A 1,153,433-nucleotide genomic window follows, 5' to 3' on the forward strand; every position below is an offset into this window, starting at 1 on the left:
TTAAAAGTTGAAATACAGATGTTTGGATATTCATTAAAGATCAAATTATTTAATATGTTAAGGAAGTTTTACCATGTTCATTAAACCCAATGCAATATAGGAATTCTGTTTTTAGTTGAGTCTCCGTAGAAGTGAATAATAATGTCTAAAACATGATAGTATATTTCTCTGAGATGAAAATATTCTAGATGGAATGATGACATTTATAAAACAGAGCTATGATCATGCCTCCACTGTTTTATTTTGGGTCTTTTGTGTCTCCATACAGGATTTAAGATTTTTATTTTGGGTCTTGTGGTACATTTTGGTCTGTAACTTGGATAAAGATAGAAGGTGTGTTTATCAAATCTGTGGAACATGCAATGAAGATTTACAGTTCCCTCAGGCTAGAAGGGAGTGCCAGTGTAACAGGGTGAAAATTAATAAGGATATACAAAGAGTTCTGTACTTGGGCCACAATAATGAAATGCAGGAGTAAAGAATAGGAGGATGCAGCTGGATTCAGCAAAAAAGATGTTACGGTTTTTTGCACTAATAACTCAGTGTAAGTTGACAGTTTGATATGACTATCAAAAAGGTGATTGCAATTGTTAGCTACTTTAATATAAATATGCATTTTTGAAGTGTACCTGATGATATCAAAATCACCTGGAAGGTTTTTGTTTGTGTTTTTGTTTGGGTTTGGTTTTTTTGAACAGTTGTATTGAGAAATAAATTGGCATACATCACTATAGAAGTTCAGTCGTGAATTTTGATTTACGTATATTGTAAAATGATTAATGTGATAGGTTTAGCTAACACCACCTTCTCCTATAGATACAATAAAGAGAAAAAAAGGAAAAACCAGGGAAAAAATTTTCTCCTTGAGATGAGAACTTACAGGATTTGCTCTCAACAACTCTCCTGTATAACATACAGCAATGTCAGCTATCGTAATTATGTTGTCCATTACATCCCTAGTAATTATTCATCTTGTAACTGGAAGTTTGTATCTTTTGACCACTTTCCTCCTATTTCCCCTCCTTGCACTCTGCCTCTGGTAACCATGAGTCTGATCTCTCTCTCTCTCTCTCTTTTTTTTAAATTTTGTTTTGCTTTAAGATTTCACAAATAAGTGAGATTATACAGTATTTGTCTTTCTCTGTGTGACTTATTTCACTAAGCATAATGTCTTCAGGTTCTACTCATGTTGTCACAAATGGTGAAATTTCCTTATTTTTATGGCTAAATAATATTCCTTTCTCTCTCTGTTTCTCTCTCTTCATCCATATCCTAGGTTGTTTCCATATCTTGGTTATTGTAAATAATACTAGTATGAACATAGGGGCACATATATATTTGCAAGCTAGCCTTTTTGTTTCCTTTGGATATGTTTTCAGAAGTAGAATTGCTGGATCATATGGCAGTTCTCCTATTTTTAACGTTTTGAGAAACCTCCATACTTTTCTCCACAGTGGTTGCACCAGCTTAGAATCCCACTAACCATGCATAGATTTCCCTTTTCTCTGCATCCTTGCCAACACTTGATATTTGTCTTTTTATAGAAATCATTCTAATAGATGTGGATATAATTTCTTATGGTTTTAATTGGTGTCCCTGATGATTAGTGATTTGAGCATCTTTGTTGGTTTTGTACATCATCTTTGGAGAAATGTTTATTCAGGTCCTTATCCCATTTATTGTGTTTGTTTTTTACTGAGTTGGATGAGTTCTTTATGTATTTTGGATATGAACCCTCTTTCAGATATATAGTTTGCAAATATTTTCCCCAGTTCTATAGGTTGCTTTTTCAGTGTGTTGATAGTTTCTTTTAGTGTGCAGATGCTTTTTACTTGGACATAGTCCCAACTTTTTATTTTTTAATTTTTTATTGCTTGTCCATTATGTGCCATATCCAGAGAATCATTACCAAACCCATGTAAAGTAGCTTTTGTTCGTATGTTTCCTTCTGAAAGTTTTATTATTTCATATCTTACATAGAAGTTTTAGATTCATTCTATTTCATTTTTGTAAGTGGTGTAAAATAGGGGTCCAGTTTTGTTCTTCTACATGTGAATATCCAGCTATCCCAACACCATTTACTGAAAAAAATCGTCTTTTCTCCATTGAGTATTCTTGGCTCCCTTATCAAATATTAGTTGACTATATATGCCTGGTTTTATTTCTGTGTTCTCAATTCTGTTTCTTTGGCCTATTGTTTTTAATTCCAGTATTCTTTTATTTTGATGACTATTGTTTTATAGTACAACTTGAAATCAGGAAGTGTGATGCCTTTTGCTTTGTTTTTCTCTGAATTTCTTTGACTATTTGGGAAATTCTGTGATTCCATATAAATTGTAGGAGTGTTTTTTCTATTTCTATTTTTAAAAAAGGCCACTGGAACCTTGAGAGGGATTGTATTGAGTCTATAGATAGCTTTTGGTAGTATTGCCATTAAAAAATATTCTTCTAGTTCATGACTATAGGATACCTTTCCACGAATTTGTTTCTTCTTCAGTTTCTTTCAGCAGTGTCGTATAGTTTACAGAGTACTTTCACCTCCTCAGTTGCATTTATTACTAAGTATTTTGTGTTTATTGTGAATGAGACTGATTTCTTTCTTTTTCAGAAAATCCGTTGTTAGTGTGCAGAATGCTACTGATTTTTTTCACAGTCTATCATTCTGTCATTTTTGAGACTGCACCCAAGAACTGCATTTCAGAATCTTTTACTGACTATAAGGGCTACTCCATTTTTTCTAAGGGATTCTTCCCCATAGTAGTAGATATATAGATATACAGTCATCTGAATTAAATTTGCCCATTCCCGTCCATTTTAAAAGTTCACTGATACCTAAAATGTCGATGTTCACTCTTGCCATTTCCTGCTTGACCATGTCCAATTTACCTTGATTCATGGACCTAATATTCCAGGTTCCTATGCAGTATTGTTCTTTACAACATAGTGAAGGTGATGGAATTCCAGCTGAGCTAGTTAGAATTCTAAAATACCAGCAAATTTGTAAATCTTAGCAATGGCCTGAGGATTGGAAAAGGCCAGTTTTCATTCCAATCTCAAAGAAGAGCACTGCCAAAGAATGTTCAGACTACCTTACAATTACACTCATTTCACATCCTTGCAAGGCTTCAGCAGTACATGAACTGAGAACTTCCAGATGTACAACCTGGATTTAGGAAAGGCAGACGAAATTGCCAACATCAGTTTGATTATAGGAAAAGCAAGGGAATTCCAGAAAAAAAAAATCTACTTCATTGACCACAGTAAAACCTTTCACTGTGTGGATCACAACCAACTGTGGAAGATTCCTAAAGAGATGGGAATACAAGACTACTGTACCTGCATTCTGAGAAATCTGTATGCTGGTCGAGAAGCAACTGTTAGAACCAGACATGGAATGACAAACTGGTTCAAATTGGGAAGGGACAATGTCAAGGCTATATATTGTCACTTTGTTTATGTAACTTACTTGCAGTGTACATAATGCAAAATTCTGGGTTGGATGAATCACAAGCTGGAATCAAGATTGCTAGGAGACTGATATAGTTGATTCATGGTGATATTTGGCAAACAATACAATTCTGTAAAGCAATTATTCTTCAATTAAAAAAATAAATTTAAAATTAAAAAAAAAAGATTGTAAGGAGAAATATCAATAACCTCAGATATGCAGATAATAACAGTCTAATTGTAGAAAGTGAAGAGGAACTAAAGACTCTCTTGGTGAGGGTGAAAGAGGAGAGTGAAAAAGTTGGCTTAAAATTCAGCATTCAGAAAACTAAGATCATGGCATCTGGTCCAATCACTTCATGGCAAATAGATGGGGAAACAGTGGAAACAGTGATATATTTTATTTCCTTGGGCTCCGAAATCACTGTAGACAGTGACTGCAGCCATGAAATTAAAAGTCACTTGCTCCTTGGAAGAAAAGCTATGACAAACCTAGACAGTGTATTAAAAAACAGAGATATCACTTTGCCAACAAAGATCCATATAGTCAAAGCTATGATTTTTCCAGTGGTCATGTACAAATGTGAGAGCTGGGCCATAAAGAAAGCTGAGTGCCAAAGCTGAGTGCTTTCAAACAGTGGTGCTGTAAAAGACTCTTGAGAGTCCCTTGGATAGCAAGATCGAACCAGTCAATCCTATAGGAAATCAACCCAGAATATTCACTGAAAGGAATGATGCTGAAGCTGAAGCTCCAATACTTCGGCCACCTGATACAAGGAGCCAATTCATTGCAAAGACCCTAATGCCAGGAAGGATTGAGGGCAGGAGGAGAAGAGGGCAACAGAGGAGGAGACAGACTCCTCCTCTGCCACTTGGATGGCATCAAACTCATTGGACATGAGTTTAAGCAAACTCCAGGAGACAGTGAAGGACAGGGAAGCCTGGCGTGCTACAGTTCATGGGGTGACAAAGAGTCGGACACGACTTAGTCACTGAACTATAACAACAAATCCTTTATCGATATATTAAAATTTCAGTGGATGTAGAATAGCTTAATTAGCTGGAGTGGTTCTAGTCCCCTAAACAGTTTAATAAAAATTTTATGCATGCATAAAAGGAAAATTTTACAATTCAGATGTAAACTGCTATCCGAAAATTAAAATTAAGTTGAATTTAGATGTGAATATTATGAGAAGTGGGCTTCCCAGGGGGCTCAGTGGTAAAGAATCTGCTTACCAAGCAGGAGACACATATTTGATCCCTGGGTTGGAAGGATCCCCTGGAGAAGGAAATGGCTATCCACTCCAATAGTCTTGTCTGGAAAATCCATAGACAGTGGAGCCTGGCAAGGCTACAGTTCACAGGGTCTTAAAAGAGTCGAACATGACTTAGTAAATAAACAACAACACAGAACCATGGGAAGTGTTACCAATGGTATGGGAATACACTTTTGTGACATTAAACTAATGTTTTCTCTTCAAAAAATTTCCATTAAAAATAAGGATGAGTGAGCTTGTGTCCTTTGCAGAAACTTATTATACGATTTACTAAGTTTATATTAAGGTCCTACAAAAAAAATGACACATATGGGATGATTTTTTATTTGAATTTTTGTTTCTTATACCAGACTTCATCAAGATGAAGTCGTATTTATTTCTCTGATTAATGATAAGTCAAACTCCTAATTTGAGTATCAATTTATACTCAAGCTGGCAACTGAAGAATGAAACAGCTATCTAGACAACAAGGCAAAATTGATTTTTATCCATCCTCTTTGTATTCCAGTAAATGTTTTCCAAATGTGCTTTTCTGTTTCCAGCGAACTAAAGATTATAATTTTATTTCTCTCAGCCATTAATTATTTACTTCTGAGAGTGAAGAAGCACAAGAGTGCCTTTTTTTTTTTTTTTTTTTAATTTTGTATCCTGGAACTTTGCTGAAGTCATTGATTAGATCTAACAGCTTTTTTGGTTGAGTTTGTGGGATTTTTCTGTATATAAAAATCATGTCATCTGCAAACATAGACAGCTTTACTACTTCCTTTACAAATCCAAGGGGCTCGCCATGGCTCAGATGGTAAAGAGTCTTCCGGCAATTTGGGAGACCCGAATTCAACCCGTTGGTCAAGAAGATCCCCTGGAGAAGGAAATGACAACCCACTCCAGTATTCTTGCCTGGAAAAACCTGTGGACGGAAGAGCCTGGCGGACTACAGTCCATCAGGTCACAAAGCGTTGGACACAACTGAGCAGCTTCACTTTTACGATGCTGAGAACTTTTCCTTTCTTGTCTTATTGCTCTAGGCAGGGCTTCTAGCACTCTGTTGAATAGGAGTGGCAATGTGGGCACCCTGTCTTATTCCTAATTCTAGAGGAAAAGCTTTCACCCTCTTACCATTGAGTATGATGTTAACTGGGGACTTGTCACATATAGCCTTTATTATGTTGAGATATATTCCTCCCATGCATAATTTGTTAAGAGGTTTTTTTTTAATCATGAATGAATGAATTAACTTTTGAAACCAATTTCCAACATTTATTAAAATTGCCATATGGTTAGTTTATTTCATTCTATTAATGTGCTATATCACATTGATTGATTTGTGTATGTGTATGTTAAATCACAGCTATTTGTAAGGCCTCCCCAGACAGCCATTTTGCTTTTTTGCATTTCTTTTCCATGGGGATGGTCTTGATCCCTGTCTCCTGTACAACATCATGAACCTCCATCCATAGTTCATCAGGCACTTCTCTATCAGATCTAATCCCTTAAATCTATTTCTCACTTCCACTGTATAATCATAAAGGATTTGATTTACATCATACCTGAATGGTCTAGTGGTTTTCCCTACTTTCTTCAATTTAAGTCTGAATTTGGCAATGAGTTCACGATCTGAGCCACTGTCAGCTCCCGGTCTTGTTTTTGCTGACTGTATAGAGCTTCTCCATCTTTGGCTGCAAATAATATAATCAATCTGATTTCAGTGTTGACCATCTGGTGATGTCCATGTGTAGAGTCTTCTCTTGTATTGTTGGAAGAGGGTGTTTGTTATGACCAGGGCATTCTCTTGGCAAAACTCTATTAGCCTTTGCCCCGCTTTGTTCCGTATTCCAAGGCAAATGACACCACCCTCATGGCAGAAAGTGAAGAGGAACTAAAAAGCCTCTTGATGAAAGTGAAAGAGGAGAGTGAAAAAGTTGTCTTAAAGCTCAACATTCAGAAAACGAAGATCATGGCATCTGGTCCCATCCCTTCATGGGAAATAGATGGGGAAACAGTGGAAACAGTGTCAGACTTTATTTGGGGGGGCTCCAAAATCACTGCAGATGGTGATTGCAGCCATAAAATTAAAAGACGCTTACTCCTTGAAAGGAAAGTTATGACCAACCTACATAGCATATTCAAAAGCAGAGATTACCTTGCCAACAAAGGTCCATCTAGTCAAGGCTATAGTTTTTCTAGTAGTCATGTATGGATCTAAGGACTGTGAAGAAAGCTGAGCGCTGAAGAATTGATGCTTTTGAACTGTGGTGTTGGAGAAGACTCTTGAGAGTCCCTTGGACTGCAAGGAGATCCAACCAGTCCATTCTAAAGGAGATCAGTCCTGGGTGTTCATTGGAAGGACTGATGCTGAGGCTGAAACTCCAATACTTTGGCCACCTCATGTGGAAACTCCAATACTTTGGCCACCTCATTGGAAAAGATTCTGATGCCTGGAGGGATTGGGGGCAGGAGGAGAAGGGGACAACAGAGGATGAGATGGCTGGATGGCATCACCTACTCGATGGACATGAGTTTGAATGAACTCTGGGAGTTGGTGATGGACAGGGAGGCCTGGCGTGCTGCGATTCATGGGGTCGCAAAGAGTTGGACACGACTGAGTGATTGAAATGAGCTGAACTGAACTGAACTGCAACTTCCTTAAGAGGATTATTCTGAATTGTTTGCTAATTCATAGATCTTCATTTCTTTAGGGTTTATTGAAGCTTTAATAGTTTCCTTTGGAAGTGTCATATTTACCTGATTTTTCATGTTCTTTGATTCTTTAAGTTAGTGTCTGTGCATTCAGTAATACGGCTCCTTTTCCAGATTGCACAGGTTGCTTTCGCAGAGATAGTTCTTCAACAACCAGCTCAAATTGGGTTTCTGGATGTGTCTGCTGCTAATGTCCTTAAGCAGGTAGGAGCTGCTTTTATGGTCTATTTTGGAGCAAGGCAACTTTGAGTGTGGGGCTTGATGGGATGTGATACTGACTGAGAAGAGCTGGACAGGACTACTCACTTGGTTTCCTACCAAGTTGAGGCTGTAGAATGGGCTCTGCAGTTGCCTACATTCTCTAGTCAGACTTACTAGATGGTCCAGAATGGGTACTGTTGTCAGTAGTACATGAGGTTATGAATTAGTTTCCATACCCTCACAGCAGAATGGGACCCAAGGCCTGCACAGCTCATTGCTTGAGGACTGAAATCAAGCCAAAGCATGTGCTGAATTCCCTAATCAGGTGAGGCCACTCGTTTCGCTCTGCAGACTGGGGAAGCCAAGGGCTGTGCTCTCTGCTCAAGTGCCACTGTACGCAGGCTGTTGAAAGGGCTCTGCACTTCCCTGTGTGCTCAGGTCAGGGCTTCTTGGCAGGATAGGCTGAAGGCTGTATTCAGCAATGAGTAGAGCTGTGCGTTAGAATCCTTGCCAGGATGCAGTGGGAGAATCAGCACTAAAGTCAGTAAAGCTTTTTTCTGTTTAACTCAAGCTAACCCACACCCCCAAGTTTCTCTACAGAGTAGGGACACTGGCTTTTTTGGCAAAGTCAGCTCTGCCCACCTGCCTCTTGGCTCAAGTGCCACTGGTCTGCACAATCAGTTGTGTCCAGCCCTTCTGGTCAGGCGGGATCAGAAGACATGCTCCACGGTGGGTGGATATCTCAGCTCCCTGGCCTGAATGAAAGGGGAGGGCTTGCTCCAGTCTACTCTCAATACGATGAAAAATTCTTAAGGTTTTATCTTTTTCCCTAGCCTTTTTACTGATGGAAAATAGAAAAATGTGCCATTTTTAACTGCAAGTTCCCAGTCAAGGTTAGCCTCCTTTCACTGCTTGTTGGGATGGAGGAAGGAAAACCATAATGGTGGTCGCATTACCAGTAGCAGTTTACAGTGACCAGGCATCTATTCTGGTTATATAAGCACAGAGTGGGTTTAAAATTTGGCATTTTCCAGCACTCAAAATTAGAATTCCTCCCACATTAGTTACTTAATACGGATCACTTCAGTTAATCTTAAGAAACTCAAAGCATATACGTGCAACTTCTTGAAACATTCTTAGCCAACTTAAGAAAGAAAGCAATCACATAAAACAATCTAAATTTTATTTCTCATGCTTGTATTCTTACCAAACTAGTCTTTCATTTGTGTTTCAAAAATTTCATTTCTTGAGCCATTCTCCTTAATTAACCAGCCCAATGCTATTTGCCTAGACTGGAATGCAATGTTTAGGTCTCGTCTGCCTTAAATGCTGAAGGTATTTGTCTTATGTTACATATAATAAAGAAAGCACAAATTCATAGACCTAGGATCTCAAATAGTAAAGGCAAGTCTAATAAAAATCAGGTTTGCAGCCCAAAGTCATATTGATAAGTTACATTCTTGCCTTTTCTTAATTTCAGATAAAGAAAACGATACATGAGAGAATATTATTTGTATACTCTTCCTGGCAATAAGCAAAAAGGACTAGAAGGCAGAGGACAAGGAATACAAACAGAACCAATATATAATCTGTGATTCCAGAGGTTTTAAAGCCCAATCACAAGTTTAGTTTTATAGGCTCTCATTCTTTATCTTCGAGAATCTGTGCGATCGTTTTATTCTGCTGCTGTTGCTATTGTTATGTTGTGAGAAAGACTTATATGTTTTGATGTGTTACGGTTTCTGTCCATCAAAGTCAATGGCTTCTAAGTGCAAACTGACATATGATATAAAAATCAAGGAATGTGATTGATCCCTCTCTTCTTTCCACACACACAAATATACTGAAAATGCATTTTCCCCTTCATCTGCATTATATCAGGCTTAGTATAAGCTCTCTGTATTCATCTGTGAGTCACGATTAACATATGCATGTCATGTATAAATATTTTGCCCAGAAGAAATCCCATTTCCATAGAGATATGGTTCAATGCTTCTGAATATCTGATGACTAAATTTCATCTTCACTGAGGAATTTATTATGCAAGGTAAACTTTAGCTTTATTGAACATTCCCCTAATTGTATAATCACTCTGATGCAACAAAGAAGAAAAATTAATGAATCATTAATAAGGAGTCACAATTTTGTCCTATATTTTACTTTAATCCTGGATTTCAAACTAAGTTAACTGTTGGAGAAATTAAAAAGAAAATTGCTACACAGAAGCAGATTTGAAAATTGTACCTTTAATTTTTACAAACTGTATCAACACTCCCCAAAAGTGGTCATCAGAGAATCCCTTGTCAGTCTCTAGGCACTTTGTCCTCATCATCGTTATCATTAAGGAGTTCATTCCATCAATCATGTTGTAACTCCATTTATGGAAAACCTACTGTGTGTGGACTTTATGATGGGTTCTGCAGTTACATCTGTGAATAAGACGGACATTATCTCTGTTTTCATGGAGTCTACATTCCAACAGGAAAGCCATATTATCAAATTAATCACTCAAGTGTTTATTCAGGTATTTTGAGCTCTAGGAAGGGAACCAGTTGGACATATGAAGAGAAAAGCAGTTGTATTCAAGATGTCAGAGAGCTTTTTTGAAACAGTGATATCTGAGCTCTGCTATGAATTATAAAGAATCAATCAGATCAAATCAAAACCACAATGAGGTACCATTTCACGCCAGTCAGAATGGCTGTGATCCAAAAGTCTACAAGCAATAAATGCTGGAGAGGGTGTGGAGAAAAGGGAACCCTCTTACACTGTTGGTGGGAATGCAAACTAGTACAGCCACTATGGAGAACAGTGTGGAGATTCTTTAAAAAACTGGAAATAGAACTGCCTTATGATCCAACAATCCCACTGCTGGGCATAAACACCAAGGAAACCAGAATTGAAAGAGACACGTGTACCCCAATGTTCATCGCAGCACTGTTTATAATAGCCAGGATATGGAAGCAACCTAGATGTCCATCAGCAGATGAATAGATAAGAAAGCTGTGGTACATATACACAATGGAGTATTATTCAGCCATGAAAAAGAATACATTTGAATCAGTTCTAATGAGGTGGATGAAACTGGAGCTGATTATACAGAGTGAAGTAAGCCAGAAAGAAAAACACCAATGCAGTATACTAACGCATATATATGGAATTTAAAAAGATGATAACGATAACCCTGTATGCGAGACAGCAAAAGAGACACAGATGTATAGAACAGTCTTTTGGACTCTGTGGGAGAGGGAGAGGGTGGGATGATTTGGGAGAATGGCATTGAAACATATATAATATCATTTAAGAAATGAATCACCAATCTAGGTTTGATGCAGGATATAGGATGCTTGGGGCTGGTGCACTGGGATGACCCAGAGGGATGGTACGGGGAGGGATGTGGGAGGGGGGTTCAGGATTGGGAACACGTGTACACCTGTGGAAGATTCATGTTGATGTATGGCAAAACCAATACAATATTGTAAAGTAATTAGCCTCCAATTAAAATAAATAAATTTAAATTAAAAAAAATTTTAAGTAAAAAAAAAAGAATCAATCAGAGAAACAGTCTGACCAACCTTCATTCAGGAAGGATGATGGCATGTTCAAAGAGCAGAATAAAGGCCAGATGGCTTAGGGTCAGAGAAAGCACTGAAAGAAGCTGGTAAGATAAGTATCAACTGGTCTCATAGGCTCTGATAAAGTTTTTCATTATATTCCAAAAAAGGGGATTCTTATTCTGACATGTGAAAAATATACGAGGCATTGTTTCTGCCTTTGAAAGAAGAGTCAGAGTCAAAATTGCCTTACCACTAAATTCCAGCATAATAAAATTATTTCTAATACCATCATCTTATATGGGCCTCAGGACTGCAGTCATTTAATGAATTGTTCACAACACCTGATAGAAATCAACTTTAGCAAATAATTGTTCACTGACCAAACAACAAAGCTGTTTGCAGTACCTCTGACCTGAGAGGCCAGTGTCATGAGGATTAGCACCTAAGTCTATCTAGCATTGGGATCCCAGGACAGTCAGTATTGATGTGTGGTCCAAATATGAACACCGGGAAGGCTTCTCGAAAGAAGGACATTCTACATCATTTTTTAATGAAAACTATTTGAGGGAATGGAGCCCATTCATTATCATTAAGAAAAATAGGGTAGAGGAAGGCACCAGGATATAAAGAGAGCACTCAATAGGGCACAGTTAAAATGAGAAGTGGAAAGAAGCAAGAGCAGCAGGACCAGCTGGAGAGACAGGAATCTTTGAACACACAATTTCAGCAACACAATAAGGGACTCGTGGGATCAGTCTGTACAGGGTCTTGGAAGAGACAAAAGCTGATTTTTTTTAAAGGAGATAATATGAAAGAAGCAACATTTCTCAATCTTAGTGACAGTTAAGAGCCTAAAGGTAAGCCAAGAATGTCAGTACAGTGATTGTTCCACATGACAAGTATCATCTTTTCAAGGGTTTTAAACATCACAGTCGTCAGCCAGGTTCAGTTTTCTGAGTTGATTTAATAAAGTCAAAGACCCCTCACCCCAGTGGTCTATGGATTCTGTTCTCTTAAGGACACACGGATGCTACTGGAAATAATATGATCCTCTTACACTTCCGTGGTGCTTTCCGTGGTTCAGTTCAGTCGCTCAGTCAAGTCCGACTCTTTGTGACCCCATGGACCGCAGCACACCAGGCCTCCCTGTCCATCACCAACTCCCGGAGTTTATTCAAACGCATGTCCATTGAGTCGGTGATGCCATCCAACCATCTCATCCTCTGTCATCCCCTTCTCCTCCTGCCCTCAATCTTTCCCTGCATCAGGGTCTTTTCAAATGAGTCAGCTCTTTGCATCAGGTGGCCAAAGTATTGGAGTTTCAGCTTCAGGATCAGTCCTTCCAATGAACACCCAGGACTGATCTCCTTTAGGATGGACTGGTTGGATTTCCTTGCAGTCCAAGGGACTCTCAAGAGTCTTCTCCAACACAACAATTCAAAAGTATCAGTTCTTCAGTGTTCAATTTTCTTTATAGTCCAACTCTCATATCCATACACGGTGCTTAAACATTCACAAAGCACTTTTATCTTGCTATCTTATTTGATAAGAGTTTTTGACTCTCATAGGTATAGGTGAAGAGAGGCAGAACTTATGAAAGATTTTACTTATGTTTGTAATATATTAAAGACCAAAAAGAATGGAAGAAATCAACCTGAAGTTGTCCACATTCTGCTGTGTATTTTTCTATGCCTTATTGTCTTTTATATTTCTTTTCAAAGAGGCATGAGCATAATACTTGAGGTGGAAAATTATTTGTTGTTAAAGAAATCAAAACAGAGTTTAAGCATGTATTTTTATTCCATATTTTGATTATTTTTTCTTCACACAATTCTATTCTGGTGTTTTGTTTGCTTTGCCCAGATGGCAAATGCACCATTAAGTTTATTCAGTCTGAATTAATTATCTTTTTATAGTAAAAGAAAATCCTCTCCTTTTGACAAGTAAGATGTTTATGCTCTATTTATGAATAAATAGAGGCAGCTGTTATACACAGCATTATTAATAGCATTGCTTTAAACATCTTATCTGAAAAGAAATCCAGTCTTCAATATAATGTAAGCTCTTGGTGTCCCAGAGTTTATCAAAGAATGAAAAACCACAGACCTCTTATCCACATTACAGCATAATGAGAAAAATAGCATGCTTTCTATAGAAGAGGCACTGAATTCAAATTGCAGGCATAAAGCAGTGCTCTTAAATGGTTGTTGTCTTTGCTGGTGGCTGGGCCCTGATTTTTCAGGGTTTCTCAGGTTAAGAGTATTAAGAGAAACCACACACTTCATCTAAATGACCACAATGATGCTATTTCTTAATTTCTCAGTTGAATGGCTCTTGATATGGCCATAGTAGAGGGGATTTTTCCTTTGGTTAAGAGTGTATAGTTTTGCAAAGCAGAGAAAATTTTACTCCCTCAGAAAGGTCTTATGAACTCTCTGCCAGAAAAAATAAGACCAAGTATAACACTTTGTCACCACAATGAGATCATAATTCTCCAAGGCATCTGATTGGACTTTAGAATTTTCCTCTTTGAAGGAGTTTGCCTTTCCAGGAGGCCATAAAGCCAGTTTTTTTTTTTTTTTTTCTCAATGAAGCCAACTTGTCTAAGGATTCATTTCATTTCTTAGTCATCTTTATTTTATCTTCAACAAACAAAATATTCATGGGAATGAATATTTGCAAGCAGTGTTATACCAAGGCTTCAAGTGGGTACATTGTCTTTAGGGAACTAAAAATAATAATAAAACTGACTGAAAGTCTGTCTGCCTTTAGGATCATGATGTGCCAGTGATTCTAAGGAATGCCAGTGGAAGAATTGTTGTTCAGTTGTGTCTGACTATTTGTGACCGCATGGACTGCAGCACTCCAGGCTTCCCTGTCCTTCACTATCTCTCAGAATTTGCTCAAATTCATGTCCATGGAGTCAGTGATGCCCTTCCCTGAAAAATAATTGGGGAAATCTAAGTCTTAAATGAGTACGTCAAGGCTGTATATTGTCACCCTGCTTATTTAACTTATATGCAGAGTACATCATGAGAAACACTGGGCTGGAAGAAACACAAGCTGGAATCGAGATTGGTGGGAGAAATATCAATAATCTCAGATATGCAGATGACACCACCCTTATGGCAGAAAGTCAGGAAGAACTAAAGAGCCTCTTGATGAAAGTGAAAGAGGAGAGTGAAAAAGTTGGCTTAAAGCTCAACATTCAGAAAGCTAAGGTCATGGCATCTGGTCCTATCACTTTATGGCAAATAGATGGGGAAACAGTGGAAACAGTGGCTGACTTTATTTTTTGAGGCTCCAAAAGCACTGCAGATGGTGATTGCAGCCATGAAATTAAAAGACAGTTGCTCCTTGGAAGGAAAGTTATGACCAACCTAGATAGATGTCCATCAGCAGATGAATGGATAAGAAAGCTGTGGTACATATACACAATGGAGTATTACTCAGCCATAAAAAAGAATTCATTTGAATCAGTTCTGATGAGATGGATGAAACTGGAGCCGATTATACAGAGTGAAGTAAGCCAGAAAGAAAAACACCAATACGGTATACTAACACATATATATGGAATTTAGGAAGATGGCAATGACGACCCTGCATGCAAGACAGGAAAAAAGACACAGATGTGTATAATGGACTTTTGGACTCAGAGGGAGAGGGAGAGGGTGGGATGATTTGGGAGAATGGCATTCTAACATGTATACTATCATGTAAGAATTAAATTGCCAGTCTATGTCTGACGCAGGATACAGCATGCTTGGGGCTGGTGCATGGGGATGACCCAGAGAGATGTTATGGGGAGGGAGGTGGGAGGGAGGTTCATGTTTGGGAACGCATGTAAGAATTAAAGATTTTTAAATTAAAAAATAAATAAATAAATAAATAAATACGCCTTTAAAAAGGCTATTCCAAATTGAAAAAACAAAACAAAACAAAAAAAATAGATAGCATATTGAAAAGCAGAGACATTACTTTGCCAACAAAGGTCCATCTAGTCAAGGCTATGGTTTTTCCAGTGGTCATGTATGGATGTGAGAGTTGGAGTATAAAGAAGGCTAAGCGCCAAAGAATTGATGCTTTTGAACTGTGGTGTTGGAGAAGACTCTTGAGAGTCCCTTGGACTCCAAGGAGATCCAACCAGTCCATCTTAAAGAAGATCAGTCCTAGGTTTTCATTGGAAGGAATAATGTTGAAGCTGAAACTCCAGTACTTTGGCCGCCTCATGCGAAGAGCTCACTCATTTGAAAAGACCCTGATGCTGGGAAAGATTGAGGGCAGGAGGAGAAAGGGATGACAGAGGATGAGATGGTTGGATGGCATCACCGAGTTGATGGACATGGATTTGGGTGGACTCCAGGAGTTGGTGATGGACAGGGAGGCCTGGAGTGCTGGGGTTCATGGGGTTACAAGGAGTCAGACACGACTGAGCAACTGAACTAAATTGAAGTCTTAAAGAATTGTTTGTGCTGTGCTGTGCTGTGCTTAGTCACTCAGTCTTGTCCAACTTTTTGTGATCCCATGGACTGTAGCCTGCCAGACTCCTCAGTCCATGGGGATTCTCCAGGCAAGAATACTGGAGTGGGTTGCCATGCCCTCATCCAGGGGATCTTCCCAACCCAGGAATCAAACCCAGGTCTCCCACATTGCAGGCGGATTCTTTACTGCGTGAGCCACCATGGAAGCCCAAAAATACTGGAAAGGGTAGCTTATCCCTTCTCCAGGGGATCTTCCCTACCCAGGAATCAAACCGGGGTCTTCTGAATTGCAGGGGGATTCTTTACCAGCTGAGCCACCAGGGAAGCCCAAAGAATTGCTTAGGTTATCATTGTAATAATACACATGAAACCTGCAAATTGGGCTTTCCTGGTGGCTCAGATGGTAACGAATTTACCTGCAATGCAGGAGACCTGGCTTTGATTCCTGTGTTAGGAAGATCCCCTAGAGACGGGAATGGCTACCAACTCCAATAATCTTGCCTGAAGAATTCCATGGACAGAGGAGCCTGATGGGCTATAGTCCATGAGTTTTCAAAGAGTTGGATATGACTGTTCAACTTAACAACAACAACAAAACCTGAAAATTAGCTTAAATTTACCTCTTAGCTTTTAATAAGCCTTGCATTTTACATGGAAGTTAGTTTGGAGACCTCAGTTACATGGCTGGCCATCAACCCCAGTGGATTCAGTTGACCATGACTTCCAAACAGTTCAGACGTGTTCATACAGTTGATGTGTTCACCACTCTGATCTTGCATATTCTTTAAATAGTTTGAAATAGGCATGATAACACAGTGATTACAAAGCTTAAGAAGAAAAATTTTACCTCAATTTTGGTTTGTGTTTAACACTTAAAACTGAAAAAGAGAACAAGCCAAGCAGTGTAATAGTTCACCAAATTCATTCATGAAATAGTTTACTAAATGTGACCAATATCTTTAACTTTGAAATATCCTATTTTTGAGTTGTTAATTATTCCATTTAACATTAAAAAAAAAAAACAACAACAACGAAGAAACAAAAGTGTCCCATCTGTGGTTTGATTCATTAGTTGTATCTTTTGCAAACATTTGTTTTATTAAAATTTAATTATTAGTATTAGTTAATTATGTGAAAATAAATAGAGGAAACGTCATTTTAATGGAGTCAGGGAGGGACTTGCCTGGCAGTTCAGTGGTTAACACTGCACTTCCACAGAGGGGATATGGGTTCAATCCCTTGTTGGGGAACGAAGATCACACATGCCTCACTACACAGCCAAAAATTTGAAAAATTAAAAAATAAATGGAATCAGGGATTCCTAATAAGGGGGGCTCTCATTCAGATCCCAAACAGGAGGAATCTTACTTTATGAGTCTCTGCAGGATAAAGAAAGAATTTCTCCTTGTGCATCAACAGGCCTGCTAATGAGAAACCACCGTACTCAGCCAATGAGAAATGGTATTAACTGAAATGTTTGAAACGGCCTCTCCCAACTTCCTCCTTTGCCCCTATAAAAGCAGCGACTTTCCCTCTGCTCCCTAGTCTTACCTATGGTTCGCAATACTCGGCCTGGCCCAAATCACAATTACTCTATTCCCAAATAAGGGCTTCTCTGGTAGCTCAGTTGGTAAAAAATCTGCCTGCAGTGCAGGAGACCGTGGTTCAATTTCTGGGTTGGGAAGATCCCCTGCAGACGGAAATGGCAACTCACCCCAGTATTCTTGCCTGGAGAATGCCATGGACAGAGGAGCCTGGTAGGCAACAGTCCATGAGGTCACAAGAGTCAGAAATGACTTAGTGACTAAACCACTACCACCACCATTCCCAAATAAACCAGTATTTTGCTGGAAAAATAACTGGCTCTTTTGTATTGTAAGGTCAATATTTGCACAAAATGTGATTTTATGAGATTGTTAATAAAGAATCAAATTCTAAACAGTTATGTAGATTTAAATCAACTTAATAACTGTAGATTTTTTTTTCTCCAGACATTGTCAGATACTTATAACTAACTATTTATAGTATTTTTGTGTGTGTGAAAGCAGCAACTGATTCATAGTTATTCTGAGTTTTGTAAAGAAATTTATGTGAGGGATCCGTAACCAACATGAAATTACATTGACAGTGAATCCTTTTCTAGGGGCACTGATGGTAAGGAAGAGAAAAGAAACATTAGCAAAATTCAAAACCAACAAGAATATTTTTTTATAGGGAAGAGAAAGGCACCACTAAAGGACAAATAAGACTAGACAAAGGCACTAGGAAAGACCTGGGCAAGATCAAAACTTTATTAAAGAAGAGAGGATGGATAAAATCTACTTTTATATCTTTATCTATCCAGAACTGGCTTCAAATGCCTTGAGAGTTATTCTGGTTAGGAGGGAATAAATAATAAAAAGCAAACTTCATTTTGAAGTCCAAGGAAAAGGCAAAAGGGCAAAGGAGGGAGTCAACACTTGATGACTTTATGGCTTTAGAAATATTTTTTAAATGGTGAAAGGGGTTGAGCACTTGGACAGCATATTCAAAGTAAGAAAAGTATTTGTTTTTGCTGCAGACTTCCGTTGTTAAGACCATAGCCAAAATATCCAGCTTTATATTTAGCTAGATAGTTATGAGGTCATTGAAATTTATTTTTTGAAAACATAATTCAAATTATACCCAAAGTCTAAGAATGTGGTATCTGAACACCATTGTAGAAAAAAAAATGTTTATCAATATGAAAGATCTTGACCCTGGGAATGAAACTCCAAATAACTATGGATAAAATTCATTGAGAAGAAGTGAGTGGAGACAAAATAGCTAGGAAAATCCATTGTGTCCACATTAAAATGAGGTAAAGAAAATGTTCTGTCAAGTGGTTCGGTTTGTATAGTGTTGATGATTGAAAGAGCAGACTTCCTTTTGTCTTGGCTTTTCACTTTTTGCCTTCTTTATTATTGCTTTGATTTCTCCATTATTTAAATTGCCTCTCAAATGTGTCTTGACCTTGGAGTCTACAGATAACTGGGTTGCCCATGAGTGTATTTTCAGAGGTCTCTAACACTCAGGAAATAAATCTAAGTGTGATCATGTGGTTTAGTTGCTAAGTCGTATCCAACTCTTTTTGACTCCAGGGACTATGGCCCACCAGGCTCTTCTTCCCATGGTATTTCCCAGGCAAGAATACTGGAGAGGGTTGCCATTTCTTTCTCCAGGGGATTTTCCCAACCCAGGGATTGAACCCAAGTCTCCTGCATTGCAGACAGATTCTTTACCACTTAACAGCCAAGAAAGCCCACATCTAAGTGTGTATCCATATGCGTATATTATTTTCAAGAGCAGGGTCTTAGTGTTCATCAGGTTCATAGAGTGTCCCATGAATCAAACTTTTCAAGATGCCCCTCTAAGAATCCCTTTTTCTCCCTATCAAGTCAAAGGGTCAGGCAGTTTTATATTTTATAAACCTTGCCTTCATACTTTAATGTACATCTCAGGATCTTGTTAAAATGCAAAACCTGGCTCATTAGCTCCCAGGAGATGCAATTCTGTTGGTTCATGGGTTGTCCTTTGAGAAACAAGGGTTTGACATCAGTGGGCTTTTGCCTCTGAGCTTTTCCAGAATGCCATCACCATTACTGAATGAACACCACCTAGAGAGACGCGGAACCAGGTGTGGCCTCAGTCACTGGAGCCCTGGCAAGCTGCCTAGCTGCTTTGGGATTCTTTCCTTGTATCTGAAAGCAATAACGGTATTATGCGACTACCAGGAATGTTGTTTATTAAATTAGGTGCTGACACCAGTTCTTGGTACAGAGTAGATAGGAAATAACTTTCTTCCGTCCCTCTTCCGCTGAGTACTTCGTCATTTCCTTTTACTCTAGTGAGGCGATTACTTAGGAGTTATATAATCAACAAATCTGAGGGAAACCTCGGGTTGAAAATAAATACAGTATTACATATGACCAGAATTTCCTTGAAAGCATTCTATTTCAATACCCCCTGGTCTCAAGCAAAATTAGAATTTTTTTTTTCTGCCTATCAAATTTCAGCAGTAAAATGCCAAAGCAAATTGTTTATTTGGTGTGGTTTTGGCTTAGCAACGGATTGCCTGGGGAATGCTGCCTTTAAACCAGTGTGACCACTTCTCTTACTGCTATTTCTACTTCGACACTATTTGCACCAGTTATATTAGTTAATTGTCACCTATTACAGCAAATATTGCAACATTCTCAAATTCTTATCTTTTCTCCTGATTCATTTTCAGGCTATTCTACATGTTAGATTTCACTTGTCTCACTGCTACTGAATGTAATTGCTTATACTATTTATATTAATTATTGATTTAATGTATAACTTTGGTTACTCATCTGATTTTTTTGTCCATCTCAGATTGTCAATAATCAAATACATCTAAGTTGCATTGCATTACAACTCCCATGAGTCAGGTGAAGCTGGGGCCTTAAATGCTTTTGGTCAAGGTTGTTCTTTTTTTGTAGTTTAGTTTACTGCCCTTGCGAATAAATGATTTCATGCTCTCATCTTTAAGCTACAAAAGCAGGATAATTTGGTCACTACTTTTTTATTAGCAAAGTAACAAAGTCATGATTAACACGAAATTTACTAGCAAATTCTCACCGTTGATAAAGTCTCTGAGAGGCTAGAGGTAAACAAATGGGGTAGGAAACAGATATCCTGATTCATAATTTTTCAACTCTTTAAGTTGCCACTTGTGAAGACACACACACGCACGCACACACACACACAGCTTCAAAAAATGGAGAGAAAGAAAGACTGTTGTGTTATTCTTGAAGACTATTAGGCTCAAGGTTACCAGCCAAGCATAATTCTTGTTTAATTCTTCCATTAACACCTAATCCTGTTTATGTCAAGAACACCTTTAATAGAATGTCACTTCAAATCACTGAAATACAAAGACAAGCACTGTAACTTACATTAGCTACAAAATGAATGCCCTTTCCACAGGGACCCCTCAGCTAGCAAGTCCATGAACGACAATGCATGTTGCCTCTGAGATCTCCCTGGAAGCCATAGCCATCAACTTGATGGATCCCACCCCACACATAAAGGTCAGGTCTTTTTTGTGTGACATGAGTCAGCGTGTTCTCTTCCTCCTTTCTGAAGGAGGTTCTGAGTATTCATCTGGGAAAAAACACTGTAGTTTCTAGCACTATTGTTTGAGTCTCTGTCTAAAAAGAGAAGATATGACTTATTATGCAGTTCCTGGGTGTTGGTTCTGTGGTGTGGGGTGTTTTGATCTTCCCAAGGGACTTTGGCTATCTTCAGTGAGTAGTGTGATCCCATGGGAGGAACTTTCAAAATAATTGACTGCCCAGATATAATTAAAGAAATCTGTACTAGCTTCTTTAATGCTGCACTGGTCTATATATGGCCATGTATGGGTTTCTCAGGTGGTGTAAGTGGTAAAGAACCTGCCTGCCAATGCAGGAGACCTAAGAGATGTGGGTTGGATCCCTGGGTTGGGGAGATCCCCTGGAGGAGGGCATGGCAACCCACTCCAGTATTCTTGCCTGGGAAATCTCATGGACAGAGGAGCCTGGTGGGCTGTAGTCCACGGGGTTGCAAAGAGTCAGACACAACTGAAGTGACTTAAAACACACACGCCGTGCATATAGTTGGCTATTGGTAATTAGAGAAAAGAAAATATAACAGGGTAGAATTTGTTGATAGGACCTCAAAGAAACAATTTGAGGAACAAATCTCTAAAAATTAAAACCCTTACACAAGTATCATATTATTTTTTTCACTAATTCAATTATCACCTTGATAAAGCAAGGATATAAATTGCCAACTATGCCCTCTGAGAACAAGAACAAACCCAGCGACTAGTCTTAGCCATAAATTGGGCAGCAGTATATTCTTTGATTCTAGAAACAATTAAAGTTTATGGAAATCATTGCTAGAATGGCTAATAGAATTTATTTCATGGCCAACAAATTCCCACGGCAAATTTACCATCTGATAGGTACCCTACTATTAGACATACTTTGCAAATACAAAATCACAACAGCATTTTCCCTTAGTCTCTATCATGTGTACTACAGAACTTTGAGGGTCATAACTCTGAATTTTCCACTTTTCAAAACTCCCCAGACTTCAAAGAGGACAGGATGGGGAAAAAGGACGCAGAGTCATACTTTCGCCTATCTCTAATTCAGTAGAGTCCTAAATGGAAGTGCACTGTAAGACTTATTCTTGGGAATGTTAGAGAAGCTCAAAAAAAAAATTTTTTTTTTCATTTTTAAAGAATTTTGGGTGCATCCGTGGAATGTGGAATCTTAGTTCCCTGGTAAGAGATCAAACCCACACCCCTTGTACTGGAAGCCCAGAGTCTTAAATCTTGGACCACCAGGGAAGTCCCAGGAACTCAAGCGTCTTGAAAAGACCCGAATGGAGGATAAAGCATCTCCTGAAGAAGGTAACATCAAAAATGCAAAGGATGAATAGACACTGACCAAAAAGCTTGGTGAAGGACGTTCAAATGTCCTTTACCCTGACCTCAGGATTTTTTTTATCTGTCATCTCTGCCCTCATCACTTTCTCTTAGGTACTTTTCCTCTGTTCCTATTATTATTTCAGGCTCCCTTACTCTTACAGAAGAGCGGAAAAAGGCAAGCATCCTTTTTAGTGTATACATCTGTCATTCTAAGCTCATACTGGAGTAAAATTTTTCTGATCTTTTGACCTTAAAAGAGCTGCACAGATTGTTCTCTGTTAGAACAAATACAAAATTATTTTTCATTTTTTCCTCACCATTGTTTTCCCCAAGGACTAATAATTTGCCCTTTTCTGTACAGCTGTTCCCCAAATAACTTAAGGACAAAATTGTTACTCCAGATGATTTGGTTTTAACAACCAGCAATCACACACAAGAAAATTAATCAAACCCAAATGATGATTGGTGTTTGAAAAGGAAGGCAGGGTCCAGAGAGAGGCTGATCCTAAACAATCTGCCTGGGAATTTGGATGGCTTCTCCGGCACCCAGCTGCTGTATTCTGGGAAAAGTGATCAAGAGTGCAAGACCTATGGCTTTCCCAGTAGTCTCTGAGAGTAGCTTAAATTCTTTTGTGTCCTTGACATTTCAGACATTTCTGAAAAATGCTGTTGACTTTTTGAGGCCACTTGTGGTTCTACAAAGCACTCAGCTTAGTCCAACATCAATAGGATAGGCTCTCTGCAGTCATAGACCCCATCACATTCCTGGTTTTCACATCTATATAACTCCCTACTCTCTGCAGCCATTTGATTGTACAACTGCTGAAAGGTCATGATACTTTTATTTTACTGATTTTTTTATTGAATGGAAAATCCTTTTGATTCTACAAGGTTTTACAATTTTCAGAAGTTTCACACTCATGATTTCATATAATCTGGTAATAACCTCTTTCCCCCCATTGCCCCTCCCCCTCCTTCTCCCCAATAGTAACCAGTAGTTTATTCTCTGTATCTGTGTCTGATTCTTTCTTTGCAGTACTTCACTCGTTCATTGTACTTTTTTAGATTTCACATATAAGTGAGATCATGCAGCACTTGTCTTTCTCTGACTTATTTCACTTAACATATTACCAGCCAAGTCCGTCTATGTGGCTGCAAATGGCAACATTTCATTCTTTTTTACGGCTAAGTAGTATTCCATTGTCGGAGAAGGCAATGGCACCCCACTCCAGTACTCTTGCCTGGAAAATCCCATGGATGGAAGAGCCTGGTGGGCTGTAGTCCATGGGGTCACTAAGAGTCAGACACGACTGAGTGACTTCACTTTCACTTTTCCCTTTCATGCATTGGAGAAGGAAATGGCAACCCACTCCAGTGTTTTTGTCTGGAGAAGCCCGGGGTCGGGGGAGCCTGGTGGGCTGCCATCTGTGGGGTCGCGCAGAGTTGGACACGACTGAAGTGACTTAGCAGCAGTCCACTGTATATATGCACCGCATCTTCCTACTCATTCGTCTCTTCCTGGACACCTAGGTTGCTTCCATGTCCTAACCACTGTAAATTGTGCTGCTGTGAACACTGGGGTGCATAGACCTTTTCAATTTAGTGTTTTGGGGTTTTTTTAGAATATACGCCAAGGAGTGGAATTGCTGGGTCATACAGTAATTTCATTTTCAGTTTTTTGAAAAACCTCAATACTGTTTTCCATGATGGCTACATCTCTACTAACAGTTGTATGAGGGTTCCTTTTTCTCCACATCCTTGCCAACATGTGTTATATGTATTCTGTTTGATGACAGCCATTCTGACAGATGTGAAGTGATATCTCGTTGTGGTTTTGATTTGCATTTCTCTGGATAATTAGCAATACTGAGCATTTTTTCATGTGCCCATTGCACATTTGCATTTCCTCTTTGGAAAAAAACTATCACATTTTTCTGCCCATTTTTTGATCGAGTTGTGTGGTTTTTTGATGTTGAGTTCTGTGAGCTGTTTATAAATGTGGGACACATATTTTATACTGAAGGGTCATCATAGAAACCCTGGACTCAAAGCACAAATCCTGACTGCTGGTGCCAACCCTTTCTGAGAAGTGTCTGAAAAACAAAGTACAAAAAAAGAAGGCGGACAGTAACTTGTATTAGCAGCTATCACTGGATTTAGCTTTGCCACCTCCAAGCCCCACTATGGAAGTTTTGTGGGCTATGCTGGATGATGGAACTATGGTCTCACTTACATAGTAAGCCCGACACTGTAAGCCTATTCCCTGAATCTCAATGCGCACTACCAAGGCTGAGAGAGTGAAATAAACTATCAGAAAAATCAAATAAAGGATGGACCATTTCCTTAATCCTTAGCTAGAGGAAAGTTAGCTTGGCTATCCAGGCCAAGAATTGTTAAGGAGGCTTACATTACCAGCCTCATGAGAAGAGGAGAATCTCTAGAGAAAAACAGAGTCAAAAAGACATCCTCCCATCCCCCAGCCATACACACACAATACGTACAAGATGACTCAGAACTTTAAATCCTCCTTAACACAGCGGTCTAGAACAAACATCTTTGAGTCTAGCCCTTCTGTGTCTTGGATTTATAGGATGTTTGTGTATGGTTAGAGATTGTTTAAGGTTCATATTGTATAGTGGTCTCATTGGTTGGCATTGATATTACCTAGAAGTGGTAAAATAGAAAAACAGCAGCCTTGAGCCCCCTTAGAGTCTCCAAAAATGGGTTCCATAGAACAGTTGTGGGACAACTATGGAAACTTGAATGATGGGGCCAGTTCAAAATTTTTTCTTAATTTTTCAATAAAATAGAAATTCTTCAATTTGAATTATGCAACTTTCGATCCAATGGACCCACTTTAATTTTCCAAAAACTTTCTCCTCTATTTCCCTAAACTTTTCCCCTCCCCTAACTTCATTAGCTGCACCATCATGGAATAACTAAGTTCTTCCTTTCTGCAAATCCAAATTCTATGTACTCTGCATGCTCAGGGTAAGCCATTTCTCCTCCAAGAATATTTTACTATGATACTCTAGGACATCCAAATCTATCTCACTCTTCACGGTGCTCAGTAAAAACCTATGCATCGTGCCACAGTATCATATTATCTTGGGAGTGTAATCAAGTTATTCTAAGCAAGTATGATTTGTTTCCCAAAATAAGCATCAAGTTTGCAGCAAGTTTCTCTCAGGAGAAGTCTTTCTCTTTTTTACATCCCCAGGGCACTAGTAAATTATGCATTCATTCCACTTGCAAATGTGTGTGACTTGTTGGATAGATGAATGAATCTGCAGATCTCCAGTAGGGTTCATTTGAAGGTGAGAGTAAATAACATAAGGTAGAAAAGGAAACGGTAAAACCAGACAATATTTACCTGAGAAAAGACACACATAAGTGAGATGCCCATAGCAATTCCTAATAGATGGTCCAAACCAAGCTTTTTGAATCGATCATTGAATTGTTTGGAAGTGGCTCCTGCAGAAGTCAAATGTTTACCTTGTTCCTCAGTTGAGGAACACAATTGCACCTTTCGTTGCAATTGACCCAATCACCTGTTCTTTCATTTAATTTTTTCTTATATTGTGTAAGTTCTATATGTTTGTTATGGGAAGATTAGATAATTCAGATTTTAATGAAAAAAAATTAAAATCACACATCGTACTACCACTTAGAGATGATCACTATGAACAGCTATTTTTAGAAGACTCTGTTCTTGTGTATGTATACTTCTTAGATATAAAAATACAATTATATTATCTATAATATTTTATGAATTATTGCTACCTAATTTGTTGTAAACTTATTTTAATGGCCATAAAGCAATCTATTGTATTAATGTAACATATTTTCTTGCTTAAAGCCCTTTTAAAAATATTCTACTGTTTTTAAAAAGTTTTACTGTTGGATATTGGTAATGTTATATTCTTTCATTGCTACAAATTCTCTTCAATGAGTATCCTTAAGATGAATCTTAGTGTATATATTTAATCATTCTTTTAAGATTTTTTAAAATAAAAATACATGAGTTTAAAGAGGCAGTGAAATTAAAAGATGTGTACTCCTTGGAAGGAAAGTTATGACCAACCTAGATAGCATATTAAAAAGCAGAGACACCTCTTTGCCAACAAATGTCTGTCTAGTCAAGGTTATGGGTTTTCTGGAGGTCATGTATGGATGTGAAAGTTGGACTGTGAAGAAAGCAGAGTGCCGAAGAATTGATGCTTTTGAACTGTGGTGTTGGAGAAGCCTCTTGGGAGTCCCTTGGATTACAAGGAGATCTAACCAGTCCATACTAAAGGAGATCAGTCCTGGGTGTTCATTGGAAGGACTGATGTTGAAACTGAAACTCAATACTTTGGCCACCTGATGCAAAGAGCTGACTCATTTGAAAAGACCCTGATTCTGGGAAAGATTGAAGGCAGGAGGAGAAGGGGATGACAGAGGATGAGATAGATGGATGACATCACTGACTTGATGGACATGGGTTTGGGTGGACTCCGGGAATTGCTGATGGACAGGGAGGCTTGGCATGCTGCAGTTCATGGGGTCACAGAGTCCGACACGACTGAGTGACTGAACCGAACTGAACTGAAAGAGACAGTATTGTTGAATGGGTCCGTCCTCTTTTCCCAGTTCTGCCCATTCCCATAAGAGAGACTGAGTATGACCCAGCTTCTTCATTTAGAGGAATGTTGGAGGAAATACAACTGACCTTTCTCCACTTCATTCTCCACCGTCTCTTAGGAGGAAGAATGGCTAATTGATCAGAAAGCTCTTTCCACTAGTAGCTTGGATCCATAAATGAAAAATTCTGGCTTGGCTCATTCTTCCAGCACCTTGTGTTTAAGTCTGGGCCTGACCATATGTCTAGATGTTTTTCAAATCAGTCACACTCTTGCTCTCCTTGTTCTGATTGACTGAGTAGGTGGGTTAGCTGAAACCACAATTCTTTGTCTTGGTTCCAGGTTCCTGTGACTGGTGGGTAAATAGACTCCGGTTCAAAGGTTAGAGGTTAAGAAATAAAAAGTTATACCTAATACTCCTGTCTAAGCCATGATGTAGCTTGTTCAAGTATGTCAGTGTTTATGTGACAGGGATGAAGGCATGTTGGTATAAATCACTTGAAAATATTAGCTAGACCAACAAATTTACTTTAAAAAGAAATCATTTCTTTTGTGCATCCTCTCTCATTAGTGAAACCTAGAGTAGAGAGTGGGTGAGTACTGAAATTTAAAAATCTATGCCTACTTCCTTCAAAAGGGCTGTGAGCATGAAAAGAATTCAGAGCATATTGAGCATATTATCAAGTACATTTGTCATGTTTTTGATAGGACATTTTTTTATGTCAATATAGTTGTGGTCAAATAGATCAAATATTCTATATATGGTTCAAGTCATTGTGTCTTGCTTGGAAAGGATTTCCTCAGCTCTAATTCAAGTAAAGTAACTTTACTACAGGTAGGTTTCTGGTTACATTCTAGTTTTTTGAAACAATTTTAAAATAATTCAAAGTGAGATGGACAGAGTCTCTGTTAATTATTCTTTCTCCAATTTACCAATTTCTTTTTATTAAATGATTATTCTTCCACATATATACTTACATATATATACGTTTCTTGACTCTCTGTTTTCTTTATTCTTCATCTATCCATTATTCTTGTTATTTGAGCAGACCAAGAACATGCTGCTAGTATTAGTGAGATGAACAAATCAATATGTGGAAAAATGACTTTGAACTTTAGATTTGGAAGAAAATATAAGGGAAAAGTTTTACCCTGCAGAGAATGGTGAATTCAGAATTTTTCAAGGGCTTAAAAGAAAAAAAGCAATGAATAGAATATAACTGAATGGATAGAGCTACCATAACTGAGAAAGGAGTGTGCTCATGATAAGAAGGTTTAATCATAAATGGAGAAAAGATAAAGAAGAATCCTGAAGCAAATAGATGTTGGGGAGGCTCATGTGTTTGCTCCCTACATAAAGTCTTCCTTGATTGCAGTTTGAATTATTCACTGCCAGAGATGGCTATATTCCTTTTTCTGTGACACATGTACCAGCTTCTCAGATCCTAAACTTCACTAAATTTTATTTGCTCCCTTTCTTCTGACTTGCTGCTCCAGGAGCAAATCTTTGAATAGAAGCTGGCTTCCTACTATCTTACCTAAAGAAAGAGAAGATGCTGGCCTGAGGATGCATGTGTCTGGTCCCATGGCAGATACAAGTCTCCTTGTAAAACTTTAAACTGTCATCCTCTTGTGAGCTCATTGATGTTGGTGTCACTGGGATTTGGGTCTGCACCTACAGAAGCAACACAATAACTCTGAAAGAGTTTTCCTCTAAGCAGAGCCAGCAGAACTTATGTAATTATCAAATAGTCAACATTCATCTCAACTGAACCAAACCGTTTAGTTACCTAAGAGCACACTTTCTCTATTTACATAAATTAGAGTTCATTTTCCCTTTTTTTATTTTTTGGTGTATTTTAAATGGGAAAAGAATAAAGTTTAGGGGATGCCGTCCTTTAATAATGCAAAAATTATTTTAAAGAAAATGTAAGATAAGAGCTCATAGATGTCACTTGTTTATCCTAATAAAGAATATTCAAGTTAAAAAAGTATTCACTCCTCTTAGAAAATGACTCCAAGAAAATTATCCTCAATCAAGGCCACTTGCATTGTGTCGACACCAAGAGGTGCTCAAGACTGAAAAAAAATTGTAGACTACTCAAAGAGAAATGTTGGCATCAATAAGCAGGCGAATTCTATTTAATTTGCTTTTTAAATCTTGAAAAACAAACAAATGGATCTAATTGCTCAGGAATTCTTGACACATCAGGTGGTTCAGTTCAGTTCAGTTTAGTCGCTCAGTCGTGTCCAGCTCTTTGCGACCCCATAAACCACATCATGCCAGGCCTCCCTGTCCATCACCAACTCCTAGAGTCCACCCAAACCCATGTCCATCGAGTTGGTGATGCCATCAGGCATCTCATCCTCTGTTATCCCCTTCTTCTCCCGCCTTCAATCTTTCCCAGCATCAGGGTCTTTTCAAACGAATCAGCTCTTCACATCGGGTGGCCAAAGTATTGGAGTTTCAGCTTCAACATCAGTCCTTCCAATGAACACCCAGGACTGATCTCCTTTAGGATGGACTGGTTGGTTTTCCTTGCAGTCCAAGGGACTCTCAAGAGTCTTCTCCAACACCACAGTTCAAAAGCATCAATTCTTCGGCACTCAGCTTTCTTCACAGTCCAACTCTCACATCCGTACATGACCACTGGAAAAATCATAGCCTTGACTAGACAGACCTTTGTTGACAAAGTGATGTCTCTGCTTTTTAATATGCTGTCTAGGTTGGTCATAACTTTCCTTCCAAGGAGTAAGCATCTTTTAATTTCATGGCTGCAGTCACCATCTGCAGTGATTTTGGAGCCCAAAAAGATAAAGTCTAACACTATTTCCATTGTTTCCTCATTTATTTCCCATGAAGGGATGGGACTAGATGCCATGATCTTAGTTTTCTGAATGTTGCGTTTTAAGCCAACTTTTTCACTCTCCTCTTTCACTTTCATCAAGAGGCTTTTTAGTTCCTCTTCACTTTCTGCCATAAGGGTGGTGTCATCTGTGTATCTGAGGTTATTGATATTTCTCCTGGCAATCTTGATTCCAGCTTGTGCTTCTTCCAGCCCAGCGTTTCTCATGATGTACTCTGCATAGAAGTTAAATAAGCAGGGTGACAACATGCAGCCTTGACGTACTCTTTTTCCTATTTGGAACCAGTCTGTTGTTCCAAGTAGTTCTAACTGTTGCTTCCTGACTTGCATACAGGTTTCTCAAGAAGCAGGTCAGGTGGTCTGGTATTCCCACCTCTTTCAGAATTTTCCACAGTTTATTGTGATCCACACAGTCAAAGGCTTTGGCATAGTCAAAAAAGCAGAAATAAATGTTTTTCTGGAATTCCCTTGCTTTTTTGATGATCCAGCAGAGGTTGGCAATTTGATCTCTGGTTCCTCTGCCTTTTCTAAAACCATTTGGAACATCTGGAAGTTCACGGTTCATGTATTGCTGAAGCCTGGCTTCGAGAATTTTGAGCATTACTTTACTAGAGTGTGAGATGACTGCAATTGTGCAGTAGTCTGAGCATTCTTTGGCACTGCCTTTCTTTGGGATTGGAATGAAAACTGACCTTTTCCAGTCCTGTGGCCACTGCTGAGTTTTCCAAATTTGCTGGCATATTGAGTGCAGCACTTTCACAGCATCATCTTTCAGGATTCGAAATAGCTCCACTGGAATTCCATCACCTCCACTAGCTTTGTTTGTAGTGATGCTTTCTAAGACCCACTTGACTTCACATTCCAGGATGTCTGGCTCTAAGTGTGTGATCAAACCATCAGGTGGTAGGAGGTGAGAGAAAAGGGGAAATTTCATTGCATATGTGTTTCTTTTCTTCTTGAGACCATCTACTTCAAAGAGATAGCTCATAAAGCCCTTGTCTCTCAAATACTTTTCTCTGTGATCAAACAAAAGTGGAAATATTTTTAAAGATTTGTTAGGAGGATAAGGGCTTCCTTGGTAGCTGAGTGGTAAAGAATCTGGCTGCAATGCAGGAGACTCGGGGTCAATCCCTGGGTTGGGAAAATACCCTGGAGAAGGAAATAGCAACCTACTCCGGTATTCTTGCCTGGAAAATCTCATGGACAAAAGGGCCTGGCAGGCTACAGTACATGGGGTTGGAAACAGTTGGACATGACTTAGTGACTACATAACAAGAAAGTAATAATATATGGTGTTTCTTTGGTCTTAAACTCTGAGGTGAGGGATGGTGCTTTGTAGCAGGTTAGTAGTACCAGAAGATGCTGAAAAGTTTCTAACTAGATCGTATACTATCCCACCTTCTCCTTTATTTTCTCATTATTTCCAACCCATTTAATTTCTTTCCTCATGAAGTCTTGTAAAAAGGATTGAGGTTCCTGCTCGTAAGTATGCCTTTCAGCTATCATTGTGACCTCTTTTCTTTTCTAGTTGTTGCCTTAACGGTGTTGTTAGCTGTACAAGATATTAGAAAGAGGGGGCCATTTATTTAGAATGATGTCATGATGATCTAACCTTCAGTTCAGTTCAGTTCAGTCGCTCAGTCATGTCCGACTCTTTGTGACCCCATGAATTGCAGCACTCCAGGCCTCCCTGTCCATCACTAACTCCCAGAGTTCACTCAGACTTGCATCCATCGAATCAGTGATGCCATCCAGCCATCTCATCCTCTGTCGTCCCCTTTTCCTCCTGCCCCCAATCCCTCCCAGCATCACAGTCTTTTCCAATGAGTCAACTCTTTGCATGAGGTGGCCAAAGTACTGGAGTTTCAGCTTCAGCATCATTCCTTCCAAAGAAATCCCAGGGTTGATCTCCTTCAGAATGGACTGGTTGGATCTCCTTGCAGTCCAAGGGACTCTCAAGAGTCTTCTCCAACATCACAGTTCAAAAGCATCAATTCTTCGGCACTCAGGTTTCTTCACAGTCCAACTCTCACATCCATACATGACCACAGGAAAAACCATAGCCTTGACTAGACGGACCTTAAGAATTGGTATTACAAAATGAAGCACAGTTCAACCTATTCATGTGATTTTTTCCTCCTAAAAATGGTTTTCCTCTCCTAACTTAAAAATAAAAGGATTAAAATCTCACTAATATTCAAAATTGAGAAATTATGTTTCAGCATAAAAATTATCAAGAAGAAAAGTTACATTACAGATCTTTCTATGAGACCCACATAAAAGAGGGTTCTATTCTATTATGATTGTCTCTTTTTTAATAAAAATAATCTGTGTACATAATTTTTCACAAGCCAAATAATATACAAAGATTCACAACTGAAACAAAAGCAGCCACATATGCTTGTGTCTGAGTCTTATTCCAAGGTGACATTCACTATCAATTAATTTTAACACGTTCTTGTTTCTCTTCATATTTCTAAATGACATATTATGTTTTACTTCTAAATAGAACAGAATTTTTAATCCTAGATTGTTTTTTGACTCTTTACTCTGGTAAATGAAAATTTTGTACTTTCACTTACCCCCGTTCAACCACACACTTCTGCTCACGCCAATATAGCGATACCAAAATTTGGGGTTAATACTCAGAAAGCATTAACCTTCCAATAAAAATATTGACAAACCGCACATCATCAAATCTAAATCTTGGGACTTCCCTGGCATTCCAGTGGTTAAGAATTCACCTTCTACTGCAGGGAGTGTGGGTTTGGGTTCGAGATCCCTGGTCAGGGAGTTAAGATCCCACGTGACTCACTGCCAAAAAACCAAAATATAACAAGGAAAAATGATATTGTAACAAATTCAATACAGACTTAAAAAGAAAACTAAATTAAATCTTCTGGTCATAAAAGTTCCCCATTAAGAAAATAAACACGCAAGACTCTACAGAAAGTATTCTCAACAAAAATGCATGAGAAAGAGTAACGCAGGAAGTGGGCACCTTGTCTTTGCACAACAGAAAGAATAAATACAGAGGCAAGAGTCTTTTGCAGGAAGAGAAATGGCTATACTGCCATTTCTCCAGCCAAGCAAGGAGACAGACAGCAATGCTCAGATATCTCCCCATCATCTTTCTGAGTGCAGTATTAATTGTGGAAGCAGAGAGTAGAAGGGAGAGGAGGCTTGGGAGTGATTGGTGGAAAGTAATTCTAAATCTCAGGAGTTCTTTGTGCAGGTGAGACTGTCCATCGTACTTTTTATTGATCACGTGTACAGATTCAGAAATATTTTTTGCGTTGTGTTGCATGCTGTGAGCTTTCAGCCTATGACATCTAAAGTTCACTATAGTCATTCTATGTGCCTCAATACACCTGCGCAAGCTCAGTGGGCTGTCAGCAAATTGCTTCTGTGGGTTCCTGATTGTTCTACAAAAGCTTGGGGGCTCTCAGTTAATCATTTTGTTTCATTTTTGCTTCTACTTCAGGGGCCTTGAGTGTGCAAGATGCAGGATGTGGTTATAAAAAGATTTTTTTCTGCCAGAATATATAAAAAACTGTCAATGAAAAATTAATCAGTTGATCTAAGAAAAGAATGAAGAATTGTATTCAAGCCAAATTGGGAATCATAACCAGGTAACAGATTCTCACGAAGCTCTGAGAACAGTTCTGTCCATTAGAATTCAAAGCACAGTTATATGGGTTTTTTCAGATGGAGGGCTGTACATTAAATGACATGTTAGTGACAATTTACACACTCGAAATCTGTAAGTACAATGTAGTGGGTTATTGTGGTCCCATACAAGATCAAGAAGGAATGTTATCTTAAAAGGACTTTTTCTTTAAATTTTTAATGAAATATAGTTGATTTACAACTTTGTGTTAGTTTCAGATATACAGTAGAATAATTCGGTTATATATATACATATATTTCAGTTTCTTTTACATTATAGTTTATTGCAAGATATTGAATATAGTTCCCTGTGCTATACAGTAGGTCCTTGCTTTTATTTTATACATAGTAGTGTGTATCTACTAATCCCAAATTCCTAATTTACTCCTCTTCCCTTTTCCCCGTCGACAACCATAAGTTGCTTTCCATGCCTGTGAGTCTATATCTGTCAATAAATTCATTTGTATCATTTTTAAAGATTCCATGTGTAGGTGATATCATACATTTGTCTTTTTCTGTCTGACTTACTTCACTTAGCATTATCATCTCTAGACCCATTCATCTCGCTGCAAATGGCATTATTTCATTCTTCTTTATGGCTGAATCCATTGTGTTAAATAATATAGTGTTGGGTGTTTTAAATAGTACGAAACTTCTGGAAAACAGTTCGGCAATTTTTTATGAAGTTAAGCATATGCTTATCATACTTCTTAACTCAGCAAGTGCACTCCTAGGTACAATAACTTTTATTTGCAATAACCCCAAACCGGATATAGAGCAGTACACCAACAAAAAAGCAGAGTAACAAAATGTGGTATAGTCATACAGTTAAATACTGCTGCTGCTGCTGCTGCTAAGTTGCTTCAGTCGTGTCTGACTCTGTGCGACCCCATAGATGGCAGCCCACCAAGCTACCCCATCCCTGAGATTCTCCAGGCAGGAACACTGGAGTGGGTTGCCATTTCCTTTTCCAAAGCATGAAAGTAAAATGTGAAAGTGAAGTCACTCAGTCGTGTCCGACTCTTAACAACCCCATGGACTGCAGCCTACCAGGCTCCTCCGTCCATGGATTTTCCAGGCAAGAGTACTGGAGTGGGGTGCCATCGCCTTCTCCAGTTAAATACTATTCAACAATAAAAAGGAACAAATGGCTGAAACATCCAACAACATGGATGAATCTTGAGATTTGCTATTCTAAAATTCACCAAAACTATGCTGAATGAAAAAAGAGACCCGACAAAGTCCTTATTGTAAGATTCTATGTATATAATGCTCTAGAGCAGGCAAAACAGATTATGCTATTTCTTCAGGCAGGGTTTTAACTGGGAAGGGACAGAGGAAAATTTCCGTGGTGATGAAAGCGTTCCGTGCCTTGCATGCATTAGTATGCATTTGTCAAAACCTTGACAGACACAATTAACATTTTGGTATTTCCCTATATGCAAATCATATTCAACAAAAATATATTTAAAAATTTTTTTCAGTCATATTTTTGATCCAAGAGGCATGACCTGATATGTTTCCCTCTCTGTGGAGTTAATGTGGCTGGATTTAAGTTATTATTTTAAAAAGTTTTAAAATGTCTTTCCCCCCTAAAGACTTCAGGGATTTAAATAATTCATGTTCACAGATATGCGCCCAACTTTAAATTGAACTAAGCATACTTAGTGTGTGAAGATCATTCCCTAGCAGGTGTAAAGCAACTGTACAGTGGGCAAGTGTCTGAGCATTACAAGAAACCTGACTAATGGATTCATTGTCACACAGAGCATGATTTTATAGTGTTTCAAAGGTGTTAAAAGTTTTTAAACCAGGGGACTTATTTGCTATTTTGCTGGGATGCCTTAAACAATGGGTTATTCTAAAATATTTAGCCGACATATATTTACAAAGACACAGAGGACATAGCCCTACCCAGAGCCGCTTTGCAAATACTAATATAGTGCTGAGACTAATTTGCTAACAAACATATCAATTTCATTTATCTAATTTAGTGTTGTCCTTGTAAGTCCTTGGATCTAGATCCTCATTTAAATGATATGGTTTTTGATTAAAACCTTGAAGGCTAATGGTAAAAATCACATGAAAAATGCTTACTACAGATTTTAAAAATTGGCTTAGTCATATTCTTTATTCAAATATAGTTCCAGGTTATACTTGATTATTATTTTTTACAATTCTATTCTCAAAAGACTATGAATAATTTTGTAATAATCTATGAGAAAAAACCTGAAAAATAATTTATTTATATGTCTATATCACTTTATATCTGAAAGTACCACAACTTTGTAAATCAACATACTTCAATAAAAAACAAAATTATCCTCAAAGATGGTAAATTGATACCATTTAAAACATTTAGGAGCTCCATTTTTAGGTCCATAAAGCAGGCAGAGCTACTAAGACTTCATTAAGACATTAGTCAAAGAAGTGACCAAAGTAAGAAACCTTTAGAGGACAGAGTCCATAGGACTTGGTGACTATGGGTCCTTAAAGATATGAAATGGAGAATTATTCTCAAATTTTTGACAAGAATCAAACTATTTGACCTAGCGAACTGTGTTAAAACTTACTAATGTAGCACATTTTAAAAAATTCATGTATGAAAATGGAGATGGGTAACTGCATTTGTGCATTTCAACTCCCAGGATTGATGTCAGGAGGACTATTCAGGAGGCCTAAATATCTCAAAGGACCCCTACACATATTGGAGGCACAAACCATAAGGAAACGAATATGGTGATGGGTAACTTTGGCAGACCTCATCTTAAGAAATTGGAAGTTTTTTAGATAGTTCTTCCTTCTGTGCCAATCATGAGTTCTTGTATGTTTATGGTTGTTGAAGCATATTGGGGATAAGCATTTTGCATTTGACCGCTACACTGGTCAGTTCAGTCACTCAGTCGTGTCCAACTCTTTGCAACCTCATGGACTGCAGAACGCCAGCCTTCCCTGTCTGTCATCAACTCCTGTAGTTTATTCAAACTCATGTCCATTGAGTCGGTGATGCCATCCAACCATCTCATCCTCTGTCATCCCCTTCTCCTCCTGCCTTAAATCTTTCTTAGCATCAGGGTTTTTTCCAGTGAGTCAGTTCTTCACATCAGGTGGCCAAAGTATTGGAGTTTCAGCTTCAGCATCTGTTCTTCCAATGAATATTCAGGACTGATTTCTTTTAGGATTGACTCGCTGGATTTCCGTGCAGTCCAAGGGACTCTCAGGAGTCTTGTCCAACACCACAATTCAAAAGCATCAATTCTTCAGCACTCCGCTTTCTTTATAGTCCAACTCTCACATCCATACATGTTACTGGAAAAACCATAGCTTTGACTAGACAAACCTTTGTTGGCAAAGTAATGCCTGTGTTGGCAAATCAGTCTCATCACTGCTACTCTTTGGTTAGATTTAATGCCAGAACCAAGAGTCCATTTGAGAGATATTGGCAAACACTAGCATTGAATAGATTCAGATTTTCTGCATATTTTCAACTAGAACATAAAACTGTGTCTCCCGGGCCATTCTGTACATTTCATCAACAGACGGTGTCACAGTCGATTGCTGTGCTCTTGTACCAGTGTATAAAATCTAAAGCAGCCATCCAAGGGTGCATTAAATATAGAATGCCTGAGTCATTCTGTCTTACACGGAAACATATGGGAATCTTTGCTTCCTAATAAAGAAAACAATGGGGGGTGGAGACTGTTACCATGGGATTAATCTGAATCACAAGGCTTTCAGACTCGGCAAGCAGCTTGAAATGTGCAACAGTTTTAGGTTGTTAACTTTCAAGCAAAACGGAATTTTGGAGCAGGAGTATTCATCTCCTCCCCACAGATTTCTAAAATTCTCAATTCCTCATTGACCCCTGATGCCCGGATGATCTCCTCAGCTTAACATTAAGCTCCTTTAGACAATATTTTATTAATCATGTTCAGTACACACTTTATTTCGCTGAAGACTAAGCCCAGTTTACTACCAAATTTTAGCCATCTTCCCCCCGCCCCCCAACAAAGTCCAGAATGAATGTACTTGATTTCACCTTCCCATTTGAATCTTTAGGTCAGTCTGATGTGAATGAGGCCATTTGATTCTATCTCTGAACTAAACTGTATTTGGATTGGGGGACAGAAATGCAAGAACAGAGAGTAAGTGTTTTGTAACTGGGATGATTCTTAAATTCCAGAGGTTCTGTGTGTGCCCTAAGGACAACTGAATGTGTGGCATCATGTTCACGGAACTGAATTTGGGGAGTTGCATGATGAACTACACTGTTTCTACTTAGGAAAGTGCAGAGAAATGAAAGAATATGTTTCCTTCATAGATGTAAACTTACAGAAGTTTATCCTCCGTGAATCTATGCAGACTCAATATTAAACCTGTAGGTTAGAGAGCAGAGCTGATTTGTACATGTTGACCTCTCTCCCTCCCTCCTTTTCTCCTTCCTTCCTTCTCTTCCTTCCTTCCTTTCCCCTTTCCCTACTTCCTCTCTTTCTTCTTTCCTCCCTTCTTCTTTCCCTTTCTCCTTTTGTCTGCTCTTCCCTCCATCCTGCCTTCCTTAGTGATTAAGGACGACTAAGGTGTTCCTCTGTGGCTTGATACTACTGGCACATCATTGAAACCTTTAAGTCAGTTCCAACCCAATGGGCCAAAACCTTCATTTGTCACTGAGACCAAAATAAAGCTTTAGGGCTTCTCTAGTCCATATTGCCTATCTTTGAAATTCTAGACATGAATCTCATTCATGGCATGATTTACTGTCTTCTGGTTCTACGTATTGAGAAGCAGTTTATTTTCATGTCAGTAGTCACATAATCAGTGCCCTCTAATGAAACAGAAACACTTATTCCTTCCTTAAGTATTCATAATTTAAAATAGTGAATTCCAAACAATTGGACCTCAGGAACATATTTAGTCAGAACATGCAATTCTAAGTTAGAGTATGGAAAATGTTGAATTGATCACAAAATATTATTTAACTCTCACAAATCCTTAGGAACTGACTTATAGCAGATAGTTTTGTTTTCCTGAAAGTATATACTCCCTATTCTACCCACTCATCAACCACCTGCAATTTCTTGGTCATCCATGCCAGTCTTGATGGCAATATCAACATGGCTCAGTTCTGTTTATGAGAATTCAGTGGATGGGAGCACAAGATGTTCAAGCTATAAACAATGGGAAGAGAGAACAGAACTCTGCAGATAATGGGCTTTCAAGGCATGTGTCTGATGCAGATTGTGGCCTAACAAATAGGTTGTTTTGTTTTTTTTTCATGCATCTGAGGTTTAAATTCCAATTACCAAAAGGCTGCTTTTCTCTTCACTACAGGTGGGTAAATGCCAAGGTGCCCCCTTGAAACAGGATAAATAAACCATCAGTTTCTTGTGAATGACTTTAAGGGAGTGAAATGAATATTTTACAGCCTTCCTGGGCAGGTTAACCATCAAGAGGGAATTGATTGACTGAATAGTTGTTGGACTTTGGCTAAATGCTAGCTAGGTCCATCTGTTTGACGTGTGTGCTCTAGAGTGGAGGGTAAAATGATTTATATCCAATATGATAATAAGGTACTTTTATTATTTACAGTGAAAATTAATCACAAATCAATCCTTAATGCTGATGTGTGCATCTCTGTTAACATAAGAAACTTAAAAATTGTCAAAGCACCATCTCTCAGAGATTTTTCAGAGGTACAGAAAATTTCAATAAATTATAAATCCCAAAGAAATAAATAATATTAATAATTCTTGATTTTCATTCACATTTGGGCCCATGTGTGTAAGTCATATTTTTCTAGAAAGGAGGTTGAACTAAAGACAGACAATATGCTAATCAGTAGCTCCAAGATAGCTTTTGTATTTGAACTCCTACAAAGCTATGAATGCTTCATTTATATAAAAAATATGCTATGTAAAAAAAAAAAAACAACAACTGGGACGGTAGGGGAGGGCCTCACTATACAGCATGTGGAATCTCAGCTCCTTGAGCAGGGTTGAACAAGTGCCCCCTGCACTGGAAACACGTAGTCTTAACCACTGGACCACCAGGGAAGTCCCTAGAAATATATATATATATTTTTTTTAGCTTCTAAATATAGATAGCCCAGTCATGTTGAAAGCTTCAAGGGAATTTTTTGATACTCTAACAATGTAAATTCTGTGAGTATTACTATAAGAAAGGCAACGTTTCTGTTTAAAATGACATATCTCTTTAAATGTCCATTTTAAGATCAAGCTCTATATTTTTATCTTGATATTTTTACATTCCAAAGGAGTTTAGGAACTATTCTAGGTCAAAAGGAAGACTATGAAAGTTTCAAAGTACTAGCAATGTTCTTACGGGAAGAATTAATGTGTTAAGCTAAGCATGGTATAAAAACCAGTGCAAAAACACCAAGTAGAAAATAGGAAAGTGACTTCAGAAACAACCCCAAAGGTGGCTAGTCTGTAGGAAGGATAAAATAGGAAATTGTGATAATGTAACTGGAAAATTAGTCTAATTTTTCATAGTGTAGACATGTTATATGGTAAAGATATTTTCCTGTTTCTGTAGATAAGAAAAACAAGGGAAAGAACGAACAAAGACACATGGAGAAAGAGGCACGTTCCTCTTCTGCATTATATGCAAGGATTAAAACAGACATAATGCAAAGTTCTCGGTTTTCCCTTTCTCTCCTTTTTCTTCCTTGTTTTTCGTTACCTCTATACATTCCTGCTCATATTTTGTTCAATCAACAAAACTGGAAAAAAAAGAAAAAGCAGTTCTGGGAAAGTACCGTTGGGTAGAGGGATGGAATCCCACTAACAGTCCTGAGCAGAAGCACAAAACCTAGAAAGCCTCCACGTTTCCCAGCAGTTAAGACTAAACTGACACCCGAGCCAAACCACAGGGACACGTCGTGTCCCAATCTGTCGTCACCTTCTAAAACTCCCAACTGCTTTCACTCAGAGAGTTACCCATCTTCATGTCTCCCTTGATCCTTATCATCTGAATAAAGCCTTTAATCTTGGCCTGAGTCACAGTTTCTTTTTCTAAAGAATAGTCTATGAAAAAATGGAAAAAGACTACCGGAAAGGAATTCAGTATTAAGACTGCTGTAAAGAATCAAGGAAATGTGTAAGATACCTATGCCTGAAAAAGATTTTGATTATAAATGAAAAGATTTATTAATTTATGTGGTTTTTCTCAAGCCTAGGGACATAAGTTGAGTACTTCAGCTCCCAAATTATGGATAAGCAGACCAATCATGTCTGGCCTAATTGGAAAGAGTATTTAACAAAAGGTTTTATTTGTGAGTGGAAGTCATGGAGTTCTTCTTCACTCAGGTGAACATCCCTCTGCGAGCGTACCCATCTAAGACAGTGCCTCTCAACACCTGCCAGATAACACTATGTAGAGGCCATAAACCTAACAAGAGAGAGAAACTATCATCAAACTATATAGTTTTCTTCACTGTTGCTTAGTAAGCCCATTCTTTAGATCTCTTCGGTGTAAAACCACTTAAAGCTTTTTAAAACTATGTAAAATTCCCTAGATTCATGGCACCATAATATTGTCATATTTAAACCCTTGTGGTCCTCATTCCAGGGTTTCATGAAGCTCACAAGAGTTTCTAAAGAGCTTGGAAACCTCTAGGGCAAATATTGTGTTAGAAATTAATTCTCCCTCCACATCAAAAAGTGTTTCTGTATACTTGAGGCACTTAGATCTGTTTCTAACCAGCTTAGTTGATACTATCTAGAGAAATAAACGGAGAAGGCAATGGCACCCCACTCCAGTACTCTTACCTGGAAAGTCCCATGGATGGAGGAGCCTGTTGGACTGCAGTCCATGGGGTCGCTAAGAGTCGGACACGACTGAGCAACTTCACTTTCGCTTTTCACTTTCATGCATTGGAGAAGGAAATGGCAACCCACTCCAGTATTCTTGCCTGGAGAATTCCAGAGACAGAGGAACCTAGTGCGCTGCTGTCTGTGGGGTCGCACAGAGTCGGACATGACTGAAGCGACTTAGCAGCAGCAGTAGCAGTAGCAGGAGAGAAATAAAAGGGAAGATTCCATGATACCCTGCAATATACTTATTTAGGAATTCATTTGGAATGTAGTTGTGAGAATCAGGTTTGTCAATGCATTCTTTTGCAAGTCAGCACTGATTAAGCAATTCCAAATAGCTACTTAAAATTAAAGATTCCAGTTTGGCTGTATTCTAAGAGGCCCTGGAGAGTAAGCAGGAAATGAAAGAATATTCTAATGAAATGTATTTTATTAATATATGGATATTTTTTCCAATTGTAGGTTTACACTTCATTTGTTTTAGAAAATTAAAGTTTTAACCTAATTTAGGTGAGATGGTGAACTGCAATGAAAAAACAAATTTTTGATTCAGCTCTAATTTTGGAAAAGTATTGATTCCATATTAAACTACACCAGGACATCATCAATGAAGAAATGTTTCTCTCCTTATTTTCCTGTAATATTTTTGGTCTCGGGTAACATTATAGCAGCATGCAAAGCTGTAAAAGAGAGAGAACACCCATCGAGGGACTATTTTGTGCCAGAGTTGATGCTTTTGAACTGTGGTGTTGGAGAAGACTCTTGAGAGTCCCTTGGACTGCAAGGAGATCCAACCAGTCCATTCTGAAGGAGATCAGCCCTGGGATTTCTTTGGAGGGAATGATGCTGAAGCTGAAACTCCAGTACTTTGGCCACCTCATGCGAAGAGCTGACTCATTGGACAAGACTCTGATGCTGAGAGGGATTGGGGGCAGGAGGAGAAGGGGATGACAGAGGACGAGATGGCTGGATGGCATCACTGACTCGATAGACACGAGTCTGAGTGAACTCCGGGAGTTGGTGATGGACAGGGAGGCCTGGCGTGCTGCAATTCATGGGGTCACAAAGAGTCAGACACGACTGAGCGACTGAACTGAACTGAAAGTTTAAGAGGGACTTCCCTGGTGGTCCAGTGGTTAAGACGCTGCAGGGGGCACAGGTTCATTCCCTGGTTGGGGAACTAAGATCCCACATGTCACATAGCCAAAAAATAGAAAACAAAACAAAAATAAACTCTTGGGCATCCCTTGTAGCTCAGTTGGTAAAGAATCTGCCTGCAATGCAGGAGAATCTGGTTCTATCCCTGGGTCAGGCAGATCCACTGGAGAAGGGTTAGGCTACTCACTCCAGTATTCTTTGGCTTCTTTTGTGGCTCAGCTGCAATGCAGGAGACCTGGGTTCAATTCCTTGCTTGGGAAGATCCCTTGGAGAGGGGAAAGGCTGGGTAGCCTTTCTCCTTGGAAGAAAAGCTATGAACAACCTAGACAGCATACTAAAAAGCAGACATTAAAAAAAAAAAAAAAAGCAGACATTACTTTGCCAACAAAGGAGAAGTGGCTGACAGAGGATGAGATGGTTGGATGGCATCACAGACTAGTTGGACATGAGTTTGAGTAAACATCTGTGTTGGTGATGGACAGGGAAGCCTAGCATGCTGCAGTCCATGGAGTCACAAAGAGCTGGACACAACTGAGTGACTGAACTGAACTGAAAATTTGAGAGGCATTTTTCTACAATCTTTAAACAGCATTAAGAGGTAGACATCATAGTCTTAAAAGCATGATGCTCAGAAAGGCTTAATAACTCATCCCAGGAAACAAAGTTGTAAAAATCAACATTGCAAAAAAAACCTTTCTGTTTAGGCACTAATTTGGCGGGGCAAGATTGCTCATAGGCTCAGTCATTTCAGTTGTGTCTGACTCTTTGTGACCCATGGAGTGTAGCCCACCCGGCTCTTCGTTCATGGAATTCTCCAGGCAAGAATACGGGAGTGTGTTGTCATGCCCTCCTCCAGGGGATCTTCCTGACCCGGGTGAACCTGGTCTCCTACGTCTTCTGCACTGCAGGAGAATTCTTTACCACTGAGTCACTGGGGAAGACTTGTCTTGACAAGGACAAGACTGAGTCTCCTGAAATGTGGACTGTGGATTTCCATTTGTTTCATGTGTGTGTATGTGTGTGTGTGTTAGTTGCTCAGTCGTGTCTGACCCTATGCGATCCCATGGAGTATAGCCCACCAGGCTTCTCTATCCATGGGATTTTCCAGGCAAGAATAGGGGAGTGGGTTGCCATGCCCTCCTCCAGGGGATCTTCCCAACCCAGGGACTGAACTCAGGTCTCCTACATTGTAGGCAGACTCTTTACCATCTGAGCCACCAGGGAAGCCTTCAGTTCAGTTCAGTTCAGTCGCTCAGTCATGACAGACTCTGTGTGACCCCATGAATCACAGCATGCCAGACCTCCCTGTCCATCACCAACTCCCAGAGTTCTCTAAAATACATGTCCATTGAGTCGGTGATGCCATCCAGCCATCTTATCCTCTGTCGTCCCCTTCTCCTCCTGCCCCCAATCCCTCCCAACATCAGAATCTTTTCCAATGAGTCTACTCTTTGCATGAGGTGGCCAAAGTACTGGAGTTTCAGCTTTAGCATCAGTCCTTTCAAAGAACACCCAGGACTAATCTCCTTTAGGAGGGACTGGTTGGATCTCCTTGCAGTCCTAGGGACTGTCTAGAGTCTTCTCCAACACCACAGTTCAAAAGCATCAGTTCTTCAGTGCTCAGCTTCTCACAGTCCAACTCTCACATCCATACATGACTACTAGAAAAACCATAGCCTTGACTAGATGGACCTTTGTTGGCAAGGTAATGTCTCTGCTTTTGAATATGCTATGTAGGTTGGTCATAACTTTCCTTTCAAGGAGTAAGCGTCTTTTAATTTTATGGCTGCAATCACCATCTACAGTGATTTTGGAGCCCCCCAAAATAAAGTCTGACACTGTTTCCACTGTTTCCCCATCTATTTCCCATGAAGAAATGGGACCAGGTGCCATGATCTTCGTTTTCTGAATGTTGAGCTTTAAACCAACTTTCCCACTCTCCTCTTTTACTTTCTTCAAGAGGCTTTTTAGTTCCTCTTCTCTTTCTGCCATAAGGGTGGTGTCATCTGAATATCTGAGGTTATTGATATTTCTCCTGGCAATTTTGATTTCAGCTTGTGCTTCTTCCAGCCCAGCGTTTCTCATGATGTCCTCTGCGTAGAAGTTAAACAAGCAGGGTGACAATATACAGCCTTGACGTACTCCTTTTCCTATTTGGAAACCAATCTGTTGTTCCATGTCCAGTTCTAACTGTTGCTTCCTGCCTGCATATAGGTTTCTCAAGAGGTAGGTCAGGTGGTCTGTTATTCCCATTTCTTTCAGAATTTTCCACAGTTTATTGTGATCCACACAGTCAAAGACTTCGGCATAGTCAATAGCAGAAATAGATGTTTTTCTGGAACTCTCTTGCCTTTTCAATGATTCAGCAGATGTTGGCAATTTGATCTCTGGTTCCTCTGCCTTTTCTAAAACCAGCTTGAACATCAGGGAGTTCACAGTTCACGTATTGTTGAAGCCTGGCTTGGAGAATTTTGAGCATTACTTTACTAGAGTGTGAGATGACTGCAATTGTGTGGTAGTTTGAGCATTCTTTGACATGGCCTTTCTTTGGGATTGGAACAAAAACTGACCTTTTCCAGTCCTGTGGCCACTGCTGTGTTTTCCAAATTTGCTGGCATATTGAGTGCAGCACTTTCACAGCATCATCTCCCAGGATTTGAAATAGCTCCACTGGAATTCCATCACCTCCACTAGCTTTGTTCATAGTGATGCTTTCTAAGGCCCACTTGACTTCACATTCCAGGATATCTGGTTCTAGGTGAGTGATCACACCATCGTGATTATCTTGGTCATGAAGATCTTTTTTGTACAGTTCTTCCGTGTATTCTTACCATCTCTTCTTAATATCTTCTGCCTCTGTTAGGTCCATACCATTTCTGTCCCTTATCGAGCCCATCTTTGCATGAAATGTTCCCTTGGTATCTCTCATTTTCTTGAAGAGATCTCTAGTCTTTCCCATTCTGTTCTTTTCCTCTATTTCTTTGCATTGATCGCTGAGGAAGGCTTTCTTATCTCTCCTTGCTATTCTTTGGAACTTTGCATTCAGATGCTTATATCTTTACTTTTCTCCTTTGCTTTTTGCTTCTCTTCTTTTCATAGCTATTTGTAAGGCCTCCCCAGACAGCCATTTTGCTTTTTTGCAATTCTTTTCCATGGGGATGGTCTTGATCCCTGTCTCCTGTACAATGTCAGGAACCTCTGTCCATAGTTCATCAGGCACTCTATCTATCACATCTAGTCCCTTAAATCTATTTCTCACTTCCACTGTATAATCATAAGGAATTTTATTTAGGTCATACCTGAATGGCTAAGTGGTTTTCCCTTCTTTCTTCAATTTAAGTCTGAATTTGGCAATAAGGAGTTCATGATCTGAGCCACAGTCAGCTCCTGGTCTTGTTTTTGCTGACTGAATAGAGCTTCTTCTCTTTGGCTGCAAAGAATGTAATCAATCTGATTTCAGTGTTGACCATCTGGTGATGTCCATATGTAGAGTCTTCTCTTGTGTTGTTGGAAGAGGATGTTTGCTATGACCAGTGCATTTTCTTGGCAAAACTCTATTAGCCTTTGCCCTGCTTCATTCTGTATTCCAAGGCCAAATTTGCCTGTGACTCCAGGTGTTTCTTGACTTCCTACTTTTGCATTCCAGTCCCCTATAATGAAAAGGACATCTTTTTTGGGTGTTAGTTCTAAAAGGTCTTGTAGGTCTTCATAGAACCATTCAACTTCAGCTTCTTCAGCATTACTTGTTGGGACATAGACTTGGATTACCATGATATTGAATGGTTTGCCTTGGAAACGAACAGAGATCATTCTGTCATTTTTGAGATTGCATCCAAGTACTGCATTTCAGACTCTCTTGTTGACTATAATGGCTACTCCGTTTCTTCTAAGGGATTCTTGCCCACAGTAGTAGATACAATGGTGTTCTGAGTTAAATTCACCCATTCCAGTCCATCTTAGTTTGCTGATTCCTAGAATGTCGACGTTCACTCTTGCCATCTCTTGTTTGACTACTTCCTATTTGCCTTGATTCATGGACCTAACATTCCAGGTCCTTATGCAATATTGCTCTTTACAGCATTGGACCTTGCTTCTATCACCAGTCACATCCAAAACTGGGTATTGTTTTTGCTTTGGCTCCATCCCTTCATTCTTTCTGGAGTTATTTATCCACTGATCTCCAGTAGCATATTGGGCACCTACTGACTTGGGGAGTTCATCTTTCAGTATCCTATCATTTTGCCTTTTCATACTGTTCATGGGGTTTTCAAGGAAAGAATACTGAAGTGGTTTGCCATTCCCTTCTCCAGGGGACCACATTTTGTCAGACCTCTCCACCATGACCCGCCTGTCTTGGGTGGCCCCACGGGCATGGCTTAGTTTCATTGAGTTAGATAAGGCTGTGGTCCATGTGATTAGATTGACTAGTTTTCCTATATATATATTTATATACACACAAACACACATATGTAATTGAAATTATAGTATATGCAGTTATAATTATACCACATAGTTATAATAGTACACATATTAAAGTTATAATTTTCCCTATTTGATAGAAAATTATTTCTCCTGTCAAATCCATAACAAATAATCCTGATTGTCAGGTAGCTCACCTCCTAGTGATCACCCAATCAGGCATCGTGCCTTCTCCTGCTCTACCATCCTCAGCACTTGGCTTCTGAGAGTTTCCTGCTAGCTGCTTCAAGATGACAGGAGGAGAAAGAGCAGGCAAGGTGTCTTCTCTCTATAAAGTTGTTCCACATGTAACAAACCATTTAGGCATGCACTTCATTGGCACTGATTATATTCACAGTGTTGTGAAATCATTAGCACTATTTCCAAAAATTTTTAATATTGTTAAAGGGTTGTAAAAGAGGACAATAAAAAGAATATGCCACAGACTGTACGTTGCTCTCTAAGTCTAAAATATTTACTACCTGGGCCATTACATAAAAAGTTTGCAGATACTTGCTCTAGACTCAAATATCTGTCTAAAACAAATGCCCTTTGGGCAAAAAGACTCCAAAAATCTGATCCACCTCTTAGTTCTGTGGACCCTGGATAGGATTTGTTTGTTCGCTTTACAAAAGGTTGTTTTTTAACAGAGATTATATGTTCACAGCAAAAAATGAGAGGAAACTATGGAGATTTCCCATATACCTTCTCTCTCCCAAAATGCATAACCTTCCCTATTATTAATATATCCCACCAGAGTAGGACATTTGTTACAACTGATGAACGTACACTGATACTTCATAACCTCAAAAGAATTCATAATTTACTCTAGAATTCATCTTGTTATTGCACGTTCTGTGGGTTTGGACAAACGTATAATAACATGTATACATCATTATTTATCATACGGAGTATTTAAAATTAACCACATATCAAAACTGGTAGTTCAGTTCAGTTGCTCAGTCATGTTCGACTCTATGTGACCCCATGAATCACAGCACGCCAGGCCTCCCTGTCCATCACCATCTCCCGGAGTTCACTCAGACTCACATCCATTGAGTCAGTGATGCAATCCAGCCATCTCATCCTCTGTTGTCTCCTTCTCCTCCTGCCCCCAATCCCTCCCAGCATCAGAGTCTTTTCCAATGAGTCAACTCTTCACATGAGGTGGCCAAAGTACTGGAGCTTCAGCTTTAGCATCATTTCCTCCAAAGAAATCCCAGGGCTGATCTCCTTCAGAATGGACTGGTTGGATCTCCTTGCAGTCCAAGGGACTCTCAAGAGTCTTCTCCAACACCACAGTTCAAAAGCATCAATTCTTCGGTGCTCAGCCTTCTTCACAGTCCAACTCTCACATAGCCTTGACTAGATTGGACCTTAGTTGGCAAAGTAATGTCTCTGCTTTTGAATATGCTATCTAGGTTGGTCATAACTTTTCTTCCAAGGAGTAAGTGTCTTTTAATTTCTTGGCTGCAGTGATTTTGGAGCCCCCCAAAATAAAGTCTGACACTGTTTCCACTGTTTCCCCATCTATTTCCCATGAAGTGATGGGACCGGATGCCATGATCTTCATTTTCTGAATGTTGAGCCTTAAGCCAACTTTTTCACACCCCACGAACAGTATGAAAAGGCAAAATGATAGGATACTGAAAGAGGAACTCCCCAGGTCAGTAGGTACCCAACATGTTACTGGAGATCAAAACTGGTAAGAGCATGCTAAATTGCTTCAGTCATGTCCGATTCTTTGAGATGCTATGGACTGTAGCCCACCAGGTGCCTCTATGGGATTTTCCAGACAAGAATACTGGAGTGGGTTGCCGTGCTCTCCTTCAGGGGATCTTCCTGACCCAGGGATCAAACCCATGTCTCTTACATGGATGCAGCCAAAGAAGCATTCAGAGAATCATACACCTAAATGCATTCACTAGAAAACAAAACAAAACCTTGAGATAAGTACAATTATTTTTATTTTTAAAACACTAGAAAAGGAGCAGAAAAATCACCATCCTCTTCCAAGTTGAACGGCAGAATCAATAATGATAAAAGTAGAGGACTTTCAGTTAAGGTACTGGAAAATCATTACTCAGAAAACCTCATACTGCTTATAGCTAAAAATGTTTACTAAATTACTTTATGGATTTTCTTGGAAAGTATAAAATAATTGACACCTCGTGAGAAATTATCAGAAAAAGTATAAGGGAAAACAAAGCAAAGATTCCAGAAATAAAGGCAGAGGCCAGAAATTATTTTGCTTTATGAGTGTTTATCAATTCTAAAGTTTTAAAATTTGTGTTTAGGCCCATAAAATTTTAGGAGGCAAAATAGTCATCAAAATCCATGGTATGTACAAGATGGGGAGTATAATGTATATTTTAGTGTAGACTTCCTCCACAGTAATTAACAAGATGGACTTCTTAAGTAAGACAATGGTCATAGTCAGGTGACAATGGGAAATGCAAGCCTTGAAACTGGTGTCAAACTGTCCTGACTAGTAAAACATTTGTACATCCTCTCCAGACACAGCTTTCTCTTCCTAGACCTCAAATCACTTCTCCAAATAAATTTTAAAGAATAATGAGCAACAGAAAGTTAGAACTATCTCAGCATTTCAGAACACAAGATTTTAAGAGCAAGAGTCAACTGACAAAAATTGAATGGAAAACCATCTCCTGGAGCTTGCTCAAACTCATGTCCATTGAGTCGGTGAGGCCATCCAACCATCTCGTCCTGTGTCATCCCCCTCTCTTCCTGCCTTCTATCTTTCCCAGCATCAGGGTCTTTTCAAATGAGTCGGCTCTTCGCATAGGTGGCCAAAGTATTTGAGTTTCAGTATCAGTCCTTCCAATGAATATTCAGGACTGATTTCCTTTAGGATGGATGGTTTGATCTCCTTGCAGTCCAAGGGACTCTCCAGAGTCTTCTCCAACCCCACAGTTCAAAAGTATGGTCTACCTCTCTCATCCATACATGATTACTGGAAAAACCACAGTTTTAACTACACAGACACTTGTTGGCAAAGTAATGTCTCTGCTGTCTAGGTTGGTCATAGCTTATTTTCCAAGGAGCAAGTGTCTTTTAATTTCATGGTTGCAGTCACCATCTGCAGTAATTTTGGAGCTCAAGAAAACAATGTGTCCCTGTTTCCATTGTTTCCCCATCTATTTGCCATTAAGTGATAAGACTGGGTGCCATGATCTTAGTTTTTTGAATGTTGAGTTTTAAGCCAACTTTTTCACTCTCTTCTTTCACTTTCATCAAGAAGTTCTTTAGTTCCTCTTTGCTTTCTGCCATAAGGGTGGTGTCATCTGCGTATCTGAGGTTATTGATATTTCTCTCAGCAATCTTAATTCTAACTTGTACTTCATCAGTAGTAATTATGAAAATAATGCAAATCAAAAGATAATATTCTTTTCTTCATTAGCTTTGGGAAAGTTTTAAAATGTTGATAATAGATTGGAATAGTGTTGGAAAAATTAGCATTCTCAGACACTATTGATGGTGCTGAATATTGTTATTCCAAAAGTGTGTTTGCCAATATCTCTCAGAATTTAAAACTCATACATGACACAGTAATTTCATTTCTAAATTTCTTTCTATATATTCACACCAAAGTATGCCAAGGTAATTACATCAACATTCTTTGCATTATTATATATAAAAGACAAAGCTAGAACTGCCCAGATATTCATCATAGGAAAATGGTCAAATCTATCATCATACTCCTGTTCATTAGCTTTCTAAAGTAGCCATAAGAAGGAATGAGATAGAATTGAATGTCTTGATATGCAAGGAAATCAAAGCACTTTTAATATGAAAAATCAGGGAGCAAAATAGAGGCAAATTATACTGTGATACAAAAAATTGTATACATTTTTAAGTGAATCTATTTTTTTAGAGTAATACATGAAAAATGTTAACTGTGATCACCTCTGAGGAGAAGAACCAGGAGTCTGAGGGAGAAGGAAAACTTTTACTTATTGTTTTTTGTTTGTTTGTTTGTTTAATTTTTATTTTTACTTTATTTTACTTTACAATACTGTATTGGTTTTGCCATACATTGACATGAATCCACCACAGGTGTACATGAGTTCCCAAACATGAACCCCCCTCCCACCTCCCTCCCCATATCATCTCTCTGGATCCTCCCCGTGCACCAGCCCCAAGCATCCTGTATCCTGCATCAAACATAGACTGGCGATTCGTTTCTTACATGATAGTATACATGTTTCAATGCCATTCTCCAAAATCATCCCACCCTCGCCCTCTCCCTCAGAGTCCAAAAGTCTGCTCTACACATCTGTGTCTTTTTTGCTGTCTTGCATACAGGGTCGTCATTGCCATCTTTCTAAATTCCATATATATGTGTTAGTATACTGTATTGGTGTTTGTCTTTCTGGCTTACTTCACTCTGTATAATCGGCTCCAGTTTCATCCATCTCATCAGAACTGATTCGAATGTATTCTTTTTAATGGCTGAGTGATACTCCATTGTGTATATGTACCACAGCTTTCTTATCCATTCATCTGCTGATGGACATCTAGGTTGTTTCCATGTCCTGGCCATTATAAACAGTGTTGTGATGAACATTGGGGTACACGTGTCTCTTTCTATTCTGGTTTCCTCGGTGTGTATGCTCAGCAGTGGGATTGCTGGGTCATAAGGCAGTTCTATTTGCAATTTTTTAAGGAGTCTCCACACTGTTCTCCATAGTGGCTGTACTAGTTTGCATTCCCACCAATAGTGCAAGAGGGTTCCCTTTTCTCCATACCCTCTCCAGCATTTATTGCTTGTAGACTTTTGGATCACAGCCATTCTGACTGGTGTGAAGTGGTACCTCATTGTGGTCTTGATTTGCATTTCTCTAATAATGAGTGATGTTGAGCATCTTTTCACGTGTTTGTTAGCCATCCGTATGTCTTCCTTTACTTATTGTTTATACCGGTTTGCTTTTTAAAAAATATATATGTGTGTATTCGAATGCTGCTGTTCATGGGGTCACAAAGAGTAGGACACGACTGAGCAACTGAACTGAACTGATTAATATATATATCTCATTTTAAGAAATTAAAACATTTATTTTAAACAATCATGTTAAATTTTAATTCTTAATAATTTCACAGATAGTTTTAACTAATTTATTTATGTGAAACAATTTATTTAAAACTATGAAAACCCTAACTTCCCTCTTAAATAATCCTGTGGAGACAAACTCAAGCAAGTGTCACTCTATCCTCAGGGTCTATGTGCTCCTTGGGGACAGAAATATAAGAGCTCAGAGTCTGTAATGATTCTTGAACTTCTTTCACTGCAAACTTGCAATCATTACATTTACAGAAATCTCAGGTTAGATAACACTTAGTGTTTTTCTTCAGGAAACAAGAGTAGAGCTTTTTAATTGTTCAACTGGTGGAAAGTATACAATCTGCTTATTCAACATTTTTATATTCTCCCCAGTGACTAGGCTTTCAATCTGTTCTTTATTAACTTTTATTGGCTCCTAATTTGAAATGTTATCTCTTTTTTAAGGTTATACTTCCTTTAATCAAGAAAACTATACCAATGTTTCTATGCTGAACTAGAAATTAATTTTGTGGTTTATGAAAAATTATGTAGATATTGTCTCCATTTAGGTTTTCTTTGTTTTTAATGTGAGTATTTTTCCCTCTAAAAATCTACTTTTGCAAAGCCAGTCTTTATCATTGTTCTGAGTGAAATGATACGGTGACTCTAATTTGAGCTGATTCCTGTAAGCAAGAAAAAGATTACCATACACCCAAATCAGCAGTCTGGTCCTGTCCTGCAGCCCCGCCCCCCAACACCCACCAAATAACTCCCTTTTCAGCCTTATGCCTCTGGGTGTGGTATTCTGATTTTCACTGTTACCGCTTACAGCCTTGGGCTTCAGTGGTACAAAAACAGTTTCCCAAATGATTTCCAAACTCAATCCACCCTTCAGTAATTACATTTGTAGATAATGGAAAAGAAACCATTAACTCAGAGTGCTTTTAAGTCATAATTAATTGCACATGCAAATGCGCTGCTGAATTTGGATGCTCAGTTAGACAGCTAATTGCATCGAAAATGAAAATGTGCCCTTAAACTGACGACCGTGGGCCAGGCCCACCTGTGTGCATCTTCTTGCTTAAACAAGCAGATATCCTTTCTCCATACAATTGTAGGTATGGAAAGGGGTGAGGGGAGGGAAGTACCACCTGCAGAAAGCGGAAGACGTAGCCAATCATAACTGTCACACAGTCTATTTCAAACCGGAGCCTCTGAAGATGAAGCGCCCTGGGGATCCCAGGAGTTTTAGGTGTTCTTTGGAAGGACTGATGTGGAAGCTGAAACTTCAGTACTTTGGCCACCTCATGCAAAGAGTTGACTCACTGGAAAAGACTCTGATGCTGGGAGGGATAGGGGGTGGGAGGAAAAGGGGACGACAGAGGATGAGATGGGTGGATGGCATCACCGACTCGATGGACATGAGTTTGAGTGAACTCCGGGAGATGGTGATGGACAGGGAGGCCTGGCGTGCTGCGATTCATGGGGTCGCAGAGAGTTGGACACGACTGAGCAACTGAACTGAACTGAACTGAAAAACATTCAACTCCTTTATGGAAATGCTGTGCTTATACAATAGTTCTTTCTTTGAAAGCACAGGAGATGTTTTCTCATGAGCCTTTAACTCCCTGTAGTACCTTGAAGCTTCTGTGATAAGAAGCTAGTGGTTCAGTTAGAAAATTTAAATGATTACAACCAACATTATTACTAATAGATAGGCTGCCTTATATTTGTATAACAAGGGCAATATAATATTTTACATATATTTGCTCATCACATCACAATTCCATGAGATAAATGGGAAATGTACATCTATGCACATGTTAAGCACAGTAAGCTATGATTCAGAAAAGTGAAGTGATTTATTTCCTCACAAAGTCAATAACAGGAAAGAAACTGCCCTATTTTAGGACAGCCTGGTGGTCTTTCGTGAAAATGGGAGTGAGTGCTAAAAATATATGTTGCAAAATAAATTAGCCTAAAATCTCTAGCATGCTAAGATAAATTTAAAAATTTGAGATGATTTTGTCAGTTAAAGCATAGGCAAACTTAAGAGCAAAAGTAGTATGTTAGGCAGAATAATGGCCCCACAGAGATACCCATGTGGAACCTCTAACCTGTGAACATGTTAAGTGTGCTCAGTCGAGTCCAACTCTGTGACCTCATGGACTGTAGCCCACTAGGCTTCTATGTCCATAGGATTTTCCCCTCCAGAATATTGGGGTGGGTTGCCATTTCTTACTCCAGGGGATCTTCCTGGCCCAGGGCTCAAACCCGAGAATCCTGTGTCTCCTGCCTGGCAGGCAGCTTCTTTACCTCTAAGCCACTGGGGAAGCGCTGCGAGCATGTCAGGTTACGCTGAAAAGAGAAATTAAGGTTGCTGATGAGCTCATCTTTAAATAGGACCTTAAAATAAGTCCTAGATGATATGATGGACCCAGTGTAATCACAAGAGTCCTTAACAGTGGAAAAGGGAGATGAATGGAGTCAGAGACAGACATGACTGTGAGTTATGTCTCATAGTCACAAACAGATACAACACTGCTGGGTTCGAAAATGGAGAAAAGAAGCTGTGAGCAGGGAATACGGGAGACTTCAGGGAACTGGAAGAGGCAAGGAGATCCATTTGCTCCTCAGACCCCCCCGAAAGGAACATAGCCCTGCTGACATCCCGATGTGAGCCTAGTGACATCCGTGTCAGAGTTCTGACCTCTAGAATTGTAAGATAGAAACTTGTACTATTTTAAGCCAGTTACCTCACAGTAATTAGTTATGGAAGCAAATTTAAAACTAACACAACTTGTGTCTAAAACGTACACAGCTGAACTGCAAACAAATGCTTGTAGGATAAATGAAAGATGTCTCCTAAGCGCTGTGACTCTGTCAGGGTGACATAACTACACGTGGCATTTGCCTCTCAATCCATCTCACTCCATTAGTTCTCAGAAACCATCCCTGACCTTTTTCTGAGGGTTTCTCTCATTTATTGAAATCGCTGGTTAGAAGAGATTCACAAGCCCTTGTTTTGCAAAGACAATTGTTTCTGTTTTTCATTTTATCCAAATAATACGTGTCAGGCTCTGTCAGTGGAGGTCCACTGCATACTGAAATAAACTACTTTGATGGCTGACTCTCCAATTCTCTTTTAAACCCCAGATGTGGTATGTTGAATTGATTTCTCACTTATTTTTGAGAGATGTGAAATGTGACATAAAGCTTTGCTTGAGGATATAAGTAGGGTAAAAGAAGCCTGATTTGCTTTCAGTTAGATTGAATTGCAACTTGAAATTAACAGCTATCATTGTCAGAGTAAAACTTGGAGAAAAAATAGAATTACTTTGATTCTAAGACAGCTTCTGTATGTCAACATTTTAGAAATCAACAGTCATCATAGGGTCAAGGGTATCTTAGCATTATTTTCACCAGGTGGATGTAGACAACTTGATGATGACTGTTCTTTTTTGTCAGCACTTCCATTAATTTACTGATATGTACATTGTCTCCTACTGCAGATGAAGTTTAATTGGTATTGAATGTAAGTTGGCATGGAAGCAAAAAGACACAGGCACAGTACAGCAAGGCGTAAACTTGCTCTTAGTGACACAAATATTCATTACTGGTGGAATAACTAAAATTTTACATTTTTTTAAAGCAGAGCAAAAACCAAGGACTTAAGAGATAAAATATTGACAAGTAATGAAGCTATACTATGCTTTTCTAATGAGATATGTACAAAAGGATTGAAAGATGAGGGAGGGAATAAACTGGGAGTTTGGGACTGACATACACACACTACTGTATTTAAAATAGATAACCAACATAACCAGCAAGGTGCTACTATATAGCACAGAGGACTCTGCTCAGTACTGTGTAATAACCTATATGGGAAAAGAGTTTGAGAAAGAATAGATATATGTACATGTATAACTGAGTCACTTTACTGTATGCCTGAAATTACGCAACCTAGTAAATCAATTATACTCTAGTACAAAACTTAAAAATTAAGAAAAAATAAAGGATTGTTTCATTAGATTCTAAGCAATGTAATTGAAAGTAGAAGAAATTGACAAGTGTCTCAGAAAAGATGGAAGAAATTTCAGGGCAATGAGAGGATTGTGCAGTACTTGTATTAAATCATTGCTTCATAATTTTATCATCAGCATTCTTCTTTTCCAGTAATAAAATCATTGATATTTCAGATTAGGTTAAAAATAACAAGTAGAAAAATGAAGGAATAAAATGGGTGGTTTATTTTATATTTTGCTCCTGTAGCATGATACAGAGGCAATTTTGAATAATAGAATATGGAAAAGGAAAGGTAAGTTTTCTGAACTTTTATTCTGATCCATGGGCTTCCTAAGTGGCTCAGAAGTAAAGAATCTGCCTACCAAGCAGGAAACATGGGCTCGATCCCTGGGTGGGGAAGATTCCCTGGAGAAGGAAATTGCAACCCACTCCAGTATTCTTTCCTGAAGATCCCTTGTACAGAGGAGCCTGGTGGGCTAAAGCCCATGGGGTCAGAAAGAGCCTGATATGACTTAGCCACTAAAACAACATTCTGATCTATAAAATGCTGGTAGCTCAGTTGGTAAAGAATCTCTGCAATGCAGGAGACCCCAGTTCAATTCCTGAGTCGGGAAGGTCCCCTGGAGAAGGGATAGGCTACCCACTCCAATATTCTTGGGCTTCCCTGGTGGTTCAGCTGGTAAAAAATCCACCTGTGATGTGGGAGACTTGAGTTCAATCCCTGAGTTGGGAAGATCTCCCAGAGAAGGGAACAGCTGCCCACTCCAGAACTGTGGCCTGGAGAATTCCATAGACTGTAGAGTCCCACAGCATTGCAAAGAGTCCGACACAACTGAGTGACTTTCACTTTCTGTAAGGATTAAAGTAGTTTTTCATCTACTTCTCTTATAACCAAAGGGAATGTTTATAGGTCAATTGTCGGGTAACTTCTAAGGATTTAGAGTCGAGAGACCGGAGTTCAGTTTCTTCCTTTGCCTGTCACAGTGCGATCTTACGCTTACATGCTAACTTCTCAGTTCCTGTGGTAGTCAGCCTCCAAGATGACCCTCAGTGAGCCCTGTGTAATCCCCTCCCTCACTGGACCAGGTTTCACCTGTGTGACCAATGATGGTTGGCAGTAATGATGTTAGATCACTTTGGAGATTAGGTTATAAAGATGGTGGCTTCTGCTATAGGCAGCATGTGTCTTTGGAGAAACCTGCTTCCTTGCCTTGATGATGCTCAGGCTATGGAGAAGCCTATATGTAAGACACTTCAGGCTTTCAGACAATAGCCCGCAAGGATCTGAGGGTTCCAGCCAATAGCAATTAGGGCGAGTCTTCTCAGAAGTAGAGCCCGGGATTCCAATCAAGGCTTTATAATATAGTGCAAACCCTCGAATATCCTGAATCAGAAATATCCAACTAAGCCACTGTGGGATTCCAGAGTCTCAGAAATTGTGAGATAATACTTGTTTGTTGCTTTAATCCAGTAAATTTTTAGATAATTATCTGTACGGTAACTACTAACTGTGTGTGCTTAGTCACTCGTGTCCGACTCTTTGCACCCCTGTGGACTGTAGTCCAACAGACTCCTCTGTCCGTGGGATTCTCCAGGCAAGAATACTGGCATGGGTTGCCATGCTCTCCTCCAGGGGATCTTCCCAACCCACGATTGAACCCGGGTCTCCTGCATTGCAGGTGGTTTCTTTACCTTCTGATCCCAGTCTTTTATTGGTCTCCCCAGGTGGTGCTAGTGGAAAAGAACCAGCCTGCCAATGCAGGAGACATAGGACACATGGTTTCGAAACCTGGATCAGGAAGATCCCCTGGAGAAGGAAATGGCAACCCACTCCAATATTCTTGCCTAGAAAATTCCATGGACAGAGAAACCTCGTGGGCTACAGCCTATTGGGTTGAAAAGAGCTGGACATGACTTAGCGACTCAGCAACAACAACAAACAGTCTTTTATCTAAAAATAACTGAGCATAATACACACGTCACAGAGTTTGGGGAGGATGAAAAGAGAACTTGCTGTAAAGTAGAAAGTGTCGATACAATGCTAATTATTGTATTATCTTGCTTGTCCCTTTACCACACTTTGTGTAACCTGGGTGCTCTTAGGATTCTCCCTAATTCTAAATAAGCCACTAAGAAATATTGTGCTGGGGGTCCCAGACCACCCTCAGGTTCAGTGAGTTGCTAGATGGACTCACAGAACTCAGATGTTGTTACACTCATGGTTATGGTTTATTACAGTGAAAGGATACAGATTAAAAAGCGCAAAGGTAGAAGGTATATAAGGCAGTTCAGCAAAGCCTGGATGACTAATCACAGGCAGCAGAGCACAAGGGTTAGAGCTAAAGGAGTATATCCAAAGTGGGGTCAGGTTTGGGCTTTTCTCGTGGCTCAGCTGGTAAAGAATCTGCCTGCAATGCAGGAGACCTGGATTTGATCCTTAGGTTGGGAAGATCCCTGGAGAAGGGAAAGGCTACCCACTCCAGTATTCTGGCCTGGAGAATTCCATGGATTGTGTAGTCCATGGGGTTGCAAAGAGTGGGATACGACTTAGTGACTTTCACTTTCACTTGTTCTTCTCTGTTACAATTTCCAGACCCCTTTTTCCTTGATCTGCTGACAAATCCACATGCCTGATATCGGGGATAATCTCATTACATATAAGTGAATGAGAATTTTTATTTACACCAAACGATAGAAGGACGTGGCCTTATATCTTGAGATAATCTGCTTTGCATTTGAAGGTTTCTTTCCTCTGTCTCTATTTATTTCCTCTGATTTCTCCTGCCCTTAGGTAGGTCCCTATGAAGGATTGTATTAGGGTAAGGAAACTGGCTTGTAGTCAGAAGCCCTACATTGCCCCACATAAGATTTATTTATAAAGGAGAGTCTCTATCCACCTTGTGGATTCCTGGTCCATAAACATAGCCTTTGTATCACATCTTTCTTGCCATTAGCCACAAAAATCCCTTTTATGAGCTACACAAAGAATACAAGGCTATCCCTGTAAGCCAGACTTATATATGGATGTAGAAAGAGATCAGGCAGAGACTGACTGGCTCAGCTCCAGTCCAGCCTGCGTGAAACCTCCCAAGCAGCTGCATGGCTCACGGGCAGCTGTCCCCCAGCAGGAGGAGGAGTTCATGCCCACGGTGCTACGTGCCCATCAGAGGTTCACCTTCTGGCACCCATTCCAGCAATGTCTCTTTGTCTGGGCAGAGAGGGAATCCCTTCCAGAGCATTGGGTCAAGCAAATTTAAAGCAACTGCAGCTGTTTTCACAAATGAGCAATCACAATATCAGAAAATTCCAATGGCTTAAAATGAAATATATCATTTGTTGGAAAGAGGTGGCCACTTTGAGCTTCTAGAGGGCCCTTGAGCATCCATCTTTAAGAGCTCATCTCATCTTCCCTGTCCACATGCTTCATCAGAAGTTGTTCACTTAGCTACTGGGTTCCTGTTTCAGATATGGACATGCTCTCCATTCTCTGATAATATACCTTCTCTGAGACCCCAAAGTTCCTAGTAGAACAATTCTTAATACCCGAGGTGATTCAATGCTTGATTGGAGGTACCGCAGGGAAACAGAATACTGTGATAAATTAAGCTACTCCTCACCTCATCTTAGAGGAATGCACTTCCCAGAAATACCTGGCAAAGCTCAGTCACCAACGCTTTAAAGGAAAGCTCTGGATACTTGAGAAGGAAGAAAACAGTTGACAGAATGATGGTTAAGAGGCTTGAGTGTGTGCCTGCATGCTGAAGTACCTTCAGTTGTGTCTGACTTCTTGCCACCCCATGGACTGTAGCCTGCCAGGCTTCTCTGTCCATGAGATTCTCCAGGCAAGAACACTGGAGTGGTAGCCATGCCCTCCTCCAGGGGATCTTCATTGAACCCACATCTCTTAGGTCTCCTGCCTTGGCAGGTGGGTTCTTTACCCCTAGTGCCTCCTGGGAAGCTCTTAGAGGCTTGAGTAGAGTCAGCATATGTCCCAGTTATAAACAGATTCTTCTGTTTTTAAGTGTCGCCCTGGAATGATTATTAAAAGCACCTCTTTAAATCTAAAAAGTATCCTGGATTGGATGGTAAATTCTGTAGTGGCCCTTAACTTAACTGGCAGCTGACCCTACATGGTCACCCTCAAAGAACTGGAAGCACATGGAGGACTCTGAGGAGCAGCAGAGGTGTGTGGTTCAGAAATTTCCTGAATGTCCCATGAGGGGTTATGGACAAGTGCATTTGAAACTGCAGAAAGAATTCTGACTGAGAAGACACAATTAAATGGAGCAATTAGGAGGTCACTGGTGACTTCCAGGCAGAGGCTTTAGAGCAAAGCAGAGGCAGAGGTTGCAATTTCAGTGGAAAGGGGAGTGAGTCAGAGATCTGTGCTGGCCACTTACATTTTAAAAAAATGTGATAGTTAAATGAAGGAAAGGAGTAAAAAATGGGGCAATTATATAAATGAATTGATCCTAAAAAAAGAGAAACAGAAATGCAAAAGGCTCTGAAACATATGAAAAAATGCTTAACATAAAGAGGTAATTGAAGTTAGAATTATGCTGCAATGTCATTTTTCAACCGTCACATTGGCAATGGAAAGAGGGAAAACGCACATACTAGGAGTAGAGAATAAATTAGTCTGAGTGGAGGACGGCTTGGCAATAGGCAGGAATATATAAAATGAATATTCCATTTGACCTGGAGAGTTCTAATTTCAGAAATTTTCCTGCAGATATTCTTGTGTAAGTGTAGAATGAGTTTACATGAGGGTATTTATTATAGAATTCTTTGTAATATCAAAATATTGGAAATAACCTAATGTCTTTTTATAGGGAACTGGATAAATAATAAAAAAAAATGTTGACTGCTTACCAAGTATACTATAATACCAAGATACTATTTTAAGTGTTTTATTTGTGTTGATTCTTTTATTTCCTCTCAGTAAAACTGAGAGCTCAGATGACTATTATTCTCCTTTTATAGATGAGAGAACTGGGACACAGAAAAGTAAGTAACTTGCCCAGGGACATGCAGCTAGTAAATGGTACAGCTGGGATTTGAACTCAGAGTTCAGTCTCATAACCACTGTTGTAGACATACCTTGGTCTATTAAAATAACAACAACAACAAAAAGGGGTCTTTTATTGTTGCTTTTCCAAAAATTGAGGTAGACCTATATATGGGCTTCCCTGGTGGCTCAGACAGTAAAGGATTTGCCTGCTGGTGCAAAATACTCAGGTTCTAACCCTGGGTCAGGAAGATCCCCTGGAGAAAGGAATGGCTAACCACTCCAGTATTTTTGCCTGGAGAATTCCACGGACAGAGGAGCCTGGCTACAAGTCCATGGGGTTGCAGAGAGTCGAACACAATTGAGCAACTAACACTTTCAGTTTCAGACCTATATTTACTTACATAAAATAATCTCTGAAGCAAAGTTTTAAGTGAAAAAAGGATGGTGCAAAACCCTGTATTTTCAGAGGTAGAGAACAAGTATATGGACACTGAGGAGAGGGGGGTGGGATGAACTGGGAGATTACGATAGACATATATTCACGATTGGTACTGTGTATAAAACAGATGACTAAGGAGAGCCTGGTGCAAAGCACAGGGAATCCCACTCAGTGCTTTGTGGTGCCCTAAATGCACAACTGCACTCATCTCGCACACTAGCAAAGCACTGCTCAAAATTCTCCAAGCCAGGCTTCAGCAATACGTGAACCGTGAACTTCCAGATGTTCAAGCTGGATTTAGAAAAGGCAGAGGAACCAGAGATCAAATTACCAACATCTGCTGGATCATAGGAAAAAACCAAGAGAATTCCAGAAAAACATCTATGTCTACTTCATTAACTATGCTAAAGCCTTTGACTGTGTGGATCACAACAAACTGTGGAAAATTCTTCAAGAGATGGGAAAACCAGACCACCTGACCTGCCTCATGAGAAATCAGTATGCAGGTCAAGAAGCAAGTTAGAACTGGCATAGAACAACAGACTGGTTCAAAACTGGTGAAGGAGTGTGTCAAGACTGTATATTGTCACTCTGCTTATTTAACTTCTATGCAGAGTACATCTTGTGAAATGCTGGGCTGGATGAAGCACAGCCTGGAATCAAGATTGCCAGGAAAAATATTAATAACCTGTGATATGCAGATGATACCACTCTTATGGCAGAAAGTAAACAGGAAGTAAATAGCCTCCTGATTAATGTAACAAAAGAGATTGAAAAAAGCTGGCTTAAAGCTCAACATTCAAAAAACAAAGATCATGGCATCTGATCCCATTGCTTCATGGCAAATAGATGGGGAAACAATGGAAACAGTGACAGACTATTTTCTTGGGCTCCAAAATCACTGCAGATGGTGACTGCCGCCATGAAATTAAAAGACACTTGCTCCTTGGAAGAAAAGCTATGACCAATCTAGACAGTGTATTAAAAAGCAGATACATTACTTTGCCAACAAGGTCCATCAGGTCAGAGCTATGATTTTTCTAGTATTCATATATGGATATAAGCGTTGGACTATAAAGAAAGCTGAGCACTGAAGAACTGATGCTTTTGAATTGTGCTGTTGGAGAATACTCTTGAGAGTCCCTTATGCTACAAGGAGATCCAACCAGTCAATCCTAAAAGAAGTCAGTCCTGAATATTCTTTGGAAGGACTGATGCTGAGACTGAAGCTGACAATACTTTGACCACCTGTTGCAAAGAACTGACTCATTAGAAAAGACCCCGAAGCTGGGAAAGATTAAAGGGAGCAGGAGAAGGGGACAACAGAGGATTAGATAGTTTGATGGCATCACAGACTCAAGGGACATGAGCTTGAGCAAGCTCCAGGAATTGGTGATTTGACAGGGAAACCTGACATGCTGTAGTCCTTGGGGACACAAAGAGTTAGACACGACTGAGTGACTGAACTGGACTGAACTGTACTGAACGGATTAGAGTGCAAGTTCCCAGTTGGTGTTAGTGGTAAGGAACCTGCCTGCCAATGCAAGAGACATAAGAGATGGAGGTTAGATCCCTGGGTCAGGAAGATCCCCTGGAGGAGGGCATGGTAACCCATTCCAATAATCTTCCCTGGAGGATCCCATGGACCTAAAAGCCTTTTATACTATGGTCCACAGAATCGCACAAAGTGAGGCATGACAGAAGCTACTTAGCACGCACACACATTAGAGTGAAAATGACTTGTCTTGGCAGTGAACTAAAAATTTCTGAAGCCTTAAAGGATTCACATCCATCCCAGGCTGTAGCTGCTGAAAGAAAAACACCCAACTGTATGCATTTCTATCCATTTGTGGTGAACTGCTCTGACTTAACTGAAAAGAATTACAAATTGGAAAGGATGACTTTGGAACTTTATTTTTTTTAAGTCAAGAGGATTTGATTTTGAGCCTTATTTCCTCTGGATTTAACATGCAAGAGTATTTAATCTTTGAGCCTTAATTTCTTCATAGAAATTTAGTATTCACAGAAGGCTTAGAGGTAAAATTAAGGCATCTTTATTGCTGCAATTTTATGAATAGGAGATTTTTATGTATTTTGGGTTTAGAGTATCATAGTGTTGCCATATAATCTCATTGCAAAACTTCTGATAACCTGTGTACGCCAATATAGGAAAACATAATTTGGCTTGAGGATTAGATTAATAATGGCTAATTACTTGAGCATGTGTTTTATACTAGATTGAGTCTCTGCATCACATATATTTGTAATTAATTTATGTTACAGAATATAGAGAGAGTCATTACTTTATATTCCATAGTAATTACATACATCTGTACATTTGTAAAGACTAAATTTAGCTTATCCTTCTCTCCATTTTGGGAACAAGCCTACTTACAAGAAATTTAAATTTTACTCTGCTCTCCCATGGCCAAGGCAACTACCAATGGAATTTGGTCTCCCCAGGTCCAGAACAGCCTGTGGTTGAGTGGATAAGTATATAATTTTGGACTTCAATTAACTGGTCCTTTGGTTTCTCGCACAACTATGTTCTCCAAATCAACAAAAGAGTCTGAGATACAGTTCTTTGGTGCTAACTCAAAAATGACCAAATGAACTCTGTTCATTTCCAAGTCAAGCCATTCAATATCATAGTAATCCAAGTCTATTTCCTGACCAGTAGTGCAAAAGAGGCTGAAGTTGAATGGTTCTATGAACACCTACAAGACCTTCTAGAACGAACACCCATAAAAGATGTCCTTTTCATCATAGGGGACTGGAATGCAAAAGTAGGAAGTCAAGAGACACCTGGAGTAACAGGCAAATTTGGCCTTGGAGTACGAAATGAAGCAGGTCAAAGGCTAAGAGAGTTATACCAAGAGAACACACTGGTCATAGCAAGCATCCTTTTCTAAGGACACAAGAGAAGACTCTAACATGGACACCACCAGGTGGTCAGTAAAAATCAGATTGATTATATTCTTTGCAGCCAAAAATGGAGACTCTCTATACAGTCAGCAAAAACAAGACCAGGAGCTGACTGTGGCTCAGATCATGAACTCCTTATAGCAAATTCAGACTGAAATTGAAGAAAGTAGGGAAAACCACTAGACCATTCAGGTATGACTTAAATCAAATCCATTATGATTAGTGGAAGTGACAAATAGATTCAAGGGATTAGATCTGATAGGCAGAATGCTTGAAGAATTATGGACAGAGGTTTGTGACATTGTACAGGAAGCAGTGATCAACACCATCCCCAAGAAATAGAAATGCAAAATGGTTGTCTGAGGAGGCCTTACAAATAGCTGTGAAAAGAAGAGAAGTTAAGGTAAAGGAGAAAAAGAGAGATATACCCATTTGAATGAAGAGTTCCAAAGAAAAGCAAGGAGAGATAAGAAAACCTTTCTCAGTGATCAATACAAAAAAATAGAGGAGAACAATGGGATGGGAAAAAGTAGAAATTTCTTCAAGAAAATTAGAGATACGAAGGGAATATTTCATGCAAAGATGGGCACAATAAAGGACAGAAATGGTATGGACCTAACAGAAGCAGAAGATATTAAGAAAAGGTGGCAAGAATACACAGAACAACTATACAAAAAAGATTTTAATGACCACGAGGGTGTGATCACTCACCTAGAGTCAGGCATCCTAGAATGTGAAGTCAAGTGAGCCTTAGGAAGCATCACTACGAACAAAGCTAGTGGAGACGATGGAATTCCAGTTGAGCTGGAATTTAGGATTTCAAATCCTAAAAGATGATGCTGGGAAAGCACGGCACTCAATATGCCAGCAAATTTAGAAAACTCAGCAGCGGCCACAGGACTGGAAAAGGTCAGTTTTCATTCCAAAGAAAGGCAATGCCAAAGAATGTTCGAGTTCAGATCTGTTCAGTTGCTCAGTCGTGACCAACTCTTTGTGACCCCATGAATCACAGCATGCCATTCCTCCCTGTCCATCACCAACTCCCGGAGCTTACCCAAACTCATGTCGATTGAATCGGTGATGCCATCCAGCCATCTCATCCTCTGTAGTCCCCTTCTCCTCCTGCCCTCAATCTTTCACAGCATCAGGGTCTTTTCAAATGAGTCTGTCTGCTCTTCGCATCAGGTAGCCAAAGTACTGGAGTTTCTTCAGCTTCAGCATCAGTCCTTACAAAGAACACTCAGGACTGATCTCCTTTAGAATGGACTGGCTGGGTCTCCTAGTAGTCCAAGGGACTCTCAAGAGGCTTCTCCAACATCACAGTTCAAAAGCATCAATTCTTCAGCTCTCAGCTTTCTTTATAGTCCAACTCTCACATCCATACATGACTACAGGAAAAACCATAGCCTTGACTAGATGGACCTTTGTTGACAAAGAAATCTCTCTGCTTTTCAATATGCTATCTAGGTTGGTCATAACCTTCCTTCCAATGAGTAAGCATCTTTTAATTTCATGGCTGCAATCACCATCTGCAGTGATTTTTGACCCCCTAAAATAAGGTCTGACACTTTTACTGTTTCCCCATATATTTGCCATGAAGTGATGGGACTGGATGCCATGATCTTAGTTTTCTGAATGTTGAGCTTTAAGCCAACTTTTTCACTCTCCTCTTTCACTTTCATTAAGAGGCTCTTTCGTTCTTCTTCACTTTCTGGTGTCATCTGCATATCATATCTCAGGTTATTGATATTTCTCCCAGCAAACTTGATTCCAGCTTGTGCTTCTTCCAGCCCAGTGTTTCTCATGATGTATTCTTCATATAAGTTAAATAAGCAGGGTGACAACATGCAGCCTTGAGGTACTCCTTTTCCTGTTTGGAAACAGTCTGTTGTTCCATATCCATTTCTAACTTTTGCTTCCTGACCTGCATACAGATTTCTCAATAGGGTGGTCAGGTGGTCTGGTATTCCCATCTCTTTCAGAATTTTCCACAGTTTGTTGTGATCCACACTGGCAAAAGCTTTGACATAGTCACTAAAGCAAAAATAGATGTTTCTCTGAAACTCTTTGCTTTTTCGATGATCCAGCAGATGCTGGCAATTTGATCTCTGGTTCCTCCGCCTTTTCTAAACCAGCTTGAACATCTGGAATGTTCAAACTACTGTACAATTGCACTCATCTCACATGCCAGCAAAGTAATGCTGAAAATTCTCCAAGCCAGGCTTCAACAGTGCATGAACCACGAACTTCCAGAGATCAAATTGCCATCATCTGTTGGATCATTATAAAAACAAGAGAATACCAGAGAAACATCTACCTCTGCTTTATTGATTACACCAAAGCTTTGACTGTGTGGATCACAACAAACTGGAAAATTCTTCAGGAGATGGGACTACCAGACCACGGGACCTGCCTCCTGAGAAACCTGTGCAGTCAGGAAGCAACAGTTAGTCCTGGTCATGGAGCAACAGACTGGTTCCAAACTGGGAAAGCAGTATGTCAAGGCTGTATATTTCACCCTGTTTATTTAACTTATATACAGGGTACATCATATGAAATGCATGGCTGGATGAGGCACAAGATGAAATCAAGATTGCTGGGAGAAATATCAATAACTTCTGATATGCAGATGACACCACCCTTATGGCAGAAAGCGAAGAAGAACTAAAGAGCCTCTCGAGGAAAGTGAAAGCAGAGAGTGAAAAAATTGGCTTAAAAGTCAACATTCAAAAAAGAAGTCATGGCGTCTGGTCCCACCAGTTTATGAAAACAAATGGGAAACAATGGAAACAGTGATAGACTTTATTTTTGGGGGGTCTCCAAAATTACTGCAGATGGTGACTGCAGCCACGAAAAGATGCTTGCTCCTTGGAAGAAAATCTATGAACAACCTAGACAGCATATTGTAAAGCAGAGACATTACTTTGTCAACAAAGGTCCATTTGGTCAAAGCTATGGTTTTTCCAGTAGGCATGTATGGATGTGAGAGTTGGACTATAAAGAAAGCTGAGTGCCGAAGAATTGATGCTTTTGAAGTGTGGTGTTGGAGAAGACTCTTGAGAGTCCCTTGGACTGCAAAGAGATCCAATGAGTCCATCTTAAAGGAAATCAGTCCTGGGTGGTCATTGGAAGGACTGATGCTGAGGTTGAAAGTCCAACATTTTGGCCACCTGATGCAAAGAACTGACTCCTTGAAAAAGACCTTGATGCTGGGAAAGATTGAAGGCAGGAGGAGAAGGAGACGACAGAGGATGAGATGGTTGGATGGCATCACCGACTCATTGGACATGAGTTTGAGCAAGCTCTGGCAGGTGATATTGGACAGGGAAGCCTGGCATGTGCAGTCCATGGGGTCACAATGAGTCAGACACGACTGAGCGACTGAACTGAATTGATGTTCTCCAACTTAATTTTTACCAGCAGTAGAATTATTACAGACTTCCCCTTCTATTCTTTATTTCTCAACTGATTAAGAACCTGGTCGGGAAAGAGGGCTGCTATTATTCTGTTCCTCTCAGATATCTCAGAAGTGTGTGTGAATATACAATGCATCAGTATTTAGTACAAATATAAATGAAAGAGTATATATATATATACACACATAATACACAAAGAGGATGTGTTCAGATGTGTTCAAATGCACACGTATATAAACATATACCATATACTCATGTATAATGTGTATATACCTGAATATATGATGTGTAAATATGCATATAAACGTGCACACTCACACACATATATGTGCACATATTCATACCTAAAAATAAAATAAGCCTGCTTTATCTGGATTGTGGGATTACTATTAATATTTTATTTCTCTTCTTTACAGCTTCTATACTTCTAGTTTTTTTCAGCGTATATTCATCGATCAGAAAAAGCTACAATGTTTCAATGACTAAGTTCAGTTTCACCATAACTTGTGTTGGTTCCTCCTCCTTTCCTCAGAAGTTACCCTGTTCTTTCACAATGTCTTTATAAAAAGAGTAAGAACTTATTTCAATGTATTTTATTTAACTTACACATTTTGCTCTTTGGCCATCTTGATTACAGTGGGACTTCCTTAAGAAGGCGAGTCATATCGTCTTCGCTGAAGCGTGTTAACAGTATGCATTTTCTCCTGTGCATATAACAGTATGCCTTGCATACAATGAGTACTCTTTAAATACTTACTGAAATCTGATTCTACCACAATCTCCAGGCAATTGGATTGTACTCCAGTGAAACAGTTGCTGAAAACTGGAGAAAAACAATGCTCCGAGATATATAGAGAGATAATTCCACACAGTGGGCATGCAATAATTCAATGAGGTTGTTAGGGAAGGCTTAAAAATAAAACCATAGTCCACTTAGCAGCAGATAGAGATCAGGCTCTGAAGCCCCGTATCTGATCATGGTAAAAGGGAGCATATCTGAAATTAAGCCCAGGCAGAGCGATTGTGGAAACGTAGTGAGATGCGCTTTATGTTGCCTGGGAGGCCAAAACAACCTCTCTTGCCAAATCAACAATCCTGTATCCGGTCTCTTGAGAGACTGGGTGATTGAGTAACAGGCTACAGATGTGAAATCTTTAAGTCGACTTCGTTTGAGGAGCTGCCAGGCACCAAGTAATGTGATGAGCTGAGGCGATCTCCCTAGGACTCTCAGAGCCACCAACGCCAGCTCTGGGAGCACACTGAAATCACTCAGAACCTGGCAATGCCTGACACCTGGCTCTCTGTTCCCTCTCCACCCCCATCTTAAAAAAGCAGGAGATTTCCAGAAAAACATCTATTTCTGCTTTATTAACTATGCCAAAGCCTTTGACTGTGTGGATCACAATAAACTGTGGAAAATTCTGAAAGAGATGGGAATACCAGACTACCTGACCTGCCTCTTGAGAAACCTGTATGCAAGTCAGGGAGCAACAGTTAGAACTGGACATGGAACAACAAACTGGTTCCAAATAGGAAAAGGAGTATGTCAAGGCTGTATATTGTTATCCTGCCTATTTAACTTCTATGCAGAGTACATCAGGAGAAACGCTGGGCTGGAAGAAGCACAAGCTAGAATCAAGATTGCCGGGAGAAATCTCTATAACCTCAGACATGCAGATGACACCACCCTTATGGCAGAAGGTGAAGAGGAACTAAAAAGCCTCTTGATGAAAGCGAAAGAGGAGACGGAAAAAGTTGGCTTAAAGCTCAACATTCAGAAAACGAAGATCATGGCTTCTGGTCCCATGACTTCATGGGAAATAGATGGGGAAACAGTGAAAACAGTGACTGACTTTATTTTGGGGGCTCCAAAAATCACTGCAGATGGTTATTGCGGCCATGAAATTAAAAGACACTTACTCCTTGGAAGGAAAGTTATGACCAACCTAAAGAGCATATTAAAAACCAGAGACATTAGTTTGCCAACAAACGTTCATCTAGTCAAGGCTATGGTTTTCCCAGTGGTCATGTATGGATGTGAGAGTTGGACCATAAAGAAAGCTGAGAGCTGAAGAATTGATGGTTTTGAACTGTGGTATTGGAGAAGACTCTTGAGAGTCCCTTGGACAGCAAGGAGATCTAACCAGTCCATCCTAAAGGAGATCAGTCCTGAGTGTTCTTTGGAAGGACTGATGTTGAAGCTGAAACTCCAATACTTTGGCCACCTGATGTGAAGATCTGACTCGATGGAAAAGACCCTGATGCTGGGAAAAACTGAGGACAGGAAGAGAAAAGAATGACAGAGAATGTGATGGTTGGGTGGCATCACCGACTCAGTGGACATGAGTTTGGATGAACTCCAGGAGTTGGTGATGGACAGGGAGACCTGGCATGCTGCAGTTCATGGGTTGCAGAGCTGGACATGACTGAGCAACTGAACTGAACTGTATTGAGGAATGATCCAGTAAATGGGCCATTCGCAGTGAATGCTTTCATAAAGATTAGAAATGCTGTGGTACTGTGGTGGTTTTGCTTTGTAATACATATATTTTCTTTTAAATTTGTTTCAGATTCCATACTAACTTCTAAGTTTGCTGCCAAAAATTCTAAGAAGAATGAAATAAACACAACATATTGAGAAGGACTGACTGTCCTAGTTCTGGCTTTTGCATAAGGAGAATCCTTAATAGTGATATGGGTATTTTGAAGTTGAAGAGAGAAATGGTGAGTCAAAAGAAGCAGAACAAGAAACTGGAAAAAGCAGGTGGGAGAAACAGTCATCTCCCTTAATATTTTTTAAACATCAGATGTGAGTGTGGGGGAAATGTTCGTTTCAAAAATTATTAGAAGTTAAGAGAAAATGATTTCCTAAATCTTTTCCAAATAAAAGATTTTCAGTAGTACAGGGGTTCCAGAGAGTAGAGGGCAAGTGGCCATGAAGCGGACTTAAAAGATCAAGGGATAAATTGACATGGAAACAAGGAATGCTAATAGTTAGGAATGAGTTCCTCAAAAGTAAAAGCATATACACAGTGAAATATTACGCAGCCATTAAAAAGAATACATTTGAATCAGTTCTAATGAGGTGGATGAAACTGGAGCCGATTATACAGAGTGAAGTAAGCCAGAAAGAAAAACACCAATACAGTATACTAACGCATATATATGGAATTTAGAAAGATGGTAATGATAACCCAGTATGGGAGACAGCAAAAGAGAGGCAGATGTATAGAACAGTCTTTTGGACTCTGTGGGAGAAGGCAAGGGCGGGATGATATGGGAGAATGGCATTGAAACACGTATATTATCATATGTGAAATGAATTGCCAGTCCAGGTTCAATGCATGATACAGGGTGCTCAGGGCTGGTGCACTGGGATGACCCAGAGGGATGGGATGGGGAGGGATGTGGGAGGGGGTTCAGGATGGGGAACACATGTACACCCGTGGTGCATTCATGTCAATGTATGGCAAAACCAATACAATATTGTAAAGTAATTAGCTTCCAATTAAAATAAATTAATTTTTAAAAAAGTGAAAGCAAAGGGGAAAAACTGGCTGCTTGGGGCTAATAATTGCAGATCATGAGGTGGAAGAGATAAGAGACTGGGTGGAGCTGAAGGGGCGGAAGTGCCGAGTAGTTGAAGATTTTTTAAGATATTTGTGTAAAATAAACTAATCCCAGGGTATCAATTTGAAATACTGCTACTCAAAGATTTATAATTCACCCAGAAGAAAATGGCAACCCACTCCAGTACTCCTGTCTGGAAAATCCCGTGGAAGGAGGAGCCTGGTATGCTATAGTCCATGGGGTTGCAGAGTCGGATTCTGACACGACTGAGCAACTTCACTTTCACTTCCTGGTGGCTCAGCTGGTAAAGAATCTGCCTGCAATGCGGGAGACCTGTGTTCGATCCCTGAGTTGGGAAGACCCCCTGGAGAAGGGAACAGCTACCCATTCCAGTATTCTGGCCTAGAGAATTCCATGGACTAAACAGTCCACGAGGTCGCAAAGAGTCGGACATGACTGAGCGACTTTCACTTCACTGACTTCTTAGTACTCAAGATTTCTTGCACTTTTGTAATGGTTAATGGTGATGCAGCAAGCTGATAGAAACTTGATTTTTTTGTTTGTTTTGTGTTTTATCAAGAGGAGAAATAATATAGAACTCTTTTGACATGGTCTGCCTGTTTAAGGATTAAAACTGGACCTCACCCTCAGCCTTCTCAATTAAGGCTGTCTCCCAGATACCCTGAAACTGAAGCTGCCTCCATGACAGTAAATTCCAGTGCTGTAAAATCAGTTCAGGGAACTTTCTCTTTTCTTTTTTTTAACAGTTAATTTTAATTGGAAGATAATGCCTTACCATGTGCTAGTTTCTGCTGTACAACAAAGTAAATCAGCTATAAGTTTATGTATATCCCTTCCCTCTTGGCCCTCCCTTCTACCCTCTCCCCCCACCCCACATCTCCAGGCCATCACAGAGCATTGAGCTGAGCTCCCTTGCTGTACAGAAGCTTCTCGCTAGCCATCTATTTTACACATGGCAGTGATTATATGTCAATGCTACTGTCTCGATTCTGAGAACTTTCTCTTAACAATGATGAGGCATGGGGTAAAATTTTTATTTATAAAAACAGTATAACCACATTGTAGATATTCTGAAAAAGAAAACAATACCTCTGATTCATCTATCATCTACCATCTTAAGAGAATCAGTGATGTAATTTTGGTATTATTTTTTCTGGGTATTCATACTCAAATATTTTGATCATATAATAAATTTAATTTTGTACTTGGGTCTTTATGTATTAACTTAAGGCTATCATTTTCCATGATTGTATAAAATTACCTGTATTTACTAATCTGTACCAGTTCTCTAGCATTGCACACTGCTATGGGTTTTTTCACTTCTGTTAAGGCTTCCTACGGAGAAGGCAATGGCACCCCACTCCAGTACTCTTGCCTGGAAAATCCCATGGATGGAGGAGCCTGGCAGGCTGCAGTCCATGGGGTCACTGAGGGTTGGACACGACTGAGTGACTTCACTTTCACTTTTCACTTTCTTGCATTGGAGAAGGAAATGGCAACCCACTCCAGTGTTCTTGCCTGGAGAATCCCAGGGATGGGGGAGCCTGGTTGCCTGCCGTCTATGGGGTCGCACAGAGTCGGGCACGACTGAAGTGACTTAGCAGGGCTTCTTAAGTGGCTCGGCGGTAAAGAATCCACCTGCCAATGCAGGAGAAGCAGGAGACACAGGTTCCATCCCTGGGTCAGGAAGATCCCCTGGAGGAGGAAATGACAACTCATTTCAGTATTCTTGTCTGAAAGGTGCCCCAGACAGAGAAGCCTGTTGGGCTACAGTCCATGGGGTCGCAAACAGTCAGACATGACCGAGTGACCAACAGCAACAGTATCACTACTGAATAGTTTTGTACATAAAACTTTTCTATATATTAGGTTGTTTCTCTAGGGCAAAACCTCAAATGTGGATTACTGTAAACAAAATAGCATTAAAAAGTTCTTATTATTGACTCTACCAAACACTCTAGGTAAGCTTTTTTTTTTAATTTTAATAATCCCTATTGCTATATTTGAGGCCATCATTTTAATGCCACTTATGGATTGGGAATCTTAACCTAGAGAGGGAAATTAGCTTACTCAAGATCACACAGCTGGCAGATGGATGAAACTGGCTATGAACCCAAAGCAGAGAGCCAGGAATGAGAAGCTAAAACCTTGTACAAGTTGCAACCCAGTAAAGAAGTGGATGTGGAGTTTGCTCTTGAGAACTGCAGTTCCAATGCTCTGTAGGGAAAAAGCAGCTTTTTAGGGAAAAAAGCAGCTTTTCAGTGTTAGAGTCATTCTGCTTTATGCAGGGAACCTAATAGATCTACATGACTCTAACAACAGAAGAATCTATCAAAGCATTAATTTTATCATTCATCCCTTTAGACTAAGAAAAGATTGGGCATGATGTTGACAGCTGAAATAGACACTTTATGTTTTTAGGTAGCTTTAATTATTGGTTTAATATATGACCATGTATTTCCATATATTTCAAACCCAAAGCTTTAAGGACTGCATCTCAGACTTATTTAATGTGCTGATGTCCTTTGTAATTATATGTGCTTCGCTGATAGCTCAGTTGGTAAAGAATCAGTCTGCAATGCAGGAAACCTGGGTTCAACTTCTGGGTTGGGAAGATCCGCTAGAAAAAGGATAGGCAACCCACTTCAATATTCTTGGGCTTCCTTTGTGGCTCACCTGGTAAAGAATCCACCTGCCATGCAGGAGACCTGGGTTCAATCTCTGGTTGGAAAGATCCCCTGGAGAAGGGAAAGGCTACCCACTCCAGTATTCTGCCCTGGAGAATTCCATGGACTGTATAGTCTATTAGATCTCAGAGAGTCGGACACAACTGAGTGACTTTCCCTTTTACTTTTGTAATTATAGATATCCTGGAGATATATGTAGTTCCCTGTAAAATTAAACTTCTGCTAATAAGTTGAACTAAATAATAACTATAGATTTTCACAATTGAACCCAAGCAGCTTAAAAATTAAATTGCCACAGTCAAATTAAGTAAAACTGCTCAAAAATTATGTGGCCTGAAAAATGATGTATCTACCCCTAAATGAAGACCTCATCAAATGAATATAGAAAGATAAATCAAAATTCCAGAAGTGCATTGTACATAGAGAACAGAACTACCCAAGTTTCCCCACCCCCCATAGAAACTATTGTCTGTACTTTAATTACAAAACAAAATCAACTCTTACCCAGGAATCTGTTTGGATCCTTTTAATCACTAACCAGTATATTTTTAACCAGTATTTTTACATTAGTGATGAGTCCAAAACTATGGTCTGAAACCAAGCTTATAGTGTTCATTTTTTTTTTTTTTCTGATTTCTGAGATGGATTCACCAGAAGCAGATTGAAATTCAATCTTATGCAAAGCATTTCAGAAGCATCTGGAGTGAACTGAAATTATAGGGAAGAATGAAAAAAAAAATTATTCACTAGAAAAAGAAAGAACAGGCTTTAAAATCATAACAGGAAAATATCCTGCTGTTACCTAAGAAATGGATCATTAAGCTGTGTCCCACTAGATGGTGAAGTTATTCCTCTGTCTACAACACATATGCCTAAGTTAGACATATTTTTTCTTTAGCAGATCTGCTGTAATCTGTTCAAGTTTAGAAGAGACTAAGCTTTTTCTCTTGATACTGTTTGCTATCTCTTTTCTCAGAATGCCTCTCCTTCAGTTTCCTTGCTCGAGGTTTTTATAAGACTGTAAACACCGAGGGACAGAGTGTAAAGAAAAGGAATCCATCATACTCATGAATATTTAAATTACAATATATAGCCTGGATCAGAGACAGTGAAAAGTCTTTGCTATTTAAAGCGGATACATGGCAAATGTCCCTTTATAAAATCAATGTGTTCTGCTAAAGAGCTTTTCCAGTACCCTGAACACATAGTTATCTGAACTGACTGAACATAATGGGTTTGACTTTGTCATTTCACAGCTACATTTATATATACAGAAATAGAGCTGGTGGTGTCATCAGACCAGATCACATAAGGTTATGCTGTTGCAGTGACTGGCAAAGCCTGCAGGTTCGTGAAGGAAGGATGGGGACGAACTGACTACAGGCCAACCACTAGAAGGCATATCACAGTGGGGAAAATGTTGATAATTTAAGTGGGAAGTTCTCTTCCATTTTTAGCCAGCCTAGTATATTGGGTTGGCCAAAAAGTTTGTTTGCATTTTGCTATAACATCTTATGGAAAAATCCGAGCCCAGTCCAAAAAGGCCATGACTGGTGAAGTGTGAGCTTGGAAAATAAAGCACAGCCTCTGTGCTGTCCACTGAGTTATTTATTGCTAAACTGTCTATTTGGAGTTGATTAGTCTTGTCAGCCCTATGTCTCGATATTTAGTCATTACAAGAACTAGATTTATATAATATATATCCAGGCTTCATCAGTAGCTGAGCTGGTAAGGAACACACCTATCAGTGCAGGAGGTGCAGGAGATGAGGGTTCAATACCTGGGTTGGGAGGAGGGCATGGAAACCCACTCCAGTAGTCTTGCCTGGGAAATTCCATGCACAGAGGAGCCTGGCGGGCTACAGTCCATGGTGTTGGAGAGAGAAAGAGGTGACTGAGTCTGTACTCACACCATATGTATTCAGATACGATGTGCTGTGCTGTGCTTAGTCGCTCAGTCATGTCCAACTCTGAGACTCCATGGACTTAGCCCACCAGGCTATTCTGTCCATGGGGATTCTCCAGGCAAGAATACTGGAGTGGGTTGCCTTGCTCTCCTCCAGAGGATCTTCCCTACCCAGGAATCAAACTCAGGTCTCCTGCATTGCAGGTGGGTTCTTTACTGTCTGAAACACCAGGGAAGCCCAAGAATACTGGAATGGGTAGCCTATTCCTTCTCCAAGGGAACTTCCCAATCCAGGAATTGAACCAGGGTCTCCTGCATTGCAGGTGGATTCTTTATCAGCTGAACTACCTGGGAAGTCCATATTCGGATATAAATCCTGCTTTAAAAAAATAAGATGCTTTATCAGACTCAAAACTAAGGCCCTTTAAGCCAACAATAAGAGATATGAAAATAATTTCTGTCATAATAAATGCAGAAAAAATTCAAAGTTTAATGTCAGGGACCAACTGGTTGTGAAGGATATATCCCATTTCCTTTTTCTGGACTCAGTCTAATTATTGGAGAAGCTTCACCATTCATAGTCAGGTTGGGTAAAGCATCCAGAAAGCCATGGTCCTCAAGCCCAAAGTCATTCCACATCATTGGATTATTAGTGGTGAACACTGATGAGTCACTATTCCTTGAACATGTATCTTTGTTTGTTTCCATGAAAGTCTGATATAGAGGAGCTTCTATGTTAAACTATACATCAATTGATATCAATATTACTTAAGTTCTATTGAAATGGGGAAGGGAGGAAGGGAATAAGTTGTACTTTATTGAGCAATTTGGCCAAGTGTAGGGTTAATTTCTATCCTAACTGCGTCATTTCTTGTTTTCTGAGAATAGAATGCCATAGACAGTATTAGAAGTACAAGATGTTGACTAGGAAAATGCCTGTGAAAGAGGTAGGGGAGAAAAAGGCGGAGAGAACAGAAGGCAGAGAGAGCCCTTGGATGATGTTCAGGTATGATGCTGTCAAAAGAGCAAGGAAGTGAAGGAGGATTGCGTAAGAAGTCTGCAATGCGTCTTGCAGAAAGTCTAGACCAGAGCGGTGAGGAACCCCAGGGCAGAGGTTGCTTAGAAGAGCCCTGTGTCAAGTAGAAACTATTTGCATTTAGCACCCCAGCTGTGCTCATTCATTAGCGGGGAGAAGCCAGCTAGCTCATGGCCTAAGTGTGTGTGAACACTTCAGTGGATCGCAAAGGTGTGTGACTACTGGGTTACTCTTGAAGGGAAATCATGTACCTCCGGAACAACCACACCACTTCCATCACCCCTGATCATCATTAAACTATAAATCCACCCCTTTCTGTCTATTTCCCCAAACTTGGTTAAGTCCAGAAGAGAGACGAAAAATTTATAGTAAAGCTTTCCCTGTATGCCATGATAGACATCACTAATCGGTATAATCACTCCTACTGATCTGTGACAGACATGAGGTTGGATGTGCCATGAGATGAAACCTAACTGCTATTTCTGGTTAGGTCTCTGACCTTTCTCTGTGGATGGAAGCAAAGGTATAAGGATAGGAACAGCTTGAAATGGTACAAAAGTCAAATTTGGGTTTCACATATGAATGCTCTGCTGGACATTGACACATTTTCAGGAACTCTTTTTTTAAAAAAAATTTTACTAATATATAGTTGAATTGCAATATTGTATTTGTTTCAGTTGTAAAGTGATTCAATGATATTTATACATGTATGTATAAAGATATACATACAGTATACAGTCTTTTCCAGATTCTTTTCAATTACAGGTTATTACAAGATATTGAATATATTTCTTTGTGCTATATGGCAGGCCCTTGTTAGTTACTTATCTTGTATTCAACAGTGTACATATATTAATCCTGAAATAATTTATCCCACACCCTCCCATTTAGTAACCTTAAGTTTGTTTTCTATGTCTGAGTCTATTTACTTTTTCAGTAACTCTCTATATGACTTCTCTCTCTCTTTTTCTATATATATATATATATATATACATACTCTGTATATACTATGCTGAAAAATATATACGTGTGTATATATATATATACATGTGCACATGAAATATACATTATTTTTCAATCAAGGAGGCTAAATTAATGATCATTTCATACTTTCCTTATACCCACACCCTTTTGGTAGACAAGGTCTTCAACTTCTAAACCACATTTCTTCCCACATACATAAGTGGTTTCTCTATTTTTGAGGTGGGGCGCAGCTACCTACTTTTCCAAACTGCCAGCCCCAAAGCTCTGCTGACACGGCACTTCTCAGCATATCTGTGTGTGACGTTCCAAGCACAATTGGAAGCAAGTCTGTGATGACTGCCTCAAGGTTTGCAGGTTTTTGTAGAGTACTTGGCATAATCTTCACATTATGGATATTATTCTTTAATGCAAAATGGTATAATACCGTTACAGTGGAGATCAAATTGGGTTTCGCCCATCCACTTCTAATATTTCTTTGAAATTTTTCATTTCCTCAAGTTCCCCCTGGTTGGGGAAAAAAAAAAAAATTCCCTGGAGCAGCAACTCTCTAAAGAGTTATGCTTATGTATTAAATTCTTGCCACTGGGCAAATCTCCTGACCCAGAAAGATTTATTCTAAAACTTTTATAAATAATCTCCATCCCTTTTCATATACTTCCCTCTGCATTCTAATTACATTTTTAAGAAAGGCGAGAACAAATTTGATTGCCACTATTCTTATGAGATGAAGCTGGTTTAACCTGAGCTGAGAAAAGCTCCCACTGCCCTTCTCAATACTTTTTCCCAAAAATCTTTATCAATGTGTCAAGTTGAATTTATGTGGCCTGATTTGATTGGATTTTTGAAAGGAAGAGGAGTTGGCAATACTGAATTACTCATTTATGACTCAGCATGGGGTTATTCTGAAACATGCTGAGGTTCAAGCTGATCCAGGGATGTGGGCTGAACACCAAATTCAACTGGGTTGTCTGAGAAGTGAATTTGGCTTCTGGTCACCATAGTTAGAGGCACTTAAAATTTACATGTGAATAAGTGAATAATTCTGAACAAATTAAGGCTTGACTGAATAATTAAGCAAAAAAGAGGGAGTAGGAAAAGATTTATATCCTTGAGGAGGGAGTGGAAAGGCTAGGTGGAAGCACAGTTCTTTGTCCTGAAGATACCTACAAGACAGAATCGATGCAACACTTGCCTTAGTCATTGCTTCCGCACTGATTGGCTTGTGTCTCACCAGTTAGTTTGCTGTAGAGATGCCAAATTTGTGTCAAGGTTTCTTGTGTGGCATGTCTAGGGGTACAGGGGAGTGGGATTGCCAACTGGAGAAGTTAGTGTCTGCAATCTTCAATTATCCTGCTCTGTCCTCTGCCCCTTTCCCTTTTTGTCCACTCACATATGTGAATCACATAGAAAGTGGAGAGGCTCCTACAATGGGAAAAGGATGAAGATCTGAATTTTATTTTAGAATAGGCTTGAAACATACAAACGCACTTTCAGTGTGTCAGCTAAAAAGAGGCAGAGTGTGAGAGCTGCAGGTTGAGTTTTATTTGAGGCAAAAGGAGGACTGCATCCTGGGAGACAGCATCTCAGGTAGCTCTGAGAGACTGCTCCAAAGAACCAGTGGGGGAAAGTCAATATGTACGATTTTTGAGAAAGGGGAGTTCAGTGCAATCAAGTGCTTCCTTTACAAAAGGTTTTCTGCTAGTCACAAGGAGCTGATGTCACCATGAAGGGATTTAGTGATTTTCTAGATATGAAGAGAGGAAAGGATTGGAATCATGAAATCAGTTCCTGAAAATATCCAACTATCTAAAGACCTGTTCCACCAATTTTCCCAGAGCACAGAGTGCCTGCTCTCCACTCTGAATCCCCCTCAGGGGGCTGTTGAAAGTCAGCAGGTGCAGCAGCACAGGGTTCAAGCTCCTCAGAGGCAGATGGGAAATGTCCTTGTTCAGGCAAGGCAACTGCTTTTAGCAAGCGCCAATTTGTAGCTGGCAAATGTTTGGTTAAGTGGCATTTTATGCAACATCAACCAGGTTACAGAAGGAGTCTTAGAAGACCCTGAGAAAGAGATCTCCATAAGAGGAAAAGGGAATTTTACACACAGAGCCAGACCCTATGGCAGACCGTAAACTGTAGAAAGATTGGTTTCAGATATGTGTCCAGATGCCGTATAAACAGGGCCACCTTCAGGGATGTGTAGTCAATACAGACGCACCAAAATCCACCCCCAGAAGAGACCCACCCTTGGTCTGCTGCTGCTGCTGAGTCGCTTCAGTCGTGTCTGATTCTGTGCGACCCCATAGACGGCAGCCCACCAGGCTCCCCTGTCCCTGGGATTCTCCAGGCAAGAACACTGGAGTGGGTTGCCATTTCCTTCTCCGATGCATGAAAGTGAAAAGTCAAAGTGACGTCGCTCAGTAGTGTCCGACTCTTAGTGACCCTGACCACATGGACTGCAGCCCACCAGGCTCCTCCAGCAATGGGATTTTCCAGGCAAGAGTACTGGAATTGGGTACTATACCCTTGGTTTAGGGGTCTGCTATCACTAACTTAAAATTCTTAGCAATTTTGAGCAAGATGCTCTGTTTTTATTTTGCACTGAGTCTCATAAATTATATAGCAGTTCTGAGGGCAACCCTTACCCCAAGTCGTTCCCCATTTTCCATCTATTCACAATAGGCCTTCACTTAATGAGTTCCTCCTGTGGAAATGGGAGAAGGCAATGGACGGGGGAGGGAGCCTGGTGGGCTGCCGTCTATGGGGTCGCACAGAGTCGGACACTTCTGAAGCGACTTAGCAGCAGCAGCAACAGCCTGTGGAAATACTGTATGGTGGGTTAGGATTAAAGATTGACTCTCACTGGCTTATTTCTTTCTAAAACCCAGATGGAGAAGGGATAATTGCTCAGGGGTCGGAGGAAGAGGTGATTGAATTACTATCGGATTGCATTTTTGATCTTTCATAAGTAAAATGACATAATTAAAACTAATAACAATTTTCAGGCTAGATTCCATTGATCAGTACAAGAGGAAGCGCTTTTCATTTTAAATTAAGGAACACAATTCAATCTTCTCAAGAATCCTTGCTGACCCAAGAACTTTTCCTACCTTATACTGAGCCTAAACCTGTCACTGTCTCCTGGACTTTCATTTCTAAGAGGAGAAAAATGTAATAATCTGCTAATACAGAGTAAGAAAGAAGGTTTGAGAATCCTAGATTGGGCATGCATTTGGACAAAGTATGAAATGAAATCTAATCTTCAGATCCCCAGTAGGATGCATGGCTGGTAAAAGAATACTTAGAGATCTGACACCTCAGAAATATTTTGAACCTGAAGATTTGGATGATATAGCCATAATCTTGTTAGGGGAAACACTGACTAAAACCGCCCACCCTGGCCAGGCACCATAGTAATCATTTGCATGAGTAATTTTATGACTGAAGATCCTAGTGAGGTACAGAGTACTAACAAGCCATCACCAACTGGAAGAATTCGGAAAGGTCAAAAGAAGATGCCGGTCCATCTGTCCTACTAACCTCCCAGAATCCTCCTTGCTGAAGTCCATCTTGGCTGAGCGCCACCAGGAAGGATCCTGAGTCAGAATAATTGGCCAGGGCCAACCCGGAAACTAACCCCATCACCATAAAACCTGTGCTTCTAGCCACGTGGCAGAGCCGTCCTCCTCTGTCCTGCTACTGTCCCCCCAGCAGCCCCTTCCCAATAAAGTCTCTTGCTTTAGCAGCATGTGTCTCCCCTCAGACGACTCATTTCCAAATAGTAGGCAAGAGCCCACTCTTGGGCCCTGGAAGGGGCTCCCTTCCTGTAACAGTCTGAACCAGGCTTAGTTTGTGTCTGGTCCAAGTCTGTACATAATATTTCAGTTTGCACCGTCACTCAGCTGCCTCTGTTGCTTTTTCAATATTCTTTGTTTAGCTGTTCTAAAACAAGTGCTGTCTATATTGCTTAGTTTCATACAAGAGTTTCAGTACCACAAATTAACCTGAAATAACCTGCATCTGTGCTCCTCCTCACTCCAGGCTTTGTTTTTGCCATTGACAGGAACAGATATAAAAGGAATAAATATAAACCTTGTTTCTAATTGAAAATAGTGTTTTATTAATGTCTTTGTAAAAATTAAGACTGGTGAAAATATCTTTCTTAGAGTTTTCAGTGGAAGGATGGTATACATCAAGGGTACCTAGTGCTATCACCAGCTATGAAATATTTCTTTTGAAGGAGAGATGTTATTGACACCATACAAGTAAGTCTGAGGGAAGCATCGACAAATGGCATCAAGATCAGAAGAAAAATAGCTGCGGCTGTGAAATGAGAAGCACCTACCTAGTTATATGGATAACAATCCTCTGCAGGAATTCCATCTTTAAAATAATAATGTCAACATACATACATAGTTTAATGAACAAACACTCCTTTAATGTTTACACTGGACGAACAGATGAGCATACAAAATTTTTAAATTGTGTTAGATCTTTATAAAGTATTGTGTTTCTTTTTTATTGCTTGAGATGAAAGGCAAAGAAAGCAAGGGACATTGCTTGTAAATCAGAATCGTATTTAAAAGAGCAAGGTTTAAAGTCTCCATAAAGTTCTTGACAAACTATCTACTGATGCATGTTTTCATTTTCCCCCAAATTATCCTCTGCTTTTTTGTCAAAGCCTATAAGGTAGGCATGGAGATTAGAAGAATAATTTGCAGAAACTCACACTTAAATCCTTTCTCCTTTATTCCTAGGCTCCCCAAGGAGAAGCTCCTGTGCTGGAGAGAGGATTTCCGAGAATTTAATTGTGTTCTTTAGCATAAAATCAGACCCGTCTGCAACACTTCAGAACAATTAGCAAATTGTCATCCATTTTCCTCTTCTTCTGCGCCGGCCCCCAGGGAAAAACGGAGAACTGTCACCGTGGTAATTGCGGACATTCTTCTGCCTTTCCCTTTTCCTGCTGACTTCTCATCCCAGCCTCATGCAAATACAGTGTTAGGGTTTATAGAAAAAGAGCAAAATTTAGCCTCAAAGAGCCAAACTTATTTTCCGGTTCCATGGTTTTCTCCCTCTGTATTTCACACGGGAACTGATTTCCATTTCATACCCCAGAGAAGGAGTATTATCATATCATCATGAAGAACTAAATTAGTTCCTATTATCTCTGAGCCAAGAGTCTGAGGTCGTCAATTGGAATTTATCCTTGCTGATCTTAGAGCTTGAGCTGCCCAGGAACAGTGAAGCCAGGCAGCGAACCAAGAGGTACCTCGTGTTTCTCCTGAGAACTGAAAAATGACTATCATTCCGGTTCTGATCAAGAGAAGGGTAATTTCATGCCAAATGACATTAGCAGGCCGATCTGAATCTTTTATAATTAATTATTATTTTCAAGCTCAGATGCACTTGAGACAGGTCAGCACCCCTTACTTTTCAGGGCTTATCATTACCTCTGCTCTAGGTATAAAGGCCTTGTGAGGAGGCAGTAGGGGACTGGAGGCCCAAGCCTCTCCGTGCGGAAGCAACTCAGGAATGATCACCTCCAGGTGTTCCTTTGAGGAGCCTGCTTTTCTTTCCCTACCAATTTCAGTTTCTCTGCCTAGATTCTGCTCGGCCCAGTGGATGAGTCCCAGGGGCCAGAAGAGGTGTTACTTTCAAGCCAGTGAGGTGTGCAGGAACAGTGAACACAGTAGGTTCAGGACTGTTACTGTCCTTAGACAGGATGGCAAGTTGGACAGACTTGAAAGGTTGACCCCTGGCAGATCTGAGACTTTGGATTTTGGAAGGATTTCCTGCCCTTCCCCAAACTGTGCCAGAAGTGTTTGTATAAATAAATGTGGATTATGCTGGACACCTTCTGTGCTTCTGGGAGTCTGAAATTTTGGCATGTGCTAGACAGAGGGTGCCATGTGACCAGCCCCCAGTGAAAGCCTTGAGCACTGAGTCTCTAATGAGTTTCATTGGTAGACAATATTTCACACATGCTGCTAGGGAAACGATGTGAATCATACGTGAGTCTCCTAGGAGAGATCCTCTGGAAGCTTATATCTGCTTTCCTCCCATGTTGTCCCATGTACCTTATCCTTTGCTGATTTTTCTTTGTGTCCTTTCATTGTAATTACAGGGGCTTCCCAGGTGGCCCTAGTGGTAAGGAACCCGCCTGTCAATGCAGGAGACATAAGAGATGCAGGTTTGGCCAGTGGGATCCAGATCTCCTGGAGGAGGGCACGGCAACCCATTCCAGCATTCTTGCCCAGAGAACAGCGTGGACAGAGGAGCCTGGTGGGCTGCAGTCCACAGTGTAAGGTATAGTTCGGGCCGAGGCAGAAAGAGGAAAGACGACCTCAACAGAAGTAGGTTACCTTTATTCAGTCAAGGAGGGGTGACAGTCAGCCTAGTGACCAGGCTGAGCATGGAGAGGGATCAGGGAGGCTCCATATTTATAGGGAGGTTTGTGGAAACGATAAGGGAAACATTAATCAGGTGGGATGTTTTGGGTATTCTTTAGTTGAGATGGCATTTGTAGTTGGGCAGGGGGTGATAAGTCTTCTGAGCAGGTGTAGGGGTGGAAGGTTTCTGGACAGGGGGTGATAAGTCCCAGATAGATGCAACTGGCCTGGAGCGTCAGGGCGGGACCTAAAGTTCTGTTTTGTTTTCTCCTAAGTTAGATGATTCAGTAAGGGGCTTTGAAACTGTTGTTTTCTTTTCTAGGCCTAAAAGACTCCTTCACATAGGGTCACAAAGAGTCAGATAATACTGAAGTGGCTTAATACTCATGCATGTAAATCACAACCATGAACACAACTACTTGCTGAGTCCTGAGACCATGGAAAATAGATGGAGAAACAGTGGAAACAGTGTCAGACTTTATTTTTGGGGGGCTCCAAAATCACTGCAGATGGTGACTGCAGCCATGAAATTAAAAGATGCTTACTCCTTGGAAGAAAAGTTATGACCAACCTAGATAGCATATTCAAAAGCAGAGACATTACTTTGCTGACTAAGGTCCGTCTAGTCAAGGCTATGGTTTTTCCAGTAGTCATGTATGGATGTGTGAGTTGGACTGTGAAGAAGGCTGAGCGCCAAAGATTTGATCCTTTTGCTCTGTGGTGTTGGAGAAGACTCTTGAGAGTCCCTTGGACTGCAAGGAGATCCAACCAGTCCATTCTGAAGGAGATCAGCCCTGGGATTTCTTTGGAAGGAATGATGCTAAAGCTGAAACTCCAGTACTTTGGCCACCTCATGCGAAGAGTTGACTCACTGGAAAAGACTCTGATGCTGGGAGGGATTGGGGGCAGGAGGAGGAGGGGACGACAGAGGATGAGATGGCTGGATGGCATCACTGACTCGATGGACGTGAGTCTGAGTGAACTCCGGGAATTGGTGATGGACTGGGAGGCCTGGCATGCTGCAATTCATGGGGTCGCAAAGAGTCAGACACGACTGAGCGACTGAACTGAACTGAACTGAACTGAGACCTATGAGTCCTCCTGATGAATCAGCAAAACTGAGGGTGATCTTGGGCATTTCTCACCACACAAGGTGTCACCAAAAGGACGCTCTCATACAGAGTGAAGTCAGAAAGAGAAGAACAAATATTGCATATTAACGCATATATGTGGAATCTAGAAAAATGCCACAGATGAAACTATTTGCAAAGCAGAAATTGAGACAGAGATAAAGAGAACTCATGGACATCAAGGTGTAGGTGGAGGGGAGATGAACTGGGAGACAGGGATTGACATATACACTACTATGTATGTAGTAGCGTATGTGTATAAAATAGATAACTATTGAGAACCTACTCAGGGAACTCTACTCACTGCTCTATGGTGACCTAGGTGGGAGGGAATCAAAAAAAGGGGATATATGTATGCATGTATAAGTATGACTGATTTATTTTTGCTGTACAGAAGAAACTAACACAAAGTTGTAAAGCAACTATACCCTGATAAAAATCTTTTAAAAAAGGATGATCACTACCCTTTTCACCTAGACTTTAAAGTCTTAGGACTTCCCTGATGGCTTAGACGGTAAAGCATCTGTCTACAATGCGGGAGACCCAGATTCGATCCCCAGGTCGGGAAGATCCCCTGGAGAAGGGAATGGAAATCCACTCCAGTACTATTGCCTGGAGAATCCCATGGACAGAGGAGCCTGTAGGCTACAGTCCATGGGGTCGCAAAGAGTCGGACACGACTGAGCGACTTCTCTTTACTTAAAGTCTTAAGATATACCTTGTTATCATTTGTTATCACTTAAGATAACCTCTAAAGCAACTCAAATACAATATTATGACTTTTTAGCTCTTCCAGTGTAAACTTGGATATAAGGCATCATTATTGATTCTATATTTAGTTATTTCATAATAGTGTACTGTAGTCTACTCAGATATTGTGGCAGCTTTTGTTTGTAAAGTTATCATATGAAAAAATTATTTTCTCAGTAACCCATTAGTTTCTGGAGTGGTACACAACATGACTTGAGGTTTTGACTTAATTATTTTTCTGGAGAAGAGCGAGTTGAATTTTCTGAAAAATATAAATAAAAATATTTTATCTGAGAAAATATTAGATACCAGAAGCTATAACACTCCAAGGACATTTTGTGTGTGTGTGTGTGTATGTGTGTGTGTGTGTGTGTTGTCTGATGTAAAGAATTATAAGCTTTAGGTGGTTGCATCACATGGTGTCAAAATCCTTCATAAACTCTTTAGATGGCCACAAATATTACTTAAAATTTTGATGAAATTTAAGTTCCTAGGATGAGTGAGGATATCTTAGATTAAGTTAGTTACACAGCAAATGAGAGGCAAAATTGAGAAAATGGTATTTCTCCTAAGAATAGTCTAAAAATTTTTTTTTTCTGCACTCATGAGAATCCTGATTTCATAGCCACAAGAATATCAATGGATTGAAGCAAAGGCTCTTGTGTGTATAAATGCAAATCCTGGACGTCTTGCTAACTCAGTGCCAGAATCAGAGTTTTGTTTCCAGAAAGTTGACTCCTCCAGATTCAGAGTGGATTATCTCTGCTACATGTAAGCAACATTATGCTTTAACCCTCTTTTGAACAGAATCATCTAGCTCACTAACTAGAATCAATGTGGTCACAGACTTGGAATTTGGAGCCAGATACCAAATCTGCTTGGGGTTCCCAGGTGGCGCTAGTGGTGAAGGACCCGCCTGCCAATGTGGGAGTTATAAGATGTGGGTTTGATCCCCGGGTAGGGAAGATCCCCTGGATGAGAGCATGACAACCCATTTGATATGCTGTGACTGAGGTCATATTGCTTATGACACTACCTAATGCGCAAGGGTCAAATGAGAAACCAATATGTAATGTGTAAGTCCCATTCAAAATTTTTTAATAATAAAAACTTTCAAACTGAAGATAGTTCTTAGACCTTTCAGTTGAAAAGACCAAATATCTGATGGAGACATACAGTAAATTTTGGCAGGAGGTTAGAAGACACTTTGCTTTCCTCAAGGCCGCAATTAGCCCCTAGAGTGTTACCTTGGAATACACTGCTCTTTCACGTGTTTGTTTTGTTTTTTTTTACTTTGAAGTTACATTTCAGGCATCAGTGATTTTCCAAGATATTAAAGTGTAGGCTTGGCAATAACGGTTCCCCAGGCCAGCAGAGCCCTGCCTCCCAGCATCAATCACATGAGAAGTTTATTGGCACCAAGACCCTTTCTCATAATGAAACACCCAAGAGAAAATGCTTCTTAATGAATTTGGGCCAGAGCTGTCATTTAATTTTGAAGCAAACAAACAATTTCAGTAGCCTCGTTATATGTAATTATCCATTTTGAAGCTACAGTATTAAGACCTACCATTGGGCATACCCCAACATATGGATTTGCTAGCCTCTGAGACCTTGGAAATTTTAATATCCAGCCATTACCTGCTCTTGTTAGAGAGTCCTCAAGATCAGACTTGTTGTTTAACTCATTACGAAGCTGTCGAACTCTTTTTCTGAATTAAAACTAAAACAAATATTTAAAGTTTAAAGACTGTCTTTCTTTTTTTAGATATAGAGGGATCATAATTTAATTAGAACATTTTAAAATGTGCATAAAAGCATATGAATTGTGCTGCTTGTCTATAAATTTTCATTTTTGTCTTTAATTTTTAAAAATTGAAACATAGTTGATTTAAAATGTGTTAGTTGATTCAGATATCTATATTTCAGATTCCCTTCCTGTACCGGTTATTACAAAATATTGACTACAATTCCCTGTGCTATACAGTAAGTCCTTGTGGGTTTATTTTATATATAGTAGTGTGTGTACGATAATCCCAAACCCCTACTTTATCCCTCCTCCTCTTTCCTTTTTGATAACCATCAGTTCAGTCAGTTCAGTCGCTCAGTCATGTCTGACTCTCTGCGATCCCATGGACTACAGCATGCCAGGCTTTTCTGCCCATCACCAGCTCCTAGAGCTTGCTCAAACTCATGTCCATTGAGTCGGTGATGCCATCCAACCATCTCATCCTCTGTCATCCCCTTCTCCTCCCACCTTCAATCTTTCCCAGCATCAGAGTCTTTTCAAATGAGTCAATTCTTTGCATCGGGTGGCCACAGTATTGGAGTTTCAGCTTCAGCATCAATCCTTCCAATGATTACTCAGGACTGATCTCCTTTAGGATTGACTGGTTGGATCTCCTTGCAGTCCAAGGGACTCTCAAGAGTCTTGTCCAACACCACAGTTCAAAACCATCAATTCGTCGGTGCTCAGCTTTCTTTATAGTCCAACTCTCACATCCATAAATGACTACAAGAGAAACCATACCTTTGCAAAGTAATGTCTCTACTTTTTAATATGCTGTCTAGTTGGTCATAGTTTTTCTTTGAAAGAGCAAGTGTCTCTTAGTTTCATGGCTGCTGTCAACATCTGCAGTGATTTTGGAGCCCAAGAAAAGAAAGTGTCACTGTTTCCATTGTTTCCCCATCTATTTGCCATGAAGTGATGGGACCGGATGCCATGATCTTAGTTTTCTGAGTGTTGAGTTTTAAGCTAGCTTTTTTCACTCTCCTCTTTCACTTTCATGAACAGGCTCTTCAGTTCCTCTTCACTTTCTGCCATAAGACTGGTGTCATCTACATATCTGAGGTTGTTGATATTTCTCCCAGCAATCTCAATTCCAGCTTGTGCTTCTTCCAGCTTTATCTGTAAGTTTGCCATAGGCTTAATAACCATAAGTTTGCCTTCTATGTCTGTGGCTCTATTTCAGTTTTGTAAATAAGTTCATTTGTATCCTTTTTTAAGATTCTGCATATAAGTGATATCATATGATATCTAAAACTCTCTCTCTATTTGCCACTCCAAATGAACATTCTATGTAACTTAACTAGAAAAGAGAGATGAAGTGTGCATATATCCAACTCAAATACTCCCACATAAATAAATATTCAGTGTCAGAAAGTGTGCTGAGAACTTAAAGTGATATAACAATGAATATTAGTCAGCTTCTGTTCTCAAGTACCTGTAGATAGTGGCTGAGGAACGCAAAAATGAAACATAGGGTGAAACATATATCTAAAGCAAGAGAGAAAATTATAGCTTTAGAGTTGTAACTAGTTTTATAGGAGTTCAAAGAAACAGAAATTCTCATCAATTTGGAGATGAAGGAAAGGGGATGGGTAGTCAATGGAAAATGTGAGATGAAGCTGAGGGAAAACAAAGATTTGTAAAGTCAAAAGAGACTTTCAGAAATAGACTAGAATGAGCATGGAGGCTGGGAACTATGACGTGGAACTCATAGCAGCTCATTTTGGATGAACCACGTGAATTGAAGAACTGAATGAAAAAAAGATGGGAAAGAGGGGCTTCCTCACACTGAAAGCACCAAGCTCAAAGCAGAGGAAGGTGCATTTACTCTAGTATCCAAAAGGGATTTGGGGATGTTGTTTGAGAAAAATAATTACAGGTAATAAAGTGATCAGAGTTGCTTTTAGAAAGATTAATTTGAAATTGGAATCACTGGAGAGTGAGAAGTCAACCGTAAAAGTCAAGGTAAAACCTAATGAAAGTCTGAACTTCGTATCTGAAAGTAGAGTTGGGAAAGAGAGAATTCCATTACATGACCGGAAACACAATTACTAAAGGAATCTAATATTTGTCAAATTGGATGTGGACATTGAGGATAAGAAAGGAATCAAAGAGAATTCAAGATTTTATTTCATACATAACCAACTATAAGGGAAGAAAGCAAAAAAACACATAGAGGCTAAATAACATGATACTAAACAATAAATGGGTCACTGAATAGTCAAAGAGGAAACCCAAAAATACCTGGGAACAATGAAGCAGAAACAATGATTCAGAAGCTATGGGACACAGCAAAAGCAGCTCTAAGAAGGAATTCTGTAGTGATACAAGCCTGAGCTAGGAAGCAAGAAGAAACACACAGCTAATGAAACCAGAAAGAGAAAAACAAAGCCTAGAGTTTGTAGAGGAAAGAAATATTAAAAATCAGAGTGGAAATAAATAGAGACCAAAAAACAATAGAAGTGATCCATGAAACTAAGGGATGGCTCTCTGAAAGAATAAAATTGATAAATCTTTAACCAGATTCAGAGAGAGAGAGCTCAAATAAATCAAATGAGAAATGAAAGAAGAGCAGTTACATGTGATACCAGAGAAACACAAAGGATCATAAGAAATTAATATGAGTAATGGTATTATCAATAAAATGGACAAACTAGATGAGTAAAATTCTAGAGATAGTTTTTCAAGATTGAATCAGGAAGAAGCAGAAACTATGAACAGATGGTTTTCCAGTAATCAACTTAAAGTAATAAAAAAAATTCCCAACAGATGCAAATACAGTACCAGAAAGTTTCACAGAGGAATTCTACCAAACATTTCAAGAAGAGTTAACACCTATCCTTCTCAAGTTATTCCAGAAATATTCAAAGTTATTCCATAAAGCCAGCATCCATTAAGTCTCATCCTGACACCAAATCAGACAAATTGTATCACACAAGAAAGAAAGCTTTAGACTAATAACATCAAGGAGATTAGATGCAATAATCCTTAACAAAATGGTAGTGAACTGGATTCAACAATAAATTAAAAGGGCTATACACTATGATCAAGTGGGGTTGACCCCAGGGCTGCAAGGATTGTTCGGTATCTGTAAATTTATCAATATAATACACCATATACATGATATAAAGACTAGAAAGAAATAAAAATTTTATGATTATCTCAATAGATGCAGAAAGAAACATTCGATAAAATTCAACTTTCATTTACGATAAAGACTCTCAACAAAGTGGGTAGAGAGAGAACATATCTTAGCATACTAAAAAGCATATATGATCTACTCACAGCCACCACCATACTCTATGGTGAAAAGCTGAAAGCATTCCCTCTAATATTAGGAATAAAACAAAAATGTCTACTTTCACCACTTTTATTCAACATAGTACTGAAAGTCCTAGCCAAAGACAAAAATAAATAAATAAGTAAAAGTAATTCAAATTGAAAAGGAAGAAGTAAAATTGTCACCGATTGCAGAAGACTTGATACTCTATATAGAAAACCCTGTGGACTCCACCAAAATAGCATTAGCACTCCTCCAGGAATTCAGTAAAGTCACACAATACAGAAATCTGCTGTGTTTCATACATTATAATGATCTACTAGAAATATGAATTAAGAAAAAAATCCTCTTTACATGTGCATTAAAAAGAAAAAACATATACTTAGGAAAAAATCTAAGCAAGGAAGCCAAAGACTCATGCTCTGAAAGAAACGGAAGATGACACAAACAAATGGAAAGACTTACAGTGATTATGCACCGAAAAATTAATACTGTTAAAACGAACTACCCAATGGAGTGTACAGATTCAGTGCAAAGCTTACCAAAATACTAAAGGTATTTTTCACAGAACTAGAACAAGTAATTCTAAAATTTTTACAGAAACACAAAAGACCCCAAATAGCCAAAGTAATCTTGAGAAAGAAGAACAAAGTTTGAAGTGTGACACTCGGTGATTTCAAAGTAATCGAAATAGTATATTATTGGAAGACAAAAATAGATCAATGGAACAGAATTCTTTAAAAGAAAGTTTATTGTAAAAAGAAAATTAGCTTTGGGGTAAAATCTATCTGCTTAGAAACAGACGAGACTCCAGTCACATTCTCTGGTGCATAGAACAACCCCACTATTTACGAAACATACATTTAAAGAATTAAAAGAGAGAAATAAGTAGCCAGTGTATCAAATGAATAATATTTCTGTGTTATAAGTTCAAAGAAGAGGAATTTTGTTTGCTCACGTGTTGGGAAACGTTATGTAAATGTTCATCTGAATCTTCTGGTCTTATCAAATCTCAAATCTCCTCCTGCTTAAGTTTCCTCATCTGAAAAACAGGAATTAACAATAACACTGCTCTCTCTTAGAGCAGTGTTAAAACTTAGAACTTTGTCTGGCAGAGATAATTCATTACCATCATTAAATTTGTTGTGAAACACAAAAGTGAACATATGAGTGTTAAAGGTGTAACATTCCCTGGTGTCTAAAAGTGAGGTGGTGTTCCTAAACTCCTTGGGCTTTTGTTAGGCATCTTTGATCGCCAAGAGCTGTGTATAAGCCTGTCAGGCGTGAGCAAACACGGTGGGTATTTGGAGTGCTGTATCTCCTTTGTTCCTCTGTGCAGTTGCAACTACAGTTTTTTGTTTTTGGTTTGCTTGTTGGTTTTTTCCCCCCTGATTTTGCTTTGGGATCTGTTATATCCAGGAGGAAGCAGAAAACTGAGTACAATTCAAATAGACTTCGAGTTGGGTTAAAGCATGAAGGGACAAAAGTACCCTTCTGACAGTAATACAAGGCGATGTGAATTTTTGCTTGAATTTTCTCTCTCTGCTCTCAGACAGGGATAAAACTTCAAAGGACATCTTTCATCCAGGGCATGATAGCTGTTCTCCAAAGATGAGCTATTTGTGTGACATCTCTTTCCAGTTGTCACTTTCCTTTGTATCAGCTTGGCACAAACTGACAGAATCACTTACACCATCCAATACAAACATTCACACATTGAATTAGGTAACTTTAAGGTGTCTTCCAATGCTAAGATTCTGATTTCAGCCAACAAAGGGAATGTTGAGAAAAAGTCTATTAAGTTTTATGTTTCTGCGATTCTAATTGGGGTCATTTTACAGACAATTGTAATTACTGTCACAACCAGGAAAACAGCCAGCTGGTAAAGAATCCACCTGCAATGTGGGAGACACTGGTTCAACTCCTGGGCTGGGAAGATCCACTGGAGAAGGGATAGTCTACCCATAAACTGTATTGTCCATGGGGTCACAAAGAGTTAGACATGACTAAGTGACTTCCACTTCACTTCGACTTCTTATCAGTAACACTGATGCTGGAGAGTCATGGAGCAAAGCTTTCAAAGATCTGTAAGGAAAAAAATCTTTATATCCATTAATGATGGGGTCTAATATTCTGAGGAAGCACTAAGCATTTTCTTTTTGTTTTAATGCCTTTTCTAAATGTTAGAGCAATATTTGATGCTTGGAGGAGAAAGATTTTTGCAGAGCAGTTGATTATTTTGAGGATTTAGGTACAAAATATAAGTACAACTGGATATATATGTATTAATGTATATGTGTGTGTAAGTGAAAGTGTTAGTTGCTCAGTCATGTCTGATTCTTTGTGACCCCATGGACTGTAGCCCACCAGGTTCCTCTATCCATGAAATTCTCCAGGCAGGAGTACTGGAATGGGTAGCCACTCTATGTGTATATATATATACATATATATATGTATATTATACATATATATTAGCTTTAAGAGGAACAACAGCAAAAATACATCTATTGATAGTCATTAACTCTCTTAAAATGAGAATGATGATCAGTTGTTGTTCCTCAATGAGTTCAGGGCAAGAGGAAATGAATATTAACAAACTGTTGGAGATTTCAATTTAGTATCTGAAAAAGAAATTTCTGAAAACATCATGACATTGAAGTGAGTGCCATTGTTGAGATAATTTTCCACAGAGCTCATCTGGAATTGAAATAGATGTCCTGCTGATTGTATGCTTCCTGCATGACCAGATGACAATTTAGAGGATGAACTCATAGTTCTTTCCACAATTTAAGATTTATTCAAATACCTGTCAACTACCAAATTGAAACCACTGTTACAAATCTTTTGCAAATTGAGGCATATATAACAGAAATAAGAAAAACACAGTTTAGGTTAAACATAATGTCACATGCAAATATGCCATAATTTTTGATGGTTTACCCCTATTTCCAAATGTCACCATATCAGTATCAAAAACACAGATATATTTATATCAAAGCTTGCTGTCATTTGGTCCTATGCTATTTTTTTTTTCACTACTTAACTAGGTGATCCATAAACAGGGCTTCCCAGGCGGCACAGTAGTAAAGAATCCACTTGCCAATGCAGGAGATCCAAGCAGCGCAGGTTAAATCCCTGGGTCAGGAAGATTCCCTCGAGTAAGAAATTGCAACCTGCTCCAGATTTCTTGCCTGGAAAAATTCCATGGACAGAGGAGCCTGGTGGGCTCCAGTCCATGGGATTGCAAAGAATCAGGCATGACTGAGCGATTGAGCACACAATCCACTCTATACGCTGGGTACTTGATATTGGAAATAGAGCACTGAAAAAAAAATTCAATAGCCTTACCTGTAGGGAGCTTACGGTTTAGTGAAAGGCTGAGGCTAACAAACTGTGTATGCAATGTGTTTTTCCTAGATATACATACATACCTATAAGAAAGTTTAATTTACAGATTAGGCACTGTAAAGAGATGAATAACAATAATAAAATAGAACAATATACAGTAATAAAAGTTGTGTGAATATGGTTCTTTCTCTCTCTCAAGATGTCATTGCACAACGTAATGCCTTTTTCCGCTTAACTAAGCACTTATTAAGCACTGTGACTGTTACATTGGCAGTTTGAGGTGCAACAGCAAGGCTAGCACAAATTTCTTTGTCCTTCTTCACAATTCCATGGATAGAAGGCTTCTTACTGTAGATCTCAGCAGTCTCAGCATACATTTTTTTCTTTGTTCAATTGAGAACTCCCTCTTTTTTCCACCTAAGGAAGCACATAGCTTCTCTTGGGATTATCTAAATTGCCAGCATCACTGCTCATGTGCTGTGGGGCCATTATTGGGTAAAATAAGGGTCAATTTCACAGGAGCACTGTGACACTGACACTTTGACAGTTGATCTGATAATCAAGACGGCAACTGAGTGTATTAGCGGCTCAGTCGTGTCTGACTCTATGTGACCCCACGGACTGTAGCCCACCAGGCTCCTCTGTCCATGGGAGTCTCCAGAAAATATCGGAGCGGGTTGCCATTCCATTCTCTAGGGGATCTTCCTGACCCAGGGATTGAATCCAAGTCTCCTGCATTGCAGGCAGATTCTTTACTGTCTGAGCCACCAGGGAAGCTGAGATGATGACTAAGTGATTAATACCCTGAATATGGGATGACTCGTGTTCCAGGTGGGCAGGAAGGTTTATCATGCTACTCAGAATGGTGCACAGTTTAAAATTTTATGAATTGTTTATGGAATTTTCCATTTACTTTTGGACTGTGGTTGACCATGATAACTGAAATCACATAAAACAAAACCACAGAAAAGAGAAACTATTGCAACCAGGAGTGTAACATTGCCGATAATGGAGATGGGGAAGATTGTAAGGGGAATGCACTTAGGAGGAAAATCTCAAGGGTAGTTTTGGACATTTTAAACTGAAGAGACCTACACAAGGACGAAAGCAGTTCAGGGAGAGGAGCAGAATTTTGGGTCCATGGATGACATTTAAAACTGTGACATTAAATGAGATGAAATTACCTATATGGTAAGTAGAAAATAGCCAGTTCCCTGGGGGCATTAATACATTAAGAGATCAGAGAGATGATGAAGAAGTGTGAGCCAGGGAGATAGGACAAAAAGCTAAAGTGTGCCAACAGGGAAGGGGAGAAGTGATTGCCTACAGCAAATGCTGCTCCTTGGTCAGGTTTGACAAGGATGACAAATTAATCATTGGATTTAGCACATGGTAGGAAATTGGTGACTTTGCTAAAACAGCTTTGGTAGACTAGTAAGGATTGAAGACCAATTAGAAACTATTTTAAAGGGATTTTAAATATGAAACTCCATGACTAGTTACAATATATTAACTCAAAATCATTTAAAAAGTGTCAGAAGGTAGGCTACAAAATATTGTAAGCGGGAAAATAAACAACCACTGTAAGTGATAAATATTAATTAATAGTCATCCACCAGCGAGGAACAGGCTGAGAAAAGAGATGAAGTATATATGAAACTGCTGACTGGGAAAACAAGACAAAATTGTAACTAGTAGAATTCACACTGTTGACATATGTTGGTCAAAGAGTTCTGTTTATATTCTTTGGGATGAAGCAGGGTCTAATATTAGCATGAGGGGGGAGTGTGGAGGAAAATTAATCTACTGAGATTGGCTTGAAGCAGCATTTAAAATTTTTCCCAGATTGAGTTGTGTTTGAAAGTTGAGATTATAGCCAGCAAAGAGTTATATTGACATCTTTGCATACTTTTAGAAAATACTGAGAACCCTATTATATATAAAACAGATAACTAATAAGAATCTACTATATAGCACAGAGAATGCTACTCAATACTCTGTGATAACCCCTATGGGAAAAGAATATTAAAAAGAGTGGATATATGTGTTTGTATAACTGATTCACTTTTCTGTACAGCAGAAATGTACATAACAGTGTAAGCCAACTATACTCCAATAAAAATTAATTTTAAAAAGCGATAAATAAAACAGTCACAGAGAAAAACACTGGGAGGGGAGTTTGGGGGAGAAAGGATACATGTATATGTATGGCTGAGTCCCTTTATTGTTTACCTGAAACTATCACAATATTGTTAATTGGTTATAACCCAAAACAAGATGAAAAGTTTTAAACTTAGAAAACATAAATATAAAACACTGAGAAAACCCTCTTAATATTCAGGACAATGTACATGTCCTATAACAATATTTATGAGCAATTTATAAAATTATGTTCTACTTAAACTTGGCAAAAATAAAAATTAACAGTGTTCAAAAGACAAAATCAAATTAACTAACATTTACTGAGTATCTGCTATTATGAAAAGCAATGTGATTATGTCTTGGAGTACAAAAATCAAATGGAAGTCCCATATTTTGCCTTTAGTGAACTTAAAGTTTATTTGAAAAGGAAAAGGGGGAAAGCTAAATGACTCTATGTGATTTAAAAATTAGAGAAAGAGAAAAATCTAATAGCTATCATAAGGTAGAATATTGTTAATAATATAATTGAGGAGGCTTTCATTATTATAGAATACTTCAAAAAGGCAGTGATTGACTCAATTTAGTAGGTTTTGTGAAACAGGTCAAAGTTTGCTCTGTTATTAAACACAGTTACCCTCTTGATACTCAACATTAACTAGGGAAAACACATGAAGAAAAAATTTCAATAGAACTGCTAACTGATCATATAGAGGCATATGATTAGAGCTGTATAGCAAGTAACTTTATTAAAAAGATTCAGGATTGGTTTCATAGAGCCAGAGCTTTGAACTGAGTTTTGAAAAACAGATAACATCTAGAAAGGTAAACCAGAGAATGTGAAAAAGAACAGAGACAAAAACAGCCCCAAGTCTTTCTACTGGACTCTACACAAAAGAGAGAATTTGTATAGAATAATTCTTCATTGGAAGAATGTGATAAATAAATGTAGAATCTTTTATGATGGTGCTGTTAGTAATAAACCAGAGAGAAGATATTTAGAGCATTAAATTAGCAGTATTTGTCTTTAATCAAATATAGCACAGATTCCAAATATATTGGTGAGTGATACGTTTGACAGCTTCAATAAAGATATCTGCTGCTGCTGCTGCTAAGTTGCTTCAGTCGTGTCTGACTCTGTGCAACCCCATGGACTGCAGCCCACCAGGCTCCTCCATCCCTGGGATTCTCCAGGCAATAACACTGGAGTGGGTTGCCATTTCCTTCTCCAATGCATGAAAATGAAAAGTGAAAGTGAAGTTGCTCAGTGGTATCCGACCCTCAGCGACCCCATGGACTGCAGCCTTCCAGGCTCCTCCATCCATGGGATTTTCCAGGCAAGAGTACTGGAGTGGGATGCCATTGCGTTCTCCATATACATAGATACAAAAAATTTAAAACCAGTCAAGGGCTGTCTCCCATATACTAGATGACATCTTACTTAAATTACAAATATATTTGGGAACTAATAACTATGTCTGCATTGCTACATTTGCAAACTAATGTTACTGAAAGTATAATTTTTAAAAAGTTCAAATCATGAATCGCCTAAATATATAGTAAGAACACATCATGTATACTTAAGTCATTGATGAGGGAACCCCTAGAACAATTAAGCTACTTCAAAAAGTATAAAATAGCTAGTGAAAAGTTGTTATAAAGCACAGGAAATTCAGGGTATGTTTGATAGTTGATCTAGTAATTGGTGGCCAACAGTCAGACACGACTGAGCAACTCCACTTTCACTTTTCACTTTCATGCATTGGAGAAGGCAATGGCAACCCTCTCCAGTGTTCTTGCCTGGAGAATCCCAGGGATGGGGGAGCCTGGTGGGCTGCCGTCTATGGGGTCACACAGAGTCGGACACGACTGAAGTGACTTAGCAGCAGCAGCTGATAATCGAAATGGTGTACAGTTTAAAATTTATGAATTGTTTATCTCTGGAATTTTCCATTTATTTTTGGACTATGGTGGCCCCTGGTGCTCCGTGATGACTTAGAGGGATAGAATGGAGTTGTGAGAGACAGGTCCAAGAGGGAGGGGATGCATGTAAACACACAGCTGATACACTTCATTGTAGAGCAGAAACTAAAACAATATTGTGAAACAATTATACCCCAATTAAAAGGCAAAAGCATCCAAAATATTTATATGATCAACTAAGAACGGTATGTTGAAATGGAAGTTAGACGCAAAACTGGTTAATGTCTTACAGGACAATAAAACAGTAAACTTTTCTAACAGTTAGCAGTCATTTGCATCCCTAACAGAAGCTCTCTGACAACAACGGGCACAATTGCTGACTAAAATCTTGTAAAACATATAATTGCATAAAAATGATCTTGAGTTAAGTAGTGAGTCAACTTAAGTATACCATGGTGGTGGTGGCTTAGTTGATCAGTCGTGTCTGACTCTTGCAGCCCCATGGACTGTAACCTGCCAGGCTCCTCTGTTCATGGGATTTTCCAAACAAGAATACTGGAGCAGGTTGCCATTTCCTTCTCCATAAGCATATCATATAGAGAAGCAATTTGGGGATAAGTCTATTAGACAATTTCCAGTGTGATATTGAAAAGGCATGCTCTTCTGTTATTTACAAATATAAGGGTAGTTTTTTTTTTTTTAACAAAATTTCCTTATGATCCTAAATAACCATCAGAAGTTATATTGTTTATCATGAAAGTTTGGTCTCATGTTTCATCTGTACAGATTTAGATAGAGACTTTAAGTAACATATGTACATGTCCTTTCTAAATGGTCTTCTAATCTAGTTACACAAAGGTATACAAAAACTACTAACCTCACAGAATTCAAATGTGTGGAGATTTCATGAAGAATATAAGAATGAACTTTTAAAAGCTTCCATTATTTACCCTTCTTTTTCAGTATATGACTCAAAAAAAAAAAAAAAGGTTAATCTCCACCAAATCTTGCTTGCAGTACATGTAATGTTGGTTAATTCCTTTCTCCTTGTGGTTTTCAAAATCTGCTGAGAGCTTAGTGTTCTATAATGACCTAGAAGGGTGGTATGTGAGGCTGGAGGGAGGCTCAGGAGGAAGGAGATATGTGTATATATATGTGTACATAGACCTGATTTACATTGATGTACAGCAGAAACTAACACAACACTGTAAAGCAATTATACTGCAATTAAAAAAATCTATTGAGGTTCCTGAACTATCATAAAATGACCTTCCTTAATATCTGTAAGGCAAAGACCCTATTTTTTAGTCCCTGGACGGGCTGTATAGACATTGGTCACATATAAGCTATGACACTTTTTACTTAATTGTGGGTCATACTCACTTTTAATGTGTCATTACTTACTTTTAATGGTCATTCATACTTTTAATGTGTGAACAAATAAGATTTAGTCTGAAACATGACATTCTAGTCGTGTCTTTGACTGTACAACTGATTTGCTTAATTATATTTTGGTTAAAAAAAAAGAGAACAGAACCTCAATAGATCTATGTAAATAATTGTATTGCCATGAACAATAGAGATTCAGTATCTGCTCCTGTGCACTGAAAGGTCAGTGAGAAAAAGAGAACATTAAAAAAAATATCATTTCAATTTGCAAAAACATTAAATAGAAATGGTTGCTCATATAGCCATCAGAAAACAGTACATTGAACAATATTATATATACAATATTACATATACAAGATATTATATATATAATACTATATATATAACCTATTTTTTAAATGAATAACCACAATTAAATTTTCCTCATCAGTTCATTCAGTCCTAATCAACTTTCCCCATTGGATCTTTATCAGCAGCCTGCTTCTATAACGTATGCTTCTTGGTGAAAAAGAGCTCTTGAAATCTTGAATGAATCTGTCCCCTGTCTAAATGATGGCTTAGAAGCCTTTGCTCAAAAGCCTTTCCCTTGGAGTGTCACTAGTACGGTCTTTCTCTGAGGCACTAAGAACATGCTTCTTTTTTGAAGACCACGCTTCTCTTTTGAAGACCACGTTTCTAGACTGTAGCTTATAATGAGACTTTGGACAAACATGAGAGAAAAGTATAAACCATCTGTTGATGACAAGACTAAAAACACTGATTAATTTATTAGCTGTGTTTGTGTGTGTGTGTGTGTGTGTGTGTGTGCACACGTGCACATGCTCACTTGTGTCTGACTCTTTGTGATCCCATGGACTGTAGCCCGTCGAGCTCCATTGGCCATGGGATTGTCCAGGCAAGAATATTGGAGTGGGTTGCCATTTTCTACTCCAGGAGATCTTATCCACCCAGGGATCAAACTGCCTTGTGTCTCTTGCATTGGCAGGCAGATTCTTTACCACCAGCACCACTAGGGTAGACCCAATTTATCAAAGTAGAGATTCAATAGGAATAACAGTCTCTGTTGGGTCATAATACATAAGTGATATATTAAAGATGGATTTAATCCAATTTTCCCCTGTGGGTCAGACATACTATGAACAAGAAGGGCCTTGCCTCAATCCTGGAGCCTTCCAATTCTCTCTGGGATGTGGATAACCCTTAACACATATTTGTATTAATAATAGTTTCCTGTACAAAACTAACTTAGGGAAAGTCTAGTTTCTCCAGATTTGACATCTCTTCTCAAGCAGCTCTTATAATAGTGTTTAGCTAATTAAGAAATGCTGAGAACATCAAACAACCTAATTATTACTGGTATTCCGTCTTTAATAAGATGAAATTTGAATCTGTAGGTACCCAGGACCTCTGAAAAACTCCTCACATTATTTACATGTTAAAGATATCTGAAAACAATTTTTCTGAATCTAGGAACTTATTTTAGAAGAGCAAAATCAAAAGAATTATCAGAGGAGATTAGACACAGAATTGAGAGGAACAGAAGTGCCTAAAAAAATGATTGTAATCTGACTACCTAGCAAATACAATGTCAAAAAAATATTTTAAAACATATAGCAACCGGTAACCTAACTGTAAGATCCCCTCTCAGAAGTAACTCTTTTTCTTTGGGTTTTTTTTTTTTTTTTCAATAATCAAGGGCATCATGAAGACAGAAGAACAAAGCAAAAATTTATTCTGATGACATACAGAGTCTCTGCTGTCTAAAAATTACACAGAACATAAAGAGTAACCTTTTATTATTTCTTATTAAGAGGAACTCAATTCTTTGAGATCAATTTTAGCAGAGAGAAAATCCAGATTCTGACATTGCATTAATATAATCTTTGACAGTAAAGAACTCGCAAGCCTTCTTTTCCACTTGTGAACAAACCCACTGAAACTGCCGACACATTGCATTGTTTCTTTTTAGAGGCATCCTTTAGGGTATTACGATCCAAGTCAAAGAAAATTCACTTTCCTTAACTTGATACAGTCTTTCGAATTTTGTCATCCACTATTTTCTTTTATATTCTAAAATGACCTGACACTTTATTTTAAGGTAAAACTATTCTCTAGTTCCTTCTAAAAATATAAAAACACATTCCATTGCTTTATATACACAAGGTATATTTATTTTCTGTTATTTTTCTGCATAGAGTCTCATCCATACATGTTAATTACCACTTTTAACCAAAGTACCAAGTTCTGCTTCACAGCAAAAAATAAGAGGTAGATAATTGGAAACTGTCTGATATAAGCATTTTGGCAGACCAGAGAAGTTTGTGAACACACATATACAATGTCTAAAATCACTTTCTTTTACAATTTTATAGTGGTAAGAATAAAGATGTTAACTAACACATCTCAAAGGTATAGACATTATAATATTTAAAAATAAAACTTCTCTTGATGATCAAATTTTTAGTGTTATAATCTTATAATCTACACATACAAATAAAAGTTCTATTAATTAATTCTGATATTAGTCAAAATCTTAAATTTAACTAAGCTCTTGGAAATTCTGTTTATGTTGAGCAAAAAAAAAAAAATGAAAAACCTGACAATAATTTGTTTTTTTGTGTGTTTATTTATTTATTTTTCCATTTTAAAAAAACTAAGTTATAGTTGATAGATTTCTGGTGTATAACATAGTGATTCACAATTTTTAGAGGTTGTATTCCATTTATAGTTATTAGAAATGTTGGCTATATTCTTTGTGTTGTACAGTATATCTTTGTATTGGGTAAATAATCATTATTTATATTTAAATGTTGGGTAAAATTATAATTCAATTAATGAACACATAATTTTATATTTTAAAAATTAATATAAAAGAATATTAGTTAATCAGGGCAATAAACCAGTATAAATTTTAGGACATTCATAATAGCAGTCTCTTTGTGAGAAAACAAACCAAAACCTAAAAAAATTTATTTTCTTATACTTTACTCTGACAAAATACAAGAAAAATACATATAACTGTTTCTAAACCCCCAAATATCCAACCAATTTCATTTTCCCAAGGGTTCATTTTGAGCATATGAACTTAAAGTTTTATATAAAATATTTGAGTAAAGTTTTTTTCTGAGATAAGTTTTATTTTTCCCTTTGGAAGCCTGGGATTCCTCATTTGAACCACAGGCGACAGAAGATTATTTGAGTAACTATTTTCTCAGTTCTCTCAAGGACAGTTTTAGCTAGTACCACTGTAGAATGCATCAGAAAGAAGTTAATAAATTACATGCAAAGGATGCCTACGAGAATCAGGATTTAGTCTCTGGTGGAGAGGAAGGACCCAGTAAGAGCATATACTTTTCCTCCTGAGAACTCTTACAGTTTAAAATATTCAGATAAACTTTATGTTTTCTTTGCACAACGCAATGACACTTAAATGAAAAATAGAGTACATTGTCACTTATAATTCCAAACAAAAGAGAACTGCCAGGCAGGGCCACACAGGAGGTTGTACCTGGGGACATGTGCCAGCAGGCTATATGGGGAAGAATATGGCAAGCTTGGTGGGGTTGCATGGGTTTCACAGACTCCTTGTGGGTTGGCTAATGTGAATAATTTTGGCAGCCTTTAGTACTTAGAAGTTGTCCCTAGTTTTCTGGTACTTGGCCCCAGAGTGATTAGGAGAGATGTATAGTAACCTGGAGTTTGAAAGCCCCATAAGGGAAGTGGTCACTGTACAATCAGCTGCTCAAAGAGGGTGAACTGACTGGCTTCTAGCCAGGGCCTCAAAACTGAAATAAGGTAGCATTTAAAAAATAAAAACAAATATTATACTTCATTTGTTTCTGTAATCCAATCAGAACCAGATTTTTTAATATCATTTATAATCCTGCTTGGGCTTTCCAGATGGTGCTAGTGGTAAAGATCCTGCCTGACGATGTAGGAGACATAAGAGACACAGGTTTGATCACTGGGTTGGGAAGATCCCCTGGAGGAGGAAATAGCAACCCTCTCTAGTATTCTTGTCTGGAGAATCCACATGGACAGAAAGGAGACTGGTGGGCCACAGTTCGTAGGGTTGCAGAGTCGCACACGGTTCAAGTAACTTACCACAGCACAGCATATATCCTGCTTATTAATACACTTTGAAAATGAGACAATATTTCAAACACACAATAAAAGGGAAAGGATTTTCTTCATTATTGTCAGGATGATGTCTTGCTCAAGATGTTATAACAAAAACCATAGGCTGGGTGGTTTAAACAGAAGACATTTATCTCCCAGTTCTGGAGAGTGGAAGTCCAAGTTCAGGGCTTCAGCAGGGTTGGGTTCTGGTGGGAGCTCTCTTCCTAGCTTGCCAATGACCACCTTCTTCCTGTGTCTCCACCTGGCAGAGGAGAGCAAGCCCTCTAGTGTCTCTTCCTGTAAGGGCACTAATTCCATATAAGGATCCCACCTTCATGACCTAATCTAACTCTGATTACCTTCCAAAGCTTTATTTCCAAACACAACTAGAGTGGGATTTAGAGCTTCAACATATGAATTTTTTTCCCCAAAAGAAAACTCTCCTAATTGGGCTTCCTCAATGGCTCAGCGAGTAAAGAATTCGCTTGTAATTCAGGAGACAGAGAAGATGCAGTTTTGATCCCTGGGTAGAGACGATCCCCTGGAGGAAATGGCAACCCACTCCAGTATTCTTGCCTGAAAAATCCCATGGACAGAGGAGCCTGGTGGGCTACAGTCCGCAGGTTCACAAGGAGTCGGACAAAACTGAGCGACTGAGCACAAGGTTGTTTTGCACGCTTGGGGCCTGAACTCTGCTGTATAAGTCTGCCTAGGTTGTTTGTAAAAATCCTTCTGGGTGTCTGCAGTTTTGTTCATTGTGGCTGGTACTGCAGGTAGAGAGGATAGGTGTGACCAGCTTTCAGTGAAAACTCTCAGCTCTGTCTATTATGCAGACTTCTCTAACCAGAAATACTTCAGGCCCACTGCCTCAGTTCAATTAGAAAGTTAGAAGCTTGTTCTGTGGCCAGGAAAAGCTTTGAAAGTTGTGCCGGGATCCCTCTAGACCCCATGGAGTGCATTTTCTAACTCGCTGGTTCCACTCTGTGTCACTTCATTGTAATAAAACAGAGCCATGAGTACAATTTTGACTCTCAGGGTCCCTGGAGTCCTAGGGAATCACTGAACATGTGGGTGATTGGAGGACCCTGGAAACACAGACACAGAGGACTACAAACCAGATTTTCTGTAGTTTCTCATTCTCAGAGAATAGGTGTTCAATACTTTAGTTAACATCACAAGACTGGATTCTTGAGTATTGCCTTCACTTACAGGGAATGAATTACTGACTTTTTGCTAACCAGAACCATAACCAAAGATATCCATGCAACAGAAACAACAAAAGAGCAGAGAGGAAAACAGGAGACGATAAGACAACAAAAGTAGGTCTCTGTTGTCACTTTTGGTTCACTCTAGAGGAGCAAACTGAGACACGGATAGGTTTGCCTCGATGGTCACTTAAAGAACTAGTTCATATAATTCATAGAAAAAGCCAGGCTGAAATATTCATTCCAAGAGCGAAGCAAAATTGGTAAATGCCCTACAGGTGAAGGGCTTCCCCTTGTGGCTCAGCTGGTAAAGAGTCTGCCTGCAATGTGTGAGATCTGGGTTCGATCCCTGGGTTGGGAAGATCCCCTGGAGAAGGAAAAGGCTACCCACTCCAGTATTCTGGCCTGGAGAATTCACAAAGAGTCGGACGACTGAGCGACTTTCACTTTTGCTTTCTATGGGGTAATAGAACCATAACCTTTGTAGCTAATTTTTCTAATTGATAAAAATCATTTATATCTATTCCAGACAGAGATTAGGGTATAATTTTACAAAATCTGGGCCTTAATCAGTGACTCAAACAAAGATGCATCCTTATTAAATGATACAGTTCTTAGATATGTTGCCATATCTAAGCCAGTCAGTTCGCCCTCTTAGATATGTTAGGCACCTCTCTGACATGACATTGCAAAGGAACACAGCCATCCTTTCACTCTATTCTGAAATTTTAGTTAGTTTTACTTATCAAGGTGATAAAAACTCTATAATAAACAATTGTATATGGTATCCTGCAGGGTGTACATGATTATAACTGGGAAACATATTTGAATCAGAAATAAACTTTATTATGTAATCTTAATTCTAACATTGAGAACTTACAACAAAAGATCTTTTGACTCATCCTACTGAATTAACTATAATTATGAAAAGATTGTGCTACACAGATGCTATCGTAACACCAGAATAAAATAACAGGTAATATGTCTTTTGGGCTTCCCAGGTGGCTCAGTGGTAAAGAATCAGCCTGTCAACTCAGAAGACACAGGAGATGCAGGTTTAATCCTGAAGGAAGAAACCCGCTCCAGTATTCTTGCTAGGAAAATCCCATGAACAGAGAAACCCAACAGGCTATAGCCCATGGGGATGCAAAGAGTTGGACATGACTGGACATTCCTATTAGGTATTTTTCAGAGGGAATATATTATATTGTATTCATTTTAATTAAACCAGTGGAAAACACTAGTGTTTCTTTGAGGTAAGAAGTATCATGGAAGGGCATTCTTTCATAGGCTAAGAATTGTAGCTTCATAAAACTTTCTTTCTGTGAATTAATGGAGATAGTTGTTATGTACTATTCTAATCGGCAACACATATGTCATGCTGCCATCTGAGTTCTAAAAACGGAAATTAACGTTCAATGAGTACATGCTAGGTAGGATCAAATTGGATGCCCCAGAAGGAAGGAAGGATTAATGAATAGGTTTGAAAAAACCAAGGCCAAGTACTAATGCATTGTGGAAGAAAACTTGATAAAAGTCAATAGGCTTATATAATATTTGGGCTTCGTGGTGGTCAGTGGTAAAGAATCTGCCTGTAATGCAGGAGATGAGGGAGAATTGGGTTCTATCCCTGGGTCAAGAAGATCCCCTGGAGGAGGTCATGGCAATCTCTTCCAGTGTTCTTGCCTGGAGAATCCCATGGACAGAAAAGCCTGGCAGACCACAGTCCGTAGGAGCCTGGCAAGTGTCAGGCACAACTGAATGACAGCAGGCATGAAAGCACATCTAGTGTTTAGGACCCTGACTATTTCATAACATCTCAACAAACTGAAGTCTAATAAAATAAAAAAAGAACTCTTTGTCATTCATTGTACCAGATGATAGAGAATCGTGCTTGTGAAATGAAGAGTTCATTATGTTACACTGAGCTAGTACAGGAGATTGATATTACTCTTGTTAATTTCTATACCTATATAAGGACCAGCCTTACCTTACATATTTCACAGAAGAGCATGAAATATTTCTTAGGAAACCCTTATGTTTATAATGATTAGAGGCTATTTTTCTCATAATTCTTACATATATCATCAAGCCAGCATGTTTTCAAGAGTAGCACAAACAATCACAATTCCAGGTACTGATTAATGGAAAGATAACAAGAAGGAAACACTTTGAAGAAATCCCAAAGTCAAGAGTAGAGCAGAAAACTAAAATTGGGGATAAACAATATTGTTGTTGTTTTTTTTAATCAAAAGTTGAAAAGTTTTAATCTTTAACAAGAACTCGTAATTTGCAATTAGAATTCTTTTTTCACTCTTAAAAATTCAATAAGGAAAAGAACAGTTATGTCAATGCTGTGACCTTTGAAAAAGGCTTGTAGTTTTCTGGGAGCTGCTATGACTGGTTCATAGAAGTGACATATGGTCCAAGTGGCTAAAATGCTAAGATCAGCTTATAAAGAAAAGGAGGTATAACTTGAAAATCCTTCTAGTTCTTTTAGGAGACTTTCCCCCCCTCCATTCCAGGGACAGAATGACAACCTATGTGCCAAGATGGATAACATACACTCTATTTCACATGGTTCTCTGGTTCTGGCTCTTTCTGTAAGCTGCTCTGGTGATCAAAAGTTTTACTTCACTGTGCGAGTAACTCTCACGTTAATTTCCCCCAAACATCACTCCTGTCAGCTGGAGTATTTAATGAAACTGTAAAGGCTTAATAGCTCAGTGGTAAAGAATCTGCATGACAATGCAGGGGATGCAAGAGACTGGAGTGTGATCTCTGGGTCAGGAATATCCCCTGGAGCTGGAAACTGTGACCCACTCCAGTATTTTTGCCTGGAGAATCCCATGGACAGAGGAGCCTGGTGGGCTACAGTCCACGGGACTGCAAAGACTCAAACATGCCTGAGCAACTGAGCATAATAATAGTAATGGACTGATTACATGGAAAACTCAAAACTGAGTATGAGGTAGTAATATTTCTGTGATCTTATACCGATACTTGTTCCTAGAGTATTTCTTTCTATGAGTCTCTTTTCTCAATCTTTAACTTGTTGATAGTTCCTATGTCTCTCTCTCTCTCTCTCTCTTTTTTTTTTGGCTGTGCTGGATCTTTGTTACTGTGCACAGGCTTTCTCCAGGAGCCGCGAGTGAGGGCTATTCTAGTTGCAATGCACAGGCTTCTAGTCTTGTTGCAGAACACACACGGGCCTTAGTTGTGGCACATGTGCTCAGCAGTTACAGGCCCAGGTTTAGCTGCCCCATGGCGTGTGGAATCCTACCAGACCAGGGATTAAACCTGTGTTCTCTGCATTGGCAGATGGATTCCTAACCATCAGGGAAGTCATGTCTCACACAACTGAAAACTAGGAAAATAACAGCAACAACAATGAAGCTCTTTTTGAAAAGCTCTTAGTCCAAAACCCTAAACAGCTTTATCTGGCCCTAGGCCCAGATATAAAAATATTGAAATTAACCTCAATAATCAGTTCTGACATGTCCCAGGCCTATGATATTCGACAACTCAGTTTGAAGCATAATGTTAGTGCTGTTTTGCTTGGCTCACAGCTTTTAAATATCTTTAATGCTCAGTTTTTTTTTGTTGTTGTTATTTTGCCAGCACAGAGTTTTCCCAAGAAAATATTTTGTCAGTGTGGTCCCTTCCAAAGTAAACAAAAGGCCTCCCAAGAGTAAATTCTAATTTCATTATTGAAGTGTTTAAATCATCTATGACCCCTAATATGCAACCCCTGCAGCTTCACCAATTTTAACCTTGAAGACTGATCTCTCAAAATCAGTGGAATATTTTATACAAATAGGTGCTCAGGTCTTTTTGAAGAAAAGGGGAAAAGAGAGTTGTTCTTGAGTTTTAGTGGCCATTTTAGTAAATGACTATTATGCAAAGATGTATTTTAATAAAAAGACAAGTCACTGATCAGTAGAAAATATTTGGAAATTATATATCCAACAAAAGGCTAGTATCTAGAATATGATATTAATATCTAGAATATAACAACAACACAAAGGGAAAAATCAAATAATTTGGTTAAAAACAGAACAAAAGTCACAAAGATTCATTTCATCACAAACTTGCAATTTGAGGGATATTTGTGGGGATGCAAATGTCTCTACTGTAATGATGTTAATTATATTAATGTCGGTTTCTTGGTTGTGATATTGTTTGTAGTTTGTAAGATGTTTGCATAAGGGGAAACTGGACCAAGGGTCCTTGGGGTCTCTCTGTATTATTTCTTAACAACTGCAGGTGAATACACAATCATATCAAAATTAAAAGCTTAATTTAAAAACTATGGTGCAACGTTCTATTTCTTAGATCTCTTCCAAACTCCATGTTCCTATTGAAATGCTGAACCAGCAAGACTACTTGCTTTCTCCCTCAAGGTCAATCCCTGAACAAATATGTGAGGCAGAGTTGGGGTGAGGGGCAAAGAAAAAAAATGTAGAAAATAATTTAAAACCTCCTGGTGTGACAAGGATTGTTTTGAAGCCTTGTGGAGGGATGTGGTTTTTGTTTTTTGTTTAATTTTAATTAGAGGCTAATTACTTTACAATATTGTGGTGGTTTTTGCCATACATTCACATGAATCAGCCATGGGTGTACACGTGTTCCACATCCTGACCCTCAATCCCCCCTCCTTCCCCATCCCATCCCTCAGGGTCATCCCAGTGCACCAGCCCTGAGCGCCCTGTCTCATGCATTGAACCCAGACTGGCGATCTATTTCACATATAGTAATATACATGTTTCAATACTATTCTCTCAAATCATCCCACTCTCACCTTCTCCCACCGAGTACAAAAGTCTGTTCTTTACATCTGTGTCTTTTTTGCTGTCTCACATATAGGGTCATCATTACCATCTTTCTAAATTCCATGTATATGCGTTAGTATACTGTATTGGTGTTTTTCATTCTGGCTTACTTTACTCTGTATAATAGGCTCCAGTTGCATCCACCTCATTAGAACTGATTCAAATGCACTCTTCTTAATAGCTGAGAAATATTCTATTGTGTATATGTACCACAGCTTTCTTGTCCATTCGTCTGCTGATGGACATCTAGGTTGCTTCCATGTCCTGGCTATTATAAACAGTGCTGCGATGAACACTGGGGTACACGTGTCTCTTTCAGTTCTGGTTTCCTTGATGTGTATGCCCAGCACTGAGATTGCTGGATCGTATGGCAGTTCTATTTCCAATGTTTTAAAGAATCTCCACACTGTTCTCCATAGTGGCTGTACTAGTTGACATTCCCACCAATGGTGTAAAAGGGTTCCTTTTTTCTCCACACCCTCTCCAGTATTTATTGTTTGTAGACTTTTTGGTAGCAGCCATTCTGACCAGCTTGAGATGGTACCTCATTATGGTTTTGATTTGCATTTCTCTGATAACGAGTGACGTTGAGCATCTTTTTATATGTTTGTTAGCAATCTGTATGTCTTCTCTAGAGAAATGTCTGTTTAGTTCTTTGGCCCATTTTTTGATTGGGTCACTTATTTTTCTAGAATTGAGCTGCAGGAGTTGCTTGTATATTTTTGAGATTAATTCTTTGTCAGTTGCTTAATTTGCTGTTATTTTCTCCTATCTGAAGGCTGTCTTTTTACCTTGCTTATAGTTTCCTTCATTGTGCAAAAGCTTTTAAGTTTAATTAGGTCCCATTTGTTTATTTTTGCTTTTATTTCCATTACTCTGACAGGTCGGTCATAGAAGATCCTGCTATGCTTTATGTCAGAGAGTGTTTTGCCTATGTTTTCCTCTAGGAGTTTTGTAGTTTCTGGTCTTACATTTAGATCTTTAATCCATTTTGAGTTTATTTTTGTGTATGGTGTTAGAAAGTGTTCTAGTTTCATTCTTTTACAAATGGTTGACCAGTTTTCCCAGTTTTCACCTGGGGAAAGAAAGAGGCAGGTGGGATGGTAGGAGGATACAATTTAAAGGAACTGTTGGAGTTCTGCTTTTGTTTGTCCCCTGACATTGCCTAATTGTCTAGGGACAAACAGTGCCCGTCCCAGCACTGGCTGCTACTCAAAGCTCCAGCTGAGCTGTCATCAAATGTAAATTTGTGCCAGATGAGAAGCTTTGTGCCATGAGCTTCAGATTTAAAAAAAGAACTACTTTTACATAGTCACTTTCCAACACGTTCCTTTCCAAATTTTCCAAGGGCTGGTAGATTGAAGCTTATATAGCAGAACCTATGAGTTATGGTCAAAGTGGTCCTTTGAGAGGGATGTATGGCCTTAACAATTTTTTAGAAAAGAAGAAACATTTTGAATCAATTATGCTAAGATGTATTTTAGAATTTAGAAAATGAATACTGGAGTCAACCAAAGAAAATGGAAAAGGAAAAAGATGATAAAAAGAAGAGTTGTGATTAATGAAAACAGAGGTGCTATTTTACCTAGAATGTGATTATAAGAAAACATGTCATATAGAAGGAGACAATGACCAAAAAGAAGATAAGAGCTTTTCTCTCAATCTTTCTGTTATTCAGGAAAATTGATTCCATTTCTCCCTTTTCCTCAAGGTTAGCTCTATCCTCTGCTTCCAGGGTCTGCTGCCATTTCACCCTGTGACAAAGAGTGAAGTTGTGGGAGATCAGAGGCACCTGCCCACATGGTACCCATGGAACTCCTGTGGAAATCATTCCTCTAAGGGTTTAATTTGCCCATGCACCATCTCATTTTTGCAGAAAAATGAAATTTGGAGAAATCAGAAGCCATTAAACACAGGCCCTCCAAAGACTAGGCACCGCTACTGCTGAGCCATCTAGGAAAGGCGGTCATGAGGTGCACTGTCTTACCTCAGGCTTTGCCAGTAATACACTCTCATCCCATCATTGAGCAAGAGTCTTAAACTCCCCAAAGAGCAGACCTTGTTTTGTGGGGATGGAAGAAAGATATTTAGCTTAGATTTCCATATCTTTAATTTGTGTTAAATCTAATCCCTGGCAGACATCTCCTTATTTTCCACTCCATTAATGCACTGCATGGTTCAACAACTCTGACTTCGCCCTGATACCCTGATTATGGTAATGTGAACTCCTATTGCTTTTCTTAAGTGTCCCGTTCTGTGTGGGGTCCAAAACAGTCTCACGTTGCGGGGAGAGTGTTTATGTGTGTATATGTACCCATACGTACGTATGCATCTGTATATATGTATATATTTAGGTATGTGTATATGTATATGTGGGCTTCCCTCATGGCTCAGCAGTGAAGAATCCTCTTGTCAATGCATGAGATGAGGGTTCAATTCCTGGGTGAGAAATCTCCCCTGGAGAAGGAAATGCAACCCACTCCAGTATTCTTGCCTGGAAAATTCCACGGACAGAGAAGCCTGGAGGGCTACGGTCCATGGGATCACAAGACTTAGTAACTAAATCACCACCACTACCATATGTATATATACATAAATAAAATGATGTACTCTCACCCAGGAAGAGTGGTGACTAAAGCACCAGGGGTTAATTATTCTTTGCGTACGTTAAGAAATTGGAGAGGAAATATTCTTTTCTTCTCCTGACAGTCTGGGGTTATTTATTTAAGAAAATGTTCTGGCTCCGTGGTTCCCAAACCTGCTAATCACTATGAGTCACCCAAGTTCTAGTTAAAAGTAGAGACTCCTGGAGTTTCCCTAGAACTTCTCAGTCAGGACATCTGGGATACAGCCGAGGTTCTATATCTTGAACTTGTGCCCCCAGGGTGCTTTTATGTTTGAATAAGTTTGGGAAACACTGTTCTACCTAGTTCTGAGGTCTACAAATGTTTAAACCGTATGCACATACTGTCTTTGGGGAATCACCACAACAGAAGATGTTATTCATTTGTGTATGCACGCTAAGTCTCTTCAGTCGTGTCTGACTCTTTGCAACTCCATGGACTGTCTTCCAGAAGGCTCCTCTGCTGTGGGATTCTCTAGGCAAGAATCCTGGAGCGGGTTGCCATTCCCTTCTCCAGGGGATCGTCACAATCCAGGGATTGAACCTATGTCTCTTACGTCTCCTACATTGGCAGACAGGTTTTCAGTATACCTTTATCTCTTAGCTTCTCTAAACCTTGTTTTCTTCACCTGAAATGTGAAGATACTATTAGTAATAACATCTACCTCCAAGAGACTTTTAGAGAATGCAATAAACTGATGCCTATAGAACATGTCAGAGAAGGCAATGGCATCCCACTCCAGTACTCTTGCCTGGAAAATCACATGGACGGAGGAGCCTGGTAGGCTGCAGTCCACGGGGTCACGAAGAGTCGGACAAGACTAAGTGACTTCACTTTTACTTTTCAGGTTCATGCATTGGAGAAGGAAATGGCAACCCACTCCAGTGTTCTTGCCTGGAGGATCTCAGGGACGGCAGAGCCTGGTGGGCTGCCGTCTATGGGGTCGCACAGAGTTGGACACGACTGAAGCGACTTAGCAGCAGCATAGAACACATAGCATAAGACTCAAAGGAGAGCAATCCTGCACTGTTAGCTAAGACTATTATTATTTCCAGTGACAATCTTTTGCTTGCCTAATGTGATGGATTACATAGAAAAGTGTTGCAATTATTTTCCTCCCTTGTACTAAACCTGCTTTTGCAGCAACTTCTGCCAGGAGATGGAACCCATTTCCCCTACTCTTGAATCCAGGATGCTCTTGTCAATCTTTCTTACCAATAAAACACAGCTGCAGAAGAGAAATTTGGCTAGTCTGAGCCTGGGTTTCAAGAGGTCTTGTGAACATGCATTCTATGAAAGAGCCCATTCTAGCTTGCTGGGTGATGAGAGACCACTTGGACCAGTCAGCCAGCCAGGTGTCTAAGCCCTGGCCCCAGAGATGAATGGAGCCCAGTCAAGATCAGTATGGTGCTACCCATCCTATAGTTACTTGGAGGCAAGTAAGTGAGCCTAATTAAGATAAGCAGAAATACCCAGAAGATCCAAGAACTCATGAGGAGTAATAAGTGGGGATTGCTTTAAGGTACTAAGTTTGGGGATAACTTGTTACACAAGCATAGATAACTGATACATCTACTATATGTCAATTGTCAGGAAACATTAGAGATGGGGCCCGTAGTAAAGAACCCATATGCCAATACAGGAGACTTGAGACACACAGGCTCAATCCCTGAATAGCATGGCAACCCACTCCAGTATTCTTGCCTGGAGAATTCTGTGAACAGAAGAACCTGGCAGGTTACAGTCCATAGCCTCCTGGGGTCACAAGGTCCATGGGGTCACAAAGAGTTGGACGTGATTGAAGCGACTTAGCATGCACAGGCTTGTTAGGGAAGCAGGTAAGAAAAAAAGAAAAAGGCACAGTACTTGATCTCGACAACAGAAACCATGGTTTCGCAAGAATAAAAGGCAGCTAAATATAATTACAGAACAAGAATGTGCAAAACTAACATTGGACTAACATTAACTCATTGAAAAAGTAAGAAAGTTCCAGAAAAACATCTACTTCTGCTTTATTGACTACTCCAAAGCCTTTGACTATGTGGATCACAACAAACTGTGGAAAATTCTTCAAGAGATCCCAGACCATCTTACCTGCCTCCTGAGAAATCTGTATGCAGGTCAAGAAGCAACAATCTGGTTCAAAACTGGGAAAAGAGTACGTCAAGGCTGCATATTGTCACCCTGCTTATTGAACTTACATGCAGAATACATCATGAGAAATGTTGGGCTGGATGGAGTACAAGCTGGAATCAAGATTGCTGGAGAAATATCAATAACCTCGGATACACAGACGATACCACCCTTATGGCAGAAAGTGAAGAACTAAAGAGCCTCTTGATGAAAGTGAAAGAGGAGAGTGAAAAAGTTGGCTTAAAACTCAAGATTCAGAAAACTAAGATTATGGCATCCAGTCCCATCACTTTATGGCAAATAGATGGGGAAACAATGGAAACAGTGAGAGGCTTTATTTTTGGGGGTTCCAAAATCACTGCAGCCATAAAATTAAAAGATGCTTGCTCCTCAGAAGAAAAGCTATGACATAACCTAGACAGCATATTAAAAAGCAGAGACATTACTTTGCTAACAAAGGTCCATCTAGTAAAAAATATGGCTTCTCCAGTAGTCATGTATGGATGCGGAGAAGGCAATGGCACCCCACTCCAGTACTCTTGCCTGGGAAATCCATGGATGGAGGAGCCTGGCAGGCTACAGTCCATGGGGTCACGAAGAGTCGGACATGACTAAGTGACTTCCCTTTGACTTTTCACTTTAATGCATTGGAGAAGGAAATGGCAACCCACTCCAGTGTTCTTGCCTGGAGAATCCAAGTGACGGGAGAGCCTGGTGGGCTGCCGTCTATGGGGTCGCACAGAGTCGGACATGATTGACTTGACTTAGCAGCAGCAGCAGCATGTATGGATGTGAGAATTGGACTATAAAGAAAGCTGAGTGCTGAAGAATTGATGCTTTTGAACTGTGGTGTTGGAGAAGACTCTTGAGAGTCCCTTGGCCTGCAAGGAGATCCAAACAGTCCATCCTAAAGGAAATCAGTCCTGAATATTCACTGCAAGGACTGGTGCTAAAGCTGAAACTCCAATACTTCGGTCACCTGATGTGAAGAACTGACTCATTGGAAAAGACCCTGATGCTGGGAAAGATTGAGGGCAGGAGAAGGGGATGACAGAGGATGAGATGGTTGGATGGCATCACCGACTCAATGGACATGAGTTTGAGCAAGCTCCGGGAGTTGGTGAAGGACAGGGAGGCCTGGTGTGCTGCAGTCCATGGGGTCGGAAAGAGTCATACGCGACTGAGAGATGGAACTCACTGAACTTTGGACTTCCCAAGTGGGGCTGTGGTGAAGAATAGGGTGTTAGAAAGCAATAATGTTTTGATTTACATTTTTCTGATGTGTAATAATGCTGAGCATTTTTTCATGGATATCATTGACTCTGTTTTTTTGCGGGAGAAATATCTATTCAGATCCTTTGTCCAACTTCTTAAACTCCGTGATCTTTTTGACACTTCATTTGTTATGCCAGGATTCCTGCTAGTATTCCAACTAATACGTATCTCAAGACCATCAGATTTATGGAACCTACTTTAAGGTAGATAAATTTAGTGAAAGATTTAGGGCAAGCCATCCATGCTGTCTGTACAAACAAAAATAAGAAAATCATTTTCTTATGATTACACTGACCTCAGCAATTTGTTTTGAATTAAGGCTGTATCTCAACTTGGTCTCTTAACTGCTTTTCACTTGAATCATTTATTGTAGAAGCATCCTAAAATAAAATACAGTCCAAGTGCCAGGAAGTGAAATTTTAGGGCTCCAATGCAAGCTTTCCCAGCAAGCTGTAAAAAACCCTGACAGTGGAAACATTTGAATATAGTTACAGATGAAACCAAAAGATGGCCTCTTCTTGTCAAAATAATTCAAACTTTGGTAAAACCAGCAGCTCCAATAAAGTGACTTGATGCCACACAGAACTGAGTTTGAATATTTACTCTGTTATATTGGCTACATGACTTTGGATAAGTTACTTGACTGATTTCAGCCTGTTTTCTGATCTGTAAAACTAGGACAGTAGTATTACTGTACATAAAATGGTTGTGATAGATAAGTAAAATTATGCAAATAAGACACCTGGAAAAAATAATGTTAAGCAATTGTTTTCTTCTCCACTGTTTTTACAGTGCTGTTTCATGTTAGGCTGGTTCTGAAAAGTACTGGATTGGCCAAAATGTTTGGCTGGGTTTTCCCATATGCTCTTAAGGAAAAATCTGAATGAACTTTTTGGTCGACTCAGTATTTTTCTCTTTCAAAATGCCAAGTCTATGCCACCAGAATTTCTGCAGATATGTTACATAAAGGGGCTTCTCAAGTGACAGTAGGGGCAAAGAATCCTCTTTCCAATGCAGGGGATGAAAGAGACATTGGTTCGATCTCTGGGTTTGAAAGATCCCCTGGAGTAGGAAGTGGCAATCTGCTCCAGTATTCTTTCCTGGAAAATTCAATAGACAGAGGAGCCTAATGGGTTCACAGGGTTGGAAATAGTCAGACAGGATTGAATCAACTTAGCATATATGCATTTCTGCTTTTACTATCTTAGGAATTTCAGGTTTTATTATTTTCATTTCCTCCTTCCTTTTTTGCATTACTGTGTTGCTTATTACCTAATGAAAATATTTCAGGTTGATATCCAGATAGGTATTTATCACCTATGTATCTGCCTAGCACCACTGCCATATTTGAAAAGTCTCTGAATTAGAAGACAAATTAGAGTTAAAAGTGTAACATATCCAGCCTCTCTTGCTGCAAGAGAGCAGTCAGATGAGCTAGACGTTACCTGCTAGTATTACCTAAATGAGAATTCAATTAGCAGATACCGATGCTAAAAGCAACCATGACCTCTTCCTGGTGAGGATGACCTGAACAGTTGTTTTATAAGATTTAGAGGTCCTTTTGAGGGCAGGATAAAAGACAATGACCTTGGGAGAGATAAAAAGCAGAACACTTTGCTATTCACAGTTCTAAATGGGAAAAGGCTGCCACACAAGGGGACTAAGTAACTGCATGCTGGAACTGTAGGAGCAGACATTACAGAATGGGAAGAGAATAGCCTGCTTTTCTGGACTTCCCGGGGCTCAACTAATTCGAATAATATACAGGCTCTGGGGCATAGAAGTGATGCTACCTGGTCCAGAGGCAATTGGTAAATTGTGCCTAGTGGTCCCCAAGGATGGGAGCCCAAGAAGGGAAGTGGTGGAGTTGGGGGCTTAATAAACTGCCCACAAAGGGAAACAGAGTTTTTAACCACAACTTCAATACTGGGTCAAGACTTCACCTGTGCAATATTATAGTAGGGTCATCAGCCTTTCAACAGAGCAGTGACATAGGCAGATGTGGAAGAGTTTGGGCTTAAACTTGGGAGTTTCTAGTCCCCAGTGGCTCAGGTGGTAGGGAATCCATCTGCAACGCAGGAGCCGCAGGAGACCCCAGTTCAATCCCTGGGCCGGGAAGATCCCTGAATAAGGAAATAGCAACCCACTCCAATATTCTTGCCTGAGAAATCCCATGGACTGAGGACAGAGAAGGTTGGCAGACTATTGTCCATAGGTTCACAAGAGTCAGACATGACCTAGTGACGGCCATCACCACTCCCAGCGAAGGGTATAGGGTTTTGCTGGAAGAGCCCAGTACTGTAATTTGAGGATGAGATTTTGTGTCTTCCAAACCTGATTCTCTGGACCTCCTCTAGATTCTCAAAGCAATCCTAGGAATAGTATTAGTCTGGGTAATGATATTAGTCTGGGTCCTCCACATATAAAGAGTTTCATGATAAAGAATCAGTTCATGTGATTATAGAAGGTGGCAAGTTTCAATACCTGTACGATGAGTCAGAGAGCTGGAGACCCAGGAGAGCCAGTGGTTTTGTTCTAATCTGAGTCCAAAGGTCCAAGAACCAGAAGAGCCAATGATGTAATTCCAGCCTCAATGACGTAATACAAGCAGGCTCAAGACCCAGAAAGAGCCAATGTATCAGTCTGAGTCTGAAAGCAGCAAATAAACAGCTATTCCTGTTCAAAGGCAGTCAGGCAGAAAGGATTCTCACTCTTGGGAAAGTCAGCCTTTTAGTCTATTCTGGCCTTCAGCTGATTGGATGAGGCTCACTCACATTGGAAAGGGCAATCTGCTTGAGTTCAGTTCAGTTCAGTCACTCAGTCGTGTCCAACTCTTTGCGACCTCATGAATCGCAGCACATCAGACCTCCCTGTGCATCACCAACTCCCGGAGTTCACTCAGATTCACGGCCATCGAGTCAGTGATGCCATCCAGCCATCTCATCCTCTGTCATCCCCTCCTCCTCCTGCCCCCAATCCCTCCCAGCATCAGAGTCTCTTCCAAAGAGTCAACTCTTCGCGTGAGGTGGCCAAAGTACTGGAGTTTCGGCTTTAGTATCATTCCTTCCAAAGAGATCCCAGGGCTGATCTCCTTTAGGATGGACTGGTTAGATCTCCTTGCAGTCCAAGGGACTCGCAAGAGTCTTCTCCAACACCATAGTTCAAAAGCATCAATTCTTCAGCACTCAGCCTTCTTCACAGTCCAACTCTCACATCCATACATGACCACAGGAAAAATCGTAGCCTTGACTAGACGGACCTTAGTCGGCCAAATAATGTCTCTGCTTTTGAATGTACTATCTAGGTTGGTCATAACTTTTCTTCCAAGGAGTAAGCGTCTTTTAATTTCATGGCTGCAATACTGATTTAATTGTTAATCTCATCTAAGAACACCTTTAGCAAAATATCCAGAATAATGTTTGACCCAATATCTGGGTACCCCATGGCCCAGTGAAGTTGACACATAAACCATCATAGGGCCTCCCTGGTGGCTCAGTGGTAAAGAGTCTGCTTGCCAATGCAGGAGACACACGTTTGACCCCTGATCGGGAAGATCCCGCATGCCGAGGAGCAGCTAAGCCCTTGGGCCACAGCTGCTGAGCTTGTGCTCTACAGCCCAGGAACCACAGTACCGAGCCCTTGAGCCACAGCTACTGAGGCTCCCGGGCCCTGGAGCTTGTGCTCTCCAACAAGAGAAGCCACCGTAATGAGAGGCCTGCGCCCTGAAACTAGGCAGTAGCCCTGGTTCGCTGCAATTAGAGAAACGCCCAAGCAGCAGTGAAGACCCAGTTCAGCTAATAAATAAATAAACAAAAATTTTATTTAAAAAATTAACAATCATAATGCTTTTATAGATTTATTTTCCCTCTTCTAGAGCAGATTCTGTGAATTTTTATGATTCCCATTTAAAATCTTGACTGATACAAGTACCAGTTTTATTTTAATATTTAATCTTTCATGTTTAATAATGCAAGTTACATGTAATGTTATGTATTTTTCTCTGAGAAGAGCTTTTGATATGTCTACTAGATTTTTGTAATAACAATTCTTCCTTTATATTTTTTTGATAATTTGTCCTTTTAGGTTTAAATGCTTCTTTGATTCAACCACTATCTCAAGATGAATTTTCCAATTTTTATGTAATAAGAATTCCCCCCTAAGCTTTATATCTTCAGAATTAGAAAATTGATTTGTAAGATTTATACTTTTTAAAATTTAAAGTTTATTGTTTTTAAGTTAGTAAATAAGATTTTTAGCCATTCGGTGAACGTACACAAAATACTATTAACTCAAGCTCAAGTTCCATAAATTGCTAGCAAATATGAGAGTTGAGTGTTATTTTTTATTTATAAAATCTGCTCTATTTTAAAACAGATATATTAACATCTCCTATAGTAAGTCCCCTTGGTTTTTTAAAATAGCTTTAATTTTATATTTCTGTAGGATTAATTCAGATTTATGCTTTTTTAAAGTAAACACTGCTTTTCATTTACATAATATCCAGCATTTTTGCAGTTTACATTCTGGTAAGTGAATGCAACCTTGAACTCTTTCCCATATAATATTAATACAGCCACTCCTGCTTTTTTCGGCGGATGCAGCTACATTTGAATAATACCTCTTTTAACATGTGTCTAATTTCAACTCAGAAGTACTACTTTGTCTTCTATAAACAGCATAATTTTTTAAAAAAGTGTAAATATTACAGTCTGCCCCATTAAAGGGAACTTTAATTTACATGATTTTATTTATTTCACTTTACTTGTATATATTTATTTTGTTTTAATTATTTTCTTTTTCTTTTATTTCTAATGATTCCATCCATTGATTTATCTCTTTTGTCCTTCTTGTTCATTCTTTCCATACCATCAAAAGTTGTGTCTTGTCTGATATTCACACAGATTTATCTAGTGTGACATAAAAAGACAAACTAATAATTCCACACAGGATGCTTTAACTTTCCCATTCTCCTTCCTGCTCTATCTCCTTGCTTCTCTTTTTCTGCTTGTACACCCCAATTTCACTGTTTTGCTAAGCCAGCTTCGTACTTCGAGGTTCCTACTTATTATAAACATTCTCTTTCACTTTCTCACATCTACCTTAAGAATTCCTTTTTAAACCATTTATATGTTTAATTTTGTTTTGGTGGTATCTGAACAAGAATATTTTATTGAATTTTTGCAAAGGCAAAAGCCAGAGAAGTCAGTAGAGTTCGATCAAATGCCTGTGATTCCTGAAGAGTTCACAGAATCCATGTAGACCAAAGTAGGAAGCTAGGACAGGGGCAAAGGTATAGTAGGGTGGGTTGAGTAGCTGTCTGAAGGCACTACACTCCTTGCACATTTCAACCCTTCCTCTCCGGGGGAAATGGATGCAGTTTCTGATAGATCCTGTCCATGCGCTATCAAAGCAGGAGCATGGATCTATAGTCACTTAGATTTACCCTCAGATGACTCTTCTGCCACATTTAACAGGGTGCTATCTGGCAGTCACCAGCCTCCAGAGCTTCGATTTCCTATTTGTGCAAAGGAAATATGATAACCATCTCACAGGGTGGCTCTGAAAGCACAGAAGACCACACATCTCTGAAGTGGGTATTATGAGGCACTCCAATGACACTTGGATGTCCATCTTTCCCTTCCTCAGAACTGTGCCTTAAGACAGTCAAACGACTTGAAATTAAAACCTCACGTCCCACCTGCTGGGAAGAGGAGCAATTGAAAAATAACGCCTCTCCCCTCCAGCCAAGCATGTATTTTTCCATTTTTATATGCGGTTTCTGTCTTTATCCTGACACACATATAGAGTTGAAGTGCCTTGAACTGGCAGGTTTGTGTCTTGCAGGAATATTCTTTTGACTTTGATATGCAGATACTTGTTGGCTCACCTCTTCCTAGTAAGAAATATTTATAAGTCACCAGAGTTTTAGATTTGAACCCAAGATCTAGTCAACTCCAAAGTAAAACAAAACTCAAGATAACCAAAGGAAAAAAATTAAAATTAAATTTTAACGAATCTCATATCTCTAGGCAATGCTAACCTCCTCTTTATGAAATAATTTATTGCCTAACATGCCAGCTTGGGAAATGAATAAGTTTTCAGCTCAAAAGGACTCTTATAGGGCAACAGGCCTCAAACTGCCTCCAGGCACAAATTTTGAACATTATCACACCTAAGTTTCTCTATTTTTCCCCCCTTTTTCTCAGACTTCAGGTTTGGATTTTTTTTTTTTTCTAAACATATGTATTAAATAAAAGTTCATTTCTCAAAGGGACTCCCCAGGTGGTGCTAGTGGTAAAGAACCTGACTGCCAGGGCAGGAAACATAAGAGACATGCGTTCGATCACTGGGTTGGGAACATGTCCTGGAAAAGGGAATGGCCACCCATTCCAGTATTCTTGCCTGGAAAATTCCATGGACAGAGGAGCCTGGTGGGCTATTGTCCTCGGTGTCCCAATGAGTCAGACACGACTGAAGCGACTTAGCACCCAAACATTTCTCAAATGTAATTCATCAAAGAGTCTTTGGTTAGTTGGACCTAACATGTTATTGATGGAAATAGTCTCTTTTTTTCCCACACAGAGGAAAAAGACTCTGTATTTTAGTTAACCTTAAGGTCTTTATGAACCCACCTGCCAAAGAGGTATTCAAGTTCAATATCTGGGTAGGGAAGATCCCCTGGAGAAGGGCATAGCAACCCACTCCAGTATTCTTGCCTGGAGAATCCCATGGACAGAGGAGCCTGGCGGGCTACAGTCTACAGTGTTGCAAAGAGTCAGACACGACTGAAGCAACTTCGTATATGCACACATGAGGTCCTTTCAATTTAGATGAATACAAAGGTTAAAAAAATTTTTTTAAAGCTCTTCAGTGCACAACCTTGTATTAGAATCATCTCCTCCCATTGCTGGCTATGTGAGCTTGTACTGGGCATGTAATTTGGATAACCTCATGTAAGTGCAGTCATCCTCAAAGAGTGGTCCCCAGACAAGCATCATCAGCATCACCAGGAATTTTTTAGCAATGCATATTTTCAGACTCCACTGGAGACCTACTGAGTTAGAAATTCCCAAGTTTGTGTTTTCAAAACCCCTCCAGGTGATCAGGATGTAACTGAAATTTTGATTAGATTAGAGACAAACCATCACATTTCTACAGTTTATTTTCCAATCAGCGAGAAGTGCGTGCAAAGCAACAAACATGTGGCATGGTGCGTGGCAAGTGCTCCAAAATGTCAGACAGGAGCCTTGTTACTGAAAATCATTTGGAGATCCTCCATGTCTCCTTTTACACATCCCAGGCTGGGAATTACCAGCTCAAGCTAACAAGACAGAAAATGTTAACCATTTCACAAATTAGTTTATTTATTAAATGCCAGTCCTACAGACTGCAAGAATCCAAGGATCCCTGTGAGGATGAGAATAGAGTCTGAGATAAGAATTCTAGCCACTAGTAGAACTGTGTTCCCAGATCCTGGAATTAGTTAACTGGCCTCTCCACCTAGGAAGTCATCCATTTGGGAAATCAATTCAAATTCTGTTCGTCAATGGAATAGTTCCTTACTAGTTGGGAAATTGTTGTTTATTCTGAAAAGGCTGAAAGTAATTAGAAGGCAATTTTAGGTTTATTTCTTGGAAAAAATAAATGCAATACTCTGTTAGGTGGTGCAGCCGTTTACCGAAGGGTCTAGAAGAGTATCAGCCGATGAGCAGGAAATGGCTTTCCGTCACTGTGCTGCTGGTGATTTATCCTCTAACAGCTGCTTGGGGGTTTGGCTCCTTAGCCTATCTTCAAGTCTCCTGAGCCAGATGTTGTTGTTCGGTTGCTAAGTCGTGTCCGACACTTTGTGAGCCCATGGACTGCAGCATGCCAGGCTTCTCTGTCCTCCGTTATCTCCCGGAGTTTGCTCAAAGTCATGTCCATTGACTCAGTGGTGTTATCTAACCATCTCATCATCTGCTGCCCATCTCCTTTTGCCTTCAGTCTTTCCTAGCATCAGTGGCTTTTCCAGTGTGTCGGCTCTTGGCATCAGGTGGCCAAAGTACTGGAGCTTCAGCTTCAGCATCAGTCCTTCAAATGAATTTTCAGGGTTGATGGTACAGAAATTAGTCCTTTGAATGCTGCTCTTCCTGACTTACTGATTGTAGGGTGTCATTAGCTCCACCTGAGCAGTTTTGAGGATGTATATCCCTCCAGCCTCCAACACTGGATTTAGCAACAGAAAATACAAACTAAGAGACTTCGCTTGTTTTCCATCTCTGCTTTTAATTTTTGTAATCTTCAAACTGGATATTTTTCCTTCAGAAAATATAGAGAAAAACAAATGGATGGACAAATGGTTGTTCTAGTCCTAAAGTTTTTTCAAGTTTTCATAAGACAGTAGTACTTTTGTTATACAAATTTTTCCTCCAATTCATAAGAAAACAGTACTTTTGTTTTACCAATTCTTCTTCCAACATCCTCTCAATCCCCTCTCTGTTTTCTTTCTCTGAGAGTCCCTGACTTGGTTCATTTGTTTTCTTTTTTTTGAAGAAAGAAAAGAGATTTTTATTTGAGTCAACTGAGAATTGCAACCTGGGACATAGTCTCAGAAGCTCTGAGAACAGTTCCATTACTCAGAAGGTAAGATGCAGTTTTATATATCTTTGTGACAGAGAATTTGTTTTTCCTATTGATGTGATACTATTGTACATGACATTCTTCAGAGATATTTTTGGTCAGTTATGTAGGTACAGAGAAAGCCTTTACTCTATGAGACCCCCTTTATAAGTGAAAAAGCTTAAAATTTTGGCATCTGAAGAAAGAAATCATTGTTCTCAAAGGGGATTCCTTCTTCATCAGACAGTTTTTTCAATGAGATTTAAAAAAAATATTTATATATTAATTGTTAGCTGCACTGGGTCTTAGTTGTGGCATGTGGGATCTAGTTCCCTGACCAGGGATTGAACCCAGGCCTCTTGCTTTGGGAGCAGAGAGTCTTAGCCATCGGACCACCAGGGAAGTCCTCCCAACACAGCTTTAAAGATTTTTACAGTAAAGAAAAATGTATATCCTTTATGCCATTCAAACATTCATTCAATCTATAGAAGTGCGAGAATGAGGCTTATTTCATCACAAACGTGGTGAGTAGGCAGTATATGTATGTATAAAATAAGAGGGGAACAGGGAAGGAGTGTCAGGAGCTTGCTTTGTCTATAATTCAGACTTGGCCATCTCTTGTTGTGAAAGAACATCTAGGGAAGAAGGAAAATGTCATGGCTAATAAAGTCTGTTACTTAGGAAGAAAATTCTGCAGGGACCTCCCTGCAGGCCGGGCAGGAGTAAGAATGATTTCTTAACTTTCTCACTGGTTTTGAAGAGCAATCACTCGAGTCATTTCTACAAAAGAATCTTTTAGGATTAAAATGGGCAGGATCTTTCAGAAACCTGTCTGTATTTCCCCCATCTGTGACTAGCCTTTGTCTCACCAAAAATCTGAGACTGTTAAACACAGTCAGCTCACCCACTGCCTTAGGCATCCTCTATAGCTTCAAGGCAAAAACTTGGTTGAGTTCTACTCTGATAACAGGGAGTTGTTTCAGGTAGAAACTAAAACCTTCTGGGCTTCACTGCTTGTCTGCAGAGTTTAGTTTCTCTCATTTTAGCAGTTTTCCTTAGCCCACTGCTTCTGACAGATTTCAGCTAAGAGATAGGACCAAACCCAGCAGTGAGTGGATTCTGTGGAAACAAAAAGGAAAGGAGTAAATCTTGGGTTGAATTATTTTCTTTCTGATAGCATGTTTGTTATTTAGATGCACCATTACAATTGCCAAAGTATTTCAAGCTGCTCTGCAGGAGCCTGGTGGGCTACAGTCTATGGGATCTCAGAGAGTTGAACACAACTGAGTGACTGAGCTCTGTAGACCTGAATATTTACCTCTTGTGGTGCTGGAGAAGATTCTTGAGAGTCCCTTGGACAACAAGGAGATCAAACCCATCAATCCTAAAGGAAATCAACTCTGAATATTCATTGGAAGGACTGATACTGGAGCTGAAGCTCCAATATTTTGGCCACCTGATGGAAGGAGATGACTCATTGGAAAAGACCCTGATACTGGGAAAAATAGAAGGCAAGAGGAGAGAAGGGTGGCGGAGGATGAGGTGGTTTGGATAGCATCACCGACTCGATTCAATGACATAAATTTGAGTGAACACTGGGAGATAGTAAAGGACAGAGAAGCCTGGTGTGCTGCAGCCCATGGAGTTTGCAAAGAGTCAGATACAACTTAGTGACTGAACAACAACAAGGGGCTTGGCTAGGGATTTGGGGAAACAGTTTAGATCTCAACCTCTCTCAAAAATGATGTGTTTCCAAATTCACAGTTACTTCCTTTATTCAGATTCCCATCATCTGTTGTTTGCATGGCATCGTGAAATGGTCTCTTGATGAATCTATAAGACTCTTCCAGTGGTTCTGAAACTGAAATGGGAAAAAAATGTCACTACAAGAGCAGAGTCCTGTATTTTATCCCCCAAGAGTGCAAACACCAAGGAAATGCTGATGTAAGATCTCAAACTATATATTATATAAAATTACTAACTCCACCTCTCTCTGTCCATTCTTCCTTTGTGCCAGAGCACTCATTCTATAGCGCCAACTTAAGAGCGTCAATGTCCACCAAAACTATAGTTGATACTGCCCCAACGCCTTGAAGAGTAAGTTCAGACCCTTAATTAGCAATAGTACATGTATTTATGTATATATTTGCCTGATATTTTTCCAGAAAGTATTTAAAGGAAATTATAAAGTAAATAGGGCTTCCCAGGTGGCTCTGAAAGAGAAGGCAATGGCATCCCACTCCAGTACTCTTGCCTGGAAAATCACATGGACTGAGAAGCCTGGAAGGCTGCAGTCCATGGGGTCACTGAGGGTCAGACACGACTGAGCGACTTCACTTTCACTTTTCACTTTCATGCATTGGAGAAGGCAATGACAACCCACTCCATGTTCTTGCCTGGAGAATTCCAGAGACGGGGAAGCCTGGTGGGCTGCCGTCTCTAGGGTTGCACAGAGTCAGACATGACTGAAGTGACTTAGCAGCAGCAGCAGCAGGTGGCTCAGTGGTAAAATAATCCACCTGCCAATGCAGGAAACACAGGAGACACGCAGGTTCGATCTCTGGGTCAGGAAGATATCCTGGAGGAGGAAATGACAGCTCACTCCAGTATTCTTGCCTGGGAAATCCAGCAGACAGAGGACCCTGGTGGGCTACAGTCCACGGGGTCGCAAAGAGTCAGACTTGACTTACTACCAAATAAATGACAGATGTGGAATTGTTATGGAGAAAAATGTAAGTAGGAAAAACAAGCTAAAGCCAAGAGTGAAAGTAATACCCATTTGAGATAAACCCAGTAAAATTCTCTACAGTTGCCATGAGTAGGCCCCAAATTTGGTTCTAAATGGTCTAGCAGCAAAGGCAAAGAGATTTACATTACTGGCTAAGTAACTCACAGTTTTCTGGTAGGGAAAAATGTATCTAGTTAATAAGGAGAACTATGATTCGTCTTGATATTGAGACCAGGGGGAATTTGTTCTTACAGGGCCTGAGCAAGTAGTTCCCTTGCAAAACAATGACAAATACCCTTAAGATAAATATAGCAATAGGTTTCCTAGGGCTGTTTGTTACGTTCCTATGCGTTGATCAGTAGTATTACAGCTGACAGGAAGCACAGTTCTATAAACACCTTGAAGGGATTCAGTGTTTGCCCCGTTGGCTTAATCAAAGGATATAAAGTTCCTAGAGGAAAGCACTACCTAATTTACTAGGAGCGGGTCAAGTTAAACAAATGTATTAAATTCTAATCCAGCAGCTGTAACTAGTATCACCCTTCACTGACTCTTAGGTAAGTATTAAACAGCTGAAAATTCCAGGTTGTACTCAGAAAAATACCTAGAGTACAACCCTTATGGGATGTTGTTGAGTGTTTTTTGTTATTTAGTTACTCAGTCATGTCTGACTCCTTGAGGCTCCATGGACTATAGTGCTCCAGGTTCCTCTGATCATGTGATTTCTCAGCAAGAATGCTGGAGTTGGGTTGCCATCTTTCGCCTGGGGATCTTCCCAACCCAGGGATTGAGTCCCAGTCTCCTGTACTGGCAGGTGGGTTCTTTACCACTGAGCCACGAGGGGAGCCCTGAGTGTTGTTTAGTGACCCTCAAATTTCAGGATAGGCTTGACACTCTGTTGTGAAAATTAGTAGTCTAACAACAAGGAAATTAAAAATATTTTCTGTTGTTGTTGAAGCATAGTCGCTTTACAATGTCATGCTAGTTTCTACTGTACAGCAAAGTGAATCAGCTGTATGTATACATACATCCACTTCTTTGGATTTCCTTCCCATTTCCTTCCCACCAGAGAGCTCTGAGCAGAGTTCCCTGTGCTCATTACTTATATATTTTATACATAGCATCAATAGTGTGCAGAAAGTGAAAGTGAAAGTGCTATTCGCTCAGTTGTGTCTGACTCTTTGTGACTCCATGGACTGAAGCCCACCAGACTCCTCTGTCCATGGAATTCTCCAGGCAACAATACTGGAATGGGTAGTCATTACCTTCTCCAAGGGATCTTCCTGACCCAGGGATCAAACCCGGATCTCGTGCATTGCAGGCAGATTCTTTACCATCTGAGACACCAGGGAAGCCCAGTGTGTATTAGGTCATCCTCAATCTCCCAACCCATAGTACTTTTCCCCTTCCCCTATTGGTGTCCATACATTTGTGCTCTATGTTTGTGTTTCTATTTCTACTTTGTAAATACGTTTATCTATAACATTTGTCTATATTCCACATATATGTGTTAATATATGACATTTGTTTTTCTCTTTCTGACTTCACTCTGAAAGACAGTCTCTATGTCCATCCATGTCTCTACAAAATGGCACAGTTTCTTTCCAAGATGTAGTACAGAGATGTGTGTGCTATTATGTGCTAAGTCTCTTCAGTTTTGTCTGACTCTTTGCAACCCAATGACTAGCTCACCAGATTCCTCTGTCCATGGGATTCTCCAGGCAAGAATACTGGAGTGGGTTGCCATGCCCTTCTCTAGGGGATCTTCCCCACCCATGGATAGAACCTGTATCTCTTATATCTCCTGCATTGGCAGGTGGGTTATTTACCATTAGCGCCACCTGGGAAGCCCAAGGATACTCACACATATTCAAAACAACACATGCTGGATGCATGCAACCTGATGGTCTCAAGGTCTCCTCCTACAACTCTGCAACCAATTCAGACCTCCACCACTTTTTACTTAACAAGCGTCTTCACTTCTTGCCAGCTCCAAGTATAATTCTTGATAATTAACTCATGTAACTAACTTTGTCTTCTTCCCTTTTTAGTGTGGTGGAACACAGTTCAATTTTTTCTTGAATCTGTGTTTCCCTTAGTTGCAGTCTCAATAAACCCCAGGTAAACATCTTTCTTTAGTTTGATCAGGTCTTGATTTCTAAAATTTTGGTTAACAGATGTATATGTTTATCTTTAATCTATACCATAGGGGTGGCGAGTTAGCATCTTAAAGTGTCCTAGTCGATAATGGACACAACAGAGGGAGACATTTAGCACTTCATATATTGTTGTTTGAATCTATGCCAGAGAGTTTGTAAATCAGCATGAAAGGTCATTGCTCTTTAGTCACTCAGTCATGTCTGACTCTTTAGTGATCCCATGGACTATAGCTGCCAGGTGCCTCTATCCATGGGATTCTCGAGGCAAGACTCCTGGAGTGGATTGCCACGCCCTCCTCCAGGGGATCTTCCTGACCCAGGGATCCAACCTGCAGCTCCTGCATTGGCAGGCAGATTCTTTACTGCTGAGCCACCAGAGAAGCCACATAAAGGATAGTACAATTCTTTTCCATGAAATCAATGCATCTCAAGAAAGGTGGTGAATTCAGGCAATTTCTAAAGGCCACACGGTACCTGGATGAAAGTAGTATAAAATAAAAAATTTGGCACATTGGTGCAGCGTTTAAGTTCCAGAGCCCAGTTGGTCTTATGATTGTCTACCTTTCAGAGGCTGACTAGTCCTGCTAACAGAAGAGATATGTTTCTTCCTTCAGAGTGGAACTTTCATCCAATGCTTAAGTCCTAGGAATAAGCTGTATCACTCTTTTGTGCTTTGTTGTTATTGTTCAGACGCTCAGTCATGTCCAACTCTTTGTAACTCCATGAACTGCAGTATGCCAGGCTTCCCTGTCCTTTATCTCATGGAGTTTGCTCAAACTCATGTTCATTGACTTGGTAATGCCATCCACCCATCTCATCCTCGGTCGTCCCCATACTTGTCAATAAATGCCATAGTCAACAGTAGTCTAAGATTTGTTTTCATCCTAATATACCACCTGGTAGTATAATAGAGGGTGGGAAAAGTTATAGGCTCTGCTTAACCCTCATCAACCAAGAGCTACTAGATATTTACTCAAAGAATCAAACTTCACTGATGGGAAAAATTGATGAGGTGAGTTTGTAATATTGTCTTGGCTTGACCCTTCTGTGTGTAACCCCAATGATGCATTCTATTTCTACTCTGATTTCTATCTTGTGTTTAACCCCATTGGATGAATAATTATGACTTATCTTACAACATCTTTCTTGGCCTTTTAATACTCATAATCTATCAATACAATAAAGATTTTATTTAACTTATTAAAAATTTACAAATACAATGGGATATAATATTACATATGCTTTTTGAAACCTCATCAAACTATTACTATTCCCAACATACTTATTATGTTAGATCTTTGATTTAACTTTAGAATGCCTGCTAGACTTACATACATGCAAACATATTTCCTAACAAATTTTGAGTACCTGGGAAATATCTGATTCATGCATGCGCCGCAAATAGCTAGAAACAGGTCTTATATATAAAAGATAAGCAATACATATATGTTTAATGAGTACATTTTAGAAATAACATGTGAGCATATATTCTGTGTCATTGGACTGTTCGTCATTATCAAGGCACAAGGCGATGATTCATACTGAAATTTTCAGAAGACTTAATGAACCAACTTGTAGGCCGGTTCATGGAACCAACTTATCAGTGAGTCATCATTCTTTCCTTTCTTTGACTTCCTTTTTGGCCATTGGGATCTTTGCAAAATAATTTACATGCTTTCTTCTTAACCAAAGTTTTGACTGTATTTACCTAAGATCTATAGTATTATATGTTTCGTAAAGCAAAACTCTAGCTAAAGCTGAAGATTGACATCTTATTACAGTTTAATTTTACCAAGCCATTTGTAAATAGTAAATGCTATACAATCAATAAATCAGCTAAACGTATGCTACTTAGGTGACTAGGTCTAGTGCAGGCAATCAGCAGGTAAATTAGAGCAACTGCTGCCACAGACATAACTTAGACGGTAACAGTGAGTGCAAAGAAGGGGGAGGATAATAGTGGGCTGAAATTAGACTGTGGTGTGTTAGTGGAATGATTAATATCTTGAAATATCTCAAATGAGCAACATGAGTGAAGTCAGGGAGTCACTATACATGCAGTGGTTTTTAAGCTTAGCTACTCTGAAAAGACCTGCTATTCCCACTGCATCCTAGAATATTATATCAGAATTTCAGCAATGTAGGCACTGGTATTATTTTTTTTTTCACTCTCCAGATGATTCCAAGGCACAGCAAAAGGTTTCAGCCACTACTGTTATTCAAACTGACCTAAAAATGGCAAAACCCTGGATTTGGAGAATAGCATATGGTGGGGGTGAGCAGAAACATTGAGAAACATATAGAATGGCTTTGATAATCTTTCTTCAAAAGGCAGAAATCTCTCACATGTGGGAGAGTTACATTTCAAACTCTATTAAAGGTAAACTGCTTCTGTTAGAGATTTTATATGGTCTATGGTGAAAACAGAAAATGATCTGGTTTAGGAGGCAGCGGGAAAGCATAGAAGTTGAGTTAGATATCTAAAAGGGCCCGAGAGTCCCCTTCCCCTTTATGGAAGGACAGCGACCTGTTTTCTAGGCAGCCAGGTAGAAGGGAAAACACAGCAGATGTAATTTGTGTTAAATAAAGATCACACAATGTCCTTAATCACCACCTTTCCTTTTTATGGAGTAAGTGTAAATTATTGTCAGTTTCATCATTTGTATTGGAGCCTGAAACAGATGCTAAAGGTTTAGTTTAAGATGATATGTGTATCATATAACAACCTCCAATATGCTCTCCAAGGACTATTTACTTTCCACATTCCATAAACTCAGTACAAAGGAATTTATTCTTAAAAGCATTGAGGTAAATTAAACACAATGAATGCAACTTCCTTCAGAGATAACATTTAGTGAAGTTATTACAGGGCTCACTGTGTCTGCTTTGAGTGGGCATTTGGCTTAATGACTGTTTAACCAGCTTCCATTTCCTTGCTTATATGATTCAAAGAATTCTTAAACTGTTTGTCCTTTGGAGTTTTGCAACCAATACACGGTAATCACAATTTGGCTTTCCTGCTTGCTCTCTCTCTCTTTTTCTACTTTCTTTTTTTGGAAAACTTTTTTAATTAAATTTTTTTAAATTTATTTTACTTTACAATACTGTATTGGTTTTGCCATACATTGACATGAATCCGCCACGGGTGTACATGAGTTCCCAATCCTGAACCCCTCTCCCACCTCCCTCCTCATATCATCTCTCTGGAACAGAATTGTATCTAAGAGAAAAATATTTAGAGTTTCAATACCAAGGGTAATGGTAAAATTCTTAAGATGGTTATTTACACTAAACATTCTTTTCTGTCTGAAGCTAGGAGTTAGGGATTAGAATCTGGAATCCATAATATAACCCCTCCCTCCCCCTCTGCCGCCCCCTGCCCATTTACAAACAAGTAGCTCACTTTCATGCATTGGAGAAGGAAATGGCACCCCACTCCAGTGTTCTTGCCTGGAGAATCCCAGGGCCGGGGGAGCCTGGTGGGCTGCCGTCTATGGGGCCGCACAGAGTCGGACACGACTGAAGCGACTTAGCAGCAGCAGCAAGCTTTACTGTGTGAGGTGTCCAGGTATAGGAGTCAGTGCTCAGGAATGACGGTTGAATAAGTAAATAAATAAGTACAGGCAATAAACAGAGGGGGAAACATAACTACTGGTTCCTTCCGATGAATCAGTGAACAACACATATTCAGAAAATACAACACTGTGGGTTTCTTTGGGGAAAGGAAGCCAGAACCAGACTCTGTGAAGGGATTCAGTGAGAAGTTTGGTCTGATCTATAATTATTTGCGTTTTTATAAGAAAATTAGATGCATGTATTTATGTAACTAAAACTGGGTTTTACAACAAGGAGAAGACTAGAAGGAAATAACATTTTTAAAAAAGAAAGAAAGAAAGAGACTTTCTTTCTACCATTGTATGATCTTGCCTCCTTTGTCTTAGATTAGTTGACCATAGGTGTGTGGGTTCATCTCTGGGCTTTCCACCCTGTTCCATTGATCAATATTTCTGTTTTTGTGCCAGTATCATACTGTTTTGATGACTTTGGCTTTGTAGTTTGGGGGTGAATGTGTACACATATATGTAAGGCTGACTCATTTTGCTGTACACCTGACACTATCACAACACTGTTAATCAGCTATAGTCCGAGAAAAAGTAAAAAGTTTTTAAACAAAGAAATAAAAAGGAAAAGGCAACAGAGAATGTAGAATCTATCTGCAAATGACTAAATTATAGTCTTCAATAACAAGTACATGAGAACCAAGGCAATCTCAAAAATTACTCAACAAGAGGCAGAATTCAACAAAATAAACTAAAAGGAATTTTTTAAAGGACAATCTAATTTTACTACAAAAATAAAATACTAGGTAACAGCAATTTTGATTCAAACATCAATTTTTAAACATTTTGCTTCATTATTTTTATTTATTGATTGATGTATATATAGCATATATAAACTTCTGCTCTCTTTGCCTTAAAAAAAAAAAATGACCAGGTCATTCCCCTCAAAGTGGATAACTTTAGTATTTTACATTAACATTTTTCTTTAACTGACATTTTATCCCTGTTTTCCACCATTAAGGAAAACAGTTGCTATTTAATAAAGCAGCGTTTACTGGAGAGAGATCACAGTTGATTTATAGGAAGTATGGGGCATTATGAACTCAATTTTGTCTCCCCAAAACATATATTGACACCTTAATCCCCAATGTCACTGTATTTGGAGAAGGGCATGTTAAGAGGTCATTAAGGTTAAATGGGACCATAAGGGTGGGGTCTCAAACCTCTTGAGTCTACTTCTTGGAGTGCATGAGTGTATGCTAAGTCCCTTCAGTCATGTTCAACTCTTTGTGACCCTTTAGACTGTAGCCCACCAGGCTCCTCTGTCCATGGAGTTATTTAGGCAAGAATACTGGAGTGGGTTGCCACTCCCTTCTCCAGAGGATCTTTCTGACCCAGAAATCAAACCCAGGTCTCCCTCATTGCAGGCAGATTATTTACCATCTAAGCCAGAGAGTTGATTTTAAAGCATTCAAAAAGTTAAGGAGTAGACTCCACGGAGAGAGGCTTGCCTATACCAGCAGGGGGGTTGTTAACTGCAATAGGCCGGGAGAAGAGTGACACTTGGCTGCTTCCATCATGATAGTGAAATAATGGCTCAGAACTGCCATGGAACAGTGAGAAAGAGTCTCAGGAAGTATTTCTGGTTTCCACCAGCCTGAGTGTGTCAAGCAAGGGACTGGGGGTGCCCATGTGCCTGCTGAGGGGACAGAGAATTCCTTGGATCTGGTTGATGAGGCCACAGTGGGCAGATTTGGAAATTGGAGGCAGATGGCCAAAATCAAGGACTCCTGTGAAGGATGCCAGTGCGGGAACTCAAACTGCGGATGGGACCAATTACACTCAGCAGGCACTGATCCCAGAAAGAAACAGCCCCACCCTTTTCCAATGGAGACTGAAGGGTGCTGGGAAGTCAGGGCCGGTCTGAGGACTCCATCGCTTCTGATGCTGTGAGACCATGGAAGGTGCAGTTGGGAAAGAACACAGAAGAGAAAATTACTTGTGAAGACTGGAGTCCTTATAGGTAGGTGTAAGGGGCTTACGATCTCTTTCTGTATCTATCATATGAACACATATCTGGCCTGACTATATGTGCTGACTATCTGAGTATTTCTGAAGACAAAATCATTTCTCTCCTGGAAAGTGAGTCACCGAGGGTTTGGAGTGAGGGGTAGACCTCTTTGAATTACCTTCTTTACTGTTTTCCCCCTTCTTTTCCTCATATTTCTCTCCAGGAGGGAAGATTCTTTCATTCTGTTTGCCGTAGTCTCCTATCCTATGTCAACAAGCATCCTGGATTAGCTCTCATACAAAGGACAATGGTAGGAATTCTCTCCAAAGTCCATGGAATAAACACTTGGTTCTACATCCTCCAGATATATTTAACTGGGAGCTGTGGGGTATGATTTTTAAAAAAATGGATCTCTGAAAATGAAAGTAATTTGACTTTTAAATATTATCTTCATCAAAAATAGAAGAACTCATGCCAACTGATAACAATCCCTTCCAAAATCAGAAAAGGCTGAGCTAGAAATCCTCAAAGGAAGAAGTAAACCTAATAAATAACATTTAAGCTCACAAGTAATCAAAGATGTGCACATGTAAAAGCATAAAACTGTATTAAATTTGCAATTAAAAGAAAAGAGTTCCCAATGCTGGAGAAAAGTCTGTGAAAGGGTTTTTATTGTAATACTGTTGGCAATGATAATTTATTCATAATTTTCACAAACAATTTAGCACTAAGTTTTTGTATTCTCCAGATTATCTCCTTAGATCATGTGTTTTTTCATCATTAGAAAAGATAATAAATATGCTCTTAAACAAAGCTATGTCACTCTCCCTAGTATCAACTGCTGTTTACCATAGCTACCTATGTGGGGCTGGTGAATCTTCCACCTGGCATTTCATATCATCCTTATCTGGGTCCACCAGACATTTATATCAGTTAACTGATGACAGGCTGCCAAAGTGACAGAGGTGTTGTGCTAGGACCTTTAAGTAGCTCTAATCTTTATGCTTCAACTAAAATGTGATGTAAATTTATTTCAAATATATGTGTAACAGTCAAATACAAAACAAATCAAACCAGTGAGTTAAAAATAAGAATAGTAAAATTATTTCTCAAAGAAAATTTAAAGTTAGCAAGTAAATGAATGGTCACAAAAGGACCTTTTCCTTAAAGGTACAGCAACGTGCGGCACATATAAGTGTCCACGAAGCAACTTTGTAAAAGAACCCAACAATGGCAGTGACGTGAGGAATTACCAAAATGAAGATAAAATCCCAGATTAAAGCGACAGATGTTCAAGTGCATCACTGTCTCCTCTGACAGGTGACTTCCTAGGGACTGCATTAACATCTTAGAGAAGCAAACAGACCTCCCTTCTTTCTTCAATTCCAAGATGCCTTTTTCGCCAGGGAATTGGTACAAAGTTATCCTCACACAAATAAAGAAGAAAGAATTCAGAAGGACGGAACAGAGTCAGAAAAGTACTATCTTCATACCTTTAACATTTTTCCGTAAAACTTGAGCATGCTCTCTCTCTCTCCACATATATATCATATATGTATATAATAACTGAAATTAATTAAAATTCAAACATATGCTATCCCTGGGCTCTTATGTGACATTAATGAAAAGGGCTCTATAAAAAGAAGTGTACATTTAACTGCTGTGTAAAATAGGACCAAGAGAACTCTTGTTCCAAAGCTAGCTTCCTTTTCCTTTAAATAAAGAAGTGTTTTGTTTTTTTTTTAATTTTCAGTTCTATGTTTTTCTACAAAGCATTAAAATCTTTGCTTCTCTAGTGTAGAATTTTACTGAGGAAGAGAGTGAGACTGATAAAATATTTCTCAAACTTGAGAAATATTTCTTTACTATTTATGCACATAAATAATATGTACTGTACATAAATAGTGAAGGAAATGGCAACCCACTCCAGTGTTCTTGCCTGGAGAATCCCAGGGACGGGGCAGCCTGGTGGGCTGCCGTCTATGGGGTCACACAGAGTCGGACACGACTGAAGCGACTTAGCAGCAGCAGCAGCAGTACATAAATAGTATGTATACAGGATGCTGGAGATCATGTCAGCACCTTTATTTCACCTCTGAGAGCTCAGAGGCTCTCTGAGGCACAAGCCACTATAGGGAGGTTATGCAGCTGGCCAATGCGCAGGCAAGATCTGACCAGAAATTGTGAATGTAACTCATTCAGTTGCATCACTAAACTAGGGATATTTACTCTGCAGCAAGCACAATGTCTTCCTTTTCATTTTTCACATCATCAGGCAATGATGTGCATGTTACCCATAACTTTAGGATGGGTCTAAGGAAGGGGAGGTTAAAGGGCGTGGATAGTGTTTCAGGCCATATGCTTCTTTCTGGTGTTTTCATTCTCTTTCCTAAGATCACTGATGTCATGATGTCTGTTACTTGAAAAATCTAATACTGATTGCAACTTCATCTCTTACAGAAGCTTGTTATGTAATTCTACAAATGAAAAAAAAAAGAAAAATGCCTATGAAATAAACTCGAATCTTTCTGTAACTTTTTCTCAACATACATCACTCAACACCTATTATAATACATATGGGTTTCCCAGGTGGCGCCTTCCAATGCAGGAGGTCGGTTCAATCCCTGGGTCAGGACGATTCCCTGGAGGAGGGCATGGCAACCCACGCTAGTGTTTTTGCCTGGAGATTCCCATGGACAGAGGAATCTGGCAGGCTACAGTCCATGGAGTGCAAAGAGTCAGACACAACCAAAGTGACCTAGTACATATACACATAATAATACAGAAGGGCTTGATTTGGCTTATTAGACAGATTCAAATCCAGCTGATTGAAAAGAATTTGCATATATTTTATAAATCTGATTCCTTTTCCAATGGTCATGAGACTTTGGAATCTTTCATGGCCTTTACAATCCAGACCAGTAAGCTTTTACAATATAACTCTTAAAATTTCAGGAGGATAGGAAGATAATTTTATCCTACTGATACATGTCAAGCTCCTATGACAGTCCCAGGTACAGTGTAGACTCTCAAAACATAATTCCAAATGAAGCCCAGACACCTGTAAGCAGAGGAGCTATGCATATGTAAGCTAGGGCTACAGCTCTGATGTTTGAAGTTCAAGTTCACAGATCAGGCAGCAACTCAGGGTGGGAAGGATGGAACTTACTGTTCAGGGCCAAGAAGTCTGATTAACAAACACAGCTTGTGAGGAGTGTTTCTTACAGTGTCAGGGGAATGTGGGAAGATAAGAAATTTCAGGGATGATTTCTATGACATTGCTTCAATTATGAAAATTTTTCAGATAATTCCTACTCCAGTCAAGATGACTCATCTTATATTCGGGGCTGATATTTTTAATGGATACTATTTTAAGAAGAATAACACTGGGCTCAAAATCAATAATACATTTGCTACAGGTTCATTGACTTGAAGTTTGGACAATTTTCCTATCCACTAGACCAGTTTTTTCTTTTCTTTATTTTCCTTTAAAGGAAGTCCTTGAGGAACAGATATCTTATTTTTTAATGGCATTTAATTTACCAATGTGAATCAGATTATTTAGAAATTAACTTTAAGGAGTAATAGTTCTAGATCCTTGCCTTAAGATAATTTAAAAAGTAATGACTAGATTTATTAAACTAATTTGAATTCCTTGAGTTAATTAGAAACCTTATTAACAGATATTATTAGGGAGAAATTTCTAATTTCAATAAAGGTTTCTAAGCACTAATTTTGGTTTTGGCCGAAACTTTTGACATTGTTATGATGAAAATATAACCTGTATTATGGATCTTTATAAAAGGTAATGTGTTGTATAAAGCAATGCTGCCCATGGAAATATTAGAATGTGGGCTATAGAAACCATTACACAATTTAAAATTTTCTGGTAAATACATTAGCAAAAGATGAAATCAATTTTAATAACATTTTTTATTTAACCCAAATACCTAAAATATTATTATTTCAACAGGTAATCAATAGAAAATCCATTCCTGTTTGTCTGTCCAGGCAGTTATATTATAACAAAATACCACATACTGTTGGCTTATAAACAATAAAAATGTACTTCTCACCATTCTGGAGGCTGAAGTCGGGTATCAGGTTGCCAGCATGGTTAATGAGGGCTTTCTCCTAAGTTTTTGTATCCTTACATGGTGGAAGGTGTAAGGAAGCTCCATAGAGTCTTTAATAAGGGCACTAATCCATGAGGATCCCACCCTCCAAATAACATCACATTGGGCCTTAAGACTGCAACATATGAATGTTGGGGGTACATTCTGACCATAGCACTATTAATGAAATATTTTATGTTTTTTTAGTTTTAAGTCTTCAAAATCTCCCTTCAGATATGTCACATTTCAAGTACTCAAAAGCTACAAACCGCTGGTGGTGACCATCATGGGCAGCACAGGTCAAGAGGCTGAAAGATTTTGGAGTTTGACAGCTCTGGATATAAAACCTGGTTCAATCATTACCTAACTATTAGTCATTGAAGAAATTTAAACATTCCAAGTGTCAGTTCCAGCAGCTATAAAAGGGGAGTAATTTATAGCTTGAATATTTTTGTGAAGATTAGAAATAATATATATAAAACATCTACTACAGTGCTGGGAACTCAGGAGCTATTCCTTCCTGAAGAAGCTGAAGTTTCAGTGCTTGAAACATAATTTCTATTAAATGCAGCTGCTATTACCATCATCACTTCCTCACCTTTGAAACTGCAGAAAAAAATACTCTTAGTTTAACTTTCTCCACCAAGAAGCCAATTTTGCATTGATACATGGAATAGACCATCTGACGTGGACCATCTGCAAGGTGACTTCATTAGCACACAATATATGAGATAATACTGTTGGCACTTACTGTTAAATATGCATTTATCATGAAGGAGCTCACCTTCTTCATTATAGATCACAAGAAAAGTGACAGGAGAGATATTCATTTTGTGGGTTATTATCTTTATCAAAAGGCACACAATGCCTTGGTAAAATAATACATTTCATTCTGGGATATATTAAAACTTTTCTACATGCTCTGAAAATTCATTTCCGCTTGTTTCAATTCACATCTCCCATATCTCAGTTACTTCAGTCTAGTTAGATAAGCCTGATTCTTCTGGCCATTACTCTTAAGAATATTCTCAAAGAGACCAATTGTGATTTTCTTTGGGGAAAAGACTGGATTTACATTTCTAGAAATGGTAGAAAAGGCTGGCGAGAAAGAGGCTGAAGATTTTGCTCGAAAATGATGGCAAAAGAAAGCGCAATTTCCAGTCATACTTGAATACCAGCTGACTAGGTCTACATCATGGAATGCTGACAGTCAATGAAAGTGAATATTAATGCTAATTTTTAAAGCTCTCAAAGTGTTCTTATGCCAATAGTTTCACTTAATCATGAAAAAATATATAGGGATCAACACTAGCTGAATTATGGTGAAACGTCATTGTCTGAACTGTATGCAGTTTGTTTTGTTCGCTTTACCCAGAGTCTTTGCAACACCATGGACTCTAGCCTGCCAGGCTCCTTTGTCCGTGGGACTTCCCAGGCAAGAATACTGGAGGGGGCTGCCATTTCCTTCTCCAGGAGATCTTACTGACCCAGGGATCAAACCCGAGTCTCTAGTATCTCCTGCATTGGCAGGTGAATTCTTTACCATCTGATCCACCAGGGAAGTCCTTACACAGAAAGTTAGCTCTATACAGAGGGAAGTATTTGTTTTTTTCTATGGGAATGCCAAAGCAGATAACACATTTTAGAAAATCCTACCATTCCCATATAATGATAATTCCAAGGAAAATAGACTTTCAAGTGGATCTTGGTCAGACTCAGTCTATGTGAATTTAGCATCAAAAATCTGGGTTTTAAAATGGAGAATTACATCCTGGATGCTGCACTGAAGCTTACACTTAGGAGTTTTCTCTTAGGAGGGGATAGAATTGTGATTGAGTCATAGCTATAGTTGAAAGTCTGAACTATCCCATCTTATTCAATTTATAGGTGAGATTCAGAGAAATGGAGTGACTGGTCCATAAGCAAAGTGATAGCTAAGGATAGAGAGAGTGAACCTGAGCAATTTGACTCAATGCAGGACTTCTATTTGAGCTCAAGATAGGTTGATCACAAATGCACCAAAGTCATATATTGATTGCGTGCATGCTTAGTTGCTTTAGTCATGTCCGACTCTTAGCAACCCCATGGACTATAGCCTTCCAGGCTTCTCTGTCCATGGGGATTTACCAGGCAAGAATACTGGAGTGGGTTGCCATGCCCTCCTCCAGGGATCTTCCTGACCTAGAGATTGACTCGTGTCTCCTGTGGCTCCTGCACTGAAGGTAGATTCTTTACTGCTGAACCACCAGGGAAGCCCCGTATATTGATTATTTTGAACTAAAGTTACTTAAACAGTCAGTGCAAGAAGAACACCCTGACTCTACTTTGTCCCCAGAAAGCAGGACATAAATTTCCCACATGAAAAATACCCTCCCAACACAGGACATACAGAGACATCCTTATTGCTAGAGACACAAATTCAGGGCCAAGAAGTTTGAGCAAACAAACTCTGCTTAGATTCTTCACTAATTAAGTACCCAAGCTGAAGTTTCCTTGTCTTGTCAATTCCTTACAAATCTATTGTTCTTCATTTAAAAAGTATAAAAGCTGCCTGCCTTGGTCACTGCTTAGGTCCTATATCTGTGAGACCTCCATTACATAAAAAAATAAATTTTATTGTCTCGTGTTAACCTTTCGTATGTCAAGTGAAAGTGATATTTACTCAGTTGTGTCCGACTCTTTGTGACCCCATGGAATTCTTCAGGCCAGAATACTGGAGTGGGTAGCCTTTCCCTTCTCCAGGGGATCTTTCCAACCCAGCATTTGAACCAGGGTCTCCTGCATTACAGGTAGATTCTTTACCAACTGAACTATAAGGGATGCCCTTTTTATGTCAATATAACTATTAGATCAACCAAAAAAAAAAAAAAGAAACACTTAGGGAGAAATTTTCCCTTCCCCAACACCTCTGAGGAAAATGATACATAAGCTGAGGTGGAAGATAGTTGAGTAGAGTAAGAAGAATGTTTCTTGACATTTTATCCCTTTGGCTGAATATGCTCACAAATAATGAAGTAAAAAAAATAATTAAATTAAGCTTTATTCTCAAGTACTAGAAAGCTTCAAACTGAGCTATGGAAATTATGGGTATTTGGAGTGAGAGAGGTGTGATTTATTCAAATAATTATTTCAATGCTGTGCTTTATTTTGACTAGAGATGCCATTGTCATATTTCCAGCCTGACTTTCATTTTCAATTGTTTGTTATTCATGGATCATGGGTAGAGAAAGACAAGTTATTACTACTGAAGCATCTCTAGGAAATTCTTCTGGGCAATTAAACAACCATTTCCTCCCTCATGGGTAGCTGCAAAGCCACAATGCTTAGCAAATGGATTGGATGAATACTGGTAAAGAAAATAACCAGCCGGCATTCTGGATGTCTCACAAGAAACATGTCCTCCTCTATATTGTTACCTCGTTCTGAGAGTAACAGATTTATGCAGGCTTTGCAAAGGCATTACAGAACCAGTTCACACCTTGCTCTGAAATGAAGATACTGTTGCCTCTGGGTGTAGGAACCTTGATGCCCCTGTTGTCCCTCTGTCTGGGGTCCCATTGTGCTTTTTGTATACAGGGGTCACTCCAAGTTATGAGAAGTTCGTTTTTCCATACCGAATGGTGAGTGACTGTAGAAATATTTCAATGTCTTAAAGCCAAGAAATAAAGTAAATTTAAGACAAAAATTAATGCATATATGCTTTACTTTGTAGTAACCTATAAGGGAAAAGAACCTGAAAAAGATTTTATATATATATATATATATATATATATATATATATGTAACTGAATCACTGTGTTGTACACCCAAAACTAACATGATACTGCAAATCAACTATGCTTCAATTAAAACATTAAAAAAAAAAACACAGAAAAAATACAAATAAAATGTGTATATGCTAAAAAGTACAAAATGGGAAAAGTTATTTTAGAGAAATGCTTGTGTGTTAGTCACATTCAGTCATGTCTGATTCTTTATGACCCCATGGACTGTAGCTTGTCAGGCTTCTCTGTCCACAGAATTCTCTAGGCAATAATACTGGAGTGGGTAGCCATTTCCTTCTCCAGGGGATATCAGAGGATCTTCTTGATCCAGAGATCGAACCCAGGTCTCCTGTATTGCAGAAGACGTAGCAGATGCAAGTCCAATCCCTGGGTGGGGAAGATTCCCGGAGCAGGGCATGGCAACTCACTCCAGTATTCTTGCCAGGAAAATCCCATGGATAGAGTTTCCTTGAGCACTTACCAAGTTTCAGTTTTCATATGTGATGGCATTGTCTCTGAATAGCTATTTCTTTCATTATTGTTGACAATATCTCTCAGCCATGTTCTCTGTTATATACTTCAGCAATGCTTATTGGACCCCTCTCTGAGCTCTCTAGGCCATCCTCCAATCATATCCCCTTGACTAGTAGAATTAGAGTTGGTCAAAATTATTTTGTAAATGCAACATCTCTCTATGTCATTCTTTTGTCTTGTTAAGCTACAAGTGTTGACATGCTCAGTTGTGTCTCTTTGTGACCCCATGGACTGCAGACCGCCAGGCTCCTCTGTCCATGGGATTTTCCAGGCAAGAATACTGGAGTGGGTTGCCATTTCCAGCTCCAGGGATCTTCTCGACCCAGGGATGGAACCAGTGTCTCTTGCTTCTCCTACATTGGCATGCAGGTTCTTTATCACTGCCCCATCTGGGAAGCCAACTGGATCACTAAGCCTCTGTGTTAATTTAGTCCTTCCCAAGATTCTGAGACTCTTGTTGACTGCAGAGAAAGAGGAAACATGAATATCAATGTCAAAAGCTCTTTGGGGTCTGTACCAAGCCTCTCTTATTGTTTCTCTAATTCTAGTTCCTGAGTGTGGCAAAGACTGACTAACCCCTCAGCAGAGCTCCTTTTTCTTCCTCCTGGACCCACACAGGTCAGTCTCATTTTCCATTATCTCTGGTTGGTGTTCCCTTTCCCAGTTGGCTTTCAGGCCACCGAGTTAAGTGTGATTGGAGTTATGTGTGTCCTTTCCATCCCTGGGGCTTCCATCCCACCCGGGCTTCCCTGGTGGCTCACTGGTAAAGACCTGACTACTGATGCAGGAGATATAGGAGACCCGCATTCGACCCCTGGGTGGGGAAGATCCCCTGGAGAAGGAAATGGAAATCCACTCCAGTAGTCTTGCCTGGGAAATCCCATGGAAAGAGAAGGTTGAAGGGGTCCAGTCCATGGGGTCACAGAGAGTTGGACATGACTGAGTGTGCATGGCACGGATGCCTCCCCACCCCTCCCCCTGAAAAAAAAAGAAAACCTTTCATCCCTGGCCCAAGAAGCTCTCTTACTCATGATCCCTACATTCAGTTCTTCCTCCCTTGACTGCTGTGTGCAGACAGGTGTGACAACCTTGAAATCTTCATGATAAAACTGACAGTCTTAGGAAGGAAAGAGTATCTATTTCTGAATCATTGCTTGAAGGAGAGACACCCATCAATCAGAAATATGCATTTAAAACTTAAGTGGAAAATAAAATCCCATAATGAAAAACCACTAATATTTAGTGCTTTATAGATTACAGTGGCTATAACTGCCTTATAGAAAATTGACATACATATTCCTGCAATAAATTCCCATCTTAATAGCATGGTTCCTGCCTTGCCCCTGTTTACAGGCCCTAAACCTCAGTTACTCTTTGGTGCCCCACCTTATTTCTCAGTCCTTCCAGAGAAACTGATTTGTTCTCTGTGCCCCACAACAAGTGAAGCCACAGAACAAGAAGCCCAGTCTCCACTACTAGAGAATAGCCCCCACTCACCCCAGCTAGAGAAAAGTCCACACAGCAACAAAGGTCTGGCACAGCCAAAAATAAATCTAAAAAATTATAAAACTGAGCTGGCAGAATAATTTATTATACTTAAAAAATAACATATCTATCTTTCACATAGTTTTCAAAATAGAAAAAACCAAAATATTTTAAATGTATGGAATAAATTATGATACCTTGAATGATATTAATAACACATTAATTGCAATGATGTGTTAGTCACTCAGTCATATCTGACTCTACCCCATGGACTGTAACCTGCCAGGCTCCTCTGTCCATGGAATTCTCCAGGCAAGAATATTGGAGTGGGTTTCCATGCCCTTCTCCAGGGGATCTTTCTGACCCAGGGATCAAACCTGCATTGTCTGTGTCTCCTGCATTGCAGGCAGATTCTTTACCATCTGAGCCACTTGATGTGTTAAGTAATCAGCATTAATCACCATAATATTAGTGAGATTTCCAGCTTCCTAAAACAAGCAATTACAAAATTAAAGTGAACAAACACAATTCTCTCTAATAAACACCCTAATAAATAGTTTCTTATAACAAATGTTTATGTTTCCAATATTACAGTTCATAGCTAAGCCCCCCTGTCCATGTACCAAGGCCCCTGGAACTATTGCCCTTACTAGGCCATATGCACTGAATGTAGACTGACCCCAGAAACTGCAGAATGCTGCAGAAATGGTGCTTCCAAGTCTAAATCATAATAGTCCTTACGGCATCTGCTTTGAAGTATGTGCTGGGGGAGACCAATCACAAAGTAAGAAATCTACCTACCAGGAGACCCTCTTTTCTTATGTGAAGAAGTCCTATCTGGCCATGTATGAGAGCCGCATGGAGAAAGACAGATGATCTTTCATCTCAGCTGAGGTACCAGACCTGTGTATGAGTCATTGTGGACATCCAGCCCAAGACAGTTTAACTGAATCCAGTCCCTGCCACCTTCCTGCAACCATATGAGAAATGCAAGGTTAGACCTGCCCAACTGAGCCCAGTCAATGCAAAGAATCATGACAAACAATACAAACTGTTTTAATGCACTGAGTTTTGAGGTGGTTTGTTACACAGAAGTAAATAACTGGAATACAGGACAATGGTTATTTTAAAATGGAAATGCAAACTAGCAAAAATAACGCAGTTCTTTACCCTTTTCAGTTTATGCTAGTGTACTTTAATTCCTTCTGTCTACATGAGTTCAGAATAAACTGGAAGAAAAATAAAGCAGTAAATGGAAGTCAGGATATCACCTTCATTATTCATAAAGGCTAACATGGAGGTTGTGCAGGAGCCAAATAAATTTCATGACACTTAAGAGCTAAATAGGGCTTCCCTGGTGGCTCAGATGGTAAAGAATCTGCCTGCAATGCAGGAGACCTGGTTTCAATCCCTGGGTTGGGAAGATCCCCTGGAGATGGAAATGGTAACCCACTCCAGTAGTCTTGCCTGGAAAATTCCATGGACAGAGGAGCGTGCTGGGCTGTTAGTCCACGGGGTCACAAAGAGTTAGACACGACTGAGCTAGTAACACAAGTCTAAATAGAATTATCTACCCATTTACAGGTAAATGGACCCAGGCAACTACCCCCACCTGGAAGGGAATTCCTGGGTAAGAGTCACAGCACAGAAACAGAAACTAACTTGCAGGAAGGTTTGTTTCCAAGAACAAGCAGCATTTGTTTTCCCTAAATTACCAGTCAGATAAGTCACATGTCATCTGGGGTGAGGTCAGTAATAGAGACCAAGAGTTGCACCAATTTCTTCCCTCCACATGGAAAGATAAACTAGGAGGGAGGGAAAGATTCCTTCTATCAGTAAACAGATTTGACCAAAACTGAGTTAAATGAGTACATATATAACTGAAATGACATGAAGTATGTAGATACGTTCTCATCATCTCTATTTTCCTTTAAAGCAGAATAACGGCTATGTCAGTGCTTTACACTCTCAAAATAGCTTGTGACAATTTCTTTGTTGAAATTTTCTGATTAAATACTTTTGAAACTTGTAACTCTGATTTTATTTATAATTTTATCCAATGAAACACCCAAGATCTGGTGCTTATACTTTTTCTTTTTTCACTGCCCATCATCAAGTGCAAACAAGGTATAATAAATGAAAATAAGTTACAGGTGCTTCTGAATAATACAAAGTTCTTACCATGTTAGATTAGCTTTATAACTCCAGGGCACTTAATATCCACATCAGAAACACAACTTCAAAAAGTCTGAGTGAGGGGGGAAAATAAAAAGACTCCAAGGTTCCATTTAGGCTAGACAGAGAATATACCTTAATGGGGTCATAAATGAGTTAAAGATAAGATAGTAAGAACAATTTTGCTTGGAAAATTAGATTTTTCTTGGGATAATGAGAATGTAAAGTTTAACTAAGTGGTTGCTAGAACCGTATCAGTAGGGATGATTTACTAGAATCATTTAAGAAATTAAGAAATCGGTGTATATTTATTTCCTTGATTGTAGGCTTCAAAAATTATGTGAAAATTAAAATTTTGTGTCTTTGACCACTGATCCAAACACAAATTAAACATTACCCAACAGTAGGGAGGGGATATATGTATACATATAACTGATTCATGTTGTTGTAAACAGAAAGTAACACTGTAAAGCAACTATGCTCCAGATTAAAAAACAAAACAAAACAAAAGAAACATCATCCTCATGGAGGAAGAAAGATAAGTATGATAAGAGATTTGCAAGGATGTCCATAGCCTTAAAGATTGAATGGGGACCATTTCCATTTTACATATGCCCATGATTAACATGCATTTAAAGGAAAGGTGTTGTCTCTGCTTTCAAACCTTTCATGTGGCAATTTTGCCCTTAATTTTCATGCAGCTCATAGATTTGATAGGCTCTTTACATTAACAAGCACACCTCTTTCAAGCCATAGGTTTATTTATTTTACTCAACAATACAGCTATATTTCATCACATGCTCTGTTATTTCTCGCGTTCCCTTATGGCGAACAGGAAATGTAACAATACACACGCTGTTTGAAGTTAGAACGAATAGTTAAGTTCCAACTACTTACAGCTTGAGTGTAACTTTTACTGCTCCCAGGCTAAGCATAAAAACTGATCAGTGAAAGCTTCTTCAGGGGTATTAAGAAAGACTGAGTCGTGATGCTCGAACAGCTCTGCAATCTGGAAACAGGGACATGAATGACCTTCTAGACCTTGGTACCACCACAGGCCAGATAACGTGGTGACAAATGTCTTCGAAGTGGTGAAATGGCCAAATCTGCCATGTGAAGACACCATTGCACACTAACCCTAGCCTGGGCAACAAACCCTGGAGGAGACACAGAGTTTTGTAAAAAGTCCATGAATTCTCACAGATACTAAACATTTTCTGCATACTGAATAATTGGAATCAGACATGCATGCACAAGGTAGCTTCCTACTTGGTTAAAAAATACATTTCTACCTGTTTATAGTTTTAAAATATAAAACACCTTTTGGGGGCCTCCTAGGTGGTGCAGTGCTAAAGAATCCATCTGCTGATGCAGAAGACACAAGAGACATGGGTTTGATCCCTGGGTCAGAAAGATCCCATGGAATAGGAGATGGCAACCCTCTCTAGTGTGCTTGCCTGGGAAATCATGTGGACAGAGGAACCTGGTGGGCTGCCATCCATGGGGTCACAAAGAGTCGTTACAACTGAGGGACTGAGCGCACACACACATACACACACACACACACAATGCACACACACACCCACACCCACACCCACACATGTACAAAATACCTTTTATATGCTCTTTCTCAATCAAGGGGTTCTAAAATCCAGCTGCAACAGATAAGAACCTGGGAAACCATCTCATGTGGGGCAGGAAAAACATACTTAAAAGCATTAACATTTTTTTCTTCCTAACTTTTGATACTGTTCATCCCTAACTCTTTCACATTCATAGAAGACGTTAAGACTCTGCAACAAAAGCACATTTTTCTTGAGAGAAGGAATCTTGACAGCACCATTAAGCTGGAAATAAAGCCATTAAGGTGAAAAAGTTATCTTTGCGATTCCAAACTAACCAGGAACCAGCCCATGTGATTTCACTGGAGTCTGCAGGAAGGAGATGTGTCTATCTGGGACAATTTGTAGGTAGAGAAAAAAATGCAGTATGATTTCCAAGAGGCCCTCAAGTATTGATTCTCACTCTTGGCTGCATCTTGGAATCACCTAGGGAGTTTTTAAAATTCTGGACGCTCGGGCTGCACAAGAGGTCAATAACAGAAGAAGAGGTGGGGGGTGGAGAGGGAACAGAGAGCCAGGCGTCAGGCATTGCCAGGTTCTGAGTGATTTCAGTGCACTCCCAGGGCTGGTGGTGGTGGCTCTGAGGGTCCTAGGGTGATCGCCCCTAGCTCATCACATTACTTGGTGCCTGACAGCTCCTCAAATGGAAGCCAACTTAAAGATTTCACACCTGCAGCCTGTTACTCAATCACCCTGTCTCTCAAGAGACAGGATAACAGGATTTGTTGATTTGGCAAGAGAGGTTGTTTTGGCCTCCCAGGCAACATTAAGCACATCTCACTACGTTTCCACAATCGCTCTGCCTGGGCTTAATTTCAGATATGCTCCCTTTTACTTTCATCAGCTATGGGGCTTCAGAGCCTGATCTCTATCTGCTGCTCAGCGGACTATGGTTTTATTTTTAAGCCTTCCCTAACAACCTCATTGAACTACTGCACGCCCACCCACTGTGTGGAATTATCTCTCTATATGTCTCGGAGCATTGTTTTTCTCCAGTTTTCAGCAACTGTTTCACTGGAGTACAATCCAATTGCCTGGAGATTGTGGTAGAATCAGATTTCAGTATTTAAAGAGTACTCATTGTATGCAGGGCATACTGTTATATGCACAGGAGAAAAGGCACACTGTTACATGCTTGAGTGAAGACGATATGACTCGTCTTCTTAAGGAAGTCCCACTGTAATCAAAATGGCCAAAGAGCAAAATGTGTAAGTCAGATAAAATACATTGAAATAAGTTCTTATTCTTTTTATAAAGACATTGTGAAAGAACAGGGTAACTTCTGAGGAAAGGAGGAGGAACCAACACAAGTTATGGTGAAACTGAACTTAGTCATTTAAACATTGTAGCTTTTTCTGATCGATGAATATACACTGAAAAAAACTAGAAGTATAGAAGCTGTAAAGAAGAGAAATAAAATATTAATAGTAATCCCACAATCCAGATAAAGCAGGCTTATTTTATTTCTAGGTATGAATATGTGCACATATATGTGTGTGAGTGTGCATGATTATATGCATGTTTACACATCATATATTCAGGTATATACACATTATACATGAGTATATGGTATAAATGTACATATATAGTATATTTGAACACATCCTCTTTGTGTATTATGTATGCATATAAATTCTTTCATTTATATTTATACTAAATATTGATGCATTGTATATTCACAAACACTTCTGAGATATCTGAGAGGAACAAAATAATAGCAGCCCTCTTTCCCGACCAGGTTCTTTGATTAACTGATTGTTGAGAAATGAAGAATAGAAGGGGAAGTCTGTAATAATTCTACTGCTGCTAAAAATTAAGTTGGAGAACATCACTTCAGTTCAGTCGCTCAGTCGTGTCTAACTCTTTGTGACCCCATGGACTGCCACATGCTAGGCTTCTCCATCATCACCTGCCAGAGCTTGCTCAAAGTCATGTCCAACTAGGCAGTGATCCCAAACAACCCCTTCTGCTCCTGCCTTCAATCTTTCCCAGCATCAGGTCTTTTTCAAGGAGTCAGTTCTTCGCATCAGGGGGCCAAAATGGTGGAGTTTCAACCTCAGCATCTGTCCTTCCGATGAAGACTCAGGACTCATCTCCTTTAGGATGGACTGGTTTGATCTCCTTGCAGTCCCAGGGACTCTCAAGAGTCTTCTCCAACACCACAGTTCAAAAGCATCAGTTCTTCTGTGCTCAGCTTTCTTTATAGTCCAACTATCACATCCATACATGACCACTGGAAAGACCATAGCTTTGACCAGATGGACCTTTGTTGGCAAAGTAATGTCTCTGCTTTTTAATATGCTGTCTGCTGCTGCTGCTAAGTCGCTTCAGTCGTGCCCGACTGTGTGAGACCCCATAGATGGCCTCCCACCAGGCTCCCCTTTCCATGGGAATCTCCAGGCAAGAACACTGGAGTGGGTTGCCATTTCCTATGCTGTTTAGGTTGGTCATAGATTTTCTTCCAAGGGGCAAGCATCTTTGAATTTCATGGCTGTAGTCACCATCTGCAGTGATTTTGGAGCCCCCCAAAATAAAGTCTATCAGTGTTTCCATTGCTTCCCCATCTGTTTTCCATGAAGTGGTGGGACCAGATGCCATGATCTTTGTATTTTGAATGTTGAATTTTAAGCCAGCTTTTTCACTCTCCACTTTCACATTTCTTAAGAGGCTCTTTAGTTCTTCTTCACTTGCTGCCATAATGGTGGTGTCATCTGCATATCAGAAGTTATTGATATTTCTCCCAGCAATCTTGATTTCAGCTTATGCTTCATCCATCCATGCAATTCACATGATGTACTCTGCATATAAGTTAAATAAGCTGGGTGACAATATACAGCCTTGACGTACTCCTTTTCCTATTTGGAACCAGTCTGTTGTTCCATGTCCAGTTCTAACTTCTGCTTCCTGACTGCATACAGGTTTCTCAGGAGGCAGGTCACGTGGTCCGGTATTCCCATCTCCTGAAGAATTTCCAGTTTGTTGTGATCCACACAGTCAAAGGCTTTGGTGTAATCAATAAAGCAGAGGTAGATGTTTTTCTGGTGTCCTCATATTTTTTCTAACATCCAACAGATGATGGCAATTTGATCTCTGGTTCCTCTGCCTTTTCTAAATCCAGTTAAACATCTTGAAGTTCAGGGTTCATGCACTGTTGAAGCTTGGCTTAGAGAATTTTGAGCATTCCTTTGCTAGCATGTGACATGAGTGCAAATGTGCAGTAATTTGAACATTTGAGAGTTCAGGATGGTTTTAGAAAAGGCAGAGAAACCAGAGACCAAATTGCCAACATATGCTGGATCATCAAAAAAGGAAGAGAGTTCCAGAAAAACATCTATTTCTGCTTTATTGACTATGCCAAAGCCTTTGACTGTGTGGATCACAATAAACTGTGGAAAATTCTGAAAGAGATGGGAATACCAGAACACCTGACCTCCCTCTTGAGAAATCTGTATGCAGGTCAGGAAGCAAAAGTTAGAACTGGACAGGGAACAACAGACTGGTTGCAAATAGGAAAAAGAGTACATCAAGTCTGTATGTTGTCACCCTGCTTATTTAACTTATATGCAGAGTACATCATGAGAAACACTCATGATAAAACACAAGCTGGAATCAAGATTGCCGGGAGAAATATCAATAACCTCAGATATGCAGATGACACCACCCTTATGGCAGAAAGGGAAGAGGAGCTAAAGAGCCTCTTGCTGAAAGTGAAAGAGGAGAGTGAAAAAGTTGGCTTAAAGCTCAACGTTCAGAAAACTAAGATCATGGCATCTGGTCCCACCACTTCATAGCAAATAGATGGGGAAACAGTGCAAACAGTGGCTGACTTTATTTTGGGGGGCTCCAAAATCACTGCAGATGGTGACTGTGGCAATGAAATTAAAAGATGCTTACTCCTTAGAAGGAAAGTTATGACCCATCTAGACAGCATATTAAAAAGCAGAGACATTACTTTGTCAACAAAGGTCCATCTAGTCAAGGCTATGGTTTTCCCAGTAGTCATGTATTGATGTGAGAGTTGGACTATAAAGAAAGCTGAGCACAGAAGAATTGATGCTTTTGAACTGTGGTGTTGGAGAAGATGCTCTAGAGTCCCTTGGCCTATAGGGAGATCCAACCAGTCCAACCTAGAGATCAGTCCTGGGTGTTCTTTGGAAGGACTGATGTTGAAACTGAAACTTCAATACTTTGGCCTCCTGATGTGAAGAGCTGACTCATTTGAAAAGACCCTAATGCTGAGAAAGATTGAGGACAGAGGGATACGGGGACAACAGAGGATGAGATGGCTGGATGGCATCACCAACTCAATGAACATGAGTTTGGGTAAACTCTGGGAGTTGGTGATGGGCAGGGAGGCCCAGTGTACTGTGGTTCATGGGGTTGCAAAGATTCGGACATGACTGTCTGAACTGTACTGAACTTGAACATTCTTTGGCATTGCCTTTCTTTGGGACTGGAATGAAAACTGCCCTTTTCCCAGTCCTGTGGCCACTGCTGAGTTTGTCATTTGCTGTCATATTGAGTGCAGCACTTTCACAGCATCATATTTTAGGATTTGAAATAGCTCAACTGGAATTCCATCACCTCCAATAGCTTTGTTCTTAGTTGTGCTTCCTAAGGCCCACTTGACTTCACATTCTAGGGTGTCTGGCTCTAGGTGAGTGATCACACCGTTGTGGTTATCTGGGTCATGAAAATATTTTTTTTTTATAGTTGTTCTATGTATTCTTGTCACCTCTTTTTAATATCTTCTGCTTCTGTGAAGTCCCTACCATTTCTGATTTTTATTATGCTCATTGTTGCATGAAATGTTCCCTTGGTATCTCTTATTTTCTTGAAGAAATTTCTAGTTTTCCCCATTCCATTGTTTTCCTCTATTTCTTTGCATTGATCACTGAGGAAAGGTTTTTAATCTCTCCTTGCTATTCTTTGGAACTCTTCATTCAAATGGATGTATCTCTCTTTTTCTCCTTTGCCTTAACTTCTCTTCTTTTCTCAACTATTTGTAAGGCATCCTCAGTCAACCATTTTGCATTTCTTTTTCTTAATGATGGTCTTGATAACTGCCTCCTGTACAATGTCATGAACCTCCATCCATAATTTTTCAAGCATTCTGCCTATCAGATCTAATCCTTTGAATCTATTTGTCATTTCCACTAATCATAATGGATTTGATTTAGGTCATACCTGAATGGTCTAGTGGTTTTACCTATTTTCTTCATATAAGTCTGAATTCGCAAAAGGAGTTCATGATCTGAGCCACAGTCAGCTCCTGGTCTTGTTTTTGCTGACTGTATAGAGCTTCTCCATCTTTGGCTGCAAAGAATATAATCAGTCTGATTTTTATTGACCATCTGGTGGTGTCCATGTTAGAGTCTTCTCTTGTGTTCTTAGAAAAGGATGCTCGGTATGACCAGTGTGTTCTCTTGGTATAACTCTCTTAGCCTTTGACCTGCTTCATTTCGTACTCCAAGGCCAAATTCGCCTGTTACTCCTTGTGTCTCTTGACTTCCTACTTTTACATTCCAATCCCCTATGATGAAAAGGACATCTTTTATGGGCGTTCGTTCTAGAAGGTCTTGTAGGTGTTCATAGAACCATTCAACTTCAGCCTCTTTTCAACTACTGGTTGGGACATAGACTTGGATTACTGTGATATTGAATGGCTTGACTTGAAATGAACAGAGTTCATTTGGTCATTTTTGAGTTAGCACCAAAGAACTGTATCTCGGACTCTTTTGTTAATTTGGAGAACATAGTTGTGTGAGAAACCAAAGGGCTGGCTAATTGAATTCCAAAACTGTATACTTATCCACTCAACCACAGGCATTTCTGGACCTGGGGAGACCAAATTCCATTGGTAGTTGCCTTGGCCCTGGGGGAGCAGAGTAAAATTTAAATTTCTTGTAAGTATGCTTGCTCCCAAAATGCTGCGCATCCCTGCGGAGCCTACCGCGGCGCGGGCCGGCCGGGGCTGCTGGGGCTGCTGGGGCTGCTGGCTGCCAGTCTTCCCCAGCATCAGGGTCTTTTCCAGTGAGTCAGCTCTTCGCATCAGGGGGCCAAAGGATTGGCGCTTCAGCTTCAGCATCAGTCCTCCCAGTGAATTTGATCTCCTTGCTGTCCAAGGGACTCTCAAGAGTCTTCTCCAGTACCACACTTTGAAAGCAGTTCTTCAGCGCTCAGCCTTCTTCATGGTCCAGCTCTCAGCATCCATACGTGACTCCTGGAAAAACCGTACATAGGTAATCGGCATCCTCAAAAGTGCGACTGTCCCTAGGGATTCTCAACCTTGGTTGTCTTAAGAATTCTTGGCCCAGCTAAAGACCTATAGAATCACAATTTTCAGGATAGGGAATCTAATAAGAATAAGCAAATAATACCCCTGCATATCCCCATTTCCTAGATTTTTCTACACAGCCCATCTCACTCTGTCTGGAAATCACTAAGGCAGTTGCTCTCCCAGCCAGAAACCAGCTACTAAACCTCATTAACCTTTGGCCTCCTTTCCCTTAGTTTCTGTGTTTGCCTCTTTCTATTCTTCATGCCCCTGTGTATCATCCATTGTATTTGTTTCCCCTTAATCGTTTTCTTTGACCACTTTCATCTTTGTTGGGGTGTCCCTACCTAAACTGACTCGCCTCCAAAGGGACCATAAGGTAGAAAGGATTTGCTTTCAGTATTTGCTGTGCTAGTGGTATAAACATGTGTATTATGTAAACATATATTAGATAGGGCTTTTGGTTAGTTTTGCTTACATGATTTTTAATTTGTTTTCTCCAGGATTTGAGGGGAAAAGTATTTCTACCCATGACTGCCGCCTGAAAGCTAAATATCCCGTTAGCATGAAGAGATGATAAGAACTGAAAACTAGCTTTTTCTTGTGCCTAATCTGTTGTCCCCGGAGAAGGCAATGGCACCCCACTCCAGTACTCTTGCCTGGAAAATCCCCTGGACGGAGGAGCCTGGTGGGCTGTAGCCCATGCGGTCACAGAGGGTCGGACCTGACTCAGTGACTTCGCTTTCACTTTTCACTTTCCTGCATTGGAGAAGGAAATGGCAACCCACTCCAATGTTCTTGCCTGGAGAATCCCAGTGACGGGGGAGCCTGGTGGGCTGCTGTCTGTGGGGTCACACAGAGTTGGACACGACTGAAGTGACTTAGCAGCAAATTTAGTCTTTACAAATGTACAGATGTACGTAATTACTATTTAATACAAAGTAATGACTATGCATATATTCTGTAACTTAAATTAATTACAAATATATGTGATGCAGTGACTCAATCTAGTACAAAACACATTCTCAAGTAATTAGCCATTATTTATATAATTCCCTCATATCTCAGTTGGCAAAGAATCCACCTACAATGCAGGAGACCCCAGTTCAATTCCTGGATTGGGAAGATCCCCTGGAGAAGGGATAGGCTGCTATTACAGTATTCTTGGGCTTCTCTTGTGGCTCAACTGGTAAAGAATCTGCCTGCAATGTGGGAGACCTGGATTTGATTCCTGGATTTGGAAGATCTCCTGGAGAAGGGAAAGGCTACCCACTCCAGTATTCTGGCCTAGAGAATTCCATGAACTACACAGTCCATGGGGTAGGAATGAGTCAGACATGACTGAGCCACTTTCACTTTTTACTTTCACTAATCTAATCCTCAAGCCAAATTATGTTTACCTATATTGGCCTACACAGGTTATCAAAAGTTTTGCAATGAGATTATATGGCAACACTGCTGCTGCTGCTGCTAAGTCGCTTCAATCGTGTCCAACTCTGTGCGACCTCAGAGAGAGCAGCCCACCAGGCTCTCCCATCCCTGGGATTCTCCAGGCAAGAACAATGGTGTGGGTTGCCACTTCCTTCTCCAATGCATGAAAGTGAAAAGTGAAAATGAGGTCACTCAGTCATGTCTGACTCTTAGTGACCCCATGGACTGCAGTTTACTAGGCTCCTCCGTCCATGGGATTTTCCAGGCAAGAGGACTGGAGTGGGGTGCCATGATACTTTAATCACAAAATACATTAAGACCTCCTATTCATAAGAGTTCAACAATAAAGATGCCTTAATTTCACCTCTAAGCCCTCTGTGAATATTAAATTTCTATGAAGAAATTAAAATTCAAAGATTAAATACTTTTGCAAAGATTAAATACTCCTCTTAAATCCAGAGGAAATAAAGCTCAAAATCAAACCCCCTTGACTAAAAAGTCCCAAAGTCCTCCTTTCCAATTTGTAATGTAATTCTGCTCAGTTAAATCAGAGAAGTTCACCACAAATGGATAGAAATGTATACAATTGAGTGTTTTTCTTTCATCAGCTATAGCCTGGGATGGATGTGAATCCTTTAAGGCCTCAGAAATTTTTAGTTCACTGCCAAGACAAGTCATTTTCACTCTAATGTGTGTGCGTGCTAAGTAGCTTCTGTCATGCCTCACTTTGTGCGATTCTGTGGACCATAGTATAAAAGGCTTTTAGGTCCATGGGATCCTCCAGGGAAGATTATTGGAATGGGTTACCATGCCCTCCTCCAGGGGATCTTCCTGACCCAGGGATCTAACCTCCATCTCTTTTGTCTCTTGCATTGGCAGGCAGGTTCCCACCACTAGCACCAACTGGGAACTTGCACTCTAATCAGTTCAGTACAGTTCAGTCCAGTTCGGTTGCTCAGTTGTGTCTGACTCTTTGTGTCGCCAAGGACTACAGCACGCCAGGTTTCCCTGTCAAATCACCAATTCCCGGGGCATGCTCAAGTTCATGTCCATCGAGTTTGTGATGACATCAAACCGTCTCATCCTCTGTTGTCCCCTTCTCCTCCTGCCTTCAATCTTTCCCAGCATCAGGGTCTTTTCCAATGAGTCAGTTCTTTGCATCAGATAGTGAAAGTATTGGAGCTTCACTTTCAGCATCAGTCCTTCCAATGAATATTCAGGACTGACTTCTTTTAGGATTGACTGGTTTGATCTCCATATAGCCCAAGGGACTCTCAAGAGTCTTCTCTAACACCACAATTCAGAAGCATCTGTTCTTCAGTGCTCAGCTTTCTTTATAGTCCAACTCTGACATCCATATATGACTACTGGAAAAACCATAGCTTTGACTAGCCGGACCTTTGTTGGCAAAGTAATGACTCTGCTTTTTAATATGCTGTCTAGGTTGGTCATAACTTTCCTTCCAAGGAGTAAGTGTCTTTTAATTTAATGGCTACAATCAACATCTGCAGTGATTTGGGAGTCCAAGAAAATAAAGTCTGTAACTGGTCCAATTGTTTCCCCATCTATTTGCCATGAAGTGATGGGATCAGATGCCATGATCTTTGTTTTTTGAATGTTGATTATATTCTCTACAGCAAAAGATGGAGAAGCTCTATACAATCAACAAAAACAAGACCAGGAGCTGACTGTGGCTCAGATCATGAACTCCTTATTACCAAATTCAGACTGAAATTGAAGAAAACAGGGAAAACTGCTAGACCATTCAGGTATGACCTAAATCAAATCCCTTATGATTATACAGTGGAAGTGAGAAATAGATTTAAGGGCCTAGATCTGATAGATAGAGTGCCTGATGAACTATGGAATGAGGTTTGTGACATTGTACAGGAGACAGGGATCAAGACCATCCCCATGGAAAAGAAATGCAAAAAAGCAAAATGGCTGTCTGGGGAGGCCTTACAAATAGCTGTGAAAAGAAGAGAAGCGAAAAGCCAAGGAGAAAAGCAAAGATATAAGCATCTGAATGCAGAGTTCCAAAGAATAGCAAGAAGAGATAAGAAAGCCTTCTTCAGCAATCAATGCAAAGAAATAGAGGAAAACAACAGAATGGGAAACACTAGAGATCTCTTCAAGAAAATTAGAGATACCAAGGGAACATTTCATGCAAAGATGGGCTCGATAAAGGACAGAAATGGTATGGACCTAACAGAAGCAGAAGATATTAAGAAGGAGATGGCAAGAATACACAGAAGAACTGTACAAAAAAGATCTTCATGACCCAGATAATCAAGATGGTGTGATCACTCATCTAGAGCCAGACATCCTGGAATGTGAAGTCAAGTGGGCCTTAGAAAGCATCACTATGAACAAAGCTAGTGGAGGTGATGGAATTCCAGTAGAGCTCTTTCAAATGCTGAAAGATGATGCTGTGAAAGTGCTGCACAAATTTGAAAAACTCAGTAGTGGCCACAGGACTGGAAAAAGATCAGTTTTCATTCCAATCCCAAAGAAAGGCAATGCCAAAGAATGCTCAAACTACCGCACAATTGCACTCATCTCACATGCTATTAAAGTAATGCTCCAAGCCAGGCTTCAGCAATACGTGAACCGTGAACTTCCTGATGTTCAAGCTGGTTTTAGAAAAGGCAGAGGAACCAGAGATCAAATTGCCAACATCCGCTGGATCATGGAAAAAGCAAGAGAGTTCCAGAAAAACATCTATTTCTGCTTTATTGTCTATGTCAAAGCCTTTGACTGTGTGGATCACAATAAACTATGGAAAATTCTGAAAGAGATGGGAATACCAGACCACCTAATCTGCCTCTTGAGAAATCTGTATGCAGGTCAGGAAGCAACAGTTTGAACTGGACATGGAGATTGGTTCCAAATAGGAAAATGAGTACATCAAGGCTGTATATTGTCACCCTGCTTATTTAACTTCTATGCAGAGTACATCATGAGAAACGCTGGACTGGAAGAAACACAAGCTGGAATCAAGATTGGTGGGAGAAATATCAGTAACCTCAGATATGCAGATGACACCACCCTTATGGCAGAAAGTGAAGAGGAACTAAAAAGCCTCTTGATGAAAGTGAAAGAGGAGAGTGAAAAAGTTGGCTTAAAGCTCAACATTCAGAAAACGAAGATCATGGCATCCGGTCCCATCACTCCATGGGAAATAGATGGGGAAACAGTGGAAACAGTGTCAGACTTTATTTTGGGGGGCTCCAAAATCACTGCAGATGGTGACTGCAGCCATGAAATTAAAAGACGCTTACTCCTTGGAAGAAAAGTTATGACCAACCTAGATAGCATATTCAAAAGCAGAGACATTACTATGCCGACTAAGGTCCATCTGGTCAAGGCTATGGTTTTTCCAGTAGTCCTGTATGGATGTGAGAGTTGGACTGTGAAGAAGGCTGAGCGCTGAAGAATCAATGCTTTTGAACTGTGATGTTGGAGAAGACTCTTGAGAGTCCCTTGGACTGCAAGGAGATCCAACCAGTCCATTCTAAAGGAGATCAACCCGGGAATTTCTTTGGAAGAAATGATGCTAAAGCTGAAACTCCAGTAGTTTGGCCACCTCATGAGAAGAGGTGACTCATTGGAAAAGACTTTGATGCTGGGAGGGATTGGGGGCAGGAGGAGAAGGGGACGACCGAGGATGAGATGGCTGGATGGCATCACCGACTCGATGGAGGTGACTCTGAGTGAACTCCGGGAGTTGTTGATGGACAGGGAGGCCTGGCGTGCTGCGATTCATGGGGTCGCAAAGAGTCGGACACGACTGAGCAACTGAACTGAACTGAACTGAGCTTTAAGCCAGCTTTTTTCAATCTCCTCTGTCACATTCATCATGAGGCTCTTTACTTCCTCTTTACTTTCTGCCATAAGAGTGATGTCATCTGTATATCAGAGGTTATCAATATTTGTCCAGGCAATCTTGATTCCAGGTTGTGCTTCATCCAGCCTAGCATTTCGCAAGATGTACTCTGCATATAAGTTAAATAAGCAGAGTGACAATATACAGTCTTGACGCACTCCTTTACTAGTTTTGTACCTGTCTGCTGTTCCATGATGGTTCTAACTTGCTTCTTGACCTGCATACTGATTTCTCAGGAGGCAGGTCAGGTAGTCTGGTATTCCCATCTCTTGAAGAATTTTCCACAGTTTGTTGTGATCCACACAGTCAAAGGCTTTAGCATAGTTAATGAAGTAGACATAGATGTTTTTCCGGAATTCTCTTGTTTTTTCTTTGATTCAACCTATGTTGGCAATTTGATCTCTGGTTTCCTCTGCCTTTTCAAAATCCAGCTTGAACTTCTGAAAGTTCTTGGTTCATGTATTGTTGAAGCCTGGCTTGGAGAATTTTGAATATTACTTGGCTAGTGTGTGAGATGAGTGCAATTGTGGGGTAGTTTGCACTTTAATAGGACTCTTTTAAATACTCAAAAAGTAAATCTAATCTCACATCTACCAAATTTAGAATATAAGCAGAACCCTCACTCTTAGAACAGTGATGCAAGGTAATAATTCTGTTCCCTAAACCCAGTATGTATGTTGTCAAAGACCATCCCACTGGTATCTGAGGAGGAAAGACAGATGGTAGATGGTGACCACCTTGGTCTGAGCTTGGCTGCTTTGCCAGTCTTCTTTTCTAGACTCACAGCCTGTGAATGTAATTGGTAGGAACCTCCCAGCAAATGATTCATTCTGTCACTCTGAATTTACCGTATGCGGGATGGGGGACATTCCAGAAGCCTAATGTCTCCTCAGGAGGGTGGTCTTGAGATGCAGCTGCCATCTTTGTTTGCAATGGCAGCAGCCCTCCCCACAAGGTATTATTTGAGAATCCCTTCTTTTTTCCTCACACAACCTATTCAAACCCTCTTAACTTCCTTTTCCCTTTACATACGTCAGTCCTGAGGAGGAGCTTTACTGTTAGTACTGAATCCCAGCTATCCTGTGAAGCATTTAGTGCCTGTGTATAGCAGCACATTTCCTTCATCTCTTTTTTAATAACACATGTGAATCATTTGTTCACTCAGCAAACATTTATTGAGTAACCTTTGCCTCTTGGAATAGAATTAATTTAGCCTAAAAAATACCCTGCCTTAGAAAATGATTTCATCTTAGAGCCACATTTGTTTCAGCTGACAAAACACCCTAGAATTTCTCAACTGAAGCTGCTGTCGAGCTGCTTGAGGCAGGTACCCTGAGGTCCCAGTGGGGGCACATGCCCCAGCCATGTGTTCCTCTAATGTCCAATCTCCTTCTTTTCCATCCCATAAATCCCCTGGCTACCATGATACCTACATGCTCAGTGACAATCATTGTTTTGAAACTCACCCAAACATCACTGGAGAAGGCAATGGCCACCCACTTCAGTACTCTTGCCTGGAAAATCCTGTGGAGAGAGGAGCCTGGTAGGCTGCAGTCCATGGGGTCGCTAAGAGTCGGACACAACTGAAGCGACTTAGCAGCAGCATACATCATTTTCTATTTTCATTTTCTATGCCGAGGTTTTGGACCAGGCACACAATTGAAGGTCAAGTACTCCAGAGTCTCAGCCTGTACTGTGAAGGCAGAAAGGCACACCGCCTCCTGCCATTTAAGCCTCAGTCACGTGACATTTCAATGATTTCAGGCTAGAAGCTCCCTAGTGTTATCTGGCTCATGTGTAACTTTGCTGCCTGGCCTTGTACACGCAGGTAACAATCTAGGCCAGGTTGTGTCTGCATTGTGATCAACTATTGCCTCCTGCCGCCCGAGGCCTTAGCAGCTGCCAAAGGCACAGCTTTGCTGAGGTCCTTGCATTGCACTACAAGTTTAAGGTCAAGCTGCAGCGGTCTGCACTGAGGCCATCTGTGCTGGCTGCAGGCCTGTGGCTTTGGCCCTGTCTCCACAGAAAGTCTTTTAGGGTCAGAGCCATGACAAGTTGCAGCCACCTGGCAAAGCCCAAAATACCCTAATGACGAATGCTTCAGGACTCTCAGCTTCTTTCAGCAAAGCAGACTTTACAAGGTAAAAAGCTGACCTGGCCTGGTATAAAATCTCCCAACCAGGAATGTCAAAATCCCCTGCCTAGGCATTAAGCACTAAGGTCCCATCAGAAGTTCATTTCATAGGAAATTTGCTTTACAAATTCTCCTTATCTCCTTTCTCAGTGTTCTCAGTCACTAAATATTGGGTTTAAACTTATATATGTATTAAATATGTCACAGAATACATTATTTCTCATGGTATGATCTTAATTTAGTAAAATAGAATAAACACCTGATATATATGTTTTCTATGTCCAGTATTTGTTTTACTTAGTGAAATTCATTAAGTTGACTGTAGCCCACCAGGCTCCTCTGTCCTTGGGATTCTCCAGGTAAGAATACTGGAACAGGTTGCAATTTTCTCCTCCAGGGGATCTTCCCGATCCAGGGATTGAACATGGAAATCCCGCATTGCAGGCAGTCTCCTGCACTGCAGGAGGATTCTTTACTGACTGAGTCAGCAGAGAAACCCATGTAATATTCAGTTAAGTTAAAATATATTTCCGTTCAGTTCAGTTGTTCAGTCATGTTTGACTCTTTGTGACCCCATGGACTGCAGCATGCCTGACTTCCCTGTCGGTCACCAACTCTTGAAGCTTGCTCAAACTCATGTCCGTGGAGTCAGTCATGCCATCCAACCATCTCATCCTCTCTCGTCCCCTTCTCCTCCTGCCTTCAATCTTTCCCAGCATCAGGGTCTTTTCTAATGAGTCAGCTCTTTGCATCAGATGGCCAAAGTATATACAGTCAGCAAAAACAAGACCGGGAGCTGACTGTGGCTCAGACCATGAGTTCCTTATTGCCAAATTCAGACTTAAAGAAAGTAGGGAAAACTACTAAACCATTCAGGTATGGACCTAACTCAAATCCCTTATGATTATTCAGTGTAAGTGACAAATAAACTCAAGGGATTATATCTGATAGAGTGCCTGAAGAACTATGGACGGAGGTTCGTGGCATTGTATGGGAGGCAATGATCAAGACCATTCCCAAGAAAAAAAGAAAAATACTTTTAATACACATATATTTAACTTAATATTTTAATAAATAAAATGAATATCTGATATATTAGAAAAGACATATACATATAAGCCAGGTATTTATTTTATAAAATTGATATCATACTATAGAGAGAATTACATATTCTGTGTTCACCCATTAAAAGTTCTTTAAAAAAATTTCCTAATATAGATTATAAAGTGAAAAATCAAGATATTTTAAATCACAGTACCCCATGAATCTAGTGAAAACACTAAATAATATAGTAAAAGCTTTATGCAGGCTCCTCCCCAATCTCCACTTTGGCTATCGACAGGGAACCACGTTTAATTCTTTTGGTTAATCCTTTTATTTATTTTTTATTGAGATATAATTAGTATATAATATTATATTTTAGTTGTATGATGTAATGATTGGATGTTGATACATATTGTGAAATGATTACCAGAGTAAGTCTAGTTAACATGTTACCTCACATAGTTACAATTTTTTGGTTTCTTTTGATAAAAAGCTTTAAAGATCTATTCTCCTAGCAGCTTTAAAATATACAATACAGTATTATTAACTATAGTCACCATGTTATACATTATACGCAGGACTTATTTATTTTACAACTTGAAGTTTATAATTTTTGATTCTAGCTGATTCTTTTTTTTATCCCCATACCCTGAATACTGTCTTGGACAGCTATTTTTCAACTATTCAGTTTTGAAAATTATTTATTTACTCTTTTGTCTCAATCCACCAAACTTCTAGTATAGTTAAATCTTTACATTTAACTAAATCAATAGGCTATATAAATGTAGTTTACTTGAAAACCAAACAGTTTATTCTCGTGCAACTTTTTCATTTATCAAGTTTCTAATTTCCTTTTTCACTCACTATTTCTCTTTATGCAAATATTGTATGTAAATTGTTTAGCATATTGCATTCTATGGAGAGTTTGCTTGGTTTTTACTGATTGTCCTGTGGGACACTCTGTCCTTCACCCGTCATCTAGACAAGTCACTTTGTAGGATAGCTTCCAGGTGGTCATCCTGAGATTTCTTTTTGGGAAAGAGATTTTTCCTGGAACTTATCTTTAACTTTCTTGGATTACCAAGTTGTTTTGCTAGAGTAAAGAGTGTGTGGGAAGTGATATTTCTGAAAACTTGTGTGTCTAAAAATGTGCTTATTCCAAACATTTGACTGACAGTTTGTCTAGATATAGGCAACCCAGCCCAGTGTTCTTGCCTGGAGAATCCCAGGGATGGGGGAGCCTGGTGGGCTGCCGTCTATGGGGTCGCACAGAGTCGGACACGACTGAAGCGACCTGGCAGCAGCAGCAGCAGAATTTTCCTTCTACGTCTCTTCTTTCAGATCTCTGAAAGCTTTGCTCCACAACTGTCTAGCATCAGCGTTATTGATAAGAAGGCTGGTGCCAATTTGATCACTCCCCTGTAGATGACATATCTTTTTCTCTCTGAAAATTATTAGGACCTTGTCTTTATTATTTTGGTACCAAACTGACACAAATACTAGTCTACAATAGGGACTTGTTAATACATTTGTTTGGCATACAGAAGGTGGTTTAAATCTGGAGACTTAAGTTCTTCAGTTCTGGCAAATTCACTTGAATTGATTCTTTGATATTCTATTCAGTTCAGTTCAGTTCAGTTCAGTCGGTCAGTCGTGTCCGACTATTTGCGACCCCATGAATTGCAGCACGCCAGGCCTCCCTGTCCATCACCTATTAGGTTGGTATAAACAGAAATACGCTTTCAGACCATGAATTTTAAATCATTATAGTTGTTATTCAGTCACTCAGTCATGTCCAGCTCTTTGCGACCCCATGGACTTCAGCACACCAGGCTTTCCTGTCCTTCACCATCTCCTGGAGCTTGCTCAAACTCACGTCCATTGAGTCAGTGATGTCATGCAACCATCTCATCCTCTGTCATCCCCTTCTCCTCCTTCCTTCAATCTTTCCCAGCACTGGGGTCTCTATAACTAGGCTTAAACATGTCTTTTCCAATCAAAATAGGAATTATAATCCAACACAATTTTTGCCAATGAGAAATAAATTTGTTTATTCCTGTAGCATAAAAATCCACGCTTTGGGGTTCGATGAACTCTTGGAAAGCATAGTCGAGATCCTTAAAGAAGCGGTGTCAGTTGGCAAGAGGTCAGGTGAATATGGTGGATGAGGCAAAACTTCGTAGCCCAATTCATTCAACTTTCCAAGCATTGTTTGTGCCACATGCAGTCAGGCTTTGTGGTGGAGAAGAATTGGACCCTTTCTGTTTACCAATGCTGGGTGCAGGCATTGCAGTTTTTGGTGCATCTCATTGATTTGCTGAGCACACTTCTTAGACGTAACAGTTTCACTGGGATTCAGAAAGCTGTAGTGGATCAGACCAACAGCAGACCACCAAACAGTGGCCACGACCTTTTATTATTGCAAATTTGACTTTAGGAAGTGCTTTGGAGCTTTTTTTTTAATCTAACCACCAAGCTGGTTGCCACTGCTTGTTATATAAAATCCACTTTTTGTTGCACACCACAATCTGATTGAGAAATGGTTTGGTGTTGTTGCATAGAATAAGAGAAGATGACACTTCAAAATGAAGATTTTTTTTTTGATTTGTGATCAGCTCATGAGGCACCTGGGCTTCCCTGGTGGCTCAGACAGTAAAGAATCTGCCCACAATGCAGGAGATCTTGGTTTGATCCCTGGGTTGGGAAGGTCATCTGGAGAAGGGAATGACAACCCACTTCAGTATTCTTGCCTAGAAAATCCCATGGGGAGAGAAGGCTGATGGGCTACAGTCCATGGTGTTGCAAAGAGTCAGACTCTACTGAGTGACTAACAATTTCACTTTCACATGAGGTACACACTTGTCTAACTTTTTCACCTTTCCAATTTGCTTCAAATGCCAAATGACGTGAACTGCAAGGAGATCCAACGAGTCCATTCTGAAGGAGATCAGCCCTGGGATTTCTTTGGAGGGAATGATGCTGAAGCTGAAACTCCAGTACTTTGGCCACCTCATGTGAAGAGGTGACTCATTGGAAAAGACTCTGATGCTGGGAGGGATTAGGGGCAGGAGAAGAGGATGACAGAGGATGAGATGGCTGGATGGCATCACTGACTCGATGGATGTGAGTCTGAGTGAACTCCAGGAATTGGTGATGGACAGGGAGGCCTGGCATGCTGCGATTCATGGGGTCGCAAAGAGTTGGACATGACTGAGTGACTGAACTGAACTGAACTGAATAAGAGGATCAGCTTTGATGATGGCTCTCAAATGGTCGTTATCAACGTCCAATGGCTGGTCATTAAGCTCTCCATCTTCAAGGCTCTCATCTCCTTTGCAAAACTTCTTGAACCACCATTGCACTGTACATTCGTTAGCAGTTCCTGGGTCAAATGTGTTGATGTTCCGAGTTGTCTCCTCTGCTTTATGACCCATTTTGAACTCAAATAAGAAAATTTCTTGAATTTGATTTTTGTCTAACATTTCCATAGTCTAAAATAAACTCAAAATGAACAGCAAGTAATAAGTCATTAGCAAAAAAGCATAAAGAAATGAATATTAAAATGATATATTACATAACCACATTTATTTAGAATGAATTCCAATATTAAATGGTAAGTTTCAGCAATTTAAAAACGACAATTGCTTTTGTACCAACCTCATGTAAGCTTCTCTTTTCTAGGCCCTATCAATTTAAATTGCTAGCAATCAAATAAATATTGATTATTTGTTATTCAATAAAACATGAGGTACAGGTTCCATTTGGATTCTCAATCATTTTGAGTCTTAGAGCAATAAACTCTCAATAGTTCCTTGAAGGTTGAATTTTCAGACCTTCTCATAGGCAAGGTCATAGAAGCAGAAACTGGATTGCTCCCAGAGGTCAAGTGGAAACCAGCTGTTTATTTTATGGGCATAGACACCTAGATAATTAGGTCAGTTTCCCAAGATCACACAGTCAGTTAGTGGCAGAGCCTGGATTAGACTGAATCATTCTCATTTTCTAGCTGGGTTCTTTTCCTGTCACATATTTTTCTCATCTGTCACAACTCAGTGGCTTGAAGCAGAAATTCACACATCTTAAGTTCAAACATAATGTGTATGATTTCCAAAGGAAATTCTAGGGATGGTAATAAAAACAAACAAATAAAAAGTGGAGAAGGGCTACTGAGCTGGCAAAAATTGAAGATGTTTTTCAGAGGGGTGGATTTTCACCTCCCCTCCTGCCATTCATCACTGCTGGCAGCACCTTCTGCAGCTGCTGATGAAAGCATTTGCTAAGATGTGCAGTGGTCAGAGTACACATGTGGAATTTAAATATAACTGTGCTTTCTTGGAAATGGTAATCAAACAAGTATTCGAATGATGGAAAGCGTTAAATGTATGTTCCCAAAAATTTTTGTAGTAGAATTCGGTCTTAGCGTGAAGACTGAATTGTGGTATTAAAGAAGACCCACAATGAAGACATAGTTTGAGCAGCCAACCCCTACAGCCATGTAACCCAAACGTAAATTGCCCTGATTTCCCTGAAATGCTGGGCTCTATTCTCTAACAAATCTCAAACTTTTTCCAAGCGGCTTTCAAGCCAATCAGCTACAAACAATCCTATACAGCACCACTACACTAAAAGGAATGTAAGAGTCTAGCAACCAATCACAATGCAAAACAATGCACTTCCTCATTCATGCTTTATAAACCAAGCTATAACTGCTGAGGGTACGGCACTTTTGGTTTTAATGTTTCCCTGTTTGCAAACAGTTTGTCTCTTGTTCAATAAAATATTCATATCAACTAATACTCTCCAAGTTTTCTAATGAAAATTTCTAACATACCCACTAGCTATGCCACTATGGACAAGTTAGTTAAATTCTGCAAGTTTTCTCATTAGTAAAATGTGGAAATGATGATAAGATTTATTAGAATATTCTTTAGAACACTGGACAAAATTTTAAGATTTATTAGAATATTCTAAACTGGACAAAATTATGCATAAAACTGAACTAGCATAGTGGTTGGTACATGGAATACACTCATAAATATTTGTTAAATCAATGAATATTAGGCTATGCTGTTTGTCATACAAACTTTAATTTTCAGTGATGCAATTACTTGATAAATGTGTCCACAAATGTGAAAGGGTATGGGATATTTTGCTTTCATCCAAAGTTGCTGAAAAATAGTATTATTTCAGTAGACTTGCTTATAAACTAGTAAGAAAAAAGTTGTAAATGACAAATTCAGTCTGAGAGAATAATTTAGGATATGTCATTTTTTATATTGTAAGGTTAGAACATTTTTCACTAGGCTAGAGTGGTGTCTTCACTGAATAAAATTATTTTTTCCTCTAATTTTATATTCACAAGATTGTGGAATGTATATATCCTCAAAACATACTAGAAGAATTGATCATCAATTCTTTTCAAAAAAACAATTGTTTACATGCATGATGTAGGTGCTGCTCAACAATTATTCAAAAAATTCATTCAACTGGTCATCCATTCAACTCATTTGTTCATTTATTAATTGTGTTTTACTGAGTTTCAAATCAGTAATGCTGAGATTCTGAAGAGAAAGTCATTGCCCCGATGCTAGCGGTCTTACCTCCATTACCTAATTCATTTGGAAAAATTAGGAACAGTACAGGAAATTAGAGCAGAAGTAGGTGAATGTTCCTTGCTGTTGCTATATACTTAGTCCCGCCTCTTCTAAGAACTATACCAAGCATATAAACCAGCACTGTCCAACAGAAATAAAATACAACTGCCTGTGTAATTTTAAATGCTCTAGTAGCCACATTGAAACAAGGAAAGAGAAATAGGTGAAATGAATTTTGATAATATATCTTAACTTCATCTTTTCAAAATATAACCATTTCAACATGTAACTAATGCTAAGGTTATTAATAAGATTGCTTACATTCTTTTTTTCATACCAAATCTTTGATATCTGATGTGTATTTCACACTAGCGATGTACCTCAGTTTGGACTAGCCGTATTCAAATGCTCAATAGGTTCACGTGACTGGTGGCTAACATACTAGTGCCGATGATAGACAGGCTTTGGGATGTGGACATCTCTTTTTGGAGATCATCATTCAGCTTACTACATTGCCTTAGAGCCTCTAGAAGGGGTGCTGTTCCATGAACCCCTTGATTTTAACCCAATGATATTTATTTTGAAGTATCTGACCTCCGATTCTGATACTGTACGATAACAAATGTGTCTTATTTTAAGCAAGTTCGTGGCCATGTGTTGGAGAAGGAAATGGCAACCCACTCCAGTATTCTTGCCTAGAGAATTCCGTGGACAGAGGAGGCTGGTAGGCTGCTGTCCATGGGGTCGCACAGAGTCGGACACTACTGAAGCGATTTAGCATGCATGCATGCATTGGAGAAAGAAATGGCAACCCACTCCAGTGTTCTTGCCTGGAGAATCCCAGGGACTGGGGAGCCTGGTGGGCTGCCATCTATGGGGTCGCACAGAGTCGGACTCGACTGACGTGATTTAGCAGCAGCAGCAGCAGTGGCAATGTGTTACGGCAGCTGTAGGAAACTACTAGAATTTCTCTCAAATCTTGTTTCTTCCAGCCAGGGTTCTTTTACTAAAATCATTGAGTAAGAATCATGTTAATAATCTACTAGTAGTAGAGACGTGATTATTATCTTCCCTGCTGAATGAAAAAATTCTGCTTTGGAGCTTGATAGCAAAGTAAGAGTTATAAAACCATGTAATTGATTCAGGAATGATAATAATCCAGACATTTGCAGTAAAAGTTGCAGTATATTCTGGACTAAAGGTCAGTTGGTCAGTATATTGTGTCTTCTGATACATTTCTGTATCTAGCCATTTTTGTTCTAGCGCAGAAGCTAGCTCGTCTAGGGCTTTCTGAAGAAGGCACAGATAAACTTGCTCAATCTGAGGAACTACATGGAAAATCAAGGAAGGGGGAAAAGGAGGAAGGAGGGAAGGGAAGAAGGGAAGAAAGAAGGAAGGAAGGGAAGCTGGATCTGTGAAAATTCAGAATTCATCAAAATAATAACCCAAAGATCAAGTAGCTATGTCACATGACCTGGTGCCTGCTAAATAATGAGAAGCAATGTGGACCTGGGCTCATAAGATGGGAAACTTTTAAGCCTATAAAACAGCATTAAAATAAAGAACATTTTGGTGGTGCTTTCTAGACATAACATAGGTCTCATTTATAGTGTTTTTAATATCCGTATCAAATCAGTTGCTTAATTCATCTTTGTTGAAAGCTGTGTAACAAAACTCCCCAGGGATACACTTTTGCTTGGTTTCCTAGTGTCAATTACTGCAGAAAATACATTAAAATAATAGTATGTAAGGTATAATTAAGAATTAACAATAGGAACCAGTGAAGTTGCTCAGTCGTGTCCGACTCTTTGCGACCCTGTGAACTGTAGCTTACCAAGCTCCTTCATCCATGGAATTTTCCAGGCAAGACTACTGGAGTTGGTTGCATTTCCTTCTCCAGGGGATTTTCCTGACCCAGGGATTGAGCCCAGGTCTTCCGCATTACAGGCAGATGCTTTATCAGCTGAGCCACCAGGGAAGCCCAGCAACAGGAATCTAGACCAATTAATAAGACCATTGAACTCATTAGTAAACAAAATATTTACTGTTTCACAGATTGTGGGGAACATTAATTAGGGATAATAGATAAGAAAGAATTTGGTGTTCCTATTGTCACTTCGTAATTGTTGAGAGTCGCTAAGCAAGACAGCAGAAAGGACTTTATCAGATAGAGTAAGCCAATAGGCCACTCTAGGGGGAGGCCAAATAAACACAGAAAAATAGATTCAACAGAATTTGTTGTCAATACATCTCTAATTAATCCATAACATGATAAAGAAACAAAATTATGGACATATAAAGTCATGGTCCTAAGGGAATGAAATATCTTAAGGTAGAATAGAATTAATTTGTGAATAGTGAGAATACTATCTTCACCATATAAAACATAAAGAAATGAACTTAAATTTTCTCTAATAAGATTCTTTTCTGAAGTAGGAAAATTAGATTAGGATTTTTACATTATGAAATGTTTAAAGACAAAGTTTTTATATACTGAATTCATTGGTTACTTGCCAAAATACTTTTTAAAATCTTCACAAGATAAAGATTAGAAAGTCCAACTCTTTCTTGACTTTGATCCCAAAGGTATTCATATATAAGCTTGTCATATATAGCACTGACAATTTTTACAAAGTATATTTCAGTCATAATCACAGAGTGTAACATGAAGAAAACTTTAGTCTCATTTATTATGATGCAAAAAACAAAACATTGGATGCAAGCAAGTTTTATAAGAAAATGTAATAGTAGATATTTTTTGCTTTATTTTGTTGTACAAACATCACTATTCTTCAGATGTAATGTTGGGAGATGTTTGCAGATTTGGCAGAGTACAGATATTTTTCGGTAAGATTGATCTAAGAAGAGTCTACGTCTGCCACACCTCAGCCCTTTCTTGCAAAGACAAATCAACTTATTTATTCAAGTGTTAGGAGGGGATTTCCTGGTGTCTCAGATGGTAAAGAATCTGCCTGCAATGAAGGAGACCCAGGTTCTATCCCTGGGTCAGAAAGATCCTCTGGAGAAGGGAATGGCCACCCACTCCAATATTCTTGCCTGGAGAATTACGTGGACAGAGGAGCCTGATGTGCTACGATCTGTGTGGTTGTAGAGTCAGACACAACTGCGCGACTAACACTTTCATACTTTAGCATGGGCACAAAGAAGGCAGAAATGGAAAATTCCATCTCTCATTCATTGCAGCAAAAAAAAAAAAAAAAAAAAGCTGCAAACTAGTCACCTTTTGTTTTATATCAAGGTAACTACATATTTTTCTGCTTTTTTTTTCTTCCAGCATTCTTAGAATTTTACCACATTTTCTAATTCTGAAGCCAGAAATGTATTTAAGTCTTGGTATTTCCTTAACTGAACTATTTATGCCAACATATACATAGTTACTTCCTTCATTTCTTCTATAAATATCAGTTCAGTTAGTTTTTAGATGATTGACTCAGATGGGTAGAATAATGGCAAGTCGAGACAAAGATAAGTAACTTGCCTGAAATAGTAGGCATGTATTTTAGGATTTCAATCCACATCTGGCTAACTCCAAAGCCATCTACTTTCTGTCAAATGCCAATGAGTTTACCTTCATCACAATTGCCCTTAGTTATTTGCAATCATTAAAGTTTAGATGAAAACACTTGTTTATTGAAGAAATTTATTTTCACTTCAAATATTTCAAAATTCTTGAGCATAATCTACCCTATTGTTATATTTTATAGTTCTTATAGTCTTGCATAGTGCCTACTATGAAACCCAACACATTATCTGTTTTTTCTCGGCAGTGGGAACTGAGAATGGCTATAACATTGAGAGAGGAAAAAAAAAAAGACTAAATTGTGATGACTATTTTCATCATTTTGTTACTTTCATTAAATTAGAAATATGGAAATGCTTTCATATATCATTTCTACTGAAGTCAATTCTGTTGGTCTTTAATATAACTTATAATGATGTCAATGCTGAGGGCATTTTCAAAATTATTTTCATTTGTTTATTTATCTCTTTCCTTCTCTCTCTCTTTTTCTTTTGATTTTCCATAAACTGTGACAGGCTGCCTTCTCAACTCTTTTGATTTAAAAGCTTGTTAACTTAGGCGTGAAATTTAAATTGTTTCCAATAAGGAAGTCAGTTTATTAGGTAAAGCGTGCCATCTTGTTTTAGAAATTCTACAAAAATGGGAACACTAATTACAATTTAAATCCATGGTGGCCTTCATGGAAGAGAGCATCTTCTATCAAAGAGAAATATGTAGTTTCTTAGTCTGTATAGGAATTCAATCTTCAACTCTAAATTTGTCTCTATGATTTATTATTTTGTCCTCTAAGCAATATGTTAGAGGAAATTAGTAGAAGAGATGTTTTTTGTTAAAATATTTTCATGATAATGATTAAGCACAATTTGAAAAGAAAAGAAGTAAATCTATATTATTGAAAAGGTCAAGGTTGCTTTTGTATGATTACATAATTTGAGCAGTTTAAATTGAGAGACAATTTGTCAAAAAGTCAACATTTGGCATGTTTAAGCATTTCCTATTAACTCTGGTTAACCCTATTAACTACTTCAATGGAAATAAAAACCACCTATGTTCACAGGAAGCCAAGAAAAGTGAGAGTCACTCTACACAGAAGGTCTTTTGAATGCTTTGGTGCTTTAAACCTTTTACATAATTGAAAATAATTAGGCCTGCCTAAGAAAGCCATTGTCATGATACAAATTTGGCTGGAAATTAATAAAATCAGCTATGCATTGTAAAACTATTTAACTTATTTTTTATTTGATTAGTTGACAAATCAAATGAATTACAGAGATGATAAATTGACTTTAAAATTCTACATTAACATATGCCCTGAAGTCTGCCTTCAAAGTCCATTACTGTATAAAATATTTCTATTGAAAGAAAAAAATCTAAGTAGGAAACTTACATTTTCAAATGGGTGCTGCCTGGCTAAAAAACAAAAACAAAAATCTGTGGCTCAAAAAAGAATGTCCAACCCACAAATCCTGAGAGATTATCAGGGGAGAGGCATTTCTGACTTTAAAGATGCTGTTAGTATAAATAAGTCACATGCATATACTTTAGCAAATAAAGTATCTCACATACTAAATAGCAACCCCTTTTAAGGTGCTGAGGACAAGGGTGAAGTCCTCTATAGCATGAGCCCAATAATTGCTCCTTAATAAAAATGATCACTGAGTTGGAATTGACATCTGTTGTAACACGTGCATTGATTAAACTAGGCTGCGGGTTAATCAATGCAACTCAAAACATCCTGGTGTGATTATCCAAGTATATGTACAACAAAGAAATCTGGGAGTCACTCTAGTTCAAAAGTCAATACCTACAGGCTGTATGGCGCTATTTTAAAAGCAAACAAAGCCATAGGCTGGATGTCAAGGGATATAGCTTGTATTTGACATGGAAAGAAATAACACAGAAGAAGCCCAGCTAATAAGGTAGAAGAAATTAATAGGATTACATAATTGTCATTTTGCAACCCCAAATGACATTACTGATCCAGCTAAGGATGATCACCTAAAACAATGAGGTGGATGGTCCATGGGAAATATGAAAAAATTGCAAATAGGGAATGGCAATCCACTCCAGTATTCTTGCCTGGAGAATCCCATGGTTAGAAGAGCCTGGAAGCCTACAGTCCATGGGATTGCAACAAGTCGGACATGACTGAGTGACTAACACACATAAGCTCTTTGTGAATATCTCTGGCTTGCAAAAAGGGAAAATCACTTTATTAAAAACACACACACACACACACACCAATTTGTCAGTCCCTTAGCCTAATGTTTAATCTTAGCAACACTCATGGCTGGTCAACCAGAAAATAAGTTTTCTGCTGCAATGCAGTGTGGTATTCAGCATTACTTATTACTTACCTCCAAATAATTCTAATTTTTGGTTTGTGGGAATTACAGGGGATGGAGACAGAAGCTAGACAGTGAGAGAGTTTGGAAAACTCTGTCCAAGTCTGGGCAGGATATGGCAGTGCTTTCATTTTTGCTTTTGGAAAACTTAGACCAGTGAGATTTTGAAAATATTGACATTGCAGAACCATTAAGCTGAAGTAAAGAGTTTCTTCAGTACCTATCTTAACTTAGCTCCTCAGTTTTACAGAGAAGAAAAGCTGAGTCCAAAGGTCACCAAAGCTAGTAAGAACCAGCCAACATTAGTAATGCCCCAGATTCTAGGCCTAGTGCCCTTTGCAAAGACCTCATGTAATTCTCTAGGGGCGTGTCGGTACCTCATCAAGTGCCATGGTCCCAGTGGACTACAGATGTTGCCGAGAAGGCTGGAGGAAAATTTGCAAACGATGCTACGGAGAAAATTAAGCAGCAAAATGACATCTGTATTAGAACATCTTTAAGATCCTCTCTGAGAGTGCATATCTTTATGAGCAATTCACAGCTGGATCTATCAGAGTTTATAGAGGATTAATTTAGGAATCTTACCCCCATGTGTTCTTTTATCCTTAGGAGTAATTTTTGCACAAGGAGCAATTTTTAAAAATACCTGACTACCTTGGACCATCTCATAAAATGATGAACTTCTTTTAGCCCCCTGGGAATGGATACAGAAAGCATTACTGTTGTTTATTTTTCATTCTTTTCTAATAATATTCACAGAGTAAAATGCTATTCTGCTGTCAAATTCAATTATGTAATCACTTCAGCTGTACTTTTCTATAAAGAAAAAGAAATATCACATTCAAAATATTTTCAATCAGTCTATAACCCAGCAGCTACTCATCTTGCTCAGGTGAAAGACTGTTTTGGAAACTTGCAAAGTGGGTATTAGAAATCCTTGTATTCTGTTCTGCAATGACCTTCATAACTGCTTTGTACTAAAGCATTCTGGGTAGCTCTCACTCCCAAATGGAGTTAAAAATAAGGCCTCCAAGTCAACATATTCCTCCCCAGGCTAATGAGAATCAGTAGCAAAGATGTGCCATGTGTAGTTTTAAAATGTTAAAAATGGTGTTAACAGATTAGGTCCTGAATTTCCTCATGAGATTATTATTGCCTTTTAAAGCAAACTGTTGTTGGACATGGCCTTTTAAACCATGCCGGAAAATCAATGGCCCAACAGTTTTATTCTCTGTCTTTTACTCCAAGTGTATTGAAGGTCTGTCTTCAAGAAAGGATTCTCAGAGAGGCGGTTCTTATGCTCATGGAGCAGATGAATGTGGAATCGATCTGTTTATTAAGAGAAGGAATGGAGCCTAAGAACTTTGGGTATAGGCCTACATTTCATTTTCCGCACCCAGCAACATGGAACAGAATAGCCTAAATAAAACCACAGACCACAACCAAGACAGAAATTTATTTTCAATATTAACTATAATCTCTCATTTTATGCTGTACCATAACTATGAATACAGTCCCCGTAGGTGAGATGCTATTGAACAATAACATTTTTCTAACAAGAGCAACCAGGGCAGGAAAAAAGAAAGCCAAAAACATGGCTCGTCTACAGTAAGAGATTAAATAGCTTTTCTACACTGCTGCCCTTTACAAACCCAGTACACTAATGCCCCACACTTGAAGAACGGTGTTAGAGGTTAAGCCTTTTGCATTGTAAATTTGCCACTTATTTAAAGTGAGATTACTGGCAACTCATTTTGCTTTTATTTTCAAAGTCATCCTGATCATACATATAATAATTCCTATTTAATATCTATCCCTTATGTTCGAGAACATGTTGTTTCTTGTTCCATTTAATCCTCACTACTACTCCATGACATAGAAATTATCACTGTTTAACAGATGAAGAATCTGAGACCTTGCTTTGGCAAGAGTCACATAGCAGGAAAGTAGAAAACTGGGATTTGATCCATCTGTCTGATCCAAAGTTATGTTATTTTCTCTATACTACAGTCTTATTTCCTTAAGCAATTAGATGAACTTACAGTGAACAAACAGGCTAGATTCTATTCTATTTTAACCCTTAAAAAAATGTCAATATTGTTTACTTCGAGTTTTACGTTATTGTGCATGCTAAGTCGCTTCAATCATGTCTGACTGTTTGCAACTCTACAGACCATAGCCTGCCAGGCTCCTCTGTCTATGGAATTCTCCAGGCAAGAATATTGAAGTGGGTTGCCATGCCCATCTCCAGGGGATCTTCCTGACCCAGGGATTGAACCTACATCTCTTGTGTCTTCAGCATTGGCAGGCAGGTTCTTTACCACTAGCACCACCTGGGAAGCCCTAAGTTATTAGCATTACAAAAAGTTATGACCAACCTAGATAGTATATTCAAAAGTAGAGACATTACTTTGCCGACTAAGGTCCGTCTAGTCAAAGCTATGATTTTTCCTGTGGTCATGAATGGATGAGAGAGTTGGACTGTGAAGAAGGCTGAGCGCTGAAGAATTGATGCTTTTGAACTGTGGTGTTGGAGAAGACTCTTGAGAGTCCCTTGGACTGCAAGGAGATCCAACCAGTCCATTCTGAAGGAGATCAGCCCTGGGATTTCTTTGGAAGGAATGATGTTAAAGCTGAAGCTCCAGTACTTTGGCCACCTCATGTGAAGAGGTGACTCATTGGAAAAGACTCTGATGCTGGGTGGGATTGGGGGCAGGAGGAGAAGGGGACGACCGAGGATGAGATGGCTGGATGGCATCACTGACTCAATGGACGTGAGTCTGAGTGAACTCCAGGAGTTGGTGATGGACAGGGAGGCCTGGCGTGCTGTGACTCATGGGGTCACAAAGAGTCGGACACGACTGAGCGACTGAACTGAACTGAAGACCGTATTTGAAATACAATGAGAAAGAGCTTATAAATAAGTTATATGGATTTTTTTTAAACAAAAAACTCCCCAGATCTTTGACATTGAATTATACTCTAAAATATATTTTCGCATCATAGTAATATTAGCTTAAATCTATACCCTAGGTATAGTTGAATGCTCTAACCAGTACTCACTGTAGGAAAAATTAGCTAGTATTTCATCAAAAGGATGTATTCCAGATGTGGCCAACACAAATGTTCAGCTCTATTTATGAATGTTCGATATGACAATCTTCTTAATTTGTGGAACAGATGTTAGAAATTATGTTTCTTTGCTGAGATGAATGGTTTTGAAGATTTGTGGATATGCTGAACCGCTGCACAGAAAGATGCGTGGCTAAGATACAAGAATCTAGTCCTTTATCCCTGACCACAGCATTGACTATCTTGATCTTACTCCTTAATGGTCCTGTGTTTAGCTAACAAATTTTTGGCCTTGTGACACAGATTAACATGGTTAGCTGGAATGGGGTCAGATTTGCCTTGAGATAAACTTTCCCTGGTAGCTCAGTGGTAAAGAATCCTCATCACAGTGCAGGAGATGCAATTCAGTCCCCGGGTCGGGAAGATCCCCTGGAGAAGGAAATGGCAACCCCCTCCAGTATTCTTGCCTGGGAAATCCCATGGACAGAGGAGCCTGGTGGGTTATAGTCTATGGGATCACAAAGGGTTGGACACGACTTAGAGACTAAACAACAGCAAAACTTTTTATGACAAGTTTTGTCAGGATACACAAGGGACTCTTTAAATGTACAGAAGGGCTCATGCCCTTATTTCATACCTGCCAGCAACTCTATGTGCGACAAAAGTCAGTCTGAGACTTGCTTTTATCTTATAGATGCAGGGGAAAGAAAGATGTATTTTCTCACCTACCTCTAACTATTAGAAATTACTAATATTTATCAAAGGCTTCAAGACAAATGTTATTCATTTCTGTGTAGTATCTGAGCATCAACTCTCCCACTACCTGGATCAATTTTTTTCCCTTCACCATTATCACCTTTCTACCAGGAAAACGTAAAGCTAGAGGTCAGGCAGGGTGCTCTTGTATCATTTCTAAACTCGTTTTTGGATGCACTTGGTCTCTGGAAAGTTTAACAGGCTTCTTGAAGACACTTCCATCTATATGACTTATAGAACCAGGCCTCCAAATGGTCTAATAAGCTCTTATTCCCTTAAAGCAAGGACTCAATCCAGAACCAAAGACCAAAATACATATAAATGTGAATAAATATCCTAGATTTAGGAGCTACTCATTCAAAGTGTTCAAGGTTGGTGGCAATCTCTCATAAAAATTGACAGGTATGTTCTCTCTCAACAATCCTTGAACATGGCTTTCCAAAACAGTATGTGGTCATTAAATCTAGAAAAATTACCCTCTTTATTTCTTACCTCATGGTAGTGGAGAAATGAAGAAAAGCACCGTAGACTCTTGTGATAGGAAACTTAGACTGATAGATAGACTTGGTATTGAGATGTGAATTCTGAGCTCCATGGAAAGAAGCAATATGACCAGTGTTACTATCACAAGGCCTAAAGCAGATGAAATCTCGCTTTATAGAAAATAATATTTAGTTAGTGTGTACTTAAACCAGTCTTACAAGTGGGAATCCCACCTAAAATTTCTGATCTGGGTAACATTTGACAAAAGAACTAACTTAGGACCCATTCGTTATTTGGAATCATATACATTTTTATTATTTTTATTTTCAAAGCTCTAAATTCAAATGACTTCCCTCCTAAAGGCAGGTATTTTCTTAGTTGTACAGTGGCCAGCAAAATGTATCAGATCATAGTGAATTAAGCAGGTTTTAGTAATGAATCTCAATTGATGGGCAGAGAGAAGTTAAATGGAAAATATCTACAGCTTGTTACTTTTTCACTTGCATACATCATCTGTAACGGGCAACCTCATTCACAACATTGTTCATGACTTTGTGACTACCAATATGTAAAAAGTTTGGGAGGAGGCTACAATAGTTGGGAACAAAGTAAGTTCTGAACTCAGACTTGGGGGCCACTTTCATATTTTTCTCTCCCCAGTATAGTAACAATCGTATGAAGTAGCTATAGCAACAATATCTACTTCATATGATTGTTTTGAGGATTGAATGAGTTCATCACCATAAAGCAAGTAAGTAGCACAATGTCTGGCATGTAGTCAGTCAGTCAGTTCAGTCACTCAGTCGTGTCCGACTCTTTGTGACCCCATGAATCGCAGCACGCCAGGCCTCCCTGTCCATAACCAACTCCCGGAGTTCATTCAGACTCATGTCCATCGAGTCGGTGATGCCATCCAGCCATCTTATCCTCTGTTGTCCCCTTCTCCTTCTGCCCCCAATTCCTCCCAGCATCAGAGTCTTTTCCAATGAGTCAACCCTTTGCATGAGGTGGCCAAAGTACTGGAGTTTCAGCTTCAGCATCATTCCCTCCAAAGAAATCCCAGGGCCAATCTTCAGAATGGACTGGTTGGCATGTAGTAGGTGACCTATCTGTGTTTACAATAAACAAATACCTAGATTTCCTATTTAAATTCCTTTAAAAACAAATATCTCCTAGTTTTTCTATCATAAATTTGTATTTTCACAATTTTTTCTTCATGTGGTCACTGCTAAACCACATCATGGTTACTAACCCTCCATAGTGTGTGATTTTGCTGAAAGCCTCAGAGAGGCAGATAGAATGCACTGTGTATTGGCTTATAGTCAGAAATCCTGGTTTGCATTCTAACCCTGTGACTGGCAACAGACTTCTTCACTTTTCCAAGCTTCATTTGTTCACCTTACAGTGTCGGTTCTGAAAATTAAATGAGGTCAAGTATACCAAACTGCCTATCACTGAGCCAACATGTAACAGGTGCTCAACAAATAAGAATTGATTCTCGCCATCTAAGGTTTATATTTTGGGGGAGTAAGAAATAGCCCATGGATTGGCACATCCCTGATATCTACTTAATAATTAAATAGTCCCAGACTTCATGAGTAAAATGTATTTCCAACTTTATTTCACAGTGTGACAAAACCTGAGTATGTGAATTTGATTGTTTTCTCACTGAAATGTCTGAAATGCTCTTCCGTACCTTATGGCTCTGAGGATGCTATTCTCTTTGTTAATGATGTCCAAACAAACACACTGTTAAAAATAAATTGCAGGGAAGCACAGTGGGAAATGAAATTTACCAGGTGGAAGATCAAGAAGAATTAAGCACAAAAGCTCCAGCCTATATGTCTGTAAAATTGATCTAACTTAATAAGTTTAATGCAAATGGAGTTGTATTGTTTGTGAATACACACATGCGTGTGCACACACACACACACACACACATGCATTTTTAACTGTATGAGTCCATCTTGCTGCTGTCCATTTAGAATTCTCATAAATAAATAAATATAAATAAGTTGTTTTCATTTTTTAAAAATCAGCTTTTTATCTGAAATTCAAAACTAAGCATAAATGAGCATATGAAGAGACAGACTTTAAAGAACATGGTAGATTGGGGCATGCCCAAAGACAGGTCATGGTTGCCATATTCTTCTTGGTAAAAGAAGTACAGTATCTCTTACCTTCTAGATTAAACTTGTTTGTTGGTTACTCCCTGTAAATCATTTTGTTGTAGCCACTGCTAGATTTATAACATGGAGTTTCTAGTAATCAAATTAGTTTTTCACTCCAAAGCTTTGCTATGTGATTTGGCATAAAATGTTTTAGTCTGTTCTCCTAGCTAACCCTGCATACATTTCAGGATTCAGGTTGCATATCCTCCAGCAAGTTTTCCTTTATTCTTTCTTCCTATTCAGGAACAGCAAAATGCCCTTTCCTTGTACTCTTAAATCACTTCTTGTAATTTACAAATTGTAGCTTTCTTTTCCGTGCAACGCTGCTTGTTCTTCAATCCAATCCCCTGCCACAATGCCTAGCACAGAGGAAATGCTTAATGCTTGTTGAACTCAACTGAATCAATTCATGGGCTATTTTGTGTAACTAAGCTTATCCCAAGGTGATTGCCAAGTTTCCACTAGTCGGAGAAGAATGTTTCATGTACAACGTCCTGAAGGAAACATTCATATTAAGAGAGCGGTGTGTTTCCATCTTCTCACTCTGATATCTATGACAGTGAAACATCTACTCAACTCATGAAAGTTGTAACATGCAACTCCCAGTGGGCTGAGTTCAGGGATGTGAGTTCTTTAGGTATATGGAAAGTTCCACTCAGAGTTTTTGGTTTTCTGCTTTGCAAAATAAAAATAATGATTACACCTCCTTTCCTCACAGAAGGGACAAGTGTCTTGCCCAGTCAGACAAATAAAAGGTGATTTCTAAATTGATTATAGTTCATCTTCTCTGAAAGGGTCTTTTACTTACCTGATGGTCCCACTTATCAAAATGGTAAATCTGTAAAACAAAAGTAGAAATAACAGATGACTTCAGAACTATGATTTGGTAATGCACAAAAGGTGGTTAAGAGGGAAGAAGGATGCTAGCAGATATAAAAATACAATTCCTAGTTAGTACAAGTTCAATATACAATAGATTTCTTTCATTTGGGAAACAGACATCTTATGGACATTTGTAGTTATCTTGCTGCTAAGCTGCTAAGTCACTTCAGTCATGTCCGACTCTGTGCAACCCCATAGATGGCAACCCACCAGGCTCCCCCGGCCCTGGGATTCTCCAGGCAAGAACACTGGAGAGGGTTGCCATTTCCTTCTCCAGTGCATGAAAGTGAAAAGTGAAAGTGAAGTCGCTCAGTTGTATCTGACCCCTAGCTATCCCATGGACTGCAGCCCACCAGGCTCCTCCGTCCATAGGATTTTCCAGGCAAGAGTACTGGAGTGGGGTGCCATCTTACAGAACTAAAATCAGAGGATGTATTTTTTTATTCTTTATTAGAAGACTAAAAAAAATTAAAAAGCAATTTTAGTTGCTCAAATTCACATGGATCACATCTATCAAAAATACCATGAAGGGACTACCCTGAGGGTCCAGTGGTTAAGATTTCACCTTTCCAATGCAGGGAGCTCAGGTTTGATCCCTGCTTGGGGAGATAAGATTTCACATTTCTCAAGGCCAAAAAAAACAAAACATAAAACAGGAGCAGTATCGTAACAAATTCTATAAAGCCTTTAAAGAAAAGAATGTTTAAAATAGTATGCAAAAAGAATTCACAAAGCAACTAAAAATATCCTATTCCTAAATGATATTCAATATTCAAGGACTCCAGATCTTTTAAAATACTATATTATTTCAGGAAAACAAGTCATTCCTTTCCGTGTGTTTTGGATCAACTGTACTAACCCCATTTAAAAATGGAAGAAACTAAGCAAAAGAGACAGAACCATTTCTGACGCAACAACACTAGTAAACCAATAGGAGAGTTAACCTATTTCACAGTTTTAATACCTTCATATATGGGAGTCACTTTGCTAATTTGTTTATTTCAAAATCACACTCAGAACGAACAGGAGTTAGAGCAAGAGTGAATTTCATTTTTGATACAATTCTTTTCAGATAAAACAATACACACATCATTCTAGGCCAGATGACTCTCTGTCCAAGACAAAACAGACCAAAAACTCCTGAAAACTAGGAAAAAATAGTTTATCAATCCCTATACTGAAAATAATTGTACAGAGAGATTCAGTACAACAAGCAGTCCTCAGCAGGCAAAAGGGTAGCAGTGTTAAAAAAGCAATACAACCTTTCCCAATGAAGTCACTTATGCTAAGCTCCACATCACTAAGACCGAGATTTAACTTAATCACAGTTTTGGTTCCCCCAGAAATGAAATCTTACATCAATCAATCAGGAATTGTATGATCAGCTCTGATGAGGTCATTTGCCTGATAGACTCCTGCCACCTTTTAAGAGAAAGTAACCTCGCAATGACCAACCTACTTTTTGCCTAGAATAACTTCCTTGATCTCTTTCCTGTCTTTCATTTTGTATAGCTCCTCAAATCTCTCTGTCTATTGGGTTGTCCCTATTCATGTATCATGGGACAAAGCTAACAAGATCTTTAAAATTGACTCAATTGAATTTTGTTTTTAAATATATTTTTGTTGCCTTTAATTTATTTAAGAAGAAATATATTTTACTTGATACCTTAGCACCAATGCAGCCTTCTCTGATCAAAGGTCAATTCAACTCATTAAGAAGTCATTGAATGTCTAAAATGTATTAAAATTTGCATTGAAGTCTATGTGGAGCTTTCTAGGTAGTTAGAATTGTATTATATAAGAGTAACTTCTCTCTGCTAATCTTAATGACTGGATTTAATGCAAGAGCAGCAGGTGCTTTTTAGCTTTCTTGATGATTTACTCCATCGTCTTCAAATCTATTTTTTAGCGCAGCATCTGTGAGCAAAATCAATTGCATATTCCAGGCAGGTTTCTTCTTTTCTCTTTCTGAGAATTCATTATACATCTTAATATATTAAAAAAGTTTTTTGGTAGTCTCTTATTGGTTTTAGGTTCCAAGGTATTAAGAGTCAGATAATGTGTTCACTTGCTTTGTCTAAGTGCTTTTCCCTCCTGGTCCAGAACACTTTTAGCATTTGGTCTAAGCCGATCCAAAGATTTTCAACTATTATATATGCAACATGGGTGAAATTTGAATTAATTTATACAGAAAAGCTTTTTACAGTTCTCTCATTTGTAAACATTGAGTGCTCATATTCTTTAAATGGAAAAAAAAGATCCGTGCTAAAAAGGATATTGATGTAGAATCAATTTAAAGACAAAAAACCAAATGTATATTTTTCTTAAATACACAAAGTTAAAATCTAATTTCTACTGTCATCCCTCAGGTAGAGAACAAAATGTTTAATATCCTTGCAGCTTTCTCCCTCAGAAAAATATTCTAGGAAAAATAATTTTAAGAAATGCCTCAAAATTATTTTATTATTTTTATGAGAAAGGTAAGTTTTTCTCATAAGGCATATTTTCCATTAAGAATTTTAAAATCATATTTAAACTTAATTTTCTCTCAGGTATTTATATCAGATCTTTTGAATCAGCCTATTCCTATAATATTTAGAAAATATATTTACTAAAAAGATTTACAAACAGAGAAATAATTCAAATAAAATTCTCATACAAATCTTCTTAGATGGTCTGACAGTTTTAAAAAAGATGAGTGATAAAGTTTGTGCTAGAAAAAAAATCACTTCGTCTATTATCTGTTATGACATTTAAACTAAGAATTTGAACAAGAGTTATTTTTAAGTGAGATTTTAGGGAACTAATATGTATCTTCATTTCCTGTCCATGTTCTGAACAAATTAGGAGGTAGACAATGAGCCAGGTGTCAGAGATAGAAGTACTGAATTTTTTCTAAATTCTGAGGTAGTTTTAGACTTACAGAAGAGTTGTTAAGGTGGTACAGAGTTCCCACACAACTCTTCCTGACCCTTCCAAATGCTAACCTCTTACACAAACATGGGTACAACACTATTCACTAAAGCAGAGACTTTATTTACATTTCCCAGTTTCTGTTCCAGGATCCAACCCAGGATCCCACACTGCATTCAGTGCCATGCCTAGTCACTTCTATCACAGCTCTCTGTGTTTCTTTGTAACTCATGAACTTGGCAATCTGAAAGGTACTGGTTAGGTATTTTGTGATCGTCTGATAGTTTTTCTCTATTGGACTGAGTATATAGATTTGAGGAGTACCAGAGGGGTGACATACCCATACAACAGTTTGTAAATGATATGGATATATTTTATTGCTAATGACCATGGGAGTAATTGGGCTTCCCTGCTGGCTTAGTTGGTAAAGAATCCACATGCAATGCAGGAGACTTGGGTTTGATCCCTGAGCTGGAAATGGCAACCTACTTCAGTATTCTTGCCTGGGAAATCCCATAGACAGAGGAGCCTGGAGGGCTACAGTCCAAGGGGTCACAAGAGTCAGAGACGACTTAGCAATTAAATCACCACCACCACCACCATGAGAGTAATTGCTAATGGTGACTTTCTGCAGTCTTTTCTCCTATATCCATCAATTGGCATTTTTTGTTAGGCTAAGTTTCTTCTTTTCCTTCATTTATTCATTGATGCAATCATTTATTTTTATCTCATGTTTATTTTATTCTGAGGCTCATAATTTAATACTATCATTATTTACTTTGTATTACTAATTTTTCCAACTGTGGGCAGGATTGTTCAGGTTGACTTTTGTGTTCTCCTGATATTTTCCTGCTGTGTTGGTTTTGATTTTTGTTCTTTGTTTTGATTTTTGTTCTTTGTTTTAATTTGTGTTTGTCTTTACTTTCTGACACCTCAAGATGGTCCGGGTTCATCTGCACTTTCCCTGCCCCCCACCCTGGAAAAAACATTTATTCAAGTAATCTTGCTTCCTTTTATTAGAAAATGAATTTAGAAACCAATATCTAGGTGTGTTCATTGCTACTGGTATATGACTTCTCAGTGGTCTTAGTGCATAGAGTCTACATTTCCTCAGAAATGCATATATGCATACTTTTCCAGGCACATACAGAAATCTGCATTTCTATGTCCACCTACCTGTGTATGTATATATGTACATGCATGTATGCTTCTGTGTACATGTAGCTGTGGTGGTGGTAGTTTAGTCACTAAGTCATGTCTGACTCTTGTGACCCCACAGACTGTAGCCTGCCAGGCTCCTCTATCCATGGGATTTCCCAGGCCAGAATACTGGAGTGGGTTGCCATTTCCTTCTCCAGGGAATATTCCTGACCCAGGGATTGAACACACATCTCCTACATTTCAGGCATTTTCTTCTTATCACTGAGCCACCAGGGATTATGTGTATGTATATATGCTTATAAAGATATATATATATACACATATATAAAACATTAAATTATACTGATGGTTCTGATTCCAGTCTACTACTACAGGGTTTATTTTATCCTTTCTCTTTCCTTATTTGTAACTATCTTCTCAGGGAGAAACACAGCTTTCATCATCTACAATTTATTTATTTGTTCAACCACAGTTTTGTGAATACTTCTGGGATGACTATATTGCCACCAGAGGGTTTTTAAATGAGTCAGCATGGCATATTAAAAAACTCCAAGCTCTCTATATTTCACTCTCAATTTTACTTCCCAAGTTATATCCATCCATATTGCACAAAATTCCATAAGATTATTTGATAAGAATCAATAATAATGTAAAAGTGAGCCAATATAAAATGACAACAAATAAAGATGTCCACATTTATTTCCATTACTAAATTCCCGGGGAGATTTAAAATCTACAAATGAAATCCTCTTGTAACTTACAATAGTAAGATGTCAAAATCTAAAGAATTTTAAATGGAAAATTCCAATCATCTTGTCCTTATGAGTTACAAAGCTAGGAGTATTTAGGGCTTCACCAATTCATTATATGCTCAGTTTTAGACTAAGGGGTTTTTGCATCTGGGCAAAGTTGCAGTTACTTCAGCTGCTATAATCTAAGCAATTTTGGCAGGGAATATTTCTTTCATAGCCTGAGTTGTTTTAGTTTAATGCCAGATCTCTCAGAGTCTCAATTTTAAAGCATCCAGAGTTAACAGTGGATACATAGACAGTTGTCAGTGACCTGCGCTTGATTGAAATGCAAGTTTCTCCCTGCCCCTAAGTCAGCATTTAGAACTCACTGTTGTCCATACAACTCAAATGGCATTTAAAGACAAAAAGATAGATGGTGAAAATCTAGATTTTAATCAGCGTACCCATCTGGAGTTCATGATCTATGAAGTTAAACTCAATTAGAAGCTTTCTTCTTCTTCTTTTTTTTTAGAAGCTTTCTTCTTTTAAAGAGTAGTTAACTGGATCTGAATATAAGATTACTACATCTGTGTAAAAATACCACCGTATCCTTTCTCCTCTCTCAGAGAATGATTGAGACATTGCTGAAGTTTTACAATTGTTTTTACTTTTCAATAGACTTTATATTCAACAGCAGTTTTCAGTTCACAGCAACGTTGGCGGATATGGAGATTTCTCAGATGCCTCCTGGCCCCACACATGCACAGCCTCTCCTATAGACATCCTTCTTCACAGTGATCCACCCGATGAACCTGCATTGACACATCGTTATCACGTAAGATCATGCTTTACGTTAGAGTTCGCGCTTGGTGCTTTTTGGATTGTGGCAAAGGCACAGTGGCACGTGCCCACCATTACTGTATTATTCAGAATAGTTTCATTGGCCCCAACCCTCTGTGCTCTCATCTTCCTCCTTAACTCCTGGCAGCCACTTATCTTCTTACAACTATACTTTTGCCTTTTCCAGAATATCATATAGCTGGAATCATTTAGTATATACCCTTTTCAGACTGGCTTCTTTCACTTCGTAAGACACATTATTCCAAGTATTTGCTTGATAGTTCATTTCTCTTTAAGGTTATAAATTATTAAAAATTATGTTTTCTTCATTTTATATAGATTATGGGTTTTGACAAATGCCTAGAGTGTTCTATATATTACCACAGCCAAGTTGTAGTATGGTTCAATCTCCTCCAAAAATTTACTCATGTTATCTTTTTGCAGTTAGACCCTCTTCTCACACACAGTTCTTGGCAATCACTAACCTCTTCTCGTCAAAATGCCTTGAAGCTTACAGTATGTGGTCTTTGGGATCTGAATTTTTTTTAAATTAGCACAATGAACTTAAGATTTATCAGTATTACTGGACAGGGAAGTAGTATGTTCTTCTGTGCTGTTGAGTAGCATTATAATGTGTGAATGTATCAGTTTTTTTCTATCCATTCGGTGATTGAAGGACATTTGATTTGTTTTCAGGTTATGGCCATGATAAATTTCCCATAAATGTGCACAGGTTTCTATGGACTTGCACTTTTATTTCTCTTGAGTAAATGCCTAAGAATGAGATGGTTAAGTTATGTAGTAAACTTATGTTAACCTTCTCTGGTGTTCAAATAGTAAAGAATCTGCCTGCAAGGCAGGAGATCTGGGTTTGATCCCTGGGTTGGGAAGATCCCTTGGAGGAGGGAATGGCTGCCCACTCCAGTGTTCTTGCCTGGAGAGTTCCATGGATAGAGGAGCCTGGCGGGCTACAGTCCACGGGGTCGCAAAGAGTCAGACACGACTGTGCAACTTTCGCTGTCGTACTATGTTAACTGTATAGGAAACTGTCAAACTGTTTTCCAAAGAGGCTACATCATTGTGTGTTCCCAGCAGCAGCCACATGAGAGAATTCCAGTTGGTTCACATATTTGAGCATCTTATGGTGGTTTCAACTTGCATTTCCCTAGTGATTAATAATGTTAAGCATCTTTCTATGTCATTTTAGCCATCATGTATCTCCTTTGGTAAGGTGTTTATTCAAACATTTTGCTCATAACTTTTTTTAATTGAGTAGTTTTTTCCACCTATTGCTGAGTATATTAAGTTACTAAATCATTTTTTAAGTACACATTCTTTGTTTGCTATATGATATACGTGTATTTTCCCCAAGTCTGTGACTAGACTTTTCCTTCTCTTAACAATGTAAAATGAAGAGCAGAAGTTTCTAATCAATAAAATTCAATTTTTTAATTCTTTTTTACGATTTGTTCTTATGATATAAGGATTCTTTGCCTAACCCAAAGTCAAAAATATTTCCCCTATGTTTTTTCTAGAAGTTTTATAATTTTATGTTTTACATTTACATTTTGAGTGAATTGTTGTTGAAAGTTTAATGTATTCATGAAAGTCTTTTTGTATGAACATCCAATTGTTCCAACACCATTTATTGAAAAAAATCTTATTGACTTAACTTTATACCTTTGTAAATGGTACTTTCATTGCATTGGCATTGATCGTTAGGAATACAATTGCTTTTTGTCCATTGACTTGGTGTTCTGTAAGTGTGTTAAATTCACTTTTACTTCCAGTTTTCAGTGTAGATTCCACTGGATTTTCTACATATTTGATCACATTGCTTGCAAATAAAGATGGGTTAACAACTTCTTTCATAACGGGGTGCCTTTTGTTTATTCTCCTTGCCTTGTTGATCTGCTCAAAACTTTAGAAAAATTTTCAGAAGTAGTGAGAGCAAATGTGCTTGTCTTATTCCTGATCTCAGAGGGAAATAATGCAGCCTTTTACCATCAAGTAAAGTATTCACTGTAGATTTTATATAGATGCTGTCTATCGGTTGAAGAGTTTTCCCTTGTACTGCTAGTTTTACGATAGTTATTTTTTTTTAGGAATGAATTTTGCATTCTGTCAAATAATATATGAGATGATCATATAGCTTTTCTAATCTAACTTTGTTAATATGATTAACAATATGATTAATATGATTGATAATTATACTGATTCATTTTCAAATATTAAACTAGGTTATTTCTGTGATAAATCCCACTTGTCTTGATTTGCTAAAATTTTGTTTAGAAGCTTTCCATCACTTTATGAAAGATGCTGGTCTGCAGTTAATTATGACATGTTGATAATACTGGCCTCATGAAACAAATTAGGGAATACCCCTTCCTATTCCAGTTTCTGAAAGAAAATGTCACATCTGTAGGTACGTGAATATCAGAAGAGAGAGGCTAACCTATGGATATCCCCACACCAATCGAAACAGTGTATGAATTGTATGTGTATATGTATCATCAATGTATGAATAACAATTTGTACACTGTGTAATGAGAGACCACAGATATTTTCCTAGAGGATATTGCTCACTAAAAACATGAAACAAACGTGAAAGGATGTTTAGCCCTCCTTTTTCTTTCTCTTTAAAGGCAAATCAATTCAAGTCCGAGCACTTTTCTTTAGACATAAGTCAGGGACCTCTGAAATAAAAAATATTCCAGAGGTGATGCATTCAGCTTCCTTTCAGGTGACTTCTCTCCTTGTTTATGAAGCTAACAAGTGAAAGGCATAGAGTTATGCTATCTTCAGTTAACATGGGGGAAATGGAAAATAACAATGAACTGATTCACTCGGGGTTAATGGCAAATCCGGACCTCATTAGACCTCTTGCCTCTCACTGTGGTGTTATAGTTGTTTCTTCAGTTATATTTATTTCAGTGAAATTGCTTTTCATTTTTATCTTACTAGTGACTTTAGAATCAATCTCCAAGATAAAATGCAATTTTACAGTAAAGTAATTCTTATCATAAAGCAGGTTGCTTTTACTATAACCCAAACTTTTAATGTTAAAGTTCCTGAAGGCTTGGTCTTACAATTTTTTCTTACTATACTTACTCCCCAGTTGAAATGGAAGTCCATTTCCCTACTGGCTTTTCCTCTTGGGAATTAATCTTTTCCAGTGTCATATAAGGGCTGCTCAGATGACTCAGATGGTAAAGAATCCACCTGCAACGCAGGAACATCATATTCAATCCCTAGGTTGGGAAGATCTCTTGGAGAAGGAAATGGCACTACACTCCAGTATTCTTGCTTGGGAAATCCCATGGACAGAGGAGCATGGCAGGTTACAGTTATGGGGTCTCAAAGAGTCAGACATGTCTTAGCGACTAAACAATAGCAACAAATACTATAGAAAGGGATGGAGATGTGTCCATTTCACCTGCCACAGAGGTAGAGAGGGGCACAAAGGGGTCCCTCAGAGTCTCCACCCAAAATACACTGACTGAACAGAGTCCTTTTGGGGACTGATAGAATCGTTGAGAGAGAAAGGATTTCTTTCTTCTTGTGAGATGTATGCTGAAAATACCGTACTGGCAGAGACTTTCTGGAAAATTGCACTAAGACATGGGAAAGAATAGCAAAAAAAAAAAACCATGATGGGAGGGGGTAGAGAGAGTGAGAGAGAGAGGTTGAGATAATGCAAATCATCACTGAAAGATTTAAACATCCTACAGCAGATGTGCCTATAACTCAACCCCTGTTCTTTTCCAGTTTGAGTCAAGAAATTGCCTTTTCGTTTAAGCTAGTGAAAATTTTTTGTCACTTTCAGCCACCAAGTGCTGACTACTATTCTGAGTGTTTCTATTCATTTACTCATGATGACAGCTTACACTGTTCCTCGAGTCCCACTTTAGACTCTCCCTGGTTCCAGGTCCATGAATTCCATACTTGAATCTCGGCTTGGATTGGAGGAATTAGGCAGCTGAACTTGCCATGTTCAAAGCCAAACAACTGGCTTCCCCTCAAACCTACTCTTGTTCTCCTTTTTTTTTTTTTTTTCATCTCAGTATGTTACCATCACTTTTCAGTGACTCAAGTCAGAAATTAAACTCACCTTAATTACTTGGTCCCTGTACTCTCCCCAACTGCCAGGCCATCAACAAGACTAGCCATTCTTACTTCCTAAATATTGCTTGAGTTACTCTCTCTACTTTTAATTTTTACTGTCTCATCCAAGTCCAACACCATCACTTATTATATTGCAATATCCTTCCAGTGACCTCATACTTTCAGTTTTGATTTCCTATAATCCAGCCTCCACAAGCACCTGGAGTCAGCCTTTAAAAATATAAACTTAAGTCACTTTGATCTCCTGCTTGGAACCTTGTGATTTCTTCTAACTGCACATAAAATAGAACTTAAATCCTTTTCCCATAACTTTAATCTTGCATTCTCCATGCCCCATACTCCGTGGTTCCGGCAATGGTTTTACTACACTGTTCGTCTCTATCTTCCTTTGGTTGGATAATTCTCCTCCTTTACAGCTTGACCACCTTTTATAAATCACTTATACCATTATTCTCTGTCAAAATTCCTAGATCATTTACTTCATATCATACAGATCACTCATAATCAGTTATTGTCATTGTTTGGCTTTATTTTTGTCTACCCTTCATCACTAGCCTGAACTGTGAACTTCATGAATTTTAGACCCATGTCTCTTGTCTACCCCTAAACACCTGGTACCCACCTTGTCTGCCAGCTACACAGACACTCAAAGTATCTTTTGGTTGTTTAAGATTCTTTGATGTGGGCCATTTTTTAAAAGTCTTGTATTGAATTTGTTATAATAGTCCTTTTTTTTTTATGTTTTGGGTTTTTGGCTATGAGGCATGTGGGATCTTAAATCCCTCACCAGGGATCAAATCTGCACTCCCTACATTGGAATGTGAAGTTCTAACCACTGGACTACCGGGAAATCCCTGCAAATGATCTTCTGAATGAATGAAAGATGGAAAAAATTAATATGTAAATGAATGAATGGCTGGCATAGGGTATATTACAGAAGACTTTGAACAGTGGAGACTAATTTCATTTACAGTTATATGAGAAAATAGCTTTAGAATAAGAGACATAGGAAATTCCACTTTGAGCTATAGCTTTGGAAATGGTGAGGTGAATGGAAATAGCCTCAGAGAAAACCTGGGAGAAAATCTGGGTGTCTGAATGTGAGTGTGTGTAACTCCTAGTGTATATATGTATGGAGGATAAACTGCAGGAGATAGAAAATAAGCCTTGGAAGATAAGAAAGATATTCCAAATCGTCGATTTCACTGAATATCAAACTTCATTTAGTTTGAACAGAACTATAGTCATGAAGGTGGATGGAGAATGCATGTGAAGAAAATAGCTGTGGCTATGAAGGGGGAAGTAGAAGATTCGAGACAGATGGCGGTAACCTGGACAGACCTTAGTGACAAATGGAATATTATATGTCAACAGAGATAGGAGACTTAAAGCTGATTCAAGCTTGTCAACCTTTGTGACAAGGATACAGATTCTGTTAGCAGAGACAGGAATCCAGGGAGTGCTGTGTGTAAATTGGGAAGATGGTGATGATATTAAACATATCGTAAAACATATACATACAGAAATAGGCAGCAGCTACTTGGAAAAGGTGGTGCTGAATTCCACCTGAAAAATCAAAGACAAATAAGTTAATGAGCAACAACTTCTACAGAGAAAAATGTATTGAATAAGTTCAATAAGTTCAACCAGAGTTCAGTGCGTGAAATGGAATCCTGTCATCTTTAACAGAAAACAATACAGTATGTGCAATATGGGGAATTTGACAATTATCATTGGAAAGTTTAGAGGAACTTCATGTCAGAAGAGGATTCTTATCAGGTTCCTAACATCAAGCCCCTTTGATCCAGCCGCCAGGAACCACACCAGCCCATAGGTTAGAAAAATGCTATTGCTATGGCGGTCACCATGCTGAAGTTACAGTCATTGCCATTGGCAAGCTGCAGAATTGACAACAGATGTGGGAGCCCACCTGCACTTACTCTCCACTTGGATGTGTCTGTGAGTCCACTTAGGTTCACAAGAGGTCAACACTTCCCATCCCTTGCCGTCTTCCTTCCAGTTTCCTGAAATGGCATTGGTGGGTGTCATTGGCAGAACCTGTAGGATACCCTGAAGTCTCATGGGAAGGGAGCTGAGGAAAAGTAGTTTTTAGTCTTCTGGCCCTTGTGTTCCAGCAAGTGGGATTTCAGGGGCCTAAACCACAGTGGAAATGGAGGCTAAGGGCCAACAGAGAAAACCCAGCACAGCGAGCATGGGGCATAGGGCTAAACATACTTGTTCTCACTCACTTTTCATTGAGAAATACTGCGTTAAGTCATACTGTTGAGACAGGTCTGGGATCTGGGACCCTTTGATGCAGCGGTGCAATGCTTGGAGCTGGACACTACTCTCCACGAGCAACAAAATACAAAGAAACTGAATGGGACTAAAAATAACTGTGCATGCACAGTTAGGACAAATTCTGGACGAAGATACAAAGATGCCAAAATACCATGCTACCATTTTCAAAAGTCTGGAGCAAAAGCAGGGTACTGCGCATGCCCCCTGCACTCACCACCACGAGAGCGGTGGGCAAAACACCTAAGCCACCCCTCCAGCCAGCCCCCTGGACACACCCCTATTCTCACACTGTTTAAGAAATGACCTCAATCCCCCTGAGGAACAAGCAAGCAGGAGAACATGTTGCTTGCGCCAGCTCCCCCTTGTTGCAGCGGGGGCCCCAGTAAAGCCTTGCCTGAATTTGTCTGGCCTCTGATCAATATATTGATTAAGGAGGCCAAGAACCCTGGTCAGTTAACACTATAGCCCTCATTTTACAGATAAGGATGTGAAGACAGGAAAACGTTAAGTAACTTGACATCTGTCTGCATTATACATCCACATTTAACAAAGTAGGGGAATCAGATTTGCATCCAGGTATTCGGCCTCAAAAGCCGACATTCCTTAGCTCTGTCCTAGAATTTTCTCCTTAGAAATAATAATTAAAGACCTCAAAGGAGCACATTTTGAATGAGAAAAGAACAATTCTGAGTGCAGACCTTGGGCAATCCTTCAATGTAGGAAGCAAGCAGAGGAAACAGATCACTTAAATTCAAAGGTGAATTATCACCAAGAATGTGGTGGCTTATGATCTATCTGTTTGAAAACTGAGAAGTTATCACTCTAGGCAAGAAGCAGATCATCAGCCTCACTGCTATTGTTTAATTCTGAAATGAAGGGCTATAGCAATAAACTCATGGCTTAGGAGAGAAGGGAACTTTTGGTAGCTCAGTGTCATATTCTTGGTATTCACCCCAGTGTGCTTCCTCTCTCATTTTAACTTCTCAGTTAAAATTTATTTAAAAATCTATTCTTGGGTCACCCTTACTCATCAGGACCGTTGAGAGAACAGAGAACTCAGTTTTTGTTGTTATAGGGAGCCACAGAAGCATGACCATGTGGCTACCTGGGATTTTATGGGTGCTGGCTGAACACGCTCCAACTATATCCACCTACCCTCCCAACTTCCCTCTTGATAGCTCTGGAACATATTTTCTGAGTCCCTTGTCCTCTGACAGTTGTGTGCGTATGTCATTTACAACACTCAAGGAACCTTTGCATGGGTGTTTAAGAGAAGAGTATTCTTACTTCACTCACACAACCCTACTGGTTTTATGGCAGGTAGCATTTTGCTATAATTTGCTATGAATGGTTTCACCGTGGAGCTGCCTCTAGTATTGTTCCTGATCAGATGTAGAAAGACGTATTAGTATGAACACATACTGATGATAATGACATTACTAAGAGTTTCTTGCTATAGGATCAGATATGCTCTTGAATTCTCCAGATGGTAAAACTCCTTTCTTTCTTTACATGTAGTCAACAGTCTCATTTTAACTTTTTTTTTTTTTTTTGCTATAGCATGGAATTAAAACTCTTTGGGATTTACCTTCTACCATCAACTGCTATAATGACTTATAATCGATAAGATCCAAAGAGCGAATAAGGAAAAGTTATCTCATGTGCTCAAATGACTAATATAATCAGTATTACAAAGATCAGTGATTTGCCCAAAGATGAAGCATCTGGTTCTTACATCTTTTAAAATTATAGTTGATTTTAGTCCCATAGAACAGCAACCCTGAAAGATGCATTCTGCTATTAATAGTTGTTAACCTAATATCAATATAAAATTTGCACTGCAATTACACGTCATCAGAAAATTAGTCTATTTTCTTTGAAATACTATTTAGGCTACGCTTCTGCTATTTTAATAAAGTTTTAGAGATTTTTACATTGACAAAAATGAAAAAAATGTATAATTTGATATTTGAAATGAAAAAGACAGAAACATAAAAAATAAAAATCACATTTATTAAAAAAATACACACACAATGTACAATGAATATGGTTTACACAGAACAATAAAACAAAATGATATTTCTTCAAATGACAATATAAAGTGATCTAACCTCTTTGTGCCTCATTTCCTAGGACTACACATTATTGGTTGATCTGGAATATATATTTAACATGAAAAGAAAACAAATGCAAATGTTTCAGCTAAGTACCACAAGAATCTGAAAATCACATATTAGGTTAAATAAAATAATAAAATTTCCGCAAGAGTGTATGTGTACAAAGGATTGCACATGTGATGTGAAATGGGAGTGTACATACAGTTACAGAAATGTGGCATCTGCCTTTTAAAATCTGAAAGCTCCCTGACATGAAATGGCGTTTAATATTTATAGTGATATAAAAGCATCATAACAGCTACTAATATGTAGATAATATAGTAATCTTGCTAACATTTGAGTCAATACTGCCTGCCAGTCAATAAAATTGCACCAAGTCATCAGTAAAGATGTACTGTTGAGCTGTGCCCTTGTGTGACCTTAGAGTGTTCTGATAATTTAGGGAGACTGTGAATGTTTCATACCACGAGTATGAAAGCGCAACAGCTTAAAGAAAGACGGAAAGATAAGTGGCTTTGTGGTAACGAATCCACCTGCCAATTCTGGAGTTGCAGGAGACATCCCTAGGTCAGGAAGATCCCCTGGAGGAGGAAATGGCAACCCACTCAAGTATTCTTACCTGAGAAATCCCATGGACAGAGAAACCTGGTGGGCTACAGCCCACGGGATTGCAGAGAGTTGGACATGACTGAGCAACTGAGCACAGCATGAAAGATAAGCAACATATAGTTTATCGGGCAACAACACTTGTAGTAGGTCTTCTCTCCTTTAATGTTCAGTCTCTCTGGGTGCTATACTTCACTGTGAGTCATGTTTTCCTTTAAATTTAAAATTCTGACTATTCATGCAATTTATAAAAGTTCATGCTCAGGAGAGCTGATGGCATGTACATATTTTAAGTTAATACTACCTTATAATGTTTTCCTACCTCCTTGATACTAATAGCCAGATATGATTTGTTTCTTTGACATCAGAAATGCTTTAGGTTTCCTCTTATATGCTTAGAAATAAAACTAAGAGTGTTTAATTTGCACTAAACTCAGAAAGAAAAAACCCAAATTTCTATACCTTAACTTTATACCTAATTGGCCTGCCATATTTTATCTAAAACATTAACTGCATTTTTCTGTTCTTAAAGTTTTTTCTAGAGATAACATCTGTTTGGAAAGTTGTAACTTAAATTTCTTCCAAAGAAACAAAAGATCTAATACATTGGTAGTTTCTTTATAAAGTAATGAGATATAAATATGGAAGAGAAAAAGCAAAACTCTTGCAGATTGCAGCTGGGCTAAATGAATGTGGATTCTGTGAATTTACCTAAAATTGTCAATCCACTATACAACTCTCAGCAAATTATTTCCTTCAGTAGCACATAATCTGTAAAGCCTCCAGCTACTAGAGATGCCTTGTATTCAATATTATTTGCTTCACTCTGCAACTGCTGACCAGTTTTTCTCAGACCAGTTTCTTAAACTTGTGATGAAAGTTGATTTATTTCTCAAAAGATTATAAAAGGTGGCCTGTATGTTGAACTAAACCACTGTTTGGAATCAAACACCTAAACATTTGTGTGATTTAGCATACTGCCAGAGTTTAATTTGTTTAATCTAACAGTTTGGTTTCCAATTGAGCTATATTTATTAGAATCTGGGCCTGGTAGTATGTTACTGCTTTTCCAGCTTTTAGCAAATGCTAAAATTATAAACTTAAAAACTGATATTGAAGTGCATTTTTAGTGATTTTCTAATTAGGCTAACATTTCCTTGAATTTTGCCTGAAGTTGTTATTGCTTACACAAAAGCTGCATTGCTAAGATTTCCCTTGCAGAACATCATAGATAATTTTTATCTATTTATTTTTGGAAATTTCACTTTTTGGCCACACAGTGGGGCATTAGTTCCTTGACCAGGGATCCAATCTGTGCTCTGCGAATTGGAAGCATTGAGTCCAGTGGAGTGGAGCAACTAGCCCACCAGGGGAGTCCCACAGAAATACATTTTTTAATGAATTATTATGACGGTTTTAAATATGAATAAACATAAACAGCAAATATTACTTATAGTCTAACAGGCGTCTTTAAAGAGGGCATAAACCAAGACAAAACTATAGCCATCTGAAGGTGACTACACTTAGTATCTTTTTAATAATACTGCTTCCAATTACGATTATTTTCTGGAGAAAAAGTGATGGTGGGATCCAGTTTTGTGCTGGTCAATGTTTAACAAGTGGTTTTCCAGGAATTCAAAGTATGGGTTGGTAGCATTTGGCAGTTTCTGGGGTATAACACCCATCATGGTCAATTTCAGGCTACCTATGTGATGTTACTGCATGCAGAGTCAGGAAGTGAAGCCTGGTTAGCATATTATAAATATCATGTTTCCGCTGGACAGATACATTTGGCATAAATAACCTCAGCAGCAGATATAAATAGCATGATATAGTAAAATATTTAGCCTACATTAAGCTTTATCATTTTTAATAAGATTTATTCAATTGTGTTCTATAATTTAATATTTAATGATGGTTGTGTTTTGAAAACTGGCTTACAGAATTTAATGGTCAGGTATTGTGAGTCAGGACCAGCCAGTTTCTGGCACACCACTATTATTCTCCTCTCAGCACCTAGCAAACTTTACATAGCAGGGGCTTGGGTTTGCTTGGGAAGAAAATTCTAGGCAAAATACCATATTTAGTTGAGAGAAAAAAAGGGAAGTATCTCCCACCCAGATGCTTCCTTTTAAGACCTCACATCCTCAGAACAAGAGGTCATAGTCTTATAAAGTAAAGACTGGAGCTTAGTTACCTGGCGTCCTGCTCTCACTAGGCAGCTGGTCATTTCAGTACAACCTGTCAGCAGGATCAGACAGCTGCTCTGACTCATGGGATTACTGGATTGACCAAACTATTTACATCAAAGGATTGTTTGGGCAGAGTGTGGACAAAACCCAAGGTAATATTGACAAGAAAGGAACAATCGCACAAGAAATAAATGCAAGGGTACATCTAAAATATGGGTCTGCGTCAACAAAATATTTCAAACTTTATGTTCAGCTGTTCTGCAGAGCATTTTGCAGGCTCTGGATCTTTTGTCACTGGGTCAAACATAAACAGGATTGCACTTTCCCTTGTTTTTAAGTATGCTTTCTGTAGGACTTTGTAAATAGCTAATACTAAAGTGTTATCTACTTTTGATGACATCAGAGGGCAAACATGTTTTTGAGCAAAAAAAAATTATCTTGTTTGGAAATGTTTTCTTGGTTCAGTGTCTGGCTCAATGTGATCTCTTAAAACAGAATGACTGGTGCATCTTTTTAAGTGAAAATGGAAGCAGAAAAGCATGACTGAGCCTGTGTTTGTACAAAAGAGCTTTTAAAACTTTTTGTATAACATTTTCTCTTTGATTTAGGAAGGTTTAGTAATTTAAGAAATAATGAAGTAGTTTTCCAAGGATACTTGAAATATCTCTTAGGAAAGGGGTGACATTATTGTCGCTACGAAAAAACATTTGCTTGATGAAATCTACGTTTAGAATACGAACAAATATAGGTTTCCAATAGGGGAATGCAGAAAACTATGTTAATAATAAATGAGAAAATACATTACCTTCATTTCTATTACAGTAAGTTCTACTGTTTGAGAACTTCTATAACAGTACTTCATAAAAAAAAAACAAAAAAACAAAACTGAAATGTCTTCCACAAATAGAAAACCCTACTGTTGGTTTTCTGGTTAATAAATATTCTTTTCATATTTTGATCAAGAGGTTTCATTTTTAAAAATACAAACAAAAACTACTGTTCCTAAGAATATTTACAAGATGATAAATTACTTAAGGAACTCAAGACTGCTATCTGATATACTGAATGTGGCTTCTCAGTTACTTAAGGGAATTATTGTCATACCAACCGTTTTACCTTAAATCCAATGGGATAATGAAAATAACCACAAATCTTACCATTTTTAAATGAAACTGAACAATTTAAAGATTACATTTACTCATTGAAATTGAGAATGAGGTATAAAGGAGAACAAGATAACCTGTCCATGAATAGATCCATAGCACACAGCATCTTTTCATGAAAAAGGCTGTAAATATTTTGACAACTGCCTCAAGTATAATGCCCATAAGTCCTTAACTAAAATAACAGATTGACAATTCTAGCATTAAAAGCCTCAGAGGGTTATTTAAAATTGCAGCAATCTGAAAAGCCCAACATGAGCCTGGAGATCTGTTTGGAATCTCTATTTCAATAGGTATCTTGGTTGAGGAGCTATCATATCAGCTAGGAAAGCTACAGATGATTTGTTGAATGTGGTCATCACTAAGAGGTATCTATGTAACAGGTCTCTGGCATTTCCAAGGGAGGTTCATGCTCTGGATCGCATGCTCCTCGGATAAGAACGGAAAACATATAAATTCTTTAAATATGGAGAAAATAAATGTCATTTGTTTAGACCTTTGTACTTTCAGTTTCTATTATAGCAATACATGCCAAGGCCTATTTAACTAGTATCCTTCCCAAATTTTCATGTATCTATTTAGGGGGGCAATTTACAGATCAGATAAGCTACAAGCTACAAGGTAAGAAGGGATTGTAACCAGGGTTCTAAAATCATCTAGCTGAGTAACTGGGGACATATCTTCCTTGTACTTTAGCCATTTATAATATTTATAATGTTATACACGATGATCTCTAAGGCAATGTCTGATTTGTAGTTTTAGGAAACTTATGGTGTTATTTTACCAAGTAAGGGCAAATTTGAAATTCAGTTTAGGAGAAATAATTGTTTTGGTTTATCATTAATTATGGTAGCATAAGTTTTAAAAGGTTCATTCACATATACTAATCTATGCCAGGCAATGTATAGTTACATCACTGATTGAGACATATTAAGATAAATGCTAGAAAACACCTCAAAGATATTTTACAGTCTTTCATGAACTTGACTACATGAAGTTTAGGCTGATGGGGCAAATCAATCCAAGTCAGAGTTTTGAAAAGATCCCATGTTTTCAAAAAGTATTTTTATTGCTTTATTAACACTGTCCATCAACATTTTTAGAAGGACTGGTCACACCTTCACAGGATGACAGAGTCTTTACAAGCACATAGGAACTGCTTCTGTAGTCAGGTTCACAAGTTAACACTCCCTAATTTCCATTCACTAGAAAAATATTTTTAAGCCCACAAATGGGCTCTCAGGTTGTATATGAGAAAAGATGGGAAGTATCTCAAAGCCTCTCTCCCCTTGATACTCCTATCATCGCTTTAGAGTGAGAATGCCACTCTCTGAATCCCACCTCCAGAACCCCTGAAGCAACTTAGGTTTTTCTCAGAATGTCTTTCATTAAAAATCCCATGAATGAAATGTACACTTTTTGAACTGATCTCAACCAGAGAGAATCAATACATAGAAGCTTGGAACTAGAAACACAATATGATTTAAGATTTGTTTAATGGATTTCTTTCGGAGTCATATGCTGATAACTAACTCAAGCAATCCCTATATCTGGGTGAACGTTCCTGATCATCCCCTTCCACAAATTCATAACAATGAAAACAGAAAAACGGTGGAGATTTTCCAACGGAAGCATATTTGTGTTCCTGTTTATTTACATGTTGGTAAACTTAGGTGTCAGCTTTTCCATAAGTCCCCTCTGGAGGTCTGTAGTACTTGGGGAAAGCCATCAGCTGTAGCATGTTGAAAGCATACTTTCTGCATTTGATATTCTTCAGTACATTTTCTATGCGGCATCCTTCTCTGGTGAAAGGGGAAAAAGCACAACTTCATGAAACACAGAATAAATAAATATGCTTTATTTGTTCAATGCAGAGTTGCAGCAACAGTCCGAGTAAAAATAACAAAGATTCAACTCTACATTTTTTTTTTTTTTCACAAATGATGATACATCTTACAAAATTAAATCCTAGGCCAGGCCCAATACCATTATTGCCCTCGGAAAAAATGATGAGTAGAGTCCCTTTGCTCTTAACATATATTTAAGGTTTAATAAACTCTTTAAATATAATTTGATCCACAATACAGCTTCATTTTCATTTCATAAATATATCTGCCTTTTTATAACTTTTCCACAAATGAATTTCTCAGTCTCTTTAAAACACATGAACATCTACACGTAGCCCTAAGGATGTAGGTTCTAGGAATAAGGCATTTAATTAAGTCTGGCCCTATAGATTTTTAAAGGAAAGTTTCATCTCTATTTGACTGCATTATTTTAGCTGTGCAACGAGGAGGAAAATGGCTTTCCAAACAGCCTGGTCCAAGTCTCAGCTTTATCAAGAGGAGTGCTTGTGTACAGATAGTACAAAAGTCACAGGTGCTGAAAATGGGGCATCGAGACACAAACAAGACTTGGTTAAAAAGAATAGAAAAGTACATTGAGAGCCAAATCAACCCAAACCATAGTTACAAATGGATTCATTTAATTACAAAACAGAAATAGCCATTCTCTCCAGAACGTTACTTGACAGAAAAAAGGTTAATTGCAGCAAAGAAATCACAGAACTAACAGGTTAAGAAATTGAACAGAGGGTTCTATCAGCTGACGGCGACAATGGAATCAGCACAGTGGAAATCGAGTCTGGATGGAAGGAACCTCCCACATCTGTAGGACTTGTCTCAGGGTTCCGGGGTGTTGTGCAAATTCAGTCTTAATTTCTTTAAATAAATGGAAATGGGAAGAGGAACAGGAGGTGCAGAACTTCAAGCTTTCAGGATTCTGTTCTTTGTCTTATTCCAAAGACAGGAATTTAAAAATTCTTCTTGAGCTAGTTAACAGTTGGGAAATGCTTTTCCATGAACAAAAGAGCGAAATAATTCACTTAATGCATAGTACTTTTTTTCTTTTAGCTTTTAGGAAAAACAAATAAAACACAATTCAAACATTTGCTTGTTCTTTTTTTTTTAAATTCTGTGAATCTGAAAATGTTAGAAATTACAGCACTGTCCCCATAATTTAAAGTCCATTGTCAGTTGTAGAAAAGAAAGGAATGCAACATAAAACTTATTGGTATTTGGCTAAAAGTAATGCAAGACTTAAAATAAGCCACACGACTAGCAGGTGTGAGCTGACAAGCAGCAAGGCGACAGGATAGAAGTGTCGAGAAGTTGGCTTGTTATCAGTTAGACAGCCTGTTTCGGGATCGTCAGATTCATTCAGTGCTCCCTGGGTTTGTCTGCTGTTAAACAGGGAGGGGGGCAAGGAGTCAGGGGAGAAAAGAAAACAGTATAGCATTCACACAGTAAAGAAACTCAACCTTATATATCCTGAAATACAACACATTATCTTATATCTTACAGAAATTTCAGATGAAGTTTTTATGCTAAATAGACCCAAATGCATCCTGTGTACTTTTTTCTACCTGGACTACAGTGGCAAATATATTAAAAAAATGAAGATTCTTTTTGCTTTTTGTGCAAAAAGAAAGAGAGAGATGCTATGATGATATTCACATGGGGCAAATATATGTTTTGGCCCAAGGAAAAATTTAAGAAGCATAACAGCACCGGTAGAGAACATGACATGGATAAAACTAAAGTACGGATCAGCCCATAAAAAATAATCTGATAAATCAATACATCTCTGGAAAATGAAATGAGAAACACAGTATGTAGTGAAGGAAACAGAAGTGTTTGGCACATTCAAACACACCATCTATTGTTTCTGTACGTATATAATGTATTTAAAGTTATAAAAATGATTTATGGAAATGGCTTGGTATTTTAAATGAATTAAACACCTGACATGTCATCCTTGCCAGCCATAAGATTAGTTTAACAAAACCTGACTCAGCACCCTTCCACTGGTTCAGCTCATAAATTATGTTGTCTCCCGCTTATCTTCCTAAAATGAGGCCAAATATATTTCCTATAGACTCCTGAGCTTAAAGGAGATTCATATTTGCAGAGTGACATGTCAAAAAAGAAACGATTCTAAATTTCCAGGTTGCGTATTTTCTGTGTAAGTGAAAAACAAGCATTTATAATTCAGCTGAAAAGCAGTTCCAATCATGCCATATTTGAAATAAGCCATACTGATGTGAGTTGAAAACACAGATTCTTTTCTATGGTATAGTTCATCAGTATTCAGAGTATTCAGAATTTCAGTCACTCAGTTGTCAAGGTATTTTTGATCTCTATCAGCTCCTCCAGGTTTTAAAGCAGAAAAACAGGGGTTGTTCAGTCTATGAACAGTGCTATGTATGCAAAAGTACCTTCCAAACAAGCCCCTTGCCATCCATGACTCCTTTTCAACCAGTGGCAGCCTCTGAAAACCCCCTACACAGAGATTTTTGACCTTGTGTCCACTACAACCAGTGGCCACATGTGGACAAACAGCAGTCTTGATGATTTTAAACAGTGATCTGACTCCATTTGAATCAGTCGTGCAGGCCTGGGTTCTAGTTGTTCCCTTGTTGTTGGGTGAAGACCTACGAGTTTTGTAGCCAGTGACAAAGTGAACCACTCTTATCTGGAAAATGAGTAGTTTATTGTGTGAAATGGAGTACTATTTAATTCCTATTGTCAGTTGCACTTGGTTACTTGTTCAACTTTCTACTGCTTACTAGGTAGGAAATATGTAGTAGATTTTAACGTTATGGATATTCCCCCACCTTTACCCCTTGGTATCCACATGTGGGAATGGGAGATTGGAACTGACATATATGCACTCGTGATACTATGTATAAAATAGATAACAAATGAGAAAATACTGTATATTCCAGGGAGGTCCACTCAGTACTCTGTGGTGAACTAAATGGGAAGGAAATCCAAAAAAGAGGGGAGATATATATATGTACAGTTGATTCACTTTGCTGGGCAACAGAAGCTAACATGACATTGTAAAGCAACTATTATTCAATATACATTTTGTGGGAGGTGGGAGGGAGGTTCAAGAGGCAGGGGACATATTGCATACTTATGGCTAATTCATGTTGATGAATGACAGAAATCAAACCAATATTGTAAAGCAATTATTTTTCAATTAAATTTAAATAAATTAAAAAAATAAGATATGGATACCTTTGAATGTGACTAACAAAAGCTTTCTTGTCCAATATTATTTTTCTAATATCATCTTTACTAACGCTCACTCCTGTCCACTATTAAGATGAAGGTTATCTGTAGCAAATTAACTTTGTTAAAACCTTGGTTCCTTTCCAATGATTCTTGTGAAGAGAGAAGTACAAAGTCTCATGTATCATTTACCTATTATCTACTATTATCTATCTATCATAATATAAATATACATTCTGATTACAAATTAGGGTTAAATATTAACCTCAGTCTATCAATGATATTATATAAATGCTTTCTCTTTCCCATTGGTTACTCATTGACAGGCTGAGGCACAGACAACTGGTCAACCAGGAAGTTGAAACAATCTTGTAACAGTCGTTACTTCAAATACAAGGGACTCATTCATACCAGATGGTTTTGTTTTGTTTTTTCCCCTACAATTGCCGGGGCACATTTATTATCTTCCAAGTCTTCTTGTTAAACATGCCTTCCAAGTCAAAGCACTACGTTAAAAGATTGGGTTCTTTTGAGGGGCAGTTTTATAATTGAATTAATTTGTTGCTTACTAATTCTAGTCTCAGGAGATTAGAATAATATATTAACAATGCCTTTGACATAGTCTTTCTATTCTTCAGCTGAAAGCAACATAACCTATAAGGTTGCCATAGCATGCAGAGCTTGGGGCCCTGACTATGTCACCCAGTGGGTACAGATGCTCTTGGGGCTGCTTTCCTGCTTCCTGCTAAGAACAGCACAAATGTTTATTTCTTCAGGGCCACAAATGAATTTTTCAGCACTCTGCAAGTGTAAATGCAAAGGATGTGCTAAGTAATAATATTAGTAATTTCCTCCCTGGGAGATTATGACGAATAATTAATTAGTGGCTGCCTGGCATGGCATCCTGACAACCCAGTGTCATTAGCTTTAGCCATCAGTGTCGGGTAGATCACCATGGAAGCAAATCACAATGTCGTCTCCACTGAAAATGTGACATGATGAGACATTTAAGGGCAGTTACTGAATCTGCAGGAGAGAAAATTATTTTTTTTTTCTTCAAAGACCTGTCAAAGCAATCACTTAAAATAGAAACAAGTAAAAATGTGTCTCATTCTTAAACACATCACTGCGTACATGAGGAGACATTTCCTTAAATAAAATCCAACGTGCATGACTTGATATTTGGTTATTTCCCCCTCTTTTCTATCACTGATTACTGCTGTGTCCTAGATCACAAGGCTGACAAGCCCCCTACTACAGGTATCCTCTCAAATCATTCAGACTTCTGAAAATACAAGGTAGAGTCTTCCTATCTCCCCCTGTTGGGTAATTATTCATGAATAATGTTGCTATTTGATATTTTATTCCTTTAACCACTGCAGCTCTTCAAGCTCCCCCAAAGGAAAATTAGCAATTAAAACTGAATTGAAAAATCTTTCCTTCTGACCAGAAAGCTGATTTCCTCCCATGCTAAAATGAGACCATTTCATGTTTAATTACATTCAAGTTCGGAGTTATAGGCATAGCATCTTGAAATGATGAGCCGAGATTTTAGAGCCAATATCTCACTGGGCTTTATCTGAGTCCACATTCATCTGATAAGTTGATCTTAATAGAGCACCATGTTTCAGGCTCTAACATGTTGGATTGTGTCAGATTTTAAACTAGCAGACCTGTGTAGAGATGAATATAATGTAGGTCTTTATCAATAAGAGATTTGAGAGTGGTATCTACATCATAGAACAGGAGATTCTCAGATGTTAAGTGACTAAGAAGTCTTCAAGTTGAATTATACATTTTATAGATGAGAAAATAAATTTAAAGGCTTTGCCTAGGCTTCTACAGTAGTAAGTTGTAAGAGAAAGGATCCTGAGACCGTAGTTTGCCTAGTTCACAGCTTGCTTATATGATAGTCTGGTAAAATGAGGGGAGAAGGGTTTTTTGCTTGCTGTCTAGATTTAGGTCCAGTTTTAAATATAATGACTCAAAATATACTTAGGTGTCAAATTACCAAAACTTTCCAAAAATTTAGCTTATAATTAGAATATTGAAAGTATATTTCCAGGACTTCTTTTTTAAAAAAACTGTGCAATTGTTTAAATATGGGGGGGTATTTTAATAAAAGAATATCAAGGTTGAGATAATTGCCACTGGCTTAGAAGCAAGACTGGGCTTCCCACAGGGCACTAGTGTTAAAGAACCTGCCTGCAAATGCAGGAGAAGTAAGAGACGTGGATTTAATCCCTGGGTTGGGAAGATCCCCTGCAGGAGGCCATGGCAACCCACTCCAGTATTCTTGCCTGAAGAATCCCATGGACAGAGGAACCTGGTGGGTTACGGTCTACGAGGCTGCAAAGAGTCAGACACAACTGATATGACTTAGCATACACGCAGAAGCAGGATTAGCTTTTGTGGCCACTGAATCTTCAGAAACATTTAAAATGCTTTCTTCATTTTAACTGGATTTCAGAATCTAATACAAAATACATTGTCACCCACAGGAAAAATCCCTAAATTAGGAAATTCCTTAGAAGACATAAGAGTATGTCACTGTTTGGAGTGTCCTGATCATAGAATGTTTTCAATAATCATAGACAAGTTTGCTATAAAAGAGAGAGCAGTGTTAAGTGAAATCACAGTCAGAGGAAGCAAGAGTCCTTGGCATAGGACACTGCATGCATTTCTGGATGTGACATGCTAAGGGGAGGGCTACTGTGAACTAGACGATGCCAGAGCAAGGTCACCAGGAAAATGATTCTGGGAATCTGGAAAAATTACAGTGGGCTTGGAAACCTGGCAAAGCAGAAAAGACTGGGTGCAATGGGAAAGGATTCCATTGGCTTAGAGAAGAGGGACATTTATGGTTAAGTGGTTGTTGATTTCAGATAGTCAAAGATTCAATTGTTTAAAGTCTGGGCAAACTGCAAAGCAGTGGAAGTGTCTGAAGCAAGGAAAGAGATCTCCATGTATCACAGTCAATCATGTGACAGCTACTGTATAGATATTACAGTAAGTCTCCAAAATGGCCAATGAGCTCCATTCTGAGAGCATGTTTGTAAGTTCAATTTGTTGGTAAGTCCAACCAGGTTAGCCTAGGTACCCAACTAACACAATCGACTATATAGTATTACTACTGTACTGTAATAGGTTTATAATACATTGCATACAAGTATACATAAAAAGCAAACAGACACACAAAAAACAAAGAAAACATTTTTAATCTTATGGCACAGCACCTTTATGGAGAAGGCACCGCACTCCAGTACTCTTGCCTGGAAAAGCCCATGGATGGAGGAGCCTGGTGGCTGCAGTCCATGGGGTCACGTAGAGTTGGACACAACTGAGCGACTTCCCTTTCACTTTTCACTTTCATGCACTGGAGAAGGAAATGGCAACCCACTCCAGTGTTCTTGCCTGGAGAATCCCAGGGACGGGGGAGCCTGGCGGACTGCCATCTATGGGATCGCACAGAGTCGGACAAGACTAAAGCAACTTAGCAGCAGCAGCAGCAGCACCTTTAAAAGTACAGTAGCACAGTGCCACAGGTGGCACACAGGAGCTGGCATGGAGGGAACAAGCAAGAAGAGTTACCGACTAGAGGAGGGAGAGGAGGTGGGAGATGGCAGAGCTGAGGGACTGCTAGCAATTGGAGACAGAGGGCAAGCTGCAATCTCGCTTATCCCCAACACTGAAGGCACAGGTTCCGATTGCTTGCTGGAACCAGATGGGTGTTCGCATCTTCACAAGTTTGCAACTTAAAGGCTCGTATGTAGGGGACTTACTGTATCTTATTCATTCTTACAAACAGTCCAATGGGTTGGTATTATTATCCCCCACAGGCTAAAAAGGATTATAAAACTTGCTCAAGCAGCAGATAGGGAATTTTTATCTTCATCTTACTAACAGAAAAACCATAATGCTTTCACTTTATGATTGGGTTCCTTTCAGCACAGATTTCCCCCTACCTCTCAGAAACTGGCAGGTGCGATTTCTTGCTAGTTGCTAGATTAGATTAAGCAACCTCTAAAATTACTTTCACCTCTACCTTCCTATGATTCTTTGATTCTATCAAGACATAAAGGCACACTCTAGAGATGCATATTTTTCTACTAATAAAATAGTTGACAGTTCAATAAGAAATAGTTGGGGTATGGGGCAAAAATCAAAGAATGCAAAGAATGATGACATTGTATTTAGTCTCTAAAGTCTCTTGCTCATTCTTACCTGCTTTCAGAATTTTTAAAAAAATCTGACATATTTAATGTTTAATTTTTCCCCCACATCTCTTCTTGCATTCTTCTTCCAATTTCACTCTTTTAGTTTCACAAAGTACCTAGACAGTCAGAGTATCTTCTTGTCAGAATAAGGAAGGCTCTTGGGACTTCCCTGGTTGTTCAGTGGCTAAAACTCTGCACTCCCAATGCAAAGGACCCTGGTTCAATCCCTGGTCGGGAAACTAGAGCCTGCATGCCCCAACTATGAGTTCGTATGCTGCGCAGCCAAATAAATAAGTAAGTACACATAAACACTTACTTAAAAAGAAGCAAGGCTTCAAGTAGTGACACTTTCAGATAGTGTTTAACACTGCTTTGAATTTTGCAGACGCCCAGAAAAACAACTCAAGATAGCTAAAAATGTTTTATAAAAAAGTTTAAAAAGGAAAAGAGACAGAATGAATGAGTTCAAAGTATAATTGCTTCCATCAGACCATTTTCAGAGAATTGATACCAGTTTTGATCTTCGAATTTTAGCATGGAGAATATTTGGATGGGGTCCAGAAAGAAATACCATAAACAATTAAAGGGCTGAAGAAAAAAAGCTTCTGAGGAAGTATTTAAGGTTAATTTTGTTTGGATAAAAAAGAAGGTTAATAAGTGATGTGACTGCTACATTTGACTGTATGTAAGACAGTAGTAAAATCATTTTTGAGGTATTAAATTATGTTTTGCTCTCTTACATTTTACCCTGTAGCATAAAGCATGTCTCCGGGGATTTTAGCAGCGCTGAAAGCAAGAGCAGTCTGGACTAAATAGATTTGGTGTTCTTTAATCTTACAACAGAGAATGAGTGAGGTGTCCATTGAGGGGGCAAAAGGGTCTTTGAGGGTTGAAAGAGAAAAGAGAGCGAGAAGGAGAAGGAAGGGCAGGGAGGGAGGGAAGGCAGGGAGACTGAGAGAGAGAGAGGAAGCACAGTGGGGAGAAGACAAAGGGACAAATGTTGGTGCTCCCAGAGGATGACACCCTGTGTGGGGAGGCAGGACCATGGATGGCAGGGAGAAGGGGGAAGCCAGCACGTGCATCAAAGGGGCTGGCCCTCCATCACTGGTCTGCTTTGCCAAAGGCTCCCTTGTCGCAAGCTTGGCTTGGATGCAAGGATATGAAGCAGCTTAAAGGCCCCATAATGAATAGGAAATGGGCATATCAGCAGCTGATGAGTGATACAAACAAGACTTCTAGAAGTTTCAGTGCAAAATAAGACTGTGACAAGTGGAGAGCTCAAAACAGTAGGAACCGATTTCCCACCAGCCTGGCTGGACAGGAGCTGAAATGTTGAATGAAGTTTATTTAAATAAATTATTTAAAAAGAAAACCAAGCCCTATTACCTTATATATACCTTGGTTAGTAAACAGGTTATAGGGCAATTCTACCAAGAAGTACATAGATGCAAGTATATGCCTATAACTCATTTTCTATTTCCCATGTGATGTTATTAGCTTTACTTTGTATAACAGCTCCTACAGTTGACTTAGTTTTGATGGCTTCAAAGTATCAGTCAGAGACAAGAAATCAGATTAGCCAATAAAACATTCTGTGAGTGAATTTGTGGCAAAAGAACTTAAAAATATAAAGAACTCTTGTCTCACCACTCTAGTTTGTCACTCTCTTGGACTGGGAAGAATTTTTACACCCCAGTAAAGAGAAAGCTAACAAGAAAAAATACAAAACTTCTGATTCCATTCTTGATAGGCACCAGGAAAACTGTAATGAGGTAAATCTATGGACACCTAGCTTTCCTGGTGGGGCAGGGAACCCGGCAGAGCAGGCAGCCTGACTCCATGGGCTGTTCTTCGCTCTCAAATAAAAATAAAAGTCCATGTATGCCTATGGTATTCTGAAGGTGCCCTGGGAAAGTAGTGGGTATCTAACAACAGATATGCATTTGGACACACCAAACAGGAAAGAAGGGCTTCCCTGGTGGTCCAGTGGCTGAGACTTTGTGCTCCTGATGCAGGGGACCTGGGTTTAGTTCCTGGTCAGGGGAATAGATCCCATATGCTGCAACTAAGAGTTTGCATGTATCAAGGAAGGTGGAAGATCCTATGTGCTGCAACGAAGACTAAGCATGTTAAAAAGCAGAGACATTACTTTGCCGGCAAAGGTCTGTATATCAAAGGTATGGTTTTTTCCAGCAGCCATGCATGGATATGAGAGTTGGGCCATAAAGAAGACTGAGCACCAAAGAACGGATGCTTTCATACTGTGGTGCTGCAGAAGACTCTTGAGAGTCCCCTGGATAGCCAGGAGATCCAACCAGTCAATCCTAAAGGAAATCAATCTTGAATATTCATTGGAAGGGCTGATGCTGAAGTGGAAACTCAGATACTTTGGCCACCTGATGGGAAGAGCTGACTCCTTGGAAAAGATGCTGATGCTGGGAGAGACTGAAGGCAGGAGGAGAAGGGGATGACAGAGGATGAGATGGCTGAATGTCACCGTCAATTCAATGGCCATGAGTTTGATCAAATTCCAGGAGATAATGAAGGACAGGCAAGCCTGGCACGCTTCAGTCCATGGGGTCACTAAAAGTCGGACATGTGACTAGGCAACTGAACAAAAATAACAGAAAAGAACATTGGCTCAGCCTCCCAACACCCACTTGGTTAAATTCCAATCTTCCCTTTTAAAGGGGTAATGTTAAGAATTAAAGATTTTAAAATTAAAAAAAAAATAAAATAAAATAAAGCATTAAAAAAAAAAAAAAGATTACCCAATAGCAATACTGAGAGATTACATAAAGGCACCTACCATATTCTCAGTACTAAAAATAAATAAATAGGAAAATAAAAAATTCTCTCCCTATCCCTTCTCTTGGGCTTCCCAGGTAGCTCAGTGGTAAAGAATCCATCTGCCAATGCAGGAGCCTCGAGAGATGTGGGTTTGATCCCTGGGTCAGGAAGATTGCTTAGAGAAAGAAATGGCAACCCACTCCAGTATTCTTGCCTGGGAAATTCCATGGACAGAGGAGCCGGGGCTACCGTCCATGGGGTTGCGAAGAGCTGGACACGGTTGAACAACTAAACAACAAATCCCTCCTTTTGCTAAATCTCAGTTTTCAGACAAGGAGTACGTTGGCCAGATGTACAGCCACTTAGCTCGGGCTCTTTCTCCTCTCATTCTCTCTAATGCTGAGATGCCCCTGGATTCAGGACAGCACCCTTCTGGTTCCTGTACTACAGATACTGCTTCCAGGTGATTTCAGCCAGTCCCCTGACATAACTATGATGATATGATGGTGAGTCTCAAATTTCTCTCTCCTTACTTTACACTTCTCTAAATTACAGACACATATATTGCCTCTTCACTTGGATGCTTACCTTACAGACATTTTAAAGTAACGAAGCATGGAAGAATATGCCACCCCCAAATATGCCACACTGGCATAAGGATTATTTCCAGCTAAAGGCACTTGAAAAACAGCAGGTGCAGGAAGAGTACTCTGACCTCCCCTTTTCTTCCTGAAAGCAAGAGATAAAACCACTGCATGACAGCTGCCCTGCCACTACGAGGGGGAAAGAAACATTCTTATCACCAGAGACCGGGGAGTCAACGCCGAGAGAATTCTATAAGCAGGCCTAGATGAGAGCACTCCTATCTCCTTCTAGCCCCTCCCCCGCATGCCCCATATATTTCAGTTATTTTTCCACAATTGCTTTTCTTCGTTCAACCTGGTATAAACGCATTTCGGTTTTGACATTTCTTTGGATCTTCATTTTCTTTGGCGAATTTCCATGTATATGTAGTGTTTGCTTTTCTCCTGTTAATGTGTCTTATGGCAGTTTCATGCTCAGGCCCAGCCAGAGACCCTAGGAGGGCAGAGGAGAAGTTGTACCTCCCATCTAGTTCCAAGGTCACGTCTTAACTTGAGTCCATGTTCTCTGCCACCACTACACACCAGTTGCTCTTTTCCTTCCTATCACAGGAAATGACATTCAGCCACTCTCAGACATTCATGTTGAGCACTCAACTCCCCCCGATTCTTCTTCACTATTTCCCCTGCATCCCTCCATCCATCAACCAGTCAGATCACTTGGCACCATCTCCCCTGCTGTGACCTGCCTATGACCCTCCATCATTGTGGGCTTATACTAATGGAAGCTGGTTTCCTGTCTTCTCCACACTTGCTCCTCTATTAAGTTTTCGTAAATGGCAAAGCAACCAACACACTCTTCTGGTCACATCCTAAAACCATGTCCCCAAGAGCTTTTATGGAATGAAAATCCATCTGCATACCAGGCTCCCATAGGGAGCCAAGCTTCTCAAAATACCAGCGGTGCTTATCCATATGCAAGGAGATGCAAATATTCTCAACTGTTCAGCACTGAGACCAAGGCTCCTGAATCTCAAGGAAGAAGTTCAGCTATATCTTCTTTCGCTACAATCTCTTGGGTTTTTCAGGTTTTTTCAATCCCTTCCCACTCTTGCCATTTCTATAAGATTCTAGTCAGTGAAATAAATCCTGCCAGCCTTTCAAAGTGATGGGCTTTGGGTTTTCTTTGCTGCATCTGGAATGGATGAAGCCGAGTAGGGACCAGTTCAACATCAGACATCACCACCACAGTACTGGCATTATTAAACATTCATTTCTACTCCATCTTGGAATGAGATGCTCCAGAAGGATCACCTTAGTGTTCTTGCCCCTGTAATCATCATTTTCTTCTCTAGGAGAGGGTTTCTTTCTCCTGCTTTCAACTTTTCGCCATTTCTTTTTCTCTTTCTCCTATTCCCACCATCCCAAGCGATCTGCACAAAGCCACAATTTATATTATCAACTTCTGAAACTGAAGTCTTACGAAAATCCTAGTGAAAGAGAATAAATACATTCAATAACCATGGAGTGGGTTTTTAGATACAAGCGTGTGGTTAAAAACAACAGGTACACAACTATGACAATGACTGAAGATAAAATATAAAGTCCACCAAGGACAAAGAACTCCAAGCTATGACTCAAAATGCTTTACATGTATTATCAGTAATCTAGGCTATGGAGATTTAAAGATCAGGGAAGGAAGGCATTTTAGAGAAATTAACTTTTGTGATGGACAGTGAAGGCTGAACAGAATTTCAATGGTGAGAAACTGGGTGGAGTTTTGGGGGATGTAAATAGCACAGAAAGTCATAGAGAAAGGAAAATGTCAGATGCACTTAGGAATGACCCACAGTTCACTTTGGTTGCAATAATGTGGCAGAAAGGAAATAAATGAAGACAGAAAAATTAAAATTAGTATTTTCTTTCTCGTTGGTTATCTATTTTAGACTTTTTCTAAAATAAACACCTCTTTTGTGACAAGAAATTCAACTACATTGCTTTAAAATGAGATTGGGCTATGTTGCAAATGTTTGTATTGACGATAAAAACTTAGACTTTATTTTCGAAATGATGGGTGGACAAACACTGAGGATCAATGAGGAGTGGGATGGTGTGATGAGCTATGCACAGCACCTAGCTGCAGCAGCCAAGATGGCTCGAGCCAGGCCTGCAGAAGGGATGGAATAAACCAGAGACATGGAGACCAATCAGGGCTGACCAATCAGACATGGAGACTAATCAGACATGGAGCCAATCAGTGGCTCAGACAGTCAAGAATCTGCCTCCAATGCAGGAGACCTGGGTTTGATCCCTGGGTCAGATGATCCCCTGGAGAAGGAAATGTCAACCCACTCCAGTATTCTTGCTTGGGGAATTCCATGGATAGAATTTTCACATGTTTTTTGAAATTCAGCTGGACTGTTGGGCTATATAGTCCATGAGGTTGCAGAGAGTTGTACACAACTCAGTGACTAACACACACACACACACACACACACACACACAAGGAGACCAGTTGAAAGTGTTAATTGCTCAGTAATGTTCAATTCTTTGTGACCGCATGGACTGCAGCCCACCAGGTTCCTCTATCCATGGGATTTCCTAGGCAAGAATATTTGAGCGGATAGTCATTCCCTTCTCCAGGGAATCTTCCCAACCCAGAGACTGAATCTGTGTCTCCTGCATTTTGGGCAGAATCTTTACCATCTGAGCCACCAGGGAAGCCCTGGAAACCAGTTAGGGGGCTATTCTAATAGTCAAAGCCAGAGATGACAGAGTTTGAACTTGGAGTATCGGAGAAGGGTAAAGAAGTTACAAATTCTAAAACAGAAGTAATTTGAAAAGTAGACAGTATGTTAAGAGTTTAGGTAGGCAGGACTTCCCTGGTGGTACAGTAGATAGGAATCTGCCTGCCAATGCAAGGAACAGGGTTCCATCTCTGGTTTGGGAAGATTCCACATGCTGTGGAGCAACTATGTCCCAGCACAACTACTGAGCCTGTGTGCCTCAACTACTGAAGTCCCTATGCCCCAAAGTCTGCACTGTACAACAAGAGAAGACACTGCAGTGAGAAGCCCACATGCTGTAATGAAGAATAGCCCCAACTTGCTGCAACGAGGGGCTTTCCAGGTGGCATTAGTTGTAAAACCTGTCTGCCAATGCAGAAAATGCGAGACGTGGGTTCGATCTCTGGCTTGGGAAGATCTCCTGGAGGAGGGTATGGCAACCCACTCCAGTATTCTTGCCTGGAGAATCCCATGGACAGAGGAGCCTGGCAGCCTACAGTCCATAGGGTCACAAAGAGTTGGACACGACTGAAGTAACTCAGCATGAACACATGCATGCTGCAACTAGAGAAAGCGCACACAACGGCAATGAAGATCCAGCTCAGTCAAAAAAAAACCAAAAACCAAAAAACAGTTTAGGTAGGGGAAGATAAGGGAGAGAAAGTTATAAAAATATGTTCAGGTTTTAGGAGGAAACGCATTCTATTCAAATATGCTGCTGTGCTAGTCGCTCAGATGTGTCCAACTCTTTGCAGCCCTATGGACTAAAGCCTGCCAGACTCCTCTGTCCATGGGATTCTCCAGGCAAGAATACTGGAGGGCTTGCCATGCCTTTCTCCAGGGGTTCTTCCCAACCTAGGGATCGAACCCAGGTTTCCTGGGTTCACACTGCATGTGGATTCTTTTAAATTTTATTTTTATTTTTTATGATTTCATGGTTTCCCTTGTAGCTCAGTCGGTAAAGAATCTGCCAGCAACGCAGGAGATCCAGGTTCAGTTTCTGGGTTGGGAAGATCCTCTGGAGAACGAAACGGCAACCCATTCCAGTATTCTTGCCTGGAGGATCCCATGAACAAAGGAGCCTGGAAGGCTACAGTCCATGGGGTGACAAGAGTCGGGCACGACTTAGCAACAAAACCACCACTGAATGAAAGATTCTTTAAGTTTTATAGTGCTTTATAATTCTCAAAAGCTTCACACACATGATTTCATATACTCTCATAATAACACTTTATTCCTCTATCAATATACTGTCCTGACTGGTAACCATGAAACTGTTCTTTATACCAGTGAATCTGTTTCTTTTTTGTTTTATGCATTAGTTGGTCATATTTTTTAGATTCTACATATAAACAATACCACACAGTGTCTGTCTTTTTCTGTCTGACATTTCAGAAACCATAATGCCCTCCAAGTCCATCCACAGTATTGCAAATGGCAGAATTTCTTTTTACTTGATTGAGTAATATTCCATTGTACACACACACACACCCCATGCACCACATCTTCCTTATCCATTGGTCTGCTGATGGACATTTAGGTTGCTTCCATACCTTGGCAACTATAAATAATGCTGTTTAAATACGTTGTGCTTGATATAAGACTTTAGATATTCTTAACAAAGGTAGGTCTAGACAGGATCTATACCAAACATTTGGAAGTTACCTTCAAGAAGTGAGTTAATTAGAGGAAGTCACCCATGTAGAGAGTATAAGATAAGCAGAGATGAGGGCTGAGGGTAAAGCTCTGGGAATGCTTACATTTGTAAGGTCAGTGAGGAAGGAGGCAGAGGGCACGCAGTGATGTGAGAAAACAGTCGCAGATTCAAAGAAAGAGGATTAACCTCTGCGTCAATTGGAGCGAGGCGGTTGGAAAGTAAAGACAGGTTACTGGACTCCATAACTTTGTGACTTGTAGTCTTTGACTTTCAGTAGAATTTTAGAAACAGAAGTTAGTATATAAACAACTGACAAATAAACAGCAAAGAATGAGAGGCAGCACATTATTTTAACTACTGTGTTCAGAGCCTTGATGGTGAAAGGAAGGAAGAGGAAAAACAGCACAGAGCCTCTAAGAGGCAATAGAATCGACCAAGTGTTTTGGGATCCGTGAGATAAATATGCCTGGAAGCACAGCGGAAAGAGAATATGGGGAAGATTCAAGAAAACCTGAGAGTTGCTCATCTTTCTGTTTTCAGGAAAAAAAAGTAGATATTTATGGGTTGAGGACTAGCTACAAAATAGGGAGCTTTCATTGCTTATCAAAAAGTCCTTACTAAATGTGTGTTAGTTGTTCAGTCGTGTCTGACTCTTTGTGAACCCCATGGACTGTAGCCTGCCAGTCTCCTCTGTCCATGGAATTCTCTCGGCAAGAATATGGATTGTGTTGCCATTCCCTTCTCCAGGGGATGTTCCTGACCCAGGGATAGAACCCGGGTCTCCACTATTGGAGGCAGATTCTTTACCGACTGAACTACCCAGGAAATCCACTAACCAAAACACTCCCTGGCTCATCTGGATGTGGAACCAAAGGTAACCATAACCTAATTAGAAGCTTCATATCTTTCCTCTTTGTGACACAATCAGAACTTTTCACAATATAGTATCAGTGGTTTAGTAAACAAATAAAGCCAAGGTTGAATTTTTGGTCACCTAAGCATTCATGCCACAATTATTCAGAACATCTATGCTGCTGGTCCTGTGGTTGGAGTAGCATCTTTGTACAGTTTTGAAGCTCAAAGTCTGTAAGTCCCAAGTATTTACATTTTACATTCACATAGAAGTTTCAGTTTATGTTGCTCCTGAACTGTTGCCTTTTTATATGGTTCTTTGGACTGAAGCCTTCCCATGATCATATACACACAAAAACAACTAATTAGAGCATTTTATCAACACAAATGAGTATCAAATTGACTACACTAGAATGTATTGTTCTGCTTCCCTTTTAATTTCTAATACTGCTAGTGACCTGTAATTATCTGGTGCCTGATATTGTATCCAACATGCTATTTCTGATTATAGCCACTGGGAAAGCCTTACAATTGGCTTCCCAGAACTTCTGTACCTGGGGCTAACAAATAATCTTAAAAGATACCCACCTGTCTTCGACTGATACAGACAGATGCTTCCTCTTGCTTTCCTGTTCAATGCTGAGTATTTCTTTTCCTTTTTAAAATCGGTTTGGTATCACTATAACTTATAGGCAACTGGCCATGAATCTTGATTAATTTGGGCTTCCCAGGTAGCACCAGTGATAAAGAACTTGCTTGCCAATGCAGGAGACGTAAGAGACGTGAATTTGATCCCTGGGTTGGGAAGACCACCTGGAGAAGGAAATGGTGACCCACTCCTGTATTCTTTTTTTTTTATACCTATTTTTTAATTGAAGGATAATTGCTTTATAGAATTTTGTTGTTTTCTGTCAAACCTCAACATGAATCAGCCATAGGTATACCCATATCCCCCTGGAGAATCCTATGCACAAGGAGCCTGGTGGTGACAGTCGACAGGGTCAGAGTCAGACATGACTGAAGTGACTCAGCAACACGCATGCTAGATGAATTTTCCTTTTTGACCTATACTTCTCAAGCCCTCTAAGAAGTACAGAATACAATGCCATGAAAACACCATTCACTAAGATATCTCTGATGAAATGAGTTGGTAAAATAACAGTTAAAACTCAAGCAGGACTTTTTATTTAAATAGTTATCCAAGAATATTTTTTTGAGTACCATCTTTGTGCCTTAAATAGTTTGAACTGACTACAATCTAAGAATAAAAAGAAAGAGGAAGGGGTTGTCATATAGAATAAGTTGACTGATCTTGAAGCAAGAGAAGCCTCTGAATTCCAGGCTAAAGAATTTTAATATTACTCTCTTTGTAGTGGGAGTCATATGACTTGAGTTGAGCTGCAGGAAAATCTCTTTGGGAGGAATGTGTAAAACAGATTAGCAGGTGAGGGACTAGAAGAAAGAGTAATTAAGAGAGTATTGCAGTGGTCCAGGTCAAAAGTTATAAAGGTCAGGAGTAAAGCGAAGTAAATAGAAATGAATGAGAGACTATATATGTGATAGTTGAGTGGGGTTCATGCTAGACAGAGGTAGCAATTACAAATGGCAAGACCCACAAGAGAGTATTCTGTCTCAGATACATTTTTTTTCCTTCTGTCTGCTTTTGTAACTACACTGATGCAGATAATCAAACTGAGTCTAACAGAGCCATTCTTTCTGACACTTGCAACCATTTCCTGCAATAATTCTTGAAATGGCTGTGCTGTTTGCCAAACAGATGGCTATCCATGAGAGTACAAAATATCACTTGGAGCCAATCGCAGTAATTGCTTCGAGTTAACTTTTTTTTTTTTTTTTTGACTCATCAATATGATATTTATTTTTTCATGCTTTTTTATTATTTATTTTTAATAGGAGGATAATTGCTTTACAATATTGCATTGGCTTCGGCCATACAACAACATGAATCAGCCATAGGTATACGTATGTTCCCTACCTCTTGAACCTCCCCACCACCTCACCATATCCCGCCTCTCTACGTTGTCACAGAGCACCAGCTTGAGCTCCCTGCCTTATACAGCAACTTGCTATTAGCTCTCTGCTTTAAATATGGCAGTGTATATGCGTCAGGGCTGCTCTCTCCATTTGTCCCACCCTCTCCTTTCCTGCTGTGTCCGAAGTCTGTTCTCTATGTTTGTGTCTTTATTCCTGCCTGGAAAATAGGTTCATCAGTACTATTTTTTTAATTATTAAAATAAAAAATGTGTCAATAGTTTCATTACAGTAGAAGCAAGAGGATCATAAGGGCCCCATAATTTTTTTTTTCTACCCACTTGGCTTGTGTTTTGTTCCACATCTGTTAGAAATTACATTCTGTATCAACTCTCTTCTGTTCAACTGAGTAAGACACAGAGACACAGAGCTTAGAAAAAGGGTCTTCTCCCCTTCTTTCCTCATTTGTGTATGCTAGTTGCTCAGTCGTGTCTGACTCTTTGTGACCCAATGGACTGTAACCCGTCAGGCCCCTCTGTCCACGGGATTCTCCAGGCAAGAATGCTATTCCCGTCTCCAGGGGATCTTTCCAACCCGGGATCAAACCTGCGTCTCCTGCCTTGCAGACAGATTCTTTACTGTCTGAGCTAACTGAGGAATCCTTCTCTTGTTTAGGCTCCCTCTAAGTTGCTTAAAATTTTTCTACAACTCAGATTGTTGCTGCTAGAAGGCAACCTTAGAGATTACATCATCAAACCCCTTCATTTTTCAGAAGAGGAAGCAGAGGCTCCAGAGGAAGACCAGGAACTCATTAGCAGTCCGCAAGGTACAGGGCAGAGACTGTGTGCAGGACAGTTAGAGTAAGTATATATTCTTCAGTTTGCACACAATGAAACAGAATCTCCTCTCATGCTCCATCCCTAACAAGGAGCCCTTTTCTTACTCCTCGGGTTTTATGCATTGTGAGTACAAGTTGTCTGGCACATTGTTGTACAGAAATGCACTCAGGCTTGGGAGGAACCAGAGCTGGAGAACCTCCATATGACTCACTGTGATCTCACTGTTCCTCAGTAATCCCTATGGTGCTCTGGCTCATTTTTCTACATAATTGCGGTGTAAAATTGTCCTTTCTGAACCTGCCACTGTGGCTGCTGCTGTTTCAACTTATAAAACACGGAGAAATTCTGGAAGGAAGAAAACTAATGGATGGTTCCTAGAACACTCATGCATAAAGCATCAACTAAGCTCATAGAAAGTTAATAATAAAGGTAACCGCTTATTGAGCAGCGACTGCTTCACAAATACCAATCACTTCACCCAGTGATCGCCTTTAACCTTTACATCACTACTGTGAGGTGGGTACAGAGACTTATTGCACAAATGGGAAAACGCAGATGCTAGGTGGACTATCCAAGCTGACACTGGTGGTAGAGCTAGAATTAGAATCCGGTTCCTCTGACTCCTGTCTGTGCTCTTAATTACTGTCATTCACTTTTCTTGTCTACATTATGCATTGCGCCAGAAACTATACAGATTACAGTACCTGCGTACATGGCCTTACAGTCTAACCAGAGCAGCCCGACATACCAAGAATTGGTGAAAAATATGTAGTTATTGCCATACAAGAAATAAAGGTTTTTTATGTTTGTGTGCTAAGTCGCTTCAGTTGTGTCCATTGCTTTGCAACCTTGTAGACTGTGGCCTGCCAGGCTCCCCATCCATGGGATTTTCCAGGGAAGAACACTGGAGTGGGTTGCCATGCCCTCCTCCAGGGGGATCTTCCTGACTTAGGGATTAAATCTACTTTTCTTGTGTCTCTTGCATTGGTAGGCAGCTTCAAGGGTAATAAAATAACTTAATATAGTATATGTAGGAAGAAAGTATATTTCACATGCTAAAATGTGAATAAAATGTATGATAATCATATGAAGAAGTACATAGGGTGAGGTCCCCAGCACAGATTTTGTCCCTCATGGAACTGGGGTGGGTAACCCTCCCAGCATTCAGATGTCCTCACCAATCTGGACGTTCATCAAATCCCTTTGCTCAAGAGCTTAATTTCTAGCCCAAAGCCCCTGCAATCCTCTCATCTCCTGGTCATTCTGGTGACCGAGATCATCTTGATGCTACTTAGGGGGTCCAGACTCAGTCATCTCATTAGCATAAATGCCTGTGTTCTCAAAGGAGTTTTCTTTTCTTAATTTTTATTGTATGTAGAATTTGAAAAAGGATAGATATATGTATGTGGATAACTGAATCACTTTGTTGCACACAAAAACCAAACACTGAAACTACAACCAACATTGTTAAGCAACTATATTTCAATATAAAATGAAATAAAGGTTTTGAATCCAAAGAGTTATCAGTGTGGGCTTAGGCTTAGGGTGATCACACACCCCCGTGTGCCTGGTATAGCCCCAGTCTACACTGACTGGCCCAGGAGAAGTTAGACGAAAGGAGAGACAACATCTAGGTATTTAAAAAACAGAAAAAGAAAAAGAAAGATAGAGGCAAAAACTTGTGGTTTTTGTTACGCTTGTTTGCTGAATGGGTGTGTAGTGGTACCTATTTATGTCAAAACCCGGTGAAAAGATGAGTGAGAGGAGCAGAGAGGGCATGATCTGACAGAGATCAGGAGAAGATAAAATGACACTGCAGGACTGTATGGTTCAGAACACTGTATTTGGATTTTAGAAAAATTAGTTTGAAAATAATATACAGGGTAGATTGATGCAGAGACATTGGAAGCAGAAAAAGCAGGAAAAAGAATACTGAAATAATCAAGGTGTGTGGCAAATAAGAAAGGACCAGGGTGGTGGAGAGAAATCGTCAGAGTCAGAGCAATGTTCAGGGGAAGAACTGGCAGAATTTCAGTTGACAGACAAGTAACTAAGACTTGCCTGGCTGTTTATGATGACATTGGTCCCAACTTTTAGACACTGTCTTCATGAGCAGTGAGAGAACAATGCAGGATTGCTTAGTGCACTCATGACACTTTGGGACTAAGAAGAAGCAAATAGAAAGAATGGTACCTGCTACCCCTAAGTTTTATACTCATTTTCAAAAATAAGTGATGGGAGAAGTGTGTCCCATAGCACACAGAGCATATGCCAACTGAACCGCAGTCACATGCAATTTAAATTCAGCAAAACAGTATCAAGTCACAGGAAAGGAACTGGGCTAACTCAGATTTTGTTGGTTTTGTTTTGTGTAATTTGTGTATTGACTTTGCCTTTATAGTCGTATCAGTGCTAAAGGCATGGGGAGTTCATACCTGGTTTTACGTCTGGGTATATGTAAGTAACACTATACTAAAAATAACTGAAGTCAGAAAGGAATTATGCAATACTTCTCTCTTCTAAAGAGGTCAGCACATGACTCAATTTTGAAACACAATATGTAATACAAATAAGACTGTTATTTCTATCACTGCCTTTGACAAGAGAGTAGTTATCAGAGATGTTCAGCTGAACAGTCTAAGTGGACTGATAAATGGAACTCAAATGACAATGGGCTAGGAAGAAAATATGGGATTAAAAAGTAACAGCAGCAGTTGGGATCACAATAAGAAGTGTATATTGTAAAGGACAAATTCTGCAGGAAAACCATAAACTAAAGGAATGTAAGCAGTAAAACCAACCATATAAGCTATGATTGATACTCAAGACCCAGTACAATGCTGGACTTGGCTAAAATATGAGTTTTGTGGTTATGTGGTGAACATTAAACATATTTCTCTCCAGAAAGGTGAATATATCAATAGGCAGGAATTTTATGGCCAAATTAATAAATGACAATTTGTAAGATTCACTAAAAGGCAAAGGCTTAAGAAATATGGAAGACAATCCAGGTGCCATATGTAATTACCTCAAACCACAAATCAGTTAACAAGAAGTCCATGGATCATATCCATGTGCCATTGATTTAGGAGCTGACTTTATGACTGACAGTCAAGTGGTTGAGCTCTAGAACCACACGGCTAAAATACTGACATTCATTCTTTTAATTTCTTCCAATATATAAATGCAAATAACTCATTAAAAGCCAGTTTCCAAGAAACTGGTTAGGGGATTATGAAGTCCTGACTTTGAATAAATAAAATTCCAAAATTAATCTAGGTATGATCTAAGATTTTCATACAGAAACATGAAACTAACATTTATTAGGAGACTTATCCTTTGGTTTTACAGAATTATATTCTAATGTGTTCCATTTTGGAGAAGGCAATGGCACCCCACTCTAGTACTCTTGCCTGGAAAATCTCATGGATGGAGGAGCCTGGTAGGCCGCAGTCCATGGGGTCGCTAAGAGTCGGGCACGACTGCAGCGACTTAGCAGCAGTAGCAGCAGCAGTGTTCCATTTTAGTAAAACAGGAAATAGCTGTCACTCTCATTACCTTAAAATACTTCCCCCTAGAGGAAGATTAATAAAAAGTAAACAGCTGATTGAAAACCAGAGTACAGATTATTAGCCTATCAATTCTTATTTCTACAAATTATTAGGTTTTCTAAGATGTTCCCAGTAGCTAGCATAGTACATATTCTATAATGATACCTAATAATATGTAGAAATAAGAATTGCTGCACTCAATATGCCAGCACATTTGGAAAACTCAGCAGTGGCCACAGGACTGGAAAAGGTCAGTTTTCATTCCAATCCCAAAGAAAAGCAATGCCAAAGAATGCTCAAACTACCGCGCAATTGCACTCATCTCACATGCTAGAAAATTAATGCTCAAAATTCTCCAAGCCAGGCTTCAGCAATACGTGAACCGTGAACTCCCTGATGTTCAAGCTGGTTTTAGAAAAGGCAGAGGAACCAGAGCTCAAAATGCCAAAATCCGCTGGATCACCGAAAAAGCAAGAGAGTTCCAGAAAAAGATCTATTTCTGCTTTATTGGCTATGCCAAAGCCTTTGACTGTGTGGATCACAATAAACTGTGGACAATTCTGAAAGAGATGGGAATACCAGACCACCTGACCTGCCTCTTGAGAAATCTGTATGCAGGTCAGGGAGCAACAGTCAGAACTGGACATGGAACAACAGATTGCTTCCAAATAGGAAAAGGAGTACATCAAGGCTGTATACTGTCACCCTGCTTATTTAACTTATATGTAGAGTACATCATGATAAACGCTGGGCTGGAAGAAACACGAGCTGGAATCAAGATTGCCGGGAGAAATATCAATAACCTCAGATATGCAGATGACACCACCCTTATGGCAGAAAGTGAAGAGGAACTAAAAAGCCTCTTGCTGAAAGTGAAAGAGGAGAGTGAAAAAGTTGGCTTAAAGCTCCACATTCAGAAAATGAAGATCATGGCATCTGGTCTCATCACTTCATGGGAAATAGATGGGGAAACAGTGGAAAAGGTGTCAGACTTTATTTTTTTGGGCTCCAAAATCACTGCAGATGGTGATTGAAGCCATGAAATTAAAAACACTTACTCCTTGGAAGAAAAGTTATGACCAACCTAGACAGCATATTGAAAAGCAGAGACATTACTTTGCCAACAAAGGTCCATCTAGTCAAGGCTATGGTTTTTCCAGTGGTCATGTATGGATGTGAGAGTTGGTCTGTGAAGAAAGCTGAGCGCAGAAGAATTGATGTTTGAACTGTGGTGTTGGAGAAGACTCTTGCGAGTCCCTTGGACTGCAAGGAGATCCAACCAGTCCATTCTAAAGGAGATCAGTCCTGGGTGTTCATTGGAAGGACTGATGCTGAGGCTGAAACTCCAATACTTTGGCCACCTCATGTGAAGAGTTGACTCATTGGAAAAGACCGTGATGCTGGGAGGGACTGGGGGCAGGAGGAGAAGGGGACGACAGAGGATGAGATGGCTGGATGGCATCACCGACTCGATGCACATGAGTTTGGGTGAACTCCGGGGGTTGATGATGGGACAGGGAGGCCTGGTGTGCTGCGATTCATGGGGTGGCAAAGAGTCAGACACAACTGAGCGACTGAACTGAACTGAACATATATTACGGGCTTCCCAGGTGGTGCAGTGGTAAAGAACCTGCCCGCCAATGTAGAAGCTGCAGGAGACGCAGGTTCAATCCCTCAGTCAGGAAGATCCCCTGGAGGAGGCAATGGTAATCCACTCCAGTATTCTTGCCTGGAAAATTGCATGGACAGAGGAGCCTGGCGAGCTACAGTCCATGGGGTCTCAAAGAGTCAGACACGACTGAACACACGTACTCTTTTATCTTTTATTCACTTTACTGTTAATATTATACTTTTTCATTATTCCTATAACACATATACACTGTAATATTCTGAGATATAGACAAGCTTTTTTTTTCCCCTTTGAACACTTATGTAACATCACAAATGTAACTGGTGTTCTGAGGAACAAAAATTAGGAAATGGTGCCTTAACAAAAGTTCAGAATAAGTTTAAAGCTATAGACTAAACAGAAAACTAAATCATTTACTCAAGTAAATATCTGCACACCAAGGTCACGATGGCTCACATGTTAAGTAGAAAATCAATTCAATCATTAAATAATTCTGACAAAATGTCTTATTCATCTATACATGTATTTAGAGTAGGTGCCATTTTATTTTTATTTTTAACTAAGATAAATGTCTCAATTTTCTTTTTATTTAGTAATAAAAGATGAAATCCAGGGCTGTCTTATAAACATTTGTAGATTCAGAATTCATGACTGCAAAAAAGCAATGTGAACATTTTATTATTATAAGTCAAGATAAGACCACTTCTCTCATCTCTTCACTTTCTTTGGTAGCTTTATTTTGAACAAAGCATGAAATAATACACTATACTGCAATAATATGTTGTTCTGATTTCCTTGGAATTAACACTGAGTCTTTCTTGATTAATAATAAACTATTTTATCACATTCTCATCATATTTAAAGTCTTTTCTAGTATTTTACAAAATACCCTCATAACAATTTTGTTATGCTTTAGATATATTTCTTAAAAACATGCTTGTTTTTACTGGACTGAATAAAGCATTGTGTACATCAATTATATAACATTGGGTTGGCCAAAAACTTGTTCATTTCTGTAATATGGAAAAACCCAAATGAATTTCTTAGCCAACCCAATAAATAGAAAACATTTCCAAGAGTCAAGACATGCACAAATAACTTATTTTCCCTTGGTTTTCTAAAAACTCTTATCATTTTAGAACTTCTTAGTAATAATAGGAACTCTCTTGGGGTATTTAGACACAGTTATTTGAAGGAAAGTTTCCTCTCAAGGAAGAAGATTAAAAATAAGGCCAGGGTACTATGATGAATATGACCCACGTGGTACATAGGAAAGAGACGGAGATGAAGCATAGGGGAAACAGGTCTTGGGCCGAGTGCTCTGACTAGTGGCATGTATTTAAACCTAAATAGACTTAATTATTGTGTGTGTGTGTATGTGTGCACTCAGTCACTCAGTCATGCCTGACTCTCTGTGACCCTGTGGGCTATGGCCCACCTGGCTCCTCTGCTCACGGAATTTTCCAGGCAAGAATACTGGAGCAGGTTGCCATTTCCAGCTCCAGGGGATCTTCCTGAGTCAGGGATCGAACTCGCATCTCTTGCATATCCTGCAGTAACAAGCAGATTATTTCCCACTGCACCATGGTTGAGAGAACTGGCCTTGAGACTCTCTAAGCCTAACGTCTATGTTCCCTCAGGATTTCCACCTATAGAATTCTGACTCTGCATTTCCAACTCTTCACCCTCTATCATGTACCAGACATTGTATAAGATGAATAAATATGTACCTGCTTTCAGGGCTCAGAGAGGGAGAAAAGATATCCAAATTATACAAATACCTACATCTCATGATGAATGTCTGTACAGTCAAGCACTGAAAAAGGAACCAGGAAGCATCACAGTGGGGGTATGATTCAGGGCAGGTGTTATAAATGCATGACCGTTTCTTAGGCAAATTAAAGGGAAGAATACAGCAGACACAGACAGTGGCCAAAGGACAGTGGCTTCAAGGACCCAGGGTTTAGGAGGAAAAGAGCTGTAGACAAGGAGACGGCCAGGAAACGAGTGATAATGTGACGGGCTACTTACAGGTTCCTAAGCATGCAGGGAACTGATCAGATGCAGGTTTCAACATGAATATGAGCCAGTACACCAAGGATGGGCTTCCAGAAGACACTCCTGGGAGGGAATCTGGGGAGAAATGGGACTGCCTGATCCGACGCAGATACTAATTAGATGCCAACCTTCTGTGTTGCTAACAGAAAGGAAATATGCACATTTCTAGTCACTGGTGATAGTGGGGCCACTGGTATCTTATTAAGAAACATGAGAGACTCTGACTCATATTCTTGGCCCCAGTGTTGGGTCACCCCATTTTCACATAAAGAAAAGTTAAAATTGTACCTGTATTCGTGTGCCTGCTTCTCAAAAACTACTTTACATATGTTTGAATGCTTAACTCAGAATTTACCTGCATCGTCCAATCTCCAAGAAACTATGGAGAGAAGATAACCGACATGTAGAAAATTGTGGGAGGATAGTGACTTACTAATTACCAAGCTCTCTACCAGATGGTAAAAATGATGCAATAAGAACCCTGATTCAGATCTTTCTTGTGTCGATTTTTACATGTTGACATAAACTCCAGCAACCTCATCCATTGGAGGCTTAACTTATTCGTACTTGAATTCTGGCCTATTAAATATCTAAATCAGCACAGTTATTCATCCTTGTCCACAAAATGTAATTTAGTACTTTAGTAATAAAATATTGAATGATGCCTATGACAGTCAAAGGAATGAATGTGTCTTCCTAAAAGCCTAAATGGTTTTAGGGAACTATTTGGACACTGGAGTGATCTGTTCTTTTCTTTAAAGAAATATTTTATGATTCTAATCAACCTATCACTAAATGTACTTAGTGATATATCATACATGACCAACCTTTGCCATCATGTATTTTCTTTGGATAACACTGCTGACTATTGATGCATTAAATGAGAAACTTCTGATGGGGATGCAGTTCTATAGGTCATTTTAAAAAATCCTCAGATCACGCTATAATGCTGTTCTGTCATCCTGTTATATAGAAATTAAAATACAACAAAACCTGACTGGCTGCCCTATGCCCAGCAATAATCTGGGGAGCCCTAATGACTCTGCCTTTCATCTGTATCTGAGGAACTGAATGCTTTCTGAATAGTATATGGAAACACTGCTACTGTATCTGAACACTTTGATATGCACATATGAGATAATCGCTGCTGCAAGTTCAAGTTCATTACAGCCTCATTTCAAGTTCCAGCTGGGAATTAAACTAGAATTGAGACTGAAATGGGTTTTGTTATCCCTATTGAGCTACTTAGAGGAAGATGGCTCATAATGATAGAGCGAGTGATTGCCTCTTGGGTCTGAAAACACATAGAATTTGAGATGGTTCGCTACATACACACACACAATAATCTAAAAATCAGATCATTCCACCAATAGTCCATAGAGTCCCTTTTTTTTTTCAATTGAGAACTAACTTAATTGTGAGTGTCTGCTTGCCCAGATTAAGGATTTGCAACATTGATTTTAATATTTTTCCAATCTATTACTAAAACTACTGCTGTGATCATAGGAGGCTGTATAGTCACAAAAGATTCCTAAATCATGTTTAAATATATTCACAGACATATAATGACATTGTTGAGCATTAAGTGTTTAGGAAATGGAGATAACAATATATATAAGTGATAATCTTTATTACACACTATTTATATATAGAGGAATGGAGGAAGGTCTTTATATCAGTTATCTTATTCAGAATGATCTGTTCTACTGAATTTGTATGGATGCTTCACAATCATCTAATTTTAACTATAATCATTAGCTGAAGATTGCTTATTAAGCATGTTGTGGTATGCACCACCAAGTACATACGTGTGTGTGTATAAGAGCCTATTGACTAGCTTGAACCTTTTAGATTCTTTATTAGCCTCAAAATTTCAATGAATATTTCTTGTGGACTCACTCGTGTGGCATCTGTAATTCCAAAACCACAGGAACCATGGAGCTAACTATTATCTATCCATTTTCAATAGCACAGTTCAGTAAAGTTGGATTGATGGTTAAATAAACCACTATCAATACTGACAATCACTGATTTCTAAGAGGCATCTAAAAAAGGATTGAAACACTGCATTTTTTTTTTTTTTGTCCACTTTTAATGATACACACGACTCTGAGGTACAAACAAACTCAGGAGTTTTCATATGGAAGAGGCCAGGGTAAATACAACCATCAATCCCAAATTCATAAACTAAAATAGGTCTTTGTCAAATAGCAAAGTCATTTTCTCTCTTTTCTCTGATGCTCATGTATACTTTAAGGTTGATAATATAATGCCTATTAAATTCTTGATACAAATCAACAGCAGAAAGGAGACATTTAATCTAACTACTTGTGTCCCATTCACAAATAGTTTTAAAATAAACATTATTCTATCACAAGGCTATTATTTTTCAGATGGTTTTAATTTTTTTTTTCAGAGCATTTTTGAGGAAGCTATTTTAGGTCTAATTTGCTCTCTATTCCAACAGTGTATGATAGTATAAGAGGTTAGCTCTCCAATTCAATATTATGTTTAAAGCACTAAAGAATTAATATACTACTCTCACCTGACAATTATTAATCAGATACTCAAGAACAAGAAGGGTTTGAGATTTAAAGAAATTGAATTAAAAAATTAAAGTAAAATTCTATGTTGCAGCAGTAATATTTTTTTAAAAATTTAATCTAGTTTTACAACAAATGGGGTTCTTACACAAAAATTCTTTCATGATTATCTGTTGCAAGGTGTGTGGCCCTAACAAACTTCTCTTCATTCTTGGAATAAAGGATGTAGGTAAACTTGGGTTGAATAGTTATGATATTTACAATTGAGAGGAGGTCAACTCAAACTGAAACTAATGGGAGAGGTTAGGTTTGGTTCGCATCACAGATTTCTCTCCCAGATGTTCTTACTGTCTTGGTTGCCTCATCAGGCTAATGATGCCAGCTACAAAGGGGGAAGGTTTAGACAGATTAAAAATCATGGAGAAAACCAATGTATCTGGAGAGGGATAAGGGCTCCTGGACCTGGATACCTACAAAAGTCGTATTTCTAGCCTTTTTTTAAGGTCATTAGCTTTTCAGAAATCATAACTTGAAAAAGTAATCTACTTTTAATATTTATTGTCAATATGTGGCAATAATACCAGGGTCACCTTCTCTCTGAAGCACCAACAGTGTTCCATACTCCCCCCTACCACCTCTCTGGGAATCAGCTGCTCTCTTATCTTTGTTTCCAAAGCAGTTGACACATAATATCATAAAAACTTAATCCACCATGATTTATTTGCTTGTGTTTCTCTCTCAGAAGGCTATGAAGCTTTTGGAGGACAAAGGACATATCATATTCACAGATATTGGGTTGGCCAAAAATGTTCATTCTGATGTTTTGGCTGACTTATGGAAAAATACAAATGAACTTTTTGGCCAATCCAATATCTATCTATCTATCTATCTATATTTAATGTGAAGCATGATGTTCAGCAAATAATATGCACTCAAAAACTTCTTTCTTCTATAAGAGAGAACTCTGAACCACCCATTTCTTATGGTTAATGGCTTCCACCATAGTGGCATAACAACCCAGAATAAAATGAAATACTTTTGTAGGAAGAATTAATAGGGTTCTGGTCAACCAAGAAGAGCCTATATAGGCCCTGTGTTGCAGGAAGAAACAGAAGGAAGAAGTAGGTCATCACCAGGCTGGAAGTTTGCCCTTTGTGATAGTAAGGAGACCCTGAGGTCTCCAGCCCAACAATGGCACAAAATTGAGCTCACTCAGGAGTCTGACTATCCACTTCACTACCTGCCTGGCACTTTGGGGCTTTTATGAGAAAAAGTAACTATACAGGTCCCATGTAACTTCAGCTTCTCACCCACACCCTGTTCTTTTTGACATCATTACCCTGCTTGTTCAGTGGGGAGCTAAAGTGAACTTGAACCAAATCCAAATTGCATATGTCACCACTTGGGTAAGAGTTTGTGGTCTGGTTAGGCCAACAGTCAACCACAAATTGGTTTCAGAGTCATTACATGCTATTACACATGAGTAAGTTTTGGTTCTACACCTTGTGTGATTTTTCAATGTTGGTATTTCACTGTATCCAAAAGACTGCTTCCATGAATATCTCTTTTAAATATTCATTTTCTTACTTATTTATATAAAATTTCAAAGTCCTTAAATTACCTATTAATTAGATATCATTGTTTAGAAATATATTCTATTATAAATCTCAGCCCCATTTCTTAAAGCATAGAAAATATACAATATAACCACCATACTTATTTGGGCTATTATACTTATCTCAGAGGTAAGGTTGACAAGAATAAAAATATATATATTTAAATTTCACTGCAAAATATTATCCCAGTAGAGCTCAAGAGAAAGCTTGCTAGAGAGCAGTATATATGAAAAAGGACTACATGTTTCAATTTATTACACAGTAAGAAAAAATTGTTTTATAAAGGTCAGGAAATTTATGGATCCAAGAGGTAAATGCAGATCGGGAGAGACATTCTAGGCTCTAGAAACATGCACTTGGGAGTCAGATGGCCTCACACTGCTTCCTCGGGTGGGAGCCACTGAGCAAGTCATTCAGCCCCTCGGGGGAGGTTTTCTCATTTTAAAACTTAATCCTTAGGCTATAAAATAAAGTTTTGGGAAGTTCATATTCGTGAAGTGCTTAGAACAGTGCCTAGTAGACTGTCAGCGTTATATAAAGAAAGGAAGAAAGGGAGGGATGAAGGGAAGAAAATGCAGACCTTTGTTCTGTTTTATTCTGTGTTCTCCGTATTACATTTAGAACATGTTGTTGAGTTCTGCTTGCAGTCATTTACATAGGGCATTATGTGGAGTCTCGGGAAATGGTGCAGATGCACCTGCTTGCAGGGCACGAACAGAGATGCAGATGTAGAGAACCGCAGAGACTAGACACGTGGGCACGGCGGGGGTCGGGGGGAGGGAGGGAGGGATGAAATGGGACATCAGGATTGACATACACATACTGTGTATAAAACAGGCAGACAGTGGTGAGCTGCTATACAGCACCGAGAGTTCAGCTCAGTGCTCTGCAGAGACCTAGACCGGCGAGATGGGGGTGAGGGTGGAAGGAAGGCTCAAGAGGGAAGAGATGCATGTATACATATAGCTGATTCATTTAATTGTACAGCAGAAACTAACGCAACATTGCAAAGCAATTATATGCCAATAAAAAAAAAGAATGCATTGAGAGATAGTGGCAATATAGTTGAGAAAGGGCAGAAGGAGTAACATCTAGTTTTACATCTTAAGGGGATTCAAACAATTAAACAGAACACAGCAACAATCTTCAAATACTTGCGGGCTGACAAAAGACAGGAAATACTGACTCTATGTTGATCTAGGCAGATGAGTGGATTGATGATCAGGAATTCTAGGGTGACAGATTTCGGCTAAATATGAAGGCAAATTTTATAAAATGTATAGCTGTCCAATTATGGCATGGGTTGATACACAAAGGACCTCCCCACTATTGGACATGTACAAGTAAAGGTTAGCTGACAATCTGTCAGGGAAGTTGTCTAAAGAATTTCTGCCTTGGTTGGCAGGGTCACTAGGTAATCTCTAAGGTCCTTTCTAAATACTAAGCCTTAAAATACCATTAGTATGAAAAGTTACAAGTGCACAGAAATGGAAGTGGCTTGAAAACTGACTTTTAGGAGAATAATAATCAAGGTTTGAAAAGCATTTTATTCTGTACTATAAGCTTACAGTCCTTCACCAACCCATGTAAATATTTAGGGGAAGTTGATGTGTCAAGATATGATTATCTTTTGTTTCTCAGTTTGTCTCATTTTGAGACATAACATGATGGAGTTTTTTTTTTTCACTTAATATTAAACTTAGCAATTGAAACACTAATGTAAGAATAGGTATATCTCTCACAAGTCATAGTGACTGGGTCATCTGAAGTGAAAGTCGCTCAGTCGTGTCCGAATCTGCAACTCCATGGACTGTCCATGGAATTCTCCAGGCCAGAATACTGGAGTGGGTGCCTTTCCCTTCTCCAGGGGATCTTCCCAAGCCAGGAATCGAATCCAGGTCTCCCACACTGCAGGCGGATTCTTTACCAGCTGAGCCATAAGGGAAGCCCAGATCATCTCAATCAAGATGTAATTTACAAAAAAGATCAAATTAGGTCCAAGCAAAGAAAATATTAAATAATTTATATATGTATATGTGTATATAAACATATATATATATTGCTTAATATCTATATCTTTGGCCTTGAAAGTAAGTCAAAGAGTAACATTAAAATTTTCATTGCCATTTACTTTTTCATTTCAGTTATTTTATTGGATCATAAGTTTTGTAAGGATGACAAACTCATTTTGACCAAAAAAACAAAAAAACACAGTGACTTTAGTTTATTCTCTGAAGTGGATTTAGACTGTTCCCTCAAACACAGAGATTTAACCTTGCTCCAGTATACGCTCTTACTGTTGCTCAGAGAAGTATATCTTCTCACAGTCGAATCAGTTCAGAATCAAGAAGGAATGTCCTGTTTCACCCCAGCATGTCTGTTCTCACCTACCATCACATTAGATACAAGTACAGAACCTTTCCTAGTGGCTCAGATGCAATGCAGGACACCTGGGTTCAATCTCTGAGTCGGGAAGATCCTCTGGAGAAGGGAATGGCTACCCACTTCAGTGTTCTTGCCTGGAGAATTCCATGGATAGAGGCGCCTGGTGGGCTACAGTCCATAGGGTCACAAAGATTAGGATATAAGTGAGCTGGTATCTTTCTTTCTTTCTTATCTACATAAATCAGAAAGCTTATTTCCCCCCTGTATCTTGCACAAACATAGGTCCAGATTTGTTCAAGATATTTTTGCTTCATTTTTTCTTGACTGTGATAAAATGAATTCAATCAAAGTTTTGTTTCTTTACTAATCGAACTTCAGGAGGAAATTAGCAGAGTTCAGCAACATATTGGCAAAATGTGCTAATACTATTTTAACATTTAGGCGGACAGATGGATATTCAAAGGGAATTACTTTGAAATTTAACTAAAATTTAAAAAATATATACACATAAATTCATTTTTCATTAGCATTACTAAATCAACATACCCAGATCCTCATCCCTTTTTAAAGTATGGTATATTTCTCATTTTCCTTTCACTCCAGTGTCTGTACTAAGATTGTGAGTGTTTCCTTCTTTTCTTATTCAAGCAATGTGAGCAAAGGTAGAAAAACAAACATACACACATTTATCATAAAACTATGTAAAGCAGATTGCAAAAAAAATGGCTTTCTTTTATCTTGCCATAAACAGAAACAAAATAGTTTCCATCTTCCATTATGATCTGAAACTATAATCTTAGTAACATAAGATTGCAATTTATAAAAGAACTTCAAAGACTGTATTTTGAATTTATAACTGACTACATGAATATCAAACAGTATTACTTTCTAAAAATAGATTTATTTAACCTCCAAATAAAGTTTCATGATTTAGAATTAATTTCCCATTATCTAGGGTATCTATTATCTGCTCAGGAACCACACAATCTATTAGCAACTTTAAAGTTATTAACATAAACAGTGAAATCAATTATATTTATGTAATCCAACCGCAGAGGAAAAAGATTAAACTCAGCAAATGCTTGTTGTAGTCTGGGCTTTCCACACATTTCTTGTGATCAAGCTTAACCCATGGCAAGTCTATATAGCTGCCTAAGTTGCCCTTCTACTTTATGGCCATGTAATATTTGATCACATGGACCCCATATATATGCTTCTCTGGTGGCTCAGAGGGTAAAGAATCTGCCTGCAAAGACTGAACCTGGGTTCAATCTCTGGGTCAGGAAAATCCACTGGAGAAAGAACTGGCAACCCACTCCAGTATTCTTGCCTGGAGAATTTCATGGACAGAAAAGCCTGGTAGGTTACAGTCCATGGGATTGTAAAGAGTCAGACACAACTGAGTGATTAACACACACACACACACACACACACACCCTACATATATTCATGAGAGTTTTTCTTTTTTATAGGAAAAGTGGTTTTCCATTTTTTTTTTTTAAATAGGGACTGGAGAGCAGAAGGAAGAAATTTTCAATAAATGTATCTATTTCAAGAGCAGCTGCTATAAAATCAATTCATTCTTGTAAAGGGAAGGCATTTCCCCCATCTTTTTCTAGCAAAAACAATATCTCTTGACAGCGCTAAGATGCCTTTTTCTCACTTTTGTTCTAGTCTTTCCAAGAGAAAAAAATCTTTATCACAAAATCAAATAAAGCTGTTATAAAAATTCCACCTCTGAGTTTGTTATAAAATTAAACTGGGGAACGGAAACTGGACAACCGATGAATCTACTGTATTTCTATTTTCTGGAGCAACAGAACAGTCAAAGTGATTTGCAAACTCTGTGGCATCCAAAAATATGATTTTCTCAAATAGTTGAGAGGAGAGACAGCATTTTGAAAAGACATAAATTCAGATACTTCTGTATAAGAGACTAGTTTTTCCTTTTTCTCGCAGTTAAAAAAAACCCCTCTAGATCGATATTATTCAACTTGATTCGATGAGTGCTAAGAGCAGATCTAGGAAAAGTCTTGGGCCCAGTAGATAAGGAATGCTTTATGTGATTTTATTCTTAAGTATTTACACCCCATCTTGCTTTAAGAAGAATTTAAGGCAATCTAAATGGATACATAAAATGTAGTAAGTTATCAAGAATGGGTTGTGAAAAGAGCTATCCAGGGCAAGGGTTGTGTCATAAAACTGAACCAGAAATGAAGCCACTATATTAAAAATAGAAAGCTTATAAAAGAATGTTATACATTTGAAGTGCCCAGAACACTTACATTACTCATTTTAAGTTGAAAATATCATAAGTCAAAACTGCATTTAATGCATCTAACCTACAGATCGTTAGAGCTTACCCTAGACTACCTTCAGCATGCTCAGAATACCTATATTAACCCTCAGTGGCATAAAAATCATCTAACACAAAGCTTATTTTATGACATAGTCTTGAATATCTCATGTAAGTTATTAAATATTGTACTAAAAGTGAAACAAAGAGTGGTTTTACTTAACATGACATCCTGCTCTCTACTATGCTGGCTTGATGGTTAGATTTTAGACGATTCAGGGCAGTGAAATTCCCAAAACAATTTTGTGATACTTGAAAAGTATGACATACGACTTGTTACTACTAATCAGCTACCAATTTTGTAAATGATATGTTTTATAAATTACACCCTTGATCCCTATAAAGATGTCACTCACAATCCCATAAATTCTGCTGGGCTCAATGAATGGAAGAGAATGTGGTGTAATTGTGCATATTATATTTTTGCCCACAGGACTTGAGATCATTATCCTCAGATACAAATGTATTACACAGGGCATTTGAACTTGGTCATCTGTGATCGTCTGATCAGGAGAAAAGTTTGCAATTTTTGACTGCTTTTTTCATAAACTCTATTGCTTCCCGGTCCAGTTTTCATTAGATAGCCTGGGAAGACATTCAGTTTGTTACCCTGGACTAGTGACTGGGGCTCTACAACCAAAATTCAGGTTAGAAGGAGAGTTGAAACTCTTTTAATGAAAGTGTTTTCTTGAGTATAGTAAGCACTTCAACAAAGTCAGGAAGTTTTATGCAGTACACTGACAATACATTGATTTTAATAGTTTTGAATTTATTCACATGTGCTTTAGGGCAAACATAACAAACATAACAAGGGCATGGATTCATGGACATCCTTGCCCTGGTCAAGACTACAATAAATGTCTATTCAGGTGACAATGGTAGAAAAATCATTAGGTAGTTAAATGAATAACTGAGATTTGGGCAGCATTATCGTATGGGAACGGAATGCCATAACAAACTGGGAAAAGACTCATTAGAAGACCCCGATGCTTGAGGGATGAAAGACTGAAGGCAGGAGGAGAAAGAGATAGCAGGGGATGAGATGGCTGGATGGCATCATCAATTCAATGGACATGACTTTGAGCAAACTCTGGGAGATAGTGGACAGGGAAGCCTGGCGTGCTGCAGGTCATGGGGTCACAGGGTTGGATACGGCTTAGCAACTGAACAACAGCAGCAATAAACTTGTAAACTTTAAAGCAAATAGGATTTGAGATAGAACTACGATATTTGTTTCATGTCCATACATATTTTTGATTTTCTCTTTGAACACAGCATTCAGGTTCAACAATATGAAGCTACACCACTAGCTTCCTTGAGTCTTGTGTTTCAGCTTCCTGGGAGCATAGATGAACTTGCTGGATTTCAGCACAGCCACGGTCCACACATCATTCAGGCCTGGGCTGCCTGTATCTCTAGCTTCTGTAATGAGCACAAGCCATTTCTAGGACTAGTTTCTGCTACACCTCATTTTCCAAGAGCAAAAGCATCAATCATCTCCCTAATCGCCAATAGGTTTTTGTTGTGTCTCAGCTGGAAGTTTCCTTCCCTTGTCTAAAAGGGAGCTCTAAAAAGTCTCAGATTACCTCACAGGCTCCTGTCAAAACACTGTGCATTTCACTTCCCAAACCCAAGAGATTTTTCTGTCCTATTTCACTGTGCTTTCATTTTTTAAAGAAAATAAACAAAACAAATAAAAATGTTCTTAAAAAACAAACAAAAAAAAAAAAACTACCACTTCTGAAAACCCTCTTTTCTAGAACTTGATTTAAATGCAATAAACCAAACCAGTGCTTTATAAATGCTGGGACCTTTGTGGAAAGTCCCAGTTACATGCAAACCCCCACTATACGAAATAAAAAATATCAGCTATCAGAAGTGAAAACCAGGATGTCCAGGAAACATTTAGAAAGATGTTTAATATAATATATTATTGGGAAAATACTAATTAAGCCAAGATATCATTTTGTAGCCATTGGATTGGTAAACTAAAAAAATCAAAAACAAAACTCATAGTACAAATATAGGGTCATGTACAAAAAAGATCTTCACAACCAAGATAATCACGATGGTGTGATCACTCACCTAGAGTCAGGCATCCTGGAATGTGAAGTCAAGTGGGCCTTAGGAAGCATCACTATGAACAAAGCTAGTGGAAGTGATGGAATTCCAGTTGAGCTGTTTCAAATCCTGGAAGATGATGCTGTGAAAGTGCTACACTCAATATGTCAGCAAATTTGGACAACTCAGCAGTGGCCACAGGACTGGAAAAGGTCAGTTTTCATTCTAATCCTAAAGAAAGGCAATGCCAAAGAATGCTCAAACTACCGCACAATTGCACTCATCTCACATGCAAGTAAAGTAATGCTCAAAGTTCTCCAAGCCAGGTTTAGGCAATACGTGAACCGTGAACTTCCTGATGTTCCAGCTGGTTTTAGAAAAGACAGAGGAACCAGAGATCAAATTGCCAGCATTCACTGGATCATTGAAATAGCAAGAGAGTTCCAGAAAAACATCTATTTCTGCTTTATTGACTATGCCAAAGCCTTTGAGTGTGAGGATCACAATAAACTGTGGAAAATTCTGAAAGAGATGGGAATACCAGACCACCTGACCTGCCTCTTGAGAAACCTATATGCAGGTCAGGAAGCAACAGTTAGAACTGGACATGGAACACTTGACTGGTTCCAAATAGGAAAAGGAGTATGTCAAGGCTGTATATTGTCACCCTGCTTATTTAACTTATATGCAGAGTACATCATGAGAAACGCTGGGCTGGAAGAAACACAAGCTGGAATCAGGATTGTTGGGAGAAATATCAATAACCTCAGATATGCAGATGATACCACCCTTATGGCAGAAAGTGAAGAGCAACTAAAAAGCCTCTTGATGAAAGTGAAAGAGGAGAGTGAAAAAGTTGGCTTGAAGCTCAACATTTAGAAAACTAAGATCATGGTATCTGGCTCCATCAGTTCATGGGAAATAGATGGGGAAACAGTGGAAACAGTGTCAGACTGTTTTTTTGGGCTCCAAAATCACTGCAGATGGTGACTGTAGCCATGAAATTAAAAGACACTTACTCCTTGGAAGAAAAGTTATGACCAACCAAGATAGCATATCGAAAAGCAGAGACATTACTTTGCCAACAAAGGTCCATCTAGTCAAGGCTATGGTTTTTCCTGTGGTCATGTATAGCTGTAAGAGTTGGACTGTGAAGAAAGCTGAGCACTGAGGAATTGATGCTTTTGAACTTTGGTGTTGGAGAAGACTCTTGAGAGTCCCTTGGACTGCAAGGAGATCCAACTAGTCCATTCTAAAGGAGATCAGCCGTGGGATTTCTTTGGAAGGACTGATGCTGAGGCTGAAACTCCAATACTTTGGCCACCTCATGCAAAGAATTGACTCATTGGAAAAGACTCTGATGCTGGGAGGGATTGGGGGCAGGAGGAGAAGGGGACGACTGAGGATGAGATGGCTGGATGGCATCACTGACTCGATGAACATGAGTTTAGGTGAACTCTGGGAGTTGGTGATGAACAGGGAGGCCTGGCGTGCTGCAGTTCATGGGGTCGCAAAAAGTCGGACACAACTTAGCAACTGAACTGAACTGAAAAAAAATGGAAGCATGTGCACTCCTAATAGAATATAAATTAGTGTAGGCCAATAGGGTAGCATCTAGTAATACTGAAAATATGAATACCATTCATTCCACTTATAGGTTCATGTACCCTTATGCTTGTATTCATAATTATACATGTGAATATGTCTCTTGCACTATTGCTTATAGTATCAAAATATCAGAAACAATCTAAAATTCAGTAGAGGAATAGATGAATTGTGGTATATGCACACAAAGGAATACTATACAGCTATGAAAAGGAAAGAGCAGACGTTATATGTGAACATAGATCTTAAAACACATGATATCAGCTGAGGAAAATGAGTTGCTGAATGTGACACACACCATGAGAACACTTTTATAAACAAAACCTCTAATAAATGTGAGGAATTAATAAATAATACTCTTAGCCTGGACCACTTAGATATTCCTAGTCAAGAACTCTTAATTTTTCTTCACTACTTACGTAAATTGTACTAATCCTCAAAACACAGTACAAATTCTACCATCCTCTGGACCACTCCAACCCATAATGATTCCCTTTCCCCTTTGATCCACTCTAATAATAATAGTTTTAAATACGTGACCTCATCTACCTCATATTCTCATTGTGGTGACTAATAAAGGCTCCTCATAGAGAACGTTTCATGTCATTCTTAGCGTGCAGCAAGAACTCACTGACTCATAGTTGTTATTATAAGTTTCTGTATCCCTTTGTTTAGCCCAGTACTCTGCCATGCTGCTGCTGCTGCTTAGTCCCTTCAGTCGTGTCCGACTCTGTGCAACCCCATAGACGGCAGCCCACCAGGCTTCCCTGTCCCTGGGATTCTCCAGGCAAGAACACTGGAGTGGGTTGCCATTTCCTTCTCCAATGTGTGAAAGTGAAAAGTGAAAGTGTAGTCGCTCAGTTGTGTCCTCTTCGCGACCCCATGGACTGCAGCCTACCAGGCTCCTCCATCCATGAGATTTTCCAGGCAAGAGTACTAAAGTGGGGTGCCATTGCTTTCTCTGGTACTCTGCCATAGTACTCAATAAATGTTTACACTTGACTGCGACTATGATGGAGACATGGAGAAGGCGATGGCACCCCACTCCAGTACTCTGGCCTGGAAAATCCCATGGATGGAGGAGCCTGGTGGGCTGCAGACCATGGGGTTGCAAAGGGTCAGACACAACCGAGCGACTTCCCTTTCACTTTTCACTTTCATGCACTGGAGAAGGAAATGGCAACCCACTCCAGTACTCTTGCCTGGAGAATCTCAGGGACAGGGAAGCCTGGTGGGCTGCCGTCTATGGGGTCACACAGAGTCAGACACGACTGAAGCGACTTAGCAGCAGCAGCAGCACAATGGAGACATATTTCTGCTAATAATATTTGCCCAGGTCATCTGCTGAGGTGGGGTCCTGGCTCAGTAGTTACTGGATTCTCAGTCAAGTCTGTGGGCATTTGGGAGTTGGACGCTCCCAAGTTTCACTGGCTGATGCTGAGGCACTGCTCTGTGGGGATCACCCATGAACACGAAAACTCCTATTTTGCACTCAGATGCCCCTAGATTGTCCTGATGTTATTAGTTGAACTCTGTCAGTCAAAGTCACTGAGGGAGTTTAAGCCTTTTAAAACAAGTATTAATCCTGGGAGTTTTCTTCTAAGATCGTGAACACCTGGGGAATTCCTCAATTTCAGGAACCTCAGAGGAGGCACTTTTAGAGAAACATGGGACAAGAAAGGTTACACTGCTATTGCTAAGTCACTTCAGTCGTGTCCGACTCTGTGCGACCTCATAGACGGCAGCCCACCAGGCTCCCCCGACCCCGGGATTCTCCAGGCAAGAACATTGACAGGGTAGCTTAAAAAATGCAGAGCATGAACACTTACTAAGCAGAGCACCTAATATCCGCCAGGCATAGAGAATTCAAATAGTTGATCTCATTTAACATGATGCCTCCGGGAAAGAGAGAGATAAGTTATCCCTGGTTTACAGGTAAGGAAACTGAGGCCTGGAGATTAACTTAAAAGCTGCACAGAAAATAATTTCCAGAATAAGCATTTAATCACAGGCCTTCTTGATTTTAAAAATCCATGTTTGTGACAGAAGTTAAACTTATTTAAATTAGATTCATTTATATTTCATTTCATTACATTAAATAAAAAACACATTCCATACACTTATTTATCTAGGTCCTTAGTTAATAATTTGAGGAACTGAGAGAAATGACTTATTTGGAAAGGTGTGTCTAAAACTGGTAATGGCTCTGAATGTTAAACTCCATACTCACAGGGTCTCAAGTTACTAGTACTTGAAAACAAAATTAAATATCAATACAAAACACATTAGGGAAAAGAAAGAAATCTGAAAATCACTACTTCTAGTAGCAGAACAACCTGACACATATACACATATGAAGAAGATAGCTTAAAATTAGCACATACGTTTCGTTTAGGAAATTGGAAGTTTTTTGGTAGCTCAGTCTTTGATTTCTCCAGTAAGAGCAGTTCTTTCTTGGTGGGTCATCTGTGGATATCTTATTAAGAGATATTTGCTCCGAGATGATTTTTGCAGACGTGTACTCTCTGTAGCATCTCTCACCTCAGCAGCGGCTGAAGCAACAACATCCTAAGTGGTGTACGTTTTCACACTATTATTAGCAAGCCTAAGAAGATGGTGACCTCATCTGGGCTTATTACTGTGATTCGTCACAGATACAGGCTGGAAAAACGCAGCAGACACACCACTGAAACTCTCAAGGGAAGAGATAACTCTAAGCGATAATGAAGAAACCGTTCCCACTTGTGCCGCTCTACACAAACATGTCCCTTTCCAATAGTCAAGAGATAACTGAAAGCTTCAATTACCCATGTCTGCGATGCTTCTTATTCACTTCAATATTTGAATTAGGGGATAATATGAAATAATGGAAGCTCTTCTCTGACTAGTACAATCAAACAAAAGCTAAAAAAAGAAAGCCAAAGTGGAAAGAAGACTAAGGAAGGAAGACATGTTTCTATCTAAACACAAATGATCTCCATGACTTGAAAGTGAACCCCACAAGAGAGTAAGTCATGAGAAATAAAACCTGTACAGACATCAGTAGCTTGAGGTCATTTATTTATAAAGTAGAACATTTCATAAGTCACACTCCCTGACACATAAATTTTGCGTTGAGAATATGACATTCAACGGGATGATAAAACTCAATACGGCTGATGGGCCTTTTAATCTCTCTCTTGTGAGTTAAATATTTACTAAAATAGAATGATTAAAGCCCTGTATCTTAAGAGGGATAAATAGGTTGGATGCTGAAATATACCCTGATTAATCTTACTAAAGGCATATCAACTATCTTTAGAGTCATTATAAAAAGACAGATTGCAGAGTAATATAGCATAGGGAAAATAAAAGTTACAGACAGCTAAACAATATGGTGTCACACTGCTACACTGCATACACACATAATCTTAAAGGAAAATAACAGAGAACAGGCATTTTCATTTTCATTTACTTTTAAGTGACAATTAAATTTCCCGACACAACTATTTTTGGATAAAATGTGACATTTAATAATCTAGTCAAATTTTGTATTTTTAAATGCAATCCTAATTGTCTTTTAATCAAGTATAAGTTTGAAAGTGCCTACTAAATATGCTTTTTGCAAAAGCATCGGGACAAGAAAGCTCTTAGCACTCAACGGTGACTTCAGGATCAAATAACTGAGTGCTGAGACTGCATTCATTTTTTATTTCTATTTGAAAATAAAAATGCTGCTGATTATTCAGCCATCATTTTGTAAACTTCTGCTATAGATATCAAGGAAGAATTTGGCAATGCACATACACTTCAAAGAAAGGATAGATATACCAGGTTTATAGTCGTATCACAAAGTCACTAAAGTCAGTTACTGAAGGGTGGTTGATTTACGCGAGGCAGACTTTAGTCAAGTGGCTTTCAACCCCAGCTCTATCTCAGAGTTTGTGGTGGGACTCTGAGAGAATCTCTGCTTTGGTTTTACAATATAGGTAATTGCTAAGAGTTCCTTACAGAGTCATATCTACCCCAACTCCTCATCAGCTTCCTAATATGAAGAGGAAGCTTCATATTAGCCACTTCAGTCAAACAGACTGTAGCTAGTGGCACATGTTGGGAGCATGAAGCATAAGTAATAAGGGATATATAGGAAAAGAGAGGGTCTGAAATTTTTGAAAACAGGACAAAGGCCACAATGACAAGTTGAAATTATCATGGAGTAATCATGGTACAGGCAAAACAAAAACTGAGTCACGTGACCACTGAGAATCTAGGGTCAGACAAGTCTCTGCACCACTGGGAACTTGAACTTTCTTTGACCTATACCAGACCCAAGAACACCACCAGGTGTACTCAGAACAATACCTGCCAGCTGCAACCTTATGGTCTCAGGGTCTCTCCTTGTAACTGCAACCATTTGGGACGCCAACCAATCCTCGCTTAACAAGCACACTTACTCTTGCCACACACAGCAGTGTTCAGTCGTGTCCGACTCTCTGCAACCCCATGGACTATAGCTCATCAGGCTCCTCTGTCCATGAGAATTTTCAGATAACAATACTAAGTGGGTTGCCATTTCCTTCTCCAGGGGATCTTCCTGACACCAACCTAAGTCTCCTTTGTTTTGCCAGTTCCAATTATAATTCTTGATAAACAACTCATGGGACTAACTGTAACCTTGTGGGTTTTTGCCTTTAAAAGCCTCCCCTACTTTGTAGTCTGGTAGGACAGAATTCAGGGCTTCCCAGGTGGCTCAAAAGTAAAGAATCAGCCTGCCAAGTAGGAGATGCAGGTTCGATTCCTTGGTTGGAGAGATCTCATGGAGAAGGAAACGGCAACTCACTCCAGTATTCTTGCCTGGGAAATCCCATGGACAGAGGAGCCTGGTGTCCATGGGTTCACAAAAGAGTCAGACACAACTCAGTGAATAAACACAACAATAAAACACAATACAACTGTTTGTTGAATTTGCGTCTCCTGGGTTGCAGCCCTAAATAAACACCTTTTTATTTCAATCATGTCTGTTCCTAAAATTTTGGTTGACAGATTTAGCCTGTGATGGTAGATTGTGGCCTGTCTGTTTTTGAATTTGTATCCAAACCTCTTTAAAACTTTCACTTTCATTTTGTGGAACTTTTGCTTATAAATATGTCACAACTGAGTGATAATTTCCCTTGCTTATTTCCAACTGCCTATGTATGTGCAAAACTTCCTAACAGATAGGACCTGAACATTTTAGAAACCTATGTTATTCATTCACTCATTCATTGAATATTTATTGAGAACCTACCATAACTAGACTTTATTCTAGTACTGGAAATATAGAGGTGAACAAGAAAAAAAAGTCCATACTCTCATAGAGTTTATTCTGGTGAAAGGGCTTCTGAACAAGCAGGGAGATGAAGCTTTATTTATCGATAACACTTCTCTCACCCATAAGTAATTTGAAACTTATAACAATAAGCAGGATAAAAAAGTAAAATTTAATATAGATAGGGGAAAAAATAAAACTAGCCAAAAAGCAATGGTATTATAACCATGGTGAACTTTTAAAAATATCCAGAGTAAATATCCTGAAAGGTGGTTAGAATAATTCAAACATAAAATAAACCAAGACTGATATTAAATAAAATAAACAATTTAATACCTTTAAAATATAATCAAACTCCATTAAAATGCTACTTTTTTTTAATCCAGCATTGTGTCCTAGAATATTTATAAAGTTCTTAAAAATTTTGTCTCTGTCTCAATGATAAACTGTGCACAGTCCAAATATAAGTAGTTTTTAAATGCCTCTGAACCAGTTCCAGTGTCCATCTAAAAGTCACCATCTGAAGGGTAGGACTTCTGATCAGGTGGCAGAGCGAAGAGCTCTGCAAATCTTTGTCCTCCTCCCAAAGCTATGACACTGAAAAATATTGTCCAAACCGACCATTTAAGCACCCTAATAATCAGCCAGAGTCAAGCAATGAGTGGAAAAGAGTTTCTACTTGGAAAATTGCTGACTGGTTGGCTTAAAGCTCAACATTCAGAAAACGAAGATCATGGCATCCAGTCCCATCACTTCATGGGAAATAGATGGGGAAACCGTGGAAACAGTGCCAGATTTTTTTGGGGGGTTCCAAAATCACTGCAGATGGTGACTGCAGCCATGAAATTAAAAGACTCTTACTCCTTGGAAGAAAAGTTATGACCAACCTAGAGAGTGTATTGAAAAGCAGAGACATTACTTTGCCAACAAAGGTCCATCCAGTCAAGGCTATGGTTTTTCCACTGGTCATGTACGGATGTGAGAGTTGGACTATGAAGAAAGCTGAGTGCCGAAGAATTGATGCTTTTGAACTGTGATGCTGGAGAAGACTCTTGAGAGTCCCCTGGACTGCAAGGAGATCCAACCAGTCCATTCTGAAGGAGGTCAGCCCTGGGTGTTCTTTGGAAGGAATGATGCTAAAGCTGAAACTCCAATACTTTGGCCACCTCATGCAAAGAGTTGACTCATTGGAAAAGACTTTGATGCTGGGAGGGATTTGGGGGCAGGAGCAGAAGGGGACGACCAAGGATGAGATGGCTGGATGGCATCACTGACTCAATGGATGTGAGTCTGAGTGAACTCCAGGAGTTGGTGATGGACAGGGAGGCCTGGCGTGCTGCGATTCATGGGGTCGCAAAGAGTCGAACACGACTGAGTGACTGAACTGAACTGACTGAAGGAAGAAGAGAGCCAGTCTACGGTCTTCCTATCTGGGCTACTCCTACTCCCGTCCCTCTCCCAGAGTGGGGTCGCCATGGAAAGTAAGAACTTTGCTGCCCCAGGCTCTGAATGCATTTGAAGAGGAGTGGAAAAATCACACACCCCAGCACAGTCAGAAGCATTAGTAACCTTGTGCTTGTGCTAAGGTCGCTTCAGTCATGTCCAACTCTTTGCGACCCCATGTAGCCTGCGAGGCTCCTCTGTCCATGGGATTCTCCAGGCAAGAATACTGGAGTGGTTGCCACGCAAACAAATGCTTCCAGCAATCCTCACAGCTGGCCTCAGGCTGCACTTCCATTTGGGCCACTCCCCAGAGCAAGTGGTCTAGTCATGAATGCAATGGGCAAGGAAAGCCCGGCCATCAAGTGAGCCACGGAGGGCTTTGATCAATTTCCACACATCTCGGGTTGACTAGTAGGACCTAAAAAGGCCTGATGGGAAGAAAAGATAGGATGGATACAAGAATTCTTGAACTGGAATATATTTCCAAATTAACACACAGATACATCAACAAAGCCTCTAACTGGCTCGAACTGTTTGAACACAACTTCTGTCTAATCAATGACTGACACTAAATTACCGAGAGCCAAATGCAACCCCAGGAAATAAGGCTTAGACATAAAAAAAAAACTGAACTACAGTTTCAAAACATAATTTAAAACACAATTTTAAAAAGAGATGGAAAAGTTGCTACACAGTTCTGAAAAACGGAAGGCAACAGAAAGTATTCATATTAATATTTATATTGTTCTTCATTGATTCAGCCACTGTTTATATTTATTTCAGTCTGGACCAGACGTCCCAGGTGGCACCAGTGAAATACAGGAGACTCAAGAGATGTTAGTTCAATTCCTGGGTTGGGAAGATCCCCTGGAGAAAGAAATAGCAACTCACTCCAGTATTCTTGCCTGAAGAATTCCATGGACAGCAAAGCCTGGTAGACTACAATCCATGGGTTGCAAAGTGTCAGACACGACTGAGCACACATACACACGCACACACGCACACACACACACACACACACACACACACACAGAGGACCAGATACTGTGCTCAATGCCCAGATATTAATACAATAGTGAACATGTTAAGGTTGAAAGCAAAAAGTCTGCATTCTAGAACTAGAGTTTTCTCTTCAAATCTCAGAATTTGGTCAGAATACTCTAGTCTGGTACACAGTCTCAACTTTCTCAAAGTATGTAGTTTTTATGACATACGCTTTAAGTAATATTTTGACTAACAGATGTGAAGCAGTCAAATACATAACCAAATAATTTGAAGTGACAGCATTTTGTGTTGCTTGGTATAAAGAAAATAACATTAAATATAACTAAGGCAAACAAGGTCTTACTGTACAGCACAGGAAAAAAATATAACTAAGGCATCTGTGTTTTAGTGCCAGCTCTAGTACTTTCTGAGTAGTCTTTGCCAAAACACTCTACAGAGTTCCGTTTCCTTATTCTTATGGTGAAGTAGATTTGACTAAATTTCTAAGGTGATGCCTTAATCTCAAATTCTACGATTATTTGTCAGGGCATACAACAATATACATTCACATAAAATATTTATAAGACACCTATCTAGACTAACTTTAATGAATGCAACCCACTCATAATTAGCTTAGCATTTGTAAGCACATGTACATTTTCAAGGTGGTATTGAAATAGCTTATTTTCTTAAATAGATAAAACATTGCATGTGAAACCTTATTTATAAGATCTTAATATTAATATATGGTATTGGAGTCAAACCATATGTCATAATATATTCGCAAAAATACATAACACTCATAATTGCCTAGACTTGATTGTCTCAGGAAGATCACGACCCTTGATATTTATTTTTCTAACAAATACCATACAGTGATTGTTCTTAAGCATTGTTCTAATCATGTAACACATATCCGTTCATTTAATCCTTGAGAACTTCCTAAGAAGGGCTATTATTATTAGCATATTTGTTTTACATAAGGAGAAGACTGAGGAACCAATTTGCCTCAGGTAGTAAGGCAGGATGAGATTAACTTCTTCTTGGCTGGTAAGTGGCATGTGACCAAGGTTCAAACTCAGGACAGCTGGCTCCCAAGTCCCTTCCTCCCATCTACTCTGCCCTGTAGCCAGAGCTTATAAAGCTATGGGCTTGTAAGATGGTACCCAAAGAGGGAAAGTATGGAAGTTATTTAAGACAATAATATATCTTACTTCCCTTAAACACACACACACACACAGACAAGTCCTCAAACTCTCACACAGTACTCACATGTACAAAAAACCAAAGGCTAAATTCGTCAGATTGGAAATTTACATACATATATGTGTGTGTGCATGTGTATATATATATATATATATCACCAAAGTGGTGGGGATATGGAAGTCATGGTCTTCAACATTTTTGGATTAAATTCCTAGTGCCTTACTTTAGGTCACAATCCACAACTGAACCCCCATAAGTGTGATGTCATTAGCAAACATACTGACATATAAAGTTAGTTCCTCCAGCCTTTATACTTTACCAAAATCTTCAGTTTTGTATTTCAACATGTATATGACAGATACACCCTTTATTTACCAGTTGGAAAAAATACCTTTCTAATTTAAGGGTCCTCTCTTACCTCCACCTTAAATAAACAAGTAACAAACTCCACTTGCAAATTACTTTATGTTGGTGGACTCATTCCAGTCCTCTGAGGTCTCTGACCTGGAGTAGTTTGTGCCCTGCCCTCCACACCTGGCATCTTTGTTCCATCCACAGTGATATTTGTACTTCTTAAATGCACAACAGAAGGTTTCATACTCAGATCCTGAATCTTCCCTGTGAGTGCTGAGAGATAATTTTTGAAAAAAGTCTTTTCTAACAACCAAACGTGTTTGTATGGCTGAGATGCTCATGTCAGGCCTCAAAGACATCCTTATACACTTATCCAAAAATTATGGTAGAACGCCACTAAACAAAGAAAATGCCAAGAGACATGAAATGGGGTAAAACAGAGGGCTTCAGAAACCTCTCATTAGCGGGGAAAACACACGGCACAGAAAGAGCACAGGTGAGCGCTGCCTCACCATGGAGAGACTACAGCAGCTAAAAGAAAAGCGAAGCTAATGACATGCCAGATAAGAAGCAGCCTTTTCAGTGCATCATATGACATTCCTTTTTGCAATCTGGGAGCCTGTCCCATGTTTCCTGTTGTGCTTTTGAGTCAGTCTTTGTAAGAAAGAGATAAGTTCCCTAAAGTTTCTAATTAACGTATGTCCTTGCTGATAGACCCTGGGAAAGAGGCACTTCTTCCTTCCCATTATGGCTTATATTTTAGATTTAATTACTGTAGAAATGAATCAGGAAACATGACTTCAGGCAGAACATTTTAAATGTCGGTGGAGTGATCATATTAATTCTCCATTTTAAAGGATCCATTATCCCATCTTTACGATGAGTGACGTGAAAATAATTTTAGGAAAGACCCTACAAGCCATGCTAGGATGACCCGTTTGATGCTATTTTTCGGATAGCTGATTTGTTTGGATAAAGATTTAGTTTTATTTTATGTGTACAATTAAGGACTTGTACATAAAGGAACTGTACTCTTCAAGTGTTTTACATGAAGGAACCTGAGCCCTTCAACTTGGGTTTAAATGTGTTAATGAAATATATCCACCATTCACATGATCAAAATCTGGTCACATTTTTTTATTGCCTAAAATGCATAAAGGGAATACTTAAAGTTATTTTATCTTTCATGTCATGAGCTCAAAGTCAAGGAAACGCAGTGAAGTTACTAAATGTTTGGTCCTCCAGTAAAATATGTATTAAGAAAAAGAAAAGCCTTAAAATAACCATAAAAGGAAAAATAAGGTCTTACTGTACAGCACTGGGAACTATATTCAATATCTTGTGATAAACCATAATGGAAAAGAATATGAAAATGAATATAGATACATATGTATAACTAAATAATTTTGCTGTTCAGAAATTAACACAATATTGTAAATCCACTACACTTCAATAAACATTTTTTAAAAAGAAAGAAGTTGAAAACACGTGGGCTACCTTCTCATACAATCCAGTGCTCGGATAAAGAAGTCCTTATGTAACTGATGCTCATCTCTCAGGATTGAGCACTGTTCAAGCGTCACAGACATCGATGTCCTGTCTTTGGCACTTTTACAACAGGTGAAACGAATGCCATTTAGCTTGCGACAAATCTGCAACAGACATAGAAGTGGTTTCTTGTTTATTTGTAGATTACTCTCAAGCATCAGAGTCCTCTAAACAGTCCTAGTCTAAATTTACCAAGTTTATGCTAATTTTATGAAAGTCAACTATTTCAATATGCCCTGTGGAATGGAAAAATAATACCTTTTCATTTCAAAAGCTGATGGAATAGATTTAATTTATTTAGCTCTTTGTACATGAGGTGTGGGGCTGTTGAAGGCATGTAAGATGGTAAATATTCCTCAGAGGCAGCGATGCTCTGAGAGGGTATCTAAGCTGCAGGGGCTAATGATAATAATCACAGCTCAGAAGTAACATCTTATTAGTGACGGGGGAAAAAAATCTGTATTTCCTGGATAAGACACTTGATTTGAATCTTAAAGAGCTAATACCTTCTCACATATGTTTGAAATAACCTTTGCTAATCTCTGTGGGATATTATGAGACTTTAAACATCCACAAGGTGCCAAGTGCAGCAGATAAGGAAACCACTCATCAATGCAACTAACAAGAACTAGGAGGCCACAAATGGCCACTGTTAATTGCATATCTACTGTGTACCTGGTACAATGCTAATAAATTTCACATAGATCTGCTCTTCCAATTTAACTGCACATGAAGCCTGGAGGAAAGCATATTCATCTTATTTTACAGATGAGAAAATTGAAGTTTAGATAGGTAAGATGACTTAAGCACAACAGAGCAGAGCCAGGGTACTAATATAACTCTATCTAACAAGGACCAAGTCTTTAACTTCTGCCCTATTCTGCTTCTCTCTGTAATTCTTTTTTTCTTGTTATTCTGATGTAAGCCAGAAGAAGAATCTCTGAGTAGCAATAATTTATGGGCTCATTGCCTTCTAGGTAACAGGTGAATCACTCCATTCTATTCTCTTCCCTGGCCCCGGTAATGCTCTGATATGCGACACCAATCATCAACGTAGCATCAACAGCGTTAATCAACATGTACTTAAGATACATTTAATGTGATGAAATACAGGTCTGCTTTATTATCTGCCATCAAGGAAGCCTTAACAGTTGCCTACTTTGAAAAGAGGGTATAATAAAACAGTTCATCAAGGGGTTTTACCATGATTTAAATATGACTCCAACACTTAGCTTAGGATTTACAACTCCTTAATAAAAAATCTTAGGTAAATACTTTCTCACCATCTTTAATGTGACTAGATAAATGTGAGAGCATGATTTCAACATATAATCTTTTTTTTTTAATCTAGAAAACTGTAATGCTTTTAAATAAACAGTATTTCAAAATTTTTCATATAAAATAACAAAAGCTTTACTAAATTTATAATAGCAGTATATAGACCTCAATGGTCACTTGTGAGAGATGATCTTTAAAAAGAGTGAATATTCTTTAAAATGCACTGTCACAATTATATGCAGCTATCCTATTAAGGATATTTCATGTCAAATTTAAAAAAAAAAAAAAGAGGAAGCTTGGGCAATTCCTTCGAAGCAGACTGGTTGGGTCTTCATTTCTGTATTTCACAACTCTTTAGAGCTAAATGAGCTTAATTTAACATTTAATTTAACATTAGCTTAATTTGGTGTTTGGTATTTTTAAGTTCTCATTTTCAGTTTTTAAAATTCATTGAGATAAAATCAAATAGCTTTATATTTTTAATTAGAACATAAGACAGTAAAAAAAACAATATTTCATTGTTTTAAAGAAGAAATAGAGACAAAAATTAAAATTCTGTGGAAGATGTTGAAGGGAATTTCTATATTTCTTGAAGAGTAAATACCAAGGTCCTGGTTTACAAAGAGGATACTGAAACTCATGTATCACTCTACAGACATGCTATTTATAGTTAAGCCAATATTCCTAGAGAATGTCAAATTTGCACACTATGGGTGTTGTACATTTATCAAGGCAGGCAAACATCCATTCATTCATTCAGTGGGAAGTTGTGAGTAAGCCATATTTGACTGGTATATACGTTTCAAAAACATTCTCAGAAACATGTAGGATTTATGGGAAATTTCTTTATATATTCAAATAAGAAAACTACATGTACCAAAAAAACATACACTTGTGGTTCTGCGCATACTTAATTTAAAAATTTACATGACTGACAGTACGTATATGATGACATGTGTATATGTTTCTAAGTTGTTAGCTAGCCTTGAGAAATTATCAAAGTCCTTTTGTGCTATCATTAGTAATGTTGCAAAAATAACTTATGACCTGTCTTTGTGAAATTTTTCTGAGAATTAGCAACCATAGCAGTCTTTGAAGATGTAAAGAGCAGACATGGGACAAAGAACTATTAAAAACAACCTCATGTAATGCAGGATGATGCTAAATGGGACCAGTGTAAATGAGCTGCTCAAAAGCAATCTTTCATACTGTTACCTTTGATGTTCTTCCCTGGGGCTCCAAGAGGGCATGAAGGGAAACCAAAGCAGCTTTCCTCTGCCTTGTTCTTGGTAAATTATTTTATATATACGCATGGTAAATTATCCATTCCTTTTTCCCAGAAGAGAGTAAGTAATAATCAAACCGTTTGCAGTAGGGGAAAGCCTTTGTTTTAAGTACTATTGATCGAAAATGAATAGCACACACGAGAAGATCTGTTACACTGAACTCCAAATCACATAAGCAGCCCTGTATGTGCAGTAAGTACAAATATGACATGCATCAAAAAGATCTCCAAAGCGTGTCTTTCCTGATGAAAAGATCCTTTCCTAGTGGCAAGGATCTCTGGGCCTGAATGTTTAACAAAATTCATACGTTCATGTGAGCTATGCCTGAATGGTTGCCAGATAAGAGCTTAAAAATATAGGCATAGTTTTCTCCCTCGATCTTATAGAAACCTGGGGTGGGGAAGCAAATATATCTTTTACCTTGAGGGTGCCATTAAATGAGAAAAGACGATACAAAATATAGCTCATTACTCCAAGAGCCATCCATCGGTAATAAATTCTATGCCAGTATCGAGATGAACAAGCGCATTTACAAGCTCATTAACAAAACACTATGTCCAGGAGCCCTACCAAGGCTGTGAGTCAGAGATCGGATAATCACATTCTGTTGAAACCATACTTCTCTAGGGCACCACTTCAAAACCATAGTGAGATGGGCAATTGACACTGCAACTCACAATATCAAGAAAATCACACACACTTGATTTTAACCTCAAAGTAGCAAACACATCCTGAATTTACAAGAAAAGCTAATGAATAGGATTTTTTCTTGCTGAATACATCTTCTATCTTGTGTTCTAGTCTGTTGATAAGCTAGATGCCTAATCTCTTGGATAATGGAGAGTGACATCTGGTAACCCAAAGTGCAGAAGTTGGACCCTACAGAGCAGATACCCAATATGCTTGCGGATTGATCATCATGGTGACAAGGAATAATGCTTGACAGGAGAGTGCCTACCGTTGCAGCCAGCCACATGATTTCCACATTCTTTCTCTTTTTGGCTTGGATATTTTGATGGAGATTTTCTAGTAATCCTTTTAAATCATTCTGTTCTTGAAAATGTGAAATGTCTGAAAAACAAGAAAGGAGGTGGGGGGAGGAAATTTGTGTTAGAGTTAAGCTGCCCACAGGGCTTTTTAAAACATATTTGTAAATGCAGTTTCCAAAACAACAAATGCCACTTTGGAGCAGAGAGTATTTGAGGATAATCATACTTCCTTACTTACTCATACTTTACTTAGAAATATGCCTCAGTTTCCCTCGTTCCCTATTGTGTATAACTGGTCATATAACAGTTACCAAGAAGGGAAAAGTTTTAATGATGAGTGCTGCCTCACTTCAATGAAAGCATACAATGTGGATGAGGTGTGAGACATAACTTTCCATTTTTAGTGACCAAGCAGCTAGTCTGAATCACGAGATTATATCAAACTGAACATCTCAGAGGTGAAATTTGAAGTTCAACCAAAACACATGAAATCAGCTTCTACGTACCAAGGTTCTTCAACTTAGGTGATACTGACATTTTGGACTGGCTAACACGTTGTGGAGAGTGGGCCTATAGTCTGTGTTGTGGGATGTTAAATTGCATTCTGACTTCTATCATTTAGAAGTCATTAGTACCCTTGCATTGTGATAATCAAAAATATCTTCAGACTTTGCAAACATGCTTTGTAAAGTCTATTCTGGTTGAGAACAAGTGCCATTAAGGAGCAGAGGTACGGATGGAAAGAGGAACAATGCAAGAGGCAATAGTTAATTATATGCAATAACTGAGGAAGGGAGCAGGAAGTAACTGATTGCTCAGATCTCTACATACTCACGACTAGAGCATGGGTAGCCAATGGCATATGGTTCATACTTAAACCTAAGGAAATGTACATTATGACATAGTGTCCCTGAGTCTCAGTAAGGTGGAATTCAAGTTTAGAATACAGAGATGGACACAAAAAGCCTAAGAAAATGGTTGGGTTAATACCATCATACTATACTCTACCATGGAATCCACAAATTAAGGGATGAAGAACTCCTGAGAGCTATAACTGAGGCTAAAAGCAGAAGAAAACACATAAGAACAATATGGATTATACCCAAGCTATCTTGTTACATTGAAGAGACAGATATATTCCTGAATCTGATCACATTAAAAATGACACAAATAAGCTTTAATTATAATGAAGCTTTACACTTTCCAAAATTGTACTAGATATTACCTTTTATTAAAATAATATATCTGAGTAGTTCTTGACTTCAGCTCCAGAGAGTAGAGGAAATATTTCCTAATAAAATGTATTTGCAATTTATATCTACCAAGAGTGGAAGTGGTTGGTGAAATGGAACTAAGCATTGAAAACAATTATATATCATCTTGAATTTCATGTCCACAAAATAGAAGGTCAGGACAGTCCAGATTCATATCCTGTTTTAGGAAGGTGAGATGCAAATTTTTAAATAAATATATGCATGATTCCACTTTATTAGTTCCTAAATGGGAAAACTGTCAAAAGTCAATTTTTTACTGTGTAACGGTAGACGATTCCTTTTTCCTTTTCTAATTTTCGTGGCCACAATGTGTATGCGGGATCTTAGTTCCCCAACCAGGGATAGAACCCACACCCCCTGCATGGAAAGCATGGCGCCTTAATCACTGGCTGACCAGGGAAGTCCCAGTGCTTCTGTTCAGAAAGAGCAACTTTCCCGAAAGACCGCGCATTGTTAGGTAGGAGGCTCTGATACAGAGACTTGAAGAGGACACAGACTAAGGATAAAGGGGAAGAGGGATAATGCAGAAGGCCCTGAAGAGAACTGCTGAGGCTGCACAGGACTCACGCGCTAAGGGAAGACACTAGGGACAAGCATGGTGCCTTCTAGTTGATGCTTATAGTGCGGGAAGAGTAAGTCGGATCTGCCATCACGGCTCATAATGTTGATAAATGGCAAACGAAATAAAACCCCAATAATCCATGGCTCAGAATAATAATCAGCAATTTTAAATGATGAAAAGGGTGTATCATTGACATCGAAAGTGCCCTTGGCATTGCTGAAAGGAAAAATCAGTCATATTAATAAATGAATTTATTTATATAACATTGTGTGTGCGCGTGTGAATTTGTGTACCACTGTGTGTGTGTGCACACGCTTGCCTCTCTATGAATCTGCAGGCAGAACAAGACGTCGGTTTAGATACTAACAGTGTTCATCTTTGGGTTGTGAGCCTTAGGGTGATTTTTCAGCTGCCTTTTTAAAATATATATATATTTTTTACATTGAAATATAATTGATTAACAATGTGTTAGTTTCAGGTATAAAGCAAAGTGATTCAGTTATACCCATACATGTACCTATTCCTTCTCAAATTCTTTTCCAGTTTAGGCTATTACAGAATATCGAGCAGAGTTCCCTGTGCTCAACAGTAGATTCTTGTTGGTTATCTATTTTAAATATAGCAGAGTGCACATGTCAATCCCAAACTCCCAATCAATCCCTCACTCAACTGCTTTTTTTTTTATGTCATTTGAGACACTTACAATAAATATGCATTGCTTTAAAATAGTTGTTATTCCAAAAGCAAGGGAGAACAGAGTACACATGTATAAGAAAAGGAGAAAAAAACCTGAATTCTTATAATACAAAGACCTGACCTCCAAGTCTCCAAGGTCAGCAGGGTGGGATAGATTTTTAAACCATTATTAACTGCAAGTGTATGCGGTCATGGGCTATGACACGAGACAGTAAAAATAATATTAGGGGTCTAAGAAAAGGAGTGGCCAATTCAGTGAAGAATAGTTGGATTTGGAAGGTTTCTAACAAAGGTAATGCTTTGTGTCTACTGAGAGCATTTCATGCTGAGAGAAAAGTGTCAGCAAAGGCATGGACCTTTGAGGCAGTACTGTGGAAACAGGAAAAGTGGGAGTTCACCATGTCCTTGGAAAGCATGATCGCAGAGGCAAGAATTATGAAGAGTTTTGCTACTATTCTGAGATTTTTGAGCTTCCTCCTTAAAAAATGGGAGCATCTGTTGAATTTTAAATATGGACATAACCATATCTGAGAGGTCCCTAAGACACTTTCTGAAATCACCTGGTATAAACATTTCAAACATTTTTGAAAGCAATAGAAAAGAATTTTACTTCATGTAATTCTCCAGCTAGGCACACGTTTATCCCTTTGTAACACACATTTTATGAAATCTATTTACCCTTGGGCTTCACTGGTGACTCAGATGGTAAAGAATCTGCTTGCAATGCAGGAGACCCAAGCTTGATGCCTGGGTTGGGAAGGTCCCCTGCGGAAGGGAGTGACTACTCATTCCAATATTCTTGCGTGGGAAATCCCATGGACAGAGGAGCCTGGCGAGCTACAGTCCATGGGTAGCAAAGAGTCAGACAGGACTGAGCGACTAACACTTTCATATTCACATTCCATGTTGCTTTATTTTGAATGTTGTTCCCAACCCACCAAATTGATTTAACATCTACAGGGTCAACATGGGAAAAAAAAAACAACAAAAACTTGCAAAGTATGGATTTAAGGTAATCCTATATTCAAGATGTTTAGGTGACTGTTTCATAAGGTTCATAGTCAGAGGAGACAAGTCAAAAACCCAGTGTCTCCAGTACTGTGCCAGTAATTTTCCACCAAACTGTGTTAGAGTCTTCAGTTAGCTGGTGGCATAAAAAAGCAATTCCAGTATTAACACAATAGACCAGCTTCCTCAGAATTCTGAGAATCCAGAACAAAGCATAATAACTTTTCAAAATGATTTACTTTCATAGTTGATGTGAAGATTTTTAAATCAGCCATTTTAAACAGACTACAAGGCTCCTAAAATAAGACAAACAAATGGCCATCCTTTGCTCATTTCTACCACATAAAGACAGTGCTTTCAGATACATAGAAATGATGATCCATAGAAATCTCACCCCTTCTCCTTATGGCATGCTTTTTAGAAGGAAGACATTTGATGATCTTAAATTTTTCAAGCCACCATTTCTATTTCTGTAATGATAAAACTTGCTTTATTCAGAGCACACCCCTATCAGTCCATCACTTTGATTCAGGCCATTTTTTTTTTTTTTACCCTGACACAAATCCTGCAGGCCCAGGAATTCCAGTCTGGTTCTAGAAACATGTAGAGTTAGTAATGACTAAATAGGTGAGATTTCAAGATATAATGATAGATCCTGAAATAGCAACTGAAAATCATGCTATACATGGAACGAGGATTGGTTTTGCTACTGAACCAACTGGGGTCTGTTCACCCACTCGGAGGGAAGCTAATCTATTGACTCTGAGTTGAGGTGAAGGTAAGTGCTGTGTTTACTGTCAGAGAAGGCAATGGCACCCCACTCCAGTACTCTTGCCTAGAAAATCCCATGGATGGAAGAGCCTGATAGGCTGCAGTCCATGGGGTCGCTAAGAGTCAGACACGACTGAGAGACTTCACTTTCACTTTTCACTCTCATGCATTGGAGAAGGAAATGGGAGCCCACTCCAGTGTTCTTGCCTAGAGAATCCCAGGGATGGAGGAGTCTGGTGGGCTGCCGTCTGTGGGGTCGCACAGAGTCGGACACGACTGAAGTGACTTAAAAAGTGTTTACTGTGGAGCACCAAGCAAGGAGTCCTGGATGGCTAGTGCTCAAAGAGCCTGAACCCCCCAGCTGACCTCAGCAAAGCATTTTTAAAGGCAAAATGAGGGAGTGGCATCCCAAGGATGTGATCAGCTTGTGCACAATTCTCTGATTGGTTGATGGTGACGAAACAGGGCAGTGTCACAGGCGTCAATAGGTCTGAGGGTTACATGCTCATGGTAGTCAGTAATTGATTTCTTCCATTTGTAATACAACTCAGAAATGTGCATCAGATACTGTCATCTAGGTATTTCGGAGAGGAACTACAACAGTGTCTAGGGGAGGGGTGTGTCCCATGAAGGCCTCATATAGAGTGTCCTGCTCAATTATAGTTTCCTCCAATGTAAATATAGCCGATAAACGTTGCTTTTGATACTCACTCTTGCATTACTCTAGGATTGAATTTAGATAGAGCAACTGAATCTCTATACTTATCTCCATAAGAGTATTCTTTTTTTCAAGCAGGGTTTAAGAAAGTAATCAGAAGGTGAAAGGTATAAGAATTTGCATTGTATTATTACTTATATTAAATAGCAGCAAAAATCTAAATGATGATTAAAGAGAGGTAATCTGTCATATATTTATATATCTTTATAATGACATGGAATCTAATTCCTTGTACCTCAGATGGTAAAGAATCTGTCTGCAGTGCAGGAGACCCGGGTTCAATCCCCACGTCAGGAAGGTATCCCGGAGGAGGGAATGGCAAACCACTCCAGTATTTTTTTTTTTTAAACTCCAGTATTCTTGCCTGGAGAATTCCATGGACAGGGGAGCCTGGCAGGCCACAGTCCATGGGACTGCAAAAGTCGAGACACGACTAAGTGACTAACACACATACAAAGTGTGTACGTATTAATATGAATGTATACTAAAAACTATATTGAGCAAGAAGCAAAAAGATTCAGACAAGATAAGAGCAATAATATAAAGCCAAATGTGCAAAACTGTACCATATTTTTATGGATACATATATATAGAGAAAAATCTGAGAGTATAAAATACCAAATTCAGGATATTGATTTTCTCAGGGAAGGAAAAGTTAGGGATGCGAACCAAACAGGGCACAAAGGAGATTTCCAGTCTGTCTAGAAATACATGTTTCCTGCAAAATTTCTGAGACTGATGGGTTCCAACATGTTTGTATTTAATGATTTGTGCTTTTTTGTTGTTACTTGGAACTTTCATAATTCTTTTTAAAGAAAGCACTGAGCCAAGATTCTAGGAAGCGATTTCTAAAGCCAACTCCATCCCTGCTTTGACATGTTGTCACAGATAAGTGGGTTAACCCCTCTGGCCCTGCTTCCTGAACTGCAGAGTGAGGACAATAACTCCATCATGCTTCATCGACTTGAGGTGGGAAACAATGAATAAAAGTCTTGGCAGAAAAGGCAACATTATTAAATTCTGTGTCAACTCTGAAAAACAGAGGAAGATATTCGTAGTTCTTAAGAAAGAGCTCATAGCCTCAGATAGAAAGCCACTTTCTCAGGCAAAAGTCAGCATCTATCTAAAGTAAGAAATATGCTCTGACACAGAACAGGTGCACACACAGTCATGATTCCAAACATTTCCCCAAACATTTCCCCAGCAACTGTGCTCCCACCACTCCCTGATGGGACACAGCAGCTAAGTTCAGAGTCACTTTGCAGTAGCTATTTTTGCCCTGTTTTGTCAAATGGGATTTCTTGAACAACAACAGCTCTGAATATGACATTGACCTTATTCAAAGGCAGGGTGCTGACAAGTGAGAAGAATGAGACCATGAACTCTCAGCTCACTGAACTGTGATGCTAATGAGGCCAAGGCAATAGCTGCATCACCTCACGGTCAAATGGATTTTATGTTGCCAGAGAAGGTTCCAAGATGAAATGGAATTTACAGCTGCCTTCCCATCACCTTCCATCCAATTCTCAGTGGGGAGCAGGCACAACATTAACAAGGATCCCTCACACCCTCATTCTGGAGTCAAGTGGTATAAGCACATCCCCGAAGAAATCAGGACTACTTCAGGAATGAGCATCTAAATTTCAGCCAATCGGAACTTGACTGTGACCTTGGAAACGGTTTCAGGGTTATGTAAGTGACCTAAATTGTTCCAGGTAAGTGAGGGTCAGGCCTCTGTGAAGCAGAAGAGGAGGAAAGCTCTTTTAATCTCTTTACTTTAACATACAATTGACATGGGCTTCCCCAGTAGCTCAGGGGTAAAGAATCCATCTGCAATGCAGGAGACCCAGGTTTGATCCCTGGGTTGGGAAGATCCCCTGGAGGAGGGCATGGCAATTCACTCCAGTATTCTTGCCTGGAGAATCCCATGGAAAGGAGTCTGGCAGGCTACACTACATAGGGTCATAAAGGGTCAGACATGACTAAAGTGATTGAGCAGGCACGCACAGTTGAGCATGGAGATTAGAAGGAGGAAAAAGCTGTGAAAAGAAGAGAAGCGAAAAGCAAAGGAGAAAGGGAAAGATATAAGCATCTGAATGCAGAGTTCCAAAGAATAGCAAGAAGAGATAAGAAAGCCTTCCTCAGCAATCAATGCAAAGAAATAGAGGAAAACAACAGAATGGGAAAGACTAGAGATCTCTTCAAGAAAATTAGAGATATCAAGGGAACATTTCATGCAAAGATGGGCTCGATAAGGGACAGAAATGGTGTGGACCTAACAGAAGCAGAAGATATTAAGAAGTGGTGGCAAGAATACACAGAAGAACTGTACAAAAAAGATCTTCACGACCAAGATAATCACGATGGTTTGATCACTCACCTAGAGCCACACATCCTGGAATGTGAAGTCAAGTGGGCCTTAGAAAGCATCACTACAGACAAAGCTAGTGGAAGTGATGGAATTCCAGTTGAGCTATTTCAAATCCTGAAAGATGATGCTGTGAAAGTGCTGCACTCTATATGCCAGCAAATTTGGAAAACTCAGCAGTGGCCACAGGACTGGAAAAGGTCAGTTTTCATTCTAATCCTAAAGAAAGGCAATGCCAAAGAATGCTCAAACTATTGCACAATTGCACTCATCTCACATGCTAGTAAAGTAATGCTCAAAATTCTCCAAGCCAGGCTTCACCAATACATGAACCATGAACTTCCAGATGTTCAAGCTGGTTTTAGAAAAGGCAGAGGAACCAGCAATCAAATTGCCAACATCCACTGGATCACCAAAAAAGCAAGAGAGTTCCAGAAAAACATCCATTTCTGCTTTAGTGACTATGTCAAAGCCTTTGACAGTGTGGATCACAAAAAAAATGTGGAAAATTCTGAAAGAGATGGGAATACCAGACCACCTGACCTGCCTCTTGAGAAATCTGTATGCAGGTCAGGAAGCAACAGTTAGAACTGGACATGGAACAACAGACTGGTTCCAAATAGGAAAAGGAGTACGTCAAGGCTGTATACTGTCACCCTGCTTATTTAACTTATATGCAGAGTACATCATGAGAAACGCTGGACTGGAAGAAGTGCAAGCTGGAATCAAGATTGCCAGAAGAAATATCAATAACCTCAGATATGCAGATGACACCACCCTTATGGCAGAAAGTGAAGAGGAACTAAAAAGCCTCTTGATGAAAGTGAAAGAGGAGAGTGAAAAAGTTGGCTTAAAGCTCAACATTCAGAAAACGAAGATCATGGCATCTGGTCCCATCACTTCATGGGAAATAGATGGGGAAACAGTGGAAACAGTATCAGACTTTATTTTTTTGGGCTCCAAAATCACTGCAGATGGTGATTGCAGCCATGAAATTAAAAGATGCTTACTCCTTGGAAGGAAAGTTATGACCCACCTAGAGAGCATATTGAAAAGCAGAGATATTACTTTGCCAATAAAGGTCTGTCTAGTCAAGGCTATGGTTTTTCCAGTGGTCATGTATGGATGTGAGAGCTGGACTGTGAAGAAAGCTGAGCGTGAAGAATGGATGCTTTTGAACTGTGGTGTTGGAGAAGACTCTTGACAGTCCCTTGGACTGCAAAGAGTTCCAACCAGTCCATTCTGAAGGAGATCAGCCCTGGGATTTCTTTGGAAGGAATGATGCCAAAGCTGAAACTCCAGTACTTTGGCCACCTCATGCGAAGAGTTGACTCACTGGAAAAGACTTTGATGCTGGGAGGGATTGGGGGCAGGAGGAGAAAGGGACGACAGAGGATGAGATGGCTGGATGGCGTCACTGACTCAATGGACGTGAGTCTGAGTGAACTCTGGGAGTTGGTGATGGACAGGGAGGCCTGGTGTGCTGCAATTCATGGGGTCACAAAGAGTTGGACACGACTGAGCAACTGAACTGAACTGAACTGAAAGTCAAGACTAAGAGTGACGAAATAGGGGAGGAAAGTATCTTTTCAGTGCTTCTAAGGCACTGAACCAACCCTCTCTTACAGGGTTGCCTACCTTACCAATGAAATTTTCAGTTTTTTTTTCAGTGATGCCAGGTTGAGTTAGGGTTTCTATCATTTTCAACCAAAAGCATTCTAAGGTACATATCTGGTTATACAGGGATTTTTAACACTGACTAGCCATATTGCAAATGTTGGAGAAGGCAATGGCATCCCACTCCAGTACTCTTGCCTGGAAAATCCCGTGGATGGAGGAGCCTGGAAGGCTGAAGTCCATGGGGTCGCTGAGGGTTGGACACGACTGAGTGACTTCTCTCTCACTTTTCACTTCCCTGCATTGGAGAAGGAAATGGCAACCCACTCCAGTGTTCTCGCCTGGAGAATCCCAGGGACGGAGGAGCCTGGTGGGCTGCTGTCTACGGGGTTGCACAGAGTCGGATGCGACTGAAGCGACTCAGCAGCAGCAGCAATGCTGCATTAGAGGTGAGTAAGTAGGAGTACTAATGGAAAGCATCCCACCCATCACTTCTACAGTGATGGTTTTAAAACATCTTTGTTTTGCATTCTGTGACACTGCTTCTATTAAGAAGATGGCATCTTTGTACCTTCATCTGGAAGCTGGGTGGGTTTGTGACTGTGTTGACAAATAGAGGATGGCAGATGTGATGCTCTGTGACGTCAAGGTCATAACTAACTATGAAGCTGAAGTCTTATTCTCCTGGACCGTTGCTGTCTATATTCCATCTTTGCGGGTATCGCCTATGGTAACCCCTGCACTATGTCTGCAGAGGCCCAAGTCTCGTGGAGGGTCTTATTTAGGTATGCTAGTTAACAGCTTCAGCTGAGCCCAGCTTTTGAGCCATCCTAGCCCAGCTGTCAGAGTGAGTGCAGAAGCCTGTTGCTGCTGCCAAGTCGCATCAGTCGTGTCCGACTCTGTGTGACTCCATAGACGGCAGCCCACCAGGCTCCCCCGTCCCTGGGATTCTCCAGGCAAGAACACTGGAGTGGGTTGCCATTGCCTTCTTTGGCAGAAGCCTGTAGACAATGTCATTTCCCAGTGATTTTAAGGGACACCAGCCATTCTTCTTTCCAAATGACATTCTTGGAGTAGGGAGAAACACCCTGCCTGAACACCTAACCTACAGAACCTGTGAGCACAAATAAAATGATTCTCATTTTAATCTGTAAACATGGATTGATTTATTACATAGTAATAAATTACCAAAACAACTACAGTAAGGGGAAGAAAAAAAAAAAAAACCTTGGAAGGGACTGAATTTCTAAGTATGAAAAAAACGAACATATGATAAACAGTGCTTTTACAGTCCACTCTGGTTAGTGCCACATTCTGTAACTTTGTATCTTTTCTATAATTGATTCTGAAATAATTGCAGTCAGCTATACTACCAAGCACACAAATGCAATTAGTTGAAAGCCAATGAGATGTCTTAAAATTGTTAATTATGTTTTGGGGGGCTATAAAATCCTGAAAATTATAAAGAAAAAGCCCCACTGAAACCATCTTTCCTTGAATTGCATTTTCAATTTACAATTTATGAAGAAAGCAATATTAAAAATCAAATACCAAACTCCCCACATGATCAGAAGTGATTAATATTTTGGCCTATATTCTTGCATTGTTTCATCTCAAATAAATTTCAAGGTTGTATCACCCATAGTAAAGAAAAAGACACACTTCAAAACTAATTGTTAAAATATATTAAAAGTAATGTGTTAACAATTCTTTTAGAATTTCCACACTCACTATTGCACATTGAAGGCCATGGGACTTGGTGTATAGGGATAATATTATAACACATTCATATTTTTCTATTTTCTTTTTTTCCAAAGAAATCATTCATGATTTAATTTCAGAATCTCTGAGCAATCTAGAGTCATGTTGAAGGCTGGGAGATGGACTGTAGGCAGGTGATACTCAAAAATTTAAGTTCTGCTTTCCTCTAGGCATAGAGATATTTTTATTAATGGAAATCAGAAAATGTGAGTATGAAAAGGGTTTTTATGCAAATAAATCCCCAGGTCAGTCTTCCTGAGAAGACTAGTTGCACTGCTTGGATTATTTTTTGCCTGCTTTCAAGTGGCCTGGATCCTTAGCACTGAGGAGCATTGGATGGTCACCTTTTTCCCTTCCAACTCAATTTCCAAGTTCCCCACATTTCAGAGCAGCAGTAAGAAAGTAGCTGTTGAGAGCACACACTACGCACACAAATCTGAAGACCAAAGCAAGGAGAGAGTTCTCAAAGCTTAGGACTGAGAGGGAAGCAGCTTTGGGGGTAACTTCAGCACCCCAGCTCTCTGCCCATGTAAGAGTCAGGCCACCCCCTCTTAAATAGACCAAGGTCATATGGGAGCCCAGAGAGGCAGACACACAATATGGCCTCCTCCGCAAAGGAAGGGCTCACCTCTGCCATAGCCCTCCTTTTTCTGATAATGAAGACGGAATTGACTCCAAAACCATCAGAACAGAGGAAAGAGAAAAGAGAAGGAAGTTGACAAGAACGGGCTTTTCTCCAGCGGTCTCTGAATTCTCTCTTTAGGTTCCTGGAGGCAAGTAACAAAGAGATATTGAAACAGACTCACTGACTTAGAGAAAGAACTTATGGTTACCAGAGCAGGAAGTGGGGAGGGGAGGGACAGACTGGGAGTTTGGTATCGACATATCACACTGCTGCTGTTGCTGCTAAGTCACATCAGTCGTGTCCGACTCTGTGCGACCCCACGGTCGGCAGCCCACCAGGCTCCACCGTCCCTGGGATTCTCCAGGCAAGAACACTGGAGTGGGTTGCCATTTCCTTCTTCAATGCATGAAAGTGAAAAGTGAAAGTGCAGTCACTCAGTCGTGTCCGACTCTTTGCGACCCCATGGACTGCAGCCCACCAGGCTCCTCTGTCCATGGGATTTTCCAGGCAAGAGTACTGGAGTGGGGTGCCATTCACTAGTATGTTTAAAATAGATAATCAACTACTGTATAGCGCAGGGGACACTGCTCAATATTCTGTAGTAACCCAAATAGGGAAATAACTTGAAAAAGAATACGTATGGGTATATGTATAACTGAATCACTTTGCTGACACCTGAGACTAACACAACGTTGCTAATCAACTATGCTTCAATATCAAATAAAAATTTAAAAAAGCATGAATCTTGAATGTTTCATACTATATAGAATAAAATAAAATAAATAACTCCTGAGGTATTGAAAAAGTCACAAATGAGGTAAAACAGAGGAAGACAATTTTGGAAATGAGGCTGCTTTGCACGGCTCTAAAATGAAAAGAGTAAAAGAATATAAGGCCTCCCTTTTTTCCTTTCATATAGCTCTTTTTTGGCTTGAAGTGACCTCTAGTTGGATAATCTAGGATTCTCGTGTATTTATAATTTATTGACAGTAACAAAATGTATTAATCTATGCACATTGCCATAGTTCCTTTTTCTGATGTGCCTGATAAAGATAATTTTATCTCAGTCTTTGATTCATGACCCCTACCTGACTTCAAAGAAGAGTTGTGCTTTATCTGAAGCTGTATTCTGAAAAACTGGAAGATGAAGAAAGACAAGTAGTCGGGGAGGTGAACTGGAATATAATAAAGGCCCCAGCACTCATGGTTCTTGGAGAGGTGAAATGGTAGGTAGAGAGTGAATGTTTGGGAGAGTGATTTCTCAATAGATGAGTGAATTACACATGTGAAAAAAAGCATTTCAAAAGCAAGATAAGTTGCTGTCTCCCCTTTGATGCTTATAATTGAAAGTTGGAACTAATTTTTACTTGTCTTTATTTGTTGGGCACTTTACAGGATGTGGGCTTCCCTTGTAGCTCAGTTGGCAAAGAATCTGCCTGCAGTGCAGGAGACCCGGGTTCGATCCCTGGGTTGGGAAGATCCCCTGGAGAAGGAAATGGCAACCCACTCCAGAATCCTTGCCTGGAAAATCTCATGGACAGAGGAGCCTGGTGGGCTGCAGTCCATGGGGTCATAAAGAATTGGGCATGACTGAGTGACTAACACTTACAGGATGTGATACTATCCTGAAACTGAATTCATAGGAAACCTGCATTAAATCGGTCAAATTCAGATATTTATTTCCAAAAGGGAAGATGAGTCCTAAGATTTCTAATATACCCCTCACACCTCACTGTGAGACCAATGAATTATCCTAACAATGGTGGTTTCAGGAACTCATCCTTATGAGGGTACTCCAAAAATAAAAATGATTACCAGAGAAGCAATGATCCATACAGATAGCTATATGGATAGATCCATATAGAGAGCTGGGCTTCCCTTGTGGCTCAGCTGATAAGGAATTCACCTGCAATGCAAGAGACCTGCATTCAATCCCTGGGTTGGGAAGATCCCCTGCAAAAGGGAAAGGCTACCCACTCCAGTATTCTGGCCTGGAGAATTCCATGGAATGTATAGTCCATGGGGTCACAAAGAGTTGGACACTACAGAACAACTTTCACTTTCATATATATAGCTACTGAAAGAGCTTTACAATCAAATTTAACTGAATCAGTGTGTACACAGGAAAAACAGAACTCTCTTGAGAAGCTCAAAGCACATACAACCATTATCTTATCTGTCTTGCTAATGTTCATAAGTGCAGTGTGACAACTTCTCATCCTGGAAACTGACACCGAAAATATTAACTTCCTTTCTCCAGTGAGAGAATGGTAGATGATGAACAGGTACATAAGGATTAATTATTCTCATTTAGCTCATAATGAAATGGGGACACTCAAAGCATCAAGTGATTCACCTAAATGAACTTTTAATTGAATTCATATCTTTGGATTTCATGCCGTTTGGTGCATACTAAATAGACAGGTTTACTGGGAGTCCAGCCAATCTTCAGTGAGTGGTGAAGTCTAAAGAAAGAAGACCCCACTGGGAAGAAAGGAAGGTAGGAAAATGGAAGGATGACTTAAAGGCTAGAAATATGAGTCTTGATCCACACAAATCAGAGAACAGGGTTGATGCATCTGATTTGTGAGGGGCATGAAGTGACAAAGAAGATGCAGAGATCAATGGTGACTTGAACAAGGAGGTGGCCATTGGCACGTGTGTATGCGAAGATGTGTGTCTATCTTTGCTACTTGTAGCATTGTTTGTATTTACTGCTGTGATTCACCCTACAAGTTAAGAGACACTAGAAGTCTATGTCTCGTTTTACATGATGTAGAAAATTAAAACTGAATAATGTTTTTTTATCACTTTTTGAAAAGATACAGGACTGCTTTAAGAGACATATCAAATTAAAAAATTATCTTAATCGATATCAACATTACAAATTTTAACAGGTCAGTACATCAGAGTCTCTTCTGCAATGAGCCGAAAATAAATTTTAAATTCAGAAGATCAGGGTCCTTCAACAGCAGTGGAATAGTAGCAGCATAAGAAGTGAGAAGAACATTTAACGGGGAGTCAGAAAATAAAGAATTTATCCCTGTTCTCCCATTAGCTGGAGATGTGAATTTGACAAAATCTATCCAGGATACTGAACTCTTCATAACCAATTATAGGGTTAAACTACTTTAGTGTTAATCTTTAACTATGTCCTGAGGAACACGTATTTAAGAAGATGATGATGAATATTCTGTGGGTTTTTTGGTAGTTCTACAATGAAATAAAAATACTATTTTAAATAAAATTGAACAAGTTTAGGTATTGCAGATTGTGGCATAGTGGTGAAGAATCCACCTGCCAATGCAGGAGACGCAGGAGACTTGGGTGATTGCTGGGGCGGGAAGCCCCCCTGGAGGAGGAACTGGCACCCGCTCCAGGAGTCTTGCCTGCAGAATCCCACGGACAGAGGAGCCAGGTGGGCTACAGTCCATGGGGTCACAGAGTCGGACACGACTGACCACACATGCTTGCAAGCACACGCTTAGATTAGGGTTGGCAAACTATGGCTTACAGGCTAAACCCAGCTAATTCTGTGTTTTTATAAATACAGTTTCATTAGAATTCAGCCAAGTTCATTAATTTACATCTTGTTAATGGCTTATTTTGCATTTCAATGGCAGAGTCCAGGAGTTATGACAGATCACACGGCCTGAAAAGTCTGAATTATTTATCTGCAATCCTTTACATAAAATGAATGCTTGCTGTGCTACAGATCTTAAAATTGTCAGTGTGATCAAGTAAAGTCCCCAATCATTTGACTATACAATTCTTTCATCGCCCAACAATTATTGGTAGAAAGTACATTCTTTGGAATAATTTAGATTATTTCCAAGATCCAATTGTTCCCTGATTCTTCAAAACATTTATTGTTGTTCACTTGCCAAATTGTGTCTGACTCTTTGCGACCCCACAGACTGCAGCACACCAGGCCTTCTTATCCCTTACCATCTTCAAAACATCCAACTAAACAAATGACCCAATCTATCCCCTCACTCATTCATAATTCAACAAATATTTATAGAGTATAAGCTATGTTCTGGACAATAATTTTGGTTATTGGGAAAAAAAAGTCAACAAATAGACAAGGAGCCTTGTCCTCATGAAGCTTATGTTTTAATGAGGAGCTATAGCCAAGCAAGGTACTTGACATATTGTATACTAGATAATGATGGATGTTAGAACATAGATTAAAAAATAAAGCCAGAAGGGGACCAGGGCATTAGAGATCGCAATTGTCAAGAGGGTGGTCAAGAGAGGCCTTACTAAGAAAGTGACGTTTGGAGAAAGACTTAAAGGAGGTGAGTGTTTTACATGGTGGGAAACATATAAGGCAGAGGAAACAGCCAAGGGAAAAATTCCTAAGAAACGGCTAGAGGTCTGTGTGTGGCAGAGTGAAGCAAGTGATGGAAAGAGGGAAAGACAAAGAGAGGGAAGGAGGGAGAGAAAGAGATAGGAGAGTGGAATCACAAGATCAGAGGTTTTGCCAGATTATGGGGACCTTTGTAAGAATTTAGAGACATTGTAAGAATTTGGATTGTCACTTTGCAATAAAAAACAAGGGGCTATTGGATGGCTTTAAAGAGAAACATGCTCAGATTTTTATCTTTAAAAGGTCACTTTGGCTGCTGTGATTAAAAAAAAAAAAAAAAAAAAAACTACTGAATGAGGTGGAGAGAGGAAACAGAGAGACCCGGAGAAGGGTTTTGCCATTATCTGGAAGCAAGATGAACAAGGATTTGCACACAGTTATAGCAAAACAGGTGAAGAGAGCTGGTCATACATTTTGAAAATAGAGCCAATGACATTTTCTGATGGGCTGAAAATGTGGTGTGAAAAAAAGAGGAGTCAAGGGTGACTCTCATTATTTTCCAAAACAACAAAAAGTTGGAAACGATTAAAAACTGAAATGGGGAAGACAGTGGGAGGAATAAACTTTTAAGGACACATAAGGAACAGAGCTTGAGGTGTTGAGCAGGATGAATGAGTTCAGGGAAGAGAGATGGGCTGGGGATGCAGGTATGTGTGTCTATTAGTTGCTTAGTCATGTCCAAGGACTGTAGCCCGCCAGGCTCCCCTGTCCATGGGATACTCCAGGCAAGAACACTGGAGTGGGTTGCCATTCCCTTCTCCAGGGGATCTTCCCAACCCAAGGACTGAACTCAGGTCTCCTTCACTGCAGATGGACAGTATGGAGGTGGATAAGACAGGAGGGTATTTAAAGCAATGAGGCTGTTCAACAAGGGAAGAGAGTGGCCATCTGTGGACTGAATGCTGGTACCCTCAGCGTTCAGAGGTCAGAAAGGCAATGTGGAATCAATAATGGAGGTTGAAACACGGCAGCCAGTGGACAAGAGTAATCACAGAAAAGTCGGGGGGTGGCCTGGAAGACCAGTGATGAAAGAGGGAAAAAATAATCATGTCAAACCTATTACTAGATCATAGGATGAGGACAGAGCAGAGCGCTGGCTTTAAGACAGAAATACTGACAAAACCAGTTCCAGTGAAGTGATGTAGACCAAAGGCTGACTAGAGTTGGTTTAGCAGAAACATGAGAGGAGAAAAATTGAAGACAGTAATCTCTGAATTGCATTTTCGCCTGCTTGGGGAAACATTTTCAACATTCAGGAAGCCCTTCATTATAACACAATTTTCCCATGTACTGCCAAACCCTTTTCCTCATCTTTTTATATGTCTATGCAATGCCAAACATATGGATAATATGTGAAAAATTCCTCAGCCATCTGAATGTTTCCAAATAGACATGAGTTCGAAATAAAAAGCAAAATATTTGGATGACTAACTAGATCTTTCATTTGTATATCTGGATGTCTATATAGTATCAAGGTGGAGATGTCTGGAAAACAGAAATTATTACTAAATAAATTACATAATAGTAATTTATAGTTCCTATTGGAAGGATGATCATGTGTTAAGAAAATTATTGAATCTTCTGCTATTTCATATCCTTAAGTTTATTAGAAATGCAAAAATAGCCTATAGTATTCATATTATTCTTTGTGCTTAGGAGACTGAGACACATTAATTCAACTTGACACAATAAATCAAGATCATTTCACACTGAACAGAATCATGATTACAGCTGAGTTGTTTTATATACACATTTCACTTAGGTCAATAAATGTTTGTTAAACAACAAATAAATAAAAGATACTACAGTTTTACTATTCTGAAAATGTTTACTTCCTTTTACATTCATGTCAAGAGTATTAACGAAATGCAAAACACAAATTTACACTTTGATAGCTAAACGTGTAACATCTTACAAATCTAAGCTGGTGGGTCTCAAATCTTGGGCTTCCTGGTGTCTCAGATGGGAAAGAATCTGCCTGCAGTGTAGGAGACCTGGGTTCGATCCCTGGATTGAGAAGATCCCCTGGAGGAGGGCCTGACAACCCACTCCAGTATTCTTGCCTGGAGAATCCCATGGACAGAGGAGCCTGGTGGGCTACAGTCCATGGGGTTGCAAAGAGCTGCACACGACTGAGTGACTAACACACACACACACACTCAAATCTTATTGTTCAGTACAGAGGGGGCTTGTTAAAACACAAAATGCTGACCCCACAACCCCATACGGATTTGTTTGAAATGATTCTTTCATGGATGAATTGAGGAGAGGTGCTGAGAGGCAAAGGGTAGATTGTGCTGGTCCACACTGATTAGCTCTCACTATCTGAACCCTTTCCCATTCTGCTGTTAACAGCAGGTAGCCTCATTTCCCAAGCTACTTCCTGCCCTTTGGTTAATAATTAAGCTAGGGCAATGAGGATTGAGAGGGAGATTAAGTAGGAGAAAGAAGCCAGAAACTAGTATGTTTCTCTCTCCGTCTGTTTCTCTTGCTGTCTCTGGAACTGGCTGTGGCTTCCCCATGACTCCAGCTTGCACAGGGCAACTTCTCTGTCCATGGTCCCACCTTCTACGGGACAGTCCCCACCAAGAACCCAGATGGAGGATGGGAAAGGCAGTTTTTCTGCTCTGGGGCCAGCTGACCTAGGGCTCTTCAGGACCTGGGTTAGCTGCTGCTGCTGCTGCTGCTAAGTAGCTTCAGTCGTGTCCGACTCTGTGCGACCCCATAGACAGCAGCCCATGAGGCTCCCCCGTCCCTGGGAGTCTTCAGGCAAGAACACTGGAGTGGCTTGCCATTTCCTTCTCCAGTGCATGAAAGTGAAAAGTGAAAGTGAAGTCGCTCAGTCATGTCTGACTCTTAGCAACCCCATGGACTGTGGACAACCGGGCTCCTCCATCCATGGGATTTTCCAGGCAAGAGCACTGGAGTGGGGTGCCATTGCTAGATTCCTGCTATTGCTAAATGCTGGATGGCGACATCACCCTGGTTAATTTCCCCTCAGTTTCTTCATGTTTATCTCCAATCTTGCACAGTAAATTCCTAAAATGCTTAGTTGCATGACTGGGCTCTGACTATTATGGCTACTAAGAATTTTGCATTATTTTTCAAGTTACCACAGGACAATCTGGGCTAGCATATCCTATCAAATTCAGACACCTGTCTAACCATCTGCAGGTTAGTCATACCCTGCTCTCAGCCTCAAAGTTTATAGACAATGCGAAGGAAGGAAAGATGAAACAGATACTCAGCAAAGGGAGAAAGGTGATGGGGTAAGGGTCTAACAGTGCTTTTTGTCACCCACAGCTGAAACTTGGTTGACAGAACTAAACAGCAGCCTCTGATGTCACTGTTCTGGGAATGCTAAGGGTCTATCCTTGTGTTCAGAAAGGGTCTCTCTATGTAAATGTGAACCTTTCAGAGGAAGTTAGTGTTACCAGGTGTGGGGAGAAAGGTAATAATTTAGAAACTTACTCTGAAAGCTGCAAAATAGTTAACCTGTATCAGAAAGTTCTTTCACTCAGTAGAAACAATCAAGACTGTTGACTTTTAGTTAGGGGTGTGTGTGGGTGTGTATGTGTGTGTGTGTGTGTGTGTGTGTGTGTGTGTACACAATCGTTGCATGTATTTGTTAATGCCTTCTGAGATATTTGCTTTATTTCATTTCCTTACTTTATAAATTCAAGTCACTTGCAAAGGCTGCAAAGGACTGGAGTACTGTGCTCAGTTGCGTCTGACTTTTTGTGACCCTGTGGACTACACCCTGCCAGGCTCCTCTGTTCATGAGGTTTTTCAGGCAAGAAAATGAGTGGGTTGCCATTTCTTTCTCCAGGGGATCTTTCCAACCCAGGGATCGAACCTGCGTCTCCCATGCCTCCTGCATTGTAGGCAGATTCTTTGCCAAGGAGCCATTGGGAAGCCCAAGGACTGGAGGCCAGGCTCAGTGTAGGTGGTAAGGGCAGAGAGCTCTGAAGAGCAGGGACAAGAAACACCCACCATAGCTTATTCTATGAAGTGAAGGCCACATGTTTCAACTCATAGTGACAGCAAGCCATGTTGTGTGCATCAATATATGTGGGTTCCAACTGTAAGCAGTAAGCGGATGAATATTCAGAGGCAGCTTTCTTTGTTTACGGAGCATTGCCTGTCGACCCAGCACACAGAGCTGATGCTGTCAGTATTGATTTCATCACACACTTTCTGGTCTGCAACAGAGCTCATAAAATAACCACTAACTGAAGAAAATATCCATTTAAGCAGCCTTAATTTTCACTGATAAACAGAGCAAATGTGGTACAACTCTTCTCTCTGATACATGTCCAGTATTCCAAGAACTGATTTATAAGTGGCTCCTTGACTTTATCCATTTGTAACACAAGATACCTGTTGTTAGCATGTGACAGGGACTGCTCACCACACTCCCTGGCTTCCAACAGTGTGGAGAATCCAACAGGGTGACAGGCTACAGATGTCTGCCAAGACCTAGGGCTGATTCCTTTCAGGGCACAATATGTGCTATAAACATTGTAGTTAGTTCTTTGTCAGCAATAATCTGAAGTGTATCCGTTTGCAAACTCATTTCACACAAAGTACAATTACGAATGATATCTTAGTGGTTCCAGTCTTTTCCTTTCTTCTAGAAACAAAATCCAATGTTATCATTCAGGAAACTATTACCACATATTTGTTCTAGAAAAATTATCTTGATTTACCAGAGAGATATGTTAAGTTTGAAAACTGGTTAAATTTTCAATGACGATATTTTCTTTTTTTAAAGATATTTTTCTTGATGTAGACCATTTTTAAAGTCTATATTGAATTTGTTACAATACTGTTTCTTTTTTATGTTTTGATTTTTTGACCCAGAGGCATGTAGGGTCTTAAATCCCCAACTAGGGATCAAACCTGCACTCTCTGCGTTGGAGGCTAAGTCTTAACCACTAGACAGCCACAGAAGTCCCTCAATGGCAATACTTTAAAAAGACAAAGTATGAGATGTTAAGGGGTGAGTTGATTCATTCTCTGATCTAACAAAAGCCACTTTTAGATATTCAACACTGTATTCACAGTCAAGTTTTTCTTTTTCATTTGTTTCTGGGAAATCCTCTCATTTGAAGGTTTTTCTTATCCCAATGGGGTCCTATTACTTTTTTTCTTTTAATAGTTCACATTATTTTGAGTTTTAATATCTATAATAATTTTCTTTCTAATTTTATCCTTAACTGAACAGCTTTGCGCCTTTATTTTTAAGTGAGAGGTAAGATAAATTGAAAAACTAAAAACCAAAAAATGTTAACTGAAAATATAAATTCAAAGGAACAAAAATCAGTAAATTGCACCTTGTTAACCAAATCTTAGCTCAGCAAAAGTGAGCGTTGGAATGTGTGGCATTCCTGTACAGCTTTTATAAATTATAGTTAAATAATTAACTATAAATTATTTTTAAGAGCTTGGTAAGATAACAAGGAAAACCAGGATCGATCTGATTTTGAAAGTTAGTATGGTGGATGTGTGGAGAAGAAAATGGCAACCCACTCCAGTATTCTTGCCTAGAGAATGCCGTATACAGAGGAGCCTGGTGGGCTGCTGTCCATGGGGTCACACAGGGTCGGACACGACTGAAGCGACTTAGCATGCATGTATGCACTGGAGAAGGAAATGGCAACCCTCTCCAGTGTTCTTGCCTGGAGAATCCCAGGGATGGTGGAGCCTGGTGGGCTGCCGTCTATGGGGTGGCACAGAGTCGGACACGACTGAAGTGACTTAGCAGTCGCAGTAGCAGCAGCATGGTGGATGTGAACAAAATCTTTTCTCGAGGTTTTTTCCTCCAAAGTCATCAAAGGACCATGGCAGACCTGATGACATTGGTGGACCAGCAGGGGTGTAAAGACCAAGCCAGAACTGCTCTTTGGACTCCTTTCAAACCATTTACACTCAGAACATCAAACTTACAGAATTATCTGTGACCTTTGGCTAGAATTCTTCAGGTGTTAAAGGGCTTCAGCCAGGCAGGGCAGCTTTCTTTTTCGAAAAACCAGAATACTACTCTTTCCCTTTCACTGAGGGTTCTGACTTTGCATGCTATGGGAAGCCTGTCCTCTGCTCTCTCTCAGGGCCCTTTGCAGGCCTTCTGGTCAGTTCCAGAGGCCTTACCATGTACTCCTCCATAGAACCTCCAGATAGGGTGGTCAAGGGCATGTGTTTACCTGCTTACCCTCGGCAATTCTATCTGTCCTTTATATTTTGTTTTTCTTAGGAAACTAAATAAAAGAGAAAAAAAGAAAGAGAAACCTTCTCACTCGACTCTTGCTTTTAGCCTACTTTTTCATTTCTCTTCTTTGCATTCACTTTAAGTTTCCTGAGGGTGGCTTTTTCTCTGTTTCTTTACTTGTACATCATGCGTTCTCTGCCTGAATGTTTGTGATGTGGTTTCAACCCATGCTTTTATTAAAAACTACTCCATCAGATATCATCAAATACTCTTAACCACCAAATCCAACAGCTACTCTTTAATTCTCATTCTTCTTCCTTCAACAACACATTCTTATTCTAATTTTGAAGTTCTTTATTCATTCATTTATTTGGCTGCATAGGGGCTTAGTTTCAGCATGTGTGATCTTTTGCTGTAGCACAGCGGCTTCTCTCTAGCCGTGATGCATGGGCTCAGTAGTGGTCGCTACTGAGGGATCTTAGTTCCTCGACCAGGGATGGAACCTGTGTCCCTTGTATTGCAAGGCAGATTTCTTAACCACTGGGCCACCAGAGAAGTCCCCACAATTGTTATTCTTATTCACATTCTCCTAGTTGATATTCTTTTCATTTAGCTACAGTGATGCTCGATGACCCTCAATCTAAACATTTCTCCATTTTGTTGTGGGTTCCTTAGTCCTTCTTTCCCTATATTGCAGGTAATCTCCTCCTATCATGTATGTTTTCTCATTTCCTACATGGAATATGTAGAAAATTATTTAAACAATTCCTCTAAAATTAACTATCCATAAAATATTAGTACTATAGTCCATGGGGTCACCAAGAGTTGGACACGACTTAATGACTGGACAATAACAATCCTATTCTCTTATTTCTGAAGATGGAAAGAATCCATAGGCACTTTTCTTTTTCCCCATGCAGAAGTAAAATCTGTGGCAATTCATGACCACATGATGAATGTCAGAAATGACCAAAGAGAAACTAACACTTTTTGGACAACAAAAGCAAAAGTAAATTATTCACAGGAAGGATCAATACTAAAAAACAGCAACTAGTATTCTGGGAAGAGGGCTTCCCTGGCGGCTCAGACAGTTAAGAATCCGCCTGCAATGCGGGACACCTGGGTTCGATCCCTGGGTTGGGAAGATCCCCTGGAGTGGGGCATGGCAACCCACTCCAGTATTCTTGTCTAGAGAATGCTATGGACAGAGGACCCTGGTGGGCTACAGTCCATGGGGTCACAAAGAGTCAGACATGACTGAGCAAAGAGATTTAGAGTTAAGGTACATGATTCCTTGATCATGCCGAGTCTTGAAAGGGTAAGCTACTAGAGGCAGAGTCTTTTATCTTTCACCATCCATAGCAATAGGCACAGAGTCTTACACATGATATGGTCTCGAACAATGTCTGCTAAATTGAATGGGAGGCTTACAGCAACCACAGCCAAAAAAATACAGGATGAAATATAACAACAATATTTTACTTACCCTCATCACCAACCTAAGATTTGTTCTAAAAAATATTTTGTGCAATCGTTATACTACAGTTGATGAAATACTTTTTGTAAGACAGGGATATCAAATACTGTGGAGGTAGTTGACATCAGCTCTCTAAAGGCCCTGCCTGATCCCCCTTCTAAGCTCATAAGCTAGAACAGCCTATCCTTAAAGCACTCACACAGGGACCAATAAATGGCAGCGCTCCAATAGAACTGCATGAAAACATCCTTCTCCTTTGCTTAGGCAAGAAGACAGGAGAAGGGTGTTATTATCAAAGAGAGAATGGGAGATTGGAGATTACAAATTGACACTTGGTCAGTCCTCATTTAAAGGGAAAAGAAAGCATTTCATCTGCTCCTTCCATGAAACTCACTCAGGGGCCTCGAATCACGTGAGATGAGATGGTTACTCGAAATCATTGAGCAGTCTGTGCCAGCGATTTACAGCAGTACTTTATTTTATTTTGCTAACCCACCACTTAAGTGTCTTAATGCTTTCAGTAGGGTATGAAAGGGGCCTTGAAAGGTTTCTGAGCTCATCAAACCCACCTGGAAGATCAGAGCCAGGGAGAGAGAAACACGCATACCTGCCCCAGGGGAGTTTCCCTAGTTGATCAAAGGGGCCAGTGACTATCATAGGCAGGGCCTAAGGGAAAGTAGCTCCTGATGATTTACTGTGCCTTAGAGTCAAGGCAGCAAGAACAACTGTCTGAAAGATGCATCGCTAAGCCAGGAAAATGGGAAGGGAGAAATCCACAGCACAAGGTACCCAGACACAGCACAGACCTCTCAGCCATCAACAGCTCTGCCTGATACCAACCTCGGATAAATATATATATTTGTATATATATTAATATATTTATATACACACACATTCATACATATAGATGTATACACATATGCATATGTACACAAATGTATATACACATATACACATGTATGTATTCCATTAGTGGAATACTCGGTAGGTGAGAATGGCCTCTCTCTCTCGGCAGATTCATGGGATCTAGAGCTGGAAAGTGCCTGTTACAGAGGAGGAGGAAGTCAAGAATGGGTGATTCCTTTCCTGTAAATTTTGCAGAAACGTCTATTGGAGCAAGAAATGTACATATATGTGTAAAAACATACATATATATCTAACTGTACATCCATACATACACATATATGTACAGCTCTAGATCCCATGAATCTGCTGAGAGACAGAAAGACAGAGACAGAGAGAGAGAGAGAGGCTATTCCAAGCCTTTCACTAATGGTCCTTCTGCAGATACAAAGAAGATGGAGTTGGAGGATAGTAATTCTTGAATTTGATGATTTCTTCCAAATGAACTTGAGACTTTCAAATAGATTAGTCTATAAATCACCAGACTATGCTGAACACACTGAAAGGAAATGGAGTTCTGTTGTCTGGCAACTTTAACTTTACTCCTCTCCCCACTAAAAACTCCTAAGGGGTGTGTGTCCTATCAGTACGGCTGATAGAACTATTAGGACAAAAGGATTCTACATGTGTAGACTGCTGAATTGAGACTATCAACTGAACCTACTACATATTTAACAGACTTGGAGAATATCTGGGGAAGAATCAATGTTTTAGACCACAAAACTTAAGTAAAAGAAAAGTAAAAGGATGGTAACTGCTTGATGGAAAGTGAAAATTTGGCTAAAATGACTTATTCATTAACTCCTGATATTGCAAAACTAGGGGACATCCCTAAATTTTAAAAAAAAAAAGTCTTTTGGGATGAAAAGGAAAGTTTTTATTTCAGTTTCAGTTTCAGTTCAGTCGCTCAGTCGTGTCCAACTCTTTGCGACCCCATGAATCGCAGCACGCCAGGCCTCCCTGTCCATCACCAACTCCCGGAGTTCACTCAGACTCATGTCCATCGAGTCCGTGATGCCATCCAGCCATCTCATCCTCGGTCGTCCCTTTCTCCTCCTGCCCTCAATCCCTCCCAGCATCAGAGTCTTTTCCAATGAGTCAACTCTTCACATGAGGTGGCCAAACTACTGGAGTTTCAGCTTTAGCATGTCCTTCCAAAGAACACCCAGGACTGATCTCCTTTAGAATGGACTGGTTGGATCTCCTTGCAGTCCAAGGGTCTCTCAAGAGTCTTCTCCAACACCACAATTCAAAAGCATCAATTCTTCGGCACTCAGCCTTCTTCACAGTCCAACTCTCACATCCATACATGACCACTGGGAAAACCATAGCCTTGACCAGACAGACCTTAGTCGGCAAAGTAATGTCTCTGCTTTTGAATATGCTATCTAGGTTGGTCATAACTTTTCTTCCAGGGAGTAAGCGTCTTTTAATTTCATGGCTGCAGTCACCATCTATAGTGATTTTGGAGCCCCCAAAAATAAAGTCTGACACTGTTTCCACAGTTTCCCCATCTATTTCCCATGAAGTGATGGGACCAGATGCCATGATCTTCATTTTCTGAACTAACAGAATTTGACTAGTTCATAAATAATAAAAAAAACCATGGTAAGTAAATTGATGGATAGGATATCCAAAATGGATGAATAAGTGAAAGTAATATGGTTAGAGGTTAACTTATCCTTTTTACACTACTACAAATTATCCCTTGATTTCACTATGAAAGAAAAATAGTAGATTATATGGATTAGGTATATGATCCCACAAAGAAATTTTTTCCTCCTTAACAAATAGCCTAACCTTTATTCCCACTCTTAATAAAGCTTTTTGGTTCTTCCTTGAATGGAGTGCAATCCAGTGATGCTTTGGGTTACAATATTTCTGCATGAGGAATAATCCTATATATGTCAGTATAATTTCATAGATATGGTTCAGACTTTTGTTACGAAAAATAACCACAGTCATGTCACACCTTCATTCTGCACCAAATCTATGTAGCGCTGTCTCAAAAATATGCTGACGTAACAGGAAACAAAATATCAGAAAAATTCAGTATGTTAAGACAATTTATTTCAACTAATGAAATAAAACTGATTTGATGCAAAAGTCCAGCCTGTTTTCAAGCATGAAATATATTTATATGTTTCTAAAACTGTTCTTTTAATTAGCAATACATTATATGAGATCTCATGTTCTTCAAATTTTTAAAGCTTACACTCCCATGAAGAGTTTAAATGACTTGAATGTAGGGATTACTTTGTATTTCCTATCTGAGAAATACTTCAACAATTATTTATACATATTTCTTTTTTGGAGTGCATAGCTGTTTATGTATATGGTATTAAAATCTTCAAAGACTTCATCACCAACCTACTTTTTAATATAATGTGTGTTTTGAGTAGAGATGGTATAGCATTGGTTCTCAAACATTAGTATGGGTCAGAAATCATCTGGAAGCCTTATTAAAACAGACTGCAGGGCAAGCGCAATAGATCTGCAGAGGGGCCTGAGTATTTGCATCGATAACAAATTCCCAGGTGATACTGATGCTGCAGGTACAGGGATCTCACTTTGAAAAGACCCCTATAAATAGAAATCAAGTTGTCTATAAAAATTCTAGGAATGACTTCCAAATTACAAGTAACTGTGAGAGAATTATCCAGCAACATCCAAGTTATAATAAACTTTTCCCAGTAATTACTAAAGCAAGATAGTTTGATTTATATTATTAACCCTCCGAGTAATTTACAAATCTGAAATTCATAAGTATGCTGACTGCCAAAGAATCCCTCTGTACTTGATTTCATTTTGGCATTGAAAATATCTTATGTGAAATAAAACATAAAACCAGCAGTAAAATTTTCTAATGATGCATACATGGATGTGCTTATGTCTCTGTGACATTCTGAAGTAAAATCACTGCGTTATAAAGAGACCTGAATACTCTGCTACCTAAGCTATTGCAAGCTAAGTATCAGAATACAGATCAGTGAACAAATTGCCAGCAGATAGATGACAGGCAGACTTCAATTACAGCTTTTGGTGACGATATTTCCCACTTTATTAAAACCTAGTTTCTTATTGTGACTATCTAAGTATCTCAACTTATTTACGTATAGTACTTATGGAAGAGCTCCAAATACATTCTTGAATCTGTGATTTTGGATTGCTCAAAAAGATGGCAGTACTGAACAATGGCCCCAAACAAAACAGAAAACAAAATGTAAAACATATTTCTATAGACTTATACCCCAACATGGTCACATAAATGTTGCAATAAGCGTGTTCAATAATTTGTGCCTTAATTTATATCACTTCTAATTACTTGTAAAATTTATGTTCTGATTTATATATATAGGAATATATATAAACATTCACACACATAGATCCTGATGCTGGGAAAGATAGAAGGCAGGAGGAGAAGGGGGCAACAGAGGATAAGATGGTTGGATGGCATCACCGACTCAATGGACATGAGTTTGAGCAAGCTCCAGGAGATGGTGAAGGGCAGGGAGGCCTGGTGTGCTGCAGTCCATGGAGTCGAAAAGAGTTGGACACAACTTGAGCAACTGAAGAACAATACAGTCACATATATATGCTAGAGATATATCTGATGTAGACTATATACATCAGAAACCTAAATCTGTATTAAAGTCTTTTATGTAGTTAAGAATCCTACAAAATTTCTGTTGGATTCAATTGAGATTTCTAATTATGAATTCCTTATTTTTAACTTCTGGCACTTTCCCAGGGCCCTGAAATTAATGTCCTAATATGAGCAGCAGGACACACTTGAATGCAATCAGAATAACGAGGCAGGTGTCTGCGAGGCCACCTTTGCAATCAGTCTCTTTGGCGCAAACAATTTCAAAATCACTCTCACATTCCCACCCCATGCTTTTTTCTTCCATTGACCTTTCCTCTCCCAAAGAATTATTAATCAAGAAATTATTATTGTTGTGGGTTTTTTTTTTTTGGTAACTTGCATACTTACAATCAGGAGGCATCTTTTCCATAAACACTGTGTAATACTCTTTAAGGAGTTCAAAATTTTCCTGATTAATACTTTCTTGCAAAGAGACATCTCCAAACCTAAATATAGAAAAAAGAGAATAATTATGGTTTATAAAACAGGACCCCAAAGTAACTTTTTTATCTTTCTTTTTTAAATAGATGGTAACAGTTTTGCAAGGGAGGAGTCTGTTTTTTGAAACAACATTGCATAATGGTGATCGCTAATATATTCCAATTTCCACTGGCCCTGATTCCATCAATCTTTTATGACATACCAAAGTATTCTTACAATCATCGTATGTGAACCTGAATGAAATAAATCTAAAACACTAACCCCATGCCTCTGCATAACTGACACTCTGTCCAAGTTAGTTTCTTCATTTCTGCAGAGCTGTATCTCTAAAGACACAGAAACTCTTCCCTCTCTTTTTATCCCTCCAATCTTCCTCTTCACTAATGATAGCCTGAGGAGAGGTCTAGAAGACCAGGACCAGACACTGAGCTGCATATAGCCTTAAACACACTGCTGTAGGCACATGTAGGGCCCTCCACTCTCCCAGGGATGAGCTCACTTCTGTGAACTATTTTTTTCGGTCCACACCATGAAGGACGCCAGCCTCTGTACTGGTGCTCTTCTGCTCTCTTCTCAAGAGGACTATAAATGTAGTGGTTTTTTAGTTTAGTTAAAAAACAACAGTAAAGGATTAAAACATTCTTAACAATCATGGCAAAGAACACACTAGCTAACTATGGGGGTAGGAGATATATGGAGAGGGCAATGGCACCCCACTCCAGTACTCTTGCCTGGAAAATCCAATGGACAGAGCCTGGTAGGCTGCAGTCCATGGGGTCGTGAAGAGTCGGACATGACTGAGTGACTGCCCTTTCACTTTTCACTTTATGCATTGCAGAAGGAAATGGCAACCTTCTCAAGTATTCTTGCCTGGAGAATCACAGGGATGAGAGAGCCTGGTGGGCTGCCATCTATGGGGTCTCACAGAGTTGGACACGACTGAAGCGACTTAGCAGCAGCAGTGGGAGATATATATAGAGAGACTAAATTATAGATAAGGAAGCATTTTAAATACTCTCCTAAAGTTTAGCTTTGGGGAGCTTTTTCAGCCAGGCTTTACAGCAAGACAGTAACTTGTATCTCTAAGAAGTTTTAGAGAATCTTTTAAAAATGTATTCTGTGAACCTTATCTCTTATCTGTTCTCGATAATCTCTACATGTGAACCATATGAGATGCTAAAGTTAATTCCTTTATCTGCTAAAAAATGGTTTGTTACAATTACTTATGAACTCACATAAAATCATCTGTCATTTAACTGAGTTAACTATTATGAAAGGATGTGTTGACATCCTCCAGTAACAATTATTTTATTATTAAATAAAACAAAGGAAAGGATAATATGTTTTAGGTCCAGAAAATTTTGACACAATTAGTAGAGTTTACAATGGTGAAATACATGTGAGCATAAAACAATTCTAAAATTTGAGACACACACATAGGTATTTGGAAACATGAAGAAAGCTAACCCATGTGAATATTTTGGTATTGACACCAATATTTTCCTTATTATTTTATAACATTTAAATTTGATATGAGCCAGGAATCCTTAAATATGAATAATTCTGTCTGCTATATCAAGTAACTTAGTGTGGATGAAAGGAAAATGTTACCCATGAATCCAGTGTCTATGTCCAGGAACATGTGGAATTACTCAGCATATTCATAACATTAAAAAAAAAAAAAAGAACCGATCTTATATCTGAACCTTACCTCTCAGCAAGAGTTTGCTGTTCATTGATCCCAACGTTAAAAAGTACTGGATGCACGTGAAGCAACTGTCCTTCTTTAATCTGCAGAGGCAGGGACTCAAACATTCTTGCTGGAACCTTCACCTCCACCACGTAGTGTTCACTGCAGGGAGGGGGACAGAGAGACGCAGCGCTGCTGTGTTTCACTCGGTTTTACTACTTTAGAGTCATTGAAAAGAAACAACAAAACAGCTGGAATAAAGCACTGATTCGGGTTTTTGGCTGCTATTTGCTTATTTTCTACTATTAATTCATTTGATAATCATTTCATTCACTTTACTATTAAATGACTTGGCATAAAGAAGTGTTCACATTTACTTCTCTTACTCTGAGTTGTTTTAGGAAAGGAAGAACATTTAGTGCCTGTTCATATACCATGTGCATAAGAGCATCAATATTTGTTTTCTTGATTTAATTATTTTAAAACCAAGTCTCAGTGATAAGAAAAGCAATAACAGATTTCCAATAAAGTGAAACTAATGAACAAAATCATTTATAACATTTTTAGCATAGCCTAACTGTTTGTGATAGACTGATGGAAATGCAATAGTTTTATTATTTAAGATGTAACCTTTGGTGATTCCTGATCATTTCTCCACATTATCATGGGAGCATTTTTTCATTGGAAATTTCCATTAAAAATTACCCCTAATGTTTAGTGTTGAAGATTTAAGTTAGGATTCACAAAATAAGGTCAAGAAGAATAGAGGCTTATATATTGTGAAATGTAGTATCTTTTGATCCAGTGTGAACTGAGCAAAGAAATGTCAAGTTTCACCTGGAACAAAGGAAAGTCTGTGTGTTTCCTGAACCATACAGAGCGCTAGTGTTGTAATACGTATATGGCATACGGCAGAACAGGAGAATTGGCGGGTCTCTGTGAAAATCTTTTCAGTTTCTCTAGTATAATAATACTGATGCTTACTCTGAATCCTCGACTGCCAGAGTTTTTCACCTCAGCTTTGAATGAGAGAACTGGGAAATACCATCCATTCAGCAAGCAAGGATGTTAGCACTACCCTCAGATGGATGGACATTTTATTTTTCTTTTTAAAATTGCTTTCAGTGTCCTTTACAATAGACTGGCTAATAGACAGCTGATATTTACTCATTTCAAAATTTTCTGGAATATGAGACGATTCAGTGGGTAAAGTCTGCTCTGCAAATTTATAGATTGCTCTGAAGGTGAAACATTATACACTTTATGATAGCTTTTTTAAAAATTGAAGCATACTTGATTTACAACGTTGTGTTAGTTTCAGATGTATAGCAAAGTGACACAGTTATACACACACACATCTTTTCAGATTCTTTTCCATTATAGGTTATTATAAGGTTTTGAATATAGTCCACTGTACTATTAAGTAGGTCCTTGTTTATCTATTTTAAACATAGTATTGTGCATCTGCTAATCCCATACTCCTAATTTATCCTCCCATTCTCCTTTGGTGTGGTAGCCATTCCCTTCTTCAGCGGATCTTCCCAACCCAGGGATCGAACCTGGGTCTCCTGCATTTCAGGCAGATTCTTCATCATCTGAGCCACCAGGGAAACCCCAAGAATACTGGAGTGGGAAGCCACTTGCCCTGGTGGCTCAGATGGTAGAGAATCTACCTGAAATGCAGGAGACACAGGTTCAATTCCTGTGTCAGGAAGATCACCTAGAGAAAGCGATGGCAACCCACTCCAGTATTCTTGCCTAGAGAACTCCATGGACAGAGGAGAGGAGCCTGATGGGCTACAGCCCACGGGGTCACAAAAAGTCGAACACGACTGAGCTACTAACACTTTTACTTTCCCCTTTGGTAACCATGTTTGCTTTCTACTTATGCTGTTTAAATGAGTACATTGTATTATTTTTCGATCCTGCATATAGTGATATCATATGACGCTTGTCTTTGCATGACTTGCTTCACTTAGTATGATAATCTCTAGGCCCATTTATGCTGCTGCCAATGGCATTATTTCATTCTCTTTTATGGCTGAGTCATATTCCATGTTGTACATATGTGTGTATATATGTATATACATACACTCCTCAGTCTTTATCCATTCATCTTTCATTGGGCATGTAAGTTGCTTTCATGTCTTGGCTTTTGTAAATAGTGCTGCTACAAACATCAGGGTGTATGAATCTTTTTGAATTACAGTTTTTGTTTTCCCTAGGGGTGGGATTGTTGGATCATATGTTAACTTTATTTTTAGTTTTTAAGAAACCTTCATACCATTTTCCAACTAACGTTCCCACCAACAGTGTAGGAGGGTTCCCATTTCGCCACAAACCTCTCCAGTGTTTACTATTTTTAGTTTTTGATGGTGGCCATTCTGACTGGTGTGAGGGGACACCTCTTGGTAGTTTTGATTTGCATTTCTCTAATAATTAGCAATTATGGGGAAGGACAGGGAAGCCTGGCACACTGTAGTCCATGGGGTTGCAAAGAGTTGGACAAAACTGAGTGACTGAACAACAAAATAATTAGCAATGTTGAACGTCTTTTCATGTGTCTGTTGGCCAAATGTATGTCTTCTTTGGAGAAATGCCTATTTAGGTCTATTGCACATTTTTTTTTTTTGATCAAGTTATTTTTGAGTGTGTTTTATATTGAGCTGTATAAGCTGTTTGTATATTTTGGAAATTAATCCCCTGTCAGTTGCATCATTTTCTCCCATCCCATTGGTAGTCTTTTGGTTTTGTTTATGGTTTCCTTTGCTGAGTAAAGGCTTTTGAGTTTAATTAGATCCCATTTGTTTACTTTTGCATTTATTTCCACTGCACTCAGAGACGGATCCAAACAAACATTGCTGCGATTTATGTCAGAGTGTTCTGCCTATGTTTTGTCACTCCATTAAAATATAATTGACATAAGCTCATTGTTTTAAGTATATAACTCAGAGTTTTCGCAGATTTATAGAGTTGTGCAATCACGACCATAATTCACTTTCAGAACATTTCCACTGCCTTAAAAAAATCTCCTTTGACTGTCTGCATTCAAACCCCAACCCCATAGTCAGCCCCAAGAAACAAGTGATGTATTTCTATGTCTCTACAGATCTTACTTTTCTACAGGTTTCATATAAAAAGAATCATGCAACATATAGTCCCTTGTGTCTGGCTTTTCTCATTTAGCATCATTTTTCAGTCACGTGTGTCACAGCATGAGTTAGTAGCATGCTGAATAGTGTTCTGTTGCTTAGGTATACCACATTTTGTCTGTGCATTCAAGTTGATGAACACTTGATTACTTCACGATTTTGGCTACTTGTGTTCTGAAAAATACTACTAGTTTTGTGTGGACATTTCCTCTTGGGAATATACTGATGAGTCACATAGCAATTTTAGGTTAACTTTTTCAGCAACTGCCAAATTGTTTCCAAAGTGGCATTACCACCAATAATGAATGAGGATTCCAGGTCCGTGAACATGGACTGTCTTTTCATTTATTGGATCGTATTAATTTCTCCAAGCATTATTTTGCGTGTTCTGTTTCCAATTCTTCGTCAAAGTTGCTCAGTCGTGTCCACCTCTTTGCAACTCCATGGATTATATAGTCAGTGCAATTCTCCAGGCTAGAATACTGGAGTGGGTAGCCTTTCCCTTCTCCAGGGGATCTTTCCAACCCAGAGATCGAACCCAGGTCTCCCGCATTGCAGCAGATTTTTTATCAGCTGAGCCACAAGGGAAGCCTAAGAATACCGGAGTGGGTAGCCTACCCCTCTTCCAGTGGATCTTCCCCACCCAGGAATCAAACCGGGGTCTCCTGCACTGCAGGAGGATTCTTTACCAACTTAGCTATCAGGTGTGGTGTGAGAGCTCAGTCGTGTCCAACTCCCCGAAACCCCATGGACCGCAACCCACCAGGCTCCCCTGTCCATGGGATTTTCCAGGCAAGAATACTGGAGTGGGTTGCCATTTCTTAGAGTGCTTTATTAAATTTAGTCTGATGTAGTTATTCTATTTGATGCGATTGTGAATGGTTATCTAGTCACCATTGTTTCTAACAACTTTTCAAGAGTGTGCTTTATTCTTTTTCTTCTCTGGTCCAAACCAAGTCAGCCCCCTCTGGCAAGAGACTGCCAGATTTTGTGGCCTGCTTTGCCCTCACAAAACTGTGCTGACAGAGCTGGGAATGATGGGAGCAACTCGACAAAAATGCCACAAACTCCTACTGCCTTATCCAATGTACACCAGTTTTTCACGAATAAGTACTTCTAAATTTGTGCACAAATTTAGTTCTTAGTTGTAAGATGGTTGCTTTAGAAAATTCTGTCCAATTATAATGTCGCTTTCTGGAGAAAAAAATTGCCAAGCTGCTCACTTTTGCCATTCCAGTTTCATTCCCATCCATATGATAGCTTTTGAATTTAGAGACAGTCTAAAGAACTCCCTCAGAAAAAAAACATCTGCACTCTGCCTATAGCAAATGGCCTGGTAAGCTTCGGTTATAAATTGTGATAAAAGTATCAGTTTCCCACTTTTTTGCTAATAATCTTCATAGTAATACAAGATGGCACTGTTTTCTAGGCATGTATATGAGCAATTTTATTCCTTTTTATTCCAATGAATGGCAAATTAAGCATTAGGCTGCAGTTGAGATATTTAGTTTTAAAGGGATGTGGTTTTTCTTTATATATAAGAGTTACCTTTCAATCAACCATAGATTTCTGGGCATTCTTTACACAAAAGTTTAAATAATTATCTGCTTATTAGAGAAAGAAAACAAGTTTACTTTGAATTTTTATATTTCATACCTAAGTCTCTTCATTTCTCTCTGGCATGAAAAGGGCTCTCTTTAGAAAATTCATTTTTTTTTTCACTCTAATTTGAGAAAGCTTTAAATTTCAAGTATCTTCATGCAGCATTTAAAAGTGCTAATGCCAGAATGGTTAAAATTTCGAGGACTTCTGACTGAAATAATTTATCCATAGGATGTTAATTCTTCTATTGGAGGTCTATTCTATACACCATCATTTTTCTTAATTATTTGATATTTTGCCCATCATACAATGACCTTCAAAGCTATTTATTTAAAACTGTTCTTGGAAATCTCAGTCTGACAGTGAATTGTCAAAAATAATTAAGAAAAATGGTGGCATATGCCCCTGACATAGAAATACGTCTTTTCTAAAATGTTGCTGCTTTTAGCAGATTTAATATCAAGTCATCTCAAGAATTATGACACTATTAACCAAATGATTCCAGCAAAACTAAAAACATCCAGAGCTTTAGACTAGATAGTAATAAAAAGAAAAATGTTTTTTCTCATGCTTGCTATTACTTTGAATTCCTCACATTTCACGGGGGAACATTATCCTATTTATTTCACTATAGTGCAATTTATAAACATCCATGAAACCTCTAGGAGTTTTCCAGTATCTTCCTCTGTCATGTCACCTACATTTATTTCTCATTCAAAAAAGGAAAAGAGAACAAAAGAAACATTTCCAAGCCAAATCTTAATTCTCCTTGGCTCTGTTGTCAGGGGGTAGTAAAAAATATCTAACAAAGCTTGGTCTTTAGGAAATGGGTACCACTTACCACCTTCCTGTTTTAAGCTCTGCTGTCAGGGGTTAGTAAAAAACATCTTAACAAAGCTTGGTCTTTAGGAAATGGGCACCACTTACCGCCTTCCTGTTATCACTGGCAAGACATCATTGGATGTGGCTTCAATTATTTTAAATGCGACTTTTTTCAAATCCGAAATACCAACGGCCATGTCCTCCAGCATTCCAATTTCCTCACCTAAGCAAGGGCAAAGGAACCTAGTTACAAACACACTATTTGAAGAGAATGTCACTTTGTACTCTGCCTCCCTGCTGGAATTTGTTCTAACAATTTAGTGAATGAGTTCCTGAATGCAGTGAATCCATTCTAAGGACATTTGCCTGAGTCTGAAGGTTTTCATCAGTGAAATCAGAACCGTTTCAATAGACTCCAGCTGTCCATATTTCCTTTGAAGGAAGGAAGGAGGTATACCTTTCCTGAAAGGCTAGAGAGAAGCTTTAATTCTTTGATGACACAAAGTATTGTGCAAATCTCTCTCCCTTGGCCGGACTGACATTTGATTTCTAGAAAATAGAAACGGTTGCATTGAAGATCACTGACCTAAGCTCATGCTAGCTTCTTTATATTTAATACCCTGAAAAAATAAAGCCTAACGAGGAGGTAATTAAATAAGAATCAGTCCTGTGCAAAAGAAATATAATGTGAGCCACATACATACTTTTAAATATCTTAGAAGTCAGATTTTTAGAGTAAAATTTTAAAGGTGAAATTACCTTTAATACTGTTTTCCTTTAGCCCAATATATCCCAAACAGCATTTCAGCTGTAAATCAATATACAATGATTAATTATTCATTAATTATTAATATAAAACGGTTTTCCACTAGTCTTTGAAGTCTGGTGGGCATGTCGAGGACTTATTGATCTGGCCTAGATATGTTTCAAGGGCTCAATTGCCACACCAACCTATGTGTTGAACAGGGCAGTTCTAGACATTAGAGACTTGGGACTTTAAAAATCCAGTCATTGAAACTAGGTTGGCAAAGGCTTTTTATATTTAAAAAGCCAGATGGCTGCTCAGGACTCCACTGTGAAGTAATCTATAATTCCATTTTCAAAACATAATGAGGGTAAAAGCACAGGGACAAGGAGAATGAATATAAAGAACTGAAAGTTATATTCTTCCTCTAATGCTTGATGCAAGAAAGGTTGACCTCTTATTTTTATGTTTAACTGAAGAATCTATGGATCACATAGCTTTATGAATACGGATATTATTTTAACATGGACTAAAGCAATACTCACTGTACGTACTCAGCAGTCCTTCATATTGTACTATCAATCCCACCGTGTGAAGCTGCTCAAGGAAGCCAGGGTCATACAGACTTGTGTGCAATTTGATGATAAAACCACAAACCAATCCAGCAAGCTAAAGAAAGAAGAAAAAAAGAAAAGAAAAGCACTGAAGAAATCCCTGGGGTCAGTGAGCTTTAATTTGAAAATATAAGACTTTTGAGACATCACAGACTTCATTAGAAATTTCCAAACAAAATTGGAACTATTTATATATCCATTTTTAAACCACGGATGTCTAAACCCATGCTGTAGGACGGTTTGGGAAAGACAGCACTGTGAAAAGGGAAAGACCAGGCGGTAAAATAAAAAGTCACTTAACACTTCCAAAACTTTCTCAAATATTTTTGCACATGAAGAATAGGGATAATAGTTCTCATTCCACAGAGTCGTTGAAAGAACATAGTGGAGAGATTTGTGTAAGGCAGAGCAAAGTGCCTGACACTTCGCTCCATTTACTACTGGGTCATCCATGAAATCATAGTGAACAAGGGATATTTTGGTTAAATTATTCCCTTTATCTGGATGGTTTACAAAGACAGCCTTCTGTCTCTTTCCCTCCAGGTGTATGTCTGCAAAACTCAATCATGGGGTGCAGGCAGGAGGCGAGCGGGAGCACAGCTATTGTGATGGAGGCCAACCTTGTTGCCATGGCTAGGGTGGGGTGTAGGCAACGGAGGTGGTATGGCCCAACTTTCATCCAAGACTATGGCCTGGCAAACTTCTATATAAACCACAAAAACCAAAAAACAAAACAGACTATTATAAGGCCCTGTCTAGGAATTCATGAGGGAGCTGTGGAAATAAGGGATTGCAAACAGATCCCTTTTACCAGTCCTGGCTACTATCTGCACAGAGCATGGTGCAGAGACCCCAGGAATAATATGAGGACAGGACAAGGGACTCTTTCCTTCAAAGACTCTGTGCCTTGTGAAACAATGGACATTTCAGGGACTTGGCCACCTTTTCGCAGAAATAAATATTTATGGTCTCACGCATTGTTTCTCTTCAGCTAGGTATCTATTACGAATAAGAAAAGCTGGGTATCAATACCTTAAGAAAAGGAACCCCTTAAAAAGCAAACTACTAGACTTTCCTGGCAGTCCAATGATTGAGACTCCAAGCTTCCAAGGCAGGGGGCATGGGTTCGATCCCTGGTAAGGGAACCAGGATCCCACAGGCCAGGCTGTATGTATGGCCAAAAAAATAAAATAAAAAGCAGACTATCATAAGAATATCTCTTTCCCCACTGAGGATACTATCCGATAGCCCATCAGTGTGCTGGGCTCACAAAAACAAGAGGCACCTACTGCTTGGCTGAAGACAATGTCTCTTCTCAACGTCAGCATCAAACACTGGGGCAGGCTGTAGGCGAGCTCCTGGAGGAGCACGAAGGTCAGGGACTGCTTAGCTCGGTTCACCACTTCTCCCATGCAGTCCTTCAGGGTAAGGATGAGGGGATACAACTGCTCATACCAGTCTTCTGCGGGGTGGACAGAGCATAAGAACAGTGGGATGGACAGATTAAAGAAGGTCTTGGAGGACAGAACCAATTTATTTATTTTCAGTGATGTTCTACACCATACTTAGAAGTACAAACATTTCCAATCCCAATCTCTCCTCTGAACTCCTGATGTCTATAACCAGCCACCCATTGGATCTCCCCACTTGGAAGTATCTCACTCATTTACAGAAGAACTCCTCTCCTCTCTGCTCATCTCTAATCTGTGCATTGCCTGGATCTTGGTGGATGGTGCCACCAAACTCTTCCCCTGCTGGAAACCTGTTTTCCTGGACTCCTTCTATAGTCTTCACATTTACTGGGTCATGAAATTAGTTCTACCACCATAATAGGGCTTCCCTGTGGCTCAGATGGTAAAGAATCTGCCTGCAATGCGGGAGACTCAGGTTCTATCTCTGGGTCAAGATGTTCCCCCAGAGAAGGGAATGGCTACCGCCTCCAGTATTCTTGCCTGGAGAATCCCATGGACAGAGGAGCCTGGTGAACCACAGTCTAGGCGTTTCAAAGACCCATCAAACATTCATCTTCTTTTGCCCTCTCCCATCATCAGTTATCCGTTTCTCATGGACTGCTTTCTATCCTGCTCTGTAAGTGATCCCTCTTCCTCCAGGCATATCCTTCTCCAATCTTTTCCCAACAGAGTTGCTACATGGATCTTTCTAATCAATTTGAATTCCATCACTCACTCTTTCATTTCCTTACTGTTTTAAAGACACCAAAGCATTGAGAACAAAGTCCCAAAGCATGACAGACCCTGCATTATCTGATCTCTGCCTATGTATCCAGTCTCATCTCTCAGAACTTTTTCATGTGTAGCCTTGAGTCTCAGGAGAGCTGAACAGACAAATTTCCCCACACCTGTCTGCTCTCTCATCTCAGTGTCTCTGCAAATCCCATCTGCAGTCCTGGAGCATTCTTCCCTTGCTTATCTCCCTGACAAATACTTTATCTTCTCTGCAGGCTCAATTCAGGGTTTCTCTCTTCCAGGAAGTCTTCTTGATTTCCCCCCCTAAATCCCCTCCTCATTTACTAAAATTTGGGTCAGGTTCACTTCCTTTGTGTTCCCAGCTCCTTGCCCACACTCTTCTGCAAGAAAGTGAACTCACTCAGGGCAAGAAATTGCTGTTTTAATCACTGGATCTCCAGATCACAGCATATCAAACATTCAGTTTTTAATTAAATGAGTAAAGTTGGAATAAATACAACAAAAGCCTTTTAACATATAGGCATGAATGAGAAAATCAAGTTTTTGACAGTATTTGGAATCTGAATAGCTTTTCTTCAAATCAGGATACAGAACTGAAACCATCTGTGCTTTCTGTATGCCTAGAAATTTAACATGTTTCAGTTATATAATTATGACTTTGGCATGTGATATAGAAACAAGTTATATTCTATTTCAGTCTATTTGAAAATCAAATCCTAACAAATGTCAAATATTATAAATTCCAGACTGTGTGCTATTCCATTAATATATAAATTGACAGTGGTATGACCAATACAAATACGATTGAAAAGAAATGAGTGCATGCTGAAAAATTAACTATGAATCAAGATCTGAAGTGATACAATCGTCTCAGTTTACAGAGTGAGTAATGTGAATGGTCAATAATCAGTTAAGACCTTGAAAGAGTTATAGGTAGTGAGGAAAAGAATCATAATCATTATTGCACCATATCTACTGTCACTTACTTACTTTATGTTCTATAATAGATTAGATGAAATAAACCAAAATGGTTGAAAGGATAATTAACGGCCCCAACTTAATAAAAAGAGGTGCTCTTGTTAATACTCTATGTAAATGCTTATGTGAAGTTGTAATACAAAATACATTAGGAACATTAGGAGTTGTTATTTTAAAATATTGTAGAATTAAGTGTTATGACAGGGATAAAAAACACTAGAGAAAAGAGAATTCAATGGAGGCCTATTAAATCTGTAATCATTTAATAAAGGACTCATTTGTGGGCAGCTTAGGATAAAACATGAACAGTGGTTCAACTGAAATAGGCATCAGGTAGCTATTGATTTTTATGTCATTAGTAGACATAAAAGGGCAAATGGAGGTACATTAGACTTATTTTCAGAGTAAAAGACACATCAAGAGACATCAAGAAGAAATACTTGATATTCATACTGTTTTCATATTTAGATTGTTTTACCTTTCACTCTCTTATTATTTAACTACTGTTCTCAATATGAATATACAGACACATATACGTGGAAAACACATATCTCAATAAATCGACCCAGATGTATATCTAAAAGATAACAGACTGAAAACCAATTTCCTTTGTGTTTAGGTCTGCAAAAATGAATTTCTACTGATGAATTCTCCAACACATAGAAACAAACCTGTGTGCAGTAGATGGCGCTGCTTTATCAGCCTGAAGAAAAACTACTTGGTCACTTACTCCATTCCGGTAACTGATTTACACTATGGCAACCCACTCCAGTGTTCTTGCCTGGAGAATCCCAGGGACGGGGGAGCCTGGTGGGCTGCCGTCTATGGGGTCGCACAGAGTCGGACACGACTGAAGTGACTTAACAGCAGCAGCATGCGTTTGCAAAGTTCCCAAATAGCAGGTATATGTTGTCTGGGCACCTAGCATCCTATTCTGTGTCAAGTGATCAATAACCTCGCCAAAAGTGTGATACGCTCTTTCTATCAGAAAGTGGAAAACAAACTTATTCCCTTCCCCCTCCCCGCCCGCCACCGCCCCAGGAAGATACTAAGTGACAGCTCAAATTAAACAGAGCTGATGGTTTTTCTTAAAGATCTTTAAAAGAAGAAATCTTCACAGATTTCTTCATCAGCATAATTTTTTTAGTCACTTCTAAACCTATCTTCACTCTAATTTAACCATTTGATTCCTAATCAGAAATGTAATGAGATTAAAAAAGAAAGAGATCCCCCAATCTAGTCCTACTAGAATAAAAGTGAGGACCTGGAAAAATAAATAAACACACTGAAATTCCAAGTCTAGAAGTGCTCTTAGGTATTTGTCTGACACTAACCACTTTCCAGTGTCTTTGCTTACTATAATTATATATACTTCTTATGACTAAAATTTAAGGAAAAGGACAATATAGGAAAACAATGAAGAATAAGAAAATTACAAGTTGGTGAGCAAGGTAGAATGTCTTAAAGATAGCAGTAAGCCTCCTATAAAGAAGTATACGTGAGAAAGCTAAAAGTGCATTTTTTTTTTCCTAGAAAAGAAGCAATTTAAGTTTAGCAAATAAAGGTAAATCTCACTGGCAAATGCAAATTGCAATGACTTCAGGTTTTGTTCCCTGTTAATATTCACTCAGTGTAAATCTCAGGTTCTGAAATAAACACAATGATGTGTGACAGGGCAGAGACAGGCTGAAGCAGTCAGTTCATAAAGGGCCTTTTTGCTTCAGTGAGCATTCCAAATCACTCTGAGAAAGGCAGAGCAAATGCTTAAGTTTTTTTCCTGAAAAATATTTTTGGGGTACAACAAAAACAGCAGCAGCTCCTGACAATTCCGAGACCACTGTGACATCATCCCTGAACAGCTTCCTGTCTCTCTATACTTCACAATTTACATGGGGTTTATTTTGTCCTGACGGGAAAGTCATTTTCTGGGATGGATGAAGATGGTGTTCATTCTGCATTTTCTAGATTCAAGTAAGAAATCTTGAAATGAGATTCAGACTTATCTCTAAACAACTAAAAGTGGTGCCTTTTATGTATGAGGGAACCTTCTGAGGCACTCTAAATTATTTATGTCTTCATGTGAGTGGTCTTACATGGGTGTATATTAAATGCAAAATTTCATTAAGCTGTTCACTTAAGATGTATATACTTTTCAGTATCTGTGTTATAGCTCAATAAAAGGCTTAAAAAAAAGAATCTTGAAATGCACATATCCACTCTTCTGATTTTAGCTTCCTTATGTTTCAACTGAGATTTTTACATACACACATACACATACACACCTATGATAAACCCAGAGACGCCAGGTAGCTAAGGGCTTGCCAACATGTAGTCACTGTGCCTACAGCTCTCACAGAAGCTAACTGGCCCAGCAGGCACTTAAGTGCCCGCATCATTGATTCTATCCCCTGGGCTTCTTTTAGTGACAGAGGAAAATATGAAGAGAATGTTTTTAGTATCTCTATAAAAACTTGCTGAAACTCCTTAACCCTGAGACCAACAAGCAGAGTCTTTCCTCGGGAAAAGCATAAAATGTGTGTGGCTTAGCTGAGCTTTTCCTGAGCTTTGTGAAGTGTGTTGGAAGTCGTCCAAGCAGAGCCTGTTTCCAGCCCTTGACTTGCTTTTCTAACAGGATTCAAGTGAATTCACTGAAGGATTCAAAGGATGACGGCTGGGCGCCCCCCTCACCTCCTCCACACACCATCTATTTCCTGTATAGGATGTTCACGTCCTCTGAGCTCAATGGCTCTTATGTTGCTCAGGAGGAAAATAAAAGGGCCAAATTCCAACCGATGGTAGCAGAATATAATGTTTTCTTTCCCATTTCTGAGCCATTTTCTTCTCAGGTGCTCAGTCTCCTTCATTCATTTACAATAATTAACTTCACAGAAGCTTGTAGCCAGTATTATTTTTGTTATCACAACTTTTCAGACATTGGGAAAAAAATGAAAAGCTCAAAGCTTGCCTGCCCATTAAACTTCATGCAAAGGGATAGGAGAAATATATGAGCCTGGCTCGTAGGATTTACCTAAGTTCAGAAGATGATTAAATGAGGAGCAGAGCAATTAGAATGGCCTTTAAGGAGGGTGATAAAATTCCCAAGGTTGTGAGAGGAACCCGTTCCACAGCTGATAGGATTTTTAACAGGATGTCCAAACCTCAGGTGGCATAGAACCGGCAGTGGTTTCAAGGTTGGGGGCTGGGAGTGGGTAAATCTCTGCCCACAGAGTCAGCGATGGTTTTGAAGGGCCTCTGTTCTATATCAGGGCTTCCCAGTGGCACAATGGGAAAGAATCCGCCTGCCAATGCAGGAGATGCAAGTGACATAGGTTCAATCCCTGGGTCAGGAAGATCCCCTGGAGTAGGAAATGCCAACCCACTCCAGTGTTCTTGCCTGAAAAATTCCATGGACAGGGGAGTCTGGTGGGCTCCAGTCCACGGGGACACAGGAGCTAGACGCAGCTGAGAACACGACTGAGAACTGAGAACACTACTGCTCTACAGCGACGCAGAGATGGCCGCCTGTGTGACCTGTGTACCTGTTTTGGGTAGTTTTACAGTGTGAATATCGCTGCTTGGAGGGAATGATAAGGTTTCCTCTCCAGACACCTTACAGCAGGACTCCTTTGTATAATACACACACACAACTTTGGTCATAGACCCTAGACACCCAGCCATCAGAGGACTCCAATATCAGCTGAATCCCAGGCTACAGAACCCAGAAATGAAGCTAATCCAGACAACAGATGAGTAATCAGGGAAAGAGAAGCACCTGCTGAGGCTGAGCTGCCTAGATGACATCCCTGGCCACTAAGAATGCCCTCCTCCAAGTCTTCCTCACTCCATGTCCATCTTTATGAATCATCTCTTGGCTCTGGTCCAGGAATTTGAAAAAAATCTATATTCATCTGTCTTTAACAAATGCTAAGCTGTCTTCCTTGTATCATTTTCCCCTTTTTTTCATTGCCCATCAAGAGAAATACTGCATCTGTGGAGGGCTGGCTACCAGGACCCCTTGATATTCACCCCCAAGGATGCTCATGTGCCTTCTAAAAAATGGTGTAATATTATCATCCCTCCATACCCACAGGTTCCACATCTGGTGATTCAACCAACCACAGATGCGGAACCTGCAGACACAGAGGGCCAACTATACACTCATTTGTTAGACAAATAGAACCTCTTCAGTGTGAGGTCCTGGGGCGATACTAATATTAAGACTAATGACCGCTACCTGCAAGGAGCTTAAAATACAGAAGAGAAAGTCTCAAGAGGTATAAAGTAATGCCTTCCATATAAGGAGGGTATGACAAGTGCTGACAAAGTTGTGACAGAACACATCTAGAGAGGTTAAGGGTTTAGAAGCAAGAGAATGCATCTCTGGCGAGAAGATCCTGTTCAGACATGGTGCTGTCGCTTCCTGAACACGTGAAGGGAGAGCTATGCAGAGGGAGGTCAGGGAAGCTGCTTGGTATATAGGGAGTGAACACCAAAATAGTGAGTCTTTGTAGTCACAGTCGGGGAGGGATGTCTGGTTTGATGATGCTGACTGCTGTAAACAGAAGCCATGAACTAACTTGGAGGAGGTCAGAAGTGGGGCTGGAGGGGAGAGGGGATGGAGCTAAGATGACAAAAAGACTTGGAAAAGGCAGGAATAAAGGGGAAGTAAGTACTGAATGACAACCCACGCCAGCATTCTTGCCTGGAGAATCCCATGGACAGAGGAGCCTGGTGGGCTACAGTCCATGGGGTTACAAGAGCTGGACATGACTGAGAGACTAAGCATACACACACGTGAGTTGAGCCTGAAGCCCTGATAAAAAACAATGGAAAATCAAGTGGACAGTCACCATGGTAGGCATAGGGAATGGAGTAAGTAGAAGTAGGGGGAGAAACAGGAAGATGCAGATTTTAGGTGAGCAGAGAGACAAAAGGTGAGAAACAAGGCCAAATCTAGAAATAATGGGTTTCAGATGCATGCGTGCGTGTTAAGTCGCTTCAGTCGCATCTGACTCTTTGCCACTCTATGGACCGTAGCCCACCAGGCTCCTCTGTCCATGGGATTCTCCAGGAAAGAACACTGGAGTGGGTAGTTATTCCCTTCTCCAGGGATCTTCCTGACTCAGGGATCAAACCTGTGTGTCTTATGTCTCCTGCATTGGCAGGTGGGTTCTTCGCCACTAGTTCCACCTGGGAAGCCCCTGGGTATCAGGTAGGTCAAGGTTAATGGTAACCCTGGGAGGAAGATTCCATATAAATGCTGTGTCTTCCTTTGTCTCTAGTAGCAGCAGTCTTAAAGGCACCAAGGGTATTCATACAAAGGGCAAAGATACATCTTCAGATGTAATCATCATAGCGTCCAGTGAACTATGACCCAAAGTAAGTGACTGATCTTGGTACCTTCCAGATGTATGAGAAATGATTGGACTGCCTGACTCCAGACAAACTGCCAGGGAAGAACAAAGCAACCTTTTCTCACGTCAAGGAAACCTTGTTTGTTTAAATCCTGCCAGTCTGAGAACAATGTCATAAAACCTTCCAGTCTTGCTCTTAGCCAAACAGCAAAGGAAATGCATCAACTGCTACCCTGGTTAAACCTCTCATTTCAGAGCACAAAGTTGAAAGCTTGAAGTAAATTCTGCTAAGACAGTTTCCAGGAACTAAATCCATTAATCAAACAAGCTCTGTATAGGTAGAAGCAAAAACAAATTTGAACCGGGCTTATGCTGGAACAGGAAGAGTCATGTGTTCACATTCCTTGGGCTTATTTTGCCTTTTGACCCCGCAAAACTATAATCTCAGGACTCTGATCTACAAACATGCTGAAAATGAAGAATAAGTTCATAGGTTATGAGTCAACAAGCAACCCCAAATCACCAATACATCTACAACAGAGAGCTCTTGTCATTTAAATTTTGTCCACTATCTATGATTGAGAAGAGAGGGGTGGTGGAGAGTGAGTTGATAAAGGCTTGATTAGAACACCGAGAGGACAGAAAATGAAACGCATTTCTATCTTGAAGTGCACTAGGTGAGTGAGTAGTTTCCTAGTTAAGTTCAAGGCCAATGGAATACAGTGTACCCTTAGAAAGTTATTTCTACAAATCCATCAAAGTCTAAAGTAAATAGATTCAACTTATAAGTGCCGAGTAAGTAGGCAAGAGGGCCTTGCTCCCCCAGTGGCTCAGTGGGTAAAGAATCTTCCTGCAATGCAGGAGACACTGGAGACATGGGTTCGATTCCTGGGTCAGGAAGATCTCCTGCAGAAGGAAATGGCAACCCACTCTGGTATTCTTGCCTGGAGAATTCCACAGACAGAGGAGCCTGGTGGGCTACAGTCCAAAAGATCACAAAGACTCAGATATGACTGAGTGACTAAGGTAGGCAAGTAACCAACCATAATAAAAAACAATACTATTACCTATCCTATTCTATATTTATATGCCTCACATTTCCCATAAGGGAGATATGAATCTTTTTTTTTAAATTTCTTTTGGTCTATCCCAGATTCTCTGTGGGTATGAGTATCATCAGATATATGAGAATGTGAAATATTTTTTCAATTGTGATTATGAATACGTGGCAACTGTTTCTGCATAAGGTACAATTCCATAGTAAATATTTAAGAGATACCGAAGGGATTGATTTCATGAAATTATCTCATAATATTGCTAATTTGTATCTGATAAAGCCTAACATTTTGTGTAAAGGGTGACCCCAAAAAATGTATCTGTACAGATTTAAGATTAGCGATTCTTTCTCCTGGAAAAAACAGAAGCAGTGCAGAATCATGATTCAGGGGACAAGGTACTCAACTTGGACCACCAGGGTCTGAATCCAGGCCTGGCCACTGGACTTGGCATGAAAGTACATGTAACATCAACTGTCTACCTCTTTATCCATTAAATGGGTAGAACTACTCCTATGAATGTTGCAAGGGTGAAATGATAAAGGCACCATCTTCAAAATAATTTTGGCACATATGAAGCAATTCCAAATTGTTGGCTACTATTTTTGAAAAGATGGGAACAAGCATTAAGTCATTTTTGACATATGATCTGATGTCTGTCCACTCACCCACATTTCTCATGCTCTTCCTTTTCTCTTTTTTCTTAAATTATTTTTTATTGGGGTATAGTTGCTTTACAACATAACATTAGTTTCTGCTAAACAGTGAAGTGTTGTTTGTATATATCCCCTCTTTTTTGGATTTCCTTCCCATTTAGGTCACCACAGAGCATTAAGCAAGAGTTCTCTGAGCTACACAGTTATCTGCTTTATGCACGGTATCAATAATATATCTATAATATAATTCTCCAAGCCAGGCTTCAGCAATACATCAACTGTGAACTTCCAGATGTTCAAGCTGGTTTCAGAAAAGGCAGAGGAACCAGAGATCAAATTGCCCACATCTGCTGGATCATGGAAAAAACAAGAGAGTTCCAGAAAAACATCTATTTCTGCTTTATTGACTATGCCAAAGCCTTTGACTGTGTGGATCACAATAAACTGTGGAAAATTCTGAAAGAGATGGGACTACCAGACCACCTGACCTGCCTCTTGAGAAATCTGTATACAGGTCAGGAAGCAACAGTTAGAACTGGACATGGAACAACAGACTGGTTCCAAATAGGAAAAGGAGTACGTCAAGGCTGTATACTGTCACCCTTCTTATTTAACTTCTATGCAGAGTACATCATGAGAAACGCTGGGCTGGAAGAAGCACAAGCTGGAACCAAGATTGCCGGGAGAAATATCAATAACCTCAGATATGCAGATGACACCACCCTTATGGCAGAAAGTGAAGAAGAACTAAAGAGCCTCTTGAAAGTGAAAGAGGAGAGTGAAAAAGTTGGCTTAAAGCTCAACATTCAGAAAATGAAGATCATGGCATCTGGTCCCATCACTTCATGGGAAATAGTTGGGGAAACAGTGGAAACAGTGTCAGACTTTATTATTCTGGGCTCCCAAATCACTGCAGATGGTGACTGCAGCCATGAAATTAAAAGATGTTTACTCCTTGGAAGAAAAGTTATGACCAACCTAGATAGCATATTCAAAAGCAGAGACATTACTTTGCCAACAAAGGTCTGTCTAGTCAAGGCTATGGTTTTTCCAGTGGTCATGCATGGATGTGAGATTTGGACTGTGAAGAAAGCTGAGCGCCGAAGAATGGATGCTTTTGAACTGTGGTGTTGGAGAAGACTCTTGAGAGTCTCTTGGACTGTAAGGAGATCCAACCAGTCCATTCTGAAGGAGATCAGCCCTGGTGTTCATTGGAAGGATTGATGTTGAAGTGAAACTCCAATGCTTTGTCCAACTGATGCGAAGAACTGACTAATCTGAAAACACCCTGATGCTGGGAAAGATTGAGGGCGGGAGGAGAAGGAGACGACAGAGGATTAGATGGTTGGATGGGATTACTGACTCGATGGACATGGGTTTGGGTGAACTCCGGGAGTTGGTGATGGACGGAGGCCTGGCGTGCTGCGGTTCATGGGGTCGCAAAGAGTTGGACACGACTGAGTGACTAAACTGAACTGAATATATAATAAAAATATAATATATAATATATATTATATATATGTGTGTGTGTTAATCCCAATCCATCCCACCCCCGCCTTTCCTCCTTGGTTTCCATATGTTTGTTCTCTATGCCTGTCTTCTCTCCCATTTCTGAGGATGAACTATTTGTTCTCTAGCTAAGACCGACTCCTCTATCTGTATACACCAGATCATCCCTACTGTCACTACTGAAAGGCATCACTCAAGCAGTTCCCTCCCCTGCCTCTGACATCATCAATATTTCTTTGTTACTGGATTGTTCCCATTAGGACACATGGCTATCATCCCATCTTTAAAAAATAATCCTTTCTTGACCTTACTTCCCTCTATAGCTTCCACCCTATTGCTCTGCTTCCTTACATGCTGGATGTCCTCAGAGGCGTGTTCATACATGCTCTCTCCAGTTCCTTTTCTTCTTTTCCCCTTACCCTCCTCTACTGAGGCTTCAATCTCTGTGTATTCTAGTACAGCTACTTTCATCAGCATCATGAATGTCTTCCACGCTGCTAAATCCAAAGTTGCTTCTCAGTCGTCATTTCCCTTACCTACCAGCAGCACTGAGCAGATGGATCCCTCCTTTGTTGAATACCTTCTAACCCTAGATTTCAGGATGTCATATTTCTTAACTCCCAAGTCACTCCTTATCCAACTTTGATGTTGGCTCCTCTGCTTGTTAACATCAGGTTGCCCCCATTTGTGATCTGTAGGTCATTTCTCTTTTCTCTTAAAACTCAATTTTTTTTTTTTTTGCTGACATTATTCAGTTTCATGGCTTTAAATTACCTGCTAGCAATTCCCAATTTTAGACCATGTATCTGACCCTCTCTCCTGAATTTCAGATTTTCATATCTAACTGCATACTTGATATTTCCATGGTAAACTTGAGATACTCGAAGAGAACATGTCCCTATTCCTGACTACAAAACTTGTTCTTTCCAGAGTCCTTGCCAGCTAGTCCACAGCCACCCCATCCTTCAGCTCTTTCCTGACTTCTCCCTTCTCTCATTTTCCCATCCAAGCCATCAGAAAACTCTGTTGGCATCACTTTCAAAGTAAGTACAGAACCCAGCTACTTTTCATCATGTCCAGGCTACTTTTCTTAGTCCAGGCCACTACCATCATGTCTCAATTAGGGAATTATATTATCTTTCTAACTAGTCTATACCTGGTTCTATCCTTATCTACAGTCTAGTCTGAATGTAACAGCCTGGGTGTTAAAATCTGTCAAGTCAGGTTAGTCCTCTGCTCAAAACCCTCCAACTGCTTCTGGATTTTCTAAGAGTAATAGTCAAAGTCAATACAAAGGCTTTAAATTATTTAAAGTCATCTTCTACTCTCTCCCCTTCACTTTTCATATTCAAACCAAATGAGCTGCTTTGCTGTTCTCTGATTGTGGAAAGCACATATGCCTCAAGGCTTTTGCATTAGCTGTTTTCAATACTCAATATATCCTTACCCTAGGTATCCATATGGCTCATTCCCTTACCTCCTGTGTCTTTGTTCAAACATCAACTTTTCAATGAAGCTTGCTCTTAAATGTCAGTATTCTGAAACCCTTTTACTTCGCTCTGTATTTTTCCACATAATGTCACTTTTAACATATTAGGCAATGTCTTTCTTTCTTATGGTATATTTTATGTTGGGAGACATTTAAAGAATATAAAATCCAGGAGGTCAGGTGTTTTGTCCATTTTGTTCGTTACTATATCCTGGTGTCTAGAATAGTGCCTGACATGGAGTAGATGCTCAACCAAAATATGCTGAATGATTGAAAAGAAAGAAAAAAAATTTCAAAAATAATGTGACATCTTATTATCAGAGAACTTCAGAACTGGAAGAGATCTTAAAAATCTGCAGATGATCTTTATTTTACCAATGAAGAAAATGAGGCCCAGAGAATTTAAGTGACTTGCCAAAGGTCATGTAGCCAAATAAATAAATGGTGGACTTGGCAAGTACAGTATCTTGGTTCTGAGTCAAGTGTTATTCTGTTACATCATAAGTCACTGCACAGTTTTTAAGGGAAATAACATTAATTTTCTGAGAAAACTGAATGTTCAAAACGTTAAAATGTACCATTATAATTAGAATTCTAAGTTTATAATATGTTATCTTTTTCATTTTTACCAAATATTTTTAAAATTTGTAAGTGTACTTTACAAGTTGTTTTGCTTGCTGGCCTGAGTTTTAAAGCCCCTCATTCATTGATTTTTTTCTTCCCAATGAAATTCTAAATATTCATGTGCAGAAATTCATTGAATCCAGGAGTATTAATATATAAATCTGTTGATGAAAATGATGCTCTGCACTTGCATATTTATACTTTACAAAGTAAAATAGACTCGTTACACATTATAAAACCACTGAAATAATTCTCATGTTAAGTGCAAGTTCTGAGGATATGAAGATTTTCAGGCATGTATACATAAATACTATAGTAGGAAATGGCAACCCGCTGCAATATTCTTGCCTGGGAAATCACATGGACAGAGGAGCCTGGCAGGCTACAATCCATGGGGTTGCAAAGAGTCAGACATGACTGAGCACAGCACAGCAGCAACACGAATATGCACATACAGTGAAGACAGTCACCCACAAACACTGAGAAAACTAAGCATTTCTTGTCTAGTAGCAGTGCAGATCAGGGTGATTCAGCCTTTACTCCAGTGTTGGCCTCTGAATTATGTTAGGTCTGGAGATTCAGAGGAAAAAAGAAAATACTTGGCATATTCCTTCATAGAGCCAAGTCTAGTAGGGGAGATAACATTTAAAATAGTGTTTCGAATAAATCAGAAATACAGAGGCTGCAAACCAGTGGCCCAGGAACAGCTTCATTTGACCCTCAAATGTATTTTATTTGGCCTTCCTCCTATTATAATGATTAAAAAAAAAAAAACCCTATCATCAACTTTAAAAAATTGGGATATTTTATACAAAAATTCAGATTCACTTGATAAATCAGAAGCTATGGTAACTTTAGATCCACGTTCCCATATGGGAATGAATGATTGGCTGGAGCTGGAGCGGTGGCCCTCTTTTGAAGGAATATATTCTTCCTAGTTTGTTCCAGCATCCATCAGTTTCAGCTGGCTCATTCAGGTGAACTTGATCATTACCACGCATGATGTCTGTGGGACTATGTACCTGCAATCCTTGTAGAAAGCATGATTCTATAACTTGCAGAATTCAATAAAAATATAAAATTGTGAGACTGCTGCTTAAAAAGCAGTAAGCAAGCTTTTGCCTTTCTTCCTCATTAGCATTTCTCTGAGCTGTCGTGGTGGTTTCCATTTACTCTTTGGTGTCACAGTCCTTTGGGCATGGTGATTGCCTGTGTACAGACCTTCAGAGGCACCTAGCCTGAGTCTGCCTCTCCAGCACTTGCACCCAGGCCTCTTGGTAGGTATGGGTGGGAATGGGGGATGGTCACTGGGCTGGGATAAGGACGGGGAAGCTGGGCAGGCACTGGAGAACCAGGGGGGCAGAACTAGAGATGAAGTAAGTCTCCATGTCCCAGACACAGCCTTCTCCACACGACTGGACTTTATTCACAACAACACAGCTAACGCTATTAAAAAGGCGTGACAACCACAGAGCTTAAACCCATGGCACAGGCCCTGCTGAGAGGAATCTGTGCACTTGCCCTGCTCCCATGCCTGCAATGCCAGCTGTTGCCTGAAAGATCAGAAAAGACGCCTCAGAGGATAAAAAATTTGAGCCTGTGGATGGTAGAGATGGGCAATCCTTTGAAAGCCCCGCACTGAAAAGCATAAGATGAGATCTCAGAAGAGTCCAGGGTGACTGGATACGAAAGGATGAAGCAGGATGAGATGAAGAAGGTGACCGAGCACCACGGAGAGACAGGTGGGAGTCTGGGAGTAGAGGGCCTTGCAAGATGGGGAGAAACACAGCACAAGTGAAGCATTAGCTATGACCACCTGGAAACCCATTTTTTTAATGGCAAACATAAAAGTAAACTCACATGCCAGACTGCTCTTAAAATTTTATACTTATGGCTGATTCATGTTGTACGGCAGAAACAAACACAGCATTGTAAAGGAATCATCCTCCAATTAAAAAAAAATTATTAAAGGTAAAAAATTATTAAAGGTAAAAAATTAAGCATTCCTTTTCACTGGTTTATTCTGCACATCCAATTCTTTTTGACAAACTCAATCAGGAATCATTCTGCCTGGATGGGAATCCTTGCTCAGATATCTACCAGCTCTGTGATCTTAGAAGATGTGCTCAACTTTATCATCTATAAAATAGGAATAAAAACAATATCCCCTGTAAGTTTGTTGCAAGATTGAAGGGAGGGATGGATAGAAAGTTTAGCAAAGTAGATGTCATACAAATGTTAGTGCAGTCAGTTTTAACTATTAAAGTGATTATTTCCTCTCTTTGTCTACCTTTGTTTAGCATCCAAGTTGCATTTGATTTTCATCCATTGGTGCTTCCAACTCCTCAGCTGAAGGCAGTTTCCATGCCCCAAGGCTCAGCAAGATAGATTTTGCTCATCTTTTTCTATTCTTTCTCTTTTCATTTTTTCCAGTTTCATCTATCTATCTGCTGATGACTCCCAAATGTATATTTCCTCTTCTATTTTCTTTATCTTGCAGAAGCGGTCTTTGGGAAATCTCTGTGTGTCTTCTCTCAAATACAACTGTTCATCCACCAGACGTCAAGAACAGGGTAGTGACCGAATGTGTTTCTAGATATAGTGCCTGGTATAGGATAGATGTTCAAATAATATCTGTTGAATGAATGAAGGGATCTTCCACTTTGTTTTTCAACTAACGTGTATTTGGTGTGTCTCTTCCATAAGGCTTAATGCCATGAACTATTTTAGATATAGTAGTGTCAACTGATTAATTGTTCTAGTCATTAATTATTTCCAGTGTATTAGGAAGATAGTTACTGTGGCCAACCAAAGATATAAGATAAAGCATGGGAGATTTGCTTAAAACAAACAAACAAAAAGCCTTGGAAAGTGAAGTTGCTCAGTCGTGTCCGACTCTTTGCGACTCCATGGACTATAGCCTACCAGGCTCCTCTGTCCATGGGATTTTCCAGGCAAGAGTACTGGAGTGGGTTGTCATTTCCTTCTCCAGCAGATCTTCCTGACCCAGGGATCGAACCCAGGTCTCCTGCATTGTAGACAGATGCTTTTACTGTCTGAGCCATTTGTCCCTATTTGGAGGATGGAGCGCCTTTTTCAGATGACTTATCTTTGGCATTAGCAAGCTATGGATTATAAATGATAATAAATTATTGAAATAAAATAAGTTCTTGGTAGTTATCAGACAATTTTGTTTCAGACAACTTTGTTAACTGGAGGCAGCCGGAAATACAGTAAAAGACGTGGGAGGAAAAGTGAATTCTCAGGTCCCATAAGGAGTGTGTCTGAAAGTTAAAGGAAAATGATGACTTGGGAAAGGACATGAAACTAACCACTAGTAAGTGAACTAAGTCTGTGATGTGCCTGATGTTTACCACCTTTGTGTGAAGAAAAAGTGATGACTTGAAGGCAAACTGGGCTCATTAGGAAAACTATGTCAGGGGAACTTCACCTCCCTTTTGGCAGAACTTATAGCTGGGTAGATGAGGAAAAAAAAGTATTCAATGACAGGGTATTATTGGCCATTCACAGGGCACTTCATGATACCCTTGTGCAAGACAGAGAAATACAGGCCATGCAATGACATGAATGGATCAACGTACAGCTGGATGAACACATGTTCCCAGAGTAGAGATTAACTAGTGTATTTCAATGCATGCAATTCTTTTCTGTAATGTGCCTCAAGGATCTATATTTATCTCCACTTTCTCATCATTTTAATCTGTTGCTTCTGTGAGTAGATAGGAAATGTTTACAATATGTGAATAAAATAAACCTTAGCAGGGCAGTTCAGTTCAGTTCAGTTCAGTCAGTTAGTCATGTCCAACTCTTTGCGACCCCATGAATCGCAGCACACCAGGCCTCCCTGTCCATCACCATCTCCCAGAGTTCACTCAGACTCACGTCCATCGAGTCCATGATGCCATCCAGCCATCTCATCCTCGGTCGTCCCCTTCTTCTCCTGCCCCCAATCCCTCCCAGCATCAGAGTCTTCTCCAATGAGTCAACTCTTTGCATGAGGTGGCCAAAGTACTGGACCTTCAGCTTTAGCATCATTCCTTCCAAAGAAATCCCAGGGTTGATCTCCTTCAGAATGGACAGTAGGGCAGTAGGCATATGGTTTTTCCAGTAGTCATGTATGGATGTGAGAGTTGGACTATGAAGAAAGCTGAGTGTCAAAGAATTGATGCTTTTGAACTGTGGTGTTGGAGAAGACTCTTGAGAGTCCCTTGGACTGCAAGGAGATCCAACCAATCCATTCTAAAGGAGATCAGTCCTGGGTGTTCTTTGGAAGGACTGATGCTAAAGCTGAAACTCCAGTACTTTGGCCACTTCATACAAAGAGTTGATTCATTGGAACAGACCCTGATGCTGGGAGGGATTGGGGGCAGGAGGAGAAGGGGATGACAGAGGATGAGATGGCTGGATGGTATCACCGACTAGATGGACGTGAGTTTGAATGAATTCCGGGAGTTGGTGATGGACAGGGAGGCCTGGCGTACTGCGATTCATGGGGTCGCAAAGAGTCAGACACGGCTGAGAGATTGAACTGAACTGAACTGAGGCATGATGGATGAAAGAAACAGGTATTTTTCAGCGTGTACTCAAAAGTGTATTATATTACAGTCATGGGTTTAGATATCAATCTCTTCGGTAGAATTGAAACAGATGGGGTCTTAATCTTCTTGTGCCCCTAATATTTCAAAATGTCCAGTTCAGAGTGATGCTTAAATATTACTTGAATTTTGAGAAGCCTGAGGGGTAAGTCCACTTTAGCAAGGTTTATGGATTTCAATGGAGTTATTAGTGAAAGTGAAAGTTGCTCAATCATGTCCAGCTCTTTGTGACTCCATGGACTGTACAGTCCAGAGAATTCTCCAGGCCAGAATACTGGAGTGGGTAGCCTTTCCCTTCTTCAGGGGACTTTCCCAACCCAGGGATCGAACCTAGGTCTCCCACATTGCAGGTAGATTCTTTACCAGCTGAGCTGCAAGGGAATAGCTAATAAAAACTTAAATATCATTAATAGAATAGTATGTAAAAGTAGGGAGGCAGTCCTATGTTACATTGTACTTTATGCTATACCGTTGAAAAGTAAAAAGTGAAAGTGTTAGTTACTCGATCATGTCTCTTTGCAACCCCATGGACTGTAGCCCACCAGGCTGCTCTGTCTATGGAATTCTCCAGGCAAGAATACTGGAGAGTATTGCCATTTCCTTCTTCAAAGGATCTTCCAAACCCAGGGATCAAACCCAGGCCTCCTGCATTGCAGGCAAATTCATTACCAACTGAGCCACCTGCTTATAAGGATGTTTAAATGTACAAAAATAAGAGGACAATCTTGTTTGTTAAGAAAAAATATGAATATACATCAGCATGAGAGTTTGGAACGGTTATTCATTACTTGTTCAAAGAATGTACAGAAAGATTTTCTTCTCTCAGCACTCTCTGCAGTAATCCTGAAAAGAAATTTATGAAGTAAGATATAGTACAAAATTCTAGACCTAAAATTAAAAACCTCCAAAACTACAGGTTTAAAACATTATTAAACTGATACACTGTAAAGAGAAAAATCTACAAGTTGAAAAGAGAAACATCTGCAGTTATAGAGGAACATTTAAAAATGAATAAATGTAGCACCAATTCAGAAGACCATCTGTTTAACCAACAAAGAAACATGAATTATGATTATACTGTAAAAATACAAGATGATGGTAAAGAAAGAAAAACGGACTATCATAAGGTTAATTATGAGATTTCAAAACATATCCCAATATAAAACACAACAGTCAAAAGCACATGAACAAAATTTGATTAAATTGATTGATTAGTTGATCAGAAATTGACAATTATTTTATTGATTAAAATATTTCCAGAACTGAATTATAAGGAAAAAACTACTCTAATGTTAGGAAAACAATCACTCATAGATGATATGGCAAGAAATGCCTATCAGTATTTAGCACATCACACATAACAATAAACTCTAGATGACTCAAATCACTCACTAAATCAATTTATTAATTAACTGTAAACTGAAAATAATGTAATAACTTTTCCGCCACAGCTATGGACTGAGGATAAATGCGGTGTTATTGAAGACATGGATTTCATTATCAAAAATACTATTTTGAAATACAGCATTAAGTCACACAATGTGCATACGCATGCATGTTCAGTCATGTCTGACTCTTTCCATCCCCGTGGACTGTAGCCCACCAGGCTCCTCTGTCAGTGAAATTTTCCAGACAAGAACACTGGAGTGGGCTGCCATTTCCTACTCCAGGGGAATCTTCCTGATTCAGAGACCAAACCCGCATCTCTTGAGTCTCCTACACTGGCAGGCGGATTCTTTACCACTGCACTATAATATCAAGACACAAATAATTAGAAACTACAATATGATAATTTTTGTCCAAAATGGCATGAAATCACTGAAAATTTCTAAGGCTGGTAAGATAAAAGAGTGCTTCTAGGTACTGTGATTCAGAGTACCTATTGTTACCAAGAACCATTAAAACATCCCCACCCAACTAAATGTTGGTTTCTAAATGCTGTTCTCCAAAAAAGAAACCAGAGTTCTTTGGAAAATAGCTGAACCACAAGCTGGGGCAAATACAGATGAACCTAGAGCAAGTTTTTTGTTTTTGTTTTTTTTTATGAAACCAGAGAATAAGAGAGTGGATAAAACGTAAAAGTAAGAAAGTGAGAAACTAAATACATAGTCTATGGCAAGAGAAGCTACCAAAAGGCCACCGAGAGCTCCTAATAGCTAGCCCTTGAACAATTTGAGTCCCAAATAAATAATAACATAAGAGGCATATAAACCAAAGGATAAAATACATATTCATGAGTCCACACTGATATCAAGTCATTATATAAATAAATACATGGGAGAGAAGGAGTAACTCTTCCGTATAAAATAATTCCACTTACAGGACAATTTCTGAGATGTAGTTAAAGGTTTTCATGTTCAAAGATGCTTACATGTTAAATGCAGCATTATAATATTAATCAAATACCTAAAAGAGTGGTTTCTCTTTTGATGAAATAGTTTATCATCATTATCATCTCATTATTTCCCGACAATGTTTGTGAGGAAATACTCATAATATAATGACATGCAGTATATCAAGAAGTACATCTATATTTATACTGTGTACAGCAGTTTGGTTACAGTGTATGTGTGTGTGTAAACATATATTCAAAATGTGTGGCTAACAGAAATAAAATGAAAATTGTGCATAATCCTATTTATTTTTCTTCTCAAATGTTTAAAATGATTTTTTTCTAATAAAATTTTGAAATGCAGTTAAATTGAGAACATGTCATTAGTGAATGTATATCTCAAGATGGTTTTAGAAAAGGCAGAGGAACCAGAGATCAAATTGCTAACATCCGCTGGATCATCGAAAAGGCAAGAGAGTTCCAGAAATCATCTATTTCTGATTTATTGACTATGTCAAAGCCTTTGACAGTGTGGATCACACTAAACTATGGAAAATTCTGAAAGAGATGGGAATACCAGACCACCTGAACTGCCTCTTGAGAAACCTGTATGCAGGTCAGGAAGCAACAGTTAGAACTGGACATGGAACAACAGACTGGTTCCAAATAGGAAAAGGAGTACGTCAAGGCTGTATATTGTCACCCTGCTTATTTAACTTATATGCAGAGCATCATGAGAAAGACTGGTCTGGAAGAAGCACAAGCTGGAATCAAGATTGCTGGGAGAAATATCAATAACCTCAGATATGCAGATGACACCACCCTTATGGCAGAAAGTGAAGAACTAAAGAGCCTCTTGATGAAAGTGAAAGAGGAGAGTGAAAAAGTTGGCTTAAAGCTCAACATTTAGAAAACTAAGATCATGGCATCTGGTCCCATCACTTCATGGCAAATAGTTGGGGAAACAGTGGAAACAGTAGCTGACTTTATTTTGGGGGTCTCCAAAACCACTGCAGATGGTGATTGAAGCCATGAAATTAAAAGATGTTTACTCCTTGGAAGGAAAGTTATGACCAACCTAGACAACATATTAAAAAGCAGACATTACTTTGTCAGCAAAGGTCTGTCTAGTCAAGGCAATAGTTTTTCTAGTAGTCACGTATGGATATGAGAGTTGGACTGTGAAGAAGGCTGAGTGCCGAAGAATTGATGCTTTTGAACTGTGGTGTTGGAGAAGGCTCCTGAGAGTCCCTTGGACTGCAAGGAGATCCAACCAGTCCATCCTAAAGGAGATCAGTCTTGGGTCTTCATTGGAAGGACTGATGCTGAAGCTGAAACTCCAACAATTTGGCCACCTGATGCGAATAGCTGACTCACTGGAAAAGACTCTGATGCTGAGAAAGATTGAAGGCAGGAGGAGAAGGGGATGACAGAGGATGAGATGGCTGGATGGCATCACCGACGCAATGGACATGAGTTTGGGTGGACCCCGGGAGTTGGTGATGGACAGGGAGGCCTGGCGTGCTGCAGTTCACGGGGTGGCAAAGAGCTGGACACAACTGAACAACTGAACTGAACTGACCCCAGATATCCTTTCTGTGAAATACTTAAGGGGACAGTATGTGTAAACTGCAAGTTTAGCTTGTACGCTTTATAGTTCAGAAAACCATTGTTAATTTCTCTGTTGCACTGTTTAATCTGACGAAGTTCAGGGTAGAAACTAAAAGTGCATTTTTCCTAAATTAAGAGGCAGATTAAAATAAATTAATAATAATAATTATTATTATTTAATAAAAATAAATTTTACTTAAATAACTTAACAATCCCACCTAAATATGCAATAACATCCATCACATATTTTATATATTTTAAGTATACTCGAGCACACATTCATTTGTAATACATCACATGTATATTTGTTAATCATCTCTTTAATGAACCAATATCTCTACCAAAACATTCTATTGTGCATTCTATGCACAATCATCCAACACATAAAATGTTAACAGCTTTAACTTTAGAATTATTTGATAATACTATATTATCTAATACTAAGTAATACATTATCCAGTACTAAATAATTTTCAGACCAAAGTATGTATTTCATTTTATAAATTTAAACAGTGTCTTTTAAAAAACGTTTATAACTCAAAGAGAATGAATGAAATAAACATGTAAAATATGATATTAATAAAAATTAATAAATAATGGAATAAATTATAGGACACTGTGTTATAATTTGACTCCAACCATCCACAAAACTGATGTAGTTATTAATTCACTTTAGGAGCAAATTCTACATGGTTTTTAGGCTATATGCAAAGAATATTTTACATTCAAATGAAGGTGATTCATGTAATTTTACAGATGACTTACCTACCAAATATTTTTACTTTTTAAATGGAAACTGACTGCACAGATATGATCTTCTGATAAAATACAAGATATGAATAAATGCATAATTTCCAATACTTTGGAACTCTGTTCTCATCAATAAGCAGTTTTTGGGAACATCAAAAATTGTGGCAAAATCCAGTATCCCTTAACCTCTTAATCTTACTCTGCTCTAAGTGCCCTCAACACTTAATGGACAGAACAAATCACTAATATGGATTCTGCTTCTTTGCCTCATTTTCCAGAGCACAGCACAGTGCCTGGCTCATCACTGATGGTCAATAAATATTCAATTAAAGAAAACTGAAGTATACTATTTCTTTTTGACATAAATTATGACAGGTTTTCATTTTGATTCATGTGAAGTTATAAATCTGGACCAGCTTCATTAATAAAATTGATATTATTAAAAAAGAAAATCCCCATATACAGTTAAATCAAGTAGAACATTAAAAAAAAAAATCAGTGTAAACTTTCCACCTAAGTGAATGTAATATGGAGGATGAGAACCATCTACAATAAGAAAACTTTAGAAAGCCACTGTTGATGAATGTAATTTAGAAATGGTTCTCCTGTTAATCAGGTGATGAAAGATTGATGTTTCCTGTAATTAAACTCCTGATGAAAATGTGAGTAATAAAAAAATCAGGAAAACAAATTGAGAAAACAATTTAATTTGATAGGCAGCCATATTTTCTTATACTCATTTTCCTTAAGGAAAAGGGAAAGTAGATTTCAGAAGAGGGTAGGGCAACACTTTTTATCTCCAGACACTCAAGAATCTGGCTGGAATGACTCTAGGAGCAAGTCTTTCTAGAATAGAGAAGTGCAGATATCTGTCTTAGTTTTTGTTGTCAAAATTAATGAAATTAACAAAAAAATTTTAACAAAAGAAGCCATGTTTGCTAGTCAACCTTGTAATAAGACACCTTTGAAAGTATCCATCTCTGTCTCTAGACAAACTATATGTGTGTGTGTGTGTGTCTATGTGTGTGTATGTGTGTCTACAGTGACACAGACACCCATATGCATATGCATATGTATGCATCAGTGTATCTGCCTATACGTGTATCTATGAAAATTTAAGCTTCATGAAAATATGTCTTTGGAATAACACACACACACATTCTTCTTATATGGAATTAAGACTTCTTTATGTTTTTGAAATAATTCACCAATTCACTCCCTCAGAATAAGGTGAAAAGCATTTTACCATATCACCTTCTTTTCAGAAGCCTTTTTAAGATGCTGCATTCTGATAGTCCTCAAAGTTTCTAAGCATTTTCAGATGCTTGTTTTTCTTCCTAATACAATTTTGGAGGAATGTGTATAAAAGTAGATTAAACTATATCAGACTCTTTAAAAGAAAACACTGCTCTCCTTTCAAGAGGGATTTTATGTAGTAAAAAAAAAAAAAAAAAAAAAAAATGAGCATTGCAAGCAGTTCTGAAAACACAACCGAGATGCAATTTGACAAATAGCCTTCCATCAGCCCAGCCAGAGCAGTGGAAAAGCACACTATCAGCACTTTCATCAAAAGCACTATTGACTCCTCTTTTTTCTATCTCATTTTATCTTGGCTTTCTCATTTTGTTTACTCAGTCAATGACTGGAAAAAAAAAAATGATTCCTTACCCTTCGGATGAGTTATGATGGAGTCCTCTGGAGAAGAGTCCTTTTCTACATCTTTGCTGCTGGCGCTGCTTCCCTCGCCACCGCTCTCTCTTTCGATCAGTTTATCCACCATCGCAATAATGCAGTTCAGGCTCTTCCCCACACTGGCCCACACCCTGTCCTGAAAAGAGCATGAGTATCACCATGGATCTTTATTGCAAAACCAAGACGAGGCAAAATCCGATGAATCCACTTGAGAACAGCAGGAAGGGGAACAATCATGAAGACTGAGTGACTCTAATACCCCCATTCCTTTGGCCAAATTATGCATAGACAAGAAATCTATTTTCTCTTAATAAAGCATACATCAAGTGTTATGATCTTTCTATGTAGGTCATTGTTTTTGCCCTGTCATAAAGCAATGAGGAACTATATCGTACAACGTGGATCCCTAATCGAGCACAAATTACATTTTACACTGGAGATATCTATTTTATTTATCAATAATTAGTATGAAAGCAAAGATTCACCAATATTTTAAAATAATGACTGCCGCTTGCATTCAAATTTGTTTTTCTTTTCATCGTGATAATATAGACATAATGCAAAGCTGACCATTTTAACCATTTTTAAGCATACCGTTCAGTGGCATTCAGTACTGATACATTCACACTGGTGTGCAGCCATCATCACCATCCGGCTCCAGCAATTTTTCATCTTCCTAAGCTGAAAATTTGTACCCTGTAACATGCATTGTCCATTCATCCTTTCACCCAACCCTGGCAACCACCATTGTACTTTCTGTTGCTATGAATTTGACGACTCTAAGAATTAGGAGTTCTTAAAGCGTGGTCTTCAGATCATCCTAACAGAATGACCTAGAGAATTAAATGCATATCCGTGGGTGTCACCAAGTCAACCAGAACAGTTTCAGATGAACAGATACACACTATGTATAAAACAAATTATCAACAAAGACCAACTGCACAGCACAGGGAACTCTACTCAGCATTCTGCAACAGCCTACATGGGGAAAAAATCTGAAAAGAATGAATATATGTGTAACTGAATCACTCTGCTGTATAACTGGAACTAACAAACTCTGTAAATCAGCTCTATCCCAATATAAAATAAAAATTAAATTAAAAAAAAAAGAACCATTGGGAACACGAAGTTGAAATTTCAATAAACTCTTTAGGTGCTCAGAAATGAGATGATTTTCCAGTGGGAGTCCAATGACCCAATGACATGGTTTCTACAAAAGTTCTTGCTAAATTTATTGCAATGTGGCAAAATCACATCCTATCCTTGCTGGCTTTCCTAGATAAATCATACTTGCTTTTCATAACCCTCTATGATGAGTACAAAATATGCTGTAATCACAAGTAACCATAGCAATTTTCTCTCTAAACACAGATCATTCCTACCAAGAATTAAAGCTGATAAATCCATAAATTATGTCATCTTCTGCCTAGTACCTGAAAAAATGAAGCAGAAATCTTGAGACCTAAAAAGCTCATCACTTCCAGGAGGCAATGCTGGAGAAATATAAGCAAGCTGAGTTTGTGACATCACTCACTGAGATTTGGTGAGGAGTTTATATTCCAGATCATATAACCAAACTGTGCTATGCTATGCTATGCTTAGTTGCTCAGTCGTATCCAACTCTTTGTGACCTCATGGACTGTAGCTCATCAGGCTCCTTTGTCCATGGGATTCTCCAGGTAAGAATACTGGAGTGGGAAGCCATGCCTTCCTCCAGGAGATCTTCCCAACCCAGGGACAGAACCCAGGTCACCCACATTGCAGACAGATTATTTATCATCTGAGCCACCAGGGAAGCCCAAGAATACTGGAGTGGGTAGCCTATCCCTTCTCCAGAGGATCTTCCTGACCCAGGAATTGAACCGGGTCTCCTGCATTGCAGGTAGATTCTTTACCAGGTAGCTTTATCAGCTACCAGGGAAGCCCATAACCAAAGAAAATGGTCCCTATTCTGAATATGCCTTAATCACCACCATCAAGCTTATTTTTCAGACTGTAAGTTGAAAAATGAAGCAATTCTCCAGCTAATACTGTGGACAAACTCTGTTACTGAGGAAAAAAGGAGGAAAGAATTTCTCTTGATTTTTAGATTAGCTCTGTAGAGGAGATAGGCTTTCAACTCTCTTCCTGTTACTCATGATGAGAGAAACTTTACGTTTTGATCAAAGATGAGTAGTAGTGCATGCTGTCTTTCTTATGTAAAGGCATATAAAGGACGGGTCAGCTGCTCTTAATCACATCTTTGAAGAGCACGAACAGAAGGGTACGTAAGAGGATGCTTTTACATTCTACACCTAGCCATTGTTCTTCTTCCTTTATAGATACCTCAGGTTATACAATTCTGCTGTGAGAAAAGTCTCCTTTGCAGCCAGTACAGAGATCTTCACTGGCACGAAGAACATACTGAAGTGTGCTCATTGATTAAGATCAATAATCATATAGTAAATGGTTGTGTTGTGTGTGGCAAACAGTCTTAAAACACTTAAATGGGTGGAGGACACACAACCTGGGAGGATGTCTGGGGGGTAAGAAATGGAGCAGTTGCTTACGTAACACGAATACATGATTCATGCACGATCATATACTCTGTGGAAGGCACATTCAGCAACAGACTCTGAGCAGACTCATACTGTTCTTTTTCTTTTGGAGAGTAGATCCTGCCAGGCTGGTGGTGAGAGAACCCTGAACTTTGCCAGACACTGCTTCCTTCTCTTTTAAGGCATCAACAAAGTAGATTAAAGTCACTGCTTTACACTGCTGTCTCTCATACTAGACTGTGAGTTATCTGAGAGGAGAAGGAAATGGCAACCCACTCCAGTATTCTTGCCTGAAAAACCCCATGGACGGAGGAGCCTGGTGGGCTATAGTCCAAAGGGCTGCAAAGAGCTGGACATGACTGAGGGACTAAGCACAAATGTGTCCTAAGTGTATCGCAAAAGGCCTGGAAGAAAGGCAGACAGGGAACAAAAGGGGGAGGAAGAGAGAGGACTCCAATCCAGAGGCAGATTGGGGATTGCTACTTCCAGTAGCTGATTTAACCTGCAAAAACCGCCACATAATATTATTGACTCAGATTTTAGAGACGAGGAAACTTCTGCTAAGAGATACTGAGTAACATTCAATATTAAAATGGTAGAGATAGACGAGAAATGCCACTTGATTCCAAAGACTTGATTCATTCATGATTTCCCACAGAATTCTGGTATCCAGTAGGAATCCCTCTTCATGAAATCACCAGAAATTTGGGGATAAGCTTCGGGGCAGGAAGGGTCAGGTACACGTGCATGTCACCTCACAAGACTAAGATTAGGTGTCAGTTATCTGAGGCTTTAAAATGAGCCCAGTGGCAAATTCTGAACTAAGAGATGATTCTACAAAAATGGCAGGCTGGTCCCATGTACCCTTAAGTCTGAAATCAACAATATCATGTAATTAGGGGTGCAGCAATCACTTGACAAATGGACCAATCAGTCTGGGTCAAAGGACGTAAGTGGCAAATATTAACAGAGGACAACATTAGTAACAAGGCCCCAGATCCATTTGTGGGCCCAGGATATGAAATAGGGAGTGGACTATAGGGAGGGAAGATAATTAAGAAATATTATTAATTACCAGCAAGATAATTATTTTGGAGCTAGGATGCTAACAGTGAGTAGGAAACATTTTTGAAGATGTACCTCAAGTATCTGATTTCTCTTCTAACCAAGCCATTTTCCATCATGTCTCTGAGAAAGCATATGCACCGAGGAAAATAACCAGCAAAAATCCGTTCTCATTTTGGTGACTTTTTATTCACAAGGCCAGTCCATGTGGGGGATTCTTTTTGTTTAGATTGCTGGTATGGCTGGAAGGTACTTCACTTTCTTCCCCACTAAAATCATGAAGAGGATCGCCTGCTTGGCAGGGAGAAGACAGTGGAAGCATGAAGACTGGCTTCCCACCTTCCCCCTCCCCATTTTCAGGCAAGAGAAATATGATCTGCCTCCAGATTTTGTTTATCCCCTCAGCCACATGACAGGTTTAGAAACACACACACACACACACACACACCAACAACCTATCAGAAAAGTAGATGGCTGGACCTTCCTTCTTCTCCCCTCCAACAGCAGTCATTAGCCTACTATGAAGACAGTAACTGAACATTGGTGGGTTAAAGTCTAACCTTTATTGAATGGAGCTTAATGGTGTCCTTGACCTTAATAACACCTTCAGAAAAACCCAGCTTCTAGAAGGTGAAGTAGCTATCAACTTCTGCTTAGCAATGAGGGAAAAAGTTGGTGGGGAACAAACAATGCTATTTATTCCATTCTGAGTCAGCTTCTGATCTTGGTTCTTATTTATTTCTGGGTTAGGACCTAAGCTAACCTGCAGGTCAAAGCCAGTGGCAATGGATGCACACATTTGAAGGATGGAGACATGAGTAGCCAGGGAGCTATTACAACTGGCGAGTGAACCATAAGGGTAGGGAATATGGTGCTTACTCAGCATGTCACACATTTATGAGCTCAAGAGAAATCTTGATTATTTTGGATCAGCAGTTAACTTAAAAAAACAAGAAAGAAAGAAAGAAAACCTCGTTCAGCAATCCTTAGCTGATTAACTTTTCTAGGGATGACCTGATCAGCAAGAATGTAAAGGCTAAACTAGAGTTGATATGGGGACCCTGTTATATCTTTATCTCCATGCATAATTTGCCACTGGTCACTATGAATTTCTGAGCACTTTGACTAGAACCAGTTAGAAAATTAACAAGACCAATCTCATCTTTACAAAGAAGCTTCAGTCTGTCCTTGAGTTGACTGAGAGTAATCTGCCCTCTACAAGCCTGGTTCCTCCACACTGCAAAACTTTGTTCATTCCATAGCTTGGTAACTCTCCTTTCTGAATCCTGGTATTGCGCATACAATACTTTATCGTTCAAAATGGCACATTCATGGCCCAAGCTACATACCACACACATACCTACACACATGTATATAAACACCATGTCCATGACATACATATCATGTCCACTAAAATCAGCCAGATATGTGACATCCATCAGAATTGAGATGCCCGCAACGTTTGCTTCTTATTCATCTCCTGCTTAATTTCATCCACCTACTCATGCAATAATCCCTGACCTCCGCTTCCCAATGACCACACTGCTGGCCTTAGCCTGAAATTCAGTGCCTAGCTACACAAGTGATTCAGATGGTCAGTCACTGTTTCTCCAATAGGTGACCTCTCCAAAGTCCCTGGTTTGGATCTTGCCCAGACCTATTGATTAGCTCTCACATGATCCAGCCTACACACAGGAGCCACATTTATCTTCGCTGATAACCAGGCTTGTGCCATCACTCTTCTGATCAAAAGCAGGCTGAGTACTGCAGCAAGTATTTTCTCTTCTCTCAACTTGGAGCTTGTAGTTGAGTCAACCAAGATCCTAATGCTACACATTTCTCTTTAGTTTTCATAATGAAACCTTCATCCAGGTCAGCCTCCTTGCTGCCCTAGAAATGTGCTGCTAATTAGCTCAACATATATTTTCTGGGCATAGGATACCTGCTTGCCGAGTGCTGAATATTGAAGATATGAAGGAAACCTCAGAGGAACTAGTGTTTCTAACCTGACACATGCTGCTTTTTATGCTTCGAGGGCCTTCTCCTTTACCTTCCATCAATCCAAATTCTCACCTTTTCAGGTTCCACATATCTAAGAACTGTTCCTGCTAGTCTCTCTCTGCTTAATGAATCTTTTCTTTTTAATACACAGTGGGCTCTATAAGAGAAATGACTATTACTTATTAACTCTTTTCTTCTCAGGTTCTAGTATTCATCATGCATGCATGCTAAGTTGCTTCAGTTGTGTCTGATTCTTTGTGACCCCATGGATTGCAGCCGGCCAGGCTTCTCTGTCCATGGGATTCTCCAGGCTAGAATACTGGAGTGGGGATCCTCCAGGGGATCTTCATGACCCAGGGATCGAACCCACAATCTCTTGCATTGGCAGGTGGGTTCTTTACCACTAGCACCATTTGGGAAGCCCCTAGTGTTCACCAGGTTATAGATAAAAGAATGAATAAATTAATGAATGAAACAAGGAAGGAAGAAATGATTTTTTCATCCTCTTCAACTTTCATGTAACTTCTCTCTGAATTCTTTTGACATTTTTATAATGTGTCACATAACTACTTTCGTTCTGAGAATATCTTTCAATGTCTCCGCTTGTTTTATGAGTGCTGGCCATTTACTTGAATGAGATGATATGGCTGTTGAGGTCAGAATCCATTTTTCTTTTTTTTGACTGCATTTGATTTCCCCCAAGTACCCATAGCATTGCTGCATATTATCGATGCTTAATTAACATTTGTTGATTAACTTAATAGCCTGCTATTTAGGAGTAAAAATAAATAAAGATACAACTGAAAGAACTATTATCACAAGTATCTTCAAATTGAAGTTAGAATTAAGCTCATATTCTGAATGGCTGAGTTTACCTTAATGTGTCACATGAAGCTATAGATTCCAATCCATGGAAATATGAAATGAAGCTTTTGTTTAATAATAAATTAAAAATGACTGATTTACCAAAGCTTTTAATTTTAAATTGGTAATTGGGTTTCAGCTGCACACCATCAAACCAGACATTGTAACAGTCAGGAAAGTATCCAAGGGAGAGGATGGTATCCAATATAAAAACTACAGGAAAATCAGTCTTACAGGAATAAAAATAAAATATCTCTGTCAAAAACAGTGACTTGAGTTGGAAGACAAACTGCTGAGTCAGCAAATTCATCCATTCACTATTCTTCCATTAATTCTGAAAAATACATTGAAACGGTCTGTATCAAACACTGTATGAGGTGCTATAAAACAGGGGGCTGAAGGTGAATGGATTAACTGCATGTGGAAAACTCTTGAAATTGGTAGGATTTCATGAATATGCATGCCCATAAAGATCTCATTTGGGGTTTCTTTTCTTTAATAGAACATTTGTGCATTTTAATGGACAGTCATGAACTTTGCTTAATCACCTTTTGTGGACTTTAATATCAGATAAGAATTCAGAGCACATCTCTCTTGGGTGAAATGGACTGGAGAAGTTCAGGAAGTTTTCCTATCCATCAAGAAAACAGATGATGGAACACTTTCTATTGCCATGCAGGGAACAACTGGCCTAATTCTCCCTGTTTTTTCTGATGGGAAGAATGGATGCTTTCAGTGTTCCCTCCTTGTAATAAGATTAACAAAACTAGACAACCCTATTAGGCATGACTGAGGAAAGAAAAAGAAAAAGCTGAGACAAGGGTAAAATACCTACTTTCAATTCATATTTGCTGGGAAATATCTGAAATTATTTCTGTATAACCAGAACCTTTGCAATCAGCACATAAATAACCAAATAAAAAATGAAAATTACCACCACTGGGTTTCTGGAAGCTGTTGGAGACCTTCACTCATCATTTATTAACTTTGGTCATCTCTGATGTTCTATGTCCATCCTGAATTTTACCACTTCTATGCTTGGAAGATAATAGTGAAAATGACTTGAATAGTTGCTTCAGAGTTGATTATGACTCTGGGAAATATGCACTAAGGAAAGAGGGATTTAACTGGGTACTTTTAATTGGAAGAGAAAAACAAAATCCTCAAAAAAAAAAAAAATCCTGAGTTCTAATGGAGGAAAAGGTACCTGACGTGGTGCTGAGTGAAGTTAAAATTATTCCATGTTTCCAAATATGAAGGAAGACCAGAATAGTAATTTGAGAGGAAACTTCAAAGTCATTAATGTATTCTGCAAATGTATACTGGGTACCTTTTATGAGCTAGTGCTCTGCTAACTAGGGGGACACAAAAGTGAGCATGGCATTGTCTTTTCCCTTAAGGAGCTTATAAAGTTGAATGTATGGAAGAAATAGACATATAGACAACTGGCTGTATTCAGCGCTTATGAGACTGTGATCATGGGATGCAAGAATAATGCTTTATTATACAAAATACTTTGCAGTTGAATATATATATAATATAAAATTTGGAAGTAAATGGCCATATTTTAGTAGACCTCTTACTGACTTTAGGTAACAAAGTCATAAGGTAGTGCATTAGAAAAAGATAAATCAGATTAGTATCTAGCTGCCTATAAGATATCATTACTTTTAAAAAGTGAGAATGATTAATTTCCTTCTTATTAAGATCAGGTCAGTGGTTTCACATAGCATAATTCTAGCCAGTCAGAGAACTGAACAGAAATGCTTTGGAATATCAATTTGCATAGAGACATTATGCGTGACCTCAACTGTTTTCCCTAGAGGTAAGGTCTAAGATGAACAGAAACTGGCAAGAGAAGTTGGGACTACAGGTCACTGAAGATTGTTCATAGATGAGGAATCTGGCTAGATAAGTTTTGTCATCAACAGTATTTTGCAACCATGTATGCTCACTGCCAGCAATAATGACAATATACATAGTTGTATCAATCATCTTGTCAAACTGAAACCTTCATATTTGTTCTACACACCATTAGAGAAAGGTGAAATACAAAATAAACTGTGAGAATTTGGTAAAGAACACATCAGAAAAATGTAAATCTTACTCAAAAATTCAAGCCTTGGGAATTTTGAGTTGCAGAGAAACCACATTTTTTTCAGGTTGTATAGAGACTTTATTCCAAAAAGCCCTGAAATACGTATTACTGTGAATGTGTGCTACTGTTTCTATACGCTATGAAATTACCAAACACTTAATACGGACTAATGCGAACCATCTATTGTGCTTATGTAACATAAACATATTTTGCCATAATAAAGCAGAGTAAATGTTCTCCTAGCTTAAGAGTGGAGACTAATATTAAATTTGATTTACATTTATGACACGAAGAAGGGAAATTAATTGACTAATCTGGATGCTGAAATGTTTCCTGATATAGAAAAGTAGTTCAACTAAAAATATGAGTTAGGGATATGGCTAAATAATAAAGTTTTGTTAGTCTCACATTTTGCTTGAATGGATAGGAATCTAAAGATCCGAAGTTTATCTTTATTCTTTAACAATTATTGAAGGAAAGTAGGCAGATTTAGCCCCAAACCCATCAGTGTTAAATCACAGTTTTCTAGAGAACAGTATAATTACTGGAAGCCACAAAAACTGGGTCAATATAATACTTTGGTGGGATGACATGCTTTAATATTTTGGACAAACTAATCTTGGAATCCCAGCTGTTGGCAGCATCTGCTGTAGAGATGTAGAGAAAGAACAGCAATATGTCATCTTTACCAGCTAAAACATGGAGAATGCTAGATTAGTCTCTTTCTTTGCACAGATTGTCACAAAAATCCCCATATTCCTACCGGGTTTAATTGTTTACTAACTTTTCAAGAAAATAAACCTTTAAAGCTCTCAGTTATTTAATGAGTAAAATTCAGCAAATAATAGACTTTTTTTTGGCCAGTGATCATTTTAGTTTCAATCTCTTCCTTATTGACTAGATAATTATTATCTAGATTCATATGTCATTAATTTTTCCAACAAACAAGTTGAACAGAGAAAGGACATTCTCACATTCATGGAGTTAATAGAGATTCTCCCTCCTGACCCTCCAAAAGAGAGGTTTTTTACATGCATTAGCTCACTAGAGCTCGAGTAATTTACTAACATGAACTTACTTTCCAAATGTTTATTATGGAAAACTAAACACAGTTGTTCAAGTTAGGTAATTGTTAAAACTACAGCCATAGCCAGAAACTAAATAAATCAGACTTTTAAAAAATAGAGCTATTATAATCTTATGTACAAGCCTAAATTAACCTACACGATCAGAGTGTTTTTGTATGCTATCACAGAAACCCAATTAAATTAATTGTTTAAAACGTTAAATTATTTCAGAAAGTTGACTAGACTTGTAATCAGTGCTGAAACTTTTCTAACACCTAATTAACCAAGAAAAGTGCTGCACAAAATTATGTTTCCAATTCATTTAATAGTACAGTCTCTAAAGGCATTTCCAATTAGCTACATTTTCACTGGATTTACTCAACGTTTCAAGTGAGATAAAGATCTGAAATAAGGTTAAGTGGTTATAACTGCAGTGATTTTTTTTGAAATAAAAGATTCCCATATTTTATTTCTATTTCTATATATATATACGCACCTATTCTTTTTCAAATTCTTTCCCCATTTAGACAAAGAGATCTTTCTAATAGAAAGTGGTCTCCAAGGAACATCAATAACAAGTTTGACTGTTATATAACATTTTATTGAAGTTCCTTGGCTGGCCCTCACAAGGTCTGGAATTTCAAATTTTTCTCAAATGTTGCTAGTAACCAACTTCAGCCACTTTCTTTGGTGTCTATTTGAAACTTCCACCACTCTGCTCAGCCTGTCCTCTCTGCCCTCTTCTGCATATGATTCTGCTTTAATGATAAAAGAAGACATCTGGGTTAATGTCTGAAATATAAAAATAACTTGTACAACTCAATAGAAAAGAGCAAAGCAAATAATTTAAAACACCAACAGATGAACTGAACAGGTATTTTTCTAAAGAAGACACGAAAAGGTGCTAAACATCACTAATCATCAGGGAAAAGTAAATCTAAGCCATGATGAAAGACACCCCACAAATTCTAGAATGGGTATCATCAAAAAGAAAATAGATAACAAGCAGTGGAGAGGATGCTAAGAAGGGAACAGTATGCACTGTTGGTAGGAATGTAAATTGGTACAGCCACTATGGAAATCAGTATGGAGGCTCCTCCATAAAACAGAACCACCATATGATGGTTCCACTTCTGGAAATATATTCGAAGGAAACAAAATCTCTATTGCAAGAGATCTGCACCACCATGTTCATTGCAGTATTTTTTATAATAGTTAAGATATGGAAACACCCTAAGTGTCCATCAACAAATGCATGAATAAAGAAAATGTGATATACATACATACAGACAAGCATGCCTACACACACACACCCCACCCCACCCCCACATACACACATATATATACTTCAGCCACAAAAATGGAAGTAGGAAGACTGCTCATTGGGTGCCTTTGGGCAATTCTGGTCACTGTGAGTGGGGCCAGAAAACCTGAAAGGCTATGATGGCTATGAAACCCAAGCTCTACTATCCAAACAGCCAAGGCCAGATGGAATTGGGTTTAAACTGCTGATGGAGTCAAGTTTGATGACGAATTTTTAGAAACAAAACAACAGTTGCAGAAGTTGCAAGATGGTAACCATCTGCTGTCCTAGCAAGTACCAATGGTTGAAACTGATGGAAGCTGGTGCAGACCCGGAGCATCCTCCACTGCAGAGCAGATAAGCACCGTCTCTTTGGCAAAGATCTCAAGGAGAGAACCTGGTTGACATGCATGTAGAGGGGACCCTGGATCTTCTGGAACTGCAAATCAAGTGTATCCTTACCTCAAACCAGATGATCAGCAAAAGAAAGTGGTTAACATAGCCCAGAAGCTATACTTAGATACTTTCCTGGGTTTGAAAAGGTTTTACGGACTCATGGACAAAGGTTTCTTGTTGGCAATCAGCTGAGCCTTGCAGACATTATTCTACTCCAGATCATTCTGGCTCTAGAAGGAAAAAACATCTTAATATTCTGTCTGCCTTCCCTCATCTCCAGGAGTACATAATGAAAATAAGCAATATCCCTGCAATTAAGAAATTCCTTGAACCTAGCAGTGAGAAGCAGCCTCTGCCAGATGACACGTATGTGAAAACCATGTATAGCAACTGTAAGTGAGCGCTGCCCCCAGAGACTGCTATGTCCGCAGCAGTCTCAACTGAAGCCAGGCTGCCATGACCCAGCTCTGTTGCGGTGCTGTGTATATTGTTCCCAAGTTGGTTTTTCATATCCTGATATCTCTTCTAGAAACTCTGACCTTGTTTTGTCCAGTGAGTGATTGTTACAGGACCTCTTCTGAAAACCTTTGTGGCGAGGCTGGCATTTAGGTTAGAGCTGCTGTGTTTACTCATTTCCTAGCAATGAGAATGGGTAGGATCTCATGTTGTTCCCCGAGCTTTGGTCCTCTCCTTATCCCATTCTCAGCGCCCTCCAGTCTCTTCCTATTTTTAGTGTCTAATAACAATGGAGTTCACTAGATAGTAACTCTCCTCTGAGCCAAAATAGACCCATGGTAGTGATGAATGCCTTTGATAGTCACAAAAATAAAGGATTTACTAATTTAAAAAAAAAAGGAAGGAAATTCTGCCATTTGCACCAACATAGATGGGTCTTGAGGGCATTATGCTAAGAGAAATCAATCACATAATGGGAATACAAATATTGTATAATTCACTTATATTGAGACTCTTAAGAAAACAACAAAAACAGATTCATGGAAGCAGAGAGTAGATTGGTGATTGCCAGAAGTGAGGAGGGGAAGACAAAAAGGATGAAGGTGATTAAAAGGCACAAACTTCCAGTTATGAGAAAAGTTAAGTTCTAGGGATGCAATACACAATACGGTGACTACAGTTAACAAAACAGAACTGTATGTTTGAAAATTGCTAAGAGAATGGGTCTCAAAATTTTCATCGCAAGAAAAGAAAATCGTAGTCCTGTAAAGTGATAGACATTAATTTCTTGTGATTATATATATGCAAAAAATCACTTTGCTGCATACCTTACACTAATACAGTGTTATATGTCAGTTATAGCTCAATACACCTGGAGAAAACTATTTCAAATAAAGAACAAAGAAGCCATCCAGCCCCACCCACCCTCAAAAAAAGTAAAATCCATTTTTACACCCTCCCTGCATTCTCAGCCCAGCAGCACACTTCTGCCCAGGACTTGTCCCCCACATGCCTACTGGAATTGATTATCTTCTCTTCTTTGTAAGGGCCTTGTTCTATGAGTCACTGCCTCTTAGCCTTAAATGCTTTTTGGAGCAATAAACATAGTCAATTGTACCACCTTTAAAACAAAACAAAACAAGTAAAAAACTAATAAACACACAGACACACATCCTAATTACCATTGTCAGCTAATGTGCTCCTGTCTGAAAGGTCACCTCATCCTCCTTTTCATACTGTTATCTTCTGCTACTGCTACTGCTGCTAAGTCGCTTCAGTCGTGTCCGACTCTGTACGACCCCATAGATGGCAGGCCACCAGGCTCTGCCGTCCCTGGGATTCTCCAGGCAAGAACACTGGAGTGGGTTGCCATTTCCTTCTCCAATGCATGAAAGTGAAAAGTGAAAGAGAAGTCGCTCAGTTGTGTCCAACTCTTAGTGACCCCATAGACTGCAGCCTACCAGGCTCTTCTGTCCACGGGATATTCCAGGCAAGAGTACTGGAGTGGGTCACCAGTGCCTTCTCCTGTTATCTTCTACTCATATTTAATTCTCAGGAAACACTTCTGGAAATCCCACTGTGACCACCAGAGTCTCACTTCATCCTATATATAATCCTAAATTGCACAATCACTGACACTGGTATCTCTAGAGCCCTGAATAGGCTGTGGAACCCTTGCATCTGTGGGCAGCTCACCTCTGTGTCCCCAGCACCTGGCACAGTGATCCAGGCAGAACAAGTGCTTTGTAACACCCACCGTACCAAACACTTTGCCATTGACGTCAACTCACCATTCTCTCCCACTGTCTTCCTTTTTTCCCCATCATAAGTTTATTTAAAATACTGAGCTGAAATCTCTTTAGCAAAGCCTAACTTCTTCCACCTGTCTTTCTACATCCTTGTCACAACATTTTGTGACTATTTATTAACAGATTTTTATCTACCACTAGAATCTGAGCTCTAGGATCTAACAGTCTAGCACAATTTATCTTGCCATTTGGAGTATCTGTGATATAGAAGGTCTCAAAATATATCTAAAGAAAAGGGAATAAGGAAGGAGGGAATGTGCAGGATGACTTGAGCAGAAGGAGGAGGAAGAGGTGTGGGAAGGAGTTTGTATAACACAATAAGGTGAAAATTATGAAAACAAAAGATACACAGTTCCAACAATCTCTCTTGATTTAATATAAAAGTGGTAATTATTTGTCAAAAAGTTAACCGTTAGTTAGGTCGCTCAGTCCCACGTTTTGAGACCACATGGACTGCAGCACGCCAGGCTTCCCTGTCCATCACCAACTCCTGGAGCTTGCTCAAACTCATGTCCATCGAGTTGGCGATACCATTCAGCCATCTCATCCTCTGTCTTCCACTTCTCCTCCTGCCTTCAATCTTTCCCAGCATCAAGGTCTTTTCCAATGAGTCAGTGCTTCACATCAGTCCCCAAAGCACTGGTGCTTCAGCTTCAGCATTAGTCTTTCCAATGAATATTCAGGACTGATTTCCTTTAGGAGTGATTGGTTGGATCTCCTTGCAGTCCAAGGGACTCTCAAGTCTTCTCCAATACCACAGTTTAAAAGCATCAGTTCTTTGGCGCTCAGCTTTCTTTATGGTCCAACTCTCATTATCTATACATGACTACTGGAAAAACCATACTTTGACTATAGGGACCTTTGTCAACAAAGTAACGTCTCTGCTTTTTAATATGTAGTCTAGGTTGGTCATAACTTTTCTTCCAAGGAGAAAGTGTCTTAATTTCATGGCTGTAGTCACCATCTGAAGTGATAAAGTGTGTCAGGCTTTCCATTGTTTCTCCATCTATTTGACATGAAGTGATGGGACCAGATGCCATGAACTTAGTTTTTTGAATGTTGAGTTTTAAGCGAGCTTTTTCATGCTCCTCTTTCACTTTCATCAAGAGGCTCTTTAGTTCCTTTTCACTTTCTGCCTTTAGGGTGGCATCATCTGCATATCTGAGGTTATTGATATTTCTCCCAGCAATCTTGATTCCAGCTTGTGCTTCATCCAATCCAGTGTTTTGCAAGACATACTCTGCATAGAAGTTAAATAAGCAGGGTAACAATATCAGCTTTGATGGACTCCTTTCCCAATATGGAACCAGTCCATTGTTCCATGTCCAGTTATACCTGTTGCTTCTTGACCTGCATACAGATTTCTCAGGAAGCAGGTCAGGTGGTCTGGTATTCCCATCTCTTGAAGAATTTTCCACAGTTTATTGTGATCTATACAGTCATAGACCTTGGCATAGTCAATAAAGCAGAAGTAGATGTTTTTCTGGAATTCTCTTCCTTTTTCTATGATCCAAAGGATGTTGGCAATTTGATGTCTGGTTCCTTTGCCCATTCTAAATCCAGCTTGAACATTGGGAAGTTCTCGGTTCACAGATTGTTGAAGTCTAGCTTGGAGAATTTTGAACATTACTTTGCTAGCGTGTGAGATGAGTGCAACTGTCTGTTAGTTTGAACATTCTTTGGTACTGGAATGAAGACTGATCTTTTCCAGTCCAGTGGCCACTGCTGAGTTTTCCAAATTTCCTGGCATATTGAGTGCAACACTTTCACAGCATCATCTTTTAGGATTTGAAATAGCTCAACGGGAATTCCATCACTTCTAGTAGCTTTGTTTGTAGTGATGCTTTCTAAGGCCTGCTTGACTTCATACTCCAGAATGTCTGGAGTTAACAGTAAGTTTATTTCATGAAATATAAGTTCTATTCCACATCTACTCAAACTCTTTCAAAGTCACAATCCAAATTTATTTATTGCCTATGCTGTGTAGCATGTGGGATCTCAGTTCCCTGACCAGGGACTGAATCCATGTCCCCTGCATTGAGAGCGAAGAGTCTTAACCACTGGACCACCAGAGAAATCCCACAATCCAAATTTATGATCTATCCCATTTCCTCACTTATCTCAAGGACTATTATTGATCCTCATACTGAGGATCATATATAACTTACATATCTAAAAAAAGATAATACACAGCAATAATAGTAAAGTAATACAATTCAGGTGCCTGGGCCTTTGCAGGACATGGGGCATTATCACACAGGCAGACCATCTATCTCTGGACCACACGAAGAGCTATGTAGAACAGATGCTGTTATTTTCACTTTATAGTGGAGAAAATTGAACTTCAGAGAGGTTACGAGGTATGGATGTCTCGGAGCATTAGAAGTAAAAGGTGAAGGTAAAAAGAAGAAATATTAGATTTTCTCTTTTGAAAATGATTCAGTGGGAGAAATGCAATCTTAATCAGTGACAACAAATACTTATTCAGCATTTACCTCTTGGAGCCCAGCTCTGTCTTTCCTGTGACAGTAATTTCATCAAAAGAAAGAGCAGGTATCACTTCATAGCCCTGCAGATAGCAATTTTTTGAGTGACCTGAGCCTTACAAATAATTTATTCCCTGAACACTTATAAATTTAGAGTGGCAGGAAAAATAATCATTAACTGTTTCACATCTAATACAGTTAGCATACAACAGTATTTCCTTGGTCAAGAATGTGATATGGTAAGGAGTTTCTTTCTGTGTGTGTGTGTGTGTGTGTGTGTGTGTGTGTGTGTGTGTGGTACTTCCAAAAGTTCTTAGATAATGGAATATGTATTGATTCAGGAGAAACACACTGTTCCCTCTCACCCAGAGAGAGAAACCTTGGTTTTCTCCTGTTTTATTCTGCCCACCTAGGGTTCCTATCACCATGTTGACTTATTTGGTTTATTTGCCTTTGTGTGGGCTTACATGCTGAGTTGCTTCAGTTGTGTCTGACTCATCGTGACCCTATGAACCATAGCCCAGCAGAATCCACTGTCCATGGGATTCTCCAGGCAAGAATACTGGAGTGGGTTGCCACACCCTCCTCCAGAGGATCTTCACGACTCAGGGATCAAACCCGCATCTTTGATGACTCCCGCACTGACCAGCAGTTTCTTTACCACTAAGAGCCACTTGGGAAACCTTTATTTGCCTTTACTAGTTATTTTCTCAGAAGCTTTTATGTGGCCCTTCTTTTGCCAATTTTAGAGCCACCTGGAGCAACATCTTTTAAATAACAAACCCAATAAACAAAAGAACTTAACAGATCTCTATATCCACTGCCATTTAAATGTCAACGCTTTTTAAGTACGCCCAAAACTAACACACTGGACTGCACCAATGACAATACTTGTTGCATCCAAGTCGTGGATTATTGATGATTAATGACTCTCTTTCTAAAAACAATTTTAATGGTTTTTATCTCCTTAATAAATAAGGAAAATATTACAGCCTTGCAATTGTGGCATCCTTGCTTTGGAGAGAGTCAATTCCTAGGTAGGTTGATAAGAAGTCAAGGGTTCTTGAGGAGGAGAAAGGAGTCCGGAGCCCTCAAGAAGGAGAAAGGGGTCTGGGACTCTCAAAGAGAAAAAGACAAATGTTCTTTTCACCATTGCTTTGTCTTAGTCAATAAAACAATGGATCTTGCCTGTTCTCCTTAACAAGAACCTTTTGACTAATCCTGTCGTCTTAAAACGTATAATATGGGAGTGGGTCTGGTAAGATCCTTCTATTGTCTGTTCTAATCTTGCTAATTTAAGATATATATATTGTGAGAGTGGGTCTGAAAAAAGTATATAAGGCCTTGATAAGGCTAGCTAGGGGGCCATTCTCTGCCCCCCTCCTGATGTCTGATGTCTATGTCAGGAGCTTCCACTGTCGCTTCTCTCACTTTAATAAAACTCTGCTACACAGAAGCTCTTGAGTACTCAAGCCTGGTCCCTGGTCCTGAAGCTAACTCTTCTTCTTTGGAGATCAGGAATCTGACATGGTTCTCTGTAAGCTATCACTTTGATGGTATTTATTGGAGATAATTATTATTTGACTACCTTATATGTACATTAACATATATAATGTAGCGGTTCAGTGGTAAAGAATCTGCTTGCCAATGCAGAAGACGCGGGTTCAGTTCCTTGGTTGGGAAGATCCCTGGAGAAGGAAATGGCAACCCACTCCAGTATTTTTGCCTGGGAAATCCCTTGGACAGAGGAGCCTGGTGGGCTACAGTCCATGTGGTTGCAAAGAGTTGGACACAACTTAGCAACTAAACAATAACAAATGACGTATGTAATATACAAATTTTCACATCAAACGAATGCGGTTGGGTTAAAACTTTCATTTATAATTTGCCCCCAAGGAAAAAAACATGACCTGTTTACCCACAATCTGTATTGTGACTGCTTTCCAACATGTTTTGATGAAAAGGAGAGATCTCTTGACACTTCTGCTCTGTTTTACAGTACTAAATGCTAAGGCTTTAGTGCTTTTAATTATAGCACTGGGGAGGCAAGCTAAGCTAAAAAACAATAAAAGACTTACCCACTCCTCCTCGTCATAGTCTGAATGATGTGGAATGGAGTCCTGCCGTCTCACTGGCAGGGGTGGGTCCTGGGAAATGCTCTCCTCTGTGCCACTCTTAGGAGAGGGTGGTTTCTTCAGGACACCTCCCGGCCTGGCAGTGTAAAGTGCTAAAAGGGCACTTCTGACCAGCTGATCCTTGAAGGCATGTACAAAAAGCTCTGTCTGGAAAGAAATTGACAAGGATTAGAAACGCCATGGTAGGTACCTCAGCAGAGAGCTATGGAAAGGTCAATGGCAGATTTGTTGACACTTAAGCGGTGTGGATGGTGGAAAAAGTGCAGGCAACAGAGAGAGAAAATGATTCATACCAATCAATGGAAAATAGTTTGTTTTCAGGCCGCTGACAAGGCCTTGAGTTCTAAAGTTAATGCTGAGGTTCTATGTGCACTATAAGCTCCATCTGTCTCCTCAAGCCCCCTCTCTTTTTTCCAAATCCTGTCGTTAGAGATGTATTCCACTGGGGATTATCATTTGAACACCATCTACCCGCTGTGTCTTTCAGGTAATTTCCAAATATGCCTTTAAAGAAAATGTTATCAGACTATGTTTATTTTGTATTTTCAACAGAGTTAAAGGCTGAAGAATGATATATCTTTGCAAAAAAAAAAGAAAAGAAAAAATAGAGGCAGGAGACCTTGATTCTTTTTAGCATCATGGACAGATTTCAAAAGTAGAGATGACACAGGCAGTCTTCCTCATGAAAACATTTGGCTTTTATTTCCTATTATTACCCTCTAAACTGTCTCTGCCACCAAATGGTTTCAGTAATGTTCAATGTTAACGAGGTTACCGTGAAATTTGCCATGGTAGATTTTACAAGCTGGTGGTAAATACCTAGTAAGGACAACTATAATGACTCCTTGCCAACAATAAAGAACTTTACAGCTGTATTTGCATTTTCCTGATGAAATGTTTAATGGCTTCACCCTGTTATATACTGCAGGGTGTAGTCATTGATTTTCTGTATTATAGTACACTTAACATGCAAGTGGCCTAACAATCTGTTCAGAGTAGGGAAATAACACAAGCATTGACTCACACTGTTAACATATTTATACTCTGTAACCTGTTGGGAAGGGGCCCTTTAACCCATAGCGTTATTTTGAAGAACACATCATTTACTGAGATGATCTTGGCTAAAACGTTGTCTTCACCAATGCTATAACAAGGTAATCATTTATTGGCGCTCTCTAAATCAATCCTCGGAGAAGGCAATGGCACCCCACTCCAATACTCTTGCCTGGAAAATCCCATGGATGGAGGAGCCTGGTGGGCTGCAGTCCATGGGGTCGCTACAAGTCGGACACGACTGAGCAACTTCACTTTCACTTTTAAATCAACCCTGAATATTCATTAGAATGATTGATGCTGAAGCTGAACCTCCAATACTCTGGCCACCTGATACAAAGAGCTGACTCACTGGAAAAGACCCTGATGCTGGGAAAGATTGAAATTGGCAAGAGGAAAAGGGGGTGACAGAGAATGAGATAGTTGGATGGCATCATCAACTCTATGGACATGAATCTGGGCAAACTCCGGAAGATGGGGAAGGACAGGGAAGCCTGGTGTGCCGCAGTCCATGGGGTCACAAAGAGTTGGCCTCAACTGAGTGGCTGAATAACCACTCAATAGGTGGTCTACAGCACCATGCCCAATCATTGTTACTAAATTGTCTCTAAATTTCCCTGTTGTGTCAGCAATTACAGAAACCCAGTTAAACCCAGTGCACCTAATAAAAGTAAGTCATATCTGTATAGCTACATCTTTGCAACAGATTGTGAAATTCTAGAGCTAGAAGGGACCTTGAGTGGACCTCTTCACTAACAAGATAAAAAACTAAGAAAAAAGCATGGTGGCTTGTCCTAGGGCTGACTACTGATTGGAAGCACAAATGAAACAGAGCCAAGGTTTTCTAACAAATTCAGTATCTTTCCCCCTGACTCCATACCACCCACCACGACGATCAGCCTAGACGCTTCTGCCCGTTTTCCTCTTCTCTAACCCCAGCTTGCCAAGTGTTCCAAACATCCACCAGCTCTCATAGTTAGTTGTGTCCACAATTCAGGATGTAACTCTCTTCCCTGAGAAATTTTAATGGATGGTTTTCAACACTCGTTTAATCTATTAGTCATGTTGGAGGCACTTTGAAGGTTAAGTAGACAAGAAATATGATTTTAAAAGGATAATATTTTAAGAATAAGTAGATGGAAGATATTTTATAAGAAATGAGTTTTCTATTTTTTAAAATAAAAAGGCAGTTTTTTTTTTTTTAAACTAAAAAGAACTGATGAAAAAGTGGGCTACACAAGTACCAATCACTATAGTTGTAGCAAAATGGGAAACATGCTGTTTACATAATTTTTCAGAGAGCATGGATGTCTCTGTCAATGTGAATGTAAATATTAAAAACATGAATGTACTTCCACTCAGCTTAACTATTTCTCTCCTGATGGCTGCAATAAATTCTTTTGATTTATTTTTAGGGCAAAACAGCTTGACTTCTTTGACTTCTGCTACTGTAGCTCTAGTCTCCACAAGGCTCACTAATTACTATGTAGCTGCGTACTATTCACACCCAGTGAAGTTTCCTATGGTTCTTGTATCACCACTATTTCTTCTCATGGTAGCATACACAGAGTTTCTCAATTTATTCAAATCTCATTTGGGTTGATTTAGCACCAATGACATGGGAGATAATATATAGATTCTTGCAGTTTTAAAAACCCAGAATTGTTTTGAGGGGGGTAGGGGTAGCTGAATATAATGTTCAAAATCTTAAACACAATAAAAACTAATCTTAAACACAATAAAAACTGATCTTCTACTTTGTGTCTATACTGAAACATGTATCTGACTTCCTTGGAAACTCTCTGGATCCCCCAGATCCTGAGGATAGAAATCAAACTTTGTTACATATTAGCAAAAATATTGTACTGCAATTTCCATGTGACCTGGAAAAATCTTAATTTTCTTGACCAGTGTTACTTGCGACATGTGGCCCAATATACACCCAGATGTTTTACCATCAAAATAAATCAGTTTGTAGAGATTAATGGAGTCACTCAATCCTATCATATCTTACTGCATTATCTCAGTTGCTGTCCTTGAGATAACACCAGTGAAGGCAACCATCAAGGAAGGAAGCAGTCATGCCTCTCTGAGCTGCCTATTGACTCAGAGTTCTGAAAGCCATTCTTCTCCTACTTAGCTCCCACTACAATAAATGAAGAAAGACTGTCAAAATATTATTGTAAGGGTGGGCAAAATAATTCATTTAAAATATTAGCATAAGAATACAGTGAAACAAAAAAAGCATAAACTCTGAGCCTAAGGCAGATCTATTTCATTTGTTCTATATTAAAAAAAAAAAAAGGAGAAAGAAAAAAAAATGTTTTCTTGCCTTTCTGCCATTTCCCCCATTCATATGCTCATACAAGTATCCTTCAAAGTAGCACACAGAATTATCCACAAGTACTAAACTACTAAAAATCACTTCTCTTGGGGATACATTTGCTACCTTCCTGAATATTAATGCAGGATGAATACTTAGAATATGTTCATTTAAACCCTCTCTTTTAAACTAGAGAACTCAACAAATTAAGCAAAGTCCCATTCTTTTTATAATCTCCTTATATTCACTGAAAAAAATCCAAGGCCATGCCTAATCTCATTGGCAATACAAAATACCATAAACAAGAAATTATCAAAAAAAAAAAAGAAATTATCATTTTAGTAGTCATGCATATGACATAAAAAGAATCCTGCTTATTTTTAAATTTTGTTGTTCAGTTGCTCAGTCATGTCTGATTAATTTTTAAATTCAGTTCAGTCAGTTCAGTAGTTCAGTCAAGTCTGACTCTTTGTGACCCCATGAATTACAGCACTCCAGGCATCCTTGTCCATCACCATCTCCTGGAGTTTACACAAACTCACGTCTATCGAGTCAGTGATGCCATCCAGCCATCTCATTTGCGGTCGTCCCCTTCTCCTCCTGCCCCCAATCCCTCCCAGCATCAAAGTCTTTTCCAATGAGTCAACTCTTTGCATGAGTTGGCCAAAGTACGGGAGCTTCAGCTTTAGCATCATTCCTTCCAAAGAAATCCCAGGGCTGATCTCCTTCAGAATGGAATGGTTGGTTCTCCTTACAGTCCAAGGGACTCTCAAGAGTCTTCTCCAACACCACAGTTCAAAAGCATCAATTCTTCGGCGCTCAGCTTTCTTCACAGTCCAACTCTCACATCTATACATGACCACAGGAAAAACCATAGCCTTGACTAGATGTACCACTGATGGCAAAGTAATGTCTCTGCTTTTGAATATGCTATCTCGGTTGGTCATAACTTTTCTTCCAAGGAGTAAGCATCTTTTAATTTCATGGCTGCAGTCACCATCTGCAGTGATTTTGGAGCCCAGAAAAATAAAACCTGACACTGTTTCCACTGTTTCCCCATCTATTTCCCATGAAGTGATGGGACTGGATGCCATGATCTTTGTTTTCTGAATGTTGAGCTTTAAGCCAGCTTTTTCACTGTCCACTTTCACTTTCATCAAGAGGCTTTTTAGTTCCTCTTCACTTTCTGCCATAAGTGTGGTGTCATCTGCATATCTGAGGTTATTTTTATTTCTCCCGGCAATCTTGGTTCCAGCTTGTGCTTCTTCCAGCCCAGCATTTCTCATGATGTACTCTGCATATAAGTTAAATAAGTAGGGTGACAATATACAGCCTTGATGCAGTCCTTTTCCTATTTGGAACCAGTCAGGTTTTCCAGGTCCAGTTCTAACTGTTGCTTCCTGACCTGCAGATAGGTTTCTCAAGAGGCAGGTCAGGTGGTCTGGTATTCCCATCTCTTTCAGAATTTTCCACAGTTTAGTGTGATCCACACTGTCAAAGGCTTTGGCATAGTCAAGAAAGCAGAAATAGATGTTTTTCTGGAACTCTCTTGCTTTTTCCATGATCCAGCGGATGTTGGCAATTTGATCTCTGGTTCCTCTGCCTTTTCCAAAACCAGCTTGAACATCAGGGAGTTCACGGTTCATGTATTGCTGAAGCCTGGCTTGGAGAATTTTGAGCATTACTTTACTAGCGTGTGAGATGAGTGCAATTGTGTGGTGGTTTGAGCATTCTCTGGCATTGCCTTTCTTTGGGATTGGAATGAAAACTGACCTTTTCCAGTCCTCTGGCCACTGCTGAGTTTTCCAAATTTGCTGGCATATTGAGTGCAGCACTTTCATAGCATCATCTTTCAGGATTTGAATAGCTCAACTGGAATTCCATCACCTCCACTAGCTTTGTTCATAGTGATGCTTTCTAAGGCCCAGTTGACTTCACATTCCAGGATGTCTGGCTCTAGGTAAGTGATTACACCATCGTGATTATCTTGGTCATGAAGATCTTTTTTGTATAGTTCTTCTGTGTATTCTTGCCAGCTCTTCTTAATACCTTCAGCAAAGAATATTGAGCTTTCAACCAGGAAAGATACCTGACATCTGGGCAGCTTATATAAAATATCCTCTTGACCTTGGCTAAAATCACATAACTACTTTTTCCCGGTATGTACAAAATTACAGTGCCTATCTGTGAAACCCTTATGGGAGTTCACTGTAAACAGTATACTTCTATTTATTCTTCTTTTTATTGACCCACCTTTTCAGTTTCTGTTATGACTCATAATCCCCTGGTTACTCAAAATGTAGTTAAGTGGACCCTAAGGGACTGCAAACCACTTTCTTTTTTATTTTTTTTATTTTGTGGCCACACTACATGGCATGTGATCTTAGTTCCCCGACCAGGGATTGAACTTGTGCTCCCTGCATTGTAAACTCAGACTCTTAACCACTGGACTGCCAGGGATGTTCCTAAACCATTTTCTTACAAGCATTTTTTCTACTGGTGATGTTATTCATTCTATCACTTCAAGGGTCATGTTTTGTTATGCCAAGGTCTTCACAAGCCATTTCTGCCTACCTCCTGAATCAGCATGGTAAAGGGTTTCCATCTGCAAGTCTTCTGAATTTACAACCCCAGCCTGATCTCAAGTTTTTAAAATAAATATGTTCTTCTCTGTGCTTCTATCTGAGGGCAATCATTACTGTTCAGCAAATCTGAGTCCAAACATCTGGAGCATCTTCAGGAATATTATCTTCTGGGTTAGTGATCAATTTCTACTGGTTAGATCTTTTCAGTAATTTCCAAGATTGACTCTTGTATTATATTCCTACAGCTAATCCTAGTTAATAACCCTCTGTGTTCCATGTTAATATTTCCTTAGTCTTCTTACTGGTTGATTCTGTTTTCTTTAACCCTTCTTTTTTTCAGGATGTTATCCAAATAAAATATTGACATCTGAGTTCCAGCTCAGAACTCCTGAATGAGAATTTGTATTTCAGCAAAAGCTGCCCAGAAGCACTACTGACATTTCGTTATGCTCGATATTCAAATCTCTCTGTTCTTACTCAGCTTAGTTGTTGCTCAAAGGATGATCTTCACAAAGCAAGTCACTGGGTTTCCAATGTCAACAACCTTTCAGTACCTACAGAACAGACCTTCTCTCAGGTAAATGAGATTAGGAGGGTGAGATCATATTTCTTTTTTAACTTTATGAGACACTGCTGAACTGATTTTTCAAGCTGCAAACGTGTACCCATCAATGACGGATGAACGTTCCAGTTATTTTATATCCTTTCCAACTCTTCCTATGCTCAGCCCTATTGATTTTAACTCCTCTAGTGGGTGGTTTTCTGTGCTTAGTTGCTCAGCTGTGTCCAACTCTTTGAGACCCATTGGCCTGTAGCCTACCAGGCTCCTTTGTCCATGGGGATTCTCCAGGCAAGAATACTGGAGTGGGTTGCCATACCCTCCTCCAGGGGATCTTTTCAACTCAAGAGATTGAATCCAGGTCTCCTGCATTGCAGGCAGATTCTTTATCATTTGAGCCACCAGGGAAACCCAGTGAGTGCTTAGCGGTACCTCATTTTAGTTTAAATTTGCATTTTCCTAATAACAAATGATGATGAGTATCTTTTCATGTGCTTGTCATCCATCATGTTTGGTAAAATGTCTTTATAATTCTCTGCTCATTTGTAACGGTTTTATTATTAAGTTGTAAGAATACACACTTAGCTACAAGTCCTTTATCAGACATTTATTTTACAAATACCTTCTCCTAGTCTAGACTTGCCTTTTCATTTTCTTAATAGTGTTTTTCAAAAATTTTGACAGTTTTTAATTTTGAAAAAGTCTTATGTATCATTTATGTTCTTTTGTTCACACTTTCTGTGTTCTAAGAAATATTTGCCTAATCCAAGATGAAAAAAAAAATTCTTCTATTGTATATCTGCTTACTTATCTTTTTGCTTTTTTCATTTTTCTTCTTTTGGCTGTGCTGGGTCTTTTTTGCAGCATGCGGGCTCTTTGCTGTGGGGTGCAAGGTTTCTCCAGTTGCGGCGCAGGCACAGACACGGGCACAGGGGCTTCTCGTGTTGTGGAACACAGGCTCTAGGGTACGTGGGCTCAGTAGTTGCAGCTTGCAGGTTTAGTTGTCCCGGCATGTGGAATCTTAATTCCCCCACTAGGGGTTGAACTGGCATCCCCTGCATTAGAAGGTGGACTCTTAACCACTGGTCCACCAGGGAAGTCCTTGCTTTGTTTCTTTTAGCCTGTATATAAGATCTATGATCCATTTTTAATTACTGTTTATATATGGGACTGGAAAAGGTCAATTTTCATTCCAATCTCAAAGAGGGGCAATGCCAAAGAATGCTCAAACTACCACACAATTGCACTCATCTCACATGCTAGTAAAGTAATGCTCAAAATTCTCCAAGCCAGGCTTCAGCAATATGTGAACCGTGAACTTCCTGATGTTCATTCAAGCTGGTTTCAGAAAAGGCAGGGGAACCAGAGATCAAATTGCCAACATCCGCTGAAAAAGCAATGAGAAAAAGCATGGAAAAAGCAAGAGAGTTCCAGAAAAACATGTATTTCTGCTTTACTGACTATGCCAAAGCCTTTGACTGTGTGGATCACAATAAACTGTGGAAAATTCTGAGAGAGATAGCAATACCAGACCACCTGACCTGCCTCTTGAGAAATCTGTATGCAGGTCAGGAAGCAACAGTTAGAACTGGACATGGAACAACAGACTAGTTCCAAATAGGAAAAGGAGTATGTCAAGGCTGTATATTGTTACCCTGCTTATTTAACTTATATGCAGAGTACATCATGAGAAACGCTGGACTGGAAGAAACACAAGCTGGAATCAAGATTACCGGGAGAAATAAAAATAACCTCAGATATGCAAATGACACAACCCTTATGGCAGAAAGTGAAGATGAACTAAAAAGCCTCTTGATGGAAGTGAAAGAGGAGAGTGAAAAAGTTGGCTTAAAGCTCAACATTCAGAAAACGAAGATCACGGCATCCGGTCCCATCATTTCATGGGAAATAGATGGGGAAACAGTGGAAACAGTGTCAGACTTTATTTTTGGGGGCTCCAAAATCACTATAGATGGTGACTGCAGCCATGAAATTAAAAGATGCTTACTCCTTGGAAGGAAAGTTATGACCAACCTAGATAGCATATTCAAAAGCAGAGACATTATATTGCCGACTGAGGTCCGTCTGGTCAAGGCTATGGTTTTTCCAGTGGTCATGTATGGATGTGAGAATTGGACTGTGAAGAAGGCTGAGTGCCGAAGAATTGATGCTTTTGAATTGTGGTGTTGGAGAAGACTCTTGAGAGTCTCTTGGACTGCAAGGAGATCCAACCAGTCCATTCTGAAGGAGATCAGCCCTGGGATTTCTTTGGAAGGAGTGATGCTAAAGCTGAAACTCCAGTACTTTGGCCACCTCATGCAAAGAATTGACTCATTGGAAAAGACTCTGATGCTGGGAGGGATTGGGGGCAGGAGGAGAAGGGGATGACAGAGGATGAGATGGCTGGATGGCACCACTGACTCGATGCATGTGAGTCTGAGTAAACTCCAGGAGTTGGTGATGGACAGGGAGGCCTGGCGTGCTTGTAATTCATGGGGTTGCAAAGAGTCAGACATGACTAAGCGACTGAACTGAACTGAACTGATATGTGTCAGGTATCGATAAGGAATGGTTTACTCTGCACATAGATATCATTTCCCCAATGAATTTCCATTGCATTTTTATATAAATTTATTTAAACACCTGTGCTGTGCTGTGCTTAGTCACTCAGTCGTGTCTGACTCTCTGCGATCTCATGGAGTGTAGCCCAGGTCCTCAGACCATAGGGACTCTCCAGGCAAGAATACTGGAGTGGGTTGCCATGCCCTCTTCCAGAGGATCCTCCCAACCCAGGAATTGAACCCAGGTCTCCCACACTGCAGGTGGATTATTTACCATCTGAGCCACCAGGGAAGCCTAAGAATACTAGAGTGGGTAGCCTATCTCTTCTTCAGGGGATCTTCCCAACTCAGGTATCAAACCCGGGTCTCCTGCATTGCAGGCAGATTCTTCACCATCTGAGCCTCCAGAGACATCATCAAATGATCAATACTGAAGTCAGACTGATTATATTCTTGCAGCTGAAGATGGAAAAGCTTTATACAGTCAGGAAAAGCAAGATCTTGAGCTGATTGTGGCTGAGATTATCAGCTCCTTAATGCAAAATTCAGGCTCTGATTAAACCAAGTAGGAAAAACCACTAGTCTATTCAGGTACGACCGAAATCAAATCCCATATGATGATACAGTGGAGGTGACGAATAGATTCAAGGTCTGGTAAACAGAGTGCCTGAATAACTATGGACAGAGGTTTGTAACATTGTACAGGAGGCAGTGACCAAAACCATTCCAAAGAAAAAGAAATGCAAGAGGGCAAAGTGGTAGTCTGAGAAAGCTTTACAAACAGCTGAGAAAAGAAGAGAAGCAAAAGGTGAGAGAAAGAGACAGATATACTCAATTGAATGCAGAGTTGCAGAGAGTGGCAAGGAGATATAGCAAGGCCTTCTGCAATGAACAATGCAAAGAAATAGAGGAAAATAATAGAATAGCAAGGACTAGAGATCTCTTCAAGAAAATTGGAGACACCAATTGTTGATATCATGTAACGACAGGCACAATAAAGGACAAAAACAGTAAGGACCTAACAGAGGCAGAAGAGATTAAGAAGAGTTGGCAAGAATACACCAAAGAACTGTAAAAAAAGGTCTTGAAAGTGAAAATGAAGTAGCTCAGTCGTGTCTGACTCTTTGCAACACCATGGACTGTATGGCCTACCAGGCTCCTCCATCCATGGAATTTTCCAGGCAAGAGTACTGGAGTGGGTTGCCATTGCCTTCTCCAAGGGATCTTCCTGACCCAGGGATTGAACCTGGGTCTCCCACCTTGCAGGCAGACAGACACTTTACTGCCTGAGACACCAGGGAAGCCCTGACCTGCATAACCACAATGGCATGGTCCTTCACCTAGAGTCAGACATCCTGGGGTGTGAAGTCAAGAGGGGGTTAGGAAGCATTACTACTAACAAAGCTAGTGAAGGTGATGGAATTCCTGCTAAAATTTCACAACCTAAAAGATGATACTGTTAAAAGTGCTGCACTCAATATGTCAGCAAATTTGAAAAACTCAGTGGTGGCCACAGGACTGGAAAAGGTCAGTTTTCATTCCAATCTGAAAAAAAAGGCAATGCCAAAGAATGCTCAAACTACTGTCCAGTTGCACTCAACTCACATACTAGCCAGGTTATGCTTAAAATCCTTCAAGACAGGCTTCAGAAGCATGTGAAGCGGGCACTTCCAGATGTACAAGCTTGGTTTAGAAAATGCAGAGGAACCAGAGATCAAATTGCCAACATCTATAGGCAATAGATGAAGCAAGGGAATTCCAGAAAAACATCTGCTTCATTGACTATGATAAAGACTTTGAGTGTATGGATCCCAACAAACTGTGGAAAATTCTTAAAGAGATGGGAATACCAGTCCATTTTACCTGTCTACTGAGAAACCTGTATGCAGGTAAAGAAGCAACAGTTAGAACCTTACATGGAACAACTGACTGGTTTAAAACTGGGAAAGTAGTATGACAAGGCTGTATATTGCCACCCTGCTTATTTAACTGATATGTTAAGTGCATCATCCAAAATGCCAGGATGGATGAAGCACAGCTGGAATCAAGATTGCTGGGAGAAATCAACAACCTCAGACATGCAGAAGATACTACCCTAATGGCAGAAAGCGAAGAGGAACCAAAGAGCCTCTTAATGAGGGTGAAAGAGGAAAGTAAAAACGCTGGCTTAAAACTCAACATTCAAATAACTAAGATCATGGCAATCGGCTCCATCACTTCATGGCAAATAGAAGGGGAAAAAGTGGAAGCAGTAACAGATTTTATTTTCTTGGGCTCCAAAATCACTGCAGATGGTGACCACAACCATGAAATTTTCTTCTACCCTTCCTCCTTGGAAGAAAAGCTATGACAAACAGCATATTAAAAAGCAGACTCATCACTTTGCCAACAAAAGTTTATATAGTCAAAGGTATGGTTTTTCCAGTAGTCACGGATGGATGTGAGAGTTGGACCATAAAGAAGGCTGAGTGCCAAAGATCTGATGCTTTCGAATTGTGTGGACTCTTGAGAGTCCCGTGGACAGCAATGAGAGAAAATTAGTCAGTCCTAAAGGAAATCAACCTGAATATTCAATGGGATGACTGATGCTGAAGCTGATGCTCTAATACTTTGGCTACCTGATGTCAAGAGCTGATTCACTGGAAAAGACTGATGCTAGGAAAGATTGAAAGCAAAAGGAGAAGGGGGCAGCAGAGAATTAGATGGTTTGAAAGTATTACCGACTCAATGGACCTGAATTTGAGCAAACTTTAGGAGATAGTGAGGGAAAGGAAAGGCTGGCATGCTGCAGTCCATGGGGTCACAAGGATTAGGACACAACTTAGTGACAGAAATTGCTTTGTGAGGAGCAGAATAATAATGTTACTATTTGTTTAGTCACTAAGTTGTGTCAGACTCTTGCGATCCCAGGGACTGTAGCCTGCCAGGACCTTCTATCCATGAGATTTCCCAGGCAAGAATACTGGAGTACATTGCCATTTCCTCCTTCAGGTCCTGACCCAGGGTTGAAACCCACATCTCCTGCCTTGTTGGCTGATTCTTTACCTCTGAGTTAACCAGGGAAGCCCCAGAATAATTATGGGTTTCTTAAACAAGGTCTATCCATCTCTATGAAATGGAGACTATCATGTGTATTTGAAGCTAATGTCAGACATACATTTAATTTATAATATATATGCTTACATTTAGGTCTTTATTTTTTTCATTTTGAATTTATTTACATTGCTTTCCCCTCTCTCTCCCTCCTCTTTTTGTCTTTTTTTTGGTCTTAGTGCAGTGTAATTTTAGTCTAGGGAAAAGTAAAATGTGTCTTTTATCCCACTCTATTACTAACCTTTCATATCTTATGTTAAAACTTTGGTTTATGCTTTGTCTTCTCTGTTTGGATTATTCATGTATAGTCAGAATTTGTCTTTGGCTATAATCCTACATCATAAAATTAGATAATTTCTTGAATATTTCCATAAACTAATATGCAACAAACAAAATCCAGTTATCTGTCAGAAGACATACTAAGAATTAAAAAATTAGAAACACTTAATTGAGTTTGTCCATATTAGAACATGAAAAATTTATAGAAAATTTTACTGTGGGAATTCAGTTAGGTCCCTATTATGTACTGAATATCTATAAGGATGATTTTCTAAGAAAATAACTCAAGAACTTGTTTTCCAAATATGCCAGTTCACATTCAATAATAGAAAAAAGGGGGCTATCAATAAAGAAAAGATTTATTCTCTAATCCATAGTGTGCAAGTCCCTGACCTTAAAGGCAAAATATTTTAAGTTAACTCTTGCTAATATTAAACTATACTAAAATTTAAAGTGCTATTTATGTGATTTACCTTTTATGCTAGATTTATTTCAGGCAGATTCTTTATCCTCTGAACCACCAAGGAAGCCCTCGTGGATGATACTTTATTGTAAACCACAAGCTAGTAACTGTCTTCATACACTATGCAAAACTCTGTTAACTTAGGTACTTCTTTGAAATTCTGGGCATGAATTCTTAAAGAAATGCATGGCTTGCAAACTTAACCTAAAAAAAAAATCCTTCTGATTCCAAGTGCTGACAGATTTATTAGTAGACAAAACTTGTCTACTCAGTAAAAAAATAAAGGGACAAAAGTTGGACCAATGCTGAATTAAAGGAGGTGAAAATATTATACATGCCCTGCCCCCTCCCCCAAATCACCGCAGCAAGTTGTAAACGATGCATGGAATGACAAAGCCCTGCCCAATACACGGGAAGAAGCTCTGAAATCACCACTGTGGGGTACTAACTGCTAGAATTTTCTGCAGAGCTGAACCCAGGAAGCCCTCACCTCATCTACAAATCCAAAAAAGAAATGGAACTGAAAACAATTCTATTATTTTACTCTATGCAACACCCTACTCCTTCCTTTTTCTTAGCCAGAACATATTCATTGACTATTAAAATACTTAAGTATTGCTAAGGAGTTTGTTTAATAATTTTTTATTTTTTAACAAAGGAAATATCAAAACATATATTACATGGAAAATACCATAAAGGGTTTCCATTCCTGAGTCAACTAGACCCTGGGTCTGACCGCTAGTTTTGTTTGAATCCTGGGTTTGATTCTACCTGCCTGATTTCGTACATGCTTTAAACTTCTTTGAGCTTCCATCTTTTCCTTTGTGAAATGGAGATAATATGGACACACAGTTTGAAGGTTCAGTGAAATAACCTAAGCCACTGTAATCACTAGCATGATACTGGACAATGTAGGTAGTTGTAAAATTTGGGTCAATTTTTTCCTCTCTTTTCCTAGCATGGAAGGAAGATTGCATTTTGAACTGGAAGTCTTGGGTTTTAATTTTTCACTCCTTAGTTTATTAGACAATTCACTCGACTTTTCTGATGACATCTTAGCTATTTTTCTTCTGAAAATAGATGTTGAGCACATCCTATGAGAAAAATACATGATAATATAGACTTTAAAAAATGTTAAGTAAGGGCAAAGTGGTACAAATGAACATATCTGAGTCAAATATATATATACAGATATAGTATTCAAGTGTCTAGGAATCTATACTTCAGGGATGCAATAAACTACACTATTTTATTTTAAAATGTTATCTTGAGAATTTTCTTTGGTCAGTTTCTTCAAGGGCATATTTATTAGAAATATCTCATAATAAATTGCAAAATGTCCTCAGGATGCAGAGGTTATGAATGAGTGTACCAGAATTGGACTCTAAGACATTTGACTTTGCATTTCTAATCAAGCTGCAATTTGATTTTTTCCTATCTTGGTTCTCCATATCATTCAGATGCCCTGATTCATTATGGAAATTGATGTTTGAGTATCTACCCCATGCCAGACTAGCTTTTCTCTTTACATATACAAATGCAAGTCACCTTTGGAAGAATACAGACCTAGGTCCCAGTACATTTCAAACATTAACTAATAATTTTGGAAATTTTTAGAACCTTCTCCCAGGAGACAATATTGTAGAAAGCAAACTGAGGCACAAGAATCACCCCATGCTACTGATGAGAATCCACATGAAAGTTCTGCTCTCAAATGAAGTGACATTCCTACTCAAAGGGCTAGCTTCATATGCATAAAAATTAGGTGCTCGCCAGAGGAAAATACTTTTCAAAATCTAATTTAATTCATTTAATACAACCATGAAGCAAAGAAAATGAAAGATGTCAAGGAAAAGAGAAAATATACTTCAACCAATAATAGGTTTCATTTCCTACTAGGAAAAAAAAATGTTCAGTAAGATTTGAAAAGAGAATGAGGCCAATTCATTTTGATCCTGTGGCAATACTTTGAAGCTTACTTTCTAACCTGGTCTATTTTACATTTCCAGATGCTGTGAAAGGTAATGTATGCAGAAAGCAACACCAGTGGGGATTTGGGTATTTCGTTTTCCCCACTGCAGTGACAATTTGGATCTTACTTTTTCTGAAAGCATCTTTAAAGAATTCTTCAAGCTGTCTGGAGAATGCTGGCTTGCAGAATTAAGCAGTAGGTCTGCATGGGTTGCTATCAGAGGTTGTAGTTGATTGATGTTGCTGAGAACTTCTCTTGCTTTGGCTGTGTTTTCAGGTGAATAGTAAATAAACTGGTATCCAGTACTGCAACAACAAAGATAAAGGCGAATTACACAACAAGCAGAAAGAACTGTCAGCACTTAGGACCAGATGCTAAGTGATAAACAGAACTCCTAATAGCACTACTTCCTACTGAACAGATAAGAATTACTTTAAGAGATATTTGTGATATTCTGAGTTTTTTCAAGTCAAATGACCAAGATATTTTGAAAGACTAGGTGAAATGATTCTAGTCCTTGCTTAAGCACTAAGAAGATTTTTCATGATTACATATGTCAAGAATTAGCATTCAAAACAAATTTAATTACTAATGAACCTGAGGTCACACAGTACAGAGAGAGGAGTTTGAGCCTTTATATTTAGGCCATTATTGATATAGATCCTGGCTCTGCCACTTAGTAGGCTGGGTGATCTTAGCGTAATCTTAGTTTCCTCATCAGGAAAGTGGGAATAATTAATCAAACAGTTCTAAGAGGTGGGTAAGATCGGCCATCATTCACATGAAATGCCTAAAATAGTGCATGACACAGAGCAGTAATTTAATAATTACTATGTATATCTTCCCCATGATACTTAGGGCAGAAGGCATAAATTCTAATAGCTGAGAAATGGGGAGAATATAAATTAAGGCTAAGTGAGCATATGGAGAATTTTGGTGGATAGAAAAGGGACATTGATGACATAAAAATTCCATTATGCTATTTTTTTCACCACCCTTTTTGTTCGCCTTGAAGTTTCCTCATTTGGCTTGCAAAAATATCTAAAACTGACTACAAATGAAAGAATTACTTTCATAATCATCATTTAAGAATTGGTTAAGCACATTATGGGGGTAAGAATTCCATCAAATGATGACGTCTTTGTCCAGATGCATTAAGAAAGATGAAGGAGACATTCCAGCAAAACTTCAAAGAAAAAGGAGAGTGGCCACAGTTGGTACATTGACAGGGTGGGTGCAACACTTGGTTATATCCCTTGACATCCAACCATCAGCGCTTTTTTTCATTATACCATTGAAACTAAGTCTTCCTAAAGCAAAGTTCCCTTACAGAGTTTATGATTCCTATCTCTATTCAAAATTTGATACCCATTCTTGTCCTTTTTGACCTCAATCTTGTGCTCATCAACCAAACAGTTGATTAAAATTGCTGTTGTCTATACCATTGTCAATATACTATAATTGTTGTTGTAGATATCATCATTAACTTACAAACTCAGGTTGTTCCTCCAGGGCATGATGAACTAACAGGCTCAAGTTATGGACCACGTGGCCTGAGAATCATAAACCAGAGATACCCTGGACTCCCGAAACTATGATTGAGTGAGTGAGTGACTGAAGTCGCTCAATCGTGTCCGACGCTTTGCGACCACATGGACTGTAGCCCACCAGGCTCCTCCATCCATGGAATTTTCTAGGCAATAGTACTGGAGGGGGTTGCCATTTCCTTCTCCAGGGGATCTTCCTGACCCAGGGATCAAACCCAGGTCTCCCACATTGCAGGCAGATGCTTTACACTTTGAAACTATGATTATCCTGGCCCTTTCTTCTTCCCCTTTAAAAAAAAAAAAAATCCCAAACTCAAAAGACCAAGATGGAGTGGCCCTGAGGCTTGCCTGCCACTTCCTTCTTGGTGTTCTGCAATAAATCCCTACTTTGCTATCAGAGTTGAGTTTGGCTTTATGACCCATGGGCACATAAACCCTTTGCTGGATTTCACCTTGCAACCCCTGTTGAGTATATTGAATATTCTCTTTACATTTACCAGCTCAATTATTAACATTCCCATAATTCCACTTTTCTTCTATTCTTTTTTCCATTTTAAAAAATTTATTTATTTTTGTAATCGAAGGATAATTGCTTTACACAATTGCATTGGTGTCTACCAAACATCAACATGAGTCAGCCATAGGTATGTTGGAATATAGTTGATTAACAATGTTGTGACAGTATCAGATACACAGCAAAGCGACTCAGCCTTACATCTATACGTACCCATTCTCCCCCAAGTTCCCCTCCCATCCAGGCTCCCACATAACATTAGCAGAGTTCCTGTGCTATACAGTAGGTCCTCATAATTCTTTCCATTTCTTATTTTAAAATATTAGCACCCAATAAGAAAAATTAATATCTCAGAAGAACTCTCCCTTCCCTTTACGCTAATGGTTTAAAGAACAAAGTATTCATTTCTTTAGGGAGACAATACAATAAATCTATTATTTTATTTACTTTTTTCACTATTATATTTAAAATGTCCTTGGTTGCTTGGACTATTTGGGAGATAGGACAAGAAGGTGAATGAAGGATAGAAGTTTATAAAGGCTAAGAAACATGATTAGAATCTTCTCTTAATTTTGTACTCAAAGTTTTTTTTTTTTCAATTTCAGAAGCAGGAGTTTAAAAATAAAGCACACCACTTATTTTAATGCAAACTGAAGCAGATGACAAGTAACAACGGTGAGGAAGAGAGAGAAAACAATAGTCCCTGACAATTCTCTCTCATTCTGGTTCTTCTGATCTCCTGGGAGACTATGCTGAAGCCTTTAACAAAAATCATGAACTGGAATGTCCTCCTACTCACCTGTACTCAGACTGGATACAAAATTAAATTCACCAGAATCTTTAGTAAATCAAACAACTCTGTGTTATTACTGCAAAAAAATTATTATATAAAGATATTGACATACCCACTACTAAATATAAAATAGATAACCAACAGGGACCTTACTGTATAACACAGGGAACTATTCTTAATACGGGAAAAGAATCTGAAAAAGAATATGTGTGTGTGTAAACGAATCACTTTGCTGTACAGTGATAAAAGTAACATAACATTGTGAATTAACTATACTTCAATGAAAAAAATACATAAAGTTACTGATGTGTGATCAGAGTGGGGATGACATTTAATACCTAGCGTTTTTGACAGCCGAGAATATGACTTCTTAAGGACCATACTCAGAAAGCAGCCTGCGGGGGCTGCTCCATAGTCCCTTTTAACTGATCTGCTCTTCTATCGTTATAATTGCTTTCTGGTTTCATCTTATGGGGATGGCAGGCCTCCCATGGCTTAGCTCAGGAAAGCCAGTGTGGACTTCCCACCTTATCTTCACAGATCTGTCCTCTTTCTGGGTGTGTCATTCCTGGTCTCTCACATGTTCATTCCCATGCACTTTTTTATCATTATAATTTAATTTTTTATTTTTATTTGCCTATTTATTTGACTGAGCCAAGTCTTAGTTGTGGCACTCAGGATCTTTGATCTTCACTGTGGCATGTGGAATCTGTAACAGTTCCTTGACCTGGGACGGAACCCAGGCCCCCTGCATTGGGAGCACAGAGTCTTACCCACTGGACCACCAGAGGAGTCCCAGTCCACGGCCCCTTTTTGACCTCTGTCACCATGACCTTCCCCCGTGACTCATACCGTACTTCCCTGGCAGTTCACTGTTACTTTATTTCTGAACATTTTCCATTTTCATTGTTTTATCTACACATTTCTTACTCGGCAAATTCCCTGAGAGTCTCCTCTCCACTGGAGAGAATACATTGTCAAGATTTACTTCTTGCATATTCTTTCCTTATACCTTAGTTCAGTGGTCCTCAAATTTTAACAGGCATTAGATTCACTTGGGGATGATGTCAGGGCCTGAGTATTTTTAATATAGAATGCAGGTGCCCTGGCAACAACAAGAGATTCTGCTGCAGTGAGTTGCAGCTTTCCTAACAAGCACCTTGGGAAATCCTGATGCAGGTGAACGGTGAAGCACATTTTAGAGACATGAGCTGCCACTGTTTTGACTATAGTTGTCCTCTCCACCTCTGGTCACACTACACAATAACCCCGATCAAAGTTCCTTCTCTAAGGCAACTTCTGTACACCAACTTTATGTTCACAGTTTTGTTCAATATTAGTCTTATTTTCACTTGTTGTTTTAAAAATTGAGGGAGAGTTGATTTACAATGTTCTGTTAATTTCTGCTCTACAGCAAAGTGACTCAGTTATATATAGGCATACGCTTTTTCATATTCTTTTCCACTATGATTTATCACAGGATTGGATATAGTAAGACCCTGCGGTTTACCATTCTATATATACTGGTTTGCATCTGCTAACTCCAAACTCCCATTCTACCTGTTGCCTTTACCTCGCTGGCAACCACAAGTCTTTTTTCTAGGTCTGTGAGTCTGTTTCTGCTGCACTCTATATTCAGCACAAATCGCTCTGGTTCACTTCTCATTATGAGTGTCAGTCCCACCAAACTTTTCCATCACCCTTTCACCTTTCCGCTCCCAATATATTCCCACCTTCTTCCTCTCCATCCCTAATGCAGTCTTCAATCACCATCCCATCATGGGACATAACTGTAACTCCTGCCCCACGTTCCTGAGTCAGTTTCTATTTGAACAGAGTTGTGTAGTACGCACCGGTTCTCCTGGTTAAGTCTTTTAATAATGAGCATCTTACCTAGTGAGGCTGAAAGACTCATTTTCCACAATAAAAGCCAATGTTGGTGTCCAATTTGAAATAGTATGGTATATTAAAAAAAAATCACAACCCATAAAATAAATTTACGTGTGCATAAATTTCATCTACCTATTCATTGTCTTACTCTTTAAACATGCTATTTAACAGTTATACTTTTTAAATAGAAAGTTATGAGTATAATTTAATTATCGAGATAAAAAGAATATAGCTAAATTCTATTTTATAGTTCTCTGAAATTTAAACTGAATCCAAACACTTGAATCAACTATCAATCAGACAAAGACAAAATATTTGTTTGGACAAAAAATATTTAATAGGATATAAATATTATAGCAAATCATGGGTAAATATTTGAAAGTAGTATCATAATAGTTTTATATTGGTGAAATAGTGAATAAAGTATATAGATGGATGTATATATGATATACACTTTGATTTAATATATATTTAAATTATTTAATATCCTATTAATTAGCATATGTACCTACACACACTCATATGTTCATGAGCATATTGTTATTAGAGGTAGGTATAATTTTTGAGGTATAAAGAAAAATAAAGCACATAGTAAAATAATATTCATATTTATAAATGTGAATTGATAACTGAAATATGATTAAAATAATGATGTATGTTTTCATGTGTATATCCCAGCTCAGTCACTTCTTGGTCCTCCTTATTTTCCCATCCTCTAGTATTCCTTGGGCTTCCAAGGTGATGCTAGTGATAAAGAACCTGCCTGCCAATGCAGGAGACAGAAGAGACATGGGTTCGATTCCTGGGTTGGGAAGATCCCCTGGAGGAGGGTATGGCAACCCTCTCCAAAATTCTTGCCTGGAAAATCCCAAGGACAGAGGAGCCTGGCAAGCTACAGTCCATACGGTTGCAAAGAGTCAGACAGAACTGATGTGATTTAGCACACACACACTAGTGTTATGTGTTCCAAGGCTCAATCCTTGGAAGAATTCCTTGCTTTTATCAACATGTCCTTTCTAAGTAATCTCATTTAAACTTGTGGTTTATAAACCTCAGTTGTATTAATGATTTTCAAATTCATTTATTCCCCATCTAGACTGTTCCTTAAATTCCATGAAAAGCAAAAACTTTTCTCTTGACAGTCCCAACTTATCATATCCCAAACCAAACTCCTCATGTGCTCCCCATTCTCTATAACAGCTTCTCCACCATAACTCACACCAAGCTCATCTGATGTGGCCAACATCTCTTCCTCTCCTAACTTGTGCCAAATTTTCCAGAAAATTCTGCCTTCTTCTTCCAAACATATGCAGAAGCTAATTGCTCATTTCCACACTCACTGCAACCATTGCTTTTGCAAGCCACCACCATCTTCCACCAGGATTAGCACAATAGCCTACAAACTGGTCTTCCCTCCTCTGTCCTTACACTGACACTTAGAAATCTTTGCCTCATGTTTAGGTTGTGTTGTTGTTTAGTCACTGAGTCACACAGGTTGGATGAAGGCAGGAAGCAGGCAAGAAGAGAGAAACAAAACCGTTCTTAGCCCGTTGCCCATACCCCAAATTCGGGAACTTGCTCTGCTGTTTATCTGTGCCCTCCTTCCTCCAGGCCACTGCTATCTCCATTCCTTAACCCATTTACTCAAGTAGGCCACTATTTTGGCAAATGGAGTCATGGAAAAATACAGATGAGACAGGATGAGGTGGCAAGGAGGGAAACAGGAAGAAAACAGAAGGAGGCGTGGCACAGATGGATTAGGGTGGATGAACTTAGGAAAACTGCTATGGGGTGCTGTTTTTCCACTCTTGCTGCAGAAATAAATCTCCTGGGAAAATCGAAGGACTATTTCCACTTCTTTTTTTCCCCTACTCAAGCACTGCTTAAAAAAAAAAAAAAAAAAAAAAAAAAAAAAAGATTTCCTGAATCCAGAGAGAGGGACAAACATGCTTTCAGTTCTGAGAAGAAAACCATGTGGATAATAAATGAAAATATACACCTTAGTGCACTTGAATATACCCTTCTGGCTTCACAGGGTTTAACAATGTGCTTCAGGAAATTGTAGAAGGTTAAACACACACACACACACACACACACACACACAAAATCATATGAAATCATATGGCTCTGCCTTCGCCCATTCATCCTTTCCATTGTTTTTTTCCCTTTTTTCCTTTTGCTAGAAGTGTAGCTTACAAATAAGGACCTGAAGGAAAACAATATCTGCTCTTGTTTACCTCCTATGGATTTCACTTGTATAATTAAACGAGTTACAAAATCTAAACTTAAATTGATGTTTGTCTCTGAAAATACTCTTTTTAAAAATATTGGTTTCTTGGAGATTTTAGAATCAGTTTTTGAACAAACCTTGATGTGATTTATTAGCTCTGTGACAAGTAATGCTAATCAAGGGGAAAACAAACAAACAAAAACACCTAAAATTCATTTCATTTTAGCTCAACTTGCCCTCAAAGAAAATGTAACTATTGACTCTGATCACAATAGTTCCTACAATCTTATTTTTCAGTTTGAATGCTCTTATCTGCCATTTTTTGACCAGTTGGACCATATGTGTGTGTGTGTGTGTGTGTGTGTATGTATAATATATAACATATATATATATACTACATACTTATAGACTCATGTTCTTTCCTTACTCCTATTCTTGCTCTAATAAAAGGCACCCAGACACTATTATCTGACAAAGTTCAATGAGTTTTCACTTCCTTCCATGGCCTATTCCCATTTATCCATAGTTTCACTTGCCCCAATTTCTTTTGCAAACTTCCAAGAGTTTGGTTGATCTATTTCTGCCTAGTTTGGCTTCTGGTATTTTCATGCTCACTAATCTGGGAACATGCAATGGAGTAACACCCAAACCAGGTCCCCTGATTCCCTTCCATCCAAAAACTTTCTGAACTCCGTCCTGGGCATTATTTTTCATATACCTCATTAAAATACAGAGAAGGTTGTTGTTGAGTCTCTCAGTCATTTCCAGCTCTTTATGACCTCAAGGACCATAGCCTGCCAGGCTCCACTGTCCATGAGATTTTCCAGGCAAGGATACTGGAGAAGGTTGCCATTTCCTTCTCCAGGGAATCTTCCTGACCCAGGGACCAACTGAACTCTCATCTTATGCTTAGCAGGCACATTCTTTACCACTGAGCCACCTGGAAAGCCTATAAGATAAGGCATAAGAATAGAAACCATCTTCCAACAATCAAAAGCCCAGGACCAGATGACTTTACGGGTGAATTCTACCAAAAATTTAGAGAAGAGCTAACAACTACCCTACTCAAATTCTTCCAGAAAATTGCAGAGGAAGGTAAACTGCCAAACTCATTCTATGAGGCCACCACCACCCTAATACCAAAACCAGATAAAGATGCCACAAAAAAAGAAAACTACAGGCCAATATCACTGATAAACATAGATGCAAAAATTCTCAACCCCCAAATTCTAGCAAACAGAATCCAACAACATATTAAAAAGATCATATATCAGGACCAAGTGGGCTTTATCCCAGGGATGCAAGGATTCTTCAATATTCACAAATCAATAGTGTGATACACCACATTAACAAACTGAAAGATAAAAACCATATGGTTACCTCAAAAAATGCAGAGAAAGCCTTTGACAAAAGTCAACATCCATTTATGATAAAAACCCACCAGAAAGCAGGCATAGAAGGAACATACCTCAACATAATAAAAGCCATATATGATAAACCCACAGCAAACAATATCCTCAATGATGAAAAATTGAAAGCATTTCCCCTAAAGTCTGGAACAAGACAAGGGTACCCACTCTTGCCACTACTAATCAACATAGTTTTGGAAGTTTTAGCTACAGCAATCAGAGAAAAGAAAGAATAAAAGGAATCCAGACTGGAAAAGTAGAAGTAAAACTCTCACTGCTTGCAGATGACATGATCCTCTACAGAGAAAACCCAAAAGACACCACCAGAAAACTACTAGAGCTAATCAGTGAGTATAGTAAAGTTGCAGGATATAAAATTAACACACAGAAATCCCTTTCATTCCTATAAACTAACAATGAGAAAACAGAAAGAGAAATTAAGGAAACAATTTCATTTACTATTGCAATGAAAAGAATAAAATACTTAGGAATAAATCTACCTAAAGAAACAAAAGACCTATATATAGAAAACTATAAATGATTAAGAAATCAAAGATGACAAATAGATGGAGAAATATACCATGTTCATGGATCAGAAGAATCAATATAGTGAAAATGAGTATACTATCCAAAGCAACCTATAGATTTAATGTAATCCCTACAAGCTACCAATTGTATTTTTCACAGAACTAGAACAAATAATTTCACAATTTGTATGGAAATACAAAAAGATCTCGAATAGCCAAAGCAATCTTGAGAAAGAAAAATGGAACTGGAGGAACCAACCTGCCTGACTTCAGACTATACTACAAAGCTACAGTCATCAAGACAGTATGGTACTGGCACAAAGACAGAACTATAGATCAATGGAACAAAATAGAAAGCCCAGAGATAAATCCACACACCTATGGACACCTTATCTTTGACAAAGGAGGTAAGAATATATAATGGAAAAAAGACAATCTCTTTAACAAGTGGTGCTGGGAAAACTGGTCAACCACCTGTAAAAGAATGAAACTAGTTTCCTTGGTGTGTATGCCCAGAAGTGGGATTGCTGGGTCATAAGGCAGTTCTATTTGCAATTTTTTAAGGAATCTCCACACTGTTCTCCATAGTGACTATACTAGTTTGCATTCCCACCAACAGTGTAAGAGGGTTCCCTTTTCTCCACACCCTCTCCAGCATTTATTGCTGGCAGACTTTTGGATCACAGTCATTCTGACTGGTGTGAAGTGGTACCTCACTGTGGTATTGATTTGCATTTCTCTAATAATGAGTGATGTTGAGCATCTTTTCATGTGTTTGTTAGCCATCCATATGTCTTCTTTGGAGAAATGTCTATTTAGTTCTTTGGCCCATTTTTTGATTCGGTCGTTTATTTTTCTGTAATTGAGCTGCATAAGTTGCTTGTATATTTTTGAGATTGGTTGTTTGTCAGTTGCTTCATTTGCTATTATTTTCTCCCATTCAGAAGGCTGTCTTTTCACCTTGCTTATATTTTCCTTTGTTGTACAGAAGCTTTTAATTTTAAGAGACACATGTACCCCAATGTTCATCACAGCACTGTTTATAATAGCCAGGACATGGAAACAACCTAGATGTTCATCAGCAGATGAATGGATAAGAAAGCTGTGGTACATGTACACGATGGAGTATTACTCAGCCATTAAAAAGAATACATTTGAATCAGTTCTGATGAGATGGATGAAACTGGAACCGATTATACAGAGTGAAGTAAGCCAGAAAGAAAAACACCAATACAGTATACTAACACATATATATGGAATTTAGAAAGATGGTAATGATGACCCTGTATGTGAGACAGCAAAAGAGACACAGATGTGTAGAGTGGACTTTTGGACTCAGAGGGAGAGGGAGAGGGTGGGATGATTTGGGAGAATGGCATTGAAATATGTATACTATCATGTAAGAAACAAATCACCCGTTTATGTTCAATACAGGATACAGGATGCTTGGGGCTGGTGCATGGGGATGATCCAGAGAGATGATATGGGGTAGGAGGTGGGAGGGGTGTTCATGTTTGGGAACTCATGTACACCTGTGGTGGATTCATGTCAATGTATGCCAAAACCAATACAGTATTGTAAAATAAAGTAAAAATAAAAATTTTAAAAATAAATAAATAAAAATAAAGTATTTTAAAGCTTGCCAAATGCATATTAACTAAAAATATTTCAAATCAATTTTACACTAAATTTAAATATAAAGTACAATGCAATTTTTGTAAATATTTAATGCAGTTAATTTGCATCTCAATGAAAAGTAATACATGTAACAATAAAACTAACAGAAATACTGTTGCAAAAAAAAAAAAGAATGAAACTAGAACACTTTCTAACACCATACACAAAAATAAAATGGATTAAAGATCTAAATGTAAGACCAGAAACTACAAAACTCCTTGAGGAAAACATAGGCAAAAGACTCTCTGACAGAAATCACAGCAGGATGCTCTATGACCCACCTCCCAGAGTAATGGAAATAAAAGCAAAAATAAACAAATGGGACCTAATTAAACTGCAAAGCTTTTGCACAACGAAGGAAACTATAAGCAAGGTGAAAAGACAGCCTTCAAAATGGGAGAAAATAAGAGCAAATTAAGCAACTAACAAGGAATTAATCTCAAAAATATACAAGCAGCTTATGTAGCTCAATACCAGAAAAATAAACGACCCAATAAAAAAATGGGCCAAAGAACTAAATAGACATTTCTCCAAAGAAGACATACAGATGGCTAACAAACACATGAAAAGATGCTCAACATCACTCATTATCAGAGAAATGCAAATCAAAATCACAATGAGGTACCATTTCATGCCAGTCAGACTGGCTGTTATTAAAAAGTCTACAAACAGTAAATACTGGAGAAGATGAGGAGAACAGGGAACCCTCTTACACTGTTGGTGGGAATGAACACTAGTACAGCCACTATGGAGAACAGTGTGGAGATTCCTTAAAAAGCTGGAAACAGAACTGACATACGACCTAGCAATCCCACTGCTGGGCATACACACCAAGGAAACCAGGATTGAAAGAGACACGTTTACCCCAATGTTCATCGCAGCACTGTTTACAATAGCCAGGACATGGAAGCAACCTAGATGTCCAGCAGCAGATGAATGGAGAAGAAAGTTGTGGTACATATACACAATGGAGTATTACTCAGCTATTAAAAAGAATGCATTTGAATCAGTTCTAATGAGGTGGATGAAACTGGAGCCTATTATACAGAGTGAAGTAAGTCAGAAAGAGAAACACCAATACAGTATACTAATGCATATATATGGAATTTAGAAAGATGGTAATGAAGACAGCAAAAGAGGCACAGATATAAAGAACAGCCTTTTGGACTCTGTGGGAGAAGGTGAGGGTGGGATGACTTGAGAGAATAGCATTGAAACATGTATATTACCATATGTGAAACAGATCACAGTCCAAGTTCGATGCATAAAACAGGGCACTCAAAGCTGGTGCACTGGGACAACCCTGAGGGATGGAATGGGAAGGGAGGCAGAAGGGGGGTTCAGGATGGGGAACACATGTACACCCAGGGCTGATTCATGTCAATGTATGGCAAAAACCACTACAAAACTGTAAAGTAATTAGCCTCCAATTAAAATAAATGAATTAATTAAAAAAGAATAGAAACTGTTCCTAAATATATTCAGAGGTAAATGTTCCCCTGATGCAATGGGCCTGAGGGGTATTTTTAGGCATTATGGAAATGCCCTAAGATTAGATTGTGATAAGGATCACACAGTTGTACAAATTTACTAAAAGTCCTTGAACTGTATACTTAAAATAAGTCAACTGCATGGTATACAAATTATACTACAGGAATAGAGAGTAGAGCGCTGGTTCTCCGGGGCTGAGGAAGGAAATGGGGAGATACTGGTCAGATACTGGTCAAGGGGTATGGAGTTTCATTTATGCAAAATGTTTACATTCCCGAGACCTAAGGTACAGCCTGGTGATTAGTTAACGATGCTGCGCTGTGTTCTTGAAATTTGCTAAGAAGGTAAATTTTAAGTGTTCTCACCACAAAAAAAAAAAAAAGAAAAAAGAAAAGAAAATGCTAACTATGTGGAATGATGGATAGGCTAATTAGCTTGACTGCAGTCATTATTTCACAATATTTACATATATCAAAACATCAAGTTATATATCTTGAATATATACAAATTTTATTTGTCAATTATACCTCAACTAAGCTAGGGGAAAAACTCAAATGTTCCCAGAATATGATGTTATAATGCTGGTAATTATGATTCTGGGATAAAAGTACGGGAAAACAGAAGGTATATTTAGGATCCATTTCATTTTTTCCCCTGTTAAGTCTGATATTTTTATGGAGGAGCTCTAAAAAAGCCAATAATTTATACTGTAGGTTAAGTAACTTGGTCTAGAACATACAACTACTATATATGTTAGAACAAGGATTCAAATGCAGGTTTGAACACAGGATTCAAACACAGTTTGAACTGTTAATGATGTTGTGCTATCTTTCTCCAATACCATGTTTATAAGGTAGCAAATGTTCATAAAACATCATTAATAGTTCAAACTGTATAATAATAACCTGCATTTGAATCCTGGTTCTACCATCTACACAATAGTTGCGTATGTTCTAGACTAAGTTACTTAACTTACTGAGGTTTCAATTCCTAAATCTATATAATGGAATAATATTTGTTCTTCAGAGAGTTGTTTTCATGAACATGGTATTGATCCATTTTAAATTTGAAAAAATTACAATCCCTTAGCTAACACAGAAAATATTTCTTAGAAACATATTGGTAGGTACAGCATATAAATATTGAGACAAAATATAATTGGAAAGTTCTCACCTTCCAATCAAAAACAAAGCTCATTAAAAAAGATGTATAATTCTATGTTATAACACAAATTAGACATAAAGAATTCAAAAGTCATTTCACCATAAATTGTTTTTGACAAATATTTAATGACTGCTACTTGGTCAAGGCTCAGAGAAAAGCAAAAGATTAGAGTTGTTCAGCAAGATAATCATTGGATGAGTGTGAAGATGCCTGTCCCCTAAATGCTACAGACAGGGCTGGTAGCAGAGAAGAAGAAAAAAGGGGATAAATAGCTGCTTCCCATAAGTCCTTGAAAATCTAAGGCTCTACATTCTGAATGTGTACAAAAATTGCCCAGGTAACCACAGCTTCAGGGTTTGTTTACTGACTACTCAGAACTATAGCTCTTCACATTTCTAAGAGGTCAGAACTTTGTTTAAGAGCAACAAGAGGGAGGGGATATATCTATACTTATAACTGATTCACATTCTTGTACAGTAGAAACTAACACAACATTGAAAGCAACTATACTCAGATTTAAAAATAAATTTTAAAAAAGGAGCAGTGAAAAGGAATGTCACATTGCAAATTTTCTAGGTATTTTGTTTTTGGAGATTTTTTTCATGATACCTAGTTTTTCCATATTTGCTGAAACTGTTAGGGGCAAAGGGTTTTAGAAAGACATTTTTCTTATTCCATAACTAAATAAAGAAAAAAAGAAAGAAAGGAAGGAAAGGAAAGATGGAAAACAAAGAGGAAAGCCCTAAAGGGAACAGGACTCTCTATCCACCTCTACCACTCTAAGTAAATTTGTTATCCTTTCCAAAACATTCACTGATGCATCTCCTCTGTGTATACACGATTTCATGTTTTCTTGCAAATACATTTTATATACATCTCTAGATACCTAACAATCCACATACTAATTGAAATGACTATACAGTGTTCCACTTTAGTAATGCAGAATAGCTTTCTTAAATATATTCTTTCAAGATGTTTTTAATATTTTACTACTATGAATAGATGCTATGAACACCTGAAATAAAATACTTGCCTTTGAAAAAATTATTTTTATTATATGTATATTCCTAAATAAGTGGTTTTCCTGAGGTGTATTTTGGAAGGTTGCAGAGAACCGGTGAAGTCATGTGTGTGTGTGTGTGTGTGTGTGTGTGTGTGTGTGTGTGCATGTGTGTGTATGTGTATGTGTGTGCCTGCGCTCAGTCATGTTTGACTCTTTGCAGCCTCACGGATTGTAGTCCACCTGGCTCCTCTGCCCATGGGATTTTCCAGGCAAGAATACTGGAGAGGGTTGCCATTTCCTTCCCCAGGGGATATTCCCAACCCAGGGATCAAGCATGCATATCTTGTGTCTTCTGCATTGGCAGGGAGATTCCTTACCAGTAGTGCCACCTGGGAAGCCCCACAGTGAAGCTAGAGTCTTAGAAATATTTTTACTGCCTACTATATAGGAGCAGATTAAAATAGGAACTGATCTGCATGTAAAACTACTCTATCTAGTCAAGCACCCTTTTTTATAGTATAGATAATTTAATTTACTTTGAACATTATATTGTTCTCATAACAGCCCAGAAAGAGTTGAATAGATAAAAGTTTTAAAAATTTCTATTCAATTCCTAGAAAGGTCATCTGTAAACTAACATTATTCATTTATTAAGAGCATATACATTTCATGCTGCAGATCTACTGAAAGCATGAGGATGAATGCATACAGAACCTGAGAGTGGGCACAGAAATCTGATTTTCCAGCTACATCATTAGCTGCAGGTGCAATCCAGTCTTTGAAAATCATTATCTCACTGATAAATAGGGGAATTTGTAATCTCTGAGATTCCTTGTAAGTTCTAAGTCTTAAAAGATTCTTTACTGCAAAAAAGGCAGACTCAGTAATTTTATTTTCCCCAACTTCCTTTCATATTGAATATAGACGACTGATCTTATTAAGCAAACACTGGAAACAAAGGGTGGAATTTCTAGATTCCCTTTCTGAGTGACCTGGCCATTCACCCAGTGAAATGAACCAGAAACCGAAAAGCTCTTCAACCCTGCTGAGTTACTGCAATTCCTCATCCATTTGGATTTAAATCCTATAAAAATGTCCTTAAATTTTCTTTTTTTTTTAATGTATATAACGTGTTATGTTTCAATTATTTATTTTCTTCCAACATTTTTATTTTGAAAAGTTTCAAGCCTACACAGAATATGCAAGAAAACTACAATGAACACTCAAATTGTCTTTATCAACTGTGAGTATTTTGTCATATTTGCTGTATTACTCCTTTCTTTCTGAATAACTTTTGAGTTAGTTACAGTCACCATGACACTTCACAGTATAACAAATCATTATGTATCTCCTAAGAACTAGGCCATTCTGTCACATGCATACTGTGTGCTAAGTCACCTCAGTCGTATCCAACTCTTCGGGACCCCATGGACTATAGCCAACCAGGCTCCTCAGTCCATGTAATTCTTTTTTTTTTTTTTTAATTTTTTTTTAAATTTTTTAAATTTTAAAATCTTTAATTCTTACATGCGTTCCCAAACATGAACCCCCCTCCCACCTCCCTCCCTATAACATCTCTCTGGGTCATCCCCATGCACCAGCTCCAAGCATGCTGTATCCTGCATCAGACATAGACTGGCGATTCAATTCTTACATGATAGTATACATGTTAGAATGTCATTCTCCCAAATCATCCCACCCTCTCCCTCCCTCTGAGTCCAAAAGTCCATTATACACATCTGTGTCTCTTTCCCTGTCTTGCATACAGGGTCGTCATTGCCATCTTCCTAAATTCCATATATATGTGTTAGTATACTGTATTGGTGTTTTTCTTTCTGGCTTACTTCACTCTGTATAATCGGCTCCAGTTTCATCCATCTCATCAGAACTGATTCAAATGAATTCTTTTTTACGGCTGAGTAATACTCCATTGTGTATATGTACCACAGCTTTCTTATCCATTCATCTGCTGATGGACATCTAGGTTGTTTCCATGTCCTAGCTATTATAAACAGTGCTGCGATGAACATTGGGGTACATGTGTCTCTTTCAATTCTGGTTTTCTCGGTGTGTATGCCCAGCAGTGGGATTGCTGGGTCATAAGGTAGTTCTATTTGCAATTTTTTAAGGAATCTCCACACTGTTCTCCATAGTGGCTGTACTAGTTTGCATTCCCACCAACAGTGTAGGAGGGTTCCCTTTTCTCCACACCCTCTCCAGCATTTACTGCTTGCAGATTTTTGGATTACAGCCATTCTGACTGGTGTGAAGTGGTACCTCATTGTGGTTTTGATTTGCATTTCTCTAATAATGAGTGATGTTGAGCATGTTTTCATGTGTTTGTTAGCCGTCCGTATGTCTTCTTTGGAGAAATGTCTATTTAGTTCTTTGGCCCATTTTTTGATTGGGTCATTTATTTTTCTGGAATTGAGCTGCATAAGTTGCTTGTATATTTTTGAGATTAGTTGTTTGTCAGTTGCTTCATTTGCTATTATTTTCTCCCATTCCGAAGGCTGTCTTTTCACCTTGCTTATATTTTCCTTTGTTGTGCAGAAGCTTTTAATTTTAATTAGATCCCATTTGTTTATTTTTGCTTTTATTTCCAGAATTCTGGGAGGTGGATCATAGAGGATCCTGCTGTGATTTATGTCTGAGAGTGTTTTGCCTATGTTCTCCTCTAGGAGTTTTATAGTTTCTGGTCTTACATTTAGATCTTTAATCCATTTTGAGTTTATTTTTGTGTGGGGTGTTAGAAAGTGATCTAGTTTCATTCTTTTACAAGTGGTTGACCAGTTTTCCCAGCACCACTTGTTAAAGAGATTGTCTTTACTCCATTGTATATTCTTGCCTCCTTTGTCAAAGATAAGGTGTCCATATGTGTGTGGATTTATCTCTGGGCTTTCTATTTTGTTCCATTGATCTATATGTCTGTCTTTGTGCCAGTACCATACTGTCTTGATGACTGTGGCTTTGTAGTAGAGCCTGAAGTCAGGCAAGTTGATTCCTCCAGTTCCATTCTTCTTTCTCAAGATTGCTTTCGCTATTCGAGGTTTTTTGTATTTCCATACAAATTGTGAAATTATTTGTTCTAGTTCTGTGAAAAATGTGGCTGGTAGCTTGATAGGGATTGCATTGAATTTGTAAATTGCTTTGGGTAGTATACTCATTTTCACTATATTGATTCTTCCAATCCATGAACATGGTATATTTCTCCATCTATTAGTGTCCTCTTTGATTTCTTTCATCAGTGTTTTATAGTTTTCTATATATAGGTCTTTAGTTTCTTTAGGTAGATATATTCCTAAGTATTTTATTCTTTTCGTTGCAATGGTGAATGGAATTGTTTCCTTCATTTCTTTTTCTACTTTCTCATTATTCGTGTATAGGAATGCAAGGGATTTCTGTGTGTTGATTTTATATCCTGCAACTTTACTATATTCATTGATGAGCTCTAGTAATTTTCTGGTGGAGTCTTTAGGGTTTTCCATGTAGAGGATCATGTCATCTGCAAACAGTGAGAGTTTTACTTCTTCTTTTCCAATTTGGATTCCTTTTATTTCTTTTTCTGCTCTAATTGCTGTGGCCAAAACTTCCAGAACTATGTTGAATAGTAGCGGTGAAAGTGGACACCCTTGTCTTGTTCCTGACTTTAGCGGAAATGCTTTCAATTTTTCACCATTGAGGATAATGTTTGCTGTGGGTTTGTCATAGATAGCTTTTATTATGTTGAGGTATGTTCCTTCTATTCCTGCTTTCTGGAGAGTTTTTATCATAAATGGATGTTGAATTTTGTCAAAGGCCTTCTCTGCATCTATTGAGATAATCATATGGTTTTTATTTTTCAATTTGTTAATGTGGTGAATTACATTGATTGATTTGTGGATATTGAAGAATCCTTGCATCCCTGGGATAAAGCCCACTTGGTCATGGTGTATGATCTTTTTAATGTGTTGTTGGATTCTGATTGCTAGAATTTTGTTGAGGATTTTTGCATCTATGTTCATCAGTGATATTGGCCTGTAGTTTTCTTTTTTTTGTGACATCTTTGTCAGGTTTTGGTATTAGGGTGATGGTGGCCTCATAGAATGAGTTTGGAAGTTTACCTTCCTCTGCAATTTTCTGGAAGAGTTTGAGGAGGATAGGTGTTAGCTCTTCTCGAAATTTTTGGTAGAATTCAGCTGTGAAGCCGTCTGGACCTGGGCTTTTGTTTGCTGGAAGATTTCTGATTACAGTTTCAATTTCTGTGCTTGTGATGGGTCTGTTAAGATTTTCTATTTCTTCCTGGTTCAGTTTTGGAAAATTGTACTTTTCTAAGAATTTGTCCATTTCTTCCACGTTGTCCATTTTATTGGCATACAATTGCTGATAGTAGTCTCTTATGATCCTTTGTATTTCTGTGTTGTCTGTTGTGATCTCTCCATTTTCATTTCTAATTTTATTGATTTGATTTTTCTCTCTTTGCTTCTTGATGAGTCTGGCTAATGGTTTGTCAATTTTATTTATCCTTTCAAAGAACCAGCTTTTGGCTTTGTTGATTTTTGCTATGGTCTCTTTTGTTTCTTTTGCATTTATTCCTGCCCTAATTTTTAAGATTTCTTTCCTTCTACTAACTCTGGGGTTCTCCAACTCTTCCTTTTCTAGTTGCTTTAGGTGTAGAGTTAGGTTATTTATTTGACTTTTTTCTTGTTTCTTGAGGTATGCCTGTATTGCTATGAACTTTCCTCTTAGCACTGCTTTTATAGTGTCCCACAGGTTTTGGGTTGTTGTGTTTTCATTTTCATTCATTTCTCTGCATATTTTAATTTCTTTTTTGATTTCTTCTGTGATTTGTTGGTTATTCAGAAGTGTGTTGTTCAACCTCCATATGTTGGAATTTTTAATAGTTTTTCTTCTGTAATTGAGATCTAATCTTAATGCATTATGGTCAGAAAAGATGCTTGGAATGATTTCAATTTTTTTGAATTTATCAAGTTTAGATTTATGGCCCAGGATGTGATCTATCCTGGAGAAGGTTCCATGAGCACTTGAAAAAAAGGTGAAATTCATTGTTTTGGGGTGAAATGTCCTATAGATATCAATTAGGTCTAACTGATCTAATGTATCATTTAAAGTTTGCGTTTCTTTGTTAATTTTCTGTTTAGTTGATCTGTCCATAGGTGTGAGTGGGGTATTAAAGTCTCCCACTATTATTGTGTTATTGTTGATTTTCCCTTTCATACTTGTTAGCATTTCTCTTACATATTGCAGTGCTCCTATATTGGGTGCATATATATTTATAATTGTCATAAATATATATATAACAATTATATATATATAATTGTTATATATATAACAATTATATTCTTCTTGGATTGTTCCTTTGATCATTATGTAGTGGCCTTCTTTGTCTCTTTTCACAGCCTTTGTTTTAAAGTCTATTTTATTGGATATGAGTATTGCCACTCCTGCTTTCTTTTGGTCTCTGTTTGCGTGGTATATCTTTTTCCAGCCCTTCACTTTCAGTCTGTATGTGTCCCTTGTTTTGAGGTGGGTCTCTTGTAAGCAGCATATAGAGGGGTCTTGTTTTTGTATCCATTCGGCCAGTCTTTGTCTTTTGGTTGGGGCGTTCAACCCATTTACGTTTAAGGTGATTATTGATAAGTATGATCCCGTTACCATTTACTTTATTGTTTTGGGTTCGGGTTTATACACCCTTTTCGTGTTTCCTGTCTAGAGGATATCCTTTAGAATTTGTTGGAGAGCTGGTTTGGTGGTGCTGAATTCTCTCAGCTTTTGCTTGTCTGTAAAGCTTTTGATTTCTCCTTCATATTTGAATGAGATCCTTGCTGGATACAGTAATCTGGGCTGTAGGTTATTGTCTTTCATCACTTTAAGTATGTCTTGCCATTCCATCCTGGCCTGAAGAGTTTCTATTGAAAGATCAGCTGTTATCCTTATGGGAATCCCCTTGTGTGTTATTTGTTGTTTTTCCCTTGCTGCTTTTAATATTTGTTCTTTGTGCTTGATCTTTGTTAATTTGATTAATATGTGTCTTGGGGTGTTTCTCCTTGGGTTTATCCTATTTGGAACTCTGTGTTTCTTGGACTTGGGTGATTATTTCCTTCCCCATTTTAGGGAAGTTTTCAACTATTATCTCCTCAAGGATTTTCTCATGATCTTTCTTTCTGTCTTCTTCTTCTGGGACTCCTATAATTCGAATGTTGGAGCGTTTCATATTGTCCTGGAGGTCTCTGAGATTGTCCTCGTTTCTTTTAATTCGTTTTTCTTGTTTCCTCTCTGACTCATTTATTTCTACCATTCTATCTTCTATTTCACTAATCCTATCTTCTGCCTCCGTTATTCTACTATTTGCTGTCTCCAGAGTGTTTCTGATCTCATTTATTGCGCTATTCATTATATTTTGACTCTTTTTTATTTCTTCTAGGTCCTTGTTAAACCTTTCTTGCATCTTCTCAATCCTTGTCTCTAGGCTATTTATCTGTGTTTCCATTTTGATTTCAAGATTTTGGATCATTTTCACTATCAATATTCGGAATTCCTTCTCCGGTAGATTCCCTACTTCTTCCTCTTTTGTTTGGTTTGGTGGGCAACTCTCCTGTTCCTTTACCTGCTGAGTATTCCTCTGTCTCTTCATCTTGGTTATATTGCTGCGTTTGGGGTGGCCTTTTTATATTCTGGTAATTTGTGGAGTTCTCTTTATTATGGAGCTTCCTCACTTTGGGTGGGGTTCTATCAGTGGCTTGTCAAGGTTTCCTGGTTAGGGAGGCTTGTGTTGGAGTTTTGGTGGGTGGAGCTGGGTTTCTTCTCTCTGGAGTGCAGTGGAGTGACCCGTAATGGGTTATGAGACATCAAAGGTTTTGGGATAATTTTGAGCTGCCTGTATATTGAAGCTCAGGGGAGTGTTCCTGTGTTGCTGGAGAATTTGCGTGGTATGTCTTGTTTTGGAACTTGTTGGCCCTTGGGTGGAGCTTGGTTTCGGTGTAGGTATGAAGGCATTTGATGAGCTCCTATTGCTTAATGTTCCCTGAATTCAAGAGTTCTCTAATGTTTTCAGGCTTTGGATTTAAGCTTCCTGCTTCTGGTTTTCAGTTTTATTTTTACAGTAGCCTCTAGACTTCTCCATCTATACAGCACCAATGATAAAACATCTAGGTTAAAGATGAAAAGTTTCTCCGCATTGAGGGACACTCAGAGAGGTTCACTGAGTTACAAGGAGAAGAGAAGATGGAGGGGGTAGTTAGAGGTAACTGGAATGAGATGCGGTGAGATCAAGAGAGGAGAGAGCAAGCTAGTCAGTAGTCACTTCCTTATGTGCGCTCTATAGTCTGGACCACTCAGAAGTATTTACAGAGTTATACGGGGAAGAGGAGAGGGAGGAAGTAGACAGAGGTGACCAGGAGGATAAGAGAGAGGAATGAGTAGGAGAGAGACAAATCCTGCCAGTAACCAGTTCCTTAGGTGTTCTCTACCGTCTGGAACACACAGAGATTCACAGAGTTGGATAGAGAAGAGATGGGGGAGAAAAGAGACAGAGGCCACCTGGTGGAGAAAAAGGAGAGTCCAGAGGAGGAGAGAGTGGTCAAGCCAGTAATCTCGCTCTCAGGTAAACTTGGGTAGTGAAGTTTGGGTTTTTAAATGTACAAAATTGACAACAAAAACCTAAGAGCAAAGATTAAAAATCTAGAGTAGAGGTTGGATTTTCAAAGATACAATATTAAAGAAAAGCAGAAGGAAAAAGGAAGAAAGAAAAAAAATTATTAAAAAACAAACAAACAAACAAAAGAAAAAAAAAAAAAACACACCAACAACCATCCAAAGAGTATATATAGTGTTTGCCTTAAAAAAAAAAAAAAAAAAGTAATAATAGGTTATAGAAATAAAAATTAGAGGAGAAATAGAAGACTTAACAATTAAAAAAAAGCTAGAAAAAAAAAAGAAAAAAAAACAAAAAAGCAAAAAGCAAAAAAAAAAAAAAAAGGAATGATTTTAAAAATATTAAAACTATATCTAGCCCTTCTCTGATGTTATGGGCCGTGTGGGCTCACTTCCAAGGTGGTTCCCTCTGTTTAACTTCTTCTGTTTGCTGGTTTTTTAGGCTCACTAGTTCAGTCACGCTGTGGGGAGGGGGGATGCTGCAAACAAACAGCACTGTCGTGTGCACACCGCATCTCAGCCCCACTTGACCCGTCCTTTCTTGCGGCGCACAAACCGCTCCGGCTCTACGATGCTCAGCCGGGAACCGTCTGGGGCCGGCCCTAGGCTGCGTGCACTTCCCCGGTCCAAGCCGCTCAGGTTCGGCGCTCAGGCAGCCCTCAGAGGCACAGATTTGGCTGGGACTGCGCTTTGTGCCCTTCCCAGGTCCGAGTAGCTCAGGAGTTTGGCGAGCGCGATCGCCTCGGCTTGTCACCTTTTCCGCCGCTGCCGCTCAGCTCTCTGGGTGGACCGCTGGTGCACCCCGTGAGGCAGACTGTGACTGTCCAGCACCCCCAGAAGTCTTAGCAAAGGAGCCTGCTTGCAGTTAGGTACGTAAAGTCTCTCCGGGTCTGCAATTGCCCCTTTCCAGTCCTTACGGCTCTGGCTGCCTGTCCCCGGCGGGGAATGGTCTGCAGCCGGCTTTTCCCGTTCCGTCCTTTGTTCTGTGCTCGGTCCTGGCGGTGTCTTATGTTCGAGTTTTTCGCGTGGTAGCTATCCCACAGTCTGGTTTGCTAGCCCAAGTTAGATCGTTCTGGTTGCACGTGGGGCGTTCCTGCCCGATTCTTACAAAGCTCTGCAGCCCGCGCCTCCCGCGCGTCCCTGCCCTGCCCCCACTTCCCAATGGCGGATGCAGGCGTCTGTGCTGCTTTTCCGCTGGGGGAGTTACTGGTGGGCTTGTAATCTGTTGGTTTTAATTATTTATCTATTTTTCCTTCCTGTTATGTTGCCCTCTGTGTTTCCAAGGCTCGCCACAGACTCAGCAGGGAGAGTGTTTCCTGGTGTTTGGAAACCTCTTTTCTTAAAATTCCCTTCCCGGGATGGGCTTCCCTTCCCGGGACGGAGCTCCCTCCCCACCTCCTTTGTCTCCTTTTTCGTCTTTTATATTTTTCCCTACCTGTTTTTGAAGACAATAGTCTGCTTTTCTGGTTGCCTGATGTCCTCTGCCAGCCTACAGAAGTTGTTTTGTGGAGTTTGCTCGGCGTTGAAATGTTCTTTTGAGGAATTTGTGAGGGAGAAAGTGATCTTCCCATCCTATTCCTCCACCATCTTTTTCGGAAAACCTCAAAAATGTCCTTAAATTTTCAACTCCGTACTCACCCACTTCTTCCCATCGGTACTACTGTAATAGCCTGTTTGCTCCTGTTAGTTCTCTCCATATAGTAACTCAAAATGCACACCTGATCGTGTTCCTCTCCAGACCAAACTTGCCGTCCTCTTAGCCTATATGATGAGCTGTCATGACTTGACACAGCGACAAGTGTCCTTCCAGTCTGGCTCTCAGCCTTTATCCCCTCCTTCTCTCTCTGCTCTTCTCTGTCCCTTTCTTTCAGCTGCTCTATGTTGCTGGAGTTCCTAAGCCAAAGTGCAGTGAATGGCACCACCCTGTCCAGGTGCATTGACAGAAGCCTGGGAATGTTCCTTGACACCTTTGGATTTTTACCTCCCATTCCAAACAGACACATAAAGTCCAAACAATTGCCGAGCCTTTCAAAATATCTCTGCAATGATTCCCTTCTCTCCGCCTGTGCTGAAACCATCCTAGCCAAGCCATCTTTCTCCAACAGGAACACTGCAATAACTACTCACTCACACAAGCCTCCTGACAGGGAAGAAGACACTGGAATAGTTCAGGCAAGGTCTCACCTAATAAAGATTATGCAGTGACACTATTTTTCTCGCCACACAAGCCAACTGTGTGATTTTTCCATGACACAGATCCCATGTGTACATCTTTTAAAGTTAGTGTGTGCGTGCTGTCGTGTCCAACTCTCTGTGACCCCATGGACTGTACCCTGCCAGTCTTCTCTGTCCATGGGATTTTCCAGGCAAGAACACTGGTGTGGATTGCCATGACCTCCACTAAGGAGGCTTCCCGACCCAGAGATCAAGTTCATGTCTCTCATGTCTTATTCATTGGCAGGTGGGTTCTTTACCACTGAACCACCAGGGAAGCCCTTTGTAAAGTCAGTAGTACTTTCACTAATGACAGTACTTGCAAAGAATGAGGTGCTCTAGAATTAGTTTCTACAGTGCTGGAAAATAGAGTATTTTTAAGTTTTCTGGTGATTTATGACTGCAGCCACAAAATTTAAAAACTCTTGCTCCTTGGAAGAAAAGCTATGACAAACCTAGACAGTGTATTAAAAACCAGAGACATCACTTTGCTGACAAAGGTCTGTCTAGTCAAGGCTATGGTTTTTCCAGTAGTCATGTATGGATGTGAGAGTTGGACCATAAAGAAGGCTGAGTGCTGAAGAGTTGATACTTTCCAAATGTGGTGCTGGAGATGACTCTTGATAGTCCCTTGGACTGCAAAGAGATCAAACCAGTCAATCCTAAAGGAAATCAACCCTGAATATTCATTAGAAGGACTGGTGCTGAAGCTGAAGCTCCAATACTTTGGTCACTGATGTGAAGAACTGACTTCTTAGAAAAGACCCTGATACAGGGAAAGATTAAATTCAGAGAAGGGGGCGGCAGAGGATGACATGGTTGGATGGTATCACTGACTCAATGGACATGAGTTTGAGCAAACTCAGGTAAATAGTGAAGGACAGGGAAGCCTGCTGTGTTGCAGTTCATGCAGTTGCAAAGAATTAGACACAACTTAGTGATTGAACAACAACAATTTGTAGGTGACTTTCTTTTCTGTTTTCTGACTTTGGGATTATGGTTATAAATATCTAAGCTAATAGAGAGCTTTTAGGGCTTCCCTGGTGGATCAGATGGTAAAGAATCTGCCTACAACGTGGGAGACCTGGGTTCAATACCTGGGTCAGGAAGATTCCCTAGAGAAGGAATTGACAATCCACTCCAGTATTCTTGCCTGGAGAATCCTATGAACAGAGAAGCCTGGAAGGCTATAGTCCATGGGATTGCAAAGAGTCAGACACAAGTGAACGACTAACACACAGACACAGAGAGCTTTAAAGAATATGTTGGAAATTACTCAGGATTTAATCTGAGTCTCCGTATTTTTCCTTAGATTAAATGCATACTAGTTAAAATAACATAACTATGTCATGATTTTAAACATTTTTCTGGTTTATGGTAAAGACGAAATGCAACTCCTGATTCATAGAAAATAAGCATCAAACCATATTTTCTTCTCATAGTTTCTTAAGTAATCAGAAAACAATGTTTCTGTAGCCTGCTGCATATTTCACATTTAACTGTAAAGTTCTAATATTCCTACCAATTAACTTTTTCTTCTGAGATAAAACAAAAAGTCATATCTTAATAATTGTGTGAAATGAAAATATTTAATTGTGAAGTCAAATTATCTTCCTAAGAATGATGATATATTTATCTTTCTTCAAAAATTTCAAGGTTGTGACCGTTATTTCTAACAATCTAATGATTTCAACAGAAATAAGCCACAACTACAGCCATCATGAGAAATGCTGGACTGGAAGAAACACAAACTGGAATTAAGATTGCCGGGAGAAATATCAATAACCTCAGATATGCAGGTGACACAACCCTTATGGCAGAAAGTGAAGAGGAACTCAAAAGCCTCTTGATGAAAGTGAAAGAGGAGAGTGAAAAAGTTGGCTTAAAGCTCAACATTCAGAAAACAAAGATCATGGCATCCAGTCCCATCACTCCATGGGAAATAGATGGGGAAACAGTGGAAACAGTGTCAGACTTTATTTTGTGGGGCTCCAAAATCACTGCAGATGGTGATTGCAGCCATGAAATTAAAAGACGCTTACTCCTTGGAAGGAAAGTTATGACCAACCTAGATAGCATATTCAAAAGCAGAGAAATTACTTTGCTGACTAAGGTCTGTCTAGTCAAGGCTATGGTTTTTCCAGTGGTCATGTATGGATGTGAGAGTTGGACTGTGAAGAAGGCTGAGCACCGAAGAATTGATGCTTTTGAAGTGTGGTGTTGGAGAAGACTCTTGAGAGTCCCTTGGACTGCAAGGAGATCCAACCAGTCCATTCTGAAGCAGATCAGCCCTGGGATTTCTTTGGAAGGAATGATGCTAAACTGAAACTCCAGTACTTTGGGCACCTCATGCGAAGAGTTGACTCATTGGAATAGACTCAGATGCTGGGAAGGATTGGGGGCAGGAGGAGAAGGGGATGACAAAGGATGAGACGGCTGGATGGCATCACTGACTTGATGGACGTGAGTCTGAGTGAACTCCGGGAGTTGGTGATGCACAGGGAGGCCTGACGTGCTGCAATTCATGGGGTCGCAAAGAGTTGGACACGACTGAGTGACTGAACTGAACTGAACTGAACTGACAGTGTATATAAGAAACTATAGGGTAACTACTCTGTGATTTTCTGAGATCACACCATTAAGATTATGTGTTTTAGCATTTTCAGACACTGTTCTCTTTACTTAATTTATTATCACTCAACATTCTATTAGAAACATCATTTAGAAAACTTGTTTGCATTTACAATTAAATTCATTTTCTTTAAAGGAAAGATTTAATCTTTAAGAAGCTTTAACTGTCACACTTGACAGAGTGCTTCTTGCTTCAGAACATACCTGGCTTCACAAGCTTCTAGGTAGGTGGCTGGAAGAAGGTTGCTAAATTTTAAGGGTCAAAGTCACTACAGCATGACCAATATCGAACCAGATTTTAAGTTGGCTATGTTTATAAAAATAAAAATGTCTTTTATAAAATAAAAAAGCTCCTTCTTTCAGAACATATAAAAGTATATTTTCCCTTCCTAGTCAGGCATGAGGAAACACAAACACTGTAATCGCTGACAAATGGCTGTCTCAAAGTCTACAAGTCGTTTGCCACAAGCGCCCATATGTTTCTGTCACTTAATTCAGACACAGTGGTCTCTTCAAGCAAAGTAATTTGTTCTTCCTTTTACCCCAACGACAGACAAAGCTTTCGCTTCTTTCATTTACACCCTCATATACTTACTGCTTCAAGGGACACATATCAAATCAGCTCCTCGGGATGCAGACATAGTCAGTGCCCTGGCACACACAGCATAGAGTGGAAGAGAGGCAGTTAGGAACTCTGGAGGTTAAAAACAGCTGTGGCCTTGCGAGAGGGAAGGGAAGACTCCAAGGCAAAATTGAAACAGAAGGACTTTGATCTGGTTCACCATGGAGTGGTGTGAGTGGAGGAGAAGATGGTGTGAGTGGCGAAAGACGAAGCTGGAAAAGAAGTCAGGGTCAGATTGTTGTTTAGTCATTAAGTCACGCATGACTCTTTTGAGACCCCATGGACTGCAGCCTGCCAGTCTCCTCTGTCCATGGAATTCTCCAGGCAAGAATACTGGAGTGGGTTGTCATTTCCTCCTCTCGGGGATCTTTCCAACCCAGGGACAGAACTCTCATCTCCTGCATTGGCAGTAGGATTTGTTTTCAATGAGTTACCAGGTTCAGATTACATGTGAAAATATTATGTACCTTGGGCTTTATTCTTCAGGCAAGAGGCAGCTTTGAAATGTTTAAAATAATGAAATCACAAGATCATATTTGCCTTTAAAAATATCATTTCAAGCAAGCTGAGAATAACAAGTGAGATGAAAGCCAGTCTGGAAGATGGAGAGTGACTAAGAGATATGGCAATAGAACATTTAAAAGATGTTGGTTCTACAGATTAGGACTATCCTAAACCACAAGTGATTATGGAAATTAATGACTTCCTGAGAAACAAGAAATGACAAAACTGATTTTTTTTTTTTTGAAATGGAAACAAAGGAAGAAAAGTAGTCCAGGATTTTTGCATTTTGAAGTTGAACATCTGATGGTGTCTTAATTAAGAAAAACAGTCCCTAAGAAAAGTTTGTGGATAAGAAGATGAGAGATGGCTGAATACATTGACTTTGAGGTGTGTGGATGACACTATTGACGTGGAGCTGTCTACTAAATGGTTACGAACACAAGTCTGAATCTAAAGATCCATGCCTGGGCTTAGCACAGAGATGGTGTATGAAGCCCAATGCCTAAGAATACGTGGGCACAGGGACCTTCTGCATAGCACAGGGAACTAATTCAATATCTTGTAATACTCTATAATAGAAAAGAATCTGAAAAAGGATGTGTGTGTGTGTGTGTGTGTGTGTGTGTGTGTATGTGTATGTGTGTATGAAGTGAGGTAAGGTGAAGTGAAAGTCGTGTCCAAAGACTATACAGCCCATGGAATTCTCCAGGCTAGAATACTGGAGTGGGTAGCCTTTCCCTTCTCTAGGGAATCTCCCCAACCCAGTGACAGGACCCAGGTCTTCCATATTGGAGGCAGATTCTTTACCAGTTGAGCCACAAGGGAAGCCCAAGAATACTGGAGTGGGTAGCCTAGCCCTTCTCCAGGGGATCTTCCTGACCCAGGAATTGATCTGGGGTCTCCTACATTGCAGGCAGATTCTTTACCAACTGAGCTCTCAGGGGTATATGTATACACACATATATTTGTATAACTGCATCACTTTGTTATATATTCAAAACACTATAAATAAACTGTACTTGAATAAAAAAAATTTTTTAAAGAACATGTGGGCAATTAGCATCATATTCCCAGTGATATAACATTTTCTGGAGGGCATTATATAGCATCTCTAACACATAACCACTACAACTAAGAAATTTCACTTTTTTATTAAAAAAGAAACAAACTTTCAGAAACATAAGAATAAGGGTGAACCTTGCAAAGATAGAGAATTATAACAAAAAACAGAACAATTTAAATGACCACCAATGTTATATTGGTCAGATAATTATGCTACATTTAATCAATAAAACCATAGTTAGCTTTTTAAAAAATAATGAGATCCACACATATTGAAATGAAAGGTTGTCGGAACATTTTTGAGTGAAAGAAATACTTTTTTACATGTTTTATATTAATAATAACTAATATCTATTAAGCCCTCATTATGTGCCAGGTATCATTATAAATGTTTGGTGTCACCACATCGAACAGAACAACCCTATGAGGTATGCAGTATTATTTGTATGCAATAATATTTGTATGCAGTATTATTTGTATATTACAAATCAGGAAACTGTGGTACAGAGTGGTGAAGTAATTTGACTAATGTCACAATGCCAGTAAATGCCCAAGCCAGGATTCAAATCCACACAAGGAGCAGAGTCTATGAATTATCTGAGATGAAAGCATCTGCCCTGCCCCAGAATGAAAACCAGAAAAATTAACCTGAGTTATAGGAAAGTCAAGAACATTACATTCTCATGACCTGAGTTAGTAGATCAAGAATCATGATCACTGAAAACTCAGATATTTTTACCTAGAATAAAATGCACAGGGAAAAATACATTAAGCTGTTCAGATTGGTTTACTCAGGGGAAGGAAAATGGAAAAGGCAAACTTTTTAAAACCTTCTCATTCTCTGAATTTGTGTGAGACAAGCAAATATTATTTTTGCATAATTACAAAGAGAATGAAGCGGGAGAAAAAGTGCATTACAAATCCATTTCAGATCATATGTGCTGTGCTGAGTCGCTCAGTCATGTCTGACTCTTTGGAACCTCATGGACCGTAGCCTGTCAGGTTCCTCTGTCCATGGGGATTCTCCAGGCAAGAACAGTGGAGTTAGTTGCCATGCCCTGTTCCAGGGGATGTTCCCGACCTTGGGATAGAACCCAGGCCTCCCACGTTGTAGGCAGATTCCTTACCGTCTGAGACACCATAGCAAAAAGCCCTTTGTCCCCTTGTAGTACATTTAGTTCAGTGCTTTGCAAACGTCATCATTTAGTTTGTAGTATATGGCCAAGCCTCAGCAGGGCTATTTAATTGTTTTAGTCTTTCCTGACTTCACGCTATAGATGTGCAAGACCTAGAACCCACGTATATTTGAATATTTGTTGTGTACAGGGGGTTGCATATAGAAAAGCATACGCTGATTGAGAAAAGCCAGTACACAGTTTTAGCAAATCTAGTGTTGTATTTGTCAAATATGAACAACCTTGAAAGCTGAGAGTGGTCAAGGAGAAACTGATTCACTGGAAGAAGTAAATAAACCTCCAAGGAATCAAGTTATAATAAACACAAAAATTAAATTCCTATCTCCTTGAAGATGATGTATTGTCAAGTACTGGACAGAGTTCAAATGAAAAAAAGGATGGATAAGGCTTTTATTCACACTTCTTATTTCTATAGGGCCTGTATGATTTTATTATATTTTAAATTTTTCTTTATTTTTTGATGCTATAAGGTGTTTTTTCCAAAAGGGAAAAATGTATTTAAAAGTGAACAGGAGGTGAATTTTAGCTGTAACCTGTAAGACTGATCTTACTAAATGGAATACCTTTGTTGTATTGGGCATGACTTCCAAAATCCAAAAATACATAAGGATTATTAAATTAAGAAGACTCAATTAATATACTTTGAAGAACTAGTCATTTTAAGCCATTTTGAACTTTTCAATTTATAACAGAAAAGACACAAAGATATAGATTACATATAAAAAAATAAATTGGATGAGATGGTACCAATATGCTCCCAATAACTATCCTGTTGAGGACAAAGATTATGGGTGATTTTAACTTCCTGCTTTTGACTTTTCTACATTTGCCAATAAACATATTTTAAAAACTGGAAAATTGTCAATAGCAAGCAATATATTAAAAATATATATATCACTAAAATATCAAAACATTTCCATTTAAAAGATATATGACATGATATATGGATTTATACAGAGTTATGATGTGAGTCTTTAAACTACTCGGCCAGTAACAAGATGAACTTCTGAAAGAAATCCAGAGACTAATGTAGAGATAGAGAAAGAGCTCCAAGTAGGGGAGAAAACTGGCTCTCAAAATTAAACATGGATGCAGTCTTACTGCTTTCAATGAATACATTTGAATCAGTCATTCCCTTTCATAAAAAAAAATAAGAATATTGTTTCAAGCATGAAAGTAAAGATGTTGAAAATAAGTATCTTTGTAACTGCTGCCTAGTTTGTTCATATGTTACTGGAGAAAGTACATAAAAAGAAGAGCTGAAAAACCCTGACTCCTTTGCTTAGACACCTCAGCTTTATACCACTAATGAAAAATGTTAATTTATGTTTTAACTCCTATTAAGCTGCAGTTAGCAATTCTATCCTGAAGAATACATTTCAAACCTAGTGGTATGATTTTGTTCAATTCTCCCATTTCTGGTTTACTGGATGTTTGTTACACTCTAGGCTACAAAGAACTTGTTTCCTTCATGTGATAATCAAGAAACCTCCAGTTTATAATAGAGAACTAGGAAATTCTACTGATTTCTCTTCCAATAATAAGGAAAATTGAGCTCATAAAAGGTAAGGCTGGTTTGTTTAACTATTCATATTGTTTTACCTTCCTTCAGAAAATTCCTCCAAATTCTCGTATAGACTCATAAACAGGCTATAACATTTCTATCGGTAAAATTTTACTTTGCTTTCCTTTTGACTTTTCCAAATAATTTCTTTCTCTCTTCTATTAGAAATTGTGGGGCTGTCAATGTTGATAATCAACATTATCAACAGATTGAGGGAGCGCATTGAGGGGCTGAGGGTGGTGGAGGGAAAGGCGTGGTAGATACTCAAGGCAGGCATTTGACACTAAGATCTCTTGCAGGGAGTTAGCTGGAGTTTGTCCTTAATGAACAGGTAGATCACAGGGAATTAACATTCTCGAGAGGTGAACACTGCCTGTCACTGGCTTTTCTTCTTCTTTACAAAGGCTCTTGGTTTTCATGAGGTGCCTTTTTATCTTAATGAAAGGGCTATGCCTTTAGGTCATGATCCTACTCAGTGAAAGTTCTGGGTGAATCACAGGTTCCAGCTGAATTTAGAAATGATCAAAGCAGGCAAAATATGTGTTGTCATGGCAATTTTCCCTTTCTTTTAAGTAATACTGGAACGAAAGAATCGATTCATATTTTGAGAGAGGAATCTATAAGCTTCTAAATAGACTCTAGGTAAATCACCGAATCCAAGAACATGTAAGTGGTGAAGAAATGAATACATGGGTTACAAACATTGTGATTTTGGTCTTTTAAGGTAGTATATGTATACATACACACACACACATATGCATATACATACATTATCTACATATACATGTGCATGTATATGTGTGTATACCTAAAAAGACCAAAATTAAGAGTTTTGTAAAAAGAATATAAATTTATACACACCTATATGTGCATAACTTTGTTGTACATCTGAAGCTAATACAACATTGTAAGTACACTATATTTTAATACTATTTTTAATGGTTAAAATGGTAAATTTTACATGTTATAATAAATATTTTATTACAACAAAAACCTTAAAAAACAAACAAACAAAAAAAAACACCAAAATATAATATATGAGTAATTAGCATTTTGATTCTTAAAAAGTCTCATCTCTAAAGCATGAAAAGCTCTATAATATGCTTGGCTTTATTCATTCCTGTTATTCAAGCCCAAGCTTTCCCAGATCAAAATTCTTACTGCTTTATCCCCATCTTTGGCTCCATTTTGTAACAATTTAATGAGGGAGGGATTCTTTAAAGAAAAATTTCTATGTAACAAAATGTAAGGCTTTTTTGCTGTATTGCAACAAATATTCCTTTGCATAGATTTTCTTTTCTCCTGATAGAGACTAATTGAGGTTCTATACATTTTTCAAGTTTAACTCACCTGTGCTGTTCTTCCTGTTTCTAGCCTCTACACCATTCCGTCTTCTCCCAGCACTATTCACACTTACATCTGTATCAGTGGTTCTCAACCCTAGACACACATCAGTCTCACCTAGGAAGATTTTAAAACTTAACAATGCCTGGACTCCATTCCCAGGACTGACTTAATATGTCTAGGTTAATATCCCAGCATAGACAGAATATTTCAAAGCTCCAAAGGTGATTCTAATTTCAGCCAAGGTTGAGCACCCCTGCTCTATATAATACTGACCTTATTGCATTATGATTATTTGTTAAACTTTATCTCCCACTGAAGTTTTTGGCACTTTAAATCAGACTTGTGTGAACTGCAATGCTTGTTGAGTTTTATCTGTGGAATCTACTCTGTGGAACATTCCAGAAGATCTAAAATTCAAGAAGACGTCATCTCTTAGTTAAGGAAATCACAAACTGTTATAAAATTATTGGACTAGAACAAACCTAGCACACCATAACTGTGACCTATGAAACTTTATGTGAAGTAAAAATAAAACATTAGGATAAAGAATCAGATTGACTTGAGAAATCCAGAAGACATGACGGAGAAAGTGGGAGTCTTAGAATGGACCATGTGTAGAATTTCAAACAGGATTACGTACATGATTTTTACAGAGAGAAATGAAAAACAGCGGGGAGATAAAAACAGCAATTTTTTTGTACACAGCAACAGAGAAAGGAAAGGGGAAGAGGTGGGAAAGTGAAATCCATTAAGAAAATAGTTTCTGTACCATAAAGAAACAACTTCAAGAGCAGGAGGAAATGAATGTAGAAAGTCAGTGGGGTGAAATCATGGAGGTTTTGAATGCTCAGTGAATGAGCATGGATTTCTTGATGGTTTCTGAACAGGGACTAATGTACTGAGACATTTGTGCTTTAAAAAAAAAATCAATCTTCCTAATTAATTATCTTGTAGTCTTGAAAATACTTTTTATGTGATCTGAATTACATTATATGAATACTATAAGCAAGGCTTTCTTATGTTAAAATGCTTTTCATTTTGTGGACAATGTATTCATCAAAAAATAGATCACGAAGGAACAGACACATAAATTACATCTGTTCCTAGATGATAGTATTTCATTGGCTTAGCTGAGAAGAAAATAAATGAAGGGGAAGTTGTAACAATGGCTGTGGTGGGTCTCCTAAAAACATTTAAAATATGCAGCTATCTTTTCTTTGGGTGGGGGAGGGGTTATCAAAAGAAAGAAAAGGTGAAGAAAAGTTCTTTCACTTAATGCTATTTTATGTCCTGCCAAATGTAAATAAGGTCTCATATCATGTAGTCATATTTATTTCTATATTACTGTTTGTGGCTGAAATATGCAATATTTGTTGCTGAAAAGGCCTGCAGAAAATGATTTGATTAGTGTGATATCACTTTAGGCTTGACATGTTTGCTCAGGTTATCGCTCAACTTGATGAAGAGGCTGATACTATACTCATCTGGGTATTGCCTCAACAAGATCTAGGCTTGCTATTTTTAAGATCTAGGCTAAACTATTGTTTTAATTCTTTTAATTTTTATTTTTACTTTATTTTACTTTATAATACTGTATTGGTTTTGGCATACATTGACATGAATCCACCACGGGTGTACATGAGCTCCCAAACATGAACCCCCCTCCCAACTCCCACCCCATATCATCTCTCCGGATCATCCTCATGCACCAGCCCCAAGCATCCTGCATCCTGCATCGAATATAGACTGGCAATTCGTTTCTTACATGATAGTATACATGTTTCAATGCCATTCTCCCTGTTTTAATTTTAAAAATGGCATTTCATCAGCAAAGTCATCAATTAAACAATGGGATAAATAGCACATATGAAAAGCCTAAAGCAAATCAACATTTACAAGCATTGGACTCACTTTTTTATTTTAAATTTGATCTTAGAGCTCTGTGTATGTTTGTGAATGTGTGTGTGTTTATATATACATAAACATCTCAACAAGAAGTGAAGAACACTGGAGAATTCAGATACTCATGCAGATATTTAAAGCTCAAAATATCAGAGTTTAAATATACAACTTAACATTTGTCTTTGCCCATAGCATATAGTGATATTTTATGAAATTATATGGTTAGATTCCATGTTTCACATACACATGCTTCATGTGCTCCAGTACATTCTATGTACCCTGTGGGCATCTTCAATCTTCTAATTGTATTATGCACTTTAAAATTTGGTTGCAAAAAATAGTGAATTCTCAAGATAGAGGTTTCTAGTTCCAGACAAGATGGAATAAACAAAATCTATTTTACTATTCCCTCTAATCCTCAAAAACAGAACAAAACAAACTACTCTGTGCAAAATATATAACTCATTTATCAGAAGACACCAAGAGATGGAGAAAAGAAAACAGATTGGCTAGGAGCCTCAGGACTTAAGGAATGACATCATAATTATTTCCACGTTTGTTTGTTTTTTTGTCCTTCTTTGCCCCCTAAACATTTCACTTTGGGTACAAGGGAAGCCCTCAGTGAAGCAAAAGGTCAAATAAATAGCACCCAAGGAAAGTCAAAGGACTAACAGAAGGTAGCCCAACAGAACAGTAAGCTTTTAACCACAAATGCCTGAGGGTGAATTTCACAAACATAGTAGTACCGCTCCACTCAAAGGATGACACCGCAAGGGGACAGTGAGAAATAGCCCTGCCCAGTGGAGCCCTCAGGCGCAGACCTGTATTCCACTCTTCTCATTTTAGTAAAGGGATGGCATCCCCTTCCCCATGGGGTCTGTCACTGAACTGACATCCAACCTCCATGCATTATATAAGAGGTGACCCTCCTCTCAGAGCCCCTAGTTGGAACTCTGATGCCCACTCCCTGTTCCAACAGTAATGCAACGGAACCACTTTCTGCAGCAGAAGGGTTTGGGGGAAAAGTGTGACTATTAGGGGATAACACTAGGGAGTCTCTATGTGATAATGGGACAGTTATTTGTGATGACTATGGTGATGGTTAGTCCAATTTACTTCTGTGATACAACCTCACAGAACTATATTCCCTACCCACCGAAAAACTAAAACCAAAATCAAAAACAAAAACTGGAAAAATCTTAATAAGAATACTAGCTGATTTAATAGTATTGTACCAGTAGAAAGAGAAAGACATAGTAATACGTATACACACACACACACACATATATATATATACACATTGCTAGCTTGTGCATTTATATAACAGTACACCAGTTATACAATTTTAATTTATTTTATTTTTTTTAACTTATTTTAAATGCTTTCTTCCTGAACATCTGGACAGTGAATAACAAATATGTGATAAAGCTTTTTAAAAATGGTTTTGGTTTTGCCACTCAGATTATTTAATACTATTATTAAAACAACTATGACTAAAGAATAACTATTTCCCCCTAACTTTCAAAATTGGAGTTGTTGTTGTTGTTGTTGTTGTTTTTTGGCTGGCTGTGCACCTTGTGGGATCTTTGTTTTGTGGCCAAGGATTGAACATGTGTCCCTCCCCCCACACCCCGTGGTGGAAGCTCAGAGTCCTAACCACTGGACCACCAGGAATTCCCAAAATATGAGCTCTTAATTCAAGAAGAGTAACTACTTGAAAGGGAAAAGAAAGTTACCCTTCACACTTGGATAACACTCTTTAAAATTTACATGAATATGGTCATAATCAGAGGCTATAACAGGGTAAACTTGGTTGGTACATGTTGGGATAAACTACAGTACTAATGCAATATTTTAAAGTAGCTAAGAACAAAACAGAAGGTTGAGAAAGTAAATTAAAATTATAAATAAAAGTGACAATACTTTGGTTTCTGTGTCTCCTTTTCCATAATGAATAGAAAGTTTTCTCTTTTAACTTCATCACTTAAGTAATAGAGTTCTGTATGGATGGCTCTTTTTTAATGGAATAATTAAATAATAGGGCAGTTAAATGCCTTGCCTCAGGCCACAGTGGAAATCACTAGTAGGGTTAGAGTCATAAATTAGGACTCATGCTCTCCTTTAAGTGTCTTTGCCTTCACAGAAAATTAGACTATGCTTTCAGCTAAATATCTGTCTGAACATCATTCCATTGAGCTAAAATAATTGATACTAGAATACTATTTATTAGTAGGGTGGCTTCCAGAAAAATTTTCTGCTAGCACAGTTCTACTTATTAAGTGATATGCTTAGTCATTTCAGCCATTTCATTTATTCTAATTTCTGTTCAAGTTTTTTGTTTTTTGTTTTTTGTTTTTATTTTTTTTAATTTTTATTTTAATTTTTTATTTTTTTTTAATTTTAAAATCTTTAATTCTTACATGCGTTCCCAAACATGAACCCCCCTCCCACCTCCCTCCCCACAACATCTCTCTGGGTCATCCCCATGCACCAGCCCCAAGCAAGCTGCACCCTACGTCAGACATGGACTGGCGATTCAATTCTTACATGACAGTATACATGTTAGAATTCCCATTCTCCCAAATCATCCCACCCTCTCACTCTCCCTCTGAGTCCAAAAGTCCGGTATACACATCTGTGTCTTTTTTCCTGTCTTGCATACAGGGTCGTCATTGCCATCTTCCAAAATTCCATATATATGTGTCAAGTTTTTTGTTTTTGAAATTCAACAACTCTAAGTTCCTAAATGGCATGGTTGGAGATGTCAAGAACTATTCATTGTGATGGATCAAGCTTATTTATCCTAACTTGGTATACAAAAACTCTTCCCCAAAGGGAAGATAATATCATGAATGCATTCTGAGGTCACTTACTTTCTTCTTTCCACTTCAAATCTATGCAGGAGTTTCCGAAGACCGCCATTCTTAAATCCCTGAAAATGGGCAGCTGGGGCTCCCACGGTGATGACGTCGTAGAGAGCATCTGTAACAAGAACGGACAAGGAGATGAACACTTTGCAAACATTTATCTCCAGCATGCTGTTTGCACTGAAGCATTCACACTGTGGGAAGTGTGAGGAATTATTCTGTTTAATTTTGCAGGAATAACAATAAACTCACATCTCAAGGGGGCAAGACGAGCTAATCAATCTTTCTAAAAGCCACCTGTGCACCTAAACCAGTTATAATATCTGCTTGATTTATGACTACATCTTAATTATATACTACTGTGTAGAACAGTACGTTCTCTCATTCTTCTATATACTTACTGAGATAACACATTAATTGGTCTTTTGTGTATTTTGCTTCATTGTGTTTTGCATCATTTAATTTGCCATCTTATTGAAATTCAACAATAATGAACAATCTTTCAACCAAAAGTTGCAAAGAAAAGAACCAAAATATTACCGTACTTTGACCCAAGGACAAAACGGTACTAGTGCCTTTACAAAAATCTATACACCACAGTTTTTTGCCTATATATACTACATCACACAATTTTGAATGCATGCAATTGAATTTTGCAATTTCCTTGGGTGGCATAGAAAGAATACACAAATTGTCTTGATCTATTTTCCAGTGAGATACTTTGTTTAAACAATAAAACCCCCATACATTTAAATTGAAACTCAATCCTTTGATCTCGAAAGCCATCAAGTTTGATACATATTAAGTTTACCACTTCAAAACATGCCATCATCCTAAATTCTAATGAAAAGTATCCCTATAAGAAGAAAGACTAAGTGAATACCCTCTTGTTAAACCACATTTTATTTGAGAAATCTAATTTCATAGTAGATCCTTTACAAATTGATTTTGATATTGACATCTCGGTTGTTTTTCCAATCTCATTTACAGGGAAAACATAAATTATTTTATTAGCTTCGGGTACATACCATGACTTTTTCATAGTGGTTCAAGCCAAATACACCTGAAACAGTAATTTTTTTTTAAATAAAATAGGTCCTCAAGTGAAAACACTTCAGCTGCATTCAGAGAACTCAAGGTCACAAAAAAACCCCAGAAGTACAACCCAAACTAAACAGCCATTAAAGCAGATACTGAACAGTCACTTAACGGACTACTGGAGTTCTGAGCTTGTCTTCTTTTAAAAAGTCACTAGTCAACTAACAGTCCTACTAAGTCACTTCAGTCATGTCCAGCTCTGTGAGACTCTATGGACTGCAGCCCACCAAGCTCCTCTGTCCATGGGATACTCCAGGCGAGAATACTGGAGTGGGTTGCCGTGCCCTCCTCCAGAGATCAAACCCACATCTCTCACATCTCCTACGTTGGCAGGTGAGTTCTTCACCACGAGCACCACACGTGGGAAGCCATCTTTTCTTAAACTAGCAACATATTAGATTTGTGTGAAATTTAAGATTTCTTAGTCCCGAGGATTTTAACCTAAGATCTAAGAAAAGGGTTCTAAGGTGTCCACAAACAGACGTTAACTGTCTCAGTGACTCCGTTTTCCTTCATGGAAGTGGGGATCACAACTTTCTCGAGTGATCATGGGATCGCTTAAAACCGCCAACACTAAATTCTTGTCCACTTTCACTTATCTGATGAGAAACTTGAGGACCTTGAGTAGTTGTCTGCCTCATCTAAAGTCTTAAAGACATTATACCCAGGGATTTCTGACTTCTAACCCAGGAATGGAGAGTGAGCAGTTTAAGTTACCGACTGGACTCTAAGTCCGCAGCTGCATATAACAGCTCTGCTAAGTAAAATTTGTGCAACACTGGGAAAAGTATATAATCTCTCTATGCCATGGTTCTTCTGCTAGAAAATGGAGTGGGAAGTAGTTACAAGAAGTTAGCATTCAATAAGTACTATCTATGATTATTTTCCCTATAGATAGAAATCCTATCAATTAAGCATAGAAGGCTGATATTTTAACTTTAGCTATTTCTCTAAAAAAACAAAATTTTCAGTCTGAAAAGGAAAGTGATAGTGAGGCTCAATCTTCTGAATAAGATCAGTTTGTGTATCAATTTAAACTACTTGTGGGTGGCGAGGGGGGCATGATGCTGCAAAGAATTACACTAAATTTCTGCTAAAACCTGGGTGATCAGCAATAACAACAATATTCCAAAGCGACTAAAAACATGTGGATAACACATGTCCGGTCAAGCACAAATTATATACATTCCAAACTCAATTTTCCAAAAGAGACGTCTATGATTTTTATTAGATCCAAGAAAACTTGTGGCCTCTCCAACACCACCCAACAAGGAGAGGAAGGATGAGAAAAGTTGATATCTGAGGGAAGAGAGCAGTTTTTGTTTTGTTTTTAAGAGAGAAGTTTTAATTGATGGAGATTAACCTGTGGAAAATTCTTTAAGAGATGGGAGTACCAGACCACCTTAACAGCCTCCTGCAAAATCTGTATGCAGGTCAAGAAGCAACAGTCAGAACCGGACATGGAACAACAGACTGGTTCCAAACTGGGAAAGGAGTATGTCAAGGCTGTATATTGTCACCCGGCTTATTTAACTTATATGCAGAGTACATTATGCAAAACACTGAGCTGGATGAAACACAAGCTGGAATCAAGATTACAGGGAAAAATATAAGTAACCTCAGATGTGCAGATGATACCATCCTTATGGCAGAAAGTGAAGAGGAACTTAAGAGCCTCTTGATGAAGGTGAAAGAGAGTGAAAAAGCTGACTTAAAACTCAACATTCAAAAAAATTAAATCATGGCATCTGGTCCCATCACTTCATGGCAAATAGATGGTGAAACAATGCAAACAGTGACAGACTTTATTTTCTTGAGTTCCAAAATCACTGCAGATTGTGACTGAAGCCATGAAATTAAAAGGCACTTGCTCCTTGGAAGAAAAGTTACGACAAGCCTAGACAGCATATTAAAAATCAGAGACATTACTGACAAAGATCTGTCTCATAAAGTGAAAGTGAAGTCGCTCAGTTGTGTCCGACTCTTTGCTACCCCATGGATGTAGTCTACCAGGCTCCTCCACCAGTGGGATTTTCCAGGCAAGAATACTGGAGTGGGTACCCATTTCCTTCTCCAGGAGATCTTCCCGACCCAGGGATTGAACCTGGGTCTCCCACATTGTAGGCAGACGCTTTACCATCTGAGCCACCAGGAAAGTAAAAGTAAAAGCTATGTCTAGTAAAAGTTATCATTTCTCCAGCAGTCACGTACAGATCTAAGAGCTGGACCATAAAGAAAGCTAAGCACCAAAGAATTGATGCTTCTAAACTGTGGTACTGGAGAAGACTCTTGAGAGTCCCATGGACTCCAAGGAGATCCACCCAGTCCATCCTAAAGGAGATCAGTCCTGAATATTCATTGGAAGGACTAATGCTGAAGCTGAAGCTCCAATCCTTTGGCTACCTGACATGAACAGCTGCCCCATTAGAAAAGACCCTGATGCTGGGAAAGATTTGAAGGCAGGAGAAAGGGACAACAGGGGACGAGGTGTTTGGATGGCATCACTGACTCAACGGACATGAGTCTGAGCAAGCACCATGAAGGACAGGGAAGCCTGGTGTGCTGCAGTCCATGGGTGAGACACAACTGAGCAACTGAACAACAATGACAACAACAACAACAACAAAACTGACTTACTTTTGCAAAATTTGCAAAACTATTTGTGACTGCAAACACGTTGCTAAGGCCCCTTTTAGGGTCTTTTAAAGAAGACCATGCACATGAAAAGGCTTGAACATAAGCTTTGTTAGCTTCATGGAGAATCTGTCTCTTCAATTTATCCATAGTTTCAGGCATCCTCTGAAGCTACTTTCTAGGAACAGAAACTTTTTCTTTATTCATCCATCTCACCGAAATGTTGGGAATCCTAGTCACCCGTGTAGGAACTAAGAGACTTGGAAACAGTAGATAACAAGTGACTCAAATACTCTCTACTCCAAAAAGAGCCAATTATTTATCTTTAAATCAAAATGAAAAAACTAGCATTCTTTAAAATTCACCTATAGTTAAGAACCTCCAAAGTTATGAACAAGCTCTTTCATATCCAAAATTCTGACTTTTACTCTTTTCTATTCTATTTTCTATGTATGAACTTATCTCTTTTAGGGTTTTAACATAATATTTTTACAGAAGCCTATAAAGTCTCCATCTCTGTCTAGATCTGACTTCTTCCACAGTGAATTAACCAGTTCCTAGCTTGTCTTATGAACATCTCCGAGTGTCAGCCAGCTATTAAGCTTAACTTGTTCTGGCTTAAAAAACAAAAAAACTCTTAGAAAACATGTATTTTACATATTCAGATTTTATAAAGATAAATTATTACAAAACATATTAGTGATAAACTGATACAGCAATTATGGAGACTAATAGGGAGATTCCTTTAAAAATTAAAAATAGAACTACTCTGTGATCCAGCAATCTGACTCCTGGGCATATACCCAGAGAGAACCATAATTTCCGAAGACACATGCACCCCAGTGTTCACTGCAGCACTGCTCACAACAGCTGTGAGAAGGAAGCAACCTCAAAAGAGGAATGGATAAAGAAAATCTGGTACACACATACAAAGAAATATTACACAGCCATAAAAGGAACAAAATTGGGTCATTTGACGTGCCATGGATGGACCTAGAGAGTGTCATACAGAGTGAAGTAAGTCAGAAAGAGAAACACAAATATTGCCTATTAACGCATATATGTGGAACTGAGATGAATGGTATAGATGATTTTATTTGCAAACCAGAAATAGAGACACAGACATAGAGGACAAATGCATAGACACAGGGGAAACGGGAGGGATGGGATGAATTATGAGATTGGAACTGATTTATATACAACATTGATAGTATGTATAGATACTATAGTATAGATGACTAACAAGAAGCTACTGTATAGTTCAGGGAACTCTACTCATTGCTCCGTGGTGACCTAAACAGGAAGGAAATCCAAAGAAGAGGAGGTAAATATATATACATATATAAGGATTCACTTTGTCATAGAAACTAACACAACATTGTAAAGGAACAAAAAAATAAAATTTGATTTAAAAATAAAATAAAATTGAAAAGTGTTATATATTCTAAAATGCTCATTGAAGTTAACAATACGTGAACCGTGAACTTTCTGATGTTCAAGCTGGTTTTGGAAAAGGCAGAAGAACCAGAGATCAAATTGCCAACATCTGCTGGATCATCGAAAAAGCAAGAGAGTTCCAGAAAAACATCTATTTCTGCTTTATTGACTGTGCCAAAGCCTTTGACTGTGTGGATCACAATAAACTGTGGAAAATTCTGAAAGAGTTGGGAATACCAGACCACCTGACGTGCCTCTTGAGAAATCTGTATGCAGGTCAGGAAGCAGCAGTTAGAACTGGACATGGAACAAGAGACTGGTTCCAAATAGGAAAAGGAGTACGTCAAGGCTGTATATTGTCACCCTGCTTATTTAACTTCTCTGCAGAGTACATCATGAGAAATGCTGGGCTGGAGGAAACACAAGCTGGAACCAAGATTGCCAGTAGAAATATCAATAACCTCAGATATGCAGATGACACCACCCTTATGGCAGAAAGTGAAGAGGAACTAAAAAACCTCTTGATGAAAGTGAAAGAGGAGAGTGAAAAAGTTGGCCTAAAGCTCAACATTCAGAAAACAAAGATCATGGCATTCGGTCCCATCACTTCATGGGAAATAGATGAGGAAACAGTGGAAACGGTGTCAGACTTTATTTTTTGGGGCTCCAAAATCACCGCAGATGGTGACTGCAGCCATGAAATTAAAAGACGCTTACTCCTTGGAAGAAAAGTTATGACCAACCTAGATAGCATATTCAGAAGCAGAGACATTACTTTGCTGACTAAGGTCCGTCTAGTCAAGGCTATGGTTTATCCAGTGGTCATGTATGGACGTGAGAGGTGGACTGTGAAGAAGGCTGAGTGCTGAAGAATTGATGCTTTTGAACTGTGGTGTTGGAGAAGACTCTTGAGAGTCCCTTGGACTGCAAGGAGATCCAACCAGTCCATTCTGAAGGAGATCGGCCCTGGGATTTCTTTGGAGGGAATGATGGTAAAGCTGAAGCTCCAGTACTTTGGCCACCTCATGCGAAGAGTTGACTCATTGGAAAAGACTCTAATGCTGGGAGGGATTGGGGGCAGGAGGAGAAGGGGACGACAGAGGATGAGATGTCTGGATGGTATCACTGACTCGATGGACATGAGTCTGAGTGAACTCCGGGAGTTGGTGATGGACAGGGAGGCCTGGCGTGCTGTGATTCATGGGGTTGCAAAGAGTCGGATGTGACTGAGTGACTGAACTGAACTGAAGTCAGTTATTTATTCTATTCAACAGCATATATTAAATATATACTAGGAGCAGTTTTATTCTTTTAAATTTAGTTAGAGTTAGTTGCAACTGATTGTTTTTCTCTAGCAAAAATCACATATACAAAAAAAGAATCAATCGAAACATAAAAATTATAAAATAATCTGATCAGTGATATTTGTCTCATTTAAGATGTTCCTCATTTTGTCATCCTTATATTATCTTTTGTGATATGAATAGCCCTTAACTTTCAGATTTTTGGTACTGAGACAATTATAAACATATAGATGGGCATTTTATTTTATAGGAAGGTTAAGCATTTTATAGGAAAAAAGTTTTCATTTTATAGGTAAAAACTTAAACTTTTATAGGAAAGTTATTTTATAAAAATGTTATAAAATCTTATCATTTTTTAAAAAAATAATATGCATGTTTTATTTGATATTTTTTATTTCAAAACTTCCTTGGCTTTAGGAAAATGTATCTCATGTACCATATGGGGAAAGTGGAGTTCAAGCTATTGAGTCTCCTTAAGCTAAAGATACTAGGTTGTTTGAAATCTAATAATAGGGCTGCCTTATACCCTTTTAAAAGTCACTTATTAATAAAATGAGATAATAAGTCTATTTTTTCCCAGAAGATCTCTTTCAAATTCCTACAACTATAAAAATAGTGCTGATGAAAAAAAAATGTAGACCTGCTGATTTCATTTCAAGGAACAATTTAAACATAAACCTTGACTTTAAAATGGCCCACAAAATGAATTGGGTATGAATCACAGGACAACAGGGAATTTTAAGGGAAATCTGTTTCAAAATAGTCCGAGCATGTTGGCATCACCATTAAATGCATCTACAAGATAATTGTGCTTCATTGATAAGGTGATATACCCAGGCTCTTGAGATACAGAAATCAGGGAGCTCTTAATAGCTCCTCCTGCATAGAGATTAGAAGAGTAAGGGGCAGAAAAGTCAACTGACTCATCCACATTAAACAGTAAATCCAGGCCGATATTACACCTGATTCCAACTGCAGCTTTACAGTATAATATAGTAGTTTCTTTCTTTTTTCCTTTCTTTCTCTTTCCCTTCATTTCTTCCCTCCTTTCTTTTTTTCTTCCTTCCTCCATTTCTTTTCTATGTACTATATACTATTACATATGTATAACATATAAAATAACTTAAACATAGAATATCACAAGAATCCATAATGCATAACATTCACGACTATATTTCTATGAAAGGAAAATATACTGGAGAGGGAAACTGTCTTCTTCATTTCAAGGATTTATGTTATTGTAGTCAAAGCTGCTAAGATGCCTATAGTGGTGGCTATTCTGTTTGCTGCATTTAAGCAACGGATAAGGATGAAAAATTAACTTAATGGGTCTGGGGCCACCTGAAGTTAAATGAAGGTTATTTCATTTGTCAGTATGAGACATTACAACATTAGTTCTGCTCAGTTACTTGTTTCAAGAGCTAGACATTAGCCTTGTCTTTGGTGAATCTGCCTGCTACTGTTTGCAAAACTACCTCTCCAAAAATAGCAGATAGATTAATCAAATGTGGATAGATGCAATTTACTAATGGTAAGAATGAAAATAGATGTAGACTATATCCAAATAATTCACCAGTGAAATACCAAGGCTTGGCTAATCTTACTTGCATCATTACCTTGCAAAATGTTGTCTGTAATTCAGCTAAACATTCAAATCAGCAACTATAGATCTTAAATACATTTAACTATGATTCATTTAATCTGCTATATAAGTAGAAAACTTGATTGACTACCATTTATAACTTTTAAACATTATACTTTGCAAATAAAGATAATCAAAGCTCAGAAAGGTTATGAATTTGGTTAAACTAGGAAAAGTAAGGGGTAGAGGCCCCAGGAGTCAGTCAAGTTTTTAATTTCTATGATAATATAGAGTTGGTGATCTGGTCTATAAAGCACCTAATGTAACTGAATTTCAATTCAAAATAATGTTTAAAATTATTAAAACATATATATTTTAACACATACAAATTTTATATTTAATGTTATATGTAGGACATGCATTATATATATATATATGATATGTGAGTAGCCTTGGGGGAAAATTTATATGTAACAGAATTCAGTACTTTCAAATTAATTTGGGGGTGTTAGATCTCTAGTCCTTTTGCACATTTTTTTCTCAGGTGTTCAAAGGAAATCTCTTTCTGAAAACATGTGAAAAACTCTCTAGTTGATGAGTTGTACCCTAGTTCTCTTGCCTGCCAATGCAAGAGACACAGGAGACATGAGTCCAATCCCTGCATCAAGAAGATCCCCTGCAGGAAGAAATGGTAATCCACTCCAGTATTCCTGCCTGGAAAATTCCTTGGGCAGAGGAGCCTGGTTGGCTGTACTCCTTAGGGTCGCAAAGAGTTGGACATGAGTTAGTGACTGAGCATGCACACCCTAGTTCTGTAACTTCAAAATCTAGCTTTACTCTCTACTGTTTGGTATTTGTCATCATAAATAAGAAATTCTTTTATTATGGGTTGAATTGTGCCCACCCTCCCCTCAAAAAGGTATTTTAGAATATTACCTTAATTGGAAATAAGATTTTCACAGATGCAATCAAGTTGAAATAAGGTCATTAGAGCAGGTCCTAATCCAACAGGACCTAATCCAGTATGTCCTTAAAGGGGACATTTGGACATTGAAGCAGACACCGAAGATGATATAAAGACATAAAGGGGAACAACATGCAAAGACTGAGGATCAGGTGATAAAAAAAAGAAAAATAAGAAAGCTAAAGATTAAGCTAAGATTAAGTTTCAGAGGAAGCATGGCTCTGCTAACACCTTGATTTTTGACTCCCAGCGTCTAGACTGTGAGTCATTACATTGCTGTTGTTTATGACTCCTGCTTGGTGGTACTTGTTATGGCAGCTGTAGGAAACTGATACATATCTCACCAAACTAATCAGAAGACATTTAGTTTGCTTTTTCAAATGTCTTTATGTTAGTTGTCAGTTCCTTTTACACTGCAGAAACAACAATTAAATAATTAAATGTCTTGTATCATACCCAGTTCATTCTAGTCTGTTTTCAGATATTAACCTGGGAAAAAACAGCATAATGTAAATGGTTCTTTTGTTTTTAAGAAATAAGTAGAATGTAAAAGTCTACTTAGCTAATAATTTCCCTTTGTATACTGGAAGTATTTTAAGGATCATCACCAAATATTTGAATGGATATTTAAGTATAAATTCATATCAATTTGTCTCCAGCAGACATGGTTTAATGATACTGCTATCCATCCATAGCTGTAACTCGAGTTATCATTTTCTCTCTTCTTTTTATTCCATCTGTCATGGAACTTGCAAGCGATGATTTTTCCAAAATGCCTCTCTAAATCATCGTTTCTCTAAATCCGGCTACGTTTTTGGTTGAAGATTTCAATGTATCTTCAGTTCAGTTCAGTTCAGTCACTCAGCCGTGTCCAACTCTTTCCGACCCCATGAATCACAGCATGCCGGGCCTCCCTGTCCATCACCAACTCCCAGAGTTCACCCAAACTCATGCGCCTCAGGTCAGTGATGCCATCCAGCCATCTCAACCTCTGCCGTCCCCTTCTCCTCCTGCCCCCAATCCCTCCCAGCATCAGGGTCTTTTCCAATGAGTCAACTCTTCGCATGAGGTGGCTTAATAGGCTCTAAACTAATCACTTTCCTCCAATTTTAACTGTCATGAAAAAACTGACAATCTGCTTTGTTCCAGTGATGACAACTATAGCATGTATCACAAAAACTATTATTGTTGATTCTATATGTTTTATATTCTCTAGCTCACTTAATCAGGACAGGAGCAACACTGCTTAGAAAGATTAAATAACAGGCTTAAGGTCAAACATAAAGTGGTAAAGCTGAAATTCTGTTCTACTCCAAAATATATACACTTGCTACTATATCATAAAAGTCTCTTCATATTGGCTATTAGAAAAAAAAATTATGTTGGTTGCCAGATAGATTTTGAATGTCCTAGCTTCTTTATGACTTTGTTTTTGATGATTTTTAAAAATCATTAGATGATGTTATATTCAAATTATTAATAGAAACAAGTAACCAAGGAAGAGCTTCTAAAGGCCTTAGGGCCAATCCGTCTTGCTTTTAATTCTATGCTTTCATTTGACATAATTTTTGGTAAACAGGATGCATGTTAAAATTTCAGATACTTGATAAGGTATATTAAAATGCAATTATAATTGAACATAAATAATCAATATAATTATAATATACTTATAATACAACAATGGGCTTCCCAGGTGACTCAGCTGGTAAAGAATCCGCCTGCAATGAGGGAGATCTGGGTTCGATCCCTGGGTTGGGAAGATCCCCCGGAGAAGGTAACAGCTACCCATTCCAGTATCCTGGCCTAGAGAATTCCATGGACTGTATAGTCCATGGGGTTGCAAAGAGTTGGACATGACTAAACAACTTCTACTCACATCAATAGTACAATCATATGTCAGAATGATTTTAATTATGTTTGAACTTGTATGTTAGCTGGTTGTGTATAGACAATCAGTATGCACAAACTTATACAAATTTTTTTGATTACAAAACTTCAGGTAATTTTAAAGCAGACAGATTTCATTTTAACTTTTATAAAAGCCTAATCTATTTTGAACTGTGGTGTTGGAGAAGACTCTTGTTGGAATCTCGTGGACTGCAAGGAGATCTAACCAGTCCATCTCAAAGGAAATCAGTCCTGAATCTTCATTGGAAGGACTGATACTGAAGGTGAAACTCCAATACTTTGGCCACCTGATATGAAGAACTGACTCATTTGAAAAGACCCTGATGCTGGGAAAGATTGAAGGCAGGAGAAGAAGGGGACGACAGAGGATGAGATGGCTGGATGGCATCACCAACTTGATGGACATGAGTTTGAGGAAGCTCTGGGAGCTGGTAAGGGACAGGGAAGCCTGGCGTGCCGCAGTCCATGGGGTCACAAAAAGTCAGACGTGACTGAGTAACTGAACTGAATGAACCTCTCTATTGTGACAATGGCTGCAAAATTGTGTGTTAGAATGCTTCTTTAGATGCATCTGTGAATGACTATGTGCATGTTTGTATGTATATGTTGAACAGACTTAGCATGAAAGATTGACAATATAAAGGAACTTCTGGCTATCTGGGAAGATAAGTAGGATGACCATAGAATTTATTATTCACACAGAGAGAGCTTTGAGAGGTAATGGATGTGGATGGCATCATTAACAAAGCTGATGGACAAACATCATAATATGGTCCTTTTGCTGATAAATAGTGGCAGATGGCTCCCCCAAATATTCACAAAATATGATATGGCAGTAAGTTAAAGAAAAAGGGAGATGAGAAGAAAACTTAAAATATATTTTATACTGAGAAATTACAAGGAATTATGTAGCAGCAACATCTTATCATTCACTCTAAAGCTATTTAAGTATGTTATGAAAATATTTATATTTTCTTGAAAAATATATTTCAAAACTGAGTATGTCAAAATACTCTACCACTTTCTGATAAATCCACCTCTCCTAGAGAAGGAGGTGATCTTGTTGATGGTCACCACTAAGTCAGAGAAACCATCTGTCAGTCCACCTTCGGACTTCGGTTTCTCAGGGTAGATACAAAATGAACCAGTCTTGTTTTACCTTTCTTTCTAATTCAAATAGTAGAACAATGGGTAGCTATTTAGGAATTGCTGAAAATACTTAAGGAAGCTAATACTCATTTCGTATAGTTACTGGCAACTCAGTTCAGACACCATATTTACAAACACAGCAATGAAAATATAATGGTTTCTTTCGCAGTGTTTCAGGTCATTATCAGCTTCAACTGTTTCCTCTTCATCTTTGTATAACCGCTAGAATTTTAAATTCCTCCAATAGTCAAGCCATTTAAAGAAATACACACCAACATGATTTGTCCGTTTGAAAAATAATACTATATCCCTACCTTTCAAGTGAGGGCTGTGTACGTGCATTCTTTGCAGATGTAGATTTATTGGAACAAATTCTAATGTTTTTTCTCCTTTGCTGCTGCTTGATTTGAAAGAGGACCCTAGGTGGAAAAAAATCGAACCTCATTAGTAAATAAGTATGTGCATGTGTGTGCGCGTGCACAAACAGGTGTTGAAAAGTCCATCTGATGTAAAAGTTCAGACGAAAAATATTTCTGGCATGAGCTTCTTTTTTTCCCTCAGAAATTTAATAAAAAAAAATTCTGTTACCTCTAGAATGATGTCATGAGGGAAAATAGTGTAATTTTTTCTTCTTTGCTTTTCATGCCAGGATGGTAGAGTTGAACCTAAAAAAATTTTGGCTTTTCTACATTCATAATAATACTTATGATTGCTTTCACATAACATACATGAAATTCATTTCACTTTGTATATGTGAAGTCATTGATTTCACACCTGTTTCCTTGCTGAGTTCTGTCAGAATGTCTTGGTACATATTCACCATTTGATCACAGTGAGTAAGGACGTTTTTTCGTAGATTGTCCCAGTGTGGAGAAAGCTCACCAAGTTCTTTTAGCTCCTGGTTTCTGTTAAGTATGGAAAAGAAGAGAAAATATTGATTTTTATCTTAAATCCATCCATACAAAATGCTTTACAGGGTTGCCAAACTAATTGACTGACCATCCCTTTCAGGAAAACTTTGTGATGATTGGGAAAAATATCATTTTAACACAAAGGAAGATATGAATGGTTTAGCCCACACAAAAATTAAAAGTTCTGTATGCTTAGTCACTTTAGTCATGTCTGACTCTGCAACCCTATGGACCATAGCCCGCCAGGCTGCTCTGTCCATTGGATTTTCCAGGGAAGAAGAATGGATGCTTTGAACTGTGGTGTTGGAGAAGACTCTTGAGAGTCCCTTGGACTGCAAGGAGATCCAGCCAGTCCATCCTAAAGATCAGTCCTGGATGTTCATTGGAAGGACTGATGCTGAAGCTGAAACTCCAGTACTTTGGTTACCTCATGTGAAGAGTTGACTCATTGGAAAAGACTCTGATGCTGGGAGGGATTGGGGGCAGGAGGAAAAGGGGACGACAGAGGATGAGACGGCTAGATGGCATCACAGACTCGATCGACATGAGTCTGAGTGAACTCCAGGAGTTGGTGATAGACAGGGAGGCCTGGCGTGCTGTGATTCATGGGGTCGCAAAGAATTGGACACGACTGAGTGACTGAACTGAACTGAACTGATACTGGAGTGGGTTGCCATGCCCTCCTCCAGGGGATCTTCCTGACCCGGGGATTGAACCTGCATCTCCTGCGTTGCAGGTGGGTTCTTTATCACCGAGTTACCAGGGAAGCCCATGGTTCTATATATCAAGAAACAAAACATTTTCAATTTATTGGTAATAATCTCACAAAGATGACAAAGACTTACTACCCTTAATATATAGAGAGGCCATTCAGCTTTCTTTTTTTAAAAATCATACTAAACCTCAATAGAAAAATAACTAAATTCTAGGCTTTGACTATTCAAAATAAAATAATCTGGAACGAGCTATCTAACCATGTCTGAAGCTATTCAGATACTCTAGTTTATGTATAAAAAAGCTGTAATTCTTTTAAAGACCATACATAGTATGATCCAGTATGATTTTATTGGTCTTAATTTCAGCCAAGGACAATCTAAGTAAATACTATATGCCTATATTTTGTCCCATCTTTATCAAAAGAGCTAATCAAGTCATCTAGGTTTTAATTATTAACTTTTATCTAATTCTCTACCCTTTAGCCAAGTTAATTTAAATCATCAGAATGCCTTTTAAAGTTATAATGATAAATGATTTAATATGCTGCTTGGTTAGATTTCTCATTCATTTCTGTAACCTTTTACCAACAACATTTTCATGAGGCTAATTTAACCAGCAATAATGAACCGTCTTTGCTATTTTGGCTGTGAAACATGCTAAATACCAAGCTAATAAATTCAGAAGATGTAGAATCTTTAACATCCTGTTAAATGCAAGAATAATGGATGGTGTGCAAAAATGTGACTGGCTTTCAAATGCTTGGAGCTGCTTTTGCTTTGTTTCAGCAGGGATGCAATATAGTATTGCTGCATCTTCCACCTGAGGTCTTTATACTTCCTGTGAACATCAATCTCAGTCTCAACTTTTCCATCGGTTAGCTTTCATCACACAGCATTCACAGAAGTAATTAATCAATGGACAATTAGATTAAAGGAAGTTCATGACAGAAGGGGGATTAGGAGGGAAGGTTGAAGCATTAGAGAGTCAAGTTCTCTGTGGACTCAGATGACAGGGTGTTCACATTCAGGACAAAGTAGCAACAACCGAAACAAACACATAATTTAAAAAGCTGAAGATATCCAAGTCTAGAACTCAGGTGATTAGGTTAAACATAAGGTACATAGCAAATATGATACAGCAGCTTACTAGGTAAGATTTTGAGCTTTATTTTCAATATATGGTTATAATAGAAATATTAACTTAGTATTGCTGTTTAATACTAATAAATGCACCAAGAGTTTACAATGTATGTTGTCCCTGAATCTCTATCAGAAATAATAATTATAAGAGGAAGTGGTGAGAAAGGGAAGAGGTGATTGTAAAGTCCCTGACTATGGTGTGGAATACTGGGGTGGAATATACCTCCCTGCCTAAGACAAATCTGACAAAGTGTGGTCTGAAAAGCTTACTGTTCTATAGGGAGTGACTTAGGGAAGCAGGGAGGAAATCTATAAACTGATATTTAAAATGTATTATATTCCTCCAGTATGTCAAAACTTATATACAGGAATATGTAGATGAAACCTGGCATTCACTGCATGTTTCTCCTAAGAAAACATTCGATACACATCTTGAAAGGGACAACCAACCAATGTAAGGTTTCTCTGCATTAAAAAATAAAAGTTTAAATGTAGGAGAACTATAGAATAAAGGTGTAATAAACCAGAGCAATGAAAAATGCATAAAACAAAATGGGGCAGAGGAAGAAAGTCACTGTAAGGTTTTTTTAAAAAGAAAAAAATTACGTTGTATGCTTGCTAAGTCACTTTAGTTGTGTCCAACTCTTTGCGACCTGATGGACTGTAGCCCACCAGGCTCCTCTGTCCATGGGATTCTCCAGGCAAGAATACTTGAGTGGGTTGCCATGCCCTCCTTCAGGGGATCTTTCTGACACGGGGACTGAACCCATGTCTCTTACATCTCCTGAATTGGCAGGTGGGCTCTTTATCACTAGTACTACCAAAAAAAAAAAAAAAATTACATTAATACATTAAAATAGTGAAGATAATTGGTGCACCAAAATCAGCCAACTTTTCAATCAGGAAGGCTAGGGTTGTTTGTATCATAGTTTAACTCTGAATTGATAAGCAAAAACTTTTGAGTTTAAGAGCCTGGCTTTGTATCTCCTCCTAGGTTCTCTGGAAGGCAGGGCCTGAGATCAAACAATCCCAGGTCAGCCAGAGGAAGGAAAGAAGAGAAGGGTTGAAAGGAAAAAGCAAAAGCAGACGTAAGGTGGTCTGTTTAATGAGGTGGGAAGAACTTCACAAGAAAACAAAGCTGGCTACTTGACCACATGGAACAACTCCAGAGAAGTCATAATGAGATTTCTCCTCTTTGGAAAGATTTTCTAGGTGGAGGAAGTCATTTATTTATACCAGTTCCTTATCTTCTTTAGTTCACTGGTAAAGACCACCATGAGACATTAACTCTTTCGTACCTCCAGTAGTATAATCTGTGGGCAGTTACTGCCTCTGGGCAGCCACTGGGGAGTAATATCTCAGTGGAGACAGAACTTTCCTGGGTCTGGTCTGGAAAGCCATACAGATTTACTCTGGATATTTCCATGGCAGACATCACTGGGGTCATGGTAATGGCTGGTCTCCACCTTAAGGGAGACTAATGTGTGTGTGTGTCAGTTGCTCAGTCGTGTCCGACTCTTTGCGACCCCACGGACTGTAGCCCACCAGGCTTCTCTGTCCATGGAATTCTCCAGGCATGAATACTGGGGTGGATTGCCATTCCCTTCTCCAGAGGAACTTCCCAACCCAGGAATCGAACCCTGTCTCCTGCATGGCAGGCAGATTCTTTACGGTTTGAGCTACAGGGAGACTGATAAGCTGATGGAATTAGGAGATAAGGAGACAGTGGTAGCACTAGCTGGTGCTCTTGATCGAGCAAGTGGTCAAAAGCTGAAGACATGTTGGAGGTGAGTAGGCATAGCAAAGCACATAAACTGGGCCCAGGACAGGCAAACCTCTTGCATAATTCAGGTTCACCTGCATCATGTTATGAAATCCACATACCATATAGAAAATCCTTCATCTTCCCCAAGAAGGAAGTTCAAGTACAGTCCTTCAAGGTGATGGCCAGTTGCAATTCCCCAGAGATTTAAAGAGAAGCAGTGCCCCAAGCATAACAGCTGATACTCGCGCTGATTTGGGGGCCTTAACTGATGTTGATTACCAATCTTTTCTACCACTCATTCCAGATTTGCTTCAGACTCTACTGGTACTTCAGCTGGTCTGGATTGCTGCCTTGTGAGGTTATCTAGACCTTAATCCCAAGAGATTAGTCTCTTAGTTTTCTTTCTTTCATGGAATTTTAGTTGTGGCAGTTTCCCATTCATTTGGACATGGAACACCTCTGAGTTCTAGTTATATTTTTCTTTGCTCAGATTGTGAACAGTAGCCCTGTTTCCTCATGGTGATGAGCAACGTACCTTTTACTATCTCTCCTGGTCCATTCAGTTAGAAATGTACGGTAGTCATACCACATGTAAAATCAATCACAACTCCCAGTTAATTGGGACTCTTACTGGGTCCTCTGACAGAACTGCCTCTGCCCCTACTCTAAGAATCAGTATTCTAACTGGCAAAGTCTAGGGTTATAGGGAAAGGAAGCACAGATCTCCAAGTAGGGCATTATTCTGGCTATGACAGGCACAACATCTGATATGAGCTGTTGATTTAGTATATAAACTTCATCCTGGAGGGTTTTTGCCCAAGCTGGTACCTTAGCTGAGTCTTTCAAGGTGAATATTATTCCGCTGTTCTAACAGGTCAATGGCTTTTGGTTGGGGGCCGGGGGGCGGGGTGGTGGTGGTGGTGGAATGGAGGGCAGTGATTACAAACTCGTATGGCAGCTCATTTGATGTAACAAATGTCCTTTGGTTGGAGCAATGTCATATGGGACAACATATCATTGGATCAGGCATTCTGTGAGCCATCAGATGTGGGAGCTAGCAGTGACATTGTGAGTAGAAAAAGTAAACACAAATTCAAACTACGTTTCATATCCCAGTATTAATTGTTGCCTTCTCCAAGGTCATAGGGATCCAACTTAACTGACCTGCCACCAAATAGTTGCTCAGTCTCCCCAACAGAATGGTACAATATTTGAGTCCATTGCCAATGTTAATGTAATGTTAATTTAGCAGTAACAGTAGCTACATCAGTCTTGGAGAGGGAGGCCATGCCTTTAGGTTCAAGTATAACCCCTGTGTCTATCACCAAGGCCATTCTATTTATGGGTCTGTTTCACAAACTCTGGGGTGTCTGAGAGTCTGGCTAATATCCACGGGCAGGTGATAATGTCTGTCTGGTTGTAAAGGGCCTTCTATGCAGTATTTGTTTTCTGATGAGCATGGCTCTCAGACATAAAGGTATTTGTGCTAACTCCTATAAGCCCATCCACATACCCCTGTCCAGACTCCTTGAATCCAGTCATATAGTCTGATTTCTTCCAGATCATTCCTTTTGCTAATACTCAATATATATCCATGCCTGAAGCCATCTCTCTCTCTAAATTAATAACAATTATGCTGCTCTTCAGATCTACCCACAGGATGGATTTTGTCATTACTGACCTTCATTATCTACCTAAAATATCAGGCTGACCCATCTTTTTAAGAGTTGAATTCTTTCCTCCTCCATGAGTCAATCATATGAGATCTCCCATGGAGCTATAAGAATGAATGAGAGAGAAGCATCATGAAATAGAGGTATTGACATGAGGTCAGTGACATGAGACTCTGGGACAGCTCTTTATGAAATATGTTCATACCTCCCAGATCTGCTTAAGCTCAATTCCAAATGTATAACTCCCATCTCACAATACCTTACTCCTGTATCATGCAATGGGATCACATCAGTACCCACCTCATAACAGGCAGCTCCAGGCCAGAGCTGTGTCCCACCATCAGAAGTTTTGTCTCTTAACTAGGGTCTAGTATTAGATTGGGATGATGCAGGATGCACCAGCGCATTTCAGAACTCTAAAGGTCTGCACTGAAACAGTCTTATCTGGATTTGCTGAAGCTTCCACAGGCTAAAACTCTATTTCTCACCACAGATACTGTCAGGCCTAAGGCTGAACCTCCGTGGTCATGCACCCAAGGGCTTGCAACATAGGATCTTTTGAAATGTTCTTGTTACTTTGGGCTCTATTCGACACATTCTGCTTCTCCATTAGTGATTTATATATATATCAGTTCAGTTCAGTTCAGTTCAGTCGCTCAGTTGTGTCCGACTCTTTGTGACCCCATGAATCGCAGCACGCCAGGCCTGCCTGTCCATCACCAACTCCCGGAGTTCACTCAGACTCACGTCCATCAACTCAGTGATGCCATCCAGCCATCTCATCCTCTGTCACCCCCTTCTCCTCCTGCCCCTAATCCCTCCCAGCATCAGAGTCTTTTCCAATGAGTCAACTCTTCACATGAGGTAACCAAAGTACTGGAGTTTCAGCTTTAGCGTCATTCCTTCCAAAGAACACCCAGGACTGATCTCCTTCAGAATGGACTGGTTGGATCTCCTTGCAGTCCAAGGGACTCTCGAGTCTTCTCCAACACCACAGTTCAAAAGCATCAATTCTTCGCTCAGCTTTCTTCACAGTCCAACTCTCACATCCATACATGACCACTGGAAAAAACATAGCCTTGACTAGACAGACCTTAGTTGGCAAAGTAATGTCTCTGCTTTTGAATATGCTATCTAGGTTGGTCATAACTTTTCTTCCAAGAGCAAGCGTCTTTTAATTTCACGGCTGTAGTCACCATCTGCAGTGATTTTGGAGCCCCAAAAAATAAAGTCTGACACTGTTTCCACTGTTTCCCCATCTATTTCCCATGAAGTGATGGGACTGGATGCCATGATCTTTGTTTTTACTTTATATAAATAAATATCTATTATATAAATAAGTATATATATATTTATATCTAACCACTATATCATATATCAAATATATAGATGATATATAGTGATTATATACATTTTTGTGTATATGACTTTTATGTATATTAATGATGTGTATCAGAAATGCAGCTCCAAAGCACAGCAGTCACTTATGTGCATAGATGAAAAAGGTCTTTTTGTGTATGTATATGGTATGTGCTGTATTCCTGATTTTCCCCGTTATTTGTCATTGAACCAACTTATGTTAGAGATGAAGCAACCCTATGTTACTCTACAGCAATTATTAGCACCTCCTTCATTTGTAAAATATCCCATTAGATAATCTAAATTATAGGATACCAGAATTAAGATATCCTTTTGATATAGACTATAAGCAAACAACAACTACAAACTCACACAATGTCACAGTTGGAAGGAAATTTAGGAAACAATTTGAAACCTGCTGCTTCACAGAAGGAGGCATCTAAATAGAATTGCTTGTTAGTCTCAAAGTCACTAGAATATTATAAGACTTTTACACTTTAATCCCCACGTACACACTTTCCTCATCCCACAAAATTCTGCACTATAAAGGCAAAAAAATACTTAACAAAATCACAAACAATAAACAGTGGCTTGTTTGTTGAAGGTACTCAAAGAATATATGTTGAGTGAGTTGTGTTTACAACCTGGACCTATTGACTTTTAGAAGTACATTTATAATCTTTCATGTACTCTTAATATTAAACCTGAACTCAGGATAAGTTATACTTGGGAATTTTTACTTCTGAATCATTCAGTTAGAATGGCATGGAATCTACGTACACAGTAATAATCTCTAAAATGTGTTCAAGTGTATAGTGGTGCCCAGTATTCTGAGACCCATAGATAAGGCCCCTGTGGTCCAGCCTGCATGTTGCCACTTTTACCTAATAGAAATCTGGCATCCACATTATAATTACATAGCTACCCATCTTTACTAAGTCTTTAGTATGAATGATAAAGATTATGAGCTCTGTAAATGTATTTTCAATTCATAGAAAAATATTTTTTAAAACACTCCTTGCCCATCTATAAACTTTATCATTTTACTCACAGTAACTACGGCTTCTGCTTTCAAAAGCTGTCTCTTTCAATTGTTACCCTACAACAATAAAAACAAAACTTTCTTTCTGGAAAATCTCCTGTCCTGCTAGAAAACATACAATTTCTTATGAATTCCCTACTCCACTCTTACTAAAGTTCTATTTTTAAAACAAATCTTCTAGCTTGTCTCTAATTCCTTCTGATTCTCCAAGACACTAATAGCGAGGCATGGAAAGTTGAAAAGACTGAATATTCAAATATTAATAAGCTTAGGCCGGTTACATGTTAAAGTTCTTTTGGCACTTACTGCCATCCATCCACTTTCACTTTGCTACCTACAAAAATAAAAGGCAAATTATATAAAATAAGTCTCCAAAGGAGACAGGTGATTGCTAAAGCCTACTTGAGAAATATCTAATGCTCCATGGTTCTTGACATTTCAACTGTAAAGTCTGACATTCTTGATAGTGGATGAAATATTCATACAGCACTCTGGAAATAACCTGATGGGGCACTTTTTGTCTATATGGTTTATTTCATCTTGCCTTGTTTAAATATTTCAAAAATACATGCTTTCCCTCTGCAGGAAAATTTCAAGTAGTTCCTGGAAGTTCTTATGACCTGCTGAATTTTCTAAAATGTGAAACACACAATGAAGTATATAACAAGCTTGAAATGCAGGTTATTAAACAACATAAAGAGAAAATGAGACCACCTCCCCCCACCAAAAAAAAAAAAAAAAAACCCCAAAGGACTCCTGGAAGAATAAAGAGGAATAATTGAACACGAAAGGAGTCATGTAAACTAAAAGGGAAATAATCAAACCTGCCTTACAATGTTCACATATGATGCATGAAACATTGGAAAGATAACTAAACAGAAAAAAGTTGTAAACGTCCTTACTTACACCCCTGGGGGTCATGGCTAGAAGAGCAGGGAGGGTGTTGGGAACAGAGAAGCCAAGTAAGCAAACTAACATCAGACCCCTTTCCTTGCTCCAGCTACCCACCTGCTCTAACAGAATCTCTCTAATTATACAGAGCTATAAAAAAATTTCTGCTGGTAAAAAATAAAACTAGGTTTAAGACTACCAAAATAGAACAACAGTTAAAAAAGGAGAAAGTTTATCATCTACTTAAAGCTTCTATTTTAAAGATAGTTTTAAAGCCCACTGACAATGTATTTAAGAGGGGGAATTCCAACACAGGGAAACTTGCTCTGAGTCTTTGAGTCACTGAGACTTGTCTTCGTTATCATTTTGTTTGACCACAGTCCTCAGTCCATGGAAAGTGTGTAATGTAGGCCTGTTGACTGAATGAATGAAAGGACTGCTTGCAGGCTGTAGTTCTTAGATTTTTCTGATATTTGAGAGAAAGTCAGACTATAAACTGACTCCGTATAGTCAAGGACCCTATAGTCAAGGCTATGGTCTTCCTAGCGGTCACATACAGTTGGGAGAGCTGGGCTGTAAAGAAGGTAGAATACCAAAGAATTGATGCCTTCACATTGTGGTGCTGGAGAAAACTCCAGAAAGTGTCTTAGACAGCAAGGAGATTAAATCATTCAATCTTAAGGGAAATCAACTCTGAATACTCTTTGGAAGGATTGATGCTGAAGCTGAAGCTGCAGTAGTTTGGTCATCTCATGTGAACAGCTGACTCACTGGAAAAGTCCCTGATGCTGGGAAAGATCGAGGACAGAAGGAGTAGAGGGCGCCAGAGGATGAAATGGCTGGATAGCATCACCGATGCGATGAACGTGAACTTGGGCAGACTCTGGGAGATGGTTAGGGACAGGGAGGCCTGGAGTGCTGCAGTCCGCGGGGTTGCAAAGAGTCGGACACAACTGGGCGACTGAACAGCAACAGCAGGATATAAACTAACCCTAAAGCAGGATGCTGAGATCTTCTCCAAATACAATGGATACATGTAATACATAAATGTGTCACCGCTGGGCCCTCTAACCTTATATGGTCTAGGTCTGTAACCCTGGCTTCTCCAATTCTTCCTCAGGGATAGAGAAAGATTTGAAATATATCTTCATATTGCATTTCTTACCGCAATGGCTTATTTTGTGTGTCAACTTGGCTGAACCACAAGGCATCAGATATTTGGTCAAATGTATTTGCAGATGTGTCTATGAGGGTGTTTTAAATGATATTAACATTTGAATCTATAGAATGAGTAAAGCAGACTGTCTTCCCTATATTGGGTGGGTCTCATCCAATAAGTTGAAGGCTCACATAGAACAAAAGGGCTGAGCAGAAGAGAACTCCTCTTGCCAGACTGATTTTGAACTAGGACACTGGCTTCTCCTGAGTCTCAAGCCTGCTGGCCTTTGGAGTAAAACTACATCACAGTCTCTCCTGGGTCTCCAGCTCGCTGACTCACTCTGAAGATTTTAGGATGAGTACACACAGACACACATACATACACCTCCTACGGGTTCTGTTTCTCTAGGCAATCTTGAGTAACACACTATGTAGAGATTTCATCACAAAGCTTTCTCTCTGCTTATGCAAAAGAAGTTGGGGGATAGTGATGAGATATAAATGTCTGGAATATAGTTTAGGCTCTTTCAAGACTTTTTTTTACAAATACTTTGCCAACTTTTTCAAAAGAAAAATAACCACAGAGACACTCAGCTTGTCTAAGGGACATACACAAAACATTGCTCTAGTCCTGAGGTCAAGCTCCACATGTGAGCATCTATTTTATATGTAAACCACCCCCCCCAAAAAAAAATCTGGTTATGTAAACTCAACAATCTTTGATATTTTGAAAAGTAATTATTGTAAGAAAGAATGCCGAAGAATAATAGTCAATTCATTTACAAGAATGTAGTAAAGGTGGATGAAACTGGAGCCTACTATACAGAGTGAAGTAAGCCAGAAAGAAAAACACCAATACAGTATACTAACACATATACATGGAATTTAGAAAGATGGTAACGATAACCTTGTATGCGAGACAGCAGAAGAGACACAGATGTATAGAACAGTCTTTGGACTCTGTGGGAGAGGGAGAGGGTGGGATGATTTGGGAGAATGGCATTGAAACATGTATAGTATCATGTATGAAATGAATCGCCAGTCTAGGTTCGATGCATGATACTGGATGCTTGGGGCTGGTGCACTGGGACGACCCAGAGGGATGGTACAGGGAGGGAGGAGGGAGGGGGTTCAGGATGGGGAACACATGTATACCTGTGGCAGATTCATGCTGATGTACAGCAAAACTAATACAATATTGTAGAGTAAAAAAAGAAAATAAAATAAAGTTATGCATCTATGTGAAAAAAAAAAAAGAATGTAGTAAGACCAAATAGCCTGATAAAAGTTTATCTACGAAAGGATACAGCCCAGTAAGAAAAACATTAACATGTTATCTGAAATTGTTATTATCTAAGCAAATAGAAATATTTTCCCACAATGAGCTGTATAGTACCATTTTTCAAAATAAAAATAGCTACACAATTTAAATAGAGCTTTTGGTAGTTATCACACTCTAAAACTACATGTGGGTGTACATGGGTGGCAAGTTTAATAGCCAAATGTCTTTCATTTATTAAGTAAAATTAGACCTCAAATCAAACCTAAAAGAAGTCATAAAAGTTTACCCATTAGGAAAAAAATTAAATACAAAATAATCAATGAAGAATAGACTCCATAAATGACTGGTGGGTGGCTTCATTTCATAAAACGGTCAGGTGATACCATAAAACTGAGGCAAGTTTGGAAAAAATGACTGGACATTCTGAGTGATCATTTACTCTGGGTTTTGCTTGCCATTAAAATAAGTGGATGTGGTATGATGCACTCAAGTTAACTACAGGAATTAGTTGTAATCACAGAATCTGTTTGTATCTGATAACCAGCCAAGTTCTATAATTTAATTTCAGGTAACTTCATTAGAAAAAGAATGAGGACTGTTGAGCATGTTTTATTCCATCCTGAGAGTCTATTTTCTGTTCCTGATAAAGGTGATTTGGTGTTTATTTACCTCTAAATAACATCTCACTTACCCTCCAAAGTTTATCAAACATGGTCATCTACTATTATTATTATTATTTATTTCTTAAAGCTCAGTGTTCCACTTATATTTAAAGTGGTGGCATACTGTCTGAAATTTACCCTAAACCCACATACACTAATACATGTCTTTTCATTTTGGGTAGCCAGGAAAATTACTAACGTACCTGAAAGATTAGTAAAGCAAGAACTTGTGCTCACAGTATCATTACTTTTCCATAACTCCTGCTCATTCTTTTAGAAAGTGTAAACATTTGTGGGGATCACCCCTGTGAATTCTCACCCCTGGATCTGGAATGTAGATGTCCCCAGTTTAGTTTCAGAGGTGTATGGTAATCCAAGAGGTTCCACATAGTCCTTGGCAGTAGAGCTCTCTGAGGGACATTAAGAGGTTTTCCAGGTCATCAAGGTTACTTTGGTATAGAATGGGTCTCTTTCCTTTTTCTTACAACAATCCTCAGATATAATTCTTTCAAAGTCCAGACTAAACAAAATAAAAAGTTCAGTCCCACTAGGCACATTTCAAGGGCTCCACAGTCACATGGTTATCAGAGTGGGCAGTGTGGTATAAAACATGTCCAGCATCGTGGAAGTTACAGTAAACGACACTGCTCAAGACAAACGAGAATGTAAGTGAGCAGTGTAGCGACTTGTCTGATGCCATGTTGTGAGGAAGTGGCAGGATCAAGACTTGTACCATGAGGTCTTGTGAATCAAATCTTGTTCTCTTTTTAATCCCTAGCGAGTATAATTTCCTCAGCAGCTAAAAGGTAAAGAATCTGCCTACAGTGCAGGAGATGCAGGATCTATCCCTGGGTTGAGAAGATCCCCTGGAGGAGGAAATGGCAACTCACTCCAGTGTTCTTGCTGGGAAAAGCCAATGGACAGAGGAGCCTGACTGACTGTGGTCCATGGGGTCACAAAGAGTCAGACACAACTGGAGCGAATGAGCAGGCAGGCATGATTTCTCGTAAGAAATTTATCCTTCCATAGGAGGACAACACTGGAATCTCCCATGTGAGGGACTCATCTGAATGTCTCTTTCACCCAGGTCAACAAAGATGGTGCAAATATTTTGCTCAAGTGTACACTTACCAGACAGCCTTGGCTACCAGAAATGTTGGAATCTCAAACAACTGAACAAAATTCTTATATGTTTTCTATTTCTTAACAAATATTTATTTATGTAGTGCTTATTATGCTTATTCATGCCAAGTACGATGATAAGAACTTTACAAATGTTCACTCATTCTATACGCATAACAGACCAGGGAAGTAGCTATTATTATTATTGTTACTATCCTCATGCGAAGAGTTGACTCATTGGAAAAGACTCATGCTGGGAGGGATTGGGGGCACGAAGAGAAGGGGGTGACAGAGGATGAGATGGCTGGATGGCATCACGGACTCGATGGATGTGAGTCTGAGTGAACTCCGGGAGTTGGTGATGGACAGGGAGGCCTGGTGTGCTGCGATTCATGGGGTCATAAAGAGTCAGACACGACTGAGCAACTGAACTGAACTGAACTGAACTGATACTTATTTTACAAATGAGGAAACTGAGATTCAAGGAAGATAAGTAATCTACTCAAAGTCATTCAGACAGTAAGGAGCCAAGTTGGGATGAAGCCCAGTGTTTAGGGAGGATGTCCATGTTTTCAACACTGTTAGAAAGACCCCCCCCCCCCACTAGAAACAGCAGAATCTCACTCTCAGTAGATATCACAGCGAGAACATATATCTGTATACCTTCAACTTGGGGGAAAAAAAAAACAAAAAAACAAGAAAGCCTTATGCCTTTTGGTGACAAGGATACAGCTTGATATCAGCCCTCTTATTCTTTACATTAAATTCCAGCGAGCAGGAAGAAAGGAGGATTTTATGTTACTAGTGCTCATCATTAGGGAACGCATGTAAGAATTAAAGATTTTAAAATAAATTTAAAAAAAAAAACAAAAAAAACAAAAAACAAAAAATAAAGATGCTACTGCTGGTTATCCTCGATGTGTGTAGTCCAACAGAACTCTCTGTGTCATGGGAATGTTCCAAAGTTGTGCTATTTCATTGTGATGGTTACTATCCATATGCGACTACTGAGCACTTAAAATGTGACTAAGGTGATGGAAAAACCAAATGTTTAATTTCATTTGATTTTAACAAATTTTAACTTAGTTTAAACAGTCACTGGTTCAATTAAGAGCCACAGAGGGCTCCATTTTTTCTTCTAAACCTTGTGCCTGACCACGATGCCTTCCATGAATGAATTATACTTATCTATTCAGTCATGCAGATCAGAATGTTTGAATTATTCTACACACCTTACTTCCAGATATAATCCATCACTAAACTCTGCTGAATTCAGCTCATTAAAAAAAAAAAAAAAAACACTCAAATGTTTGTGCATGTCACCATTTCCCCCCAACTACGGAGGTCTTAGCCATCATCATGATAAGCTTAGGCAACCACAATATGCCCTAAATTGTTCTGCCTCTCCACACTTCTCCACCGTTTTCTAAATGTAATCATGTCATTCTCCTCTCACAATTTCGGTTGTTCTTGGGATAAGATTACATTCCTGAGTGCTTATTATATGCCAGGTATTATGCTAGGTTCCAAGAATAGTACAAGAAGAAAATTGACACGTCCTTCCTTTTCTGTGTCCCAGGAGGCCCTAACTAATCTGAAGCCTGACTATCATTCCAAAATCACTCTCAACTCTAAATACACAAGTTTTCTGGGAGAAGACACGCCCAGTCCATTTTTCTGACCACTTGGAATTTGTAATGCAATAGAGTAAACATATATATGAGGTATGCTAAGTTAGTAAACTAAAGGAGATTACAAATGTATTATAGACTCAGTTTTCTATCTGAAACACTGTCAACATTCAGGTAAGATAAAAACAGTGATAATAGTTTTGATATATTGCATGTCTACTGTGTATATGGGGCTTCCCTGGTGACTCAATGGTAAAGAATCCTCCTGTCAATTCAGGAGATGTGAGTTCGAGCCCTGGGTTGGGAAGATCCCCTGGAGAAGAAACTGCAACCCAGTCCAGTATTCTAGCCTGGGAAATCCCATGGACAGAGGAGCCTGGTAGACTACAGGCCACTGGGTCTCAAAGTCAGACAGGTCTTAGCAGCTGAGCATGCACGCACAAGAGTGGTCTCTGCATATTAAAGGCCTGTGTACATATGCAGGCTTCCCAGGTGGCACAGCGGATAAAGAATCTGCGTGAGATACAAGAGACTCCAGTTCGATATTTGGGCAGGGAAGCTCCCTTGAAAGAGGGCATGGCAACCCACTCCAGTATTCTTACCTGGAAAATCCATGGATAGAGGAGCCTGGTGGGCTACAGTCCATGGGGTCACAGAGAATCTGACATGACTGAGCAACTGAGCATGCGTGCGTGCATGCATGTACACATGTACCAGTCATTTTTCATCAACAGCTCATTTTAAACCTCATAAAAACTTTGTGTATTTATTGTCTAATCCTTTATTTACAGTTGAGGAAACTGAATATTAGGACACTTACACAAATTGTGGATTTGGGAGAGTCAGGTTTCAAACCCGGAGTTGCACTTACACACACACACACACATACACACACAACAAATACTGTAGTCATTAACTGCTAGAGTTTCTTGATTATTCACTTAATTACTACAGTAGCCTTGCAGGACAAATGATAACATTATCTAAAAAGTGAAAAAGAATGAAAACTGAGAGATTAAGTAATTTTCTAAAATTATAAGTGTGTATCAAGTGGTAGATACAGAGATTTTGGACTTATTATTATTCCAATTCTGTGGTTTTATCATCACAACCCACACTCTCCCCTACTCAGTCCATGTGAAGGAAAGAATCCTGGTACAATGGCCAAACATGCTTCTGAATGAGTTTTGCCTTATTTATCCCAGAAGGGTTATTATTACAATAGCAAACAGCAAAATAAAACACATATTTCTATCGCCAGCTTGGTGATACTAAGCACTCTCCAGGACCTCTCATTAAATGATACCAAGAATCCATAATGATGAACTTAATGGCACACAGCATCTGTCCTCAAAGCTAGGAGCTGGTAGAACAAATGCGCTTTCTATGATAAATAATCTACCACATGGCATTCCAACTGTGCGTCAGCATTGCATGAAGAAAAATGAACAGAAGAAATACCGCTAATCAGGTAGCAATCAATAGTGGAGTCTTGACGGGATATTTTTACGCATCATTGTTAGATCTTTAGGACTTCATATTTCTCTCAGAGAAAGCAAGCAAGAGGGACAGGAAGAAACATAAAGATGAAGCGGAAGAGACAAAACATCTATGAGATTCATCAGCTTGAGGTTTATTTGTTATCTATGAAACCTAAAGAATATAGCTGCTCCTATTGCTTTTCCCATTAATCACTGTTTCTTTCAGGTCAGTAAGGATTCTCAGCGTGCCTTTATTTTATCCGAGGATGCAAATGTCAACAGACTCTCAAAAGTTATGTGCTTCAGCCAGGCCAAAATAAACAAAGTATAGGTGAAGCTGGAGAGGTGGGTAGACAGGAAGGAGCCCTAGTTTGCCTTATAGGCTGGGTAAAGGGGAAACCTTGTGTGGTGAAAAATTTTGAAAAACAGTACATAAATTATACTTGAGAGGATTTAATTCCATGGATAGAGTAGCTGGGGGATTACGGTCCATGGGGTTGCAAAGAGTTGAACCGACTGGGCTACTAACATACATACACACACAACCACGTCCAGTGAACAGGGTGGCTCACTAGGTGGGAAAATTCGACTTAAAACTTTTTGTACAATGAAGATATTTCTGAAGTAGAATTTATCTGAATATATTTTAGTTCTAGCTCATAATTCCTAGCAAATGCTTTCAACAGTTCTTAAATGACAGCCCGGTAGCATTATCAGTTTGAAATAATATGAACCTTTTGAATGCAATAATCACAAAATATTTTAAGGTAAGGTGCAAGATCAGAAAATTAAAAATCTTCAGCATTTCTTTAAAATTATATATAATGCTTAGAAAACCCATTTAATAGTATATGATAATATTTAAGTGAGCATGTATTAACATGTCTCTGAAATGTAACTTTGTGCAGCAAACAGGGTTAAACCTGGGATTTCAATGTATCTTACTATCATTTGCATAAATAAGAATATACTGTATTCAAGAAATAGATTTAAGATTAGATAGTCAATAGATAGATACACTTGTCATAGGTCGGTAATATGGCTCAAAAAGTGAAGAGTATAGAATATTTGAAATATATAGTATTAAACAAAAAGGTGTTTATCTTCATTGACAAAAAAATTCTATTTTCATGAATTTAGTATATGTACAATATTTACAAACACTAATACCTAAGAGAAAGCATTCACATTCCCTCAAAGAAGTGCTAGGAAAACTTTTATTTAAAGATGTTCTGTCCCAAATTCTATCACATTTTTCCTACTAAAATGTTTGGTCCAGATGTTTTATAGTTGATTTACAGGATTTGTTCCTCTGCCTAGTACACACAAAGGTTTATGTATTAAATAATACCTAAGAAAGTGTTAAAGTTAATTGTTATAAATTATTCCTATCCTTTCTTTTAGACTCTAAAAATTATACACAAGGAAGTTTCTCTCCTTCCTTACCCCTGGGACCAATGAAACAAAAATATATACGAAGAGAAGAAATGAAGCAGAAGAAAGGGAGAAAAACACATGATATAAATCAAACTAATTTTTTCCTAGGGAGTTTTATGGACCATGAGGTTCATCTTCACTGAAATACTTCACTTCTTAAAGCTGCTGTGCCATAATAAGTTTTCAAACATCATATTATCATGTAGGAAAGTATACGCTTTTGACAAAACAAACGCTCTATGACCACCCAAGCCTCCCATCTAAACATACGCGTGTGTACATCACCATTTAACATGGTATGTGTAGCTGTCATAGAGCTTCAGTGCCACAGGTTCCATCATGTCCTCCGGTAACTACATATTTCCACGTAGACTAAGCACAGCAAACTTTTGAAGTAGTACAAAATCCAAAGATAATACTCAACATAAAATACACGGCAGCACTAAAACAAGCCATAAAAATTTTATAGGTGGTAGTTTGGCAAGACCTACAGAACTTGCTGCATGCAACCCACGTTGAGGGACTGTAAAACTTGAGGCATTATAAACACAGGCAAAGGCCACATAAAGACGCACACAAATGCACGTGTACCTTCCACGCATTTAGGGTCTCTGTGCTGCCTTTGACGTGTCACTCTCGCCTTTTCTCTCCATTATAATAACTCCATAGTAAACCAGTTGTCTTCCCCCCACCCCACATCCTTCATGGAGGCTAGGTCAAAGAACTGGGCTGCTTTATAATGCCACATCCCTTCTATATCATGATTATGGAGTCATTTAGTAAACTTCTTAGAAGCACGGCGTTATACTGATACTTGGTAATAAGAACCTCCCCCTCTTTCCTTCCCAACACATAATTTCAGTCTAGCTCTCAAGAGATTACACATAAAGGCTGTCTCCTTGATACTCGTGCTGGAAATCTGCGTTATTACATTTTCAAACTGATTATGTGAGTCTGTAATGGGAAACCGTGAATTTTTCTTTTATTTATTTTTTTAATTGCTCAGCTGGTAAAGAATCTGCCTGCAATGCAGGAGACTGGTTTGATTCCTGGGTCGGGAAGATCTCCTGGAGAAGGGATAGGCTACCCACTCCAGTATTCTTGGGCTTCCCTTGTGGCTCAGGTGGTAAAGAATCTGCCTGCAATGTGGGACACCTGGGTTTGATCCCTAGGTTGGGAAGAACCCCTGGAGAAGGGAAAGGCTACCTGTTCCAGTATTGTTGCCTGGAAACTCGCATGGACAGAGGACCCTGGTGGGCTACAGCCCATGGTGTCACAAAGAGACAGACACGACTGAGTGACTAAGCACGGCACATAGTTAATTTACAATGTTGTGTTAATTTCCTTTATAATTTAATTTAATTTTTATTATTTTTCAGCCACACCATGCAGCATGCTGGATCTTAGTTCTGCAACCAGCGATTGAACCCGTGCCTCCTGAGATGCAAGCATGGAGTTTTAACCATTGGACCACAAGGTAAGTCCTGCGTTACTTTCAGGTACACAGCAAAGCGATGCAGTTTTATATATATACATATAGTTATTTTAGATTTTTTCCATTATAGGCTATTACAAGATATTGACTATAGTTTCCCGTGCTATACAGTAGGTCCTTGTGGTTTATCTATTTTATATATAGTAGTGGGAATATGGGAATCCCAAACGCCTAACCACCCCACTGTAATATACCCCTTGGTAACCATAAACTTGTTTCCTATGTCTGTGAGTCTGTTTTGTAAATAAGTTCATTTGTATCATTTATCCATAAAAAAGTGAACCATCGATTTTGAGGAAGCAAGGTCACCAGCAGAAAAGCCATAATAGATTGTTATACTAACACAGGGGAGAAATGATGGTGGTTGGGATTTGAATGGAAGGAGTGAAAATGTAAAAAGTAAATGAATTTAAGAGCAACTGTGGAATTAGAGTGAAGAGACATTGGCAGTTGAACTTGAATATGGATAGATGTAGCGAGACAAGATAGAAATATTTATAGTGTACATTTCTGCATTGAACTGTTGAAGACTGAATGTTATTCACTAGGGTAGAAATTAACTGATGGAGAATAATTTAAAGGGAAAGACATTACAAAGAATCAAGAATCTCTCATATGGATGCTGTCGTGAGAACACAGTAAGCCCATCCTCATTTACTACACATTTTCTTGAGGAAGAGAAGGAAGAAAACTCAAATTCTAAATAGCTGGCAATTTTCCTAAAAAACAGAGTCATCCAATTTTTTTTTAATTTGAAGGAGAGATAAATTTAGAATAGACTTTGATATTCAGACAGAAACTAAACTCTAAACAAGAAGAAACCAAGATAACTGGCAGTCTAAGCAGTCCTTATTATTTGTACAAGTTATTATCAAATGGTAAAGAATCTGTCTTAAATGTAGGAGACCCGGGTTAGATCCCTGGGTGCGGAAGATGCCCTAGAGAAGGCAATGGCTACCCACTCCAGTACTCTAGCCTGGAGAATTCCACGGACAGAGGCGCCTGGAGGCTACAGTCCATGAGGTCACAAAGAGTCGGACACAGCTGAGCAACTAGCTCTCTCTGAGTTTATCGCATTTGTTTTCTATTGCTGAGTAACAAATTACATTCTAAATACACCATCCAGAAATAATCTTTGTTTATGTTAGTGTGCATATTACTAATAGTTCAGTGTATTTCTAGTCTGTTTTCCTTCTAGTTTATGTATAAATCAAAATGAAGATATAATAATCTTGAATAATTAGTAGGCTGCATTTAGTGTTCTTGCCTGGAGAATCCCAGGGATGGGGGAGCCTGGTGGGCTGCTGTCTATGGGGTCGCACAGAGTCGGACACGACTGAAGTGACTTAGCAGCAGCAGCAGCAGCAGTAGATTCACAGGTTATTCATAATACAGATCAGATGCAGAAGGAAAATTAAACACGGTATGGGGGCATGATAGTTGGGACCAAAAATCTACTTTCCACAGTGAGGCTGATGAAAATGTGAGAGTAGATGTAGAAAATAAAGACACAGTATTTCTTCCGGGCAGTGAGTTGAGAGTGATTCACTTTTTCCTTTTTATATTTTCTATATTCTCACTGTTGTCTATAGTGACCATATTTTATAGAAAAAAAATGTACCATATATTTTACATATCTGTAAAATATGGCTTCAAGAGCAAAGAGGCAGAAAATTGCTAAGCACACAAGCCTTTCTTCATAGCAGTAAACATAACTTGATATCTATAATTTCTTGCTTGTGAATTTTTCGGACCTAAACTGTAATATCAAACTCAACGTGTAGTGTTGTGGAAACACTTCACAGCCAATGCAAATGAGGTTAGGCAGCTGAACTTGAACTCAGAGGGCATTAATGCTTAGGCGAATTAGAGTGAGGCTCCAAAGAATTTAAACTCTATCACTGCCCTCAGACTCTGTGTACGTACAATCTCAAATTTAATAAGTGATTCATTTTGAGATCGATGTATACCAAGAGACTAATAGCAAGAGAGGTTTTAGAAGGCTGCTGCATGCAATGACAGACACTGTGTCTGGGTGATGGAGTAGCTGTTGCACCATTATGTCACTGATGACATTGACACTCCATGTCACGATGGGTGGGATAAACAACACTTTCCTCTTTATAATTACAGGTACGCATTATGCAAAGAGGTGAACCATGCACACACATGGCCCCTGCAAAGAGAGTCACACTTAGTCTGTCAAGTGTACACCAACCTTGAAATAATAAAAATAATAATATGCTTAAATGTATGAGTGGGATATCATTCTTATTGAGCTAAGTAATTTATGAACTACTAATAATTCCTTGTCTTTAAGACAGTTGTGACTAGACATATATTTAATACTCATTTAATTTCCTACTTGCTATTTTCTTTTATAATTAAATCCAAACTCAAACTCAGGAAATCTCTACCTGCAAGTTTATGAAGCTGATGTCAATCAGAGTAGTCTTTTTAAATTTCCCCTTTCTACCCCCTTAATAAATGGAGGGAAGTCATGTAACAAAATAGGCAAATAATACCCTAAACACTCCTATGTGTGTGTGTGTGCTCAGTCACTCAGTCGTGTCCGACCCTTTGGGACCCCACGGACTGTAGCCCACCAGGCTCCTCTGCCCGTGGGATTCCCACGTGAGAATACGGGAGTTAGTTGCCATGCCCTCCTCCAGGGGATCTTCCCGACCCAGGAATCCAACCCACGCTTCTCCTATGTCTGCTCCATTGGCAGGCAGGTTCTTTAGCATCAGCACCACCTGGGAAACCCAAACACTCCTATAGGGAGATGGCACAAACACACCAACTCGAAGTTGCAGAGAAGTTTACATCTAGTATGAAAAGAGAGATTGCAAGAGTCAATGGATTATGAAAGAAAGTGTCAGATTTTCAAAATCCAGACTTTCACAGAAGTCGACGGCTGACAATGTTTGTAAATTCATCATCTTGGTAACTGAGAGGGAACAGCTCACCTTTGCAAAATGTCTATTTTGGTCCTTTAAGGAAAAATTTTTGTGACCCCTGTTATACAGCTAAATTCACACTGTATTTACTAACTTTATTTAAATAAAAGAGAGAGAAATGAAGAAAAGGAGAGGGAAAAAAAGATTGTATATCTATGTCTATGTGTCTGTCATCCATCTATAACAATCTCTATGCACCCACAGAACCTATGCAGAAGAAAATATAAAAAGGGACTTAATGGCAGCTTTTATCTGCCACTCATTTCCTTACTGCTCTTCACCAACTAAAATGATATAATTTAGTTAATGGTTATTTTAAAGATTCAGAAAATAATTATCTCTGTTCCTTAGCAATGAAAATGACCATAATATAAAGTTGCCCTAGCAACTTATTTTTCTCTGTTGAAGAAAAGACTCCAAGCTTTTTTTAAAAAAATGACTCCTTCACTAGAGATTTCCAAGCTAAAAATTAAGCATTTTGCACCCTGTGCAAGTGCTGGAAGATAGGGGCACAATGGCACCCACAGTCTTCATCAAATAAGCTAATAAAACCCATTAAAGTTGTGCTCTTGGTAGGAAAGTTGAGGCAAGCAAAATACTTTCTAGGATGTGAATGAGACTAGGGTTAAAAGAAGCCATCTGCAGTAACATGGATGGATCTAGAGACTGTCATACAGAGTGACATATGTCAGAAAAACAGACATCATATGGTACCACTTATATGTGGAATCTAGAAAAATAGTACAGATGAACTTATTTATAAAAACAAAATAGAGTCACAGATATAAAAAAACAGGGGAGCCCAAAAACTTGATTACCGGGGGAAAGGGGGAGAGGGATAAATTGGAAGGTTGAGACTGACATACAGACACTACTATGCATTAAAAAGAAATCAATAACCACATACTGTATATAGCAAAGGGACCTCTACTCAGTACTCTGTAATGACCTATATGGGATAAAAATCTAAGAAAAGAGTGGATGCATGCATACGTAAAACTGATTCACTTTGCTGTACAGCAGAAACACAACACTGGAAATCAACTATAAAAGTGAATGTGTTAGTAGCTCAGTCTTGCAGACTCTTTGCAACTCCATCAACTATAGCAGGACTTCCTGGTGGCTCAGAGGTTAAAGCGTCTGCCTGCAATGCAGGAGACCAGGGTTCAATCCCTGGGTTGGGAAGATCCCCTGGAGAAGGAAATGGCAACCCACTCCAGTATTCTTGCCTGGAGAATCCCATGGACGGAGGAGCCTGGTGGGCTACAGTCCACGGGGTCTCAAAGAGTCTGACACTGCTGGGCTACTTCACTTTCACTTTCACTTTCACCTGTAGCCAGGTTGCTCTGTCCATGGAATTCTCCAGACACAAATACTGAAGGGGGTTGACATTCCCTTTTCCTGGGGAACCTTCCAACCCAGGGATCAAACTCAGGTCTCCTGTATTGCAGGCAGATTCCTGTCTGAGCCACCAGGGAAGCTCTATCAACAATACTCAACTAAAAATTAAAAAAAATTTTAAAAATGAAAAGCAGTCAAGAAAAGAACTTCAAAGTTCTTTTTAGGTTGATGATTCCATCCAACCAAGAAAAAGTCTCAAATTCTTTTGTAGGATAATATCCTATTATTACAGTCTTAATTTGTTATACTATGCATATTAATTTTATAGTATAATAAAATTTAATGATTATAGTATATTATTTTGTGTTATAAATATAATAATTTAAAATATTTTATCAGTTGGATGGCATAAATCTTTAAGCACAGATTTTTAAAGAAAGTTTGCTGGATGATATTTTCTGTGCTTTTAAGTATGCCATTTCTACTGTCTTCATCCATAAAAAAATTTATAACCTGACCCTAAATAATAAAGTGGAGACATAGCCTTTTTCTCTCAATAATCAGTAGATATTACTCCACAGACTTCTGCAGAGAAATGTTAAGGTTAGACTGATTTTCTCAACAGCATGTAAAAAAATAAAAACTGCATACGTTTTCTTTCAAGATTTTGCATGAATTGTTCTTTCCAAAGAATGCGAAAATTTTCTGGTAGTTTCCAGCTTTTTGCCCTAAACATCTAACATCGTCCCTCTCATCATTTTGAATGTTTTCCCACCTTTGTTTAGTATTTGAGAACTCCTGTTTGTGTTCCACATCTCTGATGTGATTTCTCAGCGTCAAATCTGTTGTGATTCTGGATTTCTTTTGCCTGTTGCATTTTAAATTTTCATTATTCTTTCCATTCTTTCTTTCTTCTTAGCATTTTCCCCAAAGGATTTTTTTTTTGGGGGGGGGGGATGCTGAGAAGCATGCAGGATCTTTGTTCCCTGGCCAGAGATTGAATCCAGGCCTCTTGCATTTAGAGCACAGAGTCCTAGAGTCTTAACCACTGGACCAGCAGGGAAGTTCCAAACGTGATGGCCCTTAATTTAGCTCTTTCTGATTCCTTTTCATAACAGGCACAACTCCTTACATTCTACTGAGATCACTAGCCAGTTTTCTCACAAATTTTCCCTATTTCTCTTTTGAATCTTCAGTATGACTTTTTCTCTACATTTCTTTAAAAAGTATTAAAGATTCATTGCTGAATTTTTTCCAACACATTTTAATAATAGGAGATTTACACAAAAAAGGTGCAAGGTAGGGAGAAAAAGATGGCAGAGGAGTGGGTGGATGTGGAGTACATCTCTCTCCACGGACAGATTACAAATACACCTTCAGACATAACCGTTCATGGCTGAGAGCGGACAGGAGTACCTGAGCAGCAGAAAAGAACATCCAGAACCACGCAAAACTCGGTAGGACAAGGAACTAGGGGGAAAAGCAGTCAGTAGGACTGGACCTGCCCTCAGCGGGAGGGGGAACTGAAGCAGGGGTCCCATCCCCACATCGGGGCAATTGTCTGAGTCAGAGGAGAAACAATTATGGCTGAGAGTGAAACAGCTGATCTGTGGCAGCCTAAATGGACTGAGAGTCAGACAGTCCTTGCCGCAGCCATTCATACCCTGGATGGAGGCAGGTCATACCCTGGACAGGAATGCAGGTCCCCTGGAAGGCACAGTGGCTGGGAACTGGAGTTTAGGGATTGCGGAGCAATCCCAGGGCGAAGGCTGCTGTTGACTGCGGAGAGATGGATCGAGGGGATGTGAGGGAGGAGACTGTGGTGGAAAATTTCTGTGGTGGAAAGCCAGGCAGCCATGGAAGCAAGGCTATACTGCTGAGTCACAGTTAGGGGGTGGAGCCATCACCACAGCTTCTCTCTCCCCACATGCCAGCATTGGCAGCTGAACAACAGAGAGGCTGGCACGTCAAACGCCTGATGTACTGAACTACAGAGTAGGACCCCACCCAGGGTGCCCCTTTAAGTGCCTGACTGGCCCACCTACAGACTAGGTCCCCACCCAGGGTGCCCCTTTAAGTGACTGATGCGCCGATCTATAGAGTAGGACCCCCGCCAGGGGAGCACCTCTCTGTGCAGGACATGCCAAACAAGAGAAGGACCCCAGGCAAAGGAGCCCTCCCTCTAAGTGCTTGAATGAGCGGAGCTACAGAGAAAGACTGGCCAAAGGAGCCTTCTGATAGCCAGCTATAAAAGATTCTGATAGGGCCATAACTTTTGCTCTGCTAGGGTCCCCACAAGCCAAGCAGCCACATCACCTTCACACTCAGCTCTCATGGAGGCAGAACTGCCACAGGCAAAAGAAAAAAAAAAAAAAAAAAAAAAAACCTTATGTCTATGCATGCAGGGTCACTTTGGTAGTGTCCAACTCTTTGGGACCCTAAAGACTGGGGCCTGCCAGGCTTCTCTGTCAGGGGGGTTCTCCAGGCAAGAATACTGGAGCATATTGGCCAATACTGGTTGCCATACCCTCCTAGAGCACTATATTTCCTGCTGTCCTAGCTGCCAACTCCCCTGAGTACCTGGTGCTGCCAGAACCCCTGCTACCCAAGTAGCTGCACCGCCTCCAGACCTGGCCCTCACAGGGGCAAACCCAAGTCCTCCAGGGCAGCCTCAGGAACAAACTCCCACATGCAGAGGTGGAAATAAAACCACAGTTGAAACCCAGGGCAGCGTGGCTAAGGAATAAGACCCAAAACCTTCCCACCAGTTGTACAAGCTGAAGATTAAATCCAAGTGATCAACTAGGCAGACATCATCTACGGAATATATAAAAGGACACTGAAAGCTCTCACAAAAGAAAATGCACTAGTTCTGATAGCTGTGGACATTGGAGGCAAGAACACACAGGAGTAGGACCAGATTAGAATCTGAGCTGCCCCCACAACAAGTCCAGAGATTAGCACAGTGTTGGAGGGCATCCTAGGGAGGTGAGGTGGACTGTGACTCCCAGTGAGGGAAAGGACTCTGGCAGCAGTGACTCAAGAAAAACATTTATTATTCTTATGTTTTGACTTGCTCTGTAGCTTCTTCTGGGCTTTTTTTTTTTTCCTTTCTTTTTCCTTTTATTCCCCCCCCCATTGTAGTTGTTGATTTTATTTGCACTATGAAATCTAATTAATCTTTTGAGCTTTTTCTTTTAACTCAGTCACATTTTTTATTGTTGTTATAAACCTCTGCCTCTATGTTGGGCATTTGCAGTACTGTGGAGTTTTCCTTTTCCTTTTTTAAAAAATTTTCTCTTTAAAAATTTTTTTAAACCTATTATTATCATGCTACATTTATTCCTTTGTTTGCTTTTCCTATGTTCTTTTCCCCTTTCAGTTAATCTTTAATGTATATAAATCTTTTTTATCTGCCTTGATTTAACTTTGGATATCTATTCTTTCTTTCTTTCTTTCCTTTCCTCTCAACACATTTGTTAAGTTTTATTTTCATTATTTTATTCCCCAACTGGCACCTTGCTTAGTTTTGTTTTCCAGTTTGTGCTTTAGTTAGTTTTATTCTTAACTGGTAGATATCATTTTTGGTTTCCTTTGTTCACTGGGTCAATCTATTGTACTTTACTTTTGTTGGACTGTTTTGACTTTGCTTATGGGTGTATATGTATATGTGTATATTCAATTACACTTTTTACTGTTGTTATAAACTGCCGGGGGCCAGCTGTGAGGAACTCCGCCCATGGCAAAGGTCATGAGGAAGGAGGCTTAGCATACGCAAAGGCGTGATCAAGCCTCAGGAAACCCCTTGTTCCCGAGCATCTACCCCAAAACTAGAGTCTGTTTTATGCTCTCCCCCATAACCGTTTTTCTTGGAGAAGGAGTAAACATGCAGCTCCAAGGCAATAAAAATTCCTGGGCGTGACAAGAGTGTTTCAGCTTACAGACTCCTCTGAAGGTTATCTAGCCCGCCTGTATAGGTTCCTCGGGCCAAATGTGATTGTTTACAGCCTCCCAATCTGAGAGGCACCAGATGTTTTAGACTTACTAAAGGCAAATTCTTTTGGGGAGTTGGAAATTATTAGTATAGTGGGCTGTTTAGGAATTATATTGGTGAAGGGTTTTTCATTTGTTGTGCCAATAATTGCTGCTAATTCCCTACCCTGGGTGTGACAAGGGTGTCATAGGTCAAACCTCTCTGCTGATAGACTAGCTTGTGTGACAGGATTATCCATACTCCTGCCACTAGCACATGATTGTTTACTACCTCTCAACCATAAACAGCACAGAGAGTTTTGGAGTATTTTGAGAGTCTTAATTAGCATAGGGCTTTTCTCATTGTTGAGTCAATGATTGCCGCCAGGCCTCCATATCCTTAGGCACCTGGGAATATATTAATCAATGTATTTGGAATATAGAAAAGGAAATATAGTAGTTTTAAGGTTAGAAATACTAGACTTTTTGAGTTAATGAATTTTCTCTTTTGTAATAGATCACTGTACTTTGTTATAAATCACTGTGTCCTTGCTATGTAAAAATGTAACTTTATCACTATATTAAGACTAAATAGATCTTAAGGGGAGCATTGGTGAAAGGATTTCATTTGCTGGGCTGATGTTTGCTGCTAAATCTCCATGTTCCCTGCCCTTATAATGAATATAACTAGCATATAGGAGAAATAAGTATTAACCTTTAAGCATATAGGAGAAATAAGTATTAACCTTTAAGATTAATCATGTTAACCTTGGGTTAAATAAATTTCTTTCTTGATTGTAACTCACTATACCTTCATCCTATAGGAATGTAACTTTATTTGGAGGGTGGTGCCTGGTTTAAGTAAAAACACCCTTGGAAAAAATAAGTTTTTTGGTTATCAGAAAGAAAGGATCATAAAATCCCTAAGACCTTTTTATGTGAAGCACCTGATTTTGATAAAGGTCAGGACTGCTGACCCCCGCGTGACTCTGTATTCATCCCTATGTGTAACAAAAGGTATATAAGCAAACCCCAAAATAAAGAAATCGGATCAGTTTCCAGAAACACTGATTCCCCCATGTCATTTCTTTCTTGCTCCCTGTTTTTCTGGCTGAATTCCCATCTGGAGCATGGATGCTATTCCATGTAAACCAAGTTATTCAGCCTCTTTCTCCACTAATTTTCCTACTACACTATCCGTTTCTAATCTCTCTGTATATCTGTAATTAAATATGTATTTTTCTAAGGACGCCGATGCCATCCCCACCTTTGAATTCCCTGGATCCACCAGGGCTGGACCCCGGCAATAAACCTCTGTGTTTACATTGGGCTTTTGCAGTTCTGTGGAGTTTTCATTTTCTTTTTTCTTTCTTTCTTCTTCCTTTTATTTCTTTTCTATTTTTAATGATTTTAATTTTTAATTTTTTAAAAACCTATTATTTTTTCTTTTATTTCTTTGCTTTTCCTACTATTCTTTTCCCCTTGCAGTTAATCTTTAATATATATAAATCTTCTTTATCCACCTCTATATAACTCTGCATATCTATTTTTCTTTCCTCTCAACGTATTTGTTAGTTTTGTTTTCATTGCTTTATTTCTCGATTGGCATTTTGCTTTAGTTTTGTTTTCCAGTTTCTGCTTTAGTTAATTTTGTTCTTAACTGGTAAATATAATTTTTGATTTCCTTTGTTTGCCAGGTCAATCTACTGTACTTTATTTTACTTGGACTGTTTTGACTTTGCTTATGGGTATATATGCATATGTGTATATTCCATTATTTTAATTATCATCTACCTGATTTTGTAACTGCCATATGTTTGAGGTTTGTCTTTGGTTTCTCAGTTTTGGGTATTTGCCTTAATCTCACTTAATGCCCCTAGAAAAACACTTGTGGAATCTTTGTTCCTGACCAGAGATCAAGCCCTGAGCCTTTGGAGTGGGAGCACTGACTCCAAGAGACCCTAGGCTACCAGAGAGCTAACCCTAGGGAGTACCAGATAGTGAGAAATGACACAAAGGAAACCACTTGAACACAAGACCTGGCATCATCACAACACCAGCAGCACCCTGTGCAGGACGCTTCATCTAAACAACAAACAAAAAAAAATACAAACCCAATCATCAGCAGACAGGATTACCACCTCAGACTTGCACTTCAGAGGAAAAACAAGCAAACAAAGAAACTCAGCATAAATCTCACCCTATAGGAAGCTTACACAAACCCCTGGATCAACGTTAGGAGGGCAGAAACCAAAAGGAAGAAAGAATTCAGCCTTAAAGCCAGGGAAAAGGACACCTCACACACAATAAGTTAAATATATATATATAAAATGAGAAGCCTAAGAAACAAATGAAGGAACAAATTAGAAACACAGAAGTCCAAGTAAATGAAGCAGAAATAGGCAAACTACCCAAAAAAGAATTCAGAATAATGACAGTAAAGATGATTTAAAAAACCTTGAAAACGAAATGGATAAAATGCCAGAATCAGTTAACAAATACCTAGAAGAATTAAAGAATAAACATACAGAGACAAACAACACAATTACTGAAATTAAAAATACTCCAGAAGGAATTCATAGCAGAATATCTGAAGCAGAAAAATGAATCAGTGAGCTGGAAGATAAAATGGTGGAAATAACTTCTGAAGAGCAGAATAAAGTAAAAAGAATGAAAAGAACTGAGGATAGTCTCAGAGACCTCTGCTGCCACTGCTGCTGCTAAGTCGCTTCAGTCGTGTCTGTGGGACCCTATAGACAGCAGCCCACCAGGCTCCACCATCCCTGGGATTCTCCAGGCAAGAACACTGAAGCGGGTTGCCATTTCCTTCTCCAGTGCATGAAAGTGAAAAGTGAAAGTGAAGTTGCTCAGTCGTTTAGCGACTCCATGGACTGCAGCCTACCAGGCTCCTCCGTCCATGGGATTTTCCAGGCAACAGTACTGGAGTGGATTGCCACTGCCTTCTCCACAGAGACCTCTGGGACAATATCAAATGCACCAACATTCTAATTATAGGGGTCCCAGAAGAAGAGAAAAAGAAAGGGTATGAGAAAATGTTTGAAGAGATTATAGTTGAAAAATTCCCCAACCTTAAAAAGGAAATAGTCAATCAAGTCCAAGAGGCACAAAGAGTCCCACACAGGATTAACCCAAGGAGAAACACACCAAGACACATGCTAATCAAACTAACAAAGTCTAAATACAAAGAAAGAATATTAAAAGCAGTAAGGGAAAAGTAACATACAAGGGAAACCCCATATACTTAACAGTTGATCTTTCAGCAGAAACTCTGCAGGCCAGAAGGGAATGACAGGATATATTTAAAGTACTGAAAGGAAAAAATCTACAACCAAGATTACTATACCTGGCAACGATCTCATTCAAAATTGATGGAGAAATTAAAAAGCTTTTCAGACAAACAAAAGTTAAGAGAATTCAGTACCACCAAACCAGCTTTACAACAAATGCTAAAGGGACTTATATCATGAAGAAATATGAGAGAAGAAAAAAGATCTACAAAACATCCCAAACAATTAAGAAAATGGCAATAGGAACACATATATCAATAATTACTTTAAATGTAAATGTATTAAATGCTCCAACCAAGAGACACAGACTGGCTGAATGGATACAAAAACAAGACCCATATATATGCTGTCTACAAGAAACCCACTTCAGACCTCAAGACATATATAGACTGAAAGTGAGAGGATGGAAAAATATATTCCATGCAAATGGGAAGCAAAAGAAAGCTGGAGTAGCAATCTTCATATCAGACAAAATAGATCTTAAAATAAAGAATATTACAAGAGATAAGGGAGGACACTACACAATGATCAAGAGATCAATCCAAGAGGAAGACATAACAATTGTAAATATCTATACACCTAACACAGGAGCATCTCAATATATAAGACAAGCACTAGCAGATATAAAAAGAGAAACTGACAGTAACACAATAATAGTAGGAGACTTTAACACCCTAATCATACCAATGAGTAGATCATCAAAACAAAATTAATATGGAAAAACAAGATGAGATGGATCTCATTAATATCTTCAGGAAATTCCATTCAAATGCAGAAGACTACACCTTCTCAGGTGTATTATATATGTACAAAGAACATTCTCCAGGATAGACCACATCCTGGATCACAAATCAAACCTTAGTAAATTTAAGAAAGTTAAAATTGTATCGAGCATCTTCTCCGACCACAATGTTATGAGACTAGATATCAATTACAAGAAAAAAACTTTAAGAAACACAAACACATGGAGATTAAACAATACATTTCTAAATAACCGAAAGGCTACTGAAGAAATCAAAAGGAAAATCCAAAATTTTCTAGAAACAAATGACAGTGAAAACGTGACAACTCAAAATGCATGGGATGTAGCAGAGGCACTTCTAAGAGGGAAGAAGTGAGTGAAGTCGCTCAGTAGTGCCCGACTCCTAGAGACCCCATAGACTGTCGCCCACCAGGCTCCTCCATCCATGGGATTCTCCAGGCAAGAGTACTGGAGTGGGTTGCCATTTCCTTCTCCAGAGGATCTTCCTGACCCAGGGATCAAACCTGGGTCTCCCACATTGTAGGCAGACGCTTTACCATCTGAGCCACCAGGGAAGCCTAAGTTTATAGCAATACAATCCTACCTCAAGAAACAAGAAAAACATTGAATAGACAACCTAAGTTTACACCTAAAAGAACTGGAAGAAGAAGAAGAACAACAACAACAAATTAGTAGAAGGAAGGAAATCATAAAGGTCTGAGCAGAAATAAATGAAAAAGAAATGAAAGAAACAATAGTAAAGATTAATAAAACTAAAAGCTCCTTCTTTGAGAAGATAAAAAAATAAACTGACAAAACTTTGGCCAGATTCATCAAGAAAAAGAAAGAAGAATCAAATCAACAAAATTAGAAATGAAAAAGGAGAGGTTATAACACACAATGTAGAAATACAAAGGATTATAAGAGACTATTATGAACAACTATATGGCTATAAAATGGATAACCTGGAAGAAAAGGACAGATTATTAGAAAAGTCCAATCTTCTAAGATTGCACCAGGAGGAAATAGAAATTATGAACAACCTAATTACAGGCACTGAAATTGAAGCTGTGATCAAAAATCTCCCAAAAAACAAAAGCCCAGGACCAGATGGCTTTGCAGGAGAATTCTATCAAACATTTAGAGAAGAGCTAATGTCTGTCCTAAAACTCTTTCAAAAAACTGCAGAGGAAGGAACACTTCCAAACTCATTCTGTGAGGCCACCATCACCCTGAGGCCAAAACCAAAGACTACAGAAAAAAGAAAACTATAGGCCAGTATCACTGATGAAAATAGATGCAAAAATCCTCAACAAAATTTTAGCAAGCAGAATACAGCAACACATCAAAAAGTTCATACACTATGATTAAGCTAGGTTTATTCCAGGGATGTAAGGATTCTTCAATATATGTAAATCAATCAATGTGGTACCCCATAGCAACAAACTGAAAGGTAAAAAACATATGATAATTTCAATAGATGCATAAAAAGCCTTTGACAAAATTTAGCACCCATTTATGATTAAAACTCTTCAAAAAACAGGCATAGAAGGAACCTACCTCAACATAGTAAATGCCATATATAAGCCTCCAGCACACATTATTCTCAATGGTAAAAAACTGAAAGCATTCCCCCTAAGATCAGAAATAAGAAAAGGGTGCCCACTTTCCCCACTGTTATTCAAAATAGTTCTGGAAGTCCTAGCTATAGCAATCAGAAGAAATAAAAGGAATACAGATCAGAAAAGAAGAAGCAAAGCTCTCACTATTTGCAGATGACATGATACTGTACATAAAAAACCCTAAAGATAGTATCAGAAAATTCCTAGAGCTAATTAGTGACTTTAGCAAAGTTGTAGGATACAAAATCAATACACAGAAATCACTTACATGTCTATATATTAACAATGAAAAATCAGAAAGAGAAATTAAGGAATCAATCCCATTCACCATTGCAACAAAAATGATTAAATATCTAGGAATAAACTTACCTAAGGAGACAAAGTTATGACCAACCTAGATAGCATATTGAAAAGCAGAGACATTACTTTGCCAACAAAGGGCCGTCTAGTCAAGGCTATGGTTTGTCCAGTGGTCATGTATGGATGTGAGAGTTGGACTGTGAAGAAAGCTGAGTGCCAAAAAATTGATGCTTTTGAACTGTGGTATTGGAGAAGACTCTTGAGAGTCCCTTGGACTGCAAGGAGATCCAACCAGTCCATTCTGAAGGAGATCAGTCCTGGGATTTCTTTGGAAGGAATGATGCTGAAGCTGAAACTCCAGTACTTTGGCCACCTCATGCAAAGAGTTGACTCATTGGAAAAGACTCTGATGCTGGGAGGGATTGGGGGCAGGAGGAGGAAGGGATGACAGAGGATGAGATGGCTGGATGGCATCACTGACGTGATGGACGTGAGTCTGAGTGAACCCCGGGAGTTGGTGATGGACAGGGAGGCCTGGTGTGCTGCGATTCATGGGGTTGCAAAGAGTTGGACATGACTGAGCGACTGAACTGAACTGAACTGAAGGAGACAAAAGAACGTTTCTTTTTACATAGAAAATTATAAGACACTGATGAAAGAAATAAAAAATGAAACAGATGGAGAGATATCCCATGTTCTTGGGTAGGAAGAATCAATATTATAAAAATGACTATATTACCAAATGCAATCTACAGATTCAATGTGATACTAAATTACCAAAGACATTTTTCACAGAACTAGAAGAAAAAATTTCACAACTCATATGGAAACACAAAAGACGCCGAATAGCCAAAGCAGTCCTGAAAAAGAAGAATGGAGCTGAAGGAATCAACCTTCCTGACTTCAGATTATACTACAAAGCCACAGTCTTCAAGACAGTATGGTACTGGCATAAAAAAAAAAAAATAGAAATATAGACCAATGGGACAAGATAGAAAGCCCAGAAATAAACTCAGGCACCTATGAGTACCTTATATTTGACAAAGGAGGCAACAATATATAATGCGGCAAAGGCAGCCTCTTCAGTAAATGGTGCTGGGAAAACTGGACAGCTACATGCAAAAGAATGAAATCAGAACACTTCCTAACACCATACACAAAGATAAACTCAAGATGGATTAAAGACCTAAATGTAAGACCAGAAACTATAAAACTCTTACAGGAAAATAGAGGCAGAATACCCAATGACATAAATCAAAGCAAGATCCTCTATGACCCACCTCTTAGAGTAATGGAAATAAAAATAAAAGTAAACAAGTGGGACCTGATTAAACTTAAAAGCTTTTGCACAGCAAAGGAAACTATAAGCAAGGTGAAAAGACAACCTTCAGAATGGGAGAAAATAATAGCAAATGAAACAACTGACACAGGATTAATTTCCAAAACATATAAGCAGTTCATACAACTCAATACCAGAACAACAAACAATCCAATCAAAACATGGGCAAAAGACCTAAACAGACATTTCTCCCAAGAAGACATACAGATGGCTAACAAACACATGAAAAGGTGTTCAACAATGCTCATTACTAGAGAAAAGGAAATCAAAACAATGTGATATCACCTCACACCGCTCAGAATGGCCATCATCAAAAAGTCTACAAATAATAAATGCTGGAGAGGGTGTGGAGAAAAGGGAATGCTCTTGCACTGTTTGTGGGCATGTAAATTGATGTAGTGACTATGGAAGGCGTATGGAGAGGGTCTGGGTGGACTCCAGGAGTTGGTGGTGGATGGGGAGGCCTGGCGTGCTGCGATTCATGGGGTCACGGGGAGTCGGATGCGACTGGGCTACTGAACTGAACTGAACTGAGGTACCATAGATACAGTTTTGCCTTGTGTCTATTGAGAAGTTTGAGTGAGGTTGGTGTAAACTGTAAAATTATGACTACATTCATTTGATTGGATATGGCTTCCAATTATTTGTATAATTGGTTCTGGAGATATCATGGGAAGTCAGTTTCCCCAAGGGAAACTGGGGTCCATGAAACATGAACTGTCTTTGATCCATGGGAATCACTTTCTGCTTTTTCTGGCTTTGGAATTAACTTGTTTAGATATCTCATACTGGTGGAATCACAGAACGCTTGTCCGTTTTTGGTCTGGTTTATTTCACTTAATATAATGACCATAAGGTTCATCCACATTGTAGCATTGTCAGAATTACTGACTTTGAAGGGCTGAATCAGATTCCATTGTGTGTATACCACAGTTTGTTTATGGAGTTGGCTGCCATGGACACTTAGATTGCTTCTGTTTGTTTGCCAGTGTGAATCATGCTGTTGTGACTATGACTGCAGAAGTATGCATTTTTTCAGCCCCTTTTCCCAAGCCTTTTGGGTACGTAGCATGAATTAGAATTGAACTGTGTATTTATTCCATGTGTTAGTTTTGGAGTAATTTCTGTAATGTCTTGCACAGTGGCAGCACCATTCAATGTACTTTTTTATATGGTAGAATACTGTTCAAGCTTTTGAATATACCCTGTGTTGCATATTCAGTCACCTACCGATGGACACTTGAATGGGTTCTACCTTTGAGCTATTGTGAATAATGTCACTATGAATATTTGTGTACCAGTTTTTGTTTGAATTATTAACAAATACATAGTACTATATATGAAAGAAAAAAAAAAAACTAGGAATAAAACCACCAAATGACCCAGCAATCTCACTCCTAGGCATATACCCTGAGGAAATCAAAATTGAAAAAGACACATGTATCCCATTGTTGATTGCAGCACTATTTACAATAGCTAGAACATGGAAATAACCTAGATGTCCATCAACAGATGACTGGATAAAGAAGTTGTGGTACATATACACAAGGGAATATTACTCAGCCATAAAAAGGAACACCTTTGAGTCAGTTCTAATGAGGTGGATGAACCTAGAACCTATTATACAGAGTGAAATGAGTCATAAAGAGAAAGATAAACATTGTATTTTAACGCAAATATACGGACTCTAGAAAAATGGGTTCTGAAGAATTTACTTACAGGGCAGCAATGGAGAAACAGACATAGAGACTAGACTTATGGACATGGGGAGAAGGGAGGAGATGGTTGAGATGTATGGAAAGAGTGAGATGGAAACTTACACTACCATATGTTAAATAGCCAATGGGAATTAGATGTATGGCTAAGATACTCAAACAGGGGCTCTGTATCAGCCTAGAGGGGTGGGATGGGGAGGGAGATGGGAGGGAAGTTCAGAAGGGAGGGCATATATGTATACCTATGGCTAGTCAAGGCTATGGTTTTTCCTGTAGTCATGTATGGATGTGAGCGTTGGACTGTGAAGAAGGCTGAGTGCCAAAAAATTGATGCTTTTGCTCTGTGGTGTTGGAGAAGACTCTTGAGAGTCCCTTGGACTGCAAGGAGATCCAACCAGTCCATTCTGAAGGAGATCAGCCCTGGGATTTCTTTGGAAGGAATGATGCTGAAGCTGAAACTCCAGTACTTTGGCCACCTCATGGGAAGAGTTGACTCATTGGAAAAGACTCTGATGCTGGGAGGGATTGGGGGCAGGAGGAGAAGGGGACGACCTAGGATGAGATGTCTGGATGGCATCACTGACTCGATGGACATGAGTCTGAGTGAACTCTGGGAGTTGGTGATGGACAGGGAGGCCTGGCGTGCTGCGGTTCATGGGGTTGCAGAGAGTCGGACATGACTGAGTGACTGAACTGAACTGATGGCTGATTCAGGTTGAGATTTGACAGAAAACAACAAAATTCTGTAAAGCAATTATCCTTCAATAAAAAAAAATTAAAAAAAGGTGTAAGCTATAAATGAGGATCACATATGTGATGAAAATTTTTCAAGTGCTCAGTAGTCATTTTTAAAGAGCAAAAGAGATGCATATAAAATTAATAATATATTGTATTTAACACCAATATAGGCAAAATTGTTATTTAACCTTTCATTATAAAATTGGTCTTTTCCATTTGTGTGCGAAGAATTTGAAAACTGCGGTTTGTGTTTTACACATATGTAACATCTCAAATTGAACTATTCATACTGCAAGTGATTAACAGTTCTAGCAGCCAAACATACTGGACAATGCCAGTCTTGATTTTTATGTTACCATCATACTTTACGATGTGAAATAAGTCAGACAGAGAAAGACAAATATATTATACTGCTTATATTCAGAATCTTAGAAAAATAATATAAATGAACTTACTTATAAAATAGAAAGACTCACAAACTTAGAAAACAAACTATGGTTACCAAAGGGGAAAGGTGAGGTGTGCGATAAATTGGGAGTTTGGGATTAACAGACACACACTGGGGTGTATAAAATGAATAAGCAGTAGGGTCCTACTGTAGAGCTCAGGGAATTGTACTCAATATTCTGTAATGACCTATATGGGAAAAGAATCTGAAAAAGAATGGATATATATATCTATGGGCTTCCCCAGTGACTCAGCAGTAATGCAGGAGCTGCAGGAGACATAGGTTCTTCTCGAGTCAGGAGGATTCCCTGGAGGAGGGAATAGCAACCCACTGTAATAGTCTTGCTGGGAAAATCCCGTGGACAAAGGAGCCTGGTGGGCTACAGTCCATGGGGTTGCAAAGAGTCAAATACAACTGAAGCCACTTAGCATGCATACGTATATGTATAACTGAATCACTTAGCTGTACACCAGAAACTAACAAAATCTTTTAAATCAATGACAGTCCAATATAAAATAAAAATTTAAAAGAAGACCAAAATAAAAAAAGAGAAAATGTTCTACAGAAAAAGTAATTAATGTAAGAGATGATCATAAACCATTTTCTCTTACCTACACAAATCTTCTTTGATTTGAAGAGAGATCAATTCCTTAGGAATATGAAAAGAAAGTATGCTCTCTGACATCTGCTCCCGGATTTGCATCCACTTATTGTCAGAAGTGGGAAATCTGTATAATTTACACACTGGGTTCTTTAACACTGGAAAAGGAGACAAAAATCAAGGTTAATAGTCGGATTATAAAGATATGTCCATTAGATAAAGATCAATTAACAATATCATTAATCAGGCTGCCATTCTGATTATTTATTTGATGAAAAATTTTTATTATAACCCATAGTGTATTTGAGTTCCTAAGAATTTTCTCCATACACTTTATTTTTTTTAGTAGCTTCTGGGACATCAGTCTTTATTAAATTAAAAAGTGATACATCAAATTCCAATTCATAAAGTGGCCACTGTGGTTCTCTGATATACTGCCTAGTAATTCTTTTCCCTTCTAAAGATTTTCTTATAGTATATGTATTTATAACTATAGATGAAAATATATGGATTTATATATCATACATACTTTGAAAAAATATATTTCTGAATTTCTTCCAATCACTCTTAGTCAACTTTACCCACTTACGTAGTAGGTGACAACTGATATGTTATATTAAAGGTTCTAAATGATCCTACTACCAAAAGTGATTTATTTCTTAAATGTCAAAAGGTTTATTCCTAGTTTAAGATCTATTAAAATTCAAATATCATTCATACTTCAGTGCCACTAAGTCAGTAACACAGTTTCCTGAAACCATACTTTATTAGAAGCAGAATAAGGAGACTAGGAACAAACTGAATATTTGGGGTGGATGGGCAGTGATTAGGGGAAAAGCAACATGGTCATGGCATTAAGGATTTTAGAAGATTACAAGAAAAAGTATAAGACTAGATATTAAGATAATACTTGAGACACCTTTTATGAGGCCAGCATTCCTGCTGCACTACCAAGCCCTACATTTCAGGGCAAGGTTTTATCTCCACTGCCGTTGGGCAATGAATGTGAGAGAAATACATCAAAGTTTAGTGAACAACAAAATATCACATCAATCACCAGTCAAGTATCTAGGATTGTTTGGCTCCAGCTTACCAATAAAGCTAACTAAAAACAGAATTTGATATTGAAGTGGATGTAAGACTTTAATAATGCCCAGCCTGGAATGTGGCCCAAGTCTCTCCAATGTATAGAGTAAAACACCTTTCAACATTTCAGAGTTCCAAAAGCCTGTGAATGCATGTGTGCTGTCACTTCAGTTGTGTCTGACCATTTGCAACCCTATGGACTGTAGCCTGCCAGGTGCCTCTGTCCATGAGGTTCTCCAGGCAAGAATACTGGAGTGACTTGCCATGCCCTCCTCCAGGGGATCTTCCTGACCCAGGGATAAAATCTGTGTCTCCTGCATTGGCAGGCAGGTTCTTTACCACAAGCACCATCTGGGAAGCCAATAAGCCTGTACCACATTTATTATTTCGATAAATATATATACATACACATACATACACACATACATACATATTTCTGAGCATTAAAATGAGGGACTATTCATCCGTTCTGCAACCACCATTCTCAGTGGCTCAGTCTGGACATTATCATTGTTAAGGAGGTACCATCTCACACCAGTCAGAATGGCTGCCATCCAAAAGTCTGCTGCTGCTGCTGCTAAGTCGCTTCAGTTGTGTCCGACTTTGTGCAACCCCATAGACGGCAGCCTACCAGGCTCTCCCATCCCTGGGATTCTCCAGGCAAGAACACTGGAGTGGATTCCAAAAGTCTACAAACAATAAATACTGGAGAGGGTGTGGAGGAAAGGGAACCCTCTTACACCGTTGGTGGGAATGCAAACTATGGAGCATGCCACTATGGAGAACAGTGTGGAGATTCCTTAAAAAACTGGAAACAGCAATCCCACTGCTGGGCATACACACTGAGGAAACCAGAATTGAAAGAGACACATGTACCCCAATGTTCATCGTAGCACTGTTTATAATAGCCAGGATATGGAAGCAACCTAGATGTCCATCAGCAGACGAATGGATAAGAAAGTTGTGGTACAAATACACAGTGGAATATTACTCAGTCATTTAAAAGAATATATTTGAATCAGTTCTAATGAGGTGGATGAAACTGAAGCCTATTAAACAGAGTGAAATAAGTCAGAAAGAAAAACACCAATACAGTATGCTAACACATATATATGGAATTTAGAAAGATGGTAATGATGACCCTATATGCAAGACAGCAAAAGAGACACAGATTTATAGAACAGTCTTTTGGACTCTGTGGCAGAAGGCGAGGGTGGGATGATTTGAGAGAATAGCATTGAAACATGTATATTATCATATGTGAAACAGATCGCCAGTCCAGGTTTGATGCATGAGACAGGGTGCTCAGAGCTGGTGCACTGGGATCACCCTGAGGGATGGGATGGGGAGGGAGGTGGGAGGGGGTTCAGGATGGGGAACAGATGTAAACCCATGGCTGATTCGTATCAATGTATGGCAAAAACCACTACAATATTGTAAAGTAATTAGCTTCCAATTAAAATTTCAAAAAAAGTACATCAGAAACCTTGATAGAAACATGTCATTCTTCAATAACCAGATTCAAAGCTCCCAGTACACTTCTCTATTTCCTATAAGTGTTATCTAGAATGTGCACTTTTTAAAAACACCAATGTGGTTTAGTCACTAAGTAGTGTCCGATTCTTGCAACCCCACGTGGACTGTAGCCTGCCAGACTCCTCAGTCCACAGGATTCTCCAGGCAAGAATACTGGAGTGGGTTGCCATTTTCTACTCCAGGGGATCTTCCAACCCAGGAATCAACCTGGGTCTCCTGCCATTTCAGGCAGATTCTTTACCCACTGAGCTACGAAGGAAGATAAAAACACCAATATAAGCCAGAAAACAGTAGTATATTTCCAGTACGTTGAGAGACAATATTTTAAATCCAGTATTGTATGTCCAAAAGGATTATATTTTTGCCATAAACATGACCTTTAAGTCTTATGAATCAGACTATATCACACACCATATTTAAGGCTAATTACACTTTCTCATTTTGGTGAATTATAACTGACATAATATTATACTAGTTGCAGGTATATAATGTAATGACTCAGTGTTTGTATATATTGTTAAATGATTACCACAATGAGTCTTGTTAATATCTGTCACCATACATAATCACAAATTTTTTCTTGTGATGAGAACTTTAAAAATCTCTCTCAGGAACTTTTAAACATGCAAAACAGTATTATTAACTATAATCATCATGCTGCATATTATGTCCTCAAAACTATTTTATAACTAAAAATCTGCATGTTTTGATGCCTTCACTCCCATCCCCTGTCCCTCATCTCTGGAAACCACCAATCTGTCTTTGTATGCGTGAGTTCTTTTTTTTTTTTAATTTGTTATGCTTTGGTTTGCTTTCAGATGCTACATATAGGTGAAATCATACAGTAGCTGTCTTTCTCTGTCTGATATTTCACTTGGCATAATGCCCTCAAGGTCTATCCATGGTGTCACAAATGGCAAGCTTTCATTCTTTTTTACGGCTGAATAATATTCTATTCAGTGTGTATGTGTGATCTGTGTATCACGTTTTTTTATCCATTCATCTGTGGACGCTGAGGTTGTTTCCAAGCCTTGTCCACTGAAAATAATGCGGCAATGACCACTGGGATGCATGTATCTTTTTGAATTAATATTTTCATTTACTTTGGCTAAATACACAGAAGAGGCAGTGCTGGATCATACGGTAGTTCTTCTTTTAGTTTTTTAGGAAATCTCCATATTGTTTTCCACAGTGGCAGTACCACTTAACATTGCCATCAACAGTGCACAAAAGTTTCCTATCTCCACATCCTTACCAATAATACTTGTTACATCTTGTATTTTTGATACCCTTTCTAACAGATGGGAGATGATATCTCACTGTGGTTTGGATTTGCATTTCCCTCATGATTGGTGGTTCAGACAGTAAAGCGTCTGCCTACGATGCAGGAGGCCCAGGTTCGATTCCTGGGTGGGGAAGATCCCCTGGAGAAGGAAATGGCACCCCACTCCAGTACTCTCGCCTGGAAAATCCCATGGACGGAGGTGCCTGGTGGGCTACATCCATGGGGTTGCAAAGAGTCAGACACGACTGAGCAACTTCCCTTTCATAATTGGCGATGTTGAGTAACTTTTCATATACTTGCTGGCCACCTTTGTCTTCTTTGGAAAAACATCTATTCAGATCCTTTGCCCATTTTTAATCAGATTTTGTTGTTGTTGTTGTTGAGTTGTAGGAATTCTTTACATAATTTGGATATTTGTCCTTATCAGATATAGTTCCTTTTATATGAAATACAGAAACCTACACCCCATGAAAGAAACTATGGTATTTAATTCATCTTTAAAGTGACAATATTTCAAAGATGTAAGAATTTTACTAAAACCTCTATTGCCATAAACTTGGAAAAGAAAAAAGTATATATGTAGGCAATTCAATATATTGTAAGTCAAGTTAAATCATTTATAGGATATTAGGAATTCTAATATAACTAACATGGTCAGGAATATAAATGAATCATTTTATAGTAAGATAAAAACTCAGCCTCTGTCCAAATTTTCCCTTTGTAATCTAAGTAAATATTCAATTACTTGGGTTATCTATATTTAGTACATGCACTGCTTATTAACCTCTGTGTTTTTTTTTTTTTCAAGATTACACAGAATCTTTGTATCTTCCAAACCATGTTGTCTTGCTTTTAATAAAACAATTATTATTTTTAGAAGATTTATACTTTTAATTAGGTTGCAAAATATAATATTCCTTATTTTATTTATCTCAAAACCAGTCCTTCAACTTTTGATTCTACTGTTTCATTTTAATGCTCTTCAATGTATTCTAAATATAAACCTTTGTTGAAATAACGTAAGTAGACATCAAGGACAGTATGATTAACGTGCTCCGGAATTCTCCTGTGACCACCCCAGACACAAGGTCCAAGACCCTGTGAAAACGCTGCTAGTTTTTAAGGAAAACGCTTGAGGCAAATAATAAACAAAAAATCAGGTCACTTCATCTCCCTCCCAGAATTCCCAATTATATCTCCCATCTAACTTTCATGCTATACATTGTAAGCTTTTGAAACTCATAAATCTCTAAACAGTGATACTAAATTTGAGATAGTTATAAGGGTCTGAATGCAGACGTAGTGATATCCACTTTACACCCCAGTTTGATCCAGCAGCATTGCTTATTGAAAACCTACTAAAAGCAAGAACGTCTACTCTGTATCCTAAAATGTCATATAACAGAGTGAGGCTTAGAAAATAAAAATCAGTATATGGTCTGCAAAGACTATAAAACTCTTAGAGGAAAACATAGGCAGAACACTCTGTGACATAAATCACAGCAAGATCCTCTATGATCCACCACCTAAAGTAATGGAAATAAAAACAAGAATGAACAAGTGGGACACAATTAAATTTGAAAACTTTTGTAGAGCAAAGGAAACTGTAAACAGGGTGAAAAGGCAACCCTCAGAATGGGAGAAAATAACAGCAAATGAAACAACTGACAAGGGATTTATTTCTAAAATATACAAGTAGCTCATGCAACTCAATACCAGAAAAACAAACAACCCAATCAAAAAGTGGGCAAAAGACCTAAGCAGATATTTCTCCAAAGAAGACATATAGACGGCTAACAAATACATGAAAAGATGCTCAACACTGCTCATTATTAGAGAAGTGCAAATCAAAAGTACAATGAGATATCACCTCACACCAGTCAGAACGGCCATCATCAAAAAACATGTGAACAATAAATGCTGGAGAAGATATGGAGAAAAGAGAACCCTCTTGCACTATTGGTGGGAATGTAAATCGATACAACCACTGAGGAAAACACTATGATGATTCCTTAAAAAATTAGGAAAAAAACTACTGTGTGACCCAACAATCCCACTACAGGATATATTCCTTGAGAAAATCATAATTGAAAAGGACACATGTACCCCAGTGTTCACTGCAGCACTATTTATAATAGCTCGGAAACGGAAGCAACCTAGATTCCCATCGACAGAGGAATGGATAAGAAAGCTGTGATACATATATACAACGCATTACTCAGTCAGAAAAAGGAATGTATTTGAGTCAGTGAGGATGAGGTGGATGAACCTGGAGCCTCTTGTATAGCGTGAAGCAAGTCACAAAGAGAAACATACAAAGTATATTAACACAGACCTACGGAATCTAGAAAGATGGTACTGATGACCATATTCACAGGGCAGCAGTGGAGATGCAGATGTAAAGAACGGACTTATGAACAATGTTGGGGGTGGGATGAACAGACACAGCAGCATGGAAACATACACACTACCTTATATAAAACAGATAGCCAGTGGGAACTTCCTGTATGCCTCAGGGAATTCAAACTGGTGCTCTGTGACAACCTAGAGGGGTGGGATGGGATGGGAGGTGGGAGGAAGGTTCAAGAAGCTGTGGACATATGTATACCTATGGCTGATTCATACTGATGTATGGCAGAAACCAACACAATACTGTAAAGCAATTATCCTTCAATTAAAAATAAATAAATTTTAAAAAGTCAATAAATATATGGTCTGACTTTTAATTACCATGAAATTTGTTCCACTGGTTACAAACAGATCAGAGATGTTCTCAGCTCAAAATTTTGCTGGGTTCATAGTGGGAAGATATTTGCCATCCTCACATAAAAGAAAGTTGTGGTATTCATGTATCAAACATTGAACAGTGGGCCATAAATAACGAATGCTTTTGTCATTTCAGAAATGCTTCTGCCCTATAGCAGAGACACAAGTTCAACCATTCTGCACACACAATCCAGCTGTGGAAATGAGCCCACCACTTTCAGCTCTGGCTTTCCACTGATGCCAAATGTTTCTTCATAGAAAAGGTGCGTTGCTGACCGTATAATAAGCTCAACTCACTTCCCACGTGGCTCGGTGGTAAAGAATTCACCTGCCAGTGCGGGAGACGTGGATTCGATTCCTGGGTCAGGAAGATGCCCTGGAGTAGGTTGTGCCAACGCACTCCAGTACTCTTGCCTGGAAAATTCCATGGATAGAGGAGCTTGGTGCACTGCAGTCCATGAAGTCCCAAGAGTCAGATGTGACTAAATACACTAACAACAACTATCTAACATCTATTATAAGTTATTTTTAGAGAGCCCTACATATACTGTCTTCCTTTTTTCCATTGCTTTTGCCAGAACAACTGCTAAAAATATCATGTGATAGATTCTACCAAGAGAATAACAGTAAAGAGATTTTAGATCCCACCACGGTTCCAATAATGACTTAACTACAATACTGCAAAGTAATTAGCCTCCAATTAAAATGAATACATTTATGAAAGAAAAAAAAGAATAAAGTTCTAAGCTAGTCCAGATCTGAACACATTCCCTCTGAGATCTACCCCCTAAGGTGAACACAGGGACAGAAAGCAAATGACAGATTTGTTTCTCCTAAAATCACAACACAACTCGAATGTCTAGACTGTTTATTCCAGACCCTGTAAAGGGCCTTTTAAATAAGGTAGCACACCACCTGCTTTTCTATGGCTTTCAGCAATTGTGGAAGCCAAGTGTTCCAGTTCTAAACTACCAAGGTAAAGATGCCAAGGCTATGTTCAACAAAGCCAACACATAGGTGGCACATAAAAAAAGATGGCTGTTCAAGCAACCTGGGGCAGAAAAAGACAAACCAGAGAGGTATCATAGGGTCGATTCTTTTCTATGTCTGTGTTGGGACATCAGAGGATTAGACGGAAGTTTGGAAATACAGGAGCCCCAGGTTCGATCCCTGGGTCAGGAAAATTCCCTGGAGAAGGAAATGGCTACCCACTCCAGTATTCTTGCCTTGATAATTCCATGGACAGAGGAGCCTGGTGGGCTATGTGGGGTTGCAAGGAGTCAGACACTGAGCAACTAACACTTTCACTTTCCTTTTGGGAATATGGATTCAGGGTTGAAGGGATCATCAAAATGTGAAACAGTTATCTCATCGGGGTGTCTTTAACATAGTTCTCCAGACAAAGCTTATCTGTGATTGTGCTTAGTCACTCAGTAGTCTTTGCAACCCCATGGACTGTTGCCTGCCAGGCTCCTCTGTCCATGAGAATTCTCCAGGTGAGAACACTGGAGTGGGTTGCCATGCCTTTCTCCAGGGTATCTTCCCAACCCAGGGATGAACACAGATCTTCCACACTGCAGGAGGATTCTTTACCGTCTGAGCCACCAGGGAAGTGCTCATCTGTGATTATCTTCATGCAATTTCCTGCCTTCAGGAGGTGGTAGAAATCACATATATAAATGGAATCTGACTTTATGAGTGTCAATCTTTACAAAATCACTGTTTTAATGTCCTATAGATTCTTGTAGAGAATCTGTTCGTTTGGTAGCTTTTAATTATGCAGTTGTTTAATAGTTTCACTATTCAGCTGAATGTACGTGTATTTCCTCTTTTCCAAATGCTGGATAATACTTAGAGAAGATAAGTCTGGGTAATCCAATTAGATAATGACACTCTCTCTTTGTAGTTGAAAATATCTTAGCTTTATATACACACATCTTAGATGTAGATTGGCTCTTTTTAAGATTAAATGAGCTCTAAAAAAAAACCTAAACAGAAATCACGAAAAGACTGTCCTATGCATAGTTATAGGAAAGAGAACATAAGAAAAGATGACAGGAGCTCTGAGAACCAGCAGAGAGAGACCGCTTTTTAAAATAATGAAGATGAAATAAACTGTTAAAAAATTAAGTCCCTCAAATTTTTTAAATTACTTTTCTTTAGGTGTGTCATACAATCTATACTATGTTATTGCTTGTGTTGCTTTGAAGCATCAAAAAAAAAAAAAGAATAGAAATAGGATATAAGCTGAGTTGGAAAAGTGCTGCTCCCCTTGGGTAGCCAAGCCCACAAGCCCCTAGCACTCCATGTTCAATTCAAGGCCATGAACAAGAAAAACTATTACAGATGTCAGAATAAAACATAAAGGTAATATTTGTGGGAATTTAGTCTCCAGCTGGTGATAACTGGTGAGTTCAGCGTGTACAATTTGTATTTTCAACTTTGGTTGGTCAGAGCAGTGATTTGTTTCATTCACTGTAGTTTCAATGATTTGTTCTGTTTATTCTCATCACCCGGTCCCATCACTTCATGACAAATAGATGGGGAAACAATGGAAACAGTGACAGACTTTATTTTCTTGGGCTCCAAAATCACTGCAGATGAAATTAAAAGACGTTTGCTCCTTGGAAGAAAAGCTATGACAAACACTAGACAGCATATTAAAAGGCAGAGAAATTACTTTGCTGACAAAGGTCCATATAGTCAAAGCTATGGTTTTTCCAGTAGCCATGTATGGATGTAAGAGTTGGACCATAAAGAAGGCTGAGCGCCAAAGAACTGATGCTTTTGAACTATCGTGTTGGAGAAGACTCTTGAAGTCTCTTGGACTGCAAGGAGATCAAAGCAGTTAATTCTAAAGGAAATCAGTCCTGAATACTCATCGGAAGGATTGATGCTGAAGGTGAAGCTCCCACACTTCAGCCGCCTGATGTGAAGAGCTGACTCATTAGAAAAGACCCTGATCCTGGGAATGATGGAAGGCGGGAGGAGAAGGGAATGACAGAGGACGAGATGGTTCGATGGCGTCCCTGACTCAGTAGACATGGGTTTGAGCAAGCTCCGGGGATGGTGAAGGACAGGGAAGCCTGCCGTTCTGCAGCCCATGGGGTTACAAAGAGTTGAACACAACTGAGTGACAGAACAACGACAATAATTCTAATCCAGTCATTAAAGGAAAGGACAAACCTAGAAAAGTGTCCCTTCCTGGTTCATCTTTCATGCTGAACAACCTGGAATGACCTGTGCCGTTCATGGAACTCAAGTTGTTTCTTGGCATTTTGCCTCTGCTTAAGGCATTCTCTGAATCTCAAAGGAATGCTCCTTTTTCCTAGCTACAGGTAAATATCCCATAAACTCAGCTCAACGAGTACCTCCTCCAGGAGGTCCTCCTTGACTTCCACCTCCTCCCTCCCTATAGGTGCCTCTCCTTGGTACTCCCCGTCCCCCTCTCTATCATGGTTCTTACCAGTTGTGCTACAATTGTCTGTTTACTGCTCTGTGCCCCCCATTAAAAGGCAAACTTTGTGAAGGCCATGACTGTGCTGTTTTCTTAACCTTCATTTTATCTCATTTCCCAGGCAAGAATATTGGAGTGTGTAGCCACTCCTTTCTCCAGGGGATCTTCCTGACCCAGGGATTGAACCTGCGTCTCTTGCAACTCCTGTACTGGCAGATGGGTTCTTTACCACTGAGCCAACTGGGAAGCCAAATCATTACTTCCCCTAGTAGGAAAACAGAATGGCCCTGACTGTGTAAATTGAGAGGAGAAAATGCAAGAAGGAAGGACATAACTAAAAACCTCACTTCAATGAAGAGCACAGGCATCAGAATGAAGGAAGGAACACCAGAGCGGAAAGTCCTTCTCATATGTGTCCACAAAATATTACCTTTTTGACTATATCATCTTCTTGCCTTTATTTTCCTTCTAGTTTACATAAGGCGGGCAATAGATGGGATGATAAAGCAGGAACAAAGCTGAAGTCTTGAAAGTGTCTGATGATTTCATTGATTACTATTAATTGATAAAGAAATTTACTCTTTCACTCAAGGTACTTAACACTCTATGTTAATACACTGTAAAGAAAACATGAAAATTCCAAAAGAGCAAGGTTAATGGTGTGAACTACTAACGCTACCAACCATATCAGGAAACAAAAGATGTTAAAGACATCAGCCATCACATGACAGCCACCTGGAAGGAGAGTCCTGAGGAAACTCAGAATGAAAACAAAGAATGTCTGCCATCCAGCTGTCAACCGCCGCAGTCATGCCAGACTCTGCACTCTGAGGAAACTCAGGACGAGGGAACACAGGATACTGGCCCCGGATAGCTGAGGCACATCTTACAGGAATGACTACAATGAGCCCAGACTTTGTATCTTCCCCAGTGGCTCGGACAGTAAAGTGTCTGCCTGCAATGCGGGAGACCTGGGTTCAATCCCTGGGTTGGGAAGATCCCCTGGAGAAGGAAATGGCAATGCACTCCAGTACTTTTGCCTGGAAAATCCCATGGACAGAGGAGCCTAGTAGGCTATGGTCCATGGGGTCACAAAGAGTCAGACACGACTGAGCGACTTCACTTTCCCTTCCTTTTCCTACACACAGAAAAGGGCTGATTTCATTAACTTGAGATGTCTGGTTTTCCTTAATTATCAATAATCTTTTAATGTTCTGGCTCCCTGCCCTTTGTTGCAAAAACTCCCATACATCCTGGCTCTTCAGAGCAGTCGCTCAGTGTGATCTGAGACTTCTATCTCCTGGGCTCAAAGCCCTGAGAAAGTCTGCCTAATAAAACATAACTCTCATCTTTACGGCTGTGCGTTTTTTTCTTTGCATTGACAATGGGCTCCACTGGATTTATTAAAACAGCAAAGTGCAAAGAAATCTGGTGAGTGAGTATAAGGATAAAAGGCCAATGTTATAAGCCAAGATGGTCCTAGATTTTATATATCATAGAGTTATAAATACAAGGGCAAATCTATTTAACTAGTATGAAGAATGTATGAGGCTTCCCAGGTAGCTCATTAGTCAAGAAACCCCCCTGCCAATGCAGGAGACACAAGAGATGAAGGTTCAATCCCTGTATCAGGAAGATTCCCCGGAGAAGGAAATGACAGCTTGTTCCAGTAATCTTGCCTGGGAAATGCCGTGGACAAAGACGCTGGTGGGCTACAGTTCATGGGGTTGCAAAGAGTCGGATACAACTGAGTACAAAGAAGACACCACCGAGATACCTTTGTTATTATAAACTGATATGATCTAAAATTTGACAAGGTAGTTAATTTAGTACCTCATGAATGGAAAGGAAAAAACAATAGACAAAACAAAGAGATCTGCTTTTTTGGCTGGAATTTCTTAGGACTCGACATGAACATAGAGATAAATATTTTTCAAAGTCTCTCAGAATCTTCCTTAAAATATTCAGAGTCACCAGTTGCTTTAGATGGGGTGGTATTGAGAATGTTGCCTGTACTTAGTCCAGTTATGTGGTATTATGAAAGGCAATTAAAATATATGGTGCCAAACGAAGCAGAAAAAAAATTAAAAATGAGAATTTAACAGCAATTTTTAGGGAAAATAATAAATCATTTTAAACGGAAATAATTCAATTTGAACATCTTTCTCAGGGACAGAAGAATAAAAGGGCAGTTTTCTGTACCTGAAGCATAAATTCAAGTGGTAAGATACACCCACTATCAGTCATTTGACAAATATCTGCTGAGTTCCCATTGCTTTCTGTCCCTGGAGACACAGAAATAAATAAGCAATGTTTCTTCTTCTTAAACAGCTCATAATTAGGCAACTGCAGTAAAGCAATAGGGCATGTGTGCTAAGGCACTTCAGTCTTGTCTGACTCTTTGTGACCCCATGGACTGTAGCCTGCCAGGCTCCTCTGTCCATAGGATTCTCAAGGCAAGGATACTGGAGTGGCTTGCCATGTCCTCCTTCAAGGGATTTTCCCAACCCAGGGGCAGAACCCACTTCTCTTACATCTCCTGCTCTGGCAGGCAGGCTATTTACCACTTGTGCCACCTGGGAAAGTCGATGGCTTAAGCCTATCTGGGGGAAAAGAATAAAAGATACAGTGGACTATTTTGAGAACACTTGTGATTCTTCCCTGAGGCAAGAAGATAAACACCAATAAACTCTCCAAATAGGGTGGAAAATACCTGTATTTAGGACTGAAAACAGGGTAGTCCTCACATTGAGATTTAGATGTTTTACAGTCATGGAATTCATCGCTGTCAGATACACCCTCTGTGAAGAGGATGGACAGCATACACGTTAATATACAGCATGAAACTGGTCTTCAAAAATATCATAGATAATTTCATGACTCAAGAAGTATAGAATTCAACGGGGAAAGACGCTGTATCAGATCGAATGCTTGCTGACAGAGCGAAACTCACTCAAAATGTGAAGATAATAGGAAATGATGACAGGGTCCATTAGCTTCTCTGATTGATCATGATAATATCAAAGTCCATGGGCTGAAGTATTCTGCAGCATTATACTTTAACAAAAAAAATGGGAAGGTTCAGGAAATCTACAGAGAACTGTTGATCTTGACAAAATTTTTTAAAGAGTTTACTTGTGGCCAGGCTTATTAAATATAAATAACTCCTGAGAAAGACAACTGTAAGTGACAAAGAACTGGATATAGGACTCCATGCGAAACTGATGAAAATGAAAACTTTCATGAAATATTTCTAAAATGAAGGTAGACACAGCAAAAGCTAAACTATGCTCTTTAGATTTCAGACATGGAGGACCAAAAAGGAAATCGAAGACTGTCGAGGTCAGTTTGGTCATCCCCAAAGTATCGATGTCCAAAAAGGCTGACCAGTCCATCAGGGTCACACCACTGTTAGCAAATCTAGGCTGTGACACCAGTTCTTCACAGAGCCTATTCAGGGCACTGGTATTACTACCACAAGAGCCCATTTGTTCTTGTTTTGCTGTAGACAAAGGCGCCTCAGTTAACGGACACCCAACGGACACTCCTCTTGACCAGGTAAGAGACTTGGTTGTTTACACTTCCCTGTGTTTAAAATTAACTTTCCCTACCCTCACCCCTGATGCAACACTCCAACAACACATAGTTTTAAGTGTTCTCACTGCCATTTTGCTTAAATGAATGCACCAATAATTAAACAGGTAACTTTCAACAACTTTGATAAAACAATTATAAAATCAAACAAAATGAGAACCTCACAATTCTTAATACTACATCCAATTCATCTCCTCTTTCAGAGAATACAAAGTCCAACAGCCGAAAGGAATTATTTTCTCCTGTATAGCTAAAGTACTTATATATCTTTTTTATGGAGTTGTAAATTCTGCCCCCTCTCCTCCTCCTCATCTTTTTTCCTCCTTCCTCCCCTCACCTCTCCAGGCTCCCAACATATACATTCAACTTGAGAGGCAAATGTGGCATGGAAACGGTGAGACCCAAGAGGGAAGAGCTTTTTCTCTGGAGCCTCACAATAGATAAGTGAATTTTCCGGGTTATTCATTAAACCTCTAGAGATATAAATAGAATAGTGAAGAGCAGCTATGAGCTATGACATCCTCTTGCGCTCAATCAGTAAGAACTTCATAACTCACTTGAGACTGGCAAGTTCCATATAATACATGAATATAAAGGCTGGGGAAGAATGTCAATACCTCCCTCCGCCTACAGATTGTGAAAAAGTACCTCATGGGAATATAACAGATTAATTCCAAAGCTGCTGAGTTTAGATGGATAAATAAGTAGAACTAAAGACCAGTGTATACAAAGACCAAAGTCAAGGGTGCATATTCTACCTACATATTCTGTGTATGTGCGATACACTTAAGGATTATGCACAGAAGGGTTTTACATATAGCACTTAGTTGTATTTTAAAATAATTTTTTAAAAATCAAGCTTTTAGAACATTTGACAGTCATTTTGTCTTATCTTTCCCTAATATACCCTGGAGAAGGAAATGGTGACCCACTCCAGTATTCTTGCCTGGAAAACCCCATCGACAGAGGAGCCTGGCAGGCTACTGTCCATGGGGTCGCAAAGAGCTGGACACGACTGAGCGACTTCACTTTCCCTAATATAAGAAGGCTCATAGAAAATATTCGTGGGATTTCCCTGGTGATCCAGTGGTTAAGAATCTGCCCTGCATTGCAGGGGACCCAGGTTTGATCCCTCAGGGAAAGAAGATTCCCACAGGGTGCAACGGGGCTTCCATGTGCGGCAACTAAGACCCAGTGCAGCCAAAGAAATAAGACTGCATTTAAAAAATAATTTCATAGAAAGAAACGATTTTTGGAAAATGTTCTAGGCACTTTCAGATTGCCTGGACCAAGGACACAGAAAAAAATCATCAGAACAAAGTGTAGAATCACCACCAAAACCGTGAGCTCGAGGAAAAGGGAAAGCAGTAATCAATCCTCTTTCACTCCGTTAGTGAGCGCATTTAAATTGTAGAATGTAGCTGCTCCCAAGACTTCCATGTCGCTTGTCTCTGTCATATTACAAATCAAAGGTTAGGAATCATACCCTAGACACTTGGAAGAGTTAATAGGCTTCCAAAACTCATGCCTTGCAGATTTTATGGCACAAGGATCAGAAGGTGCAGATTTATTTTTCTCATGTTCCCTTTGTCTCATCTTCCTTAGGTGATATATTTCTTTCTACTCTGAGAGCCACTTTTCTCTTTCTCTTTGAAATTTTTATTAAACCAATCAGTATTTTAAAATGGCATTTCCCTTTGTGTGCATAAAAAAATTACAAGGTTCACATGAGTGAATCACTTAAAAAGTGTCTTATAATTACAGTGTAGATGATTTTGATGATAATTTGATTCATTTAAACTGTATTTAACATGAGTGTAATATCTCTCACATTCAATTTTATTTCTCAAAATTGACATTTGGAGAATTAAATAGATTATCTAGATGTACTGAAATCAAGGTTTAGAGGTTTGGTCAGCTTTTAAGAGAAAAAAACATATATGAGGAAGACCCTTTGAGGATACATTAGCTATTTTAGCCACATAGATACCTTATCAAGTATTTTTATGGTATCTGGCTGGTGTAACTGTGCAGCTAGCCCCTTCCCTGTTTAATGCACATTCTTCCTGATATTATATCCTTAATAAACATTTTTTAAAACATTCCATTTGTTCCTAGATTGAGAAGTAGCTGCTCTTGTTTGGTTTAATCCTCCATTCTATTAAGTACAATTCATGGGCTTTTGGTTGCTATATTTTATTTTGAGTTCTTTGATTTAAAATGTTGCATGTCTTTCTCCATCTCTTATTATTACTAGGTTTCTGCAGGGGAAAATTGCTCATTGTTTAGGGGTTCTTTCTTAGTAACTTTGAAATTTGGTATCACTTAATCTGATTATCATGCTATCCATATCACTGTTGAAATGCACAACATAGCAAGGCTAGGAAAATGTTAAGGTTTATTTTACTGTTATACCAGCTTGTTAATTAATGGCTTTTTTAGTAACAGCATGATCTAGTAATTAAGAGCAAAGGCCTTGGGATTAAAACCGGATTAAATGTTGGACCTGCTGTGGCTAAGTAGTAATCTTGAGCAATTTCCTCGTCTATAAAATGGAGATAATAAGAGTGCCTTCTTCATAGCACATATTAGAAAACAAGGTAAGGCAAGGCCTATGAGGCATTTGGCATCTTGCCTGTCATTGTACTAATCATTATTTGCTAATATTATCACTACTGGTAACACAATGTATGTTATCATTCAGAAGTTAGTTCCATGATTTACATATATGTATATTATCACGTGTGTAATATCAGATGTCAAAGTCATCATTTACCACACTGTTCAGTGCCTCCTTGAAGTTCAAATATATTAGCATTATTAACACTACATGTATATGCACATATATATATTCACACACACATTGGAATGTACAAATGTATGTATGAACTTTTCCTACTGAATCCATATACATACTGTTTTAACAACTTTATTTTAAATTCTAGAATTAGAAAGTCAAACTAATTACGAGCTTCACATTTCTAATACATCCTCCATCTTCCTCCATCATCTGAAATGACGTCTCATTGCAGATAAAACAAAGTCCAATAGAAAAAAGGAATCTGTTTTGCCATTTAGCCAAGTTATACAAATATATTTTTTATGGAATTGTCAAGTTTACCCCTACACTGCTAACTCCCATTCTTACCAATATTTAATAAATGTTTACAATGGTTCTGTGAGGATAGTATCCAGGTTCAGTATCAACTTCTTAGAAAATTAAAATGTATGTTCACATGAAATGAACTAAGTTTCCAAAACTGAGGCACATACCAGCATTCAAAAAAGGCAGGCTATCTTTCCTGCTCACACCTTCTGGGGCTGAACATTCACAAACCAGTGCACACTAGGAAGGAAAAAGAAGAAAGAAAACACATTTGAACATGATCGAATAACGAATGAGACTCTCTTATTTGAAAACATGAGGCCATGCACACAGTTTCAAAAACTTTAGAACAAAACATTTTTGAAAACCTATTTTGAGCTGTATCTTTACGATGAACCTAGATTAACTTGTAATTATTGACTTACATATAATATGACTTTATTATATAGACTACATTTCAGTTCGAGTTAAAGACTTCTTAGGAGAGAAAATTTGTCCTTTCTTTGTAGAAAAGAACTCTCCCTAACATGCTAGGAATAGGTTCCCATTACAGCAAATCATCTATGAGAAGGTGAATATCTCTGTATTTCTGTCAGCTGGGTGGGTCGAATTTGGATCAATAAAGAGCAAATTATTTTCTAGCTTTTAAATCAAGGCAACTGTAAATAAAGGAGAAAATATATTGTAGCATCTAATTTCACAATGCAAAAGGAGACTTTTTTGTCTCTGGCAAAAGATACAAACACTTGCTCATAAAGGATGAGGGTACTCTATAAATAAGCTGATGTCCAGTTTATGAATAAGTAATTTACATACAAGCTAATCTAGAGATAATAGATGATCTATTAACCCATGAAAAATAGATTCAGCTCATGATCCTTTACAGAACAGACACTGCTCTGGACAGAAGAGAGGAGAGACAGAGAGAGACACAGAAACCCACCTCCCTTCCCCCTCCAGGGACTGGCCCTGCTCTGAGAGTCACAGCCACGGAGGTCATTGTTCATGATAGAGAAGGGACACAAACAATTTAAAACATTGATTCAAATGTTACTTTCTGTACTTTTAAAGTCCACTACTCATTCTTCTGTCATAACATTCATCACATTGCTCGGGAAATTTCTAGATGGAGAAAAATGTGCTTTCCTAAATTTTTTAGTGCTTATATTGAGGTCCCACTCAAAGAATGAATAACTGCAAAGAATTCTTAAAGTTTAGTGTTCTTTAGATCATTTTGCAACTAACCAGAAGTCAGAGGTGATTCCTTTTTTTAATCCACAGGTATTTTGTATATGCACTTTCCAAATCACCACAGCAATGTGCAAGGATCCTTAGACACATTTAAAATTCTTTATTGCTCCTATTTACAATATTTTCTCTACTTCTTTCAGCCTACACAGGGCTGTTAGAGTAATTTTTGGTAAATATTATATTCATCATATTGGTGTTTGGTTCTAGAATGTATAATGGTTATTTACTGTCCAATCAAATTCAGTATTCTCAGACTGGTCCTCAAATGCTTTCATGCTTTATCCCTGACATCCTTCCACATAATAACTAGGTACACAGCTCTAAATCATCTTTCTTTCCAAAAGAATATCATCATCGACAATATAACTTATAGGGATGGTTTAGATTAAACCTTTTTAGTGAAGAAGTCCATAATTCCCAGAAACCAGGCTATTATCCTGAGAAACTGCTTCTTTTTATGGAGGCAGTCCTGCCTCTTTGAAATCAAAGATAACTTTCTCTTCCAAACTAAAGGCCTGCTTCATTTCACCAAATGAATACAGACAAATGACTTTTATATATTTATATCTTCCACCCACACTGGAAAATCGATATTGAGGACATTTTAAACTAATATTCTTATTTTCCAATGTTGCTGTATTTTAAAATTCTACTATTCAGAATCCTCTCAAGATTTAAATCCATTGAACACAGCAGAAAGTAAGAAGCACTTAACAAATTAATATTTTCATATTTGGACTCTGGTTATTGCTTTCTTCAATTGTTTCCTGAAGTGTACCCTTTGTGTCACTATTTAGATCGAAAGTTCTCCAGGCCAAGAACCTTACTTATTTCCTTAAGCTATATTTTAAAAAAATTTTTACATTGACCTTAGAGTCGCTGCTTCAGAGAATGCAAGGATGGAAATGAGGTGGAAATTGTGCTTAAGAAGGTTCAGCTATTTATACTGTTCATTGCTATTATGATGATGGATATTTGCAACATTACACATTTGCATGGTGTGCACTCGCAATGTAATGACTCTACATTTGTGATTCTGAGCAGGAATGGCAAAACATCACATGCTTTTTGTACCAGATGTAGCACCACAACCCTATTGATTGTGATTAATAATTTTAAAAGTATCTTTTGAATGTAAGTGTGGCCAAGCAAAAGAAACATAAGATATGCAAAATTCTTGGAGCTAAATGATTTTGACTCTAAGCTAACATATCAATTTGATATGTGTTGATACACACTGACCTAGAAAATTAGCAATATTGTGTGAACAATAATTGTAAAGCTCTGTATGAATCCATCAAGGCTAACACTTCATGGCTAAGTACTTTCACATCTGTTAATTTATTCCATCAATCACAGTTCTCAAAGTTATTCTGGAGTCTCCTGGAAATTTCTGATGACTTTTTTTAAAGATACATTCATTTAATTTATTTTACTTTTTGGCTGAGCCATACAGTATGTGGGATCTTAGTTCCCTGACCAGGGATCAAACTCATGGCCTCTGCATTGGAAATTCAGAGTGTTAGCTACTGGACCACCAGAGAAATCCCCTGATAACTTTTGTCTTTGTATCCTTTGTAGCATCTAGCACAGGGTAAAGACAGCTTTATTTTCAAATTAATACTAAAATATTATTTGTCTGTTTCCTTCTCTTTCTCTTATAAGCATATAGTAGAATTTTCTAGACTGTATCAACCAATCACGTGATAGCTAATAGTATGTGTACTTAGATACTCTTCTGTTTTAAACATTTCTTGTTTGACTTTCTAATATGATAAATGTCTACAGATATAAGTCAAATAAGTGAATTATATATAGTATAATTACAAATACAATAAATGTCAGTAGATAAGATCCACATAAATATAAATTTCAAGAGTGTAAAACAGAATAGCTATGCTTTTGTGATCTCATTCAGTCTCATGGCTTAAGCACCATCCAAATATCATCAGGTGACTCACAAATACATAACTCCAGTTTGGAAAGCCCACCTGAATTCCAGACTTGAATCTCCAGCTGCTTAGATACATATATACTCAAATATCTAAGAGGAATGTCAAATATAGCATCTCAAAATCTCCCATCTTCCTCCACCTGCTTCTCTCAGTGTTTTTGAGAAAACGGTAATTCTATTTTTTAGCTATCCTTTTCTCCTGGAATGTAGCCACAATTCACTTTCTCCATCAGCATCACCTTGATTCAACTCATCTGCATTTCTACCCTGAATCTTCATAATAATTGGGTTTCATTCTGCTGCCCTTGCCTCATGGTAGGCTCTACTCAAAAGAGCAGCCAGAAGGTCCTCTTAAAATATGAATCAGACTTCACACCTATACACTCATCTCCTCAACTGTCTTTACACGTAGCTCAGAGTCTAACGGGCTTCAAGGAAGTACACAGTCTGTCTTCCTGCTTCATGGATCTCTGTCCTCAACTCCTATCACTCTCCTCCTTGACCTCTCAGTTCTAGTCACACTGACCTTTTTGCTGTTCCTTCAACACAAGGAGCATCCTGCCATCTTAGGCCCTCTGCTTTTGCTGCTCACTCCACCTATAATTCTTTCTCTTTTTGGAAATCCACAGTTCTTATTCCTTATTTCCTGCACGTTTCAGATCAAATATCATATTACTAGTGAATCTATCCTTGACCATCCAGTTTAAAATGGCCACAGCCTAGGACTCTCTAGTCCTTTTCTCCCTATAACAAATAGCACCATCTGATCAACAACATGTTGCTTATTTTTTTATTGTTACTTCACAGGAAGGTGGCATCTGTCCCTACTTGGTTCACTGATGAATGTGCGAGTGTGCTTAGTCGTGTCCGACTCTTTGCGACTCCATGGACTGTAACCAACCAGGCTCCTCTGTCCACGGGATTCTCCAGGCAAGAGTACTGGAGTGGGTTGCCAGGCCCTCCTCCAGGGGATCTTCCCAACCCAGGGATGAGCCTGCCTCTCCGGTGGCTCCTGCACTACAGGCAGATTCTTTACGGTTGAGCCACTGGCGAAGTCCTTGTACAGTGCTATATAGCCAAATATTTTCCCATCTAGGAGACAATTTTGGATTTAATTTCTTCAAAGTAATATTGACTTCATTTATTCATTGATTCAGTTTCCTTCTGTCAGGTTCAGTTCTGGGCACTGAGGGTAGAAAAGAGAACAAAACAGACAAACACCTTTCTCTCAGGAAGTTTAATTCAAGTGAAGGAAATAAACAATACATGAGATAGGTGGTACAGACGGTAAAGCGTCTGCCTACAACGTGGGAGACCCGGGTTTGATCCCTGGGTCGGGAAGATCTCCTGGAGAAGGAAATGGAAACCCACTCCAGTACTCTTGCCTGGAAAATCCCAAGGACAGAGGAGCATGGTAGGCTACAGTCCACGGGGTCGCAAAGAGTCGGACACGACTGGGCGACTTCACTCACTTATAAGGTTGGACAGCAATAAGCGCTAAAGACAAAATAACTCAGAGAAGAGGGGGTGTTTCCGGCAGGCACTGCAGTTTTAGATATGGTGGCAGAGAAGGCTTTGGTGAGAAAGTGATTTGTATAAAGACCAGAGGAAGTGAAGGAGTGGAGCACAGATACTGGGGAAAATGCTACATGGATAGACTGAGTAACAAAGTTCATGGACCCAAGCTGGAAATATATCTGGGATGTTTAAGGAGCATCGAAGAAGATAATGGGGCTGGATCAAAATGCACAAAACTGAGGAGCAGAAAAGGATGTGAAGGGGAAGGGGACCAACACTTGCAGGACTCTAAGTGAGGATCTGGATTCACTGGGGCTTCCCTTGTAGCTCAGTCGTCTTCTGGGAGCTGAGAGGCCATCTGAGGAATGACACATTCTGTATTACATTTTAGGAAGTTCTGTGCTGAGAACAGACTATGACGGTGGTGAGGATGGCAGGGAAGGAGGCTGGAGGGAGTCAGGGAGACGTGCAAGAGGCTACAGTAAGTCCCCTAACTATGAACCTTCAAGGTGTGAACTTTCAAAGACGCAAACACGCGTTCCATCAACATAAGCATGCGTGGAACTCAGCCTGCCCTCTGTCTCATTGCTGATGACCCTTCAGCTCTACCATCTCCCACCTCCTCTTGCTCCTCCAGTCAGTAACTCTTCTTGCCTGTTCACTCGATGCCAGCCCTCCTATGCCAGCCATTGTACAGCACTACTGCATTTTCCAAGGTACTGTACTGTAAGATTAAAAACATTTTCCTTATTTTATGTTCGTGTTTGTTTATGTATTATTTGTGTAGAAAGTATTATAAGCTGATTACAGTACATTACTACATAGCCGACTGTGTTAGTTGGGTACCTAGGCTAACTTTGTTGGATGTATGAAAAACTGGACATATGGATGTGCTCTCAGAATGGAACCTGTTCATGTGTAGAGCATTTACTGTACTGCAAAAATCCAGGTGACAGACAGTGTAGGTCACAGTGCCTTAAGGGGTCACGAGTTGTCAGATTCTGAATTTACTTAGAAGTCAAAATGAACAGGATTTACTGCCATATTGATTATAAGAGGAACAAAAAAAATTTTTTATACACAATGTTTTTCACCTTACATGTTAGCTTTGTAAAAGGACAATGTTAGTACTTCTTTTGTGAATTTTTCTTTCTACTGTTCTGTCATTTTAACACTTTGTGTTCTATTTCTGTGTTTTTATGTATCAGATAGACATTTGAGTCAGTATAATATGGTGAAGGACCCTATGCACAGTCTTTGATTAAAGAAACAAAAACAAACAAAAAAACATAATAATATGGTTTTAGGAAAGAAGGAAACATATGTGAGAGGAAAGAGCTTGGATTTTCATTTATAATAGTAGCCCATGCTCTGGTTGTTGGGTATGATTCAAGATTAAAATGTAGTATTTTACATCAGAGGTACTATTATGAACTCAATCACATTCCTCAGAATTCATATGTTGAAGTCGCAATGTTTCACTGGATTTGGAGATAAGAACTTGGTGGAATTCGTTAAGTGAGGTCACAAGAGTAGGACCTTAATGCTACAGCCTGTATCCTTAACAAGAAGAGGAGGAGGCACCAGAGTTCCCTCTTTCCCTCTATGCGTGTGTGCCATGGAAAAGCCTTGTGAGGACACAGCAAGAAATCTGCAAGCCAGGAAGAGAGGAGTCACCAGGAACTGAATCATCTGGCACTGTGATCCAGGACTCAGAAGCATTTCAGAACTGTGGGAAATACATTTCTGTTGTTTAAGTCATTTAGTCTATGGTATTTCATTACGGCAGCCCAAGCAGGTTCCTATAGGTACTAATTTTTCACTGCTCAGCATATATAAGAGATAACATGTGCCACTCAGTACACGAATATGGTACAAAGAGTTGTTCTGTTTCTTCTCCCTCATTTGTGCAAACCAGTGAGAAGGATGTGGTTTTAGGATAACCTCAATCTCAGTTACTTTGTCTTTTCATATATTTCAGTCATTGACTAACTTCAAGATTTAAATCACTATTAGTAACAGACCGTGTTAACACATTTCATAGAGATTTTGATTTAGCAAGTCTGCGAAAGGGTCCTCATATTTGAATTTCTAACAAACATTGTGATGATTCTGACCACACTTTGAAACACACTGAGATAAAGTTCTTTCCACATAACTCTTCTAAATATCTTGCAGAGTGGACCTTATGACATGCTGTTCATGACCATTCCTAGGGATTGCCAGCAGAGTTTATAGTAGCTTTATAAAAAGCTTTGCAAAAGGTCAAGAATGCAGATAGGATAAAGCTAAAACCAGCCTGATGTGGTTAGCATCTTAGCCCACTTGTGACAGCTACACGGTCCGTGCTGACACTGCCACCTATTTCTGGAACAGCTCAGTTAAGTCATTTTTTTTAAGTTCATATTACTAAATCAGAAACATTAGTGGGGCATATTCCTGAGTATCAGGTTCTCCATTTATGAAAAGAACATGACTCAATTTGTGCTATCCCATAATAGCAACATTGTAAAGGAGTCAAGGGGTGAGCCAGCTTTGGGAAAAAATAGAGGCATCTGGTAATAGGTTAGGAAAATGGAAAGCAGGCTTACTTTGAAATGGGAAGTGTTTTAGCTCCTGGTTTCCATGGGTTCAGGCACAATTATCTGCCTATTTCTGCCTTTAGTTCATCCTGTTCCCCCCACACCCTCCCTACCTTCTTAACCTACAAATCCTCCCTCTCTAATCTTGACGTGCACAAGCATCCACGTGGTGGTGACTAATAGGAGTCTTACATAGAAGTCCAGAGTTAACAAGGGTTGCATGACAGAACCTTAGCCTTAAGACAGGAATCTTAAGATGGTCTGCTGCATAACTTCAACATGGCCCTGCCATTTGCCAGCAACCTGATTCAAACATTGGACCTCACTGAAATATGTTCATGACCTGGAATACATTCTGAGGGAGAGTACGGAACAGAGAAGAACAAGGCTTGGGGAAGTGGCAAGACCCTAGCCTATGCAGACTAAGAACAACATTTTTTTTTGAAAGTCAGTTTAGATTTTTTTTGTAGTGTTAACGATTTGTTAAGTGCTAGATAAGTACTGGCTCTCTCATACTAGAGAGATGTTTAGATGTTTCCTCTGCACCAAAAATTAAAATGTGCTCCCAGATAAGGGACACTAAGCCAGAAAATAGGTCACAATGGATCATGTTATTAAAAAAATGCTCATTTATGAAAAGGCAGACATTCTAATATGTAAACAAATTCATTTCCCTGAGGGGGGGAGAAAACTATTAGTTTATAACTCGATACCCTGTCCCTCAGTGAGATAGGTAACACCCTTGCTAAATCAGGACTTTAGACTAATAATTTTGTCTCTCTATTTAAAGAAAAGAGAGTAGAAAGGAAATAAAAATCCTGGATACTGACAATATTGGGGCTTTTATTCTGGACTTCAAGGAAGCTGGCACTGCCTCTCCCCCCTAGGGTCCTCCCGCCCATCCCTCAGCCCATTTACCACTTCCTGTTTCTTTCTCCATAATTTCCTAAGGCACAGAGTTGTTCAATCTGTCCTCCTTCACATGAAAACAAAACCCAAACTCAAACTGCATCACTTTCCAAAGAGAATTTTGAGAGCAGAGAAGTGGTTACTTTTGGCAATAGGCTTCCCAGAACGTTCTGTGCATCTCACATAGGGCTAATTACTGCAGAATATAACAGCAATCAATACTTTTGTTCTAACTGAGAAGAGGCTGTGCCAACACAGAGAGCCCGCTGCGGAGAGAAAGGTGTTTTGAATGGTGCGTGGCTTTGCATAGTGTCATGTACACAGGCCGTCCGGGTTGTGAGGATGAGACACACTTAAGGCACTCCCATTCCAAAGCTGATTTCTCATTTAGCTTTTGAATAATGAGATTTCATACCCCACAGAGGTGATGGTGATCCAGGCAGCTGGCAGGGCTGATCGTTTCTAATTTAATTTGTGCAGTGAGCTGGCTGGGACCCTACCTTTTGTCCCTGCACATCTGTCGTGATGTTGTCGGCTTCCCCATCCTCAATCTCCCCCATCTTCACGACACTGACTTCTATGGTGCCAACAACTTTGCCACCATCTGACGTTCTGCAACCAAAAATAAATGAAATGAATGAAAGGTAAGACTCTTCTCTTTCCAGAAAGTATATCCAAATATGTTTGTTTCTGAAAACCACCAGCACTGCTTTTTACCTGCATCGGTTGCAATGAACAAATCTGCTTTTTAGACATCAAAACCTATACATCATGTTGGTGTTGTTTTTAATTTCCAAAGAAAATTAAGCATGGTAAGTGCATGGACTGTCAAAAGCTACCTCAAGAAGGTAAAATCACCTCGAGGCTTTCAGGAGTAGCCAAGACTATGGATTCATGCTCCATTGGATAACCCCATGCCCCCTACAGCAGCATCGGTCATATCTCCTCTGTACCAATCTCATGGGATACTGTCCACATCTATTACAGACATTGCTGCTGCTAAGTCACTTCAGTCGTGTCCGACTCTGTGCGACCCATAGACAGCAGCCCACCAGGCTCCCCCATCCCTGGGATTCTCCAGGCAAGAACACTGGAGTGGGTTGCCATTTCCTTCTCCAATGCATGAAAGTGAAAAGTGAAAGTGAAGTTGCTCAGTCGTGTCCGACTCTTTGTGACCCCATGCACTGCAGCCCACCAGGCTCCTCCATCCATGGGATTTTCCAGGCAAGAGTACTGGAGTGGGGTGCCATTGCCTTCTCCAATTACAGACACTACATCTGAATAAAACAGAAAAGAGTAAAAATAACCTTATATTCTTCTATGACCCAGCAATTGGCTATAAACTCTGATTTTATGCCTTTTTCTGAATGTCATTTTTATTTCTCAGAGATCAGTTAAAGATGATTCTCTCCTAGCAAACATCAGAAAGTTATAGTACATACACAGCAGAAATTAACCACTGAAGTCATTTAAGATAACCATTACTTTTTCCGATAAAGAAGCTGAGACTCAAGAAGATAGACTCATTCATGGAAACAAAGTGGCAAAACCAGAAACCAAGGTCTGTATCCTCTTTAAGTCTGTTGACCTAAAGTAGTCTTCTCCACTTAATGAAAATTTATATTAAGATTTTCATAATAATCACTGTTACACAAATTTTATGGTTAACATCAATAATGAAAACAAAGTTAATAACAACAATCCTTTAAGAGTCTCAAATTTATTTTCTGGGCAATAAAATATACAGAATAAATGATGGCATCATATCATGGGAACACTGTAAGACATAATGATGCTCTTCCCTTTCAACTTATTTGGAAGATAGGCAGTTAAGTCATCCATTGGTGGGGTGTGGCTCTGGCTTCTCTCAAGCCTAACTGACTAAAGTTAGCTACCTAATCCTTCATTTTCTTTATTTAGTCATTTAAAATTTTTATTTTAAATTTTAATCTGAATATAAATGGTATATTTCAACCAATTCCTTCAAAATGTCACAATTTTATTATTAGAGGTGTCAGAAGAGGAATAGGAAGATTAGTAAAAATAGTTTACTAAAATGCTCATTAAAATGAATGCTGCTGCTGCTAAGTCACTTCAGTCGTGCCTGACTCTGTGCGACCTCATAGACAGCAACCCACTAGGATTCCCTGTCCCTGGGATTCTCCAGGCAAGAATAGTGAAGTGGGTTGCCATTTCCTTCTCCAATGCATGAAAGTGAAAAGTAAAAGTGAAGTCACTCAGTCGTGTCTGACCTTCAGCGACCCCATGGACTGCAGCCTTCCAGGCTCCTCCATCCATGGGATTTTCCAGGCAAGAATACTGGAGTGGGGTGCCATTGAATAAGTTAGGTGAAAAGGAAATTCACTTTTTAGCAGATCATAAAAAGTTTTTCTCAAAATATATAGAGTACAAATTTAAACACACCTTTTGAATTATGCTTCTAAGAAAACCAAATTAGAAAAATTCTAGAGACCTATACATAGAGAATGCAATAATGTAATAAAATAAAGATTATGTACATAGAAAATTAAAAGTGATTTACTTAAATAGTGCATTAAGGTTCCTATTAAATGTAAAATAAAATGCTTCTTGGTGATTTCAGTGTAAATCATAATATTAACTCAATTATTTTAATTAATATAGAAAACTTAAGTATTTATCATAGAGAAGATGTGTATGCAGATGGAAGTATTATCTATAATACTATAAAAAAAACTAAACTCAAATTCTGAGACAATTTTAACAATTAATTATACCATTTTCCCACTTGAAAATTATATAATAACTTATAAACCATGAATGTGACATATCTCTGTCCAATTACTCAGTATCTGATAGTTAAATAAAGAATTTAATAAAAGCCCTGGTACTGTTCATAGTTTTATTTGGAAATCTGCAGACTCCTCCTCCCTACAATTTGATAATCAATAACAATTAAAGATACCTTTTTCTTCCCATAGGCATTATTTAAAAATTTTGCTTAAGCAAACTGCCTAATTTCTAGGTATACAAAGCTTGTGTATAACTTTCTGAATTTTTTTCACTGAACTAAACTAAATAATGTCATAGTGATTTGAAAAAGAGGCCAGACTTCTTACGGCCTCATTCCCAGCACTGAGTAACAAACCAATATTTGCAATAACAGGTGAAAGTCTGAATTCAGGAGTCTGAGTTATCTGCCAGCTTCATGACCTTGGACAAGGAACTTAACCATGTGAAACTTTGTAAAATGAAGATGATAATTTTATTATAAGGACTACAACATGATTTACGTAAAGTTCTCAGCATGATGACTTACACAAGACAAGTGCTTCCTCCTTCTCCGTCTCTTCATCCCATCTCTTTGTAGAAGTATCAACAAAGTTGCTATTGTCATTAATGTCTTTGTTGTTGTTTAGTCACTAAGTCCTGTCTGATTCTTTTGTGACCCCATGGACTGTAGCCTTCTAGGCTCCTCTGGGATTTCCTCCATGGGATTTCCCAGGCAAGAATACTGGAATGGGTTGCCATTTCCTTCTCCATGCCTGTAGCAAGAAATACTATAATCTTTTAATATAGTCTTCGATGCCTATTTTAGTAAAATTTCTGAATAGAATTGAATTCAATTCAGAATTTTACTAAAATGAGCATCAAAGACTGTATTAAAAGATTATAGGATTTCTTGCCACATGCATCTCAAGAGTGTCTTAAGCACTCATTAGAGATACAAAGACTTCGTAATGACAGATGACACTGTAAAGTTTACATTCCTAGTAGTGCAAAAGAATACAAGTTCATACCAATTACAATGCAACTGAACCTTTCAAAGTGCTAAAGTTAGATGAAGAAGCGACACACCAAGGGCTTATGGGAATAAGCTGAACTGTAGCTATATTTCAGTTCAGTTCAGTTCAGTCGGTCAGTCGTGTCCGACTCTTTGCGACCCCATGAACCGCAGTATGCTAGGCCTCCCTGTCCATCACCAGCTCCCAGAGTCCACCCAAACCCATGTCCATTGTGCAGGTGATGTAGTCCCTTTAAAAAAGTATCTGTTTACTTTTTAAATACAGGCATATCTTGTGTAACCATGCTTTGTTTTATTGCTCTTTGCTATTTTTGGAGCATCACAGTTATTGTGTTAGCTTTTTATAAACTGAATGTTCATGGCCACCCTATGTTGAGCTAGTCTATTGGGGAAGCTAGCCATTCTTCCCTATAGCATTTGCTCGCTGTGTTTCTGTGTCATTTTAGATTAAGGAATTCTTGAGGGATTCTAAAACTTTTTTTTCATTTTGGATAAAAATCTCTGAGTACTTTAAAGCAGGCTTCTTCATCCGAGATTTATGGGAGACAGAGTGGTGAATCCAGGTTATAAACTGCAGAGCTGAACCCAAGATACCCCAAAGCAAGGGTCATCCTGTCCGTGAACTGCAATGTGAAAAGTAGAGGCAGTTTTTATTTATCCTGTAACAATTTACTACCCACAGAGCACGGATATTCAACACTTCTCTTCAATCAGGCAAATCACGTTCAAAACACCTATCTCATGTTTCCAAAGGCTGTTTCAAAAGCAATTTTTTAAAAAATTAGAAAAAAATTCATTCTTAAGTGATTAATGATGCTTTCAATTTATCACTCATTAAGTTTAGGAGGCTACTAATAATTGTGGGCATGTGTGCACACTAAGTCGCTTCAGTTGTGTCCAACTCCTTGCTACCCTATGGACCATAGCTTGCCAGGCTCCTCTGTCCATGGGATTTTTCAGGCAAAAATACTGGAGTGGGTTGCCATGCCCTCCTCCAGGGGATCTTCCCGACCCAGGGATTGAACCCAGGTCTCCTGCACTGCAGGAGGATTCTTTACCATCTGAGCCACCTGGGAAGCCCCTCTAATAACTACTTAACCATTATTCATCACGAAAATTCTACTGAATTTTATCTAATGGAAATTTATCCTATCTGCATGGGAGATACTCCTCTGTCCATGAGATTCTCCAGGCAAGAGTACTGGAGTGGAGTGCCATTGCCTTCTCCAGATACACTGAAGAACCTATATATTCTAGGCTAGGAGTCAAGAAACCAAAGACCTCTTTCCAGCTCAGTTGATCATTAGCTATGTGACATACAACATTATCACTTAGCTCTCTGAATTTCAGTTTCCGTTACTACAAAATAAATAATTGTCCGTTGAGAGCTATTATATCAGCACTAGAGTGTCATGCCCTAAAGTGGCTGGAATTCCATCATATGATCCCATTATAGGCTATCATGGGCTGATACAGCCTTGCGGAAAATCTCAGGCAAATCCTAGCCTCTCCTCCTCACTCTCCACCTTCCCTTCCAACGTTTCCTCAAAACAAAAGAAGCAAACAAAATGCATACCAAACCTAGAAAGTAACAACACTTCTAGCCAAATACAAGGATGAGTTTTTCTTATGCTGTCTGTTAGTCATTCAGTCATGTCCGACTCTTTTTGCAACTCCATGGACTGCAGTCCATCAGGCTCTTTTGTCTACGAGATTTCCTAGACAAGAACATTGGAGTGGGCAGCCATTTCCTTATCCAGGGGAATCTTTCTGACCCAGGGATCCAACCCGGGTCTCCTGCATTGCAGGCATGTTCTTTACAATCTGTGCCAGGACAGAAGCCAGTATTCAATGTATCCATATATATTTCACTGCCTTTATGACACTGCGTCTTGGCATTTTCACAAAGATACGAATTTCACTAACACTAAGAAACAAAAGCAATTTTCATTCACTTTCCTAGCAATTTATATGGTCATAAGAACAAGATGCACTAATAAATATCTCAATCTATATTTTCAGCCTCTTGCCAGGTCATTACCACTGCTTAATGCAGAGAGCTATAAGAGAAGCAAAAGATGAATACTTCATGGCAGCTACATTATTTCAATCACAACATCAAGTTCCTATTTTCCTCAGCATATACACTTAAATATTTAACCATGCCAACAAGATGGAAGACAGAGAAGGGGAAACTTTCAGCAAAGCAAATCTATACTTCCTTATCACTTAGGTTTTCATGCTTAATGCATTAGTGGTTAACATTTAAAATAACTCCCCTAATGCTGCCTAATGAAATATTCAACCTCACATGCTGAAGCATATAAACATTTTAGAAGATGGAAGGAAAAGGAGTGTGAAACAGTTTTCTAAAAAAGAAAATTTAGTGACATTTTTCCTGTAAACTTCTTTATCATCTATTGTACCATCCTTAGCAAAGCAAAAAGAAAAAAATAATACTATGGAAATATTAAACAGCAACATGCCAATAACTCCTCTATTTTGGAAATGCCACAGAGATACAAATGACTCTGTAAACATCCAAGGGAAAACCATCATTAGCACTGTCAATCTCTGCGAATATAAAGTAGTCTTGGGACCAAGCACCGGAATCATCATCCGGGAGACATGCCTGCATTTAATCCAGCTGGACATATAACTGGGCAATGAAAATCTTACCTGGACAGAAAAACAAGCAGAGGCCGTAAGTAAACAAATGGAGTTAGCGAGTGAGTGGACTCAGACTATAGAAAATGCACTGGGCCTCAGAGAAGTGAGAATTCTACTTAAGCATGTATGACTAAACACACCTCTCTTCTGGATGAACTGCACACATTTCAGAAGCCATATAGTACTTACAGGCGAATACTCAAAACTTTTCAGTGATTCTTAATATCATAGCTTACAAACTTTAAGCTTTTAGTTCAGTTCAGTCGCTCAGTCGTGTCCAACTCTTTGCGACCCCATGAATCGCAGCACGCCAGGCCTCCCTGTCCATCAACAACTCCAGGAGTTCACTCAGACTCACGTGCATCGAGTCAGTGATGCCATCCAGTTATCTCATCTTCTGTCATCCTCTTCTCCTCCTGCCACCAATCCCTCCCAGCATCAGAGTCTTTTCCAATGAGTCAACTCTTCCCATGAGGTGGCCAAAGTACTGGAGCTTCAGCTTTACCATCATTCCCTCCAAAGAAATCCCAGGGCTGATCTCCTTCAGAATAGACTGGTTGGATCTCCAAGGGACTCTCAAGAGTCTTCTCCAACACCACAGTTCAAAAGCATCAATTCTTTGGTGCTCAGCCTTCTTCACAGTCCAACTCTCACATCCATACATGACCACTGGAAAAACCATAGCCTTGACTAGACGGACCTTAGTCGGCAAAGTAATGTCTCTGCTTTTGAATACACTATCTAGGTTGGTCACAACTTTTCTTCCAAGGAGTAGGCGTCTTTTAATTTCATGGCTGCAGTCACCAACTGCAGTGATTTTGGAGCCCCCCAAAATAAAGTCTGACACTGTTTCCACTGTTTCCCCATCTATTTCCCATGAAGTGATGGGACCAGATGCCATGATCTTCATTTTCTGAATGTTGAGCTTTAAGCCAAGTTTTCACTCTCCTCTTTCACTTTCATCAAGAGGCTTTTTAGCTCCTCTTCACTGTCTGCCATAAGGATGGTGTCATCTGCATATCTGAGGTTATTGATATTTCTCCCGGCAATCTTGATTCCAGCTTGTGTTTCTTCCAGTCCAGCGTTTCTCATGATGTACTCTGCATAGAAGTTAAATAAGCAGGGTGACAATATACAGCCTTGACGCACTCCTTTTCCTATTTGGAACCAGTCTGTTGTTCCATGTCCAGTTCTAACTGTTGCTTCCTGACCTGCATACAGATTTCTCAAGAGGCAGGTCAGGTGGTCTGGTATTCCCATCTCTTTCAGAATTTTCTACAGTTTCTTGTGATCCACACAGTCAAAGGCTTTGGCATAGTCAATAAAGCAGAAATAGATGTTTTTCTGGAACTCTCTTGCTTTTTCCATTATCCAGCGGATGTTGGCAATTTGATCTCCGGTTCCTCTGTGTTTTCTAAAACCAGCTTGAACATCAGGAAGTTCATGGTTCATGTATTGCTGAAGCCTGGCTTGGAGAATTTGAGCATGAGTTTACTAGCATGTGAGAGGAGTGCAATTGTGCGGTAGTTTGAGCATTCTTTGGCATTGCCTTTCTTTGGGATTGGAATGAAAACTGACCTTTTCCAGTCCTGTGGCCACTGCTGAGTTTTCCAAATTTGCTGTCATATCGAGTGCAGCACTTTCACAGCATCATCTTTCAGGATTTGAAATAGCTCCACTGGAATTCCATCACCTCCACTAGCTTTGTTCGTAGTGATGCTTTCTAAGGCCCACTTGACTTCACATTCCAGGATGTCCGGCTCTAGATGAGTGATCACACCATCGTGATTATCTTGGTTGTGAGGATCTTTTTGATACAGTTCTTCTGTGTATTCTTGCCACCTCTTCTTAATATCTTCTGCTTCTGTTAGGTCCATACCATTTCTGTCCTTTATCGAGCCCATCTTTGCATGAAATGTTCCCTTGGTACCGCCTGCACTGAGTGCCCTTTAGGCTTTAGTCTTCTGTTTTCTTCTCTTTTCACATTATAAGCTTATCTCCAGAAATTTCATCCATTATTATGGGATGCAATTATCCTATCTTTGAGGCTCTACCACAATTCTATAGGTCCTATTCTTACTTGGTTTCCTGTTCTAAAACTCCAAATTCTTTGTGTCCTGATAGAAGCTTACATTCTATAAGCTTGCAGTCTAACTTATCCTCTTCCCAAACCCCAACTCACATCAGTAGTGTATCATTCTTCAAAGGCCAAAACCACAGAATATTCCATTTCTACCAGTGCTTTGTTCCTACCATCCAATAAGTCACTACACCCCACTGATTCTTCCCCTAGAATACCTTTTTTTTTTTTTGTCCCTTCCAGTGGCAACATCTTAATGAGTTTCACCAGATTTCTTTCATTGCACTTGAAGGACCTACTTTCCATCTTCCAGAATCTTTCTCTTCCCTCGTGTTCATGTCAGGCTTTCTTCTTAAAGACCTGCTATCACTATTTTATTTTCTTTGCCAAAATTCCTTAGATATTGACCTACGTCTACCCAGAGAGTTTGAAGTGTAGACTGTTTTTCAAAACTTTTCCAGGGTTATTTTTGGTTTAAACTGAACCATGTCATCACACACCAGTAAATGACTGAGTATGATCTTAGTGAAAAGCACAGTGATCTGAGTGATAGAGTCCTTGGTTAAAATGTTGGCTCTTTAAACAACTATGTGATCATGAGCGGGCAAGTCAGCCTCTATTAAGATTTATGAGCTATAAAATATGAAGATAGTAAACCATCCTACTTATCTCACAAGATTTATGTGTCCCAAAGTAAAAGATCTTAAGTTTAAATTTAAAAATGCTTTTGTGGGAATTCCCTGGTAGTCCAATGGTTAGGACTTGACATTATCATTGTCGGGACTGGTTCTATCTCTGGTCAGGGAACAAGGGTCCCACAAACCACACAGCATGGCCCCCAAAATTGCTTTCGTGTATGGTAATGAGTATAACTGTTATACTTATCTGGGCCAAAAAGTTCCAAGAGCACATCACAGATACGTTGACTATCAGTTTTTCAGACTATTTGGCTTGTAAATTCCTCTTTACTGCTCTAAACAGTACTATCCAAATATGAATAACTGCCTCAGTACAAATAAGCTAAAGAAATAGTTCTCTCCTCATGACTCTATTAAAATATATATATATATATATATCAATATATAGTGAGTTGTATTTGGAAACTTGATTCAATGCTAGATGTAAAGCATAAACTATTTCTTTAAATTTTAGAAATCGCCATCTCTTTAAATGCAATAAATACCTCATCAGCAAGGTGAGACATCACCTTGTCATCTTGCAAATGTCCTTGTCCAGATTCCCAGGCAATCAAAGCCACATTCAAGTTGACAGGTCACCATCATCTGCTCTTTGGTAGATAAGATGTTGCAAGTAAGAAAGAAGAAGCACACAGCATACTCTTGCACCCACTGGATGAAGCTATAAAACCTGGACAGACTGCACAGAGCAGCTATTTGAGGACTCAAAGTAAACAGTGCCAGGCACACTGGGGAAGAAGATCAGAATTTTAAATACCACTGACCCAGAAGTTAATTTACCATTTTTTTCCCTATCATATCTCATGATCTAGACTTGACACAGCTCCAAGCCCAGAGATGGTCATGGCATACACAAAGAAAGCTCCAGGAGAAGCTCTCTAGTCTGGCTCAAAGAATAGAAAAGAGGTCTCCTAAAATTCAGAAGAGTGATGAAATCACTTTTCCTATCTTTACTCTCTTGGATCTTAGCCTCCAAACAATCCAGTGGTGGCAGCAACAAAAATGACACCTAGGAGGACGTGCAGGAGCCTAAAATGAGGAGAAAAGGAAGGGTTCCTCTCTGACTGGAGCTGTGATCCCAAGGGGATGGGGCGAATGTCCTATACTGTCTGTCTCTCCCTGTTGTCCCCTCGGTCTTGGCCTCAGAAGAGGGTGTAGTTGCATGGCAGAGAAGGGAAAATCAAACCCCAGCTTTCTGGATAAAGAATCTTCTGATCCTTTGCTTCCAGGGAAGCGGCAGGAAATGGGGATGTGCCAGAGAGAGCGCAGAGAGGCGGGAGCTTAGGAAGGTACACCTTAATATTTTTCAAGAACTTCTGGGCCTACTTCAAGCTGCGCATTGGATCTAAATCATGTATGAGACACTTTGAGAAATAATCTATGGACTACACTACCCCCAGGTCCCAGACTGTCATCTGGGTGACAAACTTGAAGGACAGATACGAATAACACTATGAAAGTTTCGAAAACAGAAGTGACATTGAAACTACGAAGTTTCACAGGACAAAAGGTCAGCATACAAATTACAACAATGAATAATTAGGAACTGAAATTTTTTAGAAAGGGTATTACTCATTTATAGTAAGTCCAAAACAAATCTATCCTTAGGTATCGATCTACCAAAAATATACAAGATCTATATGCTGAAAATGACAGATGTTGATGCAAGAAATTTAAAAAGTTCTAAATAAATGGTGAGACACACTGTCTTCATATATTGAAACAAATTTATTAAGATGTCAATTCTTCCTATATTGATCTACAGCTTTAAGGCAATACCAGACAAAATCCCAGCAAGGATTTTTTGTATATATTGACAAGTTCATTCAAAAAATTACAAAGAAAGGCAAAGTAAACAGAATGGCCCACATAATTTACAGGAAGAACAACAACAATGGTAAATTAAATCAACTGATTTTTAAGATTTACTGGAAATCTATAGCAACAAAAACTGTGTGGTACTGACACCAGGACAGATATATTGATAAATGAGACAGAATACAGAGGCAATATAGCCAACTGTTTTTGACAAAGTTAATCAGTACAATGGAAAAAAACTTAGTCCTTCCAACAAATGGTATTAAAACAAACATTCACCTGGGAGAAAAAAATGAAATATTACTTAAAACTTCACAACTGAAACCAAGGTAACAAAACAATGGTTACTGACCTCAATGCAAAACAAAAAATATAAAACTTTAAAAGGAAGACAAAGAAGAAAAGTCTTCATGAACTGAGCTCTGTCAAATTGTTCTTCACTATGACACCAAAAGCATGATCTAAAGAAGAAGAAAATTATAAACTGAACTTCACTGGAACTGACAACTTTTGTTTTGTAAAAGACACTTTTACATGAATAAAATGACAAGCTATTGACTGCAAGAAAACTATTTACAAATCATGTTTCTGATAAAAAAAAAAAAAACTTGCATCGAAAAAACACAAGAGCCTTCGAAACTCCACAGCAAGAAAATGAACAGTGTAAAAAACAAATGGCCAAAGTTCAACAGAAGTGTCTCAGGAAAGGATATGTAGATAACAAATAGCCCGTGGAAAATTGTTCAACATCGCTGGCCATTAAGAAAATGAAAATTAAAAGCACTATGAGGCATCAATCATGCTGTATCTTAGAATGTCTGGTGAGGATGCAGAACCGCTGAAACACTGAAACACTGCTGGTGGGGAAAACAGCACGCAGTTTCTAACAGAGTTCAACACACACTTAACATCTGACTCAGAAATTCCAGTTCATTTGAATCTGTTCTGATGAGATGGATGAAACTGGAGCTGATTATACAGAGTGAAGTTAGCCAGAAAGAAAAACACCAATACAGTATACTAACACATATATATGGAATTTAGAAAGATGGCAACGATGACCCTGTATGCAAGACAGCAAAAAAGACACAGATGTGTATAGCAGACTTTTGGACTCAGAGGGAGAGGGAGAGGGTGGGATGATTTGGGAGAATGGCATTGAAACATGTATACTATCATGTAAGAATCGAATCACCAGTCTATGTCCGATGCAGGATACAGCATGCTTGGGGCTGGTGCATGGGGATGACCCAGAGAGACGTTATGGGGTGGGAGGTGGGAGGGAGGTTCATGTTTGGGAACGCATGTACACCCATGGTGGATTCATGTCAATGTATGGCAAAACCAGTACAGTATTGTAAAGTAAAATAAAGTAAAAATAAAAATTAAAAAAAAAAAAAGAAAGAAATTCCAGTCCTAGGTGTTTACTCTAAAGGAATGAAAACTTAAGGTCATGGAAATACCTACACTTGAATATTTTAGCAACTCTATTCATAATCACTAATACTGGAAACAATCAAAATATACTTTCATATGAATGGTTCAACAAATAGTTGTACAACCATATCATAGAGTACTACTCAGCAATTAAAAAAAATTATTGATATGCACACCTTGATGAATTTCAAAGACATTAGACTGAATAAATGAAGCCAGTCTAGGAGGGATCTGTAATCTATGATTCACTGACTGTCTCAGAAAGCATTTCTCTATGGTGATGGAGAACACACATCGTGGTTGTGAGAGACTGGTGTGGGTGGAGGCGTGAATCATCAGGGCAGCAGAAGGCAGTTTCTCTGCGGTGACGGAGCAGTTCTGTATCCTGATTGGGGTGATGGTTACAAGAATCTTTATATGTGTTAAAATTCACAGAACTGTACAAGAATAAAACGTCAATTTTACTGAATGTTCATTTACTAAATAGAATAAATGAGAAAAGACATAGCTGTTTTCTATGGTAATGAATGAATAATAAATTAATAGCCATTCAATCTGGGAATACAAAACCAAATTACTAAAGGTTATTCCCTTCCATGTGAACAAAATATTCTAATTTGTGACAACATTTATTTGTAATGATAGAGTCAAAGCATCAATTTATCCCATGTCTTGTGCTTCTAAAATATCTGCTGACATGAAATGCCATGTGCTAGAGAAAAATGTTCTACCTGAACAATGTGGGGTGGTACTTCATCAGAGATTGCAGAGCAAAATGCTCTTGCAGGAGAGGCAATGAAATTTCCAAGTCAATGACGCTTATTCATGGGGTAAACCAATGGCCACTCATGTCTGAATTTACTCATGTTTAGGCCTACAAAAGAGAAACTATTGCTAAGGTTTTCTGTTAGTTTATGTTATTACATTTATTTGTTTGAATTTTAAGAAAAAAAAAATGTCAAAAGGAAAAGAGCACTACAAAATCAAGCAGAGACCACTGGAAGAGGAAGAGAATAGTAGCAAGAAAGGAATTACAGGACATTATATGTAAGATTGCTGTGGAAGTCCTACTTAATGCTGACATTTAAAATACAAATATTTCAAAGACCAAGTATAAACAACACCGGAAGACAGTTAAGCAATTTTTTTTTTTTTTTTACTAAAAATGGAAATGCTTCTACAGCAAAAACTCTTTACAAGAATGGTTTGCAAATGTCACCAAAAAAATCAAAATATTCTAAGCCACTGAAAAAATTGCAAAGATAACAGGCCTGGAGGATTAGAGGATTTGATAATTAAATAATTAGTATTAAATGCTAGTGATGGGTCAATATTTGCTATTCAAATTTTGAATCATATATATTTTATTGGATTTGTGGTGGTGGTGGTGTCTAAGGTGTGTCTGACTCTTGGGACTCCATGGGCCGCAGTGCAGCCTGCCAGGCTTCTCTGTCCGTGGGATTCTCCAGGCAAGAATACTGGAGTGGGTTGCCATTTCCTTCTCCAGGGGATCTTCCCTATCCGGGCATCAAACCTGTGTCTGTCTCCTACATTGGCAGTCGGGTTCTGTACCACTGGCACCACCTGGACCACACACACCCACACACACACACACACGTGCGTGCATGCGTGCTCAGTCGATCAGTTGTGTCCAACTCTTTGCAACCCTATGGGCTCCAGCCTACCAGGTTCCTCTGTCCATGGGATTTCCCAGGCAAAAATAATGGAGTGGGCTGCCTGTTTCTTTTGCAGGGGATCTTCCTGACCCAGGGATTAAAAATACATCTCCCTTATCTCCTGCACTGGTAGGTGGATTCTTTGCCACTGAGTTACCTAGGAAGCCCATACACACAATATATATAATATCTAGATATGTATGAAAGGCCTCTTTAAAACAATGCCATTTGAACAAATACCTAAACAAACATATAAGGAAGTGAGCCATATATCTTTCTTAGGGGAAGATCTTAAAGACAGAAGAAGCAGATGGTCTAAAGGAACACTGTGGAACACAGTATTCATATTCGAGGAAGAGCAAACATATTGCGGCTAAAGCTGGGCCGGTAGAGAGACAGGACTAGAAGACTAAGTCGGAGAGCCTCGCATTAATTTTACATTGCTGCATCAGTTCAGCTCAGTTGCTCAGTCATGTCCGACTCTGTGATCCCATGGACTGCAGCACGCCAGGCTTCCCTGTCCGTCACCAACTCCTGGAGCTTGCTTAAACTCACGGCCATCGAGTTGGTGATGCTATCCGACCATCTCATCTTCTGTCGTCCCCTTCTCCTTCTGCCTTCAATCTTTCCCAGCATCAGGGTCTTTTCCAATGACTCAGTTCTTCACATCAGGTGGCCAAAGTGCTGGAGTTTCAGCTTTAGAATCAGTCCTTCCAATGCATATTCAGGACTGATTTCTGGTTTGATCTCCTTGCAGTCCAAGGGACTCTCAAGAGTCTTCTCTAACACCACAGTTCAAAAGCATCAATTCTTCAGCGCTCAGCTTTCTTTATAGTCCAACTCTCACATCCATACATGACCACTGAAAAACCATAGCCTTGACTAGACAGACCTTTGTTGGCAAAGTAGTCTCTACTTTTTAATATGCTGTCTAGGTTTGTCATAATTTTCCTTCCAAGGAGTAAACATCTTTTAATTTCATGGCTGCAATCACCGTTTGCGGTGATTTTGGAGCCCAAAAACATAAAGTCAGCCACTGTTTCCACTGTTTCCCCATCTATTTCCCATGAAGTGATGGGACCAGATGTCATGATCTTCGTTTTCTGAATGTTGAGCTTTAAGCCAACTTCTTCACTCTCCTCTTTCACTTTCATCAAGAGGCTCTTTGGTCCTTCTTCACTTTCTGCCATAAGGGTGGTGTCATCTGCATATCTGAGGTTATTGATATTTCTCCCAGCAATCTTGATTTCAGCTTGTGCATCTTCCAGCCCAGCATTTCTCATGATGTACTCTGCATAGAAGTTAAATAAGCAGGGTGACAATATACAGCCTTGACGTTCTCCTTTTCCTATTTGGAACCAGTCCGTTGTTCCATGTCCAGTTCTAACTGTTGCTTCTTTACCTGCACACCACAAACCCAGTAACTTACACCACCACCCATTTACCACCTCACAGTCTCTACAGATGAGAAGCCAAACCAGACCCTCTACTCAGGGTCTCATAGGACTGAAGCCAAGATGCAGGCTGAGCCGCACTCACACATGGAGACTCTTCGGAAGAACCCACTTCCTGGCTCATTCTGGTAATTAGGGGAATTTATTTCCTTGTGGCTGTATGACGATGGTCCCCATTTTCTTGTTCATCCTGCAACAGGTATGAAGGACAACCACTTGGCAGGGCTTCAGGGGAAACAGTCAGCTTCCAGTTAAAGAGAAATGATTGGGGATAGGGAATAGGGCTGAGAAAGAAGCTCAAGAATCAGAATACAGTTGGGGAGCAGAGGGCGCCAGCGCCAGGGAGTGGACACACAGGCAAAATGATGGGCAGCTATGTGGATGAAAGACGTAGAGAATGGAGCGGTAGACACCGCGGGGGAAGGAGAGGGTGGGATGGATTGGGAAAACACTGACCTACACACACCACCATGTGTAAAATCAATGGCTAGTATGAAGCTTCGGTACATCACAGGGAGCTCAGCTCGGTGCTCTGTGATGACCTAGAGTGGTGGAATGGGCAAGGTGGGGATGGGAGGGAGACTCAAGAGGTAGGGGATATATGCATAGGCTTCCCAGGTGGTGCAGCGGTAAAGAATCTGACTGCCAATACAGGAGATGCAACAGACTCGGGCCCGATCCCTGACTTGGGAAGAGCCCCTGGAGCAGGAAATGGCAACCCACTCTACTACTCTTTCATGGAACATTCTAAGGACAGAGAAACCTGGTAGGCTACAGTCCATGGGGTTGCAAAGAGTTGGACATGACCGAGTGCACACACACAGCTGATTCATGTGGTTGTACAGCAAAAACTAACACAATGTTGTAAAGCAATTATCCTTTAAATTAAAAATATATATATTAAAAAAAAAGATGACATAGGAATCCAGGTCATCTTACAGTACAGGTCAGCTACAATAAGGAAACTCAGTTTGGCTAGGCAAATAAATACTGGCAGCTAGTGCAGCAGTGATTAAAATTACTCTACAGACCTGAAATTTCCCATTTTCTGATTTTAACTTGTTCTGCTTACCATCTTTATAATGCTTTACTAAATCATCAGGTAATTATTTTCGAGGTCAAAATGTGACTAACCCAGAGTTAAAGGAGTCTAAAGATTTCTACAGAACTTTTCTTGTTAAAAGGAAGAAAAGCAATTAAAGCAAAATTCAAGACACGCTACTATATGGAAACAGTTCACTGTTCACTGTGTGTGTGCTCAGTCATGTCTGACTCTTTGGGACCCCATGGACTGTAGCCTGCCAGGCTCCTCTGTCCTTGGGATTTCCCAAGCAAGAATACTAGATTGTATTGTCATTTCCTTCTCCAGGGGATCTCCCAGACCCAGGAATTGAATTTGCATCTTCTGCATCAGCAGGCGAATTCTTTACCACCAAGCCACTTGGGAAGCCCCATGGAGACACTATACTGCTTTTATTCATGCTAAATAGATTCTGAAGATCAGCAGGAATAAATCAAATGTTCTGTATCAGTGTTTCAACATAAAGTACTCGAGAAAGCAATTACTTGTTCTTCAGATGTCTCCCTGTTAAAACATTATTTTAAAATTTCTGATTATAGGAAAGCATATCTATTAGTAATTAAAATATCTTTATCACATCATTCAAAACAATCCATATAAGGAAACAAATGGACTTTGGTATTTGGCAGCTGCTGCTGCTGCTGCTGCTGCTAGGTCGCTTCAGTCATGTCCGGCTCTGTGCGACCCCATAGACGGCAGCCGGCCAGGCTCCCCCGTCCCTGGGATTCTCCAGGCAAGAACGCTAGAGTGGGTTGCCATTCCCTTCTCCAGTGCATGGAAGTGAAAAGTGAAAGTGAAGTCGCTCAGTCATGTTCAACTCTCAGCGACCCCACGGACTGTAGCCTTCCAGGCTCCTCTGTCCATAGGATTTTCCAGGCAAGAGTACTAGAGTGGGGTGCCATTGCCTTCTCCGGGTATTTGGCAGACTGACATGCTAACAGAAAGTAGAAAGACAGTAAAAATTAAGTAACAGAATTAAAATTTTCAATTCGAGTGATTGTTCTATATTCTTTTGTAACTATTTGAGAACTGAATTGAAGTTTGTGTTCCAAATAAGTTTCACTAGCTTTCAACTGCCTTGGATTCAGCTATTTTCTCTTATTCTAAGATAACTCCTCAGAACTTAGTATCAGGATTGCATAAAATCAGAGAATGCTTAGAACAGAACGTAAGCTTAAGAATCACCCAATTCACTCTGTAGAAACTGAAGCCGAGAGAAGCCAAGTGAAAGGCTCACAGCCACCTCACAAACCATCAGTAGTGCTGAGATTTGCCAAAGAACAGTAGAACCCAGAAGCCCATATCTGGGGCTTACTTGTTGCACGCAGCATCTAGTTCCCTGACAAGGGACCAAACCTGGGCTCCCTGTAATGAGAGCCTGGAGTCAACCACTGGACTACCAGGGAAGACTCCCCCCCTTTTTTTTTTGGCCCTAACTTAAAAAAAAATATATTTCTGAAAACCAAAAAAGGAAATTGTGGTAAATTTTAAATGTATTTATTTTCAGCTTCTTGGTCAGTAAGTTGATTGCCTTTATCTGGAAAATCCTTCATAATATGAAATTTTGGTCGAATTCTCACTAGCCCACTCCAAAGCCTGGAGGAAACTTGCTTTCTGAATTACCTGATCTTCAGAGCAATAGATATTTTGAGATAGTTCCACATCTTTCTATTTTTTGGGCCATGCCTCATGGCATGTGGGATCTTAGATCCCCGACCAGGGATCGAACCTGTGTCCACTGCAGTGGAAGTGTGAAGTCTTAACCACTGGACTGCCAGGGAAGTTCCACCACCTCTTATTTTAAACTTTTTTCTGAGGTGTCTCATAGCTTGGACCCTCTCCTTCAGCAGCATTATCTTTCTCCCACATCTCTGTGTTTGGAGGTACCTTCTCTGTGTACTGAGCGAATTGTTTCTTATAAGCATCGCCACCTCCTTCCATACAGAACCTGCAATGTTCTGATACATGGCATGCTTCCCAAATACTTCTGCTTTGAATTCCTTGTTTTCTCAACCATAACCAAGGATTCATTTGGTTCCGTGAAGAATGGAAAAGCTTCTTTCTGCCGCTCTCTTCAGAGGCCCCCAGAGTTTCTTTCCAGTGGTAGTTCTCAGGTGAACTGAACTCAATACAAAATATCTTCACACTATACTTTGGACATTCCTGAGTGTAAGTTGCACAGGCTATCACAGTATCTTCAACACAGGCATAAGAAAGCTGACAAATGAGCTCTCTGTATCATGAACTATCACCCCATATTTGAGAATGAGCTCTCTGTACCATGAACTATCACCCCATATTTGAGAATGAGCTCTTTGTATCATGAACTATCACCCCATATTGGAGTGTACTGTATCTATTTGGGGGCTTTCCCAGTGGCTCATGTGCCATTATGAAATGCTGCTTCTGCACATTCTCAGCCTCTCCTGTAGCTTCAGAATTGCCTAAGATTCCATTCTTAAAATTAGTTCCAGAAGGAAACCCTCCTCATCTCTTAGAAATGCATGTCTTCGCTTCTGACTCCATCTCTGTATGGAAGGTAGCAGGTAGAAAGTCCGTAAAACTTTCATTGAGGAATGTACCTGTAGGATGTAAAGAAGGAAATCCACTCTCCAGAAAATATACACTTCCATTTTTTAAATTTACCTGAGCCCTGAAACTCAAAGCTCCAATACTTTGGTCACTTGATGCAAAGAACTGACTCACTGGAAAAGACCCTGATGCTGGGAAAGACTGAAGGCAGGAGGAGGAGGGGGCGGCAGAGGATGAGTCGGACTCGATGGACATGAGTTTGAGCAAGCTGCTGGGAGTTGGTGATGGACAGGGAGGCCTGGCGTGCTGCAGTCCATGGGGTCACAAAGAGTCAGACATAACTGAGCGATGGAACAACAAGTAGCATCTTCGAAGTCAAAGGACTTACAAAAATAATCTCTGAGAAAATAAGAAAATTTCATAACAAATATAATGAAAAAAATTATTATTATTTTTTTTTTTACCATTTCCTCCCTATAAGGAGACTTCACATAGCCTTTATTATTGCAATATATTTTTCAAATGAACTTGACAGGAAAGAAAACATCACTTGAAAAGTATTTGTTTCAAGGACTAGTGGGGGTTCAAGGAAGAAGAGATAGAAAAAAAAAAACAAAAAGGGGGAGAAAACACTTTTTTTTTCCTATTAAACTATAAAGGGATTCTTTTCTTAAAGTCCCTCCTACAAATCCATAATCTAAGCTCATCTCAGTGTCATTATTACCATTAGTAGACAGATGAAGAAATGTAAGCAAAGTAATTACCTTCTGGCGACAGTAATGGCATTCTAACTTCCCAGTGTTATAATCACAGGCCAATCCTTAAAGTACTTTAAAGGCCATATCACTGGGTCATAGAAGCAATTCATGTTTACTGGTACTAGAAGCAAATCTCCATAGCCCAGAAATTCAGACTAGTTGGCAGACTGCCCAACAAACAAGCAAACCCCAAAACTGTTAAGAGACGGTCTCCTCCTTACTGTGTAAGTCCTTGGAACATCTTCAATTTGATTCTAGATAAGAGAAAAATAATTCCCACTGTACACCATTTCTAAGTTTAGGATCGAAACTTTTAAACCTGCTTCGAATTAGAGAGACTACATTGATGTAGAGGGAGATTAAAATAAAAAAATATTCTCGTTATCTGGTCTGGTCTTCAGGGGACAGACGAGGATTAGACCAAGTTTATTACAGCACCCTAAATTTGGTTTTAGCAATCCATTTTATATTGAGTTCTAAAGGAATGTGTTTACTGCGCCATTTGCATGTGTGAACATCAGACAGAAGTAGCATGCAACACGTATCTACAAGTAAAACCGGTCATTCTATTTGTTTATCATGTTGTCACACATGCTAAGCAGCACTTAGATCAGGTCTATTTGAACCTGGGTCAGTGATTTCAATTGATTTATAAACCTATTTTATATTCAAGACAGTAAACTGTTCCATAATGTAATAAACTCATCAGTGCCAGACAAAGTGTAAAAAGAATCTTTAATTATCTAACATTTTCTATCAAATTCTAATAAGCTTAAGTACCTAGGTAAAGGGACCCAATAGGTCACCAACAGGCTGGGCCCATTGCTAGAAGCCACCGACTCCTATTGTAGTACAGCCTTGAGAAAAAGCATGTGCTTACCCTGGTATTAAAAGTAATTAAGTGAAGCAAAATCAGTGGGCCCATTCTTTCTTCCCTTATTCTACATCTTTTTATCTGTGATCTCATCTTTCCCTTCTGCCTTCTTAAAATCTTTTATCATATGACTTTGAATATTTTCTAGCTTTTCTATCTTCCATTATACAATTGTATTAATGCTTGTCTTCCTTTCCCTGACTCAGTTCTTCATCTACCTGAAATCTTAACTGCAAACACTTTCATTCAACTGCACTATTACTCTGAGGCACCATGCTATACCACAGAACAGCAGACATTAGTGAATTTCACTTGATGGATTAGGGTAGAGACTCCCAGGCTGGAGCACACTATTGGGGTAACTGTCTATAGTTCTGCAAGGATGGTACCTCCAGCGCTGCTCAATCATATACTGTAAAACTGACAGTGTGTAAATGGAAAAGCAAAGTCAAATCTCACTAGGAACACAGTTAAGAACAGTGACCTTCAGTGATCATTAAGCCTGTTAACTGCAGCAGGAATAATGAGTTCTGACCTGCTTCTTCAAAAGCCTGATGATAGGAAAATGGCCAATTTGGTCTTAGAATATTGAGGAACCTGGGAAGAAGACCAGCCCCTTTCACTGACCCTCCTGGAGACGTCTAACTCGAATTAGTTCACTAATGAATATGGAGAGTGAGTATGGAGAATGCGAGGGACTTCAGATGGGTAAAATCACCCCAGGTAAGGGATACAAAAAGAAGGACAGAAAATAACAGGACATCAGTGTGGGGAAGAGCCTTGGGAGCTCCATCTACGCATACAGACAGTACTGGCTCCCCTGTGAGCTGAAGTTTTGAAACCGAGCTCGAAACCCTGAGAAAAGGACTTTCCAAAGAAATATGGGGACTCTGACTGTGCCTTTATGAAGTGTTATGGGCACATAAGCCACTATAAACAACAAAGGAGGTGGTGATCAGTGTCAAGGGTAATCTGTGTGGCTGCAGGTGAAACTGAAAAAGCACTTACTATCTTGTATCTCCTGGCTGAAGTTTTTGCACACTTCTGTTCATGTTCATGTGGGGGAGGGGAAAGTAAGAAATTTTAAGGCAGAAAAAGAGCATAGTCATACAAAAATTGTAGAAAAAGATGAAAATGGATGCTGGGATTTCTAGTTGTGGCTATAGTTAAGGTACCTAATGGTTCTGGGGCTTCCCAGGTGGCACTACTGGTAAAGAACTGGCACTACTGGCAGGGGACAGAGGAGACCCAGGTTCAACCCCTGGGTGGGGAAGATCCCCTGGAGGAGGGCATGGTGACCCCCTCCAGGATTCTTGCCTGGAGAATCCCATAGACAGAGGAGCCTGGCAGGTTATAGTCCATGGAGTCTCAAAGAGTCAAACATGACTGAAGTGACTGATCACACAGCCCACAATGGTTCTGAGTTTAACCAGGAAAGGACAAGCATAAGTTCAGTTTGGGGCAGCTGTAATATTAGGTGATCATGAAAATAAGTGTGTCTGCACTTAGGCAACCTTAAAAAGAATCTGTCAAGACATATAGATCAATGGAACAAAATAGAAAGCCCAGAGATAAATCCACACACATATGGACACCTTATCTTTGACAAAGGAGGCAAGAATATACAATGGAGTAAAGACAATCTCTTTAACAAGTGGTGCTGGGAAAACTGGTCAACCACTTGTAAAAGAATGAAACTAGATCACTTTCTAACACCGCACACAAAAATAAACTCAAAATGGATTAAAGATCTAAATGTAAGATCAGAAACTATAAAACTCCTAGAGGAGAACATAGACAAAACACTCTCAGACATAAATCACAGCAGGATCCTCTATGATCCACCTCCCAGAATTCTGGAAATAAAAGCAAAAATAAACAAATGGGATCTAATTAAAATTAAAAGCTTCTGCACAACAAAGGAAAATATAAGCAAGGTGAAAAGACAGCCTTCTGAATGGGAGAAAATAATAGCAAATGAAGCAACTGACAAACAACTAATCTCAAAAATATACAAGCAACTTATGCAGCTCAATTCCAGAAAAATAAATGACCCAATTAAAAAATGGGCCAAAGAACTAAATAGACATTTCTCCAAAGAAGACATACAGATGGCTAGCAAACACATGAAAAGATGCTCAACATCACTTATTATTAGAGAAATGCAGATCAAAACCACAATGAGGTACCACTTCACACCAGTCAGAATGGCTGCGATCCAAAAATCTGCAAGCAATAAATGCTGGAGAGGGTGTGGAGAAAAGGGAACCCTCCTACACTGTTGGTGGGAATGCAAACTAGTACAGCCACTATGGAGAACAGTGTGGAGATTCCTTAAAAAATTGCAAATAGAACTATCTTATGACCCAGCAATCCCACTTCTGGGCATACACACCGAGGAAACCAGAATTGAAAGAGACACATGTACCCCAACGTTCATCGCAGCACTGTTTATAATAGCCAAGACATGGAAACAACCTATATGTCCATCAGCAGATGAATGGATAAGAAAGCTGTGGTACATATACACAATGGAGTATTACTCAGCCGTTAAAAAGAATACATTTGAATCAGTTCTGATGAGATGGATGAAACTGGAGCCGATTATACAGAATGAAGCCAGAAAGAAAAACACCAATACAGTATACCAACACATATATATGGAATTTAGAAAGATGGCAATGACGACCCTGTATGCAAGACAGCAAAAAAGACACAGAGGTGTATAATGGACTTTTGGACTCAGAGGGAGAGGGAGAGGGTGGGATGATTTGGGAGAATTGCATTCTAACATGTATACTATCATGTAAGAATCGAATCGCCAGTCTATGTCCGACGCAGGATACAGCATGCTTGGGGCTGGTGAACGGGGATGACCCAGAGAGATGTTGTGGGGAGGGAGGTGGGAGGGGGGTTCATGTTTGGGAATGCATGTACACCCGTGGTGGATTCATGTCAATGTATGGCAAAACCAATACAGTATTGCAAAGTAAAATAAAGTAAAAATAAAAATTAAAAAAAAAATAAAAGTAAAAAAAAAAAAAGAATCTGTCAATGACTGTAAAAGAGAGAGTAGGTAAAGTCACTTCTTTTCCCTTTCCACATACTCATGTGTATGAATTTCACAGATGAGTATCTATATAGGCCAGGACATGGACATAGAAAGCCGTGGGGTTGACATGCTTACTGACTGGGGTGGGGGATGGGAGAAATAGGGGTGGGAACTGCATGTGGATGGGGCAGAAAGTATGGAGGTACAAGGCATGTGTGTAGGAGTGAGGGGTCATTTGGAGAAGATCATAGACCTGTCTATAGAGTCATGGATTAGAGGACACATTCACAGTGGGGAAAAGTGGATGAAAGCATGTACAAGTCTCTCAAAGATTTCTCTGGGAAAGGCTGGGTTGTTTATATTGTTCTGAAGCAGCATTTTCCGAACTGTGCAGCTGTTTTCCTTGGAACACAGTGTCTATTTGTATATTGCATGCATGCGTGCTAAGTCATGTCTGACTCTTTTATGATCCATGGACTGCAGCCTGCCAGGCTCCTCTGTCCATGGCATTCTCCAGGCAAGAATACTGGAGTGGGCTGCCAGTTCCTTCTCCAGGGGATCTTCCCGACCCAGGGATCGAACCTGCATCTCTTTGGTCTCCTGCATTGGCAGGTACATTTTTTTTACCACTTGCGCCACCTGGGAACCCACATTGTCTGAGCATTTGTTCTAAGAACATTCTTTGGAAAAAGATGATATAAATGCATCCAAAGCAGCAGAAATTCAGGGTGATAATGATGAAAGTGGCTTTGGTAACTACGGGCAAATCCAATATAAAATTTTCAGGTCAAATATAATTCCTTGCAGGCCTAATCACTCTTGTAAATTATCTTCAAAGATAAATGAACTCTCAAACTTCTTAAGCAGGTAGGTTTTTGTGTACAGATATTAACTTTATGTGATTTGCATTTTAAAAGCGGACAAATTGAGGAGCTATTGAAGTGTACTCTAAGTACGCGTTGTATCTTCAGTGACTAAAAACTCTAATTTGCAATCTGACAAATACGACATCTTTTGAATAATGCAAACTAAGGAAGTGCTAATTGGTTTCCATGGTCATATCTCTGGCCTCATGAAAATGGATTAGGAACATAAAGAAAAATGCAGACTATAGCACTGCAGAGCGATTTAAATTATAAATGAAAGACAGGCTACGAGGATGAAGAGGGAAATAATAATACTGATGATGGTGATAATTTTAGTAATAGGTGACGGGCATGATGAACATCTGCTTTGCATCAGGTACTGTTTCAGATGCGTTGGGTACCATTTATCTAATTCTCATCTGGGTGGGAATAACGAAAACAACATCAAAACCCCTAAGGCTAGAGAAGCTGATCAATAAAAGAAAAACAAATAAAATCCACAACTAACATTTATTGAGCACTTACTATGTGTCAGGAACTGTTATAAACATTTCACGTTAGTAATTCACGGGAACCGAGGCTGTCACATGGCACCACTGTCACCCCCATTTCACAGATAAGAAAACTGAGTCTCAGAGTAATCAATCATGCTGCTAGGCAATAAAAAAGCCTGGATTTGGGCTTAAGCATGTCTCTAAACCCCAGACTCTTTCTACTCTACTATCCTAAGTCCACAGTATTTGTATGCTTTGCAATCTCTAATTTTATAATAAATTAATGTCATGTTGTCAGTTTATTGCAAAGTGGCTCATGTTACAGCCTTCCGATAATTTTAGGTGGTCTTGTTCCTAAACGGCATTAATACAGTTACATATAAGAACAGAGTCAGCTTCAGAAGCAAAGAGCCCTACTTCTGTTTTCAGTGTCTCCTCCCTTCCTTTTCACACTCCAGTCCCGAGAAACATCACTTGAATTTATTTCTGTAGACATTTTATCACAGATTCAGCAATAAAATGCATCAGTCAACTCTAAAAGAAATTGACATTCTGTGTCACTTTTACGAATTTCTACCCTGATTTCAATGCTATATTGCTAAACTTTCAAGTCAAAAAAATTTTTAGATTTTTCATAACTCTATCAGAATGCTGCCTGTTTCAACCAAGCAAATACTTTCCCTAGATCTCTTGCTGGTATCTGGTATCTGATAAGAAGCCAAATCTCGTGTCAGTGTAATTAAAGCCAGAATTTGGAGTTCAAGGAAGCACCCGTTCTTCAGATAATAAAAATGTAATGTTCAAAGGTTAAATCAGTCTCTTTGCCACTGCCCAATTTAGAGATTTGTAGATGTCACATTTTAAGAAAGACCTTCCACAAACTAGGTACGTAAACTGAAGAAAATGTTAAGCTATGGGTAAAGGAATTAGTAAGTTCAATGCAAGAAGAAAGGAAAACAATCTTTATAGAGTGTTTTTCTCTAACACATGGCAATGCGTGGAACTTCACTGCCTTTATTAATTACCCAGAGTCACGGTGGGAGGGAGGTTGTTACTACTCCCGTTAACAGATGTTAGAGGATAGACAACATGCCCGGGGTGACACAGCTGGCGATACAGCTGGGACTTGAACCCAAGGCTGGTGGGAAAGTCAGGTGCTCTTTCTACTGTTAATATATTACACTACTTCACGAGGAAAAAAGAAAGGAGAGGGGATTTACAACTGGGCAGAAAAAGCTGCTTTCAACGTGATCATAGAGAAAACAATGGAGAAGAGTCAAGATCTGTGAGAAAGCAAAATAGCCTTAAAATAATATAAATGTATAAACATGTCTATCCATACAGTCTAAGAGGTATTTTCATGAATATGCACACCAAAAAATGTTACATAAAATAGGAAAAAAGAAAGTATAAGTTCACTGTTAATTTCTTTCAGAGCCCTTCCCACACATCTGTATATTACAAAACACAACCCCATATGTCTATTGTGAGACTTCTCCTACTTAACACCATGAAGGAAAGCTAGGAATAAGCAAGAAGATAAAATCTAGGACAAATAGGAACACTTTTCTAACAATGATCTGTTGGAAAATGGGAGAGATGTATGACCTCCTGAGTTTGAATCTCAGGTCACTAAAGGGGCCCAAGAAGAAGCTGAGGTGTCAATCTCTCTTTTAGTCTCTAAACACATTTCATTCTAAAATTCTAAACAAAATATATCCTCTCTAGGAAATCCTTGATGTCAAGAACCCCTCTTCTAATTACTATGCTGCCCCAGCTGTGTCATCTTAAGAAGTTATACTGCTGTTACTCCGTTTGCTTGTAAGAGAAATAATATCACCTTTCAGGCAAGGTTATCAGAAAATTCAATATGGTAAGATATTTGAAATGCTTAATCCATCATAAATTTCAGATAGTGTTAGTTATATCTTCTTATTCCCAGGTGGCGCTAGTAGTCAAGAATCCACCTGCAGTGCAGGAGACTCTAGAAATGCAGGTTCGATTCCTGGGTTGGGAAGATCTCCTGGAGGAGGAAATGGGAACCCACTCCAGTATTCTTGCCTGGAGAATCCCATGGACAGAGGAGCCTGGCGGGCTACAGTCTATGGGGTCTCACAGAGTTGGACACGACTGAAGCGACTGAGCAAATCACCCACAGATCTATGAGGTTCGGGTCAGCGTCTTGAAGGAGCTTCGGGTCTTCTTTCTGAATCATGTCAAAATCATGGTGAATAAAGCATTCCAGTGATTCGAGGCGTTCCACATAAAAGTGCATCTGAATCCAACATGAGTGTGCACTTGCTACTGATGAGCATGTTTTCTTGCTTGCTCACTCCCAAAGGAAAAAAATGCAGTGTTCTTACGCATTGCTTTCGGGGGTTAGGATGCGCATTGTTAGAAAATTCGAGGCAAGCGCATCAATTAACTTTTACATGCTATTCTTATCCTCAAACTTTTCCATCGGTGCCTTTCATAATTTTAGTAAATATCTCTTTAGTAAAATAATCACTAATATGCTATTGTCTCTCAAAGCAGGCTTTCTGGGCACCACTCAATCAATGTCCATTGCCCTTATTTAATATAGAGAATGTTTTAGACACGCATAAAAGTTACTGTGGTGAAACCAGAAGAATTTTTTGCAGTATTTCTACTTTCTGGTAGCTAGAAAAGCTAACTAGAAGTGACTTTTTAAAGAGAATAAAACATCTTCAAAATATACGTGACTGTTAAGATGCTTGCTTGTATACGATCTTATAAATCTCTGAAGTCCAAGTAAATGGTGATAAGAAAAGATGTTGTTATGAAAGTATTCATCACACATACAATTTTAAAGACGGCAGCTGGTGCTTAAAGTAAGCAATATTTGCATGTAGGGAAAGAGTAGTAGTAGGAAACCCATAAAGAAAGTTTAATTTTATTTCAAACAAAAAATAAATTTATCAGTTAAAACTCTATTGTCAATATATGGCCAAGGTTGGTCTCAGGTTACTATGAAGTTCAGATGCTTTCATGCATCATAGTAACAGACTGATTCTGACCCACTGCCTTACAGCCTATAGAACATGCCCTGGCTCCCAACATGCAAGATGCTGGTGACAATTACTTTTTTTTAAATTTTTTTATCACTCTGCATATGCTTGTGTGGAAAACTATATGTTACAGTCTAAGGAACCTCTCTTTAATATTGCTTTCTGCCCTTAAATGAAGAGTACGCCTTTGGGAGGTTCAGTTTAAAACATGTGGGCTTTTTTTTTGCTGTTGTTCCATTTTTAGAAACAAAACTGAAATATGTGTATGTACTGTGTGTGTGTGAGGAGGTGTTTTGCTTAATTTTATAAATTAAGCAAAACACCAAAAAATACAACAAAACTTTAAAGACTCCATAATTTGTATCTTACCATCTCTAAACACGTGCATTTGACAATGTAAAATAAATAGTAAAGGCTTATGAGAAAGTAAAAGTCCTACAATAATATAAACATATCTATCCATACAATCTATGAAGTATTTGCATGAATATGTACATAAAAATGTTACATAAAATAAGAAAAAAATTAAATACAGTAGAAGTTTATTATCTGTTTCTTTCATAGCCCCTACCATACATCGGTACATTATACACCAAATATCTATGCAGGATCACTGAAGTCTTATGTTGTACGTTACATGACAGTGCTACTGTATATGTGGAAGAAGTAATAAATGAAAAGGAAACATAAATTCTCTTTTTATGGGTAAACACATACTTCTGTATTCAAGAAAATTTTCTCACATCCACTATGATAAAATTACACAGATGTTTGCTTAACTTGGAGGGACTACATGTAAGAGATTACAAAAGAAACAACAGAATAGTTGTTAAGACGAGCTGAAAATTTCCCATGACAAGACAATGTGACCTACACTGAAATAAATGTGAATTCCAAGTAAGGCTTTCAGCTTTTCCAGCAAATTACAATCCATCACTCACTATTACATGTCTCAGATATGCTCTAATACTTAGGTTGCATAATGTTCACTAATTTAGGTGTCTCCAACTCGGAAATAAATGGCACCAGGTTCATATTTAGCATCCATAAAAATATCATGAATCAAAATCCCAGCAAAATATGTTTGAACCTCTACTATGTCACAGGCATTTAAAACTGATTTTTAAGATTAAAATATTAAGAAAAAATAATTGAGGTCCCTAAAATCTTCCAAAAGATAGAATATAAAGTAGAGAACAGGGTAAAGAGTCTATGGGATCATTTGTTTCCTATCAGGCAGGAAAACCAAAGCAGAGAAAGCTCTGGAGTCAGACCCAACTGCATTCTAATCCTACAGTCAGCAGCTGTGGAATCTTAGACAAGCTGCTATAAAACTGGGATGATAAGACTGCAGAAATTACATAAAAAAGTGTAGGAGAAGCACCCAACACATCCCTTGCTTGCTAGTAGATGCTCAATGAATAATGGGATTTTTTGTCATCATTCTTATTAGTAGTATCAACTGCAAAATATGAACTGCGTTGCTATTTTTAAAAATCTATTAAGAACCTATCACTATAGTTGGCATATGAAAAATTCATGATAAATGCTTGCTCAATGAACAAGAACTGAATGAATCTGAAGTGCGTGGAGATAGGCAGCAAAGGTCAGACAAGGTCAAATTATTGTGTTGGCTAAAAAATTCATTCGAGTTTTTGGTGACAACTTACAGGAACCCGAAGCTAAGCCAATACTTCTTATCTGTCTCAATTCTTCTGAGAAGGATTTCCTAGGAAAGAATTTTTACCCTCCCCTACTTTTTCTGCCTTTGTGATTGTCTACTTTATGAGTAACATAACTTTTCCTCTGACCTCTAGCGTCATTGCCAGAGAAAGATCTGCTTCTCCATTCTGTTGTTAAGTCATTGTTCTAAATTTTGGTTTCTTACAATTCCAAAAGACTCAGGTTAGGTTAGCAGAGCAAGTAATTGTTAAGTGCTTGATCAGTAAACCAGGTACAGGGTCATGGTTCTGGGGTGAGAAGAGATTGCCCAGGTTTCCCTCAGTCTCCACTTATCCCTAACCTAGCAGGCTGATGCTCGCTTACTCCATCACGGCTAACATTCCTGAGTTCTCCACGGCCACTGGGACTCATCAGGTCTTCATTTGCTATAAAATGAGTGGTGAAATCAACGTGGAAGACACCTTGAACAAGTGGTCCTTGACCTGTGTCCTTGCTTTGTTCTGCCATTACTAAATCACGTAATGTGTGACATGTTTTAACTAGATCTCAGTTTTCTCTTCTGTCAAAGGAGACAAAAAGTGGGTCACTAAGAGCCCAAGTCTGGGCTACCCTGGCAATCTAGTGGTTAAGACTTCACCTTCCAATGCAAGGGATGTGGGTTTGGTCCGTGAAGGGGAGTTGGATCCCACCTGTCTGGAGGCCAAAAACCCAAAACATCAAAGCGGAAGCAATATTGTAACAAACGGCCCACATCAAAAAAAAGAAAAAAGAAAGATTCCAAAAAAACATTTTTAAAAAAGAGCACAGGCTTTGCACACAGAAATATGCGGCTTCACCCATTGGCTTTGCAATGTAACAGCGTTGTAACTTTGTGCAAATTACTTACCTTTTTCTATACCTCAGTTTCTTAGTATATAAAATGACAAAAATCATACATCATAGGCTAATTTGATAAGGGTCAATGAAACAACATCTCTAACATACTCATCAGAGCATAAGACACATAATGTCTCACTCTCCCCAATATAAACAAACAGGTTTTAGTACAGTTTCAAAAATGCACTGTCATATTCCATGAAATTTGATTTAAGTCTATAAATAAGGCACACACTTTTTACCCTTTAAGTTTTCTGTGGAAAAATAATTTCACCTCAAACTCAAAAATCCCAGTTCACAGCACATAGGATGCAGTGGCCACATTAAACTATTAAACTCCATGAACCAACTTTGGGAGCTTTAAATCTGAATTATCTGAACTGAAGCAACCCAAAGGGACAGTGATCACAAAAAAACTAGACAGACTCTAGGGATATTTGCCATCCAAGAATGGTGCCGACAAGTATACCCTTATTTCTGTGACTTTTTTTTTTACAGAAATCTGAGAATTCTATTGCTTTAACAACAATGACTGGAGAACAGAAGGAATAAAAGTGAGATATTAGTATAAAAGCATTAAAAACAAAACCAATAATCAAAAAAAACAATGCTTCTTATCCTTGATCAAGTGGCATTGGTGGTAAAGAACTCGCCTGCCACTGCAGGAGATGCAAGAGACGTGCGTCCGATCCCTGGATCAGCAAGATCCCCTAGGGGGAGGCATGGCAATCCACTCCAGTATTCTTGCCCGAAGAAGCCCCTAGACTGGCCAGCCACAGTCCACAGGGTCGCAAAGAGTGAGACATGACTGAAGCGACTTAGCACGCAAGCACGTGTGCATCCCTGATCTAACACTTTTCTGACTCAGTACCTCAGAGGTTGCCAAGTCAGTGGAAAGAAGATAAATTACAATAGATGTAAAAACACAAAGCACCAGAAATCAACAGGTTATACTAAGTGTATAATGTGTCTTGTTCACAGGCAAGGAAATCCACAAATTTGGCAAAATGCAAAACGGGAAAAAAAAACCCAGTAACCTAGCCATTTCAAAATTTATTTTTTCTAGAAAATGCAATGTTTTGTTGCTCAATCTGGTTTCCTTTTATAAAATCAAAATCAAATAAATAAGAATCAGAAGTATACTATCAAAAGCGTCTTGATTTCCTGTAAATCTAGAACTATGTTACTTTTTTTAACCTAAGTGTGATACCTTAAACTAGATGTACCTGTTCCGACTCTTCCTCTAATTGTGTGTGTTTAGTTATTTTCCTCCCACTAAAGATTTCTTGGCTTCTGATATCTTTCCCAAAGCCAGTATCTAAACATTGTGCGGTGGGCTGCTGATATTAACAACAGCTATGATACAACCAATACTGCAGAGTGTTCAGCAAGGTGAGGAATAAAGTGTCATGCAGAAAACGTGTGACCCGCTGGTGATTCTCAGCAAGCTCAATGTCTGACGTCTCATATCATGAATCCGGGGCACCCAGGTCAAATCTGACTGCCATGCTAGATGGATAATAGAATATCAGTGACAATGACAGATAGACATTTTAGCTGGCACTTACACACTTCTTATGGAAAATAAACCACAGCAAAATTCTATCGGGAATAACATCACAAAACTACAAAGATTTTTAAAATGCCTTCCTCAATAAAAGACAACAAAAACAACAGCCAAAAGGAAGCCAAAGAGAATACGCCAGCCTCTGTACGAGCCATCAAAACCTATTTTTCTATAAAATTGTGAATTGCTTTAAATTATTTTAAATCATCTCTTAAGTCAAAATGCAAATCTGTAAGGATCAGGAAAAATCAGAAAGCACACAGCCAGCAGTACAGATTCCACCATAAACCGTGGCATCTACACTGAAATATATTGGTTATAATGAATCCTCAGGGTCTGGGCAGAGGGCAAACACACTTAAGACACATTGCCTTTTCCCTTATGTAAATCATCCAAGATTTACAAACAGTGCTCTATATAATTTTTATCTTTATATATACTGTATAAATATTGTAAGGTAGTATTCTCCAAGCATACATAATTTTAAAGTTATTATACAATTGGAAAATGGCATACTATTTTTTTCTAACTTGTAAGGAAGTTAAAAAAATGATTATTTAATACTCTTCTCAGTATTAAAATACTGTGCAACTTCCTAAAGATTGTTGTATCATCTTCTGAAATTGTGCCGTGTTGTGCTTAGTTGCTCAGTCCTGTCTGACTCTGCAACCCCATGGACTGCAGCCCGCCAGGCTCATCTGTCCTTGGGGATTCTCCAGGCAAGAATACTGGAGTGGGTTGCCATGCCCCTCTCCAAGGGATTTTCCCAACCCAGGGATGGAACCCAGGTCTCCTGCATTGCCACCTGGGCTTTCTGCCATCTGAGTCACCATTTACCATCCAAGCCACCATTGTAATCATCCCCAAAATCATACCTAAACCCATTGTGTGTTGCTATCTGAATCTGCTTTAACTTATGTTTTACATTTAATTGCACAGCAACAAAATAAGCTCAAAAAAGAATAATTATCATAAATCTGCCAGTTGCCTCTAACAAACATATGTCAAACCAAGAAACCCACCTGATTTAAAACGTAATTTTGAAACAGTATTTAATAACATGCCCATCATTTCTATTTACTTTCTTACTTTCAAAGAGTTTCCTCCCCTTATTTTTTTTGAAGTTTCATCATTTTTTGAAGTTTCATTTAAAGTTTCATCACTTTATTTTTTATCTTATATCGAAGAAGGGCTGCTTATAATATTACATTGTCTTCAAGGGTACAACATAGTGATTTCATATTTTTATAGATTACGCACCATACAAAGCTATTATAACACTGACTGTATCCACATGCTGTATATTATACCCCTATGGCTTATATAGTATATAACTGGTAGTTTGTACTGCTTAATATTTTTCACCTCTTTCATCCCCGCCCCACCATCCCTTCCCCTCTATCCGCCACTAGTTTGTTAACAATATCATTTTTGCCCCCTACAAGAACTGATAACCTTTGACCGTCTGAAACACAAACTTGAATATGAACTTGAATAATTGCTGTTTCCCGTTAACTTGCTGCAGTGAAGAACATACGCCATTTGAGAGCTGACATCTAAACATCTGTAAGAACTGTGACTTCTCAAACCCAACCAGCATTCCAGAAATATGCTGGGCTGGTAACTTTAATAGCATTGAGACCTACCTCAGGCTCAGAGCCAGCCCTTGCTCCTTGGACTTCAGTAGCTCCCCAACTTTAAAACTGGCATAGCCCAGGAAACTTCGCTGCAAATAAGAAAGAATGGTTACTATTAACTTCCAAGATCCTTAATATTTTGTATCACGACAATTTACACAAAATTAGTCTTTAGAAGAATGAAATGTTAACTCTATTAGCCCGACAGATGTTCCACTGACTAAAGTACAACCGTCAGTAACATAAATCTATTTCATGGGGTGAGATGGAAGGGGGTGTGAATTCATCCTTCTCATTAAAAACAGAGATGACGAGCCTGGAAAATAACAAAACAGCCAACAGAGAAGCCAGGACTTTTCCACAAACAAACTCCACCTAAGAAAACTTGTATAAAATAAAAGATTACAAAAGTTCAATGTTTACCAATGCTGTGCTTGTTCTGATTAGAATTCCTCAAGGCATGGGCAGCACTAACTTTGTATTCCAGATATGAGCAAATCTGTTAGTTGAAGCTATTTTTATGTGGGACTCTGTACAAGCTATAAATAGAAATGCTATATTTCTCCCCCATCACAGCAATGTTTAAAAGTATTTGTTTCCTTTGTTATTTCTACACTATCATGGGACAATTTCATTCCAACATGCAAAAAAGAATGGTACTTATTTAGTTACATTTTCTAAAATTGTTTTTTAACTCTATCATACTGGGTATTGGCTATCTATGAATATATCTACCTTCTACATTCTCTGACTCATAATATGAAGAATAAAACACTAAATTGGTTTTTCTTTTCCAGGATAAAAACCTTTCATCTCTTTTTAATATTCCTGGCTGCTTGTGATTTAAGAGTCAGAATATTATGGTATACCATAAATAGGATTTTTCATTCTCCTTTCAAGGTCAAGATGTAAACATGAAAATATCAAACCCATATTATTACCCACACCATTGCTGCCTAACACATTGCAATACTTTACAAGAAGTCCACACTACATCTTCCAGAACATTCTCTCTTCATATCTCTGTTGCCAGCCTGCCCTAAAATGAGATGCCAGGTTTAAGTCAACTGGGTCTTTTCAGAGGAAAGTGTGCAATTATTCCATACATAAAAGGCTGCACCTACACAAACTGATCACTGGCTATAGGGGAGAAAAGCTTCAGGTCAAAAATTTTCTTCTCTTTTCAAAGCTCTAACTTAGAAGAACTGGTTCAAAAGTCATAAAGGCAAAAATTTGAAATACAACTTGGTTGTCAGGTTGGAGATACCGGTATGTTAGTAATGATAAGCCCAATTGATTCACATGAAACTCAAAGCGATGGTTTAGACAAGTCGCAAATCCAGAATCACAGAAGACTAAATCATCAGATGAAGAATGTTATGTGAAAACAGAAGATTTGTGGAAACAAAGCTCTGATGACATGAATGATTAGAGTGAACCAAGGCAGAAAAGACATCTATGAGCTGTATGAACAAAGCTTCAGGAAATTTAGGGTGACTTTTCAGTAAGGGGCCAAGCTAGTTGAGGAGATTCCCAGCTGAACAAAAGCATTTACACCACCTCAGCAGAGGCCTACTAGGCTGTCTCTGTGTAAAAGGGCTCCCTCCCAAACACTGCTAGTCTCTATTCCTTATCCTGATATATCATTTCTATTGTTACTTAAATATTATGTATTTAATTGCCTATTTTGCCCTCCCCTCAAAACAGAAATTGAGATTTGAAGTTCCCCAATGAGTTTTGCTTTCTGATAAAACACTGCTTAACATCAGGTGTGTGCTAGTGAGTGACGGTAAATGAATGAACGGATGCATACACATTACCTTTCAAGGAAGTTATTCTATGATACATGGCAGAAAGCCTCCTGCAGACATTTACAAACCATTTAGTGGTAAAGAATCTGCCGACCAACGCAGGAGACGCGAGACATGCAGGTTCTATCCCTGGGTTGGGAAGACACCCCAGAGTAGGAAATGGCAACCCACTCCAGTGTTCTTGCCGGGAAAAATCCCACAGACAGAGGAGCCTGGGGGGCTTATAGTCCATGTGGCCACGAAGAGTCGGATGTAACTGGGCAACTGAGAACATAGTTCACTGAACTGTGGGAAATCAAAACAGTTTTTTAGCCTGCAGATTGTGTACTATGTCAGTGAATTTCACTTTAGCATTTCAGTACTTTGAAGACATGTCTCACTTACTCTTTCACTGGTAATTAGGGGTTTTAATTTAAATTCCACCCCTCACTCATTATCCTCACTCGAGGAAAATGCTTAACTCAGTGGAAATGTCAGTGTCCCCAAAATTCAAGTTATTTCCTCTCTTTGCCTTTTGAGATTTTGAAGGTATAGATGGTTTTAGAATTAAGAAAACAAACTGCACATGCCATGCGTGTTATTGTGGTCTTTTCAGCAATAAAAATGGCAGATGTCCCAGACGGGAATGTAGGAACAGGTGGAGGGGCTATTTTCAGAAATGCTCTACAGACACACCAAGAGACACAGCTGCAAGCAGTCTGTGACCACAAGCCACCGATGTCTCTCCTGCCCACAGACCCAGAGCTACTGAGGAAGCAGGCCCCAGCTCATCCATCTTCTAGCTCAGTCCATTGTTCAGAACATAGGGATTGTATGCTACGCCCATTGCTGCCCTGTGAGAGCTTGCAGTGTGCCAAAAAAGGACGCTCGTGAGTCAGTCCTTTCCATCACAACTGTCAGTGCCATGATTAACATCAAAGGATATTATCCTTTGAGAGAGAGCTTACAGAAATCATACAAGCCATTACAAATCACCTTAGGTATTATGCGTGCTCAGTAGGTAAGTCACGTCCAACTCTTTGCAACCCCATGGACTGCAGCCTACCAGGTTCCTCTGTCCATGGAATTTCCCAGGCAAGAATACTGGCATTGAGTTGCCATTTCCTCCAGGGGATCTTCCCAACCCAGGGGTCAAATCTGCATCTCCTGCTTTAACAGGCAAATTCTTTACCAAGGAGCCACCTGGGAAGCCCAATGATATTATGAAACCATGTCAAACCAGAACAAGTGTTATATATTCTAAATTTTTAAAATTTTATTCTAAAAATAACTATACGTTAGGACTTTATGTTGCAAAAAATGCACTACGACTACCTAGAAGGGTGGGATGCAGGAGAGTGAGAGAGACGCTCAAGATGAAGGGATGTATATATACTTATGGCTGACTCATGTTTTCATATGGCAGAAACCAACACAACATTGTAAAGCAGTTATCCTTCAATTAAAAATTAAAAATAGAATAAAAGGCATTAACAAAATCCCCCAATTTACAGACAGTACATAATTTCACATTGCAATACTGAACAATGGACTTGCCCATACATTTACCTTTTAGTGGGTTTTTTATGTTTGCTTCACTTCAATAAAAATATTAGTAAGATTATGACCTTCCATACCTCAGAAGGTGGAAAACATATCATTCGTTTACATGAATATTCACTGGACTCTTGGTAAAAGAATGGATTAGAGAAAATAGTCTTTTCTATTTCTGCAACTTGAATTCCCATGGAGGGAAAATAGCACCCAGTGCTAATGCAAAAGAAAAACTTAATATGGTTACTTTATCTTCAGTTCAGTTCAGTTCAGTCGCTCTGTCGTGTCCAACTCTTTGCGACCCCATGAATTGCAGCGCACCAGGCCTCCCTGTCCATTACCAACTCCCGGAGTTCACTCAAACTCACGTCCATCGAGTCAGTGATGCCATCCAGCCATCTCATCCTCTGTCATCCCTTTTCCTCCTGCCCCTAATCCCTCCCAGCATCAGAGTCTTTTCCAATGAGTCAACCCTTCACATGAGGTGGACAAAGTACTGGAGTTTCAGCTTTAGCATCATTCCCTCCAAAGAAATCCCAGGGCTGATCTCCTTCAGAATGGACTGGTTGGATCTCCTTGCAGTCCAAGGCACTCTCAAGAGTCCTCCAACACCACAATTCAAAAGCATCAATTCTTCGGTGCTCAGCCTTCTTCACAGTCCAATTCTCACATCCATACGTGACCACTGGAAAAACCATAGCCTTGACTAGACGGCCCTTTGTTGGCAAAGTAATGTCTCTGCTTTTCAATATGCTATCTAGGTTGGTCATACTTTTCTTCCAAGGAGTAAGCGTACTTTATCTTACTGCTATTTTGATCATAATCATAAAATTTAATAAAATTATTTTTAACAAATTTTTATATTCCACATGTAACTTAGGTAACATTTTTATTTCTCCTTCAATGTTGTTTATAAAATTCTTAGACTAAAGGTTTTAAAGCAGAAGCTCCAATATTAGGGGGAAAATTTTTTTAAAAATAGTGACACTAGAATTGGAGGTCTGAAGTGCTATTCTAAAATCAGGATTATATCCAAAAATTAAAATCTGGGCAAATAAATCATTTCTCCAAGCCCGCAGGCTACTTGTCCACTGATGGGCATTGAAGAGCTCTGTAGGTCTGTCTTTTCTCTCACAAACCTAGGAATTGTACAATTTATTCCACCACATTAGGCCTTAGTTTCTGTATGAAACAGTTGCATATGATAATAGTTCTTTCTCACAGTTACTGTTATAAGAATTAAAGTAATCTAGGCAAAGCACTTCGTACATTACTGGGAAAATAGAAACCACTGCATAAATATTAGATTATATAGTGCTTAAGGAAAATATGCCCAGAAGTTAGATGACTTAAACATAAGTCCACTGTAAGTATTTTTGGAAAAGGCAGAGTATTAAAAAATGTATGAGAGAAGTTAGAGAAATTCCAGTTATAAAAAAGGAAAACACATGTTTAAAAATAAAAGTTAGATTCAGGCAAAACATAACTTGAAATAAACTCTAGTGAAAAATAAGTTCTTCTGCCAAATGAGAGAAAGTGAAGAGGAACTAAAGAACCTCTTGATTAAGGTGAAAGAAGAGAGTGAAAAAGCTAGCTTAAAACTCAACATTCAAACAACTAAGATCATGGCATCTGGTCCCATCACTTCATGGCAAATAGATAGGGAAATAATGGAAACAGTGGCAGATTTTATTTTCCTGGGCTCCAAAATCACTGCAGACGGTGACTGCAGCCAATTAAAAGAAGAAAAGCTATGACAAACCTAGACAGTGTGTTAAAAAGCAGAATCATCACTTTACCGACAAAGGTCTGTGTAGTCAAAGCTATGGTTTTTCTAGTAGTCATGTATAAATGTGAGAGTTGGACCATAAAGAAGGCTGAGTACTGAAGAACTGATGCTTTTAAACTATGGTGCTGGAGAAGACTCTTGAGAGTCACCTGGACTGCAAGGAGATCAATCAGTTAATCCTAAAGGAAACCAACCCTAAATATTCATTGGAAGGACTGATGCTACAGTTGAAGATCCAATACTCTGGCCACCTGATGTGAAGAGCTGACTCACTGGAAGAGACCCTGATGCTGGGAAAGATTGAGAGCAGGAGGAGAAGGGGTCGACAGAGGATGAGATGGTTGGATGGCATTATGACTCAATGGACATGAGTTCGAGCAAACTCCAAGAGATAGTGACGGACAGAGAAGCCTGGCATGCAGCAGTCCATGGGGTTGCAAAGAGTTGGATACAACTTAATAACTGAACAACACCCTAGTGAAAGAGATATATGAATGTTATGTGGTTCCTTGCAGTTCATAGTGCTGAGTACACCATAGCTATGATTTTTGTACATCAAATTTTTATTAGATCATGTGGAACGTTTATCAGAGCCCAAGAAATATCTGGATGAAATAAAAAAAAGTTAAGACTTGTGGAGTCTGGATGCATTCAAAGAAAGTTAATACTTGTAGAGACATGGCCCGCCTGTAGATAAAAATCAGGGACCCATAGGAGTTAACTGGCTTACCCCCCGTCACAAGTAATAGGTTGTCTTTACATTTCAACTTGTGTGAACCTCCCAAATTGTTTCAAGTGTTGTCCAGAGCTGCATTATCCAGCTTGAGCACTAGTTTGCGGCTACTGTGAATTGCAATGTGTTCTACATGTAAATACACATCAGAGTTATAAGATGTGATATGAAGAGTGTGACATATATCATTAATGATTTTTACACTGATTACATTTTGAAATAATATTTCTGCATAGATGGGGTTAAATAAAATATTATAATTAATTTCAACTGTATCTTTTTACACTTTTAAAAGCACAGGCTACTAGAAAATTTTAAATTATATATGTAGCACACATTGTATTTCTATTAGACAGTGCTGGTTTTGAGGTTAAATGGATATGTCCGTTATACTCTGTCCTATTCTCATAAAACTATACAGAATAACTGTGGTATAAGTTGTAAAAGGTCTTTGAAAACTTGAAGTTGATATCGTGAGGCTGATACATAACATCCCCTACAAATAACTTACAGGACAGGGCTTTTTTCATACCTTTGTACAAGTATTTTTTCTTCACTCTCAACCCTAACAGACATTGTTGCACAGTCTCCAACCCCACAGGAAGGGTCAGAGCATACATGAAATATTTGGGCTGAAAAAATACATCAGAAAGAAAAAAAAACTGAGAGGAAATCTATTACAATGTGATGAAGAGTCTACAAAAAACATCAAAAAGCACTTTAGGGTGAAGTCATATATATTATAAAATTACATCTTTATTATGAATACACCTGAAAAGTTTTCACAGCACAAATTGGTATCCGCTTGACTAAGTCAGCAACAGAGACGTGGGTGCCTCTGATAGATGCTGCTGAAGAATGCAAAGAAATGTGTGGGACGTATTTCAAAGATTTATAATAAAATGTTTAGCTCATTTTTAAAATAGGAGTACTTAGTGGCTAGAGTTCTTGACACATTGACCAAGAACTTAAATCCTCAAGAATTTTATCAGTATCCAAAAAAAAACTTTCTGAGGGGTGATGAGATGTATATTAACCAGTGGTTCTTCATAGCTTCTCAAGGTGTGGCAATTCTTCCCTATCAGAATACCATGTATTCTGAGAATGTTAGAAAGCCAAGGCATGCTTTAAAGTGTTAGTTGCTCGGCCATGTCTAACTCTTTGCAACCTCATGGACTGTAGCCCACTGGGCTCCTCTGTCCATGGAATTCTCCAGGCAATAATACTGGAGTGGGGTGCCATTCCCTTCTCCAAGGAATCTTCTTGGTGCAGGAATTGAACCTGGGTCTCCTGAACTGCAAACAGATTCTTTACCATCTGAGCCACCAAGGAAGCCCCCAAAGCATGCTGACTTATTCTTATTTAGGCTCATGCTTATCATGCTTGAGATATAGTTCAGCAATATAACTGCCATTTCACTGATATCTGATGTGTCAGAAAATGTACTAGATTCTTATCATATTATGTGATTATCTTTGGACATACCCTCCCTTTGTATTCTGGTGGTCTAAACAAATACAAGATAGTTGGCAAACCAAAGTCTTGGAATGGGAGATAGCACCAGTAGGGAGCTGCAGCTGGGCAGGGAGACTGCATGGGGCCTGCTGGGAGGGAAGCCTGAGGCTGGAAGGACTCGCCAGTCCCTTGCGGAAAGGCATAGAAGCCCATGCAGTCTTGGCAGTGACATTGGTGGTGGAAGTAAGAAGAGTAAAAGAGGCTAAAGGGACAGACAGGAAACAAAGCACGAAAATTCTCTTGAACCGGAGTTATTCAACCTGCCCCAGGAAGAAACTTGAAGTCAGTGTTCAGCATGAGCGAGCATGAAGCACCGTTTTCCTTTGCCTTCGCTAACAGATGCAGAGGAGGCCGACTCACTTCTCAGCCAGTTCATGCTTTCTGGATGGCCCCCTTTGGCCAGTTGGAATGGCAGCTATGGCCAATGAGGAAGTGAATGCTACCTAGTATAGGGTTCCCCACACCCACCGGAAGAAGGCTGCTAATTGCATGTAGGACTTCAGGGAATTTCAAATCCGCCTTTCAGTTGGCTCAGCCACAGGGTCTCTTAGACTCAACTTATTTCTGGACTTTTTCCTCCTTTCTGAATTCCAGATCCCAGGGACAAGCCTCCTGGGCTATCGTTTCAAGAGCTTCCACTGCCTTGTCTAAGCAAAATCACCTATTAACCTCTTGTTCTCCCAACTTCTAAAAGCTGAAGAGGCGATGGTTCCGATGCAGCAGGAAAACCTTAGCTGGATCTCCCAACACTGGGCCATACTTTGGTGGCAGTTTTTCTTTGACCTGTGCTCAAGGAGATCAAACCAGTCAATCCTAAGGAAAATCCATCCTGAATATTCATTGGAAGGACTGACGCTGAGGCTGAAACTCCAAAACTTTGGCCACCTGACATGAAGAACTGACTCACTGGAAAAGACCCTCATGCTGGGAAAGACTGAGGACAGGAGGAGAAGGGGAAGGCAGAAGATGAGATGGTTGGATGGCATCACCGACTCAATGAATATGAGTTTGAGCAAACTATGGAAGATAGTGAAGGACAGGGAAGCCTGGAGTGCTGCAGCCCATGGGGTTGCAAAGAGTTGGACGTGACTAAATGACTAAACTCAATGGTGTTGAAGCCGCAGGGAGCAGAAACGTCACAGTCCCATGGCCAGGGCCAGTTAGTCCTCGGTCTCCTTGCTGGGGAGGTAGAACTCACATCTTCAATTGCCCAGCCTCCTGTTGGTCCAGGAATGTTGGTTCCAATGGCATCTCAGTTTCCTGCAGGGCCATTTCTAGACTTTTCTCTAGCCACCTGAACTAAAGATGAATTCACATCATGATGATTTTCAGGAGAAAAGGAATGAAGTCCATGCAATTCAGCAAATATGTGACAATGTCTCCTTGCATATTCACACCCAGTTAATGTAACTCAGTTTTACTTGTCAGCTACCAGGCAGCAGGCCAGAGAAAAATCCAAATGATTAGCTTAGAAGCAACAAGTCTGCCTTTTGGAAACCTAAGAAACACTTACCCCAACCTCTGGTGCGGGATCCTTGTGTTCAGGTACAACACTGGTTCGAACCTAAGGAGAAAAACAAACATTTTCTGAACCACTTTCAGAGTAGAAACCAGTGCGGAAGCGTCATATAGGGGTCCTTTTCATTTTCCTTTATCTGGCATCACTTCAGACTCTGTGGTTAATCATTACTGAAGGTACTTGTGTATAGCTTCCACCATGGGCAGCTACAAAGCTGTCCTTTCATAGTTCCTAAAATTCCTGATGCCCCTAAGTAGACAGAGCTGCCAGAATCCTCAGCTCAACACTCCTTGTCAAATACAGAGATATCAGGGCTTTAGGTGAATCACTGTTAATCTCCTGGAAAAGCAACCTTCATTCAGCATTCCAGGGAAAGAACAGAGTGACCTAGAGAATGCTGTTGCATGCATGCTTATACATATTTATTCTCTGCATAAGAACCAAGACGCACCATCCTTTTAGGATACGCCTCCCACTTAAGAATTCTCAGCCAGATTTTGAGATAACTGCATCCAGATTCATCTGAAACTAATTCTCAATTGTGGAAGAGAAAAAATGATGGTAGTGATTTAGTTGCTAAGTTGTGTTTGACTCTGTTGCGACCCCATGGCCATTAGCCCACCAGGCTCCTCTGTCCAAGAGATTCCCCATGCAAGAATACTGGAGTGGGTTGCCATTTCCTACTTCAGGCGAACTCCCCAACCAAGAGATCAAGCCCCTGTCTTCTGCATTGTAGGTGGTCTCCTGCATTGCAGGCAGATTCTTTACCACTGAGACACCACGGAAGCCCCAAAGAGGAAAATAGTATAAAATAGTCATCTGGGGAAGATTTTCTTATGTTTCAAAAGCATTCCAGGTGAAAAAAATCAACTCCTTACATAATAAGTAGACATACTCTTCTCCTGAGTGGTGATCCTCAACCCTGGTTGTACATTACAATTACCCGAGGCTCTTTCAAAATATCTTGTGTTCTTTCCTGGCCCAGGTTATTGACTCTGATGTATTGCTACTGAGTCTATGATTATCTATTAAAACTTTTTTCAGATAAAAAGAAATCACAATTATCTTTCTCACTTAAGAAAAAGCAGTAAAAGCAAGAAGAAAACATAAATCCTAAATCTACTATATCTAAATTTACAGCAAAGATGTGCTAAACAAGTTAAATGAATTCAGAGCAATATACAAGAACACTGTGCTTATCTGGAGAGCAGAGACAGATGGGAGAGAGGAACCCAGGAACATATAATGGATCAACATTTTAGGGGGTCATTTAAACAACATCCCTTTGGGCGTGCAGCAATGGCAATCCTATTCTTTGTTTCTTTATGACAGATCCAGCATTATCACTTGTGTAATTTGTCAGTCATTACGACTCAAAATCGTTCACCAGAGCACAAAACAATGACAGGAGAGATCCCAACAGGGTAAACAACATAATTTACAGCACACACTCTGGGTTTCATGACAGAGTGCTCACTAGTTAAGGGCATTTCCAGGTTGGTGGCTGCATTAACATTCTTTGGTCCAGAATGTTCACATATACCTTCAGTCTCATTATCTGGAAATCATTAGCTGGCCTCAGAGGATAAAGAAACTCAGAAACTATATATTAATACATGGCAAGCTGTAATGTAATGTGTGTGCGTGTATGTATAGGTAGACTAAAGACAGTATGTGTGTGTGTGTGTGTGTGTACGTATATGCAGACTATATACTAGCAATATATATAGTGAATATTCACATATATGCAACCCATATACACATATATATGTGTATATGTATCATCATTTTAAGAAAATATTTGACATCTAAAAGCATTAACCAAGGACATATGTTTGAATGTAGAAAGAAAGCAAAAGAAGTAAAAAAAAAAAAAATGGTGAGAGTAAACATACATAGGACTACATAAAGTGAGTGTATGTATAAATATATATAAATATATATACACTATGTAATATAATATTGGACAAAGGTATAAAAATACTGACAATTGTTGCAACCTAGTCGTTAAACTCCTAAATTTATACTGGTTTTATCAGTAGAACATTTATACCTTATTAATATGAATGAACTGCATAGAGAAAAAAAGATTCTTAACCCAAAGTTGCAAACCATGAAAATGTCTAAAGCTATTCACTGACCAGTTTGCATATTCAGTGTGTGTGTGTATGTGTGTGTGTGTGTGTATGTGTGTGTGTGTCTGCCTGTCTCTCTGTGTGTACATGTGCAAACAGGAGGGAAAGACAGAGTGAGCTTCACTTTACGTAACAGAAGTATTTTTAAAACGTATCTGTACTTCATATTTTCCTGTACCGTGGCACGTTTAAATCACAAGAGGAACTCTTAAGTTAGAGGAACTTAAAGACAAAATAATAAACAAATTTCAAATTTTATAAAGTCAAATTTGTATAGGAAATGTTTGTTTAAATCAGTTTATATGTAGAGTTTTAATTTATATATTTAAGATCAATACCACTGCGGTGACAGTATATAGGTTACAAATCGACCATGCTTTTCTTACATAATATACATCCCTCCTCACAGTGAAAACACTGGGTTTGTCAGTGAATAAGGTCCCATTCCTTCTCTTGGGGACTTCAGAGTCTAGTGGGCAGCATAAATGTATGAACAATCCAGGACAATGTAGTAAGTTCTAAAATGAAAATGTGGGTACATTCCTGTCTTAATGCAGAGTGAAGAGTAACTGATGCAGCCTGTAAGTATCAAGAAAGGCTTCACAACAGAGGAGGTCTGCGTTTTGAAAGGTGAGTAGGAGTCTGAGGCAAAGGAGAAGGTGGCCAAGCAAACAAGGTGTTATGTAGCAGGCATGGAGTCATAAAGACCCATCTGTGTTTGGAAAAGAGTGAGTATTCAGAAGACACTCTAACATGGGTCCTCTAAGGACACAAGAGTCAACTCGGTTTGGGGAGAGAGATCATATGTTATGGAACTGGAGCTGTATACAATTTCTAGACAATAGGACAATTTTTTAAAAAGTATTTCTTATTTATTTGGCTGTGCCAGGTCTAAGTTGCAGCACATGGGATCTTTGATCTTCACTGTGGCATGCAGGATCTAGTTCCCCAACCAGGGATCAAACCCAGGCCCCCTGCATGGGGACCACGGAGTCTCAGCCACTGGACCATTAAGGAAGTCCCCTCCTGGATCATTCAAACTCTGCCCAGAGTCATGCTGGGGGATTATTTAACCTCCTTATTCCAGTCGTCTTTTCCCTTTACATCAGTTATCTCTAACATGGGGTTAATAAGAGACTCCATAGGTGATTGTGAGTGAGACATCTTTCCAGCACTTAGAACAGTATGGGACACAGAGAGGAAAGGAGGAAGAAACAAGAGAGAAAAAGGGAAGGAAGAAGAGAGAAAATTGCAGGGGGAGAGAAAGAGACGGAAGAGATGACAGAGAAAAGATGGAGGAAGCAGAGAGACAGAGAGACGGAGACAGGACTGAGAGAGGAATATGTCACTGAAAAAAAAAAAAAAAAAACCCCATAAATAAACCCTAGACAGATTTAGCAGAGACCTCTTGGTGAGAAAGGGATGAAGCAATAACTGTCTCTATAGCATCTGGAATATTCCAGTTCATCAGCAATGCCATGCCTCCTGAGATTTGCTGGTCTTCTTTATAAATTCATTTTTCCTTTTTTGGTCTTATTAGCAGTTCTTCGCCCTGTTTTGCTTCACCATACCCCTCCCCCATCCCCTCCTGGGACATAAGAATGTCTGCCTGGCTACATATTTAAAGTTCTTACAACTTCCTTTTGTCTGGACTTTTACGATATCAACAAATAAAGCAAGAAAGATCAATTCCTAGGAGTGGTCATGGAGAAAATTATATATTCCATCTTGAATATTTCTTAAGATTCCTGTAAAACAAATTCATTTCCTTCTCTATCAACTTTATAAACTCAACCTTCTACATACTAAATTCACCCTGAAAAAAAAGAAACAAAGGAAAATCAGGTAGCAGATAGTGACGGCCACTCTTTCATCAAATTCTGAGTGACTTATTCATGAGCTAATTGTTCAATTAAGAGGCCCCTTGGGCTACCCCTGCTGCGGCTGAATAAAGCACTCCACAAGTTGATATAAGAAGCTGTTCTTAAATGAGTCACCCTTGTTATAAAGAGCCTAGGCATGTGCCTTAAGCATAGGAAGAGGGTGATTGCTGTATTTTTTCATATGTGAGTGGCGCTAGGTTATTGTTAGGTATCCAGATCCACGGAAGAAGAGGCCACGCACCGAGGTGTCCAAGCCTGGACTTCATTGGTAGGTGAGGAAGAAGCAATCTTTCCCTGCAGGGTCCCAGCTGGAAGGAAGAGGGGAAGGTGTTGGCAGCAGTGGAGAAACACACTTGGAACTTCAAGGGGAAAACCCAGATCCTTTCTGCAGACTATTGTCAAATCCAGGAAGGTCTCCTGTAACGAATGTGTCATTGAAACATGCCCTTTTTTCTAACAAAAATGTTACTACAATTCTCTGTATCTCAAATTAAAATATATAAAACCATCAGATTTACTTGTTCCACTTGGAATGAGATAAAGAATAACCTTACTATAACAAACGCATGGAAACCTGATCACAAGAGAAATGTCTGGCTCCCCTCCAAGTCCTGTACAAGTTCACAAAAATGCACTGTTTTATAGTCAAAGAGATAGAATATGGCTATTTTTAAAAAAATATTGTTTTTAAAAAATGCTAACAGAGCTCAGAGCTGGAAGCAATCTTAGGCATTATTTATTGGGCAATGTTTCTTAAACTCTAGCATACGCAGTCATCACTCACTGATTTGCAGCTGGTTAGCAGGATGGTCTGAGGGCCATCCCATTAAGCTTGTTACAGAAATGCAGACTCTCAGGCCCCTTCCAGACATATTGAAAGCGAAGTATTAGTCACTTAGTTGTGTCCGACTCTTTGTGACCCCATGGACTGTAGCTTGCCAGACTCCTCTGTCCATGGGATTCTCCAGAAAAGAATACTGGAATGGGTAGCCATTCCCTTCTCCAAAGGATCTTCCCAACCCAGGGATCAAACCAGGGTCTCCTGCATTGCAGGCGGTTTCTTTACAGTCTGAGCCACCAGGGCAGCCATCCTGAACCAGTCTTCATTTCATTAAGATCCCCGGGTAATTCATATGCCTGCTAAAGTTTGAGGTCTAGCCCATCTGGTCAAAGCTATGGTTTTTCCAGTAGTCATTTATGGAGAGTTGGACCATAAAGAAGCTGAGCACCGAAGAACTGATGCTTTCCAATTGTGGTGCTGGAGAAGACTCTTGAGAGTCCCTTGGACAGCAAGGAGATTAAACAAGTCAATTCTAAAGGAATCAACCCTGAATATTCTTTGGAAGGACTGATGCTGAAGCTTAAGCTCCAATACTCTGGCCACCTGATGTGAAGAGCTAACTCACTGGAAAAGACCCTGATGCTGGGAAAGACTGAGGGCAAAAGGAGGAGCAGGACAGCAGAGAAAGACATGGTTGGATAGCATCACTGACTCTATAAACATGAATCTGAGCAAACTCTGGGAGATAGTGAAGGACAGGGAAGCCTGGTGTGCTGCAGTCCATGGGGCTGCAAAAAGTCAGACATGACTTAGCACTGAATACACACACACTAGAATGCTTATGAGTGAAACAGCCACAGATGACAATGGTAGATATTCATTTGCACCTAAAAATGCCTAATAAGGAAGGGAATTTGTCTTCTGGTTATGAAGGCACTTAGCAACTTTGTTAAATGTCAAGCATCTATAAAAGCTCCAGATACTATCTGTTCCAGAAATATCCTTTCCTTTGCTATGCTTTACTGTACCATGCTATGGAGGAGAGGCTGCTCTGGTCATTAAGTCAGGGATTGATGTGAGACAGAGTTGAGCTGGAAAGACTCAGTGTTTCAGGCTGAATCCCCACCTTCTACCCCTACCTCCTAACCCTTCACTCCCCAACACAGTCTCAGTTTCATATTCTGAAGCCCTAATCACAACATCTTGGAAATGACTACAATTGGAGATACGGTAATTAGGTTTAAATGAGACCACTAGGATGGGGTCCTAATGCAATAGGACCAGTGCCCTGATGAGAAGAGGAAGACACACCAGAGGTGCAAACACAAAGTGAGGATCAAGTGAAGAATCAGCAGAGGACTTCCTGGTGGTCCAGTGGTTAAGACTTAACCTTCCGACGTACGCAGATGCAGGTCTGATCCCGGCTCAGGGAGCTAGGATGCCACATGCCTCATGGCCAAAGAACCAAAAACATAAAACAGAAGCAATATTGTAACAAATTCAATGATGACTTTTAAAATGGTCCAAATCAAAGGAAAAAAAACCAACAACAAACCCACAATCTGCAAGGAGGGTGGTCAACTGCAAGTCAAGGAGAGAGGTCTCAGAAAACCTCATCCCTGCTGACACCTTGATCTCGGACTTCCAGAGGCCAGAAATGCGAGAAAATAAATTTCTGCTCTTTAAGCCACTCCGTCTGCGGCACTTGGTCACGGTAGCCTTAGCAAACTAAGACACTCAGTCTATCTGTGTTGTAAGGTATAGCCCTCAGTAGAGAGCCTAATTCGCCTTTGCTCCTCAGCCCTTGAAAGGATGCTGGAGATTCTCAGATGTCTCAGTGGACCACTGCTGCACTGAACCTCAGCTTCAGCATCTGTCTTCAGAGACAGAGCAGCCATACATTTGAGTCCCTTTTGTTCTCTAAGTTTGTTATTTCAGCTACACATGAAAACCCGAATCTGCTGGCTTCTGAGCCAGCTGGCTGCCTTGTGTTTAGTCAAGACAGATACTCAGGCTTCCAGCTACAGAGAGAAAATCTGTTCATTGCCCGCAGGTGAAAAATGGCTTTTTAGTCACTCAGCATCAATTCACCACTCCCTCTAGGACTGGGGCTCTTGCTTGGTTTTGGTCCCTTTGCCCGGTTCCCTAAACACTGTGAAATGGTGGGAGGTTCCACCCTGCTTTTTTTTTATAAACCTTTGGCCTGGTTCTTCGGCTCCTGCCAGGGTCAGGATTCAGCTAGTCTCTTCTGAGAAAATAATGACCATTAATTTGAGGACCCTCAAGACTCAGTTTCTCACACCAACCAATACAGCTGCTGAAAGCTCAGCTAATTTCTCTTTCTCTGGGCAGCAGCCCTCTGTCCAGGTGAAGTCCTGTTCTTTAGCCCACTCTCAGAATCACCAAAGGCCTGGGGAGGAGAATACACATACTCCTGATAGCTCAACTCTGAAAGGTCCTCCTTTCTCTGGAATTTTAGTTTTCTTGAATCTGCCTGCAATTCAGGAGATGCAAGTTCAACCCCTGCGTTGGGAAGATCGCCTAGCAGAGGAAATGACAACCTACTCCAATATTCTTACCTGGAGAATCCCATGGACAGAGGAGACAGGCAGGCTACTGTCCATGAGGCAGCAAAGAGTCAGACATGACTGAGCACGACCATGTTAGTTATTACTATCATGGCTTGATGATGTTTTCAAACATGACTTTTGTAACATTTGACTCATTTCTATGTGGTGTCAGAGAGAGTTGCTGATCCCAGCTACCACATCCTAAGCCAACTAAATTTTTTTTTTAATATCTGAAAGCTACTGCAAAGCTAAGGAATCTTCCAAACACACAATTACAAAATGAAAAAAAAAAAAAAAAGATCAACAGAGCATAGTAGTTAAATATGATTGGAGGGGGAAAGGGACGCCATTATATGTTGGTCTATTGAGTAAAGTGAAAGTGAAAGTGTTAATCACTCAGTCGTGTCCAAGCATGTGTGACCCCATGGACTACAGCCCACCAGTCTCCTCTGTCCATGGAATTTTCCAGGCAAGAACACTGGGGTGGGTAGCCATGCCTTTCTCCAGATCTTCCTGACCCAGGGATCTAACCCACATCTCCTGTGCCTCCTGAATTGCAGCCAGATTCTTTACAGTCTGAGCCATCAGGGAAGCCCAGTCTACTGAGTGAAGTCTTCAGTAAACCAGTTAAAAATGCATAACTGCAGGTAGTTCTCTTAGTAAAAGCAGTTAATCCTGAAGCCTGAACACTATCCAAAAAGGATCCAATGAGCAATGAGTGTGACTTGCAATCCCGGCCTTCGCTAGGCAAATGCGATCATCTTTCACGTGTCAAAACGTGTCATGTAAATGATGTACACAGGAACATTCTAGAGATTTCCAAGCAAAAAGAGATCCCAGCGAGAAAAATGTAAACACTCTTAGTTTGGATGCATTCAATCTTAGAGGATGTACACAGGAACATTCTAGAGATTTCTAAGCAAAAAGAGATCACAGTGAGAAAAATGTAAACACTCTTAGTTTGGATGCATTCAATCTTAGAGGTCTTCCAGAAAGAGACTCACAGACTTATGAGCTTATGATCGCTGGGGGGAAGGAAGGGGACATGGGGAAGGGATAGTTAGGGAGTTTGGGGTTGCCGTGTACACACTGCTATATTTAAAATGGATAACCAGCAAGGACCTACTGTATAGCACACGGAATTCTGCTCAGTGCTATCTGGCAGCCTGCACGGGAGGGGAGTTTGGAGGAGAATGTATACATGTATATGCATGGCTGAGACCTTTCGCTGCTCGCCTGAAACTGTTGCAACATTGTTTGTTAATTTGCTTTACCCTCCAGTGTTCTTGCCTGGAGAATCCCAGGGATGGGGGCGCCTGGGAGGCTGCAGTCTATAGGGTCGCACAGAGTCGGACATGACTGAAGTGACTTAGCAATAGCAAAAAAATACAAAAATAATGGCACCCCACTCCAGTACCCTTGCCTGGAAAATCCCATGGACAGAGGACCCTGGAAGGCTGCAGTCCATGGGGTCGCTGAGGGTCGGACACGACTGAGCGACTCACTTTCACTTTTCAATTTCATGCATTGGAGAAGGAAATGGCAACCCACTCCAGTGTTCTTGCCTGGAGAATCCCAGGGATGGGGGCGCCTGGTAGGCTGCTATCTATGGGGTCACACAGAGTCGGACACAACTGAAGCGACTTAGCAGCAGCAGCAGCAATCCAAAAAAAAAAAAAAAAGTTTAAAAATATCTTAAAGGATTCCCATGTCTTTAAGGCAGTGATGTTCACACCACAGACTTCTGGTAACATGAGTCCCTTTATGCTTAATTGGTGGCTCCTTAGGACTGTTAATTTCACCAACTGAATGTGACGTTATGCTAAATTCTACCAGTCATATAGGAGTCATGTGGTTCTTTACATTAATGGTGACTGAAAACGTGGCTCTGGAGTCATATAACTCTGGGTAACCCTGCCATTATCCACATTTTATACCATTTCCCTTTCCAACTCTTACAGAGATCTATTATAGGCTGGTGGAAAAAAAAAAAAAGAAGAAGAAGTACTGAATAGCCAAAATATCTTTAGACATTGTCTTCCTTTGTTGGAGAGTTACTGAAAAATATAAGTTCTGCTGAAAATAAAAGATGCTAAAACTGAGGTCTAGTTTTCATGAAATCAAAAGGTCTCTCTATTGCTGTTCTGTGAGTAAATCCTCTGCCTTTCAGACTCTACTCCTGGCTCCTCCTAAAAGGGTCACCAGGCTAGGAAAGGCACCACTGGTCAGAGCCCATGGGGTGTCCCGCACTGCGTCTCAGAGTCAAGACCTGCCCTGGGCACTCACCTAAAACAGGACAAAATTCAAAAGAGCTGTACAATTTAAGGCCAAAGTTCTTTTTTTTTTTTTTTTTTTTTTGAGAGGTGGGTATTGGCATATATACGTTACTCTGTATAAAATAGATAACTAAGAAGAACCTACTGTAAAGCACAGGGACCCTACTCAATGCTCTGTGATGTCCTAAATGGGAAGGAAATCCAAGGAAGAAGGGATATATGTATATGTCTGGCTGATTCCCTTTGGTGTACAGCAGAAACTAACACAAAATTGTAAAGCAACTCTATCCCAATAAACAATAAATTAAACTCAAAAACAGATATTTAGCTATTTTTAAAACAGGAATAAAGGACTCTTTATACCACAAAAACAGAATATAAAAATGTGTTTATAGGCACCAAAGATATTAACTAATAATCTGCTAAACAACTGCTCATTATAGTTGAGAATTCAACTCCTGCTGACTTCCAAAGCCCCATATGAGATTATTAACATTTCAGGACACAGATCACTCAATTCAAGTATCATATATCCATATTAATAGCTTTTTGGTAAGGTCAAACCTCCATCACTGTTTTCATTTCCCTTCCTCTATTTCTCCACTTATCCAACATACAAAAATAATTGTACCATCATTCTGAAAAAGGAAAAGAAAGTCAATGGGAGCTGATCTGTTGATCCCAGCACGAGACCTGGGTTGAATATGTGCTACCCTAGAAACTTTCTACCCTACAAAGAAATAATAAAAATCTGTAGTTGATAAAGAAGGATAACAGAATCAATGGAAGTAACTATTTTCTTGCCCTGTGGGTTAAATATTTCAGAGGCACATGTATCAATTTGTTTTTTACTTAGATTATCTCACTTAATTCCTTAGTTCTGGGTTTATATTATTAGTCTCTGGCCCATTTTACAGATGAGAGAACCCAGATTCAGAAAACTGGAGTGATTTGCCCACTTCAGTAGCAAGTTACACTCAGATTTGAAATGCTCTGCTTAAAGCATCTGCATCCCTTCCATGACAGTGTGCCTTTTCTGAGTCCAGACTAGTGGTGACTTTAATCGTCTTCCCCAGGGCTGCTTAATGAGTTTTAAAAACCAAAAATCTATTAGCCTCGGGGAATAGAAACAGACACAATTCATCACATTACCAGACTCAAAAACACCGTCCTTAATATATTAACAGCCCCCAATTAAGATCAGAGTCATGAGTTAATGAATGAGCCATTAGACAGAGAACAGTAATATCAACACAAGCACATATCTATTAATATGTTGCTCAGTAAAAGTCAATTAGTCCCAGCACTGTAAAGGCTAAATAATTTCTAGGTAGCTTTAAAACGAAATTATTGTGATATCACTTAGTATTTTAAGAGTTCACTTATAACTCAGTCTTTCATAACCCCAATCAAAAGATCACCAAGACCAGAGTAAAGAGCAACTGATTGATAAGATCAATTCACAAAGTACATTTTTTCCAACAAATTGGAAAAAAAGTGGTGTACATAGACACAGAGGGAAGAGGCTTTTATTGTATCTATCCAATGAAGTGTTGTGGTCATCTATTCTATTATCACATAACTCTCTTTCTCTATGGAATTCCACCAAAGTATTGGATTGGCCAAAAAGTTCGTTCAGGCTTTTCTGTATGAGGTTATACAAAAATCTAAATGAACAAACTTTTTGGCCAACCCAACATCTAATAATTTATTCAGTCATTAGGTCTCAGTATTGGCTGCACTTGACAACCACCTGGAGAAGCTTTAAAAATGCTTTAAAAAATTCTTTATGTTCCCTTAATTAATGGTTTCTAATCACTCAGAATTGTTTTTCATTGCTTTCCCTTCTCATTCACTCCACAAACCACCTTATGAGATAGCCGAGGCTAATACCTGAAGTTCCTTTCAACCTGCCTGAAAACAAAACTCCAAAACACATTAAGTTTCTCCCCAGGTTACGCGGCTGCTCCATAAAAGGGCTAGCATTTCAACACAAGTCTGTGTTCTGAAACCAGTGTTCTCAACCCCTCCATTGCTGTGTTGTTTGCAGCTTAGGCTGAAATGAGAGTTCACATCCACGACAGTGGACTAAAGGCAATGTAGAGAAATCGAAACAAAACTCTGCAGTTTCTCAGCAGCACAGGGAAATGCGACTGTGGCATCTCAAACTGGAATGGGGGAAGATACTTCTCAAAGAACCACTATTATGAAAGAAATAGAGGAAAACAATAGAATGGGAAAGACTAGAGAACTCTTCAAGAAAATTAGAGATACCAAGGGAGAAGGCAATGGCACCCCACTCCAGTACTCTTGCCTGGAAAATCCCATGGACAGAGGAGTTTGGTAGGCTGTAGTCCACGGGGTCGCGAAGACTTGGACATGGCCGAGTGACTTCACTTTCACTTTTCGCTTTCATGCATTGGAGAAGGAAATGGCAATCCACTCCAGTGTTCTTGCCTGGAAAATCCGAGGGACGGGGGAGCCTGGTGGGCTGCCGTCTATGGGGTCACACAGAGTCGGACACGATTGAAGTGACTTAGCAGCAGCAGCAGCAAGGGAACATTTCATGCAAAGATGAGCACAATAAACAGAAGAAATGGTATGGAACTAAGAGAAGCAGAAGATATTAAGAAGAGGTGGCAAGAATACACAGAAGAACTATACAAAAAAGATCTTAATGACCCAGATAACCATGACAGTGTGACCACTCACCTAGAGCCAGACATCCTGGAATGAGAAGTCAAGTGGGCCTTAGGAAGCATCACTATGAACAAGCATAGTGCAGGTGATGGAATTCCAGTTGAGCTATTTCAAATCCTAAAAGATGATGCTGTGAAAGTGCTGCACTCAATATGACAGCAAATCTGGAAAACTCAGCAGTGGCCACAGGACTGGAAAAGGTCAGTTTTCATTCCAATCCCAAAGAAAGGCAATGCCAAAGAATGTTCAGACTATCGCATAATTGGACTCATCTCACACGCTAATAAAGTAATGCTCAAAATTCGCCAAGCCAGGCTTTAGCAGTACGTGAACCATGAAGTTCCAGATTTTCAAGCTGGATTTAGAAAAGGCAGAGGAACCACAGATCAAATTGCCAACATACAGTGGATCATCGAGAAGGTAAGAGCAAGAGAGTTCTAAAAAAAATCTACTTTTGCTTTATTGATTATGCCAAAGCCTTTGACTGTGTGGATCACAATAAACTGTGGAAAATTCTGAAAGAGATGGGAATACCAGAACACCTGATCTGCCTCTTGAGAAATCTGTATCCACATCAAGAAGCAACAGTTAGAACTGGACATGGAACAACAGACTTGGTCCAAATCAGGAAAGAAATACATCAAGGCTGTATATTATCACCTTGCTTATTTAACTTATATGCAGAGAACATCATGAGAAATGCTGGGCTGGATGAAGCACAAGCTGGAATCAAGATTGCCAAGAGAAGTATCAATAACCTCAGATATGCAGATGACACCACCTTTACGGCAGAAAGTGAAGAGGAACTAAAAAGCCTCTTGATGAAAATGAAAGAGGAGAGTGAAAAAGTTGGCCTAAAACTCAACATTCAGGAAACTAAGATCATGGCATCCGGTCCCACCACTTCATGGCAAATAGATGGGGAAACAATGATTTTTTGGGGCTCCAAAATCACTGCAGATGGTGACTGCAGCCATGAAATTAAAAGATGCTTGCTCCTTGGAAGAAAAGCTATGACCAACCTAGACAACATATTTAAAAGCAGAGACATTAGTTTACCAACAAAGGTCCATCTAGTTAAAGCTACAGTTTTTCCAGTAGTCATGTATGGATGTGAGTTGGACTACAAAGAAATCTGAGCATCAAAGAACTGATGCTTCTGAACTGTGGTGTAGGAGAAGACTCTGGAAAGTCCCTTGGACTGCAAGGACATCCAACCAGTCCATCCTAAAGGAAATCAGTCCTGAACATTCATTGGAAGGACTGATGCTGAAGCTGAAACTCCAATACTTTGGCCACCTGATGTGAAGAACTGACTCATCTGAAAAGATCCTGATGCTGGGAAAGACTGAAGGTGGGAGGAGAAGGATGACAGAGAATGAGATGGTTGGATGGCATCACCCACAGGATGGACATGAGTTTTAGTGGGTTCCAGGACTTGGTGATGGACAAGGAAGCCTGGGGTCCTGCAGTCCATGGGGTTGCAGAGTCGGACATGACTGAGCAACTGAACTGAACTCTAGGTCTTCTGCGGGATGCACTCAGTTCAGTTCAGTTCAGTTGCTCAGTCATGTCCGACTCTTTGCGACCCCATGAATCACAGCATGCCATGGCTCCCTGTCCATCACCAACTCCCGGAGTTCACTCAGACTCATGGCCATCGAGTCCGTGATGCCATCCAGCTATAGCATCCTCTGTCGTCCCCTTCTCCTCCTGCCCCCAATCCCTCCCAGCATCAGAGTCTTTTCCAATGAGTCAACTCTTTGCATGAGGTGGCCAAAGTACTGGAGTTTCAGCTTTAGCATCATTCCTTCCAAAGAAATCCCAGGGCTGATCTCCTTCAGAATGGACTGGTTGGATCTCCTTGCAGTCCAAGGGACTCTCAAGAGTCTTCTCCAACACCACAGTTCAAAAGCATCAATTCTTCAGCACTCAGCTTTCTTCACAGTCCAACTCTCACAGCCATACATGACCACAGGAAAAACCATAGCCTTGACTAGACGGACCTTAGTCGGCAAAGTAATGTCTCTGCTTTTCAATATGCTCTCTAGGTTGGTCATAACTTTTCCTCCAAGGAGTAAACGTCTTTTAACTTCATGGCTGCAGTCACCATCTGCAGTGATTTTGGAGCCCCCAAAAATAAAGACTGACACTGTTTCCACTGTTTCCCCATCTATTGCCCATGGAGTGATGGGACCAGATGCCATGATCTTTGTTTTCTGAATGTTGAGCTTTAAGCCAACTTTTTCACTCTCCTCTTTCACTTTCATCAAGAGGCTTTTTAGTTCCTCTTGACTTTCTGTCATAAGGGTGGTGTCATCTTCATATCTGAGGTTATTGATATTTCTCCCAGCAATATTGATTCCAGCTTGTGCTTCTTCCAGTCTAGCGTTTCTCATGATGTACTCTGCATAAAAGTTAAATATGTAAAACAATGGCATTCTCCCTATATTCTTTTTAGTTTTCCAAAACAATTAATTTTAAAAAACATGTAATATATATGCTAACATTGGTTTATTATTAGCTATTTTAAGTGAATATGTATTTTTTTCATTCTCTAAGTTTTAATTTTTAATGTGGTTAATAGCCACAGTTATTAAAATCCACATAAACAAAAGCCCCTTGAGATTCTGGAGAATATTTCAGTCTTACCAATTTAAAGAAGATTTCTGCCATAGAATCTCTTTCAGAGATGAATGGATGTGATGTTTACTATATGAACCCACTCATCCAGTCACTCTGAATCCCTACGGGTTCCTTGAACTTGTCTTTCTTCCATCTCCCTGCATTCCTTTGGCCACAATGATCTATCATTCTAAGTGTGAGGGACATGACTGTGAAAAAGGAATAATCAATTTATAGGCCTGCATTCTAGCAACAGGAAGAGATGGAAACATCAAAATGGGTAAATTAGTAAGTATGCACAGATGTAAAATAGGGCAATGGAATGAAGAGGTAAATGGATAGGAGTAGTTTATGTCCAGTGGTGAGGGTGAATTTCTCTGAGCAGGTGACTTTAAGACCTACTAAAGAAGAGAAGCCAGTTCAGAGAAAAATAAGGGGGGATGGTGTTCCAGTCAAAAACAACATCAAGTGCAAAGGCCCTGAGGCCAGAGTAGCTGGAAAAAAAAGTAGCTGAAGGAGGAGGTAGAAGAAGATAGATTAACAGGAAGCCAGGGCTTTGGTAGAGTCAAGTCTACATTCTAATTCCAATAGGAAACTATAGCAGGGTTTTGAGCCAAGAAGAGATGTGATCTTTCTCATACTTTCGAAATATTCTGATTGTACATGGAGAATAGACTACAGAAAGTCAAGACTGGAAACGATGAAGACTTAGGAGTTATTTGCAAATTAGAGTTTTATTACGACTGCTTTACTTTCTTAGAGACACGATTGAGTTACGTATTTAGGTTTTAGAATGATAATTGTTTCGGTAACCTTGAGTCATTTAATTTGTTTCTGAATATTGATAGAAAGTACTTTGATACTGAGAGAGAAATAGTTTTTAAATTTCCTGCATGTAAAATTACATTAATCTCTGAGGATAATAATGCTCAACCATCACAAGAATATTTGTGGATGAATATTTAAATACATTTAGTGCTAAATAATAAATGTACTATTTACATTACAAATATTAAAGAATAGCATAGCTCTTAAAATAAGAATCTTTAGAAGAAGCATGCTACCTTAAAGCATGTTACCTTAAACCATGAAGGGACTCAATTCCCTGAAAAGAAATTATCAACAAACTGAATGGTAACAGAATTATAATTACTGAAGAAACCCCTATGAGTAGGATTTTTTATGGATGGATTCAGCATTTCTGGCAGGTACCCACGGCAGTACAATTTAGAGAATATTTTCACTGTTCCATCTTTGCATTTAAACCACATCAGCAAGCAACGATTCAAAGACCCATGAATGGCAAATAATGATGGATGGATGGAAGATGATAAAAAGAAAGAATAGCATCTTTAATTTTGAAACCAAACCCCTTCTTTTCAGCACTGCTGCTGCTGCTAAGTCACTTCAGTCGTGTCCGACTCTGTGCAACCCCATAGACGGCAGCCCACCAGGCTCCCCCGTCCCTGGGATTCTCTAGGCAAGAACACTGGTGTGGGTTGCCATTTCCTTCTCCAATGCATGAAAGTGAAAAGTGAAAGTAAAGTCGCTCAGTTGTGTCCGACTCCTAGCGACCCCATGGACTGCAGCCTACCAGGGTCCTCCATCCATGGGAGTTTCCAGGCAAGAGTACTGGAGTGGGTTGCCATTGCCTTCTCCGTCTTTTCAGCATTAGACACTTGTAAACGGGACTTCTGAAAAGCTTCTTTCCATGTAAGCAAGATTTTGCACCTCATAAGGCCTGACTTAAAACACAACTTGGAGGAGTTTGGGATTAACATATACACACCACTATATATATAATATACATTATCTATACATTATATGTTATCTTTATAATATAATATACTATATATATATATAAAAGATAATCAACAAAGACCTATTGTATAGTACAGGGAACTCTACTCAATACTCTGTAATAACCTAGATGAGGAAAAAGTTCTGGAAAAGAATATATATATATATATATATATATATATATATATATATATATATTTGTATAACTGAATCACTCTGCTGTACACCTGAAACTAACAACACTGTAAATCAACTATATTCCAATATAAAAATAAAAAATTTTTAAATGTATCTTGGAAATCCAACTCTAGATTTTTTTTGAAGTTAAAGCTGTGGAACATTGTTCATCTGCACTGAAGCTGCCTTTAAGATGGCGCTTTCATTTTCTAATTAAAGTTTTTCTGTGTATTTTCACCAAGGACACACACATCCATAGGACTAACACTCATATTCAGCAAAGCAATTCAATTTAAAATGTAACTATTCAACAAATGCCAAAATACTCCTATTTCTTCAAATCAAAAATATATCTTCTCAGATGTTGAAGGAATTTACTGTCTCAAGGAGACATTTACAACCTAGAATCTTTAACACTTAAAACTCTTAACAGTTGGGAGTGTCTCTATCATTTATAATGCACATTTTTGCTTAAAATGAGTTTACACTTGGTATACTGGCTGCCTCAGTGCCCAGAGAGGCAGGCTTTTTTGAGCTAATGAGACTGGGCACTTGAGAGGGAACTGCTTAAAACTAAGTACCGCGCACAGTCCACTCACAGGGACAACAGAACCAAGTAACAATTTCATGACTTCTTTTTATCCAAAGTTGTGCTTTCACTTTCCCCACTTCTTAAAGTGACTTTCCCTTTGATGTTGTCGGTAAGAAACCTGCAAATAGTCTCAGATAAGGGTGCTCATTATTGGCACCAGATCTTCCCAGACAGAATTCTGCCTTTAAGAGGAGCTGTTACCAGGTAAAGATTTAATCACTGATTCTCAGAGGCTGGAGATGGGAGGGAAAGCTATGACTTCTACCGCGTGCCATTGCCATGGAGAAAATACTCGCCCTGGCTCATTACAAGCCACCACTTGGGATAACTGGTCGTGGAGCTGGGAAGAGGTGTGGATGATCAGCTCTCCAGCGGTGGTGGAAGCAGGTGGAAGCACCCAACTATGGGATCATGGCAGAGAAGTCTACACAGCAGAGGAACCTGGGACCCGGGTCAACTGAGATCTCAGTATACTGTGACCCTGCCTGCAGTTGGCTTGAGCATCTATTCCAGGAAAAACTAAGTACAATACCACCATATTAACATTAATAATTGAAAGTAAAATTATCCTTAGTCTCATATCAGGGGGAATAAGACTGGATCTCAGAAATCGATGATTCTTTTGTTTTGTTTTGTTTTTAAGTATAGTTGATTTAGGCTTCCCTGGTGGCTCAGCAGTGAAGAATCCACCTACAATGCAAGAGATGTGGGTTCAATCCCTGCACTGGGTAGATCCCCCAGGAGGAGGGATGGCAACCCACTCTAGTATTCTTGCCTAGAGAATCCCATGGACAGAGAGCCTGGTGGGCTACAGACCATAGAGTAGCAAAGAGTCAGACAAGACTGAAGTGACTGAGCACACACATGCATGGTTGATTTACACTGACATGTTAGTTTCAGCTGTATAGCACACTGGCTTGGATTTATATATATATATATATATATGTATGCATATATATATATATGCTTTTCAGATTATTTTCTCTTATGGGTTATTACAACATTCTGTGTATCACCCCCTGTGTGATGTGGTAGGTCCTTGTTTTTTACATATTCTATATTCAATGTATATGTTAATCCCAATCTCCTCATTTATCCCTCCCCCTCCTTTTCCCATTAGTAACCATAAATTTGTATTCTATGTCTGAGAAATCAATAGTTTTAATCAAGTTTAAAACTCAGGGGACCTCAACTATCTGGCTAAGAGGTGAGCAGTACTATCTATTCAATCAGAGTCCCAGTAGCTGCTGAGAAATTCTTTAAAAATGAATGGAAACTTTGGCCATGGGAAAGATACAGAAGTACACAAAGAATCCGGCTAACCAGAACTGGTCTCATGACATATCGGGGCTCTAGGGTCAGCTTCTAAGTGCCCTGGTAGCTAGTATTGGGATGCTACAAAATGTTCTCTAACTTTAGAATCTCTTGATTGTAAATGTTACAGAACACAGACCATGTTACGTACCAGTGTTTAGAAAAGTGCTGTCACTAAATGTACCACAAGGTTGGGGAAAAAAACCTAAGGTTGTCAGTATATGTCCTAATCCATAAATGGACTTATTCAAATAAAAGATTTTTAGAGTTTAAACTCTTAAGAAAATCTTCCATTAAGGAATTTTTAATAGTTGTTTCAATTAAGCAAACAGACATCTCTTTAAGGGAATTAACATGCCAATAATTCTGTCGCCTTGAGAAAAGCTAACTTTTAGAACAGCTGTCTTGTACAAGTTTTATTTCACAGCTTATTGCAAACCAAGCTACATAATATGACAGTTTGGGCTTGTATTATCACGTTTCAGGGACTTCAGGCAACTTTACATTGTAAAAAAAAGAAACTGACAGCTCTATGAGACTTTTTTACTTTTTTCCCTTTCTTTGAAATAAAAAGAGGGAGTGGTAAATATGGGTAGACATTTAGTACAGGTTTTGTAATAATAGATTAGTAGACTTCCTACACAGAGAAGGCAATGGCAACCCACTCCAGTGTTCTTGCCTGGAGAATCCCAGGGACGGAGGAGCCTGGTGGGCTGCAGTCTATAGGGGTCGCACAGAGTTGGACACAACTGAAGCGACTTAGCAGCAGCAGCAGTAGCAGCAGCAGCAGACTTCCTACAGGGCTTCCCTTGTGGCTCAATGGTAAAGAATCCACCTGCCAAGCAGGAGATGTGGGTTCAATCCCTGGGTCAGACGATCCCTTGGAGAAGGAAATGGCAACCCACTCCAATATTCTGACCTGGGAAATCTCACAGACAGAGAGGCCTTGGCAGGCTACGGTCCACGGGGGTCCCAAGAGTTGGACACGATTTGGTGACTAAACAACAACAACAAGCCTTCCTAGGCACATTAATATTATAAAAAAGAGAAATGGAACAGAAGAGCATTAAATGCTATTCTTAAAGCAAAAGAGAAATATTGCTTGATGTCCTTGAGAAATGAATAGGGAACCATATTAAAGAAGGAGAAAAACACTTATAGTGAAGAAATTTAAGAAATAGGAAAAAAAGACAGGATCACATTTATCATCATGAAAACCCCCATCAGAGTGTTCTATCATTTATGAGCTGAGGGGCCTTGGGGCTAGGAAAGACATTAGAAATAATTTAATCTAGCAACTTGAAAAAGTATTGCAAAATGAAAAAAAAAATTCCATTTCTTCCAGCTTTACTAGGGTATAACTGAGAAAAATTATACACATTTAAAGTATACAATGTAAAGATTTGATATACATATATATTTTGAAATGATTACTGTATCAGGCTAATTCACACATCCATCACCTCCCTTTGGTTACATTTTCTGAACCTGATAGAAGATCATCTCTTATCAACTTTCAAGTATGCAATACAGTAGTGTTAATTATAGCCACCATACTGTGCATCACATCCCCCAGAACTTCATCCTAGAACTGGAAGTGGGTACCCTTTGATCTCATCTCACAATTCAACTCAGAACATCTCCCTCATCTCACAATTTAGCTCAGAACAAAATTAGGTCCAGGCTCAGCTCAGTTGGTAAAGAATCTGTTGCAATGCAGGAGACCCCGGTTCAATTCCTGGGTCAGGAAGATCCGCTGGGGAAGAGATAGGCTACCCACTCCAATATTATTGGGCTTCCCTCATGGCTCAGCTGGAAAAGAATCTGCCTACAATGCGGGAGACCTGGGCTCAATCCCTGGGTTGGGAAGATCCCCTGGAGAAGGGAAAGGCTACCCACTCCAGTATTCTGGCCTGGAGAATTGTACGGACTGTATAGTCCATGGGGTTGCAAAGACTCAGACACAACTGAGCGACTTTCACTTTCACCCTTTGATCAATATCTTCCTCTTCTCGCAATTTAGCTTAGAATAAAATTAGGTCCAGGCTCCATGTTTTTATTTTAAAAACTTATAAAATGGCAGACAAATAGCCACAAGAAAAACTCTGAAGGACGGAAACAGATCCTGGGGAAGCGCCCATCTCAGGCGCCTCTTGAGCATCCTGTCTGGCCGCATCAGAGGCCTTTACTCTCTGTGTCCCTGCTCCTCAAAGCCAGGTTGTTGGATTGGGAAGCATTGGAATCCTCTAGGAACTTGCTAGAAATGCAGAATCGCATGTTCTGCCCCCGACTGTAATTTAGAATCTTCGTTTCACGAGGTTCTCAGGTGATCCCTGAGGACATTAAGCTTTCAGAAGCCAAGATGCAAAGGATGAGTTCTTTCAAAATGGAGGAGAGTTTGCTAAATGACCAAACCTTTCCTTTCTAGCCTTTGTTTTTCAAATTCTCTTTTGTAGCAGTCAGGAAGACTGGAAAACAAAGTACATTTAGTTAAAATATATAAGGATGTATTTTATGATGTTATATTACGAGGTTCTCATATTTAAGAAAAGAATTTGTACATAAGTACTCTAAAATTCAGCAGCAAAACTACATGATCTTATTGTTATTACAGGTACAAAACTCACTTGTTTTTGTTTGGTTTTGCTTTGTTTTATAATGCATACTGCATTTGGGCACATGGTGAGCTGCATTTAAATAAAGGATGGATAAGTAAATTCTCTAGAGAGCAACCATACCCATGGCAACTGCTGCCCTGAAATCCCATTAGAAGTTTGGCTTCCTAAGACCTCCCAAGGAGGATGTCTATAACTTGGTCTGATTAATGTTCTATCTGTTACTTCCTGGGAAAAAATGCAGGGGGAAAAAGTCTTGCTGAGGATCCAAGAATTCCCAAAGCAGCTGGAGGAGTTATAAAAGGAAAAGCATCTGACCATTTCCATGGGAGCTTCTTCACTTCTCCCATTTTCTTTATTTATAGTAACCCAGATTAAATTTTTCAACACAAAACCAAAAATGCTAGTGAGCTGCTTCCTAATGTTTGCTTGCAGTACAGAGGATGCTTCTCTTCCCCAGTTGAGCTCTGGTCCTGTTATTTTTTTATTCCAAACTATCTTGTGTTAAGGGCTTCCCAGGTGGCTCAGTGGTAAAGGATCTGCCTGCGAATCCAAGAGACATGGATTTTTTCCAGGGTCGGGAAGATCCCCTGGAGAAGGAAATGGCAACCCACTCCAGTATTCTTGCCCAAGAGGAAATCCTATGGACAGAGGAGCCTGGCAGGCTATAGTACACAGGGTCAGTAAGTGTCAGACAGGACTGAGACTAAACAACAACAATCTTGTGTTAATTCCTCACCTCATCTATCTTATCCCTTACAATTTAGCTGTTGATAGCAGCCTTGGCTTCCTGTCTCAGGACATCAAGTTTCTCACGTATACCCTCAAGGATGGCTTTGTTTTCATATATCGGAAGTGAATAAATTTGCAAATCTAACTGACATTTAATATGTATTCACATTTTTTGTTATGTCAGTCATATTTACCTTTAAGCCACTAAAATATAAATCCGAAATTTAAAGATCGTGCCTTTAAACACCCTTGGGAGACAGGCAGAATCAATCATCAACCTGTAGAACATGGAGAATGGAGAGTCAATTCACTTTTTAAAAGTTGTTCATCTATTTTTAGAGAAAGGAGGCTGCATAACTGCATAACCATAAGTATATAGTTTAATCAGTGCAAATGAACACCAGTGCAACCAGGACCACCTAGCTTTTCCATGAAAGATAACCTCTGCCCTTTTCCTTTCTTAACAGCATTATCACTAACCAAGAACACATGGATTTTCTTTTTCTCTATATTTTCACTTATTACAAAATACACAAATGCTATATATATATATATATATATATATATATATATATCTCACTGTGACTTGCTTTGCTTTCTCATTTTTATTCGTGATTTATCCAAGTTGTTGCGTATAACTAAGGTTCCTTTATTTTCATTGCCAGATAATAATTTATTGTATGACTATACCACAATTTATTTACCCTTATTACTCTAGATGAATATTTGGATTATTTCCAGGTACTGGCTAGAATGAACTGCTATTGTGAAATTCTTCACCCATACTCTGGAGTACACGTGCAAAATCACTTTCTAGGATAATTACCCAAGAGAATTGCTAGGTCTTTAGATATCACATCTTTCACTAAACTAGAAGGCTAAATTGATTTTCAAAATGGTTATATCATTTACCTCCAACTGCATGAAAGCCTCACACCTTTATTGATAGATATGTGAAATGATTAGATTTTTAATTTTTTGCCATCAGTGGATATGTAATTATACTTCATCATAATTTTAATTGACATTTCTCAGTTTAATGAGGCTGAGTACCAAACGTTTACTGGTCACCTGAATTTTCTCTTTGGTGAACTGCTGGACCAAATCTTTTGTCTCTTTTCCTACGGTTATTTGTCTTATTTTTATTGACTTGTTAAGATATTAAGAAGAGGTAGCAAGAATACACAGAAGAACTATACAAAAAAGATCTTCACGACCCAGATAATCATGATGGTGTGATAACCAACCCAGAGCCAGATATCCTGGAATGCGAAGTCAAGTGGGCCTTAGGAAGCATCATTATGAACAAGGCTAGTGGGGTGACGGAGAAGGCAATGGCAACCCACTCCAGTACTCTTGCCTGGAAAATCCCTGGTAGGCTGCAGTCCATGGGGTCGCTAGGAGTCAGACACGACTGAGCGACTTCACTTTCACTTTTCACTTTCATGCACTGGAGAAGGAAACAGCAACCCACTCCAGTGTTCTTGCCTGGAGAATCCCAGGGAAAGCAGAGCCTGGTGGGCTGCCGTCTGTGGGGTTGCACAGAGTCGGACACGACTGAAGCGATTTAGCAGCAGCAGCAGCAGCAGTGGAAGTGATAGAATTCCAGTTGAGCTATTTCAAATCCTAAAAGATGGTGCTGTTAAAGTGTTGCACTCAATATGATAGCAAATCTGGAAAACTGAGCAGTGGCCAAAGGATGGGAAAAGGTCAGTTTTCATTTCAATTCCAAAGAAAGGTAATGCCAATGAATGTTCAGACTACTAAACAATTGCACTCATCTCACATGCTAGTAATGTCAAAATTCTCCAAACCAGGTTTTAACAGTATGTGAACCATGAACTTCCAGATGTTCAAGCTGGATTTAGAAAAGGCAGAGGAACCAGAGATCAAATTACCAACATCCGTTGGATCATTAAAAAAGCAAGAGAGTTCCAGAAAAACATCTATTTCTGCTTTATTGACTATACCAAAGCCTTTAACTGTGTGGATCACAATAAACTGTGGAAAATTCTGAGAGAGATGGGAATACCAGACCACCTGACCTGCCTCTTGAGAAATCTGTATGCTGGTCAAGAAACAACAGTTAGAACCGGACATGCAACAACAGACTGGTTCCAAATCAGGAAAGGAGTACGTCAAGCCTGTATACTGTCACCCTGCTTATTTAACTCATATGCAGAGTACATCATGAGAAATGCTGGCCTGGATGATGCATAAACTGGAATCAAGATTGCCAGGAGAAATATCAATAACCTCAGATATGCAGATGACACCACCCTGATGGCAGAAAGTGAAGAAGAACTAAAAATCCTCTTGATGAAAATGAAAGAGGAAAGTGAAGAAGTTGGCTTAAAGCTCAACATTCAGAAAACTAAGATCATGGCATCCAGTCCCATCACTTCATGGGGAAACGGTGGAAACAATGACAGACTTTATTTTTACGGGCTCCAAAATCACCACAGATGGTGACTGCAGCCATGAAATTAAATGACACTTGCTCCTTGGAGAGAAAGTTATGACCAACCTAGAATGCATATTAAAAAGCAGAGACGTTACTTTGCCAACAAAGGTCCATCTACTCAAAGCTATGGTTTTTCCAGTGGTTATGTATGAATGTGCTGCTACTGCTACTGCTGCTAGATCGCTTCAGTAGTGTCTGACTCTGTGCAACCCCACAGACAGCAGCCCACCAGGCTCTGCCGTCCCTGGGATTCTCCAGGCAAGAACACTGGAGTGGGTTGCCGTTTCCTTCTCCAGTGCATGAAAGTGAAGAGTGAAAGTGAAGTCGCTCAGTCGTGTCTGACTCCTAGCGACCCCATGGACTGCAGCCCACCAGGCTCCTCCGTCCATGGGATTTTCCAGGCAAGAGCACTGGAGTGGGTTGCCATTGCCTTCTCCGATGTATGGATGTGAAGAAAGTTGAGCACAAAGAATTGATGCTTTTGAATTGTGTTGTTGGAGAAGACTCTTGAGAGTCCCTTGGACTGCAAGGAGATTCAACTAGTCCATCCTAAAGGAAATCAGTCCTGAATATTCATTGGAAGGACTGATGCTGAAGCTGAAACTCCAACACTTTGGCCACCTGATGCTAAGAACTGACTCATCTGAAAAGACCCTGATGCTGGGAAAGGTTGACGGCAGGAAGAAAAGGGGACAGAGGATGAGACGGTTGGATGGCATCACCGACTCAATGGACGTGATTTGAGTAAACTCCAGGAGTTGGCAATGGATAGGGAAGATGCGTGCTACAGTTCATGGGGTCACAAATTGTTAGACATGACGAGTGACTGAACTGAACTGAACTAGATGTCCTTTATATATATATACTGGATTTTAATCCTTTGTAATATATATTTATTTATGTTTTCTCTCTTCTATAACTTACCTTTCCACTCTTTTTATGGTTTATGGTATCTGTTCCACCTGACTCTCTTTAATGTTCATATTTGAAAGCACTATGACAAGAAGAGGAAAAAGGAGTATATAACCATACAACTTTAAAAGGCATCTCAAGAACGTATCCAGTATCATTATCTCCAATTTTGTATCCTGGAAATGATCTGTCAGCACTTATGTACCTGTTTTCAACTATATCATCCTAAAATTGCCTGTGTCAGCCGCTTTGCAGATATTTTCAAGACTCTCCATACGTGTCTAAAACCTTCCCTGCCACAGAACCTGATACGTCGATACTGACCTATATCTAACAAAGACTTATGTTTAAAAAAATCCAGTTGATTAAGTGACACATGACAGACTACCATCCAGCTGTGTGAGGAGTTTGTAACAAAGACAACCTTGAAAAAAAATAACTTGCCTGCATATGGAAATCTGCTCCTTTGCCTTGATATAGGCCCTACTAATGAGTGAGTTGTTATTTTTCCCACCTTTCAAAATCAGAAAAGTAAGGCTCTCAAAGCCTCAAAAGTACTAAATAGTTGCTATTAATTTATATTGATTGTCATTTCCTAATTTCCATATGTTGGAATTTGTACCAAATGTGCCAGGTCCTATTTATTCTTCCACCCTTTCCCCCCTGCCCCTGGGGGCTGACCTCTGGAACACATCTGGGGGCTTCCTTGTCCTTCAACTTTTAGCTGGATTCTCATGGTGGGGGGCCCCGGAAGCAGGCTGGAGGGCCCAGAGGGGAAAGGGAGGAGAGGATTACTTACCCTTAGCTTCCTTTCCTAGAAAAGGGGCTTCCCTGGTGGCTCAGACAGTACCAAGACCAGACATGCTAAGTCACTTCAGTCGTGTCTGACTCTTTGAGACTCTATGGACCTTAGCCTGCCAGGCTCCTCTGTCCATGGGATTCTCCAGACAAGAATACTGGAGTGGGTTGCCATGCCCTCCTCCAGGGGATCTTCCCGACTCAGGAATCGTACCGGCAATCTCATGCCTGCCTGCATTGGCAGGGGGTTCTTAACCACTAGTGCCACTTGCTGCTGCTGCTGCTAAGTCGCTTCAGTCATGTCCGGTTCTGTGTGACTCTATAGACGGCAGCCCACCAGGCTCCCCCGTCCCTGGGATTCTCCAGGCAAGAACACTGGAATGGGTTGCCATTTCCTTCTCTAAGGCACAAAAGTGAAAAGTGAAAGTGAAATCGCTCAGTCATGTCCAACTCTTCACCACCCCATGGACTGCAGCCTACCAGGCTCCTCCTTCCATGGGATTTTCCAGGCAAGAGTACTAGAAAGCCCTAAAGACCAGATAGTTGAAATCAAAAGATCACTGTTAATTAAAGAAAATCTGCTATCTCAAGGGCCTCCCTGGTGGCTCAGACAGTAAAGAATCTGCCTGCGATGCAGGAGACCAGGTTCAATCCCCGGGTCGGGAAGATCCCCTGAAGAAGCGAATGGCAACCCACTCCACTATTCTCGCCTGAAGAGTTCCATGGACAGAGGAGCCTGGTGGGCTACAGTCCATGGAGTTGAAAACAGTCAGATGTGACTGAGCAACTAACACTTTCCTTTCTGCGAGGTAACTTTTGGTGGCCATGTTCCTTGACCATATTGGCTGTGAATGAAAAATACTGCCTGCCACTTATAGGCATTTATGTATGTTACAGCAAGTAGGTAGCTAAGTGTGAGCAAAGAACTGGGGGCAGGGGCCAAGTGGCAAGAATTCATGCATCTTGTAAACAGCAGGGGTGCAGGGGCAGACAAGAGAAGGAACCTCCTGACTGACAGGAAATCACACCTTCTAGGTGCTAAGTGTCCTGGAAGCAAACAGAGAAAGGTAGGGAAAGACTAGAGTTTCCTGTATTTGAATGCAACCTGTTGCTTATTATGCTCTCATTACAATAAAATTAGCCCTGCAGATAAGAAATATCTGTCAAGCACCTAAGCTATGAGACTGCTGATCTAAGCTAAATACGGACAAAAATCCCTCCTCCTCTTGGGAAAATGGAGCTGGGATGAAAATCAGGGAAGACAACCCTCAAACTCCTCCTTCCCCAGTGAATGTTCCACCCATCATTATGCCCCTCATAACTGGCTTGGCTTGCCAAAGAAACAGGGCAGAGCTCCTCATCTGCCTGCCTATTCTTGCTCTGAGAGCATATTCTTGTTTAAATAAATTCTCACTTTACTTTTTTTTCCTCTGTAATCACCTTCTGTGTTTTTTTTTCTAATGTATTTATTTTTAATTGGAGGATAATTGCTTTACAATACTGTATTGATTTCTGCTATACATGAACTCGAATCACCCATAGGTACACATTTGTTCCCCCCGAACTACACCCTTCCCCACCCCCCACCCGCCCGCTGCTTGTCTCTGAATTCTTACTGATCAGGAGAACACTATCAGTATACACAGAACGCATCACAGCTGCCCAAAGGGTGACCCCTGAGGGAGCTCAGGGCACAGAGAAGCAGGACACTGGCCCCAGTTGAGAAGTCCATAATGAAAGAATGATTTCAGTGAGCCCAGACTCATGTGTATCTTTCCATACATGAATGAAGTCACTCAGTCGTATCTGACTCTTTGCGACCCCATGGACTGTAGCCTACCAGGCTCCTCTGTCCGTGGGATTTTCCAGGCAAGAATACTGGGGTGGGTTGCCATTTCCTTCTATTAAAAAAGGCTAAATTCCTTAACTTGAGATACAAGGTTTTCTTTAATTAACAATAATCTTTTGATTTCAACTATCTGGTCTTTGGGCTTCCCTGGTGGCTCAGATGGTAAAACGTCTGCCTGCAATGCGGGAGACCCGGATTCGATCCATGTGTTGGGAAGATACCCTGGGAGAAGGAAATGGCAACCCACTCCAGTAATCTTGCCTGGAAAATTCCATGGACGGAGGAGCCTGGTAGGCTACAGTCCATGGGGTTGCAAAGAGTCAGACAGGAATGAGCGACTACACTTGTATTCACTTGTATCTGGTCTTTAGGACTCTCCAGATGGTGCTACTGGTAAGGAACCTGCCTGCCAATGCAGGCAGACCCCATAAGAGATGTGGATATGATCCCTGGGTCAGGAAGATCCCCTGGAGAAGGGCATGGCAACCCACTCCAGTATTCTTGTCTGGAGAATCCTATGGACTGGTGGGCTACAGTCCATGGGGTCACAAAGAGTCGGACACGACTGAAGTGACTTAGCACCCCTCGTCTTTGCTGCAAAATTCCTATATATCCTGGCTTCCCCTTGCCTCTTCAGAATAGACCCTCAGAGTTATCTGAGATGCTGAGTCCTGGGCTTGAAGTCTTTAGAATGTCCACTGAATAAAACATAATCCTCAACTTTTAGATTATGCTGTATTTTCTGGTCGATATGGCCTTCTCTACCCATGTCTCTCTCACTGTTTTCTGGAAACTGTTCCCCTCCTCCTTTCTTTCAGGCCCAGCAATGATAACAGCTCTACCATCATTCAACCATGTTACTGCACGACTCTTTGTGGGTTCCACTTCGCAAATAGTCTCTCTGTAAATAAACCCTACTGGAATTATCCTAAATTGCGAGTTCCATCTGTTTTCTGCTGGGAGTGTGACTGATAGAGACTTAATAGCCATGCTTATGTGCACAAAAGGGAAACAAAACAAAGCATTGAGGCAGAGTCCTGTAAACGATGGTTTCCTGGGCTCCTATGTAAAGCATGTAGAGACATGAGCACTGTTTTCTATGGAGCTAATGGAAGAGTCAAGAAACATAAAAATCATGTTGGGCCCTGGGAATATAATAAATAACAATGAACAGAATTACTCTTTCCCTTGCACAATGGGTTGTTTTTACCAGGACTAGGTGGTAGACCCCAATCATTACCTGCCAGCTGAATAGCATTCACAGGGCTGCTGAAAAGCACTTCCCTCGCACAACAATTCTTTAAGCCCTCTTGCTTACCTCATTCATTCTCACCTCCACATTTGGAAGCTGAAAGGGGACATTATTTTAGTGCAGGAGAGTGAATTATATTTCAAATGACCTCTATGCTTCCTGGTTTCATTCAGAGTATTTTTTTCTTACTGTTTTTTTTTTTTTTTTTTAAATCTCTTTCCCTGAACTTCATTCAGAGTTTTTTCTTTTTTTTCTTACTGTTGTCTTCTATTTTTTTCACTTTTTCCTAAAGAAAAAAGGCACTTTCGTTGATGCTTATCTCCTCTCCACTGCATAGGTTTCTTATTTTCTCATGCTTTGATACCATATTAAAAACAGAGACTTTTGTTCCTGTTAGTCGTAGTTCAGGCAAATGAAAAAAAGCAACTACTTAACTGTAAAAAGGGAACAAATTATAATTAGCTACATGAAGAAATACCTCAGGATGCTACAAAAAATATTTTTATTTTGCAGCTACAAAGCTGTCCTCTGAAGGAAGAGCCTTATCATTTACATACTTTAGACATGAGAGTCTTTTCATATATACACTGCTGCTGCTGCTGCTAAGTCACTGCAGTCGTGTCCGACTCTGTGCGACCCCATAGACGGCAGCCCACCAGGCTCCGCCGTCCCTGGGATTCTCCAGGCAAGAACACTGGAGTGGGTTGCCATTTCCTTCTCCAATGCATGAAAGTGAAAAGTCAAAGTGAAGTCGCTCAGTCATGTCCGACTCTTAGCGACACCATGGACTGCAGCCTACCAGGCTCCTCCGTCCATGGGATTTTCCAGGCAAGAGTACTAGAGCGGGGTACTATATATAAAATAGATAACTAATAAGAACTTACTATATGGCACAGGAAACTCTACTCAGTACTCTGTAATGACCTATATGGGAAAAGAATCTAAAAAAGAGTGGATGGATGCATAACTAATTCACTTTGCTGTACAGCAGAAACAACAACATTGTAAATCAACTATACTCCAATAAAAATTTGAAAAAAAAAATAAAGTTTCTTAAACCAGAATATATTTAATACCACAAAAAGCACATCAGACATAGGAGAGATTTTCTTAACTGAAATTACTAACTAGAAATATATAAACTGTAGTGTCTGCTAGAGACGGGAGCAGAGGGGGGCCTTTTCCCACTGGTTCTCCTACCAGGAAGGCAGTTTAAATTCCATAGAAACAAGACAGGAAGGCTTAGTCTAAGGGTCTCTTATTTCCCAACTTACTGGATGCTGTAACAGGTAACAGAGAAAACACTGGATAAGAGAGGCAGCCACTATAAGTAAGGATCTTCCCCTTCCTTAAAAAAGCACAACCCCATGTAGGGTCCTTCCCTCCAGCTGCCAGTGTACAGGGGCCTCAGGCTTTCTGTTTCTCCTGTCTTAGCCATCAATGAAACTAAACAGGAAGTAATCTGAAGGCCCCCTAAAGCAGGCATCAAATCCTAAAGGAATTTTTTTCTAACAGGTCTTTAAATATCATCTGGAGAAAAAAAGAACTGCAGCTCTTTTGCTTATTCATTTTAGTCCTAAAAAATACCTAGACAGGTAAAACTTCACAGTTACAACATCATACTTTAGGAGCTAAAAGCACAGTTCATAATGCATTCGCCACTACTTTACAGAATGATTTTAATAAAAATTCAGTTACACCTTTTATATAGAAAAACACTACACAGGTCCCACTGTGCTTACTAGTGAATATATAAATACACTTATTTCATTGGAAAATCTCCCTTGAACCCGCTCATTAATTTTTTTTTTTATGATTTTACTCTTTTTTTTTTAATTTTTTTTAAATTTTAAAATCTTTAATTCTTACATGCGTTCCCAAACATGAACCCCCCTCCCACCTCCCTCCCCATAACATCTCTCTGGGTCATCCCCATGCACCAGCTCCAAGCATGCTGTATCCTGCATCAGACATAGACTGGCGATTCAATTCTTACATGATAGTATACATGTTAGAATGTCATTCTCCCAAATCATCCCACCCTCTCCCTCTGAGTACAAAAGTCCATTATACACATCTGTGTCTCTTTCCCTGTCTTGCATACAGGGTCGTCATTGCCATCTTCCTAAATTCCATATATATGTGTTAGTATACTGTATTGGTGTTTTTCTTTCTGGCTTACTTCACTCTGTATAATCGGCTCCAGTTTCATCCATCTCATCAGAACTGATTCAAACGAATTCTTTTTTATGGCTGAGTAATACTCCATTGTGTATATGTACCACAGCTTTCTTATCCATTCATCTGCTGATGGACATCTAGGTTGTTTCCATGTCCTAGCTATTATAAACAGTGCTGCGATGAACATTGGGGTACATGTGTCTCTTTCAATTCTGGTTTCCTCGGTGTGTACACCCAGCAGTGGGATTGCTGGGTCATAAGGTAGTTCTATTTGCAATTTTTTAAGGAATCTCCACACTGTTCTCCATAGTGGCTGTATGAATTCTACCAAAAATTTCGAGAGGAGCTAACACCTATCCTCCTCAAACTCTTCCAGAAAATTGCAGAGGAAGGTAAACTTCCAAACTCATTCTATGAGGCCACCATCACCCTAATACCAAAACCTGACAAAGATGTCACAAAAAAAGAAAACTACAGGCCAATATCACTGATGAACATAGATGCAAAAATCCTCAACAAAATTCTAGCAATCAGAATCCAACAACACATTAAAAAGATCATACACCATGACCAAGTGGGCTTTATCCCAGGGATGCAAGGATTCTTCAATATCCGCAAGTCAATCAATGTAATTCACCACATTAACAAACTGAAAAATAAAAACCATATGATTATCTCAATAGATACAGAGAAGGCCTTTGACAAAATTCAACATCCATTTATGATAAAAACTCTCCAGAAAGCAGGAATAGAAGGAACATACCTCAACATAATAAAAGCTATCTATGACAAACCCACAGCAAACATTATCCTCAATGGTGAAAAATTGAAAGCATTTCCGCTAAAGTCAGGAACAAGACAAGGGTGTCCACTTTCACCGCTACTATTCAACATAGTTCTGGAAGTTTTGGCCACAGCAATTAGAGCAGAAAAAGAAATAAAAGGAATCCAAATTGGAAAAGAAGAAGTAAAACTCTCACTGTTTGCAGATGACATGATCCTCTACATGGAAAACCCTAAAGACTCCACCAGAAAATTACTAGAGCTAATCAATGAATATAGTAAAGTTGCAGGATATAAAATCAACACACAGAAATCCCTTGCATTCCTATACACGAATAATGAGAAAGTAGAAAAAGAAATTAAGGAAACAATTCCATTCACCATTGCAACGAAAAGAATAAAATACTTAGGAATATATCTACCTAAAGAAACTAAAGACCTATATATAGAAAACTATAAAACACTGATGAAAGAAATCAAAGAGGACACTAATAGATGGAGAAATATACCATGTTCATGGATCGGAAGAATCAATATAGTGAAAATGAGTATACTACCCAAAGCAATTTACAAATTCAATGCAATCCCTATCAAGCTACCAGCCACATTTTTCACAGAACTAGAACAAATAATTTCAAGATTTGTATGGAAATACAAAAAACCTCGAATAGCCAAAGCAATCTTGAGAAAGAAGAATGGAACTGGAGGAATCAACTTGCCTGACTTCAGGCTCTACTACAAAGCCACAGTCATCAAGACAGTATGGTACTGGCACAAAGACAGTCATTAATTTTTAAAAGCAATAATTGCTCTCTTTATGTTAATGCTATTTGGTATCTAATTCAACACTATACTCACTGTTCTAAATAGATATGCTAAACACATATTTAATTTTAAGGGATAGATTAGTATTGCAAATGTCTCCAAATGTGGGAATACATCACTTAAGTAATACTTTTAAAAACGAATCATGCACAGACAATATTGATATTAATTAATTAACAATATATTAATAGTTAATTATTGACAGTATTCATCAAGTACATGCAGATCCTAATTATATAAAGTTGTGTTTTAATTCCTTTGGATCTTATGTAGATGGGAAAATATGGTAGTTAATGCATGGACATTTAAGTCAATAACATCCAGTTCTGAATCCTAGCAGCTGTGTGACCTGGTTAATTTACTAATGTGGTAGACAGACCTCAATGTGCCCCTCATGATCTCTGATCCCTGGTGTTCCTCTCTTTTATAATCCCCTTGCCTTGAGAGTAAACAAGACCTATGACTTGCTTCTAATCTAGAAGATAGCAAAGGTGCCAGAATGTCACTCTTAAGATTGTTATATTACATGACAGAAGTGATTAAGATGTCATCCTGTGACTACAGTACATTCATAGCACATTTTTTTAGCAGACTGTATTTGCCGACAAAGGTTCATACAGTGAAAGTTGTGGTTTTTCCAATAGCCACGCATAGATGTGAGAGGTGGACCATAAAGAAGGCTGAGTGCTGAAGAATTGCTGCTTTTGAACTGCGGTGTTGGAGAAGACTCTTGAGAGTCCCTTGGACACAAGGATATCCAACCAGTCAATCCTAAAGAAAATCAGACCTGAATATTCATTAGAAGAACTGATGCTAAAGCTGAAGCTGCAATACTCTGGCCACCTTAGGCAAAGAGCCAACTCACTGGAAAAGACCCTGATCTGGGAAAGATTAAAGGCAAGAGGAGAATGGGACAAAAGGGGATGGTTGGATGGCATCACCAACTCAATGGACATGAGTTTGAGTGAGCTCCAGGAGATGGTGGACAGGGAAGCCTGGTGTGCTGCGTCCATGGGGCTGCAGAATCAGACACGACTGAGTGACTGAACAACAATAAAGATAAATATGCATCATTTGAAGGTGCCAAATTCGTGATGATTTGTCACACACTTTTCTAATCCTCAGATTCCTTACATGTAAAATACAAATGATAGAACCTTCCAGAGTAGCTGTGATCGTTAAATGCAATTCTGTTTGCAACACACACTCCCAGGACCTTGAGCTCATTTGTGGAAAGCTCTCAAAAATCTGTAGTACCATTATTACTACCAGTATCCTAGAAAGTTAAATCTCGGAAGAGTGAATACAAGAAAAGGCCGTAGGAAGAGGTGAGAGTACTGATTAACCAACAACTTGACAAATTTAATTTTATTACATCCGATTTCTAGAACAGTATTAAAGAAAACTGAGAGACAAGAGATTGGTCTTGAGCACCCTCCCTTTATTCCTTCACGCCCTCCCTACATTTTCCCCACCTCTTTCAATTCTCAGGTACTTGGTAGCTGTGTACACTGAGGATCAAGGAATCTGTTTTAAGGGTAGGGATGTTTATAACAGCTTAAGGTGCATGAAAAACACAACTGCCTCTTCTGCCAAAATACAAGAATTGTCATATATTTGCAAAAGGGGTGGAAATAAAATTACAGGGAAATTTTTATAGGACTATGACTATTTTCATAATACAAAACAATTTCAAAACAGACTACATTTTGTATAGAGAAATTTTGCTGAAAAAGCATTCATGTTTTTTAATGGCAGTCTGAACTATCTTGCTTACTACCTTGATCTCTGACACTGAGCTTTATTTATTTATTTATTACTCTCATTTTTATTTCAGATCATTTTAATTAGCAGTAAAAAGCAAGTACCAGCACTGAATGGATTAGCACTTTTGTGGATGCTTTTAAAACTGGAATAGTTAGTCACCTCATTCCAAAGTTTCTATAAACCATTTTTATAAGGGAATACTGTCATAAAAATTTTGATACAAACCCTGTTATTAGTGGAGAAATGTGCAGCTAAGAGTGACTAGTACTTTAAGCGTGTCAAGTATGAACCAATGTCATTAAAAGTGCAAAATTGTATCCATCCCTCAATTTCATTAAAAGAAAAATCATCAGTAAGATGATAGAGTTCATTCCCATCCTGTCGGCTCAAAATTCTGAATTAGAAGAAATTTGAATGTTAGCAGCATAGAAGCTGATGTAAAACAATTTTATACCTGTTGAATAAAGAGGATGTTTTCCAATACCACCAAACAGGTGACCCCAAAATTGATATCTTAACTAGGAAATTAACCAGGGATCTCAAGAACTGAGTAGACTACAGAGCCCATTCTAAGGGATGCATTTCTTATTGTCATGACAAAGATCGTGATGTTCTAGAGATGAATGGAAAGATAGAAATAGGACATTTATTTAATGGATTCTAAGAGCAATCTTTGCTTCTGAGTTTACGTAAATCCCTATACCTGTGAAGGCTTAGATATCTGAAAGCTTGTAATAAATCAAACTAACATAAATTGGTTTTTAACTAAACTAGGGAATTGGAATTTTGTCTGTTTTTTTTTAATATGAATTTCATAATCAGAGTTCCTAGCTGATTGGATAGAAAAATGACAAATAGCTCCAAACCTCCCCAAAGGCCTTTTATACTTACTTTTATTTATCATATATACTGATCTACTTATCTCCTTATCAATTGGAATGTTAAGTTCCTTAGTTATTACTGATAGCTTAGCCACAAATTAACTGCAACTATAGTCAAACTACTTAATCTCTTTGACCATTTATCTCTAGTGCTAAGTGCTAAGTTGCTTCAGTCTGTCCCACTCTTTGCGACCCCTGGGACTGTGGCCGGCCAGGCTCCTCTGCCTGTGGGATTCTCCAGGCAAGAATACTGGAGCGGGTTGCCATTTCCTTCTCCAGGGCATCTTCCCAACCCAGGGATTGAACCCATGTCTCTTTTGTCTCCTGCATTGGCAGACGGGTTGTTTACCACTAGCGCCACCGGAGAAAGAGAAGAAAAACATTTCCTTTACCTTTTTCCTTTGATTAGGGCTCAGAAGCAATAAAACAAGTGAAAATACACTGAAAACACTAAGGCAGTATACATATTTAACATAAAATTACAAGTATTATTATTACATTTCTGGTCCTAGATAGCTCATTGAGTATCAGTTTTGCTAAGTAATAAGCTACAACTTAATAATATTTATTAACAGTGAGATTTCCAATGCTTCCAAGATGTCTGCACTTAGCCATTCTTAATATTGAGTGTATCTGCTTAGCTTTCTTAGAATACTTATCAATTAGTTTTAATCCACTCACATTCTCTAAAATAGCCACTGATTTGGGAAGAATAGCAGTCATTAAAAGAGAAATAACCACAGAAATAAGGAAAAAAAACTTTGCAGGTGGAGAGAACATTAGTCTCTTTAATAGTAAAAGATCTAGCCAGATGCAGGCTGCAAAACAGGTAAACTAAGAGGGAGGGAAAAAATAAATGTGTGTGTGTGTGTGTGCAAATTTGTGTGTATGGGTGTGTGTGTGTGCAAACTTGCAAACTTTCATATAATGTATATTTTATATAAAGAGTTGTATAGGTCCTTTACCCAAGCTACAAGGTTTAGCAACTGGAAGGATGGCATCAGAGTAGGAAATACAGATGTATCAAGTTTTCCTATTTCCATCATATTTGTTCCCAAGTAACTTTTTATGAGCATACAACTTCTACAAGGTGTAAATTTACATCAATAGAAAAAAAATATGTATATCAGACAGAGCAAGAACATCATCTCCATTTCCAGCAACACATTCATTAGTCCCCCAAGAAACAAGGGCAGAGCTTTGTTTGACAATATGATAAATGTCCGTATTACTTAAGATGTTGATTGCTTTTCTTTAAAATATAAAGATGTAAAATAATCCTCAATTTCAGCTTTTTTTTTCTGCCACTCTGTGTCAATTGGTTAGTACACAACAACAGTTACTCTACGTGGAGTGTTTAAAATTAAACGTTCTCTTGGTGTCTGCTATTTCATTCTTTCATTTGATTCATATAGAAGTGCTTTATAAGCTCTTCTTAGCCAAGCTAACTGCTTGGTTCTGCTTATTTCTATGAAGTTTTAAATTCACAACTTAATAACGTTTAGTGCACCTAACTCACTTATATTCGGGGAAATGTGCACAATAAAAAAATCTTTATGGAGGCATACATGCATTGCAGAGTCATAATATTATTCGGGAGTAGAAGCAGAAATATTTACATAGTAGCAGATGTACTCATAACTAATTAGATTCTATTACAAGGCACACTACAGGTGACGGATCTCTAGAAAAAGAAGGCATTTTTTGATAAGGAGGATCAATATTCACTGCTATAGAATTATTTCCTTATTTTTAGAAAAAGCCAGAGTGGTGGTCAGCGGGGTGGGGTGGGGTGTGGAAATATTGTTGAAAAATAAAGCACTTAACAAATAACGACAAGGAAAAAATGTAGAGAAACACGTACACCATACAGTCATACAGTTGTAACAGGAGCCTGTGAAATGCCAAGAGTGAATAAGGGGATGTGGTTACACCGCCCCATGTGCCTGGCATTTGGGGCTGGGAATAGTACACGTGCGTACTTGGTGGTAAACTGAAATATGAACCAGAGCCATATTAATTCAAAAAATGTAGAATCTGAGAAGAGGCATATCATTCATTTAATTCAAGTCAAGCTTAAATTGTCCAGGTCCATAATTTCTGGTGGTCTTCAAATGAAAACAGAGTCACAGTAATACATGTTTGATTTAACAATCACCAAAAGAACCAGAATAATCAAAGGAAATAGAGGGCTTACGTTGCCATAGATTTAGAGCTTACAGTTGTCCATTTTCCCTACACTTGCTAATACTTCACCTTCCTAGTATATACCTAGATTAGGAAGGGATGTGTGCATGTTCAGTCACTCAGTCGAGTCAGACTCTTTGCGACACCATGGACTGTAACCCACCAGGCTTCTCTGTCCATAGAATTTTCCAGGCAAGAATACTGCAGTGGGCTACCAGTTTCTCCTCCAGGGGATCTTCCTGACCCAGGGACCAAGCCTACTTTTGCGTCTTCTTCATTGGTAGGTGGATTCTTTACCATGGAAGCACCTGGGAAGCAGCTTAGGCAGGGAACCTCTGGATAAGTGGCTTCTAGATCTTTCTGTTATGTGACTATGGGCAGTTTGGGCTAAACGGTTTTCATCTCAGCTGCCCATCTCAGTTTGCTAATGTAAACACACAGTTGCAATTGAGTCATGCAGATACAGTCACAACAAGGAGGAAATGGCCTTGTAAGCAAAGGCACTAATAGCAGTAACTCTAATTTATCTGACAACATTATCATCACCTTCTGCAGTGCTGAGCTGGATATGTAATTTAAATAGACACTGTCTCTACAGCTTAGGAATTTATGAACTAAAACATAAATAACACACCCTTGTTCCTTTCCAAGAAGAGAAGGTAGCTCTGCCCTGTGGGCTTCCCAAGTAAATCCAAGCATTAGAACTCCAAGATAAATTGGTCATTAGCTTTATTTCACTTCACTTTTTTTCTTTTAGACTCTTGCCCTCTATTATCCCATAATTTAGACTCTGGAAACAAGAAGGCTTACAGAAAGAATCCAAAAGGCAAATATCCTCAAACATTAAACAGCATGAGACAAGAAGCCAAAATGAGACTAGAAGGAAAATGACGTGTTGATGAAGTGGAAAATGATAAAAGTCTCTTCCATAAACCAAACTCCCAACCAAATAAACAAAGGAAGTAAGAGATATTTGGATGAAAAATGATAACAAAATAGCGTAAAAAAGGTCAAGAACAGAAAAGGACTCAATAGTATTAAAAAAAAAAAAAAGCCAGTAAATAATATTAACAAATAAAACAAAGAGCTTGGGAGCTTTGGGGCAAAATAAATTTCCCAAAATGGAATTATGGTTCTAGAAACTCAGCAAAAAAATACCAAATTAAGACAAATATTAAATAATTCAAGCCAACACTATCTACATTATTGAAATATTTGGTTTAAAATGGACTCAATACTTTTTAACTTTAAGCTGCAATGTTGAGTACCATTAGTATGAAACTGCTGAATAATGACATTCTGAGAGGCAAAGCAAGTTCCACAAAGTTCCTCCCCACTTGAAATGACATAAAAGGTAGTGCTTGGAGGAGGGCATGGCAACCCACTCCAATATTCTTGCCTTGAGAATCCAATGGACAGAGCAGTCTGGCAGGCTACAGAATTGGGTTGAAAAGAGTCAGACACGACCGAAGCAACTCAGCACACACACACACACCAAGCTTAAATGCTATCTGTAGCTGCTTTAACTACCTACTCATTTCTCTTGGTGGAGCTATGGCCCCAGTCCTCCCTTCTAAGAATGTTGAAGCAACCTCTCTGCAATCCAATGTGTGATCTAGAAATGTCTAGATCTTTAAAATAGGAGGAAAAAATGAGTAATGACTTTTGATTTCATTATGTTTAATGCCATTCCATTGTGAGTTCATATGGTAAATAACACATTTTTCAAATTAAGTAAATGGGTGCTTAAATTTAAATGAAATGATTGATGTCACTTTAATTTCAACTTTCCAAAGATATTCAACAAATGTCTATTGAATATTTACCTTGTGTCAGCCACCAGGACAAATATTCTTTACCTTGCAGCTTAATAGGGATAACACAGGGAGTCTTAGAGATTCAGGACTAGTGTGTATTCATTTTTCAGAAGAAAGTGCTAAATACACTCCAATTACCTGACTATTACTGGCCAGTGGTCAGAAGGTAAAGTAGAGTCCTTATCATTATGAAGCACTAGCAGTATTGCATCAAGGCTGAAACCCAAAAGGCAGGTTGGAGCATGCCAAGTCAATACTGGTTTGAGCACCAGTCTCAGGGGTCAAAAAAATTCACAGTGAAATTAATTTATTCACTCCCAGCTAAATTAGCAATGATGCTAATATTTTTGTTTAATTTTCCAAGTGGAAAAATCAAAATGAAAAAATTAAAATTCAATAAAAAACATTATTAAAAGTCAATCATTAATTAAAATATCTGAACAAATCATTTCCATGTGACCTTTCTCCTGAGACCACTCTGATATCAGAATATAAAAGACTAAAAATGAAGTAGGAAGGCATTTATGAGATGGGGAGACTTCACTAGGAGAATATATTTTTTTCTAGATCTAGGTACATGTCTAAAAGCAGAAGTGGTTCAGAAAAAGGGAACAATCTCCTCTCAAGAGTAGCAAGGGTTACCACACTTACAGCCAGAAGTTAAATATTCCCATCCTAAATCACAGCAATTTCCTAAACTGTGAGGAAAAAGAGAGGAAGAATCAGGAACCTATAATTGCCCAAAACATGCTAACACATCAAGCGGACCATCCATAAACTCTGCTGTATGATTATCAAACAGAATCACAGCTTCATTATGTGGCTGCGTACATACCCATGTGACTCAGTGGTAAAGAACCCGTCTGCCAGTGGAGGAGATGCTGTTTAATTCCTGGGTGGGGAAGATCCCCTGGAGGAGAAAATGGCAACCCGCTGCAGTATTCTTGCCTGAAAAGTCCCACAGAGAGAGGAGCCTGGTGGGCTACAGTCCATAAGGTCACAGGGAGTCGGACACAACAGAGCGCTGAGCACATCCACACATGTCCACACCTTCAGACAAAGTGTACCTCAATAAGGTGAACTATGAGGTCCATCTCATGAATAATATCCTTTCATCTTGAAGACCTTCTTATGAATAGGGGTGGGACAGGGCAAGGGTTTTAGATGTGAGGAGGGGGCACTGCAAAGACTCCCATCCCAACACTGCACCCGCAAAAAGGTCACCAAGGAGGACCCTTTGTTCCCATTAGCCTCTGAGTCAATTGTTCCACCATTACCTCAAGAGGCAATAAGAGATGGATTGACTTTTGCCATTTAAATGAAGTTAAGGCATCTTCAGTCTCTCCCATCTCTCAGTTTCTTCCATCAGGAAGTTTCCATATAGCTCTTACCCTTTTCCGTCAGAGGGCAGATAGAATGAAAACCACAGGCACAGAAAACTAATCAAACTGATCACTTGGATCACAGCCTTGTCTAACTCAATGAAACTATAAGCCATGCCTTGTAGGGCCACCCAAGACAGACTGGTCATGGTGGAGAGTTCTGACAAGATGCAATCCACTGGAGAAGGGAATGGCAAACCACTTCACTATTCTTACCTCGAGAACCCCATGAAGAGTATGAAGAGGCAAAAAGACATGACGCTGAAAGATGAGCTCCCCAGGTCGGTAGGTGCCCAGTATGCTACTGGAGAAGAGTCGGAAAATAGCTCCAGAAGGGATGGAGCCGAAGCAAAAACAACGTCCAGTTGTGGATGTGACTGGTATGGAAATAAAGTCCAATGCTGTAAAGAGCAATATTGCATAGGAACCTGGAATGTTAGGTCCATGAATCAAGGCAAATTGGAAGTGGTCAAACAGGAGATGGAAAGAGTGACATTGACATTTTAGGAATCAGTGAACTAAAATAGCCTGGAATGGGTGAATTTAATTCAGGTGACCATTATATCTACTACTGCAGGCAAGAATCCCTTAGAAGAAATGGAGTAGCCCTGAGCCAACAAAAGAGTACAAAATGCAGTACCTGGGTGCAGTCTCAAAAACAACAATGATCTCTGTCCATTTCCAAGGCAAACCATTCAATATCACAGTAATCTAAGTCTATGCCCAGACTAGTAATGCTGAGGAAGCTGAAGTTTAACAGTTCTATTGAAGACCTACAAGACCTTCTAAAACTAACACCCCCAAAAGATGTCATTTTCATCATAGGGGACTGGAATGCAAAAGTAGGCAGTCAAGAGATACCTGGGGTAACAGGTAAACTTGGCCCTGGAGTACAAAATGAAGCAGAGTAAAGGCTAAGAGAGTTTTGTCAAGAGAATGCACTGGTCGTAGCAAACACCCTCTTCCAACAACACAAGAGAAGACTCTACACATGGACATCACCAGACAGTCAATACAGAAATCAGAATAATTATATTCTTTGCAGCCAAAGATAGAGAAGCTCTATACAATCGGCAAAAACAAGACCGGGAGCTGACTGTGGCTCAGATCATGAATTTCTTATTGCCAAATTCAGACTTAAAGAAAGTAGGGAAAACCACTAGACCATTCACGTATGGTTTAAATCAAATCCTTAACAATTATACAGTGGAAGTGACAAATAGATGCAAGGGATTAGATCTGAAAGAAAGAGTGCCTGAAAAACTATGGAGAGAGGTTCCTGACATTGTATAGGAGGCAGTAATCATGACCATCCCCAAGAAAAAGAAATGCAAAAACGGCAAAATGGTTGTCTCAGGAGGCCTTACAAACAGCTGAGAAAAGAAGAGAGAAAAGAAAGAAAGGAAAATAAGTGAAGTCAGTCAGTCCTTGGAGAAGGCAACGGCACCCGACTCTAGTACTCTTGCCTGGAAAATCCTATGGATGGAGGAGCCTGGTAGGCCGCAGTCCATGGGGTCGCTAAGAGTCAGATACGACTGAGTGACTTCACTTCCACTTTTCACTTTCCTGCATTGGAGAAGGAAACGGCAACCCACTCCAGTGTCCTTGCCTGGAGAATCCCAGGGACGGGGGGCCCGGTGGGCTGCCGTCTATGGGGTCGCACAGAGTCGGACACGACTGAAGCGACTTAGCAGCAGCAGCAGTCAGTCCTGTCTGACTCCTTGCAAACCCATGGACTGTAGTCTACCAGGATCCTCTGTCCATGGGATTTTCCAGGCAAGAGTACTGGAGTGGGGTGCCAGTTCCTTCTCTAGGGGATCTCCCCACGCAGAGATCAAACCTGGGTCTCCTGCATTGCAGGCTTTACCATCTGAGCCACCAGGGAAGCCCACCAAGGAAAAGGAAAAAAGAAAAGGAGAAAAGGAAAGATATACCCGTCTGAATGCAGAGTTTCAAAGAATAGCGAGGAGAGATAAGAAAGCCTTCCTCAGTGATTAATGCACAGAAACAGAGGAAAACAACAGAATGGGAAAGACTAGAGATCTCTTTAAGAAAATTCAAGATACCAAGGAATATTTCATGCAAAGATGGGCACAATAAAGGACAGAAATGGTACGACCTAACATAAGCAGAAGATATTAAGAAGAGGTGGCAAGAATACACAGAAGAACTATACAAAAAAGATCTTCATGACCCAGATAACCACGATGGTATGATCACTCACTTAGAGCCAGACATCCTGGAACGTAAAGTCAAACTGGCCTTATGAAGCATCATTACGAACAAGGCTAGTGGAGGTGATCGAATTTCAGTTGAGCTATTTCAAATCCTAAAAGGATGACGTGTGAAAGTGCTGCCCTCAGTATGCCAGCAAATTTAGAAAACTCAGCAGTGGCCACAGGATTGGATAAGGTCAGTTTTCGTCCCAATCCCAAAGAAAGGCAATGCCAAAGAATGCTCAAACTACCACACAATTGACCTCATCTCACAGGTCAGCAAATTAATGCTCAAGATTCTCCAAATCAGGCTTCAACAGTACATGAACTGTGAACCTCCAGATGTTCAAGCTGGATTTAGAAAAGGCAAAGGAACCAGAGATCAAATTGCCTGATCCATTGGATCATAGAAAAAGCAAGAGAGTTCCCAAAAAACATCTGCTTTACTGACTACACCAAAGTCTTTGTGCGGATCACAACAAACTAGAAAATTCTTCAAGAGTTGAGAATACCAGACCACCTGACCTGCCTCTTGAGAAACCTGTATGCAGGTCAGGAAGCAACAGTAGAACTGGACATGCAACAACAGACTGGTTCCAAATCGGGAAAGGAGTGCGTCAAGGCCTTATATTGTCACTCTGCTTATTTAACTTATATGCAGAGTCCGTCATGAGAAACACTGGGCTGGAGGAAGCACAAGCTGGAATCAAGATTGCCAGGAGAAATATCAATAACCTCAGATATGCAGATGATACCACTCTAATGGCAGAAAGTGAAGAGGAACTAAAAAGCCTCTTGATGAAAGTGAAAGAGGAGAGCGAAAAAGTTGGCTTAAAACTCAACATTCAGAAAACTAAGATCATGGCATCTGGTCCCATCACTTCATGACAAATAGATGGGAAAACAATGGAAACAGAGACGGACTTTATTTTTGGGGGCTCCAAAATCACTGCAGATGGTGACTGCAGCCATGAAGTTAAATGATGCTTGCTCCTTGGAAGAAAAACTATGACCAACCCAGACAGCATATTAAAAAGCAGAAACATTACTTTGCCAACAAAGGTCTGTCTAGTCAAGGCCATTGTTTTTCCAGTAGTCATGTATGGATGTGAGAGTATAAAGAAAGCTGAGCACTGAAGAATTGATGCTTTTGAACTGTGGTGTTGGAGAAGACTCTTGAGAGTCCCTTGGACTGGAAGAAGATCTAATCAGTCAATCCTAAAGAAAATCAGTCCTGAATATTCAGTGGAAGAATTGAAGCTGAAGCTGAAGCTGCAACACTTTGGCTAACTGATGTGAAGAGCTGACTAATTTGAAAAGACTCTCATGCTGGGAAGGATTGAAGGCAGGAGGAGAAGGGGATGACAGAGGATGAGATGGTTGGATGACATCACTGACTCGATGGATATAAATTTGAGCAAGCTCAGGGAGTTGGTAATGGACAGGGAAGCCTGGTGTGTTGTAGTCCATGGGGTCGCAAAGTCGGACACAAGTGATCGACTGAACTGACGGCATCTTCCTTTCAGTCACTTCCATTTTTACATTGTTTAAGCAGAATCTTTTTCTTCTGGAATATTTTACTTTTGAGGAATAATCATTCACCAATCATCTGTGGACCCAAATCCAGTTAATTCCGGACCCCCAGTACCAGTCACCTGCCCTGCCTTCTAATTCTGTTTCGACACAGATGATCATGGAAACACTAAAAATCAGGATGTAGAAAGCCTTTTGAGCATTCTCTTTTTTCACCATTTCAATGGACAAGTGCAAGTCTGGGATATAAGGAAAGGCAGGAATGTCATTCTTAATATGAGTTTGACAACACATTAATCTCAAGCAACACAGCTCCAGGGTGGCCAGCCAGAACTGGGCGATGATTATTTAAAATATCCCCAGTGAACAATTTGAAGCAAGAGCCCTCCGTTCTATAGCCACAGATGGTTAGCAGAGCAAAGCCCTCTCTGTCTTAAGAATTTCCCCTGACAACTTCAGTGAGCACCTCCTCCCAAGGGCTGTTCTGTGGGAAGAAGGAGTGAATTCATGCACTTCACAGCCAGCTCAGTGCAGGGAGCTGGAGGCTATTGCTTTGGGGAAGCTAATGTTTACAGCTCAGCCTTGCCAGCACCAATGAGGAACACAGAGCAGATGTTATTTTCCTGGTGTTTTTACACTCCTCTGGGTTTCTTGCTTCTCTTCCAAATTTCCACCACATTTGGCTCTTTATCAATTACTGCTACATACACTGTCTGGTCATCAAGATTGTTACAGTGATAGCCCTTTATTTATAATGAGTTAAACTAACCTGGGTCCATTGCCAGCGTGAGACATTAATTTCGACAGAAACTTTGACATCAAAGAACAGAGCCCTTTCTCAACATTTTTTTTTTTCATTTTCTCCTCAGACAATAAGAGCATCTCATACACAGTGATAAAAGAAACCCTCGTGAATCACTTTCCAAAGGAGGAGAAAAAAGAAAGATGACATAAAAGGGATGTTATTTTTCATGTTGCCTATTGAACTATCTTTGTAAGTTAGGTCCTTAGGAAGAAAGATCTACTTTGTTATAGTAGCTTAGCACTAAATGGTCCTCTAAGAGAGGAAAGTCATACTACTGCCATAGCAAATAACTTAAAACCAAAGAGTAATTTAGACACAAGGAGAATCTTCTGGATCAGCTTTTCCATCTTCTTGCAAAGGCATAGGAATATTATATTTCACTGAAAATATAAAACATAGGCCATTTTTCAGTATTAATAATGCATGAAAATATTTTACAAAGATTTATTATGCAGCCACAAAACACTCTTTGAAGTGGAAAATTTTGTCAGAAAAAGGAAAAATAATAATCACTCTATCCGAATATAATATCAAGAATTGTCATTTATAAAACTCACATTTTTGATCCCCCTACCCTCACCACCATGGAATCACACATTTCTTTATTTTCAGCTATGGTTTAAAAATAGACAAACCAAAAATTTTATGCTCAAATAATTTCAAATATTCCTGAACTCAATATCGTCAGAGAAGTTGTACAAAAGAAATCAAGCCATGATCACTACTATCTAATCAGAATATGTTTATTCTCTTAAATGTAAGACAGAAATAACAGTTATTCTTCTTTTAAGATACTCAATACACTCTAAAAATGAAAATAATCTGTTGTAGGAAACAGACTGTTCTCACCATAATCAGAGTTATTTCCTATGAGCTTAGATACAATAAGCCATAGAAAGAAAATCATTGTGAGACGTGAGGCTGAGGAACTTCGGTGGTAAGTTGTTTTGTTGAACAGCCTACTCTCTGTGTGGAGAAAAGGGAATCCTCCCACACTGTTGGTGAGAATGCAAATTGGTAGAGCCACTATGGAAAATAGTAAGAAGGCTCCTTAAGAAACTAAAAATAGTTACCATATGATCCTGCAATCCCATTCATGGGCATATATCCAGAGAAAACTCTAATTTGAAAAGATACATGCACCCCAATGTCCAAATACTCCTTGGAAGAAAAGTTATGACCAAACTAGACAGCATATTTAAAAGCAGAGACATTACTTTGCCAAAAAATGTCCGTCTAGTCAAGGCTATGGTTTTTCCAGTAGTTGTGTATGGATGTGAGAGTTGGACTATAAAGAAAGTTGAGTGCTGAAGCATTGATGCTTTTGAACTGTGGTGTTGGAGAAGACTCTTGAGAGTCCCTTGGACTGCAAGGAGATCCAACCAGTCCATCCTTAAGTAAATCAGTCCTGAATATTCATTGGAAGGACTGATGATGAAGCTGAAACTCCAATACTATGTCCACCTGATGAGAAGAATTGACTCATCTGAAAAGACCCTGATACTGGGAAAGATCGAAGGCAGGAGGAGAAGGGGACGACAGAGGATGAGATGGTTGGATGGCATCACCGACTCAATGGACATGAGTTTGAGTAAATTCTGGGAGTTGGTGATGGACAGGGAGGCCTGGCGTGCTGCAGTCCATAGGGCCGCAAAGAGTCGGACACGACTGATTGACTGAAATGAACCGAATATTCATATCAGCACTGTTTACTATAGCCAAGACAGGGAAGCAAAATAAATGTCCATCAACAGATGAATGGATAGAGAAGATGTGATGAACACATGCAATGGAATACTACTCAACAATAAAGGAATGAAATAATGCCATTTGCTGAAACATGGATGGACCTAGAGATTATCGTACCAGGTGAAGTAAGTTAAACACAGACAAATATTACAGGATATCACTTATAGGTACAAACAAATGTATTTACAAAACAGATACAGATCCATAGACATAGAAAACAAACATGATTAACAAAGGGGAAAAGGGATGGAGAAGGGGTAAGTTGGGAGTTTGGGATTAACAGATATAAACTACTATATATATTAAAAAAAAAAACCAAGGTCTCACTGTATAGCACAGGGAAATATAGTCTATATCCTATTAAAAAAAACACAATGAAAAAGAATATGAAAAACAATACATATATATGTATAACTGAACATTTTGTTGTACCCCAAAAACTGACACAACATTGTAAATCAACTACACTACAATTTAAAAATTAAGAAAAAAAAAAAAGAACAGCCTACTCTCTTAGCCTTTCTCTAAGTGTTTCAGTTCAGTTCAGTTGCTTAAGTCCTGTCCGACACTTTGCAACCCCATGGACTGTAGTCTTCCCTGCCCGTCACCATCTCCCAGAGCTTGCTTTATCTCATGTCCATTGAATCGACAATGCCTTCTAACCATCTCATCCTCTGTCATCCCCTTCTCCTCCTGCCATCAATCTTTTCCAGCATCAGGGTCTTTTCCAGTGAGTCAGCTCTTCACATCAGGTGGCCAAAGTATTGGAGCTTCAGCTTCAGCATCAGTCCTTCCAGTGAATATTCAGGGTTGATTTCCTTTAGGATTGACAGGCTTGATCTCCTTGCTGTCCCAGGGACTCTCAAGAATCATCCCTAGAACCACAGTTTGCAAGTATCAATTTTTTGGTGCTCAGCCTTCTTTATGGTCCAATCCTCACATTCATACATGACTACTGGAAAAACCATAGCTTAGACTAGATAGACCTTTGTCACAAAATGATGTCTCTGCTTTTTAATACACTGTCTATGTTTGTCACAGCTTTTCTTCCAAAGAGCAAGTGTCTTTTAATTTCATGGCTGCAGTCACCATACTTTATTATAGCCAAATAAGCATACTATTAATAAGCTGTTGAACCTCAATCATAAGAGGGCCATAATGGTGTAAATATGAAGCACCTTGCTGTTGGTATGATATGTGAATAACACAGAAGTCATTTAATATCTAAGGAACTATTTTTTTCTCAAGATCTAAAACAGCAAAAATATTAATGATTACAAAATTCCATCTTTACCTTTTAAAATTATAATCCACATCTGTACCTTAATTTTCAAAGCAGTATTTTTAAATCTGTTTTACATACGACTGTGCCATGATTCCAACTCTTGACTTGAAATCCACTGTCTGCACTCTGCCATGTGATGCTGAGGCTGAAACTCTCACAACCCTGCTTCTGCTTTCCCAACTGGCTCTATGTTAGCCTTTCTACCAGGGAGTACTAGATGGAGTCTAAGAAGTCTGGAGGAGGAAGAAACATATTCCTTTCTGTGAGCTGGTAGTCTTCTTGCTGCTCCTAACACCTCACATGGCAAAGAATCTGCCTGAAATGCATATCCGGGTTTGATCCCTGAGTCGAGAAGATATGGCAACCCACTCCAATATTCTTGCCTGGAGAATCCCATGGACAGAGAAGCCTGGCGGTCTAGAGTCCATGGAGTCACAAAGAGTCGGACATGACTAAGTGACTAACACTTTCAAGAGCATGGACCCAGTTACACTTCTGCGCCCCAGGACCAGCTGTTTCTTGCTGTAGCACAAGCCAAAACCAGTCTGCAATTCTCCAACATCTGCAGCCTGAAGGCAGCCCTTTCAGAGATGCCCACACTAGCCTGCCCTCTACAGAGTGACACTCAGGCTACAGAATTTTTTGCCTAAGCTCATCAACATCAATAGATCATCAAAAAATTTTAGCTCCACTGGTCCTTTCCTCCAAGGTTCTAAGTTTCAATCACTTCAAACTCTTGCCTGAACAGCTGGAGCTGTTCCAACACCTCTATAGACAATAGCCACCTCTTGTAGCTGCCATCTTTGTGGTAATTTTACCTTGTTAAAAATACTATATGTGCATGTATACATATAGCTGAGTCACTTCGTTGTACAGCAGAAATTAATACAACATTATAAAGCAGTTATACTCCAATAAAAAATAAAATAAAGGTATAAACACTATGCCTGCTGCTGCTGCTGCTGCTGCTAAGTCGCATCAGTCGTGTCCGACTCTGTGCAACCTCATAGACGGTAGCCCATCAGGCTCAGCCGTTACTGGGATTCTCCAGGCAAGAACACTGGAGTGGTTTCCTTTGCCAATGCATGAAAGTGAAAAATAAAAGTGAAGTTGCTCAGTCGTGACTCCCAGCGACCCCATGGACTGCAGGCTACCAGGCTCCTTGGTCCATGGGATTTTCCAGGCAAGAGAACTGGAGTGGGTCGCCAGTGCCTTCTCCAATACTATGCCTACTTAATTACTCATATTCAATCTCTGTTCAAATAACTGGTGTGGTTTCTGTCTCCTGACTGAGCCCTGATCAATTCAGTAATTCCACAGGGGCAGAGAGAGCAAGCCTTACTGTTACTATTTCACAAACATTTACAGAGTAACATTTTAACCCTGGGAAAGGATCACCTGGGATTTGAAATCCAATCTTGGCACTAGTTTCTTAGAAACTGCTTCTATGTGTGAACTGAATAAAGTACTTCTCCTAGGTACCCTATACATGCAATTAAAACAAACATAGGTTAAAATATCTAAGGTGGCTCAGATGAGCAGGGTTATTTAAAAGTCAGTCCTTTGGACAAAGCCCCAAGTTAATTTTTAGGTCAAAGTTCTTCAATTTCAATCAATTTTGATAGTTTTGAGAATTGGGGTTAAGATGTATTCTCCTTCCTGGAGTGTAATAAACAGTCATGATCAGAGCCCACTGAAGAATGTCAAAGCCATGCTTGTGAGCCCATCCTTTGCTAGACAGTTTTAAAGTGGAAGTTAAAAAGCAAAACTATGAAATAAACTGTAGCTTTCAGGATTACATTTGCTTGCTGCCAGGTATTCTATAAATATGACAATGGATCTCGGAAGCTGCTTCTAAAATGAAAGTAATGGATATTTCCTGGTGGGATGTTCAACAAGCTTTTCTAGACATGGGCTTCCTTGCTTTTTTTGGCCAAATAGTGTGTTTTATTCCTCCTGTCTGCTCAGTGGATGTGTTTCCAAAGGTTGCTTTGTGTTACGGTAAACTACAGGAATTCCTTTCCCATACAGCTGGAGGTGCTGGCAGCAAAGACTGAGTAAGCGGAAGAAAGAGCCAGACATGCTCCCCAGATGGCCTTCTTCCACAATGGCAGCATTAAGACGACAACAGCAAAGAAGTGAAAACAGAAGGTTCAAAAATGTCCTCCCTTATTAGAACCCCAGGGCTGAAGTGCAGGGAAAAAATAGGTTAAAAGTACAACCACATCTGCAGTTCCTATGCTATACATTAAAATCTATATCCTATACAATATGAAAATTACGTTTTTACTCTTAAAGCACAAATAGAGAGATATATGCATACAGATACTATTATTCAACACTGGAAAATATTCTCAAGTCATATGTCCCTCTGACTCACCAAGAATTTAACAAATTCACCTGCAAATTTAACAGGATAGGACCCATTTGATAGCTTAAGACACCTCGCTCATGGAGAACAAAGTAAGAAATGTCTATTAATTAAACACCTATGATAAAGAAGCCTCCCCTCCATTTTTATAGCCTCAATGTGACCATGATTTACCACCGAGAAACTAATGTTGAATGACAGCATCTGACTGTTTCTGGTATAGCCTCCTGCATGAGAGGCGACATCCTACCACAGTGAAGCACCAAATGATCCCTAGGGACTTTAGCTGATGACAAATGGCCTATAGAGGGTGGTGTTTCCCAGCTCACTACTCAGATAGGTATTAGTGCCTCAACCATGTCTGACTCTGTGACCCCATGGACTGTGGCCCACCAGGCTCCTCTGTCTGTGGAATTCTCCAGGCAAGAATACTGGAGTGGGTTGCCATCCCCTTCTCCAGGGATCTTCCCGACTTAGGAGTCAAACCCAGATCTCCTGCGTTGTGGGCAAATTCTTCACAGTCTAAGCCACCAGGGAAGCCCTTCACTACTCAGATAACTACACCAAACTCAGTTTGGCTTTGAAGATTACCTGATACTTCGTATCAGAGAAACCAAATGTGCTACCACCCAGAACATGTTAAATGGTTAGAAGTCATCTAATGTTATTTTTTAATGTCCATCATCAAAGAAATAATGTCTGTGACTCCAACCTTTAACTCATGAGGTACAACTGCGGATATTCTACCTTCATTCTGTTAACGTTTATAAAGGTAATGAGCACACAGCATGCTGATGCATTAGTTAGAATACTGTCTAGACTGGAACCACAGGGCTCCCTACAGTGAAGTGCTCTTCAAGTTGCATGTATAAACACTAGCCTCTAGGGGGAACTCAAGGCTCTACACCTTACTTTTCCTAAAGCCTAAGTTAAAAGGCAAAACCTCCACTGCACTATGAGAGAATGATCTGGCTAGTTGGATTCCAGAACATCGATTGGCCCATGTTTTATAGGACTGGAGCTTTTGGAGGGTTAAAAGTTGTCTAAAGGGATTATTTTTTCTCTTCGTGCTATTTATTTTTTCCACATAGCAAACAGGGTGAATCACTGCCTTAGAAAATTCCTCTCCATCTCTTTTGTGTACATACAGATACACACACATGTATACACATATGCATGTTCAACTACACTGAGGATTATCTGACTATCATCTTTGCTCAGCCATCCATGTCCATGTTGTGAGGGAAAAATATTCTGCAAAGGAATATCCAGCACTCCTGATGCACTGGTCATCATATCACATCCCCCGAGATCTTCCTCTGATTTCTAATAGTACGCAGCAGTAGTATGGAGCGCTTATTTTTAAACTGCACTGAATACCATTAACTAGTGTGGGGACTCTGGGCATATCCTTTTGCTCTAAGAGTTGTACTTTTTTCCCTCAATAGTTGCTACAGTGCCTTCTGGCTCCAGTATGCTATACATTGCATCTTCATCAGTTTCTTTCCAGTCCTAAGAGCAATTATGTTCAACGACTATTGGCAGTCTAAGTCATTTTTCTCCACTGGGTGATTTCACTGATGTAATGCCACTCAGGTCACGGAGCAAAACCCCAAACATCCAGTGAACATACAGAACTCACATCAAATATATATGGCCAGTGGGCTGAAGAGGCCTGGAACACAGCTGCCCAGCCCAAACCAACCTAAACAGACAAATTCCAGCAGCATACTCACAATCTGCCTTTAGCGGAGCATACTGCGTATCGTGTGTGATGAAATTTTCTTAGAGCTTTGGGTCATAGGCTCATCAAATGTGCATGCTGACTCTCACAACTGAAATTTCAGTGGAATGCACAGACATCTTTCATAAATCATCTGCCTGACTATGCCTATAGCTTTTTCTCCCTGTAGCTATGTGGCAATTCAGAAGAGCTTGGGATGAATACAGCTTATCTACATGAAGAAGGAATAAGATTTTCAAAGAAAGGCAGAGTAAAAGCACTCCTGCCCCTCAATATAGTTGGAACTCTCACCCATTTCTATTTTGTAACTTTCATCTATTACGGATGATCAAGGAATAAATTGGCCAGAACAATTCAGGAAAAGGACAAAGAAGAACATTAGAAACATGAATTCCAATTCTTTCAGAGACTCCAACTATCAAAATGAGCTGATATTTTGGAAAATAGACCAAAAATGATCTTAAATCCATTTAATGCAAGGCTCTCAATTTACAAATCAGGAAACTGCACCTCAGAGAGGTCCAGTCCTTCATGGGGATGATCTTGATTTGGGGTTTACTTTAGATGCTATGAGGTGAATAGGAAATTTTGCCTGTGCCCACACTCCAGAGTTAAGAGAATCAAGCTCAATACACCTCACTCACCTAAGGCTATTGTATCTGTTACCTATTTCTGCATAGCAACCGTCACAATACTTAATGACTTTACTTAACTGATGCATCATCCCATGCATTGTGTTAATGAATCAGGCAGCTTTGTTCACCTCATCTGGACCCACTCAAGGTGGGTGACTCAGTCAATCAGTGGCTTGGCTGGGGCTGGATGCTTTAAATGACCTCATAGCCTGAGGGCTCGGCTAGAATGGGTAGAAAAGCTGCAATACCCAGGACTCTCTATGAAACCTTTCATTGGGGCTTTTTACACAATGCTGGCAGGACATGGGCATTCCCAATGGCTCAGAGGGTCAAGAATCCGCCTGCAATGTAGGAAACACAGGAGATGCAGGTTCGATCTCTGGGTTGGGAAGATCCCCTGGAGGATAAAAAGTCACTCCAGTATTTTTGCCTGAAAAATTCCACGGACAGAGGAGACTGGTGGGCTACAGTCCAAAGGGTCTCAAAGAGTTGGACACACCTGAGCAACTAAGCATGGACATGTCCCAAGAGGGCAAAAGTAGAAGTCATAAGGCCGATGGAAACAGAGGTTCCGAAGCCCTGTTTTGTCATTTCTGCTGCATTGTGCAGGTCAAAGTAAATTGCAAAGACAGACCAGACTCAAAGGTGGGAAAATATTTAGACTCCACCTCATTTTGGAGGAGTTGCAAAGATGTGTATGTATATATATGTGTGTACAATCTACCACACCCACACAGACAAAAGAAGTTTGGAGGTTAAATAAGATGCAGATGTTATTTCCTTTGTTTTCAACGGAATATTTCCTTAGGGACAAAGGTGGCACTACAGGTCACTGACTTAGGCTTTCAGATCACCATTACTTTGAATTCTAATAAACAGAAACTATGTCATTGCTATGCTTTTATTCAATGTCTACATTCTAATTGGCATCCACTAAATCCCCAGTCATAATAATGGGGACAGAAGGAGGGACTAAAATAGATTTTTGTCAGTTTATTTTCAAAGCACATATTCTTATCTACTATGAAAAGGCATGACCTTTTCAGCTGAGGAAAGCAATTATGTTTTTGCACAGAGATTCTTTATATAACAACACAAAGGAGATTCACAAGTTACCAGTTTCTGGCAAGACTAAGGCATCCAAGGCAGGCAGAGTGTAATCACGCAAACTTTGTGAAGAAGTTCAGTACATCAGAACATGGGGCTAATGAAGTCAAGGCTTTGATCCTCAAATAGGCCAATTAGTTTTGTGAAGAGAAACCTTTTCAATGTAACAGTCTGATCACTTGTCTTCCTACAGAATTCTTTCCTAACCTCAAGAGAAATTGAGAGCATGATCTAATAAAATTCATATTTTGTTTACTTGCCACATATTCTGGTAGACGCTACAGGGCTGCAAAAATAAGAACTTTGTATCTTTATTTATGCAGAATTTTTAAGACTGTTACCAAAACAAAAAGGACTATTCAAGCAATTAGTTTATAATGTTCAAAATGATAAAGTGATGGAGGTGTAAATCACAATCCAAATTCAAAAGAGGAATATATTACATTGGGGAATCTTAAAAAATGTAAAAATATGGTGATGTTTGCACTGCACTTTTATAGACTCATGGAGGAAGGCATTCTAGATAGAAGAGAGAGGAGAGTATTAATTAAACACAAGTGAACGACCTACCTTTGTAAGAAGGTAGGGTCTTAAAAGAGAAAATTCATGGGACAAGAGTATAAATACAGCTCAGAGCCACATTACAAAGAATTTACCTTGTTTTAGAAGGTAATAGGAACTACTGAAATAAAGTACTGGTATCTTATTAATTAGGAAGATTATTCTGGCAGCAATGAATGGACTTGATTACAGAGAAAATGAGCGTATAGGAAGAGAGGTCAGGTACCTACTAAGATAAACTACACAAGAACACTAAAGTCAAGGGCCATGAGCAGAAAATATCAAGAGCACCAATGCACAGTTTACATCTCTTAAGGAGATGGTTGATTACTTTTCTTAGAGACAGAGGTCAAGTCAGGAAGGAATATACATCTTATATAAATTATATAACTGTCTGAAATGAAGAGGAGAAAATCTGAGCAAAACATGGATAGCCTTAGCATTTTCAGTTCTCTACATTCTAGTCCTAGAGAAGAATGTTGTGCTTTGTCAGGGTACTTGATCAGTCTGGAAACTTCACCATCATCACTGCACTGGGGAAGTCAGAAGGCAGGAGAAGCAAGGCGAGCAGCGGTGAAGGAGCTGTGAAGACCAGATGCATGGCGCTGTGGGAGGATCTACTCAGCACGATTTTGTAAATTTCTCCAGCCATACTCACAGTCTAGGGAGATGAAATGAACTGAACAATGGGAATCATCCAAGCTGGAAACCAGGATGAATCAAGTGAAGATGGTGAGAGGCTCTAGGGTACCCTATATTCTCTGTTGAGGACTGTTTTGAAAACACATTCTATGGTTCTGGCTGAGTAAGGAGTTAGGGGAAGGCAGAATGAGATAGGCCCACTGATAAAGAGAGTGGGGCAGAAGCGCTATGGATCCTGTTCAGAAGAAGGCAAAGACCTGGCTCTGTAAGAGTGATGAGAGGTCAGGAAGACAAAGCGGGCTATCAAGTGACTAGAGATTCATGCAATCCATCACCTCTATGGTGTGGGCAGGGGATGGGGACACACCCAGGCACTCTAGCCTCCTTATCCTCCTTAGACAAACCTCAAACACAGTTCAACCCATGGATAATGGAGAAAAGACTTCACCTTCCCCTAGGAAAGCCCTTATACTCATGAATATAATACGAATTACAACTAAGATGATTTTGTAGTCCTTTCTGGCATGCTTTTATGATATAGTGCTTTGGTCTATAGTCATTCTCACCCACTGACCTGTGAACTAATTTGTAATTAATATCAAACACACAGAGGATGTCGGAGATAATAAAAAATAATGCAAAGATATTCCTATATCTGTAATTAATTGAATCAAACCATTTGCCATATTTACTTTACTTCTACTTTTAAAGGAAGATGTCGATAAAGAAACACATTAAACATTATATATGTCTTTTCTTGATCTCATTTATTGTTCTCCAATTCCAAAAATAATCTGTCCTGAATTTAGTTGTTAATGTTCTTATGTGTGGATGCATCCATGACATTTTATTTTTAATTTTTTTTGCAAATTATATTTCATTATAGGTTATATCAAGATATTGGATATAATTTCCTGTCTTATACAATAAATAATTGTTGCTTATCTATTTTATGTATAGTAGCTTGTATCTGTTAATCTCATACTTTTAGTTTGTCCCCCCTCTTCCCTGTTCCAACTGTTAACTGTAAGTTTGCTCCCTATCTCTCTTTCTGTTATGTATCCACATTCATTTGTGTTTTTTAAGATTCCACATATGGCTGATATATAGTATTTTTCTTTCTCTGTCTGACATTTCACTAAACTTGATATTCTCTAGGTCCATTCATGTTGCTGACAATGGCAATATTCCACTCTTTTATGACTGAATAATATTCTATCATCTATATACATCACATCTGTTAAGCCAAACTTTCTATTGATAGTCACTTGGAGAGTAATTTTTATTAAAAAAATTTTTTTACAATATACATAAAGAGTTCATTCATTTTTAACTGCTTTATAGTATAAATATAAAATTTGCTCATGTTATGTGAATGGGCATTCAGATCTCTTGTAATTTTATAGTAATACAAAAACCATATTGCAAAAAAATTTTAGCAGACTGGATGGCAGCCCTGTATGAACATGATAATTATCTGGAGAGCTTTGTTTTGTTTTCTTTCCTTTCTGTTTTAAATCCAGGTGCCCTATTCTATGGCTATGCGTACTATTGTTTTACATCATGACAGACCTAAAAAGTGGTAATGTTTATAGGGTGAACTGCAGTAAAGGAAAAATGTTACTCATAGAAATTTAAAGCAGACCAATCATTTCTACCTCACCAAACACACACAAATACCCCAAGGGCTGCTGCTGCTGCTGCTAAGTCGCTTCACTCATGTCCGACTCTGTGCGACCCCATAGACGGCAGCCCACCAGGCTCTGCCGTCCCTGGGATTCTCCAGGCAAGAACACTGGAGTGGGTTGCCACTTCCTTCTCCAATGCATGAAAGTGAAAAGTGAAAGTGAAGTCGCTCAGCTGTGTCCGACTCTTAGCGACCCCGTGGACTGCAGCCCACCAGGCTCCACCGTCCATAGGATTTTCTAGGCAAGAGTACTGAAGTGGGGTGCCATTGCCATCTCTGAACCCAAGGGCTAAAGGAATCAAATCGCCATAGACTGAAAATTGTTTCCAATTTCCCCACAATGATGTGAAGGTAACGCTGGCTAAGCAGCCCCATTCTAAAGCAAAGATTCTCAGATTTGGCTGCACATTAGAATCTGCTGGGGAACTTCAAAAAAATCTCTTCATGCCCTGTCTGCACTCCAGATCAATTAAATTAGAATTAGTAGGATCAAGACTTCAATTATTTTTTAAACCTCTCAGGTGATGCCTTGATTATGAGAGTCACCTAAAACATTTGTTACCAATATATATCTCCAGGCACCAAACTCTTTAATGGCCTGCCTGGGGAACTGGATGCTTAAAACCATCTCAGGTGTCCACCTAGAAACAGAATTCCTGTGTCTCAACCAAGCAGTCATGAGAAGACCACTTCCTTTTTGTTTTGCCACTCACAAGATTTCTGTTTAGAGTATTCTAACATCCTACACTGCAGAAACCTGAGGCCATTCTTGAAACATCTTTCATCAAGGCAACATTTAACCAATTTCAAAAATGTCTCCAAAACATATGAAATCTCTGTTATGTTTCCTCCTTTTATATGGCCAATAAATGACATAGCCCATTTCTTCGAGGTACTCTGAGTTATCATTCTCTGTCCACTAAGACCCCCTCCAACAATTCTTCAGTCTGCAATCAGAATAAACTTTGAAAATCTGGAACATGATTTATTCATCAAACCCAAAAGCTCCTTTAAGAGTTTCTATTGTATTAGAGCTTGTCCTCAATCCTCATCTTAGCCTTCAAGTAACACCCTTTATCCACCACTCCAGCTCACACTGTTTCCTCCTCTATGGACTGTTCAATCCAGCCAAAATTTCAGTGTTTTTCCTGGATCTCACTTAGATAGAGAAGGCCACTTTAGAGTCACTTGAGAGCCTGTATTTGTTGGAGCAATCATTCCAAGCAAGCAATCTTCCCTTTCTAGATAGCATCTGTATTTCAGTGGTCCCTCTGATTTATGGACTGGAATGGTTGGTCCAATTGCAGTTGAAAAAATTAAGTCCCTCAGGAAAATATCCCGGCTGGATGTCATTAGCTTTCTGAGGGGCTTCACACAGTAGCTGTGGACACTGTCATACCACTGCACACGCGTATGTCATACTGTCCACTAGACCAGGAAATAACCTTCCAGAATCCAGCCACAGGGCTCTCTCTTACCTTTGTTGATGAGGTGGTAAAGAATATTGGAAAAGAACAGGCTGTGGAACCAGACTGCTTAGGTAAGTCCCCACTCCACTAGCAACCAACTGGGCAAACGTGGGCTAAACACTCAATCTAACCACCCTTAGGTCCCTTATCTATGAATATAGTAGTGGTAATAGTAGCCACCTTCATGTCATTGTTGTGAAGACTAAATAAACAAGATAACTAACTATATGAGAGAGGGATGGATTGGAAGTTTGAGGTCAGCAGATGCAATCTATAATATATAGAATGGATAAACAACAAAATCCTACTCTGTAGCACAGGGAACTATATTCAATATCTGGGGATAAATCACAGTGGAAAATAACATTATGAATGCATACGTGTATGTGAGTTTATATACACATATATATGTATTTATATATATTTATAAATATATACATGTATACATATATGCATTTATATATAGCTATATAAAACTGAGTCACTTTGCTGTACTGCAGAAATTAACACAACTTTGTAATTCAACTATACGTTACTTAAAAATATGTAAATGCCTGGAACTTAAGTGCCTAATAAAAGTTTTATTATTCTTGCTCTCACTGGTTTACATTTTTCAGTTCTCCTTTCATACAGGTATTCTTGCATTTTTATCATCTAGCATTCTTCCAATTTTCAGCACCCACACCACATTTCTTTTTTCCTATTGATTGTAGCAAAGGAGAAACAAAGTAGTAAAAATACTAAAATGATTAAATCTTTCATCAAATAAAAAATCCTGCATGTTTTCCAAAACATATTAAATACCATTCTCTCCTTTTGCCACCATCATTAGTAAATTATGCTGAGACAAGAATTCAAAAAATAATACCTTGGTTGTGTCTACTTGAGTAATGCTTTGTGTTATTCTGATTCGATTTTTTCAAGGATCTCTGGGTCTTGGAATCCCTAACCCACTTTAATAACTTGTACAGTTAAAATAACCCTTTGGCAGGAAGTTCTTTTTTATATCAGAGTTTATTTGGTCATGCTGAACTTTAATCCCATTTTCTTTAGCTTTGGCTTTCGTGCCCATTTTATAAAATAGAAACTTGTGATAACTATCATTACTTAGTATTTATTATAAAAAGAAACTTCCCATCTTTAAAATTATACTAGGATGTCACAATACATTTCTTTTTGAGTTCGATTTCATATAGAAAAGGGGATTTTAAAGAAACATCAAAGGAAATATTATTTGAGGTAATTTTAACCATAAAATGGACCATATCATACACCCAAAGATCAAGACTTCGGTAACTTGTATATGAATTCTGACTGTAATATAAACACATTATCACTTCAGTTCAGTCGCTCAGTCATGTCTGACTCTGCGACCCCGTGAATCGCAGCACGCCAGGCCTCCCTGTCCATCACCAACTCCCGGAGTTCACTCAGACTCACGTCCATCGAGTCGGTAATGCCATCCAGCCATCTCATCTTCTGTTGTCCCCTTCTCCTCCTGCCCCCAATCCCACCCAGCATCAGGGTCATTTTCAAATGAGTCAGCTCTTTGCATCAGGTGGCCAAAGTATTGGAGTTTCAGCCTCAGCATCAGTCCTTCCAATGAACACCCAGGACTGATCTCCTTCAGAATGGACTGGTTGGATCTCCTTGCAGTCCAAGGGACTCTCAAGTCTTCTCCAACACCACAGTTCAAAAGCATCAATTCTTTGGTGCTCAGCTTTCTTCACAGTCCAACTCTCACATCCATACATGACCACTGGAAAAACCATAACCTTGACTAGACGGACCTTTGTCGGCAAAGTAATGTCTCTGCTTTTGAATATGCTGTCTAGGTTGCTCATAACTTTCCTTCCAAGGAGTAAGTGTCTTTTAATTTCATGGTTGCAATCACCATCTGCAGTGATTTTTGGAGCCCCCAAAAATAAAGTCTGACACTGTTTCCACTGTTTCCCCATCTATTTCCCATGAAGTGATGGGACCAGATGCCATGATCTTCATTTTTTAAATGTTGAGCTTTAAGCCAAATTTTTCACTGTCCTCTTTCACTTTCATCAAGAGGCTTTTTAGTTCCTCTTCACTTTCTGACAAATATATATGTCTATATAAGTTAATATAATATAAACATATTATACATATTTAATATAAACATATTATAAACCTGCCAGTAATTAAGATGAATAATCCCAAAGACCACTTATAGGAGGGCAAATGACCGTAAGCCAGCAGACATAAAAATGAGGTCAAATTATAAAATTTGTTCATTTATACTTTTTAACAATATTCAGTACTTTATCTTGTCCCTGTGAAGCACCTAGTCACCTAAACCATCCACTCTTGTGATGGATAGGAAGATGTCAAGAGTCAACATGTAAGACAGTCATCACCACAGAAGTATACATATCTGGAACCAGAGAAATTCACTGCAAGTTACCCTGAAAATACATCTCAGACACTTTTACTTTCAAGGACTACTTTACATGACAAAGCCAAGTGTAGTTACTAATACACTGAAAATAATTAATGCTAAAATCCCTCTGTAGCCTGAGAAGAATTTAGGTCATTTCAGGGATGGGATAATGTCTCTTAATTCTGCAAATCCCCTGGAATCCAGGTCAGAGATCTACACACTCTAGGGAAAGGAAAATATAATTTTAGATAATGATTGAAGATGGTGATTATGGTGACTACAAAGATGAAATGCCTTTTAATTATGTTAGCTTACACACACACACACAAAACTGATTACCATTTATAAAATACTGAGAAAAAGTCAATTCCAATAGCCATGTAAATAGTTTGAAAAATCTACCAAAGTGACTCAAAATCTCTATTAGTGACTTCAAAATCTCAAAATCCTTGTAGTAGTTGAGTAGGCACCAAAAGGAAATATTTATAGAAATGCAGCTGCCATTTTATGTAGTGTTACATGTGTGCCATATTTTGTGTACATTATTTGGGAGTCATCTTTGATGCTTTCCTTTTATTTCAACTACTTTATCCTAAGTCTAGTTGCTTTTGTCTCCTAAGTATGTCTAAAATACAACCACGTCTCTCCATTTCATCACCAGCATGCTGGTCCAGCCACCACACCTGTTCTGTTTACTCCTATCCCCTTTAACGAGAAGGCAATGGCACCCCACTCTAGTACTCTTGCCTGGAAACTCCCATGGACGGAGGAGCCTGGTGGGCTGCAGTCCACAGGGTCTCGAAGAGTCAGACAGGACTGAGCAACTTCACTTTCACTTTTCACTTTCATGCATTGGAGAAGGAAATGGCAACCCACTCCAGTGTTCTTGCCTGGAGAATCCCAGGGACGGGGAGCCTGGTGGGCTGCCGTCCATGGGGTCACACAGAGTCGGACACGACTGAAGCAACTTGGCAGCAGCAGCAGCATCCCCTTTAAGTCCATATTCCACATAGCAGCTAATGTAACTGTTTAAAAATACAAATAGAATTATGTCTCATCTCTACTTAAAGCCAATCAGTGGTTACCTAAATCAGATAAAATTAAATGAAAATACCTTTAAGACTGACCACGGGCTGACCCTATACCTGTGTGTGTGCGCTAAGTTGCTTCAGTTGTATCCAACTCTTTGTGACTCCATGGACTGTAGTCCACCGGGCTCCTCTGTCCATGGGATTCTCCAGGCAAGAATACTGGAGTGGGTTGCCATGCCCTCTTCCAAGGGATCTTCCCCACGTATGAATCAAACCCACATCTCTTACTTCTCCTGCATTGGCAGGCAGGTTCTTTACCATTAGCATCACCTGGGAAGCCCTGACCTTACTACATCCTTAGCCTAATCTCTAATAAAGGCTATAACTAGTTCAGGTAGATGGGACAGGCACCTACCTATTTGGCCCACCTCTTATTAATCTGGCACTTCTTTCTTATTGCCAGAACCCAAATTTTGTTGGAACTGGCAGTTTTCTCAACTTTCCTAGTAGATAAGATTTGGCATCAAATTTTAGTCCATGAGATGAGAGTAGGTATGTATGCTAAGGGATTTCCTCCAAGTTTCCAACTGTATATCACCTACTCAAAGATGCTTTCTCTAATAACCCCTGGTAGAATTAAACTCCCTTCTTTTAACCTCTCAAAATCCTACTTCTGCTTTAGCATTGATTACAATTTGTTATTATATTATGTATCCGTTGATTTGTTTGTGTCTCTCTGAGTCCTCTGCAAGTTCTGTGACAGTAGTGAACATTTACACCTTATTTATGGCTGTATATTGTCAACTCTCACAGTAGGAGATAAATACCCGTGGACAAGAGAGTGAATAAAATAATTACTTTCATGAGCATCAGTGTTATGAACCATATTATAAAGCCATTATGTCAACAGACATTTGTCTTCTATTTCTTTTGGTTAAGGTATTATGATTGGCGGTGTAGGGAATATAGAAGTAAACAGAACATGCTCTTAAGAAAGACACAGGGACTTCCCTGGTGGTACAGTGGCTGGGACTCCGTACTTCCACCGCAAGGGGCGAGGTTCAATCCCCGGTTGGGGAACTAATACCCTGCATGCCACATGGCATGGCCAAAAAAATTAAAAATAAAGTCTCCTGCCCCACACCAAAAGACACAGACTTAATGCAAAAGAAAACCATGTATACTAACAACCATATTTCAAATCCTGAAAGATGATGCTGTGAAAGTGCTGCACTCAATATGCCAGCAAATTTGGAAAACTCAGCAGTGGTCACAGGACTGGAAAAGGTCAGTTTTCATTCCAATCCCAAAGAAAGGCAATGCCAAAGAATGCTCAAACTACCACACAATTGCACTCATCTCACATGCTAGTAAAGTAATACTCAAAATTCTCCAAGGCAGGCTTCAGCAATACATGAATCGTGAACTTCCAGGTGTTCAAGCCGGTTTTAGAAAAGGCAGAGGAACTAGAGATTAAATTGCCAACATCCACTGGATCATGGAAAAAGCAAGAGAGTTCCAGAAAAACATCTATTTCTGCTTTCTTGACTAGGCCAAAGCCTTTGACTGTGTGGATCACAATAAACTGGAGAATTCTGAAAGAGATGGGTACACAGACCACCTGACCTGACTCTTGAGAAACCTATATGCAGGGCAGGAAGCAACAGTTAGAACTGGACATGGAACAACACACTGGTATCAAATAGGAAAAGGAGTATGTCAGACTGTATACTGTCACCCTGCTCATTTAACTTCTATGCAGAGTACATCATGAGAAATGCTGGGCTGGAAGAAGCACAACCTGGGATCAAGATTGGCGGGAGAAATATCAATAACCTCAGATATGCAGATGACACCACCCTTATGGCAGAAAGTAAAGAGGAACTAAAAAGCCTCTTGATGAAAGTGAAAGAGGACAGTGAAAAAGTTGGCTTAAAGCTCAACATTCAGAAAACGAAGACCATGGCATCTGGTCCCATCACTTCATGGGAAATAGATGGGAAAACAGTGGAAACAGTGTCAGACTTTATTTTTGGGGGCTCCAAAATCACTGCAGATGGTGACTGCAGCCATGAAATTAAAAGACGCTTACTCCTTGGAAGAAAAGTTATGACCAACCTGGATAGCATATTCAAAAGCAGAGACATTACTTTGCTGACTAAGGTCTGTCTAGTCAAGGCTATGATTTTTCCTGTGGTCATGTATGGATGTGAGAGTTGGACTGTGAAGAAACCTGAGCACTGAAGAATTGATGCTTTTGAACTGTGGTGTTGGAGAAGACTCTTGAGAGTCCCCTGGACTGCAAAGAGATAAACCAGTCCATTCTGAAGGAGATCAGTCCTGGGATTTCTTTGGAAGGAATGATGCTAAAGCTGAAACTCTGGTACTTTGGCCACCTCATGAAAGTTGACTCATTGGAAAAGACTCTGATGCTGGGAGGGATTGGGGGCAGGAGGAGAAGGGGATGACAGAGGATGACATGGCTGGATGGCATCACCGACTTGATGGCCGTGAGTCTGAGTGAACTCCAGGAGTTGGTGATGGACAGGGAGGCCTGGCGTGCTACGATTCATGGGGTCGAAAAGAGTCGAACACGACTGAGCGACTGAACTGAACTGAACTGAACAACCATAAAGGGCAACAGGTGACATAAACACAGAATAGATGCTATGGAAATTTGCGAAAAGGGAAATTCCTAATGAATGTTAGAAGTCTGAAGAAGGTACTCTGGAAGAACATCTAAGTTGACCATGAATAAAAGTGCTGAGTGCCCAGTCACGTCCAACTCTTTGCAACCCCATGGACTCTAGCCTGCTGGGCTGCACTGTCCAAGGGATTCTCTGGGCAAGAATACTGGAGTGGGTTGCCATGCCCTCCTCCAGGAGATCCCCCCAACTCAGGGATCAAACCCGGGTCTCCCACACTGCAGGCAGATTCTTCACCGACTAAGCCACCAGGAAAGCCCATGAATATTGAAGCGGGTAGCCTATCCCTTTTCTAGGGCATCTTCCTGACCCAGGAACTGAACTGGGGTCTCCTGCATTACAGGCAGATTCTTTACGAGCTGAGCTACCAGGGAAGCCCATATAGAGCTATATTATATCAATATATATTCATACAGAGGCACTCAGGTATATTTCAAAATACATTGTGCGTCTCACAGACTACTCTTATTTCCTATATATTTGACCCTTTGAGTGCCTCTGAGGGGAAAATAAACCCATTATTCTGCTACACATTTTTTCTTTTTAATACTGAAGTAAACATCAAGAGATGACATAACTTGCCTCAAGAAAGGGCCAGTGTTCAAAGTCAATAGGAACCATGATGTCAAAGCTCGTTGAGTCTGGGGATCTTTCTATTACATTCAGAAGAGCCTGAAGACATCACATCAGATGGAGGAACCATTAGGGTGGTGCCTCATATAAATGCCACCTAGGCTTATACATCACATTTCTTCCAAAGGGTTTTCAGATATTATCTCATTCATTTTCCAACAACCCTGAAAGATAAGTAGGAGCAGCAGCTCCATCTGCATTCTCCAAGATGGGTTATCTCAGGTGGGGAAGCGGGTAGTCCCAGTGAGCTACTGAGCTCTGCAGAGGTCAGACTAGACTCCAGGTGCCGGTTTCCTTCCCAGGGCTCCTCTACTGATCTGGGTAACAGAATCTCCTGGGCAGAGGTGGTGGCGGATGGGAAGTAAGACGAGATATTCCAGAAGAGGAATATGGTTCTTCCTAGCATCTCTCTCTGGTGCCTCTGCCCACAGGAATATGAGACCTGGAAACAAGATCCTAAATGGGACTTTTCCTGTTGCTTCAAATTGGTGATTAATGTTTAATTTTAAGAATGGAAAGAATATAAGTAGCTCGTATTCTAAAGAAAACTACAAATAATAAGAGTTTCTTTTCTTGGGAGCTTTCTAAAACAGTGTGGGCACGCTAAGTTGCTTCAGCCATGTCCCACTCTTTGCGACCCTGTGGACCTTAGCCACCAGGCTCCTCTGTCTGTGGGATTCTCCAGGCAAGAATACTGGAGTAGATTGCCATTTCCTTCTCCAGGGGATCTTCCCAACCCAGATATCGAACCCAGGTCTCCTGCAGCTCCTGCATTGCTAGCAGATTCTTCACTGCTGAGCCACCGGGAAGCCCTTGTAAGACAGTAAAAGGAGTCTTACCACCACCAAACCACACTTTACCCTCCTGATTTCACCCATCTGTCTACTAAATAAGATGGAAAGGGAGAAAGGGAAGAGGTTTTCCAGAGTCACTGATTCCTGAGCTAATGCGAAATTAAAATCTGCCCCCATTAAACAAGCTAAATATGATGGATCAGGGAGAAAATGTACTAGAGGTTGGGATTCTAGTACCTCACTGGTTTTCCTTACTACAAGGTATCTTGATCTTCCCTGGATCTACCTATAGGAAGGAAAAGGAAACTGACAAAATACCAAGGTGGAAGGAGATGATTTGGGTGTTGCAGCTCGTACTTGCAGTACTTGATTCCAATGGTCAAACGGGCACCTTGGAAGACCACTGAAACCACCTTGCCAGCAACCCACAGCAAAGAACTGCAAGCCAGGTGACAGTCCCAAGCTGCCAGAGGCTATGGGGCACCTGAATAGGATAAGCTCAGGAACCCGTGCAGAAGGGATGTCGCCCTGGTGCCCCACGGAGACCTTCAACAAACCCATGCACTCTCCCACCCCAACTCAGGAGAGAACCAGCTACTCAGTAACAGCCATTGGAAGACAGCCACAGCCTGGGCAACAGCAGTAATGGACCAAATACAACAGTTCTCATTAGTAAGGGACCACTTTCCTTTTTTAAAAATTTTATTTATTTTTACTGGAGTATAGTTGATTTAAAATATCATGTTAGTTTTTGCTGTACAGCAAAGCGATTCAGCTACACATGTAGTGAGTTGGCCAAAGAGTGCATTTGGATTTTTCCATAAGGTCTTACAGAAAAACCCAAATAAACTTTTTGGCCGGCCCAAAACACAGATCCCCTCCTTTTTGGATTTCCTGTTCATTTAGGTCACCGCAGAGCATTGAGCAGAGTTCCCTCTGATCCCACCTAAGCACACAGGGATAATGAGAGGAAGAAAGTGTCCAAAGGCTGGCCAAGCAATCCTGCCCTGGGCTGGCAGGGGAAGAAGGGGTATGGGGGCGTGGACAAGCAAGCCACACCGCTCCCCATGTGTCAAGGGGTTGGAGTCTCATCCATGGTGTTGGAAGTGAAAGTTTTCTAAAAGAAATGAGACTGGAATTTTCCAGTGGACAGAATTTGAGTAATGGGAAATGACTTCAGAGTTCAGACATCCGCCTAGGATGTCATTAAGGAATCTGCTACCCAGCTGGGAAGAGGAATTTGACATAACACAACAGGGGAGCGAAACTGGTGAAAAATAAAACCGGTTCATGTGTGTTCCCCACTGAGCTGGGCCTTCTCCATAAACTAGACAGACACAGAAGCAAAAATCAACAGATGCCATGAAGCCTTTAGCAGGGAAAGGAGACTATTAATAATATTAATATTTATGCTTCTCTGCAGAGAAGATTTGTAACCCACTCCAGTATTCTTGCCTGGGAAATCTCATGGACAGAGGAGCCTGGTGGGCTGCAGTCCATGGGGTTGCAAAGAGTTAGACATTATTGAGCACTCACACATGCACAGATATGATTTACTGGAGTAAAAACAACCCATAAGTAAAAGGCAGAAGAAGAAATAAAAAGAAGCGAACATCTGTAGGCCTCTCTTTCAGCAGAACCTGCAGTTTTCAGATTCCTACTTTTACACTCAGATGTGGACAGTGCACATTGAGGAATCTGGAGAGGTTTGTAGTTAACACTACAAGGAGCATTTATTTCAGACATGTGGCTACATCAGTTAAATGCAATGTGTATTCACAACATTAGTCATTTCACACAAAAGCTCATTATAATGCATGCACCTTGCTAAAGCAGCCAAGATTCAGTGAGGCATAAAACCACAAAACATCATTAAAGATTGTATATCCCTATTTTTAAAACACATTAAATTTTTACAGTGGTTTCCTTCTCCAAATGACTAATGATCCAAATAATCAAATATTTTCCTTACTGACTCCACTTGACCTCACATCCTGACTACATAAACTGACCCTATCTTTCTTTAATTCAACAGTAATTTTAAAAAGTGTCTTCCCGTATTATAAACTGACAAGCATAATTTTGCATAACATATTAAAGAATAAATGGCTCTAATAAAATATTATTAGAGGCAGCAATTTCTAATTTAAAAGACTCATTAATTTAGTTTCTGAATGAGAATAACTAAGGTAAATCATATATGAAAAAGGAAAAACAAAAGGCAATGTGATTATACAAATAACTATTTTAGGGTTAGGTGGGCAAACTGTCACCCAATAATCTAGGTGCTGTTTAGCATTATTACTCATGGTGTCCGATTCAATGAAAGTAAGAATTCAGTGTGAATTTACATCAGTTCAACTGATCAAAGATATCCTTAAAGCATCCTGTGAGGAATGCAATGAGCTGAGAGTTGATCCAAACTTAGAAGGGCAAAGATAAATAGGGCATAGTCAGTATGGAGGAAAGAGCGAATGGATGTAAGTGTACTAAACGTTGAAGATTTCACCATCAGCAAAAGGCTATGTAATAAACAAGACATTTCCTGTCTAAAGCAAGTCATATTTGCTGCATCAATCAGGGCCTAGGGAGAAACAGATGGCACACTCAAAATGGTTTATCTGAAGAGGATTAAACAAGGACTGTTACAGAGTCACAGGAGGGTTAGGAACCTAAGAAGGGTCAGGGGAGCACTGGGGATGTAGCCACAGCTATTGGTCCTCAACACCAATGGTGGGAAAGCTGAAGGAAGGGACCAGATTTTCAGGGGACCTGCTGAGAGATGGAGCCAGGAATGGTTCTGCAGGACCAGACAGGAATGGAGGAAGGAGCGGGGAGCAGACAATCCTAGAACCCCAGCGAGGCTTATCGAACGTAAATGAGAGCTACATTACCTAATTTCTCTCTCCCTCCATCTCCCTTCCCTGGTAGCTCATCTGATAAAGAATCTGCCTGCAATGCAGGAGACCCCCGTTTGATTCTTGAGTCAGGAAGACCTGCTGGAGAAGGAACAGGCTATCTACTCCAGTATTCTTGGGCTTCCCTGGTGCCTCAGTTGGTAAAGAATCCGCCTGCAATGTGGGAGACCTGGGTTTGATCCCTGGGTTGGGAGGATCAGCTGGAGAAGGAAACGGCTACCCACTCCAGTATTGTGGCCTGGAGAATCCATGGACTATATATAGTCCATGGGGTCACAAAGAGTCGGACACAACTGAGCGACTTTCACTTCCCTCTCCCTCAGTTTGTTCATACATATATGCAGTCATGAAGGGAGGTCTAATCTGATTCCTTTATATCTGGTTTTCCCCCTAGTTATTTCCATCTCCACCCAGAAATGAGAGCTCAATACTTCCTGTCTGGTTAATCACTGCATGATTTTTCTTATCTTGATTTGAGTAGATTAAAGATGGAGGAGTGGATTTCCTCTAGCACACAATTTCTTGCAAATTACAAATACAAAATCATCCATTGAAACAAAGGTCATTGTCCTTGATTCTGGAATTAAAACAGTTAATTTTTCATATATCTTACAAGTAAACTGTAACATTACAATCACAGAGTTTAGTGTCAAGTGCTGATTCTTCTCTGTATCTTATTCCACACATTGAGTTAAATTCTAGTGTTTTCATTAGTACCAATATCAAGTTAAATTCAGTGTCTCCAAAACCAAATAATAATTTCCTTCTTTTCTAGTATTCAAACTTTTGGACAATGACATCCCTATTTCTTCAATCATGTAATATTAGTAATTAATGTATTTTTCCTTTGTGTTTTATAATAACTAATGCCTGTATAGCATGGAGGGCTTCCCAGGTGGCACAGTGGTGAAGAATTTGCCTCACAATACAGGAGACCTAAGAGACATGGGTTCGATCCCTGGGTCGGGAGAATCCCTGGAGGAGGGCATGGCAATGCACTCCAGTATTCTTGCCTGGAGAATCCCCATGGACAGGGGAGCCTGGCGGGCTACAGTCTATAGGGTCGCAAAGAGTCTGACATGACTGAAGCAACTAAGCATGCACGCATATAGCATGGAACCACTTATTTAAAAAAAAAGTACATACTTATTTGTTTATTCAAAAAGCACATAATCTGAGAGATAGCGAGGCTAAAGAATGGTGAAAAATACTACCTGTAAGTCAAAAGGCATATGATCTAGGCCTGCAAAGAAACAAAATGCTCAAAGTACTCAAGTAATTGCTCAAATACCAACTCTTATGGTATGAGAGAAAATAATGACATAAATAAATGAAAAAAGGCATCAAGCAATGCTTCCCTAAGGAGCTGCTCAGGAAATACTAGGCAGACGAGTGTGAGAGGAGATTTGGTGAAAATGTGTCTATCAAGGAATAGATGTGATGGGATGCCCAGTAATCCAAGAATAATAAGTCTTTGGACTTAAACTATTCTTACATTTTATTTGATAATTCAAATTATCTTATTCAATACAGGACTCCCAGTATGTGTAGAAGAATAAAGAAAACACTCGCTGAGATAATACACCTGGTCACATCCAGAAGAAATGTGTGTGCCAGGTTAAAGAGTCTGGATGCTTCTCACAGGTTTCTCACTGAGAGGAGGAGGAGGAGGAAGGGCCAACAGGAAGGGAGGGAGGGAGGAAGGAAAGGAAAAAGGGAGAAAGATAGGGAATGCTGGAATTTGTCAGCTCCTCTGAAGTATCCAGGGGTGATTCTTGTTCAAGGATACCCAGCTCCTGGTACTAAGAATTGTCTGGATTCTTGGGGTTCTGATTTCCCCTCTTGTTAGCAAACAGATTTTTCCCAGGAAACAACAAAATTTATGAGAACTTCATCTTATGGCCTAAAAATAGGGCTTTTACTTCCAGTATTTCCAGGACAAACAAAATCCTGATAGATCAGCTAATGTTTCATAGGTCTGGCTTAGGCCACATGGCTACGAAACTTTTCACAGGACATCGGCCTTTTGGCTGAGATCGCAGACAGTAAAGCATCTGTCTACGATGTGGGAGACTCGGGTTCGATCCCTGGGTTGGGAAGATTCCTTGGAGAAGGAAATGGCAATTCACTCCAGTACTATTGCCTGGAAAATCCCATGAACAGAGGAGCCTGGTAGGCTACAGTCCATGGGGTCGCAAAGAGTCGGACACAGCTGAGCAACTTCACATTCATGTTCACTCATATGCCAATACAAATAAATACATTGATTACATAGACAATATTAGCTTTCACAGACAATATTGCAGCTTATGTCCATTTTCTTATTCATGCCTCCCCAAATGAGAAAAACTTGACACCTGGCGTTAAGGTCTTCACAGACATCTAATACTCACATCCAAATCTGTTTATCCCCAATCTCGATGTTCCAGATATAAATAAATGCCTTCATAGTAGTCAGTTATCAGCCTGGGACAAGGTTGCACTGGAAAATCACCTACTCTCATGAAATACATCAACCTCTGCACAATGAGTCCCCACAGAGTTACTGCAGAGTTCTAAATGTCTTTTGGATTTTCCTGAAAAATGTATCACCTTGATAAGAGTAGTTCAGATTTTGACTAGCTACCCAAGCCTTATGTTCACATAATACAATACTGTACACCGAAGAAAGTCAAGTTTTAAAGTCGAGATTTAAAAACAACAGCAAAACAGGCAGCAAATATCACTTGGAATTGGTTCTGCAATGGCAAAGGGCAGAGAGGCTTGTCAGGGTTTCAACGAAGGGCAGCTTTCCCTTCCCAAATCCTTGCTTCCTTTTCAGTCGGTCTTCTGACAATTGGTAAGGATGTGTATCCCTGACTAGGCTGCCTGACACATTCTAAAGAACAAATAAGTAGGCTGATGACATCCTGTTCATCCCTACCATCACCAAAAGTGTTTCCTCTCCTGGAAGGCACTTTAGCTCCACCTTCTCATATTGGAAGTGAATACCTGAGCATCTTTACTTGCTAACACCATAAACAGGATCTCACAAGATGGCTTAAGTCAATTGTACTAATACCTTGATCTCAGCCCTGATATCAAGGACTTACCCTCTGGATCTGCCTACAAGTAAGTAAATAAATTCAAGGGCATGCAGGGCACTTCTCTCCTTGACTTGAAATATAGAGCATTTTAAATGGAATCATTTCTTTTCTTTGCCAGAACAGGCAAATAGCTGCAGGCTCTCACAATTGCTATTTTGAAACTCTGACTTTACACAATGCAGTATAGTGGAAAGAATGATGATTGAAGAGCCAAGACCTGTACGTGTCATAAATTCTACTCTTGCTTCTATATTGAATAGATGGGTGCCCTTTCATAAAGCAGAAAGTGTTTGAGAAGATGAATAGAGTAACAACGTTTGACCTTTTAAGGTGCTGAAATCCTAAGATCATAAATCTCGAACACTTAGTGAAAAATATATTTTAGTGAAATTGCTAGAATTTCCCCCTTTGAAACCTAAACTATACAAGCAAAAACACTTCTGTGGTAAAATATAATAGGTATCTAGACAATAAGTATTATTTACCGTGCTATTTCTGGTCATTTGAAACATAGTGATTAAGTAGACTACAGACTCTGGAACTAAATGCCCTGGTTTATATCTGGACAGTTCTACTTAAGAGCTTTGTACGTCTCTGTGTCTTATTTTTTTCTTCTGGAAAATGATGATTATACTCATAGTATCTATCCTTAGTATCATAGATACTAGATAGATATCACAGTATCTATCTAAGTATTCTGTAAAGCTTAAATAAGTAAATAGGGAAAGCCTAGAAAACAGAGCATTATACAGAGCGGTAGTTTTAAGGTATTGTTATTACGGTAAGGATGATGATGACTGCACATACAAAACAGAAATAAAATCTTTCTGCATGTTCACTTACATGTCTTTAAAGAGAAAAATGTAGAGTCATGTAAGAGATACTAGGTTTTATCACATACCTAAATGAGACTCTTTCTGTAGTTACTAAAGCAAATAAACCCTGGTTCAGAGGAGCACAGTTCACCATCTAAGCCATCATCTTGGAGACTAACATTCCAAACAAAAATGCATTTTTCAAGTTAACATTTTCCTTGTAACTTTTTTTCCCAATGATCTGGATTTCTTTGCAAAATCATTTTGGTAAACATTTTGGAAGATATAGAATAATGAAAAATATCCCTCAAAAGAGAGGGGGATGTTCTGTCTTGCACTATTTTTGAGATACTTTGGGAAAAGAGCATATAAGCCATCACTGAATGTAATTTCACATATATTCTTTCTCTCATTCTTCCACATGATTTTCTTGTATCATAAATATTTTGGAACCCTGGGACTTGCCAAACTAGTTAAAATGCATTTTCACTGAGAAATGATTAGGCAACATTCATCATATCTTCTTTAAGGAAGTCCTATAACTGGTGAATTTCACATAACACAATTTCCTTCCCACCAGAATCTCCAAACACATCATAAAAATAATCATCATTTCCTGTTGTTATCCAAATGAGATAGGTTCAAGCCAAGTATTTCATTATTTCTCATTTGGTAAACTGATCCAAGAAAGAGATTGTAACATAAATATTGCTGCAGAAGAAACTTTATAATTAAATAATAATAATAACAAACCAGGAATTTCTAATAAAAGCAAGAAATTTCTAGCTCACTGTCTTGGACTCCTATTTCCCACAACCCCAGAATTCCTGGGCACTCCTACAGTTTACTTAGGTCGCCCAGATCTTCTTTACAAACGTGTTCAAACTTACCCCAAACTAAAACCTTTTTGTGTGTTCATTCACAATTTTCTCCTCTTCTTTTTGCGATCCAGTTTTTACAATCTTACCACCTCACTTATTCCTGATCCCTTGGATTCCAACGATTTTCTGAAAGGTTATTAACTTCCCAATCACAAAATCCAGTGGTCTTTTCTCACCGTTTTTGGTATCTCTCAGAACTAGGCAACACTGACCTTCATCTCTATATTAAAACTTTCCACTAATTTGACTTCCAGGGCACTACACTATCTGGTTCCCTTCATTTTTTTTTTTTTAATCACTGCTTTTTTTGTTTGTTTGTTTGGTTTCCCTATCTCTTTTTTTATATTCAACACAAATAGTAGGTTAGAACCTGAGGATGCAAAGATAACCCAGATGGTATCCCTTCTAAGAGTTCACAGTCTAAAGGAGAGCTAGACTTTACACGGAGGATTATGGGATTAAGTGATAAGTCTTACATCACAGCAGTGATTCCCAAAGTATGACCAGGGGACCACCAGTATCAGCAGTGCCTGGAAACATATAAGAAATTCAACTTTTTGGTCCCTAGCCCAAACCTACCATAGCAGAAAGCTAAGGTACTGATTTAAAAAAATAATAATGTGAGGAAAAAACACAAGCTATATCATAACTATTTTTAAGTAGACAATTCAATAGTATTAATTATATTTACATTGTTGTAAAACAGATCTCCAAACATTTTTCATCTCACAAAACTGAAACTCTATACTCATTAAATGACAACTTCCCTTTTCCCCTCTCCCCAGCCCCTGATAAGCACCATCCTACTTTCTGTTTCCACAAATGTAACTACTTTAGATATCTCATATATATGATGTCTTACAGTATTTGTCTTTTTGCGACTGGTTTATTTCACTTAGCACAGTCAACAAGGTACATCTGGTTGTGACATGTGACAGGATTTCCTTTTTTCAAGGCTGCATAATATTCTATTGGATGTATATGTAAATATATTTTATCCATTCAACAATTGACAGAAATTTGGGGTGCTTTTACCTCTTGGCTATTGTGAATAGTGTTGCTTTGAACACGGGCATGCAAATATCTCTGAGATCCTGATTTCAATGTTTTGGGCATATACCCAGAAGTGGGACGGCTGGATTACATGGTAATTCTGTGTTTAATTTTTTGAGGGGCCTCCATACTGTTTCCAGTAGCATCTGTACCATTTTGCATTTCTACTAACAGTACATGAAGGTTCCAGTCCCTCTATATCCCAGCTTGTTATTTTCTGGTGTTTGGACAGTAGCCATCTTAATGGGTGTGAGGTTGTTCCTTATCTTTTTACTGAAAGCTGCTGCTGCTGCTGCTAAGTCTAGTCATCTCTTATTCACCGGAAGTCATGGTTTCCAACTGTTGGACTTTGACCATTTTCTCCTATTATTCTTTTTCTTGAGTCTCTCATTTTCAAAAATCACATCTGTAAAGGTGTCTTCCAAATCTCTGTTCCAAATACTGTGGTTACTTCCTAATACAAAAGTCATTTCCAACCTGCTTCTTTTTTGTACACTGAAATAAAGAAAGTTAAAAAAAACAGATACTTGTTTTATCAACTACCCTTGCTACTACTGGGTGACTATGGGTCACAGTTCTACCAATGAGATGCAAGAAAAAATCTGGGACAAGTTTCCTTTTCTGAGGAGACAGATTAGAATAATACTCCCCTTTCTCTTTTGCTATGTGAGAAAAATACAAAATAATTTTTTAAGAGACGGTTAGGTGTTTCTAGACGATATGAATCTTGTCGCTTTCCACTAATTCTGTGCACCTATTTCCAAATGATTGCTTAAATATTTCCACATGGATATCTCATTTGCATGTGAAACTTATGATAACAAAAATCAAATTATATAAACAATCCTGGGCATGTGTCATATTTTTATGTTTTTTTGATATAGCCAACATTTTACAGACTAAGTATAACTGCATTTATGTGAATTAATAAATCCTGATATGACTAAACGGTGCAGAGCAAATAATCTCTAGGAACTTAAAATTGGAGGAAACAGCATTAAGATATATAGTTTTCTTCATTTGACTATTTTTATCATGACATTGTCAGCAGCCTGGAATAAGCTCTCGTGATCACTTGGCAACCTGGCTTAGCTCCTCTTGGATGCCTGTTCATTGACACTGAAGCCTCACATGCTATAACTCAGCTAACTTGAGACAGGTACCGAATAACACTAACACAGCAATAGCTACTACAGGGCAACCTAAGGTAGGCTTATCCAAACTGCAATGAACAATGGAAAGGTCATCACTGCTTTCAGCACCTGGAGTCAGTTACACTGACCGGAGAGAAAGATGCATTAGCTAAGGCAGTCCAGATACGGACAGATCCTTCAAAATGTAAATTCTCCTCCTTCCCTTTCCTGGAGGTCAATGAAAAGAGGAAGTTCTTAACCACATTTACAAGGGTGGTTACCTTTAGCAGCAGACTGATTGAAAGTCATCATCAACTTCAAATTATTCATAGAGTTAGGAAACTTACTGTTCCTGTAAAAACTCCCACAGTCCAACAGATTCAATATCAGAAGACCAAGATTTTGGCTGACATCTCAATATGACCTTGAGCAAATTGTTTAAAATTCCTTTCTAGTTCCCAGACACAACCAGGTGTCTCAGAAGTTCAACTGTAATACCACATGTACAAATTCTTTGTAATTATTAAATTTTATGGCATTTATTTGTTCTTTATGTTCTGTGATGTCCCAATTACAATCAGCACTGCTGTAAAAGGTGAAATAATTTGTATGGCTATAGGGTAAGATAACCCTCTCCTTTCATCTGCCATCCAAAAACATTTGTACTCTGGTTTGATGTTTAATTAATTAATCTCATGTAAGTCCTCTCTTCTGTTTTACCCTTGGTGTTTCTGGGAGTCTAACCGCTTAAGCCATTTGCCTTGCAGAAGAAAACACACACAAAAAATAAGTTGCTTTTTTTTTTTTTTTTTTTATAACTTTTAGGTGGCTATGGTCTCAGAAGTTCCTTCAGACAATCTCATCTAGTTAAGCATTCATGAATTTCATGAGGTCAGACTAGAGAAGAAACACCCTGCTTCTTCTGCCTAACAAATGTTTTGAGACAGAAAGCAAATTGTAAGGAAAGGAGAAAATAACTCTTTATTCTCCACTTTAACTTTCTGCTATTTCCAAGGTCAAAGACTCCTATAAAAGCCTTTCATCTGGGGCAGTTCGAATGATGTCTCAAAAATCAAACTGGATGATGACTCAGAGTTGTACGACTGAAAAAGAGGTACAAGGTGACTCATTGGTCAGCCCATCTGGCATACGTGTGATTTGAAAAGTGAATCTTATAAGAAGAGGTGGGTTTCTTTTTTTCTCATTCTTTCTCAAGTGTGGTTTTAGAAGACAAACCCATAGATGCAAGGTCCTTTGAAACGCAAGCAGAAGATTAGAGTCAAGTATCAAATGACTCTCATAATGAAAAATGTGGGTATGTTCCTACATTATGTTTTGCTGTTTTTCTCCATTTTTGGAAAGAAATACTCAGGAAATGAATACTGGAATATCAGAATACAGAGTACTGGGTTAATAACATACTCAAATAAGAACAGAGAAAACTGGTTCTTATTCATTGCTGTTCACTTATTTCAAACTGAAACAGCTCTGGTGTAACAGCACAGGCCCAGCACCCAGCCGCATGTCATCTCAAGAGAACACAGAGGAGATACCCGGACTGATCAATTCATGGAAACGCGGTCAATCTTGAGTAGTCTGATACCAGAAAAGCACTAAGCCTTCTCTTGAAAATACACTGCTGTCCCTTGGGAAAGAATGTCCTGAGTGCAAGAATAATATCTGCCATAAACAATGAAGACGCTTGCATTTCTATTGCATTTTTAGTTTCTAAAGCATGTTTACATGCGTTCGCCTCTTTTCCTTCCAGCAGTAGACAGAACAGGTACTGGGGCTTCCCTGGTGGTTCAGATGGTAAAGAACCTCCCTGCAATGTGGGAGACCTGGGTTTGATCCCTGGATTGCAAAGATCACCTGGAGAAGGGAATGGTTATCCAGTCCAGTATTCTTGCCCTGGAGAATTCCTTGGACAGAAGAGCCTTATGGGCTACAGTCCATGTATTACAGTCCCTACTTCAGAGGTGGAGAAACTGAGACCCCAAGAAGATAATCTGTCCAAAGCCACACAACTAAATAGATGATCTGAGATTAGAGCATCTGATTCTAAACTTGATGTTCTTTGTTCTCAATGCAGCATCATGATTAGGTAGGGATCCCTGAGCAGACAGGAAGTTGTATCCTTGACCCCAAGTTTGAAAATGTCTTTGCTACATTTGTTTCCGACACTATGTGAACCTGATTTTTCCCAGAAACCTTGTTCTTGCATTGTTGGTGTGCTTTTCAAATGGCTCTTACGGTCTCACAATAATTCATCTCCAGTTTGGTATCGTCTTTTCTCAGATACTCGTTTAGGTTGCAAGTTCAAAGTCAAAGATACTAATCCCAAGGGGAAGCAATACATGTGTGTGCTGGGGAAAGCAGAATGGAGAAGCCAATAAAACAGAATTTGAAAGACATGCTTCTGCCTTTGAGCCTACACTAACTGAAAAGTTCTCTTTACAGATAGAAGAAAAATTATCTGAATATTGACACTACCTTAAGCATATTTTTGGCCTTGCTTGGGACCAAATGAACTTGATTCTGGAATTTAAAGTTTGAAGGCTTACCTAATGTACACATACATACAAATCTGTGTCTATTACTCTATGTACATACTCATGTTTAAAACTTATATGCATAGATTCGAATATACAAGCACACGTCCAGAGTTTCTAAAATGACCCCTCAGTTTCTCTGTTGCTCAGAGGCCAGAGAAAGCCACTATGCACCTTTCAATATGCCTCAATTGAAACTCAGGAATGAAAAGCAAATGTTGTAGCCATAACACATGCTCCAAATTCCCTGAGTGGGAGGAGGCGGGGTGAGGCGGATGAGCTCTTGTTTACATTTAAATCCTATCCAATTAAGATTTTCTTCGGAAACTGCTTTCCCATACTCCAACATGCTAAGATGACCATCAGTGTTCTTTTCAAAAAAATCGAAATGGCAGTTTAAAAATAAAATCAGTATATTATTTAAAATTTAAATATCCTTAGGATTAAACCAATGCAGAGGGTGCAGGTTCGATCCCTGGTCAGGGCACTAAGATTCCACATGCCTTGTGGCCAAAACACACACACACACAAAATAAGAAGCAATATTGTAACAAGTTTGATTTTTGATGAAGACTTTTAACATGGTCCACATCAAAAAAAAAAAAAACTATATCCAAGTTTATGTGAAATACCAGTGTCTCTGAACTCACACTGAATCCCTTAGGATAGCTGCCCCCTCAGTGTGAAGCTCAAGAAATTACGTCTTAGAAGATGGATTGCCTTATTGCCACGAAACCTGAGTCACTCATCTAACGGCAACTTTAGACAAAAATCTTTGTGATGTGGGACCAGATGTCCTTAAACTTTTTTCAGAATGTGGCCTCACCTTCTGCTTTGGTATATACTCATAACTTTTCTCCATATGTTTAAAAATACTTTTCACATGAATTTAAATGCCAGCTGGAACCTAGTTGTAATGATCATTCCACTCAAATAACTTCAAGGAAAGCCTAAGTTTCTTTAGAATTTCCCTTTATTCCCACTGTGCCGCGTATATAAACTTAAGGTAATTAAAAGCTATTCTGAGCTGAAGCAGACTAACCTTTTAAAACACTAGATTCTGTTCCTTTCTAACCAGAAGAAATGTTTTGGCAACATATCACATTTCAGGTTTGCAAAAGCAAGCAGGAATGGGAAGCTGGTGCAAGACACATGTCCTCACGTGTCCATGCCGGGCTGTGCAGGGATCAGCCCCATCAGAGAGAATGTTCCCTAAGCTTCCACCTGCCCCACAGCTGTGCCAAGAAGGCTGCTGTATGAACGAGACAAAGCTGGCCAGCCAGGCGCTCACACCATAAGTCCCTGGACAAATGGTAACAACCCACAACTGCCTGAAAACGATCAGAATGAGGTCAATATCTCAGAAGGAAATAAAGGCAAGCAGAAATAAACTCTCTCTCAGCTTAGGGTGCAAATTAGGCTCACAAATCCTAGTGGTCAATTATCAGATCATTTGATGGGCATTAGCAGATAAAATAAATAAGTAAATAAATAGATGGCTGGACGGACAGACAAATAAATAAGTGTTCCTAGATCTGTTTGGAAGCATGATTTCATTATCCACTTTGCTAACTACAACGGCATAAGAAGACGGAGCTCCCACTTGCCATCTCAGGTCCTTGAGTCCCCTGCAAGTTCCCCTAGTTATTTCAGGGAGTTCCCAGAACCTCATCAAGTAATGCAAATGATTGCCATCTTCTTCCTCTTCTGCTCTGATTGGCCTGATGAGAGCTTCAGCTGCTGCCTTCATTCCCTACAGATGGTCCCCCTGACAATAGGTCCCTCAGGTCCGCTATCTCCCCCAGCACCCGCCAGCATTCCTCTAGGTGGCCACTTGTGCCTGGCAGTTTCCTCCCATGCAGGCTACCGGCAGCCCTCCTGTTTTGAAACTTCAGGATGCAAAAGTGACATTTCTCTGAGAACAATGTATTCTGCATGGAAATAATACAAATGACACTTACCTTTTAAAATTACATTCATTCTGTTTCATTAAAATAAGGAAGTCTTTCAGAAAATCCATTAGCAGTACTGTTTGATTATACTATTATTTTATTTCATACTCTCTTGTTTCTTTTCTTTTTCTATCATTATCTATTCATCTCCCTTATTCCACCCACTGCATTTATCCTTATATTTTTCTATATACTCTTATCCTCTTATATTTCTCTATATACTCATGACATTCATTTACAGTTATATATTGCTTAACTATAAACACAATATATATACATATATAAAGGCATTTTCTATTATTCATTTTCAAAAAATGGAATTCTATTACACACCATTTTCTGCATCTTGCTTTTCCCAAGTATGCAATGGCTCATGGATCTCCTTCCTAGTCTGCTTTTAGAGATCTAAGTAACTAATCACTTTTTCCCCTAAGGCTTCATAATATCCCTAGTTTGGGCACACCAGAATTTATTCACACTTTCTCTCTTATTTTTCACTATTATCAGCAATGTTCAAACATTCTTCTCCATATATCCTTAAGTACTGGTAGTTTTGTATCTCTAAGGTTGAGAGCTAAGAGTAAAATTGTTAAATCAAAGTGGACATTAACCTTTCATTTGCATAGATGCTGGCAGATTGTTTTTTTTTAGGTTGTAAAATTTTGTATTCAATTAACACTGTAGAAAGGGCACTGTTCCCACACCCTTCCAACAATGGTCTTTAAATTTTTTGCTGGTTTATAAGCAAAGACCTATGATCACACTGCTCCTTAGATTTTGTGCACAAGACAACAGAATACTTTTTTATGTTTCTTGGTCATATGGATTTATTTTTCTGAGGGCCACCTCTTCAAATACTTTGCTCAAATTTTTGACCCTACTTCTAAACTTGGAAGAACTCTCTAAATCTCACAAGGATCACTACTCCACTAATCTCAGCATTCCTTTAGGGAACACAGGGTGGATTATGCTTTGTGATCAGCATGAATATAGTTGCCTGACTTGGGAAAGAGAATGGGAAAAAGCCTTAACTAACCATTTCTACTTCAACTGGAAACAAAGCAAATTAATCCCAGTTTTGGTTTTTATTTTCTTTTTTAGGCTGCGTTCAACAATGTTTCCATAACTCACACATCTGAAGACAGCCAATGGTGAAAATACTGAGACTACAGTTTTGTTGGCCTCCATAAAATAAGGATGTAGCTATTTCACAGTCAAGCAGTCATCCTTCTATGGAGGCCAAAACTTTGTAAGAAGTTTGTTTCATGAGTAAATTCATTTTCTTATTTTATTGTTAAAGGGTCAGGCTTCTCCATGCACACAACATTTTCTTCTGGAAAGTGAAGAGGTATTGATGAATATCCTTTTTTCTATTGTCAGAATTTTTTAAAAACACCAAAATCTCTGAACAGAGGATACAGAACAAGTACCACGCCCATGCAGAGGATAGTGGCACAAAGAAAGAACTGGAATATTTGAGAAAAGGAAAAACAATGTAAAGAGCAGCACAGAATGGAATCCACTTCGTATGTAAACTACAGAGGAGAGGAAATTAAAGACAGAGGTAGGAATGCAGATATACAGAGAGCAGCCTCAATGCGGATGGGAAGAAGTTAAACAAGCAGCTCTTCTGCTTCTGGTTAAGATGCAAAAAGTTGCAAGATGGTCACTCCCATTGCTACACTGAGAAGAAGTCAGATAAGTCACTAAATCAGAGCTTTTATTAAATGCAACAGAAAATAAGGAGGATATAAATAAACCAAAATGAAATGAAATCCAGATAATGAGGGACCTTTCATAGAGAAAGTCACGTCCAGGGCTGGTGTCACCGATAGCTGAGCGGCAGGAAAAATAAGATCTTCCATAGAAACCAGTTGAACCTGTCATGAACTTTTAATGAGCCCATGTGATCTGGTATGAGAAATCGGAATCCCTAAGAGCCCTAGCCACAGCCTGAGTCTCACCCATCCACCTACTTTTTTCCATGGGACATATAATGCAGGAGGGTAGTCCAATGAAGGACTGAGGAAAGAGAGCAGACAGAGGGACTTCCCTGGTGGTCCAGAGATTAAGACTTTACCTTCCAACGCAAGGGATGTAGGTTCAATTCCTGGTCAGAGAGCTAAGATCCAACACATCTCGCAGCCAAACAGCCAAAACATAAGACAGAAGGAATACTGTAACAAATTCAATAAAGATTTTTTAAATGATCCACATCAAAAAATCTTCAAAAAGAAAAAAGAGAGAGATTCAGTGCTAAAGTGCACAGAGTTTTCTCCAAGGCAAGGGTGGATTCCCCCACGTATTAGAATGAAACTTGGCAAAGCAATAGAACAGTGAATTAAAGAAAAAAAAAATTGCCCCAGGAATCTAAAAAGATTGGTCTAACATACAAAAAGTAAGTATTTCACTACAGTAACAGAATAAGAAAAACATTTCAGCATCTCAACACACACACACCAAGGAGGGGGAAAAAAACACAATTGACTCAACCCAATACATTCATGATAAAACGCACAGAAAATTATTGATAGAAGAGAAATTCCACAATCTGACAGAAAGACATCTGTGAATAAACTACAGTTAAGACCACAGTTAATGGTGATTTATTAAGCACTTTCCCCTTAAGTTTGGAAACAAATTCCCTGGTGGCTGAGACAGTGAAGAATCCCCCTGCAGTGCAGGAGATGCAGGTGCGATCCCTGGGTCAGGAAGATCCCCGAAGAAGGGAATGGCTACCCACTCGAGTATTCTTGCCTGCAGAATTCAATGGACAGGGGAGGCTGGAGTGCTCCAGTCCATAGGGTGGTGAAGAATCAGACACAAGTGAGCGACTAACAGTTTACGACAACATCATACTTAATGGTGATTGATTAAACATTTTCCCCTTAAGTCTGGGAACAAAACCAGGATCTCCACTGTTACCACCTCGTCTTAACTAGTTAGCGCAACAGAGAACGATAAAATGCACAATGACTGGAAAGGGAAACACCAATCTTTCATTATTCACAGATAACATGACTGTGTGTTTTACGAAACTCTATAGACTCCATGAAAAAAATCCTTTAGAATATGTCCATTTCACAAGGCTGCAGCCTTGGATACAAAGTCAATATAGGAATGATTATATCTCTACCTATTAGCAAATGACAATTAAAACTACACTTTTATCATAAAAGTCATAAACCTAGAAATAAGACTAAAAATACTATGTCTTGTGTACTGAGCACAAATATATTGCTGATACAAGTTTAAAGTCCTAAATAAATGGAATGATATCCATATCATAGTTACAGATCAACAGACTCAATATTTTTAAGATGTCCATTTCTCCCCCGCTTCCCTGTTGGCTCAGACTGTAAAGAATCCACCTGTAATGCAGGAGACCTGGGTTCAGTGCCTGGGTTGGGAAGATCTCCGGAGAAGGAAATGGCAACCCACTCCAGTATTTTTGCCAGGAGAATCCTACGGACAGTGAAGCCTGGCAGGCTACAGTCCATGGGGTCACAAAGAGTCGAACATGACTGAGTGAGTAACACTTTTCCATTTCTCCAAACTGATCTATATATTCAATATAATTCAAATCAAAATCTCAAAAGGTGTTTTAATGTAACTGACAAGCTGTAATAAAATTTACATGGAAAGATAAAAGGCTTTTGAATTGACAAAAACAACAACCTCAATTAAAAACAACAAGCTGAAATGATAAAGAATTTAAATTACCAGATTTCAGGACTTACTATGAAGCACCAATAATCATGACATTGGCATACAGTAGACAAATAGATCAATGGAACAGAACAGAGCAGCCAGAAACAGACCCACATGTATTAGTAGACACTGACTTTCCAATCAAGGCACCAACTAAATGCTGAAATTACTAGGTATCTACATAGGAGAAAATAATTTTAATCCTTACCTTATTCCTATTTATAACAAAAAAATATTTGAGATGAAGCTTAAACCTATTATAAACGTAAAGACTAGAACTATAAAATATTTTGGAGGAAAACACTAGAGAATTGTCTCCTGGCCTGAGGTTAGGGAGATTTCTTAGGGCAGGACACTTACTGTAAGTAAAAATATTGAAAAAGCAGACTTAATCAGGATTTTAAATTTCTTGATGTATTTAATTTTCTTGATGTATTTAAAATACATCAAGGAAATTATTAGGCAGGACAAAGACTAACAAAAAAACTGTAACACATATTCAACAAAAACACCTGTATCCACTTTTAAAATATGAAGAATTTTTAAAAATCAACAATAAAAAGAAAACCAATTTTTTTTTTACATAGGAAAAAGACTTAACCGAAACTTTGTGCTTTTTTAAAAAAAGATGAGAGGCCAATAAGCACAGGAAAAGGTGCTCAGCATAATTAGTCATCAGGAAAATGAAAATTAAGGCCACAATGAGCTACCACTTCATTCTTGACAGCACCATTGTTGGCAGAGTAACTAGAACTCTCATGCATTACTAAGAGTAGGAGAATAAAACTGCAAATAATTCTGAAAAGTAGTAGTTTCTAGAAAAGTTAAACATGTACCTGACCCATAATATAACTATTACGCTCCTCAGTATTTACCTCTAAAAATAAAAGCCCAATTTCATGCAAATACTTGCACCCAAATGTTCATCATCATTGTTATTAAAAAGCTGGAAGCAAATAAATGTCTATCAATATGAGAATGAACAAATAAATTGTGGCATATCACTACAATAGAATATCATTCAGTTATCAAGTCACCGAGGAACATGAATGAATCTCAAAAACGTGCTGAACAAAAAACACCGGATACAAGAGACCGCATACTATGTGATTTCATTCACAAACATTTTAATAAGCATAACAAATCTATGTGGGTAGATATGGAAAAGGGATTGCCTCAGGATGAGGGAGGAGGTGGTAACTAACTGCAGAAGGACACAAGGGAAGCTTGTGGAATGAGTTTTGCATCTTGCCTTGAGTAAAGGCCATATGGTCATGTGCATTGCCAAACTCACCAAACTGCATGCTTGAGGTCTGTCCATTTTATTTTGTGTAAATTATACTTCAGTGAAACATAAATATGCTCTTTGTAAATATAAACCACTTATCAACAGGCAGAAACGAAGAAAAATTATTTATTAATGATGGCAACCCACACCAGTACTCTTGCCTGGAAAATCCCACGGATGGAGGAGCCTGGTGGGCTGCAGCTCATGGGGTCGCTAAGAGTCGGACACGACTGAGCGACTTCACTTTCACTTTTCACTTTCCTGCATCGGAGAAGGAAATGGCAAACCCACTCCAGCGTTCTTGCCTGGAGAATCCCAGGGATGGGGGAGCCTGGTGGGCTGCTGTCTATGGGGTCGCACAGAGTCGGACACGACTGAAGTGACTTGGCAGCAGCAGCAGCAGCAGCAGCAGCAATGATGGCAACATGTTGGAACTCTTACTTTCATAAGGAATAGGTAACGCCTCTTGTGAACTTTGCCAAACTTAAAGGGGAAGGACGTCCCTGGTGGTCCAGTGATGAAGAATCTGCCTTCCCAAAGGAGGGGGTGCAGGTTCAATCTCTGGTCGGGGAGAGAAGATCCCACATGCCACGGGGCAATTATGTCTCTGCGCTGCAAATACTGAGCCTGGGTGCCACAAATAAGACCCAACATAGCCAAAAGTAGATTAATTAATAATTATTTTAAATCACTAAAAAACACAAGACATAAAGGTGAGTATTCCAACAGGCCAAGGCTGAGTGAATGAAGAGGCTGAGAAGCCCACACGGCACACATGGAAGGAAAGAACAAGGCCAGGGTGACGAAAGCGAAAGCTGAGACACAAATCTAGGCCTTTCCAAACAAGCAATAGAGCCATTTTTTTTTTCATGAACAGTAGCTTGTCACTCCATTAAAAGTTTTCCAGACATCTGCAGTTAGCTATACGTACTTAGAGTGCTTAAAATGTTTGGATATAAGTTTTTAATCCTGTATTTGAATAGTGACTATTTCTCAATCAAATTTTAGGCTCCAAACTGAAGAATGCTTCTAAAGTTATCAGGTGAAGTAAGAAATATCATATTGTGGGAGTGAAAAATGGGAGAAATCCTATCAACTATGTATGTTCCACAGTGTAGCATGGAATCATCAACTTCTTTGACTTGACCTATTATATTTTCAGAGTCCCAATTTCTTCACTTCTAAAATGGACATAATGATACTTCCCTCAAAGAAGTTTTATGGAGCTTAAGGAAGAAGCTAAAAACTAAACATAGCACTTGGTATATACTTAGTGATCAATACTATTAATTCCTATTTTTCTTACCCAGTGTACCATATCTTCCAGGTGGAGAAGGACAGCCACAAGCTTTATCTCAAAAAGTACAGTTAGACACAAAACTTGTAAGAAGCCAATGGAGAAAATCAAGCCAAGTCAAAGTATATTAAATAGAAAATGGTTTTATTTTCCATGGAAAAACATAAAAACTGACCTGGATAATTCTGCCTAGGGAAGTGTACTAGAACTAAACTTATCTGTACATATAACACACAAAATGCAATAAATGAATATCGAATCTAGATAAGGTCAATTTTTTTTTTGAAAGGTACAAATAGGGAGTTGTCAGTGAAAGGCAATAAAAAAAGCCTTAGGACACATGTCCTCACCTGAGGTGTGTTCAGTGTCTATTGAACATGGGACTCTGTTCTACAAGCTAAACATCTAGCAATCTAGAGAGACAGCAAACATTTAGTAACTCTAGAGCAAAAGGAGTGAAGTCATTGGAGCCTCCTGCAAAATACATCAGCAGTTTAAATTTCTATGGACAAAAACAGTTTTGTGACCTAATCAGGTGTTTATAGAAAGATGGAGGTCCTCAGCTGGGTATTAAAAGAACTTTGTTCAAAACTTTCCAAAACACTGTGTTGCTTGGGAGAAAGGGGAAAGAGAGAAAAGTTTAATGGTGATATTCTTTTCATTCATAAATTTCTCCTTCCTGAGTTTTGCTGTAACATATGAAAGACCCAGATTCCCAGCTTGATTCCCTAGGGCTGAACACTGTAAATGATGTGCTAAAAACACTTTTGTCTGTCTTATTTCAGTTTTCAGACTGCTAAAATAGAGCATACAACCATATATATCCAGAAGACATCAACTTCACTGCGAGAACTTAGGCTCTCATACTTTAGCCATGGGCTTCAATTTCAATTTTTCAGAGTGTTAGTGGCTAAATCGTGTCTGATTCTTTTGGGGCTCCATGGACTGTAGCCCACCAGGCTCCTCTGTCTACAGGATTTCCCAGGCAAGACTCCTGGAGTGGGTTGCCATTTTCTTCTCCAGGGGGTCTTCCCAACCCAGGGATTAAACCCATGTCTCCTGCACTGACAGGCAGATTTTTTTTCTTTTTTTTAACTGCTAAGCCACCAAGGAAGCCCTAGATAATTTCCTAACGGTTAGGCAAATATCAAAAAGGTAACTCTAATTCTAATAATGAACCCATGTCCCCCCTTCCCTGCCCCCCTACCTGCCAAGCATTATCCATCCATCTGCTGCAGATGGAGACTGATTGCTATGAATGGGAAGGATGAAGGATGTGGTAGAAGAAAACAAGAGTCATTATGAATCAACAGACTCTTCTCATTCTTTACAATGACTGATTGCATTTCTGCTGAAGTTATTGTGAAAGATAATGTTATGTTCAAAGAACCTAACAAGACCAAGTAGTTATAATTAATAACTACTTGGTCTTGTTAGAATAATAGCCACATCAAGGGCACAGATAAAATATCATTATCTCTTTAAAAACTTCTAATAGTAATATGTATGTAAATAAACATGAGATTGTACAGTAACAAATCTACTTGACTGGTTAATTCCAAGCAATAATGAGTTCAATAGAAAAAGACAAGGAATTTTAGTCAGCTGACTCAATTAATTGATATTCAGCAAGTAAAGAATATCTCATTGTCCTGTAATACATTGAGTGGTTTACTGGGATCAACTATTTAAACCAATTTTTAAATACATGCACATTATTTGTTGATTTTCCAAAATACATAAACATTCATAATCTCATTTCATAACCCTTAAAAGTACTATGATCTTAAAATATTTAGGGTCGTAAGTGCCCCTAATCTAAACTGTACTTTAAATTCACTTGCTACCTTCTCCAATTCTGTATCCACTTCCATAACAAAAAAACAAAGAACAACAACAGAAACTAAAATAAGAAAAAGGGCCCCAGCTATTAAAAAGATGAAAGAATGTCATCTGCAGCAACATGGATGGACCTAGATGCTATCACACCGAGTGAATGCAGACAAAGAAAGACAAATATCATATGATATCATTCATATGCAGAATCTTAAAAAAATGGTACAAATGAATTTTTTTTTACAAAACAGAAGTAGAGACACAGAGGCAGAAAATAAACAAGTTATGGAGGAGAGGGATGGAGGGATAAACTGGGAAATTGAGATTGACATATATACACTACTGTGTATAAAATAGATAATAAAGACTTACTGTACAACACAAGAACTCTACTCAATACTCTGTAACAGCCTATACGGGGAAAGAAAACAAACTAAAAGAGTGGATATATATATATAACAGATTCACTTTGTTGTACAGTAGAAACTAACAACATTTTGTATCAACTATGCGTGCATTCTAAGTCACTTCAATCACGTCCAACTCTTTGCAACCCTATGGATGGTAGCCTTCCAGGCTCCTCGATCCATGTAATTTTCCAGGCAAGAATACTGGAGTGGGTTGTCATGCCCTCCTCCAGGAGATCTTCCTGACCCAGGGATCAAACCAGCATCTCTTACGTCTCCTGCATTGGCAGGTGGGTTTTACCACTATACTCCAATTTAAAAAAAAAAAAAGGAAGAAAGGTGCCAGGATAAAGACTACACATACATGAAGACTATTAGCATATTAATGGACTGTGTTTCTATTTACACTTCCATCACTAGAACTAATTGTTAGTTATTTTAAGGAAGAAGTTATGCTTTAATTAACAGCATTTCATAAATGAAAGCTGGTTGCATTTCTTAAGTATGTTCAAATTTCACAAGTCTTATTTCACAGCAGGGATTCCAGTTCATTCAATACTTTTATGTGATAACACCTCTAGATCAAGGAAGAAAATCTTTAAAAGACTCTAATTAATAGGTTTCCAGAATAAAAGCCCCCAAAAAAGCATACTTAATGAGTAAGCTAATTATCTATCCCTAGAGCATTAACATACATAACATTTTAAATGAGGCAGATTGAAGGGGATAGAAACATCTTTGGTATTTAATATTTCTAACTCTGCTGTTCCTAAGGACTTAACCAACCCAAGAGCTCAACAGTTTCATCTCTGTAGCATAGTGTTTCTACACCTCTGATCCTTCCATATTCTTCACCCTGTCTACACCTTGGGACTTTGGGAGCCCTGAATCTGATCATGTGCTCAGAAAAAAAACATAAAATCCCAGAGTTTCTGCTTTACTTTCCCATCACCCTGATCACTTCCCTGCTCATTACTTCTCTGCACAATTGTGCCACCTCTTCCTACTTTGCATTTGAACCATATCCCCCTTTTCCCCAATTTTATGCTTTTGTTCCCCCATTTCCCTCTCTCCTTGGCAGAAGACCAAAAAAAAAAAAAAAAAAGTCATGCTGTAGGCTTTGTGCGTAATCTTTGGCCCAGCTCTCCCTATCACAGTCTATTCCTTTTCCATGTCACTTCAAAAATCAAGGATAGGGCATAGAAAGGGAAAAGAAAAGAACAAAACTTCAAAGCAAAACCTTTTTAGTTGCCAGCTTTAACCCCAATGTTTATCTCTTAATATATTTTTATCTTTCCCTTTTGATCAGAAATAACAAATGTCGGATTACTTAGAAAAACACAGTTAGTAAATGGAATAAAACTGTGGTTAATATTCCTTTATTTGATTTTTACTATTTATGAGAAACACGAGACAGCAGCCAAAGCAATAACTACAGCAATTAAGCTTGCAATTACTGCTCTGTAGCCGTTCTTCTACATATTTTACATATATTAACTTATTTAATCTCTACAACACTGCTTCCCCAGGTAAACAGAAATGAGGATCAGCTCTCCCAGAGTCACAAAGCTAGTGAGCAGAACAGGAGCCAGACGGTCTGCCTTGAGAACTCTATCTGACCGCCATCACTGTTTCTCTACCATGCACGTGTTGTGCATTTCATCAAGCATTTCTTCTGCATATTTAAAGACATGAACTTTCCTAGGTCTAAGATGAGTAGATATGCCTTCAAGACAGAATGTTTTTCTCTATTACATATCCCCGCCATCCACCTATGCTATATATTTTGCGGTAAAGAATGAAAAGGAAAGAAAGACTCATGAGCAAGACAGAAATGCCTAGTGAGGGCAGAAATGAAAGCTGTACTTCCCCTCAACCAGTTATGAGTGACTCTCCAGGCCAGCAGCACCTCTCAACTCCAAGCAGAATTCTCCCAGAACCTACTGGTCTACCTGCCTTCAAAGTGTTTCCTGACTTACATTTCATTGTGGGTCATCAATACTCCCACAGCTCCCTACTTCCAAGCCTTGAAAACAGATAAACACTCATTCTCATAGGAAAGATTTAAAGAAGAGGGCTCCCGTTAAACCGTCCCCTTCCTAATACCTACCGATAGCATTCTCTCCTGTCCTGAAATTTTCAGAGTGGCCTCCGGTGACAGTGCTTGGGTACCTAATGGTCTCGCTTGAACCCACTGATTCAAGAGGAGGAAAATTCAGGCTCTGTAGGAAAACTAAGGAACCTAGAACAAAAGACCATCAGGACCTGACATGACCTTCCTGTAAGGAGGCCAATTCTGCCTAGTGCTGACAGTTACTTCCTCCTCTGTTTGCTTTGGTGCCACGAACAACATCAGAAGAACAGAGGCAGTTAGGGTTACATGTAAAAGAATAAATTGTGATAGCAGAACGCTATCAATCTCATTTTAGAATAATGGCAATATTAGGAAGTTTTGATGTATTATTTAATATCTTCCATTTGCTTTCTGCCCACAATGTTACTTCTTCAACAACACTTAAAGCAGCAACAACAAAATATAACTAACACATCAAGCCAGCCTCCCTGAAAAAGAAGAAAAAACTGTTCTGAAAGCTTTTGCTCCTAACGAATTGCCAGTGTGGCAGGAAGCCAAAAGAATTAAAAAAAAAAAAAAATCCCAGCAAACCATAAACATAAGACAAGCATAAACACAGCACAAAGCACCTCTTTGAAAAATGCCAGTTACATCACAAATCCGACGGTTTGGAAAAGCCTTTTTCCCAAAGAAAGAAATTAAGTTCAAGTACTTACGGTGTCATGAGACTTATCCTTGACATCATAGACTGTTAGCTTTATTTTGGTCTCCTCATAGATGGGATACTCAGATGGGAACGTGACACCAGTCAAGAACAGTGGGTCTCTTGTTCCCTGTAACAGCGTAAGCAGACAACTTTGATTCAATAAGGCAGCAACTGCCGTTGGCAGCCTGTGGTGACACATGAGAATGCAGAGAGTGTCTGGGTCTGTTTGTTTTTCTAGGAAATGATTCTATTAGGAGAGAGATCTGAATTGCCAAAGAATGCCCATGGGCAACAACATGGCCCAGGGCCCCAAAGTACTGATAGAGTTGTAGATAGTAAATGCCTTGCATCCTTGTCAGAGCTGCTAAGAATCTTGAAAAACAATTTATTTTCATTACATGCAGAACCATTGTTAGGGTCAGCTGTCATTACATTTAGCATACATTTAATGGATATAACCTATGACTTATGCAAATAACCTGAGATATTGACTGATCAAATTAAAATGAAGCTCTTTTCTCAACCACTTGCTAATCTTACGCTGTCCATTTATTTCCTTTCTGTAATGATTCAACTGAAAGCCACACTCTGATAGCACTCATTTGTTTTTAGATGTTCAGCTGTATTTTTTTTTCCTTAGACTGATTTGAAAACTAATGAAAGAAACTAAGTATGATGGATTTGGGGCTATGAAATTACTATCTCAGGATGCAGTACACAGAGTATTTCCATGCCTCAGAATTCATTTTTAGAGAGCTGACATCCAACATTAAATTTTGCATCTATATTTAAATATGCACAGTGCTGAATATCATGGAGATGTTTGCTAGAGTTCTGTAAACCAGTTGTTTATGGAAGTTTCTGGAAGCTGAAGTTATTCATTTATCCATTCATTCTTCCTTCCTTTTATTTAACTAATACTGCTTTTTGCTTGGCACCGTGTTAGATGCTGTGCAAAACACACAGTGAATGAAACAATCAACAACAGCTATATATATTCAAATCAATGGTCAAAATATATAATTTATTTTAATCTTGACAATATTTTTAAAATAATCAAGTTGGGATAATGCTTGAAAATAGTTTTCATATAAATGAACAATTTTCCAATTTTGGTTGTCTTCAAATGAATAAGATTATTTTTGCTTAGTCAACCACAACTTTAACTATAAATGTTACAACTACAAATGATACCAGCATTGGAATCTAAAGTTTCCCAAGGACAGATTCAGGGCTACATGTAAGATCTGTGTCACTCCCATTGGTGAAATGTGTGGAGTTTTGTCTGAATCATCTATTCCACCAACGGCAGTTAGCAAGCCTGGTCTGGAGTAGATGACTTAAACTCCTGCAGAGAAACTCCACCTTCAAAATAGACAGGACTCTCAAGCCTAAGAAAAGTGAAGCTTGGAGTTCAGAGGACACTTTCTTTAATGCCAGAGACTAAGTAGCCCTCATTCAATAAGGCTGTGAAATATGTGTGATGAGAACAAAATAATCAAAAGGGAAATACTTCCTCTTTTGAATCTGATCCAACACAATAACAAGTTTCCTCCCAACACATTTTGAACATTATATAAGCAACAATAAATGTAAATAGGAAATCTCTCATCGGATGAGTAATATTTACACCTTTTGCCTAGAAACATTACAGTGTCTCCAATTAATCATCTACCCTTCTTTGAAAAACACCATACTTTAAATAAACAGACACACATGAAAGGCAGAGAATATGAAGTTTCCACAGACAGTCTGAAGGAAACAGAAAAAAATGAGAAGGGCAAAAACTGTTTTAAACATCTCTAGGTAATTTTCGACTTTCTTTTTTCCCTGCAAAGATATACTCATTCCACTTAATTAAAATTTTATATATAGTTTTTTTCTCTACTTAGTAATCTATTCAAAGATTCAAAGTGGGGATTTTCCTTTTACTTACTAAAGAAAAATAAGGTCTTTTATAAAAAATTTTTAAAAGGGCAAATTCTTTCCCCATTTGTTTACCCTGGTCAGTTACAAATGCATGCTTAGTAAGCTCAGGTATGCCTTCCTAAATGACAGAGGACAGTAACTCAGCACAGCTGTCTAAGGTAATTCAGCTGTTTGCTCAAATCCAGACAGCGACCTAGAGATAGTGAGAGTAAAGCAGGCACACAGCACGCTCACCTCAACAATTTCGGTGCTGGAGTATCTTGTCAGACCCTGCTCCGCGGGGTGGATTACTGAGATCTGGACCAGTGTATTCAGCTTCCGATCACGGACAGGAGCCACGAGATCCTTGCATGCTGCCGATGGCAAAGCAGAAAGAGAAAAGAAACTAATACCGTGTCTCAGGGAAAACTTCTGTCCCGGGTTGGAAGGAACCTTATCGTCGGCGCTGAATGAAATCTTCTGGGAGTTCTGGGCAGATTTTAGAGGAAGTCCCTTGGAAGTACCTTACAGAAATAGGAAGTCACGTGCTGCGGAGCTGAACTGAGAATTCATTTCCACTGGCCACACTCGCAGCTCTTGCGAGTCTCCACTGCCCCGGGATCCTCACTCTCCTGTGTGACTGTGCACACACCGTTCAGGGACTTTGAGTGACTTTAATTAGTCATTAAACCCCGACTTTAACTCACACCCTTAGACTAAGTAAATGCACTGGGGCCACATCCGGGAAACTTGACGCTGTTCCTTATTGACACTGGCTGGATTAGTTCACTAGTCAGAAGGCACACTTGGTATTTACCTATCTAGGCACTATCTGTTCACTCTTACAGTCCTAAATTCAGGGCCGGGTGGTTGCCTTTCAGCTGCACACAAGCCTAAGGCACAGGGCAGAGGAGGAAGAAGAGGGGTTAAAAGCTCCTCTGTCCAGATTCTAGCCAAGCCTGGGAGGCAGAAACGTGGAAAAAGGATGGGTTAATTCTTGCCCGGGAGCCACAGACCCAGTAAGACCTTTCCCTTGAGATACCAGGCTCATATTACAGAGGCTCCTCACCATACCATATTTACTTGAATATTTTCTCCACCCACATATCATTCCCACAATTTGGGGAAGAAAAATCCAAAACATTCCTTTTCAGCAAATCCATTATCTCCTCAGGTATTTCTCTTCCTGGCTTTAAAATAGTAATTTTACTACCTGCATTTGGATCGTGAAGTATCATGCGAAGTGTCCCCTCTAGAGAAAGTGTTAGTCACTCAGTCCTGTTGGACTCTTGGCCACCTCACAGACCTTAGCCCCCCAGGCTCCTCTGTCCAAGGAACTTTCCAGGCGAGAACACTGGGGTGGGTAGCCATTCCCTTCTCTAGGGGATCTTCCCTGCCTAGGGATCCAACCCTGACTCCCCCCCCCCACCCCCACCCCCATTGCAGGCAGATTCTTTACCATCTGAACCACCCCTTCACTAGAGGAGAAGGTTCAAATTAGGCTGAGCTGGTGGCTGGGAGCAGGCTGACACTGGGGTTGGGACTGAGAAGTAGCCTCCAGTCCTGGATTCATGGGGAGTGTGTGCTGAGCTCTATACTATCCACACCTCACACCTCTGACCTTTGCAAGAAAAAAAAGAGGGAAGGACACAAGTATTTAAAATACATTATTATTTTTCAGCAGTACACAAGACCTTCATCCACTAGGCCAGAGGTACTAGGGCTTAAACTTGAAAGCAAAGCAAATTATAAATGTAATTATCACCTTTTCTTTGCTTATAAATTAGCTCATTTACAGAAGCAGATGGGACAGAGGGAAAAAGCAGGAGTTTTGGAATGAAATAGCTGGTTTCAGCTAGTTCTACTAGCTAAGCAATGCTGGGCAAATTATTTTAACTTCTTAACTTCTTGATAAACTATAAGATCCTTTAAATCCTGCACGGTATTTTTGTTATATTTTTTTCCTTATTTAAACTTAACGCCTCTAACCATACAAGGAAGCTGAGGAAAGCATGTGTGGAAAAATAGTAGCCACAGTTTATTTAGCCATCACTAGTTTTGAGTCTTTTTGCCAATTATCTATTTCTCAAATTGATGCTTTGAATTATTATTTAAGTTTTACGTACTAACAATTGGAGGCTTGGAAACATTAAGCACTCACATTGACAACCCTAGAACTCTCTCGTAGTTTTCTTACATCATACCCCAACAGTTCCATTTCTTTTCCTGGCATACTGAATTCCTTTCTCTCACAATGGGACCTCTTTTTGGGAGAGTGACTGCCATAATTCTTTATTGTCTAACCCAAGAGATCTAGTTTCAGAAAAGACTGATGCAAGGTTTCAATAATGTCAACATATCACCGGAAGAAAAAAAAATAGATAGATTTAGACTTTACTGTTCTTTGGTGGTTATTTTGATCATTTCCTCTACTTGCCTAATGAATGTTTATCACTCATTCTCCTGGCTTTCTGCTCACCATGCACAGCTCTCTCTTCATTCACTGATACTGACATATATCTGTCCATAGATTTTGAAGCTGGAGCCAGTTTGTTCCGAACACATGCATTTTGTCCATGTCCTGCTGGTAGCTTCATCTCTACCTTATGGACTTATCACATTTGCTCAAAATAAGTTAACTTCTTTTCTGATTTTTTATCAGACTTGACTGTGGGATGTGGTTAGTTCTCAGAAGTGACAGACTGTTCTCAATTTTATCAGAGAACCTCTCAGACTGACTCTTAAAGAAAAACAAAGACAATCTCCATTAAACCCAAATGTTCTGTCAAAACCAATTTGACGGAATTATCAAACCCAATTGTCTGACCCCCAATACTGATGAAGTGAAAATAATCTTAATGACACTTTGTATTTCTTTATATTTTAAATCTAAAATATGGTCTAGAAAACAACTAAAAGTCCCATCCTGACTGCTCATATCTTTTCCTTCCCAACAGACCAGAGATTTTACTGTTCCCTAATCTTATGAGGCAAGATACCAGGGAAAGACCCTGAGATCAGTTAGAATTCCTGAGCTCTATTCCCAAATTCCTCATTTTCTACTTATATGCCATTAAGTCACAAAATCGTAGAGGCTCAGTTTCTTCATCTATTTATTGGGGTGGAGGTAAGGAATAAATTAGGTCCCTTTTATGAATGGACTTTTCTATATGAAATGAAGTTTACTAATATCATTATTCTAACATTTACAAATATCAATACCAATATTTGCCAATACTTAGTATTTTATTCTTCTGTAAAGTGGTTTTTATTGACTCAGTTACAGACCACTCCTTAAAAGCTCTCACTGGGTCCAATATTTCTTTGTGAGTACCAAACCAGTACATGAGTCACTGCATTTCACAAAGTGAAACCCATACATGCTATGGAGCTATACATGCTGAAACTGTCCCACTGGCAGGGTGATAAATGATGAGCAGTTGAATTGCTTCATGGAGGTATTACTCATTGGATCACTGTAAAGAATAATCTGCCTAGTAACTTTTCAGTATCCACTAAAGAAGCCTGCAAAATCTGGTTTTAAAAATCGAAAAATGTCATATTAGTTTTCCAGCCACACTTAGCATACTACCCATTACCCACACAAAACTCTACTCTAGGAGGGAGTGACCAGCATAAATGGCCTTCCTCAATTCACAGGACTCAAAGAACACTCTGGAGTTTTACTTCATTCATTTTGTTTTACATAAGAATTCTTGAGCCAAAGGGTAGCAACAAGTAAATACCTCTCTGCCATCATTCATTCATTAGATTTTTACTTTTATTTCTACCTTTTTACTGGCTTTGCTTTGGTCCAGACTATTTAAAAGCATTCTCAGAGTCCAAAATGTTTAAAATATACAAGATGTTGATAGTTTGGGATTCAAATGTGCTTGTGTCCACTGAATTAACTGTTTTATTTTTTTAAGTAAAGGGAGGAAAAATCATATGAAAGCAATGATTTTTTTTAAAAAAGAAATTGCCCTTTTAAACTTTTCTTTAGAAAAAACATAAATAAAAGAACTACAAGCGACTATTTTTCCTGTTAACTTGGCTATAGAGACTGGCAACGTGAGGCTGCACTTCACACTGTCAGTGCTGGTGGGTGAGACGCTCACAGGCGTCTTCAGCTCAGATTTGTGCAGGACCCAGACAGCTCTCACTCTGCTGGAAGGGAATCCTCAGTAGAGGTGTAGGGATAAAAACAAAGGGCACTTCAGTTTCTCTGCAGAGGGCTAGGCAACAAGCAACAGGAAACCTATGCTGTGTCAAAAGCCGGGCCCTCCATCCAAATTCATTGCCTGAAGAAATAAAAGCCCACTGTGGCTTCATTTGAGGATTTGTCCAAAGCTTGAAATTCCAGTCACTGTGTAAGTTAAAACCATAGATCTGTGACTAAATTTGGCCTAAGGACCAGAGTTGCCAACCCCAGTCTACATGCTTAAGCTACTGCTTAGGTTCTTAGAGAGAAAGTTCAGATCATCTATTAGCTCCTATGATTTCTCTACTATCCAAGAATCCTGAAGCTAAAGGGCAAGGGTTTCTGGGTTCTTGATGGAGTAATAGTCTGTCCATCCCAAAATACTGTTTGTTTGTTTGTGTGTGTGTATCTTTATAAAATATCCACTTTGTTTCATTCAGTCATCATTTTTAAATCAAGTCAAGTCTTCTGAGTCACTACATCCGTTCTAGCCAACACGGGCTGGAAGCTGAAAAAATGTCTCCTGACTCTTGTCTCAGAGAACTCAGTCCCAGAAATTATCCATCGGAAGTAGGACACAACTGTCAGTTCAGGTGCCTTTGAATTCAGCAGCACTGGCCAAATCCTAGCTGTCCTCAGACGTGCGCTGGGTAATCAGAGGTGCCTGCCACAGGCTTTCACAAGGGCAATGGCCTGAGCCACTGGGGCAGTGCCAGTTCAAGGTCAACTCCAAGCAACTGTCTCTTTCCCCTAAGAACTTTCTTCTGTGAAGCCAGGTCATTGTTCTTGCCCCATTCCATTTCATCTCTCTTCTTGCCATTCAGTGTTAAGCAGATGTTAAGCAATGTTAAGCATCAAGCAGAGTTTATCCTCTGCCCTCTAGAACAAAGCAACAGCCACAAGCAGAGGAGTGGGCTTTGACAAGAGTGCACGCAACTCTACAATCCTGTTCTTAAATTAGCCAAAGGAAGCTTAGGCTTCGAGGAGAAACCACACAGGAGAGCAAATAGAGAATGCAGACATTTTTTTGTTTGTTTGTTTTTAACTCAGGATAAAATTGTATTTGAACCAGGATCTGGCCTAAGGAATTATGTGACTTTGGATACATTACTCTCTTTCAGCCTCTATTGTCTAAACTGTAAAACAGAAGTCAAAGGACGGAATTCAGAGTTGTTGTAAAGATTATATGATGTAATATATGTAGAATGCTAGGCACATAATAGGTCCTTTTTAATTAAGATTAATATGAATATAGACTCTTTGTGACCCCATGGATTGTACAGTCCATGTAATTTCCAAGCCAGAATACTGGAGTGGGTAGCCGTTCCCTTCTCCAAGGGATCTTCCCAACCCAGGGGTCAAACCCAGGTCTCCCACATTGCAGGTGGGATTGTTTACCAGCTGAGCCACCAGGGAAGCCTAAGAATACTGGAGTGGGTAAACTATCCCTTCTCTTGCAGATCTTCCTGACCCAGGAATCGAACCACGGTCTCCTGCATTGCAGATGGATTCTTTACCAGCCAAGCTACCAAGATTAATATGAATAAAGTTATACGCTGACACAAAAATGGATTGTATCTATTCAGTATTCTCATAGTAATTAAATTCTCAAGATATTCCAAGTTGGTTCTGATTTGATATAACCTTATTCTTTTGTTAATACATTTATTTCACATATCTGTGATATTTTGGTACCTTCTTGTTTCCACATAAACACAAAATAAAATGTATACTCCTTACTGGATCATCTGTTATTTTCAGAAACCATAGTTATCATGAATATATTGCCTTCTGTGAAACCAGATGTGCATTTATACTTGTTGATTTCCCCTCTGATGAGGCACTTCCAAATGAGAAGCCAAAAAAAGCAGAAATTTTTTATATATTTTCTGGCTGCCCTCAAAGGTACTACATGTAAATGGTAAACTCATTCTCTAAGCATGGATTTGTCTGGGAGGTTAGTGTCCCTTTACTTAGAGACAGCTGGTCCACAGGGAGGCATTGTCTTAATAACTGAGATGTCCCAAGGGGTCATGGGAAGACCTGCTCCTCTGTTCTGTGTATTACTTCATCAAGAAAGGAAGACTGAATGCTTATAAAGCTTCTTTTTCATGCAATTAAAAATAAATGGTACAGCTCAATCCCAATATAGCCTGATGGAAACAAATCTTCTTCTCTGATGAAAGCTCATTTCTTATACACTGCCTCCCTCCCCTGATTCTTCACAGGGAAAAAGGAAGAGATCCTTTGTTTTGTCCCTCGTCCCTCAAGGGACCAAACAAACAAACAAACAAAACAAAACCAGGGTACAGAGGATAGGGGGCATCTTGAAGAGAAAAGTGGCCTTATCCAAACAGGGATCTAGGGAAATAACCATCTAGCTCCAGGTTTCATCAATAGCACTGTTTGCATTTTCCCATTCTGCAGAGAATCGGTCATTTCCCTAAGGCTGTGGCCTCTTGCTGCCAAGAAGGCAGTGTTCTATTTACTTTTCAAATTCTTAGAGTTTGGTCAGCTTTCTCAAAAATGTCACATATATATATATATATATATATATATCCTTGTTCCTTGTAGTCCAGAAAATTAAATACCATTTATCTATCAACTGATATGCCACTCTGGGATATGTGTCCAGTCCAATAAATCACTGGACTTCTTTCCATGGTTTCACAGTTACCATTCCATGCCAGTGAGCCCCTCTAGATTAAATGAATTTGCACATACATTAAGAGATCTCTGTAACATTTTAAAAGCTTAATAGCCCCTCTAATTACTTAGCCAGTACAATATGCTTTCCTGTTCTTAGTTTCTTCTGCATTTCTGTTCTTTATTCTTCCTTCCTCTCAGGAATTTTAAGACAACCATTTTCTGAAGACTAGGATGTCAGCCTCTGTAGTTCAGATCTCCTGAGTGGATTCAGAAGACAACACTGCTTGTTCCCTGGCCACTGCATTCCATGATTATCAATTGTCTGCTGTAAGACGGCAGAAAGTATAGTGCCGAGTGTGTCGCTCAGCCGTGTCCAACTCTTTGTGACCCCCAGGCACTGTAGCTCGCCAGGCTGCTCTGTCCCTGGGAGTTCCCGGGCAAGAATATTGGAGTGGGTTGCCATTTCCTCCTCCAGAGGATCTTCCAGACCCAGGGATTGAACCCGCATCTCTTGTCTCTGCTGCATTGCAGGTGGATTCTTCACTGCTGAGCCATCGCAGAAGGCCAGCTCATACTAATATCCATACCAGGAACATGTGTTGGGAACATACTCTTTACTTACGAATATGTTTTTAAGGCTACTCCTAGAAAAACATGGCTCTATATCATGCTAAGCTGATTTATGCTCATTAATAATATTCTTCTGTGTTTATTCTGTTATTTCCTGTAGAATCTTGAAGAGTCTCTAATTCATTGAGCCTAGCACCACATCTTGCCCTCACTGTTCATTTTAGTTTATTTTCAACTGACAGAGCCTACTTTGTAACTTTTCTCATTTGGTATTGTTTTTCTTATTTGTGTTCTCTTCCGCTTTCTCCAATGTCTGCTGTGTGCTCTCTTCTCTTCTGTTCCAGATGATGTCTTTCTAACCTATGTTTCTCGCATCACTCTGAAAGATGAGGTTATCAAAATCATCATTTGTATATTTATTAGGCTTGGAACTACTGGGGTCAGAAATACATCTCTCTTAACAAACTACAGCATCTCCCTTCCATTAAGAAAGCATTTTTTTAAGTCTTCATAGAAGTAAAACAAAAATGTGCACCTTTGCTCTTAACCGCAGTGTGGGAGATTTTAATTTACACACACTTCTCTAAAGAGTATGTGAACTATGCATACCTACCTACATAAGAAATATTTGTTGGGAAAATTAAAGGACTGTGTAAAAATTGGACTATTAGATCAGAAAACTTGGATTTATTTTTCTTTCTCCCACCCCCCGCCCCCCCGCTTCGTTTTCTTTGCCTTTGTCTTTTAAGATACTGAGTTCAAAATATTAATGTTTCTAATTGAAAATTAGGATCTCACTTTCCAGGGAGGATAATTATACCCACGTAACTTGAACTAACAATATTAATATTAGGTTTCTAGAAAATTAGAGGGCAAAAAAGCAGCTCAGTGTTTAAGGTTGAAAGATAAGAAATCAATCCAAGGAATCAGTACACACACACACAAACTAAATAAATAAACTAATAAATAAAGGCATCCTCATGAAAGGATTCCTTAGACATACTGAAATAATCCTAGAATTTTCGCCCCTATACTACATCAATGAAATGCTCATAGAGGGAATCCCTTGGCTGTCCAGTGGTTAGGAATCAGTACTCCCACTGCAGGGGGCATGGTTTGAACCCTAGTCATGAACTAAGATCCCACTAGCCAAGCAGTGCAACCAAAAAAAAAAAATGCTAATATAATACAAATTTTAAGGTTTTTCGTAACTAAAACAATAAAGGAAGCATGCAGAGAAGATGAGGATGGGCGGCAGAAAACACAATTTATGGTACACTTATTACGGAGCAGGTGGCATTGGGCTTAAACTTTGCTTGTGTTAGCTGGAGTCCAGGACAATAATATGCCTATTGACACTTCATGATTCCATTAGTTCCGTATCCACATTTTTGACTAATCAGTCAGATTTGTAGATCATGAAGACTTGTTAGTTGTTATTTATTTTTTACCCATAGCTCAGTAGCCTGAGTTAATTGTTTGTTAATGACATCATTCTGCTCTGTCTGGTCCTTTGTTCATTGGTGATTTAGCTTTGTAACAAGAATTCTAAGACGACCAACACTTTGACAGTAGAATCCAAATAAAGCTTGAGGAAACGATGAGACTAACGCCGTAGAGAGGAAGCAGATGACAGAGTTACTGAGGAATACAGGTAATAATTTGCATGAGGGAATTGAAGAGATTTTGTTATAGAAGTTTTGCCTCAGAATTCTTGCTACACTGAGATTTGAGTGTAGCTTCTAAATTATATTACAACTGACTCACTTGTATATTTAACAAAAGCCAGATTCAGATTGTTGAGAAATAGATCCTGAAATCAAATTTGTTACCTTTTCCCTGTAAGAGAACAACATAAAAATACACCACTATATATGTATCTGTGCATTAAATAAAAACATATTAGCTTGAACTAAAAAATGGCCAAGAAGATGAAATTCACTTCTACAGTTGGGAATATTATACTAAAATAAACTAACCACTCAATTCTAGTTCTTAATTTAAGTATCACTGAAGAATCCGTAGAGAAAGAAAAGAGTAACCTCTGCCTGGAACAATGTGCTCTTGAGAAATGCTCTTTGATTGTGCTCTGGAGCAAGGAAGATGCCAGCTGTACAGAAGACAGTGTATTTGCATATGAAAAGAGCAAATCTGGTTCAAATCACTGCTGTCAGTATCAAAAAACTCTCAAACTCCAGTCTGTCCCCAGCTCCCCCCGCTTCTCTCATGTATTTTTCCTGTTTTCATGAATAGCACCTAGATGGCTGAGACTCTGTCCTCAAGAACTGAATTAAAAACAAGTCTGTGCTTGTATCTCTTCTGATTTTGATCTCCCATGCTATATGATGTCAACCCCAAACTGGCCTGGCATCATTGCCTAATAGTTTGCTCAGACTTGGCTCATAGTATCTAAGCTCCAAATTCCCGTTCCATGTCAGATACAAGGGCTTGCAGCTTTCTGCTGCTCTTTTCAGCACGAACATATGTGCCGCTTAAGAAGAGATGAAGATGTTATTCTGAGAATAGAGGCAGGTCCCTCTGAATACTAAGAGAAACATTGTGAGTCAGTTCATGGAAATCTGTAGTGTTACAACTAGGGTCACAGAAGGGGAAGAAACACAGGGAACAACCTTAAATCTTTAACTCATCCAGGGACCAAGATGACAGTATTTTTCCAGAACTGCCATAGGAGCCCTAGGGTTCCGGTTCAGGAAAAGCATCAAGCCCACCCATGGATCCTGCAGTGTACATGGTGAGTGGAGAGGGGCTGCTTCCTTGATTCACCTCTGAACCAAAACACGAAGCCAGAGTGGCTAGTGGAGATAGGTAATTACAGGAAGAATGGCAGAAAATCCAGAGCCTGAGTTGCCAAACTTGGATGTCTAAGAGAAGTGTGCCCAAAGTTCCTAAATTCTAACTGAGGACACAGAATGATGTCCAGAGGAATTTGAAAGTCTGAAGAAGAAAAAAGGAAACTGCCATCTGGGAATGTTGCCTTCAGGGGTTGACTGTCCCCTGAGAAAATCTGAGGTCCATTTGTTTGGGCAGGAAGTAGCAAGCAGAGGAAAGCAGTTGTTGAACCTGGATGATTTCACGCACAAAACACTGACTCACCATCTGGGTTTCACTAAATCCTGCATGAGGCAATTTTTAGACATGCTTTCCTGAACCAAAATGCTACAGAAAATACATTGTATATACTGTACCCCAGGGCTTGAGGTTTATTTTATTTTTTAAAAAAAGGACGTCATTGATTTATTTATTTGGCTGCCCTGGTTGTTAAATTGCAGCACTCAGAATCTTTAGTTGCAGGATCTAATTCGCTGACCAGAGATGGAACCAGGGCCCTTTGCATTGGGGGCAGGGAGTCTGAGCCACTGAACCACCAGGGAAGTCTCAAAGGCTTAAGGTTTAGAAGGTGGAATTTAAATTAAGGTAATTTTAAAATTTTGAGTAATATTTTTCTCACAAATGTATTGGACTTAGTAGTTAGATGTGGGATTAATAGCTTATGGAACTTCCTGTAATGCCAAATATTTGACAAGTAGATTTAAAGTATTAAATCAGAGCCAGACAAGGGTAGATTAGGAAACAAGGAAGGGAAGGGAGGAGTGATGGGAATAGATGGTAATGAACCTCTCATTGTATCGTCTATCTAGAACATCCTTTGTGGAGGGGCAAGTCATCAGTTCTCGTCTTTCTTGAGTTCCTTACATCAAGCATAGGTGTGATTCTCTTGTAGACAAAAGAAAAGCTAAATATTCATGCTGAATATGGAGATTTAAGAGAGTCAATTCTCCCATCATAAGATGGTTGACTCACAGGAAATAACACAAGCTTGGTACAGATAAGCTACAGCTGGAAATGGCTAGTGAACCAGGGGACATGGCACAAAGAGGAGGAAGACAGTGAATCTGAGCGTGAGAAATCAAACGTGGGCTAGCTTGAGGGCGGAAAGCGTCTAGTTATTTGGAGCAAAATCCACAAGTTCAACACTATGTGGAAATAGCCCAGATCAGAAAGCTTGAGAGTGGGAGAGAGAGAGCGGTTCTAAGAGAATTAGAGTTTGAAGGAAACGGAGAGCACACTTTTTGGAATATTTGGGATCTTCAAGTAGAGCCTCAAGCTCAGCGGAGCGCCTGTGTGTTCCATGTAGAACGCTTCACAGCCCTAGCTATACAGGAAGTTTCAGAACAAAGGAGCCATTGTTTACCTTACTCCAACTAAATTAGAGAATAACCACCTTCTCAGGGAGAAGGCGATGGCACCCCACTCCAGTACTCTTGCCTGGAAAATCCCATGGGAGGAGCCTGGTGGGCTGCAGTCCGTCGGGTTGCCAAGAGTCGGACATGACTGAGCGGCTTCACTTTCACTTTTCACTTTCATGCATTAGAGAAGGAAATGGCAACCCACTCCAGTGTTCTTGCCTGGAGAATCCCAGGGATGGGGGAGCCTGGTGGGCTGCCATCTGTGGGGTCACACAGAGTCGGACACGACTGAAGTGACTTAGCAGCAGCAGCAGCAATTTCAAAACACAGGTGGGACTAGATAAGATAAGACTATGAGACACCTTCTGTTTGAAGGTCTCCTTGGCAGTTCTTTCTTGCTCTGTGTGAAAGCGAAAGTGTTAGTCTCTCAGCCGTGTTCGACTATTTGTGACCCCATGGACTGTAGCCCAACAGGCTCCTCTCTCTGTCCATGGGATTCTCCAGGAAAGAATACTGGGGTGGGTGGCCAGTCCCTTCTGCAGGGGATCTTCCCGACCCAGGGATCAAACCAGGGTCTCCTGCATTCTTTCTCTGGGCAGTACATGGTCAAAGGCTCAGGGTCATAGATCTCAGTGCTGACCAAAGGACTTTGGATTTGTTATGGAATCTCAGTATTCTCATCAGGAAATAAGGACAATAAATTAGTTATTCTCACTGGGTGCTTGTGAAGATCTAATTAAATATATAGGGCAAAAAGATACATTACTTTCCTAATGATGTATTAATAATGTGCTTCTTCCTTTCATGTTTCATAGCTCAAATACTCTGTGAAATAAGAATGACTATATACAACTTACTTACATATAAGGACTCACATTTTCAGAGGAGGTAAGGGATTAACCCAGAATAGAAATGTTAAGATAGCACTTCAGCAATAATTTATACCCCTGGCACCATTCTTCGTGCCTTAAGTACACTACCTCATTTAATTCACAAAATAGCTCAGGAAAGATGAATTTTTCAGAGCTGCACAGGAAGCCAGTAGCAGAATCAGGATTCAGATGTGCTCAGAAAGGCAGCCCAGCTCATGTTCTCAAATGCTGCCTTGGACTGCCTCCATTCAAGCTCACACATGGTAGGCTCAAATCAAACCTCAGTCCATTTCCGCTACTTAGTTGCCTGTTATACTTCTCCTTATGTGTGTGTGTGTGTGTGTGTGTGTGTGTGTGTGTGTGTGTGTGTGTGTGTGTGTGCTTAAGAGCATCTCTCTAGGAAGATGAGGTGGCTCAGATGGTAAAGAATCTGCCTGCGGTACAGCAAACCAGACTTCAATCCCTGGGTCAGGAGGATTCCCTGAAGAAGGGAATGGCTACCCACTCTAGTATTCTGGCCTGGAAAATTCCATAGATAGAGGAGCCTGGCAGGCTACCGTCCATGGGGTGGTAAAGAGTTGAACATGACTGAGAACAGCTAATACTTTCACAGGGAATGGTTTACTTCCTGATGCTATCATAATACAGGAATCTTGAAGTCACTTTGTGAAGAATTTTGGGCATAAAATCCACACAGAAAGCATATGTCAACTATCCAGTCTAATTACAGAACCCACTTGATCAACTCAGCCCGTGACTGATTCTTCTGCCGGTTCTCTCTAGATGAACCCCGAGGGCAGTCAGGTTCTGCCCATCTTAGTATAACTTGCTAACAACAAAATATCAACAGTTAAATAACTGTCTTCATTGAGAATACTAAAATGAATTGCTTTTTACAAACAGCTGTGTTAGCAACAATTATAAAACATTTCAAGGTCATTTCTAAATCTAGAAATTTATTTTAGGAAACAATGTAAGTCAAGAAGCAATGGCTTTCATGCCTACGTTCAGTTCATGGATATTTACTGAATGTCTCAGTGTGCCCAGCATGATTCTAGGTGACAGCCTCATAGCAGTGAATAGGAAAGCAAGTTCCTTGTTATATGGAGCTTAGAGTCTAGCGGAGACATAAAGTTAAAAAAATAATAATAATTTAGTGAGAATTTTAAACAGGGTGATTAAATTGAGAGTGTTGGGGGGAGCATGGATCAGGAAAAGCTTCTATGAGGAGGTGAAATCTGAGTTGTAATCTAAAACATACCAAGAAACAGCTGACTGGGGGAGAACACATGTCCAGACTCAAATGTCTGACCTGTTTGAGAAACAAAAAGAAAATGCTCAAGGATGAGAGTGAGGCTGCAGAGTGAGCTGGAAGATCAGTGCAGGTAAGGGCCTGCTCCCCAAGATCCGTCTAGAGTGTGGTAAGATATTTCAGTTTCATTCTTTTTTAAAAAAATTTTATTGGAGTATAGTTGACTTACAATCTCGTGTTAGTTCCAGGTGTACAGCACACCATAGTGATTTAGTGTTATATATATATATATATATATGTTTCATTATTTTTCAGATTCTTTTCCCATATTGGTTTTTCAGACTGTTGACTAGAATGTCCTATGCTATATAGTAGGTTCTTATTGATTACGTATTTTATATATATTTGTGTGTGTATGTTAATTCCAAGTTCCTAATTTAGTCCTTCCCTGACTTCCCTCTTTGGTATCCATTCAGTTTGTTACCAAAATCTGTGGGTCGGTTTCTGTTTTGTAAAGAAGTTCATTTATATTATTTTTTAAAAATGGATTCCAAGTATAAGTGATATCCTATGATATTTGTCTTACTGTCAATTTTATTCTAAGTAATTTTACTTAGAAGCCCCTGAAGGGTCTTAACTGGGGAAGTAAAAAAATCACAATTCAATTTTTAAATTATTTATTCTGGCTCTTTCACTAGGAAGAGAGTGTGAAGGGGCAAGAGCAGATGTAAGCAGACCCAGGAGGACTTTGGTAACCAGCCCAGGTGAGAGCTGATAGACACTAAGAATTGAATGCTGTCGGTGGCAAGGGATAGAGGTGGTCAAATTCCAAACGTATTTTCAATACAGAAAATACAGGACTTGATGATGGATTTGACATGAGGTTAGGGGAAAAGAAGCATCAAGAAAGAGAGTGTGAGGATTTGCATAACCTAATAGATGGTGATATATTTTAAGGAGATGGGTATCTTTGGGGAAATGAAACGTTTGGCAGACAGAAATGGGAATCAAGGTTTTAACTATCTTGAGTTTAAAATACCTCCTAGGAAGTCAAGTGTCTTGAGCAAATGACACTGTGGCATGGAGAGCAAGGATCAAAATTAGAGGAAGGAAGCGCTCCAGGGGGGTGTTAGTTACTCAGGCATGTCCAGCTCTTTGTGACCACATGGACTGTAGCACACCAGGCTCCTCTGTCCATGGGATTCTCCAGGCAAGAATACTGGGGTGGGTTGCCATTTCTTTCTCCAAGTCCTCCAGGGACCAGATTCTAAGATCTGATGGTTTACCTCTCAGACACAGAATTAAAGATACAATGAGAAATAGAAAAAGTGAGGGAGAATTCTGGTTACAAACCTTGGTCTTAAAGGTGTGTTCCCTTCTCATGCATTTTCCTTGATTTATTTAAGTCCAGGATATTTCTTCCCCTTAACAACAAAATGACTCTTGGTGTCTGAAATCGCCAAAAGTACATTTTCTTTCTTTAATTCCTTGAAAGTCACACAATCCACAGTGACTCAGAGAATGAGCTCTAGAGTGAGCCTGCCTGGATTCAAATCTCAACTCCTCAGGTTCTCCATGATTCAGTTCCAAATTGTAGATGATAATGGTGCCTAAAAACTAAACTCAACGTTCATGATGGTGATGGACAGGGAAGCCTGGCATGCATGGGGTTGCAAAGAGTCGGACACGACTGAGCGACTGAACCGAATGGTGCCTAATCAGAGTTATTATGAGGATTACATGAGATAAAATTGGTGAAGTACCTGGAACATAATAAATATGCAATAAGTGTTTGATATCCTTAAAAAACAAGACCTTCTAGATGAGCAAGTGGAGATAGTTACTGGCCAGTTGAAAAAGAGAGGAGGAAGATTATTATATTAAGTGGGAAGTAAGACAGAGATCATGACATAACTTAAATGCGGAAACTAAAAAAATGATACAAAAAAAAAATAAAACAGACTCACAGACACAGAAAATGAATTTATGGTTACCAAAGCAGAAAGGAGTGGGGAAGAGATAAATCAGGAGTTTGGAATCAACAGATACACACCACTATATATAAAATAGGTAACCAACAAGGACCTACTGTATAGCACAGAGAACTATACTCAGTATCTTGTAATAACATATAAAGGGAAAGAATCTGAAAGAAGAATATATATATATGTATGTATAAATGAATCATTTTGCTGTACACTTGAATGTGACACAACATCGTAAATCAAGTACATTTCAATTAAAAAAGAAAGAAAAAAGAGAAGTGAAGGCAAGAATTACAAATTTTGGAGGTAAAGACCTATAAGTATCATTTAAAGCCATGGACTTTGAAACTGTTTAGAGCAAGAGAGTGTTTCAAGTTTTGTGAATATTAGGGTAACAGTGATACTCTGAATTTGAGCAAGTTCTGATGTGGGAATAACTTGCCTGTTCAAGCTGACTTCTTTCACCGACCCCCCCAGAGGTGGCAGCCAAGAGCAAAGTCTCTGTCATGGTCAAGAAGAGGCAATGGAGGAGTAGGGGGCTGAGCATGTGCAAAGCTGTGGGCTTTCCTGTACCAGATACAGGAGCTCAGGTAAGTCACTCAACCCCTCTGAGAGTCAATTTCTGCTGCTGTAAAACCGGAAGAGCACCACCAGTGACAACTGCAGAAAGTCAAAGCTCAAGAAAGAAGCATTCGGGAGAAGACTGCTCTGTACAGTGGACATGCGTGCTCAGTGGTGTCCAGCGCTTTGTGACCTTCTGGGCTGTAGCCCACTAGGCTTCTCTGCCCATGGGATTCTCCAGGCAAGAATACTGGAGTATTTCCTCCTCCAGGGGATCTTCCTGACCCAGGGATTGAACCTGCATTGAAGGAAATGGCACCCCACTCCAGTACTCTTGCCTGGAGAATCCCCATGGACAGAGGAGCCTGGCAGGCTACAGTCCATGGGGTCGCAAAGAGTCGGACACAACTGAGCGACTTCACTTTCACTTTTCACTTCCATGCACTGGAGAAGGAAATGCCAACCCACTCCAGTATTCTTGCCTAGAGGATCCCAGGGACGGGAGCCTGGTGGGCTGCCGTCTATGGGGTCGCACAGAGTTGGACACGACTTACGTGACTTAGCAGCAGCAGCTCCCTCATTGCAGGTGGATTCTTTACCACTGAGCCATCAGAAAAGCCCAACGGGGAACATGGGGAGGGGCTATTCTTTAATCTTTACCAGGTCTTTTCCCAGGCTTGGTTCCCAGGCAGCCTAGTATATTTGGATGCCATCTGCTCAGCAAGAAGCTGCACTGACACATTGCAGCCACACGTACGACAGCATCATGGGACCGTGCTCCCTCATAACCTCAGCGGCTCCCTAATGAACAAAGCTGCAGGGCAGTGCTGATTCCTCAGTTACCCATAAGAAGCAACAGATGCGGTAAGGTAGACCTGTCCCAGTGACCAGCACTTTCAGTGATTAGACAATGGAGTGAAGGCAGTAATTAGGTAAACCACACACAAAGATAAATACACGGGATGGAGCATGTTGATCATGCTCGAGAGACAGATAAAGAAGGCAGAATGTGAGCGTGTAAAAAACCCTTCTAATTTAACAAATAATTTGCAAAAGCCAGGTGGAATAATCATTTCCGACCTTCCTTAACTAAATGTTCCTGTGGTTTATTATTTAGAAAGAGATGGGAACAGAAGAATAGGTATAGTTGATATAAGTCACAGCAACAAAATTCAGTTAAATGGTACACTCCTGGCAAATAGGAAGTGAGGCCAAAAAAGACATTTGTTCTTTTACGTACTTTTCATTTATTAACTGATGCCACGTATCTCAACCTCCCAAGGGATACCAAGCTAGAATTATGACCAGCGGCAATAAGAACAGCTATGTTTCAGAGGCAACATGCGTTAAATCTTGAGTCACCAGAAACCACTACTCACATGACAGTTCTGTTAAGAAGCTCTAATTAAGGGACTTCCCTGGTGGTCCAGTGGCTAAGACTCCACGTTCCCAATGCAGGGGCCTGGGTTCGATCCCTGATTAGGGAGCTAGACCCTGCATGCCACAACAAAGACCCAGAGCAGTCAAATACATAAACATTATTATTTTTTTAAAATAGAAGCTCAAATTAGTTCATTTTCTCATCCTTCAATTAAATCTCTTATTATTTCAGCAGTACAAAAACATGATGTAGGTCTTAGATAACCTTTTCTGGTCTTCCCTCCCCCCATTCTGAACTTTTAGTAATTGGCTGCAAAGAACATGACTTTTGGAATTAAGAACCTATATTCCTCCACTCCAAGTCCTATGCCGTTAGGCAAATGACTGACTTCACCTGTGAAAGGGGAATAGTAAGCAGTACCTGGCAGGTCTGTTGTAAGATCAGAGATAAAATGGGAAAAGACACATCCAGGAGATTCCCGTGTCTGTAAGCTCTGCATAGGCAGACGACTGTCAAGGGCACAGCATGGCTACAGATTCTGCTCAGCATGGCTTGAGACTTCTCTGAGTTTCATCTAGTGTAGCCTCAAAGCCAGTAAGACTTAACACCAGGCACTTAAGAGTTCACTGTGTGATAGCAAACTGTCATGTACAAAAATGCAGTTCCAAGACCCCTGTTCAAAAAAGTACTCACTGAGTACGACAAAGTGATTTATCCAAGGTTATATCCAAAGTAGCAAAGGTTAACCCATCATCAAGTATATTAGTACAGATATCATTTCAGGTGCTTCTATATATTAATACATTTAATCCTAACAAGAACTATAGGAGGTAGTTACTGACACCTGTTCCTATTCTACAGAAAAGAAAATAGAGAATCAGAGGCATTGTGTCATTTCTCTAATGCTGCATGGCCAGCTGGTAACAAACACATTGCTAAAAGGCAAGAGCAGTTTTCCCGCTCCCATTACCTCCCCATTCAGATCACAGACTGAAATTTGAACCGGGAATGCAAAATCATTGTCTGTTACTCTGGTTGTTGTGCTGATACACTGTTGTTCTGAAAAAAATCTCTCTTCAAAAGTGCTGCCAGTTACTGGATTCTGTCAAAACTGAGATAGCTCCAAGAAAGAGAAGTCAGGCAAATTCTTGTGTCTGTAAGCTCTGCGTAGGTAGGTAATTGTCAGGGGCACAGCATGGCGCAGAGCCCATTGTGTCCAGCTCAGCATGGCCTGAACCTTCCCTGAGTTTCACTCTAGCCTAGCTCCAAAGCCAGTGAGACTCAGTTCTTCCTGATACCCAAATACAATTTGCAAGTGATCCAATAATGTTTAAAGACTTGCATTCATTTAGAATTTTAAAACAAGCTTCTAATGTATGTGTGACACTTGTAAAATATAGCAAGAGATTTCCAGAGCCTTAATTTATTTTCAGAGTGGGGTTATAAGTAGTCAAGAGGAAAATGTAAATGAGCATTAAACTCATCACCTTGGGAAACCAGCTGTAGGGTGTTTTTTGTTTTTTTTTGTGTGTGTAGTTAGCTACCACCTTCACCTGAATTGTCTCTTGTGTCTCTTCTAAACCAGTAGACAGGGTTATCATTACCATCTTTCTAAATTCCATATATATGTGTTATTAGACTATATTGGTGTTTTTCTTTCTGGCTTACTTCACTCTGTATAATAGACTCCAGTTTCACCTTTTGGACTCTGTGGGAGAGGGGGAGGGTGGGATGATTTGGGAGAATGGCACTGAAACAGGTATACTATCATATGTGAAATGAATTGCCAATCCAGGTTCGATGCATGATACACGGAGCTCGGGGCTGGTGCACTGGGATGACCCAGAGGGAGTCGATAGGGAGGGAGGTGGGAGAGGGGTTCAGGATGGGGAACACATGTACCCCCATGGCTGATTCATGTCAATGTATGGCAAAATCAATACAATATTGTAAAGTAAAAAAATAAATAAAAATAAAAACAAACAAAATCTTAACAAGCAGAAATCCTGCTCATCTTCCAGACCTGGTCCAAATGCCACGTCCTCTGAAATGTTGTCTCTGATACCACAGTTATAGTTAATCACTGCTTGCTCCGTACTCCCATAGTTCTTGACTTATGTCTTTATTTTGCCCTTATCATAATCTGCCTGACCTTATAGTGTATTTCTATAATATCTTGGAATTTTTTTAGAAATAAGGAGGGAGTATGGAGAAGGAAATGGCAACCCACTCCAGTATCCTTGCCTGGAAAATCTCATGGACAGAGGAGCCTGGTGGACTGCAGTCCATGGGGTCACAAAAAGTCGGGCATGCCTGAGCGACTAACACTAACACTAACATAGCCTGATGGTTAAAAGCTGGAGCTTCAGATCGCATAAACCTGGATCCCAACTCTGTCACTCATCTTCCATAAGATCTTTGGGAAGTTGATCACTGGGAATCTTAGATTTTTCATCTTTCCATTGAAGATAATGTGGGAGACTCCTGGGTTCAAGTTACTTTAATTGTTATGTCTAAGTATCTTTTCCTATAAAACAAAGATGATAATAGAGCATTTATTTTACAAATGGAATTGTAAGAATTAAATAGTATATGTAAATTATTTAGAACAATGCACATTGAATGAACAAGCACCCAGGAAATGTTAGCTATTTTTTTTTAATTCCCCTTCATGGATCACAGCCTTGTTGTGGCAAAGGGGCTGTGTAACTCAGTGGAGCTATGAGCCACGCTATGCAGGGAGACCCAGGATGGGTGGATCATCGTCATTGTGGAGACTTCTGACAAAACGTGGTCCACTGGAGGAGGAAATGGCAACCTGCTCCAGTATTCTTGCCAAAATCCCATGAACAGTATGAAAAGGTAAAAAGCTATGACACCAGAAGATGAGCGCCCCAGGTCTGAAGGTGTCTAGTATGCTACTGGGGAATAGTAGAGGGCGATTACTAATAGTTCTAGAAAGAATGAAGCAGCTGGGCCAAAGTGGAAATGACGTTCAGTTTTAGATGTGTCTCGTGGTTAAAGTCCAATACTGTAAAGAACCTGGAATGTTAGGGCTATGAATCAAGATAAATTGGATGTGGTCAATCAGGAGATGTCAAGGGTGAACACTGATCAACATCTTAGGAATCAGTGAATTAAAATGGACAGAAATGGGCAAATTTAACTCAGATGACCGTTATAGCTACTACTGTGGGCAAGAATCCCTTAGAAAAAATGGAGTAGCCCTCACAGTCAATAAAAGAACCTGAAATACAGTGCTTGGGTGCAACCTCAAAAATGACAGAATGATCTCAGTTTGTTTCCAAAGGAAACCATTCACCATCTCAGTAAGCTGCCTATGCCCCAAACACTGATGCCGAAGAAGCAGAAGTTGACTGGGTCTATGAAGACCTACAACATCTTCTAGAATTAAAACCAAAATTGATGTCCTTTTCATCATAGGCGATTGGAATGCAAAAGCAGGAAGTCAAGAGATACCTGGAATAACAGACAAGTTTGACCTTGGAGTACAAAATGAAGCAGGACAAAGGCTAACAGAGTTTTAAAGAAAATCCTTAAAAAAATGGGAGTACCAGACCACTTTGTCTGTCCCCTGATCACTTCATGGGAAATAGATGGGGAAACAGTGGAAACAGTGTCAGACTTTATTTTGGGGGGCTCCAAAATCACTGCAGATGGTGATTGAAGCCATGAAATTAAAAGACTCTTACTCCTTGGAAGAAAAGTTATGGCCAACCTAGATAGCATATTCAAAAGCAGAGACATTACTTTGCCAACAAAAGTCCATCTCGCCAAGGCTATGGTTTTTCCTGTGGTCATGTATTGATGTGAGAGTTCGACTGTGAAGAAAGCTGAGTGCCAAAGAATTGGTGCTTTTGAACTGTGGTGTTGGAGAAGACTCTTGAGAGTCCCTTGGACTGCAAGGAGATCCAACCTGTCCATTCTGAAGATCAGCCCTGGGATTTCTTTGGAAGGAATGATGCTAAAGCTGAAACTCCAGTACTTTGGCCACCTCATGCGAAGAGTTGACTCATTGGGAAAAACTCTGATGCTGGGAGGGATTGGGGGCAGGAGGAGAAGGGGGCGACAGAGGATGAGATGGCTGGATGGCATCACCAACTCGATAGATGCGAGTCTGAGTGAAATCCTGGAGTTAGTGATGGACAGGGAGGCCTGGTGTGCTGCAATTCATGGGGTCGCAAACAGTCAGACACGACTGAGCAACTGAACTGAACTGAACTGAACTGAGAAACCTGTATGCATGTCAAGAAGCAACATTAGAACCAGACATAGAACAACATACTAGTTCAAAATTGGGAAAGGAGTATGACAAGGCTGGATACCTTGCTAATTTAACTTATGTAACCTTGCTTATTTAACTCCTTGCAGAGTACATCATGCAAAATGCCATCCTGGATGAATTACAAACTGGAGTCATGATTGTTGGAAGAATTATCAATAATCTCAGATATACATGTGATACCACTTTAACGGCAGAAAGTGAAGAGAAACTAAAGAGCCTCTTGATGAGGATGAAAGAGGAGAGTGAAAAAAGGTGGCTTAAAACTCAACATTCAAAACACTAAGATCATGGCATCTGAGATGTAAGATCTACTTGGCATCACTCCATGGCAAGTAGAAGGGGGAAAAAGAATCAGTGAAACATTTTATTTTCTTGGGCTCCAAAACCATTGTAGATGGTGACTGCAGCCATGAAATTAAAAGACACTTGCTCCTTTGAAGGAAAGCTAAGACAAACCAAGTCAGCATATTAAAAAGCAGAGACATCACTCTGCCAACAAAGGTCCATATAGTCAAAGCTGTAGTTTTTCTAGTAGTCATGTATGGATGTGAGAGCTGAACCATAAAGAAGGCTGAGTGCTGAAGACTTGATGCTTTCAAATTGTGGTGCTAGAGAATACTCTTGGACTTCAAGGAGATCAAACCAATCAATCCTACAGGAAATCAACCCAGAATATTCAATGAAAGGACTGATGCTGAAGCTGAAGTTCCATTATTTTGGCCACCAGATGTGAAGAGCAGACTCATTGGAAAAGATCCTGATACTGGGAAAGATTGAGGGCAGGAGGAGAAAGGGGCAACAGAGGATGAGATGGTTGGATGGCATCACTGAATCAATGGACATGAATTTGAGCAAACTCTGAGAGATAGAGGAAGACAGGGGAGCCTGGTGTGCTATAGTCCACAGGGTCGAAAAGAGTCTGACATGACTTAGCAACTGAACAACAACACATTTTACAATGTTGTGTTAGTTTTTGCTGTTCAACAAAGTGAATCAGCCATGCTGCTGCTGCTAAGTCACTTCAGTCGTGTCCAACTCTGTGCGACCCCACAGACGGCAGCCCACCAGGCTCCCCCGTCCCTGGGATTCTCCAGGCAAGAACACTGGAGTGGGGTGCCATTTCCTTCTCCAATGCATGAAAGTGAAAAGTGAAAGTGAAGTCGCTCAGTTGTGTTGGACTCTATAGCAACCCCATGGACTGCAGCCCACCAGGCTCCTCCGTCCATGGGATTTTCCAGGCAAGAGTACTGGAGTGGGGTGCCATTGCCTTCTCTGGAATCAGCCATATGTATACATATAGCCCCTTCCTCTTGAGTCTCCCTCCCACCCAGCCCTCTGGGTCATCACAGAGCACTGAGTTGACTCCTTATGCTGTACAGCAACTTCCCAGTAGCTTTATCCCCCTCACCTCCCCACCATATCCACATATATGTTCTCTGTGTCTCTATTCCTGCCTGGCAAATAGGGTCATCTGTATTTTTCCAGATTACATATATTAATGTATATGTTAATACATGATATTTGTTCTTCTCTTTCTGACTTAACTCACTCTGTATGCTATTTTTAATGTTATTATCCTGTAGAACTGTAGTAGGAAAAACATAGCATCTTGTTTGCAAAGAGAGAAGCACATGTCAGGTACTCAAAAACCAGTAGCTTTTACTGTGCCCATAATACCTTGTCCTTAGAAGGTGCTCCTCAAAATGACTTCAATGGAATGCAATGCTTTATAAGGGAAGTATCACACTATAGGAATAAAGAAAATGGCCATGAACTTATAATGAGGCAACAAAATAGAGCAAGTGCATTCTTAACAGTTGCTTCTCTTGCTTGAAAATCATCCTGCAGCTTATATGAAGAGGTAATATTTTATTAATATTTTAATCAATAGATTAAATATAAAAATATACCTCTGTGCTTAGTATTCCCTTAGCTTACCTATAATACCACATAGAAGGTAAAAATACTAAAGATACAGTAAAATCTTCCATTCTCCCATTGGAGCTTTAAAAAAGTCAGAGCTTTATGATCATTTATAAAACAAAGATCAGCAGGAGAGGAGAAGTGTGAACACAGGAGAAAACTGGCAAGTTTGCCTTCCTTAATTTTTTTTTTCTTTCCGAGAAACATATAAAACAATGACTGATTTATAGCAATTCGTAAACTATGAATGGATCTGACATGCAGGTTAATGAAAGTCTTAGCAAGCTATAAAAGCCACCTCTATAAAGAGATGAGACAGTTTTTGTGCAGCTTGTCAATTTGGGAATATTTTATACACATTTTCAAATTCTGAACACAGAAAACTGATCCCATGACTTACGTGACTTTTTTTTTTTTCCTAGCTGGGCTGTTAGATATATAGTAGCTATTTATAGAAAACCTAAAATCAGTACATAGAGTCACATATATGATCCAAGAGAAGAACAGAGCCTTTAGAATCAGCATTCTCCTTGTCCTTATTGAATGCCACTCTAATATTTGAAGTTACCAACCCAAGGACATCTTGTCTTTGTACCATGACATAATGCTGTGATAGAAATGAATTTTCATCACTGAATTCTAGGCTGTTACACATCATTTACCTGGTCCAGATATATAGTGGGTTGCCTGTCCACAGACCTTTTTTTAAAAAAAATCTCTATTAACAGAGTTTCTACAAGGGTGTACTTCAGTTTGTTTATTTAGTCACATTATATATGGCAGAACTGACATGGCTTACAGAGTAAATGTGAAATAATTTTCTATAAAGTACTTGGAATCACTGATTTTTCAGTACATACCATGATTTCAAAGGACCAGGAAGTAGATGAATCAAGAAACTTATTTGAGAATACAGATTTTATTTTCTCTTCTAGGAAGACACGACAGCTGGCTTTTTATACATAAATCGGTATAATAACACAAAAGTACTTATTGCATGAACCTGGTGTGAGTGTGTATTCTGAATTCAGAGTCTTTATCTTGTCCTGAACCAAACATCTGCTGCTGTCCTGGTCTAGAATGCGATTCCTCCTTTGCTCCCAGTTCGAGCGCTGTTTTCTTCCTTCACAAACTGGCTTTAGTTAAATCTTCTTGGAAGGGAGACCTGGCTGGCTCAAATAGTAGGAATCTGCCTGCAGTGCTGGAGACCTGGACGCTATCCCTGGACTGGGAAAATCCCCTGGAGGAGGGCATGGCAAGCCACTCCAGTATTCTTGCCTGGAGAATGCCCATGGACAGAGGAGCTTGGCGGACTACAGCCCATGGGGTCGCAGAGTCAGACACGACTGAGTGACTAAGCACAACACAAGTCTTCCTTGAAAAGCCTTCGACTACTTTTTATCATATTAGTTTAATCTTTCTATATTCTTAGAGACCTTGAAAATTATCTTAGCTTTTAAGGATCTTTTTAATGACTTCAGGAGTCTTAGGCTGAACGAAACTAAAACTAGTTTGATCTCTTTAGCTATACTAAGAGTTAATTGAAGGCAAAGAGCAGAATTTTACCCCTTCAAATATGCCCCCTTTTCTTGTTCAGCTTATTTAGGTGTTTATTTAAATAAATGAACAGTTAAGACATTTATATGAGCATGTTGCAGAAACTTTGGAATATTTAATAAAATACCTTAATACTTTCCTCTGGAAAAGCATAACAAAGGAAATGGAAATTTTACCAAGTTGTGAGACCCATGATTAAAGTCTATCGTGCCTGTTCTTCCGATCATTATTTTGTGCACACAGACACAGTTAAATAAGAGTTTTGTTGTAAATGCAGTTTGTTAGCCTGCTTTGACAACTCTTACATTTCCTTGTTGAATAAAATATCCTTTTGACAGATGATTTTTAATGACTACATAGTTTTCCATCTTTTTTTGTGTGTGTGGTTTTTTTTTTTTAGTTTTTTATTTTTTTAATTTTAAATTTTAAAATCTTTAATTCTTACATGCGTTCCCAAACATGAACCCCCCTCCCACCTCCCTCTCCACAACATCTCTCTGGGTCATCCCCATGCACCAGCCCCAAGCATGCTGCACCCTGCGTCAGACATAGACTGGCGATTCAATTCTTACATGATAGTATACATGTTAGAATGCCATTCTCCCAAATCATCCCACCCTCTCCCTCTCCCTCTGAGTCCAAAAGTCCGTTATACACATCTGTGTCTTTTTTCCTGTCTTGCATACAGGGTCTTCATTGCCATCTTCCTAAATTCCATATATATGTGTTAGTATACTGTATTGGTGTTTTTCTTTCTGGCTTACTTCACTCTGTATAATTGGCTCCAGTTTCACCCATCTCATCAGAACTGATTCAAATGAATTCTTTTTAACGGCTGAGTAATACTCCATTGTGTATATGTACCACAGCTTTCTTATCCATTCATCTGCTGATGGACATCTAGGTTGTTTCCATGTCTTGGCTATTATAAACAGTGCTGCGATGAACATTGGGGTACATGTGTCTCTTTCAGTTCTGGTTTCCTCGGTGTGTATGCCCAGCAGTGGGATTGCTGGGTCATAAGGTAGTTCTATTTGCAATTTTTAAAGGAATCTCCACACTGTTCTCCATAGTGGCTGTACTAGTTTGCATTCCCACCAACAGTGTAGGAGGGTTCCCTTTTCTCCACACCCTGTCCAGCATTTATTGCTTGCAGATTTTTGGATCGCAGCCATTCTGACTGGTGTGAAGTGGTACCTCATTGTGGTTTTGATTTGCATTTCTCTAATAATGAGTGATGTTGAGCATCTTTTCATGTGTTTGTTAGCCATCCGTATGTCTTCTTTGGAGAAATGTCTATTTAGTTCTTTGGCCCATTTTTTGATTGGGTCGTTTATTTTTCTGGAATTGAGCTGCATAAGTTGCTTGTATATTTTTCAGATTAGTTGTTTGTCAGTTGCTTCATTTGCTATTATTTTCTCCCATTCAGAAGGCTGTCTTTTCACCTTGCTTATATTTTCCTTTGTTGTGCAGAAGCTTTTAATTTTAATTAGATCCCATTTGTTTATTTTTGCTTTTATTTCCAGAATTCTGGGAGGTGGATCATAGAGGATCCTGCTGTGATTTATGTCGGAGAGTGTTTTGCCTATGTTCTCCTCTAGGAGTTTTATAGTTTCTGATGTTACATTTAGATCTTTAATCCATTTTGAGTTTATTTTTGTGTGCAGTGTTAGAAAGTGATCTAGTTTCATTCTTTTACAAGTGGTTGACCAGTTTTCCCAGCACCACTTGTTAAAGAGATTGTCTTTACTCCATAAATCTTTAAAATACATGTTTCACTATAAAAAATAAATAACACATGCTGATTGACTCTGAGTTTGGGGATGAAGTGGAGTGGCTCAAACTTTGCTTTATCAGTTCTATATTTGAGGTATTAGAAGAAAAGTCAAGAAATGAGATGGGCAAACAGAAATCAAGAGGGTTGTCAGGGAATTTCCCTCATGGGTCAGTGGCTAAGGCTCCATGCTCCCAATGCAAGGGTCCTGGGTTCAAACCCCAGATAGGGAACTAGATCCCAAATGCTGCAACTATTTTAAGATCTGGTGCAGCCAAATAAATAAATAAATATTTTTTAAAAAGAGGATTAGCTATCTGAGAATGCATGATGACACAGGACTACATTGCAGCGGTAACTCTGCATGGTCTATTATTGATTTTCATCTGATATCGTTCTCACTATATTAATAATAAAATTATAAAAATCAATACGGGTTTATTGACTTTAGAGAAAACAGAGATATAAAGCAAGGATCTATTAAATAATTTGAACCTCAAACCTCAAATAATTTGAACCTTATTTTTTGTGCTAATAATATCTGTAGAAAGGAACTGATGCATTTTTCAATTCAAGAGGAAGAAGTCTCTGGGGGAAAAAAATCATTTTATCATTCTTAAAAGAGAAAACAGCTTCACAAAAGGTGAGGAACTGAACAATCATTTGACATTGAATCCCACCTCTCTCTAACCCTTACTCACTAGAGTCTCAGCAACACCCAAGCACCAGGATTGATCCTATCATCCAGAGGTTCAGTCCAGGTGCAGGTGAGGGAGACTAAAAGAAGCCTGGGAGCAGGAACTCACTGGCTCAGCCCCTCTCTTAACATTGTCCTATTCTGACTCTGACATTCCCAGTTCAGTCGCTCAGTCGTGTCCGACTCTTTGCAACCCCATGAATCTGACCTTCTACTGGCCCAATAAACAGTCCTTCACTATTTGCAATTTCCAATTTCACTTTAAGACCAGTTCAGCTCATAACTTGGTTTCATGCCCGATCAAACCAGCAACCTGAGTTCCTACCCTCGAGCCCCAGTCTTCTCATTCTTCCATCCCTATTACCTGCTGCCTAAGTATCTCCTAGTCTGCCCCCTCAGGCTGGGAGAGTCACCTGGATCTTATGTTCAGTATGGACACATTCCAAATCAGCCTCCACACCCTGCCTAAGTCTCTTCGGACCCACAGAGGCCTGCCTCAACTCTCTATGTCCAAGATAGGCCCCAAATAGGCCCTCTGTTCTCCACACCAACTCCTCCTCCCCCAGGCACAGTCTATAGAGTTTCCCTGTTTCTGCCTATACAAGACTTAATACTTCCTGAGAGTACTTTTTAAGTTTTCTATGCTCCCAGTAAAATTGAGATGAATGAATTACTTGCATTTGTTAGGGATTTCACTCCCTCCACCATGTCGCCATGTTCCTATCATAAGTGACATCAAGGCTGGTGATGTGTGTAAAGCGTGTGTTTCAATGTACCCTGCAACTGCTCACTTGGCTTTCATCAGGTATCAGGCATCAGCATGTAAGTTATTTCAAGAATGTGACCTCATGCTGTTAAACGAAAAACACAAGAATCACATGTACATACACACATGCCATCCTCGCCTACAGATTAACATGCATTAGTGACTATTGCCTTGGATTCATGATATATGTGGTGTCCATATAAAAATATGAAAACATTCTTTTAAGTATTCTATTGACTTTGGAGGTGGTAAATGGAGGCATGACAATCAGTGTGATAAGTATAATCAGGGAACTAAACTTAAGAAACAGATCACAGGAATTTCTTTTCTTTCATATCTTTGTCAAATGACTAAATTCTATATATAATTTCCCACAATGGTTTCAAGAAAGAAATGTTATCTGATTGTGAGAAATGACCCCTCTTCATAAATGCCAGCTTTGTTGAAATAAAACAATTTTATTAAACTGTAAACAAAATCTGTATTCTCTTGGATTTTTACTAATTTTTCTCTTTGTGAAAATAAAAAGGGTACCTATATACTTAAGTTAAACAATCAAAGACACGTGAAAGCATACGTATCAGTGTGCAGGTGAATTACACAATTTAAATGCAGTCAACCACTAGAAATACTATTGACGATGGGCATGCGATCCTCATCTTATCAGTACATGTTTATCTTTTACTATCAAGATATTTTTAACCAATCAACTTGCTCAATTGACTAGACATCTCCCACCTGATTAACTTGAATAAAGATATAGCAGTGGAACTTCAGTAAGATATAATGATTTTATAGACATATAGACAAGACAGAAACAAATCCTTGATGGAAAGTAACTCATACAAAATAATATGACACCTACAAAATTAGTGTGGCTGTTCACAATTTAAAAAGCAAGGCCACTGAAACTCAATTTATTTGAATACTTTGGTACAGAATCAAGAATCAAATGTAAGAAAAAAATTATTTGGATGGATAAACAACACAGTCCTACTGTATAGCACAGGGAGCTATATTCAATATCCTGAGATAAATTATAATGGAAAAGAATATATTAAAATGTATATATATACATATATGTGTATGTATAACTGAATCACTTTTCTGTACAGTGGAAATTAACATGACATTGTAAATCAACTATACTTCAATAAAAGAAAATCTGCCTCCAAAAAAATTTTAGTTGGAAAAGTTTCTTACATCCTTATTCTGTTTCTAGATTTTTTTGTAGTAAGATGCTTTGCTTTCTTTCTCATTATTAAATATGCACACAATGAAAAAATATTTAAGAAAATACTACTGTTTCACTTATTAATTATGAAATGAAGCTATCTATATGATAGATGAAGTCTTGAATAATTTGTGAGATTAAAAAAAACTTAAAGAAAAAAATGGTGACAAAAATATACACTAAAACCTACATGGGTTTGGCTGTGATGTCTTTGAAAGAATAGTTTAAAAAAAATCTTCAAGAAATGGTATAGTTAGGATCTTTTAAGTGCTAAGAAGTATAACAAACAGTTTAGGAAATACATATTCCAGGATCAACAACACAATTCCCTGAAGATTCTAGATAACTTTCTTTTGTTTACTCATCAAGGATTTCCTGCCATATGACAAAACAAAATTACCTGTTGTTAAGAATTCTAGTGTATTTTTTGAATAGATATGAAAAAAGAAAATTAAAGTTTACTTTTTTAAATGGGAGAAATATTATTATGAATAAATTCTCAGAGCTGCTCACCTCTTAAATCTATGATTCAAGCCAGAAATGTAAGTGATGACAGCATTGTTCCCAAACATGACTGTACTTTCAAAACAATTAGTATACTCTTTGAAAAAGGTCTTTGAAAAAGACAGGAAACTTTAATTGAAATAGAAGATAGGTATATGGTCTATGCATTCTGTCTCCATGCTTGACTAACAGCCTCTACTCCGATTACTTCTGCCTAATTCAGATTTCCCCTGTTCTCCAGGATTCAAGCAAGAAAGCTTTCTTTGGGCTTTGAAATACTTTTAATGAGTCTAACAACTCTTCATTTTTCAGAAGTCTTGCTGAAAGGTTAAAAAAATGAATATATTATCTTAAAAATAAAAGATGAGTAAGTCTCAAGTAACAAGAGTTATAGTTAGTGAGTCAGGAGGTGCCAAGGTCTTTTTTGATACTTGGCTCCCTTTCTGAAAAGTGGATTTTTTCTTTATTTGACAACATCTGAGAATTTTCTAGACAAATAAATAAATAAATAAAGTATATCTTTGTCAGTGTTTGCCAGGCATTGCCAGAAAGACAGGGATGAACAGGCAGAGCTCAGAGAACTTTTAGGGCAGTGAAGATACTAAGTATGATACTGTAATGATGAACACATGTTTATACATTGTCCAAACCCATAGATAATGTATAACTGCAAGGATGAACCCTAATGTAAATCATGGACTTGCGCAGTCTCAGTCATGTATGACTCTTTGTGACCCCATGGACTCTATGTAGCCCATGAGGCTCCTGTGTCCATGGGATTCTCCAGACAAGAATACTGGAGTGAGTTACCATTTCCTTTTCCAGGGAATCTGCCTAACCCAGGGACTGAATCCGGGTCTCCTGTTTCTCTTGCATTGGCAGGTGGGTTCTTTACCACTGAGTCACCCAGAAAGCCCCAAATTATTGACTTAGGATGACAATAACCTGTCACTGTGAGCTCATCAACTGTAACAAATGTACCATTCTGGCCGGGGGATGATGGTAATGGGAGAGGCTATACATATGTAGGGGCAGGAGAGTACCTAGGAAACCTCTATATCTTATGTCCAAATTTGGTATGAACTGCAAACTTTTCAAAAAATAAAACCTATTAGAAAGAGAAAGAAAACAAAAGCAAAAAAATTATGATTATTTTCTCAATAAGTTATGCTTCAAACTGTAATATTTTGAGTGAAAGATGTAAATTTGAAACATTTCATTATATAATAAAAATATATATTCCTAAAATAATTGGAACTTCAAATCACTACAAACTACTACAGAGAGTGGAGATATATGTTTCAACTTGCCCATAACTTCATAAAATATGTATATATTGACATTCAATGATTTGGATATTAAAATATATCTGGTAAAATTTGATACAAATAAATGTAAAAATATTTGAAACATTTCAAAGTACTTCAGGACAATGAAAGAAGAAAAGTCTAAATAGTTCATAGGAACCATATTTTTACCCCCTTTAAATGCCATCTTGCAACTAATTCCCTAATAGCACTTTGCAGTCATAACCAATTCAAGTTCCTACTCACTAGCTAAGTAATGGACCAGCCTCAGGGTATGTATTTTTTTTTAAAAACCATTGCTACATAAGCAAAAATTGTTTTTATTGAAGTGTAGTTGATTTACAGTGTTGTAGGGGTACACATTTTTAATTTATCCTTTGAGAAATTTACAAATTTCTACATGCGATAGATTCTTAGAGTTGCTTAAGCAAGTTAAAACTTTGAAATAAAATTAAATTCTCAAAGTCAAGGATCTCTCCACAATATCAACATGGAAGAGCAAGGGAATATTTTTGAGTGACCAAAGGGGAGCGCAGACCTTGTAAATGTCATAAAGAAGGACAAAGGAAAACTCTACATGAGCCCAGCTAACCTCTCAAGGAGTGAGTAATTAGACACGTGGATTTTGAGTAATGATTTGCAACAAACTGTATTAGAATGAGTGTTGGGCAAAGGACTTGTGGTCAGCAGATCTGATTGACAGACACAAACCCATCACCTCTGAAGTCCTCAATCCTTGGGTCACAAGCTGACCTGCTCCATAGCTCAGATTCTTCACTTATAAACTGGGAAAAATAACACTTACCTTATAGAATGATTTTTTTTTTTTTACAGAATAATATTCATGAAATGTGTAAAAATATATTATAAGTAACAGTGATATCGGTAACATACCTAAAGTTGTAAACTATATGTACAAAAGGCTTATTACATTTATAGCTATAAATGAATAAGAATTTCTTACCAAGGATGAATTCCAACTGTGGTTCATTTGGAGTCTTCTGAATGCCTATGAATAATAGGCACAAATTCAGATTGAATATATTTAACTCATCAAAATCATGTGAACATATATAACTCTTACCCAGCCCACAATGTATAAACGCCCACAAGGTCTGCCAACATTATTTGGCAGAACAAATAAACTCAGTTAATCATCCAGACAAATATAACAAGTCAATTCTCAGGGCAGGATGTAATATTTATAGCAAAACTAGATGTGGCTAAAGATTTGATTGCTCTATTTAGTTCCATGGTCGTAAAACAGAAATATTGTTTCTGTAAGGCATGAAAAATGCAAAACATATTTTTCAACTGTTTCTGTTTCTTTTGTATATGTGTCGACAGAGATGGACCCTTCACAAGGATGACCTCATCCAAGTCTCTGAAACAGATTTCTCTTTCACACCATTTCAACCTTGTGCTAATAGTAAATAATTAAAGAGCTATTTCTAGTTAGGTTGCTCAGGACACGATGATGGCAGTTATTCTGCCAATTTACTGATAGATCAAATCAGGATTCTGTTAAATGTTCTTTTCTTTTTTGGCAGGTAAAAAAAAAATCTATTAACATGGCTAAATGATTTAAGATGAAGTGAGAGGGAAAGTAAGTTTGAGAACAAAGGTAAGGAAATGGAAACATCTAATGGTTAGAGGATAGAAAGGTAAGGCTGTGGCAAGTAATGAAATGGTAGATGGATTCGTTAAGACCACAGTCTGTTTCAGAGCTTCCTAAACAAGAGTGGCTGACTGGGGATATAGCCATTTTTTTTTCAGTATCATCAAATGAACTATAATCTATAAAAATAATGAATCACTATGTTGTACACCTTCACCTAATATAATATTGTAAGTCAACTATACTTCAATAAAGAAAGAAAAAAAAGAAATAGAGATTATAAAAAATATAAAACCAAATAAATAAAACTACAAAAAGTAAGCACAAAGAGTGACTTAAAGAGTGACTGAGAATTGGGATGTCATTTGTCACCACTCATGGTTGACTAAGAAATAAAAGATTATAAAAATCTTCTCCTTGTTTATCTTTATTGGTGCACTCATCAGATAAAATTTATATGTATTAGCATTCAGTCATGAATATACTGTGTCCGCTACAGACTGGCATTTGCTATCCACCTCTGCAAGGATTAAATCATGAGCTGCTGCAGCTGCTGACCTTCAGTATCCCCTGGAAGGAATTTAGGGTGGAGATCATAAATGAGGCACTCTATGATTTGGAGAAAACCAACAAAAAAAAATGGCAGAACAGGTTTTCAGATAGATATTTTCAGGAGACAATTTCATAAGCCCAATTCTTGCATCTCCTCATATCTAGAGAAGTACTAAAATCCTTCATGGTGGCACCTGCTCCTCATAACCAGCAGTGACCTTCATGAGAATAGCAGAAACCTTCTGCAGAAATATGTGCTTGATTGCATGTACTCTTTCACCAAAATCACATGTACACTGACCTTTCCCCCTGCTTCTTTGCAGCAGTTCCTAAGAGCTATCTAAAATGCTGTCTCCCGGGCTATAGTTTTCATTTTGTCCAATAAAACATAACTTATAACTCTTATGTTGTACATTATTTTTTCAGTTGACAACTGTTAGAACCATCTCTTTGTATAAAAACCATCCGTTTTTTATGTACAGAGTTCACATTTTTTGCATTTATGTTTACTTTTATTTCCTACTGACATTTAACAATTTTAGACTTTCTAAGGGGTTAGATTGACAACTATTAGGTAGGTCTTTATTAATTTCAAAGTACTATAGGTTTTTTTAAGGCAATTAACAATTCTGCTGTAAGCTCTGACCATCAAATTACTCAAATAAACTTATACAACCAGTGTCATTTTCTCAAGATTATTTTTATAATGTAAATGAAATGAGAGGTTGGGCATATGTTTGCCAGGGCTAAATAACTGGATAAGAATCTTTTGAATAAAACACAACACATGGCTGATTCATGTCAATGTATGGCAAAACACTACAATATTGTAAAGTAATTAGCCTTCAATTAAAATAAATAAATTTTTAAAAAAGTTTATGCTAAACAATCTAACCCAAACACTAGAATGTTAAGCATGAGATGAAACATATACTTCTTCCAGTGATTTTAATTACTTAAGTAGCACAAAAACCAATGCTCATGTGCAAATGCTAATCCTGGCCAAATAACCAAGCTTGCTTGCTCTACTGATGTGACTTAGGTGTGGCAGCAACCACTAAGCAGCTAGTGTAATCATTGTGCCCTAATGTTTTCAACTGAAATGTCTTTGGTTTTAAAGAGAAAATTTCTAGGTTTCAAAAAATAATTCCACATGAGAGTAGAAATATGTTCAATAGAAAGTGTGCAACGATAGCCCCCTAAATGGTGTCTCGGACCCTCTCTGTGCATCCACAATCGGGTCTCCATCAGCATCCAGAGTGATTTTTTTTCAAAATTCGAGTACTGTCTTAGTTTTCCAGTTGATCTTCAAATAAAGATCAAAATTCTTATCAAAAAAAGAAACTGTATACTGCTCTTAATACACATTCAAGAACAATGGTTCTATTTGATATTGAACCATTTCATAGACTACTATCTCCCTCACCCAGGATAAAAGAGGAGAGACGTATCATAGACTTAGAACACTGAAATAATAGTGCAAAGGAACAACGTTATTTAATACGGGGGTGCATTTATACTCACTTGTGAACTGAAAGTCCCCGGTGTCATTTGCCTGGGGGGTAGGCAGAAAGTTCTGGCCTTCTTCTGATGCTCCTTCCTCTTTGATTTCCATGATCAATCTTCACAGTTCCTTAAATCTTCCCAATGTTTGTGCCCAAATGCCACGGCCAAAGACTCCTGGTTTAATATAGGTGTATTTTCAGCTAAAGTCCTGATCTTCCCACTCTGAAATTCCGCATTTAGGAAACAGAAACAGCAAAAGTCTCAGTCACTTCCAAGTTCAGTATAAAGCTAAAAACTCAAGGTAGGTAGAGCCTACGGCTACCTTCATATGAAATTCCTTCCCGCCTCTCCCGCTTTTATTTTCAGAATGTATCCACACAGTTAATGTATCATAAACTCTGGGTTAAATGGGTATTCTCTATGTAATAATTTTACTGTCGTATGAGATACTTCTAAATCCTAAGAGGTATTTTCTTCCTCTTCTAATTCATTTTGTAAAATAGCACATAGCTATAGAAGCTGCTAAATTAATATGTACCTAATTTAGCAGCAAGAGCAGATAGCATCTTCACAAAGCATTAGCATGTTCAGCCAAGCTGTATCTTACTATCATTCCTTCCATTAGAACTGCCCTTTACGCTTATCTCTCTACCCACTTTTGTTACAACACTATTCATGAGCACATTAAGATCGTTTGGCACAACACTCTTCTTCCAAGATGAGCTAACAGGTTGTTCAGGGAAGTTCCAACTTCATCATTATACACAGTCTCTTGCTTCTTTGCCTAATCAAAGTTTAAATGTTTAAAGACAGGGATACATGGTGAAAAGAACGAACAATAATTTTAAAAAGCTAAAATTCCAGGGCAAACGAAAGGAACAGCAAAATGATGAAAATTAGCATGGGGAAAGAAAGCCTCCAAAAATTTAATACCCTGTTACACAGACAGACTCAAGTAGTACTGAATTCATTTTGATTTTTAGTATGTTACACATGACCAAGAGTGAATTAGGGAAAAAAAAAATCAATGTTGTTTTAATTCAAGTTACCACCTGAATTAAAACGTATAAAAATCTTTAAACGTCTACCCAATGCTATTTAATGAGATAGCAGCAGTGGGGTTTGGTTTGGAATACTGATTTGGTTTCCAACTTTACAAGTTCATAAACTCACTCTTTGTTGTTTTTATAAAAGCAACTTCATTTATAATTCAGCTCTAGTGTTTAAATGTCATCTAGCAAAAATTAAATCCAGAGAGCATCTTGAATCTTTAGAACATATTACAATAAGGTTGCAGATAAATACACATTTGCTTCTAAGGATATAACTAGGGATACTTGCTGGGGTAAAAGGCTATAGTACTATCAATAAGACCAAATCCATTAATTTGGTAATTATATTTTTTATTGAGTTATAGTTGATGTACAATATTACATAAATTACAGGCATACGACACAGTGATTCACAATGTTTAAGGTTATACTGCATCTATAGTTACTATAAAATATTGGCTATTATATTCCCTGTGAGGTACTATATATCCTTGTAGCTTATTTTATACATAATAGTTTGTGTCCCTTAATTCCCTACCCCTATATTGGAAACAAAAGCAAAAATAAATGGAACCTAACTGAACTTAGAGGAAACCGTCAATAGGATGAAAAGACAGCTTAGTGAACGGGAGAAAACATTTGCAAATGATATGACTGATAAGGGGTTAATATCCAAAATATATAAACGGCTCATACAACTTAACATCAAAAACAAACAACCCAATTAAAAACTGGACAGAGATCTGAATAAACACTCTTTCCAAAGAGGAGATGCAGATGTGCCAATAGACACATGTAACTATGCCAAACATCACTAATCATTAAGGAAATGCAAATCAAAACCACAATGACCTATGACCTCATACCAGTCAGAATGGCTATCATCAAAAAGAACACAAACAAATGTTGGAGAGGATGTGGAGAAAAGGGAACCCTCATACACTGTTTGTAGGAATGTAAATTGGTACAGCCACTGTGGAAAATTATAAAAAAAAAAATATATATATATACACACACACACACATATATATATAATTTTCCATTTGAAACAACATGGATGAACTTGGAGGGTACTATGCAAAGTGAAATGTCAGATAGAAGAAAACAAATACTGTATGATATTACTTGAATGTTAAGTCTAAAAAATACAACCAAGTAGTGAATATAATAATAATAAAAAGAAGCAAACTCACAGATACAGAAAACAAATTAGTAGTTTCCAGTGTTGAGAGGGAACGGGGGAGGGGTAATATAGGGGTTAAAAAATTATATTTTAAATTAACGTAATATTTTCTTGTTGGATTCTTTAAATTTAGATATCTTTTTAATAAGGAAAGGCACATATTTATCGTATCACATCCTTTAAGAACCTATGACAAATGCATTAGCATTAGTGGAATGCATTAGTATCTGTGGAAGAGCATCATGTGTGTGGGACTCAGAGACATGGATTTGTTAACTTTACTACACACTTTGATCAAAGACTTAATCCCTAATACTGATCAGTCATTTTAAAAACTGTAAAGGAGATCTAAATAAGGTAATATGGATATCCTAGCAAAATAATAACCTGGTACACAAATGTAAATAATTAACAAATGTCAACTCCACGTGTGGGTTTTGTACACTTGTGTAATTTGAGGGTGAGTAGAGAGGGCTAAACTAAGATGCCCACAAAGACCCACTAACAGGGCTTCCCTCGTGGCTCAGACAGTAAAGCGTCTGCCTACAATGCGGGAGACCTGGGTTCAATCCCTGGGTCAGAAAGATCTTCTGGAGAAGGAAATGGCAACCCACCCCAGTATTCTTGCCTGGAAAATCCCACGGATGGAGGAGTCTGGTAGGCTACAGTCCATGGGGTCGCAAAAAGTCGGACACGACTGAGCGAATTCACTCACTCACTCAGGGAGGACAAAACTAAGATGCCCACAAAGACCCACTAACATAGTCCCATTTTAAGCATGCCCATTTGAAAGTGAAAAATGAGCTCAATTTTAGAGAGAATGGAGCCAGACCTATGAAACAAAGATTATTTGACACCCTTTTATGATTCTATTCATTTCCATTCTATCTTTGCTGCATCTGAGGACAAATTTCAGGTTTGATAGTTATCAGCAAGGCACAGACCTCAGAAGGAATCAGCTACAGTACTGGCAAAGTAAAAACCAAGCATCTCCAGCTGATAAATATAGCCTTTGCCTAGGGTTATGGTTAGGTGCAATAGTTCCTTTTCTGTGTCTGTTTGGAAACTTTTTGGTTTGGAGATCATGCATAAAAATAGACTGAGGTCTTTACATACCACGCAGAAGTTTAAAACAGCCAGAGACTAAACAATTCTTAGAGCAGAAAGAAACCACATTAAGTATACCTTAAGCAGATTTGATTTTTAGAAGGCTTTTGTTGCTGTTTTTTAGTAGCTAAGTCCTGTCCTACTCTTTTGCGACCTTATGGACTGTAGCCTGCCAGGCTCCTCTGTCCATGGGATTTCCCAAGCAAGAATAGTGGAGTGAGTTGCCATTTCCTTCTCTAGGGCATCTTCCCAACCCAAGGATCAAACCTGCATCTCCTGCATTGGTAGGTGGGTTCTTTACCACTGAGCCACAAGGGAAGCCCTTTTAAAAAATGTATTGAAAGTCAAAGGGGAGAATATACTAGAATGTGACAACTTGGTAAGGAGATCAACCTGTTTGAATGCAATTCTAATATTCTAGAAAAATAAAATAATAAAAAGAATTCATGCCAATATAGAAGCAGATAACTAGAGAAGAAAACTGGATCCAAACCAATTAGAATCTGGATTCAAAGCAATTATTAAATAGGATTACCTAGACTTGGTGATGGAATTAGATGTGATATCAGAGTTGAGATAAAGGAAGACAGAAGTTTCACATGGGACCCAGTCTAGTTTGGACTATTAAGCTCTCTGTAGAATACACTAAGTCCCCTCCATGTGAACCTTCAAGTTGTGAACTTGCAAAGATACACACGTGCATTCCATCAGCATCAGATGGGATTGAAACTGCAGCTTGCCCTCTATTTCCTACTGCGGATGAACCCTCAGGTCAACCATCTCCCGCCTCCTCACCCTCCTCCACTCACTAACTCTTCTTGCCTGTTCACTCCATGTCAGCTGCCGTATGCCAGCTGTTGTGCTACACTACTGTACTTTTCAAGGCACTGTACTGTAAGATTTAAAATGTTTTCTTTTTTGTGTGTGTTTTGTTTCTATGTATTATGCATGAAAAGCATTATAAACCTATTACAGCATAGTACTATATAGCTGATTGTGTTAGTTGGGTACCTAGGCTAACTTTGTTGGACTTACGAACATGCTTTTGGACAGGAACTCATTCATATGTGGGGAACTTGAAGAAGGAATTACAGTCAAAGATGATGAGTTTGATTTTAAACATGTTTCTGAGATGCCTTGATATTCAGAAAGCAATTGAACACATGGGTCTAGATCATGGGAGAGATATTAAGGCTCTTAAAATATATTTTTGGTCAATTATTGTTGACTAATGGTTGAAGTCAAAGGGATGCATAAAGTCACAGAAAGCAAGGGCATGCACTAAGAAGAAGGGTGACTAAGGACTCAACCTTAAGGCACAAAACTAATTCAGAAAGCAAGAAGACATGTTACCTGGGAAAGGGACCAGCAATGATTGGGAGAGCAGAGAGGAGTGACTAAGGGTAACAACATCATTGTTTCTCAGATAAACAATGCCACTGGGTTAAAAGATGACTTCACTTTTTTTAAAGAACGGGGACACATGTGCATATTTAAATACTGAAAGGACATAACCAAAAGAATAAAGAGGAATTAAATATTAAGGAGAAAGGGGCAAGGAAAATCTAGATGCTAGTATCTGCTGTAATGAAAGGAGGGGTAAATAGAAAATTAGATATGATCTGACACGTAAGGGAGAGAAACTTAAGGATATTCGCCCCATGGCTTCAGCTTTTTTTTTTTTTTTTTCCAAGAAAAGGACATATTTGTGAACTCTGGGTAAGTAAAGATGTCTCAACCTCACTTCAAAAGCACAGTTCATAAAGAAAAATGTTAATAAATTTGACTACATTAGAAGAAATATATTATGTAAGCAAAAGATACCATTTAAGTGTGAGATAATTTATATACTGGGAAAATATATTTGGAACACAGAAGTCTTCCATTTCTGTTTACATGAGGATGGAAAGACTATTACTCCTACCAGAAACTCAAGAAAAGGCTGAATAGTATATAAAATCCTAACTTTTCCTTAAGTAAGCAGAGAGCTGAGGTCTCAAAGCAACCAACCAGCCTGAGCTCTTAGCAAAGATAAATTCCTGCAGAGAGCAGAGCTGTCTTTCACCAGAAGAAGGGATGCCAGGCTCCAAACAAGTTTGAGATGGAAATTCAATCAAAATATTTAACAACTTACTAAAGGTCAGGGTAGGTTACCATGAGCATATACAGCTACTGAGAGTCACAAACTCGAAAGTAGTTTGTATCCACCAATAGACTTTTTTCTTCATGAACCTCACCAGACGCTCAAGAGAAAGACAGGGAGCAGAATAGGATGTGAAGAAAGCATCCTTGATAATGCAGGACTCTGGGAGGCAAGCAGCAGGAAAAAACATAGCGCATCACTTGGACCCGCCTCTCTCCAGAACAAAATTGGCCAACGCCGTTGCCATCAGGGCACAGGTGAAAACTCACTGCAGTTAGGGGATGCGAACAAGAGAGGGGGAGGAAAGTTTCCTGAGATTGTTCCATTACAGATCCTCTATTTCTAAGAGAAGGACAGAATCACTGAGAAAGCCCTATCCATAAGGCCCAAGAGCTCAAGACAACAACAATAAAAACACAGTCAGGAGAAAAGCAAATAAGCGATCAAGAAAACCAGACTCATACTATGCGGAAATTGGAATTATCAGAAAGAGAATACACTAAAAATTGTAATGGAAAAGGCAAACAACCTGCATGACCAGATGGATATTTTTAGCAGAAACTATTGGAAAGAATCAAATGGAAATGCTAGGAATGTAAAAGACAAAAATATGTAAAGACATCAGAACCCTGATCTAAGAAGCACAGAAAGCACCAAGCAGAATAGTCACATACACACACACCCCAATAGTAAAAAACAAACAAACAAACAAAAAACCAACTTGTGCATATATCATATTCAAACTACTAAAAACCAAAGTTAAGGAAAAAAAAATAAGGTAACCAGAGCAAAAAATGCAAAGTACATATAGAATGTTAGAAACAAGAAAACATTTTTGACTGCTTAGGAACTATGTAAGTGACATATTTAAAGTTCTGAAAGAAGAAAAACTATCGGACAAAAATGCTATACAAAGTAAAAATAACCTGTAAAAATGCAGAGAGACAAAGACTTTTGCCCAAATAAAAAGTCACAAATTCATCACAAGCAGAGCTGCACAGCAAGAAATACTAAAGGAAGTTATTCAAGCACAACAGAAATATCTGGATCTGCAAAAGAAATGAAGAGCACTATAAATGGTATAAAGGAAAATAAATGTTAATCTCACCTTTTCTTACTTTGACTAACTAAAAAAGACAATTTCCCAAAGTGGAGGTTGGCCTAATTTTCCTATTAAGGACAGATAGTAAATATTTTAGGCTTTGGGAGTCACGGAGTCTCTGTCAGAGTCACTCAACTCTGATGCTACAGTGTGAAAGCAAATAGTGAAAATACAAGCCGGTAGGCCTGGCCATGTGACACTAATATTTTATTTGCAAAACTAATTGGTATTCAGACTTTGTTTGACCTGCAGACTAGTATCTACCAAACACTGGTCTAAAGCACAATTAATAGCAAATATATTGTATGCTTCTCAGTTCCGCTCAGTTGCTCAGTCATGTCCGAGTCTTTGTGACCCCATGAATCGCAGCACGCCAGACCTCCCTGTCCATCACCAACTCCTGGAGTTCACTCAGACTCATGTCCATTGCATCAGTGATGCCATCCAGCCATCTTATCCTCTGTTGTCCCCTTCTCCTCCTGTCCCCAATCCCTCCCAGCATCAGAGTCTTTTCCAATGAGTCAACTCGTCGCATGAGGTGGCCAAAGTACTGGAGCTTCAGCTTTAGCATCATTCCTTCCAAAGAAATCCCAGGGCTGATCTCCTTCAGAATGGACTGGTTGGATCTCCTTGCAGTCCAAGGAACTCTCAAGAGTCTTCTCCAACACCACAGTTCAAAAGCATCAATTCTTCGGCCCTCAGCCTTCTTCACAGTCCAACTCTCACATCCATACATGACCACAGGAAAAACTATAGCCTTGACTAGACAGACCTTTGTTGGCAAAGTAATGTCTCTGCTTTTCAATATGATATCTAGGTTGGTCATAACTTTCCTTTCAAGGAGCAAGCGTCTTTTAATTTCATGGCTGTAGTCACCATCTGCAGTGATTTTGGAGCCCCCAAAAATAAAGTCTGACACTGTTTCCACTCTTTTCCCATCTATTTCCCATGAAGTGATGGGACCAGATGCCGTAATCTTCGTTTTCTGAATGTTGAGCCTTAAGCCAACTTTTTCACTCTCCTCTTTCACTTTCATCAAGAGGCTTTTTAGTTCCTCTTCACTTTCCGCCATAAGGGTGGTGTCATCTGCATATCCGAGGTGATTGGTATTTCTCCTGGCAATCTAGCGTATTAACATCAGTAGCAAGATGATGAGAGTGAAGAACAGGGAGTTATTACCGCTTTCACACTAAAATGATAGGCTTCTCTGGTCACTCAGATGGTAAAGACTCTGCCTGCAATGGACGAGACCAGCATTCAATCCCTGGGTCAGGAAGATCCCCTGGAGAAAGTGATGGCCACCCACTCCAGTATTCTTTCCAGGAGAAGCCCCATGGACTGAGGAGCCTGGTGGGCTACAGTCCATGGGACTGCAAAGAGGTGGACACGACTGAGTGACTTTAACTTTCATTTTCACGCTAAAATGATAGTATACAATTATATCACTAAAATATATAAAAGTAGACTGTTTGATCTTAATCCAACCACATCAATAATTACATTAAATGCAAACAATCTACACACACAGACACAGATACTTCAATTAAAAGAGTGAGACTATCAGCTTGGATAAAAAAGTAAGTCCTGACTATATGCTTCATGCTGTTCCGTGCTTAGTTGCTCAGTTGTGTTTGACTCTTTATGACCCCACGGACTGTAACACAGCAGGCTCTTCTGTCTGGGGATTCTCCAGGTGAGTATCCTGGAGTTGGTTGCATGCCTTCTTCAAAGGGATCTTCCCAACCCAGGGATCAAACCTGGGTCTCCTGCATTGCAGGCAGATTCTTTACCAGCTGAGCTACCCGGGAAGCCCTTCGTAGTTATATTTATGCTTCATATAAACATGAAATTTATATATTTTTCCAGTAGTCATGTATGGATGTGAGAGTTGGACTATAAAGAAAGCTGAGCACTGAAGAAGTGATGCTTTTGAGCTGTGGTGTTGGAGAAGACTCCTGAGAGTCCCTTGGAGTGCAAGGAGAGCCAACCAGTCCATCCTAAAGGAAATCAGTCCTGAATATTCACTGGAAGGACTGATGCTGAAGCTGAAATGCCAGTACTTTGGCCACCTGATGAGAAGAGCTGACTTGTTTGAAAAGACCCTGATGCTGGGAAAGATTGAGGGTGGGAAGAGAAGGGGACAACAGAGGATGAGATGGTTGGAGGGCATCACCGACTCAATGAACATGAGCTTCAATAAGCTCTGGGAGTTGGTGATGGACAGGGAGGCTTGGCATGCTGCAGTCCATGGGGTCGCAAAGAGTCAGACATGACTGAGTGACTGAACTGAACTGAACTGAAATGTGATATATATGCTTCATAGTTGTTTTAAATAGAATGACATACACAGGTTAAAGTAAAAGGACCAAAAAATGTAAACCATGCAAACATTCATCAAAAGAAAACTGGAGTGACTATATTAATATAATTAAAATAGATTTTATACCAAGGAATATCAAAAGGGACATTACACACATGTGTCTAACAGCAAAGCTTCATAATACATGAAGCAAAAACTTAACTAAAAGGAGAAACAGACAAATCTACAACGATATGCTTGGAGATATCAACATCCCTCTCTCAGTAATGGACAGAAAAAGTAAACACAAATCAGTGAGGATATAGAAGACGTAATAACACTGCCAACCACTTGACCTAATTGACATTTATAATACAATGAATTCAACATCAACAGAATATACATATTTATTTCAAAGTATATATTGAATATTCACTAAGATTATATCCTAGATGATAAAACAAACCTGAACAAATTGAACAGAATTGCAATAAAAACATGTGTATATATATAATACACACTCACACTCATTAGAATCAGAATGAAATTACTACAGTACATATCAAAATATGTTTGAAGGGAAATTTAGAGTATTACATGCTTATAAAAAAGAAGATATCAAATCAGTGATCTTAGTTTTCCCTTACAACTAGAAAAGGAGGAAATACAACCTAAAACAAGTAGAAAAGGGAAATAATGTGTGCAATTAAGATAACCAATAAAGATTTAGTTTCCAGAAGAGCTTAAGAATGTTAGAAAAACAAACCCAACAGAAAAAACTAGCAAAACATGTAAATAAGTAACTCAAAAATATTAAACACAAATTGCCAAGAAACATATTAAGAGATTTTGAACTTTACTAGTTATCTTGGAAAAGCAGACTGAAATTACATGAGCATCAATAAGTAAAAATTTCAAAGTCTCAAAACCTCAAATATTAAGGAGGATTTGGAGCAACAGAAACGTTCATGCACTGAAGATGTTCCAATCATAATGGAAAAAAATCTGGTAATACTCAGTTCAGTTCAGTCAGTTCAATCGCTCAGTCGTGTCTGACTCTTTGCAGCCCCATGAATCGCAGCACACCAGGCCTACCCGTCCATCACCATCTCCCGGAGTTCACTCAGACTCACGTCCATCGAGTCCGAGATGCCATCCAGCCATCTCATCCTCAGTCGTCCCCTTCTCCTCCTGCCCCCAATCCCTCCCAGCATCAGTCTTTTCCAATGAGTCAACTCTTCGCATGAGGTGGCCAAAAGACTGGAGTTTCAGCTTTAGCATCACTCCTTCCAAAGAAATCTCAGGGTTGATCTCCTTCAGAATGGACTGGTTGGATCTCCTTGTAGTCCAAGGGACTCTCAAGAGTCTTCTCCAACACCAAAGTTCAAAAGAATCAATTCTTCGGCGCTCAGCCTTCTTCACAGTCCAACTCTCACATTCATACATGACCACAGGAAAAACCATAGCCTTGACTAGACGGACCTTAGTCAGCAAAGTAATGTCTCTGCTTTTGAATATACTATCTAGGTGGGTCATAACTTTTCTTCCAAGGAGTAAGCGTCTTTTAATTTCATGGCTTCAATCACCATCTGCAGTGATTTTGGAGCCCCCCAAAATAAAGTCTGACACTGTTTCCACTGTTTCCCATCTATTTCCCATGAAGTGATGGGACCGGATGCCATGATCTTTGTTTTCTGAATGTTGAGCTTTAAGCCAACTTTTTCACTCTCTTTTTTCACTTTCATCAAGAGGCTTTTTAGTTCCTCTTCACTTTCTGCCATAAGGGTGGTGTCATCTGTGTATCTAAGGTTAATGATATTTCTCCCGGCAATCTTAATTCCAGCTTGTGTTTCTTCCAGTCCAGCGTTTCTCATGATGTACTCTGCATAGAAGTTAAATAAGCAGGGTGACAATATACAGCCTTGACGTACTCCTTTTCCTATTTGGAACCAGTCTGTTGTTCCACATCCAGTTCTAACTATTGCTTCCTGACCTGCATATAGGTTTCTCAAGAGGCAGGTCAGGTGGTCTGGTATTCCCATCTCTAACAGAATTTTCCAGTTTATTGTGATCCACACAGTCAAAGGCTTTGGCATAGTCAATAAAGCAGAAATAGATGTTTTTCTGGAACTCTCTTCCTTTTTCCATGATCCAGCGGATGTTGGCAATTTGGTCTCTGGTCCTCTGCCTTTTCTAAAACCAGCTTGAATATCAGGAAGTTCACAGTTCATGTATTGTTGAAGCTTGGCTTGCAGAATTTTGAGCATTACTTTACTAGCATGTGAGATGAGTACAATTGTGCAGTAGTTTGAGCATTCTTTGGCATGGCCTTTCTTTGGGATTGGAATGAAAACTGACCTTTTCCAGTCTTGTGGCCACTGCTGAGTTGTCCAAATTTGCTGGCATATTGAGTGCAGCACTTTCACAGCATCATCTTTCAGGATTTGAAATAGCTCCACTGGAATTCCATCACCTCCACTAGCTTTGTTTGTAGTGATGCTTTCTAAGGCCCACTTGACTTCACATTCCAGGATGTCTGGCTCTAGGTGAGTGATCACACCGTTGTGATTATCTGGGTCGTGAAGATCTTTTTTGTACAGTTCTTCTGTGTATTCTTGCCACCTCTTCTTAATATCTTCTGCTTCTGTTAGGTCCATACCATTTCAGTCCTTGATCGAGCCCATCTTTGCATGAAATGTTCCCTTGGTATCTCTAATTTTCTTGAAGAGATCTCTAGTCTTTCCCGTTCTGTTCTTTTCCTCTATTTCTTTGCATTGATCACTGAGGAAGGCTTTCTTATCTCTCCTTGCTATTCTTTAGAACTCTGCATTCAGATGCTTGTATCTTTCCTTTTCTCCTTTGCTTTTCATGTCTCTTTTCACAGCTATTTGTAAGGCCTCCCCAGACAGCCATTTTGCTTTTCTGCATTTCTTTTCCATGGGGATGGTCTTGATCCCTGCCTCCTGTACAATGTCATGAACCTCTGTCTATAGTTCATCAGGCAGTCTATCAGATCTAGTCCCTTAAATCTATTTCTCACTTCCACTGTATAATCACAAGGAATTTGATTTAGGTCATATTCTCAGTAACAGGGGTTTATTCTTATGTTTCATCTTTCAAAAGTAATAGCAGAATTAAAAATATGATTTCAGGAAAAAGTTTTTCTTTGGAAAAATGGCATAAGTTGGCAAATATTTTACCTAAAAAACAAAATTAAGCATATATTTAAGGTCAAAATCTTCTCTGTCTTCTCATGAGTGTCCTCAGCAGACAGAGGATAACTCTCATCAGAGCAATGGATGCACATTCAGGGGCAATGATTCTGCCCAGGAAAACCAATTAACCAGTTGTGTCAGAGGACAATTGAATTCCTCAGGCCATCAGTATGGTTTAACCATCTACATTAAATTTGGTGAGGTGATGCTTTGTCATGGGACGATTAAAGATGTGAGCTGTCAAGGCTCCACTTTGATCAGAAGTCCAGCTTTGGAGGCTCAGTATTGACTTAGTTAGCTATGCTTCCTTTAACATGAGGAAGCATCACAGACATGAAATAGAAGACACATGGATAGAACATAACCAAAAGGCTTTTCCACTGAAAATGCGGTTCCTGGATCTGCGGTGTCTGCATCACCTGGAAGCTTCTGAGAAACGCAGAACCTTGAGCCAGACCCCAGCTCTACTAAATTTGTATTCACATCATAGCACAGATGATTTTTATGCATATTCAAGCTTGAGACCCACCACTTTAAGGCAAATATAAGGTAAGAAATGGTTCTAAATCACAGTGAGTATTAGACGGTCACTGAAACTAGCAAATTCTTGATGTTCAGAAGGACAGAACATAAAGAAGCAATACAGAGAACTCCCTAGAACAAGCATAGTTGAAGATTTATGCCTTTGGCTCAGTGTCAGAGGCCAGTCTGTCTGCTGCTCATTCGTTTCAGTTTAGGATAAGAACGTCATGTATCTCCACTGTATATAAAGTAAGAAAGGGAGGCTCTGTCAATTCCAGTGATAAGGCATCCTTAACCCTGAGAACTCAGAACACTTCAGCACCACAACAGATTTGCACCAGACTTTAAAATCTTAGTTGCTCAGTCATGTCTCACTCTTTGCAACCCAGGGACTGTTGCCCGCCGGGCTCCTCTGTCCATGGATTCTCCAGACAAGAATACTGTAGCTGGTGCCATCCCCTTCTCCAGGGGATCTTCCTGATCCAGGGACTGGACCCTGGTCTCCTGCACTGCAGGCAGATTCTTTACTGTCTGCACTACCAGGGAAGCCCAGAACTTAAAGTTTCTAAATCAAAGATCCTAACAGGAAGCACTTGGAGCAGCTTTGGGAATATAGCAAGTCTGCCACCTGACTTGTTAAACTGTGTTCTGTGTCGTCACAAAAAGGAAAGCAATCTGAAGAATTACAAAGTAAATATGTGAAAATATGCTTGATTTAATCTCAGTCAACTCTTCCCAAGAGGTTGGTTGCATATGTCTACTATAACCACTCTTTCAAACACTGAGATAAAATGTTCTAACACAGTACAGAGTTGGGACTTAAGGAAACTAGGGTTCATTCCATTTAAGAGATGAGAACATTGAGACCCAGAGGTGGGACAGAAAAGCTCCACAGGCTTAGCAGCCACTCTGGGGCTGGTTAGAAGTTCTTTTGTTCTAAGGTGGGCTTTTAATTTTCTCTCTTTTATTAAAATTATTTTTTGTTGGAGCATAGTTACTTTACAATGCTATGTCAGTTGCCATTGTGCACCAAAATGAATCACGCATACGTATGCATAAATTCCCTCCCGTGTGGATTTTCTTCCCATTCAGGTCACCGCGGTGCACTCAGCAGAGTTCTTTCTGCTATACAGTATGTTCTCATTAGTAATATTGGTATCAACAGTGTTTGTGGGTCAACCCCAATCTCCTAATTCACCCCACTCCCTCCTTGGCATCCATATATTTGTTCTCTACATCTGTGTCTCTATTTCTGCTTTGCAAATAGGATCATCTATACCATTTTTCTCGGAGAAGGCAATGGCACCCCACTCCAGTACTCTTGCCTGGAGAATCCCAGGGACAGCGGAGCCTGGTGGGCTGCCATCTATGGGGTCGCACAGAGTCGGACACGACTGAAGCGACTTAGCAGCAGCAGCAGCATACCATTTTTCTAGATTTCACAGATATGGGTTAATATACAATATTTGCTCTTCTCTTTTTGACTTTTCTCTCTCCGTCACAGTATGACACTTTTGGTTGCTACTCACACAACATCCAAAGGATAGGAATTTTCATCGAATGTTCCGGAAAAGGTTGAAATTTCAAGGAAATTTTTCTCTATAAATATTTCATGTGACACATGACATTTTGCTTACTTAACAAAAGCTTGTAAAACTGGTCACCAGCCCTATACATATTGTTTTTTTTTTTTTTTTTAATTGCTATCATACAGCAGAGGTTTAAAAAAAATGGTACAAGAGAGTTTTATAGAAATTTACTAGATGCTTGGGTATTTTTAAATGGCTTTCTCTGTCATCTGAAAATTATCTAAAGGACAGGCGTCTACTCTCTATACTTAAGATGACAGAGCTTTTCTCCTGATACTATTATTCAGCAGCTGCGTGTTCCAAATGTAATGGCTCCTAGCAGTCCATCTCAAGCCTATCTCAAGAAGCAGAGGCGTGCAGAGAGAAGTTTAATTTGGATGGAGGTTGATTCTTCCTTCACACGTACTAAAGAGGGCTTTGAGGAAGTGCTATCTCAGCAACGTCAAATACTGCAAAGTCCTTAATGTCCCACACATCCACCCAAGGCCAGTTAAATACTATGTGTTTGAGAAAAACTAAAACTGAAGCTTTGGCTATATCCTCAGGCCATTTCTAATATAGACATCAGAAGTTATTCATTCACAGAACCAACTGAATTCCTTTTGAGACTACATTTCAGGTTCAAATTAGTATTGACTGAATTAGCTATGGTTTCTGATGATTAATTTCTCATTTTCTTTTGAAATCTGAAGTTTCAAAGTAAGATAATAAATTTAATTAAAATTTTATCTTCTGCTTTTTATTATGACAGGCAAGAATAAATGCATATTTGTGATCATTACAATTTCACTCTAACTCTCCAGAGATGTTCATAGAGTGCCTGAGGTTATCTACAAAGAATATAGTGTGACCAAAGATTTCTCCATCATACTGCTTACTGCATACAGTGATAAGTCTGAATTCTCTCACTGAAAGCAGTTTCTCAACACTCAAATGTGCACATAATCACACATTCTACCTTAAAATATTTACTCAATAAAACTGCACTACAATAAGAGCAAACGATAGGTACTCAAAAAAATAAAATTTAATTGTTAAATCTGAATTGGGAAGAATATCAACAAAAAAAAAACAAGGCTGAGTAGTGACGTTCCAAGCCATTGTTCCACCTGCAAATTCATTTAGTTTCTCTGGTGCCTCTCATGCAACTAAAGAAATCATGGATTAATTGAGTGAATTCCCTTTAAAATATGAGCTAATCTAGGATCCGCTAGAATATGTACGCATGCTGAATCACCTCAGTCATGTCTGATTCCTTGTAACCCTATGGACTGTAGCCCGCCAGGCTCCTCTGTCCATGGGATTCTCCAGGCAAGAATACTAGAGTGGGATGCCAAGCCCTCCTCCAGGGGATTTTCCCAACCCAGGGATCGAACTCATGTCTCCTGCAGCTCTTGCATTGCAGGTAGATTCTTTACCACTGAGCCACCAAAGAAGCTTCTTTCAGCTAGAATATATGAAGGGCTATTACTGAGACAGTATGGAATTTAAGTATAGTTTTATGTGAAAGTAAGTCATTGATTTATGCCTGAATACTGAATAAATCTTTTTCCTTTCCCATCTTTACAGTCTCAAGCTAAGGCTCTCCAACTTTTAGGGCTGTTTTCACTTCTCATGTAAGGAGAAGAAGGAAAGAAAATATCATAATCATTAATGCATGTGGCATGTATTTATTGAGAATCTGCTATATAGAATAACCTGTTTAAATGGAAAAGATTTTTATATTCTGTCAAAAGTACTAATTTTCAGTCCTTAATAGCATAAGCAATATAACATCCACCTCTTCACCCTCCTCTCCCTCCTCTCTCCAACCCCCTACTCCCCAAACCCCTCTCTCCCTCCCATGAACATTTTAGCACTTAATACTGCCTGGTTCCTTTGCCATTAGTGAACTCTCTGGGAATTTCTTCATCAACTATTTTCCTTTTGTCTGGCAAGTTCTTAAGTGTGTCTCTGTTTGACTTGACTATTTCTTGCTGTTGTTCTAGGGTCTTTTAAAACTCTATGTTAGTCTAGCGTGCATATCTGAATCCCTCTCACGCCTGTATGCTTAGTTGCTTAGGCGTGTCTGACTCTGTGACCCCTTGGACTGTAGCCAGCCGGGCTCCTCTGTCCATGGGATTCTCCAGGCAAGAATACTGGAGTGGGTTGCTCTGTCCTTCTCCAGGGGATCTTCTCCACCCAGGGACTGAACCCATGTCTCCTGTGTCTCCTGCATTGGCAGCAGAATTCTTTGCTGCTGAGCCACCTGGGAAGGAACGGCATATATTGTTACAGTAATTTAGCAGGAGTGACATAGCCAAGTGGTGAAGAGAGCTATTCTGGACCCAGACTGCCGAGGTTCTGCACCTTTGGGATCTAGGGCAATTAACTAAATCAAACCATTCCTTAGTTTCCTCATCATAAGTTGGGAAAATGGTAATACCTGTTTAATGAATTGTGGAGAGGATTAAATAAATATATGCAAAATTTTAGGTATTGCATTTCTAGCAGAAATGGACCAAGGAAACTGAATATTATATGCCTCACTGATTACAAGCAGATACAAAAAGCAAGCTACTTGAGCATCTTGAAAAATAAACAAAAGCAGGAAAGTTGTGAGAGGGAACTAAAGTATAAAGACAGAAACCACACGCGGTGACTTTTCATTTTCCCCCATTTTCTTTCAGTTCAGATCTGAAGGAAGTTCTTGTTTTTTGACATGAGCCAAAAAACTGTGGCAAGTTTAAAAGAATTTAAATCATATGTGTATATTTTCAGAACATAATGTAATTAAACTAGAATTCAATAACAGAAAAATATCTAAAAAATACAAATATTAGGGAAATAGGTAATACACTCTTTATTTAACCACTGGGCCAAAGAGGACATCACAAAAGTCATTAGAAAATAATTTGAATTATGAAAGTAAAGAATAATAATGAAATTTGTGGAATGTACCCATGATAGAAGTACTTATAAAAATTTATTATATTAATATTAGAAAAGTTTCAAATCTATGATCCAAGTTACCTTAGGAAACTAGAAAGAGTACATTTTCATAAAACTAGTTTTCTAGTAAAACTAGAAAGACTACATTCTCCCATAAGAGAGGGAATAATAACAAATTTAAGCAGAAATCAATATGATTGAAAATTAAAACAATTGAAAAAAATTCAATAAATCCCAAAGATAAATAAAATTGATAAACTTATCCAGACTGACCCAGACAAAAGAGAGAAGCTATACATTAGCAATATCAGGAATGGAGAAGGAGACATCACTACAAATTAGAACTTAAATAATAAAGAGATATTCTGAATAATATGAAAATAAATGTAACAAACAAGGTCTTACTATATAGCAGAGCGAACTGTACTCAGTATATTGTAATAAACCATAATGGAAAAGAATCTGAAAAAGAATATATATGTGTATATATAACTGAATCACTCTGCTATACACCAGAAATTAGCATATTTTAAATCAGCTATAAAGTGTAATTATATAAAATTGAACAAATTACTTGAACAAAAACTGCCAAATCTCACTCAAGAAGAAATGTATAAACTGAATAGTCCTGTACCTATTACAATACTTGGATTCATGTTTAAAAGCTCCAAACAAAACTCCAGGCTAGATGACTTTTCTGATGAGTGGTACTAAAAATTTGAAGAACAAATAATAAAAATCTACACAAACTCTTTGAGAAAACCCCAAATGGGGAATAATTTCCAATTTCTTTTATGAGGCCAGCATTATCCCAGGGCAAAATCAAAGATGCTATAAGAAAAGAAAAATACAGAAAAACATGAATTTTGACTCAGAAAAAAAATATCAACCAAAGCTTAGCTATAACAGATCTAATTCAACAGTACATAAAAGAAGTTCATCCTAGAATGAATCAGTATACAGAGGAGTTTATCTAGGAATGCAACATTAAAAAATCAAATACATATGATCACCTCAAAGAGGCAAAAAAAATAATTGACAAAAATTCAACATCCAGAAAAAAGAAACTCTCATTCAGAAAACTGTTTAATAAACAAACAAAAAACTCTCAGCAACTTAAGAACGAAAGAGAAGAACTTTGATTATGGAAATCTACAAAAGTGTTACAGTTACCATCACAACTAGAAAATAAAAGACTCAGTACTTTGATGCTAAGATCACGAATAAGGTAAGAATTTCCACTCTCACCTTTCCTCTTCAATTTCACAGCAGAAGTCATAACTAAAGCAATAAGGCAAGGAAAAAAACAAAAGACATACAAATTGGAAAGAAACAAATTTGCAGACAACGTGATTGCCTGGGTAGAAAATAGCCAAAAATAAATACCATAAAAGCTAGAAAAAATTTTATCGAAGTTGTGCAATATAAAGTCAGTATACAAAAATCAATTGTCTACAAAATAGCTATGAAAATGGGAAAATAAACTTTTCAAAAGAACCATTTATTACAGGACCAAAAGCTAAAAGTTAGAAACAAAATCAAACAAAATATGAACAGAATCTTTGCTATAATCTACAGAACACTGATAAATAAGACAAAATCAAATGAAGATATATACGTGTGTGTGTGTGTTCATCGGAGAAGGCAATGGCAGCCCACTCCAGTACTCTTGCCTGGAAAATCCCATGGATGGAGGAGCCTGGGAGACTACAGTCCATGGGGTGGTGAAGAGTTGGACACGACTAAGTGACTTCACTTTCACTTTTCAGTTTCATGCACTGGAGAAGGAAATGGCAACCCACTCCAGTGTTCTTGTCTGGAGAATCCCAGGGACAGAGGAGCCTGGTGGGCTACTGCCTATGGGGTCGCACAGAGTCGGACACGACTGCCGCAACTTAGCAGCAGCAGCAGTATGTTCATGGACTGAGTCTCATGATTGTTAAGATGTCAGTTTTTTTCTAAACTGACCACTAGGGGCAGAGCTAGGCTCCTGACTGCAAGGTACATAGCTGTCACAACTAATACATTTAGAAAGGCAACTAGACTCATGGCTGATGTGACTGCAACCTGGTGCTCAGTGGCCTAAATTCATACTACCAGTAACTCAGAAACCAGTGTTCAATCAAGCAGCAAACACTGTCAGAGGTCCAGTCCCTTGCTGAGCTGTTTGGTAAATGGTAAGAAAAATAGAGTGGAGGGTAAAAGGAAAGAGCCGTTAATACACAATGTGGCTGGGCTCTCATTGGCGCTGTGTTCAGCGTCACCTTATATACTAATAAATGGGCAACAAGGAACAGTGCCTGACCACAACACACAACAAAACAGAAAGCAAAGTGGGTAAGATAATTATCTCAACAGATAACCTGCGGCTGCTTCATGGAGGAGATGCTATTTGGCCAGACTTTAAGAGATTTATACACCGGAAAGGTAGGTACAGATAAAAGGAAAGGGAGGCAGGGAAGAGGGAGGGAAAATGAGAGAAAAGAAGGAAGAAAAATACCGAAAGTGGAGGCAGTGCGAACAAAGAGCTAAAGTTACAAGCGTAGAATATGCATAAATAACAGGAAATTAGCTAGTCGGATGGGAGCAGAGCACATGGAGCAGCAACAGGAAGTGGGTACAGTATCACTGAATGAAATCATCCACAGGGAGGCATAACCACTTGTGTTTCCAATGTTAGACATGGTGTTTGTAAACCAGAAGATAGGGCAATCAGGGTTACCTACTTCCTGCCCTGTTAGTTCACTGCCTCACTCTAAGTAAACAAATACTGACTGAGCAACCCTTATGCCTATTATTAAACAAATAATAAATGAGCAACACAGAGGCAAAGTACTGTGAGTAATTCAGGAGCAATATGTCACTATATCCTTAAGTGGGATTTACACTCTGGACAGCAGAATCCAAACTACTCACAATTAAAAAAAAAAAAATCACAACAAATACTTCAGGTAAAAGGATTAATGAACCTGCCTTCTAGTCTTTGCCTCTAAGGAACAGAATCAACAAGCAATTTCTGAATCTATGGTATTGGCAATATTCTGTGCTAGATATTAAATGTACAGTCTCAAATTTAGTTTCATTTCCTTTTCACTTTTTCTCTTTTTCCCTTCTTTCTAGAACTGAAAGAAGTTCTCTAGAAGGTATCTAGTTAACTAGAAGTTATCTAGTCAGTGTGTAAGTCGAGACAAATGCTAAAGAAACCACATTGTAGAATGGATATTTTTAAAGGACCTCTTAAAATACCCATTTTTTTAATGGGTAAACTGCGATTGAGAACAATTTGAAAATTTGTCCAGGGTCAGACAGAGAATGAGTTAGGGAGAAGGGATTTAACTCCAGTTTGAACACTTTAAAAATCCATTGTTTTTATACTGAGCAAAATACAGTCCCTGAAAACAATTTAAAGACATTAAAAGAATTGTCATTTAGTTGTGAAAATTCCTTCTGAAAAAGGAAACAGTGAAGTTCAATTTCATGCCAGAAAGTGTGTTCCTCAGGCACCAACTCATTCTAAAATAGGTGATTATTCAATCTGGCTGTAATATTACCCTCTCTGTTTTCCTCCCTGTTTTATGTTTTCATGTTAATCATTTTACTTTCTTTTCTTTTTTTTAGGCATATTCAATTAAGATTTCTAATTAGTTTTCAAATTTGAAACACATCTCTAGTAGAAAGCAAACCACAAGAGCAGTAATTAAGGGACAGCTGTCTCATCTTTCTGGGGAAGAAACAAGGCTTTTTTGTTTCTAAGTTATAAATACTAGAGAAGTTTTCAAGATTTTTTTTTAAGAAATAGTTAACTGAGTAGTTAACTGAATTGAAAGATACTGAATTAATCTAAAAAAGTCAGTGTTCTTTCCGACACATGCTGAGAATCTTTCTTCTGGGATAACCTTAGGTTAACTCTAACACTATGAACTTTTATTGCTGCAAATACAGAATCTCCACATTTTATACAAAACCAATCATTTCTTTAGATTCTAAAGTAGGCACTAACCCAAGATATCTCCCTCACTTTTAAAATTATGTGACTTTTACAAATAAAGGAGCACAAGCGCTTTCAGTGGAGAGGAATAAGATTCAGAGCAGCTAAGATGCAGATACTATTTTTGTGTGTGTGGTTTTCCTTTGATTTAAGAGAACAAATATTACTAACATTAACATTGAAAATTACTTCAGTTCAATTCAGTCACTCAATCGTGTCCGACTCCTTGTGACCCCATGAATTGTAGCACACCAGGCCCCCCTGTCTATCACCAACTCCCGGAGTTCACCCAAACTCATGTCCATTGAGTCGGTGATGCCATCCAACCATCTCATCCTCTGTCGTCCCCTTCTCCTCCTGCCCCCAATCCCTCCCAGCATCAGAGTCTTTTCCACTGAGTCAACTCTTCACATGAAGTAGCCAAAGTACCAGAGTTTCAGCTTGAGCATCACTCCTTCCAAAGAACACCTGGGACTGATTTCCTTTACAACGAACCAGTTGGATCTCCTTGCAGTCCAAGGGACTCTCAAGAGTCTTCTCAAAAACCACATTTCAGAAGCATCAATTCTTCAGCACTCAGCTTTCTTCACAGTCCAACTCTCACAGCCATACATGACCACTGGAAAAACCATAGCCTTGACTAGACGGACCTTTATTGGCAAAGTAATGTCCCTGCTTTTGAATATGCTATCTAGATTGGTCATAACTTTCCTTCCAAGGAGTAAGCGTCTCTTAATTTCATGGCTGCAGTCACCTTCTGCAGTGATTTTGGAGCCCAAAAAAATAAAGTCTGACACTGTTTCCACTGTTTCCCCATCTATTTCCCATGAAGTGATGGGACCAGATGCCATGATCTTCGTTTTCTGAATGTTAAGCTTTAAGTCAACTTTTTCACTCTCCACTTTCACTTTCATCAAGAGGCTTTTTAGTTCCTCTTCACTTTCTGCCATAAGGATAGATTACTTAGTAAGCTTTTACTCCAGTATTCCTTATTGGTACTTTCAGGTATTATTTTCACATACAAACTATAATCAGGATTTGAAGCAATTAACCATATAATTCAGGTCAAGAAAACTCTTCTGCCTGAAAAGCTAAACCACTGAAGCAAACAGTTTGTTTGTTTGTTTTTTCCTGGCTTGAATTATCCAGATTCTAGAAAATTATTAAACACAACTTAATGTGCAAATCCATAAAACAGGTCTAGTTACCTAAAAGCAGGCCAGCCTCAGGAGCATAAGGAACCCCTTAAAATACATATTTCTAAGAAGAAACTTCTAAAACAGTTCCTAATGTAAACCTGGAAATAATGGTTAAGTAATAGCAAGTTCACTAAAGGTGCACACACATACACAAACACATTCATATACGTATATAGTACAGAACTTCCCAGAACCTATGCTGATGCTTAAAGCTCCTAAGAGTGGTACAGTATTCAGAAATTTTCAAACCTTTTTGATCCCAAACCGTTTTATATAGAACAGATCATGGAACTAATATTCGGACTCACGGAGAAACTTATTATGCAGTCATAAGCTTTTTACGCTGTACACTGGCAGGAGATGCAGGAGGGTAGGGTTGGGTGGTAGATTTGAAAGCTTCTATTAATACACCCGGGGACCAGAAGAAAGACCAAATGACGTAGGACAGAAATGCCAAGGGCAAAACGGGGTCAAGCAAAGCTGGTCTGAAGACACTTCTACCATAACCACTGAGACCCTATGGGACTGGGCTGATTGCCATAGTCATTCATTTTCCTTCTCTTTGGCTGAAGCACAGGGGATGTGGGATCTCAGTTCCCTGTGCCGGGATGGAACCTGTATCCCCTGTGCTGGAAGCATGGAGTCATAACCACTGGGTCATCAGGGAAATCTCATTTTTCAACACAGCTTCATCTTCTGCTTCTCTCCGCCTCTGTGACCTTCCTTAATCTTCGTCAGTTATGTTCTTTATTTGCTGCTGTTCCTTCTACCTGGGACTCTTTTCTTTATACTTCAGCTCTTAGCTTAACACCATCTTCCACAGAAACACCCTCTGTTTAGTCCATCTGAAATAGATTCCTCTCTTCTTTCCCAGTATTTTCCCTACAGAATCTCTCTTCATAACATTTATCACAGTTTTTATTTACGTATTGATACTTGTTTATTTATTTCATATCATGTTCACAGGACTACAAGCACCATGAAGGCAGGAATAGACTATGCCTGTTTTGTCCAAATTTATGATCACCAAATACCTCATAGATGAGTGTTTGCCATATAGCAGGTCTTTTATAAACATGTGTCAATTTAATAATAAATAATAATAATTAATTCCTTCACATATCTCCCTGAGAGAAAGTCGCTCAGTCGTGTGTGACTCTTTGCGACTCTATGGACTATACAGTCCATGGAATTCTCCAGGCCAGAATACTGGAGCAGGTATCCTTTCCCTTCTCCAGGGGTCTTCCCAACTCAGGGATCAAACCCAGGTCTCCTGCACTGCAGGCAGATTCTTTACCAGCTGAGCCACAAGGGAAGCCCATGTGTCCCTTGGGCTGGCCTAACTGAAATCCTCAAAACTGATTTAAAGTATACATAGAAATAAGTTCCTCTTTAGGATATAATTATCTATCTATAATATGCAGTCATACACATTCTAAAACATCAAACTTGCATTTTTGTAAAATATTTTTATAATGGGGGCTGTAGGTTTGAATAAATCATCAATCTAAATCAATATTATGGGTTGATTATTGAGAACCACACTCGTACCTGCTTTCTTGTATTCTTCAAATACTTCTACTCCTTATTACGGCCTTGCTGATTTCAGAGCTCTGCAACGAACAAAAAGACAAATGTCAGGATTTGGTGTTTCACCAGGAACTCCTCTTTAAAAAAAAAAAAATTACTGGAGTATAGTTGCTTTACAATGTTGTGTTAATGTCTGCCATATGGCAAAGTGAATCAGATATACATATACACATATCCCCTCCTTTTTTGGATTTCCATCCCACTTTGGTCACCACAGAGCACTGACTATACTTCCTGCGCTGTACAGTAGGTTCTCATTCACTATCTGTTTTATACATAGTATCAATAATGCATATATGTCAATCCCAATCTCTCAGTTCATCCCAGGCCTTCCTTCCCCCTTTGGTGTCCATACATTTGTTCTCTACATCTGTGTCTCTTATTTCTGTTTTGCAAATAGCTTCATCTATAGGAATGCCTCTTTCCTAGGTAAAATATTTGATTTGCTTGTAATACCCATTATTCCAATCTTGAGGACTTATGATCACAAGATTCATGGAATACAGCTATTTCTTATTTGTATTCAACTTAATCTGCTTCTTTCAGCTCACAGAGGTCTACAGGAAAGAAGTCTAGCTGACTCATTTATTTGCTTACATGCGCCAAGCATTATTCTAAGTTTTTGGATCAACTCATTTATTCCTCATAACTACTGGGCAGGCAAGGGTTAACTCAGCAGGCTTGAGTTCCTGAAATGCTATCCTTTCTAAAGAAAGGTCCTTCTTCAGAACTGGCCTTAGTCTAGCTCCTGGAAGATGACCTCTGAGCTCTTGGAATAGGCTGACTGATACAGTCTCCATACGTGTTTCTACTGCTCTAGGTGGCCCAGATACATTTACGGTGAACAGCTGTTTTTGCTTGAAGAGGAGTGGCTGAAATCTGAATAGTGAGGTCAGTCACCTGGTGCTGCAAGCTTCTGTGACTGACCTCTAATAAAACTCTAGACACCAGAGGTCAGCTGAGCTTCCCTGGCTGACCACATGTGACCACTTCACACATGTGGTCACACATGGTGGCTGAGAGAATTAAGGGCATCCCCATGTGCCCTTAGGGGCTTCCCAAGTGACTCGCCAGTGCAGGAGGCAAAGGAGACATGGGTTCGATCCCTGCGTCAGGGAGATCCTCTGGAGTAGGACATGGTGACCCACTCCAGTATTCTTGCCTAGAGAATCGCGTGGACAGAGAAGCCTGGTGGGCTACAGACCAGGGGATCACAAAGAGTCAGACACAACTGAGTATGCACACACGCAGGTGCCCTTAAGACATACAACACCTCCTAGAACTAACACCAAAAAGGGATGTCATTTTCATCATAGGGGACTGGAATGCAGAACCAGGAAGTCAACGGATACTCAGAATAACAAGGCGAGTTTGGCCTTGGAATACAAAATGAAGCAGGGCAAAGGCTAACAGAGTTTTGTCAAGAGAACATGCTGGTCACAGTGAACACCTCCTTCAACAAGGACATTACCAGATGGTCAATACCAATATCAGATTATGTTCTTTACAGCCAAAGATGAAGAAGCTCTCTACAGTCAGTAAAAACAAGACCTGGAACTTACTGTGGCTCAGATCATCAGCTCCTTATTGCAAAATTCAGGCTTAAATTGAAGAAAGTAGGGAAAACTACTAGGCCATTCAGGTATGATATAAATCAAATCCCTTATGATTAGACAGTGGAGGTGATGGATAGATTCAAGGAACTAGATGTGGTAGACAGAGTGCCTGAAGAACTATGGATAGAGGTTGGTAACACTGTACAGGAGGCAGAGAAACCATTCCAAAGAAAAAGAAATGCAAGAAGGCCAAGTGGTTGTCTGAGGAGGCTTTACATATAGTTGAGGAAAGAAAAGAAGCAAAAAGCAAGGGAGAAAGGGAAAGATATTCTCAATTGAATGTAGAGTTACAGAGAATAGCAAGGAGAGATAAGAAGGCCTTTTCAAATGAACAATGCAAAGAAATAGAGAAGTGAAACAAAATGGGAAAGACTAGAAACCTATTCACTAAAACTGGAGATAAAAAGGGAACAGTTCGTGCAAGGATGGGCATGATAAAGGACAGAAACAGTAACAATCTCTTCTTCTCTATCAGAAGAAGATATTAAGAGGTGGCAAGGATACACAGAAGAAGTAAACAAAAATGGTCAAAGTGAATCGGCTACACATACACACTGCTGCTGCTGCTGCTAAGTCACTTCAATCGTGTCTGACTCTGTGCAACCCCATAGACGGTAGCCCATCAGGCTCCCCCGTCCCTGGGATTCTCCAGAACACTGGAGTGGGTTACCATTTCCTTCTCCAGTGCATGAAAGTGAAAAGTCAAAGTGAAGTTGCTCAGTCGTGTCCGACTCTTAGTGATCCCATGGACTGCAGCCCACCAGGCTCCTCCATCCATGGGATTTTCCAGGCAAGAGTACTGGAGTGGGGTGCCATTTACACACATATCCCTTCATTTCTGGATTTCTTTCCCATTAAGGTGACCACAGAGCATTGATTAGAGTTCCTTGTGCTAAACCGTAGGCTGTCATTAGTTATCTATCATATACACAGTATCAGTAGTGTATATATGCCAATACCCATCTATGACTGTGAGTATAACAGCTTCTCTGAATCTTGGGAACCCTCTAACAAATAATTGAGACTACAGGTGGACTTTGGGATCCCCAGCAAACCACCCTGTGAGATACTATTACCCGTATAATACAGACAGTGAAGCGAAGTGAAGTGAAAGTCGTTCAGTCATGTCTGACTCTTTGCGATCCCATGGACTATATAGCCCACCAGGCTCCTCTGTCCATGGAATTCTCCAGGAAAGAATACTGGAGTAGTTAGCCATCCTTCTCCAGGGGATGTTCCCAGGGATTGAACCTGGGACTCCTGCACTGCAGCCAGATTCTTTACTGACTGAGCCACCAGGGAAGGAATTGGCAATGGACAATGAACTCTGAGGTGACCCAGAATTCCACAGCTAGTTTAAGTGTTAGTATTTAAATTTGAACCCAATGATCTGGTTTAGGCATTTTACCACCACTGTGACACGTGGTTTATCAAAATATATATTATGTGCTGTTCAATACGTGTATCAAAAAATGCCACCTGGTTCTTTTTCTTATTTTGTTATCAAGGGTGATAATTTTCAAATTGTAAATGTACCATCAATTACCAAATTTCATTTTGTCTGTCAACAAAAGAGCAATAACTTTTATTGAGTTAAAGTTGTACTTTCTGCTGTATTTTATTCAAAACAAATTTTCTCCCAGTCATGTCAACAATGCAGATGTGATGTTAAGATTTTCTCACTCACAGCCTCATATATTTCTTCTATATGGTTTTTAATACAGGGGGATGACAACTACAGACTTAGCTTTAAATCAAACACCAGGTTTTATTTAATTTGGGGAAAACAAAACACCTTATCATGGTTTTTCTTAAGATTTATAATATTTTGAGCCTAAGAGATCCAGAATTGCCTTGAAGTGTTAGAAAAAATAGTTTCACAACAGGAGAAAGCATTAAACTAATCAGCTGCTATTAAAGAAAATGTAAACCATCTACTGATTTCTAAATACAATGGATTAAAATAATATGCCAGTTATGTACAAAAATTATGAGTTCACTATATTAAGCTTTTTTCAGGTAGACTCTGCAGAAAACACTTTGGTCTAGTTAATCATTTTCATCAGGTGTGTGAAGTAGCTTTATTCATTCGACTTATTCTAACACTGGGAAAAAACCCATAATTCATTATCTTATCTTTTTAAATGCACCCTAAACTAAGCATTGGACACTGTTGTACACATAAGGATTCCTGTGTCTTGTTCTTATCACTCAGACTGCACATCTCTTGATACTCTGAAGTGTCACGACAATCGCAAAAGTAAGGAGTCTACCTTGCAGTGTGGATATTCAGAGGCCAGTGTAGTCTCAGAGTGTCCAAACAGTCCTTAAAATAACTTCCAAAAGTACAAGTAAAGAATGCAGGGGAAGGGCAATCCCTCACATGGTGATGATGAAATACATGGAACGTAAACTGGATAACTGTGAAAGTGCAAAGAATAAACGCTTAAGATGCAGAAGCATCAATGGTGTTATGTGAGCCTGAGTCTTTCATACTTGTTTTGTCCCCTTTATTTTGTTATTTATTACTTCTCAGCTCCCATCACGAAACAAGAACTAATTTACCCAAACCCACCAAGGTGCTGGGTTGTCTTAAATAAATATCCCACTCAGTGAATGCAAACAAAAGCCCTATTTAACACTTCTCATTGCCTTCACAATAAATGATCAAGTAGAATACTGGCCATAAAGTTTTCTTTAGAAAATAGAGAATTCTATCTTAGACAACTTTAATATTCAACTAAATTGAATATTATTGACTAGCAATAAATTAGGCAACATTTTTAAAATGGTGTAGCCTCTATTGGGCTCTACTTTATGCTTCCTGGGTTCCTATATTCACCCTGTGGCCCTAAATGGGGCAGGCTCTCATGACTCACATTTTCCCTCTACTCAGGAGTTCTGGTGTGATGGGGATATAGCCAAAGTCAGAGCTGGATAGCTGCCTTTTCCACATTGCCCCATGAAAGCATGCTGGGCTTGAGACGCCTTGTTGTTGATCTCAGACAGCCTGATGACTCCAGGTCAAGAGTCCCATCAGTGAGAGGTTTGGGGATATTATGCCAAAGGCAAGAGCTAAGTGGGGTGGGGTTTAGAAAGGACTAGGAAGAGATGACGTATGTGTCAGAATGTTGTATAGTATGGAGATCCTCTCTGCTTCTGAAAAAGCTCAACTATTTGTCCCCTAAAAGATCCAGCAGTTAAAACCCGTTTCACAGATATTATATATAACATACACACATATATATACACACATAGTAGAATTACTAGAATCTATCTGTCTCTGAAATAGATGTGAAAATTTAACCCTATCTCAAAAGCAGACTTTTTAAAAATTAAATTTTAATTAAAGGATAATTTACAATACTGTGCCTCCCTCTTAAACCTTCTTGCCACCTCCCATCCCTCTGGGTTGTCACAGAGCATTGGATTTGAGCTCTGTGCATCATACAGCAAATTCCCACTGGCTATATAACTAAAAGTAGACTTTTAGAATCTTACTTTAGGTCTTCAATTTCCACCTCTTACTGTAAAAACAAAATAGGATTTATAATAGCTAAAAATGAGATTATTCTCAAGTGCTGACAATCATCACATCAACTAAAAAACTACAAACAATTTTCTACAAGAATTTAGAAAATGAATCAAGAAAAGTCTCAGGATACAAGATAAATTTGCAATAATAACTTCAATATAACAGCAATAAACAGAAAGTAAATTTTTTTTTTAAATTTTAAAATCTTTAATTCTTACATGCGTTCCCAAACATGAACCCTCCTCCCACCTCCCTCCCCATAACATCTCTCTGGGTCATCCCCATGCACCAGCCCCAAGCATGCTGCACCCTACGTCAGACATGGACTGGCGATTCAATTCTTACATGATAGTATACATGTTAGAATTCCCATTCTCCCAAATCATCCCACCCTCTCCCTCTCCCTCTGAGTCCAAAAGTCCGTTATACACATCTGTGTCTTTTTTCCTGTCTTGCATACAGGGTCGTCGTTGCCATCTTCCTAAATTCCATATATATGTGCTAGTATACTGTATTGGTGTTTTTCTTTCTGGCTTACTTCACTCTGTATAATTGGCTCCAGTTTCATCCATCTCATCAGAACTGATTCAAATGAATTCTTTTTAACGGCTGAGTAATACTCCATTGTGTATATGTACCACAGCTTTCTTATCCATTCATCTGCTGATGGACATCTAGGTTGTTTCCATGTCCTGGCTATTATAAACAGTGCTGCGATGAACATTGGGGTACATGTGTCTCTTTCAATTCTGGTTTCCTCAGTGTGTATGCCCAGCAGTGGGATTGCTGGGTCATAAGGTAGTTCTATTTGCAATTTTTTAAGGAATCTCCACACTGTTCTCCATAGTGGCTGTACTAGTTTGCATTCCCACCAACAGTATAGGAGGATTCCCTTTTCTCCACACCCTCTCCAGCATTTATTGCTTGCAGATTTTTGGATCGCAGCCATTCTGACTGGTGTGAAGTGGTACCTCATTGTGGTTTTGATTTGCATTTCTCTAATAATGAGTGATGTTGAGCATCTTTTCATGTGTTTGTTAGCCATCCGTATGTCTTCTTTGGAGAAATGTCTATTTAGTTCTTTGGCCCATTTTTTGATTGGGTCGTTTATTTTTCTGGAATTGAGCTGCACAAATAATTTCAAGATTTGTATGGAAATACAAAAAACCTCGAATAGCCAAAGCAATCTTGAGAAAGAAGAATGGAACTGGAGGAATCAACTTGCCTGACTTCAGGCTCTACTACAAAGCCACAGTCATCAAGACAGTATGGTACTGGCACAAAGACAGACATATAGATCAATGGAACAAAATAGAAAGCCCAGAGATAAATCCACACACATATGGACACCTTATCTTTGACAAAGGAGGCAAGAATATACAATGGAGTAAAGACAATCTCTTTAACAAGTGGTGCTGGGAAAACTGGTCAACCACTTGTAAAAGAATGAAACTAGATCACTTTCTAACACCGTACACAATAATAAACTCAAAATGGATTAAAGATCTAAATGTAAGATCAGAAACTATAAAACTCCTAGAGGAGAACATAGGCAAAACACTCTCAGACATAAATCACAGCAGGATCCTCTATGATCCACCTCCCAGAATTCTGGAAATAAAAGCAAAAATAAACAAATGGGATCTAATTAAAATTAAAAGCTTCTGCACAACAAAGGAAAATATAAGCAAGGTGAAAAGACAGCCTTCTGAATGGGAGAAAATAATAGCAAATGAAGCAACTGACAAACAACTAATCTCAAAAATATACAAGCAACCTCTGCAGCTCAATTCCAGAAAAAAAATTTTTTTAAATAAATAAAGGTAACTCCCAGTGGCATCAACCATCCTGACTCACTACAGCAGTAACAACAAAAGCAACAAAGTACTTATGAATAACTCTGTAAAAAAATTATCAAAAGCTATAAAGGAAATAAGGACTATAACACATGCACGAGCGGGAAAGTACTTACAAAAAAATATCACTACTCCTGAAATTAATTTATATTTTTAGCATAATTTAAATCAAAATTCTAGTAGGGGTAATTTTAGAGTCTGTCAAAACTTTCTAAAGTTTACTTGAAGAAAGAGTCATGGATCATAAAGAAAATTTTGAATATAAATATTAATGAGATGTTTTGTTCTAGCTAATGATAAAACACGTTGTGACACAACATTTAACACAGTACAGAACTGGCTTAGAAATTGACATATAAGATATCCCAGAAACATCCTATTTTATGCATTTATTCAACATATATTTAATGCCTGTCATATGCCAAGCACTATGCTAGTTATTAAAGGGAAAACACAATTCCTGCCCTCAGAAAATTTGAAGGGGGGAAAACTAGCTATTTTCATTTTGATAGAAATTGATACAAATGGGCATAGGACTTTATGAATGTGTATAGAAAAGAAATCTAATAAAATAGACACCACTAATTAATGAAAAAGAAATTGTTTAATAAGTAATGTTGAGATAATTGCTTATCTTTTGAAACAAAAATCTAATATGTCCCATTAGATATAGATATAAGTTGCAAACATATTATGGAACTAAATATAAATGAAATGCAACATAAAAAATAAATGAAAATGGAATTGATTATTTATATGTCTCTTTGGAGAGGGCAAGTCTATTTCTGAAGGATATAAGTGCTAAAAGAAATTAGAAAGAATAAGACAGGTTGATTGGACTATGTGAGAAAACTTCCCTAGGTAAAAAACATAAAAAGAAAAAATTAAAAAGCAAAGCAGATGTGAAATTATTTGCAGCAAATACAATATATCAAAATCTATTTTATATAAATACTAAATACCAAAATCAAAATGAAGAAAGAGCTCATTAATGAACATATGGAAAAATGTTCAACTTCATTAGTACTCAAGGAAATAACCATTAAAACAGTGATCGACAATATTTCATCTAACAAATTGGCAATGAAGAGAAAATGTTCATCTATGGTGCCATTTTGAAATTGTTTTGAATGCCACTTTTCTAAAACCTGTAAAAGCTCTAAAAGTATTCCTATTCTGTTGCAGAAAATCTTGAAAGAATTCTCACTATATAAAATTCATACAAGATGCTCATTTCAGGCACACTCTATTTGAATATCCACTAATCCATAGCACCATTTAGATAACTGCTAGTCAAATGTTCATCATCCAATCACAGGTACCATACCCAGTTCAGAGGAGGCATGCAAGAAATGTCTTGAATATTGAATAGATGAACTAATGGGTTTATTTCTTCATCATTAAAATAAATTAAAGTGGGACTCTGGCTTCTCAAAAAAGTTTTCATAGTCTTTGATCTCAGTTCAGTTCAGTCGCTCAGTTGTGTCTGACTCTTGTGACCCCCATGGACTGCAGCATGCCAGGCCTCCCTGACCATCACCAACTCCAAGAATTTACTCAAACTTATATCCATTGAGTCAGTGATGCTGTCCAACCATCTCATCCTCTGTTGTCCCCTTCTCCTCCCACCTTCAATCTTTCCCAGTATCAGGGCCTTTTCAAGTGAGTCAGTTCTTCGCAATAATTGACCAAAGTATTGGAGTTTCAGCAACAACATCAGTCCTTCCAATGAATATTCAGGACTGATTTCCTTTAGGATGGACTGGTTGGATCTCCTTGTAGTCCAAGAGACTCTCAAGAGTCTTCTCCAACAACACAGTTCAAAAGCATCAACTCTTCAGTGCGCATCTTTCTTTATAGTCCAACTCTCACATCCATACATGACTACTGGAAAAACCATAGCTTTGACTAGACAGACCTTAGTCGGCCAAGTAATGTCTCTGCTTTTTAATATACTATCTAGGTTGGTCATAACTTTTCTTCCAAGTAGCAAATGTCTTTTAATTTCATGGCTGCAGTCACCATCTGCAGTGATTTTGGAGCCCAAGAAAACAGTCTGTCACTGTTTCCATTGTTTCCCCATCTATTTCCCATGAAGTGATGGGACCGGATGCCATGACTTAGTTTTCTGAATGTTGAGTTTTAAGCCAAATTTTTCACTCTCCTCTTTCACTTTCATCAAGAGGCTCTTTATTTCTTCGCTTTATGCCATAAAGGTGGTGCCATCTGCATATCTGAGGTTATTGATATTTTTCCTGGCAATCTTGATTCCTCCTTGTGCTTCATCCAACCCAGCGTTTCTCATGATGTACTCTGCATATAAGTTAAATAAATGGGGTGACAATATATAGCCTTGACATACTCCTTTCCTTATTTGGAACCAGTCTGTTGTTCCATGTCCAGTTCTAACTGTTGCTTCCTGACCTGCATACAGATTTCTCAATGTCAGGTAGTCTGGTATTCCCATCTCTTGAAGAATTTTCCACAGTTTCCTGTGATCCACACAGTCAAAGACTTTGGCATGGTCAAAAAAGCAGAAATAGATGTATTTTCTGGAACTCACTTGCTTTCTTGATGATCCAGCGGATGTTGGCAATTTGATCTCTGGTTCCTCTGCCTTTTCTAAGTCCAGCTTGAACATCTGGAAGTTCACGGTTCACATACTATTGAAGCCTGGCTTGGAGAATTTTTAGCATTACTAGTGTGTGAGATGTGTGCAATTGTGTGGTAGTTTGAGCATTGTTTGGCACTGCCTTTCTTTGGGATTGGAATGAAAACTGAGCTTTTCCAGTCCTGTGGCCACTACTGAATTTCCCAAATTTGCTGGCATATTGAGTGCAGCACTTTCATAGCATCATCTTTTTGGATTTGAAAGAGCTCAACTGGAATTCCATCAGCTTCACTAGTTTTGTTTGTAGAGATGCTTCCTACAGCCCACTTGACTTCACATTACAGGATTTCTGGTTCCAGGTGAGTGATCACACCACCATGATTATCTGGGTCATGAAGATTTTTTTTGTACAGCTCTCCTGTGTATTCTTGCCATCTCTTCTTAATATCTTCTGCTTCTGTTAGGTCCCTACCATTTCTGTCCTTTATCAAACTCATCTTTGCATGAAATGTTCCCTTGGTATCTCTAATTTTCTTGAAGAGATCTCTAGTCTTTCCCATTCTGTTGTTTTCCTCTATTTATTTACACTCATCACTGAGAAAGGCTTTCTTATCTCTCCTTGCTATTCTTTAGAACTCTGCATTCAGATGCAAATATCTTTTCATTTCTCCTTTGCTTTTCATTTCACTTCTCTTCTTTTCACAGCTATTTGTAAGGCCTCCTCAGACAGACATTTTTCTTTTCTGCATTTCTTTTTCTTGCCGATGGTCTTGATCCCTGTCTCCTGTACAATGTCATGAACCTCCATCCACAGTTCTTCAGGCACTCTGTCTATCAGATCTAATCCCTTGAATCTGCTTCTCATTTCCACTGTATAATCGTAAGGGATTTGATTTAGGTCATACCTGGATGGTCTAGTGGTTTTCCCTACTTTCTTCAATTTAGGTCTGAATTTGGCAATAAGGAGTTCATGATCTGAGCCACAGATCATGAGTCAGCTCCTGGTCTTGTTTTGCTGACTGTATCAAGCTTCTCCATCTTTGGCTGGAAAGAATACAGTCAATCTGATTTCAGTATTGACCATCTGGTGATGTCCATATGTAGAGTCTTCTCTTGTGTTGTTGGAAGAGGGTGGTTGCTATGACCAGTGTGTTCTCTTGGCAAAACTCTTAGCCTTTGCCCTGCTTCATTCTTTACTCCAAGGCCAAATTTGCCTGTTACTCAAGGTCTTTGATCTAGTAATTCTAATTCTGAGTTTCTATCTAGGGAAAGTGAAAGTGAAGTCGTTCAGTCATGTCCGACTCTTTGCGACCCCATGGACTGTAGCCCACCAGGCTCCTCAGTCCATGGAATTTTCCAGGCAAGAGTACTGGAGTGGGGTGCCATTTCCTTCTCCAGAGGATCTTCCCAACACTGGGATCGAACCTGGGTCTCCCACACTGCAGGCAGACACTTTACCCTCTGAGCCGCCAGAGGGCTCAAGTAATCCTAAATGGGGAGGGGCGGGGAGAAAAGGTGTATACATAAAGAATTACCACAATAGATAAAACGTAGAAATTGCCTAAATATTCAAGTATAGATGAATCTTTATAAATATTGTGCTATTTTAATTTGGTGGAATAGTATGTCACCATTAAAAAGAGTTTAGAATTCAGGTTTAGAAAGATTTATGCAAAATATTAAAACTGAAAAGCAAGTTTTAAAGTTATATATCTTGTATATCAGTGGTACCCAAACTTTTTGGCACCAGGGGCTGGTTTCACTGGAGACAATTTTTCCATGAACTAGGGGGTGGGGGACTGAAGCTGAAGCTCCAATACTTTGGCTACCTGATGCAAACATACAATTCATTGGAAAAGACTATAATGCTGGGAAAGACTGAGGGCAAATGGAGAAGAGGATGTCAGAGGATGAGATGGCTAGATGGCATAACCGAACAATGGATATGAACTTGGGCAAACTCCAGGAGATGGTGAGGGACAGGGAGGCCTGTCATGCTGCAGTCCATGGGGTCACGAAGAGGCAGACACGATTGGGCAACTGAACAGCTATGGGGGTGGGGGATGGTTTGGGATGACTTAAGTGCCTTACATTTATTGTGCACTTTGTTTCCAGTATTATTACATCAGCCCCACCTCAGATTATCAGACATTAGATCCTGGAGACTGGGAACCCCTGTATAGGTATACTGTAGTAGGTAAGGCTCAGCATAAAATCTTATCTTCATTAACGGTATCTCCATGAACAACTTAACCTCTTCAAGTCTCAGTTTCCTTATTTATAAAATGGGACAGTAGTAACAATATTGTCTATTTAAAAGACTTTTATTTTTAATTAAATTCAAATTAGATAATTCAAAGTGTTAATATCAAATATTATATAACACGTATTCAGTAATCACAGATATAGCTTTTATTTGATGTATTAAACAAAACTAAAACATATGCACACCAGAAAGTCCATATGCTAATACATCGATACATTGGCAGCAATTACTGTGTGATGGATTTGGCTGTTCACTACCTTTGGAACATCTCTCCTGCACTTGGGAAATGTTCACATTACATGTTTACACATCACAATGATGGATGCCTCAAACCCACTTTGCAGTCTTCTTTACCTGTTACGAGTCTAAGTGGTCCATGAATGGATAAATACTTGGTGAGAATGCTAGGGTGAAAGCCTGTGATGAAGGCTTTTCTGATAACACACCCTTGTACAAGGCTTCCATTTTTAAATTTATTTTTAAACAAAGTATAATTTACAATGTTGCATTCGTTTCCGGTGTACAGCAAAACTATTCAGTTATATATTCTTTTCCACAGTCTTTTCTATGTTAGTTTAGTATAAGAGATTGAACATAATTCCCTGTGCTATATAGCAGGTCCTTTTAAATCTATTTTATATATCATAGTGTGTATCTGTTAGTCCCAAACTCCCAATCCATCCTTCCCCCACTTCGTCTCCCCTTGGCAACCACAAGCCTGTTCTTTATGTCTGTGAATCTGTTTCTGTCTCATAGATAAGTTCATTTGTATGACATTATAGATTTCACACATTAAGTGATATCATATGATATTTGGCTTTCGCTCTCTGGCTTACTTCACTTAGTATAATGATCTCTAGGTCCACCTATGCTGCTGGAAATGGCATTATTTTTTTTTCTTTTACTGGCTGAGTAATATTCTGTTGTACACATATACCACATCTACTTAATCCATTTTTCTATTGATGGGCACTTAGGTTGCATCTATGTCTTGGCTATTAGTGCTGCAATGAACACTGCAGTGCATGGTCAGTTCAGTTCAGTTCAGTTCAGTCGCTCAGTGGTGTCCGAGTCTTTGTGACCCCATGAACCACAGTACACCAGGCCTCCCTGTCCATCACCAACTCCCAGAGTCCACCCAAACCCATGTCCATTGAGTCGGTGATGTCATCCAACCATCTCATCCTCTGTCATCCCCTTCTTCTCCTGACCGCAATCTTTCCCAGCATCAGGGTCTTTTCAAATGAGTCAACTCTTCGCATGAGGTGGCCAAAGTATTGGAGTTTCAGCCTCAGCATCAGTCCTTCCAATGAACACCCAGGCCTAGTCTCCTTCAGAATGGACCGGTTGGATCTCCTTGCAGTCCAAGGGACTCTTAAGAGTCTTCTCCAACACCACAGTTCAAAAGCATCAATTCTTTGGTGCTCAGCTTTCTTCACAATACAACTCTCACATCCATACATGACCACAGGAAAAATCATAGCCTTGGCTAGAGGGACCTTTGTTGGCAAAGTAATGTCTCTGCTTTTCAATATGCTATCTAGGTTAGTCATAACTTTTCTTTCAAGGAGTAAGTGTCTTTTAATTTCATGGCTGCAGTCACCATCTGCAGTGATCTTGGAGCCCCAAAAAATAAAGTCTGACACTGTTTCCACTGTTTCCCCATCTATTTCCCATGAAGTGATGGGACCAGATGCCATGATCTTAGTTTTCTGAATGTTGAGCTTTAAGTCAACTTTTTCACTCTCCTCTTTCACTTTCTAGGAGTCCTCAAATTTTTTGGAAAAGGATGTATTAGTCATTAAACAGAAGATGACGTGTTAAGAAAAAGAAGAAACTGACCAATTAACATATCTTGAGCAGTTAAAAGCATGCAGTTCACATGCATATCTCAGAATCTCAAGCTAGAAAGGGACGGCAAAGATCACTGTAGAAAAACTGTCATGTAGTCTTGCCACCCATCTGTCATCTGAAACACCTCTACCCCACCTCCTGACCAAGTTATCACAATCATTGATACTGAGTTTAGTAGCTCGCTACCTCAGGAAGAAAATATCAGTAATTCTGTCTGTAGTTATTGTTGACCATTAGAAAGCTCTTCTTTAAAACTGAATCAAAATATATTTATTTACAAAAGTTTCTTTTTTTTTTTTACCCTCTGAGTACATCTCCAACATCTGAGAATTCCTTATACTCCCATCCTGGATATGCAATACAATGCCTTAAAATCACTTTATAGCAACCCAACTCAAAAGACTTTTATATCTACTGCACACACTTGATACTTTGATTCTGTGTCAGTCTATCATTCTCTTCTGCTCCAAAGCAGAGATATGAATTGCTAGATCATAGAAACTGTCTCTTCTCTTCTTCAGATCACAAACTCATCATTTCTTTGACTTCCATCAGAGGAAAACTAACTTTTACTGGGCCATTGTTTTAAAAGAAATTTGGAACACAATACAAAATTCACACGTTATTGTTTTGGAAAAGAAAATATTTCTACTTCTTTGTTTTCCTTGAAGAAGCTAGGCAAAATGAAATAGTAAAAACCATTCAAAACTAGGAACCTGGCAATACAGATTCTAAGTCCTGGTTCTGCTAACAAATCCTGTATCATCTATAAAATCCAGCTTCTTCCATCCCTTAAGGGATAATTTAGATTCTTAATATCTAATGACTGGATTTCTAACAAAGAATTAGATCTCTAAACTATTACCAGATTAAGTAAATTGAAAATAAAACTACATTGCATTTGTATTTAAGATTTCCTTTTAACCAATAAAGAGAAATATTAAATGGGATTGGAATCAAATGCACATAACCATTATTTATCCATCTGATCACCATCAGGTATGCATTTTGTGTGTGTGTGTGTTCTTGGAAACGGACATCATCAACAGATAATTGTATTCAGAAGATGTGATATATATAACCACATTACTCAGACATAACTAATAGAATGTTATTCAGCCATAAAAAATGCATCCTGCCATTTTGCAGTAATTTGGATGGACATAGAAAGTATTGTTCTTAGTGAAGTAAGTCAGAGGGAAACAAATAACTTTATGATATCACATATGGAATCTAAAAGTAACACAAAGGAACGTATATGCAAAGCAGAAAAAAATTCATAGATATAGAATCAAACTTGTGGTTCCCAAAGGAGAGAGGGAATGGGAGAGGAATAAATTAGAGGTATGAGATTAATAAACTGCATATAAAATAGAGAAGCATCAAGGATATACTGTATGGCACAGGGAAATCACACCTGATATCTTTTAATACAGGCTTCCCTGTTAGCTCGGCTGGTAAAGAATCCACCTGCAGTTCAGGAGACCAGGGTGCGATCCCTGGGTTGGGAAGATCTCCTGGAGGAGGGCGTGGCAACCCAACCCAGTATGCTTGCCTGGAGGATTCCATGGACAGAGGAGCCTGGTGGGCCACAGTCCATGGGGTCACAAAGAGGCTGACAGAACTGAGTGACTTAAGCACAGAGTGCACATCTTTTAATACATCCGAAATGGAATATAATCTGCAAAAATGCTGAATTACTATTCTATTCACCGGGAACTAACACATTATTGTAAATCAACTAGGTGTCAATTTAAAAATGCTATTGACTCCTTGATCCAATTTTTGGCTGAGGCAGGTAGGGAAGGAGTCCTGTTTTTATAAAGCCCTTCAGGACCCGGGCTAAGACAGACCTCACCATCTTTCAAGCAAGTGGCTTAGTCACCCTGAATATGGAATTCCAGCAGGGAGACTAGGGAAAGAGAGAATGAGGATCACCAGAAAGCCCTATATGAGCCCTGTCCGTACGCTCACATTATGTGCCTGAGGGCAAGACAGCTTGAGTAGCCCTAACACTACTCCTTTCCAAGGAACCAGGATCTCTGATGAACAACCGGCCATCTCCATGACAGCCCAGTATAAAGATTTTGTGGGTTTCAATTAGACCAAGGCAGTTGACAAATATTCGTCTATACTGATGCCAGAGGCTCAATAATGAAGTAGAGAAAATGAATGATTTGGTATTGAGGGCTTTGGTAAAACTGGCATCACAAACAGGTGAAGATGAGGATAATCAGAATCTGGTGATTATTAGCTGCAAGCCCTTCACAAAGGACAGACAACAGAGGTCCAAGACCAAAGCAGCTCTGGATGAGAAACGTCAGAAATGTCTCTGACATTTTATGACATATTCTAATATGACGTAGAAGTCATATGAGAAAAGAGAATTAGTAGGATTGTTATTTTCAATCCTATAACTGAACTGCGGTCTTTTAGACCAGTACTTCTATGCCATGGTACAGAGATCTAGTTGTCAGGGATTGGACAATAGACAGGGGAGATACAGTCCCTCATTTTGCCAGTGTAAAGCAATCACTCCATTTTTCTTAAAGCAGGGCCAGCCAGATTAAAACCTTTAAAAGTCCTGAACTTCAAAAACATTACCATGTACCATCTCCTACCTTGAAGTAAAAGTGAAAGTCGCTCAGTTCAAGTCGCTCAGTCCTGTGGGGCTCTTTGAGAGCCCATGGGTTTATACAGTCCAGGGAATTCTCCAGGACAGAATACTGGAGTGGGTAGCCTTTCCCTTCCCTAGAATTCCCCTGCCCCCACCTTATATCATTTGAAATAAAAGCAATACTAAACTATACAGTAAGTGTAACAAAGTCCAATAAACTTTTGATTTTTTTTTCTCAAATACACACACACACATACTTCTCTTCCCTTATAGGTTATTACAAAATATTAAGTAGAGTTCCCTACACTATACAGTAGGTCCTTGTTGGTTATATTTTTTATGTAAGTAGTGTGTATATGTTAATCCCAACTTATTAATTTATCCTTCCCTCCTCTTCCCTTTTCCCTTTGCTAGCCACAAACTTGTTTGTTTTCTGTCTGTGAGTTTCCTTCTGTTTTGGAAATAACTTCATTTGTATCTTTCAGGGGTTTTCTTTCAAGATTCTACAAAAAAGCAATATCATATGATATTTATCTTTCTCTGGCTTACTTCACTTGGTGTGATGATCTCTACGTTCATCCATGTTGCTATAAACATTATGTCTTTCTTTTTTATGACGAATCTACTTTTTCTGACTCTTTTCACTATCACATCTCTTCATACATGTTAAGAAATTAAATGTTTATTGAGTAAATGACTGAAAAAGTCAACAGATCTATGCATTAAACAACATGTTGCATACCAGAATTACTTGAGGATTCAAGAGACTCAGTCAGAATATTTGGGATATTTGGCATTTTGAAAAAGCTCCAAGATGATTTGATTTCATCAGCTTTGGGGAAAAATTGATGACTGATTCCACTGAATCTAAGGTAAAACTTTTAAATCACATTTCAGACAAAAATGCAATGTGGTTGTAATTACCCAAACATAAATTAATAGGCCTATGGTTTAGCACCAAAAAGTTGAGAGATTATTGGAATCTACTTCTTAGAAGGTGTAGTGAAAACCTTTTAGGAAAGGACATTTGTTCTATTTGTGCAGTCTAGTGTGTGGGAAGTAGTAAAAAGAGATTAACGGTGAATGAGCCCCAAAGTAATAATCATCACAGTAACATTACCTTTAGTATCCTCATGAGAGTGAGGAAACAAGAGAAACAGTTAAATATTAGAGATAAAAAAACATGGTAGCAATATGTGGGTATTAGTTGCAAAATCACTTTAAATTAAAATAGAGAAAGTCAATAGCCTACAAGAATCCTAGTGACTGCATACCAGATTCCTTACTATAAACCCAGGAAAAATGCATGCTGTGACTCAAAACTATAGGCATGGCTAATAAAGGGAAACGATGATATTATTGTAGGGGAAATGGTACACGCTTTTATTTTGTTTAAAGTTCAACCAGCTCCGTCAATTTGGATATAACACAGCTTTGAGATTTTGCTCTTTTGAGCAGCTTCACACACAAGCAGTAAATACTACAAGTCAAATGCCATAAACCATCCCTGTAAAAGATCATCTTTCAAAACGTGGTCAGACGAGCGGAGTGAAGATGACAGGAAAGCCCTCAAAATAGCCTACAGATGGAGTATTATCTAGGAATAAAATGTTTTCCCTCAAAAACAACTTTGAAGATTACCTTTCAAGGAATGTCAAAGCAAATAAAAACACTTTTTTTCAATATATCAAAAGTAAGGAGCCAGCTAGAGATTCAGCAAACCCATGATCACAGTCTGTCAAAGATAACTCAGGACTTAGAGTCTTAAAAAAATAAAAGAAAAGAAACAGACTAAATCTGATAGGATGGTTTCTTTGAAAGGAAGAACGTTAAGAGATACCATGTATTGTCCCCTAAAAATGTTAGATTAAAGGTACAGAATGAAATAACTATATAAAACTCATTGTAGCAGGTAAGCATTTTTGAGGATTCATTATTTTCAAGGCTGATGCCTAAAAATATCTCATTATCATCCTTGCTTTAGGTGTTTCCATATTAGAAGGACTGGTTGAGAACGAAAGTAGTGAGGCCAAAAGAATAGGATCAAGGACCAAGAATAGAATTATCCTACGGAAGATGGGATCCAGAAAGCTATTGAAATGCATGCTATTACAGAGTTCATAACAAGAGCAATAAGAAAATTACACCTTGAAAACCCCAGTGGCTCTAGAAAGAGATTTCAGAAACTGGGGTTATGTTTGAGTAGCAAAGGCACAAAGATCGGTGTCAAAACTCAGAATGTTACTGGGTTGATTTCAGTGTGGTTCCATAATTGTAGATGGAAGGCTGCCATCGTGTTTCCCTAAAGCAGTGCTGTGTCAGAGCTGCTGCTCCAGCTCATGTGAGTCATATCTCCCCAAATCTGCACTTAGTAGTACCATGTTAATAGCTTGAAATGAGCCATAGGAGTACTTATTTAGAAAATGGGCAAATACAAAAAACCAGAACTTTTTGTTAGTTTTGTTCCTTAGAGAGCCAGTTTAACAGCATATCTCTGCCTTAAACGGACAACTTCAAGACACTTATGAAGAATGACTCCAAAAGAAGAAAAAATTTAGAGGAGACATACTAAAGAAAATACTAGGATGATGATGAAAGAGCTCATCTGGGTCTATATAGATATTGTTTAATCAGATGACAAAATACTTCTGAAAATAATGTTATGCCACTCAGGGAGATGAAGATGAACAAAATCAATGTGAATATTAAATGCTTTTGGTATATTTATAAATGGATGGGTTTATCTCTGTCACAAAAGAAGCCCCTGAATTAAAAAAATTCCGAGGTGTATGATAGAGAAGCAAAAGCATGGACAAAAGTCAGAAAGAAAAACGACACTTAGATCCAGGAAACCCCATCTGTGCTACAAGAGGTATAGAACAAAAGGGTCCAACATAAGAAGCAGATCTGAAAACTATAAGAAATTGAAAAAAGAAACTGAAGATGACACAAGTAAATGGGAAATACACAATGCTCATGAGTTGGAAGAATATTGTTAAAATACAAATTCAATGCAATGCATATCAAAACACCACAGGCATTTTTCACAGAATCAGAACAAATAATCTCAAAACTTGTATAGAACCCCCAAATCCCTAAATAGCCAAACACTGTTCAAAAAGAAGAACAAAGCTGGAGGTATCACACTATAATTTTGTTGTATAGTTGATTTTAAACTATGCAACAAAAATATAGCAATAAAAATATGTTAATACAATAAAAACAAAAACAGATCAATGGAACAGAATAGTCCAGAAATAAAGCCACACTTATATGGCTCTGTGAAATAGAGACAAGACTACACAATGGGGAAAAGACATCCTCTTCAATAAATGGTTTTGGGAAAACTGGAGGACTACATGAAAAAGAATGAAACTAGACTATTTTCTTATATCACATAAAAAATAAACTCAGAGGGGATTAAAAACTTAAATGTGAAACCTGAAATCAAAAATCTCCTAGAAGAAAACATAGAAAGTATGCTCCTTTGACACCGGTCTTAGTAGTAATTTTTTTAAAAAAATACATCTCCTCAGTCAAGGGAAACAAACAAACAAAAATAAGCAAATGGGATTACATCAAGCTAAAAATCTTTTGCACAGTAATGAAAACTAATCAACAAAATGAAAAGGAAAGCTAATGAATGGGAGAAGGTCTTTGCAAATGATATTTCTGATAAGGGGTTAATATCAAAAATATATAAGTAACTCATACAACCCAACACACACACACACACACAAACAGTTGAATTTAAAAATAGGCAGATGACCCAAATAGATACTTTTTCAATGAAGATATTCAGATGGCCAACAGTCACATGGAAAAGATGCTTAAAATCATTAATAGTGAGGGAAACGCAAATCAAAATTCAGAATGAGATAGCATCTTGCACCTATCAGAATGGCAATGGTCAAAAAGACAATGAATAATATCAAGTGTTGCTGAGGGTGTGGAGAAGTAACTCTAGTGCACCATGTAGCAATATAAATTCACACAGGCACTGCAGAAACTATAGAAAATATTTTGGAGTTTCCTCTAAATAAATAAATAAAAATAGATCTACCATATGATCCAGAAATTTCACTTCTGGGTATTTTCTACACAGGAAAAAAAAAAAAAAACCCTCACTAATCCAAAAAAATATATGCACACTAAGGTCCACTGAAGTATTATTTCCAATAGCCAATATATGAAAGCAACTGAAGTGAATGGATAAAAAAGATTATATATACAATGAGCTATTATGCAGCCCTGAAAAGAATGAAATCTTGTCATTTACAACAACATGAACTGAGAGGGATTATGCTAAGTGAGTAAGGGAGACAGAGAATGGCAGATACTGCATGATATAACTTATATGTGGGTCTGAAAACTACAACAAACTAGAGGCTATACAACAAAAAAAGCAGACTCACAGAAACAGAGAGCAAAGTAGTGGTTACCAGTGGAGAAAGCTAAGAATGGAGGGACACTACAATGGTGGGTGAGTGGGAGATACAAGTTATTGGGTATAGGATAAGCTATGAGTATCTGTTGTACAACATGGGGAATATAAACCAATATCTTATAATAACTATAGATAGAAACTGAAAGTGTTAGTCACGCAATCGTGTCTCACTCCTTGTGAGCCCTATGAAATATAATGTACCAGAGTACTCTGTTTCAGGGATTATCCAGGCAAGAATACTGGAGTAGGTAGCCATTCCATTCTAAAGGGGTTCTTCTAGACCTAGGGATCAAATCCCGTGTCTCCCACATTGCAGGCAGATTCTTTACTATCTGAGTCACTAGGGAAGCCCAGGAACAGAGTATAACCTTTAAATATAACCACATTATTATATTCCTATAACTTAAATGTTGTACAGCAACTATACATCAATCAATAAATAAAATAGTCCAAAAAAGTGAGTGTATTTTTGTCTTAGGATCCAGCAGAATCCTGGAGTTCACTAATGCACTGCCCTACCCTATTCAGCAGAGTGTTGTCCAACAGATGGTTCTTTAATGGTGCAAATATATTCTAACACATTCTGTTCTAGAGTGTGTCCACTACTACATCTGACTATTGAGCACTTGAAATGTGCCTGGTGTCACCAAGGAACTAAATTTTTAAAATCTGATTTTAGTTAATTTGAACTTAAATAGCCATATGTGGCTAGGGGCTGCTGTCTATATTGCAATGCCACTTTATAAGTAAAAACGAAACCGTCCACCAGATACATAAAGGAGCAGCATCATTCTCAACTTTATAAGAACAGAACTTCCTGGGAACCAACAACATCCTCTTGCATAGGGGCCAGATTTCACTCTGGTGAGGCATGGAGTCAATCATCAAACCACATGCATTAAAGGAACAGAAAGAGCCTCACTGTGGTGTGGGATGGCTTCCACCCTTGAGGACTCTATTTGGGATGGAATTGCACTAGGTTAATACTCCTGCCCTTCTCCCCCCTCCTGGACTTCTAACTCTGTTTCTTTCTTTTTCTTTTTTTTTTAAGATTTAAAATGTTTTATTTTTTATTATTATTATTTTTTTAATTTTAAAATCTTTAATTCTTACATGGGTTCCTAACTCTGTTTCAAATCATTAGAAACTGTGCATTCTTTCTGCTTCCGACCTTGTGCTAAGCCTCTAAGAGTGGGATCTGCCCCAAGCCAGACACAGTCCATCTGCATTTGTCCAGCTCTGTCTGATTGAGAGGCTAAGTGTAATTTCAGAGTGAAGTATTAGAATCTCCATCTGGCATCAAGTATGTCACATCATCTAGTCAAGCTTTTATTAGTAATAAAGCTGTTATTTAAAGCCCCATTTGTCAGATTTGTGTCTACTAATAAGTTCCTTCCAAAACACGAAGGAAAAGAAAAATAATTGATTGATCACCTCTCCTCCTCCCCTCAGAACGTCAACACTCAATATAGCTGACGTTTAATGGCTTCAAAAGTAAAATGTAAAATGTGTCTTTCTGGTGGACTCTCTTTATTCTGAAAGTACTTGAATGATACTGTTGGGCTTATGTATGTGTTGGCTTATATTAAGGCAGCCATGTGTCAGAGAAGTAAATCATATGAAAGTGCTTTGTACTGAGATTAAGGTCTTTCCTGACCTTCTTGAGCTGGTCCAATTCTGCATTATTTGCTTTCATAGCACCTAGTATTACTCCCTTGTGACACATCATATCCTAATTTGTGCGATTCATTAGTGAACAGCTTACAATTCCCATTAGGTTGTAAACTCCGTACGCTTCATAAGGAAGAAGACTTTGTGAATCTTTTAATCGTCATTTTATTTCTAGCATTTCGAATAATGACCAGCCCATAGATGATTCACTCCCTAAATAAATAATTCAATATTTCATTTAACTGCATAAACGATTATCATCAGTATGAGCAGAAATTATGTTGCCAGTTTAATTTTTGGTTTATTTTATGCATTGGCCCCAGAAATAAGGGTCCCATAAAAGGAGAACTCTAGTTTGGAGAAGCATAATAATCTCCAGGAACACAAAACTAATAGTGGTCAGAGGATAGTGACTGGATTCATGCTGTTTTTGCTTCCATTTCACAGGTCAATGCCAAGGGTCTGACAACAGATTAGTTAAATAATTCAAACTACATAATACTGGTGCTCAGGCAGCAAAACCAGCCTCCACTTGGTGAATGACATTATGTTCAAAGCACACTAGAAAACATAAAAGAGTCAAGATTGGAAAAGGTGTTTTTTTTTTTTTTTTTCAAACCACTTTCCCAAAGAACCTCCTCTGGGGTTTTTGGGTTCATAGAGTAAAGGCAAGGAAGAACTCTCTGTGAGTAGATATTATCAATGGACTTAAGAAGCAGTAATACCTGTTATTCATCCTTAAAGTTTGCATCTTCCATGTTTTGCATCACAGTTTCCCTAAAATCTTAGTCAAATTTGTAAACTTGAAACCCCATGTTTTATGAACTTACATAGAGCCTATGTTTATTTTTTGATCAAACCGGAAAGCAAGGAATTAAAACAGCATTAATACAACTAATTTGGCAACCCACTCCAGTATTCTTGCCTGGAGAATCCCATGGACAGAGGAGCCTGGTGGGCTACAGTCCACGGGGTCGCAAAGAGTAGGATACGACTGAGCGACTTCACTTCACTTCACTTTAATACAACTATATGATTAAAAGCAGTGGGATGGTCTAAAAAATAAACAGCGATCAGAACAGTTCCGTGGAATTCAAGAACGTTCCCTAGAGATCCTCAGAAATTCTTGCCACTATGTAAATGAGGACTCAAGATTATTACCTTTGGACATTTAAGGAAAATGCGATATGAAAAGATGGCAAACCCATGAAATCTAGGGCTCAAAATTAATTAGAAAAGGCTGAAATGGGGGTCTGGAAATCTTTAGACTACCTCTTGAGAATCTGAATCATGAATCTTAGTGATAGAATAGCTGATAAGAACTAGAGATGTTGTACATTATAAGAGGTCTATTGTAAAGAATTTCAGAAAAATATTCCTTAAAACAGTATGTACAGTGCTTATTACTGTTTTTAAGAATATTCGAAACTTAAGCAGACCCAGAAAATGGCATCTAAAGCCGTAAGGTAAATGAAGTATGAAGACTTCCCTACAGAGTTAGATTAAAATTTAACACTTTGCTAACTTGGAAACAGAAGCTGAGGAATAATATCAACATTAAAAAATGAGCATCTTAAAAGTCAATATAACTTACAAATTTAATATATATTTGTTTAACAAACTCTGTATTAGACAAATATGCTTTGAGGAAATAAAATTATCAGTATTTTAATAACACCAATAGACATATATCTGGAATATTCATATATCTGATAATTTATCTGATAACATATGAAAAACTTAGTTATTAAAAATCTGGTCCCATCACTTCGTGAGAAATAGATGGAGAAACAGTAGAAACAGTGTCAGACTTTATTTTTTTGGGCTCCAAAATCACTGCAGATGGTGATTGCAACCATGAAATTAAAAGACGCTTGCTCCTTGGAAGGAAAGTTATGACCAAACTAGATAGCATATTAAAAAGCAGAGATATTACTTTGCCAACAAAGGTCCATCTAGTCACGGCTATGGTTTTTCCAGTGGTCATATATGCATGTGAAAGTTGGACTGTGAAGAAAGCTAAGTGCCAAGAATTGATGCTTTTGAACTGTGGCGCTGGAGAAAATTCTTGAGAGTCCTTTGGACTGCAAGGAGATCCAATCAGTCCATCCTAAAGGAGACCAGTCCTGGGTGTTCATTGGAAGGACTGATGCTGAGGCTGAAACTCCAATACTTTGGCTACCTCATGCAAAGAGTTGACTCATTGGAAAAGACCCTGATGCTGGGAGGGACTGGGGCAGGAGGAGAAGGGGATGACAGAAGATGAGATGGCTGGATGGCATCACCAACTCGATGCACATGAGTTTGGGTGAACTCCGGGAGTTGGTGATGGACAGGGAGGCCTGGCATGCTGCAATTCATGGGGTCGCAAAGAGTCGGACATGACTGAGCGACTGAACTGAACTGAAAGGAAACCTTGGACATAGCCTGTCTTTAGGTTTTAAAGCCACAACTTCCAATAACCATAACTTAAGGCATCCAAATACTATAATAAGAAGGGCCTGAGTATATAACCAATTAAATTCCAGAATATTTTGAAAAAAGCAATTTAAGCAATAGTTGATATGTAATTTTCTAAAAGAAAACATCTGGACATTAAGGAATTCCTCAGAAGAACTTTTCTTTGTTCAGATATTATGAAAACAATTATAATTAGGGGTCTTGTGTTAAGTTTTTGATTAATAATGATTTCTATGTTTAAAATATCTACCCAGTCAAGGAGGGAGGAGGGCTACAGTTTTTATCAGAATGTTAACTTGTCATGTGGGGATTAAAAACAGAGATCCCTGACTACTCATCAGAGAATCCTGGTTCTGTGTGGGCTTTTAGCAAATGAGTCTGCTCTTTTCCAGAGAATGTAAACAGCTTTCAGAGAAAGCATGCATAGATACATTTTTTTTTTTTGACTTGACACAAGGGGAGATATAAAGTTACTTTGATAGAGAAAAATTTGATCTTAGGCCAGAAAGCTGACAGGAGGCAACAAAGCAATCAGAAATCAGGCACAATCTCAACCTTCATTTAAATGTTTTCAGGAACATCTCATTGGAGTGGAAATTTTCTCATTAAGAGAAAACAAATCAAATAAAAAACCCTTAGGTATTTAACTTTTAGACTGAAAGTCTGTATTTCTGAGCCTCAGAAAACATAAATAATGAAACTCATGCAAAAAGAGCTCTTCTCCAAAACCTGAGTTTATGTGAACATCATATAGATCAATTGGAGAAGGCAATGGCAACCCACTCCAGTACTCTTGCCTGGAAAATCCCATGGACGGAGGAGCCTGCTAGGCTGCAGTCCATGGGGTCACAAAGAGTCAGACACAACTGAATGACTTCACTTTCACTTTTCACTTTCATGCATTGGAGAAGGAAATGGCAACCCACTCCAGTGTTCTTGCCTGGAGAATCTCAGGGATGGGGGACCCTGGTGGTCTGCCGTCTATGGGGTCGCACAGAGTTGGACATGACTGAAGTGACTTAGCAGCAGCAGCAGCAGCATACAGATTAATACTCCTTTGTCAGCTAAGAAGGAAAATAATTCATTTCTCATAACATAGTTCAAATAGTTCATTTGATCCTCAGGACATTCCTAAAATGAATAGGAGCAGGTATCATGATTTACTTTTTTACAAAAGTAAAACTCAGTCTTAAAGAACCAGTGAGTGTATCAAATAGTCACTTACTTTATAGCATCCACCACGTGAACTGATTTAATCAGGGGTTCAACTAGGTTAAGAAATTGACATTTCAATGAATCTGTCTGATTCTAATCCCATACCCTTAACCCACTATATTTTAAATCTCTTGTCCAAGGGAGCATGCATTTACTACTAGAATTAACATTTAAACTCCCCAAATAGTGTTTTCCCCATTAGACAAGTGGCCTCCCATATCTGTCCACAGCTAAACAGCAGTGTGTGTAAGACTGATGGTGGCTACGCATTCACCTTTCCCTTTTTTCAGAAGCGCACACCTAGACTGTATCCTCCAACCCTTCTGTGCAGCTGGGTGTGGCCATATGTCTGAGATCTGATAAAGGAGTGTAGACAGAAGGTCTGCCTGGACACTTACCCCAGACCTGACTCCAAAATCCACTGTGTTCTCCCTCCCTCTCTCCTAGCTGAATGAGGAAGACATCAAGAAGTACAGATCCACAAGAAGGAGGATCCTAAACCCCTATATCGTGATGCTATACTTCTATCAATACCTACCACGAATGGCCAAATTGAAATTTATAGGAACAAGAAAGAAACTTTTTTTTTCAATAAGCTACTAAGATTGTGGAGTCTCTAAAGGGGTTGCACCAGTTCTTATGCTCACCAGCAAAATGTGAGAATTTCATTTGCTTCACAGTCAACAAAATGGGATGATCTTAGTCTGTCAGGCTACAGATTGCAATAACTCTGGCTTGAATTTGCAGTTTCCTGACAATTTGTCATTTTAAGCATTTTCCATACATGTTTCATTCATTTGTCACATGCTCATTTGACACTATTCCTATCTTTCCCCCATTCCTCCGTCCATAGGATTCTCCAGGCAAGAATACTGGAGCAGGTTGCCGCATCTTTCTTCAGAGGATCTTCCCGACTCAGGGACTGAACCTGAGTCGCATGTATGGCAGGATTCTTTACCACTTGAGCCACCTGGGAAGCCCCATGTATAGAAATAGATTTATGTAAAATTGGCCTTGCACCCTATAACCTTTTCATATTAACTTATTATTTATAATAGTTTAACTTGAGGCTTGTCAAATTTTCCTACATACATGTGTCTTCTATGAATAAAGGCAGTTTTAATTATTCCTCTGAATTATTATGACTTTTATATCTTTTTCTTATCTACTCATATTGACAAGGACCTCCAGTACAATGTAGAATAGAATCATGTACTCTGCTTACTCTTGATCTTAGCTGGAAAGCATTTAGAATCTCACCATTAAGTAAGAACGATGTTTGCTTCAGAGTTTTTCCCATGAATGGGTATTGAGTTTTTCAAATGCTTGTTCTGTATCTATTATCTTGTTCATATAATTTTGTCCTTTCTTCTGCTAATGTGGTACAATATAAGATTAAATCTTCAGTGTTAAACTAATCTTGCATTCCTGGGATAAACTCCAACTGCTCATAACAAATTATCCTTTTTATGTATAATGGAATTGCTTTGCCAATATTGGGTTAAGGATTTCTCATCTCTGTTCATGAGGGATAATGGAATGCTTTTTCTTCTAATGCCTCTAGGTTTAGAATCATGATGTCATAAAGCAGGTTGGGAAGTGCTCATTCCTTATATTTTACGAAAGTTTGCATAACATTGGATATTTTTCCTCATTAAATGTGTATAGATTTCATTAGTGAAGCCTCATGGCCTGCAGTTTTCTCTATGGGACCATTTTGAATTATAATTTATCAGATACAAGACTGCCATATGTTTTATTTTTTCTTATGTCAGTTTCAATAAGTTTTTACTTTTAAGGAAAACCTTCATTTCAACCAAATTGTACAAGTTATTGGCCTGAACTGAATATCTTTCAGTTCAGTTCAGTTCTGTCGCTCAGTCGTGTTCGACTCTTTGCGACCCCATGAATCGCAGCACACCAGGCCTCCCTGTCCATCACCAACTCCCGGAGTTCACTCAGACTCACGTCCATCGAGTCAGTGATGCCATCCAGCCATCTAATCCTCTGCCGTCCCCTTCTCCTCCTGCCCTCAATCCCTCCCAGCATCAGGGTCTTTTCCAGTGAGTCAACTCTTCGCATGAGGTGGCCAAAGCACTGGAGTTTCAGCTTTAGCATCATTCCTTCCAAAGAAATCCCAGGGCTGATCTCAGGACATGTACTATTAGCCTCTCTTTAAAATCCAGTACTAGTAATTTGTACTTGCTCTTTTCTTGGTCAGTCTTACTAAGGATATATCAACTTGATTTTGAAAAAAAGAAAACTTCTAGCCTTTTAACTTTTTTGTCTTTTTCCATTTATCGCTTTTCTGTCTTGTGTTTATTATTTTCTTTCTTCAGCTTACTTTGGTTTTAATTTTCTCTCTCTTTTCTAGTTTCTTAATGTGAAAACTTAGGTCACTGATTTTAAGTACTCTTCTTTTCTAATATAAGCATTTAAAAGTGTTCATTTGTTCCCAAACACTACTCTGGCTGCATTTCACAAATTTAATGTGTTTTGTTTTTATTTCTACTTAAATTAAAGCATTTTCTAATTTCCCCTTGGAAATCTTTCTTTGGCCATGAGAAACTTAAGTCATGTGCTACTTAAATCTCAAATATTTGGTCAGTTTCCAGGTAACTTTTTTTTCCTAATTTAATTCTACTGCACATATTGTGGGTCAGAGAAACTACTCTGTAAAAGGGAATTTGGGAAGGTATTGAAACTTCTTTTATGGTTCAGCATATGGTCTATTTTGTCAAGTACTCTGTAAGTACTGGAGAAGTGTGTGTTCTGCAGATGTTGAGAAAGGTATTCTACAAATATAAATCAGATCAAGTTGATAGATGGTGTTTTCAATTTTTTAATGTGAAGTGATGGTTGCTCAGTCGTGTCCTACTTTTTGCAATCCCACAGACTGTAGCCACCAGGTTTCTCTGTCTATGGAATTCTCAAGGCAAGAATACTGGAGTGGGTTCCCATTCCCTTTTCCAGGGGATCTTCCTGACCTAGGGATCAAACCTGGGTCTCCTGCACTATAGGCAGATTTTTTACCATCTGAGCCACCAGGGGAAGAATTGATTTTGGCGAGGGAGGTCTTTCAATTCTTGAGGGGGAGGCCTGTTAAAAATGCTTACTATGATTGAGCATCTACGTATTGCCCCTTTAATTCTGTCAATTTATGCTTCATGTATTTTAAACTGTTATGGGTGCATAACAAAGACTTCCCTGGTGGCTCAGACGGCAAAGCATCTGCCTGCAATGCTGGAGACCAGGGTTCAATCCCTGGGTGGGGAAGATCTCCTGGAGAAGACAATGGCAAACCACTCCAGTATTCTTGCCTGGAAAATCCCACGGACGGAGGCGCCTGGTAGGCTGCAGTCCAGAGTCGGACATGACTGAGTGACTTCACTTTCACTTTCACTATAGGTGCATACCCCTGGAAAAGGGATATGGATATGGATATGCATACCCCTGGAGAATTCCATGGATGGAGAAGCTTGGTGGGCTACAGTCCATGCGGTCACAGAGTCCAAAACGACTGGGAGACTGAGCACGCACTCACATATGGATGCATACATATGTAGTATAGTTGCCTCACCTGACCTACTGATCCTCATATCATTATGAAATATTTCTCTTTTTCAAGTAACAATCCTACTCTTGATGCTTACTTTGTCTAATCTAAAGATAGCTCCATCTGCTTTCTAATTATAGGTTACTGTTCACATGTTACATATTTCCCATCTTTTACCATAACATATGTCGATGTCTGTATAAGAGTTGATCTCTCATGCTCCAACTCTTTGCAACCCCACGGACTGAATATATATACTTAGCAGATTTGCGTTTGTGTTTGCTTTGTAGAACTTCAAAGCTATTATTCCATGGCTTTCTATATGCCATTGTTTCTGCTTTTAAAAAGCCATTCATAATTCACGTTACAGTTCTTCCAAGGGTAATGTGCACGCTTCTGTTGGTTGCTCTCAGTTTCTTCCTTTATCTTTATTTTTCAGCAGTCTAACTATCATACGACTAAGCATGATTTCGTTTTTATTCATCCCACTTGTGGCTTTTCTGAGGTTCTTGATTTTATAGGTTAATTGTGTTATTTTCAGCAAGTTTGGGGAGTTTTTTGGCCATTATTTATTCAGACGTGTATCACCCTTTCTCCTCTTATTCTGGGACTCTATTTTTAGATACTAGACCTTTTGACATCACTTCACATATAACTGAGACTGTGTTTATTTAAAAACAAATGTTTCTTTGTTCTTCAAATTGGTTTCTTTCTGTTGGTCTTCCTTATCCTTTCTTCTGCAGTTTCCACATACTGTTCATCCCATCTGGTAATGTATTTAAAGTTTAAATTTTGTACTTTTAAGTTCTAGAATTTCAGTAGGATATTTTTAGCTTCAAATTTGTCATTGAGAATCCTTATGTGTTTACTGATTTTTTCCTATTACTGCTTTAAAACCTTGAACATATTTATGATAGTTACTTTAAATGGTTCTTATAAAGAGACTGCTATAAACACCTAATTTTAGTGTTTTATTTTCAGCATCTCAGTCATTTAGGTTTCTGTGTCCACTACATTTTTCTTTTCCGCTCTGGAACACATTTTCTTCCTTCTTCACATGACTAGTAACGCACGTTTTGTTTTACTTTATGCTAGATATTATATATCTTACAATTAATGCAATCTTGAGCAAGGTGTTTTTCTTTAAATAATGAGTTTAGTTTGGACAGGCAGATAAATTACTGGATGATCTTCTCAATCTCATCAAACGTGTTTTTTATTCTTTGTTACAGAGGATTTACTTTATCTTCAGACTTATGATGTGGCCCTACCTTCATGGTATGGTCCTTACTTGCAAAGCATGACTTTTCTGGGATTTCAGCTGGTTGAGGTATTCATCAGTCTTATTCTACTCTGGACAATTGGACTATTGTCTCCTCTAACACTGCACAGTTTCTGGCCCCTCCAGTCTACTAGTAGGCCCTCAGTACATTTCTGTCTTTGAATCAGATACTTTAGCTCCACATTCAATCTCTGTCTTTTCCTCTCTATTAAATCTCCACTCTCTGCTCAGGATCACTCCCCTGCTTCAAGTCATAAATTTCAAAAGAGTGTGAGGCTCAACTGACATTCTTTTCCTTTCAGTAAGGAGCAAATTATTGGACTATTGCCAATGACTGTAGACAGCTGTTTACTAAATTTTGTCCAGGTTGATAGTTGTTTCCATCAGGAGGGTAAGTAAAAACCAATTAATTTGTTATGGATGTAAGAAGTCTTGTATAATAAGCATCTTAATCACTAATATTCTACAAATTTCCAATATTGTACTTTAAATTAAAAATGTATTAACCAATAAATGTTAAATATTATATGTAAAGTTATAAATGTATCTCTTAAAAACTTTAGTAATGCTTCCTTGACACTGATCATTGGCTGATCAAGGGGTAGGAAAATATTTCTGGTTCTTGAAAATCCTCAACTCTGCTTTGAGACCAAACAGAGGGTAAAATTGTAAAAGCCATACACATATATAAAATATACATGTATATATATATGTACATATATATGTGTGTGTATATATGTATATATATAGTTATTTCCATAATAATTATATCAAAGTAGAGCACCATTAGTAATGCAATAGAACACCAGGTTTTACATATATTTCTACATACTAAATATTTTATTTTCTTTTATAATGATGCAAATTAGGAATAATATAAATTCAATGTCAATCTTTGAAAAGGCAGAATACCAAGTTCTGCCAAACCTGGCCAAAAACAGGCAAAAGTTTCCACAGGTTTCTCTGTCCTCCAGGAGTCTCCCCTGCCTGCAGCCATCCTGGGTACTCAGCCTGGGTTCTCAGCCTCCACTTACCTTAGGTGTGCCCCTCAACCCGAAAAAGTTGCTAACAGCTCTTCAGTGTCAAGTAGCCACTATCATTGGACCGCTAGGATTTTCAACTCTTTTATTAAATCAAGAGTTTTAGATGAAAGTAACTTCACTCTGCCTTTCCAAGGTTTTTGGTATCATTGCTTTAGTTTCATGAAAGCTTTAAAATGTATCACAACATGTCCCTAATTTCTCCAATTTTTTACAAAAGATGTATTTAGTTATTTATCTCTGGCTGTGGTGGTTTTTCCTTACTGTGCACAGGCTTTCTCTAGTTGCAGAGAATGGGGGCTACTCTCTAGTGGTGGTGTGTGAGTGAGTGGGCTTCTCATTGCAGTGGCTTCTCCTGCGGAGCACGGCCTCTAGGCACCTGGGCTTTAGGAGTTGCAGCACACGGGGCTCTAGAGGATGGGCTCAGTAGTTAGGCGTGGACTTACTTGCTCTGAGGCATGTGGGATCTTCCAGGACCAGGGATCTAATTGATGTCCCATGCATGGCAAGGCAGATCCTAACCCCTGTACCATCAGGGAAGCCCTAATCTTTCTAATTTTGTTGCTTTGATGCTGAGTGACTACTATGACTTTGTGGGAATAGTAGTTTTCATCGGTCAATCCTTGCTCCATAGTTTCGAGTCCAGTTCAGTTGCTCAGTCATGTCTGACTCTTTGCAACTCCACAGACTGCAGCACGCCAGGTTCCCTGTCCATCACCAACTCCCAGAGCATGCTCAAACTCATGTCTATCAAGTCAGTGATGTCATCCAATCATCCCATTATCTGTCGTCCCCTTCTCCTCCTGCCTTCAATCTTTCCCAGCATCACAACTTTTCCAATGAGTCAGTTCTTCGCATCAGGTGGCCAAAGTATTGGAGTTTCAGCTTCAGCATCAGTCTTTCAAATGAATATTCAGGATTGACTTCTTTTAGGATTGACTGATTTGATCCTTGCAGTCCAAGGGGCTCTCAAGAGTCTTCTCCAACACCACAGTTCAAAAGCATCACTTCTTTGGTGCTCAGTTTTCTTGAGTCCAACTCTCTCATCCATACATGACCAATGGAAAAACAATAGCTGTGACTAGACTGACCTTTGTCAGCAAAGTAACATCTCTGTTTTTTAATTTGTTGTCTAGGTTGGTCAGAGCTTTTCTTCTAAGGAGCAAACATCTTTTACTTTCATGGCTGCAGTAACCATCTGCAGTGATCTTAGAGTCCCAAAAAATAAAGTCTATCACTGTTTCCATTGTTTCCCCATCTATTTGCCATGAAGTGATGGGACCAGATGTCATGATCTTAGTCTTTTGAATGTTGAGTTTTAAGCCAACTTTTTCACTCTCCTCTTTCACTTTCTTCAACAGGCTCTTTAGTTCTTCTTCACTTTCACCATCTGCATGTCTGAGGTTATTGATATTTGTCCTGGCAATCTTGATTCCAACTGTGCTTCCTCCAGCCCAGTGTTTCTCATGATGTACTCTGCAAATAAGTTAAACAAGCAGGATGACAATATACAGCCTTGACATCCTTTCCCGATTTGGAACCAGTCTGTTGTTCCATGTCCGGTTCTAACTTGCTTCTTGACCTGCATACAGATTTCTCAGGAGGTAGGTAAGATGGTCTGGTATTCCCATCTCTTGAAGAATTTTCCACAGTTTGTTGAGATCTACATAGTCAAAGGCTTTGGCATAATAAAGCAAAAGTAGATGTTTTTCTGGAACTCTCTTGTTTTTTCTATGATCCAGCAGATGTTGGCAATTTGATCTCTGGTTCTCTGCCTTTTCTAAATCCAGCTTGAAGTTCACGGTTCATGTACTGTTGAAGCCTGGCTTGGAGAATTTTGAGCATTACTTTGCTAGTGTGTGAGATGAGTGCAATTGTGCAGTAGTTTGAACATTCTTTGGCATTGCCTTTCTTTGGGTTTGGAATGAAAACTGACCTTTTCCAGTCCTGTGGCCACTGTTGAGTTTTTCAAATTTGCTTCCAGGCCCTGTAGGGAAAAGCCACATGGAAACGGCTGCTGTTCAGCTCAAGTTGGGAATGTTTTCCTCTCTCTGGACTTCCAGTGCAAAAGCACTCGCTGATTCTACAGCTTTCAGGTATGTTTGAAAATGTGATTTTCTGTAATTTATCTATCTTTCTAGTTTTTTTTTCATTTTTATTTATTTTAAAATTAATTTATTTAGTTTAATTGTAGGCTAATTGCTTTATGATATTGTAGTGGCTTTTACCATACATCGATGTGAGTCAGCCACGGGTGTACATGTGTTCCCCATTCTGAAACCCCCTCCCACCTCCATCCCCATCCCATCCCTCAGGGTCGTCCCAGTACACCAGTCGTAAGCGCTCTGTCTCACGCATCAAACCTGGACTGGCGATCTATTTCACATATGGTAATATACATGTTTCAGTGCTATTCTCTCAGTTCATCCCACCCTTGCCTTCTCCCAGAGTCCAAAAGTCTCTTCTAGTCTGTCAGCAGTCTTCTTGGCCTCATGCGGCTTACCGCATTCTTCTTTGAAGAAGAAACCCAGTTTTGAACTTGATATAAGTGGAATTATACAATATATATCATTTATTTTTGTCTGGCTAATTTTGCTCAGTATTATTCTCATTGTTCTCATTATTCTCACTTATTATTCTCATGTATGGATGTGAAAGATGGACTATAAGGAAAGATGAGCACTGAAGAATTGATACTTTTGAACTGTGCTGTTGGAGAAGACTCTTGAGAGTCCCTTGGACTGCAGTGAGATCCAACCAGTCCATCCTAAAGGAAATCAGTCCTGAATATTCACTGGAAGGACTAATATTGAAGCTGAAACTTCAAAACTTTGGTCACCTGATGTGACTCATTTGAAAAGACCCTGATTCTGGGAAAGATTGAAGAAGGCAGGAGGAGGGGAAGACAGCGGATGAGATGGTTGCATGGCATCACCGACTCAATGGACATGGGTTTGAATGAACTCCGGGAGTCGGTGATGGACAGGGAGGCCTGGCGTGCTGCAGTGCATGGGGTCACAAAGAGTCGGACAAGACCTAGTAACTGAACTGAACTGAACTGATTCTCATTGTTGTTGAGTATTCCATTGCATGACTATACCAAAATTTATTTATTCCTTCTATCATTGTTTGTTTGAGAAATTTCTACTTTCTGGCTCCTATGAATAGTGTTGCTTTGCAAATTCTTGTAAATGTCTGTGAATAGATAAATACGTGTTTGGTAAGTGTATAGTAATAGAATTGCTGGATCATGGGTACATATGCATTCATTTTTAGTAGCTATAGTCAAACAAATTTTACAGTGACCATCCTATCAATATTTACATTTCCATCCACAGTGTAGGAAAGTTTCCACTTATATATTTTTAATAGGCTATATTTTTTCTAAGACTTTTGCCATATTTTTATTAGGGTATTGCTTTTCCTATTGTTTAGATAAATTTTTTATCTAAATATATTTTATATACCTTCCCATATATTATGTTCTTTCTGTTTTATTTTCAACTATACCAAGTATCCTGGAGTAGGAAATGGCAACCCACTCCACTATTTTTACCTGGAGAATTTTGTGGACAGAGGAGCCTGATGGGCTACAGTCTGTCCATAGGGTCTCAAAGAGTAGGACATGACTGAAGTGACAGCACACACACGTGCCAAATACAACGTGCAAATTTCTGTAGATTACTTACACTTTGAGTTATTCATATATTGTCTTCAGTTCATTAGAGAGTTAAACCTTAACTTTATCACAACAACAAATTCCTTATCAATAGATTTACCTGTCGATATTCAATATAATGGTGTGAAATATCACTTTATGGCTGACATTTATTTAAAAAAATTAGGAAAAACCTAGATTCACTGTTATTCTTTAGAGATAGAAGTAAAAGGTGGTAAATATCACAAACAACATAAACAACAAAGCAGAAAGAGAAAGGGATGTCTGCATTTTAGAATGCTTACAGCTGTATAATCAGAGTGAAACTGATCTGCAATTAATGAGGTGAAGCTATTTTTTGTTTTGTTTTTGCCTTATGTGGGCTTTCCACAAAATACCACATATGAATGGTTGTGGCTGCCACATTTCTTCAGCATGCCCATCCTAAAGAGGCTTTTTTCACTGACACTTTATTAGTCATGTCACATTCTATTACCCCAGGTATGACTAATGCCAGGTGATAAATAAACAATGTTGAGCTTCAACTCTCCAATTCTAACTATAACTATTAGCATCACAGAATGCCAAACTAACAGGTGATGCAATATTCCCAAATTACATTTATCTTGATATTCAATAAAACCAATTTTCAGTCTAACATGCGTTTACAACACTATCTTCTGGAGAGCTTCCATTTTTAAAAAGTGCAACAGAGAGTTCAGGCTATATTTGTTAATGATAAAAATCTCAAATTGATATGGAAGAGACTAACAAGCCCCAACAGTTTTAAACTGGCTTTAAATCCACAAAATGTGTTATATTGTTCTAATCTCTGCCTCACTTAGAGTATATTTTTTTATTTTTATTTTCTTACTTAGAGTATATTTTAACCAAATGCCTTATTGGCTAGACACGGGATGACTAAACCAAACAGTCAGTTATAAATAATTATATCCGCAAACAAAGTTGCACTTACAGAAGAAAAACCATGTCTAAATTCTTGATTTCCTTTCAATTTCATTGATTTTGCAACATCATCTTGAAACAACAATATCTTCCGACAACAGACTTCTTCCCCTACCAGTACATTACCACTGGCTCAGTCACTGCACCAAAAGCCTACAGTATACTTTAGCTGGACAGAAGGATGCAAAGGCTTATTTCTCCTAATACCTACCCAATCACTACCCATCAGAAGCATGTAGAGAAAATGAAAAAATATTTCAAAATGAGCTGAAGTAGACTACTTTCAGTTATGGCCAAATAAGGCACAGATCAGATTTACCGGCACAGAAAATGCTAAAGGTATTTACAAATGAAAAGATGAAACTGTAGTAAAAGGACTTATATATATATATATATGAGTTATGTTTATGAGCTTTAAAGGGACTTGAAATCATGATATAACTTTTGTTACTATCCTGCAACTTACTCTTTATCTTTATATTAACTTTTCTTGGGTGATTTCATCAGGAGAACAAGTCAGCATCCAAAAATGACAACGCAAGCTATATATGACCAGAACTCAGATCTACCAGGCTTTACCAATCACATCATTCTTCTAATGGGTAAGTCACTTCCCACAAAGCAATGTGACACAGAAATTAACTGAGAGAATTATAGCTGCCTTAAAAGTTGAAGATAGCTATGACTGTGAGAAAGTCAACTGTCATAACAATTTATAATTCATTTGAGACACTCTGGTTTAGATTAAAAGATAATCTTCACAATGTATTATTAGAAGACAGAATTATGAGTTAGAATTGTCAAATATATAAAGAGCAAGCTAAAGGCAAACCTGTGTGTCTTTGTAAATATCTAGTCTCCGGTTTTAAGAGAAGAAACAATTTTACAAAATGTACATAGCATTTTGAAAAGTTATTCAGACAGGCTTTTCTCCCTGTAAGGACTAGTTATCAGCATCTTTGAAGTTGCATAATGCAGAAGCTGTTCCTTTATTCCTGTGATCTGCCTTGGATCTTTGAGGATAAAGAAAACATGTCTATTCTGTAAAAACCATTGAACTTATCTAGAGAGCTAGAACTGAGGTTTAATCCCACTGAGAAAAGCTCTGGCTGTTTACTTGACTTATTGAGAAGCCAGCAACCCAGCACTGAGAGAGAGCAGACAAATAACATTTAATAAAGGCCTCAACCATGCAAAATAACAATAACCAATAACCTGAGAACAGGGAGACATTGTTAGCACGTGACACTTGATCAAAAGGAGGTTTAATCAGGAAACAATGGTTTAAAGCAATACAAAATAAAACTAAAAATAGCTGTTAATTGTGTTGTATCTATGGGGCTTCCCAGGTGGTACTAGTGGTAAGGAACCCACCAGCATGCAGGAGACACAAGAGACATGGGTTTGATCCCTGGGTTGGGAAAATCCCCTGGAGTAGAAAATGGCAACCTGCTCTGGTATTCTTATCTGGAAAATTCCAACGACAGAGGTGCCTGACAGGCTATAGTCCACAGGGCTGCAAAGAGAAGGATGTGACTAAGCACACACACACACACACACACACACACACACACACACACACACACAACTGTATCTATACCTGTGTGTGTGTGTTAGTCATTCAGTCATGTCTATTTGTGATCTCATGGACTGTAGCTTACCAGGCTCCTCTGTCCATGGATTTTCCATGCAAGAATACCAGAGTGGGTCACCATTCCCTTCTCCAGAGGCTCTTCCCCACCCAGGGATAGAACCTGGGTCTCCTGCATTGCAGATAGATTCCTTACTGACTGAGCCACTAGGGAAACCCCAAACCTCACCCATCATGGGGCTTGAACCCACAACCCTGAGATTAAGAGCTTCATGCTTTACTGAGTGAGCCTGGTGGCTATCTATACCTATGGTCACCTTTATTGAACAGACTCAATGAAGCCAACTAAGAATGAATTATGTCACTCAAGTTATACAATAATTTTGTGAGGTTTTTAGTGATTTTTATTTACAAGCTATTTTTTTGTTTTGTTTTGTTTTGTCTGAGATTTACTGCACAGGAATAGGAATAGCTTTCACCAGGAAATGAATGTGTAACTGTTCAGACAGCCCACAGAAACAGCCACTCAGAGAATGTTGTTATTCATCACCCCTCAGAGGTCATGACTACAGAAAGATACCAGTTACCAATTCAACAATTCCCCAAGTATTCCTTACTTTAACCAGTTGAAAAAAAAAAGATCAAACCCACAGGCTGTTAAGAAAGTATTTAAAATCCCTTTAAGCCCTGAAAGAGTGGTAAAGAACCCACCTGCCAATGCAGGAGAGATAGGAAACATGGGTTCAATCTCTGGGTCAGGAAGATCCCCTGGAGGAGGGCATGGCAACCCACTTCAGTATTCCTGCCTGGAGAATCCTATGGTCAGAGGAGCATGACAGGCTATAGCCCATAGGATCACAGAGTCAGACACTACTGAAGTGACCTAGCATACTCGTGTACACACACACACACACACACACACACACACACACACACACACACACATATCTAAATATCTTTACTACTTTTTCACTACCCTAAGCCTTTACTCTGACCAAAGGCCCTTCATGACTAATAAGAGTCAAAAGGCCAAGTCCCTTGCCTGGACCTAGGCTTCCCCAAGAATGCTTTGCTTGAGTCTTAGGAAATAAACTCAGGAGCTCCTCTCTATTCACATCAAGTTCTAAGGTTTTTGCCAATTCTGAGTCAAACCAACAGCTAGTGCTCCCAGAAGCTAGGAAGGCCATGCATGGGAGAACATGCATGAATTTTCCTCCGTAAAGGATAAGGCTTGGTGAAATTCTGAGAACTTCACTGAAGGCCAAGAGAAAGACCTAATAAACTGTGTTTTTGGAAATAAACTATATGGTTAAAACATGCCTACTTCTGAGAAGGTTGACTTTAATAAACTTTCGTGTCCCCTATATTTTGGGATGGAGAAAATACATTAGGCAGATTGAGACCTTGAGGCCAAAAGATTACAGAGAGACTTGAGAACAGAATGGTTTTTCAAGGAGCAATAATACTTGTAAATTCTTTCAGTTGTAAATTCTTTCTCTACTTCTTTGATATATAAATCCTCCCTCAGCCTCTGGCCAATTTTACAACCAAAAAAAAGAAAAAAGTCTTTCTCAAGGATCCAGGAGTCTTCTCTTTGAAATGTAAGCATTAAGAAATAAAGTGCCAAGAAAAGGTAGACTATGTGAATAAGCCAGTGTCTAGTAAAGAGACTGAATCAATAATTAAAATTTTCCAAAAGAGAAAGCAAAAAATAATGAGTTCAGTGATGAACCTTCCTACCAAACATTTGAGGAGGAAATTATACTAGTTTCCTACAATCTCTTTTAAAGGACAGAAACAGAAGGAATATTATCTAACTTTTTCTATAAAGCCAGCATAATTCTAATACCAACAATAGACAAAGACATTATAAAACAAAAACAAAGAAAACTAGACCAATCACTCTCATGAAAACAGATGCAAAAATCCTCATCAAAATATTAGCAAATTGAATTCAAAAAAGCATAAAAAGAATTACACATGATACCAACTGGGATTTATCCCAGATATACAAGACTTGTTCAACATTCAAAAATCAACTAATGTAATTTATCACATCGACAGGCTAAAGAACAAAAATTACATCATCATATTGATTGATGCAGAAAAACCACTGGGCAAAATTCAACTTTCATTCATGATATAAACTCTCGGAATAGTATAACAGAGGAAGACCTTCTCAACTTGATAAAGAATATACACCAAAATCCTACAGCTAACACTATACCTAATGGTAAGAAATGTGAAACCTTCCCAGGTGGGTGGATCTCAAAGATGTCCTTTCCAATATGGCACTGGAAGCCCTTGCTAATAGAATAAGACAAAAAAGAAAAGAAAGGGTATGAATACAGGAAAAGAAAGACAAATAGTCTTTGTATGCAGATAATATGATCATTTATGTAGAAAATCTGAAAAAAAAAAAGAAAAACTGACCAAAAAACTCTTGGAACAAATAAACAATTACAGCAAGGTTGCAGGGTATGAGGTTAATATACAAAAGCCAAATGCTTTCCTATATACCAACAATGTACAAGTGGAATTTGAGATTAAAGCCACAAAACTATTTACATTAGCATCCCACAAAAGTTAAATACTTAGACACAAATCTATTAAAATATGTGCATGATCTATATATGGGAAACTTTAAACTCTGATGAACAAACTCAAAGAAGTACTAAATCAAGGGAGTGATATTCCCTCTCTGTGAACAGAAGACTCAATATCGACAAAATGTCAATTCTTCCCAACTTGACATATAAATTCAATGCAATTCCAATAAAAAAAACTCAGCAAGTTTTTTTTTAATGGATATTGACAAACTGATTATAATCATTATATGAAGAAGTAAAAGGCTCAGAATAGCTAACACAATATTGAAGGAAAATAATGAAGTTTGCGGACTGACACTACTCGACTTCAAGACTTACTGTAATACTATAGTAATTAAGATATTGTAGTATTGGAAAAATAACAGAAAATAAAATAATGGACTAGAACAGAGAACCCAGAAATATACCCTCATAAATACAGTTGACTGATCTTCAGTGAAAGAGCAAAGGCAGTGCAATGAAGCGAAAATATACTCTTCAAAAAATGGTGCTGGAAAAACTGGATATCAGTAAATATTATGCTAGATATAGACCTTTCTCTTTTCACAAATATTAATTCAAAATGTATGTGGACATAAATGTAAAACTCAAAACTACAAAACTCCTAGAAGATAACATAGTAGAAAACCAAGAAGACCCTAGCCAATGACTTTTTAGATATACTAACACATACCAACTAAGGTCCGTCTAGTCAAGGCCATGGTTTTTCCTGTGGTCATGTATGGCTGTGAGAGTTGGACTGTGAAGAAGGCTGAGAGCTGAAGAATTGATGCCTTTGAACTGTGGTGTTGGAGAAGACTCTTGAGAGTCCCTTGGACTGCAAGGAGATCCAACCAGTCCATTCTGAAGGAGATCAGCCCTGGGATTTCTTTGGAAGGAATGACGCTAAAGCTGAAGCTCCAGTACTTTGGCCACCTCATGCAAAGAGTTGACTCACTGGAAAAGACTCTAATGCTGGGAGAGATTGGGGGCAGGAGGAGAAGGGGACGACAGAGAATGAGATGGCTGGATGGCATCACTGACTTGATGGACATGAGTCTGAGTGGACTCCGGGAGTTGGTGATGGACAGGGAGGCCTGGCGTGCTGTGATTCATGGGGTTGCAGAGTTGGACACGACTGAGCGACTGAACTGAACTTAACTGAACTGAACACATACAGATGAAGAAAAAAAAAAAACTGATAAACTAGCGTCTTTCAAAATTGAAAACTTCTGCTCTATGAAAAATAATATCAAGAATTAGAAGACACACCACCAGGAGAACATTTTTTCAAAACTCATATGTGATAAAGGACTATTACCCAAAATATATAAAGACTCTTGAAACAATAATAATAAGTCAACTTAATTAAAATATGGGTAAAAATCTGAACAGACACCTCACCAAAGAAGATATACAGAGGGCAAAGAGTCACATAAAAGATGGCACACATTTTACGTCACTTGGGAAATGCAAAATAAGATGGCAATAAGATATCACTACATACTTATTAGAATGGTCAAAGTCTAGAATACAGACAACACCAAATGCTGGCAAGAATGTGGAGCAAAAGGAAATCTCTCATACATTGCTAGCAGGAATGCAAAATGGTACACCACTTGGGAAAACAGTTTGGAATTTTCTCATCAAAATTAAACATACTCTTACCATTTGATCCAAATACTCCTTATTTTTCACCCAAAGGAACTAAAAACTTCTATCCGTACAAAAACCCATTCACAAACATTACAGAAGCTCTATTCATAATTGCCAAAACTTGGAAGCAAACAACATATCCTTCTACAGATGAGGGGATGAACTGTGGTATATTCACACAGCGGAATATGATTCAATGCTAAATAAAATGAGTTATCAAGCCATGAAGCAATTTTTAAATACATGTTTTTCTGTGAAAGAACCCAATTTAGAAATGCCCACATGCTGGAGGATTCTAACTATACCTCTTTCTGTAAAAAGCAAACAATGCAGATAATAAAAACATTAGTGGTTGTCGCAGGAGGCAGAGGGAACAAGAGGTGAATGGGCAGAGCTCAGAAGGTTTTTAGGACAGTTAAACTACTCTGTATAATACTATTATGATGAACATAACTCCTAATACATTTGTCCAAACTCATAAAATGGACAATATCAGGAGTGTACTCAAAGGTAAGCTATGGGATTGGGGTGATTATGATGTGTTAATGTTGGTTCAGCCTTGGTAACAAATGCACCATGATGCTGAACGACACTGACAATGGGGGAAGCTGTGTATGTCAGAAGGTAGAGGACATATGGGAAATCTCTGTACCTTCTCCTCAATTATGTTATGAACCTAAAGCTGCTCTTAAAAATGAAGTCTTTAATAAAAAAGAAATACAGTGCTTTCTTTTTTTAAAGCTGAATCATATTCCATTGTCAGGCTTCCCCAGTGCATCAGTAGACAAATAATCCACCTGCAAAGCAGGAGACATGGGTTCAATCCCTGGGTCCGGAAGATGCCCCAGAGAAGGAAAGTGACAATCCACTCTGGTGGATTGCATGAAAATCCCATGGACAGAGGAGTCTGGTGGGCTACATTCCAAAGGGTCGCAAAGAGTAGGACAGGACTGAATGACTACCACGCATGACACATTCCACTATCTGTATATACCACATATCTTTACTCCATTCATCCAGGGATGGATGCTGCCATTAACATTAGTGTGCAAACACTTCTTTAAGATTCTTGAAAAGAAGAAAACCATGTCATAAGCAACAACACAGATGAACCTTGAGAACATTATTCCATGTGTATGAAGTATCTTAAACAAACTCACAAAAGCGGTAAACACAATCATGGCTGCCAGAGGCTGCGGGGAGGAAAAAATGGGGAGTTACTGTTTAATGGACATTAACCTTCAGTTATGCAAAACAAGAATGTTATAGAGCTCTATTGTATAGTATTTTACTTATAGTCACTGTACTGTGCACTTAAAATTCTGCTAAGAAGTAGATTTCATGATCTCACTTAGGCTTTTGTACAGTTTTTTTCCCCCCACAATAAAATATATATAGTGTTTCTATCTCCCCAGTATCTGTAAGGGGTAACTTAGAAAAGCACCACTTAGTAAATACAAATGGCCTAATCACATTAACCAACCTGCCTGCTAAATTCCAATACTTCATCTAGGAACTGATAGCTGTTGACTCCTATGTCGCAGACCCAAAGATGTAGAAACTGCAATGCCTCTCACCTTCCATAGAATATCCTGATAAGAAAACCTGAGTCACAATGATATAATGAAGGAAACTTACACTCCACTTTAGGAAATAGGAGAGACAAGAGACAAGAGAAAATTAGAGTGCATGGAAAATTAGAACTTTTGGAAAAGATAAATGGATATCTGAATAAAATTTAGCTAAGCTCAGGAAAGTTTATGGATGCATCTGAGTGTGTGTACACACGCACACACACACACACACAGTTAACAAAGTTGATTTCCAAACTAAAGATTTCATTAAATAGAATGAAAGAGTGGATTATCATCACCTGGAACTACAACTGTAGCTACCAACTGTAGCTTGGAAGATCAAGAGTTGCATTACAAAATTCCAAGCAAAACAAGCAAACAAACATTGAAATGGAAAATATAAGGGAAAAAATAACAGCTTTGAGATTTGGAGAAGAGATACAACCTAATATTCAAATAACAGAAATATTAGAAAAAGAACAGAAGAAGGCAAAATAATAATTAAACCATAGAGGAAGATAAGTTTTCTGAGGTGAAGAATAATTTAAAAGGTCATTTCAAATGCCTTATCAAGTTCCAGACTTTATTGCTAAGAAAATATATATTCCTAGGCCTACGCAATTAAAAATTCAGAAGTCTGAAAACAAACCAAAATAATGTATGAGCTTAAAACAACAAGGAACCAGCTAGCAAACAGAAAAGAAAACCAGAACAGTATGAGATTTCTCATAGGAATCTCACGGACAGAAGAATAAAATTTAGAACTAACTGAAAGGCAAGCTTGGCAACACTAGAATCTTTTCACCAACCACAATATTCATTACCCATTAGGGTAAGAAACAGTATTTGAGAAATGACAGTAACCACCCACACACTATATATGAAGAAAATACTTAGAAAAATACTGTAACCAAATAACTGGATTGGCATTTAAGATGAGGGAAGGTAAGTTGAACAAAGAATACAGAGCAGGCTGAAATAGTTATGTCTTATGCTCTGATTACGCGTTCTGAGAAAGTGAAGGTCGTTGTTAATGATAAAACAGAAGCACAGGGTATTTTGAAGCAACATATAAAAAACAGCCTTTAGCATTTATCTTCTCTAGCAGTAATAAACTTAAAAATGGAAAATTATACCATTTATAATACACACATATATAAACACTACGAAATACAGAGAAAGTAATAAAATGGCATAAGACACGATAAATGAAGAAAAACATATCAATTGTATTGAAAGTAAAAGTGTTAGTCATTTAGTGTGTCCAACTCTTTTCCTTGAACTCCTTTGCCCACCAGGCTCCTCTGTCATGGGATTTTCCAGGCAAGAATACTAGAGTGGGTTGCTGTTCCCTTCTCTAGGGCATCTTCCCGACCCAGGGATCGAACCTGGGTTACCCGTATTGCAGGCAGATTCTTTACCATCTGAGCCACCAGACTATTGTACTAGAAGATACTAACAAAATCTGAACCAAATAGGAAGGTCTTTAGATGAGAAGACATATCATGAAAATGACCATTTCCCTCCCAAGTTAGCACATACATTTAATGGAATTACAAATCAAATCTCAACAGGAATTTAAATAGAATTCAATAAAATATTTGTGAATTATAAGAGAAATAGATGTCCAACTACACCTAATGAAATCATGTAACAGAAGAACAGTGATAGGGTCTTAAGAACTTACGATAAAGCCACTGTATTACTACCATATTTAATATGACCTGGTAAAGAACAAAACTAGATCAATGGAATGAGAGTATAGACATGGATCTCACTATATAGATTATTAGAGAAAGAGTAGATTATTAAATAAATGTGGGCACAGTTAGTTACCTAAAAATGTAATTATTTATCTCTGTTTTATATCATGTGCTGTGCTTATTTGCTCAGTTGTGTCTGACTCTTGCAACCCCATGGCCTGTAGCCTCCCAGGCTCCTCTGTCCATGGGGCATCTCCAGGCAAGAATACTAGGGTGGGTTGCTATGCTTTCTTCCAGGGGATCTTCCCAACCCAGAGACTGAACCCAGATCTCCCGCATTGCAGGCAGATTATTTACCATTTGAGTCGCCAGGGAAGCCTAGGGGATATTCCCAACCCAGGGAAGATTTCATATCATATGCAAAACTAAATTCCTGATTACTTATAAACTTAATTATAAAAAGTTCAATATTGGAATCCTACAAAGGATTCATATATCTGATTATATGAAAACTATAATCAGGCAAACAAGTCAGTAGACAAATGCCAGGCAAATGGTAGCTGAAAGGATTAATTACCTATAATCTACAAATGTATTAAAAGTATTAAAATTAATGGGAAAAAGACAAGCAGCTGAATAAAATAAGAGCAAAAGTCTATGAAAGGGCAATTAAGGTAAAAATGCTTAAATCTACCCATCCCTGGGGAAATGCAAATAAAGCACAATGAAATATCACTTTAAACCTAATAGACTTCTGAAGATTAAAAGAAAAAAAAGCTATAACACCAAATAATGACAGGGATGTGGGAGAAAAAGGCCCTCTACCCTATTCCTGGAAGTCCAAAGTGTCACAGGCTCTTTTGAAAGCAATACAGCAACATCTATTAGAATTATAAATGCATTTGCTGTTCCCACTCCTGGGAATGTGCTCCATAGAATAAAAACCCCAGTTCATTAACACTTATGTACCTGATGATTAGGGCTTCCCTGGTGGCCCAGTGGTAAAGAATCTGCCTGCAAAGCAGGAGGGAGACACAGGTTTGATTTCTGGGTTGGGAAGATCCCCTGGAGTAGGAAATGGCAACCCACTCCAGTATTCTTGCCTGGGAAATGCCATGGACAGAGGAGCCTGGCAGGCTACAGTCCCAAAGAGTCAGACACAACTTAGTGACTAAACCACCACCACAATGGGATGATTATTGCTTTTTTGTTCACTCTGACCAAAAATAAACACAGAAACAAACAACAGAAGCCTTGTTAAATGAGCACCCATATATAGGGAAATGGCTGAGTGGATGATGACATATCACACAAAGGGATATTATTCAGCTATTAAAGAGAGTGAATTAGAGGTTTCCCAATTGACCTAGAAGCATTTCCGCTGAAGAGCAGCAGAACATGCCACCCTGTAAAATGCCACTTTGCATACAGATTATGTTGAGCTGGAGAAGTTCTCTGTTTCCCCACCTGAGAGCAGAACACGCACTCCGCTAGTGAAGATGTCACCTCCCTACTTCTCACACCAGGAAGGGAAACCTAATTTTATCACTGGAGATAAGATCACACAGGAGAGTCTACACAAACACATCTTACTAACTAGACTCATCTATCATGAGCTTCCCCATAAATGTGTCTCCCTTCAGTTTGCCACCCCTAGAAGTTCAAAGTCCTTTTCCTTTGTCTTCTCACATCTCCGCAAAATGATTTTGCTTTGATAGGATGCCATCTAAGCCCAAATTCTGGCAATCCCTTTGAGTTACTTATCACTAAGATTTCTCCCATGTAAAGTGAATGGAATGTGTTAATAAACTGTTTTTCTGTTCTTAGTATGTTGTTTTGTCAGTCTAATTTAAAGAGACCCACTCCAGTATTCTTGCCTGTAAAATCCCATGGATAGAGGAGCCTGGCAGGCTACAGGACCCTTCGAGTCCACTGGGTCTCAAAGAGTCAGACACGACTGAGCAACCAAGCACACACACATAGGCAATGAACCCAAGATGGGTGGAGAAAACAGTTTTTTCTTCCCTATACCATACTATATGGTTAAATTGGGAAACAAAGGGACATAAAAATGTACAAAAAACAATTATTTACAATATAAGTGATTACAAATATACATATAAATGATTGCAAATCACATAAACATATTTATATTATTCTAGTAGCATCTAAAATGGAAACTTGGAAGAATCACTGTTAGGATGCCACCAAGAATTACCATGATTTTGTAGGTGGTTAATACAGTGATTTGTGTTGAAGATGGAGGAGAAGAGTAAAAAAAAAAATCAGGCCCCCCCAAAAAAGAATAAAATAAAAGACCACTAAAAATGGAAATGATTTAAATATGCAAAATTACACATATGAATATAATTTTTAAAATTTTAAAATATCACAAAGAGTCAGATATGACTGGAGTGACTTAGGATGGACGAATGATTAGGAAAGTTTCTGTGGATATGTTCAGGAAATGACTGGGAGGCAGTGGGCCCACATACACCTTTGGCACTGACTGCAGAGTTCATGAGCCATCCCTACCATGGACAGGAGGTGAGACTTCCACTGCACTGTTCACTTTTCCAAACTCAAATTTTTCACAATTGTGAAATAAGGTTGTGAAAACATAATGCAACAATGTAATTAAACTGCTTAGCACAATGCCTGATACATGTGAAGTGCTTAATAAATATTGGCTATTAATATTATCATTCTTGTTACAGGTACTGCAAATGGACAAGTTGTGGGTCCTTGTTAGACAAAATGAGGAGAGGTGGACAGCAAGATGATTCTGAGGTTCAAGCATGACTTGGAACCATGATGCTATATTTTAAATTCTCCTTTCTAGGTTAAATTCTCTTCCTAGCAAAGAAAGTTAAAACCTTCTTATAAGATCTTAAAGATCCTCAAAATTGGTCTTTCACTCAAGCACAATAATTCTCCTGTGCCCAAACATTCTGTTTCTCAAACAATTCTTGACATGCCTACTCAGAGTTGCTATTAGGATCCAGTATGGAAGATGGTGACTCACACTTTTTGATAATCTAGTCCATGCCAGGCTATCTAGTCCATGATGCTATACAAAGTAATGTTGAAAAGTGTGCTCTATCTCCCTCATCTTGAGATAAAGGAACTAATATTCCCATAGTTTAAATCAATGTTAACGTTTGTTTTGATGTCAGCTGTGTCTAGTTCCAAATCCCCGGCTTGTCTAATGCAGCCTGTTGCCATCGATGTACACTTGTGCTCTAAAGAGTAAACGTTCTGCAAATGTAAAAGGAGCAGGATATTTAACAGGAGGTTTCAGTTGTCTTAGAGTCTTGGCTGAGGTCCTGAAATTGAGGACAGCAGGTGATATATCTTCACACATTCTAAATAGAGGTGCCAGACACTCCCACCCAGACGTGCGGAGATAAATCTAAACATGTATTTACCTTCTTTGTCTATCACCAGTCTAAATAAAGTGGATGAAATAATGGAGCTTTTAAGGAGCTTGTTAGCTGAGGAACTTGTTGAGCTTTTTGCCTCCCCACTTTCAGATTATACTCAAGAAGCATCCCATTACGGAAAGAGCTGGTGACTGGGCATCTGAAATAAAGGGCAGTGTGCCAGATTCCTAGAGCCTCAGGCAGGAGATAACTTGCTCCTTTCCTTCTGTTTCTTCCTCCCATCCCAACCCTGGAGGACTCATAGACTTCAGCTCGGGGGGAGAAGAGAGTGTAAGAATGAAATGGAGGGAGAAAAACAACAAAAATAAATCATTCATCCACCCTTCCTTCCCCACAGCTGCTCGAGGGAACTCTTGTGTCAGGATTAAGCTGGAAAGAGATGACTTAAATTGGATTAGAGGTGAAAGTGATGTGATTGTACCATATTTCTAATATGAGAAAATGACAGTTCTAACAGCCAATGATTGTTCTAATATTATTTCTGGAAAGATATGGGATCTTTCTGAGAGAGTCTCCAGCGGCAGAGAAGGGAGATCCAACAAAATCTGTTGGAGGGCAATGGTGAGAAGGAATAAGGCCATTTCTTGATCATGTCTTACTAACTAGAGACATAAGAAACCATTACTTCTTCCCTTCCGCTCTGGTGGACATTGTTCATATCTGTAGCTCTCTCAAAAATTTCCCATCATTCTAATGTCACCTTCCATGACCTTGTTTCCATAATTTCTTTCATAATGAGTCTGTATTAATTAATCTTTTTTTTTTTAACTGCATTCCCATAGACTGAACACCCAATCAATTATACAGTTGTAGCCATGAATATAGTCAGACTTCCCTGAAAAAGTGAGTTCCTTCCAAACAGGCATAGTGTCTTATCTTTTTTTTTTTTCCTAGTTTTAGTTTCCAAGGTGGTTCAGTGGTAAAGAACCCTCCTGTCAAGCAAGAGACGCAGGTTCGATCCCTGGGTTGGGAAGATCTCCTAGAAGAGGGCATGACAACGCACTCCCGTATTCTTGTCTGGAGAATCCCATACACAGAGGAGCCTGGCAGGCTACAGTCCATGGGGTCACTAAGACTGGGACACTACTTAGCAACTCAACAAAAGCGCAGCATATTTTTACTTATGATAAATGCTAAGCACTAGTTGATTACATTGCTGTGGAATGAACTGCTCGTTGAAATCAGTCACAGAACCAGGACCATGCCATATCTGCTGTGCCCCAATATTTCTCAAGGATAAATTCAGAAATCACCCCTCAGGCAGCAGGACATTGTGTCTGCTTTCCTGTGGATTTCCCAGGTGAGAGTCAAGATAACTCTGATACAGATGGCCATTCATGAAAATAGAGACCCAGGACTTCCCTGACAGTTCAGTGGTTAAGACTCCATCTTTCAGTGCAGGGGATCCAAGTTCGATCCTTGACCAGAGAACTAACGTCCCATGTGCCCTTGGGTGTGGCCAAAAATCTTAGAGAGAGAGAGAGAATAGAAGCCCAGATGTCATCAGTGCACAAAGCAAACAACTATTAGCCATTTGCTGTTTGTGTGTCCAGCCTTGGGAAGGAAAGATAATGAAGATGACACCTGCTCTGTTATTTAAACCCATGTTTCGAGCTGTTCAAAATGGATCTCAGGTTGGAAAATGAATGATCATCATCTGCTGAGAACAATGGAAGCTGAAACCCAGAGACGATGGAACTCTGGCTGTGCCATGCTCACCTCTATAAGATGAATATATGGAAACTGAGGCAGGCACAGGCTGAGGGCCATGATCAGGCCCAACCCTTCCACAGACATCCTTTACTGGAGTGTGTGACAGACACAAAAATTCCTGACTTAATAATGGCATGTCCTAGATTCATGCTAAGTCCACAAGCTTATCAAAATCCTGAAAAAGAAGGCCTTAATATTTTCCTCAGCTTGACTTAACTTCAGATGTTTTCTTTCTGAGGATAGGCCCCTGACCTCTTTTTCCTTATTTACTTTAGAAAACTTGTCATTCTTTCTCTACCTCTTTGATGTGTAAGTCTTCTCCCAGCCTCTTGCCAGTTTTACAGCCCAGGAATGTCTTTTTCTTTTTCTTTTTTTTTGTATTTTTTTATTAAATAAATTTTTTTATTTTAATTGGAGGTTAATTAATTTACAATATTGTATTGGTTTTGCCTCACATCAACGTGTATCCGCCACAGGTATACATGTGTTCCCCATCCTGAACCCCACTCCCTCCTCCCTCCCCGTACCATCCCTCTGGGTCATCTCAGCGCACCAGCCCCAAGGATCCAGTATCATGCATCAAACCTGGACTGGCGATTCACTTCATATATGATATTATACATGTTTCAATGCCATTCTCCCAAATCATCCCATCCTCGCCCTCTCCCACAGAGTCCAAAAGACTGTTCTATACATCTGTGTCTCTTTTGCTGTCTCACATACAGGGTTATCGTTACCATCTTTCTAAATTCCATATATATGCGTCAGTATAGGAATGTCTTTTTCAAGGACCTCTGGACCATCCTTTTGAAATGCAATCAGGAAAACTAATGCCCTTATCAACCAGTCTCTGTGGGAAGGTGGGGACCTAACTTTCACTGTTGTTGGTCAGTTGCTCAGTCATGTCCAACTCCCTGCAACCCCATGGACTGCAGCATGCCAGGATTCCCTGTTCATTACCAACTCCTGGAGTTTGCTCAAACTCGTGTCCATTCAGTCGGTGATGCCATCCAGCCATCTCATCCTCTGTCGTCCCCTTCTCCTCCTGCCCTCAATCTTTCCCAGTATCAGGGTCTTTTCCAATGAGCTGGCTCTTTGCATCAGGTGGCCCAAGTACTGGAGCTTTAGTTTCAGCATCAGTCCTTCCAGTGAATATTCAGGGTTGATTTCCTTTAAGATTGACTGGTTTGATCTCCTGGCAGTCCAAGGGACTCTCAAGAGATTTTTTTTCTAGCACCACAGTTTGGAAGCCTCAGTTCTTTGGTGCTCAGACTTTAATTTCCATTGGCATCAATTAGTAAACACAGATGCCTTCGTCATTTGTACATAGACCAACCTGCTGCCTATGGAGGAAGGGTCCTCCAGTACCTTTCCACTGGCTCCAGCACTTTTCCACTAGTGCTGAAAAGTTCTCCAGCCTTTTGTTTCACTGGAGTTAAGTGCGATTTCTCTTCTCGGTTGCATTAGTCTTTTTTTTTTTCTTTTTGTAAGCTTTATTGGGGTATATTTATATACAATAAATTCACCACATTTAGGGGTACAAAACAAGAATTCTGACAAGGATTTACAGCAGTGTAACCACCACCACAGTCACCATACAGAATGTTTCCACCACCTGGAAACGTTCTTTGATTCACTGCAGTCAGAGCCCGTCCCTGACCCTCTGGCTCTTGGCAGGCACTGATCCACTTCCTGTGACTGCAACGCTGCTCTTTCTGTAATTTCACATAGATCGAATCATCCAATGTGCAGTCTTTTGTGTCAGGGTTCTCTTGAGTTAGCAGAGAGCTGTTGAGATTCATTCATATTTGCATATCAGTGATTTGCTCCTATCTATTGCCGAGTGGAACTGCATTGTATGAATAGCCATTCACCAGTTGATGGTTTATTCAGTTGTTTCCAGTTTGGGGCTATTAAGAACACTGCTGTGAACATGTAAGTGTGAGTCTTTTTGTGGACACATGTTGTCATTTTTCTTGGTTAAATACCTAGGAACGAAATTGCTAGGTCACATGGTAAGTTTATAGTTAACTTCCTAAGAAACTGCATTCGTCTTTATCAGAGTCATTCTTGCCTGTTCAGTCTCACCCAGTGCAACTGTTCTTTGATAAACACTGTAAAATATTTCAGCCATAGCATACTGATGGTCACGTTGTGATTAGTAAAATCTTTAATAATGTTTCTTGACCCTGTCAACCAGTGGTTCTCAACCACGAGCAATTTTGCCCAATAGGGGACATTCGGTAAAGTCTAGGGGCATCCCTGGTTGCCACAATTAAGGAGGAGGGATGGAGGAGGTTTGCTTCTAATGGGTAGAGGCACATAATGGGTAGAGGTCAGGGATGCTGCTTATCATTGTACAGTGTACAAAGAAGCCCCTTAAAACAAATAAGAATTTGGGGCAAATGTGAAAAATGCATAGTTCAGGAACTCTGCTAAAAAATAATCAGGATTTTAAAAGCACTCTTCCTTAAGTCTCAGCCTTGTCAAGATAATTATGTTGTGCCCAAAGGCTTGTGTCAGAATAAGTTAGATTATTGGTCCTAAAAACAACACAAGCTGGCAACTAAAAAATAACTGTGATGACAGTCATCCCATGGTATCCTCAGGGGATTGGTTCCAGGCCCCACTGAATGGAGACTGGAATCTGTGGGTTCTCAAGTTCCTGACATAAAACTACAGAGTACAGTCTGCTCTACAAGATGCAGAACCCAGACACAGAGGGCCAGCTGTAACTCTGGAAAAGAATATCACTGAGAAACAGCAGCAGAACCAATAAAACTTATTTAATATTCAGTTCAGTTGAGTTCAGTTCTGTTGCTCAGTCGTGTCCAACTCTTTGCGACCCCATGAATCGCAGCACGCCAGGCCTCCCTGTCCATCACCAACTCCCGGAGTTCACTCAGAGTCGCATCCATCGAGTCCGTGATGCCATCCAGCCATCTCATCCTCTGTCGTCCCCTTCTCCTCCTGACCCCAATCCCTCCCAGCATCAGAGTCTTTTCCAATGAGTCAACTCTTCGCATGAGGTGGCCAAAGTACTGAAGTTTCAGCTTTAGCATCAGTCCTTCCAAAGAAATCCCTGAGTTGATCTCCTTCAGAATGGACTGGCTGGATCTCCTTCTAGTCCAAGGGACTCTCAAGAGTCTTCTCCAACACCACAGTTCAAAAGCATCAATTCTTTGGCGCTCAGCCTTCTTCACAGTCCAACTCTCACATCCATACATGACTACTGGAAAAACCATAGCCTTGACTAGACGGACCTTAGTCGGCAAAGTAATGTCTCTGCTTTTCAATATGCTATCTAGATTGCTCATAAATTTTCTTCCAAGGAGTAAGCGTCTTTTAATTTCAAGGCTGCAATCACCATCTGCAGTGATTTTGGAGCCCCCCAAAATAAAGTCTGAGACTGTTTCCACTGTTTCCCCATCTATTTCCCATGGAGTGATGGAACCGGATGCCATGATCTTCGATTTCTGAATGTTGAGCTTTAAGCCAACTTTTTCACTCTCCTCTTTCACTTTCATCAAGAGGCTTTTTATTTCCTCTTCACTTTCTGCCATAAGGGTGGTGTCATCTGCATATCTGAGGTTATTGATATTTCTCCCAGCAATCTTGATTCCAGCTTGTGTTTCTTCCAGTCCAGCGTTTCTCATGATGTACTCTGCAGAGAAGTTAAATAAGCAGGGTGACAATATACAGCCTTGACGTACTCCTTTTCCTATTTGGAACCAGTCTGTTGTTCCATGTCCACTTCTAACTGTTGCTTCCTGACCTGCATACAGTTTTCTCAAGAGGCAGGTTAGGTGGTCTGGTATTCCCAACTCTGTCAGAATTTTCCACAGTTTATTGTGATCCACACAGTCAAAGGCTTTGGCATAGTCAATAAAGCAGAAATAGATGTTTTTCTGGAACTCTCTTGCTTTTTCCATGATCCAGCTGATGTTGGCAATTTGATCTCTGGTTCCCCTGCCTTTTCTAAAACCAGCTTGAACATCAGGAAGTTCATGGTTCATGTATTGCTGAAGCCTGGCTTGGAGAATTTGAGCATTACTTTACTAGCATGTGAGAGGAGTGCAATTGTGCGGTAGTTTGAGCATTCTTTGGCATTGCCTTTCTTTGGGATTGGAATGACAACTGACCTTTTCCAGTCCTGTGGCCACTGCTGAGTTTTCCAAATTTGCTGGCATATTGAGTGCAGCACTTTCATAGCATCATCTTTCAGGATTTGAAATAGCTCCACTGGAATTCCATCACCTCCACTAGCTTTGTTCCTAGTGATGCTTTCTAATGCCCACTTGACTTCACATTCCAAGATGTCTGGCTCTAGATGAGTGATCACACCATCGTGATTATCTTGGTCATGAAGATCCTTTTCGTACAGTTCTTCTGTGTATTCTTGCCACCTCTTCTTAATATCTTCTGCTTCTGTTAGGTCCATACCATTTCTGTCCTTTATCGAGCCCATCTTTGCATGAAATGTTCCCTTGGTATCTCTAATTTTCTTGAAGAGATCTCTAGTCTTTCCTATTCTGTTGTTTTCCTGTATTTCTTTGCAGTGATCTCCGAAGAAGGCTTTCTTATCTCTTCTAGCTATTCTTTGGAACTCTGCATTCAGATGCTTATATCTTTCCTTTCCTCCTTGGCTTTTCGCTTCTCTTCTTTTCACAGCTATTTGTAAGGCTTCCCCAGACAGCCATTTTGCTTTTTTGCATTTCTTTTCAATGGGGACAGTCTTGATCCCTGTCTCCTGTACAATGTCACGAACCTCATTCCATAGTTCATCAGGCACTCTATCTATCAGATCTAGGCCCTTAAATCTAATTGTCACTCCCACTGTATAATCATAAGGGATTTGATTTAGGTCATACCTGTATGGTCTAGCGGTTTTCCCTACTTTCTTCAATTTAAGTCTGAATTTAGTAATAAGGAGTTCATGATCTAAGCCACAGTCAGCTCCTGGTCTTGTTTTTGTTGACTGTATAGAGCTTCTCCATCTTTGGCTACAAAGAATATAATCAATCTGATTTCAGTGTTGACCATCTGGTGATGTCCATGTGTAGAGTCTTCTCTTGTGTTGTTGGAAGAGGGTGTTTGCTATGACCAGTGCATTTTCTTGGCAAAACTGTATTAGTCTCTGCCCTGCTTCATTCCGCATTCCAAGGCCAAATTTGCCTGTTACTGCAGGTGTTTCCTGACTTCCTACTTTTGCATTCCAGTCCCCTATAATGAAAAGGACATCTCTTTTGGGTGTTAGTTCTAAAAGGTCTTGTAGGTCTTCATAGAACCATTCAACTTCAGCTTCTTCAGTGTGACTGGTTGGGGCATAGACTTGGATCACTGTGTACTGAATGGCTTGCCTTGGAAACGAACAGAGCTCATTCTGTCATTTTTGAGATTGCACCCCAGTACTGCATTTTGGACATTTACTATTGAATTACCTTAATACCGAGTGAATCCGTATTTTGCATGTCTACAGCTGATGCTGTGCAGATTCTATTATGTCCTTACTATGGCAAAGTGGACTGGTTATTTAATTCTCAGGGTTAGGTTTCTCATGGGTATAAAAGAGAAAAAATAATGCCTGCCTCTCCATGTCACTGTAAAGACTTGACAAGGTAATACACAGTCTGACAAATTGAACTCCCCGTATATGATGATGACTTAAAAACTGCAATAAGAAAGGAAAGTAGGGACCTCAGCACTGACTACTTAATAAATAAGTGAGGAAATAAATGACATCTAATGAAGTCCAAAGTTAATCATTCAATATTTTGAGACCACATTATCTCTTCAAACACCATTATTTTTATGAGAAATTAAGATCCAGATAATTCAATTTGTGGGCTCCTGGAATCACTCTGTACTCATAATCACATGAAGATATTTCCTAGTTAGAAACTAATTAGATGTTTAATTAGCCTATAGGGGCTAATGAACTGCCGCTCCGCCATTACCTCCTTTAGAAGACTAGCTCAATCAATTTGGGTACACAATAATAATTATGATTAGTCCAATGCAGATTGCCACCACCTATCAATACCTTACTGACAAAAGTTAGCCCATGGCCCCCTTAAAAGAAATTACTAAGTCTGCAAATGCTCTCTTAGTAGCTGGCAAGTTAACGTAAATGGGTTACCTGATTTCTACTTCATTGACTCAAAGTTATGAGTAATTATTGTATGAGCAGTTATTGTAGCAATGATAAAGAACAAATATGCATTTAATTCACTTGTGACACACTGATCTCATTTTATTTGGCAAGCACACAATAAAAAAATTAAACACCTACCCTCCTTCCCTTTTTCACACAGCTAGAGAATCTGTATCAGGACAAACTGTCTTCAAGTGATTCTATGTAGTTCAGATGTAAATGAGTTTAGCTCATTTAATAAATGACTCTAGTGAATTCTCATCAACTCCACACTGAGTAATAGACCTAAGAAATTATGCCTTATTTTTATTTGTCCTACACTTAGAGCTCCTATTATTTATATGTGTTTTGTGCTTTCTTGGCAATATGTTAAAAGATTATTTGAGTTTTCTCAAGGGCTATATTTTAAATTTAAAATGTATTAGTCTATGAGCAGTAAAAGTGTGAAATCCCTTAACTTGCCACTCAACAATTCACTACTAAATCAATATATGAAGAATGTTTTTAAACCACCAAAACAATGGATAACTTCCTTCCAAATTTTCTAAACTAATTTTTCCTTCAGATAGACTTGTCAGTTCCAAATTGAACATGACTTGGGCTTCTGAGATCCTGGGAAATGAGAGAGATCTTGCTTAATTTTCTATTCCTATACAGAGCAGAGTAGAATTAAATTTTCAAATTTCTTCCCTCTTTATGAGCTCCAGAGGGTACATTTTGGTTAGCTCAATATGCTATTCCTACTTTATCTCATAAGTTCATTTTTCAATTTTATTCTAAAAACTGAGTCAAAGAATAAAATCTTCAAAGTGCTAGTTCTCACTAATGTACTTCTCCAAAGGGATATATTAAGGGTAACCTCAGCGTGGTACAGATCAGGACAAACTGCTAAGAAGAATTAAAAAAAAAAAAAAAGGAGAAATATTAGGAGCAGAAAAGTCCATATCATCACACTTTACAATAATCTTAACATGTAGGCAAATGATCGGTTGGACAGTACATTTCAAAGGGCAAACTTTTAATCATCCAGAAATCTTCCATAGACATAGGCTGGAAGGCACTTTTCTGTGGGACACTTAGTACCAGTTATAGCTTCTGAGTTAACCAAAGTTAGGATGTTTACTTGTTTGGAAAACAAAACCATAGTCTAAGTAGAAAAGGGTGTTAACGATCTAATCAGTGAATCTCAGCCTTGGTTGTACATTAGAAACACCTTTGAAGCCCCCCCCCCCCACCCCACCCACCCCCATATTTTGGCTGTGCTGCACTGCACTGCATACAAGATCTTAGCTCCTCAACCAGGAACTGAACTTGTGCCCCTTGCAGCAGAAGCGCGGAGTCCTAAACACTGGGCTGCAAAGGAAGCCCCACCTTTGAGGCTTTTAAATACCCAAATGCCCATTCTGCCCCCAGACCAATTAAAACAGAAGGTGTAGGCTGGGAACCAGACATCAGTAATTTTTTTAATGTTTCCTCGAGTAATGTTAACATGCAGAGCTCAAGCAAAGAATCAATGCTTTAAAGAAAAAATAGAAAGCTTTTTTTTTTTTTCCATGACATTTGCCACTATAACAGATTTAAGAGGAATATTTGGATGTATTTTCACGATTGGAAACAGAATTGGTTGGAGCAGAAGAACCACTTTTCCATTTCCCACCTATAACATTTAGCAGGAGGTTTAAAGCCACTTCTGAAATAGCCTTTTGAAATTTTTATACTTTATAAAATAATACTCAAGCAGGACTTTGAGATCATTTCCATGTGTGTACATTTAAGTTGATGCAATTTGATTTGCCATAGTCATTTATAACGTGTTGGAAAAGACTCTTGAGAGTCCCTTGGACTGTAAGGAGATACAACCAGTCCATTCTGAAGGAGATCAGCCCTGGGATTTCTTTGGAAGGAATGATGCTAAAGCTGAAACTCCAGTACTTTGGCCACCTCATGCAAAGAGTTGACTCATTGGAAAAGATTCTGATGCTGGGAGGGATTGAGGGCAGGAGGAGAAGGGGACGACCCAGGATTAGATGGCTGGATGGCATCACTGACTCGATGGACGGGAGTCTGAGTGAACTCCAGGAGTTGGTGATAGACAGGGAGTCCTGGCGTGCTGCGATTCATGGGGTTGCAGAGTCGGACACGACTGAGCGACTGAACTGAAGATAGGAAGCTAAATATTGCTAACCCAAGCAATCGACTCTACGTCAAACAGAAAGTTCAGTCACTGGTTATGCAACTTTTTTCACTAAAAGCAGAACAGTAATATTAAATTTGGCATAAGAATATCTTAATATAACAGAAGAAATAACATTTAGTTCCAATGTATTCAATATTATTTTAAAAATACTATAATCAGTATATTAACTTAGTAATACCATAATTAGTACATTAACTTAGTTGAGGATCTTTTAGGTACCATATATCAACCGTAGACCCTGGGGATAAAAAGGTGCCTGAAAAGACACATCTCCTCTCTCATTGACATACAGCTCAGCTGGCTGACTTGTAAGTCAGGCCAAAAATTTTGACCCCATATGTATACACACTGGAAACAAAATACTATTAAACTTCAGTGATATATTGTCACAATTTGCCATTTGTCCATATAACACATTTTCAAGTCATCTTGGTTGACACTCTGTCCCTTTCTCTATACCCCAGCTTCTAAAAGATCAAAAAAAGACTGACAATGTGAACATTACTATTTGAGCTTGTGCAGATTTATGCAAAAACAAAATAAGGTAAATGATTCTCAAATCTCCACTGCCCCCAAATTTTCTATTCCATTCTTTCCTTCCTATTGTTTCTCATCATCATTGTAATTATCATGACTATCTAAGCAGTTTAATACTTAACTGAAAAATATGTCTGAAAGGAAATCCTTGGCATTAGAACATTATTGTTGATCCACTTTGAATTTTTTTCAGTTCTTAATTATTCTATGTTTCCTTATAAAATATTTGTGCTCAGTATACTGTTACATATTACAGGAGAAAATTACTCATAATACACCACCGTAGCAACCATATGCAATGTCTAACATCTTTGCAAGCTTTTCTCTGTCAAGCTTTAACAGTTAGTCACACTGAATTTAAAATTCTGTATGCAGCTCTTTCATTTTAGTCATACTATATTTTAACAATTTTAAATTTGCATCAACAGTTCTATAAACCTGATTTGAACTGGTATATGGCTGAAATTCTTAATATTACAGAGCACTTCAAGAGCTTCCGAGTAATGATTTAATGAGCAAATATTTATATACTGCCTTCTATGTGCCAGGTACTAGATTCTGAAGACATGGAAGGGGACAGAAACAAGATTCCTGCTCTTGGAGCTGATATCTAGTGGGAAGAAAAAAACAATGAAAAAATTAACAAATCAAAAAGATAATTTGAGGTCATGAGTTTTGTTTTAACACTCATGGGATTCTGACTCTGGAAATCCAGGAGGTTCTTAGGGAGATATGCAGTCTCCAAGTAGACAATGTTTGAGCTTACATTTGAATTACAAAGCAAGAATTAGCCATGTGAAACTCTCAAGTGCATGGAAATGTAAGAGGAACGGATTCAGGATTCTGACCTGGAAATTCCTCATTACTGGCAATAGACCCTCCTGCAGGTGCAGGCAAAGAGTAAGCAAACTTTGAGGATGTCTCTATCTTGCCAGGCCTCACATGGTTTCTCCTGAGCCAGACCTCAATCTTCCTTCATCCTTTCCTGCACAGGCACTTAGAGGCCAGTGCCTTCATCACACTGCTCACCAATCACAAGAGAATGGATATGACCAAATAGTGTTTAGTTGCTCAGTCGTGTCCAACTCTTTTGCAACCCCATGGACTGGAGCCTGCCAGGCTCCTCTGTCCCGGGGATTTCCCAGGCAAGAATACTGGACTGGGCTGCCATTTCCCTCTCCAGGGGATCTTTCAGACTCAGGGATCAACCCAGCATTGCCTGCATTGAGAGGCATATTCTATACCACTGGGAAATTCTTGGATCTACTGGATATGACCAAATTCCTACCTAAAGTTTGTAACCAAAGATGTAGTTAGAATTTATAATATAATCTGATCAAAATGTGTGCTGGACTTTCTTTTTACCGTAAATTTACCATGAATCTTTGCATTTCAAGTTTATGTTGCTGTTATTGTTGCTCTTATCAATTTTGGAGCTGACTTATGTCAAACGTATACAAGTGGTTTAGTATTACAGCTAAGAGCATGAGCTATGGACAGATTCTAACAGTAAGACCTGATCTAAGCTACTTAGACCAGCCGCAATTTCCTTATCACAGTCAAAATTATATGAGTTTGGCACAGAGAACTCAGCTTAGAGGCTGACACACAAACCTTTCATTAACAGGTAGGGCAGGAGACTTCCTCGGCAGTCCAGACTCTGCACTCCCGATACAGGGGGCAAGGTTTCAATCCATAGTTGGGGAATGCCACATCCCACATGTCACGTGGCATGCCCAAAATATAAGAAGATAAAAACAATACTTTAGGGAGTCATTGGCTTCTAATCTGTAAACTTGAAAAAAAAATAGGTAGGGTAGGTAGAGATAGAGGAAGAGAGAACAGCATAAATTCACACACACAAACACACACACACACACCCCTTGAGATTATTTTAAATATTGTATGGATGAAGATCTTACCACATGGCAGTCAAAACAAGACAGTCTAGTTATGCCATATTACTCTTTAGCGTATTGAAACTTTACAGCTTAGGACACTGCATGTGGTCTCCTAAGAAGAGCATCCATTTTCACTTGGATGGATTATATAAGGTGGGATTGGGGGAACTGGGAATCCCAGACTCCACTAACCCTTGGTCATAGATGTCTCGTCAAGTTTCAAACACAATCACAATGGGACATTTAAAAAAAGATGCTAAGGGTCCTTTCAATTCTCTTCCATAATTCCTTCTGTTCTCAAAGTCCCCATTAATCTATTGACTATTTCCTTCTCACTAACACAAACACTCTCGGAGAAGCCTGTCTTGAGATCCAGAACTCTTCATTTGGAATAGAACTAAAAAAATCAGGGGGATGACTGAACCCTGTACCCAAGGAAAGGAAGGAATCCAGAAACAGACAAAAACGCAGCTTTTACCCTAGCCTCCTCCACTGACACTACCTCAGAGCAGTTGAAAGAGGGTTGACCAGAAAGCTCCATTTTCTTGTGCTTGAGATTAGATGATGTATAAAGGGTTCCACAGCTAAAACAAAACTAGAAAACCACTAATTCAGGAAATGTAAAGGCCTTTTGTAAACTGTAGTGTGATTTACAAATGCTAGTTCTTAATATTATCATTGCTGTTCGTTTCTTGTGAAAATTTAAATGTATGTTTTATTGGGAAATTGTTTAATTAGATTATAAATTCCAAGAAAAAGCACAGTTCCAAGTCAAAGATTCATTTTCATCTCTAGCATTCGGTGCAATAAGCACATTGAAAATGCTTCCTAAAGGGATTCATTTATTGGGGGAAGCAGGAACAGTTGACTAAACTCTTTTCCACCACAAAATTAATTCACATGGGGTCAACCCAGTCAGTAATCTTCTGTAGACAAGAAATTTGCCACTGGGGACTTCCCTGGCTGTCCACCGGTTAAGACTGAGCTTCGCTGCAAGGGGCGCAGGTTTGATCCCTGGTGAGGGAACTAAGATCCTGCATGCCCCCCCGTGTGGCCAAAAGGAAAGAAAGAAAAGAAACTGGCCACACCTTCTGGTTCTTGTGAAGATATTCAGGGACATGTTCCCTGCCTCCTTTGGTTGGACATGAGATTCCTAAGGATCTAAATTCAATTACTGCAGCCTGTATGGTTAGCCCCAGGTTATAGCCAGACACAAAAGGAATACTGAAAAATAACAACAGGACTCCAGGTAAGCTACAGGATACACGACTATAGGACACTACATGGGATTCATGTAAACAACAGTAGGCAAGACTTGTCAAACTATGTGTCAGGCTCTGGTCAAAGTGCATTACTTATGTCAGTTTATTTATTCTCCACAGCAACCTGATGGGCTCAGAACCATAATTAGCTCATTGACAGATGAAGCCCAGAAAGTCATTATTAGAGCTAGAATTCAAACCCAGGTCATCTCAAGCTCTAGAAATGACTACACAATGACTTAGCTTTTTAGTTCCAGTGAAATCAGGAAGAAGAGAAGAGATTATATTTTGTTCTGATTTCTGCCAATTATAAGTATGCCCTTGTGTTTGATATCTTCCTTTGGTCCCTCTGGTACCACCCACCACACCTCTCGATCTTGCTCTGTGCTCTAGAGTCTAACCTGTATGCCTAGCATCAGTGGGCTTCCAGTCACGTCTGGCACAAGTTAGAGATTAGAGGTCAATGGGAGGGTAAAATCAGGGTATTTATTTTCCCACGTCTCTCAGTCAGGTCACTACTGGTCAGCTGTCTCCCTCTGTTGATGCCGCAATTCCTATCAGATGACTCACTTTGCTCTGGATTTCCTTCCTCTTCCTTCCTCTGCCCCTAAAGATTTAGAGATAATAGTTCTCTACCGTCGCATCTGCCATAGCACGGAACCATAATTGCTATTTTCCCCAAACCCTGACCACATCTTTGTAAATGGTCTTTTATTAAACTTTTCTCAAGTCACTATTCCAGGAATCTGAGCAAAGAATTCCATTCTCCATCTATTGAGTTGTCCCAAAAATTCATTCAGGATTTCCCCAAACATCTTATAGAAAAACCCAAATGAACTTTTTGGTCAACCCAACAGTTTACATATGACTGGACCCAAAAAAACAAAAGATAGCATAACCCACACTATCCCAACTTTTCACTCTCTGCACCTCAGGTCCAGGAAATAAATTCTGCAGCTGTCCAAAAAGAGCTCCATTCCCCCTACTAAAAGCCAATGTGAAAATTATTTTTCCGTTTTCTTGGTTTTCGTTAGAGGCCAGAAATTGAGATCTACAAATAGAAAAGCATTATTTTTTGTTTTAGATTTTCAAGTTTATTGATACTTTGGAAGTGTATAATTTTATTTCTATTGTGTCTACATTGATTTCAGCAACAAGCCTTGTCATTTGTATTTGGTACAGTAGTTAATATAAAAGAACCAGAAGTGCCAGATTAAAGATGTGTAAATCTCAAAGATCTAATATTGAAATGAATAAAACTAATTAAGAAAGAATACAATGGTATGAATATATCTGGGCTTCCCAGGTGATGCTAGTGGTAAAGAACCCCGCCTGCCAATGCAGGAGACATAAGAGACCCAGGTTCGAGATCTGAGATGGGAAGATCCCCTGGAGGACGGTATGGTAACCCATTCCAGTATTCTTGCCTGGAGAATCCCATGTACTGAAGAGCCTGGTGGGTCTACAGGGTTGCAAAGAGTCAGATATGACAGAAGTGACTTAGGACATATGCATGAATATATTTATATAAAAAATTTAAACATGCAAAACAATGTTACATCCTGCAGAACAGTATTTTTGCTCTAATGAGAGTCCTTGGGTCTATTAAAGCATCCTGAACATCAGGCAGCAGGCAGTAACAGACTATTCATGATGGGTGTTGGTCTCTTTGAGTTGAATGACCTTACTGACCTTATGACTCACATGTCAGAAAGCAGACACACTTAGTCTAGTTAAAGGCAAAATATCTGATCTATGACGCTGATAACACTACACAGTTGACTTCTTGGAACCAGACAGTAATACTTCCAGGAAATGTGATTCCATGGTGCAGAAAGATACCAGGTGCATCCTTGTTTTTCTCTTAATTTAATTAGCCATTCATCAGCAACAATGCAAGTTTATGAAAATGTCTCGAGTTCAAACAAAGAGTGTGAGTATCTGAACTGACTTTAACATCTCTTCTCCAAAATATCTCAAGCTGATCTTGTCATTTACTTTAACAGCTCACTCCTTGGTGACAATAGAGGCTATTTCCATTGAAAAGGAAGCAAGAATACCCTGGGCCATAATTCAAAAAAGGTATGTTTCCCTACCGACTCCTCTTCCCTAACCTACTTTAATAGGGCAGGTAACTCTTCACTGTTCTACCCTGGTTTTCATGTTGAAAGTCTAACTTTATAACTACAGTTCCTCTGTCTTGGTTAGAAGGATGCATTTCATTTTACCATTATTTGATGTTTACAAAGCTAAATGTTTGCAGAGGTAAATTACTCACTGTCTTTAGTTCATCATCAGATTTCACAAAGGTCTTAAAAATCTGTGAGCATATACAATTACTAATGGGATAGATAAAATGAACTGATATCTCTGAATTACAGTTTCTTAGAAAAATGGCTGGAGATGAACATGTAATACACTGACAGATTTCAGCAGTAAGCATTTAGAGAATGTCTCAGGGTACTTCAGGCCTGACAAGAAACCATGATCACGACCAAAGGTTAAAAGACAGGAGCTGTAGATCTTACTCCTCTAATTATAACTTTGCCACCTTCTTGATGTGCCAGAACTCCTACACTATAAAATGATAATTATCTGTGTAACCTGATTGGCAGAGTAATTGGCATTAACGAAAGTGACTGATAATGTATAAAGCACAATATAAAAGAAAAAATAAACAACTCTGTGCTACTTGCCTTGAAGAAACATTCTAAAATTATTTTAAGTGATTGAGAGCCACACTGTCCTGAAACAAAGTCAAGATATAGTGTCTCTTTCAAATTACTGATGCTGTTCCTTTTCCTCCCCACCTATATTAGGCAGCCAGCCCCTAAGGTCATCTCCAGTGATCATCAGCTTCTGGTCTTCACACACTCACACAGTTCTCTCCCATACTGGTCAGGTTTGATCTGTGTATCCAATAAGATATTCTAAAATGACAGTGTGTGATTTCCAAGTTTAGTTCATAAAAGCCATTTGACTCCTGCTTGTTCTTATATCACTCGCTCTGGGAGAAAGCAATTGCAACATTTAGGGAACATTCAAGAAGCTCAGTGGACTAGCCCACATGATGAGGCATTGAGATGTCTTACCAGAGCCAGCATCAACTGCCAGTCATGCGATTAAGTCATCTTAGAAGCAGATCTTTACTCCCCCATCGAGCTTTCAGATGAATGCACCTCCATTAACATCTTGACTGTAACCTCATGAAATCTCAAGCCAGAATCACTCCGCTAGGCTATTCTTAAATTCGGAGTCCATGAAAATTGTGTGAGATAATAAATGCTTGCTGGTATAAGCCACAGAGATTTTTGGGGGTGAGGGGTAATTTGTTATATAGAACTAAAATACTATTTATTCTGATTTTCTACTCTATACAAAATTTACCTTGATTGTATACATATTCTTTCTCCCAACCTTCTTACACACACACTCACACACACACACACACACACACACACACACACATTTTCAAGCAAGCCCTGTGTCCAAGAGTATGCCAAAATGTCTAGGAGCAACAGGAGGGTGTGCACACTTTGATTATGACACAATTTTAAAGAACTAACGCTCCAAGATATACAAGTCCATAGTCAGACCTGTACAAATAATGAAGGTCTGTCCAAAAAAATGTCCTCAGCCAAGAAAGTGTTTACAGAAATAAACACCACCTATTTGATCTTCATAATGTATATAACTCTAATGTATTTATAACACAGTAGCTTATTTCATTGTCTTATGGCAGCATAAGTGGAATACTGGTGATATCATGTCACTACCCAGACAGTTATAAGTAGTGAGTTAATGGCCTGCCAATAAATCCTGTTAACTTCAGGAACTGAGTCATATTATCTCAACTGATAGTGAAACAAAGAAGCTACATGATTAAGAGGAACATCCTGCTGAAATACTGTGAAGGTCTAGCAGTACACATGAACTAAGGATCAGTTTCTGCAGTAGCAGGATAAATTTCAAACAATTATTCACTGTAACTTTGCTATGAATTGTGATTATTAACACATTATACAAAGAGAGCTAAAGAACTAATATTACCAGAAGCACCCAAAGCAGAAAATAAATCACTGTTCCCCACTTGCCTTTAATCTTTCAGGTCAACATTGAAAAGTAATAAAGTTAGAGAAGATACACATTTATTGTTTTTATCACTATATTTCCAAGACTGAAATAACAGATGAAAAATCACATCTCTAGAAACTTTTGAGTACGTGTAGAATTTTTTAGCAAAACCACTTGAAAACTGTTTTCAGTATTAGATTCCAATATAGTAAAACACCTGAAAACACAAATTACTTTGATAGTAGTGATGTGAATTTCTCTTAAGAAAATCAGAATTCTAAATCAAAATAATAATATCGAATTGTACTTCAAATGAGGTTTTACTGTACACAAATTTAGTTTCTGCAAAGGTCAGATATTTTCTTTTATACAAGCCCATAAAATAATTTTTAAAGCTGTAAGAATTATACCAAAATGAAAATTCTAAAAGAATGAGATTCATTATTTTATCTTCAAAAAATAGCAGCAGAATTTCACCAAATGGAAAATGGTATAAAGGATAATGATTATGGAACAACAACTACAAAATGCTTTTCTGAAACACTCTGATAAGTTTTAACTCCTTAACTCTTTGAACTAGATCTTACACATCTATGGGCATACTTCATTTTACAGTGCTTTATTGCATTTTTTAAAATTTGCAGGTTTGTGGCAAACTTGTCCTAGTGGTTCAGCTGGTAAGGAATCTGCCTGCAATGCAGGACACCTGGGTTCGATCTCTGGGTTGGGAAGATGCCCTGGAGAAGGGAACGGCGGGCTACCCACTCCAGGATTCTGACCTGGAGAATTCCATGGACTTTATAGTCCATAGGGTCACAAAGAGTTGGACACGACTGAGTGACTTTCACCCTGTACTGAGCAAATACATCAGCACCGTTTTTATAACCGCATTTGTTCACTTCATGTCTCTGTGTCACATTTTGGTAATTCCTGTAATATTTCAAACTTTTCCATTATATATAATTGATAATTATTATAGTGATCAGTGATCTTTGATATTACAATTATAATTATTTGGGGGCAATTACAAGCAATAAAAATACTGTTGAGACACAAACATATTCAAATCCGGCCAATTAATAATCCAACAATGGCTTTTAAGTGTTCAAGAAAAAGGAATAGTCACACACCTTTCACTTTAAATCAAAAGCTAGAAATGATTCAGTTTAGTGAAGAAGGCATAATAAAAGCCAAGATAGGCTGAAAGGTAAGCCTCTTGCACCAAATTGTAATTTGCAAAATTGTAAATGCAAAGGAAAAGTCTTAAAAGCATTCAAAGTGCTACTCCAGTGCTACACACAAGTGATAAGAATGCAAAAAGCTTTTTTACTGACATGAAGAAAGTTTTAGTGGCCTGGATAGAAAATTAAACCAGTCACAACAGTCCCTTAAGCCAGAGACTAATCTGGAGGAAGGACCTAACTCTCTTTAATACTTTGAAGACTGGGAGAGTGAAGAACCTGCAGAAAAAAAGTCTGAAGCCAGCAGAGGTTGGTTCATGAGGTGTAAGAAGCCACCTGCATAATATAAAAATGAAGCAAGTGCTGATGTAGAAGCTGCGGCAGGTTACCCAGAAGCTGTAGCTAAAATAATTAATGAAGGTGGCTACAGGAAATATCAAAATTTCAGTGTAGACAAAAAAACTTCTATTGGGAAAAAAAAAATGCCATCTAGGACTTTCATAACTAGAAAGGAAAAGTCAATGCCTAACTTCAAAGCTTCAAAAGGTAGGCTTCCTCTCTTCTAGGGGCTAAGTAAGTAAGTAAAGTCTCTCAGTCGTGTCCGACTCTTTGCGACCCCATGGACCGTAGCCTACCAGGTGTTTCCCTCCATAGGGGCTAATGCATGCTAAATTGCTTTAGTCGTGTCTGACTCTTTGGAACCCTATAGACTGTAGCCTGACAGGCTCCCTTGTCCACGGGATTCTCCAGGCAAGAATACTGAAGTGGGTTGCCATTTCGTTCTCCAGGGGATCTTCCTGACCCAGCGATCAAACCCATGTCTCTTATGTCTCCTGCATTGGCAAGCCAGTTCCTTAACAATAGCGCCACCTAAAGCATTAGTCAGAAAATTTGTGCTTAATCAATTTATTGTTCCTTGGTGGCTCAGACAGTAAAAAAATCTGCCTGCACAGGAGACCCAGGTTCAAATCTTGGGTCGGTAAGACCCCCTGGAGAAAGAAATGGCAACCCACTCCAGTATTCTTGTCTGGGAAATCCCATGGATAAAGGAGCCTGGCAGGCTACAGTCCACATCACAAAGAGTCAGACGTGACTTAGTAACTAAACAACATTGTGTCAAAATTATATCCTTGTGAACCAAGGCATTTAAGACATACCTAGTATTACAAATCTTTAAATGAATTGCTTAATAAAATTGTGCGTGGATTTATGCTTAATATCATTTCAAAAGGATTGAGTTATTTCTGAGAAATCATTGATGATTTTATCTGAAAACCCTTGTGCATTGACTATATCTACTTATATATTCAAAGCAGTCATTTCTCTTCAATAATTTTATACTATCTGTTGAATGAGATAAAAAATTTAAAATTAAAATTTTCAGCAATCAGTTCTGGCAGTGTTTTGGGATCAATGCATTCCATGTGTCTGAAAATTAAAAATCAACCTTTACGTTGCTCTTTGTGTTCTTGAGTTTTATTTTTTCTTTCCATATAAAATTGTATGCAAGAACTACTTTTACTATTTCTTACCCGTCAAAACCTACACTGAATATAATGATCGGCACAATAATTTTTCAGAAAAATCATGCCATCAAAGAATTACTTGTATGTCCAATTTATGCCTAGCTAAAAGGAACGAGACTTAGGCTCTGACATCAAGGAGATGGAAATAGAACCAGAGAAATCAAGTTAAATTACATGAAATGATTAGGAAAAATTAAGTGCTATGATGTGTAACAGCATTTCCCCAAAGGTCCATGAGATGTTAACAAATGTTTTATCAAAAAAAAAAAAGGCTTCCATGGTCAAATAAGTTTGGGAAATATTTCATAAAACATTAAAATGTTGGCAATTCACAAAGGCTATTAGCATATTAATGACAAAAGTTTGTAGCATATTAAATGATTGTACTTTGATTAAACCAGAATATTCAAAAAGTTTTCAATCATAGAAGCCTTTGTTAAAATGGTCTCTTTTTGATGATGAAAATTTCTTAAGAGGAAAAATAATACAAGTATTTGCCACATTAATATAGTATATTTGGTTCAATATTTTTTAATCAAAACAATAATAAAAGAGGACTTATGCCATTAAGGCTATCCCTCCATCACTTTTTCCTCCTTCTTTCCCCATTGGTTACCATCATCCTAAAACTGGTGTATGTTCTTGTCCATATAGTTAATTTAACTTAGATATATAGGATTTCTCTGTGTTTTAAATTTATAAAAATAAAATCACTTTTTTACATACTGTAATGTATTAATTTTATTCAATATTATGTTTAGGAGACAGATCCATAATAATACATACAGGTTAACTTCATCTATTTTAGTTGGAGAAGGAAATGGCAACCCACTCTAGTATTCTTGCCTGGAGAATCCCATGGACAGAGGAACCTGCCAGGCTACAGTCCACAGGGTCACAAAGAGGGACACGACTAAGTGACTAACAACAACATTTATTTTATTAGAGGAATTATGTTCTTTGACCACAAGCATCCTGGAGTGGCTTACCATTTCCTTCTCCAAACCTATTAACTACACATGGCTTATTCCCAATGTTTCACTTTTATAACCAACGTCATTGTGAACATTCTTGTACATATATCCTTTTGTTCTGTTGAAGAGATGTTCTAGAGTATATACCTAGAAATAGAATTTAGTCATAGATCCCAGCATCATTAGGGGCTTCCTGGTGGCTCCATGGTAAGGAATGTGCCTGCCAATGCAAGAGGCACAGGAGACTTGGGGTTCAATCCCTGGGTAGAGAGGATGTGCTGGAGAAGGAAACAGCAACCCACTCCAGTATTCTTGCCTGGGAAATCCCATGGACTGAGGAGAATGGCAGGCTACAGTCCATGGGGTGGCAAAGAGTCAGGCACGACTTAGCAACTGAACAACAACCTGTGTTATTATCTTCAGTCAGTATTTCAAACTTCTCTCCAAAGTAATTAACTAAGTTACACACCAGCCTACACCCTGCAGGAGTTCTCAGGGACTCACATCTGCAGACCCTCAGACATAACTTTATGTTAATCTGATATGTATGAACTTATAATGTGCTGATATACAATGCTAATATCCCTTTTTAGTTTTGAAATCTGAACATATTTTCATAAACACCTTGGCCATCTGGCTTTCCTTTTTTGTGAAGTGGGAAGATTTGACAGAGTTGATTCTATATTTCCTAAACTAATCCTTCATTGTTCAAATATGCCATGAATAATTTCCCTGGTTTATGGTTTAATTTTCATTTTATTTCTTTTGGTGTATTTTGATGAGATTTTATGATTTACAATTTTCTAAAGCTTGTAGTTTGATGTCTTATGTTTCCTTCCAAATTTTTCAGTTTTATCTTTCTCACTGAAGTTTGTATTCCAAGGGCTATTTATTTGTGTACTGTGTCATACAGACATTTAACTGTCCTAGTGACATTTCTTGACCAGTCTATCCATTTCATACCTATTTTCGATGCCACCTTATCATATACCAAGTCTTTGTAATACAGAGAAGATTATTAGCAGTTGAGAGAAGGGAGAGAATTCACTGCTGTACTGACCATTACACATGAGTAACTGCACGAAGAAAGTGGTCTTCAGGTCAGGGCTGAATGCTGGATGGAAATAAAGGTTTTCGTTGTCAGACAGATGTTCATCCTTATCTCTTCTGTAATATTGCAAGTTAATCTTACTGCAAAGAAATTTCTTCACCTGTGAATGGTGATAATACAACTTATCTAATAGTATTATTTAATGAGGTATTTTAAATGGTCATCACTTCTCTTGAATATAGTGATTATTCAAAGAGGTTAATAGTAGTAACTGTAGTCTGGTTGTTGCAGTAGGCTTGATAGAAGTATCTGATTGGGTTAGATGGAAAAGATAGCAGATTAAAAAAAAATTCTAGGAATGAAAAATGATACAACTGAGGTATTCTCTGACTATAAAGGTGAGAACTGAAATGACTCTAAGCTGAGGCTTGGAGGGAAAGGTAAGAGGGGCTGAAGACACAGAGGTTCTCTTAGTGTGCTTCCAGCAGGAGTAATTTCTGAGAATTTAATACAAATGCAAATTCAAGACCCCAGGCCTCCGGATTCGGTGACGCTGACACTTGGCCCAGGATTTTAGCAATGCTCCCCACCCCTGGGTGATTCTGAAGTTCTCTCAAGTGTGAGATACAGGGGCTTAGAATGTGATGATAAGAGGTGATGCGGAGAAACCAGGTAAACACAGAGGGCATGAAACGTCAGAGCTGAATGCGTAGATTTGTTACGTGAACGTCTGAAGTTCTCCCTTTCTGATGCTTCTGCTTGCTCCCAGATACTGGTTTGCTCTACCGAATGGCTTCCCAATCTCAGAATCATTTCTCGGCTTTCAGGTTCTCCTTGCAGCCCATCTCCTCAGCAAAGCAATGTCAAGTCCGAAAGCCTTAATTACTCTCCAGCCTTCCCCCAATCTCCTTCCCACATGTTCTTCTGCTTTCAGCTTGGAGCTTCCTCAGGGAAGGCAATTTGTCTGGCAACATTTCATCTCACATTAACTACCACGTACATTTACAGAGCTTTCTATATAATAAATGGGGATAATAATAGCTTAGAACACAGCTTTAATAGTAGGAATCCCTGGTCATTAAACATAAAACAGTGATCGATACACGCATGCCTAGTGACCCTTCTCTGCCTCCCAAAAGACCCGAAAAGAATATGCTGGATCTGTACTGTTTAAGAGTACTTTTATTTAAAAAACAAATTTCATCCCGAATCCAATAGGGGTAAGTGTTAAAAATAAAAAAGAGGTGAGTAGTAGCCAGCCATAGAAAACAGTTACCAATTTTCAGATTACTCCATAGTGTTTTTTAGAGTTCTATTGATTCTTTGAGACAGAAGTAATAAATAATAAGAGATTTCATTACAATAGCCTATCAGGGACCTGGCCGGTATACTAATTTTGGCCATAAAATATGTCAATTCCAACTGCAAAGGATCAGCTCAACCATGGTAACAAAGACCAATTGTGTGGGATAAGTAAATCTGCTGTGGCATTGTTGGGAGCAGCACACACTTGGGAAAACCACCTTCATTTTAAACTAGTGCTGGCTGCCTGGTTACATCTGGGAATCCATGTTTAGTAAAATAAAATCAATCTTTAGGAACTTGGAACATGTCACATTATTATTCTTTTTTTTTTAATATACTTAGTTTATTTTATTTTATTTTTTATTTTTTAATTTTTTTTTGCTATACAATACTGTATTGGTTTTGCCATAGATTGACATGAATCCACCACAGGTGTACATGAGTTCCCAACCCTGAACCCCCCTCCCACTACCTTCCCCATATCATCTCTCTGGGTCATCCCAGTGCACCAGCCCCAAGCATCCTGTATCCTGTATCGAACCTAGACTAGCAATTCGTTTCTTACATGATAGTATACTTGTTTCAATGCCATTCTCCCAAATCATCCCACCCTCTCCCTCTCCCACAGAGTCCAAAAGTCTGTTCTTTACATCTGTGTCTCTTTTGCTGTCTCACATACAGGGTTATCATTAACCATCTTTATAAATTCCATATATATGTGTTAGTGTACTGTATTGGTGTTTTTCTTTCTGGCTTACTTCACTCTGTATAATTGGCTCCAGTTTCATCCACCTCATTAGAACGGATTCAAATGTATTATTTTTAATGACTGAGTAATACTCCATTGTGTATATGTACCACAGCTTTCTTATCCATTCGTCTGCTGATGGACATCTAGGTTGTTTCCATGTCCTGGCTATTATAAACAGTGCTGTGATGAACATTGAGATACATGTGTCTCTTTCAATTCTGGTTTCCTCGGTGTGTATGCCCAGAAGTGGGATTGCTGGGTCATAGGGCAGTTCTATTTGCAATTTTTTAAGGAATCTCCACACTGTTCTCCATAGTGGCTGTACTAGTTTGCATTCCCACCAACAGTGTAAGAGGGTTCCCTTTTCTCCACACCCTTTCCAACATTATTATTCTTATGTTTCTTTATGTGTTCTTCCTTTTGCTTTATCATTTTATATTTGCCATGTTCTATTTGTTATAAGCAAATTGCTAATTCCATCTCACACTTGAGGGAAGAGAATTACACAAGAGCATGAATCCCTAGGGGCTTGGAATCATCAAGAGTCAAGACAGAAACTGCCATCTACAATGGTCATCTCTGGGAAAAGCACTCGTGTGACTTTTGTGTTGCAAAGAGAACTAACTTCTCTCTTCATTACAAGCCATCTTTACTTGGAAGATTCATTAATCAACAAACTTTAATGATTCAGGCTTGGGTATTTTTTATATATTTGCAGAACTGAATATTTACTGAAAATAAACAAAGTCAGTTTTCTCAGTTAAGGAAAATAATGCTGATATCCAATACACCGATTGATTGGAAAAGACCCTGATGCTGGGAAAGATTGAGGTCAGGAGGAGAAGAGGGAGACAGAGGATAAGATTGTTGGATGGCATCACCGATTCAGTGGACATGAGTTGGAGCAAGCTCTGGGAGATGCTGAATATCAGGGAAGCCTGGGGTGCTGCAGTCCATGGGGTCGGAAGGAACCAGACATGACTGAACCACTGCACAACAACATTCAACACACTATAGAACTTAAATATTTAAACAAATGCTAGAATTTTGGAAAACTTGTATCCGGTAACAGCCTTACCAGTTTCTCAATACATCAAACCTTTGCTAAAAATTTTGGCAGCAATTAAAAAAATGTTGAGTTTGATATTGTATAATGAAATGTGTTCATATTTGAAAGTACTCTGAAAGCCAATGTTTTTCAAATGACCAACGGATGCTTTTAGAGAATCATGGATGTATTCATTTAAATGCAAGGCACACCAATGGAACTCATGGAACAGTATGAAAAGTTGATTAATATGGCTTCAATTACATCTTGCAATCAGCCTTTAAGTAACTACGACTTACAGAGCCCTGTTATCGTTCAGCCTCTAAGTCTGGTCTCACTCTGCAGCCCTGCGGACTGCAGCACGCAAGTCCTCCCTGTCCTTCACTATCTCCTGGAGCTTGCTCGAATCATGTCCATTGAGTCAGGGATACAGTCTAACCACACAGAGTGCTAGTGTGGTGTAAAAGCAGAATATCTACTCATATCTGAAAAGGGTATTAAAATACTTCATTTTCAACTACATAACTGATGCTGGATCTTTTCCATGTACTTCAACCACCAAAATAAATGGCAACAGTCTTACCACTGTGGAAGCAGATATGATAATCCAGCCAATTTCTATTAAGCCAAACACTGAAAATATTTACAACTATATTAAAGGCATAGCTCATCTCATGAAATTATTTTTATTTGAAAAATAGAGTGTTTACATTATATTTATATTGTTACTTTTAAATGAATTATTTAAGATAGCTAGTGGGAAGTTGCTATATAACACAGGGAGCTCAGCCTGGTGCTCTGTGACAACCTAGAGGGATGAGATGGGAGGAGAAGAGGAAGACCCAAGAGGGAAGGGATATATGTACACTTACAGCTGATTCATGTTGTTGTATGGAATAAACCAACACAACATTGTAAACCAATTATTCTCCAATTAAAAATAATATTTTTTAAAAAAAGAATCTCTTTAATTCCCAGAATGATATATATTGATAGATATAATCCACATAAACAAAAGCTCTTTGAGTTCCTCAATACATTTTAAGAGTGGATCCTAAGACAAAAACATTTGTGAGCCACTGAGCTAGATTTTGCTGTTTTAACAATCATCTCAGAAGCTGAGCAGTTTGAACAAGATGATTTATTTATTAGGCACACTACAAGTTCACTGGTGGAAGCTGAGGGGATATGCTCACTGTTTTCTCAGGAAACCAGGCTCACAGAGACTATCTCATCAAGCTTCTACCCTCACAAAAATGAGAAAAACAGGGGTATGGAAAAATCTGCAAAGCCTTATAAAGTTTACCTGGAAGTTACACAAGCAACTCTTACTTACTAGTCAGCTTCCTAAGAAAGCTACATGGCCACACCTCATTCAAGCCAACGGGGACCTAGTTTTTCCCCAAATGAAAAGGAAATCCATAAATTAGTGAACAATACAAATGACCACTAGATATGCCAACTCCCCTCCACAGACATTAGGAATACTGAGTTGAAAAGGATTATGAGGTTGCTTGTAAGCTCAGGAGGTTCACTAATTTCCCAAAGCTATTGAAACAAATACCACAAATTCAGTGTCTTAATTCAATGCAAATGCATTTTATGAGAGCTCTGGAAATCAGAAGTCTTAAAATCTGAGTGTTGGAAGGGATGCCTTCCTGGCAAAATCTCTAGGGTCTAATCAGTTTCCAGTTTGTAGAAAATATGGATGAGAACAATATCCGTTCCTTCAAACAAGTATAATTGTCCACCTGCTAGGTAGGAGGCACTATTGTAAATGCTGGAGAAAGTGATCAGACACAAAAGGCATAGTCCCAACTCTGAGAGCTTACCTTCCAGGGGAAGGAGAAATAGAATGAACATGTACAGAAATACGCACATGTGTTAGGAGAAGGGCAGGCTCAACAAACAAAAGGCAGGAGAAAGTGACTGAGCGGGATGCGAGAGGCGCTGCTTTAGAGAAAGGCCTGTCTGATCAGGCAAGGATTGAGTTGAATAAGAGGAAGAGATTATGAGGTCTGGAGGAACAACATGCCGGCACTGAAAATAGCAACTGAAGAGTCCTTCACATGGGAGGATGCTTGGAGTCTCTGAGAGGCAACAGGTGGGCCAGCGTGTGGCTGAGGAGGAGGAGGAGAGGATGAGATGAGGTCATAGAGAGAGAACTAAAGGGCAAACAAGCTAGTGTGCCAAGGACCATGAGAAAGACACAGCCCTTGCTCTGGGATGGGCAGCCACAGTGCCACTTACTTATGTTACAATGTCAGTTACATTTTAAGGGGTCACTGACTACTGTGGGGAGAATATAACCCCAGATGGTGGTGGGTGGGTGTGCTCAGCTGTGTCCAACTCTTGGGACCCTGTGGATTGTAGCTCACCTCTCCTCTGTCCATGAGATTTTCTAGGCAAGAATACTGGCGTGGGTTGTCATTTCCTCCTCCAGGGGATCTTCCCACCCACGGATCAAACCCGAACCCGAGTCTCCTGCATCTCCTGCACTGCAGGCAGATTCTTCACGGCTGAGCCACCGGGGAAACCCTCAGGGCAAGGTTAAAACCTGAAGAGTAATCAGGAAGTCTGAAATAACACAGAAAGGAGATGATATTGGTTTGCATTAGAACTGCAACTGTGTAAGTAATGAGAACTGTCTGGATTCCAGATAAAATGTGGAAAAAAGAAAATTAAGTCAATACTGATGGATCCATCAATACTGATGGATTAGATGATTTGGGTGGGAAAGGATCCTTACCAAGAAAAGGGACCACTCTTCGAAACCAGAGGACAGGGAGAGATGGAGGAAGGGAGGGAGAAAGGGAGAGAAGGCTCCAACCAACTTTTCAGTTATAAGATTTTTGCACCAGAAAGAATAGGTCTTCTTGGAAAATTAATTCTGGGGCTTAGGGAAGCCCTTGGATATTAATTAGAAGAAAGATGAATCTCACGCAAGCAAAACATGCTTACTTAGCACCAACAACATGAAAGGCATTAGGCAAGTCTGGCTCAAGTAGCAGCTTCTGCACATCTGTGTAGTCAAGAAGCAACTTCCCTTTTAAGAGTCCAAGCTGATGATGTCGCTTTCAATGTTATTATAATATGATTTATTATTATCTAATCCACACTTGAGTAAAATGGCCCTGTCCTTCTCTGAACAGAATAAAATTTCTTGAGTAGAAATTTAACAAGACCTTGTGAAGGTCACATATGCTGTCAATTCCCCAGTCTCAGGCTAAAGGTAAAGATTCTACAAAATGAACCATGACACTAGTAAGAAGGGGCCCGTTTCTCCACAAAGGAGCCAGCATTTGCTAGTGCCATCTCGCAACTTCCGTTCTTTGCTTTCCAAAATATTGATATTAAATCCTTGATTAAGCTGAATAGAACTACTGAGCACATATATTATGCATGTGCTTTTTAATGCATGAGAACACTTTAAATAAATAATATGTTTTGCTTTAATTTAGTTTTGTTTCAACAGCCAAATATTAAATTCTGAGTCAAGCCACACTGAATTACAAAATTGTGTTATAGGTAGCCAATCTCTATTTTCAATGTATCACCATGCTAATTTTATATTCTGATTATCATTAGATGCATCCACTTATATCCCTTGCTACCACCACCATCCTGACCCAAGCTAGATCCATCTGCAGTCTGGGAGGTACAATCTCCACTCGCCTGATTTCAGCATGTCTTGCCAGCTCTGATCCTTCTCTGCAGAGCAGTCAGAATCTTCCTCCCCTAAACTCAAGCCACGTAGTATTTTCCCTCTGCTTAAACACTCATAAAGGCAGGACTTCCCTGGTGGTCCGGTGACTAAGACTTTGCGTTCCCAGTGCAGGGAGCTCTGGTCAGGGAGCAGTATCCCACATGCCACAACTAACAGTCAGCACAGCCAAATAAAAAAATATTTTTTTAAAACTTCATAACGGCTTCCAAAAGTTCACAGGATAAAGAAAAACCACTGGAGACCTATAGAAGCCTGCAAGTAGCCTCTCCACCCTTTTCAGCTGGAGACCCCTCGTTTCTCACTGCTCTTGGCTCTTGCCATTGCTCTAGTCGTTTCCCAGACTAGTCCTGCTCCCAGTCATCCAAGATCTTTGCACAGGCTGCCCCACTGCCAGGACACTCTTTATTCCCATCCTCTCTTAGCTCTTCTTTAATTTGACATCTATATATTTAAATAATCAACTGTGATTGTAAAATGGATATTTGGAGGAAAAGAAGCTTGGTAAATTCAGATCTTTTAACTCTACTCGAAGGCCATTTATCTGCTGACCTAATGCCTCGTGGGCTTCCCTTGTAGCTCAGTCGGTAAAGAATCTGCCTGCAATGCAGGAGAGCTGGGTTCAATTCCTGGGTCAGGAAGATCCCCTGGAGAAGGAAATTCCAGTGTTCTTGCCTGGAGAATCCCACGAACAGAGGAGCCTGGCAGGCTACAGTCCATGGGGTTGCAAGAGTCAGACACGACTTGGTGACTAAACGACCACCAATGTCTCATGGGTTTCCAGAAAAATCTTATAATTTTGCTTTGTTGTACATTAGCAGCTGTAAACTCTAATGATAAGTATTTGTATTTTTTTTATAGTAGTGCTAAGAAAGAGATTCAGATGTCACTAACTAATGCACTTTGAAAGCAAATGAACCATATGTCAAAAAATAAAGCCTCAAGAAATAAGTGAATCAGAAAATCATTTCAGTGCTACAGTGTCCAAAATGACAAGTCTAAAAAGTGATTGTGCTATTCACCCTTTTTTATCTTTGGAGGTCAATGTTCAACACATAAAAATACATCATCAGTCTCACAGTCTGAATGAGCTCAATTTCAGTTGTATGAATATATATATATACAAGACAAAGGTTCTCACTGCTCTGGAGAAGTCATAAGGCTCTCCTCAGAGGACTGTCTGCTCTCAAATCACTGCAGGACAAATTGATGCATCTTTCTAGAGGGACTGGACACGAACTCTTTGATCTTTATCTGAGCTAAAGACTCAAAACAATAAGCTTTCAACCTTTTGTCTTGATTATTAACAAACAGAAACCAAGTTTTCCCTGGATTCTAAAATAGAAAAAAATACTTCTGAAAAAAATCAAACAATAAAAACAATGTCAAGGGACTTCCCTCATGGCCCAGTGGTTAAGACTCCACCTTGCAATGCAGGGGACATGGGTTCCATCCTCGGTTGGTGAATTAAGATTCCCCATGCCTTGGAGCAATCAATCCCGTGCACCACACCTGGAAAGTCTGTGTGCGGCAGTGAAAAATCCTGCAAGCCACAACTAAGATGTAGCACAGCAAGATAAATAATGTCGAGCTTCAGTTCAGGCTGACCCAACAATTCCCCATGAGCACAGCAAGAACTGTTTCTGACATTTTTAAGGAGGAGGAAATCCATTCTCAATCACCCTCCCCATATTACTCTTTCAAAAATTCCCATATGATGCTTTTCAAAAAACTAAACTTTGAAAATTAGTTTGATTTTCAGGAACAAAGCGGGGTGAAGCTAAAACTAAAAATTTCACTTTGACTTCATTAGCAAAACGCTAAAGGAAGTGAAATAATGTGTTCATAGAAGCAGCAGGAATACAATCCACCTTTACAAACTGTAATGACAATTCATGAACGCCTGTTTAAAGTGCCTCTTTAAACACAGTTAGAACCAGAGCTAGTGTGGTAGTCATCAGGGACAGTCATCAAATTCCTTTTCTGTGCACACAGTAGGACTGCATTTATTAAGATGGCACAGCTGTGAGCTTGTGTTGGCCAACAAAATATCAGAAGTTATGGGTGTCACTAACAGCTTATGCACAGTTGGCAATATTCCTTCCTGACTACTGCTGCGCTGGCATGCTGTAGATGGTAGGAATGCCATCAGTTTGGATCTCTAATTATAAAGACATGGATTGGAGGCCCAGCTAACCCACCATGGACCTGCATCTTGAGTGAGAAGTATGCCTTTGCTCTTTCAAGTCTTTCCAAGTTGAACTGGTTCATTTATCTAACATAACCTAGCCCACCCTGAGTGATAAACATCTGTAAACTCGAGTCATCAGAAGTAATTTTGAATTTTATACTGTGATTATAGACATATACATATAATCATTTATTTATATATGGGTATCATGGGTTTTCCCAGGTGGCTCAGTGGTAAAGAATCTGCCTGCAATGCAGGATATGGGGGTTCAGTCCCTGGATTGTGAAGATCCCCTGGAGGAGGAAATGACAACCTACTCCAGTATCCTTGCCTGGGAAATCCCACGGACAGAGGAGCATGGCAGGCTACAGCCCGTAGAGTCTCAAAAGAGTTGGACACAACTTAGTGACTAAACAACAACATGGGCTCATAGAATGAATGAGAGCAAAGGATACACAAATTGTAGAATGTTATCAGATTTCAATTCATTAAAATTCCTTACTCTGCAGCTCTCTTACATTTCCTTTTAGGCTTTTTAACCTGAGAGAGAAAACCTGTATGCATTTCTATAATCACTGGAGTAAAGTACTCTTTCACAGGTACAGAGCAATTTCCTGGTTACTGAAAACAATACCATTTGCTTCTCAAATGCATCCCCTGGGGAAGTCAGAGTTCATTCTCTAGTGTTTTCCAGTCTTATGTTCATATTAAAATATCTGAAAGAACATCCATTTTCATGTATTATCTAAAAGGAGTACATCTTTTATTGTATTATCTAAAGGAGTACATTTGTTGAGAGATGGTACAAATGACTAAATTTATGCACAATTTGCTGAGCAATGCCAAACATCGGAAACATCATGAGTCAGTTGACGATTCAACAGAAGTCCCTGAGCACCTAGAATCGCATCTTTTGTCCCCTGTCTGATGATGTCCCTTGAATTAAGTAACAACTCAGAAACCAAGAAAAGCTGAAGGAGAGTTTAGTGTCTCCACCTACACAGAACAGGGTAAATTTGTTTTTCTTTCTTCCAGAGAAAAGTCAACAATTTTCATGGTATTTAAGTAAAAATAAAACTCTGAGCAGGGACTTCCTATATTTCAGGCAAAGCATTATTTCCTTGCCCACACAAGTCTCTTAACTCTTCTTAGAAGAATCTGGACATAAATGAGAGCGAGATGTATGGCAGTGTAACAAGAGGAAGCAGTTTGCTTTCCCATGGCTGTGATTCTTGATTTATGAAGAAGAAATGAAAGAAAAGAAATTGAGCTATAACGACTCCCTTATTTCTAATACAAGGCTAATAATACCACTTACAGCTTAGGGCTGTGAGGATTAAATGAGCTATTCCACACAAAATGCCTGGCACATAGTAGGGGCTCCATATTGTCTAAGCCCATAAATTCTTGCCATATAGACATTTCCCAAGTTTAATTTACAAACATCCTCTTTTATTCCACTCCATACTCTTTTCCAATGGAAATCTCATCTAATCTCCAGGCTTCTATTATTAACCCAAAAGTAAGATTTGTAAGTTTACACATTTAACCCTTCCCTGATTTCCAGATTTATATTTGCACTTCCTTCTGGAACACTGAGTGTACGACCTGCTGTTTGCTCAAATTCTTTATGCCCACAGCATCCATCATATCCCCAGTCTGGTGCTGACTTTAGACATGGATAAGGATGGCCCTTGTCTTAAAGTCTGATGTGGATTGGTCTACTTTGACAGCATTCCTCTCCAGGGAACAAGACTGATTCATCAGAACAAAGAGGTCTCATCACTGTATAGTTGTAATTGCCCTGTTTTCTTCAAGGGCAAGTAAAATTATTGACGGATTAATAATATAGAACTAAATTTCCCAATTATCTGAATAAGAATTAAAATAAGCATTCAATCCTTGTTGGTTCATGAAATCTAACAAAGTCTTAAATTCAATATTTCTATAAACAATGCTAGTTGATGTGCTAAATCTCTTTTCTGTGTATGACTTGGTAATTAACTGCCCTCCTTTTCTCCATTTTCCACTTCAGAAAACATTTCTGATTTTAACTTCTAAAAACTGGGAATGAACGACTTCTAAGCAGGGAAAAGATAAATGACCATCAATTCAACTGATAATTAACCACCTGAAATTTAACAAAAGACTTTACCATCGTTTTCTGCCATTCTACAATTAGGATTTCACTTCCCTTTAAGTAGAAAAATGATTATTTTTTTCAAATCCAAAGAAGTGGCAGCTGCATGTAGACGAGTGTGCCCTGGCATTTCTAGAGCTGAAGTTGCCTCTTCCTGCAATTCACCAACAAGCTTCTCTCAGACTTAGGGAATTTGGGCAATGCTATGCATGATGGGAAGGGGTTGCCCCAGCACCTGGAAGGCTACCATGTTCCCTGATGACCCCATCCCTCTATTATCAATGAACTGATTCAAAGCAAGCAAAGTAACCAAGATTGGAGGAAATGATGTTTACTTTTCTGCCTCTGGCAAGGATCTACCAGGTCAATTGCACAGGTAACTGAAATTTTCTCCCACTTCACTTTCCTCATCTCTCAAAGGTACTGCCCTCTGGTACCTAAATGCACTGCCCTCTGGTACCTGAACTATGCAATGAAGTTCGTGACATTGTACAGGAGACAGGGATCAACCATCCCCACGGAAAAGAAATGCAAAAAAGCAAAACGGCTGTCTGGGGAGGCCTTACAAATAGCTGTGAAAAGAAGAGAAGCGAAAAGCCAAGGAGAAAAGGAAAGATATAAGCATCTGAATGCAGAGTTCCAAAGAATAACAAGAAGAGATAAGGAAAGCCTTCTTCAGCGATTAATGCAAAGAAATAGAGGAAAACAACATAATGGGAAAGACTAGAGATATCTTTAAGAAAACTAGAGATATCAAGGGAACATTTCATGCAAAGATGGGCTCGATAAAGTACAGAAATGGTATGGACCTAACAGAAGCAGAAGATATTAAGAAGAGGTGGCAAGAATACACAGAAGAACTGTACAAAAAAGATCTTCACAACCCAGATAATCATGATGATGTGATCACTAATCTAGAGCAAGACATCTTGGAATGTGAAGTAAAATGGACCTTAGAAAGCATCACTACGAACAAAGCTAGTGGAGGTGATGGAATTCCAGTGGAGCTATTTCAAATCCTGAAAGATGATGCTGTGAAAGTGCTGCACTCAATATGCCAGCAAATTTGGAAACCTCAGCAGTGGCCACAGGACTGGAAAAGGTCAGTTTTCATTCCAATCCCAAAGAAAGGCAATGCCAAAGAATGCTCAAACTACTGCAAAATTGCACTCATCTCACACACTAGTAAAGTAATGCTCAAATTCTCCAAGCCAGGCTTCAGCAATACGTGAACCATGAACTTCCTGATGTTCAAGCTGGTTTTAGAAAAGGCAGAGGAACCAGAGATCAAATTGCCAACATCTGTTGGATCATGGAAAAAGCAAGAGAGTTCCAGAAAAAACATCTATTTCTGCTTTATCAACTATGCCAAAGCCATTGACTGTGTGGATCACAATAAACTGCGGAAAATTCTGAAACAGATGGGAATACCAGACCACCTGACCTGCCTCTTGAGAAACCTGTATGCAGGTCAGGAAGCTACAGTTAGAACTGGACATGGAGCAACAGACTGGTTCCAAATAGGAAAAGGAGTACGTCAAGGCTGTATATTGTCACCCTGCTTATTTAACTTCTCTGCAGAGTACCTCATGAGAAGTGCTGGACTGGAAGAAACATAAGCTGGAATCAAGATTGCTGGGAGAAATACCAATAACCTCAGACATGCAGATGACACCACCCTTATGGCAGAAAGTGAAGAGGAACTAAAAAGCCTCTTGATGAAAGTGAAAGAGGAGAGTGAAAAAGTTGGCTTAAAGCTCAACATTCAGAAAACGAAGATCATGGCATCCGGTCCCATCACTCCATGGGAAATAGATGGGGAAACAATGGAAACAGTGTCAGACTCTATTTTGGGGGGCTCCAAAATCACTGCAGATGGTGACTGCAGCCTTGAAATTAAAAGACGCTTACTCCTTGGAAGAAAAGTTATGACCAACCTAGATAGTATATTCAAAAGCAGAGACATTACTTTGCTGACTAAGGTCTGTCTAGTCAAAGTTATGGTTTTTCCTGTGGTCATGTATGGATGTGAGAGTTGGAGTGTGAAGAAGGCTGAGCACCGAAGAATTGATGCTTTTGAAGTGTGGTGTTGGAGAAGACTCTTGAGAGTCCCTTGGACTGCAAGGAGATCCAACCAGTCCATTCTGAAGGAGATCGGCCCTGGGATTTCTTTGGAGGGAATGATGCTAAAGCTGAAGCTCCAGTACTTTGGCCACCTCATGCAAAGAGTTGACTCATTGGAAAAGACTCTGATGCTGGGAGGGATTGGGGTCAGGAGGAGAAGGGGACGACAGAGGATGAGATGGCTGGATGGCATCACGGATTAGATCGACGTGAGTCTGAGTGAACTCTGGGAGATGGTGATGGACAGGGAGGCCTGGCGTGCTGCGATTCATGGGGTCGCAAAGAGTCAGACACGACTGAGTGACTGAACTGAACTGAAGTGGTACCTAAAATTATGCTTCTATATATGTGACCTATTACTTTGTGGGAAATTTAAACACACTAAAAATCACATTTTCAGGAGTAAGTGGTTCAACATGCTTCTGTACTGCATGTGTATTATGATTCATAAGATCACTTGATTTTGGAAACATGATGAAGAAAGACAAAACAAAAAGAGCAAGTAAAATCACTTGAATGAGGACATGAAATCAACGCTATCATTGATTCAGTGGTTATAGGATAAGGTCCTGTCAAGGAAGTAGATACACATGATACACCATGTACTGTCCCTTGGACTGCAAGGAGATCCAACCAGTCCATTCTGAAGGAGATCAGCCCTGGGATTTCTTTGGAAGGAATGATGCTAAAGCTGAAACTCCAGTACTTTGGCCACATCATGCGAAGAGTTGACTCATTGGTAAAAACTTTGACGCTGGGAGGGATTGGGGGCAGGAGGAGAAGAGGACAACAGAGGATGAGAGGGCTGGATGGCATCACTGACTTGATGGACATGAGTCTGCGTGAACTCCGGGAGTTGATGGACAGGGAGGAATGGCATGCTGCAATTCATGGGGTCGCAAAGAGTCGGACACGACTGAGCAACTGAACTGAACTGAACTGATGATCACCAATTATCATCTGCCAAAGTCTACCTTTTAGCTCAAAAGGGTGCAGTTTCCAGAATTCCTCATATTTTTCTCATCTATAATTTTCCAAATATTCCCTGTTTTTTTCTTTTTTTCTTAGAATTGCTCATTTGACAAGAAAACCCCTATACCTACTTGAATATGCCATTCACTTCCGTCTAAGAGCCAGCCTTGATCACTCTCAGGAAGGATTAAGAATTAAATTAATGAAAAAAAGTACTGTTTTGGTAACTGTTTATATGCCTGTGTCTCCTACTAGACTGTAAGAATCTCAGTATTCCCAGACCTAAGATAGTGTTGGATGTAAAGATAGAACTTGATGCAATTTAATAAATAATATAAAATTACTCAGTGGAAAAAAAAAATTAAAACCTCTGTTTTTTCCCTTGTCGTTTGACATTTCATTGCTATTTCCTGAAATGTTTAAAGGTTAACTTTTTGTCTCACTTGTGCTCCTGTTAGTATGATCTTAAAACTGTAAAATGTAGACAGTCAAGCATTATTTCTGTCTAATGCACTTGAAATGTGCTGAAGATTTTTACCTAATGTGTTTTCTGTGCTGGCATAACCAGTATAAGATCTGGCCAAATGTGATGTTTTACAAAAAAAAAAACCTTGCATCTTCTTTCAAATCTTCTAAGGATTAAAAACCAAACTATGGTATCCAAATATAATTCTTAGAATTTAATCTAATGTTTATAGTGAGCACTCTTACAGATCATACTAGTCAATAATTTTACGATCTATAAGATAAACTTTACAGGTCAAGTTAGAGGTATCTGAAAAGGATTCACAGTCTAGACAATACATGGTGATTTTTTAGGGATTAACTCTGGAAGTATTATTTTGGCTTGATGAACACTATCATGTTGTAAATGTCAACAACCATCATAGTCCACCCAAAGATATGTTTTTATTGAACTCAAATATACTGTTTTAATGTTAAAGGCAGAGGTCACAAGCCAATTCCTCAACACTGAAATGAAGTTTTCCATGGGACATCCCTGGAAGTCCAATGATTAAGACTCAGCTCCCATGGACAGAGGAGCCTGGTGGGCTACAGTTCATGGAGTGGTGAAGAGTCAGACATGACTGAGAGACTGCGCATGCACATACTACCCCTTCAGGGGACACAAGTTCAATCCCTGATTCGGAAATTAAGATCCTGCATGCCACACAGCACCAAAAACAAACAAAAATACTCCTTTGGAATTCTTCTTTGGCTCCTTGAGCTTCATTATTGCACTGAACTCCAGAGAGAAGACAGAGAGGAAATGAAATGGCCCGTGTCTCTTACACATGCTGCAGTCATCTAGAACTTCAGCATATGTAGTCAGTTCCCAGCACCTCCATCTGAGGCTTGAATGGGGCCAACCTTGGATGAGTGTAAAGATCGAAACTTGACCCTGTTTTAATGTGACCTTCCACTCCTACATGCCATTCTCCAAACAACACCACTCCAGCCATGCCAAACAATTTTCAAACAGTTTACTAGGCATAGATTCCAGGAAATAGGGGATGATTACAAGCAGAGACATTACTTTGCCAACAAAGGTCCGTCTAGTCAAGGCTATGGTTTTTCCAGTGGTCATGTATGGATGTGAGAGTTGGTCTGTGAAGAAAGCTGAGCGCTGAAGAATTGATGCTTTTGAACTGTGGTGTTGGAGAAGACTCTTGAGAGTCCCTTGGACTGCAAGGAGATCCAACCAGTCCATTCTGAAGGAAATCAACCCTGGGATTTCTTTGGAGGGAATGATGCTAAAGCTGGAACTCCAGTACTTTGGCCACCTCATGTGAAGAGTTGACTCATTGGAGAAGACTGATACTGGGAGGGATTGGAGGCAGGAGGAGAAGGGGATGACAGAGGATGAGATGGCTGGGTGGCATCACGGGCTCGATGGACGTGAGTCTGAGTGAACTCCGGGAGCTGGTGATGGACATGGAGGCCTGGCATGCTGCGATTCATGGGGTCGCAAAGAGTCGGACATGACTGAGTGACTGAACTGAACTGAACTGAATTGTGTTTAATTTTAAAAGACAAATTAATTCATAGCCAGCAAAGGAAAACTCTCAAAGTAAAGACAGTGGTATACACTAGAACTGACAGCTGCTGAGTCCTGGGTGATCAGTAGATGTAGATTTCTAGAGGTGCACATGAGGAATGGGAGAAATAGGGCCGCAGTGGAAACGCGGGCAGGCACGATTCATAAGAGGGAAGCCCAAGAATATGCCTTAGATGGAGGCTGAGTACATATATGATGTTGCCTAAATGAAACAAATAGAAGGTAAGAGTCTCACAGAGCAGAAGTTACACACACACAGGAGAGGTGAAAAATATCTTAACACATGAACTCTAGAAATATTTAATAATTATTCTAAGATTTACCTATAATTGCTCAAATCATAGTTTCAAGATGTGTAAAATCTTATTCAAGATGTATAAATTCTTATTTCAGGAAAATGTATTCTTCCCAGTCCGTTCTTGAAAACATTTTGTACCTTAAAAAACAACAACAAAACCCTCAACTAAACTTGAGGATTCTGAGAAATGATCATCACTAATGACCTTTATAGGAGAGGCACCAAAAAGCACAGCTTGCTTTTGACTGTTCACCATGCCCCTAAGTCCTTCTGTAAGTGACTTTCTCTGCTCCTTTTCTTTGTAAGCATTATTTTTCAAACATTAACATGTTCAGCACTGACTGCTAAATTGGTTAAATCCACATGACAAAAAGGGCAGCCAACAATCTGGAGTGTGTTAAAAATGGTAATACTTTAAAAACAATGTCTTGCAACAGAGTAGAAATTTATAAAAAATAATATTGACATTCTAACTGTGATCTAGTAAATTCATCAGGATCATATATATACATACACACACACACACACATATATGTATATGAGAGAGCTATAATCTTTCAAGCAAACACATTATTTTGCCTAAATATCTGTAACACTAGGTATCATAATTCTTTGTGATATCACAAAAGAATCCCTTGAATGAGTATTTCAGTTTAAGAAAATATGATTCAATCTAAGTATAACCTTAAAGAATTTGAAGAGTTCTCTTATTATAAATACTGAGAAGCATATAAATTACTCCTTGGTGAATGAGCCAATTTGAAATTCTAACTATTTTCAAGATAAATAATATCCATTCACATACCCATATTGTAGGCATAGGCATGAAGGTCGTAAAAACACTTTCCCCAGAATTATTTTAACAAAATGATTTCCCTGCTTCCCCAGTGGCTCAGCAGTAAAGAATCTACCTGCAACGTAGAAGACACAGTTTTGATCCCTGGGTCAGAAAGATCTCCTGGAGAAGGAAATGGCAACCCACTCCAGTTTTCTTGCCTGGAAAATTCCATTGACAGAGGAGCCTGGTGGGAGATAGTCCGTGGGGTCACAAAAGTGTCAGACACGACTTAGCGACTAAACAACAACAAATTTAAATAAGACTTCCTTCCACTTAGATACTATAGAAGAACCTTCAGAGTTATAAATCACACATCCTTTTACCAATAAATGCAAAAAGAATCAGTTAAAAAAAAAAAAAAGAGGCTTGAGAAAGAGCATCGGGAGCCACGTTAGGCATTACTGACAAAATGGAGGCACGGCCCCAACCCCCTCTCCTCATCTCTCAGGCACAGCCCTGGGATGAAGGAGTTAGGCCTTGTGATTCTGACTTGTTCTTTCCTTTCTTCAGTTGAGTTGGCTGGAAAGAATGTTAAGGTGCTTGAGAGAAGCATGAGAAAGCACAAAGCCTTCTGCAGTTTTGCCCAGAAAATAATCTATAAAATAACCATTGACATTTGTTCAAGGATCTTTACAAAGAATGCTCCAGGATGAGCATGTAGGCTGCAGCTTGAGACCATGGGAAGGATTATTATCTGAGACCTGTTTGTGAGGGGAATGTTTATGGCAAAAGAAGTTTGCTGAGTTTAGGCTTTAGGAATAATTAAGAATAGCTAGAAGCCGTTTTAGGAGATAGTGATCTTAAGATACTAGGGGCAAACAGGATTTAGAAAGATAAGAAATAAACTGAGGAATGAGGCATGAGTTACAATGTAATCACAAGTTAAGAATAGGACACACAAGAGAAAGTAGATAATAGATAGTAAAGCCGATTCTGAGAGACTCGCTGAAGCAGGAACTCTGTTTGTAGGACAACAATGATTTCTGGAGACAATAAATCTGGGTGGGGAAAACTAAGAATGTCAAATCTCTGACCTAATGCTTTCATCAAAGTATAAAAGAAAACCTGAAGCTTGAAATAAACATGTACTTCCATACTACGGTCAGAGGCTACCTCATCATCCACCGACGCTGCTCACCCCTTCAGGCTGATTCCCTGGCTGCTGGAGCTGGACTCCGGCAAAAGAGACACACACTGAGGCTAGATATTAGACGAAATGCTATGAACTTGATTCTAGCTCTGTTTAGGCCTCTTTTCTGAATAAGAAAAAATAAGGTATCAATACATACCCCCTCCAAAAACACACACGCAGATATCATGCTGAGGAGACAGTCATTTATGATAACAGCTCAGTGATAGCTGATGTAGACCAGAAATGTTCCTTCATTCTCCAAGCAAGAAGTTTGGATGATCTCCAGGTTGAGAATACAAGAGTGGCGTCAGGCTGCTCACCACACCAGCTGGCTGTTTGCCAAGCTTGTCACCCAGATACCTGTGTGTCTGGAGAAGTCATTAACAGCCAGATGGCATTTACCTTGCGTATCCACAGGACGACATAACAGCAACACAAAAATATTTCCTACCGAAGCAGAACATGATTCAAAGCATATTCGAATGAAGAATATTATCAGGCAGAACTATTCTGCTTTTAAAGATTTATCTGCATTAAGTCAACCAGTCCATCAATGAGGTGAGTACTCATAGCTGATACATGATGGAGGTCACAGTAGCTGAGGACACCTGCATTGATGGATTCAACCAACCAATAACATCAAAAGATTTGATCAGGAGTCAAGTCAAGACACAGATTACTGTGGCCTCCTTTCCCTGGCCTCCTCTAGTCAATATCACTCCGTGTCTGGCTGATGTGAGAACAAAACCTAGAATATTTTATATAGAACAGTGAGTCTCAAAGTTTCTCCCCTGGTTCCCACAGTAAAGTTGCTTGTGAGAGCCCAGTGAGGAGGACATTGACCAAACTGAATAAACTTCCACATCATTCCCAGCTCCAGTATAACACTGCCCTTCTGAATCTGGTGTATGTTTTGTGCTTCTGTTTGAGATATTTGATTAAAGAGCTTCTCGGGAAAAGTGGGGACTAATAGGGCTTCCCTGGTGGCTCAGTGGTAAAGAATCCAATGCAGCATCGGATTGCAGGCAATCCTGCCAAAGCGGGAAACGTGGGTTCAATCCCTTGGCTGAGAAGACTCCTTGGAGGAGGAAATGGTAACCCACTTCAGTATTCTTGCCTGGGAAATCCCATGGACAGAGGAGCCCAGGGGGGCTACGGTACCTGGGGTCACAAGAGTTGGACATGACTTAGTGACTAAACAACAACAGGGAGAAGGGGGATACATGTTTATGATAGGACATTTTAGATAGCTTTTAGAAACAGTAAAGTAATATACAGAAGGAGAATACATTACGGAGCTTTTAATGAAATGACTGATTCCAGTGGGAAAAAAGCATTGACTATGGAAATAAAACATCTGTGCTCGACTCCGGATCGCCTTTCATCACCTGCCTATGTTATGCTTCTTGTCAGAATTACTGAACAAAGAAGGCAAAACTCTAACTTTCTCCACGCCTTTGGCTCTGATGTTCTGGGATGCAGTTTCACTTCTGCCAAGGAGACGTCTCATCCTGAGAGTTGGAGAATGTGAGGAAGACGGCGACAGTGCAAGGGGCAGATGGGCTCCTGCACACGTGGGTGTCAGCAGCCACTCAACTCCAAGTTCCTCCCTGGACGGGGGGCATAGGGAGGCTTTGGCAGCAGCGTGGTTATGGCAGCAGCAGCTCCTGACCTCTGGAGGTGTGGTGGTGTAAAAGTCTGATGCCAAAGGCACCAGGTGGGTGCCTGACTTTCATGCCTGCAACCTGTTCAAGATTTTCTAAGCACTGATCTTTGTGTCAAATCCATTTTGCCTAAAGTACCCAGAGTTGTTTTCTGTTTCTTGCACTGAACTCTAATGATAAAATGCCATCATGTGGGAAAAAATAATGTGTACTCTGTAAGCATGTTTAATGACATTGAAATTCTCTTTACAGAGTGTAAGGTTGATACAAATGCCTCTTTCTGTCCTGTATTATTTTTCTCTTATGCCAAACACGTATCTAAGCATTGTTTCAGATTCTCCAAAAATCTTCTCTCATTCTCTCTAGCCCTATTCTCGCTCCATTACCCTCCATTTGCCCAAGACTTTTCTAATTTTCAAAAGCTTCCTGCCTTCTTGCCCTCCCCTGGTGCTTTTCTTCCTTGTCCTCCCTTCAGTCTTTATCAGACCTCCTTATTCCTCTAATACCTAAAGGTCCTCTTGGAATGTCAGTCTTCTCTCATCTTCTCTATCAATCAAGATAATTCAGCTGTCCCAGGTCCCAGCCGCAAGCTAAGAAAGCAAATTCTGTCTCAATAATCAGCAAAACAAAAGAATATCTTTACAATTCTGGCGGGGGTTTTGGCGTTTTGCTTTTTATTTTGTTTTTAGCATGAGCCTGACATTCTACTCTTTGCCTTGAAGAGCTATCCAAATTTTTCTTCTAAGTGCAATTCACTTCCTAGCTAGAATTCTGTTGCAAAAATAACAACAGAAAAAAAACATAAACAAATTCTTCTTTCAGTTCAGTTCAGTTCAGTTGCTCAGTCGTGTCCGACTCTTTGCGACCCCATGAATTGCAGCACGCCAGGCCTCCCTGTCCATCACCATCTCCCGGACTTCACTCAGACTCGCGTCCATCGAGTCAGTGATACCATCCAGCCATCTCATCCTCTGTCGTCCCCTTCTCCTCCTGACCCCAATCCCTCCCAGCATCAGAGTCTTTTCCAATGAGTCAACTCTTCGCATGAGGTGGCCAAAGTACTGGAGTTCAGCTTTAGCATTATTCCCTCCAAAGAAATCCCAGGGCCGATCTCCTTCAGAATGGACTGGTTGGAACTCCTTGCAGTCCAAGGGACTCTCAAGAGTCTTCTCCAACACCACAGATCAAAAGCATCAATTCTTCGGTGCTCAGCCTTCTTCACAGCCCAACTCTCACATCCATACATGACCACAGGAAAAACCACATCCTTGACTAGATGGACCTTAGTCGGCAAAGTAATGTCTCTGCTTTTGAATATACTATCTAGGTTGGTCATAACTTTTCTTCCAAGGAGTAAGCGTCTTTTAATTTCAAGGCTGCAGTCACCATCTGCAGTGATTTTGGAGCCCCCCAAAATAAAGTCTGACACTGTTTCCACTGTTTCCCCATCTATTTGCCATGAAGTGATGGGACCAGATGCCATGATCTTCGTTTTCTGAATGTTGAGCTTTAAGCCAACTTTTTCACTCTCCTCTTTCACTTTCATCAAGAGGCTTTTTATTTCCTCTTCACTTTCTGCCATAAGGGTGGTGTCATCTGCATATCTGAGCTTATTGATATTTCTCCCGGCAATCTTGATTCCAGCTTGTGTTACTTCCAGCCCAGCGTTTCTCATGATGTACTCTGCATAGAAGTTAAATAAGCAGGGTGACAATATACAGCCTTGACGTACTCCTTTTCCTATTTGGAACCAGTCTGTTGTTCCATGTCTAGTTCTAACTGTTGCTTCCTGACCTGCATACAGATTTCTCAAGAGGCAGGTTAGGTGGTCTGGTATTCCCAACTCTTTCAGAATTTTCTACAGTTTATTGTGATCCACACGGTCAAAGGCTTTGGCATAGTCAATAAAGCAGAAATAGATGTTTTTCTGGAACTCTCTTGCTTTTTCCATGATCCAGAGGATGTTGGCAATTTGATCTCTGGTTCCTCTGCCTTTTCTAAAACCAGCTTGAACATCAGGAAGTTCATGGTTCATGTATTGCTGAAGCCTGGCTTGGAGAATTTGAGCATTACTTTACTAGCATGTGAGATGAGTGCAATTGTGCAGTAGTTTGAGCATTCTTTGGCATTGCCTTTCTTTGGAATTGGAATGAAAACTGACCTTTTCCAGTCCTGTGGCCACTGCTGAGGTTTCCAAATTTGCTGGCATATTGAGTGCAGCACTTTCACAGCATCATCTTTCAGGATTTGAAATAGCTCCACTGGAATTCCATCACCTCCACTTGCTTTGTTCGTAGCGATGCTTTCTAAGGCCCATTTGACTTCACATTCCAAGATGTCTGGTTCTAGATGAGTGATCACACCATCGTGATTATCCGGGTCAGGAAGATCCTTTTCGTACAGTTCTTCTGTGTATTCTTGCCACCTCTTCTTAATATCTTCTGCTTCTGTTAGATCCATACCATTTCTGTCCTTTATCAAGCCCATCTTTGCGTGAAATGTTCCCTTGGTATCTCTAATTTTCTTGAAGAGACCTCTAGTCTTTCCCAGTCTGTTGTTTTCCTCTATTTCTTTGCATTGATCACTGAAGAAGGCTTTCTTATCTCTTCTTGCTATTCTTTGGAACTCTGCATTCAGATGCTTATATCTTTCCTTTTCTCCTTGGCTTTTCGTTTCTCTTTATTAGAGTATAAATGACTAGCTGATTATCCAAATGTATTCTTTCCTTTCACAGTACAGAGTTGTGGATGGGAAGCAGTGCCCAGGTAGCAGTGACATTTCTGGGTCCTCTTTTGTTTAGGTCAGCATCATGACAAGTTTTGGCCAAGAGGATGTAAGATGAGCAATCTTTGGGCTAAGGTGGCTATGTATCCCGTGGGCCTTCTCCATAATCTTGTCTCCTTCTGAAATGACCTGTAAGGCCATGGGGTGAGGATAGGGGCATTCAGATCGAAGGTGACAGTATCCCCGAATGACTGTGTGGAATAGAGTCCTCACCATCCATTAGACAGTGACATAAGCAAGCAATACTCTTCTACTGTTTTAAGACACAAGGATTTGGGAGGTTATTTGCTAAAGCCAGTGGCCTCACCATAACTGTTTCAAGCACAGCTTTTAACTTCAGTATCAAATTAACATAAGTATGTGCTGCTAGACTTGAATAGATTGGCCACCTGAACACTAATGAAAATGATATTGCTAAAAAGCTGGGGAGAAAGACTACAGAATATGTGGATGTGCCGAGGAAGATACCATTCCTCATCAAAATACACTTGAGTTCTTAATAAATGAAAATTTAAATATTTACTTTATACTAGTAGATGCCTCAATTTTTAAAATCTAATGTGTTATGTGAATCTACAATAAAGCAAATGATTGTGAAATTCTTGCTTCTTAGAGCACCAAACAGTATCTTCTGAATTAGAACATCATTTGGGAAATATTGAGCTTTTAGCATCTATGCAACACCTGGGTTGGTCCTGTTTCATCAATGACTTGAATACAAATATAGAGGATAAGGCGTTTCCCTGGTGACTCAGATGGTAAAGAATTTGTCTGCAACTTGGGAGACCCAGGTTCAATTCCTGGGTCAGGAAGATCCCCTGGAGAAGGGATTTGCAACCCATTCCAGTATTCTTGCATGGAGAATTCCATGGACAGAGGAGCCTGGTGGGCTACAGCCTATGGGGTCACAAAGAGTCAGACATGAGTGAGCAACTAATACACACACAAACGCATAGAGAAAAAGTTTCTTAAATTTACAGGTAACACGAAGTTATATATATGAATCAGAAAATGTACTAAAAGACTTGTCATGTTTTCCAAAGATTTTAAAAGCTATCATGGTAGACAACTTAATTAATATTCTGATCTAAGCTTTGGTTCTGATACTCAGTAGCATATGTATGAACAACAAAGCAACTTATATGGGGAAAAAATGTACAGGTGTTAGTTCTCTAAGATTTTAATGAGCCAATATTTGAGGCAGCTGCTGACAGGAATGCAGTATTAGGCTATATTAATAAATGTGCACTCTCCAATTCATGGGCTGTTAGTCTCAATTCTCTCCAACTATATCTGGATCATTTGGTTTGGTTCAGAGGGACAGATTTTAGAGGAATGCTGAAAAATTAGAATCTGTGATCAAGAGAAGAATTAAGAGTGCGAGGGACATAGGGGTTATAATATATTTAACAGATTGGCTTAGAGATTTATCTTGCCTAGGGAGGAATTTTTATGACAAAACAAAACAAAAGGTATAAAATGCTTGAATTTATGTGTGTTTAAAAAAAATTACTTATCTGACCAAAAAACCCCAAAGAGTTTGGAAAACAAACAAGATATGCTTTAGGGAAATAAATAGAAGCCCTTGATTTTGCCCCCCTCCCCCTTTTTTTTTTTTTTGCTCCAGATATGTTAGGGAAATTGAATACAGAGGAAATCTGTGTCCAGTATCTTATTTGAAATCCTTGGGTGTATCAGGGCATGAAGATACTCCACTGTACTGGCCATATGCTTCAGAGGGTGGAGGAGATTCTTAGGAATATTCAGGAACAAAGTTATATGGGAATGTCTCAACACAAAAGCTTCCCACATCTGAGAATGGTATTAGAAGAATAGCCAAATATTTTGTGTCCCAAGAATAACACAGATCTTAAGAGGGAGGAAAGGAAAGAGAGAGAGGGAAGAAGAGAGAGAAAGAGAGAGTGTTAATGAATCTATAAAGGGCTTTAGGATCAGGACAATGGATATTGCAGCAGAAAATGATATTGGGTCATACTGTTCTCATCAGGCAGCAAAATATCAGGAGATGCCATAATGAAGCTTGCCACTGAGGGTCAGGTAACTGTGTGCATGGTCAGGTCAGAGGATAAATGAGACACAGGTCTCCATGGCCCCCGGCTTATGTTCCAGAATGTGATAAAAGTCCTCTAGGACATAAGTACTGCATAGAGTGGAGGGAAAAAGGGTGGAGAATGACTAGGAACTGATTGAGTTCAAACTAAAATAGAGTTTATATGGAACTGACAAGGATCAGTGAAAGTGGCGCTAGAGGTAAAGAACCCACCTGCCAGTGCAGGAGACATAAGAGCCTCAGGTTCAATCCCTGGGTTGAGAAGATTCCGTGCAGAAGGAAGTGCCAAGCCACTCCAGTACACTTGCCTGGAGAATCCCATGGGCAGAGGAGCCTGTTGGGGTATAGTCCATGGGGTCACAAAGAGTCGGACACAAATGAGGCGACTTGGCATGAGAAGGAGCATGTTTGCTGCCATAAGGCAGAAGAGAGGTTCCAAACCGATAAGCATAAGAAAATAACATGACATGTTCACATCTCTAGATTTCGTGACCAGTAGAATTTAGATCCTCCAACTGAAGGCAAGGAGAACACTGCCCTCTGCTTTCAACTGGTCTCTTGTACTTACATCCAGTGAGCACGCATGTGCATGTTAGTCGCTCAGTCATGTCTGATTATGCAACCCCATGGACTGCAGCCTGCCAGGGTCCTCTGTCCTTGGAATTTCCCAGGCAAGAATCCTGGAGTGGGCTATCATTCCCTTCTCCAGGGGATCTTCCTACCCAGGGATGGAACCCAGATCTCCCGCATTGCAAGTGGACTCTAACTTCTGAGCCACCAGGAAAGCCTTTTAAATGGTCCATTGTACTTATATCCATCAAGTAGCCAAGAAGGGAATTCTGGATAATCCTGGGATCAAAGCACATCCAGTTGGATAGGATGGAATAAAAACTGTCCAGGACTATTTAATCAATTCAGGATCAGAAAAGACATTGTATGATGACATCACCTTTTGTCCTAAATGTCTTGGGCAGAAATGGAAGTGGAGATCCTAAAAAATGAAAATCCAACCCCCCAAAAGAGATTTGCCTTTTATTTCTTGAGCCTAGCCTATTTCATTTCCAAACAGTGGGGTCAAGTTTGTGTGACTCGACGATAACTTCTCATGGAGACTGGATAGGGTGGCCCTGAGCAAACTTCTCATGGCAGGAACCTCACATGTGTGCAGACTCTGAACCTGAGTTGAAAAACCAAGCAATTGTGCTACTAGATTTTCTAACTTCCAAGCTTGAGCTCCCACTCCTTTGTCTGCTTTCTGCAACTATTGTAGGGTTCAACTGCAGTCTGGGAGTAGATATACTCCTGTCATCTAGGTGAAGTCTGAGGCAATCTGTGTCTACAGGAAGTTTTCCTTGATTAAAAAAAAATAAAGTAACAGATAATGTGTTGAATACCTTTGTATGCTAGAGGTGATATTTAGTGCTTTATATGCATCATTCTATTTAATGTACCATAAGATATGTGTTAACAACTCAGATATGCAGATGATACCACCCTAATGGCAGAAAGTGAATAGGAAATAAGACTTTTGATGAAGGTGAAAGAGGAGAGTGAAAGGCTGGCTTATAATTCAACATTCAAAAAACTTAAGATCATGGCATCCGGTCCCGTCACTTGATGGCAAATAGATGGGGAAATAGTGACAGACTTTATTTTTGGGGGCTCCAAAATCACTGCAGATGGTGAATGCAGTCATGAAATTCAAAGACACTTGCTCCTTGGAAGAAAAGCTATGACCAACTTAGACAGCTACTAAAAAGCAGAGGCATCACTTTGCTTACAAAGGTCCATATAGTCAAAGCTATGGTTTTTCCAGTAGTCATGTATGGATGTGAGAGTTGGTCCATAAAGAAGGCTGAATGCCAAAGAGTTGATGCTTTTGAACTGTGATGTTGGAAAAGACTTGAGAGTCCCTTGGGCAGCAAGGAGATCAAACCAGTTAATCCTAAAGGAAATATTCATTGGAAGGACTGATGCTGAAGCTCCAATACTTCGGCTACTTGATATGGAGAGTCAACTCATTGGAAAAGACCCTGATGCTGGGAAAGATTGAAGGCAGGAGGAGAAGGGGACGACACAGGATGAGATGGCTGGATGGCATCATCAACTCAATGGACCTGTTTGAGCAAACTCCAGGAGATGGCAAAGCACAGGGAAGCCTGGCATGCTGCAGTCCATAGGGTTGCAAAGAGTCAGACACGACTCAGCAGCTGAACAAGGTATGTGTATGTCCTTGTGTACAAATGTGGATATGTGTATAAGAGTGTATGTTTCTTTTTTACCCACATGTGTGTATTATATATCTGCGTATGTGTGTGTGTAAAGAAGGGACACACACTGTCATATATATTGGCTTTGTGGCCAGAACACCTCAATTTTCTCTCCTTAGAAAATATATATGTATACATTTATAAACACGTATAAAGTCACAGGTAAAGAATCTGCCTGCAATGCGGAAGACACAGCAAATGTGGGTTCTATCCCTAGGTGAGGAATATCCCCTAGAGAAGGAAATGGCAATCCACTCTAGTAGTCTTGCTTGAGAAATCCCATGAACAGAGGAATTTTTCAGGCTATAGTCCAGTGGTTCCCACAGAGCTGGACATGACAGAGTGACTGAGCATTTATATATATAAAGTATATAAATTTATGTAAGGTGCATATATATATATTATATATATATAAATTCATTAAGATAAAGACATATATACATACAAATTTACTTTAGGGGGAGAAAACTGAGTTTAAATAATTTGACAAGATCACTATGTGGAGTACTTTGCTTGCTTCAGTGGGTCAGATTTTGGAGGAATGCTGAAAAACTAGAATTTTTCATTAAGGAGAAGAATTAAGAATGAGATGGATATCGGGATTATAATATATTTAATAGGTTGGCTTAGAGACATCTCTTGTCTGGTGAGGTGTTGCCATGACAACTGCATCCAGCTCCTGAAGATCAAGATGGCCAGCACCACTCACCCCAGCAGCTTAACCTGGCAGAACTCTCAGGCTGTTCTGTAGCAGAGTGCCTCTGGGGATCCACCTTCCGATAGGGAAGGTAGATTTCCCACAAGTTCCATCGGGCACATGTCTGGGCAGTTCTGCCAGCAAGGAACCTCAGCAATTTCTCTACTGTCCTGTAAAGATCTGGTTTTGCCCTCTCCATGGAGGTCTGAATCTCAGGTTTGAAGGCAGGAGGGAGGAAACTGTTGCTGAGGGCTCTGTCTCAGCCCTGGAGAAAGTGACTATTCCTTCTGTCCATTATTCTTTTTTAAAAAACATTTTTTAATTCATTTTGGCTGCACAGGATTTTAGTTGCAGCCTGCAGGATGTTCATTTGTTGCAGCATGTGAAATGTTAGTTGCTGGCATACAGGATCTCGTTCCCTGACTAGGGATCGATCCCAGGTCCCCGTGTTTGGATCTAGAGTCTTAGCCATTGTCTCACCAGGGAAGTCCGCCCTATTCTCATATTATTAGTTATTCCAATTCTCCCTTACAATTGATCATTCCTTACACTAAACTTTCTCTGTTCAAATTAATGTGTGGTTTCCATCTCTTGATTAGATCTTGACTGAAAGAATAATGAAAACCTTCCTTCTCCATGAGACAATACACAGTCCTATTTATCAAAATGAATAAATCATCTCATTTTCATATTTGAAAACTATAAGAAAAACGAGCAGATTATTTGAACCTCATCTCTGATATAAAATTTAAATGTCTGCCCATCTTTAATCTTCCTTGCTCTCAATTAATACACTGAAGCATTTTTTAGGATGGCATCTGAAACACAAATCAGGACTATGGAGTCAAATATTAAAGAGTTAATTTTATGAAATACTGTTCTCTTCTTAGGATTCTTGACTTCCAGATCCACAACTCTTGGATATTTTTTTAAATAACAAATTGCATATGAAGCTTATTTCCTTCTTGAGTTGGGGATATTGTAAACCAATGAAGTCATTTGCCAGATCAATAATAACTAGATTGTATTCTTGTAACACGCATAACTCAGTAAGACAAAATAAGATGCTGTGTATCCCAATGAAAACTCACTGCATGAATAAGTCTTTTACACCGTATAAACACTGTAAATTTTCCTTGTTCAAAATGAGCATCAATTGGTTTGATTGTAGAATAAAATAAAGGTAGCAGATGTTCAGAGAGAGGAAAGAAATGCATATTTACATGCTCAAAAACAGTATCTTTCTAACAATCGAGAGTGAAAAAATCCCTCTGGAAATATCATAGTTCTTGGGCCTAAAAAATTATATTCATTGGAACTGGACGCCCATAAGCTTAGTGGTGTGCTTTGTTCTATGGTTTAACTCTGCTGGTACCATACCACTTCTTTAGCGAACTGCAAATCTGGTAAATATGAGTAATTTTCAAGTAAATGAATTTTATGCAAACTATTTCCACTGTCACACGATTAATTCCCCTTTAGCATTATAATCTATTACATTTGTGGATGATAAGCAGAAAATAAAATGGAACCTTTCTTTCTGATGGAGCTAAATCCATTAGTGAAACTTCAAGCTGTGTAGCTAAAAAGGTCACTCTACTTCATTGTAATGTGTTCTTTTTTCTTAATTTTAGAATTGAATTGTAGAGTCAGCATTAAAAGAATAATAATTTAAAAAAAAGCTCCCAATGATGCTCAGGAATGTTTGCTGTTCATTGCTGAGCACTTTTTCCTCTTTAGATCTTCAAACATTACCCAAACTTTAAAATGCATAGGTTTTTCTGTGGCCTTAGCAGATGTTTCAATAATTTCATGTTGGATAAAATTACCGAAACATTTCTGAACTATTTTAAAACTATAGGAAAAAGTCTTATCTGTTCCAGAAAGAAACTCTCCCGCAACGAGACAACAGACGCTCAAGATAAAAGGCATCGATGTAAGTGCAGATGTGTCCACCAGGGGGAACCTCAGAAAAGACCCCCAAGAGCCAGCCACAAGGCTATGGATGCCCCCATTCTACACAAAGGTCTAAAATGGGGAAGAAGAAGAAAAGTGAAGAAAAGTCTGTGTGGAAGTTTTCTTTGGAGAAAATTGCACCCTGTAACTGAAACCTAGGGAGAGGCTCTTCAAGGGGGTTGCTCAGAAAGTGTAACGTGTGCCTGTGTGTGTGTGCGTGCTGAGTCACTTCAGCTGTGTCTGACTCTTTGCCACCCTATGGACTTCAGTCTGCCAGGCTCCTCGGACACCTGGGAACCCTGCAAAGTGTGACTGCTGCAGGTTATTTGTGCTGGGTGTTGGGGGAGCATGCTGGACCAGGGTCTGACTCCTTCCTGAAAACTCTAAGGAGAGAGAGATGGAACGAATAACTGCTCTGGCAGCGTAATCACGGGTGTTACTGATGGGTTGGAATCACCCTGGTTCTCTGAACAGAGAACTCATCAGAACAAATCTGTGGGTGTTTTTTTGTGAATCAGATGTGGAAGAGCTGGCCAAGAAGGACTATTGCTTCAAGAACAAAAAGGCAGGGGAAAGAGAATAGAAAGAGGCCATGTAGCAGAGTTACCACAGGCACAGTGGTTTCACCAGCTGGATGGATGGAACCCTTTCTCCAAGTCAGTGACACTGCTATCAGAGGGAACCTTCTAAAGCATCTACAGAAGTGTCCATGGAAGAAAAAATTTTGTAACCCCTCCTGTGAAGACAAAAAATAACAAAGTAAGCTGTGATGCTGTCACTCAAAAAAGAATGGTCTCCATGGGAAGATGGGGAGAAAGGGAACCCTCTTGTATTGCTGATGGGAAAAAAAAAAATTGATACAGCCACTATGGAGAAGAGCCTGGAGATTCTTTAAAAAAACTAACAATACAACTATCATATGACCCAGCAACCCCACTACTGGGCATGTACCTTCAGAAAAGCATAATTCAAAAAGACACGTGTACTCCAGGGTTCATCATGGTACAACTTACAGCAGCCAGGCTATGGAAGCGACCTAGATGTCCATGGACAGATGAATGGGTAAAGAAGACATGGTACCTATATTATTAAGTCATCAAAGGGAACAAAATTGGGTCATCTGTAGTGATGCGGATGAACCTAAGGTCTGTCACACTGAGTGAAGAAAGTCGGAAAGAGAAAAACAAATATCATACATTAACATATATATACAAACTAGAAAGACGATTCTGATGAACCTACGTGCAGTACAGGAATAGAGATGCACACACAAATGGACACGCGGACAGGACGGGGCAGGTGGGGGCGGGGCGCGAATTGAGAGAGTGGTGTTGACATAAACATGCTACCACGTGTAATGCTCACAGCTAGTGGGAAGCTGCTGTGTGACATAGGGAGCCCATCCCAGTGCTCTGTGATGACTTAGAGGGGTGATGAGCAGGGGAATGGAAGGTCAAGCGGAAGGGGATATATACTTACAGTTGATTCATATTGTGGTACAGCAGAAACTAACACAACCTTATAAAGCAATCACCCTTCAGTTGAAAGTTTAATTAATTTTTAAAAAGAAAGAACCATCTCCATGCCCTGATGCTCCCTCCCCCTCTCGTCCTGTTTTGACTCTGGTAGGGTTGGAAGCAACATCAGGGAGGGAAGGAGGGAAGAAGGGGCTGGCATGAAGATGGAAGGGACTGATCAATTCCTGCAGGTAGGTGACCCTCCAAAACTGTGCCTCAGCTGGAGGAGGGACCAAATAAAGATTGAGTGTGGACTAATATATTAGACTAGACAACCTAGTTTCTGAATCGAGACTGTATTTTTTTGTATAAAGTGATCCTAGGACTTCTTATTATCCAAGAGTAATAAACTTGTTGAAAGTTTCATCCAGTAATGGAGGAAACACTTCTCCTACTGAATATATTTTCCATGGACGGTGGAAAACAAAGTCCAATAATGGGTTTTATGGTTACATTCTGGCAGTTGTACTTTTTCAGTTACATATCCTATTTACGGAATTCTTTAATATGAATCTGAGAGCCCCTGAATATAGGTGTGTAGGAAAAAAATGGTTTCTATAAATGTATCTATGTTAATGCCCAAAGAGTTATGGGTTTTCACAATTAGAATGCAACACACTGGGGCCTCCCTGGTAATCCCGGGGTTAAGACTTCACATTCCAATGCAGGGGTGCCGCTTCAATCACTGGTCGAGAAACTAAGATCCCACATGCCTCATGGCCAAAAAACCTAGGCATAAACCAGAAGCAATGTTGCAACAAATTTAATAAAAACCTTTAAAAAAATAATGCAATATATCAAGGAGGCAGCACCTATAAGGTGAAGATTTGATGTGTTTATAGCTCAACTTTTTACAACAATAATAATGGTAATAGCTAATAGCTGAGTACTTCTTTGGTGCCAAAGAAATGCCATGTCCTGAAGGCTTTATAGTGGGAATGTGCATAAATGCTCTCATCAGCCCTAGGGGGTAGGTAATATATTCTCCCCACTACTCTTCTCTAAAGAGAAGGCAACTAAGGCACAAAGGAGGTGACGGAGTAACTCACTCAACGTCGCCGAGAGATGAATGTAGAGATGAAACACTCAACTCATCTCAGTGATAGCCACAGAGAAAGAGGCGAGGAAGATACACATGTGCACCGTGGAACTCCAGCCCTGGCTGCCGGGGAAGCTCACGTGAAGCCTCCTCTACCTTCAGTTACATTCTCTGTCACATACTATCCAATCTTGCCCGTGAAAGCAACAATAGATGTTAGACCTAGTACAGGTGCAAAAATGGCTTGTAGTTTAAGCAATCGGGGCAGTAAACTTCAGAAGAAATGACTGAGATATTCATTTCTCAGTCAATTTGTTTCACTGAAACTAGAATTGTTTATTGGATAGAGTAAAATACAACTGATAGCATTTGGCCAGAGTATATGTCCCGAAATGAGCAATCTAGGAGACTGGAGGGGCACAGTGAAGGCTCTCCTTGCTAATAAGCCTCTTACCAGTTGGAGAGATTCTAACGTCATGTTGCCATAAAGATGTTAAAAGAGTCAACATGAAGAGTGAAAGTGAAGTGCTTAAAAGGTGTTCAGGAATATATTTGTAATCTATTATTGTTACATCAAAATAGAATCCTCAATGTTTTGAAGTTTTAAAATGCTTTTTATTAATCCTAAAATAGAAAGTGGTCACATCACTCATCAGTGATGCAACTTGGACAAAATACACCCTTAAGTACATAGAAAAAACCTAAGGGAATATTCTATTCCCCATACATTCAATTTTCCAGTCTATAAAAATTATACATGCTTTTTGAATAATGTGAAAATAAAGAATATAGAAATCACCTATAATTTTACCAGTCCAATGCAAACATTACTAATATCTTATGCTCTTGTTCAAAATTAAAGATCATATGATATAATCGCATCTGGAGTATTTTGGAGTATGTTCTTTCAAATCATACTTTTGACTGTACATTTCCTATTGTAGAGCAATACATATGTTCTTTGTTCCCCTTTTCCTGATTCCATTGCTTTTTTTTAATACGTTTTGTACATTTTTACCAAGGCAAATAGGACAGCAAATAAGCCCTCAAAAAGCTGAACAGTTACTCCTTACAAAATCAAAGAGATAATTTACACTCAAATCAATAATATATATGCAAATATATTTCTGGAGTCTCAGAAGCCTTTGAGAATACTAGGCAGACCCTTTTTAAAATAAACCTTCTGACTAAATAGTGCATATACTCCAACCGTCCCACTGAGCTCCTGAGGCTCTTTCAGATGGATTGAAGGACCTTTCAGCTTCTAGACCCTCAAGACCTTGCAGAATTGTCCAGGCACTAAACATTAACTACCATAACTACCTAAGGGTACCTCCATCACTCTACACTGATCCCCTGCAATCCAATTAGCAACATTTGGCAAAAGAAGAGTGACCTTCATCTTGTGGCTCACTAGCGATTCAGAGAGTGAAAGAGCCCAGTGGTCCATCAGAGGTCACCAAGTTTATACCTCATTTTACATCTCAAGAAAATTAAGGACCATGAAGGTTAAGTGACTTGGCTGAAGCGACATAATGCTAAGAGAGGGGCATATTCTGGCTGGCAGGAAAAGGCTGCTTCCACCTTTCCTGGAAGGAAAATACCATCGCCAATTATTTATACTAAAAGAATATCTTCTTGCTTCTATTGTATCATGTTTCCTTATCTGCAGAGAACAAATCTGGAGACCAACTTGGAATCTCATATATTTGGTCTCTTGAGACTAAAAATTTTGTTGTCATAGTTTAGTAGCTAAATAGTGTCTGACTCTTTTGTGACCCTATGGACTGGGGTCTTACAGGCTCCTCTGTCCATAGCATTTCGGAGGCAAGAGTACTGGAATGGGTTGCCATTTCCTTCTCCAGGGGATCTTCCTGACCCAGGGATAAAACCTGCAACCCCTGTATCGGCAAGTGGATTCTTTACCACTGAATCACCAGGGGAGCCCTTAAATATTATGGGAGCCCATAGAAAAGTCACTGGTTCTATAATATTCAGGTAGCCACAACCCAACTTCATGCATTGATCACCACCATATTTTATTTGAGAGTCTGCATTCTTACAGACTGAGAAAAAAAGCTAAAACATCCTTCAGTGTTTTTTGCAAAGAGATTTCAAAGCTAAAGATTGTTATTAACACAGGTCACAGTTGAAGAGGTAACAGCTTGTGACTCTGAGCAGGGGTAAGTTTGCAGAGAAGCCCAGAGGAACAACTTTGAAAGGTAAAAACTAAAAACTGTCTCAAATTCCTCTGTAGTTGAAGAAGGAATTCATAGGGCCTGGACTCCATCTTAGCCTGTTCATGGTGATCATGGTCAGCCACCTTTCCAATGGACTCTGAACTCTGTGTTTAGTGCCTATGAAAACAACAGAATGATAAGACCCCCTCCAGACAGGGGAACCTTGAAGATCATATCTAGGTTACTCGTCGCCTAAGAGAAAACATACACTAATCACCCCTTCCTCCAGACAGGCCATACATTTTTCTGTATCTATCGGAGTGTAACCTTGGGTTTATTGATTATTGGCTAACTGTTTGACTGTTTGAGCACATGAGCACATAGCACGTGAATGATAGGGTTACTGGGACTGTATTTTCCTTGGTTCATGCAAGTCTCAAGGAATTTGGAGTGGTGGGTTCAGACACGTGCACATGAGGCATAAAAGATTTTCACAAATGCTGGTCGGGGTCCTTGGCTAAGAGGAGACTCTGCCTTGGGCCTGCCGGTGTAATAAACTGTACTCCGCTATCTGCATGGTCCTTCTGAGTGAGTTTGTTTCCCAGAATGCGTGGCTACAACATCGTGACTGTAGGGCTCTCTCCCTGAAATACTTAGAAACTGAAGAACCAAGTCATTCACACCAGTCACTCCAAAGCAATATTTGCAGCACGCAGCACTGAGAGACTGATGACTTGATGGCAAATGAGTGAACAGTCTAAGCTGTGATCTGAGTATTCTAAGCTTTTCTGTCAATAATGCAACAACAGTCAAAACACTTCAAAGAATATCAACATCCAAAGAGAACACTGTTTAAAACAGAGAACCAACAAGGACCTGCTGTATAGCACAGGGAACTCTGCTCAAGATTCTGTAAGGACTTAAATGGGAGAAGAATGTGAAAAAGGATAGGGGAAAAAACCATTTAAGTCATCCAAGGAAAAATCTCCTTCCTGAAGAAAGTGATAAAATCAATATGTAAATTAGCCAGAGAAAAGGTCAACCCAGATGGGTCTATCTTATAGAGGAAAGACAATATGACATGAAATTAATGTGTTGAAACTTACAATATGTGTTAATGGTAAAGCAAACCTGATTGCCTCCATGGCAATCCATCTAAATTGTTTAATCTGAAAAACTTTTCTGTTATTGATAAACACTTTAGTATAAAGCAGTTATCTTGATCAAGTGCTCTATAGATATATTATGCTGCACTCTACAGAATCCTAAAAAGTGTCATCATTCTAGACTGCATATTTTCAGCATAACAGGGTGGGAGCAAATAGAATATACGCTTTTTCCATTTAACATGCTGACAGAAAATCATTCTAAAACGTATTAAACTTTATGAGGTCTTCCTTAAAAGTACATTGGGCATAATGTCATTTTCCTGATGACCCAGAGTTATTATGATGAATATTAATTATCACACTGGGCTGCAATAAAATCATGTCTGTGAGATCCTCAGAAACGTATTCTTTCTATGGGCGCTAGAATGACTGAATGTCAGCATTAAAGAGGACTTGAGAGCTTGACTAGATTTTTCAGTTACAAATGAGGAGGCTAACGACGAGACAGGAAGAATATAATGTAATGTGTAACAGTGACCTACCTCAGGTCTCCCAATTTCTCCAGGGTCCTTTCTGTGGTAGGGAAGAACCTTTGTCTTCCACTACAAGTAAATCACTAAAGGGATGTTGCCTGTAAGCTTAACTTCTATTGTATGTAAGGGCCCATCTCTGAATCCTGCCTCTCAGGTAATGAGTATTACAATACTTTTGTTTAGCTTTGACCAGGCCCACCTGTTAATGACCAGGAGGAGGATGAAATTAACACATCGCCTTTGGAGGCAGACGGAAACCAGGAAATGTTTGACTTTATTCTCTCCCCTTTTAGTATAAAAGGAGCCTGAATTCTAACTCACACAAGATGTTTCTTTGGGACTTGAGTTCACCATGTTTGTGGTTTGCTCACTTTTTCAATAAAATCACTGTTCCTCGTCCCAACAGCTTGTCTCTCGATTACTGGCCTGTCACATGCAAACAGTGTGAGCTTAGAATCAGTAGCATTTCAAACACCCCACACTGTACACCACAACCTGGGCTTTTCGTTATTCCTCTTTTTGTTAATAGTTTTTCTCTATCCTTCTTGTTAGGTTCTATGCTCACCCTCCTCACTGTGGCTGGTTATTCGATCTCCTCCAGCCCCTGACAGTGCCCTGTGGTGATGACCAGTGCTGTTCTGTCATGGAGGGAGGGCATAGGAAGCCCATGGTCATCAGAGGGTGAGGGGTGGAAGTCAGGATCTGGGGAACACTCAGGGAAAATAGCAGAGTGACTGAAAATGCAGAGGGTAAACTAAGTGAACCTCACTCAGGGAGGTCTAACCAAATGTTGGAGCCTAAGGTGCAGAGCCAAAGAGTGGAGGGGAAGCAAGAACCAAAAAGATGCCAAGGAGGAGGATGGTCCAGGAAGCCGAGAGCCGTGGGAGGCAGACAAGGGGAATGTGAATGGCAGGGGTACCGCGCTGTCTGTTATCTCCTGTCCAGCATGACTATATAGTAAGTTCCCTACGTACGAACCTTCAAGTTGTCAGCTTTCAAAGATGCTAATATGTGTTTCATAAATGTCTGGTGTGAGTGGAACTGCAGCCTGCCCTCAACTCCCCTTGCAGGCAGTCTTTCAGCTCTTCTCTCTTTCCTCCAGTAAGTAACTCTTCTTGCCTGTGCACTTGATACCAGCCCCTGTATGCCAACTGCTATACTGTACTACTGTACTTTTCAAGGTTCTGTACAAGATTAAAAATGCTTTTTCTGTTTGTTTTTTATGTATTATTTATGTGAAAAAGTATTATAAACCCAGCACAGCATAGTACTATATAGCCGATTGTGTTAGTTAGGTACCCAGACTAACTTTGTTGGATTTACGGACAAACTGGACTTACACATGTGCTCTCAGAATGGAATTCATTCCTGTGCAGGGGACTTACTGTACTTTGAAAGCAAATAGAGTTGCAAGGACGAAGGATGCCTGCTTCCTTTTATAGCGCCTCAATCAATTCAAGTTTGAACCTGACTTAGAGAACTCACGCTTTAGATAGTGAGACATGGATGTCACAGAGATCTGGGTGAGTAAACTGTTGCTCTGTCTTAACTGAGGAGAACAGGTTTGGGGTATAAGGTCTGGGGCTGTTACAGTCCTTGAGTCTTACTTGTTCACTTCCTGAGAATAGCTTTTCCTGGCTTTGTCCCTGAGCCTCTGAGGGATCTACTAAATTCCAGGTGGGTGAAGTGTTCCCTTCTGCTTTGGTTCCCATGTCAATAAACAGATAAGGCAACAGCCCAATGTAGTAAGTAGTGGGGTAAATGGCATTCCTGCACAAAGAAGCCAGCTGCACTGGAGCCTGTTCTAACAGAACAGTGAATTCCCACTTTAAAAAAAACAACAACAAAAAAAAAAACACCCTTTTGTCTAAAATGAGATGCCTGGGGGCTTTGGGGGGCGAATGACTTGTCCAGGTTTATACAATGGCAAGGCCATTGACTATGATTAAAACCATCAAGTGTTAGGGGCTTCCCTGATAGTCCTGCGGTTGGGACCCCATGCTTCCAATGCAGGGGGAATAGGTTCCATCCCTGATCAAGGAACTAAGATCCCACATGCCACACAGGGCAAAAAAAAAAAAAAATTAAGAAAAACAAAACAAACCCCATCAAGTGTCAGAGCTCTGCACTCCCAGAGGTGGTCACAGGACAGGTTATTATCACCTCAGAGAGGAAACGCTCCCTGCCTCGTGGGCAGGGGAGGGTCCATGGTACTTTCTCCCTCCTGTTTTCTTGTGGTGGCTTTGCTGCACTGTCCGCAAGACAAATTGGTATTCTCTGTAGGAACAGACAGGATGATTCATGCTGTGTGCTACATAATTAAGGTCTGTGAACTCAAAATGAGCAAGCCAGGATGTTAGTAATCTTGGTAGGAAAGTGGCTCATGGAAGCAGCCAAACTTCATTCTTTATTTGAATCCCTTTGAGGTGGGAGAGTTAAACTGCTCTGAGATAAGGGATCTTACCTGAATAGTAAGAGTTTTTTTCAAGATTTTTCTCCCCTACCTCTCTCATCTCTATCATGAAATATATATGTGTGTGTGTGAATTTTTAATTTCACAGCCAAGAAACTAGGTTTTCCTCTCATCTCTTGTGCTTTAAAGTGTTAGGGGAAGCACACGATTGAAACCGCCCACCCTGGCCAGGTACCATAGTAACCATTTGCATGAGTTGTTTCATGACAGGAGATCCTGATAAGGAATGCGGAACTAATAAGCCACCGCCAACCAGAAAGTTCAGGAAAGGTCTAAAGGAGACACCGCGTGTCCATCCACTTCCCGGAATCCCTCTCGCTAGCTGAGGGATGCTCATCTTGGCTGAGCGATGCGTGCGCCACCAGGAAAGACTGTGAATTAGAATGATTGGCCAAAGACCGCCCGGAAACTAATCCCATCACCATAAAACCCGACATTGTGAGCCACGCAGCAGAGCAGCTCTCCTGGGTTCCCTTCCCCTACTGCTCTCCGCCTGGGTGCCATTTCCCAATAAAATCTCTTGCTTTGTCAGCACATGTGTCTCCTCGGACAATTCATTTCTGAGTGTTAGACAAGAGCCCAGTTTCAGGCCCTGGAAGAGATCCTCCTTCCTGCAACAAAAGTACTTGTTCAAACCAAACAATGATTGAGCTTCTACAACAGACCATAGGACCAAGCACTTCAAAGCCACGTATGAAGACTACATGGATGTTGCTTTCTTAAAAGCTCATCGTCTACGAAAGACAGATATAAATAATTTACACAGGCACTTACTTAACTAGCTGTGTCTCTGTGGCTAAACCATGTAAATTGCATAAACACGGTGTCTTCAAGTATACAGTGACAATAATAGTACTTATCTTGCTAATGCCATCATATTTTTAAAGTCAAAGTATATAAATCCCTGAATGGTGGGTTTCGTGCCTGTTAGGTACTTAATAACCACCAGTAAGTGACAACACAAGTGAATAAATATTCGAACCAAGGAAAGATGACAGTGAGTCAGAAACACAAAGGGAAGAGAAGCCTACTCTTCCCACAAGTGCACATTTTTTGCTTTGTGGCTGCCCAGCAGGCACACATCCTTTCTTTGGCAACAACATCCAATTTCCTTGGACAAGCCCCCCATCTCCTGTGCTCAGCCCATGTGTTTCTGAAGGAGTTCACACCATTTCTGACTGCTTGGCATCACAGGCAGTCTTTTCAAAGCTTCAGCAGAGCCTGGGTTACAAAGGCAGCCTAAATACTAAATTATATTGCACTAAAAATGGAAAGAATGGCGCATTTTTCTTCCGCCAATTTTCTTTCTGAGATTGCACATAAGTAAGTGGGGGGAGAGGGAAGGGCAAAAAGATGAGGCAGGAAACTGGATCTGAATTGTAAAAATGTCCAAGGGGTATTTTTAGGCTAGGATTTGCTAATATTCTACCATTAAACTGTTTGCATTTGTGATGGAAGTCCTTTCCGTTTCCCCAAACCTGTTGTTATTTGTATTACACACAGAAGGTCTTGTGTGAGTGTTTCTGTTTGTTTGTTTTTAATCTGTGTTGACACAGAGTAAAAGGATAGTACGCAAGGATGGGCACACTGATCCGTAAACTAAACCAACCCAGCTAACACAGAAGCTGGGAGTGCCAGATGGCCAAGAGAATGTCAGTTACATGGCAGGGGCAGGGGGGTGTGTGTTAGTTGCTCAGTCCTGTCTGACTCTTTGTGACCCTGTGGACTGTAGCCCACCAGGATCCTCTGTCCATGAAATTTTTCAAGCAAGAATACTGGGGTGGGTTGCCATCTCCTCCTCCAGGGGATCTTCTCAGCCCACGGATCGAACCTGAGTCTCTTGCGTCTTCTGCATTGACAAGTGGGTTTTGCACCACTGAACCACCTGGGAAGCCCCAGTTGCATGGAGCAAAATTCAAAACTCTGCATGGCAAGAAAGCATAAGCTAGGGCACAGAGGAGTGATTTGAGCCCGTTTCATCTACTTTTGAGGGACGGGATACTTGAGCTGATGCTGGGGTTCTAGTTTCAGTCCTATTTAGATTCATCTGAACAATAGACAGTTTGAGTTCCCTGTTTAAATCCCTGCCCTGGTTTTGTACTGGGAGCATATGATGGCCATACTGTGGGGTGCCTATTTCAGAGGAGAAGGAATAACTCAGCATCAACCAATTAGGTCATGGGATTTCTACTACAGCCACAGAAAAGCTGTGCAAAGAACTCTAAAATCATGCTGATAGAATCTGGGTGAGGAAGCTATTTGAGATCTCATGCTTGTGGCAGAAATCCAAGCACATGCAATGTTCTATGGGCTCCCAAGAGTATGCTCCTTAACTCCTTTCTTTTTTTTTTTTTTTTCACTTAAGGATTTTTTGATGTGGGCCATTTCTAAAGTCTTTATTTAACTTGTTACAATATTGCTTCTGCTTTACGCTTTGGTTTTTTGTGAGCAAGGCATGGGGGATCTTAGCTCACTGACCAGGAAGCAAACCTTTATCCCCTGTACTGGAAGGCGAAGTCTTAACCACTGGACCACCAGTGGTTAAGACTTGCTCCTTAACTTTTGATGTGCACAAGAACCACCTAGAAATGGTGTTAAAATGCAGAGTCTGATTAGCAGATCTGAGGGAGAACTTGAGATTCTGTATTTCTAACCAGCTCCCAGACAATGCTAAGGCTGACGGTCTGGGGTCCATACTCAGAGCAGCAAGGCTAGATTCCCTCATGAAACAACCAACAACAGAGGTCCCCACGTGCTTCAGACAAATTAACCTCAACATATATAGTATTCCTTGAACCTCAAAGTCATCATGGCAGAAAAAAGAACGCACTTACGGGAGCCCTGCTCTATCAGAGCTCGGTGTCAGAGAAACTGGATTCCAGTTTCTCCAGAAATTGGAGTCTTTGTTAAGCCTCACATATTACCAAAAGCTAGAGACTGTGGAAACTACAATACCAAGAACTATGGAGAATTTACAGACGGAAACAATATTGATTCTTAGGGAAATAAAAGAATAAAACTGACAATCGCTACCATTTGTTTAATGGTTACCATCTGTCAGCCACTGTTTAAGGTGTTTTATCACTGAATTCTTAATATTACAGTAACTCTGTAGTGTAGGAACAACAGTTACCTCTATTTTAGATATAAGGAAGCTGAGACAGAGTAACTTAACTGCCTAAGATCATACAGCTAACATTTAGCAAGACGGGTGTTTAAACACAGGCAGTCCTGCTCTACAATCTACACGTGCAGACTCCCTAACTTGCCCTCCTCTGTTCCTTACACTCCAGATCCACCATCAATAAGTCCTGCCAATTCTGTCCATTCACTAGCTTCAAAGTCAACTTCCCCATCTCCACTACCACCTTCTACTCTAACTTTCTCTCTCCTCATTTAGGATAACACACGGTAAGTCACTTCAATCGTGTTCAACTCTGAGATCCCATGGACTGTAGCCTGCCAGGCTCCTCTGTCCATGGGATTTTCCAGGCAAGAGTACTGGGCTGCCATTTCCTCCTCCCTAGGATAGTATAACACAGCTCTTATTAAAAAGAAAAAAAAAAATCCTCCAACTGGATTTCTGCACTTTCTTTAAAAAAAAAAAATTTGAGGGCTTCCCTGGTTTGCAGCAAGACTATCACATCACACTCCAAGTACCTACTACCTAAATCCTTCAATGGCTTTCTGTGGCTTCTAAGCTAACAACAGACACACTCAACCAGGGGCCAAGGCACTTCAGGATTTGATTTTATTTTCCTTTCCTGCTGTCTCTTCACCATAGGACCCCTCACACCCTGGGTTCCACCCAGTCTGTACTTTAAACTGACTTTTTTTTTTTTTCAACCTCACTGATGGATTTTATTGAGGTGTGAAAATAATTTAGTTGGTCAAGATCAGCATTTTAATGAAATGGGAGAAGAAAAACACCTCAGAGTATTATTTGTCAGACTTTTTTTTCAATGATACAGGTATACTTCATGATGAAAAACCTATTTATAACCAACTATCACAGAGAAAAGAAGAATAATGCCTCTTGCATACCATGTTCTCTCTTGCCTCCAAGCCTCAGCAGATGTCATTTCCTCTACCTGGGAAGCTTTGCCTGGACCCCTATGCATAGGTATCCCTGTGTACCCTCCTGGGATCCATGGCACACATGTTGGGATCTGAAGGACCCAGTGTGGCTGTCAGCATCTATCCACTGTCATATACACAAGTGAAGAAGACTGAAAGGAGAAGCTGTAAAGAATCCAACTATTTGGCTGCAGGAGGGCAACCCAGGTATCAAGACCAAGAGAGGGGCTAGGAGAGAAAGCGGGAAGCAGAATCAGCAGAAGCTCCTTCAGCCATCAGGGCACAGCCAATTGTTCCCCAGGACACTCAAGCACACCATGAAGGACACACGGGAGGCTGACAAAATAGGGCAAAGATGCTGTATTTAGAAAGCCAATTCAGCAGCCCAGGTGAGAACCCGTGAGCATATTTGTAAAGATAGCAACTGCCAGGTGGAGAGCAAGGGCAACCACGAAAGACTCTAAGCAGGGAGGCTCTGCCAAGCTGGGTTACAACGCAATCCACCTCATGCTTTTATTAGATGCTAACTAGTGCTAAGGGCTTCCACAGTAGCTCAGTGGTCAAGAATCTGCCTGTAATGCATGAGATAAAGAAGACCTGGGTTTGATCCCTGGGGTGGGAAGATCCTGTGAAGGAGGAAATGGCAACCCACTCCAGTAATCTTACCTGGAGAATCCCCTGGACAGAGGAGCTGTCCTGCTCCTTGGGCTGCAGCCCAAGGGATCACAAAGAGTCAGACGTGACTGAGTGACTGAGCACGCACAACTAGCTGTAAATGGGCATTTTACAGTTGACTTTTATATAGTTTCCAGGCCCAACTTTAATAGAGTGAAGACCTTGAGGTTGGTTGGAAAAAAACATTCCTATGTGTCCGCCTATTGTCAGAAAGTGCATCTATTTATTTATTTTTCCTATTTGGAAAGGAAAGAAGAGAATTCTTAGCTATGGGTGACCTGTAGGGACATGAAGGCAGGATTCTAGAGATGGACATGATTTTAATCCTCTGAGTGGTAAGTAAAGAAACTGATGCTCAGAGTTTCCTTGTTTTACAAGCTAATGCTGGAGCTGCAATCAGAACCCAGGGCCTTTGCAAGTCAGGGAGGGCTTTGTCCACGAAACCTCATGGGGTCAAAGTGCAGTTCCTGAACACAACCCACAAGAATCTCCTCTTTACTTTCCTGGCCCCACAGGTTCTGTGCCCCTTGCCACAGACCAAGAGGGGGGCCCAATGAATCACCCCTTGGTCATTGAGACAGGTCACTGCTGAGGTCCATGAATCCAGCATGTATGTGACTGGAGAAAGAGAGTTACTGCTTTTTAAGTGAGGATATGGATGAGGGTCATGGGAACTGAAATAGAAAAAAGGGCAAATGTTAGAGACAATCTGGGGAAAAAATGGTGAAATAACTTAATGTCTGACTAGGTGCGAGGAATGAAGAGGAAAGAAGTTTTAAAAAAAAGAGAGAGAGAGAGAACCCAAGACTTGGAGACTGGAAAGAAAGCTGATACCACTGACCAAAATGGGGTCACAGGTGAAGAAAAGGCTTCAGGGTCACAGAAAGAAAGACCATTAGCTCTGCCTGGGATAAATTAACTTTGACAAGGGGGTAGGATATACACTGGAGATTTCCTGCTGATGTGTTATCTGAGGAAAGTTTTATATCACCTAAGGCAGTTTTATTTTCACTCTGAGTCAGAAAGACGAGCTGAACGGTTAGAACAAGATGGGAAAGGCCTGAAGAGGTGCACAAATTGCAGGGGAAAGTATTGATTGCTGTTTGGATTATCTAAGCTAAAGCCTGGGAAAGCTGCACTCTCTCCCCGTATATTCAGGCAGGAGGAGCAGGAAGACAGCGGGCTGGAAGGGGCTCTTTCTTCTCTTTTTGTGATTTATCAAAACCACACAAAGCTGACCACCGGGGGCAGCAGCCGCCTCCCGCATCACAGCGGAAGCCAGGTTTGGACGCAGCTGCTCAGCCCAAGAGAGGCTTTCAAAGCAGCTGCCTGGAGAGGTTCCTCCCGCAGGCAGAGCATCTTCTCCAGCGCTCAGAAGGCTGACACAGCTGGAGGAGGCTGGCAGCTTGCCAGCAAGGGCTGCTGACCGGAAACTCGGAGAAACGTCTGGGGAGGTGGGGAGGTGGGGAGGTGGGGAGGTGGGGAGGTGGGGAGGTGGGGAGGTGGGGAGGTGGGGGCTGGAGGGGGGGTAGGGGGTGACGGGGGGAAATCAAGAAGGGATAGAAGTCAGAGCCGACCTGGATGTTAACAACTACCCAGAGAAGAGGCAAGAGGGGAACGTATTGAGTGCCTTGAGTTCCCAGAAATGGAACTTCTGTGAAAGGCAGACTCACCACAGAGGATGCCTTCAGAGAACTGAAGATGCACAGAGGCCTTGAAGTTCATCGAATCCATGCACCACCACTGCCTCCCACAAATAGACCCAAGGCCTCCACAGAAGAAGGAACAGTCAGGGAGGTCACATGACCCACGCTGTATCACAGTATTTGTAAGCATCCTCTCCCCCAACCAGTACTTGGGAGCACATAAGTCGATTCCGATATTTCACTGACTACTGCTGCTGTTGCATTTTAAATTATCTTCTTGGATAAACGAGTAAAAATGTTTTTGAACATATTGTCAAATTCCTCTCCAGAAAGACTATGTCACCCAGGCAGCTGTCAGCAGCAGAATAGGCTACACAAACTCCTGATGACACACACATGCTCCAAGGGACCTTCTTAGCAGTCCCTACAATATTGTGATAGGTGTGGCTACAGTAAACAGAAACCCCCTAATTGTGGACAGTCACCACAGGTATCTGATAAATAGTAAAACAAACTATAGAACTGAGCATGGGAACTATCCATGATGAAATATGGGGCTTCCCAGGTGGCCCAGCGGTAAAGAACCCACCTGCCAATGCGGGAGACGTAAGTAAGAGACGTGGATTTGATCCCTGTGTGGGAAGGTCCCCTGGAGGAGGTCATGGCAACCCACTCCAGGACTCTTGCCTGGAGAATCCCATGGACAGAGGAGCCTGGCGGGCTACAGCCCATAGGGTGACAAAGAGTCAGACATGACTGAAATGACTTAGCACACATGCTTGAGGAAACATAAGATGAAACTGAGAGAAATTCCATATAAAAGGAAAAATGGAATTGAGATCCCCAAAACAGGTCCATCAGAAAGGGTAGGGGAGTCTCTGATGTCTGCTCTTGCAGAGCTTTGGGTCATCTGTGGGATCAGCCATCCTTCCCCTTCTAGGTTCTGGCCTTGCCCCCAGACATACCAGGAACTCCAAACAAGTGATTCAGAGACAAAAAGTCCCTCTGGTTTAAATGAGGCACAGTTGCTCTGGTCTGGGTGTGACTTCACTGCCCGGTTTTTGTCCATCAGAAGCTCTGCTTCCTTGTCAGGCCCTTGGTTCATATTCATGGTATCAACCAAGACAACCACACTTGGTCTTTTCAATCCTGAAGCACTGTTCAGTCTTTCATTCTGAACTCTCCACCTTCCCTGCCATCTCAAAACTGTGGATGACCCCACAGCATGGCCACATTCCTCTGTCTGAGCCTTCTTACCACCTTGACCCCCAAATTCTGAGCCCAGTCTGTGTACTCAGGTCACTTGTTGCCCATGAAGCCTACTGTAGCTTGATATTTAGACCGACTCTGCTTGGTCCTCTGGATTCATAGTGTTTATTTGTCCTGCCCCCTTTCCTTTCCACACTAGCGTCTTCCAGATTTCATCATCCTGGCCCAAATAAGACACTGACCACAATTTGATTTTGCCAGCAGGAAAGAAGAAAGATGAAAACTGCAAGTTAAGGAGGAAATATGGCTTCTTTTAGAAACAGTTATTACTAATATACCTAAATACGAAGCCTAAAGGTAAGGAAATTATTCAATCCATTGAAACTGTTGGATTGGCCAAAAATTTCATTTTGGCTTTTCTATATGATCATATGGAAAAACCCAAATGAACATTTTGACCAACCTAGTATTTATGGTAGACTAGGTTGTGCTCCTGTTATCAAATTTCCCAGGGAATCTCAGTGGCTTCACATAAGAAAGGTCTATTTCCTCCCCTCCTAAGCATTCAATGGGTGTTTCCTGCGTGCATGCTCAGTTGCTTCAGTCATGTCTGACTCTTTGTAACCCCATGGACTGTAATCCACCAGGCTCCTTTGTCCAGGGGATTTTTCAGGCAAGAATACTGGTGTGGGTTGCCATTCCCTCCTCCAGAGTATCATTCTGACCCAAGGATCAAACCCACATCTCTTGTGTCTCCTGCTTCGCAAGCAGCAGATTCTTTACCTGCTGAGCCACCTGGGACAACCTCAGTGGGTGTTAGGTGGGAAAGAATTGTTTCAGGTAGGAGCTAGGCTAAAGGAAGCTTCAGCTTCTTAAAGTTTCATCAGGACCAAGTCTCCTTCTTGATTTCTTGGCAGGTGAGGAGGAACCAGAGGATAACAGAGGGTTTTCACAGCCTCAGTTTGGAACTGACTCTATAATTTCTTACAACTCATTAGCTAGAGGTGCACATAAGGCTCCGCCCATTTGCAAGGAAGTGAGAATCCCAGTTTTTCCACATGGTTCAAAGGGCAGGAGACCTGAAGGCTGGTAATGCTAGTAACATCTGGGCCACAATGATTCTAGGTGACACAGCTCTGGAATTCTCCCAATTGCTGTATGAGCTGAAGGGCTAATGCACCTGCAGTTGTGACAACGCTTCTCATTTTTAGTTGACAACAAGCAAAGCGGTCTGCAGTAAGTGTGATTAAAAATGAATGAGTATGCACTGATGGAAAGATGAAATGACATGTGTTAAAAACTGTGAACCTCAGCTATCTGAGCATGGTTATTGTTGTTGTTCAGAGGCTCAGTCATGTCCAACTCTTTGCAACCCCATAGACTACAGCACGCCAGGCTTCCCTGTCCTTCACCATCTCCCAGAGTTTGCTCTAACTCAATTCTATTTCACACTTCCATTTTTGTTTCATTTTGGTGGTTTGAGGAGAATACTTTTTTAATATTAGTTTGTAATGTCTACTTTGTATTTAATGAACCAAGATTAAAAGTGGAGGATCTGCCTCTCACTTTTATGGATAATCGCATATAATGTTCAAAAGCATAACATACAAATAATATCTTGTTAACAGCAACTTTTAATGCTTCAGTACAGCAGCAGAGTTGCAAATAGAAAATTATATGCATCTGTCTTATCAATATTGTGATTTAATTCTAGAGTATCACCTGCACTTCTACACATATTTAATCTTGTAATCATAGCCCTCTACAGACAAATCCATGGCAATTCAATACGTGTATGAATTACAGCACTAGTTTTCTAAACCTGGCATTAGAGTGCATATGTGCTCGGTTGTGGCCATGGACTATATCCCACCAGGATCCTTTGTCCATGGAATTTTCCAGACAAGAATACTGGGGTGGGTTGCGATCTCCTACTCTAGGCGATCTTCCCAACCCAGGAATCAAACCCTCTTCTCCTGAATTTCCTGCTTCAGCAGGCAGATTCTTCACCACTAAGCCAGACCTGGCATTAGGATGCTTTAAACTCTTAGTGCATAAAATGAACATCTTGCCAACAGGACATTTAAAATAATTAGGAAAGAAAGCTATTGAATTACCCTTTATTATTGCTTGCTCTTCTTCCTCTTATTACATGTTGACAAAGCTTTGAGTTATTTATTTACATTTAACTCACAGACAAGGCTTTTATACACTTGAAAAGCCTACAATAAGATTAGGATGGCTGTAATTCTGTCCATTAAATTTTCCTGGAGATATCTGAGCAGTGTGCTGGGTATGGTCTCTGTAGCACCTCATCAACTCACATTAGAAAAGCAGCAAGAAATACAAGTAATAAAATATTTTTTAGTTGCTAAGTCATGTCCAACTCTTCCAAGATCCTATGGACTGTAGCCCACTGGACTCCTCCATCCATGGGATTCTCCGGGCCAGAATACTGGAGTGGGTTGCCATGCCTTCCTCCAGGAGACCTTCCTAACCTGGGGATCAAACCCTAGTCTCCTGCATTGGCAGGCAGATTCTTTACCACTGAGCCACCAGGGAAGCCAAGTAATTAAACAGGTGTTCTCTAATTTCCCAAATGGGGTTTATCAAGCAATGTTTTCTTTACTGAGATCACCGCAAAAGTGAAGCGTTTCAGCGAGACCTAATTCTCAACAGCTGAAGACTGTCATTTGCGAGACATCTTTCGAAAGCCTCCTCTGCCCCAGACATGTGTCTCTTCCAAGCACACCCAGCCCCCCACAAGGATCACAACTCTGACTGAGTCCTCCCTTCTATAGCTCTAAGGCTCCATGAGCATAGGGCAAGCAGCCAGCCTGTCTGTGGGACTTAAGATACTTCTTAATCCCAAAAGCTGATAAACGCTAGTATTGATTTTCAAAATCATTCTCACCCAGTTTCATAAAATCCTTACTATCATTTTGGTGAAAACTGAGGTGACCTTTTTAATATCACTTGTTGTTCTCCAGGGAGTAGTTGCTAAACCAGCAATATAAATTCCAGAGAACAATATTTAATAAGACCACACTTAAATTTACAGAATATATATGTTAAAGCCAAACTCACTAATGATGTAACTCACAAATATACAGAATATTAGAACTTATAATATTTTTTATCAGAGTTAACAGAAGGCCAAAAAATTAAAAATTAAAAAAATTCTCTACTCACTAATTTTTCTAAATCTATTTTCTGGTGGGAAAGAATACAAAGAGTAGAAAAGAAAGTGAAAGGAAGTGTTAGTCGCTCAGTCATGTCCTACTTTTTGTGACCCCATGGACTGTAGGCCGCTAGGCTCTTCTGTACATGGTATTTTCCAGGCAAGAATACTGGATCTGGTAGCCATTTTCTTCTCCAGGGGATCTTCCCGACCCAGGAATCGAACCTGAATTTCCTGCATTGCAGGCAGATTCTTTACCTTCACCAGGGAAGCCCAACATAGAGTACTGCTAAAAAACAAACAAAAAAGAGACTTGAGATGAAAATATATCTCTGAAACAGAAATCAATTCAGAAAATTATTTCACTTGAATAGATACCCATTTTATAAACAGAAAAACTAGAAGAGAAAAACTATATGACATGTTCAAGTTTCTAAAGATTTGTGAATGGAGCGGGAAAGATAATGCTTTTCTCCTAACGAGTTCAAATATCTAATTTGAGGGGTTTTCTTTTTTTTTTTTTTTTTTGGTACTGATTCTCTAAAGATCTGTAAAGACTGAAATGTTTTTGTTTTGTTTTGTTTGTTTGTTTTGTGTGTGTGGACACTGTTAAGAAAGATTCTAACTAAAGTATAAAAAAAATATTTTTTCAAAAAAGTTTCTATGTACATTTCAAGCCTCCAGCATCCTGCCTAGATTTCTTTCTTCTCTTTTCTCACTTTTTCTTTTTTCTCCTTGAGATTCTCACAGGGGAAAAAAGAGGGAAAATAAGATTTCATGAGAGGATAGTTCTGACCTAGAAAGAGAAAAAGAAGATCTTTAACACAGAGAAAAACAGAGACAGATCTTTAAAGAGATGGGTGGGAAATGTTACTACATTGTTTTGTTTATGTGGATATAAAGAAAAAGGGACCAAAATTTTGTTGCTTGAACAAGGAGAGGGATTTTCTTATGAGGCTCTGAAAGGTTTTATAGTTGAAAAGTAATGTGAAAAATAATAACTTCTGCCACTGAATGATTGTTATAAGGCTCAACACCTTCAATAAAAAGATGCGTCTGTTCAATTTCCAGTCACATCAAATTCTCATTACAAACAGCTAAATCTCATCTCTCCATGAGCCAGACTGTATCAAAAGTAGCAGCTTTATGCATTATGTTTTGTAACACACACTTATATCCCATATTTCCCAGGTCACAAAGCAAATTCTAGGACCTTTTCCCCTCAGTGAATGACAGGCTTGGATGCTAAGCTTCTGCGAGACCAAGAGCAGGGAAACACTGGTAACCAAAATGCCCTTGAAACCAAGAAAGAAATCCTGGCGCTTTTTGGAAACAGAATTTTCCAGCTCCCAAGCATGTGTATAAAAACAATTTTTGTGCTAAAGAAAAAAAAATCAAGTATTGTTGAAAATTTAATTCAAAATCCATAAGAAGGAAAATAAGAGATGCATTAAAGCCAATAAATAAATAAATCCCTATGAAAGAAAACTGAAAAGCCTGCTTAATAATTTCCATGCCATTCTCTCTTATGTGATTTGGAAATGTTCAATATTGTTACATCCTTCTAAGGTTTGGGGAGAGAATAAAATGCCAAGGGGGTTAAAGTTCCCAGACAAATCACAAAAATCAGGACAGAAAGGTGCAGACTCTAATGATGAATGCTAGGATTCAGAGTGAAGGCTCTAATTCAAAGCACAACTTACCTTACCAGGACAGAGGCTAACGGACTTGACCTTAGACAGCTTTGCCCTTTAGAGAAAGGTCTTTTGAGCAGTGAAGAGATCCTCCAGTAGCAAAAAGATGAATATCATTTCAAAACAGAAAATAGGTCAACTGATATGGCTGAATGAAAGCTAGATATTGTCAATTTTTCAATGCAGTAAAGCTGAAAATGAAAGGTAAAATTCAAGGATATAGGAATGATATGCTTTCTTTTTGGCAGCATGTCCATTCTCATACTTAAGAGTCTGTCATTTGCTGCGCCTGGGAATGTTGGCTTCATTTAAGACTTAAATCAAATCAAGTAATTAACTAAAGGGTACATGCTTATTTATATTGCTCACAAATTGATGCAAACAGTACTCCAGAATAGGATAATTGAAGAAGAATTAGATGATAGTGCTGGAAAAAAAAAATCAACATTTGGCAATAAAATGGTTTGAGGATTAAAGAAATAAAGGTATTTATAAGGCAAGAGCAGTGACAATGATGAAATATTATAATGCATCTTATAATTATATAATCTCCAGTGTAGACTGTCCATCCAATATGGAGATAATAATTATAACTATAAATTGTGATTATATTAATATAATTAATATATTATGCTAATTATAATTATATTATTATCATTGTAAATTATAATCAATTCATATACATAGACCCATGGAATAGTTTGCAGAAGTGGCCATAATACTTTGTAGTCCTTCCAATCAATAAGTGCAGTTTATTTGCTCATCCTTGAATTTGAGCTGGCGTTATAACTTTCTTTGACTAATAGAAAGTGGCAGAAATGATATTTTACCAGTTCTGAATCTAAACCTCTCTCTCTCTCTTTTCGAACCTGCCGCCTCCATTTTGAACCAGTCCCAAGTCTGGTTGGTCTAGCCTTCAATACACTGAGGAAACCACTGCACAGCAGCTGCAGTTCCTCCAGCCAGCAAAAAGCCAGTCCTAGACGCAGAGCCACCTAACTGACCAGAAGCTGACCACAGATGCAGGAGTGACTCCATTTAACTACCCAGCTGATCACAGACCAAACTGCCAACCCTCAGAACGATGAGCTTACATAAGCAGTGGTGATTTTAAGCCACAAAAGTTTTGTGGTGATCTGTTACATGACAAAAGATAGATGACGGAATCCATATATTCTAAGAAGCTTTACAGAAAATGTATTATTAACTTAATTTGCCAAAGCACTGTTGAGTATGAACTATTCACTGGGCAAAATGACAAAGTCCACTAATACTGTATTGAGGAGACAGAGTTCTCTGGAGTACAGTCCATCCTGGAGATGTCAGGAAGACTTGCAACAAATATACCTGAGTGAGGACTTGAAATTTACTAATGAGTGGGCCAGGCAAAGTAAGTGGGGAGAGTTATTTCAGCTACAAGGAATGGTAAATGCCTACAGAAATTAAACAGCAAGGTGTAAGAATGAAGATGATGACTCAGTTGGTAAAGAATCTGCCTGCAATGAGGGAGACCTGGGTTTGATCCCTGGGTTGGGAAGATCCCCTGAAGAAGGGCATGGCAATCCACACCAGTATTCTTGCCTGGAGAATCCCCATGGATAGAGGAGACTGGCGGGCTACTGTCCATGGGGTCACAAAGAGTCAGACATAACTGAGTGACTAAGGACACATATACAAGAAGGAAGATGCAGGAATTTCCATTAGTAGAATATAAGTTTTTAGTTTGGAAATGGCAAGATATGAGAATAAGAAGTTAATAGGAACCAGACCATGAAAGGTTTTGGTGGGCTCATAAACACCTTGGGTGGAAGAGTCTTGATATAGGCCTAGGACAGTGGTTCTCAGACATGAAAGCACATGAAAATCATCTGATGGCGTTAAGAACAAAAATTTCTAGGGCTCTTTCACCCATAAATTTTGATCCAATAACTTGGTGATGGAGTCTAGACTTTGGGCTTCAAATCTTGTTTTAATTTCTGTTTTTAATATATAACCCAGGAGGGTCTGATGTAGGTTGTATATGGGCCACACTTAAAAAAAAAATCACTAGGAAATGGGAGGTCTCCTGAAATGATTTCAAAAAGAGAGTGACTCAGCACTCCCTGTATTATTTCCAGGTTGGCATTTAAGAATGAGTTTTCTGGCTGAGTTTGGTAGGTAATTGAAGGCACTCAGAGAAAGAGACAAGGACAAGAAAATCTGAATGAGGTCAGTGGAAGTAAAAATTGGAGACCAATGTGTGAAATACTTAGGAGGCTAAATGCCAGGGATTTGGGTTGACTAAAGAAATGGAGGTGGAGGGGAAGGGAAGTGTAAAGGATGGCACCTAGATTAAATTAGATTTAAAACAGCTTTAAAATGTTCAGAAAGCACTAGTTTGGAAGTTACAGGTACATATTGAGGAGTCATCAGTGCACAGGCATAAACCAAACTATGGGAGCTGGGGAGAGTTCTGGGGAGTTCCCAGGATAGTGAACAAAGGAAGACGGGATGAAGCCAATGGCAGAACCCAAAAGTACAGAAACACTTGAAGGACACATGAAAGATGAATAGCAGGTTGAGAAGCTGGGAGAAAACACTACAGAGTGAAGAGAAAAAAATGGCTACAGTGAAATTATATTCCCAGTACCCATAAATTGGCACAGCTCCAGGAAAAACTAAAATGTTTGGTCGCCCTACTTAAAAATTAAAATGTGTCATTCAGAGTCTCTTGTGATCGCTGCCAGTCTCATTTCATTAGAATTTTGGGTGCAGAAGACTGAAGAGTGTGGTTTCAGTGTTGACCTTGAAATAAAAATGTGAAAACAGAATTCATGTAACCCTTTTAAGAAAGTGTAAAGTATACAGAAAATTATAAATAAATAAATATGCAAAAAAAAAAAACACAAAACCCTACTTAGGAACTTTGGTAAACAACCTTGCAGAGTCTCTCTATCCATAAATAATTTTAAATTACAAGGATCTTTGATTTAAATTGTACATATTACATGTATACACATGGGGCTTCTCTGGTGGCTCAGTGATAATCTGCCTGCTAATGCAGGGGACAAGGGTTCAATCCCTGGGTCAGGAAGATCCTTTGGAGAAGGAAATGGCAATCCATTCTAACATTCTTGCCTGGAAAAATCCCATGGACAGAGGAGCCTGGCAGGTTACTGTCCATGGAGTCACAAAGAACTGGACACAAACTAGCGACTGAACAACATCATATATATATAACATGCGCACGTGCGTGCACACACACACACACACACACACACACACAGGAGATCAAATCAAGATGACCAGAGTAGGAGGATATAAAACTCATCTTCTTATGAATATATTAAAAGTACCTCCACATGTAGAACAATTCTTACTGAAAACTAACTGGAAACTGGCAGAAAGACTCCTGTACAACCAGGGCTGTAAGAAAGATACATGTGGAGTCAGGTAGGAAGGCAAGAGAGTGAAAAAAAAAAAAAGAATCCCATTTAAAATCACATCAGAAAGAATAAATTACTGGGTATTTTCTAAGAATAAAGCATGGAGGTGAAAGACCTATATTCTGAACTATAAAATATTGGTGAAGGAAATTGAAATTGATACAAAGAAATGGAAAGATTTCCAATATTCTTGGATTGGAAGAATTAATACTGTTAAAATGTTCATAGGTAATATGGGTAACAAAGCAATCTATAGATTTAAAGTAGCCTGCATCAAAATACCCAGGATATTTTTCACATAGCTAGAATAACCTTAAAATTCATATGAAACCACAAAAGACCCTGAATTGACAAAGAAAAATGTAAAACATATTTTGAAAAATATTTGAAAAATATAAAACTGCTATAGGTATTATGCTCTTTTATTTTAGACTATATGACAAAGCCATAATAATCAAAACAGCATGGTACTGAACAAAAACAGAGACATAGATCAACGGATTAGAAAACTCAGAAATAAACCAATATACCCATGGTCATTTAATCTACAACAAAAGAGGCAAGAATATACAATGGAGAAAAGACAATCTCCTCCATAAGTGTGCTGGGAAAATTGGAAATCTCCATGTAAAGGAATGAGATTAGGACATTTCCTCATACCTTGCACAAAAATGAACACAAAATGGATTAAATACCTAAATGTAAGCCTTGAAACCATAAAAGTCCAATAAGAGAATATACATAGAACACTCTTTGACATAAATCACAGCAATATTTCTTTGGGTCTGACACCTAGGCAAAATAAATGAAAGCAAAGTTAAAAAACTGGAAACTAATTAAAAGCTTTTTGCACAGTAAAGAAAAACATCAACAAAACAAAAACCAACCTAAAGAATGGGAGAGAATATTTGCAGGTCATATGACTGTCAAAAGGTTATTATCCAAAATACATAAACAGCTCACACAATTGAATTGTAAATAAACAATTCATACAACTCAAAAAAATCAAACAACCCACTTAAAAACAGGCAGAAGATCTGAGTATATTTTTTCCAAAGAAGACATATACTAGCAGAAACTTGAAAAGATGCTCACTGCGCTTCCCTTGTGGCTCAGCTGGTAAAGAATCCATCTACAATGTGGGAGACCTGGGTTCGATCGCTGGCTTGGGAAGATCCCCTGCAGAAGGGAAAGGCTACCCACTCCAGTATTCTGGCCTGAAGAAATCCATGAACTGTATAGTTCATGGTGTCGCAAAGAGTCAGACACTAATTATTAGAGAAATGCAAATCAAAATAACAATGAGATATCACTTCAAACTTATCAGAATGGCTAGCATAAAAAATCCTACAAATAACAAATATTGCAGAAGATGTGGAAAAAAGGAAACCCTTGTCACTGTTGGTAAGAAGGCAATTTGATGTAGCCACTATGTAAATAGTACAGAGGCTCCTCACAAAACTAGAAATAGAACTACCATATGATCCAGCAATTCCATTTCTGGGTATATATTCAAAGAAAATGAAACCATTAACTCAAAAAGATACATGTACCACTATGTTCATAGCAGCACTATTTACAGGAGCCAAGATGCAGAAGCAACTCATTTGTCCATCAACAGACAAATGGATAAAAATGTGTGTGTGTGTGTGTGTATACATATCCATATATGTGTGTGTATATATGTATGCATAATAGAATATTACTCTGCTATAAAAAAGAATCAAATTATGTTATTTTCAAGAAAGCTGATGGGCCTGCAGAGTATTATGCTCAGTGAAATAAGTTAGACAAATACTTTGTTATAAGTGAAATCTAAATAATTTTTAAAAAGAATGTATATAGCAAAATAGAAACAGACTTACAGATATAGAAAGCTAGTGTATACAAGTGGAGAGAGGGAAGGGCAAGATAGGAGTATGGGATTAAGGAATACAAACTACTATGTATAAAATAAACAAGAAACAAGGATATAACGTACAGTATAGGGAACTATAGTCATTGCTTTGTAATAACTTTAAATGGAGTATAATCTGTAAAAATACTAAATCACTACGTTGTACACCTGAAACTAATATAACACTGTAAATCAACTCTACCTCACTTAGTTTTAAAACTTGAAAATATATATATACACAGATCTGTAGTAATAAACATAATAAAAATGTGTCTTTTTCAGAGAATATTGTCATTCCACATGTAATAATCTATATCTGAGTTGGGAAATGATTGCTGTAAAGGGCCAGTAGCAAATATTTCAGGCTTTGTGAGCCATATGGTCCCTGTTGCAGCTACTCAACTCTGCCCTTGTTCAGCAGCATGCAAGCAGCCTTAGGCAACATGTAAATAAATGAGCAAGGATGATCTGGCCCATAGGCTATAGTTTGCCAAATGCTGATCTATATCATAATTTTAATGACTTCATATTGCTTATGGCTGTACCATAAATTATTTAACCAACCTTCAAGAAACATATCCCAAGGAGATTTTCAAATGTTTGGAAGTGTATGTAGAAATATGTTAATACCACTAATGTATAACATCAGCAGGGGAAATTTGAAACAATGTAAATGTTCATCAAAAGGAGATTAATTAGATAATTTGGGGTATACATGATAATTTCTTTCACAAATTCTAAGTGGTATATTTAGAACATCAAGTATAATTTTATTTCTCTTCTGAATTATCCTGCCCTTAATTTAGATGAGTTTTTTCAATTGCAGAGATCTGAATTACTTTTTAAATAAATAATAATGTGAATGGTCATGTTGTTTTGATTTGACTATTACAGGAAGATAAACATGTATAATATTATAATGCAATATGTTTGTGCTCAATCATGTCCAACTCTTTGCGACCCCATTGCCTGTAGCCTGTCAGGCTCCTCTGTCCGTGGAGTTTTCCAGGCAAGAATACTGGAGTGGGTTGCCATTTCATCCTCCAGGGGATCTTCCCCACCCAGGGATCTAACCTGAGTCTTGGGGCTCCTGCATTGCCAGGCAGGTTCTATATAGTATACAGTATTATATAATCTACAGAACTTACATTTCTCCACTTACCCCACCAGTGTTCTTTTCGGTTCAGGATCCAATCCAAAAATCACACTTTGTATTTAGTCATGTTTTCTGAGTCTCTTTAAATTTGAAATATGTCCTCAGTCTGTCTTTGTTTTTCACAACCTTACCAATTTTCAAGAGTGTTGTTCAGGTACTGTGATATCTCAGTACTGAATGAGCCCATCTACTGCTCAAATCTTGGTTTCTTTTTCTTTTTTTTTTTTAACTTTTTAGTTTTACTTTATTTTACTTTATAATACTATATTGGTTTTGCCATACATTGACATAAATCCACCACGGGTGTACATGCGATCCCAAACATGAACCCCCCTCCCGCCTCCCTCCCCACAACATCCATCTGGGTCATCCCCGTGCACCAGCCCCAAGCATGCTGTATCCTGCATCAGACATAGACTGGCGATTCGATTCTTACATGATAGTATACATGTTTCAATGCCATTCTCCCAAATCATCCCACCCTCTCCCTCTCCCTCTGAGTCCAAAAGTCCGCTATACACATCTGTGCCTTTTTTGCTGTCTTGCATACAGGGTCATCATTGCCATCTTTCTAAATTCCATATATATGTGTTAGTATACTGTATTGGAGTTTTTCTTTCTGGCTTACTTCACTCTGTATAATCGGCTCCAGTTTCATCCATCTCATCAGAACTGATTCAAATAGTATTCTTTTTAAGGGCTGAGTAATACTCCATTGTGTATATGTACCACAGCTTTCTTATCCATTCATCTGCTGATGGACATCTAGGTTGTTTCCATGTCCTGGCTATTATAAACAGTGCTGCGATGAACATTGGGGTACACGTATCTCTTTCAATTCTGGTTTCCTCGGTGTGTATGCCCAGCAGTGGGATTGCCGGGTCATATGGCAGTTCTATTTGCAATTTTTTAAGGAATCTCCACACTGTTTTCCATAGTGGTTGTACTAGTTTGCATTCCCACCAACAGTGTAGGAGGGTTCCCTTTTCTCCACACCCTCTCCAGCATTTATTGCTTGCAGATTTTTGGATCACAGACATTCTGACTGGTGTGAAGTGGTACCTCATTGTGGTTTTGATTTGCATTTCTCATGGGCCAAAGACCTAAATAGACATTTCTCAAATCTTGGTTTCTAAACACCATGCTCCAATGAAATAAAACTATTAGTCTCTTAAGTCATTTAGCTAATTGTAAAACTGGTACAGAAAAAGTACAAGAAGGGCCTAAAATACCTTGCGGTGCCAGACAAAATCAAAGTGCTTGAAAAAAAGAGAGAGACGGGTAGGTATAATCTAAAAAGATACAGGAGCACACAAAACCACGATTGCGATAGGCTAAAACCTATGGAATGAAACAAATTCATTTGTCCATACTAGTATAAACAATGTGTGAATAGATGAATGGATGAGTAAATGAAAAAACTTTTCCTGACAATGAATTTCCAACTGGGAAACACTCCAGACATAATTGTTTTAGGCTATAATCACCAGCAGATGCTAAAATCAGTGGTTGGTGTTATTCAGTCGCTCAGTCCTCTCTAACTCTTTGTGACCCCATTGACTGCAGCACGTCAGGCTTCCTTGTCCAAAATTAGTGGTAAAGGGTGATAAATAAAAGCTACATAGATACCCTTCAATTCCTTCTCCAGAAGATCTTTGTTAAATACAATGAAATACAGTAACTTTGCAGTAGAGAAACCAGACAGACATCACCCTCACCAAGGGATCAAAGTCACCATTTTCAGAAATGGAACAAATTGGCATCATATCCCTTCTGACTTGATGCCTGGAGAAGGTCACAACCTCAGTTTTTGGTATCTTTGCCAAAAATGTAAAACGTGAACTTAAACAGGAGGACATGTCAGAGAAAATGCATCAACTGCCAGAGCTTCGTTGACCTAGTAGTAGACACACTAGGGTACACTCACATGTTAGATGTACTTTCAGTTTGGCCTTGATTCGGTGCACAGAGATCCACTGAAAGACTTTTAAGAAGAAAATGACAGGGTGACAGCTGTGTATCAATGAGATTAAGCTGACAGCAGAGGGTAAGATACAAAATGAAGAGGGTGGATATGAAAGCCGGGGAAGGCACTTGCCCGATAGGAATCTGTAACATTATTTCAGGCACACAGTCACAGTAATCTCCACTAGGGTAATGGCATTTGAAATGGAGGAGAGGAGAGCAAGCCAAGAAATAACGGGAAGAAAAATCGAAATTAGTTTTCCACTCACTGAATGTGAAGGGGCTGCAGGAGAAGGAAAAAGGAGGCCCATGTTACTAGACTGAGCGCCTGGGTGTTTAGGTAGCAGGTGGATCAAGGAAGGAGGAGGTCATGGAATTAATTCTGTTCTGTACAGATATTTGAGACTTCTTCAGAACATTCTAAATAAAATGTCTAGCAAGGAGCAGGCAAGATCAGTCTGCTGTCGGTGGGAAGAGAGAGAGCCTGTAGGAATGGGTGCATCTTCCATTAAGAAACTGAGTTTGAAGAACACATGTACCTTCTTCAGTGTCGTGATGCCAGTAAGGGGCAGAACTGCTATTTAAACGCAGTTCTTCCCAATTCAGAAGTTTCCATGACCTAGAGGAAGTGCTGTATAAATGGAGATAAAGAGCTTCCCAGGCAGTGGTAAAGAACCTGTCTGCCAGTGCAGGACACGTAAGAAACATGGGTTTGATCCTTGGGTCAGGAAGATTCCCCTAGAGGAGGGCATGGCAACCTAGTTCAGTAGGAGTCTGGCAGGACGTGACTCAAGAGACTCAGCATGCACGCAAAAGATTTTTAAAAATTGCAAACATCAGCATTTATCAATTTCTAAGTCCACAAACAATCAGGCTTTGTACCAAATTACGAGCCACTCTTTTCAAAACATATGAAAGAGTAAGGTGAGTTCCCTTTTTGTCTGTGAGTCCCGTTGGGCTTTACATGAAAGTAAAGGCCATATTTCAGAACCTCCTAAGACTTCCAACTGTTACTTGACTGACAGCGCCTAGTCAACCTCAGATATCATTCACTCAAGTACTATAATTTTACAGATCGGGTATCTGGTCCTGCACATTCAAACATTTATACATAGGCTAGATGGAAAAGCCTAGGTATAAGTAGTTGAATTCGTATCAGGTCTTCCAACTTGTTGTTGTTTTAATTTTTATTGAAGTCTAGTTGATTCTGGGCTTCCCAGACGGCTCAGTTGGTAAATAACCCATGTGCCAATGCAAAAGATGCAAGAGATACAAGTTTGATCCCTGGGTTGGGAAGATCCACTGGAAAAGGAAATGCACCCCAATCCAGTATTCTTGCCTGGAGAATCCCATGGATGGAGGAGCCTGGCAGGCTACCGGCCATGGGGCTGCAGAGTCGGATATGACGAAGTGCATGCTGTCTCTCTCTCACACACACACACAGACACACAACTTCACGGTTGATTGACAGTGTTCTGTTAGTTTCATGAGCACAGGAAAGTGGATCAGTTATACGTATACGTATGTCCACTCTTTTTTTTAGATTCTTTTTCCCTTATAGGTTAATACAGAATCCCCTGTATTCCCCAGAGCTAGAGTTTTAAATTTCAATGCTCTGTATTAGTTGGCAGAAGTGTTGAATCCTGAATATCTACATTGAACAGGAGTTCAATCTCTGAATATATTTGAATCCACAAAAAGCAACATAGTTCAGGTCAGCTCTGAGGGAGGACAGGAGACCTATCACTCAACCTGTTGGGTTCTAGGGCATCACTGAGCTTTGACAGGAACGAGGACCCGGGCAGAAGTTGCTGATCACTAACTACGACTGGAACAGCAGTTCCCTCCCACTGGGGACAGGTGCTGTTCACATCCCACACCCTGCACATTCCACCCCACTTTCACTCAGCATCCTTCTGTTAAAGGCAGGTGATGAGACTGGAGGAATCAGAGTGGCCCCCCATCCATTCCTCAGAACGGCTAGTATGAATAAGAAAAATCTCTCATCATAGTTAATTCTTTAAAAGAATTTATATTTATATTTGAAGAATTTATATTGCTGAAATCAGTGAGTTTACTCTCATTAAATATGTTTCCCTTATTTCTGATACCTGTAACTAACAATGAAATAAATATATGCACACTGAGAAAAGTATACATAAAAAGGCATACCCCTGCATAAACACAACTCTTCTCTTAAATTGCCACAGCCAAAGTAATCACATTCTTAAATGCTTCTCCAACCACAGTTCATTACATACTCTAGGAAAGGTGTTTCATTATTGTTGTTTATTTATTTATGCACCTAAAAAGGAATAAAAACCATTTCTAATTCAGGTACTCTCAAATCATGCTCTATCTTCTTGCAATTAAAACACAAATTTACTTAAGACACTGCTTGCCTAAAACAACCATGTTTTCAAAATAGACACTCCATGAAATTTGTTAGTAACAGCTGAATGCTCAGGAGCAGAGCAAAGCTTCAATTAAAGGATTACAGTCCTGGATTTAAAATGGAAGAGGCTGAAAGCTCAGGACTGAACATTTCTGCTCTGCATTCATTGTTTCTGACTTTAGTTTGGTTTTGATTATTCTTTTCCCTTTTGCTTTCTTGCTTTCTTTCTGCCTTGCGTAGAATTATAAATTATAGGGAGAAAAAGCAGTCTGATCTTACCAAGGAAGTTGTTTTTCTCAAGTTGTTTCTTTTATTTTCAAGTTGGTTCCCAGCCCCACCTTTGTGCAATCTAAACCTCCATTTCTGGTGAGTCACCAAGGTCCAAAGTCTGCCCCACAGCATTACCTGAATATTTGAATTACCCAGGAACCAGCTTGCTCACAGGAACTCTGTTTTCCCTTATATAAAAATGAGCTTTAGAAATGTTTAAGCAATAAAACAATTAAAAATATTTAAGCAAAAAAAAACCCAACTAAGTGAAGAAATAAAGAGGCTGGATGTTGGATTTCACTGCTATCAATAAACATGTCCTTTCTCTCTCTCAATAACACCACACACATTTCTAAGCAACCCAAAGAAGTTACTGAAAATTGGCACTTAAGGGATTTTTCCGAAAACACACAAAATTGACAACTTGTAAAAACCATTGGTCGTTTTCCCATCACTGATATATTAAGAACAGAGGGAATGCATCAGCAATCTTGTTAGATAATCGTACTTAGCCACTGAAGATGATATTATTTGATCAGACATACTTCAATGTGCAATTCAGTGCTACTCAGGATTGAGGCAGAATTGCTTCTCAGCTGGATAAAAAAAATACCAAATAAATATTTTTGAACTTCTCAGCAGGTGATAATCCAGTAACTCTGAGAAACAATTCATAGGCGTATGGAACAAATTACTATGGTAATTGCAAAAGGATTATGAATACTTATAGGTCAGTAGTCTTGACCTTTTCAAAGCTAACCGGTCCTCCAAAACTAGAACTTAAAAATAAATGAGATGGTGGCAATGTTTTCCTTTTTTTTTTTTTTTTTTTTACGTGAATGAGAGCAAGGTAATGAATTATTTAAAAATACTGTCTACATTTTTGATGGGCTCCCAGGTGGCGCTAGTGGTAAAGAACCTGCCTGACAATTCAGGAGACATAAGAAATGCAGGCTGGATCCCTCGATTGAGAAGATCCGCCAGTCCAGGTTCAATGCATGATCTGCCAGTCCAGGTTCGATGCATGATACAGAGTGCTCTGGGCTGGTGCACTGGGATGACCCAGAGGGATGGGATGGGGAGGGAGGCGGGAGGGGGGTTCAGGATGGGGAACACATGTACACTCATGGCAGATTCAAGTCAATCCAATGGCAAAACCAATACAATATTGTAAAGTAAAATGATGGCATGGCAACCCACTCCAGTATTCTTGCCTGGAGAATCCCATAGACAGAGGAGCCTGGTGGGCTACAGTCCATAGGGTGGCAAAGAGCTGAACATGACTGAAGTGACTTGGCATGCACACACCTACATTTTTACTTTGTATATGGGTGTGACCATATGTATACCTGTGGCTGATTCATATTGATGTATGGCAAAAACTATCACAATATTGCAAAGTAATTATCCTGCAATTAAAATAAATAAACTAATAAAAAAACAAAGAGTATTTTTGTTTTACTGGGAACACACCCACATCCTGTCCTGCTGTCTTACAAATTCTAGATGGCCCCTGGATGGCAAGAAAAAAGGGGAAACTACACAATCTTCCTTTATTTATCTTAATTCTGACCTTACATTTGGAAAAAGTGAAAGATAATTCTGGCCAGTGTTTGTTCAATTCTGGAAGAGACAATATCAATTTCATAGCAATGCCATAACCACTTACTGCCATCATAGCAGGGCCATTGCCTGATGAAAATATAATTGGAAAAAAATCTTCTTATGTGGCCTTGTAAACCATCTGCCATATTCAGGTTTTACAATATGTAGCAAACTCAAAAAAGTAAAGACAAAAGAAACAGAAATTTCTGGAACAACATCAGCATCTAAGAACTACAAAAGATCACATTATTAGGGAAGGAAACACAAAAACAAACAGCAAATTAACATGTAACAGTACCTCCCGCTGCAAATAATAATGGATTTGTATTGCTTTATCATGTTCCTATGTGTGCTTCAATGTATTCCCAACCTCTCAAGAAGTGATTTCCTTATTTTTGTTTGTTTACAACCACATAGTGCTGTGTGCCCAATCTAAGTACTTTATAACTATGAAATAACTCTATTTGCATAACAACATTATGCGGTAAGCACTGTTATCATGCCCATTTTACAGATGGAAAACGTGAGCAAAACAGTCAGGATTGAAACAGACAGTTTATAAGAGTATCTTTACTCTAACCACTATAATATGTGATTGCTTCCTTTCTTTCCTATATGGTCATAAAAATTTCTCTACAATGTAGGTTATTCTTAAAAACTGAGGATTACATTCTGAGATGAATTTGAGAGCTAGCACTAACATCCAAATTTACATTCTGATACTCTGTAAGTTATGGAATATGTGCTTCTTTCCTGAAAAGCTTTCATATAAAACACAGGTCAACATAAAAGATGAAAGATGCTTTCATGCCACCAGTGATGAAGACAGTGATTAGACCCACTGTGAGTGCTCTATTGATATATACAAATATATGCATATTGTGTATAAAATGAATGCCACCTCTCATTCAAAAATATTCTCTATATAGGAAATATATAGATAAGAAAATAAAATCAACATTATTTTCCCTCCCTCCTCCTCCAAAATATGATTTATTGTTTGTAGTGAATAGCTATGTGTAAGAATCAATAAGACCCTTCTATCCAAAAGAGAAGATAGCAAAAAGTAATGAGTAAATAAAACTAAGAAAAAATTAATTATTGTCTCCCTACAAGAGCTAAACTATATACTAAAGAAGTCAGATCATTTTTCAGTGACTGTTAAAGAACAGAAAGAAACTATATTTGCTTCCTTAGGTATTTCATTTTGTACCAAATAATGAAACAATTTTTAATGATATTAATATGTTCTCTTGCTAAACAACCACATCCCAGGAGCCCCAGACTTTTCTTTCTCTCTCTCTTTTTTTTAATCCCTGAGTACTCATTTGAAAATTAACTTAGAGCCCTCATTACATTAGTTCCTTTATCCACTGAAAATTTTCAATGCATTGTGAAAATTAAAATCATCAGCCTCCTGAGGGGTGCTGGGCAGTGGTACACAGAGGCCTAGAGTGAAGTGCACCTGTGCAGACAAGCTCTGGGGTATCTCCCCTCCTGAAGGCCCCTCTAGGAGTAGGTGAGGAGTCACAGCGACGTGGTGCAGCAAGGAGACCCAATCTCTTGGCAATACTGAGGAGATGGGGGAAGCCAAAAGACATCCAAATACAACATGGCTTCTCACAGACACAACACTGCATTCTGGAAAAAGCACAAGGAGGTGAGAAATTGGCCTGTGATTACTGTTTAAGATGAAGGACTCTCCCTGCTCCTCCACTTGTAGGATTAGTACAGATAGAGATAAATAAGCAAGGATCTAGTGATTTGAGAGTTTTTTGTACGGGATTTTTTATCTGGGTGAGAATGTTCCAGCTTCCCCTCTTATTAACTCTTTGACCTTAGACTAGATTGTTATGCTTTAAGTACCTTTCTTTGCTCTACTGTAAAATGGAAAGGACAGTATTCATGTACCTTCCACATTTGAGTCTCATGGTTGGCACTTCATGAATTGTCAGTGAATGGCTGACAAGCATTACACAGGCACCCAATAAATACAATAATGTATATAGTGCTCAGTTGCTCTGTCATGTCTGAGTCTTTGCAACCATATGGACTGTAGCCGCCAGGCTCCTCTGTTCATAGGATTCTCCAGGCAAAAATACTGAGTGGGTTGCCATTTTCTCATCCCAACCCAGAGATTGAAACTGCATCTCCTGTATCTCTCAGCATTGCAGGCAGATTCTTGACTGCTGAGCCACTAGGGAAATCCTATATATGTATATACACATATTTATATATCATATAATTATATACAGTTTACTTATTATATACTTATGTTACATAAAGTGTACAATAAACAATGCATATTATTATAAAATATATTAATATTACTTGTGATATTTATATCTATATACTATATATTATATATATATTTGCTTATGTATATTTAAAGAATTACAGTGGCAGGGAGGGCAGATTGGCTGGTTTGGGTGGGCTACACAAGATGTGACTGTCCCCCACCCACAACAGTCTCTAGCTGTTGCGACCCTTACCCCAAAACTCCCTGTTCCTGCAGGAGAAAAGGAAATGGCAGTACTGAAAGTCCTCTGCATATAAACAAGTTTCATTCCAAGAGTGCGTTGTAAGTCCAATTTGTTCCTAAGTCCAACAAAGCTAGACTAAGTACCCAGCTAACACAATCGGCCATATAGTACTGTGGTTTGATTCTTCGGTCAAGAAGATCCCCTAGTGGAGGAAATGGCAACCCACTCCAGTCTTCTTGCCTGGGAAATCCCATGGACAGAGGAGTCTGGTAGGCTACAGTCCACGGAGTTGCAAAGAGAGTCAGACACGACTAAGCATGTATGCAGTCTATACAGTACTGTTTTGTAATAGGTTTATAATACTTTTCAAGTAAGTAATAACATAAAAATAAACAAAAAATAAAGAAAATATTTTAAATCTTACAGTACAGGACCTTGAGAAGTACAGTAGTACAGTACAACAGCTGGCACACAGGGGCTGGCATCAAGCGAACAGGCAAGAAGACTGATGGACTAGGGGAGGGAGAGGACGTGGGAGATGGTAGAGCTGAAGGGTCACCAACAATAGGAGACAGAGTTATTGTTGTACAGTCAGTAGTCAGTCCAGCACTTTGCGACTCCACGGACTGCAGCACACCAGGCTTCCCTGTCTTTCACTATCTCCTGGAGTTCCCCCAAACTCATGTCCAGCGGGTTGGTGATGCCATCCGGCCATCCCATCCTCTGTTGAAGGACAAGCAGCAATTTCACTCACGCCTGACACTGATGGAAAGCACCTTTAAAAGTTCACAACTTGAAGGTTCATATGCAGGGGAGATACTGTGCCCAATCCCAGTACCAAGACCTTTGGTAAAGCCAAACAAAACCAAACCATTCTTCTGTCATCTGCTTCATCTACCCTTTTTACTGCTCTCTGAGCCCTCCTGCTTTCTGCAGTGGAGAACCAAAATTTATGTGCCAGTGACTAGAAGTGGGGAGAGGACCCCATGGGATGGCCAGCCAAGCACATATTTGGAAACCTGAATAATTAACTGACATATCAGCGTAATGTGTTATATGCCAACCCACGGAGAACCCCCAAGGGGTGAGGGTTCAGAAGTGGCTTCTTCCATCTATCTGGTCTGTCCTTCTGAGTAATTCAGCATGGCCTGGGTCCTCAGGACACGTACATGTTCTTCAGTAGAAAGCATTCGTCTTTTATTTTCTAACATGCATCTTGTGCTACCCAGTCCCTTTGTTCCTTAAACAAACCTCTCCCTTTCTTCCATACCCAGGGCCCCACATCCATTTACGGGTTGCTTCTGGCACAGGTGAGCGGTGATTCTTCGCTCCTAAAATAACATTGCAGGAAGCAGAGAATTTTGTTCCTGAGGCAGCCTATCATGGTTCTGGCCTGAGGACAGAAATTTTAGAAATCAACCATACACCTGACTACCTGATTACAGAGGGGTTATCTCCCCCAGCCTGTTTCTAAGCCACACTGGGTGGGAAAAAGTATCAGTCACCAACTTACTCTCAAGGTCTATTTTTTTAAAACCTCCATCTATTAAATCTGGTTTGAGCCATATTTGGTGAAAAAGATGTGTGTGGAGGGAGAAGGATTTAGCATGCCATTATAGACTTCTTGTACTAGACCACAGGCTGACCGAGTTTAGCTTGAGAAGGCCACCAATGATTTCTGAGAGGCCCTCTTACTGGATCACTGCCATGCCACCTATGGTCTTGACTTTAATCTCCTCCTCATTAAACCCATCTTGAATTCCAGTGACAATTACATTCTCCATTGTCTCGTGTCTCTCTACTTATAACTTCTTTTCTATACATACGTTTATTTATTTGCATAGAATTCTACAATTTACAAAAATACTTACACACACACATATATATTTGGTGGCACAGTGGCAAAGAATCCACCTGCCAATGAAGAAGATGGAAGGGATGCTGGTGCAATCCCTGGGTCGGGAAGAGTCCCTGGCGGAGCAAACGGCAACCCCCGCCTGTATTCTCGCCTGGTGAATCCCATGGACAGGGGAGCCTGGCGGGCCACACTCCATGGCATCTCAAAGAGTCAGACACGACTGAAGTGACTGCGCGCACACACAAAGCACACACTATTCCTCCTTTCTCCAGCGTGTATATTCTCTTAGGCAATTCCTTTAAACATGCTGATAGGAAAAATGGTATTATCCCCATCTTACAGGTGTAAAGTTCAGAGAAATTAGGAAACATAACTGAGGTCACACAGCTAAAAACTGACAGAGTCAAAATTCTAACCAGGACCATTATAGATGCCAAATGCCTTAAGATGATACTTATGATACCACAAAATCTGAGTTCCTCTATATCCAACAGTATACCCAGCTGTTTACAGCTAACCTTCCTACTCTAGCAAAGCCAGTCTTTCAATTCTCCTCCATCTTTATCGGGAGGACTGCTTCCTTCCCTTGTACTCTCTATGTCTCAACTGGAATATTCTTAAGACTTCTTATTCAGTATCTCGTGATCTAGAATCTGATAGCCTTTTATCTGCATATGCATAGTAGTATAGTGAACAGTGCATAGTGAAGTCGCTCAGTCATGCCCGACTCTTTGCGACCCCATGGACTGTATGTGCATGCTAAATTGCATCCAGTCCTGCCCAACTCTTTGCAACCCTATGGACTGTAGCCCTCCAGGCTCCTCTGTCCATGGGATTCTCCAGGCAAGAACACTGGACTGGGTTGCTATACCCTCCTCCAGGGGATCTTCCCCACCCAGGGGTTGAACCCACGTCTCTTATGCCTCCTGCATTGGCAGGTGGGTTCTTTATGACTAGCGCCACCTTGGAAGCCCTTATCTGCATATGGTCCAGTTCAAATCCACTGTTCCTCCAAGCTTTCCCACATCACCACAGCTGAGCACCATCTCTCTTCCTTCACAATCCTATGTGGTTATTTTCTACCCGTCATGCGGACATCATGAGCAGGCCCTCCTGTCATTAAATGCTGTTTCTACAGTAACTCTCAGTCTTCCCTTGGCTGGAGAAAGTGACACAGAGATTAGGGAATGAGAGGCTCCCCTGAGACACCATGTACTCATGTCACCTTCTGTTGAGCTGTCATTGGAGACAGAAAATGCACCAATTTATCAACAGAGTACTTTTCAAAACTGTCAGGACTCAACTCAAATATCCTCTTCTCCTACTATTGCCTTCTCTGTCTCTTTAGTTAGAACTTAGCACGCTTTCTCCTATCCTCATATTAACTAGTGCTGGCTTCTTATAGAGCACATACTACAACAAGCTATTAGGTATTTTGTTTATTTATAAAGAAGTCTCCTGCTTTCACTTCCATAGCTCCCTGGACACATGGAAAGTGACAATCACGGTGACCCACTGTGGCCCGGCTCCAGACAGACAGACAAATGTTATGGGGCCAGGTGAATGAATGAATGAGCAAATGAAAATGTAGATTTCAAGGAAGCCAGAATGGTCTCCCTAAATGACATTTAGCTAGCACTGAAAGCCTCAGGCTATCCAACGAAAGCCTTGTTAATCCTTAATTTGGCTGAAATAACTCTCAACTCTGATAAGGGTCAAAAGAAGAGAAATTTACTGTGGAATATGGTTTCCCTTAGGAAGTTTTAGCCACGTTATTTTTGGCTCTTAGTTCAGCCTCAAATCCCAGTCCACTCATCGTGCAGCAGAATCACAATGAGAAGCCAAACAAAAGGAAAAAAAATAGAAAAGGAGAAAAGAGAAAACAAGCAGAGTTTCCACTAGACAGAAGCAGTAGGCAGAGTCACTCAAGGAGAAAGTCAAAATGAGCTAAAGCCACTTTAAGAAAAACAACAACCATGTATTTCTTTTTTATTAATTAATTTATTTTAATTGGAGGCTAATTACTTTACAATATCGTAGTGGTTTTGGCCATACATTGACCTGAATCAGCCATGGGTGTACATGTGTTCCCCGTCCTGAACCCCCCTCCCACCTCCCTCCTCATCCCATCCCTCAGGGCTGTCCCAGTGCACTAGCTTTGAATGCCCTGTTTCACACATAGAACTTGGACTGGTCATCTATTTCACATATGGTAATATACATGTTTCAATGCTATTCTCTCAAATCATCCCACCCTCACCTTCTTCCAGAGTCCAAAAGTCTGTTCTTTATATCTGGGTCTCTTTTGCTATCTTGCATATAGGGTCATTGTTACTATATTCCTAAAAAAAAAAAAAACACAAATAAACTGTATTTCAAAGACCTACTCAAATTTAACAGATGTGACTATGGTGGGTTATGAAGTAACCAAGATTAATTAACTGAATCAAGGTTTCCTACCAGCCATCTGCTTTCTCCACTGTACCTTCCTGCCTTTCTAATATATTTCTATTGATGCTATATTATAAATTTAAATGTCCTACAGTTAAAAAATAACATAAATATTATTAATAAGAGTAATAAAATAATAATGTATATACCCCTGAGTCCTATTTCCTCATCAATAAAGTGAAGTGATCAGAAGAGCTATGAGAGGAATTCACAGAGGCTTTATCAGTATTAAATAAAAGAGTATAAAGTGTCTAGGACACAGAAGGCATATTGAAAACATTCAATAAATATTATTATTATTGGTAACTATCACCTGCCTCAAACGCATGCCTGAGTAAAGATCATTCTGGAAAAGCTGGCATGAAAATAGAAGTACAAGCATGAGATATTTGATGGTGATGGTTTAGCTGCTAAATCATGTCCAACTCTTACGATCCTATGGACTATACCCCGCCAAGTCCCTCTATCCATGGCATTTCTCAGGCAAGAATACAGGAGTGGGTTGCCATTTCCTTCTCCAGGGGATCTTCCCGACTCAGGGATCAAACCCAGCTGTCCTGCATGGCAGGTGGATTCTTTACTGACTGAGTCACCAGGGGAAAAAAAATAATACTATGCTCTACCATTATACCCTTGAACTCTGTGGTTGCTATGTATATCACCCACCTGGTTGCTCAATTAATTCAAGGTACAATATGAAAATTACATACTGTGTGTGCTCAGTTACATTTAAGAGATTGAATCCTAGCCTGTGCCCTTTCATAGGTATTACAAATCCACCATGTTATAGGGCAGGAGCTCTTAGCTTTTAAATTAGCCTGGATATCATTAGTGGTCTCCCAATATTGCACATGTAACATAGCTACAGTTCCACTCGGTATCCAGCTGGGACCAATTCATTTGTTTAACAAATATTTATTGAGCTTCTAATACACACCAGGAATATACTTGTGCTGGGAATGTAGCAGTGAACAAAGAAAATAAAAATCCCTGACCTATGATACCTACATTCCAATGGAGCATGATCCAGAATGGTAAAGAGCAGAAATAAAAATGTTTAATCTTTGGAAATGCCATCTCATCAGCCCAAAGATAAGCTGTCTTTACATTTGAAATAAAGGGATATTTTCATAAAAAGTTGTCTTTTACCATGACATTATATAATGGTAAGATTGGTGATATGACTTTCTATGTTACCACCTATTGTTTTTCCTGGTACACCTTTAACTTCCTTATTTGCCCAAAGGAGACCAAATGAGAATAATCTATCAAAAGATTAAAAAAAAAAAAACTATTGGCAATAAGGACACTAATTATAGATAACTTGAAGCAGAAATAGCAAAGCTTTAAAAGGAATGCACAAATCCTGCCCCCAGGGGAAAGAAAGGGACCAAAGTCACTTCTTTGGCCCAATCACCCTGTCTCCACCATTCCCACCTTCTTCCCTCACTCTGGTGTCTGAAACTATTAAAATTGGAAGTAGCACCTGTGGTTACCTATCCATGCTGCTACCTATCAGCCCCAACCCCACACACACCTGCTGGAACAGAAATATCAAATCCAAATGCAGAATTTTTAAATACAAGAGAACAAATTGTTCTCTTGGAACAATTCCAAGAGAACAGAAAGAACCATCTGATCTTTGGCAGAATGTGCTCTCCTTTCTGTTGTAAGGCTCATACTCTTTGTAAACATTTTATGTAAAAAGATAGAAATGGGTGATACGCAGTGAGAGAAATGGTGAAAAAGGTCAACGCTTATGAAGTTCAAGGCGCTACTCTACACCACACACAGAAGCAAACTTGGTCCTAGACATGGGGACAGACATGATGCCCATTTTACAGATGAGGAAAGTCAGAACTGAAGACTACACTAACGTGCTCAAGTTTTCATGACTGGTAGCTGACGGAGCAGTGGCTCACTCTCTGACAGCTTACTGCTGACTTCCATATGCTTAACCAACTATCGTTCTCAACACCATCAGCTCCATCTTAACTCATGATTCCCTCATTTCTGTTTCTTGTAGTAGACAGAAAAACTCTTGTTAAGACAAGAGTTATGTCATGTGATTTTATATTGACCGCAGATATTGAAACAAGCTTAAAAATTATGAATCACTGGAAATCCCCCAATTCTCATAGTTCTGGGGGCCAGAAGGCCAATAGCAACCAAACCTATTGGTAGGTTTGGTTTCTCCTGCAACGGCCTTTCTGCTTGGCTTGCCGATGGCCACTTTCTCCCTGTCTCCTCACACGGAGAGCAGACATCTTTCCTTTGTACACATGCATTCCTGGTGCTTCTTTGTGTGTTTAAATCTCCTCTTCTTACAACCGTCAGATCAGATTAGGGCCTACCTTTAACTTATCCACCTCGTCAAAGGCCCCATCTCCAAATATAGTCATATTCCGAGGTACTGGCTTTTGACCTAGGAATTTTAGGGAGCATAATTCTCTCAGTAGCCAATTCTAGCTTTCATAAATTTTGCAACATCAATCAGCTGACAATCGGGTCTCCTTTCTCTGCACTCTTTAAAGTGATTTACCCATCTTGACTGTGACCTGTTCCATTTCCTTGCAAAACTTCACTCTCAGACAAATTATGTCCCTCTTAACTTTAAGTTTCCAGGGAACTTGTGACCGTGGACTCACAACTGCACTGTAAATATGCCTTAGTTTTGTAATCTATCCCTACCAATACATACACACATACAAGCAATAGCTACAATTTTGCTAAACTCAGTGTGTTAAACATTGTCTTGAACATCTGCCTTAGTTCATCTAACACAATTTATTGATTCCCTGAAACAAAGCTACATGGTCTCTCCATTCATGGAGCCAACATCTAAGAAGGGAACACTGAACTAGTGGGGAGGCAGATAATAAACAGGCAAGTAGATAAGTATATACCACATTCACAATGTGAGTTATGGAAATCTACAAATGTCAGGAAGAGCCTGTGAATGGGAATGCTAGTGAAATGGGAACACTAGAAACTGACTTGATGCTGGGTGGTGAAGGATGGTCTCCCAGAGTTGGAGACATCTCACTCGAGGTCATAAGGATGAGAAACACCCAATCACAACCATATAAAGAGCAAGAAAAAAGAGTGATTTCAAACCACGCACTGCAAGGACAAAGACCCTCAAGGCAAGACAGACACTGGTGTGTTTGGGGAGCTGAGGATAGAATGCAGAAAGCAACAGGTCATAGAATGAAGAATCCAGCTCTTGCTTATGCTGTCTAGCAGTTGACCTGTACAAGCATTGCCCAGTATAGCACTGTGATCAAGAAAGTAGGCCCAGGCGTGAAGGGCCTTGGTAGGGATGACATGCTTGAGTTCTAATCCCATCTCGGCTACTTACTAGCTGTGCTGACCTAGATTCAACTTTCCAATTTCAAAAGCATCAAGGAGTTGTTGCATTTCCAGGTCACTGCAAACGTGACATGAATTAAACAATGTAAAGCACTTAGCGTTTGGCACATCATCTGCATTCTGCAAATATTAGCTATCTTAACATGAAATAAGCCCAATATACAGTTTCCTCTCTTCGTGCTACTTCTTGTATTAAACTTACAACTGTATATAATTTTAATAGTTAGAAACTTTTTTTAAATTAATGATCTCTAACTAAGAGATATCGTTAATTTGGGAAAGAGTAAGACTTTAAGACTTCACATGACAGCTGGTCAAAATTAGTTTCTGCCGAGAAGAAATATATATATCCCAGTGCAGGTTATATACAAAGAATATATTTATATGATCTGTTTTTATATTCAAATATTAGAAGGAGATAAAAATGTGCTAAATATACAATTTACTCTCTTTGGTTTTTTTTTTTTTTTTTTCTCTCCTGCCCCTCAAATGCCTGAAACATTTTGGCAGACTCAGAGAAGGCAGAATCTGTTCCTTTTTATGGGATAAAGTTAAATCAGAGGAGAGAGATATTAAACAAATAAGGTCACAATCATTCAATCCACCTCTCACACAATTTCAACTTCTGGGGCAGATTAGAAGTTTTGCAATTCAGCAAGCCTGAATTCACTCATTCTTACATGGGATTTTATGTTATTATATAACATCCAGTCCAGTTTCAGGACATGCCTTAATTGCACATTATGTACAGGATTCATCTTTAGATCAAAGAGTAATTCCAGACTCTCTCTCCTCTCACTTCATCACTGTGAGGTTTCAGCATGAAATATGTCCGAAATAAGTGTAGAATAGGGGCTAGACAGGGCAGAGGGTAGCATATCTTGTTATTATTTGGGGTGTGAAGAATGGGACTGAAGAAAAGAGAGCTGAGAAAAATCCATCAGTTTCAGAAAAATATACTTTTGTTGGCTCTTTGAAGAAAGGATATGAAATCTGGAAGGACAAAAATAAGGACACATTCTATACTCCTTAAAGAGTTTTAGGAACTTTTCTACAAGTTTTGTACTGCACAAAGAAAAGCACTCAGGTATTTCCCCAGAGCCATTATCTCTCAGATCTAGCTCCCAAGCCCTATTGGAAGTCAACGAAGGGCAAACAGAGTACCCAAGTTACTGCCAGATTCACAGGCTATTGATTGATACGCTATCCTGCAAATCATCTTAAGGTCAGCAGGCAACAATTAATTCTCCAGAAACTGTGGGCTACAAAGAAATAGAGAGGAGTTCTGTTCTTCCCTTAATAATTACTTCCAATAATTTATCTTCCTTCAGATTACCTGGAAAGTGGACCATTGTAATTATTCTAAATTGGGCATCAGTGAAGGCACATTGTTCTTTGAGTGAGATGATCCCAGAATATTGCAAGGATGTGACTTTTGTAACCAGCTGGTGCTGAATCTACACGAATTGAGGATGGGGCAGTAGATGCAATTTAAAAATTACTAGAGGCACAGGGGAGGGATAAATTAGGATTTTGGGATTAATATATACATACTACTATAAATAAAACAGATAAAGAACAAGGACCTGTAAGGCACATGGAAGTAATTTTAATATCCTATGATATACTATAATGGAAAAGAACATAAAAAAGAATGCATACATATGTATAACTGAGTCACTTTGCTGTACAACAGAAACTAACACAATATTGTAAATCAGTAACTGTACTTCAATTTAAGAAATTAATCAATAAAAATTATAAGAGGTAATGGCTGGCATGAGTGAGCCTCACCGTATTCCGTAATTGTGTTAAAATCAAAGAATATTAATCAAATGAAGGAACAGCCTACTTTAAAAAACCATTAAGAGATACACCACTGCTGTGCATTCTGGGAGCCAGCAATCTGGCAAGCATGTGTTGTACACACTGCTTCTCTTCCCAAACACCTGTACCTGCTGCTGCCAATTTGTTCTTACTGTAGAAGCCCTAATGTTCTTAAACACCTCCTCCACTCACGTCCCTAACTGGCTAAAGAACACACTCATCAAATGGTTAAGAAAATACATCTACTCATGAATGGCTACCGGTTGGGAAAAAGAAGATGTTACAAAATTATAAATTTGCTTTTAAAGACTGAAGATAGACCGAGAATCTGTACCCTATATTTAACAAAGCTGTCAAGTGAAACCACAGAAATACGCATGAGAAAAAAGCACATGCCCTTATGTTTGCTTTACCTAAATCCGTTCAAGTGGGTGGAAAGCAACTCAGGGAACCAGAGGTCTGTGAAACTTGAAGTAGACTGCTCAAACAATATTGTGCCATGTGTGTAGGAGAAGCTGGGCAGAGAGGATGCAAATTAAAATTTATGTCACCTGGAACTAGAGAGGTTCCAAAGAGAACATCAATGACTCATACAGGGGATAGAGCTAGTTATTAATAGTAGCAGAATCAGTCTATAAAGAAGATGATCTAACCAAAGAAAAAAGTTTTTTTGAAAAAAACCTTTTCAACAAAATAGTGAGCATAAAGTACATCTCTTCATCGAATGGGCATGGGCCAAGGCCCTTATGGGAAGCATGGTGCACGTCCCCTATCTGGCACGTTCCACACTTGTTCATCTGTGACAGCTGAGGAAAAATCAGAAAAAAAACCATCAACTATCCCCATAGTTCCCTATAAAACTAAAATGAATAATATAGTCCACATGATCGTGTCATAACACATGATGAGCTTGGCAGTTTACATTTCGCTCTCGGTGTTTAATGTACAATTTCTCCTAACCAGAGATTAATTACCATTTATATTGGGTTATACATCTATAATACGGAGAATAAGCCACTAAGATCGAGGCTCTCTTTTACTACTTTACGAGCTGTGTGACCTTCATCTGAACTACCTAAACCTCATTTTCTTTATCTGAAAAATAGATATAACAATAACAGTGTGCCTCTTAACTCCAAGGATCAAATTAAATATATGTGTATCTCCAGCTAGCCTGGCTACTTTTTCTTTGCTCCGAATGAGGTCATAGTTATTTATAGACCAAAACTACCCTGATTCCAAGACCCTACCTGCCTAAGCAAGAAGTCAGCCCCTCTCAAAGATGCCATCAATGACTTTGAGACTCTAGAAAAGGGACATTACCCACTGAAGCCATTCTCCTTCTCTTCTCCAGCTTCCACTCTCCACTCCGCTGTCTGAATCCTACCCAAAAGGGAGCCTTACCGCCACCTCTGAACGAGGCCGTTGTGAGAACACGTTGGTTGTGAGCCATGGCAGCTGCCAAATGATGCTTGTGAAGTTGCTAGTCTTCAACTTGCTAAACTCCCTGATTCCCTGTGGAGATGGGTAACATGGTCTTCTTCCCAGCTCTGGGATCACTTTCCATGCGGGCCATGGGTAGCCCCATCAGCTGGAGGGCCACCTCTCCCTAGAATCTCAGAGTCTCCTAAGCCTTCCCTCTCCTTCCAAATGAGATCACAGTGCACAGAACTCCACAGAGAAGTGATCCTTTGTCATCCCATGTAACCGTCTGTCTTCTTCCATCCCTCACCTCCAACAAAACCTCTATAAAGTCTTTACAGTTTCCATATAAGTGAAAGTCACTAAGTTGTATCTGACTTTTTGGGACCCCATGGATTGTAGCCCGCCAGGCTCCTCTGTCCATGGAATTCTCCAGGCAAGAATACTGGAATGGGTAGCCATTCCCTTCTCCAGGGGATCTTCTCGACCCACTGATCAAACCTGCCTCTCTTGCATTGCTGGCAGATTCTATACCACCTGAGTCACCTTCCAGTTTCCAGACAAAGCCCAGAGCAAATCTATGAATGCAAACACATACTAGTGATAATTGCAAGATGGGCAGGATATACAAACAGCAGGAAAGAGTCAGCACAGTTAACTGAAATACCTGTATGTGTGTGGATGTATGTATTTATCCAATATTATTCCAATAATATTCCAAATATTTGTGGAACCAGTTTATTGAAATAGCTGGGGATTTGTATCAAAAAATAGTATTTGTTTCATAAAATAGCTTTAAAATTCACTCTTTTGGATTATCCTTTCTTCCCTGAATAATACCTCAGAAATGCCCCATAGTCTTTTCTGATCGTGTTCAGGTATTGACAATTGCATAAGTAGGTACTAAAAAATTCTGTTTCAATCAAAATGAAAACTTTAATCTCTCAGTCAGTTTACAGCTTCTCTCCATCCCCCGCCTGTTGCCTCTGCCTTAGAAACCTGCTATGCGTTCTGTCCTCCTCCCTCCTTGTCTGATATTCTCTGTACTCTCCTTCCCTGGTGGCTCAGTGGTAAAAACAATCAGCCTGTAATTCAGGAGTTGCAGGAGACGCTGGTTCAGTTCCTGGGTCGGGAAGATCCCCTGGAGGAGGGCAGGGCAACCCAGTCCAGTATTCTTGTCTGGAGAATCCCATGGACAGAAGAACCCAATGGGCTACAGTCCATGGGGTCACAAAGAGTCGGACACGATGGAAGCAACTTAGCACATGCTTTCCTATTCTGACAGGTAGAAAGAATGAAAAAGAAAATAAATCTTGTTTTGTTTCTAAAAAGCTTTGTAAAGATAAATTATTTATTTTTAACACTTTCATGTATATGTAGACAAATTACTAAGATAATTAAGAGAGTTCCTATGGACCCCCCCCCCAGTTTCTGCTCTCATGAACATCTTACATTCAGACAGCATATGTGTTATTATTAATGAACCAATATTGATTGATTGATATTGGGTTGGCCAAAAAGTTTGTTTGGGTTTGTTCGTTTGGACTTACTGGAAAAACTGGAATGAACTTTTTGGCCAACCCGATATTATCAAAAGTGTATATTTTATTCAGACTTCCTTAGATTTTCCCTAATGTCTTCCTTAATTCTTAACCAGAATCTCATCCAAGACACTTCTATTCCATTTAGGCATCCTGTCCCCTTAGGATCCTCTTGCCTAAGACACTGTCTCAGACTTTCCCAGTTTTCGGTGAGCTCTTTCAGGGAAGACTGACCAGCTGCTTTGCAGAGAGTTTCTCAACTAGAATTTGTCCCAGCTGTTTTCCACATGATTAGACTGGGATTGAGAGGAAGTCCACAAGATGAAAACCCATTTTCACCACAGCACATCAAGGATACATGTTATTAGCATGACATGACTGTTGATGTTGACCTTGATCCCTGGATAGGGCACCTTTTTGTCAGGTTTCTCGACTGTGAAGTTACTCTTCTTTCCTCCATTTCATGCAGTAATTTTTTGGAAGAAAGTCACGGTGTACCGACCACACTGAAGAAGTGAGAGATACATGTCACCTTTCCGAAGGCAGAGTATTTACTTAATTCATTTGTAATTCTACTACAAGAAAGATTTATCTATTCTCCCCTATGTATTTACCCAATTATTTCTTCCTATCTGTATGGATTCATAAGTGCTTATTTTATTGTTTGAGTTATAATCCAATGCTATTTTATTTTATCATTCAAATTATTCCAGCTTCAGCCATTGAAAGTTCTTTCTGTTGGTCCCTTTGATAGATTCTCAGCATTATGTGCTTGTGTATGGGGCGAGGAGTTGTTCTTGTTACTGTTATGTATTGTTATTGCTAGCTCTGTCTTGATTTCTGGAAGAACAAGACATTCTAGGTCCGATTTATGTATGCCTTAGATGCAACCATTTTTCCAAAGGGCCTTGGTTCATTTTATTGAAGACTGATATTAGAAAGAAAGATCTTTAGTTTTGTTTTTTCTCATTCTTTTTAACAACTACACAGCATGTGCTTTATGGATGTATCACAATAATACATTTAACTAGTCATTGATGGGTGTGTATTTAGGATTTCCCCAAAGTTCACATCCACTGTTCTAATCTGTAACATTAAGGAGAAAAATATAAATTAACCCAATGACTTCAAACATTCTAAATAATCTTGGAAAGTAAAGTAGTTGCTATGACAAGGAAGTAATGCTTCCATGAGTATAGATCTTTTTCCTTCTACTGGGTTATTTTACGAGGTAAATTTTTAGAAATATGTTCCTGGGACAAAGTGAAGAACATTTTTATGGTGTTTGACATGCATTGCTGCTTCACATTTTAAAAGGTTTGTATCAGTTTCCAATGCCAATAGCAATAAAATAATAGCTAATATTTTTCAAATGTTTATCTTGTACCTGTTATTATTATAAGTGCCTTATTTCTATTAATTTCTTTGTCTCACAAAAACCCTAGAAAGTAGATATCATTATTTAACCAGATGAGAAAACTGCAACATAGAGAGAAAGTTATTTCCGCATAGTTACATAACAAGTCAGAAACAGAGCTGGATTTGAGCCCAGTCCATCTGACTTCAGGATGTGGGGCACTTTATTATTGCTTTACATTGACTGATTACATTTTGTTGTTTAGTAGCTAAGTCGTCTAAACTCTTTTGTAACTTCATGGACTACAGTGCAGCAGGCTCCTCTGTCCATGGAATTTCTCAGGCAAGAATACTAGAGGGGGTTGCCATTTCCTTTTCCAGGAGAACTTCCTGACCCAGAGATAGAACCCCCATCTCCTGCATTGGCAGGAAGATTCTTTACCACTTGAGCCACTGGGGAAGCTTGACTAATTACATATGTCATATCAAATACTTAAGATATTAGTATTCTGGCAAGCAAAAAAAAGGACATATATAATAGCATAGAACACTGTCTTAAGATCGCTTCACTTTGATCTCTTTGACCCTTAGGTATAATGACTTTCCTATGTTTTTGTTGCTGGTGTCATTATTTTGTTTTATATGTGATTTCCTTTAAGCAAAGTGCCCATTTAGATATATTTTGCAATCACTACTGCAATCTGCACTTTAGGAGTATGTGAGGTTTGGCATATCCCCTGATTTTCAGTGACAGGGAGATAGATATTAAGTCTTTCCTGTCTTGGTGTCACCTCTGCCCTCTGCCTATTTCTTTCTGATTCTCTCTCTTGGATGAAGTTAGTCCCTGGGCAGCTCCAACAAAGTCTCACTCAATAGCATGCTCTTGCTAACAGTTTCCATAGATACAAACTAATATATCAGGGACAGAAGTCCCTGAGATGGTGAACTTTTTTCTGATCTCCCTTCTTAAGATACATTCTTGTGGCAAAGTGTCCACTGTGGGGCAGAAATGTCAGAGGTTAGTTAAAATGCTTTTTATTATGGCATGATGGAATCTCAAGGTACAACATGTATACCATTGAACTATACTTAATGAGAACGTAAAATGCATTAACCAAAGTTGGATATTTTGAGAGGGAAAGGAGAACTCTTGTTTTATTTTCACTGTCTTAAATAAATCTGGACATACAGTCATCCTAGCCATTGTAAAGAATCAGGCCGGCAGTGTGCAAGCCATCGGACAGTCATTCCAGGGGCCTCTTTCCTTTCACTCTTCACATTAGCAGGTTCCCCTCTACTGGTCATATAGCATCACTTTCTTTGTCATAAATCCACCCTTTCTTCTTATGAAATGCTGAGATAGATTTTTTTTCCCCAAAAAAGATGGCCATTTCCAAGAACGATCACTGGCCATGTGATTCTGCCACTTATTCTGAGGTGGAGTTTATTTTCCCTCACCTCAAACTTGAGCTGCTTTTGTGATTTACCTTGATCAACAATAGTATGTGGAGGAAGTGACGTTTTGTGATACCTAGAGACTTGGCAGTGTAAGCAGCTTTTTTCAGGCAGCTCACTGCAGGCAGCAGCTCTCTGCAGGAGATCCCTGGTTCTTGTCCCTTCACCAAAGCTATACTGTACCTTGCTTTTAAACCAGCAACCCCCCATGCTCAACTCATCTCCAGCCCAAGCACACCTTTCAAATCTTTTGATCATATAATACCTTGCCTAACCTGTAGATTAAATTCTTTAGATCAAAGAAGCAGAAATGAAGCATAAGTAACTAACAATGGCCAGATCTTCTCCCAAGCTTCCCCTTCAGTAATCTCCCAAACCAGCTGGGTGAACAAGACAGAATCTAAGGAAAGATCACAAGAAGTCGACAAGTCAGCAAATAAGCCTGCGCACAGTGGAGGATGGTGATGACTCTGACCCTCTATCGCAATAATTAAGTGAGATTTCTCCCCTGTTACCACTTTAACAACTTTGATGGCCAAGCAGAATCTCTGGAGTTGGTTCTTGGACATGAGTCCACCTTCTCCCCAGGTTGCCACTTCCTGAACAAAGCAACCTTTCCATTCCTACCAACACTTGTCTTGAAGTATTGACTTTTCGAGTGGCAAGCAGCAAAACCTAAATTCAATAACAGCAGCTTTTTCCTTTCCCCTTCTATGTTTTCTTCTTTTAGAGAATAAGCAATTCATTCTGTTTTTTTAATTTATTTTTTTAACTTATTTTTCAATTGGGGGTAAATTGCTTTCCAGTGTTGTGTTGGTTTCTGCTGTACAACAATATGAATCAACCATGATTATACCAATCACTTCTCTTTTGAGCCCTCTTCTCTCACCCCATTCCTGTCCTCTGGGTCATAACAGAGTGCCAGGCTGGGCATCCTGTGTTATATAGCAGCTTCCCACTAGCTGTCTATTTTACACATGATAGTGTTTATATGTCAATCCTTTGTCCTTTTAGAACCATGCACTGAGATCATATTTATGTGAAGAAGCTCAGAATGAAAACTTCAGCAGCAAGATCAATTCCCCCAAGCAGAGGCCAGCCACCTCCCCCAACCTACAACCCTAAATGACTAAGCCCAGGAAAGACCAGCAGAAATACCACCTAAGCAATCCACAGAATTACAACCATGAAAATGAACCATGTTTTGCTTTAAGCCAGTAAGTTTGGTTTCTTATACAATGAAGGAAAATTGTAACAAAAACTTAAAATAAATTATTTTTTCTCTCCACAGTTCTTTACACACTTGTAGTCTAGTAACTACAACAAAGCCAACTGGGATTTATCCAAGGCACCAAGTTTTAAAGACTGCAGGTTTTAAAACCACTGCAATCTTGAGCAAATGGCCTCTCTGCTATCAGCTAAAGCAGCAAGCTTGCCCCTGTCAGCTATTTGGCATAAAACAGGGACTTTATACCATGAAGATCCACTCTCATATCCCTACAGGTTTCACACTGCACAGATTAAAGGGCATGATTTTCTGCTTTCTTGTTCTGCCCTCCAAAATTAATGTCAACTCACTTACCCTCGAACAAACAACACCTTTTACTGCCTGGGCTCCAGAGCCACTGTTCTTTCATCAAAAGCTTTTATAATGATGAACCTGAGTATTGAGCTGGAAGAATTACACCATGTCATCCGACTCTTACAACAACAACATGTACAGAACACCAGGAAGAATAAATTTCTTGTTCTACTTTCCCCAAATGATCAGGACTCCAATTCAAGGACTGTCTTATACCAGAACTTGTGGACTTTTCTGCTTATTTATATATACTTTAATTCCAAAATTAAGAGGGTTTTAATATACCCTGCAGATTCATGATTCCACAGGTAGAGAATTCTGTAAGTCAATGGTGCCAACATTTACTGGATTCAGGGCTTAGACAAGGCTAATATCAGTTCTTAAACATTTCACAACAACTTTTATAGGCTTTTCAAATAATATCCAAAGAAAAAAGAGTTGAGGTAAATGTGCAAATTTAAATGACACTTGTGCATGCTAAGTTGCTTCAGTCGTGTCTGACTCTTTGTGACCCTGTGGACTGTAGCCCGCCAGGCTCCTCTGCCACAGGATTCTCTAGGCAAGAATACTGGAATATGGAGGCGGTCCTAAGATGGCAGAGGAATAGGACGGGGAGACCACTTTCTCCCCCACAAATTCATCAAAAGAACATTTCAACGCTGAGTAAACTCTACAAAACAACTTCTGAATGCCGGCAGAGGACATCAGGCACCCGGAAAAGCAGATCATTGTCTTCAAAAACAGGTAGGAAAAATATAAAAGACAAAAAAAGAGACAAAGGAGGTGGGGAGGGAGCTCCATCCTGGGAAGGGAGTCCTGTCCCAGGAAGGGAGTCTTAAAAAGAGAGAAGTTTCCAAACACCAAGAAACACTCTCCCTGCCGAGTCTGTGGCGAGCCTTGGAAGCACAGAGGGCAACATAACAGGGAAGAAGAATAAATAAATAATTAAAACCAACAGATTACGAGCCCCACAGTAACTTCCCCAGTGGAGAAGCAGCACAGACGCCTGCATCCACCACTAGCAAGTGGGGGCTGGGCAGGGAGATGCAGGCTGCAGTGCTTTTTAAGAATCGGGCCGGAATGCCCCAAATGTAACCAGAGCGAACTAACTAGGGCTAGCATAAAACACTATGGGATAGCCAACATGCGAAAAGCTCTAACATAAGACACCACCAGGACCGTGCACAGAACAAAGGACGGAACAGAAATAGCCGGCTGCAGACCATCCCCCACCGGTGACAGGCAGCCAGAGCCGTAAGGGCTGGAAGGGGGCAATCGCAGCCCTGGTGAGACTTTGCCTACCAAACCGCAAGCAGGCTGCTTTGCTAACTAAGACTTCTTGGGGTTCTGGACAGTCACCATCTGCCTGACAAGGGGCGCCAGCGGTACTCCCAGAAAACTGAGCAGCAAGGAAAGGCACTAAGTCGCAGCGACCGCGCTCGCCACACACCTGAGCTACTCGGTCCTGGGAAGAGCGCAAAACGCAGGCCCAACCGAATCTGCACCTCTGAGGGCTACCTGAGAGCCGAGCCCCAGCGGCTTAGACCAGGGAGGTGCATGCAGCCTAGGGCCGGCCTCAGACAGATCCCGGCGGAGCAACGTAGAGCCTGCGCGGTATGCGCTGTGTGCAGGGGCATGCCCAGCATGGCTGAGATACTGCAAGCACACACCAGTGTTATTTGTTTGCAGTATCCCTCCCTCCCCACAGCGCGACTGAACAAGTGAGCCTAAAAAAAAAAAAAAGTGTCCACCACCGCCCCTCTTGTGTCAGGGCGGAAATCAGACACTGAAGAGACCAGCAAATAGAAGAAGCTAAACAGAGTGAACTGCCTTGGAAGTGACCCCACACTGCCCACAACACCAGAGAAAGTCCCAGAAATATCTTTACTATTTTTAAGACCATTCTCTTTTTGTTGTTGTTGTTGTTGACGTTGTTCTTTGTTTTTTCTCTCTTTTTTTTTCAAACTTTTTAAAAATTTTAAGACTTCTATTTCTCCTTCAATCCCAGGGACGGGGGAGCCTGATGGGCTGCCATCTATGGGGTCACACAGAGTCGGACACGACTGAAGTGACTTAGCACTAGCACTATTTCCCCTTTAATTTTAATTTTTATAACTTACTATCACTTTTCAAAAAAAAACACCCTATTTTTAAAGCAAATGCCGTATATATTTTTTTTGTCTGTGGTTGTTGTTGTTGTTGTTTAATAATTCTCGTGACTTTGGTTTTTTTTTTTTCTTCTTGTTCTTCTTTTTTTCTCTAATATTGTATTTTTGAAAATCCAACCTCTACTCTAGATTTTTAATCTTTGCTTTTAGGTATTTGTTGTCAATTTTGTACATTTAAAAACCCAATCTTCCGTACCCAATTTTAACTGAGAGTGAGATTACTGGCTTGACCATTCTCTCCTCCTTTGGACTCTCCTTTTTCTCTACCAGGTTGTCTCTGCCTCCTCCCTCCACCTTCTCTTCTCTACTCTGTGAATCTCTGAGTGTTCCAGACGATGGAGAACACTTAGGGAACTGGTTACTGGCTGGATCTGTCTCTCTGCTTTTCATTTCCCTCTTTTATCCTCCTGGCCACCTCTGTCTACTTCCTCCCTCTCCTCTTCCCTGTATAACTCCATGAACATCTCTGAGCAGTCCAGATTGTGGAGCGCACATAAGGAAGTGATTACTGGCTAGCTTCCTCTCTCTTCTTTTGATCCCACCTCATCTCATTCCAGTCACCTCTAACTACCCCCTCCCTCTTCTCCATGTAACTCAGTGAACCTCTCTGGCTGTCCCTCACTGTGGAGAAACTTTCATCTTTAACCTAGATGTTTTATCATCAGTGCTGTATACATGGAGAAGTCTTGAGGCTACTGTAAAAATAGAACTGAAAACCAGAAGCAGGAGGCTTAAGTCCAAATCCTGAGAACATCAGAAAACTCCTGAATTCAGGGAACATTAATTGATAGGAGCTCATCAAATGCCTCCATACCTACACTGAAACCAAGCACCGCCCATGGGCCAACAAGTTCCAGAGCAAGACATACCACGCAAATTCTCCAGCAACACAGGAACACACCCCTGAGCTTCAATATACAGGCAACTCAAGTTACTCCAAAACAATAGACGTTTCATAACTCATTACTGGACACTTCATTGCACTCCAGAGAGAAGAAATCCAGCTTTACCCACCAGAACTCTGACACAAGCTTCCCTAACAAAGAAACCTTGACAAGCCACTGATACAATCCCACCCACAGCAAGGAAACTCCATAATAAAGAGAACTCCACAAATTCCCAGAATACAGAAAGGCCACCCCAAATGCAGCAATATAACCAAGATGAAGAGACAGAGGAATACCCAGCTGGTAAAGGAACAGGAGAAATGCCCACCAAACCAAACAAAAGAGGAAGAGGTAGGGAATCTACCTAAGAAAGAATTCCGAATAATGATAGTGAAAATGATCCAAAATCTTGCAATAAAAATGTAATCACAGATAAATAGTCTGGAGACAAGGATTGAGAAGATGCAAGAAAGGTTTAACAAGGACCTAGAAGAAATAAAAAAGAGTCAATATATAATGAATAATGCAATAAATGAGATCAGAAACACTACGGAGGCAACAAATAGTAGAATATCAGAGGCAGAAGATAGGATTAGTGAAATAGAGGATAGAATGGTAGAAATAAATAAATCAGAGAGGAAAAAAGAAAAACGAATTAAAAGAAATGAGGACAATCTCAGAGACCTCCAGGATGATATGAAACGCTCCAGCATTCGAATTATAGGAGTCCCAGAAGAAGAAGACAAAAAGAAAGACCATGAGAAAATACTTGAGGAGATAATAGTTGAAAACTTCCCTAAAATGGGGAAGGAAATAATCACCCAAGTCCAAGAAACCCAGAGAGTTCCAAACAGGATAAACCCAAGGTGAAACACCCCAATACACATATTAATCAAATTAACAAAGATCAAACACAAAAAACAAATATTAAAAGCAGCAAGGGAAAAACAACAAATAACACACAAGGGGATTCCCATAAGGATAACTGCAGATCTTTCAATAGAAACTCTTCAGGCCAGGAGGGAATGGCAAGACATACTTAAAGTGATGAAAGAAAATAACCTATAGCCCAGATTACTGTACCCAGCAAGGATCTCATTCAAATATGAAGGAGAAATCAAAAGCTTTACAGACAAGCAAAAGCTGAGAGAATTTAGCACCACCAAACCAGCTCTCCAACAAATGCTAAAGGATATTCTCTAGACAGGAAACACAAAAAGGGTGTATAAACCCGAACCCAAAACAATAAAGTAAATGGCAATGGGATCATACTTATCAATAATTACCTTAAACGTAAATGGGTTGAATGCCCCAACCAAAAGGCAAAGACTGGCTGAATGGATACAAAAACAAGACCCCTATATATGCTGCCTACAAGAGACCCACCTCAAAACAAGGGACACATACAGACTGAAAGTGAAAGGCTGGAAAAAGGTATTCCACGCAAATAGAGACCAAAATAAAGCAGGAGTAGCAATACTTATATCCGATAAAACAAAGGCTGTGAAAAGAGACAAGGAAGGACACTACATAATGATCAAAGGATCAACACAAGAAGAAGATATAACAATTATAAATATATATGCACCCAACATAGGAGCACCGCAATATGTAAGACAAATGCTAACAAGTATGAAAGGGGAAATTAACAGTAACACAATAATACTGGGAGACTCTAATACCCCACTCACACCTATGGACAGATCAACTAAATAGAAAATTAACAAAGAAACGCAAACTTTAAATGATACAACAGACCAGTTAGACCTAATTGATATCTCTAGGACATTTCGCCCCTAAACAATGAATTTCGCCTTTTTCTCAAGTGTGCACGGAACCTTCTCCAGGATAGATCACATCCTGGGTAATAAATCTAACCTTGATAAATTCAAAAATATTGAAATCATTCCAAGCATTTTTTTCTGACCATAATGCATTAAGATTAGATCTCAATTACAGGAGAAAAACTATTAAAAATTCCAACATATGGAGGCCGAACAACACGCTTCTGAATAACCAACAAATCACAGAAGAAATCAAAAAAGAAATCAAAATATGCAGAGAAATGAATGAAAATGAAAACACAACAACCCAAAACCTGTGGGACACTATAAAAGCAGTGCTAAGAGGAAAGTTCATAGCAATACAGGCATACCTCAAGAAACAAGAAAAAAGTCAAATAAATAACCTAACTCTACACCTAAAGCAACTAGAAAAGGGAGAAATGGAGAACCCAGAGTTAGTAGAAGGAAAGAAATCTTAAAAATTAGGGCAGAAAAAAATGCAAAAGAAACAGAAGAGACCATAGCAAAAATCAACAAAGCCAAAAGCTGGTTCTTTGAAAGGATAAATAAAATTGACAAACCATTAGCCAGACTCATCAAGAAACAAAGAGAGAAAAATCAAATCAATGAAATTAGAAAAGAAAATGGAGAGATCACAACAGACAACACAGAAATACAAAGGATCATAAGAGACTACTATCAGCAATTATATGCCAATAAAATGGACAACGTGGAAGAAATGGACAAATGCTTAGAAAAGTACAACTTTCCGAAACTGAACCAGAAAGAAATAGAAAATCTTAACAGACACATCACAAGCACGGAAATTGAAACTGTAATCAGAAATCTTCCAGCTAACAAAAGCCCAGGTACAGACGGCTTCACAACTAAATTCTGCCAAAAATTTCGAGAAGAGCTAACATCTATCCTACTCAAACTCTTTCAGAAAATTACAGAGGAAGGTAAACTTCCAAACTCATTCCATGAGGCCACCATTATGCTAATACCAAAACCTGACAAAGATGCCACAAAAAAAAAAAAAAAAAAATACGACAGGCCAATATCACTGATGAACATAGATGCAAAAATCCTTAACAAAATTCTAGCAATCAGAATCCAACAACACATTAAAAAGATCATACACCATGACCAAGTGGGCTTTATCCCAGGGATGCAAGGATTCTTCAATATCCGCAAATCAATCAATGTAATTCACCACATAAACAAATTGAAAAATAAAAGCCATATGATTATCTCAATAGATGCAGAGAAGGCCTTTGACAAAATTCAACATCCACTTATGATAAAAACTCTCCAGAAAGCAGGAATAGAAGGAACATACCTCAACATAATAAAAGCTATCTATGACAAACCCACAGCAAACATTATCCTCAATGGTGAAAAATTGAAAGCATTTCCCCTAAAGTCAGGAACAAGACAAGGGTGCCCACTTTCACTGCTACTATTCAACATAGTTCTGGAAGTTTTGGCCACAGCAATCAGAGCAGGAAAAGAAATAAAAGGAATCCAAATTGGAAAAGAAGAAGTAAAGCTCTCACTGTTTGCAGATGACATGATCCTCTACATAGAAAACCCTAAAGACTCCACCAGAAAATTACTAGAGCTAATCAATGAATATAGTAAAGTTGCAGGATATAAAATCAACACACCGAAATCCCTTGCATTCCTATACACTAATAATGAGAAAGTAGAAAAAGAAATTAAGGAAACAATTCCATTCACCATTGCAACGAAAAGAATAAAATGCTTAGGAATATACCTACCTAAGGAAACTAAAGACCTATATATCGAAAACTATAAAACGCTGATGAAAGAAATCAAAGAGGACACTAATAGATGGAGAAATATACCATGTTCATGGATTGGAAGAATCAATATAGTGAACATGAGTATACTACCCAAAGCAATCTACAGATTCAATGCAATCCCTATCAAGCTACCAGTAGTATTTTTCACAGAGCTAGAACAAATAATTTCACAATTTGTATGGAAATACAAAAAACCTTGAATAGCCAAAGCAATCTTGAGAAAGAAGAATGGAACTGGAGGAATCAACCTGCCTGACTTAAGGCCCTACTACAAAGCCATGGCCATCAAGACAGTATGGTACTGGCACAAAGACAGAAATATAGATCAATGGAACAAAATAGAAAGCCCAGAGATAAACCCACACACCTATGGACATCTTATCTTCGACAAAGGAGGCAAGAATATACAATGGAGTAAAGACAATCTCTTTAACAAGTGGTGCTGGGAAAACTGGTCAACCACTTGTTAAAGAATGAAACTAGATCACTTTCTAACACCAAAAACAAAAATAAACTCAAAATGGAGTAAAGATCTAAACGTAAGACCAGAAACTATAAAACTCCTAGAGGAGAACATAGGCAAGACACTCTCTGACATAAATCACAGCAGGATCTTCTATGATCCACCTCCCAGAATATTGGAAATAAAAGCAAAAATAAACAAACGGGATCTAATTAAAATTAAAAGCTTCTGCACAACAAAGGAAAATATAAGCAAGGTAAAAAGACAGCCTTCAGATTGGGAGAAAATAATAGCAAATGAAACTACTGACAAACAACTAATCTCAAAAATATACAAGCAACTTCTGCAGCTCAATTCCAGAAAAATAAATGACCCAATCAAAAAATGGGCCAAAGAACTAAATAGACATTTCTCCAAAGAAGACATACGGATGGCTAACAAACACATGAAAAGACATCACTCATTATCAGAGAAATGCAAATCAAAACCACAATGAGGTACCATTTCACACCAGTCAGAGTGGCAGCAATTCAAAAGTCTACAAGCAAGAAATGCTGGAGAGGGTGTGGGGAAAAGGAAAACCTCCTACACTGTTGGTGGGAACGCAAACTAGTACAGCCACCTTAGAAAACAGTGTGGAGATCCCTTTAAAATTTGCAAATAGAACTGCCTTATGACCCAGCAATCCCACTGCTGAGCATACACACCGAGGAAACCAGAATTGAAAGAGACACATGTACCCCAATGTTCATCGCAGCACTGTTTATAATAGCCAGGACATGGAAGCAACCTAGATATCCATCAGCAGACGAATGGATAAGAAAGCTGTAGCACATATACACAATGGAGTATTCCCAACCATTAAAAAGAATACATTTAAATCAGTTCTAATGAGGTGGATGAAACTGGAGCTGATTATACAGAGTGAAGTAAACCAGAAAGAAAAACACCAATACAGCATACTAACTCATATATATGGAATTTAGAAAGATGGTAATGATAACCCTCTATGCAAGACAGCAAAAGAGACACAGATGTCTAGAACGGACTTTTAGACTCTGTGGGAGAGATAGAGGGTGGGATGATTTGGGAGAATGGCATTGAAACACGTATACTATCATGTAAGAAATGAATCGCCAGTCCATGTTCGATACAGGATACAGGATACTTGGGGCTGGTGCACGGGGATGATCCAGAGAGATGATATGGGGTGGGAGGCGGGAGGGGGGTCCAGGATTGGGAACTCATGTGCACCCGTGGCTGATTCATGTCAATGTATGGCAAAACCAATACAGTATTGTAAAGCAAAATAAAGTAAAAATAAAAATTAATAAATTAATAAAAAATAAAAACCAAAAAAAAAAAAAATACTGGAATGCATTGCCATGCCCTTCTTGGGATTTTCCTGACCCAGGATCAAACTCGAGTCTGTTATATCTCATGCATTAACAGGTGGGTTCTTTATCACTAGCACCACCTGGGAAGCCCTTTATATAACAAAGACCTAGGTAATTTTTTACTTGACTGATTCCTTGAGCCACTCACAACTCCCCTTTATCCTAAAAACTAAATAATCCCCTCTGACACAGGCTTCAATTCTGGAAGGTGACTATCAGCAGGTTTCAAAAGCAGACTTGTGCCACGGTAAACCCCCTTTATCTGAAAGCATCTTCCTTTTGGGGAGACTCATGAATGAATATCATGTTAAGTGTCATTTACAAATCAGTGGTAACTCACTACAATTTGTAGTAAAATATCTACCATCTATCTTTAAGGCTACTATCTATCTTTAAGTCTATCATGCCTTTTTCTGGAACACCTAGAACCGTAACAGGCAACAGTAACTAAAGTATCACCAAGCTAGGAGCTTACTCCCTTTAACAGAATGTAGTTTGAAAAAAAAAAAAAAAAGCCTCTAACTCTGCAGTAAATTTGTTCTGGAAATGAGCACTATTTTAATAAAAAGAGAGAGAGACTGAGACAAACTTACCTCATCAAGAAGAACTAAACAATTTAAAAATATCAGATTACAACACAGCCAGCTGTTCAAATACGTATTGTCAAATATTTTGGATCTCAAGATTGTTTATTTAAAGGAATTTTTCAGTCTTCACATGCAATATTCTGGCCTTGAAAGTGCTAAAATTCCACGAGGAAGCTGCTGGCAAAATGAGCATTTCATTAGAGAAAGAATACTGAAATCAGTTAACTCTGAACTCAGATCAGATTATAAAATGAGAAGAACTGAAAATGACAACATCAACTATCTGCGGTACATGGTGAAGACTTTTAAGTGAAAATCAGAGGTAAATTCTTTAAAAGAGAAAAAAAAAGAACTAAAAACGTTTTCAAATTATAATTTTGCTTTTTTCCCCTTATTCTAAAAGACTGTACACTCGATGCAGAATTGGAAAGTCTAAAACTATAAACAAATGAATAAATATAAAAAATAAAATATATAGAACATTTTAACAAGATTATTAACTCCTTATATTTTGCAATATTCTTTTTTCTTCTTACACATATGGTATTACAATGAAAATATCGTATTACACTCTCACATTTTTTACTCAATGTTTTGGCATGAGTATATCCCTTATGCCCTTAAATAAAAATAAAGAATAAAAACAACAAAAGATAAGAACACAAACTTTAATGCTGTGTAAATTCCATCTTATAGATATCCAACAATTTATTTAATCATTCCCTTTTTTGTTGAATATTATGGAAATATATAGAATGCAGACAAGCATTTTATTTAAACATAAAATTAGCCACAAAATTGAGTATATGTGAACATAAAAAAACTACAGTAAAGGCTATCATGGTAGTTTTTTTGTTGCTACATACTCTGAGCACTCTCTACTTGGATAAATTAATGCAAAGCTTTTATAAATTGTCATCTATGTGTTTATGTGTATGATGTAGCTTCACATGTTCAAAGTGTTTCAGTCCTGGCGGATACAAAGCTTGACACTAACATTGGTCTGGTAGTGAATTTTCTTGGTCTCTAGAGAGTGTACACTGGATTCTGGTCTGTGACTCTGATGCAAAATAAAAACTAGAGGACTCTGAAGTTGTTTTTGCAGATGTCTATGTACGAAAGACATTAAAAACTAATAATATGCAAAACCTCTGTGCACAGACTTGCTTATTTTTGACACGTGATATCAGCTTTGTTCCACAGAATAAATATAAAGAAGACAAATTTATAAAGAAGTTATACATTTTTTTTTAAGAAAATACATTAGCTTTTGCCATTAGGAGGTTTAAAGTCATATATCCTGCTTGGGATGAAGGGAAGGAAAGAACCTTCTATTTTTGTCCTCAGTTATTAAATATTTGATAATCTGTTTTTTAATATGGGTGGTTATATTTCTAAGGTGCAACTGGTCACAGCCCCCTCTATGGACAAGGACACCATGAAGCATGGCCAGGCATCAACATGGAACAGGGTTCTGTGTACCCAAGGGAATCCCCTCTAACAATTTTCCATTACCTATTTACTGCCACAGCTTCAGGGCACAGAGAAGCATTTAAGAGGCTTTGTGGGGTGTTTTGTTTTGTTTGAGGATGAATAAATGAATCACCTAGGGCCTGATGCTTTCTAATTATAAACAGCTATAGTGACTTCAGGCCCTCCCGTTAGATTTCCTAAAATAAAGGTAGAGATTCCCTTTTGGAGTTTGCTGCCAGAATTACCAGGACTTCTTCTCTTCATTGGCCATCTTGCATTAGGTGAAAGCCAATAAAAGAACAGTTATTCTACTCACTGCCATAGAAATATCACACCTTCAACATTATAATGAGTTTGGAGAAAACAAGGGATGACAAACAAACATGATATAAGTGGTCAAAAAACAAATCATCTTTTGTGTTGCCAACATATGAAGGATTTATACACCTCGGAACTGTTCTTTGCTTTCCTGCATGCATGCTCAGTCGCTCAGTCTTGTCGGGCTCTTTGCGACTCTGTGGACTGTAGCCCACCAGGCTCCTCTGTCCATGGGATTCTCCAGGCAAGAATAGTGGAGTGGGTTGCCATGCCCTCCTCTAGGGGGTCTTTTGGATCCAGGGATCGAACCCTCATCTCCTGCATGGCAGGCAGATTATTTACCCACTGAGCTACCTGGGAAGCCCCTTTCCTTTCTTACTACCTTGAAATCTTCCACCCATTTCTCTCAAAATCAGCCTCTGGTTTGTCTCTACTGTATCCCTTGTGTCTATAACAGTGCCTGAAAGATAGTAGTTGCTCAAAAAATATTTAGAGACTTCCTGTGTTACAGTAGTAACCTCTGGTCTCCATCATTGCTCCTCGTCTGATCCACCTTGAACAACACCCTTCAAAACTCACTGTCCTGAAACACCAGTTTGGTCATGTCCCTCTCCAATCATGAACCAGCCTGCAGGGAAGGGATGGAGACACAGATGTGGAGAATGGACTTGTGGGCACAGCAGGGTAAGCTGAGGGTGGGACAAACTGAGAGGGTAATGTTGATAATACTCAATGTACATGGCAATATATATACACGTGTGCATGCTGCGTGCTAAGTCGCTGCAGTCTTATCTGACTCTGTGACCCCATGGACTGTAGCCTGTCAGGCTCCTCTATCCATGGGATTCTCCAGGCAATAATACTGGAGTGGGTTGCCATGCCCTCATCCAGGGGATCTTCTCAACCCAGGGATTGAACCTGTGTCTCCTGCAACTCCTGCACTGCAGGGAGATTCTTTACTGCTGAGCCACTGGGGAAGCTCACTACCATGTGTAAAATAGACAACTAGTGGAAAATTGCTATATAACACAGGGAGGGAGGGGATATATATATATATATATATATATATATATATATATATATATATAAAATTATGATGGTTCACATTGTTATACAGCAGAAACCAACAATTATAAGCATAATATAAAGCAATTATACCCCAATTATAAAAAAATTAAACTGGAGTGCATTAAAAAAAAATCAGCAAAAGCTGCTTTTGATAGCAGCATCCACAGCCAACCCACTTGTTCGCAAACTCTGCTCTATCCATGCTATATCCTACCTCTCTAGTCAATGCTATCGTCACTAATTAAGCTCACACTTTGAGATCCCATCAGGCCTTGCCAAGGTGTATTCCTAATCTCCACCCTTACCAAAATGCAAGCACATTCACATACATCTCCATGACTCCTCATAACTGATCCAGAAGAGCCTACCTTTCTTTCTCTCTTAAAATCCCCCAGACTTCAAGGGAAGTTCAAATCTTGCTTTGTGAAATGTCTTTTCTCACTCTACGTTGAGGTTTTCTTACTCTGAATTCATACTTACTTACTACTTCATTCCTCTCTGTTTTTTCCTGTGGTTCACCTCTCAACTGGATTCCCTTCTTAATGCTTCCAACAATTTGCCTATGTCTTAATGTAATTCACCTTAAGGCTGTAAGGCTGTGTAGAAGCCAGAGATCACAGAAGCTGCCTAATAACTGGTGCGAGGCTAATTCAATTCAGCATCCTAATATTGGGTCAGAGGCCCAATATTGCCATATAAAAGTCACAGAAACGAATCTGAAGGTTTCAGCTCAATCAAAATGAAGGCCTGTGAGCATATGATTACATGTACATAAATAAATGTATGTTTTTATCCTAAAACACAGAACTCAACTTTCTCTCCTGTTCTTCTCTAGGTATCTATGCCTCTTTCCCCCTTTTCTGAGATTAACCTGCTCAACTTCAAATTGTTCGGTAGCATATTAACTCAAAGTGTTTAAAACTTCACTGACAGGGACCTGAAATGAACACTGTCCTCAAAATGCTTTATCAGTGATAAAAAATATGATCCAAAAAAAAAAGCTTATCTAGGATACCATCTATAAATATCCATTGTGGCTGACGGCTTGCTGAAAAAAAAAAATTTATCTGCTTAGTTGCACTTATTATCCTAATTTTATACATACTCATTTTCTCTTGAATAGGAAAAATATTTCTTGAAGAGTCAACTATTTTCTAAACCATCTGATACTGTTAGTTTGTTCACTGTTCCTGCCACCCCAATGCACCAGCCGAAACAAGAATTTAATCACAGTTCACCTAGCAGTAAAGAATATGATAGCCTTAATAGCAACCCACTGCAGTATTCTTGATTGGAGAATCATGTGGACAGAGGAGCCTGGAGGGCTGCTGTCCATAGGGTTGCACAGAGTCAGACACGACTGAAGAGACTTAGCATGCATGCATGCATGCATGCATGCATGCATGCATTGGAGAAGGAAATGGCAACCCACTCCAGTACTCTTGCCTGGAGAATCCCAGAGACAGAGGAGTCTGGTGAGCTGCTGTCTATGGGGTCGCATAGAGTCAGACACGACTAAAGCGACTTAGCAGCAGCAACAGCAGCAGCAGCTAACATAGCACTGTCCAATAGAACTTTCTATGAGATGGAAATGCCATATAATTTGCACTGTTGGAGACAGAAGTCATTAGCCATACCTGATTACTGAACAGTGAAGTGTGACCAGTGGGATTGAACAAGTGGAGCTTTCATTTTATTTAACTGAAACAGCCCAAGCAGCTAGTGACCATCATTTTAGATGTTGCAATTCTAATATAATCAACACTGTTAAGATTATGCATTTACTGAAATTACAAAGGATAAATAAATAACATTCAGGATAAAATGACACATATTTTAACACATATTTTAAGTGCCTCTCATACTTGAAGTTTATATCTCTGGGTAAGTAAAAATGAAATGGTATGGAACTAACAGAAGCAGAAGATATTAAGAAGAAATGGCAAGAATACACAGAACTAAACAAAAAAGATCTTCATGACCCAGATAACCATAATAGTGTGATAACTCACCTAGAGCCAGACATCCTGCAATGCAAAGTCAGGTGGGCCTTAGGAAGCATCACTATGAACAAGGCTAGTTGGAGCTGATGGAAGTCCAGTTGAGCTATTTCAAATCCTAAAAGATGCTGCTGTGAAAGTGCTGCACTCAATATGCCAGCAAATTTGGACAACTCAGCAGTGGCCACAGGACTGGAAAAGGTCAGTTTTCATTCTAATCCCAAAGAAAGGCAATGCCAAAGAATGCTCAAACTACTGCACAATTACACTCATCTCACATGCTAGCAATATAATGCTCAAAATTCTCCAAGACAGGCTTCAATAGTATGTGAACTGAGAACTTCCAGATGTTCAAGCTGGATTTAGAAAAGGCAGAGGAACCAGAGATCAAACTGCCAACATCTGTCTGATCATAGAAAAAATAAGAGAGTTCCAGAAAAACATCTACTTGTGCTTTATCGACTATACCAAAGCCATTGACTGTGTGGATCACAACAAACTGTGGGAAATTCTTCAAGAGATGGGAATACCAGACCACCTGACCTGCCTCCTGAGAAATCTGTATGCAGATCAGGAAGCAACAGTTAGAACTGGACATGGCACAACAGACTGGTTCCAAATTGGGAAAGGAGTATGTAGAACTATATATTCTGATTCTGCTTATTTAACTTTTATGCAGAGTACATCATGTGAAACACTGGGCTGGATGAAGCACAAGCTGGAATCAAGATTGCTGCGAGAAATATCAATAACCTCAGATATTCAGATGGCCTACCCTTATGGCTGAAAGTGAAGAAGAAGTAAAGAGCCTCTTGATGAAAGCGAAAGAGGAGAGTGAAAAAGCTGGCTTAAAACTCAACATTCAAAACCTAATATCATGGCATCCAGTCCCATAACTTCATGGCAAATAGATGGGTAAACAATGGAAATAGTGACAGATTTTATTCTTTTGGGCTCCAAAATCACTGCAGATGGTGACTACAGCCACGAGATTAAAAGACACTTGCTCCTTGGAAGAAAAGCTATGACCAACCTAGGCAGCATATTAAAAAGCAGAGACATTATTTTGCCAACAAAGGTCCATCTAGTCAAAGCTATGTTTTTTCCAGCAGTCATGTATGGATGTGAAAGCATGTACACCCATGGCTGATTCATGTCAATCTATGGCAAAACCCACTACACTATTGTAAAGTAATTAGCCTCCAATTAAAATAAATAATTTTTTTTTTTTAATGCTGAGCACCAAAGAATTGATGCTTCTGTACTGTGGTGTTGGAGAAGACTTGAGAGTCCCTTGGACTGGAAGGAGATCCAACCAGTCCATCCTAAAGGAAATCAGTCCTGAATATTCATTGGAAGGACTGATGTTGAAGCTGAAACTCCATTACTTTGGCCACCTGATGTAAAGAACTGACTCATTGGAAAAGACCCTGACGCTGGGAAAGATTGAAGGCAGGAGGAGAAGGGGACGACAGAGGACAAGATGGTTGGATGGCATCACCAACTCTATGGACATGAGTTTGAGCAAGCTCAGGGAGGTGGTGAAGGACAGGGAATCCTGGTATGTTGCAATGCACTGGGTCACAATGAGTCGGACATGACTGAGTGACTGAACTGAAATAAAGATAAACTCTTGGAAAGAATATTCCCTAGGTGTCAGAAGATGTGTGTTTTCAGGTATGTTCCTAGTAGTTGTGTGGCACTGGGAAAATTGCCTCATGTCTTGGGTACTTAAGAATTTAGAACATGTGATCACCTACTTTGAAGTTATTTGATTCTATATTAGTCTCATACTGTTGAAACTACCCTAAGGATAGTCAGTTCAGTTGCTCAGTCGTGAGTGGTGTTTTCTCTAACACCACAGTTCAAAAGCATCAATTCTTCGGCGTTCAGCTTTCTTCACAGTCCAACTCTCACATCCATACATGACCACTGGAAAAACAGTAGCCTTGACTAGACGGACCTTTGTTGGCAAAGTAATGTCTCTGGTTTTCAATATGCTATCTAAACACACAATAACTAGGAATTAAACACTTTATCTTGCCTGAGTATTTATAAAATAAATATCTTTCATTTCTTCATTTATGTGCAAAACCTTAACAAAGTTATCAAATGCTTCAGTTCTCCTCTGGATGGTCCCTTTTGAAGGACTGGGTTTGGCAGGCCACTCTAGAGTACATGCAGGACTGTACACATTCTTTAAAAATACAGGTATGTTATCAACAGGCTCACTCAACTAGCCACATTCACATATTAATAGTTGTGGCTGTCTTGCAAATGGGCATGTATTGAAAAGCAGGTCACCATCCGTGTTGTTTCTGCCTTCAGGGTGAGGGCCCACGCATGCTTAGTCACTTAATAGTGTCCTACTCTTTGCAATCCCATGGACTGCAGCCCTCCAGGCTCCTCAGTCCATGGGATTCTCCAGGCAAGAATACTGGAGTGGGTAGCCATTTCCTTCTCCAGGGGATCTTCCTAACCCTGGGATAGAATCCAGGTCTCCTGTATTGCAGGCTAATTCTTTACTGTCTGAGCCACCAGGGAAATGCTTAAGAGTATACATTTGTATACAGAAAGAAAATATGAAACCTTTTTGTATTTCAAATCAGTTCAGTTCAGTTGCTCAGTTGTGTCCGACTCTGCAACCCCATGGACTGTAGCATGCCAGGCTTCCCTGGCCATCACCAACTCCCAGAGCTTACTCAAACTCATGTCTATTGAGTCAGTGATGCCACCCAACCATCTCATCCTCTGCCATCCCCTTCTCTTCCCAATCTTTCCCAGCATCATGGTCTTTTCTAGTGAGTCAGTTCTTCGAGTCAGGTGGCCAAAGTATTGGATTTTCAGCTTCAGCATCAGTCCTTCCAATGAATATTCAGGACTGATTTCTTTTAGGATAGACTGGTTGGATCTCCTTGCAGTCCAAGGGAGACTCAAGAATCGTCCCCAACACCACAGTTCAAAAGAATCAGTTCTTCGGTGCTCAGCTTTCTTTATAGTCCAACTCTCACATCCATACACGACTACTGGAAAAACCATAGCTTTGACTAGACGGATCTTTGTTGGCAAAGTAAAAGTATATTTAGTGTCTATATAAAGAAACTAAGAGAAAAATTATGCTGCACAACATTTAATATACATTGGGTAGAGACTGCTAATTACCTACAGCAATATCCATCCTTTCTCACTTAGTTACAAACCCCCAACTTTTAGTTCAATGTGTCACTTAGAATAAATGTTGTCATTATCTGGTCTTCCTGGCAGCTAAGTTTTGGGCACTGTGATGTAATCACAATACTGCTGCTTAAAATTTGACTGTAATGGCTAGAGATCCAGCAGTGACCTTATACTATGAAGAAAACCCACATGAGGAAAAAAGTTCTGGAAGAAGAGAGTTTTTTTCACTGACCTTTTGGAGCTACCAAATATTCAACTGTCAAACTCCAGATTTCACATGAAAGAAAAATGAAATATCATCTAGTTTAAGACCCTATTTTTTAATAATTTTTCTATTTATACAACTGAATCTAAGCTTAACTGACATATACAGATTAGTTAGTACTGCATTTTATACTATGCAAATTAATATACATAATATATGCAAGACCTCTTTCTCTGATAAGATGTACAATAAAATAGCATCAAGACTACAGGGCTCAAGAACTGTTACATGCAACTACCAAAGTCATCTCTACTTTGAATTAATAGTGTTTAGTGGGTTAAACCATGGGCTTCCCTGGTGGCTCAGCTGGTAAAGAATCCACCTGCAATGTGGCAGACCTGAGTTCGATCCTTGGGTTTGGAAGATCCCTGGGAGAAGGGAATGGCTACCCACTCCAGTACTCTGGCCTGGAGAATTCCATGGACTGTATAGTCTATGGGGTCTCAAAAAGTTGGACACAAGTGAGTGACTTTCACATAATCACAAATGGGTTACCATATTTCAGACACTAATTTCACTGCAGCAGACTCTTAATATCTGGAAGCACTATGACTATAGATCCTTGGGAAATCTAAAGCTCACAACACATAGATCCCTAGGGGCTCAGAAGGTAAAGAATCCTGCTGCAACACAGGAGAGCTGGGTCCAATCCCTGAATCGGGAAGTTCCTCTAGAGAAGGAAATGACAACCCACTCCAGTACTCTTGCCTGGAGAATTCCATGGACAGAGGAGCTTGGTGGGCTACAGTCCATGGGGTCGCAAAAGAGTCAGACATGACTAAGCAACTAACATTAATTTTTCACAAATAAAATTTCTGTCCAGAGGCTCATGGTCTCTGAATATATCTGTCATACATCACAAAGAAAAATGCTTAAATCACCACACAAAAAGCTATGCAGTAATAAATGAAGAATGTAAGAAGTATCAATATTTAGATGCTGGTGGTTGGCTAGATTCCCCCATCAGTTAATGGCTTAGTTCCACACACCAGTCTCACAATGCATATTACTCACATCCATACCTTAAACTGTAGTTAAAAAATTATGTCATGACCCTTAGAGTTGCTTGCAAATGATTACGTCCTTCAAGGTTGATTCCACAATTAACACGGGTTTACTGTTCTAAATAGACAGTTTCTTCTGCAACCCTCCAAGCTCTAGAAATATTCTTTGTTAATAGAAACTCCTACTTAAACTCAGTGGTCAAAATAACCCCTCAAATGACCAAAATGTGTTCAGATCAAGAGCCCTTCTACTCCTGGTTTGTTATCATTCTACTCTTTGGCTTTCCTTGAGCACCAGGAGTTTCTAGCCTACCAGAAGGCTCTGTGCCTACAAGGCACTGGCAATTAGGACAAATTGACACTAAACAAGTAGACTTCACCCATCCCTGGCTGCAGAGACATGGACATAGCTGTCATATACTCACTCCAACTTGCACACAGTCATAGCTGCCCTGCTTCACCTTCCCTCTGAGCCATATCCTCTCAGTGAGGCAGCTGGGAAGAGGAACACCTAAAGACAGGGACCACCATGACTCACTGCCCTGGGCCCCCCTACCCTCCCCACAACAAGACCTGCCCAACATCAATGGGAAGTTCACCACAGGGAGCCACCTTCCAGCCAGATCATCACAGCCAGAGAGGGTGCTCAGCGACCACCAGGGGAGACAAAATTTCATGACTTAATGAGGGAACACTCCCACTAATTTCATAAAATTGAGGCTGTGAAGCAAAAACAAAGAGCTGTTGCTATTCTAGGTGCCAAGTATCTTGTTTCCAAGCAGTATCTCCTGGAGTTCAGAAGAAAGGGCACAGATGAAAGGCAGAAATTGCACTGACTAAATCAACTGTTAAATGTGTCAGCCACAGCAGAAATCCTATAGAAAACCCTGGATAGAGCACACACACATTGTCCTTTACCTGCCTTGCCAAGATGGATCACGAGGACACAACTTCCTGGAAATGCAAAAGAGAAAACAGCACAACAGCTGGAATTTCCCCTGTCACTTGCCATTTCTCAGGATCCATCTTCTCTTGTTGAAGACTGGCTACTAAAAGTTATTATAGTTTATCCATCAAAATATCACGCTGAAGTAACAATATGGCAAGATGGCATCACAATGTTGACAGCATAATTCAAATCATACATTTGAAAATATAATATACTTTATGCGCTGCAGTCATTTTTCTAATGGGTAGATAAAGAAATAAATATCAACATGAGATTAAAGACTACATTTCAGAAGCAGATCATAAAAAAGGGATGGAAAAATATGTTTAGTTAGCAACTAAAGTAAGGATTCTTTCTGAAATGTTTGGGTTCATGTGATTTAACACAGAATCTTAATTCCTGAAATATGAAAAGTAAGAGTAGTAGGGTTTCAGTTAGCCTAACCTCCTTATTTTAAAGACGAAGAAACTGGGGCTTTAAAAAGTAGAGGATGTTTACAGAATTACACAGATAATTAGCCACAGAGTCAGGAGAAGAACTGAAACTTTATTCAGATTTTGAATCTTATTTTTTCATTATCTTCACATTCTTGTTTGTATTTCTAAGATTAACCTTTTTATTTATTATTTTCTAAAGACTCACCTAAAGCATAACCTTTAGGGAGCTTTTTTGGGATGATGGAATTACTCTGTATCCTGATTGTACTAGTATTTACAGAAGCCTATATATATATATATATATATATATATATATATATATATATATGGTAAAGCTGAAACTCCAGGACTTTGGCCACCTCATGTGACAAGTTGACTCATTGGGAAAGACTCTGATGCTGGGAGGGATTGAGGGCAGGAGGAAAAGGGGATGACAGAGGATGAGATGGCTGGATGGCATCACCGACTCAATGGACATGAGTTTGAGTGAACTCTGGGAGTTGGTGATGCACAGGGAGGCCTAGCGTGCTGCAATTCATGGGGTCACAAAGAGTTGGACACGACTGAGTAACCGAACTGAACTGAACTGATATAGATACACTAAAACTCATTAGAACTGCACACCACAAGAAGTAAATTGAAAACATCTAAAAAATAACTTTCAATGTTGTTGAAGAAGCTGATTTTTTATCTAGTGTATATAAATTTCTCATACCACAATTTATCATTTATTTTCAGGAGAACACCAAGAATAAAATGAGGACATTTTAATCCCTTTGTCCACTATTCACTGATTCTGTTGTATTTGGTATCCTACTATTTTATTGTATGCAATTTCTCTATCATCAAATATCAATGTAAAATAAGGAAATAAGAATAAAGCATAAATCTTTCTTCCTGTCATGGACCAAATCTGCCAGAGAGACAGAGGCGGGGCGGGGTGGGGAGGAAGGGATTTTTATGTATATGAGAAAGGAAGCAGTAGAGAGGTAAGCTGTTTGGTTCTACTAAAAATTTAGAAAATTGTATCTATTTAGGTCAATCAATTCTAAATAGTTCATGATGGGGGTCAATTATATCTAGGCAAAAAAGTCATTCAGGAGGAAAAGAAATATATTTTTCATGTCAATCATCTGTATTTAACACAAACATAAGGGATAAATTCAGAAGATCACAGCATAGTGAAAAGAACATGATAATGAGTCTCACAGTGGAACTCAATTTGCAACTCCAACATCTTTGAATCTTAGTTTTCTCACTCATAAACAGAAAAACCCTCTCTTCCTCAATAAATAATTATGTGGATGAAATATTATGATGCATTAAAAATAACAATTAACATTTATTTAGTGTCCACTACATATAAGACACTTCTAAGTGCTGTGAATAGTATAATTTATATGTCTGCAGGAAAAGTCCAGAGACAATTGTTATTATTCTAATCATACAGATAACAAGGACACAGAAGGTTAAGTAAGTAACATTACGGTGGTTGTTGTTCAGTCACCAGTTGTGTCTGGCTCTGCAGCCCCATGCACTGCAGCATGCCGGGCTCCCCTGTCCTCTCTGAGTTTGCTCAAATGCGTGTCCATTCAGCCAGTGATGCTGTCTAACCTAACCTCATCCTCTGTTATCCCCTTCTCCTTTTCCCTTCAATCTTTCTCAGCATCAGTGTCTCTTCCAATGAGTCGGCTCTTCACATCAGGTGGCCAAAAGATTGCAGTTTCAGTTTTGACTATATGGACCTTTGTTGGCAAAGTGATGTCTCTGCTTTCTAATATGGTGTCTAGGTTTGTCATAGCTTTCCTTCCAAGGAGGAAGCGACTTTAATTTTGTGGCTGCAGTCACCATCCACAGTGATTTGGGAGCCCCCTAAAATAAAATCTGTCACTGCTTCCACTATTTCCCCTTCTATTTTCCATGAAGTGATGGGACTGAATGCCATGTTCTTCATTTTTTGAATGCTGATTTTAAGCCAGCTTTTTCACTCTCATCTTTCACCCTCATCAAGAGGTTCTTTAGTTCCTCTTCACTTTCTGCAACTAGAGTGGTATCATCTGCATATCATATACTTATGTTGGAAACTGAGGTTTGTATCCAACATTCTGGTTCCAGAGACCACTTGCTTAAACAACAATGCCATCATTATTGCCTCATGTATACATGACTTGGCACAGAGTAGATGCCCAAACAATGGTTGCTGCTGTAGTTTTTTTTATTTTTATGGTAAACTTATCTCTCTGGTCTCCTGGAATCTCAAAATGGGATAGGGTTACAAATGAGAGTGATATAAATAAAACCACTTTGCTAACACTGTGATACTTTCCATTCTAATTTCCTTTCACTAATGCAGCGAAGTCAGAGATTTCTTTTTAATGCTGATGTTAAACATTTTAATATGCTGAAGGTTTACATTTTTTTTTTAGAAAGCTCCCAGCCTTTCATCTCTCTCTCCCAAGCTCTGGATGCAAATGCCCAGGGGCTTCTAAACATCTCCATGTGCATGGTATACCTGTTCACAATGGTTAGAACTAGAGGGGGTTGTGCAAGATAAAGAGATGGAACATAAAACGAAATAAAAATGGAAAATTTTGCAATTCAGTCCTAGTAAATAAATTGCCTTTCTTTGAGAAAAGAGCCCAAGAGATTGCCTAGGTGAAGAAGGAGAAAGGAACTCATCAGGAAATCTCCCTGGAAAACAAGGTTACTTAGTGGAGAAACATCAAGGTCAGTGATGATCCAAGAAAAGAAAAAAGATTAGGGAACTTCCCTGGAAGTCCAGTGGTTAAGACTCCGCCTTCCAACATAGTAGGGGCAGGTTTGTGCTTTGGACCATGAGACTCCTCTGTAGGTTCCTAAGGGTCCTCTTATCCCAGCTCTTGTATACTTCTGATTGCTGGGGGCAATCTATGGGAACTGCCTCACACTAGGCTTTATTGCTCCCTCTGCTTTCCTTGCCCAAGGTCTGTCACAGGCTCAAAGTGTGTATATCTCATCCATCTTCTTTCCTATTGTACCTGCTCTGATTCCAGTTGATATTTCCATATCCAGGACTACCTGGACATCCTCTAAAAGTTGAGAAGGATAAATGTAGAGCCTCTGCGGCTGCTGCCCACTACCTTGCTTAATCACAAGGTTCATTCTTGCCTTGGTGAATCAGACTATGCTCTAGGAAGCTCCCATCATGTGACTGGGATTGGTACACAAGATGACACCTATGGGTTTTGTCCTCTTACCTGTCTTGTCTATCATTCATATTTCACCAGAACCACCCTCCTAAAGCAGAGAGCCTGTGTAACAGAATCCTAAGATGCCTTCAACAGTCCCATTTCTAATGCACATGCCTGGTAGATTTCCCTCCTTTTGAATGTGGATAAACTGTGCAGAGGATGGACTATCATCCCCATGATTATGCTAACGAAGAGTTGGCTCTGATTTTTTCAAAAGGGAGAGATCTAACTAGGTAAATCCTTTAAAGGGACATGGCCCTCCCCAAGGTCAGAGAGATTTGACATGAGGGAGATTCTCTGATTCAGGCTATTAAGACAGAGAGAGCCATCTGGCAAGGACTTGAGAGCAACCTCTTGAGAAGCCGAGATCAACTCCCAACCAACAGTCAGCAAGAACTCAGGGACCTCAGTTTTACAGCTACAAATAACCAGATTCCACCAACAACATGAGCTCTGAATAGGACCCTGAGCTCCTAGTAGGATTTCAGCCCATCTTACACCTTGATTTCACACTCATGAGACCCTGAGCAGAGAACCCGGCTATATCATGTCCAGACTTCTGCCCCAAAGAACCATGAACAAGTAGATGGATATTGTTTTAAGGCATTGAGTTTGTAGGAATTTTTATACAGTAATTTAAAAATACTAACACATCTGCCTTATTGTTTCCCATTTTAAAAATCTTATCTCCCCCGAGGGGCAGAAAAAAAAAGCTAATTGTCCTTAACATTTGGTGAAACATCTTCAAATAAATAAATATTATTTAATGCTCTAGGATGAAATTTTTCCATTCTGCATTATATTTCTTCATCCAATAGCATCCATAAAGCTATGTTTTATCCATGCATCGCTCATGCAAATGAAAGCCTCAAATAACTAAGGTATGAGTAAAGGACTCTGCTTGAGAGACGTGTGCAAGGGGCCATGTCTGCTATCACTGAAGCTTTCAGCACACAGCTGCCTTGTACAAGAGCCCTTCACCATGACACTAGAGCATGACCTAAATGACACTCTTCCATCCTTGCGCCTTTGTGGAATATCAGTGCACTTCAGCCAACTCACTACTCTCAAGACATGTGTCAGTTACTAGAGCACCATTTTCTTGCTGTGACTATTCTCTGAGTGTTCAGGTTGTTTATATTTTTCTTTGGTTCATCTTTTTGATGGGCATTTCATAAGATTGTGCTAAGTTGCTTTAGTCTTGTCTGATTCTGTGCCACCCTATGGACTGCAGCCCACCAGGCTCCTCTGTCCATGGGATTCTCCAGGCAGGACTACTGGAGTGGGTTGCCATTTCCTCCCCAGGGGATCTTCCTGATGCAGGGATCGAATCAGTGTCTCTTACATCGACCTGCATTGTCAGATCGGTTCTTTACCACAGGCCCGACCTGGGAATATGACCCCATTATACTATGGAATTCCTAATGCTTTGTATCTTTGCAGAGACAGTGTATTCATTCTCTACGACACACTGATTTTTCCCAAGGAGATCCCCAAACATATAACAAGCACAAATAAGTGTCTAGGCTGCACAACAGGAAAGGCATACTGTGGGTAGGGTGAGGTGGGGGTGGGGATGAAGGAGCACCAACCAAATATAAAAGGGATAACACAAAACATGTCTCTCTTGAGCAATAATCTATTACGATTCAGTCAAACTATATCAATAAGAGGCAAATTAAAAACCCTTCTCAAATTTCATTTATTACTCTCTTTTCACCCATTTTATTTTATAAAAGCAGGATTTAACCAACTTTCTTGCAATTAATAACCCAACAAACAATATATACTACTACATAGATGAGAGCATGGTGTTCTCTTACAGGGCTAACAAAATAAATAAAAGTAATTAATGGCTAAAGAGCATGCTCAGTAGTTCTTCTCTTGACCCTAGACTGATGGGAAAATGAGAAGGTTCTTAGGCATATATTAGAACTGCTTCCCAGGGAAACAGAGAATCATTCAATGTTGACTGTTAATGAAAGAAAGAAAGTGAAAGTGTTAGTCATTCACTCATGTCCAAGTTTTTGTGAATCCATGGACTGTAGCCCACCAGGTTCCTCTCTCCGTGGGATTCTCCAGGCAAGAATACTGGAGCGGGTAGCCATTCCCTTCTCCCAGGTATCTTCCCAACCCAGGGATCCAAGCCAGGTCTCCTGCACTGCAGGGAGATTCTTTACCATAATGACTTGAAGTCTAAAGAAACCTTGGAGGAGGCTGAGTTTCATTTACTCATTCAACACATGTTTACAGCCTGTTTTTACAGTGGCAAAGTATATAAGAAATGACAACTAACTGGAGATGATCAGAGTTTGATGTAATAGACTACACATAACAGGACTGATGTCAACAAGATGGATATAGACAGGTTGCTTCAGCAAGGAGAGATTATTTCCTGAGGAGTTGAAGGAAACTAGAGTGGGTGAGCATATGCATCTGTGTGTGTGTGTGTGTGTGTGTGTGTGTGTGTGTGTGTGTGTGTGTGTGTGTGTGTGTGAGTGAAGGGGTAAAGAGAGAATGCATGTAGAGGTAATCCTTGAACTGTGTCTTTAAAAATGGGTAGGCAATGACAGGTTGTGTAACAAGGTATTTTTAGGCAAGAAAACTACATAAATTCATGAAAAGGCAAAGCAGCTTTGAAGAAAAGGCTGACAAGTTTACTGTGATAAGGAAAAATGTATAAAAGAAGCAAGAGTAAAATGTGATGTGGGAAGCAAAATGGGACTTACTTGTAAAAGGTTTTCTGTGGCAGAACAAAGGAGTCATTGTTTTCCTATAACTGACGCTAACTGATCTTCTTCCTCATTCTTCACAGAGATCCTAATCACATGGCTGACAATAAGAATAAGCCCTTCTAAAGAAACTGACCATAGTGATGGATCCGTGGTAAACATAGGATCTAAGCCAAACTGGAGAAATGGACGACACTGACGATTCAAAGATAAGCATGGTACCTAAGCTAGCCATTTCCTCGGAGTATTCTTATTGGATATTGGTGGCAGGGAGGAATGGTGGCCAGGAAAAGTCTCTTTTCCTCTTCTGGTGGCAAGATTTAAGGATATAAACTTAACACTATTGCTAGTTGTGTTCCCAGCCATAATGGCAAAGCTTATCTACCATAGCATCAAGTCAACATTTAACGAACATACAAGGCACAAGAATCAATGGAAAGTGTTATCCCAATGGTGTTTTGGCTTTTTAAATGTAATCATTACTAAGAGTAAGCTTTTTATAGCCCTTTTCAATAATTTGCCAGATAAGCCAATACTTTTATATCCAAGCTAATTAAAATCATATTTCTGTTAGAGCTAAGCCAATAATTCTGTGTTTTATTTTGAATCTTTTATTTCTGGCCAAATAAAATGCTTTAAAAAATTGCAGGTACTTTATTTTAAATTTTTTAAAACATTAGTGGCATTTTATGCTTCGGCGGGGGGAGAGGGGAGCAGTATTCAGTTTTTTAACAAATAAATTAAATGAACTTGACCAAGGCTTCTACTTCTGTTTATCATGAACTGATTAATACAAATTAATACTGTTACTGACAGCAACTAGAAAAGCTGAATAGTGTTATAAAAAAAGAACATATTTTAAAACTTTGTAGAACTAACAAGGAGGCTTCTCTGGTGGCTCAGTGGTAAAGAGTCTACCTGCAATGCAGGAGCTGGGTCGGAAAGATCCCCTGGAGGAGAGCATGGCAATCCATTCCAGGATCCTTGCCCGGAGAACCCCATGGACAGAAGAGCCTGGCAGGCTACCGTTCATGGGGTCACAAAGAATCGGACGTGACTGAAGCAACTTAGCACATACACACACACAGAGCTAACAAAAGGGTAAAAAACTGACAAGGCCAAAATACAGAGGAGGACAGAGGTTCAGGAAGATAAGTCTGACTTTAGGGCCACTTTTTCATGGAAGCTGAAGGGTCATTTAAGAATCAGTCTATACAGTTCATCAGCATATGGAAGAATGAGAGTGGAGTCCAGGTCCTACTAAGGTAGGGAGATAAGTAAATCTGCCTCTTTAGGTTCAGACATTAAAAGGCTTAATGTTAGAGGTAACAGTGAACCACAAGTGAAACCCCCTCACAGGAACTGCAGCTTGGCTCCATAAAAGACTGGAATGGATTCAAGGCACTCCTGTCTCATCAAAGCCATTAGGTGCCTGGAAGTAGATAATATAAATCCTCTCAGGAGGAAAATAATATCATGCCAGGACTCTATTTTTCCAATTTAAAAATATTGTTTCACCGTATAAACCAAAACGAGGATACAAGGCAACAAGTCAGTAGGGATAAAACTCTCCAGATACAATTGAAACAGATTAATGTGACCTCAAAATATCAGAGTAGACTTTCAAGTGACTAGGCTTACATCATCAGAGAGATAAGAAAAAGAGCTCATACATTCTGGCAAACAAGTAGAAGCCATAAAGGATAATAACATAAAAATTCTAGAAACAGTAAGTATAAAAACTAAAATTAAATACTCAATGGGTAATTTTAAAAGCAAAATAGCAACAGCTGCAAAAATACTCAGTAAACTTGAAAATGAGTTGGAAGAAGCTATGTTTAATGAAGTATAAAGAGAAAAAAAGTAGAAAAATATCAAAAAAGAGACTCAGTTCAGTTCAGTCACTCAGTCGTGTCCGACTCTCTGCAACCCCATGAATCGCAGCACGCCAGGCTGCCCTGTTCATCCATCTCCCGGAGTTCACTCAGACTCATGTCCACCGAGTCCGTGATGCCATCCAGCCATCTCATCCTCTGTCGTCCCCTTCTCCTCCTGCCCCCAATCCCTCCCAGCATCAGAGTCTTTTCCAATGAGTCAACTCTTCGCATGAGGTGGCCAAAGTACTGGAGTTTCAGCTTTAGCATTATTCCCTCCAAAGAACACCCAGGACTGATCTCCTTCAGAATGGACTGGTTGGATCTCCTTGTAGTCCAAGGGACTCTCAAGAGTCTTCTCCAACACCACAGTTCAAAAGCATCAATTCTTTGGCACTCAGCTTTCTTCACAGTCCAATTCTCACATCCATACATGACCACAGGAAAAACCATAGCCTTGACTAGACGGACCATTGTCGGCAAAGTAACGTCTCTGCTTTTCAATATGCTATCTAGGTTGGTCATAACTTTTCTTCAAGGAGTAAGCGTCTTTTAATTTCATGGCTGCAGTCACCATCTGCGGTGATTTTGGAGCCTAAAAAAATAAAGTCTGACACTGTTTCCACTGTTTCCCCATCTATTTCCCATGAAGTGATGAGACCAGATGCCATGATCTTCATTTTCTGAATGTTGAGCTTTAAGCCAACTTTTTCACTCTCCACTTTCACTTTCATCAAGAGGCTTTTTAGTTCCTCTTCACTTTCTGCCATAAGGGTGGTGTCATCTGCATATCTGAGGTTATTGATATTTCTCCCGGCAATCTTGATTCCAGCTTGTGCTTCTTCCAGTCTAGCGTTTCTCATGATGTACTCTGCATAGAAGTTAAATAAGCAGGGTGACAATATACAGCCTTGATGTACACCTTTTCTTATTTGGAACCAGTCTGTTGTTCCATGTCCAGTTCTAACTGTTGCTTCCTGACCTGCATACAGATTTCTCAAGAGGCAGGTCAGGTGGTCTGGTATTCCCATCTCTTTCAGAATTTTCCACAGTTTATTGTGATCCACACAGTCAAAGGCTTTGGCATAGTCAATAAAGCAGAAATAGATCTTTTTCTGGAACTCTCTTGCTTTTTCCATGATCCAGCGGATGTTGGCAATTTGATCTCTGGTTCCTCTGCCTTTTCTAAAACCAGCTTGAACGTCAGGAAGTTCACGGTTCACGTATTGCTAAAGCCTGGCTTGGAGAATTTTGAGAGATTAAGTAACTAGAAATACAGAGGGTGAAGATCTATATTTTGGAAAATAGGAGCAAAATAAAAAGAGAAGAAAAGGGTAACTGTATTATGTGAAAGAATACCAAGTAAGCTACAAATTCAAAAGACTGTAGCAACTTAAACTACACAAAATAAAATGTCATCGATAGCTAAACACATCACAGTAAACTAACAAAGAATTAAAGATGAAGAAAAATACCTTAAGAGGTAGAAAAGAAAGGATTAACTTCAAATCAGCAACAATAATTTTAACAGTTAACTTTTCAACAGAATTAAAAAAGGAAGTTGGAAAAAAAATGATATTTAATGTTCTTTAAAATACATGCCAAACAGAATTCTCTGCCAAAACAATATATCCTTCAAAAATGAAGGTGAAATAGAGATATATCAGGCAAATAAAAACTAAAACAATTCATAAGTAGCAGACCCATAAAAAGGAAACACTAATATAGATCAATGAAAATGTAAGTTTAGAAACAGAGGAAGAAATGAAAAACAATGAAAATAAGATATATGTGTATATAATGAAATATTGATGCTATGTGATAAAAATAATATCTTTATTAGCTTTAATATATATGAAGAAGGGCTTCCCTGAGAGCCCAGCTGGTAAAGAATATGCCTGTGAAGCAGGAAATGCCAGTTCAATTTCTGGGTCGGGAAGATCCCTGGAGAAGGGATAGGCTACCCATTCCAGTATTTTTGGGTTTTCTGTGGTGGCTCAGCTGGTAAAGAATCTGCCTGCAATGCGGGAGACCTGGGTTCAAACCCTGGGTTGGGAAGATCTCCTGGAGAAGGAAACAGCTAACCACTCCAGGAAACGGCAACCCACTCCAGTATTCTTGCCTTGAAAACTCCATGGACAGAGGAACCTGATAGGCTACAGTCCATAGGTTTGCAAATAGTCAGACACTGAGAGACTAACATATACCCAATTAATAAAAAGCTAGAGGAAATGATAAAATAAGATAAATAAAATAGATGAACTGAAGAAGAAGCATCACTAAAGAGCTTGAGGACATGAAAAGATTAAAAAAGGTATTAGAAATATTTTTATGTAAATAAATTTAATTACTCCAGAGAAATGCAAATTACTTTAAAAAATTGATGCATATAATTGTATCACTATTAGAAAACTAAGATCCACAATAAAAACTCCAAATTTAGATTGTTTCATTGCTTGTTTACATTTAAGTATATGATCTATTTTGAGTTAAATTTTGAAACACCTCTAAGACTTGTATCTAGCTTCATTTTTTTCTGTGCATGAATCTCCAGTTGTTCCAGTACAATTTGTTGAAGAGATCATCTTTGTATTACTGTATGCCTTTGTTCCTTTATGTAAGATCAGTTCACTGTATTTATGGGAGTGTATTTCCAATTTAGCTTCTCTTTCATTGATCTATCTTTTCTTTCACCAATATTACACCATCTTTATTACTGTAGCTTTACAGTAAGTCTTTAAGTAAGACACTGTCAGCTCTCCACTTGGTTCTTTCTCCTTCAGTATTGAGTAGGCAATTCTGGGTCTTCCGCATCCCCATATCTATAGATCAAATTGGGAGAAACTGACTTATTAACAATATTTAGTTTTTCTATCTAATTAATGGCATATCTCTCCATGTATTTAGTTTTACTTTGATCACTTTATCAGAGTTTTGCAGTTTTTCTACGTAAAAATCTTATATATGTTTTGTGAGATTTATGGCAAGTATTTATTTGTTTTGATTGCTAATACAGTGGTAATGTGCTTTTAATTTCAAATTACATTTGTTCATTGCTGATTTGTAGGAGAGTGATTGATTTTGTATATTAACCTTGTGCCCTTCCACCCTGCCATAACTGCTTATGAGTTCTAGGAGTGTTTTTTCCGATATTTAGGATTTTCCACATAGAGGATCACGTAATCAGAGAAGAAAGATAGGTTTGTTTCTTCCCTCCCTATCTGTCTACCTTTTATTTCCCCTTCCTGTCTAACTGCATTAGCTAGGATCTCCAGTACAATGCTGAAAAGTATAAGTGAAAACGAACAACCTTGCTATGCTCCCAGTCATAAGTCTCTTGTTATTAAGTATGATGTTAGTTGCAGGGTTTTTGTTTTATTTGTTTTTATAGATGCTTTGAGGCAATTCCCCTCTATTGCTGGTTTGCTAAGAGTTTCTATCATGAGGGAAGTTATATTTTATCAGATGATTTCTCTATATCTCTTATGATCTCTATATCTCTTATGATAGGATCATAAAACTTTTCATAATTTGATGTGATGGATGACATTAATTGATTTTTGAATGCTGAACCAGGCTTGCATATCTGGGATAAATCTGCTTGGTTATGATGCACAATTATTTTACATATTATTAGATTTGACTTACTAATATTCTGTTGAGGAATTTTGCATCCATATTCATGATGGTCTGCAGTTTTCTTTTTTGTAGTGATGTCTTTGTTTGGTTTGTATTAGAGGAATATTGACCTCATAGAGTGAGTTAGAGTATTTTTCCCTCTACTTCTACCTTCTGGAAGAGACTGTAGAGAACGGTGTAATTACTTCCTTAAACGTTTGGTAGAATTCACCCAAAAACCCATTTGAGCCTGGCGCTTTCTGTTTTTGAAGGGTATTAATTATTGATTCAATTCCTTTAATAGATATAGGCCTATTTATATTTTGTATTTTTCCTTGAGTAAACTTTGTCAAATTATGTCTTTCAAGAAATTGGTCCATTTCATCTAGGTTATCAAATTTGTGGGCATGGAGTTGTTCATGTTAAAATACGTCCTCCTGAATACTTTCACAGGTATTAACTCTGCCTCTTCTCAAAGCACTGTTTCTTGACAAATATTTTTGTAAGGTATAATTTGTCAAGTATACCATAGGCACAGAAGATGCCTGACAAAGACAAAAAACTCAATGCTACAGTTTCCCACCACCATCCTGGATCAGACTGCATTAGCTATTTCTAGCTCTTCATGCTTGAGTTCACCTCATTTTATCAGTGACTACCCTGCTTGCTGTCTTTGAATGGGAGATATTAATAATAACACTGTAACAGGAATTAGCTGAGAAAAGAGAAGTGGATCATTTATCTCCAGATATAACCACAAGTAAAAGTGGAAATTCTTATCACTGTACATGTGCCTTATCCAGTTCTAGATGTGTTCACGCAAAAACTAAAATTAAAAAGTATAAGTCTTGGGAAACTTTCCTGCTTATTGTAATTTAATAATAATAATAATTAAAAGATGCAAGTTCAGTACAGTCAGTCGCTCAGTCATGTCCGACTATTTGTGACTCCATGAATTGCAGCACGCCAGGCCTCCCTGTCCATCACCAACTCCAGGAGTTCACTCAGATTCACATCCATCAAGTCCGTGATGCCATCCAGCCATCTCATCCTCTGTTGTCCCCTTTTCCTCCTGCCCTCAATCCCTCCCAGCATCAGAGTCTTTTCCAATGAGTCAACTCTTCGCATGAGGTGGCCAAAGTACTGGAGTTTCAGCTTTAGCATCATTCTCTCCAAAGAAATCCCAGGGCTGATCTCCTTCAGAATGGACTGGTTGGATCTCCTTGCAGTCCAAGGGACTCTCAAGAGTCTTCTCCAACACCACAGCTCAAAAGCATCAATTCTTCGGCACTCAGCTTTCTTCACAGTCCAACTCTCACAGGAAAAACCATAGCCTTGACTAGACGGACCTTAGTCGGCAAAGTAATGTCTCTGCTTTTGAATATGCTATCTAGGTTGCTCATAACTTTTCTTCCAAGGAGTAAGTGTCTTTTAATTTCATGGCTGCAGTCACCATCTGCAGTGATTTTGGAGCCCCAAAAAATAAAGTCTGACACTGTTTCCACTGTTTCCCCATCTATTTCCCATGAAGTGATGGGACCAGATGCCATGATCTTCATTTTCTAAAACTTCAGATAAATACTAAACTACATGGGATACCAGGAGTATAGATGTACACTAGAGGTGTTGTAGGCAAATCAGTAAAGAAGATACTTTACAATTCTATGAATTTAGTGTAATTCTAATAAAATGTCAACAGGTAATTAACAAACTAGGCTTCCCTTGCAGCTCAGTTGGTAAAGAATCTGCCTGCAGTGCAGGAAACCCGGGTTCAATCCCTGAGTTGGGAAGATGCCCTGGAGAAGGAAATGGCAACCCACTCCAGTATCTTTGCCTGGAAAATGTCATGGACAGAGGAGTCTGGTGGGCTGCAGTCTATGGGGTCACAAAGAGTCAGGCGCGACTGAGCGACTAACACTTACTTACTTACTAGTACTAGTAGTACTTAACACACTAATTGTAAAATATATATGAAAATGTCAAAGGAAGAACTAAGATCCTCTTTCAGAAGAATGACAAGATAGGAGGAATTATCTATTGATAATCAAACCTTATTATAAAGCTATAGTAATTAAGATACTACAGGGGCTTTCCTGGTGACTCAGTGGTAAAGAATCTGCCTGCCAATGCAGGAGCCATGGGTTTGATCCCCGGTCCAGGAAGATCCCACATGCCTCAGAGCAACTAAGCCCATGAGCTGCAACTATTGATCCTGTGCTCTAGAGACTGGGAACCGTAATTACTGAGCCCACGTCCTGCAACTACTGGAGCCTGCAAGCCCTAGAGTCCATGCTTCACAACAAGAGAAGCCATGGAAATGAGAAGACCCATGCACCACAACTAGAGAGTAGCCCCAGGTTGCTGTAACTACAGAAACACCCATGTGGCAACAAAGCCCCAGCATGGCCAAAAATAAATTAATTAATTAAATTATTTTAAGAAAAGACGATGTGGTATTGACACAAGGATGAACTAATAGAGAAACAGAATGAAACAGAGAGCCCAGACACAGAATTATTAATGTATGTATAGTTGAATTCTGAGACAGTTGATGCTGTAAAGATGTGGGGTAAAGATAACTTTTTAAAGATAATTTTCAAAATCTTGTACTAGAATAATTACATATCTATATTTTTAAATGGTTTAAATATGGAAGCTAAAACAGCAAAGCTTTTAAAAGATAGTATATGGTAATATAACATCAACAACTCAGCAAAGGAAAATATTTCTTAAAAGAATTTAAACAGCACTAAACATAAAATGAATGAGGGATAGATTGGACTGCATCAACATTAAAAGCTTCTCTTCATTAAAATTTACATTAAAAGGGTAAAGAGGCTAGCCAGAAAGCTGGGGAAGATTTTTGAAACACAGTCAAGAATTCCCAGCAATTGAAAAAAAAATAAACAGAAGACAACTAACACAACAGAAAAAGGGTTAAGGGCCTTTAAATAGCATTTGCAAAAGGAAGATAGCCAAATTGTCAATAATCATATGAAAAAGCGCCCGTGCTCATTCGTCTTCAGGGAAATGATAATTAAAACCACAAGATATCATTATACACCCAGTCTAGATGTGTTCCTGCAAGAACTAAAATTGGCTAAACTTGAAAAGATTCCAGTCACCAGTATTGGTGAGGATGTGAAGCAGCGGGAACTCTCTTTTACTGCTGATGGGAATATAAATCAGCACCACTTTGGAAAACATCTGGACAATATCGACTAATGTCTACTAATATTGTCCAAGATATTTGGACCTTATCTACTAATGTTGCAGACAGTCATAACCTACGATGGAACAGTTGCATTCCTAGGTATATTTTCATAAGGAATATGTGCACACATGCCCCCAGGAGACACGCGGAGAACATTTTTAAAGCAGTATCATCGGTAATTTTCCCAAAAGCAGACCAAATGGCTAAAATGTGGCGTCTTGCATGCCTGCGTGCTTGTGTGCTCAGTCATGTCCAGCTGTTCTGTGACCCCACAGACAACAGCCTGCCAGGCTCCCCTATCCATGGATTTTATCAGGCAAGAATACTGGAACAGTTTGCCATTTCCTGCTGCTGCTGCTGCTGCTACGTCGCTTCAGTCATGTCCAACTCTGTGCGACCCCATAGACGGCAGCCCACCAGGCTCCCCCGTCCCTGGGATTCTCCAGGCAAGAACACTGGAGTGGGTTGCCATTTCCTTCTCCGATGCATGAAAGTGAAAAGTGAAAGTGAAGTCGCTCAGTCGAGTCCGACTCTTTGCGACCCCATGGACTGCAGCCTACCAAGCTCCTCCATCCATGGGATTTTCCAGGCAAGAGTACTGGAGTGGGGTTACTCCAGAGGATTTTTCCAACCTGAATCATGTAATAAAATGCACCAAAAATTTTAAAAGCTGTGGCTTCTCACAATAACATGATGAATGCCATAAACAAGCAAAAGGGGATAGAACAGTGTTTGCTTCACAGAATTTACATAATAAAGTTCAAAGGCAGGAGAGGTTATACAGAATGATCAGTAAGGATACATCAGAGGTGAAACGACAAAGGAAAACAAAGTGACTAAACCAACGTATAACTCTAGCGATTGTATTCAAGGGAATGGGGGTACAAAGAGGCTGGCTAGTTACAAGAGTCGTCACTTTGTCAGTCATTAAGGACTTTGTTGTGTGTGTGTGTGTGTGTGTGTTAATGTATGTTTTTGCAATTTTCTATATTTTTTCTATATTTCAAAATTTTTTTAAAAGCTAAGATCTACCATAACAACAATTCATTCAATCCTCATCTCACCTCATTATTTGGAATATATTAAACTTAGGCTTATTTGCCTGATCTATTTTCAAGGGTTACCATGAAAATACTTAACAGACAGTTAGGTGGAGGTTTGGGTGAAGGTTTCATAAAATGTCAAGATGGAGAGCAACAAGTTACTAAACAGTAAGTGTAATGCTGAGTGACTTTTTTCATTGAGTCACACGTGAACAGAACATAATCAAGAAAACCAAGACAACAGCAGGATTCTACATCAACTCCCCCCATAAGAATATCTATTCCTACTTGTGTAGGAGTATACTATATAATATATATTATATATAAATATATATTTTATGTATTTATATTTCATATATATTTTATATATTTATATAAATATAAAAATATATAAAGTATATCTATAGGAGTATATATCTACTCCTGTAGTATATAAAATATACTATAAGAATATTTTCTAACCAGAGTTTCAAAGATTCAGCAAATGATATTCTTTCTTCTTTCTCTTCAAAGTGTTTAAAATTATGAACCAATTCGATGTGAAATAATTTCACAGGATTATACATTGTGCTTAGCTCACTAAAACTTAAATTTAAGTCAAGATTTCTTGCCAAACTTTGGTGCTTAAAAGAATATTATTGTCAACTAGTTTTAATTAATTTCAACAACAAATCGCCTGCCAATGCAGGAGATGCAGGAGACACAGGTTCTATCACTGGGTTGGAAGAGCCCGGGGCGGGGAGGAAATGGTAACCCGCAGAGGAAGCTGCTGGTCTACAGCCAATGGCAGTCAGACACGGCTGAACGACTGAGCATGCGGGCACACAACATAAAAGGACAGACAACGCCCTGAAAGATTTTTATTTCTTTTGTGACTGCATTTAAAGAACAAACAGAACCTTAGCTTTATAGTATTAATTTATTCTATTGAGAAACAAAAGTATATGCAAAATCTGTTATAAATGATTATATAATTACTGAAAGTCAAGATGTATTAATACCATTTAAAACTGTGTTGACATTGCAAGCTGTTAGTCATCAACAAATAAAAGTATATAGGACATATTAGATAATAAACTCATTCAGTGATTTTAAAATTTGCCTCTCATAATTATAGCAATATAAAAAAGGGAAGGATACTTGTAAACTCGAGTAGAGAGTTTCAGAAATTTTGGTCAATGGAATTGGAGAAAATTTCAATGAAAGAAATTTCCTACTGACCAAAAAGAGGTCACAGGATTTGGTGATTAGGATATAAATGTGATATAAGAATGGGTAGTTCTATGCAACAGTAGAGGCAGAAGTTTGAAAAAATGTTGAGTGGGCATCAAGGCAGAGGAGATAGTTGTATGTTCCAAATATTCGTTCTCCCTTTTCCCTTTAGTTAAAACCCTCGATTTAAATTTAGCTGAATAGGTAGCTGTGCTAGTAAGACAAATTTCTTATCCTCTTTGAAGTATGTATATGTGGCCATGAGTCTGAATGGTGGCCAATGAGTGGGATGTGATGTTTCAAATTCACAAGAGCACACCCTCTTTGATTTCCACTTTTAGAAAATTAGACAGGATAGTCAAGGTAGAGAGAAGCATTTTTTGTCCAAGAAGTGGAAACCAGGTGTGAGGCTGATGAAACAATGCAATGAAAGGAGCCTGGGTCTTTGTTACTGGAAGCATCATATCAGCTCTGGACTTCTTCCTCAGACTATTGCATAAGACAACAATAAATCCCATTTCTCAAGCCACTACCATTTTGCTCTTTTTTTCAGCAGCTGTACCCATCCTAATGAAAACTGCAAACCATAAACCAAGAAAAACAAGAACTTCAGAAGAAAAGAAATGAAATTGTAATACATTAGCTGGTTCAGCTGTGAGTAGCATGTAAAACTAAACAAGATTTTACCAAAGACTGTTGTTATAACTTTACTAGTAGATAGGAAGAAGGGGAAGATTTAAGAACTAAACCCCCAACTTTCACGGAGATAAATGAGTAGATACCATTTAGATTTAAATGCATAATTAAAGATGTAGCTGTTTAGGCCTGCTATTAGCAAGGGAGGGAGGAACTACCAAAAGAAATAACTAAAATAGTTGAAGATATCTGTTTACCTCAAGAAAGTGAGATTCAAGAGCCAGGAGGAGTGGAGCAGTGACCTGCTGAGTTGTTTTGTTTATTTATTTATCTGGCTGTATCTTTGAACACATTTTAACTGTGAACATATATCATTTTTTTAAATAAAAACAGTTCAAAAACAAAATGTAGTTAGCAGAGGGACTATACATATAAAGCCTGATGCCAACTCCTTCTTGCTTTTATTGGTACAAAGAAGACAGGACCTGAAGAAAGATGCCGATTAAAAAAAAAAAAAGTAGAAAGGTCAACACTGACAAGTTGGGACAAGAAACAATATTCGTCTACATCACAGTTTTGCCTAAATCCTGCCCAGCTGTGTGTGGAGAAAAAAAAGCCGACCTCAGAGGTGGTTTATCTCTTACATGGTCTCTGGAGCAAACAGTTCAGGTGAAGGCCTGCTGATAGCCCTGCATGATTTCAGCGAATCTTCAAATACTTCGCAGCTGTGGAGGGAGCACAGTGTACTTGAAGGAGCTTGGACATCAAAAGGAACAGATCTGAATTCTAATCCTCTCTCTCGTCCTTATCACCACAGTTACCTCGAGCAAGTTACTTCACCAGACCCCAATTTCCTTGTAAATAATGTAGAGGTAACATTATTTTCTACCCTGGATAGATAAGAGAAGTAAGATAGAGCATACAATACTGAACTAAGGGCCTTGTTCAAAGCAGATGCTGATAAGCAGTTCTTTCTTCTTGTCCTTCACTATTTTCTTTTCCACCATTTGTAGTAAATGAGTTATTTACTGCTTATGTCCTAAATAAATACTAGTTTAATGGCTGTATGCATCACATGCATCCTCCCGCCCTCCTGCCTCCTCCCTCCAGCCCTCTCTCTAGCTCATCTCAGTTAGGTTCTACTATGAACTTCCAAAGTCCTCACAATTTGAAACAAGTTAAGAGAAATTTCTTATAAAGGAACTCAATACTTCTCAGCATCATCCCCTCTACCAAAAAAAAAAAAAAAAAAGTGTTTTGTTTTGGTTTGGTTAGTTTGCCTACTATATCAAATTGCAAAATACACCTTTACTCAAGGCTATGAAACTAAATCACCTCAAATTAGTAGCAAAATCCATAAAATGAGTTAGTAAATTGAGGCCATAAAGCAATGTTCTCCTACCTCTGCTCCACACAGTTTCTTGCAAATAGAACAATAATAAATAAGTCTTAAGGAAATTCACACACTCAGAACTTGGGTAGAATTGTATCATTTCAAGGAAGTGTCAAGGGCTTGCTTGATCAAATTGTTTTTGGTTTGTTTCTCATTCCACATCGTTTTGGATTTTCTAGTTCTTGTTTTCAAAGCCAAACTTCCCTCTTTCCTGAAAGAGGGAAGCCTTTATAGCCTCTCCTACCTAATACTACAAAGGAGAACACCAAGTCAGGCTACAATTTCATTTTCACTTGAAACTCAGTTATTCAATTAAGGTCAAGCTATGGCTTTTCCAATAGTCATGTATGGGTGTGAGAGTTGGACCATTAAGAAGGCTGAGTGCCGAAGAACTGATGCTTTTGTACTGTGGTGCTGGAGGACTCTTGAGAGTCTCTTGGACTGCAAGGAGATCAAACCAGTCAATCCTAAAGGAATCAACCATGAATATTCATTGGAAGGACTGATGCTGAAGCTGAAGCTCCAATACTTTGGCCATCTGATGTGAAAAGCTGACTCAGTGGAAAAGATTCTGATGCTGGGAAAGATTGTGAGCAGGAGGAGAAGGGGGTGACAGAGGATGAGATGGCTGGATGGCATCACTGACTTGATGGACATGAGTTTAAGAAAGCTCCAGAAGATAGTGAAGGTCATGAAAGTCTGGAGTGCTACAGTCCATGGGGTTGCAAAGAGTCAGACATGATTGAGCAACTGAACAATAATAACAACAAATATTTTTAAGGACACTTTGGAAGAACTGTGGTTAGCAATGAGGCATATAAAACAGTGAGTAAGGAGAAGACCCTGTCCTCAGAATAATGTTCTAAAGTGTGAAATGACACAAATATCCAAAGAAGCACAATTCACAACAGATCTGGACTTCCCAGGTGGCCCAGTGTTTAAGACTTTGCCTTCCAATGCAAGGGTGCTGGTTTGATCCCTGGTCAGGGAACTAAGATCCCACATGCCTGGTGGTCAAAAAACCAACACATAAAGACAGAAGCAATATTGTAATACATTTGATAAAGACTTTAAAATGGTCCACATCAAAAAAAATCTTTAAAAAAAATTCACAACAGATCAGCACCACCATAAGGGAATACAATCCTTTATAGCTTCCAAGGAAAAAAGAAAGAGAGAACATGTAATTGAAAGGGTTCCTGAACCTAGTACCTGCACAATTCACTTTCATATATATCTTACTCAGTTATCACAGCAACTACACGTAGGATGAGAAGTTACCAATTTGGTCTAGAATTCAGGTTTTCTGTTTTCAGATCCATAGCATTTCAGCATGGTTTCAGACTTCTTAAAAAACAGTAGCAACAACAACAACAGTAAATAAAAACCCTCCTATGAATCCTTTTATCATTACTGTACAACATCAATTTTCCCGGTTGAAACGATACTTATGAAAATCATCTTGCCTAGTGGTCCAGCTCAGTAGGTAAGCTCCATTATCTCCACAGTTGGACAATTCTTGTCATTTTATTTTCTAAACTTTCATTTACAGGAAACAGTAGATGAATATTTTCTGTCCTTGGTGAATTCTCATTCTGCTATGGAGCACACCATGGTTCCGATGAACCACATACTCTTTCAAAATTGCACAAATCTAAGAGAGAGAATCCTCTGCATGCTCATTTTTAATATCTGGATTGGAAAATTATCTGACAAGTGCAGCTAATTTTGTGTACCCTGAATGTTAAGTGTTTTGAGGCACCTGAATGAGTTATAATTCTTTTTTAAAAATACCTTTGCCTTAAATTTTCCATAATTAACTAGCATAAAGCTATGGTTAAGTAATAAGACTTAAAAGAATTCTGTAAAGTTAATGAGAGGCATAGTTAATTATATAAGTATAAAAATTGGAATCTGTGGCAATATACGATGGATTATAAATTTAATGTAACTTGATTTTTATCATTTACATGCATTATTCCATTGAAAGTCCACATTGAAGGGCATGGGGAGCTTCCAACTACTCTATCTGCTATTTTTACTTGTACTTTTATTGGCTTCCTGTATATTTTTGTTGGTTTTCAAAAGCAAGACTTAATGTCATTTAGAAAGCTAATATTATTCTTAAATATTGACAGCGATATAAGAATATTTGTTGGATTAATTCTGAAAGGCAAGCTGCAGGTAAAATTGACACTTCAACACTAAAGATAGAGAGCAAAATTAAATTATACTCTGGGAGAAGATTTTAAAATTATCTCATCCAAAGGGAACCCTCCTACACTATTGATGGAAATGCAAATTTGTACAGCTAATGGAGAACAGTATGGAGATTCCTCGAGAAACTAAAAGTAGAATTATTTATATGATCCATCAGTCCCACTCTTGGGCATATATCCAGACAAAACTATAATTCAAAAATATACATGCATTCTGTGTTTAGAGCAGCACTATTTATGATAGCCGAAACATGGAAACAAGCTAGATGTCCATCAACAGATGAATGGACAAAGTGGCACCTATACACACGGAATACAGCTCGGCCATGAAAACAACGAAATAATTTCATTTGCAGTGATGTGGATGGGCCCAGAGATTACCGTACTAAGGGAAGTAAGAAAGACCGTATGATATCATTTATATGGTGTTCATATTATTCATTTATAAATATGACACAAATGAAGTTACCTATGAAACCGAAACATACAGACATAGAGAGCAGACTTGGAATTGCCAAGGGGATTGGGAGCAAGGGAGGATTGTTTCAGAAGTTTGGGACTAGCAGATACAAACTATTGTATACACAATGGATAAAGAGCAAAGTCCAGCTGTATAGCACAGAGAACTATATTCAATATCTTATAAAAATAATGAAAATGAAAAAGTTTAATAAATAAATAAAACTATGGTATACAAGAGACTAAGAACATGTGCAATGATACAATAAATTTCAATGGGCTAAATACCATAACCAGCAACGGTCTTTATTCTGTGGAAGAATAACACAAGAGGAAATGAGCTTAATTTCCTCAGAAAAAATTTCAGTCAGATTCCTGACATTCAGTCCTTAAAATAAATTATCAACAAGATGAGGTACATTTTGAAAACAGGCTACAATCTCAGTATTAGGTAATGTTTGAGAGTTTTTCCATTTGCAATATCATATTTTTTTGTGATAAACTATGGGGGCTTCTTAATTTAGCAATTCACCATTGAAAAATCCTTTAAAAACATAAATAGATCTTTCTTTCACGCTCTGTCAGATCTTAAGGATGCTTATTTAAAATAAAAATCTTTCAGCTCTCCTTAACCTATAGTGCACCAGCTGCTGACTTAGAAATAGTAAGGCTGCCACTTCCATCTGAAGTAACAGATGCTGGAAGTCTTTGCAACAAAGCAGGAGACAGTCCCACTGAAGCTATCAGTAGGTGCTTAGTTGAGGAGAAGATGTTAGGAAATGGGGCCCATGAAGTGCTGCCTTGAGCTCAAGTCTTCTAGCTGATCAGATAAGGAGAGAGGCAGACAGGATTCCAAAACACAATCAATCAAAAGAATGGGAGAATTTGAACATAGTTTGATCCTTTGCATACATGTAGTCATGCTCTTAAAAACTTTCCTGCAAAATCTGGAACCTATCTTGTTACTGTTGTGTTATTAAATAGCATCATAAGTGTGATTTTTGAAGTATTCATAATTTTCATCTCTGATGGCCTTGATGACTAACTGTCCCCACCCCTGAAAGTTTGCCCTCTCTATTTCATAGCCTGTTGTTGATTCCAGGACGTACATACTTGCTCAGTCAGAGATACATTTTATTTATTTATTTATTTTTAGTTTTTTATTTTTTAAATTTTAAAATCTTTAATTCTTACATGTGTTCCCAAACATGAACCACCCTCCCACCTCCCTCTAGATGTGTCCATGTAACTATTTCTCAACAAGGGAAGATGAGAAGGACTATATTATCTCCATCCTGAAGCTTTAAAGAAGCTGGAGATAGACCTGGAGGTATCAAACCGAGAGGTGCTGGAAGATGGTAGAATCAAAAGGCAGAAAGAGTTCTCTGAGTAACCTCTCGGAGGATAATTGTCCGCTAATCAGGAATACCCACATAGGACCCTTACAGAAGTGAGAAGCAAAGAAAATTTGGTGTTTATTAAGTGGACTACCTAGAATAACCCTACAACTGTGTGTGCGCTCAGTCACTCAGTCATGTCCGATTCTTTGTGACCCTGCGGACTACAGCCCACCAGGCTCCCCTGTCCATGGGATTCCCTGGGCAAGAATACTGGAGTGAGTTGCCATTTTCATCTCCAGAGGAATCTTCCCCACCCGGGATCAAACTGGCATCTCTTGCATCTCCTGGCTGGCAGGTGGATTCTTTACCAGTGAGCTACCTGGGAATCCTACAACTAGAACAAAGCAAAGAAAAAGTACCTAGGTTTTCTCTCTTTTTTTTTAATTCTTATTTTATATTGGAGTATAGTTGATCTACAATGTGCTAGTTTCAGGGATATAGATAAATGATTCAGGTATATGCTGCTGCTGCTGCTAAGTCGCTTCAGTTGGGTCCGACTCTGTGTGACCCCATAGATGGCAGCCCACCAGGCTCCCCTGTCCCTGGGATTCTCCAGGCAAGAACACTGGAGTGGGTTGCCATTTCCTTCTCCAATGCATGGAAGTGAAAAGCGAAAGTGAAGTCGTTCAGTCGTGTCCGCCTCTTAGCAACCCCCAGGACTGCAGCCCACCAGGCTCCTCCGTCCATGGGATTCTCCAGGCAAGAGCACTGGAGTGGGTGCCACGTCCATTATTTTTCAGATTCTTTTCCAATTTACATTATCACAGAATATCGAGGGGCGTTCCCTGTGTTTTATAGTAGGTCCTTGTTGGTTATCTATTTTTTATATAGCAGTGTGAATATGTTAATCCTGAAGTCCTAATTTATTCCTCCCCCAACCTTTCCCTTCTGATAACCATAAATTCATTCTGTATGCATCTGTGAGTCTGCTTCTGTTTTGCAAATAAGTTCATTTGTATCATTTTTTAAAGATTCCATATATAAGTCATATCATATGATATTTATTTTTTTCTGTCTGACTTCATATTTATTTTTATTCCTGGCTAGCAAAAGGTCAGATAAATGGTTACAACCCTAAAATAGATGGGGTGGTCTTAACATTGAAAAATTAAAACAACTGAAAGGCATTTCATAATTATAAACATTTAAAAATGGCAGCGTTCATCTTTTTCATTAATAATTAAAAAATTATTGGAACAGGTTGGGAATCCCTTGTTGAGATAGCTTTCCTTGTTGGTAACTGAGAAACTGAAAGAGGTTAAAAATGTGGTTGAGGATAGGCGTGTGAGAGAGCAACAAAGGTCAGTAATGTTTTTCTAGTCCAGAAATACTCAAACAAGTTATTCCATCTCAAGTTTATCCTCCTTGATATGGTTAATACCTTTCTTAAGTATCTGCTAAAATATTAAGTCAGATTAAAGGTGTGACAGCACTTGAAAACTGTCAAGTACTAAGAAATGTAAAGATATCTTTGCTAATTTTGTTATTGTTTGTTTAGGCAGTAAGTTCTGTCTGACTCTTTTGTGACCCAGGGACTGTAGCCCACCAGGCTCCTCTGTCCATGGGCTTCTCCAGGCAAAAATACTGGAGTGGGTTGACATTTCCTCCTCCAGGGGATCTTCCCCACCCAGGGATTGAACCCATGTCTCCTGCATTGGCAGACAGATTCTTCACCACTGAGCCGCCTGGGAAGACCATCTTTGCTAATAAATTAAGATAATCAGAAGAGGTCTGTTAGATGAAGGATGATAAAATTATATTAATTTCATTTTCCGATTACATTGAGAAGTTCAAGGAAATCTGCAATTACACATTAACATAGAACTCTAGAATTAAAACAAGAGTGAGAAGTAAGTGGCTGACATATTTAAGAAGGGGCTGAGTTAACATTTCAATGCAAAGAATGTATCTGCTTTTAGAGAATAAGACTATTTGAACAACGAGATTTTTTTTTTTTCCAATACAGGAAGCAAGTTGTTTTAAGACATAGCCATTTAATTGTATATTTTTTAAAAGTCTATTTAAATTTGCTGAATAATTATATTTCAGTTTTAAACAGACCACATATTATTTCACAAAGAAAAACTAATAAATTTGAGATTTGTATTCATTTAAGAGTTGAGAGACTATTTTAATTGTTTTGATCTGTTTCTGAGAATTTCTATAGCAACTGTCACCATAGTTTTTAGATTTTTCAGATAAAGCTATTAAAAAATTAGAAACCTTTCAATCAGTTTATTTTTTTTCTCTGATAAAATTAAAGAGTATATAATATGAGAACATAAAAAAAGAGATGCATTTTTTTTTTAAATGGTTGCTTATTTCCACTATTTATCTTGGGAAAGTATTTCCAGAGAGTCCAAAAAGATGACAAAGAACTAAAATGTATCAGAGAAATGGCTCAGGTTTATGTGTTATTTGAGGTAATTAGTGTAACTTCATTTCACTTGCGGAAGGTCAAGAACCTAACTCTCAGACCTGATGATTCTAATTCTCCACCTGAGGGATTCACCAGGCTCACAACAGCTTCAGCTCTGGGCTGCATAGGAAAGCATGCAAGGCCCCTGCCTTGAAAGACATTAACTGAGCATCTTGTTGGTTTTTCCACCATCCATGCCTTTCATCACACCACCATCTATGCCATTCATGCCAGGACTCTGACAGTGGAGGACTAAGCCATGCCCCATGAAAACATTTTCATCAAGGCTCTTAGAGCCTGACTTGTGACTCATCTGCTTAGTCCTTCTGTTCGTGAGGCACGTCGAGATCCGTATCTGAGCTAGGTCTGCCTACTCCCACTGCAAACTATTTGCCTGCTTGCTGGACCCTGAATCTCTTTGCCATCTCTGCTTCCTACTGCATCCATGTAAGCTCTGTCCCTTGTCAGCTTTCTATCTAATATTCCACAAAGGTCTCACCTGGATGAGGTTGCTGCTGCCCAAAATCTGATCCTATGCCATACACAAACTGGGGAATATGAGGGTCCATCATGGTTTGTCAGACAGATTCTAACACTTGAGAATAACAGGAATTTTTTAATCAAATTAATTCCCTTTTATGCAAAACCATGAAACAGACAACAAAAGAAAATAATAGTAAGTCTTATATTTAGTGTTTATAAATATAAAAATAAAGCTTTAAACATTTATTCAATTTAAAGGCAAATACTGATAGGATGTAAATATTTTAATTCATGAAGAAAAAATAAAAAATAGAGGTCTAAGTGTAAACAAAATTATAAGAAAGCATGGTAAACAGAAAATATGAACAAGACAACTGTAGTAAGAAATTAACTCACATTTTTTAACCCAAATTCTATATTTCATGTATCTTTTTCTCAAAAAGTTCACTTCTAGGATTGTATTCAGGAGAAGGCAATGGCAACCCACTCCAATACTCTTGCCTGGAGAATCCCATGGACGGAGGAGCCTGGAAGGCTGCAGTCCATGGGGTCACGAAGAGTCGGACATGACTGAGTGACTTCACTTTCACTTTTCACTTTCATGCATTGGAGAAGGCAATGGCAACCCACTCCAGTGTTCTTGCCTGGAGAATCCCAGGGACTGGGGAGCCTGGTGGGCTGCCGTCTATGGGGTCGCACAGAGTTGGACACGATTGAAGCGACTTAGCAGCAGCAGCAGCAGCAGCAGGATTGTATTCTAAAGAAATAATGATTGATGTATCTAAGGTAGCTACAAAGTTATTCACTGCAGTTTTGTTTACCATTGCAAAAATGAAACTAATGTAAATCGTCAAAGGAATCTATTTAAAAATTATGATATAGTAAGATACAATCTCATTAAATCATACAATATCATTAAAATATTTCCATTAACTATATGAAGTGATAAAAAATTTCAGAATATTAAGTAAAAAATAGTGCTAAAAACAATAGGATCTCATATTTAAAATACTTTGCTTGCTAATAAGTATATATGTATTATATGTATATATAAAAAATTTAAAAGTATACATCAAAACACAGTTGAGGGGAGGAGATTATTGATTTAAATATAACTGATCTGTAATTTCTAATTATTCTGCAAGAAACACACTTTTACATCTGTAATAAAAGAATAAATATATATATATAATCTCAGGCTAAGGAAAAATGTTAAAATCTATAAATCACAGCAGGATCCTCTATGACCCACCTCCCAGAATGATGGAAATAAAAGCAAAAATGAACAAATGGGACCTAATTAAACTTTAAAGCTTTTGAACAATGAAGGAAACTATAAGCAAGGTGAAAAGAGAGCCTTCAGAATGGGAGAAAATAATAGCAAACAAAGCAACTGAAAAAGAACTAATCTCAAAAATATACAAGCAACTCCTGCAGCTCAGTTCCAGAAAAATAAACTACCCAATCAAAAAATGTGCCAAAAAACTACAGACATTTCTTCAAAGAAGACATACAGATGGCTAACAAATACATGAAAAGATGCTCAACATCACTCATTATCAAAGAAACGCAAATCAAAACCACAATGAGGTACCATCTCATGCTGGTCAGAATGGCTGCTATCAAAAAGTCTACAAACAATAAGTGCTGGAGAGGATGTGGAGAAAAAGGAACCCTCTTACACTGTTGATGGGAATGCAAACTAGTACAGCCGCTATGGAGAACAGTGTGGAGATTCCTTAAAAAACTGGAAATAGAACTGCCATATGACCCAGCAATCCCACTGCTGGGCATACACACCAAGGAAACCAGAATTGAAAGAGACATGTGTACCCTGATGTTCATCACAGCACTGTTTACAATAGCTAGGACATGGAAGCAACCTAGATGTCCATCAGCAGATGAATGGATAAGAAAGCTGTGGTACATATACACAATGGAATATTACTCAGCTAGTAAAAAGAACACATTTGAATTAGTTCTAATGAGGTGGATAAAACTGGAGCCTATTATACAGCATGAATAAGTCAGAAAGAAAAACACCAATACAGTATATTAATGCATATGTATGGAATTTAGAAAGATGGTAACAATGACCCTATATGCGAGACAGCAAAAGAGACACAGATGTAAAGAACAGACTTTTGGACTCTGTGGGAGAAGGCGAGGGTGGGATGATTTGAGAGAGTGGCATTGAAAGATGTACATTATCATATGTGAGATAGATCACCAGTCCAAGTTTGATGCATGAAACAGGGCACTCAAAGCCAATGCATTGGGACAACACTGAGGGATGGGATGGGGAGGAAGGTGGGAGGGGGGTTCAGGATGGGGGACACATGTATACCCATGGCTGATTCATGTCAATGTATGGCCAAAACCACTACAATATTGTAAAGTAATTAGCCTCCAATTAAAATAAATTAATTTTTTAAAGAAAAATATATTTATGAAACATTTAGAGAAAATAACAGAAGAGTTTAAAAACACAAAGATGAGGAAGAGCTTAAAAGTAAGTGAAGCTAAAAAGTAATTGAAAATAAAACCACCACTGGCACCAAAAAAACTAAATGAATTCAAAGAAAATTTAACGACATTATACAGCCATTAAAGTCATGGCTCACTCTAGTTTATTAATGATTGCCTTGTGAAGAAAGCTGAGCGCAGAAATGATGCTTTTGAACTATGGTGTTGGAGAAGACTCTTGAGAGTCCCTTGGACTGCAAGGAGATCCAACCAGTCCATTCTAAGGGAGATCGGTCCTGGGTGTTCATTGGAAGGACTGATGCTGAAGCTGTAACTCCAATACTCTGGCCACCTGATGTGAAGAGTTGACTCACTGGAAAAGACCCTGATGCTGTGGGAGATTGGGGGCAGGAGGAGAAGGGGACGACACAGGATGAGATGGTTGGATGGCATCACCGACTCGACGGACATGAGTTTGAGTAAACTCCAGGAGTTGGTGATGGATAGGGAGGCCTGGCGTGCTGCAATTCATGGGGCTGCAAAGAGTCAGACACGACTGAGCGACTGAACTGAACTGAACTGAACTGTTATACAGCAAAGTAAAAAAAAACAAAAACAAAAAACAACACTATGTGTATATGACAAGCCCAACTAATAAAATACACAATAGATATGACATATTACATTAATATATTAAATGCACATGTAAAAAAGTTTAATACAACTATATTATGTACAACCCATATTATGACATACACATTATAGAAACAGACTGGAAGAAATAAAGTAAAACATTCATAATGATTTTCCTGGGTGATTCATAAGTGATTTTTTCAATGTTCATAGCATATTTTTATATTTCTAAATAAATATATTATTTTTATAATCAGAGAAAACCTTTAAAATATAAAATAGGTATCAGTTATTAAAATCAGTCATTTCATTGATATAAAAGATGAAATTTGAAGAGGTAAATAAATGAAAAATAACAAAAATTAAGCCTTTTTTCTGTTTTTTTTTTCCTAAATAAATTAATTAGGGTCATAGCTCAGAATCTAGACTTAGAGAATATTTTTAACAGCAGCAGCAAAAATCAATCAAGTGAATTTCCTTCTTGTAACATTTTTGAGGCTGTTCTAAGACTCAGCCCTTGAAAAGAAAAAATTTTAATATGCAATTGCTATTCTGTGTGTTTGTAGGTGCTTTCTTTCCTATAATTCATTAATGTCCAATGACATCACCAGCACTGGCATGGGGAACAAAAGGGTACAGATAAGGGCTATCAATCAACCTTTTAATTTGCTAAAATCCCTTAATGAGAACTAATAACCCCTAATATTCATTTGCTTGATAAACAAGCCATTTGATTTGAATGGAAGGTCAGCTCAGCCTGAGGCTATTTTCCTACCGGTCTGTCAGATTTTAATGGCTGCTGGAGTGCAGCTGGTATAAAAACACACACCAAATGCCCACCTCTATAGCTAAGCATGGATTTACAAAGAAAGGACGTCACTGAACATGATGTATTTCTCAACAGCAATCTTCCTGAGCCGGGGTCAGTCTTTGTGGTCAGACACATAGAGCCAGTGTTCTGGGGAGGCAATGCTGACCTTCCTGACTTCAAAATAGGCTCAAGAATCACCACCAGCTGAGGATGATCAGTAAGACTTGATGCCGAGCTGGGATAACTGGAAGGAGTGCTCAGAATCTATGTGCCTAACTGCTGCTCTATTTCTCCATTCCTGCTATGCTTGTCCAATCTTCATGTTTCCCGTTTTCCTCATTTCCCCATCTGTCCTCCAGTGTCTTTCCCCAGAGTCCAGACTCACTTGCTCAGGACAGTACCACATACTGGAAGCTACTTTCACCATCACATTCCTATCATGATCCTAAGAGAATCTTGTTCCACAAAGTCCCAACAACCAAGCCTGATAACCACACTGTGCCGTAACTGACCAGTTTGAATATGACCTCTACCTGGACATTAAAGAGGTCAGGTGTGCAGGTTCTACGGTCAGACTACTGGGTTCCAGTCCTGTGTTAGTTAACTGTCATGTCTGACTCTGCAACGCCATGGACTGTAGCCTGCCAGGCTCCTCTGTCCATCGAATGCTCCAGGCAAGAATGCTGGAGTGGGTAGCCATTCCCTTCTCCAGGGGATCTTCCTAACCCAGGGATCAAACCCTGATCTTCTACACTGCAGGCAGATTCTTTACCATCTGAGCAATCAGAATAGCCTTTAGAGACGCTTGGGTAGAGATAACTGGGTTTAGGAGTACAGTTCAGGAACTAACTGCTGAGATTACAATTCAAGGTTAAACCGTTATCTTAGGGAAGTCTAGATACCTAGATATGATTCAGTCAGTTCAGTCGTTCAATTGTGTCCGACTCTGTGACCCCATGAACGGCAGCATGCCAGGCCTCCCTGTCCATCACCAACTCCCGGAGTCCACCCAAACCCATGTCCATTGTATCGATGATGCCATCCAACCATCTCATCCTCTGTCGTCCCCTTCTCCTCCTGCCCTCAATCTTTCCCAGCATCAGGGTCTTTTCAAATAAGTCAGCCCTTCGCATCAGGTGGCCACAGTATTGGAGTTTTAGCTTCAACATCAGTCCTTCCAATGAACACCCAGGACTGATCTCCTTTAGGATGGACTGGTTGGATCCCCTTGTAGTCCAAGGGACTCTCAAGAGTCTTCTCCAACACCACAGTTCAAAAGCATCAATTCTTCAGCACTCAGCTTTCTTTATGGTCCAACTCTCACATCTATACATGACTACTAGAAAAACCATAGCTTTGACTAGACGGACCTTTGTTGGCAAAATATGTCTCTGCTTTTTAATATGCTATCTAGGTGGGTCATAACTTTCCTTCCAAGGAGTAAGTGTCTTTTAATTTCATGGCTGCAATCACCATTTGCAGTGATTTTGGAGCCTAGAAAAATAAAGTCAGACACTGTTTCCACTGTTTTCCTATCTATTTCCCATGAAGTGATGGGACCGGATGCCATGATCTTTGTTTTCTGAATGTTGAGCTTTAAGCCAACTTTTTCACTCTCCTCTTTCACTTTCATCAAGAGGCTTTTTAGTTCCTCTTCACTTTCTGCCATAAGGGTGGTGTCATCTGCATATCTGAGGTTATTGATATTTCTCCCAGCAATCTTGATTCCAGCTTCTGCTCCCTCCAGGCCAGCATTTCTCATGATGTACTCTGTATATATTAGTGTCGGTAAAAAAGCAAGACTATCCTAATATAAATTTATCTGAAAAGCTATGTGCTGGGTGCTTAGTCACTCAGTCATGTCTGACTCTTCGTGACCCCATGGACTGTAGCCTGCCAAGCTCCTCTGTCCATGGGGATTCTTCAGGCAAGAATACTGGATCTTCCCAACCAGGGAAGAACCCAGGTCTCCTGCATTGTGGCCGGATTCTTTACCGCCTGAGCCACCAGGGAAGCCCAAGAATTCTGGTGTGGGTAGCCTATCCCTTCTCCAGGGGATCTTCCTGACTCAGGTCTCCCACCCTGCAGGTGGATTCTTTACCATTTGAGCCACCAGGGAAGTCTAAGAATTCTGGAGTCGGTAGCCTATCCCTTCTCCAGGGGATCTTCCTGACCCAGGGGTCTCCTGCATTGCAGATGAATTCTTTACCAGCTGAGCTACCAGGGAAGCCCCAAAAGCTATGATAAACCTTGAATTTCATACAACAAGAAAGATAATTAGTTCCAGAACAGTAGATGGGGATGAAAATGTAGATATAGGTGAAAACACTAATGCTTTAGAGCTGACCCACCAGTCTTGCTAAAGTGTGCAAAGACCATCAGCCAATTTATCTTGCAGAGCCTTTGAATGATTATGGAATTACATATACTCTCTTTTGCATGACATCGTCACATGGACCAACTTTCCTTGGCATTCTCTATCCCAATACATTCCTACTTAAACTTAGTGCTCCAATTAAACAACTTATGCATTTCCTGCATTCACGGTTTGGCTCTTACAATGTCTAATTCCCGGACATTCGTCCTACTTTGTAAATCTGTTGCAACTCTAGTCATTTTTCAAGACCTGCGTCAAATGCAATCTCACTGCATGATATTGCAACTTGAATTGGGTAGAAAATATGGGCAGAAAAAAGAAGGGACAGAAGTAGTTGCAGTCCTATTTACCATCATTGCCAGTGATACTTGGGAAATAACTGCTGCTTATCATCCTCATAACTTTAGGCTCCAGGGGCACAGAAGTCTTAGTTCACAAAGGGTAACATTTTCACCAAGGAATACAATAAAAGTCACATTGAACCAATAAAGGTTTTAATTTTACTAAGGTATAATTTACATAATTTACCCTTTTTAGTGTACGATTCTGAGTTTTGTTAAATGCATATAATCGAAGTACCATCACCAAATCAAGATCTGGAATAATTACATCACTCCAAAACATACCCTCATGCTGCTTAATAATCAAATCCAGCTGGTTCTCAATGGTTTCTGTCCTTACAGATCTACCTTTTCCAGAGTAGAATCATACAGTATGTAACGTTTTGTGCCTGGCTTCTCTCACTTAGCATAATATATGTTATTGCAGGTATCAATAGTTTATTCTTTTTTTATTACTGAGTAGTAGTATTCCACTGTATGGAAGTACCACAGACTATTTAGTAACCAGTTGCAAGACATTTGCATGCTTTCCATTTTTGGATATTAGGAATAAAGTTGTTATAAACATTCTTATACAAGTTTGTGGTACTTACATGTGAATCTAAGTTTTCATTTCTCTAGAGCAAAACCTCAGAGAGTGGCTGTCAGGGGCAGAGGATAAGAGTGTATCTGCCTTTCCAAGGAACTTCCAAACTTCTTTTGAAAGTGGCCATTCTGTTTGCCTACCAGCAATGTTTGAAAGTTCCAGATAGTCTGGGTCCTTGCCAGTCCTTGGTATAAGTATAGTCCTTTATATTCCTTTTAATAAAAAATTAGATATTCTAATGGATATATAGTAGTATCTCACTGTGCTTTTAATTTGCTTTTCTCTAATTTCTAATGATATTGAGCACTTTTTCAAGTACTTATTTTACATCTGTATATCTCTTTTAGCAAAGCATCTCTTTAGTTATTTTGCTTTCTATTGGGCTATTCTGTTTTCTTACTGAGTTTTGACAATCTTTTATATGTTCTAAATACAAACCCTGTACTAGATACATGTTTTGCAAATATTTTCTCCCCATCCATGGCCTGGCTTGTCTTCATTTTCCTAAGTGTATTTTGAAAAGCTGAAGATTCTAATTTTGATAGTCTAATTTTCAATTCTTCTATAAATCATGGTTTTGGAGTATTTGCATAACCAAAGGTCACACATCCTTTCTCCTATTATTTTTCTACAAGTTTTATAGTTTAGGTTTTACATTTCAGTCCATGATTCATATAAAGGTAACTTTTGTGTATTGTATGCAGTATTGAAGTTCATTTTTTTGCATATGGATATTCAGTTTTTCCAGTATCATTTTTTGAAATGGCTACCTTTCTCCAGTGAATTAACTGTGCTTTTTTGTCAGAGTCACTTATCTATGTATGTGAAAGCCTGTTTCTAAAGTTCCCAATCTTTTTCATTCATCTGTATATCTATCTTTTTTCTAGTGCCACACTCTCTGTATTACTTATTACTATAGTAAGTCTTGGAGAAGGCAATGGCACCCCACTCCAGCACTCTTGCCTGGAAAATCCCATGGACGGAGGAGCCTGGTGGGCTGCAGTCCACGGGGTCGCTAAGAGTCGGGCACGACTGAGTGACTTCACTTTCGCTTTTCACTTTCATGCATTGGAGAAGGAAATGGCAACCCACTCCAGTGTTCTTGCCTGGAGAATCCCAGAGACAGTGGGTCCCCGTCTATGGGGTCGCACAGAGTCGGACACGACTGAAGTGACTTAGCAGTAGCAGCAGCAGCATATCAAGTCTTGAAATTAAATACTGAGTCTTTTGTCTTTGTCTACCTTTTAAAAAATCATTTCAGGTCTTTTAGTTCCTTTGCCTTATCAACTTTTGAAATCAACATTCTGATTTCTATAAAAATATTTTTATATTGATTGAGATCACATCAATCTTTTCCTATATGGGATTAATTTTATTTTTCTTCATATTAACATCCTGCTTTCCAGCATTTTAAATGTTTATAAATAGCTCCAGAATTAACTATTTTTCCATTGTGGATTTTTTTTCTGTTTTCAATATAGTAGCCTTATGATATTTTCTGCAAAATTTTATTATAAAATTGTTCAAATATACAGAAAAGTTAAAAGATTAAAGGTGGCTCAGATGGTAAAGAATCTGCCTGCAATGAGGGAGACCTGGGTTTGATTCCTGGGTTGAGAAGATCCCCTGGAGAAGGGAATGGCTACTACTCCAGTATTCTTGCCTGGAGAATCCCATGGACAGAGGAACCTAGTGGGGTCCAGTCCATGGGACTGCAAAGAGTTGGACATGACTAAGCAACTAAAACTTACACAGACAAGTTGAAAGAATTTTAGTGAACACCCGAATACCCACCACCTAGATTCTGTGATTAGATTTTACCCTCCTGTGCTGGTTCTTAAGGTAAACATATCAGTGCAACTTGTAAAATAAATGAGAGACAGTTAGTCACTCACTCGTGTCTGATTCTGTGAAACCTCATGGACTACAGTCCACCAGGCTCCTCTGTCCATGGAATTCTCCAGGCAAGAACACTGGAGGGGGTAGCCATTTCCTTCTCCAAGGGATCTACTTGTCCCAGGGATCAAACCCACATCTCCTGCATTGCAGGAAGATTCTTTTCTGTCTGAGTCGCCCACGAAGACCCTATAAAATGTATATAATTTATAAAGTTGCACTGACATAATTTCTTTCTCTCTCTCTCTTTTTTTTTTTTTTTTTTTTTTTTTGTGGCCGCACTGCACAGCTTGTGGAATCTTAGTTCACTGATTAGGGATTGATCCTGGGCCCTCAGCAGTGAAAGCTATGAGTCCTAACGGAATTCCCTGCACTGATATCATTGGAAAGAGTCCTGTTGAATATTAACCTATAAATGCTGATGGTCACTCTGGGCTCTTCATGTCAAAATACCAGTAGACAGGAAAAGAGTCACATATTTGACTCTATCTTGACAAGGTAGGGATACTGTTACTCAGTGGGGGAAGAGAATAATAAATTTGCAACCTGATAATGATGGGCATTTCTTTGTTCTCCTACTCAATGTTGATGGTGAACTGGAAAATTTATAGTGTACACTGGCCTGTGCAGGGCATAGGAATCAGGGGCTCTGACCCTTCAGGTATATAGATCAGCTCATCAGGTAAGCCATCTAGAAGCCAGCTAGACTGGCAGATGTTTCAGACATGGATGTAATCTAGAATGAGTCCAAGCTGATGGAGACCGTGAGTATCAGTCACAGCCACACATTCTATCATAGGGGCAGGACTGACACTGACCAGATTAAATTTCTTTTTTTAATTTCTACAGGAAAAAAAAAAGCCAGTGATGATCCAGGAGGAGCCATTCCTAGATGAGGTGAGTTACTACTTAAAGCAAGTGAATCTGGATGAAGCCAGCACCAAGATAACCTGTTAGGCCCAGGCACTCACCTCCCTAGCTGCCAGGAGTGTTGGCTGTTAATAGCCCATGACCCAGAAGGCAGATGGGAGCTGTCTCATCCTAGGCACATTTCCACCAGGGAAAGTCTGCTTCCAATGACTCAGCCCTACATCCTTGCTGAATTTGAAACTATTCCAAAGCTCCCTATAGAACTGCCTGAAAGTACGTGAAAGTGTTAGTTGCTGAGCAAAGGGGTAGACCCTTCGCAACTCCAGGGACTGTAGCCTGCCAGGCTCCTCTGTCCGTAGGATTTCCCAGGCAAGAATACTGTAAGTAGCCATTCCTTTCTCCAGGGGATCTTACTAACCCAGGGATCAAACCCAGGTCTCCTGCATGGCAGGCAGATTCATTACTGTCTGAGCCACCAGGGAATTGTCCGAGGCCTCCCTCTAATGTAACTACATTTCTGTTCAACCTTTCCCCCTGCCTGCCCTGATCCTTCCAGTTTCTTGCAGAAATTGTTTCCAAGAGTACTTTCCAGTAAATTCCCAAATATAAACCTACTCAGAATCTGGAACCTGGGTAATGTGTCCTAAGATACAGCGGCACACACAGCATCTCTACTGTTGCTCTTTCTATATATCTGAGGTGCAGTCTAGCCCTATGTGGTCTTAAAGCTTCCTTGGGTGTTCATGATGTGCACTCCTGATTGTGTACTGATGACCTTACGTATTGAGTTTGGCAATGTTTTGCCCCAATTCTGATAATAAATTTTGAAGAAAAAAATATTAATATACACCTGTCAAAGTTGTAAAGTACACGAAGAAAGACTTTCGTCATGTTGAGATCAATGGCAGTGACAACATAAATTCGCTTTTTCAGAGGCAATATCAGTATGAAGGCAGATCATCATGATGTTATTTATTAGAAGACTATGTTGATGGTGTGCTGAATTAAACCTAAAAGGCCTGCTGACTGGCCATTAGGAAGAAGAAGTGAGTCACCCAGAGAGGTGACAATAGTCCTGTAGTCCTGCGACTTTTCTGGTTCCTGCTAGTTAATAAAACCAATCTTACTTTGTTAGAAGAAATATTTAATTCTAAGTATCTGACACTGATCAAACTAGAAATAAAGACTTAAGTTCCTCTTGGGAAGCAATGTTTTTAGATGGTATAGACTCTAGGGTCAGCATGTCTTCTCATTAGACAATTGACTTTGTGTGTGAATTTGGGCAAATCAGTTTACATCACTAGGTTTCATTTCATTTTCAAAATGTTCATGGTGAGGTTCATCTGACTCAAAAAGATGTTGAATCCATGATGGGCTCAATCTCTCAGCTGTGTCCGACTCTTTGTGACCCCATGGACGGTAGACCGCCAGGCTCCTCTGTTTATGGGATTCTCCAGGCAAGAATACTGGAGTGGGTTGCCATTTCTTTATCCAGTTGATTCTATGATGTGGTTCTTCAAAAAAGAAGACTGAGTATAAGAGAGATTGAAAGCTCAGTGTAAGAATGGTTAGTGAAAGGAAAATTGTATTTGTCATGTATCCATTCATGAGATAAATTTTTAAAATATGTTTTATACTGGAATGAATGTTAGACAGCTGGTCCTCAAATGGCTTTATTATAAACATGAGTAACTGACCAGAAGTTAGAGCAGCATTAAGCAAGCTGGATATCTCATCCACCCATGTATGACATCAGATTGAGTTTTTCAAATTATGAACATAGATAGATTGCATTATTTTTTTAAATTTTATTTCAGGATTGTAAAGCAGATATTCCAAAATAGTTGTTATAGAGAGGTTTCATGCGCTAATTAAAATAAATGCCATTAGAGGGTAATGTTAGTTGGCGTGTATTTAAGAACAGGCAATCTCTTCCCTTGTACCATTAACAATCAAACCCATAGAGAGGTGTGAGTTCTCATCCTCATCTAGCAAGAAAACACTATTCCAAAGAATAACCCTTCAGGGTATCTCTATAGGGTTCGATCTTTGCACAGAAAACACTAATGATCACACTCATTATACCAAGATAACCTTAAGTCAGCCAAGCAGGAAATAAGAGCTGTACATCATTCAATTGTATTCACTATGTCAATACATTTTTTTAAATAGATACATTATGATTTTAAGGTTGTAATGATGATCTGTGACCTATTTCTAAAGTGCTATGTGAACATTTTGTTCAAAATGGTCTGAACATTTTGAAAGCATTTATCTTAATACACTCAATTCTGAATTATCTATGCTTATGGGAGTCTGATAATGAATCAATACCTGAATTTCACAGTAAATGTGAAAATTGACTCAAAGCAAGGCCAAATTTTTACCAGTGCTATGAAAACATAGTATACAGTAACTGTCTTCTCTTATTTTGGAGATACAAATGATAATTAAAATTATGAGATGTAGATAGCATTAAGTTTGGGGGATAATTGGAATAAGAAAAAGAACTGAATTATTTTAGAAAAAGATAAGTATTTTCTATATGATTGTATAAACTTTTATGATTATTCAACACAAAAATACAATCCTCCAATTAATTACAAAAATAAACCTATCCCTGGTCAGGGAACTAGGATCCTGCATGCCACCTGATGTGGCAATAAATAAATAAAATTTCCACCAAACAACAATATGTCATCTTTTAAAAATAAATAAACCAAACTTTTGCACAGTGAAAAAAATGGAATATACTACGGTCTTATCTGGGCTTCCCAGGTGATGCCAGTGGTAAAGAACGTGCCTGCCAATACAGGAGACGTGAGACACAGGGTAGATTCCTTGGTCAGGAAGATGCCCTGGAGGAGGGCATGGCAACCCACTCCAGCATTCTTGCCTGGAGAATCCAATGGACAGGCGAGCCTGGCAAGCGACAGTCCACTGGGTCCCAAAGTAGAACAAGACTGAGGCTACTTAGCATGTACACACGCATGGTCTTATTTAGACACGGAGACTTGAACAACTAAATTTAGAAATGGATGGCAACTCTTCCTGAAGACATAGCTTTGCTTCTCATTGGTCTATTTTCTTTTCAGCAATGGACTGGCTGGCTGGTTTCAGCTAGCCTTACTCTTCATCTACTTTGAGTTCTGATTTGGAGCCATAACCTCACAATGCATAAATCTAATTATAGGTCTTCATTGTGAATTCAAACTAGGCTTGATTATTTTTAGACTAATTTTTAAATGACATTTTAACATAAAATATTAAAACTTCACAAATTCCTATTAATTTGATTTCCTCACTTTGTGCCAGGAACTCTGGCCAAGAAATCAACAGGAAAGCAAATCAAAATATTTCTTAGCTAGACCGCATTCCAAAATTACCTACCTCATGCCAAATCCTACTGCCCATTCTTACCCATCACATCCCCCAAGGGAAGCACTTCAACTAACATGATCATTTGCTTTCTGTTTGCTTCCAAATTAAAAAGGCATTTAGTTCCTCCTGTAAAGTAGCTATTGCCAAACAACCTGAATCTTTATTTATAACTGGTTATTCATCTTTAAATAACCATGAAAAATGAAAAAAAGATGGAAAATTATAGAACCAAAGACTCTTGCTTGATATTAAATGGATTCCAATAAGAACACAATTTAAGCCTCTTTTTTTTTTTTTCTTTTTAACAAGTTACTTGCAGGCAATTTGAGAATTGAAGTCATTGGGGGAAGCAATGTTTTTACTAGAGATGTGCTAATTCACCAAACACAGTCCCAGAACTATGCTGCCAATCCTAGAAATGTCTTTTCAATTACCTTCCTATTTCCAATCCCCGGGCACCTCTAGGCTTAGGACTTTGGAGAGGCTTTCACACTACCAGGACAAGGTAAACAGGACTGAAGAGGTTCTCCTTCCTTCCTCATGGTCGACTCCATAGCTGCCATGCAACTAGGTGTACTTAGACATAAACCCACAATCCACGGGAAAATCAGACACTCTTCCCAGACATTCACAACAGTCAGAAAATCCAAGTACCATTTACTCCTTAGTAAATTATCTTGAGCAAATCCCTTTCCAGGAGTCAAGGGGAATAATCCTGTCCAGCCCCAAGACTATACATTCATATGCAAAGACTGCTGGGCTGACTGAGTTTTTACTCAAATCTATATACAATGTATGTTATTATTAATATATAGTTAATAGCAGGTTGCAAGCAGAAAATCCTACTTTTCCATAGTTTTAATCAGTATATACTCCTATTGACAGTAATTACACAGCACTTTAAACAGTCTAAAACACACTGTTATGCTAACGTTATTTTTTCTAGTCCGTATGGTCTTTTAATGAGCCATAGATCTGAAGTCAATACCCTTTCCTAGCACAGGTATTATACCACTATTATCCTATAAAGAAGAGAACGGTCCTGTTCAGAGCAACTGATTCCACTTAACCCAAGGAAGCTAGGAACATGTCCTTTATTTAACAAACATCGGAGAGCCCACTGAGCCAGACTAGACTTTACAAAATTCTAAATACAATTCAACAGCAAGATGACAGGCATTTCAAGCAACAGCAACTCTTCCTCCTTCTCACTGTGGATGCTAATTAATTAGCTGCTCTTGACAACTGGGTACAGATTAAAAAAGTAGAGAGCAAGAGATTAAAAAGGCAGGAAAGGTCAGGTGTCTAAAGCTTAAAATTAAAGAGTAAATTTAAAGTGTCATTAATTTTGGCATTAAAGCAAACATCTGGATAATAGAGGGCCAAAAAAGAAAGAGAAGAGAGAGAAAAGGAAATAAAAGGAAAGACTTTTCAAGGAGGTGGATGTCTGCAAATGCCAAAGAAATGAAGGTTATTAATTACGAGAGAAAAAAAGAAAACAAAGATGAGATTTATAGCAGAAGGCAAAGACTGTTGATTTGGTCGAATGTCATTTTTTAATGTGCCTTGAAATTCCTTAAAACTCAAATTGTGTTATATGGCATTTTAATGCTCCATGCGCATTCAGTCTTAATACATATGGCTAGCAGATATTGCTGTCTGTGCTTGACAATATGTCATCAGGTATAATTATCCCACATCCAGCAGAAACAACTCAAAAGTTCAGTCACAAAGCACACCATTCTTTCTGCTCAGCGAGCAATCTCGCCTTGCTGTACACCTTGGGGAAGTTCTGTATACCACTGTTGTACCGCTGAGTTTCAGCCTCATCCTTGAAGCAATATCTGTAGTAAAATTATTTCATCTGCTTCTGACATTTGAAAACAAATATTCTAATGTCGTGGAAAATGATTTTACAAGAAGTTAATTTATTCTTTCCATTTCCATGACTTCTCTAGTTTTTTGACACTTTTTCCCCCCGGAGAGAATATTCTATGTAATTACTTGGCAAAACTCTGTTTCTCTCTCTCAACTCCTCTCTCTCTATCCGTTTCAGTTTTAAAACAATACCTCCCCAATTTAACCTTGTGCAGGGAATGTAAAATAAAAATGACATCTTAAAAAATATGAAATGTTTATCACATTCTTTTCTAAATTAATTTATTTTAAAATTGAAGAATAATTGGTTTAAGGAATTTTGTTGTTTTCTGTCAAACTTCAACATGAATCAGCCATAGGTATACATATATATACATATATCCCCTTCCTTTTGAACTTCCCTCCCACCTCCCTCCCCATCCCACCCCTGTAGGTTGATACAGAGCCCCTGTTTGAGTTTCCTGAGCCATACAGCAAATTCCCATTGGCTATCTATTTTACATATGATAATGTAAGTTTCCATGTTACTCTTTCCATACATCTCACCCTCTTCTCCCCTCTCCCATGTCTATAAGTCTGTTCTCTGTGTCTGTTTCTCCCTTGCTACCCTGTAAATAAATTCTTCAGTACCATTTTTCTAGATTCTGTATATATGCATTCTCTGCTACTGCTAAGTCACTTCAGTTGTTCAAGGCCCACCAGGCTCCCCCGTCCCTGGGATTCTCCAGGCAAGAACACTAGAGTGGGTTGCCATTTCCTTCTCCAACGCCTGAAAGTGAAAAGTGAAAGTGAAGTCGCTCAGTCGTGTCTGACTCTTAGCGACCCCATGGACTGCAGCCCACCAGGCTCCTCTGTCCATGGGATTTTCCAGGCAAGAGGACTGGAGTGGGGTGCCATTGCCTTCTCCCCTACATGCATTAGAATATGATATTTATCTTTCTGTTTCTGACTTACTTCACTCTGAATAATAGGCTCTAGGTTCACCCATCTCATTAGAACTGACTCAAATGCTTTCCTACTTATGGTTGAGTAATATTCCATTGTGTATATGTACCACAGTTTCTTTATCCAGTCATCTGTCAGTGGACATCTAGGTTATTTCCATGTTCTAGCTATTGTAAATAGTGCTACAATGAACAATGGGATACATGTGTCTTTTTCATTTTTGGTTTCCTCAGGGTATATGCCTAGGAGTGAGATTGCTGGGTCATGTGGTGGTTTTATTCCTAGTTTTTTAAGGAATCTCCATATGTCTTCCATAGTCACTATATCAATTAACATGCCCACAAATAGTGCAAGAGCATTCCCTTTTCTCCACACCCTCTCCAGCATTTATTGTTTGTAGATTTTTTGATGATGTCCATTCTGACTGGTATGAGGTATTATCTAATTGTAGTTTTGATTTGCATTTCTCTAATAATGAGCAATGCTGAGCATCTTTTCATGTGTTTGTTAGCCATCTGTATGTCTTCTTTGGAGAAGGAAACTATAGGCAAGGTGAAAAGACAACCCTCAGAATGGGAGAAAATAATAGCAAATGAAACAACTGACAAAGGATTAATTTCCAAACTATACAAGCAGCTCATACAACTCAATACCAGGAAAACAAACAACCCAATCAAAAGTGTTTATCACATTCTTTTTGGAAGACTTTGTCACTAATGTTAATAAAAACATAAACACTGGAAAACAAGTCATGTTTCTACAATAGGTAGCAAATACAATAATGATCCTTTAAAAGTCATTATGTCAATGATAGTATAATTACAATATTATTTTTTCATTAAAATAGTATCACCACTTCCCCACCACAATCTTTAAAACAAAGTGTCACTTTAATATAAACAAATGACTGAGACAATTTGCAAAGCAAGTCTCACAAGAAGAACTCAGGCAGTTTGATAACTGGATTACCACCCTGACATTTTCATGTGCCTCTCTGTTATAGAATACCTCTCTTATTTAAATGACCAGGATTCAACATTTGGATGAAAGTCAAACTTAGCAATAATTTGCAAGACAAAATTAACAACTTATTTTACTAAGATAAAATGTTATTAATATAAATATTACAGTTTTATTATCAAAATGAACACTAATTTTACACTATACAAGATCATATCAGAATGACAGACTCAGTATTTTTAATTATCTTAATGAATAACCATCAAAAAATTATTTCCATTTACTCTGTCACAACTCTATTCAGACATCCAACTTGCCTCATCGTGGAGTAACTATTTTGATTATGTAGAAAAACAACAAGATTTAAGAGATGAAATGAGTCCTTAACATTTAGAAGTATTATACCACTGCATACTAAAATACTGTTTTCATGCCAGGCATGAAATATGAGGAACCACAAGTAGATCATAATTTCATATTTTTCAGTTGGAGAGGAAATAATCAGACTGACACCATAAAAGATGGCCTCAGAATTTTGCATACATTTAAAATACACAATATTTGCTTGGGAATAAAATGCATTTCCTTGCTGCTATATGAAGCTGGACATCTTTAGAGTCTACCCTGATGAACACCAATCTTTTGTGTGTATTTATCCAATACACCATTGATTTTTCCTTCCAGTAGTACTTGTTATTTGCCATGCACAGAAATGGTGAAATAGAGTTGTTGGATGAATTAAATTGTATGAAGAGATAGTTTTGTTAGGAAAAGGTCAATAACCTGTATTTCCTATGGTTGCTCAAATCTTACCAAGGTTTGTAATCAGTAAAGAGAGGCTAGATTCTAGCTATTCCCCAATCTAAGGCAGAAATTTCAGGATAAACTCAGGTTCATCAACATGGAATCAATAATTCATTACTCAATGAGTCCACCCTTCTCAGGGATAAAAAGCAGTGTGACTACTAATATTTTTCCTGCTTGTCCTCACATTTTTGTTAAAATGATGTTAAAGCTGATTTAAGACAAAAACGTTAATTTTCTACTTTTACAATTATTATTAAAGAGATTTGCAAAGGTTTGTAATGAAAGCACCAAACAAAGAACAATGAATTACTCAGTTTTGCAAAAGAATAATTTTTCTTTATTTTTATTTATTTTTTTTACTTTATAATATTGCATTGGTTTTGCCATACTTCAACAGGAATCCACCACAGGTGTACACGAGTTCCCCATCCTGAACCCCCCTCCCACCTCCCTTCCCATACCATCCCTCTGGGTCATCCCAGTGCACCAGCCCCAAGCATCCTGTATCCTGCATCAAACCTGGACTGGTAATTAGTTTCTTATATGATATCATACATGTTTCAATGCCATTCTCCCAAATCATCCCACCCTCTCCCTCTCCCACAGAGTCCAAAAGACTGTTCTATACATCTTTGTCTCTTTTGCTGTCTCGCATACAGGGTTATCGTTAGCATCTTTCTAAATTCCATATATAGGCATTAGTATACTGTACTGGTGTTTTTCTTTCTGGCAGAAAGAATAATTTTTCTATAAAATTAAGTCCCAAGCATTTGGAGGTGAGGAGATCTTGAAGTTCAGCAGAGTCCAAATGAATAAGTTCTTACTAATTTATCAGCGCTGCTCTGCTGCTGCTGCTGCTAAGTTGCATCAGTTGTGTCCGACTCTGTGCGACCGCATAGACGGAAGCCCACCAGGCTCCCCTGTCCCTGGGATTCTCCAGGCAAGAGCCCTGGAGTGGGTTGCCATTTCCTTTTCCAATGCATGAAAGTGAAAAGGGAAAGTGAAGTCGCTTAGTCGTGTCCAACTCTTAGTGACCCCGTGGACTGTAGCCTACGAGGCTCCTCCGTCCATGGGATTTCCCAGGCAAGAGTACTCGAGTGGGGTGCCATTGCCTTCTCCGCAGCACTGCTCTACATCTGATTTAATAATAAAACATAGATAACATATAAAAGTAGCAATGACTCACTCACTGACAATCTGACTTATATCAAGGTACTGACCACATACCCAAAGTGAAACTGGCAGCGCTGTTCTAACTGCCTGCACAGCTGAACATCTTGAGAGTAGACATGCTGATACTTCTCTCCAGTTTTAAGAAAGCTGGCAATGCCCCTGCCAGTGTACAGAAGAGACAGAGTCATTTTTTTTTTACTGAAGTTTATAGTTGATTTACAATGTTTCAGGTATACAGAGAAGTGATTTAGTTATATTTGTGTGTGTGTTCTTTTTCAGATTCTTTTCCATCATAGGTTATTACAAGATACTGACTATAGTTCCCTGTGCAATACAGTAGGTTCTTATTGCTTATCTATTTTATATGTAATAAAATTAAATATCAATCCCAAATTCCTAACTTGCCCCTGCTTCCCCTTTGGCAATCACAAATTTGTTTTCCATGTCTGTGAGTCTGTTTCTCTGGCTGGTGGCTCAGATGGTAAAGAATCTGCCTGCAGCTTCGATCCCTGGGTTGGGAAAATCCCCTGGAGAAGGGAATGGCAGCCCATTCCAGTATTCTTGCCTAGAGAATTTCAGGAACCGAGGAGACTGGCGGGATACCGGCCACAGGATTGCAAAGAGCTGGACATGACTGAGAGACTAACACTTTTACTTTTTCATTTATATAATTCTTTTGATTCCATGCTGCTGCTGCTAAGTCACTTCAGTCGTGTCCAACTCTGTGCAACCCCATAGATGGCAGCCCATGAGGCTCCCCCGTCCCTGGGATTCTCCAGGCAAGAACACTGGAGTGGGCCACCATCTCCTTCTCCAAGGCATGAAAGTGAAAAGTGAAAGTGAAGTCGCTCAGTCGTGCCCAACTCTTAGCGACCTCATGGACTGCGGCCCACCAGGCTGCTCCATCCATGGGATTCTCCAGGCAAGAGTGCCAGAGTGGGGTGCCATTGCCTTTTCCATAGATAACTAATATTATATGGTGTTTGTCTTTCTCTGTCTGACTTACTTCACTTAGTATGCTAATCTCTAGATCCATCCATGGTGTTGCAAATGGCATTATTTCATTCTTTCTTACAGCTTCTTTAAGAGAGAAGTGACATGCTGCTGTGTAAAACAAAACATGTACATTAATCAAGAAGAGCTTATCCCACTGACTCTTTACACGCCAAATCCTCCATGGGGTGGAGGACAGGGTGGGGGTGGGCTGGGGACAGATCAGTTTGACTGCAACATGCTGTGGAGCACAAGGACAAAAAGCATATTCTCCATATCCCCACTTAAAACATGATTTGTCCCCTCACCTGTCATTTCCTTTGGTTTCTTTTGAGTGATACTGAGATGTGGAACATAGGAGGACCAAGTGCTGACATGTATGGAAACACGCTGTGTGATGATGACTCTTGCAGTATTTCGATCCATATTTGTGATTGCTGAGAATAACTTAGTTCCCTCATTTTTTAAATCTTCATTGCATCCTTATGTTGTGAGCCCTTTTGTGGATATGAGAAATTTAAGATTATTTTAAGCTCATTCAGTTCAGTTGCTCAGTCGTGTCTGACTCTTTGCAACCCCACGGACTGCAGCATGCCAGGCTTCCCTGTCCATCACCAACTCCCAGAGCTTACTCAAACTCCTGTCCACCAAATTAGTGATGCCATCCAACCATCTCATCCTCTGTCATCCCCTTCTCCTCCTGCCTTCAATCTTTCCCAGCATCAGGGTCTTTTCAAACAAGTCTTTTCTTCGCATCAGGTGGGCCAGAGTATTGGAGCTTCAGCTTCAGCATCAGTCTTTCCAATCAATATTCAGGACTGATTTCCTTTAGGATGGACTGGTTTGATATCTTTGCAGTCCAAGGGACTCTCAAGAGTATTCCCCAACACCACAATTCAAAAGCATCAATTCTTTGGCATTCATCTTTCTTTATAGTCCAACTTTCATACCCCTACTGGGATATGACTACTGGAAAACCATAGCTTTGACTAGATGGATCTTTGTTGGCAAAGTAATGTCTCTGCTTTTTAATATGCTGTCTAGGTTGGTCATAGCTTTTCTCCCAAGGAGCATGCATCTTTTAATTTCATGGCTGCAGTCACCATTTGCAGTGATTTTGGAGGCCCCCAAAATAAAGTCTCTCACTGTTTCCATTGTTTCCCCATCTATTTGCCATGAAGTGGGACCAGATGCCATGATCTTGGTTTTTTGGATATTAAGCTTTAAGCCAACTTTTTCACTCTCCTCTTTCACTTTCATCAAGAGGCTCTTTAGTTTCTCTTTGCTTTCTGCCATAAGGGTGGTATCATCTGCATATCTGAGGTTATTGATATTTCTCCCGGTAATCTTGATTCCAGCTTGTGCTCCATCCAGCCCAGCATTTCGCATGATGTAGTCTGCATATAAGGGGTGTTCTTGGGGACCCCCAATACTGAAGTGAGAATTTAAAAATACTTAAAAAACATTTGATATAAAATAAATATAAATTTGTAAACTCTTCTGGATCTCTTAAAGTTGTCTTTCCATACCAACTTTGGCAGCTTTCGTGAACCCTTTTCAAAGATGAAAATGAATGTAAATTAATTTAGTTTATAAAAAGACCAAGTCTCTTTTCTTTTGTATCCATATCTCACCAAGTTTCAAAAGTCTTAATTTGGTTATTTAATGACTATAACAACCAATTTCTGAACCCAGTGTGTAATTCTTTGAAAAACTAAAACAAAGTGCTTTCTCTATTACAAGGAGTAGAAAATATTCCTGTAGAGTATTGGTGTGTGAAGTTAAAAATCTCCTCTTCCCAGGGACTCTGAACATGGGATTCTGAGAAACAGACAAGGAACTGATATCTGGTATTTCATCATCAAAGGAAGTGTTCTGTTTTGAAAGTTCAATATTAATAGAAAATAATTTGGTACCTATAAGATATTAATCAGTAGGGTTGGAAAGAAGCCAAAAACAAGAATATTTTAATATTTTGGGGTGGCAGGGAAGAAAATATTATATGATAAAAGTATTATACAATAATACAATAAATATTATACAATAAAAACATCACAATGATTATATATTATGAATATATGTACACACACATACATGATAAATGGAAATCCTCTCAGAAGAATAGAATTCTTGGGTTTTGAGTTAGATGACTATTGTAGGTAAATGAAGGCTAACTCAGCCAAAACTTTTCTTATTGTTTTTTGGTTGCCTAGCAATATGGCCCTAGAACTTCCTGAGTCAATTTACCTGGAGTACATGCATGTGACATATAGAGGCTCCTTCACTTCAATGTGTGCCCTTGGAAGAAGACAAAATGTTTCCTCAGTGTATTTTGTTTGTGTGTCTGTGGAAGAGGAGGGGGACTAGAAGAGTTATTTTGTAAAAATTTCGGTCAGGCACTGACAGCACAAATCAGGACCCTTGGCGACAGTGGGATAGACCACAAGATCGGAGTGATGGAAACAACTTTCACCATCAGGGAGCCTTTTGAAGGACACTGGTGCACAGACAAAGCGTGGTGATTTACACAGAACACCAGACCAGCCTCCATGCGGAAGAGAAAAGGAAAAGCAAAGGGTATTGGTATTTGGTAGTTTCCAAGGGGCATCAGTGAACAAGCTGTAGAAGAGAGAAATACCATCTACAGCTTGGAAGATAAAAGGACTACTTAACAGGCTTCTAGGAGACAACCCCATGCCTACCAACAGTTAAGAAAGAAGCGAGACAAATGCCTTTTTGTCAAGTTACTGTGACCCTATGCTTTATTCTCTAGGCTGGAAGCCCTGGGGATATAGGAATCACATGTGTAAACAAACCAGCAGATCTGAATACAATCTATTAACTATTAAAACAAGTGTGACTACGGTGGTTTAGTCGTTCCGCAGTGTCCGACTCTTGCCACCCCATGGACCCCATGGACTGTAACTCACCAGGTTCCTCTGTCCATGAAATTATCCAGGCAAGAACACTGGAGTGGGTTGCCATTCCCTTCTTGAGGGGATCTTCCCAACCCAGGGATCAAACCCAAAGTCACCTGCATTGCAGGCAGATTCTTTATTGTCTGATGCCCCAGGGAAGCCCTGCTAGTACAGAGTGACCTAAACAAGGGAGTTCCAGAGCCAAAGCTTGTTGAGGAGAGGGAAGGAAATTTGGGAAACCTTCATAGAGGAACTGGTGCTTAAACTGAGTCAGGAAATGCGACCATACATTTGCCAGGCAGCAGCAGGCTTGATGGGCATTCCAGGCAAACATACAGAGGCAAAAAGAGCGTGGTGTGTTCCTAGACTAGCCATTATTTGAGTAGACTAAAGCATAGGGTATACAAGCATATGAAGAGACAATAAATCTGGAAAGGTATAACTTGGGTTTGTCCATTGCAAAGCTCCTTCAATTAGTATGCATCACAGAACTTTCTCTGGAATGTTTGCAGTTAGTATGCTAGCAAGTGACGGGTGGAGGGAGTTGCTACTAACATGGTTGCCCCGTGGATACGTTTGCCGAGATTTGGTTGGGTATTATGAAAACACACACACAAACACACACAATTGGACATTGTTAAAAGGCAATCTGGTCCTTCAGGAGGGCTTCCCGGGTGGCACTAGCGGTAAAGAACCTGCTTGCCAATGCAGGAGATGTAAGAGACACAGGTTCAATCTCTGGGTCGGGAAGATCCCCTGTAGGAGGGCATGACAACCCACTCCAATATTCTTGTCCGGAGAATTCCAAGGACTGAGGAGCCTGGCACGCTACAGTCTTTAGGGTCATACAGAGGCAGACACAACTAAGCTACTTTGCACACAAGTACATACACACCTTCCTGAATGGCTCTACCAGGAAGGATTACACATACATGATCCCATTGTGGGGACTTGATATGTTACTACTAAAAGTTTTCATATAAATTGTCCAAAAGCATACAATTAGTTATTTACAGGGATACTAGTGTAACAATATTTTCAGACAATATTTTCAGGAGTTCAGTCTAAGTTAACCATTTTCAGACAGGCCCACCAGGCTCTCCCATCCCTGGGATTCTCCAGGCAAGAACAGTGGAGTGGGTTGCCATTTCCTTCTGCAGTGCATGAAAGTGAAAAGTGAAAGTGAAGTCGCTCAGTCGTGTCCAACTCTTTGCGACCCCATGGACTGCAGCCTACCAGGCTCCTCCATCCATAGGATTTTCCAGGCAAGAGTACTGGAGTGGGGTGCCATTGCTTTCTCCAGGAGTTCAGTCTAAGTTACTACAAAAATTCCTTCCTCCATCTCTCCACTCCTACTTAGGCAAAAGACCTCCACTACTAGTAATTTCCAAACAGCTCAATAGGCACAGAATTTACAAAGGCCTTAGAATTTAGAAAAGTGGCAGAAAGGTAGTTTGGTAATCTAAAAATAAAAACTCATCATTTAATTATGATTTGGTATCTTTCATTAATATTTCACTGCATTTCCCCAAGTGTTCAGGGACATGAGTTTTGAAAACGCTTCCTTAATATTAGGTCACAGCCACTTCAACTTGCAATGAAGAGCCAAAATGTGTTTAATTAAATAAGACCTTTTACAACTAACAACCAGAAGAGATGTTCTTTTCATTATATGGGACTGGAATGCAAAAGCAGGAAGTCAAGAAACACCTGGAATAACAGGCAAATTCAGTCTTGGAATATGGAATGAATCAGGGCAAAGGCTAACAGACTTTTGCCAAGAGAACACACTGGTCATAGTAAACACCCTCTTCCAACAACACAAGACTCTATGCGTGGACATCACCAGATGGTCAATACTGAAATGAGATTGATTATATTGTTTGCAGCCAAAGATGGAGAAGCTCTGTACCCTCAGCAAAAACAAGACTGGGAGCTGACTGTGGCTCAGATCATGAACTCCTTATTGCCAAATTCAGACTTAAATTGAAGAAAGTAGGGAAAACCACTAGATCATTCAGGTATGACCTAAATCAAATCCCTTTTGATTATACAGTGGAAGTGAGAAATAGATTTAAGAGACTAGATCTGATAGAGCATCTGATGAAGTATGGGCAGAGGTTTCTGACACTGTACAGGAGACAGGGATTAAGACCACCCCCAAGAAAAAGAAATGCAAAAAAGCAAAATGGCTGTTTGGGGAGGCCTTACAAATAGCTGTGAAAAGAAGAGAAGTGAAAAACAAAGAATAAAAGAAAAATATATCCATTTGAATGCAGAGTTCCAAGGAATAGCAAGGAGAAGGAGAGATAAGAAAGCCTTCCTCAGCGATCAATGCAAAGAAATAGAGGGAAACAATAGAATGGGAAAGACTAGAGCTCTCTTCAAGAAAATTAGAGATACCAAGGGAACATTTCATGCAAAGATGGGTTTGATAAAGTATAGAAATGGTATGGACCTAACAGAAGCAGAAGATATTAACAAGAGGTGGTAAGAATACACAGAAGAACTGTACAAAAAAGATCTTCATGACACAGATAATCATGATGGTGTGATCGCTCACTTAGAGACAGACATCTGGGAATGTGAAGTCAAGTGGGCCTTAGAAAGCATCACTACGAACAAAGCTAGTGGAGGTGATGGAATTCCAGTGGAGCTGTTTCAAATCCTGAAAGATGATGCTGTGAAAGTGCTGCACTCAATATGCCAGCAAGTTTGGAAAACTCAGCAGTGGCCACAGGACTGGAAAAGGTCAGTTTTCATTCCAATCCCAAAGAAAGGCAATGCCAAAGAATGCTCAAACTACCAACCTCATCTCACACACTAGCAAAGAAATGCTCAAAATTCTCCAAGCCAGGCTTCAGCAATATGTGAATCATGAACTTCCAGATGTTCAAGCTGGTTTTAGAAAAGGCAGAGGAACCAGAGATTAAATTGCCAACATCCACTGGATCATCAAAAAAGCAAGAGTTCCAGAAAAACATCTATTTCGGCTTTATTGACTATATCAAAGCCTTTCACTGTGTGTATCACAACAAACTGGAAAATTCTTAAAAAGATGGGAAACCACCTGACCTGCCTTCTGAGAAATCTGTATGCAGGTCAGGAAGCAACAGTTAGAACTGCACATGGAACAACAGACTGGTTTCAAATAGGAAAAGGAGTACATCAAGGCTGTATATTGACACCCTGCTTATTAAACTTCTATGCAGAGTACATCATGAGAAAGAAACACTGGGCTGGATGAAGCACAGCTGAAATCAGGATTGCTGGGAGAAATATCAATAACCTCAGATATGCAGATGACGCCACCCTTATGGCAGAAAGTGAAGAACTTAAGAGCCTTTTGATGAAAGTGAAAGAGGAGAGTGAGAAAGTTGGCTTAAAGCTCAACATTCAGAAAACTAAGATCATGGCATTCAGTCCCATCACTTCATGGCAAATAGATGGGAAAACAGTGGAAACAGTGGCTGACTATATTTTTTGGAGCTCCAAAATCACTGCAGATGGTGACTGCAGCCATGAAATTAAAATGCTTACTCCTTGGAAGGAAAGTTATGACCAGCCTAAATAGCATATTAAAAAGCAGAGACATTACTTTGCTGACAAAGGTCCATCTAGTCAAAGCTATGGTTTTTCCAGTAGTCATGTATGGATGTCAGAGTTGGACTATAAAGAAAGCTGAGAGCTGAAGAATTGATGCTTTTGAACTGTGGTGTTGGAGAAGACTCTTGAGAGTCCCTTGGACTGCAAGGAGATCCAACCACTTCATCCTAAAGGAGACCAGTCCTGAGTGACTGATTTGAAGCTGAAACTCCAATACTCTGGCCACCTGATGCGAAGAGCTGACTCACTGGAAAAGACCGTGATGCTGGGAAAGATTGAGGGCGGGAGGAGAAGGGGACGACAGAGGATGAGATGGTTGGATGGCATCACTGACTCAGTGGACATGAGTTTCGGTAAACTCCAGGAGTTGGTGATGGACAGGGAGGCCTGGCATGCTGCAGTCCATGGGGTTGCAAAGAGTCAGACACGACTGAGCGATTGAAGTGAACTGAACTAAAATATATCTTGGTTGTGTTATTTCTACAAGAGAAAAAAGACACTTCTCTGATACTAATTATTTGGCAAAATTATAACTGGACTAAGTTTACATACGACTATAAAAAAATTAGCCAGAGTGATAAGCCAAACCTCAAAAGGTGAGTTTGAGCACTGCATGCTGGTTAGATATTAATAGAAGGAAGTAAATCAAAGAATGTGAGTGTGACTATGAACATTTCCAAATTTTTATACATTTTAAACTGCTGCCCCCTAAAAGTGGATATTTATTTTCTCTGACCTTATTCCCTGATTCAGACTTCAGTATGTCTTCCATAACTCTGAAAGGAGTAACGTTGAGTGATGTGTCAAAGGTTCGCTACGGCTTTAGGTAGGCTGCTTCCCTTTTACAAGCCATGGCAATATCACTTAATAAGCAGAAGCTGACTTGTGCCAACACAGTCCTCTACTTGCCTGAGACAAGGAAATATATAGTACTTTACAAGAGCATTTGAATATTTACCATTTTATAGATCCTCCTTGACTGCAGAGAAAAGGAAAAAAGCCAATTGCACTTTAGAACAATCCTTCATTGGGGAAACGTTTTTAGTGAGTAATATTTCAAAGACTGTTCAAGGGGGGAAAAATGTTTTTTAAACAATAAATATTTTAGTGACTCCATGGTGAAAATTTCATAGTGTGGGTTTTTTATACGGGGTTCTTCCGTTCCACTATCTGCAGTCACTTCTAAAAATACAAATGGTCAAAAGTTTCCTACCAAGCTAAACTCATCTGTAAATTTCCACATCAACTGCACTTTCTCTAGAATCAGACAGGTTTCTATGTATTTGTACATGTATCCATAGTATTTAAAAAAATACTTATCAAGACAACTGACTTAAATAAGTAAGTCTATCTAAGAAAATTATCTACTGTTGTATAGTAACAAGAGATTAACTTTACAGAATAAATGTACCATAGATTCAAAAATAGATTATTGAAGTTAGTAAAACAAACTACAAGGCACATGTCTGTATCCTAGAAAGCTTATTTTCAACACTGGATGCAAGTGAACCCCTAAGATGCTGATCTGATTTTCCAAACCCTGGAACTGGAATTGAGACAGGGAATATCAAGACTTTCAAAACTTTATCTTTTGTTCCCTAGATAGCCCATAAGGGTTTATTAAATTCTCTAGAGTGTTTAAGTGCTTAAGCGAATATTCTAGTTCTTCATTAATGGAAAGTGGAAGTCAAGACAAGCTTAGGGAGGAAATGAAAACTCACCAACTGTAGGTTAAGAACACTGACCAGGCGAAACTCTGATTCTGCTAACCTTGGCTGCCAAGTTGAAAAGCAATATATAGTTGGACCATGCGTCAAAGCCAAGAAATGAAGTCCAAGTTGAGAACCAGTCTGAGTCCAGTTGGCCCTCTGTGGGAGCTTCCCTGGTTTCATAACATGTACCCCCAAACAACTTCAATTATAAATCATTATCTTCATTTATTCCCGCGCTCCATACACAATCTAAAATTTGGAAAAATAAATCTTTCTTAAGAGAGAATAACTCCAACAAAGAGAAGATTATGTGTCTCCATTATGTCTTTCCCTCTAGAAATTAGAAAGCAGACCATCTGACCCAAGAAAAACTGGACAGCAGAAAATACTCATTATGAGGGAGTTACAGGATGATGACCAAGACTCAGTTCAGTTCAGTTCAGTCGCTCAGTCATGTCCGACTCTTTGCGACCCCATGAATCGCAGCACGCCAGGCCTCCCTGTTCATCACCATCTCCCAGAGACTAGTTATTAAGAATAACTGGAAACAGTGATGATTTCAAAAGGAAAAAAAAAATCAGGATTCTTGAGAAAAGTGAGGAGAAACAAAAAGTTTTGCAACTAGTAAGATGGAGGAATTTTTTTTTAATTGAAAGATAACAGTGTTGAGAGTTACTAAGAAAAGAACATCAGATAGAAGAAGATGTGAAATTGACCCACTGACAAAAAACTGGCTCTAAGGCAGAGAGGAGCTGAGCGGATTATTCCAAAGGACGCAAAAGATTAGAAAGAGCATTTGATTACTTTTACTTATTAATTTTCAATTCATTTCAAAAAGGCTTCAAAAGACTTCCTAAAATAGCTACAATACCAAAGTACAAACTTAATCAATGGAAAAAAAAATAAGAAAGACAGAAATTAACCACCGAAAATTCTATAGAGCTCTGATTGGAGTTTGGACACAGAAATACAGAGCATAAGATCTTCTAGAATTGCTTGAGCTGAGAAACAAATTCAGCTTTATTTTTTCCTGGATCCAAAGCAAAAAGGGATGTGGAGAGAGTGAAGTTACTAATCCTTTCTCTTAGTGGATTGTCCTTCCTCAGGGAAACCCTTGAAGGAAAACAAAAACCTAGGGCTAGTTCAGGTAACACGAGGTGTGAGGGTTCTGCAGGGCAAAGCCAGACAAGGAGATGACATCCAGAAACAGCAAGAAAGTGGGAGGCATGGCGTACACCAGGGCCTCTTGGTTGCTGTATCTAAATTGCTAGGAATAGAAGACAAGCCCTGGTGACTACGAACGACACGGCTGATATTCGCTGAGATGTTCCCAACAGCGTGGGATGTGGTGGGACTCTCCTTACACATACCCAGGTGCCACACTTTTCATCCCTGTCAGGCTCAGGCACCACCTGTCCTGCCAGGAAGACACTGTCCTTGTCCCCATACCAATCTCTGGCCTGCCTGCCCCCATTCTTTATTTCCCCCTCCAGGCAGTCCCTTCCATCTCATCCGAGAGAACACCGGTCCCACTGTGACAGGTCTAACTTTAATCCGTGGCTGTTTGCCTCACAGAAACACAACCCTAAGTGGACAGCATAGGTGACCTATTCACCCTCCCATGACCCGCAGTCCATGGATGGATAGCAAGGCTGCACTCAGCCTTCTCCTACGCGTCATTTCTAGCCCATCATCTTTTCTCATCTTACAGTAATGTATTTCAGATAACGTTGTCCTCAGGACATTTTCCTCAGTCATTTTATCACCAGAACGAGCTATGTCATCATTACTAAGTCATCGTCTTTAGTAAATAACTGAAGGCTATTTCCTTATCATGTGTCTCACATCTGCTGCAGGCAATATAATTTGTTTTCTTTATGAATATTGAAGTAAGAGCGAGATTCTAACAGGAAACACTTCAGGACCATACACACGCCCGTAAGGTGGCGCTAGTGGTAAAGATCTCAGCAGCCAAAGCCGAAGACGTAAGAGGCATGGGTTCGATTCCAGGGAAGATCCCCTGGAGGAGGGCATGGCAACCCATTCCAATATTTTTGCCTGGAGAATCCCAAGGACAGAGGAGCCTGGTGGGCTGCAGTCCATGGGGTCACAAAGAGTCAGACATGACTGAAGCAACTGAGCACACACACACAAATGCACTACGATGTTTCTTGACTGCATTATCTATCTGTACACGTTATGTTCTTTTCTCTGGGATGTTTTACCATAGCATTTTTATCTGGCCAATATTACCCTTCCAAGCATCTCCTCTTTTGTGGTACATTTCCTGAGCCTTCTCAGGAAACCAATGACAACTGCACCTTGTATAGACACTAATAGCAAAAAAAAAAAAATCTCTCACAGAAATCAATTAATATATTTGTTTGGTATACTCTACTGAGAAGGACTAGTACTTCAAGCGGAGGTCCCAGTACAATGGCAGACAATAAATTTTTGTGCAATAAGTGAAATTTTCTCAAATTGCAATATCTTACATAAAATATATGTTAGAAGTGCTTTCAATAGGCAGTGCCAAGCTACCCATGATAATCTCCTTGCTTATGTTTAAACCAGGGAATTCTGATTCCTTCAGCAGACTCTGTTTCAGGGCCATTATGGAACAAAGGGGGTATGAATTATTAATATTTGAAGAACTAATGATATTATTCTATTTAGTAACAAGTCTCATGATCTGTGATACTAAACTTCTTAAAGAAGTAGCCCTAACTGATAGTATAGTTTGTATGGGACACAATATGGTTCATATTAGAGCATTAAAAAGTATCAGAGTTGTTAGAGATAAACATTTTGAGTAAAAAATTTCAGCTTCACATAAATGCATATGTTCATGTATGGTGGTGGAATTCTTTAGAAAACAGTGTTTATTTGCCTCCTTTCCTACAGAGCTATGTTCACCAGTACTAAGTTTGGTTTCATGCAATTTTAAAAGTCAAACTTTATCATGCAAAACAGGAAGGAAGGAAGGAAGGGACAGAGAGAGAAGGAGAGAAAGAAAAGAAATAGAGATAGATATGAACCACCATCTACAAGATAAAGTGAATTGACATTTATATATTTAATAATGTTTTCCATGATGTAGTATCTTTTGTACTGCTTTGGGGTATTATTAAGAAAGTGAGTGACATGCTGAGCTGTATTTTGCTGATAAGAGATCTGGTCACCATCAGCACCATGCCTTTCCAGGTCAGCATCCAGTTCTTAATTTCTTTTTAAGACACAATAGAGCATCTTTTATCGATCCATTAATATATGACTCAGGTGTGCTACAAAGCACGCAATCACTGCCTAAGCACTTGAGCCAACAAAGTGCCAGCACATAGGGTAACATGATCTAGAGGGTTTTGGCCTAAATATAACACAGAGAAAAATGTTTCAAAGGTCATTTTTGTTCTTTTTAGACTAGAGAAAATATTCACCATATAAAACAAAGAGTACAAGAGTGCAGCTAAGAAAAGACATACAAGGAGGAAAAGGTATATCGTGAAATAAGGCAAAAGTCTTCTAATTTTGACTTCCCACTCCCCAATTTCAACAGTGGTTTCATCTGCTGTCTCCCCTCTTCTGCATCAGCTCCCCTCAAGGGACCTGGCTGCCTTCAAAAGTTTCTTCCCTTAAAAAGACAAGGTTGGGGCTTACTGCGCTCTTGATTTAGTATCAATTTAACATTGAAACAATCTTGAAAGAAAGTTGGCTCCCCTGCAGGGAACTGCTGGAAAATTGGCAAAAAGGACCAGAGAAGGGGTTGTAAATGGTCACCTCCCATCTCTCCAATAGTCTCCCTGGTGCCATCAACTTCATTAAAAAAAAAAAAAAATAGATTTTTTAAATGGCTCCCAATACTGACTTTTATATCTCAGTGAATAGTGAAATTGACTGTGTTGTAAAGAACAGCAGGGGACAGAAATTAGTCTGGAGGGCCTCCAGCACCTGCCCACGCACCCACCTCCAGAGACCTGGAATCACAGGTCCCAGACCTTTTCCCTAGCAGCTGTTTTTAGAGACGCTTACTCATAAGGTGTTTACGGCCAAAAACTGGTCTCTTTTTTCCACCGCTGTTTCGAGCTCTGAATATAATTCTCAGTTATCACAAAGCCTACGATTCAGTCTGTGATGACCAGCTGACCTGCGGGACTTGACAAAACGAAGAACTCAGCAGGAACCAACTGTTAAAATCCATCACCATGAGATGATGAAGCTCTAAGCGCATTTCAGTCCCCGAATGCATCTCATTTCCTTCTCATCTTGACATGATCTTCAGCTGTAACTGTCACCACATTTTCCAGCAAACTCTTAAAAGTCCAGTGAAAATAAAAAATAAAATAAAAGTCCAGTGAAAAAACTCAGAGGGGAAATGATAGCCCTTTTGACATCAAGACTTACATGTGGTTTTGAAGCATTTTGAAAGAGAAAAAAGCAGTGAGTCCAAAATGCCTACAAGGGCAGGCTTTTTGCTGTTGTCCTGTGTTTTAGTATTCAGGATCTACAGCATACTACAACAGATGCCACAAAGTCCATGTTTAGAAAACAGATGCTACCAGAAAAATGTCTCCTGATTAATCCTGTAATACTCAGGCTGTGCACTTAATAAGGTCAAACAGTGATACACATTTATGAAAATCACCAAGAGGTGGGAAATCACTGAAGAAAATGTCAGAGAAGGTACCCTATGTCTCAAAATCATTAATGAGATTGCACCTACTTATCCACCAACAATCCAGATGGAGAAAAACTGTCTCTGCATCCTAGTTACCTGACTCAGATAGCCTCGATTTATCCTCTGATTATGGGGGTACACTGTTTGCCATCTCTCTTCTCTAAACTTCTTCAGGCTAACTCAGGAAACAGAGAACGTGGGGTGGATACATACCAACTACAAAATCCCAGACTACTGACATTGGGTTACAAAGACCCCTTTGTTTATGCATTTCCTTTGAGACACTGAGTAGGGCTCCACATTCACAAACTTAGGGGGAATCTGAAGGCTTGAGTTCCATGTCTGACTCTGTCACTCACCAGCCAGGGGGGCCCACCACTTTCCTGGGCCCCACTGCCTCCTCTGGAATGGGAGGGATGGATCTGATAACCTGAGAACCCCTTTCAACTTAAAGTTGATGAATTGTCCAGTGTTCTCAAAACAAACTAATACTGGCTCCTCGTATAGAACAGAAAGCTGATGGGCCACAAGAGATGATTTCTCTATCCCCACTACAAGCCTCATTCAGAAGCCACAAATTGGACAAATCAGGTTGGGTTCCCACGTGACTTACTGTTTAAATAGATTACTAGAAACACATAAATGAACAATATTAGAAGAGAAATAAATATTGAAAACAAAAACAATGCAGAATATTAATAGGAAGTATCCTTCCCATCATTTTGTAATTCATTCCCTTCTCTTTGCCAGCAGATTTACAGTGAACCTAAAAATATTCTTGGACTTAATTTAACAAAATGTTCTCTGATTAAATTGCTTAATATTCTTAATAAATATATTTGCTTTTACTATATGTACAAGGATATAAGCTGAAGTTCCTCAGGAAAATCTTTTTTCTCTTGTAGGAGCAAATCTTAAGAAATATCCACTTTCTTATTTAAAAACTAATGATATTTTACTATTGACCCAGTAAGAAAATAAGGTCCTAGGGAAGGGACATGTGTGACTAATACTGTGTTACCTAGAACATCTTCTTATCCATCTACTTGAATTTTTTTTTTTTTGAGTATTAACAACTCCTATGTCTGTGCAGTAAAATTTATAAAATAATCGATAATTTGCACAAAGCATTACTTGCAAAATAATCCCCTTTATGAAGACATCAAAATCACTGACTATTTCAGGATTACACAAAGTTCTGAAATCAAGGTCCAATGAGCCAGGAAACTGAAGCGTCTCAAATATGGAGCTAATTCTCAAACAGCCCTGCCAAAGTTGAAGCATGCATTCTGTTAGGCAGAAAGCTCAAAACAAATGATTCTGCCAAAACTGAACAGCTATTTGTTTCCAGATAAATAAACTTTAAAAATTAATACATCAATTCAGTTCAGTTCAGTTCAGTCGCTCAGTCGTGTCCGACTCTCTGCGACCCCAAGAATTGCAGCACGCCAGGCCTCCCTGTCCATCACCAACTCCTGAAGTCTACCCAAACCCATGTCCATCGAGTCGGTGATGCCATCCAGCCATCTCATCCTCTGTCATCCCCTTCTCCTCCTGCCCCCAATTCCTCCCAGTATCAGAGTCTTTTCCAATGAGTCAACTCTTCGCATGAGGTGGCCAAAGTACTGGAGTTTCAGCTTTAGCATCAGTCCTTCCAAAGAACACCCAGGACTGGTCTCCTTCAGAATGGACTGGTTGGATCTCCTTGCAGTCCAAGGGACTCTCAAGAGTCTTCTCCAACACCACAGTTCAAAAGCATCAATTCTTCGGCACTCAGCTTTCTTCACAGTCCAACTCTCATATCCACACATGACCACTGGAAAAACCACAGCCTTGACTAGACGGACCTTCATTGGCAAAGTAATGTCTCTGCTTTTGAATATGCTATCTAGGTTGGTCATAACTTTTCTTCCAAGGGGTAAGCGTCTCTTAATTTCATGGCTGCAATTACCATCTGCAATGATTTTGGAGCCCAAAAAAATAAAGTCTGACACTGTTTCTGCTGTTTCCCCATCTATTTGCCATGAAGTGATGGGACCAGATGTCATGATCTTTGTTTTCTGAATGTTGAGCTTTAAGCCAACTTTTTTACTCTCCAAGTTTCAATAATGCTGAAAACATTCTTTTCTATGTAAAAGATCTGAATGCCTTAGTCCTTAATGTATTGTTAAGCAAAGGATCAAGTATGTGATTGTAACATTCCTCATGCAATTATCAGTAAATTGGTAGCTTATTTTTAATTCTTAATTTAAATTTTATTTTATTTTAATGGGAGGATAATTACAACACTGTGATGGTTTCTGCCATACATCAACATGAACCAGTCACAGGCATACATATATCCCCTCCGTCTTAAACCTCCCTCTCCATCATACCCCTCTAGATGTCACAGAGCCCAGACTTTGAGTTCCATGCATCATACAGCAAATTCCCGCTGGCTATCTATGTTACATATGGTAATGTATGTGTTTCAATACTACTCTCTGAGTAGTTTTTAAAAACACTATGCTCAAGTCTATGATTGGAAATAGCTAGCTGAAGGAAAAATAAGACACTGTATCATGTGGTTAGCAGCATGTCTCAAAGGTGGGAACCTATCCAACACTTATGATTCAATAAACTGTGTGTTAAAGCAGTTACATAATGCTCATTAAGATAGCTTCGGTGCTCTCTTCAGCAAAGTACTAAGTTATCCATCCATAGAGCCAACTGCAACCAAACCTTAATTGTTCAACAGAGGTCTCAATGGTTATATGCATGCCATTCACACAAATGAAAGCAATATTTATCAGGATGTTAACCTGAAAGTGAAGTGGAAGTGTTAGCTACTCAGTCGTGTCCAACTCTTTGTGACCCCATGGACGGTAGTCTGCCAGGTTCTTCTGTCCATGGGATTCTCCAGGCAAGAATACTGGAGTGGGTAGCCATTCCCTTCTCCAGGGGATCTTCCCAACCTAGGGATTGAAACTGGGTCTCCTACACTGCAGGCAGATTATTTACTATCTGATGGGACAGGCCAGGAAAAACCAAAACCTGGACACTGTCACTCAAGTCAGAGGTCAAGTTTTAGGAGAAAAAGCAGGGACTGTGAGAGCGAGACAGGTGCCCTGGATCAAGCAGGAAAATGTTGAGTGTCAGAGGAGTGCTTGGAAGATGAAAAGATTAGGAAGATACTAGGAATCTAGAAAGGCAGTGTTTAGGGTCAAGGAAGGCAGATAATGACACCAGTCTAATGAATGAACCAAACTGCGTTCTGATCCTAAAATAGGTCATTTCCTCCCTGCCTTGTTCCATGCCTTCTAACATAGAGGGTGTTCCTAGACTTACTAGCACTGACTATAGTCCTTGAGAGGTCAAAAATCCACAGAAGAACTTCACAAGAGATTCTCATACAATAACCAATCACATTGCATAACTGCCTAGCAGCTCCAGCAGAGAATTGTAAAACAAGGCTATCACCCTCAAAGGGAATAATACCTAGTTGTGGGGATAAAATATACACCCACATTTGTGCAAGGCAATAACTGACCCAGTGCCTAACTCTGGGACACAAACATTCACCTAGCCCCAAGATCTGCCTCTTAAACAAATATACCATCAGGGTCTACCCAACTTCATCACTTACTTCTCTGCTTACACCCACTGAAGCTATCCTATCCTGGCATCTGCAGGGCCCACTCAAGCTCTGCCTCCCGCTTTCTCACCATCAGCTACTCCTTACACAGCTCGGTTAACATCTCAAAATTAGGCACCGGACAGTCATCCATTTCTGTGCCTTTCAATTGACCAAGGCTTTTGCCATCCAGCCCACTGAGGGTCCTAGTGATGGGGCAAATTGGGTAACACAAAGGATATCCAAGCAAAAGTAGATTTGTAGTTCTATCCTTTTATTGTAAAATTACTTATTCTATTACCTCCCTTTGCAGACATTACTTGTTTTTATAAAAGCACTTCCCTCCAGCAAGGAAGCGGATAAAATCTCAGTGTGCAGCCCAGCATACTCCATTGTATGCATTTATTCTGAAAATGGTGAGTCTGAGAGAGTAAAGTACAATAGAGAAGTTGGCAAGCTTTCACTTTCTCTTAGTTTGAAAGTGTATCAATTAGAGTTTATTATCCCGATGATAAATTAGAAAAAAAACAAAAAACAAACTTCTTAGAATCACATCTTAAACATCTAATGCTGTTGTCAGTTGTAAGCAGCCTACATTATGGTTGTTATTAAATTATCTGTTATACAATACTTCATAATTTCCAGGAAAAAAGAGACATGTGCATGATAGACTTCTAATGAAAAGATATTTGTGACGAAACACAGGGCAAACAACTCCAATCTCCCTTTCCCCTCTGATACTGTGAAGTTTTCCTCAACCCACACCACTGCCATCAACCTTACTTCTAGAAAAACTGCCTAAATTTATGGAGTCACCAGTAATAAAAAAGAGTCTGGCAGCAACTCTGGAAGTGAATTATATATATTAGCATTTAAATAAAAATAATATTCTAACAAAATATGTAAGCCAAGTTTACTGTTTCCGGAACTAGGTGTTTAATCACATGATAATTTTCTGTTCATCTTCGAAAAATGCCATCCAATTAGATAAAATTATCAATCAATCTCAACTGAAAAAGGTTTAGACAACATATTCTTAGTGGATTTTTTTATAGGATGTACACATATATCCTATAGATACACAACCAAAACTTAATGCTTTTCATTAATTTATGTGGTCAGTTTTACTAGGAACCTACAAGAAATGCAGGAGACAAAGGGCAGAGATGTGTGAAGTGTAGAAGGGATACAGCAGCCACATTTCTCAGTATCGTGAGTTAAACATATTCAGATCTCCAAATTGGAGACCAAGTGTAAATCCAGATCACTAGGCAGTGGGTTAAAAAAACAATAAGAAGTTTTTATTGTATTTGTTACGACATTGTTTCTGTTTTATGTCTTGGTTTTTCGGCCGCAAGACATGTGGGATCTTAGTTCCCCAATCAAGGCCAGCCTGTACCCCCTGCACGGGAAGGTGAAGTCTTAACAACAGGACCACCAGGGAAGTCCCTAAAACTTCTTATATAGGAGAGTGTGTGTGTGTGCGTGTGCGTGTGTGTGTGTGTGTGTGTGTGTGTGTGTGTGTGTGTTAATCGCTCAGTCATGTCTGACTCTTTGTGATGCCATGGACTCTAGCCCACCAGGCTCCTCTTTGCATAGGATTCTCCAGGCAAGAATAATAAAGCGGGTTGCCATTTCCTTCCCCAGGGCATCTTCCTTACCCAGGGACTGAATCCAGGTCTCCTGCATTGCAGGCAGATTCCTTACCATCTGAGCCACTAGATACAAGATATTATAAATCACTTTCTAGGCAGTGACTTATTTAAACCCCCCTTGTTCTTCTCTATTCATATTTCACTGTTCAGTTCAGTTCAGTCGCTCAGTTGTGTCCGACTCTTTGCGACCCCATGAATCGCAGCACGCCAGAGCCCCTGTCCACCACCAACTCCCGGAGTTCACTCAGACTCACGTCCATCGGGTCAGTGATGCCATCCAGCCATCTCATCCTCTGTCGTCCTCTTCTCCTGCCCCTAATCCCTCCCAGCATCAAAGTCTTCTCCAATGAGTCAACTCTTTGCATGAGGTGGCCAAAGTGCTGGAGTTTCAGCTTTAGCATCATTCCTTCCAAAGAAATCCCAGGGTTGATCTCCTTCAGAATGGACTGGTTGGATCTCCTTGCAGTCCAAAGGACTCTCAAGAGTCTTCTTCAACACCACAGTTCAAAAGCATCAATGCTTCGGCGCTCAGCCTTCTCCACAGTCCAACTCTCACATCCATACATGACTACTGGAAAAACAATAGCCTTGACTAGACGGACCTTAGTCGGCAAAGTAATGTCTCAGCTTTTGAATATGTTACTACTACTATTACTACTAATAATAATAATAACATCCTTCATTCTTATCAGATAAACAGAATTTAAAAGATTTGGGAATTTCAAATTCCCAGAAAATAAAAGGCTATTCATGTTAATACTGGATCTCAGAATGTGACACACAGGCTTGAATTTACAAAGAGTACTGCCTCCTGAGAAACCTGTCTGCAGGCCAGGAAGCAGCAGCTAGAACTGGGCATGCAACAACGGACCGGTTCCAAACAGGAAAAGGGGTACATCAAGGCTGTACATTGTCACCCTGCTTATTTAGCTTATATGCAGAGTACATCATGAGAAACACTGGGCTGGAAGAAGCACAAGCTGGAATCAAGATTGCCAGGAGAAATAGCAATAACCTCAGATATGCAGATGACACAACCCTTATGGCAGAAAGTGAAGAGGAACTAAAAAGCCTCTTGATGAAAGTAAAAGAGGAGAGTGAAAAAGTTGGCTTAAAGCTCAACATTCAGAAAACAAAGATCATGGCATCTGGTCCCATCACTCCATGGGAAATAGATGGGGAAACAGTGGAAACAGTGTCAGACTTTATTTTTGGGGGCTCCAAAATCACTGCAGATGGTGACTGCAGCCATGAAATTAAAAGACGCTTACTCCTTGGAAGAAAAGTTATGAGCAACCTAGATAGCATATTCAAATGCAGAGACATTACTTTGCTGACTAAGGTCCATCTAGTCAAGGCTATGGTTTTTCCAGTAGTCATGTGTGGATGTGAGAGTTGGACTGTGAAGAAGGCTGAGCGCTGAAGAATTGATGCTTTTGAACTGTGGTGTTGGAGAAGACTCTTGAGAGTCCCTTGGACTACAAGGAGATCCAACCAGTCCATTCTAAAGATCAACCCTGGGATTTCTTTGGAAGGAATGATGCTAAAGCTGAAGCTCCAGTACTTTGGCCACCTCATGCGAAGAGTTGACTCATTGGAGAAGACTTTGATGCTGGGACGGATTGGGGGCAGGAGGAGAAGGGGACGACTGAGGATGAGATGGCTGGATGGCATCACTGACTCCATGGACGTGAGTCTGAGTGAACTCCGGGAGTTGGTGATGGACAGGGAGGCCTGGCGTGCTGCGATTCATGGGGTTGCAAAGAGTCGGACACGACTGAGCAACTGAACTGAACTGAACTGAATGCACGAGAATCGGCTGTTAAAATTCTGATCTGTTTAAAAAGCACTTGGTCTAACCTATAGAATGGGAGAAAATATTTGCAAATCATTTTTCTGGTAATAGGCTAATATCCCAATCAGATAAATAATTTATACAACTCAATAGCAAAAAAGCAAATAATCCAGTTTTTAAAATGGGCAAAGGACTTGGATAAACATTTTCTCAAAGAAGACATACAAATTGCCAACAGGTAGATGAAATGGTACTCCATATCATTAATCATTGCAATAGGAAATGGCAAGGCACTCCAGTATTCATGCCTGGAGAATTCCAGGGACAGAGGAGTCTGGCGGGCTATACAGCCCATGGGGTGGCAAAGAGCTGGACACGACTGACGTGACTGAGCACACATGCAGCCTGACTAATCATTAGGGAAAAGTAAACCAAAACCACAATGAGCTAATACCCGGTACCTGTTAGGACAGCCATGATCAAAAAGACAGTTTATGCATATACTGACCAGGATGTGGAAACAAAGCAACACTTATACACAGGTGGTGGGAATGTAAATTGGTACAGCCATTATGAAAATAGTTTGATGGCTCCTCAAAAGATTAAAAATGGAACTAACATATGATCTAGGAATCCTCCAGGTATGTCTACAGTGGAAATGAAACGAATATCTCTAAGAGAAATCTGTACTTCCATGTTCATTGCAGCATTATTCATGATAACCAAAATAATAAGACAACCTAAACATCTTTTCGATGAATGGCTGGATAAAAAAATGTTGTATGTAAATATAGGCAATGGAATCTTATTCAGTCACAAAAAAGAAGTAAATCCTACTATTGGGTACAATATGGATAAATCTGGAGTGCATTACACTAAGTTAGATAATCCAGACAAAGTCAAATATGTGTGATATCAACTATATGTGGAATCTAAAACAAAACAAAACTGATTTCATAGAAACAGACATGTTGGTTGCCAGGGGATGAGAGGAGATAAAAATGGGAGATACAGGTCAAAGGGTGTAAACTTCCAGATATAAGAAGAGTAAGTTCTGAGGATCTAACTGTGACCACAGTTAACAATACTGTTAATTCAAAGTTGCCAAGAGTGACTTCCTCGGTGTTCCAGCAGTTATGATTTCACCTTTCAACACAGAGGGCATGGGCTCAATGCCTGGTTGGGGGGTTAAGATCCCACATGCCTCAAGGCCAAAAAGCCAAAACATAAACCAGAAACAGTACAGTAACAAATTCCATAAAGACTTTTAAAATGATCAAATATTTTTTAAAAGGAAGTTGCTAAGAGTAGATTTTAAGCATTCTTCCCACACCCACCCACACATAAAACAGTTAACCAAGTGAGGTGATAGACATGTTAATTACCTTGATCTTGGTAATTATTCCACAATGTATATGTATATCAAAATACCACATTGTACAGTTTAAACACACACTTTCTCAAATATGCATCAACTATTCCTCAGTAAAGATGGGAGAAAAAAAGAAAAAAAATAAACCACTCAGGATAAACTGAACCTTGGTTTAAATCAAGATAAGCAACCACAGGCATCTCATAAGGCCAACTGCTAGCAGGAACACACCCTGTCACTCAAGAAAACAAGACAGTCACAGATCTCACAGTCTGAAAAAAAAAATCATAATAAAATGTTATCTTGATTGATTTCAAATCAACACATTATCCATAAAATATTTTTCACAGGAAAAAAAAAAACCACACAGGAGATAAATTTTGACGCATCTTAGCACTGAAAGGAGAGGTCATCATTTTTTTTTTTTCCTTTCCAGGATTTTTCCTGTCACAACTTTCCCAGATTTTAATTTCCACAGAGGTGACTCTGTCTTCTCACTCTCCCGATTTTTCTCTCACCTTCTTTAGACCTCTCACTTCCATCGCCAGACTCTGGATCTCATCATTACCACTATCCCGAACCTCCAAACTTCAATTTCAAGCATTTCATTTCCTTATTTTCCACATTCACTCTCTGTAGACTCCAATCAGGATCTACTGAGCAGTTCAGCCCCTGGCAAAAATTCTACATATGCTCTTTCAGGCCTGACCCAGGGCCGTTTCCAAGGCTTTACCCTGGCAGGCCTCAGGGGAGAAGGCTGCCCTCCACATTCCAGACAGGATGCACAGCTGATGCCTCACAGGCCCTGAGCGGAGGTGCAGTCAAGGGCTCAGGTCCCCAAGGCTGGCCACAGGCTCCTTGGCGGGCTGTCCTCTTAGCTCTGCACCTTCATTCAGCGGCCTCCTTTTTTTCTTGAACATTTATTATCTGGCTGCGCTGGGTCTTACTTGCGGCACATGTGATCTAGTTCTCCAACCAGGGATCGAACTCAGGCCCCCTGCATTGGAAACCTGGAGTCTTTGCCACTGGACCACCGGGGAGGCCCCCGGAGGCCTCTTTACTAGGATCTTTAGCCAAGACTTTCCTCAGGAACCTCCGCCTAGACCTTTTTACTGGAAGGAGGGAAACCTTATTTTTTAAATTTCTTCTTTTTTAAAAAATTGAAATACAACTGATTTACAATGTTATGTTAAAGGGGAACCTTGAAGGTATTTGTATCCACTCTGACTCTGTGCTTTTTCACTTCTAGCCCTTCCTTTGGGCCCTCTTCCCCAAATCCATAAAACTGCAGAAACCTCTTGTTCACGGCACCCTTGGCAGTAAAGCAATTCCCCCACATCTGTGTTGATCCACGGGATCCTCAGTCAGCCCTGGAAGAAATGGAAAAAGGGTGTCCTTGCTTCCTCATGGGTTAGCCTTTTACTTGCACTCTCCTAATAAGTGATTAAAGCCTTGGCAGCTAACTTTTACTGTAGTTTATTGTCTTATTCAGGCTTCCTGGGTAGCTCAGCTAGTAAAGAATCCACCTGCAGTATGCTGCTGCTGCTGCTGCTAAGTCGCTTCAGTCTTGTCCGACTCTGTGAGACCCCATAGACAGCAGCCCACCAGGCTCCTCTGTCCCTGGGGTTCTCCAGGCAAGAACACTGGAGTGGGTTGCCATTTCCTTCTCCAATTCATGAAAGTGAAAAGAGAAAATGAAGTCGCTCAGTCATGTCCGACTCCCAGCAACCCCATGGACTTCAGCCCACCAGGCTCTTCCGTCCATGGGATATTCCAGGCAAGAGTACTGGAGTGGGGTGCCATTGTTTTCTCCGCACCTGCAGTATAGGAGACCCCAATTTGATTCCTGGGTGGGGAAGTTCCCTGAGAAAAGGGATCGACTACCCACTCCAGTATTCATGGCCTTCCCTGGAGGCTCAGACAGTAAAGAATCCACCTGTAATGCAGGAGATCTGGGTTTGGTCCCTGGGTTGGGAAGATCCCCTGGAGGAGGGCATGGCAACCCATTCTCATATTCTTGCCTGGAGAATCCCATGGACAGAGGAGCCTGGGAGGCTACAGCCCATGGGGTCACAAAGAGTCGGACACAACTGAGCGACTAGGCACAGCACACTGTCTTCATCAGCAGCCGGTCTGATGCCTGATAGTCCTGCTCAGCTCTCTCCATCTCAGCCTGGCACCCAGTACCTGCAATAATTGTACTATCACGTTCTCAGCACTTCTTACCTCCTCATTGCCTCACTTCTACTCTCACCCAGCTGAAAAGCAGTTAGTCTTTCTATAGCACCTCCTATTTACACCCCAAACTACCTTGACCCTTACACGCTGTCTCACTTGGGAAAACCACACACTTGGGAAAACCAAGTCCCCATCCATACTCCTCTCTGTGTGGTAAAGTCTGTCTGAAGCAAATCTTATAACTACGCTGACTGGTGCCACTCTTGATCCATGATGTCCATCTCAGTAGGCTCCTAAGATAGCCTGGCAATCATACTATAAAGCACTGGTCCGTTCACACTTCCATATGCCTTGAGGACTATCCAATACCTCTGTTTCCTATTAAATACCTGAAGCGCTCTCCTCTATACTTCTGTTTCTCTGATGACCTTCCTTCCTCGTTCAATGAGAAAATACGAGCAATCGGAAGACATGCAAGTGCCCACCCACATCATGTTCAACCTCGTAACTCCATCTGTACCTGTGCGCCCTTCTTCTGTTCCATTATTACGGGTCAACTCTACAGGCTCTTGCTTCCCTGATACCTTAGTGGTAAAGAATCCACCTGCCAACGCAGGAGTCACAGGAGGCTTGGGTTCGATCCCTGTGTTGAGAAGATTCCCTGGGGCAGGAAACGGCAACCCACTCTAGTATTCTTGCCAGGATAATCCCATGGAGAGAGAAGCCTGGCGGGCTACTGTTCAGTTCAGTTCAGTCGCTCAGTCGTGTCCGACTCTTTGCGACCCCATGAATCGCAGCATGCCAGGCCTTCCTGGCCATCACCATCTCCCGGAGTTCACTCAGACTCACGTTCAAAGGGTCACAAAGAGTTGGACATGACTGAGCGACTAAGCACACATGCGTGGTGATGTCAAGTTGTAACTTCCAAAGCCACAAAATGTGGGGCAGTTAGACAGACACAAATGAATAATCTGGCTTCAGAATAGGAGTATTTATGCAAGCCTTTTATTATTTAAAATGAACTCATCAAATTATAAGCTGCCATTTTAACTTAAAAATGCACTAGATAGATTGTATGATTTCTCTTTCATAACTGTACAATACTGAATTAAATACGGTTTTAATAATTCTTCTCTATAAGGTATCTGGTATTCTCTCAACTCAATCCTGAGGGAATTATATCTTCAAAGATGGGACCACTCAGATTTCTGTAGACCTATATATTTCTGTTCTTCTTCCTATTGTAGGAGAGAGAATTTCTATTCTTCTAGATATTAATTTCAAATTCTAATAACCCCCTTCATTGTTTCTTTACCAAAAAAAAAAAAAAGAGTACTCTTATTTAAGAAAACAGCAAGCCATTGCATATTTGCCCAATTTATTAATCCTGTGATTTTGTCCTGGGTCACTCTCATGAAATTAAAATCTTTAATTTTTGCAGGAAGTGCTTTGTTCTACCTCAGATTATAATCTTTTCTTAGAACCAGGTCACATGACCTTTCTGTGAAATGATGTGTGGTTTTTGTGTTTTAGCATCAGTGAAATGTCTTGACTGTATAATTTTGTGTCAATTTTCAATACAAAAACTATCTGGGCCAAGAATATTTAGTCAATACGATACCTAAAGTACTGTAAAATGTTGAAAACTCAGATGATTTAAACATTTGTTATCTCAGAAACTGTTAAGGTCACATACCACTCAGAGTTACAGACTGAAAATCGGCTCTGCTATCTTCAGCTGTAAAGGAATTTATTGGAGAGGTGCAGGGCTGATGAGAGGCTAGAAAACCAATTCTTGGAGAACTGGTGGGAACAAGGGGACCCCAAGGAGACAGCAAGAATCACAGAAAACGTCACAGAGCGAGAAGAGTCTGGTCTGCATGTCACTGCTAACAGCCTCTGCCTGAAAGTGTCAGGAAAATGCAGATGACCCTCAAGTCCTGTCATTATTGCTTTCTGACTGTGGCAGGTCAAGAGGAGAGGAAAATACATCCATCCCACTACCACGCCCCCTCCTATCCAGTGTCTGCACAGTAGGAGTCCCTAATTAGATGTGGTACAGCCAGCAAGTCATGAAGGCCGACTCCAGCCCATCATCAAAAGAACGCCTCCTAGACTCCATCATACCAAGGGCAGCCACACCCCACCAGGGGGAGTTAAGCTAAAAATGATACTCAGAAATTCCCAGGAATCAAAAAAAAAAAACAAGATAAGAAGCACAGAGTAGCCAGAAAAAAAAAAAGGCAATGTTACAAAGAAAGGAAAAGGGCTTTGCTTCCTTGTTTACTGACTCTATACTGAAATATATGAAATGGCACATCTACTTTTAACAATAGCTGGAAATTGACCATTTCTCCAGCCAGATGCCTTCGTAAGTCACTGGTTACATTCAAAGCTTTCAAAAATAAGGGGCTGGTACCTCCACTGATATGCAGAGAACGGAGTCAACTATGGAGAGACTGAAAATCTGACACCATGGGGGTTAGTCCTTCTGAACTTCTATTGTAAGTTTGCTGTAGGTAGACAGCAAACTACCTCAGTTTCTCAAAGATGAGTAAATATAAGGAGTATCTAGAATATTATGACGACACAACATAAAATGAACCACATCCAATCAGGTTCCTGGGAAAGAGGCTCCCACTAACACTAAAAGCTCGCCTAAGTCAAGCCTAAGTCAGGCGTTTGAGAGCTAGTAACAGCTCTACCCATTCAAGATTTCCCTGCCTTTTAACACCACACACGCCACTTGTCATCTTTTCTGTGCTTTTAGAGGCCTAGTCTCTGCAAGCTTTAGTTCCTTCTTAAATTATCATTTTAAGTTCAACGTGTCTCTTACTGTTGGACGTCTCGTGTGTGTTCACACAGCTCTTACTGATGGGGCCAGCTTTAAAATGATCTACTCCACTCTGCTACTCTAAAGCGATCTACTCTCCTGTAAAGGGAGTAAATCTTACAAGGTCTCAGAATGAGGAAAAAAAATCTTTTTTCTATTTTGTTGATGCTGTACCTATATGAGATGATGGATGTTCACTAGGCTTATCGTGGCCATCATTTTATAGCGTATGAAGTCAACTCATTATGCTGTACGCCTGAAACATACCCAGTGCTCTATGTCCATTATGTGTGCGTGCTCAGTTGCCTCAGTCATGTCTGACTCTTGGCAAACCTATGGACTGTAGCCCACCAGGCTCCTTTGTCCATGGAATTCTCCAGGCAAGAATCCTGGACTGGGTTGCCATTTCCTGCTCCAGGGGATCTCCCTCCCCCAGGGATCAAACCCACAAACCCAATGCCTCCTGCATTGCTGGCAGATTCTTTACTGCTGAGCTACAGGGAAGCCCAGTATGTCCACTATACCTCAATAAAAATGGAAGAAACAAATAATCTCTTCTTTTTTACCAGTCTTTCTCTTATTTATTTATTCCAAAATGTATAAAAAGAGACTATTTCTTCAATAGATGAGTGTTTAAAAACATGGTATTTGGATTTACTTTGGATTGACAAAATATAACTTTTTTGGATAAAGATGGATATTTGCAAATAATTTTTTCCTAATTTGGTTCCACAGAATTACTAATCTTGTCATGGGCTCCATATAAAGTCAGCTGACACTGAAAAAGGTCTTTTTTAAAGCAATGTTTATATTTATTGGCTTCCCTGGTAGCTCAAATGGTAAAGCGTCTGCCTACAATGTGGGAGACCCAGGTTCGATCCCTGGGTCGGGAAGATCCCCTGGAGAAGGAAATGGCAACCAACCCACTCCAGTATTCTTGCCTGGAAAATCCCATGGACTGAGGATCCTGGTAGGCTACAGTCCATGGGGTCGCAAAGAGTTGGACACAACTGAGCGACTTCACTTTCACTTTCCCTAGTAAATCAGTTGGTAAAGAATCCACCTGCAATGCAAGAGACTCCAGGTCTATTCCTGGGTCAGGAAGATCCCCTGGAGTAGGGATAGGCTACCCATTCCAGTATTCTTGGGCTTCCCTGGTGGTTTAGATGCTAAAGAGCCTGCAACGTGGCATACCTGGGTTTGATCCCTGGGTTGGGGAGATCCCCTGGAGGAGGGCATGGCAACCCACTCCAGTATTCTTGCCTGGAGAATCCCATGGACAGAGGAGCCTGATGGGCTATAGTCCATGGGGTCACAAAGAGGGTTGGACACGACTGAGTGACTAAGCACATATCTATACTTACTGAAGACTAGTATATTTAGTGCACTTATTTTGGAATCATAAAGATGTACATAGAAGCCTGATTAAGAAACTTATTAGTTTTGCTACTGTGGACAAGTTAGTTAACCCTTTTAAGCACTGATTCCCTTATCTGCAAAAGGGAAATAATGATATGCAATGACTAAAAGGGAGAACTTGTGAAAAGAGCAAAAAGCTTTGGTACAGTGCCCATTACTTTGTCTGCTCTCTCTGTGAGCCTCTCAAAGGCATATTCATTCTTTAGTTAACATACATGGGACACCCCACTGTCCTCAACTGCCAACTGGTAGGGACAGAAGTGTCTGCATCAACTCCCCTACCTGAAATCAAGATTTTAAGTTCAAGAAGTTTTATGAAGGGGCTGCCTGTGGTTTTAGCCCTTCTGAACAAAGCCACAGGCTCACAAACTACAAATCTATATCTGAAATATGGGATATTGGGGGGGAGTGGGGGCTGCATTGGCTCACTGTCATGATACATGGGCTCTTTGCTGGGGCAAGCAGGCTCCTCTAGTTGCAGCTCATGGACTTCTCTCTAGATGTGCCTCATGGGCTCTGGAATGCTTGGGGTCAGTAGTTGTGGCCCACGGGGGCTTAGCTGCCCCATAGCAAGTGGGATCTTAGTTCCCGGACCAGGGATCAAACCTGTGTCCCTTGCATTAAAGGCAGATTCTTAACCACTGGACCACTAGGGAAGTCCCTGGATTTTTAATTAAGAAAAAGTTTTGACTTTTTCTTAAATTAAATTTAAGAAAAAGAGATGAGTAAATACCTTACACTAATAATGTTTTGAAGTTAGTTGGAAACAATGGATAGACCACAAAACTATTATGGCCAGAATTACTGTTAAGGAGATATCCTGAGAGGCAAAGATGACAGGATTAGCATTAAAAGGATTATTAAGAAGCCTAGGGAGAACACAGGGCTTCCTTGGTGGCTCAGAGGTTAAAGCATCTGCCTGGAATGCAGGAGACCCTGGTTTGATCCCTGGGTTGGGAAGATCCCCTGGAGAAGGAAATGGCAACCCACTCCAGTACTCTTGCCAGGAGAAGGAGAATTCCATGGAGGGAGGAGCCTGGTGGGCTACAGTCCATGGCGTCGCAAAGAGTCGGACACGACTGAGCAACTTCACTTTCACTTTCACTTTCTGGGAGAACAAAAGCATCAGAACAAAAGCAAAATGAGCTCCTAAATTGGGCAATAAGTCTAAACAAACCAGCACGAGTTTGGTGCTTATGTATAGAGTAAATATGTAGCTTATATTCTCTGAGGTAGTTGAATCACCTGCATCGTATCTCATTGTCCCTAAAAGGATGTTGGGATTCCTCAGAATTCGTTTCCCCACCCCAATTTATATGCTGACATCCTAATCCCCGGTGTGATGGTATTAGGAAGTGGGGCATTTGGGAGATAACTAGGCCATGAGGCTGGAACCCTCACAACGGGATCAGTGCCCTTATAAGAAGAGACACTAGAAAGCTTGCCCCTGGCCCCACCATCTAAGCACACAGCTAGAAGGCCACTGTCTGTAAGTAGGAAGAGGCTCTCATCAGGAACTAAGCCTCCAGGACATGAGAAATGAATGTTGTTGTTTAAGCCATGTAGTCTATTGTCTTTTTGTTATGGTAGTCCAGGACAACTAAAACAATTATCTTGGGAAATTTAAAATTAATTTGCCACCAGTGCTCTGAATGTTATCATCTCTCACTTGCTCAAAGAGTCCAGTCATTTGCATATCCTTCTTCCCTGAATCTTTTACCTTCTCCTTTTCTTTTCACTCTTTTCTATCAACAGGTAAACATGTTGCAGGATTCCTTTTTGCTTAAAGGAATGACAAGAATGATGTCTCTAAAATCCCTATTCCTCTATGCCACCACCCTCGTTCCTTCCATCTACTAATGTCTTAAAATAAATAAATGTCATCAAACAAAAAAATGTTCACTATATACTTTTTACCCCTATTCTTCAATGCATGGTAATCTGCCTTCTGCCCCTTGCTATTGTTGTCGTTCAGTCACTAACTACTGTCTGACTCTTTGCAACCCCATGAAATGCAGCATGCCAGGCCCCTATCTTTCCCAAAAAGTGCTCCTCATTGTTACTATGTCACTTGACTATCACTACATCCAGTGAATTTCTCAGTTCTCTTACTTAGCATTTCAAAAGCATTTAAAATCTTTGACCATTATTTTCTTGAAACTCACTATACTCTTCTGGGTTTCCAACAGCTATTATCCTCAACATCCTTTATGGGCTCTTTTCTCCTGTGACTATCCCTGAATTACTGCTTCTGCTAGTTCAATTCAGTTCAGTCACTCAGTCGTGTCTGACTCTTTGCGACCCCATGAATCGCAGCAAGCCAGGCTCCCTGTCCATCACTATCTCCCGGAGTTCACTCAGACTCACGTCCATCGAATCTGTGATGCCATTCAGCCATCTCATCCTCGGTCGTCCCCTTCTCCTCCTGCCTCCAATCCCTCCCAGCATCAGAGTCTTTTCCAATGAGTCAACTCTTCTCGTGAGGTGGCCAAAGTACTGGAGCTTCAGCTTCAGCATCAGTCCTTCCAAAGAAATCCTAGGGTTGATCTCCTTCAGAATGGACTGGTTGGATCTCCTTGCAGGCCAAGGGACTCTCAAGAGTCTTCTCCAACACCACAGTTCAAAAGCATCAATTCTTCGGCACTCAGCCTTCTTCACAGTCCAACTCTCACATCCATACATGACCACAGGGAAAGCCATAGCCTTGACTAGACGGACCTTAGTCGGCAAAGTAATGTCTCTGCTTTTGAATATGCTATCTAGGTTGGTCATAACTTTTCTTCCAAGGAGTAAGCGTCTTTTAATTTCATGGCTGCAGTCACCATCTGCAGTGATTTTGGAGCCCCCCAAAATAAAGTCTGACACTGTTTCCACTGTTTCCCCATCTATTTCCCATGAAGTGATGGGACCAGATGCCATGATCTTCGTTTTCTGAATGTTGAGCTTTAAGCCAACTTTTTCACTCTCTTCTTTTACTTTCATCAAGAGGCTTTTTAGTTCCTCTTCACTTTCTGCCATAAGGGTGGTATCATCTGCATACCTGAGGTAATTGCTATTTCTCCCGGAAATCTTGATTCCAGCTTGTGTGTCTTCCAGTCCAGCGTTTCTCATGATGTACTCTGCATAGAAGTTAAATAAGCAGGGTGACAATATACAGCCTTGACGTACTCCTTTTCCTATTTGGAACCAGTCTGTTGTTCCATGTCCAGTTCTAACTGTTGCTTCCCGGCCTGCATACAGATTTCTCAAGAGGCAGGTCAGGTGGTCTGGTATTCCCATCTCTTTCAGAATTTTCCACAGTTTCTTGTGATCCACACAGTCAAAGGCTTTGCCATAGTTAATAAAGCAGAAATCGATGTTTTTCTGAAACTCTCTTGCTTTTTCCATGATCCAGCGGATGTTGGCAATTTGATCTGGTTCCTCTGCCTTTTCTAAAACCAGCTTGAACATCAGGGAGTTCACGGTTCATGTATTGCTGAAGCCTGGCTTGGAGAATTTTGAGCATTACTTTACTAGCATGTGAGATGAGTGCAATTGTGCGGTAGTTTGACCATTATTTGCATTGCCTTTCTTAGAGATTGGAATGAAACTGACCTTTTCCAGTCCTGTGGCCACTGCTGAGTTTTCCAAACTTGCTGGCATATTGAGTGCAGCACTTTCACAGCATCATCTTTCAGGATTTGAAACAGCTTAACTGGAATTCCATCACCTCCACTAGCTTTGTTTGTAGTGATGCTTTCTAAGGCCCACTTGACTTCACATTCCAAGATGTCTGGCTCTAGATTAGTGATCACCTCATCATGATTATCTGGGTCATGAAGATCTTTTTTGGACAGTTCTTCTGTGTATTCTTGCCACCTCTTCTTAATATCTTCTGCTTCTGTTAGGTCCAGACCATTTCTGTCCTTTATCGAGCCCATCTGTGCATGAAATATTCCCTTGGTATCTCTAATTTTCTTGAAGAGATCTCTAGTCCTTCCCATTCTGTTCTTTTCCTCTATTTCTTTGCATTGATCTCCAAAGAAGGCTTTCTTATGTCTTCTTCCTCTTCTTTGGAACTCTGCATTCAGATGCTTATATCTTTCTTTTCTCCTTTGCTTTTCACCTCTCTTCTTTTCACAGCTATTTGTAAGGCCTCCCCAGACAGCCATTTTGTTTTTTGCATTTCTTTTCCATGGGGATGGTCTTGATCCCTGTCTCCTGTACAATGTCACGAACTTCATTCCATAGTTCATCAGGCACTCTATCTATCAGATCTAGGCCCTTAAATCTATTTCTCACTTCCACTGTATAATCATAAGGGATTTGATTGAGGTCATATCTAAATGGTCTACTTTCTTCAATTTCAGTCTGAATTTGGCAATAAGGAGTTCATAATCTGAGCCACAGTCAGCTCCCAGTCTTATTTTTGTTGACTGTATTGAGCTTCTCCATCTTTGGCTGTAAAGAATATAATCAATCTGATTTCGGTGTTGACCATCTGGTGATGTCCATGTGCAGAGTCTTCTCTTGTGTTGTTGGAAGAGGGTGTTTGCTATGACCAGTGCATTTTCTTGGCAAAACTCTATTAGTCTTTGCCCAACTTCATTCCACATTCCAAGGCCAAATTTGCCTGTTACTCCAGGTGTTTCTTGACTTCCTACTTTTGCATTCCAGTCTTCTTTTATTTCCAATCTAAATACATCTCCTGAGCAGTGTCTTACATGTCCCTGGATTTGGTGAACACTTTGGTGTCTAAGATGTCAGTTCTCTATCCCCAGATCACTCTTCTGTTCTGTAGCTCCTGTAACTTCCTCAGCATCTTAAGTCTAACAAATTCAAATGAATTTATCATCTCCCACAAATGGGTTCATCACCGAATTAATGGATACAGTTAAAAATATAGATATTATCCTTCTCTCCTTTTAACCCTCATCAAGCCCCCTTATCCCCCCCCCCCACAAAAACAAGTCAATCATATACTCCTCAATTCCACAAAGCTCTTTACCTGTCTCATCAGCCCTTCTATGGACCAAGACCATTTATCACATTGATAGCTGCAGATGGAGGAGATGCAGCCTAATGGTTAAGGGCATAAGGTTTCCAAGCAGGGGATGAATCCTAATTCTGCCACTTATACGCTATGCTACTTGAAACAATTTGCTTCATCTTTCTACACTTTCATTTCTTCACATTTACATCTGGAACACTTATAAAGCCTAGTCTCACAGGACTATTATAAGATTAAGTGAGATAACTCAAGAGGCCTTGTCACAGTGTTGGGAAAGCGTTAAATACTCCGTATATATTAGGTAGTATATTCAAGTTGATAGCCTTCTCCTTGGTACATATTTTCCACAATGTAAAAGGAGCAATTTTCAGAAATAGAAACCTAGTAATGTCACTACTCAAATTTAAACCATTTGGTGGCTCCTGTTGCACGTGACATAAAACCCAAGTCCAGTAAGAGGTATACCAGATTGTCTGAGACCTGGTCTCTGTCACCTTCTCAGCCTTATTTCTCAGTTTTTATTATTGCTCTCTATGTTATAGTCATGGGTAATTTCTGTCAGTTCCCTCTTGCCCTCACATCTCCAAATTTAGCAAATGCAATTCCCTTCATTTGAACATCTTTTCCCACTCCTCTTTGGTTAATATCAATACAGTCATGTTCTGGCATTTATAGATACAGCCTTGACTATGAATACCCACAGCATCTTGGAATGCCAAGAGCCTTGTTCTGTTGTGATTACTAAATTGTCTGTCTCCTACTCTGAGTTTTAAGTTCTGTGAGGGACAGAAGCATATTTATCTATCTATCTAGAGATACCTATCTATCTCTCATTTACCTTTGTAAGTCCCCAAACGTACATGTTTCTTGGCTCATGGTAGATACTTATTCATAATAACAATTTGGGGAGAGTGTATCAATAAATGAATAAATGATTTAGACTGCTGAATGACCTTACACACAGGAAAGGGGTACCCTGTTCATCATCTAGCCTACTCAGGAGTACATGATTAATGGGAAATCTCTCATGTATTTGATTGACATGAGTCAATCCCTAGAGCTTGGTCTTCAGGGTTGGTAACTAGAACTTTAAAACCATCTAATCCACTGAGCTGCAACCACCTTAGGCTGACTAGGCTGAGGCTAAATAAGTAAGCCTGCCTTTACTACTTTTTTCAAAGACAAATCCCATAGGTTTAAAGCAGGGATTTTACACTCATATGCCTACAGGGGCCAGACAAGCATCCTAAGTGAATGGCATGGGTAAATGCACATTGTGTAATCGGCAGGGAGCTGGGGAGAGGGGAGAATTACTGAATGAATGGACAATTCAAGCCTTTACTAAAGGAAATAGACGTTATTAAGTTCCAGTGAAATATTCCCAGATCTTCTGGCTGTTTTTTGTTTTTTTTTTTTAACCTGGAAAGCTAAACTTGCAAGTAAAGCTACTAATTTTAAAATCTGACTTAATATAATGGGGAACAAACAAAACAAATTTATGGACCCTATCCAGCTTCTGTGAATTATCAATTCATGATCCTGGCTTTAAACCAATTGCAGAGAAGAAAGAATTTGAGAATGCAGACAGGTCTGTACCAGCCCATCATATCCATCAATACCCTGAACTTGGATCAGCTCCTTCTACTAAATGACAACTCTAAATTCAATGTTATCCTCAAGCACTCTCCTAACAAATACCCTTCTCACTCTCAACAGAAGATCTTGATTACTAATTTATAAAGAAAACCACCAAAATTAGTAAACAATCACCTCATCTTCCCATTCTCCATCTACAAACTTAACTAACATTGGAACCATCCAGCCTCAAAGGAGAGGTGATCCTTCCCATCCTTACGTGGAATTCTTCCCCCATTGCCCCTAATATATCACCTCTATGAATTATCCCCTTCTTTCAAAAATCTTCAACATCATCCCTATGCTCAACTTAGCAACAATTTCATCTTTGGGGGAACAAACATCCTTTGACTGCCTACTATCCCCTCCTCTTATTTCCTTTAAAGTAAAGCTTATTTTTCATACTGTTCTATAAGCTTTACTATCAGCATAGATTTATAGAACAGGAAGTAATCATTATTTTTATTGATCTACACCAAGTCCTCTGATGTCCCTCCCCCCAAATATGACTTAATGTCATCTGTTTATTTGATACATATTTATTCTCCTAGTTAAATGTCAGACACTGCTCACAAATGGTCTGTTCCAAATCCCAACTGAGGTTGAAGCTTCTCAACACAGTTGACTCACTCTGCCATGGATAATGGATCTCCTGCTTACACGTCATAGAGACAGAATAAAATAGGGAAACGGGCACAAATGGTTTAATTGGCAAGAAAACAAAACTTATCTATGAGCACAGCCATGAAGTCTTAGCAATAGTCAAATAAGTTTGAATAAGTGATTCTGTCGATTGTGACCACAGATGGAAGAATAAAAACTCTGTCTGTATAAAAGAAATCGTGTTTCTGAAAATTTCAACACAAAGGAGAAAATATGAGACTCACAGTCATGAAGGGAATGTGGGCAATGGTTATAACGGGCTATCTTTTATCTTGCTTATGACTGTGTTTTTCAAATCATGAGTCAAGACCCCAGGGTGGGCTATAAAATCAGTTTAGTAGATACTGCTAGCATTTTTTAAAAAACAAATTACATAGAATAGAATAGAAAATAGAGGACATGGCACATATAAAGAGTAGTAATTATGTCATGAGAAACTGTGTAAATTAGTACAGTGGACCACAGGATAAAATGTATTTCTTACTGTGGATTAGAAGGTATATATATACATAAATAAAACCATTAGTCTTGAACAAGTAACTATATTCTCTCTCTACAGCTTTTTAATTCCCAGTTTCGAATGGTTGTTTCTGCTCTAGTAAATCCACTAAAATTGTTCTTGATAATGTCACCCGCAGCCTTCTACTTGTCAGATTTGAGGGACCCCCTTCAAACACATAGTTGAATTCTCTGCCATGCTGAATATTGTTCATACCTCCTTCTTATTTGTGTTGCCTTTGGCTTCTGTGACATCACTTTCTAATGATTCTCTTGCTATTTCCCTGGTGTTTCTCTCTAGATTTTGTTCCTTCTCTCAGGCTTCCTTGGTAATCCCGGCATTTCTGCAGATCAGAACACAGGCCTCTGAGATGCCAGGCACACTAAGACTGAACCTTGTCTCTGCCGCTTACCAACTCCAGCTTACTACAATACCTCCCTGGCCCCATCTACTACCATTTCTCGCCTGGATTATTGCAGTAACCTAATGACTCATCTCCCCTTGTATCTATTCTTAAAGGGTAGGCAGAGCGATCCTGGTAAAAGGAAAGTCAGATCGACTTATTCTTTTGATCAGAACCACTCACTGGCCCCATGATCTCCTTCAGGTCTTTGCTCAAACAGCATCCTCCTAGTGAGGATTTCCAAGCCTCTCTCTTTAAATATGCTTTTACAAGACACCCTGTCCCTCTTTCCTGCTTTACTCACCTGCGCAGTCCTTGTCTAAAATACAGTGCAATTCTTTACTTTGTTTACTGTCTGTCTCTTCTTCCTGGAATATAATATCCAGTAGGACATCAGGAATTAGTGATCCATTTCAGGAGGTCTTCAACAGTACATGAACAGTAGGCTTCAACAGTATGTGAACCGATAACTTCTAGATGTTCAAACTGGATTTAGAAAAGGCAAAGGAACCCGAGATCAAATTGCCAACATTCATTGGATCATCTAAAAAGCAAGAGAGTTCCAGGAAAATATCTACTTCTGCTTTATTGACTACACCAAAGCCTTTGACTGTGTGGGTCACAACAAACTGTGGAAAATTATTCTTCAAGAGATGGGAATACCAAACCACCTGACCTGCCTCCTGAGAAACCTGCATGACCCTGAGGAATGGGCTGGGGAGGGAAGAGGGAGAGACGGGTTCAGTATAGGGGACACATGTACACCCATGGCTGATTCATGTCAAAAACCACTATAACATTGTAAAGTAATTAGCCTCCAATGAAAATAAATTAATCGGTTTTTGTTTTTTTTTTTAAAAGAAGCAACAGAACCAGACATGGAACAACAGACTGGTTCCAAATTGGGAAAGGAATACGTCAAGGCTACATATTGTCACCCTGCTTATTTAACTTATATGCAGAGTAGATCATGCAAAATGCTGGGCTGGATAAAGCACAAGCTGGAATCAAGATTACCAGGAGAAATATCAATAACCTCAGATATGCAGATGATAACACACTTATGGCAGAAAGCAAAGAGGAACTAAAGAGCCTCTTGATGAAAGTGAAAGAGGAGAGTGAAAAAGCTGACTTAAAATTCAACATTCAAAAACTGAATATCATGGCATCCAGTCCCTTCACTTCATGGCAAATAGATGGGGAAACAGTGGAAACTGTGACAAAATTTATTTTGGGGGGCTCCAAAATCACTGCAGATGGTGATTGCAGCCATGAAATTAAAAGACATTTGCTCCTTGGAAGAAAAGCTATGACCAACCTAGACAGCATATTAAGAATCAGAGACATTACTTTGCCAACCAAGATCCATCTAGTCAAAGCTATGGTTTTTCCAGTGGTCAAGCATGGATGTAAGAATTGGATCATAAAGAAGACTGAGCACCAAAGCATTGATGTTTTTATAACTGTGGTGTTGGAGAAGACTCCTAAGAGTCCCTTGGACTGCCAAGGAGATCCAACCAGTCCATTCTGAAGGAGATCAGTCCTGAATATTCATTGGAAGGACTCATGTTAAAGCTGAAACTCCAATACTTTGGCCACCTGATGTGAAGAACTGACTCACTGGAAAAGACCCTGATGCTGGGAAAAACTGAAGGCAGGAGAAGAAGGGAATAACAGAGGATGAAATGGTTGGATGGCATCACCGACTCAATGGACATGAGTTTGAGCAAGCTCTGTGAGATGGTGAAGGACAGGGACACCTGGTGTACTGCAGTCCATGGGGTCGCAAAGAGTCAGACACAACTGAGCGACTGAACAACAACAATAACTAGGAAACCATTAAAATGTATTGAGAGAAGGAATGACTATCATCGGCCACGTATTCTTCTTTTGAGGGTAGGTATGCCTCAGTACATACGGCTCTGTGGCTCTCCTACACTGGTTTATGCACTATCCTATATATAATACAATTTTTAATAGGGCTTTTCACCATCAAGCAAAAAAATAAGAGGCATATATAGGAGACTGTCTGAAATTCACAACCAGGGTTTCATCTTGTATTGACAATGTTCCTGCTGGTTTAACCCTATAAGATGCAGATAGCTTCACACTGGACTGGTTGAACAGATAATAAAATGTCCTAGAAATGCTACTTTGGGGTCCTTCTTTTTTATTTGCTTCATCAGACATACAATCAATTCTGGATTGTACGTCTAAAGGATGGTAAAGATAGTTCATTTCCCTTCCTTTATTTCCCAACAATAGCCCTTAATTGCATAATGAAAGGAGAAAAATTATTAATAAAAATTTCCCTTGAATTAAAACCAAACCATAACTTTAGCTTTGTTGTTATTGCTGAATTTTTTTCTATAGCATTTTAAAATATATTTACCCCTGTAAAAACACTAACTAACCCAATAAGAATTTCTACCTAATAATAAATAACTACATCTTCCTTCCATTAGGGAAACAAAAAAAAATGTCAATTTAATCAACTTAATATTCTCTCTACTCTTCTAATTTTTCCAATTTAATTTCCACAAGCTCACAATAATTCACTTAGGCATTACTATTATCCCCAGTGAACAAATGAGAATTTGAGGCATAACAGACAAGAAAGCTTGTTCAAGATCACTCAGATATCAGGTAGAAGCATTGTGATTTGACTCTAGGACCTGAGGCATAGAGGGAGATGTAGATTACCAGATAGAGGAGATAATATCTTGAGAAATGTGATTGACTAAGGGAAAGGTAAGAGCTATTCCTGGGCTTTGGGCTTGGGCGACTAGGTAAACAATGGTTCTTCCAATGGTCTACAGGAGGAAGAGGTTTAGAGTACAAGTTTGTAAGATCAATTTTTGATATAAGTTTGAAAGTAGGAATGTATTTTGAAGCTTAAAATGAGTGCCCTGGGCTGGAGATACAAATGTGGAACTTGAAAGCTACAGAAACCAAAATCCTAGAGGATAATCAGTTCACCCAAGAAGAAGTCACTACATTTGGTAAAGAGAAGAAGAAGAAAGAAAGAAAGAAAGAAAAAACTAGCTATCTGAGAAAGAGGAGTTTTACTGGAATGAGAGATTGAATGAAAGTTTATTCCAGATGAAACAGTGAATGGTTAGTGAGAAAGCAAAAAGAGTGATAGGATCTACTATTCTGAGAAACGGTTATTTGGCAAGGGGAAGGAAGTGACTGAACACTATCTGGAAGTCACAGGGGCTAGTAAAATTTTCTTCAGCAAATCATCTAGCTTTTGATGCCTTCTAAAATTGACCTTCCTAGAAACATAGCTCTGAAAGCCTTACGGCCCAGAAAAGACATTGCAGGAGGTGGCTGACCATCATCTGACTCCCCAGGAAGCCTCCTGAAATAGCCCTCTTTAGCAAACACTTCGTGCTTCCCAGGTGGTGCTAGTGGTAAAGAGTACTCTTGCCAATGCCAGAGACACAAGAGACTCGAGTTTGATCCCTGGGTCAGGAAGATCCCCTGGAAGAGGAAATTCACTCCAGTATTTCTTACTTGGGAAATCCTATAGACAGAGGAGCCTGGTGGGCTACTCCACGGAGTCACAAAGAGTCAGACACAATTGAGCACATGTGCGCGCGTGCACACACACACACAGTCAGTATGGATGGATGTCAATGGCGACAGTGTTACTCATACACAGTAACTCTTGTGTTCTAAAGCAAGCCCTCTTAGGAATCCATGGTTTCTTCTAAAGCAACATTTCACAAAGTGTGCTTCCTTGACACCTAGCCTCTGGGTGGAATGAGTATTACACAAAAGTATACTAAAGTAGAAAAGGTTCCATGGTCCGCTAACTCGAGGAAACGCTGGGTTAAACAAAGGTAAACAGGTTTGTTTACAGCAGGATTTTCAGAGACTAATATTCTAATGTGTGTCATCAAACTACAGGAAGGAGACATAAAATTCAGCATTTTCCAAAATTACCTGATCATAGAACTTTTTAAAAGTGTTATCACATGGATCAGAAATTTAAGAAGATGTTTTCCCATAGGATCAATGCTGCTGCTGCTGCTGCTAAGTCGCTTCAGTCGTGTCCGACTCTGTGCGGACCCATGGACGGCAGCCCTCCAGGCTCCCCCGTCCCTGGGATTCTCCAGGCAAGAACACTGGAGTGGGTTGCCATTTCCCTCTCCAATGCGTGAAAGGGAAAAGGGAAGCTAGTGGAGGTTATTTCAGGCAATGTGACAGACTGATCAGAGATCAAAATCAACACCATTTTAATTGCACTAGGTACTATCCCATTAAGCAGCCGCGTTTACTTCAGTCCACCCCAGTTTCAGCACTCTGCTCACACGATGACATCAGTTCAGTCACAGTCCCTTCTATACTGGGAATAGAACCTCGCTTGAAAGTTGAAGCATTTGCTTTCCCTTCTGATGAACTAAATTCTATGAACTCTGTAATAAAACTAGGATTAGGGCATAGGGTACATTTCATTTCATAGTCCTGTGTGACTGACTACATGAGATAGAGCTGATGAATAAACTTGTTGATTGTTGCTATTATTTCCCTGCTTCTATTTTTTTTTCTTTTATAGCTTGCAAGCTCAGTTGTTACCAGGAAAATCAATAAACAAGCTTTCAAGAAAAATTACACCTAGGGAGAAGAAAGGCCCTTTTGCCTGGAAGTTATTCTTTTTCTTTTCTAAGGCAGTAATACCCACTTCACAACCAGAGTTCACTTTCAAGTCAACAGAAGCCCTGTGTGCTCAATGAGGACTCTCTACTGGGAGAACATAGCCCTCAAGTATTTTCAGAGCTGTATCTTCTGTTACTAGGATAACTTCTGTGAATTGAATTGTTCTGAAAGTCAGGCAGGACTAAAGAAAGAAAACTAATGGAGCCAAGAAAATAAACCAATATCCACATGTCCAGGCCTAGAAAAGAATGCAGGACAGGCTACAAAAGGCAGACTTTTTCTGTGAATGTAAATGAGACACAACCCTGTTAACTAGAGCAGAAGCTCTCATGTCTGACCAACTAGAGCAGCACCACTCAAAAGAACGCAGTAAGATGATGGAAATGTTCTACAACTTTGCACCGTTCAGTATGTTAGCCAGGAACATGAGAGAACTCAGCCAAGATCAGCAAAAACCCACAGCTGCCTGTCCAGCAGAGAACATGAGCAATCCCAGCTGAGACCATGTAAACCACCCATATCATCTGCATATCCGTGCCAATGAGTTTTGCTCATTAAGTGTTTGTTCCACAGTAATAATGACAAAACTCACACAGAGATAACAGTATACCCTAATGCTTCATATTGTGTTTAGAATAGTGCCTGATGTCAAATAAGCAGTCGATAAATATTTGTTGTTACTATTATCCATAATTTGCCGGCATTCCCAGAATGGGTTTCCCAGATGCCAGAAGAAAATGTGATGTCTACCATAAGTTTCGTGAGAGCTACAGAGAATGCTGATCTATCACATTTTTAGCCATTCTAATAAATTAGAAAGAAAATTATCAAAAGTTAAGTATATTATAGTAATGGAAAGTTATTTATTTCCATCACAGTAAAAGGATAATCCATGATCTCCTAAAGCCCTTCACACAGCCTGTGCTGATATATCTGACGTATGCCCAGCTAGCATATCACCAATCAGATCAAACATCAAACTTCTTCCATGAAAAATGGACAGTAATAATTCTGTTGCATGACTAATTGTTGACGTTATGACATTTACATCAGGTCAAAAGGTAGGATGAGAAATGTTGTCTGTCCTAGTATTTTCGGACATACTTCTAGGTCTGATGCTACTTTCAACTGTGGATTTTAAAAGAATAAATGCATTCGCTCCAAGAAAACATTATTATACACTCTTTTTTTTTTTTACAAAAGCTGGAGAAACACTTGACTGTGAGGTTCGTCCCTCTGACTGGCGTGTGTGTATGGATGGCGTGTGGGTGGGCGGTGCGGGAGCTCTTTCATGGCTACTCTCTGTCTGCCATCGTAAGTCATTCATTCATTTAAACAGCTTCAAGCAAAACTCCATCTCAGGCTGTGACTTCTCTTCTGACCTCAACACATCTCCATTCCTAATTGATTTTTGCACTTGGATGTTCTGCTGTCTCCTTGTTTTCAATTACATGTGGATTCATCGCCTCCCTGGACATCATGCATCAAACGTGTGTATGGTATTATGTGATCACTCAAGGTAAGTAAATCTCCTAATTCAGTTCGTTGTACATAACAAAAGCAGGAATGAAAGATAACCTTGTTATCATTCTTGTTCTCCATTTTGGTTTTTTTTGGGGGGCGGGGGGGCATGCTGCTTGGCATATGGGATCCTAGTTCCCTGACCAGGGTTCAAACTCATACCCCTGCATCAGAAGTGCAGAGTCCTAACCACTGGATTGCCAGGGAAGTCCTTCCAATTTTGTCTTCATAATAACCCTTGGTCTGGCTATGGCAAGTATTATTATCTTACTTTTTGATGAGGAAAATAATATACCAAGTTGTACAGATCATCAAATATAAAAATACTGACAGGTGGGCAGGTAAAACTGCAAATATATGCCAATGAGATTAATAATCACTGTATGAAGAATGATAAGTGCTCAGACTAAGTTTTATGGAAGCAAATTTTGAGACTGACTGGATAGAGTTGATATATAGTAGCTAATATATATTAGCACTTACTATGTGTCAGTTGTTATTATGTTAATATTAATATGCTAAGTTAATATTAACATTAACTCAATCATTTAAGCATTCTTTCATAGTTTTGTAGAAGAAACCAATATGAGATCTCCCATGGGGTAAACAGCCTGCATTAGGTCAGGCAGCAACAAGCTAATAAATCACCTATCTGGGATTTGAATGCAAACCAGACCAACTAGCTCCTGAGAAGTGTCCCTACTACATTCTTCTCTCTGAAATTAGTAAGAAGTTGGGAGAGGAGAAAAATGTAAGAGCAAATGCAAAGTCATCCAGGTAGAAATAAGTCAATCATACGCAGGCCTGGGTTCAAGCAGGTTGCATGGGCTAGGAGACCACACCTGGAAGAGGAATCGGATGGAAAGGAGGTTGGAAGAATCTGGGATGCACCAGCCGCGAAGTGGTCCTTCTTTTGTTTTTAAACAGCTTTACTCTGCATTTATTTCTTGGCTTCACAGAGTGGTGGCGTGCAAGACCTCAGTTACTCACCCAAGGATTGAGCCCATACTCCTGGCACTCGGAGCACGGAGTCTTAACCACTGGACTGCCAGGGAAGTCCTCAAGTGGTCTTTGAATGTCATGCTGAGTTGTCTGGGTTTCTGGAACCCCCCCACACCCCACCCAAGGGAACCTGATATTCTGTCTGCTCTAACTTGATCTGTGACAATCGCAGGCAAATAAACACGCTATGGAGAAACGCACCAGCGGCGCTGGAAGAGGAGGGGTTAGTTTCTTAATCTGGAGCTGTAACAGTCTGCGTGAAACTGTCAGCGTCTCTACCTCAAAAGACTACATCTGAGTCACTGAACTATTCCCAAAGGTGAAGAAAGGGACATACTGCAGACAGACGCCCCAGTCTCACGCCAGCCCTGACTCCCTGATGGAGGGGTAGGTACTGCAAGTGCAGAAGGGACCATAATGGTGTGCTTCCGCACCAGTTCAATGCTGAGAGTGCTTTAACTGAACGTCTGGCTAATGACATCACTGCACCTACTCCATGTGAAGAAACTACATGGGTCAAGCAACAGCAGCATGAGATCATATGTTTGCCCTATCGCCTACAAGCATAACCAAAGAGTAACAACCACACGCTTGGGGGAAAATCTTGGTTAAGTCTTTTTCACGGGTAGTTCTAAAACAGGAATGCAAAAAGCAAGAAACTTGCTGATAATCTCTTAAACCAATAACTCTCAAATATAACAACTTCAATATGAAAGGAATTATTTCCTTAGCCTATGGACTAGCTGAGTTAGCCCCCTCATTGAACCAACTAAAGCAATTTTTAAAATCTGAGAAGTGATGAGTATACCATTTACATTAGTATTTTCTTTGGTAAAACTGGCTTCAGGAAAGGAAACGTTTCACAGTTCTCTTTTCCAACTTTTCCTAAGGTGTTTTTTAAAATGTTCTGAAAGCAGGATTTTTCCAAAACAGTTGTTCCAAATGGGAACAACTCTACCTTTTTCATAATCATTTAAAAATCTGCTTCATGCTTGGTCAACTCATAGCCAATCACCTAAGACTGAATTTCAACTGATAACTAAAATTCAATAGATTAGTCTGAATCTTCCTGGTAATGTGAATCTGATTTCACCAAATAATAGCTGCATTATTTAAAATAATGAATATGTAATAGTATCTATTGAACACTGGCCCATACTATAATTTATAAATAATGGCTGGAAAAAAGAATATTTTTGATACTGTAAACTGCTATCTTAAGGATTCAACAATCACATGTATTATAATTCATGAAAAATAGCATATAGCATTCTTTTCATATTTCTAGACTGTCTTCTTTGTCAACTGGTGAGCAAACACCCATAATATTCTTTCAGTTTAGTTCAGTCGCTCAGTCATGTCCGACTCTTTCCGACTGAACTGAACTGAACTGAAAGAGTATTGTGGGGGTTTGGCATCTATCAAAATGTTCTGAGTATCTAGCAATAAAAGAGCACAGATCCAGGAAAGTTTAGATATTACCAAGGAAACAGTGCACAGATGTGGATGCTGAAAAATTAATACCACACCATCTTCTGACAGGTTGTAGCTCCAAAAATGCTTCTACAAAAACAGAATGCAACATGCCAGAGCACAAATACCCATGCCATCACAGCATAAATGAGTCATAAGGCATTAAAACAGAAATTTCCAGCTCTGGCATCAGGTCCAATTTCTGACAAATTCCTCGGCCTCGCACATGTTTCTTCATGCCATCTTGTTGGTTGAGAGAATACTGGAAGCAAAAGTAAGCCGTCCAAGTATCATATGTTGATGCATATAGATGCAATCTAGAAAAATGGTACTGATGAACCTATTTGCAGGGCAGGAATAGAGACGTAGATGCAGAGACTGAACTCACAGACAGAGTGGGGTAAAGGAAATGGTGGGGTGAACTGCGAGAATAGCTGACATATATCATGTGTAAAATAGATAACTAGTGGGAAGCTGCTGTATAGCACAGGGAACTCAGCCTGGTGCTTTCTGATGACCTAGAGGGCTGGGATCAGGGGGAGAGGGGGGCTCAAAGGGAGGGGGTGTGTGTGTATCTGCTTCATGTTGTTGTACAGCAGAAACCAATACAACATTGTAAAGCAATTATCTTCCAATTAAAAATACATTAAAAAAGTAACCTGTCACATGTGAACAAAAACCAGTCAAAAAATAATGTCTAAATATTATATAATATTTGATCTTCCTCATATCTCAAAATATTTTTTAAACTTGCAAAATGAATATTTACTATTCTCAGATAAGATGTTCTAATCAGGTACCAATTTTGTTATAATTTAAGGCCGCAGGAACCCTAGGAGGTTGCTGCTGACATCTAGTGGCATAATTTTTAAATGCTTTAAAAACATATATCCGGAGAAAGAAAGGGACAAACATATATGAAAAAGAAAAAACAAAAAAGAGAAAATGTTAGTTGTTCAGTGGTGTTCGACTGCAACACCATGGACTGCAGCCCACCAGACTCCTCTGCCCATGGAATTCTCCAGGCAAGAATACTGGAGTGGATTTCCAATCCAGTCATCAATTCAGTGAACACAGTAGATAAATATTAAGTTGACTGAGGTGGCAAATTATAACTTTTTTTCCCAATTGATTTTGACGTAAGATATGCAATAGGTTGTGTCCTTATAATCAGTGTTTTGCCCTTAGGCAAAACTGCCTTCATTGAGTAGCTTGGGTTCGAGTTTTCTCCAACGGCATGTGCAAAGTGGCACAGAGCCAATAGGTAATTGAATTGGACAACCTCTGAATTAGGCAACCTCCCTTTGATGAGGGAAATGTATTTTGATAGTTGAAAATTATTTGCTTTATAAATCAGAATATTTGATTTTATATTTTATTCACATTGAAAAGATACCATAAAGGAAGAGAAAGCTCTTAAATTAGTCCTAATTGATATAAAACATTGCTAAATTATAATCCTCATAGTACAAAGGAATCTTTTAGCTTTTTTTAAATTGGAGGATAATTGCTTTACAATGTTATGTTAGTTTCTGCTGTACAACAACATGAATCAGCTATGCATATACCCCTACCTCTTGAACCTCCTTTTTAAATATTCCTTCAATGGGTATCTTAGAGATGCGAGGACTTCACTCATTCAAAGCCTGTCTGCTTCACTCACAAGTAGGAGTAAAAGTGGGTAACATAAGAACCTTCTTTCACAATCACACCACCAAAGGAAAAGAAAGTCCCATGTCAGCGTGTACCTTTACACAGAATAAAAAAGTTGTATAATGTACATATACATACATGCATAAATACATGCACACAAGGGAGCTATTATATAGCAATATTCATAAATCAGTGACAGTGTGACAGATAGTGTATCTAGGTTACCTGACAGAGTAAATATGGGTTAAGGAAGAGAAATAGTTGTAGCATGATGAGGAATTCAGAAGGCTCCATAAAGAGCAGTGTTAAGATTACGCAGGCTTTGGAATAAGGAAGAAAGAAACTGGACATTTCAAATGGAGTTTCCAGCATAAGGAAAGACAAGAATGTTTAGGGTATATAGTGGAGGAAGAGAGAAACAATCACGGTAAGAAACATAGGTGGGGAAAAATGCAAGAATGTGAACATTAGTAGAAGACAATTCTGTGGCTTCTATAGGGCTTCCCTGGTGTCTCAGCAGTAAAGAATCCACCTGCCAATGCAGGAGACATGGGTTTGATCACTGAGTTGGGAAGATCCCTCAGAGAAGGAAATGGCAACCCACTCCAGTATTCTTGCCTGGAAAATCCCATGGACAGAGGAGCCTGGGGGGCTTCCGTCCATGGGGTCGCAAAGAGTCGGACATGACTCAGCAACTAAACAGTAACAACTAAAGGCTTCTATATGACTATTCCATTAACACTATACATGGGAGTTTTCTTTCATTTAAAAAAGATAGAGTATCTACTGAATCTAATTCTCAGAAGAGTAAAGAGTAGCAAGAACTTTAGCAAATAACAAAACTCATTTTTAAGAAAAAGCAAATTCATAGAAATTATCATCTCTTCCTTATGTAAATTCACCTTTCAGAATTACGTTTTAATCACTTCTCCATGAAGGTGTTCAATGATTTATTCTTTGACTTTCAGTTTAAATTATCTTTGGGAGATGACTGTCTGATGTTATAGTTCTATTTCTGTAAAGCACTGTGTCTACTGTCCATCCATTAGTCAAAGCATCACGACAATTACATCACCACTTTCATCACACATGTAGAAGTATTTTGAACTCTCATTGTGATTCATGGCCTTTAAGTGATTGATCAACCTGCACATCTGATGCTTTACTTGCCATTGTTACTTAACAGTAGTTTGCAATAAATAATATAAAATATAATTGTAGTCAGCTCTTAAAATATCAAAAGAATTCTATCCTTTTAAAAAATGTCAATATATATCTACAGAATGTTCTATTCTAGAGCCAATAATAATAGACCACAATGAAACCAATCTCAAAGCAATATATTTATCACTTATCTCTTAGTGCCCTAGAGCATAAATAATGCTGTACACTAGCCTTCTGATAGTTTATTTTTGATTTTCAAAAAATGCATTTATATTAAGCCAAGATTTCAACCTACTTATAGACAATAGAGTACATCAAAAAATTGCTGAGTCCTTAATATCCCATTTCACTTTCCCATAGGGAAGTTAAATGCATATGAGACTAACATTTAATATTCCTACATAATATAAATAAATTATAAGCATCAAATTTTCCTAACTGAAACTCAATCTATTTCGAGGACCTGTTTAAAATAGAACAGAATAACAGGCTTTATTTTTGTGCATAATCTTACTAGGTACAGAGAAGGGTATTTTAATCTGACTAGGCAAAGTTGCCTCTATTTGGGAATTAAGAACATTGTAATCAACAGACATCATAGACTTTACATAATAAAACACTACATGAAAAGTTATTTTTAAACCCTTTTTTAAAAAGTCAAATGTAGAACTTTCAGGTATCTGCACACACAAAAGTGCCTGCTAGCACAATAGATTGCTCTCCAAGCCCCATTGCCAGAGTTAATGGTACTCAAAATGAGTGTGTTAGTCATCACGCGCAACTGAGAAAAGCTGAATGGTCCCATTTGTCCAAAAATAACAGCTTTACTAATATGCCTTGAACTTCTACTATTTAAAGATTGAAATTGAGATGCATATATCCCATTTAAGATAATAAAAGACAGAGCATCACAACATCACCACTCTTTGCCTTATTAACAGGAATTTTTTTTTTTATAAAGTTGCAAACACCCCTATTTCAATGGGCCCAAAGGACCAACCTAGTGAGGCAATGACATGAACACCATTTCTCCCACCCCAGTTTCTCCTTCACACCCCCCTCCCAACCTCCACACAAAACACCAGTATTCTATAGCATCATCTCTTTGGGAGCATTATCAGAGCAAAGCCCTTGGATGGCCAACGTACAGAACAGGTCCAGTTTTATTTGCATGTTGGGAAGAAGCAAATTTTGTTACCCCAGATACACAATGCTGGACATTCTGTCACATTAATGGGAATTTCCCTCCTTTGCCTCACCTCTTTCTTTATTACGTTCAGTTTGAAGTAAGTTTATCCCTATCTTAAATAAATGAAATAAAAGTCTAATAAGATCAGATGTATTAGTATATACATACCTCTGGAAAAAAGAAACATTTCACATGAACGCATCCTGGGTAGTCAGCACATCCTCTCTTCACCCTTATTTCATTTTGAAGGGCATGGACCCTTGACCCTCTTCATTATCTCCAACTCAGTGTGTTTCCTTCTCTGACTTTACTGGATCATCTTCCATCAATGCCCTCTCAATCAGCAGTTTTCTACCATCCATATCCCTATGCTTATATCACAGTGCTCAGCTTCAACCACTTCTATATACTGTCTAGGTATCAGTTTTTATTATAATGCTCTTCTTGAGGAGTCATAGTTGATATTTTTGATAAAGCAAACCTTCAGCTGATTTCATTAGCCATTAAAAAATTCCTTACAGTTTGATTTAACATTTTAGTATAGAGTGCCTACAATCGCAAATCCCCATTATAGGAGAGAAGTTACTTCCTTAAAGAGTTTATGGCTCCCTTGAAGCATTAACTAAAGCCAGAAATAAATAGAAACACCCCAGTTTGTAATTCAAACTAGCAATTTATTTTTGCTCCACTGCAAATTAAAGTTCAGAGCCTAGTTTTCTGCTGATGTCCATTTAATTCAAAGGCTTTCTTTGTTTCAGCACTCATTTTTTTTTTAGGAATTCATCAATTTCTCAAAAACAGAACCCAATTGGCTCCAATTATTATGCAGCCTATTATACATTTCAACAAATCCAGTATATGTGTTCATATATGTAAAGTGACATCATAGCTTCAGTCATATAAGTAGATAATATTGATAGATGGCTTTAGTTCCCATCATAAGTCTAACCTTCTAGAAACTTTATAGTTAGAACTCTTTTGAGACAGCAGCTTTATTCATGAAACATACATTTTATATCTGCATCTGTGCTCAGCTTTGTTTACACATATATGTCATTAGAATATTTGCATGAGCGTTCACATTCTAGGGCCCACGTATGTAAATAAATCACACTCAGTTGGAAAATTTAGCAACTAAACATGCAATCTGTTGAGTATAATCAGGCATGCTATTCAACAACTGTATGCTATAATTCAGTCTTTCCAAAGAAAATATATGCTTTGCATAAGAGTGTCTCCATCAAACTCGATGAAGTTTTTCCAGGAATTTGTACAAAATCTTTTTGCCTATTCAAGAAACAATATATAAAACCATCTGACTAATGCTTAAATAAAATCTTATAAAAATTTACCAATTCTCTCATTGTCTATTATTTGTAAATATGACACACTAATTGGAGTTATTTCCAGAGTACAACAGCAGTCCCCAACCTCTTTGGCACCAGGGACCAAAGATTTTATGGAAGACAAAATTTTTCCCATGGATGGGGCGAGTGGTTTTGGGATGATTCGAGTGCATTGTATTTATTGTGCTCCTATGAGAATCTAATGCTGCCGCTCCTCTGACAGGAAGTAGAGCTCAGGAAGTAAGGTGAGTGATGGGGAGCAACTTTGCTAATTAGCCCACCACTTACCTCCTGCTGCGCAGCCTGAAAAGGCCATAGACCAGTATCTGTCCATGGCCCAGGGTTTGGGAAACCCTGGAATACAATCTTCTAGTCAAGATCCTATTCACCCATTTAAACAAATGCAAGTGTAGTGTCAGAAAATTAATCATTATCCACAGTGCTTTAAGCTAATATATATTTTAAAATTTACCATCTACTTCAATATGATGATCATCAAAAATCATTCCTTCTACTTTTCAGATAATGATTTACTCTTCAGATTGCTTATCCAATAGCTAAAACTAGGAATCAAGAAAAAACCAACTAGTTGAATGCATCGGAGTCAAACAGACTGAAAAAATATATAACCGTTTAAAATAAGCATTACCTTGGTCTGATTTTTCATGAAGTATAGCAAATCTCTTGCCAGGCAACACCATTTCTTTGGGTTCTGTGGGCAAAAAGAAAAGAGATTAATAAAAACAACCTTTCTTTTCACTCTATAAATGCTTAAAGAAGATTTATTAGTAATAAAGGTCAGAGAAGAAAATCATTTAACAAAACATTCAGCTCCATTCAGCAGCTGCCTTGGGAACCACTTGCTTTAAATGCCAAATAATTTCCCCAAAGGTCCCCTCTCCCCTACAGCTGAGAGCATGGGTGACTGCTGCAGATCTTCAGCCCCGTTTTCTTTGCCTCTCTCTCTTTTCTCACATGGGAACAAGACCAGCACTCCAGCAAGGAAAAGCAATAGCTTCAATCATTTCAAAAGATAAGATGCAATCCATGTTGAGACAGAACATTTACTTGGAATGTAACACACTGAAATGGAATTTGCAATTATCTAAACTTAGTTTCCTCCCTTCCCTAGTGAGGAGGGCTTTTAAAATGTTCACACAAGTTTGGGTATTTTCCTATTATGCCTTTCCACAAAAATGATAAAATGAGATATTGTTGGGATGACTCAGTAAATAATTGCAGATTGCCCTCCTTATGAGCCGCAATTTCAGGGTTTTTCTATGCTGCTCCGAGAAGGAAAGTACTTGATAGGAGTCAAAAGTTATGAAAATATATCTTATTCCCTCCCTTACCATATAACCATCTTGAGGAGTGTCCCATAAAAGATTTTATTGCATCATTATCTGAATGTTCAGATTGCAGGATAAGAAATTCAAGTCTGAGCAATAGTTCTCCAAAAAGAACTGTCACATAGATAGGTAAGAATTTTAAAACTTCCTCTTAAGAAAGTTATTTGAAGAAATATTAGCAGTTAAAAGCAATGTTGATTAATTGACTGTAACAGTCATTAGAAGAACAATCATATAATTGCAATCACCACAACATCTTACTAGGTGTGTGAACTTAGGGAAGGGAATGAAACTCTATAAACCTACTTTTCTTATCTGTAATATCAGAATGGTAATTCTTCCTACTTCGTAGAATTGATAAGATAAATAAACAAGTCAAATACATAGAAAAGACGCAGACCTAATAATGTTAGTCAATATAATGATGAACATCATTATTATTATTATTATCATTGTTCTCCTTCTAAAGAAATCTTGCAACCCTTTTGAGAATCGCTGCCCTAGTGAGCCACATGGTGGAATGATTAAAATCATACCACACTGGATAGTTCTTCATTTGTTGATTTATTAGTCAGTCAATGAGGGCAAAGGAAATAAAGAGTTGTTTTAGGACTTTGGGCAGATAAGGGAAAAAGATTAAATTGCATTTCAGGAGGATGAGTAAGCTGTCACTCCCCTGCAGCAGCTTCCCTTGACTTTGCTGAGGATTTTAATTTAAAGATGTCCTCCAAGAAATTGGGATACTTCAAGATTCACTTAAAGCAGCTGACCCTTGTCTACTCTTATGAATACGCAATTCAATTCAAAAAAACACCTTGTGAGGCCCTATTGCAGTCAACAGATTTTAGGGAAACCATTATAAGCAAAAAGGACTCAAGAAAAACACTGTCAAGTGGAGGAAACATTTGTAGACAATTATTTCAAGCAATTCATGAAAATACCATCATTAAACAATATAAAATGTGCTGAAGCAACAGAAAGAATTGAAAGGATATAATGCAGCCAGGAAAGGGTCATTTAAAAAACAATCATAAAATCAAATGATATCACTTATATGTGAAATCTAAAAACAAATGATGCAAATGGACTTATTTACAAAACAGAAACAGATTGACAGGAAACAAATTTATGGTTATCAAAGGGGAAGGTATGGGGGGATAAATTAGGAGTTTGAGATTAACATATATATACTGCTATATATAAACTAGATAAACAAGGACTTACTGTATAGCACAGAGAACTCTATGCAATATTCTGTAATAACCTATATGGGAAAGGAATCTAAAAAAGAATAGATATATGTATATTCATAACTAAATCACTTTGCTGTATACTGAAAACTAACACAACATTGTAAACCAAGTAAATTCCAATATAAAATAAAAATTTGAGAAAAATAATAAATAATCTTTAAAAAATCAGTCAGAATAACTGAACTGATGTACACTGACTGACTGTCAGTCCTGTTTGGTCCACAAAATTTTTACAAGACAGAAGGACTTGGTAAGACTGAGTCTGGCAGGTAGATTAAGTACAGATGTAAGTTAAGATGACATTATACAGAGTAGACACCAATCTAACATGACTGGTGTCCTTATAAGATGAGACACACAGACAGGAGACTACCACATGAAGACGGAGACACAGAGAGATGGCCATGTAACTAGGAAGGCAGAGATGTGCCTACAAGCCAAGGAGTGCAAGGATCGTCGGCAACAACGGAAGCTGAGAAAGTCGTGGAACAAATGACCCTCTGGCACTTTTGGATACAACATTGCCCTACTGACTAAGTCCTATTGACTTTGGACTTCTAGCCTCCAGAACTGTGAGAGAATTAATGTTTCCTGCCCCAAGCCACCCAGATTGTGGGAGTTTGTCACAGCAGCCCCAGGAAATGAATGCAACATCTTTTGAGCCAGTAAGACTTAGGCCTTCATCCATACCCTGATCACTTGAAACTTAAAAAAAATTATATTGATTCACCAAACATAATCTCACTTTAGAAATCAGAATACCCAGCTACATATAGAAAGGTGACTTAAAGTTTATTTTTTTTTAATCTTTTTTTTTTCATTTAATTTTTAAGGGAGTAGGGCTTCCCTGGTGACTCAGTGGCAAGGAATCTGCCTGCCAGCAATACAGAAGACATGGATTCAATCCCTGGGCTGGGGAGACACCCATTCTGCAGAGCAACTACCCCCGTGTGCCACAACGATTGAGCCTCTGTTCTAGAGCCTGGCAGCTGCAACTACCGAAGCCCCCAGGCCCTAGGGCCTCTGCTCTGCAACCAGAGAAGCCACGGCAATGAGGAGCCCCAGACCCCAACTAGAGGGCAGCACCTGCTTGCCACAACTCGAGAAAAGCCCACGCAGGAATTAAGACCAGGCACAGCCAAAAATAAATACATAAAATTATAATTTGTATGGGAGTAGAGTTGAGGTACAATCTTGTGTTAGTTTCAGATGGACAGCAAAGTGAATAAATTACACACATACATATATATATCCACTCTTTCTTGGCTTCTTTTCCCATCTATGCCATTACAGCGTATTGAGTAGTGTTCCCTGTGCTAAAAGGGCTACCCAGCTGTGCTATACAGTTGGTCCTTATTAGTTATCAATTTTACATACAGTAGTGTGTATATGTCAATCCCAATCTTCCAATACTACCCCCTACCCACTGGGGGCTATAAGTATATTTTCTACAACTGTACCTCTATTTCTGTTTTGTAGATAAGTTCATTTTTACCCTTTAAGATCCTGCATACAAGCAATATCATATGATTTTCGTCTTTCTCTAAATTGTCTAACCTCCATAGCTTGCAACAGTAGAAACCAAAAGCCAGTGAAGAAGGTCCTCTATTGTTTCTCCAGGTCCTTCCTCCCCATCTAGTCAACCTTGGTTCCTAGGCGTCTGGAATATAGGAGTGGAGTGAAAGAGGGGAGCTGGGGAAAGAAGTGGTCAGTGGAGAAGGAAAGTTAACTTCCTGGTCACTGACCTAAGAGGGCTGGTATCTACTTAAAGCTGATTCCTTTCCCAGGTTCAGTGATTTATCCCCCTTCTCCAATCACTAGGGACCTTTCTTTCATCTGTACAACCTTTGACAGGAGTCATATATCTCACTTTATCACTTATGACATCACAACTCCAAGTGACACCTTTAGCTTCTACCTGCTGAGACCAGTTCAGCCTTCGGACAGTCTTTGGGGACAGGACCCGGACAGCCTCAGGGTGGCTCTCCCACATTCAAGTCTCACATCTGCTCCACAGGGAACTCTCCAAAGAACCCCAGGAAAATGGGCTAACCCCCTTGCAGCATCTCTCGATTGCTCTACCATGAGCTATTCACAAACTCATCTCCTGGCCTTTCGAGTCACTGTCTCTACTTCCACCTCCAAAACTTCAAGGGGTACACATTAGACTCTCACTGATGCATCTCTCTCTAGCACTAAGAGGGGAAATGTGGAAATGCTACTTAACCTACCTCCTTGTGGACATGTCTCCTGGAGCCTCAGCTCATACCAAAGAAATCTGCCTTTAATTTTCAGGTTCTCCACCCCTTTTGTATTAGGAATGTAGGGGTCATCTAACCACCTTGAGGGAATTTATACAAGGTAATGTGTCTCATATATCACTTTGGTGTCTGATAGGTATTGCCTTAAGAGTTCAAAATTTTCCAATTTTATTTCCTGTGATATTAGTTTTCGCAATTTGAGCTTCAGAAGACCCATAGGGGAAGCAGCTACAAATTGCAGAATACGTTTACAGGGAATGCTACTCAAAGTTCTGCGGCGACCTAAACGGGAAGGAAGTATAAAGAAGAGTGGATGTATGTATGCATATGAGTGATTCATTTTGCTATACAGCAGAAAATAACACAACATTGTAAAGCAACTATGATCCAATAAAAATTTAAATTAAAAAATGTCTACTGGATTTTTTTTAGGGCTTCCTGAACATTCTGTGAATTTTACATTGTTCTTAAATATAACTTCTCCTATTCAGTCAGGCAAAGTGTCTCATGGTTCCCACGTTCTTCCGTCCCATTTCCTTTCTCTATGTCTATTCCTTCTGCTGGCCGTTCGATCCTTTCTTTTCAGCATCTTCCGAAGTTACCACCCTACCGAAGATTTAATGCCAGCTTCTCCAGAAAGTAACCCCCAGGTACTTTGAACTCTGCTGATTTCTTCATTATTTGACCCTGTATAGCAATTATAATAAATGCTATAATTTATATTGCTTTCTTGGGTTGTCCTGTGTTAGCATGTCTTTCCAACTCTATTTTAACTTCCTAAAAGATTGTTAGGAACTTGCACCTCTTGTCTGTTCCCTTTAGTGCTTAATTCAATATTCAGCACGTGTGAAGGAGAGTCCTAATAAGTACACAGCCACTTGTATGTATTAAATATCTATTTACAAATATAAAAAGAAGTAACATCTGTAGCATAAATATCTCACCATGTTCTTTGATAGAAATTGCATAACATCCTTATTTGTTGCATAAAATTTACAGAACATTTGAACAAATATTTCAGATAGGAAAGAGGCAGAGGGAGGTAATAAATGAGAGAAATAATAGGCCATCATATAACAAGGATGCTATTACTTTGAAATAGATCTATATTTAAGATTTTGCATTTTTCTTTGTCTGACTCCACCCTTCTACCACAGGTAGCATTTTCTCTACCTAAGGATTAGGAGTGTCCTAAGATAAATAAAAGTGCTACCCAGGTGGTGTTAGTGGTAAAGAACCTGCCTGCCAATGCAGGAGACAAAAGAGACGTGGGTTCGATCCCTGGGTCAGGAAGATCTCCTGGAAACAAGAATCACTTCCCACTCCAGTATTCTTGTCTGGAGAATTCCATGGACAGAGGAGCCTGGCAGGCTATAGGCCATAGGGTCGCAAAGAGTTGGATATGACTGAAGCGTCTCAGCATGAATGCATACAAGATAAAAAAAATTAAAAAACAAAGATGTTTAGAGTTTAACATCCACAAAGAATTCTGGGTCCAAAGCAAGAAAACAGTCTTGTATACCAAATTTTCCTTAGAGAAAACAGGATCTTTAGAAACATGTTAGTTACCATTAATGCATTAGAAGGCACACCTAGAGAAACAGATCACAGAGTTCTGCAATACTGAGTAGAGAAAATGTAGGGTGTGACGTAAATGATAAGGAAAACCATCCAGGCTCAAGAGCTGTATGGAGTAGAAGAGAGAAGAGGAGGGGGTCAGCACCGAGTCATTATTTTCCGTGTCTAAGTTTAAACCCCACATGAACATGGTCATAGGAGCTTTTGGACTAACAGACTACTTTTCAGGGCACAGATTGGAGAGAACTCTGAGAAAACCAGCATTCTGCGTTAACACAACATAGAAGCAATTAGGGGGCTTTAGAGGAGGAGCCTGGTGCGCTGCCATCTATGGGGTCGCATAGAGTCGGACACGACTGAAGAGACTTAGCAGCAGCAGAGGGAAAGTGAAGGTGAAGTTGCTCAGTCATGTCTGACTCTTTGCGACCCCGTGGACTGTAGCCTATCAGGCTCCTCCGTCCATGGGATTCTCCAGGCAAGAATACTGGAGTGGGTTACCATTTCCTTCTCCAGGGGATCTTCCTGACCCAGGGATTGAACCCAGGTCTCCCGCATTGGAAGCAGACACTTTAACCTCTGAGCCACCAGGGAAGCCCAACAGAGGGAAAGAAATGTCTAAAGACATGAACCAGGGACTTCCCCGGTGGCCCAGTGGTTAGGACTCTGCACTTCCACTGCAGAGGGTACCAGTTTGATTCCTGGTCAAGGGACTAAGATCCCACATGCTGCATGGAGTGCCCCCCCAAAATTTACAAAAATAAAACAAGAAAAAGCTCCAGTATTCATCTAAAAGGGGTGCAGAGAGATAACAGAGAATGGGCGACAGCGTTTAAAGAGATAAAAGGCTCAGATTTCCTCAAAACTCAGGATGTAAAACTTCAGATTCAAGAAGCTCCAAAAGTCTTGAGCATAATAAATAAAATGAGGGAAAAAAAAAGACATGAACCTGAGACAGAATCCCATTATCCCACAACCAATGTATGGTGTCCCAGGGAGACGGAAGTTCCCGAGGACCCTGAGCAGGGGACACAGGAGTTCTAGGTGGGCATGGCCCCCATACTACACTCACCCAAAATGAGATCATAAGAGGCCCACTGCAGCCCACAGTCACAGTGCCATAGGGGAAGAGAAGAAGAAAACAAATAAATCTGAAAGCACTGACCATTGACCCAAAGGTTGTCTGGGTCATCCATCCCCAAGAAAAATAAACCAAAAGGTGTCAGGTACAATGACATCATTTTTCAGATGAGAAAACTAAGCCCAGAGTGGCAGACATTTACTCAGGAGTATGACTCACATGAGGACTCAGCAGAGGCAATAATTGCCATTTTTATAGCACCTTCTGAAATGCTACAACATCTTCCTACATTCCCACCTGTACTCTAGTTTTTCTTTTTATTATACATATCAATTGACAGAATGTGGTCCAGTGGAAAAGGGAATGGCAAACCACTTCAGTATTCTTGCCTTGAGAACCCCATGAACAGCATGAAAAGGCAAAATGATAGGATACTGAAAGAGGAACTCCCCAGGTCAGTAGGTGCCCAACACGCTACTGGAGATCAGTGGAGAAATAACTCCAGAAAGAATGATGGGATGGAGCCAAAGCAAAAACAATACCCAGCTGTGGATGTGACTGGTGATAGAAGCAAGGTCCAATGCTGTAAGGAGCAATATTGCATAGGAACCTGGAATGTCAGGTCCATGAATCAAGGCAAATTGGAAGTGGTCAAACAGGAGATGGCAAGAGTGAACGTCGACATTGTAGGAATCAGCGAACTAAAATGGACTGGAATGGGTGAATTTAACTCAGATGACCATTATATCTACTACTGCATGCAGGAATCCCTCAGAAGAAATGGAGTAGCTATAATGGTCAACAAAAGATTCCGAAATGCAGTACTTGGATGCAATCTCAAAAACGACAGAATGATCTCTGTTCGTTTCCAAGGCAAATCATTCAATATCACAGTAATTCAAGTCTATGCTCCCAACCAGTAACGCTGAAGAAGCTGAAGTTGAATGGTTCTATGAAGACCTACAAGACCTTTTAGAACTAACACCCAAAAAGATGTCCTTCTCATTATAGGAGACTGGAATGCAAAAGTAGGAAGTCAAGAAACACCTGGAGTCATAGGCAAATTTGGCCTTGGAATGCGGAATGAAGCAGGGCAAAGACTAATAGAGTTTTGCCAAGAAAATGCACTGGTCATAGCAAACACCCTCTTCCAACAACACAAGAGAAGACTCTACACATGACATTATCAGATGCTCAACACCGAAATCAGATTGGTTATATTCTTTGCAGCCAAAGATGGAGAAGCTCTATACAGTCAACAAAAACAAGACAAGGAACTGACTGTGGTTCAGATCATGAACTCCTTATTGCCAAATTCAGACTGAAATTGAAGAAAGTAGGGAAAACTGCTAGACCATTCAGGTATGACCTAAATCAAATCCCTTATGATTATACAGCGGAAGTGGCAAATAGATTTAAGGGCCTAGATCTGATAGATAGAGTGCCTGATGAACTATGGAATGAGGTTCGTGACACTGTAAAAGAGACAGGGATCAAAATCATCCCCATGAAAAAGAAATGCAAAAAACAAAATGGCTGTCTGGAGAGGCCTTACAAATAGCTGTGAAAAGAAGAGAGGTGAAAAGCAAAGGAGAAAAGCAAAGATATAAGCATCTGAATGCAGAGTTCCAAAGAATAGCAAGAAGAGATAAGAAAGCCTTCTTCGGAGATCAATGCAAAGAAATAGAGGAAAAGAACAGAATGGGAAAGACCAGAGATCTCTTCAAGAAAATTAGAGATACCAAGGGAACATTTCATGCAAAGATGGGCTCGATAAAGGACAGAAATGGTCTGGACCTAACAGAAGCAGAAGATATTAAGAAGAGGTGGCAAGAATACACAGAAGAACTGTACAAAAAAGATCTTCACGACCCAGATAATCATGATGAGGTGATCACTCACCTAGAGCCAGACATCCGGGAATGTGAAGTCAAGTGGGCCTTCGAAAGCATCACTACGAACAAAGCTAGTGGAAGTGATGGAATTCCAGTTGAGCTATTTCAAATCCTGAAAGATGATGCTGGGAAAGTGCTGCACTCAATATGCCAGCAAATTTGGAAACCTCAGCAGTGGCCACAGGACTGGAAAAGGTCAGTTTTCATTCCAATCCCAAAGAAAGGCAATGCCAAAGAATGCTCAAACTACCGCACAGTTGCACTCATCTCACATGCTAGTAAAGTAATGCTCAAAATTCTCCAAGCCAGGCTTCAGCAATACGTGAACTGTGAACTTCCTGATGTTCAAGCTGGTTTTAGAAAAGGCAGAGGAACCAGAGATCAAATTGCCAGCATCTGCTTGATCATGGAAAAAACAAGAGAGTTCCAGAAAAACATCTATTTCTGCTTTATTGACTATGCCAAAGCCTTTGACTGTGTGGATCACAATAAACTGTGAAAATTCTGAAAGAGTTGGGAATACCAGACCACCTGACCTGCCTCTTGAGAAATCTGTATGCAGGTCAGGAAGCAACAGTTAGAACTGGACATGGAACAACAGACTGGTTCCAAATAGGAAAAGGAGTACGTCAAGGCTGTATATTGTCACCCTGCTTATTTAACTTCTATGCAGAGTACATCATGAGAAACGCTGGGCTGGGAGAACCGCTCAGCTGGAATAAACACACGCTGGAATCAAGATTGCCAGGAGAAATAGCAATAACCTCAGATATGCAGATGACACCACCCTTAGGGCAGAAAGTGAAGAGGAACTAAAAAGCCTCTTGATGAAAGTGAAACAGGAGAGTGAAAAAGTTGGCTTAAAGCTCAACATTCAGAAAACAAAGATCATGGCATCCAGTCCCATCATTTAATGGGAAATAGATGGGGAAACAGTGGAAACAGTGTCAGACTTTATTTTGGGGGGCTCCAAAATCACTGCAGATGGTGACTGCAGCCATGAAATTAAAGACGCTTACTCCTTGGAAGAAAATTTATGAGCAATCTAGACAGCATATTCAAAAGCAGAGACATTACTTTGCCGACTAAGGTCCGTCTAGTCAAGGCTATGGTTTTTCCTGTGGTCATGTATGGATGTGAGAGTTGGACTGTGAAGAAGGCTGAGCACCAAAGAATTGATGCTTCTGAAATGTGGTGTTGGAGAAGACTCTTGAGAGTTCCTTGGACTGCAAGGAGATCCAACCAGTCCATTCTGAAGGAGATCAACCCTGGGATTTCTTTGGAAGGAATGATGCTAAAGCTGAAACTCCAGTACTTTGGCCACCTCATGTGAAGAGTTGACTCATTGGAAAAGACTCTGATGCTGGGAGGAATTGGGGGCAGGAGGAGAAGGGGACGACAGAGGATGAGATGGCTGGATGGCATCACTGACTTGATGGACGTGAGTCTGAGTGAACTCTGGGAGTTGGTGATGGACAGGGAGGCCTGGCGTGCTACAATTCATGGGGTCACAAAGAGTCGGACACGACTGAGTGACTGAACTGAACTGAACTGACTGATACATATCAATTAATGCTGCTATTCAGTTAATATTTTAAAATAAAAATTTCAATTACATATTTTAAAAAAATGATAATAGAGATGGTAATTTTAAATCCATTTTCTTTAATGAGTAATGAAATAGATTAAAAATTAAAATAATAAGTTTTGAGTTTGCAGGAAAAATATTAGATAATTTAATTATCAAATTTAGCAAGAATACTGAATTAGTGTCACTTTGCAAAAATAAAATTGTGTTACCATGTAACAAGAAACAAACCAAAAATAGGAATTATACAATAAAGTATAAAAAGTAAAATAGAATTAAAAACCTCACATATCTGGAATAAACCTAACAAAAGATGTTTATGATCTTTATACCAAAAACTTACAAAACATTACTTAGAGAAAATAAAGCAAACTGAAAGATTGAAAGACTCCATATAAGAAGGATATCAATTCTCCAGCAATTAATCCATGCATTCTGTATACTCAATAATCCAAATCCTAGTAGCTTTTTTTATTTTTAATTTTATAAGCCAAAATTTATACAGGAATGTAAAGGGCCGAGATTAGCCAAGGAAATATCAATGGGAAAAAAACTTGAGATATCAAACTTCTTGTGAAACTTTTGCAACTAAAAGTGTGTCATTGGTACAAAAGCAGATATATGGAATGAAAGAAAGTCCAGAAATAAACCTACACAAATCATGAAAACTAATTATATAAGTAAATTATGGCAAGTTTGACAATGTGGAGCTGTGGTAAGAAGGCAACCTCTCTACTAAATCATACTGATTGAATTATATATCCATTGGTGATGAAAAGTGAATCTTAATTCCAACATACAAAAATCTGTTTCAGAAGGTTTTATATATAAATGTAGATGATAAAACAATAAAGCTTTTAGAAGAGAATATCCTTCCCTTTGGGGTAGACAATGGTTCTTAAAAAGAACCATACATGGAAAAAAAAAACACTGTAAGTTTGACTACATTAAAATTAAGAACTTGTGTATAGAAATATCGAATAACTATATTATGTACCAGAAACTAACATAGTGCTGCAGGTCAGTAATAATGAAAAACAAAGAAACAAATTCATAGAAAAAGATCAGATTTGTGGCTACCAGAGGTGCAGCATGGGAGGAGGGATTGAATGTAGTCAAAATGTACAGACATCCAAAGCACAGCAGCTGGAGATAGAACATTGGTGTTTTCCCTGGAACACAAGCCATTTCCCTTATTTTTAACATGTAACATTTCTTCTCAAATTGCTCATTCATTGTTGACTTTGTTTAATACAAGGGAATCTTTCATAAAATGCATGCATATTCTGTTTTAAAACATATTTGCCTATCTAACAGTATATATGTTTGAGAAAAAAAAGTTTAATTTGAGCGCTGTCAGCCAGGAAACACCTGGAGCTGATTTTAAGTGTTAAGCCTAACCTTTGACATTGTCTTTTGCAGATACTAAAATTGCTACCAACTGCATCCCTTTCTAACTTCCTCTTGCTTACTGTTTTATGAAACAATTCTTTCAGACAAGAAAAACACACAAAACAAAGGTTTAGAATTGTAGGTTTTAGAAGCGTCTGCATTTAAATATTGTAAAGAAAATATAAATATAAAAGAAGAAACACAATTAATACATTTATATGTGTCTGCAAGCAAAAGATAGAAAACTCTTTTCCAACTCTGAATTATAATTATACAGAGTTAAGTATCAATGATGAAAACCACAAAGGTGATAATGATCAGGCCCAGGCATTTGAAAGATATGCTTAATTTATGCCAGAGGCAAGGCAGAACTAAAACAGTAACGAAAAAGCTACACGCCGTGTCTACAACATACAAAAGACTGAATACTGGGAATAATTACATTTGACCCTTTTGTCTTTTGATATTTAAACTTTTTCTCAGTCAGTGAAAACTGTCTTTTCCAAATAATATACTTTAATTTCACTGATAATTTACTTGATCTTAAATTTTCACTTACCTATTGTTTATTCAAATAAATGATCAAAATATTTTCCCATAGGCAATTTAGCAAGAAAATAGACTTTTTGAACATGATTTTTAAAATTCAAGTTTCGAATTAAAAGTACCTTATTGTTATCATTACTGAGAATGCAAAAAAAAAATAAACATTTAGTGTCGTCAAATATAAATAAGGCATTGTTCTGAGTTGTAGTCTTATACAGTTAACACACACAACAATTTTAACAGCTAAGTACACTATTATCCCATTTGGTAGATAAGGAACCTGAAGACAGCTTGGTTATTGGAAGTTACCTGAGTCACAGAGCTAGTCAGCCAAAGCAGGATTTGAAGGCTGGTAGCTGTCACCAATCTCATTCCCTTGACTGTTCCACAGATAATGTATCTCTAATATTGAATATTTCCAGTGAGTTCCCATTACTAAACAAATATTCTATCCTTAAGGTCTTAATATTTAAATATATTAGCTATTACAACAAAGCTTCTCATTGTATTCTGTACATATGTTGTATAAAAACTTTCTGCGTATATCTTCGCCATTTTTTACATTTTTCATGTCTTCATTAGAATTTTAAACAAATTATACTTTGAATTTAAAGCACTATCTCCTAAGAGTTTAAAGCAATTTGCATATATCTTGCCACTTACATTTAAACATAGATAAACATTCAGCACTTGTCTCTGAATTGAGTTTTATATATTTTATTGTATATTTTCCCATCTTTTATCTCATGCTGTTACCAAAGTCAAATTCTCAGATTCCAGGCCCTTTATTATCAAAGGGTGGTTCATAAACCAGCAGACTGTCCATGTCCCGAGAGTTTGTTAGAAATACAGAATGCCAAGCACCACCCTGCTGCTGCTGCTGCTACTAAGTCGCTTCAGTCATGTCCGACTCTGTGCGACCCCATAGACGGCAGCCCACCGGGCTCCCCCGTCCCTGGGATTCTCCAGGCAAGAACACTGGAGTGGGTTGCCATTTCCTTCTCCAATGCATGAAAGTGAAAAGTGAAAGTGAAGTCACTCAGTCGTGTCCGACTCTTCGTGACCCCATGGACTGCAGCCTACCAGGCTCCTCCATCCATGGGATTTTCCAGGCAAGAGTACTGGAGTGGGGTGCCATTGCCTTCTCCGAGGCACCACCCTAGTACAACAGAAGACCAACAAGAACCTCAGGTGATTTCCAGGAATATTAAAGTTTAAGAAACTTGCTTTAGATAATACACTCTTCTAAACTGAAGGCTTCCTTAATCCATGTGTGTCTGTGTCTGTGTGTGTGACTGTGTGTGTGAGGTCAGTCATGTCCTACTCTCTACAACCCTATGGACTATAGCCCAGCAGGCTCCTCTGTCCATGGAATTTTCCAGGCAAAAATACTTGAGTGGGTTGCATTTCCTTCTCCAGGGGATCTTCCCAACCCTGGGATCAAACCCACCTCTCTTGGATCTCCTGCATTGGCAGGCAGATTCTTTACGACTGTGCCATTTGGAAAGCCCTTCTTAATCCTTGCTTCAGCTAATTTATTTCTGTAGGTTTTGTGAAAGATACTCATCAATTTTACTACTAAGTGTTTTGGTCTGTTAAAATTATTATTGAAGGCTTCACTATCTCTATCAGCTTTATCGCCTGAAGTGTTACTGAATTTTACTGAATTAACTCTTGAGGACTTAAAACAGAAGATTCCTTCCTGGGACTGTCTGTAAAACTATCTGTTTGCAAGGTGTTATATCCCCTATAAGTGACTACAAATGCCATCAATAGGAAACAGACAGGCAGAGCTGACATGCTTTAGCTCTGGTGTGTAGCCTTGTAAATGTCTAAGAGGGCTCTTAAATTAAAAGATCAATAGCGGCATAGCTCCTGTTTTTCTCTAAATCCTGGGAGATTTTATGCTATATTACAGTGCAACATTGATCTCAATTCCTTTGTAAATTCTTCTCAGATTTTCTTAGTTTTCAGGTATTCATTTATAAGGTGCCCTAGGGTTTCCTTGCTTTTTATATAAGTTGACCTGAAAAGGTTCCAGAAAGATATCTTAGTAGTAATACAGATTTTCTTCTGGCTGAAACAACCACCATCGACAACAAACAAAATCAAACACAATAATTAATAAATCCCTCAAAGAAAAATATCCATATGGAAAACCATCTAAATAAACTTAAAAACAGTAAATTAAAGCCAAAAAAAAACCCATAAATTGTAAAATAAGACAAATTTTGTAATACAAAATCCCCTGGTGGCTCAGTGAGACAAAAAGCCACCTGAAATGCAGGAGCCACAGATTTGATCCCTCGCCCAGGCAGATCCCCTGGAGAAGGAAATAGCAGTGCACTCCAGCATTCTTGCCTGGGAAATCCCATGGACAGAGGAGCCTGGTGGGCTGCAGCCATGGGGTCACAAAAGAGTTGGACATGACTTTAGCAACTAAACAACAACAACAACAAAATGCTTTTTATTACTGTAATGAAGCACCAGTACCCACGTCTTTTAAAAATTGTCAATTATTTATGACTTTATCTCTTTGCATTGGTTCTTGAATGAATTGCCAACATATGAGATAGCTGAGGCAAGATTAATTTACTTGAGTAACAGCAAAATAAAGAATGTTTGAGTATGATCTGATCGCTGCAGCTGTTGCTGCTGCTGAGTCGCTTCAGTCGTGTCCGACCCTGTGCGACCCCAGAGATGGCAGCCCACCAGGCTTTCCCATCCCTGGGATTCTCCAGGCAAGAATTCTGGAGTGGGTTGCCATTTCTGTTTCCAATGCATGAAAGTGAAAAGGGAAAGTGAAGTTGCTCAGTCGTGTCCGACTCTTAGTGACCTCATGAACCACAGCCTACCAAGTTCCTCCGTCCGTGGGATTTTTCCAGGCAAGAGTACTGGAATGGGGTGCCATTGCCTTCTTTGATGATCTGATTATTAGACAGTAAAAAAAGAATTAATTTTAATTCTGTCAGCTGTGTCAGCCATGCAGGAGATTTAAATATTCCATTATTAGTCCATTGGATCAAAAATGATGAAAGAAAAAATAACTTTAAAATGTTCATAATATCTCTGAACATATTATCTTTAAAAATGCTATGAACACATTTATCAGTGTCTTGCTCATGTTAATTACTATGATAACTTTTTCATATATATTATTACTCATCTTTAAACTAACAATTTAGGACAGATATAAAGATCACTTTGGCCACTTTCATATTTCTGACTTGGCCCAGGGAGAGAAGTTTTACATCCCTTTACAGTCTTTTTATTTTATCTTATACCTACTTCACCTCCCTAGGATAAGGAAAGATAATTTGATTAGCCAGAGAGCCACATTTTATTTGTACGTGGTTTCTATGCTTCAATTTATTAAATCAAGTGTAAAACTTTGTTCAAAAATTTGGAAATTAATTAACATTAAAAAAAATTTTGCCTAAATTAACTCTTACTTTCCACTCTCATTCTAGGAATCAATGATTTTGGTGGAGCATATAAACAACAAAACTCACAGCAGAAGAAAATTTTATGATGCTGAAAGTATTTGTGTAAAGAAAAGCTGAACAATATCTAAATGCAAGAAAAAGAAACAATCTATAAAAAAGGAAATTACAGTTGAATATCTCCATATTCTACTACCAAAGTATTTTAGAGTAAAAAGAGGGACAAAAATAAAAACTATATGGTGCTCAATCCAGATATCTCTGCTTCTGGTAACACAGACACCAGCAATTTTAAAAGCCCCTTGTCTCAAAACATCAAGAACGTGTACTAGAATACAACAAACATATTTTAAAATGCATTGTTGAGATCACAAGAAATAAGAATGATCTTACAGAGCCAAAATGAAGACAGAGCTGAAACAACAGGAGCATCCAAATGCAAAAATCATGAGTACACTGCTGATGTTTACTAATACCAGCATCTTGAAGTCTTGGATTTTAATAGCTTGACAGGAAATAGCAGAAAAGACTTTAAGTTTGAAAATGATAAGGGAGTTGAATTAAGAAGGTCAAAAAGTCCAAAAGAGTATACAAATTTTAAATGCCTTCTCCCAAAGGAAAGTGACAAGGGGAAGTGATCTGTGAAATCCCTAGCTTGAAGTAGAAAAGAAGAAAATAATTCTTCTAAAAAATGCATAAATCATAGTTCTTCCTCCATGGGTGTTGGGCTTGGATTACACTGATTACAAATCCTGAAAATTTTCAAGCAGAGAAATAAAACAAGCAAATTAAATATCCTCCACAGTAATATAATCTCATTTCAGACCTCTTAGGATTCCCAGAGAATTTTTTAAAAACCAAACAAACAAAAAAAAGAGTTCATAATCCAAAATTACACAACTGATGAGAAAAATAGGCCTTCAAAAAGGAGAATCCAAAGCATTTAAAAGTAGACTTAGACTGCCGAGGACTTCAGACTTTGTAATTTCCAGATATACCGCATAAAATGAATGAGCTAAAATCTCTAAATATATAAAACAGGGAAAACCATGACAAAGGAAAAGAGAGTATAAAAACCAACTGTAATTCTAAAAAAAGGTAAATTCATGAAAAAATAGAACCACAATCTCAATAGATACAATGAAGAGAGAGTTAATAAACTGAAAGAAACATAAGAGAGAATGGAGGAGGGACAAGGGCCAGACCTAGGGTGAGTCAAGCAAGGCAGCTAGGGCAAAAATACTAAGGAGGCATTTACTCTTCCCAGATGGCACTAGTGGTAAAGAACATGCCTGGCTGGTGCAAGAGACATAAGAGACGCGGGTTCAATCCCTGTGTCCAGAAGATCCCCTAGAGAAGGACATGGCAATCCACTCCAGTATTCTTGCCTGGAAAATCCCATGGACAGAGGATCCTAGTGGGCTATAATCCACAGGGTCGCACATATTCAGACATGACTGAATCAACTTACTCTACTCTACTCTTCCTAAATTTTTTTTTTTTGGATTAAGAGCTATAATTCTTTAATTCATTCATCAAATTGAGGCATTTGGAGCAGTTTATTTACAGAGTTGTTTAGACAGTTTTGTGTGTGTGTTTTAAATTAATGAATTTATTTATTTACTTTACAATATTGTATTGGTTTTGCCATACATTGACATGAATCCACCATGGGTGCACATGTGTTCCCCATCCTGAACCCCCCTCCCACCTCCCTCCTCATCCCATCCCTCTGGGTCATCCCAGTGCACCAGCCCTGAGCACCCTGTCTCATGCATCGAACCTGGACTGGCAATTCATTTCACAGATGATAATATACATGTTTCAATACCATTCTCCCATATCATCCTGCCCTCACCCTCTCCCACAGAGTCCAAAAGACCATTCTATACATTTGTGTCTCTTTTGCTGTCTCGCATACAGGGTTATCGTTACCGTCTTTCTAAATTCCATATATATGCATTAGTATACTGTATTGTCCATCAGCAGATGAATGGATAAGAAAGCTGTGGTACATATACACAACAGAATATTACTCAGCCATTAAAAAGAATACATTTGAATCAGTTCTAATGAGGTGGATGAAACTGGAGCCTATTATACAGAGTGAAATAAGCCAGAAAGAAAAACATCAATATTCTTCCTAAATTTTGCCACCTGGAGGGGACAGTACCAAGAAAGATAACTGGCTAAAAGTTTTTCAGAACTGACAGTGGTATCCAGGAAACAAATTCCTATAAACAATAGTGAAACTGTTGAATACCAGCAAAGGCAAAGAGGACTTAAAAACAGCCAGAAGTAAAAGATTGACTACTTTAGCAGACTCTGTTGGTTCCCTGCCCATATCCTTTTTCTCAACCAGTGAACTCACAGGTACCCTTCTTTTGATCATTATCTTCAGGTTACTGGGAATATCTCAGCTTCCATACTTCTTCTTGGGACAGCCCACTTTCAAAGAATGACTAATGAAGGGGCACTAAAGGTCCAAACGTGAGACATTTGTCTGGTACCCTTAGAATTCAGAGCTTCTTCTGGAATCAGGTTGTGTTGTACTGTACTTAGTTGTATCTGAATCTTGCAATCCCATGGACTGTAGCCCGCCAGGCCCCTCTGTCGTTGGGGATTCTCCAGACAAAAATACTGGACCGGGCTGCCATGCCCTCCTCCAGGGGATCTTCCTAACCCAGGGATTAAACCCAGGTCTCCTGCATTGCAGGCAGATTCTTTACCATCTGAGCCACCAGGAAAGCCCAAGAATACTGGAGTGGGTAGCCTATCCCTTCTCCAGGGGAACTTCCCAACCAGGCATTGAACCAGGGTCTCCTGCATTGCAGGTGGATTCTTCACCAGCTGAGCTACAATGGAAACCTGAAATCAAGTTGATCTTCCACTAAATCCATGTCTTTGACTAACTGCTTTTCCTGTCCCATATGGCTTTCCTAATTCTCTTTTTCTTATTTCAACAAAAAAATCAAGAATACCCATCATGGGTTTGACTCTCGGAAACAAATTACCAACAAGCAAATGATAAATAGATCAACAGCAGATTTTCAAAACAACAACGGAATGCCAGAACACTAGAAAATAATACATCCTAACACTAAAAAAAATAACTGTCAGTTAAGACTGCTATTTTCAAACTATAATTTGAAACTGAGGTGAAATGAACATTCAAAGGTATCAAAACAGTTTACTGCCAACAGACCCACACCAAAAAAAAAAAAAATTAAAGAAAAGATTTAGGGCAGAAAGAAAAATAACAGTTGGGAAGTCTGAGACCCAAAAGGAATTAAAAAAAAAAAAAAGAGGAAAGTAATTAGTGAACATGTAGATAGACTTAACCAACAATGTCTGTTTTTAAAATGATATTAATAATAAGGCTTAGTTCAGTGAATGACAAAATAAAATGAAACTAAATATTTTACAAAAAAAGAAGAGAGATAATTAAATTTAAGTTGAGATGTAGTCAATAGAGATTAATTAACTTTAGACTGCTAAAGCTGAAACTCCAGTACTTTGGCCACCTCATGCAAACAGTTGACTCATTGGAAAAGACTCTGATGCTAGGAGGGATTGGGGGCAGGAGGAGAAGGGGATGACAGAAGATGAGATGGCTGGATGGCATCGCCGACTCAATGGACGTGAGTCTGAGTGAACTCCGGGAGTTGGTGAGGGACAGGGAGGCCTGGTGTGCTGCGATTCATGGGGTTGCAAAGAGTTGGACATGACTGAGCGACTGAACTGAACTGAAGTGAACTTAAAGTACATGCAAAGATTTTAAGGTCAATCTCTAAAAAACACAACTCAAGTATATTAACTTCAAATCAGCAAAGAGGGGATAAAAGAACAGGAAACCTCACTCAGAAAGGAAGCTTGAGAAACTTTTACTTCTGGCAACAACAGAGGAACCATCCCTGCATTAGTCCACTCACTATAAACAACCATAAAATTGGACAAAATATATAAGGTAAATCTTTCTGTGCTACATTATAGAAGTATCACAAAACTGCACTTCATGAATCAAGGAAAAGCTCCACCATTTCCCCAATACTCTCCTTAGGAGCAATTTTCCAGCCTCAGTAAACCAGCTGAGATCCAAGCAAAGCACAAGACCCTACTACACTTAGAAAGCAATAATTAGAGTTCAAGGAAGCTGAAGGAGATGCAATATGAAAGGCAAAGAATCAGAAAGGAAGAAGCTGGGAAGAAGAGAGGTCTCAGATGTCTGAGTATTATTGCTTTTAACTTCTCAGGCAAGGACTGGGCTATACAAGTGTAGGAGAAGAATATATGAGACTTTTTAGGGAGTCACTGCTACTGGCTGAGAATGAAACAGATATAGAGGTCAAGCAGCGACAGTGGATGTTGGCATCCATCCACCCAGAGTGGAGTTAGTTCAATAATACTTCCTTTTACTATAACCATTGAATAATGTCAGTATACACTTATTACTAGGTTTACTAAAAGAGGAAAATATGACATACAGTAAAAAAAAGTACATCAAAATAAACTAACCCAGGGGTAACAGAGTTCTTGTATATCACAGATACTGAGTTTAAAGTAAATATTAAATAGATATTCAAAGAAACAAAGGAAATTAAAGGAATTTCCTTTAATCAGGGAATTAAAGGAAAATACAGACTTAATAAGAGAACAGATAGTAAATCTCAGATGAGAAATGAAAGCTATTTAAAAAGTCAAATAGAAATTCTGGCCATAAGGAGAATAATAAATGAACTACAAAAGTAACTGAATGGGATTAACAGCAAGTTGGAGATGGTAGAAAAGTCAGTGAAGTTGAAGAGAAATCCATGGAAATTATGCAAGCAAGGAAAACAGAGACAAAACATGTTTTAAAAAATGAACAGAATCCCAGAGACCTGGAGTGCAAAGTCAGATAACCAGACGTGTACACTAGAAGTCTCAGACAGAAAAGAACAATAAGACATACAGGTATTTAAAGAAATAATGGCTAAAAGTAAGCTCAATTTGATGGGAATAAAATTAACTGTCCAGAGTCAAGAATTTGAGGAAACCCCCGTAATAATAAAATAGAAGGAAACTGCACCAAAGAACAGTGTAGTGAAACTGCTGGGGGAAAAAAAAAAAAAAAGATAAAGCAGTCAGAGAAAAAGACACATCGCTACAAGAAAAGTGATAAAAACAACTGCTGACTACTCATTTGAACAAGGTTGCCCAGACAACAATGGAAGAGCAACTTTAACATTCTGCAAAAAGAGATATATATATATATAAAGATTTTATATCTAGTAAAAAATATACTTCAAAAATAAGGTAAAATAAAGGCATCATAGGGCTTCCCTGGTGGCTCAGAGGGTAAAGTGTCTGCCTGCAATATGGGATACCCAGGTTTGATCCCTGGGTTGGCAAGATCCCCTGGAGAAGGAAATGGTAACCCACTCTGGGACTCTTGCCTGGAAAATCCCATGGATGGAGAAGCCCAGTAGGCTATAGTCCACAGGGTCACAAAGAGTCAGACATGACTGAGTGACTTAACTTTCACTTTCAAAGGCATCCTATTTTAAACAGTGAAAACATATTTGCAGCAAACATGAACTACAAGAAATTTTAAAGAAAAAAGAGAAATTACCACATGAAAAGGTAGATCCCCAGGAAAGAAAGATGAAGACCGGAAAAAAGTAAATAGGGAGTTTTACAAGAAATTATATTATTCTCCTTATTTCTTTATAAGATAACTGCAATAAAACTGTAAGGCAGAGTTTATAACATGAAAAAAAAATAGAGGATAGGCAAAGAACAGCGAAATAGACAAGGGGCAAGTTAATGGAACTCTGCTGCTGAATGGGTACAATATTGTTGTTCATTCATTTGTTTGTTTAGAGGCTACCCACAGACAGCTGAAGAGATACAGAAAGGAAGGGTATGTTAGAAGCTCAGAGAGTTGTTTTTGTTTATTTTTTATTTTTTTGGCCGTACTGCACAGCATGCAGGACCTTAGTTCCCCAACTAGGAATAAAACCTGTACCCCCTTGAGTGGGAGCATAGATTCTTAACCACTGGACCCAAGGGAAGTCCCTGAATGAGTATAATATTTTTGAAAATGGAAATAGGAACTGGAAATTAAGAAGCATTAAATATGAGATAATAAGGTAGAATTGTGAAGAATTGGGTGTTAAATCGAATAATATTGAGTCTAAATAGAATCCAAGGATAGTTAAACAGTTATAAGGATTAGAATACTGTTAATCCTGGAGTGAATACTACATAAATTTTTAAAACAAAAGAAATAAGAAGCAAGAAAGGACATAAACATGTAATTGAATATTATACTCAATTATACCAAAGTAGTCAGGAAAGAAGCAACAAAAGACACACCTAAAACTGTAAGGGAAAAATGGACAAAATATGAAGATAAGGACTTCCCTGGGGGTCCAGTGGTTAAGAAGCTGCCTGCCAATCCAGGGGACATGGGTGTGATCTCTGGTTCAGGAAGATTCTGCATGCCTTGGAGCAAATAAACCCAAGTGCCACAACTACTGAACCACACTCTAGAGCCTCAGCTCCACACCAAGAGAAGTCACCACACTGAGAAGCCTGCACATTGAAACAAAGAGTAGCCCCCACTCCCTATAATTAGAAAAAGCCCACTCACAGCAATGCAGAACAGCACAGCCAAAAAATCATAAATATTTTTAAAATATGAAGATAAATTTAAAGATACTAATATAAATAATTATATGAAACATACATAGAAAAGAAACAAAATGAAACAGACTAAACAGATTAAACAAGCCAGGCATGCCCTGCAGGCCGAATCTTGCACACTTATTTTGTAAATATTTTTTGAAAAATAGCCTTGTCTACCCATTTGTATATTATCAGTGGTTGCTTTTGTGCTACACTGGCAGGGTTCAGTAGTTGCAACAGAGACCATATGACTTGCAAAGTCTAAAATGTTTATTGTCTGGCCCTTAACTGAAAATGTTTGCCAACCCTTGGACTAAATACTCCAATTATATAGCAGATTTTACAAGACTGAATTAAAAAGTCAGATCCAACTACATGCTGCCAACAAAAGAATTCAATTTAAATTTAAAGAAGATAAATAAGTTGAAAGTGAAAGAACAGGGAAATATCTACAATATAAACAGGAAACATCAGAAAGCTGTTGTCATTATATTAGTGTGAGACAAAGCAGATCTCAAGACAAAATCATATTCAAGGCAAAAATACATACATTAAGATGGATATTTCACAGTGTTATAAGGGTCAATCCATCAAGACGATGTATGTGTGCTAAGTTGCTTCATTTGTGTGTTCCAACTCTTTGGGACCCTATGGACTGTAGCCCACCAGGCTCTTCTGTCCATGGGATCCTCCAGGCAAGAATACTGGAGTGGGTCGCCATGCCCTCCTCCAGGAGATCTTCCAGACCCAGGGATGGAACCATTGTCTCTTACATCTCCTACACTGGCAAGAGGGTTCTTTACCACTAGTGCCACCTGCGTAACAGAAGATAGATAATCAAGAAGATAGAGAATCTTAAATATGTATCCACCTAATAATACAGGTTCAAAGTTCATGAAGCAAAAATGACAGAACTAGAGAGAGAAATAAGCAAATTCATAATCATTATTGATTTTTAATATCCCTCTATCAATAATTGGTATCAGTTCAGTTCAGTTCAGTTCAGTCACTCAGTCGTGTCTGACTCTTTGCGACCCCATGAATCGCAGCACGCCGGGCCTCCCTGTCCATCACCAACTCCCGGAGTTCACTCAGACTCACGTCCATCGAGTCGGTGATGCCATCTAGCCATCTCATCCTCTGTCATTCCCTTCTCCTCCTGCCCCCAATCCCTCCCAGCATCAGAGTCTTTTCCAATGAGTCAACTCTTCTCATGAGGTGCAAGAAGATAAACAAGTCAATATAAAGATAATCTTAGCAGCACAACACAACCATCTTGACCTAGTTCATAATTATAGAATTCTATATCCAAAAGCTCAGTACATTCTTTTCAAGAACATATGGAATATTTTCCATGATCTATGCCAGTCAGAAAATAAACCTCAATATATTTTAAAAAACAAGAAATCTCAGACTATGTTCTCTTCTCAAATTGAAGTTAAATTTAAAATATATAACAGTTATCTAATATAGAAAAAAGAAATAAATAACCCACTTCTAAATAACCCATGGGCCAAAGAAAAAACGGTAAAATTAAAAAATGTGCAAGCTGTATGAAAACATAAACCCAACATAGCAATATGTATGGTACATCACTAAAGCATTAATTAGAGATTTATAGCTTTCAGTGCCCATATTATACAATATGATCTAAATTTCTGACTGAAGAATCTGAAAAGGGAAGAATTAAACTCAAAATAGAGAAGAAAAGAAATATCAAAAATCAAACATTAAACCAAAGCAACATTAAATAGACAAGCAGTAGAGAATATTAAACAGGCCAAACTAAAGAACCAAAGAAACCACAGAGACAAAAGCAACATTAAATAGACAAACAAGAGAGAAACCAAAGGAACATCAGACAAATAGAGAAAAAAATTTAAAACACAAGCTGCTTCTTTAATAGTTTAGTAAAACTGTTAAACCCCTCGCAGAATAGGAATAAAAGAGGGGAACAAATGAAGAAAATTAGTAACGGAATAATATTGCTGGAGATTCTACAGATTTTAAAGGAAAAAGGAAATATGAGCAACTTTACGCCAAGGAAATAAACAACTTGGAGGAAATTCACATATTCTCTAAACACCTCAACTTACCAAAACTGAATCAAGAAAAAATAAAAAATTGAATGATATTCCTCCTTCTATTAAATAATTTGAATTCATTTTCAGAAACTTTCCCACAAAAATATAAGACATAATAAAAAGAGGGGGGAGTAAACAGAAGCATAAGAAAAACAAAGGCAAATATGAAGGACAAAATAATAGCAGAAGGAATTTCAAATATATTAGGAAACAATAATGCATAAAAATATACTAAATGAATAAAAAGACTAAAGGCAAGAGGTGTAGCCATATTACTACCTGATATCAGACAAAATACATTTTAAGCCAAAGAACAGTATTAGAAATAATGAGATCTCTACTTAATGAAAAAAGTATCCAATTTACCTGAAAATATGACAATGAATAAATCCAAAATTGTGTTCACTTTGCTATATAAAATAAAAATTAATAGAATTGCAAGAACAAAATGAAATAGTACCATCACACTATCATAATGTGAGATTTTAGCACACAACATATTTTAAAATGTCTTTGAGTACTTTAATATAACAAGGAAATAAAAATGAATAAATATGCCACATATTTGAACACAAATGATAGAAATATAGAATATATATTTAATAACATGCCAATGATAGAAATATTCTAATAAAGCCCTATAAATACAAAAGAGATAATATGTTTTCCTCAAGTATACATGGAATATTTACCCAAAGTGACTAAATATTAAGTTCTTTTTAGACTCTTACTCTAATCACAATAAAAGTAGAGATTAACCACAAAGACATCTAAACAAGAAGCCAAAACAGTTTCTGATATGTGTACCATCAGGCGTGCTAAGTTGCCTCAGTCAGTCCACCTCTTTGCAACCATATGGACTGTAGCCCACCAGGCTCCTCTGTCCATGGGATTCTCTAGGCAAGCATATTGGAGTGGGTTGCCATGCCCTTCTCCAGGAGATCTTCCCAACCCAAGAATCAAACCTGTGTCTCTTGCATCTCCTGCATTGGCGGACAGGTTCTTTACCTCTAGGGCCACAAGGGAAGCCCCTCTACTATATTGCTTTTAAAAATGACAAGTGTCAGGAACAATGCATCTGTCTTCTTAGTACTTACACCCATCATTAACTTTCACTCTCATCTGTCAATGTTACAATCAAAGTATTTTTGTGTGCTGCCTAAATAAACATGTCTTAAAGAGTACCCTCAATCTCTTTTCTTGCTTCAGCTTTTTCTCATATTTACTTTTTAGACACTTTCTTTCCTTTTGTTTCCTCAAAATAAATGTCTTTTTTTATATGAAATTAAACAATTTACTTCTTTCTTAAAATCTTGTCTGCTCTGCTCTAATTCCCAGAATGAATCCTCACCCTCTTTATTATTGGCGTTTATCCATCCACAGCACTGTGATTGGGCTGAGACACAGAGAGACAGAGAGAGCCAGGTAGAAGCCATATGCTTTTTGTGACCCAGCTTCAGAAGACACAGAATTATGCTTTTGTCACTCAGACTCACGTCCATCGAGTCAGTGATGCCATCCAGTCATCTCATCCTGTGTCGTCCCCTTCTCCTCCTGCCCCCAATCCCTCCCAGCATCAGAGTCTTTTCCAATGAGTTAACTCTTCTCATGAGGTGGCCAAAGTATTGGAGTTTCAGCTTTAGCATCATTCCTTAGTTGATACTAAATTACGAGACATTACTAATGCTCTCAAAAATGTAAAAAAAAAAAAAAAGTGCTTAAAGCTTCTCTTTTTCCATGATTATTGAAAAGAGTATAACAGGTAAAAAGCTTTAGTGTGTAGTCAGACAGAAGGGTAAGTTTCAAATATTCAAATAAATTACATGACATGCAAAATGGGGATAGAAATATTTACTCTATGTGGTTGTTGTCACATAGTCAGGGTTTGTTGTTATTGCTATAAATATTAACTGCAATATTTTTTTTAGCAAAGACCATTTGGAAAATACAAAAGTACACATAGAACAAAATTAGTCACTCAATTAATAGCACCACTCAAGAAAAATGAAACATTTTAAAATGACCTTGACAGAACAAGAGTTCTATTTTTTAAAAAAGAACGTAAAAGAAAATAGTGGGGAAAAGGCAAAAATCTTGCTCTGTACCATTTTATGATACTTTCCAAATAGCTTCAGTATTCTTGCCTGGAGGATTCCATGGACAGAGGAGTTTGGCGGGCTATAGTCCATGGAGTCGCAAAGAGGCAGACACTGCCTGAGTGACCACCACTTTCCACCAAATGGCTATGGCTCCAGGGCAGATGCAGGCGGAGGGGTTGGAGTTCTGGGGGGCAGTGGGAGGAGCAGGAGTCTCCTACACAAGGCGACAGGATGGGATGAAGCCTCTGAGGGGAGTCAGAAGAAACAAGCTGGGACAAAGTCAGCGTGGGCTTCAGGTCACCGAGAATCAATGGAAAGGGCCTGAGAGCAGGTGGTGACGGTGGCATAGACATAGGAGGCAGGCTGAAGGATCGTTCTGGAGGGGCCCTGGGCAGATGAGTCGGATCAGATCGTTTGGTTCCTTAGGGGACCTAGTGAATCAGGAGTCTATGAAGTCAGATGATGAGCAAGGATGCCATGAGGAATTTCAACATTATTGTCATAGGTAGTGGGGAGCTTTGGAAGTTCATAAGGAGGGAAGGGTTATGACCTCTGCTCCTGTCTTGTAGATCATTGAATTTGTGAAACCCACGGGAGAGTCTAGAAACAGGGAGATAATATGTAAAATATCAGATGAGAGAACTTAATGAGGAAAAGTGTTTTAAAAATAGAAGAGTCAGGAATTAATAGAGTTCCCTGGTGTATTAGATTCTGCAAGAATCTGCCTGCAATGAGGGAGACTGGGGTTCAATCCCTGGGTCTGGAAGATCCCCTGGAGAAGGGAATGGCTACTCACTCCAGTATTCTTGCCTGAGAAATCCCACGGACAGAGGAGCCTGGCGGGCTATAGCCCATGGGGTTGCAAGAAGTCGGACACGACTGAGTGACTAACACACACACAGAAGATGTAAAGTGCCAACACTGTGGAAAGATCCAGATGTAGTCTATAGACACAGAATATATTTGGAGTACAACTGTAAAAATAATGTGATGTTGAGAAATATCACAAACGAATATGATAATAAAAGGGGGGCCAGGATAGGCTTTATAATCAGAACTCTGTGGGGTAGCTTCACTTGTCAAGTGTTAAAAGTGAGAATTAGGAACAGTATAAATTACAGGGTAAAAATAGAAGTATTGATGTTGCTATTGTAATTTTTAAAGTAATGGGCGCTAACAGAGTCAAAATATAAGCCCAATAATGACAATGGCCTCCACGTATATAGAGAGAGCTTGGGAGAAATACACTGATTAGCTGATCTCTGCAATAAATCTGTAGTAGTTGCTGTTCAGTAGCTAAGTCCTGTTAGACTCCTTGTGACCCCATGCACTGCAGCAGGCCAGGCTCCTCTGTACTCCACTATCTCCTGGGGTTTGCTCAAATTCATGTCCATTGAGGTAGTGATATTATCTAATCAGCTCATCCTCTGCGACCCCTTCCTGGATCACAAAAAGTCAGACACAACTTAGCAACTAAACAACAACAACATACATCCTTTTATGGGCTTTTTGCTAACTTTCAAAATGCCATGTTGAAATCTAATCCCTAATGTGATGGTATTGGGGAGGTAGGGCCTTTGGGAGGTGATTATGTCATAATGACGGAGCTGTCAGGAATGGGATTAGTGCCCTTATAAGAAGAGGCCAAAGAGCCAGCTCACTCTCCTGCCACATGAAGATTTAATAAAAGGCGAGCGACCGGTGACCTGAAACCCAGAACCCAACCATGCTGGCACCCTGATTTCAGACTTCCAGCTTCCAGAACTGTGAGCCATAAATTTCTGTTGTTTATAAACCTCCTAGTCTTTGTTATAATAACCCCAACTAAGATGCATCTGCAGATGGTGAATGCAGGCATGAAACTAAAAGACGCTTACTCCTTGGGAGAAAAGTTATGACCAACCTAGAGAGCATATTCAAAAGCAGAGACATTACTTTGCCAAGAAAGGTCCGTCTAGTCAAGGCTATGGTTTTTCCTGTGTCATATATGGATGTGAGAGTTGGACTGTGAAGAAGGCTGAGCACCGAAGAATTGATGCTTTTGAACTGTGGTGTTGGAGAAGACTCTTGAGAGTCCCTTGGACTGCAAGGAGATCCAACCAGTCCATTCTAGAGGAGATTAGCCCTGGGATTTCTTTGGAAGGAATGATGCTGAAGCTGAAACTCCAGTATTTTGGCCACCTCATGCAAAGAGTTGACTCATTGGAAAAGACTCTGATGCTGGGAGGGATTGGGGGCAGGAGGAGAAGGGGACAACCGAAGATGAGATGGCTGGATGGCATCACCGACTCAATGGAAGTGAGTTTGAGTGAACTCCGGGAGTTGGTGATGGACAGGGAGGCCTGGCAAGCTGCGATTCATGGGGTCGCAAAGAGCCGGACACAACTGAGTGACTGAACTGAATTGAACTGAACTGAAGATGCATCTGAAATATATTTTAAAAAGAAAATTTCTCTTCCAAACAACTTCACATTTTGGGAGTAGTGCTAGTGGGGAAGAACCCACCTGCCAATGCAGGAGACGTGAGAGACGTGGTTTGACTCCTGGGTCAGGAAGACGCCCTGGAGGGGGCACGGCAACCCACCCCAGTATTACTGCCTGGAGAACTCCATGGGCAGAGGAGCCTGATGGGCTACAGACCACAGTGTCGCAAAGAGTCGGACCTGACTGAAGCGACTTAGCATGGACTGCATTTCTACCTGGGGGCCTGCCTTGTAACACAGAAGTCTAAAACACAACCACATCCAAGTGGAGGTTTCTTGTAAGACCTGCTTAAGGATATGGACATTTTTCAGAGCTGTAGAATGGAAGCTAGCCAAGTGAGGTATAAAGATCAGTGACTTGCATCACATGAGGCTGAGAAAGAAAATTAAATTGTTCCATGTGGAGCGCCGAGATTTAGGAGGTTCAAGTTGCCTTGTAGTTAGAGGGATGCAGGTCTGGGGAAAAAAATTCTGATGTAGGAGCAGGCTGTCCTGATAATCTTCTGAATATCAGCATTAAATCTCCTGAGTAGAGACAGTCCAGGGGCTAGGCGTGTCCTCAGTTTCCCTGTCTATAGATCTTTTTCAGCTGCAGCTTGTCTAGATTCAAGCATCACAGCCTGAGTCTCTACCCAAGGCCCCATCCCTGAGGCTTGGAACTCTGCATCTTTTAATGTATCAGAAGTGAAACTCCCTGCTGGTTGCTGGAGGAGAAGGAAGCTTCATCCTTTCTCATTTTTACTCTCTGATTTTAAGCAACTAGCTGGGGAAATACTGGATTTAATGAGCCCTTCTTTTGTCCTTGGGAGAGCCACAGAATGCAGCTGTCAGATTTCAAGAGTTGTACAGGAATCTTACAGATCCATTGTAATTCTTCTGATAACATCATATTCTACATAATTGCTTCCTGATGACCAGACAGCTGAGGTTTTACCTCCTGCAAATTTCCCAACAAAGAAGGGCCAGTGGTGTCTTTTTCGTTGGCCACATTCTCCCTCATATTCTGAGAGTCTTTGAAAAATGGCAAATTTTCTCTTTTTTTTCCTATGAAAAATGTAAGGAACAGCAGGTAGTAACATTACAGTCCTAGAATTCAGTAATCCGGGAAGCATTTCCTAAGTATCTCCTTTGGGCCAGGCACAGGGTTCAGATTTGAGATCCAGTTCAGAATATTGTCAATTATTCCTGTCACCCCCTGCCCAGGTGGAAACAGTTCTGTGCAGACAAGAGCTTTAAGTCTCAGGGCATGCGATAAAGCTTTTATTCTTGCAGACCTATAAATGTCTGAATCAGGAAATCATTAGGCAGAGTAAAGACTTTACTAAGAGGTAACAATTTCAAGATACTCATAGCAGTAGTTTTATATGGTCATGCTTACAACGATCAGAGTTGGCCTAACATCAACCAGTCATTCTTCACTCAAATAAAAGAATGTAAATTTTCTTTCAAATCTTTACTTTTCTTAAGGTTCAACTTTTAACAGTACATGGGAGTCAGCAGTGATGATGTAATGTGTTTTTTGTTGTCCTTGTCAAAATAATTCAGTATATCCAGCACTACTTGGTAGCCACCTTGAGGCTCCTAGATTCTTTGTTAGGTTTCACTTTATAAAAGCGAAGCCAAAATTGATTTGTTGTTAACTTGTTGACTACCTTGACATCAGCAGTCCAGCTGGCATGATGAAGTCTCGGTCAGCCCAAGAGAGCCTCTCACAACAAATTTACACATCGGTTCTTCTCTCCTCTATCCCTTTCTGGCTCCATTTGAGGCTTGCTGGGATCTAGGGACAGTTGGAAACACACATCTTTTCAAAGAGAGAAAATGTCAAATCTTTCACAAATTTCTTTTCTAGATAAATTTTACTGTTTAAAGTTCCTCTAGGGTAGAATATGCTTCTCAGGGAAACAATGAAATGTTTTTCAAAGAATTGTTTCCCCCATGGGGAAAAAAAAAAAGAGAGAGAGAGAGAGATGAACTTGCTATCAGTATATGTATGACAAAGAAAATACTCAAGCACCGTAGCCGTATCATTTTCTCTTTGTGTAAACTGGTACAAAAAAATCTAGAATGCTTTTTATGTGTAATGTTCCTAAAAAACTGCCCAGTCTAGGTCTTGCTAATTCCTCAGAAAACCCTAGAAGGCACCACGTTAGTGATTTTCCATCTTTAGCAATTGAAAATTAAGAAGAATAGCAAGGGTACAAGTCCAAGTAAGGTCATATTTAATGGCCTGTGTGGAAATCGTGCTTCTTTCCAAACTAGCTGATCTGGAATGAAGAGTGTGAATTTTTCATTTGGAATTTCCTTTTATAACTCTAACCATTCCCCTGTATCTTCTTTTCTCAAAAATAACTGCAAAATATTATTAGCTAGGGGTTTCTTTTGCATGTGATTTCTCAAGTAAATGAGTCGTGCTGTTCTCTGGGACATCTTTTACTAATGAGCTTCTTTATTTGGGCTGAAGCAATGGTGACCCTGAGTGCCGAAAAGCAGTGAAAATAACTGCTTGGAACCCACATACCACGTTTGTATTTGAACTAACCGAGTGCACTTTGAAATGTATACCAACTTTTTTTCTCCTTCTTTATCCACCTCTCCCCTCATCCACACCAATATTTACCATCAGTTGTATGTGTCTTTTTTCCACAGTTATGCACGTTTACGCTTGAATACTCTTGGGGCAGGATTTTAAATGCTGCTCTATGCTAATTAGCAAAATGTATTCCTTTCCAAAACAAAAAAAAAAAAAAACAAAAAAAAATCTTAATACTTCAAAAATACTGAAGCATTTAAGGGATTCATATACTAGTTGCCAATTAAAAAAATAGATGTCTATCTGCAGTATGAAAGGATTCAGTCTCAAGGTGTGGTATGGCTGTGAATTTCATTTTGGAAGTCATTTCTGCTGAACTGGATTTATTCAATACAATGAGGTTTTGAGGCTATGTCTCAGGTGAAATTGTGTAGTGATTCTCTTATAGCTAACCTCTGACCTATGCATGGGCTTCTGTGCATTCACCTTAGAATGGAGGAGAGTCAGCACGCCCAAGAATAGACTGACATGGGGTGCAGAAAATACTGGGTTAAAAATATCTTGCATTTGTATGGCACATTACAATTTAACATTACATAATTCTTCATAATTATACCTGTCTCATATTGCACCTGTCTCAAAGGGTTGTGAAGATTCAATGAAACAACGCAAGCAAGTTTTTGACACATACGAAGGTTACAGTAAATGGAAGCTCTTGTTCCTGTTCTTATTTCATTTTCTTCTGTGGATAACATATATTTCTATTCTATCTGTTCTCATAAATCTGTGAGTCTTTTCTCCAAGTTAGCACTGAAAGCAAGTAATAGCCCCAGACTTATACTCACCTAGGGTTTTCTTTCCAAATGGCACTGAGTAATTTAGAGTTCATGAATTCCTCAGACTGTAAGTCTACTGCAGTTTTTCAGTCTCTAGACTCTAGATCGCACTGGGATCAATTGGAAATAATATTCCATTTACTTTTTTATAACTTTGGAAATAAAATTTTTAATTTATATCTAATTATCCAGCTCTTTGAAGATTATAATATATTTTCTCTTCCAGATTCTCTTCCTCTGTCAGGGATCTCAATGAGTCCTTTCTTCCCCATTACTTCCCAATTGTAAAGCTACAGTTTTAACTCCTTTTAAAAGAGTTGTTCTAAGGCTGTCAGACTGAAGGAAAAAATTAAACATGGAGGCGTTGTTGCTTCTAAGAGCTGAAGGTCGTCCCTTCTCAGCAAGGATGGAGCATGTGCACGTATGACTGACAATCACAAATAGACGATTAATCTGGAGTCATGCACAAATTATTTTTTAATTAGGTTTTAATCAATTGGTTTTGGAGAAAAAGAAAATGTTACCACGTGGTCAGTAGAATGATTTGTTCCATTCCCTTTGCCCCATAAAATGGTCATCTGATCTTCAGCAACAACAGTCTTAGCTTCTCACTCTTCTGGCAAGTTTTCAGTGACACAATAACAACTACTCTATAAAGACAGACAATGCTGTTGAGCTTGGGGGTATAATAGACACTAGTACTTGCTTACCCAGAAGTCATTTCCCACACCAACCTTTGTTCCTTGCTCACAGAATCCCAATTTTCTTCATGTCATGCTTATTAAAGCTCAATAATGACCAAGTCTCAAACCCTCCATCAGCTTCAGGGGGAAGTGGCCTCCTTTTTAGATCCAGCTCCATCTCTAGACCTGGGGGTAAACCACAATTTATCCACTTTCCTTTGCCAGTGTCTGCTTTACACTGGTTCAGGTAGCAGAGAATGAGATAGCAGAGGACACCTGATGAGAGGATTTTAAAGAGACAACGGAGGAGAAAGGGCTCCTTTTTGTTCCTACATACTGTCACGTCTCCATATTGTTCTAACTGCAGCTCCCATCTTGGGACCGTGAAAAAAGTTAGTCTGCAAGGAAATGCTGAGGATGGCAGAATGCAAAGAGGAAAGTAAAGTCGAATTTTGGTGACATTAGAAAACTGCTGAATTAACTAACCCCGGGACTGCCCAGCCCCTGGAGTCCTTGCTATCTAAGATAATGAATATCCTCATTATTTAAGACACTTGAAGTTGGGGTTCCTGAGGCTTGCAGCCAAATTGTTATAGCCTAACAAAGCTACAGAAATATCATTTTATGAGATGCACCTGAAGGGCTAAAAGATGATCAGAACTTCACTGCTAGGCTGGGTGGTTCTGCCCTCACTTTACAGCATTCTGAGATCTATTCTCCATCAGCTTACAACTCTATTAGCATGTGTTATCATAACTTAGGAAAGGTGACTCAAAGCATTAGGCCAAATAATAAATATGCCAAAAAATGAAAGAGTGAGAACAATACATAACACTCACCAGAGAAGAGTAGTGATAAATAAGGACAGGCCCAAATTTGTAGCTTTTGTCATATCTATCATTCTGCAGTGCCTCCCCAGAACAAATGAATCTTAAAGGTTATCTGAATACAGCATGTGAGGTTACACACACTATGGCTCAACAGAATGATGGCAAGAAATGCCCAAGATGAGGTGTAGTAGAAATAAATGTAAAAGGCTTAGATCTAGGTCAGTGTACAAATTTAGGAAAGAGATAAAAAGGAGCCTTAGTAGTCTTAGTTGCTCCTAAGCTCAGGACACAGAAATAATGCTCATGTGACCACTGTAAACATCATGCAATCTGCCTGCTAGACACTATTGAACATCGTGTCTGGACAGGTGGTTTTTAGCCCCAGCTAGATATCAAAATTATCTGTGTCTTTTAAAAAATGTAAATGTATGGGCCTAACTCCAGGCCCAGTGAATCGGGATAATTTGGAGCTGGCTCTCTGGCTTTGCATATTTTGTAAAATTCCATGAGTACAGTCAATGAACTGGTCTAGACTCCAGATCAAGCAAGATCAGCTAAACTGATCTCTATATAGGTCTCATCAGTGAAACTTTATATACTTCTGGGAACCACAACTTCAAAGAGACATTTAAAAGTTGAAATGCACACAGAGAAAGCCAACCAAGAGAGTAAGGAGTCTTATAATTTTGTCATATGATGAGTAGATGAAAGACCCAAGGATACTTGATGTAGAAGTGGAAGTACTCAGAAGGAACTTATGAAAGAAAGCTACACACACACGTTGGATATTTCAGATTTGACCTGTGAAAGAGGTTTACTGTTTGATAGCTCTGAAATAAAGGATTAGAGACTAATACAGGAAGTTAGAAAACGACAGATTTCAGATCAATGTAAAGAAAACTTTTCAAACCATTTAAATGGTCAACAATGGAAAAGACTGCTTTGAAAAATATCAGTGTTCTCATAATTGTAAGTTCGCTCGAGAGGTCAGAAGACTGACATTGTGGAACACAATTAGGAAGGCTACCAAGGAGATACCTGCCCTCAACAGAAGTGGACTAGAACACCTCTGAGCTTACCTTAGACTCTGCGAGTCTAAGACTCTTGGAGCAAATACCCAACAGAAAGATCACAGAAACCCAGCACAGAAAGCAGACGTGGAATTCACATGTTAAAAGTCCTTCGTCTTGTGGATAGCAGCTGCTAACAGCTACTATACACACATTATCTCCAATTCTTATGACAAATCAGAAAGATCATCTTGTTAGGTTTACTTTATAGATGAGGAAACCAACTTTTTGAGAAATTAAATATCTAACTTAAATATTTACATAAGAGACAAAACTTTGTCTTGACAAAGTCTCTCCCATTTTTTTTTTTTACAACAACCCTCAATGATTTCTCAAGATCCATAAAGTGTGTACTTTATTCCTTGTTTTGTTTTTAAGAATTGCTATGCTCTTTAACAACCTATATTTTTAACATTATTTTTCCTCATTACCTTTAATTCACTTTATAATCAAATAAAATTGAACTATTTATTTCCTTCTAGGCACAAGTTATCCTGACTCTAAGCCTTATATTAAATCTGCTCCTCCATCTCTAAAACTATTTCTGACATGATTTCTTCTATTTTCCATATCTCTAAATTCAAACTAAAGGACAAGTGCAAATACCTCCTCTTTGAGTCTCTTTCCTCATCAATTTGAAGTCAACTTTTCCATCCCTAGAAGCCCCACTGCATTCTATGCTATCTCTTTTGCCAATATTAATACTTTCTGCCTTGTATTTACTAAGCGTGTGTGTGCATGTGTGTACGACTTACAACATCTTTCATATGCATATTTTTTCTACTAATTTATAACATTCCCCCACTAAATTCTCACAAAATCAAAGGTACTACCATACATATGGTGAATAGTCAGTATTTTTCGATTAAATAAGTGAATGAAAAGAAAGATTTGAGCTACAAAGAATTTAAGTGACTTGCCCAAGATCCCAAAAGTAATTTCTACCAAACCTGAGCCGACATATTCTCTAGAGTTTCTTATAATTTTATTTAAGCATTACTTATTAATTTATTACTATTATAACTTAATTGTACCATGAAGCAATTCTGCTATGAAATTAGTTAACTAGAAACAAGAAAAGAACACGTGCATTCTTGATCCAGCTTTCCAAGGGGTAGGAAAAACATTCAGGCAAATATTTTTAAGAATAGCTCTCTGTTTTCTTCTCTGAAAAAAGAAAACCATAAAATGTTTGTTTTCATATTTTTGAATAATACTTAAATAATGAAAGCCAAGCACAGATCTGTCAGTGCAGTCACTAAACATTCAACTGCCAAAATTTGCAAATATCCAGAAACTTACATTTCTAATTAAGTAGATAGTATCATGGAGTTGAGAACACAGTCCCTGAACAAATAAATCTGGAAAATGCTGTTCATATGCCATCATTTTAAGAACCAGCAATAAATCATTTTAACAGCTTCTCTGCGTGGCACACGCGAAAAAGACAAAAAAAAAAAAGTCTTTCAACCCACAAAAGAGATACATAGAAAAGAATGTAAAATCAGAGAACTTAGTAGAGAAATATAGCAAAATATGCAAATTATTGTGAAAGGTTATTGCTTTAAATAAATGACATGAATGACCAGCCATATACTTGAAGTTAGTGTCAACATTTATAAAAGCCTTCACAGCCAGTTCCAGAGAGGAAATCAATTATGCTGAAGAGCCAAGATACTCTTAAGAAGCAATAAATTATGCTGAAAATACATTCAATGATTAACTCAAAAAAATGAAATAGTCATGGTATAAAGAAGTCCAATATATAAAGACAGTCAATTGCAAAAAATAAAAGTGAAGCTTGTATTTTAATTATTCCAACTGTTCTTACAATAAATTTGATGTAAAACCACTGAAAATACATTTGTTGAAGAACAGTGTTTCCTGAACCAACTGTGCTCTCTTTTTTTGCCTTTGGCCCAGTAATGGTGTTACTACAGCAAGAAGCATTTTATTGTCAATTACCACTCTCCACTCCCACTTCTTCTCTTCTGCTTGAATTGCACTTACTCTTTTTTTTTTTTTTTTGCACATGTGCATTTTAAAAAATTTATTTATTTTTAATTGCAGGATAATTGCTTTACAATATTGTGCTGGATGGCCATATATCAACATGAATCAAACCCAGGTATACATATGTCCCCTCCTCTCACCTTGCACTCCATCCCAGCCCTCTAGGTTGTCACAGAGTACCAGATTTGGGCTCCCTGCATCATACAGCAGATTTCCACTGGTTAGCTAATTTTACATATGGTAATGTATATGTTTTCTGTTAGTATGGTTTCAGTGTATCTGCTTTCTGATGCCCTCTTGCAACACCTACCATCTTACTTGGGTTTTTCTTACCTTGGGAGTGGTACTCACAGAAAACTAGTCAGTCTAATCACACTAGGACCACAGCCTTGTCTAAATGAAACCAAGCCATGCCTGTGGGGCAACACAAGATGGGCGGGTCATGGTGGAGAGGTCTGACAAAATGTGGTCCACTGGAGAAGGGAATGGCAAGCCACTTCAGTATTCTTGACTTGAGAACCCCATGAACAGTATGAAAAGGCAAAATGATAGGATACCAAAAGAGGAACTTCCCAGGTCATTAGATGCCCAATATGCTACTGGAGATCAGTGGAGAAATAACTCCAGAGAGAATGAAGGGATGGAGCCAAAGCAAAAAAAATACCCAGTTGTGGATATGACTGGTGATAGAAGCAAGATCTGATGCTATAAAGAGCAATATTGCATGGGAACCTGGAATGTCAGGTCCATGAATCAAGGCAAATTGGAAGTGGTCAAACAAGAGATGGCAAGGGTGAACGTCAAAATTCTAGGAATCAGCAAACTAAAATGGACTGGAATGGGTGAATTTAACTCAGATGACCATTATATCTACTACTGCAGGCAGGAATCCCTCAGAAGGAATGGAGTAGCTATCATGGTCAATAAAAGAGTCTGAAATGCAGTACTTGGATGCAATCTCAAAAACGACAGAATGATCTCTGTTTGTCTCCAAGGCAAACCATCCAATATCATAGTTATCCAAGTCTATGCCTCAAACAGTAACACTGAAGAAGCTGAAGTTGAATGGTTTTATGAAGACCTACAAGACCTTTTAGAACTAACACCCAAAAAGATGTCCTTTTCACTATATGGGACTGGAATGCAAAAGTAGGAAGCCAAGAAACACCTGGAGTAACAGGCAAATTTGGCCTTGGAATGCAGAATGAAGCAGGGCAAAGAATAGAGTTTTGCCAAGAAAATGCACTGGTCATAGCAAACACCCTCTTCCAACAACACAAGAGAAGACTCTACATATGGACATCACCAGAAATCAGATTGGTTATATTCTTTGCAGCCAAAGATGGAGAAGCTCTATACAGTCAACAAAAACAAGACCAGGAGCTGTCTGTGGCTCAGATCATGAACTCCTTATTACCAAATTCAGACTTAAATTGAAGAAAGTAGGCAAAACCGCTAGACCATTCAGGTATGACCTAAATCAAATCCCTTATGATTATACAGTGGAAGTGGCAAATAGATTTAAGGGCCTAGATCTGATAGATAGAGTGCCTGATGAACTATGGAATGAGGTTCGTGACATTGTACAAGAGACAGGGATCAAGACCATCCCTATGGAAAAGAAATGCAAAAAAGCAAAATGGCTGTCTGGGGAGACCTTACAAATAGCTGTGAAAAGAAGAGAGGTGAAAAGCAAAGGAGAAAAGCAAAGATATAAGCATCTGAATGCAGAGTTCCAAAGAATAGCAAGAAGACATAAGAAAGCCTTCTTCAGCGATCAATGCAAAGAAATAGAGGAAACCAACAGAATGGGAAAGACTAGAGATCTCTTCAAGAAAATTAGAGATACCAAGGGAATATTTCATGCACAGATGGGCTCGATAAAGGACAGAAATGGTATGGACCTAACAGAAGCAGAAGATATTAAGAAGAGGTGGCAAGAATACACGGAAGAACTGTACAAAAAAGATCTTCACGACCCAGATAATCATGGTGAGGTGATCACTCATCTAGAGCCAGGCATCCCGGAATGTGAAGTCAAGTGGGCCTTGGAAAGCATCACTACTCCACTACTAGTGGAGGTGATGGAATTCCAGTGGAGCTGTTTCAAATCCTGAAAGATGATGCTGTGAGAGTGCTGCACTCAATATGCCAGCAAATTTGGAAATCTCAGCAGTGGCCACAGGACTGGAAAAGGTCAGTTTTCATTCCAATCCCAAAGAAAGGCAATGCCAAAGAATGCTCAAACTACTGCACAATTGCACTCATCTCACATGCTAGTAAAGTAATGCTCAAAATTCTCCAAGCCAGGCTTCAGCAATACGTGAACTGTGAACTTCCTGATGTTCAAGCTGGTTTTAGAAAAGGCAGAGGAACCAGAGATCAAATTGCCAACATCCACTGGATCATGGAAAAAGCAAGAGAGTTCCAGAAAAACATCTATTTCTGCTTTATTGACTATGCCAAAGCCTTTGACTGTGTGGATCACAATAAACTGTGGAAAATTCTGAAAGAGATGGGAATACCAGACCACCTGACCTGCCTCTTGAGAAATCTGTATGCAGGTCAGGAAGCAACAGTTAGAACTGGACATGGAACAACAGACTGGTTCCAAATAGGAAAAGGAGTACGACAAGGCTGTATATTGTCACCCTGCTTATTCAACTTCTATGCAGAGTACATCATGAGAAACGCTAGACTGGAAGAAACACAAGCTGGAATCAAGATTGCCGGGAGAAATATCAATAACCTCAGATATGCAGATGACACAACCCTTATGGCAGGAAGTGAAGAGGAGCTAAAAAGCCTCTTGATGAAAGTGAAAGAGGAGAGTGAAAAAGTTGGCTTAAAGCTCAACATTCAGAAAACGAAGATCATGGCATCCGGTCCCATCAATTCATGGAAAATAGATGGGGAAACAGTGGAAACAGTGTCAGACTTTATTTTGGGGGGCTCCAAAATTACTGCAGATGGTGACTGCAGCCATGAAATTAAAAGACGCTTACTCCTTGGAAGAAAAGTTATGACCAACCTAGATAGTATATTCAAAAGCAGAGTTATTACTTTGCCGACTAAGGTCCATCTAGTCAAGGCTATGGTTTTTCCTGTGGTCATGTATGGATGTGAGAGTTGGATTGTGAAGAAGGCTGAGCATCAAAGAATTGATACTTTTGAACTGTGATGTTGGAGAAGACTCTTGAGAGCCCCTTGGACTGCAAGGAGATCCAACCAGTCCATTCTGAAGGAGATCAACCCTGGGATTTCTTTGGAAGGAATGATGCTAAAGCTGAAGCTCCAGTACTTTGGCCACCTCACGCGAAGAGTTGACTCATTGGAAAGGACTCTGATGCTGGGAGGGATTAGGGGCAGGGGGAGAAGGGGACGACAGAGGATGAGATGGCTGGATGGCATCACTGACTCGATGGACGTGAGTCTGAGTGAACTCGGGAGATGGTGATGGACAGGGAGGCCTGGCTTGCTGCAATTCATGGGGTCGCAAAGAGTCAGACACGACTGAGTGACTGAACTGAACTGACTGAATGTATATGTTCCAATGTGACTCTCTCTAGTCGTGTCACCCTCTCCTTCCCTCCGCCTCCTTGCCCACAAGTCCGATTTCTATGTTTGCATCTCCATTACTGCCCTGCAGGTTCATCAGTACCATCTTTCTGGATTCCATGTACGTGTGTTAGTATACGACATTCATGTTTCTCTTTCTGACCTGTTTCACTCATATAATACACTCTGGGTTCATCCACCTCATTAGAACTGAGTCACACGCATTCCTTTTTATGGTTGAGTAATAGTTCATTATGCATATGTACCACAACTTCTTTATCCATTCATCTGTGGATGGACACCTAGGTTGCTTCCATTTCCTGGCTATTTTAAATTGCACTCACTCTTTAAGATTCATATGGCAAGTCTGAGAATCTTCCCTGAACATCCTCCCCAAAACCAGGCTATATGCCCTCCCTAATATGATTATTAGCCCTAGCACTCTGTGCTGACCCTAACATAGCACAAAGCAAACGTCCTTCCGTCTCTTATTTATTTGTACTGCCCCATCTTGTACACACACAGACAGAAAGACACACGCATACGTAGACTTTAAGAGCCTTCTGAGCCAGGACATAGCATCTAGTATGTTTTCCAAAACACAGTATGAACCTAACATCTTTTTCATTGCCATTACAAAAAAAATGCACATCTGCAACCGTTTTAACCGTATCCTGCAGTATTCTCCGCTTCATCTCAGGGCCATGGCAGCAGGAGAGCTCAGGTCTTTGGACAAGTTGAAAAACTGGTTGAAGTTCTGTGCACAGATCTCTGTGGATATTGTTTCATATTGATTTCCCATTTTGAAAACAGAGAAAATGTATAATATCCTATGATTTATTTTAAATCATTTTCATGAATGCCTTTTTACACAAATACATCACAATGGCATGTGGCCAAGATAGAGAAATGTATTTCCATTTTGGCATTCATAACAGAATTTCACATGACTAGGTCTTATATTTTCAATTAATTTTGTATTTAAAAAAATGTTCACGGTGGATCTCCTTGTAGTCATTGCTATGAGTGATTTTTAAAGCTCATTCTATATGAGGAAAATTCATTTGACAGTTTGTTTCTGTTTTTCACACATTGACACAGGTAGACAGATTACACAGTCCTTTTGTCAGGTGTTATATTAAGTGCATTGTATTATGGATGCCCTGTTAAAATGGAAAGCTGGGTTAGCTCTGACTTTGTGTCCATTCAAATATTAATCAATCACACAGAAGTAAAGACATGAAAACACAGTATTAGCTAATGGTGGAACATAAACCATTTCAGAATCTTTCAGAGCACAAAGCCAGCTGCATAGACGTGGCAGCTAGCCAGGTACAGCATGCTCACCAAAAATGATCATTTCTGATCTATTTTGAACAAGAAACCCTGACCCAATTTAGTTTAAAACAAAAATGTGTTACTTAACTTGAGACCATGGCTTAGGGGGTCAGAGCCCTTAACTGTCTCAGTCAGAGAGAGTTCATTGTAACAAACATCAGGTGCACACAGATGCCCACACTTTTCATCTGTTCATAGTTATGCACTCCGCATTTCTCTATTAGGGGCTCTGGCTCTCCTCCTGCATCCTGCTGGCATTCTGGAAGCATGTTAGAGGCCGTGGGGCTTTTGGCAACACTCTAGCTGATAACCAATCAGAGTGAGAGAAATCCATGACCACACTCACATCAGTTTTCCAACTGCATTCCCCAAATGCCCAGGCTCAAATGCAGATGCGTGGGGTTTGTTAAAGTTTAGAAGAAGAACCTTGGGAAGGTAGATCATCTTTGTGAATTAAATTCTCAGTGTAACTCTGGGAGTCTCCAAAATCTTATGAGGTTGAGTACGCATGTGTGTGTCAGTTGCTCAGTTGTGTCTGACACTTCCCATTAACGGTAGCTCTTCAGGCTCCTCTGTCCATGGGATTCTCCAGGCAAGAATACTGGAGTGGGTTGCTATTCCCTTCTCCAGGGGATCTTCCCAAGCCAGGGACTAAATTGGGGTCTCCTGCGTTGCAGACAGATTCTTTACCATCTGAGCCTCCAGGAAGGCCCAAGGTGAATTTCAAGAGTTAAAAAAAGCTGCCTTGAGCTAAGTCTCCTCTGGTTAAAGCTGCCTTATGCACCTTGTCAGGAGTGAAGCAATTCTGCAGAAACTCTTTGCAGCCAGCCACCCAAATTTTTCCATGAATTTCCTTGCCTGGATAGAGTAGATCTAATCCACTGCTGCATACAGTTCTATGAGGGAGGGATAACAATTATGTTATCTCTAATCATTGCAATTTATATGGGTGGGTGAGGGAAGATATCATACATTTCAGGAGACTGTGTACTCTGGAGAAAAGAATATCAAAGCAAGAATGATATCTTAGCCTCCTGCTGTGTCATCTTGGAGAAGTCATTTAAATTCTCTAAGCATGTTTTTACCTGTTTGTAACTACACTCTTACTTGCACCCTGCATAAATACTGTGAATATTGGTTGAAAATACACCATTAAATATACTCAAGGTCTTTTCCCAAGTATATTAACTTGTCAGCACAAATGGAAGACTTTCATAATTTTGTTAAACTCATCAACACATTTTACTTATAAAATAAAACAGTATTTAAAAGAAATACTATTTCTTTTATTATATGATATTAATTTCTTCCTTGTTTGGATTTAACCCTCAGTAATAAGGTGTAAGACCAAAAGAATGAACAATAGAACACCCTGTAGAGAACCCAGATGTTACCCTTGCAGATGCAGAGTTCAAGTTTCGCCAGAGAAACTGATACATGATTAAGAAGGGAAACTGACCTTGAGAATTATAATATAACATCATATCTTAAGGAAGAACTCTCAGACCATAAACATATTCAACTTGGACTTGCTGTTCTACTAAAGGAGAAATAAAGAATATTTATTCCTTAAGTCAGAAACTATGACAAATCAACATACTAACTAGGTCACCAGAATTAAAATTATGCCACAACTAATTTTAACTAAGTTTCAATTGTTATGCTTACATCTCTCCTCAGCTAGGACATTTTCCAAGTAAAATAATACAAGTTTTGCTTAGGAAAAGGGAATTTTAAATGAAAAAATCAACAAAAACATTTAACAAATAAATTGTCAAGAGAGATGAGATTATTCCAACTTTACAGAAAATAAACAAAAAGAGAGTTCCATAGGAAATTAATGATTAAACATATTCACTGACAGCTTTCTGAAAGTTTTATCCTGCTGTTTAAAATTCTTTGAGCTTATTCAGTTTTAAGATGCTTTATTTCAAATTCAAAAAGTTATGACAAAAGGCTAATTTTATTACTTAATTTATGAGAGCATAAATTGTTCTTCCCTAGAAAAAGCTTTATTACATTCTCAAGATATTTCTTATTTCCCTTTTCCATGTGTAGGCAAAATTACACATGTGCATGTGTGTACACAATCAAAAACAAAGAATTCACATCCAAAACATAAACTGGATTAATTCTGTACTTTGTAAGTAAAAAAGTACAAATAAACCCAAGACAACAGTAAGGGCCCTTTTTCTGACTAAAATTGTTGTGCTCATTTCTTGACCCTTCTAAAATGGTGGTTGAAAAAGTATATGAATGAACAGATACATCAAACAGATACCGAAACCCTCAAAGGTCATTTCTTACTTTATACAATCATGAAAAATTCAAGGCAACTGTCAAAAAATAGCTAGCACAGCACCATACTGTGCTGACATCAAAGAAGCTGTTGATATTATAGTTACTTTCAAACAAAAATAATAACTTAGTTGGGGTTCTGATTATACTGGTATCCCACCCTGTGAATATAACCATCTTATTTTGACAAGAGCAAAGAGGAACCAGCTGTTCTCCCCAGAGCATATTAGAATTCAGACAGCCACTATCCTCGGAGACGCTCTTGATCGCCAAGGGTTTCTCTATTATACATGCCTCTATTCCCACCCTTTCACCTCCTACTATCAATGATGATCAGAGCCTATCCTGAGATCCTTCAGGAAACTTAAGAAACTGGAGACCCTCAAATACAGACGCAAGAGCATGGATGTTGGGACCAGATCATGAATGGCCTTGAATATGCAGTAAAGCAGTTGGATTCAGTGAGAAGGGCAGAGAAGGACTGCTGACTCTTTAAAACAGGGAACATACAATCCCACTCCTGGGCATCTATCTGGAGAAACCACAGTTCCAAAAGACACATGCATTCCCACTGTTTATTGCAGCACTATATGCAACAATGGAAGCAAGCAACCTGAGGAATGCTTCAGAAGATGTGATAGATATAGAAAATGGAACATTACTCAGCCATAAAAAGGAACAAAACTGGGTCATTTGTAGAACAGTGGATGGCCCTAGAGACTGTTATGCAGAGTGAAGTAAGTCAGAAAGAGAAAAACAAATATCCTACTTAATGCATATATGCGGAATCTAGAAAAATGGTATAGATGAACTTATGGTAAAACAGAAATAGAGACATTGATATAGAGAACAAACATATGCAGACAAAGAGGGGAAATGGGTGGGGGTAGAATGAATTAGGAGATTGGGATTACATATATACACTATTGATACTAGGTATAAAATACATCACTAACGAAAACCCACTGTGTAGCTCAAGGAACTCTACTAGTGAACTTGTGGTGATCTAAATGAGAAGGAAATTTTTAAAAGAGGGGATATATGTATACATACAGCTGATTTACTTTGCTGTACGGCAGAAACAAACAACATCGTAAAGCAATTATATTCCTGTAAAAAAATTAATTTAAGAATAAAAACAGGGGACATATTTAATTTCAAAGTGTAGTACATCATCTGTGCTGGGAGCAATAAGGAATTAAGTGTTTGAAAAATAGGGAAAATTATTTCATGCAACTGCTCATAGAAATATTCTAGAAAGGCTGTGAGAGATAAATAGGAGATTAAAACACACTGAGGGGCTTCCCTGGTGACGCAATGGTAAAGCATCTGCCTGCCAATGCAGGAGACACAGGCTCAATCCCTGATCTGGGGAGATCCCACACCTGTCTCGGAGCAAATAAGCACCCGTGCCACGACTACTGAGCCAGTGCTCCAGGGTCTGGGAGCTGCAGCTACTGAAGGCCATGTACCCCAGAGCCCATGCTTCACAGCAAGAGAAGCCACCGCAATCAGGAACCTGTGCACCGCAACCGGAGAGAAGCCCCCACTCGCCGCAACTAGAGGAAAGCCACACAGCAACCAAGACCCAGCACAGACAATAACCAAATAAAAGACACACCAAGGACACAGCCGAGAGGAGAGAGCATGATAATACATAGACCCCGGTCCAAAACCTGTCATGGCCTTCTGCAACAAAGCTTGGTTACCTGGTAGTGGAGAGAGCAAATAATGGGGTGATCCAACATCAGAGATTAGCCAGGCAACAGAAAGGCAGAAATGACTAATCATAGGTCCTGAGGGACAAACAAGGCAGGTGAAATCTATAATGTGCTTACGAGCCAAAATGATATTGGAGGGAGGGGCTGAAGGACTGGGATCTGAAATACTGTGAAAAACAGTACAAGAGTCATGGTCACCTAAGCACGCCCTGAATCCTAAGCCACACTGAGTGGTGGATTACATGCAAACAATCTTCCCAAACACAACACAGAAAATCAGACTGGTATTTGCAGGAAGAGCTGTGACGGAACATCAGCAGAATGGTGAAAGGCGATCCCTGTGGTTGGAATACATGGACCTCCTCACCCTGCTCCAATCGACCTGAGATCCAGTGTGGTGTAAAACAAATCTGACAAAATAGAATTAGTTTTGGTTAGATTAAGAAAAAGTATACAGGATTTTCATTGCTATGTATGTGCTCACTCAGTTGTGTCTGACTCTTTGTGACCCCATGGACTATAGCCTGCCAGGCTCCTCTGTCCATGGGATTTCCCAGGCAAGAATACTGGAATGGGTTGCCATACCCTCCTCCAGGGGATCTTCCCAACCGAGGGACTGAACCTGCGGCTTCTGCATTGGCAGGCAGATTCTTTACCACTGCACCACCTAAGCCAACACCATCACAATTTCTATCATTCTGAAGAGAAACAATAATTAAACCAGTACAATAGCATATTATGCCATCTTTCTTTTATTTATGTCAACTGAATTAAAATTGAGCATTGTTTTACTGATCATCATTATCTCTCTTTTATAAGAAGATTTCAGCTCATAAAAAGTGTATAGGAAACTATCAGCCAAAGCTACCAGTTTTATGAAAGCACAGGGTGAATACAATGTAAATCAAAACCACCATTCATTTCCAGCTAATGAGGTGCTCCGTTTTTTTCAATAAATATATTACTTCATCGAGGTTGGTCTGTTGGTTTTTTCCAGACCATTAGATTCTCACTTAATGAGATTTTTCTCCCTAAAGAAAATAGAGATATTGAATCAATATAGCCTCCTATAGAAAAGTACAGAGCAGACCAAAATTTCCATGAACATCCTAAATTTAGACACTGGACAGAAATATATGAGAATACCTTTTCATTTATTCAATCACAGTCTTCATATTTTTAAATTCATTTATATTGTACAGCAAACATTATTTGTACGGCATAGCCCATCTGTTGGTCATTTACATATTCCACTGCCATGGTTTAAAAAGATATCCAAACATAGAAAAATAAAAGAATAAGATATAATATACAAATGTTTGCTTCTTCTTGCTAATGTCTATTTAAAAATCACCTGGACTTTTATTAATAAGTTGTTCATGGTGAGTCTGGAAGTTAGCAAAAGGCATAAATTTTTTTCCTGGAGAAAAATCTTAAACAGGGTGAATTCAGAGTGCCTCCTTACCTAAGATGATAGAAAGCTAGAGTTGAAATGGAACTTAGGGGTCATGTCTATAGGTTCTTAAACCCAGAAAGTCCACAGATGACACCAGCTCCTCAGATTACATGGGAGAATCATTCCTGAACTGGCATATGTGCATTTGAAGTCAGGGAAGGGTCAGTAGGGACAATATACAGAGATTGCAGCAGATTCTTAAGTGGGTCCAATGGCTCCAAAAGAATGTAAGAATAGCCACTTCATTCTGCCCATGAAATTTAGTCTCTATAACCTACACATGTAGAATAAACTCTTTATGTTTCTGCACCTTAGGAAATGGAGACCCAGATTGGGCAACAGAAGAGTCACCCAAGGACATGGAACTATTTAGTGCTTCAGATGCTGGCCTCTCAGATGGTGATCTAGATGCCTACTCTTCTTTCCCACCACTATTCAGAGGCCTCCACCATGAAATCCTTAAAATGGAGCTTTTAACTCTTCTGCAAATTCTAGTGTCAGAGTTAAAGGTCAACAACACTGCCCTACAGGGAGAAAGGAATCAAGAGAAAGTGAAAATAATAAGAGCCAAAAATCAATGAGCAGCATAAATAGTAATTTACTTATATTTTCCAGAAATTTCAGACATACAATATATGCATCTGTAAACCCATGTATGCTCATTTCAGTGGGATTACTGATGATATTATTGAGAGAGAATGTGACAAAACAATAGCTATGTCTGGGTGTAAACTGCATACATACCAAATATTTCTCTGTTCCTTTATATTTTTTGCTCCTCGCAAGAACACACTTGTAATTGCTAATTGTATAATCAGGAGGAAAAAAGGAGTTTTTAAGAATTGTAAGTTATAATACTTTAATGTCTCCTCTGTCACTGTTCTCTACTCTTTTTGCCTCTGGAATAGCTCAGATGATAAAGAATCTGCCTGCAATGCAGGAGACCTGGGATGGATCCCTGGGTTAAAAAGATCCCCTGAAGAAGGAAATAGCAACCCACTCCAGTATTCTTGCCTGGAGAATCCCACGGACAGCAGAGCCTGGTGGGCTACAGTCCATGGGGTCACAAAGAGTCGGACAGAACTACATGACTAACACGCACTGTCCCTCTCTGCACCCTTTTTCCTCTGGAACAAACACTCTGGAATTTAACATTGGGAATTTAGTTGGAAAGGGAAAAAAGTTCAAAGAAGCAATATACTTGTGTACTCTAAACCTAAGGGAGGAATATAAACTATAATCTATCAACAACAAGTTGTAAACACAATTAGTGTACGTGACTTATATCATTCAATCTGAAAGCCCTAGCATCTGTTAGAATCCCTTCTTAGGATGCGAGAGAGCTCAACAAAACGAGCTCTGCAGAGAAACTGTCTGAGTTCAAACCCAGTCTCTCTCACTTTCCAGATGTTAAGACCTCAGGCAAGATATTTAGCCTTCCTGTGACTCTGTTTCCAATACAATGAGGATAACAGTAATACCTGTCTTAATCTGGATTCCCCCAAAATAGAACCTGATGAGATCTCGTGTATAAGTTGTTTACTTGAACGATGCCTCTGGAAGGAGTGAGAAATAACAAAAGTGAGACAGAGCTATGCAAGAGCACATTATCAAAGCTGCTTCCGTAAGCAGTGGAGGCTTGATTCAGCTGAGACCTCAGAGAGCATACCAAACGCCTCTTAGAATTGGTGGGGAAGCTGCAGTATTTACCCATCAGCTCTTATGCAGCTTCCGCCGAGCCTTGCCCTGACAATGTTAAATCCCCTTCACTTTTGTGCTAGGCTCACAAACAGATCTAGTGGCTCCCTGCAGCTGTGGAGAAGGCCTGAGATAGAAAGCAGATGGGCACACATAGCACTTGAGGTGAGACACTCAGCACGAGTCTGAGCGCTCACAAAACTATCCGACAAAGCAAAGATTGAGAGCAGAGTTAAGTCAAGAAAACACTGATAGGGCACTGAGAGCGCCGCTATATTATTCACCTCCAAGCTCTGTGGTAGGGATTTAATAAGTCATCCATGTTGAAATGGTTCGAATCGCATAATAAGACATCAACTCATGTTAGCTGTGATGATTAGTCTTTTAATATTTGTGACACGCCTACCAGATGCCAGGTATGGTGTACCAGGTTATACAAAAATAGTCAATAAATAAATATCACAGACTCTGCTCTTGTTACTGAGCCAGCTTTGGAGTCACTCATCCAGACACAGTAAAGCCAGCCTACTGACATGAGGTTGCAGCAAAGGGAAGTGCAGCATTGATCACAGGTGCCAAACAAGGAGGGCAAGCAGTTGATGTTCAAATGTTCAAAACACCCAAGCTCCCCAATGGGTTCCACGGAAGAATTTTTAAGGGCAAGTTGAAAGAAGGGAGTCCCAGGGTGTGTGATGAACTCATGCAAAATTCTCTGACTTTTGATGATGAGGTAACAGGGTCATATCACAGGGGTTCAAATGATCAGTTCTCAGGTTCCACTGGTCTGGGGGCTGTAAGCTCCTGGTCATGCAACCTGATGCTTGATGACCATGAGCATGGCCATACTCATGAGAAGAGCATGGAGAAGAAGGAAGCAAACTTCTTTCATTGGATGGGGGGTTTTAGTATCTGCAAAACAACTCAGGAACATGCATCAGGTACTGTGATCTATGTACTTCAGGGAGGAACTAAAGATTCTGTGACTGCTATATGGGTGATTTACGGTTTAAATTCTTATCAGTTCTACTGGCCCAACTGCTACTTTTGTCAGTACATGTTCACATCCTTTTATTCATTAATTTTTGAACCAACTACTTTTTGGCTCAGGGGAAGCCTGGGAGATTACAGTTTTTCTACAAACAAGAGGCAGGCAGAGGACACAGGGGGAGGGGTCTGTCTCAGGAAGGCCCCAGAGTGTCCTGTTCAGTTAGACTTTCAATCTCATCAGTGTCTACTAGAGGCAGCAAAGAATCAGGCATTTGTCACCCAAAGCAATGCATTTTATGATAAAGGCAGACATTGAGTCTTATGGCTACACAATATAGGGAGAAACCCACTCTGTCCAAATATCAGAACAGTCAGGTTTCACAGAAGATGTTGTGTCTGCACAGGATCTTGTCAGATAAGTAGGAATGCGCTCAGGAGGAGGAGAATTTCACGGAGTGAGAATGTCATATAGAGAAGAGTGTCACAAGGTGAGAAAGAACACGGAACTTTTAAAGAACAGTAAGGGCTCAAGGGGTGATTATAGAATGGGTCACCCTTGGGAAGGGAATTTTCTTTAGTAAATAGCACAATTTTCTTTCCTTCTTTACCTACAATTATTTGAACCTAATAAAACCCTTAGCCCTGTTGTTATCTAATTTGTAGCTGGACTTGGGTTTCTGGTTCCAGTTACCCATATTATCTATTAATTTTAACTTTCTGTGTCATAGCTATACTTAAGGGGACAGCTTTGCTTACATTTGGAAAAAGACAGATTATAAGTCAATAACATTTCAGGCAAAACCAAAACACCTGGAATATACACTTCCATGGATGAATGTCAGGTAACAAAGCCATGCCATGTAGAAGCAAAGCAAGATCGTGAAGGATCAACAAGAGTTTTTGCTTTAGTTTTGTGTTAATTCTGCAGGCAATCAAAGGTTACTTCAATAGCCCGAGGTCAACGTGAGGAAGGTCAACACTAATCTAGATGAGCAGCAGTGAGGATAAGAGGCAGAATTTACAAGTTTTGGTGAATAGATATATCTGGAAGTTGAGAAAGAATCATTTTTCTTAAGATCACCTCCAGGTTTCTGGCTTAAGTAGATGATTGTTTGCTGATGTTTTCAACAAAGACAGGAAATAAAGAAGAGACTGTGTCTCAGACGGGGCTTCCCTGGTAGCTCAAATGGTAAACAATCTGCCTGCAATGCAGGAAACTTGGGTTCGGTTCCCGGGTTGGGAAGACCCGCCCACCCCCCCGGAGAAGGAATTGGCTACCCACTCCAGCATTTTGCCTGGAGAATCCCATGGACAGAGGAACCTGGTGGGCTACAGTCCATGGGGTTGCAGAGAGTCAGACACGACTGAGCAACTAACATATGTCTCAGCAACTAACATATGTCTCAGAGAAAGGAAGAAAAAAACAATGAGTTCATCTTACATATGTCAATCTTGAGGCTCTACCAAGCCTATGTAGCCCATAGCTGCTGTGCTTGTTTCCACATTTAACTTTAGAGGGCCCATGCTGATGGGAGAAGGGCACAGGGCTCCCCAGGATGCATTGAGAACACTTTCAAGTACTTTTCTGGGCATCAAATTGAACCTGGACCTTAATAAGGAAACCTGTGATATTTTAATAAGGTAAACTACATGCAACTATTTTTTAAATCTCCACTAATTTACTCTATTCTCATTAGACATTAGGTGCATAATGGGTGTTTCAAAATATGATATGGATTAATGTGCTGTCTAGAACTCCACCACTGATAATTTATTACTCTTAAAATATTGTTCCCTCTAGAAATTTTTATTTTAAAAAGTACAAACACCTTTGGATCCCCACATGAAGGTGTCATTACTCATCGACAAATCTATGTTTTTCTTCATTCATCTAGTTGGAAGAAAGACACTAAGGAAACAGGAGCTTTGACATGGGAGTGGAGGAATGAGGTTGTCTGAAGCACAAAGGGAGGACAGCTTGGAAAGAGTTTCTAATTTTTCCTCGGGATCAGAAGTCATTAGCACAAGGCCCAGAACCTGTCTGGAGGCAATGTGGACTTGGGTGAGGTTCAAAAGAAATGAGAAATAAAGCTTTTTGGAGTCAACTTTCAAAATCTAGTACAGTGTGTGATGTGAGAAAACTAACTTGAAAACACTAAAAACAAACTGGGCTATGCTTGCAGAATATTAATAATAGTCTTTTGTTGTTTTTTTTATTAACAAGATCAGATTGCTTCTTGGTCCTGAAAGTTTGCCAAGAAACCCTGAAGTCATTCCCTTGGTTGGGAGTAAAGCCACTGATGAAGGTCCAATGTCATTGTTCAATATAAAATATCAAGTGATATGATATAAAATTTTACAATAAAGATAAATCTTCATTTAATCACATTCATATAAGTAAAAGGGCTGCAATATGCGAAAATACCTAAGCTGATCTCTCAGCTTGTAGAGCAGATGAACTCTTATGACAGATCGTTTTTTCAATGAACTGATAGCAGTGGTTTTCCTGCCTAATAAACTGCTACCATGGGCATCCAATCTTCATCTTCTCCATTAAGTGAAACTATTCCCACTGTCCTCCTACTACATTCTTTCATTAGGCAAGCACCTCAGGTCAGAGTTTCTTTTACCAATTATAGGCCTCATCAATTCTCCAATCTCAGTTTTAAAAGGCTCTAATAGGAATTTAAGTTTCCTATAACTAACAAGCAATTCCATTAGAAAAAGAATGAGGGAGAAAAAAGTGATTATGGGGTTAAAGGGAAAACATACATGCTCATCTATTTCGGTACCACTCTGGGCCAAGTTCTCTGACCAGCAGTAGTGAGACAAGCACGGTGTCGACTTCTAAGGGGTTCATGGTCCCAGGAAACAGCTGTGAGGTGCACAGATCACAAGACAGGGCAAAAATCCTTGACCATGAAAAGGGAACCCACTACCTAGAGATGCAAGATGGGCTGCCAATAGGTGAACTTATCTGCAATGCAGAAATAAGAGATGCAGATCCCTGGCACGGGGAGACTGGGACTGGCATATATCCACTGCTGCTATGCTTAGCTGCTCAGTCGTGTCCAACTCTTTACGACGCCATGGACTGTAGCCCGCCAGGCTCCTCTGTCCATGGGGATTCTCCAGGCAAGAATACTAGAGTGGGTTGCCATTCTCTTCTCCAGAGGATCTTCCCAACCCAGGGATTGAACATAGGTCCCCCACATTGCAGGTGGATTCTGTACCAGCTGAGTCACCAAGGAAGCCCATAAATGTTCTACCAGGTATAAAATAAATAACTGATGAGAACCTACTGTGTAGCACAGGGAACTTTACTCAGTGCTCTGTGGTGACCTAAACAGGTAGGAAATTCAAGAGGGAATATATCTATATGTGTGACTGACTCACTTTGCTGTGCAGCAGAAACTAACACAACATTGTAAAGCAACAATACTCCAACAAGATTGCATTAGCCTATCAGTCAACCAGGAATACAAATTAAGGCAGGTGTTATTTTAGATACTAGTGATCACAGCCTAGCAGGGGAGTGTCCTGCACCTAGTAAGTGGTAGAAAGACATGAGATCATGGAAGAGGATGATTGAGGGGGCTTACGGTCAAGACATGGTCGTACGAGGCTCTGAACTGAAACCACAGCAAAAACAATATTCCGAGGCAGAAACAAACTACCTGGCTGTGTCTGGAGGACAGGAAGGAAGTATGTTTTTGAAGCACAGTGAACAGAGGGCTGAGAAAGAAGGAAAGTCAGAGGTATTCAGGGACAGATTATGAGGGCTTTTAGGTAATGTAAGTAAAAGTCTTCATTTCATTCTAAATAGAAGCCATTAGGGAGCTTTCAAGCGGGAATGCTATGGTCTGATGTATGCCATAGAGAGCTGTCTCTGGCTGCTGTGTGGAGAACCTATTTCATGGAGGACCAATAATGGAGGCCAGGACACTGATTAGGATCTTGTGTAGTTGAGGTAAAATGATAATGCTCCTAACACAGGGGCAAGATCACAGTGGCCTGGACCAGGACTATGGAGAGGGCGACGGTGAAAATGTATAAGATTCAAGATATATTTGGGTAATGAACTGACATGACAGATTAATGAATTTGGTATGCAATATGAGGAAAGGGCAAATCAAGGCTTACTGTCTGGCCTGAATGGCACTACAGGTGGTACTCACTTATACTGAGATAAGAAAGACTCAGTAAAGAAAAGGCGGGCTTCCCTGGTAGCCCAGACAATAAAGAATCTGCCTGCAATGCAGGACACCTGGGTTCAATCCCTGGGTCAGAAAGATTTCCTAGAAAAGGGCATGGCTACCTACTCCAGTATTCTTGCCTGGAGAATTCCATGGCAGACTATAGTCCATGGGGTCACAAAGTGTCAGACACTACTGAATGACTGAGCATGCACACACACCCACACAGAGTAAGGGAAAATAGCAGAAGTTTCCTGGTCATAGTGAGTTGGAGATACTAATTAGAAAGCCAACTGAAGATAATGGAAGAATGAGTAGATAATTGAAGAATGAGTACAAGATAGGTAAAAGGGAGGTCCAATAGAATTTTTTGAGCCATTAGAGAATAGTTATTAACTAGATGTTGAGTTGTGTCATTCAGTTCACATTTATGAGGCATCTGCAATGTGTAATGGCAACCCACTCCAGTACTCTTGCCTGGAAAATCCCCTGGGCAGAGGAGCCTGGTAGGCTCCAGTCCATGTGGTCGCAAAGAGTCGGACACAACTGAGGTGACTTAGCAGCAGCAGCAGCAGCAGCAATGTGTAAAGCGGATACTGGTCCTTGTGCTGGGATAAATAGGATGACTGTCTACAAGAAGTTGCCCACAGAGTGTATGCATGTGTGTGTTTCTGGGGTGGGTGTGAGACACAAATAAATAAAATACACAGCAGAAGGGAAAAGCTATAAAAGAGACCAAAGCAAAGTGGAGTGGGAATACAGTGAAAGATGTGATTAATTCCAACTGAACAAGCTGTTTCTCAGAGGCTATGACATTTCAAATGACCCTTAAATAATATGTGGATAATAATAGGTTGGTGAAGAGGGAAAGGGTTGAAGGGCCAGGCTGGGCAATAGCAGGGAGGTACAAAAACAAACAGAAAACACCATCATGGAGCTGCAAGGACTGAACAAATACACACAACACTGTCCCCAGGGGTAAAGGAGTTTAAAGTCTATGTAAGGGGAACTACAAGGACACAAATAAGGAAAGTGACGCTCCAGACACGTCAGGGAAGGATGCGGATGAAGTATAAAAGCCTGTTGATACCATCGGAGCTGATGCTTTGAAGACCCATGCTAGGAGTACCATTGCCCTTGGGGTCTGAATCTAGGAAATGGATACTCTTAGAGACTGATGCTGGAGATAAAAATAAAAAAAATTAAAAAAACCCTCTTAGACTAGAGATAAGACAGAGATGGGTCAGAGAGGCCAGGCTGTTATGCCTGCAAATTGTCAATAAAAAACAGGCCTGGACTGTCTTTTGCCCTTTGTCATACACCATAACATTAATTTGACTATAATTAATATCAGCAAAGAAATTAGAATGAGAGTAGACATAAAATCCAAAGGCCAGGATCTTCTACTAAAAAATTACCTTACTTACATTTACTCTTGGCATGCAAACCACTGCCAAGAGATACAGAGTCTACAACGACAGACTATTTGCTGTGTACTTACGTACTTACATTTCAATGTGGTACAACTCTCTGAATAGACGTTTTTGTTATTAAAAATCTCACAGGCTATACATACACACTCATTTACATATGCAAATCTCACTCTCTCTATAGCAAATATACTGAGATATTTCTCTCTTTGAACTTTTTAGCCACACCATGCAGCCTGCGGGATCTTCCCCAGTCAGGAACCTGCACCACCTGCGGTGGAAACACAAAGTCTTCCCCACTGGACCGCCAGGGATGTCCCCTGACATACTGCTTGACCTGAGATCTACTGGCTAAATTATTTTGAATGTGAAGGCCTACACTTTGCCTGATATTCAATGTATACATTTGTTAGAGAGCAGACACGATGGAGGGCTACTCTGGTGGCTCAGTCAGTAAAGAATTTGCCTACCATGCAGGAGACCCGGATTCGACCCCTGGGTGGAGATCCCCTGGAGAAGGAAACGGCAGCCTGCCTACTGCAGTATTCTTGCCTGGGAAACCCCATGGGTAGAGGAGCCTGCCGGGCTACAGTCCACGGGGGTGCAAAGAGTCTGACACGACTGAGCGACCAAGCACAGCACAGCACAGCAGAAGGGCAGCAACCGAAACTTTCTGCTGGGGCTCTTCATTTCAGAAGAGAATGAAGCTGATCTGAATTTCCAGAGGCTAAGTGCCATCTGGTCCTGTGTAAGAGTAGTGAACGCCTGCCCTTCCAAAGGTTTCCCCTCCATAGCTCAGCAGCAAAGAATCTGCCTGCAATGCAGAAGCTGCAGGAGACACAGGCTCGATCGCTGGGTCTGGAAGATGCCCTGGAGGAGAGAATGGCAACCCACTCCCGTATTCTTGCCTGGAGAATCCCATGGACAGAGGAGCCTGGCGGGCTTCAGTCCATGGGTCGCAGAGAGTCAGACATGACTGAAGCGATGACTTAGCAAGCACACGCATCCTTCAAATGTTATCCCTCATCAATGGAGATGGCCTCAAGCATCACCATTGCCAGTAATGTTGAAAACTGGGATGATAATACCCCGTATGAAACCACCGTGGGTAGTTTGTTTTATGTCTCCATTCTGCTTTGTTTCTCATTTTGTTTGTGTTCTTTTTAAAAGAAGAGTGAAAAAGTGAGTGTTAGTCATTCTGCTGCTGGTGCTGCTAAGTCGCTTCAGTCACGTCCGACTCTGCGACCTCATAGACGGCAGCCCACCAGGCTCCCTCATCCCTTGGATTCTCCAGGCAAGAACACTGGAGTGGGTTGCCATTTCCTTCTCCAATGCATGAAAGTGAAAAGTGAAAGTGAAGTCGCTCAGTCATGTCTGACTCTTCGCAACCCCATGGACTGCAGCCCACCAGGCTCCTCCATCCATGGGATTTTCCAGGCAAGAGTACTGGAGTGGGGTGCCACTGCCTTTTCTGGTTAGTCATTCAGTTGGGTCCAACTCTTTGCAGCCCCATGGACTGCAGCCCACCAGGTTCCTCTGTCTATAAGATTTCCAGGCAAGAATAGGGAAGTGGTTACCATTTCCTCCTCCAGGGGATTTTTCCAACCCAGGGCTCGAACCCATGTCCTTTATGTCTCCTGAATTGGCAGGTGGATTCTTTAGCATGAGTGTCACTTGGCCCATTTGTTTTCTTTCCCTTTTTTTGGTGTTATTTTTAAGAGAAGACTGCAGGTCCATAAATGTAATCTCAGAGGCTTTCCTTAAACTCATCTCTCACAGTGCTCAACAATCATTTCTCCCTTCCTATCTAGAGTGTGTAATTCCAAGATGATGAGAGAAAAACTTGCCGTCTGGACATCCTAAGAAAATAACTTGTTTCGGAGGCCTGCCTGCAGCCACGTGAACCAACGCGACTGCACCAGTGTTGGGTAACACTCACTTACTCACTGCATCTGTGATGAAGACACCTTCAGGCTCGTTCGCCTCCAATTGCTCTTCACCATGACATTCCTTTAGCCTCAGCTTGAAGATCAGAAGGAGGAAGTGCTCTGCCTGCCACCAAATGCACATCAGTCATGTTTGGACAGCTCAGATCATCCAAAAAGTCTTCTTTCAATCTGGAGTTGAAATCTGCTTTCATGTAACTTTAATCAATTTATTCTTATTAAGCCACTGGAAACTACATTGAGCATGATGCCTTTACAGTCAACATCTGAAATATTTGAAGGCAAAAATGACCAATACTTCAATTTCAAGTACTGCCTAAGCAAAGTATTCAATTATCAGTACTTCATACATAGCCTCTATTTTTTTATATCAGCCATTCCATCTATAACCTGGCTACAAGAGTCACTCACTGATTTTGTCTTCTGTACTTTTTTTTTAATGAAATTTTTCTCTTAAATGTAGTTTAGATTTTCAGAAAAAAAATTGCAATGATAGAGGAGAGATTTTCTGTATGCCATGCATACCCAGTTTCTCCTATTATTAGTATCTCCTATATATCAATATGGGACATTTGTCACAATTCATGGACCTACAGTGATGCATGATTATTTACTAAAATCCAGATTTATTCAGATTTCCTTAGTTTTTGCCCAATGTCTAGGATCCCATCTAGACATAACGTTACATTAGGTTCTTCATGACTGTGATAGCTTCCTGGTTTTTAATGACATGGACATTTTTGAGGAATACAGGTCAAATACGTTGTAGAATGTCCTGTTCTTCAGTCAGGATTGTCTGAAGATTTTTACATGGTTAGACTGGGATTACGGAATCAGGGATAAAAACAAGTCAGGTAAAGTGACACTTCCAACACAGCAGGTCAAAAGGACACACTGTGAACATGACATCAGTGTTGAAGCTGACCTTGATCACCTAGAGAGGTAGTGTTTCTCACGTTTCTCCTCCACAAAGTTACTCTCCCCTCACCTGCCTCTCCATATTGTGCTCTTTGGAAGAACATCACAGTGCAGTGCCCATATTTAAAGACTGGGAGGTTGAGCCTCATTTCTTTGAGGATGGAATGTCAATATACATTATTTGGAATTCATTTGCATGGGATGTTTGTCTTGGACCCTCATTTACTTATTTATTACATCATTTATTTACATCTTTATGGACTCATGGATATTTATTTTATACTTTGGGTTATAATTTAGTACTGTTTTCTTTACCTGGTTCCTAGAATTGTTCCAGCTTTGGTTACTGGGAGCACTTTCATTTGGTGGTTTTATTTCTTTGAAATATCCTCATCATTGGGGGCTTTTATTTGTTTGATTTTATTTAAGCACTTCCTTATTTTCAGGCATTATAACATTCTCTGGGCTCAAACTGTATTAATATATTTCCTAACTGAAATCTAAAATCAACCATTTTCCCTAGATGCTGTATTTTATGTATTTGTCTGTTTGTTTATTGAAGAATAGTATTAGAAACCAAGAACTAAGAATTAGGTCTCCCCTGGTGGCTCAGTGAGGAAGAATCCACCTGCCACTGCAGGAGACATAGGTTCAATCCTTGTTCAGGGAAGATCCCAAGTGCCGTGGGGCAACTAAGCCTGTGAGCCACGACTGTTGAGGCTGTGCTCAGAGCCCGAGAGCCCAACTACTGAAGCCCGAGGACCCTGGAGCCTGCAAGCTTCACAGCAAGAGAAGACACCACAGTGAGAAGTCCAAGCATCACAACTAGAGAGTAGCCCATGCAACAATGATGAAACAGCACAGACAAGTAAGTAAATAATTTTTTTTTTAAAAAAAGAACTAAGATATGCTTGCTGCTACTGGGGTGAAGTTGCCTCTAAGTCCTTTCAGCTCACAGAGCAAAAAATTCGTGTGTATACTTAACTCATGTTATATGCTTATCTAAAAATACTTCTCTATGTAACTATCTGTACCTACATTAAGCTAAACAGGAGTTCATACTGATGGTTCCAATTCTAATCCATTACATGAATCATTCTAGCTTCCTTCCTTGCTTATCTGTAAATTTCCACTCCAACTTTGAGAAATCTGGCTCCCATCATTCTTCCCCCACTTACCTAACTGTTCGATTTCAGTATACTTGCAAAGAAACACCCAAACTGTAACCTGTCCCCAGGTGAAAAACAACTTTATGCAGTGCTTATGCATGATATTTTTTAACTTTAGTTTTATGAATTCAGCTCATTTGCAAAGTTGCTTAATCAGTACCTTTTCCCATTACCCCGTTCAGGGAAGCTGTTTCATAGTTTTATAATACAGTTATGTGTTTTGTTAAAATCTACATTCTATGCTGAAAATAGTCCCAACATACTCACAATTTTTTTTTTAATATTCATATATTAAGGTTCATTTGTGCTGGAAAATTCTATGGGTTTTGACAAGTGCACAGTGTCAGGTATCCACCCTTATAATTTAATTCAAAATTGTTTAAAGTATCTCATACACTTTGTTAATTCAACCTACACACCTTAATGCTATCCCATTTCTGTTAACTTGCAATTTCCTAGTGTCAAGTGATGTTGGGTTTCTTTTCATACCCTTATTTACTACCTGCATGTTTTCTTTAGTGAGGTATCAGTCTGGATACTTTGCCCACCTTAAAAATCAGATTTTTGAATTTTAAAATTATCTGTATATTTTAGATAAAATACTTTTATCAAATATTTGTTTTAAAAATATTTTCTGCTTATCTATGACTTGTCTTTTTATTCTCTTAACAAGTGTCTTTTGCAGAGCATAAGTTTTTAACTTTTAAGAAGTCCAACTGATAATACATTTCTTTTTTAATCCATGGATCATGCTTTTGACACTTTATCTCAAAAGTCACCACCAAACCCATGGTTACCTAGATAATTTCCAGCATTGTTTTATTTGATTTTTTGGCCATACTGAATGGCTTGTGGAACCTTAGTTCCCCAGACCAGAGATTGAACCCCAGGCCATGGCAGTGAAAGCGCTGAGTCCTACGCACTAGACTGCCAAGGAATTCCCTCCTATGTTATTTTCTGAAAGCTCTGTAGTTTCACATTTTACATTCTGTACTTTTACAATTTGAAAGTAGCTCTTTCGTCTATTTTGATTTAATTTTTGTAAAACTTGTGAGGTCTGTGTTTAGATTGATCTTCTTGTACATGGATGTCCAACTGGTCCTGCACCAATTTGTTGAAGACTATCTATTCTCCATTGAATTGCCTTTTTTTCTTTGTCACGGACCAATTTATATTAGCTTATCTCTGGGTGAGATAAATGAATATTCTATTTCATCAATCTATGTATCTATTCGTTCACTAATTCCATGCTTGATTATTGTTGCTATATAGTCAGTCTTGAAATCTGTTGGTATACGTTCATCAATTTTGTCCTCACTGTTATATGGCTATCCAAGGTGTCCTATCTTTCCATATAAACTTGAAAATAGATTTCTGGGGTATTGGTTGAGATTACATTGAATGCATGGTTCAAACAGAAGAATTGATATCTTGACAATATTGAGTCTTCCAATCTATCAACACAGATTATCTCTTTGTTTAGATATTTTTTATTTATTTCATCAGAATTTTATGGTTTTCTATTTGTAGAACCTGTATTTATTTTTATTACATTTATACATTTATACATTTCATTTTTGATGCTATTGTCAATAAAGTATAGTATAATAAAGTCAGTATAGTATAATAAAGAATAGTATAATTCTAATTATTGGCAATTAGAAATCAATTGATATTGTTTATCTACTTTGTATCCTGCTAACTCGCTATGCTTGATTATGTCTTCTGGGCTTTTTTCTTTTTTTTTTGGTCAGTTCTTTGGAATTCTACATAGACAATCATGTCATCTGCAAACAAGTCCTTCCCAATCTTTATACCTTTGATTATCTCTTATTGTCTTACTGTATTAGCTTCCAATACAAGGTTGATTAAGATTGGTAATAGTGAACATCCTTGTTTTGTTTCAAATCTTAGGAGGAAAGTACCCAGCATTTCACCATTAAGTAAATGTTGACTGTAGGTTTTTTGTAGATGCTATTTATCAAGTTGAGAAAGTTCCTCTCTATTCATAGTTTGATGAGTTGTGTTTTTTTTTTATCATAAATGGGTATTGGATTTTGTCAACTGCTTTTTCTGCACTGATAGATACGATCACATACTTTTTTTTTTCTTTAGCCCATTGATATGGCAGCTCTTTATCTTTTAAAAATAGGGCACCTCTTCTCCTTACATATAGAGCACAATGTGAACTTTACTCCTGGCTTTCCAATATAACATGTATTAATTTTCTAATTTGATTAGAAATTGGTACTTGCTATCAACAAAAGCTGACTCCATGGACATGGGTTTGGGTGGACTCCAGGAGTTGCTGATGGACAGGGAGGCCTGGCGTGCTGCGGTTCATGGGGTCGGACAGTCGGACACGACTGAGTGATTGAACTGAACTGAAAGATGAGATATCAGTTTACTGAGATTTTTCTTTGAATCTTACCATTCAACATGTGTTATCATTCACAGCTTTGCATTACTGAAAATAATCAGTAAGGCTAAGAACAAAGCTTGCAACTGGTACTAGCTTTGAACTGTCAAGTTGGCTAAGCAGAAACTACATTTCCCAGAATTCCTTTCCCTGGTGGTTCTGAGCTGATTGGCCACAGGAGGGTGGCCAATCAGAAGGCAAAAATGACACAGAAGGCAAAAATGACACAGAAGGCAAAAATGACACAGCAGCCTTATTTGAACATGGAAGCCTGGGGTTGGGTCAGATGCTTTTGTAGCTCCTGCAGATGGGTTATGAGTCAGTTGTCTGAGTTCACTGGAGGCAGCACCTGCCAGAGCCACAACTCCTTCAGCTTCTCCTACTTCCAGGCCAGGTGCTCATTTGGACCTCTGCTTCTCCTGCCAGGTATCCGCATCACAGAACTAGAAACCTAGAGGCTGAAGCAGGAGTCAGACCATCCTCCTCGCATGTTCCTGTTTGTCCATGCTCTCACCAACTTCTCATCCATATTTTCTTCCCAACTCCTTGCCATGCTGACTTCAGATCCAGGGAAAGTACATAAACACTTAAACCAGTTCCCAGAATTCTGTAAGGTCAATGTATAATAATCAGTGCCTTATTTCATACCATTCCTGGGAGTTCTTCTAGAACTGAACCATGATTCACATACAGACCTACTATCAACACTTTCCCTCATATTTGTCATTTAACTTACAGTAGATGATCATTCAGGCCTCCCTGGTGGCTCAGTGGTAAAGAACCCACCTGCCAATGCAGGAGATGTGGGTTTGATCCCTGGGTTGGGAAGATCCTCTGGAGGAGGGTATAGCAACCCACTCCATTCTTGCCTGGGAAATCCCATGAACAGAGGAGCCTGGCGGGGCTATAGTTCATGGGGTTGCAGAGCCGTACGTGACTTAGTGACTAAACAACAAGATAATAATCATTCAACAAACCATTAATTTGGCTGCACTATTATCTGTACATTTCTGCACATGATCTCTAAAGATATTATTAGAAGATTTGTAAATACCTATCTAAAACCATGCCTATGTGAACCTCCCACTCTTAGAAATACATTATAAGAAAAACAAATGAAGTTAATTTAGCATAATTCCTGGTAATCACCACTTCTATTTCTAAGATCTGACAAGTTACCTGTTTAATAATTCCTTCCAGAATATTATACGAAATTGCTGTCAGATTCATTACCCAGTGATTTTCAGAATTTATCTTTTTCTTTCTTTGGAAAAAAAAAAAAAGAAACCTCTATGGTTCCCTGTGATTCTTCAGAGATTACTGATGGGGTTTCTCTAATCACAGCTATAAATTTTTTTCTGTATCCCAAGGATGTAATTTGTCTGACCCTGGAAACATGTATTAATTTAAAGCAGCTTGACATGCTCTTTCTATTTCTTCTCAAGATTGTTACAAGCTGTGGGTTAAGGTCTATTACCCACTTGCTCTGGCCAAGAAAAAACAAGCTGGGTGCAGCCCACAGAGGAAGCAATGCTGCTTAATATGTGACGTATCGTGGTGCTTTTCAAAACACTAATATGCATATAAATTACCCAGGATCTTACTAAATGCAGGATTTCCTTTAGCAGGTGTGCATGAGGCCTGAGACTCTGCATTTTAACAAGCTTCCAGGGGTGGCAACACTGCTGGTCCATGAATCACTTGTTGAGTAGTGAGGATATAGTGAGAAACAAAGGCATATCTCCTGGAAAGCTAACAAAGCTTCCATTCTGCCTGCCCTTTGATGGATAAGGATAAGAGACAGTGGAAGCTTCCTAATGGAAGGGACTGGCTGTGGGGGAATCTGGGTCTTGTTCTGATGAGCGGGGCCATGTTCAGTAAATCTTTCATCCAATTTTCTGTTGATGGGTGGGGCTATGTTCCCTCCCTGAGGCCAAACTATGGTAGGGGTACTTCCTTCAAAAGGACTTATGCCAGGACTATTGTATTCAGTGTCTCTGACCCCACAGCAGTTCACTGTCAACCCATGCCTCCGACGGAGACTCCCGGACACTCTAGGCAAGTCTGCTCAGTCTCTTGTGGGGTCACTGCTTCTTTCTCCTGGGTCCTGGTGCTCACAAAGATTTGTTTGTGCCCTCCAAGAGTCTGTTTCCCCAGTCCTGTGGAAGCTCTGTAATCAAGTTCCACTGGCCTTCAAAGTCAAATTCCCTGGGGTTTCTCAGTCCCTTTGCCAGATCACCAGGTTGGCAAATCTGTTTTGGGCCCTAGAAATTTTCCAACAGTGCGAGAACTTCTTTGGTATAACTGTTCTCCAGTTTGTGGGTTGTCTGCTCGGTGGCTCTATGGTAGGACTCACACACCACACCTCCCAGGTCTGCTACAGCCAGAACCCCTGTCCCCTCAGCAGGCCACTGCTGACCCGTGTCTCTGCAGGAGACACTCTAAAACTCAAAGGCACGTCTGGCTCAGTCTCCCATGGGGTGCCTGGGTCCTGGTGTCAATAATGGACTGGTTCCAAATTGGGAAAGGAGTCTGTTACAGCTGTATATTTTCACCTTGCTTATTCAACTTATATGCAGAGTACACCATGCAAAATGCTGGACTAGATGAAGCATAAACTGGAATCAAGATTGACAGGAGAAATATCAATAACCTCAGATATGTAGATGACACCACCCTTATGGCAGAAAGTGAAGAGGAACTAAAGAGCTTCTTGATGAAAGTGAAAAAGGAGACTGAAAAAAGCTGGCTTAAAGCTCAACATTCAGAAAACCAAGACCCTGTGCTCCAAAAAGGAACACAGCCTGGCCAACACCTTGATTGCAGGCTGGTGACACTTTGAGCAGAGGACCCAGGTAAGCTGTGCCCAGATTCCTAACTCACAAAAATGGTGAAGGTGAAAGAGGACAGTGAAAAGGTTGGCTTAAAACTCAGCATTCAAAAAACTAAGATCATGGCATCCAGTCCTATTACTTCATGGCAACTAGATGGGGAAAATGTGGAAACAGTGTCAGATTTCATTTTCTCAGGCTCTAAAATCAATATGGATGGTGACACACCCACAAAATTAAAAGATGCTTGCTCCTTGGAAGAATAGCTATGACGAACCTAGACAGCACATTAAAAAGCAGAGACATCACTTTGCCAACAAAGGTCCATATAGTCAAAGGTATGGTTTTTCCAGTAGTCGTGTACAGATGTGAGAGTTGTACCATAAAGAAGCCTGAGCATTGAAGAATTGACACTTTTGAACTATGGTGCTGGAGAAGACTCTTGAGAGTCCCTTGGACATCAAGGAGATCAAACCAGTTAACCCTGAAGGAAAGCAGTCTTGAATATTCATTGGAAGGACTGATGCTGAAGCTGGAACTCCAATACTTTGGCCATCTGATGTGAAGAACTGACTCACTGGAAAAGACCCTGATGCTGGGAAAGATTGAAGGCAGAATGAGAAGTGGGCAACAGAGGATGAGATGGCTGGATGGCATCACTGACTCAATGGACATGAGTTTGAGCAAACTCAGGGAGATAGTGATGGACAGAGAAGCTTGGCATGCTGAAGAGCATGGGGTCACAAAGAGGTAGACATGACTGAGCAACTGAACAACACAGGGCTGAGTAGTTTTCAATATGCATCTTTAGGGACCTCCACGGCAGACCTCAACATAGTCAACCAGAAAGGCTGGCTGTGTAGTTTGTAAGGCCCAGTGCAAAGCAAAAATATTGGGCCTCATGTTAAATTTTCTTAAGAATTTCAGGATGGTGACAGCAGAGCATTAAACCAAGCATGCATCCCATCTCAGGACAGGGCCTAGGCAACTGGTCATGAAGCTGGATCTTACCACTGTATTAGGTGTGCCTTAAAGCTCAACATTCGGAAAACGAAGATCATGGCATCTGGTCCCATCACTTCATGGGAAATAGATGGGGAAACAGTGGAAACAGTGTCAGACTTTATATATGGAGGCTCCCAAATCACTGCAGATGGTGACTGCAGCCTTGAAATTAAAAGACGCTTACTCCTTGGAAGGAAAGTTATGACCAACCTAGATAGCATATTAAAAAGCAGAGACGTTACTTTGCCAACAAAGCTCTGTCTAGTCAAGGCTATGGTTTTTCTAGTAGTCATTATGGATGTGAGAGTTGGACTGTGAAGAAAGCTGAGTGCTGAAGAACTGATGCTTTTGAACTGTGTTGTTGGAGAAGACTCTTGCAAGTCCCTTGGCCTGCAAGGAGATCCAACCAGTCCATCCTAAAGGGGATCAGTCCTGGGTCTTCATTGGAAGGAATGATGCTAAAGCTGAAACTCCAGTACTTTGGCCACCTCATGCAAAGAGTTGACTCATTGGAAAAGACTCTGATGATGGGAGGGATTGGGGACAGGAGGAGAAGGGGACGACAGAGGATGAGATGGCTGGATGGCATCACCGACTCGATGGCCGTGAGTCTGAGTGAACTCCGGGAGATGGTGATGGACAGGGAGGCCTGGTGTGCTGCAATTCATGGGGTCGCAAAGAGTCGGACACAACTGAGCGACTGAACTGAGCAAATTATTCAAACCAAGCCTCCATGAACTCTGCGAAAAATGCAGCCATTCAGCAACTGGCAGCACATAATACTGTCAAATGTGTGTCTGTGGAAGCTCTTGGCCTAGTGGGAGTATTTAATAAACGTTTGCTTTTTACACCTTCCTTTCTGTTTGACTGTTATTGAACTACCAGCCTCAAAGCACACACATGCTTCCTTGTCCTTTTTTTTTTTTCCCTGCAAACACAGATTCTGGCGTAACTTCAGTTGTCTCAAGACACACTGGTGACAGGTAAAGCCAAAAGGTGATGATTTCTTTTGAGGCTTGTTTTCAGAATCTTCATCCTGCTTTATTAGTTTAAACAAACTGATACCTTACATAAAGATTCACAGCACAGATTCAGGAATATCTCAAGGTTTTCCAAAATAGATCTATGTCATTTTATGACCTTCCCTGCATAAGCTGGTAGTTAGAGAGTTCTCTTCCACCCACTACTCCCAAACAATGTGACACGTTTTCATCTGTATCAATGACACCACAACAGAGATTCTTAGCTGGTTAAGTGAGGGGGTTGGAAGGCAGAGCTGTGAGAAAGAAGGCAGGTGGGTAGACTGAAGACGATTCTGCCTGGTGATTCTGACAAGGCAAGCACACAACTCACCACTGTTCATTAAGAATCATTATTTTAGAAAGATCTCCATACAGTTTGCCTTCCAGGGATGTACAAAGTTCTGTTTGCTTCATATATCATTTTTTCCTGAGTCTACAGTATTTTATAAACTGCTATTCTTGACCTCTTCGGCATGTAAGTTTTTGCACAGAGAACATATGACTTTTAAGGCTGAGTGAGAAAGGGTTTCATACTGAAAAAGATGGCTGAGCATCTAAATTCAGAGCCTTTATACTTGCCCAACCCCATAAGTGTAAGAATCAATGTAGCTTCTGGCAAGTAGCCTGAATTACCAACTTCTTTTCTTTCATGTAAACAGAAAAGGTAACTTTCTATATGCATAAGTAAAATTAATGTGCCCTTGATTTTTCAGTGACCTACTGTTATAACGGTCATAACCCATTCCAACACAGTCACTTAGTGACAGCCAAATGTCCCTGGCATCCTCAGACAAATATTATTTTCTTTTCTAAGATGATTTTATAAATGCCTGGGGTCGCACAGAGTCAGACACGACTGAAGCAACATAGCAGCAGCAGCAACAAACATTGAAATTATTAAAATTATAGCTTAAATTCATTATAAATGGTTTAAATGGAGTTTTGTGGGCTGATCTAGGATCCTAAATATTGTAACAATGTTTTAATTATATAAGGTCCCAAGTAAGTCATTTATGAAGAAACTCTGAATACAAATTTCACATAATTTGGGGTCCACATGAATCTATTGGGCTTCCAGGGTAGCTCAGTGGTAAAGAATCCACCTGCTAATGCAGGAGACCTGGTTTTGGTCCTTGGGTTGAGAAAATCCCCTGGAGGAGGAAACGGCAACCCACTCCAGTATCCTTGCCTGGAAAATTCCATGGAAAGAGGAGCCTTATGGGCTATGGTCCATGGGGTCACATAAAAAGTCAGACGTGACTTAGCAACTGAACAATGACAGTCAATAGTACAGACCAAAGGAGATTATTAAAAAAAAAAAAAAAGACAACGATGCGTTAGTGATATATGTTTACTACCCTAGCAGAAAATTTTTCTTTCTATTCTTTCTACAAAGCTATGACTACTAGCTTTATGACTACTACAGTAAGTTCCCTACATATGAACTTTCAAATTGTGAAGTTTAAAGATGTAAAATATGCTCACATATCCAATCATGTAAGCTAGTTCACATGTTCAGCACACACTGTCACATACAGCTTGCCCTCCGTCTCCTATGCCCTCCTGCTGACGATCCTCGGCTCGACCATCTCCCACCTCCTCTCCCTCCTCCAGCCAGTAACTCTTCTTGCCTGTTCACTTGATGCCCGCCCCTGTATGCCAGCTGTTGCTCTGTACTACTGTACTTTTCAAGGTACTGTTCAGTTCAGTTCAGTTCAGTCATGTCTGACTTTTTGTGACCCCATGGACTACAGCATGCCAGGCTTCCCTGTCCATCACCAACTCCTGGAGCTTGCTTAAACTCATGTCCATTGAATCGGTGATGCCATCCAACCATCACATCTTCTGTCGTCCCCTTCTCCTCCCACCTTCAATCTTTCCCAGCATCAGGGTCTTTCAAATGACTCAGCTCTTCGCATCAGGTGGCCAAAGTATTGGAGTTTCAGCTTAAATATCAGTCCTTCCAATGAATATTCAGGACTGATTTCCTTTAGGATGGACTGGTTGGATCTCTTTACAGTCCAAGGGACCCTCAAGAGTCTTCTCCAACACCACGGTTCAAAAGCATCAATTCTTTGGCATTCAGCTTTCTTAACAGTCCAACTCTCACCTCCACACAATGACTACTGGAGAAACCATAGCCTTGACTAGACAGACCTTTGTCGGCAAAGTAATGTCTCTGGTTTTTAATACGCTGTCTAGGCTGGTCATAAACTGCTAAGGAGTTTGCTAAGGAGTAAGCAAAGGAGTAAGCATCTTTTAATTTCATGGCTGCATTTACCATGTGCAGTGATTCTGGAGCCAAAAATATAAAGTCTGCTACTGTTTCCACTGTTTCCCCATCTATTTGCCATGAAGTAATGGGACCGGATGACATGATCTTAGTTTTCTGAATATTGACCTTTAAGCCAACTTTTCACTCTCCTCTTTCACTTTCATCAAGAGGCTCTTTAGTTCTTCTCTTTCTACCATAAGGGTGGTGTCATCTCCATATCAAGGTACTGTGCTGTAAGATTAAAAAGGTTTTATTTTTTGTTTTTTTTTAATGTATTATGTGTGTAAAAAGTATTATAAACCTATTACAGTATAGTATTATACAGCCAATTGTGTTAGTTGGGTGCCTAGGCTAATTTTGTTGGACTTACAAACATGTTCTCAGAACAGAACTTGTTCGTATGCAGGGGACTTACTATAATTATTTGTACCAACACAGTACCCTGAGGTCAATATGATGTGGCATTCTTCCCCTCCTTTCCTATGTTCCATGTTCATTGAATAAAAAGTAGTGGCTGAAACCATGAGAGATTGGTCCATGCTCCAAAATTTCATGTTCTAAGAGATCAGGAAGCTGTTTTTGGCTTCTTTAGGTAAAACTTGTTTATAATAGTATATTATATTATATCAATAGTATACTGATGTACAAGTCAGGTATACATCATTGTAATTTGATATATGTATATAATGCAAAGTCATTAACACCAGGTCCAGTTACCATTCATCACCCCTTCTTTTAAAGAACAGAAAAGTAGATTACAAGAAGAGAAAAAAAAAACAAAGGATAAAAATGAAAGCCAAAAAACAGGAAAGATTTAAAAAAAAAAAAAAAGCTAGAGGATTGTTTAAAGTCATGTGGCCATGTTAGGGTCACAGTGGTAAAGAGCAAAAAAGAGACAATCAATTAAAAAAGACTAGACTTGGGGAAAGTTAAGCCAGAAACTAAGAAACTAAGGCAGCTATGAGAAATGTCCACAGCCTGCAGTGTCTTCAAGAGAAATGAGCCTGTATTTATTAAATAAATACCATTACTTTTATATTCACACAAAGAAAGAAAGAATAGGGCAACTTCTGGCACCTCAATGACAGCTCAAACAAGTTCAGGGGCATTTAGAGAGAATTACATTTTTTCTTTAAAGTGAACACGATTTTCACAGTTTATTAATGTCAATTTCATTAAGTTAAGTAGCTGAATCTTTACAGTTGATACAATCAAGTAGGGCCTCTCATCTCTGACCTTCAACAGAATTCCAAAAGTGTGGTAATGAGAATCTCAACTAAGGCTGAATATCAGGGAGAACTGAGAGAAGGAGGTGGATTCAAATAAATTTCAGGCATATAATCAACAGGACTCGTTCAAAATAAAAAATGGTGAGGAATGTAGGACAGATAAGCAAAATTATGTTTGGTTTGATACACGCTGAGTACACATCCATTTAGTACTAAGGAATTAAAGCATTAATAAACTCCAGTAACATGATTTTCAGTTTAAACCAAAATTCAATTCTGTCTAGACTGAATTTGGTCTTAATGTACTTCTCATAAAGGTGTCAGAAGCTGTGTGATTGTTTCTTTTTCAGTTGTGAATATGAAATTAATGAGACTAGAGACAGAGTCTATGAGCTCATTTATCTCAAGACCTTAGAGGCTTTGGAGAAATCAATCTCATAAAACTCACTGAATTTGTGAGCTAAAAAAAAAAAAAATTGTAACAAAGCATGGTGTTATTGCTGCGGTTCTTTACATGTGTGTGAGAGAGTCTTAAAACTCGGCAGATTTTCAACAAGACCATGGTGGGGTTGAATGTTGGCATAAGAATGGCTGTTAGGAAAGCAGGCTTGGGTTGAGGTTGTTCATTTAGAGATATATCCTGTAGAGATGGCTAGGTGAGCACTTCTCCCCCTCTTCAAATCACACAAAAAACAAACCAACAACAATAAAAACATGCATTCTGCCTGTCCCTCCAAGTTCTCCTCTGATGATGAGTCATCTTCCTACTGCTTATCTAGTCCAGTTGGCAAGGCTCACCTCCCACCCCACTGGCTGTCCTGCTGTGAATAGACACTCACTCTGTGCAGAAAGAAACAGTAGGCAACTACTTTCAGTCATTTTATGAAGGAATCTCCATATGGAATGAGTCTTCTTAAAAGGAGGTGATGTTCAGTATGGAATGGGTTATCTTATAAGGAGGTGATGGTTAATATGGAATGGGTTATCTTATAAGCAGGAGATTTTCTGTCACCAGAAACCCTCAGACCCTTCACTGGCACATATAAGAGGCTAATAGGAAATGGATGATTGTGATGGGATTAGATAAATATTTCTCATCTATGATTTAATGAAACTTGAGAAATATTTTTTTTTAATCAAAGACAAAAAAATCAGATTGGATGGATGACTTAGCAAGGAAAAAAGAATCAGTGAGGTTCCATGAGACTGCATCTTTATCAATTAGGATGTGAGCCTTCATCTAAGCCGTGTACCATTGGCTGGAAATGTAAATTGGTGTAGTCACTTTGGAAAACAGTACAGAGGGTTCCCAGGAAAAAATAACTACCATATAATCCAACAATTCCACTCTTGGGTATATATCTGGAAAATGAAAACACTAATTTGAAAAAATACATGCACCCTGATGTCCACAGCAGCACTACTTACCATAGCCAAAATATGGAAGCAAGCCAAGTACCCATCAAGAGACGATTGGATTAAGAAGACATGGTTTATATATGCAATGGAATATAACTCAGGCATAAAAAAGAATGAAATAATACCATTTGCAACAACACTGATGGACCTCGAGAATATTATGCTTACTGAAATAAGTCAGAAAGAAAAAGCTATATGATATTTACATATAGAATCTAAAAAGTAATACAAATGAATGTACATGCAAAACAGAATTCCAGATAGAGAAAACAAACTTGTGATTACTAAACAGGGAGAGGAAAAAGGAGAGGGACAAATGAGGGGTATGAGATTAACAGATTAAAATTAGATGAGCAACAAGAATGTACTGTATGGCACTGAGAGTTATACCCACTATCTTGTAATAACCTATGATGGAACATAATCTGTCAAAATACTGAATCACTATGCTATCCACCCGAAACTAACACAATATTGTAAATCAACTATCACAATATTGTGAATCAACTGTACTTCAATAAAATATATATAAGCTGTGTACTATCGGCATTACAACATTAAACATGTAGGATATCACAGTGAAACAAAAGATAACCTCATGAATAACATTATGACTCATGATTTAACATTAGAAAACAAGCACTTATAATAACAATTTAATTACTATCCTTTAAAGAATTACTACAGAAAGGCCATTGCTAACTTGCTAGTCAATGGTTCAGCTGGACTGACTGACTTCCTCTTTTTTTTTTTTTTGCTAAGCCTTTTAAAAGCAACAATATTTTATTTTCCTGTTGTTTGTTTGTTTTGCTTATTTGTTGGGGGAAGGGGTGCATACCACATGGCATGTGGGACCTTGGTCCCCTGACCAGGGATCAAGCCCACATCCCATGCATTGGAAGCATGAAGTCTTAACCACTGGAACACCACAAAATTACTTTAAATGAAGTCCACAACATAGGTTTAAATGAAATCCACAAAGTTATTTTAGATGAAGTTTTGTATCTTCTATATTAGAAATATTTATGTTAAAGGAAGGACTAAAGAACCACACAGAGACAATGTTTATTGACCCGGCTTTCTTTCCCCTCATCTCAGTTCTCAGTTTCCAGTTTTACTTTTATGCATCCCTTGTGGCAGATTATTTTTTAAACACCACATTTTGCTACCCTGAAATTTAGACTGCTCTGTGTACTCTGCAAAAGATTAAAATGACCAAAAAAAAAAAAATACGCATTCAGAAAGACCAGAGAGTTTAATAACGCAGTAGATGCTTTCTCTCAAACCTCCCCACCTCTTTGTTGACAATTGCTCAAGTGGGCTCAGCCCCATAAAGTGCTAAGTCTGGGTGGCAAATAGTCAGTGTAGAACGGCGAGGAAGGGACTTCCCTTGTGGTCCAGGGGCTAAGACTCTGCACTCCCAATGCAGGGGGTCCTGGTTCAATCCCTGGTCAGCGAACTAGATCCCGTTTGCTGCAACCAAGGGTTTCCATGCTACAACCAAAGATCTCGCATGCCGCCACTAAGACACAGCGTGGCCAAATTAATTAATTAACTAAAGAATGGAGAAGGAGGAATGGCAGTGTGGTGAGAGCAAGTAAAGGCGTATCACTGGAAAAGAATAAGAGATACACTGCTTTCAAAGAAGAAGAGGTTTTAGGATTTTTAAGACTAAGAGAAATGCCAGAGACTTTTGGTTTCTGCACATAAAGATCTTAGACGTCACGGGTTCCATGGGTTCCATGCTTCTAGAAAGAAAACAAGCTGGGAGGGGTGGGGAACTAAAAGTCGTCAACTATTCTTAGGCCAGAGAACTGAGGCCACAAGCCACCACTCCAAAACCTGTAGAGACAAGCAAAGACAGAGAATCACAGACCCAAATTAGCTTACCTAGAACAAAAGTTGCTGGAGCCAGAAATTGCTAGAAACACCTTAAGTGCACATTGCTAAGTGAAAGAAGATAGCCTGAGAAGGTTATATAGTGTATGACTTCAATTACATGATATTCTGAAAAAAGGCAAAATACAAAGATATTAAAAAAAAAAATTGGTGGTTGCCAGGAGTTCAGAAGGGTAAAGAAGGGATGAATAGGTGAAGCAGAGGATTTTTAGGGTGATTAAATTATTCTGTGGGGCTTCCCTGGTGGCTCAGTTACTAAACAATCTGCCTGCAATGCAGGAAACCCAGATCCTATCCTTGAGCCAGGTAAATCTCCTGGAGAAGGGAATGGCAACCCACTGCAGTATTCTTGTCTGAGAAATGCCATGAACAAAGGATCCGGCAGGCTATAGTCCTTGGGGTCAAAAAGAGTCCGACATGACTTAGCAACTAAACTACCACCAACCACATGTTCTGTGTGATACTATAATGGTGGATTTATGACAAGGAATTTTTCAAAATCCATGTACCATGCAGATGTAAGTAAAACATGAGCTTCAGTTAATAATAATGTATCAATATTGGTTCAATAATTATATCAAACATACCACATTGCTCTAAGATGTTAATAACAGGGTAAGTTTATATGTCGGAGTATACAGGAACTCTCTATACTATCTTCTCAGCACTGAAGTAAATCTAAAACAGTCCTAAAAATGAAAGCCCTGTTAAAATAAAGGTCAGGGGCTTCCATGGTGGTTCAATGGTAAATAATTAGTCTGCCAATGTAGGAGACACAGGTTCAATCCCTGGTCCGGGAAGATCCCACATGCTGCGAAGCAACTAAGCCCATGTGCCACAACTATTGAGCCTGTGCTCTGGAGCCTGGGAAATGCAACCACTGACGCCCGTGTGCCCTACAGCCCATGCTCCACAGCAAGAGAAGCCACTGCAATGAGAAGTCGGAGCACCACAACTAGCGTGTAGCCCCCACTCACTGCAATTAGAGAAAGCCCTTGTGCAGCAACGAAGACCCAGCAGAGCCTAAACCAATAAATAAATAAAATTATTAAAAATAAAAAATAAATGTCAGGTTGAGGGTGACTAGAAGTCTTATGTTCTGGGTTTCACTCCTATCCATGTTCAGTTCAGTTCAGTTCAGTTCAGTCGCTCAGTCGTGTCCGACTCTTTGCAACCCCATGAATCGCAGCTCGCCAGGCCTCCCTGTTCATCATCAACTCCTGGAGTTCACTCAGACTCACGTCCATCGAGTCCATGATGCCATCCAGCCATCTCATCCTCTGTCGTCCCCTTCTCCTCCTGCCCCCAATCCCTCCCAGCATCAGAGTCTTTTCCAATGAGTCCACTCTTCACATGAGGTGGCCAAAGTACTGGAGTTTCAGCTTTAGCATCAGACCTTCCAAAGAAATCCCAGGGTTGATCTCCTTCAGAATGGACTGGTTGGATCTCCTTGCAGTCCAAGGGACTCTCAAGAGTCTTCTCCAACACCACACTTCAAAAACATCAATTCTTCAGTGCTCAGCCTTCTTCACAGTCCAACTCTCACATCCATACATGACCACAGGAAAAACCATAGCCTTGACTAGACGGACCTTAGTCGGCAAAGTAATGTCTCTGCTTTTGAATATGCTATCTAGGTTGGTCATAACTTTACTTCCAAGGAGTAAGCGTCTTTTAATTTCATGGCTGCAATCACCATCTGTAGTGATTTTGGAGCCCCCCAAAAATAAAGTCTGACACTGTTTCCACTGTTTCCCCATCTATTTCCCATGAAGTGATGTTACCAGCTTAGTTTTTGACCTTGAACGATCAGTTATGCCTCAGTTTACACACAGTAGTTGGGGATTAGAGTATTCAATGGCAAAGCTTTCTCTAAATCCTACTTTGAGAAAAATCTTATATTGGTGTTTAAAGGATGAAAAATCCTATAGGAGATAGTGACTGGCCTAAAACAAACAAACAAACAAACAAACAAAACCTACTGTCAAGTTGAGGGATAGAGGAAGGGACATACTCATACAAAAGAATATAGTAAAAATACAGTAAAAATCAAGTAAATACAAGCGCTGTGTAAGTTCAGAAAGACTGGCGTAGATTTGAACAATCAGAAAATGTGCCATAGAAACTTAACATTGTGATGCTGCAATAAAAATTAATTAATAAAAAAGTAGAAAATGTGTCATAGAGAAATCAGTACAAGATTCACAGAATTGAAGAGAGAGAGGGCAGAGATGTGACCAGTACAGAGAGTAGAGAAATTCAGATGGGGTGGAGAAAAGTCCTGAAACTCACATGGGAGCAACTGAAGCACTTGTAAGTATAGAAAGTCTCAAAGTCAGCACAAGAAATCTGAACGTTACTCCCACTTGCAATGTCCCCGAGAATGCTGACCCATAGGGCTGAAAGCATAACAACTATGATACCCCAGCCAATAAACACTTCGTAAATTCAAAGCCATGTTAATAACTTCAATCATGTATCTTTAATCCACAAAGCTCAAGATGTTTTTCAAATATAATGTTACTTAACCTTTCACCATTCTTGGAAGTAGTAAAAGAAGGAGCTCCAACAGGCCAATATTAAGAAAACAGACTCTAAGATAGACCCAAGACTAACATTTGAGTTCCCAGAGTCTTATATGAGAGGGATTGTCTCTTGGTTCTGCTAAATCTTTTAGTAGGTAACCTTTGAATGTTCTTTAAAAGGTTAGAAAAACTGCAAAACTTCTAATAAATATATTTTCAGAGCCAGTGGGCCTATATGGGGAAAAGAAACAAACTGGACCAGAAAACTGATATTTTGAGTGACTATTAAACCACCTTATTTTTTAACATTTATACAAATGTCTATTTCTGGATGGTGCAAAAGAGAATATTGTTTTTGACTGAGATCCTTTGGGAACTGCCCTGTTTTCCTTTCTCCTTTAAAAGCTTGAAAGGGAGAAGTATAAAACCCAAGTGGGCACAGTAGTTAATAAGAACACACCACACTTTAACACTTTACCTCAATCCTACGTCCCCAATGCCAATAACTAACTCCATTACACACTCTTAGAAACACGACCACATTTCAGAATGCTCTACATTAAATAACAATAATACTTGACATTTATGTAAATATTACCATGTGATTTCACATACATTACTATCTTTGACATTAGACTTCACAGCCAGGGTAAAACATATCATGCTTTTACAGAAAGGAAAAGAGAAACTCGGAACAATGACATGATATGCTCAAGATCAGAAGCCTAAGAAATGGCATGAGTTACTAGTTTTTATCACCAAAGCTTAATTTCATATCATCAAAGACTTTATCTCAGGAAAGTACTGCTGTATGGAGTGGGACTTTTAAATATTATTGTTCTAGACGGGTTTGTGCTTCATTTCATTTCAGCAGTTCAGCAAATACCCTGTGCTGGGGCAATTAACCAGGAAAAGGAAATAGTGTCACACAAGAAAGTCAGAGATTTTAACAGCAGCAATTAAACTGGGATTCCACCTACAGCATTAAGCACACTGCCCACACAGATCCTAGGATGGATTTTACCACGGGTGTATGCACAGGGTGGCCAGCAAGGCACAGATCAGTTGGGGAGGAGTTAGACTGAAGAAGTCTGGGATGTGTAGCTGAGGACCAAGACCCCCATCCAGTAGGCTTATTCCATCTCTTGTCAGCAGAATGGCTATTTCTTCTTGATGACTAAGCTCTAGTTCAGTGATTGGTTCTATATCTTACCTACGTCTTCCTACAGAAGAACCCTCTAGTAGTCTCTAGTACCTTGGCTCCCTGTACTACATCCCAAGAGATTAAGAATGGCTTTCTTTTTGAATTAATGGTTTTCTCAGGGTAAATGCCCAGTAGTGGGATTTCTGAGTCATATGGTAGTTTTATTCCTAGATTTTAAGGAACCTCTGCATTGTTCTCCATAGTTGCTATATTAATTTACATTCCCACCAACAGTGTAAAAGATCTCCCTTTTCTCCACATCCTCTCCAGCATTTTTCATTGGTAGACTTTTTTGATAATGGCCATTCTGATCGGTGTAAGGTGACAGTTGGTAGTTTTGATCTGCATTTCTCTAATAATTAGTGATTTGAGCATCTTTTATCTGCCTCTTGGCCACTTATATGTCTTCTTTTGAGAAACGTCTATTTAGGTCTTCCACCCATTTTTTAATTATCTTGTTGTGGAATCTAAAAAAAAATGGCACAGATAAACCTATTTGCAGGACAAGAATAGAGACAGAGACATAGAGAATAGACAGGGAGATGGGGTGATGAATTGGGAGACTGAGATATGTATAAAACAGAAAGCTAGTGGGAACTTGATGTATAACACAGGAAGCTCACCTTGGTGCTCTGTGATGACATAGAGGGGTGGGAGGAAGGACCAAGAGAGAGGGGATATATGTATAATTTAGCCGATTTACTTCATTGTACAACAGAAACTAACACAACATTGTAAAGCAACTATATCCCAATTTTTAAAAAAAAATGGCATGGCCTGCTTTTTGTCTTCCTTCTCAGCTAGAATCATTTCCTGAGCCACAGTCCCACAGAAGAGCCTGGATCCTGAGACTTGGACTCTGCTACTTACCCACCCATTGACTGTTTCCTAAACCGGCTACCATCAATACGATCCTCCCAAACACTGATTCCACACCCAGATGCCCTCGTATTGGCTCACACTGCCTTCTTGCATTCATTAGCCTACCTCCAATGACTCTAGTACCCAAGTATGGTTAATAGAAACTATAAAATAAACTTCAAATAGCAGTGACCAAGAGAAACTTGTTTAAAGTTAATTTCAGATTTTTTTTTAAGTTCTAAAGTAACTAACCCTATGATGTCTCACATATAATCTCACTGGTTATGCTTGTGTCTATGTGATGGGTTTTTAAAAATACACTTTATTAATTTTCTTAGAAAATTTCCCCCCAATTGTCAAAACAACACATCCAAATTAGAGAACTTGGTTCGAGGGGCAACAGAAAAATACTAAGACTCATTTATTTCTCACTTAGTACTTTATCATAAACATTTTCACTTGAAATTAAAAATTTCTTGAAAATGTTTGTAGATGCCACATGATTTTTCATTAAATGGAAGTATGATTACTGAGTTCATCATGTCCCTGAGGTCTTTTCCCTTTTAATTTAAGAAAACTGTTTTCAGGTGAGGTTATACAGAATCACTGCCTAAGGAATGAAAAGCATTACTTCCTGGGCTCAGAGAAGGTAACAGATTTTTTTTGGCCATGCTGTCATTGACATTAGAGTGGTTGATATCTTGAGAGACATGCTAGATGGAAAAATCACTCCATACCTGAGCACAACAGCCTTTCCAAGCCACAGAGCATAAGCAGATACTCTGGTAAAGTGTGGACGTGACAACAATATCAAACTCAATTCAAACATTGCTCTGAAGTTCAATTGCCTGAGATATTTTCAGAAATATAAGATTTAAAATCTCCAAAGGTGATCTCAAAATTGACTGGGCTCTGCAAGCTTTCTGCACAGCCAATCTTCACACCAGACAAAGTCTGTGACCAAACCTGGGAGCTGAAAGATCCAACTTCTCTTCTGGCAAAATACTGATTTAACTTTTTCGAGTGTCCCAAGACGCCATATGAAATTAAAAAGTGAAAGGCAAACATGCTACAGAACCCGACATGGGCCAACACCACACACATTTATTTGTTTAAACATGAAATTTAAAAAAGCATGAAACACCCACACAGAGCGACTTGCTTCCAGTAACAGCTTGTCAGAAAGCTCCCTGAAGAAACTAAATTACCCTTTGCAACACAGAAGAATTAATCAGGAAGAAATCTCCCCAAAAGCCCACCAGCCCACAAATTACTGGAAAGACAGGGACAGACTTCACCGTTCTTGTATCCTCAGCACTCAGCCCACTGTCTGGATCAGCAGAACAGAAACTAGCCACAACAGAAACTCAGTAAAGGTTAAACTGGACAGGGAAGCAGAATTGCTCACAGGCCACTTCTTTTAAGGTAACTACTCAGGGAGTTGGTGATGGACACGGAGGCCTGGCATGCTGCGATTCACAAGCAAAGAGTCAGACACGACTGAGTGACTGAACTGACTGACTGACTAACTATGTTGGCAGCTGATATCATTAACATAACAGGGCACATATTTTAACAAACATTAAGGACAAAACAAAGCAAATGATGTCTTTCTTGCAGCTGTTAAGGTTCAGACCTTGCAAGTAACAAAATGTTATCTATAACAATTTCCTCAGAAGCCTCAAAGTCCTAGAATGACAGCAATCCTAAGCATTCTAATCCACTGTGCATAGAAAACTGTGATTCCAAAAGTCAAACAGAAAAGTCAAAATAAATAAATGAGGTGCAGTGCTTAGTAGATTGTATTTGTTACTAAGATTAACAAAACATTTTAGCAAGGTTGCTGAAAACAAAATCAATATACAAAAATCAATTGCATTTCTAAACACCAGCAACCAGGAATTATAAAATGTAATTAAGGCTGCATAAAAAACACAAAGTACTTGGTAATAAATCTAATGAAGTATATGCAAAACATTTATGAAAAATATTAAAACTTTATTCAAAAATTAAAGAAAAGTAAATGAAAAAGAACTATCTCAACAGGTTAAAAAAAAGGTATTTCTTAAATTCAACAACCTATATATTAAAAAAAAGAGAAAATAATAAAACATTTCCTAAACTTGATAATGGGCTTCCCTAGTGGCCTAGTGGTAAAGAATCTACCTGCCAGTATAGGAGACATGCATTTAATTCCTGGGTCCAGATCTCCTCGAAAAGGAAATTGCAAATCACTCCAGTATTCTTGACTGGAAAAACCCACGGACAGAGGAACCTGGCAATCCATGGGGTTGCAAAGAGTTGGACATTACTTAGTGGCTAAAGAACATCTATTTCTGCTTTATTGACTATGCCAAAGGCTTTGACTGTGTGGATCACAATAGACTGTGGAAAATTCTGAAAGAGATGGGAATACTAGACCACCTAACCTGCCTCTTGAGAAATCTGTATGCAGGTCAGGAAGCAACAGTTAGAACTGGACATGGAACAACAGACTGGTTCCAAATAGGAAAAGGAGTGCGTCAAGGCTGTATATTGTCACCCTGCTTATTTAACTTCTATGCAGAGTACATCATGAGAAACGCTGGACTGGAAGAAACATAACCTGGAATCAAGATTGCCGGGAGAAATATCAATAACCTCAGATATGCAGATGACACCACCCTTATGGCAGAAAGTGAAGAGGAGCTAAAAAGCCTCTTGATGAAAGTGAAACTGGAGAGTGAAAAAGTTGCCTTAAGGCTCAACATTCAGAAAACGAAGATCATGGCATCTGGTCCCATCACTTCATGGGAAATAGATGGGAAAACAGTGGAAACAGTGTCAGACTTTATTTTTTTGGCCTCCAAAATCACTGCAGATGGTGACTGCAGTCATAAAATTAAAAGACGCTTACTTACTCCTTGGAAGAAAAGTTATGACCAACCTAGATAGTATATTCAAAAGCAGTGACATTACTTTGCCCACTAAGGTCCATCTAGTCAAGGCTATGGTTTTTCCTGTGGTCATGTATGGATGTGAGTTGGACTGTGAAGAAGGCTGAGCGCCGAAGAATTGATGCATTTGAACTGTGGTGTTGGAGAAGACTCCTGAGGGTCCCTTGGACTACAAGGAGATCCAACCAGTCCATTCTGAAGGAGATCAACCCTGGGATTTCTTTGGAAGGAATGATGCTAAAGCTGAACCTCCAGTACTTTGGCCACCTCATGTGAAGAGTTGACTCATTGGAAAAGACTCTGATGCTGGGAGAGATTGGGGGCAAGAGGAGAAGGGCACGACCGAGGATGAGATGGCTGGAAGGCATCACTGACTCGATGGACGTGAGTCTGAGTGAACTTTTGGAGATGGTGATGGACAGGGAGGCCTGGAGTGCTGCGATTCATGGGGTCACAAAGAGTCGGACATGACTGAGCGACTGAACTGAAAGAACAAATTTGATAATATGGTTAATTTCTAAATACTACAGTAAATATCACACTTTTTAAGAGAATTTTTTTGATCCAGTCTTTAATTTCAGAAGTAAGATAACTATTATCATTATCATTTAACATAAAAGTGAGATATAAGGATTGGAAAGAAAGAAGCAAAACCCACTCCAGTGTTCTTTCCTGGAAATCCCCTGGAGAGAGAAGCCTGGCAGGCTACAGTCATTGGGGTCAGAGTCAGACATAACGGAAGTGACTTAGAAAACAAAAAATCTTATATGTAATGGATATGATCATCTACATGAAAATCATTAGAATCAATAGGAAACTGAATTAATATAGAGCTTAGCAAGGTTTTGAAATACAGATTAACTTACAAAAATCCAGAAATGTTTCCAAACCACTAATAATCAGCTATAAAATTTCATTTAAGAATAAGATATCAATCATTATAGTGAACAAATTAAAAGCACTAAAAAATTAACAGCACAAATTATACAAAACCTACAGAGACAAAACTTTAAAACTTTCTTCAGTTCAGTTCAGTTGAGTTCAGTCGCTCAGTCGTGTCCGACTCTTTGCAACCCCATGAATCACAGCACGCCAGGCCTCCCTGTCCATCACCATCTCCCGGAGTTCACTCAGACTCACGTCCATCGAGTCAGTGATGCCTTCCAGCCATCTCATCCTCAGTCGTCCCCTTCTCCTCCTGCCCCCAATCCTCCCAGAATAAGAGTCTTTTCCAATGAATCAACTCTTCGCATGAGGTGGCCAAAGTACTGGAGTTTCAGCTTTAGCATCATTCCCTCCAAAGAAATCCCAGGACTGATCTCCTTCAGAATGGACTGGTTGGATCTCCTTACAGTCCAAGGGACTCTCAAGAGTCTTCTCCAGCACCACAGTTCAAAAGCATCAATTCTTCGGCGCTCAGCTTTCTTCACAGTCCAACTCTCACGTCCATACATGACCACTGGAAAAACCATAGCCTTGACCAGATGGACTTTTGTTGGCAAATAATGTCTCTGGTTTTGAATGTGCTATCTAGGTTGGTCATAACTTTCCTTCCAAGGAGTAAGTGTCTTTTAATTTCATGGCTGCAGTCACCATCTGCAGTGATTTTGAAGCCCCCCAAAATAAAGTGTGACACTGTTTCCACTGTTTCCCCATCTATTTGCTATGAAGTGATGGGACTGGATGCCATGATCTTCGTTTTCTGAATGTTGAGCTTTAAGCCAACTTTTTCACTCTCCTCTTTCACTTTCATCAAGAGGCTTTTTAGTTCCTCTTCACTTTCTGCCATGAGGGTGGTGTCATCTGCATATCTGAGGTTATTGATATTTCTCAGATGGACAAAAAACAAAAAATGTTGCCTGCCATCTTGATAAGCAATAAATGTTGTGCGGCATTTGTTGTGAGCAATAAATGTTGTGAGCCATCAGCCCCAATGGTGCACCTTGAGGTGAATTTAGGAGGGAAAAACAGGATATTGGTCTTAGGTAATTAAGGTGCATTCTAAAATCTGTCTAAGGAGGAACAAAAGGCCAAGAATAGTGAAAGAAAAATAAAAGCGAGGTAGGAGAATGTGTCTCACCAGATACAAAGATCTAAGTATATTTAAGCTATATATGAAGTATTAAGTTAATCAAGTTGTAGTTGAAGATCATGTGGATTACAGATACACAAATAGGATAAAGCACCTAGAATCAATGATATGGAAGCTTGATTTATTACAGACCTCAACCGAAGATCAGTTTAAAAAAAAAGAATGAACTTTTCCATAAAAAAGGGCTGAGGCAAAATGAGAAAAAATATACGTAACGTTAAATCTGTACTGATACTATACACAAAAATTTCTGTGTATATAAGAACTGAATATAAAAGACCAAAGAATAAAAGTTTAAGAAGATAGAATATATTTAATACTCAGGCAGGAAATGATTTCTGAAGTTAAACATAGTGAATAGTGAAGTCACTCAGTCGTGTCTGACTCTTTGTGACCCCATGGACTGTAGCCTACCAGTCTCCTCCGTCCATGGGATTCTCCAGGCAAGAGTACTGGAGTGGGTTGCCGTTTCCTTCTCCAGGAGATCTTCCCAACCCAGGTATCAAACCCAGGTCTCCCTCATTGCAAGCAGACGCTTTGCCATCTGAGCCACCAGGGAAGCTTAGGTAAGTTAAACATATAAAACCCAAATCATAAAGGAAAATATTGATGTGCTAGATTGTTTTAAAATTAAGAAATTCTGTTCATTGAAAGATATAAACAGAAAATGAAAATTCAAGTCACACACTGGGAGGTAACGTGTATAATATTTTTAAATGTGAGGATAAAAATATACAAAGCACATATGCAAATCAATCAAAAAGAAAAACAATATAATAAGAAAACTGGCAGCATTTGGCAAAAGAGGCAATAAAAAGTAACCTAAAAATTTGTAGAATGTTATTTGAAAAATAATTTGGCATTAAACAGTAGGGTTAAATGTGTGCATACACTATAAGCTAAAATTCAATTCCTGGCTTTATATATACACACAAGGATATAAGTATATATAAAACCAGGAGTTGAATTCTTGGCTTAGATAGATAGACATGGAAATACACACACACCCACACATCTTGAAGAACGCTTCACAAGGGTATTCATTCAACATTCTTTGTAGGGGAAAAATATGATCCAAGAGTAAAATGGGTTAAATAAATAAATTTGTGGTATATTCATTCTATGGAACACTGTATAGCATCAAAAATAAACCACAACTGCATGTAACACCATGAATGCATCTCAGGAACACAAGGTCCAGTGGGAAAGAAAGTTATAGAAGAACAGAATTCATTTATATAACTCCAAACAAACAGAAAGCCGAACAATGTAGGTTTAGGGATAGAAATATATATGATAAAACTATGGTGAAAGAGCAAGAGAATTACATGACAAAAATCCAGGGTAATTTATTCATTTCTTAGGAAGCATAGATGGTGAGGACAATGGGGCATGCATCCAAGGAGCCTCAAAAGCAATGGTCCTCGCACTTCACTTGAGCGGCAGCGATGCAAGAGATTGCTGGCTTTCCACTCTCTACAACACTACACATACTTTATAGCTTTAGTTTTGTGTGACAGGTAACAAAATATAAAAGAGAATGCTATCGAAGTTACCCTTAATGTCCTTGCAGTGATAACTTGCCCTTTTAAAATCTGTTTCCATAGTTCAGAGAAAAAGTTTTAATAATATCTACCTGACAAGGCTGTGTGGAAACAGAGCAGATCTTAGAATAGTATTTGTACATCAGTTCAGTTCAGTCACTCAGTCGTCTCCGACTCTTTGCGACCCCATGAATCGCAGCGCGCCAGGCCTCCATGTCCATCACCAACTCCCGGAGTTCACTCAGACTCACGTCCATCGAGTCAGTGATGCCATCCAGCCATCTCATCCTCGGTCGTCCCCTTCTCCTCCTGCCCCCAATCCCTCCCAGCATCAGAGTCTTTTCCAATGAGTCAACTCTTTGCATGAGGTGGCCAAAGTACTGGAGTTTCAGCTTTAGCATCAGTCCTTCTAAAGAAATCCCAGGGCTGATCTCCTTCAGAATGGACTGGATGGATCTCCTTGCAGTCCAAGGGACTCGCAAGAGTCTTCTCCAACACCACAGTTCAAAAGCATCAATACTTTGGCTCTCAGCCTTCTTCACAGTCCAACTCTTACATCCATACATGACACAGGAAAAACCATAGCCTTGACTAGACGGACCTTAGTTGGAAAAGTAATGTCTTTGCTTTTGAATATACTATCTAGGTTGGTCATAAGTTTTCTTCCAAGGAGTAAGCGTCTTTTAATTTCATGGCTGCAGTCACCATCTGCAGTGATTTGGGAGTCCAAAAAAATAAAGTCTGACACTGTTTCCACTGCTTCCCCATCTATTTCCCATGAAGTGGTAGGACCCCGATGCCATGATTTTCGTTTTCTGAATGTTGAGCTTTAGGCCAACTTTTTCACTCTCCTCTTTCACTTTCATCAAGAGGCTTTTTAGTTCCTCTTCACTTTCTGCCATAAGGGTGGTGTTATCTGCATATCTGAGGTTATTGATATTTCTCCCAGAAATCTTGATTCCAGCTTGTGGTTCCTCCAGTCCAGCGTTTCTCATGATGTACTCTGCATAGAAGTTAAATAAGCAGGGTGACAATATACAGCCTTGTCGTACTCCTTTTCCTATTTGGAACCAGTCTGTTGTTCCATGTCCAGTTCTAACTGTTGCTTCCTGACCTGCATATAGATTTCTCAAGAGGCAGGTCAGGTGGTCTGGTATTCCCATCTCTTTCAGAATTTTCCACAGTTTATTGTGATCCACACAGTCAAAGGCTTTGGTATAGTCAATAAAGCAGAGATAGATGTTTTTCTGGAACTCTGTTGCTTTCTCCATGATCCAGTGGATGTTGACAATTTGATCTCTGGTTCCTCTGCCTTTTCTAAAACCAGCTTGAACATAAGGGAGTTCACAGTTCATGTAGGTGCTTAACGATTGCTGATTATTATTATCATCAGTGGTAAAGAACCCGCTTGCCAATGCAGGTTAGGTGTAAGAGATACCGATTCAATCCCTGGATTGGAAGATCCCCTGGAGAAGGGAATGGCAATCCACTTCAGTTTTCTGGCCTGGGAAATCCCACGGACAGAGGAGTCTGGGGGGCTACAGTCCACAGAGTCGCATAGAGTCGGACATGACTAAAGCGACTTAGCATGTTATTATCATCAATATCATCATATCTACTATTACCAAGGCAACTATCAATGTGACCAAAATAATCTATGGCTTTTCTGATTACCCAATGCTTTATCCTTTCTACAATACCACCAACAAAATGTGGAACTTCCCTAGCTGGCCAGCGGTTAAGACTCTGAGCTTCCAATGCAAGGGGCGTGGATTCAATCCCTGGTTGGGGAACTAAGATCCCACATCCTTGCAGCCAAAGTAAAATAATTTTCAAAAATGAAATCAGTTGATGAATTGTGACTTTACTCAGCTACTTTTTAAATCTCATATGTCCTACTGCTGTCACTAAAAACCCTCTATTTAAACCTTCCACAATTACTGCCTCTATTCAATATGTCTCATATACTTTCACCTAATTTAGGCCATTATTTTTAAGGCCTTTCTAAGATGAAGGGCTTTTAATTTCCTTTCTAAGATGAAGGAAATTTACAGTGTTCCACATTTATTCCATTTTTGTATCCATCCTCCCCAAAAAAGCCCCGTCATCTTTGAACTGTGTGGATGAGGGTCACATATCATCAGTGTGCTATCAGTCAGTCAGTTCAGTTGCTGAGTCATGTCTGACTCTTTGCGACCCCATGGACGGCAGCATGCCAGGCCTCCCTGTCCATCACCAACTCCAGAGTTCACTCAAACTCTTGTCCATTGAGTTGGTGATGCTATCCAACCATCTCATCCTCAGTCGTCCCCTAAGCAAGGTGAAAAGACAGCCTTCTGAATGGGAGAAAATAATAGCAAATGAAGCAACTGACAAACAACTAATCTCAAAAATATACAAGCAACTTATGCAGCTCAATTCCAGAAAAATAAACGACCCAATCAAAAAATGGGCCAAAGAACTAAATAGACATTTCTCCAAAGAAGACATACGGATGGCTAACAAACACATGAAAAGATGCTCAACATCACTCATTATTAGAGAAATGCAAATCAAAACCACAATGAGGTACCACTTCACACCAGTCAGAATGGCTGCGATCCAAAAATCTGCAAGCAATAAATGCTGGAGAGGGTGTGGAGAAAAGAGAACCCTCCCACACTGTTGGTGGGAATGCAAACTAGTACAGCCACTATGGAGACCCGTGTGGAGATTCCTTAAAAAATTGCAAATAGAACTACCTTATGACCCAGCAATCCCACTGCTGGGCATACACACCGAGGAAACCAGAATTGAAAGAGACACATGTACCCCAATGTTCATCGCAGCACTGTTTATAATAGCCAGGACATGGAAACAACCTAGATGTCCATCAGCAGATGAATGGATAAGAAAGCTGTGGTACATATACACAATGGAGTATTACTCAGCCATTAAAAAGAATTCATTTGAATCAGTTCTGATGAGATGGATGAAACTGGAGCCGATTATACAGAGTGAAGTAAGCCAGGGTCACAAAGAGTCAGACAGGACTGAGCGACTTTCACTTTGTATCTCTATGAAAGCAGTTCAGCAAGTAAAGATTCAGAGTCAATGGTAAAGCACCAGTGCTTATTTACAAAGCTGTTAAAAGGGTTCCTTTAACAAATCATGGTTCTCCTTATGCCAAAGTAATGGTGTGTATAACTTATCAAATAGAAACTGGATCACCAGAGGTATTACAGAGTCATTTTTTCAAGAGATATTGAAGAATTGAGGTTTATATGCAGATTTCTGAAAGGAAAGAAAGATATTCAATGAACTCTTAGTGTTTTAAGTTCTAAAGGAAAAACACTAACTGGTCTCATATTATTTAGCTTATAACCTTGAAATCACCATAGGATGTTGGCAGTATGATGTTAACATCTGTTTCAGGGATTTCTGCTAATTACTTAGGGGTTCTATGTTAGGAGTCTCTTTTAGCATTTCTGCCTTGGAACTATGCTTGGCAATTCTGAAATTCTCATTAAGTGATTAAATTATTTGGATTTTTAAAGCTGAAACTCCAGTACTTTGGCCACCTCATGTGAAGAGTTGACTCATTGAAAAGACTCTGATGCTGGGAGGGATTGAGGGCAGGAGGAGAAGGGGACGACAGAGGATGAGATGGCTGGATGGCATCACCGACTTGATGGACGTGCGTTTGAGTGAAATCCAGGAGATGGTGATGGACAAGGAGGCCTGGCATGCTGCAATTCATGGGGTCGCAAAGAGTCAGACACGACTGAGCGACTGAACCGAACTGAACCGAACCAATAACTCAAAATGATGGAATGAGTAAAAAATAGGACATTACTCCATATTGGGAGTATGTTACAAAAAAAGAGGATGTTTAGGGACCCAGGGTCTGCAAAGTACATTACTTACAAGATCTAAAAGTAGACCCACATGGCAGGAAAATGGATTTGGTGAAGAAAAATTGTTCAGAGATAAAGATGGAGAGGTTTACAAAGGGCTTTGTATAACAGGTTAAAGTAGTAAAAAATCATGAATGTGAAAGACAACATACCATGCTGTTTTGATGACTGTAGCTTTGTAAAACAGTTTGAAATCAGAACTTACAATGTCTCCAGTTTTGCTATTCTTTCTCAAGAATGATTTTGTAAATGGGTTCTTTGGTGGCTCCATATGTATTTTACGGGCTTTCCTGGTGGTTCAGATGGTAAAGAATCTGCCTGCAATGCAGGAGACCTGGGTTCAATCTCTCGGTCAGGAATATTCCCTGGAGAAGGGAATAGCAACCCACTCCAGGATTCTTGCCTGGGAAATCCCATGGACAGAGGAGCCTGGCAGACTACAATCCATGGGGTCACAAGGAGACAGACACAACTAAGCAACTGACACTTTCACTTTCTTTCTATGTATTTTAGGATTATTTTTTCTAGCTCTATTTTTAAAAAAAGTCAGTGGCATTTTGAGAAGGATTGCCTTGACTCTGTGGATCCCATTGAGTAGTTTAGACATTCTAACAATATTGATTCTCCCAATTCATAAACATGGGATGCTGCTGCTGCTGCTAAGTTGATTCAGTCGTGTCCGACTCTGTGTGACCCCATAGATGGCAGCCCACCAGGCTCCCCGTCCCTGGGATTCTCCAGGCAAGAACACTGGAGTGGGTTGCCATTTCCTTCTCCAATGCATGAAAGTGAAAAGTGAAAGTGAAGTCGCTCAGTCGTGCCTGACTCTTAGCGACCCCATGGACTGCAGCCTACCAGGCTCCTCCATCCATGGGATTTTCCAGGCAAGAGTACTGGAGTGGGGTGCCATTGCCTTCTCCAAACATGGGATATCTTTCCATTAAAAAAAAAAATATATATATATATATATAGAAAATGTTTAAACACAGGGTGTCATTGTAAAGGACATTCTAGCTGAAGAATTTTTAAAATAAATGGAAGAAAAGAGGTGGTTTAAGTCAATAATCAAGATGAGAGATAATGATGGTCAAATTTAAGACAGTAGAACAGGAAAGGGGCTATGGGTTAAATTGCGTTCCCCAAAATTCAGATGATAAAGCACTAAATGCTCATACCTCAGAATGTGCCACATTTAGAGATAGGACCTAGAAAGTGGTGAATAGATGCAATGAAGCTGTTAGTGCAGGTTTTAATTCAACCCTACGGGGATTCTTATAAGGAGAGGAAATATGGACACAGAGAGCCACCAAGGATATGTGTGCACAGAGAAAAGATTATATGAAGGCAGTGAGGAGACAGCCATCTGCAAGGTAAGGAGAGAGGCCTCGACTCTGACACACCTCGATATTGGGCTTCAAGTCTCCTGAGTTGTGAGAAAAGAAATCAGTTTTTAAGGCACACGGTCCACAGTATTTTATTATATCAGTCCTAGCAAACTAATAGAGATGGCCATAGGTGATTGGACTTGAGAAAGATTTAGAAGTCCTGAATCATAAAACTCAGTGGCTAGATATGAGTTTTAGTGGAGACAAGAATCAAGGTGACCCCAGATAGCAGAGTCATTTTCTGAAGTAGGGACTCCAGGAGGAGGGGCAGAATGGAGTAAAAATGAATTAATCCAGTAGTTTTTTGAGTTTTTGTAATCATGATCCATCCTTAGAAAGCCTAATTATGAATTAGATAATTAGATAAATACATGGATCTGGAACTCAGGAGAGAGAGCTTGACTGGAGAAATGAGGTCATGTCCATCAGATTGTACAATAGATTAATGAAGACCCTGCTGTGGGGCAATAGAAAGATTTCTTGAATCGGGAGACCTGTGGAAATGAGGATACAGAAATGAAACAAAGAATTCCATCTTCCCCTCACAAAGGTCACTAAGGTTTTGGCTCTTAGCACTGAGGCAGACACTTGAAAGCACACTCAGAAGACATTTCTCTTTGTGGGATCCCTTAAATAGGAGCCTACTTTGGTACAGGTTTGGGCTAGAAATCAACCAGGTTTGGCCCAGATAATAAATCATGATTGACATATGGAAGTCATAGTTTCTTTTGCTACAGAATGTTTAGTAGGCATTTGACCTACTCATTTCCAAGGAAATGTATCTGAAAAGATTTTCTTCCTGATAAAAACAGGAGAGAAATGTATAAAGAAATGTTCCCCTCTTTCTTCTTGAAAACTGGCGAAAAGACGTTCATGCTTGGTACTATGGCAGCCACATTGTGAGAATGAGGGAAAGTTGAGAGAACTGAAGAGTCGCCTCCCCAGAGGTCTGGACTTGTGGAGTTGCTGAACCCAATCCTGGAGTCACCTATCTCATCAGCTGTCACTGGAGACAAATAATCCCACATTGTTTATTCTACTTTGGTCAAGAATCCTATCTGTCAAACTGAAAGCATTCCAGTAGGTACCAAAATTTTCCTCAAACAGTTCACCTACTGATATGGAAAGTATTTTTTTCCCCAGTTTTATTCAGATGTAATTGATACATAACATTGTGTAAGTTTAAGGTATACAATATGATGACTTCAGGTACAAATAAAGTTAGTTAACATCTCCATCATCTCATATAATTATACCATTTGGGGGTTATAACATTTAAGATCTCTCTTAACAATGTCCAAGTATTGTGAACTAAAGTCACCATGCTGTACCTTAGATTCCAAGAACTTATTTGTCTTCAGACTGGATACCCTTTGACTAACACCTCCCCATTCCTCCCACCGTCAGTCATCTGTTCTCTTCGTTTATGAGCTCAGCTTTTTAAGATTGCACATGTTAGTGAGATCATATTGTATCTGTCATCCTGCGTCTGGCTTATTTCACAGCACAGTGTCCTCCAGGTTCATCCATGCTGTCCAAAAGGCAGGATCTTCTTTTTTTTTTATGGCTGATAAACACTTCTTTTGTTGTTTCCATGTCTGAGCCATTGTGAATAATGCGGCATTGAATGTGAGAGTGCAGATATCTTTCCAAGATAATGATTTCATTTTATGGATAGCATCTTGAAATGTGAGCGAAGATGTCAGCTTGCTCACCCTACTAAAGCTATGAGCCTCCAGCTTTTAGTCTGGAGGTTCCCTTCTCCTCTTTCACTTTCTAATCAGAAAATAATAATTTAAAAGATAGTACTGACCATCCTCTCTGTGCAAAAATGATAAAACTGAATGAAGGAATTGGTAGGATATAAGGTAGGAAATATCAAGAACCGGTTCTTTATTTATTTTTTTATTTTTTTTAAACCAGTTCTTTAAAACACCTTATATAAAATACAAGTTTTAAAATGGGTTTTTGCAATACTCATCAATTGGCCACAGGTATAATATAATTTCAGCCTATATTAATTTAATAATCACACAGATGTTCAGAGACTTTCTACTGATTGCATCTGACATGAGAATCACTGAAAAATTATCAGTAAAATCATTTTCAGTTTCCTTGTATAAGGAAAAAACTCATGGATTTTCTTTGTAGTTTTTCATTTAAAAAAAGTTTTAAACCTAACTATCCTTACCTGGTGGCTCACAGGTTAAAGCGTCCAATGCCGGAGACCCAGGTTTGATCCCTGGGTTCGATCCCTGGGTTGGGGAGATCCCCTGGAGAAGGAAATGGCAACCCATTCCAGTATTCCTGCCTGGAGAATCCCATGGTTGGAGGAGCCCGGTAGGCTACAGTCCACAGCGCAAAGAGTCGGACATGACTGAGCGACTTCACTCACTCACATCCTTACTCTTTACTTTTGAATTTGTGACACAGAATCCTACAAAGTGAATTCCCTTCTGTGGTTTAAGGCAGGAATAGAGATAAGAAATCTGTCTCTGGTTTCCCAGAGGAATGCCAGGAAACCTTTTTTTAAAAGAATAATGTCAATTCTCTTTAAGCACTGCAATATACAGAAAAATAAAGCTTTTCAATTCTTTTTATGAAGTAAACAAAATTCTGCAATTAATATTGAGGATACATTTACTACTTAAAACACACATATACACAAACACACACACACAGAAACTCCAAAGACCAACCTCAATGTAAAAGTCCTAAAGAAAATATTAGCAAACAAAATCCATCAATACTTCTTCAAAAAGAAAAATAATACATCACAACAAATATGGCTTATTCTGAGACCATGGAATCTGAGAAAATGCACTAATACTGCTTATACTAAACACATCACTTAAGTATTTAAGTCAGATCATGTCATTTCTCTGCTCCAAAACCTCCAAAGACTTTCCATTTTACTTAGAGTAAAGCGCATAAATTCTTACCTAACCTAAACGGTCCTGAGCCTCCAGGATCTAATACCTGCTGATCTGAGATGGGGCTGTTATAACAGTAATAGAAATAAAGTGCACAATAAATATGATGCACTTGAACCATTCTGAAACCGTTCTCTCTACTCTCCAGTATGTAGGGGAAAAGAAGTCTTCCACTAAACTGGTCCCTGGTGCCAAAGAGATTAGGGACCGCTGATTTATATAACCTGGCAATCTATTAAACGTGTTGCCTCTGTCTCTTACCCTCTCTGCTCAAGTCACACGGCTCCAGCCACACTGGACACTGCTGCTCCTCAAACAGTCCAGGGATGTCCCTGCCTTAAAGGACTTGCACTGCGATATCCCCTTTGCCTGGAACACTGTACACAAGTTATTCATGGAGCTTAATCCCGCACCCCCTTCCGTGTTCTGCTTAAATGACACCCTCCTCATAGGCTTATGCTGCCCACTCTGCCTAAATTTGCAACTGTTCAACCCCCACCCCTGAAGCGTCTGATCCTTCTTTTTCTACAACACTTCTGTATCTCCTTCTACAACTGATTCAATGTATTGATACATCACAATTTTTATTTATTGTCTCTTTCTCCTGCCTCAATATAAACTCTAAAAGAGCAGGCTTCTGCTTTGTTCACCACTGTATCCAGCACGCCGACAAGAGTACCTGAAACATGGTTAGCATTCAACCGATTTCTTTTAAAATGATGAAATGATTACTTAGTATATCTGAAAAAAAGTCACATGGAATTCTTGATCAAAACTGAAAAGCCACTGACAAATATATATTCTTGTTAAATGCTCAACAAATTAGAAAGTAATGGCTAAATTCTTAAGATTTACCTCCAGAACATTCTTAGTGGGGAAACACTGATGCCTTCCACTACCATCAGATAAAAGGGTGCTCACTATTATCACTAACACTTAACATTACAAGGGATATATTAGTGGATTCAGTTAAACTAGAAATTATTAACACAAAAGGAATGAGCAGAATAAACCATAATTTTCCAGAGATAAGAGCATCATGGGCTTCCTCGAAGCCTCAGTGGGTAAAGAATCTGCCTGCAATCTGCCTGACACAGGTTTGATTCCTGAATCAGGAAAAACCCCTGAAGAAGGGAATGGCAACCCACTCCAGTGTTCTTGGCTGGAGAATTCAATGGACAGAGGAGCTTGGTGGGCTACAGTCCATGGTTTGCAAAGAGTCAGACACAACTGGACAACTAACACTTTCACTTTTCGAGAGGATTATGAAACTGGAGTTAAAAAGTCAAATGAAAAACTACCAAAATGAATGCAAGATTTAGAGAGTATCAGTATACAAAGTAACACATAGAAAGCAATAATCTTCATATGTACAAACCGTTAAAAGATATAATGGAACAGAAGCTCCAATTTACAAGAGAAACAATAATACAAAATAACAGATAAAGTACTTAGGAATTCCTTTTCAAATAAATGTGCAAAACTTTATTAGGAAAACCTAAACATGAGTGGAAATGGCAGCTGGAAAAAAGAAAGGAATGCAGGTTGTAAAAATGTCAGTTCTCCCTAGATTAATGTACACATTTAAAATTATACCAATAAAATACAAGCAGATTTTTTTTTCTGGAAATAAATAAGATGATTCTATAGTTAATATGAAAAAAAAACAAGTATAAGAAGAAAGCTCTCTAAATTAAGAGCAGTGAGAGAAGACTGTTCAGATTTTAAAACATATTATAAGACGTCAATAATGAAAACAATATAGTATTGACACATGATTCAACCAATCAAAGGAACAAAATAGAAGTCCGAGGAGTTCAGAAAAAGAAATACAAAGTGTCTTTAAATGTGTTCATCTCAATTAAAAAAAATCCAATTAAAACTATACCAGGATAGGGACTCGACAGTCCAGTGACTCAAACTGTGTTCCCAATACAAGGGACCATGGTTCGGTCCCTGGGCAGGGACCTAGATCTCATATGCCACAACTAAGAATTCACATGCCACGACCAAAGACGCTGCATGAAACAGTGTTAGTTCCACTCAGTCGTGTCCAACTCTTTGTAATCCCATGGACTCTAGCCCTCCAGGCTCCTCTGTCCTTGGAATTCTCCAGGCAAGAATACTGGGGTGGGTTGCCATTCCCTTCTCCAGGAGATCTTCCCGGCCCAAGAATGCCCCCAATGAAAATCAAAGGTCCCACTTGCCACAGCTAAGACCCTGACACAGCCAAATAAATAAACAAATAGTTTTAAAAAAAGCTATACCAGGATACCATTTACACCTCACAGATCTGTTTAAGTTCCAGAAGTTTTGATAACACATTGTGTTATTGGTAAGCATAAAAAATACAGCCTCATGTGCCACTGGTGTAAATTGGAGGGCAGATTAACAATATTACAAACATTATAAATATATGTATCAATGATTCAGTAATTCTACTGCTCAGAATTTACCCCAGCGAGGTGCTCATGCTCCTGAAATGATACCTTTCAGGACTATTGTAATAAGATTAAAAGAAAGCTAATGTCTATTAACAAGAAAGTACTTAAATTATATTGCATCCATTTAGTGGAATGTGGTGCAGCTGTAAAAATGATACTGTGGTCTTTAATACTGATTGGGGCAGACTGGGTTACCATTCACCAGTTAGTCAAAACTCCCCTATTGTGACACTTCTCCCTGCAGGAGAATGAAATATCCCCATCCTTGTTGAACTTGGGGAAAGGTATGACTTGCCTTGTCGAATGAAATGTAGGCATATACATCATGTGTCACTTTCAGACAGAAGATTTAAGAGCAAAGACGTGATTTTTTTAAGCTATCCCACCCACCCACCACACCCCTCATCTTTAACTCGGCAATGTTCCAGATAAATGTTGCTCAATCAGCTGGAATTCTCAGGAGACGGTGACCTTGACCAAGGTTACAGATGACTCACAATAGACGTGCAATGTGAGTGAAATATAAATCTATGTTATTTTAAGGCACAGATTTTAGGATCAATATAATAACCTATACTGCCCAAAGCACTCATGCAGAAAACTGTCCATGATATATTGTCAAGTAAAAAAGCAAGGTACAGAAGAGTGTGGATAGCATGCTACATTCTGCTTTAAAAGGAAATGTTTGCAGCAGCACTGTTCACAATCACCAAGACATGGAAACGACCTAAAAGCCCATCAATGGATGAATGGATAAAGAGGATGTGGTGCACTCAAACAACGGGTCGAAACCTACACAGACATTTCTCCAAAGAAGACATATACAGATGGCTAGTAGGCACATGAAAAGAAGTTCATCACTAATTAGGAGAGAAATGCAAATCAAAACTACAAGGAGATATCACCTCACACCAGGCTATCGTCAGACACTCCACAAACAATACATGTTGGAGAGGCTATGGAGAGAAGGGAACCCTCCTACACTGTTTCTGGGAGTGTAAATTGGTACAGTCACTATGGAGAACAGTATGGAGGCTCCTTAAAAATCTAAAACTAGAGCTACCTACCATATGATCCTGCAATCCCACTCCCAGGCATATATCCCAAGAAAAACACGATCCAAAAAGATACATGCACCCCAGTGTGCACTGCAGCACCATTTACAATAGTCAAGACATGGAAGCAACCTAACGGGCCACTGACAGAGGAACGGACAAAGATGCGGTCCCTATACACAATGGAATTTTACTCAGCCATTTAAAAAGAGTGAAATAATGCCATTTGCAGCAACGTGAATGGACCTAGAAAGTGTCACACTGACTGAAGTAAGTCAAAGAGAGAAAGAGAAATATTGCATGGCATCCCTCATGTGTGGAATCTAAAAAGAAATGACACACATGAACTTACAAAACAGAAACAGACTCATAGAGAACCAAGTGATGGTTGCTAGAGGGTAAAAACAGAGAGGAAGGAATAGGTAAAGAGTTTGGGATGGACATGTATACACTGCTCTATTTAAAATGGGTCACCACTAAGGACCTACTGTATAGCGCATGAAACTCTGCTTGATGTTATGCGGCAATCTGGATGGGAGGGAAGTTTGGGGGAGAATGGATACATGTAGATGTATGGCTGAGTCCCTCTGCTGTTCATCTGAAACTATCACAACACTTTTTGTTAATTAGCTATAACCCAATACAAGATAAAAAGTAAAAAAAAAAAAAAAAAGATGCAGTATGATGAAATGCTATTCAGCCTAAGCAGGACGAAATAATGCCATTTGAAGCAACATGGATGCAGCTACAGATTATCAGTCTAACTGAAATAAGTTAGAAAGAGAAAGACAAATACCATATGATGTCACTTATATGTGGAATTGAAAGTATGACCCAAATGAACCTATCTATGGAACAGAAACATTGACACAGAGAAGAGACTGCTGGTTGCCAAGGAGAGGGGAAGGGATAGAGGGGGAGGTGGGGCTAGCAGATGGAAGCTTTTATATTCAGAAGGGATACGCGACAAGGTGCTACTGTATAGCACAGAGAGCCATGCTCAGCATCCCATGAGAAATCATAAGGAAAAGAATATTTTAAAAGAATGTGTGTGTATATATATATATATATGTATAACTGAATCACTGTTGTTTGTAAATCAACTATACATCAATATAAAAAATTAAAACTGAATAAAATAGAGGGAAAAATAGCATATAAACATATGTGTATATGAGTTCATACAAGCATAAAATCTCTCTGGATGATTTTTATCTCTTAGGGCTGATGGATCTGGACAAACTGAAAAGACAGTTTAGACTTTTGATAGAATATTTTATATTTGCTGACGCTTGATTCTATGTAAGTATTGTTTACTCAAAAACTTAAATAAATTCTTAAGGAAAGAAACATCTGTCTCTAAAACATACATTGGTATAAAATCTTAAGAAAACAAGTAGGAGAGAGAGCAAAGAGCAAGTTATCAAACACCTTAACAGCTCATACCCCCCATCCTTGGAAGACATGGAGCCAGAAAAGCTTTCCACAGGGAGAAAATTAGGACCAGATTCATGTGCCCACCAGCCAAGCAATGGGCAAAATTAAGAAGGAACAAAAATGAAAAATGCAATTGTCTACTGATATATAATGAGAATGATATTTCCTTCAGATTCACCTTGGTGTCCGACTCAATGACATGCATAGTAAATTTCCTATAGTGCCACCCAATAGCCACTGACTGTCTGCAGCATCACCTAACTTTTCCCTGATAATACCTTAGCTTGAAAAATAAAATAGTGTAGGAACCAATACACCTACAGCTCTAGCATTTTGGAAAAACATTTTATCTAAATAGGTCAACATTTATACTAGAATTACATGAAAGCCAAGATTTATCTATATGCTATTCAAAATTCATTTGACTCTGGCTTCTGTAGATACCCCAGTGGCACTAGTGGTAAAGAACCCCCCTGCCAATGCAGGAGACGCACGAGACATGGGTTTGATCGGTGGGTCGAGAAGATCTCCTGGAGAAGGAAATGGCAACCCACTCCAGTATTCTTGCCTGGAGAATCCCATGGACACAGGAGCCTGGCGGGCTATAGTCCATAGGGTTGCAGCGTCAGACGCAACTGAAACGACTTAGCACACATGCTCTGTAGATACCAGAGATGGTATTTTAATTTTTCAACTTTGTTATAAATACTTAAGTTGCCAAGTTCCATCATCTTTCACCACCACCTAAAATATAAGACTTATGCATTTCCCCAATAAAGGAGTCTTGTTGCTCACGTCCATGATTTCATACATACACACACACACTCACATACACACACCCAGAAAACAAACCATCCACCTGCTAACTAGATTCTTTCTTCAGGGGGAGTAGTTTTTCTTTCTGTTCTTTTATTCTACCAAATAACAAATGCTGAAAGAATCACCAAATAGGGTTTCATAACAGGTAAAACTTCCTAGGATTCTTGCTTGAAAGTTTCTAAGTGGAAAGCAAAAATGCAGAGAAATCTCAAGCCTTCTCAAATTGAAAACCGGATGAAGATACTTAAGAAAATGACAAGTTTCTCGGAAGATTTATAATATACCTGTTTTAAGATTCAAAGAATCATCCAATAATCAAGAGGAAAAAATTATACAACTTTTAATGAGAAATAGAACCTAATCTCAACTATACTCATCTTTTTTTTCAGTGCAACAAGACTACTCTACTTTAGATGACTAATATGCACACATAATTAATACAAATATAAACTGAGTACATTAGGTGACAGTGATGCTGAAGGAGCTAAAATTTAGTTTTTTTTTTCACTTTGACAATATAAACTCCTATCATTCTTTCCAACTAATTTGTTATCATGACACTATAGGACTTGCCACATAAGAAATTTTTTTGGAATTCATTCTTTTTTAATGCTGTTGAACAGTTATTTATACAATTCACTACTGAAAATAATGAAGATTTTGAAGATCCAAAGAAGTCCAGAATGAAAATCGTCCATATCATTCACTATGAGACCACAATTCCTAAGCAGGTAACATTTTTATCCTAAATATCTGTGGACTTATAAATATAACACAGTTTTCAAAAACCAAGACTTGAGCATTCAGATTTATTGGCAAAAAGGACACAAGGAATTTTAAATTTTTTTAATTTTCAAAAATATTTATATAAGAAGTGACTTTACCAGTTATTCTGGATGAAAATCTCATTACCAAAGAAAGAAACTTTAATCTTCCCAGTAAATAGATTATTATCAATGAAATGTGATCTGAAATACAGTGCATATTAAAAGAATTCTAATGTAATAAAAAGGAAAATGGCCAATGTTTTCATTTTAAGACAAACACGTAAAAATTTTAAGATTCTAAAACAAAATCACATTCCTTCTCATTTAATTTCCACCTATGTAGTATAAGAAAAGATATTTAACAGGACTAATTAGCAGTGTCAAACTTTAATCACAACTTCGTATATTACCTTAATACCTATAATTAATGTTCATTTCACTCTGAAAAAACATGTCTTCTAAAAATCCAAATGTTCTAAGAAGCACTCCAGAACTTCATTAGTCTTTAATAATTACAACATTATATTCAGGACAAACATTTATTCCTTTAACAGACTTCCTACCCATCTCCATGTATTTCCTGATACATTAAGATGTATCAGGCACTGGCCATTTGATATATATGTAGATTACTGAGGATGGATGCATAGACTGAATTTCCATCCATAAACTATTAATAGTAATCCGTCATCACCTGAAGAAACTACTGGTTCAGATGCAAAGAAAAAAAACTGCACTAACATCCTAGAATATACACTAGAATTTATTTCAAAGTGGTGAAGTTTGCACCAAGTTATCTGTATTCTTCCCGGGTATCCTCCTCGTGACTGATGTTCCTGGATCAACAAGATTCAGTCAAGCTGAAGTTGGTGACTCTAAAAGACTTAGTTTTCCCATATTAAAAACAAAACAAAACAAAAAAACACCTACAATATATAATAAGACCTTGGTCTTAACAAGAATTTACCACCAAATTGCATAACAATAAAAATGAAGTTAATGCCACAGAACTATAGACTTAAAAATGGTTAAAATGGTAAATTCTATGTTCTGTATATATTACTACAAAATAAAATAAGAATTTGTAATCAAAACTTATTAATAATGTTGTCATTTAACATTTAATTATGAATTAGTTCACATTTTCCCACTATGTAGCCGCACATAAAGTTTTGTTCCTATTGTATTAGCTTCTTTTACTCATAACCCTGAACTACAATCTTGATCCATCAGCATTATTTATTCATTGATTTAGGATATAAATATTTTACTACCATAAATATGAACAGTAATCTACTGAGATTAACATTTCAGTTATGGGACCACAGCTGATATATAGTCATATTTTCAGTGCTGTACCAGTGGCTTCATAAAATCAGCTCAACCAACACCCACTGAATTCCCATAGAACACAAAGGACTCTCTCAGACACTTTTATTGTCATCTCAATATATGGCTGAATAGCTTGAAAGCTTTACACTCATACTGTAAGTATATTCGTATGTAAAGCTGCTATTAATCCCATGCTATGATCCCAACATCACTATGGAAATTTTCTAAGACCAAATCTTGTTGTTATCATATGTATCCTATACATTATATCAAACCCCTAATTCTCTTATCTTCCCTCCCAAAAAATGCTTTGAATACAAATTGTCATTCAACAAAGATACATTAGTTTAACAGTATTTCTTCCTGTTTTTACTAATTATACATGTCTAGACCAAAAAAAAAAAAAAAAGCTCTTTTCTAGCAATTTAAAAATTAAAGACATTATATAGATACTGGGCTTCCCAGGTAGCACTAGTGCTAAAGAACCCACCTGCCAATGCAGGAGACATACAAGACATGGGTTTGAACCTTGAGTCGGCAAGATCCCCTGGAAGAGGCAACCCACTCCAGTATTCATGCCTGGAGAATTCCATGGACAGAAGGGCCTGCCAGGCTACAGTCTATAGAGTCACAAAGAGTCAGACACAGCTGAAGCGACTTAGCAGCCACATATGTATACAGGCACCAGTATGTAACGCTAACTTTTTTTTTTTGCAATGGTTGTTAAAATATTAATCTACTGTGACTCCGATTGTTGAGTTACACATAATGTTATATTAGGAGTTGAGATTCATGGGGTCGCAAAGAGTCGGACACAACTGAGCGACTGAACTGAACTGAACTGAACTGAAGATGGAGAAGCTCTATACAGTCAACAAAAACAAGACCAGGAGCTGACTGTGGCTCAGATCATGAACTCCTTATTACCAAATTCAGACTCAAATTGAAGAATGTGGGAAAACCGCTAGACCATTCAGGTATGACCTAAATCAAATCCCTTATGATTATACAGTGGAAGTGAGAAATAGATTTAAGGGACTAGATCTGACAGACAGAGTGCCTGATGAACAATGGAATGAGGTTTGTGACATTGTAGAGCAGACAGGGATCAAGACCATCCCCATGGAAAAGAAATGCAAAAAAGCAAAAAGGTTGTCTGGAGAGGCTTACAAATAGCTGTGAAAAGAAGAGAAGTGAAAAGCAAAGGAGAAAAGGAAAGATATAAATATCTGAATGCAGAGTTCCAAAGAATAGCAAGAAGAGATAAGAAAGCCTTCTTCAGAGATCGATGCAAAGAAATAGAGGAAAATAACAGAATGGGAAAGACTAGAGATCTCTTCAAGAAAATTAGCGATACCAAGGGAACATTTCATGCAAAGATGGGTTTGATAAAGTACAGAAATGGTACGGACCTAACAGAAGCAGAAGATATTAAGAAGAGATGGCAAGAATACACAGAAGAACTGTACAAAAAAGATCTTCAGGACCAAGATAATCATGATGGTGTGATCACTCACCTAGAGCCAGACATCCTGGAATGTGAAGTCAAGTGGGCCTTAGGAAGCATCACTAAGAACAAAGCTAGTGGAGGTGATGGAATTCCAGTTGAGATATTTCAAATCCTGAAAGATGATGCTGTGAAAGTGCTGCACTCAATATGCCAGCAAATTTGGACAACTCAGCAGTGGCCACAGGACTGGAAAAGGTCAGTTTTCATTCCAATCCCAAGCAAAGGCAATGCCAAAGAATGCTCAAACTACCACACAATTGCACTCATCTCACATGCTAGTAAAGTAATGCTCAAAATTCTCCAAGCCAGGCTTCAGCAATACGTGAACTGTGAACTCCTTGATGTTCAAGCTGGTTTTAGAAAAGGCAGAGGAACCAAAGATCAAACTGCCAACATCCACTGGATCATGGAAAAAGCAAGAGAGTTCCAGAAAAACATCTATTTCTGCTTTATTGACTATGCCAAAGCCTTTGACTGTGTGGATCACAATGAACTGTGGAAAATTCTGAAAGAGATGGGAATACCAGAACACTTGACCTGCCTCTTGAGAAATCTGTATGCAGGTCAGGAAGCAACAGTTAGAACTAGACATGGAACAACAGACTGGTTCCAAATAGGAAAAGAAGTACGTGAAGGCTGTATACTGTCAGCCTGTTTATTTAACTTCTATGCAGAGTACATCATGAGAAACGCTGGACTGGAAGAAACACAAGCTGGAATCAAGATTGCCAGAAGAAATATCAATAACCTCAGATATGCAGATGACATCACCTTTATGGCAGAAAGTGAAGAGGAGCTAAAAAGCCTCTTGATGAAGGTGAAAGTGGAGAGTGAAAAAGTTGGCTTAAAGCTCAACATTCAGAAAACGAAGATCATGGCGTCTGGTCCCATCACTTCATGGGAAATAGATGGGGAAACAGTGAACACAGTGTCAGACTATTTTCTTGGGCTCCAAAATCACTGCAGATGGTGACTGCAGCCATGAAATTAAAAGACGCTTACTCCTTGGAAGAAAAGTTATGACCAATCTAGATAGCATATTCAAAAGCAGAAACATTACTTTGCCGACTAAAGTCCGTCTAGTCAAGGCTATGGTTTTTCCTGTGGTCATGTATGGATGTGAGAGTTGGACTGTGAAGAAGGCTGAGTGCCGAAGAATTGATGCGTTTGAACTGTGGTGTTGGAGAAGACTCTTGAGAGTCTCTTGGACTGCAAGGAAATCCAACCAGTCCATTCTGAAGGAGATCAGCCCTGGGATTTCTTTGGAAGGACTGACGCTAAAGCTGAAACTCCAGTACTTTGGCCACCTCATGCGAAGAGTTGACTCATTGGAAAAGACTCTGATGCTGGGAGGGATTAGGGGCAGGAGGAGAAGGGGACAACAGAGGATGAGATGACTGGATGGCATCACTGACTCGATGGACGTGAGTCTGAGTGAACTCCGGGAGATGGTGATGGACAGGGAGGCCTGGTGTGCTGCGGTTCACAGGGTCGCAAAGAGTCGGACACGACTGAGCGACTGCACTGAACTGAAGGATACTCTCATGGGGCAGTGTCAGGAGAGGCTGGGAATGGGGCCAGGTGTAGTGTCAGTGAATACATAGCCCCTACATCCACCCATATACCTGCCTAGTGCACCGAGGGGTGACCTCGGCAGGAAGTCACGGGCCATGGCTGCCACTGCCTCTGAGTGGCACAGTGCAGGCAGGGTGGGGTGTGAATGGTGGGGCAGGCAGCACTGGTAGAAGTGCTGTTACCAGAGCCAAGTCAGCATTTCCCCAAGTCTGGGGAAGAAAGAAATGTTTTGATATCCAGGTTTGTCTCCTGCTTTGACCAAAGGCCAAAGGCCATCAGGCCAGCTGCCCTCCAACTGCACAAATGTGCTAACTAGGGGAGACTTAATGAGGAGGTCTTAAAGAGACGGGAATACCAGACCACCTGACCTGCCTCCTTAGAAATCTGTATGCAGGTCAAGAAGCAACAGTTAGAACTGGACAGGAATAACAAACTGGTTCCAAATTGGAAAAGGAGTATGTCAAGGCTGTATATTGTCACCCAGCTTATTTAACTTCTATGCAGAGTACATCAAGTGAAATGCCAGGCTGGATGAAGCACAAGCTGAAATCAAGACTGCGAGGAGAAATACCAATAACATCATTTACGCAGATGACATCACCCTTATGGCGGAAAGTGAAGAGGAACTAAAGAGCCTTTTGATGAAAGTGAAAGAGAAGAGTGAAATATCTGACTTAAAACTCAACATTCAAAAACGAAGATCATGAGATTCAGTCCCATCACTTCATGGCAAATAGATGGGGAAACAATGGAAACAGTGTCAGACTTTATTTTGGGGGGCTCCAAAATCACTGCAGATGGTGACTGCAGCCATGAAATTACAGGACGCTTGCTCCTTGGAAGAGAAGCAATGACCAAACTAGACAGCAGATTAAAAAGCAAAGACGTTACTTTGCTGACAAAGGTCCGTCTAGTCAAAGCTATGATTTTTCCAGTAGTCATGTATGGATGCAAAAGTTGGACTATAATAAAGAAAGCTGAGCATTGAAGAACTGATGCTTTTGAACTGTGGTGTTGGAGAAGACTCTTGAGAGTCCCTTGGACAGCAAGGAGATCCACCCAGTCCATCCTAAAGGAAATCATTTCTGAATATTCATTGGAAGGACTGATGCTGAAGCTAAAACTCCAATACTTTGGTCACCTGATGTGAAGAAACTCCTTGGACAAGACCCTCATGCTGGGAAAGGTTGAAAGCAGGAAGAGAAGGGGATGACAGAGGATGAGATGGTTGGATGACATCACCGACTCAGTGGACATGAATTTGATAAGTTCCAGGAGTTGGGGATGGACAGGGATGACTGGCGTACTGCAGTCCATGGGGTCACAAAGAGTCAGACACGACTGGGCAAGTGAACTGAACTGACTGAATGAGGAGGTCATTGGAAGTTTGATGTGATTCACGGTTGCAGCAGCAGCAGCAGCAGGAGTGATTTGGTAAATTTAAATGAATTTAAATTATAACTTGCATCACTAGACAAGCTATATTTTGATACATGTCAGTTAAATTAAAAAATAAAATAATTATATATAAATTTTTTCCTGTGGATTGGTTTATAGATTAATTCATCTGACCATCTGATTAGTATAAGTATTAATTTGGGGATATTATTTAAAATATTATTCAAAATATTCATTATTTTCATATTATTTTTTTCATTTAACTCTCAACTCCCCACTTATATCTACATTTGCTTACCAGCATATCCCCAAAGAAAAGCATTGTGCTGGCACATGAAAGGACTCAAAATATTATACAATATATGATTAAATAATTCAATAAGTATATACTCAACCAGTAGTTAAATTTTTGAGTGAAACTATTCATTGCTCAGTCATGTCCAGCTCTTTGTGACCCCATGGACTGTAGCCCACCAGGCCCCTCTGTCCATGAATTCTCAGGGAAAGAGTACTGGAATGGGTAGTCATTCCCTTCTCTAGGGGATCTTCCTAGAGAACCCAGAATCAAACCCAGGTCTCCTGCGTTGCAGGCAGATTCTTTACCATCTGAGCCAACAGGGAATCCCTCATATAATTCCCCAAGCTCCCTAAAATCAAAGTCAACAATTCCATTTCACATGCACACATAGAAATTACTGAGTGTAAGGCACTCTGGGAATTTTGTGGAGGGTACAATGGTGATGAATTACCTGGTCTCTGCTTTCAAACAAACTTAAAATCTAATAAGATAATTTCTTGATAAAAGAATTAAAGATTTTAAAATTTAAAAAATTTAAAAAAAAAGAAAAAGAAAAATGAAGGCTGGAAAAAAAAATTAAAATCCCAATATTTATAGCACACTTCTCTGTTGCACTCTCCATTCTAATAACAACGGGCTCTTCAAGATCTGATATACCTAACAGTATGCATGTGGTCACACACCTGTGGTATTTTAGCCCTGACAGTGGATAAAAACGTCAGCATTTCAGGATTGTGCCTGAAAGTCCTACACTGCCCGGAAGCACTGCTCCCCTCAGCTGCGGCTCGAGAATACACTGCATTTTCTGACTCACTAAGCCATGAGGGTTGCTTCATCACCAAATTTCTTGGACTTTCTTTGTTTCTCCTCCTTTAAAGTTAGAAAATAATATTATGGATCGTTAATAAATATAGATGCTTCATTAATGCCACTATATTGTTTGATCCCATTCTTGCACACATACTGGTCTTCTTGCCTAAACTGTGTTAACAGATGTGAACATAGCCTGTTCATTTTGAGAAACAAACAACCGGGAGGCTTAAAGGGTTTAATCAACAATGAGGCTACTATGAAAGGAAAACAAACAGTTATGTTACCTCGTTGCTACCTTATTTATACATATTCATAACAAATAAAGGAAAAAAGATATCAGTACACCTGATTTTACTAAAGCACTTTTGAGCAATAAAGACTTCTAAAATCCATAGACCATTCCCAGCGTCTTCAGCTGTATCAATTTGACAGATTATATATATGTAAAAGCATGACAACCCTTCATAATTATCAGAAGAACACCCTTCTGGAACATCTCACCATTCACAGATGGAGGATTTTCATCTATCATTTAGATGCCAAGAAATGAAAGGCTTTCCTATGATCAATAGCAAATTCATACCCATAACATAAGGTACATCCAGGTATTTAATGCCATATGCCCTCCCTTAGCTTCTCCTTGAGTGCTTGTGATCTCACTCCTAAAAATGTTCAAAGTGAAATTTCAAACCAGTCTCACTGTACAGGGAGTTTCTTCTACTCCACTCAAATGCCTGAGACCTTCTCTTTGAACCCATCAAGGAGACTTATACATGCTCTATTCATTTCCCAAACCAATAATAAGTAAAAATAATATAATCATGCAACCTTTAAAGTTTTCATAAACATTATGTCATTTCGGAATGGAAATTAACATCATTTTCTGAACACTTTATAGCAACCTGCTCTGTTATTCCTCACCATTCATTTGATAAAAGGTAAAGAAATGTTAATGGGTGTTTTAGGGAAATCTTCTCCTGACCAGTCATCACATGGAGCTAAAAATCTCAGGATACACAGAGCCCTGACTTGTTGGGTTAATGAAGCAAGTATAACACAGTGTTTCTCTAATTTTAATCTATCCATGTCTTTCCGTCACCCTTGTGTTACTAAGTGATGTATTGGTCTTCTGTGCTATTCAGTTGAGCTCTGCTCTGCACCTTGTCACTGACAATAAAAGGATAAAGAAATAAACAGTAACACATAAAAGAAGTTGGAAGTGCTTTCCTGTGACACACATTATAGATCCAAGCTAATAAAAAGTTTCATTTTCAAAGATCACAGTGCCAACAACAAAATAAATGAATACTAAATCAATGGTTTACAATATATCAGTGCCCTACATACTGAAAAACAATAAAGTAACAGTGGAAGAACTCCGTCTCTGATCTCTCACTTCCTTTTATTATGCTGTATTTTTGTGTCTTTGGGCAGTATTTATATTCTGAACTGAAATCCTAATATCACATAAAGCATGGCAGTAACTACTTTAAAAATCAGGATACCAATTTCTCTATAAACCCAAAAAACACTCTGCTCCAAACCACTGGTTTGTTCCCAATTTGGCCTTTCCCCCTGAGAGAAGGAAAAAGTCACCCACCAAAAAGGCTGAGACCTTTCCCCCAGGTGGGGTCAGATTGCCAGTGCTTTCAGCTGCAGGCTGAGGTGGGGCTGCAAATGGGCAGTGGCTGGAATATTGGACATAATCTCTGCTCTAATGAGGTGTTTCCTCTTCATCATGCAAAAAAGAAAAAAAGGGGGGAAGAATGGTAAGAAAGCAGGTGAGGGGGAGAGAGGACCACACATTTTCTGTTTCTACGGAAGAGATCATATTTTAACTACAGGATCTTCAAGAAAAAATACAATGTCAGTGGAAGACCAGAGGGAATTGTGGTGACGTTCCCTCTAGACAGCTTATTAAAAAGCAGAGACATTACTTTGCCAACAAAGGTCCATCTAGTCGAAGCTATGTTTTTTTCAGTAGTCATGTATGGATGTGAGAGTTGGGCTATAAAGAAAGCTGAGCGCCGAAGAATTGATGCTGTTGAACTGTGGTGTTGGAGAAGACTCTTGAGTGTCCCTTGGACTGCAAGGAGAGCCACCCAGTACATCCTAAAGGAGATCAGTCCTGGGTGTTCATTGGAAGGACTGGTGCTGAAGCTGAAACTCCAATACTGTGGCCATCTGATGCAAAGAACTGACTCATTTGAAAAGACCCTGATGCTGGGAAAGATTGAAGGCAGGAGGAGAAGGGGACGACAAAGAATGAGATGGTTCGATGACATCACCGACTCAATGGACATGAGTTTGAGTAAACTCCCAGAGTTGGTGATGGACAGGGAGGCCTGGCATGCTACAGTCCATGGAGTCGCAAAGAGTCGGACACGACTGAATGACTGAACTGAACTGAACTCCCTCTAGTGGTAAAGTTCAACTGTGGTGAAGGTGAGGGTCCTTCACTATCAACATCTCCAGTCTTCTCTCCAACACCCAAGATATTTAAAAAAAAAAAAAAAAAGCTGCCTACAGTGTGGCTTAATTGATAAACATGCATTAACATAAATTGCTAAATTTTATGTATTTTTTTTCTTGAGAGATGGTATAAATTAGCAAATTCTATGATAAAAATAAAAACAAAAATAAAAAATAGACATTACTATCTGGTTGAGTTACCCACTAACACTGTGGTGAAATTAATCTGTCCTCTTGTACAAAATTATTTTATATAGCTATTGTATGAAGCGAGAAGGAAATGTTATAGACTATTAAAATTCAACTATTAAAATTCCTACAACTCCACCCAGAACACAGGAACCCAGTGAAAGAGTTCTCAGCAGCCTGAGCTGAAACAATTTGAGGAAATACATTTATAAAGTAGTATGGGATTCTAATCCAAGGCATAAAATAAATATCCACTAGGCTGTGTGTGGGAGTGCTCAGTCATTTCAGTCCTGTCCAACTCTTTGCGACCTTATGGACTGTAGCCTGCCAGGCTCCTCTGTCCATGGGGATTCTCCAGGCAAGAGTACTAGGGTAGGTTGCCATGCCCTCCTCAAGGGGATCTTCCTGACCCCGGGATTGAACCCAGGTCTCCTGCATTGCAGGCTACTCTTTACTGCTGAGTCACCAGGAAGCCCATCCACTAGTCTACACTGATATAAATAAATGATTGAATAAATCAATATATAGAGGAGAAGAGACAGTTCTCCTGGTCAGGAGGTAACCTAAGTAGATACTCCACCCCCAAGAAGATGGAGCATCCCCTGAAGATGGGCAGTCTTGCTGCCCCACAGCACTCCTTAAGTGTGAGCTATACACAGCAACTCCCTTCCAAAGAATACAATATGGAAATGGGGATGGGAATAAATCTACAGTGGAGAAAACTGACAGACACCACCTCAACAATGGTCAAGATTAACTCAACAGTGTTGAGAGGTTAACTCAACAGTGCTGAGACGTAGATAGTACAATATGATGAGAATGGCATTTCCTTCTATGGCCTTCCTCCCAAGAACCCATATACATAGTGGTACCATGAGAAAATGTCAAATTCCACCATAGGGGCATCTTACCCCACTAACACTCCTCAAAATCGTCAAGGTCATCAAACAGAAGTAAAGTCTGAGGAGAATGTCACAGCCAAGTGAAACCGCAGGAGACATTGCAACTAAAATATAGTGTGATAATCTTGAATGGAATCTTGGAACAGAAAGAGAACATTAGATAAAAACTAAGGAAATCTGCATAAAGTATGGACTTTGATTAATAATAATGAATCAGTGCTGGTTCATTAACTCGAGCAAATGTACCGTAATAATGTAAGATGTTATTAATAGGAAAAACAGTATGGGGTCCCTGGGAATTCTGTATTACCTCATAATTTTTCCATAAATCGAAAATTGTTCTAAAATAGTTTATTTTAATGAAAGCCATACAAATACAAATCTATCATGCCCCTCATGTTTCAGTTGAATGAAGCAATTACCTTTCATGTTTTTGATTCTATTAAACATAAGTTGTGATTAGAAAAACAAATCTGGTATCCCAATCAAACTGTCTTTCTATCTAGTTGTCGTTAGATATTTAAGCTTACAAAGACAAATTAGGTAAGCTTGACAGACCGTTGGCTTAATTCCGCACATATCTTTATATGTATTAACTTCATTATCTTTGTCCTTTTATTTATTACAAGTCAGGTGTATTTTTCATAGACGTAATTCAAAAATTAAGACTTCCGGCTTTAAAAGATAGACAAAAATCAACTAAGAAAAACTCATTTTCCCCCATAGGTAGGTATTCATTTTTGATCCACTTTTCTAAATTGTTGACTTTGTACTCAAAGCAGATACCTCCTCCTCGCCCCCACCACAGTAGGTCTTGCCCATCTGCTGTGTAAAGAAAGGGAAGTTCTACTTTCTGCTGGGAAGTCATGATGCTAAATTTGTGTCACCATGATTATATCTATGGCAACAGACTGATGTCAGAAAAGTTATCAGAACAGAAACGCATCTCTGCTTCTCTTTTGGGTGGGCCCTCTTGGGGGAAACACTGTTGCCCCCTTTGTGCCGTGAGAGAGTCTTTAGGCACAGGTGTCTTACTGGAGGAATGCTTTGCCACTCTCCACGCTTCCCAGGTGGTGCTAGTGGTAAAGAATCCACCCGCCAATACAGGAGACACAAGATCCCTGGGTTGGAAAGATCCCCTGGTGAAGGAAATGGCAACCCACTCCTGTATTCTTGCTTGGGAAATCCCAGAAACCTGGCGGGCTACAGTTCGTGGGGTTGCAAAGAGTCGGACACAACTGAGTGATCGAGCATTCATGAACACGCATTCCTAGGAGAGTAACTTGAGGTCATTCTCAGAACAGAATAAAGCAGGTTAAACTCCAAAGTAGCCAATTTCCATTTCGTACGAGATTATTTCATCAAGAGCATTATGATTCTCTATAAATATTTAATCGAGTATGTGTTCACACTTTCCATACCAGTATGTTAAATATGTTATAGGAAAAGTTAAAACTTAGTGCAAGAAAGGAAAAGGATCCACTTAGTCATTTCCTTCAAGCTTGAACTGTTTTTCATCGTAAAAAGACAAATAGTAAAAATAGCAATAATATTCCATAGTTCCTAACTTCAAAAAACCATGTATAAAAATATTCATATATAATCTGTATATACATGTATATATTTTTGTGTGTATTACACACTGAGAAATGTTCTTGGGTACCATTTGAATCTCTGGTTATTTTTTCTTCATGGTACATTTGAATGTTCAAAGTAAATCTGTTATTTCATTTAACAACCTTTCATGCACCATCTACTGAGTTTCAGGTGCCACTGTAGATATACTTTAAAAATTAAGGTATAGGCCTGTCTTTCAAAAAGGCTTATAATCTAGTGGAATGGGGGTGGTGGTTACTGGGTTGAATAGAGTCCCCCCAAATTCATGTCTACCTGAGTCTCATGATGAATTTGAAAATATTCATCCTTATTTGAAAATAGGATCTTTGAAGATTTAATTGGTTAACTGAAGATGAAGTCATACTAGACCCATGACTGCTGTCCATGTAAAGATGACAAAACACACAGAGGGACACACGCAGGGAGAATGCCAAGAGACTGATAATAGGGTCAGAGGTCAGAGCGATGCATCGGCAAACCAAGGACACCAAGGGCTGCCAACAACTACCGGAAGTGAGGAAGGCAAGGAAAGACCCTCCTCCAGAGCCTTCAGAAGGAGAGCGGCTCTGCCTTGATTTCAGACTTCTAACTCCAGAACTGTGAGAGAACAAATTTTTATTGTTCTCACTCATCAAATTTGTGATATTTTGTTACAGAAGTCCGAGAAACTAATACAGTGGGCCAGATAAATATACACACAAACAAGAATGTCTATAAGGATGGATTCAGTTTGGGTAGTTTTTTCCCATGTATTTTACTCAAATATAATTGATTTACAATGTTGTATTAATTTCTACTGCATAGCAAGGTGATTCAGTTATAGACTCAGTGGTAAAGAACGCATCTGCCAAGGCAGGAGACCCAGGAGACATAGGTTCGATCCCTGGGTTGGGAAGAACCCCTGAAGAAGGAAATGGCAACCCAATCCAGTGTTCTAGCCTGGGAAATCCCATGGACAGAGGAGCCTGGTGGGCTACAGTCCACAGAGTTGCCAAGAGTTGGACACGACTTAGCGACTGAGCATAAGCACACATTCTATTATACAATCTTTTCATATTCTTTTCCATTATGGTTTATTGAATATAGTTTCCTGTGCTATACTATTGGACCTTGTTATTTATCCATCCTCCATATACTAGTTTGCATCAGTTCAGTCGTTCAGTTGTGTCCGACTCTTTGCCATCCCATGGACTGCAGCCCACCAGGCTTCCCTGTCCATCACCAACTCCCAGAGCTTGCTCAAACTCATGTTCATTGAGTCGGTGATACCATCCAACCATCTCGTCCTCTGTCGTCCCCTTCTCCTGCCTTCAATCTTTCTCAGCATCCGGGTCTTTTAGATTCAGCTTAAGTAGTACTTTTTAAAATGCTGATACTCACTAGGCTTTTCATATCAAAATATTTGTCTTTGATGTAAAATTATAAGGCACAAACAACAATCTTTGAACAGTCTTGGAACATCCCATCTTTCCCAAGTCAAACTGCATAGGAAGTACTTTTATCTTTGAATATGCAGCTGCTTGAGACATTCCCCAGTTGTTAAACACCTTTCATGAGTCCAATTCATCCCCGTTCCAAGGAGCACATCCAGGGAGGTGACAGGCTGACTATAACAACACTTGGAGCACAACAAGCCCTTCTGTAGAATGATGACTAAGTGATTAAACGCTTAGCATGCCAACCCACAGAAGCCACGGAGCCAGGGATTAAGACTCTCGGCAGCACATCACCCAGGAAGTCAGCTTTCAAGTAGGACTAAATCCGTTTTAAACAACATTAACATTTCCCAGGTCTCTTCCATCATCATACTTGTGCCACTTTATATTCCGGATGTATTTGAACTAAAAAATAAATAAATAAATAAAACATCCAAACCTCTTTTACAACTGCTATATATTGATATAAAAAGGAAACCAAAATAACAACTAAAGACACCAGGAAATTGGAACATCTTAGATCAACTTATCCCAGGGGATTTCGGGGTTTATTTTGACTAGAATTAAAAAATAAATAAATAAACAGTCAACTGTCCATAAAGAGGAGGGAAAGGGAGCGAGAAAGAGATGGGGGGAAAGGGAGAAAGAACACAAATAACAAGAAAGCAACAGGGTAGGGAAAAAACTCATAGTCAAAAATTGCCAAAAAAAAAAAAAAAAGGAAACTTCAGTGCTGCTAAAGAATAAAAAGCCGATAAGAAAGCAGCTCCTCCTGGCACAACATGTGAAAGTGGGAGAGAAAAATCTAGAACTCTGTGTAGCCCTGGGGTCTGCTCTAACCCCCTTCCCTTGCCAGCATTTCATTTCCCCTCTGACATCACCCAAATTTCACAGGCCATTCCCTCACTGAGCAAGGCCTGCTTTGCCAGAAACAGCATGAGGTCAGTTTTTGCCTCCATTATTTGCATGTCTACCAAAGTAAAATTTCCATAGCTTTTTCTTATTAGAGGCTCTTCAAGGACTGGTTTTTCTACAAAGCAAGAAAGTAATTTGAATATACACGTGAGGATTCGTGCCTGCATGCACGCTACCTCGCCTCAGTCATGTCTGACTCTTTGCAACCCCATGGACTGCAGCCGCCCAGGATCCTCTGATCATAGAGGCAAGAATACTGCAATGGGTTGCCGTCCTCCACGGGACCTTCTCCAGGGATCGAACCTGCGTCTCTTATGCCTCCTGCGTTAGCATGTGGGTTCTTTATCACTGGGGCCACCTGGGAAGCTCTCACATGTGTGGACATGCATTAACAATTAAATCTATGTTTCAATAGAACTACAATTAGACCACCTGACCTGCCTCTTGAGAAATCTGTATGCAGGTCAGGAAGCAGCCGTTAGAACTGCTCATGGAACAACAGACTGGTTCCAAACAGGAAAAGGAGTGTGTCAACGCTGTATATTGTCACCCTGCTTATTTAACTTATATGCAGAGTACATCATGAGAAACGCTGGACTGGAAGAAACACAAGCTGGAATCAAGATTGCCGGGAGAAATATCAATAACCTTAGATATGCAGATGACACCACCCTTAGGGCAGAAAGTGAAGAGGAACTAAAAAGCCTCTTGATGAAAGTGAAACTGGAGAGTGAAAAAGTTGGCCTAAAGCTCAACATTCAGAAAATGAAGATCATGGCACCTGGTCCCATCACTTCATGGGAAATAGATGGGGAAACAGTGGAAATAGTGTCAGACTTTATTTTTTTGGCCTCCAAAATCACTGCAGATGGTGACTGCAGCCATGAAATTAAAAGACGCTTACTCCTTGGAAGAAAAGTTATGACCAACCTAGATAGTATATTCAAAAGCAGAGACATTACTTTGCCGACTAAGGTCCGTCTAGTCAAGGCTATGGTTTTTCCTGTGGTCATGTATGGATGTGAGAGTTGGACTGTGAAGAAGGCTGAGCACCAAAGAATTGATGCTTTTGAACTGTGGTGTTGGAGAAGACGACTCTTGAGAGTCCCTTGGACTGCAAGGAGATCCAACCAGTCTATTCTGAAGGAGATCAGCCCTGGGATTTCTTCGGAAGGACTGATGCTAAAGCTGAAACTCCAGTACTTTGGCCACCTCATGCGAAGAGTTGACTCATTGGAAAAGACTCTGATGCTGGGAGGGATTGGGGGCAGGAGGAGAAGGGGACGACCGAGGATGAGATGGCTGGATGGCATCACGGACTTGATGGATGTGAGTCTGCATGAACTCCGGGAGTTGGTGATGGACAGGGAGGCCTGGCGTGCTGCGATTCATAGGGTTGCAAAGAGTCAGACACGACTGAGCAACTGAACTGAACTGGGCAATTGCTGTAGGAACAAAAACTTAAGTTTAATTGTATACCTCAAATTTTAGTTGTAAAAATGGCAGGGCAATATTATAATAAAAGTCAATAAAACTTTAGCAAGAGAAAAGGACTTTGGTGCTGGGTAAACTCCTGGGCTTTGCCCCAGTCCCATCGCACGCTGGCAGCCCAGTTACTCTCCCAGTAAGGTGTCCCTCCCTACGTGCATGTGCTGTGCCCAGTGCCTAGAACTCTCTTTTCCCCAAGGCCCTTGTGCCTGTGTCAGTCACCCCTCAGTCATTCCACTGCTGCTGCTGCTCAGTCGCTTCAGTCGTGTCCGACTCTGCGACCCCATAGACGGCAGCCCACCAGGCTCCCCCATCCCTGGGATTCTCTAGGCAAGAACACTGGAGTGGGTTGCCATTTCCTTCTCCAATGCATGAAAGTGAAAAGTGAAAGTGAACTCGCTCAGTCGTGTCCGACTCTTAGCGACCCCACAGACTGCAGCCCACCAGGCTCCTCCATCCATGGGATTTTCCAGGCAAGAGTACTGGAGTGGGGTGCCATTGCCTTCTCCAAATCATTCCACTGCTGCTGCTGCTAAGTCGCTTCAGTCGTGTCCGACTCTGTGCGACCCCATAGACAGCAGCCCACCAGGCTCCCCCGTCCCTGGGATTCTCCAGGCAAGAACACTGGAGTGGGTTGCCATTGCCTTCTCCAATGCATGAAAGTGAAGAGTGAAAGTGAAATCGCTCAGTTGCGTGTGACTCTTAGCAACCCCATGGACTGCAGCCCACCAGACTCCTCCACCCATGGGATTTTCCAGGCAAGAGTACTGGAGTGGGGTGCCACTGCCTTCTCCGATCATTCCACTAGTCTATCTAAAATTGTAACTACCCAACATTCCTTACCTTCTCAATCTGTTTTGTTTCTATCACACTGGATCTCTCCCACTGATATACTTTGCTTTTGAGTTTCTGGTCCACTAGCACGTGAATGTCATGAAGACAGGGACTTGGCTGCATACTCAGCACCTAGACTGAAGCAACTGAGCTCACACAGCACCTGGTTCTCATGGCCTCATGATGAATCTTTCTTAAGGAAACTGTGCCTCTCAGCTCTGCCCTCTGTGCTGGAATTACGCTCTGGTAGTTACTCTAGAAGGAAGAGGGACTCAGACGCACGTGTTTCCTGCCGTCCTGGACTCAAGCACTTCGGAGTAGAAGCAAGATCAGGAATTGAAGAGGGACTATACACTGATGACAGCAAATAGATTCTGAAGTCTGAATAAACAGCTTCACAGGAGGCCTGAGGAGCTGCAACCAGGGCTCAGCAACTCTTATCACATGGCCTGGGGAACGGGTTCTGAGATGTTTGATTCATTTCTTTCAAATCAACTTCTAAAGGCTTACACCCCACAGAGGCAGAATGAAAGCTCTGGTTAGCATTTGAGTCCCTCACCAAGCAACAGGGAAAGAAATGAGGCATACAAAGTGGGAGGTCTTTAAACGGCAATAGAAAACTCAAAGCGAATCGCAGGGAGTTATCAAACCAGAAATCTAAATGAAGACTTTTCCCACAGCATCCAAATCCACAGCTCTCTACCAATGTACATGAGACACCAGTATCACTTTTAGGTTGAAAATTCTAGCTGCCTTCCTTCTCCCTCAAGCAAGATATATGGAAAAGGTATTTCTGCAGACCATCGCAAGTTGGTAAAACTAAATGCAAATGTATACGTGGAGACTTCCCTGGTGGCTCAGTGGTTGAGAATCCGCCTTGCAATGCAGGGAACATGGGTTCAATCCCTGGTCAGGGAACTAAGATCCCCCATGCCACAGAACAACTAAACCTACATACAGCAACTACTGGGCCCCCCAGAGCCACCACTAGAGAGTCCATGCACCACAATAAAAGATCCCACATGATGCAATGAAGATCCTGAGTGCTACAACTAAGACCCAGGGCAGCCAGATAAATACACATATTATTTTAAAATGTATCTGTGGCAAAGGCTATGCTGATGCCCTGTCTATCCTTACTGGACCAGGGGAGGTAGGAGCCACCTCACCATGTAAGTTCCCACATGCCCTTCCTCCAATACCCTACAGGGACATACGTATACACACAACTTCTCACACACACACAGAGTCCACAGTTGATGACTGGCATCCTTGGATGACCACTCAAGATGTGGTGGGATCTGTGTTGTGGTTTATACCCACACAATCTCTCTTTTCATTCCCACTGTGAGTCAACCCCTAGCCAGATTAGAATTTACCCGACATTTAGCCAAGACTAAAATTTACCTGAAACCCCCTCTTTGCTTAGGTCTTCTCCCTTCCCTTGCCTCCTCCCCGAGGGTTTCTTCCAGAAAAGCATCCCATCAACAAATCATGGCATCTAAGTCCATGTCCCAGGCTCTGCTTTTAAAAGCCCAACATAAAACAGTCCATGCCCAGGTCAGCTACTGACTTCAAACCCCAAATTAGAAGAGTTTAAATTACATTAAAGTGGAATAAGTCCTACCTCATTTTAAGGTCACTTGAATTGATCAGGTTCTGAGTAATGATATCACCATCTATGAGGATACTATATGCAGAGGAGGAATTCTTCCTATTTCAATGAACAACTTCACTTCCCATTTATGCTGTAATAGTATTGGGGAGGAAACTGGGCATGCTCAATTCCAGTGAATGCCTGCAGTGTACTATACCACAATTGCTTTTTGCTTCTTTTCTGCACTTATAGTTGGTTGGTTGGCTTTTCCTTGTGCATTTGTTTTACATTTTTGCATTTAATTTTTTTTTAATTCAAGTATAGTTGATTTACAATGCTGTGTTTGTTTCTGGTGTGAAGCCAAGTGATTCAGTTGTGTGTGTGTGTGTGTGTGTGTGTGTGTGTGTGTATTTTTTAACATTCTTTTTCATTATGCTTTTTGACAAGGCATTATTTGTCATTATTTGTACATTATTTTTTAACATCCTATTTTTAAATTTTTAAAATTTGTATTGGAGTAGAGTTGATTTACAATGTTATCTTAGTTTCTGCTGTCCAGTAAAGTAAATCAGTTACTCATATACATATATCCACTCTTTTTTCAATTCTTTACTTAGTATAGAGTTCCCTATCTCACACGCTAGTAAAGTAATGTTCAAATTTCTCCAAGCCAGGCTTCAGCAATACGTGAACCATGAACTTCCTGATGTTCAAGCTGGTTTTAAAAAAGGCAGAGGAACCAGAGATCAAATTGCCAACATCCACTGGATCATCGAAAAAGCTACAGAGTTCCAGAAAAACATCTATTTCTGCTTTATTGACTATGCCAAAGCCTTTAACTGTGTGGATCACAATAAACTGTGGAAAATTCTGAAAGAGATGGGAATACCAGACCACCTGACCTGCCTCTTGAGAAACCTATATGCAGGTCAGGAAGCTACAGTTAGAACTGGACATGGAACAAAAGACTGGTTCCAAATAGGAAAAGGAGTACGTCAAGGCTGTATATTGTCACCCTGCTTGTTTAACTTCTACGCAGAGTACATCATGAGAAACACTGGACTGGAAGAAACACAAGCTGGAATCAAGATTGCCAGGAGAAACATCAATAATCTCAGATATGCAGATGACACCACCCTTATGACAGATAGTGAAGAGGAGCTAAAAAGCCTCTTGATGAAAGTGAAAGAGGAGAGTGAAAAAGTTGGCCTAAAGCTCAACATTCAGAAAACGAAGATTATGGCATCTGGTCCCATCACTTCATGGGAAATAGATGGGGAAACAGTGGAAACAGTGTCAGACTTTATTTTGGTGGGCTCTAAAATAACTGCAGATGGTAACTGCAGCCATGAAATTAAAAGACAGTTACTCCTTGGAAGGAAAGTTATGAGCAACCTAGATAGCATATTCAAAAGCAGACACATTACTTTGCCAACAAAGATCCATCTAGTCAAGGCTATGGTTTTTCCTGTGGTCATGTATGGATGTGAGAGTTGGACTGTGAAGAAAGCTGAGCGTGGAAGAATTGATGCTTTTGAACTGTGGTGTTGGAGAAGACTCTTTAGAGTCCCTTGGACTGCAAGGAGATCCAATCAATCCATTCTAAAGGAGATCAGTCCTGGGTGTTCTTTGGAAGGAATGATGCTAAAGCTGAAACTCCAATACTTTGGCTACCTCATGCAAAGAGTTGACTCATTGGAAAAGACTCTGATGCTGGGAGGGATTGGGGGCAGGAGGAGAAGGGGACGACCGAGGATGAAATGGCTGGATGGCATCACAGACTCGATGGACATGAGTTTGGGTGAACTCCCGGAATTGGTGATGGACAGGGAGGCCTGGCGTGCTGCGATTCATGGGGTCACAAAGAGTCGGACACAGCTGAGAGACTGAACTGAACTGATGCTACACAATAGGTCCTTAAAGGCTCTCTATTTTATATATAGTAGTGTGCATTTGTTTTTAATTCTTTAATGTAGAAAAATTGACTCTAAAACAACTTAGCCAACTCAGAGTCCCCTGATTCTAATTTAACTTTTTTTTTTTTTGCTTGTTTTATGAAGTTGGCCTTGGGTATTTGATGGATTTTAAGAGGACTCTATTTCATGGTTTCTATTATAACTTTATATTGGCTATAGTCGGTTAAGAATTTAATCTGTCTCCTGCATTTTATTAGCAAACCATGTGAATTATCTTCACAATATGCAAGCCTGCTTCTGTCTGGTCAGTTATTTCCCACAGGAATTATAATGCCTCTTGAGAACTTGGTCAACTTCTTTTTTTATATTTAGTTCACATTTTTTAGTAACAACATAAAAAGCTTCAATGAAGATATAGCATTTATTACATTCTCTTGAGCTTAAATTCTCTTCAGTGAATTTATTTATTTGATTTATACACTACTTGTTCATGGAAAGTTAGGTTTATATTTCAGTCAGTTTTCTATTTTCACATATTATGTTAGAAATACACACTGCCTTAATTAAAATGACAGCACAAGGTGGCTATATTCTTTTTGGTGGAGAATGTTCTTTCTTTGCTGCTTAGAATAATCCAGGAAGTTACCAATCTGCCTGATAATAATACACATTTCTTATATTATTGGCTTATCTGATTAAATTGATATATCATTATTTTCATATTTTCTTTTACAAATTGCCATCAACTAGGGAGTCTTATTTAACATATTTTTTATTTTTACAGTTTCTTCTGTGAGTTGCCAGTTATAACTATAAATACAAATCGTTTCTTACGTAGTCAACAGCCCTGTGAATAGGTAAAATATGTACTTTTACTTTTTCTCAGTTTCTTCAATATAAAAGAGAGAATCATAAAAATGACCTCATAGAGTTGTAGGGAGGACACAGCCCGGCAGGCAATAAGCACTCACTAAATGCTAGCTTGGCTACTAACAGGCAGGGCTGCTGCTCACTCAGATGTCTTGTGTGTAGGTCATCAAAGTGCATCTGAAGAAGTAAAGGCATCTGGAAGGTTCATCACCTAAACACTGACCAATGAGAAGCTACTGTGTAGCCTGGACTTCCCTGGGGGCTCAGATGGTAAAGAGTCCAACTGCAATGCTGGGGGCCCAGGTTCAGTCCCTGAGTCGGGAAGATCTTCTGGAGAAGGAAATGGCAACCCACTCTAGCATTCTTGCCTGGGAAATCCCCTGGACAGAGGAGCCTGACAGGCTACAGTCCACACGGTCACAAGCATTGGACATGACTTAGCTACTGAACTGCTGCTATCACTGTATAGCAGGCAACTCCATTGCTTTGTGGTGACTAAACAAGAAGGAAATCCAAAAAAGAGAGGATACATGTATCGCTGTTGTTTAGTCGCTAAGTCATGTCAACCCTTTTCGTGACCCCATGGACTATAGCTGGCCAAGTTCCTCTGTCATGTGATTTCCCAGGCAAGAATACTGGAGTGGGTTGCCATTTCCTTCTCCAGGGGATCTTCTTGGTCCAGGTATTGAACCCCAGGTCTCTTGCTTGGCAGGTGGGTTCTTTAGCACAGAGCCCCCTGGGAAGCCTGGGTATATGTATACATAGAGCTAATTCATTTTGCTGTACAATAAGGCAACAGGAATAGTTGAGCTATTTCAAATCCTAAAAGATGATGCTGTTAAAGTGATGCACTCAAAATACCTGCAAATTTGGAAAACTCAACAGTGGCCACAGGACTAGAAAATGTCAGTTTTTATTCCAATCCCAAAGAAAGGCAATATCAAAGAATGTTCAAACTACCACACAGTTGCACTCATCTCACATACTAGCAAAGTAATGCTCAAAATTCTCCAAGCCAGGCTTCAGTAGTATGTGAACTGAGAAATTCCAGATGTTCAAGCTGGACTTAGAAAAGGCAGGAGAACCAGAGATCAAATTGACAGCATCCACTGGATCATAGGAAAAGCAAGAGAATTCCAGCAAAACATCTACTTCTGTTTCATTGACTATACCAAAGCCTTTGACTGTGTGGATCACAACAAACTGTGGAAAATTCTTCAAAAGATGGGAATACCAGACCACTTTACCTGCCTCATGAGAAATCTGTACTCAGGTCAAGAAGCAACAGTTAGAACTGAACATGGAACAACAGACTGGTTCCAAATCGGGAAAGGAGTACATCAAGTCTGTATATTGTCACCCTGCTTATTTAACTTCTATCCAGAGTACATCATGTGAAATGCCAGGCTGGATGAAGCACAAACTGAAATCAAGATTGCTGGGAAATATATCAATAACCTCAGATATGCAGATGACACCATACAGCAGAAATGAAAAAGAACTAAAGAGCCCCTTAATGAAAGTGAAAGAGGAGAGTGAAAAAGCTGGCTTAAAACTCAACATTCAAAATACTAAGATCATGGCATCTGATTCCATCACTTCATGGCAAATAGATGGGCAAATAATGAAAACAGTGAGAGACTTTTATTTTCTTGGGCTCCAAAATCACTGCAGATGGTGACTGCAGCCACAAAATTTAAAGATGTTTGCTCCTTGAAAGAAAAGTTATGACCAACCTAGACAGTATATTGAAAAGCAGAGACATTACTTTGCCAACAAAGGTCCATTCTGTCAAAGCTATTGTTTTTCCAGTAGTCATGTGTGTATGTGAGAATTGGACTATAAAGAAAGCTGAGCGACAAAGAATTGATGCTTTTGAACTGTGGTGTTGGAGAAGACTCTTGAGAGTTCCTTGGACTGCAAGGAGATCCAGCCAAGTCAATCCTAAAGGAAATCAACCCTGAATATTCATTGGAAGGACTGATGCTGAAGCTGAAACTCCATTACTTTGGCCACCTGATGTGAAGAACTGACTCATCTGGAAAGACCCTGATGCTGGGAAAGATTGAATGCAGGAGTAGGAGCAGATGACAGAGGATGAGATGGTTGGATGGCATCACTGACTCGGTGGAAATGAGTTTGAGTAAGCTCCAAGCATTGGTGATAAACAGGGAAACTGAGTATGCGGCAGCCCATGGATCTGCAAAGAGTCAGACACGACTGAGTGACTGAACTGAACTGAAGGCAACAGAGAATTATGATGGTTGGATGGCATCACTGAATCAATGGACATGAGTTTGAGCAACTCCAGGAGATAGTGAAAGACAGGGAAGCCTGGCGTGCTGCTGTGCATGGGGTCACAAAGCACTGGATATGACTTAGTGGCTGAATAACAACAACAGCAACAACAACAAGCTGATACTTTGTAGAGCAAATATATTCCAATAAAAATTAATTTTAAAAATTTTATTTAAAAAAGAAAGGGTGATTAACCGAACTGGCACTATTCTGGGGAAGGAAGGTTAGATTTGCCCTGAGTGTCCCATAGGGCCAAGATGAGAACCAATAGGTAGAAGCTATAGGAAGCTACCCTTTCCAAGAGAAGTTTCTGCCTCCTTCAGAAAGCAGCAAGTTCCCTGTTACTAGAGACTTCAAGGAAAAGCAGGACAACTACCTGAGATGTAATCAAAGTGATCCCTCAAATGACCAGAAGAATTCAAGGTCCTTACACCTATAACAATAAAAAATAATACAAACAAAAGCTTCCTGCAGTTTATCATGTGGCACTGTACGCGGCACTTCAAGTGAATTATTCTATTTAATCATCACAGCTTCAGGAGGTGAGGACTAAGATGGGACTCATGTCATAGCTGGGCAAATAGTGGCTCACCCTCTTAGAGAACCTGGCTGCCCTTATTCTTGAGGTTATATTGCCTCCTGGGACACAGTAAACATGACTCAGGTTCTCTCAATTATACCAGTGAAGTTGGACGTCCCATTTTTTTTTTTTTTAAACATGGTCTTCTAACCTGGTTCTACAGTCTAGAATTCCTTCTGCATACAAGTATGCAAGGTTGTACTCTGTGAACAAACAACCCTAAATGTTCTCATCTTCTTACAAGTCTCTTTCTCATTCACTACTCTTGAGAGTCCCTTGGACTGCAAGGAGATCCAACCAGTCCATTCTGAAGGAGATTAGTCCTGGGATTTCTTTGGGAGGAATGATGCTAAAGCTGAAACTCCAGTACTTTGGCCACCTCATGCAAAGAGTTGACTCATTGGAAAATACTCTGATGCTGGGAAGGATTGGGGGCAGGAGGAGAAGGGGACGACAGAGGATGAGATGGCTGGATGGCATCACTGACTCAATGGACATGAGTCTGAGTGAACTCTGGGAGTTGGTGATGGACAGGGAGGCCTGGCATGCTGCGATTCATGGGGTTACAAAGAGTCAGACATGACTGAGCGACTGAACTGAACTGACTGAGACACACTCATCATGGGCTGGCCTGAGCACCTGCCTGCTTCACATCTCCTAATACTGGATCTGGGTTTATGGAGTAGCTACCATCTCAAAATATGTTTGTGGCCAGAGCAAGGTAAGAAAGAAAGTTCTGAAGTGGGCCACACTGCCAACTAAGTACTCAGGGAAAGAAGTGACACAAGAACCATTTTTACTCATAAATCACTGGTCAGTCTCATCACTTGGTTACCCAAACACAAGGGACTAGCAAGTGTAACCCTGTGCTAGCTTAGCACGGAGCCAGGGGTATTTGTTGAAGGGAACTAATGATTATATATATTCACTACAATTTTTTCAAATATTCTCTCATTCAAAAGTTGATGACTTATGGTTACCAAAGGAGAAGGAGGAGGGATAAACTGGAAGCATGGGATTAACAGATCCAGACTATATATGTGAAGTGAAGCAGGCAGGTGCCCAGGCAAGCCCATGATGAGTGTGTACAGTGAATGAGAAAGAGACTTTTGTAAGAAGATGAGAACATTTAGGGTTGTTTGTTCATAGAGTACAACCTTGCATATTTGTACGCAGAAGGAATTCTAAACTGTAGAACCAGGTTAGAAGACTATGTTAAAAAAAAAAAAAAGAAAAAAGATGGGATGTCCAACTGCACTGGTATAATTGAGAAAATCCAAGTCAGGTTTACTGTGTCCCAGATAGGAGACAGCAGTGGCACCCCACTCCAGCACTCTTGCCTGGAAAATCCCATGGATGGAGGAGCCTGGTGGGCTGCAGTCCATGGGGTTGCTAAGAGTCGGACACGACTGAGCGACTTCACTTTCACTTTTCCCTTTCACGCATTGGAGAAGGCAATGGCAACCCACTCCAGTGTTATTGCCTGGAGAATCCCAGGGACGGGGAGCCTGGTGGGCTGCCGCCTATGGGGTCACACAGAGTCGGACACAACTGAAGCGACTTAGCAGCAGCAGCAGCAGTGTGTGTGTGTATATGTATATATCCACACTATATATAAAACTGATAAAGTTCTACTGTACACATAGGGAACTACATTCAGTATCCTGTAATAAACTATAATAGAAACAAACTTTAAAAAGAATATAGATATATGCAGGCTTCTCGGGTAAAGAAACTGCCTCCCAGTGCAAGAGAAGTAAGAGACGGGTTTGATCCCTGGGTCGGGACGATCCTCTGGAGGAGGGCATGGCAACCCACTCCAGTTTTCTTGCCTGGAGAATCCCATGGACAGAGGATCCTGGCGGGCTACAGTCCATAGGGTCACAAAGAGTCGAACACGACTGAAGCAACTTAGCAAGTAAGCAAGCAGTAGATATACACCCATACATGCGTAACAGAATCACTTTGCTGTACATCTGAAACACAGTATTGATAATCAACTATACTTCGGTAAAAATTTAAAAATTAAAAATGAATTTTTAAAGCTGACACCTTACAGTTTCTCAAAATGTTTTCTCCAGATAATTCACAAGAGAGGAAACTTTCCGCGACAGCACAGTATCATGATGGTACCATCCCTGTTTTTCTCTTTCACAGTATTCATACCTCTTCTGAAAGGGTAGGGTTTCTTCTAACTTGAACAAAACACACACACACACAATTAAGATATAAAATACTATAAGAACATGATAGGGTCTACCTACTGCTGAAACAATCCACTGGAGTAGAGTTAATGACACCATTTTAGTACATAGGGTTTAAAATGCTTTGACCAAAATTCTATCAATCTTGATCATTTTAAATGAAGATAACTTTTCATTAACACGCTTTATTATTGTTTGCAGCTTATCTAAATCACTAAATAGTTTCTCTTCCAAATGACCTCTACCTTCAACACTAATTTGCCAACACCTATTCTGCCTTGAGGACACAACAGACTTTGGGTTGTTTCATTTGCACTTACAGTGTTTTAGGATAAATGCTGTTCCCCTGCTCTGACAGTCTCCTGTGAGAATGGACACATATATGTATGGCTGAATCCCTTTGTTGTTCCCCTAAAACTATCATAACGTTGTTAATCAGCTATACTCCAATATGAAATAAAAAGTTTAAGAAAGAAAAAAAAAAAAAAAGCAAAGTCTGCACCAGGCAGGAGCAGTTAGCCCTCTGGGCTCTTATCCTAAGCCATGTTTTCCTTCTTCTAAATCCTCTTGGCTTTAAAACACTCCAGAACAGGTTAAAGCAGTTGGTTGTTAAGTGCCATCTTTAACCTACTCATATAAATAAGTGACTATTTTGGAATTCAGAATTAACCCTAACTGCAGCCTCAAGAGCTATTGCTTATCTGGTATGAGTCACCCCCTTCAAAGGCACAATCCAAAAGCTATTTCTCCACAATATCAGAAGAGTGAATTTCTTTGGTTATGAGCTGTCTTGGCGATCTCATGCTAATTCATTTTCCCCATTCCCTTTTCAGATACAGAAGTTCAGTGCCTGTCTCTCAAAAAGATAGCTTGATAACCCCAACATTATTCTGCTTTGTACTGCCAACTAAAAAGTGTCACTCACCATTTGGTTCTATAAGAATGAAGCCGTTGCTGTTGCTGACCTTCAACACAACCTAAAAGGAGTTCAGGGTGGAGGTCAGGAATGAGGTACGCTATGCCCTGGGAAAACTGGTAGAACAGACCCTCAGAAAGTTATTTTCAGGACAAGGTTTTATAAGCCAAATTTCTTGCATCTCCTCTTCTCTAGAAAAGAATTAAAATCATTAACGGTGAATCTGCTCCTCATGACTAGTAGCAACCTTCTTGTGACTAGCAGCAAGCTTCTGCCAAAACGTCTCTAACTGCACATACCCCTCTTCATCAAAATCACATATATACTGACCTCCCCACTACCTCCATGGAGCAGTTCCATCTGAGAGGCTCATCTGTCTCCTGGGCTATAGTCCTCATTCAGCCTCAAATAATACATAACTCATAACTCTCACATTGTGTAATTTTTTTCAGTTGATAATGGAAACAATTCTGTTTTAAAAAATAGAATCTTTTCTTTGTTTAAAGAAAAAATTCAGAACTAAAAAAATATATAAACCTTAATTTTAATGATATAAATTAGAAATAGCTTAAGATGGAAATCTTTCTGTTTGGGTTTGGAGATACATTTCTTGACATAGTGTTGAGGACTTTCTTAAGCCATTCCTGTTTCATTTCAAAGAATTTAAAGCTGGGAAATATACCAGAGTGGGGTGGTGGGGGTTGGGGGGCAGAACAAGGCAATTTTGTGTAATAGAACTGCAACCTTAGATTTGTGTACTCATCTCTTTTGATGGGCTAAAGTTCATGGCAGATTTTTCCAGGAACCATTTTCCTTTTGACATATTTTAAAGAGCAATTTATTTGCATTTTATGAATGTGATATCTTATTTTCTTTCTTTTGACTTCTAGAAGCCTTAATACTTTCAAGAGGTGGTACGTTTATTAGAATTACTTTAATGTGAGTACTGATAATCCAACTTCTCATCATCTGGAAATGCCAAAATAAATCCCATTTCCTTATTTTAGAGTCTAGACTAATTACATAACTTTAAGATTTTGCTATCATTTTATCTAGTTGCTTTTAATCTACCAGCAAATCACTTTATTTATTCAACTTTTCAATTCAATGCATAAAGAGAAAAGTCCTATTACTACAAAACATGATTCTGAGAACTGAAATATTTCCTGCCGTATCAGTAAACAAAGGATTTTCACAGTCATCAGCAATTGTGGCCACCATGGAATGTGAGCTGGTGAGCCCTGAGGAAACTCAGAAGGAAAGACTATCCCGCTATCTAGTAGCCATCACACTGCAGCCCTTCCCTATAGGGAGCCCTGGGGAGACTCAGGATACGAAAATACAGGATACTGGCCCCAGGTAGGTGAGGTGCATATCAAAGAAATGATTTCAGTGAACTTTTGCATACATAGAAAAACACTAAATTCCTCCAGATGTCTGGGTTTAATTTACAATAATCTTTTGATGTTCAGTCTTCCTGCCCTTGGTTGCAAAACTTCCATATAATGTGGTTCCTCCTCTTACCTCCTCAGAGAAGTCCTCTCAGATACTTAAGACGCTGTCTCCTAGGCTTGAAGTGCTAAAAATTTCCACTGAATAAAACATAACTCTCAACTTTTAGGGTACAAATATTTTTTCAAGTCTACAACGCTATATTCTAGTATTAAGAATCTAACAATGGAATCTCTGACCTCAAAAAGTGTATTATCTAGTCAATGGGAATGTAAGCAAATAACCAAAAAACAAAGAAGCATAAGAAAAGCATGACGGCAGAACCACAAGTCCTTTGGGGCGCAGACTTTTCAGAGGTCACTGTCGGCTGGAAAACCAGGGGACAGCGTTGCGGAACAATGACAGATGACCTGGGTTGCACCTTAAAGTATAAGCAGAATTTCGAGAGACAGAATTGGGAAGGAAGAACACTCTGTAAGAAGGAGGACTACGCAGGGGTTACGTCTGGGAAAGATTAAGGAACTCTGTGTGCCTGTGGGGCAGGGCACAGCAAAGAAGAAACAGGAAATGAGATGCACACTGGAGGCTCCCAGAGCTGTACAACGCTCAGACTGGGAGGGAGCTCAGGGACCCTTTGCTCAAGCTCTTGTTTTTACGGATGTGGAAAATAACAGCCTCTTTTCACGTATTTCTTTGTTTACGTACCCTGCTCTAGACACTAAGCTTCCCTTTTTTATTTGATTACATGGCCTATTTTCCATGAACAGGCTCAAATATCATTTCAATGCAAGTAGCTGGAATGAAAGTTAACAAATTCATCTGTGAAATATACATATGTATGAGAAATAATTGCCGCACTTTCTTTTTTCTTTTTCCAGGTCTCACAGCCAAAATTTCAGGATGTAAATCCTTTCCCCAAACTTTAGTTGATTAAATGCGTTTGGCTGCACACAGGAATGAGGCTTATATACTCTTCAATTTCATTAAAGGAATTCTTCATTTTGAATATCTTTATACATCAGGAAGGGTTTCCCCAGTGGTATTATCGGTAAGGGCCTGCCTGCCAATGCAAGAGACATAAGAAATGCAGGTTCAATCCCCTGGGGCAGGGCATGGCAACCCATGCCAATATTCTTGCCTGGAGAATCTCTTGGACCAAGGAGCCAGGTGGGCTACAGTCCACAGGGTCACAAAGAGTCAGACGTGACTGAAGCGACTTAGCACTCACTCACATATACATCAGGACAATGCCGCCAAAAAATGAATAATGTGAGTTCAGTCATTTTACCTAAGAGGTAAATGTCCTTCAGGTTTGCTCCTGGAGATTTTGCCAGCTGTTCCCAAAACCCTCTGTCCTAGTCCACGCTGAGCCCTACCCCATTTCCATTCTCCTAATGCTAAACTGTTTTCTTAAGCTCAAACACAAACAAAATGAATGGAAAACTTGCCCACTCTCATCCCTTAAAATTTCACAGGATCTGTTCTCCTGAACAGGCTCGGGCTCTCTGATATTTTGGTTACAGTGTCTTCATATTTAATACTGTTATTTTCAAATGCTGCTTCTCTAGAGAAACTTTCAGCAAGCTAAGCCCGTGTTTCTATTCACTTTGACAAGAGCTGTCTCCATTATGGTCTTCACAAACTCAACTTACCAGATTCTGACATATAGAGAAAATGAATAACCCAGCAAGCTCTTCAACATAGCCAAGGTAAAGTGCAGTGATGATTTTCATCTTTAAAGCTCCTGGAATCTTGTCGCTGTTGTTGAAATAGCTTTACTTTTGCAGCTCCTGAAAACTATAGCAGCATCTCTTTGTCCATAGACTTATTGGTACCTTTCTCCAGGACCTGTGACTCCCGAAGTCAACATCCCCACCGTTGTTTTCAAGGCTCATTGTAAAATACAAATCAGATCCTGTGTTATTGCTTCTAATAGTTAATCACTTTCAAGGTCAGTCAGCACTTGTTTGGAAAAACCAGAAGTTCTTCATGTTGAGGGTAAGTGTTTGGTTTGTCTCTGCCAAACAGGAGCTTGTTCTCCATCCTTTTCTTTGTAGAATTGATCTCATAGATACAACCCAGTCCTGTGTTGTTATCATAGAAACTGCAACATTGATCAAGCCAGATTTCACCCTAGCCCACTACCTCTCTGCATTTAAAGTCCTTTTCTATATATTCAGGTGTTGTCTGCTCTGAATATTAGCAGAACTTAATTTTATTTTATCTGCTGTACGTGAAGCTGTCTTCAAGCCCAACCATCAAATGTATTAAATTAAAAAAAATTAAAACATGCGCTCAGTTATATCCAACTCTTTGCAACCCCATGAACTGTAGCCTGCCAGGCTTCTCTGTCCATAGAATTTCCAAGCAAGGATCCTGGAGTGGTTTGCCATTCCCTACTCCAAGGGATCTTCCCAACCCAGGGGTCAAACCCACATCTCTTGTGTCTCCTGCATTGGCAGGTGGATTCTTTACCATTAGGGCTATCTGGGGTCACATGCAAACTAGAAGGTCTTCATACTAATAAGAAAAAAGGCCAACTGAGTTACAATTAACTTGTTACAATATACCAAATAGAATACATTGCCCTCAGCAGACAGAAAACTCCCACTACTGACTAAAGCTGTTGAGAATTCTACATGTCCATGTTTTTTATAGACAAACATATATTTAAGAGAGAGGTAAAAATGCTCAATGTGAAGTTGAGTTCATTACCTGCAGCATGAAGTTAGAGACAAACCCAAAGGTAAATATTTCCTCAAGAGAAGTGTAAACTTCAAGAAAGTTAAGTAAAATGAAGGTATTTATCCATCATAGTACCATAACTGTTCCAACCCCTCTCACGGACAGAACAACAATCTAATCATTCTCTATGGAGACCATGTTAATGGTTCTTCCATTCACTCATTCATTCACAAATATGAACCAGACACTTGTGCTAAACACTAGGAAGATACTGGTGAAAAAATATCAACAAAATCCTTATCTACAGAGAGATTTCAAAGCTTGTGAATTAAAGTGATAATTGATTTATACATGTAAGATGGTGCAGGAAGAGAGAATTGGACATAACTCTGAAGTACCTTGAGTCTGAAGGAGAGGCAAGGAAATGACTTTGGGAAGGATGACAGGGCAAGACAGAAGCTTTAAAAAAAGAGAGAGAGAGAACTGGAAATCTCTTTCTACATCAGAGTCTTAGATGTCAGATAAACTGCAATGATATTCACAATGCTGAATCCACAAGACATCAAAGAAAATCCCTCAATGGCAAATTAAAATAAACAGTATGATGAACATTAACACCAGGGAACTAAACCTTGGGAAATCCAAGGTCCAGGTTTAGGAAATAGGTGTTAAGTACTGGGACCTGCATCCTGGGTGGAGGAGGACTCTGAGCCCCACACAGAACTGCAATTCTGAAAAATGAAGTACTGTTTGTAAAACATAGGCTAGAAAACTTCCACACATCAACAAAGAGAGAAACTGTATTTGTATTTATAATTATTCTTTCATAAGACTCTGAGGTTTAAATGACATGCTCACACAGAGGAGGCTGTGGAGGTCCATGGTGTGTAGCAGAAATAAATGCAATTCCTCTTTGGAGAAAAGATCCTCCACTCAGGTCCCATAAGAATCACACTGAGACTTCCCCGGTGGTCCAGAGGTTAAGAATCCACCTGCCAGTGCAGGGGGGACACAGGTTCGATCCTCAATCCAGGAAGATCCCACATGCTGTGGGGCAACTAAGCCCATGCACCCAACTACTGAGCCTGTGTTCCACAGCCCATGCTCCACAGCAAGCCTGCACACCACAACTAGATTAGCCCCTGCTCACTGCAACTAGAGCAAGCTAGCACACAGCAGAGAAGACTCAGCACAGCCAAAAATGAATAATAAAATTTAAACATTTAAATAACCCCACAGATTTTAGCCAAAGTGTGCTCATGTTAAAAATGCATATAAATACATTTTTAAAAAAGAATATAAACTTAAGGGAAAACAAGCCGTAATGACAGAAGTTAGCAGAAACATCAAAAGCAGTAGAACCTTAAGGCTTAAGATATCAGACCTAATAGATTAAATATAAACAACTATGCATGAGATGTCTAAATAAATAAAAGATAGGATTGAAATTTGAGAAAGGAACAAAAGTGACTGAAAATGACTAGACAGATGTGAAGGGAAAACTAAATACAATGGACTAAATACCTACGCTGAATCCTCCAGATCCACACCGTCCACCCTTTTCCACCAAGCTCTCTGCCCCCTACACGTATCTGATGTGTATTCATCCTTAATGTTACTTATATTATGACCCTTGACTTCTGCTTGGGTTCAGTTAATATGGAGCACAGGCAGGGGTTTGGAAGGAAGGGGAGTGAATACAGGTGTTTGGGGTCTTGGCTCTTTTCCTGGGAAGCCCCAGGGACTGGCGACGCCTCTTAACAGAGGGTTAGGGCTCTTGGGCTATACAACCCTCCCTTCTCCCAGTTCCCAGTAGCACCTTCCTCTCTGAAAGCCCCATTGCTGGTATTCCTGAGCGTCTGCCTTCTTCCTTGTGGTTTCTTTTTATCCTAACCAGAAAGAAAAGCTAGAGCACTACAAAGAAATGGCAACTACACTGCCAGCAGAATCCTCACTAGTCACAACAGAAGCCAGAACACCGTGGAACAATCTCTCCAGAGTGCTGAGAGGAAGATGATCAGCTTGGAACTGTGCAGCACTATTATTCAACAGCAAGCCGCACATAAAGGCAGTTTAAGGTGAACAGCAGCCAGGAGCGTTTACCAGCAATGGTCTCTTATTGCAATAAATAGTCTTAGAAAATAGCCTAGCTACAGAAAATAAAATGTCAGGATCAAAGACTTTGGCAAAGTGGCTGATTATAAGATTAATACATTAAAATCAATAATATTTCTATACACCATTAACAAATAGTTTGAAAGTGTTATTTCAAAAGAGAGACCATTTTGAACAACTACAATAAAAATGAGATATAAAAATACAAGTAACACAGGATGTAGACAGCATTTATGGAGCAAATGTTTAAACTGTATTAAAATTCTCTTAAGAAGAGAGAGATACATTGTGTTCGTGCATACAAAGATCATAATCAATATTATAAGAGGTCAAATCTACCCAAGCTGATCTAAATGAATCAACTTGGATCTGATTGTAGTTCCAGTCAAAGAGAGTGACAGAATTGGGAGAGAGGTGTACAAGCATGCTGATTATTTCTTTCTTATACAGACATTTGAGGGGACTTACCTGGTGGTCCAATGGTTAAGAACCTGCCTTCCAACGCAGGGGACACAGGTTAGATCCCTAATCAGGAACTAAGACCCCGCATGCAGTGGGGGCAACTATTTTCACACGCTGCAACTCCCAACCCCGTGAGCTCTAATAACAGAATCCCATGAGCTGCAGCTAGAGAAGCCCCTGCTCACCACACCTAGAGAAAGCCTTCGCCACAATGAAGACCTCCCCTCCGCAAAAAATACATTTTTTATATATTTACATAATCCAATGTGTGCTCAGTCACTCAGTTGTGTCCAGCTCTTTTCAATCGCCTGGACTGTAGCCCACCAGGCTCCTCTGTCCGTGGGATTCTCCAGGCAAGAATACTGGAGTGGGTTGCCATGCCTCCTCCAGGGGATCTTCTAGACCCAGGGGTCAAACCCATGTCTCCTGCACTGACAGGCAGATTCTTTACCACTGCACCACCTAGGAAGCCCACATATAATCAAATACATACATACATATATTTATTTACATATATATTTGGTATCAAGAAAATCAGAAAGAATTTTTTTAAAGGAATAGTTAATAGATCTGATACTGCCAAGTGGTCAAAGACAAGAGAACCAGTTGTGAAATGTAACCCAGAGTCTCTAAATGACCTTGGCCAAAACAGTTTCTCTGGAGCTGTGGGGATAAAAGCCCAGACTACAATGCAATAGGAAAGCATAGGAAACGTTAAATGTCTCCTCTAAGATGCTTGGCTCTCTCATGGAAGAGAAATGAGCATAGCTGGGGCAGGACACACAGTAGAGAAGGGTGTTCTATCTGATTTTTGGATTTTTATTGGAACGCAGCTGCGTTAAAATGCTGTGTTAGTTTCTGTTGTATGGCAACGTGAATCAGCTCTATGTACACACATATCCCCTCTTTTTTGGATTTCCTTCCCAGTTAGGTCATCACAGAGCACTGAGGAGAGCCCCCTGTGCCGCACAAAACCGTTCTCATTAGTTATCTCTTTTATACATAGTGTCAATAGTGTTTGTGTTAATCCCGATCTTCCAATTCCTCCAATCCCTCCTCTTTACCCACCTTGATATACCTTCATTTGTTCTCTGCATCTGTGTCTCTATGTCTGCTTTTCAAATAAACTCATCTATACTGTTTTTCTAGATTCAACATATAAGCAATATTATGTATTTGTTTTTCTCTTTCTGACTTACTTTATACTGCGTGACAGTCTCTAGGTCTACCCATGTCTGAGGAAATTGCAATGTTCTATTCTTTCTAACACGTGAAAATCTTGTGTGTGTTCACTGCTAACTGGAAGGAGTCTGTGAAGCAAAAATACAGGAGATAAGAAATGATGGCCAAGCAGAGAGCCCTGGGATTTCAGAAAGAAACAGGATTGAGTGCAGAGGTGTGGTGTTTAGCTTAGCCAGGCAGGAAAAAGGAAAGAACAGTGGTAAGATGCAAGAGTACAGTAGATAGGTGGTGAGTTATTACAGGTCACGCTTTCTTTGGCTTTTTCTCTTACTGGAAATTAGTGGTAAAAGAGCCTAGAAACACACCCTTCCCTAAGGGTGCCTAACTCATTTTCCAGTGCCTAACTCTGATGCTGGTAAATCGAGTAGTAAATTCAAATGGATGAGCAAGAAAATCTCAGTACCTTCAGAGATTTATTCCACCAGAGCGAGGTCACAAATAGCTTGGTGGTGCCATGGAGCAGAGTCCTCAAGTCTAGACCAAGGCTATGACTTGGCATTAGCGGCTCTATTTGAGTCTACGAAAGTGTTCAGGCACACGAGCTTTAAGGGAAAAATAAAGCAGTAAGACCATGCAGCTCCAAGTGCCATGGCGTAAAGGAATTGAGAGTTGTCTGCTTTTGCATATTAAAACATTAATCTCCCCCACGGGGGCGCAGCTCCAGTAATTTCTCTGTAAATGTCTTCTACAAGGATTCATAAGGGTGAAGAAAGACTTCTCGCTCCCCATTCATTTCAAGAACATGGCTCATGCAGATCCCTCATGCTTTCAATGAATTACGATCAGGCTGAAAACACCAATTTCACCAAACACATATTTTTCCTCTTCCCAAGATTAAGCCTCTATGTTGGGTGATCAGCGAATGAGCCGCCCCATGGAGACCAGCAAATAAATCTGCAATGGTCATGCAACGCTGCCTCGCAACACCACCTTCCATTAAGAAACATAAGATTCTTCATAGACTGAGATTTAATGCATGTTTATCTTAATGAAGAGCTGTCACCCAAGGAGTGCTCATTTTCTTCCAATAAATTGTTCTTACAGTACAGAAAAAGTCCCCCAGTATCTGTACTATACGCAGCCGTGGCACAAATAAACCTTAGCAGCATTGGCACCATACGGTGTAAACAAATCCTCCCTAAAAATAAAATACATTTCGTGCTCAAGATATATCTTCTAAGACAGCAGGAGGGAAAAGCAATCCAGCCCATGCAGTGGTTTTTCTACCTTGAGCTGCCAGCTTCCAAAGAGGGCTTTCACCAGCAGATTTTACAGAGGTGAACACTGATTTCTACATATGGGAGATGTTCTTATAGAATATTCAGTGACCGGTAAAATTCTTAAGTGTGCTCAGAGCACATAAAGTGACCGTGTAAATGAAGCAGACTGGATGCCACAGCTCTCATGAAAAACACAGCAAATGTCCCCTTCCACCTAGGATGTTTTTCAGGCCACAAAAATGTTGACTAGAATATTCAAAGTGTATGATTAAAGGTTTCCAATCACTGAGCAACTTTATGCTCATAATCATTATAGCATCTCTAGGTAGTGTGTGTGTGTGTGTGTGTGTGTGTGTGTGTGTGCGTGTGTGTATTATATATATAATACACACACACTCAACAAGGGCTTCCCAGGTAACTCTAGTGGTAAAGAACCCACCTGCCAGGAGACGTAAGAGACACAGGTTCAATCCCTGGGTTGGGAGGATACCCTGCAGGAGGGCATGGAAACCCACTCTAGTATTCTTGCCTGGAGAATCCCATGGACAAAGGAGCCAGGTGGGCTAGGTCCACAAGGTCACACAGAATAGCACAGCACAACATATGAACAACAAATGGATCCAACCAGAACTAAATTGGGCTTCCCTAGTGGCTCAGACAGTAAAGAATCTGCCTGCAATGCAGGATACCCAGGTTCAATCCCTAGGTTGGGAAGTTCCCCTGGAAAAGAGAATGGCAACTCATTCCAGTATTCTTGCCTGGAGAATCCCATGGACAGAGGAGCCTAGCATAATCACTATTTTCCCCAATTTGAAGAAACAAATGGCAAAGAGAAGGATCCTTGAAGATATCTCCAGTGAAGATACCTACATTGTTTTTAGCCAGCTTCCCTCTTCCAGGTCTGGAACAATCACCCTGGCCATTCCTGACCACAACAAGGAGAGTATGCCCTGCTCCTGGCACCACGGCCCAAGGGTGCATTTTCCTGTCCTATCAACTGAAGCAGAACTGAAGAACTCGGACATGGAACTGGAAAGAACATCAGGCTTCCTCTTACTGCTGCAGTTGATATTCAAAGAATCAGATAGTACGAATCTGAGGGGTGGATGCTTAAGGAATTTGCTCAGAATTCTGGGTCTACCATTTCCTCAATGAACGACTGCAAGCATGTTCGATCCCTTTCCTCTCTGGCCTCACCATTTTCACCTGTAAAATGGGGGTAACATCAGTGCCTAGCTCAGACAATTGTGGGATGTGAAAGAGTTAATGTAAGTAAAACACTCACAGTATTCAATAAAGGCCAGTGATTATTAGTTTTATCAGGATAGAGGAAATACGTGAGTTCCCATGAGGATTTATTTTGTTCCAATTTAGTTCAACCTTTTCTTGCTGGTTCTCATGGATAAGACAAGGGTGATAAAGAATTCTACAAATTACTTTGCCTCAAAAAATACACAGTTGACCCCACAGTTCAACAAATAGTTTGTAATTGTTTCCCACAGTCTACCTGTCAAAGTATGATCAACATTTTCCTGGGTGTACTTTAGCAGGTCCTGATGCAGCAAAAATTCCTAAGAACAGATAATATTCAAGGCAGTGTGCTTGGCGAGTGCCTGGTTTATGGTGGGCTCTGCACAAATGTCATCGCCCTTCCTTTCCTCCACTCTGTCCCTCATCTACTCTCATAAGCCCACATGCATGAAGGAGAACACATACGCATACATACACACATAGCTTTCAAAGGCCAGAGTCTTCCTAGTGTAGCAAGAACTTGACTCACCAAGTTCTTTGAGACCTTCATCAAGAAGGAATTATTTTTTTTTTTTTAAAGGCATTATTTTTAGATTAGTCATTGTATTATTTCCTTTCCTTTCCTTTTCATACCCTAACACCTTTAAAAACACAAGGCCTTTTTCAGCTAAAATAAGCCCAACTCTGCTGATTATTCATTCATCCACAAAATGTTTTTGAGACCTACCATGTGTGGTGCATTCTATTGGGTACTGGGTCCAAAAGATAAACTTAAGATACTCCCCATTCTTGATAAATTTATAATCTAGAGGAAGAAACTGTATAAAAATCAGACACAGAATACAATCACCAAATAAACCAAAATCAAAGGCACCAAAAAATAAAGAGAAAACAGGTAAAAAATAAATTTCAAGATGGAGTCAGTATAATTGTGCAACTAGTATCTATAAGCCTAGATTTAAGCAATTTGCATTCCACAAAGGAACTGCCTTGTTTTCACTGATCGATCTTGTCCATTAGCATATTTTTAGAATGTGATCTCACAAAATACATCTATACTAACAAAATATTTTATATCTACTTTATACACTAGGATTTCATTTAAAATTTAACTGTAAAAACTTTAGAAAATACAATGTTAGAGAACTATAATATAGGCATTCCTCATTCATTCATATAAAATAAAAGGTATTAATTATAGTAATAAAATAATTTGAAGATTTGCTACTTATTATGGCCTGACACGGTGTGCTTTTATTTATTCTTACTGTATTTAATCCTCATAACATCTTTGTGTGTGTGTCTGTGTGTGTATCAGTCACTCAGTTGTATCTGACTCTTTGCGACCCCACGGACTATAACCCGCCAGGCTCCTCTATCCATGGAATTCTTCGGACGAGAATACTGGAGTGGGTTGCCATTTCCTTCTCCAAGCATCTTTATAAGGTGGGTGTTAATGAATCAGTTTATAGATAAGGAGGCTATGGATTAAAATTCATCAGCGTGAACTGTGAAGCTACATAGTTTTCTTGATTACAGGTTAAGCTGTAACTGAGTCCCAGATGATCATTCTGAGTAATCGAAATTCCATTAGTGATTGTCAGTACACTTAACACCATGCTTTTGTAAGTGTATTTTATAAATTATAATTTATAGTTTTTGCATACAATCCTACTTAATTTAAAAATCTGTGAGATAATTATTACTATCTATACTTAACAGATGAGAAAATCAGCTCACAAAGGTTACAATGACTTTATCAAAATCACTGTAGTCTATTTTTGGAGGAACAAAGGCTTACAGTAAGTCTTTATTTAACAGCATTTTAAAATACTTTAGCTGAAGAATTGATGCTTTTGAACTGTGGTGCTGGAGAAGACTCTTGAGAGTCCTTTGGACTGCAAAGAGATCCAACCAGTCCATCCTAAAGGAGATCAGTCCTGAGTGTTCATTGGAAGGACTGATGCTGAAGCTGAAACTCCAATACTTTGGCCACCTGATGCGAAGAGCTGACTCATTTGAAAAGACCCTGATGCTGGGAAAGATTGAGGGCAGAAGGAGAAAGGGGCGACAGAGGATGAGATGGTTGAATGGCATCACCAACTTGATGGACATGGGTTTGGGTGAACTCCAGGAGTTGGTGATGGACAGGGAGGCCTGGAGTGATGCCGTTCATGGGGTCGCAAAGAGTCAGACATGACTGAGCGACTGAACTGAACAGTATTTTCAAAGCAACATGTATCTTTAGACGTAGCTAAAGCTAGAACATGTGAAGACAGAAACAAAAACACACCTATGAAAGAAAGCCACCAGCCTTGTTTGGTGGGCCCAGAATTCCTGTCTATCGGGTCCTACCCATGATAGTTCACCCAGACAGTCTGATGGAAACCCTATCACATCAAGCAACTGTTATATTTGTATCCAAAATCGTGGGACTTGGTAGTGATTTTAAATATTCCAATGTGTTTCTGCCTACAGCACCTCAGATCCTGTACTGGTTAGTATTCATATCCTCAAATTTAATTTGTAAGGCATAGTACTTTAAGTCAAGTTCCAAAACATGTCTTTTACATTAGTATTGAACTACTGTAAAAACTCGGTATTTTTATATGTGGTTTTACTGTAAACCATCTCAAATCATTTTTGCAAGTATTCAAGGAATAAATTATGAATAAATAAGTACATAAATTTAAAAAAAACTCAGCTTCTGCCAGCAAAGAACAACCTGAGTCTAGATTTTGTACCTTCTCTGGAGTGATTATTATTCGTAGAATGTTCAAGTAAAACTTTTATGTACCAAAAGCTCTCTCCTTTCTACTGAGTACAACAGATTATTTGAAAACTTCTACCTATTAATCTCTCTATACTTTTTAAACTTTTGTGACAATAAGGCAAACAATCAGTCCACTTGCCCAGGTCTCTTCAGATTCCTGCACTGAAACACACATTGGTCTAAGCAAATCAAAACATTAGTCACCCTCATAGACAACAGACTTGGGGTTGACAAAGTGGGGGAGGTTGGGGGAGGGATAAGTGGGAGGTTGGGGTTGACAGATGTAAGCTATTAAAATAGTTCAGTTCAGTTGCTCAGTTATGTCCAGCTCCTTGCAATCCCATGGACTGCAGCATACCAGGCTTCCCTGTCCATCATCAATTCCCAGAGCTTGCTCAAAATCATGTACATCAAGTCAGTGATGCCATCCAACCATCTCATCCTCTGTCATCCCCTTTTCCTCCTGCCTTCAGTCTTTCCCAGCATCAAGGTCTTTTTCAAAGAGTCAGTTCTTCACATTAGATGGCCAAATTATTGGAGTTTCAGCTTCAGCATAAGTCCTTCCAGTGAATATTCAGGACTGATTTCCTTTAGGATACATGGGTTTGATCTCCTTGCAGAATGGATAAATAACAAGGTCCTACTGTATAGGACAGGGAACTACACTCAATATCCTATAATAAACCATAATGGAAAGACTATTTTTAAAATGAATATATATAAATATATGTATGGGGCTTCCCTGGAGGCTCAGTGGTAAAGAATCTGCTTTTCAATGCAGGAGACTTGAGTTCAATCCCTGGGTCAGGAAGATCCTCCAGAGAAGGAAATGGCAACCCATTCCAGTAATCCCATGGAGAGAGGAGCCTGGCAGGAGTCCATGCAGTCACAGAGAGTCGGACATGACCTAGAGACTAAACAACAACGTATATATGTATACCTGGATCACCTTGCACTATAGCAGAAATTAACACACTTTATACTTTAAATAAATAAATAAAACCTTGGTCATCTAAAATGGTGCATGGAAATAGTTAAACTAAAGGTAATTTCTTATACTAAGAAAGTAGTTTTCAGTGACTCTTTAAAGTCATTTTTAAATTATGATTAATGTTTATATGCTGGATGCAGAAAATACTATGGAGATAATAGGTCTATAAGGGTTGGAATCCCAAGTCAAGTGTCACGTGATTTATGATCCCCATTGTAGTGTGTTTGCCCTGCCCTGTCTACACTGGTCAATCTTTTTCTCTCTCACACACACACACTTTTCCTCAGTATCCCATTACCTGAGAAATTTTGACAGGGAAATTTAAACCCGTGGGAGAAAGACTGTCCTGAGGCTTTGAGAGGATTGTCCTCACTGCGAGTGCATCATTGCTTCAGGCATTCAACTGAAAAGAAATATAGAAACCTAAGCATGGAAATCAGAAAATCTTAACAGAAGCAAATCATAAGAAATACTTTCACTTGTTTTTATTTGTTGTTGAGCTCAATGATCTAGTCTATGACATGGAAAATAAATGTTACTAGAATCTGACTTAGTGACACATCCATAGAGAAGTCCCTATAGTTTTAAACACAGAGATGAACATAGTTCTTACCACAACCCAGTGTCTGTAACTTAAATGTAACTGACACGCACAGGTCACTGTGCAGAATAATTACCATTGAAAATAATATAACTGGAATCAGAGGTATGGATGAGCAGGGCTAAAGACACGCTCCCACACACACAATACTTCTCCCCCTTGTCTGTCTGCAGCTTCCTGAGACAGGGCACCAACAGATGTGGGGTTCACTGTGCATACTCAAACGCTCTTTGCAACCCCTTGGACTGTGACCCACAAGGCTTCTCCGTCCATGAGACTTTCCTGGTAGGAATACTGGAGTGGATTGCCATTTCCTCCTCTAGGGGATCTTCCCAACCCAGGGACTGAACCCACGTATCCTGCACCTCCTGTCCTTAGCCTGAGATAAACAAGTCTTGGCTTCAAGAAAACCTGGAGGATTCATGTTCATAAAAGCAAGGCTTTCTCTTCTGCATAATTCCAATATGCAAATTGTTTTATATACCAGGGTCAGTGGAAGACAGCTGGAGTATATAGCTATGCAGCATTTTAAAAAGACAGAAACTAATTGTGTATATGCAAATTTTTCTTGACATTCACTTAAAAATATATATATATATATATATATATCACTGGAGTACAGACTTAAACAAATAAGCTGCAACTCAGGCTAGCTACCAAACCCTGTCAATGCATTATAATGTGCCAAAACTGATGATCTTGGAGGTACTTTAACCAGCTTTGACAACTGGAAACCAAATATCAAACTGAGCAATATTTGCTGGATTGTATTTTTTGATATACAAGATATTATATACATACTACATTTGAACAATTTTATGATAACTCCTTGGTGAGCTGTTGAAGAAGTAGGACTACTGCATTTTGATGCTTTAAAAATTTGCCCTGAATGTATCTTCTCAGGGTAATTTAAGAAACTAATTTAAAATTAAAATACGTCTAGAGAAAGGTTATAGCCCAGTCATGGGAAAGGGAAGCTTTCAAGCCTCACGTGCCCCTCCCTTTCCTGGACAATGAGATGCCATTAAGCCAAACACTGAACAGGAAGGAGCAAAGCTCAAGTGGGCCCACGGTACACAGTACATATTGCCTAACTCCCTGGTCATTTTGAAGAAGGAATCTTGAAACAAGAAAATACTTGTACAAAGTGACTGATGTCTAGTACGGCTCTTAGGGATTCCCAGGTGGCACAGTGGTAAAGAATCCACCTGCCAATGCAAGAGACACAAGAGATGTGGGTTCTATCCCTGGGCTGGGAAGATCCCCTGCGGGAGGAAATGGCAATCCACTTCCAAATTTAGGGAAGAATAATTTAGGTAAATGTCAATCTGTTTTATAAATGAGAAAGTATTGTCTAAGTAAAAAAAAAAAATCAATGGAAGAAATATGCCATTCAAGCTACATATTTTCAACTTTCATATGTTAAAAAATATAAGAAAGAAAAGCAATACAGATAACAAATGCTAAAATACAGTATCATAAAAAACCACTGAAATTGATTAAAAGAAAATCAAGGTCCCAATATGCAAACAGGAGAAAATATAAATTAATATTGAAAGTACAAATAAAAATAAGCATTTCAAAAATGCTCAGCCTCAAACAACAAGGACCTAGTGTATATAGCACACTATATACATTATATTCTATAGCTCTATAGAATATAGAACTATATTCACTATCTTGTAATAACCTGTAATAGAAAAGAATATGAAAAAGGATATACGTGTGTGTGTGTGTATATATATATATGAATCGCCTTGCTGTATACCTGAAACTAACACATTGTAAATCAACTACACGTAAAATAAATAAATCAAATTAAATTTTAAAAGTTGGATCTTTGAAACAAAATTATGTTCAGCATCACTTAAAAAAAACAATAGTGGAAGAATGCAGTACTTTAAAGCCTAGGCTTTACAGTAAAATCAGTCTTGGTCCAAGATCCAATTCAAGCACTTACAGTTATGTGACTTTGGAGAAGTCACTTAACCACTCAAAAAAGTAAGTTCCTAACTTTTAAAATGGGATGGTAATAGAGTCCTCCTCTTAATAGCTATTGCAAAGATTAAATGAGCTAATATAGATCAAGTTCTTATGCGATGAATGGCCTATACAAGGTGCACAATAAGTGTTCTTGTTCTGTTTGATATTGTTACAATTGTCTTCCTCACTCCAAATAACAAACTTAATAAAAAAATAATCATATCCCTCAATGCCGGTGAGGATGGAGCTGTGACTATTGTACTTCCAGGGAGAATGAAACGGGTGCAGTCTTTGAAAAAAATGCAGTTTGGCAATATGTATGAGGAATTTTTGAAAGGTTCATACTTTTATCCAGTACATTATTTCTAGGAATCATCCCTAAGAAAACAGCAAAATGATGGACAAGGGATATTAGAAAATGAGGTCATACGGAAAAGATTTATCACAGTGTGTTAAAGGAAAAAAAATGCCAATAGTGTAGAAGTCAAAGTTGTAGAAATAGCTAATGAGTGTGATTTGTATGCCTAACCATCAAATAGCAACTAAATAATCACCAAAATTTTAATTAAAAAAGAGGTTAGAGAAGTGTTTATAGGCTGATTTTCTTTTTCATTCATTGCTGTAAGCCAAAATAGAGCTTAGCACAGTACCTAGCACATAGAAGTGCACGCATGCTAAGTCGCTTCAGTCATGTCCCAACTCTTTGCGACCCTAAGGACTGTAGTCTGCCAGGCTCCTCTGTCCACAGGATTCTCCAGACAAGAATACTGGAGTGAGTTGCCATGTCCTCCTCCAGGGCATCTTCCTGACCCAGGGATCAAACCCACATCTCTCATGTCTCCTGCATTGGCAGGCAGGTTCTTTATCATTAGCACCACCTGGGAAGCCCAGGACACAGGAGGTGCTCAATCAATTCTACACTGAATTGAACAACAGAATTCTAAGTGGAACAAGTCAGAAGACATTCTCACACACACACACATGCACATACTATAATCTCAACTTTTGTAGAATGACAAACTTCTAGAATCACAGGATTCTAGGAACAAATACGATAAAATGCTAACAATATGTCCTTCAGCGATTTTTTTTCTGCCTCTTAAGGATCTTCTCTACTTGCCATCTTCTTTCCCCCAATAGAGAGCTATTACATTTATAATCTGGGGCAGGAGGCGGGGGGGAAAGAGTAGGAAAAAAAGAAAGAAATCAACTAGAAGCCAACTGGCTCAATTATTTCTTGTTACACTATTCTGAGTATGTACCATTCTTCACTCCCACCCAAAACATAAAATGTGAAATCAGAATATGAATAGCATGAATAAATTGGGAGGCAGTCTTTAAAACACCGCCCAGGAAAGAAAACATTATAGTAAATTTCAAAACAGCCAAAAAAATTATGTGTCTTAGTATTAAGAAAATTATACAGGGGCTTTTTGCCTATATAATTTATACATATGAAAAATATGGCATGGCATAAATGCTTTAGATACAAACTACTTGTTTTCTCTACCATGGAATTATATTTTCTCTTACATAATATCACAAAGATTTACACATAATGGTTGTTGTCAATTTTTTTGAAATCTGAAGAAATCCTATTCATTTAAAATTTCAACTCAACACAAAATTCAACAGGTATATTTTAAGAGATTCATGATATTTTCAAAGGGGGGAACCAAACAATTTCTCAGATTGCCAAATCCTTAAACATACTCACCAGGGGTAATTAGTTCTAGAAAGTGAACTGCCATGTCAGCTAGACCATTTAGTGACCTGGAGTTATGACTGCTGGGCCATTGGCTGGATTCACTGAAAGATCAGTTTCCAGGACCATGTGATTCAAATTCACACTTCAGCAAAACTATAGATTAGTACGTGTAAGTAATTTCAGTAAGTTCAGACAGATGGTAAAATCTTGACTCAGGCAAGCTAAATTCTTACATGCCAAGGGTCTGCTGTATCTACACTCTCTGCTCTTTAGAAGTAAAATCTTACATAAGAAAACTGTGATGACAAGGTATACAGACAGTCAACATTGGTTTTAATCTAACAAGCCTAACGCAGTCTTTGGTTTATCAAGCACATACTAACAGCTACCTACCTACCTAAGGAACATTACTGAATGCTTTTAAAAAACATATCTTTATGTATTCATTTTTGGCTGCACTAGGTCTTCGTTGCTGGATGCAGCTCGGTCTTTGTGGAGCACTGGCTTACTTGTCCCACGGCATGTGAAATCTTCCAAGGCCAGGGATCAAATCTGTGTCCCCTGGACAGGCAGGCAGATTCTTAACCACTGAACCACCAGGGAAGTCCCTATTGCACACCACTGTTGATTAAAAAAATATGACCAAGAACCTAAGTTGAAATCTATTCCTTAATGATTCAGTCTGCCATATTTTCCTGAAACAAATTTATAATTTGTGCATCATTTATCTCATGCCGAGATTCGTAATTTTTTAAGGTGAAATATGTAGTGTTCTTACTTCAGTAATTTTTTAAAATCGCCCTTCATGTGATACCTATTTTTGTAAATAACTGCTTCACAAGTATATTTTCTTTAATAAAACTTCTAAGATTTGCTTCCAAAAACTGCAGGGAGAGGAAAAGTGAGTGAGATTATTGTAGATGAAACACGAATGGCCGTGATTTGACAATTGTTGAAGCTGGCTGATGGGAACGTAAGAGCTCATGGTACTCTTTTTTTACTATGTTTAATATTTTACATAGTAAAATGCTCTCAAAGAAGTATTATTTCTTAATTACGTCACTTTACGTGGATCAGTTTGTCCCTTGGTTTCCATTCCCACAACTGCTGCGTCCAACAAACATGGCTGAAATACCTACCATATTGATCTTGAAGAGGTTCGAATCAGGTAGTTATCCAATGCATAGGTCCCCTTCCGGTGCACAGATGATGGAATAAATTTTAATTCTGCCCTGGTCCATGATTTAATCATTCAGCCAAAGAAAGGGATGCCGACATCCAGATTAACCAAGAAGTGGGCTGGATAAATTTCAGCTGTCACAATAAAGTAAATTACACTGCTACATGGCTAATCCAATTTGGTCACTGTGGTGGCCAGGCCATCACTATTATAGAGGACATTAGGGAACTGCCAAAGTGTCAGTGAGACTATCTGCACCTTTTTTTTTTTCTTTTCTGCATTGTCCCAAAGGCAATAAGACCGAGAAAATGAACAATTACAGCCTTCAACACTTAGAAAAAAATTCTGCTCAGCCTGTCTAATGAGAGGATTAAGATTAATGCAAATGGTTAATACAACGTCTGTTTTAGAATGACCATTTGCCAGGGGTGGGTTTCTATCGTGTTCACTTAATCTTCTTTTTCCCTTTCTTTTACCCGGCCATAAGCAGAATTCTGGCACGTTTAGGTCAATTAACTCCTAGCAATGCCTCACATAAGCAGACCTCACATAAAAGCAGAGTGTGTTAAATATTACAATCAAATCTTTAAACTATTACAAACAATAGATCTTCTAAATATACTGCTACTGCTAAAGATTCAGCTGCCTGTTGATTTTAATTTCATTAACTTGCTCATGATATAAATAAATTCTGTGTAAAAGAAAAGCTTTAATAATAAATATATTGCAATTATTAATAAAAGGACTCATAGCTACTAAGCATTGCATAGTGCCACCTAGTGGTAACTGTCTCCTCTCCAAATGGACGCCTTCTGAAAAGCGGAAATGTTTTATTTTAAAGCAAACTTATCCAAAAAAACAGCTCTAGAACATACTTATTCATAACTGCTAAAAGGAAGAAGGCTATTAGGGAGAAATGAAATTACACATACCATAAAATCATCACTGTCTCATAAATTTAGGTCAAAAAAGATTTTATTAGATTAGTAAATATAAAAAGTTATGGATTTTGTTAATGAAGACATGAAATTTTTAAAAGGTTACTTGTTAATACTATGCATCAAGTATGTAACCTATTCTATTATGAATGCGATATACACCAGTACTCAAAGTGGAATATGTGGTTATCTAGCAAGTTTGGCATATGAAAACACTCAAAAGGGCTTTATATGATGTTAAATAATCACGAATGATACTTTTAAGCTTTCTTAAGGTCATAGACTCCCTCATCAATGGGTTATCATTTCAGTTTAAGATGTCGCTGGTTTTTAGTTATACTTTATTTTCACAGCAGTGAATAATTTTTGTGGTTCAGTTGTGCTAATTGCTCAAACCTGTCTCTGATCTTTTGACTATAAGAGTAAAGACGCAAGAAAATGAAACGAGAAACATGTGACAGACTGGATTAAAGAAAGGGTTGCTATAGAGAACTTGGCTATGGTTAAAGGAGTACATTTTATTTGCTTTACAATGGTAGCCCCCAGTTTGATCTACTTAATGCACTGTAACTGCTTATCTTAAGAACTAAGGTGAAAGGTAAAAGACTCACATTTCTGTCACTTGTTCATTGTAGCAAAAAATGCTCAGAGGATTCCCTTTAAATCATTGCTGCTTTACTTAAAAAAAAATCAAAGTCTCTTTTGAGACCCAGAAAAATCTCAGGTTCTCTTTTTAAAGTACTTATCATCTATAAACAATGGCTGTATTAAAACAACTCATATGAACATTTTAAAGAACTATATTTTATGTTGATCTGGGGAAGCTTTTTTCATTGTTGTTGTTACTCTGATCACTCAAAATCAGAGTGAGTATTAGGGCTTGCCTGTATATCCCAGGAACTTCTCCATTCTTGGAAACGTTGAAAATAGAGCACAGAGCTCAGTAATTTCAACAGAGGCCTGCTGCAGAGCTTCATGTTAACAACCAGGAGGGCCGGTAAAGACAGGAAGAAAGGTAAGAAACAAATGAACAGGGGGAAGGAAAGAAAGAGAAGGAAAGGAAGCAAGGAAGACAGAAAGAGAGGGAAGGAAGCAAAGGGAGAGAGGGAGGGAGGCAGGGGAGGGGGAACAGAGGAGAAGTTCTCCTTGCCTCCAACCTCTTGAAGTCATTAATTTAGATAATTCCCAAAGGAATCTCTGATCAAAGCCACATGATCTAGCCAACTTCTCACAACTTCCTTTAATCAGCTTAACCAAATAAATGCTGCCAAGTCTGTTCCACTTAGTCTATTTTGAGGTCTATTTTGGGGTCTATTTTGAGGCCTCTACCGCACAGTAAGGACACCTAGCAGGCATGGCTGCCAATGCAGGAGACAGAATTTACTCAAAATATTGCAATTTAAGAAACTCAGTTTGGAAAACATGATTCAAGAACTCATTTTACATTGAAATTCAACTCTTCATACTATGCTGGGGTTATATCTGTCAGTGTTCAGTAAAATTACAATCAGTTGGAAAAAACAAAGTCTGAAGTTTCAACTACTGGATAATCCTGGGCCTTGTGGTATACCATGTATGACAAGCTACTTCTAGGAGGTAAGACAGCAATTACAATTGTGCCTTATGTAAGGAAAATTCCACAGGAGATGCAGGTACACAAACAAGATAGTTAAATAATGAAACTTCACAGGTATTTTAAAACGTTCCTGCTAGGCCTACAAGGTCATGGAAACATACAAAGTAAGTGAACTAACAAGTCTTAATCCAAATGACAATTATACCTGAGACTCTGAAGATTCCTTAAAATTTTCTCCCTTATCTTATTGTGTTTTTAGGTACATACATACTGCATTTAAAGTATGTATGCATACATACTGCATTTTAGAAAATAAAAGCTATGTGCATCTTGCATTCAAGAATGCAATCATAGCATCATTTGGATTTGCCTGAAAATAAATGTTTAAACTGAAATTATTTGTCTGATAACATCATTTATTAGCCTGAATATGAAACTGCGTATATTTATGTGTCCTAAAGAGCTCCATAATCAAAGATTCCTAACTCAATATTAAAAAGTAGTATCAAAATGTCTATAAAACAGATCCCCTGGGGCTTCAGAAAGATAAATAGGACACATTGAAAAAGTAAGGTATGGAATACAGAAGAGACAAGTACAGCTTTCAAATAAGTGAATATTAATATTAAACTTGAGATTATTTAAAATGGCACATTTCTAGCTATTAAAATTCCCATGGTTATGAAAGACAAGAATTTACTCCACACAGATTACAAAAATTATGATATTTGTATATATAATATTAGTACTGGCAGGGGATTTTGCACTATCAAATTAGAAAATATAATAGATATTCAGTAAGCATTTCACTCACTAATTATCTCATAATTTTTTTAACTTTGTATTCTCAGATGTCACCTGATAACTGACATCTATTCAGTTGCTAAGAGATACAAGATCAGTCGGCACTTTTTTCTTTGTCTTTAGGAGAATCACTCTCTTGGATTTTGTCTTAAAGTAGTGAAAGTTACTTCTGTCACCATGTGGGGATTAATATTACTTGTACTAGAAGAAACTCCCAGGTCTCAGAAAGGAAATGAATTACTTTCCATTTGCACAATTTAGAACAAATATCTGGCTTTTCTCTAAGCTTAATGATTTTTCCATTTCACACAACTCAAATATAATAGCATTATTTTATAATCAAATTTAACTGATGAGTCTGTGTTATGAGTATTTTGACAAAACTCTTCTGAGATATGAAGTCATTCAGTCAAATTACATCCCCAAAGTGAAGCTCAAACCCAACATAGAAAGTACTTTCTGCCTATAACTTTGACCATGTGTTTCCTTAAATAGCTGGAAGAACAAGACTAAACTTGGTCTCTTTGGTTTTTCTTATACTTTATCAAAGAATCAAAAGCAAAACAGAGTTATAAATATGTACATCTTAACTGGTCATTAATTTATCACAAATAAGTATTGATTTGCCTAATCACAGAGAATAATCTTCAAAAATAAGAGCAGTATTTCAATCAGCACGTAGTATTCCGAACACTAACGATCTAGACCCTCTTCCCATGCATAGTTCATAACCTTTCAAGGACAATGTTCTAAATCACATTTTAAAGAAATACCCTGAAAAAGCATTCCATTGCAGTGGCATTGTACATTACTACAGATCCAAGAGGTTCAGTGTTTAGTGCTCAAGTACCTATCAGGAAGCCATTGATCATTTACTCTAATTTTACATCAATGCTTTACCTTACTGGAGTACACCACAAAGAAACACAAGGTAATGCATTTCTTTGTCTATTAAGTAAGGCAATGCCCACTTACCCAGTCCTGTTTTTACTTAACTTCTTGCACTAGCCAGCTGCCCTCTTGGTGGTTCCTTGCACCTTCTATGCCCGCTTTAGCACAGACAGATTACTACTATTACTGTTCCAGGATCCATTAAGAAAATCCCTATTACAAGCAGGGTCTTTGAAATGTAATCCTATGCTTACAAACAAGCTACCTAGTGCCCTTCTTGAGGTGAAGAGGACAATCGACTCCCCGGCCTGCCAGCTTTTCACTTAGTTTATAGAGCCACACCTTTACAAACAAGTTCTATCACCAGAGGAAGGAGATATGCAAAATGTTTTAACACCTGGAGAGAAGTCATAATATAATGTAATGACCTCACAGAACACACCTCTGAAAGAGGGAGGAAACTTCGCTTCCGCTGCAGGGGTTAGGGGGAGACAGGCAAAGTGAATCTGCATCATTAAGACAAGAGTAATAGAAAAAACCTCCCAGGTTTTTAAGTTTGGGGCAGCAGCAGCAGCAACAATCTAATCAATATGCATATCCTCACCCTTATAAACCTCTTGTCCCCAGACAGTAACTGCCAGTGCCTCTCCACAGCGTAAGGGCAGAAACCACCTCCTAAAAGGGAGATTTCAGAGGCATCGGGAGGGGCCAAAGCAGGTACCTGGAGCTCCAGCTTTCTGATCTTAGTCCCAGCTGCAAACCCGATAGTCCGTTCAGGAACCAGCCCCTGGCTCCTAGCATCCCCGGCATGGCCCTCTCTGCCAGAGGTGCCAGCGCGCCCGTGGACTCTGCAGCGCAGTTTCCAGACGCCAACCAACCATTCTTCCCTGCCCGCCCCCCACAGCTCCCCACCACGACCACGACCCCCCGCCCTCCAGCCACTGCCCTCGCTTTCTAACCCTTTTCTTGAGACCTCTCAAGAGATGCTTGGTGGCCAAGGAGAGACGTACCCCGGGCTTCTTTGCCAGAATTGAGTTTCTTGGAGTGGGATGGGGGTGGTCATGGGGGGCTCAAGGGGGTCAAGAGGGGCCTTTAGGAAAAAAACAAAACTTGGGGCAACCGAGACCCCAGGATCAATGATCTTTACTCCCACCTCCCACTCCCTGCCCTTGCCTTGAAGACGACTTCTCCCTAGGCGGGCGGCGGCGGCAGCTTAGCCGCCGGGATGGGGCTGAGAGCGCGTCCCCCGGGCGCCCGCAGCCTCGTCAAAAGGACCGCGAGGGTGGGCGCAGCCTTGGAAGGTCAGTGAGCTCTGAGAGCTCCGAGTTAGCGCAGGGCCCAGAGAGCGAGGGTGAGGGGGGGACGCTGACCCTGGACCGGCGCGCGGCCCGGCCAAGGGGCTCCAGGCCAGAGGGTCCGCGGCTGTCAGGGGTACCCCGGCAGCCCAGGTCAGCCCGCACAGCACACCACACCCCTCAGGATCGAGGCTCTGGATGGGGCTATCGGGGCCGCCAGGCTGAGAAACTTGATGCCAGACAGACAAGCTCTGCCCCCCGCACCCCGCACCCCAGCCAGGACGTGCCCCCGCGCTCTCAGTGAGACCCGCTCCAACGTCCCCCACCCCGATCCCCCACCGTCACCCAGCCCACCCCGCCAACGCCCCCACCGGGTCCCCGGGGCCCCGGCGGGTAATTACCTCTCTCGGAGGCGGAGCGGGGGGCGGCAGCGGCAGCAGCAGCGGCAGACACTTTTAATCTGACTTTCCGGCGTTCGCTGGTGAGCCTGTGAGCGCTGAGCAGGAGCAGTAACCTGCTATTTATAGACCGGAGCCTCAGCACCCGGGGCTGGGAACCGGGAGGAAGCGAGCCGGAGGCGCGGCGGCGGCGCAGGGCGCAGGGCGCGGGCGGCGGCTCCCGAGGCTCCCGCGCCTCCCTCGGGCTCCCGGTCCCCCCGCGCTCCCAGCTCCCTCACCGGCCGCGCGCGCCCGGGAGAAGTTATCGCCGGCGCGGCCGCCTCTCCGGCGGCTCACACGCCCCCTGGCACAACCGCTACTTTCTGCCCCCCGCCCCACCCCTCCCTGCACCTCCTCCTCCTCCTCCTCCTCGGCCCTTTCCCAGCGGTCTCCTCCCAATGTCACCGGCGGCCGAATAGAGGCAGCGACGGCAACCACAGCGGCGAAACTGGCGCAGCTCGCTTCCCGCTACCGACGGAGTGGAGTTGGTGACCCGGCCGCCCAATCCACAACGACTCCGACACGCGTGCTCCGTGGGAGGCCTCCCCGCTCCCCGACCTTCTGCCGGGCCCCTCTGCTAGCGGGGATGGTCCCCAGGCTGCGCTGCTGGGTTCGCCGCTGCGGAGCGCTTTAGGGAGCAGTGACCCGAGGCCGGCACACTGCTCCTGGGGCCACCGAAGCCGCAGGGTTTTTAAGCCGCGGGAGGAGGCGTCCCGGATCCTGGCTCAGACCCAGGATCGTGGGGTCGGGAGAGAGTGGGAGGAGGTGTCCCCTGTTCCCCAGACTTCTGCCTGCCACCGCCCTGGGACCCCCGTCTCTCGCCACTCCTCCGCCGTGGCCCAGGATGAAGTCGAGGGGAGGAGACCTGAGCACCGGCGAGGCTTCCAACTCAGCTCGGTCCCCCGCCACCCACCAACAGCCCCCACGTCGCGGCTCGGTGACTGGGGCCGAGCCGCTCCCAACAAGCATGTGACATGCCTTGAGCAGCCCGGGCGCTTGGGGCCAGATCTACACTCAGCGTTGTTTGGGGTGTCGGGAAAACAGGGTACGTAATCGCGCAGGCTGCGCGGAGGCTAACTCTCCTCCACCGCCTAGCCGACAAGCCCGCAGGCGAAGGCAAGCAGCCGGGCTATTCCGGGTTGTGGGGTGTGGGGCAAACAGCTCTCCCCATCTGCGCCTTACAGGTGCCACCTGGCGGTTTTCTTGGAGAGGTTTCCACTCAGCGGCTCAAAGGTAATGAGGGTGTCAGGAAGGCGAGGGCCAGTCCAGACAGGCACCCTCAAGCCTTTCCCCTCCCAACCAGCACTTTAAATTTACATTTTAAAAAAGAAGTGAGAATGCTCATACGGCTTACAGTTTGTTCCGCAGAGACCGGACTCCCCAAGTTGGGATGGAGAAGTCGATTTGGGTAAGTCAGGACTCAACAGTCACACAAAGCCGGAAGCTGGAGCTGCCCCCAGCTGCCACCTCTGCTGTCACTCCCTGTGTCTAGGCGTCCCTTCGCTCCGCAAGCACTGAACTGCCTCTAGAGTCGAAGCTCTGCCTATGAGAGCAGAGACTTGGGTGTTTGGTTTTGTGTTTTCTTCCCCCACCCCCCAACCCCAATCACTCTTCCTCAGAACTTGGAACCACGCTTAACGTGCAGTTGCTTCCATATATGTTTACAGAATGAATTAATAAACATTATGGACCAGAAACTGTGCTTGGCCCATTCTCACCCTGCAGCCCTTCCCCTTCTTTCTCTTCAAGCTCTTTCTGCTACACTCAGCTACCATCACAGGTGAGGTGGATGGAGAGAAGCCGAAACAAAATAGGCAAGCAATCCATGCAGGCCCTGGAGGATATGGATCATACCTGAGGAGTCCGTTACACAGTGAAATTTCCCCTTCATGTGGTGGTACAGAACACACTCCTCTCAAGAAATGAAAAGAAAAAAAAAACAAAACTGTCATACTTGGGACTTGATGCAATGGATAAATCCTGTTTGTAGAGATCTACTGGCAAGATGAGGCAACTTTATCACTGGGCAAGAGTTTCAGCCTTTTTTTATTAAAAAAAAAAATACAGAAATAGCGAAAGAATATCAGAACATCAGGGTGCCAGAGCTTTGCCACTAAATTGAAAAGATGTTTGGCATAGCTGTCTTCCAACTTTGAATGGAGATTTGGGTGGATGGGTGTGGTTGTGTGGGGCTGAGAGGAATATGCATGAAGACCGCCACAGTGCCAGAAGTATTAAACCTTTCCTTCTAAAAGACAGAGCTGTAAAACAGATGCAGCAACTGTCTTTGTGGAAATGAACACTTCAAGTGAGATACCCAGAAAACCCTCTTATAATTAAAACCAAGACATTCATCATGCTGACCAAGACCTTTTACAGACCATTCACAGGGCTGCTGGGGAAAAGGCAACATACCTATGCATATCATCTAGGAAGTTTAAATTCTAGGCAGAGAGGATGAAGCAAATACATGTACCACATGACATTTAAAAAATCCATCCATCAGCCTGATATTTACCTTTTTTAGTTATTTGGCAGTGTTTCTCTTGAATAAGCCTAGCAGATTCAGATTCTTCTATGGCTTATTAAACTCATTCAGCATCCACTTTTACAAACCTTGGACTTTTAGCCACTTGTGCTCTCAAAACATAACTCCATTTGCCAATGAAGGACAAAATATTTTTCATTTCCTTTTGATATATCTTTATAGGGACATAGGTCAAAGGTGATTCCCAGTAGTTACGTTGCGGTTTAAAGCAATGAAGTCACCACAGAATCTACAGGGCTGGCATCACACCCTCCTTTTTCAGGGAAGTAGCTCATGCTTTTTCTTTGTATAGATTCATTGTTCCTGGAGATTTTTATTTCTGTTGAGATAGCTATGGTGCAAGGAGGACTCTCCACTTTTGTGAGCCTTCACCATGAAAAGTCTCCTCTAAAATATAGCACCAAGTATGGCATAGTGGTTTTTTGTTTACCACATCAGTTTATTAATACTAATGGTAACTTTGTAGGTCAAGTCAGTTTTCATCCCAATTTTTGAAAACTTAGTATCGGGAGAGCTGTTTTGATATTCCAACAATAAGATCATCTCTTTTGTGTTCACATGTGTATGTGTAATTAAATCCATGGGAGATGTTATTAGACATAGAAATTTGACCCAACTTCAGTAAAAGGGGTGGAACTAATGTAAAGACACCTAGCTATCCATGTAATCCAAGGATAAGAATGCAACTGGGTGTCAGTAACAACTTGGAAATAGAGACAGGCATTAATGAGTTTCTCTTTCCTTTTCTCCCCCTACCCTACCTCCATTCTCTCTCCTCCTTTGCTCTCTCTCCCCCCATACACTTTCTCTGCTTCTCTGGTGTGCACTGAGTTACATGATTACTCATAGGTCTTGGACTTCATGACCCATGGGCCAGTTCCAAATTCTCAAGGAAGTACCATGATTGACTGCCAAACTCCAGTCCAGACAATCCTGGCTAGGGGGCATGGTCAAGTTGCATTCCCATAGCTGCTACTGTAGCAATCACATGGATAATAGTGGTAGGCTGAGGCAGGAAGGGAAGGAAAAGACTCCCACAACATGGGGAGGGGTTCCTGACCCCCTCCCCTGACCACTAGCATCTCTGGCCATTTGCTGTTCTCTGAATAATGGCACAAAGGCAGAAGGAGGTGGGGAGGAGAATGCATGCGTATGCATGTTTAAATCCTGAGTGACAGACAGTGCCTCTTGCTCATGGGGATACCCTAAGATGCTGGTCCCACTAAAAGTAACAGAATGATTTTATGGTCACTCGACGTGGGACTAGATGAGCATGAGGACAGAATCAAGCATTTCACAGAGAGTTTACTTTAGCGCCTCTTTTCATGGCAAATTAAATAAGATTTTTTTTTAACTGAAGGAAATGAGTGTGATATCATTTACATTTATCAAGGATAAACATTCTGCATTCTCATTTACATAAGAGTTATTTCTAAAATGTATATAAATCATATATTTGAAATCGAATCATACATCAAATATAATTTGATGGTGAATCGTAACATTTTTTTCTGGTCAGAAACCACTTTGAAAATTTGAACAGGGCTGTGGACTTTCCCTAGAAAAAAATATGAGCAGATGTACACATTTTTTTTAAATTTTATTGAAGTATAGTTGATTTACAATATTGTGTTAATTTCAGCTGTACAGAAAAGTGACTCACTTATACATATGTTCTTTTTCATATTTTTTTCCATTATGGTTTATTACAGGGTATTGAATATAGTTCCCTCTTCTACACAGTAGGACCTGGTTGTTTATCCATGGCATATATACTAGTTTGGATGAACATATATTATAGCGGGATGATAGCTAACATATTTATTTGACATCTGTAACTTCACATATCATGTTTCCTTTGAGTTCCTCCAACCAATCACATCTGAATAAATGAAACAAGGACTCCAGATTCTTCAACAAAAGATTCCAAATGCCCAGTAAGTCAAAAAATTGGTCAGGAGGACTTTCCTAGTGGTACAGTGGTTAAAATTCCGAGCTCCCAACGCAGGGGGGCATGGATTCGATACCTGGTGGGGGAACTAAGATCCTGCATATGACATGTGATACAGGCCCCCCAAAAAAGATAGCTGGTGGTAGGAGTGCTGGAGCATATGTGAACTTGAGGAAGGAGTCCCGCCACCCACAACTCCTGCCCTGAAGAGATCCAGATGAGTGCAGGTAAGGCAAGAAGACAGAGCTCTCAGGACAGGAGAAAGTATCAATGGGGAGAAGCTAGGATTGCTTTTGCTGCTGTTTAGTCACTAAGTCGTGTCGGACTCTTTCTTTGTGACCCCAAAGACTGTCGCCTGTCTGGCTCCTCTGTCCGTGGGATTCTCCAGGCAAGAATACTAGAGTGGGCTGCCATTCCCTTCTTCAAGGAGTCTTCCCAACCTAGGGATCAAACCTGTGTCTCCTGCTTAGCAGTCAGAATCTTTACCACTTGCCACCTAGGAAGCTCGTTGCTAGGACTCTCACAACAAAATACTCCAAACTAGCTGGCACAAACAACAGAAATAAATGTCACACAGTTCTGGAGTTTGGAAATCCAAGATCAAGATGCTGGCAGAGCTGGCCTCTTCTGAAGCCTCTCTCCTTAGCCTGGTGGCGCCCGCTTACCTGTGTGTCCTCGCGTGGCTTCCTGTGCACCAGCCCTGCTGTGCCTCTTTTTGTGTCTAAATTTCCCCTTCTAGGGCCACTTAGGATTGGGTTAGAGCCCATCCTAACAGATTCATTTTCAGTCTGATCACCTCTGTAAAGACCCTCTCTCTAAATAGACAGCCACATTCTGAGGGATAAGGGCTTCAAATATATGAACTGGGCAGGGGCACAGTTCAGCCCATAATTGACATGACTCAAACTCCAGAAAGAGTCTGAGAATGGAGGTAAGATAGAGATCGCCCCTTTATATTGAGAGCCCAAGAGTAATGAAATTTGTGTCCTGTTTTCCCATTGGAATATTTTGGAAAATCTCAATCTTGAGAAAAACCCAGAACACAATGATGAAAAGTAGGAATATAAATGTCACCAGGCCTTGCATGCATGTCACTTAAGTCACTTCAGTCGTGCTCGACTCTTTGAGACCCTGTGGACCGTAGTCCACCAAGCTCCTCTGTCCAGAGGATTCTCCAGGCAAGAATACTAGTGTGGGTTGCCATGCCCTCCTCCAGGGGATCGTCCCAACCCAGGGATTGAACCCATATCTCTTACGTCTCATGCATTGGCAGGCAGGTTCTTTACCACTAGCATCACACAGCCTTGCCAGCCCCCTGGGCTCTCTTACGTCTCATGCATTGGCAGACAGGTTCTTTACCACTAGCATCACACAGCCTTGCCAGCCCCCTGGGCTTTCTCATGGTGCCTAAGTTGTGATGAAGAGGTGTCTGCAAGCTGCAGGAGGCTTGGAAGTTAGTGGGGAAAGAGAGCCAGCAAGACATGGAAAAGGCCACCTGGGAGGGCAAACAGATACAGGACAAGCAACAGAGTGGTCTGGTGACTGGTATGCAAAGATGTGGCTACCATTCCGCGGCATGGCACAGGTCAGGCTTGGGGCCAAAGCAGGGACTTCAGAATAGTCAGTGGCTGTGCCCTAGAGCAATGCCGTGTATCACTCACACCTGGAGAACAGAGGCCAAATCTCTGCAGAAGATGAGAGAGATCATCAATACCCAGACGTGTCCCCCAATGTCATGATGCTCCAAAAGTCTCCCCAGGACCAACAAGCTACCCCAGAGGTGAGCGAGAAAGAAGAGAGGGAACAAAAGTATCTAAAACCTGTAAGGTTGAAACCAGGATAGGTTTGCTTTAGATGACTGGAGAGGACTAAGAAAAGCAAATGAAGTTTTCTGTTTCTGAGTACAAATGAGTGCGTCTAAGTTACTTTTACTGTAGAAAACTGTTTCACTTTTTGTACCTGAGATTTAGGGACTATTGACTTTTAAGAACAGGTCCTTTACACTTCACACGTTTAACACACTTTCAAGAAGTCTGTAAATCTCTCGGAAGAGCACCACGAGGGCTTCCCGGGTGGCTCAGTGATAAAGAATCCGCCTGCCAGTGTAGGAGATGCAAGAGACATGAGTTTGATCCCTGAATCGGGAAGATCCCCTGGAGAAAGAAATGGCAACTCACTCTAGCATTCGTGCTTGGAAAATACCATCGACAGAGGAACCTACCAAGCTACAGTCCACGTGGTCACAAAAAGTCAGGCATGACTGAGCTATTGAGCACCCAGGTATGCACGTACCATCTATGAATGCAGACTAAGAATGCATGCCCTAGGGGATCTGCTTTTATTAATCCGGTTTTATGAAGAATCTTTTTTAGCTGAAAAAATACCTGTTAATATATATAATTTTCCACTAATGCATTATTTGAAATTCTATTTTCTGAAAGACTAGTGTCTATAAGTTACAACACAATCGCTCATGTGCTTGTGTTTAGTAAATCCCAGAGAAAGAGCAGAATCATAAATAGAGAAATTATAGACAATCACTGGGTAAAGATAGCTATATTCACATGGAGGTGACCGTATTATGCTGCTTTACTTTGAGAAATAAAAAGCTTTTTAACAGAAGTCTTCAAAATGAAAACATCTGAGTTAATTGTTTTTCTTCTTCCCCATTTTCAAGCAAATACCTTTTTATTACCTAATTATATGTCACTAGTGTCATAAAATGAAGGAGAAGCTTACGTGTCAGACATATTTGCAGGGAAGGCTTGTGGTAATCAGGGCCATTAATTGCAGTGATATTTCTGAATATTTTCTTATATCTTGTTCATCAGTGTCTCTCTCTTGCATTCCACTCTTAAACATACAAACAGATTCTTCTCACCCTATTTTCAAAAATTTCCCTACATCCAATATGCCTGTCAATTTCCTATCCTGGGTCCTTTCTTCCTTGGTATAATCAAGCTCTGTCATCTCCTCGTGAGCTGACTTATGCTGGAATAGACCAATTTTGATCACCAGAGTAAGGCAGAATTGGACCAAACTATATCTCCCAAGTAAACTTGTATCTCCATCTCCAGAGGTGCCTCTCCACCAAGACTTAATCTGTGGGCCTTCCCTGGTGGTCCAGTGGTTAAGACTCTGCTCCCACTCCCCACGCAGGGGGCACTGGACTTGATCCCTGGTCCGGGAACTAAGATCCCTCAAGCTACTCAGTGTGGGGGGAAGAAAAGACAATTTATTTTTGCTCATCAGGACAAGGTGTGTACTTTGGAATCAAATTAGGGCTCAATCATGGTGTTCCCATTCACTGGTTGTGTGACCTTTGATGAGTGCCTTCCATTTTGGGCTCACTTTATCTGAAAAATGGGGACAGTAGTACCTACCTCATAGAGAAATTCTGAGACCCCCATGACACCACAAGGACACAAAATGAGCTGACACCCCTCTTGCCCATGCGTCTACCAATATCCTCTTGCCAAGACTGAAGAACACGGGCAGGGAAGGGGCACAATGAGAGTTTCAGTGTGAAACCTTCTAGCATATATGCTTGCAACCTGCTATTTTCACTATTACCTACAACCTGACATCTGTCACAGAGATATTGATTGGCACCTGTATAGAATCATTTGGTTTTGAAGAATCTGCCTAAAGTCTTGGCATCTGAGAGGAGAATTTTCCAAAAAGCTTGAAACATAAATCTTCTGCAAAACCACTTCTAACTCCCAGTTTATCTTTACAACTCCCTTCCCTATTCAGTTCTAACAAGCATTCCCAGAGCACCTATGTTTGCCAGGAATTGTGCTAAATTCTGGGAATAAAGAGGTGAAGAAGGAGTAAAATTTGTCTTCAGAGAGCACATCATTTACTAGGTTTCGACTTGACTTTTCTAAACCTAGCCTCTCAATTTATTTCTTTACTACTCAATTGACTTGAACATTACATTTATTGCCTTGTACACGAGGGTACAGGGGCAACCCAGGGATGAGCATAAAATTTAGTTGAAAGGACAGAGTAAGGATACAAACAGGCATAAAACAAGTAGAGAGATTAAGCTGATGTGCCATGAAAATCAAGAGACGAGAAATCAAATCCAGTTGGAAGGATCAGAAAAATCTTCACGAAGGAGGTGCCGTTTGGTATGTGAGAGATTTCAGGAAATGAAGTTGGCACAGATTCCACAGGGAGGCCTTTCAGTACGTGGTGTGTGGATAAAACCTCACCCACCAGAGCAGTTCTCCTCACCCACTCCCAGAAGTTATTGTTTAGCCGCTGAGCGTCGTGCCCGACTCTGTGACAACATGGACTGCAGCACGCCAGGCTTCCCTGTCCTTCACCATCTCCCGGAGTTTGCTCAAACTCATGTCCATCGATCAGTGATGCCATCCAACCATCTCATCCTCTGTCATCCCCTTCTCCTCCCGCCTTCAATCTTTCCCAACATCAAGGTCTTTACCAATGAGTCAGTTCTTTGCATCAGGTGGCCAAAGTATTGGAGTTTCAGCCTCAGCATCAGTCCCTCCAATGAATATTCAGGATTGGTTTCCTTTAGGATGGACTGGTTGCATCTCCTTGCAGGGACTCTCAAGAGTCTCCTCCAGCACTCTGAGGAGACCACGCCTCCCCAGCACCGTGAACCAGCCCCAGAGGCACCACTTATTGCATTGGATTTGTTCACCCGTGTGTCTCCCTCACTGGGTGGCAAGCTCCTCCTAAGAGGACAAGCCATGTTTTAGACAGTTTTATACAACAAATACAAAAGTTCCAGGAAACTCTGAGAACTGGAAACCTAGAGTATTTTACATCTATCTATTTATTTTTGGCTGTGCTGGGTCTTCATTGCTGCTCAGGCTTTTTCTCAAGTTGCGGTAAACGGGGACTACTCTCCGGCTGAGATGCACACACTTGTCATTGCAGTGGCTTCTCATTGCAGAACACGGGCCTTAGGCACGCGGGCTTCAGTAGTTGCAGCTCCCGGGCTCTACAGAGCAGGCTTAGTAGTTGTGGCATGCCAGGCTTAGTTGCTCCGCGGCATGTGGGATCCTCCAGGACCAGGGATTGACCCCACCTCTCCTGCACTGTCACGCAGACTCCCCACCACTGAGCTCCAGGGAAGCCCTCACTTATTCTTAAATCAATTTATATCCAACTGGAGCCTCCCACTACACTTGCTGAAAAACCTATCAGTTTTTAGGGTCTGCCTCACCTCTCTTGGACCCTCCGCTTAGAAGGCGGTTTACTTAGTCCTGAGACATCTCTGGCCCACGGTTCTCTCAGCACTTCCGTGTTCCTCGCAAAGTCATCAGGAACTTTAGACCCACACGCGGCACATGAAGGTCATGAGAAACCATGGCCCATTCATCTAGAACCTTCCTCTGTCAAGACTTTCTAACACGGTCCCCTCGTGTGAAACTTCTCAAAGAGGGGCCGTGTTTGGCGGAACGTGGATCTACTCCCTCCCTTGAAGATTAAGCTCTAGGGGAGAAGCAGGACAATCACATGTGTATCCCTGCCCTTTTCTCATCTCCCAGCCTTTCTCCCCTCCTCGTTTTGTGCTTTGCTACCCTGTACATCAAGGCTCCTATCTGATTGCCTCCTCTTTTTCTGGTAGCACTTGCATTTCCCTTTCTTGTAACAATAATGCCAGGGAAGATACAGAGAAAGAATCTGAGTTACCATGAAGAGGAAATTCATATGGGTTATTTCCGAAACCTCATCCCATGTTACACAAATTGATGAATGAATGTGTATATATGTTCATGCATGTGTGTGTGTGTGTGTGTGACCACTAACTTTTTGAAGACTTTAGAAATTCCAGAGTAATTTTTTCATGTACACTCGAGTATTGGTTTCTATAACATATTCCAGCAAAGCATAAAGTTACAGATATTTTTCTTTGTAAATAGAATATAGGCTTCTCACGCAGAACGCATTGCACTATTCTCTAAGGTAAAAGCCGAGAAATCATTATAGATAACTCAAAAGTGCTCTTCCTTTGAAACACAGCACTTGTGGGCAAATAGGATCGTTTGAAACCTTAGGAAAAGGTTGAGGAAATTCATCAGTGTGAAAAGACAACCATTTTATTTGGTCTAAGACGAAGTAACATTTTATAAGGCTGAATTTCATTTTCCTGCAAGTTATAATGAAAACAAATGATTGACTCATTTTATGCTTTCTATAACATAAAAATAAAAACCTCCCTGAGTTAGCCTTTTCTGGTTTTGTAATGGAAAGCTTCAGTTGAGAGTAGACTTGCATGTTTTATTTAAAAACAAAAACAAACAAACAAACAAACAAAAACCCCGATAGGGTACTCAGCGGTGATTGGGAGCAGAGAGCCAAGAAACACCACTATTTTAGAACTGTGAACATTTTATCAAGTTCTCCAAATGGAAGCTTAACTTGAACCACATGTCAGATTGCTTTTGATTTAGGGGGAACAAGATACCCTGGTGGATTTTGATAAAATAGTGGTAATCCACTGGTGGTAATGATACAGCCAAAAAGAATATTATTCTACACTGGGACATCAAAATAGTGAGGAAGCAAACAGCTCCACATAACAATGAAAAAGGTCGTCTGCATTCCAAGCCCTACTACATCCCTGAAGAGGATTATGTTTCCTGGAGGCTAGCTTTGAGCTGGAGGTGAGGAGTGGCAGATGAGAGAAGCTAGATCTGTCTCTTGTTGGACTCAGAAGATTTTGGGGCGACTGAACTCCAGGCAGGAAGCTCAAGAGCAAAGGCACTTCGTTCAAGGATGCCGAGTGCTCTCTGCACTGTGTTGGTCTACCATGCCGCCTCCCCTGTCCGCCCGATTCTGTCCCTGTGGCCACATCCCAGATACCCCCATAGAAGGATGTGGCCTGCACACTTTAGAAGAAGTCCTAAGAAGTCTCCTGCTCTTTGCCTGTTTTTCATCCATTGACATTCCTTTCTGCATCCGTCATGTGTCGTGAAGTGTAGTTAAACACAACAGCAGGATCTTAGCTGAGCCTGGGTGACTCTGCCCTGTCTCTGGGTGGATCCGAAGGCAGCAACAGTGTGGAGAAGCCAGAAGATACAGAGAAAGAACTTGAACTACCATGAAGAGAACCAGAAGATGATTGGTTGAAGGGATTCGCTAAACGAGAACAAATTGGTAGAACAGATAAGCATTCTTTGGATCAAACAAATACTAGACTTTGAAATATCAAGTGGGATACCAGCTCCAGCTATTCCTTTTAAAATTTTTTTCATTGAATTATAGAGTTGATGTGTAATATTATATGTTTCAGACACACAATATAGTGATTCATAATTTTTAAAGGTTATCATTTAAAAATAAATGATATTATTATAAAATATTGGCTATATGCCCTGTGTTGTACAACATGTTTGTAGCTTATTTTATACCTAATAGTTGGTACCTCTTAATCCTCTACCCCTATAATGCCCCTCCTCCTCTTTCTCTCCCCACTGATAACTACCAGTGTGTTCTCTAAGCCTGAGAGTCTGCTTCTTTGTGTTATATTCACTTGTTTGTTGTATTTTTTTAATTCCACACATTTTAGTTGCAAAGAAGTGTGACCCTAGAAGCTGGAGAAGCCACACGCATTTGGGTGATATTTACAATAAACAGAGGTACATGGGGCAGATGTGAAATACTAGGAATCCATAGTGTTGGCCTGTTTGATGGGTCCCCTCTCTGTACCTCTCATTTTTCTCTAAAAGAAAAGCTACTAGGATCTCTGCTTCTTGGATCCTGGTCAGTTTATACTGGACAACTAGGAATGGAGGGGTGAAGAAAACTTGGATTCCACCATTCAGAATCACAATCTTGCTCTCTTATCTGAATCCTTCTCTTTGAACATTAATACCTCTCAGCAACTTTCATTGTCTATGCTTCTTTTTGGAGGCTCCTCTTTGTCCTCCTACCACTAATTGAATTGATCTTCTGCATTCTCAGTCCGAATTGCAAAAGATAGCATCAGATCAACTGAGAGAATTAATCTCTCTGCTACTAAGTAGAGAGACCAGCAGACTACTTGGTATATTGCTAATGTATGGTTAAACTAGTCAGGTATCCATGCTTCTCTGGAGCATATAAAGGGCAACCTAGCTGCAGTTCATGGGGTTGCTAAGAGTTGGACACAACTGAGCGACTTCACTTTCACTTTTCACTTTCATGCATTGGAGAAGGAAATGGCAACCCACTCCAGTGTTCTTGCCTGGAGAATCCCAGGGACGGGGGAGCCTGGTGGGCTGCCCTCTCTGGGGTCGCACAGAGTCAGACATGACTGAAGTGACTTAGCAGCATCATTTCCAAGAGCAGGGGACTATGGACTATGGGCACCAGGCTAGTACTTAATGGAACAAATGCACATTCAAATATGAACGAAAATGGCTTTGGTGAAAACACACACACAAACAGTGAAATACGCTTCTGTTAAAGGTCATGAAATCAAGGAAAGTGGTTCAAGTACCTGTCATCACTACTGACCACACTTACAGATGGGGTTAAGCCAAGCTGGCAACTAGAAAGTCAAATCTCTTACTGTTCAGGTCAAATTCCTATTATGTTGTTCATTGTTGAGCTTTGTCTTTCTGAAATAAGAAAAACACTGGCCAGTTTTTGTTCTGTTTTTCATAATAAAGCATGCAGTTGTGGCTTTTACTAGTTTCGAAAGAGAAAGCATACTACATGAAATAGCAAAGCACAGGATGATGGTCCCTTGATAATCTATATTCCAGGGAGGCTGCCATTTATCCAACTATTGATGAAAGGCTAAATTTTTATTATGTACAAACCAATTTAAACTGTTCTTAAAATGAATAAAGAAGAAAAGTCATCTCTGCTTGTACAACTACAAAATTATATGGTTTTCAGCAATCTCTGAATGTTTCTTTCAAATTCCCTTGGAACATAGCTATTTTTATATTACCTATGTGAAGGTATTTTTCCCCCTCCCTGGGAATCTGAGGAATAAAATTCAAGGCAAGTTTTGACTTCCTTCTATCCCAGTGTCAGACAATACCCTCAATCAAAATGGCTAACTGATGAAAGAGGTTCAAAATCAATACTGCAGGGACCTATTTCATCAAGTGCCTGGTTCCCAGCCACTGTATTTCTCCTCTCCTTGCAGCTGGAGCCACTTGACACCTTTGTGTGGACTCGGCCATTTCTCTTCCAGAGGCCTTTGGTGAGAAGGGTTCAAGGACACCACACGGGAGAGGCCAGCTTCAAGACACAGTTACTGTTCATCCTTCTTAGAGCTTGTGTCCAGGGCTCCTGAAGGGTTTTCCCACTATCCAAAACCTAGAATGAAAAACAGCTTTCTGAAAATCAGCTCTGTGATTTGGAAACAGGCCATGGAACTTTTCAAGGACTTCTCTTCCATTTTTTGACATCAATATGTCTTACTGAGATATCCAGGGCTACTTGCTGTCTCCTAGGTTCTTAATTACAGTTCGATCAACGTCATAGAGCTGAGTGGTATCCTGTAGACAAGAGAGATGGCTAAACAGCCCAGGAACCAAGTCAGGGGCCAGCAAATTATGGCCAGAAGAGCAAATCCACCCTGCAGCCTGCTTCTGTAAAACCTTGCAAGCTAAGAGTAGTTTTCACTTTATCGAGTTGAGTAAAAAAATAAAAAGAGGAAGAAGAACATGCAACAGAAACTTTGCATGGTCCACAAAGCCTAAAATATTTACTGTTTGGCCCTTTACAGGAAAAGTTAGCCAATCTCTGAACTAAATGACCCCACAGAGCCAGAGAGTTGATGCAGCTGGTTGCCCATTGCTCCCCTCTGCTAGTTAAAAGGAAACTGCATCTGCGGTCTCTTGTTTAGTAGCTAAGTTGCGTCTGACACTTTTGAGACCCCATGGCCTGTAGCCTGCGAGGCTCCTCTGTCCATGGGGTTTCCCAGGTGAGAATACTAGAGTGAGTTGCCATTTCCTTCTCCAGGGAATATTCCTGACCTAAGGATCAAACCCATGTCTCTTGCATTGGCAGGCAGATTCTTTACCACCAGGCAAGCCTTTGGTCTCTTGGGGTATTTAATTTCAGAAAAGCATTTGCCAACTTGACGAATCCACATCAGGCATCAGGGTCTGTGTGCACTGGCTTCAGAAAATCGGCCCCATATGGAAAAGCAGCTTTCATTGGAATCACCCTCTCACTAAGTTCCTGATAATTATTGGAAAAGACTCTGATGCTGGGAGGGATTGAGGGCAGGAGGAGAAGGGGACGATCGACGATGAGATGGCTAGATGGCATCACTGACGCAATGGACGTGAGTCTGAGTGAACTCCGGGAGTTGGTGATGGACAGGGAGGCCTGGCGTGCTGCGATTCATGGGGTCGCAAAGTCAGACACGACTGAGCGACTGAACTGAACTGAACTGAATCCATTGATATTGTTCTCAAGACCCATCAGTCTTCTTACTGGTCAAACAGGACAGCTTAATGAGGATGTGGGAGGGAGAGTTGGGGAATGTAATAGGAATTATAAACCCCGCCTTACTCAAGGGTTTGATATTAACACTCATCTCTACAACTCCTCTAGGGGTGTGTGGTATTGCTTTAACGTAACTAACGTGATGCCATCTGAGAACAGAAGCTTCCCCTTGCTCGTCTAGAGCCTTCATTCCACAAGTCCAGAAGCCAGCACGTAGTTGTTGATGAGGACATCTATTCCAACTATACATATGGGAACTGGGACAGCAATCACAGGATGAATCACCAGGAGATCCATGCTGACCCACTGTTAAGGTAAATCCAAACTAATTCTCCATGTAGACTCCATAACCTCAGTAAGTCCTCTGAGTAGAGGACCACACTGGTATCTCTGGGTCCTGAAACTCTCATTAGCCACAGCTCATGTCAAATCCCACAGAGATCTGGGTGGTTCCTTTCTCCGGGGACAACCATTTTCCTGACAGATGACTGCAAGAATATGTTAGACTGTCCTTTTTGGGAGAATAGAAAGAAGATGGACAGTGCTTGTGGCACTATCGTAGAGCATCTTTGCGATGGGCTGTGGGTCTATAAACCAGTAAAGGATTAGAATTACTCAGGTCACCTAGAATTTTGCTTTTGTTTTGGTGTCAGTTTGCCAGATCAAGAAGGGTTGTAATAGGTCTACACATTTCTTTCCATCTTAGGCACATCTTATACCATTTACCACTGCCAAACATCCGTGACATTCAAAACCCGTGATCATCGTTCCAGCTCTGCTGCCTCCTATGGTAACCACAGCCATTTTGCCTCGGTCTTTGGTGCTGTCCTTGTTCTGCCCTTGGACTTTGCCACCTGGGACCCTGTCACCCCCAGAGAAATCAGGGAGCCATTTTCCTTGGCAGTAGCTCCTACCCTCGGATGATGGTCACTCTGGCACTTTTCAAGGTATTTCTTTTTAAAAAATTTTATTGGACTGTAGCTGTTTTATGATGTTGTGTTCATTTCTTCTATACAGCAAAATGACTCAATTATATATACACACACACTGTATATATATATATACACACACATATATATTTTCATATTCTTTTCCATTATAGTTTCTCATAGGATATTGACTGTAGTCCCCTGTGTTATACAGTAGGACCTTGTTTATCATCTGCAGCAACATGGATGGACCTAGAGATTTTCTTACCAAGTGAAACACATCAGAAAGACAAACATCATATGATATCACTTATATGTGGAGTCTAAAATACAATCCAAATCAACATATCTACAAAACAAAAGCATACTCACAGACCTAGGGAACAGACTTGTGGTTGCCAAGGGGGAGGTGGGTAGGGAAGGGATAGGATGGGAGTTTGGAATTAGCAGCTATATATATACATATCTTGATGAAGGTAGTGCCTCACTGAGGAATGGTACTTTAGTCTCCCCTGGGGGACATGACTAGATGTAGATGAGTGATTTACACATTGTAAAGATACCCCAATATTTCCTTATCTTTACATCCATTTCTCACATCATCCCAAGAAATTTCTGGCATCATAGCTTAAGCATTGGCTAGGGCTATGGGTATGGCTATGAGTATGATAGCTATTGGCTACCATTCCTGCATTTATATCAAATATGCTGAGCTGCTCAAGTGAGCATATTGAACTCAGAATCTCTGGCAAGTATACCCAATGCAAGATAATCAACCTGATCTAAAATTAAGCTTCCCTCTTCATGGTCTGACATCCTCAGAAATCACTTCCACACAGATTGCAGGTTTTTGCCATCGCAAATGAGCAAAATCCTGTGATTCTCTCTGTTGTATAAACCTTTCTCTCCAGCTTTGACTATATCTGCCACCACACCAGCAGGCTGGGGCTGGATTCTAGCTAAGGCTCTCAAGGCAGTGCTGGGATGTAGGGCCCAGGGAGGACTGGCATTCCTACCGACTGAACTCGCTTGCATGGAGAGACCACAGGGACTTTTGGCAAGAAAGAGGAAGCTGCCGTGAAATGGGAAACAGGTTTGCTTCTGCTTTCCAGGAATACTTGGTAGGATGTGGGCTTTTCAGGTATTCAGAGTCATGAGATCTACCAAATTCTCTGTTTCAGTTTTATTGGTCCCATTCTTTACCCCAAATGCCTTGTTCTCATGAGACACGAAGCCTGTGAACCCACCCTGCACGTATATGCCTCTTTCTAACTTTTGGCCTTAACTTTTGGGCAGTTCAATAGTTACAAAACAAAGGAGACTCCTGCTGGTAGCCATGGAAGTTCCCTGATGCTCTGACCATACCTTAAGCAGAACACTTTAAACCTTAATTTCCTTCGGGGTTAGTAGATGGGGGAAAAATGGAAACAGTGGCAGATTTTCTTTTCTTGGGCTCCAAAATCACTGCAGATGGTGACTGCAGCCATGAAATTAAAAGATGCTTGCTCTTTAGAAGAAAAGCTATGATGAACCTAGACAGTGTATTAAAAAGCAGAGACATCACTTTGCCAACAAAGGTACGTAGTCAAAGCTCTAATTTTTCAGGTAGTCATATATGGATGCGAGAGTTGGACCATAAAGAAGGTTGAGCACTGGAGAACTGATGCTTTTGAATTGCGGTGCTGGGGAAGACTCTTGAGAGTCCCTGCAAGGAGATCAAACCAGTCCATCCTAAAGGAAATCAACCCAGAATAATCATTGGAAGGACTGATGCTGAAGCTGAAGCTCCAATACTTTGGCCACCTGATGCAAAGAGCTGACTCACTGGAAAAGACCCTGATGCTAGAATAGATTGAAGGCAGGAGAAGTGGGCAACAGAGGATAAGATGGCTGGATGGCATCACCAACTCAATGGACATGAGTTTGAGCAAACTCTGGGAGACAGTGAAGGACAGGGAAGCCTGGCGTGCTGCAGTCCATGGGGTCACAAAGAGTCAGACACACTTGGTGACACAACAACAACTTTACATTCTATGGAACACACAGAAGAATGTACTACACGTACCCACAACATTCCTTACATCCCTTTTTCTCCCATAAGGACTAGCATCACTTAAGCCACCAAAACCCTGACATTGATAGGTCTCTTATTCTAGAAAACCCCAGGTGATGATTGAAGTTAATACATTACCAGTATGCACCAGTGGCTATCTCATGATACTAGTAGAATCTTAGCTGCCTTAAATTCTAACTGTTGAGCTAACCAACCTAAGAATCTCATTTCTTTGAGAGTCTGTTGCTTATGATCACGATAACCAGTAATGACCCTGTGAGGGTTCAATTATCGAGAACAAAACCTACTCCAGATTGTGTTAGCAGAAAGGCAATTGTTTTACAGGGTATTAAATGGCTTATAAAATTGTTTATACACCAAAGGGAATTTAGTCTGTTCAGATAAAAAACTCTTAAGTCATAATGCAGAACTGCTGTTGCCCTGGCCATAATCAGGAAGCTGCCTGATGAAGCAAGAAGGCATGATGACAGCTGCTAGCTCAAGATCAAATCACTTCCACTTCAGTCTGCACCAGCAAAAACAGGAGCCTCATGTCTCATTCCCCCCACTCTTATTTCACTTCTGGATTTTAGTCTTCTGTAAAGGCATTTGGTTGGCAGAGAATAAATCACATCCAGAAATGTGGGATATGTAGATTTGAGCTCACCAGCCTCCGGAATATAGGAAGCCACACCAGAAAGAGGTGGGAATTGGTTCTGAAAAAGCCAGTCTGCAATACCCATTCTAGGACTTTTTCAGGGGTCGGGGGTAGGGGTGGGGTCCTGTGATTGTAACTCTGCTACCCGCTGATGGGGCCTCCTGATGTCAACCTGTCTGTCTTTCCACATTCTGTATATTGACTGCTCCTATATTGTCTCCTCCCTCAGTGATCAATGCAAAGAAATAGAGGAAAACAACAGAATGGGAAAGACTAGAGATCTCTTCCAGAAAATTAGAGACACCAAGGGAACATTTTATGAAAAGATGGGCTCGATAAAGGACAGAAATGTAAAAACAGAAGCAGAAGATATTAAGAAGAGGTGGCAAGAATACACAGAACTATACAAGAAAGATCTTCCTGACCCAGATAACCATGATGGTATAATCACTCACGTAGAGCCAGACATCCTGGAATGTGAAGTCAAGTGGGTCTTAGGAAGCATCACTACGAACAAAGCTAGTGGAGGTGATGGAATTCCAGTAGAGCTATTTCAAATCCTAAAAGATGATGCTGTGAAAGTGCTGCACTCAATACGCCAGCAAATTTGGACAACTCAGCAGTGGCCACAGGACTGGAAAAGGTCAGTTTTCATTACAATCCCAAAGAAAGGCAATGCCAAAGAATGCTCAAACTACCACACAGTTGCACTCATCTCACACGCTAGCAAAGTAATGATCAAAATTTTCCAAGCCAGGCTTCAACAGTATGTGAACCGTGAACTTTCAGATGTTCAAGCTGGATTTAGAAAAGGCAGAAAAACCAGAGATCAAATTGCCAATATCCATTGGATCATCAAAAAAGCAAGAGAGTTCCAGAAAAACATCTATTTCTGCTTTATTGATTATGCTAAAGGCTTTGACTGTGTGGATCACAAAATTCTTTTTTTTTTTACTTTATTTTACTTTACAATACTGTATTGGTTTTGCCATACATTGACATGAATCCACCACGGGTGTATACAAGCTCCCCATCCTGAATCCCCCTCCCCCCTCCCACCCCATATCTTCTCTCTGGATCATCCCCATGCACCGGCCCCAAGCATCCTGTATCCTGTATTGAACATAGACTGGCACTTCATTTCTTACATGATAGTATACATGTTTCAATGTCATTCTCCCAAATCATCCCACCCTCTCCCTCTCCCTCAGAGTCCAAAAGTCCGTTCTATACATCTGCGTCTCTTTTGCTGTCTCGCATACAGGGTGTGTGGATCAAAAAATTCTTAAAGCAATGGGAATACCAGATCACCTTACCTGTCTCCTGAGAAATCTGTATGCAGGTCAAGAAGCAACAGTTAGAACTGGACATGGAACAACAGACTGGTTCCAAATAGGGAAAAGAGTATGTTAAGGCTGTATATTGACACCCTGCTTATTTAATTTATATGCAGAGCACATCATGAGAAACGCTGGGCTGGATGAAGCACAAGCTGGAATCAAGATTGCCAGGAGAAATATCAATAACCTGAGCTATGCAGATGACACCACCCTTATGGTAGAAAGTGAAGAGGAACTAAGGAGCCTCTTGTTGAAAGTGAAAGAGGAGAGTGAAAGAGCTGGCTTAAAACTCAACATTCAGAAAACTAAGATCATGGCATCTGGTCCCATCACTTCATGGCAAATCGATGGGAAAACAATGGAAACAGTGACAGACTTTATTTTGGGGGGGGGGCTCCAAAATCACTGCAGATGATGACTGTAGCCATGAAATTAAAAGACTTTTGTTCCTTTGAGGAACAGCTATGACCAACCTAGACAGCATATTCAAAAGCAGAGACATTGCCAACTAAGGTCCATCTAGTCAAAATGGTGGGTTTTTTGTGGTTATGTATGGATGTAAGAGTTGGACTATAAAGAAATTTGAGTGCCAAAGATTTGATGCTTTTGAACCGTGGTGTTGGAGAAGAATCTTGAGAGTCCCTTGGACTGCAAGGAGATCCAACCAGTCCATCCTAAAGGAAATCAGTTCTGAATGTTCTTTGGAGGGACTGATGCTGAAGCTGAAACTCCAATACTCTGGCCACCTGATGAAGAACCGACTCATTGGAAAAGACCCTGATGCTGGGAAAGATTGAAGGAGGCAGGAGAAGGGGACAACAGAGGATGAGACGGTTGGATGGCATCACCGACTCGATGGACATGAATCGGATGAAGCTCCAGGAGTTGGTGATGGACAGGAAAGCCTGGCGTGCTGTAGTCCATGCAGTCCGACTCGCAAAGGGTCTGACATGACTGAATACTGAACTGAGATTGTCTCCTCTCCCTCCACGTGTGCTCAGCCATGTCTGACTCTTTGTGACCCCACGGACAATAGCCCACCAGGCTCCTCTGTCCATGGAATTTTCCAGGCCAGAGTACTGGAGTGGGTTGCCATTTCCCGCTTCAGGGGATCTTCTTGACCCGGGGCTCAGAGCTGCCTGTCTTGTATTTCTTGCACTCGCAGGTGAATTATCCACCACTAGTGCCATCAGGATAGTTCATGTCCATCTATTAGACAAATATCCTCCTCCTATTTGATATTAAAACTGCCCCTTGATGTGAACTCCTTTCCTAGACTACTGTTACCTGCTTCTCCTTATTTTTGTCTTTCCATGCAGTTTTTTGCTTACTAGGTTGGGCTTTTCCTTCCCTTACTGCTTGCTGCCTTCTTTATTCTATCCACCAGAAAGACTCTACTGACATACCCAATCCCAAATCAGGCAATTTGGACATGTTGCAGCCAATCTCATGATATATTGATAAAGATTTTTTAATGACATCACTTTGGATCACTATTCCAAATTCTCAAAGAAGTCCATGTCATCTCTTAGGAACATAACAATATTAACATCTATCAAGTTCATATCTAGAAACTAAATAATATCTTACATCTTCCTTTTAAATCAGGTACATATACAAGACTGTATACTTTTTCTGATTCAAATATTTCTATTCCCAAAAGAGCATTTATTATGCTGGTCAGTCATCCACTGGTAACAAGATTTATCCTAACAAGCTCATCTCTTTTCTTCCAAACACATTGACTCTGGAGGCTTTATGTTTGAACTTAAGATTTTTCTGAAGAATCTAGTGCAAAATAAATTATGTAGCTTCTTTCTACACATGATTAGATTTCATAAGGCTTTTTTCTGTCAGTGATCACACAAAGATCACTCTTACCCTCACTGCTCCATGACCTTTCTGTACTAGTCACAGCAGAATTTAAAAGGAGCCCATTGAAAATGGTAGCTTTGTCCAACTGTGTTGAATCTTCCTAATTACTGGTCTATTACAGAATTTTATTCTTGATCTTGTACATAGTTTATACCACATTTAATACACTATGATAAAGGGGCTCTGTTTTATTTCTGAGATTTTTGTTGAATTATTATGTGTGCCACCAATAATATAGAAATTTGGTTCTAAAACGATCACTGTATATTTCTTGGAGATGACATATCCAGCGTGTAGTTCCAAGGTTTCTATCTTTGATGAGTTAGGAAGTTGGTTTTGTGTAAATGTGTCTGACACGTCTGATTCTAAAAACAAATTATGGATTGCTCCAAGGGTAGCCTTCAGAAATTACATAATTTTCACACATTATTAATATCACTTGGAATTTCTCTTTCCATGCTGTTTTAGAATTCAACACATTGTCTCCCCCGCCCCCACTATCTCCATCACCCCTAAGTCTTTTCTTTTTCTTTTAAGGGAGGCATTGACTTTATCTTTCTGACCAGGAGTAATAAACTCCCAAGCCCACCCTCATGTACTTTCAAACCTTTAAAAACACATTTCTATTTGTTCTGAATTCTCTTTTTAATGATCGCTGCACTCTCTTCCAAGGTGGAAGCAAACCACGTGGTAAAGCTACATCCCCTAGTATTTCCACTCAGGTCCGCCAGGCACATGCTTACCGAGGTGTTCTGCAACGGGCTGCATCGAACCATGGCTTCGGTACTCTGCAGCTTGTCTCCCGGATCAATGGATTATTGCAGCTGGGCTAATTATGCAGCAATTTATATCGACCGTTTATAGCAGCAGTGGTGAATCCTAGTAACCGAACTTCCTATACTAAGATCTGCTTCTTCTCAGGCTGTAGAGTTCAAGATACTAAAACACCTTGCGAACTTGCATATTTTTCAATGTCTGCAATCGCATGTGGTTTAAACAAATCAGAGACTGGACTTAGCTTTCTTAGCGCTTACATATAGCTTTAATATGCGACTTACTGACTAAGGTGGAAATGACGAAATCTTCTCTTACCACTTTTCAATAATTATTAATGCCGAGATTAGCCAGGCCCTTAATTTTATGTATGAGCAAGCACAATATTATTGTGCTTATAGAGTTCATTTAATATCAAATAGACCTTAGGCCTTTTTTCCCCACATTAAAACACTGAACTAGATACAGCCTCAAGGCTCTAGTTAGTTTATATTTTAAGTCAAGCTTTGAATGATTTCTTAGTTTTGAAGAGTTTGTCTTTTTCTGAGAGAGAAAGAGGAAAATTTTCACACATTAGGGTAGTGTTCTTTATAAGGATAGCTCACCAGCACCTGGACTGCTGTCACATAGAGGGGTGTGTGTGTGTGTGTGTGTGTCTGTGTGTGAGTGTGTGTCTGTGTGTGTGTGTTTGTGGGTGTGTGTGAGTGTGTGTGAGTGTGTGTTTGTGAGAGTGTGTGTGTGTGGGTGTGTGTGTATTCAAATTGCTAGCTAAGAGCCACTAATGTTTTAAAGACAAGTACAATAGTTTTCTAAATGGAAAACATTACAAAAGGCTATTGACTGGCAAGCCATAGGTGACTTCAGCTGCTCTTGAATTACTGAAAATAGCCAATGCTCCATTTGCTCTTTACCTAAAATAAATGAAGTTCTTCCGACTCATGAATGCTGCAATAAAAGGTCAAAATCTTTTATTCTTATCTCAGGAGCAATGTCTCTAAAAGAGTGTGCCCTATGCCTTTGCTGAGCAAAACAGCTAAAGGAAGAGCGATTTTTAATTATAGTCTACAAGGCTTCTCTAGCGACCTTATGACTTTGGGACATTAAAATGCAAGTTCACTAACAAGACACAAAAACAGAAGAAACATGAGTGAAAATGCCAATTTAAATGTTATATAGGAGTTCATTTAACAGTGTATGAATGAAAGAAAATGGGCTGTATGTCTTTTTCAAAATAAAATTTAATACCTGAATTTTCTTTGCTTTCCTTATTTGTTTGTCTAAATATGTTAATATGCATTTCCTTTTATTACATTACAGAAATTGCTACTGGGATGGCCTTTGGTTTGGGTAAAGTAATACAAGATATAAATGTGAAATTTTGATTACAGTAATAGATTAGGTATTTCACAGAGAAAGAAAGATAAAATGTTTTTAAACTCATTGGGTCACCACTGGTGACTGAATTACAGGGTAATAGAACAGGTAAGGAAAAGTATTCCAAGTGATGGAGTCTACCACTAATTATTTTATGATACTTTCATTTTTTTTCTATCTACAAAAGTATTCACACTTATTTAGAAAAATCCAAAAAGTGTTTTAGATTAAATTATCTATTGTAACCTATCCAGAGATATTTAGTAGCAATATTTTGGTGGATTTTATTCCAATATTCAGTGGTTAAGAGCATAGAATCTAGAGCCAGTCCAGATTACTACAAGCCTTGAGACTTTGGGCAAATACCTTAACTGCTCTGTGACTCAGTTTCCATATCAATAAAATGGGCGTTATAATAGAGATAATTCATGAAGTCATTGAGATGATTAAGTGAAGTAATACCTGTAAAGAACTTAGGAAAGATTCTTGGTATATAGTAAGAGTGTAGTATATAATTGCTTTAATTACTATCATTAAAGTTTTCCCTTTTACATGTTTCCTTTTACATATTGATGATTTATTATGTTTGGGGGCATCACTAACTTTAAAAAAAGAATTCATGAAACTTCTGGAAAATTTGGAAAATATGAACAAAATTTTAAAGTAAAACTGTACTACTTGTTATTACATTATCAGATATAAACACTGATCATATCTAAGTACATAGGTCTAAAACCATCTCTGATCATGACAGATCTAAAATACTCTAGTGAGATTTTAAAAATTATATAATATATAGAAATACATTTAACAAAAGTGGTAGAAGACTTGTACACTAAAAATTATAAATATTGCTGAGGAAATTTCTAAATGGTTGGAGAGACAGTCCATCTACATTAAATTAAATACTCATTAGTCATAAGATGACAGTTGTTCCCAAGTTGGCCTGTAAATTCAAGACAATATCTATTAAAATTCCAGTAGGTCTTTTTCTGCCAGAAACTGATGATCCTAAAAGGTATACAAAACCACGTAAGACCTAGAATAGCCAAAAGTTTTGAAAAGAAGAACAAAGTAGGAAGACTTTGACTTCTTGATTTCAAAACTTAATCTAAAACTACAATTATCAGGACAGTGTGGTTCTGGCATATAATAGACATATCATTTTTTACATATAAAACTCATTTTCCTTTTGAACAAATGATTTTGGGGCAAGAGGATATCTACATGCAAAACAGATGAACTTAGATCTTATCTCATATCATACACAAAAATGAACACAAAATGGATCATAGATTAAAGACCTAAATCAATAAACATTTTAGAAGGTAATATAAGAGAAAATATTTTAGAACTTAGGTAAAGATTTCTTAATACAACACTAAAATTATGGTCCATAAAATATTTCAATAAATTGATTTTTAATATTGGGCTTCCCTGGTGGCTCAGAGGTTAAAGCGTCCGCCTGCAATGTGGGAGACCTGGGTTCGATCCCTGGGTCCGGAAGATCCCCTGGAGAAGGAAATGGTAACCCACTCCAGTATTCTTGCCTGGAGAATCCCATGGATAGAGGAGCCTGGTGGGCTACAGTCCACGGGGTCGCAAAGAGTCAGACATGACTGAGCAACTTTTAATAAACTTTAAAAGTTTAATAAAATTTCAATAAACATTAATAAACTGATTTTTAATAAACTTCCTCAAAATTCAAAACTCTTGCATCTCAAAATATACCATTAGCAAAATGAAAAGACAGGCCATGAACAGAAAAAATATTCACAAAACACACATCTGATAAAGAACATGTACTAGAATACATCAGTGTAAAGAACCCTTACAAGTGAACCACAAAACAAGCCAATCAAAATACAGCCAAAAGATTTGAATAGAGATTTCACCAAAAACATTAAATGAATGAACATGAAATGCTTCTCAATGTCGTTAATCAGTAGGGTAAATTAAAACCACAATGAGATACCATTATAACAAAAATATAGATAATGACTGGTGTTGGCTAGGATGTGGAGAATCAGGACGCCTCCCACACTGTGAGTGGAATGTTAAATAGTATATAGCCAACTGGAAAACTGTTTGATAATTTCTTATAATGTTTAAAATAAATTACTATGAGGCCCAGCAATTCCATTCTTAGGTATCTACCCAAGAAAAGAGAAAATATTTACCTACACAAAAATTTGTCCATGAATATTCATATCAGTATTAGTCATAATAGCCAAAAACGGGAAGCAATCTGTGTCCCTCAATTAACAAATGGATACATGAAATGTAGTATACCCATACAACAGAATACTATTTAGCAACAACAAGGAAGAAGCCACTGATGCATGTCACGATGTCTGTCCTGGGCCTTTTCATTCACTTATTATTGACATTTCAGTTCTTAAGCAACCAGTTGTCAAAGATTACATTCAGGGAAAGGAGCCAGGTAGAAGAAACCATATATTGTATAATTCCAGTATTTTTTAATATTCAGAAAAGGCAAATCTATAAGAAAGTAGAGTAGTGGTTGCCTAGAGCAGGGTAGTGAGATGCAGATGGAGAGAGTAGAAGTAAGGGACATAAGAAAGATGATCAGGGTGATGGAACTGTTCTAAAATGATTCATGGTGATGGCTGTACAACTTGGTAAGTTTAATTAAAAAAATCAAGGAGTTAGGGACTAACAGATTCACACTGCTGCTGCTGCTGCTAAGTCGCTTCAGTCATGTCCAACTCTGTGCGACCCCATAGATGGCAGCCCACCAGGCTCCCCCATCCCTGGGATTCTCCAGGCAAGAACACTGGAGTGGGTTGCCATTTCCTTCTCCAATGCATGAAAGTGAAAAGTGAAAGTGAAGTTGCTCAGTCATGTCTGACTTTTAGTGACCTCATGGACTGCAGCCTACCAGGCTCCTCTGTCCATGGGATTTTCCAGGCAAGAGTACTGGAGTGGGGTGCCATTGCTTTCTCTGCAGATTCACACTGCTTTATATAAAATAGATATACAATAAGACTCTACTGTATAGCACAGGGAACTCTGTTCAATATGTTGTAATAACCTATAATGGAAAAGAATCCGAAAAAGAATATATATATATATACATGTTTATATGAATATTATATATATACATATATGAATATATATGTATAGTCTTTCCTGGCTCAGATGGTAAAGAATTTGCCTGCAATGCAGGAGACCCAGGTTCAGTTCCTGGGTCGGGAAGATCCACTGGAAAAGGGAATGGCTACTCTACTCCAATATTCTTGCCTGGAGAATTCCATGGACAGAGGAGCCTAGCGGGCTATGGGGTCACAAAGAGTCAGACACTACTGAGTGAACAACACTTTCGCTTTTCACTTTCACGGGCTTCCCAGGTGGTGCTAGTGGTAAAAACCCACCTGCCAATGCAGGTAGGCATAATAGACTCAGGCTTGATCCCTGGGTTGGGAAGAGCCCCTGGAGGAGGGCGTGGCAACCCACTCCAGTGTTCTCACCTGGAGAATCTCATGGACCGAGAAGCCTGGTGGCTACAGTCCATGGGGTCTCACAGAGTCAGACACAACTGAAGCAACTTAGCATGCATATATGCATATATATATACACAGACATGTATATACACATATACCTATACAGAAATATAAATCTGAATCCCTTTGCTGTACACCTAAAGCTAACACAATGTTGCATATCAATTATATTTCACTTTAAAAAAATCATAAGATTGTGCTTTAAATAGGTGAATGATATGATGTGTAAAATATATCTCAATAAACTTACACTGAAAAAAACATCCTAATGGATTCCATCCTCAGCAATGTATCTCTATGTTTCAAAACAGTACACAGACTACATATTACATACACAGAAGCATAATTTGAGCTCATCAAAATGACTCATTTGTAAGTCACCCACTAGAAGTCCTATAGGTAAGACACAGAAATCTACATTTGTAACAAAGTCCCAGGTAATTAGTATTTAATAAATTTTAATGACACTGTATCAGAGAATTACTGTGCTAAAAGTAATGTAACAAATGGCATCCCTGGCTGGAACAAAGTAAAAATCTAAACAACAGATGGTCAGTGCAACAAAAGGATTAGTTTATGAATGTGAAGGCAGGCAAGGGTGCATAATGAAGAAGGTAGAACTCCTTGAGGATGTTTGCTTTGAGTTGAGATCTGAAATATGAATAGGATGAAATAAGGAGAAGAGTGAATTTCAGGCCCATCAGCAGTTGGAACCTGATTACTAACTATTTTCCAGAAAGTTTCTATACATCTTCTAGCTGCAAAGGGCATAATCTTCCCGGGTTTATAGCTGTATCCTGCAAATGCTGATGAGGAGAGAGACGTTCTGATGGAGGCTGGGGATCATTTGGGATCTGTAGGAATATTAAGATTACAAGGAAGTTCCAACAATAATACACCCAAGTGGATATCAAGATGACATACAAGACCTAGATTTTACTTATTTTAATCATTCACATGATTTTCCCCCAAAATTATGGAGGTATGATTTACATACTTATGTAATTCACCCATTTTAAGTGTGCAACAATTTTTTAGTAAATTCGCTCAGTTGTGCAACTATTATTACAATCTAATTTTAGAATATTTTCATCACACCAGTAATATCCCTTATGCCCATTAGCTCTTAATCCCTGTCTTCACCCCATATCTCATGTCCCAAGCAGCTAGTTATCCACTTTGCATCTTTATTATACATTTGTGATGGATTTTTTTCATATAAACAACCATTTAGGAGTATGATTTCTTTCACTTAGCATAATGCTCTTGAGGTTCTTCCATGTTGTATCACATATCAGTACTTCATTTCTTTTTACTGCTAAACAGTATTCCATTGTATGAACATGCACATTTTCTTACATCTGTACTATTTCCACTTTTTGGCTATTAGGAATAATGATGTTATGAGCACTTGCATGCAATTTTTTTTAGCATGGATATATGTCTTCACTTACCCAGGATAGATCTCTGGGCATGAAATTGCTGAAATGTATGGTAAATTTATGTTTAACTTTGTCAAAGCTGCCAAATTGTTTTCAAATTGGCCATATAATTTTATATTTTCACAGGAATATAGGCTTTCTGACTCCCCACATCCTTGACAGCATTTGTTATCTTTTTAATTATAGCTATTCTAGTGGGAATAAGGGCTTCCCTAGTGGCTCAGCTGGTAAAGAATCACCTGCAATGCAGAAGACCCCAGTTTAATCCCTGGGTCAGGAAGACCCCTTGGAGAAGGGACAGGCTACCCAGTCCAGTATACTTGCCTGGAGAATCCTCATGAACTGAGGAGCCTGGCAGGCTACAGCCCATGGGGCTGCAAACAGTCGGACGCAACTGAGCAACTAAGCACAGCAGAGCATGCTAAGAAGGCGAAACAAGTGTGATAAAAATTGGCACATGCTTCTTTACTTGATGGATAATATTGAATGTTTACCACTTATTTATGAATATATTATCGCATAAATCTTTAATGACTTTTTTTATCTGTGAGAGAAACAAAATGAGCATAGCAATCTCAGCAGGCCAAAAATATACAGCTACTGAGAACAAGGGAGCAATTTTTAGACTCAAAACTAGCCTGATGATTCGTGGGTAGAGTCTGCTATTAAATAGCCATGGACCACACTTTTACACAATCATATCAGAATCCTGCATTAACTCCTTTAACCAAATGCATCCTGAAGCCATGGGAAATTTTCTGGCTGTTTTTCATATAGAAAGGAAAATTTCCCCATAAACCCTGTACCAATGTTGACTATGCTGAATGATGTTACTCATTGTGAGGGATGATGGGAGATCTCCTTCTACATGGAGCTTCAAGACAGATCAGAAAATAGGACTTTTTTGTAAAATTTGTCACTGAATGGTTCCTGAAATAATAAATTTTAAGCAGCACCAATCACTCTTTCACTAGGTTCTATCGGCTTCCTTACTGCTCTTCACTTACACGTGAACCAGCTGCGGCATGCCCCAGTCTGCCTTGAACCAAGGCAGATATTGCGCCTCACTCCCAACCACTCACATGAAAGATGCTCACAGCAGGGAATACACTTGGTGAGTACTTTTAAAAATTGTTTTCAAGGTGTTTACATAGGAAAACAATGACTGCCCAAGTTATGGATATATAGGAAGCCCAGCTGCCTGATCTCTTTCTCAAATTGCACAGAACCTATATAAAGATTTCTATAACGTAAGGTCAGCTAATTTACGAAGAAACAGCTCAACTTTACATATCATGAAACCATCTGGCAAAAGCCATCTGTTACTTCCATAACTTCCCCAAATCTGGAAATCTCTCAGGTATGCTTTGCATGTCCAGTGATGAAGAAACAACAAACCAATTGGCATTAAATAATAATCAACTGGCAAACCCCTCAACTTCCTGAACAAGGCATTTCTAAATCCATCATTCCCCCCATACTAAACATAGTCTGCTAATATTAGATCAATTAGAAGCGAGTTCTTTTCCTCAGCAATAGGCAGAGTTAACAATATCAACCCCACACAACTTTAGGATAACTGCATTCTCTCAGTCCCTAACTCTCACCCACGTGTATAAGGGGCACAGAACCGCATTCTGATACCTCGAGTAGGAACTGTAGAACTGTGCTTCTCAAATGCTAACCTGCATACAAAACAGCCAGAATCTTGTTAAAATGCAAATTCTGATTGAGCAATTCTGGGGTGGGCTCTGAAATTCTATATCTAACAGGCATCCCAGGGGATACCAAAGCTGCTAGTCTGTGGACCACACCAAGGGAAAAAGTTCTTTAGCGGAGAAAACATACCTGTAAAGATGACAATACCCAGGTCAAGAATGCTTCCATTCTGTCCACAGGTCACACATAGCAGTTTAGGAGTGATAATATCACCAAAGAGTAGAACTCTAGGAGAAAAAAACGGGGGTAGGAGGTATTTGTAAGGCCAAACATTGTTGATCCCCAGCACAGAGCTTTGAAACCACAGATACATTCTTTCTTTCATTGCTTATTCACTTGCTCATTCATGTATGTGAAGTGTATTGAGCACCTCCTCTATGGCAGGCACTGTGCTAGATTCCAGAACACAGTGTTGAACAGACAAAACCCTAGTTTTAAGGAACGCACACTCACACCTAAAAATAATACATTTATGAGCCAAAGGCAACCAGCTTCGGCTCTACACAAGGAAGAGTGAAACATGAAAGAGAAAATACTTCACTCTGCAAGATGGGATGAGGCAGACAGCTCAAGGACGGCTTCGTAGTACAAATCAATAATGATTTTTTTGATAAGCCAGCTTGTGCTAAGTTCTAAGCACTTTAACTCTCATCATGGCCCTTATCTTCTAGCTGAAGAAACAAGGCAGAGCTGAATTACGTAATGTTCCCAGCAAATAAGTTACTGATGATAGTGACAATAGCAAAATTTCCTCTAGGGTCCCCACAAATACTGTTTACCAGTATATCCCCTAAGACGAAAGTTACTAACAATCACTAAGATTTCTGGTTCTTTTTTCCTTCAGGGCACTTTTCTCTTTGAGCATATGCATGGACACAGGCCACTGAAATGTGATCAGAAATGACAGGTGTCACTTCCAGGCAGGAGCATCTAAGAGCCAGTTCACAATTCTCCATCCAGTCCAGTGGTCGTGCAAGCACTTGTTGATGTGGACTGGCTACAAGATGGAAAGATCCTGAGGGATGCTGAACCGCCACGAAAAACACATCATCACAAGATCATCTCTCAGACCTATACAGACCCAAGAAATAAACTTTCGCTATGTTAACTCACACAGATTTTGATGATGTTTGTTACTTTAACCTAACGTTGTCTATCTTCATAATACACTGTAGTTGAGGTGATGTATAAATTATCTTGCAAAATAAGAGTGAGTTTAACTCACCAGAGGAAGGGAGGGTGTGTTGGGAAGGAAGCTCAAGTTGGGCATAGGAGGTGTTGAGAAGATTTAAACAAGATGGTATATTTAGGAAACTTCAGGTAGTCGGACTTCACTGGAGAATAAAGCTAGGATGAAGCTGCAGAGGAGGAAAGAGGACTAGTACAGGTCTGGGGCCCCTCTGAAAAGGAGGAGAAGGCATGAAAGTCTGGGCAATGCTCATCAGGGCTGCATATGGAAGAAGTTAATTAGATTCAACTCAAGTTTAAATCAAATAAATGAGTTTCTGTAGAGGAAATCGAAGAAAGCTGTGCTGGGAAGAGAGATCAGCCATAAATGAGGAGGTAGACAGAGAAAAGGGGAGAAAGAAGTAAAACAAAACAGGAATTAAAAACCTAGGCTAGAGCTGGAGGGAACGGGAGATACGGGAGTGGGAGGATGGGCTCAAAACAAAGACAGGAATATGTGTTTATCTACAGGGCGTGGCTCCTCACACCCAGACACGCAGCATGGGCTACGCTGAGGTCGGCCTTTCCTCTAAGCCCTCACCTGGGTGATGTCCACTAACTAGGCTCAACAATGTGGCTCTGAGACATCACCACTTGCCCACACTCCCACTGCCCTCACCCCCCAGCCCACCTGGCACAACTTCTCCTCCCTCACAGAGTCCCTTCCCTGTTATCATTACATGAACCCAAGGGCATTTTAATTGTCCATCTGTCTGTCTGCCCCCCCAGCTATGACTGACCTCTTTGGGAGACTGACGGCATCTGATTTATTTTTGCAATTCCAAGGCCAAGCTCAGAGCTTGGTCCATATTCACATAGGTCTAGAGTAAATTTATGGTAAATCTGGGAAAGAATTTTCCCTGAATGTTTTGAATGTTTTATGAATGACATAAGAGCTCAGAAGTGGGTCTCAAATAAAGATAAAAATTTGTCCCATCTTTAATGAACTCACTCATTCAACAAACATTTACAAGTGCTTATTAGGCTAAATGGAGAAGGAAATGGCAACCCACTCCACTCTTCTTGCCTGGAAAATCTCATGGGTGGAGGAGCCTGGCAGGCTATACAGTCCACGGGGTCGCAAAGAGTCGGACGCGACTGAGCGACTTCACTTTATTAGGCTAAATGATGGATATTCTGGACAGTGTTTTGATGATGATGATATGTGTGCTTAGTCACTCAGTCGTGTCCAACTCTTTCTGACCCCATGGACTGTAACCCCCAGGCCCCTCTCTCCATGGAGTCTCCAGGCAGGAATACTGGAGTGGGTTGCCATTCTCTTCGGGGGATCTTCCCAACCTAGAGATCGAACCCAGGTCTCCCACATTGCAGGAGGACTCTACCGTCGGAGCTACCAGGGAAGCCCAAGAATATGGGAGTGGGTAGCCTATCCCTTCCCCAGGGGATCTTCTTGATCCAGGAATCAAACCAGGGTCTCCTGCATTGCATGTGGGTTCTTTCTTTACCAGCTGAGCTATCAGGGAAGCTCGTTTTGATGATACGTGGCTACTAATGGAAGAGAAGTTGCTGATTAAATGAAAACATACACATTATTTTTTAATTAATTCTTTTCTTTCTTTCTTTTTTTTTTTTACTTATTTTTGGCCACACCACACAGCACATGGCATCTTAGTTCCTAGACTAGGCATTGAACCCAAACCCCCTGCATTGGAAGCACAGAGTCTTAAACACTGGACCACTGGGGAAGTTCTACACCTGTCATTATAAATAGCTCTTTTCAAGATCTCCAAGGACCTCTGCATTGCTAACTCTAAGGCTCAATACCCGGGGTTGGTCTTATGTGACTCATCAGTAGGATTTAACACCGTTGATCACTCTTTCCTTCTTAAAGCAGGATTTCACATTCCCTTCGTTTTTCTTCTGCCTTGATCCCTCTCATTAAATGGTCCCTGGCTACCTCTCAAACTCTGAAACTGGATGTGCCCAAGGCTTTCTCGTTTCCTTCCACATACACTCCCTAGCTCTGATCTCATTCGTGGCTTTAAACGCCATCTCTAAGCCAGAGGCACCCAAAATATACTTTCAGTTCAAACGTCTCCACTGAAATCTAGATCCCTCTGTCCCACTGGCGTTTCAACCTCTCTACTTGGATGCCTACTAAACATCTCAGCGAAATCTGTCCAGGAGGGAGTTTTCATCATTTTCCACATGATAAGTTCTTTTCAAAGTCTTCCCATCTCAGGTCATTGCACATCTACTCTTGCATTTGCACTGGACAAAAATTTTGATCTCATCCTTACCTTCCATCTTCCTATAGCCCTCATCTTGTCTACTAGCAAATCTTACTTTAAAATATATTCCTAACTATACTACCTCTTACCACTCTGGTCCAAGTCAGCATCATTTCATACCTGAATTACTTCAGTAGCATCCAACTGATCTTCCAATTTTATATTCATTCACAGAATATATCTATTCTCTATACACATCAACCATAGTGACTTTGTTAGGTCAGATCATGTTATTCCTTATTTCACACAGATGAAACACGAAAGCCCTTCCAATGGTCCAAAACCCTGCAAATGATTAGGATGAAATATGGTCTATTCAAAACGCATTCTATGACTTTAGTATTTAAAGTACTTTTCTAACATTCATCTCATATGAAAAAAATGAAAACCAAAAGACAGAACTATTCAGCAAAGATACATGATATCTTCTTTTCATCTATATTTTCTGAATGACAGTATCAGAGCAATTGAATGGAAATGGAGACATACTTTTTTAGAAATATCTTTTAAAAAATCATTGTCATCGTCCTTCATTGTCCTTCATTCATGTTCATTGTCCTTCAAAGGATATTGTGAGTCCATTTACATATGCTCCCAAACTCTCTTCCTTATTTAGGCAACATCAGAGCTGCAAAGTAATCAGCTGGAACAAAGATTTAAAGAAAGTGGGAAAACCCACTTCAGCTGATCGAGTTCAAAAAGCATTACTTGAGTCAGTCTCAGCAAAAATTTTTGTGCTACTTACTTCCTCTAATTCTGTTTCCCCACCAAATCTTAGTTTTTCATTGCTAACCTGCGGGTATTCACGACTTGTGCATGGGTGCTCTGCAGTTTCAGTTGTGTCCGCCTCTTGTGACCCCGTAGACTATAGCCCGCCAGGCTCCTCTGTCCATGGGATTCTCCAGGCAAGAGCACTGGAGTGGTTTGTCATGCCCTCCTCCAGGGGGTCTTCTGACCCAGGCATTGAACCTGTGTCTCCTGCTTCTCCTGCATTGCAGGTAGATTCTTTACTGCTGAGCCACCAGGGAAGCCCATTTACTACTTCAGTTCAGTTCAGTTCAGTCGCTCAGTCGCTCAGTCGTGATCGGCTCTTTGCCATCCCATGAATCGCAGCATGCCAGGCCTCCCTGTGCATCACCGTCTCCTGGAGCTCACTCAGACTCACGTCCATCAAGTCAGTGATGCCATCCAGCCATCTCATCCTCCGTCGTCCCCTTCTCCTCCTGCCCCCAATCCCTCCCAGCATCACAGTCTTTTCCAATGAGTCAACTCTTTGCATGAGGTGGCCAAAGTACTGGAGTTTCAGCTTTAGCATCATTCCTTCCAAAGAACACCCAGGGCTGATCTCCTTCAGAATGGACTGGCTGGATCTCCTTGCAGTCCAAAGGACTCTCAAGAGTCTTCTCCAACACCACAGTTCAAAAGCATCAATTCTTCCACACTCAGCTTTCTTCACAATCCAACTCTTACATCCATACATGACCACAGGAAAAACCACAGCCTTGAGTAGACGGACTTTAGTCGGCAAAGTAATGTCTCTGCTCTTGAATATGCTATCTAGATTGGTCATAACTTTTCTTCCAAGGAGTAAGCGTCTTTTAATTTCATGGCTGCAATCACCATCTGCAGTGATTTTGGAACCAAAAAAAATAAAGTCTGACACTGTTTCCCCATCTATTTCCCATGAAGTGATGGGACCAGTTGCCATGATCTTAGTTTTCTGAATGTTGAGCTTTAAGCCAACTTTTTCACTCTCCTCTTTTACTTTCATCAAGAGGCTTTTTAGTTCCTCTTCACTTTCTGCCATAAGGGTGGTGTCATCTGCATATCTGAGGTTACTGATATTTCTCCTGGCAATCTTGATTCCAGCTTGTGCTTTTCCCAGCCCAGCATTTCTCATGATGTACTCTGCATAGAAGTTAAATAAGCAGGGTGACAATATACAGCCTTGATGTACTCCTTTTCCTAGTTGGAACCAGTCTGTTGTTCCATGCCCAGTTCTAACTGTTGCTTCCTGACCTGCATACAGGTTTCTCAAGAGGCAGGTCAGGTGGTCTGGTATTCCCATCTCTTGAAGAATTTTCCACAGTTTATTGTGATCCACACTGTCAAAGGCTTTGGCATTTACTACTTACCTTATAGTAAATAAGAAATTTATTTTCTATTCTGATCTAACACTGGAGTGAGCATATATATCTGAATGTATGTATTAAAGACAGAAAGAGACAGACAGAAAGAAACAGGAAAAAATGAATCCAGAAGAAGAAAAGGTAGAAAAGAAGAAGAAAAGTAGTCTGGCCTCATCTTTGTATAAGATGGATAGTCAGCCTCCTAAAGACCAACTTGATGATAGCACAGTGTGTGCAGGGGAGCGGGGGACAGGGGTTGGTAAGAGAGAGAGAAAACAGAAGCGTAAAGTGAATTCCTCCCACCATTCCACTCACTGATACTTAGAGAAGATGACAAAGATTAAAAACTGAAAGAGGGAAAAAAATATTGATACTAGAAAGCACCACAGCCTCAACTCAGAATCTATATAAAATAGCCACCAAATTTAAAACCACATCAAGAAAGGACATTAAGAAGAAACGCATGTCCATGCAGATCTCAGGCATCCTGAGGAATTCTCCTAAAGTAAGTGGCAAACCAAGAGGAAGCAAGTGAATGGCCCTTGCTTGGAGTCTGCAATATAAGAAGACTAGCTGAGCATCTCTGACCCCACAACCCAACAGCCCAGCGTGGCAGAGAGGCACCACCAAACCAGGATCCTGACAGAAAGGCCACCTTTGTAGGAAGCAGGGGTGGGAGCAGCTGGGAGGAGGCGGGAATGCAGCTGCTGACCCAGATCTGCTGAAGGAGAGCAAATGCCAAATCTTGATGCAGAAGTGCTGGGGACTCAGGCTTCTCTCTGTGCTCTGCAAATGCTGGTCTGATGAAGCCAGTGATCTCTATCCATCCGGCAGATTCTCCGCCCTTGCCCTGAGCTACTGGCACAAAGAATTTCTCTTCTTGAAGATTCTTTGTGTATCTCAGAGGCAAAGGCACAAGCCACAATATAGATGACTGGTATGGCATCACTGACTCAACAGACATGAGACAGAGCAAACTCCGGGAGATAGCGAAGGACAGGGAAGCCTGGCGTGCTACAGCCCATGGGGTTGCAAAGAGTCGGACATGATTTAGTGACTGAACAACCAAATGGCCAGCAGAGGCAACAGCAAAGAGCATTTCATCACCACCACCAAATACCAATGGTGTAGCATGTCTTAGAAGTTCATTCCTTTTTATTGTCAAATAATATTGCACTGTGTGAATGTGCTGTGTGCTGTGCTTAGTCGCTCAGTCGTGTCCAGCTCTTTTAGACCCCATGGACTGTAGCCTGCCAGGCTCCTCTGTCCATGAGGATTCTTCAAGCAAGAATACTGGAGTGGGTTGCCATGCCCTCCTGCGGGGGACCTTCCCAACCCAGGGATCAAACCCAGGTCTCCCTCATTGCAGGCAGATTCTTTACCATCTGAGCCTCCAGGCAAGCCCAGTGCTTGAATAGATCACATTTTGTTTACTCATGTTTCAGATGATGAACATTTGGGTTGTTTCCACTTTTTTTTTTTTTTTTTAGCTACTTTGAATAATGCTGCAATGAACCGCAGCGTGCAAATTTTGAGGTGGACATACGTTTTCAAGTCTCTTGGATACATAACTAGGAGTAGAACTGCCAGGCCATATGGGCTTTCCTGGTGGCTCAGACGGTAAAGAATCTGCCTGCAATGCAGGAAACCCAGGTTCAGTTCCTGGGTGGAGAAGATTCCCTGGGGAAGGGAATGGCAACCCACTCCAGTATTCTTGCCTAGGAAATCCCATGACAGAGGAGCCTGGCAGGCTATAGTCCCTGGGTTTGCAAGACTTGGACATGACTTAACGACTAACACTTTCGTTTTCATGGTAACCCTATGTTGAACATTTTGAAGAACTGCCAGACTATTCTCCAAAGCTCTATGCCATTTTACATTCACACTGAAATGTAGGATTTTGGTTTCGCTACAGTCTCACAAACACTTGTTATTATCTGTCTTATTTTATTCTCACCATCCTAGTGAATGTAAACTATTCCTCTATATGTTTAAAAGTTCTTTATGCATTAGAGATATGAGTTCTTTTTCTAAATGTCTTACTATTATCTTCCTATTTATCATTTTTTTAAAAACTTACTGGTGTTTTCTACCATACCAAAGTTATCTACTTTTAGGGAATCAAATTTATCTATCTTTTCTCTATCACAGCTAGATTTTGAGGCATAGTCAGAAAGCCTTTACCTACTCTCAGATTACAGAGGAAGTCAGCCACTCGAACTTCCATGCTTTCACTTTCAACACTGAAATCTCCCATCCATTTGGAGTTGTTCCCAGTGTGACACATGAAGCAACCTTTATCTTTTCCTAGATGCCTATACTATTGTCCAAGCAGCATTTATTAAAAAGTCCATCTTCATTTCATCCTTGTCAATCTTTTGTCATCTCCAGTCCAGATTTGAGATGACATCTTTATCATCTCCTATGTATTTGGGTCTATCTTAATTTTCCATTTGATTCTGCTGGTCTATTTATAATTTACTGTTTTAATTACAGAAGTTTTATCTTTACATTTTAATGCCTATAGGACTACTCCCACATCTTTCATAACTTTTCTTTTTTTTAATTTACCTTTTTAAAAAACATATTTATGTATTTGGCTGCACAGAGTCTTAGTTGCAGCACTCAGGATCAACAGTTGCAGCTTGGGAACTCTTCATTGTGGCACGTGGGATCCAGTTCCCTGACCAGGGGGTCAAACCTGGGTGCCCCTGCACTGGGAGTATGGGGTCTTAGCCACTGGGCCACCAGTGAAGTCGTCATAGCTTTTCTATCTCAGTATTTTCTTAACTACTCCCTTATGTTTGTGTTTGCACATGAACTTTGGTGTTAACTTGTCTGGTTTCAGAAAAAAAGCTGGTTGTTTGGCTCATTATTGGAATTTCACTAGAATAATAAATAACATCTTTATGATGCTAAGTCATCCTATCCCAAAACAAGAAATGTCTTTCCATTATCCAAGTCAAATTTCGTGTCTTTCAAAAGTTTTAGAGTATTTTTCATATAAATTGTACACATTCTTGTTAGGTTTCTCTTAACTAATTTTATCTTCTTTTATTTTGAATGAGGTTTCTCAGCCACTATATCTTATCCTGGCTATAACTGCTGTATGTGAAGACTGTTGATCTCTGTATGCTAATTTTACATCTTACTGCATATGTGAATTATTTTATTGTTTTGTTTTATTTTTTTGTTTTTAGTTATTATTGACTGTCATAAAAGATGAATTTATCATCGATTCTCTAGTAGAATTTTCAGGTATGTGGCCATATTATGTGCAAATAGAAATGAAATAGTTTTACTTATTTTCTAATTTTTATGCCATTAATAGATCTCTCTTATATGATTCCATTAACTAATATGTCCAGTACAGTGTTAAATAAGAACATGCTTTTCTTGATACTGTTATGGAAATGCCTCTAGTGTTTCAACATTATGTAAAATTCTGGCTTTAGGAGAGATAAGTAGATAGATATAAAATTATGTATGTACATAATTTACATATCAGATTAATTAATATATAATTTTATATAAATCATACATTAAGTAAGTATCATACATCAATTCTTATTTTTATGCTTTCTGCTTTTATCTAGAATGGGGGTTAAAGACTTTCAACATTTATGGAGATGATCATATGGCTTGTATTCTCAGAACTTTATACGGTATTGTCTGTGACAGCTCAAGTAAAAGAATATATTTATTAAAATGTTCTTGAGAATGTATTTGAAACTTTCATTTGCCAGGAAAAATATTTCTTAGACATTTCTCTAGTTAACAATCATTTCTTAATTGAAATTGATGGCGGAAATGATTTAACTTGGCTATCTTAGACCACCAAATATGTAGCTTCAATGGATTTTTTTCATGTTTTGTTTTTGTCTTCTTTTATTTTCTAAAGTGATACACTCAATACCTTTCAAAATCAGATTCTCTGGCTACCTAAAATAACCATAATTTAAATCATGATTGAATGGTGATCCCTCCAGAAACACTCCTGAGATGAGGCTGTTCACAATGTCTCATTATTCAAGAAGCACACAGCATGAGGAAGATGATTTACGCAGTGATAGATTGCATTGTTTTTAAATACTAAGCTGATATGGGATTTTTATGAGTAGAAACAGAAGCAAATCTCTTACTAAAGTAAAATGTGACTATAATAGTATCGACATCCAAACTCCATCTCACTCACATTTCTGAAATACCAGTAAAGTTACACCTGATTTCACTAATAAATACAGAGCTGACCAGGAAGGGTCTAAAAGGTAGAATTTAAAAACAAGTTGCATAGAAGTGATGCTACAGTTGAAGAATTCTATATGTTTCTGGCCCAACCGACATGTTTCTAGTTTGTCCTCCTGGTGTTTACTTGGCAGCTGAGCATGTTTTGGAGTTTTCTTCAATGCGCAGCTGATCCAGGCAGCACTGGCTTTATCTATGAACTCATCAGAAAGGCAGAACTGCATTTTAACAAGATCCCTGAGTGATCTGCAGGCCTATTAAAATTTGGGAAGCACTCTTTTAGAGAACTATCAGAGAGGACTGAGACACCTCTCCAAGGGCCAGAGGCCTCTCCCAGCAGCGACACCATCTAGGACAGAAGTCCTCAACCCTTTTGGCACCAGGGACTGGTTTCGCAGAAGACAGTTTTTCCATGGACCAGGGCGGGGTTGGGGAATGGTTTCAGGATGGTTCAAGCACATTACATGTATTGTGCACTTTATCCTATTATTATTGTATCAGCTCCACCTCAGATCATCAGGCATTAGATCTCAGAGGTTGGGGACCCCTGATCTAGGAGCTTGTCAGGAATGCAAATCCTTAGCCCTTCCCCAGAAGTACCGAATCAGAAACTCTAGGGTAGGGCCCAGTAACTTGTGTTTTCACAAGCCTTCCAGTTGCCTCTGATGCTCACCAGTGTTTGAGAGCCGTCCAGGCAGACTGTCAGTAATCTATGCAGGGGCTATAGGTACACGGTGCAGTGAGAGGCCAGTGCCATAGTGAGGCAGGTGGATGAGGAGGTCGGAGCCCTTGCCAGTTGTAATTAACTAGCTGCATGACCTCAGGGTAGACACTCGGCTAATTACCTGGATCTAGATTCTGTAGCCTCAAAGGGAAAACTGTATGAGTTCCTTGGAGTAAAAATCCTCAAAATGTGGTTTGTGGGCGTCCGCTCAGTTGGTAAAGAATCTGCCTGAAACACAGAAGACCTGGGTTTGATCCCTGTGTCAGGAAGATCCCCGTGTCAGGAAGATCCCCTGGAGAAGGACATGGCAACACACTCCAGTATTCTTGCCTGGAAAATCCCATGGACAGAGGAACCTGGTAGGCTACAGCCCGTGGGGTCGCAAGAGTCAGACATGACTTAGCAACTAAACCAGGTGGTTTATTAAAGACCCAGTAGGCGATTCAGTTATTATGGAGATAAACACAACAGAACATATAATAATCATAGGGAAAAATGTATTTTGCTTAAATATAACATATGAATGCCACAGAACTGTGATTTTTGAGCAATGATTTGGAAATGTAAGATTTGGATTCTATAGAACCGTGATTTAGCATCACTGCACACATGCTCTGAGATCTGGGCTGAACAAAACTGATCAGTTCATCTCAGCTAACTTTTAGTTGACAGAGTACAGCTATTTTCTTGAATGTGTTTTCACACCATTTACTTCCTAACATTTATATTTGTTCATCTCTCATCTTTGATTGTTGCAATTATACTATAATTACAAAAATGGTAAAAACTAAAAATAAAAAAATAATAACAAGTTGCAGAATTTAGGGTTAGGGAAAATTTTAAAGACCATTGAATCCAACTTTTCCATTTTAAAGAGACTAGGGTCCAGGAGACGTGTACAGTATATCTAAAGCCACACATGTAAGCCAGCTTCATTTGACTCCAAATCCTGACTTCTTTGTATTCCCTATAGTAAAGCTGTGCTTTGTATTGTAGGCTCCTGTTCACTGTCTGGATTTTAATCTCCTAGGAAGGAGAGTCCACACCTAAATGTAGACTCAATCTAGCACTGAGACAAGCCAACTAAGCTTTCTCTCTAAGAAACAACTGGTGCATGCCAAGCCCAGCTAAGGATCCTGGAGGCAGGGAATTCTATTCCTCACTGTTTATTTGTAGCCTATATGTTTCTGATATGACTTCACACATGAGAAAAGTGTACGTTTATACTTTTTTCTTTGAAAGTGAAAGTGAAGTCACTCAGTCATGTCCGACTCTTAGCTACCCCATGGATTGCAGCCTACCAGGCTCCTCTGCCCATGGGGTTTTCCAGGCAAGAACACTGGAGTGGGTTGCCATTTCCTTCTCCAACGCATGAAAGTGAAAAGTGAAAGTGAAGTTGCTCAGCTGTGTCCGACTCTTTGCAACCCCATGGACTGCAGCCTACCAGGCTCCTCTGCCCATGGGGTTTTCCAGGCAAGAACACTGGAGTGGGTTGCCATTTCCTTCTCCAACGCATGAAAGTAAAAAGTGAAAGTGAAGTCGCTCAGCTGTGTCCGACTCGTAGCGACCCCATGGACTGCAGCCTCCCAGGCTCCTCTGCTCATGGGGTTTTCCAGGTAAGAGTACTGGAGTGGGTTGTCATTGCCTTCTCCAACTTTTTTCTTTATATGAATCTAAATACAACATCGCCCGTTCATTGGTAGAGTCAACTGTCCAATAATTAACCTTGGCATCTGCTACTTAATCTTTCTTACAATGAAATGTGCAACGGTTATTGTTTAATTAGATTCTATAATTGAAACAAATGAAAAATTAGCTAAGAATTCCAGAGTCAGCAAAGTTGTGCTTTTTTGTCTGTGCTCTTTTTCCACCCCTCAAAATATACCATTCTTTTCCCTAAGAATAGTTTTTGAAAATAAGATCTACATTTCCGAAGTATGGATAGGTCATTTATCAAAAGACAGACAAATGGCACATAAATGTATAAACAAAAATACAAATCCAGAATGACTTTCTTGCAATAAAAAGCTATTACTACAGATTTGAGCATGGTGGTAAGATCCTTTGTTTCTAACAGAGGAAAATAGAAACTACCCAAGTCGTCATGGGTACATTGTTTCTCACCCAGTGCCTTCCTTTTTTAAACCTTGAAGACGTATTATTGTTGCAGTATTTTTTCTAAGACCCCACTCTATTTTTGTCTTCCTCTCGCTTATATTTTCTTTGCAAATATACTGGTTTCATTCTGCTCACTGCATATACTTCAGAAACCTCATCTTTTTCCTTAACAAAGCTATTGGTTCATATTCAATGTTTAAACGCAGCCACATATGTGTATATATGTCAAAGCACTCCTGTTCTTCATATTTTCCATAGTTATCAGCTTCTTTTATAACTGCTTAAGCTCGGGTACCAATTTGCATAAGAGTCTTTAAAACTGCCAGCTAATTCCATGAGAATTTATTTCTTTAAGAAAGGAAAGTAGCAGTCAACGTTTTAATGAAATGGAAATAAAGGCCCCTTCCCTTATCATTAAGCAACAAGAAGTTTGATTGGCTGGCGAAGTTTCTGATTTTACTGTTATCAAGTGAAACTGCCTGAACAGGTGCTCACTATTTTGGTATTAAAAATAAGGTTAAGTGGAATAAATAAGTCAGCTTATCAAAGTTACAGGAATGGAGATAATATGAAAACTATATTTCAATAGCTGATAGAAGATATTTATCTGTAAGTATGAACCTGGTAACCCATGGAGCTTGAATATAGTTAATACTTACCATCATAAGTGATGAGGCAGAAGGACTTCATTAAGGTTTGACTGTCATAACAGATCCGCCATGTTGAGCAGAGTCTTTGTTAAACAACAACTTCTAAAAACAACCATCAGTGGAGCACAATAGTATACATTTTCTGTCTGTGCTTCATTTTAGCCTGGATCTGTAATAACAAAGCCAAGTGGAATGTTGAACATCAAGAAACAATTCTATCACGACATTAAAAGAAGACTTGGGAGACTGAATTTTCTATCTGGATTTAGATTTTTCAACACAAACTATGTAATTTCTTTACCTTCCATTCTGAAAATGTAGGCAGTGAAATAATCTGCCAGAGTTTCTGCTGGCATATCTCTCCAAAGCTCAAATCTAAGGATGCTGAAGCCCTTTCGTTTCAGTATCTTCCTACCCTGGAACCAGTATAATTCCTATTTGGGAAGAACTGAAGCATCCCTATGGGTTTCCCGGGTGGCCCTAGTAGTAAAGAGCCCACCTGCCAGTGCAGCAGACAGAAGAGATGTGGGTTCAATCCCTGGGTCGGGAAGATCCCCCGGGGAAGGAAATGGCAACTCACTCCAGTATTCTTGCCTGGAAATCCCATGGACAGAGGAGCCGGGTGGACTACAGTCCATGGAACTGCAAAGAATCGGATGTGACTTAGCAAAATCAAAGTAACCATTCCTTAGTCATTCATCAGCATATGAATTTTGAAAACAGGGATTTTCTTCTGTCTTGCTTAACCCTGTGTGTATTCTGCCCTAGTTTTCACCACGTAGGTTGGTACTCTATAAATAAGCATTGAAAGACTGAAAATGAATGAGTAAATGAATGAATTAGTGGATTCTCTGGTGTCCTAGCTGAGCTCTAAAACCACATCCTTCTTGTAACTGAATTCAAATTAGTGAACCTTGATGTATTGCCTGATGTTTCTGAGGTCTTGCCTTGCTCTGCAGCGGTTCTAGGAATAAGTGCACTGCTCCTAAACTATGGCCCCGTGGTTGAGCTCTTCATCAGGGTGCTTCCTTATCACCCTTGTGCCAAACACATTTTGATTTCTTCCCTACTGCTTCTTTCAGATTTCATAACAGCATGCTCCACACATCTAGGATACTCACATATGCGATCTTTTCTGTGTATCCCTAACCCAGACCTTCTCGGCTTCTCCAATCACCATATTCTTCTCATGATATTTTTTTGGTAGTGGAGGGACAAAGAAAAAGAGTTGTCAAGTTTGTATGTAATAATGAACAATTTTTTGCTGGAATGTTTGAAAAGCTGACACAATACCTACACCTCATTGAATGTTATAAGTGAAAATTACTAGTAGTTTGGTGTTGATCTTTCTGGTTTTTCTGTTCTATAAATATCATAAAGGCCAGAAAGAGGAATAACGATGACCAATTTGTAATCAAAAGAGTTCGACCAAAGGCTGGGGCAGGGGGCGGGAGGTTGGATTTGTAAGAAAAGAGTTATGCTCAGCTGATCTGTTGCAATCTTGTGTTTATTATCTCCAGAGACCCTTCGAGTCATGGTCAAACTTGAATGAAATGTACCAACAAGTGATGAATATAGTCCTGAGCTAGGGTCCAAGACAGACTAATGGCATCCTGTGCCATTTTATCAGTAAGTTTATAATAAACAAAGACAATTTGCACTTGTTGCTGTGTGTTCTCTTGGTTTCTGCTACTGAGCCTTTGAAGCTGGTTTAAGCTACATGGCCAGAGAGGCATAAAAGACATCTCCTCATTTGAAACTCTGATTTCCTTGAGATTAAGGGAACTTGTATTTTAAGACTAAGGCAGGAACCTGGGAGCTGCCTGGAAAGTAGTATACATGTCTGCTATCTGTGCATTCTCCCTCTTGCTATACCATGTTCTTCACCTTTACTTAAGCTTAAGTGAATATACCATGGAGAACCTTGTAGGCCCTTTGAATTACCCATCCAACTCTGAAAATTAATGCACTTGACATAAATCAAAGGATTTTTGTGTTACTTCTCTTGACGTATTTATCTGCGATGGTGTCCTCAGTAGCAGATCATGTTGACCAAGTTTTCAGGTCAAACATGATTCATCTTGATGGAGTAAATGGCCTGGATATGTCAAACCAAACTGCCTGTTTCTTTGTAGGGGAGATTCACAATGATAGAGAGCTTCACTATCCTTTAAAAAGTCAGAAATTTCCTTTGTTAAAAAGAAATGACAACTCTTTGTCCTCCCACCCATCACGTTACACTTTTTATTTTTAAAACAGATATAACTACTCAGTAATAAAAAGGAATGAAATAATGCCATTTGCAGCAACATGGATGGACCTAGAAATTATCATATTAGGTGCAGTAAGTCAGAGAAAGAAAATACTATGTGATATCATTTATATATGGAATCTAAAATATGACATAAATGAAATTATCTCAAAATAGAAATAGACTCACAGACATGGAGAACAGATTTGTGCTCGTCAGGAAGGAGAGGGGTGCGGTAGGGATAAATGAGGAGGTCAGGATTAGCAGACACTAACTATTATACAAAACATAGATAAACAACAAGGTCCTACTGTATAACACAGGGAACTATATTCAATATCCTGTAGTAAACCATAATGAAATATAATATCTATATATTTGTATAACAATCACTGTGCTTTATACCTAGAATTAACACAACATTGTAAATCAACTATACTTAATTAGAAAAATATATCTAGGAAGGCAGTCAGAATGAAAAGATATCAAGGACTTTGGATTTTTAGATCTTCTCCCTTAGTAACTGTATAGCCTTCAAATCCTCTGGACAAACATATTTTATCTGTAAAATAGGGATAAGTATTCCAAATTCATAAAGTTGTTTGGGGATTAAAAATAAGAGAGTATTTTGAAAATTCCTAAGCTTCCTAACTAGCCTTCAGTTCAGTTCAGTTGCTCAGTTGTGTCCAACTTTTGGAGACCCCATGAACCACAGCACGCCAGACCTCCCTGTCCATCACCAACTCCTGGAGTTTATCCAGACTCATGTCCATTGAGTCGGTGATGCCATCCAAACATCTCATCCTCTGTTGTCCCCTTCTCCTCCTGCCTTCAATCTTTCCCAGAATCATGGTCTTTTCCAATGAGTCAGCTCTTCACATGAAGTGGCCAAAGTAATGGAGTTTCAGCTTCAACATCAGTCCTTCCAATGAAGACCCAGGACTGATCTCCTTTAGGATGGACTGCTTGGATCTCCTTGCAGTCCAAGGGACTCTCAAGAGTCTTCTCCAACACCACAGTTCAAAAGCATCAATTCTTTGGCACTCAGCTTTCTTTATGGTCCAACTCTCACATCCATACATGACTACTGGAAAAATCATAGCCTTGACTAGACAGATCTTTGTTGACAAAGTAATGTCTCTGCTTTTTAATATGCTTTCTAGGTTGGTCATGACTTTCCTTCCAAGGAATAAGGGTCTTTTAATTTCATGGCTGTAGTCACCATCTGCAGTGATTTTGGAGCCCCCAAAAATAAAGTCTGACACTGTTTCCCCATCTATTTGCCATGAAGTGATGGGACTGGATGCCATGATCTTAGTTTTCTGAATGTTGAGCTTTAAGCCAACTTTTTCACTCTCCTCTTTCACTTTCATCAAGAGGCTCTGAACTGAACGCTAGTTAGGAAGCTTAGGCTTCCCTCATAGCTCAGTCAGTAAAGAATCTGACTGTAATGCAGGAGACCCAGGTTTGATTCCTGGGTCAGGAAGATCCCTTGCAGAAGGCAATGGCAACCCACTATAGTATTCTTGCCTAGAGAATCCCATGGACAGAGGAGCCTGGAGTCTATGAGTTGGACGTGACTTAGAGACTACACCACCACCACAAAGACAGTCAACCCTTTTGTTCTGATTCTATCATCTGCAGTCAAGACAGAATACATGCGCCAAAATTCATTTGCATTTGGTTCTAGGTACTAGTGAGAAAGCTACCAGCAAATGTTGTCCCTTGAAAATTCTTCTTCATCCAAATGTTGGGCTATATTAGGATAAATATGTCAAGCTGCTTTAATAAGAAAACACAGAATACAATAGCTCAAATAAAATAGAAATTTATTTTTCTTTCACATGACAGGATGTCTCTACTCTCTTCAGCAAATAATTTCTATCACTGACTCCAGATTGGATGCTCTGATGTCATGATCTATAGTTGAGTGGGAAGGGGAAAGCAACAGTGGAGTGCAAAGGGGCCTTTTAAGTCCATGACCTGGATATTGCACACATGACCTCCACTCACACACCAATGGCCCGTTGCAAGATGGGTGGAAAAGGCAGTTTGTAGCTGGGTGAACCATATCCCGAGTGAAAAGTCATGCTAGGTTCTATTAATGAAAATAAAGGAAGATAAGCAGTTGATAATAACCTTTATAACTATCTGCTTTTGAATTGGCTGCTAAAGAACAGCTACTTCCCAGGCCTAAATGGATCCCAAGATGCTGCAGTAGATATAGATGAATGAAGTAGTTTCCAAAATGAATATGCAGACATTTCAAGAAGCGTGCAAAATGATACATAATAGTGTGGGAAGAAAATCTTAGAATCATTGCTTTATTTTAAAAAGAAAAAGGAAAGAAACTAAGTCTTACTGATAATTAACATGTGGCTTGATACTAATTCTGAATCACATGACTTCTTGAGATAAGCATTGTGTGAATGCCCATGGTTCTTTCACTCATACTTTCAATGTATTTGGATGTATCACTATGCATCACCATTCATGAGTGGCTAGTTAAGTGAATTCACAGATTATATAATTCTGACAAACTAATTTTCATAAAAATGAAGTGTCTTGAAAAGACTCCTGCCAAGAAGCCATAGATTAACAGTAACACTATTATAGAAAGCACAAATAAAAATGAAGAAAGCAGTTTTTTAATACAATGTTTGTGAAACTGCCCAGTAGGCATAAAGAATTTTATCAAAAATTTTAAATATGGCCCAAGGTATACTTCCTCCTCTGGAATCTGTATATCTTTGTGAGAAAACATGTCTATACAGTTAGAACAATCCATTAAAACCAAATATCAAAATAAACTGAAATTATAACCAGTCTTTTTAGTCTTTGTATCACAAAGTGTTGACCATAGTTTTCAAAATTAATAAAGTATATTTAACAAGACAGAGCTTAGTAAAATACTATATCTAAAGATAAATATTTGAAAGCACATTTTTGTGTTAGTAATATAAAGTATTTTTAAAACATAATTTACTTTTTTTTTATTTTATAATTTTGTGTCGGTTTTAAACATACATAAAATTTTGGAAGAGAAGTAAACGTATACAATTATCATTAATAGACAAACATTTATAGTCAAGATTTTACTGGAAAGGGTGTGTGATTAAAAGAGCATGGAAAGCACAGTTCTAATCCAAAATTTCTCAAAGTGTGTTCTTCAAAATGCCTCTATGAATAACCAAGTGACCTGCGGGTGATTTCAAAGGAAAAATTATGTTTCTTTGCAACCATTTCACAAAGATTAGATGTAATTTTATCTATGAATTTCAAGAGAATTCAAGTTCTTACTTGCTAACAAGAAGTCTCTAAAGTTCTTACCAATTATTATGGCATTAAGTGTACACATTCACTACAAAGATAATGCTGATTAGTCACCAGAACTAACATCCAGTTAACAAACAGATCGCAGTTCATCTCAACTAACTTGTTTTCACATCAACTGTGTGCTTATTACTTACATTTGTTATTACTGGATTTTTATCGTTTCTGTTGCATTTTAGTTGCATTTCTGTTGCAACTAATGTGAAGTTGCTAAGCCCCAAGAGCAGATAATATTGTTTAGAGTTAGTTTATTGAAGCATAATAGTACTAAAGAAAATATTAATCTAAATATTGTAGAGAACATCATAAACATACATAATGAATATGACTGCAGAGCAAACACAAAATAGGCTTTGGTAATGGTTATTTTACATACATCTTGATATTGAATTTTATTGGACCTGTGTTTCAATTCCTTCCAGTCTCCATGGCAGTTTGAATTATAAAACACTGTCAAGGCTTCTGCTTCATCTCCAAACAAAGCACAACGGCCTCTTTTGTAAACCAATTGTAGGTTTGTTTGTTTTTTTCAAAAAATTACAAAATAATGTTCCTGAGGAAAATATTTAGTGAAAGCTATTATTAAATAAGGAGAGGAGACAAAAATACAGAAACAATATACATTATTGTACACTTTCTTGCAAAAATATAGAAATCATGTTGCTGGAGAGAAGTCTCTGAAGTTAGTGAAAAGCATTGTGCTAAAAAGGAAACAGAACACATCTCTCTTGATCAATTCAGACTGCTGTAACTGAGTAACCAGAGACTGTATGGCTTAAACGACATTTACTTCTCACAGTTCTCAAGTCTGGAGGTCTAAGGTCAGAGTACCAGCATGGTCAGGTTTTTGGTGAAGGCCATCTTTCTGATCTAAAAGTGACAGCTGTCTTATTGCATCTTCATAGCAGACAGAGCGCTGGGGTTCCTTACTCTTCTTACAAAGACACTAAACCGATCATGGGGGCTCCATCCCACCTGATGACCTCATCTAAGTCTAACCACCTCCCCAAAGCCCTGCATCCAAATATTATGACACTGGGCAATACGATTTCAAAATGTGAATCAGGGGTGACACAAATATGCAGCCTGTAATAATGCCACTAGCCAAATTCCTTTAACCCAGTGAACTTGTATTAATGGCACAAATGTGGAATTACAAATATATATGTATTTGGTCCCATCACTTCATGGCAAATAGATGAGGAAACAGTGGAAACAGTGTCAGACTTTATTTTTGGGGGCTCCAAAATCACTGCAGATGGTGACTACAGCCATGAAATTAAAAGACACTTACTCCTTGGAAGAAAAGTTATGACCAACCTAGATAGCATTTTCAAAAGCAGAGACATTACTTTGCCAATCAAGGTCCGTCTAGTCAAGGCTATGGTTTTTCCAGTGGTCGTGTATGGATGTGAGAGTTGGACTGTGAAGAAGGCTGAGTGCCAAAGAATTGATGCTTTTGAACTGTGGTGTTGGAGAAGACTCTTGCGAGTCCCTTGGACTGCAAGAAAATCCAACCAGTCCATTCTAAAGATCAGCCCTGGGTGTTCTTTGGAAGGACTGAAGCTAAAGCTGAAACTCCAGTACTTTGGCCACCTCATGCAAAGAGTTGACTCATTGGAAAAGACTCTGATGCTGGGTGGGATTGGGGGCAGGAGGAGAAGGGGACGACAGAGGATGAGATGGCTGGATGGCATCACTGACTTGATGAACGTGAGTTTGAGTGAACTCCGGGAGTTGGTGATAGACAGGGAGGCCTGGCGTGCTGCGATTCATGGGGTCGCAAAGAGTTGGACATGACTGAGCGACTGAACTGAACTGAACCACATATTTCACCTTGTGTTTGGAAGAAAGCATTGATGTACAGTGTAAATTGGTTTGCTTTTTGGTTTTTTTTTTTAAGCCAGGAAAATCTGACTTTTTATTTCTTAAATACAGTAAAGGAAGAAGGGGAAAATGTTCGCTGATGATGGAGAGCCATAGAGCAAAGAGCTAGGTAGGGATCATCAGCACAGGCCCTGTGGGCATTACGGAAGCACTGGGGGCTGTAGTTTGGGTCTTCCTGGAGTTGCTTTTGTATAACAGCCTGGAGCTGCTGTCAGTAGCTCTCCTGAACTTGTGTTGCCTCCAGGTCAAAACTCAGGCTCTCAAGGCTCATCGGGGGCCAAGCTCTGGCTGCTTTAGCTGCCCGGCTTATGGCTGGGAGAGAATTGATGGCAAAGACGTGAAAGGAAAATGCTGATTTCCTGTAACATTTAGCGCTAAAATTTCATGCTACAGGAGAAAAGGCCTTTTAAAAAATTTTAGCTCCAAGTTTTTGAGGCGTGATGTAGTTAGAAGTAGTGTATTAGATGACATAGTTAAGTAGCACTGACTATCTGTACAGCCAGAAAGAGTATTATTAAGTTAAGTTTCTACACTAAAATATCAAACATCTTGCTTCATCAATAGAAAAAAATAAATAATCTGGAATTCATTCGATGTTGCAGGAAATGGCAATAATATTTTAGTATAATCAGGTCAAAGTTCTTTTGTTACAGTCGACCAAACCAATTTGTGGCCAATTTAAATAAAAATAAGCTTATTAGAATGGTAACAGGAGCTCAAAGAATTGAGAAACAGCAGGCCAGAGAAATAGGCTTGAGAATGGGCAAGGCTGAAATCAGCCCCAGAGGCTAAGAATTGGGAAGCCCAGCAATTGTGGTTTATCAGAGCCAGGCGGGTGGAAGCTGGCCACTGGTGTGGCACTGGAGACCAACTGTTCATTATTTTCTCTGCACAGGATTCAAATATTTCACCTTGAATAGCAAAACAAAAGGGCCTTGATAAGTGCCCCACCATATTATAACTGGCAGACAAAGGATAATCTATGTCTAATAAGCTGATTTTAAGCATGCTACATAAAGAATGGGGCTTCCCAGATGGTGCTACTGGTAAAGAACCCACCTGCCAATACAGGAGGCAAAAGAGACACAGGTTTGATCCCTGGGTCAGGAAGATCCCCTGGAGGAAGGCCTGACAACCCACTCTAGTATGCTTGCTTGGAGAATTCCACGGACAGAGGAACCTGGCAGGCTACAGTCCATGGGGTCACAAAGAGTCGGACACGACTTGGTGATGAACAACAACAACAAAAGAGAAAGAAAGCAAAATTTGACCAGTAACTCAAACTATAGATGGAACCGGGTGTTTTTATTCTGGGGAAAGGTAAAGCAATACAATCTCCCTGAGATTATCGCTATAATTTCAGAAATTCAATATTTTATGTTTAATTTGTCAAATGTTATTACAATATTTTAATTTAGATTTTTAAATTTTTTTAACTTCTGGAAAGTTGCTGAGTTTTACCTTCTCATGTTGAACACTTCCTAATGCTACACAGATGCCACAAGAAAGAAGCTGTTCACATCTCACCAGAAGCTGTTCAGCTGCAGCTGTAACTCTTGAGCATATTCATTTTTGCCCAAAGTTCAAATCATGAGATACAACGGCTCGCACTTAACACGGATGGTGAGCATGAAAATATTTAATAACTATTCTAGAAAGCTAAAGGGCTGCCCTGGTGGCTCGGTGGTAAAGAGTCCGCCTGCCAATGCAGAAGACACTGGTTCTGTTTTAGGGCATCGGGAAGATCCCCCGGAGAAGAAAACGGCAACCCATTGCAGTATTCTTTCCTTTTTTTAATTGGAGGCTAATTACAATATTGTAGTGGGCTTTGCCATACCTTGACATGAATCAGCCATGGGTGTACATGTGTTCCCCGTCCTGAACCCCCCTCCCACCTCCCTCCCCATCCCATCTGTCAGCATCATCCCAGTGCACCAGCCCTGAGCACCCTGTCTCATGCATCAAACCTGGACTGGCGATCTATTTCACATATGGAAATATACATGTTTCAATGCTATCCTCTCAAATCATCCCACCCTCGCAATATTCTTCCCTGGGAAATCCCATGGACAAGAGGAGCCTGGTGGGCTACAGTCCACAACTTAGCAAATAAACAACAATAATGATGGCATAGAAAGCTAAATCCAAGAACTTAGGCATTCCAAGTTCTCTTTTTGGAAATTTACACTAGAAAATAAAGTGATAAAAATAGGCAACAAAGATTTACTGTACAGCACAGGGAATTATATATAATATCTTGCAATAACCTAGAATGGAATATAATCTGAAAAAAGATAGTGATAAATTCAGTGACTAGCCAGATAACAGGTAGTTTTTTAAAATATGAATTATCATGTTTATCTGTCTACTATAATGAGAAGCAACCTGGTATAGCAGAAAGTGTATAGGATATGGAGACAGAAGTTGCCTTATTCTTGATTTTTCTGCCAAGTAAATATGTGTTGCTGAATGAGTTACTGCACTTAATATTTCTAAACCTGACTTAATTCCTCTGCAAAATGGAAGAAGTAATAATATCCTCATGATACCACACGAAAAGTAAATAAGGTAGCACCATATATGGTGATCTGAAAATATTACTGACTTTTCTACGTAATTTCTCAAGTCTTCATGCTACCTAACCTAGAGAAATAAGATTAAAAAATATGCTTTAATCTTCTGAAAAAGACTAACCTTTCCTCTTGCCCTCCAGTTAAAATTAAAATAAGCATCATCAGAAATGATAATGTCAAGTAGATGTGATATATCATTCTTATAATATTTCAAGTGTCAAAACAAACTCTTTTAGGCACCAATCCTAACATCAGCCAGAAAGAGTAATGTCAAAATGACGACCGCACTTTTATCATAGTGCGTTCTCTATTTTTAATATTGCCTTCATTTCAAATTCTTAAGAATTACCTTCAACAGCATTTAGATTTGCATGAATAAAAGTAAATATGTTTCCCCACTATGTATGAAAGGCAAGATATCAGAGCTTGAGACCTTTAAATGTACATAATAAAGTTGTTTTGAGACCTTGAAAGTATTACCCATGTTGAATGAAGTAAAATGCAACTCGCCTAAAATAAATAACCCTTCTAGACTTTTTGTCTGTTCATTGGTGCAGATATTAATTGAAAAGGTTAATATAAATATAAAATAAACTCAAAAAATAAATCATGATTGGATAAAGCATATATTAAAAATGAAGTATGAGTGTCACAATGAGCTTCAATAACAAAAGAATGGCACTTACTGTATAATTTCTCCCAAGCAATAAATGGTCCTTAGATTATTGGATATTCACATCAAAATCCAAAACCAAATAAATTCATGAACTTCCAAATTCGGTCCTCAATCAACTCCCCCAAACATAAGATATATGGATCCAAGGCTATATATCATGTCATACCTCCACTTGTCACTTTAAGTACTGCCTGCTAGATACCGCCACCTCAAATGAGTGGTGACAGCCTTCTTTTTACTAGTAAACACCACAACATTTCTGCCTGACATGTGACCATCCAGATAGTACCTACATTTCCAGCCTTTGAAGCAGGGTGTGGCTAGTTAACAGTGCTGGCTGACGAGATAAGAGCAGAAATTATACAGGTAATATCCAGGTCATCTCCTGAGAATCATCACTACTTGCCTGGACTGTGCTTTTGCCCTTTCTTATCTCCTCGGAAACTGGGAATGACTGAGACAAAGTTGGAAGCCCCCTGGAAAAGTTACACCTTTTCTATTAGCGTTGGATCACTCGCTACTGTATTCTTACTTTGGAAAGTAATAAACTGGTCTCTTGACTGAGTGAGGATATTTTGAGTTTCTTAGTTGTAGCACTGTGACTAGTGTTCTAACAACCATCCTATCAACAGCTGCAAAGGATGAAATACATGGGTCTCAAAGTTGTAAGCTAGTAGTTATCAAAGTGTATTCCCAGAACCAGTAGTATCGGCATCATTTGGAATTTGTTAGAAATAGAAGTTCTTGGCCACAGGACTGTGAAAGGTCAGTTTTCATTCCAATCCCAAGAAAAGCAATGCCAAAGAATGCTCAAACTACTGCACAATTGCACTCATCTCACACGCTAGTAAAGTAATGCTCAAAATTCTCCAACCCAGGCTTCAACAGTACATGAACCATGAACTTACAGATGTTCAAGCTGGATTTAGAAAAGGCAGTGGAACCAGAGATCAAATTGCCAGCATCTGCTGGGTCATTGAAAAAGCAAGAGAGTTTGAAAAAAAACATCTATTTCTGCTTTATTGACTATGCCAAAGCCTTTGACTGTGTGGACCACAAGAAACTCTGGAAAATTTTTAAACAGATGGGAATACCAGACCACCTGACCTGCCTCTTGAGAAACCTGTATGCAGGTCAGGAAGCAACAGTTAGAACTGGACATGGAACAACAGACTGGTTTCAAATTGGGAAAGGAGTACATCAAGGCTGTATATTGTCACCCTGCTTATTTAACTTATATGCAGAGTACATCATGAGAAAAGCTGGACTGGAAGAAACACAAGCTGGAATCAAGATTGCTGGGAGAAATACTAATAACCTCAGATATGCAGATGACGTCACCCTTATGGCAGAAAGTGAAGAGAACTAAAAAGGCTCTTGATGAAAGTGAAAGAGGAGAGTGAAAGAGTTGGCTTGAGGCTCAACCTTCAGAAAACAAAGATCATGGCATCTGGTCCCATCACTTCAGGGGAAATAGATGGGGAAACAGTGGAAACAGTGTCAGACTTTATTTTGGGGGGTTCCAAAATCACTGCGGATGGTGATTGCAGCCATGAAATTAAAAGACGCTTACTCCTTGGAAGAAAAGTTATGACCAACCTAGATAGCATATTCAAAAGCAGAGACATTACTTTGCCAACAAAGGTCTGTCTAGTCAAAGCTATGGTTTTTCCAGTAGTTATGTATGGATGTGAGAGTTAAACTGCATGGGCCCACTTATATGCAGATTTCTAAAGTAAATATTAATACATCCTACAGTTTGTTGAATCTGTAGATGCAGAACCACCGATGAAGAGGGGCAACTGTAAAGTTATACATGGATTTTTACTGGTACCTTTAGTCTTAGTCGCTCAGTCGTGGCCGACTCTTTGCAACCCCATGGACTGTAGCCTGCCAGGCTCCTCTGTCCATGGAATTTTCCAGGCAAGAATACTGAAGTGCGTTGCCATTCTTTTCTCCAGGGGATCTTCCCAAAACAGGGACCGAACCTGAGTCTCCCTCATTGCAGGCAGATTCTCTACCATATGAGCCACAATTCAACAGCCAGCTGTAACTATTTTCAAGATAGACAGAGGAAATTTGTCATTTCGGCTATTTGCTCAGAAGCTTCTGGCATTTTGTGGCCTCAGGGCTTCAGAGTTGAAAGATTCTGGCTTTGTTAGACACATACTGTGATTGTGCCCTCCTCAAGATTATCAGGAAAATGTCCTGAATTCCATGACTCCTACAGGTGAAGAAGGCAAAGATGGTTGGGTGGTGGAGAGGGAGTGGGTTTTGTTTAATGTGTAAGAAAATTCAGTTATTTGCATCAAGTGGCCAAAGTAGTGGAGTTTCAGCTTCAGCATCAGTCCTTCCAATGAATATTCAGGACTAATTTCCTTTAGGATTGACTGGTTGGATCTCGTTGCAATCCTAGGGACCCTCCTCATCGGTGGTTCCGCATCTACACATTCAAAAAACTGTAGGATGTATTAATATGTACTTTAAAAATCTGCATATAAGTAAGGCCCATGCAGTTTAACTCGTGTTGTTCAAAGGGCAACTATACTGTACTCTTCTAGCACTGGATGTAAGTAGATGAACTTCTGAGTTGGAATGGGGTTGAAATTATTAGATTATAGAAGTTTGGGCTGAGGGAAAACAGTGTTTGTGAACTTCATGTGTATTGCTAAAAAAAAAATTATAAATCATTGACTTCAACCTCTGGAAATGAAGTGGATTAGAATCTCTGAGATCTACTAAAGTACAACCAGATCCCAGATGAAGTACTATAATTCATTGCTGGGTACAGAAAGGAAATTCAGTCTACTGGGAAAGAGTTCAATAAAATTAGAAATGTCAGCATCAAGGAAACACAAGACCAGGGTTACCCTGTAAAGATCTGTTTCAGTTCTGGGACAGGAATCTAGTTTGGGGCCTGCCTTGAGCTGGTGGAGCTAAACCAAGAGTCTCATTTGGCCACTTAAATGGGGCTCAGGTGGCCTCATGTTAGAAGCATCACAATGGTTCCAAGCTAACAAAGGAAAATTTCTCTCAAAGAAACATAAATCAAGGCCGCTAAGAAATAGCACTTTACAACTGCCAGGCTGGCAAAACAGCAATGATAACAATAATCTGATCATAGAAGTGCTGATGAGGAAGCAATGGAAATTCTCATACGTATGAAAACAAACAGTAACAACTCAAATGTTCACTGAAAGACTGAATTTATTCTTAAAGTTATATAGACAATGAAATGTTAAACAATAGGGAAAAATCAAGAACTAAAACTGCAGATAGAAATAAAATTTCTTTAATTTTAAGGTAAACCCTTACATCTGATATTAAGCTTGAAATTTTTCTTTAGAAATATGATATAAATTATTTACTCTGGGACTCTCAACTACATTCTGAAATTGAGGGCACATATATGCCCTACAGTACCTCTCTATCCATCCTGAATTCACTAGGTGATTTTTTTAAAAATTATTTCTGTATCTGGAAGGGGAGAATATAGTAGTTCTCAATCATTATTTGTTGATTTTTAAAAAATCAAGTCAAATCAACTCTGTATGTATTTATTAATAGGAGATCTAAGAACAATAATTATCCAAAAGTTTATACTCTTAAGAGTTACTCAAGTACCCAGGACCACCATCTCAATGGTTATTTTCAAAATAGAGAATTATTTGCTATTTTTGCTATAATTGTGTCTAAGACACTAAAGACCACACACCTATTTATACATATATATATATATATATACACACATATATACATACATGTATATTTCTTATCTCTTGTCCGCTGAGAGGGCCTAAAATCAATCACACACAGCAGCAATGAGCAATCTTGAGCCAAGTTCTTGCTTTTCAAATGCAATTCTTACTTCAATGAACCAAAACTCCTTCAAAAAAAAATGGCTGGTTTCAGGAATGCTTTCAGGAAAAGTGCAGAATGAGCCTGGAGCATTTTGTTGTGCCAAAAAGTAAGGAAGTATAGAAATAACCATGAGGATTTGGCAAAAGATCACAGGAATCAGTTAGAAGGAACCCCACTGGCCAAATCTGAGACAAACTGAGCAACAAACTAATTATAATAATGGACTATAACCCAGTGAATAAAATAATAATCCAGGGGTTCACCTGATATAAATTAATAATAAAATAAGTGGAAAAGAGGGAAATCTCTTATAGTTAAATGACAACTAATACAGAAAGAATTATAGAGCAGCAAAATCATTCAGTGGATGACAAAACTAGGAAGTAAAAACTTGGTGAGGAACATGATTTTTATATAATTGCATAGCATCTTCCTATAAATTACTTGTTACAAAAATAAAAAATAGCTTACAGTATAGAAACCTAACATCACCAATATTAGAAAAACTGACATCATGCCTCTGAAGATGATGGTCTAAGAAACAGATAGCATTTCTTTAGTTGCTTTCTTACCAAAAATACCTAAAAACAAAATTATAAAAATTTAAAATTAAGAAAAAATCCAGTAACTAAGTTAAGTGTCACTCTATCAACCACTCTTCAAAAAGTCTAGAAAAACAAAGAAGCACTGAGCAATGGTCTCAATGGATTAAAATTAAATCCATCACAAGAACAACCATGCTTCGATATTTGATCTTCAGTTCAGTTCAGTCGCTCAGTCATGTCCGACTCTTTGCAACCTCATGAACTGCAGCACGCCAGGCCTCCCTGTCCATCACCGTCTCCCAGAGTTTACTAAACTCTTGTCCATCGAGTCGGTGATGCCATCCAGCCATCTCATCCCGTCATCCCCTTCTCCTCCTGACCCCAGTCCCTCCCAGCATCAGACTCTTTTCAAATCTTCGCATGAGGTGGCCAAAGTACTGGAGTTTCAGCTTTAGCATCAGTCCTTCCAAAGAACATCCAGGACTGATCTCCTTTAGAATGGACTGACTGGATCTCCTTGCAGTCCAAGGGACTCTCAAGAGTCTTCTCCAACACCACAGTTCAAAAGCATCAATTCTTTGGTGCTCAGCTTTCTTCACAGTCCAACTCTCACATCCATACATGACCACTGAAAAACATAGCCTTGACTAGACAGACCTTTGTTGGCAAAGTAATGTCTCTGCTTATTAATATGCTATCTAGGTTGGTCATAACTTTTCTTCCAAGGAGTAAGCATCTTTTAATTTCATGGCTGCAGTCACCATCTACAGTGATTTTGGAGCCCCCCAAAATAAAAGTCTGACACTGCTTCCATTGTTTCCCCATCTGCTTCCCATGAAGTGATGGGACCAGTTGCCATGATCTTAGTTTTCTGAATGTTGAGCTTTAAGCTAAACTTTTCACTCTCCTCTTTCACTTTCATCAAGAGGCTCTTTAGCTCCTCTTCACTTTCTGCCATAACGGTGGTGTCATCTGCATATCTAAGGTTATTGATATTTCTCCCGGCAACCTTTATTCCAGCTTGTGCTTCTTCCAGCCCAGTGTTTCTCATGATGTACTCTGCTTAGGTCAAGGAAAAAAAAAGCTGTAAAAGACAATGGACAAATTTGAATAGGCAATAAATAGATAAATAATGGCATTGTATCAATGTCAAATTTCTGAATTTTAATAATAAAAATTAAAATATTATTTTTCTTAGGACATACATACAGAATTATTAAGGTATAAAGAAGTATAATGCCTCAACTTACTATCAAATGGTTCAGAAAAAAGTTTCCACACACATGAGAAAATAGAGAGAAGGAGACAGAAAGACAAACAAATGGGGCATTCATCTGGGTAAAGGGTTTATTGGTATTTCATGTACAATTCTTGAAACTTTTCTGAATGTTTGAAATTATATAAAATCATCTCCTCTCCTTTTGATTAAATTGAATTTGACTCTGCAAGTCTGGGATATATGCCTTTAGCACAATCTCTTTTGGTGCCTGGTTACATCCGAACACCATCACCAGCCTCCCAACTGGTCAAGTTCCTCTTCCCATTCCTCAAAAGCTGGTAGGAGATATACACAGGGTTCAGATCAGATTGACTCGTCATATCACTTTTCCTTCCTTATATTCTCTTTTCCTTAAGGCCATCGCCTTGCATGGAGTTAAATATCCTCATTGACAAAGGGCCCCAGCTCTTCCCTTCCCGAAATGCAGAAAGCTCATTTATGTAAATAGTGTGCGACTTCACTTTCATGCACTGGAGAGGGAAATGGCAACCCACTCCAGTGTTCTTGCCTAGAGAATCCGAGGGACGGTGGGCTACCATCTATGGGGTCACACAGAGTCGGACACAACTGAAGTGACTTAGCAGTAGCATATAGTGTGTGGGGGTTTTTTTTGCGGGGGCAGTTCTGTACATTACAATGTGTAAATACAAAGGGGAACTCTGAGACAAAATGGAAGCTTGAGCCCATGTGTATCAATGGATTCCCCTCTTGTCTGGCTTCCCATTGGTTTCAGTTAATAGAAATGTAAAGAATTGAAAGAAAGGAAGGTAGGGTTGTGGTATTGATTCGCTAAAAGCTTTCTTGGGGTGGGTCGATGTGCACTGGATGCCTCCTGATCAGTGGCCATGCATTCACAGCTTCCCCTGCAGCCCTTCATGACCCCTTTAGATCTACGATGGGGAAATGCCCTTCTGAGATTAGCCTTGGATTTTTGTACTATCCTAAGTGCTTTCCTCAAGACCAGGAGCTGACCGTGGCTCAGATTATGAGCTCCTTATTGCCAAATTCAGACTTAAATTGAAGAAAGTAGGGAAAACCACTAGACCATTCAGGTATGACCTAAATCAAATCCCTTATGATTATACAGTGGAAGTGAGGAATAGAGTTAAGGAACTAGATCTGATAGATAAGAGTGCCTGATGAACTATGGAATGAGGTTCGTGACATTATACAGGAGACAGGGATCAAGACCATTCCCATGGAAAAGAAATGTAAAAAAGCAAAATGGCTGTCTGGAGAGGCCTTACAAATAGCTGTGAAAAGAAGAGAAGCGAAAAGCAAAGGAGAAAAGGAAAGATATAAGCATCTGAATGCAGAGTTCCAAAGAATAGCAAGAAGACATAAGAAAGCCTTCCTCAGCGATCAATGCAAAGAAATAGAGGAAAAGAAAAGAATGGGAAAGACTAGAGATCTCTTCCAGAAAATTAGAGATACCATTAGAGAACATTTCATGCAAAGATGGGCTCCATAAAGGACAGAAATGGTCTGGACCTAACAGAAGCAGAAGATATTAAGAAGAGGTGGCAAGAATACACAGAAGAACTGTACAAAAAAGATCTTCATGACCCAGATAATCACAACGGTGTGATCACTCACCTAGAGCCAGACATCCTGGAATGTGAAGTCAAGTGGGCCTTAGAAAGCATCACTATGAACAAAGCTAGTGGAGGTGATGGCATTCCAGTTGAGCTATTTCAAATTGTGAAAGATGATGCTGTGAAAGTACTGCACTCAATATGCCAGCAAATTTGGACAACTCAGCAGTGGCCACAGGACTGGAAAAGGTCAGTTTCATTCCAATCCCAAAGAAAGGCAATGCCAAAGAATGCTCAAACTACCTCACAATTGCACTCATCTCACATGCTAGTAAAGTAATACTCAAAATTCTCCAAGCTAGGCTTCAGCAATACATGAATTGTGAACTTCCGGATGTTCAAGCTGGTTTTAGAAAATGCAGAGGAACCAGAGATTAAATTGCCAACCTCCACTGGATCATCGAAAAAGCAAGAGAGTTCCAGAAAAACATCTATTTCTGCTTTATTGACTATGCCAAAGCCTTTGACTGTGTGGATCACAATAAACTGTGGAAAATTCTGAAAGAGATGGGAATACCAGACCACCTGACCTGCCTCTTGAGAAACCTAGATGCAGGTCAGGAAGCAACAGTTAGAACTGGACATGGAACAACAGACTAGTCCAAATAGGAAAAGGAGTACGTCAAGGCTGTATATTGTCACCCTGCTTATTTAACTTCTATGCAGAGTACATCATGAGAAATGCTGGGCTGGAAGAAGCACAAGCTGGAATCAAGATTGCCAGGAGAAATATCAATAACCTCAGATATGCAGATGACACCACCCTTATGGCAGAAAGTGAAGAGGAACTAAAGAGCCTCTTGATGAAAGTGAAAGAGGAGAGTGAAAAAGTTGGCTTAAAGCTCAACATTCAGAAAACGAAGATCATGGCATCCGGTCCCATCACTTCATGGGAAATAGATGGGGAAACCGTGGAAACAGTGTCAGACTTTATTTTTGGGGGTTCCAAAATCACTGCAGATGGTGACTGCAGCCATGAAATTAAAAGATGCTTACTCCTTGGAAGAAAAGTTATGAGCAAACTAGATAGCATATTAAAAAGCAGAGACATTACTTTGCCAACAAAGGTCCGTCTAGTCAAGGCTATGGTTTTTCCTGTGGTCATGTATGGATGTGAGAGTTGGACTGTGAAGAAGGCTGAGTGCCGAAGAATTGATGCTTTTGAACTGTGGTGTTGGAGAAGACTCTTGAGAGTCCGTTGGACTACAAGGAGATCCAACCAGTCCATTCTGAAGGAGATCAGCCCTGGGATTTCTTTGGAAGGAATGATGCTAAAGCTGAAACTCCAGTACTTTGGCCACCTCATGCGAAGAGTTGACTCATTGGAAAAGACTCTGATGCTGGGAGGGATTGGGGGCAGGAGGAGAAGGGGACGACAGAGGATGAGATGGCTGGATGGTATCACTAACTCGATGGAAGCGAGTCTGAGTGAACTCCAGGAGTTGGTGATGGACAGGGAGGCCTGGCGTGCTGCGATTCATGGGGTCGCAGAGTCGCACACGACTGAGCAACTGAATTGAACTGAACTAATGGAAAGGGAAAGAAACAGGACCTTGAGCTATGGGATAAGACATAGGAGCAGATACAGATGAGGCTGAAGATTTTGAGCCCACAACCTTCTGAGCATACCTTGTAGAGTTCAAGGAACTCTCTCCTTTAAGAATACTCCCTCTCTCCAAGGGATTCACTTAATCCTTAGTAAAAGCTTTTCAATAACTAACTGGGAAGAATTAGTCTACAAGTCTATTCTTAGAGTACATCCCAGCCACTCCTCATTGACTCTGGATACTAACAAGTGTTAAAGGCCCTACATAATGCAGACAGAGGAGTACAAAGTCAGCTCCAAAGGAGGTGATCTATCCAACAAAAGAGATACACCCAGTGCTAGTATAGCTGAGGAGCAGATATGGAAGCAGATTCTGAGAACATTAGATCTAGCAGAATGAAACGTAAACCTTGACCCAGCTGAATTCACTAACTACCATTTGTTCAGACAGGACTCACAAACACTGCATTAGATCAACAGTGGTGTTGATAATTTGCTAAGTTACGAACTGTGAACGTGAAAGTGAGAGTCACTAAGTCGTGTCCAACTCTTTGCGACCCCATGGACTATACAGTCCATGGAATTCTCTAGGCTAGAATACTGGAGTAGGTAGCCTTTCCCTTCTCCAGGGGATCTTTTCAACTCAGGGATCGAACCCAGGTCTCCCTCATTGCAGGCAGATTCTTTACCAGCTGAGCCACAAGGGAAGCCCAAGAATACTGGAGTGGGTAGCCTATCTCTTCTCCAGCGGATCTTTCCAACACAGGAATAGAACTGGGGTCTCCTATATTGCAGGCAGATTCTTTACCAGCTGAGCTACCAGGGATGCCCTTACTAACTATAGCCGGACCTAAAAGCTATCTACATCAGGGGCCATCATACTAGGGCCTGTCAACCAAATCCAGTTCTCCATCTGTTTATATAAATAAAACTTTATAGGAACACAGTAAAACTCATGTATTTTCTATGTCTGTAGTTGCTTTTGAGCTATCATGGCAGAGCTGAGAAGTTGCGATGGAGACTATATGGTCCTCATGAGTGAGTGCATGCATGTTCAGTCGAGCCCAACTCTTTGCAACCCCATGGACTGTAGCCCGCCAGGCTCCTCTGTCCCTGGAATTCTCCAGGCAAGAATATAGGAATGGGTTGCCATTTCCTCCTCCAGGGGAATCTTCCTGACCCAGGGATTGAACCCATGTTGTGTCTCCTGTGCCTGCTGTATTGCAGGTGGATTCTTCACCACTGGGCCACCAAGGGTGTAAGGTATTTGCTCTCCAACAGTTCACTGAAAACCTTTGCTGACCCCTGATCTATATCACTGAGGTCAAAATGTGGGAATGCTCAGAAGTTGTAAGGGAGGAAGGAGTCCTACTGGGAAACAGGAGGCAGGAATGAACCCATTATATGGCAACTTGCTCACCACCCTAACCATACCTCATAGGGTGGTGCAGAAAATACTTCCTCTACCAAGGCATTGATGAGAAAGGCACCAGAAGGTGGAAAAGCTCTGTGTTAGATGTCCTCTGCAAGCTGGAGATAACAGTGAGGATGCTGCATTAAAATTTAGTTTCCTGATCTCAGTGGAAATAATGCGATCCCAGAGGGGGAGAGACCAGGTGTTGGCAATTAACTGTCAGCGATAAGGTGCTGGCAATTAAGCAGTAAGCCTCTGGGGAAAATGAAGTCAGCCTGTTTCGACCCACAAGGAACAAAACTGGTGAATAGACCATGGAATCATCAGTGATCCCTAGAAATAAAGCAGACAACTTGCCCATTAAGGCATTTCTATATGTACATTGGCAGAAATATTCTAGATTTAGTCATCAGAAACTTAAATCCCCATAGTGAAAAATCTATACCTTATCCATCTGGAATGAAGCCAGTTCACAAACCCAGAGGCCCTTGACTGCAGGGATGGCTGGGATCTTTAAAGGAACAGGGAACCCAGCCAGAGGCCTCTATCCTAAATCTCACCCCAGTCCTTCCCACAGGAACGTGGAGTCATTTTGCCAGTTGACTGTGCCCTAAAGAAAGGAAAATACTCAGAATTTCTGAGGCTTATTAGAGCTCAACTCTGCTCCGGTGCCAATCCCAATACCTGAAACACCACCACTGTCCTGAGAGGGTGCTTCTGCATTCTTGGTCCAAGTCCATCTAACAGCTGAGCCAGGAGGACCAGCAGGGAGAATTAAATGAGGATTTTTATTCCAGCTGCTCCCTCCCTGCAATGTAACCACAGGCTGGCTGCCTTCCTTAACTGAAGTTCACAGCTCTGATCTACATGCATTCCTTTCTCTAAACTCTATCTGGTTAACGCTTTCTCCCCTTGTTCCTTCAAACCTAGCTGTGGTCAGTGCACCTAGCTGTTACCACTCCTGAATTCTGGTTTGCGTGTGTGCTAACTCGCTTCAGTGGTGTCCGACTCTTTGCAACCCCATGGACAGGCTCTTCTCTCCCTGGGATTCTCCAGGCACAAATACTGGAGCAGGTTGCCATTTCCTTCTCCAAGGGATCTTCCCGACCCCAGGGATTAAACTCGCATCTCTTTTGTCTCCTACATCGGCAGGCGGGTTCTTTACCAGTCGCACCATGTGGCTACTGGTAAAGAACTCTGCTGCTGCGGCTGCTGCTGCTAACTTGCTTCAGTCGTGTCCAACTCTGTGCGACCCCATAGACGGCAGCCCACCAGGCTCCCCCGTCCCTGGGATTCTCCAGGCAAGAACACTGGAGTGGGTTGCCATTTCCTTCTCCAATGCGTGAAAGTGAAAAGTGAAAGTGAAGTCCCTCAGTCATGTCTGACTCTCCGTGACCCCATGGACCGCAGCCTACCAGGCTCCTACGTCCATGGGATTTTCCAGGCAAGAGTACTGGAGTGGGTTGCCATTGCTTTCTCCGTTGAGCAACATAATGTTTCCAACTGATCTAAAGGTACAGATTCATGACGGACATTAGAGAATTATAAAATTCATAAACACGGGGATGCTGCGAAGGTCATATAGAATATTGCCGAATATTCTCTCAGTCACTGCATCTACAGTTGCTGGATCATTTTCTTCATCACTCCTTTCCTGCTTCCCTCTTTGACATTCCTGGGTCTGCGTCATGTTGACCTCCCTTCTCCTTGACTTCCTTACTTGTTCCCTTTTCAGCTATGAGTATTAAAGACATGACCAAATGAAATAATGGGTGTGTCTGAGGATTTACTGATGTGCCTGTTTTATCTTTAGGAGATGCTTTGCATTTCACGAGATGTCTTGTTTGGCTGCCACCCTTATCACTCTCTCATCTTCTCACTAGACTAGAGGGATAGTTTAAGATTCCTTAAGTTAACCAGTGGTGTCGAAATAAATCGAGGAAATGCAGGAAGCCAGTTGAATACAAGGAAGCCATAGCTTACAAAGCAAATTATTGCTTTATCCAAAGTAAATGATTATCGAAATGTTTGTTCACAAATCTAGTATGGTAAATTGAGGTAAAACCCATTACGTTTTGATGTGGTCAGGAGTGGTGGCAAATTGGGAAGAAGGCAAGTGAGGATACGTGTATAGAAAGAGTATCCATTTGTTCCAATATTTTGGAAACACTTTATACAGAGGTTTCTAAATTTCCTTTCATCATCAGAGACACACACTTCTGTAAACATAAGACAGCACCATCTTCTCATGCTCTGTTAAAGTTTGATTTAATGGAACACTAGGTACAAACCACAACAAAATGTCATCTTGAACAATACAGTAGGATGAAATTCTTTGGAATGCCTACACGGTGGCCCAGTCTCCATATGAAATCTCTCCTGTAACAACATTCTGTCTTCTGTGTCATAGTGGGCCTTTTGCATTCCAGTCACTGTAGCACGCATGTTGAACCAAAAATAATATTGGCAGTCAGAAAAGTAGCAAAACATTGCCAAACACTGTATTTTTCTAGACACAAGTAGCCTCTTTGATTAACAAAATTAAACCTAGAGGCTCCAGGGCTAGTATTTGAATAAGGTTCTGGGCATGTAAGGGTGGGCAGGGGGACTTCACGTCCCACCTCGATTCTCTCTAGAATCGCTTTCTCCTTTTCTAATTTCCAGAGCCACCGCCATGCTGGGCTGGGGTAGAGAATATTCTCGTTCCCCATTTAATGCTCCGGTCTAAACTACAACTGAAATCACACTGGAACAGTTAAATAAAAATTTTATGAAACTTGAGGATCACAAAAGGGAAATCCACATATAAAGTAACATTAAACTAGATATATATGTAATAGCTATAATATTTTGAAAATAATGGAACCATGTATTTTTAATTCCCTATGGCTCTCTCAGTCATTGAATCAAGGGCTTTCATTGCTTGCAAGGAAGAGCCCATAATACATAGAGAAAAGGAATGGCTCAGATTTAAGTGTTAAATCAGATTTGTAAAGTTCATAGTGAGAAACAGTCTTGGAAGTCTGGCTTCCTTGAGCTAAAGAACTGCCCCTCTGCAACACACATGCCCCTGGATTTCCAAAACCTTCTCCTCAAATATCAACAAACAAAATTTGGAAGGCTTTCTACATAGCAGATCATCACGCAGAGCAGTCAAGATCTGTACTGCAGGAAATTCTCATTCAGCTGCTAAGCCCCTCTCTGAGGCAAAGGAAGAGAGGGGAGAGGAATGCCCAGTAAATAAATCCACTGGGGCCAAACCAACTCGTG

General features: G+C 39.4%; 1 protein-coding gene and 1 pseudogene across 1 annotated transcript; one reads left to right on the plus strand and one right to left on the minus strand.

The window, feature by feature from the left end:
- On the minus strand, nucleotides 196,564–932,789 carry INPP4B (inositol polyphosphate-4-phosphatase type II B). Its single transcript, XM_018061563.1, has 25 exons — nucleotides 932,725–932,789; nucleotides 661,011–661,072; nucleotides 637,148–637,351; nucleotides 634,418–634,462; nucleotides 601,962–602,080; nucleotides 599,809–599,925; nucleotides 507,409–507,459; nucleotides 498,524–498,603; nucleotides 464,949–465,060; nucleotides 456,402–456,474; nucleotides 439,415–439,562; nucleotides 401,328–401,458; nucleotides 400,868–400,972; nucleotides 388,484–388,592; nucleotides 350,798–350,975; nucleotides 335,726–335,929; nucleotides 317,543–317,702; nucleotides 293,983–294,155; nucleotides 292,625–292,748; nucleotides 291,440–291,557; nucleotides 285,780–285,920; nucleotides 283,976–284,073; nucleotides 255,591–255,703; nucleotides 252,018–252,172; nucleotides 196,564–202,451 (listed from the first exon to the last, which is right to left on the minus strand). Exons 3-25 carry the CDS (start codon nucleotides 637,236–637,238, stop codon nucleotides 202,319–202,321), a joined length of 2,778 nt encoding a protein of 925 aa, XP_017917052.1. The 5' UTR covers nucleotides 637,239–637,351; nucleotides 661,011–661,072; nucleotides 932,725–932,789; the 3' UTR covers nucleotides 196,564–202,318.
- LOC102189332 lies at nucleotides 328,639–329,297 on the plus strand (annotated as a pseudogene).

This window comes from Capra hircus, chromosome 17 (genome assembly GCF_001704415.2).
Source record: "Capra hircus breed San Clemente chromosome 17, ASM170441v1, whole genome shotgun sequence".
Taxonomy (NCBI): domain Eukaryota; kingdom Metazoa; phylum Chordata; class Mammalia; order Artiodactyla; family Bovidae; genus Capra; species Capra hircus.

Excerpts from the sequence above, each read along its gene's own strand:
- INPP4B (XM_018061563.1), bottom strand. The coding sequence starts at position 637,238 with ATGGAAATCAAAGAGGAAGGAGCATCAGAAGAAGGCCAGAACTTTCTG. Across the intron at positions 401,459-439,414 it reads ATCAAAGAAGATTTGTGTAG|AAACCAGGAGCTAAAAGAAC; the intron begins GTAAGAGAAAAT and ends CATACTTAACAG. Across the intron at positions 388,593-400,867 it reads ACACAGCCCTCACTTGAAAG|ATGCTCTCTACGACGTCATC; the intron begins GTAGGGATATAG and ends TTCTTGTTACAG.